This window comes from Bos grunniens, chromosome 16, assembly GCF_055505025.1.
Source record: "Bos grunniens cultivar Pamir isolate PY7600 chromosome 16, Bosgru_T2T1.0, whole genome shotgun sequence".
Taxonomy (NCBI): Eukaryota; Metazoa; Chordata; class Mammalia; order Artiodactyla; family Bovidae; genus Bos; species Bos grunniens.
This window is the reverse complement of record NC_141180.1, coordinates 35,946,069-37,099,501: the sequence shown is the minus strand read 5'-3', so window position 1 is coordinate 37,099,501 and position 1,153,433 is coordinate 35,946,069. Positions and strand designations below refer to the sequence as shown.

Genomic DNA, 1,153,433 nt, shown 5'->3' with positions numbered 1-1,153,433 from the left:
CTGCCATCATTAAAAAAAAAAAAAATTGACATGATTTTAGGCTTCCCTGGTGGCTCAGTTGGTAAAGAATCTGCCTTCAATGCAGGAGACCCAACTTTGATCCCTGGGTCAGGAAGATCCCCTGGAGAAGGAAACAGCAATCCACTCCAGTATTCTCACCTGGGAAATCCCATGGATAGAGGAGCCTGGAGGGCTACAGTCCATGGGGTTGCAAAGAGTTGGACATGACTTAACGACTAAAGCATCAACCACCACAGTTGGTTTACAATGAGTGCTTGTTTCTTTTCTTGGTTTGTTTTGCTTTTGTTTGTGGCTGTGCTGGGTCTCCATTGCAGGAAGCAGGCTTCTGTAGTGTTTAGTTGTGGTAAGTGGGCTTAGTTGCCCTGCGGCGTGTGGAACCCGAGTTCCCCAACCAGGGATCGAATCCGAGTCCCCTGCATTGGAAGGTGGATTCTTAACCACTGGACCACCAGAGATGCTCCTGTTGTGTTAGTTTCTGTGGTATATTCTTTTTTTAAATATTCTGTCCCATTATGGTTTATTGGAGGATACAGAATGTAGTTCCTTATGCTATACAGCAAGACCTTGTTGTTTATCCATCCTATATACAATAGTTCAGATCTGTTAATCCTGGACTCCCAATCCGTTCCTCCCACCCTCTCCCTCCCCCTGACAGCAAGAGTACAGCAAGTCTGTACTCTAATCTGTGGGTCTGTTTCTGTTTCTCAGGTAAGTTCATTTGTGTCTTATTTTAGATTCCACTTTTAAGTGATATCATATAGTATTTGTTTTTCTCTTTCTGATTTACTTCCCTTAGTATGATAATCTCTAGGCCCATCTGTGTTGCTGCCAGTGGCATTATTTCATTCTTTTTCATGGCTGAGTAGTTTTCCATTGCATCTTATGCCACATGTTCTTTATCCATTCATCTGTTAGTGGATATTTAGGTTGTTTGCATATCTTGGCTATTGTGAAATATTGGAAGGAACCCATCTTAACCTCAATTTTTGTAGCTCAGATACGACATCAAGAATCATATCCATCTGGCTTCCCTGGTGGTCCAGTGGTTAAGAATCTGCTTGCCAATGCGGGCAACATGGGTTTGACCCTTGCTCCAGGAAGATTCCCACATGCCACTTGGCAACTAAGCCTGTGTCTACTACTACTGAATCCCTGGTGGCTGGAGCCCATGCTCCACAGCAAGAGAAGCTACTTCAAAGAGAAGCCCGAGCACCACAACAAAGAGTAGCCCCTGATCACCACAACCAGAGAAAGCCCTCGTGCAGCAAGGAAGACCCAGGAAGCCCAGCCAAAAATAAATAAAGAAACATGTAATTAAACAAATCTTTAAAAAAATAAAAGAGACTCATATCCATCAACAAGGCATTGAAACAGAGGAACCCTGATGAATCTGTTAGACTCTGGGTCATTTTATTACATATTTGGCTTGATGAATTTTTTGAAAAATTCGAATAAAGATCATCAAACTACAACCTTAAGGTCTGTTTTGTATAGCCCAGAAGCTAAAAATTCTTTTTATACTTTTAATTTTGGGGGCTGTGCTGAGTCTTCGTTGCTGTGAGAGGGCTTTCTCTAGTTGCAGTGCTTGAGCTTCTCACTGTGGAGGCCTTTCTTGTCGCTGAGCATGGAGTTTTGGTGCCCAGGCTTTAGTAGTTGTGGTACACGGGCTTAGTTGCTCCCTGGCATGTGGAATCTTCCCAGACCAGAGATTGAATCCGTGTCCCCTGCATTGGCAGGCGGATTCTTAACCGCTGGACTACCAGGGAAGGTGTATTTTTACTTTTTTGATTTTTTTTTTAAGTTGTATTTTTTTCTTGGCCACATCATGTGGTTTGCTGGATCTCAAGTTCCCTAGGATTCTCTGGGAATCCCTAGTTGCCCGACTAGGGATTGAACCCATGTCCCCTGCATAGGGAGCACGGAGTCTTAACACCTAGACCATCAGGAAGTCCAGGTTTTTACATTTTTAAAGGATTGGGAAAGAATCACCAGGAAAATAATATTTCATGACAGGTGAAAACTACAGAAATTAAAATTTCTGTGTCCTTCAAGTTTTGCTGGGACACAGCCCTGTCCATTCATTTACGTAGTGCTCATGGCTGCTGCTTTCCCTATGTAGGCAGAACTGTGTAGTAGAGACATAGATGGGATGGCTGTAAAGCTGAAAATAGTTACTGTTTGGTGCGGAAAGTTCACTGAGCCTTGGGTTGTGATATTGGAGATAAAGCAGTTGATGATACTGCCGCATCTGGTACAATGCCCCTTACACTAAGCATTACTTACCCTGAAGGAAGGAAGGACTGGATGCTGGGAATGAGCAAGATCACTTGGTCTCACATGGAGGTTTCAAAGCTCTTGTTACCAGATCCAGGTTCCCCCCACCCCCCACTCCCCAGCTGGCTCAGTGATAAAGAATCCACCTGCTAATGCAGAAGACACAGGAGACATGGGTTCCATCCCTGGTTCGGGAAGATCCCCTGGAGTAGGAAATGGCAACCTACTCCAGTATTCTTGCCTGGAAAGTTCCATGGACAGAGGAGCCTGGTGGGTCCATAGGGTCACAGAGTCAGACACGACTGAGTTGGACACGACTGAGTCGGACCCACTCACCCCAGATCCAGGCTGCACCAATATCAAACCCTGAAGGGAGACGTGGTGGTCATGGCCTCCAGAAGCCCACACACTTCTGGACAACAAGGGTTGTACCAGGGTGATGAGATTCTCCGAGTCAGGAAACTGCTCCCTGGCTAGTCACCCAGGAACCCACCCACCCTTCTCAGGAATTCACCCCTCCCATCCTGGTGGGTGTCAATGCCACTCCTTATTCTCAAATGTCAGATTACCTAATGTCTCAGTCTGCTTGGGCTGCCTGAACAAAGTACCAGACTGGGTGGCCGCAGCCACAGAAAGGGATTTTCTCATAGTTCTGCAGGCCGAGACTCCACGATCAAGGTGCTGAAGGTTTGGTTTCTCCTGGGGCTTCTCTCTAGGCCTGCAGACGCCACTGTCTCCCTGTGTCCTCAGCCGGCCTTCCCTCCCTGGCGTCTCTCTAAGAGCTTTGAGCCCATCTGTATGACCTCGCTCAACCATAGGCACATCTTTAAAGGCCCTGACTGCGAATACAGTCACGTGCTGAGGTCCTACCAGTTATGGCTTCTGAAACCGAGTCTACCTCAAAACTGAAAAAACTGAAACTGAGTTTTCCTGCCGAGTTTATGATTAACCTTTCTTTCTAAAACTTTATTCTCGTCCTTGTCCGTTCCCTGTTCCCCTCAGGGTTGAGGAGTATCTAAGAAAAGTGGGAAATTGAAACTAAGCAGGACCTTCCGGTGTCCCCCTGGGAACAACAGTACCTCCACTGTCTCTTGTTTCTTGTTTGTAGAAAAAAAGACTTTAGTCTCCTAGGCTTTCCCCGAGTTCCAAAGAGCAGATCCAGCAGTTAATGATTAGGACAATAAAGTCCCAGGACTCCTAGTTCCTCCTGAAGGGACAGAGATAACAATCTGATCCAACTCTTTGAGTTGTTCTGCATAAACTTAGACCCCACCCAGTGGAGGATGGTGATGACATGCTGACCACAAGTACTGGACCCCAGACTGGTTGGAACCAGAAGGTTGAAACTGAGATTCCCATTCATCACCTTATTGTCACACCACCAACCAATCAGAAGAAGGTCCATGATCAGCCATCCTACCCCCTAACACTGTCTCTAGTGTCATGCATTCAAAAAACTAAGATCATGATATCCAGTCCCATCACTTCATGGCAAATAGAAGGGGAAAAGTGGAAACAGTGACAGATTTTATTTTTCTGGGCTCCCAAATCACTGTGGATGGTGATTGCAGCCATGAAATTAAAAGATATTTGCTTCTTGGAAGGAAAGCTATGACAAACCTAGACAGTGTATTAAGGAGCAGAGACAAGACTTTGCCGACAAAGATCCATGTAGTCAAAGCTATGGTTTTTCCAGTGGTCATGTACAGATGTGAGAGTTGGACCATAAAGAAGATTGAGCACCAAAGAATTGATGCCTTTGAATTGTGGTACTGGAGAAGACTCTTGAGGCTCCCTTGGACTGCAAGGAGGTCCATCCTAAAAGAAGTCAACCCTGAATATTCATTGGAAGGACTTATGCTGAACTTGAAGTTCCAGTACTTTGGCCACCTGATGGGAAGAGCTAACTCATTGGAAAAGACCCTGATGCTGGGAAAGGTTGAGGGCAGGAGAAGGGCATGACAGGGGGTGAGATGTTTGGATGGTATCACCGACTCAATGAACATGAGTTTGAGCAAACTCTGGGAGATAGTGAAGGACAGGGAAGTCTGGTGCACTGCAGTCCTTGGGGTTGCAAGAAGTTGGAGGTGACTTAGCGACTGAACACCACCACCACCACCACTGTCTTTAAAAGCCCTTGCCGTCAGAGAGTTTGAGTCTTTTAATCATGAACTGCCCATTCTCCTTGCTGCTGCTGCTAAGTCGCTTCAGTCATGTCCGACTCTGTGCGACCCCATAGACGGCAGCCCACCAGACTCCCCCGTCCCTGGGATTCTCCAGGCAAGAACACTGGAGTGGGTTGCCATTGCCTTCTCCACCCATTCTCCTTGGTGCTCTGCAAATAAATCTTTCTTTCTCCAGAAACTCAGGTGTTTTGCTTTGTTTGGCCCCACTGTGCAGCACTGATGCTGCAGCTGAAACTGAAACTGCAAAACTTTGACCACCTCACGCAAAGAACTGAGTCACTGGGAAAGACCTTGATGCTGGAAAAGATTAAAGGCAGGAGGAGAAGCGGATGACAGAGGATGAGATGGTTGGATGGCATCACTGACTTGATGGACATGAGTTTGAACACGCTCCAGGAGCTGGTGACAGATACGGAAGCCTGGCCTTCTGCAGTCCATGGGGTTGCAGAGTCGGACATGACTGAGCGACTGAACTGTGCAGCAAGCACACGGACTTGGGTTTGAAAATTTCAACATGAATTTTGGGGGAGACGTGGTTCAACCCATGTCACTTAATTTTCTTGATTTTGTTTAAATCAGAGTGTATCTGGGGACGTCCCTGGTAGTCCCATGGTTAAGAATCTACCTTGCAATTCAGGGGACACAAGTTAAATCCCTGGTTGGGGAAATGAGATCCTACTTGCCTGGGAACAAATAAGCCTGGGCACCATAACTAGAGAGTCCATGTGCTGCAATGAAAGATTCTCCAAGGGCTTTCCTGGTGGCTCAGTGGTAAAGGATCTGCCTACCAGTGCACGAGACATGGGTTCGGTCCCTGATTCAGAAAGATCCCACATGCCTCAGAGCAACTAAGCTTGTGCACCACATCTATTGAGCCCGTGCTCTAGAGCCTGAGAGCCATAACTATTGAAGCCTGTATGCTGTAGAGTCTGTGCTTTGCAACAAGAGAAGCCACAGCAATGAGAAGCCAGTGCATCGCAGCTAGAGAGTAGCCCCAACTCTTCAAAACTACAGAAACGTCTGCACAGCAAGAAGACCCAGAACAGCCAAAAATTAAAAATAAATAAATATTAAAAAAAAGATTCTGCCAGCCCAATTAAGTCTTGACACCAGCAAATAAATTATTTTTTTATTTAAAAAATAATTTATTAAAAATAATTATATTTTTAAAAAGTATAACTGCTCTGGAACCCTGTCAGGCAGCATGGAAGGGAAATTCACTCTCAGGTATTACTGCAGCTCTGGCCTCCTGCCTTCCCACCTGCAGAGATGCTGAAGGTCTCCGGAGGCCATTGAGACCCTAGGGGGCAGGACTCCTAGAACTTCGCTCCTCATTGGTCGGTGCTGATATGCCCTCGTCCTAGCTGCCCACTTCCAGATGAAGCTGGGAGCCCCACTCCCACCTCCCCCCACATCCTCCAGGTGCTTGTTCCCCCAGGGCCCCCCAAGGATACAGACCAGCCCTCACTTTGCCCCTTCCCTACCGGCCTTTCCCTCAGCCCGCAGCCGCAGGCAATTCAATTCTTTTCTGAGTCTAAGAAGACTCTGAATTTGGCCTCAGAGCAGAGAATTCTAAAGGTCCAGCCTCAAACCCAGTTGGTATGTCTTAAGGAGAAGGGAGGGAGTAACAAATAGCTGGGTTCTTTTTTCCAAGAGTAGGGAAACCAAATGCTCACATTCCATAGTTTAGTAGATGATGCTGGCACATTCAAGCTCTCTGCCCTCCACTGTGCCCTCTCTCAGCAGTGGCCTCTGCAAACCTCTATTCTGCTCGGAACCACCCTCTGCCACCCTCCTCCATGCCCCCCGCCCCCGGCTGACCTTAATGATGCCAGCTTGTCTGCCTCCTTGAACTACTGTGGCTTCCTGCCAGTGACCCTTGCACACGGCACCATCCCTTCTTCCCTGCTTCCCTGGGAGTTGGAAAGGGATCTTCCTGCCCCAGGCCAAGTGCTCCCCACTCTCCTCCAGCTCTGTCAGTGGCCCCTCCTTATACATTTTAGATTGTTTTTTAAATAAAGATTTATGTTTGGTGGTGGTTTCGTTACTAAATCCTGTCCGACTTTTGAGACCTCACCATGGACTGTAGCCTGCCAGGCTCCTCTGTCCATGGGATTCTCCAGGCAAGAATGCTGGAGTGGGTCACCATTTCCTTCTCCAGGGGATCTTCCTGACCCAGGGATTGAACCTGGGTCTCCTGTACTCGGTATGTTTAGAAACATTGATGATTTACAGAAAAGTGTACAGAGACTTCTTGTATACAACCCTCTTACCCAATTGTACATTACTATTAACTAAAGTTCACACTTTATTCAAATTCCCTTGGTTTTTTCCTAACATCCTTCTTCTGTTTCAGGGTGCCACCCAAGATATCACGTGACATTCTGTTGTCATGCCTCCTTGGGCTACTCTTGGCTGGGACAGTTTCTCAGACTTTCCTTGTCTTTGAGAATCTTGATGGTTTGGGGAAGTACGGTTGTCAGTAGACTGTCCCTCATTTGGGGTTCGTGTGGTGGTTTGTTTTTCTCGTGACTAGACTGGTATTTAAGGGCTCTTGGGAGGAAGACCACAGAAACGAAGTGTCATCCTCATCACGACGTTTCAAGGCTGCCTGATGTCAACATGCTCACTGCCGTGGATGTTGACTTTGATCGCCTGGCTGAGGTGGTGTCTGTAAAGTTCTTCTTTGTCTCCCGTTCCATACTGTGCTCCCTGGAAGAACTCCGTAGGTGTAGCCCCTGCTTAGTGGGTGGGGAGTCAAGCTTCACCTCCTCGAGGGGTCAATATTTACATCAATTATTGACAATTTTCCCATACAGAAACTTTCTCTCTCCCTCTTTTATTTGCTTAATCATTTATTTGTATCAATACAGACTCACAGATATTTATTTTATCCTTTGAGTTATCAAATATGTTATTTCTTTTTTGTTCAAATTGTTCCTACCTTTGACTCTGGGTTGATTCAATTTTAGTAATTTCTGTGGTCCTTTGATGTGGCCCCATCCCTTTGTTTTGGAAGCACTTCCTTCCTTCCTTCCCGGCTTCCGAGATGCTTCAGGCTCCTCCCCCAGGCTAGAATTAGACACTTCTTCCAGGAGCCCTGGTGTCTGTTATCAAGGAGAACAGGCTTAGGAACCTAGGTCTGGGTGCCGTGTGCCCTCTAAAGGAACAAAATTGGAAATTTGTGTGGAAATATAGATAACCTGTGTATAATACACACGACTAGGATGCTGGGACAAATATCAACAACCTCAGATATGCAGATGATACCACTCTGATGGCAGAGAGTGAAGAAGAACTAAAGAGTTTCTTGATGAAACTGAAAGAGGAGAGTGAAAAAGCTGACTTGAAAGTCAACACTCAAAAAACTAAGGTCATGGCATCCAGTCCTTTGACTTCATGGCAAATAGAAGGGGAAAAAGTTAAAGCAGTGACAGATTTTATTTTCTTGGGCTCCAAAATTAGTGCAGATGGTGACTGAAGCCATGAAATTAAAAGATGCTTGCTCTCTGTAAGGAAAGCTATGACAAACCTAGACAGCATATTAAACAGCAGAGATACCACTTTGCCGCCAAAGTCCATCTAGTCAAAGCTAAGGTTTTTCCAGTAGTCATCTATGGATGTGAGAGTTGGATAATAAAGAAGACTCAGCACCAAAGAAAATATTCTTTTGGATTGTGGTGCTGGAGAAGATTCTTGAGAGTCCCTTGGACTGCAAGCAGATCAAACCAGTCAATCCTAAAGGAAATCAATCCTGAATATTCATTGGAAGGACTGATGCTGAAGCCGAAGCTCCAATATTTTGACCACTTGATGCAAAGAGCCAATTCATTGGAAAAGACTCTGATGCTGGGAAAGACTGGGGGCAAGAGGAGAAGGGGGTGGCAGAGGATGAGATGGTTAGACAGCATCCCTGACTCAATGGATATGAATTTGAGCAAATTCCGGGAGATAGTGGAGGACAGGAGAGACTGGCATGCTGCTTTCCATGGGGTCACAAAGAGTTGGACATGACTTAGTGACTGACTAACAACGACAGCATTTCTGTATTTACTCATCTATATTTTTACAAGATAAATGAGTTTCTGCTTATATCTCCAACTTTAAACCAGCACCAGTGGTTCATTCCAGCCTTTCCCTTGCTTATCTATAACTTCCCTCTGCAAATGGGAGAAACTCAGCTCCCACCACCCGCCATCCCTTTACTTATTTATTTATCCATGTGATTCAGGAGTGTTAGCTTGCTCACCACGAGCAACGAATTTATCAGCAAGAGAACAGCACTACGTACAGCTCCCTTTGTCAACAGACTTTGGCAGGACGAGAAAGGGGAAACAGAGAATGAGATAATTGGATGGCATCATCGACTCAGTGGACATGAGTTTGGGCAGACTCTGGGAGATAGTGAAGGACAGGGGAACCTGGCGTGCTGCAGTCCATGGGGTCACAAAGAGTTGGATACGACTGAGTGACTGAACAGCAACAACAAAGTCTTATGGCCACCAATCATTCCCGCAGTTGCTTAAGAAACTTTAGATCAGCACCTTTTCTCCCCTATCTCCTTCAGGGAGGTTATGTGACTTTTCTAATACAGTTAACATTTTTTTTTCACAGTCTGCACTCTATCCTGGGATTCCCCCACTATCTCCTAAATGATTTTTTAAAAAATTTGTCTCCATTAAGGTTTTCTCTGTGCTGTAAAGCTCTGGGGATTTGACAGTGGACAATGTCCTGCATCCATCATCACAGTGTTATACAGAACCGTTTCATTCCATCCCCCCAATTCTCCTGTGCCTTCCTTCCAACCCTTGGCAACCACTGATTAGTTTTCCTATTCTATCTCCTGCATTTTATTATTTTATTTTTGTCTTTTCACAGCTTTACAGCTCATTTTCTTTTTAAAAAATTCTTTTTGGACTATAGTTGGTTTACAATGTTGTGTTAGTTTCAGGTATATAGTAAAGTGAATCAGTTACACACACACACACACACACACACACATTAATATATGTGCCGTGCCATGCTCAGTCACTTAGTCACGTCTGACTCTGCAATCCCATGGACTGTAGCCCTCCAGACTCCTTTGTCCATGGGATTTCCCAGGGAAGAATACTGGAGTGGGTTGTCATTTTGTTCAGGGGATCTTCTCGACCCAGGGATTGAACCTGCATCTCCCATATCTCCTGCATTGGCAGGAGGATTCTTTACCACTGAGCCACCTGAGTAGCTATATGTATGTATGTGTATATATATATATATATATATATATGCACATACCCCTTTTTGGATTCTTTTTTCCCTACAGATCATTACAGAGAGTTGAGTAGAGTCCCCAGCGCTCTACAGTGGTTCTTATTAGTTATCTGTCTTATATATGTATATGTGTGTGTGAGTTGCTCAGTCGTGTCTGACTCCTTGTGACCCCATGAGTTGGGCCCGCCAGGCTCCCATGACTTGGGCCCACCAGGCTCCTTCATCCATGAGAGTCTCCAGGCAAGGAGTGGGTTGGGAGTGGGTTGCATTCCCGTCTTCATATCTTATACAAAGTAGTGTGTATGTGTCAGCTCCAATCTCCCAATTTATCCATTCCCCCACTTCTCCCTAGTGACCGTAAGTTTTTTTCTACATCTGTAACTTTATTTCCATTTTGTAGATAAGTTCATTTGTAACCTTTTTTCAGATTCCACCTATGAGTGATATCATACGTTACTTGTTTTTCTCTGTGTGACTTACTTCTCTTGGAATGATAATCTCTAGGTCCATCTCTGTTGCTGCAAATGCATTTTAACTGTGCTCGACTTTCTCCAGGGACTCCTGCCCACCAGCATTTATCATCTTTGAAAATGCGTCTCTCTAATCACTTTGGGTACCTCCCACTATGACATCGCCTGTTGTCTCCTTTTCATAGACAAACTCCACATTTGCCCTGAATTTGAATGAACTTTTTGGCCAGCTAGACAGGGCATGTGGTTCCCTTACAGACATTTGTACATCTGCTGGCTGGTGATTCCAAAAAGAAAGCAATTTGAAAACTTGCTTACATGAATATTCATAGCAGCATATCCTTGAGAACTAAATAGCATAAAAATCCAAATATCCATCAACTGATGAATGGATAAACAAAATGTGGTCTGTCCTCACAATGGAATATTACTCAGCAGAAACAGGAAAGAAGTGCTGATACAGGCTACGGCACAGATGAACCTTGAAAACATTGCACTGTGGGAAAGAAACCAGAGACAAAAGGCCCCGTCTTATGGTACTGTGATTCCATTTATATGAGAGGTCCAGAACAGCCAAATCCATAGACAGAAAGAAAAGAAGACTGGCAGTTGCGAGGGGCTGAGGGGGAGGGAGAATTAAAGGGCGATGGCTAAGGGGTGATCAACATGTTTTAAAATTGATTTTGTTGATGACTGCACAAGACTGTGAGTATACTGCTGCTGCTGCTGCTAAGTCACTTCAGTTGTGTCCGACTCTGTGCGACCCCCACAGACAGCAGCCCACCAGGCTCCCCCGTCCCTGGGATTCTCCAGGCAAGAATACTGGAGTGGGTTGCTATGTCCTTCTCCAATGCAGGAAAGTGAAAAGTGAAAGTGAAGTCGCTCAGTCGTGTCCGACTCTTCACAACCCCATGGACTGCAGCCTACCAGGCTCCTCTGTCCATGGGATTTTCCAGGCAAGAGTACTGGAGTGGGGTGCCATTGCCTTCTCCATACTACACACCATCAAATTGTACGCTTTAGATAGATGGATTGTATGGTATGTGAATTACAGTTTCATAAAGTTGTTACAAAACAACACAGAACAATTCCCTCACTGATTGTGCTAAGGCGATATCCATTGAGATGAGTCATACTCACTGTGTGAATTCTCAGGATGACTCAGGATTACAGGGTTATTTTCATGACAGCCCCAAGTTGGGCTTCAGGTCGACCCAGGACCAGCCAAGGAGGCTTATTTAAAGGTGCCCAGAACTGCTTTACGCAGGAGCTGGCCACGCACACCTGTGAAGCCTCTTTGGCTGTGCGGTCCCAGAGATGGAGCAGGCCATGAACAAAAACACTGTCAGGGTCATTTCAGCTCTGGACTCTCCTTTCCCTCCATTCTAGGGCTTGAATTGGGATTGGAATCTGGGACAGTTCTGCAAGTGACAGAATTTGAGCCCTGTCTGTAGGACTGTGGCCCATGCCTCCAGGGTGGGGATGGGGGTACGACTTTCTGACGCCAGATCAAACGTGGACGTGTTTGTAGCAGTAGGGTTAGGTTGGTTTAAGTTGCTCAGTCGTGTCCGAGTCTTTGTGAGCCCATGGACTGTAACACGCCAGGCTTCCCTGTCCTTCACTGCCTCCTGGAGCTTGCTCACACAGCAACAAAGCAGCCAAAGAAATTGGTGCCAGAATCTAATCTGAGAGGGAGTGTCACACGTAGAGTCATACGCATTCATTCTCAATGGGAGTGACCTGTCACGGGGGACAGAGATCAGGTGGATTGTCAGAGCAATTACATAGAATTCACTCTCCCTCCAGTTCCAGCTCTACTTGCTGATCCATTGGTCTTGCTCGAAACCTCCCAGCATGTTCGTCAGTAGGAAATCTGGACACTCTGTATTTCCTGCTGATCAGTCTCCGTGTCCATGACCAGAGGGCAGGCAATGAAGGAGCTGGTTTGTCTTCCTTTTCACCACTAACTCACCTGGCCTTAGCCTCTGTGGTGGGTTGAATGGTCCCCAACCCCCTGCCACCATGGATGTACCTAGAACCTGTGAACATGACCTTATCTAGAAAAAAGGGTCTTTGCAAATGTAATTAGATATTTATTTATGTATTTGACTGCACTAGGTCTTAGTTGCAACACCTGGGAGCTTTAGTTCCAGCAGGGTAACTCTTAGTTCTGGTAGGTGGGATCTAACTCCCTGACCAGGGATCGAACCCGGGGCCCCTGCACTGGGAGCACAGAGTCTTAGCCACCGGACCACCCAAGAAGTCCTCTGCAGATATAATTAAGAATCTCTACTTGAGATCATCCTGGATTATCTGTCATTGGCCCTAAATCTAATGATTGATACTCTCATAAAAGACAGAAGAGGGGAAGGCTGTGAGAAACAAAGGCAGAGATTCAGGTGGTGTACCTCAAGGTGAGGAAGGCCTGGAGCTGCCGGAAGCTGTTAGAAGCCAGGAAGCCTCCTCCCCGAAAGTCTTTGGAGGGAGTTGGGTCCTGCCGACACCTTGATTTCAGACTTCTGGCCCCTGAAATTCGAGAGAATACATTTCTGTTGTTTTATGTCACCAAGTTGGTGGGGATTTGTTATGGCCAAAATGAATACATCCCTGAGTCTCTGAACTTCATCTGTAAAATGTATTAAAATAAAACAGCATGGACTATGTGCCAGGGATTATGTAGACTAAGCCTTAACCTACTTATGCCATCTAATTCCTGGTATTCCCATTTTGCCACGTTGGAAGGAGGTGAAACAGGAGGCTGTGACTGTGCTGTGAACTGGCAGGACCTGCTGTGTGGTCAGCTCCCCCAGGGCTTTTGTCCTTGGCTCCCTAACACTCAAGCACTGGGAGTCTAACTCATAAAGCCTCTGGCCTGGCCTGTTTCTGAGATCTTCCATTCTGTGCACCAGCGAGCACTGCAGGGGCTTGAGGGGCCACCGGGGGATTAAAGGGTTAAATCCAAACCTCAGTGGCCAGGCCTCTGATGTGGTCCTGTTGTTGTTGTTCAGTCACTGAGTCATGTCCAACTCTTTGTGACCCCATGGACTGTAGCATGACAGGCTTCTCTGTGCTTCACTATCTCCCAGAGCTTGCTCAGACTGATGTCCATTGAGTCAGTGGTGCCATCCAACCATCTCATCCTCTGTCCATTTCTCCAAACTACAGGGAGGGAGCACAGCCTCATCTATCAGCAGAAAATTGGATTATTGGATTAAAGATTTACTGAACATGGTCCTGCTCACCAGAGCAAGACCCAGTTTTCCCCACAGCCAGTCTCTCTCATCAGGAAGCTCACACAATCTTCTTACCCTCATCCATCAGAGAGCAGACAGAATGAAAACCACAATCACAGAAAACTAACCAAATGGATGACATAGATCACAGCCTTGTGTAACTCAGTGAAACCATGAGCTATGATGTGTAGGGCCACCCAAGACAGATGGGTCATGGTGGAGAGTTCTGACAAAACGTGGTCCTCTGGAGAAGGGAATGGCAAACCACTTCAACATTCTTGCCTCAAGAACTCCATGAATAGCATAAAAAGGTAAAAAGTGGTCCTGGGGTTCTCCTATTGGCCTGCCCAGAAGGTCCTCTCAGCAGTTCTTCCTATCCCTGCTGACCCCTAATGTACCCTGATTTGGAGAGGGATGCTTACACTAGGAAACAGAGAGTAGACCCAGAAGTCCTCCCAAAGAGCATCCTCTCCTCATCCAGAGAGACACTGAGTCCACCTTGGGTGGTGACAGGCAGGGTGGCCTGTTGCTTCATTTTGGTGCTAGTGTGGACGGTGACTGCAGCCGTGAAATGAAAAGACGCTTGCTAGCTAGAAGAAAAGTTATGAAAAACCTAGACAGTGTATTAAAAAGCAGAGACATCACTTTGCCAACAAAAGTCCGAAAAGTCAAAGCTATGGTTTTTCCAGTAGTCATATACAGATGTGAGAGTTGGACCATAAAGAAGGCTGGGCACCAAAGAATGGATGTTTTTAAATTGTGCTGGAGAAAACTCTTGAGAGTCCCTCGGACTGCAAGGAGACCAAACCAGTCAATCCTAGGGGAAATCAACCCTGAGTATTTCTTGGAAGGACTGATGCTGAAGCTCCCATACTTTGGGCACCTGATGTGAAGAGCTGACTCATTGAAAAGACCTTGATGCTGGGAAAGATTGAAGGCAGGAGGAGAAAGGGGTAGGACAGGATAAGATGGTTAGCTAGTATCATGGACTCAGTGAATGTGAATTTGAGCAAACTCAGTGAGATACTGAAGTTCAGGGAAGCCTGGCATGCTGCAGTCCCTGGGGTCACAGAGAGTCGGACACAACTTGGCAACTGAACAACAACAACAAGTGGGAGTCATGGAAGATGTTGACAGCTTGGCAGGGCAGAGACAAGGCCTGTGAGAAGAGTCATGGTCACGGACAGTGCACAGGGCAAGTGGGCTCACTGATACCCCCACCCCTGGGGACAAGGGACCCCTTATCCCTTCCCAGAGCCACAGCTTCTAAGCATGATGGCTCCTAGGAGGCTGCCCGCAGGCACCCCTCATCTCTCATCCTTTAGCCTCAGAAGAAAGCAGCGTGGGTTGTTAAAACACATTTCATAATAAAGTAAACAAGTCTGGGTCCCAGGCTGCAGGACACGTGTTCAAGGCAAGTAACATGAGTCCTGTGACCTTTCCCACGCTGGCCGGCTGGGAGCTCGGCCACCTGTTGGGCCAGAACAAGTGCAGCCATGAAAGTCACCCAAGTCCCTCTTCCTCCAGCAGCAAATAGCAGCTTGCAGATGCCACAGGTGCCAGCTGAGGCCCAGGTGGGACGGGCTGTACGCAATGGCTCCTCCGGGGCTGGGGCCACAGCGCAGTTATTTATAAGCTCTGGCTGCTGCCAGCCATCCTGGATCAGGCTGGTTTGTTTGAGTCTCTGGTGCCAAGTGTTTTCCTTTTTTTTCTTTTCCCAGTAAGAATCTGAATCTGAACATCACCGGGGAAACCCAGAATCAAGTCACTGGATCAATACTTGCTCAACACCCACTGTCAAGGCCTCAAAGGTACAAATGTATGGCTTATCACCCACTCTCCCCTGGGATGACGGTGGGGCTGCTGGGTGTGTGTGTTGGGGGGGTACTTCTAAGAGCACCTGCCTAGAATTTGTCCTTGAGTGTGTCCGGTGGCTTAGTGGTAAAGAACCCGCCTCCCAGTGCAGGACACCCAGGTTCAATCCCTGGGTTGGGAAAATCCTCTGGAGAAGGAAATGGCAACCCATTCCAGTATTCTTGCCTGAAGAATCTCATGGACAGAGGAGCCTGGTGGCCTACAGTTCATGGGGTCGCCGAGTCAGACACAACTTAGCGACTAAACTGCAGTGTCCTTTTCAGAGAGGGATATGTCAGAGCTCTGTTGTTATTTACCAAGTAGATTGATGTCCCTGAAGAAAGGATGTCCAGAGTATTTGCATAACGTAGGGCTCAGGCCTGCACTGTGACTTCCACAGGCCCTGAGCACTTCTGTTTTTTGGGGTCTCATCCTTCATTAAAAATAAATAAATAAAAAATTTTAAATTAAAAATTGGTATTGGGTTGGCCAAAAAGTTCATTTGGGTATTTTAATATCATCTTTCAGAAAAACCTGAATGAACATTTTGGCAAACCTAACACAAAGCAAACATAATTCAGGCTGGATTTGCTGCTATATATTCATTATTAATGTATTCACTTTTTCCTCTTGATTTTGTAAATTGTGTGTGTGCCATACTCTCAGTCATGTCCAACTCTTTGTGACCCTGTGGACTGTAGCCCACTAGGCTCCTCTGTCCGTGGAATTTTCTGGGCAAGAATACTGGAGTGGGTTACCATTTTCTACTCCAGGGGATCATCTTGACCCAGGGATCGAACCTGAGTCTCTTGTGTCTCCTGCATCGGCAGGAGAATTCTTTACCACTGCGCCCACTGGGGAAGTAATTAAAACCTTTCTGAGGGCTCCTAAAGTCCCAGGTTCCAGTGAGTGCCTCCTGCTGGGCCTCCCTCCCAGAGCTGTTTTATTCTCTGATGGTCACCCACATTCAGATTTACTGTGCTAAGTGATTTACATGCAAAGTCCTATTTCTTCTCTGCAAAGTCCATGGGGAAGTTAGCCTCCCTACCCCAAACCCCAGATGGGGAAGCTGAGAAATGAGATCACTTGTCCAAGGTCACGCACAGCTGGGGCTGCACCCACTGCCTTGTCCTCTATTTCCCCACTAGATGCCTCTTCACCCACACTTGACTTTAAAAAGCTTTCATGCCTACAGTTCATGCTTCCTGGAGGCCTCCGTTAGTCAGTAGCCACTTGTTCCTGGCCCAGTGAGATGCTACCAGGAATAGAAGGTCCAGGCAGAGAGAACCACAGGGGTGTGGCCGTGTCTGGAGCCAAGCTATCCTCTCCCCCACCTCCCTGGACATCCCTGGGCCCAGCGCCCGTGGTGTTGTTCAGTACCCGAGGCAGCTGGCTCTGTCCGGCCTTGACTGCCTCAGACCCAGGGCCACTGCCCTGTGAAAATTAGTAAAAGGCATCCCTTCCTCAAGACCCTTGATTGCCAGGAAACTGGTGCATTAAACACCCAGATCTATAATGTGCAATGTGTTTGTTATGTGAATGGGGGCCCTTGTAATGTGTGACGTGTGCATCCTGCCCAACCAGACAGGGTGGCCCTGGCCAAGCTCCCAGAGCCCTGTTGCCAATGCCTGCTTTCAAGGATGCTTGAAGTGATAATAGGCCAGTCTTGGGAGAAGGCTGGAGATGAAAGCATTTGCAGCAGAGAGGCGTGGGGGCGGGGGGCAGGGGAAAGGTCTCAGGCTGGCTCCAGAAGGAGGGGTTGGGGGGTTGCAGTTGGAGTTGAAAGCAGAAGTCCAGGCTGCCTGATGGTCACATGGGGAGTTGTACTTGAGGTCAGGAACATCCAGCCCTGCGTGAACCAAAGGTGGGCCTTGGAGCATGCATCGAGTGCTACAAAGGCAAAGACAAAGAGGCAATTACGCCTGTCGGGGCAGAAAGGACAACCAAGAAATGCTTCATGAGAGACAAAGCGTCTGAGCTGGGCTTTGGCAGGATAAATAGGAGTTCGCTGTGCCAAGAATCTGGAAGAACATTTTAAAAAGTGTGTAGGGCTTCCCGGGTGGCTCAGTGGTAAAGAATCCACTTGCCAATGCAGGAGACATAGATGTGATCCTTGGGACAGGAAGATTCCCACATGTTGCCTAGCAACCAAGCCCGTGGGCCGTGACTACTGAGCCTGTGCTCTAGAAGCCGGGAGCTGCAAGTACTGAACCCACGTGCCCTAGAGCCCATGCTCCGCAACAAGAGACGCCACCACAATGAGAAGCCTGCGCACCACTGCTAGAGAGTAGCCCCCACCCACCATGACCAGCGAAGAGTCCATGTAGCAGTGAAGATGCAGCAGAGCCAAAAATAAATAAATAAAATCATTATGTTTTAAACAAGGTGTGTCAAAGAGAAGGAACAGAGAGGCAGGAGACTACAGAACTTCAAAAGACCCCTGGGTCACCCCTGTCTGGCACTGACCCACTCTGTTACAGGAGTTGTTTACCACATTGCTTTCCCACTGCCCTGTAGGCTCCTGTGGGCAGGGACTGAGTCCAGTTTGCTTGTATCTCAGAACAAGGTTATGGCCTGGCATAAACGGGCTCTTGATAAATATGTGCAGGAAGAATGTACCAGCTGTTGATTGACTGTCTGTTGCAGCCAGGGTTTAAGGGGCTGGGAATTGGGATGGGAAGGTGGGAGGAAGCAAGGCGGAGAAGACCAGCTGGAGACACTGTGTGGGCCTGGGGGCTCTGCCGTGGAGCCTGTGTTTCACTGTGTTGGGAATGTGGGGTCAACAGAAGGGTGATCCAGACCTGCCTAGGTCACCAGATCTGTTGCCAAAGGTTTGGGGTGGCCTCCAGTTCAAGGGTGGCTCAGTGGTAAAGAATCCCCCTGCCAATGCAGAAGTCACAGGAGACTGGGTTCGATCCCTGGCTCAGGAAAACCCCTTGGAGGAGAAAATGGCAACCCACTCTAGTATTCTTGCCTGGAGAGTCCCGTGGACAGAGGAGCCTGTATAGGGTTACAAAGAATTGAATATGACTGAGCATGTACGCACCAGGCCAAGTGGGCAGAGCCTTGAGATAACAGAGGAGAGAGGAGGAAAGTGTTGGGGCTGTGGGCTCCTGGCCATATCTACTTGCTCTAAAATGATGAAAACTGGGGAATTCCCTGATGGTCCAGTGGTTAGGGCCTCTCACTGTCACTGCCGAGGCCCTGGGGTTCAATCCCGTGTTGGGGAACTGAGATCCTACAAGCCATGTGGCATGGCCAAAGGGAGGAAAAAGATAGAGACAGTCCCACTGAGGGAAAGAGGGAGTTCTCCAGTTTAGAGGCATGAGTCAGGAAGAGCAGCATAGTCTCCTGGGTCAACTTGGGTGTGGTAACATTTGGAAAACATAACCTGTCACAGGGCTAGCATATAAAACTATTCACTCAGCACCATGACCAAGTGGGATTTATGCCAAGTGTGTAAGGCTGGTTCAACATTTAAATACCAATGAATGTAATCTATCATATCAACAGGCTAAAGAAGAAAAAGAATCACATGATCATATCAACAGATGCAGAAAAAGCATTTGACAAAATCCAACACTCATTCAAGATTAAAGCTTCCAGCAAATCATTAAGAGGGGTACTTCCTCAACTTAAAAAACATCTACAAAAAAACTACAGCTAACATCAAACTTAACAGTGATAAACTTGAAGCTTTCCTGCTAACATCAAGAACAAGGCAAGGATCTCCCCTCTCACTAGTCCTTTTCAACATTTCGCTGCAAGTCCCGGCTAACGCAATAAGACAAGAAATGGGCGTAAAAGTTATACAGATTGGGAAGGAAGAAATAAAACTGTATTCACACATGACACAATTTTCTCTGTAGAAAATCTGAAAGGACCAACAACAACAACAAAAGCTCTTGGAATTAATGGGCAATTTTAGAAAAGCTGTAGGATACAAAGTTAATACATAAAATCCAAAAGTTTTCCTGTACACCAGCAACAAACGAGTGGAACTGAAGTTAAAAACATATCATCATTTACATTAGCAGCCCCCCAGATCTATATGAGGAAAACTACAAAATTCTGATGAAAGAAATCAAAGAACCAAATAAATAGGAAGGTGTCCATGTATCAAGATGTCGTGTGTGCTAAGTCACCCAGTCATGATCAACTCTTTGTGACCCTGTGAACTGTAGCCTGCCAGGCTCCTCTGTCCATGGGATTCTCCAGGCAACAATATTGGAGTGGATTGCCATGCCCTCCTCCAGGGGATCTTCTCTACCCAGGGATTGAACCGGCACCTCTTATGTCTCCTGCATTGACTGGTGGATTCTTTTACCACTAGCGCCAACCTGGGAAGCCCAGCAAGATGTCAGTTCTTAACTCGATCTTCAGATTCAACGTGACCCAAATCAAAATGGCAGCAAATTATTTTATGGATATTGATAAGCTGATTCTAAAGTTTATTTAGAGAGGCAAAAGACCCAGAATAGCCAACTCAGTATTGAAGGAGAAGAACAAAATCAGAGGACTGACTTAACCCAATTTCAAGACTTATTATAAAGCTATAGTAATCAAGACTATAATAATAGCAAAAGAACAGACAACTAGATCAATGGAACAGAATAGAAAGCTCAGAAACATACTCACATAAATATAGTTAACTGATCTTTAACAAAGGAGCAAAGGTAATACAAAGGAACAGAGGAAATCTTTTCAACAAATGGTGCTGGAACAGCTGGGCATCTATATGCAAAGGAAGCATCCAGACATAGATCTTACATCCTGAAAAATTAACTCACAATGGATGACAGACCTAAATACAAAGAGCAAAACAGTAAAGATTCTTGAAGATGATATCAGAGAAAATCTAGGTGGCCTTGGGTATGGTGATGACGTTTTAGATATAACACCAAAGGCACAATCCATGAAGGAAGAACTGATAAGCTGAACTTCATTAAAATAAAAACTGCTCTGTGAAAAAAGATGTCAAGTGCATGAGAAGACAAGCCACAAACTGGGAGGAAATATTTGCAGAAGACATATCTGATAAAGGATTGTTATCCAAAATATACAACAAAGTCTTAAAACTCAACAAGACATCAAACAACTTAATTATAAAATGGCAAAAGAAAAAAATATAATGGCAAAAGATTTGGACACCCTACCAAAGAAGATATACTGATGGCAACATGCATATGAAAAGATATTCAACATCATATGTCATTAGAGAAATGCAAGTTAAAACAATGAGATACCGCTAGACTCTTAACAGAATGGCCAAAATCCAGAGCACTGACAACACCAAATGTTGATGAGGGTGTGGAGCAGCAGGAACTCTCATTCATTGCTGGTGGGAATGGAACGTGATTCAGCCACTTTGGAAGACAGTTTGCCAGCTTCTTATGAAACTGAACATACTCTCACCAATATAATCCAGCAATCTCAGTCCTTGGTATTTACCCAAATGAACTGAAAACTTACATCTACACAAAAGCCTGCACTCGGACGTCCAGAGCAGCTTTATTCATAACCTCCAAAACTCGAAAGCAAACAAGAGGTCCTTTGGAAGGTGAATGGATAATGAACTGTGGAATATTCACCCAACAGGATATTATTTAAGAGAATTCCCTGGAGGTCCAGTGGTTACGACTCCACTCTTTCACTGATGTGAACCTGGGTTCAGTACCTGGCCCAGGATCTAAGACCCCCACAAGCTGTGCTGCCAAAAAATAAAAAAATAAAATAAATAAACCTGAAGCTTGTTAAAAAAAAGAATATTATTCAAGATTAAAAAGAAATGAGCTCTCAAGCCATGAAAAGATGTAGGGAATACAAATGTATGTTACCAAGTGGCAGACACCAATCTGAAATGGCTACATACTTTATAATTCCAGCCACATATATGACATTCTGGAAAAGGCAAAACTGAAGATGGGAAAGGATCAGTGGTTGCCAGGGGATGGGGGAGAGCGGGATTAACAAGAGACACGAAGAGGCTTTTTAGTCAGTGAAGTTTCACTCTGTAAGACACTAGTTAATACAATAGTGGATATGTGTCCTTATACATCAGTCAAAACCCATAGAATGTACAACACCAAGAATGAACCCAAGTGAAGTATGAACTTTGGGTGGTGATGTGTCAGCATAGGTTCATTGATTGTAACAAAAATGTCACTCTGTGGTGAGGGAGGCTATGAGTGTGAGAGTTGTGGTTTAGTCTCTGTGTCATGTCTGATTCTTTTTGCAACCCCATGGACTGTAGCCTGCCAGGCTTCTCTGTCCATGGGATTTCCATGGCAAGAATACTGGAGTGGGTTGCCATTTCCTTCTCCAGGGGATCTTTCCAACCCAGGGATCAAACTCACATCTCCTGCATTGGCAGGCAGATTCTCTACCACCAGGGAAGCCTGTGAGTGTGAAGCGACAGGAGGTAAAAGGGAAATCTCTGAAATTTCTGCTCAATTTTGCTGTGAACCTAAACCTGCTCTAAAAAATAAAGTCCATTACAAATTACTGAGTCAATCTCCCTTCCTACTCCAGTCATCAGACCTTGAGCTGGGGGGTGGAAGGAGAGATGGGAGCTCACAGGAGAGGGGCTCCAGAAGAAGCAAAGGACCCCAGCTGTCCCACATCCGGGCCTGCTCAGGTCATGCCCACCTTTCCAGGCCTCAACAGCCTAGGAGGGGACACTTGAGGGGGTTGATGGTGACTGTAAAACATGGGCTGGGTGGGGACTTCCCTGGCGGTCCTGTGGTTAAGACTCTGTGCTTCTACTTCAGGGGGCACAGGTTCGATCCCTGGTCGGGGAACTAAGATTCCACATGACCAAAACAACAAAACCCAACTCCCATCCCTAAATCCAAGGGTTGGGTAGTCACCTTCTGGGCAAACTGCCTCTGGACTCTGGCTCCAGAGGTCCTGCCTCCACCACTTTTCAGCTGGGAAACTTGCCAAGTGGATGCGTGTCTGCGAAATGGGCAATCACAGTAGTGCACCTACTGTGGGCGCCGATGAAAATTACCGGAGTGACACAGGTGGATGGCCCTGAGCGGACAGCTGGACAGCAATACCAGCCAGGAGGGAATCGTCAGATCTCCGCGTTCCTGCAGGCGCCGCTGCGCCCCCTGGTGGCCTCATAGGGAGCGGCAGCACTGGCCGGCGGCCTGGGGCAGAGCCATGCTCCCTCCTGCGGCTGTGTGCGGCTTGCTTTGCCAGCAGTGAGCATCGCCTGCTTGCGTGCCCTGTCGCTTCAGGAGTGTCCGACTCTTTGCGACTCTATGGACTGTGGCCCACCAGGTTCCTTCTGTCCATGGGGTTCTCCAGGCACGAATCCTGGAGTGGGCTATTGTACCTTCATTAATCAAGCGTCCCTAGAGGCGGCCATGCTGAGTTTTCTCCCAGTTTCCTCTCTCTCGGGTCCTGGGGTCGCCATCCCCAGGACAGGTTTGGTGGATGCTTGTGGAACTGTGCTCTACAACTCTATCCAGGATGCTTGTCCTGTGTCTCCCCGTTGGGCTCTCCCAGGACACAACCCCAGAGGTGGAGGAGCCAACCCCTTCCTCTCTGGAAAGCATGTACCAGCCCCAGGCAGCCCACCCTACTAAGCTGGACTGGTAGGGATGGATGTACCTACAGGCCTCTCCGGGGACTGTCTGTCAAGGAGCAGGAAATCCAGGGAAGGGCCCTGCTCCCTGGTTTTTAAGGGACACTGACTGAGTGCCACCACTTGGAGGGCCTTTAGCCACTCCTGTCTCCCCAGTGCGTGCCTGCTGCGTGTGTGCTCAGTCGCTCAGTTATGTCTGACTCTTTGTGACCTTGTGGACTGTAGCCTGCCAGGCTCCTCTGTCCATGGGATTTCCCAGGCAAGAATACTGGAGTGGGCTACCATTCCCTTTCTCTAGGACGTCTTCCCGACCCAGGGATGAAACCCGTGTCTCCCAAGTCTCCTGCATTGGCAGGCGGATTCTTTACCACTGAGCCATCTGGGAAGCCCATCTCCCCCAGCAACCACAAATAAGGAAAAAAAAAATTGGCAAAGTATGTGTTTCAAATTTCCAAGTTGATGAGACTACTGTTTAATTCATCAAACGAAGAAATTAAGAAAAAAAAAATAATGTACTGGTGAAGTAATTGATTGGTCATTAGGGGGAATTCTAGATTCCACTTTAAAAAACTCTATTAGGTAACTTGTTTGTAAGGATAAAGTTTTTTTCTTTTAAGGTGTACCTAATTTTATTTATTTTTTGACTGCACCATGTGGAGTGCAGGGATCTTATTTCCTCGGGATTGAACCTGTGCCCCCTGACTTGGGAGTTCGGGATCTTAACCACCAGGGAAGACTCAGGGATAAAATATTTATTAATAACACATTTCTGGATGATTTTATGGTGTTGTCCTCAGTTGGCACCATGTCAGTGTGCCCTCTGTCCCAGGCTAGAGCCCTTGAAGAGCCACCCTCGAGCCCTCTGATGAGAGTGGACCCCCACCCGCCTGACTGTTGGTATCTAGGTGCCCATCCTAGGACAGCCTGAGTATTAATAGATTCTAGAGGAAACTGGCAAAGGGCACAGTTCTGCAGGCCAGAAGCTGAATGGAGCCCCTGCACCGCGCCCCTGCCCGGCTGGGATAGCAGAGTAGGAACCGTTGGGGAGGGAGTAGAGAACACTGTGTCCGTGAGTCCGTGTTTGGGGTTTTAGTCTGGACCTGAGCAGGTTGTGAAATAAGGGCATTTGAGCCATGTTTATCGAAATTTCAAAGGACCGTTTGGCCCAAAGTGACATATTTAGTTTAATATCACTGATGTTGCCTTGGATGTCAGAGTGCTGCCAGAAAAAGGCTCTGTGATCAGGCTGCCAGGGCTGGAGGATGGCTGATGGTTCTGCAAGGAGAACAGGAGGGCCTCTGAGCTCAGGGAAGAAGGAGGGGTGTGGGGCTTCCGTGTAGACTGTGACCAAGCTAGGAACTAGGCGGGGGCCTCGCCTGTCCCCACCCGCACTCAGGGTTTCACAGATCCCCGTGTTTCTTACACCTCTTTCACAGGCTCAGAAATCTCAAAAGGATGTGGACAAATTTGAGGTTCAAAAAAAATTTTGACGTGGAAAAAAATTGATGTCATTTGAAAGACATCAATTGTGCAGTATTTTTCGTTTTTCTCTGACAGAGTTTCATGTGCATTTTCTGTTTTAAGCTTCATTTTTCTATGACAAAACTAGTAGAGCCACAGAGAGCTGGGGAACCTGGGGATGAAAAGCAAGTAAAACCCCTGTGGCTCGGATCATAAAACATGGTTGGCATGTGGCTCCATTCCCTCTGTTCGTGAACATGGCTACAATCCCAGGTCACTTGCAAATCCAAGTTATGTGTTAAGATAGCAAAACATGGAGAGAGTAGGTCTTAAGCGTTCTTAATACACACATACACACATACAGACAGGCAACTATGTGAAGATATGGATGTGTTAATTAGCTTGATTATGGCAATCATTTCACAGTGTATACCTGTATCAAATCTTTTCTTTGTATACTTAATGTATATAATTGTTGTCAATTAAATATAAAGTTGGAAAAAATTAAAAGCAGATTTCTTCAACAAATAAATTGCAAGATGAACAGGGAACCCATAGATAAAAAGAAATTTAAATGTCAGGTCAACCAATCAGTGGATCCTGATTCAAACAGGCTGCTTTTTAAAAAAAGAATATTTTTGGCATCAAGGAGACTATTCATAATACAGCATTAATGATTTAATTATGTTGAAGTTTATTTTTAGGTGTGGTGAGATTAAAAAGATTCTGTACTTTTTGTGCACTTAGAAATATTTACAGGTGGAATAATATACTCTCTTGGATTTCCTTTAAAACAATAACAGTTGGAGGGAGAGGGTAGAGTTCAAGATGAAATGAGGATAAATGTGACAACGTGTTGGTGGCGTGTGGGATCTTAGTGCCCCTACTAGTGACTGAACCTGTGCCCCCTGCACTGGAAGCATGGAGTCCTAACCACCGGAATGTCAGGGAATTCCCTATTTCTCTATTTTTAAAAAATACTTTTGCAAGTCTCCATAATAAATACCCCATAATAAAAAGCTTAATTTTTGTTTTTAAAGGACATGCAGGGACTAGGACTGACCTTCTTTTGTTGCAAAGGGACTCAGTCACTGAGAGGTACCCCATGGGCTTTGTTGTTGTTTAGTTACTAAATGATGCCTGACTCTTTTCGACCCCATGAAGTGCAGCACACCAGGCTTCCCTGTCCTTCACTAACTCTCAGAGTTTTCTCAAACTCATGTTCATTGAATCGATGATGCCATCAACCATCGTTCTCTGTCACACCTTTCTCCGGCCCTCAATCCTTCCCAGCATCAGGGTCTTTTCCAAAGAGTCAGCTCTTTGCATTAGGTGGCCAAAGTATTGGAGCTTCAGCTTCAGCATCAGTCCTTCCAATGAATATTTGCTGAGAAGAGGCTATTCAGACTGGTCCAGCCACCAACTCCCTCCAGATGCTCCTTCCTAAGGCTCAGTAGGGTTTCCCAGGTGCCTCAGTAAAATTCACCTGTCAATGTAGGAGACACGGGAGACCCAGGTTTGATCCCAGGAAAGATCCCCTGGAGGAGGAAATGGCAACCCATCGCAGTATTCTTGCCTGGAGAATCCCATGGACAGAGGATCCTGGCAGGCTGAGGTCCATGGGGTCGCAGAGTCAGACCCAACTGAGCAAGTGAGCGTGTATGAAGGCTCAGTATCCAGTGTCCGCCAGGGGGCGCTGAGACCATGTTTAACTGACCCAGAGCTGAGGGGTTGGACCTTTCTGGACCGCCTTTGAGATGTGCTAAGATTTCAGACTCTCCGTGGGAAAAGTTTGGGCACAAACCTAAGAGATGTGCAGAGGGTCAAGGCGAGGGCTGATATCGCAAGAATGTTGCTGAAAACCTGTGGTTGAAAATTGGGCTTTCCTGCTGATTTCTTGAGAGAATTTTATTTCTTTGGCTTCTATCCCTGAGTTTCTCTAGTCTCCATTGTGGGTTTTTTATTTTTTTAATTGTTGGAGGGAGGGATATAATTCACATATCATAGAGTTTACCTATTTAAAGTGTACAGTGCAGTCATTTCTAGAATATTCACAGATATGTGAAACTGTCACCTCTTTCAATGTTAGTCTTTTTGTTTGTTTTTTAAATCCCCTCAAAAGAAAACTGCTGGACTTCCCTGGTGGCAAAGTAGGTGGGACTCCGCCTGCCAACGCAGGGGATACAGATTCGATCTCTGATCCAGGACGATTCCACATGCCACAGAGCACCTAAACCCGTGTCACAACTCCTGAGCCTATGCTCTGCAACGAGTGAAAATGAAAGTCGTTCAGTCGTGTCTGACTCTTTGTGACCCCATGGACTATACAGTCCATGGAATTCTCCAGGCCAGAATACTGGAGTGGGTAGCCTTTCCCTTCTCCAGGGGATCTTCCCAACTCAGGGGTCAAACCCAGGTGTCCTCCATTGCAGGCGGATTCTTTACCAGCAGAGCCACAAGGGAAGCCCGCAACAAGAGAAGCCATCACAGTGAGAAGCCCTTACACAGCAACAAGGAGTAGACCCCACTCACTGCAGCTAGAGAAAGCCCGCACGAAGCAACGAAGACCCGACACAGCCAAAAATAAAACCGGGAAAAAAAAGAAACTGAGTGCCGTTTGGCTGTCTCCTAACTACCTTCCTGACCCCTGCCCCTAGCTCTAAGCCACCACTAATCTACTTTCTGTAGATTTCCCCACACTGGATATTCCCTTGTGGGTTTGATGAGTGAAGAGGCTTTTTTCTCTCTCATCTTGGAAGTGAGAGCATTATGGGGACCACCCCCCACCCCCAGGGCCTCCTGTCCCTCCCTCTTGGTAAGCTTGGTCCAGAAGCTACAGGTTGCCATGACGCCCTCTATACTGCTCAATGAAACTGGCTCCTCCAAAATTAGAGTCTGAGGAGGCTGGGGTCCCCTGGATCACAGACCCCAGTACACACATGTGTGCACACAGGAGGAATTAGAGTGGGCTGGAGAGCAATTTCAGTTCAGAAAGACTCTGACTGCCCTCATAGCTGGCCAGGGAGATTGTACAGCCCCTGTGGAAGTGAGCTGGCAGTTCCTCAAAACTCAAAGTCACCACATGACCCAGTAATTCCACAACTAGGTTTACATCCAAGAGAATTGAAACTGTACATCTGTGCAACAAACTTGTACACAAATGCTCTTAGAAGCATTATTCACAATGGCAAAAAAAATAAAAATGGAAGCCACCCAATGTTTATCAACGAAGAAATAGATAAAATGTAGCATACGTGTAGAACAGAATACTATTCAGTCATAAAAAGAATGAAGTACTGATACACGAATGAACCTTGAAAACATGAAGGTCAATGTGTGAAACCAGACACAAAAGGCCACATATTATGTGATTCCATTTGCAGGAAAGGAAATAAACAAATTTATGTAGACAGAAAGTAGATAAGTGGCTGCCTGGGGTTGGGGGAAGGGGGGACTGGGAATGACTGCTAATGGGGATGGGGTTTTTGGGGGGAGATGAGAATGTTCTGGAGTCAGATAGTGGTGATGGTTGAACAACCCTGTAAATAGTTACAGTGAATTTCACACTTTAGAATGGCTAAAATGGTGAGGGGGAAAAAAAAGACTGAACCTAAGGGGCCGTCTTTCAGTCAGGGAGATGGGCAGCAGGTCTGAAGACTCCTTCTAGAACTGGGGTGCAGAGCAAAATCTGGAATGTTCCAGATCATGGGCTGTGGTTGTCCTCACCGCTCCCCTGAAACGGCTCTTGTCTGGGTCACGGATGATATGCTCCTGGTTTTCTCCTGCTTCTCTGATGGCTGGTCTTCAGCCTCCTCCACTGGTCCCTCCTTCTCTGCCTCCCAAGTGTCTCCAGCCATCAGTGCAGCCTGAACTGCCCCTGCCTCCAGACTCCCTCGTCCACCTGCCTCTCCATCTTGCTGAGCTGCCCAACAGGAAGTTCAAAGCTAACTTCTGCACAACCACTTCCGCCCTCCCATCCCAGTCTGCTCCTGACCCCTGTGATCTGTACCCCATCTTTCCAGTGGCCCAGGCAAAAGACGCTGGGGTCATCCCTGGCTCTTTCTCTCACACTCAACATCCAGTCTCTCAGAAAAATTCTTTCAGTTTGGTGACGTGAGAAGATGCTCTGGATTTGACTGTTCTCACCACCTCCCCTGCTTCCTCTCTCGACCAATTACTGTAACAACCCCCTGGGGAGTCTCCCTTTTGCTCTTCCAGAATCTTCTCAACATGGCAGCCACACTGATCATTTAAAAAATAATAATAATTAATTTTACTTTGGACTGCATCGGGTCTTAGTTGCGGAATGTGGGATCTTAGTTCCCAGATGAGGGATTGGATCCAGGGAAGCCTCACATTGATCCTTTTAATCATGAATCAGATCATGTCATTCTTCTGCTCGAAACCTCCCAAGGCCCCCATTTCACTGAGGGGAAAAAGCTGAAGTTTGTTGTGTTATCGAGTCTAAGCTTGTACTGCTCGCCTGACAGGCCAATAATTGCGACATGAGTTGTTGGGGCAAGGAATCACTTTATTCAGAAAGCAAGCAAACTGAGAAGCCGGTGGACTCACGCTGCCGAGAACCATCTCGCCCGAGTTAGAATTCTGGCTCTTTCCATACTAAAAGGGGAGGGAGCAAACTCAAACACAACCTGCTTCCACTCAGACTCTGGAGGGGACATGTTCATTTCTGCACATCACCTTGCAGTCAGCATCATCGATTCAATGGAAGTGAATCTGAGCAAACTCTGGGAGATGGTGAAGGACCGGGGAGCCTGGCATGCTGCAGTCCGTGGGGTCGCAAAGAGTCGGACATGACTTGGTTACTGAACAACAACAAGGCTGCAGTCATTGGCCGATGGACCTGGTCAGGATGTTCCCTGTGAGCTAACAAAGGTGTTTTAGCTTAATGCTCATTACCTGGGAAGTAGGGTTCCCAGAGCTGGGCTATTATGTATAATTTAAGCTTATGGGCACCATCTGTACAGTGATTAACTTCCAGCCACTTTATCCAGGGAAGGATGCTTGAGCTGTGTGTCAGCAAAGAGGAGTCTGCAGTGCCAGACTGCAGCCCCATTTAATTTTTTTATTGTGGTAAAATACACATAATAAGTTTTCCAGGTGACCCAAGTGGTAAAGCATCTACCTGCCAATGCAGGAGACTCAGGTTTGATCCTTGGGTCTGGAAGATCCCTTGGAGAAGAAAATGACAACCCACTCCAGTATTCTTGCCTGGAAAATCTCATGGACAGAGGAGCCTGGCGGGCTACAGCCCATGAAGTTGCTAAGAGTCAGACATGACTGACTGAGAATGTATGCATGCAAAATACATATAACATGAATGTTACCATTTTAAATCATTTTAGAGTATATACTTCAGTGGCATTAGAGGCATTTACCCTGCCCGGCAACCACCATTATTGTTTAGTTCCAGAACTTTTTCATCACCCCAAAAAGAGACCCCACACCAATTAAGAAGCTGCCTTCAGTTCTTTCTTCCCTCCAGCCCCTGGAAATCACTTGTCTGCTTTCTGCCTCTATAGATATACCTATTCTGGACATTTCTTTTCTTTTTTTTTTAATTAAAAGTTAAAAAAAAAAAAGCTTTTGGCTGTGCTATGAGGCTTGCAGGATCTTAGTTCCCCAACCAGGCATTGAACCCACACCCCCTGCAGTGGAAGTCCTGACCACTGGACTGCCAGGGAAGGCCCTCTGGACATTTCATATAAATGGTGTGCCTGTGTCTGCTCAGTCATGTCTGACTTGATACGCAGGATAATATTTTGAAATACCTGGCATACAAAGCATGCATTATATCCCTAACAAAGAGCTAACTTCCTTGAGGAATTACGCTACCATGCCAGATTATGACATCTGACAAAGGGAAAGTAATTTCAACCATAAAATTAAGCAATCTGACATGACAGACAACGGAAGGCTTGATTTGACATTCCACATGGATCAGAATACAAGGGCATGTAAATGGAATCGCAGCCTGTGCTGCCCTTTGTATCCATTTCCTTCTCTGAGCATGTGTTGAGGGTTCACTGGGTTGTGCCCAAACTTGATTCTTCTTTATGGCTGAGCGACATTCCAATGCATGGCTGTGCTTCCCTGTGTTCATCCAGTCATCTGTCTATGGACACCTGGGTGGTTTCCACTTTTTGTGAACAATGCTGCTATGAACATTCATGTACAAGTTCCTGTTTGACGTGTTTAAAATAGTAAACATTAAGTCCCACCTAGAAGAACAAAACACCAGTTGCCCAAGAACAGGAAAGATCTGTGACCCAAATCTGGAGTTTTCCCGCATTCTCATCTCAGTAAGGACCAATGGTGTGATGCAGTTCTTGGGGAAACCAATGAATGAATACAGTCATCAGAGCATCTTTTGCTCTGTTTGGACCAGAGACCAGATGCACATCGGCTGTTTACTATTAGAGGTAGCAGTGATTGGAGAATAAGTCCCTCCTTGCCAAAAGTACCAGCCCCTTCATGTCCTGGGATGATCAGTCATGAGCGTTGACAGATTATGAGTTCCACAGTCAAGGTTCATATCCTTGGGTTCAAATCCCAGTTCTGCTACTTCTTGGGGGCTTCCCAGGTGGTGCTAGTGGTAAGGAACATGTTTGCCAATGCAGGAGACATGAAAGATGTGGGCTGCATCCCTGGGTAGGGAAGATGCCCTGGAGGAGGGCAGAGCAACCCACTCCAGTATTTCTGCCTGAAGAATCCCATGAACCCCTTCCATGGAGCAGCCTGGCGGGCTACAGTCCATAGGGTTGAAAAGAGTCGGACACAATGGAAACAACTTAGCATGCACACTACTTCCTGACCATGTGGTTGGGTTTGTCACGTAACCTGTCCAATCCTACTGTCCACTCCTTATAATGAAAACCTCCTGGGTGGTTGTTTCGGGGGAGTAAGATAATGTGGCTGAGCCCTCCAGCAGTATCTGCTATGTGGAAGATGCTCCACAGACATTTAAAAAATGTTTATTCATTTGGCTGTGCTGGGTCTTAGTTGCTGCACTCGGGATCTTTGATCATCAATCTTCACTGTGACATGGGGAATCTTTAGTTGTTGTTCAGTCCCACAGTCATGTCTGACTCTTTGTGACCCCATGGACTGCAGCACACCAGACTTCCCTGTCCTTCACCATCTCCCAGAGTTTGCTCAAATTCATGTCCTTCAAGTCGGTGATGCCATCCAACCATCTCATCCTCCATCACCCCCTTCTCCTTCTGCCTTCAAACTTTTTCAACATCAGGGTCTTTTCCAATGAGTCAGTTCTTTGCATCAGGTGGCGAAAGTATTGGAGCTTCAGCTTCAGCATCACTTCTTCCAATGAATATTCAGGACTGATTTCCTTAGGATTGACTGGTTTGATATCCTTGCAGTCTAAGGGACTCTCAAGAGTCTTCTGCAACACCACAGCTCAAAAGCATCAATTCTTTGGCACTCAGCCTTCTTTATGGTCCAACTCTCACATCCATACATGACTACTGGGAAAACCATAGCTTTGACTATACAGACCTTTGTTGGTAAAGTAAGGTCCCTGCTTTTTAATATGCTGTTTAGGTTTGTCATAGCTTTTCTTCCAAGGAGCAAATGTCTTTTAATTTTATGGTTTTAGTTTTGGCATGTGAACTCTTAGTTGAGTCATGTGGAATCTACTTCCCTGACTTAGGATCGAACCTGAACTTCCTGCATTGGGGGTGTGGAGTCTTGGAGTCTTAGCCACTGGACCACCAGGGAAGTTCCTCTCCACGGGCATTTGCAGGGACCTGGGATGCTGGAATGACCAGGGGAGGTGGTTGGGATGGTCCCAAAGCTCCAGGATTACCCGCTAAGTCACATGGCTTTGCTTCTCAGGTTTAATGTGCTTTACACAGAAACATCACGACACAAAGCAGTTTCCTCTTACAGCCTGATAAAGAGGATCCAGGGAGGGCAGAAAAGCAGGCCAGGAGCAGGAAGAAAACTCACGCTCAGATAGAACATGTGATTCCATGAGTATCTCAAATATGCTCAATCCAGCCAAGATCGTGTCTGCAATCAGGCCGATGAGAAGTCCTTGCACAAAAATAGCACCCTTGGAGATAAGAGGATGTTTCTTACCGGGAGAATTTTCTTTTGGGTCTTCACATAGTTCACCAGTGACTCTGGAGGGAATTTTGAGGAATGAAGGCAATAAAAGTGATGAAGAGCTTGGAGGGCCTGATTATGAGTGAAGATGAAACGACAGCCTGGCCGTAGCATGGGTTTTGGGGAGTTGTGGCCTCCATCTGGCAGATGCGAGGGTCCCAGATGGAAGGAGAGGTTGGAGGAGTCTGGGAGGGTGTAAGTAGGAGTAATGGTGTGATATTATGAAAAGAAAGCGATAGGCTGTGGATAAGATGGTTTCTGGGCAAAGAGCCTGTTTAGGAAACTAATAGCCTCCCAAAGGCGGTGGACATGCCTCATGGCTCGTTAAGGCAAACGTTTGACAAGATCAAAGTCTGAGAAGCTGCTCTGTTGGGAGTGACCACCTCCTCCCCAACTCAGATGCTTCATCTCCACACCCCTTATCTCTTTCACAAGTTTGGAAGTGCCGTGTGGGTTTGCAACCCAGGTCTTCAGGGTGGTGGATGGAGTTCTGGCCCCTGAACACAGGCTCAGAGGAGAGCTTAGCAAGGAGGAGCAGATAGATGAGCTGGCTGGAGAGCATCTTTATCCACCCAGGGAGCAGAGGATGGAGGGTGCTGTTGGAATCCTGGGGTAAACAACACATGTGCTTCTGGCCTCTGGTCTGAGCCAAGTAGATATTGGAATGGTTCTACTCGGGCCAGTTTCTTTGATTTCTATGGTTCCTCTGCCCACTGGGTTGTGATGCCTCAACATTTCTGGTTGACAAGGCAGTTTCCTGTCTATTACCTCCTTTATTATGGTTACTATTTGAAGCTGACCTTTAGAGTGGCAGAAGTATTTGCATCATCTTGTCTGTTCCCTTGATTTGCTGTTGAGAATACTGAGGCCCCCAAAGAGCAAGTGACTTGATCTGAGGTAGCTGGTGATTCCAGACCTCGCATGTGGAACGCTGGAACCACGCGTGTGACACATATGAGAACAGTGCTTTGGTGAACTCCGGAAGGTTGCCTTTGGGAAGAGAAATGGGTGGCTGGGGGTGGACAGGGGTTGGAGAGAGACTTACTGTATTTGCCCATGTACACTGAAGATTTTTAAAAATATATTTATTTGATTTTCTGATCCAGAAGTTGCCCCTTTCTTTCTTTTTATTTATTTGGCTGTGCTGGGTCTTAGTTACAGCATGTACATCTAGTTCCCTGACCAGGGATTGAACCTGGGCCCCCTGAGTTGGGAGCACAGAGTCTTAGTCACTGGACCGCCAGAAGCTGCCCCTTTCTGAGAGCGGAGACCATTTGGAATGTTATCCACTCCTGTGTCTAGAATCCTGCCTGCTCCTTTTCCCAGGAGCGTCAGCTCTCACTAGGGAGGCGGCAACCTCTGAGCTGGTGATGGGGCCGCAGGGGCCCCAGGAAAGTTCCCTCTGGCTAGTGTTCACGTTGTGGTCAGTGGTCTGAGTGGAAAGGGCAGCATGGGTCCTGGAGCCACCATCCCCTCTCACTGGTAGAACTAGATGCTCTTTACCCAGAATTTGGTTTCCTTGTGCTGCTTTTCCTTCAGGAACAAACTGTTCATTCAAAAGCAGGTGTAAAAAAAGCAGGTGGGTCAGGAAGGCCACCTCTCGCTGCTCCATTGGAGGGACCCATTTGGCTCCTGGAGTCACCCCTGATGGCTGGCAGACAGAGACGAAGCTGTCCAGCCTGGGAGCCCCACAGCCCTGCACAGAGCCCTTGGATTGGCTGACCTCTGACCTCTGAGTCGGCTTGTTGGCAGATGGGCTGGCTAAGTGTAGGACCACAGCCAGACTGCTGGGATACAAATGTCACCCTGCCACTTAGCAGCTGTGTGACTTTGGGCAACTTACTCAACCTCTCTGTGCACTGTGCCCCCAGCTTCCATATCGTGTGGTAATAATAATACCAACTCCACCAAGCTCTTATGAGAATGAAATGGTTTGGTATCTGCTCTTAGGACAATGCCTGGCACAGAAAGTTCTGTAAGTTCTTGTCACATAAACTGAAGCAAAGAGGGTGATCCTCAGCGGGACTCTGGCTCTCTCTCCGGTTCCAGGGTACTTTATCACTGTGTTCTTCTTGTGTTTAGCAATTTTTTCTTTTTTTTTGGCAGCGCTGCCTGTCTTTGTGGGATCTTAGTTCCCTGAACAGGGATTGAACCCAGGCCCTTGCAGTGAAAGCACCAAGTCCTAACCACTGGACTGCCAGGGAATTCTCTAGCACTTAGCTATTAAAAAAAAAAAAAAGATTTGTCAATTTTATTGATTCTTTTGGGTGGGGGGGGAATCAGTTTCCTTCATTGAATTTCTCTACTGTTTTCCCATTTTCAATGTAATTGAGTTCTGCTATTTATTAGTTCCTTATTTATTTACTTATTTGGCTGCACGGGGTCTTATTTGCAGTATTTGGATTCATCAATTTTCCTTGCAGCATGTGGGATCTTTATTTGTGGCATGTCGGATCTAGTTTCCTCACCAAGGATCGAACCCAGACCCCTGGCATTGAGAGTCTGGAGTCTTAGCCAATGGACCACCAGGGATGGTCATTAATGAATGAATACGTAAATGAAACATCCCCCTTCTTCCACATTAATAGACTGTTCCTGGAACAATGAATCACTAGGAAGCAACCTTTGGCTTGTCTGCTGGGGCATCTGGGTCTGGTTGGGAACTTGTAGGGTCACTGTATGACCTCAGGGGGAGTGCATGAGCCATGCAGGTGCTTCAAATCCAGGCAGGTGGCAGGTGAGTGGCTTGGCTTCTCAGAGTGACATGGAGCAGTACCTTATGGTCCTGTCCCCCACGCCCTCTGCCTGTCTTTTGTCTGTGGACAAACTTTAGTCAAAGAATAAGTTTAATCAGAGAAGTGAGAAACACAGAAACAAAGGAAAATAGTCTACGGAGACCAAATAACGATAATGTAGTCATTAGGCATAGTCAAGGACCTTCAGTTCCTTCTCAGGGACTACAGCTAATATTCTGAGCCATATCCTGAGAGCTGTCTTGTAGAGACTGAAACACCAAGTGGAGAAAACTAGATGATGACCAGATTGCACCCAGGACATGAGCTGCCACAGTTCCAAGAACCGGCCACAAAGAAACGGGAACAAACTGACCCTGGAACTGAAGACTAACTGTATCTAAAACAACCAAGATGACGTTGCTCAGAACACTGATGACCAATTTGAGGATGACTGTCAGAGCTGACTGTGCTGTTTCTGCATGTAGCACTCCCTACTTCTCTCTATAAAAGTTCATGCCCCACTGGTTGCCATTGTGGAGGGGGGGTCAGCCTTTGGACAGGTGTCCACCACCCTCCCCCAACAGTTGCTGGCATCTGAAATAAAGCAAACTTTCCTTTCCACCAACCTGGCCTGTTTATTGGCTTTTGAATGGTGAGGAGCCAGACCCCACACACTCTTTTGGTAACGAGACGAGGAGGCTTCCAGCCTGCCAGGCCCTAAGCTGCTGACCCCAGGAGAGAATTCAACAACAGGCTCTCCCCATACTGCCAGGAACAGTGGGGTCCATTCTTCCTAATTAAGTCCTAGGATGGGCTAGGTTATTAGAATGCTAGAGTCCTGGTGAGCAGTCTATCTGTGGAAGTTAGACCAGCAGCTCCAGGAGGCACCAAGTGTCCAGAGAGAAGACTTTTGCTCCCTGACAGGTAACTGGAGAGACTAGAGAAGGAGAACCCTGGGAACAAACTAACGTTGCTTATCATTAGGGTAAAGGCACATGTGCACCTCCAACCTTTGACTCAGGACAGTAGGGCTTCCCTGGTAGCTCAGATGGTAAAGGATCCACCTGCAAAGCAGGAGAACCTAGTTTGATTCCTAGTTCAGGAAGATCCCTTGGAGAAAGGATAGGTTACCCACTCCAGTATTTTTGGGCTTCCCTTGTGGCTCAGATGTTAAAGAATGTGCCTGTAATGCAAGAGACCTGGGTTCGATCCCTGGGTTGGGAAGATCCCCTGGCAGAGTGCATGGCAACCCACTCCAGTATTCTTGCCTGGAGAATCCCCATGGACAAAGGAGCCTGGTGGGCTACAGTCCATGGGGTTGCAAAGAGTCGGACATGACTGAGTGACTAACCACACAGCACAATCAGCCCCTGGTACCCAGGTCAGTCCCACCCCATCTGTTCACATTTTAACTGGCATCCAGAGGGATGACCCCTTCTGGGACACCCAGAAAGAAGGAAAGATATGCCTGGGAGGCTCCTGGCTCCATCACATCAATGTCAGCTTCTGAGCCCTTCTCTGCTTACGGAGACCCAGACGCTGCCTCTGAGTGCATGGAGCCAGCTGACTAGAGGCAGGAGAAACCTGACATAACTGCCTTGGCTGCAAGTCGGAATCATCAGTGAGGAAGGGGGACAGCAGACGACCCCCTCTGGCAGCCTCCAGGCTCTCACATTTAAAGTCACGAATGTGGTCACTATGAGAAGCATGAGACAGGCTTTGGGTGGTGTCCCATGCTGGCGGAGAGACCTCGGTGCTCCCCACATCAACAGTGGGAGTCGGAGGCCTTCCTTCGAGCAGGTCACATCTCTCCGAGTGCCCACTACCCTTACCCAGCTACGAGTGGGGGTGGAGTGGGGCTGTAGGGTGGGAAGGGCCCCAGAGTCCAATTTCAGTCAAAGCAAAGATCAATCATTGAAATATTAGACATTGCATCCTTATACAGGACAAAATGCTTGTCTGGATGAAGGCTGCTGCATAAATTTAAACTCTGTATCTTTAGGGAAAATCTTGGGAAATAAGCTCTCTTTTCAAGCAGTTCACTTCATTCATTCAACAGACTTGAATGACATTCAAGTGACATTCAACATGTCTTGAAGCCTCACCCTGGCCTGAGCACCATACTGTCAGCAGGGAGCCATGTTTGAGATGTGGGCAGATAATTAACAATGTGCAGCCAAGTGCCGTGACTGAACCACCCTCAGAGTTGTGGGGAGCCTGAGGGACTTGGCTCTTTGCTGGATGAGAGGTGGGGCACTGAGTCAGTGAAGGCTTTTCAGAGAAGGTAATGCCTGAACTGAGTGATAAAGAATGAGTAAGTATTTGGGGGTCGGGTGGGGGGTGATGAGAGCATTCTGGGCAGAGGAGGCAGCAAGAGCAGAGATCCTAAGGAAGGAAAACATCATGTGTGTGTGTCTGTGTGTGTATGAACTGTGTGGCTGGCATAGTAAACAAGATGGGGGCAGTGGTACAAGGATGAAGGAGGAGGGAGACAGGGCTGGATCAGGGAGGCTGTATGTTCCTTGCTAAGGAGCTGTATTTTACTTTATTAGGGATGGAGGTATGCAAAGGCAAGTGAGTGAAATGCCACATGTATTGTTTGGGTCTCTTTTAGTCCCATATTACAGAAACCCAGGTCCAATCAGCTTGAGCACAAAAAGATGTGATGGCCTTTCAAAAGTGAAATGTCTTGGGGATAGTTCTGCCTTCAGGCAGAGTTGGATCCAGGTGCTCAGACAATGTTGACAAGAACCGGCCTCCTGCTGAAACCTCCTGCTGAGTCTTATGGCTAATTTATAATTAAAATAATATTTGGGTTTCTGTTCTTTTTTGAAAAAATTTATTTATTTATTTTTGGCTGTGCTGGGTCATTGCTGCCAGGACTTTCTTCTGGCTCTGCTACGCAGGGGCTACTTACTCTCTAGTTGCTGTGCACAGGCTTCTCATCGCTGTGGCTTCTCTTACTGTGGAACACCTGCTCTAGGGCACCCAGGCTTCAGTAGTTGCGACTCCTGGGATCTGGAGTACAGGCTTGGTTGTTGTGGCACATGGGCTTAGTCACTTCTCAGCATGTGGGATCTTCCTGGATCAGAGATCAAATCGATGTCTCCTGCATGGGCAGGCAGATTCTTTACCACTGAGCCACCAGGGTAGCCCCAGGTTTCTGTTTTTGATCTTCCTACTCCTCTTTGTCCTAGCCCAAATCTGTTTGCAGAATTCGTTTGCCGAATCAATAAAAAGTAGTGAATATCAGGTGCTGTGAGCCACAGCTTTCCAATAAGCATCACAGTTGATGTGATGATCTAGGTTATCTTCCAGGTCAAGATGACCTGTGCACATTACGTTGGCTTCACAGACCGTGGGTTCAAAGACACACATACCACAGATGATTCAGAAGATTAACCCCAGCGCCTGTTCCCCTTGAGAAATCTCTAACTCAGAGACCAAGTTGGAGTGGATCTGAGACTTGTTTCCTATCCCCTTGCTTGGAGACCTGCAACAAAATCCTTGCTTTGTTGCAAACTCCCACTCTGAGTTTGCCTTTCTTTGCATTGGGCACAAGAGCCCTTTGCTTAGATGCAGTGCTTTGTCTCTGTTTTCCTCTGGGTGGGTGTTTTTCCCAGATGGGCACTCCTTCCATGGTGGCAAAGATGGCTGCCAGTAACCCCAGCATCCCATTTTGCTGACTCAGCAAGCCAAGCAGAGAGCACCTTGCTCCAGAAGACGTCCTGTGACTGCTCTCATTGGCTGGGATTGAGTCACAAGCCCATCCCTGAGCCAATCAGGGTGACTGATTGGCCAGACTTGGATCATGTGCCTGCCCCTGCACGCAGTGGGTAGGGCATTCAAGTGGATTGAATGGAAGGCTGGGATGGCTTCCCCAAAGTAAAATGTGGGTGCTATGGTCAGCAGAAGGGGAAATGGTGTTCTGGGCAGCTAAAAACAACAGATGTCTAGTTCCTTATTGTGTGACTCCATTTATATGAAATGTCTAGAGGAGGTAAATCCAGAGACTGAAGGTGGATTGGTGGTGGCCAGGGGCTGGGTAGAGAGTGAACAGGAGTGATGGTGGTTTAACGGGTAGGGGGTTTCCTTTTGGCATGATAAAAATGTTTTAGAACCAAATAGAGGTGGCGTTTGCACAACACTGTGAAAGTACTACTAAATGCCACTGAGATGTTAACCACTTTACAGTGGTTAATTTATTATTATTATTTTGCCATGGATTGAACCCTGTGCCCCTGCAGTGGGAGTATAGAGTCTTAACCACTGCACTGCCAGGGAAGTCCCAACAAAGGTTAATTTTATGGTATGTGAATCTGGTTGGATAGCATCACTGATTCAATAGAAACGAACTTGGGCAAACTCCAGGAGATGGTGAGGGACAGGGAGGCCTCACGTGCTGCAGTCCATGGGATCGAAAAGAGCTGGACATGACTTAGCGATGAACAACAACAACAAATGTGAATCCTACCTTGGTAAAGAATTAAAAAACAAAACAGAAAAATGGCACACCCATATTATGGGAATTCCTTTGAAGAGGCATTAGATAAAGGAAAAGTGATTCTTACACTGGTTCCAGTTAATGAGAGAACTGGAACCAAGTGTTTCTTCAACTTCAGAAATCAATGTGGATCTGCTGAATACAAGTGATCAAGTTCATCCTCCTTAAACAAATGAACAGTTTGAAGCTTGCCCCAAATCTAGTTGCAGTAAACCAGTTTCTCCTTGCAGACCATGATGCCTCCAATTGATAAGGTTCATCAGGACACTTTGCAGAACTGGTGCCAACAACTTAATTTGAGTACCAGTGGCCAGAAAATAGAGATTTATCTGAGACTCCAGAAACTTGCTTATCTTGAAAAAGATAAGTAAATTCTGGAGTCATCTCAGGAAGCCAGATTGCAGTCATGTTGAAGGAAACACAAGATGGTGACCAAGAATGCAAGCTTTCAGAAAAGTAGGATGAGTGAGAGCAAGGAAGGAACTAATACGGTTGAAGCGCTAACTTCAGCTCAGGAAGCCATGTTGGCAGCATGGTCAAGAATTGCTGAGCGGCTTCCCTGATGGTTCAGCGGTTAAGACTGCACTTCCAGTGTAGGGGCCACCGGTTTATCCCTAGTTGGGGAACTAAGATTCCACATGCCCATGGCCTGGCCAAAATAAATACATAAAAAGATGTGTTTTTTTTTTTTTTTAAAGAATTGCTGCAAGCCATTCAACCTATGGCTGTGAGTTCCCAGCCCCTTCCTATCTCTGTTTAGCCCGTTCTGCCACAAGGTCCAGGCGTCCAGTAGTGTGTGGTCACTGGCAGACTGTTCCCAGCAGACATAGAAGGTTGGGTTCGCCTGCAGTTCCATGCAGGTCAGGCCTGAGTCCCTGACACTCCCAGGAGATGTTCTCTCTCTTCCTGCTACCTGCCTGCACTTTCCCATCCTCAGACCTAGAAGATAATATGGTATGCCCTGAATGTGCTAAAAGAAATAAGAAAATTATGGAAAGATTAATTGCAATGGGGAAGAAGAAGAAACTTGGTTTGGACACACAATCAATACTTTTTTTTATTAAAAAATTAATAATTTAATAATTTTGGTTGTGCTGGGTCTTCTTTGCTGCTCTCGGGCTTTCTCTAGTTACTGTGAGCGGGGGCTACTCTTCTTTGTGGTGCACAGGCTTCTCATTTTGATGGCATTTCCTGCTGAGGAGCATAGGCTCTAGGTGCATGGGCTTCAGCAGCTGCAGCAGGCGGGCTCAGTAGCTGTGGCATTCAAGCTTAGTTGCTCTGCTGAACAGGGAATTTCCCAGATCAGGGATCAAACCTATGTTCCCTGCATTGGCAGGTGGATTCTTATCCACTGCACAACCAAGGGAGTCCCATCACTGCTTTTAGATGGTTCATATCAGGAATTCCCTGGTGGTCCAGTGGTTAGGACTCAGTGCTTAACTACTCAGCCAAAGAGGGAGGGGGAAAAAAGGAATATATATGGTCAGTGTCTTAATACAAAATAAATGGTAATCAGAGGGGAATGGGTGAGGAATGGGTGAGATGGGAGAAGGGGGGTAATTGTACAGTAATAATGGTAACTAGACTATTCTGCTTTATTGACTATGCCAAAGCCTTTGACTGTGTGGATCACAATAAATTATGGAAAATTCTGAAAGAGATGGGAATACCAGACCACCTGACCTGCCTCTTGAGAAACCTATATGCAGGTCAGGAAGCAACATTTAGAACTGGACATGGAACAGACTGGTTCCAAATAGGAAAAGGAGTACATCAAGGCTGTATTTCGTCACCCTGCTTATTTAACTTATATGCAGAGTACACCATGAGAAACACTGGGCTGGAAGAAGCACAAGCTGGAATCAAGATTGCCAGGAGAAATATCAATAACCTCAGATACGCAGATGACACCACCCTTATGGTAGAAAGTGAAGAGGAACTAAAAAGCCTCTTGATGAAAGTGAAAGAGGAGAGTGAAAAAGTTGGCATAAAGCTCAACATTCAGAAAACGAAGATCATGGCATCTGGTCCCATCACTTCATGGGAAATAGATGGGGAAACAGTGGAAACAGTGTCAAACTTTATTTTTTTGGGCTCCAAAATCACTGCAGATGATGACTGCAGCCATGAAATTAAAAGATGCTTCCTCCTTGGAAGAAAAGTTATGACCAACCTAGATAGCATATTCAAAAGCAGAGACATTACTTTGCCAAAAAAGGTCCATCTAGTCAAGGCTATGGTTTTTCCAGTGGTCATATATGGATGTGAGAGTTGGACTGTGAAGAAAGCTGAGTGCTGAAGAACTGATGCTTTTGAACTGTGGTGTTGGAGAAGACTCTTGAAAGTCCTTTGGACTGCAAGGAGACCCAACCAGTCCATTCTGAAGGAGATCAGCCCTGGGATTTCTTTGGAGGGAATGATGCTAAAGCTGAAACTCCAGTACTTTGGCCACCTCATGCGAAGAGTTGACTCATTGGAAAAGACCCTGATGCTGGGAGGGATTGGGGGCAGGAGGAGAAGGGGACGACAGAGGATGAGATGGCTGGATGGCATCACTGATTCGATGGACGTGAATCTGAGTGAACTCTGGAGTTAGTGATGGACAGGGAGGCCTGGTGTGCTGCAATTCATGGGGTCGCAAAGAGTCGGACACGACTGAGTGACTGAACTGAACTGAGACTATCATGGTCTACTATTTTGCAGTGTACACAAATTACTATGCAGTACATCTGTAACATACTGTTATATACCCATTTCACCTCAGTTAGAAGAAGATCTGTTAGAAAAAAAGAAACCCAGAACGCCATAGGTATCAACTCCCCAGGCATCCTGGGACACCTCTTTATTTCACAGGGCCGCCTGGATGGCATGAGTAGGAAGGCTTTTCCTTCCTTCTCTCTTCCGTTTAAACCTCAGAGGGTTGGGGCTTGCAGTGGAGTTGAAGCTGGAGGTGATTTTGGGTGTGGCCACTGGCAGAGTCATTGCCCACCATCGCGGCATGAAGACCTAGATGCTTGGTCCAGAAGCTGAGCTCATGGCTTATCATGAGACCTGGTAAAGCGGGCTCCAGTGAGATGCCAAGGACGTTTTGTTCACTAGCTGTACCTGTTTTCCTCCCGGCTTTGGGTGGTGGACAGGAGCTGCACTCCACAGAGCTTAACGCTGCAGCTCCAGCTGGCCAGGAGGACTTGGAACGCCGGATTTCCGTCATCGCTTGGCACTGAGCATGCGCAGATTACGTCACTGCGAAAGGGCGGGTCTCGGGGAAAAGCTATTGGCGCTTGGAATTGTAAAGGGGAAAGAGGGTTTTGGCTCATTCTCTGGGCCTTTCCAGATCCTCGGTGCTAGGGTTTGGGCAGAGCCCAGAGCCGCCCTGGGGCTCTCCCAGAATGAGCTTGCATTTGCTTCTTCAGGAATGGGAGTTTGAATCCAAAAACTCCTCCTTGGGTTGCTGGGCACCAGCTGGCTGCGCCAGGGTGAGGCCCTCTGGTCCCCAGCAGGCCCAGCCCGCTGGACTCATCTGGCCTGGACTCTGGCTGAGCTGTGCTGCCTGTTCCTGCCTTGAGCTGGAGACACGGGCTGAACTTAACCCCGGAGTCTGATCTCAGTGATGCTTCAGGGCTTCTCAGGACATGGTTCTGGACCACAGTCCACCTCCTGCACTCGTCACCTGGGGTTCAGGGTCCTGTTTTCAAAGACGACGCTGGTTCCCCTCCCCCACGAGCCGACTGGGTCAGAACCTCTGAGAGGGATTTTTTCCAGACTTCTTTCAGGGATTCATATACCAACTGAAGTGTTTAGAGGAGGGGACCATGTTTTGCTCCGGAAAGCTGAGGATTTCCTACTTGTTTTCCCTCCTGCCTGGGAGTGCAGGGTAGGAATTCTCCGAGATGTTGGGCTCCAGCAGAAACCTTAGAGTGGATCCCAGGACTGTGGGACCTGGGTTTGAATCCTGACTCCACCACTTTCCAGCTGGGGACCTCTGGACTAACTACTCACTTCCCTGCTTCCCAGTTTCCTCATCTCTAAAAAGGGGTCCCCCCGGGAATTCCTTGGTGGTCTGGTGGTGGTGGTGGTTATTTAATTGCTAAATTGTGTCTGACTCTTTGCGACCCCCGGACAGTAGCCCACCCGGCTCCTCTGTCCATGGGATTTCCCCACCAAGAATACTGGAGTGGGTTGCCATTACTTTCTCCAGGCGATCTTCCTGACCCAGGGCTCAAACTCATGTCTCCTGCATTGGCAGGCAGATTCTTTATCACTGAGCCACCAGTGGTTAGGACTTCTCATTCTCACTGCCAAGTGCCAGGGGTTCGATCTTTGGTCTGAACAACAACAACCATTATCACTGTGCTGTCTTTCGCAAGAGGGAGCAGAAGGAGAACCCGATCATCTCTCAGCGGTCAGCCTGTAGCCCTGGAGAGGACCAATCTGCCAAGAAGAGCATCCCAATGAGTCCAGGGGGCACCCGCCCTGCTGATGTATTGCCTCACTCCACGCCCTCCTGGCTTCCAGAGGCTGGAGCCCTGGGAGGCCCCTGGGAGGGAGTGGGAGCGAGGAGTAGGCTGGGCAGGGCAGCGGCCGACCCAGGGTGAAGAATGCAGGCCGCTGTGAGGAATCGTGGCACGTGGGCCAGCGGCTGCCTGCTGACACATCACACCCCAGAGGCAGGACAGCGGTGACCTCACGCTGGTGTCAAACGTTCGGGGCCCCTCCCAGCACTGCCGATGCCTCAGCGTTGCCCAGAGGGAGCCGTCCCCACCCCACCCTGCCCAGGTTTGTGTGCTCGTCCCTCCCCTGCACACACAGCAGGACAAGCACACCACCCGAGCCAAGGCTTCAGTGGAGGTTTATAATTTGGATGCTCCGGGACGGGCGAGGCCAGCAGTTTCCACTTCCCCGAGGGCAGCCACATCGTAAATCCTGGAATACGCACCCGCACATCTGCCACAGCTGCTGGGGGAGGGTGTGATGGGCTTCACGGAGACCGTTCCCAGCGTTCCCAGGACTGGAGTCCTGGCCTCTCCTGCCTCCGTCTATACAAACAATGGCTCACAGTTGGGGAAACTGAGGCCCAGAGCTGCTAAGGATCTGCTATACTCCTCCAAGTCAAAGCTTCTTGGCCACAGAGCTGGGACTGGAATGGAGAATTTATCTTGGACCAAGTTCTGGTCTATCTCCTGGGCCAGGGTTGTCATCTCAGCCACTGCTGCAAATCTCAGCTCCCCTGATCCTGGATCCAGGATGTTTCCCCCCGCCCCGAGTCAGGGTGCTGTGGTTCCTGGTTTCTAAAAACTGCTCTTATTTTCTTGGCCCTCACCTTCTAACCTCTGAAAGCTCCTGACCTGTCTTCCTGTGGTCCTATCCTCCTGTGGTGGTGGTCTAGTCACTCAGTCGTGTCCAACTCTTTGTGACCACATGGAATGCAGCCTGCCCAGGCTCCTCTATCCATGGGATTCTCCAGGCAAGAATACTGGAGTGGGTTGCCATTTCCTCCTCCAGGGGATCTTCCCAACCTAGGGATTGAACCTGAATCTCCTGCCTTGACATGCGTTTTCTCTACCGCTGAGCCACCAGGAAAAATCCCATAGACAGAGAAGCCAGGGGGGCTACAGTCCAAGGAGTTGCAAAGAGTCAGACACAACTAAGTGACTGATCACACATGCACACCTTCTGGAGGTGAGTATATCTACCTTTAGCATTGATTTTAGCCTCATGAATGCCCTCTGTGTCCACCCCACCTTCAGAGAGAGTTTTCTTGAGACTCTGGCTTTGGGTTCTTAATGTTTCAACAGACAACACTGAGCAAGGATTTTTGAGAATCTACCAAGACTCAGGGATCTGTTCTCCACGCTAGATGGAGGCCAGGTGTCTGAGTATCCAGGGCACAGGCAGCCCCTAACCTGGCTCCGTCCCCCATGCTTCCCTGTGGGCGAGCCAAATCCTCTCACGGGTTTTGACAAGCATCTGGAACAATGGGCAGGGCCACTTTGAGCTCCCCAAGGCTCCTGCTTATTTATTTTACCATCATAACTTGAAGCCAATATTTAAGCATTACCAAGGCAACAGCCCAAATCTCCCAGCCCTTGGCCCCTGTCCACCTCCACATGGTGGGGACACGGGCAGGAGGGGAGTAAGGAAAATGAGTCAACCATTCCCCCACCCCCCAACCACCTGGGAAAACAGTGACCCAAAAATCAGATCCCAGCTTCTCTCACGGGGTAATTGGTCTTTTCCATGGGTCTACGACTTAGTGTTTCTCACACAAGAGGAACAGAATCGAGCAAGACCTCTGTCCCTATATTTTATTTTGTTTTTGCAGTTATGGTTGGAGACGAGAGGTTTTTCAAACATTTTATTGAAGCTTAAGGTACACGAAGAAAGTGGACAAGTTGTAAGGGTACGATTTTTATGTTTGCAACCTGAACTCTCCCTTTCCCCAGCACCCCCATCAAAAGCAGCACCCCCAATTTTCCCTGTTCCCTCATCGCTATACCTCAGGGTGACCAGGATCCTAGCTGCTCACAGCTTTGCCTGTTTTTCACCTAGAGGGAAGCATACACTGCGTTCCATCTTGGGTTGAAGCCAGTAGCATTTGTAGGTCCTGGGAGGTTTCCTTGGTCCTTTTCACTGGAAGGAAGAGCACAGAGGAGCAGAAAGCGCCTTCTCTGCTCCACAGGTCGTGCGGGTGTTCGGACAGGCTCAGAGCACATGTAGAGAGTGGGCCGGGGACTGGATCTGCTTTCAGAAAAAAAGCCACAGCATCCTTTTCTCTTTTGCTGTGTGTCTCAGGTCCCCACCTGATGTGCATGATCAGAGAAAGGAGGGGGTCCTCGAAGTCATAACAAAGCCTGCCTGGGGGCTTTCCTGGTGGTCCAGTGGCTAGAAATCCACCTTCCAATGCAGAAGACTCAGGTTCCCCGTCAGGGAAGTAAGATCCCTCATGCCTTGGGGCATCTAAGCCCATGTGCTGCAACTAGAGAGCTCATGTACTGCAACTAAGACCTGACACAACCCCCTCCCCCCTGCCAAAAAAGGCCTGCCCAGGAGGTCTCCAGAGACCCCATTCCCAGAGTCCTCACTTCTCCTGGCAGGATGCCTGGGGCACCCACATCTTCTTTACTGGCCAGTACACCTTGTCACTGCAGGCCTGGCTCTGATGGCCCCTGTTTTTATGTCTGGTCGGGGAAGGACAAGGGTTTACCCCAATCTGTGTGTCCCAGTGGGGTTGGTGGGCCTGGGCTCCTGGCTGCCTGGTCAGCGCCCCCATGCATCCTCCCAGGGCTGCCACTGCATGGATTTCACTCTCTCCCAAGACTGAGGAGGAGTTCTTTCCTTGGCGCTTCACATCCCTTGGGCCAGTGAGTATCTGCAGGGAAGAATGTTTTGTTTTCCACATTTCCAAGCCATCACAGACTGCTGCCTTTGCGAAATACAATAACCTTGACACAGATGGGAAAAAGCAATGAAAGAAATAAAAGCTGTACAAAATACAAGCCCACATTTCTTTTCTTATTATTTTATTCCAGATATAATAGGACAAGCCCAAGAAGGGGTGAAAGGCATATAGACGTTTCTTGGTGCTTACTCTTAATTTCTATACTTACTCTGTGGAGTCTGTGATCTGCTCTTAGCTGACCAATACAGGTCTGAGGACCACACTTGGAGCAGCCTCACCTTAGACTGTGACTGGCCTCTATAGTCTGCATTTGCCTGTGATCCCCCTTCCTAGCTCCTTGCAGGGTTTGTTGTCTTCCTGTTTGTATGCATGTTGTTTTAGCAGAAATAAAAGCCAGAGAAACATTTACCCATCTACTTTAGGACTTTATGTGAGACTCTGAGGGCTTCCCAGGTGGTGCTAGTGGTGAAGAATTGCCAGCCAATGCAGGAAACATAAGAGATGCTGGTTGGAACCCTTGGTTGGGAAGATCCCCTGGAGGAGGGCATGCCAACTCACTCCGGTATTTTTGCCTGGAGAATTATATGGACAGAGGAGCCTGGTAGGTTACAGTCCATGGGGTCACAAAGAGATGAACACGACTGAAGCAACTTAGCACAGCACACACATGAGACCCTGAGCTCAGAAGCCTTGCTCTTTTCAGTTTCTTATCTTTGGGAATTGCACCTGGCTTCTTGTGACTTCTCTGTCTTAGATGTGGGACAAGTTTCCTCTGGAGGTAGGTTGGACTATTATACAGCTGACAAAAGGTGCCAATCCTGTCTCCTCCCTTCACCCGCTTCTACCCACTGCATCCCGGCATCATGGTGTCACTCTCCAGGAGATGCTGAGAACCTGGGAAGGGTTCCTGGAGGGTGTATGAGGCTCCTCTGCCCCCTCCTTGCTTAAGAGTCTCCATCCTGTGGTTCAGTCCTGAGCCCTCATGTCCGGGACTTTTCCTAGAGGGAAGGCTCTCAGGATCCAAGTGGGCTGGCAGCTTCCTCCAGGCTGAGGTCACCACCAGGGGCGTAACCAAGCCCTCCACCCCTTGCGTCTTCTCTGTCCCCACAGGAAGCCCATGGTTTTGGCTCCTTTCTCTCAGGAGGGACAGCTCCTTTGCGGCCATCCATGGTGTGTCCTGCCCCTCTTGAGGGCAACCCACATGCGCTCTCTGGTCCTAAGTGTCCCCAGACCCATTTGTCCATGGGTATGTGTGGGACCATGAGCGGGGCAGACTGCGTTTTCCACCTGAGATTGGTTTCATCTGGGCTTCTTTAGGGACAGATGTGTTCAGCAAGGACCGAGTAGCCCCAGCCAGAGACACAGGCAGATCTAGTGGTGTTGGTTGAGATTTACAAGCTGTCACTGGTCCTGCTGCATACAAGCCTTCCTGCTGTTCCCTTTCCTCTCCTCATTCTTCTGCTCCCCCACCCCCTTTTTAATAACCCTGGCTGCATATTTTCTGTAAACCAAACCATCTGTTTACTAGCTTTTCTAAGTGGTAATAAAGACAGTGGAGACCCGAGTGCCCGTTGGGTCCAGGCTCCTTCTCTGGCTGTTCCCAGGTGGCCCAAGAGTGGGGCTTGGAGGTAGCGTGTCCAGCAGGGTCCTTTCTGCCTAAAGTTGCCTGTTCAAAGCTGCGTCTCCTTGGAAACCAGCTTGGAGGCAGCTGTGGCTGCCTCCCCACCACTGTCGTTTGCAGCTGTGATCCAGGACCGTGGGGTCACCTGCCTGCGGCGAGCTGCCTGCTGGATGTGGAGCTGACGCAGAGGAGCAGGGGAGTGAGGCTGCTGGGCCATCCGGGCTGCCCGGGCGCCAGGTTCTCCTCCCAGGGAATGTACTGAGCTTGGAGGACAGGCGAGCCCAGGAAAACATTTCGACAACAATGCTGAGTGCCTAGGTGACGGAGAGAGAAAAAAAGAGGAGTCTGTTTGGGAACAGATTTCGGCCTCCTCTTCCAAGGCATTAGTAATTCAAGCAGCAGCGAGTGTCATATTTACTTGGGAAACTATGAAAAGTCATATAACAATGTTCTCTTCACAGCTTTCATCAGCGGCTTCCTGGGTTCTGAGTGCAGTCAGCCCCCTGATCATAAACAGGGGTGTGCTCTGCATCTGGCAGCAGGAGTGAGCATGCTGCTGGCAGCTGGGACCCAGGCCCCTGCAGTGCCAGGTGCCCTCCCTCCCCAGGTCCTGGTGTCAGCTGCCGGGCCCCAGGAAGCCCAGAGTGTCCCCCACCCCAAACTACCGAGGTCAGGACGGCACTGCACACCGCTTGGACCAGGAAGAAGCCAGGGCTGGTGGTGCTGACAACCACATGTCCGGCCCAGCAAGATGGCCCGAGGAAAGATGAAATCTTAGGTCAACAAACCTTCATTTTATTATGTTTGGCTCAGATGCTAAAGAATCCACCTGCAATGTAGGAGACCCGGGCTCGACCCCTGGGTCACTTTATTATGTTATGTCATGTTATTTTTAGTTTTTGGCCACACCCCACGGCCAAAACCCATCCTCTGTTACCCTCTTCTTTTGCTTTCAGTCTTTCCCAGCATCAGGTTTTTTTTCCAGTGAGTTGGCTCTTTGCATCAGGTGGCCAAAGTATTGGAGCTGAAAAATTCTCTGCTTTCTCTATGATCCACGAATGTTGGCGATTTGATCTGCCTTTTCTAAACCCAGTTTGTACATCTAGAAGTTCTCGGTTCATGTACTGCTGAAGCCTAGCTTGAAGGATTTTGAGCAAAACCTTACTAGCATGTGAAATGAGCGCAGTTGTACTGTAGTTTGAACATTCTTTGGCATTGCCCTTCTTTGGGATTGGAATGAAAACTGACCTTTTTTCTGACTATTAGTGGGAGGAGCCAATTCAACTCTTTACAGGCCAGGCAGGTAATCTGACAGTGAAGGGGGCAGGTGTGGGCCACAGGTGGCCTGTGGGGTGGTGGTAGCAAGGAGACCTGGAAAACAGGCTTCTCCTCTTCCCCAACCCATCACTTCCATGCAAAAATGTGAGCCTTGGGCTGCCAGGCATCTGAGTTTTTAAAGAATTCTTTTTGAGTGAAAATTCCCAAATTGAGAAATGTTGGCTCACGTATTAAGGACATCCTGTATAGGCCAAACAAACACCTCTGGACACGAAGTTGGCCTCTGGGCAATTGGTTTGCAACCTCTTGGTTACACAGTTTCTAAGTTTCCTGTCAGCTCTGAAGTTTAACAATTTTACAACCTCCAGCCAGCCATCTCCTCAGTTAACTGGAAATGAATCACATGGCTTATGTTGAGTAAGAATAAGCAGACATAGATGTTACCAAAGCTGATTCCAAAGGGTTCATTCTAAAAAGCAGTTTCTCAGGACTTCCCTGGTGGTCTAGTGGTTAAGACTCTGTGCTCCTCCCAGTGCAGGGGACACAGGTTCTATCCTTGGTCAGGGAACTAGATCCCACATGCTAAAGATAGGAAACTAAAGATTCCATGTGCTGTGACTAAGACCTGGAGCAGCCAAACAAGTGAAATAAATAAATGTTTAAAAAGAAGTTTTTCCAAAGGAGGCATTATGTTTCCAGGAAAATCTCAGGGAAAACTATTGCAAGCAACAATGGGAGCTGTTGGATCGGACTCTAAAGGAAAGGGTAAAGAGATTTAACCAGCTAGCGTGAAAGCTGGAGATAAAGTTCTTCTCCCTGAATATGGAGGCACCAAAGTTGTTCTAGAAGAAAAGGATTACTTCTTATTTAGAGGTGGTGACCTTCTTGGAAAACATGTAGACTGAAATAAGTCACTACTGAAATGACATCACGTGATGCTGCCCATTCCACTGAAGTTCTGAAATCTTTAATCATGTAAATAATTTCCATGTTTCTCTTTTGTAATAAATTAATGATATATATATATATTTAAAGTGGTTTCTGCAAACTATCCCAGGCCGGTCTATTTCTCTGTTGATTTAGGTACTGCTGTGAACTCAGGGTTGTTAGGGTGTCTGCTGTAACCTGGAGGGACAGGGAAAACAATATGCTCAGTGAAACAGGCCAGACACAAAAGGTCACATGTTGTATGATTCCATTGATATGAAACATCCAGAATAAGCAAATTCATAGAGACAGAAAGTTGATCAGTGGTTGCCAGGGGCTGGGGGAAGGAGTGATGGGGAGTACTGCTAATGGGTACAGGGTTTTCTTTTGGGGTGATGCAAATGTTCAGGAATTTGATAGTGATGATGGTTACGCAATGTCGTGAGTATACTAGAGACTACTGAACATTGTACTTGAGAAGGGTGCGCTTTATGGTATGTGAATTATGTCTTAATTTAAAAATATACTGTAGGGACTTCCATGGCTGTCCAGTGGTTAAGACTTCGCCTTCCAGTGCAAGGGGTGTGGGTTTGATCCCTGGTTGGGGAGCGAATACTCCACATGCCTTGTGGCCAAAAAACCAAAACAGAAAACAGAAGCAATGTTGTCACACATTCAACAAAAACTTTAAAAAAGGTCCCCATAAAAAAAAGATCTTTAAAAAAATACTGCTAAGTTGTCAATTCTCAGATCAGTCTATAGATTTTATGCATTCTCAGTCAAAATTCCAGCAGGTTTTTGGGAGTAGAAATTGACAAACTGATTCTGGAATTCAAATGGAAATGCAGTGGACAAGGAATAGCCAAAACAACTTTGAAAATGAAGGGGAAAGGAGCAGTTCTTATACCACCTGATTTTAAGGCATGTAAAGCTGCAGCAAGCAAGATAGTATAGTATTAGCATAAAGACAAACAGGTTAGTGAAACAGACTAGAGAGCCCAGAAGTTGACCCAAACACATATAGGCAATAAAATTTTTGAAAAAGTTTCAAAGGCAATTCAATAGAAGAAGAATAGTTGTTACAACAAATATTCTGAAACAACTGGATATCGATATGCAAAAGAAAAAAAAAAAGAATCTTGATCCATTCCTTACATCATATAAAAATATTAACCCCAAACATACTTAAATGTAAGGCTTAAAACTATAAAACTTATATAAGAAAACACAGTAGAAAATCTAGTAACCTTGGCTTAGGCAAAGATTTTTTTAAATATGGAATAAAAAGTACTACCCACAAAAGAACAAATTGATAAACTGAATTCATCCAAAATTTAAAGTTTTTGTTGTTGTTTTTTTTTTTTTTTGGAAAGACACTGTTAAGAAACTAAAACAAGCCATAGACTGGTAGAAAATATTTACAAGCTATATGTCTGATAAAATATGTAAAGAGCTTCCAGAAGTTAAGAAAACAACCCATTAAAAATGGATGAAATATTTGAACAAATACAGAATGATTATTTTGTTTAATAAGCTTGTACTTTTCTTAGTGGATGGCCAATAAGCATAAGAGAAAATGCTAAAACCATTACTCATTAGGGAAATACAAATTAAAACCACAGTGAGATACTGCTACACACCTGCTCAGTTCAGTTCTGGAGCTTAGTTGTGTCTGACTCTTTTCAACCCCAAGGACTGCAGCACACCAGGCTTCCCTGTCCATCACCAGCTTCTGGAGCTTGCTCAAACTCATGTCCATTGAACTGGTGATACCATCCAACCATCTCATCCTCTGTTGTCCCCTTCTCCTCCTGCCTTCAATCTTTCCCAGCATCAGGGTTTTTTCCAATGCATCAGTTCTTCACATCAGGTGGCCAAATTATTGGAGCTTCAGCTTCAGCATCAGTCCTTCCAATGAATATTCAGGACTGATTTCCTTTAGGATTGATTGATTTGATCTCCTTACAGTCTGAGGGACTCTCAAGAGTCTTCTCCAACACCACAGTTCAAAAGCATCAATTCTTTGGCATTCAGCTTTCTTTATGGTCCAACTCTACATTACCTTTTTTAAATGTAGGATGTCCCTACATTATCTTTAAAAAAAAAATTTAGCAAAACTTTATTTATTTGACTGTACCAGGTCTTAGTTGCAGCATGTAGGATCTTTAGCTGCTGTGTGTGGGGTCTAGTTTCCTGACCAGAGATCCACCTGGGCCCCCTGCTTAGGGAGCCCAGAGTCTTGGCCACTGGACCACCAGGTAAGTCTCTCAAGTTATTTTTTAAAAAGCAATTTCATGGGCTAAAATTTCAAAGGCAGTCTCCTCCAAGTGTCTTGGACCTGGTTTACTTCCAGCTCATGGATATGTACCAGGACCATGATGATTTAGGGGCTCTCCCCCAACCACTCATTTGACTCAGGCCGGGCTCCATATCACTTGCTTTCAGCCCACAGACCGAGCTTCCTCCTCCCCCAGGAAGGATGTTGCTCCCACTGGCCACATCCTTACCCCTTCCTCCTACCCCAGGTCTCAGTGATAACCTCTGTCTGGCAATCCCACTCCTGGGTATATATCCAGAGAAAACCATAATTTGAAAAGATATATGCACCCCAATGTTTATTGTTGCATTATTTACAGTAGCCAAGACATGAAAACAACTTAAATGTCCATTGATGAAGGAATGGATAAAGAAGATGTGGTACATATATACGATGGAATATTACTCAGCTGTTGAAAAAAAGAATGTAATAATGCCATGTGCAGAGACATGGATGGACCTAGAGATTGTTATACTGAGTGAAGTAAGTCACTTCAGTGTTGGAGAAGACTCTTGAGAGTCCCTTGGACTGCAAGGAGATCAAACCAGTCAATCCTGAAGGAAATCAATCCTGAATATTCAATGGAAGGACTGATGCTGAAGCTGAAGCTCCAATACTTTGGCTACCTGATGCGAAGAACTGACTCATTGGAAAAAAAATCTGATGCTGGGAAAGACTGAAGGCAAGAGGAGAAGGGGATGATGGAGGATGAGATAGTTGGATGGCATCACTGACTCGATGGACATGAGTTTTAGCAAGATCTAGGAGTTGGTGATGGACAGGGAATCTTGGGGTGCTACAGTCCAAGGGGTTGCAAAGAGTCGGACATGACTGAGCAATTGACCTGAACTGAACTGAACTGATGTAAGTCAGGCAGAGAAAGACAAAGCTCATATGATGTTGCTTATATGTGGAACCTAAAAATATAGTGGCTTCCTGGGTAGCTAGCGGTAAAGAATCCATCTGCAATGCAGGAGGCCCGGGTTGGATTCCTGGGTCCAGAAGATCACCTGGAGAAGGAAATGGCAACCCGCTCCAGTATTCTTGCCTGGGAAATCTCATGGGCAGAGGAACCTGGTGAGCAACAGTCCATGGAGTCACAAAGATTTGTACATGACTAGCGACTGAACAATAAGAACAAAAAAAATGGTACAAGTGAAACTATTTACAAAACAGAAAGAGTCATAGATGTAGAAAACAAACTTACCAAGGGGGAAATTAGTGGGGAGGAGTAAATCGGGAGATTGGGACTGACATATACACACTACTATATGTAAATAGATAACTATTAAGAACCTACTGTTTAGCGCAGAGAACTCTACTCAATACTCTGTAATGACCTATATGGAAACAGAATTGAAACAAGAGTGGATATACGTATGTGTGTAACTGATTCACTTTGCTGCACAGAGACACTAACACATTGTAAATCAACTACACTCCAATAAAAGTTAATTAAAACATATATACTAATCTCCAGGTCAAAAACATGGAGTAGGAAATGGCAACCCACTCCAGTATTCTTGCCTGGAAAACCCCTTGTACAGGGAGCCTGGGCAGCTACAGTCCGAGGGGTCGCAAAGAGTTGGACACGACTGAAGTAACTTAGCACGCGACGCGCACAGGTCGAAAACAAACAAACAAAAACCTGTCTTGACAGACTTCTAAAAATGCCCTTCTCCGTTCTGTCTTGGGCTTCCCTGGTGGCTCAGATGGTAAAGAATCTGCCTGCAATGCAGGATACCTGGGTTCAATCCCTGGGTCAGGAAGATCCCCTGGAGAAGGGCATGGCAACCCACTCCAGTATTCTTGTCTGGAGAATCCCTTGAACAGAGGAGCCTGGCATGCTGCAGTCCATGGGGTGGTAGAGTCAGACATGACTGAGTGACTAACACTTTCTATGTCTTAATGCTTGGAACCTGTGGATAGGAGGAGACATCACTCCTGCAGTTGTGTGATGTTGTATGACACAGTTGATCTTAAGATGGGAAGACACAAGCCCTTAAAAGCAGGGAGCTTTCTCCAGCTAGTGACAGAAGTGGAGGCACGCAGGGTGTGAGAAAGACTGGACGCAATCGTTGCTTTGAAGATGGAGGGGCCACATGAGAAGGAATATGGGTCCCCTTGAGTTGCTGAGAGTAATCCCTCCACCCTTGCTGACACCAGCCAGAATATAGTCCCTCATCCTTCAGTTCAGTTCAGTTCAGTCCAGTCGCTCTGTTGTGTGCGACTCTTTGTGACCCTATGGACTGCAGCATGCCAGGCCTCCCTGTCCATCACCAACTCCCGGAGCTTGCTCAAACTCATGTCCTTTGAGTTGGTGATGCCATCCAGCCATCTCATCCTCTGTCATCCCCTTTTCTCCTGCCTTCAATCTTTCCCAGCCTCAGGATCTTTTCCAGTGAGTCAGTTCTTCACATCAGGTGGCCAAAGTATTGGAGTTTCAGTTTCAGCACCAGTCTTTCCAGTCAATATTCAGGACTGATTTCCTTTATGATTTGCTGGTTTGATCTCCTTGCAGCCCAAGGTACTCTCAAGAGTCTTCACCAACACCACAGTTCAAAAGCATCAGTTCTTTGGTGCTCAGCTTTCTTTATAGTCCAACTCTCACATCAGTACATGACTACTGGAAAACCCATAGCTTTGACTAGATGGACTTTTGTTGACAGAGTAGTGTCTCTGCTTTTTAATATGCTGTCTAGGTTGGTCATAGCTTTTCTTCCAAGGAGCAAGCAAAAAACCTTAGTCCTTGCTATAGACTAAATGTTTCAGTTCAGTTCAGTTCAGTTCAGTTGCTCAGTCGTGTCCGACTCTTTGTGACCCCATGAATTGCAGCACGCCAGGCCTCCCTGTCCATTACCAACTCCCGGAGTTCACTCAGACTCACGTCCATCGAGTCAGTGATGCCATTCCGCCATCTCATCCTCTGTCATCCCCTTCTCCTCCTGCCCCCAATCCCTCCCAGCATCAGAGTCTTTTCCAATGAGTCAACTCTTCGCATGAGGTGGCCAAAGTACTGGAGTTTCAGCTTTAGCATCATTCCTGCCAAAGAAATCCCAGGGCTGATCTCCTTCAGAATGGACTGGTTAGATCTCCTTGCAGTCCAAAGGACTCTCAAGAGTCTTCTCCAACACCACAGTTCAAAAGCATCAATTCTTCAGTGCTCAGCTTTCCTCACAGTCTAACTCTCACATCCATACATGACCACAGGAAAAACCATAGCCTTGACTAGATGGACCTTTGTTGGCAAAGTAATGTCTCTGCTTTTCAATATGCTATCTAGGTTTGTCATAACTAAATGTTTATGTTCCCCCAAACTGAAGTGTTGAAACCTAGTCCCCAGTGTTGTAGCACTTGGGAGTGGGGTCTTAGGGAGGTGATTAGGTCAGGAGGGTGGAGCCCTCATGGATGGGATTAGTGTCTTTATAAAAGGGACCTGGGAGAGTGCCTTTGCCCCCTTCTGCCAAGTGAGGATACAACCAGAAGACGGTTGTCTACAAATCCAGAAGTGATCTCTCACCAGACACTGAATCTGCTGGTGCCTGGATCTTGGACTTTCCAGTTTCTATTTATGGGCTTCCCAGGCTTTCCTGATGGCTCAGTTGGTAAAGAATCCGCCTGCAATGCAAGAGACCCTGGTTTGATTCCTGGGTCGGGAAGATCTGCTGGAGAAGGGATAGGCTACCCACTCCAGTATTCTTGGGCTTCCCTTGTGGCTGAGCTGGTAAAGAATCTGCCTGAAATGCAAGAGACCTGGGTTCGATCCCTGGGTTGGGAAAATCCCGTGGAGAAGGGAAAGGTTACCCACTCCAGTATTTTGCAAAGAGTCGGACATGACTGAGTGACTTTCACTTTGACTTTCACAGGCTTCCCAGATGGCTCAGTGGGTAAAAAATCTGCCTGAAATGTAGAAGATGAAACAGATATGGATTCGATACTTGTGTCAGGAAGATCCCCTGGAGGAGGGCATGGCAACCACTCCAGTATTCTTCCCTGGAGAATCCCATGTACAGAGGAGCCTGGTGGGATACAGTCCACAGGGTCTCACAGGGTTGAAAAGAGTCGGACATGACTAAAAGCAACTGAGCACGTGCGCATATATATTTTAAATATTTATGTTTGCATGATCTGGTGGCTCTGGGTCTTAGTTATGGCATGTGGAATCTAGTTCCCTGGCTAGGGGTCAAACCTGCACCTGCTGCATTTGGAGCATGGAGTCTTAGCCACTGGACCACCAGAGAAGTCCCCAGTCTATGGTATTCTGTTACAGTAGTTCCAACAGATTAAGACAGTTCTGTGGCTGCTAGAAACTGGATTCTGTGAACAACTGGAGTGAGTCTGCAAGTGGATTCTTTCTAAGAGCTTCCAGGGAAGATTCCAGCCCAGGCAACACCTTGATTTCAGCTGTGTGAGACCCTGAGCATAGAACCCAGACATCTGACCTATAGAACTGAGAGTGAATAAATGGGTGTTGTTTTGAACTGTTGAAAGTGTGGTAACTTGTTATGGCAGCAAAACTCACCTACTTCCTCAGAGAGATTTCCTGACCATCCCGTCTGCAGCAGCCGCCACCCTCAGCCACCCAACAACTTTGTAATTTTCTCTCAGCCCTTCAGTTACAGCAAAGCATTAATTTTGTCTGTTTTGTCTGACTCTCTCTGATACTACGACTTAGCCAGGAGGGGAGAGACTATCTATTTTGTTCACCTGTGGATCTGGAGTCCCAGCCCCCAGGCCTGACCTGCAACTGGCCCTTAATTAGTGTTAGTGAGGTTGGTGGGAGGAGGAAGAGGGGAATAAATTGGGTGTTTGGGATTAACAGATACACACACTATATACAAAATAGATAAACACTTAAGAACCTATTGGACTTCCCTGGTGGCTCAGATGGTAAAGCGTCTGTCAACAATGTGAGAAACCTGGGTTCGATCCCTGGGTTGGGAAGATTCCCTGGAGAAGGAAATGGCAACCCACTCCAGTACTCTTGCCTCGAAAATCCCATGGACAGAGGAGCTTGGTGCCGGCTACTATCCATGGGGTCGCAAAGAGTCGGGCACGACTGAGCACTTCACTTTAAGAACCTATAGTATAGCATGGGGACCTATATTTAATATCTTTATAATAACCTAAAGTGGAAAAGAATCTGAATATATACCTATATGTGTGTGTGATGTGTAACAGAATCATTTTGTTGTATACCTGAGACTAACACAATACTGTAGATCAACTATGTTGTGGTTTAGTCACTCAGTCGTGTCTGACTCTTTTGTGACCCCATGGACTGTAGCCCGCCAGGCTCCTCTGTCCATGGGATTTTCCAGGCAAGAATGCTGGAGTGGTTGCCATTTCCTCCTCCAGGAAATCTTCCTGACCCAGGGATCAAACCCATGCCTCCTGCATTGACAGGCAGATTCTTTACTATTGAGCCACCAGGAAAGCTGTAGATCAACTATACTTAATTTTAAAATGTCTGTGAATGGATGAGCGATCCTTGAAGATGTGCAGCCTAACTTCCAAGGATATTACTTTGCCAACAAAGGTCCATCTAGTCAAGGCTATGGGTTTTCCCGTGGTCATGTATGGATGTGAGAGTTGGACTGTGAAGAAGGCTGAGCACCGAAGAATTGATGCTTTTGAACTGTGGTCTTGGAGAAGACTCTTGAGAGTCCCTTGGACTGCAAGGAGCTCTAACCCGTCCATTCTGAAGGAGATCAGCCCTGGGATTTCTTTGGCAGGAATGATGCTAAAGCTGAAACTCCAGTACTTTGGCCACCTCATGTGAAGAGTTGACTCATTGGAAAAGACTCTGATGCTGGGAGGGATTGGGGGCAGGAGGAGAAGGGGACGACAAAGGATGAGATGGCTGGATGGCATCACTGACTCGATGGACGTGAGTCTGGGTGAACTCCGGGAGTTGGTAATGGACAGGGAGGCCTGGCGTGCTGCAATTCATGGGGTCACAAAGAGTCAGACATGACTGAGCGACTGAACTGAACTGAACTGAACTGAACCTCCAAGGAAAGTCAGATGATCCTCCTTGCACCCTTCTCTCTAAGACATGCAATTATAAGATGTGAAATTGAATTAACATATTTCTCAACATAAGTTTTTTAAAATGGGATTTTTAAAGTGTTATTTTGAATTTCATCTAACCAAAGTAACTGGTTAGCCAACTTTCTTAGCTAAAATTGGAATTTAATCCTCGTTTTTGTTTAGAAGCTTTCTGGAAAGATCCAGTGATACTGTTATTGTTTTGCCAAACATGACCGACCAATTCTTAGACAAAAAGGGTAGAAGCAGCCTGGCAATTCCTGGAAAGATTAAAGATAGAATTTCCATATGTATGTGTGTATGTAGTAATGGTTACACAATTCTGAATATACTAAAAACTACTGCATCATATAACTTTAAAAGGATGAGTTGTATTGTATGTGAATTATATCTCAGAAAAACAATGGGTATGTTATAAAGTGAAGAGTAAGAAAAAAAGTGGGACTTCCCAGGTGGTTAAGATTCCATGCTTCCAATGCAGGGGGTGCCAGTTGGATTCTTAGTTGGGGAACTAAGGGAAAAAAAATGTGAATGGGGTGAGTGTTGTCAGCATCACAAAGATAAAGAACGGATGGACCCATGAGACGGAGAGAGGGACTGTGGAGTCCTTCCCACACTTACATTCCTCCTTGGAGGTCAGACCCCTTCCCTCAATACCACTGCCAAGACGCTGAAAGCTCTTACTTTCCTGCGGAAAACACCAAGACATTTTCAGGTTTGCTCACTGGTATTCTTGTACTTTCAGGTAAAAAAAAAAAATCTATCTGTAATTTGGCATGTTAAGGCCAGAGAGTGCATGCAAGCTTCAGCTCTTCTCTAGAGGGGCCCGTGATGTCATATAGGGATCTTCTGAGATTCTTTCTCAGGGCCCCTGCTGAGCCTTCCAAGAGCCCAACCTCAGGGACCATCATACCTTCTGCAGGAGGTGGCCACCTGCCTCCTCCTGGTGTTAGCCTGCAATGAAGTCCCTGTTGTCTGATTCCGAGTCCATGGCCGATCCCTCCAAGGAATAACAGAATGCATGGAAGGAACTAGGTTTCCAAATAGCACATATAGCAGAGAGAGAAATTCCTGTTTCTTCCCCAGTTCCTCGGGGTTCACGCCCAGAGCCCCTGATTAACCCTGCACAGTCACATTTGTGATTTACAGAAGTCAGATCACCCACCCGTGGTATCTTGGTGTGGGACCTGGAAACATCACACATGCAAATCTGAGCCTGGAGAGATTCTTGTAGTGTCAGGCCTGCGTCCACCTACAGCTTCCTCTAGGCGTCAAGCTGGGGCCTGGAAAGCACAAAATTCATCTTCCTTGGCCTTCCACAGACTTTTCCTCTTGACCCAGAAGATGAGTCCTCAGATCAGATCAGATCAGATCAGTCGCTCAGTCATGTCCGACTCTTTGCGACCCCATGAATCGCAGCACGCCAGGCCCCCTGTCCATCATCAACTCCTGGAGTTCACTCAGACTCATGTCCATCGAGTCAGTGATGCCATCCAGCCATCTCATCCTCTGTCGTTCCCTTCTCCTCCTGCCCCCAATCCCTCCCAGCATCAGAGTCTTTTCCAATGAGTCAACTCTTTGCATGAGGTGGCCAAAGTACTGGAGTTTCAGCTTTAGCATCATTCCCTCCAAAGAAATCCCAGGGCTGATCTCCTTCAGAATGGACGGGTTAGAGCTCCTTGCAATCCAAGGGACTCTCAAGAGTCTTCTCCAACACCACAGTTCAAAAGCATCAATCCTTCGGTGCTCAGCTTTCTTCACAGTCCAACTCTCACATCCATACATGACTACAGGAAAAACCATTGGGCTATTCCGAGACCAAGCCTTTTTATAAGCATATGGCCTTTGTTTTGAATCTTCCCTTGGAATTTCTGTAGTCAAAGCTGACAAGTGCTTTTATCCCAGATGGACAGAGATGCTTGGTTCAACTCAGAGGCTCCCTGGTGTCTGCCTGGTCCCTCCTCACCATGGAGAACCCTGAGGCCCCAGCAGTGAGGGCTGTCTGACCATGGCTCCTTTTCCTGGGTCCTGTGGTCTGCATTTGGGATCAGGAGCCTGGACCCCTCTGGTCTCATCTGGCTTTCCATGATCTCAGCCCTTCAGTGGTCTCTGCATCTTCCCTGGGATAAACTCCTCCCTCCCCGCTTGGCTAACATCTTAATTAGGTTTTCCCAGATAGAACCACGTCAGCTTCACACTGTCTGAGGATGCAGACTCTGAAGGATCATGTGTGAAGCTAGTCATCTTGGGTTTTGCACAAAGGTGAGAAGATGTTGTTGGGTGACTGGAGATGGAGGTTCGAGTCCACTGCCCTGGACGCCCACTCTGGGCGCTCGGTTGGGACGTTTCGATCCGCTCTCGCCAGAGGGCGCCACACTCCTTTATTGCTCCCCCAGTCTGGCTTCCAGATTTCAGAGGCTCAGGTAAAGGGGGTGGGCACTTTCTAGATTCTCACAATCGCCGCATTGCAAATGACTCAGAGGCATCACGTTGCCTGTTGGGGAGCTTGATGGTTTTAGGAGCGAAAACTCAGCTGTCCTGACAAAGGCTCTTTGATCAAATGACCAGCTTTTGTACTGAACCACAGACGGCAAGCAAGAGTTTCCTTCTTGATTTCTATTCCATTTTATGACTCAAAAATAATTTCCTCCTTTTCCGAGGACCGCATCCACCCCATCTGGGATCTTTTGTGGCATAGAGATCCAGGAAAAAAAAAAAAAGTGCATCTGAAAAAGTGGATCCTTTCTCTAAAAAGAGCCTGTTTACACACCTGTTAATCTTGGGTGCAGCTGTACTACGCCAAGAAAATCCACCAAGACATTTATCTTTCTTGGTGCTGCTGGTCATTCAAAGGAAAACAGGATGGAAGCCCTCAGCCACACAGGGATTGGACCACTGTCCTCTGCCCCATGGGCTGGACAGGCTGTCCAAGGACAGACCTTCCATCAGCACAGCTCTCACTGTCCATGGGTGAGCGAAAAGCTGCTCAGAACACTACCTGGGGGAGCCCAGCCCAGGAGTCCTTGGAGATGGATCTTAACTCTCCCACCAGGGGAGCAAGGGGAGGTGTTATGCAATGGTGTGGTGTGTATGCATGTGTAAAAGTCACAGGGATGCAATCTGGGGGAGTCCCTCCCCTGATTCTGCCCATTGGTATAATTTGCACTCAGGATGCAGAAGCTGGGTCCTAGAGCTGTCTCTGTTCTTGGTCGGGGGATCTGTGCTGCTCTGTTTCCCCAGGTGGCCAGTCTCGCTGTGCCTCTTCCACCCATGGGTGTTTCCGGCCTTACTAGGCTCCGTGTCACTGATAATAAAGGTGGCTTTCCCCCCTGGCCCCGTGCCCATGGGCTCCAGGGAGCCTGGAATGCTGGGGAGGGCAGGCCCAGCAGGCCTCACAGTCTAGATACTTTCATTGCAGAGCCCCTCCGGGTCTCTCCTGGGATGGCTGGGGGCCCTGGATGGGAAAAGCAGCTCTGGTTTCATCCAGGGCCTCTACAGGTCAGCTCGCCTTGGTCCCCTGGGGTCTGTGTTCTGGCCACCACTACCCTGGCTGGGAGGCACGCCATGTCCCTCAGCCTAGTTTAAGCAAGTTTTTGCCCTGGAACTTTTTTAAAAAAAGAATTTTTAAAATTTATTTTTGGCTGTGCTGGGTCTTTGTTGCTGCATGTGGGCTTTCTCTAGTTGCAGTGAGAAGGGACTACTCTCTAGTTGCGGTACATGAGCTTCTCATTGTGGTGGCTTTTCTTGTCGTCGAGCACATGCAGGCTCTAGTAGTTGAGGTCCCTGGCCTCTAGAGCACAGGCTCAGTAGTTGTGGTGCTAGGGCTTAGTTGCTCTGAGCCACGTGGGATCGTCCCAGATCAGGAATTGAATCCGTGTCTCCTGCATTGGCAGGTGGATTCTTTACTGCCTGGGGCCAGGGAGGCCCCACAAGTTTTAAAAATAATTTTTAAAAGAAATTATTTTGGGGCCACGCTGTCCAGCATGCGTGATCTTAGTACCCCAACAAGGGATCAAACCCACACTTCCTGCAGCACAAGCACAGAGTCTGAACCACTGGACCACCAGGGAAGAGCCTGTCCTGGGACATTTTTACAACAGAGAATTCATGTGGTGGTTGTTGCAGGGATGGAGGCTCTCAGAAAGACATCAGAAAGACTTGTTTCTCCCACAGGCCATCCTCCTGGAGCTCCCCCGCAGAGTGTCTGGCTCCACGGGTGCTGCTGCCGAACTGGGTGATGGAGAGGTGTTCTTCAGGTCAGGGCTTCCCATGGCTTCCTTTTTAAATGGAACCACTTCTCACGTTTGCCAAATACGAACTTTAAGGGCAACAGCCACATACTATTCTTCTCCTTCTTTTAAATTTAGCCCTGTTGCAAGGCATAGGGCTTCCCTGGTGGCTCAGACAGTAAAGAATCTGCCTGCAATGAAGGAGACTCAGGGTCGATCCCTGGGTTGGGAAGATCCCCTGGGGAGGGGAATGGCAACCGCTCCAGTAACCTTGCCTAGAGAATTCCATGGACAGAGGAGCCTGGTGGGCTACAGTCCAGCAGGTCACCAAGAGTCGGATACGACTGAAGACTAATACTTTCACTTTGTGAGGTGTGTGGGATCTTAATTCCCCAACCAGGTACTGAACATGAGCCCTCGGCAGTGAAAGTACAGAGTCTTAACCATCATATCACCAGGGGATTCCCTATTCTGATCATTTTTTAAAAAGAAAACTCTTCCCAGGAAATTGTTTACTCTCAGAATGAATGACCAGTGTATGTTTATTTATTTTTGGCTTCGTGGTGTGGCTTGTAGGATCTTAGTTCCCCAATCTGGGATCGAACCCATGCCCCTGCAGTGGAAGCTTGGAGTCTTAACCACTGGACCACCAGAGAAATCCCCGGATGGCCTTTCAGTGAAATACAGCTTGCTTTATGAAACACTTGGCACACTTCCCCTGGTATTTTTGCATTTCCCTGCTCATCTGTGACCCTGTTGTCAGGCTCCAGTGTGCCCTGCAGACCTGGCGCCTCTCTCCCACCTTCCCTCCTCTCCCTTGGGTCCTGTGTCTACCTCTGGTGGGACTTGGCATTGGTTTTTCACCAAGACACTTACTTGCATTGCATGTCTCTGCGTGCTTATCCTAGCACATCTCCCCATGGCACCTCCAAACCAGCCTCATTACCTTGAATGGCAGTGGGTGGGGGTGCTGCTCAGAGTGGCTAAGCCAGTGGCATCCAACTTGGAAGTTTCCCAGCTTCCTCTACTAACCTGTGACCAAATGGGTATGGCACAGAAATATGCAGATGAGGGAGAAAGTCTGGATTTGCATTGAAAACCTTTGAAGCGTTCCAAGAAGAAACCAAGTTTGAGTCAAACACTGAAGGGTCAGGAACCTACCAAAATTTTCAGCAAGTTCATAATCCCTCTACAGAGACAAGGCACACTGAGAATTTATCACCCCTGGGGGCTGAGGACCAGGTGATGCCCCTGGAGATGCTCCCTTAGGAGCACAGCCCAGACCCGCTGGTCCAGAGCATCCTTCAGCTCTGGCCTTGATGCCACTGGGCTCTTCTTGTTCATAGCTCAGAAAATGGTCTCAGCCCGGGGGATGCCTTTCGACTTCTGTCTCTCATACGTGTAAAACTTATACTTTCTCCTTCCCCCAAACAGCTTCTCTTTCATCTTCCCTGTTTCGTCGTCTCCCTTCCCCAATCTTCCTCATCCCGAGTTGACCCCATGAGCTGCTCCTCTTCCTTCCATCAGCTCCATCAGTTGTCCTGGACTGTACATTCTTCCCTTACAAGGTCATGAGGAAGAGCGCTTTTCCTCTTCTGTATGCTCCCAGACCACAGGCCTATTCCACCTCTGCTTTCTACACTTTGCACAGGGTGGCCACTCGTGGAGCACGTGATTAAATACTAAGTTGACGTGCTCTAGGTTGTCTTGTCTCCTGCTAAAGAAAAAACTATTCAATGACACTTAAACAAAAAAAAGTTTTTTTAATTTATCTGGTTGTGCTGGGTTTTAGTTGGGGCACGCAGGATCTTTTAGCTGTGGCATGTGAACTCTTAGTTGGGGCATGTGGGATCTAGTTCCTGGACCAAGGATGGAACCCGGGCCCCCTGCATTGGGAGCGTGGGGTCTTAGACCACCAGGGAAGTCTGTAATGACATTTGTTGAAGACAGGAAAGCAGACTTTTACTTAAACAGGGGCCATGGCAATGGGTGCAGGGACCCCTGCAGTGGGATCTTGCAGTGGGAGAATGATCTCAATTCTGAACACAGGGTGGGCACGTGGGGGTTTACAGCCAGAGACCACGGTTGGGTGGGGTTGGTGGATGGAAAATTCCTAAGAGGAAACATCAGGGGTGAGCTAAACCATCCTCACCAGAATTTTGCTAAAGGCAGGCCAGGGTGGGCAGACAGCCCCTGGGGGCTGGTGGGGAATGAGAAACTGATCAGATTTCGAGGGTGGAAACTTCTTGCTAAAACTGAATTTTGTAAGGAAGGCCACAGATGGGCCTAGAAAGTTCAGGAGTCTGAAAAAGTTTGATCAAGCAAAGAATCTTTGTTTTTTCCCGATATTTGCCTATTGCAAGTACCGATTTTTCTCATTCCCATGTGGTGCCAGGTATTAAGTGTATCCCACAGCTTCTCCATAAAGCTGTGATGTGGGAAAAATGACCTTCTTACCTAAGAGACCAGCATTCTCCTCAGGGAACAAAAGGTCTTTGTTTAGGAAAATACCCCATGAAGGGGTGAAAGGTGAAAACCACAGAAAAGGAGACAGGAAACCAAACCAAACCCCAACCACTTTAAACTCTTCTGCATAGTCAAAGAACAGGTATCTGGTGGGGAGAGAGAGAAGCAAGAGGTGGGGGAATGAAGGAAGAGATGGTTGATGGATGTTTAAGAACAAGCAGAAGACTCATATTGTTATTAGCATTCATAAACTTGCTTCAACTACCCCAAACCTTCAGCAAGAATGCAGAAACGTCTTTTGACATTATTATTATCCTTACTTGGTTTTCATACAGAAGGCATGAGGTCACACCCATGCCAGAGTTGATGCCAAGCTGGAGATAAAGCGACAGGCAGAATCAGAGCAGGGGCAGGGCAGACTGGACTGTGGGGCAGAGAAGTGCGATGGGAAGCAATCTTGGCGAGGCTTGGACCTGCCTAAGGGGCTGGAGGACACGGCGCCTGCAGCCCCATCCGGCACTCAACAAGCCTGCCTGGACTCATCTTGTGGATGGTCTGCATGCCACCTCCAGACAAGGAGGTGTTAATGTTAAGAGTTTGGTGAGTCTTCACTTTCAACAGACATTTATGCTGCACTGACTGTGTGGCAGGCACAGTTCCAAAGGAGACACAGGAGGAACCAGCTGATCGGTCCACAGTTTCCATTGCTCCCTGGAATAATGCTCGCTTCCTTGCTTAGAAAGCTTTGCCAGCTCCTCCTGCCTGGAAGTGATGTCAGCATTAGCACATGTTCCCCAGTGTGGACGATGAGCCCTTCGGGCCCTGCTCCAGCTCACCTATTCAGCCTCCTCCTCTGAAATCCCTCAGGAAGCCCCTGGTCCCTCAGTTCATGGCTGATTCCTGGATATTCCCAGGATGCCTCAGGTCAGGCTACAAAACCTCCACACACCAGATTCTATTCCTTCTTCCCTGGACCTTTCCTGTCTATTTTTTCAAGCCAGGTCATGGCTGGTGGTCCTTCCTGACCACTCCTTCCCCTCTCCCTGACCCCTCTCCATTCCCCAAGGCCCAGCAGCCTCCACCATGTTGGAGTCTGTGTTCTCATGGTGCTCTCAGCGGGCCGAGGTGGACCACATTATCATGATCCATTTTCATAGGGTCTCCCCTCTAGGACAACGGTAAAGAGGAGAGGGACCAGTCTTACTCATCTCAGGGCCCACATGGCACCTGGTGCTCTATCAGCATTGAATTGTCTGGACAGCGAGGCTGAGAGAGATTTTCACCTGAGGATCCCGAGAACTTTCTCCAGCATCAGTAGGACAAGGAGCACCAACTATGGCTGCAGCCTGCCCTCTGACTCATTTTCATCCAACTCCCGGTATAAATAGCTCCCTTTCCCCATATCAGAAGCCATCTGCTCCCGCTAGCTGCCCAGTCTATAAATATCCTGTTGGATCCAGCCTGCCTTGGCACAGCGGCTGAGAGGACTTGAGGGGAGTGAACACCAAAAGAGATGAGGCCGGTGGGAGTGAAGATGCAGAAATCACCCAATCTCACACTTTTTGCATCTCCAGCCACAGGCTGACAACACTTCTCACGTGGGCTTGGAAACTCCCAAAATATTCCTGGGAATCCGGCAGAGACAGATAAACATCAGCTACTCCTGGTCTGGTGGTTTTCAACACACTGTCTGCCGCGTCTCTCACCGGCTGAGACACAGCTTGGAACTCAATTTGAGGCAACCCTCCCCATTCCAGTGGGATTCCTGCAGGATGGGAAATGATACGGCTTTGAAAGGAGTTGCTTTTCAAGCACATTTCAAACGGAGTCGTGTAACTCTATGCTCCTCGAAGCTCCTTCTTACATTTAACAAACGAAAGACCTCCATTCCACACAGTATTGTGCTCTAAAACCTGCATAGATTGCCAAGGAGGCAAAAAGGAGGTTAGTGTTTGGGAGAAGGGACCTGGGGTATGTTCCGGCTCCTCCTGCAAACACAAGCCCACTGCCGGCATCACGCACCCTGTTTGTGAAACTGCCTGGTTTGTGGGTGCAGCAGAGTGAAGCCTCTTCTTTACTCTTGCGGGCCCATCCCACACACCTGGGCGGCTGGTTTCTCTCTAGTATCATCCCCCACCCCCACCCCCAACCAGGGCACTCTCGGCAGCTCTTGACCTTTGAGCAGCCACTGGGTGGTAGAAAGTTCTCTGGTCAGTTCAAGTCTACAGGGTCTCTCCACAAGGCAGATGGGCAGAGGTTCAATTTCTTCCCCCTCACCCCCAGCTCTGGCTGCACCCAGCCAGGACCCTGCACTGGGAGATGGTAGATGTGCCTTTCTTCTACTACTTCTTTTTTTTTTTTTTTTTAAATATTTATTTTTATTTTTGGCTTCATTAAGTCTTAGTTGCAGCACGTGGGATCGTCCTTGAGGCATGCGGCTTCTTTCTAGATGAGGCGTTCGGGCTTAGTTGCCCCAAGGCATGCAACCAGGGATGGAACCCGTGTCCCCTGAATTGAAAGGCAGATTCTTGACCACTGAACCACCAGGGAAGTCCCCTTCTTGAAGTCCCCTCTGTGTTTTCAGCTGGGATCTCCAGAGAACGGTTAGGAGATAGAGGTGTTTTTACTCAAGAATCGGGCTTCAAGGATCATGCAGGTGAATGTGTTCAAGATCTGGAGACGGTAAGCTGGAGACCTGGGAGAGATGATCTTCCCTGGTGGCTCAGACTGTAAGGAGTCTTCCCACCATGCGGGAGACCTGGGTTCAATCACCGGGTTGGGAAGATTCCCTGGAAAAGGAAATGGCAACTCACTCCCGTATTCTTGTCTGGAAAATCCCATGGACAAAGGAGCTTGACAGGCTACAGTCCATGGGGTCCCGAAGAGTTGGACACGACTGAATGACCTCACTTTTTTTTTGGGAGAGACGAAGGTGTGCATTCCAGCGGGAGCGAGAGTCTGAAGGCAGAAAGCAGACGATGTCCAAGTTTGAAGACAGTTGGGCAGAGAGAGAGCTTTCTTTCCTACTCAGCCCTTCACTGGATTGGAGAGGCACACTCACAGGGTGTGGGAGTGGGGAGAGCGCCTTTGGTTTCATTCTGTCTGTGGACTCAAACGCTAAGCTCGTCCACAGACACATGCAGAAATAACGTTTGGCTCAGTACCCAAGCCCCCTGCACCTGGTCAAACTGACACATGGAATGAATCCCCACACTTGGTTTCTCCATATTGTCTGTCTACTCTCCTCCTTCCCACTCATTAGGCTCCTCCAGGGTGAAGTGGGTGGGGGCAGCCATGTCATTAGCCATTGTTTCCTTTGGCCATGGCAGACATTTAAAGCTGTGAGGGGCTTTGGGGTCCCTCAGAGGCTCCCAGGAGCTGGGGACGGCTCACCTGTGGTTCCCTTGAGGGGGATGGAGCCTCACTCAGCTGGGGGTTTAGCTTCATGGCTCTTTGAAGAAGTCTTCTAATTTTGATGCAGATGTATAGAACAGACATGTGGACACAGTTGGGGGTCAGGGGAAGGAGAGAGTGGGACAAATTGGGATATTAGGATTGACATATATTCCCTACCGTGTGTAAAACAGATAGCTAGTGGGAACCTGCTGTATAGCACAGGGAGCTCAGCTCAGTGTTCTGTGATGACCTAGAGGGGTGGGTTGGGGTGGGAGGGAGATCCAAGAGGGAGGGGATATGTATGTACAGATAGCTGATTCATGTTGTTGTACAGCAGAAACTAATCCAACATTGTAATCCAATGTTATTGATATTCCAGTAGAGAAAACAGAAATCATCTAATTTCCAATCTCTCGCTGTCCGCCTTGCCACCTCTAGTCTGTGGTTGGTCACAGCTCTTTGCGGGCCATGCAGACATGGTCTAGTGCCTCCCTGGAACATAGGAATAGTTGGTACCTACTGGTTTGTTCTCTGCCTCAGGACCTTCACCAGAGTTGAAGCAGAATCATTTTTTAACACCTTATTTCATTTGTATTAGCTGAGGGTACTAGGCCAGCAGTTAGTTTTAATAGTACACTTGTCTTCTTTGGATTAATGATAGGGATAGACTCAAGGCATGAAAATGTTTATCAAACTCTAGGACAGGGCTTCCCTGGTGGCTCAGTGGTAAAGAATTCACCTGTCAATGCAGGAGACACAAGTTCGATCCCTGGTCCAGGAAGATCCCACATACTGTGGAACAACTAAGCCCCGTGTGCCACAACTCCTGAGGCTGTGCTCTAGAGCCGGGAACCACAGCTACTGAGCCCAAGTGCTGCAACTACTGAAGTCCGCAAGCCCTGGAGCTTGTTCTCCACAAGAGAAGCCACTGCAAAGAGAAGCCCACGAACCACAATGAGAGAGTAGCCTCTGCTCGCTGCAACTAGAGAAAAACCAGAGCAGCAAATGAAGACCCAGCACAGCCAAAAACTTTTTAAATGAAATAAAGTATATGTATGTATTTGAAAATGGTAAATAGAGAAGCCTGGATATATTTATTTTTAGAAGCCTAACCCATTGCATTCCCAAGGCCTGCCAACAAGTTCTTCCTCCATATTTGAGATGGATATCGTATCTGGCAGTGGGAGAACACCCCCAATATTCTTCCATAAAGACATTTATTCAGGCTGCCTCACCTCACTCTGCTTCCACCTCCCTCCAGCCCGCTGTGGGGCTCCCGGTGCCTGCTCCGAGCGCAGAGAACATTGCCAGGTCAGCAGTATGCACCATCCCTCAGACACGAGGAGTATTATTTAGTCTACAAACTCTCAGAGGAAATATCTGCTTGCACGTGAAAAATCTCTGGAATTTCTCTATTCCTCTCAGTCTTGCATCCCTGTATCTGTGAGACCGCCTGGAAAAGCCTCTGTGTATACAAGTGCTGCCTGTTCTGGGGCTGGCCACCATAGGCCCAGTTCCAGGACACCTAGATCCCCATCAGTGTCACTCCGAGCTGCCCCTGTCCCTCTGAGACTTCTTGTGTCCAGGAGGAGGAAGGTGAAGAGGAAGAAGAGGGAGAGGGGGAGGGAGGAGGGAAGATGGAGGAGAGAGGGGGAGGAGGGAGAGGATGAAGGAGGATGGAAGAGGGAGGAGGGTGGATGGAGGCGGGAGGAGGACCCTCTGAAGATCAGAAGTGAGAAGTCTTACACAGCTGAGAAAATATAGGAACAAAATCCACAGCCTTAACCCCCCTGGTCCTTGAGTATCTAAGTCTTAATGCTTTTCACTAATGAACCTGAGGAAGATTTGGGGTCTAAGTGATAATGCAGACTCCTAACACCCAGCTCATCCACAGGCTCTGCCTGGGCTGCAGATCGCTCTATTACTAGCCCCACTCACTCCCCTTCTAGATTCTCCTTCTTCCTCTCTTGAGTGTCCCCTGCTCCCCGCCCCTCTTACAGGCAACTGACTGTCCACAGATCTGGAGTTTATTTAGACGAGGTGCCCTGGATCCCAGGGGGCACCCAAGGACCTACTAGACAGGCTATGAAGGCATAAGTACTGAGTATCTGCCTTTAACTCTTTCACACGAAGCCAGGGAAACCCTTCTTCTTCCAGTCTGCCACACCTCTCCATCCCTCACCCCCATCACTGTCTCCAGGGCTGTCTTGTCTCCATCTGAGCCCAGTTCTGGCAGCACAAGACCACAACTTTCCAGCTCCTTTTAAAAATGTCCTCCTCTTCATGCCTTTGGGTTGGGTTAAACCCAGCAGGTTGGGTTAAGCCAGACTAGCACGGAAAAGGGAAGGTGGAAAAGAAAATCCGGGGGAGAGAGGGTACCCTTTGGAAAACAAGAAATAGTCAAGTACCAGGTGTGAGCGTTTTAAATAGAAACCTGCTTACATTGCACTTGCCATAACAACAGCTGGGCTGGGAGGTCCTACTTCTTTTCAGAAGACTAACATTTAACTTCCAGACGGTTCCGGAACAGTCTTAACATCACATGAACTCGTGACAGCAAATGCCCAGTGGCCTGGCCTGCCTGTGCATCTCAAATTCCTGGTTCTGAGATATGTACTAAACCTCTCACATTCGGACACACACACATACAATGACCCTGTTTTTCAAAATGCAGTCCTACATGGGAATTTATGACATCAAACCCTTAAAAATGTGGAAACTTCAGTTTCAAAATACTTCATAGGGGAAAATAATAAACCTCTTGATTCACAACGCCTTTGCTCTGCTTACGGTTCGTTTCTGAAACTGTGACTGACTTGGGACTTAAGAGGCATAATCGAGTATTCATATATGCCCGGGGTTAGCACTGCAGACTGCTCCTCTGATCTGGAAATATTTTCCCTTCAGACAGGAATAGAGAGGTTACTTTTGGGTCACTCCCAACCTCACAAAAAGGCTTTTCAAAAAGGAGGAAAGAAAAAAAAGTTCTGATGTGTCGGGAGAAACCAGTGAGCTTTCAAATGATCAAGACGTGGTGAGCCTCTGGGGCTGTGAACCACTTGGGTGGGGAGTGGGTGCGAGAGGCAGGCAGGGTTCCAGGGGGGCGGAGAGGGGTGGAGGCCCCGTTTCCTCCAGGTGTCCTTTACACAGACTTTCCAGCCCGGCTGCTGGCTGCAGGTTCCGTCCCTCTCCTGTGGCTGGGGCATCAGCTCTCGCGATCTTTCTGGAAAGCTTGTGTAACGGCCGTCCGCCTGCCTGTGGCTGCCTCACCCGCCGCTTCGCCAGCCCCAGGGCTCTGTTAGCAACCAGGGAGGTGACAACATGTCAGATGCATTTCCTTCTCAGGGGCTCGTACAAAGCAGACCCTGTTGGCCCCGGCAGAGCGAACACCTGTGTTCCTAAATCATTGAAGGTTCTGCCTTTCCTCTGGAATGACCTCCCCTTTCCCGTGTCTGTTGGAAAAGCAGAATATACAGAATCAAGGGGGCAGCAAGGAAGAGACGCAAACTATTTGTCCAACTCTTCCCATCTCTTTGAGGAATCAGGAGGCTTCCTTCAGCTTCTAGAACTATTGCATTCCTTTGCTGTTGTTGTTTAGTTGCCAAGTCCTATCTGACTCTTTGCGACCCCATGGACTGCAGCACGCCAGGCTCATCTATCTTCCACTGTCCCCCAGAGTTTGCTCAAACTCATATCCATTGAGTTGGTGATCCCATCCAAACATCTCATCCTCTGCCACCCCCTTCTCCTTTTGCCTCAATCTTTCCCAGCATTAGAGTCTTTTCCAGTGAATCAGTTCTTCACATGAGGTGGCCAAAGTGTCGGAGCTTCAGCTTTAGGATCAGTCCTTCCAATGAATATTCAGGTTGATTTCCTTTAGAACTGACTGGTTTGATCTCCCTGCTCTCCAGTGGACTCTCAAGAGTCTTCTCCAGCTCCACAGTTCAAAAGCATCAATTCTTCAGCATTCAGTCTTCTTTACATCCAACTCTCACATCTGTCAGAGAAGGCAATGGCACCCAACTCCAGTACTCTTGCCTGGAAAATCCCATGGATGGAGGAGCCTGGTAGGCTGCAGTCCATGGGGTCTCTAAGAGTCGGACACAACTGAGCGACTTCCCTTTCACTTTTCACTTTCACACATTGGAGAAGGAAATGGCAACCCACTCCAGTGTTCTTGCCTGGAGAATCCCAGGGACGGGGGAGCCTGGTGGGCTGCCGTCTGTGGGGTTGTACAGAGTCGAACAAGACTGAAGTGACTTAGCAGCAGCAGCAGCTCACATCTGTACATGACTACTGGAAAAACCATAGCTTTGACTATACAGAACTTTGTTGGCAAGTGATGTCTCTGCTTTTTAATATACTGTCTAGGTTGTCATGAAGCACAAGCTGGAATCAAGATTGCCGGGAGAAATATCAATAACTTCAGATATGCAGATGACACCACCCTTAAGGCAGAAAGTGAAGAACTAAAGAACCTCTTGAAAGTGAAAGAGGAGAGTGAAAAATTTGACTTAAAGCTCAACATTCAGAAAACTAAGATCATGGCATCTGGTCCCATCACTTCATGGCAAATAGATGGGGAAACAGTGGCAGACTTTATTTGGGGGGGCTCCAAAATCACTGCAGATAGTGACTGCAGCCATGAAATTAAAAGGCGCTTACTCCTTGGCAGGAAAGTTATGACCAGCCTAGGCAGCATATTAAAAAGCAGAGACATTATTTTGTCAACAAAGGTCCATCTAGTCAAGGCTATGGTTTTTCCAGTAGTCATGTATGGATGTGAGAGTTGGACTATAAAGAAAGCTGAGCACCAAAGAATTGATGCTTTTGAACTGTGGTGTTGAAGAAGACTCTTGAGAGTCCCTTGGACTGCAAGGAGATCCAACCAGTCCATCCTAAAGGAGATCAGTCCTGAGTGTTCATTGGAAGGACTGATGCTGAAGCTGAAACTCCAATACTTTGGCCACCTGATGCTGGGAAAGATTGAAGGAGGGAGGAGAAGGGGATGAGAGAGGATGAGGTGGTCGGATAGCATCACTGATTCAATGAACCATGAGTTTGAGTAAACTTTGGGAGTTGGTGATAGACAGGGAGGCCTGGTGTGCTGCAGTCCATGGGGTGGCAAAGTGTCTGACATGACTGAATGATTGAACTGAACTGAACTGAGGTTGTCACAGCCTTCCTTCCAAGGAGCAAGTGTCTTTGAATTTCATGGCTGAAGTCACCATCTGCAGTGATTTTGGAGCTCAAGAAAGTAAAATCTGTCACTGTTTCCACATTTTCTCCTTCTATTTGCCATGAAGTGAGTTCCTTAAAGCAGTTCAGTTCAGTTCAGTCTCTCAGTCGTGTCCGACTCTTTGCGACCCCATGAATCGCAGCACGCCAGGCCTCCCTGTCCATCACCATCTCCTGGAGTTCACTCAAACTCACATCCATAGAGTTGGTGATGCCATCCAGCCATCTCATGCTCTGTTGTCCCCTTTTCCTCCTGCCCCCAATCCCTCCCAGCATCAGTCTTTTCCAATGAGTCAACTCTTCGCATGAGGTGGCCAAAGTACTGGAGTTTCAGCTTCAGCATCATTCCTTCCAAAGAACACCCAGGGCTGATCTCCTTTAGAATGGACTGGTTGGATCTCCTTGCAGTCCAAGGGACTCTCAGGAGTCTTCTCCAACACCACAGTTCAAAAGCATCAATTCTTTGGCGCTCAGCTTTCTTCACAGTCCAACTCTCGCATCCATACATGACCAATGGAAAAACCATAGCCTTGACTAGATGGGCCTTTGTTGGCAAAGTAATGTCCTTAAAGTAGAGTGAATGCCTAATCACTGAATAGACTTTTGCAAAAACATCCAGTGTCTCAGCTAGTGCCTGGTGTGCAGGGAACACTCAGGAAATATTTCAACGTGTATTTAGTGTTGTTCTGACACTAAAGCATGTCTGACTCTTTGTGACCCCATGTACTGCAGCACAACAGGCTCCTGTATCCTCCACTATCTCCCAGAGTTTGCTCAAACTCATGTCCATTGAGTCGGTGATGCCATCCAACCATCTCATCCTCTGTCGCCCCCTTCTCCCGCCTTCAATCTTTCCCAGCATTAGAGTCTTTTCCAGTGAGTTAGCTCTTCATATAAGGTAGCCAAAGTATTGGAGCTTCAGTTTCAGCATCACTCCTTCCAATGGATACTCAGGGTTGATTTCCTTTAGGACTGACTGGTTTGATCTCCTTGCTGTCCAAAGGACTCTCAAGAGTATTCTCCAACACCAGAGTTTGAAAGCATCAATTCTTTGGCACTCAGCCTCCTTTATGGTGGATATATAAGTCCTATTACAGGTACTGGGCTGTGACAGTGGACAAAAAAATGTCAAATCCCTGCCCGCACAGAGCTGGTGTTCCAATGAGGGAGGCAGGCAGAGAACAGACAGGTAGCAGCTGCTGTCACAGATATGGATGAAAGCTCCAGGGATCATCTGTGTGGAAGGAGGACATGCAGGGGTGGGTGGCTGGGGCAGTCTGGGGAGGAGCATGGTTGGGAAGGTCTCACTGGCTGGCAGGCACGTGGATGAAGACCTAAAGGAAGGGATCGAGGGAGCCACGTGGATGACCCCAAGAGTGTATTCCAGATGGAGGAAGCAGCATGTGCCAAGACTCCAGTTGCACGTGTGTCTGATAAGTTCAAGAATAAGCAGGATGGCTGGGGTGGCAGCAACTGAGTGGACAGAGAGCTGAGGTGATGAAGCCAGATGGGGTGAAGGAAGGAACTTTGTTTAGAGTCTAGTGTTCAAAAATTCCCAGAAGCACTTGCAAGGGAAAAGATCATTTCGATTGGAAGGTGACATGACAATGATGGCTAGAACAGGCAACAGCACTGACAGCAAGTCATGGGGGTTGGGTCACAGGAATGAGTGGATAGAGCATCTTGGGGCTGACACAGGTTGTACTCTTTTTTTTTTTTCCAAAAATATTTATTTTTGGCTGTGCTCGGGCTCAGTAGTTGTGATGCATGGGTTTAGTTGCCCCTTGGCGTGTGGGATCTTCTTGGACCAGGGATTGAACCCATGTCCCCTGCACTGGCAGGTGAATTTGCAACCACTAGACCACCAGAGAAGTCTCAGGTGGTACTCCAGAGGGAGGATGTCAGGGAAGTGATCTGAATCCGGCTCAACTCGAACAGGGTCTTTAGATCCTCCAGTGGGCAGAGATGTTCTGAGGTCTCTTGTTGCCCCGGGACTGATCCTTTGTATGAGAGAGAAAGCAGAGTATTCCTAAAACAACCCTGCTGAGGTCAAAGGAGGAGAGAGCTTACGTCTCTACATCTGGGACTGTGGCTCCTCCACGCTGCTTTCCGGCATGTGTGTTAGCAGCCACTGGTCTCATTGCTCTGTTAGGAGGTGCGAACATGGGTTGTGCCATATCCTCTGCCTTGTCAAGACTGAGAAAGAGGAAGCTTCCTTGTTGAATCTGCCTTTGCCTGCAGCTCCTAAACCACTTTCTACTCCAGATTCCCCTCCACTCTGCCCCAGATTTTAAGTGAAACCATCTCAGCATATGATTCCCATGATCACTGTGGAATCCAAACCAAATTGCTATCTCTAACCTTCCTAGGACCTTATCTCGTTGAGATAAAGACATTCTGGGCTTCCCTTGTTGCTCAGACAGTAAAGAATCTGCTCACAATGCGAGAGTCCTGGGTTCGATCCCTGGGTTGGGAAGATCCCCTGGAGAAGGGAATGGCAACCCTCTCTAGTATTCTTGCTTGGAGAATAGTCATGGACAGAGGAGCCTGGATGACTAAGTCCATGGGGGTTGCAGAGTCGGACATGATTGAGCAACTAAACACACACACACACACACACACACACACACACACACACACACACTCTAGAGCTGAGAAATAGCTGCTTCAGACTCAGACTCCAGGCTTTATCCTGCTGCCGACCCACGGCTGCAGTCAAGAAGGGGAGTGGGTCAACGACACTGAAGTCTACTGCTGCCCGTGCAGCCTTTGGGAGCTTAGCCCTGCCTTTCCCTGGAGCATCATCACCTTTCCTCTCTGCCCTCAGCAGTTCTCCCAGTCGCCTCCACAAACTTTGGGGATGTCACTCCATAAACGAGTGTTCTGAGCCCTCCTGAGCTTTTGTTCCTGTTTTCATCGGTGTGGAGAGTTGGCCCAGAGGACGCTCTGGCCTGTGGGACATAGTTACCTCTGGAGGTGGCTTCCAAGGCTTTCTGAGTCATTCTCACGCCACACAAGTGGAACCATCCTGGAATAAATAATTTTTAAAAAACCAAAACACAAAAAACCCCAAAAACCTACCCAGTTTCCTGGCAGTTCTGAAACTCATGAGGGGCAAGATGTTGCAATACCAGGGGGGCAGGTTGAAGAGTGAACCGTTGTACTGGGAAACCTGGACGTGATCTCATCGAGCCCAGGCTGCTGCGCGGGCTCTGTCTGCTTCTACAGGGAAGTGTCAGCAAAGCGGGGAGGAAAGCCAAGCCCCAGAAAATGCCAGAGTGAGTGGCTAATGTGGGTGAGCTGTGAGAAGGCGGCCCTGACATCCCCAGTCAGATGTGAGTGAGGACGCGGTCTGCTGACCACTCTGGTTTCTTTGCTGAAAGCCCAGCTGTGCTGGGAACTGACCTCATTCATGAAGTAAACACTGAATCAGATACCAGCAGGCCTAGCCCTGGGTAAGTGGGAACAACATGGACGTTTCCATAATTACGAAGCTGCCAGCTGGATCTGGGAAGAGCAGCTCTCAATATGTCAATCGGAGTGAGTTCATCACCTGCTCCTGCCAAAGGAATCAGAAGCCAGTTTGCCTCTTTGCGGTTGAAATTATTTATGTGAAAATGCTTTCCTTACGTTGTCGTTTTTATATCCCAAATAATGTACTGGAAAGCAGCGTAGTCTAGCAACTGGAAGATGAGATTGGGAATCCGTGGATTGGCGCCCAGTCCTGGCCGGGTCTGCAGCCCTTCCCTCCTCTGTGCCAGCGGCCGCTGTGCTTGGGATCTTGTTACTGGAAGGCGGGGGCCATAGAGCAGGGACCTGTCTCATGATCAGGCTTGGCTGTGCTCCTGGGTCCTGGTGTTCATGTGTCACACGTCGAGGTCACGCTCACTGTTGGCTTTTGCCGTCCACTCGGGATTCTGCTAGGCCTGTGCGCCCACCTGAGAGGTTATTCATGCCCTGACTTCCCATTTCCACCTGGCTCCTTCTCCCTTTTACACACAGCTCATTCAGGGGGTGAAAGAATCCATTTGCTCCTCCATAAACAGCTGAGACCACTCTTTGCAAGACATTCATAACTGGGGGGAGAAATTACTTTTAATCCTTGCCACATTTTGGCTCAGAAGGTGAAGAATCTGCCTGCAATGCAGCAGACCTGGGTTCGGTCCCTGGGTCGGGAAGATCCCCTGGAGAAGGGAATGGCAACCCACTCCAGCATTCCTGCCTGGAGAATTCCATGGATGGAGGAGCCCGGCAGGCTACATATAGTCCATGGGGTCGCAAAGAGTCAGACATGACTGAGCAACTAACACTAACTTCTAATGGCTACTACATTTTTGTCCTCATTTACTTCTCTTTCCTGAGAGAAGTAAATGGGAGAGCTGGGCTGCCTGAGTCCCAAGCCCAGCTCCTCTGCCCTTTAGGATGGGTTACCTTGGGCAAGTCACTTAAACTTTGCTCTGTGCCTCCAGCTCATCATTTCCGGGGAAAAAAAAAAAAAAAGTGAAAACAGCACTGACTCTGCAGGGGTGCTGCTGGGATTAAAGGGTTAAGTTGTGTGAAGCACTCAGGACCGCACTTGGCACACACACAGGACAGCTAAGTAGCAGCCTTTGTTATCATTCTTACGGTTATTATTAGTATGAATGAGCAAGATCACACAGCAAGGAATGGCCATCTTTATGTAAGCTGGTGGTAAATTTACAAGGTGAAAAATCAACAACTAGTCCGCAGACAGGGCTACAAGAAGCCAGGTGGCCAGAGTTAGGACTGACTCATTATGTCACTTAAACCAGTTACTTAGTTTCTCTTTTAATTTCTTTATCTGTTACACGGGGGTGTTTACTGTTCCTTCCTTAGAATAATCTTGTCTGATTTTTTTTTTTTTTAATCTTATTTAACTATCTATTTGGACTTCCTGGTGGTTCAGCAGTAAAGAATCCGCCTACCAAGCAAGAGACGTGGGAGACTGGAGTTCGATCTCTGGATCAGGAAGATACCCTGGAGAAGGAAATGGCAACCTGCTCCAGAATTCTTGCCTGGGAAATTCCATGGAGAGCGGAGCCTGGCAGGCTACAGTCCACGGGGTTGCAAAAGAGTCACACACGACTTTGTGTATTATGTATTAAATTAGTTTTTGGCCATGCCACATGCCGTGTGGGATCTTAGTTTCCCAACCAGGGATTAAACCCACATTCCGTGCACCCTTGCATTGGAAGTGTGCAGTCTTAACCACTGGACCACCAGGGAAATCCCAGAGTGATGACTTCTGACTACAGTTTGAAAGTTTCTCATGAAATCTTTATGGACAAAATAGTGACCAACAGGCTTCAAGAGCTTGAAGGGACAGTAGATAATCATGTGTCACATCTCCCTCTAAGGTGGCACCACTTGCTCAAGGCCACACAGCTAATTAGTGTTCGGGTTGGAATCTGTACCTGGCCCCTGTCCGTGTTGCAGGCTCTGCTCCCTTCTCTCTCCTCCCCGTGGCTCCTGGGTGTGGTCAGGTGGAATCCAAACAGCACCCGGGACAGTGTCCTCCCAAAGCGTTCTCCAGTGGCCTGCGCAACAGTCCTATCCTTGGCCCTAAACTCTTCAACATCTATCAACAACTCGGATGAAGCCAAAGATAACTGCTTATCAACCGTGCAAATAACACAGGGCTGTGTGGGAAGGCCAATATGTCGGAATCACAGAATCGGGATCCAAATTATCTCAACAGGAAGGAATGATTGATGGAATCCAGCAAGATAAAATGTAACTGGAATACATGTAAGCTCCCGCATCTAGCTCCAAAACTTGATTGCAAAAGTATAGGATGTGGTTGGAAAACATGTCCAGCTTCACCCGTAGTCAAAGAAATGAAATGGAAGCAAGCGTGAGATAGTCACTCTTCCCTATCAGATTGGCAACAATTAAAAGAGTGAAAATTCCCCAATTTGGTGGTGAGGGAGTGAGGAAATAGGCTCTCCTATAAACTGACTCTGGGCTTACAAACAGAAACCACCCATTCTGGAGGGTGATCTGGAAACATAGAGCAGAAACTATAATATGTACAATTTATCCCAGTGGTTTCTCTTATCAGAATGAATCCAAAGGCAGTTATGTTAAGATTTATGTACAAGGAGAGTCATAAAATTACTGTTAAGAGAAGAACACTTTTTGGGGAAGCGGGTGGTGTTCAGTTTGGGGACAGAAGTTGCAACACCATTCAGGGCCCTGTGGAGCTCCTGGGCACAAGGCCTTTCTGTGTCCCCCATTTCTTTTTTCTTTTTTTAAATAATTTTGCTTATGTATTTATTTTTGGCTGGTCTAGGTCTTCTCTGCTGCATGTGGGCTTTCTCCAGTTGTGGAGCATGGGTTTCTTATTGCAGTGGCTTCTCTTGTTATAGAGCATGGGCTGCAGATCACAGGCTCAGCGCACGGACTCAGTTGCTCTGTGGCATGTGGAACCTGTGTCCCCTGCATTGGCAGGTGGATTCTCAACCGTTGGACCACCAGGGAAGTCCCCCCATTTTTTTGATTATAGGAAACAGTCTTCATTCAGCCTCCATGACCTTCTCTAAATTCCAATGGGCAGATTCAAGCCTTTGTTAATTAGGGAAGGGAGGGGATGTGAGACCAGGGAGGAATAAACAGTCAAGAGCAGCCTTGGAGCAAGGGCCCATTTCCCCATCAATGTATACACACAATAATATTTTTGAGCTATTTTGAAGATACTGAAACCCTCTCCAGGTGGGAGAAGTTAATGACTAAAGATGGCATGCTACTCACAAGCATGCAGACCCCAGAGCAGCTGGATCTGAAGGTTGAATGATGTGGACTCCTACTTACCTCACCACCAACCCATCAGAAGAATGTCCATAAGTTAATCACCCCCTTTGAACAATTACTAGAAAACTTCTAAAAAAAAAAAAAAGAAAACTTCTCACTGTCTTCCCCAAGTTGGGACACATGGTTTTGAAGGCATGAGCCTGCTGTGTCCCCCTTTGCCTGGTGAAGCAATACAGCTATTTTTTTCTACTTCACCCAAAACTCTGTCTCTGAGATTCGATTTAGCACTGGTGTACAGAGAAACTGAGCTTTTGGTATCAGTCTTGGAGGCCTAAGAAGGGTACCATACAGCTATTAACAAATACTTGACTCTATAAAGAGGAGGCGTTAGGGTCTGTGTAGCTCAAGACCAGACCAGGACTTACAAGAGGTAATATATATATGTGATACACATGCTTAGCTAAGTCGTGTTCAGCTCTTTGCGACTCCATGGACTGTAGCCCACCAAGCTCCTCTGTCCATGAGATTTTCCAGGCAAGGATACTGGAGTGGGTTGCCATTCCCTTCTCCAGGGGATCTTCCCAACCCAGGGATCGAACTCAGGTCTCCCACATTGCAGGCAGATTCTTTACCATCTGAGCCACCACGGGAGCAGCAAAGCAGATTCCAAAGTTCATTTGGCCCCCAATTAGGATGGGCTGTCCTGTAGATTCCCAATCACTGGCAGATGGCCCCTTGTCCAGACTGTCAAAGTGGATAGTTATTGCTCCTTAGCCCCTGAGATGAACTGCTCATCTTGTTTCCCTCCAACGCAAAGAAGCAATGAACTTTGCTGCATGGAGTCATCAGAGGGTAGACTCACCACTCTCCACTCACCAAGGTGGGAGGGAGATGACACCGGGTTTCACTTCCTGATACAAATTCTAGGAATGAACTGAGAACCCTCTGTCCCCACCATTACTGAGAGTCTGTGGGAGATGACCACCCTCTTTACCCCAAGTCTTTTAGGACTACATGCTGTGTATCCATTTCGCCAAAGGTAAAGCCTAAGGGAAGCTTTTTAGCTGGGCCTGAAAAAAATAAAGATGAGTGCTCCCTCTCACCAAATCATTTCCACTGTGTTTTGGCTTCCAGAGGTAAGTGTTCATCTGCTCCATCTACACATTTTCTCTTTTGTGTTAGTTTCATCTAAAACTTTCAGTTTCAATCACAAATCACATCTGTCTAAACTCTGTTGTATCCAACACCCCCGAATGTGGAGACTGGTTTCTTTTGGATGCTTCTCCTTACTATGCTTGTCTGTTTATCATTTCTGTTTGTTAAGCCTATGTCTGGTCTCTTTTTCAGCTCTCTATCAACTGTGTCGGGGGGCACTATTAAAAATACTCATGGTTGGGGTTTCCCTGGTGGCTCAGTGCCAACGCAGAAGACAGAGTTCGACTGCTGATCTGGGAAGACCCCACATGCAGCGGAGCAACTAAAGCCAAGCACCACAACTTCTGAGCCCATGTGCTGCAACTGTGGAAGCCCGTATACCTAGAGCCTATGCTCTTCAAACAAGAAAAGTCACCCCAGTGGGAAGCTCATGCACTGCAACTATAGAGTAGCCCCCACCTGCCTCAGCCAGAGAATAGCCCCCTCTAGACACGAGAGAGTAGCCCATGCAGCAATGAAGACCCAGCACATTCAAAAATAAAATAAAGAAATACAATTATTTTAAAAAATACTCATAGTTGACCCTTCATTGAGCCCTTGAATGAGACACTCATCATGTAATCTATCAGATAATCCTCACTAGCCCACAACCTTGGAGCTGGGGACAGCCTCCCTCCAATCATTGTGCTTAAAGGAATCTTTTCATAAGACAACACTTATCACATCACCAATCACAGGCCTAGGTGGCTTCCAGGGCCCTGCTGCCCCCAAACCCCACTGTATCTCCTACCAAGACCCCTCACTCCAAGCTCAAGCCACATGGACCTATTGTTTCTTCCAAGTTGTCATACACTTTCCAGCCATGAAATTTCTGTGCATATTCTTCCCTATCCCTGGGGTTCCCCTTGTCCCATCTCTCCTTTCTATGCATCCTTTAGGCCTTGATTGATGTTATTTCCAGCCCTCAGTACCTCAGAATATGACTGCTTTTGGAGACAGAACCTCTAATAAGTTAAGTATGTTAAAATGAGAAAATTAGAGTGGGCCCTAATCCAATCTGGCTGCTGTCTTCATGAGAAGAGATTAGGACATCTGGAGAGAAGCCGTGGTTGCAAGTGCACGGAAGAAAGGCCTTGTGGGACTTCCCTGGTGGTCTAGTGGTTAAGACTCCACACTTCCACCACAAGGAGTGTGGGTTCAATCCCTCTTCTGGGAACTAAGATCCCACATGCTATGCAGTATGGACAACTTTAAAAAAATTTTTTAAAGCCATGTGAGGATGCAGGGAGAAGGTGCCAGTCTGTAAGCCAAAGAGATAGGCCTCAGGAGGAACCAAACGTGTCTGCACCTTGATCTTGGACTTCCAGCCTCCAGGACTGTGCGAAAATAAATATCTGTTGTTGAAGCCACCTGGCCTGCGGTATTGGATTGCAGCAGCCCAAGCTGACTAATACTATTAAGAAGTCACTCCCTCAGAGACCTTTCCCCCCTCCCTTCAGCACTACATTGCTTCTCCTCTGTCATGCACATCACAGTTTGTAATCAGTCACTTATTTGGAAGACTACCTGGATGTCATCTGTATCCCATCCTCAGGATCCAGACACCTGGACAGGAGGAAATGTGTGTTTAGGTTCTCCATAGTCTCCAGCAACTAGCAAGCACGGTGCTTGCTGGTCACGTGGGGGTGAGGTGCTCCCCGTTGCTGAATGAAAGTCTGAAGTATTATTTCACTGACATTAAGAATGAGGACGTGGAGGTTCGGTTAAGCTTCCTAAAGCAGCTAAGCAGCAAAGGAGGACTGGAACTCCTGCAAGCCCCTAAAGCTCTGATTGGTAACCCTACTGAACCCTCTGAGCTTGAAATGCATATTCACTGCTTCCTGAGCACCCATCACTTGCTGACTTCTTTCTAGGCACTTGGAATGCAGCCGTGATGGAATGGACAAAATCACTGCCTTCACATGAAGAGGGATGTCAAATAAAATGAAGAAGTTATATGGTATTTTAGTAGGCAATAAATGCCATGAAGCCCAGTGGAAGTGTGGGATTATGTAACTGCAAATCAGAGTTTAGAGAATGCCTTTCTTTTCTCTGTCTCTCCCTCTCTCTCTCTTTCCCATGCCTTGAGAAAGGTATGTGGGATCTTAGTTCCCAAACTAGGGATCAAACCCACTCCCCCCCGCACTGGAGGCACAAAGTCTTAACCACTGGGCTGCCAGGGAAGTCTGAGAATGCCTATCTGAATAAGGACTGTTTGAGTCATGCCTTGATGGAGGTGAGAGAGGGAGACTTGGGGCTACTTGAGGACGAGCTCCAACCAGAGGTAAAAGCAAGTTCAGTGTCCTGGAGGCAGATGGAAGCCTGGCAAAATGACCTATATGGCTGAAGTAAAGGAAGTAAGTGAATTGATATTAGGAGAGGGGCTCAGAAAGCTTCCAGGAGTCAGGTGATGGAAGACATTTGTGCGTGTGTGTTCAGCTGCTCAGTTGTGTCTGACTCTGTGTGACCCCATGGACTGTAGCCCACTATGTTCTTCTGTCTATGGGATTATTCAGGCAAAAATACTGGAGTGGGTTGTCTTTTCCTCCTCCAGGGGATCTCCCTGATCCAGGAAACAAACTGTGTCTCCTGGGTTGACAGGAGGATTCTTTACCACTGAACCACCAGGGAAGCCCTGGAGGACATTTGTAGCCATGGTCAAACTTTGGCTTCTACTTGAGTGAGAGAGAAGTCTTTGGAAGGTTTTGCACAAAAGGAGCCATGTGGTATGACTTTGAACAGAATTACTCAGGCTGTTTTCATGTGAAACACAGACTGAGAAAGAGATGGGTAAAGGTAGAGTCTGGGAGAACAGTTTGGAAGCCATTACGATAACCCATTTACAATAATCTATGAGATATGAGGGGCTAGGTCTAAGACGGTGTAAGTGGAGGTAGGATTCTAGGTATATTTTTAAGAAAAAGCCAATAGGATTTGTTGACAGATTGGATGTAGGATGAAGAATTGGAGTAGGATGTAGGATGAAGAAGGTTTGGAGTCTGAGAGCTCGAAGGTCGGGTGTTCCATTCTCTGAGAGAAGGAAGAGCATGGGGAAGCACCTTTTGGTGGAGAGGCTCAGGAGTCCTGTTCCAACAGGATGAGTTTGAGTAGCTGAGTGGAACTCAAGTTTTGATTCCAAATAGATAGTTGTATATTTAAGTACTGGGGTTCAGGGGAGAGGCTCTTATCAGCATATAGATGGTCTCCAAGGTCCTGAAACTACATGAGATCACCAAGGTATAGTAAGTGGAAAGAAAGAAATTCAAGGAACCAGTACTCTGGGCACTGCAACATTGACAGTTCAGTGGAATGAGGAAGAACTAACAATTGAGACTGAGAAGTAGTGTAACTGAAAGTGGGGTTTGGTTGCTCAGTGCTCAAAAGCCATTAAAGAGGCCAGGTTGGTTGAAAGGGGCATTTCCTTTATTTTGGATGCCAGCAACCAAAGGGAGGGTGGACGTCTGTCCAAAGGCCAACTCCCTGCCACTGATAGTGGGCAAGAGCTTTTAGAGGCTGAGGGAGGGGGCTACATACAGAAACAGAACTATCAGCTGACAGTCACCTTGAAACTGGTCATCGGTGGTCTGACCAGTGTCATCTCGACAGTTTTAAGTACAGTTAATATTCAGTTCCAGGGTCAGTTTGTTTTCATTTCTTGCATCCAGTTCTCGGAATTCTGGTGGTTTATGTCATGGGTACAGTCTGGTCATGATGTAGTTAACTTCTTCCACCTGGGGTTTCAGAAGACAGCTGACAAGATATGGCTCAGAATATTATCTATAGCCCTTGAGAAGGAACTAAGAAGGAACTATGCTTAATGGTACATTATTATTATTTACTCTCCTTTGATTGTTTTTCTTTGTTTCTGTGTTTTCTCACTTGTCTGATCAAATTTATTCTTTGGCTAAAGTCCCCCCCAACCCACAGACAAAAGGCAGGCAGAGGACGTGGGGTACAAGGACCAAAGGGTCCTGTTCAGTTTCAGTAGGAAGAAGAAAACCGAGACTGAGCAGGCCTGCAAGTCAAGTGAAGAAACTGTTTCTTGGAGGTGAGGTGATAAACTGTTTCAAATGATGCCGACAGAGCAGGTGAGAAAACAACAGGAAGAAACTGTGTAGTTAAAGGATTCAACAAAGAGTGGGGAGAGGGGGCCACTGGGACTACAAACACTCTTTCAAGGAGCTTTGATATTTGGAGAAAGGTAGAGAGTGGCGGTGTGAGTCCGAGGGAGAAAGGAATCAAAGAGTTTCTTAGGAAAAAATATTTTCATGCTTATGGGAAATTGAGGCCCAAAAAGGTTAGGTTACCCCCCAGGACTAAGTCGTCTGGTCCAGAGTCTTCTTCCCATCCCTACGCTGCATAAGTGATAAATTTAAGCCTTACTGGGGTCTCTCTGCCCGGCCCACAATAGGATCTAGGGCAGTTTGAATTTTTACTTTACTTGGACCAGAGGTACAACCGAAATTTACTACCTTAAGTCAAGAAACCCTTCAAATTAAATTTTGGGCTCTGACTCTAATTTTGGGGGGTTCCTGGAAGTCGCCGGCGAACTTCAAGAAGGCGTCTAAGTTGCCAGGGGAACCCATGCACACAGAGACCTACAGCGCCGCCCGCAAGCTTTCGGAAAGCTTACCAACATCAGCTGACCCGCTCTCCTCCAATCTCGTATCGGGGACGGGGCTCAACGCCCCGTCTCCACAGCAACGCCTTTGTCTGAGCCCAGGGCTTGGGTACCGTGGGAGGCGCGCTCGGATGACGTCATGTACCCCCGGCGCTTGCATGACATCAGCTCTAGCGCAGAAGAGGGCTCAGCCTGCCCGCAGGTATGAAAACGAGCAATACCTCGGACACTGCGCATGTGTTATTTCAGGTTGGCGCCTGTGTAGTTCTTAAACACCAAGTTGTGAGCGAGCACTCTTAAAGTCTGCGTGCCTGTGCTGCTATGCCTTTAATTTTAGCCAGAGAAGCCATCAGAGATTTGCTTCAGTTCCATCTGGCTTTCTAAGGGCCTCAGGGTGTTGGAGAAGACTCTTGAGAGTCCCTTGGACTGCAAGGAGATCCAACCAGTCCATTCTAAAGGAGATCAGTCCTGGGTGTTCTTTGGAAGGACTGATGCTAAAGCTGAAACTCCAATACTTTGGCCACCTCATGCGAAGAGTTGCCTCATTGGAAAAGACTCTGATGCTGGGAGGGATTGGGGGCAGGAGGAGAAGGGGACAACAGAGGATGAGATGGCTGGATGGCATCACCGACTCGATGGACAAGAGTTTGGGTGATCTCTGGGAGTTGGTGATGGACAGGGAGGCCTGGCGTGCTGCAGTTAATGGGGTCACAAAGAGTCGGACATGACTGAGCGACTGAAATGAACTGAACTGAACTGAAGGGCAGATACCTGAGAATCAGACAGTTTGTCTCTCCTGTCTCTTGCCGCTCCTGGTGCTGCTGCTGCTGCTGCTAAGTCGCTTCAGTCGTGTCCGACTCTGTGCGACCCCATAGACGGCAGCCCACCAGGCTCCCCTGTCCCTGGGATTCTCCAGGCAAGAACACTGGTGTGAGTGTGTGTGTGTGTGTGTGTGTGTGTTAGTCGCTCGGTTGTGTCCGACTCTTTGCGACCCTATGTACTGTAGCCCACCAGGCTCCCCCATCCCTGGGATTCTCCAGGCAAGAACACTGGAGCGGGTTGCCATTTCCTTCTCCAATGCATGAAAGTGAAAAGTGAAAGTGAAGTTGCTCAGTCGTGTCCCTGGTGCCGTTGCATCCTTAATGACACCTTGAATGCTTTTCGCTCAGTCGTGTCTGACTCTTTGCGACCCCATGGACTGTAGCCTACTAGGCTCCTCCATCTATGGGATTCTCCAGGCAAGAGTACTGGAGTGGGTTGCCATTTCCTTATCCAGGGGATCTTCCCGACCCAGGGATCGAACCCAGGTCTCCTGCATTCCAGGCAGACACTTTAACCTCTGAGCCACCAGGGAAGCCCTCAAAATGCTTTAGATAAATAATAAAGCAAATGTGAGCTTTTACATTTTTAACGAACTGACCTCCCCTTTTTCATTTGTTTTTAGTCTCTTGTTCACATGTTTTAAAATTACCATTAGATTTTGTGTGCCTCAGCAGGCACCGTGATTTTTGTACAGGTAGGTACTCAATAACAGAATCTGCCATGATGTGCTAAGTCGCTTCAGTCATGTCCCGACTCTCTGAGACCCTTTGGACTGCAGCCTGCCAGCCTCCTCTGTCCATGGGTTCTCCAGGCAAAAACACTGGCGTGGGGCTTCCATGCCCACTGAATCTACTTTTTTACTAAACTAGGATAGTTGAAGTCCTGAATGGGAAAAAAATATATTATTCTCCTGTTAGTAAACTACAAAATAAATATATACCTGAATGAGTTCCATTAATACACTCAACTGAATTACCTTTTGTAGCTGAGTAATATGAAAACTTTTACTTCATTTTATACTTACAGATTCCAAGCTCTCTTTTTTCATATTCAGTGAATCTAGCTGTTGCTGAAGTGTATCTAATTCCTGTAATAATTTCTACTCTTGAAAATTCTAGTTGAATTCCCAGATTGTGTTTCCAGCAAGTTTGCTCTAGCAGACCATCTCCTTTCTAAGCCAGTGCTTTGTAAGGTCAGCAAGCAGACTTTTTAACACTTTAACAAGTTTAACACTTGTTGTTCAGTCACTCAGTTATGTCTGACTCTTTTCGACCCCTCGGACTGCAGCAGGCCAGGCTTCCCTGTCCTTCACCATCTCCCAGAGTTTGCTCAAACTCATGTCCATTGAATCAGCGATGCCATCCAACCACCTCATCCTCTGTCACCCCCTTCTCCTCCTGCCCTCAATCTTTCCCAGCATCAGGGTCTTTTCCAATGAGTCCGCTCTTCGCATCACATGGCCAGAGTATTGGAGCTTCAGCTTCAGCATCAGTCTTTCCAGTGAATATTCAGGGTGGATTTCCTTTAGGATTGACTTATTTGATCTCCTTGCTGTTCAAGGGACTCTCAAGAGTCTTCTCCAGCATCACAATTTGAAAGCATCAATTCTTTGGTGCTCAGCCTTCTTTGGAAATAGGTAAATTAAGGGTAACCCAACTGTGACTGAGAGCCTGAAAAGTTCTCTTGAGTTAAGTATTTGAACTTTTAAGGATTTGTGACTTCTGTTGACAGCTTGTGGTTCCTTCTACCTTCTTTCAGATTTTTAGCCAGGATCTAAGCAGTTGTCCTGGCTAGGTAAATGACCTCCAGGTAAATGAAATGTCACTGTTCAGGAACTTTGGAAGCACCCAGGGGTGCTGAGCCCCAGAGGATACAATGATGATGACAGCCCTTGCCATCAGTGATAGCTCATTTCATTGACTCATTCCAGAAACATCACTTTGAGCACCAGTTGTGTGCTGGGCATGATTACTGTTCACTGAAGAATGAAGTGAGATCTAGGAGATATGGTGCAGCCAGGAGTCAGACTTGATTGAAACTTGGCCCTGCTCCTGACTTGCTGAATGATCCAGGGGTGAGTTATGAGCCTCCTCTGCATCTCAATTTTATGATTTGTAAAAATGAGCATAATCCTACCTCCTAAAGACAACAGGCCTACGAGGCAGACCTCGTGCTATGTGTTGGCTGAGGGGGCTTTTCTTTGCACTTCTTTATGTTTCTTCCTTTCTCAGTGCCTGTCTTTTCAGGCCTTACACATAGGACAACACCACTAGTGGGAAAACAGCCCTCTGACCAGCACACAGCCTCAGAGGTCATCCACAGATTCTGCTCAAGTTATTTCAGAGACAGCTGTCATCCAGGCGCAGCTTTTTGTGGGTCTGTATGCTGAGGCCATGACTGAGCAACTAACACACACAGTCATGCTGAGGCCAAGTTAGGTTTAAGCAGAACTCTCCCACTTCATCTGCAAACAAGTTCCTCTTAAACCACTCAAATCCAAAAGGAAAAAAAACAAATCGTTTTCTTGAAGTGTGTGGAGGCTTCACATTAGGTGTTGGAGGGTGGCCTGTGAGGTTAGGTCAGATCCTGGGTCACCGTCGGGGAGGGATGAGGCACCATAAGGGCTGGGGAGCGAGTGTCTGGCTCCCTTGTCACCACAAGACCTGTGGTTTCCAACCCTGTCTGCATCCCCGTCCCGCTAAACAACAGAGGGAGAGAAAACAGACATGCACACAGGCGGACACACACACACACACAGCCTTCAGAGGAAGTAAAGCACCAGATGTTCTGGGTTTCCTGTTCGATGCTTCCACAGCTGGTCGAGTCTGTGGTTGTGGTTTGTCTGTCTCGGGCTCATGTGAGAGACAAAAGCTGGGCTGACGGGAAACCTCCCCTCTCGGCCCACCCCCTTCCTCAGCTCTAACTGATCAGTCACACGGAAACCTGGCAGGTCAGACATTTCCTGAAACACCCAGAGCCTGGATTCTCCCAGGAGGAGGCTGAGTCCCCCTAGCCCTGCAGATCAACCCTGGGGCTGATGGTCGGCTAGATCCTGGGGACAATAGAAATCTCTCCAAATATACTATTGATATAGATCTGCATTGCTGCAGAATAGAATGAAGCTGCAGAATAGAATAGAATGACACTGAGTTGCCACATTTCCTAAGCCAGTCTCTGGCATAGAATAACCATTCAGAAACACTCAGCACATGGAGGAATGAATGAGGGACAGGCAACTTTATCTTGGGGTTCAGTTCAGTTCAGTTGCTCAGTCATGTCTGACTCTTTGCCACCCCATGGACTGCAGCACACCAGGCTTCCCTGTCCATCACCAACTTCCGGAGTTTGCTCAAACCCATGTCCATCGAGTCGGTGATGCCATCCAACCATCTCATCCTCTATCATCCCCTTCTCCTCCTGCCTTCAATCTTTCCCAGCATCAGGGTCTTTTCCAGTGAGTCAGTTCTTCACATCAGGTAGCCAAAATATTGAGGGTTGAATACTTTGGGGTTGAATTTAAAAGTCCTGGCTCACCATCATGTGTCGTAAGTGGCTCTAGATTCAAATTGACAACGGATTGAAGCAGCACTGTGCTACTGACTTACCACAAGTCATTAAACTTCTCTAGGCCCATTTTCCTCATCTGTAAAATGGAGACAGTAATATCTATTGCCAATAATATGCCAAGAACCTGCCTTCCAGTGCAGGAGATGTAAGAGAGCCAGGTTTGATTCCTGGGTCGGGAAGATCCCCTGGAGGAGGCATGGCAACCCACTCCAGAATTTTTGCCTGGATAATTTCATGAACAAAAAATTCCACGGAGGAGCCTGGCAGGCTACAGTCCATGGGGTCATGAAGAGCTGGACACAACTGAGCCACTGACACTTTCACTTTCACTAAGGATCATCACCACATCGTAAGGTAATGGCGATGCTTAAATGAGCTAATGTGTGTAAATCACTTAGAATGGCTGCTGGCAGTTGGTAAGGGATGGATAAATAGTAACTGTCATCAGTGTTCAATTGCATTTGATTCTGACAGCAACCTAACTGCAGGTAGGCTCTGTGAGTAGTGCCATTTCGCAGATTAGAAAACTGAAGCTCAGAGAGATGAAGTCACTTTTGCAAGTTCACCGAGGTAGTGAATAGTAAGACTGAGACTCCTCTCCATTTCTGTCTGACTCTTTCTTGTGTGTGCATGTGTGCGTGAGGTTTTAACCGCCTCCTGCAGGTGCATTTTTTTCATCTCCTCCTGGGAGCCCTCCTCCCACCCCCACCACACAAGGCCCAGCCTCCTCCTGCAGACCTCCCTGCCTGCAGCCTCCAGCTGCATCCCTGCTTTCAGAGAAAGGTCTTGCTTCCCTGCAGAAATGTACCTTGAAGAGTGATGTCTTGCAGATGGTTGTGCCTAGCTGGGAAAAATCAAAGAAATGGCTCATTGGGGAGAATTTCACAAATAGCAGCCTGGCCAGGAAGACATTTTGTTGTGGTGGTTTTGGCTGGGGAGGTGGTCCTTTTCTCTACCCCTCAAATCGCGTTGCTCCTATGCTGGCTTCGTCTGACAGAAGAGGCAGTGGAGTATGGTGTGAAGTCTTATGCTCAGATTCAGTGAGCATCATTATTGCTGGAGGAGCTCTGAAAATGCAGATTCTCAGGCCCCACCTTGGAGTCTGTGAGCTACATTTTGAGAAATATGGTGTGGCAAGAGGCGCAGACCTAGATTCAAGTTCCTTAAATAGCTGTGCAACCTTAGGAGGATATTGACTCCTTCCGAGCTTCAATATTCTCATCTTTAAAATAGGAATTAAGCCATTCCCACCCACCTCACGGGGGACCACCAGTGATAGTGAAATGGGACAGTGTGAGTGGTGACCACTTCTGTGTTCATGCTCAGCCAAGTGCCGTGGAGAATTCCAAGGAAGGCACAGACCCAGGCCGAAACCTGAGAAGTTCCTTAAATCTTTGGTGAGACAGGGAACTGTAGGCCCCTGAACGTAATCACTTCTTTGGTGAAGGCTGTTGGCCAGAAGGGGAGGAAGTATGCTTTTCCACGTCTCCTACACTGGTCTCTCCCAGCGAACAACATGGCAAAGTGCAGCAGAGCCTGAATCAGTCAGGGCATGCCAGGTAATGGGGCAGTAACGAACCAACACTGGGTCTTAGTGGCTAAACACAATAAGGGTTTCTTTCTCTCTCTCTTTTTAATATTTCTTTTAATTTATTTATTTGGCTGTGCTAGGTCTTGGTTGCAGCATGTGAAACATTCAGTCCTTCTTGTGGCATACAGAGTCTTTAGTTGCAGCATGCGAACTCTTAGTTGCAACATATATGGGATCTAGTTGCCTGACCAGGGAATACACCTGGGATCCTGGCAGTGGGAGCTCGGAGTTTTAGCCACTGGACACCAGGGAAGTCCCGAGGATTTATTTCTTGATCACGCTGTATATCCCAGCACATCGGCAGGTAGTTCTGCTCCACAAGCTCATGCAGGGACCCAGGCAGAAGATGTTGGGCAGAAGTGTGCCATCTGGAACACTCTTCCATTGTCAGAGTGGACTAGAGGTGGGGGCCTGGGCGATTTACTGCCTCAGCCTGGCCATGGCATGCATCCCTTCTGCTCAATTTCATCAGCTGAAACTAGTCAGACGCATAGCTGGGAAAGGCAGGGGAGCAAATGGCATGTTTGGGGAGCACTGTTTACCCAATTGTAGGCTAATGTAAGTGGTCTGAGCACATTTCAGGTAAGTTATGGGCTTCCCAGGTGGCCCAGTGGTAAAGGATTCACCTGCCAAGCAGGAGACATGGGTTAAAACCTTGGGTCGGTAAGATCCCCTGGAGAAGGAAAAGGCAGCCCACTCCAGTATTCTTACCTGGAGAATCCCATGGAGAGGAGCCTGGCGGGCCATGGTCAATGGGGTCACAAAGAGTTGGACACAACTTGGTGACTAAACAGCAGCAGCAACGGCAGCAGCATTGTTTTTGCTACAGGGTACCTCCTGCTTAGAGTAGGGAGATCTGAAACTCTTGGCCCAGATTTCCAGCAAGGGCACAAAGACCAATGTTTCTCAGAGAGAAAAGGAAGAAAGATTTCTCTGTCGAGTTGCTTCTGCACCCTATATGCTGAGAAGCTCAGCTTTCCTGTCTGGTAGAGCCGAGTTTTATCTGTTTGAGAATGTAGTAGTTGTTTTGTTTTTTTTTCCTCTCTCTCTTCTTCCTTTTTCTCATTCTTGCCTGCCCTCAAAACATGGGAAGAGAAATAGTCTGCCTTGAGCAGCCAACAGTCTGGCCCGGCTCCCTGGGCTGGAGGGGAGCCATCTCCCAGCAGGCTGAGAAATACCCAAGAGCTCCCAGGGTCCTGTGGGCGCTGGGTGGGAGGCTGACACAGCCTAGAGGCGGTGTGCCTGGCTGCCAGCCCCACCCTCCTCGGAGTGCTCTGCGCAGAGCAGAGCTGAAAGCAACCCAAATATCTTCGGAAATGGAGAACGCTGGACTGGAACCCAGCAATTTGGGGCAGCAGTTTTTCTGGAGCACGTAGCTGGGGAATTTGCCTTGAGAAATCTCATTCCTCGAGTGTTGGTGGATAAATGGCACTTATTTGTTTAACCTCAAATCAAGCCACAGTCCCCATTTTCTGGGCTGCTTTGAAAGGGTTGTTTTAAAAGAGCTGAACAAGCTGAAAATCACGGGTCTGGTGGTTGGAATGGCTTTGCAGAAAGTGGTGGGCTCAGAAAGTTCCTGAATTTTCTGTAGAATGTGACTGGCAGTGGCGGGGGTGGGGCGGGGGGATGTGGGTAGGGAGGGGAGGAACACAGCCTGGACCCTTGTCCTGCATATTGACTGGACTGTTTCTATGAGGGGTCCAGCCTTGTCAGGGTCAGTGTTCTCTTGACCCTGGGTTCCCTTGACCAGAGTTTCAGGTGGGAGGAAACCCTGGAAGATTGCTTTCTGAAATCTGTTCCGGCAGCTTTGTATAAAGTGGAGTTCTTCTGTTCTTTCTGTCTGACCAGTCTCTACTTCCTTCCCCTCTTTCATAACAGAAGGTGTTTTCCACCCCCACCCCAAGAAAGATTTTTAAAATTAAATTTATTTATTTTTAATTGAAGGATAATTGCTTTACAATATTGTGTTATTTTCTGCCATACCTTAACATGAATCAGTCATAGGTATACTATCTGTCCCCTCCTTCTTGAACCTCCCTCCCCATCCCACCCCTCTAGGTTGTTATAGAGCCCCAGTTGAGTTTCCTAAGTCATACAGCAAATTCCCATTAGCTATCTATTTTCCCATTGGCTAGCTATTGGAAGGATTGATGCTGAAGCTCCAATGCCTTGGCCACCTGATGCAAAGAACTGACTCATTGGAAAAGACCCTGATGCTGGGAAAGATTGAAGGCAGAAGGAGAAGGGGATGACAGAGAATGAGACAGTTGGATGGCATCACTGACTCGATGGACATGAGTTTGAGCAAGCTCCGGAAGTTGATGATGGATGGGGAAGCCTGGTGTGCTGCAGTCCATGGGGTGGCAAAGAGTCTGACACAACTGAGCAATTGAACTGTGCTGACTGATCTATTTTATATACAGTAGTGTATATGTTGGAGTTTCCCTGGTGGCTCAGTTGGTAAAGAATCTCCCTGCAATGCAGGAGACCCAGGCTTGATCCCTTGGTTGGGAAGATCCCCTGGAGAAGGAAATGGCAGCCCACTCCAGTATTCTTGCCTGGGAAATCCCATGGACAGAGGAGCCTGGTGGACTACAGTCCATGGGGTCACAAAGAGTTGGACATGACTGAGCAAGTAAACCACAGTGTATGTTTCCATGTTACTCTCTCCATACATCCCACCCTCTTCTGCTGCCCCCCATGTCAATAAGTCTATTCTTTATGTCTGTCTCCATTCTGTGCTAAGTTGCTTCAGATGATGGTTGAAATTGGCCGTGGTGGGAGCACAGGTGGACCTCAGAGATATTGCAGGGCTTTCCCCGCCCCCCGCCCCAGACTACCACAATAAAGCAAATAGCACAATAAAGCAAGTCATAGGCTTTTTGGCTGTGTTCTTAGGGCTGTCAGAGAAGACCATTTCTTTCCCTTGGCATTGTTAAAGAGGTAGGATGTCAGCAGTCATCTTGCCAGACACAGGGAAAGAATTTCTTAGAGATCAAGGGAGCAAAGGATACTCATGATGTCACTTGAATGCCTGAATCCAGCCATACTTGATGCTGGTATATTCCTGAATGTCCAGTTACATAGATCAATATTCCTCTTTCTTTGCCTAGGTAGCATGAGTTGAGCTCCTGCCACCTGTCAATAAAAATGCCATGAATAATACAAATGGGTCACCCATAGCCAATTAAATAGATTTGGTGTTTGTCTTGATTATGGTGGTGGTTTCATAGGTGTATTTATCTGCCACAACTCACTGAATTGTACACTTTGAGTGGGTACATCTTATTGTAAGTAAATTAAGATGCTACAAATGTAAAAAAAGAGGGGTGTGTGTGTGGTTGGTGGGAGTGGCTTTCTCATATCTAATTCTGCCAGGTAAAGACTCAGATAGGAAAAGAAGATGAAACCAGAAGGATGGTTCTGTAACTCGCACCAACCGGTTCCTGCTTCCACCTGTTACTGTGATTTTTATCCACCCACCCATTTACCAGGGGCTTCCTTGGTGGCTCAGTGGCAAAGAATCCACCTGCAATACAGGAGACCACCTGCAATGCAGGAGACGTGGGTTCAATCCCTGGGTTGGGAATATCCCCTGGAGAAGGAAGTGGCAACCCACTCCAGTATTCTTGCCTGGAAAATCCCATGGACAGAAGAGCCTGATGAACTACAGTTGCAAGAATCAGACATGATTGAGCGACTAAACCATGAACCACCACCACCATTTACCACCTGGGACCTCTTAGAGAAGAAGAAGGAAGGATGGAAGGAAACAGCCCTCTTGAAGGGGGGAGAAGCAGAACTGAAGTTGGGTCTTCTCTCTCCTGCCAGCCCTGGAAACCAGCCAAGTCACCGTGACCCTTTATCCAGTGATAAGAGCCTTACAGAGCAACAAGGTGACCAAAGCAAACGGGCAGCCCAGCAGAACTTCACCTGCTGGTCCTCTGAGAGGGAGTTGAAACAAACACCTATGGGCTCATTCTCCTTTTCTGTCTCTGGGGTATGGGAGAGGGTGAGCTCCAGGTTGCAAATAAGGAAAAGCCTGGACCAGGCCTCGTGCTTGAATCCCACCCCTGGGTCCTGGCTCAGGGCCTTAAGGCTGCTGTTCCCTCCTGAGCACCTGGCACAGCACCCTGTTTCCCACACGGCCTTGAGTGGAGTTAAGAAATAATATCAGGACTTCCCTGGTGGTCCCGTGGTTGAGAATCCTCCTTGCAGTGCAGGGGACACCAGTTGAATCCCTAGTCTGGGAAATAGGATCCCACATGCGGGGGAGCAACTAAACCTGCACGCTGAAACTACTGAAACCCGTGAGCCACAGCTAGAGAGTCCACGCGCTACAATGGATTCCCACAAGATGCAACAAAGGTCCTGTGTGCCCCATCTAAGACCTGAAGCAACCAAATAAACAATAGATATTTTTTAAAAAGAAATAACATCAATGACAGCAGCTACTTCTACTTCTTTCCTAGGAGACCATCTGAGTGCCCACCCCATGACTGACTCCATAAGCACGAGATGACTTCATCCTCAAATCCTGAAGGTAAGTTCTCTTAGCAATCGCCATCATACAGTCGAGGAAGCTGATGCTCAGAGAGGTTAAGTCACTTGCAGGGTTCACACAGCTAAGGAGAGGCATGGCTGGGCTTCAAACTCAGTTGTGTCTGGTCCCAAACCTGGCTTCCAAGCTGTACAGAGTACAAAGCAGCGTAAATGACATTTGTCTTTTGCACCTGGTGACACTGAATTCATTATCAGCAGGCCCACACAAGGTGAGCCATCCTGGGCAGATGGATATCAATGCCTGCTGCCAGTGTGAGTGCTCCCTGGGCAATGGCCAGGATGGAGATTTCCCAGTCCCTGGCATGGATCCCCACCTGCAGCCCATGGAAAGGTCCTCAGGAGATTTCTGGGGGCAGAGGCAGGCCTCCCAGCTGCAGATCAGCCTGGGATGGGCTCAGGACTCTGCAGGAGTAGCTGGGCATTCGTCTTCCCCTGGCTGTGGGCGTCTCTCCAAGAGTGACAGGAGAGCTATTTCAGAACAGGCAGGGGGCCTCAGTCCAGTCTGCCCAAACATGCACCCCTCAGATGACTGCCTGGCCCCAGAGAGTGCAAGGACTGAGCCAACAAGACCTCCACAGCCATCTGGGGCTCCCGGCAGGATGGATGCAGGTGTGGATCCTGTGCCCCGTTCACACCGGTCACGCTCAGTTCCGGTCCCCTGATGCTCCCACTGGAATCACTTCCTTCCCCACTGCACCCTGTCCACAGAAGGACTGCTCAAGGAAGGACTCGCCTGGGCTGAAATTTTGGCTGGGTTCCAGGGAGCTGGCTTGGTCTGATTGGGTGGCGAGGATTGGGGAGGGGGAGGAGGTAAGGGGAAGCGGCTGCAGGTGTGGAGGGAGAGGGGGGAGGTGGGGGTGCACAGTGGCCGAGTGGTCAGGGCGGGGTGTGGACAGACAGGCTAGGGAAAGATGGAGCAGAAAGGGGCTCTGAGGCCGGAAAAGGGAGGCGGGCAGCATGCATCCCCGGACTGGAGGGAAGAAAAGCATCAGAATATTTAGAGCAGAGAAGCAGAGCCGAGTGGGTCGTGTGTGTGTGTTAGTCACTCAGTCGTGTCCAACTCTATGTGACCCCATGGACTGTAGCCTGCTAGGCTCCTCTGTCTGTGGGATTCTCCAGGCAAGAATACTGGAGTGGGTTGCCATGCCCTCCTCCATGGAATCTTCCCAAACCAGGAATTGAACCCAGGTCTCCTGCATTGCAGGCAGACTCTTTACCCTCTGAGCCACAAGGGAAGCCTGAGGGGAGTTATAAAATCATTATAAAATGGTTATTGATCAAAGCCATTGGGTGGGAGGGGCTGGGGTCCCCAGTTTGAGGGCAGAGATGCCCCAGTTTGGGGATAAGTGCTGTCTGGGTATGTCTGGCTGGCAGGAAACGAGGTAGGGCCAGGGTGCTGGGTTTTGGCTCTAGTGTCTGTGGGCGCAGAGAGCAGCTGCAGGGCGCTCAGCCCCGGAGCCCCAGCGCTGGCCTGGCAGCTAGACGTCTGAGGTGTTCTGGTCGTGAGGATGTTCAACTGTCTGTTTACAGTCCCTGTGACTTGCATAGCACTCAACCTGCTCAGCCCTTAGCACACGTTATGTCATTTAATCACCCAAGCCTCCTGCAGACAGGGAAAGAGGCCACGACCCTGGTCTCCTCCCAGGTAACGAGTGGAGGGAGAGGGTTGGGACCTGGGTCATTCCTCTGGGCATGTCACCTGGTGTCCAGGGACCTGGGTCTTTCCTCTGAATGTGTCACCTGGTGTCCAGGGACCTGGGTCTTTCCTCTGGGCGTGTCACCAGGTGTCCAGGGACCTGGGTCATTCCTCTGAACGTGTCACCTGGTGTCCAGGGACCTGGGTCTTTCCTCTGGACATGTCACCTGGTGTCCAGGGACCTGGGTCTTTCCTCTGAACGTGTCACTTGGTGTCCAGGGACCTGGGTCATTCCTCTGGGTGTGTCACCTGGTGTCCATGGACACCATGGAGTCCTCCATGTGTCCATGGAGGGGGCAGGAGCTGAGGTGGGGGCTGCAGCTGCTGGGGACAGTGGATGCCAGCCAGCTGGTCCCATTGGCCAGGACCCTGCTTCTCTCGTGGGGCAGCATGGTAAGGTATTCTGAGTCAGCAGGAGGGTGGACAGGGAGTGTGAGTAAAAGTGGGAGTGAGTATGTGTGGGTAAGTGTGAGCATGCCGCTGTGAGGTGTGTGAATGTGGGATGGCCCTCTGCTCTGGGGCTGGACCAGCCAGGAGACAGGAGCCCCTTGGAGTCTGGCAGGGACAGGAAGTTGCTCACCCTCCGTGTATGCAGCAGCTCTCCTGGGTGGGGACAGGATGCTGTGGTCTCTGCAGAAAAACGGGAACCGGAGAGGGAGTAGAGGAGGCAATGGCTGAGAGGGTGGATGGGACATAGGCCTAGAGAGGACGGGGGAGTCCAGGGGATGGGATGCTTGAAAGGTGAAGAAACTTTGGAAATGCTCCAAAACACTGAAGAAAGAGGGGAGGACTTTGTCTTACGTCCCTGGAGATTCACTGGGGGACAAATTAAGTCCCCGCCCCCCTGGAACTGACTTGCCCCTCTGTCAGCCTGGCCTCTCCAGCTTTCTTACCTCCTGGGTTCCTCTTCATGCACCCTAACTGCCAACCCACACCCTGGGGCCCCAGCTCTGGGAGTGTTCTACCCTCTGCTCTGTCAGCAGGAACCCTGCCCATCTTGGAAGATGTAGCTGGTGTTTCATGGCTGAGAAGGCTTCCCACTTGTGGCACAAGGGGTTTCTCCCTCGTGGTCCAGGCAGCTCATTCTTAAGACCTTAGCTCCCCAACTCTGCTGGGGAGTCTTTCAATTCTCCTCACCCTCTGTGACAACCTGTAAAAAGCAGCAGGGCTGGACTCACAGGGTTTTATTTACTGCTAACAATAAAATTGATGCTTTTGAACTGTGGTGTTGGAGAAGATTCTTGAGAGTCCCTTGGACTTCAAGGAGATCCAACCAGTCCATTCTAAAGGAGATCAGTCCTGCGTGTTCTTTGGAAGGAATGATGCTAAAGCTGAAACTCCAGCACTTTGGCCACCTCATGCGAAGAGTTGACTCATTGGAAAGGACTCTGATGCTGGGAAGGATTGGGGGCAGGAGGAAAAGGGGACGACAGAGGATGAGATGGGGGATGACATCACTGACTCGATGGACGTGAGTTTGGGTGAACTCCGGAAGTTGGTGATGGACAGGGAGGCCTGGCGTGCTGGAGTCCATGGGGTATCAAAGAGTCAGACACGACTGAGCAACTGAACTGAACTGAACTGAACTGAGACTATCATGGTGTACTATTTTCACACCGTAATCCGATATCTGTAAATGTGAGAATTTGAAGACAATAATCGCCAAGAAAATGAAAGACTTTTCCATACAAAGATGTTCACAGCAGTGTTATTTATAATCGTGAATTGGAAACTACCTAGATTTGCTAACGTGGGAGAATGGCCAGATGAATAATGGTATTAACATTATCTACTGCATAAATATTAGATAGACATTTTGAAAGATGGTTATGGTGATTCTGCGGTCACATGGAAAAGCTTTGTAGTAATCTAAGATGATCACGGATATGTTAAACAAACAGCCTTACATCAAAAAATTTCTGCATGGGAGGAACAGTGAAAGAAAACACGATGAGATGTTAATGGTTGAAGTGCTTTGGTGATTTCTGATTTCTCCTTTCCACTTTCCTGTAAAAAGCATGAACACTTATATCAAGATTAATTATACTTAAAAATATCTTTTTCCTTAAGAGTCTTTTTTAAAAAAATAAAATGACACCAAGAAAGAAGAAGAAAATAAGCATGTTAACATTTTGTGTGTTTCCTTCCAGTCCTTTCTCCATGCATATTTCCACATCTATAAATAGACACATAGAAAAAGAAAAGATCCCAAGGAATTTTGGAGGCGTTCTCTCTGGGCTTGGAGGTCCCAGTTCCCTGGAAATTTCCCTGTGCTTGTGGGAAGAGGTAGAGCATTGGCCCAGGCTCTTGGGGTGAGAGCTGCTCCCTGCATGGAGTCTCAGGTCAGAGTGAGCCCACCACCATCAACCTGAGAGCTGCCCCTGTACCCCAGGGAGCCAGCTTGCTGATGGGCTGCCCCGAGACCCACCTTCTCCATTCTGGCCTCTTAATCCTGGTTGCATCCCCTCCACTGCCTTTCTAAGCACCTCGAAGCAACCAATTTGCTAATTAATCCTGACCTTTCCAAAGTCTGAAGTTCCTAACCAGTGAGAGACTTTCCCTTTTCAAGTGGTTCTGGCAGTTGTTGGCCACAGGCAGGGGGGTTTCCACCTCCATTCCATGGGTTGGCCAATCAATGGCGGGTTTGGCCCTGGAGGTTCGGTGGGGTCTGGGCTTGCTGGGCCTTGCCCTGCCTCACCCTGCTTAGGTGGGGACATTCGCTCCAGGGCTCTGTCAAGGCCACCACCCTGGTCCCCTGGAATCTGCTAGCAAGATTCAGGTGACTGTTGACTCATTCACCCCCAACAGACTGGGCCAGCTCACCCCTCCCAGGCCTGGGACCATCTCCACACCCTTGATCTTGGGAGAGTTGCTGCCTTCACCTTCCATGGAAATGCTATGCACTCTGGGGAGGTGGGGGGCATGAGGGAGGTGGGGGATATGGAAGTCTTGTTCTGTGCAGCCTGCCCCCACAGAGGACTTCTACTCCCCACCCTCACCCCATCCCACCCTGTGGCCACATGGGCTCCATGAATAAGATCCTGTGATTCAGAACTTCTCTATTCCCCCAACATCCCATCCTGCCCCCACCCTCCTCCTCCTGCTCCCCTCCCGCCCCGCCACTCCCAGCCTCTCAGTTGCTTTCTGATAACCACAGCTGGGTTTCTGTCTTGGTCAGAGGTGAACATGAATCAAGAGTTACCAGGTTCTGCCCTGAGCTGACTTTCTTTTTCAGCAGGCTGTTTCCACTTAGAAAGGCAAAACAGGTCAGGCTAGCCAAGCCCTGTTTGCTGGGTCAGGACGAGGACAGGGTGGGGAGGCTGGGCTTGGGACCAGGGACCAGGGCAGGCTTGGGTGTGGGGGACACGATGGCCAGGACCTGCCACCTGCACTGCCCTCCAGAACCCAGCACGCAGAGGCACTGGTTTTGCAGCATAGGTGCTCTTTCCCAAGGCCCAAGGGGACGTGGCACAGGATATGGCCATGTTTTTATTTTTCAGCAAGGGGAATTATTTTGGTTTGATTCTCTAACAGCCTACATCCATCAAAAAACATCTGCTAATCACCCACTGGGTGCAGAGTATATGGTTTGTTTTCAGAAGAAACCTCCATCACCCCACTGCTTATCTCCAGCCCAGACTTGGAGCAACGCTGTCTCTCACCTCTTGGCCTCCTGTCTAGACCTGGTGCATTGGAACTCAAGTGAAACTTCTTACCACATTTCCTTTGATATATTAGACATTCATTTTAGGTTGAGATTGTGCTTCTAACATCCATGTGGATGGTACCAGGGGGCCTCAGACACCAGGGTGCCCCAGAATCAATGGCAGAACCCACAAAGTCACTGATTGCCCAGGACAAGTGGTGACCTGGAGGCAGAGGAAGGAGGCCTGAACCACCCTCTGTGTTGTGATTGGACTCTTCTGGTTTCAGGGACAGAAAGGTCCTCAGAGACTAGGGGTCCGCTGGAAGGATCACTGCAGAGTTAAAGCTGGGTGGGGCCTCAACCAGGCCACCACAACCAGGGGCCACTGCTGTTTATGCAGGTCCAGCAACCACCTCCCCTCCCCGTAGAAGCACCCACTATCACACAAGAGCTGTTCTCAGCATTTCTAAGACCCTGCCCTCCTCTTCTTTGGGGTGGGCACATGACTCAGAACCTGCCAATCAGGGTACCCATTCACACCTCTGACACCAGTCCTCCTAGGCATTTTCTGCTGGGCAGGTATTCTCTTTCCTGTAGATGACCTTGGAGGGCAGCTGAGTGGTAAGAATGGCAAGTTTTAGGTTTCAGGTGACCCGCCCCATCCCCCACCCCCCAGCTAATCTGATCCTAGAGACTTTATCTTTGGGAAAGATGGAGGCCTGATGATATCACTTGACCTCGTTGATCTTGTTGTACCTGAACCTGAAGCTGGCCCAGTTTCTAGATCAAGGCTTATAGTTTTTCCCCTTAAGTGGGGATGACTTTGGCTTCTGGTACTATTAAGTAAGAGAGAAGCCTGCAGGGGTTATTGTTGCTTGCTTCACCCTGAAGGATATGGCCTGGGTCCTAAGGAGGAACCAATTCAAGTAGATTTTTTAACAACTAGACCTAGTACAGCCCCCAACACACACACACACACACACACACACACACACAGCTTCTCTTTGCCCAACCTCAGTGTGCTAGGCCAAATGCATGCATGCAGGCATGTTCAGTCGCTTCAGTCATGTCAGACTCTTTGCCCGCCAGGCTCCTCTGTCCATGGGATTCTCTAGGCAAGAATACTGAAGTGGGTTGCCATGCTCTCCTCCAGGGGATCTTCCCAACTCAGGGATTGAACCGGGGTCTCCTGCATTGCAGGCGGATTCTTTATCGCTAAGCCACTGAGGAAGCCCACTAGACAGACTAGGGGCCCTCCAAAAATGGGCTTCCCTGGTGGCTCAGTGGTAAAGAATCCACCTGCCAAGCAGGAGATACAGGTTCAATCCCTGGGTTGGGAAGATCTCCTGGATAAGGAAATGGCAAGCCCCCAGTATTCTTGCCTGAAAAATCCCATGGACAGAGGAGACTGGCGGGCTACAGTCCATGGGGTCGCAAAGAGTTGGATACAACTTAGTGACTGAGCCCACAAAGATGTTCAGGTCCCAGTCCCCAGAACCTGTAACTATGTCCCCTCATGGGCAGAAGGGATTTTGCAGACTTGACTAGCGTTAAGGACCTCAAGACAGGGAGGCGATCCTGGATTATTCAGGTGAGCCTTCTGTCATCTCAAGGATCATTATCAAAGGGAAGCAGAAGGATCAGAGTCAGAGAAGGCGATGTGACAACAGGAACAGAGGCTGGAGCGAATTGAGGAAGAGGCCGTGAGCCAAGGAATGCAGGTTCCTCTAGAAGCTGGGAAAGGTAAGGAGGATTCTCCTCTAGAGCCTCTGAAAGGAGCAGCCCTCATGACACTGTGCTTTTTGCCTTGTGTATCATCTACTGGGTAAGCCATGGCAAAATGTCGTAGTCTAGGTGGTTTTCTATTTTCTCATACTTCTGGTGGCTGGGAGTCCAAGTTCAAGGTACCAGAGGATTCGATTTTGGGGGAGGGCTCTCTTCACAGCTTGTAGTGACTGCCTTCTTGCTGTGCCCTCACCTGACCTTTTCCCTGTGCATATAGGAAATGGCAACCCACTCCAGTATTGTTGCCTGGGAAATCCCATGGACAGAGGAGACTTGTGGGCTGCAGTCCAAAGGGTCGCAAAGAGTTGGACAGGACTGAGTGACTGAACACACACACACACACCATATAGGAATCTGGGGGGAGGAACACAAGTTAGTCTATGACACTCAATGAGACTGATTTTATATTTCTGACCTCCAGTTCTTTAAGAGAATGAACTTTTATTATTGTAAGTGACTAAATTTGTGGTCACTCGTTGCAGCAGCAGTCCAGAAAATAATACACCCGAGCAGCAATGGTCTCTCACTCTAGCTCTCTCACCTCCATGTCCTCCCACATGCTGTGCCTTCTGCCTGGCACTCTTAGCTGGCTGGCTCCTGCCAGTGCTTCCTCTCTACTCAGGGCTTCACAAAGTTTTCCTTGACCCTGTATGACTGTAGGTTTATGTATCTGTCCCCCAGCCACGCTGAAAATTCCCATCTCCCTTTCCTCCACTGAGCAGGTACATGTGGAACACCTGCTCTGGGTTCTGCAAAACCCAACATTCTTGCCCTCTCGGAGCTTTCATTCCAGAGGGGACAGAGGGCAGGGTCTGCTCCCCTCTCACCTGTGTCTCCCTGGCACCTGCAGCATCAGGCACATGGTGGACTCCATAGCTATTTTTTTAAGAATGTTAAAAAAATTAGTTAATTTTATTTTGGTTGCAGTGGGTCTTTGTTGCTGTGAGCAGGGTTTCTCTAGTTGCCATGAGCAGGGGCCGCTCTCCAGTTGCGATGCTCGGGCTTCTCACTGTGGTGGCTTCTCTTGTGGATCGTGGATTCAAGGTGCTTGGGCTTCAGCAGTTGCAGCACATGGGCTCAGTAGTTGTGACGCATGGGCTTAGTTGCTCTGTGGTATGCTTAATCTTGCCCGACTAGGGGTCCAACCCATGTCTCCTGCATTGGTAGACAGATTCTTATCTGCTGGGCCACCAGGGAAGTCCCTCCATGGCTATGAAAGTAATCAGAGACACAGCTGGTGAGTCTGAAAGAAGTCCACAGTTCTGGGCCTCACCCTCACACAAATCCGCATGATTATCATTCTAGAAAAAGCCCAGACTTCAAGACTCAAGGCTGGCAGTCCGTTGGAGTGAGTTTTGCTGGCTCTGAGAGTTCCCTGGGCTCTTCCACTCTGGCCAAAGCTTCTTGTTGCTCAGCCAGTGGCCCTAGGCCAATGCTGGGGCCCAGGGCACACGTAGATCGATCATCAGTCTGTCCTCCGTATGTCCACTCTGAGCTGGGTTCCCTTGCCCCTCTTTTCCTGAGCCTGACAGTTCTCAGCCTGGGGTGATTCCTCCCTCCTCTCCTCCACCCCTTGCCCAAGGACATTTGGGAATGTCTGGAGACACTTCCAGTCATTGTCATAACTCTAGGTTGGGCTGTTATGCCCACTCAGGTCATATAGTGGGCAGAGGCTGAGGGTGCTCTCAATATCTTCTGATGCCCAGGACAACTCCCTTCCAGTATAACCAGGAAAGTCCAGTCCCAAAGGTCAGTAGTCTTGAGCTTGAGGAACCTTGAGGCCCGACCCCATACTTCTGAACTATTTTTGGCTGGAGAGTTTCAGCATATGGGCTATGAGATTTGACCCCTGCATCTCTTTTTTAATGCTTATGCTCTTGTCTGTTCTTTCACTGCACTGCACAGCATGTGGGGGCTTTAGTTCCTTGACCAGGGGTTGAACCTGTGCCCCCTGCATTGGAAGTGCACAGTCTTAATCACCTGAGTACCAGGGAAAGCCTTTGACCCTTCTTTTTAAAATTTTTTAATTAAAAATGGAAAAAAAATGATCTATTTGTCTGTGCCCGGTCTTAGTTGCTGCATGTGGGATCTAGCGCCTTGGTCAGGGATCAAACCCAGGCCCCCTGCATTGCGAGCACGGAGTCTTAGCCTCTGGGCCACCGGGAAATCCCTGACCTCTCTTCTTAGAACGCAATGGGCAAAGCTCCCCTGTATTATGTTATGGAAGGGAAAAGTCTGCTGCCATGTTATCTTCTCTTGAAGTCTGTTGTTAACTTTGTTTTTGTGGATTCTGCCTGCTGGGGCTGTGACGTCTGAGGCCACCTCAGACTGGGATAGTGTGTTCACAGATTCCTGACAGAACAGCAAACCCCCAAACACACCTGTTGTTCAGTCCCTGTTCACATCAGCTGAGTGACAGGTGGGTGTCTAAAATCACCTTGGCATCAGAGCATCCTGGCTACAAGCACTTGACTAGTGGCCTCTGAGCCTCAACATCCTGCTTTGTGAAACAGGGAGAGTAAAACCTGTTCTACAGAGCTGTAGGGGAATGAGATCTGTACTCACTGGATTGTGGGAGCTGACTTGTGCTGCCTCATGAGAGTGGAATGGCCACTTTTCAGGAATTTTGTGAGCCAGTGGTTAAATATGGTCATCACTAACAATTTAGTTTTACAACTTACGATTCAATAAATTGCTTTAAAAAGAAAGCAACTACTCAAAAGTCATCACTTTCTTATTATTTTACTGTGTGTTACTATTGTCTTTGCCCTTGAGTTGATTTACATCTGGAAAGACTGCAGTGGCAGCCGCTGTGTGTCTCTTCTCAATTCCACGGCTGGTGATGCCGACTCAGTGGCTTGGAATCAGTTATGGTGGAAGATTCACACCAAGGAAGTTGGTAAACACTATTAATCAGGGCTTGCTTTGTTGTCCTGTTGATTTTATAGGTTTAAGAGAGTGATGGAGAATATGATAATGTAGGTTAAACTTGAAAGTGAGTCATGTCTCTGGTCACTGCACTGTGAATAGCACAAAAAAATTAAGAACGTATTCTTCCTGTGTTCAAACACTGTGATGTGTGCACGCGTGGTAAGTTGTCTCAGTCTTGTCCGACTATTTGTGACCCCATGGACTGCAGCCCACCAGGCTCCTCTGTCCTGCAAGAATACTTGAGTGGGTACCCATGCCCTCCTCCAGAGGATCTTCCTGACCCAGGGGTTGAACCCGTGTCTCCTGTATCGTAAGGGGATTCTTTACTGCCGAAACATCGGGAGCCCTTAAACACTGATGCAATTCAGCAAAAAAGTGAAGTTCCAATACACATCTTCACTGTTTCTCTCTTCCTCACTAAATGGAAATATTACCTTCATGTCAGAATGGCACTCACTCTTCAATGACATGAGTGATTCCTTTTGTTAAGGTGGATTTAGTAATCAAGTGTTTATTTGTAGTAAAGTTTATATTTAACTTATGCACATACATCTATGGACCCACCTCCCCCTCAGAGAGCCAGTTGTTAAACACTTACCAGCCCAGCGCAGAATGTGAGTGTGCATGTCAAAATTCTTAACATAGAGACGGTGTTCCATCTGCAGTTTCAGTTCAGCTGATGGCCCCACAGCCAGAGCATTATGGGAAGGTAATGTGTGTGTCTGAGCTGAGGTGGAAACTGGTTCTTGTAACCATGGCCTGGAGGGTCCATCTCCCTGCCCATCAAGTCACTTTTGCTGGGCATCCTTGGGGCTATATGGCACACAGGTATGTGTGCCAGGTGAGGCATTTGAGAACCCAGGGTGGGAGCCCCCAGGTTTGGGCTGGTCCATCCTGGAGATGACCCAGACAACGCAGGTGAACCTGGACTGAGCTGTTTGGAAGGGCTGGACTGTGGGCCTAGATGGCCCTCTGTGTGTGCGTGTTTGTGAGGGGTGACCTCGAGGGGCACGCTCAGGGTGAGTCCAGCCTAGCAAGCAAAATATTAGACACTGAGCCCTTCACACTGAGTCATTCATTTATTCACAAAACATCCTGTCTGTGCCAGCTCTGGGCTAGGTGCTAGTCATCTATTTCATTGATCTTTCTTTCTCTTGTGGAGGCAATGTTCTAGGCAGAAGGGACAGGCCCCAGCAGCTCTAGAGTGTGGCTGGAAGCGGTGGGGGTGGGGTTGGCAGCATGTGGGGGACTAGATGAGGAAGTGTCCTAGTTACTGTTGTAAATAGGAAGCACTAAGCCAGGCTCACATGTCGCTCTTGTACTAGTAAAGCTCATAAGCAAATGTGGGTTGAATGAAAGCCATCAGGAGACAGGAAGCTCACGCCTGAACTTCTAGGTGGCAGGAAGGAAAGGTTCTCGAATGTCTGAGAACCTGTGTGAGCATAATTCCGGGAGAGTGAGCCAGGAGGGAGGTTCAAAGGCTGTAAGGACCCCCCCACCTGACCAGGCAGAAGCTAAAAGCACGTCCCCCATGGCAGGACCAGTCTGCAAGTGGGGATGATTGCTGTAGTAGGTGCTTTTTTTTTTTACAAGTATAATTGCTTTACGATGTTGTGCTAGTTTCTGCTGCACAACAAAGTGAATCAATGTATGTATACACATATCCCCTCACTCTTGGACCTCCCATTCTCCCACCCCCATCCCACCCCTTTAGGTCACCACAGAGCACCAAACTGAGCACCCCAACAATTGATGGAGTGCCATGAATCTTTGACTCAGGTCATGCACCTCCTGCCTGGCAGGCTTGGACAGGCCCCGGTGGGACTGGCAAGATCAGCCAGTAGCCAAGTCAGCTTTTCAGACTTTATATAAAAGGCCCACAGGTGGGGCGAGGGATAAATTGGGAGTATGAGATTAACAGATGCATGTTTCCATATATAAAAGAGGGAAATGACAAGGATTTACTGTGTACCAGAGGGAACTATATTCAATGTCTTATCAGTTCAGTTCAGTTCAGTTGCTCAGTCATGTCTGACTCTTTGCAACCCCATGAATCACAGCACGCCAGGCCTCCCTGTCCATCCCCAACTCCCGGAGCTTACCCAAATTCACGTCCATCAAGTCGGTGATGCCATCCAGCCATCTCATCCTCTGTCGTCCCCTTCTCCTCCTGCCCCCGATCCCTCCCAGCATCAGAGTCTTTTCCAATGAGTCAACTCGTCGCATGAGATGACCAAAGTATTGGAGTTTCAGCTTCAGCATCAGTCCTTCCAATGAACACTCAGGACTGATCTCCTTTAGAATGCACTGGTTGGATCTCCTTGCAGTCCAAGGGACTCTCAAGAGTCTTCTCCAACACCACAGTTCAAAAGCATCAATTCTTCGGCGCTCAGCTTTCTTCACAGTCCAACTCTCACATCCATACATGACCACTGGGAAAACCATAGCCTTGACTAGATGGACCTTTTTTGGCAAAGTAATGTCTCTGTTTTTGAATATGCTATCTAGGTTGGTCATAACTTTCCTTCCAAGGAGGAAGCGTCTTTTAATTTCATGGCTGCAGTCACCATCTGCAGTGATTTTGGAGCCCCCAAAAATAAAGTCTGACACTGTTTCCACTGTTTCCCCATCTATTTCCCATGAAGTGATGGGACCAGGTGCCATGATTAGTTTTCTGAATGTTGAGCTTTAAGCCAACTTTTTCACTCTCCACTTTCACTTTCATCAAGAGGCTTTTCAGTTCCTCTTCACTTTCTGCCATAAGGGTGGTGTCATCTGCATATCTGAGGTTACTGATATTTCTCCCGGCAATCTTGATTCCAGCTTGTGCTTCTTCCAGCCCAGCGTTTCTCATGATGCACTCTGCATAGAAGTTAAATAAGCAGAGTGACAATATACAGCCTTGACGTACTCCTTTTCCTATTTGGAACCAGTCTGTTGTTCCATGTCCAGTTCTAACTGTTGCTTCCTGACCTGCATATAGGTTTCTGAAGAGGCAGGTCAGGTGGTCTGGTATTCCCATCTCTTAAAGAATTTTCCACAGTTTATTGTAATCCACACAGTCAAAGGCTTTGGCATAGTCTATAAAGCAGAAATAGATGTTTTTCTGGAACTCTCTTGCTTTTTCGATGATCCAGCAGATGTTGGCAATTTGATCTCTGGTTCCTCTGCCTTTTCTAAAACCAGCTTGAACATTTGGAAGTTCACGGTTCACATATTGCTGAAGCCTGGCTTGGAGAATTTTGAGCATTACTTTACTAGTGTGTGCTGCTGTTGCTAAGTCGCTTCAGTCATGTCCGACTCTGTGCGACCCCATAGATGGCAGCCCACCAGGCTCCCCCGTCCCTGGGATTCTCCAGGCAAGAACACTGGAGTGGGTTGCCATTTCCTTCTCTAATGCATGAAAGTGAAAAGTGAAAGGGAAGTCGCTCAGTTGTGTCCTACTCTTAGTGACCTCATGGACTGCAGCCTACCAGGCTCCTCCATCCATGGGATTTTCGAAGAAAGAGTACTGGAGTGGGTTGCCATTGCCTTCTCCGTACTAGTGTGTGAGATGAGTGCAATTGTGCAGTATTTTGAGCATTCTTTGGCATTGCCTTTCTTTGGGGTTGGAATGAAAACTGACCTTTTCCAGTCCTGTGGCCACTGCTGAGTTTTCCAAATTTGCTGGCATATTGAGTGTAGCACTTTCACAGCATCATCTTTCAGGATTTGAAATAGCTCAACTGGAATTCCATTACCTCCGCTAGCTTTGTTCGTAGTGATGCTTTCTAAGGCCCACTTGACTTCCCATTCCAGGATGTCTGGCTCTAGGTGAGTGATCACACCATCGTGATTATCTGGGTCGTGCAGATCTTTTTTGTACAGTTCTGTGTATTCTTGCCACCTCTTCTTAATGTCTTATAATAAGCTATAATAGAAAAGAATGGGGAAAAAGAATATAGATATGTACACGGGCTTCCCAGGAGGCTCAGTGGTAAAGATATCCATATGCCAATGCAGGAGACACAGGGGACACAGGTTCGATCCCTGGGTCAGTAAGATCCCCTGGAAGAGGAAATGGAACCCACTCCAGTATTTTTGCCTGGGAAATCCCATGGACAGAGGAGCCTGGTGAGCTGCAGTCCATGGGGCTGCAAAAAGTCAGATACCACTGAGCAACTGAGCACACACACATACATACACAGGTTATTTATTATAATTGAATCACTTTGCTGGATACCTGAAACTGACATGATATTATAAATCAATGAGACTTCAATTATAAACAAACAAGTGGCCCAAAGGTGAATCTTCCTGGGATGTTTCCCCCAAACCCATTTCCCGTGTTTTTTCCTGCTGGGAACGTCCACCTTGCTCTGCACCCCAGCCCCTAAGACTAGTAGATTTCACTAGTGGAAATAAGACTTCCAGTTACATTAGAATTTTAGATAAACAACCAATAACTTTTTAGTCTAACAACATTTGGCAACTCTGTGCCACCCACAGCTGCCTGAACTGGCACCTGGGTCCTCTTCTCTAGCCATCCCCCTGGGTGGTGTTGCTTGGAGCAAGGTGGTCAGTTGCAGCCTTGAGGAGGAGCCCAGGAGCTGAAGGATGCAGAGGCATCAGGCTGAACCTCTAGGTCTAGGGGCAGACCTAGACCAAGATCGAGTCTCAAGCTTCTTAACTCCCACCTACCGAAGGGCGGCTGGCACCTAGCTTCTCTGAGCCTGTGTTGTTCCCTCTGTCAAGTGGGGATATTACTAGTACACATAGGTGGTTGTGGAGGTTGGAGGAGGGCACTGGGCACAGAGCCTGGTGTATACGGAGTGCTCCATAAATAGTAGGCATGACCACGTGCTTACCCATTATTATCTGTATTTTGTTACTTATTTATCACAATAAGAAATGATTATTAGTATAGCTCAACCTCTTGTTTTGCCTGCTAGTCTATTGCCAGCATCTAGAATGATGCCTGGAGGGACTTGCCTGGTGCTCTAGTGGCTAAGACTCTGCACTTTCAATGCAGAGGGCCTGGGTTCAATCCCTGGTCAGAGAACTAAGATCCCATGTGCTGCAACGAAAAAATCCTGCATGCCACAGTGAAGATCAAAGATCCTGTGTGCTGGAACTAGGACTCAGTGCAGCCAAATCAATATTTTCTTTAAAAAAAAGAATGTTGCCATTTTCAGTCTTCCAATTTTATTGAGGCTTTCAATGGCTAAGTCTAAGATCTCTCTTGGTAAATGTCACATTGCACTTGAAAATATGTGGGTAATTTTCAAATATCTTTAGATGTTGTTTTCTAACCTAATTCTACAGTGATAAGAGAACAGACTCTGTAGGATTTCAATACCTTTAGACCATCAAACTTTTGCACTTGATCTTATGTCCTTGGATGTGTTTCAGTGTCTTCTAGTTTATAGTCTATGGGAACTTGAATAGAATTTGTATCCTACTGTTGTGTGAAAATTGTATAAATCTTAATTATGTTGAATTGGTTCATGGTGCTTTTCAGGTCTACTATATCCTCCTACTTTTCTGTCTATTCATTCTATTAATTTTTGATATTGAAACTCCAACTAAAAATCTAAATTTATCTACTCAAAAAGAATTGTAATATAAAAGAAGAATTTGAATATATAGTAGAACTATATGTAACTCTGTTCTGTCTTTTCCAGGTCTCCTGTAAATGTATTATTACACTTTCATAATTCAAAAAATAAGAAAGAAAGAGAGAAAAAAACAAATCTTCTTTGGTTTAAAAAAAAAAGGATGATGCTTGAAACACAGTAGGTGCTCAGTAATTATGTGCTGAGTGACTACTAAATAGTGGGGGGAGGTGTTCACCTGCAGGTAGCCAGGAAGAGCCCAGGCACACAGCCTGATTCCTGACATTGGCCCAGCCTGCTCCCATTTGATGAAAACTTGCCACAGCATTGCCCTGGTGATAAATAAACAAGACAAGTGGGAACACAGAAAGTCCAGGCTGAAGTGTGTGGCTTTGTTTCCACTGAGTTCTGGGAAATCAGACCCGTGACAGGAGATGGGTGGCCTCTGGGTACATGTCAGGATCCTGGCTCCCGTTGAGAGCCCTGTGGGGATGGAGGATGTCACAGTCCCAGGGTCCCAGCCCCGCCCATCCCTCCAGGCAGATGGGGAGGAAACTGGGAAAACAGACCCGGGATGGGCAGTCACACATTTTCTGTTCTAGACGTCCTTGCATCTGTCCTCGTCAGGCTGGATGGCATTGCTGAAGGACACAGCATCGCACAGCCCATTTCTGAGGTCAGAGTTCTGGTTTCACAGTTTTTGGGGGGCAGTGCATGCTGTGCATGCATGTTCAGTCATGTCCAACTCTTTCCAACCCCATGGATTGTAGCCCGCCAGGCTCCTCTGTCCATGGGATTTCCCAGGTAAGATTACTGGAGTGGGTTGCCATTTCCACCTGCAGGGGATCTTCCCTACCCAGGGATTGAATCCATCTCCTGCGTCTCCTCCATTGGCAGGAGGATTCTTTACCCCTAAGACACCTGGAACTCTAATTGAGATGCCCTACAAGCACCAAAGGAATCCTAAATGAAATCAGTCCTAAATATTCATTGGAAGGACTGATGCTGAACCTGAAACTCCAATACTTCGGTCACCTGATGCAAAGAACTGACTCATTGGAAAAGACCTTGATGCTGGGAATGACTGAGGGCAGGAGGAGAAGGGGGCAACAAAGGATGAGATGGTTGGATGGCATCACCAACTTGATTGATATGAGTTTGAGCAAGCTCTGAGAGTTGGTGATGGACCGGGAAGCCTGGCGTGCTGCAGTCCGTGGGGTCACAAAGAGTTGGACATGACTGAGCAACTGAACTGAACTGACAAGCCCCAAACTTGACAAGTCTGATCCGAGCCCGGACCTTCTCCCACTCCAAATCTGCTTCTCTCCAAGTCAGGTCTCTGCCTCTGACTGTGGTACCTCCATTGTCCTGGATCTCATGCCAGAAACTAGGAGGTCTCTCCACCTTTCCACACCCCCTCTCCCCACATACAATACAGCACCGTACGTTGTCAATTCTACCTCAGTTACCCCTGCTTCTCTCCACACCCACCACCACCGTCCTCGTCCTGCCTTCTGGCTGCCTCCTGCCTGCCACGTCCTAGGATGTCCTGCCTCCCACGTGTTCTCCCTGCAGCCACTCCTGAGTGCTGGCCTCTGCCAGGCTAACCCCAGTCCTGTGTACTTACTCCCTACTTTTCTCAGCTAATTCCTGCTCAGCCTGCAGGTGATGACTCCTCGATCACAACCACATATTCAAGCCAATCACAGACACAATGACCCTCACTCCTGAATATTTATTTATAAAATTTATTTGGCTATACCAGGTCTTAGTTGTAGCATACATGATCTCCTTTGAGGCCTGTGGAATCTAGTTCCCTAACTAGGGATGGAACCTGGGCCCCCTGCATTGGGAGCTCAGAGTCTTAACCATTGGCAGGGTAGTCCCGTCTACTGAATATTTAAACAAGGGCCTTCTAAGATCAAGATCAGTCTCCTGCATGACCCAAATTCCATTTTTATGCCCAAACATTTAACTTTGATGCAGGAATATGATCCAATATGCAATCCATAATTTCATTCCCCAATAGTCCCTAAAATTAGTGACCAGCCTTATTTTGCTTTAATCCAGGATCTAAACAAGAATTACACGTGGTGGCTGGTCACAGGCCCTTTTTGTCTTCGTGATCTCTGGTAGCATCTGAGCTTGCCCACCAAAGCCCTAATCCTTCTCTAAGCAGTAGCTTCTTTAACCATCTGCTTTGCCAGCTCTCTGAGGGCTGGGCTGAGTCTGTCTTGGGTTTGGTTGTGTTCCCCAGAGTTCCAGGCATATAGGTAACAGGCAATAAATATTTTTTGAAGTTGAATCTAGGAGATGACAGGAAATCCCCTGTGCTCATAACTGTGTTGTCCTTTTGTGATAAAATCTGTACCCCGTAAAGAGGGTGCAATAGAGGAAATACTGCAAATTTGAACTCTTGAGTCTAAACCATGGAAAGTGAGGACCTTGAAAACCACAAGGGCAGCTTGTCTCTGCCCAGCCGTGTGGTGTCCATCTGTGACATGATATTGTCCATTCAGATCATGAAGGGAGACAAGGAACACCCAAGGCAGGGGTGCGGGGGGAAGGGCAGGATCAAAGTTGAATATTTTTCTGCCTCAGGTCCCAACTTCGCCCAACTGTCTGCATCCAGGTTCACAAATTCCCAGGTGGTCTGGGGAGCTGTGGGTATGTGAAAAGGCAAAGCTGGGACACAGCACATGCTTCCTGGATTATCAGCTCAGCAGGGTCATTCATTCTCTGAGGCCCTCTCACTAGCCAGAGGAGTTACACACTGGCTGGAATAACAATGGCCTGGACTGGGTTTTTGGAGCAGGAAGGCCCAAACAGCCCTGCGAGACGGAGAGGTCATTGAGAGTCACCAATATTTATTGACACAGCCATGACTGTTCCTGGGACAGCTGTGAATCAGAGGAACTGCCGGGAATAGCACTCAAAGGCCAGACTCACACTGTCTGACCAGCTGCCTGCGGGCGTCTCTCCCCCACCCCCACCCCCAGCAGTGGGGCAGGAACCTCCGGCTTGGGCACTGGGGATGCAGGGTCTGGGTGGGGGTGTGGGGGTGGGGGGAAAGAGAAGCACAGCAGGGTACCTGCTTCTAGCCAATGGTGTCCTGCTGAAGATAAATCTCATTGCTTCCTTCATAGTGAGCTCCTGCCATAGGCCAGGCAAAGTTCTAACCACTGGATTTGGCTATTCAGGGTATATTTTTTGAGCACCAACTGTGTGCTAGGCATTGTTTGGACACTGGGTTACAGTTATTTGTCCTTCATTATTATTATTTTTTTGGCTTCTTTTAAAAATTTTTTAAATTTATTTTTAATTGGAGGATTGGGCTTCCCTTATTAGTAAAGAAAACACCTGCCAATACAGAAGACTCAGGTTTGATCCCTGGGTTGAGAAGATCCTCTGGAGAAGGAAACAGCAACCCACTCCAGTATTCTTGCTTGGGAAATCCCATGGACAGAGGAACCTGGTGGAATTGGTAATGGCAGGAAAGCCTGGCGTGCTTTCCTGGGGTGTGCAGGAAAGTGCTGCTGCAGTCCATGGGGTCGCAAAGAGTCAGACACGACTGAGCAACTGAACTGAGAACTATCACTAACACACTAATTGGAGGATAATTGTTTTCCAATATGATGTTGGTTTCTGCCATACATCAACATGAGTCAGCCATAGGTATACATATGTCCCCTCCCTCTTGAACCTCCCTCCCACTTCCCATTGTCCTTCATTATTTTGAGCACCTACCGTGCATGTGCCAGGCATGGTATTAGAATGCTAGCTCAGGGCAACCTAAGGCAATAAAGTAATTGCCAGTACCAGGCTCTGCCCTCATCCTTTTGGGTCCTGGCCCTGGTACCGTGGGTAGGAGAGGGCAGTGGTTCCTCAGCCCCACAGGGACCCGTGCTCCCCAAGCTCAGTCCCTCGAGGGGCTGGCAAGGGTGGGAGGCCCAGCTCCAGCCCAGGGCAGCCAGGCCTGGCTGCTCACAGGCTGTGCAACAGGCTGGCCTCGGCTCTCACCAGCTCCCAGGGTGCCTCCCCACCATCAGAGTGGCCCCCGTTGCTGGGAGATACCAGTACAAAACAGTGCTGGCCGTTCTGCAAACCTGGCGTCGCCCCCGGCCCCGAGGGCCACTGCAAGGAGCCCAGTCCTCTAATTAGAACCGGCCGGCTTGGCCTGCGCCCGGCCCAGGCCCAAGCTGACTTCAGTGGCCATAAAACTTGCAAACTCTTTCCTGTGGGCTCCCTCGAGATGCAGCCTGCAGGAGCCTGGGAGGCGAGTCACTTCCCCTGGCCACCGGCCGGGCAGGTGCAGCTGTGGCCTCCAGCCTCCCGGATGACAGAGGCTTCGGATTAGGGGGCTATGCGCTGGCTCACGCCTCCCAGGGCCTGGCACGTGGGGGGCACTGGGAGAGGATGGCTGAACAAATGAGCCCCGGCCCCCCCTCACCCCTGCAGAGGCCACTCTCGGCATCCTCACCCCTTCCTGCTGACCCAGTCTCCCCATCGTGCAAGGCTCAGCTCAGGGGCACTTCTCCAGTGGTTCTCAGTGGCTTCTCTGGGCTTTTGTACATCTGTGATGCCATTTATCTGTCTCCTGGGAATTCCTCTAAGACAGGGACTGGTTTTGTCTATTTCCACATCTCACCACCATCCATGGGGCTTGGCAGAGAGCAGTGTTCAGGGATGTTTGTGGGCAGCTGAACTGGAAGCTTAGTTGCTGGTCCCCAAACCCCTTGTGTGTCCTGGCAGGAAGGAACCCACCCCTCTCCTCCAGGGGCAGAGATAGCAAAGCCAAACTCCTCCCTCTCCAGACCCCTGGAGGCTGGCGTGGCCTGGGCCATCAACATCTCCAGCCAGGTGGACCGGGCTCTTTCCAGCTCATAGGCCAACTTCTATCCAAGCCCAGGCCGAGGTTTTCACTTGGAGAAGATCCCCATGATTGGGCTGGCCACGGACCCAACTTGGAATCTCTGACTAATCATCGCTGCCCGCCCTCTAGGCCCGGGTACAAGGCAGCAGCTGGCACTAAACACTGCCCCCCCAACCCCGCCAGGTTCTCCTCAGTCCTGTCTGTGTAGGAGGTGGTCAGGGTGGGGCTTAGCTCGGCACCCTGAGGTCTTCTGGTTCCTCTTTGCACCCCGAAGCCCATGTCAGTTTGCAGAGAGCCATCGGCCCCAATGGGTCTAGCCCCAAGAACTGCATGCAGCGGCTGCCAGCAGGCCCAGCCTGGTTGCATGTTTTCTGGAAAGATGGCTGCACTTTTCGGAGCTCTGGGGGTGTTTGTCCACACCAGAGGCAGTGGGATCCCCGGGTAGGAGGCCACGGGGAAGGGCTGTCAGCCCAGACAGGACTTCAAAGGGCTTCTCAGGGCTCCCCGCTTGGGCCTCCAGCTGCAGGATGGACCAAGCTGCCAGCCGGCAGCTGGCAAAACAGGGCCCTGCTTGCTCGAAGCACCAAATGGCAAACAAGGACGGTGCCCAGAAACAGCCTGTGGATCCCAGGGACAGCGGGATCCTCCCAGGGAGGGGGCTTGAGGGTGGCTCCTGTTAAAAGCCCAGACAGGGGCTTGGTGGGGGGAACCCAGGCTGATTCCTAGTCACCTCTTCTGGGGTCATGGAAGGCAGCTCTTGCTGGTTGCTTAGTTACTAATTGTGAGGGACCCTGTTGGGGCATAGTGGGGACTAGAAAGAATCTGTGCCGTGATGCCAAGACAGAGATGAGAGTGGTGTTTACTGCCCTGCAAGGGCCTGCCTGGCTTGATGTTTGGGGCAGAGTGAAGGAGAAGTCCACGGGGGTGGGAGAGAGCGGGGGTGGGGTGAATGTGAGTCCAGGCTGCCCTGGGATCCGAGGGGAGTAGGGAGGCCAGTCCCCTGTCCTGTGAGTGGGGCCCGCCAGTGTGTCCAGAGAATGAGGTCCTGGTGGGCCACGTCCCTGGCCAGGAGGGAGGTGGGGAGGAGAGGAAGCAGCAAAGAGGCTGAAGCTGCAGCTGACCCTACTCTCCACCTCTTCCCAGCTTCCCTTGCCCCCTCCACACCGCCCTCCTCCTACCCCCACGGTGATCCTAGCAGGGAATGTGAGAAGGTTCCCATTCCCCGCAGCTCCCCTGCCCCCCTCCCCTGCCCCGGCCACCTGCCTCTGGTCTCAAACGTTCCCGTGTGACTCAGGAGGGTGGAGAAGCAGCCTGGAAGCGTCTCCACATCCTCTCCCATCCCCTCCCCGGCTGCTGGCCAGCATTCCCCACCTTTCCTACGGGACCCGGATGGCCTGCCTGACTCCTGGGTCCTGCAGAGCACATGGGATTTGAACCCTGCTTCCACTCAGGAAAAACCTGGCTTGTCCAAGGGTGTGGCTGGCCGGCCTTGGCCAGGGGCCCTGTGCCAGCTGAGCAGTGCCCGGGCTTGTCCGCTCCAAACAAGGGCGCTGCTCAGCCTCTGACTTCACCAAAGAGTCCTTTTCAATCTCTTCAGTTGCTGGTCACTGATGGCTGAGCAGAGGATTCTGGACTCTGGAATCCATTCCAGGGGAGAAGCCTGCCAGGTCCAGGAGCGCATCTAGTCCCCAGCCTGGAGGGACCTGTTCCTCCCCAGGACAGGAGCCTCAGGGCCCAGTGTGAGCAGGGTGACCTAAGCTATGGAGGCCTCAGTCCCCTGGAGTCTAGCTGGACAGGATTTTGGGGGGCAGGGCTGGGCTTTTACAGAGAGACCCCGAGGGTAGCAGAGAGCACCAGGGCATCAGCCTTGGCCAGGGTGCTCTACTGGGGAGTCCTTCCCCTTCCTGGGGTTTGCTGAGACCAGAATGCTTCTGCAGGCCCAGAGCCTTGTCCACAAACACCACTGCTGGGGTCCTAATGGCCGAGAGGAGGCTGTCAGGACACTGCTGAGTGTGGAGTCAGTCCTGGAGGTGCCAGCTTAGGGAAGTGTGACCATTTTGGTATCCATTGCCCTCTCCTCTCATAAATCACTCACTTTGGGGGAATCTTTTTTTGTTTGTTTGTTTTTTAAACTTTTTGTTTTGTACTGGGGTATAGCCAATTAGCAAGCAATGTTGTGGTAGTTTCAGGTGGACAGTGAAGGGGCTCAGCCATACATATACATGTATTCATTTTCCAAACTCCTCTCCTATCCAGGCTGCCACATAATATTGAGCAGAGTTCCCTTTGCTGTACAGTAGGTTCTTGTTGGTTATCCATTTAAAATATTTGTTGTTGCTGTTGAGTCACTCAGTTGTGTTCGACTCTTTTGACCCCATGGACTGCAGCACTCCAGGCTTCCCTGTCCTTCATCGTCTTCTGGAGTTTTCTCAGACTCGTGTGCATGGAGTCGATGATGCCATCCAACCATCTCATCCTCTGTCATCCCCTTCTCCTCCTGCCCTCAATCTTTCCCAGCATCAGGGTCTTTTCCAGTGAGTCAGCTCTTCGCATCAGGAGGCCAAAGTATTGGAGTTTCAGCTTCAGCATCAGTCCTTCCAATGAGTATTCAGGGTTGATTTCCTTTAGGATGGACTGGTTTGGTCTCCTTGCTCTCCATGGTCCATCCCAAACTCCCTAACTATCCCTTCCCCCCATCCTTCCCCCCGGCAACCATAAGTTTGTTCTCTAAGTCTGTGCGTTTCTTTCTGTTTTGTAAGTTCATTTGTATCATTTCTTTTTCTTTTGGGGGAATCTTAATGCTCTTTTACTGATCTGGAATTCTCTCCTGAGTCCATGTAGGTGGGTCAGAAAGTTTGGGAGCAGTTGAGTCCCTCCCTCCTTCCAGCAGGTCCTTCCCTCTCACTGTGCCTTCTGTTGGCTTCCTGGGGCAATGGGTGACAGTGATGCTCCAGGTACCAGTGTCCTCTGGGCTTTCAGCAGCATTGGGCCTCGGCTTTGCCCTGCCCCCTCCCGATCAGGAGAAGGTTTTCTGTCTGCCACTGGACTGAGAGCTAGGTTCCATTTGCATAGATCAAAGGTCAGGGACAGGGTTCCAACTGCAGGATCTAAAAGGCTGTATGGTTCTTTGACGCAGGACCAAATGATTTGTCACTAGTAAGAGTTAAGACTGGCATTAAGATGGACACAGGGCTAATCCTTGCAGGGGAGGCTGTAGAATAAGGGCTGCCCAGAGATGTCTGCTTCTGCATCCCCTGAACCTGTGATGATATGAGTTTGCTGGCAAAAGTCACTTTACAGACGTGATGAAAGACCTTGAGATGCAAGATTAGCCTATATTATCCAGGTGAGCCGCACATGGTCACAAGGTCCTTATAAAGGAGAGGCACGAGGGTCAGAAAGAGAGAGACAGTCATGAACTAAATGTTGTATCCCCCAAGAATCCACATATTTAATCCCTAACAACTCCCCCAACTCCAGTGTGGCTATAGTTGGAGATGGGGCATCTAAGAAACTCACTGAGATTAAACAAGGTCATAAGGATGGGGCCCTGACTAGACAGGATTAGTGTCTTTATAAGACGAGACACTGGAGAGGTTGCACTCTCTCCTTCTCCTATTTCCCTTGCCCATTTCCTCTCTCCCCCTCCCCTTCCTCCCTCTGCCCTCCTTCCCCTTCCCCTTCTTCTTCTTCCTTTTTTAAAAATATTTATTTATTTATTTGGCTGTTGGACTTCCCTGGTGGCTCAGATGGCAAAGCATCTGCCTATAATGTGGGAGACCCCGGTTCTATCCCTGAGTCAGGAAGATCCCCTGGAGAAGGAAATGACAACCCACTCCAGTATTCCTGCCTGGAAAATCCCATGGACAGAGGAGCCTGGTGGGCTACAGTCCATGGGATCACAAAGAGTCGGACACGACTGAGTGACTTCACTTTATTTGGATGTGCTGGATCTTAGTTGCAGCATATGGGAGCTAGTTCCCTGACCAGGAATCAAATCCAAGCCCCCTGCACTGGGAGCAGAGTCATAGCCACTGGACCACCAGGGAAGAGTCCCTCTTTCTTCTTCTTCTCCTCTTCCTCCTTCTTACTCTTCTCTTCACCTCCATCCCCAACTTGTGTTTATATTCTAAAGAAAGACTATGTGAGGCCACAGTGAGGTGACCATTTTTAAGGCAGGAAGAGAATTCTCACTAGGAATTAAGCCAGCACCTTGATCCAGGACTTCCTGGCCTTCAGAAGTGTAACACATAGATTTCTATTGTTCAAGTCATCCCGGCAGTGCTATTTTGTATGGCAACCAGAGCAGAAAGAAAGAGGAGTTGGAGGAAGGAGCCATGAGTCAAGGGATGCAGGCGGCCTCTAGGCATTGGAGAAGGCAAGGAAACAAATTCTGCCTTGGAGCCTCCATAAGTCAGCTCTGCTGATACCTTGATTTTAGGACTATGGCCTCCAGACTGTAAGATAATACATTTGTGTTGTTTTAGGTGGTGCTAGCAGGAGAAGGGGACGACAGAGGATGAGATGGTTGAATGGCATCACCAACTCAATTGACATGAGCTTGAGCAAGCTCTGGGAATTGGTAACGGACAGGGAAGCCTGGTGCGCTGCAGTCCGTGGGGTCGCAAAGAGTTGGACACGACCGAGTGACTGGACTGAACTGAACTGAGTGGTAAAGAATCTACCTGCAATGCAGCATACATGGGTTCGATCCCTAGGTCAGGAAGATCCCCTGGAGTAGGAAATGGCAACCCACTCCAGTATTCTTGCCTGGGGAATTGCATGGACACAGGAACCTGGGGGACTATAGTCGATGGGGTCACAAAGAGTTGGTCATGACTCAGCAACTGAACACATGCACACAAACACACACGGGTCATTTTGTGACAGTTTGTTAGAGCAGCACAGGGAACTAACACAGAGGCCATTTGAGGTCTGCCCTGTCTGGCCCTCCTTCCCCATCCCCGGTGGCAGCTCCTGGACCTTCCTCTGGGAACCTCCCCTCCCTCCCCCTGTTGGGTGGAACTGACCCCAGCCCCTAGCCCCTGAGTGGACAGGTAACCAGAAAATGAAAACATCACAACGACGCATTTCTCCAGCCCCGGGACAGGTGGCCTGAGTCAATAAGGCTCCATCCTGGAACTTTCGAAGAAACCGTGGGGAAGAGAAAATCACTGAGAATGAACAGGAGCTGGGAGGGCTGGCAGTCATCGGCCACTGCGGGGGGAAGGCCACCCTGAGATGGAGCCCATGCAAATAATCCAGGACCCAGAACTGAGATGGGGCCCAGGTGCCTCCTGACCTCTAGGTCAAGCCCCGAGTAGCCCCATCCTGAGCTTGCTGACACATGAACTGAAACTGTGTAACTCAGATCGGGACTTGAACCTGTGGTCTTTTAACAGATCACATCCCTGGTCTCAGGACTTAATGAAGCTCAAGTTCTTAACGTTTCATTGCAGAAAGAATTCAGTGAGAGACAAAGTGATAGGTTAGAAGTGGGCTTATTTGGAGAGAAACACACTCCACAGACAGAGTGTGGGCTATCTCAGAAGGTGAGAGGAGCACCAGGGCATGCCCTGGGGTTGTCGTTCTTATAGGGGTTGGTCATTTCATAGGCTAATGAGGGGGAGGCGTATTCCAGCTATTTTGGGGAAGGGGTGGGGATTTCCAGGAATTGGGCCACTGCCAACCTTTGGACCTTTATGGTGGGCTTTGGAACTGTCATGCTGCCTGTGGGTGTGCCATGTAGCTTGCTGATGTGTACAATGAGTGTATACTGAGGTTCAAATCCTGAAAGATGATGCTGTGAAAGTGCTGCACTCAATATGCCAGCAAATTTGGAAACTCAGCAGTGGCCACAGGACTGGAAAAGGTCAGTTTTCATTCCAATCCCAAAGAAAGGCAATGCCAAAGAATGCTCAAACTACCGCACAATTGCACTCATCTCACACACTAGTAAAGTAATGCTCAAAATTCTCCAAGCCAGGCTTCAGCAATATGTGAACTGTGAACTTCCAGATGTTCAAGCTGGTTTTAGAAAAGGCAGAGGAACCAGAGATCAAATTGCCAACATCTGCTGGATCATCGAAAAAGCAAGAGAGTTCCAGAAAAACATCTATTTCTGCTTTATAGACTATGCCAAAGCCTTTGACTGTGTGGATTACAATAAACTGTGGAAAATTCTTTAAGAGATGGGAATACCAGACCACCTGACCTGCCTCTTGAGAAACCTATACGCAGGTCAGGAAGCAACAGTTAGAACTGGACATGGAACAACAGACTGGTTCCAAATTGGGTAAGGAGTACATCAAAGTTGTATATTGTCACCCTGCTTATTTAACTTCTATGCAGAGTACATCATGAGAAACACTGGGCTGGAGGAAGCACAAGCTGGAATCAAGATTGCCGGGAGAAATATCAATAACCTCAGATATGCAGATGACACCACCCTTATGGCAGAAAGTGAAGAGGAACTGAAAAGCCTCTTGATGAAAGTGAAAGAGGAGAGTGAAAAAGTTGGCTTAAAGCTCAACATTCAGAAAACGAAGATCATGGCATCCGGTCCCATCACTTCATGGGAAATAGATGGGGAAACATTGGAAACAGTGTCAGACTTTATTTTTTGGGGCTCCAAAATCACTGCAGATGGTGACTGCAGCCATGAAATTAAAAGACGCTTCCTCCTTGGAAGGAAAGTTATGACCAACCTAGATAGCATATTCAAAAACAGAGACATTACTTTGCCAAAAAAGGTCCATCTAGTCAAGGCTATGGTTTTCCCAGTGGTCATGTATGGATGTGAGAGTTGGACTGTGAAGAAAGCTGAGTGCCAAAGAATTGATGCTTTTGAACTGTGGTGTTGGAGAAGACTCTTGAGAGTCCCTTGGACTGCAAGGAGATCCAACCAGTCCATCCTAAAGGAGATCAGTCCTGAGTGTTCATTGGAAGGACTGATGCTGAAACTGAAACTCCAATACTTTGGCCACCTCATGTGAAGGGTTGACTCATTGGAAAAGACCCTGATGCTGGGAGGGATTGGGGGTAGGAGGAGAAGGGGCCAACAGAGGATGAGATGGCTGGATGGCATCACCGACTCGATGGACAAGAGTTTGGGTGATCTCCGGGAGTTGGTGATGGACAGGGAGGCCTGGCGCGCTGCGATTCATGGGGTCACAAAGAGTCGGATACAACTGAGTGAACTGAACTGAACTGAACTGAGGTTCAAGGTCTAATGAAAGTCAACTTGTCTACCACCTTGGGCCTATTTGGTTCTAATCAGTTTATGTTTTGTCCTTAGGCTATGTCATTCTTTTTTAAAATTTATTTATTAATATCTTCTCTTTGGCTGTGCTGGGTTTTCATTGTTGCAGGCTTTTACTACTTGAGGTGAGTAAGGGCTAGTCTCTAGTTGCAGTGAGTGGGTTTCTCATTGCAGTGGCTTCTCTTGTTGCAGAGCATGGGCTTTAGAGTGTGGACTCAGTACTTGTGGTGCATGGGTTTGTTGTTCCACTGCACATGGAATCTTCCCAGAGCAAGGATCAAACCTATGTCCCCTGCATTGGCAGGTAGATTCTCAACCACTGGACCACCAGGGAAATCCTATGCCATTCTTTTAAAGGTTGTGCCCTGCCCCCTTCTCTTCTGTTTCAGAACTACTAGGGCCCCTGTTTGGCTTAACCCGATTCGAGGTGAGATTCTGGCACTTGCAACTCAGAGTCTTATAATGATGTCATCTCTTGCTCTTTGTTCTGAGGTTGGTTTCCTCAGGTGGGAGAGAAAGGGCTGGAGTCACAGGGAGAGAAGCACCCCCTGCCCACGTGCTGCCTCATCCTTACTGCAGCCACTTTAGTACTTGTTGGGGGTGATCATGACAGATTGCACTATACTGCTTGGTCAGTTGACTCTGGAGCTTCTGTGATGACCAGAGTACTCCCCACTCAGATGTCTCCACCCATCACTGGGAGGAAACAGAGAATACCCCTCCACAGGTGGCCCCATCTCAGTCCTCCTGGACACCCTACTGCAGAGGAAGACCCTCTGCTGATGCTTTATTCCATGATGATTGTAACCACAGACTTGGGCCTGAGGCATGGGGAAGAAAGCATGTGGTGGCTCTCTGGAAAATCTCACAGTTGCCCAGGTGATGACAGACAAGGAGTAATGTGCCCAGATGCCAACATTATCATCATCAGCACAGACATGGGCAGCAGGACTCCCTGCACCCCCAGGCAACCTGGGGTCCATTGAGGTCCCTGGGGCTTCTGTCTCCATGCCCCTGAGCCACAGCTCTCCTTTTGAGATCAGGTGGGATGTCCTATAATATTAATAATAACTCCCTGGTGGCTCAGATGATAAAGAATCTGCCTGACATGTGGGAGACCTGGGTTCAATCCCTGGGATGGGGAAGATCCCCTGCAGAAAGGAATGGAAACCCACTTCAGTATTCTTGTCTGGAGAATTCCACGGACAGTTCCATGGCGGGTTACAGTCCATGGGGTTGTAAGAGTCTGGCATGACTGAGCAACTAACACTATGACTTTTCATTTTCCACTTGAATAAAGAAACAAGTTCCATGAGGCTGTTACTCATGCAAAGCCTTGAGACTGAGAGGTGGGGCTTTAGGGCTTCTCTGGGCTTCACAGCCATAAGCAATATCCTCCTTCTCTCAGGATCCCAGTTCAGTTCAGTTGCTCAGTCGTGTCCGACTCTTTGCAACCCCATGGACTGCAGCTCGCCAGGCCTCCCTGTCCATCACCAACTCCCAGAGCTTGCTCAAACTCATGTCCATTGAGTTGGTGATGCTATCCAACCATCTCATCCTCTGTCATCCCCTTCTCCTCCTGCCTTCAATCTTTCCCAGCATCAGGGTCTTTTCCAATGAGTCAGCTCTTTGCATCAGGTGGCCAAAGTATTAGAGTTTCAGCTTCAGCATCAGTCCTTCCAGTGAATATTCAGGACTGATTTCCTTTAGGATGAACTGGGTGGATCTTCTTGCAGTCCCAGGAGGAGTTAGGGTCTGAGCACCTGGACTGCTCTAATGCTTATTGTTGCCATGATAGAAACCCAGCTCTCACTGGCTTCAGCAAAAGAGTATTTATGGACTCATGTGCCTGAGACGCCCTTGGGAGTGGCCTGGCCTGAGATGCCTCTGATATGCAAATGATGGTGTGGAATCTACCTGTTTCCATCTCTTGGCTCTGCATTCCCCGGTGCTAGCTCTGTCCTCAGCGACTCTGTCTTCGAAGGGCCAAGCTGGCTTTCCTCCTCCCAGCTTTAGTTCCTCAGCAGGGAGAGAGCTTTCTTCTCGACAGAGCCCACAGGAGCCCCAGGGGAGACCTTGGTGGATTGGGTCTCGTGCCGGGTAGGCACTTCCTCCCACAGGGAAGTCAGGGTACCATGGAGACTTCTGGAAAGGGCAGTTGCAATGTCCTCCAGCTTGTAGAACTCGGTGGGCCAAGGTCTTACCTGTCATCCACAGCAGTGAGGGCAAGGCGGGCAGATGAGGGGCTGGGGCTCCTTCATCCTTAGCTCAAGGGTCCTTCCAGTCCAGAGATCTAGGGAGCAGGAGGTGGGCAGTCTGTCAGGGGCAGGGGGTGCAGATGGACAGGACTTCAACACCATAAACCCTCCTGAGGGATGGAGCTGCTTCTTCAAAGTCTGTCTCTATGGCTCCAGAGACCGTAGCTGTGCCCCACAAAGACTCTGATGTGGGAAGAGAAGGCTGGCACTCCATCTGCCTCATCCTTGCTGTGTGATCTTGAGCTGGCCCTTTGCTCTCTGGGCCTCAGTTTCCTTTGCTGTAAAAAGGTGGCCCACTCCCTTTTTTGAGAGAACCAAGCAGGACTTTGGACCAGAGGAGTTTGCCTAGGGCCTCAGCTGACGTTCAATGAGCACCCTGTCCTCATTGGGGCCGGAGTCGCATCTCCAGGCCTGTGATGAGCTGTCATGCTGCTCACAGGACCTGTGTTTCTTGTCCCCTCTGTGTCCCTTCTGTTCACTCTGTGCCCAGCCAGGTGGGAGGCCCGTAGAGCCTGGGCTGCTGATCCTCTGTGGTCCTTGCTACCCCTGGTGCCTTCATTGTCGGGAGGCTGAAGTGTGAGGGGCTAGGCAGACACAGCTCTGCTTTTTTCCAACAGGGGCATGGAATAAACATATCTCTGCCGACCCAGTGCCAGGCAGTGAGTGACATGGGGAAGCAGGGGACAGGGGGAGGAGGGGGGGCCAGGCGGCCTGGAATCAGAGCTGCCATTGTTGTTGTCGTTCAGTCGCCCAGTCCTGTCTGACTCTTTGTGACCCCCATGAACTGCAGCACTCCAGGCTTCCCTGTCTTTCACCATCTCCTGGAGTTTGCTCAAACTCAGGTCCATTGAATCGGTGATGCCATCCAACCATCTCATCCTCTATTGCCCCCTTCTCCTCCTGTCCTCAGTCTTTCCCAGCATCAGAGTCTTTTCCAATGAGCTGGTTCTTCACATCAGGTGGACAAAGTATTGGAGCTTCAGCCTTTATCCAAACCCAGACCCCGCCTCCTCCCAGCTGCGCATCTTGCTTTCAGCCAACCTTCCCCCCTGCCCCACTCCCTTCTGGGCCTCACTTTCCTTCTCTGTAAAATGATGACAGACAGCTTGGAAGTGCTTCCTATGCTGAAGTAGAATGTTCGAGGGCCTTGCAGGGGTCTGGTGCCTAAGCCGTAGGCTTCCAGGCTGGTTCATTGAACAGCCTGTCGTGGTTTGACTTTGCTCTAGTCGCTTGCCTCCCAGCTGTGCACTGTCAAACCACTCCTTCCTGGCCCTTGACTCAGATTTTCAATCACTTTCAGTTTTACAAAGTGGCTGCCTGTGCACTCAGACTCTGTGATCTCTCCCTTTGCTCTTCCCCTCCTGCTTAACCGGCCTCAACGAGCTGGAAGCATGAGAATCATCCCATGGGGTGGACGAGCAGCCAGTCTCCCCTTCTTTGTCCCTCCCTTCAAGTTCCCCAGACCCTGTCCTTCCATGCAGCCGGGGAAGGAAGATGCCTGGGGGTGGAGTGGCCTCCCAGTTAGGTGAGGAGACTCCGGCCCCAGGGGTTGGAGTCTGTCTGTGTGACCGGAGGCCTGGGGCCACAGGAAGCATCTCACTGTCTCTTATAATGTGGTGTTACTACCAAATGCTTGGGCCAGAAATCCCCTTGTTCTGTGCCCGCTGTTGGTGTGAGGGGAGAGAGAAGGGGAGGAGGGAGAAAGCTCTCAGGAGTGTGCAGTCTCTTTGCTGAAGGTCTTCAGGGCCACCTTGGTCTGAGGGGGTCCAGGCAGAGAGGCCTATCTGCAGCCAGAGGGACAAGGAAGGTGGTCCCTCCTCGTTGTGGAGCTGCTCTGCATGCTCTCGGAAATCACCCACCGAACATTCTGGTCTAAAGATGCCATTTAGATCTGATAGGCCGGGTCCAATTGATGTAGGAAAGACCCCCACACTCCCCTGGCTGCGGCTCTGGGGGCTTGGGGGTGGCTCAGGTGCATGAAGCTCATGGCGAGGGACCCTCCCATTCTACCTCTGACCCTCAGTTTCCCTACCTGGTGTGGCTGCAGAGGCGGTGTTGGAGAAGCCAGTGAGTGTGGGTGTGCCGAATCCCATCTGGGGAAACCCTGGCTTCCTGGACGGGCTGGAGCACAGGATAGGAGTCTGAAGGGCGAGATCTAGTTCCTAGGTCCCCCATAATGGAAGCAGAAGCTCTACTCCATTCACAGAAAGAGTCCTCTGGGTGTGCCAGGCACTTGGACACATGTCCTTTGTGAATCCAGCCCACAGCTCTCTGAGGCCGGGGTCCATCCCAAAGCTTCTGCCTCGTGTTTATTTATTTGTTGTTTAGTCACTGAGTTGTGTCTGACTCTCTGCGACCCCATGGACTGCAGCACACCAGACTTCCCTGTCCTTCACCATCTCCCAGAGATTGTTCAAATTCATGTTCATTGAGTCAATGATGCTATCTAACCATCCCATTCTCTGCTGCCCCCTTCTCCTTTTGCCTTCAATCTTTCCCAGGGTCAGGGTCTTTTCCAATTTCTGACTCTGTGTGACCCCATGGACTGTAGCCCTCCAGGCTCCTCTGTCCATGTGTTTCTCCAGGCAAGGAGACTGGAGTGGGTAGCCATTCTCTTCTCCAAGGGATTTTCCACCCAGGGGTCAAACCTGGATGTCTTGCGTTGCAGGCGGATGCTTTACTGTCTGAGCCACCAGGGAAGCCGCATTTATTTATTTATTATTTTTTCTGCACTGGATCTTGGTTGTGGTGTTCAGGCTTTCTCTAATTGTGGCAAGCAGGGGCTTCTCTTTAGTGGTGATGCACAAGCTTTCATTGCTATGGCTTCTCTTGCTGCAGAGAATGGGCCCTAGAGCACACGGGCTTCAGTGGTTGCAGCTCATGGACTCAGTTACTGTGCAGTATGTGGGATCTTCCTGGGCTAGAGGTCGAACCCGTGTTCCCCTGCATTGGCAGGCAGACTCCCAACCACTGGACCACCAGAGAAGCTCCTGCCTCTTAGTTCTGTGTAAATCTTTCTTCTGCTCACCCACTGACCCCCAGGGCTCCTCCAGTGCACACCAGAGGCCCAAATAAAGTCTCCGCTGACCATGGAGGAGCTAGATTTTCTGTTATAGAGACTCAGTCTGGCTAGGAAGAGAGGGGAGGTGGCCCAGGCCTGCCTTGTCTAGATGATGAGGTTGTATACTGCACAAGGGCGCCTGGCCTGTGAGGGCAGTTGGCAGTGCAGACATGCACTGTCCTGTATGAGACCACGTGGGCAAGTGTGAGCATCCAGGCCTGTGACTTTGGGGGGCCAGATGAGCCCTTCTTTATGAGGCCCCTACACTGGCCACCAGGGAACATTTTGCCCAAAGATGGGCACAGTACAGGACATAAACAGTAGAGACCTATAGACGCTGAAGAGATCAAGAAGAGATGGAAAGAATACACTAAAAAACTACATGAAAAAAGATCCAAGTGAGCCGGATGGCTACAGTGGTGTGGCCAGTCACCCAGAGCCAGACATGCTGGGCAGTGAAGTCAAGTGGGCCTTAGGAAGCACTGCTGTTAATAAAGCTAGTGGGTGTGATGGAATTCCAGAACTATTCAAAACCTTAAAGATGACGCCATCAAGGTGTTGCATTCGATATGTCAGCAAATCTGGAAGACCCAGCAGTGGCCACAGGACTGGAAAAGGTCAATCCCCATCCCAAGTCCCAAGAAGGGTAGTACCAAAGAATGTGCTAATCATTGGACAATTGCACTCATCTCCCATGCTAGTAAGATCATGCTTAAAATCTTGCATGCTAGGCTTCAGCATTATGTGAACCAAGAACTTCCAGATGTCCAAGCCGGATTTAGAAAAGGAAGAGGAACCAAAGATCAAATTGCCAACATTCTCTGGATCATAGAGAAAGCTAGGGAATTCCAGAAAAACATCTACCTCTGTTTCATTGACTACACTAATGCCTTTGACTGTGTGGATCATAACAAACTGTGGGAAGCTCTTAAAGAGATGGGAATACCAGACCATCTTACCTGTCTCCTCAGAAACCTGTATGTAGGTCAAGAAGCAACAGTTAGAACCCTGTATGGAACAACCAATTGGTTCAAGATTGAGAAAGCAGTACGACAGGGCTGTCTGCATGTCACCCTGTTTGTTTAATCAACATGCTGAGCACATCATGAGGAATGCAAGGCTGGATGAGTTACAAACTGGAATAAAGATAGGCGGGAGAAACATCAACAACCTCAGATATGTGGATGATACCACTCTAATGGGAGAAAGAGAAGAGGAACTAAAAAGCCTCTTGATGAGGGTGAAGGAGGAGAGTGAAAGAGCTGGCTTAAAACTGAATACTAAAAAAACTAAGACCATGGAATCTGACCCATTACTTGATGGCAAATAAAAAGGGAAAAGGTGGAAGGAGTGACAGATTTTCTCTTCTTGGGCTCTAAAGTCACTGAGGATGGTAACTGCAGCCATGAAATCAGAACCGCAGCCATGAAGTCAGAACCGCAGCCATGAAACGTCTTGGTAACCCCAAGACGTTTGCTTCTTGGCAGGAAAGCTGTGACAAACCTAGACAGGGTGTTCAAAAGCACAGACATCACTCTGCTGACAAAGGTCCATATAGTCAAGGCTATGACTTTCCCACTGGTCACATACAAGTTGTGAGCTGGACCGTAAAGAAGGCGGAGCACCAAAGAATTGATGCCTTCAAACTATGGTGCTGGAGAAGACTCCTGAGGGTCTCTTGGACAGCAAGGAGATGAAACCAGTCAATCTTAAGGAAAATCAACCCTGAATACTCATTGGAAGGACTGATGCTGAAGCTGAAACTCCAGTATTTTGGCCACCTGATGTGAATAGCTGACTCATTAGAAAAGTCCCTGATGCTGGGAAGGATTGAGGGCAGAAGGAGAAGGGGGTGTTAGAGGGTGAGATAGCTGGATAGCATCACTGATGCAATGGACATGAACTTGGGCAAACTTTGGGAAATGGTGTGGGACAGGGAGACCTGGCGTGCCACAGTCCACGAGGTCGCAAAGGGTTGGACATGACCGGGTGACTGAACAACAACAACAGCAACACTGGACTGGACATCCACCCTGCACATTCTTGGCACACACAGAACACACACATGCAGCTGGGCCATCCCCACAGAGCTTGGGGGTGTCCCCAAGGCCCCTCCACCTACCTGCTGCTCTCAAGGGTCCCTTAGGGCAGACCTCAATCAGAGTTTGAGGAACAAGCAAAGACCAAATAAGTGAACGAATGCCGGAAGGGACAAGTGACATATGGGACAAGTGATGACAAAGGAGCGGGTGAGCGGCTGTAAAATTCTGACCTTGTGCCGTGACTTTCATGCTGAGCAGAGTCAGGACCCTAGCTGATTTCGGGGTCCCTGCTTGGTGGAGGATGCGCCCTGTCTCTCAGTTTAACCCCAAGTGGTTCTGGGTTTGGGCCTGTTGCCTCTTCCAGCCCAGACCCAGGTCCACTGACCTTGGAGTCCAAGGTTAAAACCCCCAGTGGCTGCCTGGGTGTCTGCTACTCCAGTAGCCAGCCCACAGAGACGGGAGAGCACCCAGGTCCCAGGGAGCCCCTCCAAGGGTGCCTGGCTGCCTTCCTCCCTCCCACAGGCAGTGGGGGCTTCTCAGCCCGCCAGGTGTGGGCCTGGGGTCTGGAGGCGGGGCAGAGGCTGGCAGGGTGACGGGAACTGCGTCCCGGCCAAGCCGCAGGGAGTCTGCTCAGCCCTCCCCAGGCTCCAGAGAGAGGCTGGAAGACAAAGCTATTTTTATTTATGACAGTGTCAGCGGGCTGGCCTCCGTCTAGACAGCTGGTGTTATCATTCGAGGCCATCCTGGAATGCGCAGCCCCATTTATTGAGAACAGAAGACAGCGTGCAGATTAAACAGCTCATAAAAATAAGCTGGGAACAGCTCTGGGCCGGGAAGACCAAGGTAACCCAGCGAGGTCAGTGGTCCTTGTTTGTGTTGGACCTGGGGGTGCTTTCAGAGAAAACAAGGGGAAGCCCGCAGTTCTGCTGGTGCCCTTCGGCAGAGATCACCGGGGGGTGGAGGTGGGGGGCTACAGAGTCTCTCCTTTGGGGGAAAGGGAGGACAGAGGACCACCACCAGGCTCAGGACCGGCCTCTGAAGCAGCTGCGGAAACCTCGGCCTCCCCAGGGCTGCCAAGCACCCAGCTGCCATCTCCTGGGGCTCCCACCCCCAGCACAGAGACCACTGCTGGTCACCCCAGCTATCTGGACTTGAAGAGTGATTGATCAAGGAGACACGTGTCCGGAGCTCATCTCACACGTCCATTCGTTCATTCACTGAATCAATTCACAAATACATTCTGAGCATTTCCAACACGCCAGGCAGCAATCCTGGGCTTTCCTGGCAGCTCCGGGGTGAAGAACTCACCTGCCAGTGTATGAGACATGGGTTTGATCCCCAGGTTGGGACGATCCCCTGGCAACCCACTCCAGTATTCTTGCCTGGGAAATCCCATGGACAGAGGGGCCTGGTGGGCTACAGTTCATGGGATTGCTAATGAGCTGGAGATGACTGACTAAACTACAGCAAGGCAGCAACTCTGGTCTTGTCTTCAAGATGCTTCCGAGGGACATGATCCAAAACAGATGTGAAAACACAGGTGAGTGTCCTGGAGCAAAATGCTGGAGGCCCCCCGGATATTCATTGGAAGGGCTGATACTGAAGCTGAAGCTCCAATACTTTGGCCACATGATGCGAAGAGCTGACTCATTTGGAAAAGACCCTGATGCTGGGAAAGATTGAGAGCAAGAGGAGAAGGGGGCGACAGATGATGAGATGGTTGGATGGCATCACTGACTCGATGGACATGAGTTTGAGCAAACTCTGGGATGTGGTGAAGGATAAGGAAGCCTGGCATGCTGTGGTCCATGGAGCTGCAGAGAGTTAGACACGATTTAGGGACTGAACAACAACAAACCCAGTGATCTGACCTTACCACTTCCTTAGTTGCAAAGTTACCTGGCACCCGTGAGGGAGAGGTGGGCACCCCGCCCAATCATCCTCACCACCAGCTTCATCTCTCCCCAGTTCCCTGCCCTCTGCCTGTCCACACCCTTCAGCCCTAGCTGGCGCCCCACCTTCCCTAGGACCCCCTTCTCCTTTTTCGGAACCACTCACAGGCTGCTCACTCTGTTCTGGATGGTGTTTCCCCAGGTCCCACCTAGGGCACCCATCTCAGCCATGCCCACCTCAGACCCCAGCAGTCCCCACCCTAGGCAAGGGTCCTCCCTGTCCCCTTTACCCCCTGAGGTCCTGGGAGTACAGGGTGGGAGCTAAGCACATGTGCATGGGAGCCCGACTGAACCTGCCAGCCCTGTGTGGGCAGTGTGGCCAGCTGCTCTGTGCCTCAGTGTCCTCATCTGTAAGATGGGGGTGAGCGCAGACCCTGCACCTCAGGGAGAGGACTGCATGGTAAGAGAGCACTGGCATGACACAAAGGCGTCCCAATGTTCACGTGTGCCATTGCTCTGTGCTGTCCCTTAATGGTTTTTCTACATCCCCAGCCTACCCCAAGCCTGTTACAACAAGCCTGCTCATTAGACACATGGTGTGGAGCTGGGGGCCCCAACTGGACAGGAGGGAGCAGGAAAACCTTCTAGGAAACTGGGGGTGGGGGATACTCAGAGGGGATCCCCAACTTCTAGGGATGGCTCCTGGCTGCATAAGGTGGAGCCATAGTACCTGAAGGCCAGGTGCTTTCTGGGAGCAGCAGGCTTCTGTCAAATGCGTATCTTTCTCACTTTCTCACAAACAGATATGATACAAAGATCTTGGGCTAGCTCGGGCTTTGCAGCTTCTCAAGGCTCTGCCCACGCTGAAGGCTCATTTGATCTTCGCAGCACCATGAACCCAGCCAGTTTTTGTTGTTGTTCAGTTGTTAAGTCACGTCTGATTCTTCACAACCCTGTGGACTGCAGCACGCCAGGCTTCCCTGGCCTTCACCATCTCCTGGAATTTGCTCAAACTCATGTCCATTGAGTCCATGATGCCATCTATCTCATCCTCTGTCACCCCCTTTTCCTCCTGCCTTCAATCTTTGTGGCCTAAGTATTGGAGCTTCAGCTTCAGCATCGGTCCTTCCAATGAATATTCAAGGTTGCTTTCCTTTAGGATTGACTAAAGGAAATCCTAAAGGATTTAATCTCCTTGCAGTCCAAGGCACTCTCAAGAGTCTTCTCCAACACCACAGTTCAAAAGCTTCAATTCTTTGGCGCTCAGCCGTCTTTTTTGGTCCAACTCTCACATCCATACATGACTACTGGAAAAACAATAGCTTTGACTATATGGACTTTTATTGACAAAGTAATCTATCTGCTTTTTAATATGCTGTCTAGGTTGGTCATAGCTTTTCTTCCAAAGAGCAAGCATCTTTTAATTTCATGGCTGCAGTCACTGTCCACAGTGATTTTGGAGCCCAAGAAAATCTGGAATAAATCAATATTGCTGGGAGAAATATCAATAACCTCAGATATGCAGATGACACCACCCTTATGGCAGAAAGTGAAAAGGAACTGAAGAGCCTCTTGATGAAAGTGAAAGAGGAGAGTGAAAAAGCTGGCTTAAAACTCAACATTCAAAAACTAAGATCATGGCATCCGGTCCCATCACTTCATGGCAAATAGATGGGGAAATAATGGAAGCAGTAACAGACTTTATTTTCTTGGTAATTGATATTCTAAATCTAAGCCCCAAATTCCAGCCTTTGCGTCGCCTTGCCTGGGTCTCTGCGCTTCTTTCGACTGTTGTGGGCCTCATCCTGCAGGGGGTGGGCCTGGGGACTTCCTAAATTCTGCCACAGGGAACCTGGGCTCTTGGAGAGAAGGTGCCCTGGTTGCCATCTCTCTTTCAAGTTCTCTGGAAGATTCAGAAGTTAAAAGCAAGCAGGGCTGGGAAAGAGTGGTTCGGAGGTGGGTCCCTGAGGACTGCTAGATCAAGCAGTCTGGGGGGCTTCCCCTTGTAGAGGGGGAGGCAGGCCCCCCGCAGGGCCCAGTGAGCTGCCTCCACCCAGCTCCTCCCAGCGCGGCCCCAAGAGGCATTTCATTTAAGGGAGAGCCAGATTCGAGCGCTAGCCGTGGATGTTCTCTTGCTCAGTGGACAAAACATTGCTGGCACTTTCAGGAGTGGACTGAACACTGTGTCCACTTTGGCAGCCTTCGGGATTCCTGGATGGACACAAGTGTGCTTTCACATGCAACAAGATAATTGCACAACCTCCCTCCCTCCCGGCTCCTCAGCACCCCGCCCCTTGTCCCCACCCTTTCCCCTGGTTGCCTGCTCTGTCCCAGAGCAAGCTTCTGAGCAGCCATTCCAAGTGGCCTCAGGAAGTGAACACTTGAGTCATGTGACTCTCCCCACAGGCCTCCTTGGAGCGGAGAGGGGCTGAGAAGCAACGCCCCAAGCCCGAGTTTTGTGGACCCCAATAGTCTCACACTGGGACATCTTGGCGCACTTGACAAGGTTGGCCTCTGACCTGACACGGTGGCCTCAATCCAAAGATTGGTCTTACTGGTGCCTCCCTGGAACTTCCTTGGTTCACTGGAATTTCCAGAGGTTTGGGAACCCTCCAGAACCACCCCCCACCCCCAAATGAACTGTGGTCTCAGCTCTGGGCCCCTGTGGTTTTTCATGCTCCATTTGAAGAGGCTGGTTTCAGGTGGCCAAAGTGGGACCAGGATGGAAGAGCTGGGAAGAAAGAGTGAGGTCTGGGTCCATACCTCCCGGGGACAGCCCTGGCAGGCAAGGCCTGCTCCAAGGGGTGTTCATTGTAGAGCTGTCCATAGGGTCTCAAGGTTGGTTTTAGACCCTGCCTATCACTGAAAGGACTGATGCTGAAGCTGAAGCCCCAATACTCTGGCCCCCTGATGTGAAGAGCCAACTTGTTGAAAAAGACTCTGATGCTGGGAAAGACTGAAGGCAAAAAGAGAAAGAGGTGACAGAGGATGAGATGATTAGATAGAATCATGGACTCAATGGACATGAATTTGAGCAAACTCCGGGATACAGGGGAGGATGTAAATGCCTGGCGTGGTGTAGTCCATGGCGTCTTGCAGAGTCGGACACAACTTAGTGACTGAATAGCATCCCAGGGGAACATTCCACAAGCTTCTGGTGCCTTTGAGACACCTTGAAGTCAGGGCCATGCTGCCCCCCAGCCAGGTTGGATGCTCTGGGAATCAGGCTCCCAGCCTGGCTCCACTTCAGGCAGAGCAGGCCTGGGTTGCGCGGGAGGGAGCAGCAGGGCCGCTGAACAAAGGCCCGTCGTGGGCGGTGCCAGGGCCCCGACCCCGCTGGGGCAAGATGAACTCCGGCGGGAGGCAGGCTGCTAACCAGTAAGCAACTTGTAAAAACCCAACTCAGACACAACATCTGGCAGCTGCTTCAAATAGTTCTGTGTCTGAAGTTGGAGCTGCTCGCGGCTCTCCCGTAAATCAAGCCATGTGCAAAGAGGAGCCCCGGGCTGACCTGAGGCTCCCTGCCTGGCCGGGTCCCAGCCGCGCCCCCGGCTCTTGTGCTCTTTAAATAGCCCAGGGTTCGCATTCCATTTCCTTGTGTGGCTGCAGAGGCTGCAGGGTGGGAGTGCCTCCCTCTGTCCAGAGAAAGATGGGGAGGTGGGCAGTGAGAGTCCACAGGGCATGGCGCACTGGGGCTTCCTGGCCCGGCCTCAGTTTCTGATGACACCTGAACAAAGCCCATAACTTTCCAGACCACACCACTGGCTCACCGGAGCTGATCAGAGGGAAACCCAGAGAGAGGGGGCCACGTCCTCTGTCCATGGTCGAATTACGAGTTCTCTCCACATTCTGGCCTGAGCCTGGCCTCGGGGCTTCCATGCTCAGCCTAGGTGCCCACTATCTATCAGTTCCACAGCCAACTTGCTCTTATGGGATAGGGCATCAGGGCTGGGGCAGGAGGGCCGTGGGGCTGTAGCTGATAACTCTGGGAATTCTCACCTTGCGGCAGCACCCACCACACCTAGCCCAGTCTGGCACTGGGCTATGTTTCCCACTTTTATTGTTTGTTTCATAAATCCTTATGGGCATCCTGTGTATATTCTTATGGGCATAAGTGGGTATCTTATGAACTCCATTCTAGGGATGTGTGTAGAGAGTTGAATAATCGCCCTTAGAAAGACAGGTCTTTGTTCCAACCCTGGAAACTGTCAGTGTGACCTTACTTGGAAAAAGGGTCTTAGGTGCCATTGCATTAAGGATCCTGGATAATTCAGTGACAATTGTCCTTATAATACAGACATGGAGACACACGGGGAGAAGGCCACTTGATGACGGGGGCAGAGTTGCAGGGATGTGGCCATCAGCCAGGAAAGGCTCGAGCCACCAGAAGCTGGAAGAGGCAGAAAGGATTTCCCTCCACGAGAGCCTCTAGAGGGAGCAGGGCTCTGTCCCCACCTGAAGTTTGGACTTCTGACTTCCAGAACAGTAAGACAATAAACGTGTGCTGTTTGAAACCACCCAGGGTCTGGTAGCTCACTGTGGCAGAAACCAGAAATGAAAACTGTGGAGACTGGGGGTCAGACAGACTGAGCCGGACCATGCTGCTCTTAACTGCTGGGTACTCTGCCGCCCTGACAATGAGACTGATTTTTAGAAAAGTGACCTCATTTCCATCCAGAAGGAAAGAAGCTCGCAGGCCCAGCGAACTGCCTTGCACAATGCCGTTAGTCTTAGTGCCTTAGTGTCTGTGCCACTGGACCCCAGACAAGGGTCTCTGGGCCAAGACAAGGGTCTCTCACACCCCTGGCAGTGTGCAAATAATCACATTGGTGGCTTTTATTGATCACTTACTGTGCGCTGGGCAGTGCCTTAAGTTTTTACAAACCTACTTAAAAAAATCATTTATTTATTTATTTTGGCAGTGATGGGTCCTCGTTGCTGCGTGGGTTTTTCTCTAGTTGCAGTGAGCAGGGCTACTCTCTAGCTGTGGTGCACAAGCTTCTCATAGCAGTGGGTTCTCTTACTGCAGAACAGGTTCTAGGCATATGGGCTTCAGCAGTTGTGGCCCGGGCTCTAGAGCACAGGTTCAATAGCTGTGGGGCATGGGCTTGAACATTCATTGGAAAGACTGACGCTGAAGCTGAATCTCCAATACTTTGGATGCAAAGAGCTGACTCATTAGAAAAGATCCTGATACTGGGAAAGATTAAAGGCAGGAGGAGAAAGGGATGACAGAGGACGAAATGGTTGGATGGCATCACCAACTCGATGGACATGAGTTTGAGCAAGCTCTGGGAGATGGCGAAATACAGGGAAGCCTGGCATGCTGCAGTCCACAGGGTCAAAAAGAGTCGGACACGACTGAGTAATTGAACAACAACAGGCTTAGTTGCTCTGAGGCATGTGGGTCTTCCCAGACCAGGCATTGAACCTGTGTCCCCTACATTGATAGGTGGATTCCTAACCACTGGACTTCCAGAGAAGTCCTCAGCTTAATTTTTAAAAAGAGCCAGTTGGAAAGTGGTGAGGCAGGAATGCCTGGTACCGGCTACCCTCATGTACCCTGCCCTAAGCGCACAGTGTCTCAGTGGACCTCCTCAGCAGGAAAGTATGGCTATTACTTCATAGATGGAGATAGCAAGGCTCCTGGGGCTCTTGTTGCCCTACAGGCGGTGAGGAGGAGAGCTGGGCATCAATCCTGGGCTCTGGAGTCTGGGCCCTTCCCCTGTCAACACATGGACCAGCGGGAAGGTGAGGTTCTCTACTTGGAGCCTGAAGTTGGCTCTACCTGAAGCTATCAGCAGCCTGATGGCTGCTTTGCTTAACAGAAATCATCGGGAAGATACTTCATAAATGGGCTTGGGTTGAAAATCTTTCAACAGGTGGGGCCTCGGGGTGCAGGTGTGAGGGAGAGTGGAATGCCTGCTCCTTATGCCATGAGGAGATGGGGGCATGTGGTCCTGGGTGGGCACCAAGGTCGTGGGAAGTAGCCGAGAGCATCTGTGGAGTGACCGGCCCTGATGGGGGGTGCTTGGGTCATGGCGCCTGTCAGCTCCTGGTTCAGCTTTCACAGGGCTGGTTTCACAGGCGAAGCCTAAGTTCAGGCCTGAGGTTTCCCCTTGGACCCATCCTGTTCACTCCTCCAAGACAAGCACCTCTGTGCCCGGGCAGGATGCTGGCTTTGCAGCCCCAGCTCTCTGGGGCTGTTGCTTGCACTTCAGAGTAGGTGGAGCTGATTCCCATGGAACCTTCCACTCTAGTGCTCACCAAGCTCCTCTGGATCACAGCTCCTTGCAGGTCTCTGAAGGAAAAGAGGGCCAGAGCAGGGTCTGCATGGGTCTCAGAGGACAATGTCTCCCAATCAGCTACAGGTGTTCCAAGAGGCAGATTCCCAGATCCCACCTGTGGCATCAAAATTTCTGAGGTTTTGCTTTTTCCTCGAGGTCACCAGATGATTCAGAAACAGGAGGTATTTGAACTTCAAGTTAAGGGTCCTAGACTAGGTCCTGTTATTCCTATGCTTCTATAAGACACATTCTTAGGGATGGTTGTGAGGTCTACTTCAGAAGAGTCAGGGAAGGGATTCATGGGGCCTTTGCCTTTTGTACCTTCAAAGCGGTCACAGAGGAGGCTTCTGCTGAGCTGGGTGAAAAGACAGACCCCAGAGCAAGGTCAGTGCCACCTTCTATGCTGCCAGCTGCTCTTGGCCTCGGCTTTCCTAGTGGGAACATCCCTTCGGCCCAGGAATAGCATTATCAGACCAGCAGCTGTTCTCCAGACTCGGAAGAAAGGTTCCAGGGAGGTGTCAGCTTTCTCTTTTCTTGAAAGAAAGAAAAAGTAAGAGCAGAACCCCATGGACGGCAGAGAGGGCTGAAGCTGGGACAGGAATCCACCGATTCCACCAGGAGTATACTCGAGCAGTCCTGCCCGTCGGCAGCTGAACCCCGAGAAGCCCTCGGAGAGCCCTGAGCGGCTTCCTCCGGTCTTGCTCAGCCAGGACATCATTTGTTGATTCTAGAGTCCAATCCCTAGCTCATGATTTCCTCCTTGGTTGCCATGGCCCCGCACAGAAAACACAGCAAACTCCTGGCCCCAGGCAGCTCATTTATTTCAAATATTCCTTGCAGCTGGCCTCCAACCATGTTTGGGTGTCTGGACTGGAGCATGAACTAATTGCTCTGTCTTCGGCCCCCTCCCCAGCTCCCCCAGCATACTTTATGGTTCAGTAAATCCACATTCCTCATCTCGCCGCCGAGGAGGAGCAGGATGGAGGGCGGGTGGGGAGTCATGTGCAGAAGATGGACGGTGGAGGGAGGAGGGGGCTCTTCCCATCTATGGCCAAGCCCGAGAGCCTGCTACCTGCCTGAAGGCAGGGTATTAATTACAACCACATGGGCCAGTCTGCACCATGGTTTTATTAAGACCGCTCCCTTCAACACGAAACCCTGCTCCCCAGAAGTCTCCCGGTAACACAAAGGCCCTTATTTTCCCTCTGTGTCTGCCACCCACCCCCATCCCCTCTCCACTCCCTGACCCTTCTCCTCCTGCTGCCATCTCCTTCTAAGCAAGTTGGAGTGGCAACCCAGACATGAACTCCAACCTAAAAATAAGTTCAGCCCAACCCTTTCCTCCAACTGCATCTGGGGAAGGCATCTAGGGGTCCCTTCTCCCAACGCCCACCTTGATCTTTGAACTTTACCTGGGAAGAAAGCATATCTCTCAGGAAGTTGGATGAGAAATGTTTGGTCCATTCTCAGAGACCAGTTCCAATCTGGGAACTGTCATTCTCCAGAGGTGCAAGAGCTATGAAAGCATGTGTTTACACACTTGCTGATATGTCTGGCTCTGTTCTAGAGCCTTATGTCACAGGACTTCCCTGGTGGTACAGTGGTTAGGAATCCGCCTGCGGATGCAAGGGACACAGGTTCAATTCCTGGTCCAGGAAGATTCCACACGCTGTAGGGCAGCAAAGCCCTTGCTCCACAACCACTGAGCCCACGTGAAGCAACTGCTGAAGCCCCTGTGCCTAGAGCCCGTGCTCTGCAACGAGAGAAGCCACTGCCATGAGAAGCCCATGCATCACAACTAGAGTAGCCCCCGATCACTGCTGCTAGAGAAAGCCCATGCACAGCAACACAGACCTAGTGCAAACAAAAATAAATACTTTTTTTAAATATGTTTTTTAAAAAAATTAAAGACTTCTGTCACTCTTGCTACCCTCCTCAGAGACGGGGACCATGGTGACGCAACTTTGCAGAGGCTCACCAGGATCACACAGCTCATGAGGGTCAAAGAAACACTGGAACCCAGGTCTGATTCAGGAGGCCATGTGCTCCTTGCTGGTCTAACCCAGCCACACGCTGAAAGGATTTCCCTTTACCCTGCAACTTTCCCAGGAATAGAGTTGACCTAGTCACCACCAGTGGTCTCCAAACTCTCACAGAAGGTCACCTGGGGAGGTGGAGGGAGTCATGCATCCCTGGACCTGGTCCCAGAAATGTCCATTCTGTCCATCTCAGGCAGGGTCCAGAGATGAGCATCTTAACTAACGCCCCTCAGCTGGGTCTGATGCAAGTGGTCTCAGGAAAGCTGGCCAGGAGGTTCTCAGAGAAAGCAACAGGGGCTCTTGGTCCCAGGGGTCTTGGGCCTCAGACCAGGGCAGTTTGCCCAGTACCAGCAGATCCCAACATGCCTTTAGAATGAAAAGTGCCCACAGGGAGCTGAGGGCTTCCCAGGGGGCTCAGTGGTAAAGAATCCGCCTGCCAATGCAGGAGATGCAGGAGACACGAGTTCGATCCCTGGGTTGGGAAGATCCCCTGGAGGAGAAATGGCAACCCACTCCAGTATTCTTGCCTGGGAATCCCCATGGACAGAGGAGCCTGGCGGGCTACAGTCCATGGGGTCGCCAAGAGTTGGACACGACTGAGTGACTGAGCACACACGTACACACGCAGGGAGCAGAATGCACTCTTGTTAATTCTTTGGAAACTAGTCATGATGTGTGGTTATATCTAGTAAACTTCTTGACTCTTCACTTTATCAGTCACCAGTCGTCTAAGCCAGAACTTCCTATCTTCTCCGCTGGGGTGTGGAGTGGGGAGCAGCTAGCAGAATGGGCTCATTCAGCCTTCCTGTGTGCTTGGCATTGGGGATGTAAAGATGGGTGAAGGACCAGCTCCCTTAGCTGAGTGCCCAGTGCTTGGACTCTGAAAAGCCAACAGTCAACTCAACAATGAGCCAAGGGTCCTTGCTGATGTGCAGAATCCTTTCTACTAGCTCAGCGAGTCCCTAATTCTGAGCTACAGGCTCAAGAACTTCTGAAAAGGATGGGGATGTTCTAGGATCATCCCTCTGGGATTCTCTTCCTCCATCTGGGACCCCTGTTGACACTCCACCCTCCTCCAAGGGCTCTGGGGGGTCACCCCATTATCTGTTGTTGGAAACCATGGACCCGGGAGGGGTTCGTCATGCCCTTTCCCTTCCCCTAAAGATCAAAGTTTGGGAAGATCCCCTGGAGGAGGGCATGAAAACCCACTCCAGTATTCTCATCTGGAGAATCCCATGGACAGGGGAGCCTGGCAGGCTACAGTCCATGGGGTCGCAAAGGGTCGGACACGACTGAAGCGACTAGGCACAGCACAGCACAGAGCTCAAAGAGGGACTCCAAAGCGCCTTTGTATTTTAATAAACTTTCTTTTATTAGGTTACTGACTATTATCAACCATCATAAAATAGAACAGGAGTTTCAAAACTGTACAGGCCACAAGGCTCTGGGCTGAGAGGAAAGACAGATGGGACTGAGGTTCGGGGAGCTGGGGTGTCAGGGGTGCAGAGAGACAACAAGGAGCCCGGGGGTTTGTCCAGCGTCTGTGGGAGACGACTGGGTCAAGGCGATAAGGCTGAGATCTGTCTAATGAGATCCTCTTATGTGTAACATTCATCAGAACATGGCCCACCCTGAAACAGGAGCGAGGACAGTCTTTAAACATCTCAGGTTCGGTTCCTCCCACCCACTGGGGGAAAAACAAACCTCCGAATAGCAAGGGGACATTTACATTCCTCACCCAGTCTTGGCACCAATTTTGTGCTTTAAAAAATATACTCCACTGGAAGACTGTTTTTTTTAAAGGTACCCTACAGCAGCTGTTTAAAACATATTTTTTACGGACAAATATATATGCATATATATTAAACATTTTAAACAAATAAAGTCATCTATTGTACCTGTACAGAAATGAACAGAAGGCAGATTCTAAGAGGGTGGACTTCAAGACATAAGAAAAGGTGACTTGGTGGCAGGTGCTGGGGTCTGCTACGTGGGGGAGTTGTGCAAGGGAGGGTGCTTCCCCCCCACTGCAGGCTGCCCGCCCCACCCCACCCTGCCCTACCCCACGGCTCTGGGGCACTGTGATGAACCGAGGCTATTCCACTTCAGCCCAGAGCCCGGACAGGGGCACCAAGCGGAGACAGGCACTGGCTTTGAGGACACACAACTCTGCTCTGGTCTCCCCCCCGCCTGCCCTGCCCCTGGCCTCTCAGACCCACTCATCCCCCGTCTTGTTTCGGCAGGTCCTCGACAGGGGAAGCCAGAGCTTCCGTGTATTCGTGTGGCAAATCTCAGGTAGGAAAGCGAAAATGAAACCAAACCCACACCAAAAAACCCCACAGAAGACTAAAAAAATAAAACCACGTGCAAAAATGGATGAGCCTGAGTGACAAGTGGCTGTCTGGGGGGACGCGGGGAGCTGCCACCGCCCTTGCAGACAGGTCCCTAAGACACTCATTATTGCACGTGAGGTGCCCTTTCAGGGGCCCGCTTGGGCACTCAGGAGCAGAGCCCCCTGGAAACTGTAGATCGAGGGGCCCACACAGAGGTCCCCCTGTGCCCACATGGGGACACATCACAAACATGACCCAGCGAAAGGGCCAGTGAGGCACACACATCCCAGGAAGGGGCAGGTGGAAGCAAAGCAACAGAACACTCCAGAGAGAAGTGACCCGAACAAAGTGTCCTTTCTAAATGGAATAAATAAATGGCTTTTGTTACTGTTAAAAGAATAAATACAGGGTTTGGAGGCTCCGGCAGCCAGGACTGATGCTGGGTGCTCATGCGCCTAGGGCAGGTCCCATTTTGGTTTCTGCCTCGGTGGCCATGGTGAGCTTCTGACATCCTGAGCTTCGTCCGCTGCGGCTGCCCTGCTGGGCGGGTGCTGGCCCTCATCTAAGCACCTCTTCGCACCCCTGGGATCTGTTCTCGGCACCGGGGGGTCCCGGCAGGTGTGGGGAGCACCCAGGCCACCCCAAGAGTAGGTAAGAGCTCAGGGCAGCAGTTTATCCTCTGTGTTTTTTCCAAGGAGGGGCTGTGATATGGCATGCGGGGGACTTCTGCCAAGGTCCAGAAGGGGAGCAGAAGGGCCCGTATCCAAAGCCGTCTGTGTCCGGCTGGGCAGCCAGGGAGGATGAAAAGGAAGTCGGGACTTCCTCCCACGCCTTGGACGCCGGTCCAAGGCTCGTGGCGCTGTGGTGGCTCAGTGAATTGGCACCGGGGGGGTGGTTGTGCTGGCGGTCCCAGGCGGAGCATCACTGGTAGAGGAGGTAGGCCTTGAGGGAGGCGGGCAGTGGCAGCGCGTGGATCTCACCCAGGCGCCCCTTCCCCAGGGCCAGGCGCACCGAGCGACGGCAGAGATCCATGAGTGGTAAGGGCTCCGCTGCGGATAGGAGGAGAGAGAGGACGCCTGTTAGAATGGCTCTGGGTGGTTTGAGAGCAAACACCAACAACAGCAGCAACAGCATCACTTACTGATACCCGACGTTTTTTTAAAAAAATGTTTATTGATCTATTGATTTGGCTGCACAGGGTCTTGGTTGATCAGACTCAGGCCCTGTGCATTGGGGACTCGGACTCTTTGCCACTGGACCACCATGGAAGTCTTGATACTAGTTTTCATACCCAGATGACTACAAATGAACTCCTTTTACTTTTTTTTTCTGGCCATGCAGTGTGGCCTATGGGATCTTAGTTCTCCAACCGGGGATGGAACCTGGACCCTCGGTAGTGAAAGCGCGGGGTCCTAACCTCTGGACCACCAAAGGCTCCCCTCATTTTACCTTTTTTTAAAAAAATTTATTTATTTGTAATTGATTGATTATTGCTTTACAATATTGGTTTGATTTCTGTCTCATTTTACATTTTAAATGAGTTATTAATTGCTAACACAGAAAATTCACTGGGCCAGGCCCCCTTGTAAGCCCTCATTTAATCCCCATGATGGTCTGTTATGAATGATCTAATAATCACATACCATGATCATCATCCCCATTTTATTGATGAGGAAACTGAGGGATAGAGTCCAAATAACTAGCCCAGGGCCACACCACTGGCAGGACAAGGAGCAAGGGTTAGCATCAGGGTTAGCTCTAAGCCACTGAACTAGAGGCCCTCTTCATGGACTCTCCCCTGCATATATCCAGTCTCAGACCCTACTTGGTCTTTCAGGAGGAGAATCATTCTATGTTAACCTGACTGCTCACAGGGACGGTTCTCCTCTCCATTTTACAGCTGAGGGCACTCAGGTGCAGAAGGGGCTGAAGAAGCGCCAGGATTACAGGCTGGGGTCCAAACCCCTGCAGTCGGGGCCCAGTTCATGGTAGAGCTGCATCAGGAACCTGGATCCCAAGGGCCTTCTGGTAGCAGCCTGCAAGGGCACCTCTGCCCTCGTGTCCCTGGGAGGGCCTAAGACCTAGCTTCCTGCAAGACAGGCTCCACACAGCCTGCGTCTCAGATAAACCCTCTGCTCCAGAAGGAACCAGAAAGTCATGCCCTCCAAGGCCCCAGAGGCTGCTGAGTTGTCGTGGGCTCTGCTCATCTCCTCTCCCCCCATGCCTGACTCCTTGCTCTCCTGACCCCCATGGCTGACTCCTTGCTCTCACCCATGAAGCCAGGTACAGGTGAGCACAGATGAATGGCTCGGGGTCCCTCCCCCCCATGGGGTCCTGGACACACAAAGAGCTGAAGTGAGTGGATCTGTGACCTCGTCCACAGTCTCCCCAAACCTCCTTGTGAACAAAATAAAAGGTCAAACCGAAAAACTGAGAAAACCCCCAGCATTTCCCTTGAGATCCCATTCCACCAATTAAAAAGCGACAAAAGTTCTTTAATATTCACCAGTGTGTCTCAGAATATTAAAAAGAATATTTAAAAATTCAGTCATTGGGAATTCCCTGGTGGTCCAGTTCAATTCCTGGGCCGGGAAGATCCGCTGGAGAAGGGATAGGCTACCCACTCCAGTATTTTTGGGCTTCCCTGGTGGCTCAGCTGGTAAAGAATCTGCCAGCAGTGTAGGAGATCTGGGTTTGATCCCCAGGTTGGGAAGATCCCCTGGAGAAGAGAAAGGCTACCCACTCCAGTATGCTGGCCTGGAGAATTCCATGGACTGTATAATCCATGGGGTCACAAAGAGCTGGACACAACTGTGACTTTCACATACGTCACATACTAGTGGTTAAGACTTGGTGCTTATGCTGCCGAGGGCTTGGGATCAATCCCTGGTCAGGGAACTGCTGCTGCTGCTGCTAAGTCGCTTCAGTCGTATCCGACTCTGTGCGACCCCATAGACGGCAGCCTACCAGGCTCTCCGTCCCTGGGATTCTCCAGGCAAGAACACTGGAGTGGGTTGCCATTTCCTTCTCCAATGCATGAAAGTGAAAAGTGAAAGTGAAGTCGCTCAGTCGTGTCCAACTTTTAGCGACCCCATGGACTGCAGCCCACCAGGCTCCTCCATCCATGGGATTTTCCAGGCAAGAGTACTGGAGCGGGGTGCCATTGCCTTCTCCGGTCAGGGAACTAAGATCCGGCAAACCACGCACTGTGTGGCCCAAAATATAAATAAATAAATAAAAATTCAGTGACTGAAGACCAAATCCTAAGGCTGGTGGTTTTTGGGGAAATAGGGAATGACTGAGTAGGGGTTCCCTTTGGTGATGATGAAAGTGTTCTAAGATGAACCACACCAGAGGCTACACAGCTGTTAGTAAGCTAGAGGTCACCACACGGTGCAATTTAATGGGTGAATTGCATGGCATGTGAATTATATCACAGTAAAGCTGTTATTTAAAAAAAGAATACATCTTAGGCTTGACAGGGCATTTATGAAATTCCAGGCTTTAAAAGAAGACAGACAATGGCTCTTTATCTCCCCTGGGCAGTCCCAGGAGACAGGATAGTCCTAATAGTGTCATTTGCTCAGTCATGTCTGACTCTTTGAGACCCCATGCAGCCACCCTGCCAGGCTCCTCCGTCCATGGAATTCTCCAGGCAAGAATACTGGAGTGGGTAGCCATGCCCTCCTCCAGGGGATCTTCCCAACTCAGGAAGTGAACCCAGGTCTCCCACATTGTAGGCAGATTCTTTACTGTCTGAGCCACCAGGGAAGCCCAGGAGACAGGATGGAAGTGGTAGATGTTTTTCATGGAAAGCTTTGAAACGGGGCCTTTCCTGGAGGAAGGATTAACTAAATGATGTTCCATATGTTCGGGTCAAGGATCCCACAGACTCCTGGTGGGTCGGGATGGAATCATCCCACCTGCTGGCCTGCAGAGACCTGGTCTCCTTCACTGGACCTGCCTCGGGGACCCCAACCCCAGCCCCTCACCTTCACCTGCATAGCAGCCTGACCTCGAGCAAATGGCTCCCTTCTCACAGGCCTCAGCTTCCCCAGATGGAAGACGAGGGGTCTGGACCAGACGCTCCCCAGAGTCCCATTGGCTGAGCCTGAAGTCCAGCAATGCCAGGATGAGGAGCGAGTGGTCCTCTGAGCCTCTGAGTGGGGAATTGGGCTCCTCTCCTCCACTCAAAGGGCTTCCCAGGAGGCGCAGTGGTAAAGAATCCACCTGCCAATGCAGGAGATGTTGGAGACACAGCTTCAATCCCAGGGTCAGGAAGGTCGCCTGGAGAAGGAAATGGCAACCCTCTCCAGTATTCTTGCCTGGAGAATCCCAAGAACAGAGGAGCCTGGTGGGCTACGGTTCATGGGGTTGCAAAGAATCAGACATGACTAATCAACTGAGCACGCATGCCTCCACTCAGAAACTCTCCTCCATCCTCCTCCAGCACTGCCTCATTCAAGGATGTGGCTCAGCCCCAGAGGGGCTTCCCCTCATGTCTGAAGACACTTGAGAAAGCTTCAAAAGCCACTGACTATGATGGAGAGCCTGCTGGGCCGTGGGAAGGGCTGAGAGGGAGTTCCCATCCTCACCTCTTGGCTAAATGGGTATCAAATCAGCTCATCAACACCCTCAGGAAGAAATGTTTCTAAACAGCAGGTCATCCTCACCCCACCCATTGCCAATTTTGCAGGAGGCAAGACTATAATGCCTGGGGTCCTGGTCTGATTGCAGAGACCGAGTGCAAGGCTCCAGAGATGGATGTGGACATCATGCCAGGAAAAACATCTGTCCCACAGATTCTGGTTGGTCACTACCAGGACCCAGAAGGCCTTCCCGCCCTCAGTCCTTTTACCCAGGGTGGGGAGTGTGGGGCTGTAGGGTCTGTATCCGGCTCCATCCGCATGGAGTATGGCTCAGGAATCAGGAAGTGAAGCTGGCGCTATTTACGGGGGCAGAAGGACAAGGAACTGGACAAGGCCACGTGCCCACATCCACATCTCCACGACGAGCAACCACCTGGTGGACGATTTGAACATGCACAGCCAGGGTCACCTCCTAGTTCTCCAAGAGATGCTCACCCGCAACCCCAGAGCCTGGTTCTGTGTCCAGTCCACGGGCGGTGAATGGACTTTGGGTCTGTGAGGTCATGGATGTACGTCTCAAGTCAGGAAGTGCCCAGTTCAGAGACGTTTCCACCCACCACCTTCACAGCTCCCAGGTCCTGGGAACCAAAAAAAGGAGAATTTGAAAATGCTGAACTGCAAGGAAATGCTTCCTTAATGGGAGGTGCCATTAAAAGTTGGGGGGAGAGGTGCAGGAGGACTCTCCTTTGAATGACAGCTGGTCTGCTGCTTGAAAATAGGCCTTTCCTGGGACTTCTCTGTAGTCCACTGGCTAAGACTCCATGCTCCCAGTGCAGGGGGCCCAGGTTCAATTCCTAGTCAGGGAGCTAGATCTCACAGGCCACAACTAAGACCCGGTGCAGCCAAACAAATAAATATTAAAAAAAAAAAAAAAAACCTGGGCTAAGTGGTAAAGAATCCACCTGCCAGTGCAGGAGACACGGGTTTGATCCCTAATTCAGGAAGATCCCACATCCTGCAGAGAAACTAAGCCTGTGCAGCACAGCTATTGAGCCTGTGCTCTAGAGTCGCAACTACTGAAGCCCACAGTGCCCTAGAACCCGTGTTCTGCAACAAGAGAAACCATCACAATGAAAAGCCCAAGCACCGAACCTAGAGAGTAGCCCCTGCTCACTGCAACTGGAGAAAGCCCTCACAGCAATGAAGACACAGCACAGCTTAAAAAAAAAAAGGCCTTTCCTTCTGATTCTCCAGGGAGTGGGGTGGGCAGGCCTAGGAGCCAAACTGGGCCCTGTCTCCCCCTCCAATGGCCATTGCTGCCCCTTCTTCCCAGAAAAGAGCAAGATGACACAGCAGCCCCTCTGGTTGCAGCCTCAGCCCCGGAGACCTTGAGCCCCAAGGAAGAGTCAGAACAAGTGGTCTGTGATCAGAGGTGGTTGGACAGTGGTGGAGGTCACACAAGGACACACAGCCTTTGCTCTGGCCCTGTCCAGGCCAGCTCAGCCCAGGGTTCCGGCACTGGGGCAGGGATTCTTCCGGGGAGGGTCCACCTGGCGTTCGGGGGAAGGCAGACTGGGAGGACAAAATGCCCACTGCAGTACCCAGGGTGGGGTGAGGTGGGGGAAGGGGTGAACAGGACTCTGACAACTCTGGCTGACCCGCTCTGCAAACAGCTGCTCCCTGCTGAGGTCAGCACCGGGCAGCTGGGTGAAGTGGGACTGGGTGGAGAAGGAGGGAGTGGACTTTCCAGACGACCCAGGGAGCAGTAAGAAGATTGCTCGAAGACTGCAGAGCCCAGTCCAGGCCTGACACCAAGAAGATGTATCTGGTCAGACTTGGCCAGGGCTTCTGCCTGTCATGCCCTGTTCCCTGGGTGGACTCTGACATCCCTTCTTCCTCAGCTGCCTTGGGGAGTAAAGCAAACCCTCCTGGGCAGAGGACTTGGGTGCCCTTTGACCTCACCTGACAGATACTCTGGGCTCTGTCTCTTACTGCCTCGTCTTCCCCCGAAGGCAGCAGCCCAGGGAGGGGAAGGAACTATGGGTGGGACAGCACCCCTCCCACCAAATTCAAGTCCATCTGAAAACCTCAGAATGTGACCCTGCTGGAAACAGGGTCTTTGGAGATGTAACTGGTTAACATGAGGTCACATTGGAATAAGGCTTCCCTGGTGGCTCAGCGGTAAAGAATTCGCCTGCAATGCAGGAGCCACAGGAGACTCGGGTTCTATCCCTAGGTCGGAAAGATACCCTGGAGGAGGGCATGGCAACCCACCCCAGTATTCTTGCCTGGAAAATCCCATGGACAGAGGAGCCTGGTGGGCTCCTACGGTCCATAAAGTCACAAATAGTCGGACATGACTGAGTGACTGAGCACTCACACATACTGGAGTCGAATGAGCCCTGTCCTTATAAGAGGTCACAACCAGAGCAGGCCACATGACCACGGAGGCAGAGACTGAGTGATGCGTCCACAAACCAAGGCGTGCTGGGACAGGACAGACTCTCAGAGCCCTGAGAAGGAACTGCCCTGCCCACACCTTGGTTTCAGATACCTGGCCTCCTGAACTGAGATGAAACACCATTTCTGTTACTTTAAGCCTCCCAGTTGGCAGTCATTTTTTCCTGTGGCCCCAGGAAATAACCACACCCCCTCCTCTCTACACCAGCCCCTTCCTCAGGCTTTTGAACCCACCCTATCCAGATGACCCTCGTCAGGGTCACGAGCCATCGCCTCACCGCCAAAGCTGATGGACAAGTCTTGAGTATACTTGACTTGGCTGAGTGTACTTGACTTGGCATGACTTTGTCCTTCTTGAAGTCCTTTTTTCATTTGGTGTCCAGAACACTACTCCTCCCCCCAGCCTCTGCTACTCCACTTTTCCTTCCTCATCATCCACCCTAAATAATGACTCGCCCCAGGGCTGGGCCTCAGCCTTCTCCTCCTTCCTTTCCTTGGTGACCTCATCCAGGGTTAGAGCTTTCAGCTCCATCTCCACTGACCACTGTCCTGTCTCCAGACCTGCAGAGTCACTGTGACATGCTGAGTGAGCATCACAAATGTCACTTCCCCACGTCCACGGTGCCCACCCTGGCCCTTGTCCCCACCCGCACCTTTCCTCTGGACAACCATCAGGGCTCCTCCCTGGCCTCCTGGTGGCCCCTCGTGCCCCTACCGTCCACTTCTACACAGCAGCCAAAGTGACCCTTCTAGGACATAAGATCAAACACCCTGCAGAGGTTGGGGTTGCTGCCTTACCCTCACAGGTTTTCCCACCCGGCTCCTCCTAAGCCAGCCAGCAGTGCAGAGTGGGGCCCATTCATGTCTGATTAGGAGAGTAGAAGGCTAGAAGCCAATGGGGCCCTGGCACTGCCTGGCGTTATTGTGGGGACAGAGGAGCATCCTCATCAGACACCAAGAGTGTGGAGGGGGCTCAAGCCTCTGGGCACTTCCAGTCTCCCCCCTCCACCCCGGGGTCCAGCTCAGGGGTGGCCTTCTCATAACACATGCCCTCTGCCTCCATCCCTTTAAGTTTCCCAAACAAGAAAAATTGCAAAGACATCTGACCTCCCATCTAATGCAGAGCTGACAGGGCATTGACCGATCACACCCATCTGGGCCTCCAGGACTGCTTTGGCAGAACCACTGCCGAGCCTTGTCCTGACTCAGCAGGGGAACAGTTCTGTTCGTGCACGCCCTGATTCGCCATGGGGGAACAGGCCCCTCCCGGCCGCTCTAAGGTCTGCCTTCTGTCCCAGAGCTGGGCACGTAAGCAGTGAAACTGTGCACTCCCGGCATCAGCACTGATGGACCTGTTTCCAGAGGGGCCAGGGCTGACCTGTTCTTGGAAAGACCAAGTCTCAGAAGCCTGGACCCAACAGTTCACTCCTCTGTCTGCACAGAGCAGGCATTAAAGGACTTCCCTGTGGTCCAGTGGCTAAGACCCTGAGCTCCTAATGCTTGGAGGCCGGGTTCAATCCCTGGTCAGGGAACTAGATCCCACATGCTGCGACTAAGAGTTCGCAAGCTGCAACTAGAGATTCCATATGCTGTAATGAAGATCGAAGACGCCACATGCCACAACTAAGACTCAGTGCAGCCAAATAAATAAATATTACAAAAATGGGGGGATGGCACTGAACTCCCTGGGGCTGTAGTCACTCTCTACTAGGAAGAGATAAGCAGGACTACAGGCCAGGTTCCCCTGAGACCCCGGGTCCCGGGCTCCCAATTCCTGCCCATCCCTGCACAGGGTAGATGTGGCTGTGAACCTTCTAGCCTGATTTGTGGAGAGAGGGACTCACAGAACTTGCCCTGCTGGTTCCCTAGACCGGGTCTGAGTGACTTCCTCAGGGAGGTTACCTGCTGGATACACACCTGCCAGGAGTACCAGGAGGACCTACAGTGCTGGGCTACACAGGTGAGGTGGACACCCCACCTGGCTGTGGGCTCACTGCCCTCACCCTGTCAGAGCCTGCCAGGAGCAGCAAGGGAAAGATGGGCAGCAGAGGGTTCCAAAGAGAAACATCTGTACCCCATGGAGTACAGGGGATTATCTGCTGTCGAATGAATGAGAGGTCACTGGCTTTCACTATGTGGGCAGCCCTAGTACCCCCAGGACGCAAAGCCCAGCTCAATAATACGATGGTTACTGTGCTAGAAGGTGATCAACTGCAGATCAAACCTGGAGGCAGGTCAACCAGAAACAAACCACATCTGTCAAAGACCATCCACCCACTGACCCTTTCATTCATTCAACCGTCCATCCACTGACCCTTTCATTCAACCATCCATCCACTGACCCTTTCATTCATTCAGCCATCCACCCACCCACCCATCTACTCCATTACTTATTCATCCACCCATCCATCCATCTGTCCACCCCTCCATTCATCCATTCACTCCTTTAGTCACTCACTCACTCAACTATCCATCCATCCATCCATCCATCCATCCACCATCCAGCCATGAGGGGCTGCCATGTAATCTGCAGACTCTAGCTAGAAATCTCATCTAATCTGAGGCAAGGCAAGAGTCTGAGGATCTGAAAGTTGGGGTGTCTACTTAAAGACATTTAAATGCAACAACTGTAGACTTTTAGCTGGGCCCAGCCAGGACCAGCAGGGCACAGGGAGGCCAGGGACACCACCACCAAAAACAGAGCCGAGGACACTTACGGTCGAGTCCATTCAAGTAGCGCATGCGGATCTCACAGTGGCCCCAGACGGCACTCACTACAGGATACAGTTTTTTGCCCTTGAGTCCCCGAAAAGCTACTCCCATGTACTGTCCATCCACAATGAAGCTCAGGGTCCCGTCGTCCATATCCAGGGCCACTAGGAAGGAGTCGGGGACAATGAACGTCTCGTCCGGCTCCAGAAAGGCCGGGTACGTCTTGCTTGGCTGGTTTTTGCCGTCGTGGTAGAGCCGGTTGCGCCCCAAGTCCCAGCCCCAAGACTCGTGGTTATTCCCAACGAGTGTTGTGTACCCCACGGAGTGCAGGGGGGCGTCTGCCGTTGCCACCCCCACCACGGCGTGGGTGCCCCGCTGCCTCATGGCCCACGTGATCTGCCATACGTGCAGCCCACGCGTGTACCCGACTTTGCCCCTGATGGCGTCCGTGCTCTGGGCCACCGGATGCCGGTGGAAGATGAGCTTATCGTCCTCTTTCACGAAGACGTTGAGTGAGCGGTCATTATTGTTCCAGGAGTGGAGTAGCTGGACGTCATAGGACACGGGAGGCATGTCCAGCAGCAGGTCCAGGCGGGTGGGCTTGCAATAGTCCAGACCCTGGAGCTCCTGCTTCAAGGGCCGGTACGTGGGGTCCCTCATGTCCACCGTCTTGATCCCTCCAGTGACCTTCTGCCCCATGTCGGCCTCCCGTTTCACCTGGTCACCAACTCCCAAGACAAACTCATCAATGGTGGGGCCACTTCTCCAGTTTTCAATCAGGCCGGGATGGCACTCCTGAGGGAGGCTGCTAGGTGATGTGGAGCATCCAGTGCTGCCTAGTGGGTGGGAGGAGAAACAGGAGGTGAGCTGGGGGTGCAGAGAGAAGGGGAGAAATCCACTAGGTTCATACATCACACAGGCATGTCCCTCCCATCACATCTGATTCCAGGCAGACCGGAGCCTCTGCACCGAGTGACATTCCCTCTGCCCCTGCAGCTAGGTTAGCATAAAGGAGGGGGCCGTGCACCTGGAAGTCTGTGTGGAGAGGTGGCCTTGGGGGCAGGTGTTACGCCCAACTGTGTCAGGTGTCCAGCCTGAGGCTTGCGAATTCATCACTGTTTCTCAGGGCAGAAGGCCAAGTTGGCCTGATCACAAGGTCAGCTCAGAGCAGTGGGCGTCTCCTCTGGTCAAAGCAATGGGAGGCTTACTCTCAGCACCTGCTGTTTGGAGGGCAGGTGAATCCCTGCATGGCAGCAGAAACCGTTTGAGGTGCTGATTCCCAGTCCCTCCTCTCTCTTCCAGCACAGCCACCTCCGAGGATGTACCACCAGTTCACACTAGGGAAGGGAACCCCAGGGTGGGCATAAAACTCCTGGCTCAGTGGCTCCAGGGGGCACATCAATGCCCCCACCCAGCTGGCCCAGAATCAGGTGGGCACAGGGCTCTCACTACCACCCCTGAGTGGTTCTGGACCCACGTTTAGACAGCCATCCTCTCCCACCCACATTCTTCAACTGGTGTCTAGTGTTTGGCTCCTCCAGTCCCCACAGCCCATCTGGGAAAGAAGTCCGACTCCAAGACGACTCATTTCCACCCAGGCTACACCATCCCTGTGTCCTTTAAGGGAGAGCAGAGCCACAGGCCGGAGGGGAGAGTCCACTGTCTGTCCTCTCTGTTGGCAGCACTGGGAGGAGGGGCTGAAATGTGGGACAGATAGGACTCTGGTCACCCCCACCACTCCAGTCCCCATTTCCTGAGCCTCACTCAAGAGAGAAGGTGCTTCCTGCCATCACAACCACTACCTCCCACTCCCCTGGCCCATGGGAGGGCCTCTTGGCTGCCTAGTTTGGGGGACAGGCTCCGAGGACTGGCTTCCCAGGTGACTCAGTGGTAAAGAATCCACCTGCCAGTGCAGGAGATGCAAGAGACATGGGTTCAATCCATGGGTAGGGAAGATCCCCTGGAGGAAGACATGGAAACCCACTCCAGTATTCTTGCCTGGAGAATCCCATGGACGGAGGAGCCTGGTGGGCTACAGTCAATGGGGTCACAAAGAGTCGGACATGACTGAGCATGAACGCTCTCACGCTCTCCCAGGACTGGCCAGACAAGGGAGCAGGCAGACTCCTGGCTACATAAACAGGAGTAAATGAGGACACAGAGGAGCTGGGCAAGAGGCCATGGGTGCCTGGCTGCTGGAGAAGCATCACAGGGTCACTTGTTCCCAGGAGCACGATGGTGCCTGGGACAAGGACAACACAAGGGAGTCCAGTGTGGGGCTGCAGTTAGCGTGTCATTTTCCCTCCAAGGTACAAGATGAAGCGTCTGCCAGGGGATGAGGGCAGGGACTGGCTGCCGAAGATCTGGCAACCTGGGACCACTGGCCTCCCCACTGGGCACCCAGGGACCCACAGGACCAGGAGGACAGGAGGGATCTGCAGTGAGATTGGCTTCCGATCTGGAACTGTTTTCTTCTCATCAGCTGGGACAAGATCTCCAGAGATGCCCCATCCTCAAGGCGGCCAGGGGTCCTGGGAGGCAGGCTCTTGGCAAATGCCCATGTGGGAGTGCTTGGACCCCCTTATCTCAGTGAGTAGGTCATTCCTCTCACCCTCCAGGCTATCACCCTCTTGTCAGCTGGCTCAAGCCTCATAGCAGGAAGAACCTCTCTCCCTGAATCTCATGGGGTCAAAGATCCCACCCCACACCACCCATGAGAGCAGATGGAGAGAGTGAGGGGGAGGCTAGGGATGGGGTAGGGGGAGAGGAGACCTGGGCAGGTGGGAAGGAAGGGTGGTGGTGGGAAAGTCCTTCCAACACATTAATTTAAAATATTTGGGGAGAAATGAGTGGGAATGGAGAAGGACCACAGCAAGGAGGTTGAGGTCAAGTCAGAGATGGAAGGAGGGAAGGGCTGATAGGGTGGTGGGGGGAGAGGGGGAGAGAGGGACAGAGGGAGCTCGTGGGCTAGTACATCTGGGCCTGTGCACACACGTAACCCCTACTGTAGCTGGATCAAACCAGTCAGTCCTAAAGGAAATCAACCCTGAATATTCATTGGAAGGACTGATGTCAAAGCTGAAGCTCCAATACTCTGGCCATCTGATGCAAAGAGCTGAATGACTAGAAAAGACCTTGACGCTGGGAAAGACTAAAGGCAGGAGGAGAAGGGGATGACAGAGGATGAGATGGTTGGATGGTATCACTGACTCGATGGACATGAGTTTGAGCAAGCTCCGGGAGATGGTAAAGACCAGGGAAGCCTGGAGTGCTGCAGTCAATGGGGCCGCAAAGAGTCGGACATGACTAAGTGATTGAACCACAACACAGCTGGACCAGGATCAGCAAACTCTCTGTCAAGGGGGAGCTGGTAAATGCTTTAGGTTTTGTGGGCCCAAGAGTCTCTGTGCAACTCCTCAGCTCTGCCTTGTCGCCTGAGAGCAGCCACAGACATCACATAAATAAAGAAGCCTGGCTGAGTTCCAATAAAACTTTATTTACAAGAGCAGACCAGGAGGTAGTCGTCCAACCCCACACACGGATCAGGGCAGCAGGAAAGCACGAGATGTTTGCTGGGAGGAATCGTGTGGCAGCAAGGTCAGTCCAGCCCCAGAATGAGGGGTCAGAAAAGACAGTGTAACCTCTCAGCAGCTGGTCAGCTGTCTGTCCGAATCAGCCAACTGCCTGCTCTCCATCTCCTGTCTACTTTCAAATGTGGCCGCAGGGACCCACTAGCCCTCTTTTTTGGGGGCCGCAGGGACCCACTAGCCCTCTTTTTTGGGACTATGGCCTGCCAGGGTGCTCCCCCCAGGCTCCTTCCCATCCTAGCCTCCAGACTCTGCATCATTCCTCTGCCAGCCCTGCTTCTGCGGCTTCTCATCTTCAGCCCTCTGCCTGAGACTTATCCGACGCTTTTCTGAGCCTCAGTTTGCTCTTCTGTTAGATGGGTGTCAAAGAGGAAAGCCCGTCCCCAGGATCAGAGCAGAGCATGTGGTTGTGAGGGTTCCATGTCCTCTCATACCCTGGGGGGTATGGGGGTGGGAGTGGGGGGGTGGGAGGAGAAGGGAAGCGGGAGTAGTGGGCAGTCACAGTCACAGGACCGGGACACTGTGATTCACACTGGTACTGCAGATGGACTCGCTTTCCCCCGAGGAGGGACACAGAGGGATACAGCTCTCACAAACACGGGTGCATACACACACACACACACACACACACACGTCACACTAGAAGCCTGGCAAGGCCTCATGGAGTCTGCATTTACTTTCAGGAGAGGGAATGAGATAAAAACTTCTGAGATAGGGACTTCCCTGGTGGTCCAGTGACTAGGACCCCACACTCCCTATGCAGGGAGCTGGGGTTCGATCCCTGGTCCGGGAACTAAGATCCCACATGCCACAACTAAAGATCCCAAGTGCTGCAACAAAGACCTGACACAGCCAAATAAATAAATATTTAAAAAATTAAAAATAAACATTAAAAAAGAAGCTCTGGAACAGAGGGGAGGGACGTCTTCAAAGCCCTGTGGTTGACTGGGTTGGACGTTTTCCACCTACCATGAACACGCCCCTCCCACCGGATGCCACACCCATCATGCTGGGATAAAAGTCAGCTCATGGTTCACCGTGAAAAGGGATGTGTCTCGGACCCTCTAATGGGCAAGAGCCTTCCACATAGTGTCTTTCCTGGGATGGGGTGTCCCGGGACTCTAAGAACCCACCAGAGCTGCCCATTCACAATGGAATTCCAGGTGGACCCCCAGCGCTAAGTGGATGAACCCCTCCCACTGTCACCACCAGCAGCCAATTACGTGCTCTTGGCTTAGGGTCTGGGGAACAGCACTCCTATCCCAAAGCCTGGCTTCAGAGAGGATTTGCTGGGGGCCACAGCTCTCCACCGAGAGGAAGACCAAAGCCTCACACAGCACCTTCCCTCCAGCTTCTTGGGCTCCTCCAGTGGGCTCTCTGCTCTCAGAGGGCAGGGGAACCAGATCTAGAATTGGAGGACGTGCCGGGAAGGAAGCCTAGAGCTGGACAGTGACCCCCAGTGAGTGGGGAGGAGTCAGAAGCACCTCTGAAGCCCACTGTCTGGGAGTCCAAGACCTGGGCCGGAGGAAGGGTACTCAGCCTTTGCTGATCTAAGGCAGCAATCCTCTCTGAAGCGGGAGGGAAGGGCACACTGATATCTGTCTCCTGGGCACACATGGTTGAGAACACATACACCCACGGTTTTCACTATGCAAGAGGAAAGTAATGCCGACAAGCTTCTATTGCTGATGGAGGGACCAGCGAGCCTTGTGGGATGCACAAGGAACAGGGGAAGATGTGGGGGAAAGGCTGTTTGTGTACAGGTGTGGGCATGTATCCCAGACAGACAGACTCCACTGGGACATGCTTCTCGGCATATAGGTGCCACGTGACAGTCTCCAGTAAGGTGTAAAACATGCTGCAATCACCCACTGACCACGCTTCCAGGGGTCTTGTCTGTAAAACCCTGCAGCCCTGCACACGGACATGTGGGCAAAGATGCCCACTGCACCATGAACTCCAGCAGCTGTGGAGAGAAGGAGGTGGCCCCTCAGATGTGCTGACTTAACGTGACATGTAACATGACACTGTTATATTTTAAAAAACAAATTGGAGAACAACATGCAGAGCACGAACTGGCGTTTGTAAGAACAGAATTTTTAATAGGCATAGAGAAAGGTCTAGAAGAATAAACACCAAAACTGTCACAACAGTTAATACTGGAGAGTGGGGGGTGGGATGCATTGACTTTAAGGACTCTTTGAATTGAAAAAAAATTTAATGCATGTATTCTGTTTTGCAATGAAAAGGATGTTTAAGCACACAAAAAAGAATAAAAAGGTGGACATACACTGATTTAACACACTACATTCACAAGAGCAAATTGTTCTCAAAGCAACTCCTAAAGTCTTTCCACATGTGTCACTTCTTATAAAGCAAACAGAGGATAAATACTTAATTTACACAGGAAGATATACATGAAGGAGACAGCAGGGCATTTAAAATACAGGACAAGAATTCCCAGTTACAGCTCTGGAGCCATCCCCCCAAAAGAGGACAGTATTTCTACAATAAGTTTTCCCAAGACTTCTAATTGCACTGCTTTTACATCTCGAATTTTATTTTTTCCCAGCAAAAATGGGGTAGCTATTTGTTAATCCTAAAGGAAATCAACTCTGAATATTCATTGGAAGGACTGATGCTGAAGCTGAAGCTTCAATACTTTGACCACCTGGTGTGAAGAGCTGACTCACTGGAAAAGACCTTGAAGCTGGGAAAGATTGAAGGCGGGAGGAGAAGGGGCAACAGAGAATGAGACAGTCGGAAGGCATCACTGACTCAACAGACATGAGTTTGAACAAACTCTGGGAGATACTGAAGGACAGGGAAGCCTGGCATGCTGCAGTCCATGGGGTTGCAAAGAGTCAGACATGACTGAGGGACTGAAAAACAATAATCTGTTTCCGTGGGCTCCAAACAAGAAAAGACCTGCGCCATCCTCAGATGGGAAACCCAGCCATGGTGGCTATACGGGGCTCTGTGTTCTGCCAAGGCCAGGATGAGGAAGGAGGACCTCTAGGGGGCAGAGGCTGGAGAGGGGCAAGACCACCAACCTTGACTCAGCTGGGACAGCGCCCTCAGCACCTGCTGGGAATGCAACACTGTCCCTTCAATTAAATCAGCAGCTCCGCAGTTCCGCCTTCCAAAACAGCACTTTCGGATCAATTGGAACTGCTAAAAATTACCCTTTTGTTTTGTTGTTAAAGACAAAAAAATGTTTGTTGAGCGAGCAATACCCTCTGTTGGAGACACGTCCAAGGTGATAGGTGACAAATGGATGGGACGGTGTGGGGAGGCAGGGGATACACAGAGGCGGTCGCTGTGGCCTGGCAAGCGAACACCCAACCCCGCTTTCAGCTCAGTTCCCCCTCAGTGCGTCCGACTGCCCCCAGAACAGTAAAACCATTGTTTCAACACGTGATGGGGAAAGAATAAAATTCAGGATGTGGAACAAGGTGACCTATTTATAAAGCCTCCTTTCACCTGCAGATCAAATAAGCTCCCTCCCTCCGCCTCCCCGCCTCACACAGCGCTGGTTGCAGCCGAGGATTTTGCAAGAGAAGCAGGCCTGAGCAATGGGCTATTAGATCAGGACACAGCTTCTGCAGCTGGGCTGCGTGGCAGAGAGCACAAAACTGGGGATTTGTGCTTCGTGAGTAGGGGCTCACGCTTTGGTGGTGGGAGCACCCAGGGAGGGTGTGCTCCGTGCAAGCCTGACCACAGAGCCTGGGCCAACATGCCACCAACCACAGGACAAAAGCCATGTTATGTGGCCATTACCACCTCTACTCCGTGCACCTATAGCCTTGAGGAGAGACACCCAGGAAGACACATGAAAGCTGTCTTCTTGCTCAAGCAGGGCTAGAAAAGTCAGCATCTGCCCCCAGAATCAACAAAAAGGACTGGACCTTTCTGGAAAGTTCTGATGAGTGGTTCTGGAGAGAAAAATCCCACACGGGCTGGAGCTCTAGCCTCTGACCTCAAAAGACCAAAAGATGCACCTGCCGTAAACACCTACGGAAGGACCCAGATTACTCATGGCACTTTCAGAAAGGGCTCGAATCAGTTGAGCCTGGCCTCTGGGAAACAGCATTCACATTCATTCAGAGACTAAAAATCATGAAAAAAAAAAAAGTCACGGCTGCAGCCGAGTTGAGGTTATGATGACAACGGCTCCGTTCACATGAGCAGCTCTGCTCCTGGGAGGGAGCTGAGTGACAATGACACACGGTGACCTTCCAGAAAGCTTTCTGAGACAGCAGCAGATGCCCAGTGAGGAGGAAGTCTAGTGGACTCCCCATGTCACTCAGGCTGGGAGGTCCGTCACACTGGGTCTGCCCGGGCCATGCAGGAACTGGACGGGGGAGGGGTGTCTGTGGGAAGAGGGCAGGAAGGGAGCATGGAGGACAGTGTCACAGCCACTTCCCAGGGGAGAGCCCATGGGTGCCCAAGGGGGAAGGCTCAGGGATGCAGGTCCCTCCTCGCCCCACCCTGGATGGTGGCAGAAGCCCAGAAACCTCGGTGGACTGTTGGTCCCAGGGAGTGCACTCCAGCCTCAAGAGAAGTGGGGTTCGCCTTTCCCTGGGTGAGTGCTGGGACAAGGCTCCCCAGGGAAACAAGGGTCCTCTCTGCACTGGCCGCCTGCAGCACACACGCTCACCTGTTCACTCCAGCTCCGTGTGGCCTGTGAGGAGGCCTGGGACAACTCCACTCGCCTGCATGGGGACCCCCAGAGCAAAGCCTGACCACGTCCAGGCTTTAGGGCCTAGAGACCTGAGTGCGAGCAGGTGACACTCTGGCCTCTTCCAATGGGACGTGCCAACTGGGAAAGGTAACCTCTGAGAGTGGCCCCATAGGTCACCCCATGTCCCTCCAGGAGGAATAAGCAGGAGGGAGGCCAAGGAGAGATGTGAGGCTGCGAGAGGAATCAGTTCCCAGAGATTCGGGGGGTTGGCTGCTGAGAGAGCTAGAGGGGCCTGTGTTTGCTTATCCCACCTGTAGGCTCAGGTGATGCTCTCAAACCACCTAGGATGTAAAAGGAGGGGGAAGAGTGGCATTCGGCATAGCTGAAGCACTTCACATAGCACTGGGGGTACACGGTAGGTGTTTAATACCTGCCACTCCCTGCCTTCTCCCACCTCCCTTTAACAAGGCTGTTCTTTAGTTGCTAAGTTGTGTCCGACTCTTTTGTGAGCCCATGGACTGTACCCCACCAGGCTCTTCTGTCCATGGAGTTCTCCTGGCAAGAATACTGGATTGTGTTGCCATTCCCTTCTCTGGGGATCTTCCTGACGCAGGGAATGAACTCACATTTCCTTCATTGCAGGCAGACTCTGAGCCACCAGGGAAGCCAGAGGTTCGAAGGAGTGGTTCTCAAAGCAGGGTCCCTGAATCAATAGATCAGTGTCATCCTTAGAGACAGCAAAAGCTTGGGCCCCACCCTAATCTGAATCAGGCATGCTGGGGGTGGGGTTGGCATTCTAATGAGCCCTCCAGGGATTAGGACACTGCTAGTTTAAAGGAATTACAGCTCAAGATTTTGGAATCTCAAATCCACATTGAGAACTGACAAGCTTGGACTGATGACTACTATTTTTTAAAATTTCTTGTTCTGTCCTGATTTGAAATATTTCAAATGTTATATATGCTCTTTTTTTTTGAAAGTCGCTCAGTCATGTTGGACTCTTTGTAATCCCATGGACTGTAGCCTGCCAGGCTCCTCTGTCTATGGAATTCTCCAGGCCAGAATACTGGAGTGGGTAGTCGTTCCTTCTCCAGGAGGTCTTCCCAACCCAAGGATCGAAACCAGGTCTCCCACACTGGAGGCAGATTCTTTACCATCTGAGCCACCAGGGAAGCCCAAGAATTCTGGAGTGGGTAGCCTATCCCTTTTCCAGGGCATCTTCCTGTCCCAGGAACTGAACCAGGGTGTCCTGCATCTCAGGCAGATTCTTTACTAGTTGAGCTACCAGGCAGGTCCATTCTCATAAGAAATCCATGCTCACAGAGAAATAAAATATCACCCTCCTACTCTAGCACAGATGCAGGGACTGTCCACTCACAGCAAAGGATCACACCACACACACTACACCCAAGTTGCTTTTTCTAAGTCATAATATATTAGCTCCAGCCTACATCAACTTTATGCTTTAGTAGCTATGTAATATTCCATTATCACAATTTTGGTAACTTTTCTTTTTTTAGCTGTGTCACATGACTGTGGGATCTTAGTTCCCTAACCAAGGATCAAACTCATGCCCCCTGCAAAGGAAGCATTGGAAGGAGTCCTACTTACTGGACTGCCAGGGAATTCCTGTGTGCCTTCCCATTTAATTCACGGCCACCTTTCCTCTCATTTCCCTCAAAATCTTGGACCTCAGAACCTCCCACCCCACTGTCTATTTTTAGAAGAAGAAAATCCAATGTGAAAGTAACCTACCATCAGGCTTCCTGCTGTTAGAACTGTGGGGTCTGAAGGCACTCACAAGTTTCTGCACTCACTGGGCTGAAGGTTTGTCCACTGGACCTTGAATGGACCACAGCCAATGAACTTGGGCAAGATTCTAAAAGGAATGGGGCAGTGCGTCTCCTACTGCAACCTAATCATGGTTCCCTGGATGAGATTTCACAGAGGATTTCACAACAGGATGCCAAGGAAGAGGCAAATCCCTGGGCCTCACAGGTCAGTTGGTGAAAAAAAGGGACTTAAATATCCTTTAAAGATACAATGGCCTGCAGAAACTTCCTCTTGTAGGCTATTGGCCTTCCTCCTCCAATCTTGTCAGCCTGGAAAGTCCTGAACACCTGCACTGATAACTCCACAAGGGAGACCACAGCAGGCTCACAGGTGGCAAATGCATTCATCCTGAACTTCCAGGCAAACATGAGGGTCCGGGCACCAGATTCCCATGGTGCCAGCTGGTCACATGAGGAATGAGGTGAGGAGGCAGGAAGGGGTCTCCCCAGCTGGCAAATCTATGGAGATGGACACAGCTGTCCAAGATGCTAGCTGAAAGGATCACTGTACGAGGGGCAAGGGAAAAGGTCTGCTATCTTAAGTGACTGCAGCCACGAAACTAAATGATACTTGCTCCCTGGGACAAAAGCCGTGACCAACCTAGACAGTGTATTAAAAAGCAGAGGCATCACTTTGCCAGCAAAGGTCCATGTAGTCAAAGCTATGGGTTTTCCAGTAGTCATGTACGGATGCGAGAGTGGGACCATAAAGAAGGCTGAGCGTCGAAGAATTGATGCTTTTGAACTGTGGTGTTGGAGAAGGCTCTTGAGAGTCCCTTGGACAGCAAGGAGATCAAGCCAGTCAATCTTAAAGGAAATCAACCCTGAGTATTCATTGGAAGGACTGATGCTGAAGTTGAAGCTCCAATAATTTGGCCACCTGATGCAAAGACCCGACTCATTGGAAAAGACCCTGATGCTGGGAAGATTGAGGGCAAGAGAAGAAGGAGGTGACAGAGGATGAGATGGTTGGATGGCATCACCCACTGACTCAATGGACAAGAGTTTGAGCAAACTCAGAGAGAAGGACAGGGAAGCCTGGCGTGCTGCAGTCCATGAGGTCACAGAGAGTTGGACATGACTTAGTGAATGAACAACAATCTAAAGTGGAAGGAAGGACACAACTGTATCTGCCCTACTAGTAAAGTCTAGAAAGAAGTATACAGGCACATGTGTGAAAAGAGATGAAAATAAGCAGCAAAAATTGTTTCTATGTTTAGAGTGATGAGTTTATGAGCTTCCCTTTCTTTCAGAGTTCCTTACTGTTGTCCTATGGTTGTTGCAAAACCGTAAATGGATGAATCCTAATGTCCATCAGTGCATGATGGCACAAACAAACGGAAACCATATATAATGGACTATCACTCAGCCATACACAGGAAAAACGGACTGCCATATGACACCTGCCATAGTGTGGGTGGACCTCAAATCCTTCATGCTGGGAAAGAAGGCAGATCGAAAAGGTCACACAGCGGTGCTCCCACGTCTATGGGATAGCCGGAATCAGCAAACCCATAGAGACAGAAAGCAGCCTGGTGGTTGCCAGGGGCCAGGGGTGGGGAATGGGGAGTGAAGGCTAAGGGGTCAGGGTCTCTTTTATGGGGGGTGGGGGGTGGGTGAAACATTTTACAACTGGACAGAGGTGGTGGCTGCACAGCATCGTGAAGGTACTGGATGCCATGGAACTGTCCTCTTGAAAACGGTTACTGTTATGTGAATGTCACAACAAAGGAAAAAACACAAATGGATGAAAACTATGCACTTCTCCAAAACCCTCATGGCAGGAGGTAGGTGTGGGAAGGGCCGCAGAGCGGAGATGAACCCAGAGCTTGTGGAGACCCGGTGGGCAGAACCAGGCCCCTCAGCCAGGGTTACACAGGGAGACAGGGCTAAAGGGCCTCATAGTGAGCAGCAAAGAGCCTTCTAGAGCTGAGTTCTCCACTCCCCACCCTACCCCCTTCCTTTCCTAGGAAAGAAAGAGCTCAGAGCTGTGGTTTGGCAGCCCCACTGCTTTGAGACGGCACCTGTGGACAGAGTTTTTCTGGGGGAATCCAGAATGCGTGCCTGCATCCTGGTGCCTGCATCTGTGATGTGGTGCGGGAAGGAGACAAATGGACACACACACACATGTGCCCCTGGCTGGAGGAGGAGGATGTACGAGAACCGAGGTCACGCAGACCCTGCATCCATACATCCTCCACTCTGGGAAGGAGGCAGGTTGAGGAGAGACAACACCCGGAGTTCCAGGTTCTGGCTTGTTTCCGGAGCAGCTCAACACCCCGAGGCCACTACAAACTGGCAAAGGCTACTGTGTTACAAGGCCACTCAGCGCCTGCTCACTCCCCATCGATGACATTGGTGCCCACCTGCCAGCCATGATGATGCCACAGCACAGGGCACTGGTCCAGGCCAGGCAGGCCCCAGGCTAATGCACAGTGTGACTGGACCTGCTGCCACATGCAAACCCGCTCTCATGGGTGGAGTTTCTGTGTTCCCGTGTCTGTGTTCCCGATCATAGCTCACAGACTTGGAGAGACCTGTTTCTCATGCCAGGTGCTACCTTCTCCCACAAACCCCTTTTGGCCAGATTCACTCCTGGTAAACACGGAAAAATGGGCCCCAAAGGGCCATGCTCTAGGCCTATATACGTATATACTTGATTGATTCAGTCACTAAGTCCTGTCTGACGCTTTGCGACCGCATGGACTATAGCCAGCCATGCTCCTCTGTCCATGGGGTTCTCCAGGCAAGAATACTAGAGTGGGTTCCCATTTTCTTCTCCAGAGCATCTTCCCAGACCAGGGATCGAACCCATGTCTCTGGCATTGGCAGGCAGATTCTTTATCACTGAGCCACCAGAGAAGCCATATATGTATACAGTCAGATCAGATCACATCAGATCAGTCGCTCAGTCATGTCCGACTCTTTGCGACCCCATGAATCGCAGCATGCCAGGCCTCCCTGTCCATCACCAACTCCCGGAGTTCACCCAGACTCACGTCCATCGAGTCAGTGATGCCATCCAGCCATCTCATCCTCTGTCGTCCCCTTCTCCTCTTGCCCCCGATCCCTCCCAGCATCAGAGTCTTTTCCAATGAGTCAACCCTTCGCATGAGGTGGCCAAAGTATAGTAGGTGCTCATAAATACCTGAGTTGCTTTCTCACCCATCCCACAAGCACCTGCTAATCCCCATAGGGAAGCGTGAGCTTCCTGAGACCCTTTCTTTGTTCCTTAGTCCAAGGAATTCAATAAAGTGGATGATTCAAAACTGGGAACTGGCGCCTGGGAAAGCTAGAGAATGTTCCACCTACTCTGCCAGAAAGCATCTTCCCCAGGTGGAAGCTGGAAAAACTTGACGAAACCTATAAGACAGACAACTGCAGAAGTGATCCAAACTGAGGGGTGGCCTGCAAATGTTCAGCTAATGAGCATTTGGGAAAGCCAAGTCCAAATTAGGTGCTTTAGGGCTGGAATTCATTACCAAAATATTTGTTAGACACCTACTATATACATTATACATATACATACTATAGGGCTTCCCTGATGGCTCAGTGGTAAAGAATCCCCCTGCCAATGCAGGATACACAGGTTCAATCCCTGGATTGGAAAGAGCCCCTGGAGAAGGAAATGGCAACCCACTCCAATATTCTTGCCTAGAAATCCCATGGACAGAGGAGCCTGGTGGGCTATAGTCTAGGGGGTTGCAAAAGAGTTAGACATGACTTAGCAACTGAACAACATACATACTATAGAAGTAGAAACCATTGCCCTCAAGGAGCTTACAGTCTGATGAGGGAGACATAGCCATTGTAACAATCTTCTGAGCAGTCAATGTGAGCTTCGGGACACAGGTTTTTATCTATTGTGTTCAAGATGGGAGGCCCCATGCCTAGAACATTGTCTGAAACAAAGCAGGTGCTAAACAAACAAGACTTGACTGAATGAATGAACACTGTTGTAGTTGTTCAGTCACCAAGTCGTGTCCAACTCTCTGTAACCCCATGGACAGCAGCTCACCATGCCTCCCTGTCCCTCACCATCTCCTGGAGTTTGCCCAAATTCATATCTAGCATGGGGCCAGGTAATAAGTATCAAAGAAAAATGAAGCAGAGTAGCAAGGACAGAGAAAGGGATGGGGGAAGGTGGTGAGGAAAGACTTCTCTGACACAGTGATACATGGACAGAGACCTGGAGGAAGCAAAGGAGAAAAGCATGTGAGTATTCAAAGGGAAGGGTGTCCTGGGCAGAAGGAACAGGATGTGCACAGGCCCTGAGGTCTGAGCATGTGTGGCAGGTCAGGGGAACAACAGAGATGTGGTGTGGCCAGAACAGGAGGAGGAAGAGGCTGTGGAGGGAGGTGGTGCAAGGTGTGCAGAGGGCAGGCACACCAGGCCTTGAGGGTCACAAGGAAGAACTTCAGATTTTGTCTTCAGTGTCATGAGAAACAAGCAGAGGGCTTTGTGCATGCAGAGAACACAATCTGACTTCCCTTCTAACCGAGTCTCTCTTGGCTGCTGTTTTGAGAAGAGGCTGTTGGTAGCCAGAGACCAGCTAGGAACTCAATGCAAGGACGCAGCTTGGATGGGGGAGTGGTGGAAGCGGTAGGATCCAGAGTGTAACCTGAACTAGATATAACCCCACGTGAGTGCATGCACACTAAGTCACTTCAGTCGTGTCCGACTCTTTGTGACCCTATGAACCGTAGCCCACCAGGCTCCTCTGTCCATGGGATTCTCCAGGCAAGAATACTGGAGTGGCTCTGACATAAATCACAGCAAGATCCTCTATGACCCAACTCCCAGAGTAATGGAAATAAAGGCAAAAATAAACAAATGGGACCTAATTAAACTTAAAAGCTTTTGCACAATGAAGGAAACTATGAGCAAGGTGAAAAGACAGCCTTCAGAATGGGAGAAAATAATAGTGAATCAAGCAACCGACAAAGAAGTAATCTCAAAAATATACAAGCAGCTCGTGTAGCTTAATACCAGAAAAATAAATGATCCAATCAAAAAATGGGCCAAAGAACTAAACAGACATTTCTCCAGAGAAGACATAGATGGGTAACAAACACATGAAAAGATGCTCAACATCACTCATTATCAGAGAAAAGTAAATCAAAACCACAATGAGGTACCATTTCACACCAGTCAGAATTGCTGCTATCCAAAAGTCTACAAGCAATAAATGCTGGAGAGGGTGTGGAGAAAAGAGAACCCTCTTACAATGTTGGTGGGAATGCAAACTAGTACAGCCACTATGGAGAACAGTGTGGAGATTCCTTAAAATACTGGGACTAGAACTGCCATATGACCCAGCAATCCCATTGCTGGGCGTACACATCGAAGAAACCAGAATTGAAAGAGACACGTGTACCCCAATGTTCATCGCAGCACTGTTTATAATAGCCAGGACATGGAAGCAACCTAGATGTCCATCGGCAGATGAATGAATAAGAAAGCTGTGGTACATATACACAATGGAGTATTACTCAGCCATTAAAAAGAATACATTTGAATCAGTTCTAATGAGGTGGATGAAACTGGAGCCTATTATACAGAGTGAAGTAAGTCAGAAAGAAAAACATGAATATGGTATATTAACACATATATATGGAATTTAGAAAGATAGTAATGATGACCCTATATGCCAGACAGCAAAAGAGACACAGCTATAAAGAACAGACTTTTGGACTCTGTGGAAGAAGGCAAGGGTGGGATGATTTGAGAGAATAGCACTGAAACATGTATATTACCATATGTGAAATGATCACCAATCCAAGTCCAATGCATGAAACAGGGCACTCAAAGCCGGTACACTGGGACAACCCTGAGGGATGGGATGGGGAGGTAGGTGAGAGCGGGGTTCGGGATGGGGGACACATGTACACCCATGGCTGATTCATGTCAATGTATGGCAAAAACCACCACTATATTGTAAAGTAATTAGTCTCCAATTAAAATAAATTAATTAATTAAAAAAAAAGAACACTGGAGTGGGTTGTCATGCCCTCCTCCAGGGGATCTGCCTGACTCAGGGACTGAAACTGCATCTCTTATGTCTCCTATGTTAGCAGGCGGATTCTTTACCACTAGAGTTCCCCTGGTGGCCCAGCTGGTGAAGAATCTGCCTGCAATGCGGGAGACCTGGGTTCAATCTCTGGGTTGGGGAGATCCCCTGGAGAAGAGAATGGCTACCTACTTCAGTATTCTGGCCTGGAGAATTCCATGGACTGAATAGTCCATGGGGTCGCAAAGAGTTGGACACAACTGAGCGACTTTCACTTCACTTTTTATCACTAGCGCCACCTGGGAAGCCCATAACCCCCTAGGAGACATCATATCATACCTTGTCTAAGCAAAAGGCTGCTTAAGCTTTAAAGGTGGTGGTGAGTGAAGACACAGATGCAGAGCCCAGTGACCCAGTGGTCTAATCCAAGGCCCATGACTCCAGCTCTTGTTCAGTCTACTCCTGGCCTAACAGGGATATCAGGCTACAAAACTTGAGGCACGAGTCATGAGGGCCACTTGTCAGTTTCCCTGAGCTCTGGTTCAGTGTCTCCCATTTGCTCCTCTCAGAGGCAAACACTAATGCGACCTGAGTGGCCTGCCTCAGGTTTATACATCAGTCTCTTGTGAGTTTGGTAGGTATGTCTAAACTGTATCAGGGATTTCCCAGTGATCCGGTGGCTGACTCCATGCTTCCAATGCAGGGGGTCAGGGTTTGATCCCTGGTCAGGGAACTAGATCCCACACGCTGCAACTGAGAGTTTGCAACCTCATCTAAAGATCCTGCATGCCACAACTAAGACCTAGTGCAGCCAAATAAATAAAGATATTTTAAAATAAATTAAAAAATGCTATCAATATTAGATACATTGTTGAAATTCAGTCACTAAGTTGTGTCTGACTCTTTGTAGCATGGACTGCAGTATGCCAGGCTCCCTGTCCTCCACTATCTCCTGGAGCTTGTCCAAATTCAGGTCCACTGAGTTGGTGATACTGGATATATTGGGGGGAAAATCCCATTCTTGAACATGCAAAAGGTAGGTTAGCCATAATGACCCCAATGAAGGTGGGCCGTGACGACCCCAGTGTAGGTGGGCCGTGACGACCCCAATGAAGGCGGGCCGTAATGACCCCAATGAAGGCGGGCCATAATGACCCCAATGAAGGCGGGCCGTAATGACCCCAAAGGCTGGGCCCAGCGCAGCCCCTTGGCATCCTCATCTGGGTAGCTCTGAGGCTTCTACTGAAGACTTCTTGGAACTAAAACAGGGTGGATCAAGGAAAAAGGGAGAAGACTACAACAGACAAAGATGGAGAAGGCTGCAATCTGAAGTCGGGCTGCCTGGGTTTAACTTTCAGCTCCACAAGCTGGGCAACCTTGGACAAGTGCTCCAACCTCTCTGAGCCTCAAGTTCCTCATCTGTTGACATGGGGATGATGACTGTTCAACCCTACTGATTTGCTTTAGGGATTAAATGGGAATGCCAACACTTAAAAAAGCTCAGCACTTAATAAAGAGCCACAGTGGCCATGTATGTGTAGTTTAATGGTCTGAGGAGAAGGAGGGAGGGAGGGAGAGAGGGAGGGAGGCAGGGAGGGCTTCTTGAGGAGGCATCTCCTCCCCAGGGGTGGAATGCAGCCATGCGAATCCTGACACCCATCCTCCACTGCAAAATCAGTACTCTCCCAGAGAACAACTGCCTTGGGGTGTCCACGACCCAGCTCCGTGGCCGCCTCTCACCATGTCAAGCTCACTAATGGTGACAGAGAGGTCTCCACTGGAAGCTCCCAGGTGATGCTGAAGCTGAGGCCGCTCAAAGTCAGCCATGGTTTTGTCTGCCCCCATCTCATCCCCCGTGCCGCTCCCCCGACAATGTGCCGGTTCCGGCAGTGGTGGTGGGTCTGCCATGCCTCTGTGCTCTCTGGGGCCAGAGGGCCAGGACAGACACGTCTGGAGAAGTTTCTTGGGAAAGCAACTTGGAACTGGGGTGAATCTGGTCCGCTTATCACATTTGAAGATACAAAAGGAGGAAAGAGGAAATGGAAAAAAGGGAAATTGGTCCAATAACCATTTAATGGGCTGATCCAGGATGGCAATCGGGGCAGAGGGAGGAAGAAGCCAGATGGAGGCACTGGCTTTGCCCAGCAAGCTTGTCAGCCATACTTCAGAATTAAGCGAGCCCAGGAAGGGCCAATGGAGCTGGACCAGGGCCTCGGTACCTAGCAGGAGTGAGGGCTGCACACGCCCGTTTCATGCGCTCGCTTCTGCAGGGCTGCACTGCGACTCCAGACAGAACACGCTCAGAAAGCTATTTCCCCTGCAAGGTGGACCTTCCATAAAATCATAGCAGCAGCATGTCACCTTCACAGGCAACACGGGGAGCGGGGGACGTGTCCCCCACACCTCAGTGTCAAGGAAGGCAGCCTCGTCACAACTATGGGGGCACAAGACCACAGACCCAGGTGTGGGGACCCCTCCCTGGCGCCCAGCTGGGGCAGCCAGCCCCGGGGCAGCGCCATCCTGTAACAGAGGAGGACCATGGTCCCCTCCCACCCAACACACTGCGTGTTTCTAAGGCTGTCCCAAGTTTCCGTTCCCATATCAAAAGCACCTCTTTTCTGCTGAGGCGGCAAGACCTGCCAACAAAACAAGCCTCTGGGACCCACGTTTCTGTAGCACGCCTTCCCTTGAAAAGCACTTCAATGAATCACTGAGGTTAAATAGTATCGGCAGCTGGGTTGGTAGAAGAAATCCTTGTGAAAGTCAGACAGAGGTGCTTGGGCAGAGCACCAGGGCAGAAGTGCTGTGCCCTGCCCACCCCCCAGGTACCCCGATCTTGACTGACAGCACTTCTTCTCCAGGCCCCCAAATGGAAAACCAGACCTACCTAAGATCCTGCACACGGAGCCGGATGATTCCTTCCTTGGGAAGTGATCCTTTTAGCAGCGAGGGAGCCAGTCACGCCAAGTGCCCTGCATCTGGTCACGCCCCCCACCCCCCGACCCCTCCCGGGGAGCCCATGGGTCTGCCGCTGAGGCATCGCCTGAGAGCTGGTTGGAAATGCAGAGTCTTGGGCCTGGCCCCTGCCTCTGAGCAGCCCTATCACAGGTGATCCGTGTGCCCAGGTGGGTGGGGGCTGGGCCTGGGTCCTCAAGGCAGAGGCTGGCAGGAAACACATCAGAAATAAAGAAAACAGAGGCTCGTCCAGCCCGTTCCAGGAAGCCAGTCCTGAAACATAACGGACTCCCAAGAAAACAAATCTAGAAGCCGACAAGTTTAACAGAAGTCACAGGCAGAGCCTGGCAGGGCCCCGTCCTCGCCAGACCCACAAGGGCAAAGGGCACACAGAACAGGCTATGGATTCCTTAGCCCCAGACGTTCTAGAAGCCCTTGGTCGATTGCGGTCTTGGGAAGCCCAAGGCGGTGGCAACACCTCTTCCAGGCCCTCCTCTGCGCCCCAGCTCTCTCTGCTCCTCCAGATAGCCCCGATTCCCCGACTAGCCAAGCCAGCCCGCAGCCTCCAGGAGCCTCATGCTTTCTTGCAGCCACACCTGCAGCCCTTGCTTTCACTTCAAACAACCCCACCCGACCAGAATCCGGGCCATCCGAGACCAATCCTGGTCCTCTCCGCCACGGAGCTGTCCCTGGCTGGCCTCCACGACCTGGGCTGTTTCACAGCAGGTCTCCATCTCCCTGCAAAAACCTCCCCCAGAACTAGCTCAGGACCCTGGATCCTGCCGGAATCTAGAATGAAGGTCATCCCTGGCCCCTAGCAGCACCCTGGCCCAGGTCCACAACCCTGGCCAGGACCCACTCCCACACGGCCTGCCTGCAAGTATTGGCCTCACGGTCTCCCGCACACCTACCGGAGGATTGGCGGAGTTCTGGAATGTTTCGGGCCAGTGCCCAGAGATGGGGGAGCTCCAGGAGGGAAGCCCTCGATCCCCGGGCCGGGGGAGACGGAAGCGGAGTGCAGGCAGCTCACTGGTGCCCCAGGAGCAGGGAGCCTCCCTGCCAGTGGCCGGGCCCTGCGGGTCCCCAGGCCTCCCTCGCCCGGCTGGATCAGCCCTGGCCGGAGTGAGCTCCACCGTCACCAAGGGGAAGCGGCCCTTGGTTACCGCTGGCTGGGAGAACACAGAAGGCAAAACAAACACTGGACTGGCTCCTCACTGCTGGGAACAATTACAAGGTAATCAGCCAGTTTTTAAAAGCCCTCCAGAAGGGAGGCTGCTGGCCCAAGGGAAGGCTGGTTTGTAACCCATTCCCTCCCTCCTGCTGCTGCTGCATCCTCCTCAAGACCCAGGGACCCTCTCTCCACCTGGCGCAGGGACCCCCGGCAGAGCAAGGCTGGAGCCTCAGAGGAAGCGGGGCACACAGTCCCAGGTGGGCAGTGTGCCACTTCAGTGCCCAAAGCACATTCCAGAATCCTGGCCAGCCTGCAGGGGCAGACTCACCTCATCCCCCTTCCTAGATCCCCTTCTAGCAACAACCAGCTCTCTTGTCCCCAAGCAACTTGTCATGAAACTAACAGAAACTTACCAGCGAAGAGTTAAGAGCTCGTTTGCCAGGTTCCAGCCGGGGCTGGTGGACCATCTGCCAGGATAGTGCCTGGGCCATGGCCACCCCCCAAGGACTGTACCCAGCGAGGCGGGGGGTGCTTCAGGTACAGCCCAGGCACTGATCCCCAACTGTTGCCTGTTAGCAGATCTGGGACCTTCAGCCAGTCACATACCTCCTCTTAGAAGACATCCTGGAGCCCGGGGTTTTGGTTGTGACCCCAGACCCATAAGCAGAAACCGTGGGGAGCCCCCAGTGGAGAGGGGGAGGGCTGAGTGACACCCAGCCCCATCTCCAGGTCCCCCAAGGTGGGGGCACGTGCAGGAAGGTTTCCTCCCCCCCCACCGCGGATCCTCCACGTCCTCCAAGCACTGGTTTCAAGCCTGCCTCTCCCCCTGCTCCCTCACAGTGAATGTGTGGCACCTTTCTGAGGCCAGATGGCTGACCTCAGATGGGGAACGTGGCCGCAGGTCCAAACCCCAGACAAACAGGGCCTGTCTCACCCTCTTGAATTCCCCTACCCCACCCTGCAGAGGACACTGGTCAGTTCTCCCATCCTGTAGAAGCCACAATGGTCTCAAGAGAGAAGAGCCTGCTTTGGCTTTACGGACCTCCTAGGGGACAGAGATTTGGAGAGACAGAGAGAAACAGAGAAGCAAAAAGAGAGACAGAGACACAGAGAGAGAGAGAGAAATGGAGAAACAAGGACAGAGACAGAGACACAAAGAGACAGAGAGTGAGAGACAAAGACACAGAGAGAAAACGAGGGGTAGAGACTCAGACAGAGAGCAGAGAAAGAGAGAGACATAGAGACAGAGACACAAAGAGACAGAGAGACTCAGAGAGACAAAGACACAGAGAGAAAATGAGAGGTAGAGACTCAGACAGAGAGCAGAGAAAGAGAGAGACATAGAGACAGAGACAGACAGAGACATAGAGACTCAGAGAGAAAGCAGGGAAAGAGACAGAGAGACAAACAAAGAAGCTGGAAAGGAAGTATAGGAATGGGAAGCAGGAGGGTGGAGGCCCCACAGCCTCAGCAGACTCGTGTTGGCCCAGGGTCCCCATCAGGAGGGCGGGCTCAGGCTCTGAGTGGGAGCTGCAACCCCCTCCCCCATGGTACTCAGTGGGGGACACTTCTCCGGTAAGGTACCCAGAGGAGCGGGGCAGGGTGGGAGGTTGGGGTGCACCTCTGCCCACCTCCAGCCTCACTCTGGCCCCTCCCAAAGAGAGTGTCCTGTCTCCAAACCAGGGAGGTCTTGAAGCTAAAGCAAGTCAGCAACCTCACTGACCAGCTCAGCCAGTGGCCCCAGGGAGGGAGCCTGGGCTCCTGCAGGTCCAAGGACCAGCCTGGGCTGTGCTTTGGAAGCGGAAGGGGGACCGACAGTGGTGACAGCAGCAGCAGTGGCAGCTTCACCGGACAGGCTGAGCACCGTGAGGAGGCCCTGCTTCTTAAAAAATCAAATCAGCACATTTGGAGGTAAAGACCTGGCTCACCGGAGTACCTGGTCACCCTGCTGCCCGGCCTAGTCTCTCAGAGGGACCCAGGGGCCAGTCCCCACCCTCACCAGCCCCAGAGGCATAGAGCTGTTATTCAGGGACTGCTCAGTGGTGGGAGTCAACACTGGGGTTAGAGTCTCAGACGTGGCTCTGAGATGCTGAGAACTGAAATGGAGCATTTCTGGGACAACTGGATAGAAACTCTCAGAAAGACCCCTCCACCTCTCACTTGAGTTGATGAAGTTTCTTCCAGACATCCAGGTTTGACTTTGATCCCAGACAGGGAAGAGAAGGGGCCAAGCATCCCTGGGCTAAGATACCAGACCCCCACTTGGCATCCCCACCTCAACACATTCCTGCCTCCCTTTGAGGACCTGGGCATGGCACACATGGCTGCTGTACCCACCAGGAGCCTGGTTGGCTAGGGAAGAGGTCACTCAGTGCCACTGTTTAAATATCCACAAACTGGCATTCTCCTGTAGTCTTTCTCCTCACATGGTGAAGGAAAATTTAAGCCATCAGGAAAAAGTAAAGAGCTTCTTAACACAGCCCTGCTCTTCTCTTACCACTAACGATCCATTTGGTAAATTTGATGGTCTGTCCCACAAGGCAGAGCCTGGTGGGAGTGGTGGGGAGGAGACAGGCCAGCAAACTGCCTGGTACCCACTGCTTCCCAGCAGAGATGATGTCTTCAAAGAGCTTCAGTAGAAGCAGGATGCTCGACCTCGGGGGTTGCTGAGATAGGTGGGGGTGGAGGTGGGGTGGGACTCTCGGGGACATCCCCTTTGAGGGGTTCTGACCAAGGCTGGGATTTTAGTAGCAAGGGTGAGCTGAGGGAAGAAGCAGACAGACACCACCCTTGCTGTGAGAGAACCCTTCCCCCGTCACAAACAGAAGTGAGGAGGTGTATTTGGGACCCAAAGGGTGGTCAGGAGATTAGAATGGCATTTGGGAATTTTGAGCAGTAACTGGAGAGAGGGAGAGAGAGGGGCGGGGAACATAGTCCGGATGACAAAGACCTTGAATGTCATGACGAGGAGTCTGGACTCAGGCACAGGCGCCAGATGGAAGGCGACAGATCAGAAAGCCCGGGACCTCCCTGGTGGTTCAGTGGTTGGGAAGATCCCCTGGAGAAGGGATAGGCTACCAATTCCAGTATGCTTGGGCTTCCCCCGTGGCTCAGACAGTAAAGAATCTGCCTGCAATGTGGGAGACCTGGGTTCCATCCGTGGGTTGGGAAGATCCCCTTGAGGAGGGCATGGCAACCCACTCCAGTATTCTTGCCTGGAGAATCCCATGGACAGAGGAGCCTGGCGGGCTATAGTCCATGGGGTCGCAACGAGTCGGACATGACTGAGCAACTAAGCACACACCAGTGGTTAAGAATCTGCCTGCCAATGCAGGGGGCATGGGTTTGATCCCTGGTCCAGGAAGATCCCACCTGCCTTGGAGCAACTAAGTCCGTGTGGCACAACTACTGAGCCTGTGCTTTAGAGCCCGGGAGCTCATGTGCCACAACTACTGAAGTCCTTGCACCAGGAGAGTCCATGCTTTGCAACAAAAGAAGTCACTGCAATAAGACTGAGCACTGCCACTAGAGAGCAGCCCCAGCTCGCCGCAACTAGAGAAAAGCCCACAAAGCACAAAGACCCAGCACAGCCAAAAATACATAAATATAATTAATTTTTAAAAAGAAAGCCTGCTCCTAAGTTCAGCCAGCACCCCACTGGATTTCCGGATAGAACCAGAAAATACTGGGAACGGAGAAGTGACATCCCCTCTTTCCACAGAGCAGCTGCCCTTGCATAGCTTAACGAAAAGAGCTGTGGGTGCAGACGTTCCATAAGTACTTCGGGGGAGGCAGGTGAAGAACCAGGAAGAAAGAATTAGAACATTTCTTTTACATAAACAGAAAGCTTGGGTGTGTTTACATTCTGAGAAATATCGCTTTAAATCAACACCATGAGAAAGCAACCATAATTTTTCACCTGAAAAAATGAGATGATAAATACCTAATCTGCAAAGAGGATAATGAGTGTACCTGAAGAGGCCAAAAAGTTCCCAGAACGTAGTAGGTGCTCAGACAATACCTGACGTTTACACGTGTATTCAGGGTTTCGGTGGTGGCTATAATTACTGTTGTTGTTGTTCAGTCACTCAGTCGTGTCTGACTCTTTGCGACCCCATGGACTGCAGCACACCAGGCCTCCCTGTCCTTCACCATCTCCCGGAGTTTGCTCAAACTCATGTCCATTGAGTCGGTGATGCCATCCAACCATCTCATCCTCTGTCATCCCCTTCTCCTGCCTTCTATCTTTCCCAGCATCGGGGTCTTATTGCTACATGACATTTGGGTAAGCAGATCTTAACTCTGAAGATCATCTTCCAGCCACTGACCACAGAACCAGAGAACCATAACCTTCTTTTAAAGTGCAAAAGGGGGACTTCCCTGGTAGTCCAGCGGTTAAGAATCCCACTTTGCAATGCAGAGGATGCAAGTTTGATCCCTGGACAGGGAACTAAGATCCCACAAACCTCAAGGAGTGGCCAAGAAAAGGAAGGAAGGAAATTTTGATACACACTGCAAAGTGGACACACCTTGAGGACATGATGTGAAGAGAAGAAAGCCAATTACAAAGGTGGATGATGGTGATGGTTGTACAACAGTGCACTGAATGCCACCACCATTTAAAAATGGTTAAAATGGAGTAGTGTGGAAGCATGGTGATGGTTTAGTCGCTAAGTTGTGTCTGACTCTTGCAACCCCAGGAGAGGCCAGGCTCCTCTGTCTGTGGGATTCTCTAGGAAGAATACTGGAGTGGGTTGCCATTTCCCTCTCCAGGGGATCTTGCCAACCCAGGGATTGAAGCCGGGTGTCCTGCACTGCAGGCAGATTCTTTACCCAGTGAGCTACGAGGGAAGCATAGAAGCATATACACTACCATATATAAAATAGATAGCCAATGGAAACTTGCTGTATGACTCAGGGAACTCAAACGGGGGCTCTCTAACAATCTAGAGGGGTGGGAAAGGGTGAGAGGTGAGAAGGAGGTTCGAGAGGAAGGGGACATATATACACCTATGACTGATTCATGTTGATGTATGGCAGAAATCAAACCAGAATTGTAAAGCAATCATCCTTCAATTTTAAAAAATCTACAAACAAACAAAAAAAATCTAAAAATGGTTAAAATGGTAAATTTTATGTACACTCTACCACAATTTAAAAAGTGCTTCATTTTATATGAAAATAAGGAAGGAAAAAAATGTGAGACACAAAAAGTGATGAAAAGGGGAGTGGGTCCCTTTATTCTGACGCTACGGGAACATGTGCTGGACAAAGCTAAGGTGTTTGACCACCACCCCTGGACCCGCCTCATCTGCGTCTCTAAGCCAACCGATGGCCAAGGCTGTCCACACACAGAGCTGTTGTCCCAGAAGTCATGCTGGAAAGTCGGCAGAGACAGAATACCACCATTTACTTGGCTACTGGGTTCCTTAGAACCCCCTGGCCAATCTCTCTTATTTTTCATTTGGAATAAGGAGGACTTGAATACCCGTGGGGGTGTTCATATGCTGTTTCTCACTGCAGGTGCCTCACAAACCTCATGAGGAGGCAGCACTGGCGGGAAACAGAGGTGGACTTAAAAAGGAAAGGCCAGGCCTCAAACGGCTAAGAAGCTGGGACAGGTTGCTATCCAGGAAATGACTCATGTCTCCCTTGGTCCCTTGAGGCTGCTCGGGAGCAGACGCTGAATAGCACACACGGAGATACTTGAGATTCTCAAGAGGAAGGCAGCTTCTGGAGGACTCCCCCGAGGACCCTGGGACACCTGGGGTGGCAGGTGCCCAGCACAGCCCCCAAGGGCGGCTCAGTCCACACTCATGGGTGAAGCACCATTGAAACCAAACCAGAATGGCACAGAGCTGGGTGCCAGGGCTCTTCTCCTGCAGCCACCCACACTTCCTGTGACCTCGGTCACCCTCTGTGCACTCAGGCTGCAGAAACCAGCAAGCTGACTTCAGGCCCCAGACACTTCAGGGAACGTGCTCTTCCACATTAGGACCTCCTGATTAATACATTGAATGGCCTGAAAAAGCATCTACCTTGCAACTGCATTTGAAAACCCTGACTGTGACCTTGACCTTGAAATACTGGTTTCTGTGACAGTGTGCTCCCTGTTCTGCAAGGCTCCCACCCAGCTCCTTCGCCAGTTTTTCCTCCTCTCCTTAATCACAGATGTTCCTCTCTCTGTGGGCTTCTCTGCTCTCACGGCTCCAGGGAGCATCTCCCCTTGAAATTGACACATCACCCTTATGGCGACGGCATCAATGAACAGCATGACTCTTACAGCAACCCTGCCCTGCATCCCACACAGCTCCCTGCCAGACTCAAACATGGCCCCCTCCCAGCCTCTACATCTCTGCCAAGTTCTGTCCTTCTCCTGGTCAGTCACCCAGATTCAAACCTCTCATCTTCCTGGATTCCTCCTCTTCTTGGCTTTCCACATTATCATCAAATGGTAGAAATCCCACCCCCCAGAGTTGCCCAAATCTGTCGCCCACTCTCATGGTTCAAGTCATCATCACCTGCAAAGTTAGTGTAGGAGTCTCCAAAATTGGTCTCCCTGCCCACAACACCTCTCTGACCCCGTCGGATCTTCCTAAAACACTCTCATTTAGATATTAGTCTTTTTTTTTTTTTTTCATTTTGAAAATATGTAACTCAAACGTGTACAAAAGAGACACATATTTTCAGCACCTAAAATGAACCACTGTCAACAGCCTGTCACATTTGCTTCTGGTCCTTTTACTGCATAATGGTCAAATGGCCAGAGGACCTGATGAAGCAACTCAGGAACAAAAACTAAATGCAAGTGATAAGCTTATATGAAAAAAAAACAAACAAACAAAAAACCTGACGTGTTTGGTAAACGGGGAAACAAAAAATTAAGTACTAAGAAGTGATCCATCACCTTGCACCCCCTGCCCCAGATTTCTACACAGTCAGTAGAGAGATGGCACCTCCTACCGATGGGCAGGGGAGGAAGTTGTGCACAGTGTGGCTCGTCGACTCTGAACCTCGCAGCTTTGGGGAAATGAGCTGAGGGCTTAGCCAGCCACGCTGCTCCTGGAGCGTGGGCCACAAGAATAAAAGCACCTGGACAGAGGACATCTACACAGGTGCTTATTACAGAGGCTCTGCCATTTTCTGCCAGTCTAAATTGAGTGTTGCCATCATGTTCAACTGATCAGGTGGCAGGTGGACAACTCTGTCACATCTATACCATGAACCATTCATCACACAGCAATTAAAAGAACAAGGTAGAACCACACTGAAGCCTGGGGGCATCTCCACATGCGTTCAGTGAGGACAACAGGGTAGACTATGAAAGGAAAGCCCATTTTAATCAGTGGTGTCCCCTGATTTTCTGATGGTCCAGTGGCTAAGACTCCATGCTCCGAATGCAGGGGGCCTGGGTTCGATCCCTGGTCAGGGAACTAGGTCCTACATGCTGCAACTAAGAGCTCGCATGCTACAACTAAAGATCCCACTCGCCCTAAGACCTGGTGTAGCCAAATATTTTTTAAAAACACAAAGAATGGTGTCCCCAAAGAAACATACATATATGCCTGGGCAGGAAGGAAGGTATGAGTTACTCAGGGTGTCTTACCCTTCCATAAAAGGTTTAGGTTAAAAGAATTAGAAAAGAAGGGATGTTGGCAAGGATGTGGAGAAATTGGAACCCTTGTGTACTATTGGTGGAGACGTAAAGCAGTGCGGCCACTATGGAAAACAGTATGGAGGTTCCTAAAACATTTCATTTCTGGGTACAGACCCAAAAGAATTGAAAGCAAGGTCTCAAACAGATATCGTACACCTAGATATTCACAGCAGCATTATTCACAATAGGCAAAAGGTGGAAGCAACACAAGTGTCCATCAACCTATGACTGGATGAACGAAACGTGGAGATCCATTTGACCTTAAAAAAGGAGGAATTCCTATCACGGGCTACAACATGGATGAACCTTGAGAACATTATGATAAGTGAAATAAGCCAGTCACGAAAAGGCATATACTGTGTGATTCCACTTGCATGAGGTAACAAGAATACCTCAAATTCATAAAGACAAGAAGTAGGATGGCAGATGACCAAGGCTGAGGGAGCGGGACATAGGGAGTTGTTTGTTTCTTTAATGGAGACAGTTTCAATTTTGCAAGATGAAAAGAGTTAGGGAGCTAGACGCTGGTGATAATTGCCCAACACTGTGAATGTACTTAACACTACTGACCTATACACATAAAAATGGTTCAGATGTTGTCATGCTAGAGCATGACTTGAAAAGACACATGCAACCCAACGTTCACAGCAGTATTATTCACAATAGCTATGACAAGGAAACTGAGGTCCATTGACAGAGGAATGGACGAAGAAAATGTGGTACATAAATACAGTGGAACATTACTCAGCCATAAAAAGAATGAAACAATGCCATTTGTAGCAACATGGATGAACCTAGAGATTATACTAAGTGAAGCGAGTCAGACAAAGACAAATATCATATGATATCACTTATATGTGGGATCTTAAAAAATGATACAAGTGACCTTATTTATAAAACAGAAACAGATTCACAGACATGGAAAACAAATTTATGGTTATCAAGAGTTGGGGGAAAATTAGGAGTCTGGATCAACAGATACACACTACTATACAAAATATGTAAACAAAGACCTATTTATAGCACAGGGAATTATACTCAACACCTTGTAGTGACTTATAGTGGAAAAGAATTCAAGAAAGAATTGTGTGTGTGTGTGTGTGTGTGTGTGTGTGCATGTGTGCTCAGTCGTGTCCAACTCTTTGGGATCCCATGGACTGTGGCCTGCCAGGCTCCTCTGTCCACGGAATTTTCCAGGTAAGAATACTGTAGTGGGTTGCCATTTTCTACTCCAGGGGATCTTCCCCACCCAGGGATCAAACCTGCATTTCCTGTATTGGCAGGCAGATTCTTTACCACTAGCAACACCTAGGAAGCCCTAAGAAAGAATAGTGTGTTCTTTCAGATATATGGCTATATCTGAGTCACTTTGTTCTACACCTCAAAACTAACACAACATTGTAAACCAGCTATACTTCAATTTAAATGAAAAAGGAATAAAGAATAAAAAAAGATGTTATGGACTGAATGCGTCCCCCCAAAACTCATATGTAGAAACCCTAACCCCTAAAGTGATGGTTTTAGGAGTTGGTTCTCTGAGAGGTGATTAGATCATGAGGGTGGAGCCCTTGTGAATATAATTAGTGCCTTTATGAAAGACACAGGAGAGGGATGATCTTCTTCTCTGCCACATGAGCACACAACAAGAGAGCTGTCTGCAAACCAGGAAGACGGCTCTCGCCAGACACCATCGCTACCAGCTCCCTGACCTGGGACTTCTCAGCCTCCAGAACTGTCTGCTGTTTGAGTCACCTTGTCTCTAGCGTTCTGCTTAGACCACCCACGATCACAAGGACAAACATCTGAGACGGGCACCAAAGGCTGCTCCCACACTGACCTCAGCCCACTTTGCCACAGAACTGCCTTCTCTAGGAACATTCCCTCCTTCCTCCAGCTGCTCCTTCCCCCAGTCTGGCTCACACACGTGCCCATGCTACTCCCCACGGTCCACTCACCTGGAAGGCTGTCACTACAGAGCCAGGCAGACCCTCCAGAGCCCTCTGCACGTTCTCCATCACCTTAAACACCTGCGCCCATGGGCACAGTCCCTTTCCTTTCCATAATCATTAGACCTTTTTTTTTTTTCAGTCTGGCTGCACCAGGTCTTAGTTGTGGCATGTGGGCTCCAGCTCTGTGACCAGGGATCAAACGCAGGCCCCCCTGCATTGGGAGGGCAGAGTCTTAGCTACTGGACCACCAGGGCAGTCCGTCCTGTCAGGCTTTGAAACAAGCCCTCCCTGTGTGACTGGTGCCCTAATGCAGATACCCAGGAGCTGATTAAAACCTTTAGTGAGATAGGATACCTTGTGTACCCCAAACGGTGGTTCAAGGCCCACTCAGCCTGTCAGGTTTCTCCTTCTCTCTGCACACCTGTTCCCAGACTATTCTGAACCAGCTGTCCGTCATCTGGATCAATTTTCCTCCCTGGACTCTAAGGCATCAGGCCCCCCCCCAAAAAAACTCTAAAAGCTTCAGAACATCAAAGTTTCGAGAATAAAGTCTGTAGGTGATACTACCCACAGAATGTTCTCCACACACCTCCCATCGCACACATTTGCACCCAAGCCCATTGTCCTCCAAGGCCGAGGTCCAAGAGGTCGCCTGGACTCCAGCTGACTTCCGATTGGCTGTCAGGCTCACCTCCTGAAACAATCTCCATCCCACTGTCTTTTGCACCCCCTCATCTGTCCCCTCCACCAGCCTCATCACCTTTCCAGAATACTCGCTGCGTGCAGGGTCATTCCCCTCCAGTGCTGCAATGAAGTCCACTGACCATAGGGCACGCACCCTCCATCCATTTGGGATCTAACCTTTGTCTTCACCTGACCCTAATGCAGAACTGAACCACCTCTTGTTCCCTCATCTTGCTTTACACACTCAGGACTCTTCCAGCAACTTGCCTGGGACACTTCCCCCACTGCCCCATCCACCCCCCACCCCCACCCCAGCCCTGAGAACTCTCCTGCACTCCCACAAATCTTTCTAACATTTATAACAACTCCAGCAAATGTAGGCTCCACACATGTTGGCTCAGTGCATCTTAACCAGAGTGGTTTTACCCCCAGGGGACATTTGGCCAGGTCTGGGGACATTTTTCGTGGTCACAGCTGGGGTGACATGTCATGGGTGGAGGCCTGCTACAAAATGAATCTGCCCATAAAGTCAACAGTGCAAGATTAAGAAACCCAGAGACAGAGCGGGCTTCGGATGGAAGAATATAGTGCATCCTTGAGACAACATCATCTTCTTGTGGCCAGAAGCGCAACCTGGGACACCCATACCTGTGACTTCAGGTCAGGGTAAGGCCACGCCAGGAAGAAGGTGGCTGAGTAGGAAGTCAGCACCCGTTCCAACACTGTCACCAGCCTCCTGTGTCACCTGGAGCAAGACATTCAGCCTCTCTGGACATTAGGTTTCCGTTAGGTCTATAAAACGGAGGGTTGAAGGAAAGCAGCTCTTCTCTAAAGTGATCTGGACAGATCCTGAAAAACTGTTTCTAAGTCTGGGGAAATATTATATTCCCTCCAAGAGAATCAGAAAACCCATCAGCATCTTCAAGGCTCTGAGAAGTCCTGCAGGTGAAGTCCAGCTTGGCAGGTTTCAACTCTAGTGGTTCCCACCCTGGAAGAGAAGGGGATGTTCTTTCCACACTTTTCCCCTCCACATCCCTAGGGACTCCAGCTTGGAGGGCCTCCAAATCTCTCTTGGCTCTGCTGCATCTCGATTCTAGGATGGGCAGGGCTCTGCCTCCTCCCAAGGCCACACTTCTCTGGCTCTAAAGAAGGTGTGAAAGCGTGCTGCCAGCTGAGTGCTCTCCAGTGGGATGTTAGGGGCTGCTTACTGCTCCACTGACTCTCTGCTGGGCCACACCCTGCCCCCAAGTCTCCTGAGGGTGGGTCCAGTGGAGCAAGGTCAGAGGCGTGCTTTTTGGTGGGTAATCTTGGCTGGTTCTGAGCCTCCATTGGGTCTCTCCTCTTAATCTAGACCAGAGTTTGACAAACAATGACTCCATGGGCCAATCTGGCCCACTGCCTGGTTTTGTAAATAAAGTTTTATTGGCACGCAGCCACTCCTTTTGGTTTACACATTGCCTCTGGCATTCCCACTCACCTGCTGTAACAGCAGAGTCAAGTAGTTCCAACAGGCCTAAATTTTACACTCTGGCCCTTAAGAGTTTAGGAGCCCTTTATCTAGGACTTAAGAAGTGGTATCCACCAGGACTTTCCTGGTGGTCCAGTGGCTAAGACGCTGCTCCCCCAGTGCAAGGGGTCTGGCCGCAATCCCTGGTCGAGAACTAGATCCTGCACACCACAACTTAAGACCCCATTTACCGCAATGAAAATTGAAGACCCCGCATGCCGCAAATAATATCTGGTACAGCCAAGTTAACTAGTAACTTGAACAAATAATTAAAAAATAAAAGAAATGGTGTCTATCATAGTGTCTACAGGAGCCAAACTTCTCCCACAAACTCCTCCAAGAGCCTGTTGTAGCAGGCCCAGGCCTCCGTGTGTACCTGAATAACACACAGTGACCAAAAACCAGGAAGGACCCAAGAGCCTACAGTCTGCCCACCCCACAGCCACACCCTCTGTGCCCCGCACCCGCAAATGCCCCAGCACAGCCCTCCCTGGACCCCAGTGACGCCCCCTCCCTTCACAAACCAGAGCTCATTTACAGCAGAATGAATCAGCCTTTTTTTGGTTATGCACCCTGTTTGCTAGCTTTAAAGCAGGTGTCTCCCCGAAGACATATATTGGGCACATATTATACTCACATACTTCTGTATCAATAGATGACATACATTATGAAACACACACCAAAAACCCCCAGATATTCAACAAGAGATGATAAAAGTAAAAACAAAGCTACTAATTTCTACCCATAACCCTGCAGACCATCTTAGAAACAGCCACTCTGGAGGCAGCTAGCTCATGGAGCTCCCTGGTACCCTCTACATGTTCAGCATGTGGACACAGGGGCGCTGCTTTCTCTGTATTTGTTGTTTCCCTTTTTTATTTTTGGCCATGCAGGGATCTTAGTTCCCCGACCGGGGCTTGAACTCAGGCCCTCGGCAGTGAGAGTGCAGAGTCCAAACCACTGGTCTGCCAGGGAAATCCCAACAAAGGGGGCTGGGCTGGTCCACAGCCAGCGACATCCGATAAGGATGGGGAGTCATCCTGACACCTAGCCCTGAGCTTCTGCCCCAGAAGATGCATGGAGGTGGGAGGAAGGGAGGTGGAGGCCTGGGATCTAAAGACCCAGGAGCCTCGCCCACCTGGCTGCGGCAGGAAGGGAAGGATTAGGGACCCCCCCAGAGATGGCGCCAGCGGCTCCCAAGGCAATGAACACCACAGCACATCCAAGGGGATTTTTATGTTTTGACTCAGAGGCAACAAGTCTTTCAAATTAAACCAATGCAGACTAAACTGCAGTAAAGAGGAAAGCCCCTTCCGAACAGCCGGCCGGGGGTTACCACCGCCAGGCGAGTGGGAGGGAAGACGGCTGGCTGCGGGGCTGGGGAGGTGGGGGCGGGTGGAGCAAAGGGTGACCTTGCCCTGTGGCCCCTTTCTGGAAGGTGGGCACCGCAGTTGCAGGAGAGCCTGTGGGCACGGCAGCTTTGGGGTCCTCAGACTCAACCCCCAGTTCCAGGGCTGGGCCTCCCAACCCTCATTCCCATCCTCCCAGGCCAGCCCGCCCAGCAGGAAACACTGGGCCGGAGGCAGGCAGCCACCGCAGAGGAGCAACGTGGCATCTCACCTTCTTAGCCACTGCTCAGGGGCCATTTGGACCCCACCCACTGACTTTCTTACAGGCACTTTGGGTGACTGAGCGGTGATGCTTCGTTAGCCAAGAAATCTCATGAGCACCAAAGACCCAACCAACCAAAGTCAGGGCAGAGCAAATTCAGCCCCATGGAGAGCATTCCACCAGATGGCTCCAAAGCTGCTGCTGACCCAGCCACACTCGTGGGAACAGGCAAGGTGCAGGGTGGAGTGGGTGGGTTACTCTGACCTCACAGACCCCAGGCCCCCTGAAGCATCATTTCTGCTCCCGGGATGAGTCAGGGCGGATGAGGGGACCTGAATGTATCTTCCCTTGAATTTTTAAGGAGCAAAAAAAAATTCAACCGCAGGGAGTTTTATGCCAGCCCAGGAAGCCGGGCCACCCAAGTGAAAAGGCGGCCTCACCGGGCAGCCGGCTGCTTTTAGAAACACACCCTGCTCATCCGCCACAAACATTAGCCGGCAGCTAAAAGAGGGAAGTGAACAAAACAGCTCTCCGGATAAGAAGAGGGCTGAGAGGATGCTGGGGGCAAAGCTAATGATAGGATCCAGCTCCACCACCCAAACTTGTCCAGACGGCCTCGTACGGAGAGGGGCGTGGGGGCCAGCGTGACAGGCTGCCCCAGGAGGAAGCGGGAGTGGGAGGGGGCTCCCCACCCCAGCCCTGGGGGTGGGGGGGGTGGGGGCCCAGGCTCTGTCCTGAGTCTGCCCAAGGCCCTGGCCGCACGCCCCCTCCCAACCAGCCCCCAGCCCGGCCCAGGCTCTGCCTTCTCAAACGCTCATTTGATTGTGCGGCTTCCCAGATTGAAACCACCTGGGGGGCATCCATTAGACACACAGGTCACCTCGGCAAGGTTACCAAGTGCCACTATGTACCGGGCACAGAGCCCCCTCAAGGAAAGGCTCAAACTCTCGCGTGCATTGTTGTTCAGTCGTCCAGTCATGTCTGACTCTGTGACCCTACGGACTGCAGCACACCAGGCTTCCCTGTCTTTCACCACTTTCTTAAAGAGGGTCAGGCATCCGTATGTCTGCCCTTGACCTGCTCTGGAATCTCCCCACAACTAATGTGCAGACCCCTCATTTCTTGAAAACTCAGTTCCCAAATACCCCAATAGCCCACTCCTACACAGCCCAAACCATCCTCAGTGTGCCTGGCTGACTGGTACCCAGAGACATGGCAGCCTGGACCACTTCTCTCCTGCACTGGCTGTTCTTTCCTGGAAATCCCAGGAGCAGCAGCAGCAGTTCGGCCACATACTGCACCCTGAGCCCTGGGGCCCCATCGTCAAGTGTCTACACAAGCCCTCTATTCAGGGGGCAGCAGCCGGTGGGGGGCAAGGGAGGAGCTGGCTTCCAGACAGGGATCCTACGGCCCCCTGCCGCCCACTGGCACAGACTGGCTCACGAGGTGCCTCCTATCATAGTCCTGTCCTGGCAGCCCCCACCCACTAGGTTTTCCAAGAAAGAATGTGTCTGGTCTGGTCCCAACAAGGCTGGCCTACAGACACGGAGAACAGACTCGTTGTCCCCAACACAGGGACTGTCTGGACATCATCTGGCCCAATGTCGGCTCTAAGAGGTCAAGGGTCACAGGAGTTATCATTGCAGCGACTTGTGGCTCCGAGGCCGTCACACCCATTCCCAGGGAGCGTCTGGGCGTCGGGCGATGCTGGCTGCCTCCGCCGCCAGGAGCCACACACAAAGTTCCCTTTATGGGAATGAGGTGGGCCGGGCACTGGCAGTTTCGGCTGCAGGGAAACCCAGGTTTGGGTTTTCTCCGAGGGCACAACTGGGCCTTTGTCTTGACTTTGCCCATCCCCAGCCGAGCTGGCCTCCTTGCTGGGTACACAGTGTCCAGGATCCAAGCCCTTCCAAGCTGACCCTTCCAAGACCAGGCACCTAGACACACCACAGAAGACAGCAAGGGCCATTCCCCACTGAAACCTCCCGGAGGACCACCTGAGCCACAGAATCGCAGTGGAACCTGCCACAAAGGAGGCTGGCAAATGTGATGAAGCTAATCAGGCCACAATTCACCAATGCCAGGAACTGGAAAGAGCCCCACAATGTGCTGGTGCTGAGCGTGCAGTGGGTCCATGGCACAGCATGGTCCATCTGGAGCCCGTTCCAGCTGCATCAGATGCGCCAACCAGCTCGGAAAAGCATGAACATGTGATTACCCAGCAGGGATCCAGTCCCCTGCTTTGGCACACAAAAATCACATGGCCTAAAAAACCTAGGAAAAAAAACTAGGGACTGATAGAACGGAGCAACCAGGCTACCCCGAGGAGGGATTCAGGCAGCCAAGGGGAGATGGTACATCAAGCCTGCACGTCACCCACTCTTTGGGTCTGTATCCTGATTCTTCCTTCCTGAAGGAAAGAATTTCCTGAATTTCCCACTGGCCTCAGGGAGAAAGGATCCATGAGGAGGAAGGATCCGAGAGGTGGGAGGGAAGAGGCCCCAAACCAGCCCCCTGGTTTTGAAATCCTGTGATTCCGAGACCCGACAGTCAACCCCTGAGGTGTGCGAGCATCGCAGCAGACAGGTACTGCTTGTCACCAGGCGGCCCCAGCATTGGGATGTCAATGGTGTGGACAGTGTCCACTGTCTTCGCTGAGGCCCAGGAGGCCTTAAGGATTGGCAGAGGCCACTTTCCAGGAATCTGGTGCCAGCGATCCAGGGCAGCCAGGTGTGAGAAGGACACCGCCTCCTTGGAGGGTGATGAACCTGGTGTTCTGTCTCTGCAATGGGCATGTCTGGGTTCCATGAAGCCGAAAAATTAAGCCCAAATTAAGCCCTCTGTGGCAGACAGGGTTCCAGGCCCAGGTGAGGGGAAGTGCTGTCCAGTACTGACTCCAGACATTGGTCAATGCCGAAGTGCGGATCTTCGGGGTCAACTTTGTGCCCAGGGCCACACAGCAAGCTCATCTGAGACCCACCACGATCTCTGAGGGACGGTTCCCCAGGCCAGCCACGGGGAGAGACAGAAAAACCCCAGCAACTCTGCAGAACGCACATGCGTGCGCGAGCCAGGCAGAGGGGCTGGGGGCCGAGGAGGGGCCCAGTGGAGCCGCCAGCCCCCTCGGCTCCGGTTCAGCAGGCATCCAGTCAAAGCTGCCGGTCCAGCCAGGGCTCTTCATGGAGCGGAAAAGGTCGGATGCTCAGACAGAGGGTCGGGAGTGTTGGATTTCCCCTGTCCGATATGACCAAGGGAAAGAGGGCCGCTGGCCGGCGCATCCGGCAGGCGCATCCGGCGGGCGCTGGCGCTGGTGCTGGGCGGCAAAGTCCTCGACCGCCGGCGAGGGGAGGGGCGGCCTCCCTGCCCCCACTCATTCACTGCCCCTCCACAGACAGCATCAAAGAGTGACGGCCAGACACTGTCACCACGGGGAAGGTCACATGTGGGTCAGCGCCGGCGGCACGGGAAGGGAGTGACCTATTTCCAAGGCCCATTCAGGAACCTCCCAGCAAACCCAGACGTCTGACGCAGCCAGACAACAAAGGACAGGGGGCTGGGGGAGGGCTGGAGGTGTCTGAACGTCCAACGCGGCGCTCCCCTCCCCTCCACACGGGGGCCTCCCGCTGACCACTGGCATGGCTGGACCAGATGGCCGGACCCTGGCCACACTGGCTCTCTTGACCCTCTGAATGACTCTGCCCATGTTCACCCTCAGGGGAACCAGAGGCGGTCCTGGCCTCTCTAGAATTCGGCCCAGGAGCCCATAAGTACCTCTCTCACCAGGAATTATACCACTTCTCACGAAGTTCTGAGAAACACTTGCCACCCTGGGTCTTACTCACAGATGCCCCTTCTCACTCAGTCATCAAGTCAGAGCTTTGACATCCCACTTGCCAAAAGGTCAAGGCATGATACAAACTGGGAAAAAATAACAAATGAGCATAGGTTGACAATTTGTGAAAGTGAGGGACAGGCAAGGACTTGGGAGTTGCCAACCCAGATTTCAAATCCCATCTCTGACCTGAGACCTTCTGGACCTCAGTTTCTCCAGCTGTGAAATGAGGACGATAACCCTCTGTCTCACCAGGATGGCTTGAGGGGTAGATGATGCACATGCACCCCAGGGCCTGGGACATATGGAGCGCTCACTCAAGACAAGCTACAGGGATGGGTCCAAGACAAAGAAGCAGGAGCCTAGGCACCAGGCTCTAAGCCCCAGAGGTTTGGGTCTTTAATAAAGAGCCACTCAGGGGGTTGTTTGTTGCTGTTCAGTCGCTCAGTTGTGTCTGACTCGGTAACCCCAAGGACTGCAGCACACCAGGCTTCTGTCCTTAACTACCTCCTGGAGACCATAAGGAAGGCTGAGCGCCAGAGAATTGATGCTTTCGAACTGTGATGCTGGAAAAGACTCTCGAGAGTCCTTTGGACAGCAAGGAGACCAAACCAGTCAATCCTGAAGGAAACCAACCCTGAATATTCACTGGAAGGAATGATGCTGAAGCTCCAATACTTTGGCTACCTGATGTGAAGAGCTGACTCATTGGAAAAGACCCTGATGCTAGGAAAGACTGAAGGCAAAAGAAGTGGGTGGCAGAAGATGAGATGGTTAGATGGTATTACTGACTCAATGTACATAAATCTGAGCAGACTTGGGGAGATAGTGAAGGACGGGGGCCTGTGTGCTGTCCTCAACGGGTGGAGAGGAATAAATAGGGAGATTGAGACTGACATATACACACTACTATATATAAAATAGATAACTAACGAGAACCTACTGTATAGCACAGGGAGCTCTACTCAACACTCTGTAATGATCTGTATGAAAAGAAATCTAAAAAAGAGTGGATACATGTATATGTATAACTGATTCACTTTTCTCTACAGCAGAAACTAACACAACATTGTAAATCAACTATACTCGAATAGAATTTTTAAAATGATCAGTGATATTTAATCTGGAAAAAGTCCAAAGACTATTTAAAAAAAAAAAGAGAGAGAGAGGGACTTCCCTGGTCCAGGGGAGCCTGAGTTCGATCCTTGGTCAGGGAACTAGACCTCACATGCCACAACTCAAAGTTAGTAGGCTGCAACTAAGACCCAGCACAGCCAGATAAATAAATAAGTATTTTTTAAGAATAAAAAAGACCCTCCTGGGATGGGAGCTCAGGGAGAGTGGTACTGGAATCCCCTGCCTGATGCTATTCCCAGCTGTGAGTTACCTGGGCCCACCTTTGCCACTTGTACAGCAGACTTATTGCGGCTGCTCCCCCGAAGGTAAGAGGCTGCGGTGAACAAATGAACAGTGAGGGCCCAGAACAGGGCCACACGTTGGTCAGCGGTGCCCACTGGCATTGATCTCACTGCTGCTGCTGTATTCCTAGCCCTACTCTGCCCAGAAACTGCCCCCACCCCGAGGTACCTGCTGAAGCTGAATGAACCTCTCCATGAACTCAGTGATGCCCTTGGCTAGGCCATCCTGTCACGGTTTCTCCATCACGATTCAGTGTGATTCACATCTTAACATCACTGAAATCGGGCTGGTTCTGGAGGTGACAGTTCGTTACAGTGACAATGGGCAGCTCATGACAGAATGGTGGACTTTCCTCTGCATGCGCCATACGTGTGATGAAACACAGCATCAGCTAGCTGCCCGTGTCCGTCTCCTGCCCCGGTTCATGAGCTTCTGTGACAGCCCTCTTATCCATTTTTGGCTAAACATTAAGTGTTCACTAAAAGTCTGAGAAGCAAACTGTTGAAACATCTCTCTTGAGGGTACCAAAGGGATGGCTGACAGGTCAGGCCTGCTCTCCCCTGAGAAAGGGCTCTGGCACTTGAAGGCCACTCTGCGCCATCCAGAATATTTGGAATTCCACTACACACACACACACACACACACACACACTTTCTTTGTCAAGACTTCTGGCTTTACCCTCCACGTACCACTAACCCAGAAACTCGACACTCCAGAGAATAGGCTAAGCCCAAGGAATGCAAATGTTTAAGGCCTACCGTCTGCAAGGCCTCAGCAGACTAAACTGAGGAGGTTTAAGAGCTTTTTATCAGCTGTGTGAGTGTGTGTGTGTGTGTGTGTGTGTAGAAGGAGAAGGTTCAAAGGGAAATAGGACCATAGCCAGTACCTGTCAGCTGTGTGTGTGTGTGTGTGTGTGTGTGTGTGTAGAAGGAGCAGGTTCAAAGGGAAATAGGACCATATCCAGTACCTGTAACCACACTGCAGCCAGTTCCACTGCCTTGGCCTGGGGAGGGGGCAGAAACTCAGGAACTGAGACATGATGGAGCAGAGGAGAAGCAAGAGGCCTATTTTTAAAGGAGGGGAGGGTTTTCCACCAAAGCCTGAGGGGTGACTCCTCCAGGTCACACCAGTCTTTCACCACCATAGCTTCCTATAATTCCATTCCCTGAAAACCAGCCATGATGGGAGATGGGGCTTCAAAAACACCAGTGATGTAATGAAAAGTCCTCACAAGGGAACAAGAGACACGGAGCCCACCCTCCAGGGTACATTGAAAGGAAGGACATGATCAGCGGGAGTGGGGGGCAGCCACTCGGGGGTGCCTACAGCACCCTCTACAGCCCAGATAAAGTGATGGCTAAAAAAGAATTGGCTGAACAAGCCCCACCGTGTTCCAGGTACTGTCTTAAGTACCTTGGCTGCCGAACTAGTTAGATGGAGCCCCCAGCTTCATGGAGACAAGAGTCCACAACCAACCATGGAATATGTGCGGACTGGATCAAAGATGCTAACTTTCCTACAGTCAGTGAAGAGGTTGGCTAGCTCATTCATTCACTCATTCCTCCAAGTTCTTCCCACTACCCCGGACCTGGTCCTAGCTGGCGTGCTAGGCAGACACCAGGACCTGACCAGAGAGAACCAAGATCTCGCCCTGGAGGAGGTTTCAGTAACTAACACCACATCCCCAGGACTTCCACAGCACCTCCTGGATTCCTTACAAGCCCTCAGGCCAGGTACTGAGCACAGGGGCCAGCCCCAGTTCTATATCACCAGTTCCCAGCGTGACATGAAATGAACCCACCTAGCTGGGGGTGGGGGAGGAGGAGGAGCCGTTGCCAGTGGACCCTGAAGATAGAAATGCACCCAAATCACAGAGGGTGGTCCTGGCCTGACAGACGGTAATGGTTAATTATCACCCTCCAATCTATCCTGTTCCTGCTATAACCTCCCTGCCTAGAACAATGGCCATGACAGAGTGGGTGCTCAGTAAATATTTATAGAAGGAGGTAACTGCTATGTAAATTTAAGAGGGAGGCAAAGACAAACCAAAGGAGGGAGGACGGTACCCAGAAACAGTGAGACGCGGACACCAACCTGGATATCTGGAGGGCTTGGCAGAGAACTCTGACCCTGTCCACGCAGGTGGCCCCACTGCCTCAATAGAAGTCACTTGACCCAATGGGTTTGGAGCATGAATCCCCCTCTGCCCTTCTGAGAAGGAGAGTCCTACCTCTGACTCCAGGACTGGGCAGACAGGTGGCCAACTCAAGGCCAGGTCCAGCCAGGGTCCTCCCACGAGATCCAGGAGACGGGAGAAGTGGGGAGGCAGAAGCTGGGGCAGCCACAGGACCAGTGGGTGTGGACTCAGGACCTCATGTCAAGCGGGCTATCCTGTCTCCAGGACAAGACACCAGGCTGGATGGTGCTTTGAAACCCCACCCTACCAACATCACCGCCCACCCAAAACCACACCGGACACGCCTGTGTGGGAGGAGCCTGAACATCAAAGCTACAGAAATCCATCACCTGTTTCCATTGCAATTCAGTTTCACTCTGTCCGTTCCCAGCCTGTGACCCCTGCCTCTGATCCGAGAGGACACCTGGGACTGCTCCATGGTTAGGTCTTCTCCCCACTCACCATCAGCCGCACAGGCCAGGATTTCCCCAAGTGCCTAACCTCAGGCATCCCCCATCTCTTCCTAAACTCCAGAGGGGACCAGCCTCCACCCAAGCAGGGAGTGGAGCAACAGGGCCCCAGCACTGTCTCCGTCCCTGCAGATAGCCTCCCCTCCTGCTCCTGCATTTCAAGGCCCCAGAAGAGGGACAGCCACTGCGGGGTGCCCTGAGGGTAGGTGGGGCTTGTCCCACAGTCAAGGTCAACAGCATGTGGCTGGGGTGGCCCCGTCTGCCTCTGTCGCCAGCCTGCCGTGTCCACACTCAGCCTGTAGCCCACAAGGTGCTTCTGCTTGTTGCCCTCTCCGCAGCAGTCCCTCGGCTCCCACCTCCCAGCCCCACCTGCTCTCTAGGACTCACTACAGCAGCACCCAGCAAGGTGGGCTTCCTGGGCTAGGGGGCCCTCCTCGGAGCTGTGCACCACACCAGTCACACTGTTCTGTCTACAGCTCACATGACTGTCCCCACCACGGACAGAGAATCCTCGAGGGTCCCCACTGTGTCCAGAGCCCCGCCGAGGCACTGACCTGGACGAGCCGCCTGAACTGCTAGATGACAGAAGAGCAGTTCTCCGAGGCACCACGTAGTTCAGTCCTTGCGGTGATCCTCACACCCACTTTATAGACATGGAAACTGAGACTCAAAGAGGCTAAGTCATCTACCCAGGATCCAGTTCGAAAGTCAGAATCAAAACTCACGGTCCTGAGATTTCCCTGTTGGTCCAGTGCCTAAGACTCCACACCCCCAGTACAAGGGGTCCAGGGTTCGATCCCTGGTCAGGGAACCGAAGATCCCACATGCCACAAATAAAGATCCCGTGTGCTGCAACTAAGACCCAGTGCAACTAGATAAATAAATAATCAATCAATAAATATTAAAAACAAAACCTCCCAGTCTTCCCAGCCTGCTGAAAGCCTGAGACTAGAGGCGGGGGTAGCCTCGGGGACAAAGAGGGACATCATGTTCTGCCTCCTGTACCACCGATGCCTGGAGATGCTGCGCATCAGGCAGGGCCCACACTGCAGGGGAGGAAGTGTAAAAAGGAGGCAGGGGCCAGGGAGGATGGACAGTCTAGGTGGCACAGACCTGGAGGGACCAGACAGGGGAGGCATGAGTGGCCATCTCCCAGGCCAAGGACCCAGGGGTATCATGGGACTCTTGGTGCTTACACCTATCTTCACCCCTCACCCCGCACCCCCAGAAGGCCACAGGAAGCGCAAGCCCTCCCCATGCAGCATCAGCCCAGAACAATCTGCCCGGAAAGGGAGAGGAAGGTGGCGGCTTCCTCTGGTCCCCACCTGGCTGTCAGAGGCACGGTGGCCCACAGCATCCCCTGGCTCCCAGGGGAAGCTTGGTCAGACCCTCACGCCTGTCCGGGAGCTCCAGGGAAGGCCCATGGCTCAGGGAAGTTCCAGAAGAACCCGGGCACAAAAACCAAACCAAGGTTGGGACTCCCCTCAGGTCTTCACCTGGGTCCTCATTTCCTGTCTATGCGGCCAGGGCAGGCCAGAGCCAGCACACGGATCGAGGCCAGAAGGTCAACGGAGAATAAAAAGCATCCACCCAAGAAGCCCACAGAACTGCGGGGGCTCAAAAAGATCGGCCCCCTTGCCACAGGAAATCAGCTGCACACAGCTTCAAAACTGTTTTCTCCCACCTGGTGGCCTGACACTCTCCAGCCCATGCAGGCGTACATGTGCACGCGCACACACACACACACACACACACACTTCACCTCTTGGCCCAGGAAGCCAAGGCAATGAGTTTAAATTCTGCCTTCCAACCTGGATCCCAGACAAATGACTTGGCTTCTTTGAGCGTCAATTCCCACATCTATAAAAACATCTTTGAAAACCCTGGAGTCCTGCAGATTTTGATGATGGTATTTATTAACACTGGGGACCATCTGAGCGCTTAAGCATATGCACATTCCCTCTGACCAGTGAAAGATCGCTTTCCTTCTTCTCTTCCTCCTCCCTCTCCAGTTTCTACATATCCTAAGGTCTAGCTTCAGTGTCACCTCCTCCAGGAAGCCTTCCTGGATTTACTTGCTAAACCTCATTAAAATCCTCCAGAACTCTACTTGCCTCTCACTGCCTTTATTACCCTCTGTCTAACATGATATTATTTCAGAGTTATCAGTATATTTGCCCTTCTTCCCTTCCAAGCAAGCTCTCAAAGGCCAGGACTAAGGATTGTAAATTCCAAGGCATGTTCCCTCCTCAGAGAAGGAAGGTGCATGAACAGTAAGGCCCCGCCCCACCCCAGGCCTTAGAGTTCAGTTACAACAAGGACAGTACTGGCAGCTCATCCATGTCAACTTATTCCATCCACAGGGTCCTCTGACATCCCCATTTGATGGATGGAAACTGAGGCCCACGTCACAGAGGCAAGAAGTACTACAGCAAGACTCTGGCCACCTCCATCTGACTCCGAGGCCAGGTTCATAACTGCTCCAGCCCCCAAACCCAGGCTAGATGCACACCATCCTCCAGAAAAGCCAGGCTAGATGCACACCATCCTCCAGGGATGAAACCCTGGGCCAGAGATGCCACCCAGCAAAGCGCCTGCACTTGCGCCAAGGCAACACGTGGCCTCTGAGATCACACAACCCCAGACCTGTTGATAAATAGCAACTTCTCTGAGCCCCTGGAGGCCCTCTCCATCAATCAGCCCCTTGGCCCCAAGCCACGGCCCCTTATCATCCAGCAACTAAAGTGGTCATGCCCAGCATGGCAGGACCCTCAGGGCCCAACATCAAGGTTAAGTCTGCTCGGCTTGGCCAGTGCCCCCGCCAAACCAGCATGCAGACATCACCTGGTGAAGCCTGTGGGGGCAGACAGACACATACACATACTCCCTTGCCCATGGGAGCTGTCTCTCACTCCTTCCCCAACAAAATCTACTGTTCCCCGGGCACACCACCATCTCCAACTCACCTGAAGCAGGTGGCCTGGCCAGCTGGGCAGTGTTTCTTTCCCAGGCCCAGTCCCTTGGGAGGTGCAGCCAGCCCCACGGCAAGCAAAACCGGCTATCTCACTTACCTGGCACCTTCCCTGGGTCCCCTGCCCCCGCCCTGGGGGACAGGGCTGACTGGGGAGGAGCACAGGGCCCCTGTTCCTTCTGCAGGACCCAGTGGCCGCTGCACCTCCCCAACCTCCCGCACCTGGCCCCCGCGGGTAATGACTAAGCGATTCCCACCTCGGAGCTCGCCTGGCAAGGGGCCCCGCTGGCTGCCGACCGGCACCATGATGCCCGGAGCCGCACGCAGTAAACCCATAATTGGCGAGTCCTCTTCTTGGGAAAGAAAACCCCCTCCGTGTTTTGTTTTGTTTTGCCCTTAAATGAAACAAATCCACCCACGTAGTTACTGGAAACTCAAGCATGTGAAACCGAACCGTTTGCAAAGAGAATTAGTCAGCAACCTTGTGAGCCGAGGAGTGGTCCCTCCGTGGGTGGAGCCAACTGTGCTCTCGAGGTTCCCAACCAGGAGGGCAGCAGGGTGGCACCGACCTCCACACCAGGTTCCCCAAAGTCCAGGGGATGCCCTGGGGGGTGGGTCAGCTTGAGAACACATTGCCATCTGTGGGAGAGTCCCCCGGCTCCAGGTGAAGGGTGAAATGTCCTTCTCACTGCTATACACGGGGGATGGTTACAAGCCGAGGCTCAGGGTCAGGCTCACGCTCAAATCCCCACTCCGTGAAGTCAGCTGGACTTGCAGGTCTCAGTTTCCTCATCTGTAAAATGAGGACAACAGATCTCCGCCAGTGCCAGAGATCCCCAGGGTCAATCTAAAGGAAGTTCTCTGTGCCTGGTGCCAGAGAGGCAGCCGTAAACACACCTTTTGTAGGGGAGCAAAAGAGAGCAGGGATGCAATTGTCTTAAGGCTGTGTACCTCTTGGTGCAGGGGAATTTACTGAGCTGGTTCCCAGCCCTGCTGCTTTATCCAGGATGTGGCAGGCCAGGGGGAAATGGGGCCAGGCCAGGTACCAGCAGGTACAGGTCTTGTCCCAGCGCCTTAAGCCCCAAGTTGTGTGACTCCACCAGGCTCCCTGGCCCTGCCCTTCTCATCTGTACAGAAAGGGCACAGACGTTCTATTCTGTGTTGTTTCTTTAAGAACAAACAAAAAACCCAGTAAGCTTTTTAAGTTATTTGTCTACTTAAAAAAAAATCCAGATTCCTGGCCTCCCTTAGGAGAGAAAAAAGCAGACGCTGTAGTTCCCTGGACTCCACATCTCCAGGTAAGACAGCCACCCCCTCGTACGGGACACCCGCATGCCGCTTTGCCACAGTCCTCACCCTGCCCTATAGCCTTCCACAGGCTGCTTCATTTGTGCCTCCTTCCTGGCCCCTGGGGGCATCTGAGTTGGTGACCTAGTTTAAAAGTCTAATTTTACTTAGAAGCATGACCTTAGCCACTTGTCACTCAAAATATCCACAGGAAGTGTCCTTCGAGAAGGTGATTAAAATCTGAGGCTTAAGGCTGATTTTTCTCAGAGGAAAACACAACAATGTAAGAAGACATTTGTGCCAGTCTTGTCGAGGGAAACCCAGGCAGGGTCCTTTGGGGGGGCGGTGCCAGGATGGCTGCTCACAGGATGGGGAGCCCCAGCTATCCAAGCTGACTGGCTATTTTATTTAAGGGACAGGGGAGGTAGGAGTCAGCAGACACAGCTGGACCTACTAACAGCTCAGCACAGATGCTGAAACTGTCCAGTGGAGTCTGAGGACATTTTCAAGTTGTCTGGGTCACTCCTGAAGGGAAAAAATCAAGACTCAGGATCTCTCGTTTCCCGGCCTCACCAATGACTCTTGGCACATTCAGCCTCCACTGCTAAGGGCTGAACATGGTGACACAGCAAGGCCAGGTTGGACCCACCTCGATCCCACACTGCAGCATCACATGAACCCCTTCTCCCCTCCCCAGCTTGGCTCCCTCCTTTGCCTGGCTACGGTCTCCTCCAGTGACTGTTGCTTCCAGACCCACTCCCCACCTCCTCCAGATCATGTGCCTCCTCAGGCTCAGACACTGTGTGCAACAGTGATTCAGACCACAGGCTGGATCTGTATCTAACATGGCTGTGTGTGGTCCCAGGCAAATGACTTCATTTTTCTGTGCTTCAGTTTTCCCATCTGTGAAATGGGCACAATTACCGCCCCCCTCCGCCCCGCCGACACACACACACACACACTCAACACTCAACAAGACTCCTGGGAGCAGGATAAGTTAATGCACAGGAAAGGGCTAAGCATGGTGCCCGGCATATAGCAGGTGCTCAATAAACATTAAGCAAAGTGGTCTAAACCCAAAAGGAAAAGGTGATCCTCGTATGCAGGTCCGCCAGGAACACACACAGCCTCCAGTCCCATTTGTACAACTGGCACTGGCTGTTGCTGATCCCCTCACGTTTGCATCCTCCATAGCCCCAGACTCCACCTGGGCAGCTGTCAGTAGGTGCTTCCCCCAAACCGTCCTGCTTCTATGAGAGGGCAAGGGCTGAGATCACCCAGTCCTCAAAATTCAGCCCATGAGCGGCTCACCTAAGAAACCTCTATGATTGTATCCTCCTGCATCTCTACCAGCACCCAGGAGACTTGGCAAACTTATGGAACTTGGCAAAACTGCAGTTCCCCTGCCCCAGTTTCCACCCTCAGAGAAGTGAATCCACTAGCCCCGACTGTTTACACTCTGAGCCTCCCACTGCTACAGTATCCAGAAAGGTGGGTACTACCTGCTCTGTCTTACAAAAATTCAGGGAAAACAGGTAACCCAAGGCAAAACTTGGTCCTCAAGGGGTGCCCATGATGGAAGGAGGGGAAGCCAGCTCCACTTTTCTGCTTTGTCTAAACACAGTGACTTCATCTGACTAGGACTTATGTGTGGTTCAACCCGAGGAGAAAAGTCCCCGTGGATGTTCCAAATGTACCTTCCTGGTGCATTTTGAAAAAAAAAAACAAAAACAAAAACATTTTTTTATTGTGGTAAAAGTTTCCCTGGTGGCTCAGTGGTAGAGAATCCGCCTGTAGTACAGGAGATGCGGGTTCAATCTCTGGGTCGGGAAGATCCCCTTGAGAAGGAAACGGCAACCCACTCCAGTATTCTTGCCTGGGAAATCCCATGGACAGAGGAGGCTGGCGGGCTATAGTCCATGGAGTTGCAAAGAGTCGGACTAAACAACCAACCAACCAAAAGTCACATGATATAAAAATACTATTTTAACCATAGTTAACTGTACAGTTCAGTGGCACTAAGTATACTCACATTGTTATGCAATTCTCACCATCATCATCTCCCGAATTTTTCACCTTCCTAAATTAAAACTCTGTCCCCATCAAACACTAACTCCCCAACCCCTTTCGCCTTGCCTCTGGCATCGACCATCCTACTTTCTCACTATGAATTTGACTACTCTAGGTACCTTGTGTAAGTGGAATCAAACTGTATTTGTCTGCATCTACTGTATCTGAAATGCATTTTTAAGGTGAACTTAATATATGTCCTACAAACAGATTGTACCTTCTGTTTTTTTAATCCCTCTTCCTGTGGCTAAAATCACACCTTGCACCAAACACCAGAGAACTCAGTATCTCAGGCAGAACCATCTTGGGTGCTGCAATTCATCCTGGTCCTCACCTTTATCTATTCCTAAGAGTTTACTGAAGTATGTTGTGGGGGATGGCAGGGGCAGGAGAGGGTGGAGAAGACCACCCCTAATCTGCCTCTAAGAGAGGAGACCCTCAAATTATTTCCAGCAGCTAAAATAATTTTCCCCCTAAATTGAGCCTCGTATAAAACCCCACCCTGCTCAAGAAAAATGTTGAAGTGCTCTATTCAAATGGCCTGTCTTCCCGCTGCTCTCTGCAGCATCCCTGAGGCTCAGCAGGAAATCAGGGGCTGAGATGATGGGGTCCACACAGCCCCGCCCAGCCTTCCTTAGCAGGTGGTCATGGGACGCCCATGAGATGCCCAGCGTCCCCTTCTCAGAGCTGCCTAGGAAACAAGAACACAGTTTCAACCCTCCAAAGCACAAGAGCCCCACCTGACCCTCCTGGAACTTCACGGGCATCCCTTAGTCCAATCTGCCTAGAAAGGAAGCTGTCCACTGCGTGCGGTCGAGCCCAGTGATTGGCTGGTGACTGCTCCCCCACACCAGCCTCTGCTCTGGCTTGTGTTCACATTTTTCCATTTAAAAAATACATGTAAACACTGACTACAAACCAAAACCTCAGTGGGGTGAGACACCCTGGGGGCGGAGGGGAGCAGAGAGAAACCCCAGTCATGGCTCAGGACTCGGCTTGGATGCGCCTCTTGGGTTGGAGCTGTGTGGGCAGCTCTCAGTGCAGGCCATGGCAGCTGAGACAGAGCGGGCATTCAGGGAACACTGGCTGGATGATGAAGGATTAAACAAAAAAACCCTTTATCCCGAGCTGTCTAGACACCCCTGAGAGTGACACAATGGTGTGGAAGATACGCTCTCTGGGAACCTGGAGGGCCTGAGGCAGGAGGTGGGGGGCAAAGGGACAAAACATACAAAACAGCTCATATTGGCCCCACAGGCTGGAACTGGAAGGAAGTGGGGAAAAGCCCTATCTTTTGAACATCAAAGTTCTCCAAAGATGAGGACGATTTTTTAAAGGGACCCTGACATTTATATATAATTTATACGTAATGAGAACAGTTCACATTGGTGTTGCCCTTAAGATGATCCTGCCCAGCTTCACAAAGGCAGGGCAACGGTCTCATTAGAGCTTCTTAAAAGCTCCAAATTGAGAGACCCTCAGACAAGCAAGGACCCTCCCTCCCCCAGAAATCCACTGAAGTGCCCTCAACCCTGCACTTGGCAGGGCCCCTCACCCTCCACAAAAATTGCCTCCCTCTGAGTCCTGCATTTAATCTCAGGGTTGTGTGAGGTTTCCTGGGATCAACCCAACAGGCAGGTCCAACAACATGACCCATTGCCTGTGTGGCCCTCCCATGGCAGGTGCAGGAGCTCCAGGGGTCTCCCCAGGAGCCCCTACACCCGAGGGAAGGTGCAGGGCCACAGAGCAGCGGCACCACCCCAGCCAGAAACCCCAGTGTCCGTCAGCCCTGCAGCCAGATCGCCAAGCAGACAGTAAATGATCTGCTCACCGAGTGTCTAGCACATCCAGGCAAAAGGACTGGGGCGCTGAAGTGATGCTTCCAAGAGGTACTGGTCAGAGTGCTGACCACAAAGCAAACGGGGACAAGATGTCTAGTTTGTGCGGGCATCACAGGAGCAATGTTTGGGGTCAATGGGGGGAGCTGACAACTCCTGAGTCCGGTGTTCAGGGCTCCCTGCCACAGGGCAGCTGGCCCGTGGGCGTGATCCTCCTTGTGAAACCTGTCCCTCCTCAGGGTCACTCTACTGCAGCCCACCATGAAAACCCCCCAGTCTAGAGCAAGGCCCCCTAGACAGTCACAGAAGCCCCCCACCAGGCCCACTAGCATACCTGGCAGCTAACTAGTGTCTCCAGCACACGTCTCTCATCTCCACCTGCTCGATCCCAGATCCCAGAGGGCCCAGAGCTGCTTCCCACCCCTCTAGCGTGGTGTCTGGGAAACAGTGCCCAGTAAACGATGCAGTGTGCTCAGCAGGCACAGCAGAAAGAACACAGCTGTTGATCAGGCCAACCCTCTATCACCCACAGAGCCATGTCACCTCTGTGGTTCAGAAGACATCTCTGATGCTCACTTTTCTCCTCTGTGAACAGGGAGGTCATGCCTGACTCACAGGCTGTGAAATCCATCTATGGCGGCAGGCACGGTGCCTGGCACACGGGGGTGTTTGATGCAAGCTAAGACCATTTCTGGCAGAGTCGTACACAGAGCAGAGGGGCAACGAGACACCCTCAAGGAGGTGTTGGTCCAAGAATGGGAGGAAAAGGCAGGGAAATGTTGTCAGAGGGCTCCTATGACTACCAGGCCAGTGTGCCCTCAGGTGACATCTCAAGGTCCCCCCCATGCCACCGTCCCCACTTCTGGGCCTGTCAACACATCGTCTCCCTACCCACAGTCATGGCACCATGGCTGCTGACTGAGTCAAGGGTGGACACACAGCAGATGACCCCACTGCCCGTGGACACTGGTCAGGACATCACCGACCCAGAGCAGGGCAGAAGCTCTCGGTCACACCGCAGATGAGACAAAGACAGTCAGGTCTCAGAAAACTGGGAGGAAAGGGGAAGAGAAAAATACCTGGCTGAAGCTAAAGCTCTGCTTCCAGACGGGTCAACAGGATTCGAAAGTGGCACCAAACTGCAACACTATCAGAGACCAATCCTGGAAAAAATTCCCACCCCGGGAAACCACCACCCCCAGCCTTGGAGCTGGTCCACAAAAGATACAGGCGACACTGCTGCTTGAGAGGGAAGGAGCGGGGCAGGAGGGGCCGCAAAGTGAGGTCAGACCAGGTCGTGCCCTGAGGGCTGTGTCCCGGCTCTGGAGACTCACCCTACCGGTGAGCGACTCTGCTGCTTGAGAGGGAAGGAGCGGGGCAGGAGGGGCCACAAAGTGAGGTCAGACCAGGTCGTGCCCTGAGGGCTCTGTCCCGGCTCTGGAGACTCACCCTACCGGTGACAGTGGCTGTTGAAGGGCTTTAAGAAGGGAGCTGAGACTGCAGGTGCTCACTTTTAAAAGATCACTGGAAAAAAATTCAGAATAATGAAGAAGTCCGCGGACTGCAAGAGGACAGTGTCTGGGTCTTTGGTGGCAATGGAAAAGGAGCCAAAGGCAGGTGTCTGCTGTTTTCTGCATTTTCCAGGTGGATGTTTTAGACAAGCTCTTGTTTCTACCTTCGAGTGACCCCCAAGCGAGTCAGGAGGGGAAATCCAACTTCCTTCTAGGAAACACTTCAATCTGCTGTGCCCCACGTAATTAGCCAGAAGCCGCACACAAAAGGCCCCAGAGTGGATGGTTCCATGTATAGGAAATATCCGGAATGGGCAAATCCACAGAGACAGGACGCAGACTGTGCTTGCCAGGGGCTGGGGGAGGGACACGGGAAGGGACTGCTTAATGGGTACAAGCTTTCTCTTTGGAGGGAAAAAGTTCTGGAACTAGATGAAGCTGGTTGCACAATACTGTGAGTGTACTAATTGCTACTGAGTTGCTCATTTTAAAAATGGGTAATCTGGAGGACTTCCCTGGTGGGCCAATGGTTAGGACTCCATCCACATTTCCATTGCAGGGGGTGCGGTTTTGATCCCTGGTCGAGGAATTAAGATTCCACATGCCATATGGTACGGCCAAAAGAAAAGAAATTTAAATGGTTAGTTTTATGTTTTGTGGACCTCACCTCAATTAAAAAAAGAAAACTATAATCAGCTGGTATCACAGAGCATATGGACACATCCTGGAGTTAGAACTACCAACCCCATTTACATGTGTGTGTGTGTGGTGGGCATCATTTCCCCTCAAACCTAGGGCCACTTCTGATTCTTGTCAGCCCCCATCAGTCAATGCACCAGGCCACAGGTGACATGTAACCCTCTAGCCTGTCTCACAGCTCACTTGTTTCTACTGCTCCCCTTCTCTGTGGCAGAGCGTGGTATTTAAGTGTGTAGACCCGGGAGCCAAGGCTGCACAGTTCAGCTCCTAGCTCCCAGCAGCCCTGAACTGGTCTCAGTTTCCTCATCTGTAAAATGGGGTAACACGTACCTATTCTACAGGCCTCACTGACATTATGAAGGCTGAGCCACTTGGCCACACACAGCCCCTGGGAGAGCATCCAGAGAAGCCAACCTCCATTAGGTGGCTGTGGGTGGCAGTGCTCTGAGCCCAGCACTGTGCGTGCATTCACGCTGCCCGCTCTCCTCCTGATCTCCTGTGTGTGGTTCTTCTTCCTACAATGGTGACTCCATCACATCCAAACTGTCCAGCTTGGCGTTCAAGCATCCCCAAGCCCAACTTGCCTGCCCACCTATGCCCACATCCCCCACACTCCCTTCTGCATCTGGGCTGGAGGGTAAGAAGCATACCCCAGGAGAATAGGTTCTCCCCTGCCTCACACACCAGTTCTGTGGTGCCCAGAGGGCTCTCCACAGTCAAAGCTACCTAGTGAAAATGTAATGAGCTGGAGCAGGAAGCAACATGTACCCCACCACGATGGAAGCCCAGGACTCAGCCACCCTGCTGTGGGGACTCATGGCCAAGAAGGTGGAGACAGCCAACAGAACGAGTCATTGCCCTGAAACACTCAGTCACTGCCTTGAAGAGTCCACACGAGAGCCCATCCTCCAGGTGCATCCACTGGGTTCTGCCCCTCCCAGTGTGAGCAACCCCCAAAGTCCCCCCTCCCCATGGGAACACCCTCCAGTGTCCTCCCCTCCCCATTGGAGTATCCCCCGGTGTCCTCCCCCTCCCTGTGGGAGTGTTTCCTAATATCCTGGCCCCTCTCCCCCACAAACTCACCTCCTGGTGTTTTCCATCCTCTCTGCCCTCGTTCAGCCCCACTCCAGCCACACACTGGCCCACACTCACCTTCCACACCTGCCATCCTTCCACCTGAAAGGCCCACTTGCCTCCTGACGACCTTCTCTCTGTCAGTATCCCTCTACGCCCCAGGGTAGGTCATCAGGGAGACAAGCCTGCATCTCCCACTCGACAGATAGGACCCGGAGAGCTAGGAACCCCCCTCAACTCCATCATTGTATTCTCAGCCCCAGCAGACTGGCCACACACGACAGGGGCTCAACAAAAGTTTGAATGAAAGAATGAACACAAGTGGGTCAATAACAGCGCACGAGAAGAGGCTTGTTTTGGAGTTCCTGATGGTCCACGGAGCCGTGGGGAAGATGCCGATCTGGGAATTGAAAACTTGGCGGTCAGGTCCTATGACGAGAGTCCAAGGGGTGGGGGTAGTCAGCAGGATTCAGATGCTGGTGACTGAAGCTAGGAGGGGGTGAGGGGGGCCGGCATGAGGAGGTGGGTGGCCCAAGAGAGATGTGAGGAGGGGTTGTGGGTGGGGGTGGGAGGGGTCTGTGGGGGAGACAAGGTAGAAAGGGCCAAGAGGCGGCAGCAGTGGTCCGGGTGGAAGGGGGCGGGGGAGAGTGCTCTGTAGGCGGAGAGGGGGCCACGGCGCCAAAGCAGCAGGATGGTGAGTGGACATGAGCTAGAAGGTCCTGGAGAGCCTGGGCAGTTAGCACGGGGACCTCCAGGAGCTCCTGGAAAGACCTTCCAGTGCCAGGGGAGTGAGGGAGGGGAAACCAGGTGTATGTTGCCCTGGGAACGAGAAGCTGGATGGGGCTGGAGGGGCCGCTTCTCCCACCCTAACAGCAGGTCTGGGAGCTCTCGGCCAAGTGAAGCCTGAGTCCTGGGGCCCCTCCCCCCGGCTGTGACCCTGGCTCCCAGGTCCATGCATGACCCCATGAGCAGCCTCATCTACCTCTGACCAGCTGGAGGGCACAGCAAGCTGTGAAGCTGGGCCAGTCACATTGGGGAGGGGCAGGAGCCCCAGAGCCCACCATCAGAGCCCCCTTACTCTGCATTCCCACAGGGACCCCTAAGGCCCACGATGAGGGCTCCTTCCCGGGAGCCTATAACTCTCAGGGAGAGCAATGAAAAAGCAGAGACCAAGCGTCCAGCCTCGCATGAATGGATAAGCAAGATGTGGTCCATGCATACAATGGAATGTTATTCAGCCCTAAAAGGAAGGAGATTCTGACGCGTGCTACAACACAGATGACCCCTGAAGACATCATGCTAGGAAAAGTAAGCCAGTCACAGCAGGACAAGCACATGTGATTCCAGCTATCTGATGGGCCTGGAGTGGTCTAATTCACAGAGACAGAAGGTAGAATGGTGGTTGCCAGGGGCTGGAGAGGGGAGGTGGGGAGCTAGTGCTTAATGGGGATAGAGCTTCAGTTTCACAAGATGAAAAGAGTTCTGGAGATGGAGGGGGTGATGGTGGTAGAACAAAGTGAAGTACTTAATACCACCGAGCTGTACGCTTATAAATGGTTAAGATGTGGACTCCTGGTGATACAGTGGATGGGAGTTCACCTGCCAAGGAAGGGGATACGAGTTGGATCCCTGGTCCGGGAGGATTCCACATGCCACAGAGCAGCTATGCCCGTGTGCCACAACTGCTGGGCCCAGGTGCTACAACTATTGAAGCCTGTGCACCTGGAGCCTGTGCTCTGCCAGAGAAGCCAGGGCAATGAGATGCCCCGTGCACCACAAGCAGCCCCGCTCGCCACAACAAGAGAAGGCCCTCGGGCAGCAACAAAGACCCCGTGCAGCCAAAAATCAAATAAAGAACTTTTAAAGGTGGTTAAGACATAATTTTGATGTTATGTACATTTTACCATGATTAAGATAAGAGAGAGAAAAATCAAACCCTTAAGCCAAGAGAAGTCTTTCCAGATGGCCTTTGGGCATCCAGGTGCCAACTGTGGAGACCCCAGCACACACCCTCTTTGTCGGGGTGGACTCTCCCAGGACACACAGGCCAGGCGGGAACACTAGGCTGAGGGTGCTAGTGCCAGGGTCTCTTCCCCAGTTCTAGCTGAAATGCTGGGAATGAGGGTTCCATGCCCCAGGCATGCCTCACCCCATGCCAAACACTCTCTTGTGGGATGGCACTAACCCGCTTTAAAAGAAGGTTCCAAAGTTTCTGTCTCCAGCCCAGACCTCTCTCTTGAGCCCTAGGCCCACCTGCCATCTGGACATATCTGCAGAGACCATCTCCACCTGGGACAGGTTCAAGGCACACCCATGTCTCCTTAGCCCCCAGCCCTCCCTAAAGGGTCACCAGCCACTCTGACCTCCCAACAGACACCTGCAACTCTTCCCACTTCTTCATGCCCTACGCCCAACAAGTCACCAAACCTGCCAATTTCACCCTGAAAATGTGGTCACTGCCATCCGCCCGGCAGGAAACAGATGTGACGGAACCCAAGGCAACATTTTGAACAACCAGAGGCCCCGAGGGCAGAGCCGGCAGCTGTGTGTGACCACAAGCAGCTTGTCCAGCGAGGGCTGTTCACAGCTGGGGCACCTGTCAAGACCGTGTCACCAGGTTGATCCTAGATTTCTACTCAGTGTGGCATTGACATCCCACACGTCCACAGCCTTGGGACCGCATGACCCACCACCTCCTTCCTCCTCCAGAGGTACCCCGAGGGCGGCCGAGGCTCTCACGCCCACCATCATCCACAGGGGAATTCAAGACGGTTAAGCTCAGGCTTAGGTCTGGCACAGCATTTGTGGATCAACCACTTCCACATTCCTGCTGTCCAGCCCTGCCTGAAAGCCCAGGCCTGCCTTGCCCAGGCCCAGCCTTGGTTGGGGGGCGCAGCTAGGGTTGTGCCTTGGCAGCTCCTCCAACGGAGGCCCAGGGAGCCTGTGTGCTATGTCTCCCAACCAGCAGACGCACTTCTTCATTATGTTGGGCAAGGAATAGAACTTTTAAAACACAAAACAGCAGGAAGTTTCCCAAACGTTTTTTGGGTTGCAGCGGGTGGTGCGTGGCAACAGGACAGATCCCTCTCTAGAGCCACCCTCCCCTTGGCCCAGCCAGGAAGGACCCTCAGCTCCAAGTCTGGAAAAGTACCTTTACCCCAGCTCGCCCTCCAAAGTCCACATCTTGGATATTTACGTGCATGAAGTCACTTCAGTCGTGTCTGACTCTGTGACTCTGTGGACCGTTGCCTGCCATGCTCCTCTGTCCGTGGGATTGTCCAGGCAAGAATACTGGAGTGGATTGCCATGCCCTCCTCCAGGGGATCTTCCCGACCCAGAGACTGAACTCATGTCTCTTCTGTCTTCTGCATTGGCAGGTGGATTCTTTACCACTAGTGCCACCTGGGAAGCCCCTTGGACACTTAATGCTTCCTCTAACAGCTTCTTAGGAAGAACTCACAGGTAACCTGACATTACGTCTAAGATTTGTTTCCCAACAAGCCAGGAAAGGGCTTCCCAGGTAGCACAGTGGTAAAGAATTTGCTGCCAATGCAGAAGATGCAAGAGATACCGGTTCAAACCCTTGGTCAGGAAGATCCCCTGAAGGAGGAAATGGCAACCCACTCCAGTATTCTTGCCTGAAGAATCCCACGGACAGAGGAGCCTGGTGGGTACAGTCCATGGGGTCCCAAAGAGTCAGACACGACTAAGCATCCGAGCCATACACAAGCCAGGAACAGTACGTGTGTGTGATGTGTGTTTATGTGTGGGTGGGGGCGGGCGTGCATATGTGCATATACATTCATGTGTGTGCATGCTGACACTTGAAGCTGGTGAGGGAACCTTATATTTCTCTCAATTTTGGTATATGTTTGAAATTTTCCATAATCATAACAATTTTTTACTTAAAAATTAACACATGCTTCCTTAAGGAAAGGCTACGGTGATGGAGGTGGGAGGCTGTACTGATTAAGGGCTTAGGTGCCAAAATCCTAACCTTGGCCAAGCCATGTGGACAGCGGAAGAACCCACTTGCTGCCCTGGGTTCTTAGGAAAAAGACAAGGGTTAATGTGTCAAGGACTCAGATCAGAGCCTAGTAGCAGATAACATTATTTCTCTTTAATATTCTTATTCTTACCATCATCAGTGTCAGACAAGATCTCACCCATAAAGCACTTAGCAGCACAGTGTCTGGCACCTACTGGAGCAGAATTTTTACTCTTAGATTGGGGAGGTGGGAGGGAGGCTATCAGATAACCGAGATATAGAAGAGCACTCAGCTGAAAGTCCAAAATAAAGGTCCTTTTAAGCCTGAATTTCATTAGTCAGGCCTGTGGAGGAAGGATGAGATTATGCATCCCTAGGTGGATCGAGGCATACCCTGTGCTTCTGTCCTGATTAAGAAGCTCATTCTCAAACTTTTCAGGAACAAAGATAAATCGATCATGAACAACAGCCAGAACCTAGCTCTTGGGAGGAATTGTTGCAAAATTCCTAGACGAAGCTCGTGAACACAGCTCGCAAACTGTATGAATCAGAGGTTTTACTAAATGTGAAAATACAAGGCAGGCAAGTCTCTGCTCACCCAGGAGGAGAGGGAAGGTGGGAGAAGGTACGGCCCTGAGGGAACATGCAGCCATCATTCTCAGCTCAGCAGCAGGCAGTGTGGGCCTCCATCAGCTGGACACCTACCCTCCTCCCCTGCTTCAAAGGAAGATGACTGCCCAGGCCATGTCAGAGTTTTACCAGGCAACCCAAGGGAGCCCACTGAAGGGTGGTTTCAGACTTGCTGGAGCAGCCCAATGAAAGTAGCCTCTCCCAGCTCCAAAGTGACATCATCAGGGACCCCGGGCAGAACCACTCCTCCCTAATAAGCCCCAGAACCCACTGATTCTCCCTAAAGCCCCAACCTCTCTGACGCCAGGCCTGCCCTGCTCGTGACTGTCAGAGCCACTGCGGTCAATGTGCCTCTGTTTTTATTCTCTCTGCTTCCCTAGTGGGAGCCAGACTGGGAAAGGAAAGGAAGTTTGTAGAGTTATTATTGCATTAGGCCATGCCACCCCATCTCTCTCTCTCTCTCTCTCCATCTACTGGGTAAAGCTCGCTTTGCAGAAGACAAAGCAGTAAGAGAACAAGAAAACTGAAATGATCTGATCCAGCCCATCACTTGACATCTGGGGAGACACGAAGTGCCTGGCCCATGATCTCAGCACTAGCGACAGTAACCAATGACAGTAACCAACCAGTAACAGTTAGGGCTCCCGAGATTTGGTCCACAAGCTCTGGCTGTGCAGTCTGGGTAAGCCAGCCACCCTCTCTGGGCTTCTGCAGGAAAGGAAGGGTCGGCCCAGATGAATGCCCCATAAGTATTAATAAGACACGGCTTCCCCAGCTCTGTGATTCCCAGTGGGGGAGCCACTGGGAAGGGGGTGGTGTCAGGAATGGGTTCATCAGAAAAGGGAGGGACAGCCCTGCCCCCTAGCTTGCTTCCTGTCCTCACACCCAAACCAGGATTCCAGGTTTGCCCCCCCTAAATGTTCTACCCAGGAGAGAATTCTTTCAAGGACACCAGGCTTTAGTCACCAGAGATGCTTTTTTACCATCAACACCTGTTAAAACTCAACTCATGACCAGTTTCTGATGCTACTGGCTGGAGCATTTAATTAAATATTACTCACTCAGGAAGCGGCCCCTGCCAACTCACCCCCGAACTGTTCAGTTCATTTTCAGAGAAAAAGAGAGAGGGAGGGAGGAGCCTGCACCCTCCTCAGCTGGTACCAGGCGCCCTGCCCTCCTGCCCTGTACCCTGGTTCAGGGCAGCCCTGTTTTGAGAACCAAGCAGGGAAAGGCAAGTTAAGCGGATCCAGGAGCCAGCGATCCTCACTGCCAGGTTACCATGGATGGCACACACACACACACACACACACACACACACACACACACACATACACACACTCAAGCCACACAGACACACACGCACTCAGAGATGCACACACATTCACAGAGACACACTCACCACACACACACACTCAGAGGTGCACACTAACTCGCACAAACACACACTCAGAGACACACAGGCACACACACACAAACACATCACACATACACATTCATACACTTATTCACGCACACACGCAGACGGGCTCACAAAGACACATACTCAGCACACACCATACTCACACACACAATTCGCCGTCCCTCCCCGGCATACCAAGCCATCGCCCCGCGGGGCCGTTAGCATTGCCGGGAGCCTCTGCCTTGAACTTGAACAGGACAGCTACCACCGACTGACCCGGGCTGCTCTGGATTTTCTGTTTTAATCGATTTCCCGACAGAACTGTCGGCTCTCCCCTGGTTGCCCGAGCAGCCGCGGCGGCTCCGGGGCGGCGGGGAGGGCGGCGCCGCCCGGGGTGTCGCCCGGCGGGCTCCCTGGGGGAGGCGCCGCCGGCGGAGCTGGGGACCCCCGATGGTGCTTAGTTGGGCCGTGATGCGGATCCCGGCCCCCACCGGCGGGAAAAGCGACAGTAACTCCGTGGAGTGGGGTCGCGCTGCCCCTAAGCGGAAGGGGCAGGTCGGCGCCCCCGCCTCCGCCGTAGGGACGATCCCGAGGCCCCCCCCCCGGCGTCTGGACAACTAGAAGTCGCCGGGGGCCGCCGTGCGTCCCGGGCTTCTTCCTAGGTCTGCAGCCGCCAAGACTCAATCCCGGGTCCGACGGTCTCCGGGCCGCCTGGACTCCCGCCCCGTCTCGTCCCCGCAGGTGGGGCCCGGGGCCGTGCGACCTGCCCGCGCCTGCACGGGCAGCAGCCGCAGCAGCGCTGGGCGGCGCCCCGGGCCCCTCTCCTGGGACCCGTGGCGAGAGAAGGGTTCCCCACGTACCCGTACCGGGTCTCCAGGCGGGACGCCACCCCAGCCCCGCGCCCGGGTGCCCACTCGATCCCCAGGTGCTGCGATTCCAGCACGCGCCTGGCCGGGACCCCCACCCACCCAGTCCCCGCGCCCGGCCCTGCCTACCGCTCCGGGGAGGCTGCCGCCGCCGCCCGCTCTCCGGGGCCGAGGAGGCTTCTCGCCGCAGGGAGCGAAGTCGCCTCCTCCCCGCGGCCCCGGCGCCAGCGCTGGAGCCTGGTGCCTGCCGCGAGCGCGCTACTTCTGTGCACAGAAGAAAATGCAACCAAAGGCTTTAAAGTGAAAAAGGAACGCGCTAGGGGCGGGACCAGCCCGCCCCCGCCCCGCCCCGCCCCGCCCCGCCCCTCTTCTTGTTGCCTCGCCCCTCCCCCGGCTGGGGCTCAGGCGGTCGCGCGGGGGGCGGCGTGCACGGCTGGGGCGGGGGGGCGGGTGGTATGTCACGTGCCCGGCGGTCATTCCACCGCCTCTGCCACCGCCCCCCCTCCTCTGCCTGCGCCATCGCCCCACCCGGAGGCCATCGGGGCGCTCCGGGCGGCGCCGAGGCTGTGGTCCCTCCGGAGGCGTCTTTGGGAAACGCTGGGCAGCCTCCGCTGGGTAAGAGGCCTTGGTTGCAACACCCGGAGGGCTGCAGCGGTGCTGGGTCAGCGTAGGGGCGGGGTTGGGGGGGGGGGGGGGCTTACTAATAATAATATTTTTGGCCTCTTGGGAGGGTCAGGGTTATTTCAATAACCTTGGCAGCAAGGCTTTGCTTGTTTAGTCGCTCAGTCCTGTCCGGCTCTTTGTAACCCCCTGGGCTATAGCCCACCAGGCTCCTGTGTCCATGGGATTTTCCAGGCAAGAATACTGGAATGGGTCGTCATTTCCTTCTCCTGGAGATCTTCCCACCCAGGGATCGAACCCACTTCTGTTGCATTGCATGTGGATTCTTTTCTGCTGAGCCACCTAGGAAACCCTCATCTCAAATTATCAGAAACTAAAAGTTCTGTACTTCTAGGGCACAGGAGAGCAGTTCATTGGCCAGCAGATAATCCAAGGACTGCCAGTCCTGCTGGAGCCCCGCCCCCCCCAGCCCCCCCACCCCCGACTGAGGCACTTCCATCTAGGTGGACCCAGGGAGGGTGTCTTGGGATTCCTAGACCCTGAGGGGCCAGTACCAGGGCATCACCAGCTTCTTGATGGCCTTGAGCATACAGCTGGTGGTTCCCCATGAATGTTTGTTGAATGAATGAAAGAGTGCCAGGTGGGTACCCACCACCCCCACCCAAGACTTGTCTGTATAAAAGTGTCAGCTGGCTCCAAGCCACCAAAGGAGTTTTCCTCCACTCCCCTCAACAGAGCAGTCACTTGCCCTCTAGAACTGGGAAGATTTTAAAGAAAGAACTTTGGAAAGATCAAATCTCTTTACATTCCTCCACCCCCAGTAGTGTGTAGTGTTCACTGAAGGGCATGGAAGATTCACATTGGAGAAGCTGTTAAGAAGAATGTGGTTCCGTAGTAATTTCATCTTTACCATAACTATAAGGGCAGAACTGTTACACTGACTTGTAGAGATCAGGCAGTGAACCCTGCAGGGGTTCCTGGGCACAGGGAGCCTTTCCGTTCAGGCTCCAGCACCTCCCGGGAGTTCTAAAGGGCTGTTTCAAGCAGTTGCATATCCAGGAAGAGGGGTGATGCAGAGTCAAGGGAGGAACAACCAAGAAACAGCCTTGGGGTAGGGTCCTCATTCTGCCTCAAGGGACACACTTAACAGTGTCTTAAACTCTTGATGGGGCACGAGTGGTAAAGAATCTGCCTGCCAACGCAGGAGACACAACAGACTCAGGTTCCATCCCTGGCTGGGGAAGATCCTCTGGAGTAGGAACTGGCAACTCACTCCAGTATTTTGCCTTGAAACTTCCATGGACAGAGGAGCCTGGTGGACTGCAGTCCATGGGGTCGCACACAGGCGGACACGACCGAGTACACTGAGTACACAGAAGTGAAACCCAACAAATGGAAGATGTCAGCATTCTCCATGCCTTGGGAGGACCACCTGAGGCCAGACTGAAGAAACCAAAGTTCATCACAAAGATTACCTGGTGGACTTCCCTGGCAGTCCAGTGGTTAAGACTCCTCTGTTTCACTGTAGGGGACTTGGGTTCAATCCTTGGTCGGGAAACTAAGATCCCACATGCCTGACTGTGTGGCCAAAATTTTAAAAATAAAGATCACCTGAGAGCAGATCAAAGGACTGCAGGTCCTGCACACAGCCTAGTCTTACCAGCAACCCCACCCTTGTACTATTGTTATAAAGCTCCTCATCAAATCCTCCAGTGTTGAGACACACAGTTTTCAAAGACAGGAGCCCACAGAGGCCTCCTTTGCCTGGCAAAGCAATAAAAGTATCCTTTTCTATGTCACCCAAAACTCTGTTTCAGAGGTTCAGTTCGGCACCACTGCCCAGAGGCCAAGATTCCGGCATCAGCAGGAGTAACTGGTGAAAAGCCTCGTCGTAGCAGAGCTTGGAGTTCAACTTTGTTGTTGTTCTTCAATCATTAAGTCATGTCCGACTCTGCGACCCCATGGACTGCAGCACACCAGGCTTCCCTGTCCTTCCCCATCTCCCGGAGTTTGCTCAAACTCATGTCCATTGAGTCAGTGCCATCCAACCATCTCATCCTCTGTTGCCCCCCTCTCCTTCTGCCTTCAATCTTTCCCAGCATCAGAGTCTTTTCCAATGAACGGGTTCTTCGCATCAGGTGGGCAAAGTATTAGAGCTTCAGCTTCAGCATCAGCCCTTCCAGTGAATATCCAGGGTTGATTTCCTTTAGGAAATTTAGACTGAGGCAGACCAAGGTATAATTCGAGTGGCAGTCCATCCATCTGGGACCTGAGACCCCACCTTTGATACGAGGACCCTGAAACACACTGTTCCAGGTAAGACAGCCTCAGCACTCCCACATATCAGCTCTGATCCAGTGGGTAATGAGATCGCACTGACCTAAATTTCCCAGAGGAATCCCTGGGGAGTGAGCCTTCCTCTCCTCCAGGACGTGGGCAGGTAGGCCGACCGATGCTGGGAAGCTGGTCATCCCGCAGTGACTGGGAACAGTGTTGAGCAATAGTGGAGTCCAGATTGTATGAAAGGGGTGTATACTCGTCCTATCAGCACGAGCAGTATTGTTTTGTTAAAAAGATACATGTTATTGTTCAGTCCCTAAGTCGTGTCCAACTCTTTGTGAGCCCCCTGGACTGCACCACGCCAGGCTTTCCTGTCCTCCACTATCTCCCAGAACCTGCTCAAATTCATGTCCATTGAGTCGGTGATGCCATCTAAACCATCTCATCTTCTCCCGCCCCCGTCTGTCTTGGCCTTCAGTCTTTCCCAGTATCAGGGTTGTTACATATTGTGACATCAGCAGATAACCATCCAGGAATTAGAAGACTGACTCAAGTCTTAAACCACTTATCTGTCATTCCATGGGGGTGAGTAGGGAGGGGGCATGATGGGCTTCTGGTGGTGTCATCTCCCCCCTCAACTGCACCTCCACCTCCACTTACATTTCATCACTTGCATAAACACAGTTTGTTCCCTTCTCTGTTTTGGGAAAATTATGGGGAGAAATTGTTAGATAACAAATTAGCTGTCAGCTGCTTTTTCTTTTTTTTTTTCTCTTGTGGCCACACCACACAGCATGCCAGATCTTAGTTCCCTGACCAGGGATCGAACCCATGCCCCTTGCAGTGGAAGCTTGGAGTCTTAACCACTGGACTACCAAAGAAGTCTCTCAGCTGCTGTCTGTGATGATAAAAGGTCTGTCCAGAGCTATCTCAGACACACTGCAAGCCTTTAGAGCAGACTTCTGCTGCCTTCACAAGCTCCCGCCTCCTCGGGGCTCCCATTGTCTCTGAGTCCCTTTTGGTGTTTGAAGGGAATGGACGAGAGAGTTGGTGTTAGACAAGTAATGCAGACCCCAGCTGCCATTCACCAACTGCGTAGTCTTGATTGTTGTTGTTCAGTAGCTAAGTCACGTCCGACTCTTTGCAATCCCATGGACTGCAACTCACCAGGCTTCTCTGTCCTTCACTATCTCCCAGAACTTGCTCAAACTCATGTCCATTGAGTTGGTGATGCTATCTACCATCTCATCCTCTGATACCCTCTCCTCCTGCTCGCAATCTTTCCCAGCATCAGGGTCTTTTCCAGTGAGTCGACTCTTCCCATCAGGTGACCAAAGTATTGGAGCTTCAACTTCAGCATCAGTCCTTCCAATGAATACTCAGGGTGGATTTCCTTTAGGATTGACTGGTTTGATCTCCTTGTAGTCTCAAGAATCTTCCAGCAGGCACTGTCATTCACCAGCTGTGTAACCTTGGGCGAGTTACCTAATCTTTCTAGGACCCAGTTTCCTCCTCTGTTGAATCGCTGTACATGTTTCCCAGAATTTGGTGGTGGGGGAAGGGTAGCAGTCATGCCACAAATATTAATTGAGCACAACATGTGCAAGGTATTGTGTTAAAATGAAATGCAGAAAGTTTTGAGGAATGTCAAGATAATAGACACATTTTAGATATTATTACTTTATTATTGGAGTATGATTGTTTTTCAGTGTTGTGTTACTTGATGCTGTACAACAAAGTGAGTCAGAGATACTATTATTGACAATAAAAAAAAAAATAAGTTTTCTAGAAAATCATGGGATCCATAACACAAAAGTGTGACAAGATCCACCAGAACAAAAAGAACTGAAACATATTTTTCGAATTTAGACCCATTCTGCATGCTTAATACGAGATGTCATGAAGTAAAACTGAAGTAGAGTAGACCTTACCTTTCAGAACTTTGATCTTAGAGCATTCATGAGTTAGTGCGTGCCTGCTCAGTCAGTCGTGTCCAGCTCTCTGTGACCCCATGAAATGTAGCCTGCCCTGCTCTGCTCATAGGATTTCCTGGGTAAGAATACAGGAGTGGGTTGCCATTTCCTACTCTAGGGGATCTTCCTGATCAGAAATCGAACCCAAGTCTCCCATGTCTCCTGCACTGGCAAGTGGATTCTTTACCACTGTGCCACCTGGGACTTGGTAGACAGTCTCTTTAACTCTTCTGGGGTTCACTCCGGATCACATAATTAGCAGACAGTGACACCTGCTGGCAGAGTGTGATATTGCAGTGTAGCTCTATCAGACACTGCTGGTCATCAGAACAAAGGGGTGATGTTGAGCAAAGTTTCCGCAGGTTAATTTTATTTTTTTAATTTTTTTAGCTGCATCATGTGGCATGTGGGATATTAGTTCTCTGACCAGAAATCGAACCTGTGACCTCTGCATTGGAAGCATGGAGTCTTAACCACTGCACCACCAAGGAAGTCCTCAGCTACTTTAAATGAGATATTGGGTAGCAACCAGGCTTGAGGAGAGTTCCTATGACCTTGAGAAGAAATGAATAGATGACCTTGGATTTGTCACAATAATTATTGAAAAGTTCTTCAAAAACACTTTTAGTGCCAGGAAGTGAGCTGGCTGAGACCTTGATGCCTATCTTGACTCTCCCGTGGACATTTTCAATAGTCTTTCAGTGTATTTTTCCCCCATGGGAACATCTTCACTATTATAGTCAAATGCCAGTACAAGTGAAGCACCTCTCCAAGTATTTATTCTTTTACTAAATATTGAAGAACCAAATGAATAAGTATTGAACAGCACTATTCTGCAGGCTGGAGAGAGAGCAGTGAACAAAACGGACCAGGCTCCTTACCTCAGAGAATTTCCATGGGAGGGGGAGAGACAGAAAATAAACAGTAAATGAGATCATTTCAGAGACTAACTGATAAGAAAGAGTCGTTTTATATAAATTTGCTCGGTGGACTATTTTTCTTTAGGAACATACATACATACAAACATACTTGAATACAAAAGTATTCAAGTGGACTCAGTTCGATCGTTAAGACTCTACATATGGGACTTCCCTGGTGGTCCTGTGGCGAAGACTCCGTGCTCCCAGTTCAGGGGGCCCAGGTTTGATCCCTGGTCAGGGAGCTAGATCCCAGATGATGCAACTAAGAGTTCGCATGCCACAGTTAAGAGCTCACGTGCTCCGATTAAGATTTGGTACAACCAACCAAACAAATATATACATTTTTAAATCTCTATGAAAAGGTTCTAGAAAGGTCACCCGTCGTCCCAAATGGCAGAGCAGAGACCCCTGATAGTCAGGGACTCATATTTCCTTCCTGTTCCCCCACAGCAGTTTGCCATGTTTGGTCGACCCCTTGAAAATGAGTCCGGACTCAGCTTTGACCTCTGTATTCCATGCTCATCTCTGGATACCCATTCTTCCAGCTAGAAGCTCTACTACCACACTCATTAAGCAAGCATTTTAGTGGGAGTGAGCTCCCATTCTGTGCTTCGAGCTTTTAAGGTTTAGCATTGATTCCACAAGAGACCAGTTTGGAGAAAGAGATGAATCAGCTCCCATTCTGCCTCACTGCTGGCAAAATGCCTCCAAGACCTTACAGCATCAGTCCTTTCACTTTTCTGCACAAAGCCTGGCACTTTCTGGCTGGGAATTGGTGATGCTGGTTCTGTATGCTCATTGGCAATGTCCTGAATATGTCTCTCCAGGAGAGAGCAGGTTGGAAGAAGAAAGAATTAAGGTATCCAGGGGCTTCCTTGGTGGCTCAGTGGTGAAGAATCTCTCTCACAGTGCAGGAGGCACAGGTTCAATCCCTGGTCTGGGAGGATGCCCATGTGCCATGGAGCGCCTGAAACTAGGCACCACATGCACCACAACCATTGAACCTGTGCTCCAGAGCCCACGAACCGAAACTACTGAAGCCTGCATGCCCAAGAGCCCATGCTCCATGAGAGAGTAGGCCCCAATCGCCGCAACTGGAGAAAAAGCCTGGGCAGCAACCGAGACCCAGCACAACCAAAAGTAAACAAATAAACTTTAAAAGAGAGAAAGAATTAAGGTATCCAAACCTATAGTATGATCGTGGAGGAGGATTCTGTGAGTAGAAAAGGCTGCCCAGCTGAAGTTCCAGGCTGAGCAGGGAAGCTTCGGTCAGCCTCCTGCCTGACCCTGGGAACAGGTTCTGAGAGGTAACTTCCAGACATGGGAACACGCCGTCTGTCATTGAGAGCAGAAGAGGGAAAGCAGGGCACTGCTGGGTGTGGCCAGCAGGGCAGCACGCTCTCTCGGGCAGGGCACTCAGGGCTGACCGCTGGCTGGCTGTGGGCTGTGGGGCATCTACAGGGTCGGTGTAATGAAAGGAGAAATCACTAGAGCGGTTAGGGAAGTGAGGAGAGAGTCCACCCCAGGATTTCCCTCTGCGGCCATGATGAAATTGGATGGGCATCTCTATGCTCTTCCATGGGATCTTAATGTTGACCTTTGCATTAAATCTCCCAGACACTTTCCTGAAGGCCAGCACTGGGCCTGTCAAACTTGGAAAGCATGCAGGACCCTCCTGGAATTCTGCATCTGTTTATGCCCATATGCTTGATCTTGCTCAAGCAAATGCTGACTGAAAACTGCTGGAGAGAAATATTTATTGTCCTCTACCCCAGCCACTGGAGATGCTCCTTCCCCACCCCGTGACCTGGAACTCAGACTTGTTTAGGCCAATGGGATGTAAGCAGTGTGTGGTGCAACCAGACTGAATGAGCCTGCACCGCTGGGCTCTACTTCTTGGCACCTCTGTGATCATCAGAAGAGCTTCTCAAGAGTCTCTACTACCCCTTCTTCCTTGGGATGAACGCATAGAACAGAGCTCTGAGCCACATCAGGGAGCTCTAGATTCCAAAGCAAAGTCACCCAGTCAAGCCTGGTGGGAGTAACTGGCCCCCAGCCATCCTGCAGAAATGTGAGTGAGAACAAATGATTTGTGGCTGGAAGCTACTGTGTTTTAGGGTGGTTTGTTATGCAGCAACAGCCGACTGATGCAAGAGCCTACAGTGCGTGGAGCTCAAAGTAAAGTGAGAGTGAAAATAACTCCTGTGACAGGTCTACAGAGGAAGGGGTACATAGGAGAGCGTGCAATGGGAAGACGGAATCGGGTCGGATAGGATGAGAGCTGGGAGCTGGAGAAGAGGCAGAGGATGACTAGCAGGCAAGGAAGGAAAATCCAGGCAGAGAGGCCCTGGGACGATGCTTCACGCAGGTGGGAGCTTGACACTTGGAGGAGCTGCAGCAGGGAGTTGGAGGAGCCAGGAGAGATGGGGGAGGGGCCATTCATGTGGGCTGAAGGGACAGGCAGAAGGCATACTGCCTAGAGCCTTGTGAGCACGTTAATTATTCCGATACACATTTTGCATATATCACTTCCACTGCTGAGTGGGAATCAGATTGGAGGAAAACAATCAAGCAAGGTAAAATAATCATAGTTGAGCCATTAAACAAAGCCAGGGACCTTTAGTTGCTCCTCAAGGACTACAGATAATATGCTTAGCCATGTCCTTTGACATCGAAAAAGCAAAAGAGTTCCAAAAAAAGTCTGCTTTATTGACTATGCCAAAGCCTTTGACTGTGTGGATCACAACAAACTGTGGCAAATTCTTAAGGAGATGGGAATACCAGACCCCCTGACCTGCCTCCTGAGAAACTGTATGGAGGCCAAGAAGCAACCCTTAGAAGTGGACGTAAAACAACAGACCGGTTCTAAATAGGGAAAGAAGCACGTCAAGGCTGTATACTGTCACCCTGCTTACTTAACATATGCACAGTACATCATGAGAAACGCTGGGCTAGACGAAGCACAAGCTGGAATCAAGACTGCCGAGAGAAATATCAGTAACCGCAGATGACACCACCCTTAAGGCAGAAAGCGGAAAAAGAACTGAAGAGCCTCTTGATGAAAGTGAAATAGGAGTGAAAAAGTTGGCTTAAAACTCAACATTCAGAAAACTAAGATCATGGCATCTGGTCCCATCACTTCATGGCAAATAGATGGGGAAACAGTGGAAACAGTGACAGACTTTATTTTGGGGGGCTCCAAAATCACTGCAGATGGTGACTGCAGCCATGAAATTAAAAGACGCTTGCTCCTTGGAAGAAAAGTTATGACCAACCTAGACAGCATATTAAAAAGCAGAGACATTACTTTGCCAACAAAGGTCCATCTAGTCGAAGCTATGGTTTTTCCAGTAGTCATGTATGGATGTGAGAGTTGGACTATAAAGAAAGCTGAGCACAGAAGAATTGATGCTTTTGAACTGTGGTGTTGGAGAAGACTCTTGAGAGTCCCTTGGACAGCAAGGAGATCCAACCAGTCCAACTTAAAGGAAATCAGTCCTGGATATTCATTGGAAGGACTGATGCTAAAACTGAAACTCCAATACTTTGGCCACCTGATGCAAAGAACTGACTCATTTGAAAAGACCCTGATGTTGGGAAAGATTGAAGGCAGGAAGAGAAGGGGACGACAGAGGATAAGATAGTTGGATGGCATCACCAACTCAATGGACATGAGTTTGAGTAAACTCCAGGAGTTGGTGATGGACAGGGAGGCCTGGTGTGCTGCAGTCCATGGGGTCGCAAAAAGTCAGACGTGACTGAGCGGCTAAACTGAACTGAGCTGAACCTTTGAGCTATTTTGCAGATACTAAAACCCCCACCATGACCTTCCCTGATGGAAAGTGAAAGTAAAAGTCACTCAGTCATGTCCAACTCTTTGTGACCCCCATGGACTATAGCCCACCAGGCTCCTCTGTCCATGGAATTCTCCAGGCAAGAATACTGGAGTGGGAAGCCATTCCCTTCTCCAGGGGATCTTCCTAACACAGGGATCAAACCCAGGCTCCTGCACTGCAGGCAAATTCTTTACCATCTGAGACACCAGGGAAGCCCTCCTCGACGGCTCAGCAGGTTAAGAATCCACCTGCAATGCAGGAGACCCAGAAGACTCGGCTTCAGTCCCTGGGCTAGGAAGATCCCCTGGTGGAGAAAATGGCAACCCATTCCTGTATTCTTGCCTGAAAAATCCCATGGACAGAGGAGCCTGGCGGGCTACAGTCCTAAGGGTGGCAAAGAGTTGGGCAGGACTGAGTAAGCACACGCAAAACCCACAGCAGGTGGAAGATAACTATATACTGCCCATAAGCATGCAGACCCCAGGCTGGTTGGAACCAGAAGGTTAATGATGCTGACTCCCACTTACCTCACCACTCACCAATCACAACCAATCAGAAGAATGTCCACAAACTGATCACAACCCCTCTCCCCTCCCCTATCTTTTTCTGGGTCTTCATTGCTTTGCCCTAGCTTTCTCTAGTTGTGGCAAGTGGGAGCTACTCTCCACCACAGTGCACGGGCTTCTCATTGCCATGGCTTCTCTCGTGGTGGAGCACAGGCTCTAGGGTGGGCAGCTTAGTTGCTCCGAGGCATGTGTAATCTTTCCGGACCAGGGACCAAACTCGTGACCCCTTCATTGGCAGGCAGATTCTCATCCACTGTGCCACCAAGGAAGTCTCACTCCAACTCTTTGTGACCCCATGGACTATAGCCCACCAGGCTCCTCTGTCCTGTCTTCTTAAAAAAACCTTTCCCTGAAAGCTTTTGGGGAATTCAGGCCTTTTATGCACCAGCTGCCTAGACTCCTTGCTTGGTGCCTGCAATAAACACTGAACTGTCCTTCACCACAACCCAGGAGCAGTAGACTGGCTTTACTGTGAGTGGGTGCGTGAACTCAAGCTTGGTTTGGTAACAGTGGAAACACTGCTTCTTTCACCAGTTCCCAGGGCACTGGCGACCAAGCTTTTCCTCCAAAGACGAGAAACTAGAGGGATCTTTCTGGGAAAAACTAAACCGTCCAAGAGCAAAGACCTATAGATTCTCACAGTTGAGGGCCCTCAACAAACAAGTGCACTCCACCCGTGGATAAGCACCACTCCCACCCTCCCATGCCCCTACTCAGGCTTCTCATCGCAGTGGTGGCTTCTCTTGCTGCATTGTGGCATTTGGGCTCTAGAGCACGGGCCCAGTAGTTGTGGAGAAAGGGCTTAGTTGCCCAAGGCATGTGGAGTCTCCCTGGACTGGGGTCGAACCCATGCCCCCTGTATGGGGAGGCAGATTCCCAACCTCTGGACTGTCAGGTTAAGTCTCTCCATCCACTTTCTAAGCCTCTCTTTCAAAGGTGAAGGGGAGCCAAGGATGGCAGATATTTGAGCAGAGCCTCCAAGCTGATCAAGATAGGTGAGATTATGATGGTACCAGTTCCCCAGAGCTCAGAGTTTTGACTTATCATCCACACTCCAAATTCATCTCACATATAGGGAAGCCCTGCCTCCTCTTCACTCAGGGACCCAGACTAGCAGCATCTGCATCATCTGTGAGCTGCTATAGCAAAGAGAAGGTACAACCTTCCCTAACAACTCTCTACTTTTACTAATAATTTTGCTGTTGTTTTTCAGTGACCTGAAACTCACAGGAAAGTTGCAAGAACAATGTAAAGAATTTTTTTCCTTGGACTTCCCTGGTGGTACAGTGGATAAGAATCTGCCTGCCAAGGAAGGGGACACGGGTTTAATCCCTGGTCCAGGAAGATTCCACATGTTTCAGGGCAACAGCAGCATGCGCTGTAATCCCATGCACCACAATTGAGCCCATGTGCTGCGACCGCTGAAGCCTGTGCCCCAGCAAGAGAAGCCACTGCAGTGAGAAGCCCATGCACCTCAACTGGAGAGTAGCCTCCACTTGCTGCAACTAGAGAAAGCCCTCAAAGAGAAAGCAGCAATGAAGACCCAGCCAAACAAAAATAATAAAATAAATAATAATTTAAAATTCTTGAATGACTTGAGAGTTCTGACATGATCCCTCAACATCCCCCAAAACAAGGCTACTCCCGTACCTAAGCACAATACATCCCTTCAAATCAGGAGCCTCACTTTGGGATGTGAACATATCTAATCCTCAGACCCTACGAGTTCTGCCAGTCGTCCCAATAAAGGCCTTCAGAGCAGAAAGACCCATTCCACAATTGCGTGCCACCGTTGGTGCCTGTCCTTTCCTACACGGCGAGCTGTTCCGGGCTCATTTTATACTTGCCCTGCTACAGCCATGTTCCCAAGGAGCCCTGATTCCTCTTGCTGGAGAGGAAGATTTAGAAGTCAGGACCTGGGTGTTCCTTCTCACGGCCCTTGCCCGTGGTGGACTCTTGTTCGGGGAGTAACCAGGCAGGGTTGGAGCTGAGGCCACAAGGCTCCAGAAGCGGGACTGGTGGATGCCTGTGTTGAGGGGAGTCACAGTTTTCTCGGGGATTTGAGGGAAGAATTAGTGATACAAAATTAAAAGACAAGGCAATAATTAACCACAGGAAAAACAGAGCAAAACACACACCAGAAAAGAAATTTAATCATAGTATACTATGTGGCTCGGCTATAAATGATATTTAGATGTATGTGTATGTATGTGTGTTTAGTCACTCAGTCATGTCAGATTCTTTGTGACTCCACAGACTGTAGCCCACCAGGCTGTTCATGGAATTCTCCAGGCAAGAACACTGCAGTGGGTTGCCATTTCCTTCTCCAGGGGATCTTCCCAATCCAGGGGTCAAACTCTGGTCTCCTGCATTGCAGGCAGATTCTTTACCATTGGAGCCACCAGATAAGTCCTTACAATAAACACAATAAATGTTTATTTAATCAAAATGGTGGGGACTCCCCTGGTGATCCAATGGTTAAGAATCTACTAGCAATGCAGAGGACTTGGCTTGGATCTCTGATCAGGGAACTAAAATCCCACATGACGCAGGACAACAAAGCCTGTGCACCACAACTCCCAAGCCTGTGTGCTCGTGCTGCAAGTAGAGAAGCCCAAATGCCACAACTAGAGAGAAGCTCCCAAGTGCCGCAAATAAAGCCTGAGTGCTGCCGTGAAGACCCAGCACAGCCAAAAATTAAAAAAAATAAAAACATAGTGATGTAACTATCTTATGAAGTTGGAAGGAGTGTGGATTTTTATCTCTCATGAAAGGATGTTAATAATAAATGATGTTGACGGCCAACACTTATTGAGAGATTATTTCATGCCAGGCCCAAAGTACATGTGTAAATTATCTACTCCTTACATGAGCCCCATGGGACAGGTATTACTATCCCACATTATAATAAGAAATCTGAGGCATGATGAGATAAATAACTTATTCATTCTTGTGCTACTAGTAAGTGGCAGAGTCTAGATTTGAACCCAAGTAATCTGGCTCAAAAGTCAGCATCTTAGCCATTATTCGATATGGTTCTTACATTTGGATGATGTCATAGTGAAAAAATAAACAAGCTGTTGAGAAATACAGCTATGAATATCAGAAGAAATAGCTAAAAAAGAATTGTAAGTAGCCACCTCTTGGGTATAGCAACTGGGCGTAGGGAGGGGTGGGACAGGAAATTGCTGGGGAATTTTGCTTTACTTGTTTTACTTTACTCTGAAATGTTAAAAACTACTTGCGTGCGCTATTTTGATTAAAACACAAATCGAGTCCAAAAAAGGAGCTTCAAATGGTACGAAGGGATCCCCCGTCCCCTCTCCCCAAGGCATCCCACTGGCCAGCTTCCTGTGTTCACCCAGACCTATCTGTGCTCTGACCTGGGGGCCATACTCCTCCACACATGGTTCTCCCTTCACTCCTCTCTTGGAGACGGTCCAGTCTGAGCACAAGCATCTCTCTCGAGTGTTCCATGGTGGCTCAGAATCCAGACAGGTATCCTGTCTGGAGGGGGCCCTGGGACAGCTCTTCCCCATGTGCTGAGGACCCACCTGAGCCAGCCACCGAGACATGGGAGCGGGGCTGTCAGGCCCAGGCAGAGCATAGAGCCCCGGGGTCTGAGCCAGAGGGAGAGCTCCTGCCCGGCCGCCAGGTGCCTGGAGGATCTAAAGGAGACCAGGTCAGTAAGCCAGGTGTCCCGGGGCATCAGGGGTCGTTTATGACTTCATCCTGTGATTTCTAGGTCACAGAGATGCCCAGAGCCTCTGGACTTATGGTGCTTTGGACATTGGATCTGTGACTTTCCTGATGGTTCAGTGGCTAAGACCCCACGCTCCCATTTCAGGCGGTGTGGGTTCCATCCTTGGTCAGGAAACTAGATCCCACATGACGCAACTCAGGGTTCGAATGCTGCAACGAAAAACACTGCATGCCGAAAGAAACTAAGACTTGGTGCAGGCAAATAAATGTTTTTTTAAAATGTCAGGCCCTCCTACCCTGCCCCAGGAATCTGCCCTCAGGAGTGGGCGAGTCCCTCCCTGTCCTCCACCCTGGCCTCGCTCCATCTCCCAGACCGCCATAGCTGCTCAGTGTCGGGGAAGCTGAGTCTGGGTGAGGTCTCCAGGGTGCCCACTCACTACCCAGGAGGAGGAGGACTGGGGTGGAGTGAGCTGAATTTCCTTTCTATTTAAAGAAAAAAACCCAAGTCAATATTTTTAGGTGCCCGCTAAGAAGCTGCTTCCTCTGAACAGGGTCTTCGTCTGCCATGTGGCGGGGAGGTGACTGACCCAGCCTGCAAGTTAGGATTGGAGGGGGGAGGAAGGGGGGAAAGTGGGGGGAGCCTGCTTCCTGGGCTGGTGCAGTTCAGTTCAGTCGCTCAGTCGTGTCCGACCCCATGGACTGCAGCACTCCAGGCTTCCTGGACAGATGCTAACATCTGGTTTCAAGTGAAGGGTCTGTTTTTTTCCTACTCAGCCAGTAGGTTTGCCTGAAGCTCCACAAGGAACTTGCCGGAAATTGGTGGCAACTTGAACCCAGGCTCCTTCTGGCCTCTGGATTTCATTCTGATACCAGACCACCCAGGCAGCTGGCGTGTACCAAGAGCGGGCTGAGCTCTGTCTGGAAGCCGTATCTGAGAGACTCTGCTGCGGATGCCTGAAGCCACATGTGGGATTGTCAACCTGTGGTGGTTTCTCTCTGCCCGACAGGGACAGTTGCAAGAATGTTCCCCAATGACTCTGTAACTTGTGCCTGTGTGGAGTGAGCGCGTGCTCCATCATGTCCGACTCTTTTCAGCCCCATGGACTGTAACTTGCCAGGCTCCTCTGTCCGTGGAATGTTCCAGGCAAGAATACTGGAGTGGGTTGGCATTTGCTACTCCAGGGGAGAAGGGAATGGTTACCCACTCCAATATTCTTGCCTGGAGAATTCCACGCACAGAGGAGCCTGGCAGGCTATGGTACTTTCACTTTCTCTCCAGGGGATCTTTCCGACCCAGGGATTGAACTGGTGTTTCCTGCATTGGCAGGTGGATTCTTTACCGCTGAACCATCTGGGAAGCCCTGTGCATGTGTGGAGGTCCCCTCTGTCCCCCAGAGCAGCTGGGAAGGACAGCTAAGACCCAAGAGAGAAGATCCGTCTCCCCTTAGGGGCTTCTAGGTTCTGGGTGATCCCCGGGAGGTGGAGCTGAAGCCTGGGCACGTTGGCAAGTGCAGGAGGAAGGACTAACTGCTGGACGGACAGCTTTGCTGGTAAATCGGCCTCCCCAGCCACACTCTCGAAGATTCTGCACTTCCAAGGGGCTTCCAGGTCATCAGTAGGCCCCTGGGGAGGGAGACCTGGGAGTCACATCCCATCAGGGCTGCCAGGACCCGAGAGAGAACTGTGGTGCCCTATACCAAGGTCACAGGTGTGAAGCCCTGTACCAAGGTCACAGGATAAAAATCTCTGGGACTGACCAAGCTCCATAGCAACTCTTGTCATGAGCCTCTAGATCTAAACCAGCCAGTTCCCTGATCCCACATTAGGTAAAATATCCACCCTGTAGCATCCTAACCAATTACTTAATGCCACCATTCCAGTAGGAATTTCTCTATCTTGAAGCTCTGAAAATTTGGCTACTAGCCTGTGAAAAGATTCGACTCTCCCTTGAGCGGGCCTGCTGTTCTAACAGCGTCTCCCACTCTAATAAACTCTGTTCGCCTCTCATTCTGCCTCATGTCTGGAAATTCTTTTCTAGCCTGCGCACGGACCACGACAGGAACCATCCTCTGGGGTTCTGGCAGCTCCAGTGCCCTCTGCTTGTGGACCATGAAACCAAGGCCAGCACACGGGAGGGCCTGAGCCGAGACCCACAGCAGCCTTTCCTGACCTCCGCACCCGGCCAGGCTCTCCCATCGCCTGAGCCTCGTCTCTTCCACCACCAGATGGGAAGCCCTGAGGAAGGTTCCGTCCCATCCGAAGCCCGTCGCACAGTGCCTGGCACACAGTAGGTGCTCAGCAAACATGGTGGGTGGGTGTGACATCAGCAGTGTTTCCTCAACACCTAATTTGAGGCTCCCCACTTGTGGAGTGTTTCCTGGCCCCCTGGCCTGTTCCCCAAAGCCCCAGAACTGCCGCCTCTTGTGAACTCCTGCTGCTCCCGCCCCAGGTCAGCACTTGAGAGCCCGCTTTGTGTAAGACGAAGGCCCCAGCACCCGAGTGACCCCTACTGTGTGATGAATGGGTGTGATGGGGGACACACTGCCTGCTCTCGCTGGAGCCCGTGCCTCTGGCCATGGGTCTCTCCTGAAGGGCCCAGGAAACCACATGAAACCCAGGTTCAGGGCCTCCTCACCTGAAAGCTGGGTTGAGTCTCCCAGTCAGCAGAAGAGACGGAAGTTCACAGTGGTAAAACTGGGCTGTCACTCTGCCCCTGAGCATCAGGGCTGGGATCTGAACCCAGATGTTTCTGACTCCAGAACCCAACCCTTAAGCCCATAGCGTGCTGTCTCTTCCCAGGGGACCCTGGAGAGGCCCAGGACGGTAGGATCTGCCTACTTGCTCCCAGCATACTACCGAGGGGCGGAAACCATACCACAGGCTACGTTGCACACCCTTGCTGTTTGGACAGGCCTCGGGCCCTGAAGGAAATCACTCTTGGCAGGAGCACCTCCCGAGGGGAGCTGCTGTGTGGGCAGAGTCGGAGCCGGGACCTCTTGGAGCCAGTCCTCTCTGCTGATCCAAAACACAGGTCCACACAACCTCACGCAACGTCCTGAGGCAGTACTGACTCAGTCAACAAGCACTTAAAGGGCGCCAACTGTTTACAAGGCCATGGAGATGAGTAGTTGACCCTTGCTGGGCTAGTGAGGAGGTTATGTGTGTGCGCGCTCAGTCATGTTTGACTCTGTGACCCCATAGGCTGTATCCTGCTAGACTCCTCTGTCCATGGGATTCTCCAAGCAAGAATACTGAAGTGGGTTGCAATTTCTTCCTCCAGGGGATCTTCCCAATCCAGGGATCGAACCCATGTCTCCTGCATTGGCAGGTAGATTCTTTACCACTGAGCCACCAGGGAAGCCCACTGGGGAGGGCCCATCACAGGACAGATCACATGCTGGTGTGGAAGAGGGGACCCTGCCTGCCTTGTTCACATCTGGGTCCCCAGCATTCACCACAGTGATGAGTTGTGTGTGGGATAAATGGATGGATGATGGATGATGGATGGATGACTGCAGGGCCGGGTGGTCTGGGTGATACTGGTCTCGCTGAGCCTTCACACCACAGCCAGACCCGGCTGGACCCCTCTCCAGTTAGAAGCTGCCTTGATGACCCCACTATTCCAGGAAATAATGCTCCAGATTTCCTCCCCAAATCAGCCTGACCACCATGAGATATCTTTGGAGTCTCGTGCTTTATATTGGGAAGGGATGGAATTTTACTTTCTGCTCTAGATTTGTTTTAGCATAAAAATATTTTCCTTCAACTCCTGGAGCGCAGATTTTGTCCTAGGAGGTGGTGCTGTTTGTCCTGTGGTTCAAGTTCTCCCAACTCTGTGTAGTGACGTTTTCAAGAAATCTGAAAAGCTGAGATCGACCTGGGGTAATGTCCACATTTCTTGGCTGGCCTTCAAGGCCCAAAGGTCTGGCCTCTGTTGCCTCTGCTGCCCACAGTGGTCACTTGGACTGTCACCCTCGACAGCACAGGACTCTGTGTGGCACCCCCAAACCCAATTCAGGTTGCTTCATCTGAACTTGTACTAACCCTCAGGATTCAACTCGGCACCTCCTCCTCCAAGAAGCCCTCCTGGCTCTGCCATGGTCTCCATCATGTCTCTCATCAGACTTCCAGTGTAGTGTTAGAATAATCTGTCCACTATACAATGCAGCGGCTGACAAAAATCCAATCCATATTATCTTAAGTTGGAAAAAGAGGTGGGATGGATTGGTTCACAACACTGGGAAGACACGGGTGGAGCAAGCCTGGGGGTGACGGGGATGCTTGGAACTCCGTGCCTCTTGTTTAAGTGGCTTCTTTCTCTGAGACAGGAGGCCTGGCTGCCTGCTCCCCAGGCAAACACACCAACAGCTCTGAGTCACAGGAAAAACACTCTTTTCCACCAGCTCCAGGTAGAAAATTCCAGGGAAAGTGTATCAGTCCAGGCACCAGCCCAGTCCAAGCTCACACAAACTAAGACTAATTTGAGGAGAGCTGCAAAGGGGGCTCTTTACAGACACCTGGGTCTACGAGGGGGCAGTACTGCTTTCGGACCGGGTGGAGGGCTGACTCCACCCCTAGACCTGAAGAGCTGGTGCCAGGGAACAAGCGCTAGAACCTCAAGGGGGAGAGACACGCGGGGAGTCTGGCTGCACAAGCACTGTGACCTTCCTTTAAGGACACGGCCAGCCCAGGGGACCCTTCACAGCTGGGGCAATAAATTTCTCTGTCGCTCCTGTTCCACCGATGGATCCAGCTGGAGCCGGGGGGCCTAGGGAGCATAAGATGCAGTCCATGCAACCTCCTGGGGCCCAGACCAGGGTGGGGGTGGAGCAGGATGCAGAGGTGGGCAAACAGAAGACCCTTCGTGTATCACCTCCTCTCCCTGGACCTCTCCGGGGTGGGGGAGGGGGCCTGGCCTCCTCATGGTGGGGGGTGGGGGAGGGAAGAAAGGGAGAGGGAGGTGAACCCCATAGTGTTAAGCCCACTCAGCACCCCAGGCCTCAGGCCAGGGCCTGCCACGGGCCTCCTCTCTCCAGGGCTCAACACTGAAAACTAAATGTTGAAACAGATAAAAGAGGATGTTGCAAAGCCTGGTGCCCACGCCTGCTAGGCTGTGTTCAGCTGCCTCCCAGGCAGTGAACGAGGCCCCAGGTCCCAGCCTGGAGTGCAGGTGAAGCAGGCAGAGGGCATCCCTGCAGGGAGCTGCTGGGTAGATTCTGGGGGTCTGGAGAGGGAGGGGGCAAGGAGGACTAGACACTGTGGAGGAGAGAAGAGACAGGCTACAAGACTCCCTTTTTAGGAAAAATGGAGCCTATTTATGAGTCACCAGGCCATCCCAGGGCAGAGGCTGTGACACGGGCAGACCATGCAGACACGACCCTCAGAGGGGAGGCTGCAGTGGGCCCTGGGCCCCAAACTGCCTCCGGGGTTGCCTGAGGTCCAGCCCAGGGACCGTCCCACCGAGGGTGACTAGCGTATGGCACCTGCAGCCACTCATAGCTCATCTGTTCAGTTCAACCAGCTTGGACAGCAGCTCAGATTCAAGAGCTGGCCTGAATCTATAAGCCGATTGCATGTGTCTCCTCTCTCTAACCTGACTGTCACATATAGGAACCAGGATCAGGTCTTCCTTGACTTTTGTCCACTTCACGTAGCACAATGCTGCACATAGTAGGTGCTCAGCAAATGACTGATTAAGAACTCATGAATGTTCTCTTTGGACAACGAAAACTGCTTAGAAATAGTAAAGAAAGTTAAAGAGAGACCATAAGCTCACAAGCTGGAATCAAGATTGCCGGGAGAAATAGCAATAACCTCAGATATGCAGATGACACCACCCTTATGGCAGAAAGTGAAGAGGAACTAAAAAGCCTCTTGATGAAAGTGAAAGAGGAGAGTGAAAAAGTTGGCTTAAAGCTCAACATTCAGAAAACGAAGATCATGGCATCTGGTCCCATCACTTCATGGGAAATAGAGGGGGAAAGAGTGGAAACACTGGAAACAGTGTCAGACTTTATTTTTGGGGGCTCCAAAATCACCGCAGATGGTGACTGCAGCCATGAAATTAAAAGACGCTTCCTCCTTGGAAGAAAAGTTATGACCAACCTAGATAGCATATTCAAAAGCAGAGACATTACTTTGCCAACAAAGGTCCGTCTAGTCAAAGCTATGGTTTTTCCTGTGGTCATGTACGGATGTGAGAGTTGGACTGTGAAGAAGGCTGAGCGCCAAAGAATTGATGCTTTTGAACTGTGGTGTTGGAGAAGACTCTTGAGAGTCCCTTGGACTGCAAGGAGATCCAACCAGTCCATCCTAAAGGAGATCAGCCCTGGGATTTCTTTGGAAGGAATGATGCTAAAACTGAAACTCCAGTACTTTGGCCACCTCATGTGAAGAGTTGACTCATTGGAAAAGACTCTGATGCTGGGAGGGATTGGGGGCATGAGGAAAAGGGGACGACAGAGGATGAGATGGCTGGATGGCATCACCGACTCGATGGACATGAGTTTGGGTAAACTCCGGGATTTGGTGATGGACAGGGAGGCCTGGCGTGCTTCGATTCATGGAGTTGCAAAGAGTCGGACACGACTGAGCGACTGAACTGAACTGAACTGATAAGCTCTGCTCTAATGCAGGATATTTTCTGTAGCACTTATCTAAGAGTGGTTACAACTCATACATATCAGAGATTGTCTTCAATTTAAAATAATAAAAGTGTCTTTTAATAATAAAAAACAAAATTCAAGAGCTGGGCAACTGCACCTCTGCTGTCTCTGGTGTCTACTCCACCTTTTAGGATTTTGTGAAAACCTTCCATGGCAGCCCATGAAGTCATAATATTTGCAAGGAATCAAACCACGGCTAAGACTGGGGAGGCTGTGGTGGCCCTGGAATTTTTGAGGCACTAGGAGTAATTTTAGCATTTGCTGTGGGGGTGGGGGGGCAAGTAGAGCACTCTGGTCAGGTTTATTTTCAGGAGTGAGGGGACACCCGTGGACACGCCCTCTCGCCTCACCTTCTAACTTTGCTCCCGAACACAGGTGGGCGGCAGAGCGGATGGCCTGCAAAACTGGTTGTAAACACAACCCTCGGCTTGGGTTTCTTGGGGGATGACTTGCTTCTGAAATAGCTTGATGATTAGAAAAACTTTTGGGTGGATGTTCCCTCTCCAGAACACAGAATAACAACTGCTAAAGTGGTTATTTCTGTTCACTAGGCGGCCCTGATTTCTAAGGCCTGGGGAGCACCAGGTGAAAAGTCTGAAGCTCTCCAACGTGCTTTCAGCTCGAGTGGAGGGCCACGTGGGTCTGGGTGCAGCTGTTTCTCCTTTTGGGAAAGATCCTCGTGCTGATCACAACACCCCAGGGATGGACATCTGCCCCCCCCACCCCCACCCCCCACCACCCAACCTCATCCAGGGATCAGTCCAGAGCTGGGTGCTACCTGAATTCCCATGAGCAGGGGCTTTGGGGCAGGGGTCTGATTAGACAGGGGAGCACAGGATTTGATGGTCAGTGGTTAAGGGGGCTTCCTCAGTGGCTCAGCAGTCAAGAATCTGCCTACGAATGCAAGAGACACAGGTTTGATCCCGGGGTCAGGAAGATACCCTGGAGAAGGAAATGGCAGCCCACTCCAGTACTCTGGCTTGGGAAATCCCACAGGCTAAAGTTCACGGGGTTGCGAAAGAGTTGAACATGACTTAGCAACTAAACAACAACCACCACCACAACCAGGGGTAAGAATCTGCCTGCCCAAGCAGGGGACACAGGTTCGATCCCTGATCCAGGAATACCCCACGTGCTGCCAAGCAACTAAGTCTGTGAGACATAACTACTGACCCCACATGCTCTACAGCCTGTGCTCTGCAACAAAAGAAGCCACTGGAATGAGAAGCCTGAGCACCGCTAGAGAGTAGCCCTCGCTTGCTGCAACTAAAGAACAGCCCTCGCGTTGCCACAAAGACCAGAGCAGCCACATACACACACACACACACAGAAATTACCAAAAAGGGGCATGTAGTCCTTGCCTTGAGGCTACATCGATTGCACAGCACTTGACAAACATTGAGAAAACCCCAACTGTTCATATCCAAGAATCTACGGGGTGCTCCGATGAGGCGGAGGGACGTGAGTGGGCCCTCCAGGCACCTCCTGGTGCTGACACCACAGTGACCCTTGCTGGACCCAATAAAGTCCTCCCTAGGGTGTCCCAGGCAGAGCCATGAGCCCTAGGTTCTCTCTCCCCTGGGCATCCCAGGTCACTGAGATGCTGTGAGCTGTTGGCAGCCACGATCCCTCACAGGAAAGGTCATGTATCAAGGCAGGAATGAGGCCACCATGCACAGTAGAGTCGCCAGATGAAACACAGGACACCCTGGGAAATCTGCGTTTCCTGTGTGCATGTGCGTTTAGTTGCTAAGTCATGTCTGACTCTTTGCGACCCACATGGACTGTGGCCTGCCAGGCTCCTCTGTCCATGGGATTTCCCACAAGAATAGAGGAATGGATTCCCATTTCCTTCTCCAGGGGATCTTCCTGACCCAAGGATCACACCCACATCTCCTGCATTGGCAGGTGGATTCTTTACCACTGAGCCACCTGCATTTCAAGTGAACAAGAATAATGTCTAAGTCCATCCCAAATGTTCCCTGGGACATACTGCTACTAAAATGACACTCGGGGACCTCCCTGGTGGTCCAGGGGCCCAACTCTGCACTCCAATGCAAGAAGCCTGGGTTTGATTCCTGGTCAAGGAACTAGATTCTGCATGTCACAACTAAGACTCAATGCAGCCAAATAAATATTAAAACAAAAAAATCTTTAACAGTCAACTAGCAATTAAAAACATTTTTAAAAATAAAATGGTTATTTGTTCTTTACCTGAAACACAAACTTCCCTGGGTGTCCTGTGGATCTATTTGCTAAATCTGGCAGCCCCAATGAAAGAGGAGCCTAATGGCTTACTGGTGACATTGGCTGACTTCCCTGACTTCGGTCCCACTGAATGTGCCCCACCCTGGCCCTTCCGAAGAGTGGAGCCAGGATGTCCTTCTTTCAGATCTAGTTTGAGTTGGGTTTCTGTCACTTGCAACCGAAGGAGTCTGGGTTAAAATAGAGATAACTTAAATGTTCAACAGCAGAGGAGGGGACATGCTTCCAGGAGGCTTCCCGTCAGTGGATCTCACACTTGTGTGGAAACCAAGATTGAAGACCACGGGGATGCGTGGAGAAGGCTCACAATGAAGTAAACTAAAAAATAAAGGCTACAAAACCGTGTGACACAGAGATAGAGCATCTACCTGAGAGAGGGAGGTTGCTGAACATGAAAACTACTAGGTGGGGTGGCAGGCACTGCAGACAACTTCCTGTTTTTCACTTTTTTGGCCATGCTGTGCAACATGCAGGATCTTAGTTCTCTGACCAGGGATGGAATTTGTGCCCCTTGCAGTGGGAAGCAAGGAGTCGTAACCCCTGGACCCACAGGGAAGTCCCTTAATGGTGTCTTTTTTATACATAAATGAAAATCCAAATGAGAAAATTCAGTTTTTCCAATGTGCCTCCCCTCTCGATTGGAAGTGAGAATGGGGACAGACCTCAGCTCTGGGGTCCCCCCAGTAATGAGGGATGGGGGATCCTGGTGGGCTGCCATCTGTGGGGTTGCAGAGTCAGACACGACTGCAGCGACTTAGCAGCAGCAGCAGTAATGACAATCACAAAGAGAATCAAGGAAGATGAGGAGACAGCAGTGAAAGCCAGGTCCTCCAACCCCAGCCAGGTCCCCCGACCCCAGACTCTGTCCTGGCCCCCCGATTTGGTGGTAGCCGACAGGTCTTGACGACAGTTACCTCTTGACCGTCAGTGAAATGAGGTCTCCTGCCCGGGCTGTGGTGGCCAATGCTGTGGAAGTGGACTCTTAGCGGTGTGTGGCAGCCACCTTGAGGTGTGGCTGTGTCCAGTGGATCAGAGGTGACCTTGGAGACCACTTATAACAGAATGTGGGGCTAGAAGTGACTGGAAGGCTACTGAGAAGTCTGCTAGTGAAGAGGACGCGGATGAGAAAGAGGAACTTGAAGAGGGGTGGACAGTGGACCTCCCAAATAAAGGGCAGATGGAAGGGTCAAGAACACGATGAGCAGAGGCTCAGTGAGGACGTGAGCTTCGGGTCACCTCTGCTAATATTGCTCTGCTAACACTTCTGCAGTGGAGGGGACTGGACTGCAGTGATTTAACATTCATTTGTGTACTTTTTGGCAATGTATGAATTCACTTATAATGAGTATGCATTATTTTACCAAAATACTGATGCTTCCAAAGGTGCCCCGACCAACACCCACCTCAGACATCACAGTGAATGCCCTCCAGGCGAGGCCTGCTCCAAGAGTGATCCGCCAGGTAGGCTGATGGGAAGATGACGTCCCTCAGGCTGCTTATGAACTTAGGAAACCCAGTTGTCTTGCCCCTCACTGTCTCTCCCAGGAGCCCAAGGGACCCTCAGGCAAGTGGGGACTGGCTGGCTGCTCAGATCCACCTGTGATAGGTGTGGGGTAACTGGGTCTGCCTCGCCACACCCCCTCTGAGCACACACACGGCCCATCACACTCTGTCTCCCAGAAAAAATAAAGGGCAGGGATTTGGGGGAAACAATTTTATTGTTTAAAAAATAGATGGTACATTTGACATACAAAAAAGGCATTTTAAAAACTCTGATCTGAATATGTCTCATTGTCAGAGGCATCGTTAAGTGTCCAGTGTTTCCATAAAAGCCAGGAGCAGTTGCTCTTTCTGCAGAAAGGTGTGGCATGTTCACGCCATTGGCCGGGGTGGGGGGTGGGGGGGCAGAGGGGGGGTCATGGTCATGGTCTTCCACCACCTGGGGGAACAGACAGTCCCTCCAACCTAACAGCTTGCTTGTCTCTCTTCCCTCCCAACAGAAATCCTGTTTGGATTTCTGTTTCTCTGCACGGGACAGAATGCATGGACATAACCCAGATTGCAACACACCATGATTTCAGAGCCCACACCCCCCATCCAGGGGTAGCCCCATCCAGGGCTCTTCCTGGCAACAGCTGCTAAACACAGCACCAAGAAGTCTGGAAACCTTCACTCGGGCTCGGGAAGCGGTGGCTGTTGGAGCCGGCGGAGGCCCCGTGATGCCTGCTCTCACCCCGTTCTTCCAAACCAAGGAGGGGTGGGGCAGACTGTGCAGGTCGTGTCTCAGAGATGCACCTTCAGCCTTGACTACCAGCTTCTCCAGGGTCCTTCCTCTTATACGCAAGTACCTCACACCACTTATAACGACCTTTCTAGACGTCCGTGGGGTACAGCTAAGGACCCAAACTGATGAACATACGTAGTTCTGTTTACACTTCTGTTTCTAAAGCTACCAGTCGCTCAACCATATTCCATGTGACTTTCAGTGAATGGAAATGTATTTATCCCTTCCCATGCCAGAGGGACAGAAAAGATGCAGAGATTTCCTTTAGAACACCTGAGAGCAAGGGAAAGACTATCACGAATAAAGAACCACCAAGAATAAAAGCAGCATACTTAATTGAGATCTCCGCCCCTCCCCATCTATGGGTCCCATGCAGTTACAGCACTGGCGTCTGCTTTACAAAAGAGATGGGCTCCTGAAAGTTGGCTGGAGAGGACAGTTCATCAAAGGGATCATTCCCCCCAACTCCTCCAGCTCGCTGTAAGGTCAGAAGTGCCTCCTCTAGTCTCAGGCTACTTTTCTCTTGTGCTGACAGTGTTCGTGAGTGTGCACCTTGCTTTGCAATGAGCTGAGGAATCCTTAAGAGTTCCTCACTCTGGCCCCACCTGGAGTGCTGACAGCCAGAGGCCAGAAGCCTGAACCTCTGGACAGGGGTCCCGGGATGCCCTGGAAGATGCACATCTTCCAAGAACACAGGCTGGTGTGGGTCCCCATGGGCTTCCTCTGGTAAAGATACCTGGCACTGGTAAGGCCTCTAGAGCAGGAAGAGCAGGAAGCGTGATTTTCATCTCACGTGGAGGAAACACAGTGTGCAGCAAAGGACCACAGAGGACACGCTGGTGCCCAGCTCCAATCTCCAGTGAGCAAGGGAAGATGGACCACAGAGGACATGCTGGTGCCCAGCTCCAACCTCCAAGTGAGCAAGGGAAGATGGACTCTGGACTGGCAGGCTGACGCCTATAGGTCAACGCAGGCCCATCAGTGGGGCACAGTGGGGGGACAGGTGAGGTTCTTGGAGGAATGAATCCATGACCTCAGTCAAAACACTCGGGGCCTCCTTGAGAGCTGACCTCACTGCAGATCCCTCCTGATGCTGTCCCTGGGCACAGACTAGCTGCCAAACAGGGATGAGGCTGGAGGACCCACCCTCTTCCTCATGGGAATCTCGACTGCCATGGCACAGCTGCAGCCTTGAGGGGAAGTGGGAGGTTTCCAGAGGGGAGGTGGGAGGGCTGGGAGAGGGATGCTCTTCAGTTCAGCGAATCGATAAGAGGGGGCGCGGATGGCCCCTACTGGGCCACACAGGCGGCCACCGCGAGACACAGCCGCCTCTCAAGCCTCGGCCCCGCTGAGTTTATCTTTTGTGGGGCGGGCAGGCACCAAGCCCGGGGACCTGCCACCACGGCCCCCTCACTCTTCTGTCACCACTGGCCTTTCCTGTGGCTTGTTCATTCTCAGACACAGACACACTGCCCGGCGTGGACTGAGGTCCGTGGGTCCCCGTCTGCTTAAGATAAAAATAGAGCTGGTAAAGCTGATGCAGAGGCTGCTTCTGTATGACTGTGTGTATTTTTGTCAAGAAAAAAAAAATCTGTTTCTGAAAACTGACTTGTAGGAAACCGCCCCTTAAGTTTCTGCGGAAGCGTCTCCCTCCCTTCTCAGCCACACTGTCTGGTTCTCTACACAAATGGGGAGGAGGAAGGTCCCAGACCGGGGAGACTGGGCCTGCAAGCTCTGGAACAAGAGCCCCCAAGGGAGTGTTCTGAACTCCCGCCCGCTGGCAGAGCCCGGGGTGTGCTGGTCCCCAGGAGGCCCGGGACTGGGAAGAAAGCACTGTCGGCAGAGGAACGAGAAGTGGGGCAGGAGGACAGGACTGTCCTAACTTGCGGTTGGCAGGAAACTTTGCTCCAGGAGCAACATCAGAATCTAGCTTATAGCAGCTGGGAAAGTCCCTAAATCTCTCCCTGCAGCAATTGGTGATAAACCTGCTTTGGAGAGGAGGATGTGAGCCGGCCTCCAAGAGGAGGGGCTGGCCTCCTTTCACAGGCCTGCAGGGCCACTCCAGCTGCCTGGGCTCCGTCTGGGAAACTCTGGGAGCCGCGCTGGGCTCCCTGGGAAGGAGGTGGTACCGCAGGATGGCTGGGAGCACATGTCTACAACTCTGCGGCCCACATCCAATTTAGAACTGGCCTGTTGTCATTATACAACTCCAGTTTCAACTTCAAAATCATCGGTCAATCAGGATCCCTCCACCTCCTCACGGGGTTATTGTAAAGATTAAACAAGACCATACAGCAGAAAATGTTTAGTACTGAGCCTGCCACCCTCTGTATAGAACCCATCACCCCTCTGTATAGGACACATCATCGCCGCTTCCAGAAGCCCTGGGGCTCTGATTGATGTGTCTTCCATCACCCACTCCTCCCCTCCCTGGTGATGGGAGCAGTGAGCATCCCACCACAGAGGCTGTAGCAGCATCAGCTGAGACCAGCCTGATGCATGAAGCTGCAGGAACAGGAAGCCTGGGTACCAGTTCCAGAGTGCTCATGAGCACCCGTGTGTGAGCTGGGTGTCCGTGCTCCCTTCCAACCCTTGGGACCTCGGTTTATACAACAGGGTAAAGTCAGATTAGAGCAGCGTGTTTCAAACTATGGATCAGCTTGATTTAGTGAATTATAAGCAGTATTAAAAAAAAAATTTTTTTTTTTAAAGAAGGTATCCAGAATTCTCAGGATGAGAATTCATTTATGGAACTTTTGCTTGAGATGCAGATTCATGCATGAGTCTGAGCGCTGACTCATGATGTAAAGTGTGTTTCTTGCTGTGGATCATGACCCAGAAAGTCTGAAAACCACCAGCACAGGATAGGAGAGAGAAAAGGGGAAGGGGAGCTGGAGGAAGCAGGAATATGACAAAGGGCTCCCAGTGGACTACGCTGGTGTAACTTTATGACAGCGCTTCCTAGATGGTGGGATGGTGGGGTGGGGGGGGGGCGGGGAGCTGCGAGGGAGGTTCAAGAGGGAGGCGCATGCGTGCATGCTCTCTGCAACCCCATGGACCGTAGCCTGCCAGGCTCCCTGTCCATGGAATTCTCCAGGCAAGAATACTGGAGTGGGTTGCCATTTCCTTCTCCAGAAGATCTTCCTGACCCAGGTATCGAACCCACATCTCCCATATTGACTGGTGGATTCTTTACCACCGAGCCACCAGGGAAGCAGCACAAGAGGGAGGGGATATGTGTGTACAAAGAGCTGATTCATTTTGTCATACAGCAGAAACTAACATTATAAAGCAACTGTACCCCAATTAAAAAACAACAACAACAACAAAAAAACCCAGAGCACTTGATTCTGGGAAGGAAACCCTGGCACTTCCTGCCCCCGCCTGGCCCCTACACATGCTCTCCAAAGATGAAGGTGCATTTTGAGGCAAGGTGCTCCTCTCAGAACAGGACATGCCTGGCTCAGGCCCGTGGTAACTCGCTGTTACTCAGAAATGGTGACATCAGAAGTTTGCTGGCCCCTTATCCTGCAGCGACACTTGGGCACGAGCAGGTCCCTTTCTTTCTCACAGAAGAAGTTCCTAAGGAACAGATTGGGGAGGGGGAGGGAAAGGGGGGTCCTCAGTGCTACGGATCCAGGGAGGCTCAGGAGCCTGGGGCGGGGAGAGATGAGCATCTTTGTAGGGGTGGTCTGAGGGCGCCCCCATGTGGCCAGATGTGACACCTGCAGCCACGTGTCCACTCCCAAAGTCCACTCCCATCAGAAGCCTCAAAGCTAAAAACGCTGATTTTCAGAAAGGGAGGAAACTTTCCCACCTGGGAAATGTGCTCTGATCGGCCAAGGTGAGTCTTCTGGGCATTAATACTGATGTCCTGTCTGGATGGGGTCTTTGGAGGCTGGGGGAAGCCAAATGTTAATGGGTACCTTTATGTGCAGAGCCCCCGGCCAGCGCCCACCTCACGGGCAAACATCTCCAAAGCAAGAATTCTTGTAAATTCTTGAAGAAGTGTAAACGGCCTTGAAGAAAGTGCAAACAATCAAAAGTTGAAAGACACATTTCATGATGCTCCTTCTTGTCCAGGAAAGCCCTTGGTGTGACCTTGACACTTTGTATCTGCCTGATCTGATACAAACTGTGCCTATAAGATGGGAAAGCTGTTCCACACAAAACCCTGCTTTATCCTTCACTGATGTAACTTGGGCTCTGCAGAAAGCTGAAATTAAGCGTTTTGAGAATTTTCACTTTTTTATAAAAGAATTTTGTAGATGCCTCCCACCACTTGGGGGTTTCAGAGAAACAGCTGTTATTGGCCCAGGGCTTCTCAGGAGCACCCGTTTACTCTAAATGAGAAGCTTGACCGGGACCGCCTCCCCCAAGTCCTCAGTGTTGTGTTAGTGGTGAGGTGAGCGGTGGCAGGAGGGGCTGGCACACAAGAGGCCATTGCCTCCACGAGGTAGTGTTAGAGGGTGGGCAGCAGTTGCCCTTTCTCGGCACTGACAACCAGCGAAGGCCCTGGGACGGCGGTGGACTGCCACTGCTGACGTGGGCTGCAGCCGCCCTGCCAGGGAGGCCTGGCTCCAGCTGGGTGAGAGTCAGAGCCCCTGGATGGTCTGGGTGCCCTGATATCACATCTCACTCCCCCCAGATGTTACCAGAAGAGAAAGATTTAACTGGATCTTTTCAGGTAAAACAAGAGGGGATGCTGAGAGCAGAAACACTCACTGGGGAAGTCCCCTGAGACAAAAGGATCTTCTTCAGTGTGGATCCCAGCAATGGTCTGACCAACTCTGTCCAGTGTGTTTCAGTGTTTCACGCACAGCTGTCTGGCTGTGGTGGCAGGTCCACGCTATCGGCGCCCGCCCCCCACAAGACAGGCTCCAGCGGGGCCGAGGCTGGAGACAGCGGCACATGCCTGGGGCAGGGCTCCTCCCTGATGGAGCCGGGGAACCTGTGCCTCCTGTCATTGGTAAAGTCCACCTACTGAGAAAAGGAGCCCCACAGCACAGTCGCAAGATTCCTGGATCCATTCCACATCCTAGAGTTTGTTGCTAGGGTGTCTGAGGGACAGCAAAGAAGCAGAGTGGGTGGGAAGACCTCCCTGGTGGAGGTCTAGGAAGACGGGACCTGAGATGCAGAGCAGGTGGAGGTGGCCCTGGAGGGGACAGGACAGCAGGCTGAGCTGGAGGCTGGAGAAAAAAAGGACGGAGGAGGAGGCGGCAGGTCCTAGCAGGCACTCGTGGCTCCAGGTGGGCACCTAGGCTCCAGCATCCACACACTGCTTTTCTGCTGGAGGCAGTCCAAGGCTCCTGGCCCACAGGTACCTCCTGGTTAACCACCCCCCGACTGCACTCCTGCTCTGGCGGGGAGCTTTCAGACGGTCCTATTTGAGCTGGTGGATGCCCACATGTAACTGCTGCAGGTTTTTTCTTAAAGTGGACATTTCTCCCGACTTGGATCTTCGAGAGCAGAGCTGCCATCTCTTCCTTGTTCCATGGGGACCCTCCACCACTAGACGGGGACTGTCACAGGATTGGGACGGGGTCTTGTCCTTCCCTGCTGAGGGCCTGACCCTGAGGTGTCAGATTCCAGAGAGGAAGGCACGCATGGGCAGGGGGCAGGACTGAGAGGGTAGAGAGAGGGCGAATGAAGGGAAGCACAGGGGTGAGCAAAGGGCCAAGGTTCCATCACCCCAGAAACGCATCATAATCCATGTACCACACGAGCTGGCCAGAGTCCGGCAGGACACCCGAGATGGGCCACTTCTTGGGGTCATGGCCCACGCGGCTGACCAGCATGGCAATTTCACGCTTCATCCTGCCCATGACCAGCACGGCCACCTTCCGGGCACGGTTGATGAGGGGCAGGCTGAGGCTCATGCGCCGGTGCGGGCTGGAGGGGCTCGTGGTCAGCACTACCAGCTGCTCGCCGTCCAGGCCGGCGGGCGACTGCGGGAAGAGGGAGGCCGTGTGCCCGTCAGTTCCCATGCCCAGCAGCACCAGGTCGAAGCTGCCGTTGGTCACAAGGGCGGAGATCTCCTCGGCATAGGCCTGGGCGCCCTGGTCCTCCTCGGCACAGAGCCGCTGGCGCCAGTGCACGGGCATGGGGTGGACGTTGTAGTGGGGGACCCGCACGTGCTGCAGCAGGTGCGTCTGCAGGCCCTGGAAGTTGGACTCGGGGTCCCAGAGAGGCACGCAGCGCTCGTCCACCAGCCACAGGTGCGTGTGGGCCCAGGGGAAGCTGTAGTGTCCTGTGGCCAGCTGCTGGAACAGGGCCACCGGGCTCGAGCCACCCGAGAGAGCCAGGTGGAACTTGCCAAAGCGCCGCACAGCCCGCACAGCAGCGGCCTCGATGTCACCCGCCAGCCTGGCGATCAGCTCCTCGGGCCAGGCCGAGATCAGCGGGCTCTCTCGGTACTTGGCCCTGAGGACCTGGAAGTCACTGGGCAGCGGAGCAGAGTCCGGCCCCGGCACCAGCTGCTCCAGCAGTGGCTGGGAGAAGGACAGGTGGCCGCCGCTGAACTCAAAGTCCAACAGCTGTCCGTTCTCTGCTCCTCCTGGGTAGAAGCGTGGGACCTCGTGGGCCAGGCTGTCCAGCAAGGGCGTCCAGAAGACCCAGGAGGCCAGCAGGTTCTCCGTGGTGACAAAGGAGTCCTTCCGGCAGTGGAAGATGTGAGAGATGAGCAAGGAGTAGGCGTCCTGCTCCCGCACAGGGCTGTAGGCATAGTAATCGGAGAGTGGGAGACCGAAGAGGTGCAGCCCGGGCCGGCCCTCCACTTCCTTCCAGCTGGCAGAGGGCAGGGCCGGCTGGAAGAGGTTCCTGCTGACCAGCACGGCAGGGCTGCCCAGCTCGCCGTGGCCGATGTAGAAGATGATCTGCCGGGGCAGGCAGCGGCTCTGGGCAGCGACCCAATGCTTCTCGCTCTGGACGCAGAACGCCTGGTTCTTGAACAAGATCCGCACGTAGCTCACTCTCTCGTCCAAGGCTTTGCCCGACATCAGGATGAACGGGACACCCTCCCAGCGGAGATTGTCTATGTGAACGAGGATGCCTGGGGTGGGTGACAGGGGGACCGCAGGGGTGACGCTCCAGCACAGGACCCGGGACCTCCCGGCCGGCTCACCTTCCCCTCTTTCGTTCCTGCTGGCCACCCTCCTTTTCTCTGATTTCTCCTCTGGGAACCTCTGGCCTTGCTATGCTAGCCTCACCCCCACCTCTCACCTCTTCTATTATCTTCTCTTCCCAGTCGGTGCTCAAAAAGCAGCCTCATGGGCCACCTCAGACACCCATCGCCCTTGAGGGGCCTCTCAGCGCCATTGTCCCCTAAGGGGAGCTAGGCTGAGGGGCTCCAATTGGGAGATTCTGCGAGAAGTCTCATGGAGCAGGGGTGGGGTTGCAAGGTGGCACTGATGCTAAATGGGGGTGGGGGGAGGTATTCCTAGGGAAAGGTGCTTCCTTCCTGTCTGTAGAGCACTGAGGATGTGCTGAGGCTGTCAGATATGGGGGGTGCAGGGGAAGGAGAGGGGGAGCCAGGCATCTCAGCTACAGGCTTGCAGGGAACCGCTGTGCAGCTGAGGAGGCCTGCAGGGGGCCGTGGCGGTGAGAGTCAGACACAGAGCGCCCTCCAGACTGAGCTGCAAACCTGGTTTTCCCACGGCCTATCTCTGCGTGACCTTGGGCAAGTTTCTAGCAACCTCGCGGAGCCTCACAGCTGTTCACCTTTAAGTGAGGATGACACCGACACCTCCCTGATGTGTTTGCACGGGAGGATTAAATGAGATGACGTGCATACAGTGCTGGCACGTGATCAGCGCCCGACCAGCAGCTGCTGCTCTGGTGCTGGGGGTTGTGATGTCAGTGTTAGGGAGCCGGCCATCCCCAGAAAGCTCTGAGCCTGTGCAAGTGCCCCAGTGGGCACCTGCCTGCCTGGCGTGCTGCGTGCCAGCCAGGTGTGTCCCCGGCCTGCAGCCTCTCTGGGGGCTGGATAAGCTCCTCCAGGGCAGAGCCAGGTCTGAGCCCAGCTGGGCGAGCCCTGGAAACATCCATGGACTGAACAGAGATCACCACTGAGGTGTCTGTCCCTCTGTCCAGAGGGAGCCAGCAGGTGACCTGCTGCTTTAGGCTGGCAGAAGGCCAGGGAGGCAGGGGCATCTCTCACTCGCCTCCAAGCACTTTGGTAAAATCCCACTTCCAGCCCCTCCCGACCCACCCTGAAGGGGTCTGTGTTGGGAGGACTGCTTCCACCTGGGGATGGGGGGGCGGCCCAGCAGCCCGTGCCCAGTCCTGGGGGCCCACCTGCGAAGGTCGGCGTCAGGCTGTGGAAGCTGTCTGGCTTCTGCAGCTCCCTGCGCACCTGCCCGCTGTAGGCCTGATACTGGCCCAGCACAGCACTGTGCCTCTGCAGGCTCCGCAGCGCCTGGAAGGCCTGGAGCTTGTGCTGCAGCACGGACTCTGGGCTGCTGACATTGACGGGCAGCTCCATGGCCACCAGTGTGAGGACCTCCGTCAGGTGGTTCTGCAGGACGTCTCGGATGACGCCGTACTCCTCGTAGAAGCTGGTGCGGCCTGGCGGGGGCGGGGTGCGGGAGGAGTCATAAGGACCAGGCACGTGGCTGACCTCTGCCTGTGCTTCCTGTGCCCACAGCCACACTCCCTAGTCTGAAGTGCCAGAGCAGAACAGGGCAGGAAGGGGGCGGGTGGCCCTGAGCCAATGAGACCTACCCCACCAGGAGGTGTCAGACCCCGTGGGCCTCTCCAGGCCTCTGCCTGGGGAAGGCTCTGATCCCGGGAAGCTAGGCATCGCCGTGAGGGCCTGGGCAGCCTGCTGGTGCGTGACCCTGGGTGAGTCACCTGACTTTCAAGTCTCTGCTCCTCATCCTGCCATCAAAGGGGGCTCACTGTCACCCCCTACCAAGCCCACAAAGGTGCCAGGTCCTTGCCCTCGGCTTATAGTCAGGGGGAGGGGGGGAAGATGGGAGGGAGGAAAAGCCAATAAAGACATTATAGACAGAGTTCATGACAGAGGGTAATAAGGAGTCCGCTCTGAGACATGCAAGGGCAGTTCTGCAAGAAGCCAGGCAAAGACGAAGGGAGCTAAGAGAGGAAAAGCCTGAGGCTGGTCGAGCTTGGCTGCCAGGCGCCAGAAGAAGGGGAGCAGGAGGGCGAGGCTGGGAGGGCGGGGCTTGCAGGATGAGGGGCCAAGGCTGCTTTGTCTCCAGGCTCAGGGGAAACAGTGCAGGGGCTGAAGCAGGAGATGGCAAGACCTCCGCACAGTCACACCCCCCGGCCTGCTGTGGTGGGGGCGACTGCAGGAGACCACGTGGCGGCCCAGAGGCCGGGGGTGGGGTGGAGGCGGCGGGGGCGGAGGGAGGTGATGCTGGGACCTGGGGGTGGTGATGCTGGGACCTGGGGGGGTGATGCTGGGACCTAGGTGGGGGGTGATGCTGGGACCTGGGGGAGGTGAAGCTGGGACCTGGGGGGTGATGCTGGGACCTGGGGGGAGGTGATACTGGGACCTGGAGGGGGGTGATGCTGGGACCTGGACGAAAGTAATGGGATGCAGTAGCTGGAGAGGGCGGATGGCACTTCTGGAGTCAGAACTGACTGGACCTGCTGACCCATGTGGCACTAGAGGTAAAGAACCTGACTGCCAATGCAGGAGATGTAGAGATGCGGGTTCCATCCCTGGGTTGGGAAGATCCCCTGGAGAAGGAAATGGCTATGCACTCCGGTATTCTTGCCTGGAGAATCCCATGGACAGAGGAGCCTGGTGGGCTATAACCCATGGGGTCACAAAGAGTTGGACATGACTGAAGCAACTTAGCATGCAAGCTGACCCATGCGGGCGAGCACCAGTGAAAAGGTGAAGCCAAAGCCAGCTTCAAGGACTCGGGGCGGTGGCGGGGGGAGTTGGCTCCTGGGAAGGTGTCTGCTCAGGCCTGAGCAGAAGACGGGCATGGTGACATTATCTGAGATGAGGGGACTGGGTAGAGGAAGGGGTTGATGGAGGGGAAACCAGGGATATTTAAGCTTAAAACACACAGGTGGAAATGGCAGGTGGCCAGTGGATGGGGTTACCGAGAAGGTAAAAGAAGGTGACCCATAGAAAGAACACCGACCACAGAGCTTGGCAGTGACAACAGTGCTCACTGCGCCTGGCACAGCGTGGAGACGCCAGGCACCCCTCCTGTTACACCCACAGGGTCTGGCACAGCGGGTCCATGACCATCCCTGTCTACATGAGAGGAAGAAGTCAGAGGCCCAGGGCTGGGGTGAGCAGTCAGGAGCTGGTTAACCACACACGTCACGCTTCCTCCTCCAGGGCTCAGGACCACCTCTGACTACCAGTGACTCAAATACATACAAGCCAGTGGTCAAACGCCACAACCCCTCACAAGGCACGGCTCACATTCCGCTGACTTGCCGAGACTCGGGCCAATTCACAGCCTTTGTACAGAAAAAGGTGACATCACCACCGGAAGAGCAGCTGTTTATCGAAGGTTTGAGCGCGTCACCTGTAACATGGGATCAGCTCTGTCACCCAGCAGCTTCTGCTCGTCTTTCAGGTCTTGGCTTCTAGAAGATTCTACCAAACTCTCGGCCTACCCTCCTGGAGGGCCCTGTCTTTGGCTGCTTCCCCTGACTAACTTGGTGCTGCCTGTTATTCACTCTTCCTGCCACCCTGATGCTCCATCAGGTTAGGACTGCATCTGCCTGCTCCCTGCAGCATCTCAAGCATCAGATACAGTGCTGCAGTCACTCCGCAGAACGCTGTGCGGTTGGGAAGCTGAACACACACACCACCAGGGATCCACCTCGGAGGTTCCATGTTCAGAAAAATAAAGCTGATGATGTAATATAAATACATAAACTGCTTTGAAAATATAATATGACCAGGACAAACAGAATTTAAAATCAGTGAAAAATACAAGGGGAAATAAGAAATTCCATAGACAGGTTATACGGATTACGAAAGGTTGGGGGGAAAAAAAGTCAGTTATTAGAAGACAGATCCATGCAGATTATCCTGAATGCAGGTTAAAGAGACAGAAAGACTCAACACACACACACACACACACACACACACACACACACAGCATGATGACTCTTCAAAATTAAACAGCACGTTTTCAGGCAACTGGATCCACACAGAAACGATAAAGAAGCATAGGGCAAGTCCACCTAAAACCTGGAATGTGGAGAAGAGGAAGTGGGATGGGACTAGGGGAGGGACCCAAGGTTGGCAAGTTCACTGGCATCTGTTATATGATAGTTCTGCATATGTTACCTAGATTGTGTGTGTGTGTGCACGTGCCTGCCCAGTCATGTCTGACTCTTTGTGATTCCATGGACTGTAGCCCGCCAGGCTCCTCTGTCCATGGGATTCTCCAGGCAAGAATCCTGGAGTGGGTTGCCATGCCCTCCACAAGGGGATCTTCCTGACCCAGAGCTTGAACCCGGGTCTCTTGCATCTCCTGTGTTGGCAGGTGGATTCTTCACCACTAGTGCCACCTGGCATTGTGTAATCATTCTTTTTTTATCTGATCAATACTTAATTCAAACCAACACAAAGAAAAGGCCCCTGGTTCAGACCTGCCTGGCCCACCTGCCCTCGGGCCAGCTGGACGGTGAGCAGGGACCACCTGGCCTGAGTTCAGCCCTACAGGCCAGGCGTGGCAGTGGCGCCAGAGTCATGGGGCAGAAAGTGAGACCCACAGTCGGCTCCTGGGAAGGTGTCTGGTCCTCGGGAGTGGAGCGTGAGTTCGCAGCTCTGGTCAAGGAGGCAGAACCTGGGACACACAGGACAACCAGCCCGGCCGTTGCCGCTGAACTACCCTAAATGCCCCCAGCTGGGAAACCGAGGCTCAGCTCCTGGCGCCACGGGGGTCTGGTCTCCAAAGTCCTCACAATATCACTGAGAAGACATCAAGAAAAAGATAACAGATAATAGCAATAACGGCGGATGTGTATCAGTCCATTTACCCCTCACAGTAACAACATGTACAGAGGTCCTGCTATTACCCTCCTTTTAAAATGTAAAGAGGAACTTCCCTGGTGGTCCAGTGGCTAAGACTCTACACTCCAATGCACGGGGCCCGGGTTTGATCCCTGGTTGGGGAACTAGATCCCGAATGCCACAACCAAGAGTTCACATGCTGCACTAAAGATCCTGCCACAATGAAGACCTGGCACAGCCAACCAAACAAATACATATTTCAATATGTAAAAAATAAATACAATGAAAGGAAATTGAGGTTCAGAGAAGTCAAGCGACTTGCCCAAGGTCGCACAGCTGGGAAAGGGGTAAAAATTAAATTGGAACCTAGGCAGCTGGCCCCAGGGGCTTCCCTGGTGGCTCAGCGATAAAGAATCCACCTGCAATGCAGGAGATAGAGGAGACACAGGTTCGATCCCTGGATCAGGAAGATTCCCCCGGAGCAGGAAATGGCAAGCCACTCCAATATTCTTGCCTGGGAAATCCCATGGACAGAGGAGCCTGGTGGGCTATGTCCATGGGGTCGCAAAGAGTCACAAACAACTTAGCGACTAAACCACAACAAAGCGGGTCCCAGAGCCTGCCACTCTCACCACCTTCCGGGCTCCCTGTAACTTCCCACCCAAACAGCCACACGGCAGAACAGGGTGCCTGGCATGGGCTGAGCAGCAGGGCTCTGGTGGCTTTCAGAAGTGGAGGCTGGTGGCTGAAGCAGGAAACCAAGCTGGGCTTTTTGGTTGGGTTGGGGGTCGACGCAAGGGGCCAGGGGCTCAGCACCTCACGGGCCAGGAAAGGTGTGAGGAGGAGAAGGCAGGGCCGTGTCCCTCGGCTGCAGTCAGGCGGGGAGTGCCTCACAGGTATGTGGGCCCACAGTGACCAAACCTTGTCATTTATACAGAGGACATGAAAAACCGGATCATTAAGTACAATCTTACGTGTACAAATAATTCAGATTTTTTAAATTGCTGTGCGTCTCAAAGAACTGTGGGGGGCCGACTCTGCCACTGAGCCACATCCTGGTTGGGGTGAGAAGCGTAAGCAAGAGGGCGGACGTCCCGACACACAGGTCAGATGATGGATGGGGGTGAGCCTGGCTAGTCCGGCAGAAGCGGCCAGTCTGTGATTCGCAAGAGCAGAGATCGAGAACAGATGGAAAGGGCTTTGGAAAGGGGGGTGAGGGGCTTGAGGAGCTATTAAAAGTCCTCGTCCTCACCAGTTAAGCAGAGTTACTGCACAATCCAGCAGCTCCAATCCCAGGTGGACACAAGAGAGAAAAGAAAACATATGTTCTCAAAAAACTTGTACACAAATGTTCACAGCGGCCTTATTCATGACAGCCAAAAAGAAGAACTCAAATGTCCACCAACTGATAAGTGGATAAATAAAATGTGGTGAATCCATCCACACAGCAGAATGTTATCTGGCAATAAAAAGAAATGAAGCGGGTGGCACTGAAACATATACATCACCCTATGTGAAAAAGACAGCCAGTGGGAATCTGCTGTATAACAGAGGGAGTTCAACCTGGTGCTCTGTGATGACCTAGAGGGCTGGCATGGGGTGGCAGCGGGAGGGGACATATGTATACTTGTGACTGATTCATGTTGATCTATGGCAGAAATGAACACAATATTGTAAAGCAATTATCCTCCCATTAAAAATAATTAATTAAAAAAAAAGAAATGAAGCACTGACACAGGTGTGGATGAACCTTGAGAACATTACGCTCAGTGAGAGAAGCCAGACCCAGAAACTCACATACTGTACATCCTATTTACACGAAATGTCTGGAATAGGCAAATCCACAGAGATGGGGAGTAAGTTTATGGTTTCCAGGGCTGGAAGGACGAGGGGCGCAATCAGAGGGTGGCAGCTAATCAGGGATGGGGGGGAATACAGAGCTTCTTTTGATGAAAATGTTCTACAACTGATTGTAGTGATGGATGCACAGCTCTGTGACTATACCAAAGCCCAATGAACTCTATCCTTAAGTAAGTGAATTATATGATGGGGGCTCAGCAGCAGAGAATCCACCTGCCAGTGCAAAAGACTTGGGTTTGATCCCTGAGTTGGGAAGATCCCCTGAGATGGAAACAGCTACCCGCTCCAGGATTCTTGCCTGGAGAATCCCATGGACAGAGGAGCCTGGTAGACTACCGTCCATGGAGTTGCAAGGAGTCAGACACAACTCAGAGGCTAGACAACAACAAATGATATGTGAATTATCTCTCCATAAAACTCTTTTTTTATTAGATGTGGAACCCTGAGAGAGGTGCTGTGAGAAGATTAAGCCATCTACAATTTGCAAAATGAACAGAGAGGGGACCAGTGGGAATGAAGTCAATGAACAGCTTTGGCTGCAACTGAAGGAAGTAACGAGGGCTACAGCAAACAGTGAAGCATAAAGACACTGAGAGGATGAGGGAGAACTGCATGACAACTGGCTGGATCCACGAAAGGCCATGCAGGGTTATGGTCTGCAGTCTCTGCAACCAGGCTGCGTGGGTTCAAGGACCTGCTGTGCCTTCTTTTAGCCCTGTGACCTCGGGCAAGTGATTCTACGTCACATATAAAAGAGGACTGGCCACAGTGCCTGCTCTGTGGGGCTGCTGTGAACATCAATGAGCTAACACGTGCATGGGGCGTGGAGCAATACCTGGCATGCAGAAGGCACTGATACACACTGGCTAGCATTTTTATTATCACAGGGGCTGCAAGAGAAGGTCTGTCAGAGACAACTGACAACTCAGAGAACAGCCACTATTTGAAAATGAAGAAGATAGAGGGCTCTCCTGGTGGCCCAGTGGTTAGGAATTCACCAGGGGACACAGGTTTGATCCCTGGTCCAGGAAGATCCCACATGCCGTGGAGCAACTAAGTCTGTGTGCCACAACTCCTGAGCCTACTCTCTGTAGCCCACGAGTCTCAACTACAGAGCCCACACCCTGAAACTACCGAAGCCTGCTCGCTCTTAGAGCCCACGCTCTGCAAAAAGAGAAGCCGCTACAGTGAGAAGCCTACACACGCAATGAAGAAAAGCCCCTGCTCACTGCAACTAGTGAAAGCCTCACACAGCAACCAAGACCCACCACGGCCAAAAAAAAATTAGAAAAGGCAGGCAGTATTTCATGAGAACAATGCAGTGGTGGTTTAAGTTCTAAATCTGCTGGGTCTGACATGGTGATATACATCCAGTGAAAATATCAGTCTCTCAGAGGTAACTGGAGATTATATATGTAAGACCAGGGCTTGGAAAGGCAATGAATGCTGGAGATAGACTAAATTCCATCAAATCAAAAATGAGACAGAAACTAAGATCTGGCTTGAAGGAGTTCACGTTTTAGCTTCCCAGGTGGCTCAGTGGTAAAGAATCCGCCTGCCAATGCAAGAGACAAGAGTTCTATCCCTGAGTCAAGTGATCCCCTGGAGAAGGAAATGGCAACCCACTCCAGTATTCTTGCCTGGGAAATCCCATGGACAGAGAGGAACCCGGCAAGTTACAATCCATGGGGTCACAAAGAGTTGGACACAACTAAGCGACTGAAACAACAAGATGGAAACAGGCTGCCAATTCAATTCTATCACCCCATCCATGGTAGACCCAACTTCAGAGAGGCTCGAATATGTAAAAACGTGTATCTTGGAATCAATGAATTGGAGGAGATTTAGGAGCGTAAAGAGGACAGTTAAAGCTTTGAGAGCAGATGAATTTTTGATGGAGAGGACACAGCAGAGTCTTAAAGAGTCCTGTTATCTGCTTACTAGTCATTAGCTCAGCAAATCCCTAAGTGGCCCTTTTCCTATTTTTATCAGCTCTCACTCCTGGAGAGGAGGCATTCTTAGGTTTACTACCCGCTGTGTAAAAGAGAGCTTCCTTCATTCCTTAATTTCCAGCTTGGGGGTGGGAGGGGGAGTGAGCATGTGTTCAGCACAGCCCATATATTTGTGGACTTGGATCCTTTCCTGCTGAGCTGTCTTTCCACTTAAAGTGGAGTGATCAGGCCCATGGCTGGCACCTCATGGGGGAAAGGCAGGGCAGTAAAGCCCAGTGGGGGCTGGTCCTCCTGACAGCACCCAACAAGGTGATTTTTTTCTGGTTACCACCAGTTATCGTGGACTGACTTTTCCTGAAAGTGACACATATGACTCCTAGTATCTTTCCTAGGTTGAAAATTGAGGGGTAAAATCCCACCGGTATGTGAACAAGGGGGACTTCCCTGGTGGTACAGTGGATAAGAATCCACCTGCCAATGCAGGGGCATGGGTTCAGTCCCTGGTCGGGAAACTAAGATCCCACATGCCGAAGAACAACTAAGCCCAAGAGCCACACTGCTAAGCTTCCGCGTCCTAGAGCCTGTGCTCCGCAACAAGAGAAGCCACCGCAACAAGAAGTCCACGCACCACCACCAAGAGCAGCCCCTGCTCACCACTAGAGAAAGCCGGAGCGCGGCAATGAAGACCCACCGACACCAAAAAAAAACCTGATTTTTAAAAATACGTGAACAAGGATAGAATAAAGCATGCATGTGCATGCCAAGTCGCTTCAGTTGTGTCTGACTCTTTGTGACCCTATGGACTATAGCCCACCAGGCTCCTCTGTCCTTGGGACTGTCCAGGCAAGAATACTGGAATGGGTTGCCGTGCCCCACTCCAAGGGATCTCCCCAACCCAGGGATCAAACCCCCATCCCTTAAATCTCCTGCATTGGCAGGTGGGTCCTTTACCACTAGGGCCACCAACCAGCTTCATGGAAGACAATTTTTCCATGGACCTGGGGTGGGGGAAGATGGTTTCAGAATGATTAAAAGTACATTACATTTATTGTGTGTTTTATTTCTATTATTATTACATTAGCTCCACCTCAGATCATCAGGCATTAGATCCCAGAGGTTGGGGACCTCTGGAACAAAGCACAACCAGACTGGACAACTGGGAGAAAAGACCAACTTGGCTCCTAAACTGTTCAAACACTGAACTCATCCGAGTTACAAGACTGCAGGTATGGGAGACTCATCACTCTACTCCTGGGTCATGTTCCCCTTCACAACCTCCCGGGCAGCACCCCATGCAAGGTACCCTCAGAAGAGTAGCTGCAAACCCACCAGAACAGCAGGAACAGGGAAGACGGGGGCCCGATGTGGACAGAGTGTAGGAATGTCACCAGTGACGAATGCAGCTGTTGCGAATTTTCTGATAAACAGTCCAATAAGATGTAAAAACAGCCATAAGGTCGTGTTGACCCATCTGGGCTAGTCATTCCACTTCAGAAGTACACTTAAAGATAAAATAGTTCTTAGAACGCTCATAAGTGTTCTATAATTAGATAATGGTTGCATGACTGTGAATATATTAAAAACTACTGAATAGTACACTTTAAAAAAGGGTAAATTTTACGGTGTGTGAATACCTTTATTTTTTTTAAAGCTCACAAAGTACTATTTAAAACAGCAAAGAGTGGAAACAACATGCCTAATAATAGAATGACTCATATTCTGTAATATAAACAGGACTGAACAGAAACACAGAGAGACTGAAAGGGATACATTATGCAGGCTGTCAATACACGGAAATTTAAGTACATATATAAGTGTGAGAGAGAGAAAATATTAGGTGAAGAATGGACATGAGAGAATTGGAGATCAATTACCATCTTTATATAACCCAACACAAGTCACCTACAAGTCACCTGGTGCCCAGAGAGATAGAGAGACGCTGCTGCTTCCCCTCCCAGCCCACTTGGAAGGAGAACAGCAGTCTCCATTTGTAGAGCATTTCCATGTGCATTATCTGACTTAATCCTTAAAACAATCCCAAGGGAGAGGCAACAGGGGTGGCCATCACTGCAGATGCTGCTGAACATGCAGTCTTCAGATCTTAGACCAGAACCCCCTCCCGGTTGTCTCCCTTCAGTGGGAGATTTGGGCTTTCCCAGCAAAGCAAAAACAAAAACAAAAGCTGGCTGCAATCTCTACCAATAGGCTCTGGGACCGCTAAGAATAAAAACAGGGAGAGGGCCGAGGACAGAGCAGGCCCACAGGCTGGAGGCCCAGCAGCGGCTCTGGGCTCACCTTGCGGACGCCGGGAGGGGCACTGGCCCTGCTGAGCAAGCTGCCAGCAACCCCCTCCACCGCCCCCCCCAAACACCAGGCCAGGAGACAGGGCAGCTGTCGTGTACCTGGAGACGCTGGCTGCCTCAGCGAGGGGTATGGAATGGTCACTCCAACCCTCAGGGTGACCAATGTCAGAACAGGGAGCCCCCCGAAGCAGGGACAGCCACACGGTCCATAGGAAAGCTCCCTCCTTCCTCTTGCCAAAAAAAAGGAGAGCCTTCCAGCCAGAGGGGAACAGGGGTGGCAGAGAGATGCCTGGGGCACCTCCCGACAGGAAGGCCAACTGCTGAGGGCTTGGACAGACTGAAGCTGAGGGCGTAGTGGTTAAGAGCCTGGGTTCTGGGGTGCCACAGACCTGGGACCCCCTCCCTGCACTTCTAGGTGGGGGGACGGCAGCCAGGCCTGACAGTTGCACCTCAGTCCATGAGGACAGCCCCCCTTCCAGAAGAGCCCATCCCCATGGCTGTGATGAGGGCGGGCAGGGGTCATTTCCACACAGGGGCTAGTAGCCCAGACATGGTCACTCCCTGGATGGCCCAGAGGGCTGCCTTGGGAGACCCCCCCAAGGGAGTGGTTGGCCAGGGCTTCTGTGACTCTCAGGACAGGACTTCCAAGAGGGGTGGCCCAGACAGGGTGAGAGGGAGCTGGGGCGGTCCTCCTGCTCCCCTCCCCCACCTCCTTTATTCCCCTCTCCTGTCTCTGCAGCAGCCTCGACTGCAGCGAACTCCTCTGGGCCAGAGGCTGCGGCACGAGAGGAGAAAAAAGCTCTCACAGCAGGGAGGGAGGCATGGAGCGAGGGAGCCAGGGGATGGGTTGGAGTGGGGCGGGGGGGTAGAGGAGACATCCAAACCCCCGTGCTGCTCAGAAGCCCCCACTCAGGGTCTGTCTGGGACCAGGCCTGGCCCGTAGCCCCCTCCCTTCCAGCACTTAGGCCACAGTCTAGGAGCAGGGTCCCTCCAGGGCCTCCTGGCACAGGAGTGAGTGAGGGGGACGGGGGAGGGGAGAAAGGCCCCCACACTCTGCCCTTCTGCTTAACGGCCAGACCCCGGGGCTGGGACTCCTGCCTGGATGCTTGCTGGCCGCACTCGGCCTCACTGCAGCACCTCACCGGCTGAGCTCACGGGACAGCAAGATGCTGTGACCTCCCGCAGGACGGGCAGCCTTTCCTCCTGCGGCTTCCCACCCCCAACCCCAGGGGGAGGCACAGGCACGGCCCTGGTCTGCTGGGCACAGGGTTACTGGCCACGGTGGGTGACTACAGGGTCCCCAGCTCCTGTCCTCTCTCTCCAGCCTGAGCTTGAGTCCAGCAGGGCCCTGAAGCAGATCAGGAGGGGAGAGACAGGACCAGTGCCGCACGAGGCCCCTCCCTTGGGATGCAGAGAGCGCGTGTCCTTCTGGGTCCCCTAGGCCCAGGGAGAGAGACAAGACTGAAGGAGAGGGAGGGCGAGGCAGAAACAGAGGCAAAGGGAAGAGAACCCCCAGTTCTGGCTGTTCCCGAGGACCCAGGTCCACGGCTGAAGGGGTGAGCACAGAGGCAGGGAGTCACCCCACCCTACACCGTCAGGCCTGTGTGCGCACCTGGCCAGGGAGATGCAGCACCCTGGACAGCTGCTGTGCCACTGGCCACCTCTGACAAGGAGAGCGGTCTGAACCAGCCCTGCCCTGGCTGTGAGCCCTGCACAATGGGTGGGTCCCCGAGGCCTGCCCTGCTCTGGGCCCAGTGAAGCAGCATGTACTCGAGCTGGCAAAAATAAGACCCACTGCTTGGAACCCACACCCTGAAGGCAACCGGGACAGTGCTTTGGTCCCACACAGCAGCCCTGAAGGCAGAGCCATGGGCCGCCCTCCGCTCTAAACCTCAGCCGTCATACTAGCAGCCAAACCCAAGATTCTCCCTGCCATGGGCTTGCCACGGCTAACAGATCTGCTCAGGCCTCGGCCTACCTTTCTGTCTTCCTTTCTGCTTTCCTTTCTCTGACATTCAAAGGTACCTTTGCAAGGAAGGGCCTTTGCCCAGCTCCTGGCTTCATATAGATTCTACAAATGACATCAAATATCAAGAAGGATGGTTCCAACACTTTGGCCACCTGATGCGAAGAGATGACTCATAGGAAAAGACCCTGATGCTGGGAAAGATTGAAGGCAGGAGCAGAAGGGGATAACAGAGGATGAGATGGTTGGATAGCATCACCAACTCAATGCACATGAGTTTGAACTAACTCTGGCAGATAGTGAAGGACAGGGAAGCCTGGTGTGCTGCAGTCCACGGGGTCAAAAAGAGTCAGACAGGACTTAGTGATTGAACAACCCCGAGAAGAATGATGTGGCAGGGTGGAAAAAATAAGAAGCAACAATACCAATTGGTGACTCCAGACATCACGGGGTAGGACTGGGGAAAGGGCTGCCAGAAATGGGGGAGGAGAGGAGACCCAGTGTCACATCCAGGCAGAGAGGGACTGGCTCCCACCCGCCCCCAGCCAGGTGCTTGGCACCAGATCTGTAGGTCATCTCTCTGCGGATGAAGCCAGGGCACGGCCCAGCCCTCACTCCTACCAGGACAGGAGGCACACACAGGTCTCAGGAGGAAACCCACAGCCTGAGTCCCTGCTGAGGACAGGAGAGGAAATCCAGAAGGCTTGAGGAGAGCCATGAAGGCCCACTGCAGTGAGGAGGGCAACTTTTTCTCACACAGGTTCCAGACAGAGAAGCCCAGCTCCTCTTCAGGACGGCAGGGACCCTGGAGGCTGGCTCCTGTCTGGTACCCTAGCCCACTGTTCCTCCCACCTGGCCCTGACAGCACCACCTGCAATATTCATTCTGGAGTCTGTCCTGATATATATCCCCAGGTGAACCCATGAGGCATCAGGGGACAGCAGGCAGCTGGGTCCCCATCCCTGAAACCCCCCCCACACCCACCGAGAGCTTCTAGCACTAAACACACTTCAAAGGGGAAAGGGGAGAATGCTGAGGGGAGGAACAGAGTGGAAAAGAGACACAGACCTCCTGGGCCCCATCCAGGACCAAGGGATCTGGGGCCCACCTTTCTGCCCAGGCCCACACCAATGGGTGGGACAGTGGCCTAGGGCTGCAGCACGCAGTTAGGGGATGAGCTGGCTGCAATGGTGCAGAGCCCGGGGCCGGAGCCAGACTGCCTGGACCGGGACCTGGCTACACCATATCCGGCCATGACCTTGGGCTCATCACCAAACCTCATCCGTAGGTGGAGGCTAATAATAGCGCCCTTCCCATTTGGCTACTAGGGCCTCAGGACACGGTAAGAATTAGCTTTTATCATTGGGGTAAAAGAGTCAAAGCTCTGAACACATACAGCCAATGCTCATGAGATGTGATGGGAGTCACAGAAAGCCAGGGCTCAAGGGGCCACAGCTGCTGTGGTTGACACTCAAGATGAAAGCAGAGGGGGCCGCTGCTGTAAGCAGAAGCCTGGGAGCCCTGCACGCTGATGGTCTCCACCACACTCAGCAAGGAAGCCAGCTTACCTCCCAGGGTTTACTGCCAGCCAGCGTTTTCAGTGCCTGGGCCAAGTCTACATAATCCAACTACATGCTCCCTTAGGGCAGCTGTCACCATCCGGGGCTTGCCTGCGGGCACCCTGGGGTATAGCATGGCACAGAACTGGGCACACACAGGCTCTGAAAGGAGACTGCACACCAGCAAAATCTTCTCTCTAAGCAAGCACTGGAGGAGAAAATGGCAACCCACTCCAATATTCTTGCCTGGAAAATCTAATGGACAGAGGAGCCTGGCGGGCTACAGTCCATGGGGTCTCAAAAGAGTTGGACACGACTTAGTGACTGAGCGTGCACGCACGCAGCACTGGCCCCGACGCAGGGGCCAGGTAGGCCCTCCAGCCCTGTGGGCCGATGCCAAACCACTGATGCAGGGCAGGGACGCTCACGCACCTTCCGCGTCCAGTGTCTCCTTCATGACGATCTCCACCCGCTCCACGTGGTGCCGGTTCCAGAGGCCGTCCAGGGCTGCACGGTTCTGGTCTCGGAAAGGCAGGATCTGGGCCACTACCTGCCAGGGAGGAAGACTGCAGAGCTGTGGGCTTCTCCTGGAACCAAGAGGGAATCCCGACCCCACGGAAGGGCCCGCAACCTCTCTATCCCGCTCAGAGGAGACACTCTCAAGAGCAACAGTCCCCAGATGCCAGGCCTTCACAGCCCAGTAAGGACTCGAGAACCTCTCAGTGACCTCCACAGGGTTAGCAGCCTTTTTTTTTTTTTTCTTTGCCAAGAAAGAAAACATTTAAGATTCTCTACCTTCTATTGATGCTTCTGAACCGTGGTGTTGGAGAAGACTCTTGAGAGTCCCTGGGACTGTAAGGAGATCCAATTAGTCAACCTTAAAGGAGATCAGTCCTGAATATTCATTGGAAGGATTGATGCTGAAGCTGAAACTCCAATACTTTGGCCACCTGATGGGAAGAACTGACTCACTGGAAAAGACCCTGATGCTGGGAAAGATTGAAGGCAGGAGGAGAAGGGGACAACAGAGGATGAGATGGTTGGATGGCATCACCAACTTGATGGACATGAGTTTGAGCAAGCTCCGGGAGTTGGTGATGGACAGGGAAGCCTGGCATGCTGCAGTCCATGGGGTCACAAAGAGTCAGACACGACTTGAGAGACTGAACTGATCTTCTGTTACCATCCATTTTTAATAAAGAAAGTTATTTTAACACTAAAAATGGAGCAAGAAAAGTTTCAAATTGAATACCATCCAGTATTTTTTTTTTCCTAATTTTCCCCTAAACAAGTGAAAACCTACCAGGACAGGCACTGGTCTAAGGGCTTATCTTTGGAACACTGCAGCTCCAACCCCCATGGAACATGATGACCCCCATGTGGCCCTGGGCCCATGGCCTGGTCAGGGCCAGAGAACACACGTGCTTGTGTGTTTTCTGCTCTGGTTTCCAGGAAGAAGTGTCCTGAGGGGCCCTGAGGGTCTGTTCAGATTGAACTGGCCAGCTGACCAGCCTCACCCAGGAGGCCAGCCCCTTGCTTCACCACAGGGCCTGGATGAGAAGCAAGGACTCAAAGAGTCCCTATCCTGTTTTAAGATCTCATTACCAGGCTTCTGGCTCAAAACAGAACCCGGAAAGGAAAAGGTATTGAGAAAAGGCAGATGGGTGCAGAGTAACATGGTTAATTCTAATTCTCACAGCATGCCCACCCAAAAGCCGGGCCCTCTCAGGGCCCCCTCAGTACAGAACACGGGGCCAGGCTGGGAAACAGAAGCCATGATACACAAAAGAACAGGATGCATGGACAAGGGCCAAGCAGTCCTGCCGTTGCCACTCGCCTCCTGCCCAGAGTCCAGATGACCATGGGAGCCCAGATCTCACAATGCCTTTGGGGCCAATTCCACAGTCAGTGGTGCTGCCCTGAGGACGGCGTCTTACCTACCCCAGCTCCTTTCACCCTGTAGGCTCCAGGCTGCGGCTCACCTGCTTGCCCAGGTAATGGTCCACCCGGTACATCTCCTCTTCCTGGAAAAAGCTCCCCAGTTCTGTGGCCAGCTGTTGGGCGGAGTGGAGGTCATGGCCAAAGGGTTTCTCGAGCACGACGCGCAGCCAGGCACCGGGGCCTGGCCGGCAGCTGCTGTTGATATTGCGGGCGATGTCCACGTAGGCAAAGGGCGGCACCGAGAGGTAGAAAATTCGGCCGGTCTCCCGGAGGCCTTCGTGCTCAACCTGGGCCTCAATGTCCTTGCTCAGGGCCAGGTAGTCCTCGGGCGTCTTCAGCCGGCGGTACTCACTCAGCTGCTGGAACTGAGCCTTTAGTTCAGCACAGTGACCCGAGGCCATATCCCCAGGGCAGGACAGGGACTCCAGGACCTTGGCGATGACCTCCTGGCCCTGCTCGGTGCTCGTCAGGGCAGTCCCGTGGAAGCGAAAATGGTGGCCCTTCCCCACCTCCTCCAAGTACAGATGGAACAGGCCCTGCCACAGGTACTTTCTGGCCAGGTCCCCGGTGGCTCCCAGCAGGATGATGGAGACCTGTCTGGGGAGATCCTGGGCTTGCAAGCCGCTGAGCAGGGCCACGCACATAGCCGCCATGAGCATCTTCCAGACGCATGGGCGCCTAGGAAAGACAGAGAAGCAACGAGGAAGGATCAGACATGGCTTGGTGGCTGCGATGTTGCGGGGGAACACATTCCTAGGTTATCAAACATTTCCTGCCTGGCAAGAACAGCCACCTGTTTCGCAAGAAAATGTTTCAGTTGCACAGCTTCCCTCTCCCTCCTCACAGCCTGGCTTCTGTGCCAGGCAGCCAGTGGGCCGGGAGCCTACCCTGTAAGCAGAGATAACGCCACTCGCTGGAGGGGGGCCGTTCTGTGCAGGAGCGGCAGCCCCCAGGGAGGCCCCAGCGTGGTCGTGTGCTTGGAGCCGTCCACTCTACGACCAACACCAGTCTCGTCCACAAGCACGGGTGGCCGGGGTCATCAGAGCAGCAGGCCATGGTCTTAGATGACGACCTGGAGATGGGGGGGACATCGTTGCCCCGTCACTTCTCTGTCGGCTCTTCCCATATCTATTGGGCTCCAAGCACAAAATGACCACTAACATTTTTTTTTTTTGGCCACTCGGCATGCAGGATCTTCCCTGACCAGGGACAGAACCCATCCCCCTTGCACTGGGAGCACAGAGTCTTAGCCACAGACTGCCAGGGAAGTCCACAAAATGACCACTAATCATTGCTGCAGCACTGTGATCAAAAACTCGGATTCTGGAACCAACTGAGACCTTGAACAATTATTTAACTTCTCTGTACCTCAGTTTCCTCATCAGAAATGAGGGTATTCATGGTACCTACATCAGAGGGCTGTTAAAAGGAGAAAATGACTGACTGCTGAGAAGGTCTTGGACAATGCCTACCACCTATTAAGCACTAAATAAGTGGTAACGATCATTATGGGACTAGAATAGGTTAGCATACATTATAGTGTATGTTAATAGCAGCAAACACTGAATGCTGGCATGTGCCAAACACTGAGCTAAATACTTCTGTGCATCAGATTTCCCTGAATCCAGACAAGAGTCTTGCAAAGAACCAGTGAGGGGGGACTTCCCTGGTGGTCCAGTGGCTAAGACTCTGAGCTACCACGGCAGGAGGCCCAGGTTCGATTACTAATCAGTGCACCAGATCCCACACATTGCAACTAAGAGGTCACATGCTCAACTAAAACTCCTGCACGCTGTAACGCAGATCGCAGATCCCATGTGCCACAACTAGGACCCAGCGCAGCCAAATAAAGAAATATTACAGAAAAAAAGAACCAGTGAAGGAGTACTATCACGGTCCCCCACTTCTAGAGACAGACAAGCTGAGGCTCAGGCAGGTGAAAGTCCTGTGGTGAGAAAGGGGGGGAAGCTGGGCAGGCATCTGGCTCCTTGGCTCCAGGGCTAATGGGCAGGAATTACACACTACGGTCTCCCTGAGGTTAGTCTAACTTATTGGCTAGTTTTCAGTCTCATCTGAAGCAGCTGAGATGCAGGAAAGGCGAGGCCCCAGACCGGTCACTGATGCACCAGAGGGTTTGCTTTCTCTGGCCTTCTGCTCAGACTGAGGCTGTAGAGCTGGATAGGTTCAATTCTTACTCCCTGGCTCTCCCATTCTCCAAATCCCTGCCAAGGCCAGTGCTTTGAAGGAAAGACAGAAGGAATTGGGAGGAATGTGACACGGCTCTCAGACCTAGGCCAGGGGCCTGGGGCCCAGCCTGGGGTGTGGGAGGACTGAAGAAGAAACGAGGATAACTGGCTTGGCACAATTATACGGCAGGTGTTCTCCCAATAAAGGGTTAACACAGTCTTCAACAATGAGGCACTGGTCTAGTTATACAGATGGGGAAATTGAGTTTTAAAGAGACAGAAGGGATTCTGAAAATCCCCTCACCCCAACACTATCTGCTATATTGAAGGACCAGATCTGCCCCCACTCTGACATCAGACCTCTCCCCTCAATCTGCCCTTTCCTTCTTTCCCCACCTCTCTTGAGATTCATCTCCAAAATGGCCTCAGTTAGTGGCCAAACCAAGATGAGGACCCAGCAACAGCATCTGCACCAGAATCTACAGGCACCAGAGCTTCCTGTCATGGGAGGTCTAACTGAAGGACCACGGGGCCACACGTGCGGCACCCCCAGCCTCCTCTTCACTGTCCATTATAGGCACCTGTGCCCAAATTTGGACCAAGGGGCCATTCAGCTTTCTTTGCCTGCTTTCCGATCCCGATCCCTCGCTCGTCAAGCACTTCCTTCTTAACTGGCAAACCACCCCTGTCTGGAGAGAAGGAAAAGCTGCAAGGTCAGTGCGGGAAAGAGGCAGAGAGAAATCTGAAGCCCATGTAACAGCCTGGAAAAGGAGAAGCAGCCAGCTGGCAGCTGTGTCTCGGAGCTCCTGATCGTACACGGGCAGCCAGAGGTCTGGACAGGCCTGTTGTGGCAGGTCAGGGAGCTCTGAGGGCCAGCACTGCTACGCCCACCCCAGGAGACAGCAGAAAATCTGAGCCGACCCCCGGGCCTCCATTTAACCCTGTTCTGACTCTGAAGTCTGCTGCAGTCCTCTCTGACCAGCCCTCTCTGGGCTCCCAGAGCTCAGGTTAGATGCCTTATCTCTTGCTTACGTCCCCAGCCTCCTTTAAACAAATACATATCAGAAATATCAGTTATTGCAACACGGCTGCTTACTCTGTGGTTGCTAAACAACCAGGGAACAACCCTTTCCTAAATGAGTCAGGAGGGGAGCAGTCCTGAATGTTTGGTTTTCTTATTACCATGTCTTTTAACCTTAACAGTGTTTCTCAAACTTCAGTGTGCTTATACGTGTGCTTATGAATCTCTTGGAGAACTCTATCAAAAATGCAGACTCTGGGGCAGAGGGTCTGGAGATGGGGCCTAAGGTGCCAAGAGCCCACCGTGAGAAGCAGGGTCTGGAATGCTGAGTGGTGAAGCCGAGTCAGGGCCAGTGTCAGATGGGAGCATCAGGATGATTCGGCTGCAGGGCTGTTCAAAATGCATGTGTGTTATGTGTGTTAAGTTGCTTCCATCATGTCTGACTCTGCAACCCCATGGACTGTAGCCTGCCGCTCCTCTGTCCATGGAATTCTCCAGGCAAGAATACTGGAGTGGGCTGCCATGCCCTCCTCCAGGGGATCTTCCCTGACCCAGGAATCAAACCTGGGTCTCTGGCACTGTAGGCAGATTCTACAGGGAAGTCCCCTCAAAACGCACATTTCTGCCTCCTACTGCCTTCACCAGGGCAGTGAACCTCTACCCCAGTGGGCCCAGGGCAGGCGCACACATGGGCATTTCAAAGCCACCTTGAACGCTGGCGATAGACCCATCCCCCTGCAAAACCTGGTTACTAATGACCTTGAGACTAATAATGCCTGACATCTACCTAGCAGTCAGTGTGTGCCAGACGATGTAAACGCACATTCTCAACCTTCCCTCCACACAGCGCTGGGAAGGAGTCCTGCAAGGATCCCATTTCACAGATGAGCAGACAGCAGGCCAAGTCCACTGTCCAGTTCCAGAGCCCGAGGCCCCAGGTGCTGTGTGAAATGGCTCCCCAAGTTGAATGGAGGAAGGTGGCCTTTGAGTCAGAGGACCTGGGCTTAAGGCCATGTCTGAGCTTTGTGTGGTCCAATCAAGTCACCTCGTCAGTCCTCACCTATCAAACGGGCTAACACCCCCCAAACTAAATGGAGGTTTGCGAAGACTAGCTGAGATGATACCAGTGACAAAAACCCTATACAAATGCGCAATTAGGGACTTCCCTGGTGATTCAGTGGCTAAGACTCCTCACTCTCAAAGCAGGGGGCCTGGGTTAGATCCCTGATCAGGGAACTAGATCCCACATGTCACAACTAAGACCCAGTGCCTGTGTGCGTGCTCAGTCGCTTCAGTCTTGTCCGGCTCTGTGTGACCCCATGGACTGTAGCTCGCCAGCTCCTCTGTCCACGGAATTCTCTAGGCAAGAATACTGGAGTAGGCTGCCATACCCTTCTCCAGAAGACCCAGTAAGCCCAATGTATATATATATATTGGTTTCCCAGGTGGCGCAGTGGTAAAGAATCCAACTGCCAATGAAAGAGACCCAAGTTTGATCCCTGGGTAGGGAACATCTTCTGGAGGAGGAAATGGCAACCGACTCCAGTATTCTTGCCTAGGAAATCTCATGGACAGAGGAACCTGGTGGGCTACAGTCCATGGGGTTGCAAAGAGTCAGACATGACTGAGCACATACACGCTGCATGCATACACATACACACACACAAACCCAACAAAACAAAAGGCAAATGCTAAGTTAATTATGTACAGTGCCCCCTGCCCCTGCCCAGCATGGCATCAGGTTGCTGCAGCTGCAGGAAAACCTGTACTGCCCCCTCCTCTCCGGAGCTCCAGAGCCCAGCCCTGCAGACAGTACAGGACACGCCCAGACGTCTATGTAACACCCCCCTGCTTGCCCTTACCCCCTGAGAAGGAGGGTATACGGGTATACAGATGTCCTCTCTGTTGCCCCGACAGAGGAATAAACAGGCTCCCAGAAGTCCAATTACATCAAAGTCAAGACCAGGCTCCCAGCCCCTGGAGAAGAGGTAACAGGGATCAAGGCTCCACGGCCACCTGTGGCCTAAACCGCTCTCAGGCTGTAAGCCTCTCCTTCTGAAGGATTTTCTGAAAACCTTTCTCCTGCTTCCTTGCCTCCTCTGAGAGCAATGGGCTGAGAAATACTCTCCTAAGATTGTATACTTGAACTTGGCCAAAAAACACGGAAGTGGCATTCCAACGCCCAATCCTACTATCAACTGCATCTATGTTTAATTAATAAATAAGAAAACCATGAGTGCGATGTATGAGCCACTCCAGGACAGGAGGACAGTGTATTCAACTGTGGACTGGAACACGTGGTGATTAGTACACAGAAGAATCTAAACACCTTGTAACCTTGAACTTGCATGTTCCTTGCTGGGAACTGCAGTTTCCCCACCTGTGAAGAGGCAGCTAGAGGAGCTTGACAGCACTTTCCTCCCAGTAAACTGTTTTCCAAGGAAAGGAGATAACCTCTCTATTACACAGGAGATGGCCATCACCTTTCTGAAGGCAGTTTAGGCCAGGAAATACAGGACTGAAGTAGGAAGCATGGAACTGATAACTGAGAGTCACTCAGAAGTTAAAAGACCAAGCTCCCTGAAGCTCTAATTTCAGTGTGTAGAGGATGTGATCTCATTTACAATTATTATTCCAAATACTTGCCAGCAGCATGCACGTTCGTGCGTGCTAAGTCACTTCAGTTGTGTCCACTTCTTTTTGACCCTATGGACCAGACCCTGCCAGGCTCCTCTGCCCATGGAACTCTCCAGGCAAGAATACTGGAGTGGGTTGTCATGCCCTCCTCCAGGGGATCTTCCCAACCCAGGGATCGAACCCACGTCTCTTACGTCTCCTGCTTTAAGCAGGCGAGTTCTTTACCACTAGCTCCCACCTTGCTACAAAGTGAGGTGTGGCAGAGGCTTCTTCCAGGGTGTGACAGGTTCATCCAAGAGTCGGGACCGGCCGGCCCACGTCCAAAGTCAAGGGCACCTCTCGCTGCCCCCAGCTCCAGGGTGAGGGGTTCCTACTGGGCCTCCTGGGAGACTCACCTTTTAAAGTGCGGCTCTGCTAACATCCCCAAAGCTGCAAGCACGGACGTGGCCAGCCACAGGGTATGGGCCAGAAGCGGGGTTCCCAAGCAAGAGAGGCAGACGTGGGGCACACCCAGGACCAGTCTCAGCACAGCCCTGGCCTGGGCGGGCACTCGGATGGCAAAGCCGGTTCTGGGAAACCACAGGAGGAAGCAGCTCTGACCCTCTGGCCCCAGCAGGCAAGGGGCGGGAGAAAGGAGCCGGGAGGTGGACGCCAGCAGCTGTTGGCACTCTGTCCCTTCCCTGGTGCCACATCCACACTTTTGACCTCTGCCTTCTGTTTCCAGGCAGGGGGAAGAGGAATTTTCTTCAAATCACAGCTCATGAGCTTGGTATTTTTTACAAGAGCATGTGGGAGTGAAATAAAGATTCAAAGTAAAGAGGAGTTTTTGCTGAAGTACAAAGGGATGTGCTGGTCCCTTCTCCACTCACCAGCTCCAGTGTGCTTCCCACACTCCCCTCCGTGCTCTGGGCCTTCTGCACAGACACCCCCATGTGGAGGCGAGTCAAACCCGTCATCGTCAACTGTGACCTGGGGCTAGACAGGGGACAGAACCCCAAGATCAGCTCTGAGACCATTTCCCCCGCTGAACACATAGAATCCTTATTACCATCACCTAGGGGGTCAATATTTGGTCCCAACAATTCAAATGGTGTGTGAGAGCCATCACATATCTGCATGAGAGATTCAATTCCTAGATTTTCAGGAATTTGTCAAGTCAGTTGTTAAACACGGCCCCTATTAAAACCGAATTACACGAATTTAGAATCAAATAAGCTATATTAAAAAACAAAGATATTAAACACTCAATACTCCCTAATTGATTTACTTCATATTACTATTATCTCTGCTCTTGACATTATTTAACCTATTGCATCGGTCATTGTTCAGTCACAAAGTCGTGCCCAACTCTTTGCGACCCTATGGACTACAGCACACTAGGCTGTTCCGTCCTCCACTCTCTCTCGTAGTTTGCTCAAATTCATGTCCATTGAGTCAGTGACGCTCTCTAACCATCTCATCCTCTGCTGCCCCCTTCTTCCTTTGCCTTCAATCTTTCCCAGCATCAGGGTGTTTTCCAAAGAGTCAGCTCTTCACATCAGGTAGCCAAAGTATTGGAGCTTAAGCATCAGTCCTTCCAATGAATATTCAGGGTTGGTTTCCTTTAGGATTGACTGGTATCTATAAGGTGAAGATATTCTGTAATGGTGTGCTTGAAACTGGCCGGTGCGGGAACATTTATTTATGCGGCAGGTGTTGGCAAATTTTATCAAGCTGGCTCCTGGCCACCAACCGCCATCCCTTCCAGAGGTTGTTAAACATCTACCAACACACAACTGCCTGTACACCAAGCTGCTATTTCTAGTCTGGACTTTCTCCCCCTAAACTCCCGTCTCACACAGTCAACTGTGACTGTGACACCAACAGCTGGATGTCTACAAGATGTACCACGTTCAAAACAAATTGACTTATCTCCCAAATGCTCCAAACGCAGGTCGCCCATCCTCAGTAAATGGCAACTCCCCTCTTCCAGGGGCTCAGGCCAGAGATCTTGGGGCATTCGATCTGACAGCAAATCCTATGGTTTCTATCACCAACATTTACCTAGAATACAGCTACTCACCATTCTCACCGCCTTCCATCTCTCCACTCTGGTCCTAGCCACCATCACCTTTGTGTGAAGCCACCTCCCTGGCCTCTCATTTCTATCTTTGCCTGAACCCAGGAGTCGGAGTGCTCTGTTTACAGCATCGGTCAGATCCCATCCTTCTGTTCAGTGGCCGGCAGGGTCTACACACTCTGGCCTTCCATTTCTTACCTCTTTGATCTTTTCTCCTACACTCTGTCCCTCTCTGGGCTCCACCCACCCATCCTCCTGCCCCAGGGCCCTTGTACTTGCTGTTCTCGCTGCCTGACCTACTTTTCCCTGCAGATGTCCACGTGGCTCACTCCCTCACTAATTTCAATTCTTTACTGAAATGTCACCTCAGTGAGGCTTTCTCAGCTGACTCTGTGTAAAACTGTAAACCTCCAACCCTCATCTCATCCCCTGCTTTATGTCTCCCCATAGTACATACCTACATATGATAAGCAGATTTATTTTATCATCTATCACCCCTCCCCTCAAGATCCTATAAGTAAGTCCCTATGAGGACATGGGTTTTTCTGTTTTGTTCACTGCCTATCTCCAGTATCCAAAACAAGGCCTGGGGCTTCCCTAGTGGGACAGTGGATAGGAATCTGCCTGCCAAAGCAGGTGACACAGGATTCCATCTCTGATCTGGGAAGATTCCACACGCCTGCAGGGCAACTAAGCCTGTGCTCCACAACTCCTGGGCCCTCTCTCTCTAGAGCTCGTGCTCGGCAACAACAGAAGGCCCTCGCCCAGCACTGAAGACACAGCACAGCCAAAATCAATCAGTTAATTAATTTTTTAAAAAAGCGGGGCCTGGCCCACAGAAGGTACGCAATAAACATTTACTGAATGAACAAATAAACCCCATTTGCCCAAGACCACTGTTGACTCTGTATGGGCGGCCTGTGTGGATGATGAATCTCTAATGGCGACTTCAAGCACTGTGACACAGCACACATTAGCAGCAGCTCACTATCTGAAATGATACTATGAATAATAAAAGAGATATTTATAGAGCACTTAACTAAATGCAAAATCCTGGGCTAAGAGCTTCACACGTGTCACATCATTTAATTCTTGCCACAGTTTATGAGGTAGGTGGCTTCCCAGGCGGTGCAGTGGTAAAGAATCCACCTCCCAAGGCAGGAGACACAGGAGATGCGGGTTCGATTCCTGGGTTGGGAAGATTCCCTGGAGAAGGAAACAGCAACCCACTCCAGTATTCTTGCCTGGAAAATTCCACAGACAGAGGAGCCTGATGGACTACAGTCCGTGAACAAGGTCGCCAAAAGTGGGACGTGACTGAGCACAGCGCAGCATGTGGTGGGCACTGTCACTATACCCGTTTCTAGAGTGAGAAGACAGGAAACTAAGGGGCACAGAGATAAAATAGCTCACTGAGGGTCAGGCGCTTACAGGCGACAGCACTTGAATACAGGCAGTGTGCTTCCGGCACCTTCCCACCTACCTCTAAAACGTGTGACATGCAGTAGGAAACCAACCCACTCCAGCTGTCTTGCCTGGAAAATTCTACGGACAGAGGAGCCTGGCAAGCTACAGTCCATGGAGTCAAAAAGAGTCAGACACGACTGAACACAAACGAACAAGGGCCCACCCTACACCCAGGGTGATCTCATCTAAACATCCACAATTATGTGTGCAAAGACCATTTTTCCAATCAAGTCACCTTTGCAGGTTCTGGGGTTATAAACTGGGCACACCTTTGGGGGCCACTATTAAACCTGCTGCAATGTGGTAAGAAAAAAAAATGTGTGACTACAACCCCAAATGACAAATTTAAAACACTGTTTTAGAGGAACTTCCATGGTGGAGTGGCTAAGACTCCACAGTACCAATGCAGGGGGCCCAGGTTCCACCCCTGGAAGGAAAACTAGATCCCACATGCTGCAACCAAGAGTTCGGAGGCTGAGATGAAGACTGAAGATCCTGCGAGCCACAGCTAAGACCCAGTGTAGTCAAATAAATACATAAATACACATTTTCCAAAAAGACTAAAAAAAACAAAACAATAACAACACTGTTTTAGTGGACACAGCTTCTGCTCCCTTCCAAGATTGGAATTACAGTGGTCTAAATGCTCCCATAAGTGACCCAAGCTGGTCAGCAGCTCTGCTTCCTGAGGTCAGGTTGCCCTGACAATGAACTGCTGTAAATGCCCTTGGCCTCTGATGTTCACTGTAACAGTGATTCACTCACCTTACTTCTGACATCATGTGAGTGAGTGAAGTCGCTCAGTCGTGTCCGACTCTTTGCGACCCCATGGACTGTAGCCTACCAGGCTCCTCCCTCCATGGGATTCTCCAGGCAAGAGGACTGGAGTGGGGTGCCATTTCCTTCTCCAGGGGATCTTCCGGACCCAGGGATTAAACCCGGGCCTCCCGCGTTCCAGGCAGACGCACTGTATTTAAGGCTGAGTTGCTTTGTTAAAACCTGAAAGGCCCTTACTAGGGGAGGGGGGAGACGCTAGTTTCTGAGATCTTAGCTATTTAGTAGCTGTGTGACCTTATATAAGTTATTTAACTTCTTCCAACCTCAACTACAGATTATACTTAGGCCAAAGGAACTAAAGCATGGCAAAGCCTGGTGCCATCCACAGGGGGAACACTTGTGCTGCTAGATATCTGTCTCATTTCAGATTGTGGCTGTGTCTGTGTCATGGGAGACTTCTGCAGAGGTGTCCTGGCGCCATGGCCCCCTTCCCCAAGTCACATGAGAGGCAGGGGAGAAGAGAAACTAAAGGCAAAGTAGAAAAGGAAAGATATACCTATCTGAATGCAGAGTTCCAAAGAATAGCAAGGAGAAATAAGAAAGCCGTCCTCAGTGATCAATGCAAAAAAATAGAGGAAAACAACAGAATGGGAAAGACTAGAGATCTCTTCAAGAAAATTAGAGACACCAAGGAAACATTTCATGCAAAGATGGGTACGATAAAGGACAGAAACAGTATGGACCTAACAGAAGCAGAAGATATTAAGAAGAGATGGCAAGAATACACAGAAGAACTGTACAAAAATATCTTTATGACCCAGATAACCATGATGGTGTGATCACTCACCATCCAGAGCCAGACATCCTGGAATGCACAGTCAAGTGGGCCTTAGAAAGCATCACTATGAACAAAGCTAGTGGAGGTGATGGAATTCCAGCTGAGCTATTTCAAATCCTAAAAGATGATGCTGTGAAAGTGCTGCACTCAATATCCTTGCAAATTTGGGAAACTCAGCACTGGCCACAGGACTGGAAAAGGTCAGTTTTCATTCCAATCCCAAAGAAAGGCAATGTCAAAGAATGTTCAAGCTACCGCACAACTGCACTCATCTCACACGCTAGTAAAGTAATGCTCAAAATTCTCCAAGCCAGGCTTCAACAGTACGTGAAACTAGAACTTCCAGATGTTCAAGCTGGATTTAGAAAAGGCAGAGGAACCAGAGATCAAATTGCCAACATCTGCTGGTTCATCAAAAAAGAAAGAGAGTTCCAGAAAAACATCTACTTCTGCTTTAATGACTACACCAAAGCCATTAACTATGTGGAACACAACAGTGGAAAATTCTTCAAGAGATGAGAATACCAGACCACCTTACCTACCTCCTGAGAAATCTGTGTGCAGGTCAAGAAGTGACAGTTAGAAATGGACATGGAACAATGGACTGGTTCCAAATTGGGAAAGGGGTACATCAAGGCTGTATATGGTCACCCTGCTTATTTAACTTATATGCAGAGGACATCACGTGAAATGCCAGGCTGGATGAAGCACAAGCTGGAATCAAGATTTCCGGGAGAAGTATCAGTAACCTCAGATATGCAGATGACACCACACTTATGGCAAGAAGCAAAGAGGAATTGAAAAGCCTCTTGATGAAAGTGAAAGAGGAGAGTGAAGAAGCTGGCTTAAAACTCAACATTCAAAAAACTAAGATCATGGCATCCGGTCCCATCATTTCATTGCAAATAGATGGGGAAACCATGGAAAACAGTGACAGACTCTATTTCCTTGGGCTCCAAAATCACTTTAGCCATGAAATTAAAAGATGCTCGTTCCTTGGAAGAAAAGCTATGACCAACCTAGACATCATATTAAAAAGCAGAGACATTACTCTGCCAACAAAGGTCCGTCTAGTCAAAGCTATGGTTTTTCCCGTAGTCATGTACGGATGTGAGAGTTGGACTGTGAAGAAGGCTGAGCGCCAAAGAATTGATGCTTTTGAACTGTGGTGTTGCAGAAGACTCTTGAGAGTTCCTTGGACTGCAAGGAGATCAACCCAGTCAATCCTAAAGGAAATCAGTCCTGAATATTAATTGGAAGGACTGATGCTGAAGCTGAAACTCCAATACTCTGGCCACCTGATGTGAAGAACTGACTCACTGGAAAAGGCCCTGATGCTGGGAAAGACTGAAGGCAGGAGGAGAAGGGGACGACAGAGGATGAGATGGTTGGATGGCATCACTGACTCGACAGACATGAGTTTGATCAAGCTCTGGTAGTTGGTAAAGGACAGGGAAGCCTGGCATGCTGTAGCCCATGGGACTGCAGAGTTGGACACAACTAATTAACCAACCTCAACCACAGAGTGGGAAAACAAGTCAATAAGAAGCACAAAAGTAGACAATCCATACAAAGCACCTGGCACAATGCTTGGCATATAGTAAGTGTCCAAAAACTGTTAGCCACTATCATTATTAAACCAAGAGCATCATGAATAAAGTAGCGTTTCTTGCTTGTCTCTTGGAACTGCTGGGAAACCAAATGACTTCGCACAGCAGGAAAAAATGCCAAGGAACAGCTCACTGACAACTTCATGACCTTCCAGTCATACTGATGAAAAATCAAAGGGCTATCGAGCTGAGAGGGCTTCCCAGGTGGCTCAGCAGTAGAGAATCTGCCTGCCAGTGCAGGAGACGTGGGTTCAATCCCTGGGTCAGGAAGATCCCCGGGAGAAGGAAATGGCAACCCACTCCAGTATTCTTGCCTAGGAAATCCCATGGACAGAGGAACCTGGTGAACTACAGTCCACGGGGTCACAATAAGTTGGACATGACTTAGCAACTAAGCAGCAACAGCAGCATAAACCTAAGATGGTTAAAAAAGTCTCCACCCCAGCCCATAAGGGGTTTATAATCCAGGCCAAAGAATACAGCAATAGAGTAATCCTCTAACTCTGCAGCCCTGGGACTTTCACTAACTATTCAGGGCCTTTTCTCCAGCTGCAAGATGGGGAGCATTCACCTTGTTTTAATGTCTGGCCAAAAGAAAAAAAACCCAGATGGTGGCTGTGAAAATACTTTGGGAGGTAAAGGTGGTAAGGTCTCCTAGACAAAGAGCCACCCAGCTCCCATTTCAGGGCAACAGAAAGCAAAACCAGACTTCCTGCTCTGCCTGTGGGTTAGGGACTGGCAGAATCCATGGTGAAATCTGGCAACAAGCAATGACATTTTGCCTTGTTCAAATTCCATCAATAAAATGAGAAGTGGGTAGGGACTTTCCTGGTGGCCCAGTGGCTAAGACTCCACACTCCCAATGCAGAAGGCCACAGTTCCATCTCTGGTCAGGGAACTAGATCCCACATGCCATGACTAAAGATCAAGCATGCTTCAACTAAGACCTGATGCAGTCAAATAAATATTTTTTTAAGAAAATGAGAAGTGGATTGGCCACAGATGACCAAAGGTGCCTCTTGGTTTCCCTTTGCCCAGATTTGACGGTTTCCCCTTTAAAGAGCCTAAAACCATCCCACAAGCCTAAAACCATCCCACAATAGTAAATTTTATTAGTCTTCGAATAAAATAACTTGAATGCCTGCCTGGAGTGTTTATCTGCTGAGCAGCTATGTACTTCAAAGAAAGAGTTACATTAAAAAACACTGCCTAAAAGTGAGCTCTGTTCATGCCAAACACTGAGCATTTTCCTCTCAGGTGCTCCTAAAACTTGCCAGAAGATTAGCCTCCTAAACTCAAACACTCTATCCATCACTATAGAGTATGTACTGACTAATGTGTCTTGACTCTTTTGTGACCCCATGGACAGTAGCCCACCAAGTTCCTCTGTCCATGCGACTTCCTAGGCAAGAATACTGGAGTGGGTTGCCATTTCCACCTTCAGGGGATCTTCCCCACCCAGGGATCAAACCCTGTGTCTCCTGCACTGGCAGGCGGATTCATCACCACTGAGCCACCTGGGAAGCCCCAATTAGTGTATAACATAGTTTAAAATACAACCAGTCTTTGAAGGTTTCCTGTTTTGACTACCCTTCAGGAGCCACAGGCCTGCCTGGGGACAGTGGGGTGGGTGGGCAAGGAATTTCAGGTTATGACTTCTCCAGAAGTTCTCACTTCCGTTTAAACACTCAAATTTGAGTGAGCTGATTTTCAAAGACCCAGACAGGTCTGCTTCTGGAAAACCATTCATTGGATGGATGCATTTGAAACGCTGATGGAAACCTAGGCTCTAGTGCCAAAGATTAAGCAGATCCCCAAGGGAAGTGGGGGGCGGGGGAGCCTCCAATTCCTCCTCTCACTGAACTGAATTCCAGAAAGTCCAGGAAAAGGAGACGCCGCTGGCCCCTCCGGACCAGCCTCGACGGGGCCTGGCTGCCTCCAGCCAACCCGCCACCACGCAGCACTGCCGCGCCAAGGCATCTGCGGAGCAGGAAGTGAATAATTTATTTTGCGGAAGGAACGCGGGGAAGGAAATTGGGGCGGGTGGGTGGTGGCTGGGGTGACTCTTCCCAATCAAACGCCCGAGGATTTTACAGCGACGCGGGGCTGGCCTCCGGGGCCTGCGGGTTCGCAGGGGCGCGAGCGCGCAGCCGCCATCCGGCTGTAAAAGACTCCTCCTGCGGCCCAAGAAGCCGGAGAGAAAGCGGGGGAGGCAGCTTACTTCATCACGCCCGTCAGAGCCGGCCGCTTCTCCGGGAAACGTCGGGGGCGGCGCGTGCCGTGCGGTGCTGCTGGCCGGGCTCAGGCCAGGTCGGGGCCCGGCGCATTCTCTTCCGTCAGCGCGGCCAGCCCCGACAGGTGCGCGTCACGCGGCCCCGCGCCTAACGCGCGCTCGGGTTTCGCCAGCGACGCCGGGGGCGGCGAGCCGGGGAGGGGGAGCGAGGTCGAGTCCAGCCCGACCGCCCGGTCCCGGCCCAACCCGAGACGCGTCAGTGTCCGGAGGCGCGGCTGACCCTCTGGGCCTGGGCGTCAAACCCCCGCGGCCTCGGCGCGCGCGCAGTGGGTCGCGCGCGCGCGCAGTAGGGCCGGGCCAGGGGCGCGCGCAGTGGGGCGCCCCCCGGGCCTAGGACGCGCGCACCCGCGCGCAGCAGGACCGGGCGAGGGGCGCGCGCGGTGGGGCTGAGCACGAGCTGGCGGCGGAGGCGGAGGCGCAGGCGAGACCACGCCCCCTAGCTCGGGTCGTTAGGGGTTAGCGGGCGGGCCCCTCTCAAATGTTTCCCTGGTTCGCGTGGATGGGCTGGTCTTAAGAGCAAAGTGAGCGGGCCTTTTTCTGCGTCTCTGCAATCTCTTGTGCGTCGTAGGGGCCGGGCCGCCTTCCTGGACACGGGAGGGCCGAGGAAAGTCGTTGTGTTGTGGAGCCGAGTTGCTGGCTCCTCGTCAGATTCTGGCACAAGCCGTGGGACCTGGAACTGATCACTTGACTTCCCTAGGCCTCGCATTTCTCCATCTGTAGAAGGAGCGGCGTGGTGCCCCCAATTTTTAATCTCCAGAAGAAGTGATTTAGGGGTGGGAGAACAGGCTATGGCCGTGTCTCCACCAGACAGCTTCAAATCTCTGTCTATGCTCGTGTGACCTTGAAGACACTGCATGCTGCGTGCTAAGTCACTTCAGTTCAGTGCAGTTCAGTCGCTCAGTCGTGTCCGACTCTGCGACCCAGTGAACCGCAGCATGCCAGGCCTCCCTGTGCATCACCAACTCCCGGAGTTCACTCAGACTCATGTGCATCGAGTCGGTGATGCCATCCAGCCATCTCATCCTCTGTCATCCCCTTCTCCTCCTGCCCCCAATCCCTCCCAGCATCAAAGTCTTTTCCAAGGAGTCAACCTTTCGCATGAGGTGGCCAAAGTACTGGAGTTTCAGCTTTAGCATCAGTCCTTCCAAAGAACACCCAGGGCTGATCTCCTTTAGGATGGACTGATTGGATCTCCTTGCAGTCCAAGGGACTCTCAAGATTCTTCTCCAACACCACAGTTCAAAAGCATCAATTCTTCGGCGCTCAGCCTTCTTCACAGTCCAACTCTCACATCCATACATGACCACTGGAAAAACCATAGCCTTGACTAGACGGACCTTTGTTGGCAAAGTAATGTCTCTGCTTTTTAATATGCCATCTAGGTTAGTCATAACTTTCCTTCCAAGGAGTAAGCATCTTTTAATTTCATGGCTGCAGTCACCATCTGCAGGGATTTTGGAGCCCCCAAAAATAAAGTCTGACACTGTTTCCACTGTTTCCCCATCTATTTCCCATGAAGTGATGGGACCAGATGCCATGATCTTAGTTTTCTGAATGTTGAGCTTTAAGCCAACTTTTTCACTCTCCTCTTTAACTTTCTTCAAGAGGCTTTTTAGTTCCTCTTCACTTTCTGCCATAAGGGTGGTGTCATCTGCATATCTGAGGTTATTGATATTTCTCTCAGCAATCTTGATTCCAGCTTGTGCTTCTTCCATCCCAGCGTTTCTCATGATGTACTCTGCATATAAGTTAAATAAGCTGGGTGACAATATACAGCCTTGAAGTCACTTCAGTCGTGTCCAACTCTTTGGGAACCTATAGACTGTAGCCCACTAGGCTCCTCTGTCCATGGGATTCTCCAGGCAAGAATGGACTGGCAGCCCTGGACTGAGTTGCCATGCCTGCCTCCAGGGGATCTTCTTGACCCAGGAATCGAACCCGTGTCTTTTGCGGCTTCTGCATTTCAGGCAGATTCTTTACCGCTAAGCCATCCACCTGTGATAAGTGCTCAGCAAGTGGTAGCTTCACCTCTGGGGCTTTATTAGCAAGACAGTGGATGGGAAGAAGGCCTTATCTGAAGGATGATGGGGTGATGATAAAGGAGATGACCTGTGAGCTGCCTCTCAGGACTCAGTGGATGGTATGCCAGTCCTTTGCCCCATTCTTCGCCATGATCGCATGGTGCCTACCCTCACCCTCACCTTGGTGATCACTTTTCTCCCAGCTCTACACTGCTGCTAGTGCCCCCAGTGGGGCCATGGCCATCAAAAAAGCAGCTGCTTCTTCCTACTTCTCAGCTGACCCTGGGTGACCTTGAGTTAATGCACGACCACCCAGGACCACCTCCCAGACATAGCTCCCCCATCCCATGCCCATTCCTGAGCATCTTAGCTCTTTCCCTTCTTCAGACCCACCTTTCTTCCATCCCAGACACAGGAGATTACTTGATCACCTATGCTGAGGAGTGTGGGACCACCCAAGAGGGGGCATTCTGACCAGAAAGAAAAAACTTTTAGTAGCTTTTTATTTCATGAGGGTTCCACTAGAGGCAGGAATGTCAGGAACTAGCAGAAGGAACTTGGCAGTGGCCAGCAGGACTAAGGAGGGCCAACAGGCACGATTACCACACAGGATATTAGGCAAGAGGGTTCCAGGAAGGCTGGGGAGCCAAGAGGGGCTGGGATCCACTGTCACCAGGGCCAGGGGCCATGTGGGGGCCTGCAGGGAGCTGCTGGATGTCAGCAAAGACTTGGCCATGCTGGGTGGGGACTGCAGGGAAAGTTAAGGAGCCAGGTCCCTGCCAGACTGCCTCCACAGCTGGAAGTGGTTAGTAGGGTCTAGGGGCAGGGGCCAGCCAAACTATATTGGACAATGCCAGGACTCAGTCAAGAGCTCTTCCCATGTTCATGGCCCTGGGCGCACTGTGCACTCACATACCACATAAACCCAAGCCAAAAGAGGTACAGATAGAAGAAGGCAGGTGCCCAGAGACAGATGAACGGAGGGGATGTTTCCCAGATCCCTGTACAGACATCATGAGAGTGATCTTCAGTTACCTCCAGAACATCTTTAAAAACACTCCATGGGCTTCCCTGGTGGTCCAGTGGTTGAGAATCCAGCTGTCAATGCAAGGGACATGGGTTTGATCCCTGATCGGGAAACTAAGATCCCACATGCAACAGGGCAACTGAGCCCACGTGACCTAGAACCTGAGCTCTGCAACAAGAGAAGGCACCGCAATGGAAAGCCTGAGCACTGCAACTAGGGAGTAGACCCTGCTCACTGCAACTAGAGAAAGCCTGCATGCAGCAGTGAAGACCCACAACAGCCAATAGTAAATACATTCATTAAATAAAATTTAAAAATTTTAAATAAATGAAAACATCCCAAAGCCAAGTCACCAAAAGCAGCTTATTAAGAAAATGCTTGTGTCCACATAGGTGTCAGTGGCGTGGATCAGGGGAGTAACATGAAGTGAGTCTAGAGCATCACAGCACTTCTCCCTAATGAGAGAAGTACTTCCACACCCACACATAGTTGAGATGTTTTCATTTCTCTGCCCTCCTCCCTGTCTTGGAGTCCTATCTCAGTCTCCTCCTGACTCTGTTCCTCCTAGTCTGATCTGAACCATTACTTTGCTTTATTTCCATCATGAAAACAATTTGGTCCCATGATGCTTTCGAACTGTAGTGCTGGAGAAGACTTGAGAATCCCTTGGACAGCAAGGAGATCAAACCAGGCAATCCTAAAGGAAATCAACCCTACATATTCATTGGAAGGACTGATTCTGAATCTGATGTTAAATACTTTGGCCACCTAATGTAAAAAGCCAACTCACTGGAAAAGACCCTGGTGCTGAGAAAGATTGAGGGCAGGAGGAGAAGGGGGTGACAGAGGATGATTTGTTTGGATGGGATCACCAACTCAATGGACATGAGTTTGAGCAACCACCAGGAGGTAGTGAAGGACAGGGAAGCCTGGCATGCTGCAGTCCATGGGGTCACAAAGAATCAGACATGACTTAGCGACTGAACAACAACAAGGTGTGAGAGTATTGCTACCCCCAAACCAAAAATCTCAAACTTTGTCCATAGGACTTTGTGATGAGCTTCAGCACTTTTGGATACCTGAAGCTTCTCTCACTTCTGTGCTAACAGCAGCTGCAAAGCCACATGACAAGGTACTCCACATCCTGAGGGACCAGGTGTGCCCAAAATGCTCTGAAGGAAGCCAGAATAAAGAAATGATGCCCCATGGAGGGGAGGGTGTCCTGTACCCAAACTGTGTCTGCCAACGAGCGCCCTGGAGCTCTGAAGCTGAGTTTTGTTTTTTGGTTTTTTTTTCTTTCTAAACTGTTGGGTAGGCAGAAGTCAGGGTTAATTTGCCCTGCTTCCCAGATATGGAAAGTGAGACCTGGAGAGATGAATGACTCACCAGATAGGGCAGAGGAGTTAGAAATAAAATCATGTTACAGTTTCTATATTGGGGCTGCTGCTGCTGCTAAGTTGCTTCAATCACGTCCAACTCTGTGCGACCCCATAGATGGCAATCTACCAGGCTCCGCTGTCCCTGGGATTCTCCAGGCAAGAACACTCGAGTGGGTTGCCATTTCCTTCTCCAGTGAATGAAAGTGAAAAGTGAAAGTGAAGTCAGTCAGTCGTGTCTGACTCTTCAAGACCCCACGGACTGCAGCCCACCAGGCTCCTCCATCCATGGGATTTTCCAGGCAAGCTATTTTGGGGCAGCAGTCACTAAGTGAGCTCTATTCCTTCAGTCTTTGCACGGGGTAGGGAGGAAAGAACAGGTGTTGTGGATTTTCAGCCACGAGTATACCTTTTCCTCCCCAGCCATGAGAATGACTAGCACTCTTTTCTTGTTTTAAATATTGGCTTATTAAAGTCTACATGAAGTAACAGCTACATGTTGGTTTTCTATTGCAGCCATAACAATTGACTACCATTTAGTGGCTTAAACCAAATATATTATCTTACAGTCCTGTAGGCCAGAAGTCTGATGTGGATCTCACTGGGATAAAACCAGAGTTGCAGTGCTGTATTCCTTTTATAAGGAGCCCTTTCCTTGTTCATTTGGGTGCAGAAATCAGATCCTTGTGGTTTTAGGACTGAGATTCCTGTTGCCTTGGTGACTGTTAGCTGAGGACCATTCCTAGCTTCTAAAGACTAGCACATTCCCTAGCTTATGACCCCTTTCCTTAGTCTTCAAAACCAGCAATGGCAGGTCAAGTGCTTAGCATCTCTCATCCTTACTGTGAGGCTCATTTCTCTGATGGATCTGGGATTGGACTTCTGCTTTTAAGGATTCATATGATTAGATGGCCCATTTGTGTAAACCAGGATGATCTCCCTCAACTCAGAGTCCATACCTTTAATCATACCTGCAAAGTCTTTTTCACCATATAAGGTGACATACCCACAGACTCCACACGCTGGGGCCTGGACAGCTTTAGAGAGTCACAATTCTGCCTACCACAAATTATGAATTCACAGATTCTCAAACCCTCTTGATTTTCCAGGGTTTTCATCACATGATTTTTTTGGTAACAGTTTTAGTGTTATATAATTCGCATGCTACACAATTCATCCATTTAAAGTGTACAATTCATTGTTTTTTAATATAGCCACAGAGTTGTGCACCCATCACCACATCAATTAAGAACATTTTAATCACCCCAACAAGAAATGATGTACCTGTTGGCACTGACTCCCTCAGATCAGATCAGATCAGTCGCTCAGTCGTGTCCGACTCTTTGCGACCCCATGAATCGAAGCACGCCAGGCCTCCCTGTCCATCACCAACTCCCAGATTTCACTCAGACTCACGTCCATCAAGTCAGTGATGCCATCCAGCCATCTCATCCTCTGTCGTCTCCTTCTCCTCCTGCCCCCAATCCCTCCCAGCATCAGAGTCTTTTCCAATGAGTCAACTCTTCGTATGAGGTGACCAAAGTACTGGAGTTTCAGTTTTAGCATCATTCCTTCCAAAGAAATCCCAGGGCTGATCTCCTTCAGAATGGACTGGTTGGATCTCCTTGCAGTCCAAGGAACTCTCAAGAGTCTTCTCCAACACCACAGTTCAAAAGCATCAATTCTTCGGCGCTCAGCCTTCTTCACAGTCCAACTCTCACATCCATACATGACCACAGGAAAAACCATAGCCTTGACTAGACGAACCTTTGTTGGCAAAGTAATGTCTTTACTTCCCCTCAATTCTCTCAGCCCTAGGGAACCACAAATCTACTTTCTGTACCTGTGGATTCTCCTACACTATATATTTCATATAAATGGAATCATATAATATGTGGCCTTTTGGGCTTCCCTGGTGGCTCAGCTGGTAAAGAATCTGCCTGCAATGTGGGAAACCTGGGTTCGATCCCAGGGTTGGGAAGATCCCCTTGAGAAGGGAACAGACTCTAGTATTCTGGCCTGGAGAATTCCATGGACTCTACAGTCCATGGGGGTCCACAAAGAGTCGGACACAACTGAGCGACTTTCACTTTCACATGACATTGAGCATCTTTTCGTATGCTTATTGGCCATATCTTATTAGAGAACTATCTAGTCATATTCTTCACCCATTTTCAAGTGGGTTCTTTTACCATTGAGTTGTTAGAATTCTTTATGTATGCTCAACACAAGCCCCTTACCAGATTTGCAAAAATTTTCTCCAGTTCTGTGGGTTATATTTTCACTTTCCTGATGATGTCTTTTGTAGCATGAGAATTTTTTTTATTCTGATGTCCAGCTTATCTATTTTTTTTTTTTTTGGTTTGTTGCTTGTGCTTCTGGAATCATATCTAAGAAGGCTTTGCCTAGTCCAATACCATGAAAATGTATGCTTGCATGTTCTTCTAAAGTTTGTTTTAGCTTGTACATTTAGGCTTTTGATTCATTTTTGGTCAATTTTTGTAGATGATGTGAGAGGAAGGAGGTCCAACTTTATCCCTTGGCATGTGGCTATCCAGCTGTCCCAGAATGCTTTGCTGAACTGTCATATGATGGGTTCCAAACACATCTTCTTGGATTGCTCTACAATATGGACATGATCCAAGTCCCTCCCCAGTCCAGTAAGCGAGACTCCAGCGGACCAATGCCTGGCAAGCAGCAGATCCTTAAAACATGTTCGTCAGATGAATGTGGTGAAGGTGGGGAATCAGAGCCCCATGTTTAGGGGTTGGAGTCCCCTTCACTCTGCACTTGGCTGTGACCCTGGCAATATTTTCTCCCAGCGGCCACGTGGCCAGAGTCTAAAGAGGTGCCTTGGTACCCTTGAGTGAAGAGGGCAAACTAAGCTGAGTCTTTTTGTTTTGTTAACTTTAGTCATGCCATGTGGCACAGCTGGCAGGATCCCAGCCACGCAACCAGGCCAGGCAATAACAGCACCAAATCCTAACCATTAGGACACGAGGGAACTCAAGGGGGCATACTAGCAGGGCTCCTACTGCCTAAACCCAGATCTCAGGGAGAAAAAAAATTCCCAAAGTTTGTTTCAGGGCTGCCAGGGAACAGGGAGGCCAAGGGAAAGGAAGAGAGAAGATTGGGAAGCAGCTGGCTTGAATGTGAACCAGGGCAGGGAACCTTGAGTGACGAATCGAGAAGCACCTGTACTCAAGGTCAGCATTCCTTGCCTTAAGCTTCAAGAGGCAAGAGCAGGAAAAAGCTCTTGGCTGGCAGATGAAATGAAAAGATAAAAGTGTTGGCAGCCACCCCAGACATCTCTGCAGCAGCAAAAGCCGCATGAGATCCTTCGAGCCAAGTGGAGCTGCAGCCTGGGGACAGCCAAGCCTCTGGAGCGGGCGACAGATGAACCTGGGGTCTGCGGAAGGACAAGGCACCCTTGCTGGGGAAATGTGATGGTCAGCAGAACCTCACGAGACAGAGGCCAGCTTCCGGTTGGCTTCTCCAGGAAGCAGATGCTGTCTGCCTTTCCCAGCCCTGACTCTGCAGTGGCCTGGTCTGGAGCCAGGAGCTGGGAGCCTCTGATGAACCAGCAGCTCCCAAGTGGCTGCAGGGTCATATCAGGGGACAATCGCTAACCCCTCAGCCCCTTCCACTCCCCTCTCCAGTCCTGGACACACAGGTAAGGTACCCCTTGTTCATTCATGCATCCAATACAACATGCCAGGCTGTCTAGGCTCGGGGAACCTAGCCATGAACAAGGCTCCTGTTCTCAAGGAGCTTGTATTCTACTCCAAGTCGGGGTGTGTGGTGGGGAGACAGAAGATTAACCAGTGAAAGAATAATTGTGTGCATTCTCAGTCACTTCAGTCATGTCTGACTCTGTGTGACCCCTGGGACTGTAGCCTGCCAAGCTCCTCTGTCCATGGGATTCTCTAGGCAAGAATACTGGGGTGGGTTGCCATATGCTTCTCCAAAGGATCTTCCCAACCCTGGGATAGAACCTGTGTCTCTTGTGTCCCCTGCATTGGCAGGCAGGCTCTCTACCACTAGCGCTGCCTAGGAATCCCAAAAGAATAATTGTGCTATGTTGAGCTTAGTCTCTCAGTTGTGTCGGACTCTGTGCGACACCATGGACTGTAGCCCGCCAGGCTTCTCCGTCCATGGGATTCTCCAAGCAAGAATACTGGAGTGAATTACCATACCCTTCTCCAGGGGATCTTCCCAACCCAGGGATTGAACCTGCATCTCTTACATCTCCTGCATCAGCAGGCAGGCTCTTCACCACTAGCTCCACCTGGGAAGCCCAAAAGAATAATTACAGAATCACAATTGTGATGAAGAAAATAAAACAGAATAATGGAATAGGATGTCTGACTGTATGGTTAAGGAAGGCCTCTCCAGGGGTGACATTGGACTGAGACTAGAGGGAAAAAGGCCAGTTGCACAAAACCGAGAAGAGTGTTCCAGGCAGAGAGAACAGCACGTACAAAGGCCCCGGGGCAGGAAATAGCTTGGCGTCTCTGAAAGGAGGCCAGTGTGGCTAGAGCACCAAGCAGGGGGAGGCCTGAGAACAGGTTGTAGAAGCTGGGACACGAGAGGCCTTCTAGGCCATGGGAAGGAACGTGGGTTTTATTCTAATTTGCAGTGGAGGCCCCTGGGGAATTTTAAATAAGAGAACTGACAAAATCAGTTTTCATTTCGGAAAGTCGCCGGGTTCACGGCTGCAGGCCTGGAGGAGAAGCATATTGAGTAGGTGGGGTTACTATAGAGTCCAGACAGCCTAGGGCCACAACTCCAGGATGGATTAAAATGTAGATGCAATTACTGTTCAGATACAGCAAGGCAAACAAATCAAAAGAGAACTGCTGCTGAGAAGGTAGTCAGTTGCAGTACCCAAGAAGAGTGGGCATGCCCTGCCACCCATGCAGGGTCATGAGGATGCACCAGGGTCAGCCAGGGGACAGAGGGAGTGAGGGAAAATGTGTACAAGAGCCTCAATAGTGGTTGCCATGGAAAGGCGTGGGTGAGACAGGGTCAGTAGGCTTAGGACTGGCCAGTTTGAAGAGCATCAGCAGGCTCTGGGGCGTAGAGGCTGCCCCCTACTTGTCTGTCGTTGGTCCAGGGTAATGGGGGCAGGTCGATAGTGGCCCAGGGTGTGAGAGCCTGATGGAGAAGGAGGTTGGGGCTTAGGGATTAGATCAATTTGTTCGCATATGAAAGGCACACTCCAGAGTGAATCACTATATCTAGGAACTGGCCAGCCTTGGGAGGGGCAGTCCCTCCACAGTCAGCAAGGCCCCAGACATCAAGGGATCAGAAACACATGGTTGACACCCAAGGAACACCTGTATTCTGTGGGGAGAGGCTCTGGAGAGGAGAGGAAATTGATGGGATTAGCTGATGTTTTTAGATGTAGGTGATGAAGGAGGAAGAATCAAGGATGTTGTCTGGCTGTTTGGATTAAAGCCACTGGTCCCCAACGTTTTTAGAACCAAGGACTGGTCTCGTGGAAGACAATTTTCCCACGGACTGGGAGCTGGGAGAGGGGATGGTTTCAGGATGATTCACGCGCAGTAGGGTTCAAGCTCCCTTGAGACTCTAATGCTGCCACTGATCTGACAGGAGGCGGAGCTCAGGCGGCAAGTAAGCAATGGGGAGTGGCTGTAAAGACAGATGAAGCTTGGCCAGCTCACCTCCTCCTGCTGTGCGGCCCAGGTCCTAACAGCTCATGAACTGGTATCAGTTCATGGCCTGGGAGTTGGGGACCCCTTGGCTTTGGCAATTGGGTCCCCTCATTCTCAAGCAAGTCTCTGAAGGCTCAGGAGACACGGCTACCTTCAAGGAGCTTAAACTCTCATAGGGGAGCCAGGCTACAAGTAGGGACAGTTTCAAATCAGTGGCATTAGGCTCCCTGAAATAAGAATATGCCTTGCCTTAAGTAACAAATGTTACTGAAAAACAACATATGACTCAGATATTGCGCATGAGGGGAATATTGTATCTGAATTATATGTTGTTTTTCAGCAACATTTTTGTCACTTAAGGCAAGGTATACTAATCTGCGTTTTAAGGCAAAGTATACTTATCTGCCTTAGAAAATCTCTTCATAAAAATTTAAGATGAAGGCTTTTAAAAATATATGCTCTTTTGATTGTATAAATAATGGCCTTTTAACTTTTTTGTTTTGTAAGATCTACTTCTGTTAAATTCAGTGGTATATAACCGTAAATAACTTTTATTATTATTTTAAAATTAAGACTAAGAAAAGAGCGCATGCATGGAAGCATATACACTAACAAATGTGAAATAGATAACCATGGGAATTTACTGTGTGACGCAGGGAACTGAACCGGGGCTCTGTGACAACCTAGAGGGGTAGGATGGGGTGGGAGGTGGGAAGGAGGTTCAAGACGGAGGGGACATATGTATACCTATGGCTGATTCATGCTGCTCTGTGGCAGAAATCAACACAATATTGTAATCATTCTTCAACTAAAAATAAATTTTTTTTAAAATGATCTAACCAAATAAGAAAAGAGAGCACTCGTGACATAAAAACAGGCTTCCTTGATGACTCAGTGGTGAAGAATCCGCCTGCCAATGCAGGAGACTCGGGTTCAGTCCCTGGGTTGGGAAGATCCCCTAGAGAAGGAAATGGCAACCCATTCCAGTATTCTTGCCTAGGAAATCCCATGGTCAGAGGAGCCTGGAGGGCTACGTCCATGGGGTGGCCAAGAATTGGACACAACTTAGCGACTAAACAACAATAAAATTACATAAAATAGGCACGCAATAAAAAATGTTTCTGCAATTTTGATGGTGTAGCCTCCATGAAAGGAGGGACTGGTGGTGTATTTATATCTATTGCAAAGCTACAAAGAAGCTCTAGCCCCAGAATATAATCATCTTGACCTGGCTAGGGACTAAGCTGGGGATGTTGTAACACCTAAGGTTAATGTTCCCAAGTTCTTGCTAGTTTACATGTCACCCATCACCCACTGTGAGCATGGAAATATTGACTGCTGTTGAGAAATGTGATTGTGTGCCTCCAAGCAAGTGATGTGAAGTTGTGTGGCTTTCCCTGACCACCCTCCCTTGCTGCAGGAGCACTCCCATCACATCCGAGTGGAATTTACACGTTTGAAATGATCATATGTCACCTGCAAACATTCATTGTTGTTTTCCAGCCTCTGGGAAGTGTCTTGTCAACTAGGCTATAAATACTTTAATGAGGAGCTGCCCAGTGGCTACTATATCTTGTAAATATAAACCCCAGAACAAGGCTCTCTTTATTACATGCATACGTGTGAAGTCACTTCAGTCATGTCTGACTCTTTGCAACCTTATGGACGGTAGCCCGCCAGGCAGTTCTGTCCATGGGTTTCTCCAGGCAAGAATACTGGCATGGGTTGCTATCCCCTCCTCCAGGGAATCTTCTGGACCCAGGGATTGAACTCGAATCTCCTTTGGCTCCTGCACTGCAGGCAGATTCATTACTGCTGAGCCACTGGGGAAGTCCTCCTTAATACATACTTGTTAGTTAAATAAGTGAATTAATTAATATTACATAGATGCCTGGTGGGCTACAGTCCATGGGGTCACAAAGAGTCAGACATGACTTAGTGACTAAACCCACAGCAACATAGCTGCCAGCTGGCAGATCTTTGTCTGATCAAACTTTTTTTTTTTAATATATGTAAAAAATCCTACCTGATTGTGCATCAGAGGACACTAGTGAGTGAAAAGACATTCCACACAATAGGAGAAAATATTTATAATATTTAGAATATATAAAGAACTCTCTCAACTCAACAACAAGGAAACCAAGCAACCCAGTTGAAAAATGGGCAAAGGATTTAAATAGACATTTTTCTAAAGGAGATCTACAAATGACCAAAAAGCACATAAAAAGATGCTCAACATCATTAGTCACTAGAGAAAGTCAAGTCAAACCACAATGAGACACCACTTCACACCCACTAAGTGAAAGTGAAAGTCGCTCAGTCCTGTCTAACTCTTGTGGGACCCTAGGGACCCGGCAGGCTCCTCTGTCCATGGGATTCTCCAAGCCAGTATACTGAAGTGGGTTGCCATGCCCTCCTCCAGGGGATCTTCTCCACCCAAGGACCGAACCTGCATCTCTTATGTCCCCTGCATTGGCAGGCTGGTTCTTTACCACTAGTGCCACCTGGGAAATCCTATGTTGTGTATACTTTTCACAACTTTAAAAATCACAAAAAGAAAAAAAAAAAAAAGATCACATTGGGGCAGCCTCCTGTGGATGAAGATCCAAGAAGTGTCTAACTTGCGTGGTGTTGGTTAGGCTGTGATACCCTGCCTACCTGGCTCCCCTGTGTCCTAGGATTAGGACAAGCTGGTCATCCTTTTTAAAATGTATTTTTGGTGGCATTGGGTCTTTGTTGCTGTGCACGGGATTTTTCTAGTTACAAGTGGGGGCTACTCTTTGCTGCAGTGCCTGGGCTTCTCATTGCGGTGGCCTCTCTTTTTGCAAGCTTCAGTGGTTTGGGCACTCAGGCTCAGCTACTCTGAGGCACATGGAATCCTTCTGGACCAAGGATGGAACCTGTGTCCCCAGCATTGGCAGGTGGATTCTTCACTGTACCAGAGAAGTCCCAGTCATCCTTTTTGACCTTTGTACGGGGAGTGCTAGACACACAGAAGTTTATCCCCAAGGCTGACACTTGTCGGAGCTGGGATCGTAGCCGATGTTCACACAGCAAAAGCCTCTCCAAGGGCCCAGATCTTCTCTCTTACTTCTGTATCCCTTTCAACGCCTCCTCAACTGTCCGATTGCAATCTTATTGTAAAGGTCCATTATGTGTTAGCTAAAATCAGACACTTCATTTTGATCATTAGTCCAATTTGGGAGAATATTGAGTATGTGAGTCCTTGTTACCAAATAGAAGGCAAATGAAACTCAAACATATGCCAAGGTATCTGAAATACTTTGTTCTCAGAGCCCATGCAATGGGGTGTGTGTGTGCCCAGTCCCTCAGTCCAGTCCGACTCTTTGCAACCACATGGACTGTAGCCAGTCAGGTTCCTCTGTCCTTGGAACTTTTCAGGCAAGAGTAGTGGAATAGGTTGCCCTTTCCTCCTCCAGGGGATTGTCCTGACCCAGAGAGCCGTTGAACCTGCCTCTCCTGCGTTGACAGGAGAATTCTTTACCACTGAGCCACGTGGGAAGCCCCCATACAATTGGGTAACATGCTAATAACATCCTCCTAATTCCTCTAGAATTAAGTGCCAGATGGATGAGACCCCAAATGAGTTTATCTGTATTAAGTTCCAGAAAGTTGGGTAATGTTAGAGCATGGCTCCCAGGTACTTAAAGAAAATCCGAATTACAAGTACAGCACGAATGAGGCAGCTGTTAGAAGAACCAGTGCCACATAAACAAGTATTTAGAGGTGAGACAGGAAGTGTTAAATGGAGCCCTAATTAATGCACTGCTTATTGTGCTTTCTGGCAACTAGGAGATTAACCCTGGGATATTTTTAAAGCTTTTGCGTGTAGCAAAAGTTGCATTGAACAAGTAGGGCTCATTGGATGCAAAAGACAAAACTTCATCTCGCCTTTCTGTTGATTCAAATCTGCTGGAATGTTTCCTCCACCTTTGGATGAAATCTGAAATAGAAATCTGACTTGCCCAGCCTTTCTCTCCAGCCAGGATTTTAAACGTCCTGTTGTTCAGTTGCTAAATCGTGTCTGACTCTTTTCGACCCCATGGACTGCAGCATGCCAGGCTTCCCTGTCCTTCACTATCTCCTGGAGCTTGCTCAAACTTATGTCCATCAATTTGGTGATACCATCCAACCATCTCATCCTCTGTCATCCCCTTCTCCTCCTGCCTTCACTCTTTCCCAGCATCAGGGTCTTCTCCAATGAGTCAGCTCTTCATACCAGGTGTCCAAGGTATTGGAGCTCAGGTTCAGCATCAGTCCTTCCAAGGTACAGCATCTTCCCATGCCCAGTTCCTGTTTTCCCACTTGGGCAGCCCTGCAATTGCTAGCTGGGATCTCTGCCTGCTCCAAAACTGCAGGAAGAAGACATGAGAAGGTGACAGACAAGGTTTACCTGGACTGGGAGGTCTGGGCGCTGGCATAGCTGCTTGCTGGGCTCAGCGAATAATCAAAGCTTCTCCGACCAGGCACTTTGGAGAGTCTTTGGAGATTTCAACAGGGAAGAGGTGACACCTGCTGTTCTTTTTGACTACTGTGAAAACACCTTCTCTGGCTGGTGTTTTGTTATTTGTAATTCCATCCTCAGTCCCCGGAGATCAGACCTGTCCCTCTGAGGTCTCTTTTCCCCCCAGGTGATCCCTTGGGAGGATCTAAGACTCTCCCAGATGCACAGTGGTCCCCGGAAGCTCCCACCTTGCACTGGCTCTCAAGGAAAGAATGTCACCACCAGGGGGTGCTTTAGTCAGGTGCCTCCTCCCCACCTTTAGATTTCTCAGATGGGAGTTGCACCTGGACTTGGGAGTCAGGTGGGGGACCTTTGCCAACAAAGGTGTGTCTAGTCAAAGCTATGGTTTTTCCAGTAGTCATGTACGGATGTGAGAGTTGGACCATAAAGAAGACTGAACACTGAAGAATTGATGCTTTTGAACTATGGTGCTGGAGAAGATTCTTGAGAGTCCCTGGGACATCTAGGAGATCAAACCAATCAATCCTAAAGGAAATCAGCCCTGAATATTCATTGGAAGGACTGATGCTGAAGCTGAAGCTCCAGTACTTTGGCTACCTGATTTGAAGAGCTGACTCATTGGAAAAGACTCTGATTCTGGGAAAGATTGAAGGCAGGAGGAGAAGCGGACAACAGAGGAAGAGATGATTGGATGGCATCACCGACTTGATAGACATGAGTTTGAGCAAGCACCTGGATATAGTGAAGGGAAGCCTGCAGTGCTGCAGTCCATGGGGTCGCAAAGAGTCGGACACGACTGAGCAACTGAAAAAAAAACAACAACTAGGGTACTTGTGTTGTCCCCTGAGTTGTCTCCATAAAGATTCCTTCAGCCAGCTGGAGATAAGAGGAAGCAATTCCCCGATCCTCCACGTGGGGGCGATACTCGCAGGACACCGACCACTGACAAGCTTTCTTCTCTGATCTCAAAAGTCCTGCAATCTTTTGTCTCCTCCAAGTAGTTGTTGAGCTGATGGATGCAAAGCAGTCGCTTGACCTCTCCTTTGCATATTTGCACCCCCTGGAGTTGGGAATTCTGGCCTCTCAGGGCTGGACCCGTGGCTGAAATCAAGCCCGTGAGTCCCTTTTGAACATCTCAATACACACTTTTTTAATGATTGAGGGCAAAGCAGAGATTTCTTCCCTACCCCTCACCCATCTTTTAAGAGCTTTGCTTCCTACTAAATCTAAAAGGGGAAATATTCTCAGCAGAATTCAAGAGACTCATGCAAATCAGAGTGATTTCAGGAGACAGAAAATTGCCCCAGGGGCTTCCCAGGTGGCTCACTGGTGAAGAATCCACGTGCCAATCCACGCAGATTTGACCCCTGATTCGGGAGGATTCGAGCTGAAGAGCAACTAAGCCCGTGTACCACAACCACTGAACCTGTGCTCTAGAGCCCAGGAGCCACAACTACTGAAGCCCAAATGCTCTAGCTAGAGCCTGTGCTCTGCAACAAGAGAGCTACTGCAATGAGAAGACAGCACAGTGATGAGGAGTAGCCCCCACTCGCGGCAACTAGGGAAAAGCTTCAGCAGCCACAAAGACCCAACACAGCCAAAAAATAATAAATAAAATTATTATTTAAAAAGAGGAAAAGAAAATTGCTCCCAAACGTGAGTCACTAGGAAGAACTCCAGTAGATAATGAAGATCTTTACAGCCTACCTGGAGTATCAGTAGACCAGAATTCTGCCCCACTGTATGAGTTTTGTCAGGAATGTGAGTGATTTACCCATATAATCCAACCAGGAAGGAACCCAGGCACCATCTCAGACCATTTCATTCACATATGTAACCTCCATGAGCAAGTAACCCATTGATGGGCAACATTCCCCCCTCCTTTTATCCCTTGGGCCTGCACTATGCCGGGCATAGTAGGATCTATCTGGGCAAAGCCTGAACTGAATCATAATCTAAGGATAAAGTGGGGAGATCCAGAGAGACCTGGAATTTATTCTTCAAGGAATTTGCTCTTCTACTTTAAAAATTCTTTTTAATTAGATTTGAGATATAAAAAGATCAATCTGCTGCTTTATTTTATTACTCTTCTATTATATTAAATTGTAAACCTTGGTGGCTTAGAATTATAATGAGTAAAGTCTATAAAGCAAGATATCAGTCATGTTAAAATTGCCTATATTTTTCAAAAGTAGGCCCTTAAAGTCCTCCTACAGAAAGGCCAGGTGCCCTAATATGTAAGGAAAGAGGATATAGTGTTTTATGGTCTACCTGCCTACCTAATATCCATTCTCCCCTTCTTCTACTAACAAATCCTTAATTTTTTACCATGTGGCAATGTATGTAATTATTAACACATTTACAAGCTTCTCTTGCTGCTAAATATGGCCATGTGATTATGTTCTAGCCAATGAGATATAAGTAGAAGTTGCCAAGTAGAATTTATGAAAAGGGGGATAGACAGTTGGCATACGCTTTTTTCATATTCTTCCTCCGCCTGCTCCTTGCTTCTTTCCTGGAATGCTGATGTAATGGCTAGGGCTCCAGCAACTCTCTTGGCTCATGAGGTGACAGTAAGACTGAAATTCAGATGCCAAGAATGGCAGAAGAGAAAGGTGGGAAAAATCCAGACTCTAGCTGACACTGTAGACCTTTGACACCTGGAATTTCTTATATGAAAGAGAAATAAAACTCTATTTTAAGTCTTTATTTATGGCTTCCATCATTTACACAAGTCTTATCTGTGACATCTGTTATAAAGAAGAATCACTTAAGTACCCATCATTTTATTTTATCCATTTTGGAAGGAAATCCCTCTAGGATACATTGTATACCCTCTTCCTTTTTAAAATCAAGCATGTAGTGTATGTAGTAAACAAAGTTGGGAGATAAAATACAGAACACCAAATCAACTTGAATTTCAGATAAGCAAGAAATAGATTTTGAGTAAAAGCATGCCCCAAATATTACATGGGACATACTTATACTAAAAAATAGTTAGCTGTTCATCTGAAGTTCAAATTTAATTGAGAGTTCTGTATTTTTATTTGCTGACTCTGCCAGTCCTAACTGAACAGGCTCTTTTCATGCTGTTACCTAACCTATGATGAGGTATATGGTGATACACTGGGACCTACTGAGGTGTGGAAGGCTCTTAGGCATTGTGGAAATAGACCCAGATTGCCACACTTTTTATTCCTTTTTAAAATATTTTTATTTAGTTAGTTATTCGGCTGCACCAGGTCTTCATTGTGGCATGAAGAATCTTTTTTTGTTTTCGTTCTGTTTTTTTTTTTTTTTGCTGTGGCATTTGAACTCTTAGTTGAGGCGTGTGACATCTAGTTCCCTGACCAGGGATTGAACCCCAGGTCCCCTGCTTTGGGAGCAGAGTCTTAACCATTGAACCACCATGGAAGTCCCATGCTTTTTATTCTCATTCTGCTCTTTCTAATGTTCCCATTTCTTATCGATCACCCTGTCTTTTGCTCTCTAAGTGAGTCTGCCTGTCTCAGCCCCTCTCCCCGTGGATGATGTGCTCTGGAAATCTGTGGGCAAACACGGCATTTGGAACACGGAGCTGGAAGTCTGGGTCCCACTCCACGTCCCCTCACTTTCAATTCCATGACCTGGGGCAGCTCATTTGACCTGTGTGAGCTTGGTTCCTGCCTGTAATACTGGGGGTAGCCAGAGCCGCCTCCTGTGAGGCTTAAACGTGGGCAGTGCTGGGGCAGCACCCAGCCCTGAGTAAGCACTCAGCAAATGGAGTAATTGCTGTGTGGTGGGCTGAGCAACCGGATAACCAAGCCTGAGAAACAGGATCTGAGGAGAAACCTTCTATGAGTAAAACATGAGCAACAGGGATGCTAAGGTCACCGAGAGGAGGGGTGGGAGCAAGACTAGGGCCGAAGGTCAAAGTCAGAGGAGAGTGGGAGAGCTCGCAGAGGGCACCTGATGACAAGGGCCGGGGCAGGGGGTGGTGCGAGTGCATAGCCTATGTGCTGCTAGGTGTCCCCCACCAGATTTGTATGCTGATATCCCAACCCACAGAACCTCAGAGTGTGACTGTACTTAGAGCCGGGGTCTCTAAAGAGGCAACTACATTAACGTGAAGTCTTTAGGGGTCCCTGACCCGATCTGACTGGTGTCCTTAGCAGATTAGAACACAGGCACAGGGGACTTCCCTGGTGGTCCAGTGGTTAAAACTTCACCTTGCCGTGCAGGGGGAATGGGTTTGATCCCCGGATGCGGAGCTAACATCCCACGTACCTCTCAGCCAAAAAACCAGAAATAAGCAGCAGAAGCAGTATTGTGACAGGCAATGGCACCCCACTCCAGTACTCTTGCTTGGAAAATCCCATGGATGGAGGAGCCTGGTGGGCTGCAGTCCCTGGGGTCGCTGGGAGTCAGATACGACTGAGCGACTTCACTTTCACTTTTCACTTTCATGCATTGGAGAAGGAAATGGCAACCCACTCCAGTGTTCTTGCCTGGAGAATCCCAGGGACGGGGCAGCCTGATGGGCTGCCGTCTATGGGGTCGCACAGAGTCGGACACGACTGAAGTGACTTAGCAGCAGCAGCAGCAGCAATAAAGTCTTTAAAAGTTGTCAGAATCAAAAAAAACAAAAGCACAGACAGACACAGAGGGAAGACCAAGTGAGGATCCAGCACCAAGGAGAAAGGCCTCGGGAGAAATCAACCCTGCCTACACCTGGATCTTGGACTTCCAGCCTCCAGAACTGAGGGAACACATTGCTGTTGTACAAGCCACTCAGTCTGTGGTATTCTGTTAAGGTGGCCTTGGCAGATTCAGACAGGTGTGGAAACAGAAGTCTGTAGGAACACGGCAGCAAGCACCTGGAGCAGTCATGCAGCCCTTGATTCAATGGATGTTCTTGTTGATGTCGACATCAGTGGTGGTATTGACCCAGGAATTTTTCCTGCACAGAGAATCAGGGATGAATGCTGTCATTCTCCTGAGAGAACAGATGTACCAGAGAATCACAGATGGTGACAGACACCAGGCTGAGGCAACTGACTGGGAGGAATCATGGAGCTGAGAGCTGCTCCAGGGAGCCCATCAGAGGAGGCTGTTCAAAGAGAGGAGCTGGGATGACACTTGAAGAAGAGCCATCAGGGGGATTTCCAGAAAGACCACAAGGAGGCTGGGGGCTGCTGGGTTGAGCAAGAAAGAGAGGTAAGCCAAGAGGAGGAAGGAGGCTGGAGGCAAGGGTCCAGGCTGAACTTCACAACCTCCTGGGCCTTGGTATGGTGTTTGCAATTCATTTTAGGATGAGAAGGCAGATCCAAGGAGGTGTACGATCATAGAGAGATGGCCAGCTCTGCTAGCCCTTCCTCCTGGCCTGTGTCTCCAGGAAGGACAGCCGTAACTTCCATGAGCCATGATGTGCAGAGCCATCCTATGGGCTTGGGGAAAACCAGGTTTCACTGATGAGGGAATATTAGAAGTCCCCAGGTGCCGACAAAGGTCCATAGAGTCAAAGTTATAGTTTTTCCAGTGGTCATGTACAGATGGTGAATGTTGGACCATAAAGAAGGCTGAGTGCCGAAGAATTGATGCTTTCAAACTGTGATGCTGGAGAAGACTCTTGAGAGTCCCTTGGACTGCAAGGAGATCAAACCAGTCCATCCTAAAGGAAATCAGTCCTGAATATTCATTGGAAGGACTGATGCTGAAGCTGAAGCTCCAATACTTTGGCCACTTGATGCAAAGAGCCGACTCATTGGAAAAGACCCTGATGCAGGGAAAAACTAAGAAAAGGAGGAGAAGGGGGAAGCAGAGGATGAGATGGCTGGATGGTATCACCAACTCAATGAACATGAGTTTGAGCAAGCACCGGGAGATAATGAAGGACAGGGAAGCCTGGTGTGCTGCAGTCAATTGGGTTGCAAAGAGTCAACTTAGCGACTGAACAACACAATGTGGTGGTGATTATAGGTTTGCCCGAAATTGAAGAATCCACTGGGTGCAAATAGAAAAGAAAGGGGGTGTGTTTGCTCGTCTATTCATTCATTTACAAAAATACAGGGAGTCTCTCCTGCCCGCCAGGCTCTGTCCTTCGTGCTGGGGACACAGCCGTGAGCCAAAGAGCCAACCTCTCTGCTTTGGGGGAGGTGGCCTCCCAGCACCGGGAGACAGATACTAACAAACAAGTGGACAATGTCAAGTGCTGATGTACCTGCTCACAAGGCAGGGAATAGAGTGAGGAGGTGGTGCTGGTGTGCTGTTTTGAAGAAGAGAGTGACCCCAATAAGGAGACATTCGGGCATAGGCCAAAAGAGGCAGATCCCATGGACACAGTGAAAGATGTTCATGGCTGAGGTGACCATTTCAAGGATCCCAGGTAGGCTTCCTTGCACTGGAACTATGTGTCATCAGGCAGCCAGGGCCTGAAGATGCCCCCATCATCACTTGGCAGTTAACACAGACATCTTGGGGAAGAATCTCAGCTCAAGCTGTGAACCTCTGATGCCTCAGCAAAGATACATTAGTGACCTATGGAGCACAAGCTCGCCTTCAGCCCAGTGTTGACAAAATGTGTGTCTCTCCACCACTCTGCACATAGTAGATGCTCAATCAACACTTTTTTTTTTTTTTTTTGGCCATGTGGGATCTTAGTTCCCCAACCAGGAATGGAAGTCTCACTCCCTGCAGCAGGAGCACGGAGTTTTAACCACTGGACCACCAAGGAAGTCCCTCAACCAAGAGTTTTTAAAGGAACAACTGAAAAAACCTACAAAATGCGTATGTAAGCTGGCAGATCTGATATTTGAGCATTTATGGTTTTGTTTAAATAGACTCAGAGGCAGATCAAGAGGGTAGGAGACTGCTGTTCCCCAGCTGACCGTGAAGAAGCAGGAGGAGGGAACAGTGTGACCGTGTAGGGTGGAAGTGTTCTTCCTAATCGTAAAACGCACTTGACTCTGCCCTCCCTGTGCCCTCACGTGGCATTGCTCAGAGCAGAACAAGCTGCGCTCAGTGCAGCTATCAAAGCTGTAGGAAATTCAAGGCAGGCAAAGACTTCGTCTTCCGCTGAACACGAAAGCCACCCTCTTGGACCCCTCCCTGGTGATGGTGGTTTTGTGTTGATAGATAAAAGGCCAAGCACATGGAAGTCATCACAGAAAGCTTTACTCATCCGGAAAGAAAAGCCACTGTGATGCACTCTACAACGTTCTCTAGTTCCAACCCAGATGCTCTGCTATGTAAAGGTCAAGGGACTTTTTATGATGTAAGAGGCAGAGAATCTCCTGAGTCAGATGGCCATCTAGAGTTTATCTCCAGGCAGCTCTGGGCCTTCAAGGGTTCTGCCTTCTCCTTAAAAGGGAAAGATTGGGGACCTCCCTGGCGGTCCAGTGGTTAAGACTCTGTGCAGCGGGCACAGGTTTGATCCCTAGTTGGGGAACTGTCTTAGTGCAGACAAAATAAATAAATTAAATACAAATAAAATTGTATTTATAAAAAAAAAGAAGGGGAAGATATGATCTAGAGTAATATTTTAGAACCTAATGTATTTAGCAGTATTTGGAACCTAGACTTCTATTACTGCTACTGAACACGTAAGAGACAGTGGGACTGTTGCATATTAACCCCACGTAAGGCAGCCAGTGAAAAAAACTGGAACTGTATTTGCTTTTACCCCTGTGCATGCAAACCACTCCATGCCAGTGTAGGAAGCCCAAAGAGGAACTAGACAGCCCCAGTTATTTCTCAAGGTATAAGTCATAGCCAAAGCTATCAGGACTTAAGGGCTGAGAAGAAATCTAACGGGGGTTAGAACTCTAGAAGAAAGGGAAAGGCTCACCAAATTAACTAAAACAGCCTGAGAAAGAAGACCCAACGCGAGGACCCACAGTGTTGGCAGCTCCCAAAGACCACTGTTCTTACCAAGTTTCTTCTTTCTTGTTGATTTGAAAGTGGATGCTTGTTTCTTGTTAATTACTGACCTGACGGATGTTTTGTTAATCAGGAGTGACAATTTTAGATGTGCATTCCATTCTTAGGATAACCCCTTGGGCTTATCCACATAGTTAATGTTCCTGAGTCCCTCCAGTGTGTCTAAAGGCTGCAGAGGTGTTCCTGGTTGTTGTTATGGCTCAGTCGTGTCTGCCTCTTTGCCACCTCATGGACTGCAGCACGCCAGGTTTCCCTGTCCTTCACCATCTCCTGGAGTTTGCTCAAACGCATGTTCATTGAGCCATCCAACTGGTGATGCCATCCAACCGGTCTCATCCTCTGTCACCCCCTTCTCCTGCCCTCAGTCTTTCCCAGTACTAAGGTCTTTTCCAATGAATCAGCTCTCCACATCAGGTGGCCAAAGTATTAGAGCTTCAGCTTCAGCATCAGTCCTTCCAATGAATATTCAGAGTTGATTTCCTTTAAGATTGACTGGTTTGGTCTCCTTGTTGTCCAAGGGATCCTCAAGAGTCTTCTCCAGCACCACAGTTTGAAAGCGTTATTTCTTTGGTGCTGCTCAGCCTTCTTCACAGTCCAACTCTCACATCCATACATGACTCTTGGAAAAAACACAGCTTTGACTATAGGGATGTAGGGATGACAAAAGACATTGACCGGAAGATGGACCAGCACAGAGCACACATCCAAACATGCCCAGAAAATATCTGTAAAAGAAACCAACTGGAGATGCAGACTAGACAGAAAATCATTGATGTCGAGCCGAGAGAGAGAAGAGTATCTGCAACCCCAGCACAAGGGAGCAGAAGTGTGATCAAGAGTAAGATTTCTGAGCCAGATGGTCTCCATCCTGCTGCTCAGTAGCTTGTGTGACCTGAACCTCTTTGTGCCTTAGTTTGCCTCATAGTGAAATAGGGTGATCAATCCCGGGGTTGGGAAGATGCCCTGGAGAAGGGAATGGCAACCCACTCCAGTATTCTTGCCTGGAGAATCCCATGCACAGAGGAGCCTGGTGGACTATGGTCCATAGGGTCACAAAGACTCAGACACAACTAAGCGACTTAGCACAGCACACAAAATGGGGTGATAATGACAGTACCTGCTGCAGAAGGTTGTTGAAAAAATTAACCAAATTGACACTTAGAGGCCAAACATTCTGTACACATAGTTTTTAGCTTCTTTTTTCAAGAATTTAATTAAAAAATGTTTTGATGCGGGCCATTTTTAAAGTCTTTATTGAACTTGTTACAATATTGTTTCTGTTTTATGTTTTGGTTTTTTGGTAAGTCATGTGGGATCTTAGCTCCCTCACCAGGGGTTGAACCCGCACCTCTTGCATCCGAAGGCGGATTGTTAACTACTTGACTGTCAGGGAAGTCCCTTAATTTAATTTTTATATATATTGCAGCATACTTGATTTAAAATATTGTGGTCAGTTTCAGGTGTATAGCGCAGTGATTCAGTTATACATATACACCTATCCAATCTTTTTCATATTCTTTTCCCATATAGGTTATAACAGCATACTGAATATAGTTCCCTGTGCCATACAATAGCTCCTTGGTTGGTTATCTATTTTATAAATAATAGTGTGCATATGTTAACCTCAGATTCCTAATTTATCCATCCCTCCCTTCCTCTTTGGTAACCATAAGTTTGTTTTCAAAGTCTGTTTTGTAAATAAGTTCATTTGTATCCTGTTTTTCAGATTTCACACACAAGAGATAGGACATGATATTTGTCTTCCTCTTATTGACTTAGTAGGATAATCTCTAGGTCCACCCACGTTGCTGCAAATGGCATGATTAACTTCTCATAACTTCTTATTGATGCCTTATAACCAAAAGGCTCTGTGTTATGGCTCCTCAAGCGATTGGGGTGGGATCAGCGCTGTGATATTCCATTGCCGTTGGGTCTCATATGAAAATTTTCAGCGGACAGTGCAGAGCGGTGGAGCATGGCCCTTCCCCCCTGAAAGATGTAGAACCTCTGCAGTTGACCTTACAGGGGCAAAGTGTCTTTGAAGATGTAATTAAGGATCTCAAGACAAGATGATGTTGGATTAGAATGGGGCCTAATTCCAATAACATGTATCCCTATAAGAGAAGAGACAAACAAGAAGGGAAGAAGTTACATGGAGGAGATGCCACTCAAAGACAGAGGCAGGGGTTGGAGTGATGAATCTACAAGGAAAAGACCCTGATGCTGGGAAAGATTGAAGGCAGGAGAAGGGGATGACAGAGGATGAGATGGTTGGATGGCATCACCAACTGGATGGACGTTAGTTTGAGGAAGCTCTAGGAGTTGGTGATGGACAGGGAAGCCCGGCGTGCTGCAGTACATGGGGCTGCAAAGAGCTGGACACAACTGAGTGACTGAATTGAACTGAACTGAGCAAGGAAGGGCCAGCATCACCAGTAACCAACAGAAGCCAGGAGAGATGCATGGAATGAATTCTCCAGAGGGAACTGCCCTGCTGACATCTTGATTTTAGACTTCTGGCCTCCAGAACTACAACACGATCAGTGTCTGTTGTTTGAAGCCACCGAATGTGTGGCACTTTGTTTCAGTAGCCCTAGAACGACACAGATGGCCCTGTAGGTCTCAAAATTGGAGAAGACTGAAAAAACCCTCGCTTTGGTTCCTAGGCCTTAAGTATGGGCTTGCCTCTGAAAGTGAGAAAATGACTTGGGAATTTTCCCGCTTCCAGAGAGTTGAAACTCCTTGGCCTAAGTCTGCATACCATCTAGGGAGGGGAGACTGACCACAGAACAGAGAGGTGATCCCCAAGGTCATGTGAGGAAGGGGCAGAGGAACGCGGCTCCTCTACAGGGCAGGGGAAATGGCAAATAGGGTGAGAAACTCACAGGACAAAGGATGGGAGGACCCCGATTCTAACCCTGGCTCTGCCTCTCATTGGCCAGGTGACCTTGGGAGAGGTCCTACCATTTCCTGGGTCTCAGGATTACCCGTCTGTGAAATGGGGGCGTGGGGCTGCCTGCTCTCTGGGGTCCCTTCCACTGGGACCCTCCATGAGTCTGTGGCCACCCCCTGCCACAACCAGGGCTGCACCGTGGAGGGGGCCCCTAGCCTGACGGTGGCAGGTCCTTGGCTCTGTCTGCCAGCATAGCCCATGGTGCACAGCCCTACGCGTCTCTGCCAAAACCCGAGAGCCAGGAAGGTGGGTGAGGGCAGCCGCGGATGCGGTGCACACGTCGTGGCTGGTGCACTGCAGCAGTGTGGCCCTGTGTGTCCCCAGGCAGAATGCCGGCTGCAGAGCCTTCCCTCGGGGTCTCTTTAGAAACCAGTTACACACCAGGCTTTACTTTGGTAATGAAGTGTACGTGAAATTGATGCAGTCGGTACTTCTGACCAATTTATTTAGAATCTCTGTTCCCCTCCCCTCCCCCAGCCTTTCTCCTTAATTGACCTTTCTCAGACTCTGAGTTTGCGTTAAATGCAAAATCTGGAAATTCCTTTTTCACCCCTCACCCTGCTCTCCTTCTCAGTTTACTCTTCTGCTTTATCTCTTGTGGATTATGTTAGGATGTGCTGTTTTAAACATATCTGCATTTAAAGGGCTTCTTGCTCCTGGAATTTTCCCAATTAAATCTCCATCTCCATTTTAAATATTAACTTGCACGGAGGTAGGAGCAAAAACTTCAAGAATCCCAGACGTGGCAGGACAAAATTTACACTTTTGTATCTTTTACATTTTAGGTGCCTGCTAATTTTTAAAATGGGATTTTCTTGAAGGAAAGCAAAAATAGAGATTTCCCAAACTGTTGAAAATTTGCCAGCAGACAGAGAGGAATTTTCCTATATTTTTCACCCTAGGTCTACCTCTGTCCCTTTTTTGGGTAAAGTGACGGTGTAGACTTTCGCCTGAAGCAAAGCGGGCTTGTCACTCACTGCTTCTGCTCCTTCCTGGGCATCAGGCTGCAATTCTCAAACTTCTAAACAAGTCACACCTCCTCCAAAATGTAGTCCCAAGAAGGAAAGAATTAAGGATTCTGCAGTCCCTGTCTTCTTCTTCTTTTTTTTTGCCAGAAAATCATCTTCAGGTGAACAAACGCAGAAGGTGGAGCAAAAGCCTTGGACCTTGTGATGAGGAGGCTTTTTGGAGATGTGACTCTGTAGAAGCAGGCATCTTGCAGTGTCAGGGGTTTAAATTAAAGCCGAGTCGGGGAGGGAAAAGGGGAGAGACCATCCCCGCGCCTGCAGCGTTGACTCCTGGCATCATTTCGGTGCAGGGACCCAGCTGACACTTCTTATTTTGGGTCCTGCCTCCCCAGCAGCAGTCTGCAACTTGCCGGCATCCTGGCAGGACAGCAGCCGGCAGCCGCTGAGCAGAGGAGAGAGAGGTAACTTTCTGGGAGGGGTGTGTGGGTTTCTGGATGCTAGATCAGTTCATTTCACCCCACTTCCTAGATGGCCAGGCAGAACAATCCCCTTTCCTTGGGGGTTTAAAAAAACTTTCTTTTCTAAAAAGCTGAAACCCTCTCCCTGCACTTTGAGGAAACTCTGGCTCCATGAAGTTCATCCAGGTCTTTCGCCGCATGGCTTTCTGTGTAAGGAAAGCTGAGTCAGTTGCTCACAAGAGTAGATTTTTCCAAAACAATTGTTAAATGAGGTGCGAATTCTTGTTTTAAAAAAAAAATCGGATTTCTTTCTTATGTTGGTTTCATGTTTGCACCTTGCGTTTTAATTCAGCTACAATAAATATAAGTTTGTGGGGAAATTTTTGGTGGGGGTTTGGTGATTAAAAAAAAAAAATTACTCCATTGCAGTCTGCTGCAGTCCCAGCAACCTGGTTTAACTGCAGAGGCTCTCACAGTGCAGTCTGCCTCTCCTCTTTACCCTTGCTAGAGTCTGAGTCTCTGATTCCCACCTGCCTGGCTTCTCCAAGCCTCCTATCCCATGTCTCCTGGCCCACCCACCCTCTGCAAAGGACCCCGGTAAGTGAGTGGATGTCTGTGACACTTGGGGTTTGAAGGAAAATTTGGACACTGCAGCTTTAAGAATGCCGTACTGCGAAATCTTTCTCCTTCAAGTGACTGCAGAACCTCAGCGGCAGGAGGAGACAGCAGAAGGAAGAGGAAAGAGAGGGACTCCCACTCTTGGGTCAGCCCGTTGGGTAACTCAGCCTGGGGAGCGCTCAGCCCTGGGCAAAATCCAAAGTGCGTTCAGGATCTGACTCTGGGTTGGTCCACACGCTTGGGCACACGGGGAGACCCCACAGACTCACTGATGAGTTTCAGCTTAGTCCTTGCCTCCGTGCGTGCCTGCGTGCGTGTGTGCGTTTGTGTCGGGTTAACTGGCTCTTTAAACCGTGTGGAGAATTCTGGTCTGATCTCTGTTGTGATCTTTGCAGCCTGGCTTGAACCCTGGGAACACAGAAGCAGCTTTCGCTGCCTTGTTCATTGGGGATGGAGGTTTTCTTCTTGTGGGTTTGTTGAGATGAGCTTTGGTGGGAAACTCAAACGATGATTTGCGACCGCAGGGCCAAGGTTGCAGCATTTAAGAAAGGATGTGTTACTAGTAGTAGTGTTGAATGGTGATTGATGCACAGGGTGCCAGGCAGTTGTGGGGGTCCTAGAAACCTCATTTAAATGAGGAGGGGGACTGCACAAGAGCAGCTTAAAGCACTCTTGGGGCAGCAGCTCTTTCTGGGGAGATACACAAGGAGCCCAAGGTGTCTGAGCTCTGTCTCCAGGACCAGACTCCTCCCTGTCTGGCTGAAAGGCCACCCCAAAGGCAGTTGCTGCCTCAGTAGGTGCCGGTTGGAGGAGTGCCAAGGCTGGCACTGCTGGCATGGCATTCTGGGACATGGAGTGCCTGGATCCAGGTCTGCACTGGGGGTGATGTCACGCAGGGCCAATGTGCCTAGGTGGTCCTGGGTACTAGACAGGCTGAGCTCCTATGTGGTTCTTCCCAAAGCAAAAAGGTATCTTTTTACAAACAAACAAAAATAACTTTAGGTCTGGTAATAAATCTGCTCTAACAAGGCACAGGAAACCTCTCAGATATAAAGTATCCAGGCAAGTCCCTGAAGCAGCAATAGGCTAAGGCTGGTCATGTGCCATGACCTCCTTGGGTTGCTGGGTGTCAGAGTTGGGGCCTCATCTTTAGAAAATCCTGCCTGTACTGTGGCAGCGGCTATACCAGCCATAGCTCCTCAGGATGAGAGAGGTGGTCCCATCAAACCCTCCACAAGCCTTTGGGGAAATTTGGGCTCATAGACAAACATTTTGTAGGGTCTTAGACTATATAATTGCCTAGACTGGAAAAGCCTTCTGTAGGTGAAAACAGCTCCCCCTCCCAAATTAGGGGCATCTTGATACTTCTTCACTTTCAATACCCCCGTCCCTCTGTCTTGCTCCAACCATTTTTATACATTTCCTGTATATTTAACACCATCTTTGACCTCGGCTCATAAATCTGTAGTGTGGGCTTGCAGAACCCTCTGAGATATACAGCTACTTAATTTTTCCAGACTAACATCCTTGGATGTGAAAGACTTCGAGCCTGGGGGCACCCAGATGAGCCACAGGGGTCCCACACACTAGGGTCTTTGATGATCAGCATCATGTGGGGCTGACCCTGGAGCCTCACTGGTGCATCAGGCAGAACTTGCGTCCCCACCCCCCCACCCCCCCCCACAGCCCAGAAAGCTGCTAGGATGTGCTGTTTGAACAAACCTTGATGAATTTTTCCCTCATCAGTGTCATAGAGGTGTCAGTGGCCTTCCCACCCTGCGAAGCAAGAGACTAGAGTTGGCATGCCCCAGGCAAACTCCTCTTCAACTCAGCGCCTCCCTCCCCTGCCTGGATTAAAAAACAAGCATCCTTTACATCTGGAATTAATTCCTTTGTATCTGGAATTAGCCAAGAAGAAGGCCACCCCTCCATAGCTACAGAGAAAACGCCACTGTTGATCTCAGCATCCCACCCATGTCCACTGGTCTTTGGTTCCCAAAGGGGAGGTCAGGTGAGGCAGGAACTTCACAAATGTGCCCTGAGAGGAGCAGATGACCCGAGAGCCCCGCACATAACTGGGGCTTGGAAAACAAATGACATGTGCTGCCAATACAAGATGAAATGAGGGGTTTCTACAAGCTTCTCATGGTGAGAGCTCTTCTTCCCTCACGTGGGTGCAGTCAGGGCCAAAAGGACTGAACCGAGGCAGTTGGGGAAGAAGTAAGCAAAGTGACACTGAGAGCCTCTGGGATGGACAGGTGTGCAGGGTCTTAGCCCTGGCAGGCCCCCGGAGGCCCTCATCTCTCAGGAAGTAGGATGGGGAAGCCAGCTGCTGAGGAGCTGGTATGGAGAAAGCTGGCCTCACTCGCTGGACAGCCAGGAACCAGTTTCTGCAGGAAGAAAATCAGTGCCGTTGGTGAGGACCACCACCCTGCCTCCATCTCCCCCACTGTCAGACCCACTAGCCCAGGGGCTGCAGGAGGGTGGGAACAGGAAGCAACTCTCCCCCTCCCTGCCGGTGGACAAGTTCCAGGAGGTGCCATGGGACTGGGCTGATCTTTAAAAAGAATTCTCTTTCCACCTCCCAGACCACTTACAACAGGCGCATCCCGGCCCTGTAATTGTTGCGGGGAAACAGTAAAGCCAGAGCTGGTCCCTAAGTTAGGTGGTGGAAGCGGGGGTATGGGGGGAAGGGTGCCTGGAGGGGCCGGGAGGGTGGTGTGCGTCTCGGTCCCAGGCTCCCCGGCGGCTCGCGATGCACCAGTGCTGACTCAGGGCTTCCCTCGCCCTCTTCTCTCCCCCCGCCATCACCTGCCCCGGCCTTGGCCCGCGGAGCCCGCGTTGCTGGTTCTCCGGGTCTCCTTGCGCAGGGGCGGTGGGGACCCAAGCCGCTGCAGGCCCTCCCCCGCCCTCCCCGCCGCCCGGGGCCAAGTCAGCAGTGCTGGCCGCCGCCGGGGCTGCAGCAGCGGGCGGCGCAGAGGCCCTGCACCACTGCTCCGGGCTGGCGGGCGGCGCGCCTCTGCCGCGCTCTCGTCCCGACGGCCACCTCCCGGCGGCTGCGCGCAGCCAGCGCCGAGACAGCACCCGGCCTCTGATTGGTGCAGTGAGTGAGTCTCGGGCTTTATTTATACAACCTTTTCTGCACGACTCGACTTCCTCGGAGTTGAGGGCTGGAGCCGGAGGCAGCCTTCCTTCCCGGCTGGGAAGGATGACAAGCCGGGGTCTGGTACCAGCGACTGTCTTCGTGAATCCTTGGATGGATCATTTTCACCTGCTTCTGTACGGAGCAGCCACCAAGTGTGGGGCGCGATTTGCGGAAACCTCCATAGAAGAACAAGACTGTGTGGCACCTCGGTAGGGCTGGGAGGGTGAAGGCTTTCAGACGAGCCCAGGGATGCTGTGTTTGGGCCCTGGCTTTGGACCTCCTGCTCTGAATCGTGGACACCGGTCTGGAAAGTGAGGCTGCCTTTCCAGCTGGGGGATAAGAAGGGATTCTCAACTCCGGCATCCTCTTGGGTGATGGCAGAGGAACCTTCTCGGACCATATCCTTGAATGCTCCACTCAGGATGTCTGGGAAAGCCCATGGAGACGGACTGAGGCACAAAGGTGATGGGAGAAAGGTTTTTTATTCCCAGTGTCATGGAGTTAGTTGAAGAAGGTTAAAGTTGGATGAGGAGGGAGTCCAGCTCCCCTGCAGAGGGAAGCTGAGCCAGCAGGTATGGGTGGTGTCTGACCGCTGTGGACCCTCCTGGATGAAGTGAGGGTTGAGGGGGCAGGAGTCAGGGACCCGGGGACAGAGAAGTTCCCCAGGGGGTCTGGGCAGCACTTTCTGCTCAGAATAGAAGCCTCCTGTGAAGGTCTTCGTTTATACCAGGGGCATGAAAATGGTGCCCAACTCGTCCCCTGGGACCTGTCTCCTGGCAAGATGGGAAGTGATGTCACGCTGCCTGCTCTTCTGGGGCTGAGACAGTTCGGAGACTGATGCCTCTGACTGTCCTGGGCCCTGGACTTCTGCAGGGAGAGCCTGGGTGCTGGGGGCCGCTCCCTCCCATGGCTCACTTGAGCGTCTCCACCTTGGAGACTGCCCTTGAAGCCTGCATTGCGCTGGGAGGAGGAGGAGATGGCAGAAGAGGAAGAGGAGGGGGAGATGTCAGGGGTCGAGGGGGAGATGGCCGGGGTCGAGGGCCCTGCAGACCCTGCTCCCTGCTGATGTCATCAGTCTGAGGGCCTGCACCAGCTGGAGGCTGCCCCAGAACTGACACCAGAAGCCTTCCTGCTCAGTCTGGGACAGGCGCAGTGCTGCGGCTGCCAGTATTCCTGCCAAGGACGCAGGGGCAGGTAGCTCTCCGAGGGATTGCCTGTACCCTCCAGGCAGAGCCAACTGGCCAGCCGAGTCCCCGGGCCTCCTCCAGGAACTGAGGTGTAAAGCAAAGGTGAGGGCCATGAGAGCCAGTGGTGGGCTTGGATTTCAGCTGGAAATGGGACACTGGTGGTGCCCACCTGGTTCCGAAGACAGGGAGGACGAAGAGGCAGGCGGTGGGCGGGGGGCGGGGGGGGGGGGGTGGTTGGGGGGGCAGGTGGAGAGGACAGGAAGAGGCTCCAAGGTGTTGCTGGGATCATGGGGTCCCAGGGCCAGATCTTGGCTCAAGGTGCTTTCTCCACTGACCACTTTTGCTTTTCCCCCAATGCAGAGTCAGCGGTTTCTCTGCTGTGCCCATTCTCAGCAGATCTGGTTAAGGATCAGAAGCTACCTGTCCTCTTATGCATGCAAACTTTAGCCCCACACATGAAAGATACTTTGAAGTCATCTGATGGCAGCCCAAGCTCAGAGACAAGGATCGTGAGGCCGAGAGGTTAACTGACTTGCCCAAAGGAGACAGGAAGCACAAGGGCAGGTCTGTGAGTCCCTAGGATGTGTTTCAACCAGCACGTCAAACAAGGACAAAGTCATCAGCGCTGGACCCATTGAGCACCCTGACTCCAGTGAAACAGGACAAGGTAAGTAAATTGGGGACCTGGAGGTGACACTGATCTCAGGTTCTAAAGACCATGAGCAAAACTTACTGGACATCAGGCAGTGTTGTTCTGGGAACTGAATGTTGCTTTTGAGCAGGTTTGCAGCACCTCTGGTTTACAGCTCTCACTGGGCAAAGTGTCCAGGGGAGAAAATGTAGGACTTCTTTTCTAGTTGTTTCTCTTTGGAGTTCTGGGAATTTGGGGCCACTGAAGCCTGGTGGCTACCAGTTGTTATTAATTCTGTAGCTCAGACTTCCTCCAGCAGAGGGCAGCCCAGGACTCAGGAAGAAAACCCAGCCTCTCACTGCGGTCCTGGCGGTTTGGGAAAATGGGGATATGAGTTTTTATTTGGTCCCATGCATTCAGGCCAGAGAAGGAAATGGCAACCCACTCCAGTATTCCTGCCTGGAGAATCCCAGGGACAGAGGAGCCTGGTGGGCTGCCATCTATGGGGTCGCACAGGGTCAGACACGACTGAAGCAACTTAGCAGCAGCATGCATTCAGGCAGAAGTTTTTCAGGATTATGTTTTGACCAATAAAACAGAAAGTTTACCTAGAAATTTCCCTGCCATTCAGGATGTGTGTCATCTCCTGGGCCCTCCCACATTTCATTTTGCTTCTTAGAAAGGTCTTGGGGAATTCAATACAGAGGGGTATGCTGTGGTTTTCTTTGTTCACAGTTCTTAGAGTAGGCTTAATGAGTCATTTGTGCCTCTGTTATCTGAGGAAATCTCACAAAATTCGCAGGGAGAGCTGGCCATCCTTGAACAGGGTGGCAAAGGACAGATGGCTGGACCACCAGCAACTCTGCACTGGGCATGCTGGTCCATGTGCAGGAGGTTCAGCCCACCCTGGGATTTCAGGTGGGTCCTTATGCCCACCTCTTGTTTGAGGAATGTTACAGAAGGACAGTAGCAAACCCAGACCGGAGTCCACGTGAATCAACCACTGGGTTTGGCCTCATTTTTTCCCCACTGATCTCCCCCCTGATGGTCTGTCTTTCTGTCCTTGTTTGGGGATTTCTATTTGGCATCTCAGCTCATCGTCTCACGCCCAGTGAGTTCCCTGTTTCCCCCAGTGGCCCCACTTGTTTAATGCTGATTTGCAGTTGTGAGGAAGACCAACCTGAACACCCTTGAGACTAAAATTTTTCTTGCTAATAACCTTCAGCTACTCAGAGGTGAATTACTGCAATTATCTAAAAGACAGCTCATTTTCTTGTGTCATGAGATGACCTTTGCTCTCTATGGTAAAATATGCCTTTAGATGGCATGCTATCCTGCCCAGGGGTTCTGGAGTTCTTGGTTCTCCAGTTTGGGGTGGGTGTAAGACTGTGTCATTAGCTCACTGCATGGGCCTGTCAATGTAACTGCTGCAGAGCAAGGGAGCTGCCAGACCCCTGGTTAGGTGCAGGTAAACTTGACAGAAGTGGAGAAATTTAACCAAGAAATGTGACTGGGGGCATCTCAAATAGGACCAGTAGACAACACATAACTTTTTTTACTCTAGTGGTATAAATTATTTCTCCCAAAGAATTCTTTGATAATTTGGTTCAACCCAACAAGCATCCACTGACATGAAAATCTGAGCTGTGAGTAGGTACACACAACAGAGGGTATGATCCTTGCCTTTGCTTACTTATTTTTAAATACTTATTTGGCAGCATGGAGTCTTAGTTGCGGCACACAGGATCTCTGTTGGCCTCGTGCAGGATCCTTCGCTGGGGCGCTTAGACTAGTTGTGTTGTGCGGGATCCAGGGCACGAGGCCTTCAGTGGTTAACATAAGAGGGCTTAGTTGCTCCGAGGCTTGTGGGATCTTAGTTCCTCGACCAGGGATCAAACCTGCACCCCTTGAATTGCAAGGCGAATTCTTAACCCCTGGATCACCAAGGAAGTCCCCTGATACTTGCCATAAAAAAAATCAATAGAGGGACTTTCCTGGTGGTCCAGTGGTTAAGACTCTACACTTCCAACGCAGGGAGAAAGATCAATCCCTGGTTGGGGAACTAAGATCCACATGCCGCTCAGCCAATAAATAGATAAGTAAATAAGTGAAATGCTGGTTCTGAGGCTCTTTGGGAAATATTTTTTAAAAAGTCAATAGAATTTAGGGGGGAGGGATAAATTAGGAATTTGGGATTAACAGATACACACTCCTATATAAAAAACAGATAAACCACAAGGACCTACTGTATAGCACAGGGAACAATATTCAATATCTTGTAATAACCTATAATGAAAAGTGAAAGTGAAAGTCATGTCCGACACTTTGTGATCCCATGGACTGCACAGTCCATGGAATTCTCCAGGCCAGAATACTGGAGTGGGTAGCCTTTCCCTTCTCCAGGGGATCTTCCCAACCCAGGGATAGAACCCAGGTCTCCCACATTGCAGGTGGATTCTTTACCAGCTGAGCCACCAGGAAAGCCCTATAATGGAAAAGAATCTGAAAAAGAATATATATGTGTATAACCGAATCACTTGGCTGAAATTTGGAAATCCAATGCTGAAACATTGGAAATCAAGTATACTTCAGTTAAAAAAATCAAGAGCATTTCAGTGTATGACAATAGGGTGGCAGGGCACTGAGGGACAGGGTCACTTCTCAGTGACACCTAATGGTTCCAGGTCTACCCTTTGCTCCTTCTTCCTTGAGTCAAGCCTGGTCAAGAGTGGGCACTCAGACATCTTGCCAGTGTGCCAGGTCACTTGAGTTTATAAGTGTGCCTAGAAGTTGACCTGTCCTGTCCTGGGGCTCAGATGCCTGCTGCAGTGCCTCGTCAATACCTGTCACTTATTTTCTTGGGGCAACTTGCTCCAGGGTCTGTCTGCTGGGGCTGAGACATCTGGCCTCGGCTCCATGTTCAAAAAAGATGCTTAGATTTTTAAAAATAATTTCTAGTATACAGTGCAATTCTCTTATATTTGAGTTGTGTGTGTGTTGAAAGCATTTGACTTTACTGTATTATTTTTTTAATTTTATTGGAGTATAATTCATTTACAGGGTTTCCCTCATAGCTCAGTTGGTAAAGAATCCACCTGCAATGCAGGAGACCCTGGTTCAATTCCTGGGTTGGGAAGATCCACTGGAGAAGGGATAGGCTACCCACTCCAGTTTTCTTGGGCTTGCCTTGTGGCTCAGCTGGTAAAGAATTCACTGGCAATGTGGGAGACCTGGGTTCGATACCTGGGTCGGGAAGATCCCCTGGAGAAGGGAAAGGCTACCCGCTCCAGTATTCTGGCCTGGAGAATTCCATGGACTGTATATTCCATGAGGTCGCAATGAGTCGGACACGACTGAGTGACTTGCACTTTCACATAATCATTTGCAGTGTTGTATTAGTTTTAGGTGTACAGCATAATGATTTGGTTATACACATTCAGGCTTCCCTGATGGCTTAGACGGTGAAGAGTCCACCTACAATGACGGAGACCCAGGTTCAATCCCTAAGTTGGAAAGATCCCCTGGAGAAGGGAATGACTACCACTCCAGTATTCTTGCCTGGAGAATCCCATGGACAGAGGAGCCTGACGGGCTATAATCCATGGGGTTGCAAAGAGTTGGACATGACTGAGAGACTAACACTTTCTCTTTCACTGTCATATATTCAGGGCTTCTCTTGTGACACTAGTGGTAAAAACACACCTGCCAATGCAGGAGATGTAGAGACGTGTGTTTGATCCCTGGGTGTGGAAGATGCCCTGGAGGAAAGGGGATGGAAAGGCATGGCAACCCACTCCAGTACTCCTGCCTGGAAAATTCCATGGACAGAGGAGTCTGGTGGGCTACAGTCCACAGGGTCATAAAGAGTCAGACGTGACTGAAGCGACTTAGCACACATGCACACACATACATATTTTCATTCTTTTCACATATACGTTATCACAGAATATCATTATCTATTTTATATATAGCAGTGTGTGTGTGTCAGTCCCAAGCTCCCAATTTATTCCCCCCTACCTTTCCCCTTCGGTGACAAGATTGTTTTTGAAATCTGTGAGTCTGTTTTATAAGTGAATTCATATCATTTTTTATCAGATTCTTCATATGAGTGATATCATAGGACATTTGTCTTTTTCTGTATGACTTACATCTAAGAGCATTAAATTTTAAATGTTTAAAATGCATTTTTCTAATCCTGTCTTGACATCTCTCCATCCTGTAAACTCCCAGGTTGCCTTAGACGCGGCATTGGCCTGGATGCCTCATGTCCTCTGACTGGCCCTGCCGCACGCAAAGCACTGCCCTTTTGTGATCTGAAGGTCACCTTGTCCTGCAGCCCCAGTGTTGTAAACAGTCCGTTCAAGTTCTCAGAGACACCAGGCTTCCGTCTGTGTGATAAATGTGCTTATTTGATAACAGGGAGTGGACCAGACATAAGTGGTTTTTAAAGAAAAGTACAAATTAGGTTTTTCTTCAAAACAGGAGGAGTAAGATAGGGCGGATAAAAATCTGAAAATGGGTCCAGATTGTCTCTGATGCTCCCTCCCCTCTGGCCTTCACCCCACAGGTCTCCCAGGCAACCTTGGAATCTCCGAGGGACTCCAGGTCACTAAGAAGCCTCCGCTTAGCACTTGTGCTCAGCCTAGCGGCCTGAGCACCACATTCGGTTGCATCTGCCCATCTCTATCTTCCCCTCTGGATGTCTGTACTAATAGATTCTGTTGGGGACACCAGTGCCCACGGGTCTCTGGAAGGTACACGCACTCTCAGGCATCTCCTGGGGACTGCAATGCCTTAACTCGAAGGAGAAGTCCCTCCCAGCAAAGTCCCTTTTTGGAGAGAAGGCTGGTGAAGGAGACTGGAACAGCCTGCCAGGCACCTGCAGGCCACTTCCCTGCACACCTGGTGCTGGAATTGCATTGGTTTTCACAACTGCTTTGCTTCTTGGCTTCCCCAGCTCCCTGGAGGCCCAAAGCAGCTGCTCTCCCAAGGTGTTCCTACCAGGGAAGGAGACCCAGCTCCAGCAAAGATGTCCTGTGAGTGCCCTTTATCTCTTCCAGATGCTTGCTACACATGATTTTCTGAAGGCTGTGCTAAGCATTCTTTCTATTTATAGAAAGATAGAGGTGATGCTAACCTGACAAACTAAGGGGAAAGGGGTGATGGCTGCAAATACAGAAGTTGGTAGCATCCGCCCAAAGGGTTGAGGACGGGTGTTGGTGTGGCCAGCCAGAGAAGGGGTTCCAGTAAGTACAGGGGCCTGAGGCATCATTCATAAGCGTCATCCCCATGGTCCTATGTTGGAATGTCTATATATTCTAGGATCTGGGAGGCTTTCCAGCTTTCTCGTTGACCTCAGCATTCCTTTGGGGGTAGACTTACTTTAGGTGGGTGGCTCATTCCACCAATTACTTTATCTCTTTAACATCTGTCCCATTTCGTGGGGGTCCTAACCTGTCCTTGGCATTTTTTTCTTTTTTCTGGCCATGCTTCGCAGCATGTGGGATCTTAGTTCCCCAATCAGGGAACAAATCCACGCCCTTTAAATTGGAAGCACAGAATCTTAACCCCTGGACCTCCAGGGAAGCCCCATGTCCTTGGCATTTCTATAACATTCCCCACTCAACAACCTCAAAGCCCAGGCATGGAACTGTGTTCAACCAACCCTCCAAGGATGACCCTCTCTTCTATAGGACAAGCCACTTTTCCTTCTGGCATGGGTTGACTTTTCTTTTTCTTCTTCTTCTTTTTTTTTTGTTTTCCTTTCTAATCAATAGAATAAGGCAGTTATCTACATCAGAAATAAAATGCTTCTGGGAATTCCATGGCGGTTCAGTGGTTAGGTTGGGGCTTCCCTGATAGCTTAGTTGGTAAAGAATCCACCTGCAATGCAGGAGACCCCGGTTTGATTCCTGGGTTGGGAAGATTCTCTGGAGAAGGGATAGGCTACCCACGCCAGTATTCTGGGATTCCCTTGTGGCTCAGCTGGTAAAGAATCCGCCCTCAATGCAGGAGACCTGGGTTCGATCCCTGGGTTGGGAAGATCCTCTGGAGAAGGGAAAGGCTACCCACTCCAGTATTCTGGCCTGGAGAATTCCATGAAGTCCACGGGATTGCAAAAGAGTTGGACACAACTGAGTGACTTTCACTTTCACTTTCCAGTGGGTAGAACTCTGTGCTTCCACTGCAGGAGGCCCAGGTTCGATCCCTGGTTGGGGAAACTAAGATCCTGCAAGCCATGCAGCACAGCCAAAAAAAAAAACTAAAAAAGAAATAAAGTGCTTGATCTATCAATCAATCAACTGCTCCATAGGGCTATCTCCTAAGAATAATTAGACCTCTCTCTGTCCTCAATTAGAAAAAAAGGTGAATTTGATGCACAAGCCACGGGGCAACTTTAGGAGCTGGAGAAACGTAAAGCTGTATTTAGTTAAAATGCCCAGTCAGCATAGCCATGAGTAAACACTTAAAGTAATTCTCCCCTTTGTACAGCATTTTGACTTCTTACATTTATTTGCTATTTTTAATTCAGTGGAGATTTCTTCACCAACCCAACAAGTCAAGTTGCGCTTCCTTATTCAGAAGTGGGGTTTTGAAGAGTGTGCTTGCTGACACAAGGGCTTTGCAAGGGCTAGGCAGGCTCCCTGGAGCACCCCCACAGGTTACACATAGGTCCCCACACTGGCCCATCCACCATGGGCCCACCAAATGACTTTCCGATATATCAACTGAAAAAAAAAAAAGCACGACCTCAGAGCTGAGAGTTTTGTTTTATTTGGCGGACATCTTTAAAGAACTTAAGCCCAGGACATAACCTCTCAGATAGCCCTGTGGGACTGCTCCAAAGAGGCAAGCGAGGAGCCAGGATACATAGGAGTTTCTGCAACAAAGACCAAGTAGTCAGAACATCAAAATATTGCTGCTATTGTTGTTGTTGAGTTGTTCAGTCATGTCCGACTCTTTTGCGACCCAATGGACTGTAGCCTTCCAGGCTCCTCTGTCCATGGAATTCCCCAGGCAATACTGGAGTGGGTTGCCATGCCTTCCTCCAGGGATCTTCCCAACCCAAGGATCGAATCCTTGTCTCATGCACTGGCAGTCGGATTCTTTACCACCGAGCCACCTTACTGTTAAAGAACACCAGACATTTCAAGTTAAGGAATTTAGCGCTTGTCTATGCATGGGAAAGTTGCAAAAGTCTGGGCTTGCTGACATCATTCCTTGGTATACCCTCTGCTCTCTGAGCCAGAATACCGTGTTTTCTCATCCTGAGTCTCCTCAGGGTACCCCCTGGCGGTGGCTGCAGCGGCTGACTTCTAGCTGGGGAGTGGGTGCTTCCTGCCTCCATCCTGAGTTCCCTCAGGGCTTATGGTCTATGTGGCTGGTAATGTGGTGGCTTGAAGGTTGCAGCATCCTTGTTTACCAACATGGTAAACATCTGTCATTCACAGACGCAGGGTTGCAATAGGCAAGTCCTCCCCACCACCAAGCCCCCTTTCTTCTGCAGGGTCCAGTCTCAGACCCCGTGTCACCACAGTCCTGTCTTCGAGGGCATAAAAGACAGGCTGCTTTGGACTTGTCAGTACCTGCCAGGGTCCAGGCAGAACAGCCACAGGATACCCGACTCCCTTGTGTTACCTACACCAGGATTAGATTTTCTTTTGTATCTTGGCCCAATTTATTTATTTCTTTTTATGGTTTCCTGTGGCATACGGGATCACAGTTCCCCAACCAGGTATCAAACCCACAACCCCTGCAGTGGAACACAAAGTCTTAACCACTGGACCACCAAGGAATCTTCTGAGTCAGGGGAGTTAGCATTTATCAAGCGTGCTGGAGTAAAAAAAGAAAAAAGAGTTATGGGGCTTTCAGAAACCTGCTGGGTTCATGCCATTTATTTTGGGCCACTAGGAAGAATGGTGCCCCCCTTTTTTCCCTCTACTGAGATATAACTTACACACCGTAAATTTCACCACTTAAAAGTACAGTTTGGTGGGTTCCAGTATACAGTCACCCCTCTGTATCCATGGGTTCTGTATCCATATCAGTTGCATGAATTTCACTGACAGTTGACTGAAAAAAATTAAAAGAAACTATTTCCAGAAAGTTCCAAAATGCAAAACTTGAATTTGCCAATGGCCAGCAACTATTTACCTATCATTTACGTTAAACTTAAATGGCTACCCAATCCAGTATTCTTGCCTGGAGAATTCCATGAACAGAGGAGCCTAGCAGGCTACAATCCGTGGGATCACCCAGAGTCAGAAACAACTGAGTGACTGACACAATGCTATACTTATTTACATTGTATTTATATTGCATCAGGTGTTATGAGTGATCTAGAGATGATTTAAAGTATACAGTAGACTGTGCATAGGTTATATTTAAATATAATATTACCTTATTTTATGTAAGGAACTTGCGTGTGTGCTGAGTCACTTCAGTCATGTCTGACTATTTGTGGCCCTATGGACTGTAGCCTGCCAGGCTCCTCTGTTCATGGGATTGTCTAAGCAAGAATATTGGAGTGGGTTGCCATTTCCTTCTCCAGGAAATCTTCCCAACCCAGGGATCGAACCTGAGTCTCTTGGGTCTCCTGCATTGGTAGGTGGGTTCTTTACCATGAGCATCTTCAAATTTGAGGATCTTAAGAGGGCCCTGGAACTGACCCCCACTTAGATATGGAGGGAGACTAGATTCACAAAATTGTGCAACCATCAGTGTGATGTAATCCTAGGATATCACTATCCTTTTTTACATTTAATTTTTTAAAATATTTATTTATTTGGCTTTGTCGGTTCTTAGTTGCGGCATGCAGGATCTTTGGTTTCAGCATGTGGGATCTAGTTCCCTGACCAGCGATTAAACTCGGGTCCTCTGCACTGGCAGCATGGAGTCTTAGCCACTGGACCACCAGGGAAGTCCCTAGCCTTTTTTTTTTTTTTTTTAAATTCACACTTTTGGACAAGATCAACCTCATAGGCTGATTCGGAAGTAGGACTTCTTGGGCTTCTGTGGTTAAATTTAAGACATGAATGCCTCCCGGGTGCACTGTTTTGAAGCTGTGTCTGGGTGGGGGCCATGAACTGAAGCTTGTGCATGCTACCTCTGTAGCCCCCTTTCTCTATAGTGCCCTTGCTTGCTAGTCAGGGGTGTGTGTACATCTGCATCTGGGTATGGGATGAATTCTAGGGGAAATACAGATGGGCTGAACACCCTTGGTGAGACAGACTGACATATGGAGATGCCTTTACAAACCAGTCCTCACTTACACAAACATGATTAAGGGGGGAAAAAAAGAGGCCTGAATGTGGTTTGGCCTCTGAATGGAAAAGTGGATATAAATCTTATTTCAAGTCCTCTAGTTACCGGAGTCTGGAGTCTCCCAAATGTACTCCTTCATCTGTCAGCCGCCCAGGTCAAGGCGTTTCGGTGGCTCTGAAAGGAAAGGGAGAAGAAAGGACCAGTGAGGGTGGAGGTCTCAGCTGGAAATGCTCCCAAACGTCCATAAGTGTGGAGCAGGGAACTATAGCTTCCTTGGGCCCAGGGCTCCAGAGGTTCCTTAGGTAAGCTGATGAAGTGCCTGCTGTGTGCAGCAACTCCATTTACTACAGTCTTTACAACCACCTTGAGGGGTGTGGGGGTCGTTCATTCATTCCACCAACATATATTGAGTCCATACCGTGAGCCTGATGCTGTCTGTACACACAAGAACACCAAGGCGTGGAGAGGCTAAGCAATTTGCCAAATTGAGGCCAGATGCAGCTGCTTAAGGAGTGAGGCTTGGGAGTCAGAAAGGAATGAATATGGGTCCTGGTTCCACTTCATTCTCCCCCTCGTGATGGTGGCCAAGTTTTACCTTTCTGGTCCTCAGCTTTCTCACCTGGAAATGGGGTAGTACTGGTATGTATCTCACAGGACTGTGTAGAGAATTGAAAGAGATTATTATCTAGGGTGGATTTAGGTTGATGCCTGGCACACAGTGTCTCCCGCACTGCAGGCAGACAGAGCCACCAGGGAAGCCATCCCCTGGAGAAGGAAATGACAATCCATCTATGGGATTTTCTTGTCTGGAAAATCCCATAGACGGAGGAGCCTGGAAGGCTACAGTCCATGGGGTCACAAAGAGTCAGACAAGACTAAGCGACTTCACTTACTTTCTTTCTGGCACACTGAGCACTCAGTGTGAGTTAGCTTTATTATTATTATTCCCCGAGGTCACACACAGAATCAGAATTAGAACCAGCTTTTCCCTTCTGTCGCCTGTGCCACCTCCAGAGCCACTGACCTCATTGAAAAGAAAGTGTTACTCGCTCAGTCTTTGTGACCCCATGGACCGTATAGCCCACCATGCTCCTCTGTCCATGGGATTCTCCAGGCAAGGATACTGGAGTGGGTTGCCATTCCCTTCTCCAGGGGATCTTCCCGACCCAGGGATCAAACACGGGTCTGCTGCATGGCAGACAGACTCTTTACTGTTTGAGCCACAAGGGAAGCCTTGGCCTCATTAAATCCTCCTGAATCTTTGAGGATCTGCAAAGACCTTCCCCACTCAAGCTACCGTACAGTGATGGCCACCCTGGGGGGAGGGTGGGTGGGAAATGGTCCTCTGCCCATGTGGGGAAAGGTAGCTATCCAGTGCATCTGGGCATTCTGACCGGCTCTTTCCTTCTCTGGGACTTTTCTAGAATCCTTGGAAAAGGCTGGGAACGTGGGCTCCATGCAGACTCATCCCTGTGAGCTGGGGACTGTCATCTGTCAAATGGGGTCAGCTCACAGCTGGCCTCACTTGCTCCCCGCAGTGTGCATGTGATGACATGCTTGGGGCAGCAGCCACTTCCCGCCAAGGACCAACTTCTCCCAGTGCAAGATGCAGGTGTCTCATGGGGCCAAGAAGACCCTAGTCCTTCAGTTGTGTCCCTGTGGAGGAAACAAGTTCCTGCAGGGTCTCGGTGCATCACGTGCAGAGTACCGCCAAGTGTGAGTTTGCTAAGAGGGTTTGCCTCGGAGGAAGCAACAGCCCTGAGCGCAGAACTCTTGCAGGGGGAGGCCTGGGTAACTCCTCTTTCCTTCATACCAGGCCGTGAGGGCCGCAGGGCAGTTTGTCTCCCAAGGGTCCCAGGTCCAAACCTGGTCGGATTGGGTAGGATCTATGGTGGCTGGGGGCAGGGTGGTGGCTGGGGAGTCCCCTCCCCACAACTGAGAAGGGCGTCTTCGGGGCCACCGCTGCACATGTGTCCCCATCAACCCCAGGGGCGTCCCGCGACATGCGCAGGGCAGTGTAGAAACCGCGAGGACAGGGAGGCGCGCACCTCACCACCTCACGGGCTGCCCGGCGCCTCGCCGCGTCCGAATCTGTGCCTCCGGGGACCTGTAAGGCAGATGCTGGGGGCTGCACCCGGCCCCTCGGCTCAGCCGAGCCCTGCCCCCGCGCGGTCCCCGCCCGGCGCGCCCAACGCTCCAGCGCCGCATCTCGGCGATGACCACCACCCGCCTCTGCGCCCCTGAACGCGCGAGCCGAGCCACCTCGGCGGCAAGCAGCGCCGGAACTTGGGGGCGCGGTGAGTGGGGGCGGGGCGCCGGCGGGCGGTGGCCCCTGCCGGGTGTCTGATTCTGGCGCTAGAAGTCCTTCCCCGGCTCCTCGAATCGGGGCTGTTAGGTCCTTCCCTGCTTTCCAGGCTGGCTATGTCCCGGACACGACAGGTCCAGACCTGGGACACCTCCCTCATCCGCGCTCGGGACGCGGTTTCTCCTTCCCTCTTCCTGGGGTTGAGGCCCGCGGGTTGGGCATTGCGGCGAGCGGGCCCCATGGTTTCGTTTGCTTTCTTACAGGCCACCCTCGGCCCGCCTGGGCTTCGGTCCCGCCGCGGAGCGGCGAGAAGCTCCCGGAAGAGTCGCGATGGCCGTGGAGTCCGGTTGTCGGCTCCGGGAGCGCGCCCCGGGAGGAGACGAGGGGCGCCGCGCTGTCCGCGCTGTCGCAGAGGACGCACCAGTCCCCGCAGGCGGCAGTGGTGGAGGGGCCGGGACCCGATGCCTGTGGGGGACCGGCTCCACGGCGGAGCGCGCTCGGTGCCCCGGCAGCGCGCCCCGCCGCGGCACCCCGGTCTTCTGTCCTAGCGCACACCCCACCCCGACGTGACTCGGGTGGTTGCCGCGCTCCCGCCCCGTTCCCTGAGGGCTGGCGCCGCCCCCACCCGCCCCTCCGCGCCCTTACCTGCGCCCTTTTCCTTCTCAGGTGGAGGAGAGGGCCAGCGCCCGGTCCTCTGGAGAGAGACGACTCCACGGATCTGGGGCCAGAGAGACGCGTCTCTCGCCCCGGGGCCGGGTGGTTCGCGCAGGAGGAAGGACCGCGAAGCGGGCTCTGCCTGGGCTTGCCTGGGCTTGTTCAGAGCCGGGCTGCTTCCCTCGGTGGCCGCGCCGATCCGGGGTGATTTCGAGATTTTGCGGGAGCCTTGGAACCAAACCCCAGGGAGGAGGAGGCCGGAAGCCTGCGCGACCCGTTCGCCGTCCAAGGATGGAGCCCAGGTAAACGCTTGCGTTCTCGGTTGGTGTGAAAGTTGGTAACAGAGGCAGGAGATAGAGCAAGTACTTTAACAACAATAAAGAGATGTCTGTTGAATTCTGCGGCCTCAGAGTAGTAAGAAGAACGTCCAAGAAACAACAAAATGCTCTTTGATTTCATAATCTTGAAAGGATTTTTTTTTTTTTGGATTTTGCATGGCTGGTTATTTTTCTCCTCCTCAGTCTCCGTCGTGGGTGCAGGAGGGCTCACTGGTCTAAGAGTGGAAATGGGGATTCTGATTTTACTGCCGCTGCTCAGCCACGTGCTATCTGAGCAAATACCTTGACTTCCTGAAAGTGGGGACATTGAAGCTAGGTCCCCAAGGTGGTTGTGACAAGTGCTTCAGTCACTAAAGGAGTGTTATACAAGAAGTCCAGCCCGCCAGTTCGTGTTTTAAAGAGAGGATTTCAAACTTCCAGTCCGGAGGGTTGTCTTCCTTCTCCTCCCCATCCCAGTCTCTCCTTGCTCCCCACCCCCACCCCACCCCACCCCACCCCCAGCTGGTGGAAACGCTGTCCAGGCTTGGGGCCGCAGGTCAGGATGGCACTTCCGGGTCAGGATGGCATTTCCGGTAGTTAGTTCACCTTCCTGGTAGGCACAGGAGCCATGCTTGGACGCCCACCCTTGGTTTAGGTGGATGAGGCTGGCACCTCATAGGGGACCTGCCAGTGCTTCACGGTTTCTGTGCTGCTGGGGCACAGGGAGCAAAGGGACCGCGTGCTGGGCAGACAGGCCCAGGGCGTTAGCGCCCCCAGGCCCCCATACACTCTCGCTGGTCTCCTGCAGCAGGAAGTGGCTGGGCGTCCTGGATAAGTGCCTGTGGAGCTCTTGTGGCCAGAAATCGTGTCAGGAAGGCAAAATGGCCCCCTGTGAGGTATGTGGGGCCAGTTCTGCCTCTGCCCCCAGATCTGAGAGACCTCCACGACAATGGCCGCTCCCCTGAGCCTCTGTATGGCAGTGGCTGAAATGGGAGGCCTAGGGAGGAGGGGGTTCTCCTGTACTCCCTGTTATTCCCCTTGAAGATCTATCCAAGAGCAGAGAGCTGATGGGGACATTGGCTGGTGCCCTGAGGCCACTGGCATCAGCTGCCCTGTGGGTTAGTGGCTTATTTCCTGAGCTTCCCAACCTTGAGGACTGGCCAGGGCAGTCCTGCTCCACCTGCCAATCCATCTTTCTCTGGCCCCAAGAACCCCTTGGTTACCAGGCTGGGTGTCCCCAAGAACTGCACTTTTACGCCCCACCCCTTGGCACCCATCACAAATCAATGATGCTAAACCTAGACTGGCTTCGGGTCCTTCTCTCCACCGCAAGCCAGGCAGCACTTACCGTTGATGGTACAAGCAGGTCTTCCCGAGCCCTGAACCTGCCCTTGTAACTGGGCCCTGGGCTAGCAGGTACAGGAAAATGAAAGCATGTGCAAAATGGTTAGAGGCTGCTCAAGCCTCGGGTTAGAGGAGGTCAAAAGTAGGCAACAAGAAAATGACTTGTCAGCACCCATTCATTCACTCATTCAGCAAATATTATTGAATCCTTGCTGTGTGCCTGCATCATCTAACCCTAAGAATACCCCCATGAGCCAGACAGGCAGACCCTTGCTTTGGTGGCGCAGCTGATCTGATGGAAGAAAGAGGCAATAAATGAACAAAATAAATATTTCAAATAATGTTAGGTCATGATAAATGCTGTGAAGGAGTTGGAGGGTGAAGTGCTGGGAGGGGTGTTGTTTCCCTGGGAGGGTGAGGTTAAGTCAGTGAAGTGAGGGGAGCGTTTTTTAGGTGGGAGGGTCAGCAAGTGCAAAGGTGCGTTTGAGAAATTTACAAGGAAGCCAGAGAGGCTGGAGGTGAGTGGTAACTGTTTAAGTTGGGCAGGGCTGAGAATTTAGAATGAAATCCAAAGGGTGATGTTCCCCAGCCTTTGGAGGGTTTTGAGCTACAAATATCATGATCTTATGTTTTGAAACAATGGCTCAGGCTTCTGTGTAGAGAACATACACAGGAGTGGCAGCTAGGGAGTACCTACTAGAGTGATTCCTTGGTCCTGCTAGAGACCACAGTGGCTGCAGGAGGCCTGTAGCCCAGAGGGGATAGAGGCCATAGCTGTTGAAGGTAGAGTCAACTGAGTCTGTAGCTGGATGGACAAGGGAGGATGGGCAGGGAAAAAAGAGACGAAAATGACTGAAGTTTGTGGCTTGCACAGATGGGTGAATCATTTATGGAGGCGGGGAGAACTGGGAGGCACAGGCTACAAGCTTCTGATCTGGCTACAGTAGGTCATCTGTTAGACACCCGAGTGGAGATGGTATTGATGCTGGCAGCTGGAGCATAGGAGAGAGTTTAGGGCAGGGGAATCTTAGTGACTACCTAATACCTTGAGACTGGGTGAGGTTGCTGAGGGGGGTTTGGGGAGGCTTGGGGGAGAGCTTGAGAAGAGGTAAAGGAGTCACCTTGGGAGATGGAGAGAGAATGGACAAGGGAAGTGACAGAACAATATGGCACATGCTTGATAAATATTTGTTGGGTGGATAGACACATGAAATGTCGTAGGACTGCTGTGCAGTGCTGAGTACCTAAAGGCCCAGCGGGGGATGTAACAGGATTTTAAATGGGACTCACAGGGCTAGGGAGACACCAAGGCAGTCTGTGGAAGTGGAAGGGATATGATCTGAGCCTGGGAGAGCAGCCAGGATTCTGCGGAGAGGGAAAAGTAAATTGAAGGGAATGGCATTAGCAAAATTAGGAATCCATGAGACATATTTAGGAGTCTGGTGCAGTTATGGCATAGTTAGACTGGGTGGAGAGTTCTTATGAAAGGGGGTGGGTGGGGTGGAATTGGCTGAAGCTCTTTGCCCCCCAAGGGTGGCTGGAGGACAGAGAGCCTGTCCCCATGCCCTGTCTCTGTCCCCAGGCCTCCACCTGGCCAGATCTTGGGTAACCAGGCCCCCTCCCGCCACCCAGCCACAGTACAGTGCCTGACAGTACATCCTCTGGTCTCTGTGGGGTAGATAGGTCGAGGAGATCAGGATCTTCATTTTTGTTGTTTTGATATCAATCTTGGCAATATTTTTTTTGGTTTCGTTTTGATTGAAGTATAGTTGATTTACAGTGTTGTGGTAGTTTCAAGTGTACAGCAAAGTGATTCATTTGTACATATATATATGTATTTTCAGATTCTTTTCCCTTATAGGTTATTACAAAACATTAAGTACAGTTCCCTGTGCTATGCGGTAGGTCCTTGTTGGTTATCTGTTATGATCCTGGTTTTTTTTTTTGGCTGTCCTGGGTCTTTGCTGTTACGTGAGTGCTTTCTCTGGTCGCAGAGTGGGGACTACTCTCTGGTTGCTGTGCTCTGGCTTCTCATTGCAGTGGTGAAACACAGGCTTTAGGATGCTTGGGCTTCAGTACTTGGAGCTCCTGGGCTCTAGGGTGTGGGCTCAGTAGTGGTGGTGCACAGGCTTAGTTGCTCCGGAGCATGTGGAATCGTCCTGGACCAGGAATCGAACCTGTGTCCCCTGCACTGGCACGGGGATTCTGTACCACTGAGCCACCAGGGAATCACTGATCATCCTTTTTAATTGCTGAAAAGCGACAAGGACCTCGGAATTTAGGTCCCTAGGGAGTGGTGTGGGTGTAGGCTCCCCCAGAGCCCTCTAGCAGTTCCTGCCGAGTCTGCAGTGGTGGCCTTTGCTGTCGGGGTTGCCTGTGTCTCACAGGAAGAATACAGAGACACCCTGAGGAAGAGAGTCCTGACTCTAGCACCCACAGAATCGGCATCATTTTGTTTTAGGCTGTCTGACCACCAGGGCTGATGTGTGTGTTAGTCAGGAGGACTGGTAAGAACTACTTTAAATCCCAGTTTCAATGACAAAAGAGTCCTTAGGAGTGAAAGCTTTGGGTGGCTGACCTTGGGTGTCCGCTCCCATTCAGGGTCTGGCTGTAGATGCCATGCAAACGCTGCCAGATGCTGCAGTCCATTAGCAAGTATGGATCTTTTCTCTCCTTTCAAAGGCACCTCAGTTCCCCCTGGGACCCCAAAGTCCATGAAGCTCATGGCATTTTAGTCAAGGACTTGCCTGCCAGGCCCATCTCTGTCATTGGCTGTGTGAATCTGCAAATACAGCTTAACCTGCCTGGGTTTTGGTTCCTCATCTGTAAAGCTGAGCTTGTGTTAGGACCTACTTCACAGTGTAAAATCAATTAGATAATGTACATCAGCCATGCAGCAGGGCACTGTGGGGGCTGTTAGGTATCAAGCATGTTTAATCTTTGACTAAATCAGAAGAAACTTCCTCTACACTGATAGAATGTAGTGAGGTTTTTGAAGTTTTTTGTTTGTTAGATTTTTGCATTGCAGATATCCCTTTCTTCCCCTTCCCCAAAATCACTGCTTTCCTTTTTGTTGTTGTTAACTAGTGTTGCAGAGATTTAAGTGGAGCAGAATGCCTTGGGTGGATGCAGAAAGAATACTCTTTGCTCCCATATCCTTTATATCCTTGGCTGTGGGCAGGTGGTAATGGGCTTCCCAGGTGGCGCTAGTGGTAAAGCACCCGCCTGCCAATGCAGGAGACGTAAGAGATGAGGGTTCGATCCCTGAGTGGGGAAGATCCCCTGGAGAAGGGCGTGGCAACCCACTCCAGTATTCTTGCCTGGGAAATCCCATGGACAGAGGAGCCCGGGGGGCTACAGTCCGTAGTCATAAAGAGTTGGACATGACTGAAGCGACTTAGCACACACACACTGGAGCGGTAACCGAGCTCCAGCAGCTCCCATAAATGGCGTCTATGGTCAACCAGTCTAGTCCTGACCTCTACTGCCCCGTCATTTGATGCTCGTCTTGTCCCTTCCTGCCAGTGATGCTGAGTCACTGCTACCGGCCTCCCTGCCTCAGCTTAGCACCAGTCTGGGCAGCTCCTGCCCAATTGCCATCACCTCCTCTGGACTGGCCCATCCTCCACTTGGCAGATCAGCCCCAGGCTGATCGCAGCTTCCTATGAGGAAAGTGGAGTTTCGACACTCAGTAGATGGGAAAGTGGGCGGAGGAAAGGGAGGTTCCATCCAGAGGCGAAAGAGCTGGCCTGACTGTAGTGGGGGAGGGACGTCCACACTGGAGGAGGGGTGTTAGTTGACTTGAGCCGAATTGATTCCTAAACCTGACGTTAAAACATTTTCTGAGGTTGTCACATCATCTCACAACAAAATTATTTAAACTAGACTTGAAAGTGGGTGACTACTGCCGTTGTAACCCCCTTTGATTAGGAAACCCACCACCCGTGATGGGGTGAAGCAGGTTTAAACCTGGCCCATGACATCAGCCACGGAGCAGTTCCTCCCCCGGGATCACCGCAAGGCGAGTGGTGGTTCCCAGAATTACCTGCCCAAACTCCAAGCAAATTCAAAGCCCTTGCCTCCAACCTGGAGATGCAGAGAAACACTTCATAATGTGCAGAGGAACAGCTGGTTGGGGGCCTGTGTTGAATTTCCTTCCCCTAGGGACCACCTGGCTGTCTTCTTGCCACTAACACCCACCTCCCTGATCAGGGGCCGAGCCAGTGGAGGAATGTGGGCTGGGATGTAGAGAGACCCTGCTAGGGTAAGCGGGCAGCTGTGGTAGATTTTTAGCAGGGGAGAAGGGAGGACGGACCCAGAGTAATATTTCAGACCGAGCCTGCACCTTGGGGCCTGATATGTCTCCAGAAACCCCACCACCACCTTGGCCCCCACACTGAGGACTGTCCCATCCCCTCAAAAGCCATTTAACCCCAGAATACTTCAGAAACTTCCCTTCATGCCACTCCTCAGCCACATCCTCCTACACCAAATTAAAAAAAAAAAGGACAGCAAACCCTTCCCAGCCTCTCAGTCTCTCCTCTTTACTAGAGAATCACACCTTCTCCCAAACACTTCCAGAAATGCAAACTCGAGTGTGTACACACAGTGCTAATTATGTTCATTTATGTGAATTGTTTCCATTTAAGCCTAATTACTGTACTAGAGGCTAGCACTTATCCTTAAATATGTGTCAAATTAACTTTGTTAGAAGGCGTGCTGAAGGCGGTGGAGAAATAGAACATTGTTTGGGATCCAGACGGTCCTTGTTTTACCCTCCATTTCCTCGGTGCTTTGGGGCAAGAATTTAACATCTCTCAACTCACTTTCTTGGAATAAAAACATTCCCGTCCTGCCTGCCTCACAGAGGATGGCATGGTTCACACATACTCCGTGATCCACCCCATGTTCAAGGCTATGTGCCACAGCGGGCAAGACAGACCATTGCTGCCCACGTGGACTTTACGGTCCAGCCAGGGCAACAGAGGTGAATAAGTAATGCACCAATAGCAAACATTTGTTGAGTGCTTACTGCATGCCAGATGCTGTGCGAAGCACTTTTCAAAGATTACCTTATTTAATCCTTACAGCAAGGCTGTGAGGAAGCTACTATTGTACCCATTTTACATATGGGGAAACTGAGGCTTAGCAGGGTTTACCTCCCTGGCACAAGTGTGGTTATGGCTTGAGTGCAGGTAGCATGACTCAGTCTGCAGCTGTGATCACTCTGCTGCTTCCCCCACCCCCACAATGTGGGAAAGACTGCAGGGCATCAGAACCCAGATGGTGTGAAGGCACTTTTAAGATCCATGATCCACCACCTTAGTCCTCTTCTCGCAATCAGAAGTCCCAGGTCCCGTCCACACCCAAGGGGAGAAGATGGCGTTAGGGCCTGAGCACCAGGAAGCCACCCTCATGGGCCCTGAGGGATCTGTCCACCACCATTTCTTTCTTTTTTAAAAAGTACATATTTTATTTATTTGGCTGCCCCAGGTCTTTGTTGGGGCATGTGGGATCTTTAGCTGCAGGATGTGGAAACTAGTTTCCCAACCAGGGACTGAACTGAAGCCCCCTGCATTGGGAACTTGGAGTCTTAGCCACTGGACCACCAGGGAAGTCCCCCACAACCATTTCTAATTCTATTTGTGGGCCTTTAGTCCTCATAGTTTCTTGTCATGCCAGCTATTTACAATTTTTTTTAAGTTAGGACACTAGCAGCATTTCTGACATTTTTTCCTGATCCCCCTGGATTTTGAGGACCTGCCCTCTGGGCCATTCATATCGTCATGGCTGTTTCCATGGTTAAATGGTCCCAGGAATTTTCTGAAAGAGAAATGGAGCCGCGGGAGTTTGAGGCAGAGTCAGCAGAGAGAAGGGCCAAGCCCAGGGAGGAATTCAGACATTATCTCAAAATCTGAAGTTCACCCATCTCTTCTTGTTCCTTTATCCATCCATTTATGTGTCCCTGATCCTGGCTCGCTTGGTGAGCCCCTTCTGGGTCATGTGCTCAGCTCTTCACCAGTCCCCTCGCTGAATCCAGGGCAGAGTTAACAAGAGGAAAGGGTGGGATGCCCTCTGCCTGGGAACGTGGGCGGGGGGACCAGCCTGGAGTTCACTGTGGGGACAGGCGGACAAAGGGAACAGTATGTTTCTTAAAGCAGAATAAATACCATTTTACCTTCTGTTAGCCAGATCATCACTCTGAAGATGCAAGGCTGTGCTGTGTAGTATGGAATCATGGCCTGAAGGCCCCAGCCTCAGGGCTCCTGGCTCTTTTATTTTTTATTCATTTTTTAAATTAGAGTATAATTGTTTTACAAAGTTGCATTAGTTTCTGCTGTAGAGCAAAGTGAATCAGCTATATGTGTACTCATATCCCCTCCCTCTTGAACCTCTCCTTCACCCCCACCCCTTCCCACCCCTCTAGGTCTTCACCGAGCCCGGAGCCGTGCTCCCTGTGCTCTTTTTAAGTGTTGGTGAGTGTGTCTTGGAGCATCTCCACTTCTTCTGCTCTGCACCCCTCATTTGTCTCTGCTTGGTGTCGCCAGTGAATCCAATTTCAGCAAACCTTTTCCTGCCATCTGAGTGGCTGCTTCTAAATTACTGTGGGGCACGAAACCCCCCTATATCTGATTACATTGTGTGTAAAGTGTTAGTCACTCAGGTATCCGACTCTTTGTGACCCCATGGACTGTAGCCTGCCAGGCCCCTCTGTCCATGGAATTCCCCAGGCAAGAATACTGGAGTGGGTTGCCATTCCCTTCTCCAGGGGATCTTCCCAACGCAGGGATCAAACCCGAGTCTCCCGCATTGTAGGCAGATTAAAGAATGAGCTAATAAGTGGATCTCAAGGACAATCCTGCCCCCACCCCAAAATCAGAAAAAGGGCGTGGGTGTCATTTGAAAACAAAACTTTGATTCACTGCTTTCATTTAATATTAGTCATATCACTTACTTGATTTTGAATTTCAGCTAGCTGTAAAGTTGGGGTAACTAGGTTTATCCAAAGAAAGTATTGATTAACAGAAAGTGCACAGTATTGGGGGTGACAGTACATCCTGAGGAAGGGCAGGAGTTCAGGCTGCTCGGGGGCCTCTTCTCGACCACAAGCCCTGGCCCCCTCCCTCTTCCTGTTGCAGTGAGTTCACTGATGACCCCAGGGACATATGAGTGTCCTGTGGCTGCTGTAACGAATGACCACAAACTGGATGGCTTAAAACAACAGCAATATATTCTCTCACAGTCCCGGGGGCATTTCTGGATGCCTGAGGTCTGCTCTGAGCACTCAGCTAAGTGGACCACCCCAGCCTCCCACCCGCTACCTCTGACCCGTCTGGGTCAGTGCACCTGCCTGGGCTGACTGAGTGGTTCCTTTGGGCTGCAGCATTCCTGGTTTCAGGCACCAAACTAACAAACTTCTGAAGAGTCCAAATCACCGTTAACTTGCTGATTAGGTGCGCTCAGAGGCTCTAACGTGTAAACAATTCCTTACACTTAAAGTTCTTGAAACACTTTCCCATCTCCTGCGTCACCTGTGTCGTGCCTCCTCATGTACAGCCAATGCACCTGCAGCCCAGCCTGGTCGTTAACAAGTGGAGCATGCAAACTCTGACTCTGAGAGCAGGCTGAGGGTGCTGATGGATGATGCTTGGGGTGGGTGCGGGAGCCTACAGCCAGGGCAGGTACCATGCCTCCCCCAGGAGAGGAGGGCTGACTGAGACTTGAAGGACTTTAAAGTCGTTTGATGAAGCTGGAAAGAGGGTGCCCAAGACAGAGAGGCTGGCCAGTAAGGCACGGAGGCAGGAGAGCCTGCAGAAGGGTGAGCAGAAGGTTCTGGTGTGTAATCTCAGGGAACTCTTCCCCCTCCTTGCCACCAAGACCCAGTCTCCTTGAGAGAGCTGGTTTGTGGCTGAAATTTACAAATTAGAGCTTCATTCTTTTGGCTTAAGCCAAACAGCAAATTTATTCTATACTCAGATGCGAAATCCCCTGAATGGGCTGAGTTTCCTGTCCAGCCAGCCAGTTTGCCTGTCAGCATGTCTGATTCTTCCAACGACAGGGTTATTAACTCAGGGATCAGGGATCAGGCATGGTTTGGGGGCATAGGTGAAAAGTGAGCCATTAATATGTGGGGACAAGAGCAAAGTGGATGGACTGGGGTCCACAAACATCCCTCCTTTATAATTCCTATTTGGCCAGCCTTGAGCTAATCCTTGGCTTCCCTAGTGGCTCAAAGAGTAAAGAATCTGCCTGTAATGTGGGAGACCTGGATTTGATCCTGGGTTGGGAGGAGGACATGGCAACCCACTCCAGTATTCTTGCCTGGAGAATCCCCATGGACAGAGGAGCCTGGCAGGCTACAGTCCATTGGGTCACAAAGAGTCAGACACAACTGAGTGGCTAAGTACAGCACAGCACAGAGCTAACCCTGGGTTGGGAAGATCCCCTGGAGTAGGAAATGGAAACCCACTCCAGTATTCCTGTCTGGGACATCCTGTGGACAGAGGAGCCTGTCCATGGGGTTGCAAAGAGTCAGACACACTGAGCAAACACAGGTGGTGTGGTGGGTGAGCTGTCTGACCATGTTGGTTCACTGAGTTCTCCTGCCCGGCCTCATAAACAACCTCGATCCTGAGCCTTCTCTTTGGGCGCGGGGGTGGGGGGCAAGGAGTAGGTTCCTCCATTAATTTACTGCGCAGAGCAGTGAATTAATGTCTGCTTGGCTTCTGTATCTCTTCCACTCTCCCCACTGAAACCCAGACCCCCAGTTAACTTCCAGAGTCCAGATCCCAGACTGGGTCTTCAGGGAGCTGCTCCCTCCTTATGGAAACCAATAGGGCAGCATTGCTATAGCATCGGAGTGACTTTTCCTTTTAACCCACTGGGAATACTGGTGCTGTTTACCTTCGCACCTGTATATTCTTTTTTTTAGTTTTTAAAATAATTTTATTATTGAGGTACAGTTGGTGTACAATATTATGTTAGTTTCTGATATACAATATAGTGATTCAGAATTCTTATATATTATACTCCATTTAAAGTTATTGTAAAATACTGATTATATTCCCTGTGCTGTATAATATATCTCTGTAACTTTTTTACATAGTAATTTGTAACTCTTAGTCCCCTCCCCCATCTTGCCCCCTCCCCCTTCTTTCTCCCCAATGTTAACCACTAATTTATATCTGTGAGTCTGCTTCTTTTTTGTTATATTCATTTGCTTATTTTTTAGATTCCACATGTAAATGATGACATACAATATTTGTCTTTCTCAGTCTGACTTCCTTCACCAAGCATAATTCCCCCTAGGTCCATTTGTGTTGTTGCAAAATGGGAAAAATTGCATTCTTTCTTATGGCTGAGTAGTATTCCGTTATATGTTTATACACCACATCTTCTTTATCTGTTCATCTGTTGATGGACTTTTGGGTTGCTTCCATATCCTGGCTATTGCAAATGATGCTGCTAGGAACAATGGGGCGCATGTATTTTTTTGAATTAGTGTTTTTCGGTTTGGGGGTATATATACCCAGGAGTGGACTTGCTTGATCTTATGATAGTTTTATTTCTATCTCTTTTGAGGAAGCTTCATACTGTTTTCCATAATAGCTGCACCAGTTTGCATTCTCACCAACAGTGTGCAAGAGTTCCTTTTTCTCCACATCCTCATCAATATTTGTTATCTGTGATCTTTTTGATAGCCATTCTGACAGGTATGAGGTGGTATCTCTCGCCTGTGGTTTTGATTTGTATTTCTCTGATGACAGAGATGTGGGGCATCTTTTCATGTGCCTGTTGACCATCTGTGTGTCTTCAGAAAAGTTATCTATTCATGTCTTCTGCCCATTTTTAATTGTATGTGTTTTTTTTTTAGCTAAATGAGCTATTTATATAGTTTGGCCATTAACTCCTTATTGGTTATATCAGTTGCAAACATTTTCTCCCATTCAGTAGGCTGTCTTCATTTTGTCGGCGGTTTGCTGTGCAGGCGCTTTCACCCCCAGAACTGGGGGTTGGAGAGTAGTGAGGGGCTGAACGGTGGTGACAGTGCTGGCTCCAGACCAGAAACTGATTGGACCTGGAAAAACCAGATCTCGGGTTCCGTGGGTCTGAAGTGGGGTGCATGAAGGTCAAAATGGCATTTCAGGGAGTCTGGGCCTTGTTCCAGTTGCGAGCAGACTGGGTGGGGAGAGACACTGAGCTTAGAGGTGTGAGGGGGGCAGGGGTGGAATGGGGTGTGGGAGACACATTTTAACCGAGCACAGCTTTCCTCCACATTGTGGACCTCGGGGTGAGCAATGGATCCAGAGCCTCGTCTTGGTCTGAAAGACCACCATGGTGACAGTCAACTGCTCAGGGAGTGTCGCAGGAGACGTGAGGTGTCGTGTCCTCAGCCTCCTTCTCACCCAGGTTGCTGACCTGGCTGGGCCGTCTTTGTTCCCTGCAGTTGTCAGAAGGGAGCTGCCCTCGCTCACTGCCTCTGCCCTTTCTCTGTGGTCTTCGCAGAGTCTCGCCAGGGCAGCTCTCTGGGATCTGGCGCCCGGGGTCCAGAGTCCCTGCAAGACGGCCGTGCAGAGAGCCCTGAGCAGGCAAAGTGTGTTCCCACAAAAGAGGGCCTGGACGCCAGATATTCAGCTCTCAATCATCTTTTTTCATGTTCTTTTAAAATTATAAAATTAATAGTAATGATCATAAAATGTCAAACAGTTCAGGAACTTCCCTGACGGGGTCCAGTGGTTAAGACTTCGCCTGCCAATGCAGGGGGCACAGGTTTGATCCCTGGTCTGGGAGCTAAGATCCCACGTGCCTCCTAGCCAAAAAACTGAAACACAGAAGTGATAATTGTAACAGATTCAATAAAGAGTTTAAAAATGGTCCACCTCAAAATAATTTTTTAAAAAACCATTTTAAAAAAAACAGTCAAGCAGTTCTGAGGTAGATGAAGTTAGTAGGTTGGGCCCCCTACTCCCTGAAGGCAGCCACTGTCAGCCTGGGCTTGGTCCTTCACGCCCACCCAGCCCTCAGGGTGATTTCCATTGACTGTTGGCTGAGCATCGCGGTAGAAAAACCTCCAGGAGTGTGATGAGCCTCTGTCTCTGCTGGACTCATATCCAGACCCTCGATTGCGGGGTCTGCCGCTCAGAGCCAGGGTCACCCCCAGATGCCGGGTGATCAGCCCAGCTCTAGTCTCTGGGGGCTCACCATGTGACTGGTAACTACTACTCAGGTACTCCCAACCCTCAGCCTATCTGCAGAGGCAGAGGATGGAGTCTGGCTGGACTCAGCTCAGGGTGAGGGGCTCGAGCTTCTCAGCTCCCAGCTTCCCTCGGTCCCCTGCCTTCCTGTGAGGTCCCCATCCCTCTGCACCCTTGGACATGTGGCTCCTGGGTATCCCACTGGCCAGGCAGGTCAGGAACGCAGAAAGACTGCTTTAATGGGCAGGGCTCTTATTTATTTGGGCGTGACAAAGTATGTGAAAGGTCGTTGATGCCCGAGAAGCACCTGTCACCGGTGAGGTTGTGTGCTGTGACCAGGAGGACTGCCACCACTCCCTCTCCATGGCTTCACTGGGAGGTCTCTGCAGCTGCACAGTAGGAGTCAGTTCTGAGGATGGGGACCCTTGGGGTGGGGCAGCCAGGCAGCTCGCTGGGGTCTGTACGTAGAGCTGCCTGCAAAGATACTGATCCGTGATCACCTAGCCTAGCAGGTAGCAGGTGGCCCTCTGGGCTGGGGACATGTCCAGTGATTAAAGGTGACCGTTTGTCCAGGACTTTTAAAGAAGAGAGGGAAGTCTTTTTTGTGGTATTAGAACTGTTTCCCAGTCCCAGCATTGTTGATATTTGGGGCGGTTCATTCTCTGCTGTGGGTCTGTCCTGTGCAGTGAGATGGCATCAGTTTGCCTGGCCTGTACCCACTCATTACCAGTAGCATCTCCACCTCTGCTTGTGACCACCAAAAAGGTCTCCAGACATTGCCAGATGTCCCCCGGGGGACAGATTCACCCCTACTGAGAGCCCCTGGACTCGAGAACTCAGATTGGGCTTCCAGCGATCACTGCCTTGGCATCATGAGCGGCTTCTCACTCGGGTGCAGTTTTCTTTGTTCCTTTTCCAAAAGGCTGACCTCATCGAGCTCATTTGTTTGTTTCGTTGACTCACCCAGCTCTAACCACAAGAGCCTTCCTATGTTGGGGGATCCCAAATGACTTATCATGGGACTCTGTACGTAAATCTAAAAGATTCTCGTCTGCTAAATTGGAGGCAGACACTTCTCTTTTAGCTCTGCTTCTGAAGTCCTTGCCTTCAGCATTCAAGGACATGCGGGGCTCCTGCTGAAGATTTTACTGTGAGTACCCTTGCAGTTCAGTTTTCTGAAATCACCAAGCATTTTTCTCCCATTCATTTGGGCCTTAGCCCAGTGACTAGCAGATGATCTAAGGGCCAGAGCGGTCTGGAGTTGGCCAGTGCTTGGGGGATTTTCTTAAGGCTTCTGACCTAGGACTGGCTGGGGAGGAAGGCAGAGGAGGAGTCAGGAGGGGGAGAGGGAGGACGAGGAGGAAGAAGGAGGAAGGAGAGACAGGTTCCAGGTGGACCCACCCACCCAGAGTCACACCCCACTGCTGTGCATCAGGACCCTTGGGCAAGGCCTGGCCTGTTGGGGGCTCCTCTTGAGGCCCTGAGAAAGCTACTGCCTTTGAGGTGGGGCTGCACAAAGCTCAATGTAGCCCTGAGGACTGATGCAATCCTGAGGTCAGAGACCACGCCTTCTACCCACTTGGTAAGCAAGGCTGTAACCCCGAGGAAAAAGGCTGGGTTGTGACTGGTCCTCTCTTTGGGCTCCTTTTCCTGCCTCACTGACTGCTTAGGGAAATGGGTCCTGGTTTCCAAGTGGGGGCTTTAGATCTTAACACCTGCCTTGCACTTGAAAACTCTAGTTATCGGAAGATCTCGTGTGCCCACAGCTCTCCTCTCGGGCATTGGTGCTTCTGTTCTGCTGTGGCTCCCCGAGGCTTGGCTCGATTGGCTACCTCCGAAGCACACAACTGAACTTGAACAGCAGTTGGGATGCCCAGGCCCACCCCTCTGGCGCCACCTGTGACCTCACATTCAGCCTGTGCGGAGAGCTCCATGCTTGCTATTGACTTGGGCTGGACTGGCCAGAGAACAGAAGGGACCAGAAACTAGATCTGGCTGCCAAGAGCTCTTCATCCTGGATGGCAGGACGCTAGCCGGCTGCACCAGATGCCACCAGCCCCGCCAACTTGTGCCCATCCACCCCCGGTTAGCACATGAAGCCAGGACCTCCTCTCTCAAACCAGACAGTCAGTACTCCAGGTGCCCAGAGATGCTTCCTGAAGGGCTAGGACCAAGACAGGTGAGTGGGTTTGTGTGCACTCAGAGCGGAGTTTCAGGGGCACCCTTTATTACCTGGGGCTGTTCTCCCTGCCCTTACCTGTGCCAGCTCTGAGTTTTCCGGATTCCAGCCTCCGTGGTAGCCAATCTGTCAGCGGCTGCCTGAAAGCTACTTTCCCAGAATAGCCACCCAGTGGAAGAGAGCAGCCCTGGAATTTGACCCTGACGATCCCTGCAAAGGTCTTGCCCAGGCTCCTGGTCCCACCTGGCTCCACCTCTACCCATCACCGGGGCACTGTTGGCGGGTGTGGGGGCTGGGTTTTTCCTCTCTCCTCCTCCCTTCTTCCTCTCCCCTTTTGTCTTTTTCCCCACCAGCTGTAGATTTAGGATCCAGGTGACTCAGGAGGGATGTTCCAGTGCTTGAGAGGCTGGGCGGGTGGAGGGGGTAGGTCACACGGTGGGGGCAGAGAGGGGAGGGGACCCCGGGTGCCAGCACCTCTCCGCAGGTGAATGCACACCTAAGGCAGGGCCTGGGCACTGGCAGTGAGCCCAGGCCCAGAGGTGGAGGCGAGCCCGGCAGGTCGGACAGGTGGAGCAAGTCCAGTGGCTTCGGGGGCACAGCTGAGGGTCCCATCCCTGGTCCTCCCTCAGCCCACAAACCAGGTAATCCATCTTTTTATCTTTTCTGCTGGTTTAGTTCACTGTCAACTTCAGGCAACACTTATGCCTTGGGGGAAAAGAAAGCCTTTGAGATTTTCAAGGGAAATCATAAGTTTCTTTGGAGAGTACTTGCCGTGTTCGTATGTAGGAAACTTGGCCTTGGCCTCAGAAAAGCACATCTGATTGTCTGGTCCTTGGTTCTGAAAAGCAAGTTTCTTACGGAGCCTAGATTGTTGTTGTTGCTGTTGTTCAGTCGCTCAGTCATGTCTGACTCTGCAACCCCATAGACTATTCTGTCCATGAGATTTCCCGACCCAGGGATAGAATCCGTGGTGGATTATTTACCTCTGAGCCACCACAGGAGCCCTTAAATCCTCCTTATGGAAAAGGAAAACAGCCCACCTAACCACAACAAAGCCTTCCTTCCACAGGCTCCTCATTCACAGTTACAAAAAAAAATATCTCTCGTTTGTGGACCTTGCCCTCCTGATTTGCCATTCAGCATCCAGGCTCCTTGGGCTTCCCAGGTGGCTCACAGGTAAAGAATCCGCCTGCCAATGCAGGATATGTGGGTTCAGTCCTTGGATTGGGAAGATCCCCTAGAGAAGGAAATGGCAACCCACTCCAGTATTCTTGCTTGGGAAATCTCGTGGACAGAGGAGCCTGGCGGGCTATAGTTCATGGGGTCACAAAGAGTTGGACACAGTTACTGACTAAACAACAACAAGTGGATTTGGGCTGAGCTGCCTCACGCCGAGTCTCAGCTCAGAAGCATGAAGGGTGCTGGGCTCCTTCCAAAACTCAAACTTACATTACAGCCCTTGGGCAGAGTTTTATTTTGAAATTGTTTGAAGTTTCACGTCACCTCTCCTGCTAAGGTGGACTAGACTTGTGAGAGCCAGTGTCCAGGTTTTCACCCACATTTTATTTAGCCCGGAAGTTGTCCCCTTAGTCTTTGGGGTGGGAGGGGGGAGTGGTTCTGGCTTGAGGGCAGGCAGGGAAAAGCACAGATCTGAAGAACAAAGCCAGGACTCTCAGCCGGAAATGGGGACTGATTTTGTCCTGTCTGGCATCATTAAACTTACGCATTGCTTCCTCTCTGCGTTCCATGCCCTCCTCTATCTGCCAACATCCGGGAACATCACCCAGGTGCTCAGAGCAGATGCCACGTTTGTCTCAAATTGCCCTTGCACTTTGCAGGGAGAGGACACAGAAGCTGCTTATGCTGTTGAACCTTTTGTAACATACACATTTTTTGTTAAGTGGTTTGCCTTTTTTTTTTTTCATTTTTAATTCCAAGGTAATTTGTGGTGTTCAAATTGCTTGGATTATGGGATATATCAGTTAGGATTCCTTCTTCTGTAAGTAGGAGAAAACACTACTCAAAATAACAAATGATCAGAACATTAAAATTTTTATAAAACATAAGTGCAGAGATAGAGGAGTTTTGTGATAGGTTATGTATCCAGGACTCAACAAGGTCAAGGAGTTAAGACTTTGTCCCTATTTCTGCTCTGCCATCCTCCACATACTGACTTGTGTCCCACCAGCTCACCTCCTGCCTAACTCTTCCTGGGGTCTCTTATTGTAAGTGAGGAAACTTTTCCCAATGCCCCGTCCAGCCCCAGCCAATCAGTGGCAAGGAGGAGGGGGTTACTGTGATGGAGTTCTTGAGGCCCATGTGACCAGGAGAGGAGGGTAGATAAACTGCATCAAATCAGTCTATGAGTAGGTGGAGAGAGGGTGTGAATTTGGGGCCGTATTGCCACATCAAAAATTTATGTTTATTCAGATCTGTGACTGATTTGGGGGCAGTAACTCTTGCTCCTAAAACACATGTATTTTTTTCAATACGCAGTTCTTAATGCAAGAGCAATTTAGGTAATCATGGTATTCACGCTTAGCCTTTCACTTCCTAGGAGGCCCTCTTCCTTAAACATCTGGGCCAGTGGTTTTTAAGAGTTCGAGCTTTTCTCCTTTTAAAATATATATATTTATTTATTTATTTATTTATTTTTGACTGTGCTAGGTCTCCGTGGCTGCTTGGGCTCTTCTATAGCTGTGAGCAGGGGCTATTCTCTAGCTGCGGTATGTGGACTTCTCACTGTGGTAGCTTCTCTCGTTGTGGGGCACAGGCTCTGGGGCACAGGCTCAGTAGTTGTGGTGTGCAGGCCTAGTTGCTCCAAGGCATGTGGAATCTTCCCTGACCAGGGATCAAATCTGTCTCCTGCATTGGCAGGGCGATTCTTAACCACTGGACCACTAGGGAAATCCTTCCTCCCACTTTTGACATCACTTTGAAATGCAAGAGGACACTTATGGTTGGTATGAAATGTCTTGGATTCCTTGCAAAGCTTTGCAGAGGCGCGCATGATGCAAAGCCGTGACTCTTGGAGTACCTTGCTTGTGCCACCAGGCCGGGCTCTTACAAAGCACTTGTTCCTGTGGTTCAGCACTGCTCACAGTTATGATTTTGCACATCTGTGATTTCCTCCCCATATCTCTCTCTCTTACCAGGAGTCTCCCAAGACCTAGGACATCCTCCCCATTGAGTCTTCAGCACCCAGTGAAAGTTAATATGTTATGGGTTCATGAAGGGGACATTCATGCTTTCTGAAAGATGCACTGTGGAATTAGGAAGGTTTCCTGAGTGAATTTCCACATCTCCGTGGATGGAGAACGGGTCTTGCTTTCCCAGGAATGGTGACATTCAAGAGCCTTGTTCTCAGAATCCACTTTTTCTTTAATGCTTAAAATTTAAGTGCCAGGAACTTAAAACGCCCCTGGTGAAGATGACTTCTGGTTTTCTTGTATTCTGGTTCCCTGTATTTTCTTGTATTCCTGGTTCCCTGGGCCGGCAGCTCTAGCTCTATAGCAAGATGTATCGGGCTTGGGGCTCAGAAGGGCCCCTGTAAGAAAAGAAGGGCTTCCCAGGTGGCACTAGTGGCAAAGAACCCGCCTGCCAAGGCAGGAGATGTGGATTTGATCCTGGGGTTGGGAAGACCCCCTGGAGGAGGGGATGGCAACCCACTCCAGTATTCTTGCCTGGAGAATCCCATGGACAGAGGAGAGGAGCCTGGTGGGCTACAGTCCATAGGGGTCACAAAGAGCAGGATATGACTGAAGCGACTTAGCACACACGCAAGGAGAAGAGAAGCATCATCACAGCTCTGAGCGGAACTCCGGGCCTTTTGAACATCTTGTGTTAATGCAGCAGAAGCTTGCCTGGCAAGTGGACCAAAGCGTTTCAGTAGAAAGGAAAGTACACTGAAAAAGTATGTTCACATGGGTCGTGACTTTCCAGTAAAGTCTGATTCCGTGAAAGACTGCTAACTTGGTGTGTTTTGTAAATTTCATGGAATGCAGTCAGATTTGAGGCACTGACTGATTATTCACGCTAGCTTCCTGTCTCTGATGGGAAAGATTGTTCCTCAGGTCCTGGCCTCCTCTGTCTGGAAGATTGTCCTCTCCATCTGAAAGCCCTGACTGATCAGCTGTGGTGCCTGGGGTGGGGACGGGAGGAGGGGAGTGAGGCAGCCTCCCTAAGTAGACCTCTTCATCAAAGTTGCTGCCTAGATTCAGAAAATGGGGTTCCGCATGGAAATCAGGGGGCGGGGCTGGCTTGGATACCCCCAGCCCCCCATCTTGCTTTTTGGAGCCATCTTTCTTTTGGAGGGTTGCTGCCCTGAGCTGCTTGTAGGGTCTTAGTGCCCCTCCAACCAGGAATCTAACCCAGACCTGAAATCTCTAATCCCAACTGCAGGACCACCACGGAAGTCATTGAGGCATCTTTTCTTCCAGACTGTTTCTGAGCCTGAGGGTGGGCTGGACCCGGATCTGACAGGCCCCTCGTCTCCATCCTTCCCACACCCTGTGACACCTGCTCTAGACCTGTGCCAGGGATGAAGACATGCCCTGTCCCCGTGAAATGCACAGCCCTCCCACCCTTAGTAGTGGCAGAGCCACACTTGGGACTGCAGCCGGAGAGTGCCCACACTGGCCAGGCATGCCACTGCCCCTTGGTCTGCACGTAGTCATCTTCACAGTGGGAAGCCTGCCTCTGCTTCCAGTTTCCAGGGTCCTCTGCCTGGGCCGGCCTAGGCTGGGAGTCAAGGGAAGGGGAGACTCAGACCCCTCTTGTCCCTGTGCTCACGGGAGGGTATGGTCGCTGCAGGAAGTGCCTTTGGCCCCTTCCCAGACCTGCTGGATCAGAAGCTCCACTGTAGGGCTGGGAATCTGCCCCTTTCCAAGCTCCCAGGCAACTCAGGAAAACCGATGCTTAAACACAGGAAAACTGGTGCTCTAACCTGATGAATGTGTTCTGCCAGGACTTACTTTTGGGGTAAAACTGGACGTATTTGGGGCATTTTCCCGCACTAAAAGATAACGCCTGGCTTGCTTTTATTTTACTGTTTTTAAATCTTCATTTCTTTGGCTGCACTGGGTCTTAGTTGCGGCACGCGGGGTCTTTGATCTTCACTGTAGCACGTGGCATCTTTGGTTGTGGCATGTGGGGTCTAATTCCCTGACCAGGGATCAAACCTGGGCCCCCTGCATTGGGAGCAAAGAGTCTTAGCCAGTGGACCACCAGAAGTCCCCTGCCTTGCTTTGTTAGAATACAGACGTGTTCACCTGTTTGGGGGCAGAAGACTGAGGTAAGCAGTCATTCCATCAGCCCCACTGGACATTTTGTAGCCAAGAAAGGATAAGCCTATGTGCCCTCCTCCTGCAGCGTGTGTGTAGGACACCCTCCCAGGGGCTTTCTCCTCTCGGGCAGAGAGATTCCTCTGGCTGGGGAGCTGCCTTCCTCTGTACCCCCTTGCCTGGAACACAGGTTTCTGGGACTTCCCTTGCTGGGGTAGAGAACACCTGCTGCATGTCCCCCCACACGCACTTTGGGTGGTCTGCATCCAAAGCCGTGAGTCATGCGATCTTCAGGCTGCCTCTCTGTGATGGTCAGTTTGAGGCGTCTGCATGAGCAGGCTGTGGGACCCAGGAACCCAGCCAGACCCTAGGTGCTGCTGTGACGTTTTGCAGGTGGGTCGTCATCCACCATCAGTTGACTCTGAGTGAAGATCATCCAGGAGAGTTGGTGGGCCTCATCTAGTCAGTTGAAGGCCTTAAGAGTCCAGCTGGGACCCAAGAGGAAGAAATTCTGTGGTTGGATGGCAGTGTCTGCTCTGGCCCAGGAGTCTCCAGCTTGCTAGGCTGCCCTGCAGACTTCAGCCTGGCCTAACAGCCCCTGTGAGCACATGAGCCCACTCCTTGACATAAATCTTCATCCGTATCTCCTTTGTCAGAACTCTGATGGATCCACTCTAGACCGTGCCTGGGATCTGGGAGCAGTCACTGCTGCTTTATTTTGTTGCTTGCTTTTTTTTTTTTGGCTGCCCTGGGTCTTTGTTGCAGGACAAGGACTTCTCTTATTGGAGCATTTGGGCTTAGCTGCCCCCCAAGTCATGTGGGATCTTAGTTCCCTGCCCCCGTGAATCAAACCCACATCCCCTGGGATGCAAGGTGGAGTCTCAACCACTGGGCCACCAGGGAAGTCCCCATGAATTTTAAACTATTGTCATTTTCTAACTTCTCATCCAGGGAAGCGCTGGCTTGTTTTTCCTCCTGATCAGTGTGGGTCGTGGGCCAGCCCTGCTGGGATCTTTGCTATCTCAGCTTTCTCCTCCATCCTCTTTCCTCCCCTCCCCATTTCTTTCTCTGCAGGTTTCAAGCAGAAGCGGGACAGGCCTGCCCTCTGTCATCGGCGGGGCCAGCTGTGAGTGTTTCTTTGGCAGTGTCTTAGCTGGTTGTTGTGAGTAATAATGCAGGAAGCAATCAGCAAGTATACTGCCCTAGAAGTGCTGCACGTTGTGGGCCCAGGAGGGAAGAAAGGGGCAAGACTCTCGAACCATCATGGGATGCTGGGACAGGATGTTGGAGGCTTTGCCCTGCCATGGCAGCTGGTAAGGGCTGCTGGGGAAGCAAGCTCTTGGGCCCCTGGAGCTGCCTGCTTATAACTGTTGCGGGGAAAAGGTGCACAGGCTGGGCCATGGATGGTTCCTGGCTGGGAGGAATTTGCACATAGGAATGATAATTGCCAATGTTTATGGAGCACTTACTATGTATGAAGCCCTGCATCCTAGGGCTTAGGTATTATCTCAGGAGCAAGAATCTGTTGTTACCCTGCCTTTCAGAAAAGAAACAGAAGTACCAAGAGCAAAAGTAACACAGGATGGGACTTCCCTGGTGGTACAGTGGTTAGGGCTCTGTGATTCCACTGCAGGGGGCACAGGTTTAATCCCTGGCTGGGCAACTAAGATCCCACAAGCCACATAGTGTAGCTGAAAACAACAATAATAATAAATTTTAAAAGTAACAAAGGATGCAGTTGATAGAAATGGGAGCCAAGCAATCTGGCTCTGAACTCTGTATTCCTAACTGCAGGCTCGTGTCCTTAGAGATGAGCCTGGGATGGTGTCACTGACCTGTGGGGACCCCCTTTGCCGAGTGATTTGAATGTGAACACCCTCTACTCTCTCTCTCTCCCTGCATGAAGCAAATTTCAAATGCAATCATATGCTTTGGAGAAGGTACCTGTGTGGGCATTAGGAGATGTGTCTGCCTTGGGGAGAGTTTTTCTTTTCATCTGAAGCCAGGCCCAGGAAGTTGATGGGGAGGAGAAGCTGGTGGTGTTTTCTGCACTAGTGGCTGATAAGAAGGGTTGCTCCAAGGGAGCTCAGCTGAGATGAGAGTGTGGTTCTCTGGGTCCCACCAGTTCCACCTACCGATGCCAGCTTTGGGTCCAGCGAGCTGTGAGGCCTGCCAGATTACCATGGCAACAGGAACTGGATCCAAGCCACCAAAGGATGGAGAGCCAAGACAGCAGTGGCTTTTCCAAGTCTTGGATCACCAGGCACACCCCATGGCCTCCAGCAAGCCTGGGATAACCCAACAGCAGTACAGGCCCTGTGTGTCCCCAGAGCCTGCCAAACCAGCTTGGGGTCCTTGCCTTCCTGCCGTTGGTATCTACTTGCTGACACTGAGTGGTGAGTTCCCCAGTTCACTGTCCCGCTGATTTTCCCCATTGTTCTCCAATATAGTGCTTATAGGAATTCACCCGAATCCCAGAGGCAAAGCCATGTGCCAGTGGCTGACTCCTCTGACCCCAGTGACTAAAGTAAGACAAGCTTCCAGGGTCTATGAAGCGATGGGTACTGTTGATGCAGTCTGAGGACAGCACCTACTGTGACCGGCCCTCCTGCAACCTCTGCGTGTCATCTGCTGCTCCCCTTCCAGCCACTGCCCAGGGCCCCTCCCCTGCTCATGCCCACCCAACTGGACCCCATCTCTTAGCTCCGTCTTGTCTTTGTGCTTCTAAACTCTGGAAGGGAGAGGAGACTATTTCCATTCTGACCACTTTGTAAGAGTCAGAAGAGCCTTAGGGTTTTCTGGGATTTGAAATTGAACCTTGGCCTTGACTCACTCTGCCTGATAGCCCCTCCTCCAGGCTAAGCCAGTCCCCTTTTTCTGATTGCTGGAAAGCAAAGCAGGCAGCCAGATCTGTTCCCGTGGGAATGGTCCGGTCCTCCTCTGCTCAGTGGGCTGGCTTCAGAGAGGATCCCTTTGTCATGCACACTGCACTGGCCATGCCTGTGGCCGCCTGGCCGCAGTTCCTCTCTGCTCCCCAGAGCCTGTGTGGGCTGCAGCAGGGTCACTGCGTGCCTGGGATGCCGGCTGCAGTGACAGAGCCAGCCTAGAGCCCTCACGGGAGTTCTGACCGAGACAGCATTTGGGATCGATTATAAGCCGAAGTCTTTACATTTTTTCCCCCAGTTTTAGGCTGAAGTAAAAAATGCCTCTGCCTTCTCCAACCACCAACTGATTTGGGGGCTTGAACTTCTCAAATAAAGGGACCAGACTCCTCTGTCCATGGAATTCTCCAGGCAAGAGTACTGGAGTGGGTTGCATTCCCTTCTCCAGGGGATCTTCCCGACCTAAGGATCAAACCAAGGTCTCCTGCGTTGCAGATGGATTCTTTACCGTGTGAGCCACCAAGGAAGCCCAAAGGGACCACAGGTTTGGATTATGATTTAACTAGACTGTTAATTTGAGTTCAGGTAAAATCATTTGCAAAGTAGCCTTTTCCTGTCTAGCTTTGCTTTTAGTTATGCCGGCAAGGAGCATCCTTGGTGGCCCAATGGTAATGAATCCGCAGAAAGTATAGGATACCTGGGTTTGATCCCTGGGTCGGGAAGATCCCCTGGAGAAGGGAATCAGGCAACCTACTCCAGTATTCTTGCCTGAAGAATTCCACGGACAGGGGAGCTTGGCGGGCTACAGTCCATGGGGTCACAAAGAGTCAGTCGGACACGACTTAGCGACTAAAACATGCACAGTTATGTCAGCACAGAAACATGATCTGTTTCTCACATAGAGGTCACTTATCTGTGACCTGTCTCAGATAGAGGTCACCTGTAGACATCCCTGGATGATCATTCAGGAAACAAAGATCAGGTTGTCTCTGGTTCCGTTTGGGTCTCGGATAAAACTGATATCTTCATGGCAGTTGAATTTACTCCTGCAGTCTTTAGAACGGATGGATAGAATATTTCTGTCATCTTTATATCTGATGGTGACAGAAGACATGTACTTGGATATTCATCTAGCTCTTTATCTCCTCTCCTGTGGAGACGTGAGGGGGTGGTGTTGGCTTCACAGGAGTGAGTTTAAAATAGACTGGTAAAGAGGGCTACTTCCCTGTCTCTGTCTGTCTCTCTCACCCATACTAACATACCTGCGTGCACGCACACACACATGCACGCATGCACATTGGCCTTGAATTTGGGGAGTTCAGGGTCCTTAAGTTGAGCATGTCTGGCCCTGGGGCAGAGTGCACTTCTTCTTTGGGAATGAATGGGCAAATCCTAGTTTATAGCTGGTGGGTTGGAGAGAGGGACCAAGAACTTCATGACTGGACTTAAGTTTGGAGGCAGGTAGAGTTAAATGCAAGTTTTATGTTTTTTGGGGAAAGTATCTGTTCTTCTTGACTGAGGCAAAGTAGAGGTTGAAACATGTATTTGGTTAAAATGTATAGGCAGGTATTTCTCTGGTGGTCCAGTGGCTAAGCTCCGTGCTTCCAAGGCTGGAGGTGCAGGTTTGATCATGGTCAGGGAACTCGGATCCCGCGTGACATGACGTGAGGCCAAAAAACCAAAAAACCAAAAAAATCACTTAAAAAAAAAATATATGTCAGCCTGTATATTTAATAAGCTCTGTGGATCAGTGATATCCATTTCCTAGTTTCAGTATTGTCCTACACTTACTGAGAGAAACTGACTCAAAAGTACATAGGATGTCTGTATTTTTTTTTTTTGCAATATTCTGTAAATCTATGGTTATTTCAAAATAAAAAGTTACAACATATATTTGACTAAATGCTGTGTGGTGTCCTCGATTGGATCCTGGAATAGAAGAAAGACATGAGTACAGAAACTGGTGAAACCCTAGAAAGATCTTTTAACATTTACCAGTGTTAATTTCTAAGTTTTGATAATGGTTGTGTAAAATGTTAACATTTAGAGGAAACTGAGTGAAAGGTATGAGGGAATTCTCTTTGCAACTTTTCAGTAAATCTAAAATTATTCCAAAATTTAAAGTTTATTGAAAACAAAAACGTGTGTATGTATATATATATATATGTATGCATGCACACATATGTATTACATTTATATTTAAACACATCCACAAAACCAGTGCCCTTAAAAATACACTTTCTTTAGGTGAAGCATCAGATGGTGCCTCTGAGGTGAGGCAATAATTAAGGGTCCTTTCAACAAATGAACTGCAAGGTCATTTTGTTCCCTAATTTGTCTGTATGACCACAGGGACCCTACACAGCTCTTAAAACCCAATAGGAACCTGAATTGTCCCCTCTCTGAATCATATGTTAGGGAAAGTTCATTGTAGTACAATCTCATTTTCCAGATCAGAAACTGAGGCCCAGATAAGAACTGATGTAATTATGTTGAGATTTCCTGGAATATTTAAAACTGAATTTCTTACTTTTTCTGTCTGACCAGCCTGCACTTGGACATGTACAAAATAATCTATAAACTGTAGCCTTTATACATTTAAGGGAGGGGGGCAGGTGGGAGGGAAATAATCTTTGCCACTCTTTTCTGGGGCTCTCTCCCCCCAGGATCAGTGGTTAAAATTGGTGGGTGTGGTGAGGAATCTGGTCAAAATGAAAGCTTTAATTCAGCACCTAGTCCATGCCCTACACCAGACAGGGTGCTAGTAGGGATGCCCAAGGACTAGGGGGGATTGGGGGAGTTTTGCTCCCCAGAGGCCTTTTCTAGCAGCAGCTGCTGGATCCTTGGGAAAACCTCTCACCCCACTAGATGCAGTCAGGGGCTCCCCTGATCAGTGTGAGTCGTGAGCTCAGGGTGCAGATGAGATGCACTTGCAGTTTGCTGGTCCCAGTACACACAAAGGGGGATGCTGCGACTCTGGCCCCCTGGATCCCCCAGCTCCCTGGTCCCATCCTGCCTAAGTGCCTGCCATCCTAGGAGCTGCCTTGTTTTCATTAGACATGAGTTCGCCAGAGCCCCATTTATTATTGTTTGAAACACACAAATAAATGATATGCCTACACAGAGGAAGGAGGGGTTCCCTCACTCTTCATCTCCTGCATGTCTCTCTGGACATTACCTGGAGCCACTATGGACAAATCCATCCTTTGCTGGAACTGGAATTGCCAAAGTAAACAGCCAAATACATAGGCCCTTGGACTCTTTAACTAAGAGGTGCCCTGTGCCCCTTTGGTGTTTCTGTAGTAATTGTTCAGGCTGGTACCTCCTCACTCCATCCCCAGGATCCCGAGGCATCATTCCAGAACAGAGCATCAGGCCTTAGTCTAATTTCCATAATGCACAGATATCACAGATTATCCTGTCTCTAAATGACAAACTTTAAGGATTGTCTTTTTCCATTTGAAGTCACTGCTAAAACATGGAATCCAGATAGGAGAGAAGAGATGAAACTATTAACTTTTAATATAGAAGCCATCTCCCCCAGGTCATGGTCTGGAAGCTTCCATGAGGCTCAGATCTGAAGGGGCAGGTGGCTGATTCTTGGTGCTGGTGACAAGTCAGTGACTCCTGGTGAGGTTGCAGTGCCCTGGACGCTGGCCTCGCTCCTCCCTTTGCTGTTCCCTAAGAGCCAAGGCGGCTTCAGGGGATGCAGTCTGTGCAGGCATCACAGGACCCTGTGCTTAGCAGGACCTGCCCCTGGGCTGTCACCAATGGAACTTGGTAACGACTTTGGAACAAGGACCTGCAATTTCACTGTGCACCTGGCCCATGAATTGTGTAGCCACTTTTGTCTAACACCTGCCATAAGCCTTCAGGCTGGAGGTCATAAGGACTCTGTTGTCTCAGGTCAAACTCATGACCCGGTTTGGGATCAGGACTTGGTGACCACTTCCTGAGACAGCCTGGCACAGAGCAGGTGCTGCAGCAAAAGATGGTGACCGACCCACCCAGAGAGTCGGGGCGAGGGAGACTGGGTGGAACCAGAATTCTCCTTCTGGCTGAACCCAGGGCCTCTCAGGGGACACACACAAATACAGAACCTGGGTCCGGTGCTTGGGGCTGCCTCTGACAGTCATAAGAAACTGGTTCATCAGAACTCAGGAATGTTTCTTGTTTTGTGACTTGTTTCTGCTCGGGGGTTGTGTTACTCTGCTAGGGCTGCACTAACAAAGAACCACAGAAAATCTGTCTTCTCACAGTTGCAGAGGCTGGAAGTCCAAGATCAAGGTGTCGGCAGGGCTGGTCCCATCTGAGGCCTGTCTCCTTGGTTCATGGATGGCCCTCCTCTCCCTGTGTTTTCACATGATCTGTGCCTGTCTGTGACCACACCTCCCCTTTTTATGAGAATGCCCGTCATACTGGATTACAACCCACCCTGATGACCTCTAACCTGATTACCTCATTAAAGAAACTATATCCAGGGACTTACCTGGTGGTGCAGTGGGGTCCCGAGTTCAGTCCCTAGTTAGGAAACTAGATCCCACATGTCACAACTAAGATCGAAGATGCTGGTGCCACAGCTAAGACCCAGTGCAGTCACAATCAGTCACATTCTGAAATCCTGAGGGTCAGGACTTCAACTATGGGTTTGCAGAGTGGGGGCGGGGTGGTGGTGACACAGTTCAGCTCATCACTGAGATTTTACTGAACACTTCACAGTCAAGTTTTAATAGCTTAGCAGTATCTTTCCAGTCTAGAAATGATGGACTCGGGGGCCTGTTCTCTGTCCATAGGAAGAGGCAGCGAAAGACCCAGGAGCCAACAGAACGTAGCTGCCGGAGATTGCTCAAGGGTGTGAGGTGTGGTCACTTAGTACTGGCTCTCAGATAGATGCAAAAGAGCGACCATACAAAGGGCAGGGACCAGCTGTGCCGGAGTCCTGTGGGGCCTGAGCGAGAGGGGTGATGGGAGCCACAGGACTTGGGTCAGAGATGGGAGAAGGCCCGCAAGCTCGGGCTGGGGGCTGGGGGGCAGAGCCGGCATCCCAGAGGCGGGGCCAAGTTTGTAAAAGTGGTTCCCAAAGGGCGGCCTGGGAGCTTCCTAAGCCCTAAGACTCTGACTCCCCCATCTTGGGTGGGACCTGGGTATCTACATACTTAGAAAGTTCCCCAGGTAGGATGTAGGTGAAACAAGATTGGTCATGAGGCGATAATTGTTGAAGTTGACTCATGGCATCCGGGGGGTTCGCATATACTTTTGTACATTTTGAAATTTTCCGTTATAGAAAGTTTTATTTTAAGAGAGAGTGGATGGGGGAGAGAAAGAGAAGGGCGTGGGGGAGCGGAGAATGAGAACAGGAAAAAAGTTGCCAGGAGGTTCCGTTAACCAGCCCTGATTAGGACAAAGATGGAGGGAGGAAGCCCTGTATCTGCCCCTGGGCTTCCTCTGACACGGAGGAAGCAGCGCCTCCTGGTGGCGAGAGGTGCCCTCACAGCCGGGTCAGGACATGGAGTCTGGGTGTGAATCTGGATCCAGTACCCGTGTGTCCCAGGGATGAAGGCAGAGGGGGAATGGAGACAAGCCCTGGGAGCAGCCTTTTGACTGTGGTTATATCGTGACCCCTTTGCTCATCTACCAGTGCCTATAGACCCAAAGATGGAAAAAATACATGGATTATATAGCAAATATAGTGTAACATGGGCTTCCCTGGTAGCTCAGCTGGTAAGGAATCCGCCTGCAATGCAGGAGACCCGGTTCAATTCCTGGGTCAGGAAGTTGCCCTGGAGAAGGGATAGGTTACCCACGCCAGTATTCTTGGGCTTCCCAGGTGGCTCAGATGATAAAGAATCCGCCTGCAATGCGGGAGACCTGGTTCGATCCTGGGTTGAGAAGATCCCCTGGAGGAGGGCATGGCAACCCACTCCAGTATTCTTGCCTGGAGAATCCTCATGGGCAGGGGAGCCTGGTGGGCTACAGTCTATAGGGTCGCAAAGAGACACGACTGAGCGACTAAGCACAGCACATGGTGTAACATAATTATCAAAATAGTTGATAAAACCAAATTTGTTAGAGTAATACATGTGCCCCTGGGCTTCCCTTGTGGCTGAGACAGTAAAGAATCTGCCTGAAATGTAGGAGACCCGGGTTTGATCCCTGGGTCTGGAAGATCCCCTAGAGAAGGGAATGGTTACCCACACCGGTATTCTTGCCTGGAGAACTCCATGGACAGAGGGGCCTGAAAGGCTACAGCCCATGGGGTCCCAAAAGGTTGGATATGACTGAGTGACTAATACACAAACATATGTGCCTCTATTAGCACATTAAATATGATCCAGCAGCAGCTGGCCAAGTAATGACCATAATTTAAAAGCAGTGATGAGCATGAGTGGTATTTTGAGAAACCTGCAACATGATAGGACATCTGTGATTTCTGTTGTTGGCACTGCTCAAACAAACAAAACCCCGAACTCCTGGGCCTTGTCTTCCACGGTGGTAAGGAAAGGATTTGCTCGATTTCTGTGGGAAGTTGATGAAAAAAGACTCACCTGGTCCCCTTCCAGGTTACTGCCCACAGGTAAGATCCTTGTCCCTTGCCAAGGGGCCACTGTGTGTCCCTTGCGACTCCAGCGACTGTCATCTGGCTACTCCGTTTGTCCCACAGACATTGACTGAGGACCTGTTGTGTGACAGACACCATGCACAAGGCCAGCCAGGTCCCTCTTTATCGAGTGTGTGTTCTGCGGAGAAACAGGTGTTGAACAAGACATAGCATAGCTTGTACATGCTCCACATTTAGGTCCCATGTTCCTATTGAGTATATGTGTAATATATTTCCTGTCTAATTGAGATTTAATGCGTATGGATAATTTTCTTTTAATCCCATTTGTTTTAAAGCTGTTTTCAATCAGTTTAGCCCATAGTCCTCTTTTATAGAGCCAAATAAAACCCCTGGAAGACTGTGAAGGGCTTCTGGGAAGGAGACATGCTCATAGCTTTTATTTCTTCCCCAAGCCCACATTAAGAGTCACTGCTTATTCACAGCAGCATTATTCACAGTAGCCAAGAGGCAGAAACAACCCAGGTGTTCATCAACAAGTGAATGGATAAGCATCATTCATCCAATGGGATACTACTTGGCATAAAAGGAAATAAAGTGCCATTACGTGATACAACATGAGTAAACCTTGAAGACATTATAGTAAATGAAAGAAACATATAGAAATAACCACATGTTGTCTGAGCCCATTGATGTGAAAGGTCCAGAAATGGGAACTCCTTAGAGACAGAAAGTAGATATTGCCAGGGCTGGAGGGAAGAGACAATGGGGAGTTATTGCTTAAGGGGTACAAATTTTCTGTTTTGGGTGATGAAAAAGTTTTGGAAATAGTGGTGATGGTTACAGAGTCCTATGAAGGTCATCAATGCCACTGAATCACATACTTCAACATAGTGAAAATGATAATTTTTATGACATATCAAAAAATTTTTAATTTTGCCACAATAAAACAATCACAGCTGAAAGACATCTTTCTGGTTCCACTGACTCATCCTGCCACTTCTCGTTTGTAGTGCCCAGGGCTCCCTCTGCAGATGTTGGTCTCATGGCTTAAACACCGTCTTTATGCTGACTGCCTCCAGATTTCTGTTTCCAAGTAGGACCTTCCCCAAGTAGGACTGCTTGGCTTGTCCAGTAGGAATCAAAGGCATCCAGAACTGAGCTCCTTCTGTTGCCTCCCCATACCTGCCCCTCTAGGCAAGAGCAACTCTGCCCTTTCATCTTGGAACTCTAGAATCTTCCTTGACTCCTCATTTGCTCACACTCACACCCGACTCCTCCACATATCCTATCATCTCTGCATCTGGAACTACGCATCCTTGATTTCTGCCTCCATCACCCCTCACCTCAATGACACAGTAGCCCCTAAGCCAGGCTTTACTCTGTACATGGAGTTCAGAGCACCCCACTGCTCAGCTCTCCAATTGCTCCTCCTGTTCTTAGTCTAGACTTAGTCTTTCCCAGCATCAGGATCTTTTCCAATGAGTTGCTTCTTTTCATCAGGTGGCCAAAGTATTGGAGCTTCAGCATCAGTCCTTCCAGGGAATATTCAAGGTTGATTTCCTTTATGATTGAGTGGTTTGATCTCCTTGCAGTCCAAGGGACTCTCAGTATGCAAAAGCTGAATTCCTCATGTTGACTGTGAGGCCCTCATGAACTATCTGCCCTCTGATCCCCCCTCCAGAGGCTCCTTGCTGTTCCCTGAACACATAGGCTGTGCTCCTCCTCGGGGCATTTGCATGGACGGTTTCCCCTGCCTAGAATGTTCTTCCCCTGGGTGTCCCAGGACACTCCCTCACTTCCGGATCTTGTTCAAATGCTGTGGCATCAGGGAGATCTTCTCTGGATACTTGTATAACACATTCCCATCACCCTCACTGGCATGCCTCCACCCTTTTATTTACTCTTCTCTCCCATACTAATCACCATTGAACATTATATATTTGTTGGTTGTTTATCACCTTTCTCCTGCCTAGCAGGAAAACTCCTTGAAAGTGGTATTTTGTTTTGTTCAGTGTTATATCTTCAGGCAATTAATAGGGACTCAGTAGATAATCTGTGGAATGAATAAATCACCACAATCTCTTGATTCACTGAACTTCTAGCATATTTTTGAAGTAATACTTATTGAGGAGGATTAAAAAAATCACTTGATATTTTAATAATTGCTCCATTTTACAAAACAAAATCCTAGGTGAAAGGGAGGCTCTGGGCTAATTAATGCTTACATGACATCCCTGATTCTTCTTTGCCATCCTTGGACCTGTTTTCCCTGTACTAGTTGCTTGAATTAGTCAAGGCAGAGACCAGGCTGCTGTAACAAGAGCACCCCGCTCCCCCTCCCCAATAGCCAAGGGCTCCAAGGAAACATGTTTATTTCTGTCTTACATGCCAAGCCACTGGGTGACTCGGCAACCCCCTCATTCAGGGACCTGGGTTCATACCATCTTTCTTCTCCACCATCTTGGAAGTCATGTTCTTTGTCTGCTTGTTGAAGCTGTGTGGCTGGCACCTCAGTGTTCCAGTCATAGGAGGGGGCAGGAGCTGGAGGGCATGTGCCATGTTTTAAAGTCCACCCTAGAAGCAGCCCACATGCCTCATTCTCATTTCATTGGTGAGGCCTTGGGCAGGTGACCATACCTCTTTGCAAGGGATTCTGGGAAATGTAGTCTTTGGCTGGGTGGCCATGAGCCCAACTGCCACTCAGTTATTAAGAAAATAGCTGCTGTTGGCTCCATTTTAGAAGTGTGGAAACTGAAAGTAGGAGAAGTTAAATAACTTGCTAAAAGTGACACAACTTGCAACTTTTGGCCTTCTGCCCCCAAGCTCAGGGATCTGTCTACAAGCCCTTATTCACAACCCTTTGGATTTTCTGTCCTTATTTTCTGAATGAGACACAGGGACTTAGAAAGATTAAGTAGCCCCTTTGGGTCATGTGGAATATTTGTTTTCTATTTCTTTGTAACAGATTACACCAAATTTGTTGTTGTTGTTCAGTCCCTAAGTTGTGTCCCTGACTCTTTGCAACCCCAAGGACTGCAGCCAGGAGGCTCCTCTATCCTCCACTATTGCCCAGAGTTTGCTCAAAGTCATGTCCATTGAGTTGGCAATGCTATTTAACCATCTCATCCTCTGTCCACCCCCTTCTCCTCCTGCCCTCAATCCTTCCCAGCATCAGGGCCTTCTCCAATAAATCAGCTCTTTGCATCAGGTGGCCAAAGTATTGGAGCTGCAGCTTCAGCATCAGTCCTTCCAGTGAATATTCAAGGTTGATTTCCTTTATGATTGAGTGGTTTGATCTCCTTGCAGTCCAAGAGACTCTCAGAGTCTTCTCCAGCATCAATTTGGTGGCTTATAAAACAGCCAGTTATTATCTCATAGACCTTTCAGGTCAGAAGTCTGTCATGGCTCAACTGGGTATTCCATTCAGGGTCCCACAGTCCAGCGTTAATGGCTGTGTTCTCAGCTTGTTCAAGGATTGGCTGAGTTCAGGTCTCTTTCATCCCTAGTAGCATTTCACAGGCCCTCTCATAAGAGAAGACTCTTGAGAGTCCCTTGGACAGCAAGGAGATTCAACCAGTCAATCCTAAAGGATATCAACCCTGAATATGCATTGGAAGGACTGATGCTTAAGCTCCAATACTTTGGCCACCTGATGGGAAGAGCTGACTCATTGGAAAAGACTGTGATGCTGGGGAAAGATTGAAGGCAGGAGAAGGGGGTGACAGAGAATGAGATGGTTGAATGGCATCATCCACTCAATGGATATGAGTTTGAGCAAGCACTGGGAGATAGTGAAGGACAGAGCCTGGCGTGCTGCAGTCCATGGGGTCACAAAGAGTTGGACACGACTGAGTGACTGAACAACAACTCACACCATCACTGCTGGCAGCTGGGTCCTCACGCCAAATCTCCCTCTGATGGAATCTCCCTCACTCTTCAATGCTCTCTGACTTCCTCCTCTACTCCTGGCCAAAGAAAACTTTCTGCCTGTAAAGGGTTCAGGCCAACCTGGATCATCTTTGTATCTTAAGGGGCCACCTGACTTAGCTCGGGCGGCTATAACAAGATGCTGCAGACTGAGTGGCTTAAACAGTAGACATTTGTTTTTCAGGGTTCTAGAGGCTGGGAGTCCAAGATCAAGCTGCCGACAGATTCGGTTCCTGGGGAAAACCTGCTTCTTGGCTTGTAGACAGCTGCTTTCTTGCTATATCCTCACACAGCGGACAGAGGAAGCTCTGGTGTTTCTTCCTCTTCTTCCAGAGACACCAGTCCCATCACAGGGGCTCCATCCTCACGTTACATCTAAAACTAATCACCTCCCAAAGGCCCCACCTTCTAATATCACAGTCAGGGTTAGGGTTTCAGTATATGAATTTGGTGAGGCGTGGAAGTTCGAGGGAGTGTAAACACTCAGATCATAACAAACCTTTAATTCCATCTTCAAAATCCCCTCAGAGGAATACCTAGATTGGTGTTTGATGAGATGACCAGGGCTCAGGAATCAAGTGGGAGCATTTTTAGAATTCTGCCCACCAACATGGCCAGGACCGAGCAGCAGGACTAGAACCTGGGTCTTCCACTAGGAGAGAGAGACCTCACTCCTGGTGCCAGCAGTGTACTTTCAGCCACTCCCACCTGCAAAGTGAGTCCCCAGGCAGAGGTATAAAGGAAAGTGGGCTTTCCCTTTAGTGATTTATCTATTTTTTTAAGGCGTTTTTTTTTTTTTTTGTAGACCATTTTAAAAGTCTTAACTGAATTTATTACACTATTGTTTCTGCTTTATGTTCTGGCTTTTTGACTGCAAGGCATGTGGGATCTTAGCTTCCCGACCAGGGATTGAACCTGCAGCCCCTGCAATGGAAGGCGAAGTCTTAACCACTGGGCCGCCAGGGAAGTGCCCCCACTATTCTTTAATTTGGCCCAGGCAGCTGGGAACCACAGTAGTGGTCACCCTGGGAGCTGCTGCAGTATAAGAGCTTGGCAGAGGCAGGGTCTTCAGGGCTTCCACAGGCAGGAGGGCCTGGTGCATGGCAAGCTGGCAGCAACAGCTTTTAGACTTTGGGGTAAGGAGAGGAAGGTTCAAGGTAATGGAGACGGAGGGGTGAGGGTTTAAACACATCTTCCTGAGCCCTGAGGGTCTCTCTGGTAGGAAAATACACCCACCAGCCATGCTCCTTGAAGAAGAGGCCCCTGACTGTGAGACAGGCTGGGACCTGGGAGACTTCGCTGCAGTGTTTGCACCTGGACAAACTTTTCCTCCAACAACAAAATACAAAGAAACTATAAGGGACTAAAAATAACTATGCATCCAGTTAGAAACAAGAAGATATAAAAACTCAACTGCCAAGTCTGAAGAGCCAGGGAGCAAAAGCAGGCTGGTGTACTGTACATGCCCCCTGCATGTAACACCACCAAAGGGGTGGGCAAACCACCTAAGCCACCCCTTTGGCCTCCGTCGCCCCATATAAGGAACACACCTTCCCCTCACCCCATATAAGGAACCCTCCCTTCACCCCATATAAGGAACCAGCTTGCCTCTTCTCCTGTACCCCGCACAGAGAGCGAGCAAGCAAGGGAAACTGTTGCTTGTTATCCATCCCTCCTGCTACACCAGACACTCCAATAAAGTTTTGCCTGAATTTCTTGTCTGGCCTCTTAACAACTTCTATTGATCAAGGAGGCCAAGAACCCTGGTCAGTTACAACTGCACAACTGTGGCTGGTCAGCTTGCCCTGGTTTTCCATCTGTGTGGCTCAGTGGTCACGTGAGCATGTCAGGGTTTGCACTACCTCCTTTGAGGATGCCGGGAGGGGGGAGTAGGGAGAGGGACCCATGTGAACCAGGTTCCTCTTCCACAACTGTTGCTTACCATGGAACCTACATAGAAAAGGGCAAAATGAGCCATATTCACCTTCAAAGAGGGAAATGAGAACGCTAGCCAGCCCACATTTCTACCAACAGCATGAGGAAAAGTCCCTCTTCTGTTCTAGTGTTAAAAATCAAATACATAGATTACTGCTTAGGTGGGAGTTGAGCTCAGAAAATCATTTAGGGTTCCTTCATTTGAGAGACTTCAGATTGCCATCTCCTTTGCGGTTGACGGGAGAAGAACCTTGTGCCATTTCTGGGGTGGGAGGACAAGGGAGAAGCAAACCCAAGCCAATCTGTTCCTGGGCTGCTGGCCATGGCTGTGGGGCCTCTTGGGGTCTGGGCCCCTAGTTCTGCAGCCAGACAACTGCAGGGCAAGGAGGGCTGTCATGATGTGCCAGGACCTTTAGACATGACCCCTTTGGACATGGGCGCAGCAGACAACTGCCAGCTGGCTTGGCGGAGATGCTAGAGAGATGACGCAGGGTCAAATGAAGATTCCATCTGGATTTTTACCAATTCTTCTAAGAAGGGAGAGGGAGGGGGAGGACTGAGAGGACAGGCCTCTTCAAACATGGCTGATGGGACCCTGCATTCCATGTGGGTAGGAGCTGTCAGCAGAAGCTTGGAGCCAGGAGTTTCTCTGGGTTTGCTGTCTGGGTCACACCTCCTTGGAGGACCACCATTTCCTGGGATGGAGATGGGAGAAGCAGAACCCAGCACCTGTGTTGAGAGGCAAGGTGTCCAGAGTCCTTGGCTCCTTTTCGCAGAGACCACATTAGGCAGCTTAAGATCACCCAGCAACTTGGGAGTCATGATTCCCACACTTCTGCTTAGTCCCCGGACCCATCTGGGCAATATCAGTGCCATCAGACTGGAAAATTGGCCTCAAGCTTAAATCTAAGTGATTTGAAGCTATTTCATTACATGTCTTTCCCATTTTTTTCCCCCTGTAATGAGAAGTATGAATGTTGTTTGAATGTTTTCCAGTGCAGAGAATGCCAAGGGTTCTCTTGCTCAAAACTGCATGTAAAATAACCAACCGCTATACTTACCTGAAGGGCTTCCCAGGTGGCGCAGCGGTAAAGAATCTGCCTGCAATACAGGAGACACAGGAGACCTGGGTTCCATCTGGCCTGGGAAGATCCCGTGGAGAAGGGGATGGCAACCCACTCCAGTCTTCTTGCCTGGAAAATCCATGGACAGAGGAACCTGGCAGGCTACAGTCCATGGCGTTGCAAAGACTTGGACAGACTGAGCACATGCTTACCTGGCTGGAGAAATACCATGATCTCAAAAATGGTTTTCCCAGGACAAGGTTTATCCATTGCACTTCAGATGTGCTGACCCCTGCAATTTCCCTAAATGAAGGAAACTTTACTGCAAATTGTGGTAGTGGGGGAGGGGCACTTGTGCTTTTCCCTAAAAACATGAAGTATAATAAAAGCCTGGGGAGGTGGGTGAAGGGTTTTCATGTTTCCCCATAAATGGGGAAAGGTCTAGTCGATTTGATCTGTGACAGAGATGCTCGCCAGAAGATGTCTTCTGTCCTCCCTTGTCCTTCAAAGACCTTCTGAAGGATTAAATGACTATGATCCGGGGAGAGTCCATTCCGGGCTCTTGCGTGGCCATGTGCCAAAGCCAAGGCTGGTTGCACAATCCAAGCTTAGAACTATTCACACCAGTAAAAAGCCGAGCAGCTTCATTGACAGCCTGGGGTTGTTCATGATCTTGGGCCCTCTCAGAAGGAGGTCAAGGCCTTCCTAAGTGACTCAGAAAGAAAGCAGCTGCTCTTTGACCTCTGCAGAGCAAAGTTCATGAATATGCTGTTCCAGCTGCTGAGAATTGTTCTTAGTAAACTTTTTTCCTGATTAAAAAAAGAATGTATGCTTATTCCAGCATTGCTTATCCAACAATCCAACATGTCCCAAAACAGTAGATGGGATAGATATTTTATTTATATGATGGAATACTGTATGGCAGGCAATGAAATTGAAAGAATTGTGGCTTCACTGAGAACATAGATGAATCTCACAAAAATAAATTCAGCAAAAAAACAAGAGACAAAATGACACAAATGAACTTATTTACAAAACAGAAATAGACTCACAGACACAGAAAACAAACTTATGGTTACCAAAGGGGATCAGGGTGGGAGGGGTAAGATAGGTATTTGGGATTAAAATATATACACTCCTATATATAAAAGAATCACGATGGTGTGATCACTCACCTAGAGCCAGGCATCCTGGAATGTGAAGTCAAGTGGGCCTTAGAAAGCATCACTACGAACAAAGCTAGTGGAGGTGATGGAATTCCAGTTGAGCTATTTCAAATCCTGAAAGATGATGCTGTGAAAGTGCTACACTCAATATGCCAGCAAATTTGGAAAACTCAGCAGTGGCCACAGGACTGGAAAAAGTCAGTTTTCATCCCAATCCCAAAGAAAGGCAATGCCAAAGAATGCTCAAACTACCGCACAATTACACCCATCTCATACGCTAGTAAAGTAATGCTCAAAATTCTCCAAGCCAGGCCTCAACAATACATGAACCGCGAACTTCCAGATGGTCAAGCTGGTTTTAGAAAAGGCAGAGGAACCAGAGATCACATTGGCAACATCTGCTGAATCATGGAAAAAGCAAGAGAGTTCCAGAAAAACATCTATTTCTGCTTTATTGACTATGCCAAAGCCTTTGACTATGTGGATCACAATCAACTGGAAAATTCTTCAAGAGATGGGAATACCAGACCACCTGCCCTGCCTCTTAAGAAACCTATATGCAGGTCAGGAAGCAACAGTTAGAACTGGACATGGAACAACAGACTGGTTCCAAAGAGGAAAAGGAGTACGTCAAGGCTGTATATTGTTACCCTACTTATTTAACTTATATGCAGAGTGCATCATGAGAAACGCTGGGCCGGAAGAAGCACAAGCTGGAGTCAAGATTGCTGGCAGAAATATAAAAAACCTCAGCTATGCAGATGACACCACCCTTATGGCAGAAAGTGAAGAGGAACTAAAAAGCCTCTTGATGAAGGTGAAAGAGGAGAGTGAAAAAGTTGGCTTAAAGCTCAACATTCAGTAAACTAAGATCATAGCATCTGGTCCCATCACTTCATGGGAAATGGATGGGGAAACAGTGGAAACAGTGGCTGACTTTATTTTGGGGAGCTCCAAAATCACTGCAGATGGTGATTGCAGCCATGAAATTAAAAGACGCTTACTCCTTGGAAGGAAAGTTATGACTAACCTAGATAGCATATTCAAAAGCAGAGACACTACTTTGCCAACAAAGGTCCGTCTAGTCAAGGCTATGGTTTTTCCAGTGGTCATGTATGGATGTGAGAGTTGGACTGTGAAGAAAGCTGAGCGCCAAAGAATTGATGCTTTTGAACTGTGGTATTGGAGAAGACTCTTGAGAGTCCCTTGGACTGCAAGGAGATCCAACCAGTCCATCCTAAAGGAGATCAGTCCTGGGTGTTCATTGGAAGGACTGATGCTGAAGCTGAAACTCCAGTACTTTGGTCACCTCATGCGAAGAGTTGACTCATTGGAAAACCCTGATGCTGGGAGGGATTGGGGGCAGGAGAAGGGGACGACAGAGGATGAGATGGCTGGATGGCATCACTGACTCGATGGACATGAGTTTGAGTGAACTCTGGGAGTTGGTGATGGACAGGGAGGCCTGGCATGCTGTGATTCATGGGGTCACAAAGAGTCGGACACAAGTGAGCGATTGAACTGAACTGAACTGATATATAAAATAGGTAACTAACAAGGACCTACTGTATAGCACAGAAAGTGAAAGTCATAGTCGCTCAGTCATGTCCGACTCTGCGACCTCATGGACTGTAGCCCACCAGGCTCCTCTGTCCATGGGATTTTCCAGGCAAGAATATTGGAGTGGGTTGCCCTTCCCTTCTGCAGGGGATCTTCCTGACCCAGGGATCAAACCTGAGTCTCCTGTACTGCAGGCAGATTCTTTACCATCTGAGCCTATTCTCGATATCTTAACAATAAACTGTAGTGGAAGAGAATGTAAATAAAGAATATATATGTGTATGTGAATCACTTTGCAGTACACCTTAAACTAACACAACATTGTAAATCAACTCTATTTCAATTAAAAATTTAAAAACACGTTAAAAAATAGAAGACACAAAAAGGATCATAGGGTGTGATTCCACTTATATAAAGTTCAGGGAGGTCCCTGAAGGTTCAACACTTTCACTGCTTAGGGCCTGTGTTCAACCCCTGGACAGAGAACTGAGATTCCACAAGCCACATGGTGTGGCCAAAAAAAAAAAAATTAGATGACAGGCAAACTATACTATGTTTAGGGACGTACACGTGAACAGTTTTTAAAAAGCAAGAAAATGACCAAGGAGGAAGAAGTAGGCCTGGGAGGAAGTTTCTGGTGTGCTGATAATGTATTTCTTGGTGGGTATTTGCTTTATAATTATTTATCAGATTGTATATCTGTGTTGTAACTGCTTGTCAGTATGCATAGTTCATAACACAATGTTTTTAAAAGTTAGATGCAAAAAAGATAATCTATCCAAATGATAATCTCCTTTTATGAGTTACTTGCAAAATCAAATCTAATGTAAACTGAAAACTATAAAACATCATTGACGGAAATTAAAGATGACCTAAATAAAAGGAAAGACGTCCCCTGGTCATAGATAAGAACATTTAATATTATTAAGACGGCATCAGTCCCCCGAAATTTTCATACAGATTCAATGCAATCCCTATTTTTTTTCCAGAAATGGAAAAGCTAATTCTCAAATTGATACTGAATTGCAAGGGACACCAAAGAGCTAAAATAATAGTGAAAAGGAAAACACTGTGGCAGGACTCACACTTCCTCATTTCAAAACTTACTGCAAAGCTACAGTAACCAATGCTGTGTTACACTGGGAAGAAGAGAGCATAGGTGTAAATCTTTCTGAACTTGGATTAGGCACTGGCTTCTTAAATATGACACCAAAGATGGTAAACCAAAAGCATAACAGCCAGAGGGAGAAAAAAGAGGTAAACTGGACATTGTCAAAATAAAAACTTTTGCATTTCCTTGTATACTATCAAGAGATTGAAAAGACAACCCACAGAATGGGAGAAAATTTTTGTAAATCATGTATCTGATAGGTCTAATATCCAGAACATATAAAGAACTCTTACCACTCAATAACAAAAATACAACTTATTTAAAAAATAGGCAAGGGATTTGAACAGACATTTCCCCAAAGAGGAAATGCAGGTGGTCAATAAGCATAGGAAAAGATGCTCCATATAATTATTAATTAGAGAAATGTAAATCAAAACTCTGGGAGATGGTGAGGGACAGGGAGGCCTGGCGTGCTGCAGTCCATGGGGTCACAAAGAGTTGAACACTGAGCAACAACAAATCAAAATCACAATGAAACACCAACCATTCTAGGATGGCTAGAATCAAAGAGTTAGGAGACTGTGGAGAAATTAGAGCCTTCATACATTGCTACTGCTGCTGTTAAGTCACTTCAGTCGTGTCCAACTCTGTGCGACCCCATAGACGGAAGCCCACCAGGCTCCCCCATCCCTGGGATTCTCCAGGCAAGAACACTGGAGTGGGTTGCCATTTCCTTCTCCAATGCATGAAAGTGAAAAGTGAAAGTGAAGTCGCTCAGTCGTGTCCGACTCTTCGAGACCCCACGGACTGCAGCCTACCAGCCTCCTCCATCCATGGGATTTCCCAGGCAAGAGTACTGGAGTGGGGTGCCATTGCCTTCTCCTCATACATTGCTGCAGGAATATAAAATGGTGCCACTTTGGGGAAAAGTCTAATAGTTCCTCAAAAAGTTAAAAAGGTAGTAACCATATGACCCAGAGAAGACAGAGGAACCAGAGACCAAATTGTCAACATCTGTTGGATCATAGAGAAAGCAAAAGAATTCCAGAAAAATATCTACTTTTGCTTCATTGACTACACTGAAGCCTTTGACTATGTGGATCACAACAAACTGTGCAAAATTCTTCAAGAGATGAGACTTTACCTTAGGAAAGACCAGCTTACCTGCCTCCTGAGAAATTTGTATGCAGGTCAAGAAGCAACAGTTAGAACCGGACATGGAACAACAGACTGGTTTCAAATTGGGAGAGGAGTATGTCGGGGCTGTATATTGTCACCCTGCTTATTTAACTTATATGCAGAGTACATCATACGAAATGCCAGATTGGATGAAACACAAGCTGGAATCAAGATTGCCGGGAGAAATATCAATAACCTCAGATATGCAGATGACACCACCCTTATGGCAGAAAGTGAAGAGGAACTGAAGAGCCTCTTGATGAAAGTGAAATAGGAGAGTGAAAAAGCTGGCTTAAAACTCAACATTCAAAAAGCAAAGATCATAGCATCCGGTCCCATCACTTCATGGCAAATAGATGGAGAAACAATAGAAACAATGAGAGACTTATTCTCTTGGGCTCCAAAATCATGGCAGATAGTGACTGCAGCCATGAAATTAAAATACGCTTGCTCCTGGGAAGAAAAGCTATGACCAACCTAGGCAGCATATTAAAAAGAAGAGACATTACTGTGCCAACAAAGGTCTATCTAGTCAAAGCTATGGTTTTTCCAGTAGTCATGTATGGATGGAAGAGTTGGACTAGGATGCTTTTGAACTGTGGTGTTGGACTCTTGAAATTTCCTTGGACTGCAAGGAGATCAAACCAGTCAATCCTAAAGGAAATCAACCCTGAGTACGCATTGGAAGGACTGATGCTAAAGCTGAAGCTCCAATACCTTGGCCACCTGATTCAAAGAACTGACTCATTGGAAAAGACCCTGATGCTGGGAAAGATTGAAGGCAGGAGAAGGGAATGACAGAGGATGAGATGGTTGGATGGTATCACCGGCTTGATGGACATAAGTTTGAGCAAGCTCCGGTAGTTGGTGATGGACAGGGAAGCCTGGTGTGCTGAAGTCCATGGGGTCACAAAGAGTCAGATGCAACTGATCTGTACTGAATTGAACTGAAATGACCCAGGAATTCCACTCCTGGGTATATACCCAAAAAACTGAAAATAAACGTTCACACACAAACTTGTAAATAAATGTTGACAGCAGCATTGTTTATAATAGCCGATTGATAAAATGGAAAAACAAATAAGGGACATCCATACAATGGAATATTATTCAGCCATAAATGAAATACTGATATATGCCACAATGTGGATGAATCTTGAAAATAAGCTAAGTGAAAGAAGCCAGTCACAAAAAACCACCTACTATTTGATTCCATCTCTGTGAAATGTCCAGAATAGGCAAACCCATAGACACAGAAGGTGGATTAATAGTTGCCAGGAGCTGGGGAGAGCGAGAAAACGGGGAGTGACTACTGTTATAAAACACAGTTCCATTGAGTAAGTGGTAAAGATCTTCCTGGCTTTATTCACTCATGAATCATGTAGCAGCCCGTCTAGCAAACAGAAAGGAGCTCTGAAGAACCGGACAAAATAGAAGACTTTTACAGGCAGAAAGAGGTGGGACAAGGAAATTAGTCAGCAAAGAGCTGATTATGTCAGCTGAGGTGGCCTTCCTTTGGGGGATTGCAGGGGTCTATCAATGAATTACTTCACTACTGCAGAGCAGGAAATTCCAGACTGACTGATTAAGACTGCATTCCTATAATACAATTATGTAAAGTTAAAAAAAAAAAAAAAAAGACTGCATTCCTAGAAGAGGTTGAAACCACAGTCAGGTTAGGTATGAAGTCCTGTTTTTGTCCCTTGAGCTTAGCATGTGATCCCATTTGGGACTTCTTACCTCTCTTTTGACCCTGTGGGATATGCTCAGTCGTGTCTGACTCTCTGCAGCCCTATGGACTGCAGCTGGCCAGGCTCCCCTGTCCATCAAGTTTCTCAGGCAGGAGTACTGAAGTGGGTTGCCATTTCCTTCTCCAGGGATCTTCCCTACCCAGGGATCAAACCTGCATCTCCTGTATCTCCTGCACTGCAGGTGGATTCTTTACCTGCTGAACCATCGGTGTTTCTTTTTGAGGTGATGAAAATGTTGTGGAATTTGACAGGGAGGATGCTTGCACAAACTTGTGTATACACTATAAATCACTGTACATGTGTTTAGGTGTCAAGTTGTGACTGCGTGGACTATAGTCCGCCAAGCTGCTCTGTCCATGGTATTCTCCAGGCAAGAATACTGGAGTGGTTGCCATTTCCTTCTCCAGGGGCTCCTTCCAGCCCACGGATTGAACCTGCCTCTCCTGCATTGGCAAGTGGGTTCTTTTAACACTGAGCCACCAGGCAAGCCAACTGTACGCTTACAAGGGCCAATTTTATGGTACACGAATGGTACCCCAATTTTTTAATGGAATTTTCAGGGAAAAAAACACTAATAAATTAGAAATTGTTTCCTTTCTGTAAGACTTCACCCACTAAACTTAATTAAAAAAAAAAACCATATCAGTGATCGTGCTCATTGTAAGAAAAATTGGAAGCATTCCCCTCGGGAACCACCACCCCCTTCCAAACTCCCACCTCTGTTATCATTGCTTAAAGAACGAATCACTTCGAGTGTTGCTTTTGTTACCAGTGGAAAGAATGCCTCCACCCCTCCCTCCAGCATACCACTGCCCCCTCACCAACCCCCCTCCCCCGTACACAGGCTGGCAGTAAAAAAAGGAAGGAAATATTAGCCCTAAAAAAATTGCCGATACATCCCTCCCCAGGACGTCCCGCAGACCTGAGTGCGACCTGCAGGACGGATCATGCAGGGTACCATGAGTGTGGTGTGAGCAGAGCGGCGGGGACTTGGGGAGCGTGCCGCGGAGCTGTTGGGCAGCCTTAGGGGCACGCGCGCCGGGGCCAGGGTGGGGCTCGTGAGACAGTCTAGGCGCCGACGCGGGTCCGCCGTCCGGACTTGGGGGCCATGGGGCGGGGCTTGAGGACGAAGGGGTGTGGCGTCAGGACGGGGGCGGGGCGCACCCGCTGTCTGGACGTGGGGGCTAAGGAGCGGAGCGTGGAGGGCGGGGGGGCGTGGTAGGGGAGGGGCGTGGCCTGGGGCAGGGGCGGGGCGTGGGCCGCGGGCCCCGAGGGCTCTGGAGGGCTGGACGCGGGCGGGGCGGGTTCTGGGACGCTAGCAGCTCGCGGGTCTGTGCCCAGACAGCTGCGGCGGCGGCGGCGGCGGCCACACGCGGATCCCCGATCCCAACCCTCTCCGCGCTGGGCCATGCCACTTCCCGTGCCGCCCACCGAGCTGGTGCCGTCGGAGCGCGCCGTGGTGCTTCTGTCGTGCGTGCTCTCCGCGCTGGGCTCGGGCCTGCTGATGGCCACGCACGCCCTGTGGCCCGACCTGCGCAGCCAGGCGCGGCGCCTGCTGCTCTTCCTGTCTCTGGCCGACCTGCTCTCCGCCGCCTCTTACTTCTACGGGGTCCTACAGGACTTCAAGGACTCCTCGTGGGACTGCGTGCTGCAGGGCGCGCTCTCCACTTTCGCCAACACCAGCTCCTTCTTCTGGACGGTGGCCATAGCCCTCTACCTGTATCTCAGCATCGTGCGCACGGCGCATGGGTCCGAGACTGGCCGCCTGCTCTGGGCTTTCCATGTTATCAGGTGGGTGACGGCGACGCCGCTTTCCTTCAGGTTCCCTGATCCCTGCCCGGATCCTGTGTGCTGTCCCTGTGGCCCTTGCCACTCTCAGGGCCACGCGTCTTGGTCGGACCTTTGGCCGGTCTCCCAGCCGGCAGTGTCTGCTCATGTCCCGGGATAGCCCTGGGCCAGCGGAATGATGGTCTTGATGAACTAGTTCTGTATATTGCCGCAGGGGTCGTCCCTTTGAGGTGGCCCCAGCTCGAAGCTCCCAGGGAGGTGGGCGCCTCAGCGAAGGCCCTGGAGCGTGGGGGACTAGAGCTCACCCTCAGAGCCAGACCCTAATAACTTGGAAGCACCTGGAGAACTGGTGAGGCCACTCTGGACCTTTGGCCACCTGTTTCACTGCCTTCTGGCCATTCTGCTGCCCTTGGGCATAGGGACAGGCACCTGAGAGATGAGTTAGGTGCCCCAGGATGGAAAAGTACATGTAATTCATCTGGCCACTCTCAGGCTGCCCTTCACCCAACCCTCTGCCTCAACGCTAAAATTTAGGAAGGACAGTCTTGTTTATTTTATCTTTACTCATCTCTAAACCTCAGGCACCAATGTCTTGTTATCTATGTTCTAAATAATCTTTCTTTCCAGAGTTCAGCAGCTCTGAAATTGAGGTCAGAGGCAGAGGCTGGTCTGGAAGACAGCTGCCAGCTGCCTGGAGTCTCTGGGTAGCGAGAACCAAGGCCTTGTCCTGCCCTGGCATTGTAGTGTCTCATCCAGGTAACTCACCTGTGAACCAAGGTTGGCCCCTTCCCAGTGTAATCTCAGGATGCAAACATCTGGTGAGGTCCTGTGCTGAACCCAAGGCAGGAATTTTATAGAGCTTCTTTCCTCTTCTCCCTCCTCCAAATAAGAGCACCAAATGCTGCCCTAATTATAGGTCCTCTCTGTTAAATACTTGAGTTCTTTCCAAGGGACAGAGGATGGTCAGCACTTTTGTAGAGACAAGTCACCTGGGTGTCACAACAGTAAGGTCACAAGCCTGCAAGAGTCACTTGACCTCAAGGTCTCACGGCTGTTGGAGGGAGGCCAGCTGGTCCCTGGGAAATTAAATGGTCTGCTTCTCAGCTGTTCAAGTCAAAATGTTTGCAGTGAGCCATTCAGACAGGGTCAGGTGCTACAGAGACCCACAGAGAAGGGGCAGCCTTTCCTTTCTCTCTGTCCCACTGGATCTCTGCATCCATTTCTGGGACCCTGTTCTTGGGAGCCTGGTTGGGTGTGGGCAGCGTAAAGCTCATGTGTACCTGGGAAGGAGCCCAAGACTTCCTTTGCAAGGTTCTCTTCTCTTTCCCCCCCTCTTTTGAAAAGTACTGAATGCAATGTATTTTTTAAGTGATAAAGAGAACCTGTGCAGCTTCTATAGAAAAGACATTTCCCAAGAACCTTTCTTTTCACTTCTAGGGACGTTTTCTGTGATGCTTAGGGAAAGCCTTCTAAGAAAGCCCGTGTGTCCTTCTCTGGCTGTAAGGAACCAGATGGTTCCTCTTGTCTGTTGTATGTGATCCACCTACTTTATATATATATGGCTACATCGGGTCTAAAGTTGCAGCGCACAGGCTCAATAGTTGTGGTAATTTAGTTACCTCACCAGGGTTCAAACCCAAGTCTCCTGCATTGGAAGACAGATTCTTAACTACTGGACCACCAGAGATGTCCCTATCCACTTGCTTCTTAAAAGAAAAAAGACATTTTTCCTGTCAAAGGGACTTTGACAATTTTTTCTCTTCCAGAAATTAGCACTCCCTTTGCTAGTCTAAAACTTGGTAAAAACCTGTCCAGCAGGTTCATATATTGACCTGGATCCTCCCAGATGATATTGCTAAGGATTCTTCATTGTCTTTCTTTGAAGGATTAGTTTATGGCTGCTGAATGACCTCTTCAGTTCAGTTCAGTTCAGTCACTCAGTCATGTCCAACTCTTTGCAACCCATGGACTGCAGCATGCCAGGCTTCTTTGTCCATCACCAACTCCCGGAGCTCACTCAAACTCATGTCCATGGAGTCAGTGATGCCATCCAACCATCTCATCCTCTGTCGTCCCCTCTCCTCCTGCCTTCAATCTTTCCCAGCATCAGGGTATTTTCCAGTGAGTTAGTTCTTAGCCTCAGGTGGCCAAAGTATTGGAATTTCAGCTTTAGCATCAGTCCTTCCAGTGAATATTCAGGACTGATTTCCTTTAGGATGGACTGGTTTGATCTCCTTGCTGTCCAAGGGACTCTTTAGAGTCTTCTCCAGTACCACACTTCAAAAGCATCAATTCTTTGGCGCTCAGCTTTCTTTATAGTCCAACTCTCCCATCCATACATGACTACTTGAAAAACCATATCTTTGATTATATGGACCTTTGTAGGCAAAGTAATGTCTCTGCTTTTTAATATGCTGCCCAGGTTAGTCATAGCTTTTTTTCCCAGGAGCAAGCGTATTTTAATTTCATGGCTGCAGTCACTATCTGCCGTGATTTTGGAACCCAATAAAATAAAGTCTGTCACTGTTTCCATTGTTTCTCCATCTATTTGTCATGAAGTGATGGGACCGGATGCCATGATCTTTGTTTTTTGAATGCTGAGTTTTAAGCCAGCTTTTTTACTCTCCTATTTCACTTTCATCAAGAGGCTCTTCAGTTCCTCTTCGCTTTCTGCCATAAAGGTGGTGTCATCTGCATATCTGAGGTTATTGATATTTCTCCCGGCAATCTTGATTCCAGCTTGGGCTTCATCCAGTCTGGCATTTTGTATGATGTACTCTGCATATAAGTTAAATAAGCAGGGTGACAATATACAGCCTTGACGCACTCCTCTCCCAGTCTGTTGTTCCATGTCCGGTTCTAACTGTTGCTTCTTGACCTGCACACAGATTTCTCAGCAGGCAGGTAAGGTGGTCTGGCATTCCCATCTCTTGAAGAATTTTGCACAGTTTGTTGTGATCCACATAGTCAAAGGCTTCAGTGTAGCCAATGAAGCAGAAGTAGATATTTTTCTGGAATTCTCTTGCTTTTTCGATGATCCAGTGTATGTTGGCAATTTGATTTCTGGTTCTTCTGTGTTTTCTAAATCCAGCTTGAACATCTGGAAGTTCTTGGTTCACATACTGTTGAAGCCTCGCTTGGAGAATTTTGAGCATTGCTTTGCTAGTGTGTGAGATGAGTACAATTGTGTGGTAGTTTAAAGAGTCTTTGGCGTTGCCTTTCTTTGGGATTGGAATGAACACTGACCTTTTCCAGTTCTGTTGCCATTGCTGAGTTTTCCAAATTTGCTGGCATATTGAGTGCAGCACTTTCACAGCATCATCTTTAGGATTTGAAATAGCTCAACAGGAATTCCATTACCTCCACTAGCAAGGACCTCTTGGCAGTGGGAAGTCTCATCTTCAGACTCAGGCTACACAGTGACCCAGTCATTAACCATGTCAAATGACTGGAAATCAGTACTCTTCTTCAGACCTTCCAGTCTCCAAAAATATTTTAAAATATGAATACATAAAAGGTCAATCTCTATTCTCTAAAGAGTTCTTATGAGTTGATTTTTTTTTAAAGAAAACTGACAAATATCTTCAGAAATGGACAGAGGACATTCTGACAAAGTAGTAAAAGCATGAATACTCAAACAAGCAATAGCAAAGAAGTACCATTTTCTCTTTAAATTAGAAGGGAAAAAGTAGTAAGGCAGGATATTAATGTGATATGCAGATGACACTGGTGTTTTCCTAATTATTTTTGGCCATGTAAATTGGAATAATCCATGTAGAAAGTATTTGGTTCATACCTCTTGATCCCAGAAATCCTATTATAGGGATCTAGTCTAAGGAGATCAACCAAATGACATGCAAAGCTGGATGTACAAAGGAGTTTGCATGGCACTGTTAGCCAGTGATGACAATATGAATGTCCAAAAAATAGGGGATCAGTAAGTTATAGGCTATAACCTACCTGGAAGTGTTATGCTGCCATTAAATACTGGCCATGAAGTCTACAAGTAATATATATATTTTTAAGTAGTAGGACATGATAAGTAGGAAAAGCCATCTATAGAGCTGAATGCAGCCATACACCGCAGGAGGCTGGAGAGACTAGTACCCATGAAGTCCCTGCATGCCCCCTGGGGCTCTATCATAATGCCTGACATAGTTTCCTTTACTGAAAGACTTAAAAAAAAATCTCATTGGGGAAGGAGGGCAGCTTAGACTTTATCCTCAGAGGTCAGGCTCCTGAGGTCTTGCAAAGTGCTGTCTTGATTCCTTAGCGCCTTGATCCTCCATAACCCAGGGGACTCACCCAGGGTTGATCACCCTCCAGCCACAGCTGATGAGACTTGCCTGAGCCACAGAGCTGTGAGCAGGAGGCTCCGAGTTAGAACTTCAAGGTCAGTGCCCCTTTAGGATTCCGTCTTGTCTCTTGGCCTTGACAATAATTTTTTAAACTGAGAGGTAATTCGGCAGTCATTTATTTTTAGCATTCTGGATTTCCCCCACTATTAATGTGCAATTAAATACATTAGCTTTATTTATCTTTTCCATTAATTTTTTTCTGGAATCATTTAAGAATAAGTTGCAGACCTGATGCCCCCTGCTCCTAATCCTTCAGGGTGTATTTCCAAAAGGCAAGGGCAGTCTCTTGCATGACCATGTTGTTAGTGTTGTTCAGTCGATAAGTCATGTCCGACTCTTTGCGACCCCATGGACTGTAGCCCACCAGGCTCCTCTGTTTGGAGTTTCCCAAGCAAGAATAATGGAGCGGGTTGCCATTTCCTTCTCCAGGGAACCTTCCCAACCCAGGCATTGAATCCACATCTCCTGCATTGGCAGGCAGATTCTTTACCACTGAGACACTTGGGACTAGTACAGGCACCCTATTTTGTAGGATATCTCTCTCATCCAGGTTACCTGATGCTTCCTGGTGAGTGGAATTGTTGCAGAAAGGGGGACCCCCTTTAGGGCCCAAGAGTGGATGCTTGTCTAACATCTGGAAATGAATTGTCCAAAGAGGCACACGTGCTGACAAAGCAAGAGACTTTGTTGGGAAGGGGTGTCCACAGGGAAAGCAGTAGGTAAAGGAACCCAGGAGGACTGCTCTGCCACGTGGCTTGCAGCCTTGGGTTTTATGATGAGGTAATTCATTTCCAGGTAGTCTCTGGCCAATTGCTGTGACTCAAGGCCCTTCCTGGTGGTGTGAGTATTGCTCGGCCAAGATGGATTCCAGTGAGGAGGATTATGGGAGGATATATGGACTGGAGTCTCCTGTCTCCTTTTGACCTTTCCCAAATTCTTCTGGTTGGTGGTGGCTTGTTAGTTCTGTGTCCCCTACCAGAATCACCTGGTGAAAAATGACTCATGCAGATGGTTACTGGGGTGGGTGGGTTCAGTCAGTGTGTCCCTGAACAGATTCAGAATCGGCACTTTGGGCTGAAATCTCACAGAAACCGGTTCTCGCTTGCTACCTGGGGGTGGCTGGCAACTGTGACTTGTACGTTTCCTGGTGATGTTCACTTTGATCACTTGGTCGAGGTGTTATCTACCAGTCTCCACTGCAGTTACTCTTTTTCCTTTTGTAGTTAATAAGGATTTTGTCTAGATAAACCTCCTGGAAGTCTCAAGCTCTCCCTCAAGGGTTTCATATCCATTGATTCCTATAGCATTCCAAGGTGAATCTTCTGGTTGTTACTTCATTTTTAAGTGAAGTGAAAGTTGTTCAGTTGTGTCCAACTCTTTGCCACCCCATGGACTGTACAGTCCATGGAATTCTCTAGGCCAGAATACTGAAGTGGGTAACCTGTCCTTTCTCCAGTGGATCTTCCCAACCCAGGAATCGAACTGGGGTCTCCTGCATTGCAGGTGGATTCTTTACCAACTGAACTATCAGGGAAGCCAAGGTGTGAGAATGTTCCACGTTCAAGGGCAAGTCCTGCATCAGGTCCCTTCGTACTGTGTCTTAGCAGTGGCAGCGGCATCATACCGACACCACATGACTGATCGATTGACTGAAACATAGTTGACTTACAATGTTGTGTTAGTTTCAGACTCAGTTATATATTTATATTCTTTTCTAGGTTCATTTTCCTTATAGATTATTAGAAAATACTGAGTAGAGTTTCCTGTACTTTGTAGTAGGTCCTTGTTGTTTATCTATTTTATATATAATTGTGTGTATGTGTTAATCCCAAACACATAGGATCTTAAATTATCCACCCCCTCTCTCCCTTTGGTAACCATAAGTTTGTTTGTGGTCATGTTGTACATGCATGTGGATAAGCATCTGTGACCATCTGTTTGCAGTTCTCACCTATGAAAGTGCTGGGCAGCTCAGTGGCCACGGGTGGGGTCATTTCCCTTTTGATAACATAAGCCTGAAACCATCTCTCTCGCCCTGCAGAAAGCAATTTGCCTTTCAAAACAGCCCCTCTTCCCCCGCAAGGTGGGGTGGGCTCCTTCTGAACCAAGATGGCAGGGTCCTTAACTGTCTCCAACCTGCGTACCCCAGGGCCACCTGTTCCAGGCATCCACTGGTGTGTCCTGTGATTGCGGGGGGAGGTTGGGCCAGGGGTGCCACATCTCACCATGGGCCCGGGCCAAGCTGGCTGCCTGCAGCAGCCTTAGGATTTCTTTGGGCTCCACTGAAGTGGGAATAGATGTGGGCATGACCCCTGGCCCACGTGCCCACCCACCCTCTGGCAGTGGCTGGGAGTTCTGGAGGAAGAGAGAAATCTAGGGCACCGCAGAGTCACCATAAAACCCCCTGCTGTGGGGACGGGGAAGTTCCCGTGCAGAGAAAAGGTGAACCGTGGGCCCTGAAGGGGAGAGCCTGTGAGCTCTCTAAGCAGACACCGGCTTGCTCACCGAGGGCCCAGTGACAAGGCCCCAGGCGACCGTGCCTGAATGGGGATAGATGCAATGGCCGCGTGAACAGGACCCCACGCCAGGTGGTGCTCCCCAAAGTGACAAGAGCTGAACTGACTTTGTTTTCTGAGAGCCCTGCTACAGTGAGGTCTCTGCACTGCATTTGCATGTTTGTGGGGGCACCAGGGGCTGCCCCTCGACCCTGCTGGGGCACATGCAGATGCCGCAGGCCTTACCTGGGCCCAGGTGGGCAGAAAAGCATCCCTGTGTGCTACAGAGCGCTCCTTGACCCCCCAGAACCAGGACTGCAGAGCCCGGCTCTGGCAGGGAGTGTTTCGCCTCTGCAGCCAGGGCCACAGAGCAACCTCGTGGTGGCCTGGCCAGTGGCTGACGCCCTGAACTCCCACGTCCTGCCTCTCTGCCCAGCACTTCACACTAAGAGCCCATTGTCCGGGCAGAAACCTCCAGGCCTCCTCAGGCCTGGATTCCTTTCCCCAGGCCCTGCTCCCTGCAGCTGCCTCCCTCTGGGCCGGCTCTGTCCTTCTCCCAAGATCTTTCTAAATCGGCACATTGTTGCCTGGTGGTTTCGTCCTCAGAGCATCTCAGGGTCACGTTCACAGTCATGGCTTTCCGTAGGGCACAGGCACAGGGACCAGGCTCTGCTGTTTGGGGAGAAGACCCTCCTGTGGCCTCCCAGCAAGGGCCACCCATGTAGCAGAGATCTGTAGGAAGGGTGAGGTCTGGTGAGGGGCAAGTGCAGGAATCCACAGTGGACTGAGGAGATCTGGAGCCCGTGGGGCAGAGCGGGAAGGGTCTTTCCACCCCTGAGTCACCCCAGGCATTCCCCACCCTGACTGGTGGGACAGGTTTCAGAAGATCCCCAACTGGGCAAACTGGGAACTCTGAGGGAAATCCAGAGTGTTGCTCTTGTGGGCACCGGCCGCCTCTCGTGGGACTCTAACAAATGCCAGGGAATTCAGGTGTGGGAGGTAGCCTGCTCACTGCCCAGCTGATCCCGCGTTGGTTCAGCTTCTCACTGGGCAACCAAAGAACAAAGTGAATGCCGAGTTCCACAAGCCAAGCTCGTGTCCAGGCTGCAGGACTTTTGTCAGTTTACACCTCCCCCAAGCTTACTGAGGGCCCCCAGCTCTGCTGGTCTGGGTGTGATGAGAGGGGAGGTCCCCAGGGCTGGGCTGCGGTCCCCTGCCCCTGCATGTCTCTCCCCTACAGTTGGTAAGACAGCCTCTGCCTTAGTCTGCTCCAGCTGCCCTAACAAAGCCCACAGACTGGGTGGGGCACTTACTTAAACAACAGACATCCTTCCCTCCAGGTTCCAGAGGCTGGAAGTCTGAGATCCAGGTGTGGGCAGGGCCTCCCCTCCTGGCTTGCAGAGAGCCGTCTGCACCCCGTGTGCTCACATGGTCGTCCCTCAGTGAGTGTTTGCATCCAGATCTCTTCTTACAAAGCCATTTCTTGTTCAGTCTCTTAGTAGTGTCTGACTCTTTGTGACGCCCAGGAGTGCAGCATATCAGGCTTCCCTGTCCATCACCATCTCCCAGAACTTCCTCAAACTCATGTCCATTGTGTCAGGGATGTCCTCATCTCCTCCGGTCCTCAATCTTGCCCAGCATCAGGGTCTTTTCCAATGAGTTGGCTCTTCCCATCAGGTGGCCAAAGTATTGGAGCTTCAGCCCCCATCTCCTTCTACCCTCAATCTTGCCCTGCATCAGGGTCTTTTCAGTGAGAGGGCTCTTAATATCAGGTGGCCAAAGTATTGGAGCTTCAACATCAGTCCTTCCAAAGAATATTCAGGGTTGATTTCCTTTAGGATTGACTATTTTGATCTCCTTGCAGTCCAAGGGACTCTCGAGTCTTCTTGCATGGACACCTGTCCTATTGGATTAGGACGACCCAATGACTTCATTTTGACCTCATCACCTCTTTAAAGACCTTATCCCCAGATACAGTCCCATCCCAAGGTTCTAGGGGTTCAGACTTAAACACAGGAATCTGGGGGAGATGGGGAGACATACTCACCCCATAACTGCCTCTGAAGGGGGAGGTAGCCAGCTTGGAGTCTGGCCTTGGTTTCCAGGCAAACACAGGTGAGAGCTGGGGCTGGATGCCTCTGGGAGAAGCCCTTGGTGCCCTTCCAAGTAGGGGATTCTGCTCACAGATGGGCTTCTGTTGTTGTTCAGTTGCTCAGTCCTGTCTTTGCAACCCCATGGACTGCAGCACACCAGGTTTCCCTGTCCTTCACCATCTCCTGGAGTTTGCTCAAACTCATATCCATTGAGTCAGTGATGCCATCCAACCATCTCATCCTCTGCCATCCCTTTTTTTGGTGTAGTCTTCAGGCGCCTTCCATCTAAGTGACCCCAGCCCTGCTTCTCCTCGGCCTATATCACAGGTTTGGAGAGAAGGGGTCACCTGCGCTAACCATGTCCCTCCTCAGGCCTTTTCACAGCATCCCCTGCATGTGGTCACATGACTTCCTTCCCTTGGTGGGAGCGGGGAGGGGAGAAAGCTGCCAGTTCAGCCCCCTGCTTTGGGACTTGAGCAGCATGCCTGCCTTTTCTTTCCTCTGTCCACCTGATGGCTATTGCACTCACCGGCCCTCCTCAGAAGTCTTTCAGCACTCAAGGCCCAGTGCCTCCTCACATGCCTGCTCTGGTGCCAGCGTCACAGGCTCAGGTTTAGAATATGGGTCCCAGGTGTCCACATGGAGGCAGGACGGTTTGCTGGCCGCTCTCCATCACCCACATCTGAGCATCAGGGAGACCTCTCCGACCACGTGACCTTCTGGGCCACGATCAACTGCAACCCTTGGTCTGTTTCATGTGTGCTGTTGTTAAGCCATATCTTACTTCTTCTGGTTTTGTTTACTTTTTGATTGATGGTGTTTTTTTTTTACAGGGATAAAAAAGAAGGCTGTTACGTGGTATTGGGTAGGCCAAAAACTTCATTCGCATTTTTCTGTATCATCTTACAGAAAAACCCAACTGAATTTTTTGGCCAGCCCTATACTTGTCAGAAATTAGCAGTAGACATTTCTGGAAAGTGGCAATTAGGTCACACTTGTCTTTACAGAGTCCCTTCCAGGGTCGCATACCACCAACAGCTCAGGGTGATTGCTTGGCCAGAGAGCAACTTGGCTTATCTGAGGTTGCCAGCCTTTCACCTCGCTCTGTAGGTGAGAACCCAGTGCAGTTTCAGCCCCCCATCCCTTTCTTCCCTTGTCTAGTGGTGACCTGGAGCCAGTTTGTGGAACCCAACTGTTAAATTTCAGGGTATTTTTTGGGCTGGTTGTTAGCTAGAACTATCATTAAAAATTAAACTATTTAAACGTACAATTAAATAAATTATATGAAAAACAAGAACCCCTTTGGTCCTAATTATAGTTTTGTTGATTTGTAAGCAGATGTCAGCAAACTTTTCCTGTAGAGGACTGGATAGTGATTATTTTCAGCTCTGCAGGCCATGTGACGTCCCATGCAATTGCTCAGCTCAGCTCTGGTAACTTGCAAGCAGCCATAGGTGACATGTAACCAGTGAGTGTGGCTGTGTGCCAATAAAACTTTATTTTAAAGAACATACAACAAATTGGGAGATTGGGACTGACATATATACCAGTATATATAAATATATATATTTATATATATTTTTTAGTTGCTAAGTCATGTCTCACTCTTGCAACCCCATGGACTGTAGCCCACCAGGCTCCTCTGTCCATGGGATTTCCCAGGCAAGAATATTGGAGTGGGTTGCTACTTCCTCCTCCAGGGGATCTTCCTGACCCAGGGATCAAACCCAGGTCTCCTGCACTGCAGGCAGATTCTTTACCAACTGAGCCACCAGGGAGGAGATTGCTAATAAGGACCTACTGTGTAGCACAGGGAACTCTACTCAATGCTCTGTAGTTACCTACATGGGAAAAGAATCTAAAAAAAGAGTGGAAAATACTGTATATTAACACATATATGGAATCTAGAAAGATGGTACTGACGAACCTATTTATAGGGCAGCAGTGGAGATGCAGAAATAAACAGACTCGTGGACACAGTGGGGGAGAGAGAAGGTGGATGATTTGAGATAGTGGCGCTGAAACATACACATTACCATGTGTAAAGTAGGTAACCAGTGGGAATTTGCTGTGTGATGCAGGGAACACAAAGCCGGTGCTCTGTGACAGCCTAGAGGGGTGGGCTGGGGAGAGAAGTAGTGGGAGGTTTAAGAGAGAGGGACATATTTATACCTATGGCTGATTCATGTTGCTATATTGTGCTATATTGTGATGGCAGAAACCATCACAATATCATAAATTACCTATTCTCCAATTAAAAGACTGTAAGAATAAAAAGAGTGGCTATATGTATATGTATAACTGATTCACTTTGCTGTACAGCAGGAATGAACACATTTTAAATCAACTATACTCCAATTTAAAATAAATTAAATGGAAAAACAAATTTAAAAATCAGACTTTGGGCTGGATTTGGCCTGAGAGCCCTAGTATGTTGGACCCCTGATCTAAAGTTAAGAAAGTGATTAGGAAATGTCATGTCCAACTCTTTAAGATCCTATGGATTGTAGGCCGCCAGGCTCCTCTGTCCTCGGGATTCTCCAGGCGAGAATTTTGGAGTGGGTTTCCAGGCCCTCTTCCTGGGGATCTTCCCGACGCCGGGAAAAAACGCATATCCTTATGTCTCCAGCAATGACAGGTGGATTCTTTACCACTAGTGCCACCTGGGAAGCCCAGGAAATGTTAGTAGTAAAGATAAAATGTAAAAGTGTTTCTTGTCTCTGAACCTAAGCCCAGGTAGCAGCCACATCAGGGCAGGTGGGAAGCTGGACATTCAGGGGAAGGTGATGAGAATGGGCCAGGTCCCAGAGCAGGGAAAAAGAAGAAATATCTTCTGGTGTTGGGAAAGTGTTACCTGAGTCACAGAGAGGTTGGTCATGTCAAACATCATATCAACTTCATATCAAGCCAGTAAAGTTCCCAGCACTTGTCTGGTGCCCCAGGTCTTCCTCATTTCACTTCCATCTTACTCGTTAAGGAAAATGAAAATAGCATCCACCTTCCTGTCAGGGAACTACTCTCATTGGCTAACTGCAACCACAGGTTGGCTGCGGATACCAGTTTGGAAAAAGTCAACAAGAGCATCCTGTGAGAATCAATTGGCTGTATGGAGTACACAATGAGTATTGTGTATTTTATTATTATTTACAGATTGTGTGCCTCGCCTCACATCGTTTTTTTTTTTTTTTAAATAGTGAAGTATGGTTGCTTTACTGCAAGAAATAAAGAACTTTATTAAAGTGGTCCATTTTCAAGAATAGCTAGTTTTGAGTGACAGCTTGCTGATGCAATAGTTACAAAACTAGAAAGTCCAGGCAAACAGAGAGAGGGCGGGATGCCTAGGATTTTCATGCTGGCTCATTCCATTGGTGAATTCAAAACATAAGAACGGAAATAGGTGCGGAGGAAAGGAGGAAACAAGATGTCAGTGAGGGGCCAGCCCATAAAGAGAGAGGAAGTAAACCGAGGTGACACCCAGGAAGATTGTTTGCTCCACAGTGTTCAGCCAGTGAGGAACTGGAGGAGGGGCTTGCCTGCTAGGGATAGCTTTCGGATAACATGATCCATGTAGCGACCCTGGGTGAGCCTGCCCACCAGACACCCGATCTTGCAAGACCATCATTAAAGCCCCGCTTCCCGCTGCACCTTGTTTCTCCAAGACCGTTCGTTTGAGTTTGGGCTGCTGAGCGTGTTTCTCACATTACAATTGATGTGTTAGTTTCTGCTGTACAGCAACATGAATCAGCTCTAAATACACATGTATTCCCTCTTTTTTGGATTTTCTTCCCATAGGTCATCCCAGAGCACTGAGTAGAGTTCCCTGAGCTATACAGTAGGCTCTCATTAGTTATCTATTTAATGTGTTGTTGTTTAGTCACGAAGTCCTGTCTGACTCTTTTGCAACCCCATGGACTGTATGTTAGCCTGCCAGGCTCCTCTGTCCATGGGATTTCCCAAGCAAGACTACTGGAGCAGGTTGCCATTTTGCTCCAGGGGTTCGACCCAGGGATCAAACCCATGTCTCTGGTGTCTCTTGCATTGGTAGGTGGATTCTTTACTGACTGGGCCACCTGGGAAGCCCATCTATTTTATACATAGCATCAATCGTGTATATATGTAAATCCCAATCTCTCAATTCATTCCACTCTCCCTTGCCCACCTAGGTTTCCATACGTTTTACTTTATATTAGTAAAACTCATAATCAGTTTGTGTGTGTGTGTGTCTGTATGCAGACGTCTTTCTGATGTTAAAACATCACCAACACACCAGTGTCTTTACCTATAAATTACGCATCTGTTGGAGCCTGCTTGGCGGGGTTATTAGACCATCCCGCCCATTCTGTTCCCACGCTCCCTGAGGTTACTCCTCTGAGTGGGAGGTACACTCAGGTACCTCCCAGGCAGCTTCTGGCTCCAGTAAAGCTGCTGTCTGTGCTCAAGTTCAAACAGCGACTCTGATTGATCAACCCACAGTCTCAGGCCTTTTAAAACCTTTTGTCTATTTGGTCTTCCCTCTGGCTGTTTTCCAGCACAGACTCAGCTCCAGGCACACCCATCACACAGAGGAGAGACATCGCGTTGTAGCTTTTGTCCATCAGACCAAAAGTTGTAAAACCTGGACCACGGTTGTCACCCTGTGGTCCCTGGGTTTCCTTTGGGGGCCCTGAGGATGCTGAGGAGGGAAGGAGGCAGCTTCCTCCTGCCAAGCCTGTGCTCTGCCTTCCCCCCAGGATGGGAATCCCTGGCTCCCATCCTGCCAGCTGATGGTCTCTACTCACTGCTCTCCCACCTCTAACTTCAGATTTCTGGTTCAGCCCTTTAACAGGGGTCCCCAACCTCTGGGTTCTAATGCCTAATGATCTGATGTGGAGCTGCTGTAACCATAATAGAAATAAAGTGCACAACGCATCTAATGTGTTTTGTTGTTGTTCAGTCGCTAAGTTGTGTCTTGACTCTTTGCGACCCCCCATGAGCTGCAGCACTCCAGGCTTCTCCATCTTTCACTATCTTCTGGAGCTTGCTCAAACTCATGTCCATTGAGTCAGTGTTGCCATCCCACCATCTCATCCTCTGTCATCCCCTTCTCCTCCTGCCTTCAATCTTTCCCAGCATCAGGGTCCTTTCCAGTGAGTCAGTTCTTCGCATCAGGTGGCCAAAGTATTGGAGCTTCAGCTTCAGCATCAGTCCTTCCAATGAATATTCAGGGTTGATTTCCTGTAGGATTGACTGGTTTAATCTCCGTGCTGTCCAAGGGACTCTCAACAGTCTTATCCAACACCACATCCCCAAGCCATCCTCCCCCACCCCTCATTCTGTGGAAAAAATTGTCTTTCATGAAACCAGTGCCTGGTGCCAAAAAGGTTGGAGACTGATGCTTTAAAAGCCTTTCACCTCCTTTCAGGAATGTCCTTGCAGTGAACATTTAATTGGGAAAAGCTGTCTTGGCCGCTGGGCTCATGCTTCATTCATTTAGTAGGTCCTAGTTTTGCCCTGCCACACGCCGGGCACTGATGTGGATGCTGAGGTGGAGCAGTGAGCCCACATGGCCATCGCCTTCTGGAACTCATAGTGGACACATGTTGTCCTTTACTAGGATGGTGTGCGGTTGTTTTTTGAAAATTGGAGGATAATTGCTTTACAATGTTGTGTTGGTTTCTGCCATACACCAGCGTTCATTGCAGCACTATTTACAATGGCTTGAGTTTTAAAGTGGGAAACTTTTATAAAGACAAAATAGTTTGACAATAATATATATTAACTTAAGAGATCAATAATTCTCCACAGGACAAGCATTTGGCTTCCCTGGTGGTCCAGTGATTAAGAATCCTCCTGCCAATGCAGGAGACACGGTTTGATCCCTGGTCCAGGAAGATCCCACGTGCCACGGAGCAACTAAGCCCGTGCAGCACGACCACTGAGCCTGCACTCTGGAGCCTGCACTCTGGGGCCTGCACTCTGGGGCCCTTCTCCACAAGAGAAGCCACTGCAGTGAGAAGCCTGCGCACCACAACTAGAGAGTAGCCCCCGCTAATCACAACTGAGAAATCCCTCTCCCAGCAACCGAGACCCAGTGCAGCCACAGATAAAGTTGAAAAAAAATAGCACACTCCATTGTAAGTGTAACATAATAATCCCATAGTCCTTTCATTTGGGTGGAGTTTTGGCCCCTCCTGTGCCTCTGTGCCTTCAAGGGGGACATGTCGCTTCCGCCTCCGGACAGCCGGAGCTGCAGGGCTGTGGGGCCCTCCTGCAGCGGTCAGTGGAGGATGGACACCAAGCCTTCCCCAGGCCCAGGGAGCTGACTTTCTCCTTTGCATCACCATGCCTGCCCTGCCTCCTCCCCCATCCTGCAGCCTTTGGAGACCCAGATAGAAACACCGCTCTTCTAGCCTCCTTTTGGTAACAGACCAAGTGCAACTTGGACCACATGTTCTATGACTTTCAGAAAGAGCTGGCATCCCTTACACAGAGCCCTTGAGGTAGAACCGCTTTCCTGCTTTCCGCACTAAGTGTTTTCCTAATGACACTGTCCTGGTCACTTACTACTTGTTCTCTGGGCAGCTGACCTGGGACATAGGCTCGTGTGTCCTCCTGGGGTCACAGGCCTCATACCTCCCTGGCGCCTGCACCGCAGGCCTGGATTCTGGATCCTGGGACCTAGGGATGAGCCTGCCTGACATAAACACGGACACACCCTGTCCTGTGTGCGGACCTCACGCTAATCAGTTCATTCTGGTAATGACTGACTGCAATGCTCTGCTCCAGGCACTGTGATCATCCCCATTTTGTGCAGAAAAACACTGATGTGTTGCAGCCACGCGGGGCAGGCCCGAGACTTGGACCCAGCCTGTTGCATCGCTGTCCAAGCTCTTAACCACCCTGAGGGCCTCCACATTAGCTTGTTTGTGTCCCTCTCACCAACTTGAAAGGTTTTGGGGGAAGACTGGTATGGGGACTACCAGGGAAGGGCCCTGGGGCTCGGCCCTAATCTTGGCTGTGTTGCCATTGTGCTAAACTCTAGAAAAGTCCATCCAGCACTGCCTTGAGAGGGGGCCCTACCCCGGCTCTATGCTTTAAAGTGTCCCCTTGGGTTCTCTGGTGGCTTAGATGGTAAAGAATCTGCTTGCAATGCAGGAGACTTGGGTTCAACCCCCAGGTTAGGAAGATTCCCTGGAGAAGGGAATGGCTACCCACTCCAGTATTCTTACCTGGAGAATTCCATGGACAGAGTAGCATGGGTCGCAAAGAGTCAGACAGGACTGAGTGACTAACACATTTGGATCCTTGCCAGGGCCCAAGAAGACATGTCTGCCTAGAGCCTACCCCCTCTTCTAGTTCCTGCTGCAGCTGCACGGGACCCTGACAGCCGCCAGTGTATGTATGCACTCCCGGACCCAGGCTGGTCACGGGGGCCTGTCTGCTAGTGGGGTGTCTGGATGATGTTTGGCCACATGGGCCGATGTTTGCAGGTTGGTGCCCAGGCCTCCCGAAGCAGGAAGGAGTTGGCTGTTCCGGTGCTATGGTGTGTGATTTTAGTCACTCATTTGTGTCTGACTCTTTGAGACCCCATGGACTGTAGACTACCAGGCTCCTCCATCCACGGGATTCTCCAGGCCAGAGTACAGGAGTGGGTTACCATTCCCTTCTCCAGAGGATCTTCCCAACCCAGGGATCGAACCCGGGTCTCCCACATTGTAGGCAGATGCTTTACCGTCTGAGCCACCAGGGAAGTGAGAATGCTATGGCATCCTAGTCTCCGAGGAGCCTGGCAATTCTGAGTTAGAACCCAGCCTCCGAGCGCTTGGGAGGATGTGTGTGTCCAGGTGGGAGGCCAGGACAGCCCCTGTGTCCCCTTTCCTGGGCTTAGGCAGAGCAGAGCTGGGTTGGGGGCTTTGAGGACTCCAGCCCCCCTGTTCTCCAGGGACACTGTCTGCTGTGGGCTTGGGAGAACACTGACCTTGTCTGCACAGCATCCCGGTCGCTTCGCCCTTGCTGGCTTTGCTGGGAGCTGGGTCTGACCTCACCGCGGCCTGTTTGCTCCTTACTCCTCAGCTGGGGGGTTCCGCTGGCCATCACCGTGGCAGCTGTGGCTCTGAAGAAGATCGGCTACGACGCCTCGGACGTGTCGGTGGGCTGGTGCTGGATCAACCTGGAGGCGGAGGACCGGGTGCTGTGGATGCTGCTGACCGGGAAGCTGTGGGAGCTGCTGGCCTACGTCACTCTGCCCGTGCTCTACCTCCTCATCCGGAAGCACATCCACCGGGCGGTAGGTGCCCCGGGGGGCCCGCCCAGAGCTCTGTGTGGCCAGTGTGTCCCCGCAACAGGGTCGGCCATCTCAGGGGAAGGACGAGTGACCGGCCGGAGTGAGGGAGGGCTTGCTCTGCATCACTCAGCGTGATGCATGCCGAATTTTATAAGCACTGTGGGTTGTCTGGTTTGATAATTACACAGCCCCGTCGGGGCGGGTCCTTTTATTCCTTCATTTGTGGATGAGGAAACAAGGCTCACCAAGGTTAAGGGGCTCCGCAGACTCCCAGTGAGTGGAATCAAGGAGGCTTACGAGCTCAGCCTGCGGTCTGGGCCACAGCTCTCTACTGCCCCCTCCTGGACAGATCCATGCAGTTGTTTAACCTTGAAAGGAACCTGGATGAAAGATGCTTACGTGCAGATCAGCACTAGCCAAATAGGAATTGACCTGGCAGCCCCACCCCCACCCCCCGAGTTGGGGAGGGAAGGCCACAGATTTCCCTAATCAGTGGTACAAATAATTCACTTCTTATTCTTGGTGATTAAAATATCCTAAGTGGTAGGTTTTTCGGGCTCTCAGGAATTCAATAGACTGGGCTGATCAGAAGTCTGCTAGACTTCTGGCCAGAAACTCTCAGAAAGAATGCTTTTCCTCTGATCATCTGACTGAACTGTTCCTTGTGCTGGACTACCGGTTCGTTTCTGCAGATGTAAAGTACAGGCTTTCTCCTAGCCATGTACAAGTGGTTGTTGTGATTGTTTAGTCACTAAGTTGTGTCTGACTCTTTGGCAACTGTAGCCCGCCAGGCTCCTCTGTCCATGGGATTTCCCAGGCAAGAATCTTGGAGTGGGTTGCCATTCCTTTCTCAAGAGGATCTCCCCAACCCAGGGATCAAAACCACATCTGCATTGGCAGATGGATTCTTTATTGCTGACCCACTAAGGAAGCCAGCCATGTGCAAAGGGCTACCCCAGAAATGCTCAGATTAGCCCATCCATTGATCTGCTCAAGCATTTGTTCAGTGCATTTTTATTGAGCATCTACTATACATGAAAGTTCTGAGTGGCAGTGGGAGTTTCTAATGAGAATTCAAGCATGGTTCCTGCACTCCTAGGAGGAGGCAGAGGTGCAATTCCGATGGAAGGTAAAATATGGCACCTGGCTGGAGTGGTAACAGAGTGAAAGCTCTGGGGACAGGCTTCCTAGCTTATCCTGCTGATGTGGTGTGTGTCCTTCTGCTCTGCGTTTTCAAGGCTGAAATTGTAGGAGAGAATGCCCCCATCTTTCGAGTGTGCTGCAGGCTCAGCAACAACTTCCAAGTGTGTAAAATGCTCCTCGCAGCTGTCTGAGACCTGATCCCCACCCTGTGCTCCTGTCTGTCTCCTGAAACACACACTTCGGGTTTTCTTTTTACTTGGAAATCTACCTGATTCTCATTCCTCCCTGCCGCCCTCTTGTGGCTTAACTTTGAGTCACTGACAGAGATGCTGGCAGGAGTACCAATGGGTCTGAGATCCTCTCTGTCTTTGAAGGGCTTTTTAGTTGGTCTTCTGTCTGGGCTGGGGGTGCCCTTCTCACCTCCTCTTTCCTCCTGCCCTAGGAAGATTCCAGGGCTCCCAGATGGAAGTTCCCAAGGGCCCCACCAGGCTCTGCCCAGGACTACCCCCGTCCCCCTGCCCCGCTGCCCAGCTGCAGCTCTTGCCTGTGTCTTTTTTTTTTTTTTTGGCTGTTTGTCTACCTGATGCAAAGAGCTGACTCATTTGAAAAGACTCTGATGTTGGGAAAGATTGAAGGCAGGAGGAGAAGGGGACAATAGAGGATGAGATGGTTAGATAGCATCACCGACTCAATGGACATGAGTCTGGGTAAACTCTGAGAGTTGGTGATGGACAGGGAGGCCTGGTGTGCTGCGGTTTATGGGGTCACAAAGAGTCGGACCTGACTGAGCGACTGAACTGAACCCAACTGATGGGGCACGTATGCGGGAGGGAGCTTGTGCAGAGACCTGGGCGTGGGGTGTGCCTGGCATGTTTGGAGGATTAGGAGGTCTGTGTGGCTGGAGCAGAATAAGCATGAGGAATGTGGCAGGAATGAAGTCAGAGAGAGCTAGAGTTGGGGACTTTTTAAGGAACGGATGAAACGAGGAGTCACCAAGAGCTTGGAGTGGAAGACTGGCTTGATCTGACTTAGGTTTGTTGTTGTTTTAATTTTTACAATGTTGTGTTGTTTTCTGCCATACAACAATGTGAGTCAGACATAATTGTACATACCTCCTCTCCCTCCACGGCCTCCATCCCTGCCCTCCCATCCCCCTCCCACCCACCCCCACCCCCCGCCCATCCCTCCAGGTCATCACAGAGCACCACACTGGGCTCCCTGTGATACAGCAACTGCTCAACAGCCATCCGTCTTATGGGGGCTTCCCTGGAGGCTCAGATGGTAAAGAATCTGCCTGCCATGCAGGAGGCCTGGATCCCTGGGTCAGGAGGATCCCCTGGAGAAGGGAATGGCTACCCACTCCAATATTCTTGCCTTGGGAAATCCCATGGACAGAGGAGCCTGGTGGGCCACAGTCCATGGGGTCCCAAAGAGTCAGATGTGGCTGAGTGACTGGCGCTCTTGTCTGCCTTACGCGTGATAGTGTACATATGCTGAGCTACTTTCTCCGTTTGTCCCACTCTCGCCTTCCCTCTCTGTGACCACAAGCCTCTTCTCTGTGTCTTCGTCTCCATTGCTGCCCTGCAAATGGGCTCATCAGTACCATTTTTCTAGATTCCATATACATGTGTTAATATATGATAATTGTTTTTCTCTTTCTGACTTACTTCAGTCTGTATAACAGGCTCTGGTTCATCCACCTCACTAGAACTGACTCAGATGTTTTTTATGGCTGAGTAATATTCCACTGTGTATGTGTACCACGTCTTCTTTATCCATTCATCTTCCAAAAGACATCTAGGTTGCTTCCGTGTCCTGGCTGTTATAAATAGTGCTGTAACGAACACTGGTTTTCAAGGAACCATACTGCATTTGTGTTGAGAGTGACATTTCAGTGGAGAGGGGGTTGGGGTGATCAGGGCGATGGAGGGAGACCAGTGAAGAGGCAGTGGCAACCGTCCAGCGAACTGCTGGTGGTGCTTGGACCTGGCTGGTGGCAGTGACTGTGGACAGAGCTTCCAGGTCTGGGTCCGTTTTGAAGGCAGAACCTGCGGAGCTTGCCTATGGGGCAGATATGAGCTGTCGCACGGAGACAGGAACCAAAGACCACTCCCAAGCTTGGGGCCCGGGCAGCTGGAAGGACAGGGCTGAGATGGGGAAGCAGGCAGTAGGCTTGGGGGTGAGGTCAGGCATCTGTTTTGAACATGAAAAGCTTCCGACATGCTTTAGACATCCATGTGAGGATGTGGAACGGCCAGTGGATGGATGAGACGGGCCAGAGATGGAACCTGGGCTGCCAGTGTCAGGCACTGCACGCCTCACATCCTCCCACTCCAGCCGGTCTGTCCCCAGGAGGAGCGGGGAGACAGCAGCCCAAGGGCAAGGGAGGGAGTGGGGAGGAGGGCCCCCATCTCATGTCGCTCATCTCACGTCTGCTCTCTGCCTTCCCCGCACAGCACGAGGAGCTCTCGGAGTACCGGCCCATCCTCTCCGAGGCACACCAGCTCCAGCGCCGCACCTCCGTGGCCAATAAGAAGCTGGTCCTCATCCCGCTCATCTTCATCTGCCTGCGGGTCTGGAGCACTGTGCGCTTCATCCTGACCCTCTGTGGCTCCCCAGTGGTGCGGATGCCGGTACTGGTGGTTCTGCACGTAGGTCTGCCCTCCCCTGCCTGGCCAGCTGCAGGGTCAGTGGGGCAGGCAGGCCCCAATGCTCCGGCCAGCGTGGGCATGTGGGGGACCTGCTCCCCTGTGCCCTCCTCCATGCCCTGCCTGACAGGGAGCCTTGAGGAGAAAAGGTTGAAAGTCAGCGTGGCTCCAGGGCAGCCCGTGGGTGTTGAGTTGCTGTCCCATGGCCTAGGAGGAACCCCAGGAAAGTGGACCGACCCTTAGCCCTTCCCAACCCAGAAGACTCGAGGCATGCCTTCAAGTTCAGGCCTGCCTGGTGCTGTCAGAGGTCCTGGTGGCCAGGGTCCCCATGGACCAGCCCCCAGGGGTGGAGGACAAGGTCCTGGGTCCCCTGCTCCTCCTTGCATGTGTTGCTCAGGCCCACTCAGCCCTGGCACTCACGCCTCTTCCTTTCTCCCCACCAGGGCATCGGGAACACCTTCCAGGGAGGTGCCAACTGCATCATGTTCGTCTTCTGCACGCGCGTGGTCAGGACCCGCCTCCTCTCCCTCTGCTGCTGCTGCTGCTCCCCTCAGCCTCCCGAGGCCCCTGCACCCTCCAAGAGGGGCGAGTCTCAGAGGCCCAGGAGGACCCCAAACGAACTTCCCAGCACCTGAGCTGCTCCCCTCCGGTTCCAGGCGTGGTGCGGCCGACCTGGGGCAGGCGACTCTGAGTCCCCAGTGGGCATGCCAGGTGCCCTATCAGCCTCCTGCCGTTGCAGCTCCTGACCCCCGTGGGGAGCAGCGCAAACTCAGCTTGTCTACCTCCTTGACCCTCAGGCACATCCCCCTCACGCCGTGTCCTTCTGCACTGGGGGGGATTCTGTCAGCACGAGGGCTGCACTGAGATTCAGGGAAACCAGTGGTTCGTGAGCACTGCCAGGTCACCTTGGGGTCCAGGAGTCTGGGGCTCCTGACTACACGGCACTGTTTACAGTCAGAGGGACCCACACCGGTGGGAAAGGCACCAAGAGATACATGTACAACCATGCACCCATCCTCAATAAACTGCCGGGGTGCCAAAGATGGGGCCCCCACCAAGATACACACAGCAGATTCCTGGTTTGTCAGGGCGTTGGAATTCCCCTGAGAGCCTGGCTTTTCCTGGATGGCTTTGCTGGTCAATGCAAGGGTCAGTTACCTTGAACCAGGAGGTTCCCTAGTGACCAGCATGGGCACAGCTGCACACAGCTGCTCAGGATGGCCGGTCTCCAGGGGCCTCCTGAATTGTGTCTATGGGCTCCCTGCCCTTGATGGAGATGGTGTGGCCAGGATCCAGACTCCTGCCTCTATGAGACACTTAACATTGGGGAAGGATTGGGCTTCCCTGGTGGCTCAGATGGTAAAGAATCTGCCGGCTTTTATGCAGGAGACCCAGGGATGGAGCCCTGGAGAATGGAATGGCTACCCACTCCAGTAATCCTTGCCTGGAGATTGCTGATTTATTCACTTCCTAGGTTAATTTTTTACAGGAAAGGCAACCAAAGAGTTAGGAAATCACCCAAATACTGATTCCTCCCTGAAAGGGAAAGTTAGGGGGATTGATTGGGAGGCATGACACTTGCATCCTGGGGTGATATGAAAGAAAAAGGATTTAAGAGAAGCATCCATGTCTCTATTGTCTATGACTCGTCCACCAACCCTTTCCTCTATAGGTCAGAAAACAGTTTCTCTGTTAAGTCACAGAAGCCACTGGCTAAGAAGGGAGGTGTGCCTGTCACTGGGATGGGGGGGGCTTGAGGAGGAGGAGTCGAACTCAACAGGTGCTGCCCCTCCTGTGGGTCCCAGAAGCACTCTGTAACTGCAGTGATGTTCTGAACCCGTAAAATGGTTCTGGATTAAAACCAAAGTCACAGCTACTGTTGATCCCTCTTTTACTCTCAAAAGCAAAATCTGTAACAGGGAGAGACTGAAAGGAAGAGTCCTCTACAGAACTAGGTCGAAAACGCTCTTGTTGGGTTTCCTTTTTAAAAAAGATTTTATGAAAATCAGCAAGGGGATGAACATCCCTTTAGGATTCAGAGAAAGTTCTGGGCTGCTTGGCAGGAGGGCAGTTTGCTTACAGAAATGGCCTATGTCGGGGGAGTTGGGGTTCCCCGAAGAATGTTACAGCACACCTTGGGCGCACAGATGGTAACGAGCCTCACATTAGCTTCTAGAATGGAGCAGAAATTCAGGAAGTTGCTGCTGCAAAGGAGAAAATCAGTCACGGCTGAGTATGGGCCCCGGGGAGAATGATGCTAGACTACATCTGTTCTCAAGGGGGCCCCAGAGGCCCTGGATCAGATGGTGCAACACTGCTGCCTGACCTGGGTTTCCCCAGACCAGATGCAGCCGGGAAACACCTGCAGAGGGAGTCAGGGCACAGAGGAGAGCACCTCTGCTGTGCTGTGCCTCTTCTGAAAACCACCCCAAAGATGCACCTATTTCCATTCTCTCCCTCTGCTCCCCACCCCATCTCTGTAGACGGGTGAAAATGTTCCTGTGAGTGGGGAACAGGTGTGGGCAGGGGAGGGACTCGTCCTTGTACTGGCAAACAGCAGCATCTCCTCTTTCTCACTCAGGTCAGTCTAGCTGGGCGGGTGGAGTTCAGAGCAGTAGAACGAGTGGAATAAAGCCCCTTTCTGAACTCTAGGAGGGGTTCCTGCCTCATATCAGAGCAAGACAGAAGTGCATTCCTCCTGTGGGTTCTCTCTGTGTGTCAGTGTACTCAAAGATTATCCACCCTCATTCCCTGGGCCCCACCGTATGACCTCAGCCTGCACAGGGGCTGCAGGCTCAGCCCCGAGCCCCTCTCTTCTCAGGCACTTTTTGAACCTTGGTCTTTTTCTCAGGTTTACTAAGCACTTTCTGCCTCTCTGTACTTCTGAGCTTCTGAATTGTGTCTGTTTTTGTTTTGTGTGTGTGTGTATGTGTTTGTTTTTTAATAAAGATTATGACTTTAGTCTCGGTTGAGGGTGCAGACAGAGCTCTGCATGCATCCATGACAAGAGAAAGAACATTTTTGCAGACTTCCTGTAGTGGAATAATGACATTGAGAGAGGTTTTTTGGCATGTGCAAAGTTGTCATGAAAACCCTGACTGGTCAAGGCCAAAGTGGCTATTTTAAATAAAATATTTTTCTTTTGTGTCTTTGGTAAACTGATCGCCATTGATGTGGGTGGAGCTGGGCAGGGTGGGTCAGACTGATCTGTGCTGTGGGGGCATGTTCAGCACTTTCCACACTGTTGGGCCCTGGAAACAACGTCTGGGTCCTGTCTGTGGGCAAAAGCAGTCAAGTGGGAGGCCACTCGGTTGGCACAGCCAGCTGCTCCTGAGTTTGCCTGATAGAGAGACTGGTGTCGGTGGTGGTTGGGGGACAGGGGTAGTGGTGTTTAGAATACAGATTCCCAGGCCCCATCCCATCTGAGGATCAACAGATCCAAGTTTCAAGGGCTCACAGCTTGAGGCTAAACTCTCCTGAGTGAGACACTGCAGACACCGAGCCACCAACCCTGTCTCCCTGCATGATTTTATCATGATACTCAGTGACCCACTGCAGTGGCTGCTAAGGTTCCCTGGGGGCTGGGGACTGCTGGAGCACAAGGGCTCTCAGCCTTCCAAAAGCAACCATCAGAGCCCACTGTCTTGCTCTGTGCAGACCCTCACAGCCCATGCAGCCCTGCCTTCAAGTCTTTTTTTTTAACTGCTGTATCTTGGGGAATTTTGCTTCCCAAAGTGCTGCTTGTCTATTTGTTCGATTTCCTGGATTTTGTTAGGCTAAAAATACATTAACTATCAAGAGGATGAAAAGACAAGCCACAGACTGAAAGAAAATGTATGCAAAAGACACAATGGATGTTAGTTTATTGTCATCATTTCACAATACTGGTGAATCACCATCACACTATACACTTTGATACAACTTAGGGATATGTGTCAACTATTTCTCAGTGAAACTGGGAGGAGGGGGAGTCACGTCTGTACCTTACCAACATACACAGTGGGCTGTCTAACACTCAGGAAGAAGAAAACAACCTGATTAAGAAATGGGCCAAAGACCTTAACAGGTGCCGGCCAAATAGTAATAAGATACATGGGTGGCAAATATGCACTTGAAAAGATGCTCCACATCTCGTGTCACCAGGTAACACACATTAGAACAAGGAGACACTACTACACACCTAGGAGAATGGCCAAGATCCGGAACACCGACACCACCAAATGCTGGCAAGTACGTGAAGCAGCAGGAGCTCTCATTCACTGCTTGTGGGAATGCAACATGGTGCAGCCACGTTGGGAGAGAGTTGTGTGGTTTCTTAATGAAACTAAACATGCTGTTACCATATAACCCAGCCATTGTGCTCCTTGCTATTTACCCAAGCAAGTGGAAAACTTATGTCCTCACAAAAACCTATATATGAATGTTTGTAGCAGCTTTATCCATAACTCCCCCAAACTTGGAAGCAATTAAGACACCCTTCAGTAGGTGAATGGATAAATAAACTGTGGTGCACCCACAGTGGGGCTTCCCTGGTGGCTCAGTGGTAAAGAATCTGAATGCCAATGCAGGAGACGAGGGTTCGATCCCTGGGTCAGGAAGATTCCCTTGAGCAGGAAATGGCAACCCACTCCAGTGTTCTTGCCTGTGAAATCCCATGGACAGAGGAACCTGGCAGGCTACAGTCCATGGCGTCACAAAAGTGTCAGACACGACTTAGCAACTAAACAACAATCCAGACAGTGGAACATTACTCAGCACTAAATGGAAAAGAGCCATCAAGTCATAAAAAGACATAGGAAACGTAAATGCATTCCTAAGTGAAAGAAGCCAGTCTGCAAAGTCTATATCCTGTATGGTTCCAACATAAGACATCCTGGAAAAGGCAAGAACTATGGAAACAGTAAAGACTAGTGGTTGCCAGGGGCTGAGGAAGAGAGGTGGAGCACAGGGAGTTTTTAGGGCAGTGAAACCACTCTGTATGACCCTGGTTCAGGAAGATCCCCTGGAGGAGGAGAGCATGGCAGCCCACTCCAGTATTCTTACCTGGAGCATCCCATGGACAGAGGAGCCTAGTGGACCATAGCCTATAAGGGTTGCAAAGAGTCAGACACAACTGAAGCGACTTGCCACAACATGGACCCTATGATGATGGATACTTGTCAACCCAGATTTATCTAAACACACAGGTGTCCAACACCAAGAGTGAGCCCTGATGTAAACTGTGGACTCTGGGTGATAATGACATGTTAGTGCATTTTCATCCCAAGTAACAAGTGAACCATTGGTGGGAGGTGTTGATGATGGAGAGGGTTGTGCAAGAGTGGGAGCAAGGGTCACATTGAAAATCTGTATCTTCCCTTCGATTTTGCTATAAACCTAAAACTGCTCTAAAAATAAAGTCTTAATATAATTATGTAATTGAAAAATACATAGACTAGCCCCTAGAAATGGCTTGCATCTTTTTTATATTAATTTTGTTATTAAGATGCAACATGGGGGGAAGGATAGATTGGGAGTTTGGGAAGATAACAAGGACCTACGGTATAGCACAGGGACTCTGGTGAATATTCTGTTAATAACCTAAATGGGAAAGAATTTGAAAAAGAATAGATCCATGTATATGTATAACTGAATCGCTTTACCGTAGACTTGAAACTAACAACATTGTTAATCAGCTATGCTCCAATATAAAATAAAAAAAATTTTAATTAAAAAAAATAAAATTGTTAGGGGAAGCACACTGATTGAAACCACCCACCCTGGCCAGGCACCATAGTAACCATTTGCATGAGTTGTTTTATGACAGGAGATCCTGATAAGGAATAGGGAACTAATAAGCCACCACCAACCCGAAGAAAGGAAAAGGAGACACCACGTGTCCGTCCACTTCCCAGAATCCCTCTCGCTAGCATCTATCTTGGCTGAGTGATGCGTGCACCACCAGGAAAGACTGTGAATTAGAATGCTTGGCCAAAGACCACCCGGAAACTAATCCCATCACCATAAAACCCCGAGACTGCGAGCCACGTGGCAGAGCAGTTCTCCTGGGTTCTCTTACCCTACTGCTCTCCACCTGGGTGCCCTTTCCCAATAAAATCTCTTGCTTTGTCAGCAGATGTGTCTCCTCGGACAATTCATTTCCGAGTGTTAGACAAGAGCCCAGTTTCGGGCCCTGGAAGGGGTCCCCCTTTCTGCAACAAAATTATCAAAAACAGATGCAACACACACAAACTTCAACAATACAAAATTAGCAATGTCCTGCTTCTTCCAGGCAACCACTTGAGAGAGTTTTTTAGCTACTCTCTCTTGCCTTGGTCCCCACATCTTGAACTGGACACTAATGCGCTTACCTTCAAGAAAATGGAAAAGCCTTTCCCAACTGGTGCTGAGAAACCTTTCAGAGACCCTCTGCTCCTTATTAGGTGCTGTGTGCCTCTCTCCGTCCATCCCGCCTCCTCTTGATGACCCTTCATCACCCTTCTCTGATCTTCCCACCAGCCCCCTCATCTGGCTCAGGGAGGCTCTGAGCACCACCTGAGGCACAGTCTGGCCAGGCAGCCCGGCCCGAAGCACTCCAGTGGCTGGGAACAGTCCAAACTCTCAGGCCTCCTCCAAGCTGCACCTGTCGCCTCTTCAGGTTTCCCTCCATTCTTCTCACCCCAGTGACAGCACACCCTTTCATGCTAGTGATGCATGCAGTTTTTCCCAACTCCAACAAGCAATTCTCTGACCCTAGCTGTAGGACCAGCTGGGTGTTCCACCATTCAGCTCTACCTGGAGAGCATCACATCCACAGGTGAAGGGCTCAGTCCCAAAGATTGCCTCCCCGCTTCAGACACCAGCTCAAAGTCCAGGTTGTCAGCTATGCTTCTGATCAACCATCTGTAGATGGGAGGTTCCAAGATCCCTTCTTTGGGTCTGATCCATTTGCTCAATTAACTCACAAAAGTCAGAGAAACATTTTACTTATCAGATCACTGCTTATTACCAAGGATACAATTCAAGAGCAGCCCGAAGGCAGGTGTGCACAAGGCCAGGTGTGAAAGGACACAGGTCTTTCTTGCCTCTAGTCCTACTTTCCCCAAACCTCTGTGTTCTCCTGTCCTTTGTGTTTTAAATGGAGGCATCATGCATGATTGATTAAATCATTGCCTACCAGTGGTCGATTCAACCTCCGGCCCCTTCCTCCTCCAGGAGTTTGAGGAGGTGGGCCTGAAAGTTCCAACCTCCTAATCAGGGAGCTGGTTCCCTTGGCAACCAGCCCCATTCTTTGTTTACACAGTGCTTTTTCAAAAGTCACCTCATTGACATAACAAAGACACCCTCAATGCTGAGGAAATTCCAAGTATCTTAGCATCTCCAGGAACAGATGAAGGTGAAATACAGATTTCTGATTATAAATCATGATATCATAATGCTGTTCCCTCTCCCTGGAAAGCCCTCCTTTTCCCTCTTGACTCCCTACTTCTGGCAGGTATTCTTGCCCTCAAGCAGCAGACACCCTGAAGAGTACCTCCCTCTGCTCCATAGCCTTCTAAGCAGATCTCTGAGATGCCATGGTGTCCGTAGAGACCAGAAGTTCCATGGACCACTTTGTTGGGCCTGTTCCCCCAAAACCAGTGGGGTTTTGGGCACAGAGTGAGACCCTGGCACCAGCCCAGCATGTACATGGGACCTAAAGCTTTCACATCTGAAAAGTTAGAAGTCTGGGGGGAAGAGACGAATGACTTTCTGAATGAAGCATGTGGGATCCCCCCACTGCCCCATTAAAAAAAAAAAAAAAAGCCTCAAACTCAGAATCACTTATTAGAACGGAATCCAGGTTCCATGAAGAAAAAGTTTTCCTGGTGTTATGGGGTCAGGGCATTGATATGAGTTAATAGCTAGTGTTTAGTGAAAGTGAAGTGAAGTCACTCAGTCGTGTCCGACTCTTTGTGACCCCATGGACTGTAGCCTACCAGGCTCCTCCCTCCATGGAATTCTCCAGGCAAGAGTACTGGAGTGGGTTGCCATTTCCTTCTCCAGGGGATCTTCCCGACCCAGGGATCGAACCCAGTTCTCCCGCATCCCAGGCAGATGCTTTAACCTCTGAGCCACCAGGGAAGCTAGTGTTTACTGAGATCTTATTACAGTAGGGCCAAATGAGATTGCCCTTCTCACAGAGTCACTAGTGACTGCATGGGTTGCAGGTCTGCCATTGAGCCAGCCCTGCCTATTGATACGACAAAGCCATGCACTGCTGGCAGGATAAGGAAAAGCATTCTCAACAGGGCCTTAGTAGGTCTCAGCTGGTAAAGAATCCGCCTGCAATGCGGGAGACTTGGGCTCGATCCCTGGGTTGGGAAGATCCCCGGAGAAGGGAACGGCTACCCACTCAAGTATTATGGCCTGGAAAATTCCATGGACTGTACAGTCCATGGGGTCGCCAAGGGTTGGACATAACTGAGTGACTTTCACCTCACTTTACAGAGTGGGAGGGACATTTAGTGGAATATTTAGTGACATTTTTGTTTTTTGGCTGCACAGCCCAGCTTATGAGATCTTAGTTCCCTCACCAGGAATCAAACCTGTGCCCCCTGACCTGGAAGCATGGAACCTTAACCACTGGACAACCAGTGGCACTTTTTAAAAATTCTGGTTGGAAGCAGGGGCATTTGAGACCTTAGTTCCCTGACCAGGAATCAAACCCACCATCCCTGCATTGAAAGGCGGAGTCTTAACCTCTGGACTGTCTTAACCTCTGGAAGTTGCACATATTTGAAGTGTGATTTGAAGCGGGTCTTTTAATATGCTTGGGATTGGGCAAGGATTATGATATCACAGTTTGGGATTAGAGGGTATAGTGAGGTAAGGCTCTGAAGGTAAAGAATTCTCTGGGTGTAAACTGTCACGATGCTTTCTGTTAAAGAATGTTTAGTGTTTCTTGAAAGTTCTTGGAGGGAACTAGATGTTATTTGTGGAAATGAAAAAATGTTGCCCTTTCTTCCAGTTCTACAAGTCATTAGCCCCTGACTGACAGCACACCCTGAAAGGAATTCAGGATGAAGCACCCTGTGTTCTGGGTACATGGGCCTCTAGACAGTTAAGATGCATATCTAAGGAAGAATTTCCATGACCCCAGATTCTCTGCACTTGCCATGTAGAACAAAGCACTAAAATCATTAACTGGAGATATCTGGTTTTTGTGATTGGCAGTCATCTTTTACTAAGACGTAGGCTTCCCTGGTCGCTCAGTGGTAAAAGAATTTTCCTGCCAATATGGGAGATGTGGGTTCAGTCCCTGGGTTGGGAAGATCCCCTGGAGAAGGAAATAGCCACCCACTCAAGTATTCTTGCCTGGGGAATCTCATGGACAGAGGAGCCTGGCAGGCTACAGTTCAAGGGGTTGCAAAAGAGTCAGGCGTGATTTAGCAACTAAACAACAATAGCAAGGCTTGACTACATGTATTTCCCAGTCAAAAAAATTCATATACATTCTCCTCCAACTCCCAACTCTGGCAGTTTCTCAGAGCTAGCTGAGAGACTGTCTCCCAGGCTATAGTCCTCAGTATGATAACTGAGTAAAATTCAACTTACAGCTCTTATGTTGAGCTTCCCGCCCCGCCCCCGCCCCCCCACCCCCCACCCCGTTGACTCTTGCAACTTACGTCTTTCTGGGCCAGTCTCCTGGGCGTAGTAAACCACTACTGATGAGGTCAGTCAAGTCTTCACCCAGCCACATCTTGGCAGGCAAGCCTTGGTCCAAGGAATGTGGCCAGGAGAGAGACAGGTGTGAAAAATGAAGAACCGAAAGGAGAGAAACTGTCAAACAAGACTCTGCCATTCCTAATCATGTGACTCTAGGCAAATAATCATTACCTCTCTGCATCTCAGTTTCATCAAAAAAGGAGGGAATCACGAAATTAATGCGAGACCCAGTGCTTAGTACAATGACTGAGCCCAAGGAATGCTCTGCAAGCCCCCTCCCTTCCATCACTGTGATCAGTTAGCTTGTCTGTGTTCCTTAAGTCCCTAAGTGCCACAGAAGATCCTACTATTTTCTGCCCCACCCCCACAGCTGGATCCTCCCCTCCTTCCAGTGCCTCAGGCCCAGCTAGCTCCAGATGCAACAATCTCACACTCACTCCTGCTGAGCAGTTCCTATTTAACAAGTGTTTGGGGAATTTCTCAAGACCATTATGTGGGAGATGAGAGCAGACTCTCCCTTCTTCTAATCTTTCTGCAGCTTTTCTTCTCCCTGGAACACAGCAAATCCCTGGATTTGCCTGGACCTGTTGCACCCGGGAGAGCTCCTTAAATACCAGCGGCCAGCCTTTGTCTTGTCCCTGTCTTCATCCCCACCACCCCGGCAGGAAAAGCAGGCTGAAAGCATCGTGGAGAGTCGGAGGGCAGGTGCCATCTGAAGTGAACCAACCATCACTGAGATGAGAGACATGAGTGACGACGAGAGCACTGGGGATACTGTGTCAGCCCTGGGGGTAAGCCTGCCCTGGCCGGGCACAGAGCCTGGAGGACTCTGGGCTGGGTGTCTGGGGAGAGTCGCTGATGCCACATTTGCTTTCGGGCACAGCACGGAGGGGTGCTTCTGACCTTCCTGAGAGCCAGGACCACCTGGGCTTCTGGTTAAAATGCAGGTTCTGATTTGAGCAGGTCTGGGAACTTCTCACAAGCTCTCAGGTGAGATGGCTCCTGCCAGTCCACAGACCTGGGAGACCTAGAGAAACTCTGGTTGCAGGGTCTTCAAGACAGTGGTCAGATGCTTGCAGAGTTTGGCTTCCAGGGGGACTTAAGCAGCTAGGCAGCACCCACTAGGCTGCTGGCTTCCATAATATGCTCCTCAAGATCCTAGTTGTGTTGCTGGACAAAATCTTGGCTTTCTCTGCCCCCTGAAGCCGAATAAAAAACATGGAGACAGAGTTTGGAAGAAATAGAAAGGTGGCTTTAATTCTCAGCCAGCAGAGAGGAGAACACAGTAGGTTCATGCCTCAAAAACTGTGCCCCCTGCTTGAGAAGTCTAGAGGTTTATATAAGATGAGGGCTTGCAGTCAGGAGTCTGTGATGAGGAACAAAGGTGTTAGGATCTTGATTTCTTTCTCTTGCATTGTTTCCAAGACAGTCGTAGGCTGGCGCCAGTAACCCAGTAATTGAGTCTGGCAGTTTGGTGGCTCTGCGGCCTTCTTTTTGATGTGTAACTACCAGGGGAAGGGTGTTTTAAGGGTAAACATCAGGATTTAAGGATAAATACAGGATGTATTTAGCATAGAGTCAAAGGATAATAGGTGTGAAATGTAACTCCTGCAGAGTTAGGGAGCAGAAAAGCAAACTTAGTTACAGACATACAGTTAAGAGCAGTTAAAGTAAAAAAACTAGGAATGTTCTGGCCTGCTTACCATTGTCTTGACCTTCTTTGTTCTCAGGAATGGGAAAGAAAAAAACTCATTCCTCTTTTTTCCTTTTCACTGCAACAGTTAGAAATGTAAAACATGTTATCTTGTCCTGGGACATCAGTGGCACCAGATTCTGGGGGATGCTGTAACTGCCCAGCCACAAACCAACTGGAGGCGAGGGTGGCACTGATTTAGAGACTTTGCTGATGTCGAGTAAAAACTACACTCACAACCTGAAAGTAGAGTTATTTTATTTGGTGAAAATGTTTAGGACTCCGAGCCTGGGAGACAGCATCTCAATAGCTCTGAGAAAACTGCTCCAAGGAGGCAGGAGGGGAAGTCAGGCTACAAACAAGTTTGTAACAAAGGGAGCAGGCAATCTGAACATCAAAGATCAGATATTAAGTTAAGGAGTTTAGCGTTCTATACACGGGAAGCTGCAAGCCTCTGGGCTCACTGAATTCATTCCTTTCGTATGCACCTCAGCTATCTGGGGCTAAATCCTATTTCCTTGTTCACCTTAAGGAGTGAGGATGTGGCAGATGGCTGCTTCTTGCATTCCCCCAGCTCCTCAGCAATCACCGTGGGGGGTGCGGGGCAGCATCCATGGAGCCCTCATTCACGTTTGGAGGCCAGTAATCGCTGATGGCTGGGACATTTCTTGTTTGTTGATATGGCTGGAGATATCTTCACTTCACACTGTTATCTGTGATGCTCCCACCAAGGTTGATTTCAAACCACTGTAGGAAAAACCACGTGCTTCAGTGTAAAGTCGTGCGTTGCTCAGAGTGGACTTCCTGTTGGCACAAGGCTCTACCCCTATACTACCTTTGAGCTTACAGTTCTGCGAGTTGTAGGTGCCTGATGCTGGAACTCACACAATTCAACATCCAAAAAAAAAAAATTCCAATACCAAATTTTCAAATGGGCAGAGGATCTGAATAGACATTTTATTTCCAAGACATACAGATGGCCAACAGACACATGAAAAGATACTCAAGGTTGCTGATCATCAAGGAAATTCAAGTCAAAGCCACCAGGAGATATCACCTTATACCTCTCAGAGCAGCTATTAGCAAAAAGACAACAAAGAAGTGTTGATGTGCATGTAGGGAGACGGGAACCCTTGCACTGTTGGTGGGAATGTAAATTGGTACAACAGTTATTGTTGCTGGCTGAAATCTTGGCTTTCTCTGCCGATCGAAGCTGAATAAAAAAAATACAGAGTGTGGGGGAAATAAAAAGGTGATTTTCATTCTCAGTTGGCAGAGAGGGGAACACAGTGGGCTCATGCCTCAAGAACTGTGCCCCCCACCATGGGGCACCTAGGGGCTTATATCAGATAAGGGCTCACAGTCAGGGGTCGGTGACGAGGAACAAAGGTTTTAAGATCTTGTCTCCTTCCTCTTCCATTGTTTAAAAAGCAGTCTCAGGCTGTCAGTAACCCAGCAATTAAGTCTGGCAGTTTGGTGGCTCTGGAGCCTTCTTTATGGTGTGTAGAAAAGAAGAACTACAAAGGGAGGAGATAATAGCTGTGAAATGTAGCTCCTACAGAGGGGGCAGAAAAAGCAAACTCAGTTACAGACATGCAGAGCTTGGAGCAGTTAAAGTAAAAAAACTAGAAATGTTCAGGCCTGCTCACTGTTCTCTTTATCTTCTTTGTTCTCAGGGAAGAGAAAGAAAAAAACTCATCCCTCTTTTTCATTTTCACTGCAACGTTATGGAAAACAGTATAGAGGTTCCTTGAAAAATTAAAAACAGCACTACCGTATGATCCAGCAATTCTACTCCTGGGTATTTATCCAACAAAAATGAAAACACTAATTTGAAAAGATGTATGAATCTTTTCATATGTGTATATGTGTATATATGTGTTTATTATGGGATTTCCTGGTGGCTTGGTGGTAAGGAATCTACCTGCCAATACAGGAGACGGGAGTTCAATCTCTGGTCCAGGAAGATCCCCTGGAGATGGAAATGGCCACCCACTCCAGTATTCCTGCCTTGGAAAATCGCATGGACAGAGAGGAGCCTGGCAGGCTATAGTACACAGGGTCACAAAAGAGTCAGACACAACTTAGCAACTAAATAGCAACAACATGTTCACTGCAGCATTATTTACAACAGCCAATATACGGAAGCAACCCAAGTGTCCACTGATAGATGAATAGATGAAGAAGCGGTAGGAATTCGCTGGTGTTGCAGTGGTTAAGACTCCGCACTTTTACTGCCAAGGGCTTGGGTTCAATTCTTGACCAGGAAACTAAGATCCTGCAAGCCTTACAGCATGGCCAAAAAGAAGAAGTGGTATACACACACACACACACACACACAATGGAATACTTCTTAGCCATAAAAAAGAATGGAATCTTGGAACTAGACAATAATACTGTAAAATTAAATTTCACTTAATGCTAAGTGAAACAAGTCAGACAGAGAAAGACAAATCTTCTTATGATTTCACTTACATGTGGAATCTAAAAGGTGAAACAAATGAAGAAACATAAGAAAAGAGAATCAGAGTCATAGATACAGAGAACAAACAGGCAGTTGCCAGAGGAGGTAAAAGGTGGGAGGAAGAGAGGAACAGGTGAGGGAGAGTAAGAGTTAAAAAATGAATGACTCACTGGCATGGAAGGTACAATGTGGAGAGCAGAGTCTACAACTACGTAATGTCTTTGTAGGGTGACATACTGTAAGTAGATCATTTTGAAAAGTATAGAAATAGTCACTGGGTTGTACACCAGGAACAAACACAATGCCGTAGTTCAATTATGCTTCAAAAACAAACAAACTCATGGGGAAAGAGATGAGATGAGTGGCTGCCAGAGGCTGGAGAAAGAGGAATTGGATGAAAGTGACCAAAAGGTACAAACTTCCAGTTTCAAGAGAAATAAGTGCTAGGGGTGTAAAGTACAGCAAGGTAAATAAAATTAACAACACTGTATGTTACACATGAAGGTTGTTAATTGAGTAAATCCTAAGCGTTCTTATCATAAGGAAAATATTTTTTTCTTTTTCTTTCATTTTGCATCTGTATGAGATGATGGATGCTCACTAAACTTATTGTGATAATTGTTTCATGATGTATGTAAGCCAACTCGTTATGCTGTACACTTTAAGCAGTGCTGTCTGTATGTCAACTCCATCTCAATAAAACTGGAAGGAAAAAAGTCATAATTTTCACTTTTTTTGAAAAGTTTCTTTTTTTTTTTTTTTTTTGGCTGCACAGCATGCAGGATCTTTGTTCCCCACCGAGGGATCAAACCCTTGCCCCCTGCAGTGAAAGCGCAGAATCTTAACCACTGTACTGCCAGGGAAATCCCTGAAAATTATCCTTTAACACTATTAATATGAGGTCAAAACCATAGAGTCAGAGATGGGCAGTGGCATACCAAGGAATTTCAGCATTTATTCCCTTGCTTTTCATTTTATTTTAAAAAATTTTGTATATTTACTCACTTTTGTCTGTGCTGGGTCTTTGTCGCTCCGAGGGCTTTTCTCTAGTTGTGGTGAGCAGGGGTTACTCTCCAGTTGTGATGTGCAGGATTCTCATTGCAGTGGTTTCTCTTGCTGCAGAGCATGGGCTGTAGGGCGTCCGGGCTTCAGTAGCTGTGGCTCCTGGGCTCTAGAACACAGGCTCAATAGTTGTGGCACGTGGGCTCAGTTGCCCCGAAGCATGTGGGATCTTCTCGGATCAGGGAAAGAACCCTTGTCTCCTGCACTGGCAAGTGGATTCTTTACCACTGAACCACCAGGGAAGTCCTATTCCCTTTTTTTTTTAAGGAGAAATTCACATAAAATTAACCTTTTTAAAGTGTACAATTTAGTTGCGTTTAGTACCTTCACAATGTTGTATAATCACCACTCTATCTGGTTCCAAAGCATTTTCATCACCCTCAAAGGAAAATTCACACCCATTAAGCAATCATTCCCCCTTCTTCTCTCCCCTCAGCCCCTGGCAACCACCCATCTGCTCTCTGTCTCTACGGATTTACCTTTTCTGAATTTCCAGTATAAGTAGAATCCTACAACATGTGACATTTTTGTGCCTGGCTTCTTTCACGTAGCATAATGTTTTCAAGGCTAATGTGGCTTGTGTCGGTACTTCATTTCTTTTTATAGCTACATAATCCATTGTGTGTATATATCACAATCTGTTTATTCATTCATCCATTGGTGGAAGTGTGGGCTGTTTCCACCTTCTGGTTATAGTAAATAGGGTTATTATGAATATGCATATTCATATCTCTGCTTGAATGCCAACTTTTTTTTATTCTTTTGGAATTAAAATATATTTAGGAGTAGAATTGCTGAGTCCTAAAGTAATTCTATTTTTAACTTCTTAGGAAACCACCAAACTGTTTTCCAACAGCAGTTGCCCCATTTTACATTCCCGCGGGCAGCCTACAATGGTTCCAATTTCTCTGCATCCTTGCCCACACACAGATGAACCCTGAAGACAGTATGCTAAGTGAAATAAGACAGTCCAAAAGACAAATCCTCCAAGATTCCACTTACATGAAACAACTAAAGCAGTCAGGTTCACAGAAACAAAAAGTAGAATGGAGGTTGCCAGAGCTGGGGAATGTTAGTGTTTGTTGGATACAGAGCTTTAGTTTGCAAGATGAGAAAGTGCTGGAAGTTGGTTGTACAACAGTGAATATACTTAACACGACTGAACTGTACACCTAAAAATGGTCAATTTTATTATATGTTTGCTGTTTTGTTTTTATTTTTAACATGATGTGGGAAAAAAAGAGTTGTTTACCCAGGGTAATGTGTAACCAACAGAAGCCACTCATGTCCCTGAGAAGCCTCGTGATCCCCTGGCTTTCACCCATCTCCGTGATTCCCAAGGGTCACTCCCTTTAGAGCATGGGCACCCTAATAGGTGAGGTCAAATTCTGTTCTTGGAAAGAAAACTTAGGAACCTTGTAAGGTCTCTGAAGCTTACTCACCAGGTGAGTCAGCATGATTGGCAGCCTTTTGCCTTGCAGGCATCTGATAAAATCTTGGGCCTGATTCAATGACGGCAGAATCTGGCCTGAGGAGAGAGAAAGCTTGGATCGGGCATGTTCTCTCCCTCCTCCTTCCACCCACGTTGCAGAGTTGGGTTCCAATGGCCAGAACCCAGCAGGCCTGGGCAAGGTGTAGTTGACCCCACTGCGCACCAGGCTTGGGAAGTCTTGTGTCAACCTCTCAGACCCCTGCACCAGGAGCGCTGCCTGTGTGGAGGGCTGGGTGCAAGCCGGGACCTGTTAATTACTCCTTCCTTACCTAATCCTGGAATGGGGATGACCCAGAGCTGTCTCCTGCCTTCCTGCCCCTCCTTCCAATCAAACAGTGCACACACCCCTTGGTAGCAGCCTCGCTTTGTGTCCTCCGAGACATGTGCAGGTACTCTAATGCGATACACATGTTCCTAAGGAAACCCACCTTCTATAACATAGCATATAAAGTACGGCGCTTAAGAGGAAAACAGGGTTGAGGCGGACCACCAGGCAATTTTAACATCTGAACACAAACAAAAGCAAATGCAGTCTAAAAGACAACTGAGTAAATCTCCACTGTTGTTTGTACCCAGCAGGCCACAGGGTTCTTGCTCGCTCCTTTAAAATGAGGGTCCTTAGGTGGTTTGCTTCTAGTAGAGAGCTGTTTCATCACAATTTAAAATCTGATTGAGAATCCACGGTGGTCCACTGGTTAGGACTCAATGCTTTCACTACCTGGGGCCTGTGTTCAACCCCCTAGTTGGAGAACTAAAATCCCACAAGCTGCACAGCTCAGTCAAAAAATCTAACAAACCTGATTTTGACTGTAATCAATTAAAGCAAACAAATATATCAGTTCAGTTCAGTCACTCAGTCGTATCCGACTCTGCAACCCCATGGACTCCCGCAAGCTGGGCTTCCCTGTCCATCACCAACTCCCGGAGCTTGCTCAAACTCATGTCCATCAAATTGGTGATGCCATCCAACCATCTCATCCTCTGTCATCCCCTTCTCCTCCTGCCTTCTATCTTTCCCAGCATTAGGGTCTTTTCCAGTGAGTCAGTCCTTCATATGAGGTGGCCAAATATTGGAGTTTCAGCTTCAGCATCAGTTCTTCCAATGAATGTTTAGGACTGATTTCCTTTAGGATTGACTGGTTTGATCTCCTTGCAGTCCCAGGGACTCTCAAGAGTCTTCTCCAACACCACAGTTCAAAAGCATCAATTCTTTGGCACTCAGCTTTCTTTATAGTCCAACTCACATCCATACATGACTACTGGAAAAATGATAGCTTTGACTATATGGACCTTTGTTGGCAGAGTAATGTCTCTGCTTTTTAATATGCTGTCTAGGTTGGTCATAGCTTTTCTTCCAAGAAGTAAGCGTCTTTTAGTTTTCATGGCTGCAGTCACCATCTGCAGGGATTTTGGAGCCCCCCAAAATAAAGTCTCTAACTGTTTCCATTGTTTCCTCATCTATTTGCCATGAAGTGATGGGACCGGATGCCATGATTTTCATTTTTGAATGTTGAGTTTTAAACCAGCTTTTTCACTCTCCTCTTTCACTTTCATTAGGAGTCTTTTTAGTTCCTCTTCACTTTCTACCATAAGGGTGCTGTCATCTGCATATCTGAAGTTATTGATATTTCTCCCAGCCATCTTGATTCCAGCCTGTGTTTCATCCAGCCTTCATCCAGCCAGTACATCCATTTTGCATGATGTACTCTGCATATAAGGTAAATAAGCAGGGTGACAATATACAGCCTTGATGTACTTTTTTCCCAATTTGGAACCAGTCTGCTGTTTGGAACCATGTTTGGAACTATGTCCAATTCTAATTGTTGCTTTTTGACCTGCATACAGATTTCTCAGGAGGCAGGTCAGGTGGTCTGGTATTCCCATCTCTTGAAGAATTTTCCAGTTGGTTGTGATCCACACAGTCAAAGGCTTTGGTGTAGTCATTGAAGAAGAAGTAGATGCTTTTCTAGAAATCGCTTATGTTTTCTTTTTCTATGATCCAATGGATGTTGGCAGTTTGATCTCTGGTTTCTCTGCCTGTTCTAAATCCAGCATGAACATCTGGAAGTTCATGGTTCATTTACTGTTGAAGCCTGGCTTGGAGAATTTTGAGCATTACTTTGCTAGTGTGTGAGATGAGTGCAAATGTGCAGTAGTTTGAACGTTCTTTGGTATTGCCTTTCTTTGGGATTGGAATGAACACTGACCTTTTCCAGTCCTATTGCCACTGCTGAGTTTTCCAAATTTGCTGGCATATTGAGTGCAACACTTTAACAGCATCATCTTTTAGGGTTTGCAATAGCTCAACTGGAATTCCATCACCTCCACTAGCTTTGTATGTAGTGATGCTTCCTAAGACCCACTTGACTTCAGGATATCTGGCTCTAGGTCATTGATCACACACCATAGTGGTTATCTGGGTCATGAAGATATTTTTTCTATAGTTCTTCTGTGTATTCTTGCCACCTCTTCTTAATATCTTCTGCTGCTGTTAGGTCCATACCATTTCTGTCCTTTATTGTGCCCATCTTTGCATGAAATGTTCCCTTGGTATCTATAATTTTCTTGAAGAGATCTCTAGTCTTTCCCATTCTACTGTTTTCCTGTATTTCTTTGCATTGATCACTAAGGAAGGCTTTCTTATCTCTCCTTGCTATTCTTTGGAACTCTGCATTCAAATGAGTATGTCTCCTTTTCTCCCTTGCCTTTAGCTTCTCTTCTTTCTCAGCTATTTTTAAGGCCTCTGCAGACAACCATTTTACCTTTTTGCATTTCTTTTTCTTGGGGATGGTCTTGATCACTGCCTCCTGTACAATGTCACAAACCTCTGTCCACAGTTCTTCAGACACTCTATCAGATCTAATCCTTTGAATATATTTGTCACTTCCACTGTATAATCGTGAGGGATTTGATTTAGGTCATACCTGAATGGTCTAGTAGTTTTCCCTAGTTTCTTCAATTTAAGTCTGAATTTTGCAATAAGGGGTTCATGATCTGAGCCACAGTCTGCTCCCAGTCTTATTTTTGCTGACTGTATAGAGCTTCTCCATTTTCATCTGCAAAGAACATATTCAATCTGATTTTGGTGTTGATCAACTGGTGATGTCCATGTGTAGATTAGTCTCTTGTGTTGCTGGAAGAGAATGTTTGCTATGACCAATGCGTTCTCTTTGCAAAACTCTGTTAGCCTTTGCCCTGCTTCATTTTGTACTCCAAGGCCAAACTTGCCTGTTACTCCAGGTGTCTCTTGACTTCCTACTTTTGCATTCCAGTCCCCTTATAATGAAAAGGACATCTTTTTGGGTGTTAGTTCTAGAAGGTCTTATAGGTCTGCATAGAACTGTTCAACTTCAGCTTCTTCAGCATTACTAGTTGGGGCATAGACTTGGATTACTGTGATATTGGGTGGTTTGCCTTGGAAAAAACAGAGATCATTCTGTCATTTTTGAGATTGCACCCAAGTACTGCACTTCAGACTCTGTTGTTGACTATGAGGGCTACTCCATTTCTTCTAAGGGATTCTTGCCCACAGTATATTCAGATATAATGAATAATTATAATTCAGATATAATGGTTATCTGAATCAAATTCACCCTTTCCAGTCCATTTTAGTTCACTGATTCCTAAAATGTTGATGTTTACTCTTGCCATCTCCTGTTTGACCACTTCCAATTTGCCTTGATTCATGAACATAACATTCCAGGTTCCTATGCAATATTGTTCTTTATAGCATCGGACTTTATTTCCATCACCAGTCACATACACAACCGAGAGTTGTTTATGCTTTGGCTCTGTTTCTTTATTCTTCCTGGAGTTATTTCTTCACTCTTCTCCAGTAACATATTGGGCACCTATCGACCTGAGAAGTTTATCTTTCAATGCATATCTTTTGCCTTTTCATACTGTTCATGGGGGTTCTCAAGGCAAGAAACTAAAGTGGTTTTCCATTCCCTTCTCCAGTCAACCAAGTTTTGTCAGAACTCTCCACCTTGACCCATCAGTCTTGGGTGGGCCTACGAGGCATGGCTCATAGTTTCAATGAGTTAGACAAGGTTGTGGTCCATGTGATCGGTTTGATTAGTTTTCTGTTGTTGTGGTTTACATTCTCTCTGCCCTCTGACAGATAAGGATAAGAGGCTTATGGAAACTTCCTGATAGGAGAGACTTGACTGTGGGGGAAACTGGGTCTTGTTCTGATGGGCGAGGCTGTGCTCAGTAACTCTTTAATTCAACTTTCTGTTGGTGAGTGGGGCTGTGTTCCCTCCCTGTTGTTTGATCTGAGACCAAACTATGGTGGAGATGATGAAGATAACGGTGACCTCAGTCAAAAGGTCCCATGCACGCACTGCTACACTCAGAGCCCCTGATCCTGCAGCAGGCCACTGCCAACCCATGGCTTCGTCGAAGACTCCTGGACACTCACAGGCAAGTCTGGGTCGGTCTTTTGTGGGGTCACTGCTCCTTTCTCCTGGGTCCTGGTGCGCACAAGACACAAGAGTCTGTTTTCCTGCTGCTGCTAAGTCACGTCAGTCGTGTCCAACTCTGTGCGACTCCACAGACGGCAGCCCACCAGGCTCCTCCATCCGTCCCTGGGATTCTCCAGGCAAGAACACTGGAGTGGGTTGCCATTTCCTTCTCCAGGACTTACACAGGACTCCCTGTGAAAGTTCGTCTGCTCAGCGGCTCTATGGTGGGGTTAATGGCAACCTCCTCCAAGAGGACTTATGCCACACTGAGCTCTGCTGCACCCAGAGCCCCTGCCCCTGTGGCAGGCCACTGCAGACCCATACTTCCACAGGAGACCCTCAAACACTCAAAGGCAGGTCTGGCTCAGTCTCGGTGGGGTCTCTGGGTTCTGGTGCGCACAAGGTTTTGTTTGAGCCCTCCTAGCATCTGAGCTTCCCTCATAGTTCAGTTGGCAAAGAATCCACCTGCAATGCAGGAGACATAGTTTCGATTTCTGGGTTGGGAAGATCCACTGGAGAAGGGATAGGCTACCCACTCCAGTATTCTTGAGCTTCCCTGGTGGCTCAGCTGGTAATGAATCTGCCTGCAACGTGGGAGACCTGGGTTCGATTCCAGAGTTGGAATCCCCTGGAGAAGGGAAAGGCTACCCACTCCAGTATTCTGACCTGGAGCATTCCATGGACCATATAGACCATGGGGTTGCAAAGAGTCAGACACGACTGAGCAACTTTCACTTTCAGAGTATCTCTGGGGGGTATGGAATTTGATTCTAAATGTGATTTCACCCCTCCTACTGTCTTGCTGGGGCTTCTTCTTTGCCCTTGGACATGGGGTATCTTTTTTTGGTGGGATCCAACATTCTCCTGTTGATGATTGTTCAGTAGCAAGTTGCAGTTTTGGAGTTCTCACAGGAGAAGACAAGCGCATGTCCTTCTACTTTGCCATCTTGAAAGCAAAACCCCATTTGTTTATACACACACACACATATATATACATGCTGCTGCTGCTAAGTCGCTTCAGTCGTGTCCGACTCTGTGCGACCCCATAGACAGCAGCCCACAAGGCTCCTCTGTCCCTGGGATTCTCCAGGCAAGAATACTGGAGTAGGTTGCCATTTCCTTCTCCAATGCATGAAAGTGAAGAGTGAAAGTGAAGTTGCTCAGTCGTGCCCGACTCTTAGCGACCCCATGGACTGGAGCCTACCAGGCTCCTCTGTCCATGGGATTTTCTAGGCAAGAGTACTGGAGTGGGGTGCCATTGCCTTCTCTGATATATATACATAGGCTTATATATATATATATATATGTATGTATACATAGGCATATATATATATACACACACACAGATATATATATATATATATAAGCTTATATATGTGGCAACCCACTCCAGTACTCTTGCCTGGAGAATCCCTTGGGCAGAGGAGCCTGGTGGGCTACAGTCCATAGGGTTGCAGTCAGTCACGACTGAGCGATTGACACATACCCACACACATATATATAGGCTTCCCAGGTGGCACTAGTAGTAAAGAATCCACTTGCCAATGCAGGAAACCTAAGAGACACAGGCTCGATTTCTGGATCGGGAAGATCCCTTGGAGGAAGGTGTTGCAACCTACTCAAATATTCTTGCCTGAAGAATCCTATGGACAGAGGAGCCTGGCAGGCTACAGTCGATACCTCGCAAAGAGTCAGACACGACTGAGTGTTCTCTTTTCACTAGAGCACCTACAGCAGTCTCTGCAATAAAGGCCCACAACAAAACTTTAAACACTCCAGAACATTCCTAGTAGAGATGACATCAGCACTGTTCTGAAGCCCTGGTATCATTGTCTGATCTCAGAATGATGCCTAAAACTCGGCCTCTGCACTAGTGCTGAATCTCAGAGACAGAGTTTTGAGTCAAGTAGAAAACAATAGCTTTATTGCTTTGCCAGGCAAAGAGGGACAGAGAGGACTCATGCCCTTCACAAACTGTGTCCCAACCCAGGAGCATTAGATGATGAGTTTTACAGCAATAGTTCAAGGAGGGGATTGCTGATAAGATTAGAGTGTGTGCCTAAACTCCTTTAAACTAGTCTCTGGTAATCTGATGGGTTACTGCGGTTCCTTTAATCTAGAGAGCTTCTCTGGAATGAAGAATGCTGACATCTTCCATTTGTTGTGGAGTTTTGGTTCTACAAAGAGTTTAAAGATATTATTATGTGTATCCCTTGAGGCAGAACGAGGACCCTACCCCAAGGCTGCATTGTTATTTGTTGGCTGTTTCTTAAGGACTTTCTTTAAATCCCTTGTGGCTCAGAGGTTAAAGCCTGCAATGTGGGAGACCTGGGTTCGATCCTTGGGTCAGGAAGATCCCCGGAGAAGAAAATGGCAACCCACTCCAGTATTCTTGCCTGGAGAATCCCATGGATGGAGGAGCCTAGTGGACTACAGTCCATGGGGTTGCAAAGAGTCAGACACGACTGAGCGACTTAACTTTCACTAACTAACTTTCTCTTGTCTCTACTTTCCCTCCCTTCCCAGATTAGTAACAGCCCAATTCTACCCTTTGGGACTCAGGGAAAGTCATGGAGGTTGGAGTCTGTTCCCTACAAACAAGAAATGGGGTACACAGAAAGGCTTCTGTGCCTAGGAGCTGCACAGGGTCCTGTTCAGTTTCAAGAACAGCCCAGGGATTTGCCACTCTGCTGCGTGATGCTAATTCAACATCTCACATCTTGGTTACATTTTCCCATATAAACTTTTTCTTTTCAATTTCTGAAAATCTTCATTTTCAGAAAGACCATTTTTATTTTTTGTTTGTATTACAACAGTAATACAAAGATCCTCTTAATTCCCTTTGGTGTCAATCATCAAGTTTTGTCAATTTCCATCCTAAATATCTCTCAAATGCATGTATTTCTCTAACCTCTGCCACCATACAGTTCAGGCAACTGGTATCTTTGCCTGTGTCTGTGCTCAGTCACTTCATTCATGTCTGACTCTTTGCAGATCTATGGACTGTAGCCTGCCAGACTTCTCTGTCTATGGAATTCTCCAGGCAAGAACACCGGAGTGGGTTGTCATTTCCTCCTCCAGGGGATCTTCCTGACCTAGGGATTGAAGCTGAGTCGCTTGTGTCTCCTGCATTGGCAGGTGGATTCTTGATCACTGGTGCCACCCAGGAAGCCCATCTTTTGCCTGTTCAACAGCAAAAAATGAATCTTCTCTTCCCCAAATCCACTGGTCTCTTGTCTCCGCATCACTTCTCTTCTAGGCGGCCACAGTGAACTTTTAAAAACACAGCTCTGATCACCCTCCATCCTCTAATGCCTTGTCTCTTTTCCTAGAACAAAAATCAAGCTCTTTCACCCGGGCTATAAGTCTGGCCCTACCCACTTCCCCAGGCTCCTTCTTCATTTACTCTTCCTGTCTGGTGCTCTTCAGCTATACTGACCTTGCAATTTCTCTTCTGCCACAGGCCTTGGCATTTACTGTTCCTTATCTGGAAGGATGTCTCCACCACCCCATCGCCATCTCATCCCCTTTTGCTTTGCTGTCGTTCAGCCGTTAAGTTGTGTCCAACTCTTTGTGACCTCATGGACTGCAGCACACCAGGCTTTCCTGTCCTCCATTATTTCCCAGAGTCTGCTCAAACTCACATCCATTGAGTCGGTGATGCCATCCAACCATCTCATCTTCTGTCACCCCTTCTTTTCCTGCTCTCAATCTTTCCCAGCATCAGGGTCTTTTCCAATGTGTCAGCTCTTCACATCAGGTGGCCAAATATTGGTGCTTCAGCTTCAGCACTGGTCTATTCATCTTTCTTTCCCATTTCAGCTCAAGGTCACTTTTTTAGGGAAGACGTCCCTGACCAGCTCCCCAACCCTTCTTTAGAGCTCTTTTATAGTTACAAATTCATCAAGTGTTTTACCAGATGAAATTCTGCCTTCCCCGCTAGATTCTTAGCCACATGATATAGTTACACTTTATATTAAATGATGCTTAATAATAATAATATATGGTAATGATTTGGGAATGAGATCTGGGACCCAAATTCTCTTGTCAGATCTTGGCAAACAAGTATTCTTAGCAAACACTTTCTCCATTGTGAGAGATTAGAGAGTACCTAATCTAGGGAAAAGGACCCCAAAATTAGTTTTGGGGTCCTTTTCTGGATAAAATCCTAATATAATTTCCCTGTAATGAATCAAACTGTATGGAAGGTGGAGAAGAGAAAATCAGGAAAGTCCTGGCAGAACCTGAGTCTGGCCACTTTTCCCTTTTATTTATTTTTTAAATTAATTTTTATTGGAGTGTGATTGATTTACAATGTTGTCTTAGTTTCTGCTGAAAAGCAAAGTGAATCACTTATACATATATCCATCTTTTTTAGATTCTTTTCCCATATAGGTCATTACAGAGTGCTGCAAGTTTCCTGTGCTATACGATAGGTTCTTTTAGTTATCTCCTCTTTGCTTTAAAAATGATTCTTTGGCTCTCATCAGAGGTAGTTTCAAGCACAGGTCAGTTTCTTGGAAACATTAGTACGTGTTCCCAGGACACGCCTTGGTCTGCTATGTGCTATTGGGCAAAATGTCCTTAGGTTAATCAGTGGTGTTTATTATTGTCATTTTAAACCCCAAGACAAAATCGGATTTCAATCTGTAGTTTCCCTCCCTAGTTCAGAAGGAGAGGAGAGCAGGGCGGGAGAGCAAGGGCCAGAGATGTAAAGAAGACACTCCCCTCCTCCCAGCTCCCCGACACCCACACCCTCCCCCACCCCCCACCCTGCGCCTCCATCTCCTCCTCCCAATCCCCGTTTTCAGCTCTCGAGGGTAATAAATAAACATGGAAAGTTCAGTAAACCACAGACACTTGTAGAGGGCCATCCCAGGCCACACAGCAGGGACAGTCCCCGCTTCGGACCAGGGGGCCAGTCCGCGTTCTGATTCCCCATTATCCGTGGACGCCCCAAGGCCCGCCCTCCTCCCACGGGCCTAAAGGGTCCTGAGGACCCCAGGCTGCTGGGCCCGGGGCGGGGGGTGGGAAGGACCTGACAGGGGACAGACACAGACGACCTGAGCGGGGACAAGTCTGTTCCAGGCCCTCCGGGGTCCTCAGGTGCCCTCGAGGGTCCTGGGCTGAAGAGGCTTCAGACGGGTGGGGGAATCCCTGGGCAAGGGTAAGGAGGCGTTCTGCGCGCAGCATACCGGCGGCCTCCCCTCGGCGGCCTCCCCTCGGCGGCCTCCCCTCGGCGGCCTCCCCTCGGCGGCCTCCCCTCGGCGGCCTCCCCTCGGCGGCCTCCCAGCGCGTTCTCCCGCTCGCGCTGCGCTCCCGCCGCTGAGGCGTTGGTGACGCCGCGGCGGTGCCTGCCTGAGGCCTACGGAGCAGGTACTACCGCACCCCCAACCCCACCGCATCCTGGGCCTGTACCGCCGTCTCCTCCCCCACCCCCACTGCAGGTGGGAGGTGAAGGCTGCAGGAAGAGGAGAGGTCTGTGTCCCCCTCTCTCAGTTGTCAGCTCCCCGCGGGCCCGCAGGGGGCCAAGTGGAAGCTTTGGGCCAAGAAGTAGTTCTCTTGATTTCCTCTGGGCCTGGCAATGACCCATGATGGCAAACTTCTGACACTGCTTTTGTTTTCCCCAACCTGTCCCCTTTCTTCACTCTCCCCTCCCCGCCCGCCCCAACTAAAGTGCATTTTCTTTGGAGAATTTTTCAAAACTCTTTTGAAATAATTGGAAACCTCTGGTCTTGCCAAACCTTAGTTGGAAATCATTGTATTAGGGCTGTGACCCAGAAGGGAAAAAACAATAAGTGAGGTTAGAGAGAGAAAATGGTCAATGCCCACCTCCCCACTGCCCCCCAGTACACCCCAGACACATGTTAATGGGGAAGCAGGGACCACACACACACACACACACACACACACACACACACACACGGTCACCTTCGTCTGCAGCCTCCTACACAGAGGCACCAATTCCCCAGCTTGCCACTGATGCCAAGAACGGTGCCTGACACACAGTGGGCCCCCAATTAACTGTTACTTGAAAGTAAACCAGGTCATGTGCCTATATTAACTGTGGGGTTTGTGCCACAGCAAATAAAACAGGGACTATGCCCTGTAAGGGTGAAAACCTTGTGAGGCTTTGCTCTGGATTTTGGCTGCTTGACCTGGTGTGCCCCCATGACGGCTGAACACGTGCTGAGCGCAGGGGGCCAACAATGGCCTGGCCGTGAGTGAGGACCCAGACGAGCAGCTGTGACTCACTTTCCCTGCCCTGCAGATAAAGGGATTTGAAATATTTACTGCTTTTGCAATAGTGATGATTACACAGAAAATCGCATCCCTTGGCCACTCTGAGTTCCTTAAAAAGAAAAATAAGAAACTTTCCGAGAAAAGTGTTGCATGGTAATTTGGGCAAAAGCCGAGTCTCCTGCAGAGGGACTTGGCTGCAGGATTTCTGGCAGGGTTCTCTTCTGAGAAGCCACTAATGAGCCCGTCTCTTGCCCCTCTGTTACCTGGAGTATTGCAGGGTCAGTGGCACCTGTTGCTTTCCACGTTTTGTGACAGAAATAACCCTTCCAGTCACCCATCATGAGGCTGACTTTCGCAGTAAGAAAATACCGCAGACTGTCCCAATCAGGAAGGCACGGTGCCTACAGTCCCTGGGGGGTGCCCACTTGCTGAGCTAGACCCCAGACAGCTCCTTTCAAAAGAAGAAGTGAAAACAAGGCAAACGTCTGGGTTCCCGAAAGGGTTATTCTGCCTTAGACTGCCCATAAAAATGCTATTGGCTGTTACCTGGCTCGGCCAAAGTACATCCAGAATGTCTTCTCTCGCCATTCAGTGCATTTGGTATTTTGGCTGAAAGGAAACAAGCAGAACTCTGCACTTCCAGAGCAAAGATGGAGCCGCAGGATCCAGTCAAGAGGGAAGGGGTAAGTGTACTGTCAGGGAGGCAGTGAGGAGCAGCCCCGTCAGGACCTGTTCAGCATTGCTGGGGGATGCTCTTCAAAGTCGTGTGCACGGGGGGCCGCCCCCTCAGAGTTCACCCGCAGCTGGACTTTACAGGGACTAGAGAGAGGAGAGATTTAGAGACTTTTAGGTTTAAAGGTTCTTTGGGACGCATTCTTCTGGAACAGCTTTTCAAAGTAGTTAGAACAGAATTGATGGGACTCAAAGGGATTGATTTATCACAACTTCCTTAAGAACTTTAGATGAAGGGCTTCTGAAATCAGCAACAATATCCTTACCCATGGCCCCTGAGAGATTTTTTTTGATTTTATTTGATTTTGGCTTCTGGACATTTTCATTAACCTTTTCAGCAGGTAAATCCAGCTAAGCCAGTATGCAAAGAAGATAGAAAGGATGTTGCAGGATTTGAATGTAACTCAGCTCGGTAGCAGAGATTTCCTACCTTTTAGATAATGAGACTCCTTTTTTTTTAGAGACAAAAGATTTTTCTGGACTTCTTTCGAAGTGTGCTGCTGTATAATTGCTGTTGTTATTTTTGATTGTCTCTTGCTGTACTTTTGATTATCTTTTGATTGAGGAAAATGCATAGGGACCGAAAGGTAACATAAAAGTACTGACACTTTTAAGAAGTTTGCATTTTATTCACTGCAACAGCATCTGCTTATATTGATGGGAGTAGATACATATCTGTGCAAATTACTATTTATTCATAGATATGAGACCCTTGCCATGGTCAAGTTGGACACATGTTCTGGAGTTAATAGATTAAAGTGGGTTTGGAAGGCAGAAATGCCTGGGATTCATTTCTGCTCCAGCCTATTCTAGCTGTGGGAACTTGGGCAAGTTATTTAACTACTCTGTGCCTCCGTTTTTTCATCTATAAAATGGGAATGATAGCCTTGCCATTCACAGAGGGCTGCTGGAACAACTAAATGAGATAATGCATGTAAATTACCTAGCACAGAGTAGATCCGCCATACATATTATTCTTTAAATTTATTTTTGGCTGTACTGGGTCTTCGTTGCTGCACACAGACCCTCTCTAGTTGCAGTGAGCAGGGGCTACTCTTCGTTGAGGTGCACAGGCTTCTCCTTGAAGCGGCTTCTCTTGTGAAGCACGGGTTCTAGGCACACAGGCTTCAGGAACTGTGGTGCGTGGGCTTAGTAGTTGCATCACATAGGCTTAGCTGCTCCTCGGCATGGGGGATCTTCCCGGATCAGGGATCGAATCTGTGTCCTCTGCATTGACAGGCCGTTTCCCACCCACTGTCCCACCAGGGAGGTCCCCATATTATTATTTTTTGATCATCCTTTAGAGCAGGGCGCTACTGACATTCGGAGCTGTGGGGCCAGGGAGGGGGATGGTGGTGGCTGGCCTGGCTGTTGTAGGTTGTTTGGCATCATCTCTGGTGTCTGCTCACCAGATGCCAGTCTCACCCTCGCCCATGAGATTTCCTGCTTTGGAATCAGTGTGTCACGCCACAGGGCTTGTCTTGTGGACCTCATGGTAATAAGACCGTGCTAGGTCAAATGTTATCTCCTCTATTTTACAGAGAAGAGACTGTGAGATAACAAGAGCTTGGAGATTAGGGGATCAGGGGAAGCCCTGGTCCTTTCTGTGCCGCCTCTTCAGAGACTAATGCGCCGCCCAACTGTGTCCCCAAGTGCGGCTGCAAAATAACAGAAATGCCCCACGTGGTGGTCCCTGAAAATGAACGATGCATTTTGAAAGGACGTGATTAAACGGTTACATACAAAACATAATCATAGTCACTTGCTTCTGCGATCCCCCCCAGGAGGGAGGCCTCCTCCAGGGATCCATCCCAGGGAATGCATGCTGCCCCCCTTCCAGGCTCCTGAGGGCAGACCTAGTCCTTTGGTAAATACGTGCTGGGGGACATCAAAACAGAACTAAGCCAGTGGTGGCTGTGAAAAAGAACCTGCAAGTCACACAGCAAAGCTGAAGGGGGCATTTAGGAGCTGAGGAGAAGTGGGGACAGTGAGTGAGGCCATAGAGTCTGGGCGACCACCGGGGGTGGGGGTGGGGCCGCTGCTCAGGCTGGTGGGAAGGGCCCAGCTCTCTTTCCCTCTGGTGGCTGTGTGTGTGACCGCAACCTCACCGGCCTTTGGGTTCCTCATCTGTAAAGAGAAAAGACACAAATTTGGTGTGCCCGAAGACTTCCCACGGGGAAAAAAAGATTCTTGGGCTGAAAGACAAAATAAAATGGATTATAAAAAGAAAATGCCAGAATGCTTTGGAAGATGAAAGCAGAGGTTTTTTTGTGGCATGCCGCCACCAACTAGTTGAGTGTCATTGAGCAAGTAACTTCCCTCTGATTTGCATCGTTAATAATTAATATTGATAACAAACCTCTGATGTAATGTGTAACGCTTGTAGTGTGTACCACAAGTCAGCTGTGGGTCTGAGTGTTTCACATGTATGAACTCATTTATTCCCCACATCCATCCTGTGAGGAAAGCAGTATCATCATCCCCATTTTACAGATGAAGGACAGAGAAGTTTAGGAGCTGGCCCAAGGCCACACAGCCAGCAGCAAGAAAGGCAGCTGCGGACTCCCACAGAGACAGGGCACTTCCAGTTTGTCTATCTTTCCTCTCCTCAGCACTCGGACCTCAAGGAACGTTTGTGAGACTTTGGATTCATTCCATAGTGTGATAAAGTGACTTACTGTGTTAATAATTCATAGGAACTCTTATTTTCCCAGGATATTTTTGTTCTGACTGGAGATGCATGACAGGCAAAAGTCTTAGGCTGAGAGTGTCTCTCTGACGGTAGAAAAGAAATTGGAGCCAAATTCCTGAGAGATGGTTTGGGTGGGGCCTTCTTCCCAGAGACCTGGAATCACACCCTGTCAGAAATGTTCTCACCGTCTTGAAAAACAGGAAGCCAGCTTACTGTGGGCACGAGGGAAGTGACCCCTAGCTTTTCTCCAAACCACAAATCACAGCTCTCCCTGGTCTCGGACAACAGCCCCGTCTCGCGTCTCGAGGCCGCGGAGCCACTTGTCATTTTTTTTTTGGCTGTGCTGGGTCTTCATGGCTGTGTGGAGCTTTTCTCTAGTTGCAGCGAGTGAGGCTGTTCTTTGCTGCAATGCACAGGCTTCTCTTTGTAGGGGCTTCTCGTTGCCGAGCACAGTCTCTAGGGCACACGGGCTTCAGTAGCAGCTCCCAGGCTCTAGAGCACAGGCTCAATAGTTGCGGTGCATGGGCGTAGTTGCTCCGTAGCACGTGGGATATTCCTGACCAAGGATCGAACCCGTGTCTCCTGTACTGGCAGGCAGATTCTTTACCTCTGAGCCACCAAGGAAGCCCCTCTTGTCATTTTTAACAAGCTTGTGGGAGACCTGCACATCCTGTCTGGCCCCTTCCTCTCTTTCTCATGCCCTAATCCAACCCTGTACCAAATTCTTCCTTTTGTCCTCCTCACAAGTATTAAAAAAAAGAAGAAGAGAAGAGAGACAAAAAGGAAAGCTTAAATCTGAATTTCTTTCACACCCCTCTTTTATATAGTGTAATAACTTTATTGGGAATATAACTCCCAGACCATTTCACCCCTTTAAACTTATACAATTCAATATACATTCACAGAATTGAATAACTATCACCATAATCAATTAAAACTTTTTTAAATATATTTTTTTAAATTTATTTTTGGCTGCACTGGGTTTCTGTTGCTGTGCATAGGCTTTCTCTAGGTGTAGTGAGCCAGAACTGCTCTAGTTGCGAGACACAGGGCTTCTCACTGTGGTGGTTTTTCTTGTTGCAGAGCATGAGCTCTAGGGCACGCAGGCTTCAGCAGCTGTGGCACATGGGTTCAGTTGCCCTGCAGCATGTGAAATCTTCCCGGACCAGGGATCGAACCTGTGTCCCCTGCATTGACAGGCAGACTCTTAACCACTGGACAACCAGGGAAGTCCACCACAATCAATTTTACAAGATTTTCATCACCTTTAAAAGAAACTCTGTACCTATGGACAGTCACTCTGCATTTCCCCCATCTCCTCCTCTTCTCCCCCAACCCTGGGCAGTCACCGATTGATCTCTGTCTCCATGGATCTGTCTATTCCGGACATTTCACACAGATGGAACCAGGTGATCTGTGACTGGCTTCTTTCACGTAGCCCGTTTTCAAGGTCTGTTCACTTTGTAGGCCGTAACAGGGCTCCATTCTTTTTCACGGCCATGTAATATTTCACTGAATGACTATTCCACGTTTTGCTTATCAGTTCATCAGTTCATGAACATTTGGGTTGTTTCCACTTTTGAGTATGGTAAAAATGCTGCTATGAACATTTGTGATCAAGTTTGTGTAAACTCAAGTTTATGTTTTCATTCTCTTGGGTATAAACCTAGGAGTGGATTTGCTGGGTCATATACTTACTCTACATTTAACTTTTTGAAGAACTGTTGGACTGTTTTCCAAAGTGGCTGCACCATTTTGCATTCCCCCAGCAATGTGAGAGGGTTCACAACGTCCTTATCAACACGTATTATGTTTTTTTGGCTTTAATCATCCTAATGAGTGAGCAGTAGCATCAAACTGTGGGTTTGATTTTCATTTTTCTGACAGAATACCAGTTCCTTTAATTTTGCTCCCTAAAATAATCCTCAAAGCTGGCACCTCTTGCCCCTGCCTTAGTCACTCCGCTACCCAAGCCCCCACCCTCTCTCAGTCACTTTCCTGACTTCCCTTTTTAACCACTTTTGTGGATTTTCTTCATAAAACTTGCTACAGTTCTAGTTTAATTATTAAGTACTTTAAAAAAAAGTCTTCCCCATTGGACCACAGTCTTCTTGGGGGCAGGCATTTTGCTCAACAGACTGTAGGGTGGTATCTGGCTCATAGGTGGCTGTCAGTAAATATTTGTTTAATGCATTGTCCATGAAAAATTAACCAACAGTCAATCTAAGAAAGACATGGAAATTTTTATTCATGCCAGCTTGAGGATTATAACCTGGGAAACAGCCTTTCAGAGAGCTCTGGGGACTCTTCTTCCTGTTAGAAGTCAAAGCACAGTTATGTAATTTCTGAGACAGAGGGTTATATACATCAAAGTAACGTATTGATGGTTTACATAGTCTAGAAAAGCAAGTAAAGAGCTATTGTGACCTCTTGTAGGATTGAAGAAGGAATGTTGTCTCCTAAGGTTTTATCTTGCTGGGGCCGGGAGGAAATTGCTTTTTTTTATTATTTATTTATCTATTTAGGAGTAGGCATTCCTGTGTTTTCTAAGGGGACCTAGTTAATGTGTAACACAGATGCACAATGCACCCTAAAGGGGAGGAGATAATGATCCAAGCAGCGAAGAAGATTTTACCTTAAATTTTTCTTTTCCTGCCTTAAGAATAATTCTGTTTCATCCAAAGGAAGGAGTTTGGACCAGCAAGGTTAGTGAAGACTTACCAAAATGTCCTTGCATTTTCCACAAAGGGTGAACTCTGATTCCCAAGGGTCCCTAGAATGTGCCTGTGGCTTGAATTCAAGGAAGAAGCCAGGGACTAGAAGTTGAATCATGTGCTCTGGGCTTAAAGAATTGACAGCCTGAGATCCTTCTGATGAGTTTTGCTAGGATCCTGTAAAAGCAGTCAAGGAGCTGTCTAGTCATGTGCCTGGCAAGATCCTCCCAGTTTAGGGTATGAGCTCAGGGCATCACTCAGCTCCCTGGCTGAGCTTTGCTAAGGACTTTAAATCCTAGGACTCATCAAAGCAGAATGCCGGAGTTGCCCCTGCAGAATGAATGAAACTGGGTGCATTTATAGTTTATCACTTACTGAGAAGAGAATTGGAAGAGGAGACATTTTAATTAACATTTTTTCTTCCTTCATTTCTTCCTTCCTTCCTCCCTTCCATCAAATCAAGCAATAGGACAGCTATGAAGTGAAGTGAAATTCACTCAGTTGTGTCCAACTCTTTGTGACCCCATGGACTATACAGTCCGTGGAATTCTCCAGGCCAGAATACTGGAGTGGGTAGCCTTTCCCTTCTCCAGGGGATCTTCCCAACCTAGGGATCGAACCCAGGTCTCCCACATTGCAGGTGGATTCTTTACCAGCTGAGCCACCAGGGAAGCCCAAGAATACTGGAGTGGGTAGCCTATCCCTTCTCCAGCTACAGGGGAGGGATCTTTGCTTTGTTCTCTACTATCTCCCTATTACATAGGACCAGAATGCCTGACGCACAGTGGGTGCTCAATCTGTTGAATGAATGAATGAATGAGTGAATGATTACCCGGAGCACTTCAGGAGATGAGCTCCCTATTACATAGGACCAGAATGCCTGACGCACAGTGGGTGCTCAATCTGTTGAATGAATGAATGAGTGAATGATTACCCGGAGCACTTCAGGAGATGAGCTCAGTTGGCCCTATGCTACCTACTGGGTGAGGTTTTGGGGGTGGTGGTGGGTGTGCCTACCTGTGTACCCCCGTCTTTAGAAAACACCACGCAGCAACTGCCCTGGAACCCTTCTTCCCTCCTGGGCCCCATTGCCTGCTCCCCGACTTCCATCACCCACTGCCTCTACTGGCCCCAGGGAGTGGTGGGGCCTGAGCCTACTGCTCCTTTTCGGTGGCTCTTCTCATCCTCACCAGAAACTTCCTGTGAACAAAGTGTTTGTTAATTCATTTGGTGGAGGGAGGGTTCGGCTCTTAACCAGGGCCTTTGCGGGTCCTACACTTGCTCTGTGGGGTAGGGGAGGGGTGTCACTAGCTCGCACGTCCCCTTCCGGGCACAAGGCAAGGCCTTGTTTCTCAGCCTGTCCTATTCCTACTTGCCTCTCTCAAAACGTCCTCCTTAGATCAGCAGGGATGTTGTTCAAGGAGATGTGAGGACCACAGCTTGGCACAGGAGGTACTGGGTCCCATGTGCCAGGGACCTCAGTAGGAACACAGGATGAAGTGCCTCAACAGTGGGTTCTGAGAGCCATACCCAGACTCACCCCCAGTCAGTGGATTCACCTTCAGGACTAGACGCTTCCATAAAATTAATCCTCGCAATAACTCCAAGGGTTGTCATTATCCTAATGCTAAAGGTGAGGAAATTGAAGATCAAAGAAATTAAGCCAGAAAGTGGCAATGAACAAATTCAAACTGAGATCCATAGGGTCTAACAGCAAAGCTCCTTCCACTTAATGAGTGTTCAAAGTTTCCCAAGGGTCAAAGGGGATATCACGGAATGTGTGTGTTTAAAGAGTCCCCCGAAATCTATATTTAAATTTTTTTCACTGTGCCTTCTGCTTCTTACAGCAAAGTCTAGAGGTTAAAGGAAATGAATCAGTGACCCTAAATAATTAAAAATTTTCACATTTCTTCTCTTTGATTTTTAAGGGAGTTTGTGTCGGAGGCAACCCTTTGGACTACAGCCCACCAGGCGCCTCTGTCCTTGGGATTTTTCAGACAAGAATACTGGAGTGGGTTGTCATTTCCTCCTCCAGGGGATCTTCCTGAGCCAAGGATCAAAACCACATCTCTTGCATCTCCTGCATTGCAGCGAATTCTTAACTTGCTGAGCCATCAGGGAAACCCCGGTGGCATAGTGGTAAAGAAACCACCTGCCAATCCAGGAGACATAAGAGATGTGGGTTCAGTCCCGGAGTCAGGAAGATCTCCTAGAAGAGGAAATGGCAACCCCTTCCAGTATTTTTGCTTGGAGAATCTCATGGACAGAGGAGCCTGACAGGCTACAGTCCTTGGGATGGCAAAGAGTTGGACACGACTGAGCGACTAAACACACAAACACACGACTGAGCGACTAAACACACAAGTGCTGTTGGAGGCAGTGCTTGAGTGCATTTGCTGCAGTAGGCCAAGGCAGCTCCACAGCAGAAATGTCATAGAAGCACTCAGACATTGGATGGAGTGCTGGAACAGGTGACCCTTTAGTTCTGTTCTGACCCAGTGATTCTCAACCAGGGGCAAGTCCCCACCCACTCTGGGGACATCTAGCTATGTCTGGAGACATTTAGGTTGCCACACATGGGGGGAGGGCTGTCCCTACCGTGCACATAGGACAGCCCAGGACAACACAGGATTGTCCAAGCCTAAGCGCTACTGTTAAAGAAACCTGTGCCACACAGGTGAGTGGAGGGTAGGTTTCCAGACACGGAGTGGTTGAAAGACCGTGGGTCTTCAGGTCCCATTACATCCGTCTTTCTACAAGACTCTGAGTAAATCCTGAGTTCCATGGAAGCCCGGGGATGCTTCCTGACCTGAAGCTGTGATCTCGTCTCCCGCAGAGGCTGACACCCGTGATTGTTCTGGCGACACTGATAGCTGCCTTTGGGTCGTCCTTCCAGTATGGGTACAACGTGGCTGCTATTAACTCCCCTTCAGAGGTAGGTCGCTGTGGTGGGCAAGGCACAGCCCCCTAGGGAACAGGGAGGTGGGTTTGGAGCAGCTGGTGTCTGGGTGGCTGCTAGGGTGGACCACATACGTGTTGGGGGCACACGGTGGGGCCTCGAGTGAAGGGAGGGGTCACACCCAGGAGACAACAGCACAGACTCAAGGAACCTGCAGGCACAGGGCCGTGGGGTGCACCAGGTCCCCAGGCCTCAGATTCTTGTGGAGAGCCAGGCCTGGCTGGACACAAGGCGGGCTGGCCTCAGGGGTGGTCGCGGGGGAGGTTTGAGAGGGCTCTAATCTTCTACAGACAGGTAATCCACGGCAGGGTCTGGATGGGGAAGGGATCATCTGACATTGATTCTGTGATTGGAAGGGTGGAGTCATTCCTTTCTGGGGTTAGAAACATCCTGAGTGGTTTGCCTATCAGAGGCCTTGCAGCCCCCTACATCCTGCCCCCGGCCTGTGGGTGCCCCCTGCTAATTGCTTTTAATCCTCAGTCCCTCTCCTGCACTTCATCATGTTGATGTCCACATGCCCAGCTCATCCCATCGGGTGGCCCAACAGCTTCCATCCTTCTTTCTGCAAACCAGCTCGAATGACTCTGGTGTTCTGCTTTGCTCTGCTCTCCAGTTCATGAAAGACTTCTACAACTATACCTACTATGACAGAGTCGGTGAATACATGAACGAGTTCTACTTGACCTTGCTGTGGTCGGTTACCGTGTCCATGTTTCCCTTCGGAGGCTTCCTCGGCTCTCTCATGGTTGGCCCCTTGGTAAATAACTTAGGCAGGTAAGAGACAGTGAAACTCATAGACTCCATCAGAGTTTAAAATCCAGACCAAAAAAAAAAAAGTCTCACAGACAAATAAACTTATGTTTTCCAGTAGGGAAGGATCCGGGCAAGGGATAGTTAGGGAGTCTGGGATGGATATGTACACACTGCTGTATTTAAAAGGGACGCACGGTGTAGCACAGCGAGCTTTGCTCTGCCGCATAGCATGGCAGCCTGGATAGGCGGGGACTTTGGTAGAGAATGGATACATGGATATGTATGGCTCAGTCTCTTTGCTGTCCACCTGAAACTGTCATGACATTGTTAATCGGCTATACTCCAATATAAAAGAAAAAGTTTCAGAAAAAGAAAAAAAAATTTTTTAAAGCCAAGCTTAAAGCAGAAATCATTATTGTAAAACTAGGTAATGACCACTGTGATGATTTTTGTTTCTTAATGGAGTTAAGAAGAAGACCAGACCTTGACCAAGTGTCTGGGGACTTAGGCAATGAAGGTCTCAAGGGTGGAGGTGGGTGGGGGTGACGGTTCTCAGGCTCTGGGGTGGGCTTGGACAGAACACAGAGTGCTTCAGAGATCAGGATTCACTCCCACTCTTGCCCTCTCTTGTCTTAAAATATTACCACAACTTCTTTCTGACCTTTGGAAGAGTCAAGGGTAGGACAGCATGGCCAAGACATGGGGCACAGTGTAGACTGTAGCCTAATGCTCCTAAACTCTGCCTCCTAAGTGAAGGTAAGCTAACCTGCTCTGTTCTTTTATACTGGGGCCCAGTAATATGCAAAATGTAGCCCAAGTTAAATTCCTGCAAAACTCTGAAATGGCTAAGATCAGTGTCGAGCCCTTCCGGGTGAAACCATGATCCCAGGGCGACCTTCATTGTGAGGGTCATGAACGCCAAGAGCAGAGCTTAAATCTTGCCTCTAACTCTAGACACATGAGAGGTTCTGTATTTGATTCTCCCACTCCCCGGGTAAAAATCCACAGGCATGAGATAGCAGCCTTGTTATGAGCAACATTTAAGAGTTCCTCCCCTCCAACCTCCTCCCTCTGAGGATGGGCACACAGAGGCAGGTTGAGGTCAGGGCTCCGTTCTCAGCCACAGATCTAGTGAGCTCAAGACTCAAGGCCCGACTTTACAACTTGATTCCTTCCCTAGTCTTTTTCAAAAAGAATCTAAGGACTTCCCTGGTGGCTCAGAGGTAAAGACTCTGCCTGCCAACTCAGGAGACACAGGCTCAACCCCTGATCTGAGAAGATCCCATAGGCTGAGGAACAACTAAGCCCATGTGACACAGCTATTGAGCCTGTGCTCCCCAACAAAAGAAGCCTCTGCAATGAGAAGCCACAAGCGGGGAGTAGTCCCCTCGCTGCAACTAGAGAAAAAGGCTTGCAGCAATGAAGACTCAGCACAGCCAAAAATAAACAAATAAGTCAAATTATTTATATATATATATATATATATATATATGTAAAACACACACACACAAAAATAGAATCTGAGAATAGACACATACAAGCTGTGAATCGGAATCTAAGATCCTGAAGTCTTTCGGACAGTCTGGTGTTGGATGCACAGTTCTCCTTGTGGACCACCAGAGGGCAGGACATCAATCAGGTCACAGGTCTGCAGGGTGCTTCTCGAGTGAAGGACTAGCCGTCTGGTCTGCAGATGGAGCTGACAGTTACAAGTCCAACTGAAGAAGTGATAAATACTGTTCAGTTGTTTGTGGTTTTCTTAAAGATTTGTCAGCATTCCTTAAATGTCAGTAGCAAGCTAACAATTTATTGATTTGTTCGTCTGTGCCAGGCTCTATCCCAAGTGCTTTTAGGGGATATTCAGTTCACTTCAGTTCAGTCGCTCAGTCGTATCCGACTCTGCAATCCCATGGGCTGCTGCATGCCAGGCTTCCCTGTCCATAACCAACCCCGAGACTTTACTCAAACTCATGTCCATAGAGTCAGTGATGCCGTCCAATCATCTCATCTTCTGTCTTCCCCTTCTCCTGCCTTCCCAGCAACAAGGTCTTTTCCAGTGAGTCAGTTCTTCACATCAGTTGGTCAAAGTATTGGAGCTTCAGCTTCAGCATCAGTCCTTCCAATAAATATTCAGGACTGATTTCCTTTAGGATTGACTGGTTTGATCTCCTTGCTAGTCCAAGGGACTCTCAAAGAGTCTTCTCCAAACACCACAGTTCAAGACTATCAGTTCTTTGGCTTAGGGGATATTAATTCCACCAATTCTTACAAAAGCCCCTTCCTCTTTTCACACTTGGGAAAAACAGGCAAAGAGGGGTGCTGTAACTTAGCCAGAATTACACAGCTGGGAGGAAATTGCATCTCTAAGCATGTGCAAGTAATGTCCACACTGGACTCTGTTATTTCAGCCACAGATATCTTCTCAATCTGTTGCTTTATTTTTAATTGTATATATAGTATTTTTAAAGCTTACTTTTGTTATGTGTTTAATGAATTAATGTATTCATTTGCCTGTTCTGGGTCTTAGTTGCAGCTTGGGGGATCTTCAGACTCCGTTGTGGCATGCAGGATCTTTATTTTTTTTATTTTTTTTATTTTTAAACTTTACAATATTGTATTGGTTCCACCATAATGCAGGATCTTTAGTTGCAGCATATGGGATCTAGTTCCCTGACTAGGGATCAAACCTGGGCCCCTAAATTGGGAGCTTGGAGCCTTAGCCACTGGACCACCAGGGAAGTCCCCATATAGTAAAAATTCAAAATCTTTAAATGTTCAAGTGGTCACATTTAACTAATTCATGATTTTTGCTTTTTGTGTCTTAAATAGTCTTTCTTACCAGATGTCTAGGAGGGCATGGCAACTCCCATGGACAGAGGAGCCTGGTGGGCTACCGTCCATTGGGTTGGAAAGGGTTGGACACACTGAAGCAACTTAGCACCCATGCACACACCAGATGTCATTCGGATGGTCTTCTATAATTTAAAAAATAATTTTACAACTTTGTCTTCCCCATATAGATCTGGAATTTTGATTTGTATTTGATGGGTGAGTGGTGAGGGAAAGCCAGTTTTATTTTTTTCATGTAAAAAAATAAATCGAAATCCCTGAAAAAGGATTCTACTTGGAATTACTTTGGATTTATTTAATTGGAGGAAAACTGACATCCTTACACTACTGAATCTTCTCTTTCACAAGCAGTCTATGGCTCATTTATTTACCCCAGAAGTTACTCCAGTTGCTTGTCTGAGGTTTCATGTCTTCTGTTCTGGAAAGTTTTCAGCCATCATTTCTGTGAATATTTTTTCTCCTCCATTTTCTATATTCTTTCTTTGGGAAACTCCTCAGTGTCTTTGTTGTTGTTGTTGCCTTTTTGACTTCTTTAAAAAATTATTTAAAAAAAGTTATGGTGGGAATTCTCGGTGGTTCAGTGGTTAGGACTGGGTGTTTTCACTGCTGGGGTCTGGGTTTGATCCTTGGTCAGGAAACTAAGATCTTGCAGGAAAAAAAAAAAGTGGTAAAATGTATGTATAACATTTTAATCAAATTTTAATTGTGTAGGTATCAGCATTAAGTGCATTCACATTGTTATGTAACCATGACCACCGTCCATCGCTATAACTTCTCATCTTGCAAAAATGGACACTGTGTACCCATTAAACAATAACTCCCCTTTCTCCTCTTCCCCTGAGTCACCAATGGACTTTGTATCTCTGTGCATTTGACTACTCTAGGGACCTCATATGAATGGAATCATGTAAGATTTGTCTTTGTGTGACTGGGTCATCTCACTTTAGCTTAATGCCCTCAAAGTACAATATTATTGTAGCACATGTTGGGATTTCTTTCATTTTAAGGCTGAATAATACTCTGATGTATGAACATACCACATTCAGTTTATTCTTTCATTCATTGATGGATGTCTGGGTTGCTTCCCCTCTCTGGCTGCTGTGACTAATGATATTATGAAAGCGAAAGTGTTAGTCGCTCAGTCATGTCCAACCCTTTGTGACCCCATGGACTGTAGCCTGCCAGACTCCTCTGTCTGTGGAATTCTCCAGACAAGAATACTGGAGTGGATAGCCATTCCCTTCTGCAGGGTATCTTCCTAACCCATGGATCGAAGCATGGGTCTCCTGCATTGCAGTTGAATTCTTTACTGTTTGAGCCACCAGGGAAGCCCAATGATATTTATAATCCGCCCTACCTTAATCTGTCGTACTTCCCTCCTCTTCCTCCTGCTCCTTCTTCTTTCTCTCTTTCTTGCTTTCTATGTAACTTCCCCAGATTTGCCTTTCTATTCATTAATTCTCTCCTCTGCTGAAGTTGTCTTCTGCGTTTTTGTTTCAATGACTATATTTTTCATTTCTATAATTTTTATTCATTTGTTTTTAAAATCTATCTCTTTTTTGCTATTATTTTGGATAGTTTTGTTTTAAATACTTTCTTGTTCTTTGTATACTATGCTTTGACTCCTTATTTTTTTTAATTAATTTATGTTTAATGGAAGGATAATTGCTTTACAGAATCTTGTTTTTTGTCAAACCTCAGCATGAATCAGCCATAGGTGTATATGTATGCCCTATGACACAACTTATTTAATACATATTTTGTAACTTTCTATCTAATCCTGTTGTCTGAAGCTGTACTGTCTGTGTGTGATGTGGTGGATCGTTTTGTGTATCCGGTAACTGTACTGCTCCTTCCTGGGGGGTAATGGGAGTGGGGGCTAGGGGAGTCCCAGGAGCCTGATGTGAGGGGACACCCAAGACAAGCTTTCACTTTGCCGTTGGCTCTCCAGGGCCCAAGTCCATGTCCAGTCTTGACTTAAATGGGAATGCTTTGTAAGTTTCACTAAGTTGGGTTTTTTTCTTATAGGTTTTTAAGGGATGGGCTTCCCTCATAGCTCGTTTGGTAAAGAATCAGCCTGCAATGCAGGAGACCCCAGTTCGATTCGGGGTTGGGAACATCCGCTGGAGAAGGGATAGGCTACCCACTCCAAAATTCTGGCCTGGAGATTCCATGGACTGTAAAGTCCATGGGGCCGAAAAGAGTCAGACACAAGAGAGCAACTTTCACTCACTCACTCACTCTTTTAAGGGATACCCTTTATTAGCACACATAAGTTCCTTCATTTTTATGTAGGTGAAAGTGTTAATCACTCAGTTGTGTCCAACTCTTTAAGATCCCATGGACTGTAGCCTACCAGGCTTTTCTGTCCATGGAATTCTCCAGGCAAGAATACTGGAGTGGGGTGCCATTGCCTTCCGCCCCCAGGGATCAAATCCAGGTCTCCTGCATTACAGGCAGATTCTTTACCATCTGAACCATCAGGGAACCCCAGCCCTTATTTTTATGCAAGGCTTTTAAAAAAATCATAATGGGTATCAAATTTTGTTGACTTCTTTTTCGTGTCTGACTCTTTGCGACCCCATGGACTATACAGTCCATGGAATTCTCCAGGCCAGAATACTGGAGTGGGTAGCCATTCCCTTCTCCAGGGGATCTTCCCAACCCAGGGATCGAACCCAGGCCTCCTGCATTGCAGGCAGATTCTTTACCAGCTGAGCCACAAGGGAAAATACTCCTTTTATTTACTTATTTTTGGTCACACTGGGTCTTTGTTGGTTTTGCCTAGGCTTTCTCTAGTTGCAGTGAGCAGGCACTGTTCTTCATTGTGGTGCGAGGGTTTCTCATTGCGGTGGTTTCTCTGTTGCAGAGCATGGGCTCTGGGCACTTGGGCTTCGGTAGCTGCAGCATGCAGGCTCAGCAGTTGTGGCACATGGGCTTAGTTGCGCCTTAGCATTGGAGTGTGTCTGGACCAAGGATCAAGTCCCCTGCACTGGCAGGCAGGCTCTTATCCATTGCACCAAGGAAGTCCTGAAAGATTCTTAACTGTACTGTTGAATTCGATCAGCTAATAATTCACTTAGGATTTTCACATCTATGTTGATAAGTGAGGTTGGCCTAAACTTTTCCTCTAAGGTCCTTATCCGGTTTGGATTTCAAGATTACACTAAAAGCACAGTAGTTTATGGTTTCAAACCCCTTTGTTGTTGTTCAGTCACCCAGTTGTGTCCGACTCTTTGTGACCCCATGGACTGCAGCACACCAGGCCTCCCTGTCCCTTACCATCTCCCAGAGTTTGCCCAAGTTCATGTTCATTGCATCAGTGATGCTGTCCAACCATCTCATCCTCTGAGGCCCTCTTTTCCTTCTGCCCTCAATCTTTAGCAGCATCAGCGACTTTTCCAATGAGTCAGCTATTTGCATCAGATGACAAAGATACTGGACCTTCAGCTTCAGCATCAGTCCTTCCAACAAGTATTTGGGGTTGATTTCTCTTAAGATTGACTGGTTTGCTCTCCTTGCTGTCCAAGGGGCTTTCAGGAATCTTCTCCAGCACAACAGTTTGAAGGCATCAATTCTTTGGTGTTCTGCCTTCTTTATGGTCCAGCTCTCACAACCAAACATGACTGCTGAGAACACCACAGCCTTGGCTATATGGACCTTTGTCAGCAGAGTAACGTCTGTTTTTCAACACACTGTCTAGGTTTGTCATAGCTTTCCTGCCGAGAAGCAATCGTCTTCCAATTTCATGGCTGCAGTCACCATCTGCAGTGATTTTAGAGCCCAAGAAGAGGAAACTTGTCAGTACTTCCACCTTTTCCCCTTTACTGTATTGTAATATTCAAGTCTTTGCCTGTGTGCCCCATTGATGTCCTCCCCCTGGGAGTCATTTACATTTCCTCCCACTGAGAATCAGGCCATCCACTTGACCTGCATCTGTCTTAGGTCAACAACAAAGCGTGTAACACAACAGCAACTGCTGTAATGGAGTAGAGGCCCAGCAAACACTTGTCAAAGGAGTGAGCGAAAACTTAAACCAAACTAACTGGTATTTTGTCCTCTGCAGAAAAGGAACCTTGCTGTTCAACAACATCTTCTCCATCGTGCCTGCACTCTTAATGGGATTCAGTGAGCTCGCCAAGTCATTTGAGATGATAATTGTGGCCAGGGTTTTGGTGGGAATATGTGCAGGTAAACCTTTCTGTGACTTGGGATAGTCAAGGGGAGGGAGAACAGATCTCTGGGACCTGAACCTATCTGGGGTCTCCAAAGCATGTAGGTTCAAGCTATTGCTACACCTCTGCTGTGGCTAGACACATAAGCCCCTGTGTTATTGGGATGTGTGTTACACGCAGGAAAGGTAAGGACTGTCTTTTGAAACTTTGTTTCAATTCTTTACATATATGTGAGAACCAAGTTGGACGTAACATGTATTTCCATATTGTGCACTATGGGTTATGGTCAAAAAACTTGAGAAACAATCTAATGTAGAATCCCTCTATCAGAAAAGAGTTGATGACTGTAAATGCTTCAAAGTCATTCTGCCCAGGCCAGGCTGCCCTGGTTAGGAAAGTCCCTCATCCATGATGCCTCAGACTGAAGACACATGGTGTAGGCTGTGCCATGGCCTCCCTTCACATTGGCATCTTCTGTAGGCAGAAGGGGCAGGGTCATCAAAGAGAGAGAGGTGCCCACTCTCAGAGCCATACATTGCAGAGTGGGAACCCAAGGGTGGTGGTTGTTGTTCAGTCGCTAAGTCATGTCCAACTCTTTGCGACCCCATGGACTGCAGCACTCCAGGCTTCCCTGTCCATCACCAACTCTGGGAGCTTGCTCAAACTCATGTCCATTGAGTCAGTGATACCATCCAATCATCTCATCCTGTATCCCCCACCTTCTCCTGCCCTCAATCTTTCCCAGCATCATGGTCTTTTCCAGTGAGTTGGCTCTTCACATCAGGTGGCCCAAGTATTGGAGCTTCAGTTTCAGTCCTTCCAATGAATATTCAGGGTTGATTTCCTTTTCTCATCCCCTTGCTGTCCAAAGGACTCTCAACAGGTGGGCACCCCTGGAAATGCTGCACTCTGGGCACTCACCGCTGCCCTCTCCCCACAACCCCAGGTTCTGGCATCATCAAGTGACTCATTCTCCTTCCAAACACGGGGATTGGGATGAAGGGATAAATTGCCCAGACATTAGCAAACCCCTTCCCTGGAGTTTACTGACAGTAGAGGAGATGAGGAAGAGCCTAGTATTGAAGAAAGTGGCAAGGGATTGCAGACCTGGGAGAATAAAAAGGAAAACAAGGTTCCCAAAAAGAGAACAAGTCACTTCAAAGAGGGGATAATGGGTCCCCTGGCAAACTGCCCTCATTCTGGCTATGCCTGAGAGTGCCTGGACATTTATCTGCCATCTGGGCAGGAGCAGCAAGACACCCAGCCCCGCTCCTGTGGGTTTTTCCTGCAGCCAGGCTCAGCTTTATGAAACACAGACGATTCCTAGAAGTCGTTGGCAGTGGGTAGGTGCTGTTAACATTACTATTGACAGCCAACAATTCAGAGTTGATTAAAAAACAAAAAATTAGGCTCTACAAATCACAGTTTGATATTTCAACCTTTGCTTTTATTTTTGGCTGCCACTGCATGACATATGAGAGCTAGTTTCCCAAACCAGCGATTGAACCCTGGCCCTTGGTGGTGAAAGCCCAGAGTCCTAGCCACTGGACCTCCAGGGAATTCCCAACCAACCTTTGCTTTTAAATGAGTATGACTTCAAGTTGGCAGTTCTGAAACTTTTTGGCCTCAGCATCTCTCTACACTCATAAAATTATTGAGGGTTCTAAGGAGTTTTTTCTCACATGTGTTATTTTGATCAATATTTACCACATTAGAAATTGCAACTAAGAATTTAAATTAATTCATTTTAAAATAGCAATAATTAAGGCCATTACATGTCTTTATGAAAATAATTCTATTTTCTAAGGCCAAAAAAATTTAGTGGTATTGCTTTACATTTTTACAAATCTCTTCAATGTCTGGCTAAATAGAAGATAGCCAGTCTCTCAGACCTACTTCTGTGTTCTCTTGGTGTGATGTCAGCAGGTGTGTGATTGCTGAAAAACTTATCAGAGAAGGAGAGTGAAAAGGACATATAATATCTTAGGATGGTTCTGAAGATAGTTTTGATCTCACAGAACCCCAGGTGTCAGGAACTCCCTGTGTCCTTAGGTCATACTTGGAGAACTCTAGTGGAAGCCTAATCCATTTGCCATTCATTTCTTCACGTTTTCCTGAAAAGTCCAGAAAGGGTGTCATCAAACTCTGTGGTACTTTGACACCCCTAAAAATGAAGTAAGTGGCCACTCTGACCAAGGGGTACAGGGTTAGTGCAGCTCAGAATCCCAGATGCTCAGTTAGCTGGTTTGCTGTTAGTCAAGGTCTTTGGTAAAAACACTGCAGACTTTCACTAGTGGAATTTAAACTTTAAAAGTCACTTCTCTATCAACATTCGGGGAACCCGATCTCTTCACAGCCTCCAGTGTTTGTCTCTCCAGTGTTGCTCTTAATTAAGTTCCGAAGCACTTGGCCTTGAGATGCAGTCACTAGGGCCTGAATGATGAGTGGGCATTTCCAGGGCCTCACTTCCTCCACAGCCCTTTGGGCACTGGGCCTGCAGAGTCCCTCCCCACCCACCCACAAGACATCTAAGAGCTGCTCTAAAGACTGTCCCTCTTTGCTCTGAAAATCAGAAAGAATTGGTATTAATTAATGAAAGATGATGTCCTTTTAAAATACTGAGCAGAGATATCCTTGGGCAGAATGCAAAGCTTGAAAACTTGGCCATCAGTGTCCTATCTCAGGGCTATCAGACACCCTCTTGTCACCAGCAGCTCCAGCCTCCCCTCACCCCACATGGTTTCCCTTGGTCTCCCTGTGGTCAGAGCCTCCCTCCCAGACCCCAGGTCTTGCTGAGCATCAGCTTGCCTCTGGCTCTGTGTGTGGTACTTGGAACAGTGACAACCCATCAAGGAGATCAAACCAGTCAATCCTAAAGGAAATCAACCTTGAATTATCATTGGAAGGACTGATGCTCAAGCTGAAGCTCCAATACTTTGGCCACCTGATGTGAAGAGCTGACTCTTTGGAAAAGACCCAGGTGCTGGGAAAGATTGAGGGCAGGAGGAGAAGAGGGCAACAGAGGATGAGATGGTTGGATGGCATCACCAACTCAATGGACATGAGCTTGAGTAGACTCTGGGAGATAGTGAAGGACCAGGAAGCCTGGAGTGCTGCAGGAGTCAGACATGAATTAGTGACTGAACAACAACAACCCATCTGGTCTTCCCAGATCCTCAACCTCTCACTGGGCTTCTCTGAGAATTAAATGAGATAATACATGTGAAAATACTCTGGAGTCTATAGAATTAAATTCCACCTATTCATAAGGGGATCAGACTGTAGTAAGACAGGAAAACTGACAAGTTCAAATACTGAGGGTTCAAAAACAGTTCAGACCTTACACAAATCCCAGAATACAGTTGGTATTGGGTATTAGTCACTCTCGGGTCCAACTCTTTGCACCCTCATGGACTGTGTAGCCCACCAGGTTCCTCCGTCCATGGGATATTCCAGGCAAGAATACTGGAGTGAGTTGCCATTGCCTTCTCCAGGGGATCTTCCCCACCCAGGGATCAAACTCGGGTCTTCTGCATTGCAGGCAGATTCTTTACGTTGAACCACCAAGAAAGCCAAAATAAATATTGAAGTTTTTTTTTTTTTTAATGCTTGATGGAGTTTTATGCTCAAGTCATGTCTGACTCTTTGCGACCCCATGGAGTGGTTTGCTATTCCCTTCTCCAGGGGATCTTCCCAACCCAGGGATCAAACCTAGGTCTCCTGCATTGACAGGAAGATTCTTTACCACCATCACCCCTTATTGAAAAATAAAGCTTGTGCTTCAGTGTCTATGCATCAGCTTATTGTATAAATAAGAAAGCAAAGCTGGCGGGCAGGCCTTTTATTAACAGGTTTTCCCCCGCAAGGAGCAAGAGAGGAGTGTCCAGAACACACGTGGGCTTTTCCTCTCTGAAACCACAGCAGTAGGGAGGGAATTCCTGAGGTCCTGCTGGCCTGTATCCCCAGGTGACACCAGTCTGGAAGCAACAACACTGAACTTTTTCTATCAGGCCATTTTTTCTTAATGTCTAAAGGACTAAGAATTGCAAAAGGTGATGTTTGCTTACTTTTGTAGTTTTGAGAAAGTTTCAGCCCAGCTAATATGATTGCTAAGGGCTTCCCAGTGGCACAGCGGTAAAGAATCCACCTGCAATGTAAGAGACGTGGGTTTGATCCCTGGGTGGGGAAGGTCCCCTGGAGGAGGAAATGGCAACCCACTCCAGTATTCTTGAAAATCCCACGGACAGAGATGCTTGGCCGGCTACAGTCCATGGGGTTGCAAAGAGTCGGACGTGACTTAGTGACTGAGCACAACAACGATGTGATTGCTAAGGAAAATAAATGTATTTGAAGACACAGCTTGTCCCTGCCAGACTACTGTTTCCAGATTGTGTCTTTACTTCCACCCCGTCTCCCAGGTCTGTCTTCCAATGTCGTCCCCATGTACTTAGGGGAACTGGCCCCTAAGAACTGGAGGGGGGCCCTGGGGGTGGTGCCCCAGCTCTTCATCACCATCGGAATCCTTGTGGCCCAGATCTTTGGTCTTCGGAGTCTCCTGGCAAACGAAGAAGGTGAGTTCGGGATGCCTCCAGACCATTAGCCTGCTCCTATGAGCTGGTCTTTTCTGCAGAGCCCTGACCCCACAGTGTGGAGGTGGTGGTTGTGCTGAGCAGGCCTGAACAAGTTGGTGGGGACACATAGACCGGTGTTCTCTGGTCCCTCTTTGGACACGTAGGAGGGGGCTTCGAGGGAGCAGGATAAACTGCTGTCTGAGTGGCTGCTAGACCCGGGGCTAGGTAATGAAGGCAGCCAGGGGGCCAGACTCTATGTTTAAGGCTTCCAGCACCCCTGCACTGGGGCCTCCCAGCAGCTCAGCTGCCCAGGGACTTGTGGTCATCCCACTGCAGACCAGGAAAGAGGGTCACAAGACCCAGCCCCCGTGGAGGTGGTGGTGAGTCTCAGGGCCAGCATCCACCCCAGACCTGGACTCCAGAGCCACACCCCCCGCCCCACGAGCCTGGCGCCTGGCACGTAGTAGGTGCACAGTAGCTCATGACTGTCACTGTGTTTGCATGGCTTCCCCTTTCTTTGTCTTAGGTCTCAAAACTCTGAAGGGAAATCACCACTAATAAAGCACCAATCAAAACATATAAAGTACTCGTCATGGGCCAGACACAAAGCCTTTTATATTAATTCATTTAATCTTCCAGACAACCTATGAGCATGTACTGTTACTGTACCCATTTTACAGCTGTAGACCCTGAGGCCGGGAGAGGTCGTTAGGACACAAATGCAGGCAGTGCAGGCCTGGGCCGGAGTTTTAAGTACCCTCTCTCCCACCTTACAATCACCCTTGTAAGGATCTGGGACCAGGAGTGAAGCAGCTAGGTTCCTGTCTCCCGGTGATGGCATATAACCAGCCAGCAGGACTCAGAAAACCCCTGGCACCTTTCAAGTACTCTGTGGTATGTGGGGAAAGAGCCGTAGGTCCACCCAGGGAGAGGGGCTCAGAGAGGGCCTGGGCTGGGAGAAGCAAGACCAGCATTCCAGTGTGAGCAGAGAGGCCAGGAGTGTGAAGCTCTTTGTGTGACCAGGGAGCTGCAGACATCCTGCTGACCTAGCACTTTGTCCCTCCATCCTTCACGGTGACTGTTCAGCCACTGGCACCTCCCCTAGGCAGAGGTGGAGGGCAGAGCCTGGCCTGACTCATCTTAGAATCTCCAGCACAATTCATGGCACATAATAGGTGCTCAGTGAAGAAGGAAGGAAGGAGGGAAGGCCAGAAGAGAAGAGTGTCAGAGTTTATGGAAGCGAGGGGCATAGGAGGTGAGCAGCCATAGCACAAAGGCTGCAAAGAAGTCCGGGGCAGGTCAAGAACCAGGTGTCTGGATGTGGCAGGGACACTGAGACCTTGTGAGAAGACTTTCACATAGTGGGTGGGAGGGGGGCCAGAGGGCAGACAGCAGCAGCCCGAATGGCAGGCGCTTCCACGCTTGCTGTAGTCTATGCAAGGGTGATGGAAGCGGAACTCAGATCAGCTAGGCCCTGGATTCGGAGCCAAGAGGTGGGAGGAGCTTGGGAGGATGGTGATTCAGGTTTCAACGTGCCTGAGTTCCTATCTCAGCTTTTCTCCCAAATAACTGACCTCGGGGTGAGGGAGCTGCACCTTCCATGCCTCAGTGTCGGCAGGTGTAAAATGGGGTTGACTCTGGTACCTGCCTCCTGACGTCGCTGTGACAGGGAGTGGGCTACAGGTGAAAAGCCATCAGAATAGTGCCTGGCACACAGATGTCCAAGGTTACACCTTCTGCAAATCCTAGGAGAAGAGGGAGTGAGTCGGGCATTCACAGCTCCTAGAAGGAGCCTGAACCACTCATTCACTTACTTGAAATAGTTTTATTTATATATTTTTGGCTGTGCTGGGTCTTCATTGCAGCCCGGGCTTTTCTCTAGTTGCAGTGAGCAGAGATTCCTCTTGTTGCGATGTGCTGGCTTCTCATTGCGGTGGCTTCTCTTGTTGCAGAGCACGGGCTATAGGGTGCGTGGGCTTTGGTAGTTGCAGCTCCTGGGCTCTAGAGCACAGGCTCAGCAGTTGTGACCCACGGGCTTAGCTGCTGCACAGCATGTGGAATCCTCCCACCCAGGGAGGAAACCCGTGTCTTCTGCATTGTCAGGCAGACTCTCCACCACTAAGCCACCAGGGAAGCCCTGAAAGTGAAGTTGCTCAGTCATGTCTGACTCTTTGCGACCCCATGGACTGTAGCCCACCAGGCTCCTCAGTCCATGGAATTTTCCAGGCAAGAATACTGGAGTGGGTTGCCGTTTCCTTCTCCAGGGGATCTTCCCGACCCAGGGATCGAACCCGTGTCTCCCGCGTTGCAGGCAGACGCTTTACCATCTTGAGCTACCAGGGATGCCCTATTTAACCATTTTTATTGTGAGATATGATAACATATACGTGGATCCAGAACTACAGTGGAACCACATGGTGTGGAACCACGCTGCACCAAACACCATGTTGGTGTGACAGGCTCCTGTCCTGACCTGCTTCATTTTCAGCACCGTATAAAATTCCACCTGATGAGTGAACCACCGTTTATGGATGACAGTTTGCCTTGTTTCTGGGTTTCCCTTCTATAATCAGTGCTGCTTGGCCCATTCTCCTTCCACCCCAGGCACACTCCTGAGCACGACTGCTGGGTTAGAGCCTGTGTGGTGTCCAGCATCACTAGCTCCTTTTAGACCATCTCCTAAAGATGCCACATGTCCACACAGCATGTGGAGACTTCCCATCTGCCCACATTCTCACCAGCACTTGGTATCATCTGAATTTTTCACTTTGTTCAGCTGGTAGGTGAGCTCTGTGCTCATTTGCTCAGGTCGTGTCTGACTCTTTGCAGCCCCAGGGTAGGTGGGCAGTAGTTATTCATCATTATCCATTCTCTAAGTGTTTAGAGTGCCCACTCGTCATTAGGTACCAAGGGTTGGCAGACACAGGGATGAAAAAGACAAAGATCTTGTCCCCATCCCCACCCCCACTGCCCCCTGTGTTCCAGACCCAAAGATAACCAATCAGGATAAAAGGCCAGAGCGGCCAATAGGGCTCCACCTGGCTGGAGGCAGAGGCAAGCTGGAGCCAAGGCTGAGTCTGGGGCACTGGGATCAGCTTTCTGGTCACACTGGTTTCCTTGCAGGCTGGCCCATCCTCCTCGGATTGACTGGGATCCCCGCTGTGCTGCAGCTCCTCTTCCTGCCCTTCTTCCCTGAGAGTCCCAGGTACCTGCTGATTCAGAAGAAAGATGAAGCAGCTGCCAAAAGCGGTGAGGCTTTCCCTTGAGACGAGGAGAAGGGACTGAGATTCTGGCATCTTTTCAGGAGTGGGGGGGTGCACCGTGGTCCAGCCCGCAACTCGCCCTCTGCTCGCTCCCCCAGCTCTGAGGAGGCTGCGTGGCTGGCATGACGTGGATGCGGAGATAGAGGAGATCCTGGAGGAGGACAGGGCTGAGAAGGCTGTGGGCTTCATCTCCGTGCTGAAGCTGTTCAAGATGAGGTCCCTGCGGTGGCAGGTCATCTCCATCATCGTCCTCATGGCGGGCCAGCAGCTCTCCGGAGTGAATGCGGTAGGGAGCAGGTGTTGGGGGTGGGCGTGGAGCTCGGCCTGGACAATGGCGGGTGCAGGGACACCCCGAGAGGTCCAGGTGGTGGCCTGGCAGGCCTCACCTTGGTTTCCTTCTAGATCTACTACTACGCAGACCAGATTTACCTGAGCGCTGGAGTGAATGAGGACGATGTCCAATATGTGACGGCGGGCACAGGTGCTGTCAACGTGCTGATAACTGTCTGCGCCGTGAGTATCCCGGGAGCCAAGTCCCCGTCTGACAGCAGGGATGGAGGGCACGTTGGAGGGGCAGGTGGTCTCAGCCCAGGAAGGAGCCGAGATCTAGGTGGCAATGTGCCCTTTGGTCCCTTCATCTCTAACTTCTGGGCTATCCTCAGATGACAGCCTGTCTCTCCTGATGGGCAGCCTATGACTCCCAAAGATGGAGACCCCACCCACTACTCTGGAAGCTACCACCATGAGAGATGGCTCTTCTTCAATCTTATACATTGGGGGTCACTACCTGTGCCAGGGCCACTGTGTGATAAACAGGGCCCCTGGACTGGCCATTCAAGGACACACACACACACATACATACACAAGAAGGTGGGTGCACAACCCACCCAGCTCTCATTGTGCTGTGCTCACTCACTCAGTCATGTCTGGCTCTTCGTGACCCCATGGACTGTAGCCCACCAGGCTCTTCTGTCCATGGGATTCTCCAGGCAAGAATACTGGAGTGTGGCTGCCCCTTTAGAAAGGTGTTGTGTGGAACATGGAAGTGGGGCTGCCCAGGAAGGCGGGTCCGGGCAGGGATGTGGCGGGGGGTGGGGCACAGCCTGCTGAGCCTCTCACTTTTCCTCGCCCTTTCCCTCCAGATTTTCGTGGTGGAACTAATGGGGAGGAGATTCCTGCTCCTCCTGGGCTTCTCTGTCTGTTTCACCGCCTGCTGCGTGCTGACGGGTGCCTTGGCTCTGCAGGTGAGGAAGGCGGAGCCTGGGGTGCAGCCATCCACCTGGGCCCTCCTGTGCATGCTTATCATCATGATGAGTCAGCTGCTTGGGTCAGCCCTCCACCTGCCCCAGCAACCCACTGTTCATTTACAGTGGATATTCCAGGGGTATGCAGGTGGTGCTGCCTGTTGAAAAAGGCCCTCCTTCCCAACTCAGGCAGAGCAACTAGCCCTCTGGGAGACAAGAGTCCTGATGGTCCCAACCCAGATTGTCTCTGCTTTGGGTGTGATTCAACTCTGTTTCCTTTCCACAGGACGTGATATCCTGGATGCCCTACGTCAGCATCGCCTGTGTCATCTCCTACGTCATAGGGCATGCCCTTGGGCCCAGTATGTACCCCAGAGCTGATTCAATGGTTTCACTGCCCCTCTTCTGTACCACCAGCCTAGAAACTTCTGGTCTGAGCTTCTTAGAGAGGCTCCAGGGAGGGCTAGATTTGGCCCTGAATGGCTTCTGTGCTACGCTCTTGTGGCTGAGGTGTTTGGGCAGAGCATGACAAGAAGGAGGACGGTAAAGCAGCCTGTGTAGGCTGGACACAGTGCCCATGTGGTGGGCAGAGATCTTTATAGATGGTCATGGACCCCTTTTGGGGACATCACAGGATGTCACCTGTTGTGCCTGACTTTTGGTAGATGCCTTCTCACGCTGCTTCTCCACACAATCAGGAGGTCCTGGAGACATACTTGCTCCGCCTTGAGCCCAATGCCTCTGGAACCTTACATGGGCAGGGCTCCAGGACCTGTGGTGGGCTTGCTTGGCCAACGGAGAAGTCAGCTATCCCTGTTCCTCCCCAGGTCCCATCCCCGCACTGCTCGTCACCGAGATCTTCCTGCAGTCCTCCCGGCCAGCTGCCTACATGGTGGCGGGTACTGTTCACTGGCTCTCCAACTTCACTGTGGGCTTGGTCTTCCCATTCATCCAAGTAAGTGTGACCCAGGGCCCCAGAGGCACAAGATACTCAAGCAGTAAATTGAGAACCTTTTCAAAAATGTGGACCCTCTCCCCTCCCACAGGTGGGCCTCGGAGCTTACAGCTTCGTCATTTTTGCTGTGATATGTCTTCTCACCACCGTCTACATCTTCCTGATCATCCCTGAAACCAAGTCCAAGACCTTCATAGAAATCAATCGGATCTTCATCAAGATGAACAAAGTGCCAGGGGTGCACCCAGAAAAGGAGGAGCTAAAGGAGTTTCCACCGTCGACTGCAAGGCAGTAACTTGAGAGGAGGAGCCCATCAATAGGATCTGTGTAGAACTTCTCTCCTACGCTATGAATCCAGAATAAGGACAAGTTCGGTGTGGAATGCAGGCACTGCTGGGACTGTCCAAAGGGCTTCTGTGCAGTTCTTAAAGCCAGGCTGTCTCTTCCCGGATTGACCTACCACCAACCCTGAAGCATGGTGGGCAGCTATCCCTCAACCGTGCTGGTTCAGCCATTGTGTGGCTCCTGGTAAGACCAGCGCCTATCACAAAAATCATTACCATGATGTCAAGACAGAAGGAATCAAATGTGGCCAAAGAAGCTATCTCTCCTCCAATCCCATTGTCTTCTGGTAGCCACAGGCATGTGTTCAGAGTGGAATCCCTCCTCTCGTCAGATCCATCTCCAGAAACACTACTCTTGGAAAGTGTGATGTCATAAATAATGTCTAGGAATCTGGGAAGCAGGTCCCCATGGAGACTTTAACCAAGTCAGAGATTACTGATCCCAAATTATATTATTACAGGACCATGGCATTGCTTCTGTATACTCAATAAAACAAATATAATCACTTTTCACCAAGATGTTCTGTGTTTCTGTGAGCAGGTAGAAGGTGGGGGCATTCCATGCTCCTCCATGTAGCTTGGTTGCACTGGAATGTCAGCCCTTGAGGGCAGGGGTTTGACCAGTTTTGTTTATCCTGGAATCCCCACCGTCTTGAAGAGCCTGGCATGGAAAAGGCCCTTGAACAATACTTGCTGAAAGAAAGGGAGAAGTGAGAGATGAGGTGGTTACAAAGTTGTGATTTTTAAAATTTAAGATTGAGGAAACCTCTGCATGTCTTCAGGTGCATAGCGAGCACTGAGGGGTCCTGAAGATGAGATGAGAAGAGTGAAGGGAGAAGGAGGGAGTGCCCCCAAACACACAGCAGAGCTGAAGGCTTTTCTTAGAGGTGTGCATGTGTGAAGAGGGTGTATACAAAAAGGTGGATAAATCCAAGGCATGGGAAAGGAAAGTGGAGGGACCACCTACTGAAAGGCCTCTGTCAGGATGTGAAATCTCCCGGGAGTTGGGAGGTAGAGACCAGGGGCAGGGTGGGACAGAGGTGGAGTTGGGAGCACCTTTCTTGGGGGTGAAATGGGGATTCCCCAAGTGGTGCATTCCATGACTTACAAAAGTAGTGAGGGCCCAAATGAATTAAAAAGCACAATGCTGTGATTGAACCATCCTTCCCTTCTGCTGCAGGGACCTACAGTGTGAGGGGGGACAGAAAACAATGGCAGATAGCGGCTATCAACACTGAGGAGCAGTAAGGCTGGAATGTCAGAAGCTAAGGAGCTATGATATCATTAACTCAGCTCATGCTACCTGGAGGACCCCTAACGCAGGAGAGGCTCTAGAGTTCATGATTCTGTGGATCTATTCTCTGGAGTCAACCTTCAGTTCAGTCGCTCAGTAGTGTCCAACTCTTTACGACCCCATGAATCACAGCACGCCAGGTCTCCCTGTCCATCACCAACTCCCGGAGTTCACCCAGACTCACGTCCATCGAGTCAGTGATGCCATCCAGCCATCTCATCCTCTGTCGTCCCCTTTTCCTCCTGCCCCCAATCCCTCCCAGCATCAGAGTCTTTTCCAATGAGTCAACTCTTCACATGAGGTGGCCAAAGTACTGGAGTTTCAGCTTTAGCATCATTCCTTCCAAAGAAATCCCAGGGCTCATCTCCTTCAGAATGGACTGGTTGGATCTCCTTGCAGTCCAAGGAACTCTCAAGAGTCTTCTCCAACACCACAGCTCAAAGGCATCAATTCTTCGGCACTCAGCCTTCTTCACAGTCCAACTCTCACATCCATACATGACCACAGGGAAAACCATAGCCTTGACTAGACGGACCTTTGTTGGCAAAGTAATGTCTCTGCTTTTGAATATGCTATCTAGGTTGGTCATAACTTTCTGTCCAAGTAGTAAAGGTCTTTTAATTTCATGGCTTCAGTCACCATCTGCAATGATTTTGGAGCCCCCAAAAATAAAGTCTGACACTGTTTCCACTGTTTCCCCATCTATTTCCCATGAAGTGATGGGACCAGATGCCATGATCTTCGTTCTCTGAATGTTGAGCTTTAAGCCAACTTTTTCACTCTCCACTTTCACTTTCATCAAGAGGCTTTTGAGTTCCTCTTCACTTTCTGCCATAAGGGTGGTGTCATCTGCATATCTGAGGTTATTGATATTTCTCCCAGCAATCTTGATTCCAGCTTGTGTTTCTTCCAGTCCAGCGTTTCTCATGATGTACTCTGCATATAAGTTAAATAAACAGGGTGACAATATACAGTCTTGATGAACTCCTTTTCCTATTTGGAACCAGTCTGTTGTTCCATGTCCAGTTCTAACTGTTGCTTCCTGACCTGCATACAAATTTCTCAAGAGGCAGATCAGGTGATCTGGTATTCCCATCTCTTTCAGAATTTTCCACAGTTTATTGTGATCCACACAGTCAAAGGCTTTGGCATAGTCAATAAAGCAGAAATAGATGTTTTTCTGGAACTCTCTTGCTTTTTCCATGATCCAGCGGATGTTGGCAATTTGATCTCTGGTTCCTCTGCCTTTTCTAAAACCAGCTTGAACATCAGGAAGTTCACGGTTCACATATTGCTGAAGCCTGGCTTGGAGAATTTTGAGCATTACTTTACTAGCGTGTGAGATGAGTGCAATTGTGTGGTAGTTTGAGCATTCTTTGGCATTGCCTTTCTTTGGGATTGGAATGAAAACTGACCTTTTCCAGTCCTGTGGCCACTGCTGAGTTTTCCAAATTTGCTGGCATATTGAGTGCAGCACTTTCACAGCATCATCTTTCAGGATTTGAAATAGCTCAACTGGAATTCCATCACCTCCACTAGCTTTTTTCATAACGATGCTTCCTAAGGCCCACTTGACTTCATGCTCCAGGATGTCTGGCTCTAAGTTAGTGATCACACCATCGTGATTATCTGGGTCATGAAGATCTTTTTTGTACAGTTCTTCTGTGTATTCTTGCCATCTCTTCTTAATATCTTCTGCTTCTGTTAGGTCCATACCATTTCTGTCCTTTATTGTGCCCATCTTTGCATGAAATGTTCCCTTGGTATCTCTAATTTTCTTGAAGAGATCTCTAGTCTTTCCCATTCTGTTGTTTTCCTCTATTCTTTGCATTTATCACTGAAGAAGGCTTTCTTATCTCTTCTTGCTATTCTTTGGAACTCTGCATTCCTTTTCTCCTTTGCTTTTCACTTCTCTTCTTTTCACAGCTATTTGTAAGCCCTCCCCAGAGAGCCATTTTGCTTTTTTGCATTTCTGTTCCATGGGGATGGTCTTGATCCCTGTCTCCTATACAGTGTCACGAACCTCATTCCATAGTTCATCAGGCACTCTATCTGTCAGATCTAGGCCCTTAAATCTATTTCTCACTTCCACTGTATAATCATAAGGGATTTGATTTAGGTCATACCTGTATGGTCTAGTGGTTTTCCCTACTTTCTTCGATTTAAGTGTGAATTTGGCAATAAGGAATTCATGATCTGAGCCACAGTCAGCTCCTGGTCTTGTTTTTGCTGACTGTATAGAGCTTCTCCATCTTTGGCTGCAAAGAATATAATCAATCTGATTTCGGTGTTGACCATCTGGTGATGTCCATGTGTGGAGTCTTCTCTGGTGTTGTTGGAAGAGGGTGTTTGTTATGATCAATCTTTGGTTCTGCCATCTAGTAATCGTGCACCTTGGGTGACCACCTTGGATTTTCTGTACCTCGATTTTCTCTTCTCTTGCATGCTAAGTCACTTCAGTCATGTCCAACACCCTGTGACCCTATGGACTGTAGCCTGCCAGTCTCCTCTGTCCATGAGATGCTCTAGGCAAGAATACTGGAGTGGGTTGCCATTTCCTTCTCCAGGGAGCTTCCCAACCCAGGGATTGAACCGGAGTCTCTTGTGTCTCCTGCACTGGCAGGCGGGTTCATTACCAATTGTGCCACCTGGGAAATCCTGGTGGCTCAGACGGTAAGGAATCTGTCTAATGCAGGAGACCTGGGTTTGATACCTGGGTCTGGAAGATCCACTGGAGAAGGAAATGGTTACCTATTCCAGTATTCTTTCTGGAGAATCCCATGGACAGAGGAGCCTGGTGAGCTACAATCCATGGGGTCTCAAAGAGTGAGACACGACTGAGCAACTAACACTTTCTTCTGTTGAGCTAATCATAAATGTCTCATATGGTTGGTTGTGAGAAGTAAATAATATGCTTGTAGTGTTTAAATCAGTTGTAGTTTAGTCACTAAATCATGTCCAACTCTTTTGCAACCTCCTGGATCATAGCCCACCAGGTTCCTCTTCCATGGGATTTTCCAGGCAAGAGTACTGGAGTGTGTTGCCCTTTCCTTTTCCAGGGGATCTTCCCAACTCAGGGATTGAATACATTTCTCCTACCTTGCAGACATATTCTTTACTGCTGAGCCACTAGGGAAGCCAGTGCCTGACTTGTGCCTCAGCATTTAGTTATTTTTCAGTGCTTGGGAATAAGCATTGATCCAGAAGACAAATAAATCCATAGACAAAATACAGTGAGAGATCACTATACACATAAATGGATTTAACAAGTAAGTGGATGGCAGGTGCTGGGAACTATCTCACTGTTGCAGTGGGAAATGACAGATAAGCCAAGAGAGAGGGTTTAGGATGATCCACATGGTAATAGACTAGAGTTGGAGATGTGGTTTAGCTGAATATAGACACAGATGGCTACACACAGGAATATTTAGAGATCCGTGGATTTCTATGGGTTAGTAAAATACTACAGAAGAAAGGTATGGGCCTGATGCTATGGCTGCACAGAAGGAAGACGGGGACTTAAGAAAGACAAAAATGATTTCTCCAGGTGGAGAAGATGCCATAGGAGAGAGGATGGTTGTGCCAGGTGAGGAAAGGCACAAAGAGATGTGGAGGGGTTGAGGGGAAGGCTGGATCACTTAGTGTGAAGGTGAAGGTAGAGAGCCTGAACGAGATTCTGTGGGTCCCTGTGAGCCACACTGAGTCTGAACCTTGTCCTCAAGATAAATCTGGCTTTAGGTGACCGCTGAGTTTCAGGGATGTCCACGGCAGTAACAAGACTGGGTGAGACTTGGGGAGGGAGGCTTACTGGAGAAAAATAATGAGGGCTTTGCAAAGCCAGCAGAGCAGGGGGGTGGCGGTGGGGCAGATGTGAGTAAGAACTCAGCGGACTTGGTGGGATTCGCCACGTAGGTCTGATGTCCTTGCCAGGTTTCTAACTGGGGATGATAGGGAGTGGCTTGAGGAAGTGAGTGGCAGCCTTGGGGAGAAGACAGTTAACATTCTTGGACCTGTTGAGACGGGGAGCTCATTTCACACGAAAGATGCCTAGAAGGAAGACCTCCCTTCTCCTGATATTTTCAATGTAATGACTCTTTAAATTGCAAATTAGTCCTGGACAGTCTGACTCACGTCAGCCAATGACTTCCAGTTAGGTTCAGAATAAAACCCCCAGTCCTCTCAGCCTGCTCAGTATCTGTGTGCCTGCTACCTCCTTCCTCTCCCTTTCTGCTCCAACTCCACCAACCTCTCGTCACTCCCCAAACCATGGCCAGCCCTCTCTCACTTCAGGATGTTTGCATCAGGCTGGTGCTTGTGCAGACTCTCTCATGGCTGGCCACCTCCATCAATCAAGGAGGCCTTCTACCTCCCCAGATGTGCACACACATCCCCACCCAAGGTGTGAGGTGTACAGGCATTCCTCAGCCAAGACGTATCTTAAACTGAAGGCTTCTGGGAGGAGCAAGACTCATCATGGCCTGGCATTATCAGCTGACTTTTTGACCCCTAAGGAGCCTTTCTGCACATGTGTAGTGTCCCCAGAAAGTAGGGGGTGGGGGAGTGGGAGCGAGGGAGTGAAGATCACTTAATCCTTTACCCAAACAGGATTTTCCCCCTCTTTGTTCCTGCCATGGCTGTTATCTTAAGGTGTTTACAAGAGATAAAGCCTGGCTGCTTACCCTGTTTCTGTCTATTTCAGAAGGCAAACAGGAGGCTGATTGTAAATGCCTTACCTGGAGCCCACCCATCTCCTGTCTCAGGTAATGCAAACAGGAGACTAACTGTTAAGTAACCACCCTGAAGCCCACTTCTTCCTACACCATGAAATGCAACAGGAGGCCAGTTGTGAATGCCTAATCTGGAACCCATCTATCTCCTGCCCTAAGCTGAGCCTCCAAGAATGGGTGAGATTTTTCCTAGATTCCACATGTATGTGTTAATATAAAAAATATATTTTTTTTCTCTTTCTGACTTCTTTTTTTCTGTATAACAGGTTCTGGTTTCACTCACCTCAGTTCAACCTGACTCGAATTCATTCCTTTTTATTGCTGAGTAATACTGCATTGTATAAATGTACCATGGGGGGAGAAAGGGTGGGGCAAATTGAGAGAGCAGCATTGACTTATATACACCACCATGTGTGAAATAGATACTAGTGGGAAGCTGCTGCATAACACAGGGAGCTCAGCCTGGTTCTCTGTGGTGATCTAGAGGGGTGGAATGGGGGGTGGTGGTGGGAGGGAGGCTCAAGAGGGAAGGGATATACATATAGTTATGGCTGATTCACATTGCTGTATGGCAGAAACCAGCACAAAGCTATAAAGCAACTATCCTCCAATTGGAAATAATAAAAAAAAATGCTTGATTGATACAGCCGTTATTGAGAATGGTATGGAGATTCCTTTAAAAACTAGGAATAAAGCTACCATATGACCCAATAATCCCACTACTGGGTATATACCCTGAAGAAACCAAAATGGAAAAAGATACATGTGTCCCAATGTTCATCACAGCACTATTTACAATAGCTAGGACATGGAGGCAACCTAGATGTCCATCAACAGATGAATGGAGAAAGAAATTGTAGTACATATACACATTGGAATATCACTCAGCTATAAGAAGGAGCACATTTGACTCAGTTCTAATGAGGTGGATAAATCTAGAGTCCATTAGAGTGAAGTAAGTCAGAAAGAGAAAGACAAATATCGTATACTAACACACATATATGGAATCTAGAGGGCTGCCCAGGTGGTGCTAGTAGTAAAGAACATGCCTGCCAATGCAGGAGATGTAAGAGATGCAGACCCAGTCCCCAAGTTGGGAAGATCCCCTGGAGGAGGGCATGGCAACCCACTCCAGTATTCTTGCCTGGAGAATCCCATGAACAAAAGAGCCTGGTGAGCTACGCACAGTATATGGGCTCACACAAAGTCAGATATGACTGAAGCAACTTAGCACACACGCATGGATTCTGGAAAGATGGTACTAGGCTTGTCCCAAGAGTTAACACTCTGCTAGGGAGGCCTGAGAACGGATGAAGGGCACAGCAGACAAACATTTAGATTTAATAGCACTTGGGAGAACACCTAAACTGTCATGAGGAGACATTTAAGAGAAATAAGGACCCCACATTCCCCTCTCCTATGGCCATCACGCTACTGTCCATGTGCCAACATGTTTTCACCCAGGCATACGAGTGTATTTTGCTTTAGTCACCTAACATGACTTTCATAACATGTCTCCATGTCCCCACGTAATTTTCAAATTATCCCTTGAAACGGCAGCCTGGCATTCCAATCAGCCTATTTGTCATAAGTTATTCAGTTATTCCCTAATTATTTTGCTAATAGAGATATTTCTGAATTGAGCAACTTTGTTCAATATTTTAGTGACTTATTTAGTACTAATAAGTATGCATGCTAAGTCACTTTTGTCCTGTCCAGCTCTTTGCAACCGTAGGGACTATAGTCCTCCAGGCTCTTCTGTCCATGGGATTCTCCAGGGCAAGAATACTAGAGTGGGTTGCCATGCCCTCCTCCAGGGGATCTTCCTGACCCAGGGATTGAACTTGAGTCTCTTACATCTCCTGCATTGGTAGGCAGGTTCTTTACCACTGGTGCCACCTGGGAAGCCCCATCTGGGAAGCCCTAATAAGTTTAAGTAGAAATAATTAAATTGTATCTCTTTAAAAATATTTAGCGTCCTCCTTCTCCAAAATGAACAATTGTCCAAATTCCTAAGAGAAAGCACATATGGAGAGATAACGCAAGAGACACATAAAAGATCCAGACAATCAGGCCTGACTTGGTTTCCAAGATGCCTCATCTCGTTTCAAGGGACCCAGGGCAGGTGGTGTTTTTCTTCTTGGTGCAAGGGAGAGTTTCTAATTTGAGGCTTGGTGGAGGCAAAGACAAAATTCACACTGTGACCCTTTATCTTATCAACAAGTCCAAGGAAAATGTTCTCCTGGGGAAAGTCAGCAGAGTTCAGAGACCAAAGGAGTAATAAAACCCCACAGGCCCCAGGCGGTCAGCACAGAGCAGGACCTGGGTGTCGCTAAGGAGGCTGAGTGCACCTGTTTTTCTGCTGAACAAGCATGGAGAAAAAAAGAGGCAGGGACTCCTCTGCCCACCCCACCCAGGGAAGGGGTTAGTGCCAAGTCTAGGAAACCATCACTCACTGTCCCTTTGCCACCAGGTGAGGGGACTGTGGAGGGAAGATGAGGACAGCACTGGCCGTGTCTTTCCTGGGGAGCCATCAGCCCAGGGGGAGCAGGGGGAGATGCAGCTTCCTGACTCAGAAACAAGATGACATGGGGTGGAGGGTGAGTCCAGCTGTTGGGAAGTGTGTCCTGATCCTGTCCCCCCAGCTTCTGAAGTTGCCCGAATTCTGTTTGTGGGCTGCCAGGGTTGAGGACTGTCGCAGTCAGGCAGCTGATGGTGGGGGGGGGTCAGAGGCAGCAGGCAAGCAGCGGCATGGGGAGATGGTCTGGGGATGCTTCTCGGAGTGCTGGGCCGTGCGGATTCAGGCAGCCACAGACCCTGCCCCCGTCTCTGCCACCTGCTGAAACTTTGGCCCTGGGGCCAGGTCCCGGGAGCTGCCCTGGGTGTTGGGGAAGCCATGGAAATATGACTGCCTTGGCTTTCCCGACAGGCCATGTACCTCGTTCAGGGGCTCTGTTTGCTGAATACCCTTTCCCCAGATGCTCACAGGCCCGTATCATTCATTCAGATCTCAGTTCAATGGCACCTCCTCAGAGAGCTGTCTCTCTCCCCTCAGCCCTGTCCCCTGTTTTATTGTCTTCACAGCATTATGGTTATTTGGAAGTCTCCTATTTGTTTGTGGTTTGAGGGCCGGGGGGAGGGGGGTTGGGGTGAAGGTTAGTCTTTTGTGTTTTTTTTTGCCCCCCCCTCCCCAGGCCCCCCTCTAGAATGTAAGCTCCACACAGGCAGAGCAGGGTGGACCTTTTTCCTGAAGCTTCCCCCTCTCCACTTCCAGAAGTTCCCAGGACTAACCCCAGAGTCCCCGACCATAAACCTCCTCTCTGGCAGCGCTGCAACCCATGCTGGTGCTGGACACACTGGAAGCAGGCTTTGGTTCCGCCTTGCAGTACAGCTACAACATTGAGTGGTCAACAGGCCACACAAGGTGGGCAGGAGGAAACGGCCATCTTGCTCTGTGGAAGCTGCCATCTTCCTTCCAGAAGTCACCCTCTTCTTTCCAGAAGCTGCTGTCTCCCTCTGATACTCCCTGGAGGCTGGCCTCTGAAGACCAGGGGATGACTAGAGTTGTCCCCCTCAACCCACCTCCACTTTTCCCTCCGACCCCCCATCACAGGAATGTCATCCTTTACAGACACATTAGGAAGGGGGTGGAAGGGGATGGGCATGGATTCCCCACCCAGTCGCTTTGGACTTTAGTCCCCCTGCTCTTCCTCCTGGGAAGGCCACTTGCAGATGACAAAGAGAATGGAGTAAAAGACTAAACCCTTAGGGTTTGGGATTGTGGTGAGAAGAAGCAGAGAAAAGTGTCTCCAAGGCCTGGTAAAGCATGTGAGTCAGGAGAGAGGGACAGGGCCTGAAGAGGAGTCAAGATAAGCACCAAAAGTTGACCACTAGCTTTGACCTCATGGAGGGCATGGCTGACTTTGACAAGAGCAGCTAAGGGGAGACCTGGAGACAAAAGCTTGACTGGAGTGGATTCGGGAAGAATGAGCAGGGTGAAGGATACACAGCTTTTTGAAAGTGTTTTGCTGTACAGGGGAGCAAAAAATGAAGCTTAGTAAAGAGACGAGTGGGTTATATTGGCTTTTTATAGGGCAAGAATCATGTATGTATTGTGGTGTGTGTGTGTGGGTGTGTGTGTGCGTGCACGCTCAGTTGCTAAGTCATGGCCAACTCTTTGGACTGTAGACCACCAGGCTCCTCTGTCCTTGGAATTTTCCAGGCCAGAATCCTGGATTGGGTTGCCATTTCCTCCTCCAGGGGAGCTTCCCAATCCAGGGATCAAATCCACATTTCCTGAGTGTGTTGCGTTGGCAGGCAGATTCTTTACCACTGAGCTACCTGGGACGCCCTCATTGTGATGAGGAGGATGCAGTAAAGACGGACCAGTGATGCAGGACAGATAGGGAACATGTCCCTGAAAGGGCAAGAACAGGAACCAGCGTCTGTTCCCATTCATTTGGGTATATGAGTCCTGAAAGAAAGTGAAGTCGCTCAGTTGTGTCTGATCCTTTGCAACCCCATGGACTGTAGCCCACCAGGCTCCTCCCTCCATGGGATTCTCCAGGCAAGAGTACTGGAGTGGGTTGCCATTTCTCCAGGGGATCTTCCTGACCCAGGGATCGAACCCAGGTCTCCCGCATTCCAGGCAGACGCTTTAACCTCTGAGCCACCAGGGATGCTTTAAACATCACTGTCATTACAGGAATTCCTTGGTGGTCCAGTGGTTAGGACCCTATCCTTCCACTGCAGGGGGCATGAGTTCTATCCCTTGTTGAGGAACTAGGATCTCATAAGCCACTCATATGGCAAAAAAAAAAAAAAAAAAAAATTACTGTTATTCATTTTTAGCTACACTTTATTCTGCTTTATAGGAGCTACTGCAATAGTTGGTCATGGATTATATATTTTATATTAATATAATTATTACCATTGAAGGAACACTTTTTCTCAGTCAAGCAACGTACCATCACTATATATATCACAGTGATTGCTCACAAATTCTCTATTAAATACATATTATTTCTATAATTGATGAGGAAACTAAGGCTTATAAAGATAGAGCTCACACAGTCATATTATTAGTAACAATACTTCATATGTTGCCCCTTGTACAGTAAGGCTCTATGAAATGAAGTTTAACAGTAAATTTGTTTTTAAAAAAAACTCTACACCAAGACATATCATTGTATTTTATTTTTATTTTTTTGACAATACTGTACAGCTTGCAGGATCTTAGTTCCCCAAGCAGGGATTGAATCCAGGTCCCCTGCAGTGGAAGGGTGGGGTCCTCACCACTGGACCACCAGGGAAGTTGCAATAGTGACTCTTTAACTGCATTTTGCGCATCTGGGTCCTCGTCTCACCCCATTGTACAGTAGGGTTTTTTAATCTCCAGCAAACAACAGAGAATCAACTGTGTCCTAAAAGCACTGGCAGAAACATTCTTTAGTACAATGACTGGAGGCAATTAAGAATATTACCTCTTGGTCTCTCATGAGGTGCCCAGTATTCTTGGCTGTGGATGGGGCCATGTCTTCCAGGTCCTCAAGTCCTTTTATAATGAAACCTGGTTCAAGCAACATGGACCCTCCATGGACAGGAAAGTCATGCCACTGGAGGGGTTCTGCACCGTGTCTGTTTCCTCTGGGAGGCTTGGTGGGGTCAGCACTAGTTTTTGGCCTGCTGGTTGACAAATGTGGTAGGTTGAGGGGGGGCTGCTCTCACTCAAAATTCACATCCGTAAACCATGATGTTCTGGTGATCGCACATGTGGTGGGGAGCTGTGTGACCTTAAAAATCAGGAGGCCTGAAGTGCACCCCCAACTTTGCCATAGATACCATAACCTTAAAGGAAGTCCTTGAATTTCTTGGGACTTCTCCCCCTTGTCAGCGGCACAGGAACAGCAGCCCCTCTGTCATCCACCTCGTGGAGGTGGTTCAGCCTTTGAGAACAAAGTCTGGATGGTACTCAGCAGAGGGGCGTCATCAGTGCTTCTAGCGGGTGTTCAATAAATGCTTGTTGATTGGGTTTAATTCGAGGTCAGCTGACCCATGGCTCCAAGTTGTAATAGCTGCAGCTCTCCCTGTGCAGCCTCAATCATGTTGTTCTCTGAGGTGTGGGATTCAGATTAGGTCACTCTGCATACCCCTGACTCATGTCTTGTTTGAGGATGAAGCCTAGTTCTTATACTTGGCTTGGTTTACAGGGACTCACAGATCTTTATGCCTAAGCCCAGTTGCTGCAAAGATGTGACTCTATAGATAAGGTTCCCTTATCTGGGTCAAGGTTCCCAGGAAGGAAGTGAGCCAAGGTTTCAGGGTTAGGTCTCATGGAATTCCATTTGACCAGGTCTCACTCTTTGGAATTCACAGTTACACTTGGAGTTGACATGTTGGCATTTTGAAGGGAAGGGTGGGAAGTCCTCTAAAGAAAACTAGATTTTAAAGAACCATACCAATTCAGTTTTCATGCATGAAAGAAAATATTGGGCAATTCCCTCGCAGTCCAGTGGTTAGGACTCCTTCCTCTCACTGCTGGGTGACCAGGGTTCAATCCCTGGTTGGAGAACTAAGACCCCACAAGTGACAAGGCATGGCAAAAAACAAAAAAGATAAATTACTAGCAATTGAAAGTCATTTATTGAAACAGGACTCATATCACCTCTTCTTATAGTTACTTGATTAACAATTAATTTTCGGGACTTCCCTAATGGTCCAGTGGTTAAGACTCCTCACATCCATTGCAGGGGGCATGGGTTCAATCCCTGGAAGGGGAATGAAGATCCCACATGCCACGTGATACAGCCAAAACAACAAACAAAACGGCAAAAAACCAAAACAAAACCTGACCAATTTGCCATTTGTTGTATACTTGAATGCAGGAAACATTCACTATATTGCAATTATGCCATAATCCAGACTTTTTGGAATTCAGAATGTGCTGTTCTCAGCTATACCAAGAGTGACTGGATTGTTCTAGAAGCTTGGCCCCCTCCTCCTTGTCTGAACCCAGTGTCACAGAACTTGGGACTTCAGAGATGGCTTTATCATTGCCCTCGTTTTGCAAATGACAACCCTGAGACCAGCTGGTGTGATGGAGCTGGCCTTGTCCTAGCAGGGTGTGGACAAGCCCCGAGCTAAGCTAAGCCTTCCTGTCATCAGGAAGGGGCTCAAGTGGGCTCTTTTTTTCTCTCTGGGCCTCAGGTCTCTGGGCCAGCTGATCCTCTGCCTTGAATTAGAGCTCTAGTGGCAGCTGTCTCAGGGGTACAGCCACCCCAAGATGAGAAAAGTGGCCTGAGAAAACCAGTCTGTGTATCCGATGAGTCATCAGTGTTGCCTGGTGGGGGACTTTGGTAGAACTCTTAGGACTAACCCCACCACCACCCCAGAAGGGGTGTCTGGGGCTCTGTTTAGAGATGTCTGCTCCCCTACTCCTGGCATCAGAGCCCCACCACCCTGGGTGATGCACCTGCGTCAGTCAGGGTCCTGACTCTAGAGCTTGGGAGCCACAGCTATTGAGCCCACATGCCACAACCACTGAAGCCCACACCCTAGAGCCCATGCTCCAAAACAAGAGAAACCATCACAAGAAACCCACCCACAGCAAATAGAGAGTAGCCCCTGCTCACCACTAGAGAAAAGCCCAAGCAAAGCAATGAAGACCCAGCACTGCCAAAAATAAAAAAAATAAATAAATAAAAAAATAAAAACTTAAAAACCTTCTTAAAAACTGTGCACAGATGGAGTGAGTTTGTTTTTTGTTTTTTAAAACTATATATAGTAACTCCTTGACTTACATTAGGGTTCCATCCCTATAAACCCATCATTTGTTGTTGTCCAGTTGCTAAGTTGGGATCCCATGGACTGCAGCGTACCAGGCTCCCCTGTCCTTCACTATCTCCTAGAGTCTGCTCAAATTCATGTCCACTGAGTCGGTGATGCCATCCAACCATCTCATCCTCTGTCGCCCCCTTCTCCTGCCCTCAATCTTTCCCAGCATCAGGGTCTTTTCTAATGAGCTGGCTCTTCACATCAGGTGGCCAAAGTATTGGAGAAACCCATCATAAGTTGATAATACTGTAAGTCAAAAGTACATTTAACACCCTGACCTACTAAACATCATTGCTTAGTCCAACCTACTTTTAATGTGGTCAGAAAACACATTCATCTACAGTTGGGCAAAATCACTTAACATAAAGCCTATTTTATACTGAAGTGTTGACTGTCCCATGTAAGGTGTTGCATGTTGTCTGTCAAGTGAAAAATAGAGTGACCCTGGTGAGCACGTGGCTGCCAGGAGCTGCCTAGTATCACAAGAGAGGATCGTACTGCTAGTCGATAGACCAGGGAAAAGATCAAGATTCAAAGTAGTTTCTAGTGAATGTGTATCATTTCACACCATTGTAAAGTTGAAAAATTGTAAGTCGAACCTGCTCAAGTCAGGGGACTGTATTTGAAAACACAATCATATTGAGAGAGTCAATTCTTAGGTAGGTTGATAAGTCTGGGGTCCCCCAGGAGGAGAAAGGGGTATGGAGCTCTTCAGGAGGAGAAAAGGACAAACTTTTTTTCTACATTCCTTCATTTTAGTCACATAAAATGTTTTTTTTTTCTTTAAGCCCTGAGCTAAATAAGTCATCTTGCTCAAGGATATGTTTTTCCTAAAGCTCTGTATCAATGACCATATAACAACAACATATCCTGCCTGAGGACATGTTTCTCCTTAAGAATCTTCTGACTAATCTGGTCATCTTAAAGTGTATGTTGTGGGAGTGGGTCTGGTAAGACTTTTACAACCTTGAGACATTCTTTTGATTGACTGTAATAGTCAATTACCTTGCTAAGACTAGTGAGTGGGAGCATTCTCTGTCCCCCTTCTGATGTCTGTGTCAGAAGCTTTCTCTGTCCCTTTTTATACTTTATTTTTTTTGCCTTTCCACCATATTTTATTCTTTTTTTTTTAAATTTTAATTGGAGGCTAATTACTTTACAGTATTGTAGTGGTTTTTGCCATACATTGACATGAATCAGCCCATGAATCATGGGTGTACATGTGTTCCCCATCCTGAACCCCTCTCCCCTCTCCCTCCCTATCCCATCCCTCAGGGTCATCCCAGTGCACCAGCCCTGAGCACCCTGTCTCATGCATCAAACCTGGACTGGTGATCTGTTTCACATATAATAATATACATGTTTCAATGCTATTCTCTAAAATCATCCCACCCTCTCCCTCTCCCACAGAGTCCAAAAGTCTGTTCTATACATCTGTGTCTCTTTTGCTGTCTCGTGTATAGGGTCATCATTACCATCTTTCTAAATTCCATATATATGCATTAATATACTACATTGGTGTTTTTCTTTCTGACTTACTTCACTCTGTAAAATAGGCTCCAGTTTCATACACCTCATTAGAACTGATTCAAATGCATTCTTTTTAATACCTCAGTAATATTCCATTGTGTATATGTACCACAGCTTTCTTATCTATTCATCTGCTGATGGACATCTATGTTGCTTCCATGTCCTGGCTATTATAAACAGTGCTGAGATGAACACTGGGGTACACGTGTCTCTTTCAGTTCTGGTTTCCTCAGTGTGTATGCCCAGCAGTGGGATTGCTGGGTCATATGGCAGTTCTATTTCCAGTTTTTTAAGGAATCTCCACACTGTTCTCCATAGCAGCTGTACTAGTGACCACATGTGTCAGATCCTTTTTATACTTTAATAAAACTCTGCTAGGCAAAAGCTCTTGAGTGATCAAGCCTGGTCTCTGGTCCCGAAGCTAAATCTTTCTCTTCGGCGATCATGAATCTGACACCATTCACCATAAACTATCAACGTGTGAGGATGAGAATGTGTCAAGAGATTATTCTTGTATTTCAGAGACAATGTCTTCACGTTTTGCCTTTTTTGCCAAGCCATCCTTCCATCATGATCCTCCTTGATTCCTGGGTGCGTGCAAAGACCTTCAGGTGGACGAAGCCTGGTTGTGTTCACCAAACAGCAAGGCCTGTGGAGGAACAGGTGAAGTGGAAGGTGATGATGAAGCTGGCAAAGAAAATGCCAGTTACAGTCCTGCTTCGGTTTAATCAATGTTTCCCTCTTGTGGGGGGTGGAGACATCATGCAGCATGTGGGACATTCCCCCCCCAGGGACCGAACCTGTGACCCCTGCACTGGAAGTTAGGAGTCCTCACCACTGGACCAGCAGGGAAGTCCCAAAGCATCCTTTTTAAAGACTTTATTTTCTCATTTTAAAGCCAATCTAAGTTCCTAGTAAAACATTAAGGGACTTTAGACAAGGGAAAAGAAGTAAATAAAACGGGACATTATCTACAGAGATAACTGCCAGCTGCTTTTGGAACCCTCGGTGGTGTCCCCTGAGTCTTCTTTTCTCTCACTCTCTCCAACTCATCGTCCAGTCCTGTTGGCTCTGCCTGAAAACATATCCAGCAGCTGCCCAGATGGCACCAGACCCAGGATGGTCCCTCCAGTCTCAGCCAACTCCTCTTTTGCTTCAAGTCTTGAAATGGACCACATCCTGCCCGCCTGCTTTCTCCCTCTTCCGCCCAAGAGTTGTGTCTGTTGAATCAGAGCCTCTGCTCAGCAGCCCTGCTGGCTCTTCATCCCCAGGTCATCCATTCCAGGAGGCTGCCCCTCCCTCAGCTCATCCCCCATCTTGCAGCTCAAAGACAGCTTCATGGAAGGAGCTGTTCCCAGGCCACCTCCACTGCCAGCTCTGTGCCAACCCCACCCTTGCAGTCTTTTTCATAATTGTAGTGAAAGAGTTACCTACTTGGTTAGTTGGGTTGCAGTCTATTCACCCTGAGTTAGGGCCATCTGTTGCCCTAGTAGTGGGGAGCTGGAAGAGATGGGGGTCTCTCTCCTGGTCCAATGGCTTCTAGAAGGATCCTGTCAGATAGGGCCGAGTCCCGGTCCCAGCTCCATGCCTGCTGATCGTCTGACTTGAGCCATTGCTTGACCCCCTGTGGGACCCAGTGCCCTCTTGGTCTGTGTTTGGGCTCTCTGTGCTCTAATTCTACGACTGCAGAATTGAAACAATAATACCCTCACTCAGAGGGGGTCGAGAATATGTTGATGTTTGTGTGCTTAGTCACACAGTCATGTCTGATTCTTTGCGACCGTGTAAGGAGGTAGGCCTGGACGGTAGCCCCTCAGGTCTTCTGTCCATGGGATTCCCCAGGCAAGAATACTGGAGCAGGTGCTACTTCCTGCTCCAGGGGATCTTCCCCTGGGATCTTCCCCAGGGATCGAACCCACGTCTCTTGCATCTCCTTCATTTGCAGGCAGATTCTTTACTACGAGTGCCACCTAGGCAGCCCTGATGTTTGTGAAGGGCAGAGAATAGATAAGTGGTTGGCATTCCTCCTGTTCTCTCAAACAGATATGGCTCATGGAGGTCCCTGTTGACTAGAATGCTAGGTATCACTCACACTGTTGCCTTCAGAGTCCTGGAGGCCCACGCAGGTGCTCAGAAATCCAGGTGTGGCTCCTTCCTGAAGCAGGAAGGTGGGGCCCGCAAGTGGGCTCTTCTGAACATAGGGCTCTTAGCCTCAAGCTCTCAGAGGTCCCAGGCCTGTGCCTCTCAGGCACAGACAGCCCTTCCTCTCCCCACAGGGCTGTCTTATCTCGGTGTCAGCTGCATCTTCGCCTACACCTGGGCATTGCATCGGGCATTGGGTCCAGTGAGGACCTGCTGCCCCGCAGCCCTCCAGGGCCCCACACAGAAGAGGTGTCTGGTATTTGCTGAGTGAAAGAATGCTCATGACTGGCGATACTGTCATATCCTCTCCACCTTCACCCCTGTTCCTATACGAGCCCCACCCTCACAGGAATTCTCAGTTCCATTTACCTTTTTCTTGAAAGGACATTCCAGCTCACATTCACTCATTCAACAAACATTTCCTAAGTGTCAGCCAGTACCATGACCAGGCTGGGGCTGCCCCATCTCCTGTGACTCCCAGAGGTGCCCAGCTTCAAGTCCGGTGCCCAAAAAGGAGATGAACCTCTGCAAAGAGGGAGCTTGTGCCAGCCAGATGCCACTTGGGGACCCTCGGTTCACATCCAAACACTCTACACGTTCATATTAGCCTCTGCCCACACAAGGCTCAGTTGTCTTTGGCCCCCTGGCCTCCAGTTACAGTTCCTCGTGATTCAGCCCTGGGTCCATATGCTGGCAGCCTTGGGCCTTCACCTCCACCTACCTTGTGGGCAGACTCTAGAACCCTGCTCCTCTCTGTGTGTCCTGCTGAGAATCAGATACAGTTCTCGCTGCCTGGGGAAAGACCCCTCTGATTCCTAAGACTAAAATATTCCCTGCAGAATCTTGGTTTCGAAAGAGCTGTCCATAAACCAAAATCAAGGTACTGATCCACAGAACGCTCAGATGGAACACCTGCTTAGTCTGCACAGCGCCAGGCAGCTGTGACCCAGACTGACAGAGTCGAGTTCAAGGATATTTAAGTGGGATTCTGAGTTTCCCTAGTGGCTCAGAAGGTAAAGAATCTGCCTGTGATACAGGAGATCTGGGTTCAATCACTGGGTTGGGAAGGTCCCCTGGAGAAGGGAATGGCAACTCACTACAGTGTTCTGGCCTGGAGAATTTCATGGACTGTATAAGTCCATGGGGTTGCAGAGTCGGACACGACTGTGAGACTTTGACTTTCACATTCCTGCTTCCATGTTGGCGAATTTCAAAATGATTCCAACATGGGAGAGAATAGCATTGGTGTGACCTTGATGCCCTCAGAGGCTCAGTTTGGAGCTCAGTGGTGAGTGTACTCAGAAGCTGGGGGCAGTGGGGCGGGGAGGGGAGAGCGGATAGAAGCAGGGGGCTGAGAGACAGGAACTCCCTCCCTTGGCCATCCAGAACATTGTGCACCCCTCGAGGGCCCTCCGCACCCCTCTGCTCCACTGGTCCAGCTCTCTGCCCTGAGGTCCTGCCCTCTCTGAGCTCTTCCTGTAGCCCTTGCCAGCCACCTACCTTCATGGTGGACAGGGGGGTGCACGGGCTCAGCACCTTTATGTTCCAGTCCGTCCAGGTAAGTGGAGGCATCCTGCGGGGAGCACAGGGGTGGGGGGCACGGCCCCTTGCCCTGACTTCCTGCTCCACCTGGCCCCCGCCTCTAGGCAGATGGGACTCCAGGAAATAGGCAGGGGTCCCCCTTCTACTAAGAACATCTGTTAATTTGACAAGAGAGGGGGTGGCTTTCCAAGGTCCATAAAACAAAGGTGGTCCCATCTTAGTCTAAACCTACTCCAGTTTCCCACCTACTGAAGGGAGCTCGGGCACTCAGACCGTGAAGGGTTAAATATGTAGGGGCTCTGGTCTGCCAAGTTCAAGCAAGCTAGAACCAGGGGAGATCCCCCACCTCCCCACCCCCACCCCCGATTCTGAGGGTGTGCGGTCAGATCTAGAGGTCATACTGTTCATACTGTCCCCGTTGTCACAAGGCTGAGTCCCTTCTGACATGAGGCAGGATCTAATTTTCTAGCTATTTCACTCCTGGGGAGTAAAGTTAAACCAGCCACCGAGAACTCCTGTGTGACTCACATAGGCCTCACCTGGCGCTGGCCCTGGAATGTCTTCCTCCAGCCCCTCCTGTTTTCTTGTCTCTTGGCCCAGGAAGTCACTGGTGCCTACAGTCTCATTATCTCCGCCGAAATCTGCCTCCTCACTGCTGTTTACATCTACGTGGTCATTCCTGAGACCAAGGGCCGAACATTTGTGGAGATAAACAGAATTTTTGCCAAGAGAAACAGAGCGGAGGTTCCAGATGAGAAAGAAGAAATCGCAGATGCTGAGCCTCATGTACTATCCCTGTTGGCCACAGAGACTTCCTTTTGTGGCTGTGCACATCCCCAGGTGCTAAGTTCAAGACTTCCTTCTTTGAGGAAGGGACTCCCTGCCCCAGGCCTCGAGGGAGGGGAACCACTGAGGAATTTCTGAGCCCCTAGTGGTGGCTAGAAGATTTTGGAAAATTTGGTCCCTGATTTAGTTGAGAAGCACTTAGCTTCCAATGCTCACCTGGGGAGGAATGACCTGGAAGGACAGGCAGGTATGTGAATGTTAATTAGCAAGAACAGACTCAAGGATTCTACATCAGCATCAAAACTCAAATGATGGAGGCCTGGGTTCAAACCCTGAACAGGGAACTAGATCCCACATACCACAGCTAAGAGTTCGCATGCCTCACCTAAAGATCCCGAATGTTGAAACTAAGATCCAGTGCAGCCAAATAAATAAATATTAACAAAGAAATAAAAAAAAAAAACAAGTGATGGATGAATTTTTTTTTTTCTTTTTGGCTGCACTGGGTCTTTATCACTTTGTGCAGTTTTTTTTTTGTGGTGGTGGTGGTAGTGGTGGTGGTGGGTGGGGGCTACTCTTCGTTACTGTGAGTGGGCTTCTTGTTGTGGTGGCTTCTCTTGTTTCAGAGCACAGGCTCTAGAGCTCAGGCTCCGTAATTGTGGTGCATGGTTTTAGTCATTCCTGCAACATGTGGAATCCTGCTGGACCAGGGATTGAACTCCTGTCCTCACTGGCAGGCAGATTCCCATCCACTGAGCCAAGAAGGGAAGTTCTGGACGCACCTTTTGAAAGTATAACTTTTCAAGTTCAGTGTTTGATATGGAGGCCTAAATCCTGATCAAAGTCTTAAAAATTTTGAGAATTTAGAGAATTCAGTCAGAATTTAGGGAATTCCTCCGAATTCAGTCAGTTAGAGAATCGAGGAACCAGATGCAAGGCCCTGGATTCCATTGCCTTTCTTGGGTGTCTTCCTCTCTCTGGGTGGCTGTGGGTCATGCAGCTAACCCGGGTCAGCATTACAAGCTGCAAGATTCATTCACTTGCATTCCTGATGGTTGATGCTGGCTCAAACTGATGCATGATCTCGGGTTCCTCATATTTGGTAACTGGATTCCTGTGGGTGGGAGAAGGGGAGAAACAAAATTGCAGGCACACTCACACCCTTGGGTTCCGATGTAGATAGCATCAGTTCTGCCACATTCTGTTCTTTAGAAACTCATCACTAATTCCAGCCCACCTGAGGGTGGGTGGACTCAGACTGCAACTTTTGAACAGAGGCATGCCAAAAAATGTGCTGAAATCATTTAAAATCACCTTAGGACCTTTTAGCAGGGGGGCCAACATTTTTACCTATTCTGGTCCTTAATCAGGTACGTTAATCTTGTTTGGCTTCAGTCTGTGCATCTCTGATCATTCTTGCCTCATATAAAGCAGGTGGAAATGATAGGTAAGTTAAGAAGCATTTTCCCAATGTCAGGGGCTATTTTTTTTTAAAGCATAAGTAATTTTTAAAACTTTTATTTATTTATTTATTGGCTGTGCTGGGTCTTCGTGGCTGCTCAAGGGCTTTCTCTAGTTGCTAAGAGCAGGGGCTACTCTCCAGTTGAGGTGTGCAGGCTTCTCACTGCGGTGGCTTCTCTTGTTGCAGAGCACTGGCTCTGGGTGAGCAAGCTCAGCAGCCATGGCGCACGTGCCTAGGTGCTCTGAGGCATGTGGGATCTTCCCAGACCAGGGATCAAACCAGTGTGCCCTGAAATGGAAGGCAGACTCTCAACCACTGGACCACCAGGGAAGCCCAGAGGTTATATTTATGGTTACTATTATAGCCTATCTGCTAGCTGAGTCCCCCAGCATGATCATCATAGAACACCTCCCCCTCTACCTCCCCAGGCCTCATTCTCTTTACAAGGATGTGTTCAATGCCCTGTGGCAGTGATGGAATGTTCAGGATGTTCAAAATGTGGCCCCAGCTGGTGCTATGTCTCATCCAGCCCAAGTACTCCATGCAGGAATTCCAGGAGCTCACCAGGACTCCTCCACACCCCAAATGATGATCCCTCCCTCCTAGATCACATACCCACATCTAGAGGTCTTCTCCACCAGCCTTTCCCACAACCCACAGATAAGCCCGTCCTGAAAGGGAAGCCCAGGTTTTATGGTGTTGGGCCCAGTTAGTGGTGCAAGAACAAAACCATAAAAGAGACACCTATCACAATGTTGGTGAACGATCCCAGGGTTGTCCAACACTGTAGCTGCCTCTGGAGTAAAACGGAAGACAGTCTGATACAGTTGTCATTGGAGTGCGAATATAGTCTGAGCCTAAACAAAGCTGACTCACTGCTAGCCAATAGAATACAGCAAGGAGACAGGATAAGAAGGGAATATTATGAACAGTTCTGTGGTAGTAATTTGGTAACTGAGAAGAACTGTGATGTTGGAGAAGACTCTTGAGAGTCCTTTGGACTGCAAGGAGATAAAACTAGTCAATCCTAAAGGAAATCAGTCTTGAATATTCATTGGAAGGACTAATGCTGAAGCTGAAACTCCAATACTTTGGCCACTTGATGCGAGGAACTGACTCATTGGAAAAGACCCTGATGCTGGGAAAAATTGAAGGCAGGAGAAGGGGACAACAGAGGATGAGATGGTTGGATGGCATCACTGACTCGATGGACAAGACTTTAAGCAAGCTCTGGGAGTTGGTGATGGAGAGGGAGGCCTGATGTGTTGCAGTCCATGGGTTCGCAAAGAGTCAGACACAACTGAGTGACTGAATGGAACTGAACTAGATGAAATAGGCACCTTAAAAGATACTAAGTACTAAAGGTTTCTCAATCTGAAATAGATTATCTGTATCTCCATCAACTAAAGAAATTGAACTTGTAGTTAAAATCCTTCCCTCAGGACATTTCTGGTGGTGTAGTGGATAAGAATCCACTTGCCAATGCATGTAGATTCGATCCCTGTTCCAGGGACATGGGTTCGATTCTTGGTCCCCGAAGATTCAACATGCTATGGACAACTAAATCTCTGCACCACAACTGCTGAGCCCTCACTCTAGAGCCTGTGAGCCACAGTTACTGAGCCTGCGTGTTGCAACTACTGATGCCTGAGCATCCTAGAGCCTGTGCTCCACAACAAGAGAAGCCATTGCAATGTGAAGCCCAAGCTTCACAATGGAGAGTAGCTCCCGCTTGCTGCAACTAGAGAATAGCCCGCATGAAGTAGTGAAGACCCAGCACAGCAAAAAATAAATAAATAAAATTAAAAACAAAAAAACACCTTCTCACAAAGGAAACTCAAGGTCCAAATGGACTTACTGGTGAATTCTACTAAATATTTTAGGAAGAAATAATACCAATTTGACATTAATTTTTCCAGAAAATTAAGAGAAAGGAATACATTACTCATTTTAGAAACCATCATTTCTCTGATACCAAAACCAAACTAGAGACAGAAAACTACAGACTGATACCCTCATAAACAGATACAAAAATCATTTTTAAATTTTCAAAAATAGAATACAATAATGTGTTATAATAATAATACATCCTGATATATATGGCTCAGATGGTAAACAATCATTCTGCAATGCAGGAGACCTGGGTTCAGTCCCTGGGTTGGGAAGATCCCCTGGAGAAGGGAATGGCAAACCACTCCAGTATTCTGGCCTGGAGAATTCCATGCACAGAGGAGCCTGGCAGGCTACAGTCCATGGGGTCACAAGGAGTTGGACATGACTGAGCAAATAACACTTCCAATTATTTTATAGGTGGTTTAATTCAAGGTCAGGTGACCCATGGCTCCAAGTTATAACAGCTGCAGCCTCTCCCTTTGCAGCCTCAATCATGTTGCTCTGAGGAGTGGGGCTCACACTAGGTAACTCTTCATGCCCTTGACTCATGTCTTATTTGAGAATTAAGCATAATACTTGTACTTTGCTTAGTTTACAGGGACTCACTGATCTTTACTCCTAAGCCCAGTTGCTGCAAAGACGTGACTCTGCAGATAAGGAGGGATGCCTAGGTCAAGGTCCCAGGAAGGGAGTGAGCCAAGGTCTTGGTGAGGCCCCGAGGAATTCCATTTGGCTGGGTCTCTCCTTGGAGTTCACATTTACACTTGGACTTGATGTGCCATGGTTGTCAGTTTTTAGGGAAGAATGGAAAGTCCTCTAAAGAAAACTAGGTCTTAAAGAACCATTGTTGTTTAGTTGTTGACTCATGTCCAACTGTTTGTGACCCCATGGACTGCAGCATGCCAGGCTTCCCTGTCCTCCACCTTCTCCTTGAGTTTGCTCAAACTCATGTCCGTTGAGTTGGTGATGCCATCCAACCATCACATCCTCTGGCCCCTTCTCCTCCTGCCTTCAATCTTTTCCAGCATCAGGGTCTTTTCCAGTGAGTTGGCTCACTGAATATTCAGTACTGATTTCCTTTAGGACTGACTGGTTTGATTTCCTTGCTGTCCCAGGGACTCTCGAGAATCTGCCTTCTCTAGCACCACAGTTTGAAAGCATCAGTTATTCGGAGCTCAGCCTTCTTTATGGTCCAACTCTCACACCCGTGCATGACTACTGGAAAACCATAGATTTGACTTTATGGACCTTTGTCAGCAAAGTGACATCTCTGCTTTTTATACACTGTCTAGTTTTGTCGCAACTTTCCTCCCAGGGAGCAAGTGTCTTTTAATTTCATGGCTATAGTCACCATCCATAGTGATTCTGGAGCCCAGGAAACCACAATCTGCCACTGCTTCCACTTTAAAGAACCATTCTAGTTCAGTTTTCATGCATAAAAGAAAACACATTGGTAATTGAAAACTCTTTATTAAAGCAGGACTCATAGGACTGTCTTTTGTTGTTGCAGCGTGCAGCATGCAGGATCTTAGTTCACCAACCAAGGGTCTAACCTGCACCCCCAACGTGGTGGAAGTCACTGGACCACCAGGGAATTCCCAGAACCTCTTCTTGTTCATGCTTGATTAACAACTAATTCGCCATTTGCCGTATGCCTGAATGAAGGAAACATTCACCATATTGCAGTTATGCCACTGTTGTTGTTCCATCGCCCAGTTGTGTCTGACTCTGTGACCCCATGGCCTGCAGCATGCCAAGCTTCCCTGTCCTTCACTATTTCCTGGAGTTTGCTCAAACTCGTGTCCACTGAGTTGGTGGTGCCATAATACAATTATGCGATTATGCCATAATCCAGGGTTGTTTTTTTTTTTTTGTAATTCAGACTATGCCGTTCTCAACTAAACCAGGATTGACTGAACTGTTTTGGAAGCTTGCCCTTCTCTTCCTTGTCTGAACCCAGAGTCATAGATCGTTGTCGGTGGAGGAAACAGATTGGTCCCATCTCCTCCATCATTCTCAGGTGAGAATCCCAAGCCCAGAAGGAACAGGATGGAGTGAACCTCATTCCAGTGGGATCAGAGCTTACCTGGGGCAAACACGGCTCCTGGTCATCAGAAACTGCTGGCAGATTGCACCGCTAGCAAGGTTTGAGCTCTGCTGAAAACCAGGGAGAGAAACTCAGTGGCCAGGTGACCACTGGAAAACTGGAAAACCCACTTACTTGGGCCACATGATGCGAAGAGCTGATACACTGGAAAAGACTCTGATGCTGGGAAAGATTGAGGGTAGGAGGAGAAGGGGGAGACAAAGGATGAGATGGTTTGATGGTCACTAACTCAATGGACATGAACTTGGGCAAACTCCGGCAGGGTCAGGGAGGCCTGACATGCTGAAGTCCATGGGGTCACAAAGAGTCAGACATGACTTAGTGATTGAACAACAACAAAGAGAGCCCCAGGCTTTAGTCTTTATTCCCCTCGCAGCCTGTTACAGTCCCTACACCTCATTCTTAGGTCCTGAAAGTCTCCAGTCTCCTCAAACTCTAAGACACATTCCAGTAATGATATTTTTAAAATAAACTTGCCGTATTTCCTCTCCTCCATTTTCTTTGTGGAAATATTTTAAATTACAGACATCATGCCATTTCATCCCTAAATATTTTTAAGGCTTTTTAGAAAAGCTGTATTTTTATTAAATACTTTCTTATCTTTTTTTCATCTCTGACCATGCCTCATAAAATGTGGGATCTTAGTTCCCCAACCAGGGATTGAACCTGCATCCTCTGCATTGGAAGAGCAGGGTCGTAATCACTGGGCTGCTAGGGAGTCCCTTTATTAAATTCTTCTATTTTAAATACAAAAATTTTAAATAATTCCTTCATATCATCTAATATTTTTGCCATTTTCAAACATCTGCAGTGGCCCCCAAAATACTTCTGGGTTTGCTCCCATCAGGCAGCAGGAGTCATCATTGAGTTTTTAGTCTCTTTTTTGGTTTAGCTGTGGGTTTTTTTCCCTATTGTCTTCATTTATGTCTCCTTTTAACATATAGATAATGTGAATATGAACACTAAAGTCAGGGAAGGGCCAGCTGGTGCTTATGAATATTTGCTCAAGGCCCACCTTCTCACCCTCCACCTCTATCTGAGACCTGGACACCATTTCCCTTTATTGGGTGGACTTCATCCCTCTCTCCCTTTTGCTGAAGGTATTTTCCCCAGGGTCCCACTGTAGATACGGGGTCCCCATTCCAGTTCTCTGCCTTGGTTGCTAAGCCCAGAGGACCGAATCCTGGAGCTTCTGCAACCCACCATGAGGGACCACTTTGGCTGTGAGATCAAGGCCAAAGGGAGGATGAACTCAGTTCTGATGATACCATGTGAGCTGGGATCTCACTGAGCCTGAATTTCTTTTGTGCTTCACCTGAATGTCTTTTTTTGTGCTTCACCTGAATTTTTCAGTTCAGTGAGCCAATGGATTTCCTTTGTTGCTGAAACCTGCTTGATTTGGGTTTTCTGCCTCTGAAAACAAGTCTTGAGTGAAATAGGTTCTTTTGTTCTTAAGGAACAAAGAAAGTCAGAGAAACTCTTCACAGTTGGCTGGAGGTTTAGACCCACACCCCAGTGCAGACTTCTGGTAAACTACGTAAGCAGTGCCAGCGATTCTCGACTGCAGTGTCGGTCAGCATGACCTGGGAGCTTGTTGGAAATACAGATTCTATCCCCTCTACTCCCAGACTGGCTGAATCAGAAACTCTGGAGCAGAGCCCAGGAATCTGTGTTTCAACAAGGCTAACCTAACCCCAGGACTTCACTCAAATCTCACCCTAGGACTCAGTCAGAGTTCCATCTTAGAAAGGTTGTTCTGCAGCTGGATTGGAATCAAGCTATCAAGTGTGGAAGTAAGGAGACTAAAGAGGAGGCTAGGGAAGAGACCGGAAAAGGGAATGGCAACCCACTCCAGACCTCTTGCCTGGAAAATCCCATGGACAGAGGAGCCTGGTGGGCTGCAGTCCATGGGGTCGCAAAGAGTCAGACATGACTGAAGTGACTTAGCAGCAGCAGCAGGAAAGAGACCATGGACTTGAGAGGTAATCAGAGAGAGTTAAGAGATATTTAGGAGATAAGATCAAAGGGATGGTGGGCAAAGAAAATGGAGACATTAAAATGTTTACTGTTTCTTTTTTTTACATCCTTCATTGGATGGCTGGTGGTACCATTTAGAGTTTGGGGTCACAAAGAGAATACTGGGTTTTATGGAGGAAAATCATGAATTTAGTTTTGTCTGTGTTGGGCTTGAGTTCCCCCAGATTCTGGGATTGGCTCTGAATGGGCTACTTGGAAGCAATTCTTATGGCCAGAAGGATGGATGGAGCATGCTGACTGACCACCCCATGGACTGAGTATTGGGGAGGAAGAATAGAGTTAACTGCTCTATTCTCACAAGACCTCTAAGGAAAGGGTGTCTGGCTCAGGATTCCTGGTGCCCTCAGCCAGTGCTATTGAAGTACCAACTTGATCACACCTCAGCATCTCAAATATATATACAGCTACTGTTTCAACTTATTAATAGATTTAATACTTTTAGTCTTGAATTCTACATGAATATTGATATTGCCATCAAAACTTGTTTTTTTTTTTTTTGTATTTGCTTAGTATGTATCTGCTGCTGCTACTGCTAAGTCGCTTCTGACTCTGTGCAACCCCATAGACGGCAGCACACCAGGCTCCCCCATCCCTGGGATTCTCCAGGCAAGAACACTGGAGTGGGTTGCCATTTCCTTCTCCAATGCATGAAAGTGAAAAGTGAAAGTGAAGTCAAAAGCTCACTTGTGTCCGACTCCTAGCGACCCCATGGACTGCAGCCCACCAGGCCCCTCCGTCCATGGGATTTTCCAGGCAAGAGTACTGCAGTGGGGTGCCATTGCCTTCTCCAGTATGTATCTACTCACCCCTATATTTTTAACCTCTCTGTGTCTTATGTTTTAGACATGCTCAGGATTTTTTTTTCCTTTGATCTAATCTGAGAGTCAGCCCTCAAATATCAGAGGTTAATCCATTTATACTTGTTGCAATCTTTGGCATCTTATTTTATGGTTTGCTTCTTATACGTTCTTGCTATTTTTTTTTTTCAGTTTCCAATCTCTCCCTATGCTAATTAACTTTGCTTAATTTCTTAATTCCTTTTTCTTTTTTCTTTTACTATTTTATTTTTTATTAGAATATAGTTGCTTTACAATGTTGTATTAGTTTCTACTGTACAAAAAGTTGAATCAGCTATATGAGTCCCTTGGACAGCAAGGAGATCAAACCAGTCACTCCTAAGGGAAATCAACCCTGAATATTCATTGGAAGGACTGATATGCACTTGAAGCTCCAATACTTTGGCCACCTGATGCAAAGAGCTGACTCATTGGAAAAGACCCTGATGCTGGGAAAGATTGAAGGCAGGAGAAGAAGGAGATGACAGAGGATGAAATGGTTGGATGGTATCACTGACCCAATAGACATGAATGATCAAACTCTGAGAGACAGTGAAGGACCGGAAAGCCTGGCACACTGCAGTCCATGGGATCACAGAGTCGGACGTGACTGAGTGTCTGAACAACAATATGTATACAAATATCTCCTCCTCCTTTTTTTTGGCCACACCACAGGGCATTCGGGATCTTAGTTCCCTGACCAAGGATGGAAACTTCACACCTCGAAATGGAAGCTCGGAGTCATAACCACTAGACGGCCAAGGAAGTCCCTACTGTGCTTCATTTTTACATCCACAATTTGAAGCCTTACATACTATTTTTATTTTACTAACAGTGCCCACAGAGCCCCTGAGGCCCAGGCAGCTGCTCAAAACCACTCTCAGGTGTGGTTCCTTCTCCCTGTGACAGAGGGTGGGACCCACAGGTTGATCCATGCACTCAGGGCACACAGAGGCCCCAGGCCAGGCCCCCTCAGCCTCAGACAGCCCTGCCTTGGCCCGGAGCCTGATCTCTGAGCTTCCTGACCTCAGCTGTGTCCTCACACTCATTTCACTTTGTGCCTCCCCTACCTGCCCCCCACTTCCAGGAACAGCCCTAGCAAACCTTCTCCTGTGTCCCAGAGGCTCCTGGAGTCAGATCCAGAGCCTGGTGAGGAGGTGAGACTTAGTATGTTGGCCTCAGAGCCCACTAGCTGCATGTGGCAGTCCCTCCAGCTCTGTTCTGAAGTCCTCTGAACTCTTGGCTCAGCTGATAGACCATGGCCACCACAGAGGAAACCGTTTACAGCACTTTCTCACCTTCTAGACCTTCTTTCATCACCATATCCATGAACCCTCAAGTCAACAACCTCAGGCTCTCATCCATCAATCCTAGCCCCCCTGGAGCAACCTGTGGTAAACCAGATTACTCCTAAGTCTTCCTCATCAAAAGCACCATTCTAAACCCAAAGGAAATGTATCACAGTCCTTCATCCTAAAAATATTTACTGGGCTTGAACTATGCATTTAATTCATACTGAGACTGAAATAACTGGTAACAGCCTAATCTATGAATTCTCCCCATAGTGTTTTCATTTTCAAATAGAAGCTTGTTGACCATAAAGGATTTTAAATCTCTGATGATATAAACTTCTGACAGGAGCCCTATGGTTCTCCTCAAACGAGAAAGTGAAAATTAAGTCGCTCAGTAGCGTCCGACTCTTTGCGACCCCATGGATTGTAGCCTACCAGGCTCTTCCATCCATGGGATTCTCCAAGCAAGACTACTGGAGTGGGTTGCCATTTCCTTCTCCAGGGGATCTTCCCCACCCAGGGATTGAACCCGGGTCTCCTGCACTGTGCTGCTGCTGCTGCTGCTAAGTCGCTTCAGTCGTGTCCGACTCTGTGCGACCCCATAGACGGCAGCGCACCAGGCTCCCCCGTCCCTGGGATTCTCCAGGCAAGAACACTGGAGTGGGTTGCCATTTCCTTCTCCAATGCATGAAAGTGAAAAGTGAAAGTGAAGTCGCTGTAGGCAGACGCTTTTACCTTCTGAGCCACCAGGGAAGTCCTTAAACGAGAAATTAGTAGAAAGATAACTAACCTAAGAAACCGGAGACCTGGTTCTATATCTTGCTCTCCCATTTGGTACCTGAAGCACCTGGAGCAAGTTGCTTAACCTCCTCATCTCTGGTCTTTCCTCTTAAATGTGTATCGTTGTTGTAGTTTAGTCGCTCAGTCGTGTCCAACTCTTTGCGACTCCATGAACTGAACACGCCAGGCTTCCCTGTCCTTCACTATTTCCCTGAGTTTGCTCAGACTCATGTCCATTGAGTCAGTGATGCCATCCACCCATCTCCTCCTCTGTCACCCCTTTCTCCTCTTGTCCTCAACCTCTCCCAGCATCAGGGTCCCAGCATCATATCGGTGGGCAATCTTGTAGGCAAGAATACTGACCCTGAAAGATGACACGAGCTCACCAGGTGGGGAGGGGGTGACAGAGCGAGCAGTGCCTCTAACGCCCTCCTTGGATCCTCTCATTCTTGGCAAAGGCTAGTTGTCCCACGTGGTGGCATTTTGACCCTGGGCCTAGTGATGGCTCTGTTTGCCCACCATCTACCTCTAAGCAAGATGTACATCAGCAGGCTTTCCTGTGACTCCCCACAGAGGGACCAGTGTTTGAACTTCCACCGTGGAGCCATCGGGGGCCTCTCTCTCTCAGCTTCCACCCCCAGCAGCCTGTTACGCTGTCAGGGGTGGGGTGGGGAGCTCTGGAGCAGGGGCCAATGAGGCATTTACCATGCATCTGGAAGATTCTGGGGTACTGACACCCTAAAACTCACCCCAGGGATCTTCCTTGGTGGAGCTGAGGCCACTGAATTGAAATCCTGAAAATAACCCCCTGCCTCTTCCTGACTTGTTCCCTAGGCCAATTCCAGTGTTCCAAAGGGTCACCAAGAACGTGGTTATAGCACAGGACTTGCAGTTGTGTTCCTTGATGTTGTTCAGTTGCTAAGTCCCGTCCAACTCTCCCAGAGTTTACTCAGATTCATGTCCATTGAGTCTGTGCTGCTATCTACCATCCTCTTCATCCTCTGCCAACCCCTTCTCCTTTTGCCTTTGATTTTTCCCAGCATCAGGGTCTTTTCCAATGAGTTGGCTCTTTGCATCAGGTGGTCAAAGCATTGAGGCTTCAGCATCAGTCCTTCCAATGAATATTCAGGGTTGATTTCCTTTAGGATGGACTGGTTTGATCTCCTTGTTGTCCAAGGGACTCTCAAGAGTCTTCTCCAGCACCACAATTGGAAAGCATCAATTCTTTGGGGCTCATCCTTCTTTGTGATCCAACTCTCACATCCATTGAGTTCCTGCTTCCCCACTAAGATGCTGTGTGTCAGAGCACACTATCTGGTCCCAGTTAATTGATTATCTCAACTGGAGATAATCAAACCAGGTCCTCCAGCTGTTTGCTTCTGAGGCTCCAACAAAATAAGAGATGTATTATGTCTTAGTTGGAGATTGTGTGTTTGTGGAGAGCAAAAATGCAATCATAACTTGCTCAGTCGAGGCCTGTGGCCAGGGGACTTCCAATGGCAGGAAGTACAGCCCAGTCCAGCATTCACCACCTGCCACTCTCAGCCACACTGAACTACCTCTCTGAGACCGGAGATCCTTCTGTGCTTCTCTCCAGCAACTTCTCTCTGGACAGCAGCTGTCCCTGGGAGGGCATGGCATCTGCTCCCCCTGTGTGAGGTTCAGTGTTGCCAGGTGCTGTCCTGGGCCCCTCTGCATGGCTTCGGTTGGACGTCAGCCGGGCCTCATGTCAGCTGGGTTCAAGTTGCCAGCTCAGGCCTGAGAAGGGGCATCTGAGTTGTCAGCCGTCCATTCAGCAGGGGTCGGGGAGGCGGCCCCCAGGTGACAAGAGGGTAGTTGGGAAGGGCTGGGTATCTATCATCCAAGAGTAATGATGCTTTGAAATTCTAAAAGCAGGACATGGAAATAAGAGGGACGAGAGCCCAGTGAGTGCAACTCCACGTCTTTCATTGTGTGAAAAAGGATGAAGTCCAGGGACTTGCACTGTAATGTTCGTCCCTGATATGCCTGTAACTTACAGAAGAATCCTTAGAGGTCTTTGGGCCCCAGGTTACCAACAGAAAAGATGGGAGGTGTGGAGGGGCTTGCCAAGGTCCCCTGGGCACAGGCCCCGCCAATCTCACAGTGGCCACTGGAGGGCAGCAGCTTCCCTTCAAACACAGCCAGTCCACGCACCTCTCTAATCTGTCCTTCACAAAAACCTTTGCTTTAGTTAGTCCTTCACAAAATGGCACCAGAGCAGAAGGCCTTTGGGGAAATTTCCGGCACTCTTGAAGAGAAACGTCCACTGAGAGCACCATGGAACAACTAAGGGGCTGTTTCTAAGGGATATTTTGTTTTTCAAAACTTCTCTCGAGAACCACGAACTCATGGAAACCAGTTTTGGAATTCTGAAATTGCAGAGCCTGCAAAGGGGGTCCTCCCAGCTTCCGCTCCTGGGGGACCCAGGCTTGCCCCTGAAGGGGGTGGTTGGCCAGGTGGCTTTCTTCTCACTGACAGCAGGAGGTTGTTTTTGTGGCTTTTTAAAGAACCACACTTTCTGCTGTCACTAGGATGCAATGTGCCCTCTGTCCTCCCAGCTCCCTCCCAGGACAAAACTTTTGGATCACAAAATAGACAGCAACTTAGTTTAAAAAGGCTTCCCAGGTGGTGTAGTGGTAAAGGCTCCATGCCAATGCAGATAGTTTTTAAAATGTTCGCAATGACAATCTAGAGAAATAACATTAGCCCAAATTAATATCACCTGAAACCATTTTACTTTTTTCCTTGGGTGTTTTTGGCTTTTGTTGTTGTTGGGTTTATTTTTTTAGTTTCAAGAACACTGGAGTGGGTTGCCATGCCCTTCTCCAGGGGATCTTCCCAACCGGGGATTGAACCCGGTTCTCCTGTGTAGCAGGTGAATTCTTCCCTGGTCTGATACACCAGGGAAGTCAGGTTTTTTAAGCTTAACTCAGCCAAATCCTGGAGAAGGAAATGGCAAACCACTCCAGTACTCTTGCCTAGAAAATCCCATGGACAGAGGAGCCTGGTAGGCTACAGTCCATGGGGTCGCAAAGAGTCAGACACGACTGAGCGACTTCACTTCACTCACTTTGCACTTTACCACTGGAGAAGGAAATGGCAACCCACTCTAGTATTCTTGCCTGGAGAATCCCATGGACAGAGGAGCCTGGCGGGCAGTGGTCCATAGGGTCGCAGGGAGTCGGACACGACTGAAGTGACTGAGCACAGCCAAATTCCTACTCTGCATTGTTGTAATAGTGAAAAGTTGGAAGCATAAATTAACAATAATAATACAAACAAACAATAGTACTTACAGTTTCCATAAAAGTTATAAAAATATCAGTTGTTGATTGGAAACTTTCATTTTTAACCTTTCAATAACGTCAGTGGGAACTTTTGAAAAAAGCTGGAAATCCCTCCCACCTTCATTTCTACCCCATCACCTGGGTCCCTCCGGATAGAGCAAAAAAACGATATTTGAAATGGCACAAAGGAATAGAAAAGAGAAGTTTAAATAACAAATTTCCAAAGTTATTTTATTTCATTTAAATGCTATCAGGATTTCAGGTTGATTTCTAATTAAGACAAATCAATGTATGTGATTCGAGAGGAGGGTAGTTAAATTTCTATTCCAGTCAATTCCCATTGGTATCATCTCGCTCAAACCCTTCTCATGCATTTAAGCCATCTCACTTCCGTTCATGGATGATGGTTTTCTCCTGTTTTAATCGTAAATTAAGCAGCTGCCTCGGTAGAAATGGTATGATCTGAACACCCAGGGCTTCTTGAACAGAAGGCAGGGCTCACTCTTCAAGGCCAATACTTTTCTTTTTTCCTCTTTGTTATCTTCTGTTCAATAAATCTTCTCAGGTACTCAAGGTTTTGGTCAATGTTGTTTAGATAAAAGTGGAGCTTGGAGCCTAAAGTGTATTCTATAAAAAGAAGAGTTAACAGGAAAAAGTCAGAACTTTGAAGAGATTCAGGAAAACAGGGGACACAGGACAGCCAGATACCACTCCCTACATGTATATTTAGGAGAAATATTTTTGATTCTTTCATATGCCTGCCATGTTCCCATCCCATTGGCTTCAGGCATCCTTGCTATGTCTGAATTTAGGCTTGTAAGCTGCCAGAATCCAAGGGGTGACATGTCGAAGATGGCTCAACCCTTGACCCTTGGTTTTCATGTGAAGCTCAGTAGCCTTTACCTTAGAATACATAGGTGTTTTCTAACAAATAAGTTGCAAGAGGGCTGATTTTGCTATTCTCCTGTGTTTATAACTGATCTTTGTTTCTCAGGTCATTCATCTCTGATGAGTTGATCATATTAACCGATCTGATATGGATACTATAGAACTATGAAATATCATGTGGATTGTACAGTTGGGTTGCTACATAGAAGTCTGCTGCTAAGTCGCTTCAGTCATGTCCGACTCTTCGTGACCCCATAGATGGCAGCCCACCAGGCTCCTCTGTCCCTGGGATTCTCCAGGCAAGAACACTGGAGTGGGTTGCCATTTCCTTCTCCAATGCATGAAAGTGAAAAGTGAAAGTGAAGTCGCTCAGTCATGCCAGACTTAGCGACCCCATGGACTGCAGCCTACCAGGCTCCTCCGTCCATGGGATTTTTCCAGGCAAGAGTACTGGAGTGGGGTGCCATTGCCTTCTCCAACATAGAAGTCTGGGTCTGAGTAAAGTTGGAGTGAGATGATGCCCAATTCTCTGTTCTCTTCTCAGTAAAGGAAGGGCATTGTTCAGATCCCTTGGCTGGGGTTGGGAGGAAGCCCTCTTCCTACCTCCTGGGAGTTGGTATGTTGTTGCTATTGTTATCGCTGTCATTAGTTGCTAAGTCATGTCCGACTCTTTGTGACCCCATGGACTGTAACCTGCCAGGCTCCTCTGTGCCTGGGATTTTCCAGGCAAGAGTACTGGATCAGGGTGCCATTTCCTTCTCCAGGGATCTTCCCAAACCAGGGATGGAACCCAAGTCTCCTGCATTGGCAGGAGGATTCTTTACTACTGAGCCACCAGAGAAGCCTGGGAATTCGTGTACTCCTCCTAAATAGCAAGTCTCAGAAGTGAGGGCCAAAATGACATACTGCAAGATGGGACATTCTGGACTAAGAGGTGGTTATTAGAACCTCTGAGGTCGCTCATGAGGGTACATTGGGATGACAGTCCTGCCCTGCTTCAATGGAAAGAGCATTTGAGAAGTGGCCTAAGGAGAATGATACAATCTGTGCTTGTTGCAAGAATAGCATAAAATGTTAAACAGGGAGCATAGCAAAATTAGAACAAGGAGACAGATCAATGGGTCTAAGCTCCCTTTGTTTAGTCTGCTAGTGATTGGACCTGTTTAGGAGGGTGTCATCCTTTAGAAAAAGAAATTGTGACTGTTAATATCCAATATTTCGGCCACCTGATGAAAAGAGCCGACTCACTGGAAAAGACCCTGATGCTGGGAAAGATTGAGGGCAGAAAGAGAAGGTGGAGACAGATGAGGTGGTTGGATGGTATCACTAACTCAATGGGCACAAGTTTGAACAGGCTGTGGGAGATGGTGAAGGACAGGGAAGCCTGGCATGCTGCAATCCATGGGATCACAAAGAGTCGGACATGACTTAGTGACTGAACAACAACAATATCGTATAAATTATAATATGGGGAAATTAAAATTATAGTTGGTATCATTCTTCCTGTTAGTATTGTATGAAAGGAGCAAACTGATACAATGGAAAACAATAAATGAACCAGGAGAGATGGGGAGAAAACTATAAATGGAGCTTTATTGTGCTGAGGAGTATGTACGGAAATTTTTAACTTTTGCAAGGTACATGTGGAGATAGGGTAATACTGACTGGAGACCAGGTCTATTTATTAAAGAATATAAAGGCATCCATGGAATTTTCCAGGCAAGAATACTGGAGTGGATTGCCATTTCCTACTCCAATAAAGTCGTCAGGAACGGTTAATAGGAATATACTGTAAAGACAGTGAATTCAGGGAATGTGTGTAGTTCACCACCACTTTACAGAGAACTGGACAAAATAAAGACGGGAAATTGCAGAATATTTACATTCCTGTGACCACAGAAATGAGGTAAGTCAAACCAACACAGCTGAAGCCCCACCTCCTGGACTGGAAGGTCCGGGGAAACTGGACCACTTATGCCTGCTTCCAGCATCCTGGCATCTGCAGCTTCACCTGTGTGCATCCAAAAGTGTCCAACTCTTTGTGACCCCGTGGACTGTAGCCCACCAGGCTCCTCTGTCTGTGAGATTTCCCAGGCAAAGATACTGGAGTGGGTTGCCGTTTCCTCCTCCAGGGGATTTTCCTGACCCAGGGATCTAATCTGCATCTTGTGCTTCTCCTCTACCGGCAGGCAGTTTCTTTACCACTGAGCCACCTGTGAGGCTCAAAGGCCATTTGGTGGCTAATCCATCCCCAGTTTGATCCCCAAGAAAAGGTAATAAGCATTATGTGGTCTAGTTAACTCCACCTTGAGGGAATTTATGGGAGGAGTTGAGGATGGATTTGTAATGCAGACCAAGATAGAAGTGTGGGGGAAATATCTGAGTTGGATATGATGAGGTTCACTTGAGCCGACACTCTATGGGAGCATCTTATGTTCCTGACATCTTGCTTCTCCCACTGTCTCTGGCCAATACTAGGTGATATTCTGGAGCTGGTTCGTTCTCATCACCCTCTCTGTCCTACTCAGTAGTACCACTGCCCGGACTGGGAAAATGAGTCATGCCCTTCACCCAAGCCCCGTTCTGATTGGTCCACCTGTGCCCCCTGAGGCTTAGATGACTCCCCTTCCCTCACTGTGGCCAGAAGAGACGGGTTCACCCAGAGAAGGAGGAAAACAGGAAACTATCATCGCACATGGCAAAGAACAAACGAGAGTTGATATCACTCACCCTGATGAGGGTGAGACACGAAGTTGGCTTCTACCACTCTGTGGTTCAGGGGCTGAGTGCTGCGGTAATTATTTTGGATGGTCTCGTTCTGGTGATTCAGTAAGGAATTCTCTAGCTTCTCAATCTGCCAGCAACATGAAAGGAATTAATGAGAGGAGAGGCACTGGGTAACTTTTTTTTTAAGTTAGTTAACAGTTGAACCAGCGCTTGGATTTATATAACTCTGATAAAGAAGATCTCAAGTCCTGAAGCGGTTCTGGGCACTATGTGCCTTGGCATTCATCCACACAGTCATTCTTCTGACAATATCTTTCCATCTTTTTCTACAGGTATTTAGCCGGTAGCAGAAAAGAGAGAAAGAAGTAAACAGAGACATACCAAGTAGCAAGCTCAATTTCTGTTTTTCTGAAAATTCCTGTTTTTGTCTACATTTTCTTTTATTTTTGCTGTGCTGGGTCTTAACTGCTGCACTCAGGCTTTCTCTAGTTGTGGCCAGTGGGGGCTACACTTTGTTGTGGTGTGAGGGCTTCTCAGTACAGTGGCTTCTCTTGTTGCGGAGCACAGTCTCTAGGTTCACAGGCTCAGTAGTTGTGGCACACAGGTTGAATTGCTCTGAGGCGTGTGGGGTCCTCCGAATCCAGGGATCGAACCTGTGTCCCCTGCACTGGCAGGCAGAGTCTTAACCACTGGACCGCCAGGGAAGTCCCTTGTCTACATTCTTGAGAGACATTTTTGCTGCTGTACAACTCTAGGTAAGCTACTCATTTCTCTCAGTGCTGTGAAAAAGTTGTTGCACTGCTTCCTGACTTTCATTGTTGCTGCATTGAATTAACGCTCGTCTAATCGTAGGTCTTTCATGAAATATGTCTTTTCTCTTTGGCTGATATTTAAATCTTCTCTGCTTTGATAGCTTGTGGCTTCACTGTGATGTGTTTAGTGTGGGCTTCTTTTTGTTTTCATTGACTCATTGGGCTTCCTTATTATATAACATGGTGACTTTCAACCCTCTGGAAAAAAACCCTCAGTCAACATTTCTTAAATTATTCCTCTTCTCTATGCCATCTCTCTTCTCCCACTATAATTTCAACTTGACATTTTTCAGGTCTTTCTAGAATGTTCTCTATACCTCTCTATTTTTTCATATTTCTACCTCTTTTTCTCTTTATGCTGCATTTCGCGTAATTGTCTCAGCTCTGTCTTCCAGCTTACTAATTCTTTCTTGAACTTGTCCTACATGCTATTAAACTCATTTGTTGGATAACTAATTTCGGTTACTATTTTTTCATTTCTAGAAATTAACAATTTACTTTTTTTCAAGTTGACTTGGTCATTTTTATACTTTGTTCTTTCCTTGTATTTCAAACTCTTGTACATATTAAACATATCAAATATGTTTAATTATAGATATTATGCATTCTTTACCATTTCCTTCTCCAATGCATGAAAGTGAAAAGTAAAAGTGAAGTCGCTCAGTCATGTCCAACTCTAGTGAGCCCATGGTCTGCAGCCTACCAGGCTCCTCTGCCCATGGGATTCTCTAGGCAAAAGTACTGGAGTGGGGTGCCATTGCCTTCTCCAAATATTAAACATACTTTATATTAATTGGCTGATAATTATAATATCTGAAATCTTTGTAGGTCTAATTCTGCTGATACTCACTCATAGTGCCTTTTTCTTAGTATTTTGTGATTTTTTTTTAATTGAGTTCATCTCAGATAACTTTATTTGTAGAAATTCTTCTAGATCTGAATTTAAGGTGCATTTTTAGTAGATAACTAACATTGACTTTTGTTAGGTATCTCAGGGCACTTTCAACCTGGTTGGCAATGTTTTTACATGTTGGTATAAGAATAAGGGGTCTTTGCACTTTTTCCTGAAATAGGGAAATGGAAAATTTAAAAAGAGAAATATTCACTTCTGAGGAACCCGGAAGGTTTGCTTTGCAACCTCAGTAACATTTGTCCTTTATTTAACTCAACAAATACTTATTATGTGCCCGTGCTAGGCTCAAGGACAAAAGACAGTTGATACAGCTCTTCCCCTCAAAGGGCTACAGATATTTTTAGATGGTAAAGGGCTAAATCTGAAGCTGTCCTTCTTGCATAAAATCATTTATGAGATTAGAATGTAGCCCCATAAAAAAAAAAAAAAAAAGAATTAGCCCCATAAGGACATGGAGTTTGCACATGTAATACCTGGTGAGAGCGGCACTCAATAAATATTTGCCTTCACTATGCAAATTTTCTCCTATGACTTGAATCAGGTCCCAGTGTTTTTTTGTTGTTGTTGCATTGCCTATAGATTTCTTGGATTCTCTGAAGCCTGTTGGCCCGTTTCTGCCACAGCACAGCACTAGCAGGATCACCCATGGTGATAGATGTGAGGCACTACAGCCCTGGACATAGAAAACACTATAGGAGCCCAGGTATTGGCATTAGATAAGATTTAGGGGAACGCTCTTGTTGATCAGGCCATGGAAAGGAGAGACTTGGATATTAAAGCAATCTTGTACATTACCTGTGTCTTAGAGAGCTTGACAGTATCTGCTACCACAAACCAGTGGACGTTTTCTGTACAGGGAGGAGTGGTGAGTGACCCCAAGTAGCTGTAGTAGTATCGGAGGTCCCCAGGTAGCATGTCCTGAATGTCAAGGTCCCTCAGAACTGTGCTTTGTCCTAATAGAGGGGATGAGAAGCAAAGTCAGGGACCACTGCTGCCCCTTGAGAGGACAGCTCTGGCTCATATCTCACTATCTTTAAATCTCCTGATTTAAGCAGAAGAACTTAGAACCTGATCATTGGGAAACATCACCCAGTGTACTGCTTCCTGGAAAGGGTTAAGAGCAAAGACTTTGGGGAGAAACCCACTCAAATACCTCCTCTGGCTGGGTGGCCCTGGTGGGATATGCACCTGTCTATAGACAGGGGACACTCATGGGAGTTCCCTGGTGGTCCAGTGGCTAAGACTCCATGCTGTCAATGCAGGGGGTCTGGGTTCGATCCCTGGTCAGGGAACTAGATCCCACATGCTGCAACGAAAGATGCTGCACGAGGCAGGAACTCTGCTTTTTTCCCTGAGCACTTCTGCATTTTTTTAATGGCAAAGAGGATATCTTTGTGATATATACATAAACAGGTTTGTTTAACCAAGGCTGTGAAGTCTAGTAGTGCATAGCCCAATGAGCAGGCAAAAAATTTCTAAGTTTTTTTTTTTTTTTCTGGTTGCACTGCATGGCATGCAGGATCTTACTTCCCTGAACAGGGGTTGAACCCATGCTCCCTGCAGTGGAAATTGGGAGTCTTAACCACAGGACTGCCAAGTTAAGAAGATGAGTGAGTAACTGGCTACCTTCTCCATGAAGTGGGAGGTCAGGCATCCCGTCAGGGGAGAAGCTGGGGCCAGGGAGGGGGTGCTTCGGGAGAGAGGAGAAAAGGTGATGCAATCATTGTGGAGAGGGGAAAAGAAAAAGCCCAGAGGAGTATTTTAGGATTTCTGAGCAGTGTTAGTACTTGTTTATATTTTAGCTAGGAATGAAAGTAATACCAGTTAGAAATATCTGTGTTTCTCTCAGGCACATTCCCTATAGGCTGTTTGGCTACAGACTCTGAGAAAGTAGAAGTTGGCGGAGGGCTTTATCAGGTAAGTTTGTGGAGGGATGGAGGGCATTTGCATGGGTGTGTCAGAATGATGGTCTGTGGCATCCAAGCCAGGTAAAGAGAACTGAGAGGCAAGAAGCGTGACTAGTAGTGAAAACGTGGAGGCCCATGACTTGGAGGTCAGGAGATCACTGGAGAGGGTGAGGACTCAGGTCAGGGAACTGGAGACCGGTATATGGGGCAGAGTGAGATGCCCAGAACCAAGGCTGCAGCAGACATGGTAACAGCTTAAAGTCAAGAGTTGATCATGGGAGTGGGCAAATGCTCTGACGAGAACCCTGCCTTCCGGAGGCAGAGAGCAGGGAGGCCAGCCCTGTGTCTGCATCACAGACACCACGGCAAGAGGCTTCACTCTTGAGACTCTTCTCAACTGGAAACCCAGGAGCTCATCTCTGTCTGAGGACTAGGATCATCACGACCAGCTGGGGCCAGAGGTCAAGGAGCTCATCTCTGTCTGAGGACTAGGATCATCACGACCAGCTGGGGCCAGAGGTCAAGGAGCTCATCTCTGTCTGAGTACTAGGATCATCACGACCAGCTGGGGCCAGAGGTGAGGGCGACTTAATTGAAAATATCCCTCATTCATGGAACTCTGGCCATCCAGACGTCCCAGTCGTGGAAATCGACAGGTAGTTTATGAACGGGTCTCCCAGAGGTGTGTACAGCGTGAGCCAATCACGGGAACTGCTGGAGCCAGAGACCTTGCACAGGGAGCTAAGTGTCCCCTGGAAAGCTTATCTGCAACCCTGCCCACCCGTGACTCTTCCCTGCCCCCCGTCCCCATCACACTCAGGCTCATTCCTCTGCCCTGGTGCGCCTTCTGTTGGTTTCTCTTACCTGCATACCTGATGTCCTCCAGGTGAGAAATGAAGTTGCTGTAGTAAGTATTTTCAGCATAATCCTTTACCTGCAGGGGAAACACGGAGCAGTTAACCTAAGGGAGGTGGGTCCTCCATCTGGTACTATCTCCCTTAATTCAGCTGTTTGGTATCCTGGCTGGTGGTGCAGAGCTATGAGGGCAAGGAGGCATCCGGGGAGACAGTCTGGCGCTTCTTTGCACCAACTGCCTTGGCTCACCAGTTTCTTCCAGAAAGACAAGATCTGAAGCACTTTGGCAGTTTCCCGGAAAAAGACCTTCTTTGCAGTATCTGGTGATATCCTCATGAAATGGCCAAAGTCACTGTTAAAATATCCCCAGTGACCTTGTTTTGGGCATTGTCAGCCACAGTCAGCTTCACTGTGGGTTTTTTGTTTTGTTTTTAGCCACTGCCACGCAGCATGCAGAATCTTAGTTCCCTGACCAGGGATCAAGCCCATATCCCCTGTAGGGGAAGTGTAGGGTCTTAACTGCTGGACCACCAGGGAGGCCCCCAGATGCATTATGATCAGGGGCTTGGTCTCAAGTGCTCCCTTCTTCATCCTCAGGACTTTTGACTGGATGGACGAGAGCCAGATGTCCAAGGCAAAACTGCTCCAATGCTGACCTCCGACATCCTCTATTTTTTGAATGAGTGTTTACTTTTTAGAAGGCAGGAAAGTTGCTTTTGGTGAAAAAGGTCTATGAACAATGGTTTTTTTCAGTCAGGGATGCTGATCCATTCTTCCACTGGGTGAAAATTCAGACTTTCTTGGATTTCTTCTTTTTCTAATCTTAAATTTATTTTTTAATTGAAGGACAATTGCTTTACAGAATTGTGTTGGTTTCTGCCAAACATCAACATGAGTCATCCATAGGTATATATATGTCCCCTCCCTCTTTACCCTCCTTCCCACCTTCGTCCCCACCCCACCTCTCTAGATTGTTACAGAGCCCCAGTTTGAGTTCCCTGAGTCATACAGCAAATTCCAATTGGCTATCTATTTTACATATGGTAATGTAAGTTTCCATGTTACTCTCTCCCATACATCCCTCCCCCTCTTTCCTCCCAACCCCCTTCCTTGGATTTCTGACTGTCGTTTATCTGTTTTCTAAATGTGTCATCTCTTTCTCTGTTCTTCTAGCTACCTTTCATGTTAAACAAATACTTTCAGTGTACTATTTAACCATTTTAAGTTATTAATGGTTGCTCTAGTGACTTCAATGTGCAACTTACATCAGTTTGTGCTAGAGAGTATCCCAGGTGGCGCAGTGGTAAACAATCCACCTGCCAATGCAGGAGACACAAGAAACTTGGGTTTGATCCCCAGGCAGGAAGATCCCCTGGAGGAGGGCATGGCAACCCATTCTAGTATTTTTGCCTAGAAAATTCCAGGGACAGAGGAGCCTGGAGGGCTACAGTCCATGGGGTCGCAAAGAGTTGGACACAACTGAGCGTTTTCTCAAATACAGATCACATTTTCCTATTTGCATGCTGAACTTTTTCCTTGATTACTAGACATTTTAGATAATATATGGTAGCTAATCTAAATTCTGATTTTTAAAAACTATCCTGCGGAGTTTTTGTTGTTGTTCATGCAACTATTCAGTGACTTGCCTGGGCTTTATCTGTAGAATATGTGTCCATAGTACTGTGTAGCAGCTGATGAATCTGCTCAGGTCTTAAGTCTTATTTTTATTTTTTTAGCCTAGACCATCTATGGTCAGCACAATTTTACAGTCACTCAGTGATTTTAGTAGAGGTTGTGCTCAAACCCCAGGAGCCCATTCAAAGGTCAGCCAGTTACCAAGTCAGACTCAGCTTTCACATTCCATCAGGCCTTCTTGGGAAGCCGATACAAGCTCTCTATGGCTCTCTCATTTTCGGGATCTCCCAGTTAGACTTCTGATTGGCCTGCTGCTTGCCACTCACCTCAGTTAGGATGTGACAGACTCCCAAAGCTGCGAGTTTTCCTTGTTTTCTGTCTTTTCTGTTGTTTGCTACTTTTATCAGCAATGCCCCTCGGGCATGGGTTTTCAGTCCCTACTTCAAATCTAATGAATCCCTGTACCAGGCAGTGAAGCTGCTGGTTTTCCTGTTCACCTGCCCTGATGAAACTACCTTGCTGACCAAGTTGTTGTTGTTCAGTTGCTAAGTTGTGTCCGACTCTTTGCAACCCAATGGATTGCGGCACGCCAGGCTCCCCTGTCCTTCACCATCTCCCGGAGTCTGCTTATACTCGTGTCCATTGAGTCGGTGATGCCATCCAACCATCCTATCCTCTGTTGTCCCTTGTCCTCCTGTCTTCAATCTTTCCCAACATCAAGGTCTTTTACAGTGAATCAGTTCTTCCTATCAAGCGGCCAAAGTGTTGGAGCTTCAGCTTCAGCATCAGTCCTTCCAATGACTATTCAGGTTTGATTTCCTTTAGGATTACTTACTGACCAAGTTAGCAGATGGAAAGAATGCCAGGCAAGAAGCCCACAAACTTCCATTGTTCTTACTCAAAATTCTCACCATTTATCATACGTAAGTGCTTGACCTTGTTCCTGTCTTTGGTCCATTTCCAGAGCACTGATATGCTTGTTTTTGATGTGCTGTGTTCAGTCGTGTCCAGCTCTTTGTGACCCCATGGACTTTAGCCTGCCAGGCTTCTCCGTCCATGGAATTTTCCAGGCAAGTGTACTAGAGATGGTTGTCATTTCCTTCTCCAGGCAATCTTCCTGACCCAGGGGTTGAACCCATGTCTCTTGTGTCTCCTGCATTGGCAGGTGGTTTCTTTACCAGCTGAACCACCAGGGAAGCTAATATACTTGTTTTAGGAGGGGATCATATTCACTGACCATTTCTTGCTGCCTAGACATAAGTCCCACCTTCCAGACTTTCTGAGGAATGCAGAGATGTGGCCTCTGTCTACTGGGGTGCAGGCTTTCTCATGTCCTCAGACCAATTTCTATCAAGTCAGCCCCTCTGGGATCAGCTCTTCTAACTCAGCTTGTCCAGATCATCCAACGTCCTTGAGGTTGGTGACCCAGAGGCACCTCAGTAACTGTGAGCAAGGACTGGGGAAAGAGTAGGTCTTTCAGGGACTTCCCCGATGGTCCGGTGGTTGAGACTCCCAATACAGTGGGCCCAGGTTTGATCCCTGATCAGGGAACTAGATCCCACATGTCTCAATTAAAGATGCTGCATGCTGCAATAAGGGACAAAGATCCTTCATGCCACAACTAAGACCAGATAAGTAGACAAATATTTTTCTTTAAAAGAGTAGATTTTTTATCAAGTCAGTGTTTCCAAGAACTGTGAGCTCGGGACTACATAAGGAGAGACAAGTAGGAAAAGCGTTTGTCTACACTTAACACCTTGTTTTGCCACCAGTTTATAATTTCGAGTGTGTAGGTTCAGCCTACCTCAACCAGGGCCGCCAGCACAGCTAAACCATCCGGCTCATTCTGGGCTTCCTCATAGCTGCCATATTTAGAATTGTAGTGGACGACATGAATCTGTGGAAGCAAGAAAGGGAGTGAAAGTCGCTCAGTTGTGTCTGACTCTTTTCGACCCCATGGGCTACACAGTCCATGGAATTCTCCAGGCCAGAATTCTGGAGTGAGTAGCCTTTCCCTTCTCCAGGGGATCTTCCCAACCCAGGGATTGAACTGAGGTCATCAGCATGGCAGGTGGATTCTTTACCAACTGAGCCACCAGGGAAGCCCAAGAATACTGGAGTAGATAGCCTATCCCTTCCCCAGTGGATCTTCTCAACCCAGAAATCAATCCAGGGTCTCCTGCATTGCAGGCAGATTCTTTACAGGCTGAGCTATCAGGGCAAGTCAAGGGCAATTCCCATAATCTTCAAATGCTTCAGGTTTTCAGGAAAGGAGGAAAATGAAAAAAAGATGCTTCATCTGGCGCCTCTGCTTGACCAACAAACACTGCTGACCACCATCTCCCTCCATCTGGGCTACAAGATCTAAGACCAGAAAGTTCTGAGAAGGACGTGAGGAGAGGGCTGAGAAATGTTCATGGGGAGAAGCTCTGGTTCATGCAGGCTTGTATTGTTTGTATTAGCTGATTTTCCTTTATATTTGCAAAGTAATGAACATTTCTAATATTTATTGAAACAGCTTAATTTGCATAGCCTGTACTCAATACAAAAAAAATAGTGTATACCACTTGTTTGCTTAGTAAGAATCAGTGCTAGATTTCTAATTTTAAAAAAACAGATACACAACAAGCAACAAAAGTTTACTGTATAGCACAGGGAACTACCGTCAATATCTTGTAATAACCTATAATGGGAAATAATATGAAAAATAATATATGTATATATGTATAACTGAATCTTCTTGCTGTACACCTGAAACATTGTAAATCAGCTATACTTCAGTAATATATATATATCAATAAAAAAGAATAATGTATAAAATATGTGAATCAAGTTTAAATTAAAATTTTGACGCTAAAAAAAAAAAAGACCAGAAAATTCTCCAAGAATGCAAAGAACATGAGTGGGATTACGTGTGCTGTGTGCTAAGTTGCTTCAGTCATGTCTGACTGTCTGTGACACCACAGATGGTAGCCTGCCAGGCTCCTCTGTCCATGGGATTCTCCAGGCAAGAATACTGGAGTGGGTTGCCATGCCCTCCTCCAGGGGATCTTCTTGACCCAGGGATAAAACCTGCGTCTCTTATGGGGAGATGGCAATACACCTTCTCCCAGGCAGACAAGCTGGCAGAGTTCCAGGAGATCATATGAGGCCACAAGGTTCTCCTGAGGTCTCCCTAGAGTGGGCATATGCCCCCTTACCTCAGGAGGCCACTGTAAATCCATGGTCATCCGAAGCAGTAATGATCCTCACTGCTGCTGCTGCTGCTACTGCTGCTAAGTCGCTTCAGTCGTGTCCGACTCTGTGCGACCCCATAGATGGCAGCCCATCAGGCTCCCCCATCCCTGGGATTCTCCAGGCAAGAACACTGGAGTGGGTTGCCATTTCCTTCTCCAATGCATGAAAGTGAAAAGTGAAAGTGAAGTCGCTCAGTCGTGTCCGACTCTAGCGACCCCATGGACTACAGCCCACCAGGCTCCTCCGTCCATGGGATTTTCCAGGCAAAAGTACTGGAGTGGGGTGCCATCGCCTTCTCCGAATAATCCTCACTAGCCACATCTTTTCAGGTAGTGTCTCATCAGGTCTCTGTTTTGAAGTAGAATCCAATAGGCTTTCCTTATGAAGCCTCCTAGGTAGCACTAGTGGTAAAGAACCCGCTTGCCAAGGCAGGAGCCTTAAAATACGTAAGTTCAATCCCTGGGCAGGGAAGATCCCCTGGAGGAGGGCATGGCAACCCACTCCAGTATTCTTGCCTGGAAAATCCTATGTATAGAGGAACCTGTCAGGCTACGATCCATGGGGTTGCAAAGAGTCAGACATGACTAAAGCGACTTGGCAAGCACCCATCCTAAGCAAGAGAGGAAACCAGCAAATCTACCACACAGAAATCCAGCTGAAACTAAAGAGGGTTTGCCCCACTCTCTGGGCTGTATACTCCTGCTTTGGGCTGACTTCGTGAAGGAGGGGACCCATCTGGAACCCCCAGCACAGAGCAGTGATTAGTGGTGAGTGAATGAAAAATAAATTTAACCTCAGGGTGACCTGACTCACTACTGCACAAAGTGTTTTTGGCTGTTTTAGTGAGAAAAGTAGGGCTTCCCTGGTAGTCCAATGGTTAAGAATCTGCTTTGCAATGCAGGGGACACCAGTTCAATCCCTGGTCCAGGAAGATCCCACGTGCCAAAGGGCAACTCAGCCGGTGCAGCACAGCTGCTGAAGCCTGCACACCCGAGAGCCCGAGCTCCGCAACAAGAGAAGCCACCGCAATGAGAATCCTGTGCAGCATGACAGAGAGTAGCCCCCACTCACTGGAACTAGAGAAAGCCTAGAAGCAGCAAGAGCCACCAAAAAATAATAGTGATAATAAATTAAAAATAAATTAAACCGGGCTTCCCTGGTGGTTCAGTAGTAAAGAATCTGCCTCCAATGCAGGAAACCTGGGTTTGATCCCTGATCTGAGAAGATCCCACATGCTGAGGAGCAAACTAAGCCTCTGTTTCGCAACAACTGAGCCTATGCGCTAGAGCTGGGAGCTGCAATTACTGAGCCCACATGCCACAACTATGGAAGTCTGAGGCTCTACAGTCGTGCTCCACAAAAGAAGCCACCGCAGTGAGAAGCCCAACCACTGCAACTAGAGAAAAGGCCTAGCAGCAATGAAGATCTGGACAGTCAAAAATAAAATAAATAAATACTTTTTAAAACAGGGCTTCCCAGGTGGCTCAGTGGTAAAGAATCCACCTGCCGATCAAACACAGGAGACCTGGGTTTGATCCCTGGGTTGGGAAGATCTCCTGCAGGAGGAAGTAGCAACCCACTCCAATATTCTTGCCTGGGAAATCACATGGACAGAGGAGCGTGGAGGGCTGCAGTCCATGGGGTGGCAGACTGGAGAAAAGCCCTCGCAGTGGCAAAGACCCTTGACAGCCAATAAATAAATAAATATTTTTTAAAAAGACAGTAACCCAAACATGACTATGGGGTTTGAAAGAAAGAGGAGCCTGAAGGTACCTCAATTATGTATCGCATCCCATCCACAGTGTGCTCAGAGCCGCTGATCTCCGAGGATGCTCCGCCCCAGTGGAAGTGCATCTGCTTGGCTAAGTACTGCGTGCCGTCGGAGGTTGTCATGCGCATGGTGGATGGCAGGCTGATCTGTACTAGAAGAGAAGACGAGGGGCAGGGAGTGTGCGGACGGGCGGGGACAGGGCAGGCCCGCAGGTGAGGCAGCGACCCTGCTCACCTGCCCACTCCTGGAGCAAGCTGGTGCTATAGACAGACCTGGATTGCCATGGGCAGGGTGACCCCCGCAGAGGAGGCACTGGCACACAGGGCCAGTTGGGGACCAGGCCCTGAGCTGGGCTGGACAGGCACTTGTCCCAGGGCACACACCTTCCCACTCAGGACCAGCAGGTCAGGGGCAGGACACCAAAGGGCAGGTCCAACTGATTATCCCTGAAAAAATAGGGCTAGTGAGTGTGGAAGCCTCCACTCTTCACCTGTGGCCAATTTTGGAATTTGCCCACAGGGTAGGGAACAGGAAGTGGGGCCTCTTGGGACTGTTTTGATTACTTTTACTGCTAAGCTAAGTTGCTTCAGTTGTGTCCAACTCTGTGCGACTCCATAGATGGCAGCCCATCAGGCTCCCCCGTCCCTGGGATTCTCCAGGCAAGAACACTGGAGTGGGTTGCCATTTCTTTCTCCAATGCATGAAAGTGAAAGTGAAGTCGCTCAGTCATGTCCAACTCTTAGCGACCCCATGGACTGCAGCCTACCAGGCTCCTCCGTCCATGGGATTTTCCAGGCAAGAGTACTGGAGTGGGGTGCCATCGCCTTCTCCGTTACTTTTACTACCTGAGGTGAATACCCTGGAAGGCTGAATTGAGGTCATTATCTTTTCCATGATGTGGTTAAAATCTTCATCCCATGTTGACTTCTAGAACCAGCCCAACTAACAACCCATCCCGCTGCATAGAAGGGAGCATCCCTGAGGGTTTCAACCCTTTTTTTGTTGCTGAACTGCTCTGGGTCTTCATTGCTGCTCAGGCTTTCTCTAGTTGTGGTGTGCTAGCTTCTCATTATGGTGGCTTCTCTTGTGGAGCACAGGCTCTAGGGCATGTGGGCTTCAATAGTTATAGCTCCTGGGTTCTAGAGCACAGGCTCAGTAGTTGTGGTGCTTGGGCTTAGCTGTCCCGTGGCTTGTGGAATCTTCCCAGATCAGGGATCAAACCTGTGTCCCCTGCATTTGCAGGTCGATTCTTAACTACTGGACCCCTAGAGAAGTCCTTTTATTTTATGGACCAAAGAGCCAACCCAGGGAGGTAGAAAGATTTGCAGTCACTCAGTTCATAGGTCCAGGCAGAACCAGGCCTGGACAGGACATCATCACTGCAGGCCTCAATTTGTTTTCAGAAGACAAGAGATCAAATTCTGTGGCATGTCAGGGAACACGCAGACTCTCAGCACGGGATTGAATTTGATGTAATCATCAACAGTTTCAAACGTTAGGTTCTTGCCGACAGGAAAATGGTTCAGTCTTCTAGCTAACTCATGCCTTGGGCCCTACAGACTTTCTACAGGGAAGTCACTCTGGTCAGACAGCTGTCTTGTTTATTCCACTGGCTCAGGCCTCAGAGAAATCTCTATATTTTGGAATGAGTCAGGCAAAAGGGAGACATGCAGAGTGACCCCAAAAGCGACCAAGAAAAACATCTATGAGAGTATAACTTAGGACTTGGAAAGGGACAGTCAGCATCTGTCTTGTTAATAAGGTTTTTCTATTTAAAGTCATTGATGATAGTTATAAGCAAGCACATTTCTTAATGAGCATATATGAGATCTTTGAGGACTTCCCTGGTGGTCCAGTGGTTAAGACTCTGTACTTCCCATGCAGGGGGCATGGGTTGGATCCCTGGTCAAGCTATTAGATTCCACACTTCTCAAGGTGTGGCCAAAAAACCCCCAAATTAGGAATTTGATATCTGTCAAATGCCCCCTGCTTCCCTTCCAGAAGCAGCAGGAAGCTGTGATGACAGCTTCATAATATGCCAGAAGGCAGGAATCTGGCCTCTGAGGTTTTACATGCCCTTTGGCAGAACAGGTGTTTTGTGTTTAGTGCTTACAATGTGGCCTGCCTCAAAGTCAGTGCTCCCATGAGGAAAATGGAAGAGTTTATCAAAGAAGGTGTTCGGTTTTCTGTGTCCAGAGACTGCAGAGCTGAAGACAGTTAGTACCACAGAAGACGTAACAGAGATCCCGATAAGCGTGTTTCCCCAGAAACACAATCCCCTGCAGACAGAATGTCTCAGTTCTCAAGCTGTATCAACAGGATTGCACAGGCCGGATTGAAAAATGGCAGCACTTCTGGGCTTATCACTGTGCTTTTGAAAAGGTGAGGCCAACTAGCCGTCCTCCCCAAAATCAATTTGCTGAACCTTCCGGATTCTGACAATTGATTTAACTTCCAGAACTTACTCTTCTTTGTTTGGAACTAATTTAACCAGATTCTTATCAGCCCAGAAAAACCACATGATCTGAGCATTTTCTGTGCTCATGTCTACAACAAAATAGAGAAACTGAAAGCAAGTTTTAGAAGGACTTCCCTGGTGGTGTATGCTCCCAGTGCAGGGGACCTCGGGGTTCAATCCCTGGTCTGGGAAGTAGATCCCACAAGCCGCAACTGAAGATCTTGCACGCTGCAACCAAGACCTGGTGCAGCCAAATAAATAAATAAATATTTTTTGGAAAAGAAGAAAATAAGCTTTAGAAACTTTTGCAGCACTTTCTCTCAACATCCAAGTGTGTTTTCGATTTCTTTTTGTTAAAATGTAATTTTATATCTGTATTCTAATCTAATAATAAAAATGGAAGGATATAAACATTAAATAGATATATAAAGCAGAATTTGAAATTAAGAACACAATCCCATTGACCATCTGCAAATCAATGAGAAAGGCCTTGAAAAAGAAACTAATCTTGCAACGCTTGATCTTGGACTTCTACTCTCCACAACAGTGAGAAAATAAGATTCTGTGGTTTAAGCCACAAAAACCCCACAATATCATTTACATTAGCACTCCCTCCCAATTAAATAATTAGGTATAAAGCTAACGAATTATATACAAGATCTATATGAGGAAAACTGAAAAATTCTGATGAAAGGAGTCACAGAATAACTAAAAAAATGGAGAGGTAGTACATATTCCTGGATAGGAAGACTCACTATTGTCCAGATGTCAGTTCTTCTCAATGTGACCTAGAGACTCAGTGTGGTCCCAATCAAAACCCCAATAGGTTATCTTGTAGATGTCAACAAACTAATTCTGACATTCACATGGAGAAGCCAAAGGCCCAGGATAGCTGACACAGTGTTGAAGGAGGGGAATAAAGTTGGAGCACCAATGATGCCCAACTTTAAGACTTACTGTAGAGCTTCAGTAGGGACATCTGGTGCTCCAGTAGCTAAGATGCTATACTCCCCATCTAGGAGCCCGGGTTTGATCCCTAGTCAGGGAACTAGATCCCACATGCAGCAACTAAGACCCAGTCCAGCCAAATAAATAAATTAATTTTTTTTTAAAGGCTTACTAAAAAGCTACAGTAGGGACTTCCCTGGAGGTTCAGTGGTTAGGACTCTGCACTTCCACTGCAGGGGGCATGGGTTCAATTCCTGGTCGTGAACTAAGATCCCACACACCTCTCTATAAGGCCAGGGGGAAAAAAAGCTACAATAATCAATGCGGTGTGGTCTTGGTGGAAGAATATATAAATAGATCGGTGAACCGAAAAGAAAACCCAGAAATAGACCACCATAAATATATTCAACTGATCTTTAACCAAGTAGCAAAGGTGATGTTGTTATTGTTCTTTACTTGCTGAGTTGTGTCTGATTCTTTGTGAGCCCCATGAACTGTAGCCTGCCCAGCTCCTCTGTCCATGAGATTTCCCAAGCAAGAATACTGGAGTGGATTTTCATTTCCTTCTCCAGGGGATCTTCCTGACCCAGGAATCGAACCTTCATCTCCTGCATTGGCAGGTGGATTCTTTACCACTAAGCCACCAGGGAAGCCTATGGCAAAGGTGATACAATGGAGCAAAGAGAGTCTCTTCAACAAATGGTGCTGGAACAACTAGACATCCACATGCAAAAAAAAAAACGAATCTAGATAAAGACCTTATACGCTTCACCAAAATTAATGCAAAATAGATCACAGACCTAAATGTAATGTACAAAACTATAAAATTCTTAGAAGATAACATGGGAGAAAATCCAGATAACTTTGGGTATGGTACCTTTTTAGATTCAACAGCAAAGACACAATTCATGAAAGAAAGAATTGATAAGCTGGGCTCAATTACAATTTAAAACTTCTGAAAAAGAGAGCATCAAGAGAAGTAGACAACAAGCCATAGACTGGAAAGAAATATTTGTACAAGACACATCTGATAAAGAACTGCCACCCAAAATATACAATGAACCCTTAAAATTCAACAATAAGAAGACAGATAACCCAAAGACCATAACAAATACCTCCCCAAAGAAGATACACAGATGGCAAATACACATATGAAAAGATGCTCCACAGCACAGTTCATCAAGGAAATACAAATTAAACCAACCATGAGATGCCACTATACACCTATGAGAATAACCAAAATCCAGAACACTGACAACACTAAATGCTGGCAAGGATGTGGAGCAAGAGGAACACTCGTGCATTGCTGGTGGGAATGCAACACGGTGCAGCCACTTTGGAAGAGAGATGAGCAGTTTCTTACAAAACTAAACATACTCTTACCATACAATCCAGCAATCGTGCTCCTTGCTGTTTTCCCAAATGAGTGGAAACCTTATGTCCACACAAACATCTACACATTGGTGTTCATTGATGTTAATAGCAGCTTTATCCTTATTGCTAAATCTTGGAAGCAGCTAAGATGCCCTTAAGTTGGTGAATGGGTAACTGAACTTTGGTGCATCCAGACAATGGAATATTATCCAATGCCAAAAAAGAAAGGAGCTATCAAGTTGTGAAAAGACACAGAGCAACCTTCAATGCATATGACTAGGTGAAAGAAGGGCTTCCCTGGTAACTCAGCTGGCAAAGAATCTGCCTGCAATGCAGGAGACCCCGGTTAGATCCCTGGGTTGGGAAGATCCCCTGGAGGAGGGCATGGCAACCCACTCCAGTATTCTTGCCTGGAGAATCCCATGGACAGAGGAGCCTGGCAGGCTGCAGTCCATGGGGTCGCAAAGAGTTGGACACGACTGAGGGACAAAGCACAGCACAGCACAGGGGAAAGAAGCCAGTCTGAAAAGGTCCCACTCTTCTGCCAACCTCCCAGATGCTTCAGAGAGTGATGTTGGAAGCAGGATCTTGACATTCGTGATAAAATGACGCTTTCATGAATTATTTGTGGAGGTTGGTGATCCAAATCATAGGTATCTGAGGGCTGCTACCTTCACCAGCCACATGAAGAGCAATGGGTTTTATTTTCTCAATAGAGCAAAGAGGGAATCTGAGTCCTATGACCCTACCCTCCATAAGCCTATGCAAATGGACAGTAATGGGAGTAGAAAGGGATGTTTCCAAGGAGGACACAGTGGAGGAATCAGACATCTGGGGACTGTGTCCAGCTCGACCATTAGAGACTGTATGACTGGAAGTCCCTTAGATTCTCAAAGTCCCTGGTTTCAGCCTAAAAAATACCTCTCTCTGGGCTTGTCTTGAGGCTTGGAGGAGATGAACCCACATGGTGAAAATGAGAAAGATGTGTGCCAAGGTATAGCTGGATTTTATAAGTGTCCAATCTGGGCTTCTAAAATAGGGGGGCCCCAACACCCAGCCTTTCCTGTCTGACCTTCACACATAGAAAACGTGGCCAATCAGACCAGGGCACAGATCAACAGAACACACAGTGGGCCGTGTAGCTTCGCTGCATTGCCTGTCTGTCTGCTGAATTTCCACTGGTTGGGTCAGAGTGGGCTTGGAGAGAGGCCAGTGCGAAATGAAGGGGTGAGTGGGGAACCGAGTCTACAGACAGCTGCTGCACGACCCGGGATGAAGTGCCAGGACTCAACACCTGCAGCCCCCAGGCCACACTCGGCAGCTCTGGTGTCCAGCTCCGGGCAGCCCTGCCAGCCTCCCCCACCGCCCGCTTCCCCCAGGGACAGAAGCCGGTCTGTCACCCATCCTTACCCGTGTGGCCGTTGTTGGTCATGGGGAACTCCCCTTGCCGGAGTCCGTAGCCTGTGAGGTTCAGAGCCCTCAGGGAAGGGTTGTACCGAACTTTCTTCATCTTCAGGTCAATGGGCGACTGTCTTGTCCCCCCACAGTCCGGGTACTGCAGCCTCCAGTGTTTTTCATCCAGCACCCCCTCTGACATGGGAGAGAGCCAAGGGGGTCACAGTGAGAGGTGCTGCCCAGCCGGGCCCTCTCTGTGGGCACTTCACCCAGTATAGAGGCCAGAGCTGGTAGCTCACAGCAGGGCCTGGCCAGGGAGGCCGGCAGAGGTTGAGATCAAGGCCGGAGGCCTGCCTTCCAGAAAGCAGAGCAGGGCCTCCAGGAGGTGGGTTGTTGTTGTTCAGTTGTTCAGTTGTGTCCAACTTTTTGTGACCCCATGGACTGTAGCCTGCCAGGCTCCTCTGTCCCTGGGATTTCCCAGGCAAGAATATTGGAGTGGGTTGCCATTTCCTTCTCCAGGGGATCTTCCTGACCCAGGGATCAAACCTGCATCTCCTGCAATGGCAAATGGATTCTTTACCACTGAGCTATCTGGGAAGCCCAAAGAGGCAGGAAGGGCTTCTAAATCAGCTTCACAGACCCTGGAGGGCTTCGGGGCTGGTTCCTAATTTTTCTGTTGCAACCACTGGCCCTGAGAACATGGCTTATTATTTTGAAAGCAATGGCTATCTTTAAGACCTAGCTTTGGTTTTTCCTTTGAGTGACTGTCAGCTGATGAATATGGGATCTGGCTATGGTGCTAGTGGTAAAGAACCTGCCTGCCAATGCAGGAGATAAAAGAGACACAGGTTCGATCCCTGGGTTGGGAAGATCCCCTGAAGGAGGGCATGGCAACCCACTCCAGTGTTCTTGCCTGGAGAATCCCATGGACAGAGGAGCCTGTGGGCTACAGTTCATGAGGTCACAAAGAGTCAGACCTGACTAAAGGAACTTGGCACACAGATGATAAATGGTCCTGAGGCCTCCTTGGCCTTGGCCTTCCTGTGTTACTTTTAAGGGCTTTTCCTCACTTCTTCTGAGTGGCAGTTTCCTTTCCCAGCCCTCAACATTATCAAAGCCCCATCTACACCCTACCGGCAGGACCTTCCCACCTCTTTTCTTTCCCAACCCCTCTTCACTGGTTCCCAGTATTGTAAAGACCACCTGGGTGCCTACACTGTGGATTCAAGGCAAGAAACGAAGCATCAGGTTCAAGGATGACCTAGAATAATTAGTTGAAAAAATGTCAAAGAAAGGAAATTCATCTTTTTAAAGGTAGTTACTAATCACAGAAAAGAGTGATAAAAGCAAGTCATCATAGGAATTCCCTGATAGTCTAGTGGTTAAGACTGTGCACTTCCACAGTTAGATACCTGGACTGGGAATTGAGATCCCACACACTGTGTGGACAGCCAAAAAATTAAAAAACAAAAAACAAAAAAAAGCAAGTCTTTGTAATGGGTTATTCAGCCTGCAAACAGTTGAGGAGTCTGGTCTCACCCATTTGCAACAGGGACTCCAGCTCTCTTTCCCCCTCACTGGGCAGCTGTGTCATCCACAGGTTATTTTGAGAAAGATGATCATATCTGAGCCTCTTATAGTTTCCTGGTTCAATAAAAAGTCAATTCTTTATTTCTCCTCCTCTCCTCACTATTCAATAATACACACCAAATTGTAGGCAAGTCTTTCCTAGAGGCAGATGCAAGCATCAAAGTCAGAATTTTTTTTTTTTGCTCTGTGCCTGGCATGCAGGATCTAAGGTCTTGGGACCAGGGATCGAACCCCTGCTCTCTGCATTAGAAGTGCAGAATCTTAACCACTGGACCCCAGGGAAGTCCCAAGGCCAAACGTCTTGAGCACAGCCCCTTCATGGGCCAAATTGCTTTTTGCCAGCATGGGGGTTTCTCAAGTGTTTCCAAGAGGTAATTGCAGTAGCTTTCCTGTACTCCTGGTGTTTCCAGAAGGCCACAGTCTCAGGCTGTGCTGAGCTGAGAGGGACAGTCTGCACTGTGGGAATTCTCGCTTGTCCTTACCCTACAACCACCCTCAGCATCTATGGGCCTGCCCAAGCAGAAACCCTGGGGTCTCATGGCGCTGAGCCAGGGAGGGATCCTCTGGGTCAGACAGAATGATTGGTCAGTTGGCTGTCCTGCCCTCTGCTGCCAGACTTCCTGAACCTTCCCATGATGTCCCTAACTCTGCTGCCCTTGACTTAACAGGACACCCTAGGTGGACACTCCCCCCAGTATCTGAGGCCGGGGTGGACTGTGTAGAGAACAGGTTCAAAACCTGCTTGCTCCTGACTCCAGCAGCCGTGAGCATCCTCTTGGGCCCCATGCCTCCCTCCAGGACATAAAGGAGGAGGGCCAGGCAGGTGCTTTTGCTCCTGCCACGCAGAAGAGGTATTTCTTATCTGAACCCCACAATCTTCCTCTCTTTGGCTCACATGTGGGCCTGTGGTAAACACCAGAGTTTTTTTTTTTCCACTTCATGTCCTGTAAGTGGGGCTCAAGGTGTGAGTCTGGGGCTTCAGCAGGGCTAGGCAAGGGAGAGAGACCAGCCCGGAGGCCATGTAGTGGTCACTTGGTTCTCGGCACATTGAGTCATTCTAGATAAACTGTGTATCATGGAATTTCCAATAAGAAAGTTCTTGCAAACCCCACACATTCTCGGTGGGACTGCAAGGAGCTCGCTTCAACCACTTTTTTTTTTCCTGTTGGAGGATAATTGCTTTACAATACTGTGTTGGTTTCTGCCATGTATCAACATGAATCAGCTACAGGTATACATATATCTGGGCTTCTCAGGTGATGCTAGTAGTAAAGAACCTGCCTGCTAATGCAGGAGACATAAAAGACACAGGTTTGATTCCTGGGTTGGGAAGATCCCCTGCAGGAAGGCCTGGCTGTCCACTCTAATATTCTTGCCTGGAGAATCCCATGAATGGAGGAGCCTGGTGGGCTATAGTCCATGAATCAGACATGACTGAAGCGACTTAGTACCCGTGCATTCATATGTTACCTCCTTCCTGAACCGCCCTCCCATCACGCTATCCCACCCCTCTAGGTTGTCACAGAGCACTGGATTGAGCTCCCTGAGTCATACAGAAATCCCCACTGGCAGTGTGTTTTACCTATGGTAATGTGTTTGTTTCCATGCTCTTCTCTCAATTCGTCACACGCTCTTCTTCCCCTTCCTGTGTCCACAAATCTGTTCTCTATGCTGGCATCTCTACTGAAGCGAAAGTGATAGTCGCTCAGTCATGTCCAACTCTTTGTGACCCCATGGACTATAGCCAGCCAGGCTCCTCTGTCCATGGAATCCTCCAGGCAAGAATACTGGAGTGGGCAGCCATTCCTTTCTCCAGGGGATCTTCCCAACCCAGGGACCGAACCTGGGTCTCCCTCATTGCAGGCAGATTCTTTACCGCCTGAGCCACCAGGGAAGCCCCTCGCTGTCCTACAGATAGGTTCATCAGTCCCATCTTTCTAGATACCATACACGTGTGTTAATATACAGTATTTGTCTTTCTCTTTCTGACTTACTTCACTCCGTATAACCACTTTATTTTTTATCTACACAGACAGAGAGTGCAAATGGCTTTGCTGTCAGAAGCACTGAGTGGGCTGTCAAGCCAGCACCAGGAGTGGAAAAGCATGGGGAGAACTTTGTCCTCTTCTCCCTAACCGAGGTCTCCCCCAGCCCGAGACGCAGAGCCCCCAACAGCACCGCACACAGTTGTCACACGTGGTCGCCCCCGACTGACCAGGCTTCACCCTCGAGAAGTGGGCACTGCCCCTGGGGTGGGCCTTACCTGAGTAGGTCCACTCGTGCTGAGCCTGGGCTCCCACCACGAGCAGGAATAGCAGGGTGATCATGCTGCAGCAGGTCTGGAGTCAGGGCCGATGCTGCGGAGGCTCCTCTTTTAAAGGCTCAGAAACTGTAAATAACAATTTACCGGGTCTGGCTGGCTGATCCACCCTTCGCTGTGCCCACTGAAAAATAGCACGCCCCCCACACCCGCTTCCCTGGCCAGGTGACGCGCACCTGTCCCATCACCTCTGGCACAAGCACTGAGTCCACTTCGCCTGAGGGTTCGGATGTTTGCTGTCTGATTTATGAAAACTCACTCAGAGGGTCACACAGTGCAGCCTTTGTGGGCAAGCAACTACCTTGGGCCAAGGAGATGGCCCCAGGCAGAGGGCTGCAGAGTGGGGAGGTTTTTCCAAAACAATGGCATTTTCTGTGACCTCGTTCCTGGCAAGTAGGGCCCAGGAAGGGAACCAGTGAGGAGCATCACCAGTGCCTAAAACCCCAGCCGGATGCTGCGTGGTATTTCCTGCCTGCCTCAGCAGTAGGCACCTGCCACTAATGCAGACTTAGGGCTGCCCTCAGCCAGACAGTTGGAGAGACGGCCTGGGCCCCATGCGTGGTCAGTGGTGTCAACTCTTTCGAGACTCCATGGACTGTAGCCCCCCAGGCTCCTCTGTCCATGGGATTCTCCTGGTAAGAATACTGGAGTGGGTTGCCAATTCCTCCTCCAGGGGATCTCCCTGACCCAGGGATCAAACCCACGTCTCTCTGTCTCCTGCATTACAGGTGGATTCTTTATCTGCTGAGTCACTGGGGAAGCCCCATGTTTGAGCATGAAATGGAGAATCCAACTGTAGGCTGTTCTGTTCTCATCCTCTTTTTTTCTTAAGCCTATTTTGTGTGTGTGTGGGGGGGGACCATTTTTAAAGTCTTTATTGAATTTGTTACATTGCTTCCGTTTTTTGATGTTTTGGTTTTCCGGCCACAAGGCATGAGGGATCTTAGCTCCCAGATCAGATCAGATCAGATCAGTCGCTCAGTCATGTCCGACTCTTTGCGACCCCATGAATCGCAGCACGCCAGGCCTCCCTGTCCATCATCAACTCCCAGCCAGATGCTACGTGGTATTTCCTGCCTGCCTCAGCAGTAGACACCTGCCACTAATGCAGACTTAGGGCTGCCCTAGGGCTGCACCCCCTGTGTTGGAAGGCAAAGTTTTAACCACTGGACCACCAGGGAAGTTCCTCATCCTAACTCTTGAATCACTGGTGGATGCTGAGTCCCAGCTCACGAGCCACATCCCAACATGTATCCTGGGCTATCCCAGCTGCTGTGGGTGTCTGAGTTGCTCTATGGAATGGATTTACTCTGACAGCCACAGTGCACTTGGTCACACCCAAACCCATCCTACATGCCGGATCAATGAATTGCCTAATCCTCCTGTGTCCACTTGGGTAAACAGTCCTTGAAGTTAGCTGAGAGAGAAGTTTTCAAGATTATACTTGCTGACAGGCTCGCACCTCCCATGCCCTTCACAGAGGACACAAGCAAAGGGCAGAAATGTTCCTGACCTGAAACAAAGGACCGTCCTGTTCTGTAGAACAGAGCGAAGGCCCTCTGCAGCTTCTTTAATCTCATGGCCTACTTTTCCCTGGAGTCTGAGGGATGCTGCAATGGCAGTACAGTAGCATGATTTAACTCTGGTGGAGAGAAAGGATTCTGTGGCCAGACCAACAGAGTTCAGATCCCTGCTCTACCACTTACTAGCTGTGTGACCTTCAGCAAGTTATTCAACTGCTCTTTGCCTCCATTTCTCCAGTTTAATAAGACTTAAGGTTAGTACTTCCTCATGCAAGGAGATCAAACCAGTCAACCCTAAAGGAAATCAACCCTGAATATTCATTAAAAGGACTGATGCTGAAGTTGAAGCTCCAATACTTTGGCTACCTGATGTGGAGAGCCGACTCACTGGAAAAGACCCTGATGCTGGGAAAGACTGAGAGCAGGAGGAAAAGGGAGCAACAGAGGATGAGATGGTTGGATGGCATTACTGACTTGATGGGCATGAGTTTGAGCAAACTCCTGGAGATATTGAAGGACAGGGAAGCCTGGCGTGCTGCATTCCATGGGGTTGCAAAGAGTTATACATGCCTGAGCAACTGAACAACAGCAACCTCCTCCTGAGGATACAATACTCCTGAGGATGTAATAGTAAGAGTAGCACCTGGTATGTGGCAAACAGTGTTATTATCATTTTATGGAGAAAGGAAGTGACATCATTGTCACCTAGCCTGTTGGGAAGGGAACAGAGGTGAAAATGCAGAACTCGATCTCCAACTGAAACAGCTTTCCAGGTTTCCAGAAATAGGAAATCCACTGCCCAGTCTTTGCTAAGGAAATTAGATCCCAGCCTGCTGGGCCCAGGTCTGGCTGAAAGGGCCACCTTGTAAGACCCCAGTTCTTCTGAGGACACTGAGCTGGGCATCTACCTTTAGGACTTTTAGACATGCCAGGGAGCCCTGATACCCAACTGGCAGGAAAACAAAAACTGAGCCATCTAAACTTTTTTCTTGAGAATCACAGAAAGAATTAGAGAACTGCAGAGGGAGCCAGAAAGATCCTGATGTGGAGAAGCCAAGGGGCTTTGCTGATGTGAGAGGGAACTCAAGTAAGCCAGAGTGTAAGACAGGGGAAACTGCAGAGAGAGGGATGCGGAAAGGAGAATGAGAGGAGACAGGAATAGACCCACAGAGAAAGGAGGGTTCCTGGAGCCACATGGTCTGGCCTGAGTGTCTGCCGCTTCCAATGGCTCCCACGCTCCACCTCTCATTTGTGTGTGAGAAGTGTGTTCCTGGGGTCAGCGCTTTGGGATGCCTGAGAGAGCCCTGGTTCCTTATTGCTCTGCGAAATCTTTGAAGTAAGTGCACAGTTGCTTTTGGGCATCTGTAATGTTAGCATCCCTCGCCTGGAACCCTACTGCAGAACATGCATCCATCCATCAGACCTGCAGCTTTTCCTGGGTTTTTCTGTCTCTTTGGCCAGCTGCTAGTCTGTACAGCTGGCTAACACTGCGAATACGTGGTTAGGGTGAATGATTATGTTAATAAAGTGATCAGACTAGTCAAGTCCCATTGACTAATGAGGGCACCTTACTAGAGAGGGGTGGGGATTCTGGGTCCCCTCCCTCTCCTGTGTAGAAGACTCCAGTGACCTAATCCACATAGAATCGGTCAAGGTCACATTTGTTGCCTACTTTCTAGCTCACTGTCTTCTTTGACCCTAAAATTTTCCATTAACCTTGAACATGTTTCCACCCTATATTTGAAAAGCATATTGTTTCGGTTTTTATCATGTGCCACATTACACTCTGAACTTGTCTTTTCTGCTTTCATCCAACCATATCTCCAGCTCATCAAGGATGTGTCTTATTCTCAACTGTTTTTCTGGAGACTGTGATTTGAGCGGCTGTCTGAGATGAGTTGACAAGTATGCCATTTTTAATCACGACATAATGTCAGAAATGACAAAGGAGACTTGTTTCTTCTTGGTGCCACCACAGCTGCATGAAGGAGGCCCACCGAGGCAAAGAAAAAGGGAGGGCAGTGAGGTGTGGTCAGCTCAGATAAACCAGGAAGCAACACCAGTCCAGGGGGCAGAGAAGAGTGATCAGTCTGGATGAGCAGGGATGGGTAATCAGCCCAGGTGAGCAGAAAGAAGTGATTAACACAGGTGAACAAGGAGATATGGTCAGTCCAGGTGAGCAGGGAGGGGTGATAAGCCCAGGTGTACAGGGAAATACTATCAGCCCACATAAACAGGGAAGTACTGTAAGCCCAAGGGAGCCAATGCTCAGGTTTGCACAGGACTGGCATGGAAAGATGAATTTGGCTACACAAGAACACATACATTTTGGCCATAAGTAATACAGACAGGCCATTGTTCTGTTTCATTTAGGAGTTCCAGCTCTGGAGTCCTGAAGACTGAATCATTCTCAAGAAGTTAGTTGTCTAGATAAGTAAGGGTTCAATTCTATATAAGCACCTCTAAGATGCTTCGTCCACTTTGGATTAAAACTTTTAAGGTGTACCATGCTCTTGCCTGTTGTCTGCAATAGATTAAGCTGAGCAACTGAACATCAGCAACCTCATCCTGAGGATACAATACTCCTGAGGATGTAATAGTAAGAGTAGCACCTGGTATGTGGCAAACAATTAAACTTTTCTAAATGACCAAGACCCACTAATATAAATATCAATTATTATCCTTCATCATAATATATTTATGCCCACTGGGCCTATAATTTTATGAGTCCTCTCCCTACTTGAAACAACCCTAACTGTTACACTTTTGGATTTCTTGTTTTAGATGTTGAGAGAGGAATTTCATCTCTCAATTATTAAAGCAATGTACACCCATGTTCATGGGTAAAATAATCAAATTATTAACATATAGAAGGCATGTAACATACAGAATGTAGTATAGTAAAAGCTATGGCTTTTCCAATAGTCATGTATGGATGTGATAGTTGGACCATAAAGAAGACTGAGCACTGAAGAACTGATGACTTCAAACTGTGGTGCTGGAGAAGACTCTTCAGAGTCCCTTGGACTGCAAGGAGATCGAACCAGTCAATCCTAAAGGAAATATTCATTGGAAGAACTGATGCTGAAGCTGAAGCTGAATCTCCAATACTTTGGCCACCTGATGCGAAGAGCCAACTCATTGGAAAAGACCCTGATATTGGGAAAGACTGAGGGCAGGAGGAGAAGAGGGCAGAAGAGGATGAGATGGTTAAATAGCATCACTGACTCAATGGACATGAATTTGACCAAACTCCAGGAGATAGTAAAGGGCAGGGAAGCCTGGCTTGCTGCAGTCTATGATGTTGCAAAGAGTTGGACACGACTTAGCCACTCAGCAACAACAGAAGACCAATTGATACAGAAATGACACTTGGTGCTAAGGCAGGGTCTGGAGAATTCTGCTCTGCTAGAAGTTAACTCTTTAGTTGATAGATTATAAAGAGATTGGGAAGTGCTGGGGAAAGGCTGGGAGGCTGGAGCATCTGGAGGTACCAGTGTGTATGTTCACTTTTTAATAGTCAATGATTCCCTACTGATGGCTCAGTAGTAAAAGAATCTGCCTGCCAATGCTTGAGACATGGGTTCGATTCCTGGTCTTGGAAGATCCCCTGGAGAAGGAAATGGCAACTCACTCCAGTATTCTTGCCTGGAAAACCCCATGGACAGAAGAGCCTGGTGGGCTACAATCACTGGGGTTGCAATGACATGGACACAACTTAGTGACTGAATAACAACGACAAACTGTAACATAGGCTGTCAGCTGTTGCTTCTTAATTGTCCATTTGGTGCCCTCACTTCCTGGCTTCTTGCTGCTTTTCATCTAGTTGGTCAGCGATCAGATAATTACACTCCTTGGAATTATATGCACAAGAAGAATGGAGACAGCTGAACCAAGAGCTCTGAGGCTGTTCTAAAACCAAAGAATGCAAACACTGAAATATTCATTTTTGACTACTCATGAAATGTTTATATCCTTTCTGACTTTTGGTTATACCCATATAAGTGAAGCATTACTAAACTGTCAAGCTAAATAACCTACTTGCAGAATATTCGACCACATCTAGCCCTGATTCAGTGAGGCCCATGATTTCTTTCCCCAGTCTCTTGGTGGATGAATTCCCCAGTCTTACAGGGAACCTCCAGTCTCATCTGTCCTCCTAGAATTCAGCACCTACTGTATCGTCTACCAGCAGGCATTTTCGTCCATTGTATCTATCCTTCTTCCTTACTGGGTACCAGTAACCCACATCAAAAAACATCCAGACTAGGACTTCCCTGGCAGTCTGGTGGTCAAGAGTCCACCTTGCAATGCAGGGGACACAGATTTGATCTCTGATCAGGTAACTAAGATCCCATACACAAGGAAGCAGCTAAGTCCACATGCTGTAACTACTGAACCTACGTGCCACAACTAGAGAGTTTGTGTAGCACAACAAAAATTCTCACATGACACATGAAGATCCCATGTGGTGCAACTAAGACCCATCAGACAAATAAATAAACATTAAAAAAAAAATCCAGACCAACACCCTTGTGGAGATTCTCTTCTCCATTATTAATATGGGAATAATAGAGAGCTTCCTGGGTGGTGCTAGTGGTAAAGAACCTGTCTTCCAATGCAGGAGACATGAGACTTGTGTGTTCGATCCCTGGGTTGGGAAGATCCCCTGAAGGGGGCATGGCAACATACTCCAGTATTCTTGCCTGGAGAATCCCACTAAAAGGTTGTTGCTGAACTTCGAAAAGAGGCCAGGATTCTTGGCCTCTGGAAGAGAAGAATTTAATCCGGGGCCAGAGACGAGGCTTGATCGCTCAGAGCTTTTGTGTAATAAAGTTTTATTAAAGTATAAAGGAGATAGAGAAAGCTTCTGACATAGGCATCAGAACGGGGCAGAAAGAGTACCCCCCTGCTAGTCTTCAGCTAGATGTTATATAGTCACTAGCAGTTTGTTAATGAAAGAAAGAAATGTCTTAAAACTCAGAATGGCACCAAGCCCCTCATCCGTAAGATGTATTTTGGGATAATCTTGGCACCAGACAAGTCTTCCCGGGCCATAAAATGAATGACTTGAATTCTGTAGAAGAGCACATTACCATACAAATAGTTTTGTTTACATAGATTAGGGAAACAATGACTAAGTATAACATAATGATTTGTCAAGTAGGTTCTGAGCCATTAGGCAGAACCAACTTGAAGACAGAGTCTGGGGTAAATGCATAGCACATTAACATGACTTAAGACAAACATTTCCATAAGAAAAATGCATTGGTTGACTCCAGGTTTGAGAATAGATAACTTCAGGTGGAACCAGGTGTCATTATGGCAACACAGTATTTTAAGAGAATACTCCTTTTAAATTTGTATAAAGAAGGGAAAAAAATATCACTAGTTTGTTTCCTCCTGCCCCTTAAGAGAGATAAAAATGTCTGACACTTGCAGCCTATTTCCTCCGTTTGGAGACCCCTGGCCTTCCTGCCTGTTACCCTCTCACCAAGGACAGAGAAGCCTGGTAAGCTACGGTCCATAAGGTCGCAAAGAGTCGGACACGACTGATGAGACTTAGCAAGCACACACACATGCAAGCAAGATAGGATCCAATATCTAAAAATATTTACTGCTCAGACTTCCATCCACATTTTGTGGCCCTTGCCTGTGCAAACTCACCGTAGGGCCTGTTGGAGTTGGAAGTCCCATTAGCCTCTCCTGCTGGCTGTCTCTTCAGCTCCTTGGAAGACACTTGGTCCAGGTCTTGCTTCAAGCCCTTTTGTGTACTCCTCCCCTGGTCTATTTATGTAGGACAGGTTTGTGTGCTTCCAGCTCCACCCTGAACTGGTCAATAAGCAATTCCAGATCTATACTGAGTCCTAACCTTCCCCTTACACCCAGAAACTGGTTACACAAGTAGAAGACTATTCATTTCCTGTCACTGTAAGGTACAGTCCAGGCTGAGGCAGAAAGAGGAAAGTCGACCTCAACAGAAGTAGGTTACCTTCATTCATGCAAGGAGGGGCAACAGTTGGCCTAAGGACCAGGCTGAGCGCAGAGAGGGATCAGGGAGGCTCCATATTTATAGGGAGGTTTGTGGAAGCGATAAGGGAAACGTTAATCAGATGGGATGTTTTGGGTATTCTTTAGTTGAGATGGCATTCGTAGTTGGGCAGGGGGTGATAAGTTTTCTGGGCAGGTGTAGGGGGTGGAAGGTTTCCAGACAGGGGGTGATAATTCCCAGATAGATGCAACCAACCTGGAGCATCAGAGTGGGACCTAAAGTTCTGTTTTGTTTTCTCCGAAGTTAGATGATTCAGCAAGGGCCTTTGAAACTGTTGTTTTCTTTTCTAGGCCCAACAGACTCCTTCATTCCAGACCCTGAAATCATAAAAAAATGGGGAAAAGGGCACCGTATCTCTCTGGCTACTTCATGCTGGATAGGGGTGATGATTTTGGGTCTGGAATGGAGGATCATCCTAGGGCCCAGAGTCTCCTTTTTCTGAGCTTGGGGTGAGGCTCTTGAGAAGAATGGTCTTGACCTGATCTCAAGAGATGGCATGGATCTGTTCTTGGAGAAACCTTTGAAAGAGATTGAAGAGACAGGGTCCAAATAAGAGGAATAGAATGATAAGTACCAGTGGTGCCAGGAAAGGGAGCAACCAAGGGAGGACTTGTTGGAACAGGTTTTGGGGACTGTAAAGGTTTTGTAACTCTTTTCTGTGGCATTCAATTCTGTCTCTAAGTTCTTTGACTCTGCCCTGGACTATGCCCATTTCATTAACAAAATAGCAGCAGTCCTCTCCTAGGAAAAGGCAGGTCCCTCCCTTTTCTGTGGCGAGAAGGTCCAGGGCTCGCCTATTTTGAAGGGCCACAGAAGCTAATGAGTTAATTTGTCTTTGAATTGAAACGAAGGGCTCCACTACCTGCTCCATGTCTTCATTAAGTTCTTGGGACAGCTTGTAGTAGAAATGGGCAGAGGTCAAGATGCCTCCAATCCTGGTGCCTAGGGCTGCTGCTATGCCAGTCCTAATCAGGAGGGGGGCTATGACAGCTCCTCTTTTTCTGTGGGAAAGTTCCCCTTGAGGGTAGACTATTTGTTCTATCTCTTCTTCTTTGAGGAATATTAGACCCGGGGTCAGGAAGACCAAGATGCAAGGTCCAGGGGGGTCCAACAGGAGACATGAATATGCATAGGTCCCACAGAGAATGAAGATTCCTGGATTGGTCCAATTATTTGTGCTGCTCCAGAGAACCCAAGTGGAACAGAAGGAGGGAGCAGAGTTTGCAAGACCAGTGTAGTTGGGACTAGAGTAGTTAATACAGCTTAGGTTTGAAGAGGCTGAGAGTAGGACATTGTCAGAGACTGGCCCAATGAGTTGTGTAGTTTTTTGTTGGGAAGGGGAGGTATCAGTTCAGTTCAGTCGCTCAGTCGTGTCCAACTCTTTGTGACCCCATGAATCGCAGCACGCCAGGCCTCCCTGTCCATCACCAACTCCCAGAGTTCACCCAGACTCACGTCCATTGAGTCAGTGATGCCATCCAGCCATCTCATCCTCTGTTGTCCCCTTCTCCTCCTGCCCCCAATCCCTCCCAGCATCAGAGTCTTTTCCAATGAGTCAACTCTTCGCATGAGGTGGCCAAAGTTCTGGAGTTTCAGCTTTAGCATCATTCCTTCCAAAGAAATCCCAGGGCTGATCTTCAGAATGGACTGGTTGGATCTCCTTGCAGTCCAAGGGACTCTCAAGAGTCTTCTCCAACACCACAATTCAAAAGCATCAATTCTTCTGCACTCAGCCTTCTTCACAGTCCAACTCTCACATCCATACATGACCACAGGAAAAACCATAGCCTTGACTAGACGAACCTTTGTTGGCAAAGTAATGTCTCTGCTTTTGAATATGCTATCTAGGTTAGTCATAACTTTCCTTCCAAGGAGTAAGCGTCTTTTAATTTCATGGCTGCAGTCACCATCTGCAGTGATTTTGGAGCCCAAAAAAATAAAGTCTGACACTGTTTCCACTGTTTCCCCATCTATTTCCCATGAAGTGATGGGACCAGATGCCATGATCTTCGTTTTCTGAATGTTGAGCTTTAAGCCATCTTTTTCACTCTCCTCTTTCACTTTCATCAAGAGGCTTTTTAGTTCCTCTTCACTTTCTGCCATAAGGGTGGTGTCATCCGCATATCTGAGGTTATTGATATTTCTCCCAGCAATCTCGATTCCAGCTTGTGCTTCTTCCAGCCCAGTGTTTCTCATGATGTACTCTGCATATAAGTTAAATAAGCAGGGGGAGGTATAGTTGCCCTCTAACAGCCAGGTTGAAGGTAAAGGAATTGCTATGTGTGGTGAGAGAGCCAGTGACATGCATATCCAATACTGGGATGTGTGTTGTGTGTACTGGAAGAATTGGAAGGAAGAGTTGAGAAGGCGGGTAAGGTGTTGGTTGCCAGAGGGAGGTTTTAGGAGACGCCATAATTGGGAAAGGAGGTCTAGGCATTTATAAGGCTCAGGGGTCGCCTGTAACCGGGAAATTATGTTCTTTATGACTTGTTCTTGTTTCTTTTCCTGATTTTGATCTAGTACCCCTCCCCTGTCTGAGTACCCCCAGTGGGTAATGGGATAGAAACATATGTTTCTTCCATTTGGCTTATGGCAGGTACTCACGAAACTCCCTCTCTTTTGTACTTTAATAGTGAGTAGGGATTTGGACTTTCCGCCCCGGAGGTTCATGGTGCATGGTTTTGGAGCTGTATTATAACATGAGGAATGTACATAGGAATAAATGTCAGAGCAGGGGCAGGGAGTAGCCAGAAGGGTGGGGAGTGCAGCAAGGATAAGGAACAGAGGAGTCATGGGGCTGTTAGTTAGGCAGTGCAGAGGAAATAGCACCCGAGGAGTATAACACAGCTAGCAATGTAGGCGATACCCATGGAAAGATGAACGGTAGGTGGCCAGTCCTGAGGGGAGGCAGTTACTAGGCCTATAGCAAGGATTAAGATTAAGAGTGCTATTATAGTTAGAAAGACAGGGAGAGGCCAGTCAGGGCAAGGGGAAAAAGGACCCAAGTTGGTGGTTGTTTGATTCTGAGGAGGAACAGTGTTCATTAGGATGTAAAATGATGTAGTGAATGAGAGTGAAGAAATCAATTTCTTCTGGAGTCAGGTTGTAGAAGGTTCCGTGTGAAGGAGTCTTTTGGGCCTAGAAAAGAAAACAACAGTTTCAAAGGCCCTTGCTGAATCATCTAACTTCGGAGAAAACAAAACAGAACTTCAGGTCCTGCCCTGAGGCTCCAGGCTGGTTGCATCTATCTGGGAATTATCACCCCCTGTCTGGAAACCTTTCACCCCCTACACCTGCCCAGAAGACTTTTCACCCCCTGCCCAACCACAAATGCCATCTCAACTAAAGAATACCCAAAACATCCCGCCTGATTAACGTTTCCCTTATCGCTTCCACAAACCTCCCTATAAGTATGGAGCCTCCCTGATCCCTCTCCATGCTCAGCCTGGTCGCTAGGCCGACTGTTGCCCCTCCTTGCCTGAATGAAGGTAACCTACTTCTGTTGAGGTCATCTTTCCTCTTTCTGCCTTGGCCCGAACTATACCTTACATTCTTCGTGCTGAAACCTGGAAAGAGGCGAGGCACTCGGCTCACTCTCTTTCACTCTCCCTCACTCTCATTGTTTTCCCTTTTCCCGGAGTCTAGGAGCGTGAACATCCGCTGAGCTCACTTTTCTGCCAGGGCTCAAGTTCCCCTCAGGGACGCCTAGTGCCTTTGTGAGCAAGCCTTGGCCTAAGGCTTTATTGGTGCTTTGCGTACCCCCAGGCCTCAGCTCTACTCCCTCTCCCTCTCTCTCTCTCTGACGACCTCCGGAAGAGAAAACTCTTGCCATTTGACTGCTCTACATGCAACACTCCACTCAAACCGGCCCCTAGATTAAGGTAAGATCCGGACGATGTTCTAAAGGCAGCCTAGAACTCAGTCCTGTCTGGGTCCTGGGGACCCTCAGCCCAGGGCCACTCTATAGGCGACGGTGGGGGATGCTCCACCTCGACACAGAGCTCTCTTCTCATAACTCCTATTGTGACTATGGGTGACGACTCAAGCTCTCAATAGGAGCCTCCGCTTGCCTTTCAATTACGGGGTCTGGCTAATCTGTCCCAAAAGATTCCCCTCTGATCTGTGTTCTCAAAAATCTCAAACTACTCTCACTCACTGAACTCAAAGCTAACCGTTTAAAAAAACTCTGTGCACAGATTTGGCCTCAACACCAATTAGACAATCAAGACCGCTGGCCTGAAGCTGGCACATTTGACTTTAACATTCTTCAAAATCTCACAGACTTCTTAAACGGAATGGCAAGTGGTCGGAGGTCCCCTATGCCCAAGCAAGCCTTTTGGGCCCTTCAGAGCAGGCCCTCCCAATATAAGGCCTGCTCCACCCACGAGGTCCTTCTATGCACCTTGCCTCCCAAGCAAAAGGGCTCTTTTTCTCCAACTAACCACAGATCGTGACCTTCTGTGCCCGCCCCCCGGAGTCCAACCCACAGACGAGCCCCCTCCCTACCCGCCACCCTCCAACCCTCTCCTTCCCCTTCATCCAACTCACCTACTGGCTCTACCTCTCCTGACTCCGCCTCCACCCCGCTACCCCATCTCCCCGACTCCCCCTATCCCCTTCCTTCCCCCACTGCCGCACATGTTTCCCTGAGAGAGATGGCAAGACCAGAGGGCCCCACCCGAGTCCATTTTCATTGTCAGATATGAGCCAGATAGAAGAAAAGTTAGGATCATTTTCTGAAAATCCTACCAGATACAGAAAAGAATTCCTGAGGCTCTCCCAGGCCTATAACCTCACATGGAGTGGCGTCTATTATATCCTAAATGCCACTCTCACCCCTGACGAAAAAGACCGTATCTGGCAAGTGGCAAAAGCCCATGCTGACCATTCATATAACCAAGACCGGGAGAGCCCAGTTGCTGATGAGGCGGTGCCCTCATCCCCACAGGACTTACCAGCCCGGTGACCCAGGTATCAGGAGACTCAATCATATGATTACCTGCATTCTAGAGGGAATGCAAAACATACTCATATCCATGTCAACTATGATAAAGTCAGAGAAATCACCCAAGGGGCAGACGAAAGTCCAGCCTTATTCTTGGCACGCCTCACAGAGGCAGACCAGAAGTATATCAACCTAGATATCACCACCCCCACCGGATTACTCTACCTTCACGTTCAATTCATCAGCCAGTCAGCCCCTGATATCTGATGCAAACTTCTTCGACAACTAGAAAAAGGCCCTGAGACTCCCCAAAGAGACCTTCTAGAAGTTGCCTTCAAGGTGTTCAATAATGGGGAGGAGGAGGCTAAGAGAGAAAAAGAACGTGAGAGAAAAGCTAAATATGCCTTTTTGGCGGCAGCAATCAAGTGAAGAGATCAGCCTGGCCCAAGTCATCCCAGAACGGGGCTTAAGAACCCCCCAGATCCTGCTTCTGATGCAACCAGTCAGGACACTGGGCAAAGGCATGCCCAAACCCGTGGCCCCCCACAAAAGCATGCCCAACTTGTGGCCAATGGGGACACTGGAAGATGCACTGTCCCCCCACGCCCTGGCACCCCTAGGGAGGTCCCCACCTCCCAGACCTGGAGAGTGGAATGTCCACAGGGACGCCCTGGCACCCTTGGGGAAATCTCCACTTCTCCCCAGAACCCCAGCCCAACCCTACTAGAGTTGTTCCAATGACGGGGCCTGGGTTCCAGCCCCCTGGCCCATGACCTGAACACGAGCTCAGAACTTAGGGTAGACAGGGTAGTGGCTGGAAAAAAGACCTCTTTTATAGTAGACACTGGAGCCACTTTCTCTCTCTTAACTTCCTACTCTGGTCCAACTCAAGACTCAGAAGTCACAATCAAGGGGGTCTCTGGAGTTCCCCTAAAGCCAAAAATCAGCCCTCCATTACTCTGTCAATTTAGAAAATCGACCCTTATACACTCATTCCTCATAATGCCTCAGTGCCCAATGGCACTCCTAGGGAGAGATTTGTTATCCAAATTGGGGGTCTTTATTGCCATACCACCCCTCGTAACAGTCTCTATATTCTGCATGCAGATGGCCCCTGGACAGTCCCTATCCCTCACCCCTGACCTTCCCTTGGATCTACCCACCTTAGACCCCCAAGTCTGGAACACTGATCACCCATCCATAGCCAAACATCACCCCCCCAGTCTACATTACCCTAAAAGACCCCTCGACTATAGTCACCCAACAACAGTACTCTCTTACCCTGGAGGCCCACAAGGGACTTAAGCCTATCATAGACCATCTTCTTCAAGCCTCTATCCTAATTCCTACCCATTCACCACACAACACCCCTATTCTGGCAGTAAGGAAGGTACCAAACTCTTGGAGCCTGGTCCAGGATCTGTGAAAAGTCAATGAGGCCATCACACTGATATTCCCAGTAGTCCCTAACCCTTACACCCTGCTGTCTACCATACCCCCGAGTGCAACCCACTTCACGGTATTAGATCACAAAGATGCTTTTTTCACTATCCCCCTCCATCCCCTCTCCCAACCCCTTTTGACCTTCACCTGGCAAGACCCCGAGACTCACGTTTCCCAATAACTAACATGGACAGTTCTCCCACAGGGGTTCAGAGACAGTCCTCACTTTTTTGGACAGGCTTTACAAAAGGACCTACAGACACTTGACCTAGCCCCGAGTCATCTCCTCCAATACGTAGATGACGTCCTCCTTTGTAGCCCAACCTGAAAACTCTGCCTCCAACATACTACCAAACCCCTTGGGGCCCTGGGATCCTGGGGTTATCGAGTATCCCAATCTAAAGCCCAAATAGCCCAGACAAACGTCACCTACCTGGGGCTCTCCATATCCTATCAACAAATAACTATTCCCCCAGATAGACTCCAGGCCTTTATTAACTGTCCACTTCCAAAAATGAAAAGGGAACTCCTGTCTATCCTCGGCCTCCTAAACCTATCTGTATCTGGATCCCTAACTTCTCCCTCATTGCAAAGCCACCCTGTGAGGCAACTAAAGGATGTCTGGATGAGCCCCTCTTTAACCCCTTCTTTGCTGGCCAATTCTCTTCACCAGCTCACCCAGAGCCTCCTCCGAGTGCCAACTCTCCACCTGCCAGATCACACCAGACCATTCTTTCTCTTTGCCCATTCCAACCAAGGACAGGCCCTGGGACTTCTGTGTCAGTGGGCCGGAGACACCTGGGCTACCATAGCCTATCTATCAAAACAGCTTGACATGGTGACCAATCGGTGGCCTCCCTGTATACAGGCCATGGCTGCTATCGCAGCCTTCGTACCTGAAGCAAATAAACTCTCTAGATATGCCCCTTTAACAGTCTGTTCTCCACACACCTTCCGAGACTTACTATCACATCGGGCTTTCCTCTCCCTTCCCCCTTCCAGGGTACAGGTCCTACATGCCTTTCTCCTCAACCCTCAGCTCTCATTCTCCCCCTGCTCTCCCCTTAACCCCGCCAGCTTTTTACCCATGTCCACTACAACAGATTCCATCCTACATCAGTTCAGTTCAGTTCAGTCACTCAGTCGTATCCGACTCTTTGTGATCCCATGAATCGCAGCACGCCAGGCCTCCCTGTCCATCACCAACTCCCGGAGTTCACTCAGACTCACGTGCACCAAGTCAGTGATGCCATCCAGCCATCTCATCCTCTGTCGTCCCCTTCTCCTCCTCCTGCCCCCAATCCCTCCCAGCATCAGAGTCTTTTCCAATGAGTCAACTCTTCGCATGAGGTGGCCAAAGTACTGGAGCTTCAGCTTTAGCATCATTCCTTCCAAAGAACACCCAGGGCTGATCTCCTTCAGAATGGACTGGTTGGATCTCCTTGCAGTCCAAGGGACTCTCAAGAGTCTTCTCCAACACCACAGTTCAAAAGCATCAATTCTTCAGTGCTCAGCTTTCTTCTCAGTCCAACTCTCACATCCATACATGACCACTGGAAAAACCATAGCCTTGACTAGACGGACCTTTGTTGGCAAAGTAATGCCTCTGCTTTTCAATATGCTATCTAGGTTGGTCATAACTTTTCTTCCAAGGAGTAAGTGTCTTTTAATTTCATGGCTTCAGTCACCATCTGCAGTGATTTTGGAGCCCCCCAAAATAAAGCCTGACACTGTTTCCACTGTTTCCCCATCTATTTCCCATGAAGTGATGGGACCAGATGCCATGATCTTCGTTTTCTGAATGTTGAGTTTTAAGCCAACTTTTTCACTCTCCTCTTTCACCTTCATCAAGAGGCTTTTTAGTTCCTCTTCACTTTCGGCCATGAGGGTGGTGTCATCTGCGTATCTGAGGTTATCGATATTTCTCCTGGCAATCTTGATTCCAGCTTGTGCTTATTCCAGCCCAGCGTTTCTCATGATGTACTCTGCATACAAGTTAAATAAGCAAGGTGACAATATACAGCCTTGACATTCTCCTTTTCCTATTTGGAACCAGTCTGTTGTTCCATGTCCAGTTCTAACTGTTGCTTCCTGACCAGCATACAAATTTCTCAAGAGGCAGGTCAGGTGGTCTGGTATTCCCATCTCTTTCAGCATTTTCCACAGTTGATTGTGATCCACACAGTCAAAGGCTTTGGCATAGTCAATAAAGCAGAAATAGATGTTTTTCTGGAACTCTCTTGCTTTTTCCATGATCCAGCGGATGTTGGCAATTTGATCTCTGGTTCCTCTGCCTTTTCTAAAACCAGCTTGAACATTTGGAAGTTCACGGTTCATGTATTGCTGAAGCCTGGCTTGGAGAGTTTTGAGCATTACTTTACTAGCGTGTGAGATGAATGCAATTGTGCAGTAGTTTGAGCATTCTTTGGCATTGCCTTTCTTTGGGATTGGAATAAAAACTGACCTTTTCCAGTCCTGTGGCCACTGCTGAGTTTTCCAGATTTACTGGCATATTGAGTGCAGCACTTTCACAGCATCATCTTTCAGGATTTGAAATAGCTCAACTGGAATTCCATCACCTCCACTAGCTTTGTATGTAGTGATGCTTCCTAAGGCCCACTTGACTTCACATTCCAGGATGTCTGGCTCTAGGTGAGTGATCACACCATTGTGATTATCTGGGTCATGAAGATCTTTTTTGTACAGTTCTTCTGTGTATTCTTGCCACCTCTTCTTAATATCTTCTGCTTCTGTTAGGTCCACACCATTTCTTTTCTTTATTGAGCCCATCTTTGCATGAAATGTTCCCTTGGTATCTCTAAATTTCTTGAAGAGATCTCTAGTCTTTCCCATTCTGTTGTTTTCCTCCATTTCTTTGCATTGATTGCTGAGGAAGGCTTTCTTATCTCTTCTTGCTATTCTTTGGAACTCTGCATTCAGATGCTTATATCTTTCCTTTTCTCCTTTGCTTTTCACTTCTCTTCTTTTCACAGCTATTTGTAAGGCCTCCCCAGACATCCCTCCTACATAGCTGCAGCCTAACAGTAGATCTTACCCAAAACCCCTTCCAACATTTAACAGATCAGCCCATCCTAGACCCAGACACCCCACACTGGTTCGTTGATGGCAGCTCTCAAAAATCCCCACCCATTGCAGCAGGATATGCCATCATCCAGGGAGACCTTTGTCACAGTCACAAAACCCAGACAATTGAAGCTTCACCTCTGCCACCTCACACCACCTCCCAACAGGCAGAACTGATAGCTTTCACCAGAGCTTTAACTCTGGCTAAAAATCTAAGGGTTAACATCCACACAGACTCCAAATATGCCTATAACATACTTCACTCAAACATCCTAATAGGAGAGAAAGAGGTTTCCTAACCCCAAAGGGATCCCCCATTATTAATTCAGACCTGCTCCACAAACTTCTAGAGGCAGCACTCTTACCAAACAAAGCCGCCATCCTCCACTGTAGGGGACATCAAAAGGGAAGTCTCATATCAGCCTACAACAATGCTGCAGACCAGAAGGCAAAGGAGATAGCCCTGTCCCATCCTTCTCTCCAGTCCCCTGTCATCTTAGCTCTGACTCCACCCGACCCTCCCACCACCAGAGAAATCCTCTCTTATCTACACTCACTATTTCATCCCTCTCCAAGACACTCCAACAGTTCCTCTGTAACCACTTCCCCATATCCAATGCTGACCAACAATATTTAGATAACCTTACCCGCTCCTGTCAAACATGTCAACGTACTAACCCCAATTCCAACCTTAAACCGACATCCTTTCCAACCCATCAAATGCGAGGCAGCCTCCCAGCACAGGATTGGCAGATAGACTTTACTCATATGCGCCGGGTCCGGAGAGTCAGATACCTCCTGGTCCTTGTGGACACCTTTTCGGGATGGGTAGAAGCATTTCCCACTACAAACAAAAGAGCCCACACCGTGGCCCAATCCTCCTCACAGAAATTATCCCCAGGTGTGGCCTGCCTTCGTCCCTACAGTCTGATAATGGCTTGGATTTACGTCCAAGGTCACCCAACAACTTGTCCAATTCTTACAGATACCCTGGAAATGTCACATTCCATACCATCCCCAGTCCTCAGGAAAGGTAGAAAGAATTAATAGAATAATCAAAGAAACCCTTTCCAAACTAACCCTCGAAGTATATCTGTTGCTAAGTCACTTCAGTCGTGTCCGACTGCGACCCCATAGACGGGAGCCCAGCAGGCTCCCCCATCCCTGGGATTCTCCAGGCAAGAACATTGGAGTGGGGTGCCATTTCCTTCTCCAATGCAGGAAAGTGAAAAGTGAAAGTGAAGTCGCTCAGTCGTGTCCGACCCTCAGCGACCCCATGGACTACAGCCTTCCAGGCTCCTCCATCCATGGGATTTTCCAGGCAAGAGTACTGGAGTGGGGTGCCATTGCCTTCTCCGCGAAGTACATCTGGATTAGACCAAAATTTTGCCAGTTGTTCTTCTCAGAATATGGGCTTTGCCCAGAAAACTCCTGGGGCTGAGCCCCTTTGAGGTGATGTATGGAAGGCCCATGCTTCCTCTTAGACTCCACCCTGAATCTCCTCCCATACCAAGCACACTCCCCTCTGCTAGCAGAACTCCACAATGCCCTCTGCAAATACATTAACCACAACTTGCCTGCCCCTGACCCCCAAGCCTCCCTGCCCCCTTTACATATTGGGGACTTGGTCTATCTGTCTGATAATCCCCAAGGTGACCTAACCCCAAAGTGGCAGGGACCATTCAAAATCATCCTCCTTACCCCAAGTCCAGCTAAACTTGAGAAGGTCACCTCCTGGGTACACCTCTCTCGCCTAAAACAAGTCACCTCTGATCCTGCACTGCCCTCCTTAACTGACACCTATCACGTCTCCCTCACAGGGCCCACCTCCTTAAAATTCACCCGGCGACAACCTCTGTCAACCATCCAAGAAGACACTAAGTGACCTGAACTCTCTTCAACCTACAACTGTTCCTGACCCAATTACTACAAGATCTTTGGACCAGCGCTGCGACAGGAACCTCCTTCAAAGACCTGACTACACTGGTGTCTCACCTGTGGCTCCAGGGTATAAGGTATAGTTCAGGCCGAGGCAGAAAGAGGAAAGTCGACCTCAACAGATGTAGGTTACCTTTATTCAGGCAAGGAGGGGAGACAGTCAGCCTAACGACCAGGCTGAACGCAGAGAGGGATCAGGGAGGCTCCATACTTATAGGGAGGTTTGTGGAAGCGATAAGGGAAATGTTAATCAGATGGGATGTTTTGGGTATTCCTTAGTTGAATTGGCATTTGTAGTTGGGCAGGGGGTGATAAGTCTTCTGGGCAGGTGTAGGGGGTGGAAGGTTTCTGGACCAGGGGTGATAAGTCCCAGATAGATGCAACCAGCCTGGAGCCTCAGGGCAGAACCTGAAGTTCTGTTTTATTTTCTCCGAAGTTAGATGATTCAGCAAAGGGCTTTGAAACGGTTGTTTTATTTTCTAGGCCCGAAAGACTCCTTCATTCCAGACCCTGAAATCATAAAAAAATGGGGAAAAGGGCACCATATCTCTCTGGCTACTTCATGCTGGATACAGGCGACGATTTTGGGTCTGGAATGGAGGATCATCCTAGGGCCCAGGGTCTCCTTTTTCTGAGCTTGGGGTGAGGCTCTCGAGAAGAAGAATGGTCTTGACCTGATCTTGAGAGATGGCCTGGATCTGTTCTTGGAGAAACCTTTGAAAGAGATTGAAGAGACAGGGTCCAAATAAGAGGAATAGAATGATAAGTACCAGTGGTCCCAGGAAAGAGAGCAACCAAGGGAGGACCTGTTGGAACAGGTTTTGAGGACTGTAAAGGTTTTGTAACTCTTTTCTGTGGCATTCAATTCTGTCTCTAAGTTCTTTGACTCTGCCCTGGACTATGCCCATTTCATTAACAAAATAGCAGCAGTCCTCTCCTAGGAAAAGGCAGGTCCCTCCCTTTTTTGTGGCGAGAAGGTCCAGGGCTCGCCTATTTTGAAGGGCCACAGAAGCTAATGAGTTAATTTGTCTTTGAATTGAAATGAAGGGCTCCACTACCTGCTCCATGTCTTCATTAAGTTCTTGGGACAGCTTGTAGTAGAAATGGGCAGAGGTCAAGATGCCTCCAATCCTGGTGCCTAGGGCTGCTGCTATGCCAGTCCTAATCAGGAGGGGGGCTATGACAGCTCCTCTTTTTCTGTGGGAAAGTTCCCCTTGGGGGTAGACTATTTGTTCTATCTCTTCTTCTTTGAGGAATATTAGACCCGGGGTCAGGAAGACCAAGATGCAAGGTCCAGGGGGGTCCAACAGGAGACATGAATATGCATAGGTCCCACAGAGAATGAAGATTCCTGGATTGGTCCAATTATTTGTGCTGCTCCAGAGAACCCAAGTGGAACAGAAGGAGGGAGCAGAGTTTGCAAGACCAGTGTAGTTGGGACTAGAGTAGTTAATATAGCTTAGGTTTGAAGAGGCTGAGAGTAGGACATTGTCAGAGACTGGCCCAATGAGTTGTGTAGTTTTTTGTTGGGAAGGGGAGGTATCAGTTCAGTTCAGTTCAGTCGCTCAGTCGTGTCCGACTCTTTGTGACCCCATGAATCGCAGCACGCCAGGCCTCCCTGTCCATCACCAACTCCCAGAGTTCACTGAGACTCACGTCCATTGAGTCAGTGATGCCATCCAGCCATCTCATCCTCTGCTGTCCCCTTCTCCTCCTGCCCCTAATCCCTCCCAGCATCAGAGTCTTTTCCAATGAGTCAACTCTTCATATGAGGTGGCCAAAGTTCTGGAGTTTCAGCTTTAGCATCATTCCTTCCAAAGAAATCCCAGGGCTGATCTCCTTCAGAATGGACTGGTTGGATCTCCTTGCAGTCCAAGGGACTCTCAAGAGTCTTCTCCAACACCACAGTTCAAAAGCATCAATTCTTCAGTGCTCAGCTTTCTTCTCAGTCCAACTCTCACATCCATACATGACCACTGGAAAAACCATAGCCTTGACTAGACGGACCTTTGTTGGCAAAGTAATGCCTCTGCTTTTCAATATGCTATCTAGGTTGGTCATAACTTTTCTTCCAAGGAGTAAGTGTCTTTTAATTTCATGGCTTCAGTCACCATCTTCAGTGATTTTTGAGCCCAGAAAAATAAAGTCTGACACTGTTTCCACTGTTTCCCCATCTATTTCCCATGAAGTGATGGGACCAGATGCCATGATCTTCGTTTTCTGAATGTTGAGTTTTAAGCCAACTTTTTCACTCTCCTCTTTCACCTTCATCAAGAGGCTTTTTAGTTCCTCTTCACTTTCGGCCATAAGGGTGGTGTCATCTGCATATCTGAGGTTATTGTTATTTTCCCGGCAATCTTGATTCCAGCTTGTGCTTATTCCAGCCCAGCGTTTCTCATGATGTACTCTGCATATAATTTAAATAAGCAAGGTGACAATATACAGCCTTGATGAACTTCTTTTCCTATTTGGAACCAGTCTGTTGTTCCATGTCCAGTTCTAACTGTTGCTTCCTGACCTGCATACAAATTTCTCAAGATGCAGGTAAGGTGGTCTGGTATTCCCATTTCTCAGAATTTTCCAGTTTATTGTGATCCACACAGTCAAAGGCTTTGGCATAGTCAATAAAGCAGAAATAAATGTTTTTCTGGAACTCTCTTGCTTTTTCGATGATCCAGAGGATGTTGGCAATTTGGTCTCTGGTTCCTCTGCCTTTTCTAAAACCAGCTTGAACTTCTGGAAGTTCATGGTTCACATATTGCTGAAGCCTGGCTTGGAGAATTTTGAGCATTACTTTACTAGCATGTGAGATGAGTGCAATTGTGCTGTAATTTGAGCATTCTTTGGCATTGTCTTTCTTGAAAGGGGGTGATAATCCCAGATAGATGCAACCAGCGTGGAGCATCAGGGTGGGACCTAAAGTTCTGTTTTGTTTTCTCCGAAGTTAGATGATTCATCAAGGGCCTTTGAAACTGTTGTTTTCTTTCCTAGGCCCCAAAGACCTCTTCAGTCACCACTGTAACAAATTACCACAAATTACTCAGTGCTCAAAACAAGATAATGTTTTTCTCTTACAGATCTGGAGGTCAGAAACCCAAAATTGCTTTGCCTGGGTTGAAGTCAAGGTGTCAGCAGAGGTGGTTCATTCTAGAACTTCAAGGGAGAATCTGAATCTCCTGCTTTTCAGCTCCCGAGGCTGCCTACACTACTTGGCTCACAACTTCTTCCTTGAATCCCACCAATCTCTCCCTTCCATCATCACATCTCCTACTTCCTCATTTGATCTTCTAGCTTCCCTCTTACAAGCATCCTTGTGATCACACTTAGGGCTCACCCAGGTAATCCAGGATCATCTCCCCATCTCAAAATCTTTAACTTGATCACACCTGCAATTATTTTTTGTGTCTTTGACAGGTTCTGGGGATTAGGATGTGGGCATCTTTGAGGAGGGCACTGTTCAGCCTACCGCAAGGGTTCAGGGGTCTACCAAGTTAAATTAAACCATGAGTGGCTAAAAATGGGATTTAAACTTTAAAGAACAGCAAAACAAATCCACAATGCCATGAAATAAACCAGAAATGGAGAGGACTACAGGAAAACAATATGGACAACAGCTGATCTGTCAGGAGAATATATTGGGTTGGCCAAGAATTTCACTCAGGGTTTTTGGTACAGTGTTATGGAAAAACCCAAAGAAACTTTTTGACCAACCCAATACAATTGCCAGGGGCTTCCCTGGTGGCTCAGTGGTAAAGAATCTGTCTGCCAACGCAGGAGACACAGGTTCAATCCCAGGGTTGAGAAGATTCCCTGCAGAAGGAAACAGCAAGGGAGAACAAGATGGTGGAGGAGTAGGCAGACGTGGATTATATCTCTCTCCATAAATACATCAAGAATACACCTTCAGAGACAAAAGATCTTGCAGAACACCAGCAGAGAGCAGGCAGGAGCACCTGACTACTGGAAAAGAACATATAGAGCACGCAGAATTCAGTGGGATGAAGGAAGCAGGGGGAGAAGAGGAGAGTGAGCAGGACTCGATCTGCACCTGGAAGGTGGAGAACTGAAACAGGGGTCAGATCCCCACACTGGGGCAACTGTCCAGGACAGAGGGAAAGCATCTGAGGCTGAGACTGACTGTAGCAGCTCATCTGTGGCAGTCTGAATGGAATAAGAATCACACATAGAGTCCTTGTCATAGCCATACATACCCCAGACAAGGATGCAAGTCCCCTAGAAAGCATAGTGGCTGGGAGATGATGCGTAGGGATTGGAGAGCAGTCTCAGGGCAAGGTCTGCTATTGATTGCATGGAGACAGCCCGAGGGGACGTAATGGGGGAGATCACATGGAAAATGCCTTTGGAGGAAAACCAGGTAGCCACTGGAGGCAGGGCAATACTGCTGAGTCCTGTGCAGTGGGTGGAACCATTACTGTAGCCTCTCTCTCCCCACAGAGCAGCACCAGTAGCTGAACAATGAGGACCACAAAGAGGCTGTCCCTTTAAGCACCTGATGCACCAAGCAACAGAGCAGGACCAGTCAGAGGCCCTCTGACTGCCAGCTGCCAGAGACTAGAAAGAGACTCTGATAGGGTTACAGCTCCTGCGGCTAAGGCAGCTGGCACACACTTAGCACTGCCAGGGTCCCCAGGACACAAACAGACTTGGCACCATCAGGGTCCCCAAGATACAGACTTGGTACCACCAGGGTCCTCAAGATCCAAGCAGCTGCACCACCTCCATGCTCAACTCTCACTGGCGCAAAGCAGCCAGAGGCTAGAAAAAGCCCTAATAGCGCACCGTATCTCGTGACAATAGCCACTGGCCCCCCTGAGAACCTGGCACTGCCGGGATCCCCGTGATCCAAGCAACCCCACCACATTCACACTCGATCCCCCTGGGACAGTGTGATAAAAGGCTATAAAAAACCCTAAGAGTACTATTTCCTGCTGACCTAGCCACTGGCTCTCCTGAATACCTGGTGCTACCAGAGCCCCTGTGAACCAAGCAGCTGTGCCACCTCCATACCTGGGCCTCACTGGGGCAGACCCAAGTCCTCCAGGGAAGCCTCAGGAGTAAAGGCCTGTGGATGACTCACATGCAGTGCAGTTCAGTTCAGTCTCTCAGTAATGTCCCATTCTTTGTGACCCCATGAATTGCAGCATGCCAGGCCTCCCTGTCCATCACCATCTCCTGGACTTCACTCAAACTCACATCCATCGAGTTGGTGATGCCATCCAGCCATCTCATCCTCTGTCGTCCCCTTCTCCTCCTGCCCCCAATCCCTCCCAGCATCAGAGTCTTTTCCAATGAGTCAACTCTTCGCATGAGGTGGCCAAAGTACATGCAGAGGTGGAGATAAAACCACAATTGAAACCCAGGGGCAGTGTGGCTAAGGAAGAGGACCCAAAACCTTTCCACCAGCTGTATAAGCTGCAGATTAAGTCCACACAATCAACTAGGCAGACTCTGTGTCTATGGAGTATATAAAAGGACACTGAGTGTTCCCACACACAAAAAATGCAATAGTTCTGGCAGGTGTGGATACTGGAGGCAAGAACACACAGGAGCAGAACCAGATTAGAGTCTGAGCAGCCCCCACAGCAGGTCCAGAGATCAGCCCAATATTGAAGGGCATCCTAGGGAGGAGAGGTGGAGTGTGATGACAGCTGAGATTCAAGAAAAACCTTTATTATTTTTTTATGTTGACTAGTTCTGCAGTTGCTTCTGGATTTTTTTTTCTTTTTTCCCCCTCCGTTGCTATAATTGTTGATTTTATTAGTACTATTAAATCTATTTAAGTTTTTGAGAATTATTTTTCTTAATCACACTTTTTATTTCTTTTATATACTTCTGCCTGTACGTTAGCCTTTTGCTATTTTGTGGGGCTTTCCTTTTTTTTATTTAAAATTTTTTAAAATTTATTATCTTTTTCTACATTTTTTCTTTTGTTTGCTTTTCCTATTGTAGTTATTCTTTAATATATGTAAATCTTCTTTATCTATCTCTATTTAACTTTGTATTTCTATTCTTTCTTTCTTTTTTCACCATGTTTGGTAGTTTGTTTTGTTTTCATTGCTTTATTCCCCAGTTGGCACCTTGATTTCGTTTTGTTTTCCAGTTTGTGCTTTAGTTAGTTTTGTTTTTAACTGGTTGATATCATTTTCGGTTTCTTTTGCTTGCTGGGCCAATCTACTGTACTTTTTTTTTTTTTGTGAGGGAGATTGTGGTTTGTTTTTTTTTAATGGTGTATATAGATTTGTGTATATTTCATTATTTTTGCTATTATTTGCCTGATTTTGTATTTGCCATTTGTCTGGGGTTTGCCTTTTCTTTTTTCTTTTTGTGTGTTTGTTTTAATCCCCTTTAATGCCATAACAAACCACTTGTGGAATCTCCATTCCTTGGCCAGAGATTGGGCCCTGAGCCTTTGGAGGAGGAGTGCTGACTCCAAGACCCTAGACCGCCAGAGAACTCCTAACCCTAGGGTGCATTAATTAGCAAGAACTCCCACACAGGCATCCACCAGTATACAAAACCTGGCACCAGCCAACCGCCGGCAACACTCAGTGCAGGACACCTCATCCAAACAACAAAGGCAGATACACGCCTAATCCTCAGCATACAGCATTACCACCTCACACAGCCCTGTCCATCAGAGGTTTAAAAAAAAAACAACAAAAAAACCTCACCTTTCCCACCAGAACACAAAAACAGATCACAGCCTACATGGAGCCTACAGAAACCACTGGACCAACCTTACCTGCAGAAACCAAAGGAAGAAAGAATTTGATCTTAAAACCTAGGAAAAGGAGTCCTCAAACACAATAAGTTAAAAAAAAAAAAAAGAAAAGGCAGAGAAATATTATGCAAATGAAGGAACAGCCTAGAAACACACAAGTCCAAATAAATGAAGAGGAAATAGGCAAACTACCTGAAAAAGAATTCAGAGTAATGATAGTATGAAAGTGAAGTTGCTCAGTTGTGTCCAACTCTTTGCGACCCCATGGACTGTGGCTTATCAGGCTCCTCTGTCCATGGGATTTTCCAGGCAAGAGTGCTGCAGTGGATTGCCATTTCCTTCTCCAGGGGATCTTCCCGACCCAGGAATCGAACCCAGGTCTCCCACATTGCAGGCAGACGCTTTACCGTCTGAGCCACCAGGAAGATCTAATGATAGTGTAGATGATCCCAAACCTCAAAAACGGAATGGAGAAAATGCAGGAATCAATTAACACATTTAACAAGAACCTAGAAGAAATAAAGAATAAACAAACAGAGATGAACAACACAATTACTGAAATTAAAAATACTCTAGAAGGAATCAATAGCAGAATATCAGAGGCAAAAGAACAGATAAGTGAGCTGGAAGACAGAATGGTGGAAATAACTGCTGAAAAGCAGAATAAAGGAAAAAAATGAAAAGAACTGAGGATAGTCTCAGAAACCTCTGGGATAATATCAAACACACCACCATTCAAATTATAGGGGTCCCAGAAAAAGAAGAGAAAAAGAAAGCATATGAAAAAATTTTTGAAGCGATTATAGTAAAAAAAATTCCCCAGCATGGGGAAGGAAATAGTCAGTCAAGTCCAAGAAGGGCAGAGAGTCCCATAGAGGATAAACCTGAGGAGAAACACATCAAGACACATAAATAACCAAACTAACAAAGGTTAAACACAAAGAAAGAATATTAAAAGCAGCAAGGGAAAAGCAACAAGTAGCATACAAGGGAAACCCTGTACGAATAATAGCTGATCTTTCAGAAGAAACTCTGCAGGCCAGAAGGGAATGGCAGGATATATTCAAATTACTGAAAGGGAAAAATCTACAACCAAGATTACTCTATCCAGAAAAGAATTCATTAAAAATTGATGTATAAATCAAAAGTTTTACAGACTAGCAAAAGTTAGAATTTAGTACCACTAAACCAGCCTTGCAATAAATGTTAAAGGGACTTCTATAAACAGGAAACAAAAGGAAAGAAAAAGACCTACAAAAACAAACCCCAAGCAATTAAGAAAACGGAACATATATATCAAAAATTACTTTAAATGTAAATGGATAAAACACTCCAACCAAAAGACACAGACTGGCTGAATGGTTACAAAAACAAGACCCATATATATGCTGTCTACAAGAGATCCACTTCAGACCTAGAGACACATACAGATTGAAAGTGAGAGAATGGAAAAACGTATTCCATGTAAATGGAAATCAAAAGAAAGCCAAAGTGGCAATCCTCATATCAGACAAAATAGACCTTAAAATAAAGAATATTACAAGAGATAAGGAAGGACACTACATAATGATCAAAGGATCAATCCAAGAGGAAGACATAACAATTATAAATATTTATGCCCCCAACATAGGCACACCTCAATACAAACACTAACAGATATAAAAGGAGAAATTGACAGTAACACAATAATAGGAGGGGACTTTAACACCCCACTTACACCAGTGACCTGATCATTAAAACAGAAAATTAATAAGGAAACACAAGCCTTAAATGACACATCATGCCAGATGGATCTAATTTATATCTTCAGGACATTCCATCCAAATGCAGAAGAATACACTTTCTTCTCAAGTGCACAAGGAATATTCTCCAGGGTAGATCACATCTGGGGTCACAAATCAAATCTCAGTAAATCTGAGAAAACTGAAATCATATCAAGCATCTTTTCTGACCACAATGCTATGAGACTGGATATCAAATACAGGGGAAAAAAAACTGTAAAAAACACAAACACACGGAGATTACACAATGCATTTCTAAATAACAAACAGGTTACTGAAGAAATCAAAAGGGAAATAAAAAATTCCTAGAAACAATTGACAATGAAAACACAACAACTCAAAACCTATGGGGTGCAACAAAAGCAGTTCTAAGAGGGAAGTTTATAGCAATACAATCTTACCTCAAGAAACAAGAAAAACATTGAACAGGCAGCCTAAGTTTACACCTAAAACAACTGGGAAAAGAAGAAGAACAACAACAAAATTAGAAGGAAATAAATCATAAAGATCAGAGCAGAAATAGATGAAAAAGAAATGAAGAAAACAATAGAAAAGATTAATAAAACTAAAAGCTTTGAGAAGACAAGCAAAGTTGACAAATTTTAACCAGACTCATCAAGAAAAAAAGAGGAGTCAAATCAACAAAATTAGAAATGAAAAAGGAGAGGTTGCAACAGACAATGCAGAAATGCAAATGATCATAAGAGACTATTACAAGCAACAATATGTCAATAAAATGGACAGTTCAGTTCAGTTCAGTTGCTCAGTTGTGTCCGACTCTTTGCAACCCCGTGAACCACAGCACACCAGGCCTTCCTGTCCATCACCAACTCCTGTAGTCCACCAAACCCATGTCCATCGAGTCGATGATGCCATACAACCATCTCATCCTCTGTCGTCCCCTTCTCCTCCTGCCCTCAATCTTTCCCAGCATCGGGGTCTTTTCCAATGAGTCAGTTCTTCACGTGAGGTGGCCAAAGTATTTGAGTTTCAGCCTCAACATCAGTCCTTCCAATGAACACCTAGGACTGATCTCCTTTAGGATGGACTGGTTGGATCTCCTTGCAGTCCAAGGGACTCTCAAGAGTCTTCTCCAACACCACAGTTCAAAAGCATCAATTCTTCAGTGCTCAGCTTTCTTTATAGTCCAACTCTTACATCCATATATGACCACTGGAAAAACCATAGACTTCACTAGATGGACCTTGTTGGCAAAATAATGTCTCTGCTTTTGAATATGCTATCTAGGTTGGTCATAACTTTCCTTCCAAGGAGTAAGCATCTTTTAATTTCTTTGCTGCAATCACCATCTGCAGTGATTTTGGAGCCCAGAAAAATAAAGTCAGCCACTATTTCCACTGTTTCCCCATCTATCTGCCATGAAGTGATGGGACCAGATGCCATGATCTTAGTTTTCTGAATGTTGAGCTTTAAGCCAACTTTTTCACTCTCCTCTTTCACTTTCATCAAGAGGCTCTTTAGTTCTTCTTCACTTTCTGCCATAAGGGTAGTATCATCTGCATATCTGAGGTTACTGATATTTCTCCCGGCAATCTTGATTCCATCTTGTGCTTCTTCCAGCCGAGCATTTCTCATGATGTACTCTGCATATAAGTTAAATAAGCAAGGTGACAATATACAGCCTTGATGTACTCCTTTCCCTATTTGGAACCAGTTTATTGTTCCATGTCCAGTTCTAACTGTTGCTTCCTGACCTGTATACAGGTTTCTCAAGAGGCAGGTCAGGTGGTCTGGTATTCCAATCTCTTCCAGAATTTTCCACAGTTTATTGTGATCCACACAGTCAAAGGCTTTGGCATAGCCAATAAAGCAGAAATAGATGTTTTTCTGGAACTCTCTTGCTTTTTCGATGATTCAGCAGATGTTGGCAATTTGATCTCTGGTTCCTCTGCCTTTTCTAAAACCAGCTTGAACATCTGCAAGTTCATGGTTCATGTATTGCTGAAGCCTGGCTTGGAGAATTTTAAGCATTACTTTACTAGCGTGTGAGATAAGTGAAATTGTGCGGTAGTTTGAGCATTCTTTGGCATTGCCTTTCTTTGGGATTGGAATGAAAACTGACCTTTTCCAGTCCTGTGGCCACTGCTGAGTTTTCCAGATTTGCTGGCATATTGAGTGCAGCACTTTCACAGCATCATCTTTCAGGATTTGAAATAACTCAACTGAAATTCCATCACCTCCACTAGCTTTGTTCATAGTGATGCTTCCTAAGGCCCACTTGACTTCACATTCCAGGATGTCTGGCTCTAGGTGAGTGATCACACCATTGTGATTATCTGGGTCGTAAAGATCTTTTTTGTACAGTTCTTCTGTGTATTCTTGCTATCTTTTCTTAATATCTTCTGCTTCTGTTAGGTCCCTACCATTTCTGTCCTTTATTGAGCCCATCTTTGCATGAAATGTTCCCTTGGTATCTCTAAATTTCTTGAAGAGATCTCTAGTCTTTCCCATTCTATTATTTCCCTCTATTTCCTTGTATTGATCGCTGAGGAAGGCTTTCTTAACTCTCCTGGCTATTCTTTGGAACTCTGCATTCAAATAGGTACATCTTTCCTTTTCTCCTTTGCTTTTTACTTCCTGTCTTTTCACAACATAGAAGAAATGGAGAGATTCTTAGAAAAGCTCAATCTTCCAAGTCTGAACCAGGAAAAAAAAAAGAAATTATGAATGAGCCAATTATAAGTAGTAAAAAAAAAAGACTGTGATCACAAATCTCCCAGAAAACAAAAGTCCAGGGCCAAAGGGCTTCACGGGTGAATTCTATCAAACATTTAGAGAATAGTTAATGCCTATCCTTCTAAAACTCTTTCAAAAAATTGCAGAGGATAAAACACTTCCAAACTCATTCTACAAGGCCACTACTGTCAGGGGACGTTCATCTTTAAGGGATCCAATATGTTATTCTTTTCTTTTGTGTGCCATTTCTCAAGGATTCTCTATTCCTTATCAGTTCCTGGAAAACAGGAATGAGCAGAGCTGCACGCAGTTCTTAGGACTGTGATCATGAGAAAGGGCACCTGTTTGGATTCCTTTCAGTGACTCCCGTCAGTGACCTTACTTAAATGTAATCTATTCAGTTATGCCCCTCTTACTCAGGATATGGAATGCTTTCTGGCCCTTTGAAGATTGTTATTTGTTTGGCTTTGTTTTTGCTCAGTGTTTTTTTTTTTTTTTTACTGCCTAAAGCTGCCTTGTATGAAGATATATAAATATGTGTTTCTACAAATAAAGCACCCTTGTTTCACTTGAGACTTGGGTCCCCTGCATCCCTCTTCTCATTAACTCCAGTCCCCAGGTCTTGGTCTACAAAGACCATGACACACTATCACCCTGATACCAAACCAGATGAAGACAACACACAAAAAAGAAAATTACAGGCCAATATTACTGATGAACATATATGCAAAAATCCTCAACAAAATTCTAGCAAATGGATTTCAATAGCACAGTGAAATGATCATACACCATGATCAAGTTGGGTTTATCCCTGGGATGCAAGGATTCTTCAATATAAGCAAATCAATCACTGTGATATACATATTAACAAACTGAAAGATAAAAAATCATATGATAATCTCAACAGATGCAGAAAAAGCCTTTGACAAAATTCAGCACCAATTTATGATAGAAACTCCTCAAAAAAATGGGCATAGAATGGACCTACCTCAACATATGGCCATAAAGGCCATATACAATAAACCCACAGCAAGCATTATTCTGAATTGTGAAAATCTGAAAGCACTCCCTCTAAGATCAAGAAAAAGACAAGGGTGCCCACTATCACCACTATTATTCAACATAGTTTTAGAAGTCCTGGCTATGGCAATCAGAGAAGAAAAAGAAATAAAAGGAATTCAGATTGGAAAAGAAGAGGTAAAACTCTCACTGTTTGCAGACAACATGATGCCATATATAGAAAACCATAAAGATACTATCAAAAATTACTAGAGCTAAGCAGTGAATTTAGCAAAGTCACAGGATACAAAATCAATACATAGAAATGACTTGCATTCTTATATACTAACAATGGAAAATCAGAAAGAGAAATTAAGGAATCAATCCCACTCACCATTGCAAAAAAATAATAAAATATCTAAGAATAAACCTATCTAAGGAGACTAAAGAATTGTACACAGAAAATTATAAGACATTGATGAAAGAAATCAAAGAAAATATAAACAAATAGAGAAATATTCCATGTCCTGTGTTGGAAGAATCAATATTGTGAAAATGACTATACTACCAAATGCAATATTTATCAAATTCAATGCATCCCTATCAAATTACCAATGGCACTTTTTACAGAACTAGAACAAATACCTCACAATTTATACAGAAACACAAAAGATTCCAAATAGCCAAAGCAATCTTAAGAAAGAAGAATGGAGCTGGAGGAATCAACCCTCCTGACTTCAGACTATACTACAAAGCTACAGTAATCAAGACAGTATGGTACTGCCACAAAAACATAAATATAGACCAATGGAACAAGATAGAAAGCCCAGAAATAAACCCACGCACCTATGAGTACCTTATTTTTGACAAAGGAGGCAAGAATATACAATGAGGCAAAGATAGAGTCTTCAATAACTGGTGCTGGGAAAACTAGACAGCTAGGTATAAAAGAAATTAGAACACTTCCTAACACCATACACAAAGATAAACTCAAAACAGATTAAAGACCTTAATGTAAGATCAAAAACTATAAAACTCTTAGAAGAAAACACAGGCAAAATACTCTATGATCTAAATCACAGCAAGATCCTCTATGACACACCTCCTAGAGTAATGGAAATGAAAACAAAAATAAACAAGAGGGACAATTAAACTTAAAAGCTTTTGCACAGCAAAGGAAACTATAAACAAGGTGAAAAGACAACCTTCAGAATGGAAGAAAATAATAGCAAATGAAACAATTGATAAAGGATTACATGTATGCATGCTAAGTCATTTTAGTTGTGTCCAACTCTTTATGATCCTATGGACTGTGGCCCTTCAGGCTCTTCTGTCCAAGGAATTCTCCAGGCAAGAATACTGGAGTTTGTTGCCATGTCCTCCTCCAGGGGATCTTACCAACCCAGAGATTGAACCTGTCTCCTGCAGCTCCTGCATTGCAGGCAAATTCCTTACAGCTCCAAAATATACAAGCAGTTCATATAAGTCAATACCAGAAAAACAAACAACCCAATCAAAAAGTAGAAAAAGACCTAAATAGACATTTCTCCAAAGAAGACATAATAAGATATATAAGATGTATATATATATAAGATATATATATATATATATCTTATATAAGATATATAAGATACATAAGACATAATAAGACATAAGATGGCTAATAAACACATGAAAAGATGCTCAACATGGCTCATTACTAGAGAAATGCAAATCAAAGCTACAATGAGGTATCACCTAACACCAGTCAGAATGGCAATCATCAAAAAGTCTACAAACAATAAATGCTAGAGAGGGTGTGGAGAAAAGGGAATCCTCTTGCACTATTGGTGGGAATGTAAATTGATACAGCCACTATTGAAGACAGTATGGAAATTCCTTTAAAAACTAGGAATAAAACCACCATATGACCCAGCAATCCCACTACTAGACATATACCTTGAGGAAACCAAAATTGAAAAAGACACATGTACCCCAATGCTCATTGCAGCACTATTTACAATAGCTAGGACATGGAAGTGACCTAGATTTCCATAGGCAGATGAATAGATAAAGAATGTATATATGTGGTACATATATACAATGGAATACTGCTGCTGCTGCTGCTGCTAAGTCACTTCAGTCGTATCCGACTCTGTGTGACCCCATAGATGGCAGCCCACCAGGCTCCCCCGTCCCTGGGATTCTCCAGGCAAGAACACTGGAGCGGGTTGCCATTTTCTTCTCTAATACATGAAAGTGAAAAGTGAAAGTGAAGTCGTTCAGTGATGTCTGACTCTTCTCGACCCCATGGACTGCAGCCTACCAGGCTTCTCTGTCCATGGGATTTTCCAGGCAAGAGTACTGGAGTGGGGTGCCAGTACTACTCAGCCATAAAAATGAATGCATTTGAATCAGTTCTAATGAGGTGGATGAACCTAGAGCCTATTACACAGAGTGAAGTAAGTTAGAAAGAAAAAAACAAATATCACATACTAATGCACATATACAAAATCTAGAAAGATTGTACTGATGGCATCATTTGCAGGACAGCAATGGAGACACATGGCTTACCTGGTGGCTCAGATGGTAAAGACTCTGCCTGCAATGCAGGAAACCTGGGTTCGATCCCTGGGTCAAAAAGATCCTCTAGAAAAGGGAATGGCAACCCACTCCAGTATTCTTGACTGGAGAATTCCATGGACAGAGGAGCCTAGCAGGCTATACTCCATGGGGTCACAAAGAATCAGACATGACTGAGCAACTAACACTTTCACTTTTGATGGAGACACAGACATAGAGGGTGGGATGTATGGAGAGAGTAACATGGAAACATACATTACCATATGTGAAATGGATAGCCAATGGAAATTTACTGTATGACTCAGGGAATTCAAACCAGGGTTCTGTAACAACCTAGAGAGGTGGGATAGGGAGGGAGGTGGGAGGGAGGCTCAAGAGGGAGGGGACATGTATTCCTATGGCTGATTCATGTTGATATTTGGCATAAACCAATACAATACTGTAAGGCAGTTATCCTTCAATTAAAAATAAACAAATTTTAAAAAAACGGGAAACAGCGACCCACTCTAGTATTCTTGCATGGCAAATCCCATGAATAGAGGAGCCTGGTGGGCTACAGTCCATAGGGTTGCAAAGAGTGGGACCCAACTTCTCAACTAAACAACAACAATACAATTGCCAGGCACTTCATTGAACTTTTAATGGCCATAATAGTAGGACCAGAGTCAGCTGGATGGACTGGAACAGCAACCCAGCAGCCTGAAAAAAATGTTAATAGCAGAGAGGAGAAGGGTCAAAGACTCAGTGTAGTCAATCTGCCAGGTGTGGGTGGGCCAACACCCTTTTAATGTGTGGGAGAAGGAGCAGTCAGCTTTTGGCCTGAGTCATGCATGGGAAGCCTCTGCACTGGATGCGGATTCCTTTGCTTTGTGTCCACACAAACCTCTGCCATACTGATTTAAAAATGAAAAGGAGGACAGAACAATAAACTGAAATTAAAAATCTTCAGCAAAAGAAAGATAGCTTATTTTATCAATACTTCCATTAAAGTAACTAGAAATGCAGGACAAATTACTTTTTTTTTTTTAGACTCTCTAAAAGCATCAGAGATCATTAAGGCAGAGTTATATAATGGGATAATATATCATCAGAGGTTGGGTTTGTCCCAGGAATGCAAGGCTGGCTTAACATTTGGAAACTAATGTAACAAAAAATAAGGGTAAAAAGATACCAAAAGCATTTCAACATATGGAGAAATATCAACTGATAAAATTCATCATCCAAAAGATAAAAATCAAAATTCAATTAATTTTTTAAAAAAAAACTGAAGGTAAAGTGTGGATTTTATCAATCTAAACTGTAGATAAAGAATGTCTACAAAAAAAAGATTTTATAGCAAATATCACTCTTAAAGAAGAAATACTGGACGTTTTCCCATGAGTTTGAGAAAGAGTAGGACACTTGCTACCACAGCTAATTTTTTCCTGAGAGTCCAGGCAAGTTCAATACAGGGACAAAATTTTAGGGATTTGGAAAGAAGAAATAAAAGTCTTATTTACAGATGACATAATTGGATAGGTAAAACATCCAAAATGATCAATAGATAAATTATTACAATTAATAAGCAAATACATAAAGTTAATATATACAAAGTCAATATGAAAGTGAAAGTGTTAGTTGCTCAGTTCTGTTCAACTCTTTGTAACACTATGGACCGCAGCCTGCCAGGATCTTCTGTCTAAGGGATTCTCCAGACAAGAATACTGAAGTGGGTTGCCATTTCCTTCTCCAGGGGATCTTCCTGACCCAGGGCTCAAACCTGAGTCTCCTGCATTGCAGGCAGATTCTTTACCATCTGAGCCATAAGGGAAGCCTAGATGCAATTGTATTTTTATGTAACAGCAACAGAAAATTAGGAACTAAAACTTTTTTTATTTAAAAAGTGCTTCCACTATAGGAACTCTCTACATCATCTTTGCAATATTTTTTTTAAACTAAAACTATTCTAAAATAAGTTTATTCTTTTTAAGTACATCATTTACAATGGCATGAGTGAAAGTGAAGAAGTGAGAGTCGCTCAGTCGTGTCGGACTCTTTGTGACATGTCCAACTCTTTGCCTCGTGTCTGACTCTTTGAGACTGTATATTCCATGGAATTCTCCAGGCCAGAATTCTGGAGTGGGTAGGTTTTCCCTTCTCCAGGGGACCTTCCCCACACAGGGATCGAACCCAGGGCTCTCACATAGCAGGCAGATTCTTTACCAGCTGAGCCACCAGGGAAGCCCAAAAACCTATCCCTTCTCCAGAGGATCTTCCCGACTTGAGAATCGAACCCAGGTCTCCTGCAGGCAGATTCTTTACCAGCTGAGCTACCAGGGAACTAAAGATGCCGCAATGAAAGGTCCTGCATGCCACAACAAAGTTTGAAGATCCTTCATGCTACATCTGGGATCTGGCACAGCCATATAAACAAATATTTAAAATTAATTTTAAAATAAAAATATTATTTTACAGAACAGAAGAATGAATAAATAAATGGTGGTATATTTATGCAACAGAATGAATTAGCTACTGCTCCAGGGAACAACATAAATGAACCTCACAATATGCTGAATGAAATCTATCACAAAAGAATAAATAAAATATTATTTTATATTTATAAAGTTCCAAAATGGGCAAAACTAACCAATAGTGTGAGAAGTGAATGGAAGAGAACATGGGTCTTCTGGAGAGCTGGTCATGATCTTGAACTAGTGACAGTTTACCCGGGGTGTTGATGTGACGTGATTTAGTGAACCGTACACTTAAGATTTGTGCAATTTTCAATATGAAAACTTTCGATTAAAATGTCCATAATAGGGACTTCCCTAACAGTCCAGTGGATAAGAAATCATCTGCCAATGCAGGGGACATGGGTTCTATCCCTGGTCTGAGAAGATTCCACATGCCAAGGAGCAACTAAGCCTGTATACCACAATGACTGAACCAGCATGCTGGAACTTCTGAAGCCCTCATTCCTTACTGCCCATGCTCTGCAACAAAAGACGCCATCGCAACGAGAAGCCCATGCGCCACAATGAAGAGGAGTCCCTGCTCACCGCAACTGGTGAAAGCCTGTGCACAGCAACAAAGACCCAGCGCAGCCAAAAACAAAGTAATATTTACATGTCCATAATAAAGGAAAACAGTTTGGCAATTTCCCAAAAGGTTAAACATAGAATTACCATGCTGCTGCTGCTGCTAAGTCACTTCAATCATGTCCGACTCTGTGCTACCCCATAGACGGCAGCCCACCAGGCTCCCCCGTCCCTCAGATTCTCCAGGCAAGAACACTGGAGTGGATTGCCATTTCCTTCTCCAATGCATGAAAATGAAAAGTGAAAGTGAAGTTGCTCAGTCGTGTCCGAGCCTACCAGGCTCCTCCGTCCGTGGGATTTTCCAGGCAAGAGTACTGGAGTGGGGTGCCATTGCCTTAGGAGCCAGCAATTCCTCTTCTCAATGTAGACCCCCCCACCAAAATTGAAAGTACAGTTACCTGCACACCTGTGTACACAACAGTAATTTTTTACAATCAGCAAAAGGTGCAAATCAGCAAATGTGGTAGATCCATATCTATAGAGTATTATTCAGCCCTAAAAAGGAATGAGATCTTTTTAAAAATTTTTTCTCAGCTTTATCAAGTTATAGTTGACATTTAACACAAGTTTAAGGTAAACAATATGTTAATTTGTTAATACTGGAAAATGATTGCCACCATAGCATTAGCTAGAAATGAAATTCTGATACATGCTATAGCAACGATGAGCCTTGAAAAGACTACACTAAGTGAAATATGCCAGACACAAAAGAACCGGTATTATATGACTCCACTTACATGAGGTTCCCGGAACAGGCAAATTCATAGAGACTGAAAGTATAATAGAGGTTACTAGGGTCTAGGGGGAGAGGGAGCTGGGGAGGTTTTGTTTAATTGGTACAGTTTCTATCTGGGATGTTGAGAAAGTTCTGGATATGAATAGTGGCGATGGTTTCTCAACATTGTGAATGTACTTAGTGCCACCAAATCAAACACTTAAAATGGTTAAAATGTGGACTTACCTGGAGGTCCAGTGGTTAGGAGTCCAAGTTTCCAATGCAGGGAGTGCAGGTTCAATCCCTGGTCAGAGACCTAGATCCCACATGTGTGGCACAGTCAAAAAAGGAAAAAAAAATTTAAAGGCTAAAATGTTCAGGATTGCAAGAGGAAAAGCGTTCTGGAAATTGTCACACGACCATGTAGATGTATTTAACACTACTGAACTATGTGTTAGAAGTGAAAAATGATTAAGATAGTAGATTTTATGTTGTGTATATTTTACCACGATTTTTTAAATTTTAAGTTTTATGGTTAGAATGAGTATGCTTATTTTGTATGTATTTTGCCATAATAAAAGAAATAGTTAATAATTAAAAATTCTTTGTCAGTTCATTTGAAAACATAGATCCAATGGACAAATTTCTTCAAAAATACGATGTAAGGTAATGTCTCTGCATAATGTCCCTCTGCATAAGGGACAACCAGAACAGTCCTATAATTACTGAAGAAATTGAATCCACAATTTAAAAATATTTTCCAAATCAAAAACAGGCCTGTGAGGTATTACAGGAGAGTTTTTCCAAACATTTAAAAACATAAATCTAAACATACACAAAACACAGCCTAGAATAGGGACCGGTAAACCACAGCTTGTGGGCCAAGCTTGGCCAGGCCTGCTGTTTCACGTACTGTCTGTGGCTCCTTTCACACCGTAACGGCTGTGTCGAGACGTTAGGACAGACACTGTAGGCTCTGCAAAGCCAAATATTTACTCTCTAATGTTTATTATCTGGCCTTTCACAGAAAAAAAAAAACCTGCCAAAAATCGAGAACTCTCTCCAGCCCATTTTATAAGGGTAGAATAGCTTTGGCACCAAAATCTGACAAGGACAGTGTGTAAAAGAAAAATTATAATCTAGTGTCGTTTGTGAACTTGGATAGAAAAAATCTAAAGAAAACAAGGATGAATGAATGAATGAAGATTCTCTGAGACTTTCCTAGTTTTCAGTCTATATCCATAGGGCTTTTTGGGTCCCTTAGATGAGTATCATCTTTTACTAATGACTCTCTTTCAGTTCATTCACTCAGCTCTGGAAGGATGCTTGCTGGCTACTCAATTCCTTTACATTGCCCAATTCTCAGTTTCTCTTGTATCTAATAGTAGTCATGACTTTCACTGAGACATAAAAGTTAGTCAAGTGGGGACATTTCTGGGAAATCTTTACCTTTGTTATAAAAACAGACGAGAGGAGAGCTTGCCAACATTGTTTCTTCCCCTTTTTAAAATCAACTGAGATGCCTGGAGCTGCAGCAGCTATCTTGTGACCCTGAAGATAAAAAGCCAGGGTGCTAATGATGGCCAAGTCGAATGAGCAGAAAGTTGGGTCCTCAATGGTTTCAGAGAGAAGCTGAAGTAATATCAGATACTGCCTCCACACTGTTTGTTATCCAAAAAATATCCCTTTTTGTGAATCTCTGGTAGTTGTGGGGGTTGGGGGGTGGCCTGTCACTTGTATATAAAAACATACGATACATCCACAAATATACAATATTTCTGTCACTTTTCTAAGCTATGCTTTCACAGAGCTTACATTCTGATTGGAGGAAACAAATACTAAAAATAAGTAAGATTTTGGGAGGACTTCCATGGCAGTCCAGTAGTTAAAACTCTGTACTTCCACTTCAGGGAGCACAGGTTAGATTCCTCTGATTGGGGAGCTAAGATCCCACATGCCACTCAGTATGACCATGAATGAATTCATCTCTTTATTGCATATTGCTATTTTTAAAAATGTACAGTCTCATAATCCATAAAACATTTTCTCTCTGTCCTCTAACAACAATCTTGCACCTAAAGACTAAGTCATTCCGACTACTAAGCTAATAAGATACAAGACATATAATTTAAGTTTACAAATTATAATGCTTGACTTTTGGCATTAATTTTAAAAACAAACAAACAAAAACCTTTTAAAATACACACCCAAGAGAGTAATGTGGCTACTCACACCAGCACCAATCTAAAAAATAGTGGTGTTGTTTTCTTTTTCCACAATGGCACATGGAATTACCTGCATACTGCTTTCAGGGAAAAAACCAGAGAATGGAAATGGCAAAGGATGCCCACCAGGATGGCAACTCAAAGGCAGGAAGAAACTCAGTAAATGTGAGGGTCACCCACACTCAATCCATTACCAGACGCTGATCCATCACCAGCTTGATCTAAGCCACCAGCTCCCTTGCTTGGACACCTGCAGTGGCCTCCACCTGGGCTCCCATTTCTACTCTGGTCTCTGAAGTCTATTCTCCAAGTAGCCACAGAGATCCTTCTAAAGCACAAGCCATCTCCCAGAGGTCTTTGCTTAAAGCTACCCAATGGCTCCCATCTCACTCAGGGTAACACTGAGTACTCACCATGATTTCCGGGCCTTACACCATCTGCCCTGCTCTCTCTGCAACATCATCTCCTATCACTCCATCTGCCTCTTGCTGTTCCTTAAACCTACTAAATGAGCTCTCACCATAGGGCCTTTGCACCTGCTGTTCTCCCGCCTGAGATGCTCTTCCTCCAGATACTCACATGGGTCCTCCTCCATCCCATTCAGGTCACTGCTCAAGGTCCATCTCTTAAGAGAGGCTTTCACTGTCCATCCCAAAACACCCACCAATATTTCTTCCTGTACGATAGTTCTGAAGAATGACCAAATCTTCTTTTTACATTCCGAGTCTGCTCTTTTTTCCATGCTGGAAATCATTAGTGTTAAGGATGGGGAGAATTAGGGTGAATTCTCAAAGTCAAAGCATCTTCCTCTTCACTCCTGGGTTTGCTCAGATGTTGGGCTGCTGCTTTAACATGTCTATTGTTGAATACCTCGTAGAAATAAAAATATATATTTTGAGAAGTCTTATCTAAGTTTGTGGATAGTTTCTTTTTTCCCAACGCCTTGGCTCCAATTTCTCTAAGCCCACATCTCAACAGTTCCACCTTCGTGAACATGAATAGGTTTTCACAAACCATTAAAATCCTTGTAACTTGCAGACAAACCTACTGAGGGGATAAATGACCCTGATGTCCTCAGAAGTATTAGATTTAACTTCTCTGGAGCCCCAGTTTATTTCCTCCTTTGTTCATTGACCTTTCTTCCTAATTAAAAGAATGTTAATGATGTCATTAACAGGCGATTTCCCATAGCCAAGAGGAATAACTAAAGGGGCTGATTTGCACATTCAGGCCTCTCTCAGCTGCCCCGGCTTAGAGAGGACATCAGGAGTACATTTATCAGTGAGGAAGTACTGGTTCCAAGACTGGACATAGCCAAAAATCCCATAATCACATGATTCTGAAGTAGGATCAACTGTATTCGGGACAATTTACAAGTTACTGTCTAGTGAAATTAAAAGACCTATGTGAAAGCATACTCAGTTGTATCAGACTCTTTATGACCCCATGGACTGTAGCCCGCCAGGCTCCTCTGTCCATGGAATTTTTCAGGCAAGAATACTGAAGTAGGTTGCCATTTCCTACTCCAGGGGAATCTTCCCAACCCAGGAATTGAACTCACATCTCCTGCATTGGCAGGCGGATTCTTTACCATTGTGTCACCTGGGAAACCCAATTAAAAGACCAGTCAATGGGAAATAAGATAGTGACAACTGGCATCTACTTATCCTCATTTTAATTTGCTGGTTGAGCCGAGCTCTGTACCATCTGAGGCCAAACAGTTTCAGGTCACTCACCTTTCTTGATCAAAGTACTTGAGAAGTGGCCCTAAGAGTATTTTACGTTAGACTTTGATTTTCCTCCCATAACAGCTAATCCACTGAAATATGCTGGAAAAAAACAAAGAGGAAGCCAGTGCTGTGTTTTTGCTTATCTTCAATCGCCTGTATTTTGTTTACTTCTCAGTCGTGCTTGCAGAAACAAACTTTTCAAGAGCTCATAACCTGATTACTTTACTGGTGCCCTCTCCACGGCCATACAGAGACCTGCTGCCATGGTGGGTGAAGCCGTGTTCCCTTAAGCATGCAGTTTTTCTAGCTGAAGCATACGTTGTGCGCTCATGACATCCAGTGGTCAAAAAAACACCGTGCAGAATTTTAAAAGCTTTATACAAGAGCCAGGGTAACTGCAAACAGCTGATCAGTGGAGGGATTAAAGGACCCACAATGAAACAGGGATGAGTTTGTGTCTCGCTGCTCTGATGTCTAAGAGTCCAGGTTGGACCAGGAGACCTATTAATGACTGATGCTCAGAAAAGGTGGTTTGGATTTTCAGAAAATTCCATTTCCCAGACAGTCAAATATGTGATTACAGAAAAGGTGACAGATTTTTAAAAATTGAGGTGTAATTTGCATAATATAAATTAGTCTACTTAAACAGTACCGTTCAGTGGCATGTAGTATGTTCACTGCTGCTGCTGCTAAGTCACTTCAGTCGTGTGTGACTCTATAGACGGCAGCCCACCAGGCTCCCCCATCCCTGGGATTCTCCAGGCAAGAACACTGGAGTGGGTTGCCATTTCCTTCTCCAATGCATGAAGGTGAAAAGTGAAAGTGAAGTAGCTCAGTCCTGTCCAACTCTGAGCGACTCCGTGGACTGCAGCCCACCGGGCTCCTCCGTCCACAGGATTTTCCAGGCAAGAGCACTGGAGTGGGGTGCCATCACCTTCTCCGAGTATGTTAACAGTGACGTGCAATCCCCCACCTTGGTCTAGTCCCAAAATATTTTTATAACCCCCATAGAAACTCCTGTCTGTGTCGCTCCCCATTCCATCCTTTCTCCAGCCCCTGCAACCACCACTCTGCTTTCTGTTTCTATGTTGATTACCCATTCTGGATATTTCATATAAATGGAATCATACTGTATGTGACTTTTATGTCTGGCTTCTTTCACTTAGCACACTTTTTTGAGGTCCATCCATTTGTAGCATTGTATTCCATTTCTTTTTATGCATGAGTCATAGTCCATTTTATTTATCCATTTATCTGTTGATGGACATTTCTGGTCTTTCTACCATTTGCCTGTTATTGATGGTGCTGCTGTGCTTCCCTGGAGGCTCAACAATAAAGAATCCGCTTGCCAATGCAGGAGACGTGGGTTGGATTCTCGGGTCGGGAAGATTCCCCTAGAGAAGGAAATGGCAGCCCATTCCAGTATTCTTGCCTAGAGAATCCCATGGACAGAGAAGCCTGACAAGCTACAGTCCATGGGGTCACAAACAGTTGGACATGACTTGACAACAAAACAGCAACAATGGCACTGTTTTGAACATTTGTGTTGAAGTATTTGCTTGAGTGCTTGATTTCAATTCTTTTCGATATATACGTTAGGAGTGGAATTGCTAAATCATATGGAACTTTTTATAAAATTTTTAATGGAGTAGAACTGGTTTACAATATTCTGTTAGTTTCAGGTGTACAGCAAAGTGAATCTATCATACAAATGCATATATCCACTCTTTTTTAGATTATTTTCCCATGTAAGCCATTTCAGAGTATTGAGTAGAGTTCCCTGTGCTATACAACAGGTCCTTATTAATTATCTATTTTATATACAGTAATTCATATGTGTCAACCCCAAACTCCCAATTTATCACTCGCTCTCCATTTAACATTTTGAAGAACAAAAAATATTCAGGCTCTTTGCAAATTGAGAGAGGAAATTGAAATAGATTTTTAGAGTCCTTGAAATAGATAGAAAAAGAAAGAATCTTATTTAGACCAGGATCAACTTTTCTTAAATTGACCCATTGATTTTTTTAAAAAAAAAATTTTCCATCATTCGTGTGTATCTAACTTGCTAGCCCCATCTGAAAGTACCCACGAGAATGAATACAGATGGATGACATAAAAGAACCCATTCAGGGGGAAGTTAATTTGCCTAAGGATTCTCTATTGGCATTTGTTTAGCTTGAGCTGACAGCTCAGCAAACACCCATCCTTGTCCCAGATCTTTGGTATGAACTTTGTCGTAACATTTTACTTGAAAATTGCCTGCAGACCTAGAATGAATTTGGACAGCCAAAGTGAATTAATTAAGCTGAAAAGAACTGTCTAAACAATGATTTCCTCATGTGATTTTTATTCAGATCTTTCAGGTCACTAATTCGTCATGTTTTCTTTATAAGGAGAAAACAGTGGGAGGGAGTGTTAGGTGCTCCGTACAGTGAAATAGTCTCGATTCTAACATCAGTGGAGCAGGAGCTGCTTGGCAGAAATGCAAGTTTCCTTTAAGCTCCCGGGATAACTACGTTAAACATTTTGGATGAAATGCTTTCTAAAACTGAGCGTTTAATTTCCTGTTTCCTTAAACAGAATGTTCTGAATGTGATTACAAGCATATCTGTCAGACTCAGTTGGAGCTATAACACTGTGGTCTCAAGAGCAAAGGGCTTGAAAAGAGGGGATAATGCTTGTAACCTATTTTTTTATTTATTTGACTGCCCCGGGTCTTGCTGTGTTGTTGTGTGTTAGTTGCTCAGTCATGTCCAACTCTTTGCGACCCCAGGCTCCTTTGTCAATGCCATTTCCCAGGCAAGAATACTGGATTAGGTCGCCATTTCCTCCTCCAGGGGATCTTCCTGACTCAGGAATCACAGCCGGGTCTCCTGCATTGCAGGTGGATTCTTTACCGTCCGAGCCACAAGGGAACGCTGAGTCTCAGTTTCAGAATTCTGGATCTTTCGTTGCAGTGTGTAGGATCTAGTTCCCTGACCAGAGATCGAACCCAGGCCCTCTGCATTGGGAGTGCAGAGTCTTAGCCACTGGACCACCAGGGAAAGTGAAAGTATTAGTCGCTCAGTCATGTCCAACTCTTTGTGACCCCATGGACTACAGCCCAGCAGGCTCCTGTCCATGGAATTCTCCAGGCAAGAATCCTGGAGAGTGTAACCATTCTCTTCTCTAGAGGATCTTCCCGACCCAGGGATTGATCCAGAGTCTCCTGCACAGCAGGCAGTTTCTTTACTGTCTGAGCCACCAGGGAAGTGCCCTGCAATCTACCTTAAAATCCTTCAGCACAATCTATCTGTAACATGTGAATTACAGGCAACCAGTTCAGCTAAGTTAGAAACACAAAAATTCCAGAGATAGTTAGAACCTACACTCAAAAGACTCATCAGAGACACTGCTTTGGGAAGGATGCTCCATGTCCTCCTTTACCTGCTACAAGTAATAAACCCTCCCTCCTCCCAGTCTTTGGCTTGGCTGTGTCTTTTAGCTCAACACCCACCAAGAGTTGAATCCAGTATTGGGGTAATGTTTTTTTAAAAAATTTGATTGGAGTATGGCTGATTTACACTGTTGGGTTAGTTTCAGGTGTACACCTAAGTGAATCAGTTATTCATACACAGATATCCACTCTATTTTTTAGATACTTTTCCCATTGCAAAGTATTGAGTCGAATTCCCTGTGTTAAACAGTAGGTCGTTATTATTTATTTTATATGTAGTAGTGTGTATATGTCAGTTCTAATCTCCCAATAATAACATAGTGTTATTACTCATTACTGTGAAAGACCAATGTAGGTATGATTTTTTTTTGCCTTCAAATTAATGCAATTAAATAAAATTAATTCACTTCAAAAAATAATAAAAGACTCATCAAAAGCTCACACTGGCTCTCTTTATCTCCAGTCAACACTAGATGATTTGTTAACTAGTATGTCATTGATGAAATGATGGAATTGCCAAGGACATTGTCCAGGAGCTGAACTATAGTCTTTCCTACCTAAGTATAAATAGGGGGTATTAATCTAATGAGCCTCCCATATGTAATTTTAATTCTCCAGTAGCCACCATTATAAAAAGTAAAAAGAGGACTTCCCTGGTGGTCCAGTGGGTAAAGATCCACCTGCCAATGCAGGGAACACAGGTTTGGTCCCCAGTCCAGGAGGATTCCGCGTGCTGTGGGGCAACTAAAGCCCACGTTCGAAAACTACTAAGCCTGGGCACCTAGAGCCTATGCTCCACAACAAGAGAAGCCTGCACACTTCTTGCAACTAGAGAGTAACCCCCATTGGCTACAACTAGAGAAAGCCCACCTGCAGTAATGAAGAACCAGCACAGTCAAAAACAAATTAATCAATTTAATTAAAAAATTTTTTAAAGAAATGGTGGGATTAATTTGACTAATCAGTCAGCTCAGTCACTCATTCGTGTGTGACTCTTTGACTGATACATTTTATTTAATCCAGTATATCCAGTACATATCCAGTATATCCAAAATATTGTCATTTCAGCAGGTAATTTATGTGAAAATTTATGAGATATTTTGTACTAAGTCATGGTAATTCAGTGCATATTTTACATATCATTAGCCACACTAGCACTGTGCTAGGAGCTTTATATCTCTAATCCTTAAGACAAGATAGGGTATCTTTTAATCCATTTTACAGATGAGCAAACTGAGGCTTGGAGGGATTCAGTAGCTTTCTCAGGTGATATAAATGTGTCAGTGGCAGCCCGGTCAGCCAGTGACAGCCAGGTGTAGTGGATAATATAGACAGATCCCCCCTTCATGGCAGGTAAATCCCCCACTGGTGATGCAGGGGTGCAAAGGCACAGCCCTCTTGCCTCGATTTGGGACCAGAGTTTTCAGGTAGGATGGGCCTCAGTTGCAGGAGATGGACTTGCCATCTCCCTGTGCCCAGTCCTGCCCTCCTCACTGCCTTGGGCATATCTCCCCAGAGACTCCCCAGGCAACGGCTGCAGTGTTTCAAGGGAACCCAGTCTAAGTCGTGTTTTGTGTATGCGTGCTCAATCGTATCTGATTCTTTGCGACCCCATGGACCAGGCTCCTCTGTCCATGGGATTTCCCAACAAGAATCCTGGGGTGGGTTGCCATTTCCTCCTCCAGGGGATCTTCCTGACCCAGGGATCAAACCACATCTCCAGCGTCCCCTGAATTTGCAGGCGGGTTTTCTACCTCAAGCGCCACCTTCTGCAAACTGAAAGATCCCAGTTTAAGACAATAGGACACAATTCAGACTCTAAAACCTTTGCTTAGGAACTTCTCCCTCTTGAAGAGCTAAGGCTTTGCAGTCTTCCCAACACTGCATCTCCCTACCAGGGTAGGTAACAAGTACAGCAGCTGTGTCTCTTGTGGAAGGCGATTTACCCAAGAAGGGATGGCACCTGGCATTACTGACCCTTGGGTCTTTAGAAGCTTGGCAATATGAACTTATTAAAGAAATAAACCTGAGGGTAAGTTATCTGCATTTTTAGAACACACACAGAGCAACTAATAAGAATAACATGGGAGTGATTTCTCAGGAGTCCCCCATGTAATAAATTATGTCTTTAAAATACTCATTGAAAATAGCAAGAATCTTAATGAAACCTTAGTCACCCTGCACCTTTGTATCACTTTCAATCAGCCCAACCTTAGCGATTACAACAGCAAATTTCTCAAATTGTCCAGTAGGAGCCCGGGGTGACCTGGGAGTCACCGCTAACCCAGTTGCCCATCCCCAGAGCTTAGACTCACCCTAGATCCCTGCATTTGGGTGGATCATCTGGGGGCTCCCCAGGACCAGCAAAGACATTACAGTCTTTGGAGACCCCTTGAAAGTGAAAGTTACTCAGTTGTGTCTGACTCTTTGTGACCCCATGGATTGTGTAGTCCATGGAATTTTCCAGGCCAAAATACTGGAGTGGGTAGCCTTTCACTTCTCCAGGGGATCTTCCCAACTCAGGGACCAAACCCAGGTTCTCCCACATTGAAGGCAGATTCTTTACCAGCTGAACCACAAGGAAAGCCCAAGAATACTGGAGTGGATAGCCTATCCCTCTTCCAGGAGATCTTCCCAACCTAGGAATCGGCCCAGGGTCTCCTGCATTGCAGGTGGATTCTTTACCGACTGAGCTATGAGGGAGCCTTGAAGGCCCCTTACTAGTTAATTGACAAAAACCACCCTATTCACTGAATTTGAACTTTCTATTCAGCACATCCCTATGCTGACTGTGCATTTGATTTCTGGTGTCCCTCTGGTGAAATTGTGTAAGGCTTTTTCAAAATAATCAAAGGAATTTTTGGAAACTTGCCCTGGCTGGTCCTCAACACTACACTGGGGAAGGCAAAGCAAAAGTAGACTGAAGAAAATGCCATTGCTTTATTCACCGCTGGAGCCCAGAGCCAACCCTGCAGAGCAAGAAAACTCATCTTCAAACAAATCTTTCTCCAGAAAAGAAGAAAAGCCAAGGGCCAGAGCAGACCCTCCAGGGCCCCACCAAGAAGTCCACCTAGCTTGTGGGTCGTAACACTGTGGGGATCGAGAGCGTGAAGGTGGAGACCCAGCTTATGTGTATTTAGAAGGCAGTGTGTGTCTTCAGTCATTAAGTCAAGTCCAACTCTTTGCAATCCTATGGACTACAGCACGACAGGCTCCTCTGTCCTTCACTGTCTCCTGGAGTTTGCTCAAATTCATGTCCATTGAGTGGTAGTTATGGAGCATGGGCTTAGTTGCTCTGCATTGGCAGCATGTGGAATCTTCCTGGACCAGGGATAGAACCTGTGTCTCCTGTATTGGCAGGTAGATTCCTTTTTTCTTATTTTTTAGAAGGCAGAGCTAACAGGAATTGCTGATGAATTGGATCTGGGTGTAAGAGAAAAGTTAAAGTTTGACCTTGACCTCAAGGTTGTGACCTGAGCAACTTGGGAGATGGGAGCTCCATCTTCCAAGATGGGAAAGACATGGTCCCCCAAAGACAAAGCAGCAGCAAGAACCTGGGGTGATCCAAGTAAGCAGAAGAAGGGAGAAGGGAGAGTAAGGTAAGTTAAGAGTAATACTTCTGGGACCATGTCTGATTTCTCCTTAAATACATAAATAAACACAGATACATACATGTGTATTCACTTTGTGTATTCACATCTGGCCGCCATCTCTTAGGCTTAAAAGCTGCTGCTGCTGAGTCGCTTCAGTCATGTCCGACTCTTAGCAACCCCATGGACTGCAGCCCACCAGGCTCCCGGTCCCTGGGATTCTCCAGGCAAGAACACTGGAGTGGATTGCCATTTCCTTCTCCAATGCATGAGAGTGAAAAGTGAAAGTGAAGTCGCTCAGTTGTGTCCGACTCCTAGTGACCCCATGGATTGCAGCCTACCAGGCTCCTCTGTCCATGGAATTTTCCAGGCAAGAGTGCTGGAGTGGGGTGCCATTGCTAGCATGCTACAAACCCTGTTATCCACCTAGCTTTGTTCACATTATGGTAGATCCTGGCAATCACTCTGTGAACATGCTGAGTCTGAACGTTCATTGGCCCCAAGGGTGAAGCAAGCTGGCAGTTGAATGTGCATCTGGAACTCACAGGAGGGTCTGGGCTGAGATATAAAATTGGGAAGCAAAGGAGACCACCAGGGTTTTGACAGGTTCAGGGCTTCACAGGTAGCTCAGTGGTAAAGAACCTGCCTACCAATGCAGGAGAAGCTGGAGACCCAGTTTTGATCCCTAGGTTGGGAAGATCCCCTGGAGAAGGATATGGCAATCCACTCCAATATTCTTGCCTGGAAAATTCCATGGAACGAGGAGCCTGGCAGGCTACAGTCCATGGGGTCGCAAAGAGTCAGACACAACTGAGCACAGCACAGCATAGCCCAGAAGGGGTCTGGGGGTAGAATCCAGGGTCACACCGTTGACACAATGTTTTGGGTTTTTTTGTTTTTTTTTTTCCAGCTTTATTCACTTCATTTTTCTCATATAAAACTATGTGTTGGCTACACCTGGAACCTGGGTCCTCTGCATGGAGACTCTGACACATTTTGAAATATTTTGTTCTAGAAACATTCAGCCATGCATAAAAGTAGAGATAATGGTATACCAAGGCCTTCCCTCATAGCTCAGTTGGTAAAGAATCTGCCTGCAATGCAGGAGACCCCAGTTCGATACCTGGGTCAGGAAGATCCGCTGGAGAAGGGATAGGCCCTCCAGTATTCTTGGGCTTCCCTTGTGGCTCAGCTGATATAGTATCCGCCTGCAATGTGAGAGACCTGTTTTCGATCCCTGGATTGGGAAGATCCCCTGGAGAAGGGAAAGGCTACGTACTCCAGTATTCTGGCCTAGAGAATTCCATGGACTACACAGTCCATGGGGTCGCAAAGAGTCAGACATGACTGAGCGCCTTTCACTTTCACTTTTCAAGCTTCCTCAAACTCATCATTCAGCTTCAGCTATTATCAATGTTTTTCCCAACTTTGTTTTAGCTCCTACCACATGTACTTTTTTTTTTCTTTGGGGGATATTTAAAGTAAATCCTGTGTCATTCCACCCTCAAATGCTTCATTACATCTCTAAGTGACAAGGCCTTAAAAAAAAAAAAAAAAAGGCTGTATTAATGTCCTATTTCAGGCTTCCCTGGTGGTTCAGTGATAAAGAATCAACCTGCCAATGCAGGGGACCCAGGTTTGATTGCTAATCTGGGGAGATCTCACGTTTCTTGGAGCAAATAAGCCCGTGCACAACTACTGAGCCCATGCTCTACAGCCCACGTGCTGCGACTACTGAAGCCAGTGTGCCCTAGGCCCTGTGCTCTGCAGTAAGAGAAGCCGCTGCAGTGAGACGCCCATGCACTGCAACTAGAGAGTAGTCCCCACTCCCTACAGCTAGAGAAAGCCCATGCAGTAAGGAAGAACCAGCACAGCCAAAATCAATCAATCAATATATATATATATATATTTTAAATGTCTTATTGCCGTTTTAACAAATTACCACCAATTTTAGTGACTTAAAACTATACACACTATAATCTTATAGTTCTGGAGGTCAAGAATCCAGAATGGGTCTAAAATCAAGGTGTAGGCAGGGCCATATTCCTTCTGGAGCTTCTGGGAGTGAACCATCGTCCTTGCCTTTTCCAGCATCTAACGCCTCGTACAGTCTCTGGCTTACAGCCCTACATCACTTCAGCCTCTATATCACATTTCTCTGCTTTAGACCTTCCTGCCTCCCTTGTTTTAAAGATCCTGATAATTGCCTTCGGCCCACCCAGGTCATCCAAGGTGACCACCCCATCTCAAGGTCCTTAAATTCATCACATTACCAAAGTGCCTTTTGCCATGGAAGGTAAATACTCTTGGATCTGGATTAGGTTATGGGCGTATCTTTGGGGGGTATTATTCAGCTGCCAGAATGACCATGCCATCCTCACAATGAACAAAATTTACAGTAATTCCTTAATGTCATCTATACCTGGTCCACATGTACATTTCTCTGATTTTTACCAAGTGTTTTTTACATTTAATTTGTTTGAATCTGAAGTCACATTATGGCAGGATGTCAGGTCCTTTAAGTCTCTGTTTTCCTCTGCCAACCACTCCTTCCTTCTGTTTTCCTCTTTTTTGTTTTACAACTGTGATTTGCTTTAGAAACCAGGTCATTTGTCCTATGGAGAATGTGGCTTGCTTTCTTATGGTGTATTTAACTTGTTCCTCTGTATCCTGTGGGCTTCCCTGGTAGCTCAGCTAGTAAAGAACCAGCAATATGGAAGACCTGGGTTCTATCCCTGGCTTGGGAAGATCTCCTGGAGGAGAGAATGGCTACCCACTCCAGTATTCTGGCCTGGAGAATTCCATGGACTGTGTAGTCCATGGGGTCACAAAGAGTCAGACATGACTGAATGGCTTTCTCTTGTATTTCCTGTGAAAGGACAGACCTAGATCCAGCTTTCATTTAATTTTTTTTTTTTTGGCAGTAGAGTACTTCATGTGGGATCGTAGTCCCCCACCAAGCACCAAGAAATATGGGTTAAGTGAGTTATGCATGTTAAACATATACACTAGATTTCAAAGAAAAAGTGAAAATATCTCACGGATAAGCCTTTATATTAGTTACATATTGAAATATCATTTTGAATATAGAGGGCTGAATAAAATATGGTATTAAAATTAATTTTACTTTCTTTTTTACTTTGTTTATTGTGGTTACCAAAATTTTTTGCTTATATATATGCCTTATATTTGTTTTGGATAGCACATATCCAAATATCATCTTCAAATGATGACAGTGGTTTCTTTTTTTTTTTTTAATTATTTTTTAAATTTTATTTTATTTTTAAACTTTACATAATTGTATTAGTTTTGCCAAATATCAAAATGAATCTGCCACAGGTATACATGTGTTCCCCATCCTGAACTCTCTTCCCTCCTCCCTCCCCATACCATCCCTCTGGGTCGTCCCAGTGCACTAGCCCCAAGCATCCAGTATCGTGCATCGAACCTGGACTGGCAACTCGTTTCTTATATGATATTTTACATGTTTCAATGCCATTCTCCCAAATCTTCCCACCCTCTCCCTCTCCCACAGAGTCCATAAGACTGTTCTATACATCAGTGTCTCTTTTGCTGTCTCGTACACCGGGTTATTGTTACCATCTTTCTAAATTCCATATATATGCGTTAGTATACTGTATTGGTGTTTTTCCTTCTGGCTTACTTCACTCTGTATAATAGGCTCCAGTTTCATCCACCTCATTAGAACTGATTCAAATGTATTCTTTTTAATGGCTGAGTAATACTCCATTGTGTATATGTACCATAGCTTTCTTATCCATTCATCTGCTGATGGAATGACATTGGTTTCTAATTCTGCATTTTATTTATTTTTCTTGTCTTGCTGCATTAGCTTTGTCTAGTCACTAAGTCATGTCCAATTCTTTGTGACCCCATGGACTGCAGCACACCAGGCTGGTCTGCATTAGCAAAGACCAACCATTTCATATTAAATAAGACAGTAATGATGAGGATCCCAGTTGCTTTCCCAACTTAAAAGGATGGTTTCTCACAGACTCAAAGACTTAGAGAATGAACTTATGGTTGCGGGGGGATGAAGCTGGGAAGGGATAGTTAGAGAGTTTGGGATCAACATGTATACACTGCTACATTTAAAACAGATAACCAACAATGACCTATGGTATAGCACAGGGAACTCTGCTTAATATTAAGTGGCAGCCTGGATGGGAGGAGAGTCTGGGGGAGAATGGATACCTGCATGTGCATGGCTGAGGCCCTTTGCTGTTCACCTGCAACTGCCACAACATTCTAAATCAGCTATGTGCTGTTCTGTGTTTAGTCGCTCAGTCATGTCCAAGTCTTTGCGACCACATGGCTACAGCCCAGCAGGCTCCTCTGCCCATGGGGATTCTCCATGCAAGAATACTGGAGTGGGTAGCCTATACCTTCTCCAGGGGAACTTCCCAACCCAGGAATTGAACGGGAGTCTCCAGGGAAGCCCATTAATCAGTTATACTCCAATACAAAATAAAAAGCTTTTTTTTTTTTTTTTTTAGAGAAGGATGGTTTCTCAGATGAAAGAGTTTCCTAGTTTATGTTATGGGTTGAATTATGCTTCCCCTCCAAATTCAAATGTTCAGTTACTAACCTCCAGGACCTCAGAATGTGACTGGTTTTGAAGACAGAATCTTTATGGAGATAATTAAGCTAAAATGAAGTCACTGGCCAGGGGCAGGGGCAGGATGGGGAATAATCCAGTATAAATGGTATCCTTGTAAAAAGGGGAAACTTAAACACATAGAGGGAAGACAGTCTGAAGAGACACAGGAGAATGGCCATCTATAAGGAAAGAGGTCTGGAGCAGATTCTAGCAGAGCTCTAGGCAGGAACCACCTGCTTATACCTTGATCTCAGATTTCTAGCCTCCAGAACTGTGAGAAAGAGTTATTCTGTCATGAGTCCCCTTGTCTGTGGTGCTTTTAAAGGATGCTCTAAAAAACGAATTCACTCAGATTAAGGAATTTTCCTCCTGTTCCTAGTTTTGCTGAACTTTCTTAGCACTGATGACTGTTGACTTCTCTTCAATGCTTTTCCCGGCTTTTAAGATCATCATGTGGAATTTTCCCTGTAATTTGTGTATGTTTTGGATTATTCTCAGCCATTATCTTTTCAAACACTGTTCTTAGTCACTGAGTTGTATCTGACTCTTTGCAATCCTATGGACTATAGCCTGCCAGGCTCCTCTGTCCATGGGATTTCCCAAACAAGAATACTGGAGCAAGTTGCCATTTCCTTCTCCAGGGGATGGATCTTCCCAACCCAGGGATTGAACCCACATCTCCTGTGGCTCCTGCATTGGCAAACAGGTTCTTAACCTCTAGCGCCACATGGGAAGCCCATTGCCTGCTGTGGAACTCTAATGAAACCTGTGTCAGACTTTATCATTCAGTCTTCTGAGTTTCTTAATATCTCATGGTTTTTCTCCTCATCTCTCTGTGCTGCATACTAGCTAACTTTTTTCCACTCAGTCCTTCTTGTGATCAATTCTACCTTTGATTGTGTCTAATCATCTGCTTTTCATCCATTCATTCTCATTTTTAAAAGTTCTATTTGGTTCTTTTAAAAATATACCTACCTGGTCAGGCCTTCCCTGGTGGTCCAGTGGTTAATACTCCTCACTCCCAATACAGGGCATATGGGTTCTATCTCTGGTCGGGGAACTAAGATCCTGCATCAGTGCAGCAAAAAACAAACAAACAAACAAACAAAAAATATATATATATACACACCTGGTTATTCTTGGAAGTTTCTTTTGATTGTTCATTTTAAATGCTTTTTTAAAACTTCATGTACCATTATTTATTGATCTGTATCTAATTGCTCCACAGTATGAAATCTTAGGAGACCTATGTCTGCTGTTCAAGTTTCTGCTGATTCTCACTCATGATAACTTGTTTCCTTATGTGTTGGGAAATTGTATCATTAGCCTGTATTTAGTTAAACTTAGTCTGTGTAAAGCTGAGGGTAAAGTTGGGGAGGCTTTCCTGCAGGGAGGAGTGACATGAGACACAAGCAACTCATAATGGAAAAGCAGTGAATGATACATAATAAAATGCCTAGTGGTCTGGCACTGTGGCAGCAGTGTGTCCCAGGAGATGAGAAGAGAGAAGAAAACATTTGGGATGGATGTTAAAGGCAATGAAGAAATGGGTAGCTGTGCGATGAAGTCATGTGAGATCATTGTTTATCAGAAAAAAAATTATTTTCACAGTCACAGAGGAATGTTACCATGTACAATTTGGAATCCTTGCTAACCTGGCTGAACAAACAGCCAAGAAGCAGAAGTTTGGCACAGAGGATGCTGATACAAGCTCCAGAATTCCTGGGTAATACATCAAGGGGGTAGAAGAGAGATTCAAAGATTTGCCATGAAACTGCATTTGTGAAGAGATTTCCCTGGTTGTCCAGTTATTAAGAATCTGCCTCCCAATGCAGGGGACACAAGTTCCATTCCTGGTCCAGAAACGGAGATCCCGCTTGCCACAGGACAACTAAGCCTGAGCGCTGCAACTAGAAAAGCCTGATAAATGCAACTACTGAGCCTGGGAGCTCTAGAGCCCGTGTCCCACAATAAGAGAAGCCCGAGTGCAACAACAAAGACCCCGCGTAGCCAAAACCAAAAAAGAAAAAAACAGCATTTGTGCACATTTTTATCTAGATCATGTTTGGGGAGATGACATGGGGGAGATTCTGGTAGAGATTGTAGGAAAATTAAAGACCCTCCATTGATGCCCCCACTAAGGTCTGTCCAAAAGCCGCAGAGAAATCAGCACCTCTCCCGCTTGTCAGGGAGGTACTGAGCCTGGCCTGGAGCTAACTTTTTTCCTAACCTGTTCCACACGCCTTCTCTGACATTGTGTTTGGAGCCAGAGAGCTTTGTCAATTGCTGATTACAGGAGAAAAACATTATCCAAACGGCAGAGCGGTGCCAAAGCCTGCATGTCATGAATGCCTGGCTAATGCTGCTGAGTTTCTATAATAACTGGTTCATCCTCTAGGTCCAGGAAGCTGGGGAGAGATGTAGCTGGCCTGCTAATCCATGTAGCTGCCAGAGCCCAGAGGGATCCTGCTGGGGCCACAGGAAGATAGAGGGGTCTCCTGCAATCCCCACAGCCAGTCCCCACTGGAAAGGGGATCTGAAAGCTTTTGAAGACTGGGCCCACTTCTTCTTCAGATTCTCACAAGTACAGGGGGATTCCTGAAGGTCACCAGCAAATCTCAGCATTGGCAGATAAGGATGAGGAGAGGAACCTGAGTCTCAGAGAGTGGGTCTGAGGAAAATGCAATTCACCATCCCCTACAGAGAAGCACCTCATCCATTCAGCGAAAACTTATTAAGCACCTGCTTTGGGTTGGACATGGGAACATGGCAGTGATTCAAAGTCCCAGCCTGGCCTTCCCAGGCTGATGTGGGAGATGGCCTTGTGAGCAGGGGGTATTAGGATGTACAATATACAGGTGCTAGGAGCCCAGAGGAGGGAGCATGTGGTCCACAGTCTGGGGGATTAGGAGCAGCATGGAGATGAAGGAAGAGCTAGTTGGTTTACAGCCCCATTTAAAGCATCATAAGGGAACTTTGGTGAGCTGTTATTTTCATCAGTCTGGCAAAGAGGGTCGGTGCCCCAGGTGGAAGGAGCCCCACAAACAGAAACACTGTTGTTGCAGACTTTCCCACACATCCCCTGACCCTATCAAATGGCATGGGTGATGACCAGAGCACAGACATCAAGCTTCCTTATCCTCGTGTCTCAGGCTCCCTGGCCCTGCACTCAGGATTCTACCTCTCTAGGTACTGTGTTTCTGGGTTGTACAAAGTAAAGTCATCTCACTCCACACCTGGCCAACAGTGCTTTCCAGAAAGCTAGAGACTTTTTAAAAATCAAAGTATATTTGGTTTACAATTTTGGGTTCATTTCTGCTGTACAACAAAGAGATTGGGTTATACATATACATACATTCCTTTTAATATTCTTTTCCATTATGGATTATCAGGGGATATTGAATATAGTTCCCCGGGTTATATAGTAGGACTTTGTTGTTTATCCATCATGTATATACTAGTTTGTATCTGCTAAACCCAAACTCCCACTGCACCCCCCCACCCATTCCCCCTCCCCCTTGGCAACCACAAGTCTGTTCTCTATAATGACATATTTATTGACATCATTAATTCATTGACTTTTCAAGGACCTTTATTCTTTCTAGCCCATGCTTGGATTTAGGGAATGGAAAGTATCTTCACTGACATTCAGCTGGGAACCAGACCCCTCTGTCTGCATTAAGGTGACTTCACTCTTTCCCTGTCTTTGCCTTTGTGCTCTCCAGAGTCTTCTGTCCAGGAAAATGGTTTGATCATTACAAGGAATTGCTGAAACACCCATCAACTCTTCAGTGGAAAGTGCCAATGGACAGTTTGACTCCTAAGATTCTTTGAATCCCTTGAATTCTTGGCTTATTTTAAAATCCTCATCTTATTGCTCCCCCAATCCTGGAAAGTTGTGTCATGATTCTTACCCAGTCCCAGTCAAGTCTCCTCATTGAATGATTTGCCTGAAGCCACACTTCCAACTCGATAAATTCTGACCTTACCTTGCCCCTTCAGAGGCCCTGGGGAAACTTTGCAAAGTGAGATTCCTCCTTACCTGGTAAGTGATAAACTTAACTTGCTCCTCCCAACAGACTGTGTTGGTGATATTTGCGGAGCCAGTTTTCAACTGTTGGTTTTTGTGACAACCTTCTGAGTTAGAGGGGATTAACAGGTGGTGCTAATGGTAAAGAACCCACCTGCCAATGCAGGAGACGTAAGAGATGCAGATTTGACTCCTAGGTCAGATCCCCTGGAGGTGGGCCTGGTATTTATCTGGGGGCTTTCCTGGTGGCTCAGCTGGTAAAGAATCAGTCTGCAATGTGGGAGACCTGGGTTCGATCCCTGGGTTGGGAAGATCCCCTGGAGAAGGGAATGGCTACCCGCTCCAGCATTCTGGCCTGGAGAATTCCATGGACTATATAGTCCATGGGGTCACAAACAGTCAGACACATGGAGTGACTTTCACTTTCACTTTCTGAGTTAGACGGGACAAGTGTTTCTCTCCCCATTTAACAGATAGGGAAGCTGAGGTATTGAAGATCAGAAAGTGTGTCCCAAGTAGGGGCAGCTCCAGAGCCCCAGTCTCAGGAGTTCATCTCCTGACAACAAGCATCAGCTAGTTCTCAGAAGGACAGTCATCACCAAGCCAAGGATGGTTCAAAGGTGCCCGAACCCAGATGACCATGGGCCTCGGTTAGGAAAGGCTAGGGCAGAACTCTGTAGAAACCAGACATACAGTAAAGATGGGTAGAAAACTCACTCAGGGGGTTCTGCCAGCGTGCAGGTGACCAGAACTAGGTGATAAGACTGAGAATGGGAGGGACTGCCATCGTGAGAAATCAAAGGACAAACACTTGGACCCAAGTACAAGAATGTTCAATGTTCATCCAAGCTCTGTTACTAACATCAAAAGGAGGCACCCCAGAATCCCCAGGGAGTCCAGTGGTTGAGGCTCTGTGTTTTCACTGCCTAGGGTGCTGGTTCAAATCATGGTTGGGGAAGTAAGATCCCTTAAAGCCTCTCGATGTGTTGTTGTTCAATTGCTGTGTCGTGTCCAACTCTTTGTGACACTTAGGGACTGCAGCATGCCAGGCTTCCCTGTTCTTCACTAACTCTCGGAGTTTGCTAAAACTCATGTCCATTGAGTCGGTGATGCCATCCAACCATCTCATTCTCTTCTCCTGCCCTCAATCTTTGCATCAGGTGCCCAAAGTATTGAAGCTTCAGCTTCAGCATCAGTCCTTCTTATGAATACTCAGGGTTGATTTCCTTTAGGATTGACTGGTTTGACTTCTTGCAGTATAAGGGACTCTCAAGAGTCTTCTCCAGCATCACAGTTTGAAAGCATTAATTCTTCAGTGCTCAGCCTTCTTTAAGGTCCAACTCTTACATCCATACATGACTATTGGAAAAACTGTAGCTTTGACTATATGCACCTTTATCAGCAAAGTGATGTCTCTATTTTTTAATACACTGTCTAGGTTTGTCATAGCTTTTCTTCCAAGGAGCAAGCATCTTTTAATTTCATGGCTGCAGTCACCATCCATAGTGAGTCACTCATTGTGGCCAAAATAAAATAAAATGAGGAGACATCCAAATGATTCATCATCAGTAGACCGGAAACACAAAGTTGGATTATTTCTACAATAGGGCCCCATTGTGTTGTAAAAATGAATGGGTTAGAACCACGCTCAATAATCTCAGGAGGCCAGAGGTGAGGGGCAGGAAGTGGGTGACAGAGTGAGAGGAAAACAGAGTGTGATTCCATTTCTATGAAGTTCAAAGACATGTAAATGATACAGTCTATTATGTAGGGATACAAGCAAGTGAAATAAAGCTTTGAAGAAGGGCATAGTGTGTTAATCACTCAGTCATGTCTGACTCTTTGCAACCCCACCAACTGTAGCCTGCCAGGCTCCTCTTCTGTCCATGGAATTCTCCAGGCAAGAAAGGCAAGGGAACTAGAAACACAGCTCAGAACCATGGGGTTCTCCCCAGGAGGGCGAGGCGTGGATGGAATCAGAGAACCAGGGGTCTTTAAAGAGAGCCCCTCATTCTTTTTCTCCAGGAGGTGGTCGTCCTGGTGTTCCGTGTATCTCAGTCACCCATAACTGAACTTAGTTCTTTAATTTTTATTTTATATTGGAGTATAGTTGATTAACAATGCTGTGTTAGTTTCAGGTGTACAGCAGAGTGATTCAGTTATGTATATACGTGTGTTTATTCTTTTTCAAATCATTTTCCCATTTAGGTGATTACAGAGTACTGAGCAGAGTTTCCTGTGCTCTATTTGTTGGTTATCTATAAATATTTAAATACAGCCGTGAATGCATGTCAATCCCATTCTCCCAATCTATCTTTCTCCCCACCTCCCACATACACTTCTCTCCTGGTAACCATAAGTTCATTCTATAAGTCTGTGAGTCTGTTTCTGTATTATTAATAAGTTCATTTCTATCATCTTCTTAAGATTCTGCATATAACTGATATTGTATGTTTGTTGCTCTCTGCCTGACTTACTTCATTCAGTTGGTAATCTCCAGGTCCATGCATGTTGCTGCAAATAGCACTATTTCACTCTTTTTAATGGCTGAAGAGTATTTCACTGTTTATATGTACCAAATTTTCTCTATCCATTTGTCTGTTGCTGGACACTTAGGTTGCTTCCTTGTCTTGTCTGTTGTAAACAGACCTGCAATGAACATTGGGATGCATGTCTTTTCAAACCATGTTTGTCTCCAGATATATGCTCAAGAGTAGGATTGCTGGGTCATATGTTAGCTCTATTTTTAGTCTCTTAAGGACCTCCAGACAATTCTCCATAGTGGCTGCACCAATTTACATTCCCACAAACAGTGTAGGGAGAGTTCCTTTCTCTCCACACCCTCTCCAGCATTTATTGTTTGTAGCATTATTGACCTTTAAAACATCATTTTGTGCCTAACCCCAAATTTACTCAAAATGATGAAAAACAAGAGATGTGAGCTATGCCTCTGTATCTGCCAACACCTTTCTCCTGCTCTTTCTTTTCAGGCCCCACCTCTGTCTACTTATCTGGGACATGATCAGACACGGTGGTTTTCAGGTATGTGCCTCCTGCGCCCTGGATCAACTCCCAATGGACTGTTTTAATTTTTAATCATTTCTAATCCAATAATTTCATTTTAGGTATATTTTCTCTATGGGCTTCTCAGGCAGCACAGTGGTAAAGAATCTCCCTGCCAGTGCAGGAGATGCAGGAGCCTTGAGTTCAATGCCTGGGTCAGGAAGATTCCCTTGGTAAAGGAAATGGCAACCCACTCCAGTATTTTTGCCTGGAAAATCTCATGGACAGAGGAACCTGGTGGGCTATAGTCCACGGGATCGTAAAGATTTGGACACAACTTTGCAACTAAATCACAACATATTTTCTGTATTTGGTGTTAGTCTTTTTTATACCCACAGTGTTTGAAAACTGAATTAAAAAATCACTAAAATCTTCCTCAGGAAGTCTGCTGTTGCCAGTTCAGAGCCCTCAAAACACTTGGAGGGTCAGCAGGTCACAGAGGAGCTGAGGACAGTGTGAAACCCCAGGAGTACTCCCGGCCCCTGTTGGCTGCACAATAGCTGCTCCCTGAAGGAGAAAAGCCCCCCACCCTCCTCAGGGCCTTTGCTGGGGAAGGAATTCTGGGCTGAAGGCATCTAAGTGGAAATACCCGACCCAAACTTCCAACAAAAAGAAATTATTGTGGCTCAGTTGGTAAAAAATCCATCTGCAATGCAGGAGACCTGGGTTTGATCCCTGTGTTGAGAAGATCCCCTGGAGAAGGGAAAGGCTATCCACTCCAGTATTCTGGCCTGGAGAATTCCATGGACTCTATAGTCCATGGGGTCACAAAGAGTCAGACATGACTGAGCCACTTTCACTTTTCATGATTCCTTATTCAGTTCAGTTCAGTCGCTCAGTCGTGTCCGACTCTGCAACCCCATGAATCGCAGCACGCCAGGCCTCCCTGTCCATCACCAACTCCCGGAGTTCACCCAAACCCACGTCCATCGAGTCAGTGATGCCATCCAGCCATCTCATCCTCTGTCGTCCCCTTTTCCTCCTGCCCTCAATCCCTCCCAGCATCAGAGTCTTTTCACGAGTCAACTCTTCACATGAGGTGGCCAAAGTACTGGAGTTTCAGCTTTAGCATCATTCCTTCCAAAGAACACCCAGGACTGATCTCCTTTAGAATAGACTGGTTGGATCTCCTTGCAGTCCATGGATTCCTTATTAGTGCTTTATTAATATTTTAAGGACCTGCCTGGTGGTACAGTGGATAAGAATCCACCTGCCAATGCAGGGGACACTGGTTCGATCCCTGGTCTAGGAAGATTCCATATGTTACAGAAAACTAAAGACCATGCATCACAACTACTGAGCCCATGTGCCACAACTACTGAAGCCCATGAGCCTAAAGTCCATGCTGCACAACGAGAGACGCCACTGCAATGAGAAGTCCACACACCGCAACTAGAGAGGGACCTCTCACAGCAACAAACACCAAGCGCAACCAAAAATAAATAAATAAGTTATAAAAAATATTTTAATATTATGCATCATTCCACAAAAACAGACAATGGTGTTTTGTTTGGCTTTATTATCAAAATAACATCAGGAAAGTTTGGTGTGGGGGCAACTGAGGAACTGCCAACAATTCCACCTCCTAAATATTGTTTTCTAGACTTAGCTGTTTCTTGACTTCCTGCTTTTGCATTCCAGTCCCCTATAATGAAAAGGACATTTTTTGGGGTGTTAGTTCTAAAAGGTCTTGTAGGTCTTCATAGAACTGTTCAACTTTAGCTTCTTCAGCATTACTGGTCGGGGCATAGACTTGAATTACCATGATATTGAATGGTTTGCCTTGGAAATGAACAGAGATCATTCAGTGGTTTTTGAGATTGCATCCAAGTACTGCATTTCAGACTCTTTTGTTGACCATGATGGCTACTCCATTTCTTCTGAGGGATTCCTGCCCACAGTAGTAGATATAATGATCATCTGAGTTAAATTCACCCATTCCAGTCCATCTTAGTTCACTGATTCCTAGAATGTTGATGCTCACTCTTGTCATCTCCTATTTGACCACCTCCAATTTGCCTTGATTCATGGACCTAACATTCCAGGTCCCTATGCAATATTGCTCTTTACAGCATCGAATCTTGCTTCTATCACCAGTCCCATTCACAACTGGGTGTTGTTTTTGCTTTGGCTCCATCCCTTCATTCTTTCTGGAGTTATTTCTCCACTGATCGCCAGTAGCATGTTGGGCGCCTACTGACCTGGGGAGTTCATCTTTCAGTATCCTATCTTTTTGCCTTTTCATACTGTTTATGGGGTTCTCAAGGCAAGAATACTGAAGTGGTTTGCCATTCCCTTCTCCAGTGGACCATATTCTGTCAGACCTCTTCACCATGACCTGTCTGACTTGGATGGCCCCATTCGGCATGGCTTAGATTCATTGAGTTAGACAAGGCTGAGGTCCATGTGATCAGATTGGCTAGTTGTCCGTGACTTTAGTTTCAGTCTGTCTGCCCCCTGATCCCCTCTCTCAGTGCCTACCATCTTACCTGGGTTTCTCTTACCTTGGACGCCGGGTATCTCTTCACAGCTGCTCCAGCAAAGAGCAGCCACCGCTCCTTACCTTGGACGCAGGCTAGTTCCTCTTGGTCACTGCCCCTGACCTCCAGCCCAGGGTAGCTCCTCTCAGCCATGCTGCGCCACTGCCACACTCCTGCACTGCGGCAGCATCATCTCAAACGCTAGTAAAGTAATGCTTAAAATTCTCCAAGCCAGGCTTCAGCAATATGTGAACCGCAAACACTGGTTTTAGAAAAGGCAGAGGAACCAGAGATCAAATTGCCAACATCTGCTGGATCATTGAAAAAGCAAGAGAGTTCCAGAAAAACATCTATTTCTGCTTTATTGACTATGCCAAAGCCTTTGACTGTGTGGATCACAATAAACTGTGGAAAATTCTTCAAGAGATGGGAATACCAGGCCACCTGACCTGCCTCTTGAGAAACCTATATGCAGGTCAGGAAGAAACAGTTAGAACTGGACATGAAACAACAGATTGGTTCCAAACAGGAAAAGGAGTACGTCAAGGCTGTATATTGTCACCCTGCTAATTTAAATTATATGCAGAGTACATCATGAGAAATGCTGGGCTGGAAGAAGCACAAGATGAAATCAAGATTGCTGGGAGAAATATCAATAACCTCAATATGCAGATGACACCACCCTCATGGCCGAAAGTGAAGAAGAACTAAAGAGCCTCTTGAAGAAAGTGAAAGAGGAGAGTGAAAAAGTTGGCTTAAAGCTCAACATTCAGAAAATGAAGATCATGGCATCCGGTCCCACCACTTCATGGGAAATAGATGGGGAAACAGTGGAAACAGTGGCTGACTTTATTTTTCTGGGCTCCAAAATCACTGCAGATGGTGACTGCAGCCATGAAATTAAAATATGCTTACTCCTTGGAAGGAAAGTTATGCCCAACCTAGACAGCATATTAAAAAGCAGAGACATTACTTTGCCAACAAAGGTCTGTCTAGTCAAGGCTATGGTTTTTCCAGTGGTCATATATGGATGTGAGAGTTGGACTGTGAAGAAGGCTGAGCACTGAAGAATTGATGGTTTTGAACTGTGGTGTTGGAGAAGACTCTTGAGAGTCCCTTGGACTGCAAGGAGATCCAAACAGTCCATTCTAAAGGAGATCAGTCCTGGGTGTTCATTGGCAGGACTGATGTTGAAGCTGAAACTCCAATACTTTGGCCACCTGATGTGAAGAGCTGACTCATTGGAAAAGACCCTGATGCTGGGAAAGATTGAGGGCAGGAGGAGAAGGGGACAACAGAGGATGAGATGGTTGGATGGCATCATTGACTTGATGGACATGGGTTTGGGTGGATCCGGGAGTTGGTGATGGACAGGGAAGCCTGGTATGCTGCGGTTCATGGGGTCACAAAGAGTCAGACATGACTGAGTGGCTGAACTGAACTAAACTGAGACTTAGGTGGTATTTTGCCCAAAACACTCATTTGTTTTTGAGATTATAGGTTGGGAATACTTAATGATATGAAAAGATCTTCAGAGTATGCTTTTAAGTTTAAAAAAAATCAAAGTAAGCTACTTAATGTAAACTCATCTAACATTGTTCAAAACAGGTTAATGCCTGTCAAAGGCCAGTATCAAGTCCCTCCCACACATCCAGGGACTGAAAATGATTGAAGACAAGAAGTCTATTCTCAGAACCACATCCTATAGAGCTACAGCCAGCCTGAGTACAACCAGGGACCAAAATAGACATGAACCCACCCCCTCTTTCCTGCCCCTTGCCCTTTAAATAAAAAACTGAACCCCTCACCCTTCAGGGTCAATGCCACTCTATGCATCTGGCCCCTTTCCTCCTTTGGAAAGAGAATAAAAAGCTCTTTTTTTCTTTCCTTGTTAATACCTCTGCGAATTCTTTCACAATCTAAGGTTTTTGGTGAGCTGTATGGAAAAATTATCACTATCCAAATTCCTTTCACCTCAACCTCCAGCTCAGTCTTCTTCATCATCCAGCAAGACATCCTCCAAACTGTAAGTTATTCCTTTGATGGGGTTTTCTTGGGAAAATAGTGGCAGAATCTAGGCGGCAAAAAGCCCAGCATTGGATCTATCACCACCTAGGTTGGAATTTGGCCTCAGGGGATGACTCCTGTTCATCTTCCTCTTGTCCTTGATTCATCATCTCAGAATCAGGGCCACTCGACTCCAGGATGAATCCTTGTAGGAGATGCTCCTTCTGAACTCCAGGACTCCCATAATGGCCTCTGTCCTCAAAATTTTCTCTTTACTCTTTTTCCTAAATTGTCATTATGGACAACTGTCAATCTGCTGTGGTGAAAGACTTGGGATGTTTCCTCAAACATTGGAAAGATCTCAAATTAGATGACCTCAGACCCAAACAAATGGTCTTCTTCTATAACATGGCTTGGCCTTGATATAAATTGGGTGACCAAGAGGTCTGAAGCAAGGATGGCTCTCTCAACTATTATGATATTCTCCAACTTGATCTTTACTGTCACTGCCTTGGCAAATGGTCTGAAATTCCTTATGTCCAGGCCTTCTTTCAACTCCCCCAAGACCCCAAAGTGTGGTCCTCTTGATGCATGCTATTATTAATGCCTATCTCACTTCCCTCTAAATGGCAACCCACTCCAGTGTTCTTGCCTGGGAAATCCCATGGATGGAGGAGCCAGGCAAACTACAGTCCATGGACTCTCAAAGAGTTGGACACAACTGAGCAACTTCACTTCACTCACTCCTTCCTTTCTCAGATCCTGAGCATCTCCCTATTTCCACTCCTGCCCTCCTTAAACCCCCGCTTAGCCACATCCTCCTCCTCCCTTTCACCCCACTGAATCTCCTTCTTCAGGCCAGGACTCCCCTCCTGGACCCCCAGCACCCCTTCCTTCCCTACCACCAGCCTCGCCTCTGCTGGCCCCTAGTTCTCCTTCTCGCCTTCATCACACCCTGTCTGGATGTTCCCTTCAGCCTTCTCTGGAGCCAGCAGCCTCCCAATGGCCCTTACATGAAGTGGCTGGTTCTGAGGGAATCATTTGCATTTCTGTTCATTTTTCTGTGTCTGAACTCTCCCTCACTGACCTCAAACTAGGCCATTTCTCAGAAGACCCCACCAAATTTACTAAAGAATTTTAATATCTTACTTTAAGACCTTTCTTGACTTGACTTACATATCATTTTCTCCACTTGCACGAATACCACAGAAAGACCTAGAATCTGGACTAAAGCTCAGGAATTTAGGGACAAACTTAATGGGCACCAACTCAACGTTTATGCACAGGAACCCACAGTGCTCCCTGACAATGGCCCCAGTTGAAACTATCAGGCAGGATCCCAAGAAAGACATCAATAGGACCATATGTTTACTTGCTTCATTGAAGGCATGAAAAGGGCCACGACCAAGGCTGTAAACAATGACAAAATTAAAGAAATGACTCAGGCCCGGAAGAAAACCCTGATCTTTTCCTGTCATACCTTTCAGAGGCTTTATGCCTTTTCACCAATTTAGATTTAACCTCTGAAGAGGCAAGACAATCTTGGCAATGCATTTCATCTTCCAGTCAGCCCCTGATATCTGTCACAAACTCCAGAAATCAGAGAAGGGCCCTCAGACTCCCCAACCCGAACTCACCAACCTGGTCTTTAAGGGTTTTGATAACCAAGATGAGGATGGATTAGAGGAAAAGAAGGAGCAAGGCCCATGATGGTTTTAAGAGCAGAAACAATCTTTCAAACAATTGCCTCCACAGTCAGAGGTGCCCTTTGAAGGGCATGGCAACCCAATCCAGTATTCTTGCCTGGAGAATCCCATGGACAGAAGAGGCTGGTGGGCTACAATTCATGGGATCACAGAGTCAGACACAACTGAGTGGCTAACTTTCAGACTCACACATACCCGAGTTCCCTCAACCAACAAGAAAAACACCAACTGGGCCCCAGTGCTGGCTCCTGCTTCAGCTGCAAACAAGGAGGCCCTGGAGTCGAGATTTTCCCAGGAAAATGTACCTCCAGGACTGTGCCCCCTTTGTGAACTAACAGGGCACTGGAAACAGGATTGCCCACTCCTTGATAAGAGGGAACAGAATCCCCCTCCAGAGCCAAAGAGCCCTCCTGAAAGAATTCCTTCCATCCCCAGAAATCTTCAAGGACTTCTACAGTCTCCAAACTGATGGCCCTGACCTGGGACCTGGCTCCACAACATAAGATCGATGCGGCCAAGCCTCGGGTAACTCTATCTGTAGCAGGGAAGAAAATCAATTTCTTACTGGAAAAGAGACCTTAAGAGAACCTTCTCTTCTCGAATTTTTGGGCCCCTTGATTCCCTCACCAATCACCATCATTGGCGTAGAAGGCAAACCACATACCATGCTCCAAGCCTCTGACTTACCATGCTCACTGGGAGACCAGATCTCTCATTCTTTCCTTGTCCTTCCCAATTGTCCCACCCCTCTCCTAGGCAGGGACCTTATGACCAAACTAGGGACTCAAGTAATTCTGCAGCCACAAGCCTCCTTCCTCAGCGTCTTAGGAGACTTTCCCACCAATGCTCAGCCCTCCAATCTCCCACCAGAAACACAGATTCCCTCAATGCTGTGGGACACTGATACCCTGGGAGGGTCTCTCACCTAACTCCTGTCACTATCACCATGAGGGACCCATCTCTTGCTTTCCCCACCACTCCCAATATCCTATAAAACTGGAAGTTCTTTATTTTATTTTTCTTTCCTTTTTTTTTTTTTTTTGGCTGTGCTGGGTCTTTTTTTTTTTTTAAGATTTATTTATTGTTTATTTTTGGTTGTGCTGGGTTTTCATTGTCGCACGTGGGCTTTTTCTAATTGCGGGGAGTGGGAGCTACTCTCTACTTGTAGCGCATGGGCGTCTTATTGTGGTAGCTTCTCTTGTTGCACAACAGGGGCTCTAGGGCACGTGGGCTTCAGTAGTTATGACGCATAGGCTTAGTTGCCCCTCGGCATGTGGGATCTTAGTTCCCGGACCAGGGACTTAAGTCACATCCTGCGCATTGGAAAGCAGATTCTTACCACTGAACCACCAGGAAAGTCCCCAGATGGGAAGTTCGTAGGGTACTCAAACCCCTCACTGCCATTAAAGCTTCTCTTAATCCCTCTTCTCCATTCCACTAACTTAGAATCAGCCCTAAAAGATCACCACACTCTGTCTTATTTGCGAACAAGTAAACCCCCAAGGACATCATCTAACCAACCCACCAATTAAGGGGACAGCTGCCAGGACTGGAGTGGCAATTAGATTTCACCCATATGCCCATTCATTAAAAATGAAATACCTGTTAACACTCACAGACACTTTCTGTAGGTGGATTGACCTTCCCCACCATACCTGAAAGGGCCTCTGAAGTAACTCAGGTTCTTCTTCAAGAAAATCCCTAGATTCATTCTTCCCACCTCTCTTCAGAATGACAATGGCCCAGTTTTCACCTCTCAAACTACCCAAGAAGTGTCTCAAGTTTAGATATTAAATACACATTACATTACATGCAGCCTGGCATCCTCAATCTTAAAAAAAAAAAAGAAAAGAAAAGGCTCATTCCTCTATGCTTGCCTTGAAGCTTAATCAGAGCTGACTAGAACTCCTCCCCTAGGCCCTTTTCCAACTCCAGGTTATTCTGAGGCCCCCTTATACCTCCATCCCTTTGAACTCATGAAAGGATGCCCAACTCCCTTTTCTGCCACAAAGCCGCTTCCTCTGGACTCTTACCTTCCAGCCTTAAGACTAACTTGCAGTCTTTACAAACCCATGCTAATAAATACCTACCCCAACCTCAGGACTTGCCACTATCTACAGTCCTACAACCTGGGGACTGGATCCTGTTAAAGGACCTCCCCAGACATACCACACCCTTCCTACTCCCTTAAAAGGGTCCATTTCAGGTACTACCACAACTCTGACAGCAGACAAGCTCTCAGGACACCCATCCTGGATCCCATCTGCCGAGACTCAAGCCTACTGATCCCCAGTGGGGCCCTCAACACAGCCCCTCTATTCCTGTCAGCAGTCATCTGACACAAGACCACAGACTTACCAGAACCCAGACCGCCAAAACTGTGAGCACAACCCACAGTTAATATGCTTGAATGGGCTCTCATACTCCTTACTTTCTTATTTCTCCTTCTGTACTTTATAATTTTTTGCCTAAACTCTCCCCTTCTTCATGGGGAGAGTATCATTCAACCCAAAACAACCCACATGGCCCCCCACCAGGTAGGGACAGCCCTATACACCCATTCACCAGGAAGAAGTTATAGAAGATATGACTGCCACCACAATTCCTGATAAATGGGCCAACTGGGTTCCACATGAACTTAAGACTAAGTTAATATTCAGAGAGGGGAAATGGAAACCTATCTAACATTATTCAAAATAGAGCAATGCCTGTCAAAGGCCAGTATCAAGTCTCTTCCAGACATCCAAGGACTAGAAAATGACTGAAGACAACAAGTCTGTTCTCAGAAGAACCACATCCTCTAGAGGAACGGCCGCCTGGATACAACTGGGGCCCAAAATAGACGTGAACCCACCCCTTCGTTCCTGCTCCTTGCCCTTTAAAACTCAATAAAAGACTCAACCCCTCATTCCTCAGGGTCACGCAATGCCTCTGGCTCCTTTCCTCCCTTGGAAAGAGAATTTAAAAACTCTCTTTTTTTCCCTTGTTAATATTTTTGTGAATTCTTTCACAACCTGCATCAGCTCGCCTAACATTTTACAGTATATTCAAAAAGATGTCCATTTGTAGGAGGGAACCTCTATATAAATATGTAAGTGAAGGTCATATTCATATTTTTGAAGAATATGGCCTAAGAATTTCATTTCTAGGTTTACACCCAAGAGAAATGAAAAGATGTCCACACAAAAGCAAGTATGTGAATGGTCATACAAGCATTAATCATAATACCCAAAAGAAGAAATAACCCAAATGTCTACCAACTGTTAAATGGATAAATAAAAAATGTGGCATATCCATAGAGTAGATTGTTATTTTACAATGAAAAAGAAATTAAGTATTGACATATACTAAAACATGGATGAACTTTGAAAAGATAATAACAAGTAAAAGAAGCTAGACATAAAATGTCACATATTATATGATGTCAGTTCAGTTCAGTCGCTCAGTTGTGTCCAACTCTTTGCAACCCCATGAATTGCAACACGCCAGGCCTTCCTGTCCATCACCAACTCCCAGAGTTCACTCAGACTCACGTCCATCAAGTCAGTGATGCCATCCAGCCATCTCATCCTCTGTCGTCCCCTTCTCCTCCTGCCCTCAATCCCTCCCAGCATCAGAGTCTTTTCCAATGAGTCAACTCTTCGCATGAGGTAGCCAAAGTACTGGAGTTTCAGCTTTAGCATCATTCCTTCCAAAGAAATCTCAGGGCTGATCTCCTTCAGAATGGACTGGTTGGATCTCCTTGCAGTCCAAGGGACTCTCAAGAGTCTTCTCCAACACCACAGTTCAAAAGCATCAATTCTTCAGCGCTCAGCCTTCTTCACAGTCCAACTCTCACATCCATACATGACCACAGGGAAAACCATAGCCTTGACTAGACGAACCTTTGTCGGCAAAGTAATGTCTCTGCTTTTGAATATGTTATCCAGGTTGGTCATAACTTTCCTTCCAAGGAGTAAGCATCTTTTAATTTCATGGCTGCAGTCACCATCTGCAGTGATTTTGGAGCCCCCAAAAATAAAGTCTAACACTGTTTCCACTGTTTCCCCATCTATTTCCCATGAAGTGACGGGACCGGATGCCATGATCTTCGTTTTCTGAATGTTGAGCTTTAAGCCAACTTTTTCACTCTCCACTTTCACTTTCATCAAGAGGCTTTTGAGTTCCTCTTCACTTTCTGCCATAAGGGTGGTGTCATCTACATATCTGAGGTTATTGATATTTCTCCCGGCAATCTTGATTCCAGCTTGTGTTTCTTCCAGTCCAGCGTTTCCCATGATGTACTCTGCATAGAAGTTAAATAAGCAGGGTGACAGTATATAGCCATGATGTTCTTTTCCTATTTGGAACCAGTCTGTTGTTCCATGTCCAGTTCTAACTGTTGCTTCCTGACCTGCATACACATTTCTCAAGAGGCAGGTAAGGTGGTCTGGTATTCCCACCTCTTGAAGAATTTTCCACAGTTTATTGTGATCCACACAGGCAAAGGCTTTGGCATAGTCAATAAAGCAGAAATAGATGTTTTTCTGGAACTCTCTTGCTTTTTCCATGATCCAGCGGATGTTGGCAATTTGATCTCTGGTTCCTCTGCCTTTTCTAAAACCAGCTTGAACATCAGGAAGTTCACGGTTCACGTATTGCTGAAACCTGGCTTGGAGAATTTTGAGCATTACTTTACTAGCGTGTGAGATGAGTGCAATTGTGTGGTAGTTTGAGCATTCTTTGGCATTGCCTTTCTTTGGGATTGGAATGAAAACTGACCTTTTCCAGTCCTGTGGCCACTGCTGAGTTTTCCAGATTTGCTGGCATATTGAGTGCAGCACTTTCACAGCATCCTCTTTCAGGATTTGGAATAGCTCAACTGGAATTCCATCACCTCCACTAGCTTTGTTCATAGTGATGCTTTCTAAGGCCCACTTGACTTCACATTCTAGGATGTCTGGCTCTAGGTCAGTGATCACACCATCGTGATTATCTGGGTCGTGAAGCTCTTTTTTGTACAGTTCTTCTGTGTATTCTTGCCATCTCTTCTTAATATCTTCTGCTTATGTTAGGTCCACACCATTTCTGTCCTTTATCGAGCCCATCTTTGCATGAAATGTTCCCTTGGTATCTCTAAATTTCTTGAAGAGATCTCTAGTCTTTCCCATTCTGTTGTTTTCCTCCATTTCTTTGCATTGATCACTGAGGAAGGCTTTCTTATCTCTTCTTGCTATTCTTTGGAACTCTGCATTCAGATGCTTATATCTTTTCTTTTCTCCTTTGCTTTTCGCTTCTCTTCTTTTCACAGTTATTTGTAAGGCCTCCCCAGACAGCCATTTTGCTTTTTTGCATTTCTTTTCCACGGGGATGGTCTTGATCCCTGTCTCCTGTGCAATGTCACGAACATCATTCCATAGTTCATCAGGCACTCTATCTATCAGATCTAGGCCCTTAAATCTATTTCTCACTTCCACTGTATAATCATAAGGGATTTGATTTAGGTCATACCTGAATGGTCTAGTGGTTTTCCCTACTTTCTTCAATTTAAGTCTGAATTTGGCAATAAGGAGTTCATGATCTGAGCCACAGTCAGCTCCTGGTCTTGTTTTTGCTGACTGTATAGAGCTTCTCCATCTTTGGCTGCAAAGAATATAATCAATCTGATTTCCGTGTTGCCCATCTGGTGATGTCCATGTATAGAGTCTTCTCTTGTGTTGTTGGAAGACGGTGTTTGTTATGACCAGTGCATTTTCTTGACAAAACTCTATTAGTCTTTGCCCTGCTTCATTCCATATTCCAAGGCCAAATTTGCCTGTTACTCCAGGTGTTTCTTGACTTCCTACTTTTGCATTCCAGTCCCCTATAATGAAAAGGACATCTTTTTTCAGTGTTAGTTCTAAAAGGTCTTGTAGATCTTCATAGAACCATTCAACTTCAGCTTCTTCAGCATTACTGGTCGGGGCATAGACTTGGATTACTGTGATATTGAATGGTTTGCCTTGGAAACGAACAGAGATCATTCAGTGGTTTTTGAGATTGCATCCAAGTACTGCATTTCAGACTCTTTTGTTGACCATGATGGCTACTCCATTTCTTCTGAGGGATTCCTGCCCGCAGTAGTAGATATAATGGTCATCTGAGTTAAATTCACCCATTCCAGTCTATTTTAGTTAGCTGACTCCTAGAATGTCGACATTCACTCTTGCCATCTCTTGTTTGACCACTTCCAATTTGCCTTGATTCATGGACCTGACATTCCAGGTTCCTATGCAATATTACTCTTTACAATATTGGACCTTGCTTCTATCACCAGTCCCATTCACAACTGGGTGTTGTTTTTGCTTTGGCTCCATCCCTTCATTCTTTCTGGAGTTATTTCTCCACTGATCGCCAATAGCATATTGGGCACCTACTGACCTGGGGAGTTCCTCTTTCAGTGTCCTATCATTTTGCCTTTTCATACTGTTCATGGGGTGATGTGATGTGTATGTGTATGATGTCATGTGTACAAAACATCCAGAATGAGCAAACTTTGTCAGAGACAGAAAATAGAAAATAGGTTGCTTAGTGCTGGGGAGAATGGGAATTATCTACTACCAGGTTGGTTTCTTTTATTGAGGACAGTGCAGTGCAGTTCAGTCACTCAGTCGTGTCCGACTCTTTGTGACCCCATGAACTGCAGCACGCCACGCCTCCCTGTCCATCACCAACTCCCGGAGTCCAACCCATGTCCATTGAGTGGGTGATGCCATCCAACCATCTCATCCTCTGTCATCCCCTTCTCCTCCTGCCCCCAATCCCTCCCAGCATCAGAGTCTTTTCCAATAAGTCAACTCTTCGCATCAGGTGTCCAAAGTATTGGAGTTTCAGCTTCAACATCAGTACTGCCAATGAACACCCAGGACTGATCTTTAGAATGGACTGTTTGGATCTCCTTGCAGTCCAAGGGACTCTCGAGAGTCTTCTCCAACACCACAGTTCAAAGCATCAATTCTTTGTGCTCAGCTTTCTTCACAGTCCAACTCTCACATCCATACATGACCAATGGAAAAACCATAGCCTTGACTAGATGGACCTTTGTTGACAAAGTAATAAATATTCTAAAATTAGATTATGGTAGTGACTGCAAATACTTTTGTTGCTCAGTCTGTAAGTCATGTCTGACTCTTTGTGACCACATGGACTGCAGCATGCTAGGTTCCCCTGTCCTTCGCTGTCTCCTGGACCTTGCCTAAACTCATGTCCATTGAATTGTTGATGCCATCCAGCCACCTCATCCTGTGTCAACCCTTCTCCTCCTGCGCTCAATCCTTTCCAGTGTCAGGGTCTTTTCCGATGTATCAGCTCAATGCATCAGGTGGCCAGTGTATTGGAGCTTTAGCTTCAGCTTCAGCATCAGTCCTTCCAATGAATGTTCAGGGTTGATTTCCTTTAGGATTGACTAGTTTGACCTCTTTGCTGTCCAAGGGACTCTCAAGAGTCTTCTTCAGCACCACAAGTCAAAAGCATCAGTTCTCTGGCACTCAGCCTTTTTTTACAGTACAACTCTCACATCTGTACAGGACTACTGGAAAAAATCAAAGCTTTGACTCTCTGGGACTTTGTTGGCAAAGTAATGTCTCCACTTTTTAATATTCTGTCTAGGTCTGTCATAGCTTTCCTTCTAAGGAGCAAGCATCTTTTAATTTTGTGTCTGCAGTCACCATCCACAGTGATTTGGGGCTATAAGTAGGTGAATTCTCTATTTTTATTTATTTATTTTTTAATTGGAGGATAACTGTTTTACAATTCTGTGCCAGCCTCTGTTGTACAACAATACAAATCAGCCGTAATTACACATATATCCCCTCCCTCCTGAGCCTCCGTCTCCTCTCCTACCCTACCCCTCTAGGTCATCACAGAGCACCAGACTGGGCTCCCGCACCATACAGCAGCCTCCTATCAGCCGTCTGTTTCACACATGATGGTACATATATATCAATACTACTTTCTCAATTCGACCTACCCTCTCCTTCCCCTGCTGTGTCCACAAGTCCATTCTTTATGTCTGTATCTTTTCTGCAAAGAGGTTCATCAGTACCATTTTTCTGGATCCCATATACATGTGCTAATTTGTCTTTCTCTTTCTGACTTAGTTCACTCTGCATAACAGGCTCTAGGTTCATCCACATCTCTAGAACAGACTCAAAATCATTCTTTTTTATGGCTGAGTAATATTCCATTGCATGTATGTACCACAATTCATCTGTTGGTGGACGTCTAGGTTGCTTCCATGTCATGGCTATTGTAAATAGTGCTGCAATGAACACTGGGGTACATGTGTCTTTTATAGTTATGGTTTTCTCAGGGTATATGCCCAGTAATGGGATTGCTGGGTCATATGGTAGTTTTATTCCTAGTTTTTTTTTTTAAAGAAATCTCCACACTATTCTCCATAATGGCTGTATCAATTTACATTTCCACCAACAGTGCAGAGGGTTTCCCTTTTCTCCACATCATCCTCTCTGGCATTTATTGTTTGTAGACTTTTAAAAAAACATTTATTTAGTTAGTTGTGGCATGTGGGACCTAGTTTCCTGACCAGGGATTGAACCCAGGCTACCTGCACTGGGAGTGCAAGTCTTAACCCGTCGGACTACCAGGGAACTCCCTCTTTGTAGATTTTTTTTGATGATGGCCATTCTGGTTGGTGTGAAGTAATACCTCATTATAGTTTTAGTTTGCATTTCTCTAATCATGAGTGATGTTGAGCATCTTTTCATGTGTTTATTGGCCATCTGTATGTCTTCTTTGGAGAAATGAATGAATTTCTACTATGCAAATTGTATCTCAATAAAGTTGCTAAGAAAAAAAAAAGCCATTGCAAATTGTAAATAGGACTGTCCACAGGATGATGTGTGGGTGTAATTTGCTTCTTTTCATTTGTCTTTTAATTTTGTGAATTTCTGACTGCTTTTTAAAAGGAAAAGGGCTATAATTAAAAGATTGTTTCACAGTGACTATGCACATTAATATTCTTGCTTTGTTTCTTTTGTCCTGATTATGGTTCACAACCTTCAGACTGCTTTCAGAAAACAAAAGGATTTTTTTCTTCATGTGATACCAGTTAATAAACATTTATTAAGGTCTTATTGGGTCTTACTATATACTCTGAAAAAAGTGAAAATGTTAGTCATTCAGTCATACCCGACTCTTTGTAACACCATGGACTATATAGCCTACCAGGCTCCTCTGTTGATGGAATTCTGCAGGCAAGAATAATGGAATGGATAGCCATTCCCTTTTCCAGGGGATTGTCCCAACCCAGGGATAGAACTCGTGTCTCCTGTGTCTCCTGCATTGCAGGAAGATTCTTTACGGGCTGAACTATCAGGGAAGACTTTTCATATCACAGACTAGCAAAAACAAAATACTGGCATTACCAAATGTTGGGAGAGATGTAGAAATATGAACACTCTTTTAATGACAGTGAAGTCATGGAAATTAATATGGTTGTTGCTGGCCAAAATTTTGGCTTTCTCTGCCCATCAAAGCCAAATAAAAAATATCAAGAGTGTGATGAGGAACAAAGGTGTTAGGCTCTTGGTTTCTTTCTCTGGCCTTGTTTCAATGACAGTCATAGGCTGGCGTCTGTAACCCAGTAATTGAGTCCGGCAGTTTGGTGGCTCTGCGGAACTTCCCTCTGATGTGTAACTACCAGGGGAAGGGTGTTGTAAGGGTAAACACCAGATACAGGATGTATTTAGCACAGAGTCAAAGGATAACAGGTTCGAAGTGTAGCTCCTGCAGAGTTAGGGGGCAGAAAAGCAAACTTATTTACAGACATTCAGAGTTAGGAGAGTTAAAGTAAAAAACCTAGGAATGTTCAGGCCTGCTCACTGTTCTCTTTATCTCCTTTATTCTCAGGAAAAGAAAAGGAAAAAAAAACTCATCCGTCTTCTTTTTCCTCTTCACTGCAACATGGTCACCTGAGCAATGTCTGTGAAAATGTTATATATTCGGACCAATTGACTCAGCAGTTCAAATTTTAGAAATCTGCTGTACAAAAACACCTGGGTATGCAGGAGGTTTGTTGCAGCCCTACCAGAAGAATGAAAATGTGGGAACAACATCACTGTCCATTGTCGGCACACTAATTAAATCCTGAGTGACATTTAAACCGTGATATTCAGGGCAGCCCTCAGAAGAGCAAGGACAGATGAACTGCAGCGGTATTCCTGTGAAGACAGGAATGATACATGCGGGGTGTGGGGAAGACAGCAAACTGCAGAACGTGTCTACCATTATTCTGTTTCCATTTTTTTTTTAAGTAGGTAACCACCTCTGTATGAATATAAATATGTTTCTTGGAACATGCATAGGAAAAAATATCTGAAGGGTCACACACCAGACTTTTAACAGTGGGAAGAAAAATAGGAAGGAAAGGGAAGAAATAAGTTTCTGTTTTGAAATTTTTTATAACCAGCATAGAGTATTTCTGTTATTTTAAAAAGCAAGTGTCTGGGACTTCCCTGCTGGTCCACTGGTTGAGAGTCTGCCCGCCAATGCAGGGGACACAGGTTTGAGCCCTGGTCCGGGAAGATTCCACTTGCTATGGGGCAACAAAAAACCCATGGGCCGCAACTACAAGCCCACATGCCCTAGAGGCTGTGCTCAGCAACAAGAGAAGCCACAGCAAGGAGAAGCCCTCACATCACTGCTAGGGAGTAGCCCCTGCTCACAACAACTAGAGAAAACCCGGACAGAAACAAAGACCCAGTGCAGCTAAAAATAAATAAATTTGAAATAATAATTTTTTAAAAAGTATTAAGACACTCAATTGCTTCTTTTCTGCCCTTAAAAAAAAAGAAGCTGGGAGAATCTTTAAAAATATAAACTGCTAGAATTTTATATTGAGAATTGTCATATGGATCACATAACATACTACTCATACACACGCTGCCCACCCCGCACTTCCTTTCCCCCTGAGAACTGTTCCGTGATCTCTGTAGCTTTTACCATCAACTGATCATCTATGTATTTACAGGTGTATTTTCTATTTCTGCACCAGAGTATAAGCAACCTGAGGGCCAGAACTTTGCCCTCTGGCAGACGATTTTGTTTTCTGTTCTAACTCCAATTCCTGGTTTATAGCAGGACCTCAGTAAATATTTGTTGAATGAACCTTCACCAGCAGAGGAAGGGCAAGGTAACTTCCGGGTATGCAGCTTGCATATTTCATCACAAATTAGAAATTAAAAGATTCGTTACCTCAGCAACGACATTGTCAGGAAGGAAAACTTTACTCTCTTGTGTTCTGTGATTGTGTATGTGAAAGTTGCTCAGCTGTGTCCACTCTTTGCAACCCCATGGATTGTAGCCTGCCAGGTTCCTCTGTCCATGGAATTCTCCAGGCAAAAATACTGGAGTGGGTTGCCATTTCCTTCTCCAGGGGATCTTCCTGACCCAGGGATTGAACCCGAGGCTCCTGTGTCTCCTCCACTGGCAGGCAGATTCTTTAATGTCCAAGCCTCTAGTTCTGTAATTGGTGGTGGTGGTTTAGTCACTAAGTCATGTTCGACTCTTTCGACCCCATGGACAGGAGCCTGGCAGGCTACACCGTCCATGGGATTCTCCAGGCAAGAATACTGGAGTGGATCCCTCAAATTAAAACTGACAAACAACAGATTAGCAAGAAAAAAAGGTTTTTATTCCCATATATAGGGGAATTTGCAAAAAAACGTAACTCAAAGTGATTAGCGCTGGGGGCTTATATACCATCTTAATAGGGAAAGAGAAGGGAGGGAAGGGAGAGTAGATGGAATATATGACAGTTTTATGACAATGTCTGTTTATAAGAGTCGATCATCCCTGGTTAACCCTAAGGAGGGAATTTATGAAAAACTGAGTTATTTGGGGGAGGTTCTGCTTTGGGACAGATAAAAGAGTTTAGAAGAAAAAAAAATCCTGTTCTCAAATGCCTAAAGCTCAAAATAATTCTCATGCCGCAGTGGTTTATGGTGGACTCCTTCAACATTTAATTTCGCATCACAGCTGTGTATGCTTTTGTCCACTCAGCCAGCTCAGGGTCCCTGAAGGCAGGAACCATATCTGACTCATCTTAGAATCCCCAGCACTGAGCTAGTAGGTGGAAGGTATTTAATAAACATCATTGCATGAGAAGCTTTTCTAAATAGTTCATCTGTAAGGCAAGCAAGAAAGGGATGCTCTGTTCCCTACCTACATCTAAGAACAACCTAAAACTCTGAATATACACGTAAATGTACTTCTTTACTGGGCAAGAATCCCAAATTCAAAAGGGGTATAAAACCCTCCCTCAAAAGGTAAAAAATACCAGTTTGGCTGGTAGTGTCAACTAAAAAACTATGCGCAACACAAAAGCTGAGTTAGGTTTTATTCGGTGGGAATGTTAGGACTCCAGCCTAGGAGGCAGTATCTCTGGTGACTCTGAAGAGGCAGGGGAAGTGCCAGTCCATATGCAAGTTTGCAACAAGGAGCAGGTAATCTGAATATTAAAAGATTACTGTTAATTAAGAGAAAACTAAATCTCTCACGTGAAGAGATTTAGCTATCTTCTATGTATGGGAAGATGCAAGCATCTGGGCTTGCTGAAATCATTTCTTTCATATGCATGTAGCTATCTGGGGCCAATCCTATTTCCTTTATTGTTCACATATTAATTCCTTATTAACCGTATGAGATGGTGAATGTAGCCGATGGCCACCTCTCAACACCCCCTAGCTCTTCAGCGCTTCCCAGGGAGGAAGTAGCTGATGGCTTCCAAATAGCTGGCTTTGTTTCTCCTAGGCTCAGAAATTTGCATTTGGAAAAGCCTTGTTTACTGGTAGGGCAGAAAATATTTCATTTCACAGTAGAAATTGATGTCTTTTCTTTCCCCTTTTGGCTATATTCCTCCAGCATATTTATTATAGATTCTGACCCAAAGCATTGCTGCAAATCAAATAAGCAGGGGGGTAATTCTTCCTGCTAAGAAGGGGGAACCTCTCCCTACCTCCTTCCATAAGATGCTGTGCTAAGCTCCGACTGTTTTTCAGGGGAGTAAAATGCCAGAATCAAAGACTTTGATGTACACTTAGAGCTACACACATCCTACACCCAACACACACGCAACACTTGCCTGGCACAGGAAAGGGCTGGGAGCCAGGACAACCCACGTGAGAGACCTCTCACCTCCTCCTTCCAAGGACATCTCCTGAGAAGCTGGGACAAGAGGAGAGAAAATGAATGGGTTCTTTCAGAGGGTATGGAGAGCTTCGTGGCTCATGTAACAGAATTCCTGAGCTTAAAGTGGAAAACTATGATGACCTGAGGTGAGAGAATAGTGACTGTTTACAGAACTCATAGAAAAGTTAATTCATTTGTTCCAGTGATACAGATATGCCAAGACGGAATTAATCAGGGTGACCTCAGGAGCAGAGGGGGCCATGGAACTCTTCAGGAATTTAAAGCAGAAGCCTTAGCCACAGAAAATATGCACAGCTACCTCACATTTGTACACAGTTTGGGGCATTCCTTGGACCTCTGACAGCTCGTTCATTGGACTCTTGCCCAGATTAAGAAACTGTGCTTTGCAGTAAATGGGACGTAGTATATTGACTCTTCTGAGGAATAAGAATAAATTAAACTCATAGTACAAGAAGCACTGCCAAGACATAAGCCCCTGTCTGTGGAGCTGGTATCTATGGGTCTGGCAGGAGTAAAACTCTGTCCAGTGTAAACCCAAAGACACCATTAAGATGGAACCAAGAGACGCCCTTGGCATCACATTAGCAAGACCTGGGACCGGGTCCAGACGGGGCGGACTTTAATTGGAAACAGAAGCATCTTTGTCTTTGCTGAATCATCTTTGTCTTTCCTGGATTCAAAAAGCTGTTTGCAATGAATGGAATAAGAGGCAGGAGACTGGAATGTTAATTCTCAGCCTTGGTTTTCTTGGCTTTTTTTAAACTTTTTTAATGGTTTTTATGTTGTCAGGTTTTATATATATATATATATAAAACACACACATATATATAACGCATATATATAACACATATATATAATGCATATATAACGCATATATATATATATATATTGAGATCAGCCTTGGGGTTTATGTTTATCTTTTTTTTTTTTTTAAGCTCAAAGTAAGTTTCAAAGATGATTTAAAGATATTCTAAAAATCTCAAAAGGAATGAAAGTAAATTAATTTTAATTCACCTTAAGCATATACATATATATGCATACCATGGAGCAAGTGCAGACCCCAGACTCTCCCCAAACAGCTCCCAGTGGCAGGAACTGCATGTTGTTTTGGAAAAGATTCCATTTTCTCTTAAATTGAGTAGCTCTTTAGCCTCCCTGGACCTTCTTTCTGTAATCCTCGTCTTCATTTCTGGAGCCACTAAGACTAAATGTATGCATTTTGCTGCCTAATAATCCTGCAATAGTTCTTGTTTGGTTTTCAAGACCCCCCAAATCTTCTTTCCTCCCAGCGGGGAGGAGGAGGGGTGTGGTACTTCAGCCCTAGCCCCCAGTCCTACTCCCTCGAGAGGTCTATGTGGGCTGGTTATGAAGAAGGAATTCATAGGGCCTGGAGCCCATCTTAGGCCTGTTCATGCTGATCATGCTCGACCACCTCTCCAACCGACTCTCGACTCTGTGCTTAGTGCCTATGGAAACTACAATAGAAGGATAAGACCCCTCTGGACAGGGGGATCTTGAAGATCACATCCAGGTTACTCACTGCCTAAGAGAAAATGTACTCTAATCACCCCTGCCTCCGGACAGGTCATAAATCCTTTCTGTATCTATCGGACTGTAACTGCAGGCTTATTGATTATTAACTATTTGAACACCTAACACTTGATAACACTTGAATGATGGGGTTATTGTGATTGTATTTACCCTTCCTTTGTTTTATGTAAGTCTCAAGGAAATTGGGGTGGTGGGTTTGGACATGTACACATGGGGTATAAAAGATTTTCACAAATGCTGGTCGGGGTCCTTGGCTAAGAGGAGACTCTGCCTTGGGCCCGCCGGTGTAATAAACTGCACTCCACTATCTGCATTGTCCTTCTGAGTGAGTTTGTTTCCCGGAACACGTGGCTATAACAGTTACTCAGACCTGAGCTCTTTTCCCCAGGCCTTCACACTGGACAGTCATATTCTATTAAATATTTAAATATCAGCAGCCACATCACCCTGGGCCAGGATTTAAGGTGAGGCAAATGAAGCACTTGCCTTAGGCAAAAAATTTAAGAGTGCCAAGAACCTCAGAAATCAAGAGAGTTCATATTTGAAACATCAACACCAAAAATCCACAACGAGCAAAATGTCAAAATTTTAAATAAGAACCTGATGCAAGAGGAAATATGTATAGCCCCCAGTACATTTTAATGTATTCTTAATAGTTGATTTTTTTCCAAATATCAAAATGGTTGAAAAAATATTTAAAAATTGGAAACTAGGTTTATTAAAACTCACATCACTTTAAGTTTACATATTTTACTTATACCAAAAAGATTTATTATAATTTTACGTTTCTGGCTGTAATGGAAGCAACCTCATCAATAATCTTTTCCAAATCTTGTATAATATGCACACTACTGTTAGGGGAAGCACAGTCTGCAACCCCCCACCGTGGCCAGGCATTATAGTAAACATTTGTGTGAGTTGTTTTACGACAGGAGGTCCTGATAAGGAACATGGAATGAATAAGCCACCACCAACCGGAAGAGTTCAGGAAAGGTCAAAAGGTGACACCACGTGTCCAACCATCTCCCAGAATCCTTCTCGCTGACATCCATCCTGCTTGAGCAATGCATGCGCCACCAGGAAGGACCCTGAGTCAGAGTGATTGGTCAGAGACAACCCAGAAACTAATCCCTTCACCATAAAACCCGAGACTGTGAGCCACGTGGCAGAGCAGTCCTCCTGGGTTCCCTTCCCCTACTGCTTTCCGCCCAGGCATCCCTTCCTAATAAAATCTCTTGCTTTGTCAGCACATGTGTCTCCTCAGACAATTCATTTCAGAGTATTAGACAAGAGCCCACTCTCGGGCCTTGGAAGGAGTCCCCCTTACTGCAACAGTATTATGATGACACCCCCCACAAGGCTTACACTGAACTAAGTTTGAAAGCAGGGTCGTCACATGCATGCCCTCACACTGCAACACCCAAGGGTACTGCCTCTAAAGAGGCATCATTTCCATCACAGCCATCTTTCTTATTCTGACATTTTTATGTTTTTATTACAACTATAGAATCCTAAGATGGAAGCAAAAAGTCTCGAGGAAGAGGTGGCCTTTTGTGATCCCCACACAGGTGCCCTCTGGCCCAAGGGCAGCCCTGCTCCCATGAGTTTTGTCCCATTGATGCCTGCTTGCCCTTCTCCCTTGATACTTGGTCCTTATCTTCCCAGTCTTATTTAGTATTTATTGGTTTTATCACAAACTCTCTTCGAGGAATCTCAGACTCTTTTTGGAAGTAGGTGGGGTAGAAATCAATAATTCTATGCTTTGCCCACATCAGATCATCTGCAAAAACCATCAGCTCAGCTTGCAAATACATCTGGAATCCAAACGCTTCTCATGCCTCCACTGCCACCAGCCCAGGGACCAATGGAGCCCCCATCATCTCTGCCCTAGACAGGCCTCCTGTTTCCAGCCCTGCCCCCATGGAAGGCTGTTTCCTTGGTGGCCCCAATGAGCCAACCTCCTAGTATCCACTCTGGTAGGTAGCCCCTCCCACACTGATACTAGGCTTGACCATATGACCTGCTTCGGCCGATGGGATATCAGCAAGAGGTATCTCCATCAGCTCTTCACACTGAGACTTGTCCTTTTTATGGATGCTTCTTGGGCTACAGCTACCATCAAAGAAGTGGGGACAGACAAGGGGTGGGCTAAATCTCTCTATAAAGTTTAGATTAGGAATTGCAAGTCTGTTGCAACTACTCAGCTTTGCCACTGTAGCTTGAAAGCAGCCACAGACAATATGTAAACAAAGGTACACGGCTGTGTTTCTATAAAACTTTACTTACAAAAACACATTTGGCCCACGGGCCACAGTTTGTCAACGCCTGAGCTAGACTACTGAATGAGGAGGGGCTGCAGGGAGATACCCTGCAAGGTAGGAGGTTGTATCAGGTTGCATAGTGTCCCCCAAAACTTCATGTCTGCATAGAACCTGTGAATGTGACCTTTGGAAATACAATCTTTGCAGATGTAATCAAATTATGATAAGGTCATATTCGATTAAGGGGGGCTTTAAGTACAATGTGAATTGCTTATAAAAAGAGAGAAAAGGAATGGTGCTAATCCTTGTTCCACTCAGTTGTATTGAGGTGGCCAAACCCTGACCAGTCTGTGAAGCCCTTCCAAAGGCTCTGTGAGAGTGGCAGGTACACATAACTCCTCTAAAGGGGGCACTTTATTGGTCTGGCAGCCAGCTTGGCTGTCTGCTGCAAATCCTGAGTCAGCCCTTCACTAGGGCAGCTGACTGGCCCAGCTCTGCTGATCTGTGAATTTATGGCTGCCTGTTCTTGCCACCCTCGTCCAGGGGCAAGCCTTCAGTCTTAGATCAGCCCCTTAGGAGACCCATGCAGCCGGGTCTTACTCCCCTCAGTCTGCATTGCTCTTCTGGCCACAAGAATATCCCAACAGACTCTGACAAATGCTGTCCTGAAATCTACTCTCTCCTCCCCACTTTCCTGGCTACCAGGAAACAAACAAACAGAACAAATATATCAGGGAATTCCAACACAGAAGCTCTGCAGACTTCGCTTCATGGGAACTGTCAAGGGTTGGAGAAAATCAGAGTTTCTACCCTTTTGTTTAGGAAATGCCAGCAATGCCACCACAAGTGTGGGACTGGGGACGGTTTGTAACTGGAACACAAACTGCGATACAGTGCAACTGCCACTCCCACTCTGCAGGCTGCTCTCTTCTTCCGGCTGCAAACCTTTAGAGAGAACACTGCAGATATGAGGTCTTCCTGAGTCCTATTTCTCAAAACCTGATGCTGCTGTGGTTAAATTCTGTGCATGGCCATAGTTTGGAGAAGGAAATAGCAACCCACTTTGTTATTCTTGCCTGGGAAATCCCATGGACAGAGGAGCCTGGCGGACTATAGTCCATGGGGTCACAAGAGTAGGACACAACTGAGCGAATAAACCACCACCACCACATGCTTATAGTCATGGGGAGGATGTGCAAATTAAGGGAAGGATTTTTGGACTGAATGTTGTGGCATCTCATTCAGATCCAAGGGCAAGTGGAACTTCATCTTGGGAGAGCAGGATGCTGAGTGTTTGGGAGCGAAGGCTGGGAGCCAGGTTCGTCCACCGCGGCTGTTCACTAGTTTTGGGCTTGGTCAGCTCAGCTCACCTCTCTGTGCTTTGAAAAGCAGAAATGACCACATGGAACAGGATTATATGGGCTACAGAGTTACACCTGGCAGATAACAAGGCTTCCCCTAATGTTATCAACCACTGATAGGAGGAGGAAGCATTTTCTCATTATCAGGCCATCCAAGCAAAGCCTCCACGGAAACCCTACTGTTAGTGAATCACAAAGGGTCACTTCCTTTTTTTTAAATTGGCTGCACCAGGTCTTAGTTGCAGCATGTACAATATAATTCCCCAATCAGGGATCGAACCTGGGCCTCCTGCCTTGGGAGCGTGGAGTGTTAGTCACTGGACCACCAGGGAATTCCCTCCTCTTACTTCTGGAGGAAAAACCTGGCTCTTGTTTGCCGTCTGGAGCTCACATACTGCACCACTTGACTGTTACCGAGGGAAGGTTTAGGAGCCTGACACACAGTGAGGCCAAATACCGAAATTGTAACAGAGGAAGGTTGGTGCAGGGCCACGCAAGGAGACAGGTGGCTCATGCCCCCCAAAAGTTGGAACTCCAGGGTTTCAGAAAAGCAGTTTTAAAAACAAGGTGAGGAAGGGGCGTGGTTAGTTGATACAATCTTCTTGGTATAGAAATCCTTTGTTCTAGTAGTTGTCCACGTAGGTCAGGCCATGATGTTCTTCTAAATGTCCACTAAGACAAATATTTGTCTCTATTGTGCAACTTTTAATCTCTGTATAAGTGAGAAAATGTTATATCCTTAAGGTCAGAGCCTTGAGAATGGATTAGCCTGTATATTTCAGGCTACAGACATTTTTTTCTTTTTTGGCCATGCCATGTAGCTTGCAGAATTTTACACCCCCAACCAGGGATCAAACCTAGGCCCTGGAAGTGAAAATGCCAACCACCAAGTCCTAACCATTGGACTGCCAGGGAATCCCCTATAGGCAACATTCTTAAAGCAAAGCAAAAGCAATAGAATATAGAAGTTAAAGAAACAGATCTAATATGGAGTCAGACTTATTCTTCCCTGTTACATGACTTCTCTTTCCTTCACAGTGACTGGCATTTTGGAGTCTGCCATCTGAGGGTCCCGTACCCCAGTTGAGATGGGCCTGGGACCCGGGACCCTTGGCAGCAGTGCTGCAATGCTGGTACCTGGACAAACCTCTCCTCCTCAAGCTACAAAATACAAAGAAACTATACGGTACTGAAAATAACTGTGTGCATGGGCAACTGGGGCAAATTTAGGACCACAAGATACAAAAAGACAAAAAACCCAATGGCCATTTCTGAAGAGCCAGGAGCAAAAACTGGGTGTTGGGAGCAAAAGCAGGGCAGTGCACGTGGCTCCTGCACACACCACCACCTAATGAGTGGGCAGAACAACTAAGCCACCACTGTGATCAGACCCCCGGGCACACCGCTACCCTCATCCCATATAAGAAACAAGCTTGCCCCTGCTGCTTCTTTTCGCTCCCTCTTGCAGCTAGTGTAATAAAGCCCAATAAAGCCTTGCATGGATTTCCTGTCTGGCCTCTAGTCAATTTCTATTGATTGGGGAAGGCCAAGGACTCTGGTTAGTATCACAGTCTCTAGGAGAGCCACCAGCCTGGCTGATAGTTAGATCAAGGTTTCTTCGCCCCTGGGCTGCAGTTACTCTGGGCCTCCCTTCAAGAGAAAACCTTAAAAACTGTGAGGAAAAGGGGATGGGAAAGGATAGAGATGAAAAGGGAAAACAGCTGGGGCAGGGGGCCAAATGCAGCTGCTGTTGAGAGCTATCAGTGTCTTGCAGGCCTCCATTTCAGCTGTAAGCAATGATTCCCAAACTGATGATAAGAGCCACCTGGGGCAGTGACAGCTCAGAACTGCCTCCAGAGGGTGGTCTTTTCACACCCATTTCAAAGATAAAGGAGCTGAGGCACAGCAGATTCCAACAGAATTGTTTTGACACAAGATGGCAATCCTCCACTGAGATTTTCTCTGGCTGGTGCAGAGCTCCTCCTAGTTTCTATCTGCCTCCCCACCTTCATTAGCTGCTCTCAGTCCTCAGTCCTGGGGTTTCTTTATTTAACCCCTCTGCTCCTTACTCCCCTCATTTGGGAACCACTGATAAGTGCCTCCCCAAACATCTGCCTTATCCGCACCCTACCTCCACAGCTGACTTTGGAAGGCAAAGGAGGGGCTGTGGACAGACAGCAGGGAGTCCTAAGAGGTGCCCTCAAAACCATGATGGGGTAGAATGCTGATTGTAATTTACAGAGTTTACATAGGTTTCCTTAAGCAAAAGACTTGGAAAGGGGGTTATTGAAAACTGGTCAAATTTCTAGAAAAAAACATTGCAAAGGAAGAGCTGAATTTTCTTTTTTCCAAGCAGGTCAAAACTCATGTACACTTCTGGTTGTGGACTTAAAAAACGTTCACAACCTGAATGTTGAGAGTTATGCTTTCTTTAGAGGCAATTTTTAGGACTGCAAGCCCAGGAGAAGCATTTCAAGTGACCCTGAGAGAACTGCCCTGAGGAGGTGAGGAGGGGAGCCAAGTTATATAGAAGTTTTGTAACAAAGGGCAAGTGATCTGAACACCAAAAGGTTATTGTTAATTAAAGAAAACCAGATATCTCAAGTTAAGGAATTGAGTCCTTTACTATGTGTGGGAAGATGCAAGAGTCTGGTCTCACAGAAATCATTTCTTTGATACGCACCTCAGCTATCTGGGGCCAGTATCCTGTCTTCACATCCTGGGCTAACTCAGGACTCTCCAGGTGGTGGCTGTAGTCTGAAGGCTGCTCAGTTGCAGGTATTCTTTCCTTCCTGAGTTCCCTCAGGGCTCACCTCCGTGGTGGCTGCAACTGTTGGTGACTGTGACATCCTCGTTTGCTGATACAGCAGGAAATATTCCATCTCTCATGAAAACAAATACTTTGTTGGGTTTTGAAAAATATTTATTTACTTGGCTGCACCAGGTCTCAGCTGCAGCATGGGGGATCTTTAGCTGTGGCGTGGCTTGAACCCAGGCCTGCTGCATTAGGAGCGTGGAGTCTTAGCCACTGGACTGAGGCAGGAGGTACAGGGGTCACCCCAAGTAAAGCGATTGGAGATTCATTCCCTGAGGGCCAAAACTCCAAGACAAGAATAGCAGGACAATTAAGGGAGGAGGCTGGGCCCTCCTCAGACCACATATTTCTCATTCCTGAAGTCAGGAGACCTCCTCGACCACTTGTGCGCAGAAAAGCTCCTTGGAGGTCCAAAGGGGAGCAACCTCTAAGGATGCTCTGAAAAGAAAGTGTTAGTCGTTCAGTTATATCCAACTGTTTGCAACCCCATGGTCTGTTCATGGGATTCTTGAGGCAAGAATACTGGAGTGGGTAGCCATGCCCTCCTCCAGGGATCTTTCCAACCCAGGGATCGAACCCAGGTCTCCTGCCTTGCAAGCAGATTCTTTACCATCTGAACTACCAAGGAAGCACAAAGGATGCCCTACCCCTAGGCTTTTTTGGGCAGAATCTGTCTTAGCTAAGAGCTGCATGCACACACATGGAAGGATCCTAAGATATACCAAATATGGACTGTGAACCAGGCAAATCAAAATGGTCGACCAAAGAAAACTGGAAGAAATATCCCATATACGTGATTTAAACAGCCAGGAGGGTGCAACTCAGTGACTCTCTAAGTTTGCCCATGTGTCTATCTATATGTGCTGTACTCTTTTTTTCTCCTAATAAGTACTTTACTTGCTTAACTATTGTCTCTGTGGAATTTCCTTTCTGCAAAGCTGAAGGGCCAGAGCCCTTGTCACTGATCACTGGTCTAGTGGCTAGGATTTGGTACTCACACCATTACGACCTGGCCTAAGTCTCTCCCTGGGAACCCAAGCTCTGCTCCAAGCCATTACAGGCTGAGGCCACTGGAGATCAGGACCACCAGGGAAGTCTCAAAAGAATACTTTGGAAAACAAAGTCCTAAGTATTTGTCTTAGAGAAACTCTTGCACCTGTACTCAAGAGATATTCTAAACCAAGTTCATAGCAGCAATGTTGTTATTAACAAGACAGAAAGAATCAGGAAACTCAAATATATATTGATAGGAAAATGTGGATAGGCACAATGGAATACTATTCAGCACCAAAACAAACTATCTCCAGCTCACAAATGTCAAGTGGAGCAAAAAAAATATTGTAGCAAAGGCCACAAACAGTACAATGCCATTTATATAAAGTTCAATACATATTCAAATACTGCAGAGAAAAGCCAGGTCAAAGTAAACACAAAATTTAGGATTGTGGCTACCTCTGGGGCCAGGGAAGGCTATACAGGGGACACGAGTGGCATTGCCAGTACCCCATTTTTTAAGCTGGTAAGTTAGGTACACAGACATTTATTATTTTTTTACATCGGATATGTTTTATGCAGTCTTTGGTGTATGTGAAATACTTATTGTGTAGGATGGGAAAAATGCACTACCTAAAAGTTGAGGATTATGTTTTATTCAGTGGATTTACTGAGGACTTAAGCCCAGGATACAGCCTCTCAGATAGCTCTGAGGGACTATTCCAAAGAGGTATGGGAGGAGCCAGGATATATAAGAGTTTTTGAAAAAACAAAAACAACTCAGGTAACCAAACATCAAGATTACTGCTAATTAAAGAAAAATGGGACATCTTAAGTTAATGAATTCAGCACTTTTCTATGTACAAGAAGATACAAGAGACCAGGCTGAATGAAATTATTCCATTTTCTTCTCCATCCTGGATCCCCTCTTGAGTGCTGAGGTGGCTGCAGTGGCTGATGGCTTGATGGTTGTAACATCCTTTGTTGTTCAGTCACTCAGTTGTGTCCAACTCTTTATGATCCCATGAACTGCAGTATGCCAGGCTTCCCTGTCCTAGACTATTTCTCAGAGCTTGCTCAAACTCATGTCCATTGAGTTGGTGATATCACCCAACCATCTCATCCTCTGTTGTTCCCTTCTCCTCCTGCCTTCAATCTTTCCCAGCATCAGGGACTTTTCCAATGAGTCAGCTATTCACATCAGATGACCAAAGTGTTAGAGCTTCAGCATCAACCCTTCCAATGAATATTCAGGGTTGATTTCCTTTAGGATTGACTGGTTTGATCTCCTTGCTGTCCAAGGGACTCTCAAGAGTCTTCTCCAGCACCGTAGTATGAAGGCATCAAGTCTTCGGTGCTTAGCCTTCTTTATTGTTCAGCTCTCACATCTGTATATGACTACTGGAAAAAACCATAGCTTTGACTATAGGGACATTTGTTGGCAAAGTAACATCCTTTGGTTACTGATAAGGCAGGTGACATTCCTTGTCCAAAGAGGTAAACACAGAAACTTTCTAGACTGTTAGGAGGGGTGATCCGCCTAGATACCCTGAGGTCCTTCTACACTACTCTGAACTCTTATCTCCCTAGGCCTTCCTCTCTAACCCTGGAGTTTCCTATCTGGGTAAAGACCTGCCTTCCAAAAAGGGTGTGCCACCTATTCCACTGACCAGCAGTTTTCAACCAGGGGTGTGCAGACCACAGACAGAATCACTATGACCCAGATGGGTCAAAGGCTGCTGAAGATTCATCTTCCCTCAGTTCTGGCGTTCCCTCTGCAAATGTCATGCAGTCCCTACCTGTAGTGTAGGTATCTTCCGATAAGAGCCTTGCATACACATTTTTCCTCCTTGCCCACCAGCAAGGCGAGTGCCTGTGGTCTGCCACTGCACTAAAACTGCTCACCCAGCATACTGTCAGTGATCAGTAATAACTAAATGCCTGTAACAAAGTAGATGGCCTGCACTGGACTGAAGGCACCCATGAGTCCCACAGCCTGCTAACAAATCCTCAGGAGCCGTGGAGACAGGCAGGGTATTTGGCAGCCTGTGAATTTTGGAAAGGATAGGAGGACATCTCTACTAATCATTAACATTTGAGCTCCTATTTGAGGTCGAAGTGCTGGCTCAAAAACGCTGTGGAGTGGCCTCCAAGAATCTTGCAATAGCAGCGGTCTGAGATCATGTTCTACATTTGATTTCCTGCGAAGAAATCACTGGTTGTGGCCAGAGAGCTGTTATAAGAGCCATGTTTTTCTATCTTTATCTCTCTAACCATTTTAACAGAAAATGAGATTGTTCTGGAGCCCTTTCAGGGCCACACCTTAGAATTGCTCTGAAAATAAAAGCTGTTAAGTGTCTGATTTCTGTAGAACTCTAAAGGTTTAGGAGATGGTGGCTGTTGATTTAGCTGCTGAGTCATGGGGTTGGGATCTTGGTTTTAAGCAGTTTGAAACATCAGTGTATTGTTGGGGAAATCACAAACTCTGCTTGCAAAATTCATGTAATTCTCTGGCAAACATTTTACAATGTTCTTGTTGCTTTTTTGCTGAATTTAATCCTAAAGGTCTTTCTTCTTAGTCAGTAGGCCTTCAGTTTTATCCAAAGCTAGGGATTAAGGAAGAAAAGCAGGTTTTGCAGCTGACAAGAAGAAATAATAATTTGAATATACACTTTGATCTCTCTATGCAATGTGTTAAACCTGAAGATGTATGACACTGTTTTAGCTCTCTGAATTACCAAGAGGAGCGCTAAGAAAGTACAAATAATTCTTATTGGAAAATGAAGCTCTCCCTTGAGTGTGAGTGTTTGGGGTAGGAGTGTGGATGTACTGAAGAACTGATTTAAAACAGGCATCAGTTCTTTCTTCAGCAGAGGGTAAAACAACTACATCTACTATTGTCTATTTTTCATTTGTCAGATCACTGAGGAATATTGCCTGTTTTGAACTTTGAGAAATCCCCCAGGATATGTGTGAAATTCCACTGCCAAACCAAGGCTCCCCTAGCAGCTCAGACGGTAAAGGATCAGCAAGCAATGCAGGAGATCCTGGTTCCATTCCTGGGTCAGGAAGATCCCCTAGAGAAGGAAATGGCAACCCACTCCAGTATCCATGGACAGAGGAGCCTGGTGGGCTACAGTTTATGGTGGTCGTAAAGTCGGACATGACTGAGCGACTAACACACACACACAAGCACACACACACACACACACACAAACCAGGACAAGTATGGTTCACATGGATGAGAAAGAGAGGGATGGGGCCTCCTTTTAAGATTCAACACACACACACACACACACACACACACACAAACCAGGACAAGTATGGCTCACATGGATGAGAAAGGGAGGGATGGGGCCTCCTTTTAAGATTCAACACACACACACACACAAACCAGGACAAGTATGGCTCACATGGATGAGAAAGGGAGGGATGGGGCCTCCTTTTAAGATTCAACACACACACACACACACACACACACAAACCAGGACAAGTATGGTTCACATGGATGAGAAAGAGAGGGATGGGGCCTCCTTTTAAGATTCAACATTAACAAGAGCCTCAGAATGAAACTAACCCTGGGCACGCACATGGAGGAGTGCCTAGGCCATAGGAAGCGCTCAAAAAGAATGAGCTGCAATTAAGACAAAGTGAACATCCTTTCCGCTATCTTGGCCTGATAACTCAAGTGTGACCGACGCACAAGGACAAAGGGACCATGTCACCTTGGCGGGCGGCCGGGAGCGCAGGGCGCAGGCGCGGGTGAGCGCACGTGGCTAGACTCCCGGCTCCGCGGCCGCCAACGTCTCCCTGGGGTCTCCAGCACCGCGCAGCCGGGCGAGGGGTGGGGCGGCCAGGAAGGACAGGCCGCGAAGGTCGTCACCAAGGTCGTGGGCCGGACGTGCGGCGCCGGAGTGACGCTGCGTGCGTGCGGGACTCGGAGTACGTGACGGAACCCCGAGTCCTCATGCCGGCCGCGCTGCCCCGCCCCTCCTCTCCCTCGGGGCCCCAGAGCCACAGATTGCTCTCCGCCGGTGGGGGGGACCTCGGCCGGACACTGGAACGAAGGGGGACTGGGGCTCGTCCATACCCCACCCATTTGCTGGGGCAGTGGAGACGCCCCAGCCCGGTCCAGCCCCACCTCCCTGGTATGTCGCCCCCTCTAACCATCCGCAGCGGCCGCAGCTCCTCCCTTCCCTCGGACGAGAGGCCGAGTGACGGCGCGCTGAGCCAATGGCAAGGCGTCGCGGAGGGGGCGGGGACTGGGCGGGGTCCCCTCCGGGCTGGGCAGGAAGTCCTGTCCTGCGGCGCGGAGAAGAGCTCGGGGTAGTCGGAGTGCTTGGAGTTTGCCACTTATCGGTCATCCTTGGTGTCCGCAGCACTCTCTCCCTCTCTCTAGGGCGGCGACCTCCGGCGGCCGGGTGAGAACTCGAGGAAGGGCTGCCGAGCAAGCGCCCGCGCGGGCGCCGCGTGGGTCCCCCGGGCTCGCGGGCGCTCCTGCCGGTCAGACTGCGGGTGGGGGGTTCGGCTGGGATGGGGAAGGGGTGGGTCCGCCCTCGCGACTGGCCTCCCTGGCCAGAGTCCCGGCTCGACGCTGGGGCACCGCGCCCGGTTTCTCCGGAGGGGAAAGTGCAGCTTACCCTGAGATTACGGGTTACGGGCCCGCGTAACTGTCCCGGGAGATCAGGGGTACAACACGCAGTCACCAAGACAGCAGGCGGCGAGGGTGGAAGGTTTGGGAAGTGCTCCAGGTCCAACCTGCGTGCTCATTAAAGCCAGGCCCTTACGAAAATGGACAAAGAGGCCGAGAAAGGAGAGATTCCCGCGAAGCTGCAACTTCCCCCTCCGGGCCCCGCGCCCCTGCCTCCCGCTGGTGGCCCCCGGCCTGGCGCCTAGGTGTCCAGCCCGTCGCTGCTCCGGAATGAGCAGGGACTAATGTGGGTTTAGAAGGCGCTTGTCCTGGAAGAGACTGCAGCGGAGCCGGGGAGTCATTGGGAAGCCCTTCTGGCGACCTCACCCAGGTCGGGCACGAGCCGCTCTCGGCTCCCCAGGCTGGCCACCAACAGTCAACCCCTGATCTGACATAAAAAGGATGTATTTTACGAAATCTTGTTCGCTGCTTCCTCTGCAATGTGGTCTTCCTCTTGAGCGGTGTGGGCAGCCGGCTGACCTGCTTCCGGGGCACGTGTAGGCCCCGGCTGCCCGGTCTGCCCAGGCTGCCTCTGGTCCGGGGTTCAGTCTAGACCGATAAAAAGACGTGCAGGCTCCCAGTCAGACACACCTTCCTCTCTCTGTGTGCTCATAGCATTTTAATAACTTGGGAGAAAAGTTTTTCTATACAATTTAAAGATAAGTTGAACTTTATTTTTACATCATGAAATAAGTTGATTACTTTCTCTTATATCACTAAAAGGAAACCAAAAATGAAATCTTACAACTGTGTGATGAGGTAGTGAAATGAATATGTGTTTAAAAAAGTGTATCTAAAAACTGTAAAGTAAATCAGTGGTGGCCTGAGGATGAGGGGACAGTGACTGGAAATGGCCTAAGGGAACTTTTTGGCAGTGATAAATGTTACACAGGTATGATTGCCCAAACCCCGAGGTTAACTAGAATTTTAAAATGAGAAAAATTTAAGCAAATTTGCCTTTTTGTCTTTTTATTGGCTAATGAATAAAAACTCCATTGTTACAAAGACAAAGCCACGCACGTGACTTCATGTCTAATTTTGAAACTTAAAAAGATGCCATTTGCTGCTTCAGAACATTCCAGAGAAGATAACTGGAGGAGGGCCCAGTTAGATAATGGCTTTTGAACAGTGATTAGATGTCCACCTCTGTCTTAAAAGATGTTCAATTAGTTTATTCCTTGGAGATCCCCTGGGAGGGAAAGCAAGAAAAGGGGGACTTTTTTTTTTTTTTTTTAGCTTTTGATATTTACTCTTTGTAGCTGCAACCCCCACCTTTTTTTAAGGTGTTTTCAAAGGAAACTTCTTCACTTGGCATATCCTGGTGCTCAAAAAAATCGTTTCTCTAGGTACAATTCATGATTTTCATAATTAAGATTTTTAGTTGGGGTGAAATGCCCACTGAAAGAAACACTAATTAGATAACGTTATTTTTGTGCCCTGTCTTGCTGAAAACCCAAGCACTGTGAGGTTTGAAAGGCTCAGAAATTGGCAAAGCTCACAGCACACCAACCAAGAAGCTCACTCCTCCCTTCCAAACTCATAATTTCTGATTATTCTATATCAACCCGTTAAAGAGCCTCCTGATGCCTCAAGTTACCTGATGAATTGTGTTTCCAGCTTTTAATTCACTGTTCCACTACAAACCAGATTTTCCTCCTGTAGTTTATTTTTTTTCAATCCCACCAGCACACATGTGGTCAGGCTTTCTTTGCTTGCATGACCAGCCCTGAGTTAGTAGGGCCTTTCAGAGCTGCCCCCCACCTACTTTTTAGGAACAATTCCCACTGCTTTCCAGCAGGCATTTTCTAGTCACCCTTCCTACATTAATTTTTAGTTATATGCAGACTCTTCCTAGTCTAGGAATCCTCAGACGTGACCCCGTGAATAATGAGCTGAGGTTTCGTTATGGTTCATGGAAAACGTGAACTGTGTTTCCCTGCAGAAAGTCACCATGTCCATCCTGAAGGTCCACGCCAGAGAGATCTTTGACTCTCGTGGGAATCCCACCGTTGAGGTTGATCTCTTCACCGCGAAAGGTATGTGCCACCTTTGTTGCTATAGTCCCTTGCACCACATTCCATTTTTTAAAGCTTCAAATGACAAAGCCTTAGGCAGAAACAGCTTGTGGTCTAGAAAGCCTTTCTTTCTGATCTACACGTGCTGGTAGGCTGTGGTGCTGGTAGGCTGTGGTGCTGGTAGGCTGTGGTGCTGGTAGGCTGTGGTGCTGGTAGGCTGTGCTCCGAGGCTGGGAGGCAAGAGGCCCTTGTGCTTCTTGGTATTTAGAGCAGGACGCAGGTCAGCTCCTAGATCACTGAGGTAGGGAGGTAAGGTGATACCTTGTCCCTAAAAGGGCGCGTCACTCGTTTGCCTCACAGCTTGTGACCAAATAAGTAGGCACGGTGTGGTAGGATGGATCTTCCTTGAAAAGGAAAGAGATTAGGGGAGTATAAGGGTATATATAGCGCTCTTATCTCTGCTTCCAGAAATCACTCTTAGAGGATCAGGGACAGTTTTTACTTGGGGGTGTTGGGACATCCAGAGGCTGGTATTTTTACCTCACTATAAGTCCACATAGGAAGAATTTGCCCGCATTCGAAAAGAATAGAATGGGACCCCCTTAAAATGTTCCCTCCTTAATCTTTTTTACTTTAAGAAAATCTAACGCTAGCCCCTGTGTTACCTCCAGCAACATCTCAGCCATTTTCTAAATGGCCCAAGTGCATGAAGTTGGAAAGGGAGCTTCAGGCAGAGAGGCACCCAGTGGTGCCGAGCACAGACCTGCCAGACAGAGCTGAGTCATGGTCTGAATCACAGGCCTGGCAGAGGAACCTCCAGCCCATCCCTTCCTGTCCTGCCTTCCCCCTTGCCCAGAAAGTGAAGGCTCCTCAAGTCTAGATTCATCCAGCAGAAGTCTACCTGTGGTTACTGTGGGGGTTGCCATGAGAACACCACTGCTGCTAGGCATGTGCCTTGTGGATTCTCAGAAGATTGCAAGAATTTCCTTTCAGTTTATGAGATTGGCTCACTTAGAGAGTGGAACTTTCCACTTGGAAATTAACGGACTTTGAACAAGGAAAAAAGACCCAGGGTGCTAAAAGATTGTTGAGAAGGAGGCATTTTCTTTGAAACTCTTTAAAATGACTAAAATTAATGTCTTTTAACATTTAAATGAATGGGACTTTCTCTTTTGTGTTTTAATCCTTTTCAGGAAGAATAAAAAGGCCAGGAAATCATAAATTTGTTAAGAACCTTTCATCATATCTTTCTTTCTTAGAATTTATTTTTTAGGCCAGTTTTAGGTTTGCAGCAAAATCAAGTGGAAAGTAGAGTGTTCCCATCTATCCCCCATCCCCACCATCAACACTCTCACCTGAGCAGTAGAGTCAAACCTGCATTGACACGTTATCACCCCAAATCCATAGTTGACCTTCTTCACCTAGACTAACCTTTGTTAGAGTCAAGGCTGCACTGACTCGTTATCAGCCAAAGTACATAGCTGACCGTAGAATCACTCTTACTTCCATCGTGTCTTCTCCTCGTCCAGGGCTGATGGATACAGAGAAAGCCAGGGGCTGGATACAAAGAAGAACATGTGGCCCTCTGCTCACACAGTCATGTGGTGACACAAGCATGTAACCAAGTGTGACTGAGATACTTGGTTGGTCTTTTCCTCTTCAGTTGAGTTGCCTTCACATCCCCGCACCCGCCAGTTCTCAGAGGGGAAATCCCTGACAGTTTCAAGAAGGCTGCCTGCACTTCCTGCTCCCCTAACCCTGTCTGCCCCGTGTAACCGGATCTCTGCAGTACCTTTCCTGACCCCGTCTGTCCTCCAAGGACAGCTGCCACTTTCTGCTCCACAGTCTAGGCTTAGCCAGGTGGCTGGCTTCTGTATCTGCAGGACTGGATTGGGTTCTAGTGTCATTAACTCTGCGCCTTTGTTGTCCTTATTCCTTTTCTCTTCCAGCCTATCCTGTTAGGCAGAGAACCTCCAAATAGCATTCACTGCTGCCTAAGCTGAGGCACATGAGCTATAGAGATTCCTCTTGAGCCTTCCAAACTTGAAAGCTAGCAACGCGATCTCAGTTGTCTAAGGGAAGCTTAGCAACAGTGCTCTCTAACCAGACTGTCTAAAATAGCTTGGTGTTTCCATGGGTTACTAGCTTCTAGAACATGACAAATCCCGCAAGTGGATTTATGGTGCTTCTGTTGGACTGTGTGGCTGGGGGTGGTCCATGGGCCAGCTGCAGGGCACCACCTGGGAGCTTTCAGAGATGCGGACTCAAATGTCCTGTCATGTCTCAGGATCTGTATTTTAACCCACAGGTGCTGTGTGCGCATGTTAAATCTGGAGAAGCTCTGCTCTAGACCTTTATCTTTAAACTAGAGAAATTCATCAGCTCTGCTGTAGGGTCTTCGGTATAAAGTCGTAAAAGCACGGGAGGCCAGAGGAGCAGCCATCTTGAGTCTCCCCGATGTTGGGAGGAAGTGACCATTTCCTGAGGGCAGATGCCCTCTGTGCCGGGAGGGATCTGAGAGCTATTGCTTAATCATTAGTAAACATTTCCCCCCCTTCCCCCTCTCAACATCCAGGTCTCTTCAGAGCTGCTGTGCCCAGTGGCGCCTCAACTGGAATCTATGAGGCCCTGGAGCTCCGGGACAATGATAAGACGCGCTACATGGGGAAAGGTGAGCACAGACCCAGGCCGGCTCGGCCCTGGCGACCATGGCCTCCCTCCTCCCTGCAGCTCGCATCTGGGGGCAGGAGACCTCTGATTTGGCCCAGGGTGTGGACGGCGAGCATGTGTACCGCCCAAGGGAGAGAGAGCTGGCTGACTGATGCCAGGGTCCCTGAGCCTGTAACCCAGGGCAGGCGCTTTCAGTCTTCTTTCTCCTGCGATTTGTCTCCAGTCTGTGAAGAACTCCTGGTTGGGCCAGGGAACGAGGGAGAAGAAGACACGTTAGCTAGTCCTCAGGAGAAGCCTCTCGTCCTCTAGGAGGGCTCTGAGGGCCTTCCCGGCCGGCTGGCCTCTTGCTGGGGTGTGGTCTCGGGGTGGAGGCTTCCGACTCATCATGGATAGAGCAGTCGTTGTCTCTCTGGCAGAGGCCAGGTCACAGAAAAGCAGACAGGGCTGGACTGCACTCTCCATGGAGCAGTGTCACCCCGGGGATGCGAATTGGTTCTGGAGAGAAGGCCGGAGCACAGGCTGTGTCATGGTTCATGGCCCTCCCAAGGGCCACACTGTAAGGAGATGGAGGGCACGAGTTGGCTGCCAACCTTCCAGGGGAGGGAGATGAGGAAAATGGTCCAGGGACACTGCATCGGAGGGGCAGCAGCGAGTGAGGTCAGGTTGAAGGGGACACAGGGCCAGGGTCACGGCGGCTCCACTGCAGGGGGCAGCTTCTGTAAAGAGCTCTCCTGAGGGGTCTCGCTGGCAGCCCAGGTGGACTCCTGCCCAAGGCAGGAGGACCGCGCCCCACCCCAGTTAGGATGAGGCCGAATGCATGGTCCCCACTGCCTTCTCCCCACCTTCCTGTTTCTTCTCTTTTTCTCACTCAGCGCCCTTCACAAACCTGTTCTCTTCTGAGTCTTTCTTTTTTCCTTCTCTGTCAATCTCTGCTGGTCAGGTGTCTCCAGACCCGTTAAGTATATTAACGAGTTCCTGGCGCCAGCCTTGTGCACACAGGTAATACACGGGGCGTCCTTTAGCCTCTGCAGCTGGCCTGTCCAGTGCATGGTCTTGCCAACTAACCTCCCTCCAGACACTGTTTGGCGGCTCTGTGTGTGCCTCTAACCCCTGGGGGTCCTAGGTAAGAGCACTCAGACTGGGCCAGAAAGCCCTCCGATTCTGGGAGGAGAGGGCCAGGGGTCCCGTTGAAGGTCTCTGGTGGGCTCTGAATATCTGGGTGAATATGGTGAGCGGTTCTCCAGCAGTGCTGCTCAAGCCTCTCATCAGCGTCGGTAATTTGATTTGATTATTCCTTCTAGGTGTCTCAAAGGCTGTTGAGCACATCAATAAAACTATTGCGCCTGCCCTGGTTAGCAAGGTAGGACCCGCCTCCTGATGACTAATGTATATTAATGCTATCAGAGCGCCGCCGCCCAGTCCAGGCCGGGGGGCTTTCCTGTTTACAGAAGAGCTTATTCTGAGAGCTAAAGAAGCTGGGGGGCTTCCCTGTCGTGCATGCGAATTACTTGGCCTTTGCTGACCTGCCCTCTGCCTGTGTGGCCATGTCTAACAGAGCATGGAACTGGATCCGAGGGACAGGAGGCTCCAAGAGCCTTGATGTTTCCCAGCAATGATCTAGACCTCTGGGGAGTTAAGATCCAGATTTTAAGGGTGGCTCCCAGGGATGTTGAATGTAGTACCCATTCAGTGGCGACTGACTGGTTTTTTTCATGAGCTGTGGAATTGTATGTTTAAACAGCAGAACTCTTGTTAAATAAAATCCTATTTGGAGCCTCAGTATGGCAAACAGATATAAGTAGAGCTGCTGTAGAGGAAGTGGGGCTGGGGACCTCACAGCCCAACCTGCTCAGCTACTTTTTTGTCGCTTTTATCCTCCCTCCAGCCCCTCCCTCCCAGATTCCTATGGCCTAGCCTGGCCTCATGGGTCCTCCTTGGTGTGGTCCCTCTCCCAGCTCCACTCTGTGTGCCCATGGCAAGTGGCACCTCTGCTGGCTCTATTCCCAGCTTACCTGCTGTGATTGGTCCCCAGGCAGAGTTTCCATCACTGCTCTGCCGTCCCAGCCTCCCGGCCCCCTCCACACACAAGAAAGATGATAAATAATTTGCTGTTGTGAAGTTTTTAAAGTAATGTTGACTTTTATTTCATTACTTTGAGCCAGTTTTTAAGATGCCAATTTGGTTACTTTATAGCTCTCACAAAAAGTATTCATTTTGGTCAGTTATCAAACATTTTGGGGATTTCCCTGGCAGTCCAGTGATTAAGACTCCACACTCCCAATGCAGGGGACCTAGGTTTGATCCCTGGTCAGGGAACTAAGATCCCACATGCTGCACACAACCTGGTGTAAAACATTAAATAAAGATTATTATTATTTTTTTATTTTGGCCTTGTGGACTACCTACCATCAGATACTCAGATGTCCTCATTGAGGACAGCTGAGTGACAGCAGAAACTGACTTTGGTGAGCACAGTGCTTCAAATAAAGAACAATGAGTTCTGCTGTTTTACAGCCCCCAAAGTCAAAATGCTGGGAGAATTACGTGATGCTCTTACAGCCTGTGAAGGGCAGTGTTGTGTCTCCTTGTTTTCTCCTGACATGGATAAGCACAGAACCGACCTGGGCTTTGCACGGTTCCCAGGGCTGGTGGCTCTGTGACAGGAGGGCCCAGGGCGTGCGGGTAGAAGCACCATTCCGTCCAAGCAGCTCACCCTCCCTTCTCCCTGCAGAAGCTGAACGTCGTGGAGCAGGAGAAGATCGACAAGCTGATGATAGAGATGGACGGCACAGAAAATAAGTGTGAGTGGCCCAAGGGGAACCTTTGCAGGATGGTCGTGGCTTCTCCTGAAGACTCTTGAAGTCCCTTGGGGAGAGGTCATGTCCCTAACGATGAGTTATGTGACCAGATAGCTGTGGTCCTTGCCTCACGTTCATAAATTACATTTTTAAATATCAGGAGTACAGCCAGCTGACAGCAGCAGGTGTGGAGGGTTACTCAGAAGAGGCCTGTGCTTTAGGTAGTCTAGCAATTTGCGGAACTTGCTAGAGTTGCATAGACCAAAGAAAGGGCTTTCTCTTTGGGTGAAGAGCAGATGAATGTATGTGGGAAGAAGGCTGTTGTATTTCTGGTGTGACAGAGATGAAGAGGTTCAGAATACAATCCAGGGCTCACACAGTGGTGGTCCAGGCGGGAATGCCAGCTGCAGGAAGGCTGGTGGGTAAGACATACCTTCATTTAACTCTGTTCTGTTCCAGCCAAGTTTGGTGCGAACGCCATCCTGGGCGTGTCCCTGGCTGTCTGCAAGGCTGGTGCTGTGGAGAAGGGGGTGCCCCTCTACCGCCACATCGCCGACTTGGCTGGCAATGCTGAGGTCATCCTGCCAGTTCCGGTGAGTAGCTGGTTTGAGCTTCCCGTGTGCAGAGGAGGGAGTGTTTGCTTTCTCAGGGGGACCTGAGACCTCCCGCCTCTCCAGTTCATCCATATGTGACCCTCCAGCACGAGGGTACGAGCAGGCTCTGCGGGTCTCGGCTGCAGACACCTCTGCCAGTGCCGGCTGACAGTGACCTTGAGCGGTGACCCGGCTGCCCTGCACGCATCTCCTTAATTGTCGATGGGAGAGGCACTCTATACTTGTCTTGTTGGATTGTGTGCACCTGTGGTGCTGGCCGCAGTGCACTGATGCATGGGCTCCATGCGGGAGCCGGGCATTGTGGGTCTGCTGGGGGCAGGGAGACCCTCCGGGCCGGGAGCTATACTCCTCTCTCCCCACAGGCTTTCAATGTCATCAACGGTGGCTCTCATGCTGGCAACAAGCTGGCCATGCAGGAGTTTATGATCCTTCCTGTTGGGGCCGAAAACTTCCGGGAGGCCATGCGCATCGGAGCAGAGGTTTACCACAACCTGAAGAATGTCATCAAGGAGAAATATGGGAAGGATGCCACCAACGTGGGAGATGAGGGCGGCTTTGCCCCCAACATCCTGGAGAACAAAGAAGGTAGTGGCTCCAGGGGAGCCCCCACCCTGGGCACCGCGGTGCCCCTCCCGACCCCCAGTCTGCCTTTTCCACCTTCCATTCATCAAGTACCAAATCGCAAAACCCTTTGTGATTTAAGAAACTAGCACTTCCTTTAAAAAAAAAAAAAGAGGTTTTCTTATTAATTTGACTTCTGAATGGCCCGATGATTTGCTTAAACTGGGCTGTCAGTGGGCTCGAGAGGCAGTTTGTTCTCCTACCATCCTTGCTCCCCAGCGATGGCAAAAGTGTGCAGCCTGCTCCCTGTTTAAGGATACTGGCATGCTGAGGTTTCAGGTCATTCAGCCGCAGTAATGCCGCACATGCTTTGTTTCACTTTGAATCCTTAGATGCAGAATTAAATGTGAGAGTTGAATAGAGGATACAGAAGTCTTAGGAGAAGAATTCATGGCTGAGTTTTCTGTTTTAGAAGAAAAGGTTAGGGTTGCAAGCATATTTCATGGGCTTCAGGGATGGTTAGTGGAAGGAAAGGTCCATCCTGACCTTTGGGTCAATCATACACAATAGCTGACATTCAACTATTATAACTTATAAAAACCCAGCCGTTTCACGTGGTTTGAATCTTGGGCACCTTTGCTGTGCAACAGTAGCCAGTGTCTTGGTTAGTTTCCCTATAGGCAGTGCTCCTGAGTGAGGCTGACCCTAAGCCTGGACCTGGATAGCAGAGCCACAGCGTGGGGTTCCCTGTCAGTCCACTGGGCTCCCTCTTGGATCGCAGCCTTGTTGTTCAGTCACTTAAATCGTGTCTTGACTCTTTTCAATCCCGTGGACTACAGCATGCCAGGGTTCCTGTCCTTCACCCTCTCCTGGAGTTTGCTCAGATTCATGTCCATTTAGTCGGTGATGCTGTCTAATCATCTTATCCTCTGTCTTGGCTCTATTTAAAGCCCGTTCTTCGGGACAGCTGATCTCAGCTGGTCACTGTAACTGTATCTTGGCCAGCACAGCTGTTCTTTGGTGCTAAATTTGGGAGCGTTTGTCAGTGAAAAAGCCTCTGAGAGTCAGTTTCCAACTTGGCCATGCACTTGTGGCCCTGAGCAAAGGTTTCTTGCCCCAGAACATAAAAAGGTTCCTGGAATCTTGAGACTGGTGGTTGGGGCCAGAGCACCTTATCCTCCCTATGTTACGGTTCCCACTGGGCAGAGCTGGCCTGGTCTCCAAAGTCGTCACCACCATCTCTTTCCAGCCCTGGAGCTGCTGAAGAATGCCATCGGCAAGGCTGGCTACAGCGACAAGGTCGTCATCGGCATGGACGTAGCTGCCTCTGAGTTCTACAGGTCGGGCAAGTATGACCTGGACTTCAAGTCGCCCGATGACCCCAGCAGGTACATCACACCCGACGAGCTGGCCAACCTGTACAAGTCCTTCATCAGGGACTACCCAGGTGAGTGTTCCCAGGGCATCTGCGGGTGTGAGTGGCGGGTAGCGCCCCCGCAGTGGCGACATGGTGTGAGCGCCTGTGTCACTGTCACAACAGCCTCCTGAATAAGCAGATGTGAGGCAAAGACTGCCGGGCACTCCTGCACACGGGAGAGGGGACACTGAGGCAGAGAGTGGGTTAGCACTTGCCCAGGGGCGCTCGGCCAACAGTGGCACAGGTGTTCACACCAGGCAGGGCCTGAGTGCCCGTGTCTAGCGTTGAGCGCCTTGGTGGAGATGGGGCTGGGACGCGCACCCCAGTATCACCCCTCTGGGTCCTCAGCCCTGTTCTTACTCTCGGTGGCACTAAACTGAGAACCCCTTGGGCAGCAGGTTTTCTGCCTCCACGACCATGGGATTTCAGCATTGCAATTACCGTGCTCCCTGTCACAGGAGGGCTGGGTAGGGCGGACTCCTTCCAGGACTTGCTTTAGGGACAGGCTGTCTGCAGGTGGGAAGGGTGAGGCCAGGTGAGCCTCAGTTCGGGGGAGGTGGGGCTCCAGTGGTGTTGCTGGTCAGCAGCCTGGGAGGCCACCCTGATGAAACACACTCTACTGTCCGCAGTGGTGTCTATCGAGGACCCCTTCGACCAGGATGACTGGGAAGCTTGGCAGAAGTTCACTGCCAGCGCAGGGATCCAGGTGGTGGGGGATGACCTCACGGTGACCAACCCCAAGCGGATCGCCAAGGCCGTGAGCGAGAAATCGTGCAACTGCCTCCTGCTGAAAGTGAACCAGATTGGCTCTGTGACCGAGTCCCTGCAGGCGTGAGTGCCCTCCCTCCAGGGGCAGCTGTTGTGAAGAGAGGGGCCTGAACCTGGTGGTGGGGAGGGGGCTCCTGGTTGGAACTCCTGGTGGCATTTAAAGTTAGTGATGGCCCCCAGGGGACCGGGACATTTGGCAGCTGTGGCCTGGTCCTGACCGCTGGATGACCGTGCACTCAAGATTCCATCTCACATGGAGAAAGTCAGGGCACACACACACCTCTCTCTCGAGGAGGCTAAACCCACTAGGTTTCCAAATGTGACTACAGGGCAGAGAACGTCCTTGGGCCTTTAGGGGAGGTTGAAGGTTATCCTCGTCCCAGCAGTTGAGGGCTCGGGAGGGGCTGCAGTGCCTGAGCCATGGAGCCATGCCAATCTGGTTTTCTCTGGCTCCTAGGTGCAAGCTGGCCCAGTCCAACGGGTGGGGCGTCATGGTGTCTCATCGCTCCGGGGAGACTGAGGACACCTTCATTGCTGACCTGGTGGTGGGGCTGTGCACGGGGCAGGTAAGGAGCTCCCTGACACGAACACAGATCTGGGGTGGGGGTGGAGAGAACGGAGTCCTGGGTGCCTCCTTCCCCCCTTGCCAGGTCAGAGAGCCTCCTTAAGGCCTTGCTGTCTCTATGCCTGGCACCCTCCCCTTGCCCAAAGCTTCCGAGAGGATTCAGTGTCCACTGTAAGCAGCTGTGGCCTTTGTTTTCTCCTTCCAGATCAAGACTGGTGCCCCTTGCCGATCCGAGCGCTTGGCCAAGTACAACCAGATCCTCAGGTAAGAAGCTGCCCGCGCTGAGTGTGGGCTTGGTCCCCAGGAGGAGCCTGTTTGTGCTCTGCGGTACGAGGTGGGTCAGGCGCCCTGGCCCCAGTGGTGGTAGGTTGGGGCCAGTCAGGCACCTGATAGCCCTGCCCTGGATCGGGCCTGCTCCGCACAACTGCCTGGTGGCTCCTGGTGGGAGAGGGAACTGCTCCCCTCTGGACAATTGCAACCTAGAATTTGGGGGAGCTACAAGGAGGCCTTAGTGATTCTCTGACTCTCCAGCCTTGTTTTGTGAACAGGATAACAGAGCTCAGAGAAAGAAAGAAAAATTGCTGAAGGGCAAACGGCAGGGTTTCCAGTGTTCAGCTCCTTCGGACACTCTAGTCTCTCCCCTTTCTGTCCTTGAGAAGCTTTGCCTTTAAACACAGGGTGACCTGCCCTTCTGTTCTTTTCTTCCAGTCTTGAAGGGAAAAGGAACATCTGTTTCATAAGTCTTCCCACATTACCCCATCTTTAAAACTTTATCCTGGAAAATGCCAAACATATAAAATATAAGTGAATAATAGACCGTACTTCCTCTCCATCACGTGCATGCACCCGCTGTTCGTATTCCTCCGTGTTTTGTCTCTACACCCTTTTCTGAGAATCTTAAAGCAAATTCCAGGTATTTTGTGATTTCACTTGTGTATATTTCAGATAAAGCCTTACTTTTGTTTTTTAACATAACCACTCTACCATGATGGTTCCCACGATTAGTGGTAATTTCTTAGTGTCAACATTGGGTCTGTTCATCTAGCCTGTCTCCTCTCTCGTCGCTAAGTGACTTTTTTTTTTGACATCAGGATCCAAACAAAGTTCACACTGATAAGTGCCCCCGCCTTTTTGCCCTGTACCACTTATTAGTTCAAGAAACTGGGTTATCCTTTCATTTTAAAAATCTTTTTTCTTTTTCTTTTTTAAGTATTCTAAGAAGTCACAGTCCTACCATTTATATTAGGAAGGCAGGGCAGGAAGGAGAACAGGTGCATGAGGAGAGCCCAGATGTTCTTCTTGGTGTCTCCAAGAAGCTCAAATTTAGGGATTAGTGGGGCAGACTGAGCGAGGGTTGAGTCCCCAAGTTCCTAGCAAGAAGTGTGTCCTTGACTACCTCTCTGGGTGGGAAAATTTATTGCATTGAAGTTTGACATCTGTCTTTCTCTCCCCATCTCTCTTTCTGCTTCCTAAGAATTGAAGAGGAACTGGGCAGCAAGGCCAAGTTTGCCGGCAGGAGCTTCAGAAACCCGCTCGCCAAGTAAGCTGTGGGTGGGCGAGCCCCTGCAGTCACTCGTTGGCTCCTTAGACCTGCATCTGATGTCACCGAGCAGTGTGAGGCCCCCGCTGATGCCCACAGGGGCCTCTGGTAGTTACCTGCCCTCTCCTCGTCCTGTGACGTCCCCGCTGCTTCCTTAGACCTGCTACAGAAGCCATGCCTGACCATCTGGAGCCCTGCTGGAAACCCTAGCTCTGTAATCACGTACTTGACCCAAATCATTGTTCTTCTCACCTCCCTCCCACCAAGTATCCAGAGCCACATGTATCTAGGTTGTCATCTCTGAGGTGTCCAGTGGGTTCATGTGCAAAATAAAAAGGCCTGAGTGACCCGTATATATATGCCCTGTGTGTATGAAGTGGTGTCTGAGCCTGTCCTCACATCTTGGATATTCAGGAAGCACCTCTACAAGAACCAGAGGCTTTGTGTCAGGATAGAAGGAACAGGAGTTTGTGGAGGATGTTGTATAAGTCCTAGGGGAGGGCATGCTGGGGAAAAAGTGACAGGGGGTCAACCTGTGCCCTGCAGCAGAGGCTGGGCCAGTGCCAGGAGGCAGGGCCTGACTTCAGGACCAAGCTTGTTGGGGAGAGAAAAATGCAGAGCTCTCACAGGGTACCTCAAAAGCAGCTAAATAAGTTAAAATTTAATTCATTCCTTATTTTCATCTGCCTGATCTCAAGTGCTCAGAAGCTCCATGTTGCTGATACCCACTGCCTTGGGTACTGCAGGTATGAAGTGCTGGCATTGCAGAAAGCACTGTCTGGAGTAATGAATGAGCACCAGCAAGAGGTGAAAATACTGTGGCTTCTCTGCCCTCTGCCCCTTGAGGTCTGGTGTTCTACTAGTGTTTTGTTTTCTTCCCCTGATTTGATAAAAATCCCTTGAATTGTGTTTTAATACCCGGCAAGAGTCCCTTGCATTGCAAGGAGAGCCAACAAGTCCATCCTAAAGGAAATCAGTCCTGAATATTCATTGGAAGGACTGATGCTGACTTGATACAAAGAACTGATTCATTGAAAAGACCCTGATGCTGGGAAAGATTGAAAGCAGGAGAAGGGGATCACCAGAGTAAACTCTGGGAGTTGGTGATGGACAGGGAGGCCGAGTGTGCTGGGGTTGCAAAGTCAAACACGACTGAACTGAACCCGGCGAGGCCCCCTTGTGGACATTCTTGTTCATTGCTCATCTCTATCTGTTTAACCCAAGAAGCAGAACCAGGAGAAGATAGTCACTCAATCTTTTCTGACTGTGACCCCATGGACTGTAGCCTCACCAGGCTCTTCTGTCCATGGAATTCTCCAGGCAAGAATACTGGAGTGGGTTGCCGTTTCCTTCTCCAAGTAGAAGATACATACACAATATTGAGATGCATCACAAGGAATTGGCTCCTGTGATTGTGGGGCATGACAGAGAGTCCATAGGCTGGCCAGTTAGAAGGGAGGGTGATCAGGAAAACTCCACGTTCAGGTGAAACTCCTCTCTTGTGTAAACCCTGCTTTAGGAACTTTCACCTGATTCAGGCCCACCCAGATCATCCAAGAAAATTCCTTGTTCAGAGTCAACAGTGAGTGGTTTGAATTATATCTGCAGAATAGCTTCACAGTAATACCTAGGTTAATATTTGAATAGCAGGACTCCTGTCTTATCACAGCCACCACCCCTTGTGAACTTGGCAACCACACACAAATGTCTGAAGCCATACTTCAGATAAGAAGACCCTACTTCACCTAATGTGGTGCAGCCCTCCTGTGTACAGCCAAAACCACTAACTAATCCCAGCTTTGCATGACTGGTTCCCATCTGAAAACTGATTCTACAAGGAATGAGGCCTGACAGTCTGCCTGGACTGTTCATCCAGACTTAGATGGCTAATTTTAGTTGCATGTCAGCATTTCCCATGCTTAGTCGCTCAGTCGTGCCTGACTCTCTTTGAGTTGAAGCCTGCCAGCCTCCTCTGTCCATGGAATTTCCCAGGCAAGAATACTGAAGTGGGTTACCGTTTCCTCCTCCAGTGGATCTTCCTGACCCAGCAATCGAACCTGCATCTCTGTCTCCTGCATTTCAGGAGCCTTCAGGAAAAGCCCATTTTCTGATCAGCAATTAAAGGCATTCGTCACTCAGGTTAAAGGATAGATAGGAGCCCTTTCAGATCTGTTCCACCCAGAAGGAAGGCTACTGGGGTCTCACTGGCCCTGGGGATGCTGAGCCCCTGGGGACGGTTGACAGTTTTTCACCCAGCAGAAATAGCATGTTGCTGACACGGATGGGCAGGAGTAAGCCAGGAAGAAATACAAACCATCAGCCTTTTCCTGGGCATTCTGACTGAAGCAGGACAAGCAACGCTGATTCTAAGTTTCCAAGTGTTTTTGAAGTAAACATCTCTGGTAGCTCTTGTTAGTAGTCTCTGGACTTGTGTTCTGTGTTTTCTTTTTTAATGTTAACCTTGTAATACAAACATTGGTTTTTCACCTGTGATTGTCTTGATTCCTGCAACAAAACAACTGAAAATTTGAAGCAGTGTAGTTTGCAAACTTCAGCTGGCCACAGCTTAGAGTCTCCCTGGTGGCTCAGCTGTTTAAGACTCTTCCTGCAATGCAGGAGGCCCCAGTTCGATCCCTGGTGGCTTCCCTGGTGCACTCAACTGAGTGCAGTGCTGGAGACCTGGGTTCAATCCCTGGGTTGGGAAGATCCCCTGGAGAAGGGAAAGGCTACCCACTCCAGTACTCTGGCCTGAAGAATTCCATGGACTATAACCCTAACCCTGCTGCTGCTACTGCTGCTAAGTCACTTCAGTCGTGTCCGACTCTTCGCGACCCCATGGGCTGCAGCCTACCAGGCTCCTCTGTCCATGGGATTTTCCAGGCAAGAGTACTGGAGTGGGGTGCCATTGCCTTCTCTAACCCTAACCCTAACCTCTTCCAACAACACAAGAGAAGACTACACATGGACATCACCAGGTGGTCAATACTGAAATCAGACTGATTATATTCTTTGCAGCCAAAGATAGAGAAGCTCTATACAGTCAGCAAAAACAAGACCGGGAGCTGACTGTGGCTCAGATCATGAACTCAACAGACATGAGTTTGAGTAAACTCCGGGAGTTGGTGATGGACAGGGAGGCCTGGCATGCTGCAGTCCATGGGGTCACAAAAAGTCAGACACAACTGAGCGACTGAACTGAACTGAATTGATACAGCAAAGAGTCAGACACAACTGAGCGACTTTTCACTCACTAGAGTCTCCTCAGAAGCTTTTAAAGTTTTGGCCATACCCTGCATCATGTGGGAGTCTTAGCTTCCAGAACAGGGATCAAGCCCGCACCCCCTGCACTAGAAGGCAGAATCGTAACCACTGGGAGGGAAGCACCCCCTCCCCCCGCCTCCCAGACCAAGTAAATCAGAACCTCAGAGCGGAAACCAGAGGCTCAGTGTTAAACAGAAGTTCCCTAGCTGACTCCAATATACAGCTCTGAGCCTGGCAATGCTCTGTGCCTCCGGCCCCAGTAATTTTATTTTAATGAATGCAGCTGAGACTGGAAGACGGCAGCTGAAGGCAGTCAACACAGGTCCCAGAACTGCAAGTGGAGCCATTTACAGGGAGGAAGCCTGGACAGGCAGAGAAGGCAATGGCAACCCACTCCAGTACTCTTGCCTGGAAAATTCCATGGACGGAGGAGCCTGATAGGCTGCAGTCCAAGGGTTCTCGAAGAGTCGGACACGACTGAGCGACTTCACTTTCACTTTTCCCTTTCATGCATTGGAGAAGGAAATGGCAACCCACTCCAGTGCTCTTGCTTGGAGAATCTGAGGGACGGCGGAGCCTGGTAGGCTGCTGTCTATGGGGTCTCACAGAGTTGGACATGACTGAAGCAACTTAGCAACAGCAGCAGCAGCAGCCTGGACAAGAGCCTGCTTCTTGACTAAGAATTCCATGTCGAATCAGCTCTCTACGTAGTTTGGCCCCGGGGACTGGTTTCATGGAAGACAGTTTTTCCATGGACTGGCGCTGGGACTAGGGGATGATGGTTCAGGCGGTAATCCAAGCGATGGGGAACAGCAGATGAAGCTTCACCAGCTCAACTCTTGCTGTGGAGCCTGGTTCCTAACAGGTCCATGGACCAGTATTGATCTGTTTTGAGGGTTGGAGACCCCTGCCAAATGGTCACACACAGAGTAAGTACTATAAATGGTCACATGGTGGGGGGGATGAATCTGGAGATTGGGATGGCCATGTCCACTACAGATACTGTACATAGAGGAGATAACTAGTTAGAGATGACGGTGTAGCTCAGGGAACTCTTCTCACCGCTCTGTGGTGACCTAAATGGGAAGGAAATCCAAGAAAGAGGGAACATATATACATATAGCTGATTCCTTTTGCTGTACTGTAGAAACTAACGCAAGTTTATAAAGCAGATTTCCTGATGGCTTAGCTGGTTAAGAACCCACCTACCAGGGCCAGAGACCTGAGGGACTCATGTTCCATATCTGGGTTGGAAAGATGCCCTGGAGGAGGGCATGGCAACCCACTCCAGTATTCTTGCCTGGAGAATCCCCATGGACAGAGGAGCCTGGCAGGCTATAGTCCATGGGGTTGCAGAGTCGGACAAGACTGAAGTGACTTGGCATGCACGTACACATACTCCAATAAAAATTAATTTTAAAAAAGAAATGGTCACATCAACTTAGCCTCCCACCCAGAATAGAATGAATTAGACCATCAAATGCTGATACACTTACGTAGGAAGAGGTACATGGGGAAAGCCTGGCACGCTGCAGTCCGTGAACAACAAAGGAAGAGGTCCAGGGCATAGGGAAAGGAGAAGGCGCTCTTGAGAGCTGGAAAGCACCTGTGGCCGTGACTGAACAAAACAGGGGCAGGGTTTAGAGCAGCAAGTTCATAGCAACCCTAGAGAAGTATGGGGACCCACTGAGCCAAATTCCCTGAGGTGTGATTTACCTTCAGTCACAGGTACCTGTTGTTTTACTGTGGTTGTTTTTTTGAATATTTATTTGCTGCTCTGGGTCTTTGTTGTGGCGTGTAGGATCTAGTTCCCCAACCAGGAATGAAACCAGGGTGCCCTGCATTGGGAGCGTGGGGTCTTAGCCACTGGACACCAGGGAAGTCCACACGAACCTGTCAAGTGTACAGTCTGGTGGGTTTTAAAAAACGCACCCGGTAACCAGCACTGCTCCATGACAGACCATTCCCAACACCCCAAGAGTTCCTTGAGCCCCTTCCCAATTAACTCCCACCCCAAAAAGCAGGCAGCCTAGTGCCTTTTAAATTCAAATTAGTTGTCAAGAATCTAAAACAGATTTCTTGTAAAAATTCCAATTTCTGGGTTCTAATGGATTGACATTAGACATTAAAACTTGACAACACCGGGCCCACATTCCTAGAAGGCAGCAGTTGGCCATCTTCCTTTTTTTGACTTCACTGCGCAGCATGTGGGATCTTAGTTTCTTGACCAGGGATCAAACTTGTGTCCCCTGCAGTGGAAGGCTGGAGTCTTAACTATCGGACCACCAGGGAAGTCCCTGGCCATTGTCTCCTGAAGGCAGCTGCTTTTGAATCTGCCACTCCGGGTCCACGGTCTCTTCTGCAGGCTGACATCTTCCCAGTGCCATTCCTTTCCTGTAAGAATCCTCTGTCCCCAGGAGCCCTGGGGGTTTAGGTCCTCCAGGGCTCCTCTGCTGTTGACAAGCAATCTCCCGGTGCCTTCAGGTAGCAACAACTCCCCAGACACAACCTTGAACTTGTCAGCTCACAAAGACCCATAAATGGGGCAGGCAGGGTACCACTTTATCCGATTCTGCTCATCAGCTCTAAGGGGGAGGCCAGCCTGGCCAGTGGCATCCCCCCCTTCTTCCTGCCCATCTCGCTGCAAAGTGTGAGGGCTGGTAATCAGGGCTGCCATCCATGGGGACCAGGAATGATAGCAGACTCATTTGCATATGTGACCTAAGACAGTAATTAAACCCAGGCGCCCCAGGGGTGAGGAATAAGCACATTAATTCAGGAGCAATTAAAACCCTCCAACATCACTGTCACACAGATGCCACTTCTGAGACTGGCTCCAACTGATGACAGTCACCTTTCAGCTCCCTCTTTTGGCCACCAGACTGCCACCCTGACTGCACATTCTTGCGGGGAGCAGGCTCCCCAGACTCTCCATCCTTCTATAGGATCCCTGATGCTCTTATGGACAAGTTACTGTGAAAGACAATGCCTCATCTTTTCTGTGTGTGTGGCAAAATACACATAGCAAAATTTAGCATTTTAACCACTGTCAAGTGTACAATTCAGGGGCATTAAGTACATTCAAAGTTTGCATCGCTTAAGTCACTTCAGTCGTGTCCGACTCTTTGGGACCCCATGGACCTAGCCTGCCAAGCTATTCTGTCCATGGGATTCTCCAGGCAATAATACTGGAGTGGGTTGTCATTTCCTACTCCAGAGGATTTTCCCTAGGGATCGAACCTGGGTCTCCTACATTGCAGGCAGATTCTTTACCATCTGAGCCACCAGGGAAGGGACTCATATAATAGTCATCTTTTTTTTCTTTAAGATAATGGTCTTTTAAAATAATAAAAAAATTTTTAATTTATGTTTGGCTGAGTTGGGTCTTTGTTGCCACACGTGGGCTTTTTCTAGCTGTGGTGAGCAGGGGTTACTCTCTAGTTGTGGTGCGTGGGCTTCTCACTGTGGTGGCTCCTCTTGTTGCAGATCACAGGCTCAGTATTGTCACACATGGGCTTCGTTGCCCTGAGTCACATAGGATCTTTCCAGACCAGGGATCGAACTCATGTCCCTGCATTGGCATGCGGGTTCTTAATGACTAGAACATCAGGGAAGTTCCCCTGGTGTAACGTTTTAAAGGTTTATACATGTTGAAGCCAGTGTCAATACTTCCTTCCTTTTTATGGCTGAATAATGTTACATTTTATAGATATACCACATATATCCATTACTTCATTAATAGACATTTGGGTGGTTTCTCCATTTTGGCTTTGTGAGTAATGCTTCCATGGACATGGATGTACAGGTAACTGTTTTAGTCCCTGTTTTCAATTCTTTGGTGTATGGATGGATACCTAGCAGTAGAATTGCTGGGTTGTACGGTAATTCTATGTTTAACTTTTTGGGGAACTACTAAACCATTTTCCACAGCAGTTGTGCCATTTTACATTCCTACCAGTAATGTATGAAGGTTCCAATTTCTCCACATTGTTATCAACACTTACTTCCCTTTAAAAAAAATTTTTTTTTAAATTATGGCCATTCCAGTAGGTGAGAAGTGGTATCTAACTGAGGTTTTGATTTGGATTTCCCTAGTACTTTCGCCTGGAAAATCCCATGGACAGAGGAGCCTGGTAGGCTGCAGCCCATGGGGTCCCGAAGAGTCAGACATGACTGAGCGACTTCCCTTTCACTTTTCACTTTCATGCATTGGAGAAGGAAATGGCAACCCACTCCAGTGTTCTTGCCTGGAGAATCCCAGGGACGGGGGACCCTGGTGGGCTGCCATCTATGGGGTCACACAGAGTCGGACACGACTGAAGTGACTTAGCAGCAGCAGCAGCAGCAGTGTCTAATGATGTTGAACATCTTTTCACGTGCTTTTTGGCCATGTGTTTATCCTCTTTCCAAGTCACTTGGCCATTTTTCAATCAGGTTGCCTTGTTGCTAAGCCCTAGATTTCTTTATATTTTCTGGATTCTATCAGATATATGATTTTCAAATATTTTCTCCCATCCTGTAGGGTTTTTTTTTCCACTTTCTTGTAGTGTCCTTTAATGTACAAAAATTTCTAAGTTTGATGAATTCCAATTTATTTTTTTCTTTTGTTGTTTCTGTTTTGGTATCATGTTTAAGAAACCATTGTCAAATCCAAGATTATGAAGATTTGTCCTCACGTTTTCTCCTAAGAGTTTTATGGTCTTCACTCTTATTTAGGTTTCTAATTCATTTTCAGTTAATTTTTATATATGGCATAACCTAAGTGTTCAATTTCATTCTTTTGCATGTGGATATCTAGTTTTCCCAATGCCATTTGTTGAAGAGAGACTGTCTTTTCTGCATTGAATAGTCTTGGCACTCTTATTGAAAATCAACTCACTATATATACAAGTTTACTTCTGGGTTCTCTATTCTATAGGTCTATATGTCTATCCTTATGCCACTGCCACTGTTTCAATTACTTTAGCTTTATAAGACATGACCTAGCCTTTTTTGTTTTTGTTTTTGGCTTCCTTGTGTGGTTATGTGGGATCCTAGTTCCCTGACCAGGGATCGAACCTGAGCTCCATGCATTGAAGTGCAGAGTCTTAACCACTGAACCACCAGGGAAGTCCCATGACCCAGCCCTTTACATTCATCATTTCATTTACTCCTCACCAAACACTATGAAGTAGGCACTCTAATCATTCTTAGAGGCCTAAAATGTTAGGTGTCTTACCCTAAGTCACAAAATTGGTGGGTTGCAAGTTGCCCTTTGCAAGGTGACATTGCAAGTGCTCCCAGGTTGACAGACACACAAAAGGTGTGAATTCTCATGTCTTTACCTTAAAAACAACCTCCATAGCTAAGTGATGTCTTGCCAGGCCTTTGGCCACTAGGATCCCAAAACCAAGATCTTCCAGGAGGAAGAAAGTGATCCCGAGCAGCTCTCATCAAGGTGAGGACAAGGAGGTACTTCCTCCCAAAGGCCACAGACTCCTTCTGGAGACGGCTGCTTACAAACTCCCTTTGCTCAAAGAGCTGAAGCTGCCCTCTTTGCACCCCAGCTAAACTTGACCTTAAAAGGAGACCTAGGACTTCTCCAGTGATCTAGTGGTTATGACTCTCCATTCCCAGTTCAGGGAGTGCAGGTTCGAACCCCGGTCAGGAAACTAAGATCCTGCATGCTATTTAACCAAAACCAGAAAAACAAAAATTTTAAAAATGAAAGAGACCCTGGAGCTGTTTGGGTTTGCCTGTCTCTGGCCATACTGCTGGGCAGGTCTTGCAAGGAAGTTTACTTCTGGCCTGCTCAACAGTCTGGGTATGTCTGCTTGTTCACGAGTTCCCTGTCTGTCAGGACACTGGGGCTACGACTCTTTGAGAAACACTTCAAGCTGAGAGGGGTTCTGCCGTCTCCCCTTAAATGGACAAGCACACACACACACCTGCCCCCCATGACCCTTTATCCCCCTACTGTGCTGAATTTTCCTTCAAAGCCAAAAACATCACTCAAAATGTTCAGCATCTGCTTTTTGGTCTTCCTTCAATAGGATGTAAATTTCTGGAGGATTTACTTTGCAGGAACTTAATTTTGCTCACTGCAGTGTGTCTGGAGCCAAGAATGGAGCCTGACAGAGCAGGGGCCTCAGGCATAAACAAGTGTGTGGACCAGACACTCGGTCCACATTAGCCACACTTCAGGCCATGCATGAGGTATGCAGCCACCTCTGCAGGGAGGACTCAAGCTCAGAAATTTGGGTGGGTGCTGAAAATGAAAAAGAAAGAAGGCCTTTTTTTGTTTTTGGCCACAATGTACAGCAGATGGGATCACAGTCGCCTGACCAGGGATCAAACCTGCGCCCCCTGCAGTAGAAGTGCAGAGTCTTAACCACTGGACCACCAGGGAAGTCCCAAGATTTTTTTTTTTTTTAATTGCAGAGATTTAAAAAAAAAAATAGTGGTTGATGTCCAAGAGCATGACCTTAGAAGGAATCAGCTAAAGCAGAGGGCAAACCTGAAGAATGGAGTCCATCAGATCTTCAGATGTTTTCAAAAGGTGGGATCATTAAGAAGGTAACCCTTTGGACCTGAGTGTTCCCAAGTTTCTGGATCGTGGAGGCTGGGGCCTCCCTGGACTGTAAGACAAGAAATGTCAGCCTGGGCTGCTGGACCCCTCAGGGAACAATGATGTTTTCCAGGTTCATCCGTGTGGTGGCTTGTAAATATTTCACTTGTTTTTACATTTCATTGTATGGATATGCCACTACTAACTGATCAAAGGTTTCAAAGGTTTACACCTATGTTTCTTTCTAAGAGTTTGATAGTTTTAACACTTGCATTTAGATCTTTGACCCATCTGAATTAATTTTTGTGTAAGGTATTATATGTGGATTTCGGGGGCTCCCTGGTGGCTCAGATGGTAAAGAATCTGCTTGCACTGTGGTAGACCTGGATTCGATCCCTGGGTTGCGAAGATCCCTGGTGATTCTTCAATTGCTGGACATTTGAGTGTCCCAGAAGTGGAAACACACTTTTTGCCTGTTATAAATAATGCTGCTGTGTACATTTGTGCACAGGTTTTTGTGTGGACATAATTTTTTTAAGCAGAGTCCAGGAATTCTTTTTTTTCTGGCTGTGCTGGGTCTTCATTGCTGCACAAGGGCTTTCTCTAGTTACAGCGAGTGGAGGCTCCTCTCTAGTTGCGGTGCACAGGTTTCTCATTGTGGTGGCTTCTCTTGCTGCAGAGCACGGGTTCTAGGGCACACAGGCTTCAGTAGCTGTGATACATGGGCTCAGTTCCTTCGAGGCATGTGGAATCATCCTGGGCCAGTGATGGAAACCACCTCCCCTGCATTGGCAGGTGGATTCTTAACCACTGGACCACCAGGGAAGTCCTGGACATGTTTTCCTCCTCTTGGTTGTATACCTAGAAATGAAATTGCTGGGTCATATTTTTACTCTGTGTTTAACTTTTTGAGGAACCACTGAAGTATTTTCAACAGTGGCTGCACCATTTTGCATTCCCACCAACACTGGGAATTTTCCACATCCCCACCAACATTTATTTTCTGGTTTTTTGAACAGTGTTATCTTATTGAAGTTCTGATTTCATTTCCTTAACAGTTAATGATGTTGAACATCTTTTCAGTGTGCTAATTAGCAATTTGTATATCTTCTTGGAGAAATGTCTATTCAAATCATTCAGCCCATTTAAAAAATATTTTATTTGTATTTATTTATTTGTCTGTGTGGGATCTTTAGTTACAGCATGCAAAGTCTTAGTTGCAGCATGTGAGATCTAGCTCCCTGACCAGGGATTGAACCTGAACCCTCTGCATTGAGACCTTGGAGTCTCAGCTACCGGACCACCAGGGAAGTCCTGGCTCATTTCTAAATTGGTTTACATCTTTTTGTTACTGACTTGTGAAAATTCTTTATATATTCTGGATACTGTCAGATCTATGATTTGCAAATATTTCCCCCATTCTGTAGCTTGCTTCTTACTTTCTTGATAGTGTCTTTTGATACACAAAGGTTTTAATTTGGATGAAGTCAAATGTATTTATTTTTTTCTTCTCGTGCTTGTGCTTTTGGTGTCCTATTTAAAAGACAGTTGTCTAATCCCAGGTCTTGAAGATTTACACCCATGTTTCCTTCTAAGAGTTTAACAGTTTTGGCTCTTAGATTTCTGTCTTGGATCTATTTGAGTTGATTTTTGTGAAAGCTGTGGCATGTGGATATCCACTGGTCCTAACACCTTTGGTTGAAAAGATGTCATTTTCACCTAAGTCATAACAACTGTCAACAGATCACTTCAAAACTGTCAGAAATGTGGTGTTTTTAGAGAATGTTTTCCAATGTCATGGCCACCCAGCACACTGCCTCACCCTTGGCTGTGCTTCTTGTTATCTTAAAAAAAAATATATATATATGTATATATATATATACATATATATATATAAACCCTTAGGGTATGGTCAGGGCTGTCAAAACTGCTGCTTTGGCTGAGCTCAAACCTAGCTAGGATTGGGAAAACAAAATTCCCATGTCAGTGTGAAAACTTCAATCTGTCTGCTGCTGTGGAACTAGGACTCCAGACATGTAATACCTGGGGCCGCAGGGGTGGAAAGGACCCCAAGCCCTCCCCCAGCTTTCAGCACCCACGGAACAAGAGCAAGGTGACCCTCCATCCAACATCCTAGGGTAAAAGTCAGGTCTAGGATAGGGTGAGGCAAAAGAGGACTGTGGGGCAAAAAATGTAATGAGACTCTTGATCCTGCTCTCTTATCCTGTCTGCTCCATGGGCAGAAGGTAAGCTAGTAGTTCCAGTAGTCAGGTACAGAGAGCTGGCCCATAAAGTAGGCTGAGCACCAAAAATTTGATGCTTTCGAACTGTGGTGGTGGAGAAGATTCTTGAGAGTCCCTTGGACAACAAGGAGATCAAACCAGTCAATCCTAAAGGAAATCAACCCTGAATATTCTTTGGAAGGACTGATGCTGAAGCTGAAGCTCCAATACTTTGGCCACCTGATGGGAAGAGCTGACTCATTGGAAAAGACCCTGATGCTGGGAACGATTGAGGGCAGGAGGAGAAGGGGGCAACAGAGGATGAGCTGGTTGGATGGCATCACTGACTCAACAGACACGAATTTGAGCAAACTCCAGGAGACAGTGGAGGACAGAGGAGCCTGGCGTGCTGCAGTCCATGGGGTCGCTAAGAGATGGACATGAATTTGTGGCAGAACAGTCTGGGCTCTTGGGGGTCGGCTAGGGCTGCTTTTAGCCACCAGGGGGCACTGCGGGAGCTGCCCCGAGCCCCTTAGTCTCTGCTTGATTCTGCCTGCTGGGCCCATCCCGCTGGCTCTAACGCTGGCCAGCCTCCCAGCTCTCCCCTCCAGCCCCAGTTGACTCTACTCTGTGGCTGACTCAGGGGCCTGTGGTTGGGGCCAAGCTGGTCCAGAGCTCTGGGCAAAGCTTGGTGAGTGGAGCTGTCACTGGGTGAAGGGAAATTCCCAGACAGCAGGTCCCTTCTGCACTTCCCTTGTTGCACAGATGCTGTGTTGAGGCCACTCCAGAGGCCACCACAGAGGCCGCCGCAGCATCAAGGGGACACGGCCCCAGGGACCTTGTCCTGGCTTGTTTTGCTCTCTGAACTTTTTAGGATGCATGTCCCTCCCTTCAATTTCGTTCATGTTGAGGACTTTTGTTCAGTCTTTCCGGGGACGAAGGAAACAAGAAGGAAACAGGCAGAGAGACAAGCCTCCTGTTTTGCTGTGCTTCCCCTAAAACCAAACTCTGGGGTCAAGCCAGGGGTCTCAGCTCTCCTGCCCCAGCCTCCTGGGGCCTCAGCCCAGCATGGCCATGTTTGGTGTCACCGGAAAAACAGCATAGGAGCACTAGGGTGGCTCTTTCTGGGCAATGCCAGCAGGCAGGCTGGGAAGGAGCAGGGCCCAGATGGCTGCACGGGGAGGACGAGTCCAGGAGCACCTGCCCCTGAGGAAACCACTGGCCCCTGGACGCCTCTGTGCTCAGACGGCAGTTCGAGCTGGGAATTTCCCATACCCTGAGTGACAGCACCTGTTTCCAGGGGTGCCCTGGGGTTGGGTTTCTGGCCTCGAAGTCTGCTCTGCTTTGCTGTCTGTTCCTCTCTGATTTCATTCAGGGAGAAGCAGCAGTGACTTGAGAGGCAGGGAGGCCTGGTGTGGGGAGGGGATAGTCTGGGGTTGGGTGGGGTGGGGTGGGGGGGCAGTGATCATATCCTTTAGTCTCTCCCTTCTGGCATCAGGCTCACACCTTCCCCCAGCTTTTCCAGAATGTTGGCCCCACCTTAACTGCCAACATCAGACGCAACCAGCCTCCAGACAAAAGGTGCTGAAGTACTTGACAGAAAGAGCCCGTGGCATCAGAAGATTTTTGCAGCACTTGCTTCGGCAGCACAAATACTAAAATTGGAATGACACAAAGATTAGCATGGCCCCTGCATGAGGATGACACCCAAACTGGTGAAGTGCTCCATATCTGGGGGTCATTGGTAAAGGGGTAGATGGACCTAGAATCTGTCACACAGAGTGATGTAAGTCAGAAAATGTAGTATCGGCTATTAAAGCATGGATATGCAATCCAGAAAACTGGTACAGATGAACCTATTCCCAGGGCAGGAATAGAGACGCAGATGTATAGAACGGACATGTAGACACAGCAGGTGAAGGAGAGGGTGGGATGAACCGGGAGATTAGGATTGACATATATACACCACCATGTGTAAAATAAATAGCTAGTGTGAACCTGCTACAAAGCACAGGAAGCTCAACTCGGTGCTCTGTGATGACCTAGGGGGTGGGATGGAGGTCATAGAGGGTTATATATATATATATTTGTATATACATGTATAGCTGGGCTTCCCAGGTGGCACAGTGGTAAAGAATCCACCTACCAATGCAGGAGACTCAAGAGACTCGAGTTCAATCCCTGGGTCAGGAAGATCCCCTGGAGAAGGAAATGGCAACCCACTCTAGTATTGCCTGGAAAATCCCATGGACAGAGGAGCCTAGCAAGCTCCATGGTGCTGCAAAGAGTCAGACATGACTGAACGACTAAGCGCGCACACACACATATAGCTGATTCATTTCACCGCACGGCAGAAACCAACACAACGCTGTAAAGCAATTATACCCCAGTAAGAAAGTATATAGCTGGACTTCCCCGGTGGTCCGGTGGTTAAGAATCTGCCTGACAATGCCGGGGACACGGGTCTGATGCCACATGCCAACTAAGCCTGTGTGCCACAACTACTGAGCCGGAGCTCTAGAGCCTGTGAGCAATAACTTCTGAAGCCCAGGTGCCCTAGGGCCCATGGTCTGCAACAAGAGAAGCCACCGCAATGGTGCTTGGGCTCAAGCACCACAGCTAGAGAGTAGCCCCCATTCGTTACAACTAGAGAAAGCCCATGGGCAGCAATGAAGACCCAGCGCAACCTAAAATAAATTAACTAAATTTTTAAAAATTATAATAATAAATTTTAAAAAATCTGGCTAAATTAAAAAAATAAAAGACCCTTGTCTCTGGCCAGCTCCTCCATAAGATCTAGAAATATTAGCCCTGGAGAACTCTGAATCCTGGAGCAGAAATAGAGATACTGGCCAAAAGAGCAGAGGCTTGACCCTCATTTGTCTGGCTTCCCTGATGGCTCAGATGGTAGAGTCTGCCTGCAATGAAGGAGACCCAAGTTTGATTCCTGGGTTGGGAAGATCCCTTGGAGAAGGAGATGGCAACCCACTCCAGTATTCTTGCCTAGAAAATCCCATGGATAGAGGAGCCTGGCAGGCTACAGTCCATGGGGTCGAAAAGAGTCGGACATGACTGAGTGACTTCACTTCTTTTCTCTGGCCTCAGGGGAGGCTGTGTACTAGGGGCTTGCAGTTTGGGGTGTGGCCCCTCCTGTTGAAAGAAGCCCATTTGCTCAGGTTAATCCACTGATTAACATAGGATTCATGTCTCCATTCCCACTTCAAGTGACCTTGGAATACAGAGACTTAGTAATTAACCACTGACCCCAAGTGTTGGAATCCAAAATGAAATGCCCCTGCCCTTGTGGCTGTCCTTTGTCTTAACCGCACCTGCCTAATAAGGGCGACCGACTCTATTCACAAAGCTTACTGCGCATTCATACAAGGGGGTAGGGAGCTCTTCAAGGTTGTTGGCACAGGGGATTTGGAACAAAGTCCCCCGATAAACTGTACATAGACTCGGGGTGACATGTCATCAGACAGCCCTTGAGATCTTGGGGTGTAGCTTTTGCCAGAAATGATGTCTGGGACTTCACTGGCTGTCCAGTGGTGAAGACTCCATGCTTCCAATGCAGGGCGCACGGATTTGACACCTAGTCAGGGAAGTGAGATCCTGTCTGCTGCACAGCGTGGCAAAAAAATTTTTTTTAATTTAAAAAAGAAAGGATGTCTGTTTCCCACAAGCCCACAACAGAGCAGCTGCATTTGTCAAACCAACAGTGATGCTGGAAATTCATGCAGGCACTTCCACAGACTAGCTCCCTCCCTTGATCTCTTTTTCTCTATAAGGGATTTCTCCTCCACCTCCTCTTTTTCCTCCTCCACCCCCTCTTCTTCCTCCTCCACCCCTAGATGTTACAAGGAAACATCTGTGAGATAACAAAAAATAATAAAAGTTTACAAGATACCAAGCTTATAAAGTTTTGTGTACAAGTCCCTGTCATGGTTCCTTCCTCCTCTGAGATGGTGGATGGAAGCTTTGTTTGCTTGTCTCTAGCTGTCTCCTTCCTAGAAGGATGAGGAGCCCCTAGGGTGACTGCAGAGGAGGTGGAAGGAAACACACGGAGGGCACCCTGGGCTCTGCTGAGGGTCCCACACTCCCTGGGGCTGATTTGATCCAAAGGAGAAAGCAAAGGCCAGTGCTTGTTCACCTGGCCTCTTCTTTCTTCTTTTTTTTAAAAATTAAATTATTTATTTGGCCGGGCTGGGTCTTAGCTGTAGCATGAGGGATCTAGTTCCCTGACCAGGGATTAAACCCAGGCCCCCTGCATTGGGAACGCAGAGCCTTAACCACTGGACCACCAGGGAAGTCCCCTTCTTAGTTTTTTTAAGCACCTGGGTCAGGACCTTGTTAGGGACTGAATTTTATTTTATTTGGCCACATCACAAGGCTTGTGGGACCTTAGTTCCCAGACCAGAGATGGAAACCGGGCCCTTGGCAGTGAAAGCATGGAGTCTTAATCACTGGACTGCCAGGAAATTACCAGGGGCCTGATTTTTTTTTTAAGACATACCTTAAAAAAAATTATTTATGTATGTATTTATTTTTGGCTGTGCTAGGTCTACATTGCTGTGTGGGTTTTCTCTTATTGCAGAGAGTGGGGCCTGCTCTTCATCTCAGCGCTCAGGGTTCTCATTGCAGAGGTTTCTCTTGTTGTAGAGCTTGGATTCTGGGCTGCAGGGACTCAGTAGTTGTGGTGGAAGGGCTTAGTTACTCCAAGGCATGTGAGGTCTTCCTGGACCAGGGATCAAACCTGTGTCCCTTGCATTGGCAGGTGGATTTACTGGACCACCAGGGAAGTCCTAGGGGGTAGATTTTAAAGGTAAACACAGTTTATGGAGCAGAGACAAGCTGAAGCTAAGTACTATTGTATTGTTTAGTTGCTAAGTTGTGTCCAACTCATTTGCGACCCTGTGGACTGTGACCCTCCTGGCTCCTCTGTCCATGGAATTCTCCAGGCAAGAATACTGGAGTGGGTTGCCATTTCCTCCTCTAAGGGATCTTTCCTATTCAGTGATCAAAGCCAAGTCTCCTGAATTGGCAGGCAGATTCTTTACCACTGAGTCAACTGGCAAGCCAAAATACTGCTGAAGTATACATCCTGGGGAGAGCTGGGATGGTGCTTCAGAGGCTTGATGGACCAGCTGGTGGCAGTGTGGAGTCTGGAGAGAACACGGATTTAGAGTCTGCTTGGTTCAGGACTTTTCATTTGCAAATGTCAGTGAGCAATTCAAATCTCAAACCAAAAACAGAGAAGGCAATGGCACCCAACTCCAGTACTCTTGCCTGGAAAATCCCATGGATGCAGGAGTCTGGTGGGCTGCAGTCCATGGGGTCGCTAAGAGTCAGACACAACTGAGCGACTTCACTTTCACTTTTCACTTTCATGCATTGGAGAAGGAAATGGCAACCCACTCCAGTATTCTTGCCTGGAGAATCCCAGGGATGGGGGAGCCTGGTGGGCTTCCATCTATGGGGTCGCACAGAGTCAGACACGACTAAAGTGACTTAGCAGCAGCAGCAGCAAACCAAAAAGAACATTTACTGGCTTATGGCTTCAGGCAGGGCTGGATCCAGAAGCTGAAAGACTGTCACCAGTACTCAGTAGCTCTCCATCTCTCCACTCTGCTGTCCTGTGCTGGCTTTACCCACTGTCAGGCTCTCCAGGCTTGGCGGCCCCCACATGTTTATGTTCAGCTCAGCTGCCCCAGCTTTCCTCTCCCAACTGTTCGAGCCAAAATCCTAAGCCTGATTCTTATTGGCTTGAATTGGGTCACGTGCCCATCCGTAAGCCAATCATTGAGGGTGAAATTACTTCCTGGGCCTGAGTCACATGTTTACCCCAGATTCTGGGACCAGGTTAGTCTCACTCAACAGTGTGAGCTGGGACCTCCCCAGTGGCCCAGTAGCTAAGACTCTGGACTCCAAATGCTGCTGGTTGGAGTTTAATCCCTGGTCAGGAAACTAGATCTCACATGACGCAACTAAGAATTTCCACACTGCAACTAGAGATTCTGAATGCTGCAACTAAGACCCAGCACAGCCAAATAGATTAAAAAAAAAAAAAAAATGCCCACACAATATGAACTAAAATTAAGGGGCATTTCCCAAAGGAAGGTGCAACTAGAAAAAGGGTGAATGGATGGTAGGCAAAAACTTCACAGACTCTCCCAGAGCAGCAACTTCTGCCACCACCTGGCTGTGTGACTTTGTCCAGGCCCCTTATCTTCTCTGAGCCTCAGCTGGAAACACAACTTGTTTCAGTCTTCATGTCCTTTCCTTTATAAAAACAAGGATGTGACAGAGGTATCCTGGGGCTCCTACTGTATTTGAAACCTCCATTGGACTAGATTATGAGGTGATTTATTAAGAATTCGGTTCCTTTGGCCTTGATAAGCAAAGGATGAGGAAGAGGAATGGAAACAATGATGCTGGCAAAGCATCAGAGTTTGCTTCCCCTTACGTTTCCTTAGAAGCGTTCAGCAAAGGGAAGGACAAAGTGGAGCCCGGATGCGCAGGAGACCCAGCTCAGGGCACAGGGGAGCAGGCAGCCCTGTTAAGGTCCTGGCCTGGCTGAATTTGTGTTAGAATCTCAATTCACCCTCTGGGGCCTTGGAGCACTCAGAGCTGAGCACAGATGGAGCCTGGCACCTCCATCTGGCCCTCTGTTCTTCTTGGGAAGGCCTGAACCAAGGGGTCCTTACCTGTTTGCAAGGCATCTGGACAAGGTAGCATGTTGGTTTCAGGGTCCCAGGCACAGCTGGTCCCTGAGCACAATTCTGAGAGGTGGCTGCTTTCCCTTGGAGCCCTCAGGGCACTGCTGGAGGCTGGCCTGTGTGCAACTGACAGCTGACCTATTTATGAGTAACCTTTCTTTACCACCACTCTGCTGGTAACAAGGCTGGATGCATCGTGGTTCAGAAGAGGTGAGGGACGACCCATCACTCCTTCTGTTTCCCAGTGACTCAAAACCGGTTTGCCTGGAGCTGTGAATAAAGCCCCAGATTCTTCCAGCTACTCCTCCCAACATCTCTCTTCTCTTCCTGGCATCACTTATAGGAGGGTTTCTTTGCTGTTATGTTTATCACAGTTTCCTATAGAGTTGTTTTTTAAAATTTTTATTGGTATACAGTTGACCTACAGTGCTTTGTTAGTTTCAGGTATACAGTAAAGAGAATCTGTTATACATTTACATATATCTCTTTTTAAAATTCTCTTCCCATATAGGTCTTTACAGAGTATTGAGTCCAGTTCCCTGTGCCATAGAGTGAAGTGAAGTGAAGTCACTCAGTCGTGTCCAACTCTTTGCAACCCCATGGACTGTAGCCTCCAGGCTCCTCTGTCCATGGGATTTTCCAGGCAATAGTACTGGAGTGGATTGCCATTTCCTTCTCCAGGGAATCTTCCCGACCCAGGGATTGAACCCTGGTCGCCCACCTTGTAGACAGACGCTTTACCGTCTGAGCCACCAGTGCCATACAGTAGGTCCTTATTAATTATCTATTTTATTATTATACTGTATATATGTCAATCCCAATCTTCCAATTTATCCATCCCCTCTCCCATAGAGTTTTATTCTCAAAGTGTATCAGAGTGACCTTTCCTGAACAGTCACTAGCCATCACATGCATGCACGCTGCGTGCTATGTCGCTCAGTGCTATGTCGCTCAGTCATGTACGACTCTTGTGTCCCCATGGACTGTTGCCAGCCAGGCTCTTCTGTCCATGGGATTCCCCAGGCAAAAATACCAGAGTGGGTTGTCATTTCCTACTCCAGGGGATCTTCCCAACCCAGGGATGAAACCTGTGCTCTTCTGTCTCCTGCATTGGCAGGCAGGTTCTTTATCTCTTGCGTCACCTGGGAAGCCCCTAAGCCAATACACTACGACTAAAAATGGAAGAGAAAATACATGGAAACATGAACCGTTATTTAAGAAGAAAAAACTGACCACCCTTCTGGTTCCAGTTACTAGGGGGTCTTTGCTCTGCTGAGCTCACTGTGTCTGCTCCCAGAGGACTCAGCCCACCGTCCCTCTAACTGTTGGTCTTTGGGACCCACTTCATGACTTTCCATCTGTTGCCTCCCACCAACTCTCTGCCACCTCAGTCCTCAGTCCACAGCTGGGGGTGGGGGTGCAAGGCAGTAGCACCATCCCTGAAACAATGTTTGCAAGTCAGATGGTGGCTGCGGCCATGAAATTCAAAGAAACTTGCTTCTTGGAAGGAGAGCTATGGCAAAACTAGGCAGCGTATTAAAAAGCAAAGACATCATTTTGCTGACAAAGGTCCGTATAGTCAAAGCTGTGGTTTTCCCAGTAGTCATGTTCAGATGTGAGAGTTGGACCATAAAAAAGGCTAAGCACTGAAGAACTGATGTTTTCAAATTGTGGTGTTGAGAGTCCCTTGGACTGCAAGGAGATCAAAGCAGTCAATCATAAAGGAAATCAGTCCTGAATATTCATTGGAAGGACTGATGTTGAAGCTGAAGCTCCAATACTTTGGCCACCTGATGGGAAGAGCCAACTCATTGGAAAAGACCTTGTTGCTGGGAAAGATTGAAGGCAAAAGAAGAAGGGGGAGGCAGAGGATGAGACAGTTAAACAGCATCACTGACTCAATGGACATGAGTTTGAGCAAACTCCAAGAGATAGTGGAGGACAGGGAAGCCTGATGTGTTGCCGTCCCTAGGGTTGCAAAGAGTTGGACACAACTCAGTGGCTAAGCAACAGCATGACTTACCTTTGTTCAAATATTGACAGGTCACAAAGCTCATTCACTACACTATCTGTTCTACTTAGCCCACCAGTAACAGTGGTGGTGGGGGTGGTGGTTTAGTCACTAAGTCGTGTCTGACTCTTGCGATCCCATGGACAGAAGAGATTGACAGGTTACAGTCCATGGGATTCTCCAGGCAAGAATACTGGAGTGGGTTGCCATTTCCTTATCCTGGGGATCTTCCCAACCCAGGAATCAAACCCAGGTCTCCTGCATTATAGGAGGACTCTTTACCAACTGAGCTACAAGGGAAGCCCACCGGTAACAGTGGTTCCTACCATTTTTACTTCTTTTTTCCTGGAGTATTGGCTGAAGGAACTGATTGACAAAGGACTTGAGTTAGTTACAAATGGGTTAAAGTTTGTGATCTCTGTAGTTCCGCCTTTGGGTGAACTGGTCCACTAGTTAAGGAAGCAAGATAGGATCTTGAAAGTTTTGAACTATTTATATCTGCGCTTTTCTTTTTCTGGCTTCCTTTGCAACTCCTCCCTTAAGAGAAGGCATCAGAGTTGCTGGAGGCACAGAAGGAAAGCAAATGCAGAGAAACAATCAATAGCCCCTCGGGCCGGACTCAGCAGGAAAAAATCTAGGGAAGCAGCAGAGTCACAGTGAGAGACTCAGGAAAGAGGAGGAAGAAAGAAGGCTCCCCCTTAGGTATGCTCAGACCAAGGGAAAGTCCACCGGGGCTGGGGCAGGAGGGAAGAATGGGGCTGGGGGTGACCTGCGCAGAGGTGGTGGAGCAGAGGTGCAGAGCAGGTCAGTCCCCGGGAGACCCTCCCTGCAAGTATTGGCCCTCCCCTACTCAACCTCAGTTGACAGTGTGATGCATCTGGTATTGAGGGGGGGCCGCCAGTAGTTTCCTGGGGCTGCCATAACAGATGACCACCAACTGGCTATCTTCAAACAAAACAGATTGTCTGACAGTTCTAGAGGCGGGGAGTCCAAGGTCAAGGTGTCGGCAGGCCTCTGGTCTCTACCTCAGGCTCTGGGGAGGATGCTTCCTGGCCTCTTCTATGTGCTAGCAACCTTGGTGGTCCTAGGCTTGCAGCTGCATCACCCAAACCAACCTCTGCCTCCATCATCACAAAGCCTTCTCCTTCACGGACATCTCTAAATCTCTCCTTAAAAGAACACCAGTCACTGAATTTAAGGCCCACCCTATTCCAGTATGACTTCATTTTTACTTTCATTTTTTGAATGTGTTTTTATGTTATTTTTTGGCCTCATCGAGAGGCATGTGGGAATCGAAGTTCCCTAACCAGGGACTGAAACTGTACCCCCTGCCTTGGAAGCATGGAGTCTCAAATATTTATTTTTATCTATTTATTTATTTGGCTGTACTGGATATTAGCTGTGGCATGCAGGCTGTTAGTTGTGTGGGATCTAGTTCCCTGACAAGGGATCAAACTCGGGCCCCCTGCACTGGGAGCATGGAGTCTTAACCACTGGACCACCCGACCTAATTTAGGGAAAAAAATTTAAGACATTTTAAAATTGAAATATTTTTGATGTACAATATTATATAAGTTACAAGTGTACAATGTAGTGGTTTGCAATGTTTTAAGTTTATACTCCACTTGCAGTATTATGAAATATAGGCTACATTCCCTGTGTTGTGTAATATATCCTTATAGCTTATTTTTTACATAATAGTTTGTATCTCTTAAGCCCCTGGGGCTTCCCAAGTGGCACAGTGGTAAAGAATCTGCCTGTTAGGAGATGCAAGAGATGTTAGTTTGATCCCTGGCTTGGGAAGATTCCCTGGAGAAGGAAATGGTAACCCACTACAGAATTCTTGACAGGAAAATTCCATGGACAGAGGGACCTGGTGGGCTACAGTCCGTAAAGTCTCAAAGAGTCAGACATGACTGAGCAACTGAGCAACTGAGCACGTACCATACCAAACCCCTACCCCTCGTTGCTCCACCCCTTCCCTCTTCCCACTAGTAACCACTAGTTTGTTCTCTATGTCTGTGGGTATGCTTCTTTTTTTGCTATATTCACTAACTTGCTGTATTTTTTAGATTCCACACATAAGTGATGCTATATCATAGTATGACCTCCTGTTAACTTGACTGTATCTGCAAAGAGCCTATTTGCAAATGAGGTCATATTCACAGGTTCTGGGGGCTGGGATTAGGTCATGCATTTTAGGGGAGAGGGACACAATTTAATCTACACCAGGGCCCTTCAGGGCCCTGCTGAAGCTAAAACTCCAATACTTTGGCCACCTGATGAGAAGAACTGACTCATTGGAAAAGACCCTGATGCTGGGAAAGATTGAAGGCAGGAGGAGAAGGGGATGACAGAGGATGACGTGGTTAGATGGCATCACCAACTCAATGGATGTGAGTTAGAGCAAGCTCTGGGGGTTGGTGATAGACAGGGAAGCCTGGCGTGCTGCAGTCCATGGGGTTGCAAAGACTTGGACACAACTGAGAGACTGAACTGAACTGAGGGTCCTTCAGGGAGAAGAGGACAGATGCCAATGTCCTGGGGCACCCAATCTAGCAGGCTAGGCTTGTGTGAATAACAACGTGGAGGCCAGTGTGGCTGGAGCAAAATGGGCCAGGATGAGAGAAGCCGGGAATGAAACTGGAGGAAAAACACACATAGATCAAGGAGCACTTTGTAGGCCCCTGGTTAATCCTCTGGGTTTTCTCTGACCTACTTGGAGGCCAGTGGGGGAGTTTATTGGAAGGACTGATGCTGAAGCTGAAACCTCAATACTTTGGCCACCTGATGTGAAGATCTGACTCATTGGAAAAGACCCTGATGCTGGGAAGGATTGAAGGCAAAAGGAGAAGAGGGTGACAGAGGATGAGATGGCTGGATGGTATCACTGACTCAGTGGACATGAGTTTGAGCAAACTCCGGGAGATGGTGAAGGACAGGGAAGCCTGGTGTTCTGCAGTCCATGGGGTCACAGAGTCAGTCATGACTGAACGATTGAACTGCAAGGCAAATCTTACTAAGTTTTAAAACCATCCATCTTGTGGCTCTAATGAGGATAGACTGTCAGAGGTGAGGAGACAAGTATGAGGAAACTAAACCAAGATCCAGGTGAGAAATGGCAGCTTCTGGACCAGGGCAGAAGCCCTGGAGGTTGTTAGACATGCTCAGAGCCTGTTTCTATGTTCAAGGCAGGATTGATTCACTCACAGAGTCCATGTGGGGTATGTAAGGAAGGGAGTCAAGGACGATTCCAGGGGCTTCCTGGTGGTCTGGTGGTTAAGACTCTATACTTCCCCTTGCAGTTTGATCCCTGGTTGAGGAACTAATATCCCACATGCCTCAATACACGACTGAGGGGAAAAAAAAGAAAAGGATGATTCCAAGAGATACTATACTGCTTTGGGAGACATCGCCTATGTTCTCTTTGCTGCAAGTAATAATAAATCCTTCTTTCTCCTGATTAAGAAAAAAAAAAAAAAAGGATGAGTTCATGATTCTTGCCTTGAACAACTGGAAGGATGGAGTAGCTATCAAGTGAGATGAGGGAATGCAAGAAAGGAGCAGCCTCGAAGAAATGAAAGCTTAGCTTGATCTGGACCCTTGTAAATGTAACATGCCCATTTGACTTCCATGTAGGCATATATGAGTCTCCAGTTCTGGGAAAAGGTCTGGGCTGGACATATACATTTAGCAATGGTTAGTGTATAGTTTCATTTGTTTCTTTTTCAACCATGCCATGAAGGATCTTAGTTCCCTGACCATATATCAAACCCTTGCCCCCTGCAGTGGAAGCCTGGACCCCTAACCACTGTACCACCAGGGAAATTCCTGTATGTTTTCATTTACAGTTGTAAGTGCAGACGTAGCACCCAAGTTGTGAGTGTAGAGAGACAAGAGAAGAAAGCTGAGGTCTGGGCCTTGGGCAATTCAATGTTTGGAGATGGGGAGACTAAAAAGAAAAGCAGTTCCCAGATTTCCCCCCAGTTTAAATATTTGTTTAAAAATAAATAAATAAATAAATAAATATTTGTTTAACTTTTTAGATAATTGAAATTGTATTTTGTGCGGGGTGAGAAATAAGATTCCACGCTGATTTCTACCTCCCTGCCCCCTGGAAAGTCACAGTAAATAACCTTTATCTGGAAGGACTCTTCCAGGTCTAATCCCCCAGCTTAATAATTATGGATGGACCATTCTGCCATGTATCCATGTATTCACTGGTAAAATTGCAAGTACTGAACCAAAGTAATTCAAGATGACCCATTCAAATCTGTTCTCAGAAATGCAGTGCAGCTTATTTACCAACCTCAGAAGAGTGCCATGCAGTTAGTGAAATGCCAAGCATTAGCAGGCTTCCAAGGTACCTGCTAGATCCTAAATGATGCTCCGCTCCCAGGAAAAAGGCTGGTATGGAAAGGGAACAAATATTTGTGCAATAGACCAATTGTTACAGATGGTTCAGACATTCTTATCTTTTGTGAATAAGTAAAAGTTCTGATTTTGAGTTGAGATGTGAATAAAGAATGCTCTTTATCTTAACTCTTAAGAGTTAAGATGCTCTTTTTAATGAGCCTCAAAAGTTGACTTGTGTTCCTCCATAAGGAACAGGTTGACAAAAGGGGATATCAGCCAGAATCTCGATGATCTGGCTAGTGTATCCCTTGTGCATTTCCTCAGTGCAAGGAACCATCCTATAGATGTTAACTGCACCTTATTCTTTTGGATGATTTATTGCATTTATATAATTCCTTTAGAATTTTTGTGCTTTTGATTGATTTCATTAGAAACACAAAATATTTTATTACAGAAAATACCTTCTAAGATTTTTTACATTTCTTTAGCTTTCCTTTTTTTTATATGAAGGCTCTTATGAATGAACATTAATGACAAGGAGATGGATTATTGATTTCTGAGGTTTATATTGAAGGTAATATGATTTTAAACATGAGTTTGCCACATTAGAATGGATATAGCATTTATCTGAAAAGGTGATAATTATTTGAAACAAGGAAATGCTGAAGGGTATCAGCATTTAAGGTTAATAGTCGGACACGACTTAAGCAACCTCTCACACATCTGGTCAAACCAATGAAGCATTTGTAATCTAAAGATTCCATATCCTGAGTCAGATCTTTGTCAACAAATAATGGTAACACAAAGATATCTGTGAAATTATTTCTAAATTAGCCAAGTTAAGAGTGAGCCAAATGATCCTATAAAGACTATAACCTTTTAGATAAGCACTATTAAATAATGAACTGTAAAACAGAGAGAACCATAATATATAGATGGGTAATGATTATAATGAACATTCTTAATAGTCTTGGCATCCATCAGAAAACCTATAACTTCGATGACATAGTGAAGAGACTGTTCTGGACTCAAACCAAAATAATTAAATGGTAATATTTTACCAGATAAAAACCAAGAATGAACTACTTTTTATTGCTGCAAGGTATAAACAGAATTCATAAGAAGGGATTTTGACGAATATGCAATTAAATCGCACTCAGGGGAAAGAACTTCATTGGCTGGAAGCAGTTTCTGCATTTGTGAATTTGAAGGTGAACCAATACACTTTTTGGAAGAGAAATTTCCTTTTCCAGAAACAGCCAGGACCTCTTTTTGTTGTGCCACCAAATATACAAAAATAAGAGATGAGTTATTTCAAACATTTGTTCAATTGAAGTTTTTTAGAAAAATGTTTTCATGCTGCATAGTTTGGCGTTTAGCTGAGAAGTCAATCTGCTAATTTTCACTGCTCAGAATCCTCTAAAAATAATGTGATTTGGGGAAGTGTAGCTGATTAATGACCATGAACTTGCAAAGACAAACAACTGATACTTGATTCTCATGAAACTGAATATCAGATAGTTGGAGGGAAAACAACAACATTTATAAGTTTCATATCTTCTTAAAAAAATTCATTTATTTATTTACTGTGCTGTGCTGGGTCTTAGTTGTGGCATGTGGGATCTAGACCCCTGATTAGGGATTGAACCTGAGCCCCTGGCATTGGGAGCATGGAGTCAGCCATGGGACCACCAGGAAAGTCCCTGTAAATTTCATATGCTCTATGAATATAAATATATATATTTACTGTTTATTTCCAATTAGAAATACCTTAGTTACCTAGAGCTGAATTTAGTCCTTGAAGGTTTATCCAATATGTGCTCAAATATTAAAATATTTAGAATCGTATATGTCATTGTTTCAGGGTTCATATTTATATGAACATTTGGTGATTCTGGAGAAGAGAGAAAGAGCAAAAGGGGCAGGATCTCTGCCTCTTGGTCCCCTGTCCCTTACCTCCAGCCCTAAATTATTCTGTAACTTGATGGCTACTGCAGGCAGAGGTCATTTTTTATGTGACTTTTTAATGAATTGGCTGTTTCATGCACAGCTATTTTCATGTCATGAGACAGTGGAGTGAAAGGTTCAAGGCTGAGGGAGGTCCCATCCACTCATCAGCAGAGTCATGTAGAAATCCTTGTCCTTAGCAGGAAAAAGAGAAGCAGCTTGATTTCAAAGTTCTCACTCAGCAGACAGAGTAAGCCTCTAAGTCAGCACCCCTTGGATGGCCTTTCCCTCATGCAGTAGTGTGTCATCCTTTTCTGAATCTTGGACCCTCTTTGAAAACCCAAGAAGCATTATGGAGCCACCTATTGTTAACAGCCAACTCACTAGAAAAGATCCTGATGCTGGGGAAGTTTGAGGGCAGAAGGAAAGGGGGGCGACAGAGGATGAGATGGTTGGATGGCGTCATCAACTCAGTAAGTTTGAGTTTGAGCAGACTCCAGGAGATAGTGAAGGACAGGGAAGCCTGGTATGCTGCACTCTGTGGGGGTCTCAAAGAGTTGGACACCACTTAGTGACTGAACAACAACTACAAGAGAGTGCGTATGTCAGGCACTCACACAGACACACACACACATGCATGTGTGTACACACACACGCACATCCACATTTTCTTCATATAATATCTGGGGCTCTGTGACATCAGAATCAGATGTCTTCCCTGGTGTTTCAGTGGTTCAGAATCGCCTTGCAATGCAAGGGACACCATTTTGATCCCTGGCTGGGGAAGATTCCACGTGCCATAGAGCAACTAAACCCGTGTGCCACAACCACAACAAAGCCCACATGCCACAACTACTGAAGCCTAGGTACCTAGAGCCTGTGCTCCGCAGGAGAAGCCACTGCAAGGAGAAGCCCGTGCACAGCCCCTGCTCACCACAACTAGAGAAAGGCTGCATGGAGCAAGAAAGACCCACCACAGCCAAAAATAAGTAAATAAATATTTTTTTTTAAACCACAAGAATCAGATGTTTCCTTAGATGTAGAAGAAAAGCATTTGTTCCTGGCTTAAAATGTGAACCACACTCTTTAAATCACTTTTTAAAATAAACAAGTGTGGGACTTTCCTGGCAGTCGTGTGGCTAAGACTCCAGGCTCCAATGCAGGAGGCCCTGGTTCGATCCCTCGTCAGGGAACTAGATTCCATGTGCTGCAATTAAGACAGAGTGCAGCCAAAAAAATAAATAAAATATTTAAAATACACGAGTGCTGTGCACAAGCCCACTTAAAGGACTTGTGCTTGACTCACAGATATGGAGAACAGACTTGTGGTTGTGGATGAGTTTGGGCTTAGCAGATGCAATCTATTATATATAGAATTGGATAAACAATAAAGTCCTACTGTATAGCACAGGGAACTATATTCAACATTCTGTGATTAAACCATAATGAAAAGAATATGAAAAAGAATATATATGTGTAACTGAATCACTTTGCTGTACTGCAGAAATTAACACAACACTGTAAATCAACTATACCCCTACAAAATTAAAAAAAGAAAGGACCTGTGCTTAATGATGTTACAAAGTCTAGACCAGCATCTAGTCTGAATTAATAGGTGGTTTCACACCATTACTTATATTTGCGCTTCTGTAAACATTTGTTCTGTGGCTCTGTGATTCTAGCAACACTCACCAGGGAGTGGGGAAGCTGATGAGAGAGGCCAATTCCCCATTGCTGAGCCTGTTTCCTGATCGAGAACAAAGACAACATTTGGATTAGTCAGCAGTTCTTAGAGTGAGGTCTTAAAGGACCCTTATTGGGGTCTGTGGGGTTAAAACTATTTTTGCAACAAACTAGGATATGATTTGGTTAAACTGAGGGAATTGGTGATGGACAGGGAGGCCTGGCGTGCTGCGATTCATGGGGCTGCAAAAAGTCGGACACGACTGAGCAACTGAACTGAACTGAGGATACAATTTGCCTTTTTTCAGTCCCATCCAATGGGGAGTATGCAGTGGAGTTTCCCAGAGGCTATGTGACCTGTGATGATGCTATCATTCTGACATCCAAAGGAATGTGCATTTGTAGATTCTTTGAATTCAAAATTTCTTTTAATATTTTGAGTATCTATTTGGCTGTGATCTTCCATCTTCATTGTGGTGTGTGGGATCTAGTTTCCTGACCAGGGATTGAACCCTGGCTCCCCATATTTGGAGCATGGCATCTTCACCACTGGACCACCAGGGAAGTCCCATATTTGTGTATTCTTATGTTTCAACGACAGTGGATACAATTCATATTGGAGAGAAAAAACCTACCTAAACAAAAGCTCTTAGCATCACTCTAGTAGCTTCCTGGGACTATTGCAACAAAGGACCACAACCTGGATGGCTTAAAATGACAGATATTTATTATCTTGCAGCTCTGGAGTCTAAAAGTCCAGTATGAAGGTATTCGCCAGGTTGGTTCCCTTTGAGAGCTGTGATAGAGACTGTTCCATGCTTCCCTCTAGCTCTGGTGACTGCCAACAATCTCTGTGATTCTCAGCTTGTAGACACAGCATGAGCCCTCTGCCTCCATCCCTCTGATGTTCTCCCTGAGTATCTGTGTTTTCACATGGCCATCTTCTTATGAGGACATGGGTCATATTGTACAAGGTACACACCCTACTCCAGTATGTTGTTCAGTCACTAAGTTGTGTCTGACTCTTTGTGACTCCACGGACTGCAGCACTCCAGGCTTCCCTGTCCTTCACTATCTCCCAGAGTTTGTTCAAATTCATGTCTCTTGAATCGGTGATGCTATCTAACCATCTTATCCTCTGTCATTCCCTTCTCCTCCTGCCCTCAATCTTTCCTAGCATCAGGGTTTTTTCCAGTGAGTAGGCTCTTCACATCAGGTATACAAAGTATTGGAGCTTCAGCTTCAGCATCAGTCCTTCCAATGAATATTCAGGGTTGATTTCCTTTAGGATTGATCAGTTTGATCTCCTTGCTGTCCAAGGGACTTTCAGTAGTCTCCAGTACGACAATTAGAAAGCATCAATTCTTTGGTACTCAGTCTTCTTTATGGTCCAACTCTCACATCTGTACATGACTACAGGAAAAACCAAAGCTTGGTCTATACAGACCTTTGTCAGCAAAGTGAGGTCTCATCTTTTTCTTTTTTCTTTTCCAGGAGAAGGAAGGATTTATTAGTACTTACAGCAAGTGAGAACACTACCACCGCAGAGCTTTTCTAAAGCAGTGTCTTGCAGTATGACCTCATCTTAATTAGTTGTCTCTGCAATGACCTTTCTTCCAAACAAGGTCACATTCTGAGGTGGCAGGGGTGAGGATCTCAATATCTTTTCTGAAGGACACAATTCAACCCAAAACAGTCACTGATAATATTTAAGTTTCTGAAACCACCGTCTGATGAGTGGGGGTTCTACAGTCATGAGGCATTATGAGATTCTAAGATAAATTTTCATGGATTTGAAATACTTGGCTTCTGTTAAGTTTGTACTTTTCTCACCTTGCTTATATGCAGAGTACATCATGCAAAATGCCTGGTTGGATGAATCACAAGCTGGAATCAAGATTGCCAGGAGAAATATCAGCAACCTCAGACATGCAGATAACACTTTAACAGCAGAAAGTGAACAGGAACTAAAGAGCCTCTTGATGAAGGTGAAAGAGGAGAGTGAAAAAGCTGGCTTAAAACTCAGCATTCAAGAAACTAAGATCATGGCATCTGGTCCCAACACTTCATGACAAATAGATGGGGAAAAAGTGGAAACAGTGACAGATTTTATTTTCTTGGGCTCCAAAATAATTGCAGATGGTGACTGCAGCCATGAAATTAAAAGATGCTTGCTTCTTGGAAGGAAAGCTATGACAAAACTAGACAGCATAATAAAAAGCAAAGACATCACTTTGCCAACAAAGGTCCATATAGTCAAAGTTATTGTTTTTCCAGCAGTCATGTACAGATGTGAAAGTTGGACAATAAAGAAGGCTGAACCCCAAAGAATAGATTCTTTCAAATTGTGATTCTGGAGAAGACTTTTGAGAGTCCCCTGGACATCAGGAGAGCAAAACCTAAAGAAAATCAACCCTGTATATTCATTGGAAGGATTGATGCTGAAGCTGAAGCTCCAATACTTTGGCCACCTGATCTGAAGAGCTGACTCATTGGAAAAGACCCTGGAAAGATTTAGGGCAGAAAGAGAAGAGGGTGACAGAGGATGAGATAGCATCATGGACTCAATGGACATGAATCTGAGCAAACTCTGGGAGACTGTGAAAGGCATGCTGCAGTCCATGGGGTCGAAAAGATGGGACAGGACCTAGTGACTGAACAACAACAACATCTTGCTTTTAGGGATATTTGTATGTTTACATTATCCTGAGGATCTAGTAAACATACACATCCTTGACTAGATAAGACAATTGCTGTTGTCATTCATAGGAACCATTTTATTGATTTGTAGATGTTTATATTTACCTCAGAGATCAAAATATCAGTTTAAAAAAAAAGTGACATAAACTGAATGTATAGCTGTCAACAGTGCCCCCGGTGATTAGAAGCACTGATACCAAAGTCTTTTCATGGGGATTGAAGTCAGATAAAAGATTCTCCACTCTGAACAGGGATACATTTCAAAGGGGCTCTCTAGGTGGCTCAGTTCAGTTCAGTTCAGTAGCTCAGTAGTGTCCGACTCTTTGAGATCCCACGGACTGCAGCACACCAACTGCTGGAGTTATCCATTGCCAACTCCCAGAGTTTACTCAAACTCCTGTCCATTGAGTCAGTGATGCCATCCAACGTCTCATCCTCTGTCATCCTCTTCTCCTCCTGCCTTCAATCTTTCCTAGCATCAGGGTCTTTTCAAATGAGTCAGTTCTTTGCATCAGGTGGCCAAAGTATTGGAGTTTCAGCTTCATCAACAATCCTTCCAATGAACATTCAGGGCTGATTTCCTTTAGGATGGACTGGTTCAGTGGTAAAGAATCCATCTGTCAATGCAGGAGATCCAGGTTGATTCCTGGGTCAAGACCCCCTGGAGGAGGAAATGGCAACCCACTCCAGTATTCTTGCCTAGACAATCCTATGGACAGAGAAGCCTAGTGGGCTACAGTTCATAGGGTCATAAAGAATTAGATATAATTTAGTGACTGAGCAATACAAATTAAACATTTCAAAGAGCTGTTTCCTAAACTGGATCTTAAATCCCATTCAGTTCAGCTTTGAGATTCTATGCAAAGCAATGGGACCTTTGTTTACTTGGAAGGGCACTTGACACTTCTCTTATCTGTTACTGAGCTTATCTAGATTGGTGAAAAAGTCTTTGTAAACTGAGCACCAGGATTTGTGTTTAAAAATGTGGAGAAGAAAGAAAATGGCTTTTTCTAATACTATGAGGAGTCTGTGATTAGCGTTTGTTTCCTTAAATTAAAAAAAAATTGAACTGTAGTTGATTTACAATATTGTTTTATTTTTGGGTGTACAGCAAAGTGATTCCTTGAATATTTTTTTTTCCTTGAATATTAAAAAAAATTTTTTTTGTTAATACAGGAGATAATAGATTTTGAAAAAATTTTTTTCTTCATATTTACTTCAGGTTTTTGTTCTGTTTCATTTGTTTTTGTCTTTTTGGTCAGTTTGTTTGATTTTAGTTCCTGGCTTCCCTGCTGGCTTAGACAATAAGGAATCTGCCAGCAATGAGGGAGACCCAGGTTCAAGTACTTGGTTGGGAAGATCCCCTGGAGAAGGACATGGCAACCTACTCTAGTACTCCTGCCTGGAGAATTCCATGGACAGAGGAGCCTGGTGGGCTCAGTCCCTCGGGGTCAAAAAGAGTTGGACACAGTTGAGTGACTAACACTTTCACTTTTCCCCAGGATAGAGGTGGTGATCAGTTGTCTCAAATACTGCTGATGGATCAAGAAAGTAGAGGACAGAATCGCCTCTTCTTTCTAGTAATGTGGAGTTCATGTTGACCTCAAGAGGAAAAGTTTTGGCGCAGAGGTTGAATCAACATGAGATTGGAGTGGATTTAAAAGAGAAGGGGAGGGACTTCTCTGGTGGTCTCCGGAAGTTGGTGATGGACAGGGAGGCCTGGCGTGCTGCAGTTTATGGGGTCACAAAGAATCAGATACGACTGAGCAACTGAACTGAACTCCCTGGTGGTCCAGTGGTTAAGAATCTGTCTTACAATGCAAGGGACATCAGTTTGATCCCTAGTCTGGGAAGATCCCATATGCAGTGGAGCAACTAAGCCTGTGCACCACCAACACTGAAGCCTGCATGCTAGAACCCATGCATCGCAAGACAAGCCACTGCAATACGCAGCTCACACAGCACAACCAGACAGTAGCCTCTACTCGCTACAGTGAGAGAAAGACCACACACAACAGCAAAACCCAGCACAGCCAGCAAGAAATAAATAAAAGAGAGAGAGAATGGGAGGGACTTCCCTGGTGGTCCAGTGGTTAAGACTTCACCTTCCAATGCAGGGAGTGTGGGTTCAATCCCTGGTTGGGGAGCTAAGATCACACATGCCTACTGATCAAAAAAAAAAAAAAAAAAAACCACATAAACAACAGAAGTAGTATTGTAACAAATTCAATAAAGATTTACCAAATAAATGAGAGAGAATGGGAAAAGAGGAACCGAAGGAAGCAAGTATAGGTCATTCTTTCAAAGGTGTTTTGCTTCTAAAGGGAGCAAAGAAATGGGGGAGTATGTAACATGTTTAAGTGTGGTCAACAGAAGGCCTAAGGTGGAAGAAAAAACATCTTAGCTTTATTCTAATGAGAATGAGCTAGCAGAAAGCAAGAGATTGATGTAGCAGGGAGAAGGGTAAGTTGCTAAGCGGTGATGTTGTTCAGTCGCACAGTCGTGTCCAACTCTTTGTGACCCCACGGACTGCAGCACGCCAGGCCTCTCTGTCCCTTACCATCTCCTGAAGTTTGCTCAAGTTCATATCCACTGCATCGGTGATGCCATCCAGCTATCTCATCCTCTGACGGCCTCTTCTCCTTCTGCTTTCAGTCTTTCCCAACATTAGGGACCTTTCCAATGAGCCAACTGCTCACATCAGATGAACAAAATACTGGAGTTTCAGCTTCAGTATCAGTCCTTCCAATGAGTATTTAGGGTTGATTTCCCTTAAGTTTGACTGGTTTGATCTCCTTGCTGTCCAAGGGACTCTCAGGAGTCTTCTCCAGCACCACAGTTCAAAGGCATCGATTCTTTGGTGCTCTGCCTTCTTTATGGTCCAGCTCTCACAAGTGCACGTGACCACTGTAAAGACCATAGCTTTGACTATATGGACCTTTGTTGATAAAGTAATGTCTCTGCTTTTCAATACACTGTCTAGGTTTGTCATAGCTTTCCTGCCAAGAAGCAAAGGTCTTCTGATTTCATGGCTGCAGTTACCATCCGGAGTGATTTTAGAGCCCAAGAAGAGGAAATCTGTCAGTACTCTGTCCAGTACTGACACCTTTTCCCCTTCTATTTGCCATGAAGTAATGGGCCTGGATGCCATGATCTTAGTTTTTTTAATATTTAGTTTTAAGCCAGCTCTTTCACTCTTCTGCTGAGTGATTCCTGGAGTAATGATGGGATCAAGGGCAGGAGCAGAGGGTGGGGCTTTGACAGGACCACTGATGATGCATGTGTAACAGCTGGCAGGAAGCCAGGATGTGGGGGCTTAGAGAAGGATAGATGGATGGATGTGGGGAGGGGCAGTTTGCAGAGTTTCTCTGCTAATTGCATCCACACCCAAGATGAACCTAGAAAGAAGGAATGAGGTGTTGGAGGTTTGAGGAGACAGGAGAGGATGTGAAATCACAGGCAAGAAAATTGGGAGAGCAATGAACCTGGGTTAGTATTGTATGATTGCCAAGGGCATTAAGAGGCCGCTTGAGGTTTGCGGTCATGAATTTAAAATGAAAGCAGGCGGTGTGATGTCAGCCTCATCAGGCTGGACAGGTGCAGGTGCCTAGTAGGCAGCAAGTTGGAATTATCCCCATGGTTGTTGGTTTGCCCAGGAAACATTATGAAGCAAGAGGTGGAGTATTGCTGAGGATACATGCGAGGGAGAGGGTTGAGGGATTGACCATAGAATGTAAACAGGGATGGGGAGAAAAGACAGCATGAGGTCACTGGAGATATGGTATTAGGACTTGATCCAGATTTGGGTGCGAAAGACAAGAATCCGAATTCTCAAACACACAGGTATTTGCCATGATGCACACACAGCCTAACCACATGGTCTCGGAAAATATTTAAAATAAAAACAATGCCCGGCTTCCCTGGTGGGGCTCAGTTGTAAAGAATCCACCTGCCGATGCAGGAGACATGGGTTTGATCCCAGGTCCAGGAAGATTCCACATGTTGCAGAACAACTAAGCCTGTGCACCACAACCATTGAGGCTGTGCTCTTGAGCCCACGTGCCACAACTACAGAAGCCCGAGCACCCTAAAGCCTGTGCTCCGTAACAAGAGAAGCCACCACAATCAGAAGCCTGTGCAAGGCAACTAGAGAATAGCCCCCCGTCATTGAAAACAGAGAAAAGCCCGTGTAGCAATGAAGACCTAGCACAGCCAATAACTTCATTAATTAAAAGAAAAAATAAACAATGACTGTAGCTTTCCATACTCAATATTTGTATGTCTATTTTAATCTGTATTAACCTTGACTATTGTAAACATTATAGGGCAAAGCACTTATTTTAGATGAGATAGAAAATGATTCAATGTATTCTAGTAACTTTAGCTAAGTAATTATGTTTGCTCTCCTACATTAATTTCAGCAGTTTAAAAGGTGAGGAGTTCCTTGGTAGCCTAGTGGTTAGGATTCCAGGCTTTCAGTGCAGTGGCCTGGATTTATTTCCTGGTCAGGGAACTGAGATGCTGCAAGCTGAGTGATTCAGGGGAAAAAAAATAAAGGTAAAAGAAATGGGCAAATAGAAATGCAAGTGAGCACAGACTGTTTATATAGTCAACTCTCTAGATTCAGAAAGGGGTAAGTCCTCCTGAATTTAAGGACCTAGAGTGTCCTTAAAAGTGAAGAGATGGTAGGATCAATGGATTAGATATCCCACTGGAGTCAAAGTATTGTTGGAATGGGGTAATAGAGGAATGACAACAGAGCCAGAAGGAGGTGTTTATAGGATGAGATGCCTGACACTAAAATTAGGTAGAGGTGGCAGCGTTTGGAAATATAAGGTTTGGGACAAAGAGCATTGGAGGACAGAAGTTCAAGTTCACGAAGCTAAGTGGTTGGTATCACCTCCCACCCACTAGCAGGACTGCTATTAAAAAAAAGAAAGAAAACAGAAAATGACAAGTGCAGGTGAGGATGTGGAGAATTTTGAACACTGATATACTGTTGGTGGGAATGTAAAATGGTGCAGCTACTTTGGAAAATAGTACGGTATTTCGTCAAAAAATTACAAATAAAATTACCATATGATCCACCAATTCCACTTCTGTGGTGGTGGTTTAGTCACTAAGTTGTGTCTGACTCCTGCAACCCCATGAACTGTAGCCTGCCAAGCTCCTCTGTCAATGGGATTTCCCAGGCAAGAACACTGGAGTGGGTTGCCATTTCCTTCTCTAGGGGATCTTTTCAACCCTGCGATTGAACCCGTGTCTCCTTTATTGCAGGTGGATTCTTTACCAATGAGCCACCAGGGAATCCCATTCCACTTCTGTATATATCCCCAAAGAAAGGAAAGCAGGGTCTCAAAGAGATAGGGTGTTTGTATGCCTATGAGCAGCATTATTTGCAATAGCCAAAAGTCCAACTAGATGAAGCAACCTAAATGTCTGTTGACCAATGAATGGATAAACAAAGTATGGTAAGTATATACAATGGAATACTGCTGCTGCTGCTGCTAAGTTGCTTCAGTCGTATCCGACTCTGTGCGACCCCATAGACGGCAGCCCACCAGGCTCCCCCGTTTCTGGGATTCTCCAGGCAAGAACACTGGAGTGGGGTGCCATTTCCTTCTCCAATGCATGAAAGTGAAAAGTGAAAGTGAAGTCGCTCAGTCGTATCCGACTCTTAGCAACCCCATGGACTGCAGCCTACCAGGCTCCTCCATCCATGGGATTTTCCAGGCAAGGGTACTGGAGTGGGGTGCCATTGCCTTCTCTGAATGGAATACTATGCAGCCTTAAAAAAGAAATTCTGACACATGCTGCAACATGAATAAGCTGTGAAAGTGCTATACACTGAACTGTGTTCCCTAGAAAATTATATCATCATATCTTGAAGCCCTAATCCCCTATGTCACTGGATTTAGGGATAGCGCCTTTTGGAAGTGACCAAGGCTAAGTCATTAGGATGGGGCCCTAATCCAATGGACTGGTGTCCCTACAAAAAGATGAACAGGCAAGAGGGATGCATGCACAGAAGAAAGGGCACCTGAGGACACTGGGAGAAGGTGGTTGTCTGCAGGCCAAGGAGAGAGGCCTCATGAAAAACCAACTCTGCCAGTACCTTGATCTTAGACTTCCAGCTTCCAGAACCATGAGGAAATAAATTTCTGTTGTTTAAACCATCCAGTCTGTGTATTTTGTTAGGGCAGCCCTAGCAAATCAATATAAGGGCATTATGTTAAGTGAAATAAGCCAGTGACAATAAGACAAATACTATTTGATTTTACTTATGGAAGATACCTAAAGTCAATAGACCTGGGATTTCCCTGGCAGTCTAGTGGTTAAGACTCAGTGCTTCCACTGAGGAGGGCACAGGTTAGATTTCTGGTCAGGGAACTAAGATCCCACATACTACATGGAGGAAGAAGTGGAGAGTTATAATTTAATGGATATAGAGCTGTAATTTTGTAAGATTTGCATCTTGTAAATGGAGGCTGGTTGCACAACAATGGGAAGGTATGTAACACTCCTGAGCTATGCATTTATAAATAGTTAGGATGATAAATTCTTTGTTAGGTATGTTTTACCACATACACACACAAAAGAAGCTAAGTTGTTAGATCATCTATGTGTATACTGAAACTATTAAGACAATAAGAATTAAGACGTGAGAGATTGAAAATCTTTTTATGTTTATTGGACTTACAGATTCTCCTGTAGATCTTATCCTCTTCCCACTTTTCTACTGCTTTTTTCTTTTTTCACATATACTTACAAGCTTTCTTTATATATTCCAATCACTAATCCTCTCATAGTAATGGAAATTACAAATGATCTAACCAATTTGTGAGTATCACTTACTTTGACACAACATCATAAAAAGTCTTTATATTGTAGTCAAATGTGTCTTTGAACAGTTTGTCCTTTTTGAGTCTTGTTCAAAAACTTCTCATGTATTTCACTTCAAAATTTCTTAATTTTGTATTTCACATTTGAGTCTCTAAATCATATTATTTGATTTCTATATTGGATTTTTGGTCAGTATGAAAAGGCAAAAATATATTTTTTATATTCAATATTGAATATTGGCTTCCCTGATAGCTCAGTTGGTGAAGAACCTGCTGGCAATGCAGGAGACCCTGGCTTGATTCCTGGGTTGGGAAGATCCCCCAGAGAAGGGAAGGACTACCTACTCCAGTATTCTGGCCTAGAGAATTCCATGGACTGTATAGTCCATGGGGTTGCAAAGAGTCAGACACGACTGAGCAACTTTCACTTTCATTGAATATATATTTAATATAGATATTGTATATTGAACAGTATGAAAAGGCAAAATGATATGACATGAAAGATGAACTCCTCAGGTTGGTAGGTGGATAATATGCTACCGGAGAAGAGTGGAGGAATAACTCCAGAAAGAATGAAGAGATGGAGCCAAAGAGAAAACAATGCCCAGTTGTGGATGGGACTGGTGATGGAAGTAAAGCCCGATGCTGTAAAGAACAATACTGCACAGGAACCTGGAATGTTAGATCCATGAATCAAGGTAAATTGGAAGTGGTCAAACAGGAGATGGCAAGAGTAAACATCGACATTTTAGGAATCAGTGAGCTAAAATGGATCAGAATGGGTGAATTTAATTCAGATGACCATTATATCTACTACTGTGGGCAAGAATCCCTTAGAAGAAATGGAGTAGCCCTCATAGTCAACAAAGAATCTGAAATGCAGTCCTTGGATTCAGTCTCAAAAATGACAGAATGATCTTTGTTCATTTCCAAGGCATTCAATATCATAGTAATCCAAGTCTATGTCCCAACCACTAAAGCTGAAGAAGCTGAAGTTTAACAGTTCTATGATGACCAATAAGACCTTCTAGAACTAATATATCCTTGTTTGTATCAGGGTGGCAAGGTTTTAATAAGTTGTCCTGGGCCTGAACTGCATGTTTCCTTATGGGGCTGTTCTAATACCTTAGGATATCCTAAGGATATCCCAAAATATCCTTTACATCATAGGGGACTGGAATGCAAAAGTAGGAAGTCAAGAGATACCTGGAATAACAGGCAAGTTTGGCTTTGGAGTACAAAACGAAGCAGGGCAAAGGCTAACAGAGTTTTGCCAAAAGAATGCACTGGTCACAGCAAACACCATAACATACCAGCAACACGAGATGACTCTACACATGGACATCACCAGATGGTCAATACCGAAATCAGATTGATTATATTCTTTGCAGCTGAAGATGGAGAAGCTCTATACAGTCAGCAAAAACAAGACTGGGAGCTGACTGTGGCTCAGATTATGAACTCCTTATTGCAAAAAACTGACATAAATGGAAGAAAGTAGGGAAAACCTACTAGACTATTCACATATGATCTAAATGAAATCCCTTATGATTATACAGTGGAAGTGACAAATAAATTCAAGGGATTAAATCTGATAGAATGCCTGAAGAACTACTGATGGATGTTCGTGACATTGTACAGGGGGCAGTGATCAAGACCATCCCCAAGAAAAACAAATGCAAAAAGGCAAAATGGTTGTCTGAGGAGGCCGTACAAATAGCTGAGAAAAGAAGAGAAGCTTAAGGAAAAGGAGAAAAGGAAAGATATATCCACCTGAATGCAGAGTTCCAAAGAATAGCAAAGAGAGATAAGAAAGCCTTCCTCAGTGATCAAAGAAATAGAGGAAAACAATAGAATGGGAAAGACTAGAGATCTCTTCAAGAAAATTAGAGATACCAAGGGAACATTTCATGCAAAGATGGACACAATAAAGGACAGAAATGGTATGGACCTGACAGAAGCAGAAGATATTAAGAAGAGGTGGTAAGCATACACAGAAGAACTATACAAAAAAGACCTTAATGACCCAGATAACCACGATGATGTGATCACTCATGTACAGCCAGACATCCTGGAATGCGAAGTCAAGTGAGCCTTAGGAATCATCACTATGAACAAAGCTAGTGGAGGTGATGGAATTCCAGTTGAGCTGTTTCAAATCCTAAAAGATGATGCTGTGGAAGTGCTGCACTCAATATGTCAGCAAATTTGGAAAACTCAGCAGTGGCCACAGGACTGGAAAAGGTCAGTTTTCATTCCAATTCTAAAGAAAGGCAATGCCAAAGAATGTTCAAACTACCATACAATTGCACTCATCTCCCTTGCTAGCTAAGTAATGTTCAAAATTCTCCAAGCCAGGCTTCAACAGTATGTGAACTATGAATTTCCAGATGTTCAAGCTGGATTTAGAAAAGGCAGAGGAACCAGAGATCAGATTGCCAACATCCACTGGATAATCAAAAAAGAAAATGTAAGAGATTTCCAGAAAAACATTTACTTCATCTTCACTGACTACACCAAAGCTTTTGACTGTGTGGATCACAACAAACTGTGGAAAATTCTGAAAGAGATGGGAATACCAGAGCACCTGACTTGCCTCCCGAGAAATCTGTATGTAGGTCAAGAAGCAACAGTTAGAACCAGACATGGAACAAGAGACTAGTTCCAAATTGGGAAAGGAGTATGTCAAGGCTGTATATTGTCACCCTGCTTATGTAATCTATACGCAGAGTACACCATGTGAAATGCCAGGCTGGATGAAGCACAAGCTTGAATCAAGATTGCAGGGAGAAATATCAATAACCTCAGATATGCAGACGACACCATCCTTAAGGCACCACCCTTATTTTGTGAAACACAACTGGGTAACTATCAGCTTCGGTTTTTCTCTATTACAGTATCACCTTCTGTGGAGATACTTGTATGTCTTTACCTCTGCTGGACATGATCTATGAGCCTGTTGTTTTCATTAGTTTATTTATTTTTAATTATTATTTTTAACTTATTTTATAATTTTATTTGGCTGTACCAGGTCTTATTTGGGGCATGTGGGATCTAGCTTCCTGGCCATGGATCAAACCCAGGCCTCCTGGATTGGGAGTGAGGAGTCTTAGCTACTGAACCACTAGGGAAGTCACTTAAAAAAAAAAAAATCAAAACTGTCTTTATTTTTCATAGGACTAACATTTTAAATTGAATATTTAATTTATTTATTAAAAGATTTTTATTGGGGTATAGTTGATTTACAATGTTCTGTTAGCTTCAGGAGTACAACAATGTAAATCCATTATACTTACACATATATCCATTCCTTTTTAGATTCTTTTCCCATTAGCTTCTTTTCCCTCCATTTTATTCTTAATTATTGGGGCTTAAATTCCTTTTTCATTTGTGGTAAAAACAGCTTGCCCAAAGTTTTTATGTCTGAGGAGAAAGTCATTTTGTCACCTCTTGCTGGCTCAACTAACCCTGGTCTCTTTCTTTCACCCTGGGATGAAAATGAATCACACATGACTAGGTCAGATGGAGTAGACGGTGCTTCAGTGTACAGTGAAGATCCGTCTTCATTTTTCTTGGCTTTCTGTTCCTTCGAGTGATTAGAGTAAGAATTTGCTGTCAGTCTGAAGGCCGTGGACTCTTTGGCAGGTTGGCTGGAAGGTCTTTGTTGGAGTGTGCTCTGGAATCACTCTCATGAAATTTCTATCACTCAGTAGAACATGAAGGTTCTGTCCCTTGTAGTCTGCTCCTTTTGGGTTTTTCTCTATCAGGAAGGCCAAATGTGAGATTTCCCTGGTGGTCCAGTGGCTAAGACACTGTGCTCTCAATACAAAGGGCCTGGGTTCGATCCCTGGCTGGGGAACTAGATCCCACACACTCTGACTAAGACCTGGTGAAGCCAAATAGAAATAATAGAACTTTTTAAAAGGCCAAATGTCCCTTGTAAAAGTAACTATGAAAAAAATGTGTTGAATTACTTAGCTGCTAAGTAACCCAATTCTAGTCTTTTTCGCCACTCACCATTCCAAAAGCATGCTCTGGGTGTTAGGCTTATGTAGAAAGTCACCCCCCTCCCCACCATACAACCCCTGCCCCAGGCCCTTCCAAAAGGAGGCTGCTCAGCCACAGCTCCTCGGGTTTTTCCTGCCGTCCTTCACCCCTGTTCACCCCTCTGTTACTATCTGCACCTCACCGTGGGGCAGTGATGGGGACAGGGCTGCATCTAAAATGATGAACTGGGCCAATTAGGGTTCTCCCTCCTAGGCATTTTAAGTAGGAAATACTAAAGTCATGAGGCAGCTGGCAGAAGCAGCTGTAGCTGATAAGTCATAAGCTTCAGAAAAACCAGAGAAGCTGGGAGAGGCCCCACGCAAGCTCCAATTATGAGGGAGTTGAAATTATGAGAAAGTGGACGCTTTGAAGTGAAGAAAAGCTAAAGTGTAGAGGGGTGAGGAGGTCAGCTGGTGGGAAAGATGAGACCAGTGGGCCAGTGATGCTGATCCGTGGAGAGAGCTGGGGGTCCTGACCTTCCTACGGCCCTGCTTCTAGTCCCTTCTTTTCCTGAGGTTGCATGGTTCAGTTTTGCTCGTATGGGAACATCCTATGGGAACATCCGCACACAAATCTCCTGTTTCTTGAGATGCTGAGTGAGTCTCTGTTCTTTGCAACACAAAGAACAGAACTAAAATGCTTTAAAAAAAAAAAAAAAAAGGCTTTATTAGAGCAGTTTTAGGTTCACAGCATAGAGCTCATATGTATCCTTCCCCCCCCCTCCCCCACCCCTTCTGTATTATTCACATCTTGCCTTAATGTTACATTTGTTGCAGCCATGGCCCACTTGTTACAATGATGAACCAATATGGATACATTATTGTTAACTAAAGTTCATAGCTGAAGTTTGAGTTTACTCTGTTGCATAATTTATGGATTTGTATCTGCCCTAAGGTTTGTATCCACCTTAGAGTATCATTCAGAATAGTTTTACTATCCTGAAAGTTTGTATCCACTTTAGAGTATCATTCAGAATAGTTTCACTATCCTGTAAGATACAAACTCTAAGGTTTGTATCCACCTTAAAGTATCATTCAGAATAGTTTCACTATCCTGAAAGTCCACCTAGCCATCCCTCCCTCCCCCATCCCTGGCAACTGTTTCCAGAACGTCTTTTTCAGAGCTTTTTGCAGAATATCATATAGTTGGAATCCCACATTATGTATGTAACCTTTCTTCTAACTGGTTTCTTTTACTCAGTAATGCTTTAAAGAAGTTCCTCCAGGCTTGGCAGTTTATTTCCTTTTACTGATGAATAATATTTCATTGAATGATGTACCTGTTTTTCATTTGCTTATTTTAAAAATATTTATTTTTGGCTGTGCTTGGTCTTTGTTGCTACGTGGGCTTTTTCTAGTTGTGGTGAGCAGGGGCTACTCTCTAGTTGCAGTACACAGGCTTCTAATTGCAGTGGCTTCTCTTGTTGCTGAGCTCTGGCTCCAGGATGCACAGCCTTCAGGAGTTTCTGCTTGTGGGCTCTAGAGCACAGCCTCAGTAGTTGTGGTACACGGGATGAGCTGGCCCACGGGCATGTGGGCTTTTCCTGGACAAGGGATCAAACCTGTATCCCCTGCATTGCAAATGAATGAAGAGGGCCTGCCTGGTGGCTCAGAAGGTGAAGAATCTGCCTGCAATGCAGGAGCCCCTGGTTCAATCCCTGGGTTGGGAAGATACCCTGAAGAAGGAAATGGCAACCCATCCTCTGCATTGCAAGGTGGATTCTTAACCTCTGGACAACCAGGGAAGTCCCTCATTTGCTTATTGAAGGACATTCTGAATGCTTCCAAGTTAAAATGCTCTCTTAAGATGAAAAAGAAAGTAAGCAAAGAAGAATTTATTCTAGAAGTTGGAGTACTATGAGACATTTGGGGTTGAGAAGATCAGGAATGTGGATATTTTGAAATTAAGATGCCTTAAGTGTCAAAGAGAAAGAGGCATTAAAGTGACTGTCTCAGAGATGTACAAATTAGACACCAAAGCTGGATGACAGAGGGTGAATTTTGCAGGATTGTGAGTTACTTGCCAGTTTCCTCTGTGTGTATATATGCCTTGGATTGAAAAAACAATGAATTTGGGTGGCTAATAGCACCTGCCACATCAATGTTATAAGATTAAATTCTGATAACCCAAATGATGTGGTAGGATCTAAAATATATTTTCTTTGGCCTCCTCCTTCCAAAGGGCTCTTTGTGATCCACGCCAGCTTTCTTTGTTCACCATTTAGACAAAATAGGGTTTGTGGATAATTTTCAAGTCCCCATTATTATGACCTTATTCTCCCTAGAAAACTACACCTTCCCTCCAAGGTAAACCTAAGGAATTTACCAATAGATGCAGAGGAAACGCTAATTTTGAAATGCAGCTTTCCCCAGGGTAGAATCCACTGGCTCTTTGGCTTGCTCAGTTAACAGTGGACAGCTGTTTATAACAGGAAGTGTGGAATAGCACGTCTCCCTGAGACCGCAGGCAGACAAAGGAGGAGGACAGCTAATGATCAAACTTGGAATTGGGCCAAGACAAGGAAAATCAGCATCTCCTCCCCTTCACTCTTTCACAAAGCCCTGTGTGACTTTTCAATCACCACACGTGGTCAGAAGTCAGATTTGGGGTTTAGATCTCACCCAAAAGGAATCCTCAAGCCCTCGGACAGCATGCTGTGCTATTGGCTGGCTGAGTGTGACTCAGAGAGGAGCATGCTCCACTTGTACTCCCTCTGGTTGAAAGAAAATTCATCAAGTCAGGAGTTGAACTGAGAACCTTAATTGCTGCCCACAATTAGCCATGTCCAAACAAAGGAAAAAGGTTTCTGATTTTGATCCTTTTTTTGGAGGAAAATATGTTTCACTTTTGTATGTGTCTGCATGTATGACATGTGCTTCCTGTAATTTGCAATAAGCCCCCAATAATCACCCACTGCTCCATCTCAAGTCACTGGGGGGACTTTCAAAGTCTACCATGGGTTTCTTCTTGTCCTGAGGAAGGAGGCTGGAGAGGGAGCAAGTCTGGTTCACAAGAGATAATAAAGTACAAACCCACTGTGGGTATGTAAGGTGAGTACTGAATGCCTGCAGAAAGAGGGGCTGCAATGAGAAAGGAGTAAGTAGCCATTACTGCTGGTGGATGGACTGAAAAAGTACAATGGTGTGTGTGGGCGGGTAGCTGAAGCTCATTATTGGCTGGTATCTGCATGACATAAACTTGAAAGGCAAATTCAAAGAAAATGCCTAGAAATGAGCTTCAGTCTGTTACCAGACTGGATAAAGTACCCCGGTTTTGCTTAAGGCATTTTAGGGGAAAATAATTTACTTGTTCTAAAGCTTGAGTGCTTCTGGTGAATTATGAAGGCTAGTTACTGGCCGTATGTTCAAATAATTTGAATTCTTTTTTTTAATTGTAAAAATTATACGTTTGATATAAAAAGAAAAAAATCAAACAGAACAGAGTTGAATGAAGTCAAAAGTCAGTCTCCTCTTCCTGCCTCATTTTCCTTCCACGCCTGGTGGATACGTTTCCTGGTGCACAAGTTTCTAGATGTTTTGAAGCATATACAAAATGGTTATTTTTAGACTACAAATGGAATTATACTTTACATAATTGTTCTGTGACTGGCTTTTTTCATTTAACTCTGAACTGTGGCTACTATTCTTTATTAGTTGTCAGATTTACTGCATTCTTTTTGAAAGTTGTAAGGTATTTCATTGTATGTTTGTACCATAATTCATGTAAACATTTTTTGTTGATGGGTGTTGGGCTTTTTTCGGGTTTTCACTATTATAAATAACATTGCAAGTCTTTTATATATATTTTTGTATGTTTGTGCAAAATTATTTGTAGAATGGCTTTCTAGAAGCAGAGTCACTGGATCAAAGGGTATGGGTATTTATCATTTTCATAGATTGTGCCAAATTGTGTTCCAAAAAATGGAATGATTACATTTTTACCAACAGTGCAGCAGAGGGCCTGTTTCCCCACATTCTCATCAATATTTTTGAAGTTAGAAAAAATTCCTAAGAGCTGATTTTAATTTGCTTTTATTTCATTTTGAGTATATGTTTACTGAACACATTTTTTTTCTGTGACTTTTTTTTGCTTATATACAATATTTTGTGTATGAGCACAAATGTATATCAATGTTTTTCCATTGATTTTTTTTTTTTTCTTACAAATTTGAACAAGCTCTTTGTATTCAGGAAGTTAGCCCTGTTGCATAAGTGTTGAAAATATTTCCCCTCTGATAGCTTGTTTCTTGCAGTGCTATGGTATTTTTTATGCTTTATAGTGATATAAAATATTTATGCAGCAAAATTTATTGATATTTTTTCTTTATGACCTTTGGGCTTCCTTTCATGCTTAGAAAGAACTTCCCCAATTTATGACTGGAAAAAGTTTTAGTATTCCTTTAATACTTTTATTGTTTCATTTTTAAAAATTACAAAATATCTGACATATACAAAAAATGAGCATAACCTATACGTAGGTTATAGAAGACAATAATAAACACAAGTAAACTCAACCTAAGAAACAGTGGTTTAGTGGTTTCAATTTTTACATTTAAAATATATCCATTTATAATTTAGGGAAAGAGGTTTAGGAATAACAGAAATATAATTTAAAAAAATTCTGTTTTTCTGAGTTGCTTTTGTTTACCCATAGAGCGATCTGATTACTCAACACCATTTATTAAATAATCTCTTTTTCTCCTGGCTTCTTTTAAATAATAGTATTATATCTGATTTGACTTCTGTATACAAATTAAATCACTTCTACTCATAGTAAGATATATAAAATAACTAACAAAAGTCCTCCTTGATGTTATCAGGTTCAGATAAGTAATCTCCATATTCTAAAGCTTGCCAAAAGGAACATAAGGAAACTTTTTCTAATTTCATCATGGAAAAAATAACCCACTAGATATTTGAACTCTTTCACCTTGAGCAAGTTATTTAACTTTCCTAAGCCCCAGTTTCTTAACCTTTAAAATGGAGATACTAATAATACACTTCATGAACTGCTGTCAGGACTAAGTAGGCTAAGAAAGCAACATGCTTTGCCTGGTGCTTGGAACATAATAAGCTTTCAGTCAATGGTTTAATCATTGTTCTTATTACACTATATTGTTATTACCTTATCAGTCTCTAAGTTCCTTGGAAGGAACCCTGTATTCTGTGGCTTTATGGTTGGACTACAATTCTTGCATGGGATTGTTATAGTTAAACAGGTCTAGTTGGCTAATTTTTGGCCCAATACCATAATATTATACTTTATAACAATATGGAATTTCAAGACTTTTAAATCTACATTTAAAAAATAAGAAGTGAAAATGATGTCAGTCCCTCTCAGATTTCAAGAACCTCTCTCTTCCCTGCTGAATGGCTCTGCAGGATCCACTGGTATCCTCTTAGAACTATCGTCCATTCCTCCACTACAGAGCTGAACCTTTATTAGAAACAGTGCTTCTGTAAATGTAGATTTTGATGGCAAGCAAAGCCATCTAATGCACTTTACCCTTCATCATTTCCAAACTGATGTGGAATAGTTCCATCTGTATCTAGGAGGTTGAGAGCTGTTTATCGAATTTATGATGTTGTAAAATTCAGTTCTCACATTATTAGAGATATGGTGGTATTAACTAGTTTCCCCATTTCATAGCTGAAGAAATTTCAGCAGAAAGGAATTTTCCTGCTTAAAGTTACTCTGAAAGGTAGTGGCAAAGACCCATTTGATTTTAGATGTCTGGGTCACCATCAAATAGTATCTATTAGTCCTATTATTTTTTAAACTGTTGGATGTGGAAATTGCAATCTGTATAGATATTGCAAAGAGAAAATTATCACTTTATTTGAAAGTGATGAGTGAATTATTTTGTGCTATGTTCTATCCCTTAATTATTCTATTATATACAGATCTGAGCTCCTTCAGGAAGAGTGTACGATATAAGGACCCCTAAGCATTTCAGTGTATTAACAAACCAACAATAGGTTGATGATTCACCCTGGATTCTTGCCAGGGTCTGTGAAAGAACTCAATAAGCATGATATGCATTTCAAAAACTGCTAATCATAATTAAAAATTCCCCAAACCCCTCAATCCTATAAATTATATTAAATAGAATCTGAACATTTGGCGTGCCCCGCAATTCCCTTATAGCAGTGGAGACCCTGTGATTATCGGTTTTTGGGAAAGTGGGACACAATATTTCTCAAAGAAAAGGTGATACTTGGATTTTTTTTCCCTGATTTTAGATTTTTTCAAACTTACGGCAGAGTTGTGTACATTCCTCGCTTTCCGAAATCTGCTCTGTGTCTGTGTCCCTTCTTTTTTCCTTGATGAGACTTTCTTTTTAGGCTTCCTATTTTTATAATTGTTTTTTTCATATTGGCAGTGCAATCTACCAACCAATTTCTTTTTTCTTTTTCTAAATACTCTTTTGCCAAAGACTTATTCTGAAGACGTTAATGCGCATCAGAATTTCGAGTCTTGGAGCGAATCTTTCGAACCCACTCTGGTCCCCCCAGGGATATAAATCCGCGTTTTAAGTGGCTGAAAAAGCAAACCGTGACCCTGGTAATAACAGGAGCAACTGGACTCCGGCCACCCCGGTCCCTGGGACCTGCCCGCTGCGCCCTGCGGCCCGGGACCCGCACAAAGACGCAGCCAGCCGGGAGATCAGCCCACGGCCCGGTCGCTGCCTGGAGCTCGCGCTCGAGCCTGGCCGCCGCGTCGCAGGGGCTCGGCCGCTCCCCTCCTTCCCTTCTGCTCATTTTATTAGAAATTAAAAAAAAAAAAAGAGAGAGAGAGGGAGAGGGAGAGGGGGACAGAGAGAGAGAGAGAGAGAGAGAGAGACAGAGAGAGAGAGAGCGCTCAAAGAAGTCCCGCCCCCTCTGCCCGCCCTCCGCCTCCCATTGGCGAGGCCTCCTTGCGCGTCACTCCAGGTCGCGCCAATGGCAGGGCGCGATACTGCGAGGTGGGCTGGGCCCGAGCGCGGAGTGGGCGGCGGGTCGGTGCAGCAGCCCCGCAGCGGCTCGGCCACCATCGCCGAGACGCCGCTGCTCCCACAGACGCTCGCGAGCCGCCCCCCGCGCTCCCAGCCTCCTCTTCCTCCCGCACGCCTGAGACGCTCGCCCGGCTCGGGTCTAGCCCCCGCCTCCGCCTCCCCGCTCCTCTCCCCTCGTTCGCCTCCCACATTGTCTCTGCCTCGTTTTCTCTCCTAGTTGAGAGGAAAAAAAAAAAAAAAAAAAATCACCATCATCCTCCCGGAGCCCCCTCGCCCTCAGAAAAACAAAACCAGACATGAGCCTGGGCTCTCGCTCCTGAAGGACTGGCCAAGCGCAGAGGCTAGGTGGGGCCCGCACGAAAGGTCACGCGAGGGAAGCCCCCGTAGCCCCTGGCTCTGTTCCCGTGGCCGGCCCGCCCTCGGCCCGAGTCCGGCGGCTCCAGCCCCGCGGGCCTGCAGCCCTGTCCCCCCACTTTCCCGGGAGCCGGCCGAACACACCTCCATTGATGGTGTAGCGCATCCGGGGGAGGTGAGTCTCCGAGTGGCCCGCGCGCGGCGTCTGCCCGCAGTTGTGGCCCCTCGTCCTGGGCGCGGGGGTGGTGCGGGCCCGAGGAGTCGGCTTGGAAGCCGGGGTCCCGGGTGGGGGCCGCTCATGGCGGGGCAGGCGGGAATCAAGGGCCGGGGCCGCTCGACCCTGTGCCGGCCAGGTAACTGTCCCTTTCGCCTGCTGACCCCGGCTCTTTCTTTGCTGCTCGGTCTTGCTCTGCTTTGACTTGTCTGAGGTTAAACTCTTTCATGTGACTAAAATCATGGGCTGAACTGGGGGGCGGGGGCGAGGAGGGAGGAAGTCCAGGACCGAAACTGCGAATTTCTTGAATGTTTGCGGATTTGAGGGGTCGTCAGGGGGAGGACTTAAAGTATCATTTTCCCATTAGGGGAAGATTCTTTGTGTTCGAAATCTCTAGTTCTCTGCTCTGTGTACTGCTAGAATTTTAAAACCAAAATTCACTTGCAGTAGAAAAGATTCTTACTTATCCTGTTTTAGTTTGTCTCTCTGAAGGAGAGTGGCTTTCATGTTTATTAGTAGTAGTAGGAGTGTTTTTTTTTTTTTTTTTTTAAGGTTTTGGAAAGAAGAAAAAGTAGTTTTACATAGATTGTGCGTGTGTGTCGGGAGGGGGAAAGCGTTGCAGGTTTCCTTTCCTTTGAAACTGGTTGTTTGAGAAGTTGTTGAAAGGAAAACAAAATGATTCATTGTTGAATTGTCATTTTCCTCTGCCTCTTTTCCAAGGTTTGGTTACAATTTTTCTGGATTACAGATTTCAAACATTGATTTAAGCAGAATGTGTCCTTGAGAAACTGGGCGCTTTAAATGTTTCAGTATGTGTTACTATTTTGAGGTACATTTAGAAAGTAGTTTTGTATGAATCTTGAAATAGCTTTCTCCAAAGCAATTTTTTAAACACTAGAAAGATAACTAGTAAAAGGGTAACTCACAGTGAATTGCAAAACAAACATTGTAACACAAGATTAATGCAGCCTATGTTTAAGATTTGAAACAATTTTGATAATTGCTTTCCATTTAAAGTGAGACCTTTTTGTCTGGTGTGCACTGGTTTCTTTCGGCTCAGTCTGTTGGGGGAGGGGAGAGAGGATGGATCTAGACAGTAATAAAATCATCTTTGAGTAGCTGTTGCCATTCCTGGATCTGGTTGCTGAGTTAATTCCACCGTAAATTATAAACCAGTTTTGATTTCGGTGGCCTGGGCTGGATAGAAAGCTGGCTTCCAGCTCTCCCTGTTGTTGTTGAGGTCGAAGGGAAAAGAGGCAGACACACACACACACACACACACACAGACACAATACCAGGCAGAGGGCTCATTGTTCTTCCATACACACATTCATTCTCTCTCTCCCATATTTGGGACTAGGTTTGCACAGACAAACACAGCTCTTTTGGGGAGAGGGGGGAGAGGAGATGGGGGAAGGGTGAGTGCTTTTCTTCTTCAGCTTTCTCTCACCTATCTCCTGTCTGGCCTTTTTTTTTTTTTTTTTTTTTTAATTGCAACCTTGTAAGAGGGAGAAGAGTATGTCGGAAACTAAAGGACACTCAAAAACATGTTCAGAGATGCCTCTTTCCCACCGTCCTTTCTTTGCTTTGCAGCCCTGGTTTCAACTGCTCTTTCTTTTTTTGTGTCTGTAAAGATAAAATCCCTTATTACATGTCGTGGCCTTACAGTCAGCTTTTGAATTCCTCATTGCCCCTGACTCTGCTGGGGACAGTGATGTGTTCAGTTGACTGTTACTGCAGTGACTGTGACCAGGGTCATCTTTTCTAGGTAGAAGTAGATTGTCTCAGTTAAGATAATAAAAATTGTATTTGAGGTTAATAGTTGGCAAAGTGAGTTATGTTTTGATGTATTCGTGGTCTGAAGGTTTGATACCCAGGTATTCTGGCTAGTGAGCTGTCACTGTGTATTGTTTTGTAAATAGGGGTTATAAGAAAAGATCTGGTTTTCTGCTTCAGGGGCTAATGTAGAGGCTTCTTGGAACACTGGACAGGGAATAGGCTGATAAGAGTTCAGCTGGGTTAACCCAGCTCTGGCCCAAGGATGAAGGTTGGTGTGAATTAGATGGGTGCAGACTAGCACCTTCTACTGGTTAATTGCCTTGAAGGATGCAGAGGCAGAGGATGGGGGAGGGGATTAACGGCTGAGGCCTAATGATTTTCTTTTGAACACAGTTGTAGTGCCTTCCTGCAAATGCTACTTCACTGAGCCGCTCATACAGATGCCCTCTGACAGGGATGGCTGCAGTGAGACTTTTTCCACTACTGGCTGCCTTGAATTAATTTGCTCTATTATTAGAAGTATTTATGCATTGTGACTTCCAAGGACTCCCTGTCTTTTATGGGAAATACAATTTGTCTTGAAATATTTTTTTAAAAAAGGAGTTGCTTTGTATTCTTGATGTTGGAAGCTCTATGTACACTAACAGTCTTTAAAAAAGTTTTCAGTATCATTAGTAAAAGGTCAATAGACCTACCCTATGGAAAAGAAAAATCCCAGCCCTGGACCCAGAGGTTTTCCTCAGAGATTTAATGAGAGGTGGGTGGGTGGGGATGGAAGGGTAGGAGAGGAGCTCACTGAAATCAGCAGTTTTTCTTATGTAATAGTGTGACATGTCAGTAGTGTTTCCAGCAGTCATATAAACATAAATAAAATTACATCTGTTAGGTTAACTTATTCTATGGGTTAGAGTAAAAAAGAAAAAATAGAGTCAAGAGAAAATGTGAAATAAGTGTACAGATTAACACAGAAGCCCAAACTCCCGCTCAAAGGCTCTAAGCCAAGGTGTGGTTTCAGAGATAATCTGCTTGATAAATGCCTCACAGAATTTTTATCATTGCACATCCTACCCGTCTCAACTGTCTTAAACAAAATGAACCAGCCGAGAAGTTTGCCGAGGCAAGGGTGACTCGATGTAGGATAAACATCTTCTGTTCCAGACTGGCTGCTTTTAGAAATGTGATTTCTGACTCACTTTGCTTTCAAAGCTTAGAGTGTAATCTCTAAAGGTGTGGATCTTTCACAATGAAATGTGAACAGGTCAACTGTATTATTTATTCAGCAGTGATAGAGTCAGGTAATTTCAATCCAGAATGTTCTCTGCCAGTGTTTTGTTGCAAGGTAACTAGAGTTACAGAACCAATTCACAACAAAAATGTAATCAAAATCAAGAAATAAATGCATCAGTTATTTTTTGAACTTTGATTTATTGTTTAGGCCAAAAGTTTTTAAAAAGTGAGACAGTAATCACTGTCAGGTCCTGCAACAATTCTGTGTAATAGTGAACAGAAATGTGCCAGGTGCTGTAAACACACACACACACACAAGAATATGGCTTGTGCCCTTCTAAAAACCAGTATATGTTGAATATTACTATGGATTTAGTAAGCACCCTTTGCTTTTAAAATTGGTTTTGACTCTTTAACATCATGTACAAATTTCAGTAATCATAAAAAATTAAGTAGCAAAATAAGCTGTATATGCTAAATTCTTTGGGGAATTTTGTGCTCTTTACTAACTCCTCTTGGCAGTTTCTTTTGCAGTTGATTTGAAGGTTAAGATAGCAGAAAATTCAGGTGTTTAAGTGAGTCATTAGTGTAACATAGCTGTGAACTTCATCACACACACACACATACACACCCTAAAACAATGCACTATTGTCTGAGATAATCAGTTTCTGATAATGCTTTTCATCAGCATTATCACAGGGCTTTTCGACAACCAGGAATTCCTCTTGAATCATAGTTAAGTGATCGTTAATTATTAATACCTTGGTAATTATTCCATATTTGTAGCTCTACTTGTCCTCTCTGAGTGTGATTTGGGGAGCTTGTTGGCTTGTGCTTAGTTTCTTGCCTAATAGCATTTGAGTGTTTTTTAAATAATAAAGAGAAAAAGCTTAAGATTGCTTAAGTCACTTTAACGAACATTTGCCTACAAATAACTCAAATATGCTGAAATACTAAATATATTTACTAGACTGGATTTTGTTTGGAATTGTGATTTGTGTTACTTGTTGGTTTGGCAATAATGTAAGATGTAATATGGGTCTGTATATTAGGTAACTAGGTCAGTAGAACTGCTAATAGCGTGTAAGCGGTTTTTGGGTAAGGTGACCTGTTTGTGCCAGTGTAAAATTGTTGTTTCTGTTTGGTAAAATTTGCCAGTGTGTCAGCAGCATACCTCACTGTGGACTGTTTGCTTATATGGTTACATTACAAAATGATATGACCTGTAATTCATAGATCATTTGGTATTTGAGGAATCCTTACTGCTTATTTGTCTTGGGCTTTTGCATCAGAAGTAGAAGCCGTGGGTCATGCTCTGATTTTAAACTAGTTATACATATGATTTACTGTAAGGGTTTAGGACAAGGAACAGGAAGTCTTCCAAGTCATTCTCACATATTAGGCAAAAGTGGAACAGAAATGTGAACTTTGAGAGCCAGGCCTCACAGAAGCACCGCAGGTTCAGATGGGCCTTGTGAATGCTGAACACTGTTAGTAAGAGTGTGGATACTGGCTAGCTTTTGTGACCAGATTACCTCATTGCCTCCTCAGTGGGAAGAGTTTGTTGGCCATATACCCTATTTCAGGGCAATGTGTAGATGTCCAGACTACATAAGGCACCACTCAGGAGGGGCCGGTATTTACACCATGGGCTGGACTAACCTGGAAGAGAGCTTGTGAGCAGACATGGCCATGCAACATCTCTAGACAGCACGGAGAGCCCCTCCTGCAGAAACCCATTGGAGCACACACGCTCGGCAGAGCATGCGTGTGCCTGTTCACTAACAACTACAGTGTCCACCAGCTCCCAGAGGCCTGATTCCTGATGCACTTACTCCTAGGGGTGGGAAGTGGGAGTGGGTGGTGTGGTGGTGGCACTTACTGTGTATGTTGAGTGTGAGCCGGCGGGAGTGTGGGCATGTGTCTGCATGTGTGTGTTCGGAGGAGCTGCTGGGGAGGCTGTGGAAACCTAGCCCCCTGGGAGAACCTGGCTACCCTGGGGAAGTATGTCCTTACTGGAACAGCCTGGCTCCATTCCTCGTGGGATGGGGAGGCTCTGGCCACTGATTTAAAAATGTTTGATGTATGAAAACCTCATTACAGTGAATTTAAACTAGATGCTCCTTGTTAAAGCCAGAGACCGTGTTGCTCCTGCCCATTCCCTTTCCTTCCCCTCTCCCTTCTTTCTGGGTGGGTCACTGAACGTGGCTGACGGGTGTCCTCCGGCTGCTTTGGCAGGGCCACAGCAGAAGGTTGTTCAGATTGAACAGTAATATGCTAGCTTACAGTTTCTGCCAAAGGAAGGCGTTCCTTTTCTGCACAAGGCACTAAACTCCCAGAGCTGACCCACCTGATTCCCTGCTCTTCACTCAGCTGTTTTATCTCTGGTTCCTTTGTGTCTTTGTGTCTCTGCTTCCACCTCCACTAAGGACTCTCTCAATATATTCAGTTTCCCAGGAAAGAAGATTTGATAGGTTGTAAGTTACCGTCACTGTTGGTAGAGGGTTTGGGGCCAGACCACCTCTTCAGCTACCGACCTGCCTTCTGGTTGGCGGAGTGCTCGCCCTTCACCCCAGCTGTTAGGAGCTGAGGGGATGGCAGACATTCTGAACAGTGGCCTGTGCAAAGGGAAGTTTTTTCTTCTGTTTTTTTTTCCTATCACGTTTTTTCCATCTTCATTTCCCCTGACATCTGGTGCAGCTGTTGTTGCTTCTGGTAGCTTATCTAACAGTTTATTTTGCTTTAAGAAGCTCTACAGAGTAATAGCTGGTAGTCAGTCACACTGTCTTTTTCAGGTGAGATCATTTCATTGCATTTGTCTTTTTTTTTTTTTTTAATTTCCTGTTAATCTCCCCATCTACTTAGCTGCCTGCCCAAGTTGGTGTTTCCCCAGCTGTAGTCATGGCATATTAATATGCTGCAAGTATTTTACGTTTTCCGAGGTCACATAGATTATAATGCATATTAGCACTCTGAAGCCTTAAAAAGTAGGACTATTGTATGCAAAAGGTTTTTTCTTTTTCCCCCCTTCCCTAAAGAATAACTGTCATGTTTTAATGAGAACCAATAGTCTGTAGAACAGTTTGAGAAACACATATAAAGCTAATCCTTTGTTAATAGGCAGCTTGTTCTTTTTTCCTTAATAATGAAGAAGTAAGTTCTGGGTGTTACTGTTACAATGCCTTGCTGCTCTGTACTGTTTCTTCAAGCAAGTTTTGCACTCTAGTACTTCCAAGGGGACCACATAACCTCTGTTTCCACCTTACACAGTTGTCATTCTGGAGTTATTTTTGATTGTTGCATCTGTTATCCCTCATTCCATCTTTTAATTGGATCAAATCAATATTTTTCTTTTTTAACTCTGCTTCAGTAACTGAATTCTTATTCAAGATATAATCACTTTATTTTTGGACAACTGCAGTCAGTTGTATAAGCATAAGCACTGGCAAGACTCTTCTAGCAAATAAATAGAAACAGGTACTTAACTATGTAGTTCATTGAGGTAAGCCTTATAGGCACATAAAGATGAAGAGAACAGCCTTCTAGAAATTTTCTCTATACTGGCCACTGGTGTGTGCTTAACTGTTAGAAGTTAAGATAGTGTTTTAGGGCATAGACAACAAGATCCTACTATATAGTATAGGGAACTAACTGTATTCAGTATCCTGTGATAAACCATAATGGAGGGTTTTCCTGATGGTCCAGTGGTTAAGAACATTCCTGCCAATGCAGGGGACATGGGTTTGATCCTTGGTCTGGGAAGATCCAACTAAGCCCATGTGCCACAACTACTGAGCCCCCTCCCTAGAGCCTGTGCTCTGCAGCGAGAGAAGCCACCACAGTGATAAGCCTGCACACCGCAACTAGAGAAAGCTCGTTTATGCAGCAGCAAGGAACAGCACAGCCAAAAAACAAACAAACAAAAGAAACACTTTAAAACCATAATGGAAGAGAATGTGAATAAGAATGTGTGTGTGTGTGTGTGTGTATGTAACTGAATCACTTTGCTGTGCAGCAGAACTTAGCAAAATATTGTAGATCATACCTCAATAAAATAAGTTTAAAAAAGGATAAATGTTTCAGAGACACACAGCCCTATTGGCTTGTATTAGTTATGTGTTGTTGCATAGCAGATTACCTCAAAATTTGGTGATAGCACAGTAAAATTTACCCTCTCACAGTTTTTGTGGTTGGTTGTCTGGGAGTGGCTTAGTAGTTTTGGCCCAGAGGTGTCTCCTGAGGTGGCAGCTGGCGCCGCTGTATCTGACGGCTTGACTGGGGCTGGAGGCTCTGCGTCCAGGTGGCTTACACACTCGGCTATAGGCAGAAAGGCCTGCAGGGAGCCTCAGTTGCTTGCCGCAGGGACCTTTCCATATGGTGGGTGACTGCATTGTGAGGCATTTGGCTTCCCCCAGAAAGAGGGGAGGGAAGTAGGAGCAAGGAAGTAAGAAGGTTTTTTATGACCTACTCTCAGAAGTCACAGGGCTTCCCAGATGGCACTAGTGGTAAAGAACCTCCTTGCCATGGGTGTGCAAGTGTTCCCCATCCTGATCCTCCCTCACACATGTACACCCATGGCTGATTCATGTGAATGTATGACAAAAACCACCACAATATTGTAAAGAAATTAGCCTCCAATAAAATAAAAATAAAATAAAATAAAATAGGGCAACATATGGTGATCAATAAAACAAATAAGCATTGAAAAAAAAAAAAAAAAAGAACTTCCTTGCCAACGCAGGAGATGCAATAGACTTGGGTTCAGTCCCTGGGTGGGGAAGATCCTCTGGAGGAGGACATGGCAACCTACTCCAGTATTTTTACTTGGGAGAATTCCATGGACAGAGGAGCCTGGTGGGCTACAGTCCATGGGATCGCAAAGAGTCAGACACGACTGAAGCGACTTAGTACACAGCAAACAGAAGTCACACACTGTCACTTCCATCATATTCTGTTAGTTAGAATCAAGTCACTGAATCTAGCCTGCTGGCAAAGAGAAGGGAATTAAATTAAGTTCAGTTCTTGAAGGGAGGAGTATCAAACAATTTGTAGATTTTAAAACTACCACAGGGGTTCAAAGGAGAGAGAGGTAGAAGATTAAAAAAAATCTTTCCCCTTTGATTAGTTATCTTCAAGTAGTGCTTTACTTAAACTAGCAGGTAGTTGCTGGTTCTAAGACAAGAGTGATGTCACCATAACCTCACATTATTCATCTTCTTCCTCTGTCTTTGCTGAGATATTATTGATTTCCTACCTTTCTGTTGTTCTTACATCACATTTTATCTATTTCAGTTAAAACTGTGCTTTGGACACACTGCCTTAAGTTACTTTGGTTTGGCTGCTGGGATTTCCTACCAGTGAAGTACCTTCAGTTCTCTAGCCTTGCCACTCCCCTATCACTCCATGGTGTGTACTGTTGGCGTTTATAGCCTATTGTTAATCATATTCCTGCTATTAGATTGTAAACCCCTGGAAGGCAGAAGGCTTTCCTTTGACTACGCCAGTGTGTATACTCTGGATGTATTGCATGTGTTCTGTAATACATATTTCATTGTGTTTTAAGACGGCATCAGTAGTAAGATGCACTGTATTTTATGTACCTCTAAGAAAGAAAATAACACTGGCAATTAAACTGCGTAAGACCTGTCCCAGTTCTACTGATACACAAATGTAAAACATTGTGCACCTTAGAATTATTGAAATTTGGTCATCTGTTCAGGCCATCATTCTTTTCATAACTGTGTATTCCTTGGGAAGCATTTCTGAACTCAGATTTGGAGTACATTATTTCCTCCCATTGGAATGGTGTTAGAGGTGGTGTTCCTGCCTAAAGATTTAGCGTGAAAAACTTAGCTATGACCAACAGTACATTAAAAACATGATACCAAGGCTTCCCTGGTGGCTCAGTGGTAAAGAATACACCCGCTAGTACAGGAGACATAGGTTTGATCCCTGGTCCAGGAATAGCCCACATGCCCTGGGCCACAGCTGTTGAACCTGTGCTTTAGAGCCTGGAAACTGCCACTACTGAAGCCCACTGGTCTAGAGCTGGTGCTCTGCAACAGGAGAAGCCACCACAATGAAAAGCTTATGTGGCACAACTAGAGAGAGCAGCCCCTGCTCGCCGCAACTCGAGCAAAGCCTGCACAGCAGTGAAGACCCAGCACCGCCAAAAATTAAATAAATAATTAAAGCAAACAAACAAAACTGCTGTTACCATAAACCTGTAGTCATTGTAGTTCTAGTTCCCATAGAGTAGGTAGAACTATTATATATTTTGATTTATAATGTACTATATATATGTGTGTGTAGTACAAATACATCACTTTACTTCATCATCAATTTGGATTAAATTGTCAACTTAACTTAAATATTGGTGTTCCTCATGATTCTGTCCATTAACTCCTCCCTCAGCGCTGTCTTCCAGAGTGTCCTCATTCTACCTCATGCTTCCAACCTGCAGTTTTATAAATGCAGCCCTGAACTTTTTTCTGAGATCCAGACCCATGTTGCACTCTGTCTCCTTGGATGTTTTTTGGGCACTGAGCCTCAAAATTTACCAATCTGTATTTGTCCATCCTTGTACTGTTGCAACAAAGTAGTTAAGAGCTCTAGACTCTGACTGTAGGCAAGTTGCTTACCTTTCTGTGGCTCAATTTCCTCATCTGTGATGTGGGGGTAATAAGTACTCATGTTTATTTTGAAGATCAATGTAATTAATACATATAAAGTGTTTACAATGCCTCTGGTAAATAGTAGTAAAGTGTTAGTTGCTCAGTCATGTCCAACTCTTTGTGAGCCCATGAACTGTAGCCCTCCAGGCTCCTCTATCCATGGAGTTCTCCAGGCAAGAATACTGGAGTGAGTAGCCATTCCCTTCTCCAGGGGATCTTCCCAACCCAGGGATCGAACCTGGGTTTCCCACACATTGCAGGCAGATTCTTTACTGTCTGAGCCACCAGGGAAACCCCCTAGTAAATAATAAGTGATCTGTAAATATTAGCCTATTTTAAAAAAAATTGTTACTGTCATCATTGTCATCCATAGGTCTAGTTTTTGGCTGTGTTCCCTTTCATCGTCCACAGCGCTCAACAGCAAGGAGATAGGTAGGAGCAATGGGTTCAGATGAGCTCTAAGTTAGCAACTGTTAAGTTTTTACTATTCCTTGAATATAGGAGATGCTACAGAACAGGACATGATTAAATACAAAGTGAATAACAGACCATAGAGTAACGGTGAGGTTTGGCGTGTTAATGAGTAAACAGATGTCATAGCTTAGCTGTCCTTCTTTCTAGTGATGTTCCTAAAGGAACTTTATGTAAGTAGAACAATGGCAAGTAGGAGATTCAGCATATTATTTTTTTTATTAATTGGGCTTTTGGTCAGAATACCAGTAGAGAGCTATTCTGGTAAACTGGGATGTGTATTGCTAAAACTTAAAGCCTGGGCAAGGGGTCTCCCTTCCTCCTAAATCTGCCCTGCTTTTTCCTATGGCTGTGAAAACCCAAACATTAGTCTTTTAGGACTTGTAGGAGAGAAATAAGCAAGAGCAAGATCGCCATCCCTGGTGATATATGTGTGTGACCTTTAATCTGCAGTTAATATTCAGACTCATAAACAAGGCCGATCAGTGTTTTGAACTGTGACCCAGTCAGATTGGCATTTTGTGGGCCCAGCTTCAGCTCTCTGGTGAGCTTGGCCTGCGATTGTCTGTCTAGCAGCCCTACATTCTGACTTTTCTTAGGTCAGCCCCTGGGTCCTGGGGAAAGGTGCAAAGTAGTTTTCAAATTTAAGGGTAAGATTACTCTTTGAGATGAAACTAAGGAGAAATGTTGTGTGATAAATAAGATTTGCCATTTGGAAAAGTGGCCCACCAATAATGATAGCTACTGTGGCATTTCAGTAATGTGCTGATTTTAATTTTGATAACACGAATGTAATCTCTGAGGAACATGATTATATATGATTATGTTAGCAGAGCAGAACTGAAGCCCGATCATATTGTAGTCAGTCTGAGATGACTGTGAAGACAGGGGAGGATGATTAACTTGGACGCTAGAGAGGAGGCACCTGGGACGTTGTCTGCGATGTTGCAAGCTCAGGTACATTGTTCAGGTAAACTCCAGGAGGGCAGAGGCCACAGGGCACGTCAGCTTTGGTCCCTTCAGAGTTCAGTGTTCAGTGAGGAACGCAGTGGGCTTTCATTGTTCACTTGTTGAATGACTGAATGAATACTTTTATTGGGTAGTAGTATCGATGTTCATGATAAAGGAGATTTGGCTTAATCTTAGGATCCCAATGTATATTCAGGAAGCTGATTTTTGGATAAATTCTCCTCCTGCCCCCGCAACCCCCCGCCACCCTGTGCTGGGTCTTTGTTGCTGTGTGAGGGCTTTCTCTAGTTGTGATGAGTGGGGGCTACTCTGTTGTGGTGGCTTATCTTGTTGTTAAGCACGGGCTCCAGAGCATGGCCTAGGTAGTTGGGTGCATGGGCTTAGTTGCTCTGCAGCATGTGGAATCTTCCCAAATCAGGGATCAAACCCGTGTCCCCCATGTATTGGCAGGTGGATTCTCAACTACTGGACCCCCAGGGAAGTCTGATTTTTGACTGTTGTTGTTCAGTTGCAAACTTGTGTCTGACTCCTTATGACCCCAAGAACTGTAGCATGCCAAACTTTCCTGTCGTTCACCGTCTCCTGGAGTTTGCTCATATTCATGTTCATTGAGTCAGTGACGCCATCCAACCATCTCATCCTCTTTCGCCCCCTTCTCCTCTTGGCCTCAATATTTCCCAGCATCAGAGTCTTTTCCAGTGAGTTGGCTTTTTGCATCAGGTGGCCAAAGCAAAGTTTTGGATAAATTCTTCATAGTGACAATTTTATATCTCTTACATAGCATAGAAAAATATTTTAAAGGTTCATAGTTATTTGAATCATAAATGAGTTTTTATTTCAATCCTAGTAAGTTTAAAATATGCATTAGAAATTGTTTAATAGATAGTACTTAGTAAATAGATATAGTATCCTTTCTTCTTAGTTTTGCCTTGTATTAAGTAGGATTTGGCAAAACAGTGAGTGACAGGAACCCAAAACAACTGCTTGAACAAGGTGGAAGTTTCCTTTCTTTGCTATAAATCATGGATAGCCCTGAGCCACTGTGGGGCTTTCATGTTCATTAGGGGACCCAGCTTTCTCCTTGTAGGCAAAGATGGCCTCTGTAGTTCCTGTCATCAGTTTTGTATTCTCACCAGCAGGAAGGACATGAGGGGGCAAGAACTGAGCTCATCCCCATCCTGTGAAGATACCTCCCAGAAGTCACACACATCAATTCTGCCTTGTCCCTCTAATTATAACCAAATCACAGTGCACAGCTAGCTGCAGTGTGTGCTGGAAAATTTAGTCTTTGCTGGAGATGGTCGTGTGCCTAGTCAACAATCTGAGATTCTGTTACTTTGGAAGACAAGTATTGCAGGACAGCTGTCAATCTGTACCATAAATCCCAAGGGATAATGTAGTAGTAACACATTTGGTAAATCAGTCTTTAATATTGTTTAGAAGAATATCATACTACTGTAATAAGTTCGGTATAGAAATTTCCCTAAAATGTTTTTTTGATCTAATGATGACTTCAGATTTTTATTGCCAGGTTAGTTTTTTAACAAGACGAACAGATGTTTGATTTGAACATTCTGATCTTAGTAGCATTATCTGCCCTGTATGTTTCCAAGTTTTCATGGGATCCATTATAGTAGAAATAATTACTGAAATTTCCTAAGTTTCTATACACTAAACGGGATTAAAGACCTCTTAGAAACAGTTAATTCTTATTTATAAATTAGAAAACTGTGTAGACATCTTATTGCTATTAATATGATATTGAGAAATGCTTTTATAAACACTTTAGTAGTATTCCTATCTAGCTTTATAAAACATCCATGTTTTTCTTTAGTATTTTAGCTGTATTGGCTTAGCACCTTTTTCTTAGCTTAGTGGAAATTTTGGAGTCTATGGAATCCTTAAGCAGTTTTTACACCAAGAAGAAAATTATAGTAACTTGGTTTATAGTTATGCTTGAAACAATCTGTAAGCTTCTTGATAATTTTAGTTTTGCAACTCATAGGACACAATTTATCTTTCCATCTGTTAGTGTATTTTATTTGCTCCAGCATAGAAGTACACAGTGTGGCGTTATAAATTGTCATAGTGATTATTTCTGTCAACTTAGACCCAAAGTTATGAATGTGTTATAAAGTTATAGTGTCCAGGAACTTCTTAAACCCTTGAAGTGTTAAGAAATTGATCATACTGATTACTTTTTAAGGAGACATAGAAGGGCACTGGGGAGGAGGTTGGAGAGACAGGGAGCCTTACCTTTTCATACTCCTGCAGTTTGTCATGGGCTTCCCTGGTGGCTCAGATGGTAAAGAGTCTGCCTGCAATGTGGGAGACCTGGGTTCTGATCCCTGGGTTGGGAAGATCTCCTGGAGGAGGGCATGGCAACCCACTCCAGTATTCTCGGTCTTCCCTGGTGGCTCAGATGGTAAAGAATCCGCCTGTAATGTGGGAGACCTGGGTTCAATCCCTAGGCCAGGCAGATCCCCTGGAGGAGGGCATGGCAACCCACGCCAGTATTCTTGCCTGGAGAATCTCCATGGACAGAGGAGCCTGGCGGGCTATAGTCCATGAGGTCACCGTCGGACACAATTGAGTGACTAAGCACAGCACACAGCACCGTTTGTCATGTGTAAATATTATATAAATACAGAAGAAAAATCTGTGCTTTTTTAGATTCTTGCCATGCTCTTTTTATTAGATGCTTTAGTAACACATGAGTTTAATTTATGTATGAGGTGGGGCATACACAATGACCTAGACACCGATTGTGTGCCTTTGAAGAATTTTCTCGCCAAAGAGAATAAGACATGGAGTGCTCCGTAGAGGAGAGTGCCTTAAGAGATGATGGTCCTGTGGTTTAAGAAAGAGCATTAGCTCTGGCTGGAGGCCTTAGGGAAGATTTGGTGTAGGAGGCGGTGTTTAACCTGTGTTTTGAAGGATTGGCAGGATTTGGACATGTGATAAGTAGCTAAGAGGATTTCAGGCAGGAAATTGCATGGAGCAAAGGCACAGAGGCTGGAAAACATGGGGAATGGTGAGTACTTTTGCTGCTCTATGAGGAAGATTATTAAGTTGTATTTCAATTTCCTTTTTTAAAAAACAATCTTAAAAATGTTCTGTAGTAGATGCAGGCAGACGCTGTTCTTTCACCTCAGGTGGTTTATGTTTGAAGCTGTTGCTGGTAGCAGTTCAAATTTGGAGAGGAATGCTTTGGGCTGATTTCTCTAAGGAAGAACAGACTGGTCTGGCTGGAACTGCAAAGCACTGGAAAGACAGGTTGGGGTCACAGCATGGGGAGATTAACACCAGGGTGAGACTATTTGAGAGCCTGATGCATTCAAATTAAATACAAGTTGTAATTGTAAAATTAATATATACTCATTTTAATTGATTTATACAGTTCAGAGCAATGCCCACTTTCCCAATATTCTTCCACACATTAATAAGCACTTGTGTACATGCTAAGCATACTATCGTGAATATTGCTTTTTACTTAATATTCCAAGCACACATTTTTCAAGTCAGTTGTAATTATAATTCAGGCCTTTTTTAAAAATAAAATTTGCATAGTGGGACATTGTATGGATGCATGCTTTAAATTTCCTGTTGATGGACACTTAAATTGGTTCTGACTTAAAAAAAATCCTTGTGCCTGTGCAATTGTGTAGGTGTACCTGTAGGGTAAATTCTTAGCAGTGGAATTGCTGCAGCAGTAGTTGTGTGCATTTTTAATTTTCAAAACTGTTAATGAATTGACCTCCAGGATGTGCCAGTGTACATAGAGTTTTAGGGTTCAGATTTACCCGTCTTATCACCAGCCCTGGACATTTGAAAGTTCTTGATCTTTGCTAACCTGATAGGTGAAAAATGTACAGTATTTTAACTTCTGTTAAAATAACTTTTGACTATGAGTGAAGTTAATGATCATTTTATGCATCATAATTTTAAAATACATGTTTTGTTGTGTCTTAGTAATAGAGCTGGGTGGTTTATATTAAATGGAACACTTCTTTCCAAGTACCATTTATTTATTTTAAAAATAGCTTTATTGAGACAATTCACATACTATAAAATTTGTCCTTTTAAAGTATACATATAAAAAAAAAAAGTATACATATGTGAGTTTTAATCATTTAAAATCGAGTGCCAGCCATTGCTGTATTATTTGTAGTAAATAACCATCATGCTGAACTTGAGGTCCTCTCTTTGTTTCCAAGTTCATCAGTATATTAGGCCCCAAATAGGAAGTGGGGAATGCAACTTCTCTTGTTATTTTTCCAGTCTGTAGGTCTCTCTCACCTGAGAGTGCAGTCGGGCTGGCTAGGTTCTGAGATGGAATTATGCGTGACAACTGCTTTGGAATCTCAGTGCTTTGGTACTGGATGGGGAGCAATTTCTTTTAAATAACTTGTAGTTGAAACTGATCTCCAACTGGTAAAGGCAACGCAAACTTGTTGACTTATCCCGACATATAAAAAATATGAAATCTGGAGTGAAAAAGCTTCTGAGGTAAAAAGATTTAAAAGATATGGTGAGTGTAAGATAGACAGTTTTTTTCTTTTTTATAGGGGTGATTCAACTGCTTTGTAGTTACTATGTTCATTTTTTATTTCAGAGATTTCCTAATATCTACTAAAGTGTATGTAAAAGTGTATGTGTGTGTGTGTATGATAAGATGATTACACACTTCACTTGGAGAGTGGTGGTGATCTGACCTGTGTGTGTTTCTGTTATGTTTCACATAGGTGTTTTTGTGTTGAGAAAAGCATACTGATAAATAAAAACTGAAGACTAAGTTTTTGAGTGAAATCTTTTCTGTCTTCTATAGCTTTGGCTCCCATCTGGTGGGACCCCAGGCAGCCCCTGTCTGAGGACTGTTACAGAATAGTAGCTCCTCTTCCTGACCAAGTCTGGGACCTTTATCTGTATATGGTTGGCTACTTGGAGAAAGGTATAGATAGGGGCTCTTAGTAATTTTCTGTTGATTTTGGTAGAAGTAATTCTTTCCTTTTGATTTTTATAAAATAATACTTTAAGCATTTAGTTTCATGTTCTTCCTAGTAAAAATATCCTTAAAACTGATTCTTTTGCATTTTAACCCCATCATCTTCTATTATTTCTCCATATTTTTATGCTTCTTCTATTTGGAAGGTTATTCTTGATGTTGGTTCTAGTCCTTTAAAGTGTCTCCTCATTTTCTCCTTTGACATCTCTTTTCATGTTACCAGTTTTTTTCAAGTTTTAGATTTTTTTCCTATTGTAAAGTCCCTTGGGCTTTGGCTTGTAGTTTTGATTAAAGTGAATTTTCATAGGGAGACTGATGGGCTTCCCCGGTGACTCAGTGGGTAAAGAATCCGCTTGCAGGGCAGGAGACGCAGGTTTGACCCCTGGGTAGGAAAGATCCTCTGAAAGAGGGCATGGCAACACACTCCAGTATTCTTGCCTGGAGAATCCCATGGACAGAGGAGCCTGGTGGGCTACAATCTGTAGGGTCACAGAGAGTCAGACGTGACTGAGCAACTGAGCAACCACAGGGAGATTGAAGACGGCACTGACTAACACTTGAGTCAGTGGTATGATTACTTAAGGATGAGACTAATGTGAGCACTGAATGACTTGAATATAGCATTTAGCTTAGTTAATGGATCTTTCCATTTCCACTTGAGGATAATATTCTGGCTTAGAAGCACCGTCCTGAAAAAATACAAAAATAAAATTCTTGTGTGCTGTGTGTGTTTGGGTCCAGGTGAGACATGAGAACTGGGTGACCTGTGGGGGAAACAGTGTTTATAACTCTAGAAACAGTGTTTTGCTGAGATGCGATGTTGATTTGATAGGAGAGAATAATTGGGTCTTTTAAATACACTGTGTGCTTCTTGCTTCACCACATTGTCCTGAACCATGACAACCAATGAGCATTATATTAATAAGTAAGCTTGACTAGTTAGTGTGAGAGGACCTGTCTTGTGGCTTAGTGTGATGAGGTGACCTGCTTCCTTAGCTGTCAAATGGGGATTATAGTACATTAACTGAAATGAAAACATGGACATGGAAATAAGTTGAAAATACAAACCCTATAAATCTGAAGTGCTTCAGTTATCTTTTTCTTTCTCAGGAAACTCAGCAATTGCAGCCTACAACCCTTACTTAATCCAGAAATATTTATCCTCCGTAATGTTACCTCTAGAGAAATCCACTGTTTTCTTGGTGTGTTTCTCATACAAACACTACATGCAGTTGTATTTGTTTCAAATATCTTTAAGCAGGTACTACTGAGTACTCAGTTCACTCAGTAGTACTAGAGAACTTAGGTTTTTGTCCTAAAATAAAATTTTTCTTTTCATTTTATGACAAGAGACATCAAAAAGGCATTTTTTTTTTTGAGAATAGTAGTGCATTGTCTTTTTCTTCTTTTTTTAACAAATGCAGCAGTCTTAAAATCCTAGAAATTTGTAAATATATCAGTTCAGTTCAGTCATTCAGTTGTGTCCGACTCTGTGACCCCACGCCAGGCTTCCCCGTCCTTCACCATCTCCCGGAGCTTGCCCAAATTCATGTCCATCGAGTCAGTGTTGCCATCCAACCATCTCATCCTCTGTTGTCCCCTTCTCCTCCTGCCTTCAATCTTTCCTAGCATCAGGGTCTTTTCCAGTGAGTCAGTTCTTCACATCAGATGGCCAAAGTGTTGGAGCTTCAGCATCAGTCCTTCCAATGAGTATTCAGGACTGATTTCCTTTAGGACTGACTGGTTGGATCTCCTTGCAGGCCAAGGGACTCTCAAGAGTCTTCTCCAACACCACAGTTCAAAAGCATCAATTTTTCAGCACTTAACGTTCTTTATGGTCCAACTCTCATATCTGTACATGACCACTGGAAAAAACCATAGTCTTGACTAGGTGGACCTTTGTTGGCAAAGTAATGTCTCTGCTTTTTAATATGCTGTCTAGGTTTATCATAGCTTTTCTTCCAAGGAGCAAGTGTCTTTTAATTTCATGGCTGCAGTCACCATCTGCAGTGATTTTGAAGCCCAAGGAAATAAAGTCTGTCACTGTTTCCATTTTTACCCTGTTTGCCATGAAGCGATGGAACTGGATGCCATGATCTTTGTTTTTTGAATGTTGTTTTAAGCCAACTTGTTCACTCCTCTTTCACTTTCATCAAGAGGCTCTTTAGTTCCTCTTTGCTTTCTGCCATAAGGGTGGTTTCATCTGCATATCTGAGGTTCTTGATATTTCTCCCTGCAATCTTTATTCCAGCTTGTGCTTCATCCAGCCTGGCATTTTGCATGATGTACTCTACATAAATTAAATAGGGTGACAATATACAGCCTTGACATACTCCTTTCTCAATTTGGAACCAGCCTGTTTTTCCATGTCCAGTTCTAACTGTTGCTTCTTAACCTGCATACAGATTTCTCAGGAGGCAGTTAAAGTGATCTGATATTCCCATCTCTTGAAGAATTTTCCACATTTTATTATGATTCACACAGTCAAAGACTTTGGCGTAGTCAATAAAGCAGAAGTAGATATTTTTCTGAAACTCTCTTGCTTTTTCTATGATCCAGCAGATGCTGGCAATTTGATCTCTGGTTCCTCTGTCTTTTCTGAATCCAGCTTGAACATCTGGAAGTTCTCAGTTCACATACTGTTGAAGCCTGGCTTGGAGAATTTTGAGCATTATTTGCTAGCATGTGAGATAAGTGCAATTGTGCGGTAGTTTGAGCATTCTTTGGCATTGCCTTTCTTTGGGATTGGAATGAAAAACTGACCTTTTCTAGTCCTGTGGCCACTTCTGAGCTTTCCAAATTTGCTGGCATATTGAGTGCAGCACTTGCACAGCATCATCTTTTAGGATTTGAAATAGCTCAACTGGAATTCCATCACCTCCACTAGCTTTGTTCATAGTGATGCTTTCTAAGGCCCACTTGACTTTGCATTCCACCATCGTGGTTATCTGGGTCATGAAGATCTTTTTTGTACAGTTCTTCTGTGTATTCTTGCCATCTCTTCTTAATATCTTCTGCTTCTATTAGGTTCATACTGTTTCTGTCCTTTACTGTGCCCATCATTGCATGAAATGTTCCCTTAGCATCTCTAATTTTCTTGAAGAGCTCTCTGCTGCTGCTGCTGCTGCTAAGTCACCTCAGTCTTGTCCGACTCTTTGCGACCCCATGGACTGCAGCCTACCAGGCTCCTCCGTCCATGGGATTTTCCAGGCAAGAGTACTGGGGTGGAAGAGCTCTCTGGTCTTTCCTATTCTATTGTTTTCCTCTATTTCTTTGCATTGATCACTGAGAAAGTCTTTCTTATCCCTCCTTGCTATTCTTGGTAACTCTGCGTTCAGATGGATGTATCTTTCCTTTACTCCTTTGCCTTTAGCTTGTCTTCTTTTCTCAGCTGTTTGTAAGGCCTCCTCCGACAACTTTGTTTTTCTTGGTGATAGTCTTGATCACTGCCTCCTGTACAGTGTCACGAACCTCCGTCCATAGTTCTTCAGACACTCCAGCATATCTAATCCCTTGAATCTATTTGTCACTTCCACTGTAAATATATATTTTGGTGGAAAAAATATAATGAGGATGGCATCAGTAGGTTACTATTTAAGTTAGGGATAGAAGTGTTTTTCCTGTCACCTCAGTTGCAGCCCTGTGAACTTCTAATATTAAGGTCTAGAGAGATCTGGTGTTAGCATGTATCCCCTGAAGTGATTTAAGAGGCGGTTTTTCTTTCTCAAGTTGCTTATTCTAGTCTAATGGCTCAGGAAGGAAGCTTTGAAGCTTTTTTACTTTCTGGGAGTCAAAGATTAATTTGTAATTAAAAAGGTTAATAGAGTCTTTTTTCCCTCCTAAAAAAAAAAAAGGCCTGAGTCAGGAGAGAGTTGTCTGGTTAAGTGCTTACTTTTCCCATGAGGTGATCAGATAATTTGTTTTCTCCTTTGGTTTGGATATTTGAGGTAATTTCTCTGCTTAAAAATAAAATTCTATAGGAAGGAGTCATGTTTTTATCACTCCTTGAGAAGAAGAATTCAGTTGTAAGACACCACTGAAAAGAATCCAGCCTCTGGGGGAAGTGTTAGAGAATTGAATGTTGCTAAAGCATCAAGAATGGAGGAGGTAGACCTATTTTGAGCTTATCTGTGACACCTGTTTAGTTTAGAAAACTCCAGAGAGTAGGTATGGCTGTGTTGTTGAGGTTTGGTTTTACTTTAGATGCAGTGACAGCCGTGTGTCTTCCTTTAGGAGGGGATTGTCTAGCAGTAACTGAGTGTGCACTGTGGCCCGGTCACCGCAGGACCACTTGCAGAGATGCTTTGTGAGGACTTTAGCCTCCGGTTCATGGTTACTGAAAAAAGAACTGTGGCCATTTGATGTAATCTGGACAGGAGACCTGTTGTTTTTATTACATTGAATTAGCAGTCAGTCTTTGAATTTCTTTGTTTTAGTGGATGCTATAAGAGAAAGGATCCATAAGGATAACAGATGGCTATGAAATTAGCCAAAAGCATAAGTAAGAGTATATATCAGGGATGAGGTAAACCTATTGTGATTACCTGCTTTCTACTGATTTCTGTGAATTACTGACCTGATGTTTGTTTTTAGATGTGCAGAAAAAGTTCTACACTTTGGTACTTTTTCTATTACAAACTTAATAGATTACAAAGAGATATAACTTAGACTTCATTAAGTGAAGAAGGCACCTTTCTGGTATATCTTTTTCTGTGAAGCTTCACCTTTTCTGTTAATGATAAATTCTGGGAGAGAATTGTTCAAAGTTTGTATCATAGTGATGATGTATTCAGTTATATCTGACTCTCTGCGACCCCTGGACTGTAGCCCATCAGGCTCCTCTGTCCATGGGATTCTCCAGGTAAGAATACTGGCATGGGTTGCCATGCTGTCCTCCAGGGGATCTTCCTGACCTAGGGATTGAACCTAGGTCTCCTGCATTTCAGGCAGGTTCTTTACCATCTGAGCCACCAGCAAAGCCGAAGGAATGATGTACTTTACTCATGTAGATGGTTTCAGACAAAGTTTTTTTCCCTTTATACTTTCTGTTTTACTTGATTATTAGAAAATTATGTTTTGAAACTAGTGTCTTTTTTCTTAAATATGGTATGTTCCCTTATCTTCTCCTATGATTCCTATGGATGTGTTTAATTTGAAAACAAGAGATTTCAGAAGAATCATACTCTCCAAGTACCTATCAGATCAGATCAGTCGCTCAGTCATGTCCGACTCTTTGCGACCCCATGAATCGCAGCATGCCAGGCCTCCCTGTCCATCACCAACTCCCGGAGTTCATGGAGACTCACGTCCATCGAGTCAGTGATGCCATCCAGCCATCTCATCCTCTGGCGTCCCCTTCTCCTCCTGCCCCCAATCCCTCCCAGCATCAGAGTCTTTTCCAATGAGTCAACTCTTCACATGAGGTGGCCAAAGTACTGGAGTTTCAGCTTTAGCATCATTCTTTTCAAAGAAATCCCAGGGCTGATCTCCTTCAGAATGGACTGGTTGTATCTCCTTGCAGTCCAAGGGACTCTCAAGAGTCTTCTCTAACACCACAGTTCAAAAGCATCAATTCTTCGGTGCTCAGCCTTCTTCACAGTCCAACTCTCACATCCATACATGACCACAGGAAAAACCATAGCCTTGACTAGACGAACCTTTGTTGGCAAAGTAATGTCTCTGCTTTTCAATATGCTATCTAGGTTGGTCATAACTTTCTTTCCAAGGAGTAAGCGTCTTTTAATTTCATGGCTGCAGTCACCATCTGTAGTGATTTTGGAGCCCAGATTCTGCTTCATTGACTATGCCAAAGCCTTTGACTGTGTGGATCACAATAAACTGTGCAAAATTCTGAAAGAGATGGGAATACCAGACCACCTGATCTGCCTCTTGAGAAATTTGTATGCAGGTCAGGAAGCAACAGTTAAAACTGGACATGGAACAACAGACTGGTTCCAAATAGGAAAAAGAGTTCGTCAAGGCTGTATATTGTCACCGTTTATTTAACTTATATGCAGAATACATCATGCAGAGTATATCATGAGAAACGCTGGACTGGAGAAACACAAGCTGAAATCAAGATTGCCGGGAGAAATATCAATAACCTCAGATATGCAGATGACACCACCCTTATGGCAGAAAGTGAAGAGGAACTAAAAAGCCTCTTGATGAAAGTGAAAGTGGAGAGTGAAGAAATTGGCTTAAAGCTCAACATTCAGAAAACGAAGATCATGGCATCTGGTCCCATCACTTCATGGGAAATAGATGGGGAAACAGTGGAAACAGTGTCAGACTTTATTTTTCTGGGCTCCAAAATCACTGCAGATGGTGACTGCAGCCATGAAATTAAAAGACTCTTACTCCTTGGAAGGAAAGTTATGACCAACCTAGATAGCATGTTCAAAAGCAGAGATGTTACTTTGCCAACAAAGGTTCGTCTAGTCAAGGCTATGGTTTTTCCTGTGGTCATGTAGCAACGATAAAAAGGAAAGTACAGTCTTGTTTTTCTGAAATGATAGATAAGGTGATAAATAAGTGAAACAATGATTATCATAGAAAATCTGTGACTTAAGGCCATAGCTTTTAGAAGGTCGCTCTCAGCTCAGTCTGCTTTTCTCCGGGCGGTTGACTTTTGGTAAGGGAGCATCTGAGTGGCATGCTGGGCTTGTCGACAGTAGTTATCCTAGTGCCTCTTGTGTGCTGGGCCCTGGAGCTCAAAGATGAGTAAGATGTGTCCTCTTAACAGGGGTCATGACCCAAAGGAAGAAACAGATATGGAGAAAAATCAGTATAATGCAGTCTGAAAAGAACTGTGCAAGAAGTAGAAACATCAAGTTCTGACAGCCCAGAGTGAGAAGTGCACATACACCTGGGACATTTATGTGGCAATTAGTTTTTAAAACACAGGCTCTCTTTGCCTGTCTCTTGACAAGCTGGTCCTGCAGCCCTGCTTCTGGCAGCTGCATGTTTCGTGGATGTGTGACCTGGTGTAAGTGGGTGGGCCTTTCCTTGGCACTGATGCTTTCTGGGGAGTAGAATGTACATCTCTTGGAAGAGGTTGGGCATCCTAACCCTGTATTAATCTGAATCCCAAATACTTTTCTATGTGTCATATCAGAGCTAACATGACAATAATTTTGTTCATTTTTCCTGAGCCCCTTCTTTGGGAGGGGGAAAACTTTGCAAATAAATAGGAGTCCTGTAGCAGAAGGACTTAGCCTTGCCCTTGGACTTCTCTGCCTTGGGAACTTGCATACTTTTTTAGGGTTACATGCTATGAGTAACTTAGGTGCTGTTACTGTTTTACATGTTTCCCTCTTTGAGTGATAGGGGACACAGTACTTAGTTTTTCAATTCATTGTCTCCTTCCTCCCTAAATATGAAGTAAATCCTGACTTTTTTCTTCCTAAAAAATGACTTACTTAGTTTTTAGAAAAATTACATTATCTCTGTATGGAGGATTTGAAGCATTGTTTAAAAATAAATGTATTAGTGTTAAAAAGAATGACCCAAGGATCACCTTGGGGCTTTATTAATTAAACTCCAAGTGTTAGTCATACCTATGACTTCCATATTTCTCTTATACTGGCATTAAATCCATTCATTCACCAAATAGATTTATTATTTATTTGCTAGAGAATGTGGAAGGTGCTAGGGAGACTTGCACAATGGTGATGTTTGCCTGCATTAAAAATGAATGAATGAGTGAGTGAATGAGTGAATAAAGAAAGAAGTAAATCTGCTTCCTGTGCTAAAGGGGCGTGTAAATTCAATCCTAATCGTGGTGCTTAAACATGAAGTTCCAGAGAGAAGCAGCTGGCACTGAATTCTACCTGGCTTAACCTTCCATCTGGGACCTCTCAGACAGCCAACAGGTATTGGATGTGTGTTTCCAAGATTAATACTGAAGGAAATGAAATATAAACTTTGGTCGGCAAGCTTGCAAAATGTAACATTTAGAGTTATCTAGTTCAAAAGTAAAACTGCTTATTGTATAGCATAACAAATACAGTTCAGATTCAGGCTAACTAGAGATTATTGTCGGAGAAGGCAATGGCACCCCACTCAAGTACTCTTGCCTGGAAAATCCCATGGACAGAGGAGCCTGGTAGGCTGCAGTCCATGGCGTCACTAAGAGTCGGACACGACTGAGACTTCACTTTCACTTTTCACTTTCATGCATTGGAGAAGGAAATGGCAACCCACTCCAGTGTTCTTGCCTGGAGAATCCCAGGGACGGGGGAGCTTGGTGGGCTGCCGTCTCTGGGGTCGCACAGAGTCAGACACGACTGAAGCGACTTAGCAGCAGCAGAGATTATTGTGGGTTAAAGAAGTCAACTAAGGATCTGTTGAGAAGCTTAAGAGGAGAGCCTTGAAGAATGGGTGCTGTTTGCCTAGGAACTGGGAGAGCAGGTTAGGGAAGTCCTAGCAGGTCAGCCTGAGGCAGGAATGAGGATCCTTGTACAGGGTTAAGTAAAGAGAGCCTAGTCAGTGTAAAGAGTCTGTGGAGAGATGGAGTGGGTTGATTTAGGAGGACCGAATGGTATAGGCATAGAATTCCTGCCGATGCCTGACAGGAATGGGAGGTGAGGCAATAAAGTCACAAGGCCTCCAGAGACTGTGGAGGACTGTCTTAGTGTTTTGGGCCCCAGATTTGTAATGTGGCCATAGGAGTGCACTGGGCAGTCCTGGGAAGGACATGTATGTGCTCATGTGCTGTTAAAGTTGCTTTCTGTCCTTGCTTGTAGTTTGGTCAGATGGTGGAATGGACTGGAGGAAAGAGAAATAGCTGCAGGACAAAACAGGCTCTTAGAAGGCCAAGCAGCTTGGCTTTTATTTAGTATCATATCTTATAAAAATTTCTTACCCCAAATCTTGTCACTAAATGCTGAAGTTATTTTAGTTTTCTAAAAAAAAAAAATCAGAAATCATAGATTATATATGATTTTGTTCCATCTCTTCTCTTGCTTCTCACACCAGACACCCACTCTGCTTCATCCTCTTCTTTCTTCCACCCCCTCCCCTCTTTTTTTGGCTCCCTCTTGTTTTCTTCTTCAAGTCTCAGTTTAAGGAGCATTTTATCTGACAGCCTTTCCTCAGTCAGAGCTGCCTTCAGCTTCGCTCTCCCTTGCCACCTGTCTTACCCGGGACATGTCACCACATTGTAAGTGCCTGCTCAGCCTGCCACCCAGAGCTCAGAGCTCCAGCCCAGTCTTGGTCTGCCCGGGTGGGTCAGGCACAGGGCACGTGCTTATTAGTAAATACTTGAGCAGTGTAAAGGTTGGGCTTACTTGTCGTTGTCATTAATTAAAAAAAAACAACCTTGATATCTCCTAAACACTTCTCCGTTTGTTTTTTTTTGGGGGGGGGGGGCCATGCTGTGGTATTGATATGTGGTATTGGTGGGGCTTCCCAGGTGGTTCAGTGGTAAAGAATCCACCTACCAATGCAGGAAATGGGATTTCAACCCCTGGGTTGGGTAGGTCCCCTGGAGAAGGAAATGGCAACCCATTCCAGTATTCTCACTTGGAAAATTCCATGGACAGAGGAGCCTGGCGGGCTACAGTCCATGGGGGTTGCAAAAGAGTCAGACATGACTTAGTGAGTAAACAACAGCAAATGTGGTATTGGTCCTTTAGGTTATTTCCATTATGTTCATTATCCCATTCTTTTTCCTACTATAGTGCTACTACCATAAACTTTCTTTTACATACTGTACTTTTCAATGCTTTTAAATAAAAAATGATTAGGAAAAACCATACACAAAGCACAGAATTATTTTTAAGAAGACTTGTATTTAAAATATTTATATGTTGTGTCCAACTTCTTAGGGAGTGGCATATAAAAATTGCATTTTTGGTCCAGATCTCATTTTGAATAAGGAAAATATACCTCTGTTATTCAAATTAAACAAATTATAAAGTGAAGCAACTATGTTGCTTAGGGGATAGAGAGTGATGGAATGGATGGCAGATCCTGTGAAATAGGGTTTTCAGGGACGGCTTCTCTGGGCCTTGAACAGGACAAAAACCATGCAGAGATTTGGGGACAGAGCATTTCAGGCAGAAGGCACGCCAAATGCCCAAGTCCTGAGATGGGAGCCTGCTGTGTGGTTAAGGAGCAGTAGACCAGTCAGGGCTGGGTCTTACAGGTCACTCTTGACCACGGTAAGATCTCAGGCTTTTTTTTACTCTTAAGTGTAAGGGATGCCAATGAAGGTTTTGGTCAGGGGTGTAGCAGGATCTGATTTCTCAGGCTACTGCATAGGAGACTGTTGCCATTCAGAGTGGAAGGAGGGGCTGGGGAGGAGGCTGTTGCAGGAAACCAGGAGAGGCAGGGCTGGGGCTTGGATAGGGCGGGGCTGGTGTGGTCACACGAGTGGTCGGGTTTGGACTTTGGAGAAGTGCTGTGTCTGGAGAGATGAAAATTTTACCACTAGTTAAAAAACAGTTTAAGGTAATCCTCTTGTTGAATATGACTTAATAGTATTCAGAATGCCTTTTTCTTCAGAGTATTTGGTAGGTCTTGTAGAAATTAACTAAACTGGTGAAATGGGGAAAGGAACCAGGAAAGGTAAGGCCTGGGACTTGATTGTATTATTAATCCATTTGCTGATGGAACAAGACAAATTCCATAATGTCAGATGTTCAGATTTCCTTCTGTAATAGTCATTTATGTAATGTAAAAAGTATGTCTGAAGAGTATATACTTGGATGAATTATATGCTGAATTCTAGTGCTTAGTATGATTGTGTTCAAGGAGAGCTGTTTAGTATTAACTGTGAAATATGCTGCAGCAATAATAATAAGGAATGCAGTGGGTGCCTTTCTGCTGTTATCAGATCCATTAACAAGTTTTGCTGTGTTCGACTGCTCCCCATCATTATGCTTTATGGTTCATACTAAGCTGTAGATATAAATGACATCTATTCTACAACAGTTTCTCAAGGCCTTGTAAGCAATGATGTTGTATTTTGGGTAAATATTTGTTTACAGCATACTAATGCTAGACAGTTAACGTTTGCTTTGGTTCTTCTCCTGTGTTCTACATAGGGTTGTAGCCAGGTAGAGAAAAGTATTTGACAGTGTACTTGAGGTTTGTGAAACTACATTGACATATGTGAGTGCTTCACACTTACGGCTGCTCTTCTTTATTATTTTAGCCATAGAGAGAAGTAGCTTAAGCCAGGGACATCCTTTAGTGTAGAAGGTTCTGTGAAAGTGGGTGAAATTGTTTCACAAGCCACTAAATTGAAGTGAATTGCATCTCTCTCTCTCTTTTAAAAACAAAATTTGGCTTTTGAAGTGGGAATTTAAACTTGTGATATCTGCTGTTTGCAAGATAGTAAGTATTGAGTATTTATTGGTTTTTGTTTGCTCTTTTAAGAGTTCGGGTCTAAAATTCAGTAAGAATTTTAGAATCCTCTTTTCCTTAGCCACTTAAAGATTTAAAACAAAGACTTAAAACTCTTCCTTTGGGGTGTCAGGTCACTTTATTATGAGGAAAACTGGACTCTCCAGAAAAAGACATCATTCATTTAACAGATTTATTCAGCATGTCTATCAAATGGCTGCTATCTACCTGACATATTTATAGATGTTTAGGAGACATCAATGAACAAAAGAGAAAAAACTCCCAGCCTTCCCTAGCTCCCGCCTGCCCTCTTCCCTTGAGCCGGCAAACCTCGCCCCTGTGAAGCTTATATTCTAGTGGAGCCATCTAGCCAGAAAAATGATAAATAAGAACATTGTGCAGTATATTAGAATGTGTTAAGTGCTGTGGAAAAAGCAGAGTTCAGAAGGGAAGGGTGGCGATTGTTGCGATTTATTGATAAATAGAGTCAGGATAGGCCTCATAGAGAGGGACATATTTGAGCACAAGGTTAAATGTGGTGCTCAGGTTAGCCATTTGGAGTTCTGGGGTTTGAGCATTCCAGGCAGAAGGGAAAGGCCAGCACAAAGGTGGGATCCAGGAAGACAGGGTGATTGGAGCAGGACCAGAGGGGAAGGGTGCTGTGTTAGCTTCCGGGCTGTTGTAACAAAGTAGCACAGGGTGGGTGACTGAGAATAGCTGATATGTATTCTCTCATGGTTTCGGGGCTGGAAGTCTGAGATCAAGTTGTTGCCAGAGCTGGTTCCCTCTGTAGGCTCTGAGGTCCTGTTGATTCTATGCTTCTCTCCTTGCTTCTGGTTGCTGCTGCAGCTCTTGGCTTATAGACTCACCACTCTAGTCCCTGATTCTGTCCTCACTTCTCTGTTTCTTCTCCCTCTGTCTGTCATTCCTAAATCTAGGATGATCTCATCTTGACATTCTTAACTTGATTACATCTACAAAGACTTATTTTTCCAAATCAGGTCGAATTCACAGGAACTGGGGGTTTAGGACTTTCACTTAAATTTTTGGGTCTACCATTCACCTGTTTGGATGTGAGAGTTGGACCTAAAAAAGGCTGAACATCGAAGAATTGATGCTTTTGAACTGTGGTGTTGGAGAAGACTTTTGAGAGTCCTTTGGACTGCAAGGAGATCCAGCTAGTCAATCCTAAAGGAAATCAACCTTGAATATTCATTGGAAGGACTGATACTGAAGCTGAACCTGATGTGAAAAACTGACTCATTAGAAAAGACTTTGATGTTGGGAAAGATTGAAGGTAGAAGGAGAGGTGGACGACAGGATGTGATGATTGGATGGTATCGCTGACTCAGTGGTCATGAATTTGAGCAAGCTCTGGGAGTTGGTGATGGACAGGGAAGCCTGGTGTGCTGTAGTCCATGGGATCGTAAAGAGTCTAGACAAGAGTCAGATCGTAAATATAATATTTATATATCGTAATATATAAATATTATATTACATTATAATAATACATATTATATAATAATATATAAATATTATATTATTTCCTTATAATAATCAACTGGGTGACTGAACGACAATTCATCTGTATTGACTCTGAAGCTAAAGTGTAATATGTACTGGTAAGGGGGTAGGGGCAATTAGATCTCTGGTGCCCCAGGAGTCCTGTTAAGGATCTTGGCTTAAATTGAGATGGGAGGATGTTGAAAGGTTTTGAGCAGAGACATGACATATGATTTGTATTTTTAAAAGATCACTCTGCTGTATTAGCGATAGACTGGGGCAAAAGAGTAGAAATAAGGAGATAGGTAGGAGACTATTGTAATAGTAATTCATGTGAGAAATGATGGTGACTCAGGCCAGGATACTAGCAATGAGAGGGTGAGAAGTGTTTGGCTTCTGCATGTATTTTGAAGGTAGAGCAGCAGTATTTTCTGATGGATTTTGATGTAGGTTTGGGGTGAAAGAGGGGAGTCAAGAATGATTGCAAGGTTTTGAAACTGAGCACCTAGAAAGGATGGTGTTGTCAGGAACTAAAATGAGAAGACTGGTGAGAAGAATCAGCAACAAAAATTGCTGAGAAGAGATCAGTAAAAATGGAAAACCAGGAAAAACTGTAACAGATAGTAGATGGCATCCTGGAAGGTGGGTGGAAAAATATATCAAGTTAAGAAGGGGAGATGTACTGGGGAAAAATTCTGCTAAACTGGGCCAGATTAGGACAGAGAATTGATCACTGGTTTTAGCACTGTGGAGGTCAGAGATGATCTTTACAAGGTTTGTTTCAGTGGAGTCAAGGGCCTTATTGGAGTGGGTCCAAGAGAGAATGAAAGGAGAATTAAATAGTTGCAGGTAGTAGATATTTAGTGAAGGGACAAATTTTTTTTTAAAGACAGGAGGTACAAGAGTATAGAAGTATCTTAATGTCTCAATTTTGTGTAATTTCAGGGGACACTTAGGGGCTGCCTGAATCCTCCCATGAACCTGCAGGTTAGAAATTCCTGGCCTATAGCTTGCCAGTAAAACTACAGGGCACGAGTGTACTTCCTCCCTGGAGATTTTTCTTTTGTATTAAGAATTTTTTGTGGTTTGGTAATTATTAACTACAAAAATTCCTAAGTGTCTTTAGTTTTCCTTATAAGGAATAGACCTTGGCACAAATCATTTACTTACATTAGAAAATTTTAATTTTACACTAAGTAGTTACTCAGATACTGTTCTACATGAATTTAACCTTTATAATAATACTGTATGTTTTTATTGTCCCCAGGTGGAGGCACAGAAAGTTTCAGGCAACTTGCCCAAAGTTACCCAGCTAGGAAGGGGCAGAGCCAAGTTTTGCACCCAGGCAGTCTGGCTCCAGAGTCTGTGCTCCTGAGCACTGCCCTGCGCTTCCTCTGGGGGTTCTGCAGTGGCTGCTGACACAGTGTGGCTGTGGGGTGAGGCAAGGGGGATGGAAGTAGGTGCTGAAGGGCAAATGATGCTTTTGCAAAGTCTTTGAGATTTTCATCAGAAAGAGTCTGTAAAATAGTAGAATAGTGTCCTTAGGGTTTGTCTCAGGTGAATAGAGTAAGGTTGTAGTGGTTTTTATTCCAAGGATTTGAGAACAGCTGGTTTTCCTCCAGCAGATTGGTGAGCAGCCTATTCTTTTGTGTAAGAGTTGTTGGCTGGCACGGAGACCCATGTTTTCCATTTCCAGCAGGTGAAATTGCTCCCTTTCCACCTGTACTGTGTTTTCTGGTTCCTTTGACAGTTGGGCTTGATGTTTTGGTGCACCCTGGGTGGCATTGTTCTCTAGGATCAGATGACCTAAATTGCTGGCTCCGTTTATTATAGAGTGCTTCAAGTCTGCCTTTGGGTCCTAGAGTTAAAATGGATGGTTCTGAGTCAGTGTGGCTCTAAGAGCTGATCGCCAAGAAACTCTCAGTCTGGGTGGATAGGGCAGATCGCGTTGATTTGGTGCAGGTTGCTTACCCCTTACTCTGCCGTGTGGTCAGTCTCTGCTTGCTTAGGTAGCTCAGGCGTGTTCTTCCTGTAATCTTTGCTTGAGAATGGACCATTGAGGGCCGAGAAGTAGGGGAAGCAGTTCACAGAAGGTACTGGAGCCCAGGTAGACCATCATTTACCCCAGAGCACAAGTTAGAGTAATGATCGAATTGATACTGGAACCCAGTTTTCTTAATGTGTAAGTAATACTTAATAGAATGTTTTTTGGAAATGCCCTGGTGGGGTGGTAATTAGGACTTGGTGCTTTCACTGTCATGGCCTGGGGTTCATCCCCTGTTTGGGGGACTAAGACCCTGCAAGCCATTCAGTGTGGTTCAGAAAAAAAATCACTTAAAAAAGTGAAAGCACTTCTGTGCAGTTATATAGTCTTCATCATTATAATGAATGTATACTATTTCATAAGTGTTATCAGTTTTTTATTACTCTAAATAACACTGTATGGATCTTCTTAAAAATTCAATAAATATCTAGTTGCTGTTTCACTGTTCTAGGCACTGAGGATATGGTAATGAATAAATAGAAATAGGAAGAAAATCTCTGCTCTCATGGAGTTTGTGTTGTAGCAAGATGTGTCTACTCATATTTACAGTCGTTTCCTTAGGATAGAGTGTAAGTGAGTTTTGATATTACAAGTGAAACTATTCAGTAGCTGCGTTTCTAAACATTAGAACAAACTTTCTTTTAAATTCTGTGTGAAAAACAGAAGTCTTCTACACTATTTTCTCTGATTTGTTTGCCCCCTTACACATAAGTGCTATCAAAAATTAAAATGAATAGGGATCTCTAAAAGGAAGTGTTTTAAGTATCACTTTTTGATAATTAAGGAACTTGGTTAATTGCTTTTTTTCCCACTAATCAGCTAAAATGTATTAGTAAGTCATGATTTTTGGCATAGTTGAGAAATTTTCAGTCAGTTTATTATAAATTTGACTATTAAGGTTAAATTTTAGGTTATAAAGGTGACTAGTAATTTCTCATGCCTTGCACTATCCTTCTTTCATTTCTAGTAATTCTCTAGGGACTTGGCAGCATCTTTAATAAAACTGGATGATGTGGATGCTTGGCATTCGATGTGATCCAGTCTGCTCTGAGATGCCCCAGTTTGAACTTTCACTTGAAGTGTGCCTAACAAAGCAATATTCTGTTCAAAAAGGTATAACCAACTCTCAGCTGGAAAAAAAAGTAGATGACTTGTTCAGACTACACATCAAGAACCAGCTTCCTGTAGCTGAATCGAGCAGAGAGAGGGACTTTAAGACAATGGTCTGTGCAGGTGATCAGGAATTATTTTGATACTTTGTCTAATAGTATATACATTAGACAAGTTTATATAATGGCTGATAACTTGAGTTGAGCCATTTCTTTGCTCTTAGCTTAGTATGGTGACATTGCTCTAGTAATAGGGGGATTGCTTTAGCTGCTGTATTTTCTAATTACATCTAATACCCTATTCTTCCAGAGAGGTATTATTATTGATTTCAAGGTGAGGAAATGGAGATTTGGAGAATGGCAACCCACTCCAGTACTCTTCCCTGGAAAATCCTATGGACGGAGGAGGCTGGTGAGCTATAGCCCATGGGGTCACAGAGTCGGACACGACTGAGCGACTTCACTTTCACTTTTTCACTTTGTTTCATCACTACTAGTAGTGATATCAGATTTGGGGTTCAAATTGAGGTCTGGGTAGTTGTAGCTTTTTCTACTACGTCCTACACCTTTCCTTAATCTTATGGCGGACTTTGTTGTACAGTGACCTATCTGAAACTGTATTTTTCTTCTTCTTTGTGGCTGTATTGGGTGACTTGCAGGGTCTTAGTTCCCCAGCGAGGATTGAGCCCAGGCTACGGCAGTGAAAGTGCTATGTCCTAACCACTGGACTGACAGGGAATCCCAAAAAACTGTATTTTTTTTTTCATTTAGAAAATAAAATATTCTCTTCTGTTTTGTTTTTCCATTTTATTGATATTTTTCTTTAAGAAGTTCTAAAAATTGAAACTAAGTTCAGTCCTTCTCTCTTTTTTCTTTCCTTTCAGTTAGCTCTATTATTAAATTTTGATGATATAAAACACAAGAAACATATTCAGTGACACTTGACAGTATTCTTTTTTTCCCTAGGAGGGCAAAGAGGAAATCTGGATTTCTTAGATAAGCCAATACCTTCCAGAAATGGAAACAGCCATACAACTTACTGTTTCAAGTAGGTTGCCGTGTAAATGTTGGCAGATAAAATATTGATGGCTTTCTTGCTCTACTTAGAATTCCTTCACAGGTTTAAGTGCTTACTGGCTTCACTCAGAATAAATAGTTCTAATTTTTGACTTTGATGTTATTTTAACATTCAGTTAAAGAGAACATACTTAAGGGGAAGGTCAAATATTGATGGTTTAAGAGGAATTGGAAACAGGAAAACTTATTTTTAAAATTTGACAAATTGTGCATTACATACGCAAAATAGAATGAGACAGTCTTGGGGGAAAGTACCTAATAACTTCAGGTGAATGAAAAAATTCAGAAAGTCACCCAACCATTTAAAGTGAACTCAAATTAGGAAATTGTGTATATGAAATGGTTTGTGAATCTAGAAAGAATGTATTATTGTGTTATGAATGATAAGCAGATATATCTGTAAGGCCTTTGGGATTATTACAGTTGGTATGAAAAGTATGTACCAATTGATGTTTACTTAAATCATATATTGAAATTATTAACCATGTTTTCAATGGACAGATTTCTCAGTTAAGGAATCAAAAGGTTAGCTTTGGTTTAAGAGGCAGTGTGACATGATGGTCAAGAGCAGACTGAAAGCCAGATGCCTGGGTTAAAATCTCAGCTCTGCCGATAGTATATTATATTAATGAGGGAATTATTTAACTTCTCTGGGGCTCAGTTTCCCTGTCTATAAAGTAGGGATAATAATAGTACTATTTTGTAGGAGTGCTGTTAAAATTAGGTTAATTAATGTATACAAAGCATTCAAGCATTTTGGTGTTTATAGAATACTGACCCTGTATATTTGATATAAAGTGCTGGGAAATACAGATGTAGGAAAGATTTAAAAAGAATTGAGAGAATAGATGAATATTATAAGAGAAGGTATGAGGATTAGATTGTTTACATGATTGAATCTCGCTCTGCTTCAATAATGAAATAATTTTGAGGAAAAAGCAGGAGATGAGGGATGGACTGATATGCGTGCCAATACTTGAGCAGTTTTATGATTATCTCCTGGAAAATCCCATGGACGGAGGAGCCTGGTGGACTGCAGTCCATGGGGTCGCTAAGAGTCGGACACGACTGAGTGACTTCACTTTCACTTTTCACTTTCATGCATTGGAGAAGGAAATGGCAACCCACTCCAGTGTTCTTGCCTGGAGAATCCCAGGGACAGGGGAGCCTGGTGGGCTGCCGTCTATGGGGTTGCACAGAGTCGGACACGACTGAAGCGACTTAGCAGCAGCAGCCTGGAGAAGAAAAGGTAGTTTGATTCTCCTCTGTATAATAGGATAGTAATCTGTTTTGATTCATTTTTTAATTTACTGAAGTTCAATAAATTGGGTACAGTTTTAAAACTGGTTACCAAAACGAAGGGGGAGATATGAAATTCCTAGTTTATACAGGGAGTATAAATGAGAGTAAGTAGGGGTGAACTCTGAACCATTCTGACAGGAAGAAAACAGGACCAGAGGAAGCAAAGATTCTTTTGAACAAATGTATCTGATTATTCAGGATTACTGAGGGCCGAGGTCTGAATAGAATGCCTTGAATTAGTTGATTTCAGACAACAGAGCAAGTTGTGACTGTATAAGTGGATGGCTTTATGGAGTGAAGGGGGAGATCACTGGAGTTGAGGTTACCTAGGAATCAGGAGACATGGGTTTAATCCCTGGGTCAGGAAGATCCCTGGAGAAGGAAATGTCAGCCCACTCTACTGTTCTTGCCTGGGAAATCCCTTGGACAGAGGAGTCTGGCAGGCTGTAGTCCATGGAGTTGCAAAAGAGCTGGACATGGCTTAGTGACTAAACAGCAACAACGGGGATGAGGCACCTGGCTGTTAGACAGGTGTCCTCTTGTTGCATCACCTAGATTATGGTAGGACCCAGGTGAGAAGGAAGACTGAACAGATGTCACAGACTTCTGTAAGTAGGGGGAGAGACCACCCAGAGATTGTTGTGCTAGCATTCTGTGACATTTCTGTAATTCCCTTTTCTCTTTATCTCATTTGGTTGAATATCATTGATATCACACATATATACTGTTTTTAATTAATGTTAACAATTTGTGATATGCTCTTCAAATTTTTTCATACAAAATGATATCACATTAGGTATGTTTTGCAATTACTGCTTATTGAGTAAAATATGATTGTTTTCATGTCATCCAATGTCAGTAAATTTACTTTCAGGATTATTTTTAGTAACTGTGCAGTGTTCTGTTATATGAATTTGCTATAATTTACTGATGGAATTCAATTATTGTTGGACGTTTCTAACATCTGCTATTTTCCTCACCCAAATGTATATTGTGTTTTGAAGTTAATATGACTTATAATGGCTGCATAGTGTTCTGGAATGTGGGTGCGCTGAGAGTTGGCAGTAGTGAAGGGGTGTTTTTAACTGTTGCCCTGACTGACACATCATTTATGAAGGCCAGCTCAGTTGTGCAGTTAAATGGCCACGTACATAAACATTTTCTGTGAGTATGAACTCTCAGGATTTGGGGAGTTATTATTATTTTTTTTTTTTTGCATGAGAGGAACTTGACTTCATCAGCTTGGGTCTTTGTGCCATTTCCTGGACCAGAAGATTTATATTGAAGAATGCTGGGTGCTTAATAATTAAGAAATTATTTTGCTATGTTTACAGCCAGATATTCTTATTTGCCTTTCTTCATTGGAAAAGGGTAAATAATCACTGATTTTTTTTTCCCCCTTAATGAAGCATTAAAAGTCAAATTGGGCATTTAAGTATTATGAGAATCATGACAATGACATAAATTGCCTTGCATTTTCTTGTGTGATGTCCTTGGGAATAGTACACGTGTTTTGCAGAATGCTTTAATTGAAAATATTTACACAGAAAATGAGCTTGCAGTATGAACACATTGAAATAACTAATTTATCACCCACTAAAATAAATCCTAGTGTCTGCGGCTTCCAAGCACTCCTAGAAGCTGATTCTAAAGATAGGGATGGACTGGAAAGAATGACTACTGACTTTTTTCATATAACTTCTTCAGAACAGTTTTCTGAAGTGAATTTTTTAACTTATTTGTTAACTTGTTCATTGTTTACATATCTCTGCTCCCCGCCCCAGCCCCCCAGACACCAGAAAGTAAGTCACAGTGGTAGCTTCTGTGTCTGCTGTGCTATGCTTAGTTGCTCAGTCGTGTCCGACTCTTTGTGATCCCATGGACTGTGGCCCACCAGACTCCTCTGTCCTCGGGGATTCTCCAGACAGGAATACTGAAGTGGGTAGCTATTCCCTTCTCCAGGGAATCTTACCAACTCAGGGATTGAACCCAGGTCCCCCACATTACAGGTGGATTCTTTGCCATCTGAGCCACCAGGGATACCAATGTATTCCCAGTCCCAATTAATAAAAATTATTAAGTGGATGAATGAATTGTATTAGATCTGTTTTCAGTCCATTTAAGTTGCTAAAAAATTCTGAAAATAAACTAACTTTCTAGATACACATGGGTAAAATGAAATGAGGCAAAGAGTTTTATTTGGGGTGTCCTGGTGATGTAGAATAATAATCTGGGGGTCCTACTTTTTCCTAAATAGTATTCTCTCTAAATCACCTAGATAACAACTACAAGTCTACCATTTTGACCATCTAGACTTTTGCATGTTTTTCTCAGTCTTCATTCTGAAAATGTAGTTGTTGTTTTTTTTTTTAATTGAAGTATAGTCGAACTGACTGATTGGAAAAGACCCTGATGCTGGGAAAGATTGAAGGCAGGAGGAGAAGGGGACGATGGAGGATGAGATGGTTGGATGGCATCACTGACTCGATGGACATGAGATTGAGCAAGCTCCTGGAGTTGGTGATGGACAGGGAAGACTAGCATGCTGCAGTCCATGGGGTTGTGAAGAGTGAGACATGACTGAGCAACTGAACTGAACTGATAGTTGATTTACAATGTTGTGTTACTTTCTGGTATACAACAGAGTGATTCAGATATACACACACACTCATAGTCCATGCAATTCTCCAGGCCAGAATACCGGAATGGGCAGCCTTTCCCTTCTCCAGGGGATCTTCCCAACCCAGGGATCGAACCCAGGTCTCCCGCATTGCAGGCGGATTCTTTACCAGCTGAGCCACAAGAGAAGCCCATATATATACATGAGCCCATATATATACACATATATAAAACATTCTTTTCCCTATTCATTATAGTTTATTACAAGATATTGAATTCAGTTTCCCATGCTATAGAGTATGACCTTGTTGTTTATCTATTTTATGTATAGTATTTTGTATCAACTGATCCAAAACTTCTAATTTACCCCCTACCCCTTTTCCCCTTTGGTAATTATAAATTTGTTTTCTGTGTCTGTCAGACTGAACATAAGTTCACTGTGTGTGTGTGTGTGTTAGTTGCTTAATCTGACTCTTTTTGAATTTTTCTGGATATATGTCCAAGAGTGGGATTGCAGGATCATATAGTAACTCTATTTTTAGTTTTCTTAAGGAACCTCTATATTGTTCTCCATAGTGGTTGTATCAATTTATATCCCACCCACAGTGTAGGAAGGTTCCCTTTTCTCCACACTCTTACCAGCATTTATTTTGAGGACTTTGTGATAATGGTCATTCTGACTGGTGAGAGGTGATACCTCATTGTGGTTTTGATTTGCATTTCTCTAATAGCGATGTTGAGCATCTTTTCATGTGCTTATTGGCCATCTGCATGTCTTCTTTGGAGAAAGGTCTGTTTAGGTCTTCTGCCCACTGTCTGATTGGGTTGTTTGTTTTTTGTTATTGAGTTGTATGAGCTGTTTGTATATTTCGGAAATTAAGCCCTTATCGGTTATATCATTTGTAGATATTTTCTCCCATTCCTGTAGGTTGTCTTTTTGTTTTGTTTATGGTTCCCTTTGCTGTACAAAAACTTATAGATTTGATTAGGTACCATTTGTTTATTTTTGCTTTTATTTCTATTGCCTAACTGACAATAAGGAGACTGACCTATGGAAAACATTGCTGTGATTTGTCAGAGAATGTTCTGCCTATGTTCTCCTCTTATGTTTTATGGTATCATGCCTTCTATTTAAGTTTTTAAGTCATTTTGAGCTTATTTTTATGTATAGTGTGAGGGAGTGTTCTAACTTCTTTGATTTACACGTGGCTCTTCAGTTTTCCCAGCACCACTTGACAAAGTGTCTTTTCTCCACTGTGTATTCTTGCCTTCTTTGTTGAAGATTAATTGACTGTAGGTGTGTGAGTTTGTTTCTGTGCTCTCTGTTCTGTTCCAGTGATCCATACATCTGTTTTTGTGCCAATACCGTGTTGTTTTGATTACTATAGCTTTGTGGTATTGTCTGAGGTCTGGGATGGTTATGTCTTCTAGCTTTGTTCTTTTCTTCAGGATTGCTTTGACAATTCTGGGTCTTTTGTGGTTCCATGTAAACTTTAGGATTATTTGTTCTAGTTCTGTGAAAATGTCCTAAGTTATTTGATTGCATTGTCTGTAGATTGCTTTGGGTAGTATGGCCGTTTTAACAATATTAATTCTTTCAGAGCATGGGGTATCTTTCCATTTCTTTGAATCTTTTTCGATTTCCTTTATCAGTGTTTTATGTGTGTGTGTGCATGCTAAGTTGCTTCAGTTATGTTTGACCCTTTGTGACCCTGTGGACCATAGCCTGCCAGGCTTCTCTGTCCATAGGATTCTCCAGGCAAGAATACTGAAGTGGGTTGCCATTTCCTCCTCCAGGGGATCGTACCTACCCAGGGATCTAACCTTTGTCTCTTACATCTCCTGCATTGGCAAGTGGGTTCTTTACCACTAGTGCTTTATAGTTCTCAGCATGTAAATCTTACACCTCCTTGGTCAGGTTTATTCCTAAGTATATTATTTTTTTCCTGATGCAATTTTAAAAGGGATTTTTTAAAAAAAACTTTCCCTTTCTGATAGTTCATTGTTAGTATAAAGAAATGCAACTGTTTTCCGTATGTTAATCTTGTATCCTGCTACCTTACTGAATTTGTTTACCATTTTAATAGTTTTTGTGTGGAGTCTGGGGTTTTCTATATATAGTATCTTGTCATCTGCTTATAATGACAGTTTTACCCCTTCCCTTCCAAAGTGGATACTTTTTGTTTCTTTTTCTTGTCTGATTGCTGTACCTGGGATTTCCAATACTGTATTGAATAAAAGTGGTGGGAGTGGACATTCTTGTCTTGTTCTGAAATCGTAGTTCTTATTCTGGTGCTACTTTGGTGTATCTAGGACAGCATTGTGTGATAGACATTATAATGAGTGTTACCTATGAGCTACATATGTAATATAACATTTTCTAGTAACCATTTTAAAAAAAGATGTGACTATTGTGTCCAAAAGATTATTTCAACATGCAAATAATGCGTTTTTTACATTCCTTTTTTTCATACTAAGTATTTGAGATTCAGTGTGCATTTTACACTTATGTCTCAGTTTGGATTACCATAATGCAAATGCTCAGTATCCACGTGTGGTTGTGTCTACTGTATTGGACAGTGCAGATCTAAGGCATCATCTAAAAACCAAACTGTGAGCCAGAATGCTAATAATATAGGTGATGGCAAATACATCTGTTTTGTAGTCTTTCAGAGGATAGCTTTATTGTTTAATTTTAGTTTTTTGGTGGAGTGGGGCACACCACATGGCTTGTAGATCCGTTGAACTTGGGCCCAGACAATGAAAGTGCAGAGTTCTAACCACTAGACCATTAGGGAACTCCTCTAATAGGCTTTTTTTTTTTTTTAAAGATTATTTAGTGTTATCAGGTTTGTATAACAATAGTAAAACAATAATTTTTTGCTGCAGGCTAAACATTGAATTGGTGGAGACTTTAAACAAGGTAATAAAAATGCTATATTAATGGATTAAAAAAAATCCAGGGGGAATTCCCTGGCTGTTTAGTGGATAGGACTCCGCACTTTTATGGCTGAGGGCCTGGTTAGAATCCCTGGTCAGGGAACTAGGCTCCCACAAGCCGCACAGTTCGACACCCCTCCCCCCTCCAAAAAAATCCAGGAACCCTGAAGTTTGACTGTGTCTGGTCCTTTTGGAGTATTTAAAAAAAAAAAGTGCATGGAGAGCATCTAACCATAACTGTACTATTAAGTACTTTAAGGGAAAAGAGATCTGAAGCATATATGGCAAAATGTTAACATTTGTTAAATCTGGGTAGTTAGTACATGCTGGGAAAAATTGAAGGCAAAAGGAGAAGAGGATGGTAGAGGATGAGATAGATAGCATCACTGCCTCAGTGGATGTGAATTTGAGCAAATTCCAGGAGATAATGGATAACAGAGGAGCTTGGCGTGCTACAGTCCAGGGGGTCACAGAAAGTTGGACATGACTTAACTACTGAATAATAACAGCAACAAAGTGAGTATATGGTGTCTCTTGTATTCTCTAGTACTTGTCTATATGTTGTAAACATTCCATTGAAAAATTTAAAGATATAAAAAACTTGATTCATAATATAAAATGTGAGTGAGAACTTTATTTGCTGTGTTATAAATTCTGGAAATGATGCTGTTGTTGTAGTTTTACGTAGTGACTGTATTCTTTCTTTCGCCTCCAGTTAATAGTGAGTTATAGAAAAGTGACAACTTAATCCATTAAATGCGTTCTTTGGATGAGACTTGTTAAGAAAGGCATACCAGCTGGATATGATTTACTGTGACTTCACGTTGTAGCTGCAGCTACAGTATTTCTTAGACATCCTGTTTAGAGAGAGATTTGACTTTTAGATCTTTAAGATGTCAAGTAGTAGAGAAATTTTTATAGTTAAAAAGTTTTAAACTTTTTGGTAATTCAAAAGTAAGGAGAAGGGCTGTAAGTGAACTGAGGCAGTCTTCGTCCTGAACCTCAATCAGTAGGTGATATTTCCTCTTAGATCCAGGTTTGCAAATGCTTCTATAGTGTTCAAAATATAAGTTTGCACTGTTGAGAAAGTAAAGACCTCATCATCCATAATTCCTTGGAAATGACCTCTTCCAGTCAGTTGTGTTTATAAAAGATTAAGTACCCACTCTGAGTCAGGTACAGTACCTGGTAACAAAACATTACTTAATCTTCACAGTGATCTTCTGAGGCCAGCATGTTCTCTGTTACAGATGACTACACCAGGGCTTCCCTGGTGGTTCAGAGGATAAAGCGTCTGCCTGCAATGCAGGAGACCTAGGTTCGATCCCTGGGTCGGGAAGATCCCCTGGAGAAGGAAGTGTCAACCCACTCCAGTATTCTTGCCTGGAGAATTCCATGGAGGGAGGAGCCTGGTAGGCTACAGTCCACGGGGTTGCAAAGAGTCGGACACAACTGAGCGACTTCACTCACTCACTCACTCACACTGTGCTCAGTGGTGCCAACTCTAGTCCTATAGTTGTTTCAGATTTTGTTTTAGAAAATCTTCATCATATTAGCGTACTTTAAAAATACTAATAATGTTTTTACCCTTTAGAATAATTCAGAATTCAGTGTCTGAAGGTTTTCACTATGAGTTAGGCAGTTTGCTTTCGTTTTGTGCCCCGGCAGCCATTTAATGAATTAGAGGTTCCTGAGAATTACTGTGGGACAGGACTAGAAGTGCAGTATTTTATTTTATTTTGAAGTGCAGTATTTATATAAATCCTCTGAATGTGTTTTTGGTTTTTTTCTTTGTAATTGCTTCTTTCTTAAGGGTAAAACTCAACAGAAGTTTTCTCCCAAGTAAATAAAGTCTTTTACCAAACCATTGCCACAAATGAATAAAAAATGTCCAGAGTTTTAAGGTTTTTAAAAATAGTTTTAAGATTTAGTTTTTTCTTGTAACCTAGATGGTTTAAATATCAGGAATTCTTTCTTCACTTTGTGATTGCAGCTTATGGAGTTTCCTTTTCTCTTACCTATTCCAGACAGCTTTTGAAGCCCTTAGCCAGAGCACAGGTCAGTAGACACTTTTGAAAAGGGTTATAAAATAAATATTTTAGACTTTGTGGGTAGGGTGGTGTTTGTCACAACTATTAAAACTCTGCCCTCATAGCTCCCAAACTACCATGGATGATATGTAAACAAATGGACATGACTTTTATAGTGCTTTACATTCAGAAAACTAAGATCATGGCATCTGGTCCCATCACTTCATGGCAAATAGATGGGGAAACAGTGGAAATAGTGACAGACTTTATTTTCTTGGGCTCCAAAAGTACTGTGGATGGTGACTACAGCCATGAAATTAGAAGATGCTTGCTCCTTGGAATAAAAGCTATGACAAACCTACACAACATATTAAAAAGCAGAGACATTATTTTGCTGACAAAGGTCTGCTTAGTCAAAGCTATGGTTTTTCCAGTGGTCATGTACAGATGTAAGAGTTGGACCATAAAAAGGCTGTGTTGAATAATTGATGCTTTTGAACTGTGGTGTTGGAGAAGACTCTTGAGAGTCCCTTGGACCACAAGGAGATCAAACCGGTCAGTCCTAGAGGAAATTACTCTTGAATATTCATTGAAAGGAGATGCTGAAGCTGAAGCTCCAGTACTTTGTCCAGCTGATGTGAAGAGCTGACTCACTGGAAAAGACCCTGATGCTGGGAAAGATTGAAGGCAGGAGGAGAAGGGGACAACAGAGGATGAGATAGTTGGATGGCACCACTGACTCAATGGACATGAGTTTGAGCAAGCTCTGGGAGATGGTGAAGAACCGGGAAGCCTGGTATGCTGTAGTGCATGCGGTAACAAAGACTCAGACATGACTGAGTGACTGAACAACAACAATATACAGAAATGAATTTCAGCCCAGATTTGTCCACCCTTACCTAGTCTTTAAACAATACTTGATAAATACTTTCATTCTAACAATGATGACTCCTTCTCTAAAGTATTCCATTGAGTCTTGGGGTGTCAGATAGATTTCCTTTGTCCTCCTAGTCCACACCCATTTTTAGAACTCTTGTATTATGTGAATTGAAACAAAATCAAGGATCAGTGTTGTTACATGTATTCACAAGTTAGTGTATGTGTAGATTCACATACTTGTTTTATCTTTTGTGCTATAAGCTTAAGACTCTTGGGCTCTAAGCTGGTCCATAAATTTTTCCTTTAATAGAAAAGTCTATTTGTAGCCACTAGCCTCATGGGCTAATAAATTTAAGTTAATAAAAATAAAAAATTAATTTCTAAGTTCTTACAAGCCACATTTCAGATGCTCAGTAGTCATGTAACCAGTAGCTGCTGTAATGGACAGTACAGATACAGAATATTATTATTGCCGAAGGTTGTGTTGAACAACACTGGACTAGATTCCTGACTTAGGACTTAGAGGGAAAAAGGCGTGAGAATAATATTAAAGCAGGACTGTGAAGAAGGCTGAGCACTGGAGAATTGATGCTTTTGAACTGTGGTGTTGGAGAAGACTCTTGAGAGTCCCTTGGACTGCAAGGAGATCCAACCAGTCCATTCTAAAGGAGATCAGCCCTGGGATTTCTTTGGAAGGAATGATGCTAAAGCTGAAACTCCAGTACTTTGGCCACCTCGTGTAAAGAGTTGACTCATTGGAAAAGACCCTGATGCTGGGAGGGATTGAGGGCAAGAGGAAAAGGGGACGCCAGAGGATGAGATGGCTGGATGGCATCACTGACTCGATGGACGTGAGTCTGGGTGAACTCCGGGAGTTGGTGATGGACAGGGAGGCCTGGCATGCTGTGATTCATGGGGTCGCAAGGAGTCGGACACGACTGTGACTGATCTGAACTGAACTGAGAAGAGATACTACATTTTACGCTTCTTTACTCGAAAGAATTTTTTGCATGGTCAGGATTAGAATCCAGAAGTACTTCTCTTCACGTACAGAAAATAAACAAATTTTCCTTTTAGAATTGTTTTTTTTTTTTTAAGGAAATTTTATATTTTTTGGCCATGTCTTGTGTTGGTGGGATCTTATTAATAGTTCCCCAACCGGGGATTGAACCTGGACCTGTGCAATGCGTGAAGTCCTAAGTGCTGGACTGCCAGGGAAGTCCCTCCTTTTAGTTATTTCTGTGTTTAAAGTACAGTTGAAAATCAAAAGTCTGGAAGCATGTTTATACCTTAAGAGTGACCAAGTTCATATAACATTGTTTGGAAGAAAGTCATACTAAGTAAGTAATTGTAAAGAAAAAAGCATCATTTAGCTGATGAATGCCTCTGTGAGGTCATGGCCTCCACGTCCAAACCAGGCCAGTGCCAATGCCGGGTGGTCCTCCTGTCCCCTCCTCCCTTACCTATCACGTTTATTTCAACTGATCATTAGACCTAGCTTTTCTGTTCTCCTTCCTCCTATCCTTTCTTTCCACCTTTTGAGCAGGTGACCTCACTGCTTATTTCACAGAGAAAATAACAGCCATCAGACTGCAACTTCTCCATTTCTAGTCGCCAGTGCTACATGTCAGTCATACCTGACTACTTACAATTAGTGGTGTTCAACATTAATAGTCACTTTATTAAAGTTAAAAAATGTAAAACCCGGTTTTCCTTAAGCCCCAAATTTAATTTATAAATCTCATTAGTCTATTCATGTATTCAGTACATTTTATATAAAAGTGTAAGAAAAATAACTTTCAAGATAACTATTGATTAATTCAATTTGAACAGACTTAATTTCCTTTAACATCCAGTTCCATTTATAAACATAACTAGCAGTAAATTGCATTTAAAAATTGAATAAACACATGCCTGACTGGGAAAGCTTATAACCTCTTGAAACAAAACCATCTCCAAGTGCTTATACAACTTTTATAGAAATAGTTAAACTTAAGAATACAGTAAATTTCCCTTAACCCAAACATGTCTTCCCTTGTTTTCCTGTTTCAAGAAGTGCTTCTCATATATCTAAGCTAGAAACCCTGCATAGTGTAAACACCCTTTTGTATCCTCACTGTCTGTAAACCAAGTATTGTTTCTTTTTCTTCTATCTCCTCCCACTCCTGTTTCTCTAGTTCAGGCCACTGTCTCTCTGTGAAGTTACTTTACAACTTGTAAACCAGGCTGCTTGTTCAAATCTTGTGCCTTTCTGATGTATTCTTCACTATTGTAGTCCTTTTGATATTTTTGTTTCATTTTATAACATTTTATAACATAATTCCTATAGCAAACCATTCACTCTTTTAAAGTGTACAATTCAGTTATTTTTAGTATGTTCATAGAGTTGTGCAACCACCACCACAGTCAATTTAGAACATATCAATTCAGTTCAGTCTCTCAGTTGTGTCCGACTCTTTGCGACCCCATGGACTGCAGCATGCCAGGCCTTCCTGTCCATCATCAATTCCCAGAGTTTATTCAAACTCATGCCCATTGAGTCAGTGATGCCATCCAACCATCTCATCCTCTGTCATCCCTTTCTCCTCCTGCCTTCGATCTTTCCCAGCATCAGGGCCTTTGCAGTGAGTCAGTTCTTCGCATCAGGTGGCCAATGTATTGGAGTTTCAGCTTCAGTATCAGTCCTTCCAATGAATATTCAGGTCTGATTTCCTTTAGGATGGACTGGTTGGATCTCCTTGCCGTCCAAGGGACTCTCAAGAGTCTTCTCCAACACCACAGTTCAAAAGCATCAATTCTTCAGCGCTCAGCTTTCTTTATAGTCCAGCTCTCACATCCATACATGACTACTGGAAAAACGATAGTTTTGACTAGACCTGTGTTGTAAAGTATTGTCTCTGCTTTTTAATATGCTGTCTGGGTTGGTCATAACTTTTCTTCCAAGGAGCAAACGTCTTTAAATTTCATGGTTGCAGTCACCATCTGCAGTGATTTTGGAGCCCCCTAAAATAAAGTCTGTCACTGTTTTCCATTGTTTCCCCATCTATTTGCCATGAAGTGATGGGACCAGATGCCATGATCTTAGTTTTCTGAATGTTGAGTTTTAAGCCAACTTTTTCACTGTCCTCTTTCACTTTCATCAAGAGGCTCTTTAGTCCTTCTTTAGTTCTTCTTTGCTTTCTGCCATAAGTGTGGTTCATCTGCATATCTGAGGTTATTGATATTTTTCCCGGCAATCTTGATTCCAGCTTGTGCTTTATCCAGTCCAGCATTTCTCATGATGTACTCCACATATAAGTTAAATAAGCAAGGTGACAATATACAGCCTTGATGTACTCCTTTTCCTATTTGGAACCAGTCTGTTGTTCCATGTCCAGTTCTAACTGTTGCTTCCTGACCTGCATACAGGTCAAGACCTGTATATAATCACCCCTAGAAGAAACCCTGTGCTTATTAGCAATCACTCCTATTTCTTCCCCATTCTCCACGCCACTGCCCACCCTCCCCACCCCGCACCCCACCCTCTACCCCTAGCCATAACCAGCCACTTTTGGTCTCTATGGGTTTGCCTGTTCTGGACATTTCACGTAAATGGAATCATACAGTCTTTTGTAACCAGCATGTTTACCTACCATGATGTTTTCAAGATTCATCCACGTTGTAACATATATCCATACTTCATTCCTTTTTGTTGCCAAATAACCATCCATTCTATGGATATACCACTTTTTATTTATCTGTTCATTAGTTGATGGATATTTGGATTGGTTCTGCTTTTTGGCTGTAAAAAATGCTTCTGTAAACATTGACGTACACATTTTTGTGTGGACATGGTTTAGATTTCTCTTGAATATACACCTAGGAGTGAAATTGTTGGGTCATACAGTCCCTTTATGTTTAACATTTTGAGTAGCTGCCAAACAGTTTTCCGAAGTGTCTGAACCATGTTACAGTCCCATCAGCAATGAATGTTCCAGTTTCTCCACATCCTTGATAACACTTTTCATTAATCTATTTTTTATTAATCAAGAACTTTTGAGGGGCTGCAGTGGGTCTTTGTTAGTTTGTGTGAGATTTCTCCAGTTGCAGTGCACGGGAGCCACCCTTCATTTCTTTGCGGTGGCTTCTCTCGTGGCTACTGGGCTCTAGAGCACAGGCTCGGTTGTTGTGACACAGGCGCTTAGTTCCTTCTTGGCATGTGGGGTCTTCCTGGACCAGAGATCAAACCCTTACCTCCTGCATTGGCAGGCAGATTCTTATCCACTGTACCATCAGGAAAGTCCTATATTCTTTTTTTTTTTTTTTTTTTTTGGATTGTAGCCATTTTGGAGGGTGTGAACTGATCTTAGTTTTGGTATGTGTTTCCTTAATGGTGTTTAGCATCTTTTCTTGTACTTACTAGCTCTTTCCTATCTTCTTTGGAGCCTTTTGAGCTTTTAAAAATACAAACGTGAATGTACTGATTACCTGGGTAAAGCTTTTTCTCTGGTGGCAAATGTTCTTCCCTTCTTCCTTGCTTTTTCAGCTCTTAGTTATTTAACTTTTCAGGCTTCAGTGTAGATGTTATTTCCTTCAGGAAGCCTTTCCTGACCCCTTTTATTAGCACTCCACCCATCATGTTGTGACTGTTTATCTTCACTTCCTTTCCCAGCAGTCAGTGGGGATTATGTCTGACACAAGGCTGGATGAAGCACTGAATACATGGATGAGTGTAATTTAAAAACAAAAAACAAAGTTAAAAAAAAATTGTACCTTGGAATCAGTATCCCATAATTTTTGTGCATGCTCTGTTTCCCTTCATGCTTTTACAGGTGACTTGAGGGTAGGATCATATAGAGAGCAGTGATGCATGGCTGTCGCTCTGCACAGACAGAGGCCAGATGAAACCTTTGTGCTCTCTGCTTGGTGGCAGTGTCTACTGCCTGCCTGCCCTGGGGCCGGGGGTGGTAGTTGCTCTTTGATCTGGAGGTGGCAGAGATAAGGGAAAGGGAAGTTAGTGAATGGGGACCACAGAGCTTTACCTAGCTGACTCATGCTTTGATTTGAAAAAATTTAACTGCAAAAGTCTTTTCATTCCTTTAAAACAACAACAAAAAAAAGCTGTAATTTGAGCCTATACCAACAAAGGCCTGAGTGCTCTGGTTTTAGTGGTGTGCTTTTAGTCTTTTCTTTCTCTTTGTTGAGTATGTTTTTCCTCCTTGCCTATTGAAAGGATAATGTTTCCTTTCCATGTTCCATCGAGTCAGTCCTGAGATGTGGAGCCTGATCTAATAATTTTCTCTTATAAAAAAACCTTCAGAGGATCGTCCCGACCCAGGGATTGAACCTTTATCTCTCATGCTTCTTCATAGGCAGGCAGATTCTTTACTTACCTGGGAAACCCTAAAAAAAACTGCATTTAAATTAATGTGTCAGGAAGAGGCAGTAATTAACAGTAATATAATTTTAATTTTTCTCAGGAAAAATGATAACTTTTCAGTGATAAAATCCTTGTTTGTTTTCTTTGATAATCTGTACTAAATGTCTTCTTAGATTGTACCTTCTGTTGAGAGAATAATCCCATTTTGTGTTTTATATGGGATTAAATATTCAGCATCTTTATAGAGTGTATTTTGGTTGATGTTCTACTTGGGAGTGGAAAAAAAAAAGCTGAAGTCCAGCTAAACAGCTACCAGTATTTTCTACTAGTTCTCTTAATCCAGTGTTTGATCAGCAGGGGAGAATTAAGAACACAGACAGGGACAATGAGTTTATCCTGTTTTCTTCTCATTGTTTTATATGTGCTCTTCTGATAAGATTATGGGAAATCTGTGAACTCTTGGTCCCTTTTGGTAGAGTATCACATTAAGTGTTAGATTGGTGATGCTAAAGAGAGTTTGATTTTGGCAGCCTTTCACTTAGTTATGGGCAGAGGGTGAGAATTTCCAGTGGTATTTCTTCAGTGTTAACTTTAGAAAAAATTAGTGAAGAAAAGATGGAGCAGTAACTTGGTAATCTATAGAAAGAGTATACAGAATGGTAGTTATTAGAAATAAATTTCATTTAATAGCAGTAGGAAAATATTTACTTTGTGACACTTGCCATTTTTTGACATTTTATTTTTGTATGTGTGTTTTATATTGACCGGTAAGTAGCTTCATTATCTTTCACCACTGGAAGCAGTGAAGAAAGGTAAGTGACTTTCTAATGAGGGACTTATTTTCAAAATTTCAAACCCACCAAAACTAAAGAAATTATTTTCAGTGCCAAATTAATATAAATTGCACATTTTTTTCCTAGTGGTAAAGTGATACTGATCGTCAAATGCTATGCTATGCTAAGTCGCTTCAGTCGTGTCCGACTCCGTGCGACCCCATAGACGGCAGCCCACCAGGCTCTACCATCTCTGGGATCCTCCAGGCAAGAATACTAGAGTGGGTTGCCATTTCCTTCTCCAGTGCATCAAAGTGAAAAGTGAAAGTGAAGTCGCTCAGTCGTGTCCGACTCCTAGCGACCCCATAAAGAGAACTTTCAAAAAGATACCCTAGTTCAACAAAGCAGACTAATATTTTAGAGAGAATACTACCAGTAATAAAAAGGACAGAATTATGATAGTTTGATGCATTAATTTTAATAACTTTCCCCCCCATTGCTCTTGAGTCAAGATGAGAAAAGTTAAACAGAAATATGGTTCTCATTTTGATTGTACTGAATTTATTATATAAAATGCTATCCTCCCTTCAAATGCAGGCTTGGGGTTTAGGTCTTTTTTGTTTAAATGAGTGTAGGTGAGTGAGGCTGATTTTCTGTAGCAGTGGGATTAAGAGTTCTTTTCACTGTATCATTCACAGCAGTGCAATAAAAAATGCAAGAATTGGAATAGAGCCATTTAGGCAGTAGTTATTTCAGTTACAAGTGGTCTTCTGCCTTTTAAAACAGCAAATTGTTAGAGATGATCTAATTCTGTTTTATGAAACGGTTGCCCATAAAAATACTTGTCCCTTGTCCTATAGCTATTATAAACTGGTAAGTTCTTTTATTTACTTTTCTCCTTTATAATATAGTACTTTTGTTCCAATGGTCTGCCACAGATTTGGGGGCTTCTGCATTTTATGAATATGTGATAAATCCGTTATACGAAGGCAGTTTATGTTTGCTGATGTGCCTGCTTAGAAAGTCTTTTTTTTTTTTGCTTCTTTGCAGGTTATCAGTTAAAGGGTCTGCCTTTTAGGTTTTTAAATTCTATCAATTCCGTGTGCCACTTGATATGTACCATTTTGTTTTTGCCTTACAATGCTTTTCAACCCTCCCCAGCGGTGGATTGTTCATGGAGCTAATGAAGCTTAAACCAAAGGGATCCTCACTTGCATGAGCCCCTAGGCATTTTATATACCACATTTTGTAGTCTTTTTCTTAAAGAAGTCCCTGCAATTATGTAAACATTAGACCCCACAAAACCTGCCTTTTCTAAAATTAAAGACTATTAGAGGAGATGAAAAACACACCTAAGTGTATGTTAGCTTTAAAAAGAATTTGAATAGAATGTTTGAATGGGTTTGTGTGTGATGTCAGATTTAATTTATCATGATAACCATCAATAGTGCACCAGATGTTTTGACTGTATTTAGCTTCATATTAAATTAAGCGTAGCCAGTGGCCTCTGAAGTCCATCTGTACTGCTGCCAAAGGTATCGCTGAAGACAGCGCCGTTCCTGGCTGTCACCTCTACTAGCCGCTCTTCCCCTCTTGCCTTGATATTTAGGCTTCCAAATAGCTCTCACAAAAGCTGAGTCTTTGTTATTTGAAATTTGCATTCTGTAAATCTCCTATACTGAATCAAGGAGCTGATGTTTCTCTTTTCATTCCAATAGGTATTCATTTAAAATTTTTGCTTATCCATAAACCACTGGAAACAAATCAAATAAATAAGATTAGTTAGGAGTTTATTGAGGTCTGAAGTCTAGTGAGACAGAAGCCATTTATATACAAGTAACAGTTTAACACACGTATGTCTGAGATTTTTCTGTACCTGCTACTAATCATGGAAAAAAAAATCAACTTATAGATTTTGTCATATAAATACAAATTGAGATCTGAAAACCCCTAGTTTTGTTTACACTCAGAAAGATATGTATTAAAAATCACTCATAACCTTTATAAGGATTTAAATGAATACACCTTGACTCTTACTTGATTCCTACTTCATCAGCGTAATCAGAGAACGCATGGATTCTCTTCCCAAGAGTGAGGGTAAACCATACATCTGTGGTGTTCTTCGTGTGACGATCATTAAGATGGCAGACCCTGCAGATCAAACAATTTCCTCTCATTCATGCGCTCACTCTTTCCTAGAAAAGCATTTAGACATCTCTGAAATTAGACCTGTAAAGCCTGTGCTAACGCCAGAACAAATATCTTGGAAATTTTATCATAATGTTGCTTTTTAAGGTCCTAAATGTCCTCTATTTAAAATGAAATTCTTTTGTATTAACCTCCTTTCATATGCTAGCTTTCACCAGACTGCAGAATTGCCTGATTTGACTTTCTAATGTAACTGTAATGAATCTTCTGGGAAGCCAAACGATTGAACACACGTACTCTGCGACTCCATTGTAAAATATTCAGTCAGTTCTGTTGATGTTGCTGATTAAAAAAGGGGGAAAAAAAAGAACCAAAACAGAAAAGAATTAGGAGTGGGAGAGAAAAATGATAAACTTCCTAACATACATTAAAGCTTAAAACCAAATATATTCTCTCAGGGATTTCAACCTTTACTAGACATCATGATATGCAATAATACCTTGCTTGTCTATATCCAGGGGCACCTTAATAAAAACATCAAGCTAGGGGGAGGCAGAGTCAGCTTTGTAAAGCCAGAATGAGGGCATACGGTTACATTCAGTTTTGACACGTTTATCTGAAAAGGCACTTGGAAAAAACCTGTCCATTTGCACAAGCAGACAAATTGCTCTATGCATTAATGTTGAGTACCCAGCAGAGTTAAATATTTGCTAGCCAATAAATGCAGCACCTACACACGACAGAGCCCAAATGTTTAATGGTGGTCTCTCAAATATATGTTCCTTATGACATACTTGGGGTCATATTTAACAGCCAGAGAAGCAAGAGGAAGGCTTTTCTATGATGTGTTGTTGTAACTAATTTATCCCAGGTATTTATAATTGTAGCAATATGTGTTTGGCTGATCCCTGTGAAAGAAATTGAACACCAGAGTTTAATAATTAAGGATTTATTAGTTAAAACTGAATGTTGTAATGAGCCAGATGCTGCTGCATTGAAATAGCCATTTTCATCAGCATTTTTAAATTGAAGAGAATTGAATTTAGATTTGGAATGCCTTGACTTTGATGAGTAGTTAACATTTTAAAATCTTTTAAAAATCCATCAAACAAAAGGTAAATTTCCTTTAATCTCAATGAAATACCAACATTCACCCTGAAATATTAGGTAAGTGAATGAAAGCCTCTGACTTTTAAAAATAGGAAATTCTGTGTTTTGAATACTTATAAAATAATCTTAAATGCTTTGTGAAAAGAAATGGTTACAAAACCATGTGGACGATGAAGAATTAATTTTACTTTTGACTGGAAAAGGTATAAATCACTCAGATGGAAGAGGCAGTGGGGACTGGGAATGGGCACGTGCTTTTTTCTCTCTTATCGAGGGGAAGCATTTTTAATAATAGCTTGAGTGGTTTGATAAAGCATCCAAAGGAAAGTCCCAGGAGAGGAAGATTATGCTAGAGAGAGAGATCTCTCTATGAATCATTCACGCTAACCTCTTGCTGAAGCACAGCTTGCATTTTTAATGAAGGATGATTGCATTTCATAAACAGACTTTAAAAATTAAAATAATATTGATCCTTCCTCATTTAGGCCTATTAAAATAGCATGTTATACATCTCTTTCTAGTAGCTCAGGACAGGTTATTCTTATTATTTTTACTAGTACATACACAGTTTATTTTTCATCAGAAGTTTCTTTAAATTGGACTTTGATGAACATGGTTTTTGAAAAAAAAATTTTTAAGTAATAGCTATGAAAGTGAAATTTAAGTATTGTGACTTGGTTTAAAGTTTGGTGCTTTAAAGCAAGTTTATCTTGATTTTCAAGATAAACTATCTCTGGTAAATTTCATCTGTTTTCCTTTATTTATTTTGATCATATCGATTTCCTACAAAGGAAATGGATTTATTAATTAAAACATTGACTGTAGATTAGGAAAGGGGACTGGCTAGATTTCAAGAAACCTTAGTTTACTAACACCCTCATGACTAAAGGCTAGTCACATTATCCATCAGTAATCAGTGTTTTTACTTTTAAATATGTCCCTCAGTGAGATAAAATATGTGTTAGGTTACCTTGAAATTTTCTGAATTACCACTTTGCAGTTGTGTATTATCTTGAAGACTCTTCTCTGAACAGGGTCATAGGGATTGTGTGGTTTAATACCTTCCATATCTTATACTACTGGAGAATGATACTGATGGTGTTGCTTTCTGTCTTTCTTTTTTTTTTAAATGAGAATGTTCCTAAGCCAAAAGATTTAGTTCAAAAATATAAAACTGGTAAGGAAATGCTTCTCTTAGGTAGTTGGATCAGAAACACAAGACAAAGTCAGAGTTCAGCACCACATGATAATCTTTTTGGTGATAGCGAGGAACATTTTTTTTTTTTTTGAAAAAATGGCACAATGGTCGTACATAAGAGTACACTTAGGAGGCAGGCTTTCTGGAGTCAACTGCTGTCTCTAGCGCTTACCAGCTGTGTGACCCATAGGCACATTATCCGGCCTCTGTTTCTTTTCGTTGTCTGTAAAATGCAGATAATAATGCTGGCCCTTCCTTGGGCTGTTGTGAGGATTACTTGAGTTACTCCAGAAAGCTCTGTAATTTTTAGCTATTACTGTATTTATTTCGATTTTGTCTTTTTTAACTTTTTTTTGCAATGATTAAAGGAAAGTTATTTGGGGAATGTTCTTACACTACAGTCGAATAGAGGAAATTCTGTTATGCCTTCTGGGAATCAAGTTTTCTCATTTCCAGCTTTGCCTTTTATTTTACATCGTTCGTGCTTTGTGCATCACTCGGTGATACTGATCATATAGTTACTTTTTTTATGTTTTCAGTGAAAGGGACCCTCAGCTAAAGATTTAGTCAGACCTTCTCTGACTTGATCTATGGAGTTATCATGAGGACTGTTCAGCTTGCTAATTGCTACAGGAATAAGCACAGTAGGATCTTAGAATAAAACCATACATATTGTACATGTTCTTTTGCCTGACAGATTTTTATCCTGGATAGGAAGGGATCCGCTAAGCCAAACTAGCCAGGTTAGCATAATTTTAACTTTGTTATCATTCAGGAATCCTGGCCAGAAACATGGAATTTGCCCCTCTCTCTCCTGCCCTCTTAATTCTCTGTCAGAGACGTTTGCAGGTAGGGGCCAAGTAATGAAAACATGCTTCCAATCAGAGAACTGCCTTCATTGCCATGTTGCTATTTATCTGGAAATAAAATGACTCTGCTGTTTTTTAATTAAACAAAAACAAAACAGTAAATTACATGTGGTCAAGGTTGGTTGCTCCTGAAATCCTGGGCTGCTAGTTTGTGTTGACCCTGGCAGGGGCAGCACATTGAGAACCAAGGCCAGCTAGGGCGTGTGGCTTCTCTGGGTGCTCCAGGGCAGGAGAATGATTTGTTCTTACTGTTTTACCTGTTGATTACCCAGAGAGTAGTAATTTAAATAGAGTTACAGAGGTGGTAAGTAGGTAGTCGAGCAGGGGTTCAGACCCTGGCAGTCGGGATCCGTAGACCCAACGCTGCATCCCTGTGCTGAGCTGCCTCTCTGTCAATGTGCATGGATTTCGAATTGATGGAGTTGAAGTTGTCGAGGTGACAACTGTGTAGCTGAAGGAGTGGGTATTATGAGAAAATAAAAGAATCGAATTCTAGTTGACTCAGTAGCATTTCATTAACGCTCTCCTAGTCCCCCTGTCCACTGTCTTGTCTGATGAGCTTTTGTCTGAAGAAATCATATGGAGAAGAGTTTTTTTTTTCCTCCTTGGGAACAATCCTGACCTTAGGTATTGTTAGGAAACAGAGTTTGTTTTAGGATCCTCCCAATTCCTTTTATGTGAGTGACCTTCTTACTTCCCCCACCAGCCCAAAGCCACTCTCTCTCTACCCCAACTTGATGCTGGTGGCTTGTTGCCTTATACCTACCTGCGTACCTCTCAGACCTCCACGTGGCAGCTTTTCCACCTCAACTTCTGGAGACCAGATTTGAGGGCTTGGTATTTTGTGCTCCCAGTCATCTGTTTGAACCATTACACATTCAGATGTCTTACCTGTAACTTCCAGGATTATTCGCAGTAAGTGTTAGTCGTTCAGTCATGTCCGACTCTTCGCAACCCCATGGTCTGTAGCCTGCCAGGCTCCTCTGTCCATGGAATTTTTCCAGGCAAGAATACTGATGTAGGTTGCCATTTCCTTCTCCAGGGGAATTTCCCGACCCAAGGATTGAACCTGGGTCTCCTGCATTACAGGCAGATAGATTCTTTAAGATATGAGCCACCAGGGAATCAGTAAAATAAGGTATAAATAAATAATAGGTTGCTTTCACTGCATACCTTCTTTGTACCAGGCACTGTCCTGTGCTTTCTGACAGTGTGTTAGGACATTTATCATTGTGACAAGACTGGGAAGGAGATACTGTTACTTCTTCATTTGACAGATGAAGAAACCAAGGCAGAGAGAGGAGTAATTTATTCATTTTAATTTTTTTTATTGAAGAATAATTGACTTTACAGAATTCTATTGTTTTCTATCAAACCTCAACATGAATCAGCCATAGGTATACATATATCCCCTCCCTTTTGAACCTCCCTCCCATCTCCCTCCCCAACCCAGAGAGTAGTAATTTAAATAGAGTTATAGAGGTGGTACGAGAAGGCAATGGCACCCCACTCCAGTACTCTTGCCTGGAAAATCCCATGGATGGAGGAGCCTGGAAGGCTGCAGTCCATGGGGTCGCTGAGGGTCGGATACCACTGAGTGACTTCAGTTTCACTTTTCACTTTTATGCATTGGAGAAGGAAATGGCAACCCATTGCAGTGTTCTTGCCTGGAGAATCCCAGGGATGGGGGAGCCTGGTGGGCTGCCATCTATGGGGTCGCACAGAGTCGGACACAACTGAAGTGACTTAGCAGCATAGAGGTGATAAGTAGGTAGTCGAGCAGGGGTTCAGACCCTGGCAGCTGGGATCCGTAGACCCAACGCTGCATCCCTGTGCTGAGCTGCCTCTCTGTCAATGTGCGTGGATTTCGAATTGGTGGAGTTACATTTGTCGAGGTGACAACTGTGTGTATATTAAATGTGTGTGTTGGGGAGGGATAGGAAGAGAGGTGTGGAGGCTTTTTGCTTTCTTGTCTCCTCTTCAGGCTGCCCAGTGTTGCTTGAAATAATTTTTTTCCCACAATTTACCTGCTTGTCCTACTTTCTTTCCTTCATATTCTTCTAAATATCTGGTTAAGAGAATGTCTGATTTAAAGACTTCGTATGATTTTGAGCAGGATACTTAACCTCTTCCAACCATGGCTGCCTGATTTCTAAAATGGGCATAACAGTAATACCGACTTTTAGGATGCAGTAAGGAGCAAGTGGGAGGATTGAAACAAAGTGCTTGGTTCCGTTCCAGGCACATCTTAACTGTTTTGTTTTTGCAGCCAGAGGGTGGGCGGAGGTGGGGTTACTGGATGTTTGTAAGCAAGGGCTGCTTGAGTGTCTGTATCTTTCAGGGTTAATGGGAAATGGTCCTGATGGGCAGCAGAAGGCCTCCTCTTTCAGGAAGTGTGCTCAGGTATTTCAGGCACTTCGGAGTACCTTTTATTGGAGACAGACATCACTGATCATTGCTTTTGAAATGATATGTTCAGTATTATAGTAGCTTGATGCTATGAAAGACATCACATCAGATCAGATCAGATCAGTTGCTCAGTCATGTCCGACTCTTTGCGACCCCATGAATCGCAGCACGCCAGGCCTCCCTGTCCATCACCAACTCCCGGAGTTCACTGAGACTCACGTCCATCGAGTCAGTGATGCCATCAGCCATCTCATCCTCTGGCGTCCCCTTCTCCTCTTGCCCCCAATCCCTCCCAGCATCAGAGTCTTTTCCAATGAGTCAACTCTTCGCATGAGGTGGCCAAAGTACTGGAGTTTCAGCTTTAGCATCATCCCTTCCAAAGAAATCCCAGGGCTGATCTCCTTCAGAATGGACTGGTTGGATCCCCTTGCAGTCCAAGGGACTCTCAAGAGTCTTCTCCAACACCACAATTCAAAAGCATCAATTCTTCGGCGCTCAGCTTTCTTCGCAGTCCAACTCTCACATCCATACATGACCACAGGAAAAACCATAGCCTTGACTAGATGGACCTTTGTTGGCAAAGTAATGTCTCTGCTTTTCAATATGCTATGTAGGTTGGTCATAAGTTTCCTTCCAAGGAGTGAGCGTCTTTTAATTTCATGGCTTGCAGTCACCATCTGCAGTGATTTTGGAGCCCCCCAAAATAAAGTCTGACACTGTTTCCACTGTTTCCCCATCTATTTCCCATAAAGTGATAGGACCGGATGCCATGATCTTCGTTTTCTGAATGTTGAGCTTTAAGCCAACTTTTTCACTCTCCACTTTCACCTTCATCAAGAGGTTTTTGAGTTCCTCTTCACTTTCGGCCATAAGGGTGGTGTCATCTGCATATCTGAGGTTATTGATATTTCTCCCGGCAATCTTGATTCCAGCTTGTGTTTCTTCCAGTCCAGCGTTTCTCATGATGTACTCTGCATATAAGTTTAATAAACAGGGTGAAAGACATACTGTGAAGCAAAATCTTACTTACTTGAGGGCATTCCATAGTTGATAAATAATAGAGATTAATTTCAGAGGAAATAGGAAAAAGGCAGGTTGATTATGCATATGAAAATATATAAAGTCATATCAAGAGGATTCAGAATATGAAAGAAAAATTGTTTTTATGTGGTGACAGTAGCCAGTTTTCCCAGTCTCCAGATAAATATTAAGTTTGCCTTTGCCAGAAACCTTAAAATAGCAAGTATTTCTCAGTGTTACAGATAAGTGAGAAAACACCTTTATAGCAAAAGCAATTTTGTAAAATATGTCTTTATTCTTTCTTCTGGATACTTAAAAAATAATTTTTAAAATTAGTTTCAAAAGGAGGATTTATAAGCAAGCTTTCTTAGGCTGTGTTAATATCAAAGCTAATATTTGTGACCTTTTCCCACTGAAAAATAAAGGTGTTATTTAAAAAGAAACTCCCCAAATTAAATGAGATCTTAAAATCCTAGTTATGCATAATTCTAAAGCATTCAGTAGTATTCTTTAACAATGAAAATCTCTGAGATTTTTTTCCTGTTTAATGTAGCCATTAATCCTGAAAGCATGAAGGATCACAAATTTTGGCAGATAATGTAGAAAAGATGTGTAGGAGAAATTATATGAAAAGCACAGACTGAGTATATCTTTTCTACAATCCAGTTTGCAGACTGTATTCCTGTTTTAAATGTTTAAGTTTTCCATCCTTAACTGCTGGTCTTTCTTCTCTCCTAGCCCCACTGTCTTTCAATAATGTATGCATATATTAATCAGTATTTAAATTCAGTTTTGAAAAATTAAATTAAATTATTATTTGTCCTCTTCCCACTCCTGCTGCCCCCAGATACCCCTACAGTGGGAAAACCTTATTGGTAATTGGCATGACAGTTTCTTAGTATTTTTTCCTTTGCTTCTATTCTATGTAGCTTTTGGCAGTTACAGAAGATGTCCACAGAATCCAGTCCTCCGGGGAAATTCCCTGGGGTGACTGACTGATGGATCCTGGTTGTGCAGTTACACTGATCTGTGGGCTGTGAGCTGGAGGGAGCTGCCACAAGAAGTTGGGGCTCCTGCACCCATCACTATGTTCCTAGCTTGAAGCTTTTCTGTGCTGTTTCTTGGCAGTTTATTCAAAGAAACATTTGTTATGTTTCTATTTGGTGCTTACATAGTTTCAACTGTCACAGGCAAGGAAAACAGTATCCTAAGATTCTGTGCCTAACCATAGCATGTATTTGTAGCAACCTAAGGCATTTGATTTAAGAAATTATGTGATTCTAGCAGTAGGTAAAATATATCTTTGTTCCAACTCTACTTTTAGAGGCAGTATTTATATATTATCAAAAAGTCCGTGCTATTTAATGTGAGCTAGTCAGTGGCCAGAGTGTGATTATATTTGGTGGCTAAAATTAAAGTTTTATGGCAAAAAGGGGAAGAGAACGTAGAATTTTACAAACCAGAGGCTGAGCCTGCTAGGTCACCATGACTGTTTGTAGATGACCACTGCAACCTCAATGAATGGGTGTTTTTCTTATGATCCCTGATAGGAAAGTATTTTGTTTAGCCCTAAAGTATTTTTCTTTTTTAAGTCCTTGGCTTGTGAAGAGGGAATATTATTTTGAGAGTAGGTATTTTGATGGCACAAAATGATGTAACATTTTAGAGTTTAATTGGACTGTTTAGTAGTTCTAAAAGGGACTAGAGTTGGTTAGTGTGGAAACTTAAAAAGAAAACCACAAAAGTTAATTTGTCAATTAGTATTATTCTGGGGTAAATTCAACACTGTACATTCCCTGACAAGAAATCTCAGGCATTGGCAGACTAGTTTTTGTCAGTCATCTGTCATAGAATTCTAAAGTTATAGAAGATCAAATACTAAAGCTAAACTGTCAGTGTGGGTAAGAATAAGCTGCTTTAGTTAAGTTCTTTGCAGATGTTAACAGTTGTATAAAGGAATGTTGCAAACTTACCTGAGGGAAGAGATTGTTCACCATTATTAGGGTCTTTTTTGGATACCAGTGGCATATCATAGTTAAAGAAAGAAGACTATAGCGGCAGACTGTTGAAAAGGCCGAAAGGGGAGAGGAGTTAGGACAGCATCCTAGGAGTAGGATGGTGATGATATTCAGAGAAGGAAAGTATATAATTTACGGACAGAGGATAGAAGCAAGACCTGAATCTGGGCAGTTTTGAGTCCAGAATCCAGGCCCTTAACCAAAACCTGAACGGGCAAGAAGCCCCTGAAAAAGCCTGAACACTGCTCACTAAATGAATGCTTGTTGGTTCTTGAAATACCACTAGGGTTCTGGCTCTCCCCTGGGTTGTAGAGGCAGCACTCAGCCCCTTTGCTCTGCTCAGTCATCTTCTCTCACTGGACCTGCAGCATTCATTCATTCTTTCAGCAGATCTGTATCAACTGATGACCGTGTGTATGCCCAGTGTGGCTCTAGGAGTGCTGGCCTCCTTGTTACCCTCCAGTCTTCCACTTTAGTCCCTCTGAAATCCATTCTTGATGCAGTGAGAATGATTTCAGAAATATAGATCACATCAGTCTCTTACTTAAAACCCTTTCAGTTCAGTTCAGTCGCTCAGTCGTGTCCGACTCTTTGCGACCCCATGAATCGCAGCACGCCAGGCTTCCCTGTCCATACCAACTCCCGGAGTTCACTCAGACTTCACGTCCACTGAGTCAGTGATGCCATACAGCCATCTCATCCTCTATCGTCCCCTTCTCCTCTTGCCCCCAATCCCTCCCAGCATCAGAGTCTTTTCCAATAAGTCAACTCTTCACATGAGGTGGCCAAAGTACTGGAGTTTCCGCCTCAGCATCATTCCTTCCAAAGAAATCCCAGGGCTGATCTCCTTCAGAATGGACTGGTTGAATCTCCTTGCAGTCCAAGGGACTCTCAAGAGTCTTCTCCAACACCACAATTCAAAAGCATCAATTCTTCGGTGCTCAGCTTTCTTCACAGTCCAACTCTCACATCCATACATGACCACAGGAAAAACCATAGCCTTGACTAGATGGACCTTTGTTGGCAAAGTAATGTCTCTGCTTTTCAATATGCTATGTAGGTTGGTCATAAGTTTCCTTCCAAGGAGTGAGCGTCTTTTAATTTCATGGCTTGCAGTCACCATCTGCAGTGATTTTGGAGCCCCCAAAAATAAAGTCTGACACTGTTTCCACTGTTTCCCCATCTATTTCCCATGAAGTGATGGGACCAGATGCCATGATCTTTGTTTTCTGAATGTTGAGCTTTAAGCCAACTTTTTCACTCTCCACTTTCACTTTCATCAAGAGGGTTTTGAGTTCCTCTTCACTTTCTGCCATAAGGGTGGTGTCATCTGCATTTCTGAGGTTATTGATATTTCTCCCGGCAATCTTGATTCCATCTTGTGCTTCTTCCAGCCCAGCGTTTCTCATGATAAAACCGTTTAGGTATTCCTTATCCCACTCAGTGTAAAATCTAGATTTCTTCTTGTGGCCATAGCCAGATGCTGGCATAGTTGGCTCTTCCAAGTCTTTGATGTAACCTCTGACCACTCTCTACTTTGCTCCCACTCTGTTAGCTTGAGCTAACAGAAGGGATTGAATCCTTGGCCTCCTGTCTGCTCTGTTGTTTCAGGAACCGGCAAGTTGACTCACCCTGGGTATATTGTGTTTATCCTAACCCCCATCTGGAATGCTTTTATATGTAAGGTTTTTGCTTTGTTTGCTTCCCCATATGACTGAGGCCCTCCTTCTGCATTACTCCTTTAGGGAGGGCCCCCCCCACCCCTCCCCGGCCCACAGCCTAACCTAGCCCATCATGCTAATCACCTTGTTGTTGTTCAGTCAGTCAGTCATGTCTGACTCTTTACAACCCCATGAACTGAAGCATGCCAGGCTCCCTTGTCCTTCACTCTCTCCCAGAGTTTGCTCAAACTCATGTGTTGAGTTAGTTATGCCATGCAATAACTGCTGCCCCCTTCTCCTCCTTCCTTCAACTTTTCGCAACATCAAGGGCTTTTCCCATGAGTCAGCTCTTTGCATCAAGTGGCCAAAGTATTGGAGTTTCAGCATCAGTCCTTCCATTGAATATTCAGGGTTGATTTCCTTTTACTGTTTATTATTTTCAAGTCATTTATTGTCTGAAATTATGTTGTTTGCTTACTTACTTATATATTCCTTGACCCCCTCCCCTGACTGTAAGTTCCAAAAAAATTATCTGGGATTGAATACCTTGTGCCAGGTATATTTCTCAAAAAATATTAAGCTCTCAAGAAGTGTTTTGAAAGTGAATAAACTTACAGTGATCTCCTCCTTGTATCTCTTGTTAGAGTCAGCCACTGGAGTGGAGTTGTTAGTAATGAGCGGGTTGGGAGCACTGGTTCTGGGTTTTTAATCTTGACACCATTTACTAACTGTGTGACCTAGGACATGTGTGACATTCTCCTTAACTCCTCCAGATTTCAAATTCCATATCCCAAAATTGTGATGAATAATAATTATGTTCTTTTCATGGGGTTTTTGTGATGCTTACAGGAGTAGATGATTAAGTAGTAGTTGTTATTATTCAGTCGCTAAGTCATGTCTGACTCTTTGTGGACCCCATGGACTGCAGCACACCAGGCTCCCCTGTCCTTCAGTATCTCTTGAAGTTTGTTCAAAGTAAAACAGTACCTGGCTTCTCTAGTGGCTCAGATGGTAAAGAATCTGCTTGCAATGTAGGAGATCCGAGTTCGATCCCTGGGTCGGGAAGATCTCCTGGAGAAGGAAATGGCTACCCACTCCAGTATTTTTGCCTGGAGAATCCCATGGACAGAGGAGCCTGGAAGGGTGCAGTTTGTGTGTGTGTGTGTTAGTTGCTAGTTATGTCCGAATCTTTGTGATAGCATGTACTGTGGCCTGCTAGGCTCCTCTGTCCATGGAATTTTCCAGACAAGAACACTGGAGTGGGTTGCTGTTTCCTTCTCCAGTGGGTCTTCCCAGCCCAGGGATTGAACTCATTGCAGGCGGATTCTTTACTATCTGAGCCACCAGGGTTGCATATAGTAGATACTCAAGACATCAGGCATAAACATCATAGATTGATTTCTCTTTCTTTCCTAACTTGTAACTGATAACAAAAATAATGGATTTTTTAAAAAGACAAACATTTTCTGGCCTGAGCCAGTCTCTTAACAGGTCTTCTGCTCCTAAGACAACCTCTCCTCCCCAACCCCACGTCACCCAATGCATACACACTGTGTTTTCATAACACTGCATGCAGTGGTCTTTAAAAACCTAAGGCAGATCCTGTGCCTCCTTTGCATGAGTCTCTGCAGTAGCCTGACATGGTAACTCATTGAAACCAGCAACCTTAGAATGGCCTCCAGCCCTTACACCTTCATCCCTAATCACACTTGCGCCCTCCCCATACTGACTTTCTTGCTGCTCTGTCTTCCTTCTGCCCTGAGTGCTGTTAATTATAACTCAGATCATGATTACACTTGTATTAGTACTGTGTTGGTTGACAGGTGGCAGAAATCAACCACAGGCAAAAAAGGCTGTGAAATTTGTGTAATCTGGAAGCTTGATGGGGGAACCTGGATGGATCCAGTGGTTCAGAGACGCAGTGAGAATCTCTCCTCCCCCATCTTATTCCTGCTTTCTTCTGTGTTAGCTTCACTCTCACAAGGCTTTCCTCACATTGTAGCAGAGCTGACTGCCTGCAGCTCCCACTAGCCAGAGGACCCAGGAAAAAGAGATGATTATTTCTCTTGGTTGTAGTAAAAGTTGTAGGGGCACTTCCAGGTGGACGTGCTCGGGACACGGGCTCATTCCTGTGCCAGTTGTGATGGCCAGCAGGGTTTAGCACCCTGACTGGCCCTCCCTGTTTCCATCCAAACTCCGTATTATTAAGTCCCCGAAAGAGGAAGAGATTCTTAGGCAGGAGGAGGGTGGACAAACAAAAACTATCATCAGACTGTTATTTGATATGACAGAGATACAGTCTGTTTCAATAGAAGTACAACCAAAGTACTGTCATGATGCTCAGGAAACTATAGATAATCCTGATTGTGAGGATCAAAGGAATCATCTTCCCAGAGATGACATTTAAACTGGGCCTTTCAAAAGTAAGAAACGTTGAAAAATAAGGCAAAAAGAGAAATGTGCTTTATGTGGTGGGAAAGTGTGGATGCCAAGATGAGGCGGTTGGAACACAGAGAAGTAATGGCTGAGACCAGAAGTTTTATCCTTAAAAGAGAGCCAAGGAGTTCAGACTTCAGTCAGTGGAAGGTGGAAGCTGGTAGAGGAGTGATTTCATCAGACTTGTGTTTGCAGTGGGTTTAGCCAGGTGATCAGGAGGGCTGCACCAGGCCAGCTAGTGTGATATAGAAGGGCGGTGGGGACAAGCTGGAAGACATTTGGGAGATAGAAACGAAAATACTTAGTAATAGCTGGACATGGGAGAAGGCAATGGCACCCGACTCCAGTACTCTTGCCTGGAAAATCCCATGGGTGCAGGAGCCTGGTAGGCTGCAGTCCATGGGGTCGCTGCGAGTCGGACACAACTGAGCGACTTCACTTTCACTTTTCACTTTCATGCATTGGAGGAGGAAATGGCAACCCACTCCAATGTTCTTGCCTGGAGAATCCCAGGGACAGGGGAGCCTGGTGGTCTGGTGTCTGTGGGGTCGCACAGAGTCGGACACGACTGAAGCGACTTAGTAGCAGTAGCAGTAGCAGCCGGACATGCCAGATATCAGTAGGTGGGGAAATGTCATCCTGTCAATAATTATAATAGCCTAGGGTGAGACATCAACAGTGCCATTGATTTGGGGGGGAAAAAAACCAACACAGTCAAGTTGTTCTAATATGTGGTGTCTGTTGTCTGGCATCTGGGTGATTTAAAAGAACTTCTGCTTCAGACTATGTACATTTTTCTCATTGATGCTGTGATTCCTGTTTATTTTGTCTCAGTTGGATTTTAAAAGTCTTCTAGTGTGGAGGCCATATGTTTTATTCCCTTTGTCTCCTCCCACAGAAGTCTGTATAGAATTGTGCAGTTGGTTTCCTTAAATGTTGAATATGCATTTGTTAACCCCTACTTCTGTTTCCTTATTTTATTTTATTGATCCATTAAAATCTGAAAATGATTCTTGACTAAATGAATATTGTGAGCTATTTGCTCAGTCTATATTCTGCGCCCCCCCACCTTTATTTGGGGCTGCACCACGGGACATGTGGGATCATAGTTCCTTGACTAGGGATTGAACTCGAGTCACTGCCTTGGACACACCGAGTTCTAACCAATGGACCACCAGGGGATCCTCCTTTTTTATTAAAAAAAAATTTTATTTATTTATTATTTTTTTGTCAGTGCTGGGTCTTCATTGCTGCCCAGGCTCTTCTCTAGTTGCAGTGAGCAGGGGCTACTTACTCTTCGTTGCAGAGCATGGGCTGTAGAGTCCATGGACTCAGTAGCTGTGGCTCCCAGGCTCTAGAGTACAGGCTCAATAGTTGTGGTGCACAGGCTTAGTTGCTGCAAGGCATGTGGGATCTTCCTGGACCAGGGATTGAACCTGTGTTTCCTGGCTGGCATGTGGATTCTTTATCACCAGGGAAGCCCCTCCCTATTTTGTTTTAATGGCCAAGTGGCACATCCAGTAGTCTAATTTTCTCCATCAAAGTTAGTTGATTCAGAATGTACCCATTAACAATACAATGTGCAGGACTTTAGGTAATGAGAGTATTTAAGAATGCAGCTACCAAGACTTCAGTGTTTATAAAGAGTTGTAATATCAAGAGAGTTGTATCTGGAGAAAAAATTCTGTTACAAACAAATATAAGGCCAGGATTCTCTGTATATTTTATGTATATATATATATTTATATATATATATAATATATATTCTCTGGACCTTGTAAAGTTATGAGAGGTATGATGTAATATTCCTAACTGCTGCTGCTGCTGCTAAATCACTTCAGTCGTGTCCGACTCTGTGCGACCTCATAGACGGCAGCCCACCAGGCTCCCCTGTCCCTGGGATTCTCCAGGCAAGAACACTGGAGTGGGTTGCCATTTCCTTCTCCAATGCATGAAAGTGAAAGTGAAGTTGCTCAGTCGTGTCCAACCCTCAGCGACCCCATGGACTGCAGCCTTCCAGGCTCCTCTGTCCATGGGATTTTCCAGGCAAGAGTACAGCCATATATAATTTATGTATTCTCTTCAGGATTTTTTCTCGTGATAAAGCGGAACAGAATTTGTTGCTTTTTGTTAAAATGTACTTGAGACAGTGATTTTTGGGTGCAGTTTGAGGAGCAGTTTAATTTGTAAAGTCCTCTGGTCTTTAAGGTCTCCATTTCCACTTGGAGAGCTTTTCATTTCCCACTTAAGTATATTAAGATCAATTTCTGTTTTCATTTATTCAACCAATATCTGTTGAGTACCTACTGTGTTTCAGGAGCTGAGGAAGCAGAGTTGAATAAAACTAAAACATTGTTTTATTCCTAAATAGAAAACAGACAATAAACAAAGGAGTACAGACATGTTTTTGATGGTAATAAGAGCTGTGGAGAAAAAAGGGCTGGAAACGGAAAAGGAGTGCTAGGGTTTGGCTGAGGGTGTGGTAATGGTGGGTTTGAAGAGTGGCTGGTTGGAAGGGGCTTTTGAACAAAGAAGTGAGTCATGCAGATGCCTGAGGAAAGAGTGTTCTTGCTAGAGAGAATAGCTCTGAAGTCTTTCTTTGTATTTCATCTTAGTTGATCGGCTTTCCTTGATTAGGCTATGGATGTACGTGTTAAGAAACTTTATAGAAGATTAAATACATCAATTGGCGTAGAACAGTTAAAAATAATGACAGGAATGTATGTCATTGGTAGATATTTGAGTCCTTTTTGTTATTTTGGACTAAGAATTAAAAATATGTGTGGAGTGTGGGCATGTGCATCCTTGCTGCTTGTGTGTGAAGGTTTTACCAAGGCAGCCTTAGTAATTACATTGTGGAATGTTCCTCCTGAGGAAGTTACGATTGGTCATTGGAGTTCTGCAGCTAGCCTGTGTTTATTATGCTTTCGCTGTTAGAGTAATACTGTACTGAGTGTTGGGGGATGGGGGATGGAAAAGTACAAGACGTTATATTCTGCTCTGGTTGGCCAGACTGTCGTCTGTATAAATAGAGGAAACATCCTTCATAGTGGTGAAATAATTCGACATTCCAGTTCACCTCTATGGCTTTTGCTCCTTATGGCCCCGATCAAGGTTTTGGAGAGTCATCAGAGAGATTCCCTTTTGGAGTAGGTGTTAGAGAAGGCCTAGTTTTGATTTCAGATGGATTGAAAGTGCTTGAGAAGACTGTTTACATTGCATAATGATTCTAGAACTATGGTTGGGTAAACAAGTTACTGAAAACGAATATGATGTATTGATTTTCTACTGTGGAAGCATGATGTGCTAGGAATGTTGTGTTGTAATATTTGATTTTCATTATTGAGTGTAAATAAACTGAATCCTTTGATATACACACTACATTGGAATTGCACTGTTCACTTTGAAAACTAACAGTCTTTTCCCTTACTTTGTACAATACAGTCATACCAGTTTCTATTACAGCTGGTTGAATTAAGTCCCGTGTGTCGTGTTCCCCCCGCCACCAAGAGGAATAGACTTTATTTTTTACTTAGTTGTTAGGCATGTAGCAAAGGCATTTTCTCATGCTTAGAATGATATATGGGCAATCTTATCATGTGCACACTGATCAGCATATCAGGTATAATGTCAAAACCAAAATCTTTTCCTTTTAAGCTGTTATTCACATCATAAACTCATCTTCCTACTTCATTCAGGATTCATTAATTGAACTGATTTTCATTGAGTACCTGCTTTGTCCTATACATCTCTTTGTGATCACTGGTAAGGAAGAAAATTTTTCTTTTTTGGTCTTCATAGAAATAAAAGTATGAAAGATAGTTAACAGTTACAGTAATGTGCATGCAGTGTGTGTTCTGAATATGGAAGAAGGTTCTGTACTTCGCAGAAGCACCTGGCTTGGAGCAGGAAGCATCTAAGCTGAGACCTGAAAAAGGACTGAGCAGTGGGTGTGGCAGAATGGGGACAAAGGAAGGCTTTTCCAGCTGCCCAGAGGAAAAGCAAAGCGACAAAACAGGATCTCCTCACGTGGCAAACAACAAAAAGTTCCTGTTGTCAGAGAGCATAGAGTTTGAGGGGGGAAGATGCAGAGAATTTTCAAAACCATTACTGATTTTGGATCTCATCTTAGGGACACTTGATAAATGCCTGAGAGGTTTTAGGCAGTGGATTGACAGAAGGATTTGCCCTTTACCAAGATCACAGTGGTTGCAGTTGCAGGAAAGAGAGAAGACATATCTGTGGTGGGAGGCTTATGGCTCTGCTGGCAATGCTGGTAAGAGATGCTGTGAGCCAAGACTGGGATATTGACAGTGGGAGTGGTGAGAAGCGGACGGATGTAAGAAAACTTAGAAAGTAGAACCTACAAAACTTGACTGAAGGAAGAATCAGAGCTGCTCCTAGGTTTCCAGCTTGGGCCCGAATGATGATGATGATGGTGGTACTTGTGCCGTCACTGACTTATCGCTTCTCACCTTATTGTCCCTGAATGTGAACCCTTTAAATACTTTCCCGTGGCCAGCTGGTGAGATGTTGAGAGAGACTGAAGGAGGAAGTAGTTTTACTTGCTGGGTCCAGTGTCTTGCCTGGCAACCTTCTGCAGCCTGTGGGCTTCTTCATTGTCCAGGTTCTGGCCGCTTCCCCCACCACTACCCCTGCCCTTCGGGTAGTTTGGTAGCAGAGTGCCTCCAGTGAAACAAGTTTCTTTGTCATTCTGGAGGATGGATTTCCAGAAGTTCTGCTGGATATGAGCCCTCTACAGCAAGGTCTGCATCTCTGAGGACTGGGGGAACTCTCCTGGGTGTCCTGTCTCAGCCCCAAAGGCAGTGGTGATGATGTATTATGTTGTGTAAGATGTGTGGTTGTATTTTGTGCCATCTGTTCCTTTATTCTTTAGAATTCTTTTTACTTCTTACTGGCCAGTTTCTTATTACTTCAATCCTTTGTTGAATGAATAATCATTCTTTATTTGAAAAACTTTTCTTGTTCAAATTGGTATGTGGTTTTGTTCTCCTGATTGGACTCTGGTTGATGGAGTACTCTGATGTGATCCTAGCGAGAGGGACAGACAGGAAATTTGGTTTGGTTTGAGACATGCTAAGTTTTGAGTACAGAACCCCTATGCAAAGATAGCCAAGAGCTGGTGGTATATATGGGTTGCGGAGCTCTGGACAGAAGACTGACTGCGTTAGAGATTGTGCAGGGAGTATGTGAGGAGAGAGATGAAAGTAGGGCTCATGATAGAGTCCTGGAGATCACTGTCCTGATGCTGGTCAGATGAAGAGGAGCTGTTATGGTGCCTGAGGAAGACTGGCCATAAAAATAGGAGAATAAGGCATCAGTGAAGGAGGGAATAGTTATTAGTGTTGAATGTTACTGGAAGGTCAAATAATAGAAGGAATGGAAATTGTCCAAAAATAGCAAAACTAGCAAAAGCATATGCAGGCTTCAAAGTATTTATTTGCTTGTTTACTTACAAAGTATCACTGGAAATTCCACCCAACTAAATTTACCAAGGGTCTTGGTTCCTGTTAGCATATATAGAGTGTGGGTTCTGGAGCCTTGCTGCTTGGGTGAGAATGCCAGTTCCACCACTTACTAGCTGTGTAGATGGTTTATTACACCCTCTGCTCCTATTCCATCTGTATGTAGATGAAATAATATCCTGTTCCCAGGGCTGAAATGATACGTTGTTCATAATGTATTTATTCCTTGGGTTGTAGTGAGGATGAGATGAGTTAATGTATGTAAAGCCCTGAGCACTGTGTCACACACCTTGGTGGGTGAGACTGGTATTGTTGGCGTGATAGTAGAGATGACCAGGACTCCAGGCTTTACCCTGAGGGCATGGGGAGTGGGAAGAGGCTTATTAATATTATACAGTGAGTGGTAGGTGTCCAGTGATGGCCCGAATAAGGTGCCAGAGGGATTCTGATGAGTCCCAGAGGAAGTGAAGGCTCAGTTGGACCTTGAAGGGGTGTGCTTTTGCCCTGCGACAAGGGGATGGTGGCTCTGAGCAGAGGGACCAGCATTGGCAGTGGAGGAAGGAGAGTGCTTGAAGTACTGGAGTCCCCTAGCAGGGGATTCCTGGCTGGCCCTGGTGTTGAGGTGGGCGATAACAGGGGTGGACATAACACCCCCAGAATAGGTGTCCAGTTCACATCCCTATTTTCCATAGTGTATCTCACTCTTGTTTCTAGGTTTATTACTCATTGCTTTTTAAAAAAATGTATTTCTGCTGAACCATTGGTAGTTCACAACAATCTAAAACTGTTTAAGACATTTATTTGGTGCCAGCATTTCACAGAGGCTTTTCACTGACTATGAGCTTTGAGTGTTGTAAGTTGAAGTGTTCTGGAAGGGAAATTGGGATATTTCAACTAGTGCCACTTAATTGGATTTTACTCTCAAGATTGAATAATTTTGCCTGATTCCTGGACATCACAACTTTTTATAGTTCACATGGGTTCTCTTTACCTGCAGTTCTTTTTGCAAATTTCAGTAACTGAATAAATATAAATTCCTCAAAATTATATAACTACTCTTTCAAGAACTTACATTTTCGAAGATTTAGGAAATAGTGATTAATTTTTGATTCCTTGGAGGGAAAAAAAAGTCCTTCCCCAATGTTTGTGAATATTTGGTCCTACCAAAGCGCCGTCCTGAGATAAGTCGGGTGTAATATTTTCATGCAGACCCTTACTACAAACAGCAAAACCCAGCCAACAACATATGAGCATATTCTCCATGGAAAGATTAGAAGATGCATCATTGGCTATTTTTTTTTGCCCCTTGCAGAAAAAAGAGTTAAACTATTCTTCATTGGGTAGGACTTTTGGGAATTATACAGGAAGAAATCTAAGAAGGAAAGATGTTAGACTGTGACCCTTGGATGATTTTTGTTTTTGTTTTCCCCTTGCTTCACTTAGATTTAGCAGATACCTATAGTGAAGTTTGTTTTTGGTGAAGACGAAGTGTTTATGTAAACGAGTGTTGAGAGACCAAAGAAAAGACTCTTGGGGTAGTTTTACTTTGCTTAACTATTCCTTGCATAAAATGACAGAAGTTGAAGTGTGATTCTTCTGATAATTACCTCTTTTACTTCTTTGGGTTACAAACCAAGGGCAAGAGCAATTTCTAGATTATTATATTTTTGGAATTATTTCATGTTCTCAGTCGCTAAGTCATGTCCTACTCTTTGCAACCTCATGGACTGTAGCCCACCAAGATCCTCTGTCCATGGGATTTTCCAGGCAAGAATACTGATGTGGGTCGCCATTTTATATTGGTGATTTATTGAAAAGATGAAAGAAAAATATACTCCTCATAAGAACAAGTATAAATTTGATGTTGAAATATAGAAGAATCAAAAGAATTAAATAGTGAACACCTCATACCTACCACTTAGATTCTGCAGTTACATTTTATTGTATGATTAGCTTTCTGTATTTGTGGCTTCTGCATTTGCAGTTTCAACCATCTATGGAAATATTAAAAATATTTGGAAAATAATTCCATGAAGTTCTCACCCAGCAGCTATTTAAACAGCATTTACATTATATAAATATTAATGAGTAATCTAGAGATTATTTAAAAGTATACAGGATGTGTGTTAGTTGTATACAAATACTGTGCCATTTTATTTAAGGGATTTGGTTAAGTCCTGAGGATACCAAGGAACATCTATTTGCTCTATGATATGCATTTACTATATTTACTGTACTGTGTAATCATATATCCTCTATCCTTATGTTTATTTGTGTTGAAGAATTATCATAGCAGCCTTATAGCAAAAGTTACAAATATAGGCTAATAGTTAAATGAACATGGTATACCCATACAGTGGAATTCTATGTAGCAGTTAAAAAGAACCAGGTACTTTGTATACCCTAACTTGAACAACCTCCAGGATAAGTGAAATTAACCAAAAAAGATTGTGAAAGGATATGTGAAGTATATTACTATTTATTTGTATAAGGGAAAAAAGATATTTATACTTATCCAGAAAGCTTAAACAAGAAGCTGATAAAAATGGGTGTATGTCTGGCAGCCCCCTATAGTTTTGTGTATATGTGTGTGTGTGTGTGTATGTATATATGTACATATATATATATGTATATGAAACTATTGCCTGCTTATAGTAACTTGAATTTTATGTGCCTCTCTCATATATTTTCAGGATGTCAAGATGTTAGACTTTCAATTTAGTTCAGTTCAGTCGCTCAGTCGTGTCTGACTCTTTGCGACCCCATGAATCGCAGCACGCCAGGCCTCCCTGTCCATCACCAACTCCCGGAGTTCACTCAGACTCACGTCCACTGAGTCGGTGATGCCATCCAGCCATCTCATCCTCTGTCGTCCCCTTCTCCTCCTGCCCCCAATCCCTCCCAGCATCAGAGTCTTTTCCAATGAGTCAACTCTTCGCATGAGGTGGCGGTAACAAAAACTGGGGCTTCCTGAATGGCTCATCGGGTAAAGAATCTGCCTGCAATGCAGGAGACACAGGAGATGTGGGTTCCATCCCTGGGTTGGGAAGATCCCCTGGAGGAGGAAATGGCAACCCACTCTAGTATTCTCTTCTGGGAAATCCCATGGACAGAGGAGCCTGGTGGGCTATAGTCTATGAGGTTGAAAAGACTTGGACATGACTGAGCACGCATGCATAATAATAATTGCAGTCAGATAGCTCGAGTTTGAATTCCTGCTCTGTGGTATATGTGCGGTATAAATTCAACTGTCAATCAAACAAAAATAGTAATACTTGTTATAAGTTATGAAGAAGTTTAAGCTTAAGTCACCCATGTAAAGTGCCTAATATAAGCACAGTGACTTGCACACAGTGTTTGACAGTCAGTAAATATTCAGTTCAGTTCAGTCACTCAGTCGTGTCCGACTCTTTGCGACCCTATGAATTGCAGCACTCCAGGTCTCCCTGTCCATTACCATCTCCCAGAGTTCACCCAGACCCACATCTATTGAGTTGGTGATGCCATCCAGCCATCTCATCCTCTGGCGTCCCCTTCTCCTCCTGCCCCCAATCCCTCCCAGCATCAGAGTCTTTTCCAATGAGTCAACTCTTCGCATGAGATGGCCAAAGTACTAGATATTATCAAGAAGTGTACAGTTTTATAGGCAAGGCAAAGAATAAATTTAGTTATATAGATGTTTCTATGGGGATATAAGTGAAGGGAAATCAGAGAAGGCTATATAAAAGGTATTTTGTAAAGCTTAAAAAGTTGAGAGTAAGATAAATTCAGGTAGCCATTCCAAATATAAGTCCTCTTTATACAAAAGTAAAAAATAGTGTGAGTGAGTTGAAAACTAGTTCTTAATGGCTTGAACCAGTCTAGGGTATGAGAGGGGAAATGACAGATGCTGATGATAATGATGCTGCTGCTGACGCTAACCTTTATCATGTACTTCGGTAAGGTCCTCTCTCAGTGCTTTTTATGTTTTAATTAATCCCTGTAGTAACCATGATATTGGTACTGGAGTTAACCTGATATTACTGATGAGGAGACTGAGGCAGGGAGGTAAAGTTACTTGCCAAGATCATATAAAATCATAAGACCATGGTTGTGTGTACCTGTTACTCATTCTGCCCATGACTCTAGTGGCTAGGAATAGGGCAGATCTTGAACAGTGCTTGAATTCACTGTCATAAACTTTGGGAAACTATTGAAGGATAGTTCTAAGCAGTAAGGTGAAACTCTCATATTTGTGCCTGAGAATGAACAGCAATGGTTTAGGGGAGATGTTGAAAGTTTTGCTTGTCTTTTCTTGCCCTTCTCCTTCCATCCTGTATCCTTTGTGTTTTGAAGAAATTGTACTGTAAATTGTAGTACTTCAAGAAAACTGGAGAAGCTCTTTAAACTGATCTTCATTTTGTTAATGAATGTGGAAATAGTTTTAGGATTTCTCCAGCTGTTTCAGAATAAAGATAAGGATGAAAAATAACACATCCTATTATGTACATATTTTGGGTTAATTAAGCTCCTGTATTATTGATTGTTGTGTAACAGATAACCCCTAAACAGCAGCGTAAAACATCATTCAGTATTATTATTTCACACATTATTTTGGGGTCAGGAATTTGAGAGTGGCTTACCTGGGTGATTGTGGCTTGTGGTCTCTTCTGAGGTTGGAAGACTTGACTGGAGCTGGAGGATCTGGTTTCAAGATTGCTCACTGTCCAAGCTGGCAAGTTTCTGCTGGTTTTTGGCAGAAGTCTTAGTTCCTTGCCATATGCAACCTCTTCATAGGGCTACTTGAGTGTCCTCATAATATTCCAGAGGTAGGGATCTAAGAAAGAAGAAGCTGCAACGTCTTGTGACCTAGCCTAGACATAATTTCTCCAATATTGCATTGATTATTTGTGTGCTCGGTTGCTCAGTTGTGTCCAACTCTTCACAAACCAATGGACTGTAGCCTGCCAGGCTTCTCTCTCCATGGAATTCCTAGGCAAGAATATCGGAGTGGGTTGCCATTTCCTTCTCCAGGGGATCTTCCCAACCCAGGGATCGAACCCAAGTCTCCTGCATTGGCAGGTGGATTCTTTACCACTGTGCCACCTGGGAACCCCTATATAGGTCAGCTTTATTTAGTTGTGGGATGACGTCATACACGGGTTTGAATACCAGAAGGCAGAGGTCAGTGGGAGCCATTTTGGAAATGGACCACCATAGTTCCTATGAAAACATGATTGAATAGAACAGTAAAAGTTAGAACTTGATTAAGGAGATGAAAAGATGCTAAACATTGTTACTCTTCTGGGAACTGCAAATTAAAACCTTGAGATAGCATCTTTCAGAAAGAATGGCTATCATCAAAAATACCACAAATAGCAATTGTGAGGATGTGGAGAACAGGGAACCCTGGTTCACTGGTGACGGGAATGTGCAGCCACTGTGGAAAACTGTATGGAGGTTTCTCAAAAAATTAAAACTGGAACTACCATATGACCCAGCAACTCCACTCTGGGTATTTATCTGGAAAAAAACCAACAACTCAAAAACACTAATTTGAAAAGATGCACCCCAATATTGATTAGCATTATTTACAATTGCAAAGTTATGGAAGCACCCTGTTTCCATCAACAAATGGGTATAGAAGCTATCCCCCCTCTCCCCGCCACGACATACAAAGTATAGAATACTAAGCCATAAGAAGAGCAAAATTTTGCCATTTGCAACAGTCTGGATGGACTTGGAGGGTATTATGCTAAGTGAAATAAGTAAGGGAAAGACACATACTGTATGGTATCACTTGTGTGGAATCTAAAAAATACAGCAACCTAGTGAACATAACAAAACGGAAACAGACTTTTACAGATAACAGAGAACAAGCTAAAGGTTACCAGTGGGGAGAAGGCCAGGGGAGGGGCAAGTTAGGAGTAGAAGGTTAAGAGATATAAGGTACTATGTATAAAATTAATACGTTATGAGAATATGTAGTACAACGTGGGGAATGTTGCCAGTATTTTATAATAACTATAAGTGAACTATAACTTTTAAAAGTTGTGAATCACTGTGTTGTACACCTGACACTTATATAATATTGTATACAAAAACTATATACCTCAATTAAAAAAAAGGTAAGAACTTGAAGGAGCCCTATCCTAGTGGTTCCAAAGTATGGACCTAGAATCAGCATCACTTGGGCTTCTTAAAAATGTTGAAATCTGACCTGATGAATAAAGACTTAAAGTGATGCCCAACAATTTTTAAAAAATAAACTTTATATTTTAGAACAGTTTTATTTGATTTATAGAAAAATTGAGCTGATAGTATAAGGGAGTTCTCTTATATAGTCTGGGCACCATGTGCACTCACACAGAGGTTTTCTAATATCTTGCATTAGTGTGGTAGTATATTTGTTACAATTAATAAACCAATATTGATAACACTAATATTAACTAAAGCACATAGTTTACATGAAGATTCACATTAACTGTTGTATGGTTCTGTGTGTGTGTGTGCATGCACACACACATGCACTCAGTCATGTCTGACTCTTTGCAACCCCATGGACTGTGGCCCGCCAGGCTTTTCTCTCCATGGGGTTTTCCCAGGCAAGAGTACTGGAACGGGTTGCCATTTCCTACTCCAGAGGATCTTCCTGGCCCAGGGATTGAATGCATGTCTCTTACATCTCCTGAATTGGCAGGCAGATGCTTTACCACTGGTGCCACCTGAGAAACCCCATAGTTCTATCAGATCAGATCAGTTCAGTCGCTCAGTCGTGTCCGACTCTTTGCGACCCCATGAATCGCAGCACGCCAGGCCTCCCTGTCCATCACCAACTCCCAGAGTTCACCCAGACTCACGTCCATCGAGTCAGTGATGCCATCCAGCCATCTCATCCTCTGTCGTCCCCTTCTCCTCCTGCCCCCAATCCCTCCCAGCATCAGAGTCTTTTCCAATGAGTCAACTCTTTGCATGAGGTGGCCAAAGTACTGGAGTTTCAGCTTTAGCATCATTCCTTCCAAAGAAATCCCAGGGCTGATCTCCTTCAGAATGGACTGGTTGGATCTCCTTGCAGTCCAAGGGACTCTCAAGAGTCTTCTCCAACACCACAGTTCAAAAGCATCAATTCTTCGGTGCTCAGCCTTCTTCACAGTCCAACTCTCACATCCATACATGACCACAGGAAAAACCATAGCCTTGACTAGACGGACCTTTGTTGGCAAAGTAATGTCTCTGCTTTTCAATATGTTATCTAGGTTGGTCATAAGTTTCCTTCCAAGGAGTAAGTGTCTTTTAATTTCATGGCTGCAGTCACCATCTGTAGTGATTTTGGAGCCCAGAAAAATAAAGTCTGACACTGTTTCCACTGTTTCCCCATCTATTTCCCATGAAGTGATGGGACCGGATGCCATGATCTTCGTTCTCTGAATGTTGAGCTTTAAGCCAACTTTTTCACTCTCCACTTTCACTTTCATCAAGAGGCTTTTTAGTTCCCCTTCACTTTCTGCCATAAGGGTGGTGTCATCTGCATGTCTGAGGTTATTGATATTTCTCCCAGCAATCTTGATTCCATCTTGTGCTTCTTCCAGTCCAGTGTTTCTCATGATGTACTCTGCATATAAGTTAAATAAACAGGGTGACAATATACAGCCTTGACGAACTCCTTTTCCTATTTGGAACCAGTCTGTTGTTCCATGTCCAGTTCTAACTGTTGCTTCCTGACCTGCATACAAATTTCTCAAGAGGCAGGTCAGGTGGTGTGGTATTCCCATCTCTTTCAGAATTTTCCACAGTTTGTTGTGATCCACACAGTCAAAGGCTTTGGCATAGTCAATAAAGCAGAAATAGATGTTTTTCTGGAACTCTCTTTTGTTTTTTCCATGATCCAGTGGATGTTGGCAATTTGATCTCTGGTTCCTCTGCCTTTTCTAAAACCAGCTTGACCATCTGGAAGTTCGCGGTTCATGTGTTGTTGAATCCTGGCTTGGAGAATTTTGAGCATTACTTTACTAGCGTGTGAGATGGGTGTAATTGTGCGGTAGTTTGAGCATTCTTTGGCATTGCCTTTCTTTGGGATTGGAATGAAAACTGACCTTTTCCAGTCCTGTGGCCACTGCTGAGTTTTCCAGATTTGCTGGCAGCACTTTCACAGCGTCATGTTTCAGGATTTGGAATAGTTCAACTGGAATTCCATCACCTCCACTAGCTTTGTTCGTAGTGATGCTTTCTAAGGCCCACTTGACTTCACATTCCAGGATGTCTGGCTCTAGGTGAGTGATCACACCATCGTGATTATCTGGGTCGTGAAGATCTTTTTTGTACAGTTCTTCTGTGTATTCTTGCCATCTCTTCTTAATATCTTCTGTTTCTGTTAGGTCCATACCATTTCTGTCCCTTATCGAGCCCATCTTTGCATGAAATGTTCCTTTGTTATCTCTGATTTTCTTGAAGAGATCCCTAGTCTTTCCCATTCTGTTGTTTTCCTCTATTTCTTTGCATTGATCGCTGAAGAAGGCTTTCTTATCTCTTCTTGCTATTCTTTGGAACTCTACATTCAGATGTTTATATCTTTACTTTTCTCCTTTGCTTTTCGTTTCTCTTCTTTTCACAGCTATTTGTTAGGCCTCCCCAGACAGCCATTTTGCTTTTTTGCATTTCTTTTCCATGGGGATGGTCTTGATCCCTGTCTGCTGTACAATGTCATGAACTTCATTCCATAGTTCATCAGGCACTCTATCTATCAGATCTAGGCCCTTAAATCTGTTTCTCACTTGACAAACGCATAATGCCGTGTATCCACCATTGGGTTATCATGCAGAATAGTTTCACTGCCCTAACTCCCCTGTGCTTCACCTATTCATCTCTCTCTTTTCCTCCCTTGAACACTTGGCAACCAGTGGTCTTTTTACATTCTATAGTTGATCCCTTTCCAGAAGGTCGTATAGTTGGAATCACTCAGTATCTAGCCTTTCACACTGTCTTCTTTCACTTAACCTTGCTCCATGTTTTGAGTAGTGTGTATATATATGTGTGTATACTTGTTTCTTTTTATTGCTGAATAATGGTCCACCATACGAATATATCACGGTTTGCTTAAACCTTCAGCAATTGATTGCATTTCAGGTTTTGGTGATTACAACTAAAGCAGCTGTAAATATCTGTGCACAGATTTTTATGTGAACATAAGTTTTCAAGTCAGTTGGATACATACCTAGGAGTGCAGTTGTGGAATTGTGTGGTAAGATTGTATTTAGCTATATAAAAAATATCCATGCTGTTTTTAATGTTTGCTGTAATGTAGGTAAAGGTGAAAGGTATTTTATCCTCTGGTAGTTTTCTTGATTTTTTTCCCCCTCCTCTGCTGTCTTTGGGTTTCCCTAAGAATTCCTTCTTAAATAGAGCCTGTCCTGAAGCTCTAAGCCACTGTTATTTATACTGAAACCCAGTTGATTTGGTGGTAACGCATTGGGGAGAGGAAACATTCTGTAATCTTATGTTAAATCTCAGTTTTTTAGTGGATCCTAAATTCATGGTCTGTGACCTTCAGAAGTTTCTTAGCTTTTTCCCCCCTCCTCTTATGTTAGGACAGGAAGGTGAGAGGGAGTTGACAGGAGTTGACTAATTATTGCCTTTGCTCTGGTATCCCTTTGATACCAGAGAACAGAACAGGCCTTTGTTATAGAGAATGCACTGGGCTATTTCAAAATGGCCCACATTACTAGAGGATTTTTCTTTAATCTTCGTGTGAGAACCTGGTGGGTCTCCCTGAATGTGGATCTCCAGGAGTTTTTAACTCTCAAGTTAGTCCTTACTTGGTGTTTGGAAATTTGTAAAAGTTATCATTCAAGTGTTCCTACAAATTACTGACTCCTATAGCTTTTCCTTCAGGTCAGTTGATGATGTCTGTGGCTCTCAGTATTTTCCATCTCTCCAGATTTTAGAGGTGGTATGATCTCAATTCTCTGATGGATTTAAGAAAAGTGGTTTCAGTTTTTTAGCTTTTTTCTTGTATAGATGGGAGTAATGGTTTCCACATTCTGTGAGTCAGGGCTGAAACTGGAAGTCTGGTGTCCACAAGTCTTTGCTTAAACAACTACCTATAGGTGATTCTGATGAATGTTAATGGTTGAGAACCATTGATTTAACCCAGTTTTCTCATTTTACAGATGAGAATGCTAAAAACCAGAGTGGGAAATGACTTTTCTAAGACTATGCATAGTCAAAACCTAGACTAGAATCGGGGTCTCTTGACCAGATCATCTTCATTCTGTTTTCCATATTTACATTTAGTTCTCTTTCAAGGGGATTAATCATATTTTATAGGTTTTGGAAAATATCTTCATTTTGATGGTTCACTGATTTAAATTCTTGATATTTACCTCAAATTCATTCTGGAATCTGGATAGTCATAGTCCTTGTCATAACTGTTGCGAAGCTTACTTGAAATTTACCCTTTGATATCAATCTCAAACCACCTCAGAAGTGAGCTCTTCATGTCGCCTGTAGTCAAGCAGCATCTAAAAGAAAGCCCTAAAGTTCTTTGTTCAGTCTTATACCATGTATATGGCGTGAATCAGCTGCATCTGTCACTTCTTCCTTCCCATACTGGAAAAGGTCAGTTTTCATTCCAATCCCAAAGAAGGGCATTGCCAAAGGCTGTTCAAACTACCGTACAGTTTCTCTAATTTTACATGCCAGTGAGCTTATGTCCAAAATTCTCCAAGAGAGACTTCAGCAGTACATGAACCGAGAACTTCCAGATGTACAAGCTGAGTTTCGAAAAGGCAGAGGAACCAGAGATTAGATTGTCAACATCCATTGGATCATAGTGACAGCAAGGGAATTCCAGGAAAATGTCTACTTCTGCTTCATTGACTACACTAAAGCCTTTGACTGTGTGGATCACAGAAAACTGTGTAAAATTCTTAAAGAAATGGGATTACCAGACCACCTTACATGTTGCCTGAGAAACCTGTATGCGGGTCAAGAAGCAACAGTTAGAATCTTACGTGGAACAATGGACTGGTTCAGAATAGGGAAAGGAGGTACGACAAGGCTGTATATTGTTACCCTGTGTATTTAACTTGTCTACAGAGTACATCATGTGAAATGCCAGGCTGTATGACTCACAAGGTGGAATCAAGATTGCCAGGAGAAATATCAGTAGCCTCAGATATGCAGATAATACCACTTTAATGGCAGAAAGCAGAGAGGAACTCAAGAGCCTCTTGATGAGTGTGAAAGAGGAGAATGAAAAAGCTGGCTTAAAACTCAACATTCAAAAAACAAAGATTATGGCATTTGGTTCCATCACTTCATGGCAAGTAGAAGGAGAAAATCTGGAAGCAATGACAGATTTTATTTTCTTGGGCTCCAAATAACTGTGAACAGTGACTGCAGCCATGAAATTAAGACTCTCCTTGGAAGAAAAGCTATGACAGATCTAGACAGCATATTAAAAAGCAGAGACGTCACTTTGCCAAAAAAGGTCCATATAGTCAAAGGTACGGTTTTTTTCAGTAGTCAGGTACAGATGTGAGAGCTGGGCAATAAAACAGGCTGAGCACTGAAGAACTGATGCTTTTGAACTGTGTTGTTGGAGAAGACTTTTAAAGGGTCCCTTGGACTGCAGGGAGATCAAACCAGTCAATCCTAAAGGAAATCAACCCTGAATATTCATTGAAAGGGTTGATGCTGAAGCTCCTTTATTTTGGCCATCTGATGTGAAGAGCCTACTCATTGGAAAAAATCCTGATACTGGGAAAGATTGAAGGCAAAAGGAGAAGGGGATGGTAGAGTGTGATATGGTTGGATAGCATCACCGACTCAATGGACATGAAATTGAGCAAACTGCAGAAGATAGAAGAGAACAGAGGAGCCTGGTGCACTGTAGTCCATGGGGTTGAAAAGAGTTGGACATGACTTTGCAACTGAACAACAACAAAATTTTTAGTATGGAGTGGATAGCAGCTCTAATCCTTTTTTCTGCAATCCAGCCCTTTTCCTGGACTTGTGCACATGACATGCTTCTTAATGTCTGGAAAAGGCTCGGAATATTTGTTCTAGACCAGAAATTGACAGGGCCAAATGATATTTTAGCCTTTGCAGGCCATGTGATCTCCGTTGCAACTGCTGAGCTCTGTTCTACTGAGAAAGCAGCCAACCATATGCAGTATTTCTGTGTTCCAGTAAAACTGTATTTTCAAAAACAGGCTCTGTTCCAGAGCTTATAGAAATCGTATTTTCATTTTTATATCCCAAAGGAAGCTATTATTATTTACTGGATTGGAGCCCCTGGATAATTTTTATTAGATTACTTTCAAATGTAATAAGTTATAGTAGATATTTTGTTGTGGAACATTGCATCTTAATTTTGGGTTTTTTAAAACATACATTTCTGATGTTGAAAAGATACAGATTTTTTTTCTTGAAGGTTTGAGTAGGGTTGCTACCTTATGGTCTTATGAAAATCTAGATTAAAACAAGGAAAAACAAAACAAAACCCAAGCCCCAGTTATTTACTGTAACAACTGAGACAGTCTATACTACTAGTGGTGAATGGTGAAGCATGTCTTTTAATAAGTTCTTAAAGGATATTAGAAACTCTCAAGTTATGGTGTGTTATAGGTGCCCACAGAGTTATTAGGTTAGAGGGGTGGTTTTAATTTACTTGCAGTCCTTCCAAGTAGGTCCTTCCAAAGTGTAGGTTGCTTCTTGATGCTTAGAAAATGTGGGTATTGGTGTTTGTGCTTTGCAGCTGACATGGGTCTTGGTTGCCACAGCTTCTCATTAGCTCCTTAAGATCCCTTTAGGGCTCGGGTTGCTTGGCTAGAGAAAGGGCAAGAATTGCTGGGAGTTGAGGACAGATGCAAACTGAGCAGCAGTCCCAGGGAACACTGGCTGTATGGGACCAAGTTTTGTGTGCTGTGTCAAAGGTATGAACTTCAAGTTTTGCTGAAGAGAACTCCTGGTAACTGGGCTAATATATGCTACACATCGTCTTTATTTTAGACATCTCTGCAATTGGGATTAATTAAAAATTCAAAAAATGTAAATTATAAAATTCTGTTTTGGATTCTTTGCTGACCTTTAATAATGGTGGTAATTGAAATATAATAGGTTTTAGTAAAGACTACTACCAGTCCATTTAAAAAAAAAGTCAGTCTGTGGTATTGGAATACTGAAAGCTTGCTTATTAATTAGAAGGGTCTAATGGTTAGAATTTCATTACTACTAGTTTAAAAAGAATATCACAAGGAGACTCTAGAGGGCAGTATAATTCAGCTTGTTCGTGCTTCTGGTGTTAAAGTTTAGCTTTGGAAAAATAATCCATGTGTTCTGAACTGTTTCCCCACCGCACTGTGTCCCAGTTTGGTAGAATGTGAGTTTTGGAAACAGTGCTCCCAGAGGTTTGGCTTAGAGAATATAATAAATCATAATTATTGGCCCTAGGGAATATCTGTGTTTGGTTTAAAACATATTGGCTTAAAAAACCTGAAATTCTCTTATTGATTGAACTAAATTGAATTGAATTTGCTTTTCAGGCATTTGTGGAACATTAAGCAAAATGAATGGTATATCTTGTGTTTTCAAATATTTTGGGGTAGGAAGTAATTAATGTACCCTCTATTAGAGAGTTCAGACAAATGGGAAGAGTTTGGCTTATTCTGACAGTTCTTAAAAGTGGAAAGTTGAAGTTGGATGCTTGATTGGCAAATGTCTGAATCAAGGTTAAACTTTTAAAAACTCTTCAAATGTTTGCATTTAGCTAGATCCAAAGGCCAGTCATTATTTCCATCTAATTTTTAAAACTTAACACATATTTTCTGGAAATCTGTATTTTTTTTTGTACTCATTTATGCATAAGTCATCAGGTAGGGACTGAATCTGCACCCCCTGCCTTAGAAGCTGAAGTCTTAACCACCGGACCATGAGGGAAGTCTCAGATTTGAGGTTTTAAACTATTAGTTGTTAATGTAGGAAATGGATTTTGTGATTGCATTTCCTGGTGTTACTACACCGTGGAAATTAGTATATTTAGTGGTTAAGTGTGACAGATGTACATTTGGAATTTTGAACTTTTAATTTTGACCTAATTAGAATGACCTTAAAAGTGTACTTTTTTTTTAAGGTTTTCATTTTCTTTATCTGATCTAGAGTAATTCAAGTTTTCCATTCATGATTGAAATGAATGTGTTTGCTAGAGCACTTTGAAATTCTTGGGTGAAAGGCCTTATGTAAGCGCAAATATTGCAAATTTAAGAAACATACCATTATGGGGGATTCTTTTTCTAATATTTGTTCAGATTGGTTTATAGATACTAACTGAAGTATCTTTTTTTTAAAAAAAGCTAATTTGTTTTTAATTGGAGGATAATTGCTTAATAATGTTGTGTTGGTCTCTGCCATACATCAACATGAATCAGCTATGGGTATACATATGTCCCCTCCCTCTTGAACCTCCTTCCGACCCCATCCCACCCCTCAGGTTATTTTGGGGCACTCATTTGAGCTCCCTGCATCACACAGCAAATACCCACTGGCCATCTATTTTATTAATACATATGGTGATGTTTATGTTTCAGTACTACTCTCTCCATTCATCCTACTCTCTCCTTCCCCTCACTGTGTTCACAAGTCTGTTTTCTATATCTGTGTCTCTCTTGCTGCCCTGCAGATAGGCTCATCAGTACCATTTTTCTAGGTTCCATATGTATGTGTTAATATACCAGAGTATTTTCTTCTGTCTAGTTATTTATCTCCCCATTGCTTTTTACTTCAGTTTTGGAAAAACCTTTATTTTGACCTAGTTCTTTGGAAAGAAACAGATCAGAAATTATTTAAATGACAGTGTCCCCCACATTTTCAGTAATGTTGAAACTGAAATACATTTGGAAAATAGGCGTGAGTGCTGTGTATTAGGTTTGATTACTGGTATTGGGTAGTAGCTTCACCTGTATTGTCACCTGAATGCATCTTTTTTCCATTTTAATCATGGAGAATAATATAAAATACTCTTCATGTATATAAAATATATAACACATCAAAGCTTTTACCTGAAATTGGTATTTAAAAATTTTCTAAGAATTTCTGTGGTATATAGGTAAACCAAAGAACTTTAAAAAAAATTATATGAAGTTGCAAAGAATGTTCTTGGGGAAGAAGGTTTGAGGTTGACTATTTGTTTACACTGTATCTAGAAATAGAAGCTTTAATATGTAGAGAAAGCAACTAAATCCTTTGATTTCCAAAGAATTCAAGACACATCTGCTTAATTCTCAAAATTTGAAATTAACAGACATTAATTTTTTTTTGGTTTTATTCTAGCAAATTAACAGACTGTTACTTTGGTGTAGATAGTATTACTCAGTTTATTATTTTTTAAATGTAATTTGTCAAAGTCTCCTCTATTTTGAAATATATATGAGAAATTTTCCTTAATCTAATTTTCTTTAATCTAAAATACAATTTAAGTTTATTCCGTTCAACTCATATTTTCTATTCAATATATGCACTCAATTTATTACTCACACTTGAAAACTTTCCTGTATAGAATAACTCACCCCAGCCTTAGGAATAAATTTTAGTTACTGCTTTCCCTGACTTCATCCAGTCCATTGTTTTGGTTTCTCCACTTTACCCATTTCTCCATGTCACTTCTCCATTTTGTTGATTTTGTATTTGTTCTTTTTGATGGCAGTAGCTCCTTTTGCTCAGGAGAAAAGATTTCCCAAGTCTGATTGTAAAATGTCTTGAATTGTCTTGTTTTACATGGATACACACCTTTGGTTATTACTTAAGACAATCACATGTTATGGTTATATGGCAACCTCAGATCTGGGATATTTCATGAAATGGAGATGTCAACTGGTCAACGCCAGCAGGAATTTATTTTCTAGGTCCGGATCTGCCCATCAAAGTGTCCTTTCAATAATCACACACCTTTTGACCATGTTGCTGTCCACTTCTCTGTAATAACATGTTCTGTCAATCTCTGGCAGGAGCTAGAACAGGGGTGGGCAAGCTTTTTCTGAAGAGGGCCAGATGATAAATATCTTGTGCTCTGTGAGCCATGTAGTCGAGTTGCAGCTATTCGGCCTTGTCTTCATAGCAGAAAAGCATCCAAAGACAGTCTGCATGTGAATGGATGTGACTGTTTCCAGTAAACCTTTATTTATGGACACTGAAATCAGATTTTACACAATTTTCATGTGCTATGGAATGTTCTTTTTTTGATTTGTTCCCCGCCCCCCCCCAATCATTTATTATTATGGAAACCATTCTTTGATTTATGGGCTGTACAAAAGCAGACAGTAGGCTGTTTGACCCTTGACCCATGTTTTGCTGACTCCCTGAGAAGCAAAGAAGAACCCAAAGAAGGAGGCACATAGAACTGGTTGCTTAATTTCATGCAGATATCCAGGGTTGCTTTTGTTACTATCAAAAATAAAATAAATGGGACTTCCTGGTGGCTCAGTGGTAAAGAATCTGCTTGCCAGTGCAGAGGGCATGAGTTTGATTCCTGGTCCAGGAAGATCCACATGCCACAGAGGAACTAAGCCTGTGCGCCACAACTTTCAGCCTGTGCTCTGGAGCCTGGGAGCTGCAACTGCTGAAGCCCTTGTGCTCTAGAGCCTAATGCTCTGCAACAGGAGAAGCCCATGCACTGCAATTGGAGTAAAGCCTGCACGACAAAGACCCAGCACAGCCAAAAATAAATACATAAAAAAAAAATACATTTCTTAATATGAGAGGAGATACAAATGATGACATTTTTAATGGTAACTTCAATGTTTGGGTTTAGTTATAATAGAAGATTAAAGGTGGTTTTCTCCTTCACATATTAAATGTGGAAAATTGTGAAGAGCTATGGAATAAAACTTTTCACTTAAACATTGTCAAAAGACTAGCACACACAGGAACTGTATAGATTTGTTTTATATGAAGGTTTCATTTAAGGGAAAGAACTGCCTTCCAGGCTGTTTCAGCTTGTGGTTTTGATCTTACTGTGTTCTATCTCTACCTGATTTGTGCAATCTAGTGATGGTAATTCAGAGCTCAAAAGTAGGTTGTGTCTAATTTTTATCCTTTCTTAGCATTAGAGTTTTTGGTTTTAAAATCTGAAATAAAAACCAAACTGTTGTCTCTACAGGTAGGCATTGCTTTCCTTCTGCTTAAACTTAAAAATACAGCCTGTTTGTTGGCTTTTGTTGGCACTGAATAGTGCTTGGACACTACATATTTCACAGCAGACATTTTTCCCACTTAACACTGTGAGCAGTTGGTTAATTTGAAGATCTGTTACTGCTGTTGATCCTTGCTATGACAAAAATCAATGTACACAGCACAGCCTGAATTAATAGGGCTCAAACTCATTAGGCCATGAAAATGGTTTAATCAACAGTGAACCCTTTAAAGACCTTGTCAGATAGTATTTTATAACAGATTCAATGGAAAAAAAAATGGTTAGCACCTAAAAATATTCTTTGTTTCAGAGTTTATATTCTTCCTTTTAAAAATTCTCTTAAATGACTTCTGGGGTTGTCCCTGTGCTCTGTTTAGAGGGAAAAAACCCTATATTTGTATTTATTATGTTGGACCATAGCCATTCAATATAATTACTCATCTCTTAGTAAAAGCCCTTTCAGATACTAAAACACACTTTGTTTATTAATCCTTATTTCTCAATAGAGGGTATATTCTGGATGAGTGTTTAGATTTTCTTCCTCTGGGTTCTCCTGCAGTTTTAGCCTTTTCTGCCTGCTCACCCTTACTTCGTCCCCAACCTCCTTCAGTTTGGTAATGGTTGGCTGATTTGATGTTTGTGGAGTGTTCAGAATTTGATGGCTTCCTTAATGTGAATCAGCGATCCTTTCTAAGCATCTTTTTCCTCTTGTGAAAGTTCTTATTGGATTGAACTGTGGGTAGTTTGTGAGAGGTAGCTTAAGGTCAAAGGGGAGACCTATATTGACTGATAATAAATTGAATTTCCATGTTAGATAGCCTTTTATTTTGGGGTACAGAGCCTGAGTTTAATCCTGGTTCTGAAATGTGCCAACCTCATGGCTTTCTTGAACAGATGTCATTTAATACCTTTCTTGCCGTATTTGTTCATTTATAAAATGGAGGGAATGATAGTACTCATTGTTTAGGAATAATGTCATGTATGTAACATGCTTAGAATAATCCTGGGCACATGGTTAGCACTCGTAAATACTTGTATTATTGCCATCAGCATTATTTACAGTTTGAATGAAAAACAGCTAATGTGAAGATTAAGCAGGAAAAGGACATTATTAGGATTGACTTTTGGAAAGATAGCTTTCTTAGTTGAGCGGAAGTTAGGTGCAGGGCCAGGTGAGCAATGGTAGAGGCAGTAAGGCCAATGTTAAAGGCTGAATTGCATCCATTCCAGATTAGCATGTTCAAGTCCTAACCCCATAGCTCATTGTGTGTGAGTTGCTCAGTCATGTCTGACTGTTTGTGACCCCATGGACTGTAGCCCTCCAGGCTCCTCTGTCCATAGAATTCTCTGGGCAAGAATACTGGAGTGGGTTGCCATTTCCTTCTCCAGGGGATCTTCCTGGCCCAACAATTGAACCTGGGTCTCCTGCATTGCAGATGGATTCTTCACCATCTGAGCCACCTATGTTCAGTTCAGTTCAGTTCAGTCGCTCAGTTGTGTCTGACTCTTTGTGACCCCATGAATCGCAGCACGCCAGGCCTCCCTGTCCATCACCAGCCACCTATGTATGTGTATATAATTATCTTCACGAACGTCCCCCAAGGGCATAAAATATTGCTGGACTTACAGTTGTCATTCAGAAAATATTTGAATTATAGGTGTAACATTATTCATAAACACCATCATTGGCATCGTTGTGATGTCAGCTAATTTTTAATTTATCAGGCATGGGGGGAAGTTTTGTTTTCTTGAATAGGAATCCTATTTAATTTTGACAGTAAATATAGTATATTGTTAATCTCATGTTGCAAATCACATATACATGTGATGAGGCAGCCAAGACTGAATATTTAAGTAACTTGCCCCAAATGTGCTCTTATTTGGAAATGGGACCATTGCAATGTAGTTAGTTAAGAGAGTGAGCCCAAACCCAACATGCCTGGTGCCCTTATTAACTGGGAAATCTAGGCACAGAGATAAACACACAGAAGGGAAATGATGTGAAGGGACACAGGCCATCCACACGCCAGAGAGAGGGGACTGGGATAGACCCTTCCCTTACAGTTTTCAGAAGAAGCCAACCCTGTGGACACCTTGACCTCTGGCTTAGAGCCTTGAAGATTTTCTATTGTTTGAGCCCCTCAGCTTGTGGTACTCTGAGGGCAGAGACCTGGGAAACTGACAACCAGCTAGGAAGATGGTGGCATTCTGAACTGAGGCAGAGGTGGTGGTCCTGAGGAGAGGGAGACAGAAGTGTTTAAAATGCAGAACCAGTGTGTGCTGTGTGTTAAGTCACTTCAGTGGTGTCTGACTCTTTGTGACACCGTGGACTGTAGCCCACCAGGCTCCTCTGTCCCTGGGGATTCTCCAGGCAAGAAAACTGGAGTTGTCATGCCCTCCTCCAAGCGATCTCCCTGACCCAGAGACTGAACTTGAGACTCTATGTCTCTTGCTTTGGCAGGTGGGTTCTTTTCCACTAGTGCCACTTGGGAAGCCTGAGGAACCAGTAATCCTTAGTAACTGATAGGCTGTGAGGAGGCGGGAGAAGTAAGAGATTGCTTTTCTTGGTGGATGATGCTTCCATTAAGTGACACTGAAAATACGTGAGGAAGAAAAGGTGTGAGGAATGGGGCTGAGTTTGAAGTGCATGTAGGACCTTGAGGGAGGGGCCAAAGGCAGGCGGTTGGATGCTTTTGCACCTGAAGTTCAGGAGGGAGGTTGGATCTGGATCTGATAATGATCATTTTATGGAAGCAGGACTTGAGAACATTGTGGGGAAATTGCTTAGAGTGTACAGTGAAGTCTCTGAAGACACCCTGTAGGTAGGTCCTCTGAGGAATACTCAGATTTAAAAGTGGCAGGCAAAAGAGGGGTGGTTGTAGAACAGAAAAGGGTGCTGACTGGAGACTTGCAACAGGATGGTGCTTAAATGGGAGGACGTACATTAGTACATAGCGTTGTTTAGGTGGTTTTGTCACAGTGCTCAGCAGCCCATCTGTAGGAGCTAATATTTTTCATGCTTATTGTGTCAATTCTTGTGCCAAGATTTTATATGCATTAGCTTATTTAACCTTCAGTACAACTCTAAGCTAGGTATTATTATTCTTACAGATGTGGCAACTGAGACATGGAATAATTAATTAATTTGCCTCAGATTACACAGGAAGTAGGCTGTACAGTCAGAATTTAAATCTAGGTGGGCTGACTCCTGAGCCTGAATACTTACATACTGACCAGGATTCCTTCTAACCCAGAATCAGGTTGAAGATTTTCTGGGTAGATACGAGGCAGGAACAAAGGACGCTGAAGGATGAAGATGCTAGGAAGAGCAGTGGAATACAAATGGAATGTTCAGTTTTGTGTCAGAAGTAGTGGGTTGGGGTTCTCACTTAAAGCCAGGAAGCTGGCGGGAAAGATTGAGGTTGCAGGAAATGTGCTGGCAAAAAGTTACATGGACCTACGGCCTCTCTTACAGGTTATAACTGATGCTTGAAGCCAAAGCCTGGACCAAGAACTTAAAATCTTTTTTTCAGGTTTCTGTGCTAACCCCCTCAACTTGAAGTGAACAAATGGAATTAAATATATTGTGATTTTGATGGAAATAACTTGAGGAGTAAGGCAGAAGACTTTCTTGTAGAAATATTGTATATCTCTATTCAGGTTCTCAGTGAAGTATGTGTATGTGTATACACACACACACACACACACACACACACATACATATATGCTCACATATGAAATGTTTATAATACAAATACAGTAGTTTTGTTTATAACATCCTATGTGTTTTTTCTTAAATTTATTCCTAAGACTGTTGTCTGTATTGTGAACCCCTGCCCCGAATTTCTAATCGATGCGCCTGATTTTTATTTATTGCATACTGACATTACTAAACTCTTATTCTGATACTTTTCTAGTTTATTATCTTAGATCATTCCCAGTTAGGCAGTCATATTGTCTGCAGATAGTAATTGTCTCTCTCTCTTTTCAAACCTCTTTTTCTTGTCTTACTTCAGTTAACTGGAACTTCCAAAAATAATGTTAAATTTAAAAAAGCAGGGAGGGGACTTCCCTGGTGGTCCACTGGGTAAGACTCCATGCTTGCACACAGAGGGTGCGGGTTCTACCCCGGTGTAGGAACTAAGATCCCAAGTGCCATGTGGCATGGCCAAAAACAAACAAAAACAGAAAGAATGTTAAAGGTGGCACTAGTGTACATCCTTGCTTTCTTCAGGATTCCTCTAATATTTCACATTCATAATGATGTTGAATATTGGCTTGAACTGTAGCTTTAAAATCATGTTATGGGAGTTTTTTTTTTAACAGCCAATTTTATCAGTTACCTTTCTGGCAAGGCTTCCTTTAACAGAAATAATTGTCATCTCTGCCATTGTGTGGCACTCTTGGCTGAATTAAGGATGGACTTTGAAGATTTCCTGAGGGAAAAGGTTCCCACTTAGCCAGTTCTCTGACTGCTGCATCTGTGTCATTTAGCAAGGCAAGCTCATGCAACATCTTATGAGCTGGATATTCATGGAGTCTCCCAGGAAAGACAGGATAACTCTCTCCAAGTAGTTCATTTGGATAAAGTTGACTAGATCCATTCAAATTTGATACATCAATGCCTTTGTACCCAAAGCTAGTCAAATTACTAGACCAGGGACTGCTGCTATGACCTGGAATCAGGGTTTCCAGTACTGGAACAGAAGTAGCTTGTCTCCTGGACCACAGATTGATGGGTCAGAGCCGAGGCCTTTGTGTCTTGCTTGATGGCAGCCTCATCATTTCCTCGAAGGTTCGGAGAGTGGAGGGTGGGGACGCTACTTGTCCTGAGCTGTGCTGAGTACTGTGGCTTCTTAGTCAAAGTAAAACCCGGCTCAAACTATCCGTTTCCCCAAGGTTTAATTTCTTTCTTCAGCATCCAATGGGGTGTTTAAGAAGTTTGCAGTGGTTGAGGGACAAGCCAGGTGATTAAGTTCTGTGGCCCACCTTTTTAAGAAGAAGGTATAAAGGAAAGTAAATTTTAGCAAGTTTCCTATTTGCTGAAGGTTCTTCTTTAATAGAGCACTCCCTACATTTGTGGGAGGTTTTCTTTTATTTTTCCTCTTCTTCATTTTGTTCTGCTTTAAATGGCTCAATTGTGAGAAATAGTACTATGTACCAAGTAATGGGTAAATGTATGCAGATACTTGCTGTTTGTGTTTTTGGCAGTACCATGTCCCAAGGTGGGAAATATGAAATATCCCTTTTGAGAGAGCTGATCAAGAAGATCGGGTGAGGAAGTTGAGCCTCAGGTTTTTGATTTGTATTTGAATTGTGAAATTTTCTGTTATACGGTTCATTTAGTTAGTTAAAATATACAGAAGTGCTTTGGAACTGACTTATTTTGATATGACTCTCCAGAGGACTGAATCTGCTTTGTATAATCTGAGTCCCTTTCTCAACTCTAGTATTCTCTTTTTCTTTAGGCATTTTCACCAAATATTATGGTAGCCTTAAGATATACTGTGTGGGTGGATTTTAGTGAGGCAGAAACCTGACTAAAATACCAAAGAAAGATAAGGAGGTGAGACAATTGAATGTGCTAGGGAGAGTGTTAAGGAGATGACTGGCCTTTCCTGGACATGGAGTTACCTGAGGCCATTACAGAGCATTTGATGGCTGTTGTTGAACCTATCAAGTTATAAACCCAGCAAGCTGGCTCTCCCTTAGAGTAAGTGGGACATTGTCCTGAGGATGGAATGGACCTCAACAAATAAAGATGGTTGAGACTTAAGCAAGGGGCTTAGAATTTCTTGCCCCTTCTTCTTTGCCTCTAAGCTGTACACAGTCGAGTATTTGTGGTCCGTCTGTCATTTCTGTCCTCAGCTGTGTCTCCGAGGAGCCACCTGCCCCCTTCTCCTGTTCTTTGACCCCTACCGGACTTGACACACATCATCTCACCAGCGCCCTCCAGCTCCAGCGTCTTTTCTTATCCATTTCATTCTACCTCGGGCAGTGTTTAGCATCCATCTTTTTTTTCTCTTTTAATTTTTCCTTGGTTATCTCAAGAAAATATTTCTTTACAAAACCTGACTCTAATTATGGCAGGTTAAATATAGAAAGTTGAACTAGTCATATCTGCACTAAGGAAAAGAAAGCTGTGCATTTACAAAGTAAAACCTGTTGTCAGAAAGAGCCTCTTCTTAGCCCTTGAAAATACCCAGAAGACCCATTTAAACCCTGTGCAAGTATCAGTATCTCCTTCTTTGTCAATTAAACATTTTTGCCTCAAATACCAACATTCAAAATAAATAGAAAATGACTTAATTCACTTCAAGAGTCTTACATGTATCAGCAGTATTGTTTCCTAAAAATTTTCACTGGAAAAATACAGTGAACTTCTTAAGGGATTTAGTAGGTTAGTGACCTGACCTAGAAATGTAACAATAACTTATAAAATGGTTTCTGTGGAAACATGTAGTTTAAATTATGAATCCGCAAGTGAACTCATGGATCATACTGAGGTTATAAATTGAGAACAGCTTGTGTTTTATGTCATAGCTACAAAGTGGTCATGTTTTTACCTCTTTCTCTGGAACCTTCCCCCAATTTAATCATCTAGTCCTGTTGATCCTGTAATCTTATAGCATCTCAGTTAATAGTATCAAATCTAATTTTCACTCCCTTACTTAAAGCCTTTCAATGACTTCCACAGCACCCAGTGGAGTGAGGGGAGTGAGTGCAAGATGGCAGCCATCGTAGCATGCCATGTCTTAGGAATCCTGCTTCATAAAACTAACATGTGCCAAAGAGACTGAACTGCTCATAATATGCAATGATCATCCCACCTATTAGTAAATGTGTCTTGGAACCTGAGTGATCACTTTAGCAGTTCTTTTTCCCTGGTCAGGGTAGAGTGATGGGGTGACCAGTTTGTCCCTGGGACCTTTCTTGTTTTAAAATGGGAAATCCTGTGTCCTGAGACCCTCTCAATCCTGGGACAGTTGGTGGGAGAGAAAGGAAGAATGTGAATTAAAAAAAAATAAAATGTATTTTATTGAAGGATAGTTTATTTACAGTGTTGTGTTAGTTTCTACTGTATAGCAAAGTGATTCAGTTATGCATACATGTATAATACTCTCTTTCATGAAGAATGTGAATTTAAAAATTTATCAGATATTTTCTTACTGCTGGGCCTTTGCACCTGCTGCTCCATCTAACTAGAGTGGGCTAGTTCCTTCTCATTCTTTTAAGCCTCATTTAATTGTTCCAAGAACTTTTAGAAATAGGTTTAGCTTGCCTGGTTTGGGTACTTTCTATGCCTGTCCCAGAATAACACTGATCACTCCTGACTGTGGTTGCTTGTTCAGTTAAGAAGGCAGAGCTGTGTGCGACACTGATGTGGTCCCCACAGTTGCACATTAGAATCACCCGAGGAGTTTTCTAAATTTTAAAAACCTTCCACACCTCGTGGCAGCCAAGATTGAGAATGATGAGTACTGAAAAGGGTATGACCCAGGTCAGGTGCCTCTTCCTTACCCAAGAGAAAGAGGTTTTAAGAAACGCTTGGATAGGGAAACAAAAACAAAACCCCCAAAGTGTTCCATTTCAACCCTCCTACAAACTGGGGTTATCTGTAATGCCTACAGAGAGGTCCTCAGACTGTGTTAAGGGTCTTAGGAAAGCATGGCTCACAGGTGACACAAGAATATATTGTTAGCTGTCCAAGCTATGGTAACCTAGGGTAGTGGTCTTCAGAGTGGGGGTGCTGCTTCTCCAAGGAACAAGATGTGCAAGATGATCGATCCATTAGGGTGCAGGAGAAGCAGCAAAAATCTTGTTTTAAAATTTTAGTAGCACCTGGATATATTTCACGTACAGATATATGTATCTTGGGATGTGTGCTTCTTGTCTGATCTTGCAGGTATGCAGTTACTTTAAGAACACTCTTGGAACTTCCCTGGCAGTCCAGTGGTTGGACTCCATGGTTCCAGTGCAGGGGGCACGGGTGTGAGCCTTGGTTGGGGAGATAAAATCTGTGCCCCCCAGCACAGCCAAAAGCAAAACAAACAGCGCCTCCCTCCCTCCCTAAACCCCACACTCCTATGATGGCCTGTGAGGTCCTCTCTGACCTTATTACTAGTTCATTGCCAGCTCCCTGCCTCGTCCCTCTGGCCCTTTTGCTGTTCCTGAAACACTGCTGAGCACACTAGCCTTTGCCCTGGAGATTCCAACTGTCTGGAATGCCCTTCTCCAGAGATCCCCTTGGAGCTTTAAGCTAAGTGCCTGACCTCCTTAAAAGGCTTGCTCAGGTGTCATTTCGCCACAAGTCCTAGCTTGAGCACCTTGAGCACCTAGCTTGAGCACCTTGCTTGAGCACCTTGAATACCTAGCTTGAGCTAGCGCCCTGCCCCCTGCACACTCTTCATCTTCCTTAGCTTGCTCTAAGGTTTTTCTTCCTTATTAGCGCATTGGATACACTGTAGTATATCTGTGGGTCCTCTGTTTCCCCCTGCAGAACATGTGGCCAGGACTCACAGGTGTGTTCCAAATACTTGTTAAGAACAGTGTCATTTCGATACATTTTTGTTGAATGATTAAAGCATCTGATGCATAGTAGGCTCAGTAGTTTTTTTTTTTTTTTATGGCATGAATAAAATATTTAGGAAGTTTGGGAATACAAAAAATTAATAAAACATACTTTATGCCCTTGAGTAGTTCCAGTTAGCAGTGGAGACCAGTATGTAAGAAAATAACTTTAAACATGTGAGAATTGTAGCAGTAGAATATGTGAAGGGTAGAGAGGTGGCATTAAGTTGTGGTTAACTCTCCGAGGGTGGAGATACTTCAAAATCAGTGCCCCTGAAAGGGATGAGTCTAAGTTTAAAAGCCTTAGCCATGCAGGAACCTGCATAAACCAACTTGTTTGTCCAACGTGAAATGAGGAGGAAGATTCCTAACATCAAGATTACTATTTTATTTTTTGTTTTTAAAGAATAAGATTAGTAATAGTCTCCTCTTGGAGAAGGATCTCATAGCAATTTTCAAATACAGTTTTTTCCTGGGCAAGGTATTAACCAGAGTGCTTCTCTACACAACATTCACCAACTCTTAGTTCCTTTCCCCCTGTTTCATTCTATACTTTCCAAGCCTTGGGCAAATCATAGTTATTTCAAGCAGTTTATCAGTCGATAAATATTTATTTGTTAAAAACTCATCTGTGTATCTAGCACTCTAAATAGAAAAAGAGCAGCATCTCTTTATGAAAATATGTTGGGGTGGAAATTGCTTTGTTGTTGTTCAGTCGCTCAGTCAGGTCTGACTCTTTGCAGCCCCTTGGACTGCAGCACACCAGGCTTCCCTGTCCTTCATCATCTCCCGGAGCTTGCTCAAACTCATGTCCATTGAGTTGATGGTGCCATCCAACCATCTTGTTGCTTACTGGAAATACATTGATCTTATTAAAACAACAACAAAATCCTTGGCCAATTAATTGTGTGCCCTACCCCCACCAAGGATAAACATTTAAATAAGTGTTTTAGAAAAAGAAAATCAGGGTTTTTAATCCATTAATGATAGATAGGCCTGCTTTTACTAGTCCAGAGGAAATGGAAAATTATTTGAATACAGTACTTGTGACTCTGTAGAAGCCCTTTCTTTGATAGACACACATCTTTAGCTTGAAGCAGATGGCTCATCTCCATTGTTTGTTCCTCTGTGTTTGTTTTATGTAAACTGGTATTATTTTAATAATTTCATATGTTCTGCTTTGGTAGGTATGTAGAAGAGTGCCTGTTGGAAATGTATCTATCTGCTCCTCCCCTCCTACCTCCGCCTTTGTCTATAATACACCTTAGGCTTCTTTGGATATTTAGTAATACCTTGAGGACATAAATTGGGAGCACAAAGAATCAGATCACTTAATTTCATCCAGATCGCTGGCTGGAAGGCTTAGACAATAGCATGTTGAGATTGCTTGCCTCTGTATGCCACTGCAGTCTTGGTCCATGGGGATGAGGAGGACTGGGAGGGAGGAGCCAAAGAATAGGCTTCCTACTGAGACAGGCGCTGCCTGTTGTGATCGTTGCTCTGCTTGCAGGACCCAGCTGAGTACCTGTCCAGACACTCCTTCTGTGTTCAAATAAAGTAGCAGCAGTGCTAACAGAATGAAAAACAAAATGTTGTCTTTCCTGCCCTCTCTCGCATTCCCCCTCTCCACTTTTATTGAGTAATGTTCTTTGTAAACAAATAATGAATTGCTAACCTCACTGAGCTCCTTGGAAGAAAAGCTATGACAAACCTAGACAGTGTATTAAAAAGGGATGTTACTTTGCCAACAAAGTTCCATATAGTCAGAGCTATGGTTTTTCTAGTAGTCATGTACAGATGTGGGAGTTGTACCACGAAGAAGGCTGAGTGCCTAAGAATTGATACTTTTGAACTGTGGTGCTGGAGAAGACTCTTGAGAGTCCCTTGGACAGCAAGGAGATCAAACAAGTCAATCCTAAAGGAAATCAGTCCTGAATATTCATTGGAAGGGCTGATGCTGAAGCTGAAGCTCCAATACTTTGGCAACCTGATGTGAAGAGCCAACTCATTGGAAAAGACCCTGATGCTGGGAAAGATTGAGGGCAGGAGGAGAAGGGGACAACAGAGGATGAGATGTGAGATAATTGGATGGCATCACCGACTCAATGGACATGAATTTGAGCAGACTCTGGGAGATAGTGAAGGACAGGGAAGCCTGGTTTGTTGCAGTCCATGGAGTTGCAAAGAGCTGGACATGACTTAGTGACTGAACAACAACTTCCCAGTGCAAGAGACGTTGGTTCAGTCTTTGGGTTGGGAAGATCCCCTGGAGAAGGAAATGGCAACCCACTCCAATATTCTTGCCTGGGAAATACATAGACAGAGGAGGCTGATGGCCTCAGTCCATGGGGTTGCAGAGTCAGACATCACTTGGTGACTGAACTACAGTATCACTGGTCGGGCAGTTTGGGCCCAGGCTGATTGTGTTCATCGATTTCTTACCAATGAGTCCGTGGTGGAGTTTGTGCTCAAAAACTCAGTGTTCATTAGAGCATTTCTTGTGGGCCCTGCATTCGGCTCAAGGCTTTGCTTGAATCATTTCATTTCATCGTTGTGATAACCGTATGTAGGAGGTACTGTTACAGTCATATTTTACACATGAGCGTATACTTGCCCAAGAACACTCTGTGAGTGAATTGTGGAGCATGGGCGGTGTTGGCCATCTGACTCCAGAGCTGGCACCTTTCACCATCAGACTAAAGTACCCAAAGACTGGACAGCTTGGTCAAGAGCTGGGGCTGAAATGTTGCCTCCTGCTCTTAGGGGAGCAGGTGAGGAGAGAGCCTCATTTACCACTAAGATCCCCTGGGAAAATACCCAGAATTATATCTCACTGCTGGTGAAATGAAAGAACTGTGTTAGTCCCCAGAACTGAAGAAATTTCAGCTGACTTGGTGCCTTGTTGGACGTCAGAGGTGATTGACTTCCACCATTGCTTTTTTCTCATGAACTCCAAGGCCGTTCTGCTTTTACCCATCCAGCTGGCTTGACTTTCTGAATTTTGCAACTGTTCAGTGTGGAAACAGGCTCACTGCCTCAGCTGGTGGGGACTGAAAAGCAGCAGGGGGAGAGACTGCATTTTCATCTGACCTTATTTCTTAAGAAAATCTTTAAAGCTGTAGAAATCTGACAGCTTTAGAATTGATAATTTTAGGGATTTATGTGAAAGGCCAGTACTCCCTAAGGTAAGCTCACTTCTTTTCCTTTCATGTGTCATACCTTTTCTTGTTCTTATTCTCACACTCTCTCTGAGCAAAGAAATGGAGGATATAGCAGGGGTAGTATTAGTAAAACAGATGTTTCGTACTTGAAATTGGATGCCCTTAGCGGTCTTATGTGTTAACCACTCTTAACAACTGTGTTTACTATTGAAACTGGAAATACAGATTTGATTATAGTTTAACCAGCTTTATTTTTGTACTAATCTCCTGTAAATGGATTATTTTTAGTTTAAATTTTTGCTGCAAGCCCTTTCCCACTACTTAATTGACTCTTCAGTTACCACTTGCAGTACACATGTCAGCATTCCCATGGACGCTAAGCACACACAATGTAGTTGGCACAAAGGCAGGTTCTCTGTGAATTCCTGGACTCTTTCTCTTGCTTTTAATGCTGAAAGTGGGGTGCTTTCTGATTGCCTTCTAGTTCTCTAATGGAAATCTAGGGAGTGTATGTCAGTCTCCCTTTAAAGTTTATCCTAATAGCTCTTGGTGGTCATCATAAAATTACTCATCTGAAAAGTAACAGATTGCAAATGAAACAGGTGTCCCAGTAGTATTTGTTTTGCTGCCGCCTAATGATACCTCTGTTTGAGTCACCGAATACTTCCAGAGCATAACCTTTAAAGTGGGTTCCCACATCTTAATTTGCCACTTGGCACATTTAGTTCTCACAAACTAGAAGCAAATTTTGTTTCATGAGAAGCTGCTTGCCAAGTTTAATTTAGGTCTTCTTAGAGGATTATTAATGAACTTGTGAAGTGTATGTGAACACTTCTTATTGACAAAACAGTGGCATTAAAATTCAGCACTATTCTCAACAAAAGAGAAGGCATGGTGCTTGGGAGATACTGAAAAACACCACTGTTAACATGATGATAAGCTTGCAGTTTTGCCTCTAACTAGTATTTGAAAACATTCTCTATTTTCTTTTATCAGTCTTATTCTCTTTTAAAAAAACTTTTAGCTGTTTATGGAACATATCTTTGAATAAACAAATGGGTAAAATGCTTAAACATTGTTTAGAAAATTTATGTTAAATTCTTTGAAACTAGATAATATGTTTGTACTTTTGCTTTTATGGCATTTATCTTTTAAAAGCTTTTACTATAGGTAGTGATATGTTTCTCATTTTATGTATACTAAAATTATAATGATTGAATTTGGTTGTTTTATCATTCATTTTTTGATTTCTTGGATTATTTCTGTGTTTTTCCTTTAAAACACAAAAAACTGAGTTTTTGTTTAAATGAATTGCCTAAATTTCAAGAATCTTGCCAGCAGGTGGCAAAATGTAGTACAACTTTCTGTATGAAGAAAAATAGATTTCAGTTCTGTTACCTGTGTATTAGGATCTATCTTTTGGCTTCTTTGGCTGGATTTCTTTCCCTCCCACCCTCTGAAATTTGCAGCTCTGTTCACCAGGTGGCCAAAGTACATCCTGAAACTTTAATGGTATGTGACAGTGAATTTCTTAAATAACTAAGGTTTTCAGCAACATTTTTGTTAATGTTTGTCTTTCAGCAACATTTTGTTACCTTCAATTTAGGTAAGATATATAAATGGACTTAATGAATCAAATGTAGTACACGATTTATTCTTTTTTTTTTAGCACTTTCCTCTTCCACCCTTCCCTGGGCTTCCCTGGTAGCTCAGACGGTAAAGCGTCTGCCTGCGATGCAGGAGACCTGGGTTCGATCCCTGGGTCGGGAAGATCCCCTGGAGAAGGAAATAGCACCCCCTCGAGTATTCTTGCCTGGAGTATTCCATGGACAGAGGAGCCTGGTAGGCTACAGTCCATGGAATCACAGAGAGTCGGACATGACTAAGCGACTTCACTTCACTTCTTCCATCCTTGGGTCTTACTCCCCAGAGAGCCCATTGTAACTTTTTAAAGCATTTCTTTTGTTAACTCAGTGTTGAGAAAGGACATGCTTATGTTTTTATTTTATATTTTAGGTATTATTTGCTGACCTTGTCCAATGAGAGATGAGGGTTTATCCTTTTTATATCACTTTTTTCTTCCTCCGTCTTCCTAATGCAGTTAAATACAGTTTGTAATTAAATCATTATAGAATATTTCTGTTACAAGGACAATGTATATATTATTATAGCTGAAGCACATATTGTATTATGATTTAATTTTCTTTCTTGTACAACATCATCTTCTTTCCTGTTAATAATTCATTTCTTTCCCACGACTCCATGCACCTCCCACCCCTTGGTGTGTTCCTTTGCTTAATTTTATATATTCCTATCTTGAAATCACCTCATAGTTTCCAGCAATACTATATAAAATTCCTTTCAATGTAATGGAAACTATGGGAAACCTATAAATCACTCTTGGTGGTACCCCTCCTGGAACCCCTTCTCTTGATTTAATGCCTAGAATTGCCACATGGCTGTTGGAAGGCGTCTTCCCTTTTTTGTCACTCTGGACATCATCTTAGAGGCTAGTTTTTGTAGATTTTTTGTTTTTATTTGGTTCCTTTTCATTTGTGAAATAACTTCCTGAGAAACAATGTCTAGGAAGTAAATGTTTCAAGGCTATGCATGCCTGAAATGCCTTTATTTTTTGCTCATGCTTGATTCATAGTTTGGTTGGATATAGAATTTTAGGTTGGATACTATTTTTCCTCAAAATTTTGAAAGCATTGCTTTATTGTCTTCCAATATTCAGGAAAAATAGCCTGGTCAGTATAGAGTGTACACTAAACTGAAAACTAGGCTTAAGTTGTTATTAAAGGAGTGCCTTTTGAAAGATAAGGAGGACATCTAGTTGGTTGAAAGTGAAAATCGCTCAGTCATGTCCGACTGTTTGCGACCCCATGGACTATACAGTCCATGGAATTCTCCAGGCCAGAATACTGGAGTGGGTAGCCTTTCCCTTCTCCAGGGGATCTTCCCAACCCCCAGGAATTGAACCCAGGCCTCCCATATTGCAGGCAGATTCTTTACCAGCTGAGCCCCCAGGGAAGCCCAAGAATACTGGATTGGGTAGCCTATTGCCTCTCCAGTGGATCTTCCCAACCCAGGAATTGAACCAGAGTCTGCTGCATTGCAGGTGGATTCTTTACCAGGTGAGCTAACAGGGAAGGAATGCCATTTTAGTTCCATATGTTAAAAGAAGGTAGTTTAATTTAATCCCCTATAGCCATATTGTGGAGGTAAATATTAAAGGTGTGAAGTTAGCTGTAACTGTCAAGTAGAAGATAACTTTTAATTTCCCTTCTTGACACACCTTGGGGTAAATGACAAACTTTTGTGGTAATAGCACTGTATGTTCATATTTTAAAGTATTTTATCTTGATGTTATGATTTTCTAAGCAGTGCCTTTTAGAAGCCAAATGGGGGGTGAAAAATAGAAGCCAAATGGATTTTAAATGACAGGATACATATAATAATATTTGGATTTTTGCCTTAAAGTTTTTATGAAATAACATTTAATTCTGGTTGGAAGGGATAAATTGGGAGATTGTGATGGACGTATACACACTCCTATATAGAAAATAGATAATTAATAAGGATCTCCTGTATCACACAGTCCTTCTCGATACCCTGTAATTACCTATATGGGGGCTTCCCTGTGGCTCACATGGTAGTGAATCCACCTGCAATGCAGGAGACCTGGGTTGGGAAGATCTCCTGGAGGATGGCATGGCAACCCACTCACATATTCTTGCCTGGAGAATCCCATGAACTGATGGGCTGTAGTCCATGTGATCGTGAAGAGTTGGACACAACTGAGTGACTAAGCACAGCACAGACCTATGTGGGAAAAGAATTTTAAGAAGAGTTGATATGGGCTTCCCTGGTGGTCCAGTGGTTAAGAATCCACCTTGTGATGCAGGGGACACAGGTTTGATCCCTTGTCTGGGATGATCTCATATGCCGAGAAGCAACTAAGCCTGTGCACTACAAGTAAACCACACAGTGCTTTAGAGCCCAGGAATCAAAACTACTGAAGCTGGAGCACCTAGAGCCTGCAACAGGAGAAGACACCACAATGAGAAACCTGTGCACCACAACTTAAGAGAGTAGCCCCTGCTTGCTGCAACTAGAGAAAGTCCTCACGCATCAGTGAAGACCCAGCACAGCCAAAGATAAATAAGAATGGATATATGTATATCTGATTCACTTTGCTGTACAGTAGGAACTAAAACATTTTGAACCAACTATACTCCAATAAAAAGATGCTTGCTCCTTGGAAGAAAAGTTATGACCAACCTAGACAGCATATTAAAAAGCGGAGACATTACTTTGCCGACAAGGGTCTGTCTAGTCAAGGCTATGGTTTTTCCAGTGGTCATGTATGGATGTGAGAGTAGGACTATAAAGAAAGCTGAGCACCTAAGAATTGATGCTTTTGAACTGTGGTATTGGAAAAGACTCTTGAGAGTCCCTTGGCCTGCAAGGAGATCCAACCAGTCCATCCTAAAGGAAATCAGACCTGAATGTTCATTGGAAGTACTGATGTTGAGGCTGAAGCTTCAGTACTTTGGGCACCTGATTCGGAGAGCTGACTCATTTGAAAAGACCCTGATGCTGGGAAAGCTTGAAGGCAGGAGGAGAAGGGGACGACAGAGGATGAGATGGTTGGATGGCATCACCGACTCAATGGACATGAGTTTGAGTAAACTCCAGGAGTTGATGATGGACAGGGAGGCCTGGCATGCTGGTGTCCATGGGGTCACAAAGAGTCAGACACTACTGGGCGATTGAACAGAACTGAACTGATACTCCAATAAAAATAAAAATCCCTTTATTACATATGAAATAGAATTCAAAAATGATAAAACAGTTTTTTCCCACACAGTTTATTGTGTTGATAAAGCCATTTTTCAAATTGCTAAATAAAGACTAGTTTCACGATAAATAAAATATCTTTGATGTTGGATATGTTAGGAATTTTTTTAAAAAGCTATAGTGGCTTTAAAAGCAAAAACCAACCATTTTGTCGAAGATAAAAAAGTTTTTTAATCTGCGCTGATTTGGTTTTTTAGCAAGAATTTTCATTTAAGAAAGATTGTGATTCTTATATTTGATTATAATAATATGATAAAAATGAGGTAATCAAGAGAAAACACATATAAAATGGCAAGTGTTAATTCTTAACCCAGTTGCTAATTGTTGCTAGGTGGTTGTCTTAGTGTTGGTTACTATGGCTTTCCTCTTGCCTTTATGAATAATCACAAAAGATAAATTGTTTGTCATCCTACACCTACTAAATTAGTTCCTATGTACTGTTGAAAGGGAGATAGCTAAGAAGATTTATAGTTCATTTTCTATAGCAAGTCTTATTTTAGGATAATGTGCTTTTCTAGTTGTTTGGGCACCTTTTTGGCTTTTTCCCCAGGGATGTTAATCTTTGGCTGGAAAGAATAAACTCTAGTTCTCCATAACACTTGACTGCAAACTGCAACCATAAAGCCTTAGACTGTTAAAACAAACATTTCTCAACCTTATAGCAGAGACTTCCTGTTTTTAAAGCTTTTCTGACCTTCCTAAGAAAAAGACCAATACCGCTGAGGTTACATCCTGTGGTTATTATCATTAAAAAAAAAAAAAAAAAAAAACTATTGAATTTTTCTCATGTATAAATGATTAAGGCACCAAAAAAAAATGTAGATAGCACTGGACAGTGCTATCTTTGCTAGGCCTTCAATAAAAGATAATATAACCAAGTCAGCTTTTAATGCATCTCTGTTTGTTCAAGGTCTGCTGTAATTGGAGTGTCAGGAAAATCTCACATTTAAGGGACCGACCCTGTTCTGGGGAGTTTGTAAAGGAAGCATTTGGCAGTCATTTCCTCTCACTTGTGAGAATGAACATGCTTTACATTGTAATCATTTAAACATAGAGTCTGGTGATGGGGCATGCATCGTTTTCGCTGTAGAGTTAACTTGCTCTGAAGATTAGAGGGAATGTTCACTGTTTAGGTTTTATTGTTAGAATGAATCACATGAAGTAAATGTTAGAAAGTTAGCCGTGGCTTCCTTTGTCCTAAGTTGTATTTCCTGCAGCCCAAATATTTGCTTTTTCTAGTCAGTTAAAATTAAACTCGAATGGATGTTCAAATGAACGTCTCCCTCCAAAGAAGAGAAAAGAAACCATCCTGTGTTGTTAAGGGCAGACATGCTTAGAATCTGGCTTTTTATTTTTGTTTTAATTGATGTATTAGATGTTTGAGTAGATATTTTGAACTAGAGTCTTCTGACCTTTTTTAGAGAGAAGTGATTGGTTTTTAAGCAGAAAAGTACTGGATCTTTAATGCCACTTGTGATGTTGAATCTGGCAAATGGTACTTATTTAATGTTTTGAAACATTTGCATTTATATTTTTCCTTAAATAACTGTTGGTGATTTAAAAAGAGTTCAGTTTATTGGAGGCAATAGTACAAGAAAAAACACAGCAAAAAAATTTTTTTTAGGAAAAGGGCAAAACAGTGTTTTGGATTTGTAAGCATTGTCTGTTTAATATTTTATTTTATTTCTTTTTGTTTAATATTTTAAATTCTTGATATGGTGATTCCAGCTGGGGATTTTAGTTGTCTTAAGATTACTTCCTATAAACTTGGCTGGATCTCCACACTGATTTTTATCACATATTGTCAGGCCCTATTTCTAAACATCCTGTCAAGGTCCTGAGATTCTGAGCTGTTTCTTCTACAAAACTCTTTGCTTCTTATTCACAAAACTTTTCCAAATGAGAAATCTCTTTTCTTAACTGTATTTTTGCCCTCTCAAAGTATCACTCTGATGGAACATTATAATTTCATCTATACAATCTGAGATCTCTAGTAAGTTTTAAAAATAGAGATGAAAATGTCCTTAAAAATATTTAAAGCAGATGCTGTCTTAGAGGTCTGTCTTCTCTCAAGATATGTTTCACATCCCACATCCATGAGAGTGCCACACACTTGCAGAAACTAAAACCTCCAGATCCGGCCTTTGATCAGCTTCCTGTGTCAGAAGAGTTTGCAGTGAGCGCACACTGGAGCCAGCGCTTCATTTCTGCTCACTGTTCTTAGAAAAGCAGGAGTTGGTGTGCTGCATGCATTTGTTTTTTTCCTCCTTTATTTCTAGGAATATATTTAATTAATAATGTCGATGATTTTGTTCTCTATGAAATAGCACCTTAAATATTTATTAGCAATTTATCACTCAAACATATGCTTGAGTCTGTATTGGGAAGTGTAAAACAAAAGGAAGCTTGTAGTTTAATCTCCAGTCTTAATCTTGTACCTATGCATTTAATTTGGAGTATGTGATGTTCATAGTTTTACCCAAGGTTAGCCTCCCTGATTTGTAGAATCTGATTTATTTCAAGTTATTTTAAAAGAGTATATTAAGTTTCCAACAGTATCCAGGTTGAAATTAATTCAGATGTATTCTGAAATGTAAAAGAGTAGACATTAAGATTCTGGCACTAGCGACATAAGAATTCACTTTCCCCCAGTAATTTGGAATACTTGCCTAACTATTGCATCACACATGTGCATGGCTCTCTGTGTGAGTCCTTTTCTGTATGTGCAGTGATCATCGCCATCCTAGTTGGTCTGTTTTCATGTTCCTGTTCTTCTGTACCCTTACCTACGGAGCAACTGTGTGATTTAGTCCTTAACTGTTGGCTGAATGGAAAGTGATGTGATTAATGAATGGGATAGGTAATTAGGGAGGCTTCCCAGGTGCAGTAGTGGTTAAGGAATCCACCTGCCAGTGCAGGAAACTCAAGAGATGTGGGGTCAGTACTTGGGTTGGGAAGATCTCCTGGAAAGTGAAGTCGCTGAGTCGTGTCCGACTCTTTGTGACCCCATGGACTGTAGCCCACCAGGCTCCTCTGTCCATGGGGTTTTCCAGGCAATAGTACTGGAGTGGATTCCCTTTTCCTTCTCCAGGGGATCTTCCTGACTCAGGGATCGAACCCAGGTCTCCTGCATTGTAGACAGATGCTTTACCATCTGAGCCACCATGGAAGTCTGGAAAAGGAAATGGCAACCCACTCCAGTATTGTTGCTTGGAAAATTCCAAGGACAGAGGAGCCTAGTACTAAAAACTGAGAAGTGTATTATGTTTAATGTGCTAACTCTGATATCGCATACATTTTAGGGTATGTCATGATTTCCTTTAAAAAGAAAGGGCATACTACTAATTCTTATACCAGAGTAATGGGAGTTCCTGAGACTAGTCTGGGGAGGCCAGAACATGTTGGGGAAGAATATTTTTATTTTGTTGAGGATGATCTGAGAGTGTCTGTGGAATGCCTTGTGGTTGAGTCCAGAGGGAATTTGCAAACTGAATCTGTGGCTAAGGAGCAAGCTCAGGGCTAGAAAAATGAAGTCTTGTCATAGAGGTATCTTGAGAGTAAATCTTCTCACCCATGAGAGATACCAGGGTGTGATAAAAAGAGACTGGACACTGACTGCCTGTATTTGGGAGCAGTCATGGCAAGAAACAAAGAGCAATCAGGTCTTAGGAGATCCAGGAGAGTGTGTAGTGCAAAGCTCAGGGAAACCACCAGGTCACACACGTGGGAATGGGCCCTGCTCTTGGGAAGAGTGCTGTAAATTGGTCTACTTTTTTTTGGAGAGCAGTTTGGCCCAATCTTTTTGACTGAAAAGTGCACATTCATTAAACTAGAGATTTTAGTATAAAAAGGCTATACTAAAGTGACAGCACAAAGTGTGTTGTAGTAATTAAGGACTTGTTAATTATGGTACTCCCCACACAAGAGAATTTTGTGTTAATGGTCTGCTGCAATCTGAGGAAAGCAAGATGTCATATAGGAAGAAAAGAATTTTATTATTGTGAAATAAAAATCAATGGAGTGAGCCCCTAGACAAATGAATATATATGTTCTTAAATATTTGTGGAAGTTTGTGTGCAAATGTTCTAGAAGAGAGTCCGGAGAGAGAGACTTCAGCTTGTTGAATAGGATTGCTTGGGTTTTCTGTAGGAACATATAATAATCAATACATCCAAAAGGGCTTCAAAAAGAACTATATATTGGTATTTTTCTTTTGAAAACTTTTTGGAAAAGTTTTTTGAAAAGTTTTGTTGTGTGGCGCTATTTTGGAATTGGAAGAGGGAAAGAAGTAGACGTTTGCTTAACATCGTATATCCATAGTCTCCATAGTCATGCAAAACAAAACGTCCGCTTCCTAGGAGAGTATGCAAACATTGCTAACAATACCAAGACAGCCCTTGACTTGGTCCTTGTTTGCTTGATTGATTTTGGTAATCTTTTGACGCTTTGACTCTTAGCTGAGCCAAATTACTTGATCTGAATGATTTTATAAAAGAATGCTCTAAGAATGGATGTTGATTGGGTCCACTTGAGACAGACCTCACTAATTCTTGCTAGATGAATGTTATTTTTAAACTTTCATGTAAAAATGTCATCTCCTTCCCCTTTAGTGGTTTTAAGGAGTGGTCCAAAGCTGCTGTCTTTCGACCATGTGGCCACAAGTCTTCTGTCTATGACAGAAGCTGGGTGGCAGAGAGAGGAAGACATGGTAGTTGTTCAAGGTTAAGGTTCTGGAATAACCTGAGCCCTGTTCAACTATTACCTGCTAAGGTTATACTTGACATTTCCCCTGCGTACTGCTCCCAGTCGTAGCTTTAATGTTAGTTTAACTAGACTTTGTATTTAATTATAAATGTTAGGGTAAAGTCAGATGTCAGCTCACTTTGCTGCATGCTGAGGCCTGTAGAATACTGAGTGCTTTTCTTCTAACCACATCTGTTGTCTCCTCTCATTATCTGTTAATAGTACTCAACTTGACAGGGTTGTTTTGATAAATGAAGAGTATTCTAAAACCCGGAGCTGGAATTTACATGGAATGGAACTTAGACCAAAAGGAAGACTTGTGAGATAGACAAGGCTGGGGTGAACTCCTCTGGGAACCAAGCAGTGCCTTGTGAAATGCTGAAAATGACAATGAAGCTTAATTTGGGGTGACGATGGGGAATACCCGATATTTTTTCATTCATCTCACACTTTGGCTTTTTCTTGTACTGGTGTGCAGGACATCTAAGAAACTGTTGTAAGAACTTCCCTTTCTTATCTACAGATCCCTTAATTTACAAGCTCACATTAATGATGTTTAAAATGAATTCTTCACTTTGAGGAGTTGGGGAGGGCAGTTTTGGAATGTCTGTCACCAATGACTAGGAGTCCTCAGGGCAAAAATTTTTTTACAAAAGCTCCCATATCAGGGAAGTAGAGTTGTTTTAGAGAGGAGATAACTGAAAATAAAGAAAAAGCTAGGTGTAAACTGAGGGGTCAGGATCATACCCCTTCCCCCACTTAGACCAGAATTTGGTGGTACTTTTGCATTCAGAGAAACTTAAAGACAAACTAGTGTATAATGTACTTTCCAAGTGTTATATTCTGTTTATGTTGCTCTCTGTGTGCGTACAGGATTTGGTAGTCTATCCAGCTTACCCCTGTGGTTTGCCCCTTGCTTAAATGCCACATAAGTAGAAAGAACTTGTCTTGAATATATTAATAATGACATCTGTACTTCACTGACTCAAGCTAAAAAGTAAGGCTTGCAGATAGGTTTGGGTCTTAGTGTTTTTGTGAGTTACCCTAGGCACAGTGATTTACATCTCTATAAACTGGGGATAAAAATCTTTATTATAATTTTAATTTTTTGATTTGCATAACTGTGCAGAGAATATGCAAAATGAATAGAACAGGGTTGTTGCCCTCAATTCAGTTACTCATTTCAAAGATGTGTGTGCTTGATGCCAGGTATTTGATGATGAGCAAACATACAGAACTTTCTCTGATGGAACATTAATCAGAAAGTCACACCAATGAGTTACAAACTGAGATAAATGCTCTCAAGGAATGAACTCAGTTCCCTGAGAACTTATTATAACAAGGGAACTTGACCTAGAATGGGGCCTCAGAGGAAGCATCTCTGACATTTGACATTTGATACTTGACCTGAACTCTGAAGGAGTAGGCTTTTTAAACTGTGTGTGTGTGGGGGGGGGAGGGGGTTGGGCTTGGGGGATTGGGGATGGCAGGGGATATTTCTTTTCTCATGGGAAAAGGTAGTGATGACTTTAGTAGAAATCCTAACACCTTGGGGAAATTGAAAGACTGGTGTAATTAGAAAGTGGGGGGCTGGGTGTGGATGGATTAGCAGGGGGTGCAAGCCTGGGACAGAAGAACAGAAGTGCTGTCATAAAATGCTGTCAAAACATTTAGAATTTTCATGAGACTAGGAACAGTATGAATTTAGAGCAGCTTGGTTGTTCTCACTAGCCCTTTCCAACTTGGGATAAACCAGCACTTTTTATTGTGCTGCAGACCAGAAACAAAACAAAGAAAACACCTCTCTCTTCTGGTCCTACCTTCTATCTAGACAGAGCTGGTGGGAAAATGGAAGTGTGTCCCAGTACAGGAGTGGCTTTTGTCCCTAGGCTTTAGGATTGATTTCATTTCTGACATGGATGGAGTGATCTCAGAGCCGCTTGGTTATGAGGTGGAAGCTGCAGGTCCCCTCAGGTGATCTTAGCGAGGATGGTGTTAAGGGGAGCTGATATGTCCTTGTGTGAGGACCATCTCTGATTTGTCCTCATCACAACAGCATTTCAGGTGGCAAAGGCATTATGCCTCCTTAGCTCTTGCTCTCAGGACATGTGCTCTGTTAGTAGTTTTAGAGAGTTCTGTCTCCTGTAGAACAACCTGAATTTTCTTTAAAAGAAATCAGAATGATGTTTAATAGCAAATGTGCAAGTCAGTTTGGTTATCTGTGCCATTGAGGGCAGGATCTAGGCTCATCTCTATGCTTCTCCTCCACCGCTAACGCTACCCCCTTGTTGAGAAGCTCTGGGCAAATCACTTAATCTAATGTGTGCCACTTGGAAAGGATACCTAGTAATTCAGCAACTGGACCTTGGAAGATCCAATAACATGGATAAAGCTGTTTGAGAGTTACAAGAAACTTGCTGGAAGGTGAAAGGTGTAATATTAAAGACATCAAAAGTGATCAGTTAAATTTTGAGCTTGTAGCTTTCAGATTTGAGTTGACACTAAGTGAATTTAATAATTTGAATTTATATTCCATAGGTATGTATTTTAAAAAATTTTGCTGTAGAGTATCTTATTCAGTAGGACAAAATGATTGTGGCTGTTATCACTAGGGAATACATGTTTTGAACATAGTTTAAACTTGGGTAAATTTGAGCAAGTTGATAGATATTTACCAGATTGCAGGTGAAAAAGAAACCATTTGAAATTTACTTTTGGTAGTTCTATTTAGATGCCCATAACAATGAAATTAATAAGGGGTCTGGAATCTGGTAGTTGGTGGATTGTATGTTTATTTAAGGCCACATGGCAAGGAATGTGTATTTATTTTGCTTCTTTATTAGATGGATTTCAATCAAGTCCTATTTAAACTCTGCCTTGTCTAGCAGATGGATCTTTATTTTCTTGGGGAAAGAAGATTGGAGAGAAGACTTTTAAACAAATAACTTACAGAGAATTCTTAACCTGTAAGAAAAATTGGGGTCAGAAATGTTTGACATCAAAGGATGATTCTTGCTCTCGTGTTTCTTTGAAACAAATGTTCACCGTGTCTGTGATTGTTGGTTATTTCATCTGCATTTGTTAGACGTCAGAGGTGGTTGGCATTAATATTCTTGGCAGAAGCAGAGGCAGCTCTAGGATGTGTGAACTGCTGATCACTCACGGGGATGCGCTGCCTCTTTAATATCTTGCTTGCAGATGCATTTTCTAGCTGACCACGCTATTAAGAGCTGCCATCAATCACACAGTCTCCCGGTTTCGGCTGTTGGGAGGGGAGGGAGGTCTGGAGGGAGGGGAGGCTGGCCGAGTTGGTCCGGAGATACAATTGCCGCCGCTTTGTGTGTGCGCGCGCCCGCGGTGGCGGTGGGCAGGGGCTCGCGCCGAGCGGGCCGGGCTCCAGCCCGGGTTTTGCCGGCCACCGGCGCCGCCGCCGCGGGAGGCTGCTCTTTCTCTCCCAGCGTCTGGGTCACAGGCATGTGGCAGTGTCGGCCAGGCCGCCGGGGCTGAAGAAGCGTGAGCCGCGGCGGCCGCTTCCTCCAGCCGCGGGCGGGGCCCGGCGCGGCTACCGCCTCCGGAGCCGCCGCGCCGCGGGGACCTGAGCCCGCGCCCGGCTGCCCTGCGGCCGCCCTGGCCTCCTTTTGTTTAGCAAGTGCATTTCACGCCCTGAGCCCCCGTCTGTCCCGCCGGTGCCCGCCGGCCTGAGTTTGCGAGGGAGCTCTGCACCGGAGGACGAGGAGGAGGAGAGGAGAGGAGGCCCGAGAGCTCAGCTCCGGCTGCGATCCGCCGCAGGGAAGTGGCCGGCCCCTCTGGCTGCGAGGGGAACGCGGGTCTTGGGCCAGGAAGTTGGACAGCTGCGGGCGCAGGGGCTCTCGAGGTGGGTGGACGCTACTCTGTGGATTACCCCAGTGTGTGATGACCCCAGAAAGGGGAACAGCTCGGGTATTACCGGGAATGGCGGTGGCTTTCCAGGAATCAGGAATAGGTATGGTTGTGTCCCATGGCAGTTCTGTTGGGCTCACTAGTTTGTTTTGTTTTTTTAAATTGTCAAAACTCTAGAAATCTCAATTAAATAAACCAATTAAGAAACTTGTTTAGGGCAGAGAAATACTTCTATTTTTTTTAAAAGAGTGTGTGTGTGTGTGTGTATGTGTTCTTTAAAAGGAAAACTGAATATGAACAGTGTGTAATCCAAAAGCCGCTGTTTGATTAGGAACTTTACTGCTGACAGTGGAGCAAATTTAGGTTTAAAAATAAAGTGAATTGGATGGACTTGGTTCTAAAGTAATTTAGGACTGCTTAGGTGACAAAAATAGTTTGTTTCCTGGATCCAAAATACCCTTATTTTACCAGGTTAGCTAAAATAAAATGCAAGGATGTTTTTGAAGAAGATTGGTCTAAGTTTAAACTTATTTTTTTTTCCTCCCCGGGTTTGAGATGATGACTTCCCGACCCCTCCCCTGTTTGCTCAGATCTTGCTCTGTGGTTGAAGCTGGGGAGAGACCTGCTTGACCACTTTTTGTTTGCTGAGAAAGAAACTTGCAGTTGATCCCTTGGGTGTACTCTCTCTCGGCCTTTCACCTTTCTGGCCCACAGGTGCCTATGCTGTCTTTGGGGTGTTGTTTGGCTGAAGGCCTCCTCTCAATCATATGGCAATTAAAAAAAAAATGGTATGTGAATGAGCACCGAGGCCAGTAGATTAGTTTTCCCCTTTGATATGTGTGTCTGTGCTTTAAGTTTGAGCCACCGAGTGCATGTTGAGAACAGAGTTGACAGAGTCCTTAAAATTGTGTGCCCACAATTCTGGCCTTTTCTTACTTTCTTTTTCTTTTTCCTTCCTAGGAGCTCCAAATTTAAAGTAGACATGATTTGAAACCATACAGACTGGAATAATATCCCATGTAAGCCCGTTGATCTGTGGGCAATTATTTCCAGATGCACAACCAAAACTCTCCATTTTTACGTGCGTGTTAGGTTTGGGCTCTGAGAGGCAATTGCCTTTCTGAACATGTGCATTGCCTGGTTAAATAACACAAGGCGGACATTTTAGAGGCTTACCAGCAACTTCGCAGTAGTATGGGAGCTGCAGTTAGAAGCCTTGTGTTTGTTTTTTTCCAACTCTGTAATTTAGTAGTGTTTAAACTATTTTATAAAGATCTCTGGGACCAGTGAAAGGTGGTTTTCAGTCCAGAGCACTTGAGTGCTCATTGTATTCTGGCAGGCCCTGGTGCTTGGCAGGCTGTGCTTGAAATGTTATTTGATCTGGTTTCATGAGAGAATGGACTACGATTACATTTCTGCCTTCCCTGTGGCTGTTGAAAGCGATGCATCAACGAGTCCTGTTCAGTAACATATTTAAAGACTTAACCTACATCCATTCACTCTTAGAAGGTTTCCAGCCAAAGGTCGTTTAGGTTTTTGTCTTGTTTTGTGGTTTTTGCATTTATGAATTGAGGCGAGAGCTGACGTAATGTAGCCGTACCACTTCCTTTGTGTGTGTGTGGGTTTTTATAGCCTATAGGATATGTTCCAGTCTGCGTGGTTGTGATGATTCCTGAATGCTAGAATGTGTATGTATTTTTACATGCAAGTGCCCTGAGCCATGTGCCAATTTATTTTTTAGCTTGTAGGTCTGCTGAGGGGGAGTGCCATGGTGAACCCCGGCCAACTTATCTGGAAGGTCCAGTGAATGGCCTGTGTGTTATGCAGACTAGCTCTTCATTTTAATTAGTGCAACTGTGTACAGCTGTTGGGTCAGACTGCATTGGTTGCTCCTGCAGGGTAGTTTTATCTTACACTGGAGGTTTTATGGATTTGTCTGGCTGTGTTTCTTAATCCCTCTCCCACCGCCACTGTGCTTGCTTTTAAGCAAATGATAGAACAAGACAAGCTTTTGTTTACTCTTGTAATAGTTTACTTGTGAGAGATTTATTTTTGGTTTTGAGGAAATTGGTAAACCATGTAATTTAGCAGTAGGTATTATGTTTACTATGCTTTTCCAAGGTCAAAGGGTTTTGCTTGCTATTGTGTTAGTCTGAGTAGCCAATGGAACCATCCATTTTATAATGACATAGGAAGCCTGCTTTTTTTTAAACTGGGTCTTTGTTTGCTATTCTAGGATTAGTTTGTAAAACTCAGAATAAATGTTAGTTCAGTGGAGATAACATGGCTACAGTGTTTCTCCTGTCTCTATCTTGTTACACTTACCAAGGGGACTAAGAGAACTTTTGATGCACAGCAGTTCGGCCAGGGACTAGATGATTAACACAAAGATTCAGAAATGTCTCTGTTCAGGGCTGTGTGTGGCTACCTGTGTTATTTTTAAATGTGCTTTTGGCTAAGTTACTGGAAAGTATTTACTGTAAGATTGAGTAGCTTTGCATCTCTGGCTTTTCAGGCTGTAAAATAGACTGTGATCTGAATGACATTTTCTTAATGGTTTGGTCTCTTTACTGTCTGCCTTTGTCTTGAAGAAATGCTGACCACCATGGTTTCTAAGAGTGTCTACCATATTTTTAAAATAAGGAGAAAAAGTCAAAAAGCAAAATTGACAAATCTGTTGATATATAAAGCTAATCTGATGCCTTTTCAGTGGCCCATTTTACTGATGGAAGAACATAGGGGATGTGTTGTTGGAGGGATTTGTGGGGATAGTATTGGGGACTGGGGTGTAGTTAACGGAGAAAGGAAGCTGGTTCAGGTTGAGATATTTTTTTAACTCATTGTAGAAATGTGTCCTTCTTAAAATAACCTGAAATGAGGAAAAAGAGTGCAACATCTTCTAGAAAACGTAATAATTTCAATGTAACATCATAAAATGTTTTCCTTAATTAAAAGAAATCAAGACATTTAGATTGGCACCAAAGAGTTCTGAATCAAAGGAAAAATAGAAGTATAGTAAGTATCCTAAATCCAGACAGGTTATTTCAGAAGTTTATTTGTATGTATTTGACCGTATTTTTAAATTCCAAATTTTGATGGTGATTAGCAGGACTGAAGTGACTTAGCAGCAGCAGCAGCAGCATCACCAGAATCTTTTTAATTCTCAATATAGTTGATATACTTACATATTTGTAATGAAAGGTAGACAAGTAGTAGTTAAATATAATTAGTAGAAAAAATCAGCATATTCAGATTTTAATGCTGTCACTTGGAAGCGCCACTGGTATAATTAATCAATTTATTCATTATGAGTTGGTGGTAAATAGCTCAACTGTGTTCTAATCTCAGTTCAACCACTCTTTCACTGTGAGACCTAGGATACGTTATCTTTTAGCCTCTTTGTGGGAAAAATGATGTCTACCTCAGAGGGTGTGCAAAATGCTTACGAAGTGCCTACACATGACGACAGCTGGTGCTTAATATAGAGAACACTGTCTATGCTCTAGGTACTGCTTTGGTGGCTAAAGATACAAACTAGATGAAGCCCCTGTTTTCAGCAGCACTTACATTCCAGTAAGGGAAGACCAAACAAAAAGAGGGTGATGATTCACAAAACTTCCAAAGATAACTTCAGGTCATGCCAGTGAGTTTTAGTTTAATATGTTTATTCTTTAAGCCATTGTTTTCTTTTTCCTTGATCAAATTGTTTCTCATACTATTTGATGATATAGCCATTGTTAACAAGTTTTGGTTCATAGGTGGAACAGAGAAGGAGGAAGAAACTTTTTCTGGGAAAGGGAAAAAAAAAAGGAACAAAAAAGAAACAGTGATTTGTCAGTTTAAGCATCCAGTGTAGAAGGGAAATGTTAAATCATGGTCCATCCATATGAAGAAATATTATGCAACCACTAAAAAAATTATCATGATATAAAAATTTAATGTAAAGCTCAGTGGGAAAAAACCATAGATGCCAAACTGTTCTGCAGTGTGATTCCAGTTATGTGCACATCCACATTTACTCACAGAGGCTAATAAAAAAAATTAGAAATGAATACACCAAACGTTAATAGTGCTCATCCCTGGATGATGGGATTAGGGGTGACTTCATTTCCTTAATATTCTGACTTTGAATGAATTGTTTAATTCTTGCAGGTCTAAATGCCTCTGAGGTACGAGGAAGGATTCCTAAGGCTTAGAGGAGTTGAGCAGTTTGACCAAGGCCTGCAGCTGGTCAGTGGGGAGGTCAGGATTGCAAGCCAGAGACTGAACCTTGTTCTTTCCTTGACCCCGTTTCATCCTATTAGAGGTGACCTCTGTGAAAGGGCTTCCCCTGACATTTCTGCTCACACCCGTGGCCCAACCAACATTGAGAGTTGTTTATGCTACCAGAGGGCCCTCACTGAATCTCACACAGGAGGAACCAGTGCTGAGGTGATGCTGTGCATGAAGTTATTAGAAAGGGAAAGCTGATGTTATGGCAAGAGGAGGAAACGGAAGAACGATTTGAGTGAAAGAGGTCTGAAAGGTAAAGCAATACAAAGGGGATAAAGGGAGGAGGATGGTGCTTCAAAGTGTGTAGGGGGTGACAGTAGAATCACATGTTCTAGGTTTTGGACTAGAGAATGAAAACTGAGAAAACACTATTGAAAAAAAGTACCAACCAATTACATAATCAGGAGTCAGTGGTACTCCTAAGGAGTTTTTGAGCAGAGCAGCCCGGGAGGTGGAGGATGGCCTGCAATGGTGGAAGCTTGTTTGCAGTGGGTAAGGAAATGTTGAGAAGTTTGGTAGCCAGGGAAGGAATCATGGAAGGTGGCTGAAAGAGGTTACAGGTTAATGGCATTAACTGGCTGCTGCATTAAAGAGGTTAATGGCAGTTGTGTCTGTAGGTAAGATTTTATGGTGATTCACATGACACTTCTGTTCAGGTTTTCGCGATAAAATGAGGTTAATGGATGTGAATTGCTTTAGAAATAAGAAAATACTTTGATTTTAGAGGTTTAGCCAGATGTTACTTGTGAAGAGTTTAAAGAATATGGTAGGTAAGTCTGGGGGGACCCTGTATAAAGCTAAAATATTTTTGCCAGTATAGATCAGAAATAATCTCTTGGTTCTAAAGACAAACAATTAGATCTGTTTGTCATGTCTTGTTTCCACAAAGCGAATCAACTTTTGCAGTTGCGGTTGAAAAAAAAGGGTCAGTTTGTATATGACTGTTTCACTGCAGAGGAACAAAATAGAGTTGAATATATTGTGCATTTAAAAATTGCTTAAGTCAAACGCCTCCAGATGGTGTGTGCTGCTGTGTTCACAGCTGTATTTACCTCAAGCTCACCAGATTATCTTCTAATAATTTAAGAAGAGCTGGTTAGAAACAGTGATATTGTCAAGTCTCTACTGGTTTTGAACCTCAGCAGCAGTAGAAACTTGACCTCTGTGCCTTTAGTAAAATGCCACGTGAAATCACTTCCTTCCTTCCTTTTGCGTTGTTTTCACGATTTCTTCTTGGGCCGATTTATGCTTTGCACAGATACCCTTGTACTTACATATAGCTGCCAACCACCAGGTTCTTTTCATGTGGTCTCAGGGGTGAGATTGGAGAATGGCTTGATTAGCTTTAAAAGATGTTTTTGTTATCTTACTAATAACCTTTTTAATATATTAAATATATACAGTTGAAACTTTTACACATACAGTATGGTGAGCATTCTGTATTTTTTTTGATGTTACCAACCATCACAAAAAAAGACAAAAACTCTGTAATACTCGCATCTACTTCCCAATATAAATGCGTTTTTCTTTTACAAGGATTTAATAAAAGTTATTTTGGAAGAACTCAGATTACTAAGTCTTAATTTTTTTGGCCACACTTCCTACTGTTTGTATGCTTAGTGGAAGAAACAGTTTTCATAAATTAGATGTAAAATGTAGGCAAATAGTTTGAAACATTATCTAGGAATTTTAAATATGTGAGCAGGGATGGTAAGACAGACAAGCACATTTTTTATTAATTGGCCAAAATTATGTAGAAAAACATACCAAGATCAAACCATTTAAACAGTTGTTTTCTCCTTTTGGTTCTAGGTATTACCTGTTACTGTTGTCTTTTTTTGTGTGTGTGGATATCTTCTTATAAGGGCTTCTCTGGTGGCTCAGACAGTAAAGCGTCTGTCTACAATACTGGAGACCCGGGTTCCATCCCTGGGTTGGGAAGATCCCTGGAGAAGGAAATGGCAGTCCACTCCAGTACTATTGCCTAGAAAATCCCATGGACAGAGGAGCCTGGCCAGCTACAGTCCATGGGGTCACAAAAAGTCGGACACGACTGAGCAACTTCACTTCCCACTTCCCTATCATCTTATAATGAGAAAAATTATGTAGAATACTTTTAACCTAAGTGTATACTCTTTGACTGGGCTTCCTAGGTCGCCCAGTGGTAGAGAATCAGCCTCCCAATGCAGGAAACATGGGTTTGATCCCTAGGTCAGGCAAATCCTCTGGGGAAGGAAATGGCAACCCACTCCAGTATGCTTGTCTGGGAAGTCCTATAGACAGAGGAGCCTGGTGAGGTACGGTCCATGGGGTCACAAACAGTCAGACATGGCTTAGTAACTCAATAACAACATATTCTTTTGACTACCTACCTGGGCAGTATCTCTTTCATGGGCTGTGCTCTTTCCACAGAGCATAATTCTCACATTGAATAGGTAAATAGATAAGGGTAAGTGTTCAGCAATGGAATGTTCACCTTTTTAAAAAACACATTAAATGTGCAGTGAAGGAAGTAGAGCAGTTAGTGTTCACTCTGTGGGGGGAGGGGCAGGAGCAGGGTAAGTTTTGATCTTTGAATGGAAAGGAAGAATAGAAAGTGCTAGAAGAAAGTAACGTCTAAAGCAGTCTCACCTTTTTTGGGGGAAGCTTTCTTCAGTTTTGTGAACAGGCTTAAATTTATTGCATGAACATTTATTATTGGATAAGTAAATATTTTATTTATGTGATATATAAAACACTAAAAATTAAACCACTGTTTAATAAATTAATTAAATCAATAGAATTTATTACAGGGAGCAGTTTAATTTTATAGCAAACTGGAGTGGAAAGTAGAGTCCCCACTTGTACAGTCTCTTTCCACCCTGTTGTCCCTCTTATTAACATCTTGTGTTACTGTGGTACGTAGAGTTGATGACGCAATATTGATACCTTACTGTTAACCAGAAAAGCAAAAGGCAAAGGAGAACGGAAAAGATATATCCAAATGAATACAGAGTTCCAAAGAATAGTAAGGAGAGATAAGAAAACTTTCTTAAGTGAACAATGCAAAGAAATAGAGGAAAACAATAGAATGGGAAAGACTAGAGATCTCTTCAAGAAAATTAGAGATACCAAGGGAACATTTCATGCAAAGATGGGCACAATAAAGGACAAAAACTGTAAGGACCTAACAGAAGCAGAAGAGATTAAGAAGTGGTGGCAAGAATACACAGAACTGTACAAAACAAGGTCTTAATGACCAGATAACCACGGTGGTGTGGTCACTCACCTAGGGTCAGACATCCTGGAGTGTGAAGTCAAGTGGGCCTTAGGAAGTATCATTATGAACAAAGCTAGTGGAGGTGATGGAATTCCAGCTAAGCTATTTCAAATCCTAAAAAATGATGCTGTGAAAGTGCTGCACTCAATATGCCAAGAATTTGGAAAGCTCAGCAGTGGCCACAGGACTGAAAAAGGTCAGGTGTTCATTCCAATCCCAAAGAAAGGCAATGCCAAAGAATGTTCAAACTACCGCACCATTTCTCATTTCACATGCTAGCAAGGTAATACTCAGAATCCTTCAAGCTGGCCTTCAACAGTACATGAACCAAGAACTTTCACATGTACAAGGTAGATTTAGAAAAGGCAGAGGAACCAGAGATCAAACTGCCAACATCTAGTGGATCATAGAAAAACCAAGAGGATTCCAGAAAAACATCTACTTGTGCTTCATTGACTACACTAAAGCCTTTGACTGTGTGGATCACAACAAAACGTGGAACCTCTTGGTTACCTGTGTTCCTCATTTGGCAAAAGATTTCATTTTACGGAGAGAAAGAGATACTTAGACTTTTTAAAAATAAACTCATTCTGGCCTAAGGTCCATATTTGCTTTTGGTGGTGGTTCAGTCGTTAGTGGTGTCCAGCTCTTTGCGGGGCCATGCGGCACACCGTGTTCCTCTGTCCTCCACTGTCTCCTGGCGTTTTCTTACACCGTGCTCCTCTGTCCTCCACTGTCTCCTGGCGTTTTCTTAAGTTCACATCTATTGAGCCTTATTTGCTAGATACTTATAAAAGTAAAGATTTACATTAGTTATTGCATGACCATTTATCGAGTGATCAGAGTACTCAGAGATGAGGACTGTTTGATCTTGCCTTTGTATAGTCAGTGGGGTCGCACAGAGACGGACCAAACTGAGCGACTTTCACATAGATTTTGACTTTTGGAGGTTATAAATTGCAGCAGTGAATATTGAAGGGTTTTACTATTAGGTAAATACTGCACACTTCTGAAACAAGGTTAGAATTACTTCCCAGGTATGGTTTATTTAGAATATTTTTGCCTTTGCATCTGTCCAGTAGTTACTTACTGGAGACGAACATCAGCCTAACTGTGCCCTGCGTCTCCCCACAGCCTTGGTGTTGAAGATGATTTGAATAGGTTCTCCTGGGGGTTACACGGATCATTCATTCCTTTGTCAAGGGTTCTTAACTTGGAGACTCCGTTGAGTATTGGTGTAAGCTGTGCTTTTTCCTGCAGAGCAGAGCTGTGAACATTTGCCTGCATGTCCACAGTACACAGTTGCAGGTCATTTATGGAGCTCCTGCAGCCTGTCCATAGATGGGAGCTCATTTAGGAACTCCTCTTCTAGGGAGCCTTAAGTCTCTGTTTAAATTACCAAGAATCCTGTGTATTTTTTATTTGGGGTAGATTTGCTTTACTTGAATAGAGTGATGTGAGTTCCTTGACCTGTCTGGAGCCTGTGGAATTGCTGTTTGTGTGTCCTGAATGGTTTATCCAGGGCTTCCTGAGGGTGCTCGTGGCCATGGCAGACTGCTGTCTCTATGAGGACACAGAGGAGAGCCTTTTCTCAGCGCTCAGTTCCAGAAGGAACTGACCTCCTCCTGAGCCTGTGGTTTGTTTCTGACTTCCGGATTTAGAATCCTGTGACGAATCAAGTTTCTTCTGAGGTATCTGCTTATAAAATGTTGTCTACATCTAACAAAAGGCATAAATGAACCGAACATCTTTTTCATGGTTTCATTTTCTCAGTCCCCCCTCTCCCCCTTCGATTTTCCTTTGTCCCTAAAAAGAGACAAACAATACAGTAGTGTACGGTTAGCATCCAGGCTCTGCACCCCACGTAATCCCTGAGACCTGCAGTGTGGCCTGAGGGAGCCGGTGTCAGCCCTGTGTGCTCAGAGTCCCCTTCTAATAAGTGTTCCTACTTTGTGTGGCTGCCATGAAGGTGATACCAGAGTACGTAGAGCAGTAACTGGTCCAGGTAAATGCTGACTACATTTTAGCTACTTAGTTATGCATCTAGTTCCCTCATCTATTTAAAATTTTATATTGTATAAATATCAGTAAACTGCCTTAAGTAAGCCCTTTTGAAAGTAAGCCATGTTTTACACTCCCCTGAAGATTTGTATTTGTATAAATAGACATTTTATGTATTTTTATATAAAATTTATACAAAGGTTTAATTTCTGCCTGAAGACAGTCATTAAGCATGTAATGGAGGAGAGTGAATTAGCGACTGAACAACAGAGGAGAGTGCTAGGGGCTGAATTGTGTTCTCTCCAATTTCCGATGGGCTTCCTAGGTGGCACTAGTGGCAAAGAGTCTGCCTGCCAATGCGGGGAGCCGTGAGATGCCGATTTGATCCCTGGGTCAGGAAAATTCCCTGAAGGAGGAAATGGCACTCCACTCCAGTGTTCTTGCTGGGAGAATCCCACGGACAGAGGAGCCTGGCAGACTACAGTCTGCGGGGTTGCAAAGAGTCGAACACAACTGAGCGTTTGAGTACACACACCCAAATTTCATATGCTTATCCTAACCCACAATATTTTGGTATTTGAAAGTGAAGCTTTGGGAGGTAATCAGGTTTAGATGGGAGAAGGCGATGGCACCCCACTCCAGTACTCTTGCCTGGAAACTCCCATGGACGGAGGAGCCTGGTGGGCTGCTGTCTATGGGGTCGCACAGAGTCGGACACGACTGAGCGACCTCACTTTCACTTTTCACTTTCATGCATTGGAGAAGGAAATGGCAACCCGCTCCAGTGTTCTTGCCTGGAGAATCCCAGGGACGGGGGAGCATCGTGGGCTGCCGTCTGTGGGGTCGTACAGAGTTGGACACGACTGAAGCGACAGCAGCAGCAGCAGGTTTAGATGAGGTCATGTGGGTGGGGCCTTATGATGGGAATAGTGTCCATGTCTGAAGAGAAAGAGTGCGACGTCTCGCCCTGTCATGTGAGGGCACAATGAGAAGGTGGGAGACTGAGTGAACTGAGTTGGGAACTTTGGATTTCCAGTCCCCAGAACTGGGTGAAATACATTACTTTTTTTAAGCTACCCAATCTGTGGTATTCTGACATAGCGCTTGAGCAGACTAAAACACAGAGTAAATTTCATACATGAAGAGTAGAAGGTGATCATTAGCTTGTCACAGAGACAGCTTTTTGAGAGGGAAATGGGGATGATGCTTCTGTTTGCAGAAGGCTTTACCCCTACTGGCTAGCCTTCCTGACCTCTGGTTGGTTCTCACAATACCTTTAGAGGGCAGCAGAGCAGATGCTGGCTTTTCATGCGAGAGAGCCAGGTCAGGAGAAGTCTGCTGAGCTGCTCCTGTTCACAGTGTCCATTTTGGAAGTTCCCGAGCCTCTTTAATAGCCTTGTTTTCTGACTTCTATATCTATTGTTTTTTCCACGAACACCTTAATATTGTCAGTTGTCTTATAATTCTTTTGCTTAGAAGAATATAACCTTTACTTTTAGTCTTTACAGGGATATTATTTTCAAAGTGGGGAGTTTTCCTGCTTTTTACATTTCAACTTGAGAATTTTTGAAACATCAGTGGTGAAGTAGTTGAATTTATTTATCTTTACTGTCTTTTCAGGGAGAAAAGTAGAATTTATAAGTTCTTTGTTTGGCCTGCTGGTTAGATTTGAAGTATAAAATTCCTGTGTTAGCTCTAAGAAATGTGATATTACCTGAATTCATACTTAGCACATTTTATTCTTCTATAGGTCTACACATAGGTTTGCTTTTTAGTCTCGCTGTGAGACTCTAATATGTAGGAGTTATTTGGGGCTATCCATAGTCAAAAGATTGCTGTTTGTTTTGGTCAAGGTGCTTTCAGTATGTCTTGGTCAAAGGGGTGAAACAGGAGGGTTAGAACCTAAAACTTTAATTAGTTAAAAGTGGAAAAAAAAAAAGTGGGGGGAACCCTCTACTCCAAACTTCCACCCAGACTCTGTCCTTCATTCTGAATAAGTTCTGAATCCCTGAAAATATTTATGAACCATCAGAATATACTGTATTTGCTCCATTTCCCGTTAAATTTTAACAAAGTAGAATTAAAAAGCACAAAATTTTACTTCCGGGTGATAAAGTGATTCGTGTGAGATCAAAAAGTTGGAATAGATTAAAAAAAATTGAGATAAAATTTCCTTACCAGATCTATTAAAAAACTGTACAAGTTAATGGTTTTTAGTGTATTTGCAGTCTCGTACCAGTTTCACTGGTGACTTCACCTGCATTGCAGGAGACGCATGTTTGATCCCTGGGTTGGAAGATCCCCTGGAGAAGGAAATGTCAGCTCGCTCCAGTATTCTTGCCTGGGAAATCCCATGGACAGAGGAGTCTGGTGGGCTACAGTTCATGGGGTTGCAAAAGAGTGGGACACGACTTAGTGGCTAAACAGCAACAGCAGCATCATAATATAACTAGGAATAGGTTTTATATGGCAGTTTCTGATGATTAATTGAATGTTCCTAGATAATCTTTTATGTGTAAATTTGTTCTGTGAATAAGAATATAACTTATCTATATGATTTAGTATTACAGTATATAATTGGCTTAAGGCATTCAGACCCATCTCTTGTTTATACTGGTCTGACACAAGGGAATTAACTTCAGCCCAAGGTTATTAAATCCTTCAGTGACTGATGACTCCTTTCAAGGGGATGATAAGCAGTTATGAATATAATGTGAAAAGAGTTGTAGTCTCTTTTAACATATTATCTGGAGAAATTGCAACTTTCCCAGAGCTTTGTTTCTACATTTGATGTGCCCAAAATATGTTTATACATTTTCCATCTCGAGCAATTTGTGTTCGTTAGTAGAAAGGCTGCTGGCGGGTGTTTCTTAGATTATGGGACTTTCTTCATGCTGTTTCCCAGTTAGTTCATGAAAATCAAGTGGGCCCTTAAGGCTGCTTTTTTCCTCTCCTAGTCCATTCAGTTGCCTGCTGTCCTAGCTGATTGTTTCATGCTTCTTCCCTGTCTTAATGCTGGGTTTTCTGCTTCCGTGAGATGAACCAAACCAGTCCAAAGAGGACTTCTGCTGACACCACCACCTCTCAGGCCCAGCTTACAGCACAAACCTTGCCTTCCCCACTGCCCAGAGATAGAGCATCCATCTTCTCCCTCACATAGTCATTTTCTGTCTCTCACATCATGCATGTTTTGAACTCTGTTGGATCATAGAGATTTTCTGCTTTTCTCCCACCTTAAGACAAATACAAAATCATAATCTTCCCCTCCTTTGACCCCAGTGCCCTTATTTCTCTGCTCTGCCTTGCAGCAAAACATCGCAACATGAGTTTTCTGCACTCAAGGTCCCCAGCTCTCCTTACCTCTCTTAAATCCGTCACCCACCATTCCAGGGAAACTGCTCCGGTAAACATTGACATGCCCTTGGCACTGCCTGTTCCCTGTCCCCAGATATCTGTGTGTTCTTCCTTTCACGTGTCAGTGAGGCCTACCTTGACCCTCCGTCTCTGTTTCCCTTGCCCTGCTGTTTTTTCCCTCTAGACTGTCCTCCTCTTATATACTATATATGTGTTTATTTTCATTACTTATTCCTTGTTCTTCCCACTAGAATGTAAAGTACTGAAGGGCAGGGATTTTAACTGTGCAATTTACTGATTTGTCCCTGGCACCTAGAACAGTAACTGAAAAGAATAGATGTCAGTTTTCTGCACTGTGCTCTAGGACTTATGGCTCTAAGAATTATCTAAATGAAAATAACTAAAATTTTATCGCTAGTCCAGGTCTACTCAGCTGCTTTCTTCATAAATGAATATAACTAAAATTTTATCTCTCAGTTCAGTTGCTCAGTCGTGTCCGACTCTTTGCGACCCCATGAATCGCAGCACGCCAGGCCTCCCTGTCCATCACCAACTCCCGGAGTTCACTCAGACTCACGTCCATTGAGTCAGTGATGCTATCCAGCCATCTCATCCTCTGTCGTCCCCTTCTCCTCCTGCCCCCAATCCCTCCCAGCATCAGAGTCTTTTCCAATGAGTCAACTCTTCGCATGTGATGGCCAAAGTACTGGAGTTTCAGCTTTAGCATCATTCCTTCCAAAGAAATCCCAGGGCTGATCTCCTTCAGAATGGACTGGTTGGATCTCCTTGCAGTCCAAGGGACTCTCAAGAGTCTTCTCCAACACCACAATTCAAAAGCATCAATTGTTCGGCGCTCAGCTTTCTTCTCAGTCCAACTCTCACATCCATACATGACCACAGGAAAAACCATAGCCTTGACTAGACGGACCTTTGTTGGCAAAGTAATGTCTCTGCTTTTCAATATGTTATCTAGGTTGGTCATAAGTTTCCTTCCAAGGAGTAAGCGTCTTTTAATTTCATGGCTGCAGTCACCATCTGCAGTGATTTTGGAGCCCCAAAAAATAAAGTCTGATACTGTTTCCCCATCTGTTTTCCATGAAGTGATGGGACCAGATGCCATGATCTTCGTTTTCTGAATGTTGAGCTTTAAGCCAGCTTTTTCTCCACTTTCACTTTCATTAAGAGACTTTTTAGTTCCTCTTCACTTTCTGCCATTAGGGTGGTGTCATCTGCATATCTGAGGTTATTGATATTTCTCCTGGCAATCCTGATTCCAGCTTGTGTTTATTCCAGTCCAGCGTTTCTCATGATGTATTCTGCATATAAGTTAAATAAGCAGGGTGACAATATACAGCCTTGATGTACTCCTTTTCCTATTTGGAACCAATCTGTTGTTCCATGTCCAGTTCTAACTGTTGCTTCCTGACCTGCATACTGATTTCTCAAGAGGCAGGTCAGGTGGTCTGGTATTCCCATCTCTTTCAGAATTTCCCACAGTTTGTTGTGATCCACACAGTCAAAGGCTTTGGCGTAGTCAATAAAACAGAAATAGATGTTTTTCTGGAACTCTCTTGCTTTTTCCATGATCCAGTGGATGTTGGCAATTTGATCTCTTGTTCCTCTGCCTTTTCTAAAACCAGCTTGAACATCAGGAAGTTCACACTTCACGTATTGCTGAAGCCTGGCTTGGAGAATTTTGAGCATTACTTTACTAGCATGTGAGATGAGTACAATTGTGTGGTAGTTGGAGCATTCTTTGGCATTGCCTTTCTTTGGGATTGGAATGAAAACTGACCTTTTCCAGTCCTGTGGCCACTGCTGAGTTTTCCAAATTTGCTGGCATATTGAGTGCAGCACTTTCACAGCGTCATGTTTCAGGATTTGGAATAGTTCAACTGGAATTCCATCACCTCCACTAGCTTTGTTCGTAGTGATGCTTAATTTTATCTCTAGTCCAGGTCTACTCAGCTGCTTTCTTCATACGTCCATTTTGGTATCCACTAAGCATCTAAAACTTAACACGCCCAAATGGAACTTCTGACGTTTCCCCGTACCCCACACATAGGGACTTCAGAGCCGATGTGGCACTAGTGGTAAAGACCCTGCTTGGTAGTGCAGGGGTCGCAAGAGACCTGGGTTTGATCCCTGGGTCGGGAAGATCTCCTAGAGGAGGGCATAGCAACCCATCCCAATATTCTTGCCTGGAGAATCCCACGGACAGAGGAGCCCGGCGGGCTACAGGCCATAGAGTTGCAAAGAGTCAGACAGGACTTAAGTGACTTAGCACACACACCCCACACATAGCTGTGGGGTTTGTTCTTCAGTTGGTAGGATCTTACTTATCACCTCTTTTCTTTGGTTGTTTAGTTTCATCTGGCACTTTTAAAACAGTTACATTTTTAAAAATATTGAAAGAAATTTAAAACAGCGATGTAGCAATGAAGTCAGTGTCCATTACTCGATTTATTAATTTAACCAATGACTCCCCCCCCCCCCCACAATGTTCCATAGAACCGTTAGTTTTTTGATGTTTGATACTTGGAAATATGGTTTTAGCTTTCAAAGTAAAGAAGTAAGAATACTTGTTACTGAAAGTTTGATTTATAATGCAATCTGCTTAACAAATATAAAATACCTTTTTAGAAAACTTTTCCAAGTGTAGTGGGTAAAACTACTGAATCAGGAAATGTGTACTTAGAAGTTCCTCTCAGGGAGAACCAATTCAGTCCTCTTAAGATCCAAACTTGAAACTCGTTTTAGAGAGAACACAGAGTTAATGAAATCTCTTCTGTAAATGTTGATCGGTCTTATAGCGTCATAAATAACGAGACTGATTTCTTCCAGTTGGACTTCAGTTGGCAATTACATTCACTGTCTACCAGCAAATCATGAGATTTCTTGCCTATGAAACTCTTTAAAAGAATTTTATCCTTGCAGAAAATGGTATGTTGATAGTTTACAGGACAGTGCCCGGGCACTGTAAGCAGACTTTGTTAGGTGTAAAAATTATGATTTGTTTAATAGTACTATATTCATATTTGCCTTATTATTGCATTTCCCTCAATGATAAAGATCAAAGAAACTCACAATAACGTTTTCTGGGTTTTTTTTTTGGAACAAGTAAAGGAGCCGAACAATCATTTTTGGCTAATTTAGTGCAGTGGTGGTGTCATAAAGAGAATCGGATTGTGATCAGACTATGCCAAGATAACCCAGTACATCAGGAAAAATTTGGTTGACATTAGATAGATGGGAAAAGGAGAAGGAATTTGCCTGAAGTTTTTACTTTTTAATGATGGAGTTTCCTTTTTACATCCAGTGCATTGATGTGGGATCTGTTTTTAATAGTCATAGAGAAAGAATCCTTGATTTACAGGTCTGGTAACATACGTTTCCTTTCTCTGTGACCCTAAAATACTCTCAACTTAATCCTCAGCATACTGAGGTGGGATCATAATTCCCATTTAACAAAGGAGAAAAATAGCTGAGAGGTCAAGTCATCTTACTCACTGCCCCTCAGTATTTGGTTTGATTTACATGTCTTTATCTTCTAAGATTAAAATCAAATCTAAATATATTGATGTGCAGTTTTTGCTTAACTCAATTATTAAGTTCAGTTTCCTTTAACTTCTGTAATACTCATTTAAAAAATTGATTAAAAAGTTTTTCTGATTTTCATAGCATTAGAAACAGTATATTATAATTTATTGAGAAGCTAAAAGCTGAATTTGTTAGATATATCAATTGGGATCTGAAGAGGATTACCTTAGGAATGGGCTTTAATCAAAAAATGATTGCTTAAATGGAATCCATCAGTGAATTATATATTGTAACTCAGGAGATCAGCTCTATATTTGGACTAGTGAAGGGGCTTCTAATTCAGCTTTGCTTTTTATGCGGTTTGTCTTTGCTCACTGGCATTGCAGGAGGAGAGGTTCTGTGTATAGCCCTTGTCATAATGGGCAGGTAAGACTGCAGGGCATGAGATTGTGGCTCCTCCTGAGACAGTCAAGCACTTTTGAACTTAGGTATTGCTTAGTTTATCATTCTTGTTTGTTTTTTTAAATTTCCTAGTTAAAATATAGTGTTTTATTGTTGTAAATCTGACACTTAGTGCTAATATAGCATTGTTTTCTTTTTTCCTTAAAAAATTTTTTATTGGAGTACAGATGAGTTCAGTTCAGTCGCTCAGTCGTGTCCAACTCTTTGTGACACCATGATTCGCAGCACACCAGGCCTCCCTGTCCATCACCAACTCCCGGAGTTCACTCGAACTCACGTCCATCCAGTTGGTGATGCCATCCAGCCATCTCATCCTCTGTCGTCCCCTTCTCCTCCTGTCCCCAATCCCTCCCAGCATCAGGGTCTTTTCCAGTGAGTCAACTCTTCGCATGAGATGGCCAAAGTATTGGAGTTTCAGCTTTAGCATCAGTCCTTCCAATGAACACCCAGGACTGATCTCCTTTAGGATGGACTGGTTGGATCTCCTTGCAGTCCAAGGGACTCTCAAGAGTCTTCTCCAACACCACAGTTCAAAAGCATCAATTCTTTGGTGCTCAGCTTTTTTCACAGTCCACGTCTCACATCCATACATGACCACTGGAAAAACTATAGCCTTGACTAGATGGACCTTTGTTAGCAAAGTAATGTCTCTGCTTTTGAATATGCTGTCTAGGTTAGTCATAACTTTCTTCCAAGGAGTAAGCATATTTTAATTTCATGGCTGCAATCACCATCTGCAGTGGTTTGGGAGCCCCCCAAAATAAAGTCTGACACTGTTTCCACTGTTTCCCCATCTATTTCCCATGAAGTGATGGGACCAGATGCCATGATCTTTGTTTTCTGAATGTTGAGCTTTAAGCCAACTTTTTCACTCTCCACTTTCACTTTCATCAAGAGGCTTTTTAGTTCCTCTTCACTTTCTGCCATAAGGGTGGTGTCATCTGCATATCTGAGGTTATTGATATTTCTCCCGGCATTCTTGATTCCGGCTTGTGCTTCTCCAGCCCAGCGTTTCTCATGATGTACTCTGCATCTAAGTTAAATAAGCAGGGTGACAATATACAGCCTTGACGTACTCCTTTTCCTGTTTGGAACCAGTGTGTTGTTCCATGTCCAGTTCTAACTGTTGCTTCCTGACTTGCATATAGGTTTCTCAAGACGCAGGTCAGGTGGTCTGGTGTTCCCATCTCTTTCAGAATTTTCCACAGTTTGTTATGATCCACACAGTCAAAGGCTTTGGCATAGTCAATAAAGCAGAAATAGATGTTTTTCTGGAACTCTCTTGCTTTTTTGAGGATCCAACTAGCCAATCTGATCACACGGACCACAGCCTTGTCTAACTCAGTGAAACTAAGCCATGCCGTGTGGGGCCACCCAAGACGGGTGGGCCATGGTGGAGAGGTCTGACGAAATGTTGTCCACTGTAGAAGGGAATGGCAAACCACTTCAGTATTCTTGCCTTGAGAACCCCATGAACAGTATGAAGAGGCAAAATGATAGGATACTGAAAGAGGAACTCCCCAGGTCGGTAGATGCCCAATATGCTACAGGAGATCAGTGGAGAAATAATTCCAGAAAGAATGAAGGGAAGGAGCCAAAGCAAAAACAATACCCAGTCGTGGATGTGACTGGTGATAGAAGCAAGGTCCAATGTTGTAAAGAGGAACCTGGAATTGCACAGGAACCTGGAATGTTAGGTCCATGAATCAAGGCAAATTGGAAGTGGTCAAACAGGAGATGGCAAGAGTGAATGTTGACATTCTAGGAATCAGTGAACTAAAATGGACTGGAATGGGTGAATTTAACTCTGATGACCATTATATCTACTACTGGGCAGGGATCCCTTAGAAGAAATGGAGTAGCCATCACTGTCAACAAAAGACTCCAAAGTGTAGTACTTGGATGTAATCTCAAAAATGACAGAATGATCTCTGTTCGTTTCCAAAGCAAACCATTCAGTATCACAGTGATCCACGTCTATGCCCCAACCAGTAACCCCGAAGAAGCTGAAGTTAAAGGGTTCTATGAAGACCTACAAGACCTTTTAGAACTAACACCCCAAAATGTCCTTTTCATTATAGGGTACTGAAATGCAAAAGTAGGAAGTCAAGAAACACCTGGAGTAACAGGTGAATTTGGCCTTGGAGTATGAAATGAACAGGGCAAAGGCTAATAAACAGATGATTTACAGTGTTGTAAAAAAATTTTTTTTTGAGGTAGAGGGGCTCATTGCCTGGCACGTGGGATCTTAGTTCCATGTCTAGCGGGAGAACCCATGCCCTCTGCAATGGAAGTGCAGAATCTTCTACTGTCAGGGAAGTTCTTAATATATACAGTTTGACAGGTGATTTTATAAGGTTGTGTATTTTCAGCATTAATTCCACCATGTAACAGGTTTGAGGGTTTTTTGTTTATGTCTAGGACATTATTAAAGTGAGACATGGTTTCTTGTTTCATGACACTGCCGTGATGATACTGGCTTTTCTTGCAAATGTCTGTAATTAAAGAAGATGAAGTTTTAATATTCCTAATGTATTATTTGATGGTTTGATTCATTGAAAGTGCACTTCGTCACTGAAGTATGCTTTAAAGACTTTTGGCACTCTTTGAACCATGAAAAAATTTAAGTTCTTTAGCATGACTCTCAGTGGACATTTTATTTATATCTATCTTTTATTACTAAGATCCTGCAAGGGCAGTTGTAAAAAGCTAAAAATAGTATTTTAAACGTTTTAAATGGTATTGTTAATTTAGCCTGAAGGAGGGCCTATGGCATAAACTGTTTTGTGTTTTTTTGGCCATGCACTGGCAGGATTAATCAATACCACAGGTATCTTTTTCTAAGCTTTCATCTCATATAGTGGAAGGTTGCATAGCCACCGCCAGGAGGGACCCCAAGGCCACCTCTTCACCGTCTTCTTGTTCACTGAACAAAAAGAGTCCTTTGTTTTTTAATTAAGAGTAGGTTTAATAACTCCATAGAGTTATAGTTGTGAATAAAAAAATCAGATATGCAATACATTTTGTTTTTATTTTCTGGCATAAATGAGTATTTTTTGTTTTATACCTTTGTAAATAACCTTTGCTGGTTTTCTGTCAAAAACGGCACCAGTAACTCTGGGGATTGGTTTTCCCTGAGGCCATCTACAGCACATGGTTTATAGCACACTTCAGTGTGTGTTACTGAAGAGGTTTGTGGAAAGGTATTTTTTCCCCCTCTTTTTCCCTTATAGCAGGGTTCAGCAGTTTAATTTCTCTAGACCTTAATGTGGAATCATTAGATATGAGCAGTGACCTTTGGTGCCACACTGTAGGAGAGAATTAGGGGAAAAGTGCAGAACAAGCCTGAAGAGACACATAGAAAAAGGGACAGCAAGGGGGCTGAGGTGCATAAGAGGGGCTTACATGCTCAGTCAAGTCTGACTCTTTGCGACCGTATGGACTGTAGCCCACCAGGCTCCTCTGTCCATGGAATTCTCCAGGCAAAATACTGGAGTGGGTTGCTATTCCCTTTTTCAGGGGATCGTCCCAACCCAGGGATGGAACCTGGGTCTCCTGCGGCTCCTGCTTTGGCAGGAGGGTTCTTTACCACTGTGCCGCCCCTTGGGAAGCTGCACAAGAGGGATATTTAGTTGTAAAACATGTGGTGTGTTGAAGGGTTGCCACGGGGCCTCTTTGGGCCCCCATATCACTGTCTGTTTGAATGTTCAAGCTTCAGTGTTCTTAATCCTACAGGTTTTGGGTCCCTAAAATGAAAGGGTTAGTCACTCAATCAGTTGTGTCTGACTCTTTGCGACACCGCAGACTTAAAATATTGTTAATTTGTAACATCTGTTGCATTTGGTTTACAAAGTCATTCAGTTGATGTTTGCTGAATTTTATAGTTGTATTTATTTTTTGTTCTTTAAGGTGAAGAATTTTAAGGTAAAGAAAATGAGGTTCAGAGTTGGTGCATAATAGAGCCTCACTTCTGGTTGGCATCTTTGGGCTTCTGCAGTGCTCATTCTACCACATCATAGCACTGAGAAGTTTTATTTCCCACTTTTTAAGAATTTATTTTTTCCTTTAAAAATTTTTTGGCTGCACTGGGTCTTCATTGCTTTTGTGCAGGCTTTCTCTAGTTGTAGTGAGCGGGGCTTCTCTTGTTGCAGAGCACAGGGTGTAGGGTGCCAGGGCTTCAGTAGTTGAGGCAGCTGGAGTCTAGCACACACAGGCTTCAGTAGTTTTGGTGAACAGGTTTAGCTGCTCTGCAGCCTGTGAAATTTTCTGGGACTGGGAATTGCCTGCATTGGCAGGTGGATTTTTCACCACTGTGCCACCAGAGAAGTCCCTATTTCCCACTTTCAAATATGTTGTCTTCCTGAGACTCAGATTCTTGATTTCTCTTTGAATTAAGGCATGTGAAAAAATCTCTCATCATTCTAATAAACTTTTGGTTAACAAAACCTGACTGAGGCTGGTGTACCTATGAAGCATACATCATTACTTGTGTCTATAATTACTTGTGTCTATAATTTTTGTTCTAGGTTATATTGTAAGAGTCAGCATTTTTCTTAAATAATCATTTGCTTGCTTCACGTTCCTGGATATAGAGACATTAGTGAGTTAGTATACTGTTCTCTTTGTTTTATAGGTAGCATTAATTGTCATCATCTATATATTAGAAGACTTATTGTCAATAAATAGTGTACATTTTGATCTCAATGAAACCAGGAAATACATTCATAAGACACAACATGGCACAATCGTTTAGAGAATCCTTGACAGATTATACTCAATTGGACAGATTATTGAAATCCATACCAAAACAAAAATGTACATAGGGAAGTTGCATTTAAACACTGACCTCCCCCGCTGCCCCCAAACAGCTTAAGGAGCAAGGTTAAAGGCTGTGCATTTGATAGTGAAATTTGTTTTGAAATATGAGGAATTTCTTATATTCCATAAATGATGTAAGGGAAGTGAGATGTAATTTACTTGCTGTTATTAGTTGTGCAATTACAAAGAATACAGCGCCTGACTGTAGACAGTCCTGTTCAGTTCAGTGGCTCAGTCAGGTCTGACTTTTTGCGACCCCATGGACTGTGGCACGCCGGGATTCCCTGTCCATCACCAGATCCTGGAGCTTGCTCAGACTTGTGTACCTTGAGTTGGTGACGGCATCCAACCACCTCATCTTCTGTCGTCCCCTTCTCCTCCTGCCATCAATCTTTCCCAGCATCAGGGTCTTTTCCAATGAGTCCGTTCTTTGCATCAGGTGGCCAAAGTATTGGAACTTCAGCTTCAGCATCAGTCCTTCCAGTGAGTATTCAGGACTGATTTCTTTTAGACTTGACTGGTTTGATCTCCTGTAGTGTAGTGAAAGGAACAAGGCCCTGTTTCACACATGAATAAACAGACTTAATCTCACCACGTGACAGAGTCACAGAAACAAGGGACAGCCTAGGGGTGAGGAAGGAAGACTTCAAGCAGAAGTCTCTGTCCCTGAGGTAGAATAGTTTAGGATTCAGAGTAACTGAGATTTGTGATCCAGATAAGCCCCCAGTCTCATTAGACTCAGCATGATTGTGCTAAAATGAGACTGGAGTATACGAAAGTATTTTTGGTGCAGAATTTATTGTACTGAAGTGCCTACGTTTCAAACTTAGAACAATTTGAGTTATTGTATTTGTCCAGACCTCTCAATATGAATATTCAGTCAATTCAGTCAATTCAGTTCAGTCGTTCAGTCGTTTCTGAGTCTTTGTGATCCTATGGACTGCAGCAGGCTAGGCTTCCCTGTCCATCATCAACTCCCGGAGCTTGCTCAAACTCATGTCCTTTGAGTCGGTGATGCCATCCAACCATCTCATCCTCTGTTGTCCCCTTCTTCTCCTGCCTTCAATCTTTCCCAGCATCAGGGTCTTTTCCAGTGAGTCGGTTCTTTGCACCAGGTTGCCAAAGTGTTGGAGTTTCAGCTTCAGCATCAGTCCTTCCAATGAATATTCAGGACTGATTTCCTTTAGGATGGACTGGTTGGATCTCCTTGCAGTCCAAGGGACTCTCTAGAGTCTTCTCCAACACCACAGTTCAAAAGCATCAATTCTTCGGTGCTCAGCTTTATAGTCCAACTCTCACATCCATACATGAGTACTTGAAAAACCATAGCTTTGGCTAGACGGACCTTTGTTAGCAAAGTAATGAATATTGGGATGTGAAAAAATGTTTCCTCTTCCATTCCTGGTCTGCTTCCTTAATGGTACCCTTAAAATTTCCACTGTGCCTGTCTTTTTTTTCCCTGGAGTCTGTGAAAATCTACTTCTGTCTGTGCTGGTCTTATAGTGTAGATAAATTCTATTTTATTTTCTTGATTTACTAGAAGGCCTGTTATACAGAACCTTGAGTGTTATCCAATCTCAAATTTTGTTTGGTAGCACATTTTAATTTCTGGCTGAACTTAGGTATTAATGATTTTAGGTTTCACTTCCCATTTTATATTTACAGGGGAAGTAGAATAATGTATAGAGAATGATTAAGCTCTGTAAATATTTGTACTTTCCACAGTGCTAGGTTCTAAAGTCAAATATTTGTTATAGAAATTAAAGCTTAGCTAAAGAATCAGCTATTTTACCTTTTTAAGATGGATAAGATGTGGTTTCCAAACCTTCATTTTCAAAGTACCTGACAGAAATATTAAGGAAAGACTCCCTGGTTACCATGAATAATTTAGTGTATGAACAGTGAATCTATGAGATACTTCTAATTTATTCCTTTTATGTAAAATTCATTTCTGGTTTGGTTTGAAAGTGCTTGCACATTCTAGGAGCTGTTGGAGAGGAGTGTCACTTATTGTGGGTTGGATCTCATTTTACTCCTCCTCCTCCTCCTCCTCCTCCTCCTCCTCCTCCTCCTCCTCCTCTCCCTGCTCTTTTCTTTCTGGATGGTTTCTGTTTGCTTCTTTGTAGGTTAGAAATGACAAATAGTTTTAAAAGCCCAGGAAACGCATTTCTAGAGACCTCCCCTCCCTGTTTTTAGCATTTCTGTCTGTGAAGTGAAGTGAAAGTCACGTGAAGTAAAGTTCAGTCATGTCTGATTCTTTGCAACCCCATGGACTTCTTCAGGCCAGAATACTTGGTAGCCTTTCCCTTCTCCAGCGGGTGGATCTTCCAGAGCCAGGAATGCAGAGTTCTCCTGCCTTGCAGGCAGATTCTTTACTAGTTGAGCTACCAGGGAAGCCCATTTCTGTCTGTACTTTTAATTATTTTATGATGACTTTTCCGATTTCCATTTTCTCATTTGTTCTGCATGATTTCCTATTTCCTTTCTCAGGTGTTTGAGCTATTGGTAATTTTCTCCTATGTTTATACCATTTGTAGCAGATATAATTTTTTCTTGATTCTCTTGATTGTATTCCTGCAAAGTTGACCCATGTTAGTAGGAAGCAGTTTTGTTCTTCTATTTACCGGTTTCCTTTTCCTGTGTTAAAGTGTTTGCAATTCCTGATCTGGACTGGATGTGAACTAAAAATGTGTTCTCTCACTTCTAAATGGGTAAGGTTTATCACACCCAGGTGGGGAAATGAGATGGTATAATTTTGTCTTTTCCTTTTATCCTGCTGAGTTCTTTCCCCTTCCCCCAAGGATCCATTTAAGCATAGATGCTTTATTTCAGTCTTTCTTTGTTTTTAACCTTGAAGTCTATCATGCCTCAAGATCTAAAATTTTCAGAATCCTCATCCTGGTTCCCCACTTTTCTGTTATCCATAGGACTTAATGTCATTGTTTTGGAATTGCTCCTTGTTGTCAGAGTCCTTCTGGAAACATTTTCTCTGGAATCCTTTGCATTCAAGCCAGAATTCCCTTGGGGAGAAGTTGCTCCCACCACCCTACTTTTGTCTGCTTTCTTAGATTCCTAAGTGCTTTCCTTGGGAAGGAATAATTGTTCTCATTTTGGCCTCCTTTCCTGGGGCTTCCCAGGTGCTGCTAGTGGTAAAGAACCCGCTTGCCAGTACAGGTAGGCTTAAGAGATGCGGGTTCGATCCTTGGGTGAGGAAGGTCCCCTGGAGAAGAGCATGGCAACCCACTCCAGGATTCTTGCCTGGAGAATCCCATGGACAGAGGAGCCTGCAGGGCTACAGTTCATAGTCGGACACGTCTGAAGTGACCTAGCACTCACACACATGCATGGCTGATGGCTGACCTTCCCCCAGAGATCACTGATACCTGGGACTCACAAGATGGAAGGAAGTGCCCCAGAGAAACACAGCTCATACATTCGCTCACATTACTTTTTTTTCCTTCCTTTTTTTGGGTAATGAAATAGTAACCAAAAACCCAGAATGATCATCAGTGAACAAGTTTACTTAGCCTTCCCTACTGCCCCTCTCCCCCAGGTCTGTAGGAAAAGGGTGTTTTCAGCATTAAATCCATCACCAGATCCTTATTATAACACCCCCTTCAACATGCATCACTCAGAAATACAGGTCTCCCCTGATTACTGCTTTAAAGCAGTTACTTTAGTATTGCATTATGGAAGGATATTTAGGATTCAAGTTTTAGAGAAATTTTTATTAAACTGACCCCACCCAAGGTTGAGTTTTCCCCCCATTTGCCTCTTTCCTGTGTCTGTGCAGCCAGTGGTAATACAACCAGGTAACAGGTAAAGCTAGCGAAGCACTTGGGATGGTTTGAGATATTTCAGTCATTATTGAGAAATAAGTGATTGAAAACATATGCTCGTAAAAGCTCTAGTTTTGCAGAAAAACAGAACTCTGCCTGTCATCTTGTGTTATAAATTCAGAGGTAACTTATCAACTTTGCAGAAATTGGGGTTTTGTTTTTATTATGAGGAAATATGTGCAGCCTCTCACATACCCGTATGGCAGTTGCACAGGATTGGAAAAATCCTCTGAGAGCAGATAGACTTATGATTTTATCCAGACTGTCATTACGTTGGGCCTGTCTGCCAGAAACTGCAGCCTCCGAACTGAGAGTGATGGCATAGTCTGTGGAGTGAGTCAGAGGAGGCGGGTTTGGAAAGGGAGTTTCCAAAGGAGTGCTGACAGCGGAAGGTAGCGGGACCTGTGATCCTCAGACTTGGCAGCTGTGACCATTCTGGGGGAAAGCTACCTCAGAGTGGAGAAACGCATGTTCTTGCTCTGTTTTCTCTTCCAGTCAGGTTGTGTAAATTGCTGGAGGAATGTTAGGATAAATGTTAGAATCTAAAGCCTTAGATGGCTTAGGAATTTTTTTCCCGTTCCATCTCTTCTAAGAATCATTATCTGTTGTTAAGGGTAAAAGCCTCTGGGTTCATATTTATGCATATTATTGTTCTTAAAGCAGTCAGAGTTCATTAAAAGGGAGTGGTTTATTGATGAAATGGGAGTCTTAATGTTTTTATTTATATGCATTTAGATCCAGATCAGTGCTAATAGAATTTTCTTTGATATTGGTCATGTTCTGTGTCTGTGGTGTCCACCTTGGTACTACTAGCCACACAGGACTGATGAGTACTTGAAATGCAGCTAGTGTGACTGAGGGACCGAATTTTTAATTTCATTTAACTTTAACTAATTAAATAGCCACATATGTCCAGTGGCTACCATATTAAACAACACAGCTCCAAATTAAAGCTCTTAAGTAATTCGCATGGCTGTCAGTGAATAATGTCAGAGGGCGTTCTCTTGTGTACAGACATGTTAATAGTTCTAAGAACGTAAGCTTTTATTTATTTATTTTTTCAGAGAAAGTTGGAATGAAAGTGGGAGTATAAAGGTACATCTACTGTTGTGTGACATGGAGAATTACAGTTTAATTTTTCAAACAATACCCCCAAAGGTAGCCTTTTTAATGTATTTAAGAAGACTGTTAATGAGAACCACATTATTCTGCTCTAAGAATCTGTACTCTTTGATTATAAGAAGAAAACTTGTTAGTGGGTAATGAAAAATGAAGTCTAATTAATAAATGGATTTTGTTCATTCATCAATCAGATAGTTGATTGCTTTCAAAGTTAACATAACACAGATTCCTGCTCTCAGGAATCTGAGCAGAAACCAGGAGACCATGCTTGTACTGTGAGAGCCCTTTAGAAAGTTCATGGATTCAGGATTATTTTCTAAAACCTGATCAAGGGTTAAGGCATATAGCTCTCAGGAATCTGAGCAGAAACCAGGAGACCATGCTTGTATTGTGAGAGCCCTTTAGAGAGTTCATGGATTCAGGATTATTTTCTAAAACCTGATCAGTGGTTAAGGCATATATTGATGTGGCCTGTATTTGGGGAATCAGACTCCTATCAAGAACTCCTGATATTAAGTGCAGTTAAGTTGTAGAATTTCTATTACTCTTATCCACAACTCAGTCTGTTTTAAAGAAGAGCGAGAGTTGGCATCGATTATTTATATATTTTGTAATGTGATGAATTACTCTGGATTTTTACTGTGTTTTCTACCCAGTTCTGATAGTCTGTAATATTCTTTAAAATGCTTCTTACCTGTTCATATCATATCATTTGTTTAAAAAAAAAAAATCAAAAGTGACAGACCTACAGGGAAGAAGCAACACATCATATCCATCTGGTTAAAAAAAAAAGCAATCTAAAACAGAACTGTAAATTACCAGTTGCTGAAAATGGCACATGTGTCTCTAGGTAGGTAGTTGTATTGTTAGTCAATTTGCACATTGCAGGATAAAGCAGGGAGGAGAATAAAGAAAGGGATCTATGCCTTTTCCCCAAGGTCCTGTAGGTCTGATAAAATTAACTTGAATCAGAAGTGACAGTCTTTCTACTGACAGCATTTGAGAATAAATTTCTCTGTTTTCTGAAGTGAGAACGAAGATTCCTTTTGAGAATGCGGTTGTAACCCTATGCTCCATTTACATTTCAGCCTTTCGGCTTGCATTCGTCAGTTGCTTTTGACATTTATGTTCTCTCGCGCTGCATATTACCTTGCTTGCATTTTCCAGGTGTTCATAAAGGTCACTAGAGACTAAAACTCCTCAATGTATTATGCGTTTACATTGGACAGTAAACTGAGCTTCTGATGCTTTTGTGGTTGTAGAGTATGGAATGAGTATTTTGCTGGTAGGTTTAATTTTTCCTCGAAAACAAAATTGAGACTTGTCAGGGAACTTGACTTTGAACAGTTTGAATACAGATCTTATTTAATCAGGCAGTTCAGTTGCTCTACCATCTTTATCTTGCACTATATGAGAGGAAAGCTTAGAAAAAGATACCTGTGGTATTGATTAATCCTGCCAGTGCATGGCCAATAAAGTCTTGTTAACAGATTTACCTGCTTCTTGAAGAAGTTCAGTTTCTGCCCTCTTCAGTTCTGCTCAGCGTTATCACGGTTATTGTCCATTGCTGTGAACCCGACAGTTGCTCTCATACTTTTAAAAATTTAATTTGAAAAGCTCTGAGGACACAGCTTTTCTTTTTCCCCCCTTCCCTGTATTACTTTCCTTCTGATGATAATGTTCAGGTCTATAAGTCAAAAGGTTCTTTTATAGTCTAGTGGGAGTTACAGGGCAGTGTTAATAATTTATAAATGTCAAGATGAGCCCTCTCTTAGGCCAGGGGTCTATAGGAAGAGCTTCAACTTTTGTACATATTAGTTAATAACAGATTGTGTTTTAAATGATACTGCAATAGATTTAATTTGGATGTGCTTTAATATAAACTAGAGCATCACATTCTTTCACCTCATTCTTTAAAGAAACATGCTAATTAATTTTTCTTATTTTGACACTTATTGTTGGAGCCCTTTATTTGTTTCACAGATTAATGGGTTTCTCCGTTATGGCCTTCTTTCCAAGATCTTGACTGATACTTGCTTTAGAGGGGTATTGGAAACCCAATACCGTCTTAATGGCATTCTCTTCTCATTCTCCGGAGGGTCTGGTCTGAGAGGTAAATGAGTTTTTTATTTGAGAATCTGTTACATTCTGAGGGACTGTGGTATATTATCTGTGGTGTGAGGCCATTACATCATCCTCTAAAGCTTCTTGTAGTAAACAAATTAAGCTGCTGTATTGTAATGGGGACTGTTTTATTCCTGGGTGTATGACTGTTCCTCTTATCAAGAAGGTAAAAATAGAACATTCTATCCTCCATAGGAATTTATTCTACTTATTGCTGATAATGCGCGCATGCACACACACACACACACATTTATTCAGGGGTTTCTTTTTTTTGATAGATAAACTTGATATTTTTCCTAAGAGTTATTTTTATTTTATGAGGAGACTCATAAAATAAGTGGGATTAACTGACTGGGGCAAGAAGCCAGGTGCATCTGAAGCTGGGCAGGAGAGGCCGCTGCTGGTCGCCATGGGAACTTGATGGCCCTCCATAGGCCCGTGCTGTGCATTTCCCTCCACAGTTTCCTTCCTTCTACCTGTAGCTTCCTCATTGTCAGTTTCCAAAATGGAAAAGTGCATTCAGCTTATTGGTGTTGCACTTTTCGCTCTATGTGTCACATATCACTTGACTGCTCCTGGCAGTCTTGGATACCACTTTGGCCATGGAGAGACCTTAGTGCTGAGAAAAACTTACCAATGCTGCCTTCATTGCTGACGAATGATAGCAGCTAGATAATTACATGTAAGAATCCTTATTTAGAAATCTAGACTCCATTTCTGGACAGTGACCCTGCCCCTCCTTTTCTGGCTCTTCCTACTCTGAGTGTTAATGTGATAAGTCATTAGGTGCCAAAAAGTCTGGGGAAACTGCATCAGTCAACTGCAGAAGAACATGCTCGCACTGTCAAGATTACCTGGAGCTCATGCTTCCTGCTGTTAAACATACATTGGTTGTTGTTTAGTTGCTAAATCGTGTCCAACTCTTTTGCACCCCCATAAACTGTAGCCTGCTAGGCTCCTCTGTCTGTGGGATTTTCCAGGCAAGAATGCTGGAGTGGGTTGCCGTTTCCTTCTCCAGACAATCTTCCCAACCCAGGGATCAAATCTCCATCTCCTGCATTGGCAGGCAACTTTTTAACCACTGAGCCACCAGGGAAGCCCCCTCCACATACATAGAAGATATTTGTATAGTGTACTGGGTAAACTGGAGATATTTTGGGAATGTCTGTATAGGACTTTGTGAAAAATTCATTACGTGTTTTCCCCCTCATTCTTTCATTGTCAAATATAGACATAATTTTCCTGATAACACACATATTTTGAGTCCAGTTAAACCTTTTCACATCAAGTATTTAAAAACAAAACGCTCTCATCCCCTGACCCCCATTTGACTCAGCACTTCTTTAGGACTCAAATTATGACACCAACTAAACATCATTGTATGAAAAGGCAAAAAGATAGGACATTGAAAGATGGACTCCCCAGGTTGGTAGGTGCCCAGTATGCTACTGGAGATCAGTGGAGAAATAACTCCAGAAAGGAAATCAGTCTTGAATATTCATTGGAAGGACTGATGTTGAAGCTGAAACTCCCAATTCTTTGGCTACCTGATGCAAAGAGCTGACCCATTTGAAAAGACCCTGATGCTGGGAAAGATAGAAGGCGGGAGAAGGGGACAACAGAGGATGAGATGGTTGGATGGCATCACCGACTCTATGGGCATGAGTTTGAATAAACTCTGGGGGTTGGTGATGCACAGGGAGGCTGGTGTGCTGCAGTCTGTGGGGTTGCAAAGAGTCGGACATGACTGAGCAACTGAACTGAACTGAAACATCACTAGTGAGACTATTAAATACCATTTTTTTTTTTTCTGGAATTGAACTTTTGTTTTGAATTCATATACTTATTTACTAAGAAAACTTCTTAAAACAACAACAACAACAAAAAACTTCTTAAAATCCATTAACGCTCCTTCATTAATTTGCAGGGTGAAAAGGGTCTCCCCGTTCCACCCCGCCCAAGTTCTTTGAAATGGGGTGGGAGTGGAGAAGGTGTTCCTGTCTTATATGTCCTCCTGAAGTAGAGACAGGCGAAACTGTAGCAGGCTGGATTTTATGAAATGCAGCATTTGGTAACATCATTAATATGTAATTTGTCTGTAGGCAACTGTTGCAGATGTAGAGAGCTTCTTTGTGAATTAAACAGTGTGTTGTTTTTACCTCAGGATTTCCAGAAGGTAGTCTGAGACAGTCTTTCCATCATCCTGTCACTGGCACTTCACCCGCAGTTCACGGGTATATTTGGTCTGTCTGTAATATCTTAACTTGTTTCTGAGTATTCTCTTGCTAGCTTGAGTGTTTCATCTCCTGTAGTTTGTTTCTACATCATGCGTTCTCATGGTTGTTGGTGTAGGGATTGCATATTGAAGACTCCCAGGTTTCAATCTCTAGCCCACAGCTTTTTGACCTCTCAACCTGAACCTGCATTTCTGCTTGGATATCGCTAGGCATCTCAAATGTTCCAAACAGAATTGCAGTTTTCCTTTTTCCTTATCGGTGAAGGAAGTTCTGCTCTTCGGCTACTCAGCCCAAATTGCGGCCTCCACTCTGCCTCTTCCCTTTGTCTCACATCGCATGCAGTGTAATAGCAGATTCCCAGGGCTCTTCTTGTACAACCTGCCCGCAGTCTGGCCTCTGCTTGCCCCTGCGCGACTGACACCTGGCCTGAACTCAGTTTCCTAACCCCGCAGCAGCCGGAGGGAGTCTGTTCAAATGTAACTCAGATCACTGCTTTTCTGTGCCAAAACCGTACAGAGGCTTTTCTTCTTTGTTGCCACTGTTTCAGCCGCTTTGGCCTTCTGATGCTGTTTGGATGTGCTGGCGTGCACATTTCAGGCCTCTGTACTTTTCTCTGTACTTGAAATGCCTTCCCCCAGATAACCATATTTCCTGCTGCCTTACTTCCTTTAGGTCAAATGACCCCTTATCATTGATTACCTTGAGTAAATCCACACCCTTCTGTTCCCTTTTGCCCAACTTTGTTTTTCTCCATAGCACTCACTCATTACCAGCTAATATACTGTGTATTTTCTGGTCTTGTGTGTTGTCTGCCCCTCCCCTACTGTACTGTAAGCCTCTGTGGTTAGAGATTATGTATGATCTGGTTGTGTGTGTGTCTGTAGCTCCTGTGGCAGTGCTTGGCCCCTAGTAGGTGCTTAATAAATATTTATTGAATGGAGGAATTCACAGTGACTTTGGACATTGGTGTTTCTTTGATGATCATTGTTACCACTACAGCATTTAAGTGTTATGGTCCAGTGTCCCCTCCCTCCCTGGTCACTACCTGGTCACTTGCTTGTTCTTGGCATCTTGAATTGAATAATTGAATAATTTAAGATGCCAAGAACCAGTGGCTCTTTTGCTTTTCTCTTTGAAAGACATCAGGTTAACAAAGATGGCAGGGTAATACATCTGTCAACCAAGAGCACATCATGCACAGTTAGAACAGCTCAGTCCAAGAAAATGGCACACTGACTTCTGGTTTAGATTTACACTTTTGGTCAGAGCTACTTTTCCTTTTCATCTGAGATTCAGATTTTAAGTGTTTTTAGAAGGACTGCTCTGGTGGGTTTTATAGTTTTATTTTTCCCCTGATATAATTTGTACCCATGGATTAGAAGTGTATTATGAATGCTTTTGGCTTTTCATATATGTGTGAAGTGTGATTGTATTAAGTATAAAATCCACCCTGTCATTTCCTTTCATCAGCCTCTGAGAGTTTATGTGCCATGGTTGCAAATTAACTGAATCTGGGGGCTCTGCAAACTGAAAGAAACCCTGTCCAACTTATCTGCTTTGGAACATGTTGTTCAGAGGTAGTAAGCCTGACCAAGCATTCCTGCATATTAAAGATTACTATGGTCCAAGGAAGGTTCTCTTTCATTCTCAGTGTTACATGAAATAAAACTTCTCCTTTGTGTTTAATTAACTCCTCTGCTGTTACAGCATTAAGAGGATGTTTTTCTCAATTGCAGAGGTGGAGCCAACCCATGTGAATTTTATAGCTAGGTGCATTTTTTTTTTAAGCTATAGCAAGGCCTGAGCTGTTTTTGTTTTTTTTTTTTTAAATAAGTTTGTAATGTTACTGTTTGTGTGTGTTTGTGTTTTAACAGCTGTAATGAAATATAATTCACATAGTTTACCCATTTAAAGTATACAATTTAATGGCTTTTCATATTTTCGCAGATACATGCAGGCATCACCATAATCAATTCTGGAACCCTTATATCATCCCCAAATGAAACTCATAACCATAGCAACGCCCACCCGCACCTCCAGGTCTGCTTTCTGTCCCCATGGATTTGTCTTCTCCGGACATTCCATTATGTGGGATCATACAGTGTGTGGTCTTCTGTGACTGGCACTTTTCACGTCACATAATGCTTCCCAGGCTTACCCATGTTGTAACATAGATCAGTATTTCATTTCTTGTTCTTGCTGGATAATGTTCTGTTTTATGGATATACCATATTTTACTTATCCATCTGCTTGACTTTTATGTTTCTCTTTTATCCATTTGGTTTTCTGTATGTGACCATGCTTTGAGAGAGAGTGTGCTAAGCCACTTCAGTCGTGTCCATCCAACTATAGGATACCGTGGACTCTAGCCTGCCAGGCTCCTCTGTCCACGGGATTCTCCAGGCAAGAATACTGGAGTGGGAAGCCATTTCCTTCACCAGGGAATTTTCCTGACCCAGGGATTGTCTCCTGCATTGACAGGCGGGCCTCTTTACCACTAGCGCCACCAGGGAAGTCCTTGAGAGAGTGAGTTCAGGAATTCTTTCATCTTTCCCATTAGGGGCTTGGCTTCATAGGCATTTGGTTCTTGGCATTGAGGGCACCAGTTTTTCTCAGTTAGTTGTGTGCTCTCAGAAGCATCCATTTGGCCCCAGGACCAGAGCAGGTCACCACTTGAGTAATAGTACTCTTTATAACCTTCAGGGCTTGCCAGGGAGCATCAAGATTTTCAGAATATTTACTTCTGTTTTCCTAATTCAGCTTCACACATCTGTGTAATTTCTATGTCAGGAAGTGTTTTGAGTTAGTCCAGTTTATTTCAGAAAATGAAGAACATGCCATATTATATGGTTTTCATAACAATGTTTGCTTATGAATTCCATATTGGTCAAGCATAATTCTGCATAAAGCAACACAGCTGCTTAACTCTTTGAAATCTCTGTGATGGACCAACAGTTTTATTCATTTAAAGCAGCAGTTCTCAACTGTGAACAACTTTGCGCCCCCACCCCCACCCCCCTCACCCATCCCAGAGGGTATGTGGCAGTATTTGGAGATATTCTTTGTTGTCCTAATTGGAGCAGTGGGTTGGGCTGCTAGAGTCTGTGTAAGTGGAGACCAGGGATAATGCACAGGACAGGAAACCCCCTGCCCTCCCTTCCCCCAATAATCTGGCTGAAAATGTTAATTGTGTCACCGTTGAGAGGCCATGGTTTAGAGTAAGCAGTGAGTATTCCTTAATTACTTAATAGAAGAGACACAACTGTAGGCAACATGTAAGGCAAAGCATGTCGTATGTAATTGGGAAAAGCTTCACTTTTTAACAGTATAGAAATCAATTGCTTGTGTGGATCAATTTGTGTGTTCTTTAAAGAAAGGGAGGGTTTTTAATTTTTTAAGAGGGATATGTGGGGGAAGCCACTTGGGTATCTCATCTTTGGGAATTGCTTATTGTTGCTTCAAATAAAAAGATTATGTGTTGTTTGTTATTTAATTGGGTTGTTGATCATAACCTGGAGTTTTGCTCTTCTGGGTACTTTCCCTACCTTTGCAGGTTGTATGTTTTGTTGTTATTGTGTCTTTTTGGATACTTGTCAGAGTTCACCAATCTTAGTTCTGTTTTTTCCCCATAGTCTTCTCAGAGAGTTGAAGAAGAGCTGCTCTAAGCATTACACCCACTTGTGATTAAGGCGTGTTCATTCTGGGCCTCCTTCTGTTTTGATACCACAAAGGCTGCTCTCTGGATTTGACTAATGCGTCCCATCTCGGTGATTTAGGTTCTCTTAATAAGATGTGTTCCAGGAATGAGTATTTCAACTCACTGAATATTTAAACAGATAGAGTTTAAATATTTACTACCCCCAAACATAGAGAATCTTTGGAGGTGCACATACAGCCGTTTGCTTGTAAATGGTTGAATTTGTTCGGGTGGGAGAACTTCACACTGGTTTATTTTCATGTGGGAGAACTGCTCTCAGGACCACATCTGTCTCAGGTAAAACCCTCTGACCTCTGCGTGGGCTTCCAGATCTGCTGACCTCCTGTTTCCCATGCATCTCTGTCAGTGATTCCCCAGCCTATTTTGAAGTGTTTTCTGCAGCAGCTTGCTGTTGATGAGTTCTTATCCAGGGAGTCAAGTATTAGAGTGACCTTTCCTTTCCAGAGCAAAAGTCAGTCCATTTTCATTCCCAGGCTGTTGGTATAAAAGGAACAGGAAAAAAACATTGATTTTCCTTTGAAAGCATTCACCTAGATGCCTCCTTCTTTCTGTGTGTTCTGCTGCCTGCGGCCCCACTGAGTGGGTAGATCACTCCGGTCTTGTATACTTGGACCGACCCGTTTTGTTCCTAAAGGAGAGAGTAAAAGCATTTATTGAGGCACCGTACATGTAGAAATGGCAAAGGCAGAAGTTCTTGAGGATCCTGGTTCCTAATTTAGGCTTTTGGAGGTAGTGGATTTGAAAGCAAACTTGTTGGAATGGCACAACAGCTCTTGATGGAAAGTATCTCCTGTTCCCCAAAATGTTATTTTCATCTTAAGAGTCTGCAGTAACAATGTGTGCTTAGCAACTGTATTGGCTTACTTGGCTTTTAAGGCCGTGTAATTGAAGGCAGTGTAGCCTTGTGGTTAAGAGGATGGGCTCTTAAGTCAACACTCTGGGTCTAACACAGAGCTGGGTGATTTGGGTCTCCTTGCTCAGCTTCTCAGTGCTTGTTTTTGCACAGGGAAAATGCACACAGCCACAGCATCTACTGAATAGAGCTACAGCTAGGGTGGTCATGTGACCTGCTTTTATGTTTTTCTTGCACAATTATTAATCTTTTTGCTTTCAGATATGTCCCAGTTTGGATATAAATTATATTCTCATTCTCATTATAGTGAAGATTAAGTGAATTAACATGTGTAAAATGCTCAGTGCATGTTAAGTGCTCAGTGAGTGTTAGCTGCTTTATTATTTTGGGAGCTCTATTATCTGCTTCCTTCTCCCTCTCTACATAAGCTTGCTCCTACTAGCGTTACCCTGTATCTGCCATCAAGGACAAGGATTCAGTCACTCTTTTTGCCAGACCTCTAATGTTTCCTCCTCCTTTTGGCTCCTTCTCATTCTGTTCATGGTTTATAAGCCAGCTCAAGCAGCCCCTCAGTTAATTACTCATGGAATACTTTGTTTCCCAAATAAAGGTCTCATCATAATGCCCTCTTAATTGCCCCAGCTTATGTGTCAGAGAGAGGGCAGAGAAAAGTAATTTATTACTTGCCTGTAAGTGCCAGGTGGTGAGTTAGGATCTGAGAGTACAACACAGGGCAAAAATAGTCAGGGTCAGCCCCTCATGGAACTTCTAGCTTAGAGATAGAGACAGATGTTAGCCAAATCACACAAACAAATGTGAAGTTACAGTGGTAGAAAGTGCTGCAAGGGGATTTAACCTAGTCCTCTTGGGCAAGAAAGAACATCCTGGGGAAGTTGCTATTGCCCTGGGACCTGAAGGAAGAGTTGGAGATACTAGACCAGGAGAGAAGAGCACCACAGACAGAAGGAAGAACTGGAGCTGTCTCAGTCCAGGTTGGTGGGTGTGTTCAAGGAACCGTGGGAGAGGCAGTGGGTCAGCACGGAGTGTAGGAAGTGGGTGGGGGTGAGGCCGGATAGAAAGATAAGGGCAGAAAGAAAGGATCCTGGCGAGGGTTTGTTTTCTGTTGTTGCTGCTGCTGGGCTTTTCTCTGGTTGTGGTGAGCAGGGGCTGCTCTTTGTTGCAGTGTGTGGACTTCTCATCTTGTTGCGGAGCATGGGCTAGTTGCCGTGCAGCGTGTGGGATCTTAGTTCCCAGACCAGGGATTGAACCCATGTCCCCTGCATTGGGTTTTGAGTTTCTAGTTAACAGTCCCAGATTTGGGTTTTAGTTACTGGAAGTGACAAGTCACTGAGTATTTTAAGGTGAGGATTGACTAGTCACATTAGCCTTTTGAAAGCAGAGACCTGGCTTCAGTGTAAAAAGAGAATTGTGAGGGTTCAGAGGAGTGGATTTCAAGAGGAGCCAGTTTGAAGTGGCACAGGAAGGGTACACTAGTAGCTTTTTGACTAAGGTTGAGGTGTTGGGGTTGCTCCCAAGTAGATGCATTTGAGAGAAATTTATAAGGTGACAGTGTCATGCTTTGTTGATGATGGAGGTAAGGCTTTGGTGTCCAGCTTGCCTAACAGGATGGGCAGGGGCACCAGTCATAAGACAGGCCATGTGGGGCCAGAGCCTGCCTTGGTTTTGATATGTTGAGGGACCTTTGAGACATCCCAGAGGAGACTTCAGGTGGGCAGTTTTCAGACATCTGCCTCTGCAGGAGAAGTTTGGTAGGCATGTTCATTTGTGGATTGCCTGTGTGGATGTGGTACCTGAGGGCTGATGGACACAATGAGATGGACTGGGATAAAGTAGAGGATGAGAAAATAGGACTCTGTGCAGTGCCTAGAGAAACTGCTCCATGAATCGTAGGTCCAGTCCTAGAGGTGGAGGAACAATGAAATAGACTCTAGGAGATGACTGTGCCAGGAATGCCCAAAGAAAAGAGCCTTTGCAGAAGGAGGTGGGGTGATTAACCCTGTCAGAGGATGCCTGGTGGTCACGTGATGAGAGGGACAAAAGCTCTAGTGGATTTGATGTAGAAAGGAGGCTGCGTCAACAGGAGTTGTTCCAGTGACTATTATGGTGTAGTCACAGTCCTTGTCAGTCAGTGGAGAGGGATGCAGGTTAACAGCAGGTGCCAATGGTCGGTCAGTGAGTGCCGTTTTACAGGCAGGATGGGAAACAGTGAGGGGTGGACTTTGGGTGGGTCTGGGAGCTTCCTGGAGTTGGGCAGCAGGAATGCCAGAGGCTCTAAGAGTTGAGCAGAGATTAGGCCAACAGAGGGGAAGGGTCAGCTGGAGCATTCGAGAAGGGTGAGGTGGGCTGGAGAGGAGAAGGGGCGTCAGGAAAGGAAGGCCTCTGTGCTCTTTGAAAAGGAATGGTGGGCACTTAGCTGTTCATTATGTGGTGAATTGTATGGTGTGTGAATTATAGCTCAATAAAACTATTTTTTAAAAAGAACTAGTGGAAGGTCAGATGCTTGGCTGGCTGCACTGGAGGATGAATTGGAAGGAAGGCAAAAACAAAATTTTGTAGTCACAGAGACCAGTTAGAAGGCAGTTGTAGTAATCTGTGTGAAAGATGGTGATGGCTTGAAATAGGCACTTTCTGCGTCAGTTGGAGCAGTGGATGAATTACAGAGTTATTCAGGAGGCGATTGGTAGACCCCGAGAGCTGAAAAAACGCCTAGCGCATGGTTGGTTGGGTATTTGACAAATGTTAGCATTTCTTGCTGTGGCTGAATGAGGAAGAATTAATTGAATTCACTAACTGCATTTGGTGTGAGGGTCAAGTGTCTTCCTGAATCTGGCTTGAACCGCTGAAATGAGTAGAACCTAGGGATCGGGCACCCAGGTGGGATGAGCAAGTTTTCAGTGCTAAATGGGTTTCACATGATCCAAGAAGAGATATTTTAGAATTTTTTACTTCACTTGTGCTCAGTTTTATGTGATTTATTTATTAATCATGTAACAGAATCCCCCCTCCTCCCTTGTAGGAAATAAATTCTTGAGGGTAAGGGTGATGTTTGGCTATGTTTATATGTTGCATAGTATGATACATGATTGGGTATTATCTGCTGTAGTCGAGAATAAGTCATGACTGACCTAGGTATGTATTATTGATAATTTACATTTGTAAAGCATTTTGCAATCTCTGAAGTGTATTTGCTGTGTGTGCATATACTTAATTTTCACAACAGCTCTGTGAATAGCTAGTTATTATTCCTTGTTGTTTTTTTTAGTCGCTAAGTCATCTCTGACTCTCTTGTGGTCCCATGGACTGTAGTCCGCCAGGCTCCTCTGTCCATGGGATTTCCCAGGCAAGAATACTGGAGGGGGTTGCCATTTCCTTCTCCAGGGGATCTTCCTGACTCAGGTCTCCTGCACTGCAGGCAGATTCTTTACCATTGTGGGAAGCCCAGTTATTATCCCAGCCCTACAGCAGGGAAACTGACTCAGAGAGAGTGATTTCCCCAAGGCACTAGCCCTGGCAGTGCCAAAGCATGAACCTTTGCTTCTCAGTCCACTATGCTTGCAATTCTACCAAGGGGCCAAACCTCCTGGGACCACTGAAATAGTGACAAGAAATGGTTTCCTTAAATGAGATTTGGGCCCTGAGCATGATTGAAATTTGAGTACTTTATCCAGATTGCTTCTGGTAAGTAGTGTAAGGTGTTTGTATGTGGTTGGTGGCTTTATTTTGAAGAGGCAAACGATGTTTGTGTAGAGGTTTATATAAGTAACCTGAAACAATGCAGAATAGTTCTGTATCATTGACTGTCGAATGAATGCCTTTAACACTGATTAGATTACAGTGGAACTAAGCCAGCCTACCAAATTTTATCAGTTAAGATAAAATCCAGTGCAGTCTGATGAATCTGGAAACTAGTGAGAGGACTATACATTTATTTTTATTAAAAATCAGTCCTCTTTCTCATGTCACTCCAAACCCTCTGGCTTCCTAAGTTTTGAATGTACCTGAATCACTCCAGCCTCTGGACATTTGCAGTTGCTTCCTCTCTACTGCAGTGGTCTCCGTGTCTCTTCTGTACTCTTGGGACAAAGCTGCCTCCCTGACCACTGTTTAAAATTACAGTCCTCTTATACTCCCTTGTTCCCATTGGACTCCCTACATAAGCTCTTTTAGTGTAATAGATATATCTATATATTTGTATATATGTTTATACCTTTCTCCACTTCCTGGAACATCAGGTCCGCAGGCCAGGGATGTTTGTATGGGGTTCTCTGCTGTTTTCCCCACACGTGGGCATGTAACTAGCGCACTGGGCATTCAGCACACTAGCATCGTGGGTATTCAGTTGACATTTGTTCAGTGAAGAAGATTGTTTTGAATCTGAAATGTTTTTTAGATTAGAGTTCTCCTTTTGTTAATTTTAAACTGTCTTTTCCTGTATTTCCTGTTGAATTGGGTTGAGTAGTGGATCGACTTGATATTTTCAAAATTTTCTTCTTTCTTACTAGGGAAGAGTACCTTCTGTCTGGGTGGGAGAGATTAAAATGAGTGTGTTTCCTAAACGTGTCTGTGCTAATTATCAGCAAGGATATATGTAGGAAAAGTTGGCCCCTGTGAAGATACAGATTGTAACCTGAGCAGTAGGTTGCCATCAGGTCAGGTGGGTTCACCTTGGCGAGGGCTGCTTCAGACTCCACTACAGATGCTCTCTTCTTAGTTCCCCTTCTGTAGCCTGAAAAGTGGGGTGATGACTCTTGTTTGGTTCACATGACTGAGTAGTAGACAGAATCCAGTGAGAGCATGGCAGGGACCTGCTTTGTGAACCCCTTGCTGTTATACAAAGACACTATAGTGTTACCTACCGAGGAGAACATTTCCAGTGTCCTGAGGTGACAGCTACCTTTCTCAGCGCCACTGGATCCCTTACCTCAAATGTTGCATTGTATGTTGGTCGTTTTATAATGAAGCTCAGAAAAATGATGATTATTGTGGTAAATGCAGAGGGAAAAAAAAATCCCCACTGTGCTATATTTCAGGGACAAATGTGAACAGAAGTTGAATTGACTTTAGCTTTGGATTATCAGTATTCTTAGTTATCTGAAAGTTGGACACACACACACAGAGGGTTTCATTTTATGGATGGTTTATCTACTGATCATTGATTTTTTCTTGCTAACTCTCGGTAGAAACAACTCAAAGTTTTTTGTAAGTAGAAGTACACTATATGATTTTGTAGGGAGTAATGTTGAATGTACAATTTGGACTTACTACTTTTTTTCTGTTTAAGTGCTGAAATAATATTTTTGCACTGTTTTCTGGAGCAGTTATCTTGTTAACCCTGGGGAAATTATGTTTTCTTGAACTTCTCTGAAGTATGTCTGTCCTGAACTGAATCTGAGAGTCTTTTGGCCTAAGCTCCTTGTTCTTTTTAGACTCCCAGGAGACCTTGGTATGTTTTCAATGTCAAAGAGGAATGTTTTAACAACCACGTTAGCTGATGGTTTTCTTTCTTTCATGATTGGCTTGTTCGGGCTCTAAACTTAGGCCCAATGGAGAAAGTAATATGTCTCTTTGTGTATTTTCAATTGCTAACACTAGTGGCCTCCAGGGACTTGGGGGTTTATTACTGTCTGCTTAGCAGATGATTCATTGAAGCAGAACTTTTGCAGGCAGTAGAATAATTTTTCATTTTCTGGAAATATGTTTAGAAAATTGAAATCCTATCTGAGAGTGCATTTCCTCTATAGAAGGAAGCAATTTAGGTTTGTGCTTCATACTGTCACACTTCTGACTTTGCTTATAGACTGTTGGCATTATTGCTCCTTCATAGGTCTCTCTCCCAAAGCTTGTTGTTAACTTTTTTTTTTTCCCTGAATGCCTAAGGATATTTGAAGTGCTAGTGGGAATGTCTCTACTGGTATCGAGTTTGACCTAAGAGGTTTGGAGAGAGTACGTGATAATGTTTACGGCTTTGGCGTGACCAAAGAGAATTTTCTCTGTGTTTGAGGCATGTAATTACAAACTGACTTGGTGGTTGTTGTCCGAGTAAAGAGGACCAGTCTTTTGTTTGTTTGCATGTATTGTTCCTATCTGGCCTGAGTAGCACAAGAAACAGGTGGTTCTCCTGTTGACCAGTTATCTCCTCTTTCTGCATGAGAGCATCAAGGATTGCGACCATGGGCTCTTCCCTTGTGGTATCTTTACTTCTGAACACCTGGCAAATAGACAGTGTTTGGTACAAACTTGAACAAGTGAGATGAGATACTGGGGAAGATGATAAAAGAGTGCAAAAGAAAAATTACTGGTTATTATGACTGTTCCAAGACTGACTTTTAAATAAAATTAAAAATTTTTAATTTTTTAATAAGATTGGAGTTTGGGGTTCACTCTTCTCATTACATTACTGTTCGGACTTTCCTTTTGGGCTTTAGTTTTAGACGTTTAGGGAGACTATCGGAGAAGGCAATGGCACCCCACTCCAGTACTCTTGCCTGGAAAATCCCATGGACGGAGGAGCCTGGTAGGCTGCAGTCCATGGGGTCGCGAATAGTCGGATACGACTGAGCAACTTCACTTTCACTTTTCACTTTCATGCATTGGAGAAGGAAATGGCAACGCACTCCGGTGTTCTTGCCTGGAGAATCCCAGGGACAGGGGCGCCTGGTGGGCTGCCATCTGTGAGGTCGCACAGAGTCGACATGACTGAAGCGACTTAGCAGCAGACTTAGCAGCAGGGAGACTATTAATAGTGGATATTTGGAAGAATGTATAAACCACCTAATAATCTCTAAAGATGAAAGGTTGTTTTGGGAACCTGTTTGTTTTGTGAAGACAGAGATAATATATCTTTGAGAAACCAGTTTTCTTGGAAAATAACTAGAATAGTAGACTTAGAACATGTAAAAAATGGTAATCGAAGGCACAGGGATCTTGCTTTGAGGTTGTTATTTTTGAGTCAACTCTTATGTTTATTCTTGAGAGAAGCTTTGGAAATTTAGAAAAGTGACCAGAAAGAGTCTTCAGAAGACAGTGCACTGTGAGACATCCTAAGACATTTTCCAAGGCTCTCCAGATTACATACTTTTTTTTTCAGGTGGAAATAATTTTTACTATAGGTTCTTTCCCTTTTAAATTAATATTGTGGTTCATAAAACTCCTTTTTTATTTTTTTTGTTGTTCAGTTGCTAGGTTGTGTCCGACTCTTTGTGACCCCATGGACTGCAGCACACCAGGCTTCCCCATCCTTCACTATCTCCCAAAGTTTATTCAAGTTCATGTCCTTTGAGTCGGTGATGGTGTCTAACCATCTCATCCTTTGCCCATGCCGCCTTCTTTTGCCTTCGATCTTCAGTCTTTTCCAGTGAGCTGGTTCTTCCCATCAGGTAGCCAAAGTATTGGAGCTTCAGCATCAGTTCTTCCTGAATAATCAGAGTTGATTTCCTTTGGGATTGACTGGTTTGATCTCCTTGAAGTCCAAGGAACTCTCAAGAGTCTTCTCCAGCACCACAGTGATTGTGCCCCTTATATGTTGTTTACTGGGATACACTTTACTTTTTCATTTTAAAAGGAAAAAACAGTTTGTATACAGAAAGCATCATTTGCCCTTATGCATTCAGATATTGTTCATTATTAGTGTGATAGAAAGTCCCAAACAATTCGCTAGCTGAGGCCAGCAACTGTTTATGTTTAAATTTTGTGTCATTGTCCTAACTTTTTTCCTGTGGCAAGTAAGAAGTTTTCAGTGCTAAAGCATGAGTAAGGAAGAGAATCATTGAACAAAATATTATTTTAGGAAGGAAATATGGGAAAATGTTACAGGAAAACCAATTCTACTCTCTCTTTTTTTCTCCTAGCATTTTTGAAACGTTGGGGTTGTTGGAGTGGTTGGATTTTCCCTGGAATTGAGTGAGAAATTCAGAAGACTGAAGCCCAGGCTTACTGTCTACCTTTCACGGAGGCCCAGCCGTGAGAGGACAGAAGAAGGCACGTGGCGAATCATGACAGCTGACAAAGACAAAGACAAAGACAAAGAGAAGGACCGGGACCGAGATCGGGACCGGGAGAGAGAGAAGCGAGACAAAGTGCGTGAGAGTGAGAACTCGAGGCCCCGCAGGAGCTGTACCTTGGAAGGAGGAGCCAAAAATTACGCCGAGAGTGATCACAGCGAAGACGAGGACAATGACAACAACAGTGCCACCACGGAGGAGTCCACGAAGAAGAACAAAAAGAAGCCCCCGAAAAAAAAATCTCGTTACGAAAGGACAGATACCGGCGAGATAACATCATACATCACGGAGGACGATGTCGTCTATAGACCAGGAGGTGAGGTGCCTTTGGGTCTTTACGGTGTCTGTGGTTGAGAAACCTGGTGTCAGCCTGTGGATGCAGGTGGACATGAAACCCAGAAGAATGGGTAGTGGTTTGGGGCAGGAAAACTCCAGGTAGTCAATAGCTCCAGGCTTCAGTCAGCTGGTGTGCTGGCCCTTCCCTGTGCCCACCTCTGGGCCTGCCCGTGAGGCTCTCCTTCTGTCCATGTCTTCTGCTGCTCATTCTCACACTTCACTGTCTGCCCAGAACTTTGCCTCTTTTCACGTCCTCCTTTTCCTTTTGTCTTCAGCACAGATTAGACTGTGGTGAGGCCCTGCAGAGTGGAGTACACGGTGGGACAAGTAAGCCTTCAAGTTCAGGGTTACGGGTCATTTTACATTGGCTACAGGAGTGACCAGAAGCTAGACAGGGGTTTTTAGTGGGCTTCAGACCAGGGTTTATTCCTCCTGACGACCTCCTTTTCCCTAGAATTAAGCTTCAGGGCCTCTAATCAATGATAATAGATGAAGCCAACTAACCTGCTTTGTTTTCCAGGAAAGATACTGCGTCCACTCGGTATATTGAGGTTATTTGTAGCAATTAGAGAGAGACCAGACCCAGCTTGCAGATAAGATGTAGGGAAGCAGGTGGTTCAGAACCTGTTGAACACCAGCAATACCTTCCTTTTTCATTTGATACATTGTGTATATTCGGGTACTTTCCTTACAGAAGTCAGTTTAAAAAAAAAAACTAGCTGAAATCAGTTCTTTGAATTGCTTACAGTGTTGAGGAATGACATGAGTTGCATGAGATGTAATTAATAGGTTGGAAGCCTCCCAGTTTGATGTTTTTCTAGGAGCTGGAGATTAAAGAGATTATGTTATTAACCTGGTACCGTTATTTTGCTGAGCTGTACTGTAGCTGTGCTGAACTTCACATAAAGTACTCGATTTTTTTCCCCCAGATAGAAATTAGTTTTGAATTTTGAAAAATAATGTTTTCAAACTTACATAGATTAGCTTGTATTCACTATACTTTTTGGCTGATGACTGAGAAGATATTTATGTGATATAAACTTATCAAAATTTCTGGGGGAAATTAGATAAACTTATCTAATTTCTGGGGGAAATTAGAGCTCTGTTGTGGAGATTTGGTAGTGTGTAGGTTACCGTACTGACAGAGTCTTTGATTCACCCTTAACATGTTGGACAGTCAGAATGTCCTAGCCACCGAGGAACATATATCAGTATAGACAAACCGCACGTTGATTGCTACAGACCTTTGTACTTCTAGATCACAAGAAAGAGACAGAATGCATTAACTTTTTTCGATACAGGTTACAGATGATACCTTAAAAATAAGGGATGATCTGATTTGTCATTGTGTCAGAAGGCTGGCTGTCTTGTGCAGAACTGAGGGCCAGCCTTTTTCAGCGGAGAGTTACTCTTTTTTTTTTTTCAAAATGCTTCTCCAAAATACTTGTAGTCCGAAATATATGGGAAGTGCTGCATGTACTGTCTCTCATGTGAGAATGTCATAGTTAATAACTTGGAGAAGCCCTGCAGTTAAGGAAACTTCTTTAACATTAAAAAACAAAACAAAGCAAAACCTGCCATTTCCCCTATTTGTGGGGCTGTGGCATCCTGTTTCTGCTGAATATCTCCTTAAGAAAAATCATTTTTGAGAAAACAAGTTTGAGAACTGTTGCACATTCATATTGCATATTCTACAGGATGGTGGGAAATCTTTTCTTCTTGATGTTTAGAAGACTGTGTGGAGGGAGGTTGGTAATGGCTTATTTTCAAAACAGTAGGTTCTTGTTTTGGGGAGGAACTGTGTACTTAAGGGAGGCAGACATTGTTTCAGTAAATCTGAGGACCTTTGTGAAATGTGAAAAAGGTATACAGCCTCTCTGGAAGCTGTTATAAAGGACTGAAAACAACAAAAATGGCTTGAAAATTTTCTGTGGTGCTCCAGCAGAACCACTTGTGGGAGACGCCCCTGTGCTTGGCCGGGTGACAGGTGCGGCCTGTGGTTTGCATACTGCCAGGTCCATAGATGTTTGCCTCTTTGGTAAGGAGACGGTCTTTGACCTTCTCAGTAGTTTTGTTTCTTTTGGGGTTATTATGCATTTGAAGGTGAATGACTTCTCAGTGGAAGATGTTAAAATATTGCCTCTTCTTTAGGTTTTTCTTCTCCTTTTGTCTTTTTTCTTTTTGATCTTTGTCTTTCTTGGTGCAAAGTACTACAGTAAAATCTTCAGTTGGTGATGAAAACCCTTACATGCACCCAACTGCAGAGATTCTCTTTGGTTAGTTGTATCTTAAGGGTTTCAGTAGGGACTTTATGGGGCATCATAAGGGATTCTTCAATGTATTATTAGTTTTTGAGTAGTAGACCTTTTATGGGCTTCCCTGGTGGCTCAGTGATAAAGAATATGCCTGCAGTGCAGAAGTTGCAGGAGACATGGGTTCGATTCCTGGGTCAGAAAAGTCTTCTGGAGGATGAAATGGCAACCCACTACAGTATTCTTTTTGCCTGGAGAATTTCATGTACAAAGGACCCTGGAAAGCTCCAGTCCATGGGGTTGAAAATAGTCAGACACAACTGAGCACAGTGTCTTTTCAGATCTTTTATGCTCATTTGAAATCACAGATAAATTTTTTCCTTTCCTGAATTGGTTTCAATACTCAGATTAAGTCTAAATTACAAATACCTCCCAAAATGTCATTAAGATTGAGCCTAGTGGCGAGCAATAACATGAGGATAAAAATAGACTGTTATGTAATATATGTGCTTGTCCTTGGGGGATAAGCCTATGTTCATACTGTTTGGTCTGAGAAGACTGAGGTTTTATTGAGGAAATGGGTATTTAGGATTTTCGTAGCTAAGGTTTAATCTCATGCCTGGTTACAACCAGTTCTTTCTGATCCTGCTCCTCATTTCTGCAGCTTTTTATTGGTCTTAGAAGCACAGCATGATGGACTTGTAGTTACACTGTCCACGTTACCTCCTACCTTAGGGTCTTTGTACCTGCTGATGCCTCAGGTTTGTGACCCCCCACCCCCCTACCCCCACTCCAACCCAACAGACAGACATGCTGAGCTACTGTCCTCTCTTTAGTACTCCATTCCAGTGCCATCACCTTCCTCCCACACCCCAATTATCCAGATTTCCTTAATAGGTACAGTCTTGAAGTCATGTAGCTTTCCTTCTTGCACTTGTAACGGTAATAATTTTCTGTTTATTTCTGTTACTATTTTAGGATGTCTGTCTCCTCCATTAAGGTGTCTACTCTGTTTCTACTTATTGAATTCCTGAGATCTGCAAGAATAGTGTACACATAGCATGGATTCCATAATACTGGTTTTTTGTTGTTTGTTTTGGCCTCACTGCATGGCTGTGGGATCCTAGTTTTCCAACCATGGACTGAATCCAGGGTCCCTGCAGTGAAACCACGGAGTCCAAACCACTGGACCACCAGGGAAGTCCAATACTTGATGAATAAATAAGTTTCTGAAATTTTTATTCAAAAATATATTGACTAATTGATGATGTCACAGAATAATGCTTCTGGAAGTCCAGTTCGAATAATTTATTTCCCAGTGAATGATTTAACAAGCTTGTTATAAAAACAAAAATCAAAACCTTGTGGAGCTCTGTGTATACTTTGCATCTGTGTCTAATCTAACTTCTTTGTTGTCCATCAGCCATTACTCTATTTCTGAGATGACTGTCATGGTGACAAATTGATTTTTTACACAGCTGTGTGCAGTCAGATTTCTCTTATGGGCATTTTCAGCATAGAGTATTGGTTTCTAAAGTTTGCTGTGGGTGGCATATAAATTTCTTTCTGCTTTTTTCTTCCTTCTTTTCCCTCACTTTATTGAGATATAACCAATACATGACATTAAGAAAATGTGTAGTTACACAGGGAACTTAATTCAGTCAGGAGGGAAACTGCCATTTGTCACAACACGGATGAACCTGAGGTCATTATGTTAAGTGAAAAAGTCAAAGAGAAGTACCACCTGATCTCTTCCACTTGTGGGATCTAAAAAACCAAACTCAGAAACAGAGAACAGATCAGTGGTTGTCACAGGTGGGGAGGTGGGGGATAAGGAGTCAGGGAGGTGAGTGAAGGCAGTCAAAGGGTACAAATTTCCAGTTATAAGATGAATAAGTTCTGGGGATGTAATGTACAGCGTGTGATGGGAGTTAAAAATACTGCTATGTGTATTTGAAAGTTGCTAGGTAAATAGAGTAAGCTCACATGACACACACAAAATTCTCCAGGCCAGAATACTGGAGTGAGTGGCCTTTCCCTTCTCCAGGGGATCTTCCCAACCCAGGGATTGAACTCAGGTCTCCCACATTGCAGGTGGATTCTTTACCAGCTGAGCCACAAGGGATGCAACACACACACACACACACCACCACGAGCGAGTGCACAAAATTAGTGATTTTATACATATATATATATATATATATATGTTGCAAAATGATTATACCACAGTGAGGTTAGTTAGTGTAGCCATCATGACACAATGACACATAGTTATAGTTTTGTACTTACTTAGAAAAAAAAGTTAAAGCATGGAACTTTAAAAAATGTATAGTTTCCCTTTGGTTCAGATTTCTGTTTAAAGAGGGGAAGGGAGTTACCAACTTTTTAACAAATGATATGTCCTACCATTTAGCTCCTGATTCTTCACTGAGTGATTGGTCTCTGACCAGTTAAGAGGCTGAATTCGGTTTTAAAGTCTTGCTTTTCTGAATAATTGAAAGCTTATCTTCTGCAGTCACTCAGACAAACATTCTTTCTCAAAGTAAACCTAAAGAAAACTCTGGCATTTGGTGTTCCAGGACATATATTTTTGGAGAAAATAAAAGCTCATTGATCTGCAACTTTTTATCCATGTCTTCTATCTGTAGAAGAATTTTTAGGTGAAATTGACATGAAAATGAAAGTGTCTTCTTGAGGCATTCTTATTTGGGAGGGAGTGTGAGTTTTTCTGATGATTGCAAGAATTTTTTTGTGTTACAAGAAACATGAATCCTGGCATAAAGGCACCTGTAGGGTTGATAATGATTTAACTTGTGTGACAAGATAATTTGCATGTAATAAACCTAATATTAATCTGCTTAAAGCTTTTCAGTGGATCACTTTTGCTAGTAGGACAGAGTCTAAAACCTTCACATGGCACACCAGACTGTGATAAGATTGCCTGTCTGTGTATCGTCTTTGGATATTTTTTGACAAGAAAGAAACACAGGCAGCGTGTGAGCTTGCAAGGGCTGTCATAACAAAGCACCACAAGCTGAGTAGCTTAAACAGCCGAACGATAGAAATGTATTGGCTCACAGTTTTGTAGGCTGCAAGTTCGAAGTCAAGGCGCTGGTAGGTTTGGTGCTCCCGTTGAAGGTACTGGAAAAGGATCTATCTGTTCCACGCCTCTCCTAGCTTCTGAGAGTTCCTCGACTTGTCTGAGCATAGCTTCAGTCTTCACATGGCATCTCTTTGTGTGCCTGGTTTTGGGTCTCACCAAATTTATCCTTTTTATAAAGACACAAATCATTGAATTAAGGCCCCACTCATTCTAATTAAAAGTGATCACATCTGCAGTGGTCACTTTTTTCAGGAAGGTCAGTCACATTTTGAAGCACTGAGGTTAGGACTCAGATGTATAAATTTTGGTAAGATGCGGTTCAGTACATGACAGGCAGGAAGAGCGTTGTTGCCAGGAGGACTCAGGTTTGAGTGACCGGAGTCTGTGACCACTTCAGCTCTCCTTAGTTGTGTGTCCTTCCAACACCTGTGAAAATATATTTATTTTCAATCACGTTTTAGTATACTTTTCATTGTGGATTGCATTAATTTTTTTTTTTCTGTTTCTATTGAAATTTTACTTTGCCTTTTCCTAAGCCTAAAGAAATGATTGCCTTTTAGTGTTTATTAGGAAGTTATTCAAATCCTGCATATGTATAGGAAAGAATTTTAGCACATAAAAAGTTATGACTTTATGAGGGTGGAAGAAACAAGAGAAACTTCTAAAGTTATTCTAACCAAAAGAATGGGAAGTGGCAGAAAATCTGGGGATGAGTTAACTCTATCTTTTTCTGTTTCGTAAGGAAAGGAAGGGTCTTTGAGTGAAACACGTACCCCAGAGCTTGCTGGAGTGTTTGGTGTCAGCCACAGGTCAGCAACCTGTTAGAAATGCAGTCTCAGGTTCCGCTCCGGATCTACTCAGTCAGCATTTTTGTTTTCGTAAGATTTCCAGGTGTTTTAAATACACATTAAAATTTGAGAATCATTGACGTAGACCAGTGCTTCCCTGTGTTTTTCAAGTTAGTGCACAGATAGAAAATGAGTGCATTGCCATGAGGGTTGAGAGGCCCAGCATCCCAGCACACTCACAGCAGACTGGAGTTTAGGCAGATCCAAAAAAGGGGAGACAACTACTTCTGACTGAATACACTAAAGCCTTTGACTGTTCAGATCACAATAAAATGTGGAAAATTCTTCAAGAGATGGGAATACCAAACCACCTTACCTGCCTCCTGTGAAACCTGTATACAGATCAAGAAGCAACAGAACCAGACATGGAACAACAGACTGATTCCAAATTGGGAAAGGAGTTCATCAAGGATGTATATTGTCACATTGCTTATTTAACCTATATGGAGAGTACGTCATGCAAAATGCCAGCCTGGGTGAAGCACAAGCTGGAAACAAGATTGCCGGGAGAAATACCAATAACTTCAGATATGTGAGCTTGAGAACAAATTGTCAGTTGTGAGGGACAGAGGGAGCTGTAACTGTGGATGGCTACACCATTATAACCGTGGATGCCCACTGTTTTTAAAGCACCTGCTCCTTTTCAATGCTGGACTTCCTTTACATGTGTTGTTTCTGCTCCTGAAAATCTCTGCACAAATGAGTCATTGTTTTCCTATAATATCTATGGGGAAACAGGCCACACAGCTGGTTTGTAAGTCTGCATGGGCCTGGGAGAATTGATTAAAGCCCAAAATGGATTGACCTTTGATGCTTTTGAACTGTGGTGTTGGAGAAGACTCTTGAGAGTCCCTTGGCCTGCAAGGAGATCCAACCAGTCCATCCTAAAGGAAATCAGTCCTGAATGTTCATTGGAAGGACTGATGTTGAAGCTGAAACTCCAATACTTGGGCCGCCTGATGCGAAGAGCTGACTCATTTGAAAAGACTCTGATGCTGGGAAAGCTTGAAGGCAGGAGGAGAAGGGGATGACAGAGGATGAGATGGCTCGATGGCATCACTGACTCAATGGATATGAGTTTGAGTAAACTCTGGGAGTCGGTGGTAGACAGGGAGGCCTGGTGTGCTACAGTCCATGGGGTTGCAAAGAGTCTGACATGACAAGCCATTGAACTGAACTAAACTTGATAAAATTACTGAAGATAATGAAAATAAGAAACATAGTTACGCTGAAACTAAAGAAGGGATAGGCCTATTTCTTAGAAAATGCAAATGAAATAATTAATTTGCTCCTTTTCTTTCTCCTACTCCTGAAGTCAGTACATTGCCTGCTTTTGAAAGTTGTTTCTCTCTCTTACTAGATAAATATAAGGATTAATTGTTAAAAAAGTAAATGGTTAACAAGTATGAGAAGTACGTTGAGCAGGGTGAGGTAAGGTGTTGCAGAATATTTAGGATAAATTTTGATTACTGAATTTGAAACCTTAACCCAGCAACTGAAAGGGAAAATACATGGTTTATGTATCTAATAAATGTGAGCGTATTGTATTCATTAAGGTTTTTTTTTTTTTTTTAAATGGAAACTGGAGAATATCGGCCACATCTACATGAAAATAATTTGTTGGTAGAGTAACTCACAGACTGGGTGGACACCTATCTGGATTGAGGGCAGTTCGGATTTTGGGTTAGCAGAAACTCCTGACCGTTCCATCTGGGTGCTACCCCCAGAATAGTGTCCTTCAGCATTTTCCTGCCTTGCTGTCACTCAGCTCCAGTCACAGTCTCAGAAGAGTAGGTTGCTTGGTGGAACTTGAATTGCATGTCTGTGTCTTGTATAAAAGAAAGACAGATACCTTGCTTTATCGCTCCCCCTTAACTCCACCTGGTGGGGCTATGGTGACTTCCCCCAGTGGAATACAGGGGTGGGGGCTCGTAGATGAGAGAGGTCCCCACGTACCACTTCGTCAGGAGACTGTCACTGTGGCTCCAGATTCAGGGAGAACTTCTAACGACATATGGATATTTATAAATAGTTTGTTCTGCTATGCATGTGCTGGGTAAATAGAGGAAGAGTGTCAGCACGATGTGTGATTTGTGCTGGTTCATATGCAACTTTCTAGGTGAGAGGTGTGTGAATAGAGGGGCTGGGATTAGAGTGTGCAATTACATGGTGTAATATAGGTTACATTTTAGCAGAAAAGGAAAGGTAGGTGAGAATTTAAACCTTCAGTTTGGTTGTCACCCTGGTGAGAGCCCTTTCGTTTCTTTCTAAAGTGAAATGAGTAAATGATGCCTGCCCTGGGGCTCCGTCTCCAGAGAGGTGCCCCCACTTTCCATGCCTGCTGTGCTTGCCTGCACAGAAGCCCCAGGTTAACCTGTACTTTTTGGGTACCTTTGAATCAGCACCTGTTGTTTTCATGTATTTTAAATATTCCCTAAGGCAATTCTTCAGCCACTCTGGGTTCCTGCTTGGACAGCGCTGTGTTATTTCTTGAGGATATGCCTACTGATTAAAAAAAAACAAACCTGATTTTAGAATCACAAAAGTTTGAGTAAGCTGCTCCTTACTTATCCTGTATTTTATCTTTAATATACATTTTTTTAGTGAAATATAAGATTTTCCCAGATGAACACACACACTTGTGTGTGTGCGTATATATATTCCAGAGTGTCAACATGACAAGCAGTGAACCAGAATGTATCCTTAACCTGTATATTCCAAAAGAAACAGAAATGTTTTGTATGTGCCCATTTTTTGATGAAAATCACCCTTACTCATGACAGATACGTGTTAAATAGTAATCCTTTGAAGGCATTTTTTATGAGCAGTTAATCGTCAAACTCCGAGATCTAGCTTTCTGGTCATATATTCACCTCGGTTTCCTGGGTCCCAGTTGTGGCCTAAATCCAGAAATCCTTTGACACCTCCTCCCCGTAGGACTTCCCCTCCGAGGGTCTCTCCCCATCTCACAGTCCCTTTGCTGCTGCTGCTAAGTCGCTTCAGTCGTGTCCGACTCTCTGCGACCCCTGAGGCGGCAGCCCACCAGGCTCCCCCGTCCCTGGGATTCTCCAGGCAAGAACACTGCAGCGGGTTGCCATTTCCTTCTCCAATGCAGGAAAGTGAAAGTGAAGTTGCTCAGTCTTGTCCGACTCTTCGCGACCCCGAGGACCGCAGCCTACCAGGCTCTTCCGTCCATGGGATTCTCCAGGCAAGAGGACTGGAGTGGGGTGCCACTGCCTTCTGTGCACAGTCCCTTTACCCATAGATATTTCATACCTGGTTTAAATACCACCATTCTCATTTCTCTTGTCTTTTCCTTGCTGGTCCACTCCAGAAGGACATGAATCTTTTTTCCTTTTAGTTCATTGATGTACCCCAGTCTGGGACATTCTAGGCACTTTGTTATTTGTTCCTTAGATACTTAACAGGATAAGCAGGGTGATGACTCCACATGTGTTCACGCTGTGTTTCATGGACAGCCTCTTGAGTAGCATTGTCTTAGCTGTACTGCCTTTAGGAGGTGGGCAGTAAACACATGTACAGAATCGTTGATGTCAGGACTTTCTTCAGAGGGGTCCTGAGCTATTGAGAAAGTTTACTTTGGCTTAAAAAATTGGCATTCAGTTGGTTAAAAGTTATAAATTAGAAGACATGGCTCTATTTTTTAAAAAGTTCCACTTACAAAACTTATCCCTTCTATAAATTAAATAAATTTTAAGTTAATTTTAAGAAATTTTTGAATTGTGATTGGTCTTGTTTATAATTAATAGTTTTAACATTGACTTGCTTATTAAGTAAAATAAATTCAATATTTGATTTCTGTTGTTGAGTCTTTTAACACAAACCTTTAAAGTACTTAGCACTTCTTATAAATGAAATTAATCATAACCTATGAATAAGGTGCCTTAGATATTTCAGGGTTGTGCATAAACTCACTTAGGTTTTTGGATCAGTTTCTTACAGAGAAGCAGTGTAGGACAGTCTAGTTTTACCATGGGAGAGGCAGGCGCTGGCAAGGGACAACCTCTGTGTCTTTGTTTCTTCACCAGTAAAATGGGGATCAGAGTACGCACCTCAAGAGCCGTAATGGGGATTACATGAGTACACCCACACATACACACGGGGCTTCTTTAGAAAGGGCAAGCATATAGTGCTTTGGGCAAAAGTGTTCAGGTTTCCTGTAAGATCTTACCCAATTAAATGGCCCTAGGTAGTGTGTTTTGTTTTTAATTGTAATTTCAAGAATAGTGTTCCAAGCCACATTCTTTCAACTATAAAAAGAACAAAAATATCAAGTCCTGATTTCTTATTAACTTCCAAAATGTTAATATAGTTTTGATTCTCTTAAATCTTTCTTTAAATAATTCTAAATCTTCTCAGGGACAGAAGATGCATATCAATTTAAGGAGATAATTACCATCAAATTGAGGTTACTTAATTTTTAATCCTCCTAGGTCGAAAAGATAGTACCTACTGATGGAAGACATTTATAGTCACTGAGTCTCCCTCTTCAAAACTGTAGAAGCAGATGGCTTCTGACCTCATGTAATCTAATTCTTTGACTATTCACAAAAGCCTGCAATTCTTCTATGGTTGACTGCCTGACTTTTTAAAAAATTTATTTTGAAAAATTTCACTTTTGGTTGTAAAAGCTGTTAAAACATGACAGGACCCTAAGATATGTGTGCTTCCTCTCCAAAGATGAGGGGCTTTGATCCCAATTAAGATCTCGTGTTCTTTTTTCTTAGGAGTCTGTTATCCTTGTGGATATTTAAAATGTTCACTGAAATGTTTGCCTGCTGGTGGTGATGACAGCTCATGAAATTATTTGTGACACAAGAGTGGGCTCAGGCAGAAACTTTCCTAGCAAGCTGCTTTGTTTGTGCAAATGCTCAGAAAATATCTCAGTGAAGTGTGGAAGCCACACGGAACTTCTGGCGAAGGTTATTTTGAGAGGGGACATTCCTCTACTCTCAAACACCTCTGCTCTGACGTTAATGTGGCTACCGTTGAGCGTAAGCTCTGGCTGTTCAGGGCTCCTTTTGGATGGATCGGTCATGATGCAGTCCCAGGTCTGTGTACTTGAGTGTCTGAATCCAAATTGGACTTGCCTCCAATTGGTTTCAGTTTGCCAAGGTTGATAGAGAGCTTTTCTTTGGGTGGAAATGGTTACCAAGTTTAATTACTGCTCCTTCAGACCCTCTCTGAGTGTTGTGGTAAACACAGAAAGCATTTCTGTGGGAGGTGGGGGGGGCGTATCTCAGTAGAATCTACATCTTTCTAGTTCATTTAAAGCATGTTTATTTTTTAAAGATTTTTTTTTTTTTTTTGATGTGGACCATTTTTAAAGTCTTTTTATTGAACATGTTGCAATAGTGCTTTTGTTTTATATTTTGGATTTCTGACTGTGAGACCTGTGGGAACTTAGTTCCCCAAGCAGTGAATCGAACTCATATCCCCCACATTGGAAGGCAAAGTCTTAACCACTGGACGGCCAGGGAAGTCCCTTTAAAGCTTTCATATGAAGGTAAATAAAAGGGAGCAGGATGCAGGGCTTACCAGGAACGCCTTTGAACTCAGTATTTTTTTTTTAATTTATTTATTTTTAATTGGAGAATAATTGCTTTACAATGTTGTATTGGTTTCTGCCATACATGAGTAGTATGTTCAGCAGTATGAATCGGCCATAGATGTACTCAATATTTTGATAAAGAGACTTAAAAACATCCTCTTTTTTAAAATTATTGGTGTGTCACTTGCCTGTTAGTGCCCTGTTCACACGTCAGAGAGCAGGCATACGTGTTCCACTTTCATTTCCCTGTTGTCCTCTCTGTCAGGTTTGCAGCATGGTTTTCACAAAAGAAAAGGTATAAGAAAAATGATAAAGGAGAAATGAATGGTAAAGAAGTTCAAAAAGAATAGATCACCTGGATATTAGAAGCCAGATGGATTTTATGTCCTGTTCCAAGTGATCCAGGCTGAATTCAGTCTGTTTGGAAGGAGTGCGCCAATGAGTTGATAGCGTTGTTCTTGGGTGCAAATGTAGGAATGTTTGCCATCTCTGATCTAGATTCATAAAATGAGCTGAGTTTTCAGTCCAGATGGAAAATGTGACAAGAAACTTAGAGAGGCAGTGCTAGAAAGTGAAAGTGAAGTCGCTCAGTACTGTCCGACTCTTTGCGACCCCATGGACTGTAGCCCACCAGGCTTCTCCATCCATGGAATTTTCCAGGCATGAGTACTGGAGTGGGTTGCCATTTCCTTCTCCAGGGGATCTTCCCGACCCAGGGGTTGAACCTGGGTCTCCCACATTGCAGGCAGAGGCTTTACCATCTGAGCCACCAGGGAAGGAGGCAGTGCTAGAGGTACTCTCTTATCCTCATAGGCATTGCCTGAAAGGTTGTTTTGTTATTTTCAGGTCAGAATGCTCGATACTAACCACTGGAAGAATTCTCGAGCATTTTATAGCAGGAGGTTTCTGAGTATCGGTTCAGTTCAGTCGCTCAGTTTTGTCCGACTCTTTGCGACCCCATGAACCACAGCACTCCAGGCCTCCCTATCCATCACCAACTGATGGAGTCTACCCAAACTCATGTCCATTGAGTTGGTGATGCCATCCAACCATCTTTTCCTCTGTCGTTCCCTTCTCCTCCTGCCTTCAGTCTTCTCCAGTATCAGGGTCTTTTCAAATGAGTCAGCTCTTCGCATCAGATGGCCAAAGTACTGGAGCTTCAGCTTCAACATCAGTCCTTCCATTGAACACCCAGGACTGTCTCTTTAGGATGGACTGGTTGGATCTCCTTGCAGTCCAAGGGACTCTCAAGAGTCTTCTCCAACACCACAGTTCTGAGCATATGTGTCATTAATAAATAAGAGGCCTTTTGCAAGTTCTGTGGGGTAAATTTTACATTGTCAGCTGAGCTGCTTGTTTAGTGAGCATTTCTAGAGCAGTGGTCAGCAGACTCTTTCTGTAAAGGGCCGGAGAGTAAGTATTTTCAAACTCGCTATAGGCTGCACAGTCTCTGTTGCTACTACTGGGCTGCTCTTGTGGCATGAAAGCAGTGACGGCTAAGATATAAGTGAATGAACTGGCTGTTCCAATACAGCTGTATTTATATACACTGAAATTTGAATTTCATGTAATTTTCACAAGTCAGAAAATATTCTTTTTGTTTCCTCTCCAACCATTAAAAAATGTAAAATGCATTCTTTCCTTGCGGGCCTTACAAAAACAGGCCATGGGTCAGATTTGACCTGTAGGCCATGGTGCCGACCTTGGTGCCGACCTGTGGGGTTTTCCTGCCTTGGCCTCTGGTTCTGCCTGTTTCTGTAATCCTTAAAATTCTTCCCTCGCCTGCTGTTTTATGCTACATTAAAAATCATTATTTATTTTCACTTATCCAGTTAAATTAAAAAATAATTTTTACTTGTCTGTATTGTTGAAACCATTTAGGTATTAAATTTGAACTTTTTGTATTTCCTATCAAACTCTACAAGTCATGAAATGATCCCTTAGAAATAAGCTGTTGGGATGGTGGCATTTTGAAACTGTGTTTGTTTTTTTTTTTAAAGAATGTATGTAGGTATCCTCTAAACAGAATCTAAATAGAAACTGAATGAGAAAAGAAGGCCAGTTAGTTAAGATGTTATCATTATATTCTGGCACAGACCGCGACTATCTTCAGAGGTGTTGTGCTGTTACCTTGAAGCTGTGTCTGTGTGTTGGGGAGTCTTGGTCACTGGTCTAATGTATAAAGCAAGCTAAGAGCTCTTGCGGTGACTTCTGGTCCAATGGAACCTAGAAAAACTGGATAACTCAGCAGTGTGGGGAGAGATCCAGTGGGAGGCGGGGGTTCTTTTGTTTGAATCTCCAAGCTGGATACTAAATCAGCCTGGTGGCCTGAGACGAATAGAGTCCCAATCACAGTGGAGCAAAATTTATATTTACCTGGAGTCTAATTGGACTGAGATTTCCTGCAGTTCTGTTAAAATCCTCGGTCCTTTTGCTTAGTGAGCAAGTGTTTGAACTCTTAAGCTCTAGAGGTTTAGCTTTTCCTGGCTCAATTAATTGTTAAATGTTCCCTTTATTATAATTATACTTTGATGCCTTGCTTTGTGGTAGCTGAGGAAATTGCTGAAAAAATTGTTTAATCTGTTACACTCTATCAGTTTTGTAAAACCCTCTTTTTAAAAGGAAACAATTTGGATTTGAAGTGGCATGGTGGTATTTGGGTTGGATAACATCATTTAAATAGAAATGCAGGAATTTGGCTTCGTTCTTGACAGAGATTGGCTTGTATGTGACTTTGACCCATGTGTTTGTCATGTTTCCAGATATTGCCTTCTATTTATTCTGACAGCTTCACCAGCTGAGAAAACCAGACTTTCCACAATTAAAAATAATGTCTATGAATTTAAAGAGGAAGCAGTATATTGTTTTTGGAATTACTTTAAAATACATGTGTGTAAAATGATTTCTTTCCCTTTTGCAAAACGTGTAAATATCTCAGAATAGTTACTGGGGTGCCTAAGTTTTGATTTGGAGCTGAGTACCCTAAATATCAGGAAAAAAAATTACAGGCTTTTCTTTTCTATTCCTTAATACACTTGTGTTAGTATACACTTCAGAATGGATTTTAAGGAGCATAAAATAGATGGAGGGAGATCAGTAAGTCACCTGTTTTTTTAAAGTTAATGCTTAAAATGCGTGGATATGGATAAACTTCAGTCACTTTACTGAGTCTATTAAATTCGTAAACAGTGACTCTTTATCGTTATGTTTGTGTTAACTATCCAGTACCTTTAAATCTTTTTCATTATTTCATTAAATATGTGCTCAAACTGGTTAGGTAGCAGCATACTGTATGTTACGTATGAAGTATATTCCACCATTTGTTCACTCATTTAACCCTTAAATTTATTTTCTCACATATCTCTAAATTTCCTTATTCATCTGCTTTTTCAGGGAATTCCTTTTTCAATGATGTCCAGTGTGATAATGTGTAAGTGTAATGTGTACAACGTGTAAACCAAACTGAAAAAGGCACAGATAGGGTTGTTTTATGTTCTGTTGGAAGGCTGTAGATGTTCTGCTTTCTTTGTGTGCTTGACAGATGGTGTGCTGTCACTTTAGACTGATCAGTAGAGATGGAGCGAAAATACGGTTTTGGGGGGCATTAGATTGTGGCTGTAAGTTCCTTTGAAAAAGGAGAAATGGATTGAGTTTATAATACATGCTTTTAATATTATTTCAGTATGTTGCTTTTCATCATTCTCAGCTTTTACGTTAACGTTTTAATCTGTAAAGCTATGCATAGCTGTTCACTCTGCAGCAGGGCATTATTGTCATTAGGGATGTTTAGTTCTTAGACTTTACTTGTCCTGAACATCCCTTTGGTGCTAGTATTATAAAACATAGGTACTGTACAGTTACCAGATTGAATGGGGGAATGTTAATACTTTGTATAATTATAATTTTTTTCTCTTCAGTAGAGGGAAAGAAAAGATCACAAAAAGTCACACTTGATAAGTTGTAGTTTTATATTATCAGGAACAATTGAACTGAAAAGTGGTGATTTATGATTTAATTACGTCTGTTCACACCTGAAGTTTTCGAGTTTGTATCTGAGAATTAACTCTGGCAGCACTTAGACTTGGGGAAATTATGCTCCTTCCTTATAAAGAATTTTGTGCCTTATATTTCCAGTTAGACAATGGAGACCTGATTTCCAGTTTGCTCTTTGTACAGGCAAGAAAGGCATTTTGAGGAGGAAAAAACCTGGGCTATCTTTCAGGCTCATAAGCTAGAATGCTTTCAGAGTCTGCCACAACTATCCGAAAAATACATGTTTGGCATCACTGAAAGCAGTCTTTTTAAAAATCACGTTTGGCACTCAGGTCGGCTTCGGTGGTGGCTAGCTGTTGTAGTGACCATCAGTTTTGTCATGTCAAGTTTTACTTCTGTTATCTCCCAGCTGCCAGGACCCGCAGTGCTGTGGCACCTGATAAGCTGAGATACAGATTTTCAGCTCTCTTTTCAGCATCATTTCCGTGACTCACTTCTGCAATGATTAGAGGGACTCTGTTTGTATGTTCTGTCCTTGGAATTTACCTACTGCTTTTCGCCTTTGCCCCATGAATGCATTTATAATATTTGGTTATAGGTCTTTCTTTTTATTTCTCCCCCATATTTTCCTTCCTGCATTTTTTCCCCTTGGTTTTGACGAACAAATAATACTTTTTTTTTAAGGGAAAAAATTGAAATTCAAATAAGTAAAAGTAAAGGCACTAAATCATTGTTAATGTTTTGTTGTATGGTCAGTTTCTTTAGTAAGCATGTGTAGGATTATGCTGTTCACTGTTTTGCAATAATGCTTTCTAACTTAACATGTCTTGAACTTACTGCCATGTCAGGAATTATCAGTCATTGTTGCTTCTCATTGAAACTGGATTATTAACCTGGGGTCCATGACCTAGGTGACTGTGAACAGAATTCAGGAAACTGTGAACTTGAGTGGATAAACAAATTGTATCTTTATTTTCACTAATTTATTGCATTTAAAGTGACCTTTAGCATTCATTTCAATTATGAAGGTAGGCAGTAAAGCATAGTAATATTTGCAGTACCTGTTACACCAATATAAATTACAGATATTCTTATGACATCATGTAGAGAAAAACATCTGAAAATAATGTTTATGTTCATCACTACTTTGAGATTATGGAGGCTATTAGGGGAATAACCTAGTAAGTGTTATTATTTAACAAATCTATAAAGAAGTACAAGTATTACATTGCAGTTTTTTTCTCATTTTGTGACAAATATTTCAGTACATGTTTTTGTGAACTTAAAACTTTTCTTTTTTGGTGCAGATTGACTGTATAGATTGCTAAAGGCATCCATGATGCATAGAAACATTAGACATACCCACATCAGTCGATAGATACTATAGTATAACTAGCTATATATAGTTGGATTTTAGGCTATTTCCATTATAAACAACACTGCTAAATATTTATTCATTTCTGTTCACTTTCTTAGAAGTGAAATTTCTGAGTTAAAGGGTGTATCTGGACTGTAGTGATTATTAATGAATTGCTATTACAATTCTTTTTAACTAGCCCTGGTGTACCGTAGGATTTTGGCCTCTGCAAGTGACTGAGTTTGTGGTTTTGAAGTTGGAAAAATGTTCTCTAGGTAAAGCAGGAGACTCATCGTCATCTTTAGGTAGTACATCTTCACCTCAGAGAACGGCTCCGACACATTTGTGCACTCTGTTTTTTATCCACAGTTAATGGTGTGGGAATGAAGAGGTAAAGCTGTGACATTGTGCCTTCTTTCTAGTGTGAATTAAAATATTGCGTATAGTCTGAGAACTTAGTGTAGTATGAATTCTGGTCAGCCTTAACTTTTTTTTATAAATTATATAGTGTTCCAGAAAATTTGGTTATCAGTGGTCCTTGTATTTTTGTTGGAGGAGCAGCCACATATTCTCTTTAAAGAAGTCCTAAAATCAAAGTGGAAGAGAAAGGAGGGGGCCTGAATGGTGGCTTTAGGACACCATGAATCTGCCCTCCACAGAAAATGCCGGTCATCTTGTAGGAGAAGCAATGATCTTTTATTACTACTTGTGATTCCTTGGGGTAACGTCATGCTGAGAACTTGCCTTAGTTGAGAAGTCTTTTTAGGGCCGCAGCTATGGGCTTTGTTCTGCTTTATGTCATCTGCCTCTAGGACCTGATTCGTAATCCCACTGGAATGTAATCGTTTATGCTGTCCATTCAGGCTATTTGAGTCATTCTAGCAAGAGTATTAAGTGTTGTGTTTCTATACATTTGCTGGCGTTATCTGTTTCTTCCTAGCTTTCCTTATTTAAAAAAATTAGAATATTTCCCCTAAATCATTGTTTTAGATGTCACTCTGTTCATGAAGGTAGTTCATTTATTTATATTTTTCGACATTCTTTTACTTGTTTTGTTTTTGGCTGCATTACATGGATTGTGGGATCTTAGTTCCCCAACCAGGGATTGAACCTGGGCCCTTGGCAGTGAAAATGAGGCGTCCTAACCACTGGACTGCCTGAGAGTTCCTCATGAATATATAATAATTTAGAGATAATTTCAAAATAATTTAGAGATACTTGTGTACAGTGGCTGGAAGTGCTGAATTGTGAACTAGTGAATTTTTGGTCTGGTTCTTTAGATACGTCAAAGAATTGGCTTCTCCATTCTGAGTGGCCTCTGTTCCCATGTCATCTTGTGATCCATCTTGTGCTCCACCTTAAGATGGTGTGTTTGTATTCAGGCCACCAGGAAGACTAAGAAGAGAAGTGGCTCCTCTTTTCAGGATTCAGTTTCCAGAAGTTGAAACACTGTGCCTGCTTATAGCCCATGACCAGAATCTAGTCATGTGACCATACCAACTTTAAGGGAAGCTTGCAAATGTGATCTTTTTTCTGAGAGGCAATTGGCCTATTAAACATCAGCTCTTCTTTAGGAGGAAGGCAAGAATGAAATTATACACAGCTTGCAGTCTTTGTTACTGGGAGTAAGAAACAAGCACGATTAAAATTATCAAAGACATAAAATTATTTGTTTTGATGTCTAGCTCTAATGGGCTTCCCTGATAGCTCAGTTGGTAAAGAATCAGCCTGCAGTGCAGGAGACCCTAGTTCAATTCCTGGGTTGGGAAGATCTGCTGAAGGGATAGGCTACCCACTCTAGTATTCTTGAGCTTCCCTTGTGACTCATCTGGTAAAGAATCCACCTGCAATGCAGTAGACCTGGGTTCGATCCCTGGGTTGGGAAGATCCTCTGGAGAAGGGAAAGGCTACCCACTCCAGTATTCTGGCCTGGAGAATTCCATGGACTGTATTCCATGGGGTCGCAAAGAGTCAAACAAGACTGAGCAACTTTCACTTTCACTAGTTCTAATATTAGATGGTGAATATGTTAAGGGAAGGATAGTGTTTTTATTCACCTCAGTATCTGTAGTGCTTAGCAGGTGGTGCCAGTAAGTCTGTGAGAATGTATTATGAGTTTATGATTTTCTTCCCTTAGAGTATGTTTATCTTCTTTTCTTAGCTTTATGTAATCTTGACAAGATTTGCCTGTTGCCACTTTGGTTCAACTAGCTTAAGGAGATCCCTGGGGGAAGAGCCTGGTAGAGAGCGTGTGTGCACACTCAGTCAATAAGTCATGTCTGACTCTATGTGACTCCATGGGCTGTAGCCCGCCAGGCTCCTCTGTCCATGGGATTTTCCGGGCAAGAGTACTGGAGTGGGTTGCCATTTCCTCCTCCAGGGGTCTTCCCTACTCAGGGATCGAACCCATGTCCCCTGCATTGGCAAACAGATTCTTTACTGTTGCGCTACCAAGGAAGCCACAATGACTCAAGAGGTAAAAAATCCACCTGCATTGCAAGAGATCCAGGTTGGATCCCTGAGTCCGGAAGACCCCTGGAGGAGGAAATGGCAACCCACTCCAGTGTTCTTGCCTGGGAAATCCCATGGACAGAGGAGCCTGGCGGGCTACAGACCATAGGGTTACAAATAGTCAGACACGACTGAGCATGCATACACACAACCCAACTTTGGGTAAAATGAAGAAGTCTTCATCTGTGCCCCTTCCCCCACAAAGTTCTGATTTATTTTGTCTCAGCAGATGTTTCAGAACATGATTTTTTTCAAGGTACAAATTACAAAAAGCACAACTCTCATTAAGTGTTACATTGGCCCAGAGCAGCTGCACTCATTTGCTGAAGTGTGTTGAGTACAGTTTCATATGGAGCATCCAGAGCTGCTTACGTCTTGAACAATAAATGAAATCTCTCCTCTCATTTCAGGAATCAAGAGGTATTTAGATACTGTAAATCCTGCCACCTTGCTCAGATCTTTGCTAGTTTTGATGATAAAAGTGACAGGTGGATGGCAGATTGCCAGGCGAGATCCTGCCAATACCCTCCCCACAATACTTTTTAGCCTAATAATGATATATATTGTTATAAAGCAGAATTATTACATGTAGAATGCTGAGGTGATAATTAGAAATTGTCACATAGGTGAAACTCTCCCCCACCCAATACCTGTTGAATACTTGTAAAATGCTCTTTATAATTCACAGTGAGTTAAAGATCTTTAATGAAAATATGAGGTCTCAGTATTTCAGTCACATGAAAGTGACTAGTTTAAATTATTCTTAAAGTATCTTCAGTCTTTGACTTTAATTTTTGAAGAAACACATGACCAACCAATAGTAACTGCAGTAAAACCCCACATGAAAGCTGTAATGATTTAAGGGAGAAAGGGAAGAGGTATGGGTAGCATAAGAAAGTCAGGGAACAGGCTTCACTTGCCCATAGGAGTCTTTATAAATGAAAGCAAATGATTAAATTTGAGGCCTGCTGAAATGGTAATAGTCTTTGGGTAAGCTAGTGGAATTTCCTGGGGTTTGTTAGATGTCAGCTGTGGTATTGAGTGCTCTACTAATCAGCTGATAATGGGAGAGCACACTTGTTTAACTTTGCAAGGTGTTGTGGAGGTAAGAAAAGGCAAGACCCGAAAGGAGACAGGATGCTAGTCCCTGATCCTTCATTTTATGGGGAGAAATTACACTCATTTAAGTGATGGTCTTTGTCAGAAACAGGCAGTAAGTGGGCATTACCACCTGAATTGGGGAGGACATGAAGGACCATGGGAATCTTGATTTGGGGCTTGAGGTTGGATGGAATTGCAGTTAAGCACCTCTAATAGGGGCAGTAGCCTGAGGATGGGGCATGATTGTAACATAGTTATAGGAGAATTAAAAACCAGCTGAGCAGATGTAGACATTGAGCTGAAAAAAGGACTGAAAAGGATAGCTTGTGGTTTTCCTTCTCTTGTTTTTGTGTGAGTTGCAGTCTGGCACTCTGTGACCCTGGTGTTTATGGTTTTGGGGCAGCAGAGTCTCGATGCTTGCCTTATTACTGTGTGGGTTTTCATTTGATAAGTTTTTCTGAAGGTGCTTTTTTGCATGGTTTTTCTCTTTTAAACATCTCTTACACAGCTATGTGGGTGCTTAGGTGAAAGACAAGTCAAAAAGAAAAATCACTCATGGGACTGTTGTGTTATCTGGTTAATAAAGCTCAGAAGTAAATTTCTGTTAAACAGAGTATCAGTTCAGTAATGGTATTTATCACTGTGCACTGTGTGCATTATTTATATGTCTAAATCTATATGGTAAGTTTAGCCTTCTTTTAATAAATTTCACTTATTGTTGGCATTGTGACTGATTTGAAATATGTAAGAAAATCGTCCAGCAGTTTGCAAAGGAATATATAAGGTAGAAAATTTTAATCTTCAGTTTTGCTAGCTTAAATCTGTAATAATTGAGCATCTCTCTGTTGAGACTGATAAACTTTCATTTCCCTAGTCTTTAGTTATAATTTAGGTCCTAACTCTTTCTGGAAAGTTGGTAGTAAATATTTGAGAGGGAAGAAATATTAAAAAAACACATATATTAGTCTTACCAAGAGGGCTTATAAGATGTAGATGCCTATAAAGTACAAAGAATAATTGGTGTGGGAAATTTTGTAGCTTGATGCTTGAATTGTGGAACAGTTGCTTTTACAAAATTGGGAACTGCAGACTACAATTAACTGTCATTAATTTCGTTGAGTAGAAATATGTTCCATTTACTGTACAATCAGGAGCCAGGCTTGAATGAGTTTAAATTGATGAAATCTAAATTATACTGACAGTCCATTAAACAGTAGCAGAAAACCCGTAAAGAAAATGGATTCACTATGATACCAGTTTATAATAAAATCATTTGCCAAATAAGAGTTATAGCCAGGCATTGTGAATTCTCCTGTGTATTTCCAGTGAGCACTGCAAATTGGTTGAACCATTTATTGTAAAGCCTAGACTCCCAGCTCATTGCTTTCTGAAAAGGAGCAATGTTGCTTGAAACCCTCTGCAGGATGTGACCCCAGCAGATCAGACTAGCAATTGGTTTGTTGTCGGCCATATGGGAAGAGAAGCATCTTCACTCCAGCCTACCTGTCACTGGCTATTTTTTCCTGTGAATGCTAGGCATAGAGCTCCTGAAAGTGTTCGTCTCTCTGTGTCAGTTTCTTAAATGTATGTATTTCAGCCACATTTTAGTTGTAATCTTTATGGTAAGGACATTTCCACCAGCAGTCATCCTCTGCTTAATAGGGATTTTATAGCAGAATTTATTTTTGACAGGGTTCATTGAATTGGCGTGAATAGACTTGTTACCTGCCTTCTCAAGCAATAGAAAGGGTACTGGGGTCGGGGAGCAGCAAGAATGTGAGTGGTCTTGAAATTCCTTTCCCTGCATCTCTGCTGCCATGAGGCAGATGTCCCTCACTGGTTTTGAAAAGGGACATCCCCTCCTCCCAACCCTGCACGCCTTTCCCCTTCTTCTAGATTTCCTGTGTTCTCCTCCAGCACCTAAGCTCTTTACACGTGCACTAAAGAGATCCTCATCATTTAACTGGAGTTTGATGTAAGGCTGGCTAGAGTCTTTTACATAGAAGGGATTCAGTATGGGTCACAAGGAGGGCTTTTAAGGAACACTTTTGGAATGAAATGTAGTGATGAGAGTGCTTAAAATATTCTTTACTTCAGTAGTAAGAGTGTCAAACCATGGCTTTTATTTAGCATATCAGAATAACTAATAAGATTTCTGCTGTTGGCAGGATCATCTTGCTTTTTTTCTTGTTTTACAGAATTTTCAAGTCCAAGTTGCATGGGTTTGATTTGGGAATGGGGTGAGGTCTTGCAACAGCAGTTATTCCAGAACAATCAACGTTACTTCTTAGTGTTAGAAAGATAATTGTCTCGAATCAGTCGTTAAGCTTTTGATGCTTTAGATTTTCTAACTCCTAGAGAAGAAGAGAGAGAGTGAAATTGAAAATTTAAACAAATTTGAGATTAGTTTGTTTTGACCTGCTTCGCTACCCCCTCCTGCCTGCCAGCTTGATTTTTCTCAGTTTAATTTCCTGTTAGCAGTGAGGATAAAGACAGGTAAATATTGGCTAGATGTATACAGTGTTGTTTTTAGACAAAAATCTGTGTAAGCTTTGTAGTTCTGGTTGGAAATTTGTAGACAAATGAATACATGGAATTTGAAAAGGAAAGAACCAAGGATATGTGTTACCTGAGATCTTAGAATCTTTAAGAAGATGTTATTAAGCCAATTTTGGTGACTCTTTTCAGGGTCAAACATAGGGTAAGGGTAATGACTAACAAGATTTCCTTTTAACAGAGGTGCTGTTTTCCCAGTTTTTATTTCCTTTTCCTTTTTAAGTTCTCCACTATTCCCAGACAATGCTAGTATTCCTTCCCCACAAAAGAATCTAGCAGAAAGCTATAAGTAGGTCATCCTGCAATTGAGTTATTTCTTAGAGAAGTTTTATTAGAAAACAGCATCGTTTATGTTGATATTGCTTAAGAGCATAGTTTTATTGCTAGGATCTAATATAGCTTCTTTTCTGTTTTAATATTTTCATTCAATTCATTTATTCCTCTATAGTTTTTAAGTGTTTATCATACTGAAGGCAGTATATTGTTCATAGAGGTGAAGTATGGTGGCAGGTTTGACTAGGGGACCAAGATGAGAGGCTCTGAAGGAGGCTACATAGTATGCTGGGATTGGGGTTTGGGTCTTGGGGTTTCATAGTTGTTTCATGGGTGTGGGTGTACAAACACACACACTTGTGTATGTGGGAGATTTGGAAACATCCATATTAACTAGCAAGATGCTTGTGGACTTTATTTTGCAGTGTTAGACCCACCGCTTTTGGCTGATGGAGTGGTTCAGAGTGTGTGGGGTGGAGGAATCTTGTGTAAAAGGAGGGGAGAGCCAGAGAGCTAAGCAGTCCCAAGGGTCAACTTCCTTGGCCACTGCTGTGCCACCTAGCTGGGGTCTCGGGAATTTGTCGGTGAGAAAGGCTTTGTTCATGCATATTCTTTATAAGGAAAGGTTTTCTTCTGGAAATTATTTAGGGTGGCATTGTCATGCTTCACAGAGGGGTGAGAAGGTATTTCAAAGGTTAACAGGGAGAACTTCCCTCTCTGGGAAAATATTTCTTCCCTGGGCCGGAGCCCCAGTCTGAGCCTTGCCCTCTGCGTGCCCGTTGCATGAGCAGTGTCCACTGTGCTTGTGAGGAGGCTGTCAAGAAGGATGCTGGCAGGTTCTTTGTGTTTCAGGATGACAAACTGCCTGATGCTTCAGGCTGTGGTTTTTACCCTTGAGAGGACCCTACTCTTGCTCTGTTTTCGTAGACCTGCTGATTTAGTGAGGGTTGAAAAAGCAGAGAGAACTTTGTTTGCCTTTAGAATCTGCCTTTGAGTTTTGGCTGACTTCCTTCTCCAGCTTAGCAAATGCTGTGCTGTTTGCAGATGGCACAAGAGATTCTTGGACACAAAGCTATGTTGAGGTTGTGAAAGATGGCCAGAATCGCCCAGTTCAATATCATTGCCCAAATCATGGACACAGGATTTGAGGTCACTTGGTCGTGTGATCAATTTCCAGGCAGAGGCTGCATGTTAGAAAATAAATCTTAACCTCGACCCATGGTTTCATTTCCAGACACCCTCTAGTAAAGAGAAGAATTTGTTATCATGTGTTGTTTGGAATAATTGATATTGATGGTAATAGTGTCACTCATTTTTTTCTGGCCTGTTTCAGGCTTGCTGATTTTAAGATTAAAAAATATATATATATTTGCCCTGCAGCAGCTGTTAGCTCAATCTGGTAAATATGCATTTTCATCTGGGCAGTTTTGAAAATGTGCGTTATGCACTTAATGGATCGCATCAGTTTTGCTCAGTTCTTTCAGAATTGCTAGCTTGCTTTTTCTTCTTTAAAGGTTCTTTTTTTATTATTATTCTTTTTACAGTACTTGTGTTGACCATGGGGAATTTTCAGGTTGAGGATCATTGATCCAACAGAGTGAAACCAGTTTTATAACCAGCTTCAGACAATCCACACTCTCATAAATTACATGAAAATTTTTGGCAAATCATTTTGGCTGTAAAAGGTTACTGGGCGTATATTCAACTGAGATTTTAGCGTTGCTATTGACTTACGTTCTCATCATTTCCTTCCCAAATAAAACCACTTTATTTTTGTGTTAACTGTAAACACATATATAAATTTACTTTCTTAAATAGCTGCTTAATTAATGAGACAGTTGGGAAATACTTCTGAATTATTTGGCCTTTTTTAACCTTATTTGAAGGATTTCCAGGTGGCACTGGTGGTAAAGAACCTGCCTACCAATGGAGGAGACATAAGAGATGTGGGTTCAATCCCTGAGTCGGGAAGATCCTCTGTAGGAGGGTATAGCAATCCACTCCACTGTTCTTATTTGGAGAATCCTGTGAGCTGAGAAGCGTCGCAAAGAGTCAGATATTCTTTTAATTTTTAAATTCCAAATTGCTTCTTAGAATATATTCTCTTGTAGTTGGATTCTCCTTTTTACTGGAAGGGCTAGAAAGAAAAATTTTAAAAATTAAAAATTTAAAACAATAATTTTTCATGCTTTTATTTTTAAAATGACTTAGAAAAGTCAGATTAAAGCGGTGTATTTTCCCCCCATCCATATGGTAAGTTTGACATGGTGTTAAAATTTTTAGTTCATGTCAGGAATTTAATGACTTCTGACTTTGGTCATTCTGTGTGTTATCATTTATGTAAGTAATCTCTTAAGTTTTGTCAGTTTCGAGGATAATTTTGAAGATATTCTCAATCTTTTTCACATATAAGCTTCAAAATACTGATAGAGATCAAATGTGGTCCACTGGAGAAGGGAATGGCAAACCACTTCGGTATTCTTGCCTTGATAACCCCACAAACAGTATGGGGTTCTGTTCATGACCTCCCCAGGTTTATAGGTGCCCAATATGCTACTAGAGAAGGGTGGAGAAATAGCTTCAGGAAGAATGAAGAGTCTGAGCCAAAGCAAAAACAGTGCCCAGTTGTGGATGGGACTGGTGATGGAAGTCTGATGCTGTAAAGAACAGTATTGCATAGGAACCTGGAATGTTAGATCCATGAATCAAGGTAAATTGGAAGTGGTCACACAGGAATCAGTGAACTAAAATGGAGTGCAATGGGCGAATTTAATTTAGATGACCATTATATCTACTACTGTGGGTAAGGATCCTTTAGAAGAAATAGAGTAGCCCTCATAGTCAACAAAAGAGTCTGAAATGCAGTACTTGAAATTTTAAGAATTTCAAGAATGACGGTGATCTCTGTTCGTTTCCAAGGCGAATCATTCAATATCACAATAATCCAGTCTAGTGCCCCAACCACTAATGCCGAAGAAGCTGAAGTTGATATGAAGGTTTTCACGGTTCTCTGAAGACCTACAAGACCTTCTAGAACAGCAAAAAAAGCTGTCTGTTTCATCATAGGGGACTGGAATGCAAAAGTAGGAAGTCAAGAAATACCTGGAGTAACAGGCAAGTTTGGCCTTGGAGTAAAAAGTGAAGCAGAGCAAAGGCTAACAGAGTTTTGCTAAGAGAATGCACTGGTCATAGCAAACACCCTCTTCCACAACACAGGAGATGACTCTATACATGGACATCACCAGATGATCAATACCGAAATCAGATTGATTATATTCTTTCCAGCTGAGATCAAATTGCCAGCATCTGTTGGATCATAGAAAAAGCAAGAGAATTCCAAAAAAGTATCTACTTCTGTTTCATTGACTACGCTAAAGCCTTTGACTGTGTGGATCACATAAAACTGTGGAAGATTCTTAAAGCCATGGGAATACCAGATCGCCTTACCTGCCTCCTGAGAAACCTATTGGCAGGTCAAGAAGCAACAGTTAGAACTGGCCATGGACAATTAGACTGGTTCAAAATTGGGAAAGGAGTATGTCAAGGCTATATATTGTCACCCTGCTTATTTAACTTATATGCAGAATACATCATGTGAAATGCTGGGCTGGATGAAGCACAAGCTGGAATCAAGATTGCAGGGAGAAATATCAAAAACCTCAGATATGCAGATGATACCAACCTATGACAGAAAGCAAAGAACTAAAGAGCCTCTTGTTGAAAGTGAAAGAGGAGAGTGAAAAAGTTGGCTTAAAGCTCAACATTCAGAAAACTAAGATCATGGTATCTGGTCCCATCATTTCATGGCAAATAGATGGGGAAACAATGGAAACAGAGACTTTATTTTCTTGGGCTCCAAAATCACTGCAGGTGGTGACTGCAGCCATGAAATGAAAAGACACTTGCTTCTTGGAATAAAAGCTATGACCAACCTAGATAGCATATTAAAAAGCAGAGACATTATTTTGCCAACAAAGGTCCATCTATTCAAAGCTATGTTTTTTCCATTAGTCATGTATGGATGTGAGAGTTGGACCATAAAGAAAGCTGAGCATGGAAGAATTGATGCTTTTGAACTGTGATGTTGGAGAGGACTCTTGAGAGTCCCTTGGATAGCAAGGAGATCAAACCAGTCAATCCTAAAGGAAATCAGTCCTGAATATTCATTGGAAGGACTGATGCTGAAGCTGAAGGTCCAGTATTTTGGCCACCTGATGCAAAGCATTGACTCCTTGGAAAAGACCCTGATGCTGTGAAAGATTGAAGGCAGGAGGAGAAAGGGATGATAGAGTACGAAATGGTTGGGTAGCATCACCAACTCAATGGACATGAGTTTGTGCAAGCACTGGGAGTTGTTGATGGACAGGGAAGCCTAGTGTGCTGCAGTCCATGGGGTCGTAAGGAGTCGGACACAACTGAACTGAATTCAATGACCTGTTTTACATATAACTTACCTTGTAGTTTGAAATCTCATATCTGGATTTATAATTTTTGGATCAATTTGGTTTGCCGTGATAGCTTTTTAAACAGAGGTAACTTTGTATCTAGTAATAAGGTGTTGATATGCAAATTCCATATAACACTCTTCCTCAGGGCAGCTTCCAGTAAGACCACAGAGAAGTGTTATCAGTAGTTGTCCTTCACATCATGTGTGTTCCTTCCTTCTCTAACAGATTTATGCTCAGGTATATTTACAGATGTGGTTTCCCAGTTTACTCAGTGGTAAAGAGTCTGCCTGCTAATGCAGGAGGTGCCCTTTTGATCCCTGGGTTGGGAAGATCTCCTGGAGCAGGAAATGGCAACCCACCCCAGTAGTCTTGCCAGGAAATCCCATAGACAAAGAAGCCTTGTGGGATGCAGTCCATGGGGTTGCAAAGAGTCGGATACAACTGAGCACACACACATTTACAGATAATCATTTTCCTGAATGTATCTTTGTAGTGAAAAATGAAAGAATATAGATTTTCTCGCCTCTTCTGGAAAGCTTTTTAAATATATGTTGCTGTTGCTAAGTCGCTTCAGTAGTGTCCGACTCTGTGTGACCCCATAGACGGCAGCCCACCAAGCTCCCCCGTCCCTGGGATTCTCCAGGCAAAAACACTGGAGTGGGTTGCCATTTCCCTCTCCAATGCATGAAAGTGAAAAGTGAAAATGAAGTTGTTCAGTTGTGTCCAACTCTTCGTGACCCCATGGACTGCAGCCTCCCAGGCTCCTCGGCCCATGGGAATTTCCAGGCAAGAGTACTGGTTGTCATTGCCTTCTCCAAATATATGTTAATAGCTACTTTATGTCTTTATAAGTAAAGGGTTTATAGTAATAATGATTCTGTTGATTATAATATATATATATTAAAGCTTTTTTTGTGTGTAAAAAGAATAGAGTTATTCTTAATCCTTATTATCTACTATCTGTTATTTACTTCGATTCTGTCTAGTCTTACCAACATCAGTATCAGACATCAGTCCTTTGGGGGAGTACAGAGAATGCAGAAATGAGTATGTTTCTTTGAGCTCAAAATTGATAGTGGACAGTGTAGACCATCTTGACTGCCAAATAACTGACCACACAGTGGATGTAAATTGTCAGTATATTTATACAATATTAAGGAAATTTTTTATCAGGGTAAGGAGATATTTCTTTGTAGAGGAGCTATGAGAATTCACTGCTGCTGGAGGTAACTCATTATATGGCTGCAGGTGCTTGTAAGAATAAAATAATAAAGAGGGTTTGATGTGGTCGGGCTGTGGGCTTTGGTGCAGTTGAACAGTGAAGCCTAGGGAAGGTAAGGTGTGACATGTGATCAGAGCATTGACTGCAACAAGCTTTTTTGTCACATGAGCTTTACGAAAGTGGAGATCATTCGTCAGGAAGGGACCTGTTAGTTTTGAAGTCAGTGACTAGAAGCTAGGTGTGATAGTGTTGGACTTCTCAGGTGGTGCAGTGGTAGAAGAATTCACCCACCAATGCAGGAGAAACGGGAAACTCGGGTTCGATTCCTTGGTGGGAAGATCCCCTGGAGAAGGAAATAGACACTCCAGTATTCTTGCCTGGAGAATCCCATGGACAGAGAGAAGCCTAGAGGACTACATTCCATGGGGGTTGAAAAGAGTCGGACGTGACTGAGCAGCTGAGCATACATGACAGTGTTATGTTATGAAAGACCGAAAATAGTTCCTTTGTGGGCTATAGGTGATAGAAAGAAGGTGTATGGGCTATGATCTGTGTTCAGATTGAGTGAGGTGAATAAATAATGGATATCTGGAGATTTGAAGTGCTGGCAAGTGGATACAACAAGGATTGGAACATGGAAATTAAGGACCTTGGATTGTCCCCAAATTTGCCCAAGTTGGAGCTACAGTTTTTATTTAAGGAATGGGTTTCTTCAGTTTTTACTTGAATACCAAACTAGAATTAGGAAGAGAAATATTTACCACTGTGGGAAGGATTCCCTTCATCCCTTCAGGTGATTAGCATGATAGTGGATGTTGTCTGAATATTGAGCAGCTTTTTTTTTTCCCCAGCATCCTGGACTTTGGAGCAAGATAGAAAGCTCAGTCAGCAGTTCATTCCTGAACTGCCATTTCACATGCATTCAGAGATCGAATAGCTGTTCTGGAGCCTACATCTGAGTAGAGAAATCAGTTGGGAAATTCTGGATGCCTAAATGTTTGACTTTCAGATTTCTTCCTTTTCTGTAATGATTCTGGGCCTCAAAAATCCTGCTGTCTTTCAGAAAGTTTCATGGAAGGAAGTGCCCCTCTGTCTTCCTGGTCTACCTCTTGGTGGGTCTTATTGGTACCTGTGGTGGGACTAGGATTTCCACTGGATTGGGGACTCCAGACCTTTGATTTTTGGGGGCCTGGGTATGTTGTGTTCTTCACATGCATGAACTGGAGAAATAGAGGTATCTGCCTGGTTTGAGAAAATTCTAAGTCATTGTTGTGACGGGTCGTGAGGAAGATAAAACATGGCATTTTAAGTGTGGGCATTATGGTCACTCTCCCTGGAAAATGTGATTGACAGCAGATGCCATTACTTCTCAGTGAATAATACACAAACTTTCCTGTCCTGTGCTTTATGATGATCTTGGGCTGTAGTGTGGAGAGTTTTTATATTCCTTTATAGGTATTGCTTTCCCTAAAATCATTACTTCTAAAACAACAAATATATCTTAGCCTGTCATTTTAGAAAGTAACCTTTAGACTCCAGCTGTTGAGAGCATCAGAAATAATTACCCAGCTACTGCCTTGTCAAATGTAATTTAAGAAAGTGATCTTCTTCCCTGAGGAAAATCTAATTTGGTTTACTTCATTCCATCTCTGATTGGCTGCCTTCGTTTTCTTTACGATTAGAAAGTAAAATATGTTTAGGTTAAAATTTAATAGAAAGTTACCCATGAGATAGTAGATGGTTTTCTCTTTGTTTGTGTGGGTGAAAAGGTTATTGTAGTAGCATGTTCAAGGTAGTCTTTTTTACATATTTCATTTATTTCCTCACAAAATATTTATTAAAAATAAAGCAGTAGTTGGCAAAGCTGTTTGTCTTTGTGAAGATGGGGAGCATCTGTCTGAGTAAGATATTCACGATTTTGTTTTGGTGTGTAATTACTTGAGTAAGTAATTCCCTTTATCGAAGTCTCTTCATCTGATTATGGATAATCCCATGGGATTCCCACTCCCCTTCTTGAGGGCTGCTGGGAACAATAACTGAGGCTTTACCAATTCTTTAAATCATCAGCAAGTGATCAAAAAGAACTCAAGAGCTGTTTCCTTTTAGCTTAAAATTATTTGTAATTTAATATCACCTTTAAAATTTTTTCTATAAAAGGTATGTGCTTTGTTATTTATTTATTTATTTATTTATGCAGTGGCTTTATGGGCCCTGTCTTTGTTTCCTTAAAGGTAAATGCCATTGTTTAAAATTTTCTTTTTCTTTTAAAGACTGTGTGTATATCGAGAGTCGGAGGCCCAACACACCGTACTTCATCTGTAGCATCCAAGACTTCAAACTGGTAAGCATCTTTTCACGTGCTGTTGATTCTGCTCTGTGCTCTCCCAGTTCCATCGGCTGTCTCTGTTGATTGCTTCTCTCCGTGTTGACTTGGTAACCTGCTCACCTCTAAAGTGCTGACCACTTGGTAACTACAATACTCCAATAAGGCAGTAAGCAGCTTTGTATTAGTAACATTTAATGTTAGAAAGCTCATCCTGCAAACAAATATTTCTGAAATTTTTATTCCTTTAGTAACTGTTTTGACAACAATTTCAGAGATTACCTTGAGTAGTTTTTTTCTCAGCCATTGTGAAGAACCTGAAGTGAAGTGAATTTGGGATTTCATGATGAATTGCGGAGAGAAATAGGATGTAAATGGGCCAGAGATTATGATTTTCTGTGACATACTTTCTTAGGTATGTTAAGCAAATATGGAGAATATCTTGAACCTTTTTTGGGGGAGTCTCCCAGGAGTGGGGGTTGCGAAAAGGAAGCCTGGCCTGGTGATGGAATAACTACACTGCTTTCTCACTGAAAACCTTTCACAAGTGCTTAAGTGCTGGGATTGTCTGAAATGAAATCTTGCTTTCAGTCCACTGGTTGTCAGACTGGGAACTTTGGATCCTTCAATATTCATAGAGAGTTTGCAGAGGTCTGTAAATAAACATTCTCAATGTTCAATAAATGTACCTTACACATGTCTGTATAACTCCTTTTCAAATGTATCAATATGCTTCTGTGATTTTTAAAATTAACTTATTTAATGACAAGACATAGTTAAGAATCACTATTATTGTTTAGTATTTTCCTCAAACCATTGTTATGTGAAATACTGTAATTTGGGGATCTTTTGAAACATGATAAGAAAGGATTCTTGTACTTGAAGGTTATGAGCCACTGTGTACATTCTTAGGTTTAGAGGCATGCCAGTTGTTTAGCTTTGTAGAGATACACGTCAGTGTCTGTGAACGCCACATTTCCAAACCCCTCTGTGACTTCTGATAACACTTGTGCTCTGACATACATTGTTCGTGATATTTCAGTCTAAGGAAAATAATATTCTGAACTGTGCATCTCTTTTTTTAAAAAATAACACATTTTGAATGATTCCAAATGTCCAATTAGTATATCCTATTGAGTTAAAAAGTTGCCTGCCATTTACTTTTCTTTATTCAAAAGTTATCACATGAGTAACACATGTGTTTTGCTACTTTAAAACAAAGTAAATCAGGCCATTTATGTCTGAGATTTCTTTATTCTTCATAGATCTCTTTTACCTTCCGGTTGTTTTACAAGGTGGCCTTGCAGTTTAATCTTGTAAATCAAATGCTTTCTGTTCAGAGTTTATGTCAACATGAGGTTTTACCATTTTTAGAGGTCTCTGCTGTTTATTATGTGTTGCCGCCAGAGATTTTTTTTACAGACGCTGCACCGACATCTGTGAATCTGGGCGGCGGCCTTGTTTCATGAGGAGTTAGCTTTTGCTAGTGGTGCTGCCATTGCTCTCTGCTCATTGTCTTTGTGTGTGATTTTTACCAAATGTGTAACACCAGTGCACCATGGAAAAGATATAGCTGTGGAATCATATTGCAAAGATTTTTCTTTTAACTGTTAGAGTCTGAGTCCCTTCTGTATACGTTTTGCACGTTAGCAGGTGCCTTCATGTTTGAACGGCGTCTCTTATGAAATGCTGATTACAGTGTGATAGCTGCTGTTTGGGGCAGAGGTTCCTGCTGAGCTACAGTAATTGCTCAGGGTATTAACAGCAATAAAAGCTGAGGCTTCTGTTGTCAGGATTGGTCTAGTGCAGCACATTAAAATGATGTGGAAAGTGGGGTGCTATGGGTTTAGATGCCTTTTTCTAAGTCACGTATGCTATGTCACGTGTTTCTGATTGAGTTTTGTATTCAGAACATATTCATCGTTTTTGTGTAAGAATAATAAGGATGATGAAGAAAATATGTGCTTCTGGAAGAAATATAGTTATTGTCTGGTTACCCACTTTCCTTGTTTCTGAATACCACTTATGAAAAGATAACCTCACAGATGAGAATAATCATAGACTTTCTCTCCTTCCGCTTGCCCAACTAATAGGCGAAAAGATGAACAGAAGGAAATGTGCTTTGTTTCTTTGCAAGATTTTGCAAAGAAGAAACCAGGGTTGGTTTTGTGCATAGCAAATGCCACACGTGGCAGATGGAACCATGGAAAGGAATAACCCAACAGCTTTGACATGTTGTTGATTAATTACATATTTTATCTTTTTTGGATTTGAGGTTTAACTGAGAGATGTCTTTCTTTGTTTATACCATAAATTAGAATCAGTCCTTTTATCATGGTGAGTTTCTGAGTACAAGGTGTGTTTGGGGACCATCAGAGGCACTGGGGGAAGGCCTTTTGTAGGGGAGGAAGCTGAAGCAGAGGTTTGGCGTAGCTGTGCAGAGAGAGAGAGAAAGTGAGCTCTCTCCCTGAGTCTTGCTGCACTGGTGCTTCTTCCTGTTGGAGTCTCAGATTACCCTCCTTGTTTTCTTTCAGTGTAGGGCCCCCTTCTTGGGCCAGCTGGAGGAGCTCTCCATTGACCGTATCGGAAAGAGCTTGGGCTCACAGCGGCGAGCCTTTTCTTCTGCTGCACTCCCCCAGCTTTTCTCTGTCACCATGTGGCTGAGCGTGCACTGAGGGTTTTGTTCCAAGCCAGTCGGTATCCCCAGGGGCATTATGTGCCAGGGTGAGTTCAGATGTTCTGGGTTATTGCCAGGGCCTTCGACAGGCAAGCCTGCTTTGTGTTCTCTGTTGAGTGTAGCTATAAGGGGACTGAGGAATGTAAGGCAAAGGTCCTCCCCTCAGGGGTCTTGGGTTCTGCCTGGACCGACAGCTGCGGTAGAGTGGATGTCAGCCCTTGTTGGAGAACATTCGTAGGACTGATGTGGAGGAAGGATTCCCTTCTTTTACAAAAAAAAAGCAATAAAATTCTATTCTTATAGGAACCCAGGCCTTAGCATAGTAGAATTACTTTGCTGTCTAGAAATAATCATAGGTTTTGAGAATGCTGGACGGAGATTATTGAGATTGGTAGGTTCCATTCAATGTCACCCCTCAGAGTTCCTCATCTGGCTCTAAGAGTCATGCTTCCTGCCTCATCCTTCACTCCCAGATGAATGGTTGAAGCCATTCTTTTAATATCCTGCATGGGAATTCTGTGTGGATTCCTAATAGTTTCTGTTACTCATTAAATAGAAAAATTATGTTGCTTGTTTCCTTGAGTTATTACAGTTATCAATTCTTCAGCTATTTGTACATGAAATTAATTTTCAAGTCATATAGATAATTATTACAAATATTATTTTGAGCAGATACCACTGGTTCATTTTTGCTCCTAAGTGGTTTATTAAATAGAGACTCCTTGGAGTTGGGGACCTATCTGTAGTAAATTTTGCTTTTTCCAGTTGACTTTTAGGGCTCGGGGTGTTGTTACAACTCTTCATGGATGCATATGCTCTGGTATCATTGTCGTCCCTAACAGCTTGTATTCTCAGTGCTGATCCTGCATATGGAATAGTTAAAGATGCCTCCCACTCCTTACCTTGGCAAAGGCACACCTCCATTACTGCTGTGAATGTGGGGACTGAGTTATGTAAGATTTAGTATCTGGTGTCTCTCTGTTTCATAGCCAAATGTGAGGTGGCTGAGGGAGGAACGTTTGGAATTTCTTCCTGGTTCCTGGCCTCGACCCATAACCCTACCCCAAAAGCTGCTTGCCACAATGCAACAGTCAGGGGCTTCAGCTTAGCTCCACCTACCGTTGAAATTGCCCTCTCTCCACCAAAATTGAGTTTCTCAGAAGACTGAAAGCAGTTAGCTGCTTTTCCTTTTTTAAAATGAAAGTTTAACTGAGAATAAGTGGCTATATCTTGTTTTTTTTTTGTTAGAGACCTTTACATAGACAGTGCTGGGAGGTAAGGGAGGCTTCACTAAGAGGCAACCTTGTGTGCATACGTGTGTTATACACCACAGTTATTTAATCCCAGCTTGGCTGATGTGGCCGCTTAGGACAGAATGTATGGTGTATGGGCATTCATTGTAATGTTAGGTCAACTTTGTATTGAAAACTCTTAGGGGAGGCAGGAAATGCACATTAATTTGAACATGGCTAATTGAGAAGATTAGATGTTATTCTGGGATTGAGTTTTGGGGGATGGTAGGGTGCCTGGGTGGAGAGCTCCACTTGGAAATCAGCTAGTCTGTTCATCAGTTCTTGTTTTCCATGACACTGGGCAAGACATTACACCCTCCTCACCTTGCTTTATTTACCTATAAAGTTGGGATATAAAGTGCCCACCCACTTTGCACATGGCTTGTTTTTAGGTGAAAAGATCAGCCTACATCCTGGACAGTGCAGTGATGATTGTGATGTTGACGTTTAGTTGGTGCTCTAGGTTTAAGCTTGGGAAAAGCAGATATTTCATCTGTTTTATTCATTGATGTATATATTGCCATGACTCATCTAAGATCCATAATAAATATTTACTGAATATTGAATGAAGTTACACTTCAGTGGAAAAAGTTAAGTGGATAAAGTTACCAAAAAACTTTAGTAGTCGTTTGATACAGTGCATGCGTTAACTACAAATTAGTCTTTCGTTTATTAAACAGGCCAACGAGATTTGCTTCTTTACCTTGAGTTAGCCTGCAGTGTGTGGTATTTTATATATTTAAATAATTCTAAAAATACTTTATAAAATTTTCTTTAGGAAGTTTATGTGAATGTAGTTAAGGTCATAATATTTTTTAGGCATTATTATGTTCCACTTTGAATTTTCTATATCACTGACTTTTAGCAAAGATAAATGATGGCCTAGTCTTATGTAAACATCCCAGAGAAGGCAGCTCGTAGGAAAAATGCCTTTGGATGTGATGGTTTGTTTCTGTATGAAGCAGTGGTTGTTTTCTCTCTAGGTTTTTGTAGTCTCTCAAGCCAAGCCTGCCAAATTGAGTCTTTCTGTAGTTTCTTTTTCTCTGTACCCTCTTTGTTCATTCCCTGTGGAAAGGTCAGTACCACTTGCTTACTGCTTTGTGACTTGAGTGTTGTGTGGGATAATGAAGTGAAAACCTTGGAAGTTTGTTGCTAAGTATTTTCTGCTTATAGATTGAGGAGTCACGTCTTAGATAATAGGAAGTACAGCAGAGATGGTTCTTTGAAGAGTCGTTCCTTTTTGTCAGTTTAGTCGTTCTTACCGTCAGGAGTTGGGTGCCTCAGTGCCCTTCTTAATTTTGCCATTTGCAAGAACGTGAATGGACTTAGAGGGTACTTTGTTAATTGAAGTAAGTCAGACAGAGAAAGACAAATTCTGTGTGATCTCACTTATATGTGGTATCTTAAAAAAAGAAAGCAAACTAGTGAATATAATAAAAAAGAAGCAGAGAACAAATTAGTTGTTATCAGTGAGGAGAGGGGAGGGGCAAGATAGGGGTAGAGGCTTAAGAGGAACAAACTATTATGTACAAAATAAGGTACAGGGATATCTTGTACAGTACAATATACCTAACATTCTATGATAACTATAGATGGAGTATAATCTTAAAAATTAGGAATCACTGTATTGTACACCTGTGTCTTATATAATATTGTACATCACCTATACTTCAATTTAAAAAAAGTTTCAAAAAAAAGGAGGAGGGTTGAGTTACTGACTTGTTACTTCTGAAGGCCACACCTTCCCCACTTCTGTTTTTAAAATAAAGGTCTTGGTCACTTGGTTGCTATCCATACGTATTGTGATAAACTGTAATGGGGTAGTGGACTTCCTCCGTGCTGTGTTTGAGGTAAGCCACCAGCAATAAATACGTGTGCAAGGACTAAATGTCCTTTTTGCATGAAGTTTATAATTTAAGAGTGGGATGAAGCCACTCGGCCCTGAGTGTGATGGTCAGTCAGGTGCGGCTTTGCGGGCACCTGCCGTGCTTGTCCCCACCCTCACCCCACTTACGGGACAGTCGTGTGGAAAGTTATTTTGAATCACCACAACATTTTCACATGATATGTGTCAGTTCTTAAGTGGGAGAAGTGGTGACACAAGTGAAAATCAGAGTGAGGCTTTGGGAGTAAATAATCTCAGGGCGTCTTATTGGCCCCATTGACCCAGCTTCTGAGTGGTGTTTTCACTCATGATTGACAGTCATTGTAGGCTTCATGGGATTTCAAGTTTTAATGGTTCATGATTATTGTGTGATTGGGTAATTCATTTTCTCCTAATGTATTTGGATTTTTAGGACTCTGTGTAGGAAATCGTTGAAGAAGTTTAATTATGTTTACTTCCATAAAATACTTACCTAAAAATGTTATTTTACTAAACCTGCTCTGTATATGTGAAATTTTTTCATGCAGAAAACTCTGGGTATTCTGTTTTTGTTTTTTTTTTTTTAAATAGGAGCTTAAGGAAGTTTGAGACAATTTGATGTTTGTAGAGAGCTGCTGTGCTAGAGTACTGGTGAATAGCTGTCATTCCAACTCTGTTTCTTAGAAGTGGAAATTTGTAATTAGTGTATATGTGGATGTTTGTGTTAAGGGCCAACTCAAAATTATACAAGAAAAAACTCATTAGAAGAATTGAAAAAAAATTAGGACAACTGAGATACTATCTGTGTTTTTTGATTCATAAATGAGAGTAATGAAATGCTTTGAAATTATGCCTTTATAAAATGTTTTAATAATTACTTGAACTTTTGCATATTAAATAATGCCAACATGCTTAGAAATGCTTTACTAAGGTGTTTTTTGCTTAAAACATTTGATTTGAATGAATAAGGATTTGAGTGGTTTGATTAATTCCTAGTGCAAGAGATTAACAAGAATTTCAGTTTTTCAAAAATGTTGATTTGTTGCTTACATTAAAAATTCTTGACTGTACTGCACATCCTAGTGCCCAGTTGAATCTTTGATTTGAAATTTGCAGTGTTGGTATGGGCAGGAGGGAGATGATTATGGCTACTAACACTTGATGTTCACAGAGGTCATTTATATAGCGTCCCCAGGGCAGTATGGTCAGAGACTGACTGCCCACAAAGCATACTGTGTGGGAGCCCAGGGTCCTCTGGAGGGTCATCTGAAGAGTAAGAAAAGCATCATGATAAAGACATTCCCCGTATTAGTTCTTTTTCTTGGGATTTGTCCTTTTGTTTGTTTTCAGAGACATTTAGAAAGAATAAATAGTTTACGGAGCATATTAAAATCTTGGACTATAAGAAGCCGTTAGGGTTTCTTTTCTTCTTGAAAGGAATTATGTGTAATAGGACTCCCTAAAAATGATTTAATATGAAAAGTTGGCTTACCTGTAATTTCTAAGCAGTTTTAAGAACTGAGATTTGCTTAAGTATTTGGATTTTATGGGGTTTTTTAGTTCATTAAAAACTACATGAAATTGGATTGGTTAAGTTTTTGGAAATCTTATATACTCCCTAGAGTATTCAAAAAAGGAACATGTTCAAACTATTACCTGAGCTATCTTTGTGATACTTAACCAGGACTGTGCTGGCTTTCAGAAGTTGCTCCCTAATCTTTTGTTGGTTTTGAATGTTTCTTGGGGGCGAAAAGAAAGACATATGTATGATATGCACCAAACTGGTTTGGCTCCTAAAAGACATAATGTCTTTCTTGAACTTTATGCTCCAGCCTGTTCATTATACTCACCCTGTGGGCATTGTGAGCAAACTCAAGCTTGTTTGAAGGGTGTTGTCTTTTTTTCTGGTGTTAAGCCTCTGTCTTCAGCTTTACAAAATGAAACTAGGACTTTGAGAAAATGGTAGGATCTCTTTTGAGGCCCCCCACTCCCCCATACCTTGAGCATTTCCTTATGAAGTATGTGTCTTATGCCTCTAACATCTGTCCTTAGAAAACTCTTCTGAAAGCTCAGTTTGTCCGCTTGTGGTTCATTTTATAGTTGTGTTTATCTGACACCGTTGCATTTTTGTTTCTATTATAAGCAAAGCATGCCACTGTCACTGCACTTTGACACTGTGTCACATCTTAACTTGGTTATTTTGAGGGGCACACACCATACTGCCTTACGACAGGCCCACACGAAAGCGTGGAGCCAGAGAGTCATACATTAGTTCACGCCGGAGTGAGAAACAGCTTTGATGGATGCGCAAAGTTTACCTTGAGTGGTAGAACAGATTCTCTGAGATTTTGGAGACCATCTGCTAAAGGATTTGTGCAGAAACCTGCTGTGTGCTGCGTGCCCCTAATAACCAGGGTCTGAGGGGACATCAGGCATGTTAACTGAAGACTGTTTTCTCTTTTAGGTCCACAACTCCCAGGCCTGTTGCAGATCTCCAACTCCTGCTTTGTGTGACCCCCCAGCATGCTCTCTGCCGGTGGCATCACAGCCACCACAGCATCTTTCTGAAGCCGGGCGAGGGCCTGTAGGGGTAAGGAGAATCCCGTTTTTAAAAGCTATCAATATTTTATATCCCATAGGGTATAAAATAGGATCATTGCCTCCCTCCCCAGAGCCCCTTTAAAAATGTGCTGTATTGTCTGTGTTTTTAAAGGAGTAACAAGTACATGCACAGAGGAAGCAAATACGGGACTTGCCTTACCCCTCTAGGACAGTTCCAGACGCTGGGGGGTGGTGGTGTAGGGGACTCTGGCACCAGCAGAGAGCACGCTGGGCTGCTGCAAGGAGCAGGAGCTGGCAGTCAGCAGCGAGTATGGATGTTGGCAACTGAAATGGGGGAAAAGGGGGTAAGTGGGTCCACATATGGAGTGTGCCATTCCCCAGGATCCCTGGGACTTGTGGCCGGTGGCGCTGAACTGTGTGGGGTGCTGCCCTCCTGGGGGATGTTTGGTAGAGTGTTGTGCAGAGGTAGCTGGGCTTTTCTGCAATGCCAGATATAGAATCAGTGTGTGACAGGCTTGTGTTGACGTGTAGAGGTGGTGCTCTCAGCTGTGCCCTGGAAATCCTCTGTTCCCTGGTGGTGATGCGGGGCCTGCTGTGAGGCAGAGCAGGATGAAATGTCTTTAGCGCTGTATCCCTTGGAGCACAGGGCCTGGTGTTAGTGGTCCACGAGGGTTATTTTCGTGTCTTACCTTCTCTGAGAGCTGTGTGTACACAGCTGTGTTCGTTTTCCTTCTTTTATGAGGATTTAATGCTAAAGTTTTCTGAAAGACTGGTGCTTCTTGTTCTGATTGACTGCTGTTAATCACGAAAGAAGTTTGAGACCTGTCTTTTGTTTTATGTGATCTCACCAGGGGGCTCATACTCATGCTGAATTAGAAAATAACAAGAGAGTAGTCACCACACGTACTCACATGATTCAGGATACTGGCACTATGTGATGACTCATTCGCTTTCCCTGTAGAATATTAGTACCTTGAGACTCAGAGAAGAGAGCACTCCAAATGGGCTGTAGCAGCACTTGGGAAAGCTTTGGGAAGGAAGGTAGGTATTGAGGAGCAGGGTGTGTTTCTGATACACTGGTAACATGGGGCGGGCAGAGTGGAGGAGCCCTGCACGTGTGCATGCCAGCCTGTCCCTATAAGCAGCATAGGCATTGAGCCTGGTGAAGCCAAGAGTTGTGAGAAGATGACTGCAGAACGTCAAAGAAGAGCACAGGTTAGTGGGTCCTGGGAGGCAGACATGGGGCCGGACTGAAGAAGGTCAGAAAAGGCAAGATTTTATGTGCTGGGCCAAAGAGAGCCTTTGCAGGCTTTTTCATTCCAAGCAAGCCGATCACTGCTTAAGAAGATTCATTGGGTAGCAGTGTGGAGTGGGGGAAAGATTGTGAAAGTTCCAATTAGGAGGCTAGGGCTGTCACCCGTGCATGAAATGAAGGAGGACCAAGACAATGGAGATGGGGAATAAATAATTGTAATAAAATCAGGAATAATTGTCAAAACAACATTTTCATGTTTAGATAGTTGCTACTGTAATTTATCAAGAATTAGACCAGAAAAAAGGTTCATATTATGGAAGCCTTGAAATTCCTGATATATAATAGTCAATCACAATGGAAGATAAAACCCAGTGTAGTGGATAAAAATCTAATTTTAATCCCTGGAGAGATATTGGCATCTTAACGAACAAATTAGCAGTCCCGACTTGCCTATTTCAGAAGCTCCAGCCTTTACCAATTACCATCTTGTTTATGTATGTGAGTGTATGAAATGGTTTTTATCTTTTAGACCAATACTGTATTCTCTAATCAGTGTGGATGTCATTGTTAGACTGTTTCATTTATTGCAATACTCACTAACCAGGATTTGCTGAATGGATTTAAGGTTTTGCCCATAATAACATTGATTTTTGGTAAACTTTTTATATTAGCATTAGTGATACCTAGTATTAATTTATTTAAATTTTTAACAGTAAAAATATTATGTCCACCAGGAATTTAATTAAGTCCATGATCGGTGATACACTCAGATACCATCCTGTGGAAGCTGGAGAAGATTCTGTAGTAAGATGACAGATCTTTTTTCAGTCAAGACAACACTGTGTAAAGCTAACGTATTGATTGTTCTTTAACAACACTTCATGCTGCCAAAGTCATTTGAGCTGGATCTGAATCGGATCCAGTTGGCAAAACTCCCCTCCATGTGTGGAGCTCCCATAAATTCTGCAGGCCTACAGATCTGATACACTGTAATGAGAGAGCTGCTGGGAGAAAAAATTGATTACAGGGCTGCAGACAATATCATTAACGTTTCCTGCCATGATACACCAGATGTCTTCTCTAATAGACTATTTTTGTTAATTTAGTTTTTATAGGATAGCATTGATTGCATCATAATTTAACTTTTCTTTGCATATTCAGGTATCTGTGATCTCTGTTTCTATACTGATGATGGCATCAACTCATAAGGTTTAATTTTTATTAATTTTTATCTGTTCATTTTAAAAGCATCTGTGTTGGAAAGGCAACATTTTTACTCATTCCTGAGAATCTGTTAGCTCGGATGCCTTCTAGCAAAAAGTACTGATTTACTGGTGGGGTGGGGAGGGAGGTGAGAAGTCAAAGGAAGCGTTGTCCAGATCCTCCCCAGACTGGGCAGAGATGATCTGCACCCCTAGCTGCTCCGCATATCGGTGTTTAATTTGCGCGACAAAGGCTCTGTCCAGAGCAGAGAGGTGCAGCCATTTAAAGGGGACTTGAATGCACGTTCACGTCCACTGTGGTAGGTGTGGCTCTGCAGGCTGGAGTGCTTGGCAGGCATACCTGTCCTCTCCTCACTGGAAGTTCAGTGCTCCTCACTAGGATATTTAGTTACTTAGTATTTTTATTCTTTACTCTTACCTTTTTGTGCATTTAAGACCTCTGTGGAGTAGCTAACAGATATTGTTACAAATATGACCATGTTTGGACAGTGGGTCGAGCTATTTTATGTCATTAAAGAAAATATTCACAGCAACTTTATTCACAACAGAAAAATACTGCAAACAGCCTATATGTTCTTTGATGGGTGAATGATCAAACCAAGTCATTATTTTTTTTTAGCTACTAGTTTTGTTTTTGGTGCATTATCCTTCAGAGAACAGATTTTTGTCTTGATGAGCTCCTGTGTCACATTGACACGTTAACTAACCATCTGACCCTTAGTTTTCTCACTCATAAACAGGTATGCTACTACCACTGATCGCAAAGGGCTGTTGCAAAGGTGATTGAAATAATTCATTAAATTGCTTTGCATGATGTCGAGCATATAATAAGCATTCATTAAGCAGTATCTCTTATCACATAGTTTTATTGTACAAATTCAGGTTTAAATAATTGATTGGTTTTTTGGATATTCTTAAAGTCCTTAGGTCCCTAGATGGTTTTGTTGAGTTTAAGAGGGTCTGTGAACTTCCTGAAATTGCTTGCAAAGTCTTACACACACATGCATTTTCCTGGAGAGAATTTATATTTTTCAACTATGAATGATAATCAGATTCCTAAAATTTAAAAATTAAGTTTAAAAACTGCCATTCTCTAAAGTCTCTTGAGGTATGGGTCGATTGAAACCTCGAATCAGGAAAGTAACCTTTAAAATGACATAAAAATGAAAAAATGTCTTTAATTGAGGCTATTTTCCAAATAAAGACTATAATTAAAACCCTAAAAGACAGACAACCCTCAAACCAGCTAACTGCTTGCTAAGGAGGTAAACTAACGTGGAGCAGTCACTGTGTGCTGAGGCACACTGCTGCTCTTTTATGTAGCTTTCCCCAGATGGACTCCACAACAGGCGCTTCACATACTTGCGGTTTGGGGTACCATTTAATAATTGAAAGTAAATATTTATCATAAAATGCTGTTTTAAAAGTAAAGCCAGTGGAAGAGATGCAAGAGTCACAAGTTCCATCCCTGAGTTGGGAAGATTCCCTGGAGTAGGAAATGGCAACCCACTCCAGTATTCTTGCCTGGAAAATTCCATGGACAGAGGATGCCTGTGGGGCTGCAGTCCTTGGGGTCACTAAAGACTCAGACATGACTGAGGGCCTGAGCACACAATTCCATTTCTTAGCTGCTTGATGCTTATAAAGAGTTGTCGTCTGGTAGCTTGTTTTGCCCTATAGGAGGTTTTAAGGATATCCTGCTTTTTCAGAGTTTACTGTATTTTCTTCAGTTGCCTTAAGCATTCCCCAAATAAGCCTTTTATGTTTGACTGTGGTAAAAGTGTTAGAACCAGATTTTCAGAAAAAATGCCAGTACAGATGCCCGTCTACCCTGGATGAAAGATGATTACTAGCTGTTGAATTTTAATGTAACAAGTTAAAAAATTCTTAAAACACCCAGTTGACCAGTGTTAGTGAGCACATACCCACTTCCAGGTGAATTCCTCTCCTTTGAAGCTGTTATTTCCACGCCCTGCTGTCCCTTAGAAGCTGCAGGCCAGCTACTTTGTTCTTAAGGCTATCTTCCATATACTCATCTGCTCCTTTTATACAAAAGAGGCCTCGAGCCACAGTTTCAGAACATATATTGGAATAGCCTTAGGATTTTAACGGAGAAGGCAGTGGCACCCCACTCCAGTACTCTTGCCTGGAAAACCCCATGGACGGAGGAGCCTGGTAGGCTGCAATCCATGGGGTCGCTAAGAGTCGGACACGACTGAGCAACTTCACTTTCGCTTTTCACTTTCATGCATTGGAGAAGGAAATGGCAACCCACTCCAGTGTTCTTGCCTGGAGAATCCCAGGGACGAGGGAGCCTGGTGGGCTGCCATCTGTGGGGTCACACAGAGTCGGACACGACTGAAGTGATTTAGCAGCAGGATTTTAAAACACTTCCCATTTGGCAAAACCAATACAATATTGTAAAGTTAAAAAAAAAAACACTTCCACTGTTTAAGCAGTCTTTGCTACCATAGATCTGTATGAAATGTAATGGTTACTTTTAAGTTTTATTGAGCTCTCCCTTCTTTCAGGGATAATGCATCATCCTTGGTTACTTACAGGCACTGTGAGACCCTTTAACTTCTTTTAAGGGCTATTTCATGCTGTTTGAAAAATGTATAAGCAAATATGTGGTGTGCCCAAGCTTTCCAAGTTCTCTGGAAGCAGTTTTACTAAGACACGTTTCAGGACATGGAGGTAAAGTGTGCAGTTTGTCTAGCTTAACTTTGTTTGTAGTGTTATCCCTCATTTTAGGATATCATAGTATTTTTAGTGACAGCGTTTCAAATAAATATCAAGGTCTTCAGCTTTTCTAAGTGCCTGGTGTGAAGATTAAGTAACTCACCTAAGGTTAATCAATCCTTTCCAGAATCTGAAAGTTGTTATGCCTAACTCCTCTAAGTTAGCATTTTCTATTTTTATCTTTGATCTCCTGTTGTACTGTTAGATCGAATGGCAGATGCTTATCATTTTTTCCTTTTTTTATTCCTTGTAAATAGACTTTATTTTTCAGAGCAGTTTTAGGATCACAGCAAAAATTGAGTGGGAGGTACAGAGATTTCCCATACACCTCCTACCCAATACGTGAATGCGTGCATGTGCTAAGTCGCTTCAGTCGTGTCCAACTCTTTGCAACCCCATGGACTGTAGCCTGCCAGGCTCCTCTGTCCGTGGGATTCTCCAGGCAAGAATACTGGAGTAGGTTGCCATGCCCTCCTCCAGAGGATCCTCTTGACCCAGGGATCGAACCTACATCTCTTTATGTCTGCTCTGTTGGCAGGCGGGTTCTTTACCACTCGTGCCACCTGGCAAGACCCCATACATGAATAACCTCCCCCATTAGCAATACTCCTACGAGAGTGGTACATACATTACAGTCAACGAATCTCCACATCAGTATCATCCAAAGTGCATAGTTAGCTTTAGGTTCACTTTTAGTGTGTCGTATGTTCTTTGCGTTTGGACAAGTTTCCAACGCCGTGTATCCACTGTCAGCTTCACACAGAGTGGTTTCACTTCCCTGACAGCCCTCTGTGCTTCGCCTGTTCAGCTCTCCCTTTCGTCCTAACCCCTGGCAACCGCTGATCTCTATGCTCTCTCCTTAGTTTTACCTTTTCCAGAATGTCATATGGTTGGAATCATACAGGATGTAGCCTTTTCATGTTTGCTCCTTTCATTTAGAAGTGTGCACTCAAGATTCCTCCACGTAAAGACATGAGAAGTCATGCATAACAGTTTCTTTTTCACAATAAACAAAATTCCATTGTTTGGATGGACCACAGTTTATTTATCCTTTCATCTACTGAAGAAGATGGCATCCTTTTTCCAAGTTTTAACAGTTATGAATAAAGTTGCTCTAGCAGCAGGGTATTGTGTGGACATAAATTTTCAACTCCTTTGGAAGCCTAATTGCAGGATTGTATGGCAAGAGTATGTTCAATTTTCTGAGAAACAACCACACTGTTTTTCAAAGTAGCCATACGAGTCTGCATTCCTAGCAGCAATGAATGGGAAGTTCCTGTTGCTCCACATCCTCAGCAACATTTGGTGATGTTGGTCTGGATTTTGGCCATTCTATTAGGTGTGTTGGTGGTATCTCACTGTTGTTTAAATTGGCATTTTCTTGATGACATGTTGTGTGGAGTATCTTTTGTTAGGCTGTCTGGTCTGTTTTGAAATCATACTGTTTATTTTTTATTGTTGAGTGTTCAGAGTTCTTTGTGTTTCCCAGGTGGCACTACTGGTGAAGAACCCTTCTGCCAGTGCAGGAGACATAAGAGACTTGGGTTTGATCCCTGGGTCAGGAAGATCCCCTGGAGGAGGGCATCACAGCCCACTCCAGTATTGTTGCCTGGAGAATCCCATGGACAGAGGAGCCTGGTGGGCTACAGTCCATGGGGTCGCAAAGAGTTTGACACAACTGAAGTGACTTAACACACACGCAGGAGTTCTTTGTGTATTCTGGATAACAGTTCTGAGACGTGTCTTTTGCAGTCTGTGGCTTGTATTTTTCTTGTCTTGACAGTGTCTTTTATAGAGCAGAGGTTTTTTTTTTAATCTATCAGTTCTTTCCTTCATGGGTTATGCCTTTACTGTTGAATCTAGCAAGTGATCTTCTAACCCAAGGTCATCTAAATTTCATTCTGTGTTTTCTTCTTCTAGGATTTTGTAGTTTACATTTCACATTTAGGTTTGTTACCCATTTTGAGTTGAGTTTTGTGTCTAGGTTATTATTTTTTTTTGGCACATGTATGTCCAGTTGTTTAGCACCATTTGTTGAAAAAATTTTCTTTTCTCTATTGCATTGCTTTTTGCACCTTTGTTAAGCATCAGTTGACTATATGTAGATCTATTTCTGGGCTTGCTACTCTATTACATTGCTCTAAATTGAGAGTAAAATGCAGACATCTTGACTGTTTACTCCTAAAGACTTAGGTGTGTATTCATTTTGTAAGAACAAGGACATTCGTTTATAAAGCGACTATATAGTTATCAAAATCAGAAAATCTGACAGCAATACAATACTGAGCGAATCTGTAGACAGTCACATTTTGTCGTGCGTCCCGATAATGCCCTCTACAGCAATTTGCTTTTCTGGCCTAGTATCCAGACCAGCATCACACATCTATTTACCGTGTCTCTGTAGTCTCCTTTAATCGGAAGCAGTTCCTTAGTCTTTCTTTGCCTTTCATGACATTGACGTGTTTTTAAAGAGTCCAGCTCAGTTTTCCATAGTTCCTTGCTTCCTAGTTATTTGATTTTGGTTATGCATTAATTTTGGCAGAGCTGTCTATATTGTGCTCTGAGTCTCTTACATCAGAGGACAGATGATGCTAATCTGTCACATTATTGGTAATAGGAACTTTGATCACTTGGGTGAGTTACTAACTTACCGTTTGTAAATAAGAAGTAATTTATAGGGAGAAACTTTGAGACCATGTAAATATCCTGTGTGTGTGTGCCCGGTTGTTCAGTCCTGTCCAACTTTTGTGGCCCCATGGACTGTGGCCCATCAGGCTCCTCTGTCCTTGGAATTTTCCAGGCAAGAATTTTAGAGTGGGTTGCCAGGACTTCCCAGGTGGCGCCGTGGTAAAGAATTGACCTGCCAATGCAGGAGATGCAAGAGACATGAGTTTGATATCTGGGTTAGAAAGAGTGCATGCAGTAAATGTCCTGTTTGCCATCGAATTTTCACCCACTAATATTAACATCTCCCCTGGGGTAGGAAATGGCAACCCACTCCAGTATTCTTGCCTTGAAGATTCCACAGACAGAAGAGCCTGGTGAGCTACCGTCCATGGGGTTGAAAAGAGTTGGACATGACTGACCATGCACATGCATGCAGTATTAGCACCTATTTTATTTTTTGCCTGAATCATTGTGGTGATTATGGAATGGACTCTTATTCTGTTTTCCCTCAAACTCTGTCATTGAAAAATACATCAGAATTTACCTATCATTAACTCAGACATGGGATTTTTGAGTAAAGTGAAAGAAAGAAAAGGAGAGACTAAGAAGTGGGAAGGGAGAGGAGGAAGCCCTCAGAACATTTGAGCCCTTAGGGTCTTTCCATTTTTAGCAATACAAGGACTTTATGAATTTTCATTATTTTTGTAGAAAGAGGAAAAACCAGTGATGGTATTTTGTTCCATTTTTTACACTCTAGAAGAGAGGAAAGCTGCTTAGAAGTAATATATCATGGCCGTGATTTTATATATGTAGTGTGTGTGTTGAAATAATGGTGTTGGTTTGATTCATGTTGGCAGCGTTTACTAGTGATCAAGTTACTTCCTCTCTCTGCACCTTGGTTTCCTCACTTGTAAAGCCAGAATATTACTTCAGTAGTTCTGGAGCGAGGCCCAGGAATGCACAGTTTTTCCAGGCGCTCCCCAGGATATTGTGATGGGCAGCCAGCTTTAGCCCATGGAAGTCTGCCCCCAGTGACTGCTGTGGACGCAGAGCCGATGGTGTCCTGTGTAGGATGCAGAACTTCTGGTGCAGTTCCAGGATCCCTTAGTGTTTCTTAAACTTCAGTGTTTTATGCTCTTAAAATTTTGTTTTTGTGGTTCTCCCATATTACTTAATTTCCTACCTCCCCCAGCACACAAATTATATCCCTAAAACAACATTAAAGGACAATTTATAAATAAATTCAAACCGAACTTAGAAAACCAATGAAATTCTAACTGCCAATATTAATTTGATAGAAGTAGTTTGATGGTATTATTATTTGATGGTATTTTGCTGAAATGAAACAGCCACTTGTGACATAAATTTGTTACTGATTGCTTATTATCCAGATTATTGGGGGCTAGGGGATGGTGTATGACATTTAGATTACTGGGTTCCTTGTGGTGACTTAGTTTTTCTCTTGTGAAAAACCTGTTTAAGTCTTAAAGTGTAGCTGCCATGTTGTGACTTTGCCCTTACCTGGCACCACTGTGACATGTTAGGTTTATTTTATTGACATGCTTAGCTTGTGATAGTTATACTAGTACTGTCTAGTTGTTTTGGGAGGGAAGGTTGTTTGTATTTGATACTTTACTTTTTTCCCTTTTATTTTTAGATAATTTCAGATATACAAATAAGTATCATGAATATTAATAGTAAAATTAGCACATACAACCTTTACCTAGGTTTATCTATTAATAGTATACCCCTGTTTTTTTAAATTAATTTTTATTGGTGTATAGTTACTTTACAGTGTTGTGTAGTTTCTACTGTACAGCAAAGTGACAACTGTATGTATGCATATATTTCCTCTTTTTTGGATTTCCTTCCCATTTGAGTCACCACAGAACACTGAGTAGAGTTCCCAGTGCTCTACAGAAATTTCTTATTAGTTATCTATTTTATGCAGAAGTGTATATTTGCCCAGTCTCCCAATTCAACCCACTCCCCAGTGGAACTACTTAGTTTTTAATTGTATGTAAACATTCAGAGTCAAAATCATGTTAAAAAGTTTAAGGTACACATTGAAATGAAAATGAGTTAGCCCTGTCCTGCTTCCAGCCTCCCCTCTCTTGCTCCTCTCTGAGAGAGTCAGTCAGGTAGTGTCCCTGACACCATGTGGGGCTTCTCTGTATGTCCAGTGTCCCCAAGGGATCTATGGGAAACTGGCTCCGGGACCCGCCTCAGACACCAGCATCCTGGACACTCAGATCCCAGCATCAGCCCTTTGTATCTACGATTCCACATCCTTAGACATGGACGACTGACTGTATGTCTTTTGATAAAGTCCTGCATATGCATGGATCCACACAGTTCAGTGCAGTTCATACCCGTGTTGTTCAAGGGTCAACTGCGTGGTCAGTTGTTTTGGCACTTGGTCAAGGGGCTGTCAGTAATTCCCTGGCAGCCAGTGGTTAGAACTTCCACTGTGGAGAACACGGTTCAGTCCCTGGTCAGCAAACTAGGATGCCACAAGCTGAGCAGTGTGGCAGCTGCCCACTTTGGCCCCCAGCCCCCTCAATCAAAGGGTTGTGTTGCACTCATCTTTTTGTTTGCAGTGCTCAGAGCAGTTCTTGGCTCCAGGAAGCTTCTTAACCATTGAATTAATAATTTGCTTCATTTACAAGATAGGACAAAAGCACATTATTATTAGGCTTCCTTATTGGCTCCGATGGTAAAAAAAAGTCTGCCTGCCAATACCGAGATGTGGGCTCGATCCCTGGGTTGGGAAGTTCCCCTGAACGAGGAAATGGCAACCTCTCCAGTAATCTTGCCTGAGAAATCCCATGGGCAGAAGAGCCTGGAGAGCTTCAGTCCGTGGGGTCGCAAAGAGCTGGACACGACTGAGCGACTAAGCATGCACATTACTATTACTTTTTATCAGATAAATAGAGACATAAAAAGGAATATATTAAATGTGACTGAATGGGAACATTGACATGAAGTGTAGCATTTAATACAGTCAAGAGACTGGCACTAGGCAGGGAAACATCGTTTGCATGCTTGTATTTTTTAGAAGCAAGTGATTGTTGGGGATCTTTCTGGTTTGCTTGCCGCTTCCCCTAAAAATAAGAGAGAGTTGTGGGACCAGGAGAATATTTCTGGGTATAGTTTTAGTGATTAGATAACAGTATACGGCTCAAGTTTAACTTCTTTCCTCACCTGCTCTAATTCTCATGGGCTTGTGCATTGCATATAGCATACACCTTTACATAGGCGTGTATCAGGTTTTCAGCTAACATAGGGTGAGGATGTTTTACTGTGTTTTTATTTGGTGTCTGATCTATGATGCTGGCTTTGGCTCTTGGAATCTTCATTAGAGCAGAGTTTCCCTTATAGCTCAGCTGGTAAAGAATCCGCCTGCAATGAGGGAGACCTGGGTTTGATACCTGGGTTGGGAAGGTCTCCGGGAGAATGGAAAGGCTACCCACTCCAGTATTCTGGCCTGGCCATGACTATACAGTCCATGGGATCACAAAGAGTCAGACATGACTGAACGACTTTCACACTTTCACTACTGTGATCTTACAACAGAAAAGGGATTCATTGCTGCAGAGAGGGAGGCGTTGTTGTTTTTGGGTTGCTGTAGGCTGCAGTCCATGGGGTCGCTAAGAGTCGGACACGACTGAGCGACTTCACTTTCACTTTTCTCTTTCATGCATTGGAGAAGAAAATGGCAACCCACTCCGGTATTCTTGCCTGGAGAATCCCAGGGACAGGGGAGCCTGGTGGGCTGCTGTCTATGAGGTCGCACAGAGTTGGACATAACTGAAGCGACTTAGCAGCAGCAGCAGCAGCGGCAGCAGCCCTTGATTCTAGCCTCTTGACACCTCTGCCCTTCCTTGAGGCCCTAATAGAATGGAGCCTGCTGCTGCTGCACTGCCCCAGGGCCTTGTAACAATTTATAGTTTGGATGGAAAGCAGAAGGACCTAAAAAGGCAGCTGTAAAATGCCTTGGCGTCCCCTAATGGAAGATGTGTGTGGTGACCTTGGATGGCTGCAGCCCTTGGGATCATAGAACCTTGATCCAGAGAATCCTGGAGAGGTGCTTTGGTATCACATCCACTCTGACTCCCAGGCTAACACCCAGGGTGGAAGGTGGGGCTTGCTGTCCGTAGCAACACAGTTAAAGCTGAGTGGCATTAGGGGAGCCCTGGGATATATTATAACTGGAATGTGGGACATTCTGTCTGAGATAGGAGCAGTTGGATTTGTACTTCAATTGGAAATTGCCGGCTTGTTTTCAGTCTAAATTTTGTTTTGGTTTTGAGTATTTTCCTGGTACATAAAGATGCAGGAATACCCTTAAATGTAGCATTACCACCAAATTTATTATTTGGTTAAATTTTCCTGGAAGTTTAGGGACTTTATGTCCTTCTGTGTTGGAATGGGGACATAGGGGTTGATACCTATACTGCTTCCTTCCGGTTTTTCCTTCTGTTAGTAGCATCTTGGATGTATTAAAGTGTCTACAGATGTCCAGACATCAGTACACTAACCATGATGATTGAATATCAGTCTCTTCTTAAGAGATTTAGCAGATTTGTTCCCAAGGTCAGAATTCACAAAGATACCTGATGCACTGTTAAAATTATTTTAAAGAAAAACAGTTGGCAAATGATGATAGTTATGCTTAATCTGTAAACTTGAAATGCTACTATGGGTCCTGTGGGTTAAGTGGGGAAGACACATCCATGAGACTAGGAATTCTCTAGAAATGGATGAGGAGTGACAGAAAATACAGGGGTGACAGTTTAAGGATTGCATCACAGAAGAGGGACTGTGATTAAATTCCTGATGTCATCCCTGAGCTGAATGGCTGAAGATAACACTCTCTCCTTCTGTTTGTTAAAGACAAGAATCAATACTCACTCCTTGATGGGCTAAATTATTAAAAAATAGCCCTTCCGACATTGTTTCATTATCTGGGATTTGCCTCTGCTGGTGATCTGTTGGCAACATTGGGGTATTTATTTGCTAGGCATTTTGTGTTAAAATTATTCCGTTGGTGGTGGAGCCCTTTGGATAATTCCCTTCCACTTTACAGTGCTCTTGAATAGATTTGTGATTTGCTTCTGCCTAAGTGGTTTTGTGTCTTTTGGAGTTATTAAACAAAGTGGTGGGGATATATTCACATGTTTTCAAAACCTTGTTTGTTCTGTTTTCTCTTTTGTAGCTGTGAGCAGGTGGTTCCTGGATTGTTTTAGTGATACTCTTAGCAAACGTCAAATGCCTCTAGCTTGTTAGGTCAGCCTGACACATTGATTAATGAATGCTGAATTTTGTATTCTTCCCTTATGAAGAAAATTATATAAGAAATTGACTTGTTTTTTAGAGGTAGTTTACTGAGCCATCAGGGAAGCCTTTTTAATGAGAAGGGGGATATTAATTATTAGGTGGCTGACAAACAAGCAACCATCTGAAAACAAAGTGATGGAAAAGAATGCAGCCCCATATTGTGAGCTTCAGGGAGGGAAAAAAGAAACCAGCCCTGGTTCTCTTGTTAGCGCTGGCAGTGTCCCTGGTCCCAGGATAATGCAAAGGCCAGGGCATGAGGCAGAGCTCTCATGGGTGGCCCTTTGCCATATCCAGCAGACTGGGTTGCTGATGTGGCTTCGTCCTCTGGATGCACAAGAGGACTGTGCCATTGAACTCATCTGTGGGGTTGGAACCTGGGTGAAGTTCGATGCCTTCTGCCCTTCTGCAGTCTGTCTGAGAGGAGATAAGACTCTGCTTCAGTTTCTCAAAATTGGTGGTTTTGAAAAACCAAAGTACATTTTGGTTTTATATATTTTTATTTAATACTTATATTAAATATATTTATATCCTCTTGGTGGAGACAGAACCGTTTATAAAGATTTTTTATTCAGTCTCAGAAAGAGCCTGGTTAGCTGGATGAAGCCATGTTGAGAGATGTTAGTCCTTGTTGCAGAATTGTGAGCTAAGGCAAAGGAACACTTGTAACAGTCACAACTCTATGTCCCTGGAAAAACAGATCAGATTAGAGACTCCCTTTATCTTGTGTAGAGGGGAGAGGGTTGAGAGGCGAGGGAAGCTAATGAGGAAAGTCTGTAAAGAGAGCATGAAAGTACACGACTGACCTCAGTGACAGGATGGGAAGTGGCTGCCGCGCACGGCACCCGCCTCGGGGTGCACGGCTGCCCTGGAGAGGCTCCTCTGAAGCTCACGGGTCCAGTGGACGCAGGCTGTCTCCTGGGGGTCAACTCTTCGGAGAGAGCGGCTACTCCTGGCCATGACGGCCCAGCCCTCCAGCTCCCCAGGTGTCTGTGCTTCAGGGCAGGGGTGCCTTCCAGGTGCCACCTGTCATGCTGCCAGCAACCGCCCTCCTGCTGGTGGTTAATTATTTTCTCTTCTCTGCCATCTCTTCTCCTGCCATCATCTTTTATTGTGCTGCTTTTTTGTGTCATTGATTTTCTGTTTCCTGGACCAGGTTCACAGCTCCAGCTTCTGTCCAGTCGGTTCTGGTTGAGTAAGTACAGGGCGTGGGTGGTAGTCTGTCCAAGAGCCTAAGAGAGGTGGGGGCGAGGCTGATTCTCTGTCCACTGGCCGACCCTAGTGAGGAAGCCTGCAGAGTACGCACTGTGTCCTGTCATCTCGAGGACACAGGCTAGGTTTTCAGCTTGTTTTATGAAGCTGTCTTGAGTGCAGTTGAAATTCTTCTGAGCATACTGCTTTCTCCGGAAGAAAGAAAGACATTGCCCTTTTATGTTTGGGGAGAAAGGCAGAAGGGCTGAGACCCAGACAACCTCTGGTCTTATTTCTTGGTTGGATGAAAAGATGCCTTTCTGCTTTTCTTGAGGAAATGTCATTATCCTAACAGTGATTGGTGAACACAAGGCAGTTAGTTGAGCAGAGGAATGGGAATGGGTTCTTTTGGAAGATGGACTAGAAAACCATCAACAGGATGGGTCATTTAAAAAAAAGTGGATTCATCATTTAAAAAAAAAATCCACTGAAATGTTTGTTTACAAAATTACAGTGTCACACCTTTGCTTTGCAGGCCCGGTTGTTGTCGGGGTCATGTTGGCTGACTGTGCGCTGTAATAAGTAACTGACTGAGATGTGGTGTGCTGCTGGCCTTAGTGCCTTCCTCTGACAGTAACCTTGTAACTGAGATTTCAGGCAAAATGCCTTTGTATCTAAATCTTTTAGTCATGGAATTTTAGCACGCTGGTTTTTATTCTACCCAGTTTTTTAGTTCTGTGCATTTTTTCTGCCCATTGGCTTATTGTTTGGGTTATCATTTTAGGTATCTGGTTTAACAAGAAGCAACATGAATGTCTTTGAAAATTCAAATGCCTGTTTAAAAATGAGCAACAGTGGAAATTAAATGATTACGAGCTTGCTCTTTTAGCTCCTCATGGAAGCAGTGAGAGGTGAAACTTGGTTAGCTTTCCTTCCACTGGTGCATGCCCTGGGCATCTATTGAGTTTAATAATGCTTTTGCCCTTTGGGGTCCTGAACTTGAGATTTCTCCTAGGTCTTTGAGAGGGGGTGGTGCTAAAGCACTGTCACATACTGTCATCATTGTTTCCATAGATGCATCACTCCAAATTAAAAATCTCTGAGGGTCATTAATTCATTAGAGAAATTCATTTTCTTATTCAAATTGGGTTTTCTCTGTAAGGGAGATAAAATACAGTGTCGTTCACTGGATTTCTAAGGCATGGGCTGTTTTGTGTCCGGGATATTGGTTGGAGACATTTTGTGCTTGGGTCAGCTTTTTTTCTAGGCAAATTTTACATCTCACAAACTAAAACTACATATTTATATACACAGGTGTTTATGAAAAAGAGGCTCAATTCCCAGAGAAGTGCCTCATCTTATTTTGTGTTACTGCTTAGGTAGCTGACTAGTAACATTATTACTTACTGACAGGCACTTTTTGCTCCCAGGGATGGCAAGCTTTCTTGGTAAAATGCTAGATAAGAAATGTTTTTGGTTTTGTCTTCTCTGTGGCCTCTGCTCATATTGGTCACAGACCATCTGTGACAGTGTTGCTGTGTTCCAGTAAAGCTTTGTTTACAGAAATAGGTGGGCTGGATAATCACCTGTGGGCCTGTCATTTGCTGACCCCTGTTGTTGTTTAGTCGCTCAGTGGTGTCCGACTGTTTTTGACCTCATGGACCATAGCCCACTAGACTCCTCTGTCCATGGGATTTCCCAGGCAAGAATACTGGGTTACCATTTTCTTCTCTGGGGATCTTACCTACCCAGGGATCAACCTCTTTGGCAGGTGGATGCTTTAATCCTGAGCCACCAAAGCATTTGCTCTGTGGCCTCAGGACTATGTACGGGGCGTGTGGTTTGCTGAGTTAGTGGGCAGTTCCTTTTTTCTTTCCTCTATTATTTTGAACTGGTGAATATGTTATTTATTTAATTGCTCTCTATAACTTCCTTCCCCCCGCCCCCATCCTGACCTTAATGATTTTTGTAGAGTACACTAATAGGTATTCCTAACAAGAACTCATTCTCACTAATGATCCTTGAGAATTTTTGCAGTATATTTACATACGAGGAACAATTAAACGTTTTTTTTCAGCTTGTTTCTTCTTTGGTAATTAGCTTATATCTGTAGAGAAATTTTGAAAGGGTAAATGTGCATAATAAAAGAAGTTGAAGTTCATGTCCTAATTTTTCTTCTGGGTCTTTTTTGGTTTATTTTTTAAATTAAAAGATACTATATAAAATATTAGGACAGCAGAAAAACCTTTCTATCACTACTTAATAAAAAATAGGACTTCTGTTTGATTATTTAACAGATAAATATTGATATGGGCAAATACTTGAACGTTTGTTGCTAATGAAACACAACATTTGAAAGCCACATAGACACAGGAAATTTACCCAAATAAAATGAAGTCCACAGTCACAGGTGACATGTCTGATCCTAGCCATTAGCTTTACGCTTTTGCTCACAAGGCATCCTGGGCAGTGAGTGGGGATGGCTATGTGCCAGCCTTTCTTCACCATTGAAGAACAGCCCGGAAACTCATCTGATTGAAATGGTTCTTGCAAGTCTAGTTTATATTAAAGGACAATATTGTTATTATCATAAGTATGGAAACTTTTTAAGAAACATTATTATTGACAGATTCTATTCATATCCAGATAGAATATTAGGGTTTCAAATTTTATTGAGACTAGGGTTTGAAGATTTATGTCATATCCTAAACAAATGTGCTATGTAATATTTGTTCTTAGTTGCTGCAGTGCTGGCTTGGTTGTTGTCGTTCAGTCACCAAGTCGTGTCCGACTCTTTGTGACCCCGTGGACTGCAGCATGTCAGGCTAAATTATTATAAAATTATCTGTGACTTCTGCACGTACCCTGCCCCCGTATCTCCTTTTCACATACACTTTATTATAGATGAATTGGTACACTCTCACCACAGCCATTAAATCTGGCTTGGTCTTCACTAGTTGACCGTAGTGTTTTTGCTGTATCTTACTACCCAGTGTCATACATACTTCATGTAATTTGTTGTGAGTACACACTCCTGCTCATTTCTTTTGCTTGTGATTATGACTAAGTGTTAATAATTTCACTTTGCTGAGAGGTAGATTGCTCTTACAGAAAGAGTAACCAGCTGGCTTCTGTTTTCAACTCTGCTATCAGTGCTTCATGGGTGTGTTACTTTAGGCAAGCTGTTTAATATTTTAGAACTTAAGTTTCCATCTGTCTGTCAAATTGAGGTAATAACTTTGTCTTGCTTACTTCACAGTCGGGTTATTCTCTTGTGAGAACAGGAGGTAACATTGCACTTTGGAAGTTTTGTGGTAGTCTACAAATGTAGGAGAATCTGTTGACTGGCTGTATATAATGAAAACCCAGATCACAGCAGTAAAAAGCCTGTATTCTTCTGTGAAACCAGGTCCTGGATCCGCATCCAGAGTTGAGAGTGGCCGTGATCGTCACTGTCTAGTTTCCCCTGTCTGCACTGTTGTCCTTGGTGTGTGGTTTCCATTCTCAAGGTTTCCTTGCGGTCGCAGGTGGCCATTGCAGCTACTGCGGTCAGATCCATGTTCTCGGTCAGTGTTACTCAAATCATAGTCCACGGACTGAAGTGTTTGTTACTAGTCCACCATATGTTAAGTGCAGGAAGTAACCATTCAGAAACTTTAGAGCCATCTCACATCACCACACCATTTTATTTGTGTTTTATTTAAGTGTCACCCTGCAGTGGGTTGGGAGAAACGTTCTCTACTCTGGTCAGGCATGGAGAGAGGAGGGCCCATCAGAGCTGATCTAGTGCTGCTGCCTGATGACTCCAGTTTGTGCAGGTCTTCAGGGGAGGCAGTTGCTGGTTTTGACTGTGGTCCAGTAACACAAGAGTTCTGTTAGTAAGCAAAACGGGAAGAGTGGAGGCTGAGTTAGGCAGGTCTGAAACTGCAGCACCATTCAGCACAGTATCACATCCACAGATGCACCCAGTTCCCAAGTAGCAGTGACCCCAGACGTCATTTCTGGGGATTAGGAGAATTAATGCATATCTCAGATGGGAAAACAGATCAAGAATGCCAAAAGCAGAGTTCAGTGACATAACAGATTATATAGTGATCATTTGTAGAAAAGAACACTTGCAACAGATTTTAAATTTACTTATATTTTCATAACTTAGAACTAAATTTGTGAACTTAATTATGTTTAGTTACAGTTCATCTTAAAACAACATGAATTATCTTCTTGCAAATATGATTGTTTGATTCTCCTAGGATAAGATATAGAAGTAGGACTCTTTACAAAGATGACTCTTTAAAGGTAACTTTTCGTTGGCTTAGAATTGGCGTGATCCTCTTTCATATGTTGTAGTGCATACCTGTGTGTGTGTGTGTGTGTGCATGTATATATGCAGATGCCCACAGGCAGGAAGTTGTAGGGAGGTTTATTTGTTTTTAATTTTAAAAGTTTAAAAAATTACTTGGCCATGCTGCGTGGCATGTGGGATCTTGGTTCCCCAACCAGGGATTAAACCTGTGCCCCCTGCAGTAGAAGCATGGAGTCTTAACCACTGCACCACCAGAAAAGTCCAAGTAGGGAAGGCTTTAAAAGACAATTAGGGCTTCCCTGATAGCTCAGTTGGTAAAGAATCTGCTTGCAATGCAGGAGACCCTGGTTCAATTCCTTGGGCGGGAAGATCCGCTGGAGAAGGGATAGGCTACCCACTCCAGTATTCTGGCCTGGAGAGTTGGACATGACTGAGTGACTGTCACTTTCACCTTATTAGAATGAAGTAGCTTGTTATTTAGTTGAATTTTGTTTGTGTTTTCCAACTTTAATTTCATTGTCCTCTTTCATTGAGAGGAGGAAGTATGGAAAATGTCTTCACTATGAATGTAATGCTTCATGTTGGCATTGCAGTATTTCTTTCTTTTATAAAAGTCTGTGTTTCCTTCCAGTGAATTAAGTCCTCTTATTGTGTAGCATTTTGCTACTAAACACATTTCCAGGAAGGGATTTAAAAAAGAATGATACCTGCATCTTTAATAGAAAATCAGAGTTCTTACCTGCAATTGTTTGTGAGAGGTGCAAGGCATAAGTGAGTGTCTTTAAAGTAGCTAAAAAGCTGTGTGTTTACCATGGTTTGTGTGCATTTCTGAGAAGGTGCTACATGATGGAACCCTGGCCATTGGTCTTAGGAGGACGTGTCCTAATGAATTGATAGATTTGGGATTGGCTTTTACAGATAGGTGCGGTAGAAGGGAGAATACCGTGGGTTTGAGGCAGAGAAAGTTTCCACTGATGGCTTGTTGGCTTAGAGGGGTTCTCGTCAGGTAGATACTTGGCAGTCACAGCGGCTGGATTTGGACATGGCAAGATGATGGATGAGGTCCCTTCATTGACTGGTAGAAACAGCTTTGCATCAAAAACTGGTGATTGTGCTTGGCTTTTCATCCAAAGGGGTTACTTGGCATTTTTGTTTGTCCTTTAATCAGTGAAGATAGTGCTAATGGTGGATTTGCTGTTACATGTCAGCGAGGAAGCTTGCCTTGGTCACAGACGGTCAATGGCTGCTGGGAAGGTCAGGGCTTCTCTTGCTTTCAGACCATCTGTTGTTTTGACCATTCTGTTTGAAGCATATGTACCTTTTCCTCTTGTTTTATCCCAGAAAAGCCTCTTCACACCACCAAGTTATTCACAGAGAAGAACTTGCCTTAACTGCCATCACAGGTGTCTTGATCTTTGCTTTCTTGCTGCCCTGCAGAAGTGGGGACAAGACATGGTGGCTCTGATGGCAGCGCCGCAGGGCCCTCTTGTAGCCCTCTCTTCAGCTCTCAGTGGGAAAAGGTCTGCTGGCTTCCTCCTTTGTAGAGAACAAACATTTGGGAAGCTCCACTCAATCCCTCACATCTGAGATAGCTGAATGACTTGCTGTTGCTCTGGACACTGACAGAACAATACCTTTGAGTCTGGGTGGTTTGGAGAGTAATTGGTTGGCAACTCTTTCTACTCAGCAGTTCTTCCACTGTTCCAGAAAAAGAAACTGCTGGAGTCTTCTGGGTGAGCATGTGTTTGGTGGGAGGGAGGCAGGGAGTGTGAGTCAGTCTGGCTGAGGAGGCTGCAGGAGCGGAAGTCAAGGAACCTTAGAGACTGACTCAGTTAAGGGGAGCAAATGCAATTTGAGGACTAGACTTTCCAGACCAGCAAATTGACAGTGTGTTTATCCTGTTGCCTAGAATCATTGCCTTCATCTCTCCTTCTAAGTGTGAACTCATTAAGATGGGAAGAATTGCAGCTTTCACTTTGGAAAGCTGAAAGGCATGGTTATATGTCTTTTGCAGCAGCATCAGAATTCCAGCTCTACTGGCATGGGCTTTGAGTGAGTGATCTGCAGGCTGCATCACAGTTCACTTTTCCCTAGTCCTCAGGACTCCTCTGGCCTTCTGCTTCATTCTGTACAGATTCGTGAAACTTGTTTCCTGAGTTCATTTACCTCCCTGAATGATATTAAGCTTCTTGAGGGAACCAGCTGTGTTTTAAACATTGCTGATATTCTCTATGGTCCCTAGTGCTGTTCATTGTAGGCTGTTTCCTGATTTGATGGGTTTATTCTTTGTCTCTGAGTGACTGACTCCTCACCCTGCACGTCTCAGCTCAAGTGTAGTCTACTCCAGACAGTTTTCCTGATTACCCATCCATAGCTTCATCCTTTCCCCTACTTAGCCATTCTCTAAGATGTTGCCCAGTCTTAATATCTTATGACACTGATCATCACCTGAAATTATCTTGTTGGTTTACAGGCAGACCTCAGTGATATTGTAGGGTTCCCCCTCAACCAGATCACTGCAGTAAAGCAAATGTCACAATAAAGCAAGTCACACCAATTTTTTGTTTCCTAGTGCATATAAAAGTTATGTCTACTGAATACGATTGTCTTTTAAGAGTGCAATAGCATTATATCTTAAAAAGTACATTCTTTAATTAAAAAATACCTTATTGTTAAAAAGTGCTAACCATTCCCTGAGCCTTCAGTGAGTCACAGATCACCATGACAAATATAATAATAATGAAAATGTCTGAAATATCGTGAGAATTACCAAAATGTGAACAGAGATATGAACTGAGCAAATGATGTTGGAAAAATGGCACCAATAGACTTGCTTGATGCAGGTTTACCACAGCCTTCAATTTGTAAAACCAAAACGCAAGTATCTGCCAGTACAGCAAAGAGAAGTACAGTGAAATAAGGCATGACTGGTTTTTTTTACTGCCTATTATCAATAGAACAGTAGAATTTTTTCAGTAGTTTGCTTGGTTTCCCTTTCTCAGAAAACAAAAGCTCTTTGAGGACAAAAACCTCAGTTTTCTTATTTTGTGACTGTTGCAGGACCTAGCACACTCAATTAGACATTCAATACAGAGTCACTGAATGGATATGAGTGAATGAATGAAAATGTTAGTAAATATTTGCGATTCAGCATGCTTTGTTTGGTTTTAACCTGGAGCCATGGTTTCTTAGTTATGAGATGGTGCATTTGGTTGTTGGCAGGGAGGATGGTCAAAGGGAGACTCCATAAGAAGCTCAGGCCTGCTTCTACTACAAGGGTGATTTGGATTTCACTTTTTAAAATTTCTGTTTGGAAAAGATAAATAAAAGGCCCCTCTCTATTGTCTGTCATCTGTGCCTCCTGAGCCCCACTTAATGGGGTCACGTGTCACACCTCATATGCCAGCTGTGGGTTCCAAGCCAGAGTCATGTGAAACAGAGCATGGCCCCCCAAGGGACTGGACAGGGCAGCTGCCCTTAGAGGCGGGTGTAGGAAGGGTGGGTCTGGGGACTTCTTTAGCCAAGATACCTTACCGGGACTTTGGTGCAATTTAAAAGAGGCAGACATATTTCTGAAAAAGAGAAGTACTGGAATATGTCAGATTTGCCGGTTGGATAGTCGTCTTTCTTTTTTACTCCCTCAAGTTAAATGAGGATTTTTACTGACTTATTTTAAATTACCCCAAGTGCGTTAATTTCTCTTTTTAAATGTTTCTGGAATTTCCTTGGTGGTCCAGGGGTTAATAACCCGCTTACCAATGGAGTGGACAAGATTTTGATCCCTGGTCAGGAAAGATTCCACATGTCTTGGGGCAACTAAGCCTATGAACCACAACCACTGAGCCCTAGCACCCTGGAGCTGATGCTCTGCAACAATGAGAAGCCCACGCACTGCAACTGGAGAACAGTTCCTGCTCGCTGCAGCTAGGGAAAGCCCTCGCACAGCAGTGAAGACCCAGTGCAGCCAAGAATAAATTAATTAATTTAAATAAATGTTTCTACTCCAGGGGATCTTCCTGACCTAGGGATCGAACTCACATCTCTTGTGTCTCCTGCATTGGCAGGCAGCTTCTTTATCGCTGTGCCACCTGGGAAGCCCGCAGTTCAGTCAGCGTTCATTAAATGATTACTGTGTGTATAATAAGTCCATTGTGTAGGAGGAAAGAGCTGTGGAGTGGGCAGCTCCAGGGGATTGGAGGAAGGAGGGAGATGCTTGCCTGTTTTGTTTATTGCCAAAGCCTGGCATGCTGCAGTCCATGGGGTTGCAAAGAGTTGGACACGACTGAGCGACTGAACAACAACAGCCCTAGGGCCATACAGTGTCTGGCACATAGTGGGAGCTTAATAAATTTTTGTTGAATGTAAAAATATGAATCAGGTGTGGCCTCTGTGCTCATGTGGTTCGAAATGAGCAGGAAGTATCACCACATACTTGCAGAGAATGGAGACTTGGAAGTGTTAGAGTGCGTCCCATGGGCAGGGCTTGGCAAGGGTACCCTCAAAGTGAAGCTTTTGAGTTTGAAGGATTTAGATGGGAAAACAGAAAAGCTTTTTAGACACAAGATAGAAGCAGAGTATTTTTGTTGAATGTTGGAGTCTAGCTAGGTTTGGTCAAGGGAGTGGTCAGAGATAGAGCTGGAAAGATATGCCTGTCTCTGAAAGTATTGCTGAGAAACTGGATTTGTGGTTGGGGAACCATGAAAGTGTTAGTCACTCACTTGTGTCTGACACTTTGGGATCCCATGGACTGTAGCCTGCCAGGCTCCACTGTCCATGGAATTCTCCAGGCAAGAATACTAGAGTGGGTTGCCATTCCCTTCCCAACCCAGGGCTTGAACCCTGGTCTCTTGCATTGCAGGCAGATTCTTTACCATCTGAGCCACCAGAGAAGCCCGGGGAACCATGGATGGTTTTTCGTTTTTTTTTTTCTTTTTTTAACCAGTTGAGTACAAGATCAAAATTATGCTTTAAGAAAATTAGATTAGCAGTAGGGAGAACTCATTGGGAAGACAGGGTGACAGGACATCCAAGATTTCCTGCTCACTGACTAGCTGCTGGGTGTGTGAGAAGGGGTAAGGAATTCCTTAAGGGTTACAAGATCCAGACACTGGAAAGGGTTTGTTCTGTTAGGAATGGTGGCGTTTGTTATGAGTATGGGAAAGTAATTTAATGCTGAGTTTCGTTCTACTTGTTTATACTTTAAGATTGTTCTTCAACCTCAGTTTCCTGGCCAGTGTTCTTAGTCCAAGGATGACGTTCTCATCCGTCTGTTGTCTGTTTTCATGCTCGGCAGCTATTCATTGCTTTTGTAGACTTTCCATCTGCTTTCTTATATCTTGTCTCTAGTTCCTTACATACATTTTCTAATTTAGTTCTCTTGGTTTGGTTGCTATTTTGTCTTCTAACTACTAACCACATAATTATGAAATGTATACATTTGTGAACATTGGTAAAATGTATCCTTTATCTGCTGCACATAGTGCCTCTGTAGCATCTGGTCTCCAGCTGAAATCTGCCCGGGATGACGTTCTTTTACTTCATTGTGATGAGGCTTATGCTCCAGGTGTGCTCCCCTTTTCCTCAGTTTCCTCCTTGGTTACTGGAGCTTTCGGCTGATGCCTTTTCTTAGGCAGGAGGCAGGTGAGCTGGGTTAGTGGTTTCTTTTAAAACAACAACAACAAAACTCCTTACTGTGAATCACAAATACAAATAACCACACAAAGCATATGGTATAGTGTAATGAATTATAATGTTCAGCTACCTCACAGGTCAAGAAATAGGACGTCACCAGCCATCTCCCAGTTCCTCTGTGATGACAGTCCCCTCCTCCCCTACAAAATTAACCACTGCTCTGATTTTTGAAGTACTGGTTTCTTTATGTTCTTTTACAGCTTTATATCTCAAGTGTGGTCTCTGGATACTGTAGTTTTGTTTTCCCTGTAATGTCTTTTAAGTCGCTTCCCTGGTGGCTCAGTGATGAAGAATCCACCGGCCAATGCAGGAGACACAGGTTCGATCCCTGTTCTGGGAAGATCCTCTGGAGTCGGAAATGGCAATCCACTCTAGTATTCTCACTTGGAAAATCCCACGGCAAGAAAGAGAAGCCTGGCAGGCTACAGTCCATGGGATTGCAAAGAGTTGGACATGACTGAGCAACTGAGTGTGCACACACATCTTTTAAGTCTGTTATAATCTGTAGATTTCCTGCCACCCTTCATCTCTTTATTTTCCAAACACTTTATTGAAGAAGCCAAGCTATTTGACCTGAAGAATCTCCCACAAACTAGATGTTGTTAATTGCTAGGGGAGTAATGATATGCCTCTGTCAACTGCATTTCCTGCACATTAATAGCTGAATCCAGAGGTTTGTTCAGACTTCTGATCCATTTGGGCAAGATTGCAAGTACTGTAATTATGCTTATACCAGGAGGCATAGGGTGTCTGTCTGCTCCCTGCACCCCTGTCCCCGGGTTATTACCTGTATCCAGTAATTCCTTGGGAGTTGCAAAATTATAAGATTCCATCATTTCATTTTCGTTTATTAGCTAGGATGACTTTGTATGGCAGTGTTTCCTGACCATCTGTGATTTGCCTACCCAATTATACTGTTTACTTAGAAAAGACCAGATAAAAGCTTGATTCTTTCTCTTTATTTACCCAGTTTTCAAATAATGCATGGGGTACCCTTAAACATACTGATGGTTTTCAAATAATTGCAATTGTTAATCCTTATTGAAGCCCAGATTGTTCCGTGGTTGGCCGCTGGAACAACCTCTTCAGGTGGTTTCCAAGTCGTTTGATGCGACCCCAGTGGTCTGATCATGTCCCTGCTGTCTGTGTGTTCAGATGCTCCATCCACATTTGGCATTTCTTCTAGATTGTGTGGTTTCTTTTAGTGATATGTGATTTTTAAGAACACATTCAGGGCCATTTGGGTCACATTTCTACTGGGTTGAAATGCAATTTATAAAATAGATAATATTTCCCAGCATAACGCTTATTTGGTCTTAGATCTTCGAGTAAAGCTTTATTTTGTCTTTAACCACTAGTCCTTACATGGATGTCTCTCTAGTCATTTTAGTTGTCTGGAGAAGCATAGTCTCTGACTTCTTAAATGCGCAAAACACGTTGTTTGTGCCCAGTTTAATATTCTTTGAATATATTGTGAAGTGATCGCCACAGTAAGTCATGTTAACAGCTGTCACCATACATGTACAAAATTTTTTTTCTTGTGATGAGAACTTTTGAGATCTATTCTCAGCAACTTTCAAGTTTGTAGTACTGTATTAGTAACTATAGTTTCCATAGCACGTTTTCTTTTCTTGAGTGCCTTAAATATGCAACTACATTTTCTTCAGGCATATAGCACTGCTGGTGAAGTCTATTGAAAATTTAATTATCTTTGTTTTATAATTCACATGTTAGTTTTTCCTAGATGCCTGAAGAAAATTTTTTTTCCTGTCATACGCAATAATTTTAACAGAATGTATCTTAAGCTTGGTCTTCTGGATTGGTGTGTTTAAGTATATGGTGTCCTTGTGAAGTATGAAGTTTCAAATCTTTTAATTTTAGGACAGTTTTCTTGAATTACACATTTTAGTGTTTGTTTTTTCCTTTGATTTGGTTTTCTTTTCCAGGAGCTTCTGCTATCTTTATGTATGTTAGTTTTTCCTTGCCTAGCTTTTAATATTTGTCATTTTCTCCTGAATCCTTTTTTTAATTTCTGTTTTGACTTTAAAATTTTCTTCTTCTTGCCTTCTCTTTCTTGTAAGGCATTGCTAGCTGTGTTCGTTTACTCTTGTATTCCTTCTGGTTGAGTCTTCATTTCTAAGTTTTCCTGTGTCTGATATCTATTGCTTTCTAATGTCTTCTATCATTTACTTTATAATATCTTCTAGCCTGTTTTGAAACAGTTTGTTACTGTGTTGGTTTCGTGTGTGTGTGAGTGCGTGTGCACTTGCGCAGGTGTTTTTCGCTGTGCTTTCCTTGTAGGATAACTGTCCTCCTTATTCTGCCCCCCCTCCCCCCATTAGTAATGTTGTATGAGGTTTAACCTCAGTACTTTTGCTTATTTTTGCACACATTTGGTTTTATTCACCTTTTATAAGGTGTGTGTGGTTCCAAGTCATTTGTTTGGCTTCATGGAGCTCCCTCGTCTGTTGCTGTGTGATGTTAAAAATAGGGCCCTTACATTTTGTGGGTTCTAACTCTGTTCCCCTACTTTATTTTCTTTTGGCTCTTCTTTTTCCTTTCCTGTTGTTCCTGTTCTCCTTAATCTGTACTCCATTCCTGGTAGTTTCTTGTTTGTTATGGGGCATTCTGCTAGAGGAAGCTGTGTGAGTTTTTAGAGCTCATCTGTGGTTAGACTGCTTAGCCTTTTCTGGTCTGTGTACTAACCTGCATCCCCATGACAAAACCCCTGCAGTCGCAAGCTGTTGTTAGCAGATTGACTCACATCATTACTTGTTGGAGATTTTGAGATCCTCCAGATATTAGGTTTGTGAAGTATACCATTCCTTCAGCTTTCTCCCCTACAGATGTTAGTCTCCACAGGTCTTATGGTTGTGGGTGGTTTAAGCTCTCCCACCTGCTTGTATTTGGGGATTCATGAAGATACCTTGACACCCCATTTTGTGATGCTGGCAGCAAGAATTTGGTTTGCCTTTCTAGTGGATCTGCTTTTATGGTGGGGAGTGAGGAAGCAAATTGTGCTGCTGTCCTCCTACGTCCTGTATCTTAGTTTTTATTGAAATGGTTTTCTCTAAGCCAAGGATCACAAACACATGAATTCCTAAAATGTGACCTGCTGTTTGTCACGGCTGCCCCATTCCTGTATAAGCTCTGAGGGGAGGGATGGGTACAGAAGACCAGAATGAAGGAGCAGTTTATCAATTACCAGCTGAACGTGGCCCCCTAACCCCACTGAGTTTCCCCATGCTCTGGTCTCAGTCATATCAGAGACATAGTTACTCAGTTTTCTTCTAAAATTTTTTTCTAGTCCAGGTTCAGGCGTACAAGAAGTCTGTCTTCCTAAATAAATGCTCAGATTGACCTGTGAAATCTCACCATTGATGGTGGGAAGATGCTATTTCCCCCCTCCGTTTCACCACCTCACCCCAAATGTAAGTTTTAGAACTTTGCATTTTCCCTTTTGGTGTAGCTCTTAGAAGGTGACTTAAAACATACCAACTTTTCAGAAATTTTTTATTTTGAGCAAAAGGGGCAACTGGTTTGACGACTGGGATTGGAGATTTGAGGAAATGTTTTGTATCATTTCTGCTATATACATTTATCTGATGTGTAATATATCAGCATGCAATGGTAGCTGAGATTTTTACATGTTTCACTAACAAACATTAGCCATTGTAAGTGTCACAACAGTTCAGTGTGTATGCATACATATTAAATAAGTATACATTTATAAAATATAGTTATAATTCAGATGGGAAAAGTCTCAAAAAATATAACCATTGGGTCAACATTACTATTGGTTTTCTTTACATAAAACCTTTCATATGTTTACCATACAGTATGTTAATAAGAGGAAATACTGCTTTCCAGTTTTGAAGATACCATACAAAGTGAGATTAAGATGCCAGTGATCTCAAGGGCTAAGGTGTAAATTTAAATGAATCTATACATATACTATCAAACTGTTTTCAATGGGAAAAGAAAATCTTCAACAGATAGGCTGAAACAATTGAATATCCATATGACAAACAGAAACAAAAGCCAAAATTTAACACTAACGCACACCATACGTGAGAGTTAATTTGAGAACAATCATTGACTTAAATGTAAAGTAAAAATTATATATCTTTACAACCTCGATGTAGATAAATATTTCTTAGAAGAGGAGGTAGAAGATACTAGGGGCTTCCCTCGTGGCTCAGGCAGTAAAGAATCAGCCTGCAGTGCAGGAGACCTGGGTTCGATCCCTGGGTCAGGAAGATCCCCTGGAGAAAGGAATGGTTACCCACTCCAAAATTGTTGCCTGAAGAATTCCTTGGACAGAGGAGCCAAGTGGGCTACAATCCATGGGGTTGCAAGGAGTTGGACACGACTGAACCCCTAATACAACACTTAACAAAAAATGATACTGACAATAAAAGAAAAAAAATTCATCAGGAGACATTGTTAATATTCATAGAGGAAGCCTCAGACAGAAAATGTTTACAACATAAGAAAGGAAGTGAATCTAGAATACATTAAAAACCTCAAAAAACTGCTGCAACTTAATAAGGCAATTCAGTTTTTAAAAATGAGGAATATAGAGACACTTTAGGAAAAAGGATATATGACTGGAGGATAAGCCCATGAAAAAGTACTCAATATCATTAGTCATCAGGAAAATGTAAGTTAAAACTATTAATACAATAAATGCCACCATAGAGCCACTAGAATGGCTAAATGGAAATGGCTGACAACTGATTGATTGTCAAGGATGCCTTTCTGACAAGGAACTCTCCTACTTTGCTGGTGGGAATGAAAACCATGCAATCACTTGAACAATTCTTTAAAAAATTAAATATAGAGATCTATCCTGGTCTCTATAATAGAAATCAAATAAATCAGTGGTTGCCTCTACCGGTAGGGTAGAGATTGGTTGGGAAGGAACTTGAGAGAACTTTCTGAATGGATTTGGGTCATAAGGGGTCTATGTACATCTTCATAAAAACTAACTGAACAGTGTACCTAAGGTCTCTGCATTTTTTTCTATGTAATTATATGTCAGTTTTAAAAATTCAGTGCAGATTGAAAAACATTTTATATAGTTTGGTAATGCTGTTTTATAAAATTACATTTTTTGGATGTCATCCAAAGTTTATTTGCATTGCATTTTAATTTTATTGTGCAATACATTAGAGTAAAACTTAAAAGGTTTCACATTTGGTTTTGTTCACCTGTATCAAGCTGTTTTCACTGTATTGCATGAGATGGAGTTCCAAAGTAAATGAACCAGATTACATGGTAATGGCTATTTGATTATGCTGTGAACTGTTCAAGTCACCTTCGTTTTTATTTGTGAACTTTTTTCTACATGTTTAGGATATTTAATACCTGCTTCTAGTAATTTGGCTACTGTTATCCTCTGTAAGGGGGTATTTACATAGGGCTCTGTGATAGTTTGATGGACTTCGAAGAAAAGATCTTGCCAAATTACATCACAACATCTTGTTAATTTTTGATGTGTCTTTCCATTTTACTATTTATATTTGGTTAGTTTTGGCCTCTTTTATCTTTTGTGATAGTCAACCTCTAGATTTCATATCCTTGCTACTTTATTGATTATTTTATATAAAAATTCAACTGTGCATGAAGAACAGTTTATTCATAGATTTTTATATATTTATCAAATGGTCCACTTTATGAATGTGTCCTTTTCATAAGAAGGGGAGTATTATACCTAGATAATATTATGTTTTTCCCAGAGTTAATTGGGAGAATTATATGAATTCGTGCTCTGAGTTCATGCTTTTACATTTTTGTGGACTGCTTTATGGGGAAAAAAATGACAGAAAGATTTTCTTAGAGTTCATTCAAATGTATTCACAAGAAAATGTCATGGCAATGTTTGTTTTTTTTTGAAATGCTGTGAGTTAGGAAATATGTTATATCTTGCCTTAGGAAAAATGGAGGATAAATATGACCAGGTTCTTAAAAGACAGTGGATTTCTGCTAGGTGAAAAGCTTCAGTGTTGATGAGATTTGAATGTAGTTTTTATGAACTTTCATTAAAATATGAGTCTTTGTACACTCTACTTCTTTAAATGTGTTTCACCTTTCTCACGTAATTCTGGCTATTTCGTATCTGTGATACAAAGGCATGTCAGAGTATAGACTACATGTTGGAACATCATGGCTAGATCAACTGAAGATAAGTTAGACTCTATTTATGACACCTTTGGGAAAGGGGACCAAGATTCATGCCATTTTCTGCTTATAATAGAAGACAGTGGTCATTATTTCTCTGCCTCTATTGTGTAATAGAGGCGCAATAATGAAATTTTTGCATAATTGTTGAATCTGGGTTTGTGATATCATAGACTGAGAAATTTATATGTAACTCACACACAAATGGAAAACCTAACATTCAGTACTGTTCAGAAACCGTGATTTAGTTTTAGTTACTATTTTATTTGGAACTAGCTTTGTTGGAGTCAGCATTTTGTCTAGGGATAATCTGCCCTTAGGATGATTTGCTTAGAGGATAGGACCTCATGTTGCTAGGGTAATGTTAGAGGACTTTTCCTCGCTGTTCAGATATTATGACAAATGGGTGGGAGGGTGAGGACCTTCCCTTTAGCTAGTGCCTAGGAGTGCCCTATTATTCACTGAATTATGGCAAGGTGAAGGTTTTCAGATTAAGTTACCTCTTGAGGGCAACTTAATGTTTCGTTGCTTGGGTTAGTCACATCATTCATATAAAATGCTGAGTGGGGTACAGACAGTAGAAAACCAAATTTACATTGTGGGGTGATAAGTGTAGTGGTGCTTAAACTGGGAGCCTGTGACTGTTCAGACATTTCATGCAGTACTTTGCATGGCATGCACAGTTTCTTGAGAGACAGAAGGTCTAGCAGTGGTTAAGATCCATTGTTCTAGAGCCTGATTTGAGATGTAGTTACCAGGTATTGATTTCTGCATAAATGTGAAAAGGCAGTTGCCTCTCTTGGTTCCCCAGGCAGTTGATTCCACTCTCTCCTCTTTTGTATGATGATCTTAAATCTTCCTGGGCAGTGTTTCATTTTGTGCCCCAATAGTTATTTACTGCCAATAGGACACTTTCCCTGACATCACATTGGGAGAGCTGAGAATGCTTTCCCATAATTCACCTTGTATGTAGTGATTCCATCAAATTGCAGAATATGGTGATGTTGTTAATAGATAAGTGGTGACTATATTATGTGGTAATAGCTTAGAGTCAGCTATTAAGCTTCTTTTGACAATAAAAGCTTTTCTGGGCTTAGAGAACTAGGGGAATTACCATGATCCTAGTTTTAAAGGTCACTGTTTGTGATGGGTGGAGAGTTCTCATGTGTCTTTCTGTAAATCTGTGAAATTTAGTTTGCCCTGGTCCAGGTGACTGTGCATGAATAACAGGCAATGACACCGGAGCTCACAGGCTTGAGTTTGGTAACTGGCTTAGATTTGGGCTCCAGGTAAGGACTTCAGGGACAATTTCTCTGTTCTTAAAAACTAGGAAATTAATAGGTCTTCTGTCTGGGAGGGCTCCTTAATTTCAGTGGGACACTGGCCAAAAACAAGGACTAAACAGTATTAACATAACTTTGCTTCTTTGTTAGTAGCCTTGACAAAAGCTTCCTTTTTATGTGTATTTATTTTTCTCATAAAGGATCTTTTACTATTTTGTATTTTAACACAAGGGGCAGATGTCTCTGGCTCTGAGCTGGGCTTTGCAACATGTCCTGCCTTTTGAATGTTTCTTTCAGCTTGGGCAGCTCTCTTTGTTAAAAGGCCAAACCCCTTAGTGAGATGTTCTGGGAAAGAGGACCTCTTGATATTTGAAAGGTGAGAAATCCATTTAAGCCATGTGATGGCTACCGACAGCCCTACTGCTGGGTTCTGCTTGTTTTAATGTAAGTGATAGATGCTCTGGCTGGTCGTGTTCAGTAATTGGATGTGAACTCTGTAAGTGACATTTCATGGCAAATGTGAGGGCACTGTGGATGGCACTTGATTTCTGTGTTGCTGCCTTAGGCTTCAAGGTAGAAACAAACCATAATGGAATTTAATTATTAGAACATATATTCAAAGATTAGTTCAATGCATTTGTAATACCCTTCGTTGTTAGGTAACTGTTTGATTATTGTGCATGACACTGAGTGTGTGTGATTTATAATGCCAGTGTGTGCAGTGCAGCAATAGAAATGCTAATAAGGCTGTGGGTAGGGAGGGCTGCCATCAATACTTTGTCAGCAGCTCGCTGCCAAATAGTCTTCTAGGAAAGACATGATCTGTAATCAAAGAGGAGTTTGTGGAAATAGCAAACACAGACAAAAAATGTTATGATAAAAGACAGTGTTCACTGCTTTCTTTCAGGAGAGGCTTCAGTTACACCTTATGAATGACATCTTCCCTTTTTAAGTGTGTCTACAGCTTTGATAGTTTATCAGGATCAGGAGGAATTGGTCATAATCTACTTTGATTTCAGGGCTGGTTTTAGAAGGCAGCATCGAATGTAACGTCTTACTAATATATTCAATTAGAGTCTCTCTAGATTTCATCTTAAAAGGCTCTGTGCCTTCTAATATCAGCAACACTATGAGCATTTTTGAGGTGAGGTGGTCCCTGGATAAGGATGCTGTGACGTGTGTGGAGGACAAAGGAGTACGTGGCTTGCTTTTACAAGCAGATGGGAACATGTAGGGGTGTTTCTACAATTGTCCCTCAGGAGACTGGTCCAGGGCCCACTGTGGGTACCCAGATCCTCAGGTGCTTAAGTCCCTTATGTGCTGGGAGACCGGAAAATTCATGTCACTTGCTTGATGGCACAGTTTACTTCATTGCCATGATCTGAAGTGTACACTCGCGGTAGCATTGAGGTATGCTTGTATATGTACCATGTGTGGGGTTATATGTATGTGTAAGTTCTGTGTAACTTCTGTGCATATCAAGCAATAAAATGTTGTAAGCACTCCAGAAACCTTTCTCATGCTCCCTCCCAGACACTAACCCTATAGTAACTACTGTTGTGAGCTCTGACATCATAAATTAGTTCTGCCTGCCTTTGAACTTTATATGTAAAGGGTGTCATGTGATATGTATTTATATGTGTCTGGTTTCTTTAGCTTAGCATATTGTTTGTAAAATGCATCTATGTTTTTGTATGTTACAGTAACATTTTTGATTCCTATGTAATAATGCATTGTATGAATATACTGTAGTTGATTCTAAACTGTTAGTGACTGTTTGGAAAATTAGAAGGATTTTAAAAGATCCCTTTCAGTAACTGAGCAAACAAGTAGATTATAAATGAGTAAGAACATAGGTTTCCTCCTCCGGGGGATCTTACTGACCCAGGGATTGAACCTGCGTCTCCTGCATTGGTAGGCGGTTTGTTTTTTTAAATCACTGAGACATCATGGGAAGCCTGAATATTGAACAGCGTAGTTTAAAAATTTGAGTTAGTTGTTGTAAACACAAACACAATTACTGTGCCCAGTAACAGAAGAAACTGTGCCCAGTAACAGAAGAAACTGTGCCCACTAACAGAAGAAACTGTGCCCACTAACAAGAAACTGTGCTCAGTTACCGAAGAATATGCATTCTTCTCAGATACCTGTAGGATATTAATCAGAAATGACTATGTTGGATCTTAATGCAAGTCTTAATGTATTTTAGAGGATTGAAATCACATAGATCATGTTCTCTGGGCATAATAGAATTAAGTTAGAAGAAGAAAAACAAAATGATTATCTGGAAAATCTAGAAATGTGTGGAATAAAGCAGTGCACTTCTAACTAGTCTATAAGCCAAATAAAGAGTCCATTGGAAACTAGAAAATACATTACATTGAATGATTAACGAAATTATGAGTTATCAGAATTATTGGATGTAGCTAAAGATATGCTCAGAGGTAAATTTTTAGCCTTAAATATACATGAAAATAAGAAAGAATAAAATCAGTATCTTTATAGAGAGATTTAAAAATAATTTAAACCCAGGAAAAGGAAGGGAATAATGAAAATAAGAGATCAAATTAATGAATTAATAGGGAAGTGTGCATTAAAGATAATAATATGAGAACTTGCTTCTTTGGAATGACTCATGAAACTTAAATTCTTATAAAGATGATAGAGAAGAGACCGAGAAAAGGCAGCAAATTACCAATATGAAGAATAAAACTGGGACAGCAGTATAGATCCTACAAGTGTTGATATCAGAGGATGTGATGAAGAGTGGTATTCTGTTATCTTTGAATATTCAGCTGTGGCACCGAACATTTGGGCACTTACACAGACATGAATAAGAATCCTTATAGGGGAATTTCCTGGTAGTCCAGTGGTTAGGACACTGTGATCTCACTGCCAAGGTCCTGGGTTCAGTCCCTGGTTGGGAAACTAAAATCCCACAAGCCTCATGGTATAACAAAAAAAAATTGCTTAGAGTAGCAGCCTTGGTTGTACTTGTAGTGAAAAACTAGAAATGACCCAAGTAATCTGTCAGTATTAAATTTTTCAACAAATCGTGCAGTATTGTACATGAGGTAATATGTATCATTTAAAATGAATGAACTAGGGAATGGAGAATCATACAAGCATAATACTGAATAAAGAGATTGCAGGGGAAATCAATATGGTATTGCTTATGTAAAGTGTAAAAACTGCCAAGCAATACATTATAGTTTTAATTATATGTACATATGAAGTAAAAGCATAAATAAAGTGTTGCATTGGAATGACCAACAGTAAATTCAAATAGTGGTTACCTCTGGGAGAGTGACATGAAACCTGTCTAGAAGGACTGCACAGGCAACTGCTTCAGGTTTGGTCGTGTTTTATTTGTTAAAATATGTTTGCCCCTTAGTTTCTTACTTTTTTATACCTTTATGCCTATGAAATTTTCTTAATAAATTTTATAAAAGACAAAGGTAAAGAAGGTTTTTTAAAAAAAAAAACTTTCAGAATTTTTGTGCACAAAGCTCTGCTATGGCTGAGAGACAGAGACTTGGGTTTCTGTTCCTGTGGATAGGGAGATGGGTGTGTGGATTTATCAAGGTTTTTTAGCCCTTTCTCTGTAAAGAAAGAAAGTTTATGAAAGTGAAAGTCACTCATTTGAACAAGTCGCTTAGTCGTGTCCAACTCTTTGCAATCCCATGGACTATACAATCCATAGAATTCTTCAGGCCAGAATACTGGAGTGGGTAGCCTTTCCCTTCTCCAGGGGATCTTCCCAACCCAGGGATCGAACCCAGGTCTCCCGCATTGCAGGCATATTCTTTACTGAGCCACAAGTGAAGCCCTCTGTATGAAGGCTTTCTCTGTATGATGCAATCAAGTCACAGAGTACTCTTCTTCCTGCCAATTTCAGGTGCTCTTGAGAAGACAGCTAGTTTTAAGGAAAAGGATACCCCAAAAGACCAAATGTAGTATAAAAAATGTTTCTTGCTTAGGATTGTAAGGTTACTAAGTGGCAGATTTTACTGCTAGTTGCTTTTTTAAAACACTTAACTATTCTCTGACTTTTGGTTGGAGGGGAGGTGGCTTCCCTGGTGGCTCAGAGGATAAAGAGTCTGCCTGCAATGCAAGAGACGTGGGTTCGATCCCTGAGTTGGGAAGATCCCCTGGAGAAGAGCATGGCTGCCCACCCTAGACATTTTAGGGGAAGGGTGGAGGGATTGACCAGAGGGTCTGTCCCTACACTGGAATGTTCTATCAAGACTGGGTCTTTATCTGTTCTTTTCCTCTCCCAAATCCTTAGTGCCTGTCCCCACAAGAACAGCCTGATACCTGGAAGAAGCTCATTAAATACGGATTGCATGATTTGAGGAAATTATGCTGTAAAATTAATTTGAAAAATTTTACTCACTTCAGCGCTATTGTTTCTGTAACTGTTATCATATACTGGGGTTTTTAGGAAGTCTTTTACATCTCAACCTAGTTTTAGCTAGTAAATTATTTGATTTTGAAGAGCATTTGGTTGTTGTCTGTATGGTCTCCAGCATCAGCTGGAAGAAAGAAGCATCACAGCTGACTCAGAGTTGTCTTTCTGCATATTAATTTCTCGTTGTGTTAAATGTAGGAAGGAACTTAGAAATTTTTTTTTTTTTTAGCATTCTCTGGCATAAAAGCGTTTTCAGCAGAGCAGATTCATCAATTAATTCTAAAGGAAGTAAGTCTTTTTTGTGATAATGGAAATATTCCTTATCTTGATTGTGGTGGTGGTTACACAACACATTTGTCAAACAGTTTTATTGTTTATGAAATATACTTCAATAAAGCTGGTTTAGGGGAAAAAAAGATGAGCCAAAACAATAAGGCAAAATCCCCAAATTAAAACACTTCTGAAAAAGGATAGAGGATGAAAGATTTTAAAAGATCTTCCTTCAAAAGATATTAACATTTATATAAGTTGTATTGGTGCTTGAGCATGATGGGGAATCTTCTTGGCAAAATTAACCCATTTTGAAGTGAGTTGTAGCTCTGGTCATAGGCTCTTTTGATTTTCTTCCTCTTCTTTTCTTTTTAAAGCAGCATTTCCTCAGAGCGGCTGTACTTGACTGAATACCCTGATCGATTATCTGGGATTAGCTCAGCCCTCTCATTTCCTGCTTTCCATCTCTCTTCCAACAGGCCAGTGGGCCTTTGTTGTCTGGCATGTGGACTGAGATAAGCTCTCAGGGCATGTTTGTATTAGAAGAATGGTTGTAGATGGAACAGTTAAAAATAGACTAGTTGGTATTAAAGGTTGCGGTCTTTGTTTTGGTTTAAGTCAAAAGGAAAGAAAAATATGATTGATACTTAAGACAGACTGGTTTACATAAAGTGAAATAGGAAAACATGAATTTTTAGGGTTCCTGTTGATTTTTCCCCTTTTAAACCAAACTATTTGAGGTTGTTTATTGACAAACTTAAAATGCGGTAAAGAACCTGCCTGCCAATGCAGGAGACTATGAGAGAAGTGGGTTTGATCCCTGGGTCAGGAAGATTCCATGAAGGAGGGCATGGCAACCCATTCCAGTATTCTTGCCTGGAGAATCCCATGGACAGAGGAACCTGGGGAGCTGCAGCCCGTGGGATCACAGTCAGACATGACTTAAGTGACTTACACACACACACATGCAGAATGTATTAGCTGAAATTGGATTTGTATTATTATGTAGGCTGATATTATTTGAATTAAATAATTTCTGAACCTATATTAGTGTTCCTTAGAAGTGCAGATACTCAATTCTAAAAATCTTCACGCTACTAAAAGATGTTTTATTTTTCGGTGTTACCAGCTGTACATTTTGCAGTTTAATTCAGAAAATGATGGTACAAAAAAGTTATCGCCTAGACAGAGGAAATGCTGGATTCATGTAAAATAGTTATGTTCATCATGATAAAAGATGATGATTCAACATAGTATGGTAAGCTAGAAGGTTTCTTTTTGTTTCTTAAAAGTTGATGTTTCATGTTGCCAGTTTTCTTGGGTAAGAGGCAACACCACATTTGAAATGGCCACAGAGTTGCCTGGAATCGCAAATTGCTGAATAAGTTACCCAAGTTACTCTACCTACTTCTTCCTAGCAGGCTTTCAGCTTAATAGGTTCACCACTGGTTTAAAGTGTAACTGTTTAGTATAGATCTGTTTGTATTCTTGTTTAAATCAAGCTTTAAATATTTCTCAGTATCATAAGTTCAAATTTTAGCAAGAAAAAATCTTAGATTGAAATGAGGCTTCTTACCTAGATTTTCTTTAACTTCCTGCTCACTATTGGAATGTCTGTATAAGTAAAAATAAAATCTGTTTAATATCTGATTTCTGACTACATGTATGCTTTTCAAACATTTCCAGCTATGGTTCCATTTGCTATTAATAAAATTGTTTCAACTACCAGAGTCTGAGAGAGAGGCATCTGGGGCTGTTTGTGTAGCTTGTTTGCTTCATCCTGTAGAGCAGCTCTTCTCATGTGTGGATGGTCCATGGTCTGCAGGGTCAGTCCGCTTTCATGATGACACCAAGACATCATTTGCCTTTTCACTCTTCATTCTCTCGTGAGTGTACCGTGGAGCTTCACAAAGGCTGAATGAGGTGTGGTTGCAGATTCAGAGGATTGCAGAATCAGATGTAAAAATTTTTTTCCTTAAGCCAAATGCAAGAGATTTGTAAAAACATAAGTATTGCTCATTTGCTTTAAAAGGATAGATACTTATTATAATTATTTATATTAATGTAATGAGGTTATATCATTAAATGAATTAGTAAAAATGTCTAAAAGTTTTCTTTAATTTTCTAATATAGCAGATGTTGATAAGATATGACCCACATAAACTGAAGCTCTTTGAATGCCTCATTAATTTCTATGAGTGTAAGGAATCTTGAGTCTAACAAGTTTGAGAAACCACTTTCATAAACCACATGTTGACTCGGTGAAATCTTTTCAAGGTATTTCAGCATCAGTTTTTAATAGTACAATCTGTGTGATGTCTCTTTAATCATAGTAATCTTAGTGATTTTTATTTCTGAAGTAATGTGATAGTTTAATTTGTGAAACTTCTAGAGAATTTTGGAGGTCTACAGGCCAGGAGGTCTACAGGTCACCCCCTCCCCCGGTTCTTGAACTTCCTTTTCACTCCTGCCCCACCACTGATGTGTGATAGAGTTGTATAACTTTTCTGGCCGTGTCATGTGCAAGAAGTGATTCATTACCCCAGAATGAGGAATATCGCTGTCACTGTCACCACCATCTTCAAACAACTAACATATTGCAAATGTGTTCAACTTGGTAGTTTGGGGGCTTGATTGTTTAAGAAAGAAACTCAGTGGAATGCATAATTCTCTTTAATTAGGGATTATGAGCAATTTGGCAATTTCTTATGGTGCTGTCTACAAACAGTGATTTTTCTCTTGGTGGGTGAAATCTTTTGGGCCAAATAGAAAATTTGTTGTTATGGATTTTTATGGTGTAATCAAAGCTGCTGGAAAGAATACTGGCTTTTAGGAAGGGATTTTTGCTGCAGATTTGGGGGAATCTGTGTGTGTGTGTGTGTGTGTGTGTGTGTGTATGTATGACATAAACTCTTTATTCACTTTAAGAGGACAAGGACAGGAGAGGTTACGTAATGATGCTATGTGCTATCTTCTGAGGCCAAGAAAGATGAATTTCCCCAGCTTTACCCTCTGCACTCAGTTTTGGTCTCAACGCTGCAAATTTCATTGTTCATACATAATGTCATCCTCCATAGAAACTGCCTTAAGTTTTGACTCCATAGTTAGCAGTAGAGAGATAATTGTGTTCTCATGCATCTTTTTGATTCTACCATTAATAAATCATCATTAAGAAGCAGTGATTTTGAAGATTTATTTCTGATCATCGGAGCTGGTGTTTCAACATTTTTAGTTGCATCATTTTTCTGGGGATTCATATTAACCAGTCATCTGTACATTTTGGTTGTAAACACTGTAAAAAGTCTTCTGCCTTCCCTGAGTTGTACCGTCCTGCTTCACCATCTGATTACAGGTGATTTATATCCTTTTGCACAGGCCCAGAGGCTGATGCAGTCTCTTGAAAACAGTCTTTTGGATTGAGTGCCACAGGTTTGTGAATTGAGCTTGTCACAACCTTGATTCTAGGGCCTTCGAGCAGTAAGCAGCTTAGTCAAATGGATATGGTTTGTTTCTGTTTCTTTTATCTATTTTATTCACCATGCTAGTTCTGAGTAGACCCCTATGTAGTTTCAGGTTATGTCCATTTGCAAATGCCAATCAGTACATGGTAAATAGCTGCTTGTACAGTCCAAAGGCCCAAGAAAGGAGCTCTGATGGCTGATGGCAGGAAAAAATAGATGGCCAGCTCAAGAAGAGAGAAAGAACCTGCTCTTCCTTCTTCTTTTTGTTCCTTTTGCGTCCTTAAGAGATTTGGATGATGCTCGTCCACATTGGGAGGGCAAATCTCATTGCTCAGTCTACTGATTCAAATTTTGTACTCGTCCAGAAACACCTACACAGGCACACCCAGAAATAATGTTTTACCAGTTATCTGGGCATCCCTTAGCACAGTGAAGTTGACACATAAAAGTTAAGCATCACACCACTAAACAGGTTTCTGTGTTAGAAACTCAAGTGTTGTGGTCTCTATATGGGAGATGTGCTCAGTCATAGTTCTTGGACAGGTCCATTCGGTCACCACTGGGTGGTGGATGTATCTGAGAAAGTTGGAGGAAGGGCATTTTAGGACAGAACAAGTGTGGATGCTTTGTTTACTCAGTGTCAGACTTGCTGGCCCTTCCTCTACGCTCTCAAATACAATGAAGCAAAATGTTTAGTTGCTGTCTCAGTACATTAAGATTTGTACATGATTGTGTGATTATCTGTAGGAGATACTCGAAGCCCTTTCTCCTTTGAGAACAAGACTCTGGAGCCAGTGTTTCAGCCTTTTCCTAACCTCCTGGGACCCGTGCCAGAGCCAAACGCTGAGATGGGTGGACCTTGATGGCCTGAGCCCTGGTGGCATTTATGTGTTCCTGTAATCTGATGGCATTTTGAATTGTTATGGCTGTAAAGCTCTTTAGATATAGATGTATAGAAAATTTTACATTGCTAGTGTCTTACGTTAGGAGCACAGTAGTGGTTTAAAATAATGTTACAAAATATTTCCTACCTGATTTCAGCTGGACTAATCTTAATCCTGATGTTTATCCACACAGTTGAGTAATGATGATCTTGTGGTTGGTACGGAAAGCTTATCTATGGACTGATCCGCCTGTGCTTGTGTCTGGAATCGTGTCTGACTCTTTGCGACCCAATGGACTGTAGCCTGCCAGACTCCTTTGTCCATGGGATTTTCCAGGCAAGAATACTGGAGTGGGTGCCACTTCCTCTTCCAGGGGAGTCTTCCTGACCCAGAGATGGAACCCATCTTTCCTGCATGGCAGGCAGATTCTTTACTGCTGAGCCACCTGGGGAGCCTGCCTGGAGTTGTGCTTGGCCTTTGAAGAAGAGTAATCTTAGACCCCTCTCTCTGTCCCTAGTCCCCTCCCCCAGTCAGGAATGGTTGAAGCTCCTAAGACTGTGTCTTAAGGTCTTGTGTGGGTGATCTTCCCAGCAGGCATCACCTGTGGTGGAGTGGCCTCAGCAGGGTTGACATTCCACTCCATACTGGCCATGCAGCATCCTGGGAGGGTAACTCTTTACTGTCTCCGTTTTGAGGAGATACATGACAAGTTTCTTCAGAGGGAATCTTCTTAAGCCATATCACATACAAATGTTAACTGTTTTTATTCCCCAAATTTCTGGAAAAACCTGACTGACTATTTTGACTTTTTATACAACAAGGATTTTGGTCTGATTTCACCTGACTCTGAATCTGGACCTTCCATTATTTGAAATGTGAGCTCCCAAGAACTAATCAGTTAAAATTGTGAAGGAAGAGCTCTGTTGTCTCCAGAAGATTATTTTGACTTTGCAAATTGTTCATTTGATGAATCCACCTTCATATCCTAGTTAGGTTGTCTTTGGCCCTGATCCATCTATCACATCTGATAACAGTGGGGGGACTAGAATGGCCTGTTTGGAGGGTTCTGGGAGTTCTGATACCTGCCAAGGCCTGGTAGGTGATTGATGGGCAAAGAAGGTCCTTCCTGTGTAATGCAGGTGAGTATGAAGTTATCCTTGTTCCCATTCTGGTTGGAAATAAGGAATATTGAAAAGGGAAACTCTGTAGTTGTCTAATTGGTCATTAGTGAGCGCCTGCCCTTCTCCATCCACCCCATCCCCCCCACCCCTGCATTTCTCTTATGTTTTTATATTGTGTGAAAATTTTTCCCAGGAAAAATATGGTCCTAGGAAGGACACAGATTGGCTATTTAAAATAAACAAAAGTACTGTATTAACAATCATGAAAGATCACTAGGAAGGGAAATTGACTTCTTGACCTTGAATCACATATATTTATATTTAGGATGGGCTACTTGTGTGCTGTTAATAGAATGAACCAGTGTCACTTCAGCAGAGCCTCCTGTTTGCCTTTCTGGTCTGGTGTCTGCCTTTTTCTCCAGTGTTTGTCAGTAATCTTACTCTGAATTTTTAATTTCAGTTCTGACTTTTACATTCATTAATTCTAAACCTATTGCCTACCATGCAGAGATCTGGAAATCCTCCCTGTAGAGAGAGAAGTCGCTCAGTCGTGTCTGACTCTGTGACCTCATGGACTGTAGCCTACCAGGCTCCTCTGGCCATGGGATTTTCCAGGCAAGAGTACTGGAGTGGGTTGCCATTTCCTTCAAACGCCTTCCAGTCGAGCTGTCTTTTCTAAACCCGCACGGTGATGAGTTTTGGCTTCTCTTAAACTCTTTATCTCCTTAAATTTACATGCATCCCTCATTTCAAGAAATCCGGGCCAGGTATGTGGACAGATCCCTAATTCAACCCAGAATCGGCCTGTCTCCTTTCCTGCTCAGAGCCACTGAGACTTCACTGTAAGCAGATTGAATGTGCTGCTGTTTGGTGGTTTTCATGCTGGTGCCTCCTACCACCTGGAAGCAGTCAATACATTTCTTACGCCTTAAAGAAAAATTGGTGGAAATACTTCCTTCCAGTGGCCTCTTCTCTGTGTTCAGAAGTATACCCCAGGACACCTTCACTTGAGGGGCTTTTCACTGCTTCCTTCTTCATTCAGCGTTGTGTTAAAATGTCTCATTCATAAGCACTTTGACCTTTATGCAGACTTCCAGAGTCAATGATGAGGCATATTTGTTAGAAATACTTGATATGCTTCTTGAATTGTTGCAAAAGTGAAGAACTTTCCCCCTAATTCGCTGTTTGGTGTGTTTTTGTATTGCTATTAGAAGCATAATTTTGGATCTGTGAAAAGCAAAATTTATAACCAGCCTCTTAATTTAACTTCTCTCTTCATCTGTAAAATAGTGATAGTAACATCCAGCATTTATTGAGAGCCAATCCACTCTACTTATATTCATTTGTTTAATTCTCACAACCTAATGAGTTATAAACTATTATTTTCCCTCATTTTATGTGTGAGAGAACTGAGCCTTGGAGAAGTAATTGGTTTTAAGTCACACAGCGCAGTAAGTTGCAAAGCCATGAGTCAAACCCAGGTGGTTTGTGTTGAATCAGATGATCTCCAAGTTCATGCCTGCCTTTAATTGTGATTTTGAGCAGGTCTTGGCCTAGTGAAATGGAGAAGGCAATGGCAACCCACTCCAGTACTCTTGCCTGGAAAATCCCATGGGCAGAGGAGTCTGGTAGGCTACAGTCCATGGGGTCGAGAAGAGTCGGACATGACTGAGCAACTTTACTTTCACTTTCCACTTCCATGCACTGGAGAAGGAAATGGCAAGCCACTCCAGTGTTCTTCCCTGGAGAATCCCAGGGACTGGGGAGCCTGGTGAGCTTCCGTCTATGGGGTCGCACAGAGTTGGACACGACCGAAGCGACTTAGCAGCAGCAGTAGCCTAGTGAAAAGGATAAAGAAGATGGAGATTTCTGGTTGAGCAGTACCCATGGATCTGAGGCAGCTGAGGGAGACAGTCCTGTGCTCTCTACTCCCTTCTGCTCTTCCTCAGTGCACAGCATCAGCTTCTGTGGGAAAGGATGTTTTAATTCCTAAGACTCCTGAGGATGGTAGTGTTAGGTAACACCATTGTGTGATACAAAGGAAGCACAAGGGTGCTTTCCCGGTCCTACTTTATCCACTTGGTTTCATCTGGGGAAGAAGTCTACACATAAGCAAATAGGATGGAACCAGACCATGGAATCATCCTGTTCTGTCCCTCACTTGTCAGATGGCAGATGACTCCACCAAGGTCACCCCAGCTGACTAGTGACTGCGGACAGCACCAAAATCCTAGGTTACCTGATTTTAGTCTAGAGTCTTTGAAGCAGCACAGTGCCTCCCTTTATAGACGTTTCATCTTCAACCAGATTCCCAGCCTCTTTAGAAAGATTGTGTCCATTACAGCTATTTACATCCGTTCAGAACTTGTGTTTTACACTGAGCCTGCCTGCCTTTGTTGCGTTCCATCTGTGGAATCCAGAGTTGGAGGCTTTGGTAGCACAATGCCGCCACTCCCTGGTTGTCAGGTAGTATTGCACTGGGAAATCCAGTAAGCTTTCAGCTTCCTTTGTAAAGGCTGATAATAGGAGTAGTAAATCCAAGTGCAAACAGACCAAGAGTGGTAATTCTGTGTGGGCGGAGTCATTAAGTGTGCCTGGGTCAGAAGATAACACAGATATTATACCTCAGAGCATCACCAGAATCACTGGCTTGGTTCTGAAAAAGAGGCATTGTCCGATTGCCCATTGTTAATACTTTTAAAAAATTATTTCCGTTGCCTTCACATTTTCAAATACCTTATGTTTTTTCTGCATCTTTTGAGATGACAGTGTGGTTTTTGTCTTTTGTTGATGTGGTTGTGTCACGTTGATTCACTTGTGTTTGTTGAACCATCCTTGTGAACCTGGGATGAATCACATTTGGTCGTGGTGTGTGATCTTTCTTATGTGTTGTTGGATTCGGTTGGCTAATATTTTGTTGAGAATTTTTGTGTCTATATTCATCAGAGATATTGGCCTGTAACTTTCTTTTTTGTGGTATCTTTGTCTGGTTTTGATATTCATACGTCTTAGATGTGTTGCAGAAATACATAAAAGTATAAATTTTAGAATAGTGTTGCTAGAATCGCTGGTTGATCTGAATTCCTTTGTGCTGTATCAGGTAATTCATTCCTGAGAGTGTTGAAGCATCTGTTAGTAGCTGAGTGGGTAGACATCACTGTCATCTCCTGGAAGAGTCCATACTCTGGAGAAGACATCACTCTGACAGTTCTCGGCAAAGTTCTTGACGTTTTCTGTGAAGCGCTAGTTGGAGTCACTTACTGTCAGAGGAAACAGTACTCTTTGGGTACCTGTTCAGCTACAGTGTTTTTATGTGTCCTTTTAGGTAGTCCATAATCCTGTTTTACAGAAGGGTAGATGAAAAGAATCTTAGTAATGTGCTCAGAGTCATGTGAAAGGGAAATGATGGAGTGGGGATTTGAACCATGACAGACATCCCTTCACCTCCCTGTGGTCCATGTTCCCAGCACAGCAGTGCTTGAACCAGGGTTTAGTCTTACCATTATGCTTTAGCTTTCCTTGAAAAGGAAACCATCAGACCATTGGTTTTCAACTGGGAGTATTTTTTATGGGAAGGGGACGTTTGGCAGTGTTTGAAGACGTTGTGGTTGTCACAGTGAGGAGGGAGGGGCGCTGGCAGTGGCTGGGGGCCGAAGGATGCTGCCTCACATCTAACAGGGTGCCAGGCAGGCTGTGCAGCAGGCTCATCTGGGGCCAGTGTCCGTGGTTCTAGCTCACGAGACCCTGTAGTGAACAGTGTGTTTACTTAAGTGGGTTTATCCCTGAGAACTGCTGCCCAGGCTCAACCCTTCCTCCCCTGGCGTGTCTCCTTCTGTTCCTGGTGCCTGCTCTCGTCTTGGTCTTGCTCTTTATCACCCTGCCTTGGGAAGAAACTGCAGCCGTCCCACTGCTCTCCCACAGCCCAGTGTTTTGGATTTCACTGCCTGTGGCTTTGGTCAGCAGTGCAGATAGAAGACCCCATTTGTTAGAAGCTACCGAAGGCCAAACTCCTGTGAGATTCAGGTTCCTCAGTGTCACACAGAATGCCTTCCTGTGCTGCAGGCAGGTAGACCACGTGCGTGTATCTTATGTGTGTCTTGTGCTTTCTCTATCTTTGTGTCTTTCTTAGATCTCCTCCTTTGCCTAGAAAAAAATTCATTGAAATGTTTCCCATTTTCCCCCAGGTCAGATGTTGCTTCCTCCATAATCCCTTGCTGGAAGTAATTGCTTCTGTCTGTAAACTCCTGTCTATATATAAACTCCTATACTATATGTAACATGTATTCTTTTCATGCAGCCTACTGATTTGTCCACCTTTTCCTACCTGCAGTATAAATAGTATAGAATATAAAAGTACAAAATGGATAAAAACTAAAAAGTACCCATTATGTAGGATTATTCTTTGTATGCAATCTGTTCTACTCAAACTAGTAATGATGCCCTGTATTTGACACAGTTAATTGTGAAAGTAAGAATCTTAGTGTGTATGGTATTTACTTTGGAACAGTGGTTCTTCACATTTGAGTTCAGTCAAGACTTCTGGCAGTTGTTTTCTTTTTTCCTTTCTGGTTCTTCAAATGACTTAGGTATTTTAGCAAAAATAGTTTAGAGCCATCCTGGCTTTTAGTGAAGACTTCATATCTTCTCATTTATTAAACCTGAAGGATCTGACTTCATGAGAGAAAGCTCCTCTGACCTGCTTTAGGCTTTGGCCGTCTCTTTTATAAACATGAAACATTTCTCAATTTTTAGCTCTCATTCATTTCTGACCGTGGACTTGGGATGAGAAGGTAGAGGCTGCTGAGAGGACTGGCGTTGTGCTCACCTTGGGGAGGTCTGTTACTGCTCTCAGCTCGGTTGGAGAAGTGTTTTCTGAGGCCCTGGAAGCAGAAGTTTACTGCCATGCTGAGATGCTTCTCGGCCAGGTGCACGGAGGTGGTCCCCTCAAGCACTCCACAGCCTTCAAATGGAAAGAGACAGTATTTGGTCCTTTACTCTTTGGATGAACTAGAAACAAGCTAACTTTCAGGGATAACTTGGTTAAGTATGCCACACACATCTACAGGACCCTGATAATCATCGGACTCTTCCTTATTCATAAATATTTATGTCTAAGGTTTTCTGTTCTCAGGACATTCCAAGATAAATGAGACAGGATCCCCCCCCTCCATGGACTCATAGTATCTTCCTCACCAGCTATAGTTTGCTGTGTTCATTGCAATAGAGCAATAAATGACAGAAAAAGGGAGGGGGGATATAATTCAGTCTGGGTGATTGGCAGTCCTTGAAGAGATCTGTTAGGTCTTGCTGGGTAAATTCTTCCTGATTTATTGCCCTTAATGGCCTTGACAGTGTGCTGAAAACAGTTTATAAATATTTGCAAAACAATTAAATCTTAAGGTAGAAAAAGTATGTATTCATGTAGTACTACGTACATAGTTAATGTTAAATTAAAAAAAATATAACACTGAATGAATTAGTTAATTAAACTGGGGAGATGCATAGATTCAGGTTTGGTTTCCTTTGTTTCCTGAAATAAGTTACTTTGAGGGATAGAGTCATAAGGGTATTTTGGCTGGGATTTTTCAAAATGTAAAAATTGACCTCATAATTAACTTGTCCATATTTTTGTGGTGCTGGTGGTAATTGTATGTCCCCTCCTCTGCCTGTCCGCCTGTTCCCAGGGGCTTTTGATCATGGGTGTGGTATGCGCCTGTGGGCGCCTGCAGTCCTGTTCCTAATGCTGTTAGATTTTCCTTTTCAGAGTAAGAGGGACCATCTACTCATGAACGTCAAATGGTACTACCGTCAGTCTGAAGTCCCAGATTCTGTGTACCAGCATTTGGTTCAGGATCGACATAATGAAAATGGTAAGTATCTCCTTCTGGTTTGACTCTTACACTTTCTTAGCTTTGGCAAAGTTCTTTCTAAGAACATTCATTAAATAGAGATAACCACTGTCCAAAATTTTCACTGAAAAAGCATTTTATAAAGACTTTACTGGAGTGTTCACTTTTTTGTTGAGTTCTTTACTGCTTCTGCCTTAAAAGAGAAGCAAACTGATCATGTGCAGGTAACATCTTCTCCTTGAACTTGGAGTAAAGATACATTTTCAGAAATAAAAGTAGCTTCGTCTTCTTATTCCTTTTTCTCACCTAATGTTGAACTAATGACACTTATAATCCTATAGAATTGCTTTTTGTTTCTTTTAAATAACTGTATTTTTGAACTTCTCTGAATTCAGGGTTGTGAACTTCAGTTTTCGAAGCAGAGCTTTCCTGAGTATTTTGAAATTTAGTTTGAGTATTGACTTTTAGAACAGTAGGAAGGTAGTTCAGAGCATCTTTTATTTTTTTCTTCCACTTGCATTGTAGTTTCTACCCAATAACTTTATTGGCATATGAGTGTACATATGTAATATATACATATGTAGTGTACATATGAATGTACATTACATAAGTGTACATTCCATTTATTCAGATGTGTAATAGCTTCTTTTCATTGACTTCTTGTTTTGAAAGGTGCTAGGCCTCATTCTAGCTGATTGACATTTGTTACCCATTATTTATATGCTTTAGGGGTTGTCACTCCCCACTTCTGGATGAGGAAATCAGGGCTCAGAGAGGCTAAGAGAGTTGACGAGACTTCCTGTCTTCTGGAGGCCCCAGGGCAGGGGTCCAGCTCTATGGCCCTTATATCTGTAGTCGTCTCACTCCTTCACACTGCTTTGGGAGATGAGTTTTGAGTCAACAAACCAGTGGTCAAAAACAGTTTTCTACCCCCCCCCCCCCCGCTTTTTTTTTTAATTAAGGTCACATTAGAGGTCAAGCCTGAGTGTAATAATATGCAAACAGCTTTGAAGAATAATAGTCTTCTATGTTTTACCATTTTTTTTTCTTTTTTGAAACTTAAAAGTTCTGTTAAAGCAGTTAAATGATGATTCTTTTTTAAATATAGTTTAGCAATAGATCAGTAACATTTTTTTTAGTGGTTAGCAAGTTGCTAAAGTATGATAGTTGTTTCTTTTCCCTTCTTTCATTTTGTGCTTAAGCATTTCAGCAAATGGTGGGGACTTAACGGGCAAAAACACATTCGGCAGGACACTTTTTCCTTTTACTCCTGCTGTATGTTATTCCTCTTCTTAGTTTTGCTGACCAGGACTGGTTATTTATTGTGCTTTTTATAGTAGAAGTTGAACCTGAAAGAAAAATTCTGTAGAATTTTCCTATTTTGGGAAACTCAGTTATAATATTCTCCTAATTAATTTTTTCTTATTTTCTTTTTTGGACAGACTCTGGAAGAGAACTTGTCATTACAGACCCAGTTATCAAGAACCGAGAGCTCTTCATTTCCGATTACGTTGACACTTACCACGCCGCTGCCCTCAGGTAAGCACCCAAGATGCATGATCCTTCTGTGGAGGAGAAGTCATCAAGCATGCAGGTAGAGAGTCTGAGCTGTCCGGATCTCATCTGATATCGTAATACCAGTCACACTCTACGCGTTGTCTCAGCAAGCTGGCACTCGGCGTGAACTTTGTGGATTGTTGGGGTCTCAGAGGTGGCCTCTGTCTTCACTAATCTGGGTGAAGGGAAAATCTATATTTTTTTCTTCCTTCCTTCCTTCCTCCCCCACCCCCTGTAGTTATGTATTTTATTTCTTTGAAAATTTATTGCTGAATTACTTAGGGTGAGGTGTTACACAGATTGGGCTTCCCTGGTGGCTCAAATGGTAAAGAATCTGCCTGCAATGCAGGAGACCCATGTTTAATACCTGGGTTGGGAAGATCCTCTGGAGGAGGAAATGGCTACCCACTCCAGTATTCTTGGCTGGAGAATCCCATGGACAGAGGATCCTGGCGGGCTACAGTCCATGGGGTCACAAAGAGTCGGACATGACTGATTATTATATAGATTGTTGCCTGAAGATTCAATCTCTGCCACTAGAAAAGTTTTAGTTGCTTACTTGTGTCCGACTCTGTGCGATCCCAAGGACTATAGCCTGCCAGACTCCTCTGTCCATGGGATTCTCCAGGCAAGAATACTGGAACGGGTTGCCATTTCCTCCTCCAGGGGATCTTCCCCATCAAGGGATAGAACCCACATTTCTTGTGTCTCCTGCATTTTGGAAGGCAGATTCTTTACCACTGTGCCACCTGGAAAGCCCATTACTTGGGAATGGGGAAAGCATATTGAAGATTTTATTCTGAGGTAACGTTGCTGCTAGTCTTAAAGTCTTCGGTAATAATGCCAAAAAAGTGACCATAAGCTTCATACCTTTTGTTATTTTCTGTCCCTTTCAAGAAAAAGATACCTATTTATTCTGGTATATTTTGTTTATGAGATGGAGACTTGGGGCTTCTTAAGTGGTAAAGGAATAAGACAAGAGATTTTATTATACATTTTCCCCCGTTGGAAATAACAAAAATGGTGAAAGAACCACTTTCTTTGTTTAAGAATACAGTTTAAAAACAAATCATAGGGATTTGCTGGCATTTAGCTACAATGAGATAGAGTGATTTCTCTATTATATTGCTCAGATGGTATTCAGCAGAACCATCTGGAGCCTCTTGTGTAAAGCTGCGTAGCTCGAGCCAGTTATTTCAAGGCAAAGTGTAGCAACTTTTAACACAGGGCAGGTTTGGGCAAACTTTTTTGGTCATATAGTCTTGCATGGTCTCTAATTGCAGCTACTCAGCTCAGCCATCGTAGTACAAAAGCCAGAGGCAACGCGTAAATAAGTGAGATGGCTGTGTGCCAGTAAAACTTTACTTGTGAACACTGAGGTCTGAATTTCATTTAATTTCCACATGTCAGGAGATGCAAGTCTTCTCTGACTTAATTTGTAGCCATTTAAAAATGGAAAAACCATTCTTAGATCTCAGGCTGTACAAGAGCAGGTGGTAGACCAGCTTTGGATTGCAGACTGTAGTCTGCCAGCCCCTGCTGTAAGGAAAGGCGTGTATGGGGTTAGATTTGGCTTCTTACAGAACTTGAGATACATTTGGAGAATTCCTGTAGTGTTTTATAAATTTCTTTCAAAATTCCCCCAAGCTTTTCATGTCTTCTTGGGGGTGGTTTTCCAATCTTAAACTTGCATGCTGAACAAAGTGAATTAATGGAAGGTTGGACAGATTGACAGAACCATTGAATTGTCAGCTAAGACAAGTGGATTGATCCTGGGATAATTTCTTACCTGTTTTACATGCTTCCCACCCCCACACCCCCTTCTTATTTCATTGATTCAGGTGAATGATTTTTAATCAATTTAGAGTTTAAGTTAAGTAAACATGTGAGATAAGTTACTCTGGTTATTCAATGGATTTTTATATATTTGCTCACAGCAAATTTATTTGAAAATTTATCAAAGACTGATAGTCAGATCTGTATAGTCATTTTATACTATTTAGCATTTTTAGATGGAGAAGAAAATGGCAACCCACTCCAGTATTCTTGCCTGGAGAATCCCATGGATGGAGGAGCCTGGTGGGCTACAGTCCACGGGGTCCAAAGAGTCGTTCCAGATAATTTTAGGTAGACCCAGATGAATGAACTTTGACTCAGTTTATAATCAGTATCTTCTGTAATTGTGTATGTCATCGTCTCTTCAGTGGCCACCGAAGAGCTGGAGTGCTATTGTGGTGATTCCTTATCTCCTTTTCACTGTGTATGTGACTAGAACCCTTATTGATTAGCTTTTTTTTCTCATGTGGCATTTTCCTTTAAAGAGGTTATGAGGTGGTTTTATAAAACTGTCATTTTAAATTTGATTTTTGTCTGCTTCAAACAGAGCATCTCTTGGGTGACTTGACAGTTGGGTTTTTTTCCCCAAGGACACCAGATGAATGTGAGCATCACCACATGGTTACTGGTGATCTGGTCTAGTAGCTGCTCTGTAACCCTTGTGGGTGTGTTGACATTTGTCTGCATCTGGGGCTCATCTGGGGGTTCTTGCTTTTGCTTAATAATCCTGGTTTGCAGTGGCAGAGTGCTCACCATAGGATCATCTCTGATAAAAGTAGAGTTGAATAGCAGTGCCCCCAGGAATCTCTATTCCTTTTCTCTTCACTAAAGCTAGATTACTTTAATTTTAAAGTATGGGGGTGGGAGTTAGGCTTTCATTTTTTAATTCCAATTCTTCATTCACCGTTTGTCCATTGAAAGAATTTTTTTTCATTCTCCACAGGTAAAAAGTAGTACTACCAAAAATAAACTTCAATTTTGAAAGAGGACAAATAAAATAGTCCATAGGCACATGAAAGAGGATCAAATGAATGTACTGAAAAAACCATGGAGGACAAAAAAGAAAGAAAAAGAACGATAGTGCTTACTTAGCACCATTCTTCTCAGAGATCAAAGTGCTCAGTTGTGTGGATTCTTTGGGCTCACAGAGCCTCTGAGGGGGCTCTGGCCCTTCCATTCACTCAGGAGGAAACCGATGTATAACTTTATCTTTCAAGCTGGTGCTGGGGTTGGGCTGTAAAGGCCCAGAGAGCTTTGTCCTTTCACCATCACAAATCAAAAGGAAAACAGAACTCCTAGGCAGCCTCTCTGTATAAATGGAGCCTGTAGCATTCCCCCCATACCCCCTGCCAACCGGATTTATTCCCAGAAGAGATGGTGGGATCTTCACTGTAGTAGAAATCGGAGTTGAATTTGCCCAGCATTATTGCTGTGCTGCTGACCTTGGCTATCCCCCATTCCTACCTTTGGGGCTAAGTTTGTACAACTGTTTATTTTCTTTTCTTCTTTACGTTGATCAATAACCAGGTAGTAATACTTAGTTAGTAGTCTTTTTGAGTTCTCCTTACTCCCAGGTGTGTATTTTTGGCTGACACTGGTGTGATAGGAAAAGAGCCAAATGGAAATTAGGAGACTTCAGCTTGAATCCTGGCTCTGCTCCCTGGTTTCATGACGAAGGTCACATTTGTTAACCTTAGTGCCTTCTTTTTAACAAACTTAAAAAAAAAGTCATATGATTAAGTGACAGAACCGTGAACTGCTTCTGTATCCAGGAAGGTACAGAGCATGAAGAAGCCTCTTGCAGAGTATCTCATACTCAGTAACCAGAGTAGTGCTCATGAATCTGAATTGGCTTCTTAAAGGCATAAAGGGAAGAAAATAAAAAGTGAAATAAAGTACAATTCTGTTCTTGGTGGTACAGTTACTTCATTTCCCTGTGGCCTCTGGCATGACTTGAGTGGATTCTCAGACCACTTCAGGCATGGGGAGAAGTGTTCAGCCCCAGGAGCCATCTCCAGATGTTCTGAGAATCAGCAGATTAGCTAGATTAAGCTAAATAAAAAAATGTAGCTTGCAGTTTGTTTGCTATTATAGGTGTCTTTTTTTTTTTTTTTTTTGCCCTAAGGATAATATTTTATTGACATCAAAGGATCAAGAGTGATTGTTTTGTGATTGGATTATGAACATGTGACCCAGACAACATTTTCAGGTCACTTGTAACAGAAGATTCTCAAGTATTGATAGAGGAGGGCAGACAGGAGGTCACAGCTGTGTCATCAGCTTGAGAGCTATTTTCCAGCCTTCTGATTATCTGTGTCCTATTGGGAAAAAAATATCCAAGGTAGGTCAGGTTGTCATCTAACCTAGGAATTCACTGTCATAAGAATATGTTTTAGAGTGAATTTTCTGGAAGCCCGGGACCAAGAAACCTTAAATTATGTCTTTTGGGCTTCTGATTGCCCCCTTTTCAACCCAAATCAAATTATCTGCTTACTTTGTTATGGGCAGCTGGAATCACATGTGTGTAGTAATTGAAACGGATTAATGACATCATGGTATATAGTTCCTCAGCCCTTCCTTAGAATTTGCAAAGTTCCTTTAGCTCCTGCAAGTTCCCTCAGGGCTCTCACGAAGCCTCAGAGCTCTTAGTGTTGCAACTTAAGACTCATTTTCCAGCTTCAGTCCACAGTTCTTTTTGTATGTGAAATGACTGACCTACAGCATTTTTATTGTTTTTATTGTTCTGTCTGTACATGCTTAGAACTTCATTAGATACCATAACTTGCTAACCATTGCTTTCTTTATTCATCCATCATTTAACACGTTATTGAGCTACTTATAGCGGGAGGGCTCTGTAGGTGCAGGGAATACCTCACTGAATAGTATGCTGTCTCTGTCCTTGAACATGTCATAGTCTTTTAAAAATTCTATTGTTGGGAGCTACTTTTGGACACAAAGAAAAGTTACAAATACTGAATTTCCATGTATCTCTCTCCCAGTCTTCATTTGTGTTAGTATCTTATGTAATTACAGTATAGTTATCAGAACCAAGAAATAGCATTGGAACAATGCCATTGAGTCAAAGACCTTACTTGGTTTTCATGGTTGCCTTACTTCATTTGAGTTGCTAGAAACAAAAGACCATAGACTGGGTGGCTTATAAACAAGAGAAATTTCATTCTCAGAGTTTTGGAGGCTAGAGGTTCCAGGTGTGTGTGTTTGTGTCTGAGGCTGCCCGTGTGTGTGAGTTCTGGTGAGCACCTGGCTCTGGTGTGCAGACTGCTGGCTTCTCCCTGTGTCTTCATGTGGCCCAGAGCAGAGGGCGTGGTCTGACTAGCACCACAAGGTTCCTTGTACCCTCCCCTTTTCTTTTTTATTTTTGCCATTGCTCACTGCATGTGTGACCTTAGTTCCCCAACCAGGAATCAAACCCACACCCCCTGAAGTGAAAGCAGAGTCTTAACCAGGGAGGTCCCTCTCCTCCCATTTACCGGTAACTTCTTTCTTCTACAGTGAAACACTCAGCTCTTATTTTTTAAAAATATATTTGCTTATTTTTATCCAATTCTTTGATATACTTAGTTTCAGAATTTGTTACCCATGCACCTGTGAGAAACAAATTTATTGACTGCATCTTAGTCTTTAGTCTTATGTACAATCCCTGGGGTCACAAAGAGTCAGACATTTCTGAGTGACTAACATACTTTTCCACATAGTGTATATTATGGACAAGAGCCTGTTTTCTCAAATTATTCAGGTCAGTTCTGTTTTTCATAGCTCCCTAGGTGTGCTTGTATTATTTATTTATGGTATAGCTAGGTTCACCTTTGTTAGACTTTCATTCCAACTTTGGTTCCTCTTCTTTGATTTGAGCTGTTTAGTTTTTGGGTGAGGGAGGGTTTGTGAACTATTGCTGTGCCTCCACAGTTCAGAGCTGTAAGAAGATCCAGCCTTAAGCCCCACTGCCATGTTCCCATTCCCCATTTCTTCCCTCCTCTTGCCTACCTACCTGGTATAGATAACTTTTCCCTTTACCTCTTAGTTTATCCTTCTTGTATTTTCTTTTCACAGATAAGCAAGTACATGTCTGTTTTCTTGTACCTTCTTTCTTACGTGAAGGATAGCATACTCTTTTTGCACTTTGCTTTCTTTCTCTTCGTGGTTCTAGAAATTGCTCCATGGCAGTTTAATCAGCTCACTCTTTTTCACAGCTGTGTAGCATTCCACTGTGTGGCTGTGCTGTGGTTTATTCACCTGCTGTCTTGTGTGTGTAGGCATGTAGGTTGTTTCCAAGATGTTTCAATTGTAAATGATGCTGCAATGAGTATCCTTGTGCATATGTGATTCCTTATTATTGGATGAGTATCTTCAGGGTGGATTCCTAGGAAAGGGGTTGCTGAATTGAAAAGTTTATGTATGTATGTTTCCCGCCCTGAGAGCGTATACCAATTTGCATTTCCTCCAACAATGTCCAGGCTTTCAGTTTCCCAACAGAATGTGTTATGTTATTTTAAAAACTTTTGCCTGTCTGATTGATAGATGAGAAATAGTATCTTAGTGTTGTTCTACTTTACTTTGCTAACAGTGAGTGAGTTTGAGCATTTTTTCATTTCAAAGGATATTTTTGTCTATATTTCTATGAATTATCTGTTCATGTCTTTTCTGTGGGTTTTTATCTTTGTCTCCCCCTTTCTAAAAGTTCTTAATATGCCTGTTGCAGGTATTTTCTCCTACTTCTGTCAGTCTTCTTTTAATTTTATCATTTTAAAAATTATGCAAAGCTTATTTCTGTTTAGTCAGACTTAGCAGTCTTTTCTTTCATTCCCTCAGGACTTTGAGTCAAGGTTAGAAAGTACTTACTTACACCATTTTTTCTTTTTTTGGGGGGGCGGTGGGGGAGCTGTGTCAGGTCTTTGTTGCTTCTCTAGTTGCAGTTCAGGGCTTGGTTGCCCTGTGGCAGGTGGGATAATAGTTCCATGTGCAGAGATTGAACCTGCATTCGCTGCCCTGGAAGGCGGATTCTTCACCTGTGGACCACCAGGGAAGCCCCTTACCCCACGTTTTATAGAGGCATTCTCCCTGACTGACCCACCCAGTACTGTTTACTGTCTTTACCTCAGTGGTTTGAGATGCCCCCTTATTTCCAGTATGTATTCTGGACTTGCTGTTCTGTTTCCTATTGTCTGTTTATGCGCTGATGCTACGCTCTTAATTACAGAGGCTTTATGTGTGTGCTCAGTCATGTCTAACTCTTTGCAGCCTATGGACCACAGCCCGCCAGGCTCCTCTGTCCATGGGATTCTTCCAGCAAGAATTCTGGTGTGGGTTGCCCTGCCCCTCTCCGGGGGATCTTCCTGACTCAGGGACTGAACCCACATTTCCTGTGTTGCCTGCACTGCAGGTGGATCCTTTACCACTGAACCACAGGGGAAGCCCACAGAGGCTTTATAGTATGTTTTAAAAGTTTGGAAAAACGCTATATTGAAGTTTCCTATCCATGAATAGGGGATATTTTCCCATTTGTTTGTCTTTACTTTTGTGTCTTTAAGGAGTATTTAAGAAGATTTCTTAAACACTTAAGACAATTAAATTTTAAAAGTGGCGAGGCAGAGAGGATTTAGTGGTAGCAATGTTGTATATTGTTGTATTTAGAGCAACCACTGAAATTGTTGAACCATGGTTCAACAGAATGTGAACTGTGAACTTCCAGATGTTCAACCTGGATTTAGAAAAGGCAGAGGAACCAGAGATCAAGTTACCAACATCCACTGGATCATAGAAAAAGCAAGAGAGTTCCAGAAAAACATCTGCTTTATTGACTACACCAAAGCCTTTGGCTGTGGATCACAACAAACTGTGGAAAATTCTTCAAAGAGCTCAGAATACCAGACCACCTTACCTGCCTCCTGAGAAATCTGTATGCAGGTCAAGAAGGAACAGTTAGAACTGGACATGGACAATAGATTTGTTCCAAATCGGGAAAGGAGTACGTCAAGGCTATATGTTGTCACCCTGCTTATTTAACTTATATGTAGAGTACATCATGCAAAATGCCAGGCTGGATGAAGCACAAGCTGGAATCAAGATTGCTGGGAGAAATATCAACAACCTCAGATATGCAGATGATAACCACTCTTATGACAGAAAGTGAAGAAGAACTAAAGAGCCTGTTGATGAAACTGAAAGAACAGAGTGAAAAGCTGGGCTAAGACTCAAAAAATGATCTTCAAAAAACAAAGATCATGGCATCTGGTCCCATCACTTCATGGCAAATAGATGAGGAAACAATGGAAATAGTTTCCATTTCCATGGAAATAGATGGGAAAACTTTATTCTCTTGGGCTTCAAAATCACTGCACATGGTGACTGCAGCTATGAAATTAAAAGACACTAGCTCCTAGGGAGAAAAGCTATGACCAACCTAAACAGCGTATTAAAAAGCAGAGACATTACTTTGCTGACAAAGGTCCACCTAGTCAAAGCTATAGTTTTTCCAGTAGTCATGTATGGATGTGAGAGTTGGACCATAAAGAAAGCTGAGCATTGAAGAATTGATGCTTTTGAACTGTGGTGTTGGAGAAGACTCTTGAGAGTCCCTTGGACAGCAAGGAGATCCAACCAGTCCATCCTAAAGGATATCAGTCCTGAATTTTGGAAGGACTGACACTGAAGCTGAAACTCCAATACTTTGGCCACCTGATGCAAAGAACTGGCTCATTGGAAAAGAGCCTGATGCTGGGAAAGATTGAAGGCAGGAGGAGAAGGGGACGACAGAGGATGAGATGGTTGGATGGCATCACTGACTCCATGGACATGAGTTTGAGCAAGTTCTGGGAGTTGGTGATGAACAGAGAATCCTGGCATGCTGCAGTCCATGGGGTCGCAAAGAGTCAGACATGACTGAGCGACTGAACTGACTGTAAAACTGTATAGAGCGATACTGTCAGAACACTGTATCAAGATGGAATCTAGAAAACCTTCATATAACCCATACAGGAAGGCAAAGGAAACGGAAGAACTAGAAACAGAAAAGAAACCTAAAAAAGAAAAAAATTCTATGCCTGTGCAACACACATGATAATCCCTCTGTCTCACAATCTTTTTCCCCCTCATTTTTGGTCAAGAGTGGCAGTGAGAACTGTAAACAAACGTGCTGCTCTGAGCTGTCTGTGGGAGCTGGTGGGCCTTTCTCTCCATGAGTTTCTCTGAGGTTTGCATATCTGGGCTGTATGAAGACTTGCTCAATTCTGGGTGTAGTTTGAGGGAATGAATTTCTGGTTAGGGTTTCCATTTGTTTCTCTGCTTGTATGAGGAGGTTCTCTCTTCTTTTTCATCCCCTTCAGATGGCCCTCTCCCACTAGCCACACAGAGCTGTCTAGGTGGTCTGGTGCTCAGGGCATACCTGTGGGGCATCACAGCAAAGCACTTACCAAGCAAGTCTTTCCCAGGAAGCTCTTGTTGCTGCTGAACAGAAGGACCCTCAAACATGATGCTTCCCTGTCTTTAGAAGCATCACGTTAGATATGGGGAATGCAGGACTGAGGAGGCTGTGAAAGCAACTGTTTCAGCAGGGTGGGTGTGATGGCAATTTTCTCCTAGCAGTCTCTCTGCCTCCATTTCACAAACACTGTCAAATAATGTACTGTTCTGAGCTAGAGCATGAAGAAAGGAGAGCACTGGAGAAAAAATACTGAGTGCTTAAAATGGTACACATGTACACACACTTTAAATGTAAGCTCTTCAATACCAGGCGATATGAAACATATTTCAGAACAGATGCCAGCCAGTTAGAACCAACTGAGTGGCTGAGGGGCTTCCTGCTCAGGTCAGCCCTGTCTTCACCTCTGCCTAGTACTTAGGGCTCCTGAACTAGCAGGGACAGCTGCAGCTCTATGCTGATGACACTTGCTTTATTTTCTCCCGGTACTTTATGTATTTATTTATACACACACACACACACACACACACACACACACAAATTCAGAATTTAAGTTTACATTTTCATAAATTTGGGCAAATTTGTTTGACCCCAAACAAGACACAAGATGTTCCCATCATCCCAGAAATTTCCCTTCAGCAGCTCTTCTCTCTAAACTTCCCTCCCCAAAACAGCCACTGTTGTGATTTCTCCCACCATCAATTCCTCTATGCTCTTCTAGAACTTCATATAAACAGAATCATACAGTATGTAATTTTTTGTGTGTGTGGCTTCTTTTACACAGCTTTTAGTTTTTGAGATTTTTCACAATGTGCTATGTATCAGTAACTCTTTCCTGTGTATTGTTGTCTAGTAATCTCATTGTAAAATAGATAGTACTTTGTTTACCTGTTTCTTTGTTGATGGACATTTGTACCAAGGCTAGTGTGAACAAACTGTTACAGACAACAGCAAAAGCACAGTAAAGGAAGCAGTAATGATAGAAGCAGAAATTTATGAGGAAAAAACATTAGGTCTAATTAATCAAGTACTTTAAAGAATTCTGATATTTTATTAAAGGGTTGTTATAACCAACTGGGATTTATTCCAGGAATGCAGGGTAGGTTAATGCTCGAGACTCTGTTAATACCATATACCATGTTAATAAATCTAGGGGAAAAGCTTATCCCCAAAACTATGGTTGTGGTACATTTATTCTAAAGTGGGTGTCGTGTTTAATGGGAATACCCGAGAGACATTTCCACTGAGATCAGGAAGAAGGAGAAGATGTCCTCAGTTTCCACTACCTTCCACGTTTTCATTGCATTAGCCGAACAGTGCAGCTGGAGACTTCCTTTTGTTGTTCAGTTGCTAAGTCTGAACTGATTCTTTGCGACTCCATGAGCCGTGGCTCTCCAGGCTCCTTTTTCCATGGGATTTTTCAGGCAAGCATACTGGGATGGGTTGTCATTTCTTCTTCCAGGGGATCTTTCCACCTCAGGTATTAAACCCTCATCTTCTTGTCAGGTGAATTCTTTACCACTGAGCTACTAGGGAAGCCCTCACTAGAAGCTTAAGAAAGGATGAAGAAGAAGTGAAACTATGTTTATTTGCATATACAGTTAGCATTCGGGAAAACCTCAGAGAATCAATGATTAAACTGTATCATATGCTAAAAAATTGAGTAGCAGGATATAAAATTAACATGTGAAAATCCATACTCCTATAATTAAACAGGAAACAGGTGAAGGACATAGTGGTAGATAAAATCCCATTAGTACAGTTTCATAGTCATTTATCAGATGACAGCCTTCTCTTCTCACTGATCTGGGTTTTCCCTAAACCATTTGGGTTGCCACTCCAGTAAAGAATCTGCCTGCAAGTGTGGAAGATCTGGGTTCGATCCCTGGCTTGGGAAGATCACCTGGAGGAGGTCATGGCAATCTACTCCAGTGTTCTTACCTGGAGAATCCCCATGGACAGAGGAGCCTGGTGGGCTACTGTCCATGGGGTCAAAAAGACTCAGACACAATTGAGCAACTGAGCACAGCATAGCCATGTCCTTCCCTGGGAGCATTTTGGCAGTGGTTTTGGGTGTCACAGTGATGGCGCATGTGGGTGCTTTGGGGCAGAGGCCAGTGATGCTGCTCACTACAGGAAAGCTGCTGTCAACAAAGGATTTTAAGTAAAATTTAAAATTCATTTCTCTTGGAACTTTAGGAATTCAATAGTATTTTTATTAAATTTCTAAAATGGAGATTGTCTGAGATCATCTTGTCTTCTGTCCAGTACTGAGGCTTTGGTCACAGGTTCCTTAAGCTCTATGGGAAAGGAGGGCATTGCTTTTTGATTTGGCAGGAAGTGAATGAACATCTGCCATGTTGACATCCCTCAGTTTCTTTCACTAACACCTTGGCCGGTAGCAAGTGTGTGCATGTTGTTAACGTGCCAGTTCGTGGACCCTTGTGGGAATGGAATGCCTATTCAAGCAGTGGGAGATCACATCCCTGGAAGTGTCTCACATGTGTTGTTGATGAACCTTTGATCCACCAATTCTCTCTACTCTGATCTTAGCCGTTGGCTTCCACTTGAGTGGAAGTACTCTTTTCCACTCCAGTACTCTTGCCTGGAAAATCCCATGGACGGAGGAACCTGGTAGGCTGCAGTCCATGGCATGGGGTCACGAAGAGTCGGACACGACGGAGTGACTTCACTTTCACTTTTCACTTTCATGCATTGGAGAAGGAAATGGCAACCCACTCCAGTGTTCTTGCCTGGAGAATCCCAGGGACGGGGGAGCCTGGTGGGCTGCCGTCTGTGGGCCCGCACACAGTCAGACACGACTGAAGCGACTTAGCAGTAGCAGTAGCAATGATGTTAAAGTTGCCTAAATGGCTGAGGGAGTTGAAATTCTTAAAACCTCCCTGTCTTCTTGGGAATCTCAGAAGTTCTCCCAACACTCCAGTGTGTGCATAGGTGTGTGTCATGGGGAGGTGGGCGGTACCTCATGATGTGATGTAAATGACATTTACATTTGGAGCCTGGAAACTCTGCTTCAGGAGTTAAGTAATGTAGAACGCTCAACTATATTGTGGTCTAACTTATGTTAGTAGATGAACCTGCCTTACTGTATTTCGATGGCAAAGTATTTTCTAGTGTAGTCATTTACACTACAGTTACGTGAAAATTTTTAGTTACTGAAAATTTGGGAACTGTGTATTTATATATTCAAACACATGTATATATTTAAAAAGTTAAAATTTCTCCAGGTTTTAATTTCCAAGACAGTGAATTTCTTCCATACTCAGTTACACTTTCTCCTTATCTTAAGGCAGCAGGAGGAAAAGGCCCATTTTGCTTTGATGATTACAAAGACTTTAGGTGGATTTTTGGGTAAAGTAGTGTGACTGTGGTTTAAATTTTCCCCCAAAATATTTCATATCCTTTAATCCCAATCCTGCCCTTAGTTTATCTTTGTTGTTTAATTTTATTATAAGACTGAGATAAAAGCAGTTATGTTGTAAAGTTGTAGGTAAAAGCAGTCATGAAACAAAAAATATATGTATTATTGGACATTTTCTTATTTTGGGGGGAAACTCCCATTTTTCTGAATAGATAATTAACGAGTTTGTCACCATATTCTGCATTTTCTTGGAGTACTATGGATTGAGTTACATCTCCCTCACTCTTACCTTTCCAGCAGTAATATTTTTTTTTATAAGGGAAAGAGTACTTTTTATTACATACCTCTTACCAGTTCAGTTCAGTTCAGTCGCTCAGTTGTGTCCAACTCTTTGCAACCCCCTGAACTGCAGCACACCAGGCCTCCCTGTCCATCACCAACTCCCAGAGTCCACCCAAACCCATGTCGATTGAGTCGGTGATGCCATCCAATCATCTCATCCTCTGTCGTCCCCTTCTCCTTCTGCCCTCAATCTTTCCCAGAATCAGGATCTTTTCAAATGAGTCAGCTCTTTACATCAGGTGGCCAAAGTATTGGAGTTTCAGCTTCATCATCAGTCCTTCCAGTGAACACCCAGAACTGATCTCCTTTAGGATGGACTGGTTGGATCTCCTTGCACTCCAAGGGACTCTCAAGAGTCTTCTCCAGCACCACAGTTCAAAAACATCAGTTCTTCTGCCAGCAGTATTTTGATTTACAAAGCAGTTGACAGTATTGCTAACATTTTTTGTTTGTTTATTTTCAGAGGGAAGTGTAACATCTCCCATTTTTCTGACATATTTGCTGCTAGAGAGTTTAAGGCCCGAGTGGATTCATTCTTCTACATACTAGGCTACAACCCTGAGACAAGGTAAGTGCATCACATGGGCCCCTAGGTTGAGAACTTCAGCTTCGCGCGCGTGTGTGTGTGTGTGTGTGTGTGTGTGTGTTTGTCTGCACTTCTGGGCATATACTCCTAAGATGAGAAAGAAAGAGAGAGAGACACAAAGTCCTGTAGTAAATCTCTTTGAAAAGAGCTGTAATTAATGTCTGTGGTATCTAAAGCAGCTTGCCCCCTGCTGCCTCACTCATTAAGAAAAGGAAAAGTGAGAAATTTGGGTTTGCAGAGGGCAAGATAAAGACGTATGTTTCGTTGGTCTGTATTTTGAACTTATTATGAACTGTACTCTCATGAACATTCATTCAAACTTTCCATTATACCATACTGAAAATACTAGGACATTGTGGTTGTGTTGATTAGTAATTTGTTCCTTTAATAAATCCCCAGGAACACTCACTGAAATATCTCTAGTAAGACTGCTAGTATAAGATGGATACATCCATTTCTCAGCCATCTTGGTAAATAGAATTATTACTTTTTGAATGAAAAGCAACAGAGTCAAAATACTATAATTTAACAGAAGAAATTGTTTGTCTCTAATAGGCTGTAATTTTAACTCATCCCATGAGAGAATGTCTGTAAGACTGTATGTATTCATATTTATCTTGTATCACTCATGTGACTGTGTGTTTTATTAAGGATTTTAAAAAATGAGAGGTCATTAGATGACCAGGTAGTCTATGCTTGCTCAGGACAATCAAGACATAATCTGCAAGTACAGTGATTGAGTAAGAAATGAAAGATGCTTGGCTCAAGGAAGTTAGTGGGAGAACTACGTTAAGTATAATTGTATGATGTGTGTTGTTTTAGTGAAAACTTGTTTCTGGGAGATGCTGAGAAATGATAGATAACATTTAGAATGTTGCTGTTTAGGTCATCAAACTAGGGTCAATAAAAGGGAACGTATTCTTTTTTGTGGTTCTAAGAGGCTGAATTAAGCTCGGTTGGAACATATATATTAGTCTTTCTCTCCATATGTATATTAGACAACAGCTATGGGGTAATAGTCACCTTTTTTGCTTACCTTTAAAAAAAAAAGCAATGAATTTGAGTTTCGTTTTCATTTTCAAAAGTATGCTCTATTCCAATGACAGAGAAGGTGATCAGCAGTAATGTTTAAATAGCACCTTCTGTTTCAGAATGTTTATTTTACATATGTGTTAATTAGCTGCCTGGTCATATCTTTTTGTTGCCCCAGTGAAGTGTGGGACACTTGAACTTGGTCTTCTGTCTGGATGCACAGTTGTCTGTTACTACAATGATGTTGTGTTTATTTAACTTTGTGATAGTAGCTGTCATATTGCACAAGTTAGATTGTTTGAGGGAATTTTGTGTTTTAAGTGTTTAGCTCTTGGGTTCAGAACAGCCAGTCAGATTCTTTTTTCACTAGTTTTGGTTTTGCATCTATTTTTGCGGAATGCTTATTTACAGTGATTTGTAACTTACCTGTGTTAGGCTGAAGACTCAAACACAAACTCCTGTCTCATTTTTTTATATGTTGCTGGCAGTCATGATACTTCATTGATACTTGCCATCAATTTTGCTTTAAAACCTGAGTTAGGCGTGTGATAGAGGAATCTATTATTACTTATCTCAGCTGAAAAGGCAACACTGAACCATGCCTGTAGCAGCACTTTTACAGGCTCTGCATCCTGAATCACTCTAGTGCTTTGGCCTTAGCCCCATTCATTCATTTCTGTTCTTGTTCCCTGTGTCCAGCTTGTGTTGGTGTAGTGTAAGAGCTTGGGGGTTGTTGGATGAATTGAGCAGTTCATCATATAAAATTTTAATGTGTCCTTTTAAGTGGTAAGTTGGTGGCAGGTCTCAAAAAGTGAGTGTGAATGTTTCCAGTGATGAGCCAGTGTGACACAAGCTCACTGGTTTCACCATGAACATTACTTTCTCCCTCTGAAGTTCTAGGTTTGATGTACACATCCCATAGTTTCTCAAATCATCAGAAGTGTGTGTGTGATTTGGCAGAGTTTAGAAAACTGTGTGTCTTCTCCTCCTGGTTTATGCACAACGCAGTCCTTAGAATGCTTGGGGTGCATGCTCTTTGTTTCTGCCTTTGTTTCAGGTTTGTGAGGGAGGGGGCAGTGGGGTGAGCTGGTTTCTCATATGGTTATCTACCATGTGGATGAGCGGGACCAGCATGGGATGGTGTCTGCCAGGTGTTGTGTGCTGACTTGGTGCCCCGAGTCATCTGGAGAGGATTATCAGACTGTTGTAGTAATAATCCTGTGAGATGGTGCACTGACTGATCAGTAAGACCACTGGAGGTTAAAGAATGATTCTGTGACTCCTAACTTTGATGACTGTTTCCCTCCCTTTAATTAGTGTGGGAACTCTAAGTGAGCAGCTAAAACTGAAGTTTAAGATGAAGATATTTCCATAGCAAATTTTCTGATGGTAGTTAACAGTTGACTTAGGTAATTTTCCATAATTTATTTAGCATCTTAGCCAGCACTGAATGTTAGGTTTTTTTTTCCTTCTTCTAACATTTATCACAGATCCTTTTATAGGCTACTTTTCCTCCCTAACTTCGTTATTACATTCTTGAAAGCTCTGAAAATCAAAAAAAATTTCTAAGTTGGGTGCTGAAACTCTCATTTGACCATGAGGTCAAAGTTGGCCTGAACTGATATGAGACTTTTTATATTCCTAATATAGTTCAGTTTGCTTTTTGCACAACTTTGACTACAAATTACCAATATGATAGGATAGGGGTCATTGCTCAGACACTGCTGGGGTATTACGTGATGTATAAACTATGGAACTTCCTAAATCCAAGAAATTCTTACATCTGAAAATCCTCTAGTCCTAAGGATCTTGGCTCAGGGATTGTCATATTGTGTTCTTGCTAACCATGACATTTAAGGAACTAAACTTGAGCAAAAAATACGGGAGTAGATGTTTCTAGCTTTAGTGAAGAGTTATTAGTCATTCAGTTGTGTCCAGCTTTTTTGCAACTCCATGGACTGTAGCCCATAGGCTCCTGTTCATGGACTTCTCCAGGCAAGAATATTGGAGTGGGTAGCCATTCCCTTCTCCAGGGGATCTTTCTGACCCAGGAATTGAACCCCGGTCTCCTGCATTGCAGGAGGATTCTTTACCATCTGAGCCACCAGAGAAGTCCTTTTAGCTTTAAGTACGGATAGCATCACCGACTCAATGGACATGGGTTTGGGTGGACTCCGGGAGTTGCTGATGGACAGGGAGGTCTGGTGTAATGCGGTTCATGGGGTCGCAAAGAGTCGGACGTGACTGAGCGACTGAACTGAACTGAACAATACAGACTACAAGGGGCTGGCAAATGAGAGAGAACTTGGAACCTTCGGTAACTGGAGTTTCCTTTTGGAGTTTGTTTTAATGTTTCTGCACTCAGGGAGTGTTCACTTTTGCTCCACAGATAAGCTTCACTCCAAATTTACTTCTGCAGTCAGCATGCCCTGCAACATAATGTCATTATGTTCTCATTTTCTTTGAAGTGTCTTATCTAAAATCTGGTTAGAAACTTTAAATAAAGTCAATAAATTTCAGCTTAGAGGTCCTAGTACATAACACCAAGTTGCACTTTTCACTTTCATGCATTGGAGAAGGAAATGGCAACCCACTCCAGTGTTCTTGCCTGAAGAATCCCAGGGACAGGGGAGCCTGGTGGGCTGCTGTCTATGGGGTCACACAGTCAGACATGACTGAAGTGACTTAGCAGCAGCAGCAGCCCGTATATATGTATTTGGCCAAAACACCAATATCCTTGGTTGAACTAAAGTAGGATTGATCCTTGCTTAGAAAAAGAGCCAGGCCATAGAGATCTAGTTCCATCCGTCCATTTCTTGTCCCTGTTGTTTGTCTAGTACCTCATGAACATTTAATCTGACTGCTTGATCATTTTGTTAAGACCAGCCACCTGGAAAGATCTCCCCTTTTGGACCCAGGCAGCCTGGGTTCTGATCTGTGCTGCCACTTCATCTCTGTGTCCATAGGTAAAGCTTGTACTTCCTGGACCGTTTTCAGCTTTAGTAAAATGGGGAAAACAAAAACAGGGTAGCTTTTGTAAACTGTCAAGATTTTTAGTTGCTTCTCAGGAATTGCAAAAATAATTATAAATTTTCTTTTGAAGAAAAGATTGAGAAATATCTTTTTAAAAACCCTGTAAAATGTTAAATCCAAAAGCAAAACATGAGCTACTTCCTAAGAAGTCTTCCTTCTACCAGGTAGATTGTTAACTGTGAGATTGATTTTGCTGACATGTAGACGTCCAAGCACTGGGGATTCTTGCCTCTCCTTGGAATATGATAAAATCTTTGAGAACATACAGTTGCTAAAAATGTATGGTAAATTCCTTCATTGACCATGATGAAACTGACTGAACAGTTACAGTAAGTATGTGAGTGATGTTGATGTGAAATAATACATTTCTACAGTCAGAATATTTTATTGAAAAATTTGCGAGGCAAAATTGGAAAAAAAATACTGAGAGAGCGATTTGGGCTTTTTATAGCAAATGAGAGTGTTCTCCGTGTAGCTCAGGGTGGGGATTATTGAATATTTGTTCTTTCCCTCATCTTCCCATCGCCCCACCTCTGTAGGTTCAACCTGTTGGCCAGTGCCGTGTGTGTGTGCGCGTGTGTGAGAATTTTGACCTTTTCTGAGTCTATACCTTTCATTTCTTGGAAAAGTTTTTCTTACCTTTCTGCCTCAGACCAGTGAGTTAGGAGGGGAAGGAGGAAATAGTGAGTAGGGTCCTAGGAAGAACAGGTTTGCAGAGTGGCCATGTGAAAGAGGTGCCTTTATTCTTAAATTATTAAGCATGGATTTTCCCAGGATCCAGTCCCTTTGTTTCCCCTTGCTAAATAAGAATACCTTGGGTCTCTAAGGTGTGTTCAGGAATAGTAAGGAAAAAGGGATAGTAAGGTGATGGCACCCCACTCCAGTACTCTTGGCTGGAAAATCCCATGGATGGAGGAGCCTGGTAGGCTGCAGTCCATGGGGTCTCGAAGAGTCAGACACGACTGAGCGACTTCACTTTCACTTTTCACTTTCATGCATTGGAAAAGGAAATGGCAACCCACTCCAGTGTTCTTGCCTGGAGAATCCCAGGGACAGGGGAGCCTGGTGGGCTGCCCTCTATGGGGTTGCACAGAGTTGGACACAACTAAAGCGACTTAGCAGCAGCAGCAGCAGCAAGGTTATTTAAAATGTAGCATTCTGTGTATCAGCTGGCCCCTGGGCAATCCCACTCTGTAATACAGTTTTATACAAGCATCAGTGGGCTCTTCTAAGACTTTGGCTGTAGCATGAAACATCTGATTATATTCTTGCTTCTTTGCGCCTTGAACATGAGTCATCTCTTGGTAATCAGGTAGAAAGCAAGTAGATCACCTGAATTCACCTGTGCCCTCTCTGTTTATCTTTTTCCAGGAAGCAGGGTTCTTTTTTTTTTTTAAGCAATATTGAAGCTTAACTATTATTATCCTTACATTTAGTAGTAATCATAAACAGAGGCACTTGCAAGAATTTGTATTTAATCTTCCCCACAATGGTGACAATCATGTTATTAATCATAGCAATATTGTTTACCTGACACTGTGCTGAGTGTTTTACTTGCTTGATTCATTTCATTTTACTTTGTTTGGAAACAGTCTTGACCATACAGAACTGTTGCAAGTGCAGTAGAAAACCTCTGTTTAACTGAACCATTTGAAAATAATTGTCACCAGGAGGCTATATCACACTCTAATAGTCTGTGTAGTTCCTGTGAACAAGGGCATTTTCTTACATAACCCCAATATTGCCTTCAGAATCAGGAAATTGTCAAGGAAACATTATTGCCCTGGAGTTCTCAGACCCTTCTGAAGTTTCTAAACAAAAGGCTATAGCAGAAGGAATCCAGTGCAGCATTACGTGGTTAGTTGTCATAGGTCTGTTCAGTCTCTTTCAATCAGACAAGTTTCTCCTTCCTTCACCATGATGTTGGTACTTTGGGAGATTATCAGCTAATTGTTTTGTAGACTGTTGCTCACTTTGCATTGATGATGTTTCCTTCTCATTAGATTTACATCATATATCTTTGACAGGGACACTGCAAATGTGTGTTCTTTTTTCTACATCCTGTCGTGTTATACAATTCTAGTTTGTCCCATTACTGGTAATGTTCATTCTCATTTGTTGAATAAGGTGGTATTTGCCAGGTTTTGCAATTGTACAGTTTCTCTTTTTCCTTTTACAATTGATGACCATTTTGTAAGGTAGTTGCTTTGAGACCCTGTAGATACCTTCTTCCTCATAATAGTTTGAATTATTCATTTATTTATATCAGGGTGGACTAATGGTTGCCGATTAATCTGTTGTAATTGTTGTTCAGTTGATATGTCTTTTGTGACTCTTTGCAACCCCATGGACTGCAGCAGCCAGGCTCCTCTGTCCTTCAATATCTCACAGAGTTTTCTCAAATTCATGTCCATTGAGTTGGTGGTGATATCTAACCATCTCATCCTCTGCCACTGCCTTCTCCTCTTATCCTCAGTCTTTCACAGCATCAAGGTCTCCTCCAGTGAGTCAGCTCACATCAGGTGAGCGAACTATTGGAGCTTCAGCTTCTGCATCAGTCCTTCCAGTGAATATTCAGAGTTGATTTCCTTTAGAATTGACTGGTTTTCTCTCCTTGCTGTCTAAGGTTATAATCTGTTACTGTCATTCACTTTGAGGTCCCATTTTGGTGAATAGTACTTAGGAACCCGGATCAGGTGCTCCGTGTGTTCACTGCTTTGTGTCATGTTCTCAGGCCGCCAAAGTGAACAGGGCTCGGAGGCTGAGGGTCAGGGAGGTAACGCATGCTGTGTTTACACCTACATTTCTGTGTGTGTCTGTCCGTCCATGAGTTCATACCAAACTTTCCAATTCTAGTCTAATACCACAAGGTTCTTGCTAATTTTTTTTTTTTGCTTTTCCTTATTTGTAATTATCTCATCTTTAACAGTAGAAAATTTCATCTCAGTGTCCTATCTTTACTTCCAGTTTCCTGTCCCAGACTCTGCTCTCTCTCACACATGGATGGATTTTGACTTCTTGAGCTGTAATTTTAGTAGGTTTATCATTTGCTATTTCTTAGTGTGACCTCTAGGAATCAAATTTGTAATATCATCTGTTCAAGGTGTGTGGGATAACGACTCCTACTGCCATGCAGTGAATGCTTACTCTTAGATTAATTATTTTGTTCCTGTAAAGGCTCAGTTAGGTTGGCATTATCTTTATTTTATAAATGAGGAAAAATTGATATTATATTAAATAGATGCCTAAGGCATACAGTTAGTAAACAGGAAACCCCAATGCTGTTTGACTCAAAACTTTGTGCTGTTAATTTCTATGGTTTCATCATAGATTGATTCATATACAACATATTTTCTTCTGGCTGTTTGGGGAAATAACTTTGTTTTTCTAATAAAGAAAAACATGTACCTACTAAAGAATAACTTGACAAATTTAAAAATTAAAGAAGCAAAAGTGTTATAATGGTAATTCTATAAATCATATTTGTGTTTTTCCTTAAATATATATCTTTGTGCTTGTATAGGTATTTGTGTGTATATTAAGATTATAATTAATATGTTTATACATAATGTACAAGTAATCACACATTCCTCTATTTGTCCATCTTCTTCTGCTAAGAACATAATTCCATGTTATGAAACATTTTACAAACATTTGTGACGAGCACCTTTTATATACCATCCTAGGGATGTGCTGTAATTTTTCTATTCAGTTCATATTATTGGACATTTATGGTTTTCTCATTGTTTAAATAGCATGATCAAATAACATTGTGACCGTCCTTTTTCAACATAAATATTTGTACTTCAGCTGAAAAGCGAGTGTGAGTGGATTTTCCTTATTTCAGTGAATTTGGATCTGAGACATTTCAAAATTCACTTCTGTTTTAGTGAAGTCATCTTTTCTACTCATAATGGCTCATGGTCTTTGTACAGCTTTTGGGGACAAAAAGCTGGAGCTGCATATAAATATTCTCTGGTTTGCTTTTCCTGTGTCATCACATTTGAGCTCTTGAAACATTCACCAGAGGTGGCAGGAATTGGAGACAGTTGAGAGACAGCATATGTATTTGGAAACACAGCCTACTAAAGAACTTTAATAGGACCAAAACCCAGATTTGATCATTCCAAAAACCCTTTTGCAGTGAACATCTACAAATACTGCATAAAATACCACAGAACTTTTAAATGCAGAGCTGAGCTCACAAGAATGAAGAGAAACTAAAAAGTTTAGGAGTCGGAGTGAGAGGAATTGAGTCATTTGCTCATCTTCATGCAGATCTTTGGTTTTGACACTCAGCAGGTATAGGAGATGAGGTTTTGATTTCAGGGGTTTAGGAAGTTGGAGCTGAGAGCCTGTGTGAAGTTAGGGTCATCAAAGGTCTATTCTTTTGGTGGAAGGATAAACTAGTTAACATATCTGGGACTAGAGGAAAATGACAGAGAAACATGTCTAGGTTTGGAACTCCAGACCAAAAAAGGAACAGGGGGAAGAGATCGAGAAGTCGTCTTATAATTCGTAACTTTGGGCCTTGCTCCCAAGACTGCTAAGTCACTTCAGTCGTGTCCAACTCTGTGTGACCCCATAGACAGCAGCCCACCAGGCTCCCCCATCCCTGGAATTCTCCAGGCAAGAACACTGGAGTGGGTTGCCATTTCCTTCTCCAATGCATGAAAGTGAAAAGTGAGAGTGAAGTCACTCAGTCGTGTCCGACTCTTAGCGACCCCCTGGACTGCAGCCTACTAGGCTCCTCCATCCCTGGGATTTTCCAGGCAGGAGTATTGGAGTGGGGTGCCATTGCCTTCTCCATGCTCCCAAGACAGTTTAGGCTTAAATTTGCACTCTTGAAAAATATAAGAACCCCATCATGAGAAGATAATATAGAAAGCCACCCTGGACACCTGACAGAAGCATGTGCAATTTTGGGGGAAGTACATGCCCTAATTCAAACATGTAGACTATGTACAGATAAAATATCTTTGACTTCTGAGCTCACTGTCAAAAATTACAAAATGTTGGAAGAAACTGTGTCATCAACTTGAATCAGATAAATGGTAAGAATGTCATTGCTAGAACTGTCAGAAAGAGACTGTATACTAGGCTTAAAAAAAATAGAACTTTAATTTTTATGTAAGCATAGTCTGAAAGGAAGCAGTCCTAGGCTGGTATGAGGCTCTGCATCACCTCTGTGATCCTTAACTTTAGCTGTTAGTTTGTGCTCAAGGTGGTGATGGAATGGTAGCCATAACACCCAGATTTAAGGCTGGAAGAAAGAAGGAGTAGGTAAGAAATGCATGCCTTCTCCCTTTAAAGGCAGTTTTCATAATTTAGACAGAACTTCTCCTTTTGTTCTCATTAGGACAACAGGAAAAAAAATTAAACTCATGCTTTACAGGTGAATTCTACCAGCCTTCTAGAGAATGGAGAAAAATGGTGTAGGTTTCCCAAGTTATTTTATGAGACAAGTAAAACCTTTATTCCAAAACCAGATAAAAAAGTAAGATTTATAGATCACAAACATGCATGTAAAGTGCTTAAATAAAATGTGGGGAAACGGAATCTGGCAAAGCATTAAAAAATACTCAAGTTGGGTTTATAGAATACACAGATAGTTTAATAATTTATCTGTAGCATACTTTATTATTTTTTTTAACATATTAAAGAAGAAAAAATATACAGTCATCTTGATGGAGAAAAAGCACTTGATGAAATTCAACACCCATTCAGTGTTTGTGGGGACAGGGACGGGAGTACCTCTTAGCAAGTCAACTGTAGAATGCAGCTCCCTCATCCTGACAGAATGGTTACTGAAAACCTACTGCAGACACCACCCTTAAAGGTGAAGTGTTGGAAGTATTTTGTCTAAAATCAGAAACAACAGAAAGACTCCCATCACCATCAAGACATGAAAAAGAAGCTATGTGAGGATTGGGAATGAAGAAATGAACTTTTATTAAAATGATGCAGTATTTTTACCAGAGGAAAATCTATGAACTAATGATTAGATGTGGTAAGATAAATCAGCATGTATGCTGGCTAAAAGATCAACATAAATATAAAACTCAGGTCCATTTCCATACACCAGGGACGATTTCAGAATAAAATTTTAAACAAGCTGTTTCTGAAACCTTCTCATCTCTTAAAAGGAAGAGTAGTAGTACTACAGTATTGAAGAGTAGTAGTAGTACTTTAATCAGTAGTACTGACTAAATGTCAAATAGGGTATCTTTCTTCCAGTGAGTATTTTTCTTTGGAGTTTCCTGAATATTAACTTTTCATTCCTGTTTCTTGTTTTTTAACTTCTTGTTTGTAAATAAGACATTTTTCTATTTCTGGAGAGTACCAAGCACTTTAAGAAATTTCCATATTATAGCTCTTACTTTACCTTTGATAAATGTAAATTTTCTGCTCACCAAAAATTAGAATTATGGTGGACAGAGTGATTATTTAGTCAGTTTTTATCTAATAAACCTTTTTAGTTTTAGAAAGAATCTATTAGTGTAATATGTGCATTTCACCTGCTTGGCGCCCCTTTAATCTGTTTAGAAGTGTTCATCTTTGACCTGTTGATCACTAGGGATTAATTGGAGGAGAGAGGACTAGGAGGTCTGGGATCCGGAGACAGGGTAGAGGTACCAGGGTCACAGGGCTTCTGGGAAGACCCAGCACTTGGGTGTCTGTTGTGCAAGTTGCTTGAATAGCTCTGCAGGCAGCCAGATGACGAGTTAGAGAAGCATAGTGGCAGAAGTTGAGGTCCAGGCAGGTTGTCAGGAGTGAGGAAGCATCTAGTAGGACTTCCCCGAGAGCTCAGTTGGTAAAGAATCCGCCTGCAATGCAGGAGACCCGGGTTCGATTCCTGGGTTGGGAGGATCCACTGGAGAAGGGAAGGACTACCCACTCCAGTGTTCTTGGGCTTTCCTTGTGGCTCAGCTGATAAAGAATCCACCTGCAGTGCGAGAGACCTGGGTTTGATCCCTGGATTGGGAAGATCCCCTGGATAAGGGAAAGGCTACCCACTCCAGTATCCTGGCCTGGAGAATTCCATGGACTTTATAGTCCATGGAGTCACAAAGAGTTGAACACAACAAAGCAACTTTCACATTCAATGTTCAAGACAGCTGGGGGAGAAAATAAGTCCTGGGTCTTGGAGGCCCGTAAGGACTGAGCAGAGTTCCAAGGTGTCCCCAGCGTAGGACCATGCTTGGTCAGTGGAAATCAGGACCATTTCTAGAATTGGAATGTGTGGTTATAAGGGGTGCATTAGCTTACTTACTTTTCAGGTCTCAGGGCTCCTTAATTTTCTCCGTTGAGGAGGAGAGCTGACCCCATATTCTGAGGTTGGATTGAACTTAGAGCTGGGTCTTCAGCGGACTCAGTTTGAGGTTTGTGCTGTGGTCTGTGGAATGGTTCCCATGGTTTTTCAGAGTAATGATAAATTTATTAAATTGTTATTTTATTTGATTTCTTCAAGCAATTTAGGAGCTTTTATGGGGCTTCTCTTGTGGTTCAGTCAGTAAAGAATCTGCCTGCAGTGCAGGGGACCTGGGTTCCATCCTTGATTTGGGAAGATCCTGTGGAGAAGGGAATGGCTACCCACTCTAATATTCTTGCCTGGAAAATTCCATGGACAGAGATGCCTGGCAGGCTTGGAGTTGCAAAGAGTTGAACATGACTTAGAGACTAAATGCACAGCTGGGTTTTAATTCAGTTGCTCTTAGTTTAAAGAGCTTTTTTTTTCTCTAGGCAGTTTCTAGTCACACACTTTTGGGGACATGTTACCTTTCATACCAGTAGGGAAGATGATCTTCCAACCTGTAGATACTTGTTTCACATTGTAGGTCAAAGGTAAAACTTGTTTAAGTGAAGTCTTGTGTTACAATTTTTTTAGCATGACAAGAGTTTTTCATTTTATCTTAGTCTCAGTTCAGTTTATCTGAAAGCGTAAACAGGAGATCCAAGGAAATGGAATGGATCCTGTGTTTACTTTGGGAATCTTGAGGACCCTGTATATCCTTTTAAGCAGCTTTTAATTTTTCCACACTCAATTACATTAATGGCAAACAGAATTGGCACTGTTCTTTCCTACCCTCTCTAGTCCTTTATAAATTTGGGGGAGTTTCATGGTATTCCTTTTCAAGTTTACAAATGGAAACTAAGCCCACATACACATCCAGAACTAGGATTTCTTATATGGCTGACAGCCCAGCTTCTCTTGTGTTGAAAGTGGAGGTCAAGGGTGAGGGCATAAAATGTGTTTTTCAGGATTTTAACAAAAAATGTCTGGGCTGGTACAGACTTGGATACTTTTTAGTGCTCAGTATGTCTATGTGACTTTAGAAATCGCTTCTGATTAAATTTTTACATGAATTTTGCTTCATAGGCAGTGTTCTAAAGAGTTGTCTCCAGTTCTGAATCAAGAGACCTAAACTGATATTTTTTAGGTACCTGGGTGTTCATTGGCCTCTCGATTTAAACCTTCGTGGTGTTTTTATTGTTAGCAGTACATTCCTTTTGCTAAGCACCCCTGGTTGGGTTTGTATCACTTTAGATGTTTTATGTCTTATTTAGGCAATTTTAGAACTTCTTATCTAAGGGAGCTTATACTCTTTGTATAAAATCCAGTATTGTTGAGCTGCTCTTCAGCTATACTGTCCACTCTGTGCCTGTGGCTGTGATGATACCCAATACTCCAGAACTTGGCCAGAACTGCTTGTATATCCTTTCCCCAAACGTGTACAGTCTTCCACAAGAAATTTGTGGGGTTCTTTCCCTTATGTAGCTGCCACTCTGTTTTTAGGTAGATGCCAATATTCTGTTCATTAGTCTCATGTATAATCACGCATATCTGTGCTTTTTAACTCTGTTTCTTCATCTTGCTATTTAAAACCATAATTTATCTTTGAGAAAAAAAAAAAGACCAAACAGAACTTGCAGTTGTCTAGACAGTGCAGGGTGTTTGTCTGCAGCCTGTGGGTGGCAGGCCGGCGAGGCCCCTGGAGTTGGCTGTCTGGGATCCCCTTTCCGCGGCCCCACTTCCCTTCACACTAGCTTGGTATGCGGGAGAAGCTGCAGTCTGTTGGCTGGGCTTTATTTACGGAAACAGCAGGGTTGAGATTGATTGCGTGGAGAGACAGTGTATGGATGAGGGAGGGTCACAGCACATGCTCAGTCCTGTCAGTGTGAGGGGGAAGTTTCTGCGTTCTGCGTGAAGGCTTAGGTCATAGCACAAGCTCAGTGCGAGCTCCGCGAGGGCTCTCAGACCGCATGTGCCTCCATTTTGAGTTGTGAGAGTAGAAAAGGGCAGAGTTTCCACAGTAAGTGGAGGTGCAGGGACACAGCTAGACTCACCAGAGCCTCTCTTAGTCATGGATGATCCGTTCAGCCCCTGCAGGTAGGCGTTCTCTCTCTGGCCTCCCGGAAGGAGTGTGATGGTTTGGGCTGTCGTCTCTCACTTCTGAGGATGTGTATGAATCATCTCATCATTCCTAGTGCATGTTTCTGAGAGCCTTGCATTCAGCCCCGGCTGGCCGTGTAGGTGGTAGAGCAGAGTGTGAGATCAGAGCTGAGAGTGGGGTCTGCTCAGAGATGCACGAAGCAGATGTAGAGTGTCTTAGATCTCTGTCCTCTTCCCCTTTCCCTCACCCCTTCCTCTCTGGTGCCGATTTAAAGCAAGCCTCACTGGGTCCCTGCTGCAGAGCCCGTTCACCTTCGGCACCTGCAGAGCAGACCTGCAGGCTGCCAGGCTGTGTGTGGCTGGGGGGGACACCCGGGCCCAAGAGCCGCTCTGTTTGGATGTTTTAGGGAGGGTAGTAGGTGGGCAGCTATTGGTTGCTTTGAAGGTGGGTGGAACTTGTTTTGATTGAGAGCCTGTTTGCCAGAGCAAATTATAATTCTTGCGATCTTTTCCCAAAGTCTGAAATAGTGCATACATTTTGACATATGCAGGTTTTAGATTGTGGTTGCAACAGTATCAGCTTAAAATGGATTTTTAAAGAAATTAATGGTTATGGCGTGGTATTTTCTGTTGCTTCCAAAGGAAGCAATCCATTCTTTCTTTTGGAGCTGGTGGAAAATTTCTTGGCAATTAAAAAAAAATGATATTCAGTGACGTTTGTGTTAGATATTGAGGTTCCAGGTTTTTTGTTTGTAATCTTTGTTTTCGGAAAAGATGGCATTTGTCCTGTATGTGTATTTTGTCATGTGACTTTCGAATTCTGTAGGAAAGGAGTGACAGGAGGAGTCACTGCCTGAGAAGGTGGAAGCGTCGACAAGGCCGGGCCTTGTGCTCCCTCTTTGACGGCCCTGGGCACCAGCCTTTCCTCTGAGGAGCGGCTGTGCTTTTTGTGCGTCCTGTTGGCAGACCAGGCTCAGGTGGATGGCTCTCACCGTTGTTGACTTAGGGAGCCAGTCATGATAAGCAGATACAGGACAAGTTGAATTCTGACCCAAGTAGATAAGAAGTTTTTGAATTTTATCAATTGTCCCTTTTTGTTTCTTCTCTTTTTCCTTCTGATAGAAGTTGGAAAAAATTTTGAAGTAACACTTAAGTTTTGTGCCTTTGTGAGGATGACAGGAAGCATACGACAGAGAAGACTGTGCAGATGAGAGACTCTCACAGGACCGGAAGAGTGTCCTGTACCTCAGTGACAGAGGAATTCTCCCTGTGAGCTCCTCCTGTGTGAGCGCGGAGCTGTGCATGGTTAATACCTATATGAGGAGGCCCTGGTTTGGGTGGTAGGTTAGGAAGGCTGACAGTACGTTCCAGTCAACAAAAATATTATTGAGGTATAACCTGGCTCCTAGCAGTTTCACTTTGGGGTTGTGATTAAGGAGGTGAATTACACAGGGATGATTTAAGGTTATTGCAATTACCTGCCGTTTTTAACTCTTTTCCCATTCCTTTGAGGGCTGTCATTGCTTTTGGTAATTGGGGGCCGATGGCCAGTTTGACCTTTCCCCATCCCAGGTAGCACTGCTTCTGGAATTTGCTGTCTTTCAGTTCTTTTAGAAGCACCTCTACTCTTCCATTCTCACCTCTCCTGTGAGTGTGGAGTCCTCCGTTCTTGAGTCTGGAGGAGCTGGATGTTTCAGCCTTGCTTTCACATGTGGGAGCCCTGCAGGACTCAAGTTTCTGCCTCATTTCAGAAAATCTACTGTTTGAGTTAGAGGAACACTTGTTAAGAAAACTGCCTTTCTGTCATAGGTTGTTTTATTCTCCTTAAATTTTTTTTTACCTTCGGCAGATCAGATGTGTACAAGAAGCTATAGGGGTAGCCGGACCACCTCTGGCTGGGTCCTCCCACTCGGCTGGCCGCTGGTCTGTGGAGCTCGAGTGTGGCCAGCTCATTAGACCACGAGGTCTTGTAGTAACTACTGGGATCTGTGCGGACCCTCTATTGTTAACAGTTGAATTTCTGTTTCCAGTCCACTGAAGTAAGTCATTAGAGCACTGTTTTACGTGCTGTGCATTTGTGCCACATGTTCCCGTCTTGGGAAAATACTTTTGGGAGATTACTTGCTGACCAGCTACCTTCTGCTCTGAGGCTTGTCTGGTGGTGGTGGAGGTGGGGGTGAAGGTGCAGCACATGGGGAGTTGTCCCTTGTTGGGAATATTGTCTCAGCCCTGGGTGGTGTGGACTTGGAAAGGAGGCTGGTGAGTTGCATTGTGACTTACTGTTCCTGTCCTGCTGCATATCAGGGATGCTGGGGAAGACACCGTATGTTTCCAGAAGAATGTGAAAGTAAAAGCTCCCCCAAATATTACCATGTTACTAGCTTTTCTTGTCATCACGTCAGCATCTTGAATCAGAGTCTGAGGTTGATCCTTACATTCAAAGTGTTCCTCTGTCAACATAAATTTTGCAGAGCCTGAGAATCTGCTTACGATAGATTGCTGCCCTTGACCACTTGCTAGATTCTGTTGTGTTAGCCTAAGAATTAATCAAAAGAACCTGACACCTGCGACCTAATATCTACTGTGTCTGTGAGTCTTCAGTCATTTGTTGGTCCTGATCCTTTTTCCTTCTGAATTAATTTTTCATTTTATATTTTGGTCATTACTGAACTGAGTTGTCCTTCAAACAGAAAAACATTCATTCTAAAGATGTAAAACATCATGTCTGACAGAGTAAAAAGAACAGTATGGGCAAAAGGGAGATTTGAAATTATGCGTGTGTTTGTGAATCTCCTCCCAAACTGATGGTCATCTGCCTTCAGCAGTTTGTGACAGGCAAGGAGTCAGGTTCTTGAATATATCTTTAAAGCAAATCTGAAAGAAAATGAATTGAATCTCTTTAAGCTCTGTGAAACTTTGGATTTAAACTAAAAAAGTCCATTTTAATTCAGTTGGGATAATTGGACTTTCTATCAGAGTTCTCTGAACTATACATTGCTTGTGGCTCTTTGATTGATTGTCTTCCTTACTGGACTGTAGAGTGCCTGAGATGGGCCTCTGGCATGAATATGCTGAATTAAATGAGTGGCGTCTGTGGTAAGAGAGAAAACTCCATCTGGAGCTGAATGATATGGTTCAAATTCTACTTAGTAAGTGACATTTGTCAAACTGAACTTCTGTTTTCTCATGGGTGATGGGGGTAAATATTCCTCACAGTTGTTATAAAGATTGGAAGCAAGCCATATGAAAGTGCTTGACACATAATTGCTCAGTGTATTTTTGTTATTAATTCAAAGTTCAAGTCTCCAATCTTGTGTAGGTGTGGTTAGCTTAACAATATCTGTAGTTGTTGGTCAATATGTTAGATTAAGACCATCTTAGGAATTGTGTTAGCAATTATGGTAATTAAATTAATGACCAATATGTTTGGCCAGGCTCTTTAGGTGTTAATGTTTTTCTCGAAGTTTTAAAAAAGGCTCTACTTCCATGTCATGTAGCATTTGGCGCATGCAGTAGTACGCAGTGTTCTTTTCTGACCATTTTCTCTAATGGAGAGGGAGGAGCATGTGTAGGCTAATACTTGGGTTGCCAACACTGTCGCCTCTCCCTCCCCAAATTCACACCACTGCAGTGGCCAGGAGCAAGGGGGTGGTCCTTTTCTAAAAAAACAGCATTTTCTAGAGACTTCCCAGGAGGAAGAGAGAGACATTCAGATGGGTGTCGTAGACACACTTTCTTTGGTCCGAAGTCTCTCTTTTTCTGGGGACACTCTGTTCCTACATATTATAGGTTGATATCAGTGTATGGAAAGCCAGCAACATTTTTGGTCAGGAAATAGGCTTAATCTTTGAATACTACTCATTATAAATTATGGTGGGATTTTAAAATAAAGTTGTTTTCTGAACTGCCATGTGTGTGTTGTGTGTGTGTGTGTGTGTGTATGTATGTATATATGTATGTATGTTTGTGTTGAGTGTATGTTGAGTGTGGTCCTTACAACTGTTTCCTTCACATCATCATAGCAGGTGATGACAGTAAAACCCACGAGGAGCCTGAGGTAGGGTGGAGTCACATGCTGTGGATAGATATGCTGCCTGGTGGGGGACGGGGGATGGAACAGACAAATAAGAACTTTAGACAGTAGAACAAGGTCTTGGTAGTGATTTGAAACTAGATCCTTTCTCACTCATTTTTTTTTTTTCCTCTAAGTTTATTCCATTAAAAAAAACTGATACTATTCTGGGATTATGTTTTTCCCATTTCTTAGTATTCTGATCCCTTTTTTTCCCCCCAGACTTTAAACTTTTTACTTTGTCTTGGGGTATAACTGATGAACAATGTTGAGGTAGTTTCAGATGTGCAGGGAAAGGACTCAGCTCTACATATATATGTTATCCATTTTCCCCCAAACTCCCCTCCCATCCAGCCTACTACCCAACATTTGAGTAGAGTTTCTTAAGCTATACAGTAGATCCTTATTGGTTATCCATTTTGAATGTAGCACTGTCTCACATGTTATTTAAAAAAATTTTTTTACCAGTTTTTTCCTGATATTCATATTATTGTGTGGAGGCCATATTTACTGCATCTTGTTATCAGCATGGAAATTCTTCTTATTCCCTTAGCTAGTGCCTAAATTCTCGGTTCTAGATTTCAAATTATATTTACGGGGAATCTATTAAAAAAGAGCGGCTTGAGGTCCTTTGTAGTTAACTCACTGGGACCCCTCAAAAGAGCACCTTTATCTCTTCCACCTTGGTTTCTTCTGTTCAGCTAGAAGGCTAGGATCGGGGGCCTTTTAGGAAGCTTCCATCAGAGAAAATTTCAAATACTATGGTTCTGGATTTTAATGAATTCCTGTCTTGACCTTTGCATTTGTGTATGGATTGGAAATGTTAACTCTTCCAAATGTTGACTAATTTACTTTGAATGAATCCTGATTTTTTTTTCCTTCTGGAAAGTTTATCAAGCCTGTCTTAGATTAATTTGCTTGGGAGGGGAGTATACTCTCACAAATGAATTTTAACTTTCAGTGAAGCACTGAGTTGCTATTTAGTGGCTAAATGAGGGCTCCCCTAGTGGCTCAGACAGTAAAGAATCTGCCTAGAGACAGGTTCAATCCCTGGGTCAGGAATATCCACTGCAGAAGGAAATGGCTACCCATTCAGGTATTCTTGCCTGAAGAATCCCATGGATAGAGGAGCCTGGTGGACTATATAGTCCATGGGGTTACAAAAAGTCAAACACAACAAGCAACTAACACTTGCACTTCCATGGCTAAATGATAGTTGAGTTAAAATATTGGAGTCACTTATTAAAATAAATTTTTAATTTTACATAAAGTAAATATTTAATAAAGTTTTATTTAATAAAATTTCTAATAAAATGAAATTTAGTGACTGCCAAAGGCTCTGGAAAGTAGCAGTTGAGCTAAAATCAGACTTGGTTCCTACCCACATGGTGCTTTCAGTCAGGATAGCCATCGAGAGAAATAATTACACAAGTGAAATATAAAATCCTGACTGTGACAGAGACTGAGGGAGAGGTCAGTGATGCTTTGGGAACCCCTAATAAAGGAACTGTCTCCCTTTCTCACTCTTGCCAGTGCTTGCAGCTAATAATAGTCCTGACTCCTATATGACAGACATGTATCAACTTCTTTTCATGGATCATCTTTCATTTTCATAGCAGCCTTGCAAAGTAGCCTTTATGAATTTGATTTCAGAGATGGGCTCAGAGAGATTGAATTGTGTCCTCAAGATTACACTTAGAGCTGACAGAACCTTGATAGTGAAATTTCAGTCCAGCTTCATTTGACTCTAAAGTCTGTACTCCCCCCAGCACCCAGGCATCTGGACTCAGGTGTGTCTAACAAGTCTTCGCTCTGGGCAGTGAGGGCGCTCAAATCATGGGGCATCCTGGGGACATGCAGAGCACAATGATTTTACTCACGTTTTTGGATCTTACACTGAATGGTAATATGTTATGGAGTAGAATATAAATGAAGGTGAAAGAGGAGAGTGAAAAACGTGACAAACCTAGACAGAGTATTAAAAAGCAGACATCACTTTGCCGAAAAAGGTCTGTCTATGGCACCCCACTCCAGCACTCTTGCCTGGAAAATCCCATGGACGGAGGAGCCTGGTGGGCTGCAGTCCATGGGGTTGTGGAGAGTTGGACATAACTGAGTGACTTCAAAATTCACTTTTCACTTTGATGCATTGGAGAAGGAAATGGCAACCCACTACAGTGTTCTTGCCTGGAGAATCCCAGGGACAGTGGAGCCTGGTGGGCTGCCGTCTATGGGGTCGCACAGAGTCCAACACGACTGAAGCGACTTAGCAGCAGCAGCAGTCAAAGCTATGGTTTTTTCAGTAGTTGTGTACAGATGTGAGAGTTGGACATAAAGAAGACTGAGCACTGAAGAATTGATGTTTTCAAATTGTGGTGCTGGAGAAGACTCTTGAGAGTCTCTTGGACTGCAAGGAGATCCAACCAGTCAATCCTAAAGGAAATCCACCCTAAATGTTCATTGGAAGGATTGATACTGAAGCTGAAGCTCCAATACTTTGACCATCTGACGTGAAGAGCCGACTCATTGGAAAAGATCCTGATGCTGGGAAAGATTGAGGGCAGAAGGAGAAGGGATTGGCAGAGGATGAGATGGTTGGATGGCATCATCAACACAATGGTCATGAATTTGAGCAAACTCTGGGAGATGGTGAAGGACGGGGAAACTTGGCGTGCTGCAGTCTTCAGGGCGGCAAAGAGTCAGACATGAGGTAGCAACTGAACAACAACAAAAACAACAACAAGAATATAAAATTTACATTTTTTTTAAAGAAACTATGTCAGACTTCAAAGAAATTTCAGACTTATTGGAAAGACTGCTTTAGAAATATGTGTTCATGCTGAAGAAATCTGAGACACCCACCATGCTGTTGTAGTCTTCCTTCTTATCAGTCCTTTTTCAGTCCTGCCTGCCACCTTTCTGAGAAGAAGTGATTCTGGTAAATTGTCTTTTGATTTCCTAAAATTTGATGTATTTCATTCTGGACCCATAGTCTATCTCTGTCGTCACTTTCTGAATGAGCTAGTAGCTAGAGATTCTAGTCTTTTTTCTGTTGATTTCATGTCAGTCTTCCTGTTCAGCTTGACACCCTCCAGAAAAGATGAGAATGATCTACTGTCCGAGCATTCTGATATGAAGGACGGATAAAGGAAGATGGCACTGTGATTTCATTCATTCACAGCACCAGCCACAGAGCAGGGTCTGACTTGAGAGTTACTGGTCCCAGCCTCTGGGGAATGTGCCAGGGGGAGGCCATGCATTATATTCTGGGTATGGATTGTGATGGAAAGTAGCCACGAAGGCTGCCTGTCAAAGGCCTCTGTTCTACCAGCTTGTGTCTTCTCCCCATGACTGCAGATCCTTGTCCCTCTTCTTTCCCTGTAGATGCAGATTCTTGTCTTAAGCAGTCACCATGATCACATAGAGATATTTGGGGGTCTTAAGCAAACATTCACAGACCTTGGCCTTCCTCACTGCATCCCTCTCTTGGGGGCAAGGCGTGGTGTTGTCCTGGCTGCTCTTTTTTTACAGCCAGCGTGCTCTTCTCAAGGAGCTTCCTGCATCTGGCCAGGCACCCCTGCCTCATCTCTTCTGCATAGATGCTTCTCCCTGTTTGATATTCAGTCTCAGGCTCCCTGCTCCTTTCTGTCCATTCCCTGTTTACTTCTTAGACTAAAACGTTTCCATGGTAACAGGTTACTTTTCAAAGGGAACATCTTGTCATTTTATTTAATCCACTGCAGCTGAAGAGGACTGAAATATTAAGTTGTAGTTGCCATGGACACTGCTTTGTTACATCAGTTTCTTTTGTGTCAGATTTCATATACAATGAATTTCTTTCTATTTTTTTAAACTCAAGGACTAAACACAATGACTTACCATTATTGTTGTAATTTGGCTTATGGGACTATTTTTTCATATTCCAGAGCAAAGATGTGTAGAATAATGGGGATTAAACTCAACTGTTTTGAAATATGTATATTATTTACATTAGTGGCACAGAGAAATACTTCCTTTCTGGTGAGGATGGTGAATTTTTTTTTTTTTTTTTTGTAGTGTGCTTCACAGCTAAGTATGTCTCAAAAAGGATGACCCCACACCAGATATCTCTAGTAAATTACAAAGAAAAAAGGAATATGAATCTCATTGCTTATTAACTATGGCATTATTTCTTCAGTAATTTTTTCAGCTGTTTGGAGTATATTTTTTAAAATTTATTTTTAAAATATTTATTTATTTGGCTGCACTGGATCTTAGTTGTGGCACGTGTAATATCGTTCCCTAACCAGGGATTGAACCTGGGCCGCCTGCATTGAGAACGCAGAGTCTTAGCCACTGGACCACCAGGAAAGTCCCTCTACATTCTCTTCTGAGGGGCTCTATTTGTCATTTGTTCAACTTTTTCATGTCTGGCTTTCTTTCTTATCCGTAGTCTATCTGTGACGCACCATTCAGTTAACCTCTTGTTTTGCTTTAAAACAACTTTTAATTTTTTAGTTTTATAGGAAGAGTGTCAGAGAAGGCAATGGCACCCCACTCCAGTACTCTTGCCTGGAAAATCCCATGGATGGAGGAACTTGGTAGGCTGCAGCCCATGGGGTCGCTAAGAGTCGGATATGACTGAGCGTCACTTTCACTTTTCACTTTTATGCATTGGAGGAGGAAATGGCAACCCACTCCAGTGTTCTTGCCTGGAGAATCCCAGGGACGGGGGAGTCTCGTGGGCTGCCATCTATGGGGTCGCACAGAGTCGGACACGACTGAAGTGACTTAGCAGCAGCAGCAGGAAGAGTGTTCCCATGTACCTTTCACTCACATCCCCAGTAGGTATGTATAGAACTCCAGTGCAGCATCAGAACCCAGGCCTGGGATGTTGGTACAGTATGTGTACAGTTCTGTCACATCTCATCGAAGGTATAGCTTTGTGTCACCACAGTCCTAATCAGGATCTGTTCTGTCATCACAAAGATTCCACTCCTTCCTTTCTCCTCCCACCATTCCCAACACCTGGCAACCATCTCTATAATTTTGCAATTTTGACAATGTTATGTGAGTTGAACTTTGATGGATTTTTCACTTTTAACATGATTTGTAGATTTAAGAAAAGCTTTTTGATTTTTGTCTTACTTTGATACTGGAAATGAACATAGAACTGAAGTATGGAAAGGGCTGTGTCTTCTCATAGTAATTCTGTTTTTAATTAGTTGTGTAATATTGGTTCAGTAACTTAATCACTCTGCCATATGGAATGTGGAGCTCTAACTTTGTAATCAGCTAAACTTGAATTTGAATCCTGGTTTTTCCAACCTGTTACCTGTGTAATCATGGGCAAGTTATAAACTCTCTTTGCTTCAGTTTCCTTATCTGGACAGGTAGTAATAGCACCTACTGTGTAGGGTCATCATCCTTAAGGTTAGATAAGACAATGTCTGAAATTTGCTGAGCTCAAAATTCCTGGTACATTGAAAGTGTTCATTGTGTATGTTAGTTTCTTTATCGATGTTACAATTACTACCATTACTATTATCTATTAAGTCAGGATACTGCCTCATAGAGTTGTCAAGGAATAATGAAATAATGTATACCTGGCATTGTTGTTATGTTTGTTTAGTCTGTAAGTCATGTTTGACTATTTGTGACCCCATGGACTGTAGCCTACTGGGCTCCTCTGTTCATGGGATTTCCCAGCCAAGAATACTGGAGTGGGTTGCCATTTCCTTCTCCAGGGGAATCGTCCCATCCTGGGGATCAAGCCCACATTCTTGTGCATTGGTAGGTGGATTCTTTACCACTGAGCCACCAGGAAAGCCGTGCCTGGCATAGAGAGCACTTAGTGAGTAGTAACTAGTGTTATTATTTCGCTTGTATTTGTCATACAAGTATGTTGTTCAGTCACCTGGTCGTGTCCAACTCTTTGTGACCCCATGGACTGTAGCACACCAGGCCTCTTTGTCCCTCACCATTTCCCAAAGTTTGCCTAAGTTCATGTCCACTGCATCAGTGATGCTATTCAGTCATCTCATCCTCTGACTCTCTCTTCTCCTTCTGCCCTCAATCTTTCCCAGCATCAGGGACTTTTCCAGTGAGTTACCTGTTCACATTGGATGACCAAAATACTGGAGCTTCAGCTTCAGCATCAGTTCCTCCAATGAGTATTCGTTCATTTAATGGCTTGCCTTGAAAAACAAACCGAGATCATTCTCTCATTTTTGAGGCTGTACCCGGATACTGCATTTCGGACTCTTTTGTTGATTATGAGGACTACTCCATTTCTTCTATGGGATTCTTACCCACAGTAGTAGATATAATGGTCATCTGAATTAAATTCTCCCATTCCCATCCATTTTAGTTCACTGATTCCTAAGATGTTGGTATTTATTCTTACCATCTCCTGCTTTACCACTTCCAGTTTACCTTGATTCATGGACCTAACAATCCAGGTTCCTATCCAATACTGTTCTTTGCAGCATTGGATCTCTCTTTCATCATCAGACACATCCACACTGAGCATTGTTTCTACTTTGGCCTAGCCGCTTCATTCTTTCTGGAGCTATTACTAGTTCTCCTCTGCTCTTCCCCAGTAGCATATTGGACACCGTCAGACCTGGGGGACTCATCTTTCAGCGTCATATCTTTTTGTCCTTTTATACAGTTCATGAGGGTCTCACAGTAAGTATACTGGAGTGGTTTGCTGTTCCATCCTCCAGTGGACCACGTTTTGTCAGAATTCTCCACTGTGACCTGTTCATTTTGGCTGGCCCTACACAGCATGGTCCATATCTTCATTGAGTTATGCAAACCCCTTTGCCATGACAAAGCAGTGATCTGTGAAGGGGTATACAAGTATAAGATACCTAAATTTAAGGTAATATGAGGGGAAACCCTGAGGCAAGGGTAAAGATGTACATCGATGTATCTTGCATTATCCTGGGATATGACTTCCATCTTTGGTTTCTTATTGCATATGGAGTATCCATCACCTACGTGTGAGATTTACTACTTATATATTAGCTATTGTTGCTTATTGAAGGATTAACCGGTCATTTTCTCAATTAGGGCCCTTTTAAATTTTAGCCACCAGCATATTTTTAAGAATTTATTCCAGTGAACATTCATTGGACAGTCTTGTTCTTATTGATCCGTTGGTAAGTTGCTAAGTCATATCTGACTCTTCATAACCCCATGGACTGCAGCCTGCCAAACTCTGCTTTCAAGCACTATCTCCCAGAGTTTTCTCAGGTTCATGTCCATTGAGTCGTGATGCTCTCTAACCATCTCATTCTCTGCCGGCCCCCTCTCCTTAAGCCTTCAGTCTTTCCAGTGTTAGGGTGTTTTCCAGTGAGTTGGCTCTTCCCATCTGGTGGCCAAAGTATTGGAGCTTCACCTTCATCATCAGTCCTTCCAGTGAATATTCAGGGTTGATCTCCTTGCAGTCCAGGAGATTATCAAGAGCCTTGTCCAGCACCCTAATTCAAAAGCATCTGTTGTTCTACACGCAAGTTAATCCCAGTCCCCATGACTTCAGAAAGTGGCTGCAGACTTTACTTTGTTTTCCATTAATATGGATGCAGTGTCCATTCTCTTCCTGTGAATTTCTCTGTGTAACAGTGTCAGAGTTCTTAATCAAGTTATATGTGTGAACATCTCTTTTCTTCAACAAAAGTATAATATTTCACATTGATGGGCTGGAGTGAAGAAGTGTAAGCGAACAGGGTAACAGGTAATACAAAACAGGAAACAACTCAATCTTCGTAATGAGTTAGGCCCCAGAATTTTCTGAATTTCATAATGTATGATATGAATAACAGTGCTTCTCACAGCTGGTTTGTGGACCCCATTATTACTTTTATCAGATCCTGCCCTTGAGTTCCTTGTGATGAAATGGGAAGCAACATGAAAGACCAGAAGGTGCATACCAGCAGACTCGATTTGTTTGTTTCAGTCCAAAACTTAACTAGCTACTTCTTTCATGGAACACCATTTTTATTTGAAAGAATAACTGATAGACTGTGGATACTCACTTGGGTACTTGGTGGACATTTTCTTCATAATGATCTTGGTGAGCCTGCCATTTTAAGGAAAACAGCTGTTTTCCCAATGCAAGATTGGAGCTTTCAAGTAATAAATAGAATTTGGAAAAAGTTTTACCCACCACTCTGAGCTTAACAGCTTCTATACATTAACAGACTTTTCTTACAAGATGTATGGTAATACTAATGAATGTGATTTTAAAAAAACTATTAATATTTGGAAGATCTGCAAACCTCTTTGTTGTTCAGTCGCTAAATCGTGTTTGACTCTTTGCGACCTCATGGACTGCAGCACACCAGGCTTCCCTGTCCTTCACTGTCTCCCAGAGATTGCACAAACTCATGTCCGTTGAGTCCATGATGCTATCCAACCATCTCATCCTCTGTTATCCCCTTCTCTTGCCCTCAGTCTTTCCCAATATTAGGCTCTTTTCCAGTGAGTCAGATCTTCTCATCATGTGGCAAAAGTATTAGAGCTTCTTGAACGACTATTTTCTATCTAACAAGTGCATGACAAAATCATGAGTGGAAAATCCATCAAAGACCAATAAGATTTTAACGTACAAAAGTCCAAAAATTCATTGATAAGGTTTTAGAGTAACACTGTGCAAAAGACCTTTAGGAAACAATCTCATGTTGAGTTTTGGTGTAGTATCAAAAAGAATATCCATAATTATCAAAAAGACTAGTCAAATGGTCTTTCCTTTCTTGGTTATGTAATCTGTGTGAGGTTAGTTTTATTTTTTTTCATATACTTTAATCAGAACTCATTGCAGCAGACTGAATATGGAAGCAGATACAAGAATCTAGCTGTCTCCTATAAGGTCACATCTTAAGGAGATCTGTGAGAATGTAAAACAGTGCCTCTATTTTCATTGTTTTTTTTGTTTAAATAATATTGTTTTTCATAAGAATGTGTTATATTATGTCATGAGCCTGTTGTTACATTAAAATAAGTAAATATTTTGAAACGTCTCAAAAATATAGCTTCCTTAAGACTTCAATAACTTTAGAATGAAAAGATTACCTAAAACCAGAAAGTTTGAGATTTGCTGTATTAAGTAAAAGGAAAAATGTAGTAGTCAGCATAAGATGACTGAATGTTTTCTACAGGCTGTTGATATTGCATTTAAATAATCCTGGTGATTTTTATCAATTGTGCATTCTAGCAGTGTAGAAATACTCATGTAACCAAGGAATTTCCCATTTGCCTTGAATGAGTAGTAGTGCCAGACAGGTACTGTATTCAATACTGGGAGAATACAGAAAAGGGATGAAATCTCAGTTTCTGTACTAGACAGTCCCAGAATGGGTGGAGGTAGATGTCCATTAGTCATGGCAGAATGTCGCCTGCTGGCATGAGGTGGGAACCTCAGAAGGAGCAGTCGGGCAGGGAGGTGGCAGCCGAGGACCTTTGAACATAGAGCATGGCTGCTATTGGGAGAAGGAAGGACTGAGATGTTCGGGGGATTCCAGATCTAGCTGAATATTGGCAGTTTCCCAGGAGGAAGCGTACTTTTTCTCTTCATTTTAGTTCATATTCTGACAGTTTTTGTGTTAGTTGCATCCAGTTTTCTTTAGTAGCGTATATCACTATCTACCTCTTTTTCTCTTGGACTTAAAAATATTTCTGCAATTTATTCTCTATCTGTGAGTTCCTGGAGATGGTAGGCTCATGCCATTGTATTGTCTGTTCACCTTGGATCCTAATCTCGCTCAAATACAACTTTGTTGTATCTCTTGCTGGGAATCCCTAATGTTTAAAAATTGCATGTTATAAATACTTTTTTGTAAAAACTGATTTTTAATTTTAAAGGATTCTTTGCTTTATTTTGTGCTTTTCAGTCCACTCATTAATAAGTACCCTTCGTTGATATAAAAGAGAGAAACTGATTTCTCATTTTGGCTTTCCCAACATTTCCCAACATTATTTTTCTCACTTTGTGTCATTATTAGCAGTATTAACAGTTATTAGTCTCCTATTTTTATACAAATAAGTGGGACATAAGGAGTTTTTTATGAAGTATTTGTGGGGTTTTAGTATTGGGGATTTCCTCGGTAGCTCAGCTGGTAAAGAATCCTTCCTGCAATGCAGGGGACCCTGGTTCAATTCCTGGGTTGTAAAGATCCGCTGGAGAAGGGGAGAGCTACCCACTGCAGTATTCATGGGCTTCCCTGGTGGCTGAGACTGTAAAGAATCCGCCTGCAATGTGGGAGACCTGGATTTGATCCCTGGGTTGAGAAGATTCCCTGGAGAAAGAAACAGCTACCCACTCCGGTATTCTGGCCTGAAGAATTCCATGGACTGAGGAGCCTGACATGTTATTGTCTATGGGGTTGCCAAGAGTCAGACTCGACTGAGCGACTTTCACTTTCAGTTATTGTGACGCAGTTCTTTTTTTTTTCTTTAAGATTTTTGATGTAGACCATTTTTAAAGTCAGAGGATGAGATGGCTGGATGGCATCACTGACTCAATGGACGTGAGTCTCAGTGAACTCCGGGAGTTGGTGATGGACAGGGAGGCCTGGCGTGCTGCGATTCATGGGGTCGCAAAGAGTCGGACACGACTGAGCGACTGATCTGATCTGATTTTTAAAGTCTTTATTGAACTTGTTACAATGTTGCTTCTGTTTTATGCTTTGGTTTTTTGGCTGTGAGGCATGTGGGATCTTAGCCGCCTGACCAGGGATCCAGGCCACAACCCCTGTGTTGGAAGGCGAAGTCTTAACCGCTGGACCACGAGGGAAGTCCCTGTGGCACAGTTTTGAGCTAAATATGATAGTGCTGGTTTATTAACTAAAAGAAAAAAGCAAAAAAAAAACCCCACCTTTGAAATAAAAATGAACCAGGATTGTTTGTCCTGAAATTATCCAGGACTTAGCAGTGTGTGGCAGTGATGGGAAGATGCTTCCATAACCAACCACTTGAGAACCCTGGCCCAACATAGACCTTCTAGAAGAACCTGAAAGTTGAGCTGTGGGGCACACGTTGCTATGTGGGCTGTGGCTGAAATTTTCGGAGATGATACATTTGGGCCAGACCTGCTTCTAGGCAGGCAAGCCTTTGGAAAGTATTTAGAAATATAGGAGAGAGCTTTTGGCAACGAGTTTTTGCTTTTAGCTAGTTATAAAACAGAAATGGTAGGTAACACTGACTGCCTTTTTTTTTTTTAAAGAAGTACTCAGATTAAAATAGCCTCATGGCCTTTGTGGCTCCTCTACGTGCTTCCTAAAACAGCTGTTTGTGATCCTACTTAAAACCCCTGGGACGTCAGCTCTGCATCTCGGGTGGCTAGTGAGTTAAAGGCAGCCCCTCATGCCAGCCTTTCTCCCACCCTGCCTCTGTCCCTCTTTTTCAGTTTCCTGCCTCAGCGGGGTTTTGGTCCCACTTGGGAATCCGCCTCTGCCCTGATTTTGGGCTCCTCATCTCCTTTAGGGCTCTCTCCCCTTCTTGAAGCCTGCCTAATTTTGATCACTCCCCTGAGCATTTCTACCGTTCTGAAATGAATTGGGCTTATGAACATAGTGATTGGACCTGTTCTGGTGTCTGGGGCACACCTGCTGCCTCCCTAGGTAGACGGATTGTGGATTGTAACGATCTTAAGGATCAGACCACTTTATTTTTGTTGGTCTTCTCTCTGGTCTTCTCTCAGCTCATACTTGCTGCCCTCTTTGCCAAAATAAGACTTCATGAGAAAAATTATCGGATTGAAGGAAGTGCTGGACCTGAAAGAAATAAGTTTTTCCGAAATTCATTTTATAGCTTCAAAACCAATGGTGTGTGTGTGTGCATCCGCGTGTGCGGGGGTGGTGGAGGTATCAGATTCATGGGAGAAAAGCCAGAGACTGGGCTTGCTTTTTGGTCTTGGCTGTTCTGCTCTTCAGCTTAGTCCAAGTCAGCAGATAGTCATCGAGCAGCTCTCGCTGCAGAAAAGACTTCTCTGCCCACTAGTGAAAGCTCACAGGTGACTGTAAGACTCAGGATGTATCACTGGGCAGGGAGAGGGTTTTCCCGAGAGAGTCAACAGATAGCCGTGATGGGAAGAAGTCAAGGGTAACGGAACTCTGGGAGGCGGGGTCTGCATTTCTTCATCCACAGTGTATACGCCCTGCATGCCCTGTGAGGGCCTGGCATGAAAAGACCTTCAGTGAATATTTCCAGGAATGAAAAGGGGAAGATACCCCACACTTCTAGGATGTGTGAGGTGACATGGGAGGAGATAAAGCAAGGTTTCGGTGAAATGCTGGTTTTCTGAAGGAGCCTGGGCGGTTTGGATTTGGCACCAGGGAGGGCGAGTGCAGCAGATGCAGTGAGAATGTCATGGGAGGGAGACGGTCCATCACCTCCTGGACCTGCTGGGCTCATGCCCGCACATCCCTGAACATCTCTGCTTCACTTCACTTTGTTAAAAAGGCCTATTCTGACTGCCCTGTATAAGGAACTGTAAAAGCTCATTCTTAACCACCCCTTTAGTTCCGTGACCCATATCAACACCTGACCTATTATTTGTTCTTTTGCTTTTTAATCCAAATTAGAATGAAAGTTCCCGTAAGCCAGGAATATTGTTATTTTCACTGCTTTATCCCCAATACCCAGGACAGTTCCTGTCTTACAGTAGGTACTTAAAAAATATTTGTTGAATGAGAGAATGAATGAATGACCCAGTGTGTACACTAGGAATCATAAACTATCTTGTTTATATTTTAATTAAGTTTATAGTAGGGCACCCTGAAATATTTTGAAAAGAAGACACATGGATTGCGATTTGTACTATAGGAATGTCCATCTCTCTGTGGGGTGAAAGGAGGATGGTATAGAAACTCAAGGCAGGAAGCTGCAGTAAAAGGGCTTTTAGAAGAAAAATGTTGCATGTGGGGTTGGGGCGGGAGTGTATATGTGCAGGCAACATTACAAATAGTGGGGAAGCTAATTCTTCCTGTGTTCTGCCTCTTGAAAACATGTGCTTATTTATGTCAGAACTATGCTCTGCTAACCTGATGTGCTCTTTTCATGACAGGAGGCTGAACAGTACCCAGGGAGAAATTCGTGTTGGTCCTAGCCATCAGGTAAAGTGAATTTTAGTAACTTCTTTAATAGGTTTTTATTTCTTATTATTCATCTGGTCCTTTATTCTTTTGAACAGAAACTTAGAACTGTTTTTATGCTATTTGGAATTTTATATAAATGAAGAGATTTATTTTTTAAAGACAACCACATACTTTAAAAAAAATTGTGGTAAAGTATATACAATCTAAAATTAACCATTCTGACCTCTTTAAAGCGAATGGTTCAGTGCCTATAAATACCTTCACATCATTGTGCAGCCAATCCGCAGAACCTATTCAGCTTCCCAATCTGAAACTCAGTTCCCATTAAACAGTAACTCCTCATTCTCCCCTCCCCTCATTCTGTGGCAACCTCCCTTCTCCTTTGTGTGTCCACAAATCTGACAGCTATAGATACCATATCAGTGGAATCAGCCAGCATTAGCCCTCCTGTGTCTGGCTTGTTTTCTTAGCATAAGGTCTTCAGGGAGCTCCCACATTGGAGCATATGTCAGGATTTGATTTCTTTTTATGGCTGAATTGTTCATTGTATATATGGTTGTTGATCTGTCAGTGAACATTTGGTCACTGTGGGCTTCCCTGGGGGCTCAGCTGATAAAGAATCCGCCTGTAATGCGGGAGTCCTGGGTTCGCTCCCTGGGTTGGGAGGATCCCTGGAGAAGGGAAAGGCTACCCACTCCAGTATCGTGGCCTGGAGAATTCCATGGACTATATAGTCCATGGGGTCGCAAAGAGTCGGACACGACTGAGTGACTTTCACTTCACTTAATGCTCTCATTTAGCTTTTTAAAAACCCCATTTCCTTCAGAAAATTCAAAGTGATTAAGATGTTTTGTAAGCTGGAAGCTTGTTGAGTCATGACCTGTGCTCTTCCATGTTTTATTCAGTTTACTAAGACTCTGCTGTTCTGTTTGTCATCTTGTCTTTTGATCTCTATATCAGGTAGGATGCTTTGACAGAGAGGGCCAGAACACTCTGGCTGAACACGGCTGTTCATGGTCTCACATATCATCACGTCTGGTCAGAGAGGACCAGGCTGCACTCCGCTCTTCTCCAGTTCTTGTGATTTGGTGTTCAGCTATACCCATGGGCTGCCTTCTTCCTTAGGCCAGGAGCTGAACTTGATTCTAAGATATACTTCTTCCATTCACATTATCTCTGATGTCAAGCTTCATTGTACATCCTGTGGTGTGATTATAATTTAATTGGCAGCATTTCTTCTTTCTCAATGCATTTAATAGTGGTTCTTACAGTGAATGAAAATGCAGCAAATGTTGAGAGGAGGGAAGGGATACACACTGCTCTCCTTTCCCCTTAGTAGAAGGAAGATTTTCCTGGAAGGTTTCCATTAGTCCCCACATGTTATTGCCATGGGTGGGTCATGTGCCTATATCTAGACTTGGGAAAATTGCTGTCTTGACCCATGGTAGCCATTACATCCTAGCAATATGATGTGGTGTCAAGTGAAGAGGCAAGAAGAGTTACTGACTGGAGGAGGGAGAGGGGGAAGACGGGAGACAGTAGAGCTGAAGGATGGTTCCTTGCTGGAACCAAATGCACGTTCTCATCTTTGAAAGTCTACAGCTGGAAGATTCACATATAGGGGACTTTCTGTATGTAGATTCACTGTCTAATTGGACTTGTTACTTAGGTTCACACTTTAAGATGGTGATATGCTAATCCTGTCATCCCTTCCTTTATTAGCTGATCAACTTTTCTCTTGTCAATTTTTGATTCCCTGAAACACATAGGAAAGGCAGGATAAATGCTTGAATCTTTCCCTCTTTTTACCAGTTGGTTCTCTAACAACTTCCATTCGTCATCAATGGGTTTAAAATTACTCACATGCTAACCAGATGTTGTTATTCTTACTGATGAGATTAAATTATCCATTTGGGAGCTAGTAGGTTCCTTTTCCTGCTGTCTTCTGTGTCCTTTTCACTGGACCCCCATGATCTTTGGTTAGAGTATATTACCTAGTATGACGTGATTTTTTTGTTCTCTTATATATGTTCTCTGCCCTAGATCTGGAATGAAACTTTTGTAATGACCCCTCATTGTTTTAGTGTAGGGCTTCAGATGGTAAAGAATCCGCCAGTAACGCAGGAGACTTGGCTTTGTCCCTGGGTTGGTTAGTAGAAAGTGACATTTTTTGGTTGGCTGCTGCCCTGTTCATTATTACTGGGATAGATACTATTTTCAGGCCTTTTCAGAACAGATTAGGAAATATGCTTCCCCCTCACCCCTTTTCTTTTTTCCTTAATTTATTTATATTTTAGAGATAATATAGCATGGTCTCTTTCTAATACTAATTCAAAATTTTATCTAGGCCTTATATTTAATCCTATAGATGAAATGTTCTATCATTCATATCTGTATCTTTTCCCCATGTCAGAAAACCAATTTTTTTAAATGACATCAAAATAATTATGTATTTGCCTTAGTCCTGTAATGCTTACATAGCAGCTTAGAATAATGGTACTCACACTGCTATAAATAATATGATTATTGGAAACAGCTTAGCATTCAGTTTTTATTTTGGCCGTAGAATGTATCCCACTAAAGCTCTTTAGGGAAATTAGTATGTTTTAATGTTACCTGAAATGATTCCTCAGTTCAGTTCAGTCGCTCAGTCATGTCCAACTCTTTGCAACCCCATTGCCTGCAGCACGCCAGGCCTCCCTGTCCATCACCAACTTCCTGAGCTTGCTCAAACTTATGTCCATCAAGTCGGTGATGCCATCCAACCATCTCATCCTCTGTCGTCCCCTTCTCCTCCTGCCAGGATCTTTCCCAGTATCAGGATCTTTTCCAGTGAGTCGGCTGTTCACATCAGATGGCCGAAGTATTAGAGCTTCAGCTTCAGCATCGGTTCTTTCAGTAAATATTCAGGACTGATTTCCTTTAAGATTGACTGGTTTGATATCCTTGCAGTCCAAGGGACTCTCAAGAGTCTTCTCCAACACCACAGTTCAAAAGCATCAATTCTTCAGTGCTGAGCCTTCTTTATGGTCCAACTCTCAGATCCATATGTGTATGACTACTGAAAAAACCATAGCTTTGCCTCCTACTGTCGGTAAAGTAATGTCTCTGGTTTTTAATATGCTGTCTAGGTTTGTCATAGCTTTTCTTCCAAGGAGCAAGCGTCTTTTTATTTCATGGCTGCAGTCACCATCTGCAGTGATTTTGTAGCCCAAGAAAATAAAGTCTGTCACTGTTTCCATTGATTCTTGGAGAGGAGCAAACTCAAAACGTAGTTAGGTGGATTTATTTGATTTTGCTTTAGAGTTTTTAGGGGATTGTTCTTCTTTAAACTTTGTTTTTGTAATTATGTAAAATACATGGCTCCAAAGTCAAACATGCAGATGAATTATGTTCAGAAAGTTCACCTTCTTTCCCTGTCTCCTCTTTCCCTGTTCCTTCCCTCTCTGATAGATAATCATTAGTGTTTAAAGGTTTTGATTTATCATTCTTATTTGTATCCTGCCCCACCCCCTGCTCTTAGATAAACAGTAGCATAACATAAACACTTCTACCACCTTTCTTTTACCTTCTGGCACTCTATCTTGGCATTCCCTCTGCTGCAGTATGCAAAGCCCCTCCTCCTTTTCTTCTGCCACCTCTTGGGACCCCTTGGCATGGGAGAAACAGCTTATTCTTCCAGCCCCCATCATCTGGAGTTTGTGCTGTTTCTAGTCATTTCTGTTCTAAGTAATGCTGTGATGAACAGGTTATGCATGGAGATTTTTATTTTGCCCAGTTGTCTTTGAGATATTATATTATCCCCAGAAGGGGGAATGACTGGCTTAGAGGGCACATGTAATTCTAAGACTATTACAGCGTTCCCCTGCATAGAGATTGGACCATTTTGTGTTCGTGCTGACAACTTAATGTGAGTGCCAACACGCAGCCTCGTGTCTCATCACACTTTGGCACTGTGTCAGTCTGATAGGTCAGCAATGGTATCTCAGTGTCATTAATTTGCATTTCTCTTGTCAGCACAGTTGGCCATCTTTCCTATGATTCAGAGCCACCTGCATGTATGTTCTTTTCTCTAAGCAAATTATATTTCTAGTCCCTTTTTCTCTAGGAGGGGTTGGTTCTTCTCCACAGCAATAGTATTTTTTTAAATCAATTTAACAAACAACTATTTGAGAGTTACTGCTGCAACTGCTGTACGTGGTGCTAGGGAAACAGCTTGGTACAAAATGTCTGAGACCTTTTGATACGAGTTGCTGTTGTGCTTTAATTTTAAGGAGAACTCACTGTGGCTCCCATTCTGTACTGAATTAAGGAAGCAAACCATTTTGAGGGGGTGCAGTCAGCACCTGATACACAGTGAGAGGCTTGGGAGGTAGACTGTGAAGCAGAGTGTGTAGACAGTAGCCTGCCAGCTGCATGGTTGACTCATGTTGAGTTTTGCCACACAATTGTTTTTAAAACTTGAATAACAAACATTTAAAGCCGTGAACTTTCACATTAAATTCAAGATTTCTGGACTTTGGGGAAACCTGGAGTATGTATGAGCACTGGTTCCCGCTCCTGCATGGCATTGTTCTCCAAACGGGACTCTCTCCATCTCATCCCGATCCCTTCACATCTAACACCTGCATGCTCAGAGTGGGAGCTGTTGTCATGGATGGATTTGAGTACTTGGAATGCAGCAAGTCTGAACTGGGATGTCGCATTCTGTTTACTGTGGACAGCAGAACATTTAAAGTGAAACATGAGGCCCTCATTTTATTTTTGTTGGCTGTACACTCTGCCTGCTTCAGTCGTTTACAGTTTTTGCCTGTTTCTGTGGACACTGGAGCTTTTAAACTGCAGCTCTTAATTTAAAATATTAAATTAATGTGACCATGTTCTTGATTTAAGAAAATAATAAGAATGTGTGTGTTTTGCAGATGGGTGACTTTTCATAGGCCTCTGAGCAGTCATGAGGCCTGTTTATACTTGCTCGGTTCCAGTAGTGGAGGGTGAGACAACGCTGGAGATACTGGGTTGGCCAAAATCTTTGTTTCAGTTTTTCCATAGCAGTATGCCAAACACTCGAACAAACTTTTTGGCCAACCCAATATTTGCCTTTCTAATAGAACTGACTTGGAATCTTGGTTGTTGAGCACTGTTTTTCAAATCTTCCAAAAATTTTTTTAAATTGAGGTGTCCTTTATGTATAGTGACCTGTTTGTATCGTAGGTATACTCTTCAGTCCTCTGTGACAGTTCATTTCAAGGCACAGAACATGGGTCATCTCAGAAGCTCCTGCCTACCCCTCGTCCAGCAGCCCTCTCTTCCTGGAACCACTGCTCATTCAATTTCTGTCACCATCATTTAGTGCTCCTGATTTTATTGTTGTTACCTTTATGGATTTTTTGTATTAATATGTCTACTGATACGTGACTCATTGATCTTGACTCCTAAAAGTAGCATTGGTTTGCAGAGTAGTTCACTCATTGTTTTAGTATACATCCTTAGGTGAGACATATATATATATATAGGTAAACATGTTTTATTGGATGTGTGTAGTTCTCCCTTCTTTATCAAGGAGCTCTTATTCCCAAAACATTTTTTGTTTTGATACTTCTTTATTCACATGTGCCCACTTCTTTTTCACTCTGTGGACCATGCTGGCACCACTTTACGTTGACACTGTTAGCAGTTCCTTAAGTAGAGATCAAGTCCATTATGAAATCTCCTGCGGTAAAACGATCCCAGAGTGTGCGATGGGCCAGCTTCAGTGACTCATGAGTTTTCAGTTATTTCAGTACTGCCGAAAGAAAGAGGCTCAATTAGCTACTGTGTCTGTCCCCAAGGCCTGCCTGCACAGGCAGCTCTTTGAACATGCCTTGATTGTGACTTCTTCATCCCTGTCTTACAGGCCAAACTGCCCGACTTGCAACCATTCCCTTCTCCCGATGGAGACACTGTGACCCAGCATGAGGAACTGGTCTGGATGCCTGGCGTTAATGACTGTGACCTCCTCATGTACTTGCGGGCAGCAAGGTAATAGGAGTCCACACCCTCCTGCTTTCTGAATCGATGAGTGATCAGTAAACTTTCCCCTTTCCCCTGAAGTTGTGTTTATATATTGGGTATTCTCTGGCTTTACGTTTTGTTATGCTCTCTGTAACTAGAGCCCTGCTCCTTCTTACTGGAGAAACACAACTTTTGATGGTGAGGTCACTTTTTTCCTCCTTGGTGTTTGCCCCAACTCAGATTTTAGAACTTTTCAGGAAGAAAACATCGTACGTCACACATTCTAGTATCAGCGCTTCTTAATACAGTTGAGTAATTGGCTCATCCAGCGCATCTTAAAATCCCATTCCGTATTTCTTTGCTCCATGGCTGTTCATTGGTATCTGACCTAAACTTTACATTTTGAGGGCTTACCTATATGAATATATGAATATAGGCTAACCTGAAAATGCCTAAATTACAAAATGAGAAGTTCACGTCTGTCCCAGACATGTCACAGTGCAGGCAGGGCCTTCCTTTGTCTGCAGGGGTTTCTGGGACTCACTCACTGCAGTATCAACAACAGGCAACAGAAATGTTGAAGCAAGGTGGTGATGGAATTGTAACTCTGGCTGCTGTGTGGTCAGCAGTGTAACTTGGAGGCTACAGCAGAGATGGGGTCTTCAGGGCAGGGGTGACTACTAAGAGTTTTTTTCACCTCTTCCATGTTTGCTTAGAGATGGTTAATGTACAGCATGAGGCAGATTAAGTAAAATTTCAAAGGATTCAGTTTTACATATTTTCTGGAGACTGACCTTTCAAAAGTTTATAATCCAGCTGACCATTCTGGCAGATGGTTTTAGATTATTCATGCCCTCAAAACTAAAGTCTAAGTACTGATAAGCATGGGAAGAGAAACAAATGGAATAGAATGAAAATAACATTTCTTTTTCTTGGTGAGTAAGGAGTCAACTGCAGAGAAACTTAAAAAAATTTTTTTAAGATGAGAGCAGAAACAGGGCTGAGAACTCTGTCTTAATTGTGCATATAGTGGTGATATTTGGTCTGGGCTGGAGCTGCACTCTGAGAACCAAGGGCTGAAATGTCTGCCCTGCTGTGTTCTCTTCCCGTCTCCGCAGGAGCATGGCGGCCTTCGCTGGGATGTGTGACGGAGGCTCCACGGAAGATGGCTGTGTGGCGGCCTCGCGGGATGACACCACCCTCAACGCACTAAATACGGTGAGACCTTTGAAGTTCTCTAGGTGGGAAGCAAATTCTTCTTTCTCCTGTGCCAGCCATAGGAAGTCTGTGATGATGGCCCATGAAGGGGTCTGAAGTCTCAGAAGGCAGTGCTGTGGGGTACTGCTGGGCTTGAAAGATGGGAGTCGTGGTCCCAGTGGTGGGCTCCCTGACCTTGCCAGTGATATGGCACCTCCAGGTTCACCTTGTGACCTGCGTCTGTGCTCCAGTACTGTGGTGAGCCTCTGCCAAGAGCCGGTGATGGTGGTCAGAGTTCACTGAGCTCTCACAAGCCCAGTAGTAGGCACAGTGATCTTACTGAATCCTCACAGCGCCCCTCTTAGGGAGGCTCTGTTATTACCACTGTGTGGACATAGGCAAGTAAGTTGAGAGCAGTGGAGTCACAATCCATGGTCATACACTTAAGATGTAAATCCAGAGGCCCTGCTTTCCAAGCCTTAATATATTCTTTGAACAAATTTGGTTTCTATATATTTGGCTTTGGAACAATGTAAATATTTCAGATGTTTATAAAAAAAGTTAAATTAAAAATAATAGTAATCATTTAAAAAAACTAAAGTAAAATGTAAGCCACGAGCATAACGGTACTGAGTTGGTTGCATCACATATCCTGTGTGAGCAGTCATCTGCTTTAATCCTATGACTCCACAGCAGCTTGGAATAACCCAGCTTGAGCCGCCTCTAGCAGTAGGATTCCTGAAACCAGTTTACTTCTTTGGACACTCCTTTTTGACCTCAAAGTATATCCTATGCAGCTGTACAGGAAAATGAGTGTGTCATATAGTTCCTTGAAACAGTTTTTCTCCTGTGTGTTCATTAATGTGGAATGATCAGATCTGAAGTAATAATGAATTTTTATGGATTTCTGATCTGTTCACGAAGAGTCTGCATGGTTCTATATACTTACGTAGGATACTGAACATGAGGTTGAGCAGCTCTTGGTCGTGATTGAGTGTCATTTAAGCACCCTTTTTGTTTGTCTTTTTCTTGAGAGGTTACTGTAATTGGAAGGGACTTCTTTCAGTCATCTGTTCCAGTCTCTAAATAGATTAGAATCCGAAGCACAGGGAGACCAGGTGACTTGTATGATTGTTGTCAACAATCCAAAAAGTTGGCAACAGACCCCAATTTAGGGATCTTTCTGCTGTACAGCTTGTTGCTGGGGAAACGTGTAGATATCTGAATGACATAGCTGGTTGTTATTCCTGGTCTAGTTGTGTTTCTTGAGTGTTACATAACATTATAATAGTCTCTTATATGTTGGAGGTTGAATCACCTTGCTGGGCATATGCCATGTTCTAAATAAGTGAATGATTTCATATTCCCATTTACTTTCTCACCTGTTTGCTACTTAGAACTTTTGTGGTTATAAGGAATCCTTATTCTGAACATACAGTGATAGAGCCAGAGGGGCCTTTGAGATTGTTTTACAGATGAGAAACTGAGACTCAGAGATGATGACAACATCATCAGTGGCTATAACAGATGTAGCTGTGAATGTCTGTGAATTCAAAATACCCTAAAAAATGTGTGTATATTCAAAGTCACTCTTTGAAATGAGCTGGTTTTCTGTTGGGTTTTGGTATAAAAGCTTTATGCTGATCAGTTGAATTTTGAGTAACAAAAATGTTGCCGTATTTAATTAAATGTCTGTTTTTGACACTTCCTGAATTATCTGATTTATTCTCTGTCTTATTCCAACCCATCTAAAGATCCTGTGGAACATACTTTTGTGCAGAAATAATTTGAGCTATTTTTGCCTGTGGTCCTTTGTAGCAAGTTCCTTCTGAAATTTTCTTAAGCATTGCCAGAGGGTTTTGGTTTATGGTTTTTGTTTCTGTGAAGCTACCTTCTCATCATTTGAAATTCTTCCTGCCTAGGCGAGCCCAGGGTGGCTCAGGTGTCGGATTATGCAATACAAGTGCATTTAGCCATCAAAAGACTGAGTTGTGTGCTCATTTTATGATGAATGGAAACATTTAGTGGCTGTTTTAATTTTTATACTTTTGTGCTACTGGTTCATGGAGCGTTTTAGTTGCAGGCACTTTCTTTAATGAGAAGTGAAGTGACTGGAAAAATCTTGAGAGAAGTTAATGTTTATTTCACATTCCTTGGAATAAGAGGGTTTTGAGTTATGTTAAGTAATAAATTAAAAAGATTAATTCATTGTCATGTGAGAAGTATTTATTATTTCTTAGAGTATAGCATAGAGTCAAAACAATGTAAAGCTTTTATCAACTTAGAATAAACCTGTGTCTATTTCCTGTTTCCCAGGACAGTGTAGAAATTTAAAGTATATGGAATCTGCAGTGCGGCTACATCATAGTATGTTTAGTAGCCCAATAGAACTGTTTGAATTTCAGTTCAGTTCAGTCGCTCAGTCGTGTCCAACTCTTTGCAACCCCATGGACTGCAGCACTCCAGGCCTCCCCTGTCCATCACCAATTCCCTAAATAAATAGTTTAATAATAGTTTAAAACTGCAGTCACTAATAGAACATTTTTGAACTGTTTGTTCTTTATTATAATTATGAGTGTGCATGCTGAGTCATGTCTGACTCTTCGTGACCCTGTGGACTGTAGCCCACCAGGCTCCTCTATCCCTAGGGTTTTCCAGGCAAGAATACTGGAGTGGGTTACCATTTCCTTCTCCATATTACCATTATATGGACCTATTTTTAAATATAAGCTCCTCTGCATTACTTGACTTTTTTCTTCATTATTCCCAAATGAGAGTTTTAGTGTATATTAAAAAAAATTTATTGGAGTATAATTTTTGTATAATAAACTGCTCTCATTTAAAGTATACAATTTGATGAGTTTTTTTTTTAAATGTGTATACAAATGAAGCTACTACAGTGTTCAAGGTAGAAATCATTTCTAGCATCTCCAAAACTAGCCTTAGATAAGCACTGATACATTTTTCTCATTATAGATCAGTTGCATTTTCTAGAATGTTGCATGAATTAGAATAATATTGTATGTAACACTTGGGGTTTGGACTCTTTCAGCACAGTAATTTTATAGTAGATGTATGTTGCATGCCTTTTTTATTGCTGAGTAGTATTCCAATCTGTGGATCTCCGTAGTATTTTATCCTTTCCCCTGGTGATGGATATTTGTTTTTTTTCCAAGCTTTTGGCCATCAGGAATTATTACACAAGTCTTTTTTTTAGGACATGTATTTTCATTTCTCTTGAGTAAATACCTGGCAGTGCTGGTAGCTTTTTAGGAAAGTTATCAAGCAGGTTTCCACGGTGGCTGTGCCATTTTACATTCCCGTTAGTAGTGTGTTAGGATTTCAGTTCTTCAGCATGCTCCACAAGACTTGATGTCTTCAGTCTTCTGAGTTTTAGCCATTCTAATGGATATGTAATGATATGTCATTGAGGTTTTTAATTTAAATTTCCTGACAGTAGGTAATGTTGAGCATCTTTATATGTGTTCAAGCCCATTTGTATAGCTTTTTGGGAGGATATCTCTTGCCCAATTTAAAAAATTGTATTATTTGGCCTTTAGTACAATTTAGTTGTAAGAATTATTTTCATATTGAAGATAAAAATGCTTTGATACATGTATTGTAAATATTTCCTCCCGTGGTATGACTATCAAAAAGTATGTAATTTTGCTAAAATCTGGTGCATCATTTTTTTTTTAATGAAAATTTCTTTGATCATCTCGTGATTACAAGGTTTGTTTCTATGCTTTCTTTTGAAGTTTTAGTTCTTAGATTCATTTCAAAGTAATTTTACATGTGATACGAGGTAGAGGTGAAAATTCTTTCTTTTCCACACCAAGGCCAGTTGTACAGCCAGGTTTTTTGGAAATAGTCTTTGGTCATTTAATTGCCTTCATGCTTTTATTGAACAACCACTCTTTGTATGTGTTTGATTTTTTAAGATCCTATTCTGTTTCACTGATGTGACATCTCTCTTTTTTCTAGTACTTCACTATTTTTAATGCTATAGTTTTATAAGAACCCAGGGGATATATCTTCCTATTTTCTACTTGATTTCAAGATTACTTTGGCTGTTTTAGGTAATTTACGTTTTCATGTAAGTTTTAGAATCAGCTTGCTAGCTTCTGTTTTAAAAAAAGGCTTTGATGTTATTTTGATTGAGATTGCATTGGATGTATGAATCAATTTAGGAAGAATTGATACCTTAACAATTTGAATCTTCCAATCCATGAACTTGATAATAGTATCTCTCCATTTGGGGGGAAAAAAAGTGTTCTTTAATTTCTTTGAGATATTGTAGTTTTCATTGTGCAAGTTTTACACTTATTTTGTAAAATTTATCCCTTAAGTAGTTATTGTTTGAAGATTCTATTGTTAATAAAATTGTATTTTTTAATTTCATTCTCTAAATGTTCATTGATAGGATAGAAATACAGTCAGTTTTTATGTGATGACCTTGTATTATACAAAGAATGCAAGGTTAGCACTAGTAGCTTTCTGGTAGTTCCTTAGGATGTTCCATGTGCACAATGTCATGTCATCTGCAACAAAGACAGCATTACCTCTTTCTGATTTATGTGTTTTATTTCTTTTTTTGTGCTTTATTACACTTGCTTGAATCTCCAATACAGTACTGGATAGAAATGATGAGAATAGACATATTTGCTTTCTTTCTCATCTTAAAGAAAAAACACTCAGTTGTTCACTGTTATGTGCAGTGTAGGATTTTTTTTGTTATTTAAACAAGCTGAGAATGTCCCCTTTTGTATCTAAGTTTGTTAAGGTTTTTACCATGAATGAACATTGAATTTTGTCAGATGCTATTTTTTTCTTGTGTATCTGTTGAGATGATCATAGGTTGTTATACTTTTTTTGTTAGTTTGGTAAATTACATTAATTAATTTCAGACTTTAAACCGACTATGTTCCTAGATTAAATCCTGCTTGGGTATTATGTACTATTGGATTCAATTTACTGTTAAAAACTGTCGCCTTTGTGTTCATGACGGACAGTGAGCTGTAGTCATCTTCCTTTGTAATACCTTTGTCTGGTTTTAATATCAGAGTAATACTGATTTAAAAAATTAGTTGGGAAATAGTTCCTCCTCCTCTTTTCCTTTCTCTTAAATAATTTATAAAGGATTGATCTTTATTGTTAAATGTTTGATAGAATTGACAGTGTAGCCATTTGGGACTACATTTTTTTTAATGAAAAGTTAAAAAGTGTTACTGAAACCAGGTTCATACAGTAAGTCTCCTGCATAGGAACCTTCAAGTAGCAAACTTTCAAAGATGCAAGCATGTGTTTGCATGTCCAGTTGTGTAAGTTAGTTTGGTGTCTGGTGTACATTGTCATGTACAGTCACTCCGCAAGTGACTGTGCTTTTGTTTACTGTGCAGTACCGTATAGGGCACAGCAGTATGGTATCTTTATTTCAAGCCCAGGGTGTCCGGAATCAAGTGTAAAAGCAATGATATAGAGCTGATTGTGTTTGTTGGGTCCTTAGCGCCAAAGAATTGATGCTTTTGAACTGTGGTGTTGGAGAAGACTCTTGAGAGTCCCTTGGACTGCAAGGAGATCCAACCAGTCCATCCTAAAGGAGATCAGTCCTGGGTGTTCATTGGAAGGACTGATGCTGAAGCTGAAACTCCAATACTTTGGCGACCTCATGTGAAGAGTTGACTCATTGGAAAAGACTCTGATGCTGGGAGGGATTGAAGGCAGGAGGAAAAGGGGACGACAGAGGATGAGATGGTTGGATGGCATCACCAACTTGATGGACATGAGTTTGAGTAAGCTCTAGGAGTTGGTGATGGACAGGGAAGTCTGGCATGCTCCAGTCCATGGGGTTGCCAAGAGTTGGACACAACTGAGTGACTGAACCGAACTGATGGCTGAAAAACTTGGCATTCATCTCAGCAGCTGCCACAGATGGATTCTGGGAGAACATGGTGACTCAAGCGTGGCTGTGTGGAGTGGAGTGAATGTGGCAGGTGTTTCTCTCCAGGAAGTGAATCCAGAAATGGGAATAGACAATGATAGTGAAAACTGGAAGGAAGTGCATAAGATGGTAGTTGAGAGTGCCTATGAATTCATCAAGCTATTCTTTGGCACTCAGCTTCCTTTATAGCCCAACTCTCACATCCATACACGACTACTGGAAAAACCACAGCTTTGACTAGACAGACCTTTGTTGGCAAACTAATATCTCTGCTTTTTAGTATGCTGTCTAGGTTGGCAATCCACTCCAGTACTATTGCCTGGAAAATCCCATGGACAGAGGAGCCTGGTAGGCTACAGTCCATGGGGTCGCAAAGAGTCAGACATAACTGAGTGACTTCACTTCACTAGGTTGGTAATAGCTTTTCTTCCAAGGAGGAAGCATCTTTTAATTTTCAGCCGTAAGACAGCGAAATATAGCAGAATCCAGATTACATCCACTTGCGATCACACAGTGCTTGGGTAATCCACTTGGTTTCCAGGTAATATATGTGAGAATGTCTGCTGGGTTGGAAACCACAATGATGATGTAGTTGGGATTGTACTTCACAATCTGAGCAGTGATGAGCTTGAAGACATTAATGTTCTTTTGCACCAGATTCAGGTGCCTCTCCCCCTCTTACTAGTGAACTCTTGCACTTACCACCACGATCTTGGAATTGGCAGTGACAGAGTAATCTTTGTCTGCCACGATTTTTGGTGTCTGAAGGAATAAGCTCTTGTGCTGCAGGTCCATCATTTCTCCTTTGAGTTTATCTTCCAAAACATCCACAAGAGCAAACTCATCAGTCAGAGACTTGCCCAGAATGCTGATGGTTAATACCATACTGACTTGTCCAGTACCCTCTACAGTGATCTTATTGTTTGGAACCGTTCCCTCTTCTTCTGCAACTGGTGCAATCAGTTTTTCCGTAAGAGTTGCCATTGTGCCCAGGGGACAGAAAGTTCTCCAGACAGTGGTAAGGGCAGCACAAAGAAGGCAAAGCAGAGTGCGTCTCCTCTCTTCTTAGTAATTCTTAATAGAGGTTTATCAATATTATTGATCTTTTTGGATAAGTAGTGTTTGGTTTCATTGATTTTTCCCCCCCCTCTGTTGTTTTCTATTTCACTGATCTCTCGATCTTCTGTTATTTCTTTTCCACTTATTTTGGGTTAATTTGAATATTTTTTCCCCTAGCTTCCTAAGTTGGGGTCTTAAATAACTGACACAAATTCAATTTGTTGTTCTTCTATTGCCTTTTAGTTAAAATAAAAAAAATTTTTTTATGTGTGATTTCTTCTTTTACCTGTGGATTATGTAGAATTAAATTGTATAATTAGCATGGACTTAGGATTCTTTTTCCCTCTCTCCTTCTCTCCTTTTGGAATGTTATTGATTTCTAATTTAGTTCTGTTGTGATCAAAGAGTACCCAGTGAGATTTCAATCTGTTGAGATCTGAGACTTGGTTCTTGTCTCAGCATGTGATTTATCTTGTGAATGTTCCATGTAATGAACTTTTATTTTGCAGTTATTAGTTGTACTGTTTTATAGTTGTCAGTTTCTTTGGGGCCGTTGATATTATCACTCAGATCTTCTCTGCCTCATTTATTTGTTTTAGCTTTGACTGTGCTGGTCTTTTCTGCTGTGTGCCGACTTTCCTCTAGTTGCACAGAGTGGGTGCTGCTTTCTCGTTGTGGTATGTGGGCTTCTCGTTGCGGTGACTCTCTTGTTGTGGAGCAAGGCCCTAGAACATGGTGAGCTTGCTTCGCAGCTTGTGGGATCTTCCCGGACCAGGGGTCAAACTCCTGTTGCCTGGTGGATTCTTAACCACCAGGGACATCCATTCTTTTATCTAATTGTGTTGTCAGTTACTGACAGATGTATTAAAGTCTTTCACTGTGATCGTGAATTTGGTTCTTTCTCCTTTGTCTCTGTTAGTTTTGCTTCATGTTTGTGGGAACTGTATCACTAGGTGCATGAACATTTCTAATACTGACCTTGCTCCATGTACTAAGCCTGTTCCCCTTTTGGTACAGTCCTTTTTGTGCCTAGTGATACCCTTTGTCTTAAATTCAGTTTTGTCCGAAATTCATACAGTGCTCTAGCTTTCTTATGCCTCTTGTCTGCATGTGGTGTGTCTTCTTCCAGCTTCTTACTTTGAATCCTTTTGTTTGTTTGTTTAAAGTACCTCTTCTGTGGACTTTAGCTTTCTAGTTGTTTCTTGCTTTTTTATTCCTTCTGGCAAGCTCTACCTTTTGTTTGGAGTGTTTAGTCCATTTTAACAGTGCAGATGATTCTCAGGTGATATGAAACTTGAGCCACTTACTTTTTTAAAGCAGAACTAGTGTCATTGGAGAATCACAGAAGTAGTTAATATATTATTACTTTTATGGCCACACAATGTTACTTTTGATTCAGTGGTGAACTTGCAAAATAGTTAGGTACACGGTTCTTTGTTTGCTCATTACCATTAATATGTATTTCTTATCTTTTTACTTCTTAAAGAAGTTTTGTACTGATATAAAGGAAGAATACGTAATAAACACGTTGGCCTCTCTTACTACAAGAGGGTATTCTTAGTAGCTGTGGGCATACTTCTTAAGGGATGTCAGCAAAAATACGTTTTTGTTGTTGTTCAGTCACTTAGTTGTGTCCTACTCTTTGCGACCCCCATGGGCTGCAATATGCCAGGCTGCCCTGTCCATCACCAACTCCTGAAGTTTACTCTAACTCATGTCCTTTGAGTCTGTGATGCCATCCAACCATCTCATCCTCCGTCACCCTCTTCTCCTCTTGCCTTTAATCTTTCCCAGCATCAGGGTCTTTTCCAGTGAGTCAGCTCTTCACATCAGGTCAGCCAAAGTATTGGAGTTTCAGCTTTAGCATCAGTCCTTCCAATGAGTATTTCAGAGTTGATTTCCTTTAGGATTGACTGATTTGATCTCCTTGCTGTCCAAGGGACTCTCTTAATAGTCTTCTCCAGCACCACAGTTCGAAGGCATCAATTCTTCATTGCTCATAATATGTTTTATTATGTTTTACTATTTTATTTTAAATTGTGAATGCCTAAAAATGCAGAATTGTTTTATTTATAAACTTACATAGCATGTTAAATAATATGTTAAAATATGACAAAGCAATGATGCTCTCTCTGAAAGATGGAGATAGAAATATTTCTATGTGTTTCTCTTTAAGGAGTTTTCTTTTAATTAAAATACTTTTTAATTATTTTTTTATTTTGGCTGTGCGTGTCTTCCTTGCTGCACAGTCTTTTCTCTGGTTGTGGTGAGCAGGGGCTACTCTAGTCGTGGTATATGGCCTTCTCATTGTTGCAGCTTCTCTGTTGCAGAGTATGGGCCCTGCAGCAGGGGCGCAGTAGTTGTGGTGCACAGCCTTAGTTGCTCCACAGCATGTGGGATCTTCCAGGAATAGGGGTCAAACCTGTGTCTGTTACATTGGCAGGTGGATTCTTTACCACTGAGCCACCAGGGAAGCCTTATATGCAGTTTTATTTAGGCTTATCTGTACCCATTTAGCTTATATGTAACTCTTAAACATAATTGCTGTGAAACGTATAAATGGCCCATAGTATTCTAATGAGATTAATTCAGCCATCTTGAAATGCTTACATTTATTTGATCTCTTATTAATACAGAATAGACCTTTATATTTACGCTTGGAAGCTATAGCAGAGCCCCATAGTTTGAGTAAGTTTTCCTGGAAGATACCATTCTGACTTATTTATACTAAATTGATATTGGATTTTATTCTTTGAGCTCAGATATCTTTCCCATTTCCTGATAAAATTCAGATTCTTTGACTTCTCTTTCTCAGAAACTTATTTGCATGCTTATGTTTACTTTCACTAATACTAAACATATATATGTTCACTATAAGTAAAATTTATAATCATGCAGCAAAGATTTCACCTTTGCCTGGACAGTTTTATTCCCTGAAATATGGATGGCTGTTAGACATTTGGATTAAGCTTTTTACATATTCACGAGAGTATGTATGTGTTTGTTTACTTATTTATGCACACCCACATCTCCTTCAACAGAGGATTAAAGGCTTCCAATCGCTTAATAGTTAGTTTTTATCTCTGATCTATAAATACCACTATTTGTTAACCATTGAGTATTAATCATTTTTGTTTTCTGAGCTATATAACCCAATGCCTGGTACATGGTGGAGATAGACACTAAATATTTGTTGAATCATGGAATAAGTAAATCAGGTTCAGGTCCAAGTCACATCACCCAGAGCTTGGTGTTGTAAAGTTGGCACAGCAGAGTAAGCCTACATTCAGAATCATTTTCATGTTCCTCTCTTTCATTTTAAAAGGTTTAAGTCTGTAAAACTTCTCTCAGAGATTTTCTGTTTGTTCTTTATAAATGGACTTCACTGAAGCACTTGGCCCTGAATTAGCTTTGCAGTGCTCCAGACTTAAATGGATGTTGAGTATTACCCAGCTCCCAAATAATGCACTGCCAAAAGGCCCTTTTATTATCATTTGTCTGGAGGCTCAGACAGTCAAGAATCCGCCTGCAGTGCGGGAGACCTGTGTTCTATCCCTGAGTTGGGAAGATCTCCTGGAAAAGAGAATGGCCACCCACTCCAGTATCCTTTCTTGGAGAATTCCCATGGACAGAGGGGCCTGGTAGGCTACAGTCCATGAGGTTGCAGAGAGTCCAAAAGACATGACTGAGTGACTAAGCACACAAATTATATGATCAGGATTCTCCTAAATTGATTCCACATTCACATCCTTTACTTAAATTCTCCTCTTTTTATTATTCTCCATTCGGATTAGTCACCATTACTTGGTTGGAGGGTGGTAGTTTTGTTCTGTCAGGATTTTGGATGAGAAGAGTATTAGTTTATATGCTACATGCTTGCTTTTTATGGAAATCCAATAATTTCATCTGATTATTTCCAATAAGTTTTAAGAACACCTTATGTAAATCAGTTTTGACAAGCACCTTTTCTAGTGTTTTATTTATGTCATAGCAGGATATTGGAATCTTACTCATATTGTTAATGATAGTAGAAATAAAGATGCAGAAAAAGACCATGTAATTGACGTTTTCTCATATAATCAAGACCTTTTCAACTGATTATCAGCATTTGTTGTTCATTCACTATATTGTGTCTGACTCTGTGACCCCATGGACTACAGCATGCCCGGCTTCCCTGTACTCCACTATCTCCTGGAGTTTGCTTGAATTCGTGTTCATTGAGTTGTGATATTAGTTAACCATCTCATCCTCTGTCCATGGTGTAGTTTTATATGCGTGTATGTATATAACCATTTTTGTTCATAACCATTTTATTTCTCCTGTGGTCAGCTCTGTCTGTATGTCTTTTAAAGTGTGGCATGTACACTAAAGCAGTACTTGCCAGATTGGATCAGCATGTGGTGACAAGACGTTCTCCTCAGTTACCCTGAAAGCTTGCCTTGGTGCAGTAAGCTTTTATGAAAGTGTACGCATCATGTGCTTTTTTTTTTCCCTTGTGTTTTGTCTTTGTCTTATTTCATTTTTCTGCGGGCAAATGCCTTTGCTAAGCCATTCTCTCCCCCACTCAGCTTTTTGACTGAATTTTCAACCAGACATCGAACCTTAAGTTTATCACTGTTACTCTCATTTTACTAGGTATCAGCTATTGGTCAGCTGCCTGATGTCATTAATAACAACAATATTAATAAGCTGTAATAAAATTAAAATGTACTTGTTGGTTAAGTGCTTATATGTTAGGTGAAAATTTAAGTGCTTCTTATGAATGATTTCATTTGATCTTTGTAACAATTCTGTGAGAGAAGTTAACACCTGCAGTTTATTAAGCACACTGCCGAATGCACGTTTTAAACTTTATGTGTCGGACTATGAGGATAGTCCGACTCGAGCCCAGCGCCTCGTGGCAGTCGTCTTGAGAATCTGCACTTTGGGAGACTCGCTGTTCAGCCAATTGAAAACCCTTCCTGCTGCCACCTGACTGCATGTATCCCTCTGTCCTCCCAGGGTCTCAGCAAACAAAAGCTTTTACTTTGGTTTGGCCAAAGTTAGAAAGTTCCTTTGCTAATTTAAAAAAATTTCTGTCTCATAAGATTTTTTTTCTGTGCTAAATACTGATAAAATGTTTTGAGGCTTCTGTGGTGGTTTGAAAAATGTCTACTATAACATCAGTCAGTTGGAATTTTAGCACCTGTGAACCTGTATGAAGCATTAATATCAATATGGTAAGTATTTAGCAAGTCAAGATAAAAGCCCTTAGTCCTTTTACATTGAAGAAGAGGCTTTAATGCAATCATTCACTCATTTATTTATTCAGCAATAAATGTGATGGAGTCCTTGCTCTTTGCAAAGCCCTTATGGGAGAGCATTTGATGAGTGTTGAAATCTAAGTAAGCGTTTAATCTTAGAACAAAGTAGGCCCAAGAGTTTTAAAAGGGCTCATATATTAACATAACTTCTGAAATGTAGAATGTTAAGATTTATAGTGTTTGTACTAGTATGTGTGTTTCTTAATACTAGTTTGAAATACATTTCAGAATAACTTTTTTTTTTCCCTCAGCTCTCCTAGATTAATTTTTTTACCCCAAAGTCTGAAGGTCAGTGTAGTTGTTTCTTGTGGCTGCTCTGGCAAATTGAGTACCGTAAACTTTGGAACTTAAAGCAACAGATTTCTCACAGTTCTGGAGCCCAGAAGTTCAAAATCAGGGTATCAGTTAGGCCATGCTTCCCTCCAGCTCCTCAGGGAGAATCATTCTGTGCCTCCTCCAGCACCGAGTGGCTTCGAGCTCTGTGGGGCCGGTGGTCACTCTTTCTCTTGCGTTCACTTTGCCATCTTCTCTGTGTATCTAGGTCTTCTCTGTCCCATGTTTTTCCACGGCCCCTCTTTTTGTAAGGATGCTGGTCATTGAATATTGGGCCCACCTGAATAATCTAGAATTGTCTTCTCATCTTAAAATCCTTAACTTCATCACAGTCTTGTCTGTAAAGACCTTTTTCTCAAATAGCGTTGCAGTTGCATGTTGCCAGGGTTTGATGTGGAGGTCTTCTGGTGGTTGTTTTTCAGCCCCCAACAGCTGGGTTTTACTATTGTATACAGTGTTACTAAAATAAATTGTAGTACTTATTTTTAATTTTCTGTAATAATTTATTTCCTTCCCCTTTCTATCAGTTATAATTTACTTAGATTTAAGTGTGAACGTTATCATCTTGAGAATGTAAAAATATTATAGTAGTGACTGTGATATTTCTGTAAAATCCTAGGATATTTGATTTATAAAATACTGTCATATTTATATTGGCATAACATACCATGTATTTGGCTTTCTTTGTACAAAGAATATATTTATTTAGATGAGAGAATTATCATCTATGGTTATAGATTATCATAGATTATCTATAGAATCTATAGATAACCATAGATTATCATCTGTGGTTAACCATGTTAACTGACTTATTCTGACCTGTCAGGTTGCTGAGTATTTCTTCCTTGGCTCTACCCTAGATGGTCCCAGCCTGCCCCTCAGGGGCTGCTGAGGGCAAGGTCTTGTGCTGCTGGTAGATCTGGTCTCCAGTGGCCTGGGGTCAGCCCTGGCTACCTTTGAAGCTGTTGCTTTCTAAAGTCTCTGCTGTCTCTTCCATTTCCTGTCCTTCAGCTCTGCCCTGGCCAGTTCTCTTCTCTAGGAGACAGACATTTTCCCATAGCCAGTCACTCGCAGAGCTTCTTATATCACTACACCGCCTGCCCACCCTTGCCTGTCTTGCCGCCCTGCCTTTGGTTAGCTTCCTCCTTGACCATAGAATGGATTGGGTGTGTATTCCAGCTTGTGTGTGTGTGTGTGTACACGCACGCGTGCTCAGTCATGTTCGACTTTTTTGGCTCCCTGGATTGTAGCTCTGCCAGGCTCCTCTTTCCATGGGATTTCCCAGGCAAGAATACTGGAATGAATTGCCATTCCTTTCTGCAGGAGATCTTCCTGACCCAGGGATCAAACCTTGGTCTTGGTCTCCTGCACTGTTAGGTGGGTTCTTTACCACTGCGCCGCTTGGGAAGCCAGAAGTGTTCCAGCCTACTCCAGTACTTTGGAATACTGGTTCTTCAAGGATTTGGGGGAAGGATGGCTCTAAATTTTTCTCCCCTTCCTCTTCTTCCCCCAACCATGTCACTAGTGAGATACTCGTTTTCATGTGTTCTCCAGTCTGACTTCACTGATGCCTCTGAGTTACCATGCTGGCGGCCATCACACAGAATTTTTTGGGACTGTTTTCGAGTTTGAGGTCTTTGGTTTGTGTCGTATTTGCCAAGTTTGGTAGTCTTCCACAGTCAGGCTCTCTTCTGCTGCTGCTGTGTTTTGAAATCGTACAGTCTTTTTCCTTTGTTCTTTCAGACCTGTTGTTAGACTGAGAAATCCAGAATAGTGAGGAGGCTAAGCCTCTCAGGCTCAGGGCGAGGCTTCTTGGTTCTGCAGGGCTGTAGCTGGAGGCACTACTGGGGTTGCCCAAAGCCTCGTTGCTTATTTCTTAGTCACTCACTTTGTTCTTGGCTGAGGTTTCTAGATAAAAGAGCAGTCACTCAGAAGCCTTCCCACCTCTGTAGTCTTGCATGCTTTGCTGTGTGCCTCTTTGATTTTCTTTGTTCCATTACTTTATCATTGCAGCCAGAAAGAATAATGCACTATTGTTTACACAGCCTAAAAATTACTCATCAAAAATCATCAAGGTTAAGGTTACTGAGCCCTGAGGAGGGGAAGCAGTCATTTCTGCACTTAAATTCTTCTGAATAGGAATTCAAGCAATTTTTGTAAATGGTTTCTCTTAATACTGATGCCGTTGATCTTGAGGTTGTTTTTGTTTATTTATTTTAAAGAAATTTAATTGTTTGTAGGAATCTGGTTATAATTGACCTGTGGCTAACTTTCATGTGCACTTCCTAGTTCACTTGAGCATTTAGGAATGGGTTCCCTAATGTCTGCATAAGGGAATAGAGCTATGTTTTTCTATCACCCTCTAGGTTAGAGCTTCCCTTGCCATTTTTCTGTTTTCAAGGCTGTGAAGATTCTAGGAGTAAGTGAAAAAATTGCCACTGTGGCCCTGAGCAGTTTCTGCCTACGATATGAGATAGGTCTTTCTAAGCTGACAAATAATGACGATTCCTGACTCTGCCAGGAGTTTTTCTCTCTGTGGCTGGAGTTACACTCCTCATTCTTTATCATTAAGGTGGGTCTTCTCATCAGTGGATTTGTGTGCTGAGTTCTGAGGAGCTGGCCTCCCTTTCCATGCACTGGACTGGTGGCTTTGATCCACCACAGCCCAGCATCCTTTATGTCCTGGGCTGGAACTCACACAGAAAGCAGGAAGAAAGGTTTTGTTTCTGGGAAGCGAGGTTATATACTGTGAGCTCTGTAGATAATTATGCATAACTTCATTTAAAGACCCATGGCGTGAACTAGTCCAGCTTTTGCAGAGACCTGAAAGTTAAGATGTTAACCTTAAATCCCTAAGGTGTAAGTGAAAAATCTGCAATAGCTGGTCAGTGTTTGGCCCAGGCAGTTTGGCGTAGTTCAGTGGCTATGTTGTTTGTTCACTTTTTCTAAATGAGTGTATTAATATTTCCATTTATTCATTTTTCAATAGAATATCCTTTAGAATTTTACCTTTCAGAAACATCTGTGGGACTTCCCTGATGGTCCAGTGGTAAAGAATTCGCCTGCCGGTGCAGGGGACACAAGTTCGATCTCTGGTTGGGGAAGATCCCACATGCCGCAGGGCAGCTAAGCCTGTGTGCCACAATTACGGAAGCCCACACGCTAAGAGCCCATGCTCCACAAGAGAAACCACTGCAATAAGAAACCTGAGTGCTGCAACTAGAGAAAGTCTGCATGCAGCAACAAAGACCCAGCCTAGCCAAAAACAAATGAAAATTAAAAACAAAATCTATAAAGAGAAAGAAGATTAAAAACTGAAGGGTTCCGAAAAATGACCCAGTTCAGCCCCTTTGTTACAGAGGAAGAGTCCAGGGGCCACACTGCTGCTCAGAGCAGGGTCCTCCAGGCCCCTCTGCCCAGGCTGCTACTTCCCCCCAGGACAGCCTGGCACCTCACTCCTGAGAGCCCCCCAGGCCATCAGGTTCTCCGTTGTTTCCCTTTTCATCCCCATCTTCCGTCCTGTCTTCTCTGTACTGTAGGATAAGCTCACCCCTATGGTGCTCTAAGGCATACTCACTCTCCTAGCACCAGGGCAATTTCCCGTGACACTCGTCGTGTCCCATCCCTTCTCAGTCAGCTTTCCTTAATGGAACATTTCCTCCTTCTGGAATCAGGCTCAGTGATGACCACATATCTTATTTCATCCTAAACAGGCATGAATTCTATGTTCTTCCTTTCCATAGAAAGGAAGATTCTATGTTCTTCCTTTCTACAGCTAAGAAAACTGAGGTTTAGAAAAATAATTTGTTTCTTATCACACAGCTAGTGGCAGGACAAGTGTTTGAATCTAAGCCAGAGCTGGGAGCTTTCTCTCATTTAGATCTCACCTCTGCAGAATCCCCAAACCTGCATCTTTGGTGCCAGCGTCTTCTCAGGTTCTCCTGTCCAGGTGTTTATGTTTGTAAAGACAATGTCAGATTAGATGCTAAAAACAGACAAATAGTCAGAAATGGCTAAGACTTGGTTTGTTCTATATTTTAAAAATAGTTTACTGACCTCAGCTGATGTGCCAGCATTTGGTGTTTGCTTTCTAATCACCTTGTGGTTGAGATCCCTGTTCTGTGGGTTTAGAATAGCTTCAAAAGCACTGTAGCCAGGAGATTGTGACCTGTTTTCTAGATACATATGTGAGAGCTGTGAATGAGAAATGATACAGTGTTGTACTAGCCATGGGAAATTGTTATAAGTGAATTATTGCCTAGACATAATAACTGCCTTTTATTACCTCCTCCTAGAATATTGTTTTTAATTTGACTGTTGCTCTTTATTAAGTATAGGCATGCTCAGTCCCTCAGTGGTATCTAACTCTTTGTGACCCCATGGACTGTAGCCTGCCAGGCTCCTCTGTCCATGGGATTTTCCTGGCAAGAATATTGGAGTGGGTTGCCATTTCCTCCTCCAGGGGATCTTCCCAACCCAGGGATTGAACCCATGGCTTCTGCATGGCCGGTGAATTCTTTACTGCTGAGCCACCAGGGAAGCCCTAAGTATAGGCAAGGTTAATCATATTGTGTATACTGTTGATCTTTAAAATCTGCTTTGTGGAATCATCTTGCTCTTTCAACAGAACAAATAGCACCCTAGTCACTGACACTCTTCTGTTTTTATTATACATTTATTTCATTATTTTGTTTATATGTGTGTTTTCTCTACTCTGAGCTACTCCTGACTAGCCACCCCAGTGTAAGAAAAGACCTTGTGCTTGCCCCATCCCTGCAGCTGGAGGAGTCCCTGAGCTCACTGTTCCCAGCAGATCGCCGATCCTGACGTGCTCCAGTAGAGGGGTCGGGGGCAGGGACTGAGTCTTAGGAGTCCCGGACACTGGGCTAATGTGGAATCCTTGCTCTGCTGCTTTGTAGGGAGGTGGCCCCAAGCACGGGGCTGAACCTCTTGGTTTTGTTTCCTCATATGTAGCACTCTTGCCTCAAAAGAGTGGTGTGAAATGATGAAGTTATATACTGAGTAAGTTCTTAGCACCTCTGGAGAAGGGAATGGCAACCCACTCCAGTATTCTTGCCTGGACAGAGGAGCCTGGCAGGCTACAGTCCATGGGGTCTCAAAGAGTTGAGCACAAATGAGCAACTGAACCCACACACAGATGTACAAGTTCTAGCACAGACAACACTCAAGAAATGTTGGTCTCCCCCTCTCTCTTCTCCTTTGTGACCTCAGCCATAATTTCTAGAACATTGTACTTATTCAGAATGTGTTAGAGGGGAAAAGTTATTCCAGCGAATATGTATTTCTTTCTGAAAATTAACTGAATCTTTCCTTCAGCCCTTACTCTCAGCAGTTAAATTCTGTGTCTTTACCTTTATCTCTCAAATGTGTGCCCATAAGAGTATTTAGAGAAATTTATCCTCTCCAGTGCTTAAGTAGCATTATTAGGAGTGATAGTGGCCAAACAAAAATAAGCATTGTGCTTTCAATCTTAACTGTAGTTTTTGAATGTATGTGTGTGTCATGTTTTGAGCTTTGTACTAGGTCACTGGGCTTTATTTTCTTGGTCTCCAAAATCACTGTGGATGATGACTGCAGCCATGAAATTAAAAGATGCTTGCTCCTAGGAAGTAAAATTATGACCAATCTAGACACCATATTAAAAAGCAGAGACATTCTGCACATCAAAGGAAACTATTAGCAAAGTGAAAAGACAGCCTTCAGAATGGGAGAAAATAATAGCAAATGAAGCAACCGACAAACAACTAATCTCAAAAATATACAAGCAACTCCTTCAACTCAACTCCAGAAAAATAAATGACCCAATCAAAAAATGGGCCAAAGATCTAAATAGACATTTCTCCAAAGAAGACATACAGATGGCTAACAAACACATGAAAAGATGCTCAACATCACTCATTATCAGAGAAATGCAAATCAAAACCATTATGAGATGTCATTTCACACCAGTCAGAATGGCTGCGACCCAAAAGTCTACAAATAATAAATGCTGGAGAGGGTGTGGAGAAAAGGGAACCCTCTTACACTGTTGGTGGGAATGCAAACTAGTACAGCCACTATGGAGAACAGTGTGGAGATTCCTTAAAAAACTGGAAATAGAACTGCCTTATGATCCAGCAATCCCACTGCTGGGCATACACACTGAGGAAACCAGAAGGGAAAGAGACACGTGTACCCCAATGTTCATCGCAGCACTGTTTATAATAGCCAGGACATGGAAGCAACCTAGATGTCCATCAGCAGATGAATGGATAAGAAAGCTGTGGTACATATACACAATGGAGTATTACTCAGCCATTAAAAAGAATACATTTGAGTCAGTTCTAATGAGGTGGATGAAACTGGAGCCTATTATACAGAGTGAAGTAAGCCAGAAGGAAAAACACCAATACAGTATACTAACGCATATATATGGAATTTAGAAAGATGGTAACGATAACCCTGTATACGAGACAGCAAAAGAGACACTGATGTATGAACAGGCTTATGGACTCTGTGGGAGAGGGAGAGGGTGGGAAGATTTGGGAGAATGGCATTGAAACATGTGAAATGTCATGTATGAAACGAGATGCCAGTCCAGGTTCAATGCACGATGCTGGATGCTTGGGGCTGGTGTACTGGGACGACCCAGAGGGATGGTATGGGGAGGGAGGAGGGAGGAGGGTTCAGGATGGGGAACACATGTTTTAAAATTATTAAATTTAAGAATAAAAAAAAATAAAAAATAAAAAGCAGAGACATTGTTTTGCCAACAAAGATTTGTCTAGTCAAAGCTATGGTTTTTCCAGTAGTCATGTATGGATGTGAGAGTTGTACCATAAAGAAAGCTGAGCACCAAAGAATTGATGCTTTTGAACTGTGTTGACGGAGAAGACTCTTGAGAGTCCCTTGGACTGCAAGGAGATCAAACCAGTCAATCCTAAAGGAAATCAATCCTGAATGTTCATTGGAAGGATTAATACTGAAGCTCCAATACTTTGGCTACCTGATCCAAAGAACTGACTCATTAGAAAAGACCCTGATGCTGGGAAAGATTGAAGGCGGGAGAAGGGGATGACAGAGTGTGAGATGGTTGGATGTCATCACCAATTCAATGGACATGAGTTTGAGCAAGCTCCAGGAGTTGGTGATGGACAGGGAAGCCTGGAGTGCTGCAGTCCATGGGGTCACAAAGAGTTGGACATGACTGAGTGACTGGACTGAACTGAACTGAACAAGGTCATTGGTGATAGAGGAATGAATGAAAATATATAGGCATTTGTGAATTATATATTATGAGAGGACGTTTTCACTTGTCAGATTTCAGACAGCTTTCTCATGTCAGTGAGGAATAATTCAAATGATTAAAACTACATGAGTAATTTTAAGATCGTTTCCAAATTCCACTTTTTTTCCCCTTTCTAAGTTATTTTGGCAATTTCTTATAAATAAACAGTGTATTTTGCAGAGCAAAAGACTTTGAAATCTAATATTATCCCTAATGGGCTGCAATTATTTAATATTTAGCATGAATGCAATCTAACCTCAGATAGGCTTTTTCTGCAGTTATTATAATGGCTGTAATTGCAGAAGAATACTTTGGCATAGCAGTAGCTGCCAGCTGCAATGCCATTTGATCTAAAAAGGTCACAGTAAAAGGGACATTTAAATTAAGTTATAAATTACAATTGAAGAACAATATTTTGATGTGTGAGACCAGAGATGACAGAGCAGGAGATGTAATTCATGGGTTCATTATAGAACAGAGGTGCCTGACAGCTGAGCCGTGCCAAGGGGAGAATTTATTTGCAGCATCACGCAGACAGAAAATGGCAGCTCAGATGAGAAGCTGTAGTAGAAACTCGAAACCTTGTGGTAATACGCAGAGTTTATGCTAATCAGATTGCCCCAGATCCAGCGATGTTTAATGATTGCTGTAATATAAATGAGATGTTCGGACATGTGCACATTTTCAGTCTTATTTAAATTAAGACCTCATCCTTGCTCTATAAAATAACAGTTTATAACCAGGCATTAAGGTTGATTCTCTCACCTCCCTGTCCAATGTACAGATTTGCTGAAATTTCGGAATTGTTTAGGCAGGAGAGTTAAAGCTTGAAACAAGAATTCTGTCCATGGCAGCTTTGAGGAAGGATATAATTTAGTGTTTATAGCGATCCATGAGAAGTTCAATCATGAGTTAATTAAACAGTAGGCAGTCATTAAGTATTATTTATTCTTTCGAGAAGCTTGCCAGTAAAGCACTTATATATATTAAATTATAGAAAGTAATAAGCAGGGAATGATTTGTCAGGCTGAGTGAGAGGAGCAGGTTTAACTTGGGCAATTACGCAGAAATGTGTTTTTCTTCTTGTGGCCTGACCCTTCCTTCCTACTAATCACAGAGAGGTCAGGGGCTGTCACAGGACACTCGAGGCTGGGTAGTCCCCAGCACCGTGTGCACCTTGAACCTGCAAGTGTTTAAGAAGCTTGCATAATAGCCATGCCCCTGAACTATTACTCCCCATGATGGTACCGCTGGACAGTTTGTAGCCATTTGGCCTTTTGGGGTGCCTTGTCACATGGTGTCTCATTTATTGCTTTTCACGGTCCTTTGACACAGCGAGGGGCTGATGTTGTTAGTCCCACTTGACACAGATGAGAACCTCAACTCAGCCGGTTTGTGATGAAGCTTTAAGGCATCTGTCTCCCTGCTCAGACTTGATGCCGTGCTCACACTCATGAGGCTGCAGAGGCCTTGACTGTGGGAGCGGTTGTGCAGGCGGGCTGCTGAGCACCTGGAATCTTTTGAGTTGTTCAGAGCATTTCATGCATCAGCCAGCTGTGTCCAATTACAGAGGGCACCGTGTCCCTGGTGTTGTGTCATTTGGTGTTGCCATTCAATTTGTTAAGCAGAACCAAACTAGGGGTTTGCTACTGGAAGCTGCTATTGTTTTTAGCGCTGTCACACCCCTGGTCCACTCTGCTACTGTGCTTGGGCCATCTTAGCCATCTTTGGTGGCACTTTATGTGACATTTAGAGTTGCTCAGGAGCTCTTGTTGAATGAATGGAAGGACAACAGAGAATGTGATGACAGCAGCCTCCCTGTGGGGCTGGGGTGTCCCTTGGGTCTCAGGGCAGCAGAAGGCATGGCCAAGGAGAGTGGACAGCTGGTCGGGGAAGAGCCACCTGGACTCTGACAGTGAACAAACCAGAATTGAAGGGAAGAGCTCAAGCTGAGCAATCTGTGGAGCAAATTCTGGGAACCAGCTGACAGACTGCTGGGAAACAGCAAAGCAAAGAGAATTCCACGATGGGGTGACTTAGAGGCTAGTGCATTGGTGAAAAATCACCATTTTGTTATCAGATCTCCCAGATACTGACCTGTGGTTTAGGGGAAGATGACTTTTATTGCTACTTGTGCCTAAGTGCAGACCTGCAGTTCAGTGATGTGGAAGCGGCAGATTTACAAGTGCATGCTTCCCTGATCATCGGATTAAAACACACACACATATGCATACAGACGTGTGCACATGCACAGCCTGTGATGATGAATTTGAAAACAGTGGTTTTTGTGGAATGGCTTCCTGCTCTACTGCCTGGCGGGTCAGGGTGACAGCGTCAAATCTAGGTTCTTCTCTCTATGGAAGCTTGTGAAGATTAGAAGCTGACTGGATAAGAATGCTCTGTCTTGGTGCCTACTTTTTGCACTGATGTTGACCCAGTAGCTCCAAGATGGTACATTTCTCTGTACATTAAAATTGCTTTAATCCCAGATTTTCCCAGTATGTCTTGGCTGCAAATGGACAGAAAGGTCTCCTTACCTTGCTTTCATTGCTCTTCTGAGACTACAGAGTGAAGCTGTTTGAGTGTCTTCACTGTGGTTTCTTTGAGCAGTCTTCTCTAGGGTAATGTGAGAAAATCTTATTCACAGTGAAGAACCTTTTACCTTAGCTATAATTGGGCACTGAATTTCCCATACTGATGTACCTGTGTGGTCATGATCAGGTTTTTCAAATTTGGAACCCATTTTTCACAGGTTGAGATTGTTCCAGTTCTTCAGAGCTTGACACAGTATTGGGAATATTTTCAAAGACAATCTTTAAAGATTTGAGATAGCCAGTATTTTGGTAAACTTACAAACTCTTAATTTACATGAGGAATACAGTTGAAACAACTAGTTAAGCTCTAGCTCAAACATTATTTTGGCTCCAGTCTGAAGAAAAACAAATCTTCATAATCCTTCAGAAAACAAACCCTTTTTAAGAAGTGCTTTTTTGTGCCTGATACAGTATATTAAGCAAAGAAAGTGGAACCCAGCAACCCAGCCTTTTAGGACCCTAGGGTATAGGTGTGACTTTAGGTGAACGTGTCACATGAGAACAGTTCTTTAATCTGCTTCTCAGCCCAGCGTTTCCAACACCCATTTCCTGTGCTTCTCCTGGCTCTGTCTGTCCCCCTCACCCAGGAGAGCATCTGGCACCGTTTAGCACTCAGTACATGTTTGCAGAAGGAGTGAAGGATGTCCTGAACTTCCAGTAATTTTCCCAAAGTGCTTGATAGATATTCAAAGAAACAATGTGGGCTGAAACAACTGTTAATATGTTAAAAAGTCCATCTTTAGTAAATATAACTGAAGTGTTTCTTTAAAAATGTAATGCTCTCAGAACTTCCTCAGACTCAATTGCTATAAAGTGGGAATAACTGTTTGCAACGTTAAGAAGGGGCTTGTTGAGAAAGGTCCCTTTGGGTTCTCTGGGAAGAGGGCATGCCAGAACAGAACCTTGTACTGGCCTTCATGAATTCTTGATGACAGCATAGTCACTCCCGACTCCATGCGTTCAGTCAGTATTTGTCACTGTTGTTAAATAGTGCCACACTTTTACTTTTCAGGCGTGTTTTTGGCAGAGATGGAGGAGGTGGACACTCTGGATACTTGTTGGGTCCATGGAGTGGAAAGGTCAGGAATAGGACTATTTTTAGAAGACAGGCTGACAGTGGATCCCATGAGCAGAAGCAATTACCTGTTATTCAGCTTACCAGATATATCACAACAGCTTTGTCAGGGGAAAGTGTGATCTGAACAAAGGAATCACAGATGCGAGGATGTGTTTGAGGGAAAACTCTACTAAAGCACCTCATGAGAAACTTGACTGGGGACTCCGTGCAAGCAGGAGCACCCTCCTTGAAAAACCAAACAACCCTGAGTGCAGCAGGTCCCTCAGAACATTTCTTCCAGCTCATTTAAAGCTCTTGGTTCACCAAAAGGCAGGAATGTCATAGGGATTAATGACTTAACTTCATTCACTTGTTCACTTTTGGAATGGGCCCTTTGTTATTATGAGTAATTTCCTGTTATCAGCCATGTAAGATTTAATTTTTTTTCTGTGTACTGTACCAGAGTTTTAATCAAATTTCATTAATTATTAACATGAATAATTATGTGAAACATAAGTGGTTTTGTTTATAGTTTAACAATTGTTTTTCTGTCTCTGGAAAGGCTACTCTCTAATCTAGAAAATTAATGAAAATTGGACAGAGACTACTTGCTTCATTTTTTTCTCCTTCCTTCTAAAAATAAATAGCTAACACTCATTTAGCATACTATGTGCCAGGTACTTATAAGCAATTTTACATGTAGTTTCTAATGTTATCCTCACAATAGCCCTGAAAGGCAGATGCTATTATTATATGCATTTTTTAAAAATGATAAAATTGAAGCCCAAAGAGGATAAGTAACTTGTCCATGGCCACACACCTAGTAAGTGGTAGAGCTAGAATTCCACTCCAGATAATCTGGCTCCAAAGTCCATAGTTTTTCATCACTTTCTGTATAATTACCCCATTTACAGTAATTACCTCTTATAAAATATTGTTAATTTGCCATGAGCTTTTTATTAAGAATTCATGATTTGATCAACTTGAATTGATTTCGAAGTATCACTAACATGTTGTTCAGTCGCTAGGTCATGTCTGACTTTTTGTGACCCCATGAAACGGAGCATGCCAGGCTTCCTTTTCCTTCACTGTCTCCTGGAGTTTGCTCAAACTCATGTCCATTGAGTTAGTGATGCTATCTAACTATCTCATCCTCTGCTGCCCCCTTCTCCTCCTGCCTTCAATCTTTCCCAGCATCAGGGTCTTTTCCAATGAGTTGGCTCTTCACATCAGGTGGCCAGAGTATTGGAGCTTCAGCCTCAGTCCTTCCAATGAATGAATATTCAGGGTTGATTTCCATTAGGATTGACTGGTTTGGTAAAAAATTAAATAGCCATGCAGTTTTTCCCTTTATTCAGTTCTGATCCTTGCTGTTAAGCTCTCATTATAGATCCTAATTATATTATGCTACTGCTACTGCTGCTAAGTCGCTTCAGTCATGTCTGACTCTGTGTGACCCCATAGACGGCAGCCCACTAGGCTCCTCTGTCCCTGGGATTCTCCAGGCAAGAATACTGGAGTGGGTTGCCATTTCCTTCTCCAATGCATGAAAGTGAAAAGTGAAAGTGAAGTCGCTCAGTCGTGTCCGACTCTTAGCGACCCCATGGACTGGAGCCTACCAGGCTCCTCCGTCCATGGGGTTTTCCAGGCAAGAGTACTGGAGTGGGGTGCCATTGCCTTCTCCGAATTATATTATAGAACTTGGCAAATATCTGCTTGTTCTGGATCTTAGGCAAAGTATGAAAATCTAACTATTTTTATTTTATATACTTCTGAAAGGAGGCCAGTTGAACAGTTTTCAAACATTTGCAAATTCTAATATTTTAGTATAGTATTTCATTTATTTAGTATAATATTTATAGTATATTATTTTTTAAATCCTCTAACAATGAATGTCATAAAAATACATAAGGTCATATCTAGCATCCATATTTTTTGTGTACACTCACCCATATCCACACCCAACCACCACCAAAAAAAAGATACAGCATTAATCATTGAAGTAGGTGTTTTTGGTTTTTTTAAGGTAGTTGTCTTAGTAATTAATTTCTAGTCTGGACATCTATGGGTAGTCTGGACTTGGAGTAAGTTGGGATCCTCTAAAATGTGAGACTAACTTGGGAAATTTTGATTTTTAATAACTTTTTGTTTTGCTGAATGAGCAATGAAAATGGACATTTAACTTCCAATAGCAGTCAAATAGTTATAGGAGAGATTTGCTATATCCAAAATTTTTATTTATTTGTTCTTCCATTCATCCATCCAAACAAATAAACAAACTGACTTACTAGTAAAGTTCGCACCTTATTTGTACTGAGGATTTGCAAATGCTGGTGAATTTTTCAAATAAGGGATTGAAGCACTTGTAGAAAGATCAGCATGTCCCCTTCGGGCTGGCGTTGTGTTCACTGCTGTGTCCCCAGGGTTTGGGATGTGGCCTGCACCATAATAGGTACTCAGCTAACATCAGATTGAATGAACCTGAAGACACTGAGGTGGAGATTTAGGTTGAGTCTATCGAGGGACAGTAAGTAGTTGAAGGCCTTTATTTATTAACTCAACAAGTATCTCTGTGTATCACCTTTTGCTATGGATGGTGTTAGTTCCTGGAGGTATAGGTCTCAGCCAGAACAAATGCTCCTATCAGAGTAGACTTTGGAAAGAAAGGGCATTCCCCGGTGAGAAATCTGGAGAGACAGCCAGAGTTTGGGAAGGTCGATATGAGCAGGAGGATCATTCTCTCTACTCCTTCTCTTCATTGTCCACAGGTGGAGACTCAGGAACCAGAGGTGGACATGGTCATAGGAGCCAAGGCAGGCGTATCTTTGCAAGATGGAGAGGGATCAGGGGTGCCAAGCATTGCCCAGGGTTAGAAAGGATATGGAGTATAAAAACATTCTGTGTTTCCCTGGTGGTCCAGTGGTTAAGAATCTGCCTGCCAATACAGGGGACATGAGTTTGATTCCTGGTCCAGGAAGATTCCACATGCTGCAGAGCAGCTAAGCCAGTGAGCCACAACTCTTGAGCCTGTGCTCCACAACAAGGGGCTTCCCTTGTGGCTCAGCTGGTAAAAAATCCACCTGCAATACAGCAGACCTGCATTTGATCCCTGGGTTGGGAGGATATTCTGGCCTGGAGAATACCATGGAGTCTATATAGTCCAGGAGGTCGCAAAGAGTTGGATATGACTGAGCGACTTTCACTTTCCGCAAGAGTAGCCCCTGCTCGCCACAACTAGAGAAAAGTCTGCACATAGCAATGAAGACCCAGCACAGCCAAAAATAAATAAATCTTAAAAAAAAAAAAAAAAATCAACAGTTTTGACCAGAGAGAAAGTCCAGTCCTAAAAGGAGCATGTAGATAAACTAGCATCTTCATTTATATGTGCTGAGAAGTTAGTATACTGTTACATAATTAGATTTAAAGTTTTTATATTTAGATACTTAAATTTTTTGTAGTGAAATTATAGGTGAAAGACTTAAGATGTGCTAATGGGAAAGAACATAATCTGTCATGTCTTTAGACCACTTTGAGGGAAATGGGACAAGAGCAGGGGTCACATAGGCTGGGTTTGAGTCTTGGCTCCACCGCCTACTGGCTTAGTATGGGTGAGTACCTTTACTCGACCTTTCCATGCCTCAGTCTCCTCATCCATAAAATGGGTGATGAGGGTTCCTACTCCATAAGATTAACTGAGAGAATACTTTCCTCATAGGATTAAGAAAGATAATGAGTGCATGGAAGGTGCTTTAGCAACAGCCTAGGCTAAATTTTCCATAAATGTTACTGTTGGTCTTCATCTTGTTCCTGTCATTGTCAGAATGTTCTCTCTCCTGCTTGTGTCCTTCTCCCAGAACAGCTGGATCCAGGGAGTGGTTGGATATTAGCCAGTTATGACACTGGCTGAAGTAACTCTGAGTCTTGTGTGCCCATCTCATGACTCTTCTGTTAGAGTAAATGAAGGATCCCCTTTTTATTGATTTGCTTCCAGTTCTGTTATTTGGTGCAATGAACAAACTAAAATTGTCATTATTGTTTTAGCTCCATGAAAGTGGCTATGATGCTGGCAAAGCTCTGCAGCGGCTGGTGAAGAAGCCTGTGCCCAAGCTGATTGAGAAGAGCTGGACCGAGGACGAAGTGGTGAGCAGGCGGGAATCGGCCTCGGGTCTGCTCTGGGGCATGAGGGGCGGCTGGGCGTGCTGCTCACCGTGTCCCCAGGATCCGGTCATGGCTGCAGACTGCCTGTGGCATCTGTCAGTCAGGATAAAGAGCCTTTGAACCTCATAATTGTATGGAAAGAATTGAGTTTAGTCAGCATTTGTTTCATAGAAAATGGGAAAGATTTCCCCAGCTGTCATGGAAAGAGAGGAAATAGTTGCTCTTTAAAAAAATTAGTTTGGGTTGGTTGGTTTGTTTGGGTGCAGGCTAGCTTTTGATACCTCCTTCTGTTAGGAAGGATTCAGTCATTTTAGAACCAGCTGATACTCTCTTTAGATTAAGGCTGCACCTTGTTTTTGTTGTGAAGTCTGCTTAGGGTCTCTAACCTGCAGAAGGACAGTAGTCAAGAGCAGGAAACATAGACTTTAAATCAATATCGGATCTTTCATATTCATTCTGTTACTGCTGCTGCTGCTAGGTCGCTTCAGTCGTGTCCGACTCTGTGCAACCCCATAGACAGCAGCCCACCAGGCTCCGCCATCCCTGGGATTCTCCAGGCAAGAACACTGGAGTGGGTTGCCATTTCCTTCTCCAATGCATGAAAGTGAAAAGTGAAAGGGAAGTCGCTCAGTCGTGTCCGACAGTGGGAAGATAGAAATGTACCCAGAAGTACATGTTTTCTAACTCATGGATTTTATCCCAGCAGAAAGAGTTCTAATGAAGCTCTCCTCCACCTTGTGACTTTGGGGAGAAGAATTGCTACACAAAGCAGGGAGATTTCTTGTGCTTTTGCAAATACAGTCTTCAGTATGAGCATCACCACTTGACATTTGCCCTTGAGGCTGACCGAGATTAAGATGAGGGCTGGCACTGATACACATATTGATTGATTGTGAATTCCTTGCCTGTATTTAAGAATAGCCTATGGGAGAGTGTTTCCTGGTCCCACTCATTCATGTTTTCAGCAGTTTTTATCAAGTGCTTGTTATGTGCCAGGTGCTATGTTAGGCACTATCAAGGGGAACACAGGGCCCCCCATCGAGAGGGGAGACCACCTGTAAATCAGTGTGTGCTGAGGAAAGCCGTGGGCAGGGGGCGGGGGTGAACCAGATGGGGGCCTGGCTTCTGTGAGGAGGCAAGCCTTGGATATTGAGGGCCCTAAGGTGAAAGCGCACCTGGCGTGTTGGAGGAACAGGCAGGAACATGTCCGAGGGGAGAGCGGCAGGAGAGGTGGGGCACAGGTCGGGTGGCCGGTAGACCTGTGTTCAGAGTCTTGCTGTTTGCTCTGCGTGAGTGGCTTCTGAGCACAGGGACTCCATCTGCCAATGACTCTCTGGCTGCTGCTTCAAGCAAGAGTGGCTTCGGGCTGTGTGAGAGCCCAGGCCTGGGTGACCGAGTGGCACAGCAGCGGTGGTGGTGAGAAGTGGTGAGATCCTGGGTGTGTGCCCAGGGAGGTTTCCCTGGGGTGCTGTGGATGAGGGCAGCAGGGGTTGAGAGGAGTGAGGGAAAAATCAGGAGGCAGCAAGGAGGGGCCGAGATAGTGAGATGGTCCTTGAAGCTTCCATAAGAGAGCGCCAGCCTTCTCAGCGGTCCCTCAGTTCATAGGAGTGTTGGTGAAGCCTCAGCTTTGAAATAGAGAATGTGAAACTTGACCCGATTAGTAAAGAGATGCAGACAGCTCAAACTTTTGTCCTTGAGACAGTGGCCAAAGTAAAAATGTTAAACTCAACTGTGTTGAAAAGTCACATATTAAAAAACTAAAAATAGAGTTGCCATATGATCAAGCCATTTCTGGCCATATATCCAGAGAAAACTCTAATTTGAAAAGATACACGCACCACTGTTCACAATAGTCAACACATAGAAGCAACCTGAATGCCCATAGAAGATGAGTGGGTAAAGGAGATGTGGGGGTGTGTGTGTGTGTGTGTGTGTGTGTGTGTGTGTGTGTGTGATGAAACATTACTCAGCCTTAAGAAAGAATGAAATAATGACATTTGCAGCAACATGGATGGGCCTAGAGATTATCATACTAAGGGAAGTAAGTCAGAGAAAGACAAATATACGATACCACTTATAGGTGGAGTCTAATATGACACGGGTGAACTTATTTATGAAACAGAAACAGATTCATAGATATAGAAAGCAAACTTACAGTTACCAAAGGGGGAACATGGCGTGGGAGAGGGATAAATTAGGTGTTTGGAATTAATAGACACAAACTGCTATGTATAAAAAAGATGAACAACAAGGTCCTATATATTGAATATAGTTCCCTGTGCTGTACAGAGAACTTAGATTCAGTATCCTGTGATAAACCATAATGAATATGGTGTGAAAGTGATTTGGTATGTGATAAATCCTAATGAGTATGAAGAGAGTATAAAAAAATATTTATGTTTATATTACTGAATCACTGCTGTACAGAAATTAACACAACATTTAAATCAAGTATACTTCAATTAAAAAAAAAAGTCATGGATATTGTTTCCCACTGTAGACCTATTTATGTGAGAAGAAGTAAGAGATCTGATGGGTAAAAATGTTAAATTCTACACAAAGCCTTTGTGAAAGACAGACATAAGGAGATGAAAAGGCTGGGACAGTCGTGGACAGTGGCCCATCCTAGGGCCTGTCAGCACGGATGTCCCCTGACAGCTGCTTCCCAGACTCAGGCTCCTCACTTGGTCTGGTCTCTCCTCTCCTTCCACCTTCATGTGCCCACCCCCACCCCGCCATTGTCCCTCCCTTTTCACTCCTGCCTCCCCAGCTCCTTTCTCTCTCCTCCTTCATTCACTCCTCCATTGACCTTTCATTCCCTCTGGACCTTTCACATTCCTGCTGAAAAGAGCTGGCTTCCTTCCCCAACAGCATTTGCTTACATCAGACGCAGGGTGGGTAGTGTCCTCTCTGCTGCCTCTTGGGGACATGCAGCAAATGGTAGGATGAAGGAGGGTCGGGAACCTGACACATGGGGAAAAGCCCAGCTTGATTCTGAAAAGTGAAGCAGGACTCCAGAGTGCCACTCACTCCCAGCCTGGGATAATCATCTCTAACCGCATACATCCTTGTCAGTCTGGGCTCATTTTTACCATGTTTGTTTTAGTGTAAGTTTTAAGAAATGTTTTGGCAGTCATCCAGCCCTTGCAGAGCCCAGGGATCAAATGGTTCCCTTACTCATAGGAAGTTAAGTTCACTTTCTAAAACCTCAACAGGGAATGAGGGAGGGTGATTGAGTAATTGATAGGCTGAGGGAAGCCTCACCTGAACTGTCCAGATCACCTCTCTGAATCGTTTTATGTGGCAGTAGGGCACATAAACCAGCACTGCTCTTAACCTGCCACCCCTCCTGCTGAAACTCCCACATTTTCTCACCCCAGGAATCAGAAGATTTAAGCAAAGTAAATGGGCCTGAACTCAAATAAATACGTGAACCTGCCTCTTTTGTCCCTCTTAATGTTCTGTATACTTGGATGCTCTAGTTATGTTTGAATTTCATTGGCTCCAGTATATCAGTTTGACCAGCTGCCCAGCATCTGACCCGACTCCAGCATCGATGCACTTGCTTTCCTTTGCACAGACGTGAATGGAGCACCGTGTGAGAGGGTTGGCAGGGAGCACCTGCCATGGGACCCCTGGCTGTGCTGACAGTGGGAACCTCCTGACCCTGTGGGTCTTCTGCCCTGGGAATAGACTCCTCTCTCTCTCTTGCCAACCCAGACCCTAAGGTTCAGCATCAAGGCACTCCCCTGCTGAACTAGGTCTGCATCCTTTATTGGCCGCTCCTGAAGCCTCTGTGCTGCCATCGTGACAGCTTTGTTCCTCACGGTCTTTATTTCTAAGTTGGTTGTCCTTCTAGTTTGTAGACTTGTGAAGAGTGAGGACTTTCTGATGATGAAAGTAATGTCTCTGCCTTTGAGGCACTTGAGTATTGACAACTCTATTTAAGATGATTGGTTTTAAACTTCACTCTAATTGACACTGTCCTCAATCCAGCATTTAATGGTTAATAATTATGCATCAGCACCAAGGAGAAAAACTTTTATATGAATCCAGTGATGCATATAAAAGTAAACCTTAAAAGTTTACTTTTGAGAAAAGTTCCCAAATTATGGTTAGCACTATCACCGGACCTCTTCTTCTGAGGTCTTTCAGATAACGATTAATTCTTGAGATCTTAGGCCTCAGAATTAAACAACAGGAGGCCTTTCATTTCACACTTCCTCTCAGTAATTCCTTAGACACTTGATGTGTTGTTACAGATATGGTATTTCTTATTGAAGTTGCCTTAGGGCTGAGATACTTTAAATTCTATTGAACTGAAGCCAGGTTTGTGCCAGTTTCTGTCAAATTCTAAGCCAAATAATGACAAAAGAACTCTGTTTTAGAGGAGAGACTGTTGGAAACACCTTGGTAGCTAGCTCATGGGGAAGTCTTTCAGGCTAAATAAACCAGGTCAGATCAGAGGAGTGTTTTTGCTTTAATTCAAGAAGCTTATTGAACCCCTAACATGGGCTAGGATGGAACCCATGTCAGTGACTGGCTGCTGCCTTGGAAAATGATGTTGCTGGTTAGCCAGTTTCACTTACAGCATGCTAAAAATATTGTTCCTTTTCAGGAAACCATCCAAATCAGTAGAACTCAGGAAGAGAAAGAAGAGGAAAGTACAGATCAGAACTTAAAAAAACAACAACCCTAGATTATTAGGTTTTTAATTAAACATGATGAACACATTTAAATATAACACAAAAGCCCCAGGGCTGAACTGCGCCTAATCGAAACAGATTAAGCCACCCTTCCATGCTCGGGTAGTTATTAATTCTGTTTGTTTATGCATGCAGGCTGAAGGGAGCATTTGCGCCCTTGTGTTGTTGCTTATTGCACTGGGATTCCATTGCTTGCTTGGTGCTGTGCTCTTAATTAGCATTCAGCTGTTGATTATGGAAATACTGGGGGTGCTAATTGAATTCTTTTCAAAATTCAGGGCCTGCATTTTCCTTGTGGAGTTTGGCCTGCCTTGCAAGGTTGTAAGATTGGGTGCCTCTCTGAGCTGTGCGTTTCACCCTTTGCTTCCCATCCACTTTGCTGTGTTTCAGGAATTACTTTCATGCAGAAATAGCTTTGGGCATAATTCCAGGTGTTACATAAGGGAGAGGTTGTGTTGCTTTGGATGTCCCTGCAGAGTGCTTCCATTTCATCTTGGGTAACTGTAACTTTTGGAGGTTTCCCTGGTGGCTCAGATGGTGAAGAATCTGCCTGCAATGCGGGAGACCCGAGTTGAATTCCTGGGTGGGATCCCCTGGAGAAGGGAATAGCAACCCACTCCAGTATTTTGCCTGGAGAATTCCATGGACAGAGGAGCCTGGTGGGCTACAGTCTATGGGATTGCGAGCAGTTGGACACGACTGAGTGACCAAAGCTTTCACTTTCAACTGTAACTTTTATCTTGAAATATGTGTGTGTGTTCAGTCCCTCAATCGTGTCTGACTCTTTGCAGCCCTGTGGACTATAGCGTGCCAGGCTCCTCTGTCCATGGAGTTCTCCAGGCAAGAATACTGGAGTGGGTTGCCATTTCCTACTCCAGGGGGTCTTCCCGACCCAGGGGTGGAACCAGTGTCTCTTGCTTCTCCTGAATTGGCAGGCAGATTGTTTACCACTAGCGCCACCTAGAAAGCCCCATCTTGAAATATGGTTCCCTTTAAATATTTCATATCAACTTTGATGTAATACATTGAGGTGAACAACCTAGATACAGATAACCTCTGGAATTTTTTATCCAAAAAGCGTTAATCCGTGGGGACAATAAACCTTAATTGCTCATGTACATGGATTTTACAGATTGATAAATTTTAAAACATCTGAACCATCTTTCAGTTTAAAACTCCATTTATCATAAACATAAATGGAAGTCTTTCTTTTGAAGTTGACATGACATGGGAGACTAATTCTCTGAATATCTGTAATCCAATGAACCCAGGCCACTGGTCAAGGATTACTCAGATGGAGGACACAAAGCCCTTGCCACAGTGTCTTTTCTTTAGCAGCACCTTCCGAGGCCTTTGTTATGGCCTTTTTGGAATGTTTGCTCAATAAAACATTGTTTTCGTTGTTCACTATTTTCAAGCCAGGCATCTGGATGTGCCAGAAGACAGAGCTGCTTAGTGGGGCAAAAATACAATGAATTTTATTTACTGTTTGTGTGGCAGCTGTAGAAAATGGAATTCACAGCAGAACCGAAGTTAAGTCCCTCCAGCAGCAGGAGGTGGTGGAGGTGAAAGCTGCGGGGGCAGGGTGGGGTGCCTACAGCCCACGATTACCTACTTGCAGATGTAAGCTTTAGGATGTCCGTAATCTTCGTGTTCGGTTTTAAAGGTATATAACATTAAATATAGGAGAAGGCTTAATTGAATTATATTTATTTTAAGAATGGTCCAAAAAAAAAAAAAAAGAATGGTCCAGTTTCCAAAGTTGTGGAACATTTTATATAGTCTTTCAAGAAATGTTGATGAACCTGTAGGTCATCCAGTATGAATCCATTCATTTTCTTTTTCTTTTTTAAATTTTATGTGGCTCTTTCTCTCCTGTGAGACCATTATTATAAAAACATTAAAGGGAAGTTGAAACCTCATCACCATCTCACATTTTCCTTGTTTCATACTCTCTTCAAAGTACTTTGTTTCATGTACCTACATCATTTTATGTCATTGTAAACTTACGTAAATTGAATCATAACATTAAAATCCTCACTTTCTAAAGAAATCTTAATCTGAAATTTTTTACGGTTTGCTTAGAACCCGAAATATAGATATGCTGTATTTAGTGCAACTCATAATACGTACTCAGTAAATTTTAAATTGGATGAAAGTAGTTTTTTCTCCCTACTGATTACCCTTCCTCTCATTTTAAACTAAATTGGTAACCATTTCTTATGAACAGCTTAATCCTTAGATATGAGAGTAGAAAAAAGAAAAGGAAGAATTATAATGTGTGTTGCCATACATTGTACATATAAGTAAAATACATGTTGCTCATGTTACGTATTCTTATTATGGTCCATGGTAAGAATCAGGCCTTACTATTAAAAAAGGAAGATGTACATTTGGGTAAAATTTGCCTAATGTTTCAGATATTAGTGAAACTAAACTATCTTTTCTGTAATTGACTCCCATCAGACTTTGAATCAAACTCTTGTTTAAAGAAGTCAATAGTGTGGATAGAGTGGAGTTTATTGTCAAGTCCTTTTGGAAATGAGACACCAAATTAAAAATCAATTATATGTGTAAAAAAGTTGGTGTAAGACAATCAATTTTGTCAGTTTGCAGAAAGATTCTACTGTGTAACAAGCTGTGAAAAGAACTGTACTTTAGAGTCCTTTAGTAAATTAAATAAGCCAAGCATTGGAAGGGGAGAGATATTTCAAAAATTTATTTCATTGTTTCATATCAGTAGAAGTTGCCTCTGGGTTAAATCTACAAATTCAGCTGTGACCTTGCCTTTCACATATGTGGCTTTATTGCTTTCTAGGCTTCCTCTTTATGGTGTGCTCAAAGTTAGTATGCCTGTTTCTCTCTTTTTAAACAAGAACTTTTTTTTTTCATTTTCTTTAACAAGTATGTTTTCACGTTCCTTATCCCAAGCCCTAATTTTAGTGTTTTTTTGTTTTTGTTTTTAAGAAACCTAGCAGTGCATTGTGCTGTTCTCTTGGGCTGTGTGTGAGTGTGTTTTCTTGTTCATGCACGTGTACGTGTTTGGGCCTTGGGGCGATGTAGGATAGGACAGAGACCTGGGAAGTAACCCCACATGGAATACAAGCATAGCATAAATTAGTTCTCACTGCCCAGGCTAACCTTTTAAAATCAAAGAGTAATTTCTATGGGACATTTTTCATTTTTGCTTGAAATGGGGCAGTGTTGGGCAGAATCTTCAGCCTGAAAGATTAATAAATATGAGAGCAGTGGGTTATTGAAACCATGTTTCCATCTCATTTTCAAGGACGTGAAAAAAAAATGAAGATAGCATGTACTTTCAGCCACTCTCCATCATCTTTCTCTGTTCATTTTAAAAATGAGAGCAAGGCATGAGGGGACTTGAGAGATGCATTTGTTCTCCGATAGACAAAGTGGTTACTTTATAAATGAAGAGGCTGGAAAAACCCTTTCCTTCTGCAGTTTCTTAGCAACAGAACTGAAATCAATTTTCATTGTGTATGCATGGAACACTTTGTGTACAGTGACATTGGAGCCTTACATTTTCACAGGTGAAACACACCTTATTAGCCTGGTAGCTAGAATTCAGGATTAGGGAAGGAAACAGGAGGTTTAAAAAAAAAAAAAGATTGCAGTGAGGGGGAACCTACATTGAGAGGAAGTAACTCATGGAAGAGGAGAGTGAAAAAGTTGGCTTAAAGCTCAGCATTCAGAAAACTAAGATCACGGCATCCGGTCCCATCACTTCATGGCAAATAGATGGGGAAACAGTGGAAACAGTGGCTGACTTTATTTTGGGGGACTCCAAAATCACTGTAGGTGGTGATTGCAGCCATAAAATTAAAAGACACTTACTCCTGGGAAGGAAAGTTATGACCAACCTAGACAGCATATTAAAAAGCAGAGACATCACTTTGTCAACAAAGGTCTGTCTAGTCAAGGCTATGGTTTTTCCAGTGGTCATATATGGATGTGAGAGTTGGACTATAAAGAAAGCTGAGCGCTGAAGAATTGATGCTTTTGAACTGTGGTGTTGGAGAAGACTCTTGAGAGTCCCTTGGACTGCAAGGAGATCCAACCAGTCCATCCTAAAGGAGATCAGTCATGGGTGTTCATTGGAAGGACTGATGTTGAAGCTGAAACTCCAGTATTTTGGCCACCTGATGCGAAGAGCTGACTCATTGGAAAAGACCCTGATGCTGGGAAAGATTGAGGGCAGGAGGAGAAGGGGATGACAGAGGATGAGATGGTTGGATGGCATCACTGACACAGTAGACATGGGTTTGGGTGGACTCCGGGAGTTGGTGATGGACAGGGAGGCCTGGCGTGCTGCAGTTCATGGGGTCACAAAGAGTCAAACACAACTGAGCAACTGAACTGAACTCATGAAAGCTGTCTCCTCTTGGCCCACTTGTGTCTTAAATCTAGTCTCTTTGAGGTAGAAGTAGTAATGGCCTTGGTGGCCCCCAATTGCTGTGTTCACTGAGGTGCCAGCCTGGTTTTTGTATTCCCCAGTAGTGTTATGTGCTTATTCTTCTCCTGATAACCCTGCATACTGCCAAGTGATAACCAATTATGTTTCAGCACTTGCTTTAGGACATTTTTCCAAAGTTATGTTTATATGGGTAAATTCCAGTGCATTATCCACACCTATATGGCAGAGCACTGAGGTGTTAGGAAGCAGAATGTGTTTGGTGGTCAGAAAGAAGAAAGACAGTTTCCGCAGTTGGATCTCACCTTAGTGTTCAGGCCCAGGTCTGTGTCTCCAGCTTTGGGCTTGTTGAGTTTGGTATTGGGGCTTGGCAGAGAGAAGAGATGGCAAGTGAGCCTGAAGACAGGATGAGTCCTTCACGCTGTTCACCAGGATACTCGTTCAGTTCTCATTTTAGATTACTGGTCAGAAGTCATTCATTTATTTCATTAATGTCCAGGGAGCACCAGCACAATGCCAGGTACCACTGTGTGTGTCGGTGATAACAGCAGGGAACAGAAGGAACAAACCCCCTGTCCTCATGGAGCTGACATTCTAGTGGAGAAGACAGATTGAAACAAGACCTTAAGTGACGTACCTAGTGTGTTCGCCAAGTGCTAGAGTCTTGTATCCCCAGAATGTGGCCCAGGGCCTGGAGCAAAGTTGGTCATCAGAAAACATTGTTTGACTGGCTTGAATAGTAGAGGATGTTCCCCCTCCCCGCAAGTCCCCAGATCCTCAGACCACTTCAGTGGAGCTGGCCCCTGACACTGAATACAGTCAAGGAGGACTTCTGAGTCATCCTGTGTGAGGCCAGAGCATCTTTAGACTCCAGCAGTGTTATGTGGACGCTTCCCTGCTCTTTTCTTCTTGGTAGCTTCCCTTGGAAGGAGCAGCCAACTCCTTCCAGTTGTCTGTTTTATTTTCTTGTTGTTCAGTCGCCAAATCGTGCCCGACTCTTGGTGACCCCATGGACTGCAGCACTCCAGGCTTCCCTGTCCCTCACCATGTCCCAGAGTTTGCCCAAGTTCATGTCCATTGAATCAGTGATGCCATCCAACCATCTCATCCTCTGTTGCCCTCTTCTTCTGCCTTCAATCTTTCCCAGCATCAGGGTCTTTTCCAATGAGTCAGCTGGTTCAAATCAGGCAGCCAAAGTATTGGAGCTTCAGCTTCAGCATCAGACCTTCCAGTGAATATTCAGGGTTGATTTCCTTTAGGATTGACTGGTTTGATCTCCTTGCTTTCCAAGGGACTCTCAAGAATCTTCTCCAGCACCACAGTTTGAAAGCATCAATTCTTCAGTGCTCTGCCTTCTTTATTTCCAGCTCTCACATCTATACATGACTACTGTACATAGGTTTGACTATACGGACCTTTGTCGGCAAAGTGATGTCTTTGCTTTTTAACGCAGTCTTTAGGTTTGTCATAGCTTTCCTACCAAGAAGCAATCATTTTCTAATTTTGTAGACTCTGATTTTAAGAGCCCATTCCTTGCATCACTTAATACTTACTGACACGTGTGGTTGCAACATTCTGCTGTGAGCGAGTGACAGAGGGAGAGAAGGGCACTGCCCAGTATTCATCTAACCACTTGCACTAACCCACCTGCCCTCAGAACTCTGTGTCTTGGGTGGTCTTGTTTTGTAATCACAGAGATGTGAGATGTGGGTAATATATTTTTCCTGTCAGGATTCCTCTAAACCTCAGGTATGCTCCCACTATTTGGGCACTTTAGGAGTGTTTTTTCCCCTTGCTAGAGAGCTAGACTCCATGTAATTGATCCCAGCAGTAGGAAACAGAACTGTCAAGTTGATACACCACAGAACCCATGAGGAGGAGGCGGCGGCAGCGAAAGCCGCAAGTGAGAAAGAACCGCAGAGTCAGAGGATCCTGCTGAATGACTGAAATTACATTATGTGTCCTGAGGGCTGAAAGCCTACCAACACCGCATTCAACATTTAAAATCTGTGCCTAGAGCCTGTTTTGTTTTTTTACCGTGTATACTCTGTCATTCTGGATCATTTTATTAAATGGTCATAAATTACGACCCCCGCAGAACTAGAAAGATCTCCATCCTACAGGTAGGTGGAGGATACCTTGGACACGGAGAGTCACTGCTGCTTTCCTGTGTTGGTCCACATCCTCCCGGGGCACCGTGAGCACGACTGAGACAGACCCTGGATGCTGGGGGAGGTGGAAGCTCAGGGTGGCCGCTCCCACTCCTCTCTGGACACTCACTATGGGTGGAGGTAGGGGCACAGGCAGGAGGAGGCCCGGTGGTTTAGGAGAAGATGCTGGCCCAAGAGCAGAAGGCCCAGGTGACGGTCCTCACACTGGTGACCACAAGGACGCTGGGTCTCCACTTGGGTCTTAGTTTTCTTATCTGAGAAATAAGGAGAGGAGGAGGAACTTTGTGATGGCTGACAGGTTTGTGTAACCGGAAACTGGATCTGATGCCAGTCTCGGGCTACTGCCCCACCTCCAGCCTTTTACTTCCAGGAAAACATGGGCAGATATTTTTTCTAAATCATCTCTGGATAAGAAATATGAAAAGGTGGACACCTGCGTACTCACACGTCTTCTTAGTACTAAGGGTTCTAGGTTTCCCCTTGCAGCTAATTTGTAGGTTTTGATTATGAATTTATTTTTTTCCTAATCTTTCCCATCAGCAGTAATAAAGGAGAACCTTCTAGATTACAGAGATGCACAGTAATGAGTATTATGTGCTCTGCCAGAGTGGGAGGAAAGACTGATCCGTGTTCAGTGGATTTGCTTCACATTGCTTCAGTCTCCCTCCTCCTCTGAACAGCCCCGAGTCTTCTCTGGAAGCTTCTGGTGTTGGAGTCTGTGGAGGTGTCACATTTACTAGTAAGCTGCTTTCCAAACAGGCACTATTAGCATAAATTAGCCGTTTCCCTTTTCTGTCTGGGCCTCTCAACTTTTGGGTAACAGAGCTAAAGAGTTTCAGTTATCTGTTTTTGAAAGGAAAGTTTTAGAAAATGAATTTGATTATGGTCTTTAGTAAGGGAACCAGTTGACCCGGACCCCAGACCCATATGACATTCACCTACAAGTCAAAAAGCTTTGCTTGTGGAAGGCCCTGGGCTCTGTGCTCTCCCATGTCCCCAGCAGAACACCACCTGGGCCCCTTGATGGCATCAGATGAAGCTGTTCAGACTCCTGAAGCTGCTTAAAGAATGGGGTGGACTCTGCATACTTAGTACCTTCCTTCCAGTGCTTGGAAATGCTGTTCTCCAGTCTTTAGCAGTAATATAACAAAAGTTAGAAGATACTTTCAGATCGTCCTGAAGGACAGCCCAGCTTCTTTGCCAGCTTCCCAGGTTTTTGAGCCCAGAGCAGCCTGACCTTAGTGGTTTGTTTTCCTCATTAGAGCTCTGATTTTGTAATCAGCTCACATTTTTCGTTCTTCGCTTGTTCTGTCTCCTCCTCTCAACTTTCTTTAAAACCCATGTCAAACATTCCAGGGAACTGTTTTCTTGCTTTTAGGCTAATTTTCAGAGGGATCATTCAGTTGTTAAGCATCACACTATGTTATCCTCAGCTGGTTTGGAATAATTTTAGGCAGTGGAGGATTCCATTGTTATGAGGACATGCATGTATGGGAGAGGCCCTTTCCTTCTGATGAATACAAAAGGGTTCTTAGAGCCCCAAATCACATGTCATCATCATCAGTGTCTGGGTAACCAACTTTAGATGTTCCTTAGATAATATTATACAGGGAATAGGAAAGACAAAGGGCTTCTTTTTCACCTTCTATCAAATTGAATTCCACTGCATTTCCATATCTGCTATGTGCAAGGCTCTGCTGAGTATTGGTGAGACCCCTTCATCCTCTGTTTACTGTTAAGCGATGTGTTTTGTATTTAGCTGAGATTTTTAGAAACAAGACTTAAAAATGGTATTGATTTCTTTATCTAACAAGAGGGGAACTTCTTGAGGACTTTAGACAAATAAACATCATCTCTTCTTTAACTGCTGAGATCTCTGCAGGAGGCACCACTCACCTTGATAATTGCCTGGCAGTGTGGCATCCTTGACTGATCCTGGCCGCGGGTATAAATGGGCACTTGAGTCAGACATTGTCGCCACAGGCACCAGAGAGGAGAGAGCAGGCCCACAGTGAACGCCTGCTTCTAGTGCCTCATCTCCTCCTGATCCTGTGAGCTGAGTCCATGGAAGACCAAGGGGTGAACCCAGTCTGCTCTGTTTTCCAGCAGGGAGATTGGGTGAGGCTCTGAGGAGGAGGCACCTTGAAGTATAGATGGGGTTTCAGCAGGCGGACACCCTAGATTTTAATGGAAGAACAAAGGTTTAAAGAATGTGGGTGGCTGGTCAGTAGCTGGTTGCCCAGTTGAAGGATGCTGTAGGTGGTTGAGTGGATAAGATGGGTGACTTGAAGCCATCCACTCTTTATGGGAAGAGAAGTTTGTGTTGAATTTAATAGGAAATACGGAATAATTACATATATTTGAGTGTGGGGAATGGCAGGACTGGGACCGTCACTGAAAATTCATCTGGCAGTGACAGGGACTGGTGGATGGAAGTGGTAGAGAGGGAGTCGTGGTTCTGGCTGCACATTAACATCACCCGGAGAACTTGAAACGTCCCAGTGCCCAGACTGCGCTCTGAGTCAGAGTCTCTGTCTGAGGTGGGACCCAGGCGCCCATATTCTCGGCCCTGAGAACCACAAGACTGGGTGAAGTCTGCAATCCTGGTGGAAGATTTTGAGAGCTCTGAGTTTACAGCAGTGGTACTCAACCTTGGTTGAACACTGGAACCACACAGGAAACTTTAACACACATACACACACACACACACACACACAGGAACCACACAAGAAAGTTTATCACATACACCCACAGGAGACATGGGTCTGCCCCAGAGACTGATTTTACTTCCCCCTGGGATATAGTTAGGGTGCTGGGGTTCTGCTCTGCAGCCGAGATTGAGAAAGACTGTGGTGGAGGCCCTGAGAAGCAAGAGCAGGGATTAAGAGAGGCCGAGGAGCTATAGTAAGACCTCTGTTATGTGCCAGGTGCTGTGCCGAGAGCGTGGCGCGAGGTGACTCATTTGTGGACATTCTGCACATGGAGAAGCTGGGTCACTGCCAGGAGGGAGAAATTTGCTGAGGTCACAGCGCGGTTCGTAGAGCCTGCTTTGCCAGCCCAGCCTTGTGCCCGAGTCCAGCTCTTCACCTGCTACACTGCTTGGCCTGTCTGGAGAAGCCCAGCTGATTGGAAATAGGGAGCAAGGAAAAAGTTGAGAGATGCTGTTCAGACATTGTGTTTTGGTGCAAGGGAGGAAGCTGCTGGTACAGCTGATAAAACCCTGCAATCAAGAGTAGTTGCTTCGGGGAGGGGAGGAGAGTTTATGTTGAATTTGAAGTGATTGTAAAAGATACAGGTGGGTGTCGCAGTTAGGTATGGAGGTCTAAAGATAGAAGAACTTTCTCATGTACAGAGGGGGTCATAGTTAAGGAAGCTGAACTTGAAGAGGTTAATTAGCTTGCTGAGGATCACAGAGCTAGCAAGTGGCAGGGCCAGGATCTGCTGAGGTTGCCAGGGGAGACCGTGCAGCAAGAGAAGAGACTGAGGGAATTTTTATGTTGAGGTGCGGAAGAGTGGACAAAGTGATGGAGCCACGTAGTACAGAGTCAGGAAAGGAATAGTTGAAAGGCAGGAGGAAGATTTGGGTCCTGTTTCATTTGTTGTTAACCATTGTGTTTGTCTTGGTAGGATATGAGGAATGATTATGTATTTTTTAATGGGGGCAGTGATAGGGCTGGGGTTGACTTTGACATAACTTAATTGGAAGATTGGGTAGAAAGTTGGTCCAAGGTCAGGATGCAGAGGCATGTGTAGCAGTGTTGATGGTGTTGCTGGAGTAACTGTTAGTCCAGTCCGGATCCAGAACTCAGGGAACCAGGGCAGAAGTGGCAGCGGAGTCGAAGGGCTGGAAGTCACGAGTCAAGGAGAAGAGGCTTTTGTGGGATTCACAGTGACTGTGCACTAGTAAAGAAAAGCAGTTTTCTGGTTTTCACAGATGTCCAGTCATAAGTGGATGGCTAGGTTGGAAGATAGGAGGGGGCACCAGGAATTGTGGCTGCGAGCAGCTCTGGGCAAAGGTTTTTCACGTTCCTGAGAGTGCTGTCAGAAGGCAGGGTAGAGAAAGGGACTTTTAGCTCGGTATTGGCTCGCTGATAGGCAGTGAGAGGCTGGCTTGGTTGGTTGATGTTATGATGAGGGGAAAGGTTGTGGATGATGCTCTCAGACAGGCTTGTCTTTGCTGGAGTTGAGGAACACACGTAGAACCAAGCTGCTGGCCCTATCACTGGAGCGGGGAGGACGATGCTGTGTGCACCGTGTGTGAAGCTGCTGATGAAGGGGGGCGTTGGGGGTTAGGGCGCTTGGAGAACGGGGGTGGGGGGAGAGACAGTAACTCTAGGATATAAAGAACCAGTTGGGGGATGCTAGGGTGAGATGTCCCAAGCCAGAGGTAGGGATGGGAGGAGAGTAATGGGGAAGGGGTGGGAAGGAAGCTTGTGCTATGGGTGATGGCGCTGGGGAGACTGAGAGGTGGCCCCCAAGCACTGGTCTGCTGAGTGATGTGCTTCCTAAGGGGCAGTGCATGTCTCACACTGGCTTCCTCGGCAGTGAGGCTCAGCCGGTGGTAAATTGAGCTGAGCTGGATTAATACATAGAGCTTGAAGATGGAGGCAGATGGTGACCAGGCAGGATTCTATGACTAGAAAAATATCTAAAATGTAAGATCACAGGATGGATTGTTGGCTTCAGAATATATCGCGCTGTTTGTTTCCTTGGTCACTCAACAAATATTGGTCATTGAACTGTGCACAAGGCCCTAAGTTCTCCAGATAGAAGTTAGCAGTGGACACACTGTTCTCATGGCACTTACATTCTGGGTGGGGGGGGGGACAGAGACAAATAAATGAACACCAGTAAGGTGATTTGGGTAGATGCTGTGAAGACAGTACACGAGTGGCACCCAGGCTCTGCCTTCTGCAGGGGAGCAGCGTTTCCTGTTCCGAAGCACCTTCTGCTGAGCAAGTCTGGGCAGACCATGCCCCTGAGAGCTCAGGTCAGTTCAGGAAGAGCGATAGGTGTTTTTCTAATAATTCATGTTACTTGTCCCCCATCTGGTGATCTTCGGGGTCGTGTCTTAATTGCCCGTAAACTGTTCCTTGTCAGAACTACATAAATACCCTCAGGGCTCAGGAGCTTTCGGTGAGCTTAGGACAGACTGAGTTTTGCTGAAAGGAGAAGTGGAAACTTTGCTACAAAAGCAAGAGTTAGGTTGTCTGCTTGAAGTTCATGTGTTTGTCACATGAAGTCCGTGTGTTTGTCATGCAGAGATGTGCATATTCTAGTATGGGGGACATAATAGAGTATTTTCACATGCCAAAAAGATTCTGTAAACCTTTATTCATGACTTTGGATTAGGGGAAAGGCTAGACAACAAGGGTCTGGTGCTTGTTGAAACTTTCCCTGGTGATCTTCTGCCCGCTTTGGTTGAATGCTCTCTGTGGCTGGGAGGGGAAATAGGGGAGAGGCTGTGGCTAAACCCAACAGGCGGTTCCATCCAGCCTCTGGAGTTCCTGTCACATTTCACTGTAGTTTTCTTTTCTTTGATGGCTCCTTGGTATGATATATTTTTATCAAACAGACATTAAAAGAAAAAAAAAAGGCATGAGGGAGCTTAATAAGTAAAGGATTCATTTCCTCATCATGGAGAACATTTCTTTCATCCTTTTATTAGACCACAAGAGTTTCTTCCCCTCTGTTCACCATCCTGGACAGTGGAAGGTACCCCCGCCCCCACAATCACACCTTCCCATGGTCAAGGCAGTGGGAGAGAGGCCATGAAAGCCAACCCCAGGTCTCCAAGCTGTCCTCAGATTAACCAGGAAAAGAAACCCGCTGCTGGTGGGAGAGATTTCGTCTGAATGCTCACTGCCATTGTGTCCTGTGTGTTTTTTTTGTTTTTTTTTTGGTTCACAATTTGAAGAAAACCAAGAAATTCTAGTTTCTCCTCTTTATTTTTTTCCTACCCACTCCCATCACTTCTACTATTCTCAGATGACTCCCCATCTGTCTAAAGAAAACCACCCACTTGTGACATCATTAAAATTTGGTGGGAAAAATCATTAGTGTGGGTAAGCCTGCCCGTTTCTGGTTGAGTCTGTGCCTGGAACCAGTTTTCATTCTTTGGAGATTCATTGATTTTCTTTTGAAAAATCAAGTATTAACTAAATAATTAGAGCTCTTCTGGCCCTGAAAGGCTCAGGTGCTGATAATAGAGTTTGTCATTGAAGAAACAAAATGCCTGACTTGTATGTCCAAAAGACTCTGCCAGATGGCCCCACAGGACCTCCCCACTGCATGGAGAGAAATTCAGTGATGGACGTGGGTGCCTAGAGCCTTGTGCCAGGCAGAATGTGGGAAGTTCTGTCGTGGGGTACGCAGAACATTGGAAGAATGAAGGAAGGTGACAGAACATGGGCGTGCAGTGGTGAACATATGTGTTCAGGGTTACGCCAGTGGTCAGTGAAGATACTCAGAAATCCCGACCCCGTAGTCCAGCCCCAGAGCAGCTTCATGGCAACATTGCCCAGAATCCCTTCGTGGCGGGAGATGCAGACATGGGAGAGGTCAGGGCATGTTCAGGAGCAGCGGGCTTCCGTTGAGGCAGGGGCCACACAGGGACCACCCCTTCCTTCTCCCTGCATTTCTCATAGACGTTGTTTAACACGGCACTGTGTTCCCCCTGAGCTGAAATGAAACCTCAGAATCCACTTTAATACAGCCTTTGACTCAGGTGCTTGTGTCTGGTGGGATCTGAGGCCCAAGTGATAAGACGGAGGTCCCTGAGCACTCTTAATGAGCACTGAGGAGTCTGAACTCTTTATTCTTCTAAACAGAGGAGTGCCATAGCAGTTTTGGAATTTAGAGAAAGAAGGGCCTTTACCTCAGGGGAACAACAGTCACATAGTGTGGGGTCTTCAGTGGTGCCATATCTCTGGGTTCTAGAAAGTGTTTCTAATAACCCTAGAAACACTCGATTCTGTGAGTTAAAACCAGAGTCTGATAAACCTAGTTGAGATGTGGCATATGTCCAGTACCCAGAGAATTCTGGTCTTTCTTTTAGGTACAAAGTTAGACAAAATTTCCCCATAAAGCCCCTTAAAAAAGCTTTGCTTAAAAAGCCATATACTCCCTCCCTAGTTTAAGTTGGCATGTACTCTTTTCATCATAAGCATGTGCTTTCTTACATATCATAAATACTGACATTTGGAAATAAGACTGTCCCATCACTCTTTTAAATAGATCCACTGCATTTGAATGCCATCATTATTTATAACCATTATCATATATTTTTAAAAATACACGAATGGGCTCCTTTTTAGCAGTAATATTTGACAATTTATCTTTCTCCACTTTAAACCTATAACTAATAATTTTCCAATCTGCTTCTCCTTGATGTAAAGCATTTTGTGCTTGAGAGTGTGTTGTCAGATCACCTTTTCATACTCTCGAAAACAGAAATGTGTGTGCTGTTATTTTCTTTAGCAATAAAGCTCTAAGTGTTAAAAGAAAATCCTCTCTGATTATGCTGTAATAATTATAAGTGCACAGTTGATCAAAACAACAAGATATTAGTTGATAAAAGTTTTAGTTTCTGCTTAATGTTTGTTGGAAATTAAATAACTCAGTTTTTTAAACACATTAGTTTTTGTATGACTATTACTTATTGTTGAGATGAGACCGTATTCTGCATCGTGTTATTCTCATTCCTCACTTATTTGTAAGTGCTCGGAAACCTTGTTTACATAAATAGGATAGTTTTGTCACTCATTTATTGAATTCCTTCCATAATCAAAAACTGTAATTTATCATCAGATATGATTTTCATTGATATACCAGATGACATCTCCATGAGCTTCTGCTGGAAAGTACCTGACCTGCATGAGGCTTCCAGTTGTGACCTTGGCGTTGCTCATGGTGTCTTGAATTGACCCTCTGTTCAGAGCCCAGAGTTCGTGCGTGAAGCAGTGTTGCCTCTTGGCCATCTGGATGGGAAAGAGGGAGGCCTTTGTGATGAAGTGAGAGGAGGATGATTGTGAAGGAGGAGGCAGGAGAGGAGAGTTGTACCTTGCCCACAAGGGTGTATTCTCAGGCAGATGAATTTTAGGAAAGAAAATATATGAAAGTTGAAGTTCTGGAAATGAATTCCCTTAAAACTGAATCCACATACCCATTAGAATATCTTGGGGGGACTTCCCTGGTGGTCAAGTGGTGAAGACTCTACGCTTCCAGTGCAGAGGATGCAGGTTCAATCCCTGGTTGGCTGCACAGTGCAGCCAGTAAATAAATAATAAAACTAGGGGGGAAAAGTCTTTGGTGTCTGCATACGCTGATTTGTAAGCTATAGGCTTACATACGAATCTTGCTTGCCAGGCCCACTTCTAGGCAGTGGGATAACCCATGGAGTCAGGCCCCCATAGGATCTGGGTTGACCTTGTGGTGAGGGCCAGCCAGGGAGCCTTCCATTGGTCAACCTTGGGCAGGAAACCAGGCTACACATTGCTTGGTGATATAGCGATGAATAAATTACTGTCTTTGCTCTCTAAGAGTTTATAATCTGAGCTCATAGTATAAAACAAAACATCACCCCTGTCCCCCAAAAAAACTTGACAAAAATAAAAATCCTCTGTGAGTTCTTGTTTAATGTTATTAAATAATGTATGTATATTTGCATTTTTAGTGTTTTGATAACTGGTTTCCATTGTAATATCACTTTATATGTTGTTGTTGTTTAGTCCTTAAGTTGCGTCCGATTCTTTTTGTGAATCCATGGACTACAGACCGCCAGGCTCTTCTGTCCATGGGATTTCCCAGGCAAGAATACTGCAATGGGTCCCCCTTCAAGGGATTGTCCCGACCCAGGGAGTGAACCCATGTCTCCTGCATTGGCAGGCAATTCTATCCTGCTGAGCCACCAGGGAAGCCCTCACTTTATTTTAGGCATTTTAAAACTGTTTTGTAAGAGGTTAGCCTTTACCAGACTGCCAGCAGGATCCATGGCACAAAAAAGATGAAGAGCTGTGTTCTGAGTGCTGACCTTCTCCAAACACTGCATCAGTCAGTTCCCAACGAGTTCTGGATGATGCAGAGTTTTCAGTGGGACTGTGATGTGAGGTGACTGAGCTGATCCTGCCCCATAGGTGTTTACCATGTTGCATTAGACTTTCAGATTCAGACCTGGTACAGTCAGCCTTCCACACCTGCCGGTTGTGCATCAGTGGGTTCAGCCAACTGTAGGTCAAAAATATTCAGGGGAAAAAAATTCCAAACAACTTCCAAAAAGCAAACCTTGAATTTTCTGCACACTAGCAACTGTTAACATAGCACTTATATTGTATTACTAGTAATCTGGAGATGATTTAAAGTATAGGGGAGGACATGCATATGTTATGTGCAAATACTAGGCCATTTTCTATAAGGGACTCGAGTATCTGAGGATTTTGATATCCTGGAGGGTTCAGGAACCAGTCCTCTTAGGATGCTGAGGGACAGCTATATCCTCAGGCACTGTAAGTCAGCTTGCTGCTGCTGCTGCTGCTGCTGGGTTGCTACAGTTGTGTCTGACTCTGTGCAACCCCATAGATGGCAGCCCACCAGGCTCCCTGGTCCCTAGGATTCTCCAGGCAAGAACACTGGAGTGGGTTGCCATTTGCTTCTCCAATGCATGAAGGTGAAAAGTGAAAGTGAAGTTGCTCAGTCATGTCCGACTCTTTGCAACCCCACAGATTGCAGCCTACCAGGCTCCTCCGTCCACGGGATTTTCCAGGCAGGAGTACTGGAGTGGGGTGCCATTGCCTTCTCCAGTAAGTCAGCTTACAGTCCAGCATTAGGGAATCGCCACCAACCTGCCCAGCCACCAGGGGGCGTGGTTCTCGAGGGTCACTGGCCTTCCTTGCCCTCCCTGTTCCACAGTGAGAAATCCATGTGAGAGGGAAAACTTCCGTCATCTCCGGATTGTGTTTCACAACAATTGAGAATGCTCTTGGTTTTATTATTAAGTAATGTGAGATTGCCTAGTTATGGTTTGGTCTGTTTCTTTTAACTTCTCAACATTCCTTATTTTCTTCCCGGAGCTTTCTGCACCAGCTGATTTGCTCCACGCACCAGGTCGCCTGACTGGAAACTGCAGAGCCATATTTAGGTCAGGTTCTCGCATGCCGCTGACTTTCTCTCATTTACAGTATCACATTTCTGTTGCCATACACTGTGTGATCTGGACCTCCCCACCGCTTTTTAACAATTAGTAATTGAGCAGGAAGTGTGTTTTTATTACAGTGGCCTTTTGATTTTGATTTTACAATCATGTAGTGTTTAGCAGAGAGCAGAGGTGGGGAAGTGGCCCTCTGAAACACATTTTTGACAGAGAGAAGTCTGTTGTTTCAGCCACTTGGCTATCTGTCAGCAGTTCTCAGACTTCCCCCTTGTGTTGGTTGCCTGGCAACCTGGGGCTGGAGCAATCAAACCGTGGCCAGTGCTTTTCCAAGCCCAGACTGGGAAATGATTTATTGGTGGAACGGTAAGAACAGTAAACCCAAGCCTCAGAAATGGATCTTATTTTTTTTTTTCTTTCTTCTTTTTTAAACCAGGGGTTTATACAAACCACATCAAGAAAAAATATAAAAGAAAAAAATATCAGTTGGAAGGTTTAGTTGTAAAAATTTTTAAGCATAAAATTAAGGCCTATAGTGAACTTCTCCTTCTGTGTCGGCATGTGTATAGGATGATATTTTTATTTAGTTGCACTATTACCCTTTGCTTTCTTTTATTGTACTGCAGCACCGAACATTTTACAATTAATGCTTTGGAGTGGGGCAGGGGGCATAAATTAGGATACTTGGGATGTCATTCTACCATGAGAAACCCAGCCCAGGCAATGTTTGTGGCCTGCCAGGGGTCATCTGTGAAGCCCTGATAGAATCAGGCTTGGAACCAGAGCCCACCTTGCCTGATGCCTGTGTCTGTATTGTTTGTCTTCTCATTGAATGCAGTGAGCATAAAATGTGGATCACTCTACTGCTTATTTTTTCAACATTAGCCAAAAACTCCCAAGACCCTGCATCAGTGTCTGCTGTGTTAGTGGGTCCTTAGATTTGTCCTCCTCTTCCTGGGTGTGGAAGTGATCCACACCAGGGAAAGCTGATGGAGTAGGACAAGTCAGTTCTGAACTTCAGGGGCTTCCTGCTTTCACCTTCTTTGCCCCTTCCCCCTCATTTCTAACTTTGTAGCTCTGAAAATTATCTCATGTTGATTAATGTTTGCTATAGAAGTGAGTTTTAGAGCTCTTTTTGATGGTTCTCCTTCATAAAGTCTCAAATACTTTCCAGTATTGCAAGTGAATGGAGAAGAAAATGGCAACCCAATCCAGTATTCTTGCCTAGAGAATCTTGTGGACGGTGGAGTCTGGTGGGCTGCTGTCCATAGGGTCGCACAGAGTCGGATACAACTGCAGCGACTTAGCATGCATGCATGCATTGGAGAAGGAAATGGCATTCCACTTCAGTATTCTTGCCTGGAGAATCCCAGGGACAGAGGAGTCTGGTGGGCTGCCGTCTATGGGGTTGCACAGAGTCGACATGACTGAAGCGACTTAGCAGCAGCAGCATTGCAAGTGAAGAATATGGGGGGAGGGGACAGAAGAGCCTCAGCCTGATTTAGCAGCCTAAGCATTTCCTAAGTATTTCTTTTTGTAAGATTTTAAGGAAACTTTGGAACTCAAACCTTACTCTGTTTACAGCCCAATGTACCCAACTGTGTAAGTAAATGTACTATTAGTGTGTTTGTGTTCCATGTAAACGGGGCTTCCCAAGTGGCGCAGTGTTAAAGAATCTGCCTGCTAATGCAGGAGACAGAAGACCTGGGTTTGATGCCTGGGTCAGGAAGATCCCCTGGAGTAGGAAATGGGTGCCCACTCCAGTATTCTTCCTTGGGAAATCCCATGGACAGAGGAGCCTGGCAGGCTACAGTCCATGGGGTTGCAAAGTGTCAGATGAGATTAAGTGCACATATGGGCACAGGCACACACACACACACACTCACATACACACATTCCTTGTAAATACACGGATTAAATCTGTGTGTGTAATTTACACACAGCTGTGTTCACACTCCCTTAACAGCAGTATTTGCAGCGAGAGTGAGGTATCATGGCAGCACTGTTCCGAACAAAACCAACAGAGCAGCCCTGGTGTGGGACCCTCTCTTGATGTCCTGTCTTGTGACAGGCTACCCTCATGGGATGGTATGAGACCAGAAGCTGCCTGTCCTAGACTGGTAGACTGGGATCTGCCTGCTGAGGAGTTTTGCCTTTTGTGATTGAAATACACTTCCTTTCCTCCTCCACCTCGTGCATTTCCTAAAGGATACTTGATTTTCCTCCGGATTTGGAGAGCATTTAAAGTGACCGAAGTTAAATACAGAATCCCAGCCCTTGTCATGTTACAGAGAAAGGGAGTCAAAGTCCAGGAGCTGCCTCCACGGCCCTGGAGCCAGATAGGGCCTCAGTTTCCTCTGTGTGGGAGTTGGGCAGAGGTGTGTTGTTACAGCTTCTGGATTTGATTGAGTTCTTCTGGAAGATGTTTCACCAAATTTGAGATAAGAGGCCAGTATGATTTCACGTCATTTAGGACTGTGAGATATCATTGACCATAATCCTAACAATAAATGTATTTTACTCCCTAGTAGAAAACTCTTAATGCTTTAGGCGCTTTAATGTTTTATCCAAAGGGAGGAGAGATCACTGGAGGCTCAGACTGTGGGTGACCATTGAATACTTGAAATGTACTAGCCTGAGTTGGTGCTGTTAGTGTAAAACACACACTAAATTTCACAGACCAAGTAAGAAAAACAGAATGTAAAATATTCCGTCAGTCATTTGTATATTGATTACACATTGAAATAATAATGTTTTGGACATATTGTGTTAAAATGTATTATTTTACATGTTTCTTTTTGAAATATGCCTATTGGAAAGTGACAGTTACATACTTGGCTTTCGTGTGGCTCACATTCAGTTTTTATTGGGCAGCCATTGATCTAAATGCCTTTCATTATGATTTTTGCAAAGGATCTACTTCTTTGTTCTCCTGTAACTTGTAGACAAGCCACATTCCTTTCTTCAGTTGAATCATCTTTCCTGCTGTGCTGAGATCTACTTTGTTAAAGAAGGTGAACTTTTTAGTGACTTACTATTTATGAGCCACCTGACAAGGACATTTATGTGGGGAGTACGGTGATATGGTAGGGAGGAAGGAGTCGCTAATGCCCCTTTGGGTTTGTTCTTAGTGTTGGGTTATTTTTAATATGGGTGTAGCTGGGCAGCCATAATTGGTGAGAGGTATTTAGCTGGCGGTATTTCTACATCTGTTAATGCTGCTGCTTAACTAGCCAGTTCTCATTTGACTTGAAAGTGCATTGAAGCGTGCTGCTCTAATATTCACCCTGTGGCGATGCTTTGTTAGGCCCACAGTAATAAAAGGACTTCAGCTACTCAGCGTTATCATCGAGACTCAGAAGGTCACGTAGGCAGAGAGCAGGATGGCTCAGTGGCCTTTGCTCATGGGCACAGTAGCTGTGTAAACCAAACATGAGGTTCTTTTCCTGTTGGGCATGTGGTCTTTGAATAAAAAATGGAGTGACTTTTTTTTTTTTTTTTTTGGTAATAGCTTTATTGAGATATAATTCACATACCTTACAATTCACTCATTTTAAATGGACAACTCTGTGGTTTCAAACATATTCACAGAGTTGTGCATCCATCACCAGAATCAAATTTAGAACATTTTCAGCAGCTCTAAAGGAAACTTCGTAGTTTTAGAAATCACTCCCCAGTCCTCCCAGGACTCTACCTCGTAGCAACCACTAATCTCCTTTCTGTCTCTCTGTTTGCCCATTCTGCATGTCTCATTTAAATAGAATCATGTATTTGATTTGTTTTTCACCTAGCCTGATGTTTTCAAGGTTCATCCATGTTGTAGTATGTATCAGTATTTCATTCCTTTCTAAGGCCAGCTAATGTTCAATTGTTTGAATATTGTTGTCATTGTTTAGTCGCTAAGTCGTGTCCAACTCTTTTGCCAACCCATGGACTGTAGCCTTCCAGGCTGTTCTGTCCATGGGATTTCCCAGGTGAAAATACTGGAGTGGGTTGCCATTCCCTTCTCCAAAGAGTGACTTTTTTTTTTGACGTTTGTGATCAGCTGGGAAGGTTTCACGCAGAGGCATGTTGAAAAGGACACTGTGGGCTTCACTCTGGGTGCTGAACCAGCATCACAGAGTGGGCTGGTGTGGTTGTCTCTAGTGAGACTTGTACATTTAAATGGACAGGAAAGTTGGTGTCAAATCATTCTGTAAGTAGTAATTAGAGAGTTAGAAACTTAGCAGTGAGCACAGGTCAGGAGTCAAGCTGGAGGGCAAATGGCTGGAAAGTAAACAGCCTTGGAAGAAGGCCGAGCCAGCTCACTCCCAGTTGCATTTGTTTAGTCATCCAGCCAGTGATAGTGGTCACCTGCTTTGAGTGTCACGGGATGTTTGGGGTGCTGGGGATTCCCTCATGTACTCAGTAGCCTGCATAGCTTGTCATGTCATGTCATGTCCTATGGCATTGTGAGCTAGGTGTTAACATAGCTCAGGTGTTAACACAGGGGAAGGTTATAGGACTGTAGGGCCTGTGGACTGTCTGAGGAAGTCTAATTGGAAGATGGTTTACTGGTTAATTTAATTAATAGTTGACTACCATTGAGGTTAAAGCTTTTAGTGGTTTTTGTAATGAATCTCGTATTGGTTTCCTACTCCTGCATAACAAATTACTCTCAACAATAAAGATCACCCCAACTTAAGACAAGAATGATCATTTATTATCCAGTTTCCAGGTAAGACAGTCGACAATGTATCATGCATTAACAGGGTCTCTTTTTGGAAGAATTTTAGCCATCCTTCTGTCTCTGTGTAGGAGAGAGGCTGCCTGCCTGACTGCAGCTCCCAGTGATGGAGAACTTGAGGCATCCACTTCTGAGAATTTACAGACAAATGGTACAAAGCCCCGACAATCATCTTACACCCAAGCATACAGAAGCCCGAAAGAGGCCTAGCGACCTAATCAGGGATGTAGTTATTTAGTGGCAGAGCCATGTACTCCAAGCCAAGGATTTCGGTGGGAAAATTTTTAACATGGATATACAACATTCAGTCTCTGACACTTTTGCTTCAGAGAGCAAGTGTGTCTAGGTATACAGGGTTCCCTGGTGGCTCGGATGGTAAAAAAAACAAAATCCACCTGCAGTGCAGGAGATCTGGGTTCAGTTCCTGGGTTGGGAAGATCCCCTGGAGAATGAAACGGCAGCCCACTCCAGTATTCATGCCTGGCAAATCCCATGGACAGAGGAGCCTGTGGGCTAACATGTACAGTTTCCTTCAGAGGTTTTTTGTTTGTTTGTTTTTAAGAAAAGATAGATAATACCGTATCCATGGGGTTGCAAAGAGTCAGATACAACAACTTAGTGACTGAACAACAACAAATACCTTTTAATTTCTCTGATACATAGACATACAAGAAAATGTTTTCTGTACCTAGATTCCAAGTAATTAATCCTACTTCTAATTCTTATCTCTTTACTTCACCCTTCCTTATTAGCTATGGATTGGGGCAGGATATATACCAAAACTTGAGTTTCTTCATCTGTGGCATGGGCTCAGTTACCCTTGTGTTGGAGAGTGTATTGAGGAACTTCAAGGAGGATGCAGTCTGGGAGCCCCCAGTGTCCACGTTGAGACTGTGATGTCCTGAGAGAACGGAAGATGTTACTTGGAATAGAGAGCGTGGGTACTAGTCTGAGCTCAGGAAGAATGCCAGGTCTCGAGAGAGAGTTAAGAGTCATCAGTAAAAATGTGGTTATTATTTTAAATTGTCCTATTTGCTGTTTTTCAACTATAACTAGTTGAATGGGACTTAACTAGTCATCCTGGAATACTGTGTATAAATTCAGAATGTACTTAGGAAATAGAGTCAGGAATCAGGAACAACATACTAGAAAGCTTGGGATGCCCACCTGGCTGGCTGGCATGTCTCCTCTCGGACACGTTGCTTCTGCAGCTGTTTACTGAAAACATCCTGCTTTACTCCGGTCACCCTTTCATTGATGTCTTAAATATCTTAAACCAAAACCCAAATGACACTTTTCAAAGCAGTATCAATAGTCTACCTCCAGCCAGAAGTGTGTCTTAGGTCTGGGGTGATGGGAACCTGTAACAGACAGGAGTATATGAATGAAATTCAATAGGTTCTTCTCATCTGGTGGTTGGTCAGTGAGAGCCATTGATGGACAGGTAGGTGTCATGGAATACAGATGTTTTAAAGGCTTTGATTTCTTCCGGGCATCAGTGTTTTCTTTTCTCCCCTTACCCCTCCTTAACATAGGCCCACATTTAGGGACCATCTTCAGTTTTCTTCGGCCGCTCTCTGCCTTCAGGAGAGCAGTGACATCCTCTTCTTCCCCCTGCCTGGCTTGTGGGCTACACTTTTGTCTCTCTGTTGGGGGGAACTGTGGTTTGCTTACTTGCAGATCTGCCTGCTCTTCAGCCCTCTGAGAAGCAGCAAGTTATTAACATAAAATTTTATGCAGAAAGCGGGGCAGAGGAGAAGGAGCCATCTTCACAGTGGGACTCATTTTAATACCTACAGTGTTTTCCCAACAGTTACATAAGAGGACTGAGGAGAAGTCGCTGTTCAGAAGTCCCGGTGAGTTTCTGACTGTGATGCACTAGTTAAAATTCAGCAGCAGGAGTTAATTTTGAAAGCTCTCAGCCAGGGGTTAATGCCAAGGAATTGTCTTTTACCATTTCTGTAGCATCGCTCCTTTTCTCTGCCACAGACACAGGTCAGGTCCAGCAACCGGGACCAGCTGCATGGGGAGTTGGATACACACACAGGGGAGATGAGCACACACCTCATTCTTTGGCTTTATCCCCCCAGTACTCTTCTGTGTGCAATCCAATCTGATATTAAGAAGAATTTTTTGGAGATAGGTAGGGCAAGTGTTTTTATGGCCAATTTAAAAGATGAACAAACCAAGACAAGACTAAACTAAGTTTGGAGACTATAGCCTTTACCTGTGCGTTCAGAGACCCGTGGGAAGCACTGGAAATCTTGAAGTGTACGTGCAGGCAGCAGGTGCCCATTCATCTTCCGGATCCACACCCTCTCTTGGACTCCATTCTCAGGCTTCACCCCATCCCTGAAGTTTCCCGATGGTTTACTTTTGTCACCCTTGATCCTCCTCCCCTGGTTCAAGGATTTGGTGACAGACATGTTTCCCCCCGCTTATCTGTAAAATGGAGATATTAGGGGCCCCTGCTTCGCAAGGCTATTGTGATGCTTAAATGAGTCCCTATAGAGCCCTTCAGACAATGCCAGCTGTTGGCTGCCATCATTGTTGAATAGGGTGGTATCTCCGTACCCCTCTCACATCCTGACACAGAACAGTGACGCTGCCTGCCCTAGGCCAGCCCTGCGCGTGGGGGGATCAGCATCTGGACAGCCAGTAAGGCTGTCGTCGCCCGTGGGCACAGGGCTTGGGAGGCTCAGACCTGGGGCAGGCTCAGCAGTGATGAGTGGAACTTTTGAACTGGTTCCTTTATTGTAAGAGAGAACATTATCGCATTTGACCCAATTACGTTTATCCCTGTTAAGTTTCTTCCATTTCAAAAGTGGCTGTGCCTAAACAGCCATGTCATAATTTCCTCTCTGGAACAGAGGAGCAGACCAGATCTAGGGCTTCTAAGTTTGAATCTCATGTTCTTTCCATTCAACCAAAAATGAGAAATAGAACTCTCCAGATTCTACTAAAACCCAAATTTACTAAATACTGTGTTCAGGTAACTCACTTCTTTTAAAAGCCGAGAATTAAACGTTCTCGGTCAGGAACTTAAGGGGGCGTCCCCCCCCCTGGTGGCTCAGTGGTAAAGAATCCGCCTATAATGCAAGAGACATGGGTTTGACCTTGGGTTGGGAAGATCCCCTGGAGGAGGGCATGGCAACCCACTCCAGTATTCTTGCCTGGAGAATCCCCATGGACAGAGGATCCTGGCGGGCTACAGTCCATCAGATCATAAAAGAATTGGACACAACTTAGCAACTAAACAACAACCAGAGCTTATATGTAGTAACTTCTGATGGTGATATGAAATTTCAGCTCAGTAATAGAAAACTGTGGCAGTGTGTCTAAAATCTGGAGTGTAAATCATTATGTAACATGACAGAAGTGCTAATGATCATACAACGGCAGTCACATCACAGTGTATAAACGTGTCAGATTAATGTGTTGTACACCTTGTAACAGGATGATGCATGTCAAAATATATTTCAGTAAACAATATAAAATCAAAATTGAAACACAGTCACAAACTTAGTTGTAAAACAAAGCAAAGAACAAATTCCTTGCCATAAATAAACCTGTATTTATATTTGGATCTCATCTGGCTTTGGGGATTGAGACATAGAAGAGGACTTGTTCTGTGCTCTGAAGGAACATACCAGGTTGACTGGAAACAAACAGCACCAGAGAAATCAGGGCCAACAGCCCAAGAACCTCGGCTCATGGATATGTGAATGGCTGGACTGCAAGCCTGTGGCACATAAGCAGGGCTGCCTGGCACATGGGGCGGTGACCCAGCCACAGTGCCTGCCTGTTAAATGAACAGTCTTCGTTCTCGTTCACCTTTGACATCTTAGCATTCCAGCATCTATTCACCATCAGGGACAGAACAGCTAATGGAGAGGGATGTAACTGATGAGGCCGGTTGACTAGACCTTGAATTTAAGCACTGGAAATGTGGAATTTCAGCTCAACTGCTAGAATGCTGTTAAGAAGCAGACTGTGTCTGTGAACTTTCCTTTAGAGGCCTCTAGCACCTATAAGTCGATCACGTTAATTATGAAATTCAAATCTCAAAAGCTTCGAGGTCTTTATTTGCAGAGAGATGAGTTAATAGAGGGGAGACTGCAGCGTCAGTAGCCTGTTTAACATACTGACTGACCTATTCTAATCATTGACTGCTCTGAGTGGGTTGGCTTTGTTTCGATTTTAAAGGCTACTCTACATTTCTGGTAAACCACAAGGTAAAGGCTGGTCTCTGAGAAGCAGATGTTTTGTCAGTTCTGAGGCCTTGTGGCTTTCCATAGAGAAGTAACAGTACAGGCCACACGAAGCTTTTACTTCCTTTTTTTAAAAAAAAAAAGGGGCCAATGGTGCTTTGCGCTTGATAGCATAGTGCTTGATATACATTGACAGCAGTGGTCTGTGTTTACCACCAGATGTCAGATCCATATTTCTGGAAGTAGTTAGTTTGAAATGTCTATAAGACAAGTGTTCCCCGTGGGCTTGGACCATAGATTTAGCCTTAGAAATAGTGGTGAGAATCTTGGATGGTATTTAGAGCCAAAGGAACAGTGGAAATCGTATTGGGAGGGAGTTTAGAGAACAGGAACCCTGAAACAAAGCCTTGGGAAGACTCAGATTTCTAGAGGTTGAGTAGGGTTAGGGTTAAGGTGAAATGAGGAAAAAGAGCAGAGTTTGGTGTCATGGAACCAATAAAATAAAAACTCTGTTACCAAAGTTCAAAACGGACCATTTGGCACTGAACAGTCTGGTTCCACCGTGACCACCCTAGCTCAGGCCCCTGTCATCTCATGGTTTCACTTGTGTATTAAACACTTGGGAGTTCCACCCGCCTAATGCTCTAGGGAGGCAGGGTGGTATAAGATTCCATTCCTGTCTTTTCAGAGCTTATAGACTATGAGTATACGAGCCTTTAGACAAATAAACACCAAGTGAATCATCAGGGAGATAGTTGGAGAAGTCTCATTTTGGAGTGGGAGGGGTTTGAGCTTAAGTTTGAGGTGAACTGGAGGTAGGCTGTGGAGAGAAGTATTAAAGGTACCGCAGTCAGAGCTCAGACTAGGATGGTGGCAGCGTTGGCTAGGTGGCATTAGTGGATGTCTGTGTGGTAAGGTAGGCTGGGGCGGGGTCCTGGTGCACCTGCATTTGAGAATGCAGGTCTCAGGGGTTAAACATCCCCCCTTTCCTGAAGAGGTCCAAGAGCTAGTTTTAGTGCTCAAGGGCATGATGGTACAGGACTCATGATGGAATATGTGGTCTTGGCAGAGCCTCGTAAGTGGCCTGATGGGAGAGATGGATTCATAGACTGGCACATAGGAAAGAAGGGGAAGGTTTTGGCCTGGGACTGGTGCTTGTATGGGTGGGAAAGGAGGGCACGGAAGACCTTTCTTTGGAAGAACAGCGAGGACTGGGTTTGATCTGGGGGGAAACAGGAAGGGCAGAGTCACAGATGATGGTGCCATGACTGAAAATGGATTCTCTGTAGACCCTTAGCCCTCTTTACTGAGACTGTGGCAGTGACGTGGGGCATGGATTTCAGAGCCCGGGTTTGGAATTCTGCCTTTACCGCAGAGGAGTTGGGTGACCTTGGTCTGCCTGCTTAACTGACAGTGCCTCAGCTTCCTTGTTGGTAAAATGGAGATGATAACAGTACTTCCTTGTAGGGTATAAGGACTCTGAGGCTCCAGGCACACAGTAGGTATTTAACAGCTATGTTCAGGAGATTATAACAAGTAGAAGACTTAGGGTCTGACCTCAAGTTTGTGGAAGCCCCTTCCCTGCTCTTCCTGATTCAGCCTTTCTCAGGTGCTCCTTCGCTTGGCCGACTTCTCCCAGCGAACCTGTTGTGTATCCTCTGGCATTGGGCCCTCCTTCGGATTGCATGACCCTGCCATTCTACCACCTCTTTCATGCCAGAGCCCACCTCAGCTTTCTGTAGACTCTGTCTGTTACCACTTCCCACTGTGCCCCTGTCTTTTCTGGAGGCCCTTCCCACCCTTCCACACCAGCAAATGCTCTGCTCTTCGAGATCTGACCTCAGTGACCATGACAGTCTGTCCCTCCTCTCGGCTTCCTTGCAGCACTGGTGAGCTGCCATTCACTACTTCATGCTTGGCTTCCCTGAGACTCAGATCATTCTCTAATCTAATAACCTGGCACACATTTATCTTTCCTGCTAAAGATGAATTCATTTGACTAAAGGTCCATGACTGCCTGTTTGTTATTATTTAAAAAATTCCTCCCAGTGTTAGGTGCTCACTAAATACTCAACTCCTGAAAGTAGATTAAGAAGTTAATTCCGAAGGCTGAAGTTGAGTTCAGGTCATCCCAAGCTCACACTGGGTTCCCCCACCAGCCTCTCCAACTGCAGTGCAGCCAGTCTGTCCCTAAGGCCTGTCGCAAGCCGCCCCACCCCTGGTGCAGTTGCTATCCAGTCTTCTCATGGAACGGTCACACCGGCACTTCTCTGCTGGCCTCACAGTGGCCTAGAAGGCTCTGCAGCCTGGCCCTCTCCTGCCTCTTCAGTCTTATCTGTGGCACTGTACTTTGCACACCCTGTCCTCCTTGCAGTTCCCAGAATGATCCCTGTGCCCTGCTGGCAGTCCCACTAGAGCCCACCGGCAGGCTGCTGCTTTTCCTGTCACTTCCTCTAAAACACCCACTGAGTGAGTGCTTCCTCCTCCTGGCCCCACCTCCAGCCCTTTGTTCCTCTGTGGCTTCTCTTTGGGGCCCAGAGATTGGTGTGTTTACCTGTTTGCCAGCCTGGCTTCTTGAGGGCAGGCGGTCTCATTCCTCTCCAGATCCCAAAGGAGATCCTCTGCACTTAAGCCCAGGAGGCGTGCTGAGCATGCGGATGACACTTGTTTCAAGAAACAAGGGTCACTCTTCTTCAGACTAGAAAAGAGCTGGCTGCTTTCTTGTGCCTTGACAGATTGTTCCTTTTGAACTATACGAATTATGTTGAAAACTGACAGTGATGAGTCATATCTTAGAAAGGGGTGAAATCTGAAAATGCAGAGCCTCCAGGAATGGAGTAGGAGGTTGCAGATCGGTCTTGCAGGCCAAGTCTGGTTCTTCGCTGAATTTGCCCGGCTGGTCTCCACCGCGGGGAGTGGGAGGGACGCTCCTCCCGGTGGGCAGGTGATTTATTGGCTGGGAAGCTTCCGCGGTGACTTAGTTGTGAAACGGCGCCCTGCGAGGTGCCGGCTAACGCCTGGGCCGGAGGGATCGCGGGAGTCCTCGGGGCCAGCCCCCAGCTTCGCAGCCCGGGGGGCGACGGGCGTGCGCCGCTGACTCGGCCCACCCGGGGGAAGCCCAGGGACTGAGCGGCCCGGGAGGGGCCCCGAGCGCCCTCTCCTCGTGCCCGCCGCGGCGGGGAGGAAGTTTCCGTGCTCCGCCGCCCGGGTCGGATCCCGCTGTTTGGAAGGAAGAAACCAAGGTACTGCGCAGGGGCTCCGCACGGAGCCTCGGGGCGGGGGCCAGAGCCGGGCCGGCGGGCGGCGCGGCGATCCAGGCCGCCTTTTGCAGCCGCCCGCGGCCGCGCCGGGCTCTGCGCGCCGCTCCGGCCTCCTCCCCCGGCGGCGGCGGCGGCCTCAGCCCCGCGCCCCCCGCGCCCCGCGCCGCGCGGCCCCGCCGCGGTCACACGCCGAGCCGCCCGGCCGCCTCCGCCCTGCGCTTTGTGGAGCACGAGCCGAGTGACAGGCGCGGCCTCTCGCCGCCGGGACCCGGAGCGCAGCCGGCCGCGGCCCCAGTACCTGTGGCTGCCGGCGTCGGGGCGCGGGACCCGGCTTCTCGCCCGAGGTGGGGGCTGGGGAGCCGGCAGGGCCCGACTGCGGCGGGGAGGGGCTGCTCGGGAGGAATGGGGCAAAGTGAAAGTCCCGGACCGCTGAGGAAATGAGGGGTAGGGGGGCCGGGAGGGGGCAGGGGTTCTGGTGGCTCGGTTTCTAGTGCCCAAGACGGCTGGGCAGGTCGGCGGGGTCCGGGGTCCGGGGTCCGGGGTCCGGGCCCCGGTGGTCTTCCGCCGCGCTGGTGAATTCCTGGGATTAACGAAAGGCCTTTTAACCCTCTAGAGTGCCCTTCTGGAGGAAAGTCTCCAGGTTTGGTTGTGTTTCCCTTTTCTGCTCGACAGTCTGGGAAGCTTCGTTCTCAGGTGGAGACCACTTGTGCTGCTTGATTAAGAAACCCGGAGCGTATTTATACCTCCGTTGTTTATACCTCCGCGGACCGCTGCGGAGACTGGAGGCACCCAGGGCATAGATCGCCTTTGGCCTCAGACATAGGATGTCCTCCTAGACCTGTCTGGTGTGCGGGACCGGGGACCGGATGGAGGCTGTCGGGGGCCTGCGGGGCAGGGGGGTCCCAGCTGTGCCGCCGAAATATTCCCCCAGCGCAGTCAACATTCCCGCTCAGACTTCTTTGCGGTTGTTGTTCTGCTGATTGCAGATTGCTTTGCTGACATCCTGTTTTGTTTTTGGTTTTTACATCCCATTTGTTGTTTCTTTTTTATCACAGAAACGCTTCGTTAAGGGGCTTAGGCAGTACGGCAAGAACTTCTTCAGAATTAGAAAGGAGCTGCTTCCCAATAAGGAAACAGTGAGTACAATTGGACTTTATGTAACTTGATTTTTTTCCTCTTCGCTCTTGCTGCTTCTCCGCACTTGATCTTATGAAATGGTTTCCTTTAACCCTGTGTTGTGCTTGGACTCAGGCGGTCTCTAGGATCCTATTCAATTTACTTCACTTTCGGTTTTCGCTCACGATTCTAGATAGTAAAGTGACAGATTATGCTTACCCTCACCCCACCCCCCAAGAAAGTGGATTTCAGAACCGAAGGATCTCTGGCATTAGAGGGTTGGTGGGGGAGGGGAGCCTAGGGTGTTGGGAAGTTAACATCTAATTTTAAATACAGTGGCTGAAATAGAAAATACCATTTATTACGAGTTTGGATTTGGTTATTATCAAAAGTCATCAACAAATAATAGAGCTAAGAGGTTTGTAGCTCAGTATACTTTAAATTCTCATGGGACTTTTATTTAGTTAACGTTGGTGTGTTTTGAGTAGTTTTAACTAATTTTCAAGCCCTAAAAGTTTGTACTTTTTTTAAGTGTGTACTTTTTATTGGAGAGATATCAAGGGTCCTATAAATTGCTTGAAATGAGGCTTTAAAAAATTCCTTTGGTACTTCACAAAGCTGAGAGTCAGATCTGATGACGGCTCTTGCTAAATTTGGGGGGAAGTGGGTTTGCTGAGAAATCTTGGGAGTGAAGTTACGTGAAGAGAATACCACTTCAATTAAAATAAATAAATAAATTTTAAAATTAAAAAAAAGAATGCCAGTAGGAGATTCGTTCAGTCTTACCTGGCTGTACCTGTAATTTCCTACAGGTGGTATTGGAGGAGAGTTGGGGAACCCTTGGCTAAGCCAAGGAGTAGGGGAGACTGGAAGTGAAGTAGGGCCAGCCTCATCAGTGTCTATGGGCCCTAGAAGTGACTTCAGGACCTAGGGATGGGAGGTGAATATTTAGGCTTTGAGCTGCTGCTTTCCCCAAACCCTCCAGCCCCACCCGCTGCTTTTGGGAGTGGAAGGAAGAGACTGTTCTGGGAGCAACATCCATGCCAAAAGCTGTGGGGCAGTTTGGATTTTGGTTTCCTAGTTGAGTATTGTTTATTGATTTCCTCTTATTCAATTTTCATTCTTTTCACTTTTTTTTTTTTAAACAAAATGTTTCTGGACATGGTTTCTGTACAACACCTTATGAACAGCTCATAATAGGGAAGAAGGTTCTGAGATTTCAGGTATAGCCTCATGTATATTCGTTTGTGGTTTGCATTCATCAATCAGAATTAGATGAAACTTTCAATATTTATTATACATCTGAATATGCTGAGATAGGTCATTTTGAGGATAGTGGAAAAAAGCTGTTTATGGACAATAAAATACGAGATGAATCTATATAATCAACTTACATTTTACTTTTTCCAGAACAGATTGGAAAAAGGTATTTAATGTGGATCTATGAATGAAATACTTTTATGTTTTCTGAGGATTTCAGTTATTTGAAGTAAAAACTAAAAAGACTTTACCCAAGTACAGGAATTTTGGTTTGGCCAGATTGGAATGAAAATAAGAGATCATTGAGGAGATAGATCTGAGCTGATGTGAAGGCCCAGATTATGACCTTTCAGCCTGAGTTTTCTCTCTCCTTGTGCTCTGCGAAAAAAGTTTAAAATCATGAAAAATTTGATACATTATCCCTTGACAATTATTTTATTTCTCTCAAAAAATAAACTTAATAGCAAGATTAAGCATTGAGTCTAAAAGCTAGTGTCTAACATTTGGAAATGCCAAACAATTTGCATTTTATCTCCCTTGAGGAAAGGGAGCTGCATGACCTTTAACCTAGGGAAGGGTCTTCTGATCTGTGTTTCCTCCTGCTTTTGGTTGGCCCTTCTTCTTACTGGTGATGTCTGACTCAGAGTTGTGAGAACAGCTACCTTCTTAGCAGGTTTTCTGGTCTTCTCCAGGTGCCTCTTTCCTGAGACCCTTCCCCATCACTTCTCTGCCACCCCTGTTTCCCAGCCACGTGGCTCCTTACCTCCCACCTCCTCTGGCACCCAGCAGTCTTCCTGTTTCCAGCCTCTGTCTCTGGGCACCATCATGGGAGAGTCATTTGCAGGACTGGATAATGGATTAGGGCTGACACTGGCAAACCATTCCTAGTGTCCTGCTGGCTTTTGCATGCAATTAGAGGTTGGTAGTAGGATAAATCTAAGTATTCTAGTCAGCTGCAAGAGGCACATATCTTGTATTTTCCTTAGTTATCAACATGGCCACACTAGTCAGCTAATCATTCACAACACATAGGGAGGGGAGGGCAAAGGTTATTTTTTCATTTTTGCTGCAGTAGAAGAGAAAATTTTCAGATATGTGTTCTTGGTTCAGGTAGAAATCTTCATATGGTCATTCCTTTTAAAAAGGTGTGTGTATGTGTGTGTAGCGAATCTTGCTAATCTAGATACTTTCCATATTCTGTTCTATTTACCAGAATTATTAACTCATTTCTTTGCTATTCTCAACTGACTGGAAACTTCAGAAGGGTGTCAGCATCCAAAAGAACACGCCTGATTGGGCATGGGCGCAGGGTCAGCAGACCTGTGTTCTATTCTTGGCCTTACTGGTAACTATAGTACTTGATGATCTCTAACTGAGCAGTCTGCTTTGAGTTGTTCATTGGAAGGTTCAAATCCTGTGAGGTCAAATCCTGACCAGGCCTTGGAATTATTTTTTTCTAAAATGATGTGTCTTTGCATGAGAATTTTACAGGCATTCTAATCTCTATAAAATGTTTGCACATCTTTGGCTGTTGCTGTGCCAGAGACCAGTCATCTGCCCCTTAACCTGGCACAGGGTCTTATGCAGATTACTCAGCCTCTCTATCCTTGATTGTCTGTGTCTGTAAAATGGGCTGATGCTTCTGCCCCTAGAATTGTTTGGAGAATTTACATGAGATAACGTCTATAAAGGGTGCATGAAAACATTTGAAAACAATTGTTCTTCCTGTCTACCCCCAATTAAGTAGCTGAATACTATGAAAAGTACAGACTTGTTTTCTTCTTGTAAACATCAGATCAGATCAGATCAGTCGCTCAGTCGTGTCCGACTCTTTGCGACCCCATGAATCGCAGCACACCAGGCCTCCCTGTCCATCACCAGCTCCTGGAGTTCACTGAGACTCACGTCCATCGAGTCAGTGATGCCATCCAGCCATCTCATCCTCTGTCGTCCCCTTCTCCTCCTGCCCCCAATCCCTCCCAGCATCAGAGTCTTTCTTGTAAACATATTGAACCTATATAAAATGAAGTTATCTGTTTTTCATTCATCTGTCTTATAGAAAAGCGCTTTAATTGAAAACCAGTGTGTGGATGGCACAACCTGGTTAAAAGGGTGTAAGTCCTCCGTCTTGGAGCTTCGTTGAGGAGCGTTTCATCCCCACCAGGCCATTCGGTGTCGTCACGCATTCAGAGCTTGCTGGTGGTCATGATCAGCTTCCCCAGCTCTTTTGGTTTCTGGTGTTGATTACTCAGGAGCTAAATCTGGCTTTTCTCTGAACACTGCTGCCCACTGAAGTGGGAATAGTGGCTGTGATTGTGGAAAACCAACTGTTTATAGAGGCTTAGTTGAGTGGGTGTTACATGTTAACCTCATGGTTCGCAGGAGAATAATTGCAGTAGTTTAGCATCACAGTCATGCAAATATCCTGTAGCTTCTTTCTTCCAGTTCTTGCTTTCTCTAGAACTGTTTGCCTCCCTCAATGTGCTTATGGAATGTATATAAGTAGTAAAATATGGTAAGGAATTTTTGCTGAGCATCTCAGTTTCCCCTTGGCTGTATGCCTCTTCTCTCTCAACATACTGTTTGGTCTAAACAACATCAGAGTCTAGGGTATAAGTACATTTGTGTAAATCACAGCAAGTGCCCCACTGCTGAGCTTCTGAGAAATGGATGGGTAACAAGGCCTCTTTTCTTCTTTAAGCACTGCCGTGTCATCGTTGGATTGATGAATCACATGACCTTTGATGCTAATGTAATGACTGAAGACCAAGGTCTCTTGTTGAGACCTAATAGAGTTGAATCTTAATTACTAGGAGAGGAATCCATGTTGTATATAATACAAAATATTAGGTGGTCCCAAAATAATTTTTTGTTTGATTTTTTACACATTGTAGTTTTCTTCAAAATCATGAGATGATTACCCAGGTGACAGTGACATATACATGTATCTTCTTTCATGCTGAGCACATCCCTTTGTTTGAACCCAGGACTTTATGTGTCTGACATATGGGTGGTTGTCCCTGGAGTCCTGGCTGGCCTTTGTGTAAAGCTCTACCTGCTGTTGGAGTGGACAGGTTCAGCCAGCATTGCATCTAGACAGGGAGGGAGCGCTAACTTAGTGACCTGTCTCTGCTGCAGCCGACTTTACTGAGAAGACAGTTTGATCCACCCTGACTTGGTAGAGAGAAGAGGTGACTCCAGAGGATTATTGGCCTCTGGACAGAGAAGGGAACAAGTACATGCTCTTGACTGTCTTTCTCATCTCTTGAGTTTTATTTTTGAGTACCTCACCCAACAGAGATGAAGTTCGTGTTGTTTGTCAACCCAGTCACTGGTACATTAAAATTTACTATACCAGAAATTCATTTTCATCCACTTTCCATTTTCAAAGCTAGCTAAATATTCTGTGTAGTTCAATTTTAGAAAGTTTTGTATACCACTGAGCATGGTGGTGGTGAGATGTCTGTGAAGAGAAGCAAAGAGCCTGCACTGCAGCAGGAAAGGTGAGCCATGTGCATGGTTGGCAGTTTGTGCTCAGGGCCCTGGTGGAGGGCCAGGCCCCGCAGGGACCATGGGGGCTGGGGGTTTCTGGGAGGCTAATTGGAGGATGTGGTATTTGAACTGAGCTTTGAAGGAAGGATACAGGCCGAGGTTGGGAGGATGGAGGAAAAGCGACTTTGCAGCTGTAGGAAATATCATGAGCAAAGGCATGGAGACAGGAAATTGCAAAACGTGCGCAGCAAGTCCATGAGTGCTGTTGAGAATGCTGCATGAGCTGATGCCATGGCACGTGAGCCAGAATTATGGCTTGGAGGTGAAGCGAGGGGAAACTTGCACTTTTCCCAAAGAGTGAAATCTGGGGACCCACCGAAGGATTCTGAGAAAAGAGGTGAGAGAGCATGGGAGCTGAGCATTCTCTAGCAGCAGTACCAAGAAGGTGGAGACCAGAGAGGAAGGTTCTTGCTAATTCAGTGTAGTAGTAGGACAGAAAGTGGGGAGCCAAAAATGGTTTGTAAACGTGGAAGACTTTTATCTGGACTTTCTCTATTGAAAACTTACTGGGTTTGTTTTTTTTTGTTTGTTTGTTTTTGCTGATTTTTTTTTTTGAAGGGGACTAAAGGGCCAGCTGGTTTTGATGCTTTGAATTTTTTTAACCTTGGGTGAGAGGATGAAAAGTATTGGAGATTTAAAATTTTAATTTGAGAAATAATATGAAAAATCAACCATCTTTCTCAGCCGCATTTCTGAGAATGAATTCTACTGTGTGTGTGCTTAACTTCTGAACGTTAAGTTGTTCCATTCTTCAGGCAAAGTATCTTTTGCATAGAGCACATTCCCTCAGCAAAGAAGAACGACTTTTGAGAAAGGGCTGTAAGATGGAGTAATTGGGATTCTGTTAATACTAAGAGGTTAAAACTGACTGTAGTATTTAAATACGAGCGTTCAGCATGAAGTTTTATTTAACTTCAGGTTATAACCTTAGATAAACAATTTTCTAGCCTCATTAATGCTTAATCTAATGTTATATAACAAAGTGTGGACTTCCTGAATCGGTTGATACTGTTGAGGACATAAATGTGTTATAGCCGCATAACATACTTGGTTGTAAGCCAGAGATCTCTGACTGCAAATGCTGTGTATGCTTGCTGCTCTCAGTGTGGTCCTCAGACCAGTGTTGTCCTCATCACCTGGAGCTTGTTAAAATTGCAGCCTCACAGCCTCCTGTCCCTTTCTATTGAAGCAGAATCTGCATTGTAATGAGCGTCCCAGGTGATTCGAATGCGAAGTAAAGTTCAGGAAGCCCTGCTGTTTACAGTGATGAGGCCCTGCAGAATCTCAATCCTATCTGTTAGATTCATTCTTAAAATAATGTTCTTTTCATTCTGTTAAAACTAGATTATTTCACTGTTAAGTAGAGCTTGATTTCCCTTTTCAAAGGATTGTAAAGTATTTCAAGGTATTTGGGAACTTCCTGGGTGGTCCAGTGGCTAAGACTCCCAGTGCTGGGGGCCAGAGTTTGAACCGTGGTCAAGGACCTAGATCTCTCACTTGCACAACTAAGAGTTCACATGCCACAACTAAAGATCCAGCCTGCCTCACCTAAGACCTGGTGCAACCAAACAAACTAATTTTAAAAATGAAAAGTATCTGGGCTTATTTTCATTATCAGTAATATTATTTCCTGATATAGCTTCCCTCTTCCCATCTTCCAATTTTTTCCTCTAGAAACACAATTGTAACTCATGCCATATTTCCTCTATTTCTTTATTTGGTTGGGGGGCTGCATCTTGCTGCCTGTGGGATTTTAGTTCCCTGAGCAGGGATTCAACCCAGCCCACAGCAGTGAAAGCACTGATTCCTAACCAGTGGACCTTCAGGGAAGTCTTGATGCCATGTTTCATATAAACACTGTTGTCTCCTTTATCTTTTGACATGCAGCCATAGTGAGTTAGGCAGAGTAACCCCTACTTGTTTCAAATAGAAACCTTTTTGTTTGAAAGGATGACCATTGCCTATTAATATGATGTTTGCATGTTTAATACTACAGTGTTTTTAGGTGTTTCTTTCGCTGGAACCCCAATATATGAAGGAGAAACATAAATGTTTTGAAAGGTTGGCAGGAAGTGGGTGTGAGGACTGACATGTGCCATACCTTTCTTTCCCTTAATAAGTTGTCCTGGGGTAGACACACATAGTTGGGATTTTCCGTTCAAGGCAGAAGTGATCTCCCATACAAACAGGCACTGCAACGTGGCAGCAAGTACTTCGATCCTACAGTTGTTCCCATTAAAATGGAGCAGAGCCTATTCGTTGAGAGTCTAGACTATATGGATACTGGTCTGGGCAGTTTTGACTAGGGAAATCTGAGGGAGAGTGGCTGATGCCCTTGTGTGAGTGAAATTTTCTTGTAAGAAACTTTTGCTGTTGATGTTGTAGGGGAAGGGAGGTCTATGAAAATTAGACGAGTTTTAAATTTTTATTTACTTATTTTTAGAGTAATTATTTTTAGTTTTTTTGGAATCGGTTTTATGTGGCATCATGTTAAACAGATTATATCAAAACTCCCAGAGAATTATATGACTTTAAACCAAGGGCCTTGGATATTTGCTGTTCCCAGTGTAAACATCTTAGCCTGGTCTTTGGAACTATTAGGACTGGTGGGAATGGCATGAGAGTGCTTCAATTTCATGGGATCTATCGCTTGTAGAAACTGCACTCAAATGAAAAACACCATGGACTTCTGATGTAATTGAACACAGTGTTGCTTGTAAGCATCAGTTGTTCATTTGCTGTTGGCATTTGCTGACATATATTTCTTATGATTTGGTGGATTTTGGTTACCTGGTGACCTTTAAAGATGAAAACATTTGTGACTTTTAAGGCCTAAATAGACTCATTTATTTATTATCTAGTAAAGCAAATGGAAGGTTTGAAATGGTCTTTAAGAAGACTTTAAAGTTGTGATTATAGTCAGTGTGTTTATCTCCTTGGAGCTCATGTTTTATATTTTAAGTGGATTTTTTTTTAAGCCTTAATAGAACGTGACCTCATCCTAACTTTGAAAATCCAGTTTGCTGATGCTTTTTAAAAAATAAATCTTGTCTGTTAAAAAGTGACATTAAAAATAAGTTTTAAAATTATCAGCAATCATAATTCTTAAATAATTGGGTTTTTTGATTCATTTTAATCTTACCTGAAATTATGCCAATGAGTAATACTCAGGAAAATAGAGTAAAAATTAATTGTGTTGTTTTGAAATGTGATGCAAAGCCTTCACCTTGGTCTCATTCACAGCTGCTCACCAGTGGTGGGCAGGATACCTCGCCCTTGAAAAACGTTTTCTGTTGTGTGTAATTTGAAAGCCAATTGTATTATGGAAATAGTAAAGGCAAGCACGAGAGACTTGCTTGGGACACTAAGATTCCATTAAGCTCTGTTTTCTTTTGGAGATGTTTAATTTTTAAGTTTCCATTTTAATGACCTTTGTTATTTGTCCACTTTGGAAATACGATTCTTCTGTTCAAATCCTTTTGAATCCTCTATATGGTGGCACTGTAATTCCCAGGATTTGGCCTGAGGAGACTGAACTACCCTCACAAGTTGGCAAGATTAAGAGTGTTTGGAGAGAAGGTTTTTGGGGAACCTTGGTACCCAAGACCTGTGTGCTGTGGGATATCTGGGATGCATGAACGGATGCTTGCCCTACTGCAATTCACAGCCTAGTGAAGAGGTTGGAGGCTTTGTGTTCTTTCCTGGAAGGTTCTGGGGCTGCTGTCACCGCCAGGATCCTGAGCTTGGTTGTGGGGTTCTGCCTGGGGTTCACGTCTGCAAAACCCACATGGGCCTCTTTCTCTGTGGGCTGGCGGCTGTTACCCGAAGAGCCCAACTTCTCTCAGCGAAATTATGTCTTTCTGTCCTTTAAAAATGCTCATTTCTTCTGTTTTAATTTTGGCCTGTAGACTCTGCTCCTTTTTTCTCTGATGCATTTCTCTTCTGCACATATACATGCATCTGTATATTTATATAGAATGTAAGGCCTTCTGGGCAGGGATCTCATTTTAATACCTCTTTATTCACCTTTAGTGCCCTATAACAGGCCCTGATTTAATATTTATTCAAGATGAAGTGTGTGTGGGTATTTCACACATATGTGAATGTTGGGATAGAAATGCATTGTGTGTGTACCTATGTCTTAAAAGCTTAAAAGCCCTCAATGTATTAAAGGAAAAGTCCTCCTTATCTTTTGCTCTTTGTGTTGGTTTTCATGATCTGCTTAGATGCTCTTTTAAAGACCGGGTGAACCCTGGACATCCCAGGCCTTCCACCATGTAAGGGACAGGAATCCTTATTAACTCTGTCCCAGGATAGTAAGCCTGTGGCTCAGGGTTCACTGTGCACATTGGACTTCCTGTTCTGTTTATCACGGGCAGTAAATCACCTCTACTATTTGCACAGCAGTTCTGTTTTCTAGATTATTTATAAGATTGAAACCCATTGTTTATTTTTCTCAGCAGGTTTATTGAGCGAGTCAAGAATAAAATATTGTCTTAAGCAGTAGAGTAAGCCATTAGCCAATTGCAGCTTGGCTTCAAAACGTAGAGTGTGTGCCTGTGTGTATTTGTGCATGTGTGTCTGTGCGTGTGTGTGTGTGTGTGTACTGGAGGTGAGAGCCAAGTGAGGTGGAGGAGGTTCAGTGTTGCCAGATCTTTGCAGCTTTGCAAGGTTCTTGTGACTGTTTGTGGATTTATTTTTTTCTTCCTTTTAGTCAGTTAGTGAGTCACCATCATATGCTATTTTATTATCTTGAGAACAGTCTGGAATTTTTATCCTGTGTCTTTGCCGTATGAGTGAAACACCACTGGGGATGTTTTGAACAGTATTAAGTTGAAGTTTTTCCTGTGATGTTTGGTTATGTATTTTCAGCTGCAGCTATTGTCTCTTTTGTTCCCAAGTGCAAGAGTTTGGATTTTTCTTGAGTTTGGCAAGAAATGGTGACTTTGGTGTGTTTGATTATTTTCGAGGGCTGGAAGCAGTGTAGGTCCCTTGCCTCTGGGATTTGGTGATTTTTGATTTAGGCACATGCCTCCTAACATCAGAACTCAGTTCATTTTCCCACAAATGCTCTGTTTGGGGAATGTGTTAATGAGGTACATTGAGCCAGGTCAGAGGTTTGTAGCCTTGAGTTGTTGAGAGAGGTGTTTAAGTTTTGGAGGGAAAATATGGAACTTGTGTGATAACTGAATTCAAAAGGAAATCAGTCCTGTGAATCTGTAACTACACCAGCAGCAGAATAAAACCGGCAGCAAGTGAACTGCAGACATTCTGGAGAATATGGGATAAAAAGCAAAACATAACTTTTTTTTGGCTACACTGTAAGGTTTACAGTTCCTTGACCAGGGATCTTAGTTCCTTGACCAGGGAGTGAACCCAGGCTCTGTCCTAACCACTGGACTGCCAGGGAATTCCCAAAACTTTTAAAATAAATTTCTACATTTGCTTTGTCCTCTGGGCTGAAATTTACTTACCAAAACTTGAAGCCCTATTTTTGGTCTAAGCCTGTCAGGTGACTCAGGAGAAGTCTGTGTTTCTCTGACCATATGATGTCTACCAGATGTTTAGACAGAATGATCCAGTTAAAGGACAGAGTGATTCTTGAACAGCCATCTTGTATTCATATTAAAGTGCACAAATTTGAAATTAAAGAGAATGCACCCTTGTCCAGTCTGTTTGTCTTTTAGACTCGGACCAAAGCATACTGTTTTCTCTTGTACTGTGTTCTGTTCTAATCACTGATTTCCCAAATGCTGTGTCTATAAATACCTAACATTGTTACCACATTTTTCTAGAAATCGGTGACTTCCGATGTCTAGGTAGTGAGAATGTATACAGTTTGTGGTTTACTCCTCACACAGTTGATCATCCTGTTCCGCCAGCTTCCTGGGTGTCAGGAGGAGATGAGGGCAGGGTTTCTGCTCCGTCCTGGTGGTCGCTCCCACCATAGTGCATGTCAGTGTGAACCCCAGTGCTAGCCTGCATGCTGTGGACCATGCGTGGTGCCACAGGAAGAGCATGCCTCCTGGAAGATGTGCCTGGAGGGCTGGAAGCTGTGCCTGGAGGGCTGGAAGCTGTTTGAGGGTTAGGTGTTTTAAATATTGAAAAACTTGTTTGAAATGTCTTGCCAGAGGAAGTCCTTGAAGTATCCTTGCTGAGGAATTTTCCAAATACCAAGTCTCTCTGCAGCATTCCCAAAGACTGCACTTCACTGCTCCTGAGAGCCCAGTGACAGTGGACCCTTTAAATGCAGATTACGGTGGTTTTGGACTGCAAGGAGATCCAACCAGTCCATTCTGAAGGAGATCAGCCCTGGGATTTCTTTGGAAGGAATGATGCTAAAGCTGAAACTCCAGTACTTTGGCCACCTCATGCAAAGAGTTGACTCATTGGAAAACACTCTGATGCCGGGAGGGATTGGGGGCAGGAGGAGAAGGGGATGACAGAGGATGAGATGGCTGGATGGCATCACTGACTCGATGGACGTGAGTCTGGGTGAACTCCAGGAGTTGGTGATGGACAGGGAGGCCTGGCGTGCTGCGATTCATGGGGTCGCAAAGAGTCGGCCGCGACTGCGCCTGAACTGAACTGATCATTTGTAACGCCTTCCTTTTATTGAGCAGGAATCAGGATCGCTTTACCTCCTGGAGGTTGACCCTCCCTCACAGAGGGCTCTCAGATGGGTCAGGGCTCCAGACTGCAAGTTGGGTCCACCCCATACCTTGGGTACTCAGCTTAGGGAGCTAAGGCGGTGCCCTGTCTTTGCCCAGCCGCCCTTTCCCCCGCGGGGGGGCCCCCCCTTCCCTGGGCCCCACCCCTTCCTCACCTGGCCCCTCCCTCTTGCCCGGAGGCAGGTACCTGTGCTTATTTCAGGGCACACTTCCTAGCGTAACAGAAAGCCACATTGCAGGCTTTGTTTAGTCTGTTGAGTTATACACATCTTGAGGTTAGCATCTTTACCCTGGCTCTCATTTCCCACAATGAGAAGGTGTTAAGATGACCTGATACATTAGTGCATACTAAGACCAACCATCAGCAAGGCCATTTTAACACCCACAGTAAACTTGAGTAGAGTTGTCCAGTAACAAACCACAGCATAACCATGCATGAAGCTGTAGGCTCTTCTCTTGTGGGAAAAACCATTAGCTTCAATCATGGCCCCAGATCCCACCGCAGGAACCTATCAGCACTACCCTTCAAGTGTAGTACCCCTCAAATGAACTACCCCTCAAGCCCATTCCTGCATGTTTGGTAAACCGTGGCTGGAGATGAAATAGCAGGCCTTGAGCAGACAGACCTAGGGGTTGAAAGCAAAGCTGAAGGTCTCCCCGGTCCCTCCAGGGAATAAAGCCTGGAAGGGGCTGTTTGTGCACTAAACTGCCAGCCCTGTTTCAAGGTAAATTATTGCTCTGGTGAGTGCTATCCATTCTCCATATTGGACTTTCTGATTTTCATTGAGCCTTTCCCCTCCCCAGACCCCTTCCCCCTCTTTTCAGATTGGTTGGTGGGGATGGTTTAGTCCCCTTGTCCTGTCTGACTCTTGCAACCCCATGGACTGTATCCTGCCAGGTTCCTCTGTCCTTGGGATTTTCCAGTCAAGAATACTGGAGTGTGAGGCCATTTTCTTCTCCAGGGGATCTTCCTGACCCAGGGATGGAACTGAGGTCTCCTGCATTGCAGGCAGATTCCTTACTGACTGAGCCACCAGGGAAGCCAGGTTGATTGGGGCACACCCCAACAGTGTGCTCCATGGTGAGTGCACCCCGACCCCAGGGTGACAGCCTCATCTGTTGTAATCTGCTAACCCAGTCTAAGTAAGAAGCCAGCATTTTGATCTGTTCACTTCTGCTGCATCACCGACTCAGTGGACATGAATTTGAGCAAACTCCGGGAGATAGTAGAGGACAGGGAAGCCTGGCAAGTTGCAGTCCGTGGGGTCACAGAGTCAACTAGACATGACTTAGCGACAGAACAGCAACAACAACAAGGTCTGTCATTCGGCTTCACAGCCCGTCTCTTGGATAAACACAGATCCTTAGGTATCAGGTTGACCATTTCCTGTTCTCAGATGCTGTAGTCCTGTACTCCCCCTGCTGGTTTTGAGACAGGTGATGCTTCTTAAGAAATGTAATGGGCTCCGCACTGAAGATGACATGGTCCGTTTCCCGGGCCTTAAGCTGTGAATGTAGCACAGGAAAAGCAAGAGAACTCCCTCTGGCTATGGGAAAGTTCCTGCAGTTTCTTAGGCAGGGCTAGCCAGGAATAGATGTGGTAGAGATTGCTCTGCCTCACATCCCGCTCCTAAAATACTACCAGACCCTGTAGCTGGTTTGGGGGCGTTTCTCTGTTTGTTTTTCTGCTCACTTCTTGTCTTCCTTCACTGCACCCCCCGCCTTCAGCCCAGCCCCACCTCCCCCCAGCACTCTTCTGGAGTCATTTTTTTATAGCACACATAACCTTTAAGCCAGAAAGAAAGTGTTGCTTATAACAGAATTAATCTCTTTCCTGCTTTTATTTTGAAAAGTCCTCCCTGTTGTTTAATGTGGAGGATATTCGTGCTGAAAGCCTGTTCCAAGTAGGCATTCGTGCATCCCAGAGGAACTTTTGATTTATTTCCTTAACTCTGCCCTCCTTTCTCTGTGGTTCAGAAACCTTTAATGGTCTGTGAAGCTCTGAGACTTCAGTGCGGAACAGTAGTTGGTTTAAGAGCCCCTCCCACTGTATAAAGGCCTGCCGGTTTCCACACGCTGAGTTTTTGACTCCCTGAAAGGCTGACCTCTCACAAATTTTGGTTCTACAGCGAGGTGTCCTGGGTTGGGGCCTTGGTAATGCTTTTGATTTTTTTTTTTTTTCCCCTTCTCTCCCTGTTTGAAAAGTTGTGATGAAAATTCCGGGCTCTTGGCCAGCCTGTGGGATGTGCTGCAGTAGGAATGTTTCTGGTGCCCTTTGTTACGGTTCAGCTTTGATTAGGTTTATTTCCCGTAAGCTTGATTTTTGTCCCCACTCCCCTCCCCTTTTTATGGCTAAGAAGGTTAACTTAGCCAAGGTTAAGCATTTTATTGCACAAGCTGCTGCAGCCTTTGCTGGGTCACCGTGCCAGGCTTCTGTGAAGAAAGAGACCTGGGGAAGCAACCTTTCCCTCCATGTTTCCGTTTCTTCCTCTCAAGACTTCTCCCAAGCCTTCTCCTTTTAACTCCTGCTTTCAAGTATGCAAGCTCTGTCGGTCCCCCCGCCTTCTGCCCCTGTTTCTTCTACTCCGGGTGTTCCAGGAAGCCATGGTTCAACTTGTCTTGAGATTTTGTTAAGCTGAAAATCATGGTTGGCCTCTCTGGGGTTTCTGTCAGGTGTGGGGGGAGGAGGCCCCCAGAGCAGCAGTCAACAGACAGTCCTTTGATCCTCCTTGTGGTTCTCCGTTTCAAAAGGAAGAAGTGGCTGCAGCTTTAGTGCCCCTGTGACTGTGGATTTATAGCTCTTTTCATCCTTACAAATGAGAGCACTTTACAGACATCGTTGCTTGGCTCCCCCCATTACCCCTGCTGGGGAGGGGGGGCTGCGGTGTTGCTGGAGGGAAGGAAACTGAGGCGCCCCCACTCCAGGGGGGCCTCGCAGGCAGGGAGGGGGTTGGGGTGAGCCCAGGGTAGAGCCTTGGTGGTATGGGTGCTTGCCTTTGGGGCCATGGTTGCTTTTTATAGGAGGAAAGGGAGACTTTATTACCATAGAGGAGCTTTATTCACAGCAGGGTTCCTTGGCCAGCCTGCAGTGGTGAAGCATGGGGACCTGAAATCCCCCTGTGTCCGGGAGTGGCTGGCATGCAGCCCTGGGTGAGCTGGCGCCAGCCCTGTGCTGGAGGCGCTCTTTGATCACTGCCCCAGAATGTGCTCAGTCTCTTTCTCTTGGGAAAAATTTGGTCCTGCTTCCCTCTGGGTTAGGTCCTGGGAGCCTGTCGGTCCTGTCACAGGAGAAGGTGGAGCTTGCTCACGGCCACACAGCTTCATCTTTTCCAGACTCTGCACTGAACCCGTGTGAGCCTGTGTCTAGCTCACCCTGGTCCCCCTAGACTCCGCAGACAGCACCCCCAGACAGGCCCCTCCTGATCAGGAACTTGCCATTAGTGTAGCGCTTACCACCAGCGTCACTGTTGCCCCGCTTTGATAAAGTCCGTTTGTGAGGCTTAGCTTTTGTGTCTAAGTGTCTCTGGAGCTAATGGACGGCTGTGTAGGGTGATTGTGTTTCTCTTCATCCTTCTCCCAGAGTCCTGTGAACTTGTTCTTGCTCGAGCTGAAAATTTGGCCTAAAGTTATATATGTAAACAATACCTCTTAGATTTTTAAAGAATCTATTTGGACTAAAAGGAATAGAAATCTCCAACTATTCTAATTATTCCCAGCTCTTCCTTTCTTCTCTCAGACACACAGTTTTTTAAACTGCAGTATCACATATATAAAATGTTAGGGTTATTCCATGCACAGTTCCCTCTTAAACCTTTTAGTTTGAATTAATTTCAAACTTCCAAAGAAAGATTGCAAGAATAATATCAAGAATTCCCATATATCCTTAACCCAGATTCCCCAGATGTTAACATTTTACTGCATCGCTTTCAACTCTGCCTTTTTCATTCTTCCTTTAAAAGCCTGTGTGGTTTTTTCACCCTGAGCTATTTGAGGGTAAGTTGCAGACCTGTTGCCCCCTTTCTCTGACAATGCCTTATAGCACCCTCAGGATTTGTAGAAAGGATATTAACTGCCTGCTTCCCCACCCAGGCCAGACCCTCCTTCCCGCTTCTGCAATGGAAGGACCCATAGGTTATACACTTTGAGGCAGGCAAGAGGTTCTGCTTAAGATGTGTTCATTTTTGAGTAACCTGTGTGTGCTGGTGTCAATAACTTTAAAAAAGGGCCCAGTTTCTCACTTCATAAATAGAAACAAAACGTTCTGATTACTCATCAGAACTGAACAGTGTATTAAAGCTCTACATGGTGATCCAGCAGGATATATCCAGGAATGCAAGGATAGTTTCACCTCAGTTACGTACCGCTGCATGATGTAGCTCCCCACCCAGACTTGGTGGTTTAAAACAGCCGTTGGACTGTGTTCGTGGGTCCTGTGGTTCAGCAGACTGTGAGGGTGATCGTCTTTGCTCTGTGCTTTCTGAGCCTTCAGCTGGGAAGACACAGATGGCTAGGGGTGATGCTGGGAGCTCACAGCTCATCCTGGCTGTGATGACAGAATTGTCTCTGAGGCTGGGCTTGGTGGCTACCATCAGCGGGAGTATCTCTGTGGTTATACTGGGCTTGGGCTTCTTGCAACGTGCTGGCTGGCTCTTCAGGAAAGCGAGGCAGTTACATGGCCTTTTCTGACATTGATTTAGATGTCCTGTCATCATTTCTACCACATTATATTGGTTACAAACAAATTACTGAGGCCAACTCAGATTCAGAAGAGGAAAATTAGACTCTCTTTTGATGGAAGAGTGACAGAGTCACCGTCAAGAAGAGCATGTGGGCTGGGAGATACAATAGTGGTGTAAAAAGGCATGCAGTAAATTGTAACGTTCTGCATAGTAACAACTCTTGGCATCCGGGGAGACAGGTGACCCTTGAACAGTGGGGAGATGGTTAGGGGCAGCAACCCTCCTCGCAGTGGAAAATTTGCATATAACTTACAGTTAGTCCTCCATGTGCACAGTTCCTCTCCATCTGTGGACTGAGCCACTCTCAAATGATGTTGTACTGTAATATTTACTGTGGAAAAAATCCCATGTATGTGACTCCGTGTACTTCAAACTCATGTTGTTCAGGGGTCAACTGTAGTAAGAAATCTTAATCTCAAAAGGAGTACCTACCAAATACTTAATTAAGCATCATATTTAAAGGTGATAATTTTATAAGTACTTCATTTAAAATAAAGATGCTCAAACTGTCATCACTAAGATGAGAAGTGTACTCAAATTTGTATATAATGTCATCAGACAAAGTGTACAAGACACCTAGACACAAGGAATAGAAGAAACAAAACTGTGATTTGCAGCTGATACGTTTAACTGCATCAAAAAGCTAGACTTAATTATAGAACAAATGAAAATAGAGGGGAACTGCTATAGTTAAAAGATCAAAATCATCCATGTTCCTGTGGACCAACAATAACCAAGTAGAAAACGTAATAGACTAAAAATACCAATGTCAGTATCAATACCAAGCTCAATATGAAAAAGCAACCCAATCAAAAAATGAGCAGAAGAGCTCAATAGACACTTCTCTGAAGAAGACATACAGATGACCAACAGGCACATGAAAAGATACTTAACATTGCTAATTATTAGAGAAATACAAATCAAAACTAAAATGAAATATCATCTCACACCAGTCAGAATGGCCATCATCAGAAAGTCTACAAATAATAGATGCTGGAGAGGGTATGAATAAAAGGGAACTCTCTTACATTGTTGATGGGAATGTAAATTGGTGTAGCCACTATGGAGAACAGTATGGAGGTTCCTTAAAAAGCTGAAAATAGCTACCATATGATCCAGCAGTCCTATTCCTGGGCATATATCCAGAAAAAGCAGAAACACTAATTTGGAAAGATACTGCTGCTACTGCTAAGTCGCTTCAGTCGTGTCCAACTCTGTGCGACCCCATAGACGGCAGTCCACCAGGCTCCGCTGTCCCTGGGGTTCTCCAGGCAAGAACACTGGAGTGGGTTGCCATTTCCTTCTCCAATGCATGAAAGTGAAAAGTGAAAGTGAAGTCGCTCAGTTGTGTCCGACTCGCAGCGACCCCATGGACTGCAGCCTACCAGGCTCCTGCACCCATGGGATTTTCCAGGCAAGAGTACTGGAGTGGGTTGCCATTGCCTTCTCCTTTGAAAAGATAAGCGCACCCCAATACTCAGAGTAGCACTGTTTACAATAGGCAAGATATGGGAGCATCCCGTGTGCCCATTGCCAGATGAACAGATAATGGATGTGGTATGCACACACACAGTGGAATAGTACTCAGCCATAAAAAAGAATACTGTTTGCTGCAACATGGATGGACCTAGAGATTGTCATATAAGTGAAGTAAATCAGACAGAAAGGGAAATATCATATGATCTCTGTTAAGAAATCTAAAAACTGATACAAATGAAGTTATTTACAAAACAGAACCAGCCTCACAGACACAGAAGACAAATTTATGATACCAGAGAGGAAATGTGGCTTGGGTGGAGATAAATTAGGAATTTGAGATTAACAGGTGCACACCCCTATATATAAAATAGATAACCAACAAGGACCTGCTGTATAGGAGGATGTGGTTCCTATGCCCTCTCCCTCCTTTGAGCCCCCGTAGAATTATGTGCCCCTCTTAGGGCATATGTCTGGCTCTGTTTGGTCTTACAGAATTCAGCCTTCTTTTTTGGATTGAACTCTTGAAGGCCAGGACTGTCTAGCTCTTATGTATTTGTCTCTGTCCTATTGTCTTGCACATAGTTGCTCGAGAAATAGCTAATACTGCCTTGAAGGCTGAGATCAGTCTTTTTGAAGATCAGTATGAATTAGAGAACAAAGAGCCTGAAATAAGAAAGGACAAATTTCAGAAGGTTGTGAGGATGGAAATGTGCATGTTGAAGTTAGTGGATAGTGTTCAGGGAAGATGGAAAGACCTGAAGACCCAGGAACTGATCACGTGAGGGAGAAAGGCGATAAACGTCAAAGGACCACGAGTCCCCATGGCTTAGAGGACTGTGTGTGTTAGTTGCTCAGACGTATCTGAGTCTATGTGACTCCAGGGACTGTAGGGCCGTCAGGCTCCTCTATCCATGGGATTTCCCAGGCAAGAAATCCTGGTTGGTCATTGTCCATGTCTTTGTGACCCCCATGGACTGTAGCACACCAGACCTCTCTGTCCTTAACTATTTCCGGGAGTTTGCTCAAAATCACATCCATTGAGTTGGTGATGGCATCCAACCTTCTCATCCTCTGTCGTCCCCCCCCCCCCCGCCCTTCTCCTTCCCTCAGTCTTTTCCAGCATCAGGATCTTTTCCAATGAGTCAGCTCTTTATATTAGGTGGCCAAATCTTGGAGCTTCGGCTCCAATGAATGAATTCATTCCAATGAATATTCAGGGTAGATTTCCTTTAGGATTAACTGGTTTGATCTTGCTGTCAAGAGGATTCTTGTAAGTCTTGTCCAGCACCACAATTCAGAAGCATCGTTTCTTCCACACTAACCCTTCCTTATGGTCCAGCTCTCACATCCCATACATGACCACTGGAAAAACTAACTTTGATTATACAGGCTTAACTTTGATTTATACATGTCTGTTTAGGTTTGTCATAGCTTTTCTTCCAAGAAGCAGTTGTCTTAATTTTGTGGCTGCAGTCACCGTCCCAAGAGATTTCTTGGAGCCCAAGAAAATAAAATCTGTCACTGCTTCCACTTTTTCCCCATCTATTTGCTATGAAGTGATGGGACCGGATGCTGTGATCTTAGTTTTTTGAAGGAGTCATGCTGCTGCTGCTGCTGCTGCTAAGTCGCTTCTGCTAAGTCGCTTCAGTTGTATCCAACTCTGCGACCCCATAGACGGCAGCCCAACAGGCTCCCCAGTCCGTGGGATTCTCCAGGCAAGAACACTGGAGTGGGTTGCCATTTCCTTTTCCAGTGCATGAAAGTGAAGTCGCTCAGTCATGTCCGATTCTTCACAACCCCATGGACTGCAGCCTACCAGGCTCCTCCGTCCATGGGATTTTCCAGGCAAGAGTACTGGAGTGGGGTGCCATCGCCTTCTCCGTTGAAGGAGTCATAGTGGAAGTTAAATAAGGCAGGCAGCAGTGATTACAGGTGATCTGAATTGAGCTCTCATTCTGTGAGGGCACCATTCTAAGCACTTAAACAGATGAATCTCCAGAATAGCTCCTGAGGTGTGTGTACTATTGAGGTAAGTGCTATATGTTGCTGCTGCTGCTGCTGCTGCTGCTGCTAAGTAGCTTCAGTCGTGTCCGACTCTGTGGGACCCCATCACGTTACTCATGAGGAAATCAAGGCAGATGGCAGCACAGTTCACGCTGAATCAGCACTTGAGCCCGGACAGTGCAGCTGCAGAGTGCCAGTCTGCTGCTGCGCCAGGCTGTTTCTGCTGCAGCATCTGTCACGTGGTGCGTGTTCCGTGAGTGTCAGCCGCTGGTGCTTCCTCCCAGAGAGGACACGCCATGGCTGCCTCACTGGGCATGTACAGTCACATGGCACATTGGAAAGCACAGTTGTAGGTATTTGTCTTCATTACCTTATGAATTTCTTCATGCTTTTAAAATGAGAAGATGCTACTGAAAATGAATAAACTGACACTTCATGGAGAAAGCAATGCTGTAATGACAGTGAATATCATGGGGCTTTTTCCTCCTTTTTCTTAAACTTGACTTGGACTACTTTATAAGGGGTACAGGTCTCCTTTGGTGGGTGATAGCATTTTGGAACTTGATAGAGGTTTTGTGAATGCACTGAATACCTTGGAATTGTTTACTTTAAAGTAGTTAATTTTATGTTAAGGAAATCTTGCCTTAAATTTTTTTTTAGTTAACTTGAGTTTGATTTTTTGCCTTTAGAAGTATATAATTACAAAGAGGAGCAATGGGCATTACTTTACATTGTTAGAATTAAGCTTGGTTGATTAGACTGCTGGCTGCTTCAGTTGTCCACGTTGATGAGAGGGACAGGAGCACCCTGCTTGTGGCTGAGCAGTGTGTAGACATCTGTTGGATTCCTTCCAGACTCCATCACTCAAGTCAGAGGACGAGGTGAACAGGGGGCTGGTTCCAGGAGGACAGGCATGTTTTAATGTGAGTTTTCATATGTCTCAAATCGAGTTCACACCACAGTCTTCTACCTGATTGACTTTTTGAATCTGGGTGTGGGCAACAAACCTCACATTGAGTTCAGATCTAGAAGCTGGGCTTCAGGTTCATGCCACACAGAAACTGCATCGTCCCAGAGCGGAGCCCAAGTGACCCCACAGAGCCCAGTCCCTGGACCTCCCTGCAGACTCTGCTGGGAGTCCATGTGTCCCTGAGGACAAGAGTTAAGAAGTGATGTTTTACCAGGAGATTTTCTTCCACCCACTTGTTCTGTGCCTTCTCATGAGTCATTAAGGCGTTTAGCCCTGGCTTCAAGGCTCCTGCTAATCTCCCCGGAAGTGAGCTCTTTGTCTGGAATCCACTGGAGGTGGGGAGTTAACGGAGTGGTCGTCCTTTAAGCATAGAGAGAGGGATGGTGGTCCCCGGGGCAGAGTCACGAGTGCTAAAATGATCATTGGAGCCTTTCTTCTCCAGTCTGTGTCCCTGTTTTGCTTTGGCCTTCACTGTCTAATTCTGTCCAAACAACTCATCGGCTCAACCAGTTGAGCCTCTAATCCTTCCTTCTGTGCACTCCATTGCAAGCATTCATTTGAAGGTTGGTTTTCTTTTTTGTTTTTCCTTCCTAGTTTAGAAACACAGATGTCTTACATCCCTCCACAAAAGAATTTTGGAAATTAACCTATTTACAGAAAGCTCCAGGCAAGTCTGACATTGTGTCTCAAAGCACCTTGTTCAAAGTCTTCAGCAAATACACTGCTCTTCTAAATCAAGCACCCCCCCACCCCCCCAACTTCTTCCTCAGCCCCAAGTGTCCTCACATGGCTGCACAGCTGAGCAGGAAATAAGACTCCTTTTTTCTCTAAACTAGAAATGCAAACAAGGCCAAAGAGGAAATTGCTCATTCTTTGGTATTATTAAGTTTATTTTTAGCTTCCTAGTACTTGATTTATTTTGGAGGGAGGACAGAGTAAAATGCAGTATCTCATTAAGGGAAGTACTGGACACCTTATCTAAAGGTTTGTTACTAAGTTAAGAAACTCTCCACATTGAATGCTTTCTGACTGGCCCCGAAAATGTATAAATTTTACTTACATTTATTTATTCAGTCAGCTAGTCACTCAAAAAACATTTTGAGTTCCCATCTAGAAGACTTTTTTTAGGGGAGATGCTGAGGGTATAAAAATGGGTAAGATATTTTCTTCTACTCTTAAAATGTTCATAGTCTGCTATGAAAAACCAGTGTAACTCCATGTGGTAACTGCTATGTGGAAATGAAATAAATATACTTGTTTTAATGGTTTTATGGTTTATAGGCCAGTTTCACATATTTTATCTTATTTCATCTTAATACACTCTCCTGAGGCACTTAGGTACTGGCCAAACTGGGACCCAGACCTGAGATTTGTCATTGCTTTGACTTGCTCATGCCACCTCTCAAGCACTGCGTGCTGTTAATAGAAACATTTCTCTTCCTGGTATGAGATTCCTTGACTGATGAGTTTGTTGTCTCTTCCGTAACCTCCTCTTCCTTCTTACATAAAATTTCTGGCAAATGTGTGCAGATTCTTTTTCCTTTTCCTCTGACCTTGGACAAGTTACTTGATGACTTTGTATTTTAGTTTTCTCATCTATAAAATGGAGATAGTGGGACTTATATCCTGGCACAGTTGTAAGGCCTAATTGAGCATGTGATGATCAAAATGATCTAACCTGTATCTAGTTGTCAAATCTGAAATACTATGAGACTCTGAAAAACAAAAAATGTTACTCAGAACTTCAATTCAGAATTCTATCTAGTATGTTTAGCTGGCTCACTTCTTTTTTTTCCCCGCCTGGCTTGCCTTTAATCAAGATTTCCATTATGCTCCTCAGCTCCTAATGGGGAAAGCTCTGTGTAGCAGTGTTGTGTGCCCAAGGTGAACTGTGTGAATCTGTGTTGGATTTGGGCCCTGTCCTGTCTGTGTAGGTAGAGTACTGAGCTCGAATTAGACGTTGAAATGTGAAATTTCGGAATGAAAAACCAAGGGCTGCCCTTGGGCTGTGCTGTGGAGTATCGAGTCTGCCTAAGTCACAGGTGACACGGCTGGCTTCAGTCCTCAGGGCAGAAGACGGAGCCTTGAGCTTCTGTTGACCAAAGCTTCCAATAACCCTTCAAATTATACACAGAAAAATGAAGGGCATTTGAGAAAGTTGTCTTCCGTTTTTAATATCTTTTCTTGAGGTATTTTAAACTTCAGTTTATGTGGTTTCCATTTTTTAAAAATTATTTATTTTAATTGAAGGCTTATTACAATATTGTAGTGGTTTTTGCCATACATTGACATGAATCAGCCATGGGTGTGCATATGTTCCCCATCCTGAATCCCCCTCCCACCTTCCCCCACATCCCATCCCTCAGGGTCATCCCAGTGCACCAGCCCTGAGCACCCTGTCTCATGCATGTGGTTTCCATTTTTAACAGGACATTAGTATCCATAATTAATTTGAGTCCATTAAACTTTTATAGATGAAATCATCTCTGGTTTATTTGGTTGCTCGGCAGTGGATGCACCAGAGTTAAGGGTTATTGTTTTATCTCACCTGTGCTAGTCAGTTGATGTTAATAACAGAAATTAATAAAGTCTTTGTGCTTGAATCCCTTTGTCAAGAGGGGCCCAGTATGCCAGTGATAAAGAATATTTTGTATTATTATTAAAGCATCTTGACCTGTTAGGACCAGAAATCAACCCTATTTCATAGATAGAGTTAAATGAGATGTGAAGGAGTGTCCAGCTGGAGCAATGTAGCAGGTATTGAGAGGATGTTCTGTGGCCACTGCTTGTGGTCACTCTGTGGCTCCTACTGGAAAAGCCCAAAGATGCAGGCGCTGTGGCTCAGCGCTCCCCACAGATGACGCCACATCTTCCTCAGCAATTTTTTTTCCCCTTTAATGAGGATAGAGATAAGAACTGTTGTATTTGGATCCTTCCAGAACAACTGGTGAATTAAGGAAAAGGCTTAAGACTAAAAAAGTTCACAGAAATGCCTGGAAAAGTAAGATAAAGCAGCACCAAGTATAGGACAGTTTCTGGCAAAGCAGTGTTGTCTTGGGGGGCTGAGTGGTCACAGAGGGGCCAATCCCGTGGAGGTCCTGTCTGAGCGTCTCCCCTTCCTTCTTCTGAACAAGCCCCCCACGTGCTCCGTCTCGTACTTCATGATAAATGTCATTCCGTTTTCTTAGTGTACATCCTCATTGGGTGTAGTGGGTAGCGTCTCTTCACTAGGTGATATCAAACTGTTGTTTTTGTCCATGTGCTACACAGTTTAGGATTCTTATGTTATTTTCTATGAAGTAAAGGTCCTTTAAAATGATCATTGAGATGGCACGTCACACTCTCCGCAGCCGTGTCTATGCACATCATTGCATTGGTCAGACAGCTGCTTCACGAAGGGCTAACTTTTCAGAGAGGATGGAGCGCGTGATGAAAATGTTTCACCACAGCCTTCCTCTTTGCATTCTGGCTTATTAACATGCCCCTAACTCTGTAGGGTCACCACATACCTTAGAGATGGCCTCCACTGCTGGTGGGTGGAATTGTTGATAATTTGGGTCCATAATTAAAGCTACTGACCTGAAAGGAAGCATAGGGATGATGTGTATGGTGGTCAGAGGAGGTATTGAGTGTTGATAGGAAAGAGCCAATGTTTTTATCTTTGCTGGATTTTCAGAAAGCTAGAAAAGAAAAATGAGACCCAGGGAGGAGGGCAAAATGGTGCTTTCTCAGCTGGTTACATATATTCAGTATCCACGCTGGGGAAAATATCATACTAAAAGGATAAAGGATTTGGTTAGATTGGACTTTGGATTTTTCAATTGTTTGATATTTTGCCAAATTTTCTTTCTTATATCAACTCAACTTTTTTTTTTTTTAATCTCAAAAAATGAAGCATTATGCTTAACTTTTACCTTCTTAAGCATATTTTTTAGGTTATTTCTTAAAAGATAAGTCAAATTGACATTAGAGTCTCTTACACTCATTCATTTTGCAAGTATTTATTGATGATATGTAGAATACTGAACGTTACGTTAGATGCAAGAAGTATAGCACTCTAAAAGGTGTGTCCCCCATTCCATGGAATTTTAAATCTGTAAGAAGACAACTAAGTGAAATAATCCTTTAAGTATATAAGTATAAATACTGATATGTCCTACAAAGGAAAAGTAGTAGAAATATAACAGAGTGACCTGACTTCAGGGAAGATATGTCTGAAGATGTTTCATTTAAATTAGGACCCCAGGGATGAAGAGTGAAAGTGAAAGTCACTCAGTCGTATCTCACTCTTTGTGACCCCATGGACTATACAGTCCATAGAATTCTCTAAGCCAGAATATTGGAGTAGGTAGCCTTTCCCTTCTCCAGGGGATCTTCCCAACCCAGGGATGAAGAGGGAAGGATGAAATCAGAAGAGCCCACTCAAGCCAAAGGACTAGCTGATACAGAAGCACTCGGATAGGGTCAACTTGGAACTCAGGTGGATCTTCAAGAACAAAGATATAGTGGTGATGCCTTGAGCAAAAACGAGAATGGAAGGGAGTAATAGTAATGATGGGAGAGGGGTCAGATGACAGCGACCTTGCCAACCTGGCAGTAAGAGTAGTGTGTTCCGAGGGCCTCTGAGGTGCTAGGCGCTTCTTGGTCCTTTGTTGTCATTGTTTAGTTGCTAAGTCGTGTCCAACTCTTGGGCAACCCTGTGGACCTTAGTCCACCAGGCTCCTCTGTCCTTGGGATTTCCCAGGCAAGAATACTAGAGTGGGTTGCCATTTCCTTTTCCAGAGGATCTTGCCCACCCAGGGAGCGAACCTGCATCTCGTACATTGAAGGCAGATTCTTTACTGCTGAGCCACCAGGAAGTCCTCTTGGTCCTTTACATGCATTGATTCATGGCCCTCCCAGGCAAGAGGCCAGGTAACTTGTCCATGTTTATAAAGTGGCATGGTCAAGAACTGATCTCAGGCAGTCTGGCTTCATATTCCCTGCTCTTGAACTCTTTGTTAGGTTTTTATGCTAAGAAACATGATAAGCCATTAAAGAATTTTAAACAGGGAATTGACCTCAGATTTGGAGTTTTCCCCTTTTTATTTATAAGATGCAGTATGGAAAATGGGTTGTAGCAGGTCAAGAGTGGACATTGAGAAGCCCGGCAGCAGCCTGGCCCTTGTGTGCCTGTCTGCCATGCTGGGCTTCACTAGAGTAGGTGTAGCCACTGAGCCAGAAAACAGTACCTTCAATAAGTGAATGGGATGGCGAGGTTTCTGAATGGTCTGGGAGTGAAGAGCAGGGCATGATACACCTCACCCGGCAAATGCTGGGGGTGAGGGTCTAGAAGCTTATCCCTCCAGGTGCATGTTGAGTTTTCCAGGTTTTGCACAAACATTTCTGGGTTGACTTGAGGTCACAGACATATTCTTTATGCCACTTGAGGCTATTTGTCCTGTAGACTAATTGGGAAACTGTTGACAGCTGCAGAGTAGTCATTTGGGGCCTTATCTAGAAGCACAGCTCTACTTACTGTAAGCCGATATGTATCATTTTAAAGACTAACCTAGGGGAGAGGGCCCTCATGTCCTCCTCCCAGCTCTCACCTGGTTTCTAAGGAGTGTGGTTTTATAAGCACTGAACTTTCCTTAAGACATGACAACACTCAGGGAAACAAATCTGACACTGGGGGGAATAAGAGAAGGAGAGGTCTCAGACCCCAGGCCTACCTCTTACAGCATCCTTAGTGTGGAAGGGCCTTTGGGGACGGGAAGCGGGAGCAGGCAGAGGAGGAGCTCTGAGCAGTGCTAAGCAGGTGAGGCCTCACCCTGCTGTCTTAGAAACAGGATGAGAAACCTTTCTAATCTGGCAGTGTTGGAGTGATTCACAATCTTCTGGGTAACTTTTGTTCTATTTGATATTGAGGAGTTACCAAAGAATCTCCATAAAATACATGCTAGGTATAAAAATCAGAACGTGTGCATTCCTGTGAACTCCCACAAAGCTGATGGACACGGGAGCGGTCCCTCCCCAGTCCAGTTCTCCTCCCCCTCTCCCCAGAGGTGACCAGGTCCTGAGCAGTCTGTTAGAATCCCCTTCCTTTTCTTCATGGTTTTGCCTCAGATACTGTGTCCTTCCACAATATGTGTTTTGCGTGCTCTCTGCACCGTGTGTAAGTGGACTCATGAAGAAGAAGATACTTCTGCACCTTGTTCTTTTCGTTCACCTCTGTCCTGGGGTTCCCCCGTGTCAGTAGTTCTATACGATTTCCCAGCATTGTATGAACATAACATGTTTCACTCTTCAGCTGTTGATGAACATTTCAGTTTGTTCCTGATTTTTTTGTTCTTGCATATACTTCGCTGTCCGTGTCTCCTGGTATGTGTGTAAAAGGAATTCTTTAGGGATACCTAGGAATCGAATGTCTGGGTAATAAGCGTGCCGATTTTCCCTTTCACTAAAGCCAGTTATTTCCAGCTGTATATGAGTTCCAGTAATTCCACATCCTTGCCAACGCTTTGATAGAGTCAGGCATTAAAATGTTTGCTAATATTGTGAGTTTAAAATATCTCAGTGTAGTTTTAATTTGTATTTTCCTGATTAGTACTGCTATTGGGCACCATGTCATGCATTTATTAATCATTTGTTTCCTCTTCCGTGAAGGCCCTCATTTTCCAATTGAATTTTTCTTTTTGATTTGGAAGAGTTCTAGATACACCTTATAATTTAAAAAGTCTGTGTTGCAAATATACTTTTAGTTTATGACTTATGTTCTTTATTATAGAACTATATGTTTTAAATTTTTGTGTAATTAAATTTATCGGTCTTTATGTTTTGAGCTTGTATATAAGGAATCTTTTTCTTTGTTTATAGATAGTCTTCTATATTTATTATCTTTTAAGAGTTTTATATAATTTATGCACAAGTTTATAATTTTGCTTTTTATATGTCTTTAATCCCCTGGAATTGGTTATTGTACATGTTAGGGGACAACTTTTATTATTTTTTTTTAATGCACATAACCAGGTGTCCCAGTACACCTTTTGAGAAGTTCAGCCCTTCTCCACTAATTTATATTGCTCACTGTGTCAGAAATGAAATTTCCAGAAGTGCACGAGTCCATTTCTGGACTCCACTGGTCTATTTGCCTCTGGACCAGCACCTCACTGTCCGGCTTTAGAATAATTATTGACGTTTGGTGTGCCAAGTCCCTCACCCCTTGGCATTTTGAATGAAATTGCATCAGATTGGGTCTCTAGGTCCATTTGCATTTTGGGCTGTCCTTACTCCCTTTCCTAACTTTGGTGGCAGTCTCTTCAGGTCACATTATGAAACATTTCTCCACACTGTTTCCTTCGTCCTGAGTTGCAGGCTGCCCTGCAAAGGATTGTTGTTCAGTTGCTCAGTCACGTCCGACTCTTTGTGACCCCACGGACTGCAGCACGCCAGGTTTTCCTGTCCTTCCCCATCTTCTGGAGTTTGCTCAAACTGTTGTCCATTGAGTCGGTGATGCCATCCATCCATCTTGCCCTCCCTCATGTCCTTCTCCTACTGCCTTCTATCTTTCCCAGCATCAGGGTGTTTTCCAGTGAGTGGGCTCTTCTCATCAGGTGGCCAAAGTTATTGGAGCTTCAGAGTTTCAGCATTCGTCCTTCCAGTGAATATGCAGACTTGATTTCCTTAGGATTAACTGGTTTGATCTTGCAGTCCACGGGACTCTCAAAAGTCTTTTCCAACACCACATCATTTTTTGATGCTTAGCCTTCTTTATGGTCCATCTCTTCACACCCGTACATGACTAATGGAAAAACCATAGCTTTGACTATATGGACCTTTGTTGGCAAAGTAATGCCTCTGTTTTTTAATACACTGTCTAGGTTTGTCATATCTTTTCTTTCAGGGAGCAAGCATCTTTTCATGTCACGGCTGCAGTCACTGTCCACAGTGATTTTGGAACCCAAGAAAATAGAGTGTGTCCCTGTCACTGGAAAGGATAGCGTTGTTAAGTTGCTTAGTTGTGTCTGAGTCTTTGCGACCCCATGGACCTGTGGCCTGCCGGGCCCCTCTGTAGGTTTCAAAAACCTTGTTCTCTGTGTAATGTCTCTGAAGTAAACTTTACTTTTGAAAATTCAGCCCTAAGAATTTGGGGCCACTGCTCAGTTTGCTGCCTTCAGAAAGGAAACTGGCTCTTGGGAGCTCTGCCTTGTGTGTGTTTCAGAGTCTAGTCCTGTGGCGGGGGAGGACTTGCTTGTGCAGCTTTAGCATCTTTGTGGGACAGTGTTTCAGGAACTAAGGGGAGCTCAGGAGTAGTAATCCCAAATGTGGGAAGTAAATCTTGGCTTGGAATTAGAAAGCTTACTGGGACGTTTTCTTGCCTCTGTTTTCTCAAGATTTACTCAGGACACAACAGAATTTTTTTTTTCTGTCTTTCTAACTCAAGAATAATTTTTAAGGAGAGATTAGCTAACTATAGTATCACAAGTTTTCTCAAATATGCTGGCATTGACCAGTTGGGACAGAAGTGCAGGTTAAATTAAAAAAAATTCCTTGGCTTTGCTGGTTAGAGGCTTGAAACCTGCTGCTGCTTTGCATTTCTTTGACTCCTCTGAACCAGGATTTTTGGGGTGGAAATCTTCCCTTTTAGAGAGAAAAGCTCACGCAGTAGCTGCTCAGGCTTCCTCAGGCCATAGTTTGTGTTGTGTTGTGTTGTCACCAGGACCTAGAAGTACAACCTTATCTGATATTCTTAAGGTTCCTTTTGGCATCCATGGAATTCCTGCACTTCCTTTGTGAATTAACGTGAAGCAAGTTTTAACATTTGTCTAGGAGACCTGTCCCACTACCACTCGATTTTTAGCAATTTGTTTAGATCTTCCCTGTATGTTTTTTGACTTACCAGGAGCTGTACTTTTACCCGAGGCTTTCTGGGGCACCTGACTCTTTAATCTGGGCAAAGGGCAAGCAATCTGCCAGGGACTCTGAAAGGAGGGTCCACAGGGCATCATTAAAGTTATTTAATGACCAGTCAACTCAGTCATTATACTGTGCCAGGTATTGGTGATATTCATTCAACTCTGTGTGTGTGTAATTCCTTTTGATTTGACTTTAGCGAGTGGGTGTGTTGAATTCTAAAATATAGTTAGAACTGTTCAGGAGCGACATTGCCCACTCTGGTTCCTCTGAAGCGCTGCATAGGCCCAAGACCACAGTGGACCTAGACTTGCTGGGAATACTGGAAATGGGAGGTGCTAGATCGAGAACCTGATGGCTGGTGGGAAAGCTCTGAGGAGCTGCTGGCAGGGAGGCAGGCCCTGGAGAGAGTGTGCACAAGCGGGGCTTACCAGGGACGGCTTTGGGTTCGCTTTTAGATTGTTGTTGAGGTGGTTGTGGTAGTTTCCTCATTTGAGAAGTAAGCCCGTGATTGACATGTTGATGGCCAGTTGTTAACCCTGTTATGTGGGAGCACTAACCACGTTCCGTTCTCACTCCTGCCAAGGGAGTGAGACATGAAGTTTAGCTGGGACTCCTTAGAAATTAAGTCATGGGACTGAAACGCAGACAACCTGAGTGCTTTATTAGCACATTTTCAAACAGTTGAGTAGAGGTGTACAGAGCTGTGCTGGTTCCTGTCACTAGAGGGAGCAAAGAAAATGTCTTCAGAGTATCTGGTTGTAACATCAGCTTTTCTGATCAGATGTGACAAGAATTTTTAAATGGTACAGATCAGGCCAGCCTCCCTCTTGTCTGGATTTAGTCTGTAACCTTGTATCTCTGCTGTTGTCTGGAGCAGCTAACACTTGCTTCTTTATTTACTGCCCTGTGTGAATCACTGAGGAAGTGATTGCCTGAGTTCCCAGGAGAGGATCCCTACTCTTGTTACTAACTGTGTTAGGATGTAGGTGCTTTAGTACCAGTGTAAGCCAGCGGTTTTCAGTCAGCAGTTTGTGACAGTTATATTCCACACTTTCATAAGAGACTATTAAAGTTCGGAGAAGGCAATGGCACCCCACTCCAGTACTCTTGCCTGGAAAATCCCATGGATGGAGGAGCATGGAAGGCTGCAGTCCATGGGGTCACTGAGGGTCGGACATGATGAGTGACCTCACTTTCACTTTTCACTTTCATGCATTGGAGAAGGAAATGGCAACCCACTCCAGTGTTCTTGCCTGGAGAATCCCAGGGATGGGGAAGCCTGGTGGGCTGCCGTCTATGGGGTCACACAGAGTCGGACACGACTGAAGTGACTTAGCAATTCTTAAAGTTCACTAACGAAGTTCATTGAAGTTAATGTTTGGCGCTTTTGAGAGTGGAGTTATGATGTCATGAAGTTAAATAATGGGATGTTCCAGGTCCTCCAAGCTGGACTTTCCCATCCTGTCAGTCAAAGGTAATTCTACATTGAAGTGTGGGGACAAGTGATAAACCTGCAGATTAGCAGGCCCATTCTCTTAGTTCATTCCTGCTGAACTGTGTAGAGATGCCACATGTTCTCCTTCTCCTAATGATTGTCTAAGACCAGAAGCTGGGGCTGAGCCGATTTTCTAAGTTGCCTCAGGGGGGCTCTTAAGTGGATGTATATTCTGATGATTCTATTTGGAAACTTTGGGGAGAATGCTCACCTTTGACCTGTGCTGTCTTTGGTACCGTGAACTTGCCCCAAACACCATTATCATTTACTACACCTAACAGTTCTTTATTCTTTGACAATATAACGTGCCTGTAGTTTTGGGGGGGGATGTGACAGACAAAAGAAGTCAGTTACAGAAACATTCTTTGGAAGATTGTGTTTTATGTTTTTTTTTAACTCAGTTAATTAAACCAGTCCTTTGAGTTGAACTTAGTTTGCAGTTTCTCGTCCTTTTCCCAAATGGAAAGAGAATAAACATCATAGATGTCATTTATTGAGCATATGTGCCAGACACCTCTTAGCATTTCAGGCCTAACCACAACCTCATAAAGGAGGGAGGAGCTACTGTTGAACCACCCCTGTTTTACAGAGGAGGTTAAATAGCCTTCCCACGGACACATAACTAGTCGTGGAGGATTGGGAAGAACTCAGTACAGCACTTGGGATCCCAGCTGCTACAGCCTGTGTTGCGTTACTAGTCCCCAGAGGCTGAATTCTGGCTCATTGTACTGTTTTGGTTTGCGCTGATATTAGGTTAATGGGTGCAGGCGAGAAGTGGTCCTCTGCAGCAGAAGGTGTTGACCTGGGATACGTGGGTCTCATTTGGCCGCACTGCTGAGGTTACTGCATCACCAGGGCTTAACTATGTGTGCCTGTGGCTCCCAGGGATGGGCATGGTCAGCCCACAAACACAGCAAGTTCATCTCTTAGGCCAGTGCATGCACTTGAACCATTCAGATCTCTGTGGCTTTATGAATACAGTTGCACTCTTCTCTCCATCCAGTTCAACTCACTTCTGCTTTTTTTTTTTTTTTTTCAATTTGAATGGGAATTTTAAAAAATATTTAATACTTTTGCTGTTTCTAAAAATACTGAGTTTGTTTGCTTTCTCTTACTTTAGGACTTTGTGTTTCATTTGTGACTGTGATACAGTAATTTTCCACTCAGGCAAAAGAACAGACATTGTAGCCACCACCACCCAACTGCAGTGTCCTAACAAACATTTGTGTGTCTTTTACCATAGGCCAAGCACTGTGCTAAATGTTCTGTATGCATCGACTCTTCTTAATGTCAAAATTCAGTGAGTGGGATGCTATATTTTTCTCTGTTTTTAAATAGAGACCAGGGCCCAAGGGATGTCTCTTTGGAAACCCTGCTCTGCCGCGACTCTACAGCTTTCTCAGCAGAGTACAGCCCTGTGGTTGTGGGCTCAAGTCTGAAGTCGCCTCACAGAGAAATGCTTACCTTTCTTCTCCTTCACTGCAAAGGGTTTTGACCTCTTTTGGGAAGTGAAGCAGAACTGGGTAAAGGCTGTTATTGACTTTCTGCAACTGGAAATGTTTATGGTTTTAAAGCTCTTGAATTAATGTTATTTGTTGACTTTTTAGGGTCATTTCTGGGACTTGGGTTTTGGGTAGTAAGAATGCAGAGCTCATCTGTCAGTGTCCCCCTTTGTAGGAAAGTCCAGGCCAGTGGACAAGAGTGACCTTTTACCAACACGTGGGGCATGAAGGAAAGATTATTTCCCAAGTGTGGACAGAGGACACCTACATGTCCGCGGCCAGTCTCAACATAAAGTTGAGAGTTCAGGTTCAGATGTTCCCTGGAAGTACTTTGCCCCACCTCTTAGCCACACCCACATCAGTCTGGGGGAGAGGGGAAAGCTAGAGTGGGGTGACTGCAGCCACCCAGGATGGTAACACTGGTGATTTGTCCCCAGAACAAGAGCTGTATAAGTCTGCATCACATTACACAAGAGGGAAAAGATCCCAGTCAGCCCTGGAGAGTCTTCCCTACCACATAGCTTGTTTTAGAGACCTGGCTCCATCCAGCTTGTTGAAGAGGTGTGTGAGATCACCAGGGATGCCCCCGCTGTCCTCTGGGTAGTCAGCCCCATAGTGGCAGCATGATCTTGTCAGGTTCCCTTTAGGGTGGGAGACGCTGCCAGGAAAACAGCCAAGCTGTTTTCAAGTAGCTGAGCCAAAGGAGCCCCCCATCCAAGAGGACCCATCCATGCACTCTCACAGGCTGCACACCCATAGCACCCCAGCACCCCATGCACTCCCCAACCTCCTGTGGGAACCAGCACCCCCAGACCAGGAGACCTAGATAGGAACCGGGGGAGTGAACCCTCGGAGCCCTCACCATGAACTGTGATCAGGAATCCACAAGTCGTTTTCATAAACTGCAGCCCAAGGTCCTGGGGTCACATCACATGTGTGTTCTGAGCCTCAGTGAGCGGGTTCACGTGAGTCACCAGCATGATGCTTGCAGACTGCCGGCCGCACAGCAGCTGTGGTCACGGTGCCTGGCACCTTTGCTTAACCTGGGAGTGCAGACCATATGACCTCTTGCTTATCTGCTGGCAGCCATGTGGAGTAGCACAGGCTGTTTCTTGTGGGGGCTTCCTTGATGTTCTGCAGACAGCTGTCTGTCCATCCTGTGGTCCCCTCCCTCTCCACCACGCCCACACAGGTGAGCTGGGTGTCTTGCACCTCAAGTATCTACCAGGTGTTCCAGACTTGGGCTGGTTGTCCTGGGTCACAGTGAAGCAGCCGTGAGGAAACCGGCAGCCTCACTGACAGGGGCCTCAGTGGCCGGTGACTTCACCACTTTCACCTCTTTGGCACCTGTTCTTCCCCTGCAAGCAAAATCTGGGGTCCGCCACCTCCCCTGCCGGTGATGGATTGTCAGCTTCTCTCATAGCTGAGGGGTTGGAGGTCCCCCGCCTCCTTCCCTGGGAGTTCGCCCAGGACTTGGGCCCGGGAACTGGAGGGGCACCCCCCAGCCCAAACAGCTTGCATGTGGGGAGTCACTGTTCCTCGACCTCCTTTCTGGAGATGATCTGTGCTGAAAGCTGCCATGAAGCCACTGCTGGCCGCATTTATGAGCCAGGAGCACAGAGAAGCACAGGTGTGGTTTGCAAGCCTGTGGATTTTTCCAAGATCTTCAAAAATTCAGGTGAAAGACGTGACACATTTCACATCTGAGAAGGAGGATGCAGTACTGTAATTGTGTTTTTGTGCTTTGAAGAGTCATCTTTGCCCTGTTCCTTTTATTAAACAAATGTGATACAGTGACAGAATTAAATACCCCTTTCCCTCCTTTCTTTGCAATGAGGAAGTCTGCCCTTTATTTCAAAATTCAACTTGCAGAAATGGATTGTACTTGATAACTTGCCACGCATCCATAAAAACTGTAAAATACAAGAGGCAGTGTTGCTGGAGTAGCTGTTCTCATTTCCTGGCAGTCATTACATGCTTCCAATACAAAAACATTTTTCTCTTAACTATCCTTTCTGAGCTCAAAAATGGGTTTCCCTCCAGCCCCTGGTATTCAATTATCACCTCGGGAAATGCACAGATATAACTGATGATCCCTTTAAAATGTCCTGCAGCTGCCACTCTCCCCCATCCCTCATCTTTTGTCCCGTTCCCGTCATTGAATGTTATGTTGCCAACGTGTATTTTATAGGGTGATCCTGATGGGCGTCACTTTGATACTGTGCAGGGATAATAAGATTGCACACACAATGAAAGGCCAATAAATAGAAAAATGTTTACGAGATGGAGAATGGCAGTTTTAACAGTTTTATGGCTTTCTTTTTTTCCCCCTCACTCTTCTCTCTCTCCCTTTGCTGGCAGAATTGTGGTTTTGTTACAGGAACTAGACAACATTAAGAAGGGTGATGCGGTGATAGAACCAATGGCAGTGAAATCCCACTTGCCCTGTTGCTGAACTCCAATAAAATAAATTCAGGAAATAATGAAGTATTTGGCTTGTGGGAAAGAAAACTGATTTCAGTGAATGAATTCTTGAGGTTTTACAGAGAAAACGAGATTCCTGGTATTGACATTATTATATTTAAAATGTTAACAAACAGTAAAACCAAAAATAAAGTGCCCCCCCAGTGGGCAGTTTTGTGGGGGTCTGTGTTAAGTGAAGACCCATCACGTGGCCGCATTAGGCCTACCTGGCTTTTGTGCCAGGGGCTGGTGTGGGGCCCACACATGGCTGGGAGCCCTTCCGTTCAGCCTGGAGTTTAGACCAATTGGTGATGGTCTTGATCTGTGTCTTCAAATCAGTTATTTCCAGATCTGTTATTTTTTGTTACTGTTTTTTGTTAAGTGGTAGTACCTTCTGCCTCGTGCTCAGTTATAGCTTTTAAAAAAAGATATAGATAGCTTTAAAAAAAAAATAACTACATTAAAAAATTACTTATTTGGGACTTCCTGGTGGTCCAGTGGCTAAGATTCCATGCTCCCAATGCCGGGGGCTTGGGTTCTATCCCAGGTTGGGGAACTATATCCCACATGCCTCAACTAAGACAGGGTGCAGCCAAATAAGTAAATACATTAAATGTTATTTATGTAAATAGATACATTAAAAATTATTTATGTATTTTTTGGCTGTGTTGGGTCTTCCTTGCTGCTTCAGGGCTTTCTGCGGCAAGCAGGGGCTATTTTCTGCTTCTCTTATTGCAAGCGCAGGCTCTAGGGCACTCAGGCTTCAGTAGTTGCAGCATGAAGCCTCAGTAGTTGTCCTACGGCATGTGGGATCTTCTTGGACAGGGGATCAAACTCATGTCCCCTGCTTTGGCAGGAAGATTCTTTACCACTGAGCCACCAGGGAAGTCTAATAGATAGATTTTTCTAATGGAGCTGCTTGGAGAGGAGCAGCCATATTGTGGAGGTTCAGGGGGTCCATCCAGGAGCCGTGAGTCATGTCTGTGGTTTTGAGTGCCATTGGAGGTGGTTACTGCTTTACTTAGATGCTTCTAGCTGGAGCTGGTTCACTGCTTTACTTAGACACTTTAGCCGAAGCTCGTTTTGAAAGATGTTTTGTTACATGTGCAGAAGGGCCCCAACCTGGTCTAAACTCAGACTTCCTCCCGGAGGAAGAGACCAAGGACTTTAGGATGAAGTGGCATGCGACGACCCCTTGCTTGGCACATGTCAAGCACATGTGCCTAGAGCTTGAAGTGGCCAAGGGCTTCTGAGCAGGAGCCACTGGGTGGCCCAGGTGTGGCAAGCAGGTCTGGAAGGGTACTCATGCCCTTGGCCTCCATCCTGTCTTGGGACAAGACTTCCAAGAACTGGAGTCTATTCTTGGAATGTGTGGGAAGGCAATACTTCTCTGGGCTTGTGCACACGTGCCTGCCATGTGAGTCTCTGATCTTGGTCCCCCAAGAATCGCTTCAGGCAGGAGCAGTTTTGTAATTCATGTGTGCTGGGGTAGGAAGGCTGGCTGCCCGTTGTGCTCAGGGATGCATAGTGCTCCTCTGTGCTCTTGAGCCACCACTACCCAGGGTCCAGTTAGTGGGTTTAAGATCCTATTGAACTGAGCTCTTTAGATAAAAAAGATAACCCAAATTCAAGCCTCAGGCTTCAAAAAAAGATTACTTCCCCTTAGTTCATAGCAGACTGATTCAGAGCATAAGACCCTGGAGTGAGACCCCCAGGCCTGCCGACTGAAGCTGTGACCAGTTTCCCTGTGGCTTGTCATCTTATTTATAAAGCAGGGATGATGACAATGTTAGGGTACTGTGATGACTAAACATACGAAGGTATGAAAAGTGCCTGTTTATAGTGCCTAACCATCGTTATTGTATATTCAACAGCCCAGTAAAAGGGTGGTGAGTTAGTTTGTGGATAAAGCCACTGGTGAGGAAGTGAGGGCACTGGGTCCCTAGGTCCGCCCTCCTGCCAGCTGTGATGCCTACCCGAGAGCAGCCGATTGCAAGCAACTGCGCAGGTTCGAGGATTCTGTCTTCATTGGACCGTGGGAAATGAAAAGCAAGAACACTATAGTCAGTTCATGTTAACACTACGTATCAAATTAAGGAACTCTAGTTTAGAGATTGTCTATCTTATTATACCTTCTAGAAAAGATAAAATGTCATTTCTTTTGTGAAATAATGTTGAGATCAGGTAGTTATTTTTAACGACCTTACCTGGCAAAATAAAACGTTAGCAATCTTGCATCCATTTCTCAAAAGCTGGCAGTGTTGCTTCCATTTCTCTGAAGTTGTATGCTTTTAGTGTTCACTTCAGGTAAATTTTAGTTCTCAGAAAATACTCATTCCGTCAGGTGTTTTTTGAACACTCACTATGTTTGAGATGGTGCCCTGGACTCTGGGGTGGGCCTTCAGATGGGGTGGACATGGACTTGGCAGCTGGACAGGCTCGTTCGTGGCTACAGCCCAAGGGAGAGCCCACGAGTACAGGACAGAGAAGTGGGACGACATCTGTGATGGCTGGAGCCCCGAGTGGTGAGGAGGGCTCGGACAGACATCAAGAGAACAGAGTAGTGAGGGCTTGCGGGGCTGCGTCCTGCCCCGTGAAGGAGCACTGAGGAGCAGGGAGCTGGCCGCCACGCTCAGTGCAAGCCAGAGCGCACACTGTCTTCTGGGGACAGAGGGAAGGCCTGGAGGAGGCGGCGGAGCAGCCGCGCGGTTCCCTGCAGGCCTTGAGGCTCCTTTGGTGATTTGGAGGCGGAGATTGACAAGACAAGGGCTGTGCTTTGAGAGGACTGGCCTGGTCTCTGTGTGGGAGGGGACAGGCCAGCTCAGGACCTCAGATCTGAACATCCAAGGGAAGGTGTGGGACCAGAGGTGGGATCAAAGCTGGCCACTTGAGCAACTGAAGCAGCATAGAGCTTAGGAAATCTCATTATGGTTTTGAGTTTAAAATAAACCTTGGCCTGTCCCCTTTCCTTCACAGTGTTCAAATGTAGTGGTGGTAATTGTTTTAAAAAGAAAGAAGAAAAGGTTTTTCCTCCCCTTCACCCTACACAGTTGGGATTTACAACATGGGCAGTGAGAGTGCCTGGTTCAGGAGTGTCTCCGAGCGTCTGCGTGGCCTCATCATCATAACCGGTTAAACCTAGGGGACTTGCACAGGCTTCCAGAGTCTTCCCTTTCCTCCCTTCCCTTTGTCTCCAGGAGAGGAGCTGCAACGTGGACAGTGGGAGGCGGTAGGGGTATGGAGGATCGGGAGCCTGCCCCCGGGCGCAGGTCTTCCTCGATGTGGCTATGCGGTCAGGTGGCTGTGGTTCTGCTGCACCTTTGAGCCTGTCATCTTCCTCCTGAATGTACCCCGAGACCACAGAGGCGGAAATAACCATCAGCAGGAGAGCAGGCTGACAATGTCGGGGCTCTTTCGGGGGCGAGGGGATCTGGTTGGTTAACAAAAGAAGAAACCAGGACAGCATTGCTTTAATTACCAGACTCACTGCTGGAAGACAGGCAGTTGCCTGCTGGAGAGAGACTGCTGAGAACAGCTTCCCCCTGCACTCAGTGATGGTCCGACCCCGTGCCCGGCTCTCGCCTCAGCTGTTCTGTCGTCAGGTCCAGTCCTGGGGTCCTCAGGGAGCAAGAGAAGAGTGATCTGCATGGGAGTCTGTGCCAGGAAGTTCTGACTTGTTTCACTACCCTCGAATCAATCCGTCATTTTTGCCAAGAAACAGTGCAGCTGTAATTCACAGGCAGAGGTGGCCGTGGAAATCAAAGGAGTTAGAGCAGCTCTTCCCAGAGGACGCGTCCCAGGCAGGCTCCCTGGCCCCGGCTCCAGTGGCCTCCCTGTCGCTTCCTGGGGCCCTGGCCTGGGGACCGAAGCATAGAAGCAGCTCTGCGCTGTGTGTGTCTCCTTTTCCTCCTTCCCCCCCTGGGGTTGGGGCCTTGTTTCATCACCACTCACTGCTTCCTGGACCTTCTTGCAAAAACACCTTTTCTTTTTTTTTTCCTTTTAAGCTTTATATCTCTGTTCTGTCCAAAAAGTAAGTGGTAAATTTCTTCACCCTTTTTACCTGGGCCACCAAAGAAGGAGCCAGACCATGACTGAAGGGTATTCTCCAAACAGAAATTTTAGCCAAGTAACCCCGCTCTGCTTCTCACTGTCCATTGGCATGTTGACTTGAGGCCTTCTATAGTGATCACTTAGCTGCACTCTCTCTGTGTACTCAAGTTAAAATATTTAACATCCGAGCAGTTACTAATAGGTCTTAGAGAAAGAAGAGAACTTCTTCTAAATGTTTACTCTCTGACCCCTGCAGTGGGGTGTGTCAGTGGCATGTGAAGGCCATTTCGTGGCCCCTGTCCCACCACGCAGACTGTGGGCCTGGAGGGCCTGTAAAATGGCCTCAGAAAGAGGCTGTATTTTAATGCCCTTCTCACGAGCAGCTTCCAGGCCTGCTTCCCCACCTCATCTCTTCTGCTCCCCCTACTTCTTAGTAGGCAGTGTTAAAACTTCGGTAAAGAGGAAATTCCTTTCCACTAACAGCAGAAGGGCATTTGTGGGTGGCTCTACTGGGCACCCAAAATCACTGCAGGTGGTGATTGCAGCCATGAAATTAAAAGACGCTTACTCCTTGGAAGGAAAGTTATGACCAACCTAGATATCATATTCAAAAGCAGAGACATTACTTTGCCAACAAAGGTCCGCTAGTCAAGCCTACGGTTTTACCAGTGGTCATGTATGGATGTGAGAGTTAGACTGTGAAGAAAGCTGAGTGCGGAAGAATTGATGCTTTTGAACTGTGGTGTTGGAGAAGACTCTTGAGAGTCCCCTGGACTGCAAGGAGATCCAACCAGTCCATCCTAAAGGAGATCAGTCCTGGGTGTTCATTGGAAGGACTGATGCTGAGGCTGAAACTCCAATACTTTGGCCACGTCATGTGAAAAGTTGACTCATTGGAAAAGACTCTGATGCTGGGAGGGATTGGAGGCAGGAGGAGAAGGGGACGACAGAGGATGAGATGGCTGGATGGCATCACCGACTCAATGCACATGAGTTTGGGTGAACTCCGGGAGTTGGTGATGGACAGGGGGGCCTGGCGTGCTGCGATTCATGCAGTCGCAAAGAGTCGGACACGACTGAGCGACTGAACTGACTGACTGACTACTGGGCACCTTCTGGGGCTGGTACTGGGTTCTCGGTAGTATGCAGGGACCTGGGTTAGATTACTTCTTGTCTCCTGCACCTACCCTGCCCCTCTGTGCATGTACAGAAAGGAGGACACTGGTTTTCCAAGGCCCTCCTTAACGCGTAACAGAAGATCAGTGATCAGTGTTGTTTCTTTCTGCTGGTTCACGGAACCATGTTGTGAGAGTGGAAGAGAAGGAGCACTGTCTACCCTGAGCTGAGCGCAGGGTATGCTGTGTGTCCAGGGTTATTTATAAAAGACCGAGGCCTTCCTTGGCTTGTAAAGAGAGAACCTGATTGTAGATGGCAACCCTGGATTCTGAGCCAGGGTCCCTGGACCTCTTGTCCCACCACCTTGGGGTGTTGAGACTGTGTAGATGGTTGTAGCAGTAATAATTTTGTTATAATCACAACTAATTGGACTCAATCTGGGGTGTGCCCTTAAGCTTCAGTAATGGGGTGAAAAATAGCTGACTGCCTTTTTCAGCCTGCGCACCGGCCTCCCAGAGGGCCTGTGTCTGAGGAGTTAGTGGCGGGCTGAGTGGGGAGAGACCCCGGGGCTGGGGAGCGTGCTCCTTGACGGTCTTGGAGACAGACATCCCCCCTGAGAAGGAACCTTTGATACTGGCAGTGCCTGCAGCACCTTCCTCTTAAGCATTCTGTCTGTACTCCTGCTTCCCCAAGGTCCCTTACAGAGAACACACGTAGCTCATCTTACTTTAGAAAAGAGATTATCCTTTTATTGTGCAGGACAGGTTACAGGCTCTCCTGCCCTAGCAGTGCAGTGGCTGAATGAGGGAAAGGAAAGAGCAGCTGGGTTCATGGGCAGTGTTTCAGCTTACCAACCACCTGCAGGTAAACTGACCTGGTCAGGTGGTCTCCAGCAGCAGGATTGTCAGCTCCCACTCCAGCCCATGGCCCCCATCCAGTGACGTCCATTCGGGCCCTGGAACAGGTCTCCTGGCTCATCGTGCCCCTGCCACCCACCCACCCTCAGATAAAGCATTGCTTCCCTGAAGTGGGTTCATACCCGAGAAGCTCCCTGTGAGAGGTGAGCAGACAGATGCCACTGAGCAATCCCAGCCCTGCGCTTCAGTTGGTTGCCCAGGGCAACGCAGGGAGGGGAGCCTGCCCTGATGGTTTTTTGCCCAGAGGAGTGGGGAGCCAATAGGATGTGGGGAGAGCACAGAAGTGGAGCCATGATTCCTCCTCATGATTCCCAGTGGCCAAGCCTGGATTATAGGCATGCCTGTGACTGAGCCTCTGTCTGCCCGACTCATTTCTATGTCTTGGTTTCTCTCTGTCCCCCAGGCCCCCGATCCACCCAGAGTGCTGCCCTGAGCAGCTTATTTCTCCCCTTCTCTTCTGTGCCTGGCACTCCCCTGCCCCCCGTTTTTCTTTTGGTGGAAAGTCAGAAAGACCTAATACAGCTAGTTTTCCTATCCCCCAGAGAAGAGCTGCTGTATGGGAACCTGGCTCAGGGAGGAAAGTGAGTCCTTAATCTAGGGCCACATGTCTCATTGCCATTGGCTTTCTGCCTCTCACCTGTAGGATACCCCCCACCCCACCCCTGCAGCAACAGAAAAGGCAGGGGAGTTGGAGAGGGCAAGAGAATCTGCTAAAAATATAGACCCGGGCCATGAACGCTCCTCCCGCAAGAGCTGCAGCCATGACGGAACCCCTGAAGATGACTTCACCCCTTCTGCTTCTTTGCCCAGGCACTAAACCGCTGCCCCGAGATGAGAGGCATGTTGACTGTAAGGCCTTGTTGTGAGATGAGCGGAGAGCACTGGGGACAAATGATCATTACAGGCCATTCATGTCGACAACATTTGTGCCTCTGTGTTTGCTTGCAAGCACAAGCAGGAGCTAATTTGCAAGGCTGCCTTTGTGGAGCTGCCTTTTGATCAATGATTGCCTGTGTTAATGTTTCAGTAAGCTATTGATTTCTGCAACAGCTTTTGTTCTCTGAATTTATGTGCAGTGGGTCTCCACAGCACACGCTATGCATGTTTGAGTAAAGTTCAATTGACTTCATTCCTGGGGAGGCCTCGAGCTGCTTCATTCCCTGTTTGTAGAACCAGAGCTTTCCCCGGCATCCTCTTTTGTTTGTGCTCAAGACCTAGCCACCCATGCAGTCACCAGTATGCTGCTTCTAATCCTCCTAGATTTGCTCCATTCCAATGTTTAATCCCTTCCTAGACATTACAGTGGATGAGAGGCAGCTAATAAAACCTGGTCTGGAATTTTTTTTTTTTCCCAGTCAACTTGCTGATGTATTACTGGTGTGTATACCATATGGATCATAAAAATGTACTCAGAGGGCACAGGTCCAGTGAGTTTTGACAACTGTACACATCCATGTAATAACACCATAGTCAGTTTGTAGGACAGCCTCATCACCCAGGTCTCCTCAGGTCCTTTTACAGGCAGTGGCCCACGCCCCACGCACCAGACGCAGACAGACACTCGTCCTGCCTGGGCCCTCCTGTGCGGGCTGCTGCTACTCAGTGTGATATCTGAGACGTGCCTGCTTGTTGTAGCTGTCCGTTGTTTTACCTTTTTACCGCCACGTAGTATTCTCGTGAGTGGGTGTACCGGAATATGTTTGTCCGTTCTCCCATTAAGGCACTTTTTGGGGCTTTGAAGAGTGAAGTTTTTATGAATGTCTGTGTAAAAGTCTTAGTGGGCACACATATTTGTATTCCTTTGGGGTAAGCACCTAGGAGTGAAATTAGTTGCTAGGCCGTGTGGTCCATGTTCAGCTTTCTTTGTGTTGTGTATTAGTCGCTCAGTCATGTCCGACTCTTTGTGACCCCATGAACTAGCCCGCCAGGCTCCTCTGTCCATGGGATTCTCCAGGCAAGAATACTGGAGTGGATTGCCATGCCTTTCTCCAGGGGATCTTCCTGACCCAGGGATTGAACCCGGGTCTCTCGCATTGGAGGCAGATTCTTTACCGTCTGAGCCACCAGGGAAGCCCATTTGGCTTTCTAAGAACTGCCAAAAGAGTTCTGCAAAGTGATTTGACCATTTTACATGTCCATAGTGGTATATGAGATTTCTTGTCACTCCCCTGTCTTCCCTGAATTTGGAAATTGATATTCTTTCGTTCTACTACTGCAGTCCATTTTGATCTTTGATACTCAGAGGATGGCATCTGTCCCGGGCTCCTTGTTTAAGAGCTATTACTTAAGGTTGACATAAGTTGACACTTATTTTAATGTTAAGTGTGTGTGTCCCGATCACGTACTCGAGGAGGACCAGTGCAGGCTTCAGGTTGTGAACCTGGGCTTTTCCTGAGTCTTTTCTGTCCAGCATCTGATGTTGGGCCTGAACTCTGGCTTCTGTTTGAATCTGCAGGTTATACCATTTCTTAATACCATTTGAAACTCTTTCATGTTTGAGGAACAGAAATGATCCCTTGTATCCATGAATTGCAGACCAGGACTGCCCAGAACCGTCAGGGTGGCTTGTTCACAGCCTACAGGTCAGACCGAGGTGTGGCAGAGACCTGGTGGTCGTGCCTCCCTTTCAGGTTTCTCTCCCATTTCTATTTTGTTTCGCCTCTTGCAGCTTGCCATTTCCCCTCACACCTCAGCCCTGTCCCGGGGCCCCTGAGACAACTTCCACTGAAGGTAGAGGTGGGAGGAACAGGGATCCTTTGGGTTTCTCATTCTTCTTTCCAGCCCTGGGACTGGGCTATGATTTACTGCACCAGCTGCCCTTCTGAACTGACGAGGCACCTGCAGCTCTGACAGTGTTTGAAGGGTGACAGTGACCTGCCTTGGCTTCTGGTCTGTTTCCTCCTAGGAAAACTGGAACCAGGTCACTGGTGTCAGCACAGATCTCTTAATCACAGTGGATTTATGAGTTTGTGCCCTCCAGCCAGCCAGCAGCAAAAGATCAGTATAGATAAATGACTGGCTAAGTCAGGAAGGTAGGAAGTAAGAGGCAGGAGCCAGGAGGTGTCTCAGGTCGGGACCTCAGAGGCTCAGGACGCTCCCCTCACTATGGGGACATTGGAGGCTGTGTTTGTAGACTAACTTCTACTGACATGTAGAAGGCAAACAAGGAAGAAATTGGCAGTTGCTACATTGTCCTGTGTTGTTCAGGTACCGCCATGTGGAACTGGAAAGAGGATGGGGAGTGGCTTACTTGCTCCTGGGGGTGTTTTCAGAGAAACCTCTTGTGACTGGGCATCCATTGGTCACGGAGGTGTCACGTGGTACCTGCATTGCTTCGTCTCTTTCGGTCTCCTCAGCATTGGTCTTTCCAGCTAGATCTCAGGTCACTGGTGGACAGTCTTTGCTTCTCCTTTTTGGCTCCTGCATTCACAGAATGGAGAGCTTTCCATGAGGCAGAGTGAGCCTTGGCCAAGTAGCTCCAACCCTTAGATGTGGGGACCCTCCCACATTCAGAACACACCCCAAGATATGGTACTGACTTTCCAGAGTAGTGATGTAATTAGAGAAGATCAGTGTGATCGAGGCTCTCTGACTGTTTTAACTATTTTTAAATTCTAAGTAGAGACACTTTTTCTTAAAGCAAAGACCCCCAAGATACTGGTCTTTTGTTAGCCTGCATTAGTGGAACATGCCATTGCTGCCCCCAGCCCCTGTGTGTATGTGTGTGTGTGTGTGTGTGTGTGTGCGCACGTGTGTGTACGAGTATGTGTGTGCGCATGTGTATTCTGTACATGTGTGTAGGTATGTACATATTGTGTGTACGTGCATGTGTATACGTGTGTGTGTGAACTTATGGTGGAGCCCCTTGAGGCTGGGAGGGCCACAAGTGCCCTTTATTAAAAAGTTGCATTTGGACTCATTTCTCCTGGCTTTGTTTTTAAAAGCTGTCTTGGCTCCATTTCTTCAGGGCCTTCCATGAAAAGAGGAGCTCCTTTGGCCTTACACACCGACTTTGGGACGTGTGGTGTCTCCTCTCTACCCAGCACCAGTGTGTGCTGCATCCACTCTTCAGTCTTTTTGCCAGGCCTCAGCTTCGCCGTCAGCACCCTGTGCTGGCTCGTCCGGGGTGGGCATTGGGCCTGGCCAGGGGCCGTATAGCACTTTTCCTGGGCTTGGGCTCTGTTCTTCCCAACCTCCCTCCTGGCCCCAGTTCTTGCCACTTCAGTTGTTAGCTTCAGTTGTTTCTGGAATGGTCTCCCTGGCTGGGCATTTCCATGTTTCCCCATGTGGATTCACTGACTTGCTGTTCACAGATGTTCCCTGTGTGCACTCATGCATATACATACACACACCTGGAGGACAGGTGTTCTCCTTTCTGTCAAAGGTTTATTGATGCACTTCCAGTGCTTAGAACTGCTCATAGTAGGCACCCAGCAGATACTTGTTGTGAATAAATGTTCTTGATGTCTAGAAGTTACGCTCTGACGGGCTGGCAGACAGGCCCCACTGGCCCATTGCACAGGCAGCTCCACGGGTGTGTCTCAAGTGAGCCCAGGCATCCAGGGCAGCTGTGATAAAGCCAGCCTCTGCTCCAAGGCTGTGCATCTGCCTCATAGCCAACCCTTCTCTCCTGCAGGGAGAACTGATCACCTTCTATTACTACTGGAAGAAAACCCCAGAAGCAGCCAGCTCCCGGGCCCACCGCAGGCACCGCAGGCAGGCCGTGTTCCGGAGGATCAAGACCCGCACTGCGTCCACGCCCGTCAACACGCCCTCCAGACCCCCATCCAGTGAATTCTGTAAGTGGGGGCTTTGCACACGCCACAAGCTTCCATGTCCCAGCTCTGGGTGGACCTGCTCTCACAGCCGTCCTTGGCAGAGCTTGTGTTGGGACCGGGGCAGTGGTATATGTGCGTGCATGTGTGTGTGTTGCAAAGCCTGATCTAAGAGTTTTACAAACTACTTGTGCATATAGATTTTTCTGAAACTTAATATTATCTGTAAGTCTTGGCCTTGGCCTTGGCCTGAGACGGTTTTTGACTTTGGAGGACAATCTCCCTTAGCAATCTCCCTTAGCACTTGTGGTCGCAATACTATCAGTTTAACATTTTCTTCTTCCTCCTACTTTTCTGAGATCCTCCTCTTGGTCCCATTGTGATCTGCAGTCTTATACAAAAGTGAAGCCCACACCTTCTTAACCTTTGAAAACTAGATTCATGGCTTGTGATCCTGTCTTGGCCCAGGGCACTCAGCCTGAGGGTCACAAACGGGAAACAGAGGCCAGAAGGGCACTGAGCCTTGATGTAGAGGAAACCCCTCAGAAAGTCAGATCCACCATCTGTGGGCATCAGTGCCAGCTTCTCCAGGATTGAGGTGTGACAGCAGACCACCAGAATGACAGAGCAGATTGTTGGGTACCATCCCTCATACACGAGTTCTTCATTCTGACGACTGGCTCTGAGAAACTCAGAGTGGTCCTTTGTGAACACTGCCCCAGCCAGCCTGCTGGGCCGCTCCGACTGTTGGCCCAGAGCCTGGGGCAGGTCAGAGGTAACAGGGGGTCCAGTCTTGGCCCAGCATGATGGTGTCTCCCCCACCCCTTCGTGTGCCCATGATGCCCAGTGGACCTGAGTTCAGCCAGTGAGGATGACTTCGACAGTGAGGACAGTGAGCAGGAGCTGAAGGGCTACGCCTGCCGCCACTGCTTCACCACCAGTAAGTGGGGCCAGTGGGAGGGGGGCCTTCGCTGGAGCAGCCAGGCTCAGGCACTTCCCGGTTCTGAATGTCTGGGGAATCAAATTGGAGACTTGACATCTGCATTGTCTTAAGGGTTACTTAGAAAGTGGAAGACTTTCCTGTTAGCAGTCAGGCTGGAGTGCTGACCAGGGGCTGGGACAGACTTGCTCAGGGTCAGGGCGGAGGCGCCTATGTTTCCGGGGAGCCTGCTGCCACCTCTTCCTGTCAGTTCATCCTGAGATGAGGTGGGGTGGTGGACAGTCCTGAGATCCTTTCCTTCTAGGAAGAAGCAGGGTGGCAGCACCCGAGCTGTTGAGTGACAGGTGTCGGCCGAGGCCAGGGCCACGTGGTCCTCGTGGTACCAGGGTCAGCCAAGCCCACTGAAGGGCCTCCCTGCTTGGATGTCTGTAGCCCCGGACATTGGTGTCTGAGGTTGGCAGCCACACCACCTCCCCTCCCTCCTGCAGCCTCCAAGGACTGGCACCACGGGGGCCGGGAGAACATCCTGCTGTGCACAGACTGCCGCATCCACTTCAAGAAGTACGGTGAGCTGCCCCCCATCGAGAAGCCCGTGGACCCCCCACCCTTTATGTTCAAGCCCGTCAAAGAGGAGGACGATGGGCTCAGCGGGAAGCATAGCATGAGGACGCGGCGGAGTCGTGGCTCGGTGAGTCTCTGGCCAGGCAGCCTGCGCGCGTCTCCCGCCAGGAGGAGGCTGGGAGTGTTTCATTTCGGGCAGAGAAACAGACCCTGGAGGGGACGTGCCCGGCCTGTGGGGAAGAGCCCTTGGTTCTCTCTTCCCTCACATCTCCTCAGGGAGCTGGTGGACCAGCATGAATCGCTGTACCCCCATCCCTTCTGAGCCCCGTGGCCTTGCAGAAATGCCCTCAAGGCCTGGGGGTTTTAGGAGCTGAGCTGCATTATTTGACAGCTCATCTGGTTGGGTCACTTCCCATCCTATCACATGAAATTGCCGGTATGCGTGTGTGTTTGGTGGGAGGAGCAGGCAGTTCCGTGGAGCAGACAAAAGAGGGGGAGTGACTTAAAGCCGAGCTCAGGTGTAACATCACTCGGGCCAACCTCTGCCCCTCAGACAGCCCTGCCCATTCCAGCTTGTGTCATTCAGGACAGTCCCTGGAGGAGATGAGAGCTTCGAGTTTAAGCTGAGAATCGCTCTTTTCCATGTAAACTCACCCATTCACCCCTTCCTTGCTTTGCTCCATGTTGACTCCTATGCAGTGAGGGACAGCCAGGGGTGCCTGTGGTTTGCCAGGGGCTGGGATTTGACCTACTCTGGAGGCTCCTGCCTGGGAACTGGGCCCAGGTGGCCCTTGTGGGGACCGGGGTCGAGTCTCACCAGCCTCCGGTTGGGGTGGGCAGATGTCTACACTGCGCAGCGGTCGGAAGAAGCAGCCAGCCAGCCCTGATGGTCGTGCCTCGCCCATCAATGAAGACATCCGCTCCAGCGGCCGGAACTCTCCCAGCGCGGCCAGCACCTCCAGCAACGACAGTAAAGCAGAGACGGTGAAGAAGTCAGCCAAGGTGAGCTGCCGGGAGGGCAGGTGGTAGGGGCTGCTGGAGTCTGCACTCAGCTCCCCCGAGTCTCTCCGTCATTCATGGGACCTCGCGGGCACCAGCAAGGCCTTGCCTGGGGTTGCAGACGGGGGCCTAGAAAAAGGGGTCCACGTAATTCCCAGCACAGACCTATGGGGGCCACCTCTGCCTTAAGTTTCCTGTCCGCAGATACTTGTTCCTTCCTGGCCCCACTGGCCCCTTCCAGAGCTTTCTTGTTTCTGGGGTGGAGCATGGTGTAGGGGGAGTCCAGGTGTCAGCAAGTGGTTGTCATTCCCTGAGGCTGCTGGGCCATCCTCCCTTGGCCTGAGGCTTCTCCTGGGCCTTCCCTCTACAGAAGGTGAAGGAGGAAGCCACATCCCCTCTTAAGAGCACCAAACGCCAGCGGGAGAAGGGGACCTCGGATACAGAAGAGGCCGACAGGACCAGCTCCAAGAAGACAAAAACCCAGGTTAGGCTTGAGGCTGAACCACGTTGACTGCCTCCAGCAGCTCTTGTCCCTTGAGAAGCCCCCTGGGCGGTGGCCGTGTCTTGCCTCCCCGGGAGGGGCCTGGAGCACCTCCAAGACTGGCCGAGTCAGGGCAGGACCTGTGGTCCCTGCTTGCTGCCTCCTCAGCCAGACCTCGCTGTGTGGTGGGGAGGGGGCGTCTGGCTTCCCTAGACCTTCCATCCTCCTTCTCTGGCCCAGGAGATCAGCCGGCCCAACTCGCCATCTGAAGGCGAGGGGGAGAGCTCGGACAGCCGCAGCGTCAACGATGAGGGCAGCAGTGACCCCAAAGACATTGACCAGGACAATCGCAGCACGTCCCCCAGCATCCCCAGCCCCCAGGACAACGAAAGTGACTCAGACTCCTCGGCCCAGCAGACGACGCAGCCCTCTGCCCTGCAGGCTCCTGGAGGGGCTACCCCAGCCCCCTCCTCTGCCCTGCCAGGGACTGCCCAGCTGCCCACCCAGGGGCCCACACCTGCCCCTGCGGGCCCCTCACAGGGCTCCCCCTCGGCCTCCCAGCCCCCCACCCAGCCGCAAGCCCCCTCAGCTGCTGCTCCCCATGCCCACATCCAGCAGGCGCCCGCTCTCCACCCACAGCGGCTGGCCTCACCGCACCCCCCGCTGCAGCCACTGACGGGCCCAGCTGGCCAGACCACCGGCCCACCCCACACCCAGCCCCCTCTGCACAGTCAGGGCCCGCCCGGCCCTCATGGCCTCCAGACTGGGTCCCTACTGCAGCACCCGGGGCCCCCACAGCCCTTTGGCCTCCCTCCCCAGGTGTCCCAGGCAGCAGCCCACCCTCACACCTCCCTGCAGCCCCCTGCCCCTCAGTCGGCCTTGCAGCCTCAGCAGCCCCCCCGGGAGCAGCCCCTGCCCCCAGCACCTCTGGCCATGCCCCACATCAAGCCCCCGCCCACCACGCCCATCCCCCAGCTGCCAGCGCCCCAGGCCCACAAGCACCCCCCTCACCTCTCGGGGCCCTCTCCTTTCTCCATGAATGCCAACCTCCCACCCCCTCCTGCTCTGAAGCCCCTGAGCTCCCTGTCCACTCACCACCCGCCCTCAGCCCACCCCCCGCCCCTGCAGCTCATGCCACAGAGCCAGCCACTGCCCTCGTCCCCTGCACAGCCCCCTGTGCTGACTCAGAGCCAGGGCCTGCCCCCTGCTGCTACCTCCCACCCCGCCACAGGCCTCCACCAGGTGCCCCCTCAGCCCCCGTTTGCACAACACCCCTTTGTCCCTGGGGGCCCCCCTCCCATCACCCCTCCGACTTGCCCCTCCACCTCTACTCCTCCGGCGGGATCTGGCCCCTCGGCCCAGCCACCCTGCTCTGCTGCTGTTTCTTCGGGAGGCAGCGTACCTGGGGGGGCAACCTGCCCACTCCCCACCGTCCAGATCAAGGAAGAGGCTCTGGACGATGCTGAGGAGCCCGAGAGCCCCCCTCCCCTGCCTCGGAGCCCGTCCCCTGAGCCCACTGTGGTGGACACCCCCAGCCACGCCAGCCAGTCTGCCAGGTAGAGGTCCCGGGAACCCAGGCGCGTCCAGGACAGGGGTAGCTGGGGCCTCGGCTGGGACCCAGCGAGACACCGGGCCTTTGTAGGTTCTACAAACACCTGGACCGGGGCTACAACTCGTGTGCACGGACCGACCTGTACTTCATGCCTCTGGCGGGATCCAAACTGGCCAAGAAGAGGGAGGAGGCCATCGAGAAGGCCAAACGGGAGGCCGAGCAGAAGGCGCGAGAGGAGCGGGAGCGGGAGAAGGAGAAGGAGAAGGAGCGAGAACGCGAGCGGGAACGGGAGCGCGAGGCTGAGCGAGCGGCCGTGAGTCGGGAGGGCAGCCTGCTCTATGGGCATCAAGGGCTGGTCCCCGCGCCCGCCTTGAGTGGGCTACCCCCTCGCTGTCTCTCAGCACCCACCAGCCTTACTTCTGTGTCCACGATATGCTGACCCCTCTGGGTCTCCTGGTCCCCCGTCACGGCAGGTCTGGACCAGGGGTGGGGTGGGGGACCCAGTCGGTTGGGCCAGGGACCAGGCGCCTGCCCCTCACGGCCTCTTTACTCTTGCAGAAGGCGTCCAGCTCGGCACATGAAGGCCGCCTCAGCGACCCCCAGCTTGGCGGTCCTGGCCACATGCGGCCATCCTTCGAGCCCCCGCCCACCACCATTGCAGCCGTGCCCCCCTACATCGGACCCGACACGCCGGCCCTCCGAACTCTGAGCGAGTACGCCCGGCCCCATGTCATGTCACCCACCAACCGCAACCACCCCTTCTACGTGCCCCTCAACCCCACCGACCCGCTGCTGGCCTACCACATGCCCGGCCTCTACAACGTTGACCCCACCATCCGTGAGCGGGAGCTGCGGGAGCGCGAGATCCGAGAGCGGGAGCTCCGGGAGCGGGAGCTGCGGGAGCGGATGAAGCCGGGCTTCGAGGTGAAGCCCCCGGAGCTGGATCCCCTGCACCCAGCCGCCAACCCCATGGAGCACTTTGCCCGGCACGGTGCCCTCACCATCCCCCCTGCCGCCGGCCCCCACCCTTTTGCGTCTTTCCATCCCGGTCTGAATCCCCTGGAAAGGGAGAGACTGGCCCTGGCCGGGCCCCAGCTGCGGCCTGAGATGAGCTACCCAGACAGACTGGCGGCTGAGCGCATCCATGCCGAGCGCATGGCCTCGCTGACCAGCGACCCCCTGGCCCGGCTGCAGATGTTCAACGTGACCCCGCACCACCACCAGCACTCCCACATCCACTCGCACCTGCACCTCCACCAGCAGGACCCCCTCCACCAAGGTGGGCGCCCTTTGTGGGTCTGCGGGAGTCGGGGGGCTGCTGTCCGGAGCAGAGCTTGCAGCTCCTGGCACGTGTGAGGGTACCCAGCATACCCCCTGGCTCCAGAGTCACCTGGGGCCCTCTGCTCGCCATCTCCTGATGAAGCTTGGGTTCTCAGTCGTGCGCCTGCAGTGGGGCTGGAATGAAGGAGGTGGCCTATGCTCTCTGGGGCTGCTTGAGAGCAGGAGACAGGTCTAGAGGAGCAGGGCAGAGCCTTTGGGGCCACCTGGAGGCATCTAGGACACCCGGGGAAGCTGGGGGTTGTCACCAGTGAGAGCTTTTCTGCTCCCCCTCGGGGAACAGGGCTCGGGCTTCTGCCAGCTTGGAGCTGGCTCACCTGGCCAGGACCGCCCAGTCTTGTCCACTCCAGGAGCAAGATCTCTGGAAGGCCCACTGGTCGGCGGCCAGGGGTACAGGCTGGTCTGAGGCCGACACCGGCACGATTGGTGTCCCACTGGGCGGCTCTGCAGACTGGCCAGACAGGGTGGGAGGGAGGTCAGGGCCTGCTGTGGGGGCCCCTGGGCCCCTTCTGGACAGGGAGGGAGACAACAGACAGGGTGGGCCCCAGAAGGAAGGAGGGCAACTTCCAGTTTCCTACACATGTTCACAGCCCCACCTAACGCGGGGTTCACACCGTGGTCCCAGAATGAAGAACGTTTGTGGTTAAGCCCTGGGGTTAGCAGCAGGTGGGCCTCAGCCCTGCGAGAGGACAGGCGAGTGTTCTTAGCATGTTCGTTCACCTGACAAATGTTTACTGAGGACCTGCAATGTGCCCGGCATAGCCGTAGAAGCTGGTGACACCCCTGTCCACGTTCGCCTTTCAAACCTGGGGACAGTCGATAAACGTGTCTGAGTTTGTGAGGAGCGGTTGGTGTTCTGGAGGATGACTGAGCAGAGAGCTGGGAGCAGCAGCGCTGCTGTTGTAGAGAGGCATCTGGAGGCGGGGAGGTGTTGGGGCCAGGGAAGGAGCGTCCTCAGGCCTAGAGAGTGTGGGTGCAGAGGCCCCAGGGCCAGAGAGGGTGACTCCAGGGAACAGACAGGCGACGTGCTGAGAGGGTCACTGGGAGAGGCCAGGGCTTTCTGAGCCCCAACAGGCAGCACCTGCTTTGCTTTGGGTCCTGTGGGTGAAGAGCCAAGGAGGCAGCCTGGGGCAGTAGATCTCACAGGCCCAGGATGAGGCTGGGGCAGTTGGCTCCGGGGCGCTGCAGATCCAGGGTCCTTGCCAAAATGAGATTGGGGCTGCTAAGGAGACTGGGGAAGAAACACGTGGTCAGCTCTTCACTCTGTCACTTTCTGGAGCTCCGTGCAGGTGCGGGGAGTCGGGGAGGGCAACAGCCACTCTGGGTTAGTAGGTCAGGGTTATTGATGGCCTGGTGACCAGAAGCCAATCTGTGGAGAAGAGGAAGTCGCTGTGAATACCACCGAGGAGGGCGAGCAGCTCCCGAACCCTGTGCTTCTGCCCCCTTTTCTAGGTTCAGCGGGCCCTGTTCACCCGCTGGTCGACCCCCTGACCGCTGGCCCTCATCTGGCGCGCTTTCCCTACCCCCCTGGCACCCTCCCCAACCCTCTGCTTGGACAGCCCCCCCATGAGCACGAGATGCTCCGTCACCCAGTTTTTGGTAAGAAGATGCCTGGGGAAGGAGGGGGCCAGGGAGGGTTGGGTCAGGGGTCTAGTCTGCTCTCCCGTTCATGCATTTACTCTGTGTTCACCACAGGCCTCTCCTGTGTGGTGGGGAGCCCTGGGAGCTGGGCAGGCAGACCCCCGCCCCCGGGGAGCTGGGGATGAGGCTGTAAATGCACAACAGGAGCCCAGAGGGAGTAGGGGAGTAAGAAGGCTGAGCGCAGGCCTCTGTGACCAGGCAGTAGGCTGAGGAGGAGGGGCCCCATGGGAGGTGGAGGGAGGGGGCTCAGGGACCACACTTGTTTCTCCCCAGAGGCTCTGCTCTGCTGGTCCCTGCCCAGTAGGTGACCTCTTGATCCTGCCCTCGGGAGGCTCTCTCCTGACCTGACCTCCTTGGCGGCCTCATCCTGGCCACTGCCTTGGCCTTGCTATAGCAGGGGCTGTTTGGTGTTTGACAGGCACCCCCTACCCCCGAGACCTGCCTGGGGCCATCCCACCCCCCATGTCGGCAGCCCACCAGCTGCAGGCCATGCACGCCCAGTCGGCTGAGCTGCAGAGACTGGCCATGGAGCAGCAGTGGCTGCACGGACACCCCCACATGCATGGTGGCCACCTGCCCAGTCAGGAGGATTATTACAGGTAAGGCGGGGAGGGGCTGAGGGGGAGGCCAGGCCCCCTCCGTCTGTGGGTCCCCAACCCCGCCCCTCCCAGCTGCACTCACCCACCCCATATCAACAAGTGCCAGGCTGTTCCCCTGCCAGTTAGGGGACTCCTGATGGTCTTGGGGGTGGGGGAGGGAGCGGGGTGGGGAGGGGGTCAGCAGTGTGGCAGCTGCTCAGGCGTCCAGACCCTCCAGCTGCAGGCCTGCCCAGGCCTGATACCTATGACTTTTCCTTTTTTTTTTTTTCCTTTTCTTTTTCTAGTCGACTGAAGAAAGAAGGTGACAAGCAGTTATAAGTTATTTATTTGTTAACGCTGGCTGTGGAAACCCCAATTCTTGGGGGAGAGAAACAGGACTTTTTACATACAATAGGAGCTCTAAAAGCAAAAAGAATATCTTCTAAAGATTTCTTTATATATTTAAAAACCCCACAACTAAAAATGTATCAGCATACATAGTGTTCGTTTGTAGAGAGGATTCCTTGAGACTGGTTTGGGTCTCCCTGCATGACAGTCCCCCAGAAACTTAGTGAGTCCTGGACTGGACTGAACACCCAGAAAGTGCCCCTGCAGTCTTGGGGTTTGGCTTTAGCTTTCTTTTCCTTCCTTGATTTTTCTCAGTAGGTGCTAGATCCCAGTTCACACCCTTCAGTGCGTGCAGACACACTCAGTTGCGTGTGTCCCAGAACCCACACGGTCTGCAGCATCTGAGTTTGGAATCCAAGAGCTATAATTTTTAAAAAATCTTTTATTTTAATACATTGTAGGAGATCTTCATAATTTGAGGAGGTTCTGTGCATGGCTTTTTACGTCTGTAAATAAATAATTTTAGAACAGCCTTTTTTTTTTCCTTCCATGAACTACTATTCTGATCTATTTTTTCCAGCCATGTCACTAATTGTGAATTCCTACCAGCTATTGACAGAATACAGAGTTGATTTTTTAATAAAAAGTTATATATAATTATCCCTTTAATTAAAGGGAACAGATGGGCGTTACTAGTTACAAAGGGGCAGAGGAGGCTAGGGGCTAGGTTTGGGAGCAGCCAGGGATTGCAGAGACAACATTACAAGCCGTTTCTTTGTGTTGCTGCTTTGGTTCTCACTTCTGTCTGTTCCCGGCTCCTGCTTTGCCAGCGGTGCGGACTGTGGTGAGCTCAGCCGACTCGCTGTGCACTGGGAGCGCAGGAGTTGAGTGTCCCCCGTTCCGTCTCTGCAGGCGCGAAAGCACATGTTCCTGTGTGTCTGGTTGTAGATTTCCTTGTAGATTTCTGTACACGCGCATTTGATTGGTCTGGATGAACTGCTCCCCCCGCCCCCAATATTTGGACTATTTCATAAACATACTAGAAAATTGAAGAAAACAATTCTCACTAAGCACGTGTGCTTGCCAAAGGATCTGTCAGAAGCCTGCTTTCTGGTGTGTGTGGTCATTCGGATCTCCTTGTGGGGAGGCGGGGCCGTCCTTGCCCCACTCAGAGGCTGCTTTGGGGTCAGGGCCTCCAGGAGGTGTCCCAGCTGTGGGTGGCAGTCCTGTCGGGTCCTCGTATCACCACACTTGGTGTCCCGCTCTGCCTCACAGAAGCAGGACAGGGGTTGCGGACGTAAGGTGGGAGGCAGGCTCCACATGGGGGCCCCTCCGAGGGGACAGTAAGCCCTGAGCCTGCCTCTGCTCTCCAAGGTGCCCACATGATGTCCTTTCTCCAGAACAGAGGGTGAGGACTCTGGGGGCCGTTATGCACCTGTTGATGAAACTTTCTGCCAGGATGTGCCCTTGTCTGTCCCTCTTGTCTCAGACCCTTGAGGGCCTTTCCTGCCATGATGTGCAGGGGTCCCAGCCAAGAGTGAAAGGAGAGCCGGAGTCCCACCTGGGGTCAGCGGACATGGAGCATGTCCCAGACCACAGAGAGGTGGGCCGAGAGGCTGGCACTTTGACCTAGAAACCAGCAGGTATTAGCTCAGATTCAGGTTCTGGATTCAGACCTGTGGTGAGGGCATTTCCAGTGTCTGTCAAACCATGTTCAGTTTCAGTTGGGACACATAAGGGGTTGTTTGGTCTGTTGAAAATGTTTGTAGTAGTAGGTTTTTTTCTCTGGTTTTTCTCTCATTCCATTTCTGCCTTAACTTTAGCTCCTTGAGGGGAGGCAGGCTCAGATGGAAACTTTGTCATCACTCTCATGGCAGGTTGGCCAGGAGCAGTCATGTCGCCAAGGCTCGCCACGTGCCATGGGGGCGGGCTCAATGCTTCAGGCTCCATGCCTCTGAGCCAGGCGCCTTCCTGCCGCTCCCGGCTCCAGCACGGACACCCCCGCCTGCCCACCCTTCCTCTTCTCCCTTCTGGTAGACCATGATGCCTACCGTTTAGTTACACCTTCTTGATCTCCTCTCTCTATTGTCCATTTTTCCAAAGAAGAGAGAGTGAAGTACTTGGGAGTCTGTATTTGAAAACCGTCTGAAGGCATTTTCTCGTTTGGTTTTGGTTTTCTCCTCACATCCCCAGCTGAAGCACTGAGATTCTTCCATTTAAAAACCCAGAACCTGAAACCCTCACTGGTCAACTCCAGTGTGTGTAGGAGGCCCCAGACCTTCGCGGTGTCTTTGAAGCCCAGCCTCCTGGTTTCCGTTTGGGTTTCCTCCCTTGGTTGGGAGTTGAGTTTTGCGTTTCCGTGTTTCACGTGTATCTTGTTCACTGTCGTCGAGGTCGAGCTTCACTGCGGCAGCAGCAGAGCGGAGTGTACATTCTGATTTGCTACGTTTATATATATCTTGAAGCTAAATGTATATATGAGTAGTTTGCCATGAGATAACACAGTGTAAACAGTAGACACCCAGAAATTGTGACTTCTGTGTTCTCTCCATTTGAGTATTTTGTAATTTTTTTGAAATATTTGTGGACATAAATAAAAACAAGCTACACTACAGCGGCTGCGTGTCCTCCGTGGGCTGTATCATTTCTGGGGTGAGCAGGGGGTTGGCAGTTGTCCTGCCTTGGGGCTCCCAGGGTGGTGAGGGGGCAAAGGGAGGGTTGGGTTCTCGGTGTTGCCAGCACACTGGCTTACCCTCCTGGACGAAGGGTCTCCAGTGGGCACACTGCCCTTGGGGGGGGCTTCAACCTGCTGGCGGGACACTCGGAACCTTCAGTGACTCCCCAGGCAGAACAGGCCCTGTGTTGGGGGTGAAAGGTGATGGCATTGGAACCACTATACTCTCTCTTAGCTCCTCCCCCTACCTCTCACCCCACACCTCTAATTTGTGGGCACCTTGATAACTCAGTTGGTAAAGAAATCCGCCTACAATGCAGGAGACCCTGGCTCTCCTGGTTGGGAAGATCTACTGGAGAAGGGATAGGCTACCCACTCCAGTATTCTTGGGCTTCCCTTGTGACTCAGCTGGTAAAGACTCCACCTGCAATGCGGGAGACCTGGGTTCGATCCCTGGGTTGGAAAGATCCCCTGGAGAAGGGAAAGGCTACCCACTCCAGTATTCTGGCCTGGAGAATTCCACGGACCATATGTATCTGAGCCACCAGCCAGGACAGTTGCTTCCGGCTCTGGCCACCCTTCCTGTCTTGTCTCCTCTCCATCTGTACCCCCGACACCTGCCGGTGCCCCCACACCGCCTTTAGCCGCTGCAGCACCTGCAGGTCGACAGTGCATCCAGGACCTGATGGGGGATCTTAGCCTCCTGCGGCCGACAAACGCTCCAGGTGGCCTGCAGAGAGTATGTGTGGCCACCAGGGGGCAGCAGTCACCAGGGTGGGTTCAGCCTGTGGTTTTTCAGAGACCAGAGTGTGGTTTCCTGAAGTTTCAAGACTCTGGAAATTGTACACTCACCTTTTTATCTGGGATCTGGCGGCAATGATGAGCAAGAGCAACCTGGAGCGCTTCTTGTTAGTAAATCGCCCTCAAGCAGGATCGCTGGTGTCTCAGATGGTAAAAATTCTGCAGTGTGGGAGACCTGGGTTTGATCCCTGGGTTGGGAAGATCCTCTGGAGGAAGGAATCACAACCCACTCAAGTATTCTTGCCTGAAGAATTCTGTGGACAGAGGAGCCTGGCGGATGATAGCCTATGGGGTTGCAAAGAGTCGACTGAACGACTAACACACAACCATGCGTGACTGTGGTTCTGGGTTGTGGATGAGAAGATGGGGTGGGCGGAGTGGGGAGTAGGTAGAATCCAGGTGCTGTCTTTGCCAGTCTCTCATCCAGATGATGCTTTTCATAAAGCTGAAGTGTTCAGTAACGGATTTATGAAGTGGAAGTTTCAGGAAGGTTGAATGATAAGACATGTCTGTGAATGGAGATATAGATTGATGCCGCAGAAGACCCTCATCAGAGCTGCACAGGCTGTAATAGTTTGCCAGGTGGGGATGTTGATGGCCAGTGTCCCCATCTGGCCATGGACCTGGCCTGAGGCAGAGGGTCCTGCAACAGATGAACCTGCTGGATTTGTGAGCCTGAGAGGAAGGGTCTCACGTCTCACAACTCTGCCCCCAGCCAGTGTCTCCACTCTGTTCCTGCCCAGACCAACTGGCCCCAGGTGTCCCTCCTGCTCTTTGGCCCTGTGGGCGCAGTGGCTCAGCAGCCCCTCTGATTCCCCACAGCTAGGAAAGTGGCTGTTGGCAGGGCTGGATGCACGGCTGCCACGTAGATACAGGTCCATGGTAAGTTCATGTGTACGGGGCATGTTATTTAGGCATCACCTGGATTTACATACATCAGAGCCACTTACCTGTGGGGCCAGGAGGTACAGCAAAGAGATTGCCTGTGACCTCCCAGGCAGACATCGAATTCCAGGGCTGGAAGCACAGCTGTGCAATGGTGGCTGTGAACAGCCGCTGAGTGTCAGGGACTCGCATCCCAGCCGGGAGCCCTTTGCCAACCTCAGGCCTTGCAATCCCTGCTCTGCCCATACGGGGAGAGCCAGGGTGGTGTGAGGGCACCAGCAGAGGCCCCTATTCCCACCGTCAGCCTCTCCTGGCTGACCCAGTTGATGCAGGTGTGTTCCTGGACTCAGAGCTATGGGACCCAAACAGGACTGGTTACCCAGAAGCCTGGGATCAAGCTGATGGGCTCTGAGACCAGTGCACCATCTGCCCTGCACTGGAGCCCTGAGCAGGTCCTCCCACAGGTCTGTGGGGACCCTAAGGCACCGGGGCCCTTGGCCTCCCTGCCCCCTCCCAGGGAGGGACAGCCAGATGAGCCTGTGGGGAGGCAGCCAGCGAATGGGGCCACCCAGCTGGGCTCTGAGGCTGCAGGAGCCAGTGAGCCGTCTCTGGGGTCCTGCAGTTGCCATTGTGGACGGAGCAGTGCAGGCTTTCCTCTGGGACTCGCCTGCCCTCATTGAGGGCTCAGAATCCTGGGGGTCCTTTTTTTCCCTGACTTATTGCTGGGTTCCAGTTGCCCCAGCAAGCTTCCCTTCCTGTGTAACTGTTTCCTCATGGCCTATCTGAGTCCCCTGCAACCCCCTGACTCAACCCTTTGCCTGCACAGGCATCCCACTTCCCCCTACCCAGATGCCTCGTTCCTGGACCAGGTCTCAGCAGAGAGAGGTGCTGGCTTCTTTCATCCTGTTTGCTGGATGAACAAACAGGCCCCGCAGAGAAGTTTCCTCCGTGCACCGGCCAAATGTGCTGCTGAATTGTGGGCACAGATGAGCAGCTGGAAGGGACTTCGGCCCCATCCGGGAGCTGAACCCACTGCTACCCCTGCCCCAGCTGTGTCTGCTCCGGGATCTCTCAGCCTCTCCAGCTCCAGTCCTGGTTTACATAATTCATTGGTTTTGGGTGAGGAGGGGGCATCTGCTTTACAACAGGGGTCTCTGGTGAACCCCTCCAATGTGGACAGCCATTGAGGGGAATGAGATTAAAAACAGCACTTTGAGGCACTTCTTAGCAGCCCCTTTTGGCCCAGGGGCGATCCCTGAGGCTGGCAGACTGTTTACCAGGCTGGTTTCTTCTGGGCACCCGACCACTGCTTGTCACTCCCAGGTCCCCTCCGCTCCCCTTGTTCATTGCACAGCCTCTGCTGCAGGTCCTAACTCCCAAGTAGATATGAAACTCGGTCCTTGTTGCCATACCTGGTGCTGCCACCAGGTGGCAGTGCCTCCAAAGCCCAGGCGCTATTCCTCTGGGTCCACCAGCCCCGCACCCCACACCCAACTGGCCCTAACTGGTCAGAGCAAGATGATGGGCACAGCTGCCCATAGACCAGACTCTCCTCAGAGGCTGTCAAGGGGTCAGGACCCCTGCTGCTTGTTTGGAACTTATGGCACAGATGAGTATGTCCCCCACACCATGCACTGAGGGTACGAGTAGCCTGGCCCCAGTGCAGCAGGTATAACGGTGACCGGCCACGTTCCTCCCCACTTGGTGTGCACAGCACAGGGAGAAGCGTCTTCCCGGGTGCACTAGGAAGGGGCCCAGCCAGTTAGTGGTGTCCACTGATGGAAGGATGGTGAGAAGCCCCACGGCGAAGGACCTCGACACCTGCAAGAAGTTGGTCCATCCAGGTCCATGAGCAGGCACTGGTGGGCACTGGTGGGCACTGGTGGGCACTGGTGGGTGAGGCAAGTCTGAGGGCAGGATGGGTGTTCAGTGAGGGCATCAGCTCCTGGAGGTTCCCACCTTATCGAGCACACCAACCCCATTCTCTCCAGCATAGCTCGCTCCCGACTCTGTCACCCCCTCCTCCTACTCTGCTCATGTTCTCCCAGCACTTAGAGTCATCCTCAGGCCTAGACAGGGTATTATCTGTCTCTCCTCCTCACATCAGCTCCATGGCAGCAGGGACCTCACAGCAGACCTCCAGGACCTACCACTGCCCACTCCCAGGACACTCAGTGGGTGTCTGTAGGGTGCATGTGTGGATGGATGGTGAATGGATGGGTGGATAGATGGATGATGGATGGATAGATGAGTGAAGGGATGGATGAGTGGATGGATGATGGATAGATGGATGGATGAGTAGGTGGATGGATGGATGGCTGGATGGAAGGATGAGTGGATGGATGGATGAATGAATAAATTAGAGAATGAATGGATATGAGATCGTCTGACCCCAAAGCATCCTCTACTCTAATTCTGTTCTGGGAAGCAATGCACAGTTAGGCGAGGCTCTCTCCGCCCCACCCTGTAGACACTTGGGCCCAGATCCTTTTTTATTGTGGGCAGTTGTCCTGTGCACCTTAGGGTGTTTCTAGCATTCCAGGGCATCAGCACCCCCCAAGTTGTGACAACCCCAAATATCTCCAGATGTTGCCCCAAAGTCTTTGGGGCAGGGGTAGGAGTGAGAGGGGGGTTCAGGGTTGCCTCTGGTTATACGTGTATACATAAATGACTCTTACAGTCCCCTGCTAAGTCCCTATGACGAGTGGCCCAGTGCCCAGGTGACCTATTGCCCCTCAGAAGAGCCACACTAGAAACCATAGTCTCTGCTGTGGCCATTTATTGTCTTATCACATATTTACATCCCAACAGGAGACCTGTCCCGCCTCCATCCACCAGGGCCCCTTGGGTTTCCGCAGCCTGCCTGCTCCAGACTGGGGCACAAGCTCAGACATTCAGCAGGAGGGGCCGGTGCTCCTCAGTGGTGGAGGCATCACTGGGAGGGATTTCATAGACGACAAACAGCGAGGAGTACAGGCAGCCCAGGAAGGACACGAGGCTGGAGAAGTACATCACCCCGTTGGCGCTGCCCACAGCCGAGGTCAGGGGACCCAGCACCAGAGACACCAGGATCTGGGCCAGGAAGTACTGGCAGCTCAGCAGGGAGATGTCGACGCCCATTCCCCGCCGGGTGCCGTCCGCGCTGGACCCTGCGAACTGACCAGAGATGTATGTCATCCAGACCAGGCCCCCTGAGGCCCGTGACCTGGCACCCCATGCCCGACAGCTTCCTGTTTCCAGGCCCCCGGTGCAGAGGGAGTCTGGCCAAGACTTTAATATTTGTGAACAGAGATGACAACAAGAAGAGGAATCCACGACCAGCAGGTACAGCCGGGCACACAGGCTCTTCCCTGTCTCTCTCCTCTCAAGGCCGACCAGGCCACGCCCCCTCTACCCTAGCTCATCCCCTTTCTGAACCTTTGTTGCTACAATGCCTGGCACACTCAGAGACCCCCTCAGGGTCTACAGCGCCTGCTCCTCTGGCCCGTGGCCTCCACCTTGGACTTCAGGCTCCCTGCGGCCTCACCCAGCACCACACTGGGGGATGGAGGACACAGGGACTCTGAGCAGAGCCACCAAGTGGTGGCAGGAGTGACCCTACCCCCAGCTCGGGCCACCCACATCACGCAGACCATTGCTGGGTGCCACCTGGGAGCCAGCCTGGCCTGGTCCCACGACCAGATGTGGTCACCTCTGGGATGCTGCCTACCCCTCCCAGCCCCACCCAAGGCTCTGTCCCCACGGCCCAGCAAGGGGGTCTATGAATTGGCATCATGTGTGTCCTGGGGACATCATCTCGACCAGTGGGGCCATCCAGCCAGCTCCACCCTGACCCATCAAAAGCGGCCCGAGGCCCCACGTGCCCTCCCATGGGGCAGAGCCTCCCTCTACCAAGAACCGTGTATCTGGTGAAGGGGTTCTTGGGAGCTGACAAGCAGGACAGTGACACTCAGGCCACGTGCACGGGTCACAGGCCAAGGTCCCTGTGCTGCCCTGGGGGAGAGCCAGCCCTGGGGCCCAGGCCTGGGGGACGTGATGAGGTCCAGGGTTACAGGGGCTGCAGGAATGGCCAGTATCACAGTGGTCTTCAGTGCAGAGTTTTAAAATCTCAAAGTCACAGCCAAAGATCTCTGATGGGAATACTGCTTGATCACAAGAAGGAATGAGGCAGGGATTCACTCTGCACAGCATGGATGAACCTCAAAAACATGAGGCTGGGAGAAGCCAGACACAAAAGGCCACATGTGTGATTCCATGGACGTGACATGTCCAGAACAGGCCAATCCACAGAGACAGAAAGCAGATCAGTGACTATAGGGGGTTGGGGGAGGGAGGCCTGGAGGGGTGATACTTGGAGGCTTCTTTTGGCCAGAGGTGGGGGTCAGGGGGATGGGGGTGAAAGAAAGTGAAAGTCGCTCAGTCATGTCTGACTCTTTGTGACTCCATGGACTATACAGTCCATGGAATTCTCTAGGCCAGAATACTGGAGTGGGTTCCCTTCTCCAGGGGATCTTCCCAACCCAGGGTTCGAACCCAGGTCTCCTACATTGCAGGCAGATTCTTTACCAGCTGAGCCACAAGGGAAGCCCAAGAATCCTGGAGTGGGTAGCCTATCCCTTCTCCAGCAGATCTTCCCAACCCAGGAGAGCCAGGGTCTCCTGCATTGCAGGTGGATTCTTTACCAACTGAGCTATCAGAGAAGGGCAGGCTGTTTGTGACAAAAATGTTCTAGAATTGATGGCATGAGTATGCTAAAAACCACTGAATTGTATACTGGAAATGGGCGAATGGTATGGTTTTGTGCTGAATTCTTCCTCACTAAAGCTGGTAAAGGAAAATCCACCCTGAACAAAATATCAACTTTTACATAATGACGGGATCTTTTTCCTGGTTTTTCCTTTGGCCTCTGACACCACTAGGGCGTGGCTTGGTCCTGTCACTTATCCTCTTTCAGTTCCTGTCTCTCGCTCAGTGTGGACTTCTGGCATTGATTCTCATTTTTTAAAAAAAACTGTGTTCACATATTATTGACCTCGTTCACAAAGTGTCCGGTGCTCAAGGCCCAGTGCTCCCAGATGGCCCTGAAGCCTGGCAGAGGGGAACCCCAGGGGGTGGGCCTCTCCTTGCCCCTCCCTCGCCACCTCCTGAGTCCCTGTGTGGGCAGCTTCCCTCTGGGGTTTATGCTCTGCTGATGCATCCTGATAATCTTCCCCTTTGAATGCGGCCCTGGGACCCTGCTCAGGTGGAGACTCACCTGGACGCGGGGCGGAAGCCAGGAAAGCCAGGGCACTCACCTGCTTGCTCTGGTAGTAATCGCACAGCAGCGAGTAGGGCAGGGTGCACAGAGTGGAAAACAAGACCCCGTAGGTGACACAGAGGGACAGAACCACATAGAGGTTCCTGGAGAGTGTAGCGAGCCCGGTCCCCAGGCCGAAGGCCAGGTATGCGATAAAATACAGCGTCCGGACACTGAGGTGCTCCTCCAGCTTCTCCAGGATAGCTGTCAGGGGAGAGCAAGGTGAGCACAACCCAGCCGGGGCCCCGGGCACCCCCAGGCTGGCAGGTGAGCACCACCCCACCTGAACCCCGGCCACCCCCAGGCCAGCAGGCAGCTCACCCTCTACCAGAAGACCCACTCAGGGACCGGGGGGGGGGTGGGGTTAAGGGACCACTGATGGGGTGTCCAGATGGGTGGCAGGACCCGGGGGAGCCCCGTTCACATCAGCCCAGGCCAGGCCCCCAGGTGCTGCAGCAAGTGAAGGGTCTTTGGGTAGAAAAGCCAGAGGCTCCAGAGTTTAGGGTTTAGAGCCGAGCCCTGAATTCCTGCACAAATCCTACTGCCTCTGCCTCTTTCCTAATGTGACGACCCTGACAGCCCCACCCCAGTGGGCCAGCCTTGAAGGACCCTGAGAGGCCTGGGAGCTGAGACTCCACAGGACACCCCTTGCAATGCCTTAGGGCCACTTCCCCACGTCCAGGTGCCACCAAACACCCAAGCCCCCGGGGTCTGCCACTGAGAGCCAAGAAATTCTTTCTTAATATGGTCTATCGACCCCCAAAGGTCACGGTCCCAATGGTGGGGCTGGAACTCCTTACAGAGCCCACGGTTTACAGTTCTCAGGCGGAGTCCAGCCTGCAGCCTATTTCTGTACCGCCCAGAGCTAAGACGGTTTATATATCTTCAAATGTTTAAAACAAACCCGAAGAAGATCAATAATTTGTGACATGTAAAAATTATACAAAATTCAAATCCCTGTGAATATCAGAGAAGTTTAGCCAGAATTTAGACCCACGTGGTCATCACGCCTCGTCCGCCTCAAGGATGGCCCCGAGGGGCCCCACTGGAGCCTGAAAAGCCGGAAGGCTGGTTTCTCTGGCCTTTTGCTGAAAACATGGGCAAACCCCTGAGATGAAGTTTGGGGGCTGCACTCCCCCCTCAAACTGCCCTGCCATGCCCCCACTGGGATGGCCCTGGCACCCTCAGGAATCCAGCACAGCGTCCTAGGGCCGTGGGTCACCCAGGGTCAAACCTCAGGGTCATCGCGGACTCCCTGTCCCCACTGCCCACCTCCGTGTCACTCCACCCACCTCTCTAGTCTCCCCTGCACCTCCATCCCTTCTGGACTAGCTACCACATGAACGGACATGGCAAAGACTTGAGGGGTCCGGTGGGTGGCACACCCACCTCAGGTGACCTCATGGTTTCTCCCTGGGCCCCACTTGGCCCTTGCCTGCGGGCCTGAACGCTCTGGCCAGTTGCCCCCTCAGGTCTGGACACACACCCTCCCCACATGGCCCTGCCCCTGACTGACCCCCACGATGGGCCACTGAAAACGGAGGAAAAGACAGTGCTGTCTGCCCCCAAACTGGGCTGCTGTGCCTGCAGCTGTGAAGATACAAGCTTCCTTCACTGACTGTCCTCTCGTCACCCTCCTGGAAGACCACCACCCCTGCCGAGCCTGCCCACCTAGCCTGCCCCCCAACACCCACCAGCCTGCCCCTCTAGCCGAGCCTGCCCCCCTAGCCTGCCTCCTACACCCGCCATCCTGCCCCACCAGCCGAGCCTGCCCCCCTAGCCTGCCCCCAACACCTCCCAGCCTGCCCCCCCAGCCGAGCCTGCCCCCTTAGCCTGCCCTCAACACCCCCCAGCCTGCCCCCACAGCCGAACCTGCCCCCCCAGTCTGCCCCTAACACCCAGCCGAGCCTGCTTCCCCCATGAGCCTGCCCCCACAACCTGCCCCTAGCATCTCCCCAGCTGAGCTTGCCCCCCCACTCCCAGCCTCCCCCACTCCGGCCGAGCCTGCCCCCGACCCCCACCCCTGCCCCACAGGTACCTGAGTAGAAGGCAGCGCTGAAGGCATAAATGCACATCCCCCAGCAGCCCACCGTGACGCCGCTGTTGTACTTCTGATACGCTTCGGATGTGTGCGGGGCCTTGGGGTCCCCTTGAAACACCACTTCGCCCATGAAGTCCGTGTAGAAGAGCAGCATCCCCTCGAAGGAGAGCCACCCTGGGGGGGACACAGGTGGTGACCGCGGGGCAGGCGCTGGCTCGCTGCCCCCCCAGCAGGTGGTTCTGAGCCACCATCAGTGCAGCACGTGAGTTTTGTCGGTTCAAAGCTTAAAGAAGGAGGGACCTCCCTGCTGGTCCAGTGGCTAAGACTCTGAGCTCCCAATGCAGGGGGCCCGGGTTCCATCCCTGGTCAGGGAACTAGGTCCCACATGCCACAGCTAAAAAAGATCCTGTGTGCCACAAGTATAGGTCCTGTGCAGTCAAAGAAGTAAATAAACATTAAAAATTATTTAAAATATTTTAATGAAATTTTTTAATTGTGTAAAAATAAATATAAAAAATATTTTTTAAAATATGAAGGAATTACCTTTATCACCCAGAGATACCTCTGTTAAAATTCTGTAGGTTTCCTACCCTTCCTTTTTAAAAAATTATTTGGTTAGTTCCTTGACCAGGGTTTGAACTGAGGCCCCCTGCATTGGGAGTGTGGAGTCTTAACCACTGGACCACCCAGGAAATTTCCCCTACTTGTCTTTTTAAAGTAAACATATATCCTTATAACACATGCCCTGTCACGAGAAGGTTTTGCATTCTGTTCTTTCTCTGAATCCTATCGCTAGGAGGAAAGTTAACCCCCACCTTCTCTGGTTTTCCACTCCCTCCTCTGCTGGGAAGAAAGAAAATGCCAGCAGGGATCCAGTCACAGGCGGGGCAGGGGGTTGCCTGCTTACCTGGGAGAAGTACCTTAGGAAGGGCAAGTGTTGATGGAAACCTAACTTGCTCTGTTACCGAAAAAACCATAGGGGTGCTTCCTCTGGTTTCCATGTCCATTTCTCTCTCATAGGGGAAGGAGGTGGTGTTTACTGGGCCTCTGGAACCCCAATAATTATCATGCACGTGTCCTATGCCATTAAATACTTTTAAAGAGCCCCATCTTAATGGCAGCAAAGTATTTCACAATGTGGACTCTCCCTGATATACTCCCCCTTCCCCCATTGCTAGGTGTTTACCCTTTTTCCCATCTCCGTCTTTGGTTGTTGTAAATCATGCTGTGATCAATGCCTCGTACAGGTTTGATTCATGATCAAACCTCTGACTACATCCTTGCAACAAATACCAAATAGGATCCCGGGATAAAGACTATGGGCATTTTTTAAGATTCTTGTCTGTTGCCAAATTGCCTTCTAGAAAGTCATTCTGCTTTACATCCCACAATTGTTTGAGAGCTTAGGTTAAAATCAGAGGGTCAACAGCCCAACAGTGAAGAGACCCTGGAGGGAATGGCAGGCTAGCTGGGGCTTCTTGGTATTCATCTGAAAGCTGAGCCTGTGAACTTGAGACCAGCCCCAGACATGTGTGTGTCTGGGTGTGTCTACATCTCGTCTCTAAGTGTCAGGGTTCCAGACTGGCTTAAGACACAAATTCCTCCAGTGGGAAAGTGATAGCCCACTTAACTGTGAGTTGCCTGAGGAGCTTTTGGTCCTGAGGATCTGGGCTCCGTGGAGACCCAGAGGACCTGGTTAATCTGGGAATGCCTGGAGCAGGCACCTCCCTGCTCCATCCCTACCTCATCCTGCCCCTGGTGGTGTCTGGGGAAGCCCAGTGGGTTGGAGAGGCCTCCGGGCATTCCTAGCCCTGGGTCAGGACCTGTGCCCCACTGCAGGGCCACCCGAGGGGGGCACGACAGGCAGGAAGCTTTGCCACGAGCTCACCCAGGAAGTGGTTGACACAGAGGTGGCGCAGTGCCCTGGGCATGTTGCAGATGGTGAAGCAGAGGTGCCTCATGGACAGCGGCTGCCCCGATGGCTCGCTGGAGCCCGTCAGCTCACTCTCGTATTTCACACCATTCAGTAAAATATTTGCCACCTGTAAGAGAAGCCCCCCAAATCCCTCATCAGGGCACTACACCTCAGCCACCCCATGTGTGCATGTTAAGCCACTCAGTCATGTCCAACTCTTTGTGACCCCACGGACAGTAGCTCACCAGGCTTCCCTGTCTTTCACCATCTCCCAGAGCTTGCTTAAACTCATATCTGTTGAGTCGGTGATGCCATCCAACCATTTCATCCTCTGTTGACTCCTTCTCCTCCTGCCCTTGATCTTTCCCAGCATCAGAGTCTTTTCTAATGTGTCAGCTCTTCGCATCAGGTGGCCAAAGTATTGGAGTTCCATGCGTGTGTGTTAAGTCGCTTCAGTCGTGTCCAACTCCTTGTGACCCCATGGACTATAGCCCGCCAGGCTCCTCTATCCATGGGATTCTCCAGGCAAGAATACTGGAGTGGATTGCCATGCCCTCCTCCAGGGGATCTTCCCAACCCAGGGCTCGAACCCACGCCCCTTACATTCCTGCATTGGTGGGCAGGTTCTTTATCACTAGCACCACATTTTGCTTCAATGAGAAAGTGAATTAGGAACACAGACCCAGAGGCTGTGAGGGTTTGTCTTCCTGGACAGTGTGAACTGGGCACCAAACACCATCCCACTGTTCGCCGTCCACCCTGCTGAGGCCCGTGGTCCGAATGAGAGAAATGACCTTATATCATATGACTTTATGACATTTTAAGAGACATATAACGTTAGTCTCTTCAGAGTAGGGGCAGCTGAGCATGAAATCTCCCTTCGCTGTGCCTGCCTTTTGACCACAGAGGGTAAGCTTGCCCAACGTGAAATACATTTGAAAGAAAAGAAATACGGATTGGCTTAAATTCAGACATTATGAAGTCCCAACTCTTCCAGAAGAGAGGATGTAAAAGACTGATTTCAACATGACGGGTGGATGCCTGTCTACATGGGGGCTTAGGGGGGCCCAGGGAGCCCAGGTTGGGAGCTGGGTACCCAGACAGCCCCACATCACCAGCAGTGAAACAGGGACAAGTGGGTTCAGGGCAATGCTCCAGGGACAAATACACTCACGGCTCCGTTTGCAGCCTCTTCGCAGAAGGACAAGCCCCCCTTGGGGCTGGAGGTGAAGACACCAGCCAGGTGAGCTGTTGGCCCTGGGAGGTACACATCCCGAGCGAAGAAAAGGTACCTTACTGTGGGCCCACGCAGGAGCTTGTGCTGGGAGGGGGCGGGGGTGCACCTGGATGCTCCAGGTGGAAGAATGAAAAGGAAGGAAACAGCCCACAATGCCAGTTCTGAGGGCAGCCGCTGCGCCAACAGAGCTTGTCACCCATAACTGCTGGAGCAAGACTTCACCTGACACCCCGTCCCCACTGAGCCCAGATGTATTCACACTAAGCTCATGATTTTTACTTTCCTGCCAGAACTGATTTGAAGATGGAATGTTTTAAAAGGACGAAAAAGAGACTTTCCACTAGAACTTAAGAACTGTATCCAGAAGCCAGGTGGGGTTTGGGGCAACTGGATAGAATGGCCCGGTACTGCCAAAGGGCCTGATGAACTGCTATCAGGTCACCAAGAGTGAGCATGACACGCCCCTGACCTGAGCACTTAAGAGAAATCGCTTCCCTCTGCCAATGATGGGTTTCTTCCAGTGACTTTCAGTGCTTCAGACCCTTTCTGGATCAGAGCGGGCAGACACCGCCCACCGGGGCCCGGACACTTCTCAGCAGGACGGGCACCCACCTGCGCAGAGCGCTTCCTTGAGGTGGGATGGCATTAAGTTTAAGATACAATAAAGAAGGCCCAAGGATTGACTCTCGGTCATGCAAAGGAGGTGCGTCAAACTTCAGAATTTAACAGCATAGGTAATGTGAGAGGCTACCTCCCAGCATCTCTGGTGGGCCTCCTACAAGATCAGGTGTCTTCTCAAGCACAGGGTCAGGGGGCATGCCTGACTGAGATGAGGCTGGCACTTCCAGTCACATGGGCAATTGTGTTCAAGGGATGTGTGCAGGTCACTTGCTTCAGCACTGCCCTCCTGGGGGCCTGTGCAGGTTAATTTCTGCTCAGGAAACTCCATCCCCTGGGTTCCCTAAGGGCAGGGGGGGGGGCCCACAGGGCCCTCACATTTACTTTAAAAGGAGAGAATAACTCTCTCTTTTTAAGTCTTGATTGAATTTGTTACAATATTGCTTCTGTTTTAATTTTTGGTTTTCATTTTAGGATCCCACATGCCTCCTAGCTCACCCATCAGGGATTTAAACCCACAACACCTTCATTGAAAGGCGAAGTCTTAACCACTGGACCACCAGGGAAGTCCTAAGAATAATTCTCTTTAATGTATTATTCTTTACAGCATCAGACTTTACTTTCACCACCAGACACAGCCACAACTGACGTCCTTTCCTCTTTGGCCCAGCCGCTTCATTCTTTCTGTGCTATTCGCGGCTGCCCTCTGTTCTTCCCCAGTAGCATACGGGGCACCTTCCCACCTTAGGGGCTCATCTTCCGGTATTGCATCTTTTTGTCTTTTCATACTGCTCATGGGGTTCTCACAGCAAGAATACTGGAGTGGTTTGTCATTCCTTCCTCCAGCGGACCACGTTTTGTCAGAACTCTTCACTGTAACCTGTCTGTCTTGGGTGGCCCTGCATGGTATGACTCATAGCTTCATTGAGTTACAGAAGCCCCTTTGCTGTGGCAAGGCTGTAATCTTCTTCTTGGTCATGGACTCTGAAAATGGCTAAAATCCCACATATTGGCTGGTGGCCTTGCAGCCAAATCCCTCATACAACACAGACAGCCTTCCAGAAGTTTCTCCACTTTTCCGGAACATTCCGGCACCCTTTGGGATCCAGAGGGTTGACAGCCTCCCGGCTGGCCGGTTAAGGTTGCCCACCCAGGGAGGCCCCAGAAACAGCCACCAGGGTTTGCCTTTTGTTTCCGTCCTGTAGGAAGCCTGGGCACATTGCCATGGGCGCACATGGCCAAAGTGAGCTGGATGTGGTGGGGAAAAGACTAGAAATGACGGCAGCACGTATGATGCTGAACTCACGGAACCACCTCTGGGCAAACAAGGGTGTTTGAAAGAGCTGCCCCTTTGCTGTGGCCAGTTTCTTAGAGTGCTGCAGAGACCCTGAGTGTGCCTGGGCTCACATGGGCCCCAGAATCTCCGCACCGACTGAATGAAGAGCATGAGGTTACTGGGGCTGGGTGTGTCCTTGAGGCCCATCCATTAGACCCAAGTCTTTCCTGATTGGTTCACCCGGATGGGCCGCGAATTTCCTTCCAGGTCATCTATCTAACTGAAGAGGGGGGCCATGTGCATGGCATCCTCTGACCCCTGGCTCCTCCCCCCATCACGCCCCAGCCCCGACGTTTGCTTTTACCTGTTGACTGAAGGTCACGTTCCTTCTCCGGCTGGTGTCTGGGCCGCTTCCTCCGGCCGCATCCGGGATGGCCAAGGTCTGGGGTCTCTTCAGGATCCCGGCCGACCGTGGCTTGGAGGTGTCCAGGGAGCCCACCCTCAGCACGTCCCCGTCGGGGCCGGCAGCCAGGGTGACATCCCGCCGGTCCCCAAGGCCGCGGTCCTGGCGGTAGAAGCCGTCAGGGGCCCGGGGGAAGCTAACGCTGATGGCCTGCCTTGGGAGGCTGCCGGGGATGGCCAGGTAGCTGTCATGGCCGCCCGTGAAGCAGTCGATGAGGACACTGTCGATGTTGGACGTGGCAAAGGACGAGGCAAACTCGTTGATGCCCGTCAGGGAGCTGTCTCTGCTGATGAAGCTGCCGTACTTGGGCGTGAGGGGGCTAAGCGGGGAGATGGGGCTGGAGAAGCTGGCATAAAGGCTGGGGCCTGGGGGTGGGCAAGGGACGGTCTGGCCGGCACCCTCCTCACACAGGACAGGCGGGGATGGAGGCAGTGGGAGGCTGGGGCTCTTCATGGCTGGCTTCTTCTCGCCTGGGGGCCGCAGGGGTCTCTCGGGGATGCTGACCAGGGTCAGGACAGTGGTAATGCTCAGGATGACAGCTGTGAAGATGTAGATGACCCGCAGCTGCCCACCCAGGGCTCTCCCGAAGCTGGTTTTATCCCAGTGGATCCCCCCGACCACGTATCCAAACCCTCCTCCGAGACCTGGGGAGAAAATCAACGGTCAAGTTTCCTTATGGGTTAGGGAAGAAAGCCTCCAAGAAGGTGCTCCCTTCCTTACTCAACTTGAAAAATCCACTCCAAGGACCTGGATGGATTATCTGTCCCATCTACACTGCAAAGAAAAGAAGAAGAAAATGGCTGGGGGGCGGTCCTGGTTGCCTGCACTCAAGGGTCATCTGCCGGGGCATGATGACCACCTGCCCTCGTCTGTTCCCTCTGCACACAGCGTTTTAGGAAGATCAGAAGTGAGTGTTGACTCCGGGTCACCTCTCCCCCTGAGGTCCCACTCCTCCCCCAGCTCCAGGACCATGTAAACTTGGAGACCTGGTCCCAGCACAGACCACGGCACGTGTGCACACGGGAATTCCAGGGGCCACCCTGGTCTTGCTTATCTGATGACATCATCCTCAGGCATGCCCACCATTAAGAGTCGCCCCTAATGGGTCTCCTCTGCTGGCAGCGGTCCAGGCCCTGGAGCCTCTGGGGAACAGCAAGGCTGCAGGGATCTAGTCCTTTCCTCTGATCTCCCTCACCGATTCCACGGCCGTGGGGACCCAGCAAATGGTCAATGTTTCACGCAACACAACGTAAAAACGTGGTTGAAGTCACATTGCCCCCAGCCAGCAGCAATGGATATTCTCACCTTCACAAAGTGCTGTTTGCCCCAGCCCACCTCTGGGTTTCCAAAGATGTGCCCTTTGACTTTGAGTCCAGCTGTATTTTGACCAGGCTACTGGTTTACTCCTGGCGATGCACAGGAGCCTGCATCGGACCATCATGTGTCCTGGGCTACCCTCTGAGTGGGGAGACCCAGCCACATCAGGGGTCTGCCTTCTAGACAGAATCTCAGACATGAGTTTGAACAAGCTCCGGGAGTTGGTGATGGACAGGGAAGCCTGGCATGCTGCAGTCTATGGGGTCACAAAAATCCTGAGCAACTGAACTGACTGAGGTTTATCCACCTCTCTACAAATGACCCAATTTCATTCTCCCTTTATTATTCTTAACTTCCCACATTTATGGTCCTAACTAGCTTCCTCTCACCCCTTCTGAAGACATAGTTGCAGATTTGTGACCCTTAATCAAGGTCAGATTTGTGAGAACTTAATTTTTTAAAAAATAATCAAAGGGACACATCTGCACAGCTAAGGAACCACACACCAACTCAACAGCAAAGAAACAAACAGCCCGATTCAAACAGTGGGCAAAGGACTTGAATAGACATTCATAGACATGATCTGTGAATGGCCAATAAGCACATGAAAAGATGCTTAATATGACCGATCATTAGGGAAATGCAACTCAGAGCCACAATGAGATATTACTTCACATCCATCAGGATGGCCACTATTAAAACAACTTTTTAAAACCCAGAAAACAATAAGTTGGCAAGAAAGCGGAGAAATTAGAACCCTTGTGCAGTGTTGGTGGAGATGTAAAATGGTGCAGCTCTTGTGGAAAATAGTATGAAATTCCTCAAAAAATTAAACATAGAACTATTGTCTGACCCAGCAATTCCATGTCTGTGTCTAGGCCCCAAAAGAACTAAAAGCAGAATCTTGAAGAGATATTTATACATTCATGTTCATAGCAGCATTATTCACAACAGCTAAATTATTGAAGTAACCAGAGTCCATCAGAGGATGAATGGGTAAGCAAAGTGTGGTCTATGAATGCAACGAAACACTGTTCTGTCTTAAAAAGTAGGGAATTCTAACATACAGCACAACATGGGTGAACCTTAAGGACACTACACTCCGTGAAATAAGACCATCACCAAGACAAATTTGATTCCACTCACAGGAGTTACTTCAAGTAGTCAAATTCATAGACAGAGAAAGTAGAATGGTGGCTGCCAGCGGCTGGGGAGAGGGGAGATTGGAGAATTATTACATAATGGTCATGAGTTGGTTTTATAAGATGAGAACGTTATGGGGATGGATGGTGGTGATGATGACCCCACAGTGTGAGAGTATCACAGAACCACACACTTAAAAATGGCTAAAATGGTAGATTTTATGTTACTTGTATTCCAACATAACTTTTAAAAAGGAAAGAAAAAAAAATCAGACATGTAGAGATCTTCCTGTGCTTACAACAGGATTAAATCCTGATAAGTCCATCATAAGTTGAAAATATCATGGGCTGAAACAAAATGCACTTAATACATACTCATATATCAAATAGACAACCAGCAAGGATCTACTGTGCAGCACGGGGAACTATACTCCAATATATATAGTCACTAAGTCGAGTCCGTTTCTTTTGCGACTCCGTGGATGGTAGCCTGCCAGGCTCCCCTGTCCATTTTCCTGGAATTCTCCAGGAATGAATATTGGAGTGAGTTGCCATTCCCTTCTCCAGGGGATCTTCCTGACCCAGGGATCAAACCCAAGTCTTCTGCTTGGCAGGGGGTTCTTTACTGCTGAGCCACCTGGGCAGCCTATATGTATGTATCTCAGCCTCTTAGTTGTACATCTGAAAGTAACACAACATTGCAAATCAACTATACTTCAGATTTTTTAAAAAGGAGGAAAAAACGCACTGAATACACCTAACCTACTAAATACCATCACTTAGCCCCACCCACTGTAAACATGCTCAGATGATTTCCATTAACCTGCAGTTGGGCATCTAACACAAAGCTTATTTTATAATAAAGTGCTGACTATCTCACATAACTGATTGAAGACTGTCCTGAAAGCAAAAAACAGATCAGTTGTAAGTGTAGGGATGTCAAACCTTAGTGGTGGCTGCCGCTGCCCAGCATCATGGGAGAGGCGTGTGTGCATGCTAAGTCGCTTCAGTTGTGTAGACTCTTTCCTGCCAGGCTCCTCTGTCCATGGGGATTCTCCAGGCAAGAATACTGGAGTGGGCTGCCATGCCCTTCTCCAGGGGATCTTCCCGACCCAGGGATTGAACACCCACCTCTTATGTCTCCTGCATTAGCAGGCAGAACCTGGAAATCCCCATGAGAGAGGACTGGACTGCTTATCAGTAGCTTGGGAACAGAGCAAAATCTAAACGCTTTTGTCAAAGGCAAAAAGTCGTAAGTCAAGCCATCATAAGTTGGGGTAAAAAGGTTTATACACACACATGTATGCACATATATATATATGTATGTATGTAAGGTAAAAAATGAATTCCTTCTTCTGACCTTCCAAACCCTGCCTGCCTGGATCCATGCAGAAGCTCCCTGGGCCCACACACATACAGTAGTGTAAAGAGAGAGTGATAAACAACTGCATTTTCTAGAAAAAGCAACTGAGGCTTGCAGAGGTCAAGCAGTTACCCAAAGTCCCACCATGAACAGGAGGAAAAACACAAACCTGATTCAGGATTTCAGCCCCCAGAGCTCAGACTTTCTAACTGCTGGGCCACCCAGTCTCTTCATACAGGCTCCCCACGTGTGACAACTTGCCCTTGATTTTTAGAAATCTTTTCCATCACTATTTTATTTTTTTGGCTGTGCCACAAGGCTTTCAGCATCTTAGTTCCCTGACCAGGGATGTGAGTTCAAGGTTAATGCATCAGTGATATATACAAAATAAGGTGTCTTTAGACAGAAACACATAAAACAAGGTTATGTATTGATCCATTGACCAAAATGATGTGATTGGAGGTTTGCAGGAAACTAACCCTGTATGTCTCCATGGGGATTTGGGGTTGGCTAATTCAGGACTTACGGCACTTTTGTAGGACGTAACTACACGAACAACAAGAACCAACGCTATATAATAATATCTACACACAGCTATATACACACATATTCATACACACCTACATACATACTTGTATGCATATATATCAACAATATCGTCCATTAAAAATAACGAAATAATGCCACGCACAGCAACATGAATGGACCTGGAGACGACCATACTAAGAGAAAAACAAATACCATATGATCTCACTTATATGTGGAGTCTAAAAAAAATGATAACAAATGAACTTATTCACAAAACAGAAACAAACCTACAGACATAGAGAACAAATGTGTGGCTACCTAAGCAGGGAGGAGACGGGGGAGGGAGAGATCAGCATTTGGGGTTAACATGTACTCACTCCTATACATTAAACAGATGACGCTAAGGACCCACTGTATAGCACAGGGAACTACACGCATATCGTAATAACTATAAGGGAAAAGAATCTGCAAAGGAATGTATATTTTATCTATATCTATAGTATATATAACTGAGTCACTTTGCTGCACCCCTGAAAATAACACGACATTGTAAATCAACTATACAAGGAAATATAGATAAGATATATACATCTGATGTGTGTATTATTGATACCTGTGGTTTGAGAGATGCACTTTCAATCACTTCCCTGCTCCCCCCTTACCTGCCAGGAGGGCGTGGATGTTCAGGCCCCGGTCCTGGTCGGCTGGGCTGCACACGTCCATCATGTACGCGTGGCTAGGGTTGTCGGCTGAGTCCGCGCTGAAGTCCATCAGCACCACGCCGCACACGGTGAGAAGGATGCCCCACTTATGGTCGCTGGCCGTGTCGGCCAGTGCCGTCCCAATGTCCCTGCCGTTGAGCAACAGCGAGAGGCCCAGAAGCGCCCCTGGGGATGGAGAACAGAGTCACCCGGGGAATGCAGACCTGCCGGCCCCGGCAGCCACCACTTAAGGCTAGAATCTTGAGGGCCCCAAGAGTTCCTTCTTGATCAAACCTCAAACAGAGAGCTTAGATCAGGGTTTTTATTCCATCAAGCATAGCTGGAACGATAGAGAAGACTTTATTAACTCTCTCTTTTTTTTTTTTTGCTGAGCTGCGTGGCTTTTGGGATCCCAGTTCCCCGCTCAGGGATTGAACCCTGGCCACAGCGGTGAAAGCCTGGAACCCTAACCACTAGCCACCAGGGAACTCCTCTATTAACTTGTTTTAGAAACATGTTCAGAGAGACTTCCACAGTTAACCAGGGCCAGGTTACAGGGTGCTCCTGGCTCCCACACCAGTGACGTGAGCTGGATTATTGATTTTGGTCAATACTCTTTTAGATTTTCCCAAGAGAAAGCAGTTGGGGCCTTTTTTTTAAAAAATTCTTTCTTTCTTTCCATTTTATTTCGATGCCAAAACAACAGACCTATAGCCAGGACAAGAATGAAGGGGCGTCTCCTTCCAAACCTTGAGGTACATCGGTCACTCCAAGCACCCAACAGAGGCTGCAGTAGGAATCCTGAAACAGAGAAGGTCAGCGGTCAATGCTGGGGTCCCTCCCCAGAGTCCTGAAACACTTGCATTCACCCATCTCCAGGGCATCTAAAGAATCAGATGATGAAACTCCGAGCCAGCAACAAAACCCTAAGCGAGAAAACAAAAGATAGACTCTTGGAATCACTAAGCTTCTCCTTAAATTTTCTACTCAAGCCCCCATGAGGCATGGAGTTGCCATGACCTCCTTGGGAATCCGAGAAAGTGCAGGGTCTTCTAGATCCAAACTACCCCCCGCTGTATTGCTTGGGCCCTCCAGTGACAGCCTGGAGTCTACATGGTACCACATCCTCTATCTGATTCAGATAAAATTGCTTAAAAGATGGGGTCTGACCAGCCATACCTGGGTTTTCTAGCGGGTGTGCATGCTCAGTCGCTCAGTTGTGTTTGACTCTGAAATCCTATGGACTGTAGCCCACCAGGCTCCTCCGTCCATGGGATTCTCCAGGCAAGAATACTGGAGTGGGGTGTCATTCCCTTCTCCAGGGGATCTTCCCGACCCAGGGATGGAACCTGCGTCTCCTGCATTGGCAGGCGGATTCTTTACCTAGAGCCCCACACAACTGAGTGGGCTCAACTTTGGCTCCTCTCTTGTCCCCCAGTGAGGTTTCTGGAAGCTTCTAGGGAGGCTTCGGAGGCCGGCGTTCTGTGCAGGACTCACCGAGGATGGGGCTGATGAACCACACAAGGCTGTAGAGCTGGTCGGGCAGGCCCATCTGCAGCAACACGGGGGTCACGTAGGCCGTCTCCATGGCGTAGCTGAACTCAATGCCGAAGAGGACGGAGCCGTTGAACAGCAGCTCCCGGAAGGACCTCTGGGGGTGCAGGTCCCCGAAGTCCACCAGCTCGATTGGGCAGGGGGTGTTGGGGGGCGGGGGTGGTGAGGGCCGGATGCATTTCCTCCTCTTGGGGTGTCGTTTGAAATTGTTGGCCCGGTGGCTGATGTGCTGGGTCACGGACCCTGAGTAGCCGGTGACTGGGGGCCTCCAGAAGTCCTGGGGGGCCAAGGCGGGGAAGAGGGCCTCTCCCGGAGGGGCGCTGCTGGCCGGGGGGATCATCGTAGGGGGGGCCGGTGGGTGCTCCTGTGGGGAAAGCCCAGTCGGGGGCAGCCGTCACCTGCAGGGCCTCTACTATCAGAGCGAGTTTATCCGGGTGGCTCTGCCTTCATCCCCCGGGGCCCTGCTACTCTGTCCACGTGGGAACGGAGTTCACACGGGGGCCCCTGAGAGACAACACTGAGCCCCCAGAGTGGAGCCTTCAGTGTGGACGGCGCTCCTGGACTTGGCTTTCACATCAGGGCAGCCTACCTTCCCAAGGGGACAAGAGTTGGTCCTTCAGGTCCTTTAGCTTGTCCCCAAGCTACAACTCAAAGGGACAGTTCCCCAAACAGGCTCCACCAGGAGGGTCCGGCAAAGAACCAGGAGGAATGGGGGCCACCAACAGCCTGTGGCTGTTCTCAGGCCCCAAAGGACATGGGGCTCTTCTAGGACCTGTGGCTAATTTTGCCCTCCCCTGCAGGCCCCAGGGGAGCAGAGAAGGGTGACCAGGCACCCTGCGGGGGGAGGCAGGGAGAAGGACCTGTGGGCACCCTGAGTGATAGTACATGGTGAGGGGACAGCCCCTCCATCTCAGGATGGAGGGCCACAGTAGGTACCCTCCCTAAGACCCGGGTTTATGGTTCTAAACTATCCTAAACCAAGGATCTGAACCTAAGAGGAGCTGTCTGAGTTTAACTCAAGTCTTTTCCTTTTACACCAACTGGACAAATGAATTTTCAGTTGAGCCAGGAGAACTGAGATTTTTGCAGTGTTTGAAAATGTTCTCTTTAAAGAAATAAACAGAACTTCCTGAATCCTGCATGTCACAGACAACACACTGAATAGGGATACAGTTTACAAAAAAAGAAAATGAGCAACAAGAAGAATTTGGGAGGGTGAGAAATAGATTTTCCTCCATCCTTAAGCTATTTTTTTTGAGGAATTGTGTAACGCCCTCAGCCTCAGCAGAGAATTAGCAGGCTTGCGGACCTTACAGACTTTCCCACCCACTCTGTCCCCTACCCCCACCCCCCGGGGTTTGCAATCTGCACCCCTGGGCATCCAACAGTTTCCACTGCTTAGAAATTAATCTAGATTGTAAATATTACAGGAATAGATTCTAGCTGGTTGACCTGTGTGTTTTAGCCAACGTCAATTTTACTAAGAACAGGGAGAGGAAAGCTGCTAAGATCAGAGGGAAAGAGACAGATAAAAACACAAGAGGGGGACATCCTGGATTGGGGTTGACCTCTCTGACGTAGCCCACTCCATCTGCCTCACAAAAAAGCAATGCCTGTTTCATTTAAAACACACACACACACACACACACACACACACAAAACAACTTTTTGGCCTCAAGGCATGTGGGATCTTAGTTCCCTGACCAGGGACTGAACCCGTGCCCCTGCAGTGGAAGGGTAGAACCTTAACCACTGAACCACCAGGGAAGTGCCCTTAAGTTTGCCTTGGAATCCTTCCTGAGAAGTAGGCCCCAAACCTGAGATATCATTCCCAACATTGATAGGTTTCCTAACAAGAACTCTTGTTATTTACCAAAATAAACAGTAGAGGCTTTCTTTCAAAATAGTTTTTAAGTTTTAGAAATGAGGCCCTTATTTCTGACTTTAACTTACCATATGCCCTCTGTCAAACTCTTGCTAGTCAATAACTTCTTTATGAATCACTCTGAAATCTCTTGTCATGTCAGATTTGCACCCCAAACTCCTCCCAACCTATCCTGCCCACTTGGGGATTGTCTTCCTTCTCTTCAGAAGACACCATGATAGAAATGTTTTGTTCTATAGATGTCCCAGCAGGATTCAGAACATCATATTAATCCAACAAACAATCCATCCACCAATCCATCCATCCACTTATCCATCCTCTCTTCCATCCATCCATTCATTCATCCTCCCTTTCTTCCTTCCATCCATCCATCCATCCATCCATTTATCCATCCTCTCTTTCATCCATTCATCTATCCAGCAATCCAATCATCCATCCAATCCATCCTTTGATCTACTTGCCCACCTACCTTCCTATCTTACCATTTGGCTGAGTACTGAATACCAACACAGTGAATTTATAAAGATAAAAGAAAGATATAGTTCTTGCCCTCAAGTTAGATAAAAGAGTGGAGGAAACACATTCTAAGCAGTGGGTTTCATCCATGAAAAGGAGCTCTGTGCACCAGCTGGGCACAGTGGTGGTCTGATGGTGAAACCCATCAAGCAGGGATTAGCTGATCAGCAAGATCTGGTAGGAGGTGGATTTCACACCAAGGTGACAGGGAATGACATAACCAGTCTGCTCTCATTTCTAGAAAAGGCTTATCTCATGACCTTAAGAAAAATCCCACGCTCTTTTCTACAGTAAGAGCAGAGGTACCTAAGAACTATGTAGACAAGTAATACTGCATTAAAAACATAATGCATTTAGGAAGATTAAGTCAAGATTAAAAAAAAAAATTTTAACCAAGCATCTTGTTTATGTTCCTTACAGGTGTCACTCAGGCCCTTGTAAATAGTAAATACTCCAGAAAAATTGGTTGGTCTTGCCTTAAAGAAAACCAGGTGGTTGTTAGCTATCCCTGGAGCTTCATTCATTAAGATGACAGAAATATGGTACTGATGAGCCTGTTTGTAGGGCAGCACTGGAGACAGAGAACAGACTTACGGACAAGGGCAGTGTGGGAGGAAGGAGAGGGTGGCAGAGGACCTGCTGGAACACTGAAGACTGTCTCCTTAGAAGTCAGAGGAAGACCTTAGCCCAGGTGTGTTAAAGACTTCACCTGACTCCGGCTGTCTGGTCACAGCCTCACACCTGCCTCGCTGGCTAACTCCTCTGCCTCTCCTCCTGCCCCTGCAGGCACATGACACCTCTCTTGGCTGTTGGTATTTTACCCCCATAAAGTGAACTTCAGTGAAAATATATTAGAAATCCTTTCATTTTAGAATGAAAGACCATGAGCCCAGTTTGGAAGAATTTTAGCCTTACATGCATAGGGTAGAAGTATTTTTTTGAAAAGGGGAAACTTTGTGACCCTCTTAAAATGGACAGAGGAGCCTGATGGGTTACAGTCCATGGAGTCACAAACAGTTGGACCTGACTGAGCACACATGCTTAAAATGGGCTACCTAAATACCCCATGTCTCTACCTGTGATGTGACAGTTTCACCATCACCTGCCCACCACCTCCAGCTTTAAAACACAGCCTGCAGTCTGTCCTCGCAAAAGGGAGACCCCCCTCCCCCACCCTACTCTCCTCCTCCCTCATCTAAGTCAGAATTAAACCTGAACTTGAAAAAAGTCTTCATTATGGATTCATTTTCAAGTTTCAGGTTTACCACTTTTATTTTAAAATACATATATTAAAAGTTGCCTGTGAAAGCTTATTCTAAAGTAAAGTGAAGTGGCTCAGTCGTGTCCGACTCTTTGCAACCCCACAGACTGTAGCCTCCCAGGCTTCTCCATCCGTGGGATTTTCCAGGCAAGAGTACTGGAGAAGCTTGCCATTTCCTTCTCCAGGGCATCTTCCTGACCCAGGGATTGAACCCAGGTCTCTAGCATTGTAGGCAGATGCTTTACCCTCTGAGCCACCAGGGAAGCCCAAGCTTATTCTAAGGACTGTTGAAAACTCATTTAAAAAAATTTCATTTTTTAATGTTATTAAAAAATGAAAGTAAAATGTAAACTAGAAAATGGAATTTTAATACACTAACAAATATTCATCAGACATCTTGATCATACTATATTACCATTACTCAGACCCCCCAGATCTGCACATATTCTTGGACCCCCACAGGTTGTATGCTGGGTCCACTGTCCTTCTAGAATACAGAGGATGTTTCAAAGAATAAATCTGTCAAGTTGATTAGGTAGCAACTGATTAACAAAGATAAACAATGTCCAGGTAATTTGAATGCTTAAAATTACCCCACTCCTTCTACTATTTTTCCAAGTTAATATTTCAAGGAAGTCTTCCCAGATCGGTGAAGGACTTTGTGGACTTCAGTGAAGTCGCTCAGTCATGTCTGATTCTTTGCGATCCTATGGACTGTAGCCCGCCAGGCTCCTCCATCCATGGGATTTTCCAGGCAAGGATACTGTAGTGGATTGCCATTTCCTTCTCCAGGGGATCCTCCTGACTCAGGGATTGAACCTGGTTCTCCCACATTGCAGGCAGATTCTTTACTGTCTCAGCCACCATCTGAGAAAGGTGGACTTCAGGGGATGTATTTAGTGAGCTGGTTACTGAATCCTAGCCCACTTCTCATTTTTGATCGGTGGCAATCTGGCAGCCCATTGATCCCCAAAGCCCTGGTGAGGCACACACTGAACTTGAGTTTAATCAGCACCGGGTCCTATTTCCCTACAAAAGCTGAGAAAACACAAACATTATGGAAACCCCAGCAATAATTTATGAAGTTATTTCTTGTCTAGGGCAGGATGAACAGATTGCCATCACCCTCTCATTTCAACCTCAGCATGTTGCCCTTGACAAGAAAGCAGAAATCCTTGGTGTTCATCATAAACTTAACCCTGGGGTGCTGAGAAAGGTTACACCAGGGCCCCAGCCATTCAGAGCTTTCAGTCGCTGGTGGGAGGTGGACCAGAAGCTGATGACACCTGCCCAGGTGACCTGGGAACAGGCCTCAGGCACCAATAAGCGCCGCGTAAGCCTGGGGGCAAATCCCAGTGTTTGATCTCTTTCCTTGCAACTGTGAAATAAATCTCACCCAACTGCTACCCACCCTTCTCAGGGCAGGAGAGCTCTGCACTCAGGGGGCGAGATGGGGGTGGGGGTGAGGGGCTCCACCGACAGTTGATTTAATTAGACAAGAGGAACAAAGGTCTCCGTGCCAACCTCCAGCCCCAATCCTGGCACACTGATTACCCTGGGGCCTAAGCCGCGGCGCTCCCAGCACAGAGCCGGGAAACTGTGCGGAGGGCACAGGAGGAAATGGAGGTACCTGTGGTTCCAGCCAGGAGGCATCCCTTTCCGAGGAGGACGGGCTCCTGCCTGCCACGCGCTGAGCTTGGGTCCCGGCCCGGCCGCCCCCGGCCCGCCGCTGCTGCTGCAGCATCACCCCGCGGGGCGGGGCCGTGACGTCACGGCTGCATCCTCGCCGCCGAGGCCGGTACCCGCAGAGCATCCTTAAAGCGGCACCGCCCGGCCAGCCGGCCGCCGCGGAGGCGCTGGACCTCGCGCAGGGCCCCTCAGCTCAGCCAGCTGCGCATCCTCCCAAGTTTAAAGGCCGGCAGGGTCTGCAATGAAGGCGCCAGAAACAGGTTTGCTATGACTTCTGAGCTGAAGCATTCTAGCCTTGGTAGGTGTCTTCCTCCATGAATAAAAATATTAAAATCTTATTTTACGGCAGTGTTGGTTTAAAGATGAGTATATTAATACTACATATTAAAACATTTCCCCTGCCCTAAGAATTCTTTCCCCTCCCTCTCCTTCTGATTTTAAAAGAGATGAACCCATTTTTGAGGAGCCCTCGAAGCCCTGTGCGCTCTGCACCCTGCCCACTGTACACATGGGATAAGTTGATCCTGCCCAGAAGTATTATACTGCATTCACTTATTCCTTTAACACGTCTCAGGTGCTACTCTGTGCCGGCTCTACCCCAGGGACTGCAGATAAGACAGTGAACAAACCGGCCAAATTTTCTGACCCTGTAGCATGACACTGTCGTGAGAGATATATTAAACAAGACAAAGGGCAGAAGATAGTCATCCCCGGAGAAGGGGCTTAGGGAGAGTGGCAGTGGGCTGTGGTGGTGGGGCACTGCGGTTTATTTATTTATTTTGGCTGCACTGGGTCTTCCCTGCTGCGCGTGGGCTTTCTCTAGTTGCAGAGAGTGGAGGCTACTCTTGGTTGTGCTGCACAGGCTTCTTATTGTGGTGACTTCTTTTGTTGCAGAGCACAGGCTCTAGGCTCATGGGCTTCAGTATCTGTGATTCATGGGCTCTAGTGCCTGGGCTCATTAGTTGCCATGCAGGGGCTTCGTTGATCCTTGGCATGTGGAATCTTCCCAGACTAGGGATCAAACCCATGTTCCGTGGGTGGTACTATCCACTGCACCACCAGGGAAGTCCTGCGGTTTAAATGGGGTTGTTGAGGAGTCCCCACTCAGATGGTGACATTTGAAGAAGACTCTGATGAGGTGAGGGGTTAGCTGTGCTGGTGTCTGGGGGAAGGCCATGCCAGGCGAGCAAATGCAAAGGCACTGGGGTAGGAACTGGACTGAATCAATGACAAAGCGAATACATATTCAGCCTGCGGTGAAATCACAACACAGAAAGAGCTATTGGGGGCAGACATGTGGCTCTAGGGAAGCTTATAAGAGGGGGACGTGACCTCAATGGGAGGGCTGGCTGTCCTTGAGGGAGTGACACTGGACAGGTCTGTTACCCCTGGGTGGCGGGGTCAGTGTGTGCAGAGCTCTTGCGACAGGAGGGCCCAGGGTGAGCTGGCGAGCCTGGGATGCAGCAGTGAGTAGGGATGAGCAGGAGAGGCAGCTTGGGTTCAGCCCACGGACCTTGTGGTCTGCTGTCATTTTTCAAGAATAAGAAAAAGCTCAGGTCCTATGCAGCAGGCTTCCCAGGCGGCACTAGTGGTAAAGAACCCGTTTGCCAATGCAGGAGACGCAAGAGACACAGGTTCGATCCCTGGGGCGGGAAAATCCACTGGAGGAGGGCATGGCAACCCACTCCAGTTTTCTTCCCTGGAGAGTCCCATGGACAGAGGAGCCTGGTGGGCTACAGTCTGTGGGATCGAAAAGAGTCAGACTCGACTGAAGCGACTCAACCTGCATGCATGTGCATCAGAGTGGGTGACATAAATCATGTCCACATTTGGCAAAGATCCTGAGCTCAGAGTGGAAAGTGGATTGCATCAGGGCCCAGGTGGGGGCACCAAGAAGGAGCTTACAGAGCTGTCCAGGTGGGAGAGGCTGAGGGTGACGGTGGAGGGACAGAGGTGGTGGCTGCCTAGGCACTTGCAGGTAAAACCAAGAGGACTCGGTGGCAGGTTGAGGCGGGCAGGGTATGGGGAGGAGGGAAGGAGGGTCAAGAAGTTTCCAGCTCCAGCACCTGTGCGAAGGAGGGGAGTCTGCTCACAGGCGAGTCACAGGTCACCTTTGAGGCGGGAAGAGTTCCAGAGCCTTTGAGGCACCGAGGCCACTAGAGATGTGGGTCTGGGGATCAGTCAGTCTTTTGAGAATCACTTGCACATGGAAGCTGAACCATGGACAGTGACATCACCAGGGAAGGGTGTAGCACAGAGCAAAGAAGACTCACTGGTCCCTGGCCAGGAAAAGGGCAATGAGAGGACAGAGTCCATCTTATCATATCTCCAAACAGGAGTAACAGTTGGAAAAAAATACTGATGTGTTTTTTTATTTTGCATTTACACACAAATGACCTGCTATTTTGTTAGCTCAGTGCTCACAGCTGTCACTTATAAACCTCAACAGCCCAATAGCTTATTGGGATGCTTATTTTTGGCTCCTGTGAAGTCCAAGATTTCCCTGGTGACTCAGATGGTAAAGAGTTCGCCTGCAGTGCAGGAGACCAGGGTTTGATTCCTAGGTGGGGAGGATCCCCCTGGAGGAGAGAATGGTAATCTACTCCAGTATTCTTGCCTGGAGAATCCGTGGACAGAGGAGACTGTCCATGGAGTCGCATAGAGTTGGACATGACTGAGCAACTGGTGAAGTCCAAGGTGGTGTTTCTTATGGACAGGGGACTTCCACGTGGTCATTCAGAGATGCTGGCTCTTGCAAGAGGCCCCCATCCCATTCACTCCATTGGCCAGGACTCAGTGACTAAAGGGAGGCTGGGATCCCATGGCCCCTGCCCAGGACCTGGAGGAACTGTGTGTGTGTGTGTGTGTGTGTGTGTGTGTGTGTGTGTGTGTGTCGGGGGTGGGGGGCGCTGACATCCGCTGCTTCTTTAGCTTTTACCATCTTGGAGAAGGGGAAAGGAGTTGGGGACAGTTGGGGATGCTAAGAAAACAAAAGCTACTATCTCGTTTTTGATATTGAAAGGAAGGTCCTGCAGCCAGAAAAAAGAATTGAAATCTGGGCACTGTCAAAAAAGAAAGGACTTTAAAATTCCATTGACTTTTTTTTTTAACTTTACAAGGTTAGAAGCTTCCTTTCTTAACCCTCCAAGGCCAGAACAGAGCTCGGTGTTACTCCCTCTTTGTGGACGAGGTTCTCCATCTCATCACTGGATCTAGACAGGAGCCCTAAGTGGGAGGAAGGAGACAGGGCAGGGAGAAAACACGAGCGAAGCCCACCCCCTGTCCCTGGGCACAGGGGGAGGAAGGGAGAGGCAGGAGACTGGGAGACGGTCAAGCTGATGGGGACCCATGAGGAGGGGACCCATGAAGACCCCTGGGGTAAAGGCTCAGCCTACCCCTCACCTTGGGAGCTGTTTATAAGCTCTGGCTGAGTCGCCTGGCTGGAGAGATGAGCAGGGCGGGTTGAGTTGCTCTACTCCAGGCTGAAAGCTGCAATGGCCCTTTGGGAGGGATGACCTGAAGGGGGTGGAAGGGCAGTCAGGATGGGAGGTAGGTGGAGGCTGGCAGAGAGATGCAGACAGGGCCCCATGGCTCAGATGGTAAAGAATCCACCTGCAATGCGGGAGACCTGGGCTCAATATCCCCTGGAGACAGGAAAGGCTACCCACTCCAGTGTTCTTGCCTGGAGAATCCCATGGACAGAGGAGCCTGGTGGGCTACAGTCTATGGGGTTGCAAAAGGGTCGGACCTGACTTCGTGACTAACTTCACAGCAGAACCCTGGAAATCAGGGGTCTACCAAATCCCATTGGCCCCTGCAGTGCACACTGGTGAACCAGACCTCCAGCCAGGAGGTCACACAAGCCCCACCTTGCCCCCAGATTCCCCTAGAGAGAAACAGGAGGACAGAGCCATTGTCCTAAAGAGCCTGGTGCGTGGGTACATGCTCAGTCGTGTCTGAGTCTTTGAGACCCCACGCACTGTAGCCCACCAGTAAGAACTACCTGGGAAGCCTGCCAAGAGACTGAGTCAGACCCAAAAGGACCGTTCAAAGAATCCCATTGAACTCGTTTGTATCAGGTTTGATCAAAGTAAGTGAGTCCCTGTCACACCCTCCAAGCCCCACCGCTGGTGATGATTCATGAGAAAGCTCAGTTCAGCCACAAATAAATAACTGGATGCCAGTCCTTTGCACCCTGAAAATGGTGGGAACAGCTCAGCTCATGGGCTGGGGCTTCAGCTCTAAGACAGGGAAGAAGGGGGAGGGTGGGAGACGACCTCAGGTGGGTCCCTACGGCGTGCTCACCTGCCTGCCATCCCAAGCCGTCCACCAGGTGGTGGGAGAGCCCCACCTTCCAGACTTGCAAGGAGCCTGAGCACAGGGAGGGCCAGTGGGGGGAGCCAGTGACATTTCTAGTGTTTCTCTGGCACAAAAGGGAAGAGATGGTGCTTTTAAAGCCTTTTCCAACCTTGCAAGGATTCATGGTGCTAAGGCTCATTTTTTTTGACTTTGTAAGCAGACTTTTTCTGCAAAACACAGAACTGCATTTTTTAGAAAATGAATAACATTATTTTAAATAACAGATCTCTTGCCAGGCCTTGTGTTAGTACTTTTACAGACTTGAACCCTCATTTAATCATCCTCCCTTTAGGAAGTGGGCATTACCCACACCACGTTTCTTGGATCCGGAAGCTTGAGGCTTGGTGAGCGAAAGCCACGTGGCAGTCAGGATTGGAGCTGGACTCACTGGGACTTGAACCCAGAACTGAGTGACTCGGGCCCACGCCTCCCGCAGCATGAGACAACCTTGGCTGCGGGGTTTGCTGTTTGGCTTGGGTGTTTACTGAGCACCTGCTTTCCACTGGTCGGTCTAGGAGAGCGAGGGAGGCAGCTTCATCAATACCAGCCCAGTGACTCCCCTGTGGTCCAGCAGCTGAGACTCCGAGTTCCCAGTGCAGGGACCTGCGTTTGATCCCTGGTCAGGGAACTAGGTCCTGCATGCCGCAATTAAATATCCTGAATGCTGCAACAAGGGCTTCCCACGTGGCTCAGGGTTAGGAATCTGCCTGTCAGGCAGGAGACGTGGCTTCAATCCTTGGGTCGGGAAGATCCCCTGGAGAAGGAAAAGGCAACCCACTCCAGTGTTCTTGCCTGGAGAATCCCATGGACAGAGGAGCCTGGCGAGCTACAGTCCATGGGGTCACACAGAGTCAGACACGACTGAGTGACTAAGCAGCAGCAGCATGCTGCAACAAACGTCGGAAGCTCCTGCCTGCTGCGACTAAGCTCTGGTGCAGCCAGATAAACATGCATATATATAAACAAGCCATCCGGAGGCCTTCCCAACCTGCGCTCCACCCGCCTTTCCCAGCCTCCCCCACGACTGCGGCCCCGTCAGTGGTTTGCCCCAGGAGCTGCCTTTTGGCTCCCAGTTCAGGACTGACAGAGCTGCAGGTGTGTGTCTGTGCGTGAAAGCACGTGCTTCCACACGTGTTGTAGAGAAAGGTGCCTTCTCTTCTCTAAAACACAGTTAACAGATTACTGGTGTCCTTCAGTCAACACTGCTTTTCGTTTTTCTGGGCAACTTCTGTGGATCTGATGTGCCCTCCACACACACACGCGTGTGTGCACACACATGCACAGAGTTTGCATTGCAGAGCCCAGGGGGACAGGATAATCCGGCTCCTTTTGTGTCCTCCTGCACAACCTGGCAAGCAGAGGGCCAAACACAGGGTAGACACTTTAAACACATGTATTTGATCTGCACAGAACGGGGTCAGCTGAGGTTTTGTGGTTATCCCTGTGTCTACACAGGTAGATTATGGGTTAAAACAAATTGTTATGGGGATCCTGGGAACTTCATCAGACTATTTCCAAGCATATGTCCTTCTTGTAAGGAGCCTATGACACCAAACCCTGGACTCTGGGCCGTCCAAAGGCTGGACAAAGTGAGGTGGGAGGGGGTGTGGCGTGTCTGGAGTCTAAGCTCAGCCAGAGCAAGAACCCAGATCTGGATGTCAGAAGTGCTGGAGCATGAGAGTGTTTATACATCGGTTTTAGAGTCGAGGCACCCAGGAGGGCTGTGGACTCCATCTGTGGGCTGAGACACAGCCTCACAGGGACATAGTGTTGTTTGAGAAAATGCAGAATGCCCAGTTAAATTAAAATTTCCAATAAACAGCAAATAATTCTCATGTATGGGTGAGTTCCAGGTAATACTTGATATCAAATATTTTGATATGCCCCACCCAGCAGCCCTGCTGGGTCAGCTCCCGGACCCTGGTGGAGGAAGCCACCCTGGGGAGCCCATGACCTTCTTTCTTGAAACTGTTAGGCAATCAGAACCCCCAGACTTGGGCTTCTGACCAGTGCTGGCCAAGTTCAATTTGATTTACTGTCCCCCCCATGCTGGTGGCTCAAATGGTAAAGAGTCTGCCTGCAATGCAGGAGACCCGGGTTCAATCCCTGGGTCGGGAAGAATCCCTGGAGAAGGAAATGGCAACCCACTCCTATATTCTTGCCTAGGAAATCCCATGGACCCAGGAGCCTGGTGGGTGATAGTCCATGGGGTCGCAGAGAGTCAACATGACTAAGCGACTAACACTTTCACTTTTTTTACTTTGAGAGAGCAGTAAGCATCCAACATTCATGAGAAGTGCCAGCCATTCTTTGGGTGGGTCTTGAGAGTGGAAACTCCTGGATTGTACTCACTAGGATCTTGAGAGTTTCAGTGCTTTTGTGCTTTATCTATCTGTTCAATATATTAAAATTCTGAATCTACTAAACAAAAGCTTCTAACACTTAACCACAATTTATACAAATAATACATTTAAGACCTATTAAGTTTTCAGATGATTTTAATCTTTTATCTTCATGCCCATATTTTGTGGTATGAAATATGACACAGAACAGAGCACAAAACAATGATTTATCACACGTGTGGAACTGCAGCCAGGTCTGGGTAGAATATTTGCCAGTTCCCTAGAAATCCATCTTCTGCTGTCTCTATCACGAATCTCTTCTGTTCTCAATCCCTGCCAAGAGGTAATCACTTTTCTGACTTCTATGTTCATTGCTTTCAGGCTTTTCAAAAAATAGCTCTGCAACAGATATGCCCAAGCTGGTAGGAAGTGATTCCAGGAAGCCAGAGTAAGGAGAGTAGGGTGTGGAAGGGAGAGAAGCTAGTGACAAATGCGGGCATGAGCAGGTCACCAGTGTGGGCAGCAGGGGCTCAGTCGTATTGGGGTGCCCAAGAAGCCAAATGGAACTCATTTATCATTGTTCTGCTGCAGGATGGAGCACTGAGACATTTATTTACCAACTTTCAGTCTCTTCTGAAACTGGAAAGAGGAGAAACTAAAGCAAAGATGAACTAAAGAGCCTCTTGATGAGGGTGAAAAAGAAGAGTGAAAAAGCTGGCTTAAAACTCAACGTTCAAAAAACTAAGATCATGGCATCTGGTCCCATCACTTCATGGCAAATAGAAGGGGTGAATGTGGCAGCAGGCACAGATTTTCTTTTCTTGGGCTCCAAAATCACTGTGGACAGTGACTGCAGCCATGAAACTAAAAGACATTTGCTCCTTGGAAGGAAAGCTATGACAAACCTAGGCAGCATATTAAAAAGCAAAGGCATCATTTTGCTGACAAAGGTCCCTATAGTCAAATCTATGGTTTTTCCAGTAGTCATGTACGGATGTGAGAGTCAGATCAGAAAGAAGGCTGAGCACTGAGGAATTGATGCTTTTGAACTGTGGTTCTGGAGAAGACTCCTGAGAGTTCCCTGGATAGCAAGGAGATCAAAACAGTCAATCCTGGAGAACGTCAACCCTGAATATTCACTGGAAGGACTGATGCTGAAGCTGAAGCTCCAATACTTTGGCCACCTGATTCTTTGGAAAAGACCCTGATGCTGGGAAATATTGAGAGCAAGAGGAGAAGTGGGTGACAGAGGATGAGATTCTTGGATAGCATCACTGACTCAGTGGACATGAATTTGAACAAACTCTGGGAGATAGTGAAGGACAGGGGAGCCTGGCATGCTGCACTCCATGGGTTTGCAAGGAGGTGGACATGACTTAGCTACTGAACAACAAGTCTGTTCTAGTGGAGGGGTGCCCTAGGGACCTAACTGTTGGCACTGTAGCTATAGATTTTGGAGAAGGAATGGGCTCTCAGGGTGCTGGAGAAATCTCAGCAGCTTGCGAAGGGAAACTCACCTTGCTGGGAACTATTTACTGCAGCAGCAAGTGAACTCAGATGAGCCTGGGATGTCACAGTGATGCTAGTCAGATTGCCAGTCTGCTGCAAGATGCAGGGCTGCTACCAGGATTTAAATCAGTGCACTGGCTCCTTGGGCTTCCCTAGTGGCTCAGTGGTTAAGAGTCCACCTGGCAAAGTAGGAGCCATGCGTTTGATCCCTGGGATGGGAAGATTCCCTGGAGAAGGAAATGGCTACCCACTCCAGCATTCTTGCCGGGGAAATCCCTCAGACAGAAAGCCTGGCGGGTTACAATCCATGGGGTTGCAAAGAGTCAGACATGCTTAGCAACTAAACATCACCACATTGCTTCCTTCATCTAGAAAGTCTTACTGCAAAAGGGGAAAAAGCTGAATTAAGTAAAGAGTTTATTGACACCCTGGTGCAAACTCCTTCTTTACTGATGGACAAGAAACTGTTTGCAGACTGGCCACCCTGAATCATTCTGTATAGCTGCATGAAGCCTTAAAATCTAGGGTTTAGTTTAGCATTTCCTTTTTTTCCCTGCATTTACTTTCTTTTTGTTTGCTTGTTTTTATTTATTTATTTGGCTGTGCCTCACAGCTTGTGGGATATTAGATCCTCAACCAGGGATTGAACCCGGGGCCCTGGCAGTGAGAGCATTGAGTCCTAACCACTGGACCACCAGGAAATTCCCTAGTTCAGCCTTTAAAAAAAAAAATTGTGTAAATAGGATCAGAAGTATGCATTCTCTTGTGTCTGAATTGTTGTGGTTCATCATTTTGATTTTGCAAGTTGTCCATGTAACTCTAGTTCATTTTCAGAACTGTAATGTATGGACGAGATATTTATCCATCCTTCTGTTAACAGACACGTGGGCTGTTTATATTTTAAGGTTACTATAATAATGCTACTGTGGACACTGTAATACACGCTTTTGGTATACATATGTAGGTGTTTCTTTCGGGTGATAGTGAAAAGTGTTAGTTGCATAGTGATTTCTGACTCTGGACCCCATGGACTGTAGCCCACCAGGCTCCTCTGTCTCTGAGATTCTCCAGGCAAAAATACTAGAGAGGATAGCCATTCCGTTCTCCAGGGGATCTTCCTGATCCAGGAATCAAACCCAGGTGTCCTGCGTTGCAGGCAGATTCTTTACCGTCTAAGCCACCAGGAAGCCCTTTCTTTAGGGCATCCATCCAGAAATGGCATTTCAGGGTAAACATATTGCGCTTTAGTAGATAACTCAGTTTTCCAAAAGGTTGGACAAATGTACACCTGTAACGGCACTGCGTACTGCTCACATACTTAGCACAAGTCGGTACTGTCTTTTAGCCATCCAGTAGATATACACTCAGAGAAGGCGATGGCACCCCACTCCAGCACTCTTACCTGGAAAACCCCATGGACAGAGGAGCCTGGTAGGCTGCAGTCCATGGGGTCCCTAGAGTCGGACACGACTGAGCGACTTCACTTTCACTTTTCACTTTCATGCATTGGAGAAGGAATGGCAACCCACTCCAGTGTTCTTGCCTGGAGAATCCCCGGGACGGCAGGGCCTGGTGGGCTGCTGTCTATGGGGTCGCACAGAGTCAGACACGATTGAAGCGACTTGGCAGCAGCAGGAGCAGATGTATACTGGTGTATGATGGTGGTTATAATTTACATTTCCCTGTGATTAATGAGGCTGAGCATCTCTTCATATGTTCACTAGTCATCTCAGTATCTCCTCTTTAAGATACCCGATCAAATCTTTTCCTTATATTCCTATTGGGTTAGAAGTTGATCTATAAGCATTTGTTTTGTATTTAAATTTAAACTTTTTGTAAATTCTCAATTTTAATGTAGTTCAAATAATCCATTGGTGTCTTCTTACTGATTTTTGTTTTAAGATATAGGTATTTATATGTTCTAGATGGCTTCTTAATCTTTTTAACTTTAAAAAAATCGGAGTATAATTGATTTACAATGTTGTGTTATTTTCTGCTGTTCAATGAAGCAAACCAGCCATATGTATACACACATCTCCTTCCTCTTAAGCCTCCCTGCCCTCCATCCCACCCCTCTAGGTCGTGACAGACACCAAGCTGAGCTCCCTGTGCTAGACAGCAGCTTCCCACTGGTTATTCTACACATGGTTGTGGATACATGTCAGTGCCACCCTCCCAGTTCGTTTCACCTCCGCTTCTCCTGCTCTGTGTCCACATGTCCATTCCCCATGTCTCTGTCTCTATTCCTGCCCTGCAAATAGGTTCATCTGTACCATTCTGTGTGTGTGTGTGTGTGTGTCCTATTTAAGAAATCTTTCCTAACCTGAGGTTGTTAATATATTCCCCTATGTCATTTTCTAGAACTTTTATTTCTGACCCTCTGTGTATAAGCCTATAATTTATCAAGAATTGTTGTTCATTTTTAGTTTAAGGTAAGTATCAAGCTTAATTTTTTTATATGAATATCTTAATTTTTTATATGAATATGAATGTCTATAAGAGCCGTAGTAATGTCCTTGTTATGAGCTGAATTCTGTCTCCCCCTCCCTCTCCAAATTCATATGTTAAAGTCTAACTCCCAATACCTCAGAATGTGACTGTATTTGGAGATAGGGCCTTTTAAAGGGATAATCAAAGTACGAAGGCACTTCCCTGGTGGCTCAGACAGTAAAGAATCTGGCTGCAATGAAAGAGACCTAGGTTTGATACTTAGGTCAGGAAGTTCCCCTGGAAAAGGGAATGGCAACCCACTTCAGTATTCTTGCCTGGGAAATCCCATGGACGGAGGAGCCTGGCAGGCTACACCCCATGGGGTTGCAAAGGGTCAGACATGACTGACTTTCACATTCACATTCAAAGTAACATGAGGTCATACGGGTGGTCTCTAATTCAATATGACTGGTGTCCTTATAAGAAGAAACATTAAGACACAGACATCCACAGAAGGAAGATCATGTCAAGACTCAGGGGGAACAAAGCCACCTACATGCCAAGGGCAGAGACCCAGAACAGAAACCTTCCCTGAAACCAACCGTGCTGACCCCTTGATCTTGGACTTCTAGCTTCCATGACAGAAAATAAATTTCTGTTGTTTAAGCAATCTAGTCAGTGGTTCTACCTTACAGCTGCCTCAGCAGTCTAATGTAGTCCCATTTTTTATTCTCGATGATATAAATTATTTAGTCTTTCTTCTTAATAAGTCTTGCCAGAGTTTTATCAATTAGTCTCTTCAAAGAACTCACCTTGTTGATCCTATCTTTTTTATATTATTTAATTCATTAATTTTTGTTTTAATCTGTATTTCCTCCCTTCAACGTTCTTGGATTTAATTTGCTGTTTGTTTACTAACTACTTGAAATGAGTAATTAGATTGTTGATGTTTTGACTGTTCCTCTTCTAATATAAGCCTTTCTCTAAGCATCACTTAAAGATGCATCCCACAAATTTTGACATGTCATATTTTCATTGAGTTAGACATTTTGTTAAGACAGCCAAGTGAAAAAATATGGCTTAGAGTTAGAGACATGGATGTGGGGCTTAGCCATGTTGAGATTTGGATTCTGGTTATTTGGAGATTTTTTAAAATATATATATATATATAATTGTATTATTTATTTACTTTTGGCTGTGTCTTTGTTGCTGTGCGGCCTTTCCTCTAGTGGTGGCGAGCAGGGGCCACTCTCCAGTTGTGGTGTGAGGGCTTCTCATTGCGGTGTCTTCTCTTGTGGAGCAGGGGCTAAGCACGCGGGCTTCAGTGGTTGTGGCGTGAGGGCTCAGTAGTTGAGGTTCCCGGGCTCTAGAGCACAGGCTTACAGCTGTGGTGCATGGACTTGCTTGCTTTGCTGCATGTGGAATCTTCCTGGACCAGGGATTGAACCCATGTTGCCTGCATTGGCAGGCGGATTCTTTACCACTGAGCCACCAGGAAAGCCTTGGAGATGAGTCTTGAACAATGAAACAGGTATGATTTCAGGTACCATTCTGCTGCTAACCAGTGGAGATGGAGCACGGCAAACTGAGAGGGTGCTTTGATACACTAACTGCCACTTCAATACTATCTCCACACTATCGCTTCCCCTGTTGGCATCTCCTCATTCTCTAGGCTTAAACTTCTTATTTATTTATTCGTTTGGCTGTGCCCGGTCTTCATTGCAGCCTGCAGGATCTTCCAGTTGCGGCACATGGGATCTATTCCCCGAGGAGGGATGGAATCCAGGCCCCCTGCACTGGGAGTGTGGAGCCTGTCACTGGACCACCAAGGAAGTCCCTCTCTAGACTTTTAAATTCAGCTGCCCACTGACTTTTCCACTTAGATATCCAATAGGCACCTCCAACTTACCAAGTCCTAAACCAAAACCTTTGATTTCTTCTCCTAGCTCTTCTCCTTGCTCAGTGAATCACCAAGGAAAACTTAGGTCACTCTTAAGAGCCCGTAGAGATTTGGGAGACAGATGATTAGTTGCTTCTCCAGGGGTAGTCCCTTAGTGTGAGATGGACTAACACTTTCTAAATATTGAGTTGGCCAAAAAGGTTGTTCGGGCTTTTCCATACGATGTTGTGGAAAAACCCGGATGAAGTTTTTGGCCAAACCAATGTCTGCGGAAAGTATTTATGACCATTTCATGCATCATGAAACCTAGACTTTCTGCTTTATTTCCTGGGCCCTCCATTGTCTTCCCACCATTCACTCAGACTCGTCATCCTCTTCAGTTTGCACCATCTGCCCCGTAGCCCTGGACCCACACTCGTCTATGAATATGTGCTGTTCTTCCCTGGTTGACTGCCTTTCCCAGGGATGTATTCGAATCAAATTCAAAACCAATTTTTAAAGCTTTCTCTTACTTTTTCAAATGTCATCTGTCTCCTGTGAACTTGTTTGACTCCATTCAGTTCAGTCGCTCAGTCGTGTCTGACTCTTTGCAACCCCATGGACTGCAGCACGCCAGGCTTCCCTGTCCATCACCAACTCTCAGAGCTTGCTCAAACTCATGTCCATTGAGTCGGTGATGCCATCCAACCATCTCATCCTCAATTGTCCCCTTCTCCTCCTGCCTTCAATCTTTCCCAGCATCAAGGTCTTTTCCAAGGAGTCAGTTTTTTGCATCAGGTGGCCAAAGTAGTGAAGTTTCAGCTTCACCGTTAGTCCTTCCTTCCACTGAACATCCAGGACTGATCTCCTTTAGGATGGACTGGTTGGATCTCCTTGCAGTCCAAGGGACTCTCAAGAGTCTTCTCCAGCACCACAGTTCAAAAGCATCAATTCTTCAGCGCTCAGCTTTCTTTATGCTTCAACTCTCACATTCATACATGACTATTGGAAAAACCATAGCTTTGACTAAACAGACCTTGTCGGCAAAGTAATGTCTCTTTGGTCTAGGTTGGTCATAGCTGCTTGCCTAAGCCACATAATTTAGATAAGTGTACAGTGGCTTACACTGTTCAATATTATGTCACCTATGTTTATCTTTTGTCCCTAAATAAGTTTGCCACTCACCTCTCACAATACTTAACACATTTTTGGTTCTCAATATTCTCCACTTGTTAATGGAGAGGGATTGATATAGAACATCAAAAACTACTTAGAAATCCTCATCTTCTCTGCATAGAAGGCCTGGCCCTTGCATTTGATTTCTGCCTGCACAGTGACTGGACAAGACCATGAGTCTCCTTGGGTCCCCATTCCTATCTTTTGGCCTTGATTTTTTCCCCCCCAGAGTGTGGCCTGAAATAAGCCCCAAGGAATAAACAGGGCTTCTTTCTTCTTATTTCTTCTGTTCTCTTGAACAACAGTTTTCACACTTTGGTGTGATGCGAGTCCAATTGGGTGCTTTTAAAAATGCTTACTACTGGGGCTTCCCTGGTGGCTCAGGGAAGATAAAGAGTCTGCCTGCCAATGCAGGAAACACAGGTTTGATCATTAGTTATAGTAGATTCCACATGCCATGGAGTAACTAAGCCCGTGTGCCACAACTACTGAGCCTGTGCTCTATAGCCCAGGAACCACGACTACAGAGCCCACGTGCAGCAACTACTGAACTCGGAGTGCCCTAGAACCTGTGCTCCTCACCGAGAGAAGCCATTGCAATGAGAAGCCCATACACCTCACCTAGAGAGTAGCCTCCACTTGCTGCAACTAGATGAAAAGCCTGCACAGCAATGAAGACCCAGCACAGCCAAAAATAAATAAATAAAGTTATATATTAAAAAAGCTTGTTACTATTCCCCCAGAGATTCTAATTCAGTACATCTGGGTTGGTAAGTTTAACACATGTCCTGGGTTGGCAGGGACTTCCCTGGTAGTCTAGTGGCTAGGACTCCACACTCCCAACGCAGGGAGCCCAGGTTTGATTCCTGGTCAGGGAACTAGATCCCACACATTCAACTAAGAGTTTGCATGCTGCAACTAGAGATCCTGCATGCCACAATGAAGATGGAAGCAACTAAGACCCAGCACTGCCAAATAAATAAAACTAATATTAAGCAAGCAAATACCCTGGACAGATGGAACTGTGACCATACTTTAAGAAACCAAGCTCCTGTGAGTTTTGAATGGTTGGGGTTAGGGTTAGTTCATGTGCAGTCATGAAATTAAAAGATGCTTGCTCCTTGGAAGAAAAGCTATGCCAAACCTAGACAGCGTATTAAAAAGCAGAGACATTACTTTGCCAGCAAAGTTCTTCATAGTTAAAACTATGGTTTTTCCAGGAGTCATGTATGGATGTGAGAGCTGTACCATAAAGAAAGCTGAGCACTGAAGAATTGATGCTTTGGGAACGTGGTGTTGGAGAAGACTTAAGAGTCCCTTGAACAGCAAGGAGATCAAACCAGTCAATCTGAAAGGAAATCAACCCTGAATATTCACTGGAAGGACTGATGCTGAAGTTGAAGCTCCAATACTTTGAGCACCTGATGCAAAAAGCCAACTCATTGGAAAAGACCCTGATCTTGGGAAAGGTTGAAGGTAGGAGAAGGAGGCGACAGAGGATGAGATGGTTGAATGGCATCACTGCCTCAATGGACATGAATTTGAAGAAACTCTGAGCGATAGTGAAGGACAGGGAAGCCTGGCATGCTGCAGTCCAGGGGATTGCAAAGAGTTGGACATGACTTAGCAAATGAACAACAACAACAACAATCCTACTATTAACAGTTTTAAGTGATACTGTTGTACTGTATTTCCTTTTAGATCCCCCCAAAGATCACCAAAGCTTGAACAGATTTGAAGCAACCACCTTTGGGCTCCCAGGTACTCTCTACAGATGTGGGTTAAAACCTATAGTCCCAGGTCTATGTGGGCTCCTGGTATCATTTACAGTTGTTTGAAGTGACTGATGAAGCTGTAAGATTCCCACAAGACTGGAGTTGTGGAACTGGGATCCTGGTTTTCTGAGCACGATCACCTCAACAACTGTGAGGTGAAAAGTTGAAAATGTGGCTCTGACCCCAACACCTGGCATTTAGCAGATGACCTCCTGAGAGAAGCCTTCTGGTTTAGATCATGGTTTGAACTAGCACTTAGCTGGTCAAATACAGCTCAAGAGAAAGGAATGCTTAAAGGTTGCTCTTAATTTTCTAGCTGGAAGCTTAGAGGAAAAAGCGGTACACATTCATATAGTTGGTGTGTGCCAAGAGTGGGTCTGCAATGACCCACACTGAACTTCAGTAGTGTTTTCTACCCCTGGGCAGTGGTGCTGTGATGGGACAGGTGACATTAACCTTTTAATTCAGACCCTCAGAGGGGTGGGGAGGGGGACTGGTTTACAATGAGCATGTGCTCCTTTTGTAATAAAAGTAAGTTCCAGAGCAAAAACCCCAGCACAGTCTTAAAACAAAACATCCAACACAGGCACTCAGTGTTCTTTTTGTGTGATAAAGAAGAAGTGAAGCATGGTGTTTTCTCCCTTGGATTACCGCATTTACGCATTACCGGGACGTTTTAACATCGAGCTGTGATTTAGAACCGAGTCCCAGGATGTCTTGTGACTAAAGAAAGATCTTTGAAGTAATTACAAGCTTGGAAGGGTACTATTAAATAGTTCTCGTTGTCCAAGAAGGAACTCCCTCAATAATTTATAGGGGAGTAGAACTGAAAGATTTCTGGATGATGACTCTGGGCTAATCATTCTTTCTTTTTTTTTTTTCTTCACATAATTTAAAGTATTGTCTCCTGACTTCTCATTTTCCCAACAACATCAGTCAGTTGCTTTTGAGCAACATCAGTCAGGTGCCGAATAGAAGTTACAGCTCTCCAAACATTACTCGCTGTATCACTGTATCCACAATTAGGGTTTGGAGGCAAAGGGCTTTGTCTTCATTTAAACTTGACAAAGCAGGGTGCATGGGGACCCTCCCACCTCCACAAATCTCCTCTTGGCTCTCCCACCATGATGTTACCCCTGTTTGTGAGTCATTCGATATCAATTAACTGCTTTCCCCTTCAATGAATCTGCCTCTTAAAGCGCATTCATCCTGCCTGTATTTACAGTTACACTTGGCCCAACATTTCAGCTGCCAACAGACAGACACCTCATTATTTACCCAACTTGAATCGGGACTCTTTTTCTGTTTCTTGGAAACCTTCCTCAGGAGCGCCATAATCCTTTCTCTGATGAAAACAGTTGCTCCTGCTGAGCGAAATTCCACTTACGTCTTCAACACAGCCCATGTTGTCCTTGTTCTTAAAGAGATTTTTTTTACTCCATTAAACTTGCTTTTTCAACGAGGCCCAGTGGATCATCCTTACCCATTCAGGAAGCATCTGGTCAGAAGCAGTTGTCTCCTTCAAATCAAATTAGATTCTTTACTTGGGGCCCATGTTTTGAAAACAGCCAACTTGGTAACCTTGAGGTCTGCCTCTGGGCAGCTAGAGGAAGGTGATGACCCCGCTCAGCTTGGGACAGCTCGAGCCTCAAACAGGCCAAGACAGTATCTGCTGCTGGGCTTGATCTCTGGTGGCCTCAGCCTGCAGTGACTTGAAGCAGGACTTTAGTTCCCTGGTCAAAGACTGAAGTCAGGCTGGGGCAGTGAGAACGCTGGATCCTGGCCACTAGACCACCAGGGACAGTGGCCAGTGACAAGGCCCTGGGCCCTTTGGCTTCATAGAAATGGTTTTCTACAAAGATGGGAAGTAATGAAACAAGTAAAGTGTTTATTAGGCAGAAGAAGAGTATGTGTGGATAGACATATGGGTGGACTCAAGGAATCGTGCCCTTGTGGTAGTTTGCATCCTTTTATGGGGCATTTCTTCCAGGTTTTCTTTGACCAATCATTTTGCTTTGCCTGGTTCTGAGCACATATTTGGTTTATCTCAGGATCCTTCCATGTATGCACGCTCATCTCTTAGCCAAGATAGAGTCTAGCAAAGAGACCTATAGGTAGTTGGCATCACTTACTATGGGGTGATGCCCCCCTCCCTTTTGACCTCCAAGAAGGCTTTCGGTCCATGTATAGTCAGAAAGTTCTCTTTGACCTTGAGAATGAGAAACACGTGGTCTCTTTCTCTCTTATCTGGGCAGGGCTCAGCTTCTCCTCCCTCTTGCTCTTGTCTTCATCTTGGAGTATCTGTCCACAGGGGCCCAACTCCAGCTGCTCAGCCTGTGACCCATCCACCTCTTATCTCAGTCTCACCAGTAGGACTGGGCCACCTTCTGCGGATTCCTCAAAGAATCAACACTGGAGAACTCTGTAAGGCAATTTGCTGACTCATTTCCAGACACAGAAGATTCCAGAGGCTGATGAGAGAAGCTTCTGAAGGTTGTAAGGACTTTTGTTGAACACTCAGGAGCTTTGAGCAAGCTCTGGAAGATGGTGAGGAACAGGGAAGCCTGGCATGCGGCAGTCCTTGGGATTGCCAAGAGTCAGACATGACTGAGCTACTGAACAACAACAGGGGAAGCTGGGATGGAGTCATCTTTTCAGAGTACAAGAGCAGAGAGGATTCTTCATTTTGGAAAAAATGGAACTGGCATCCCCAGGGAATTCTAGAGATGCAATCAGTCTTCAGACACCTGACTATTTGTTATAAGAATTCTTTCTTGGAAAATAGCATTCAAGATGTTTGCTGAAAATGTAAAGTTTCCAGTCATGTATTTCAAGAGGTCTACTATATCATATCTAGCATTTTAAATTGCTTTAAAAAGTTATTTCCAGATCTATTTCTAATTGTATTTCAATCATGACCAAGGGCTTTGGGGCTTACAGACAACTCTACTTATGCATCACATAGTCCCAAATGGGAAGGTTCTACAAGAGGATCTATTAAATAGTACAACCTCAGCACTTCACAAATGAGGAATCCAGATCTGGAGAGAAGAAGTAACTTGCCCAAGGTCACTAGGCTTTTATTTTACTTTAATCATTTAAAAAAATTTTATTGGTATACAGTTGCTTTGCAGTGTTGTGTTATTTTCTGCTGTACAGCAAAGTGGATCATATATATATACATGTATGTATACATATATCCTTTCTTTTTTGGATTTCCTTCCCCTTTAGGTCATGACAGAGCACTGAGTAGGGGTCCCTGTGCTATTCAGTAGCTTTTTATTGGTTATCTATTTTATACATAGTAATGAATGTACATCAGTCCCAATCTCCCAATTCATCCCATTCCCACCTGCCCCCTTTAAGTAACTGCCAGCGACTTCACTTTCACTTTTCACATTCATGCACTGGAGAAGGAAATGGCAACCCACTCTAGTGTTCTTGCCTGGAGAATCCCAGGGACGGGGGAGCCTGGTAGGCTGCCGTCTATGGGTCACACAGAGTCGGACACGACTGAAGCGACTTAGCAGCAGCAGCAGTTTGTTTTCTACATCTGTGACTCTATTTCTACTTTGCAAATAAGTTCATCTGTACCATTTTTCTAGATTCCACATATAAGCGATATTATACAATATTCATCTTTCCCTTTCTGACTTACTATATGATCCTTGTCTCTAGGTCCATCCATGTCTCTGAAAATGGCACAATTTCATTCCTTTCTATGATTGAGCAATATTCCATTATATATGTGTACTACATCTTCTTTATCTATTCTTCTGTCGATGGACGTTCAGGTTGCTTCCATGTTCCGGCTATTGAAAATAGTGCTGCAAAGAACAGCAAAGCCAGAAAAAGATTTCCAATTATCTTCTCCCTCTAGAGCCCCTTGTTTATTCCTCGACACGAGTGATTCTCAGATTCTCGACCCCAATAGGCCCAATACCCCTTCATTCTCCTGATGACATTCACAGGTGTGTGTGTGTGTGTTAGCCGCTCAGTCATGTCCAACTGTTCGTGACCCCATGGACTGTAGACTGCGAGGCTCCACTGTCCAAGGAATTCTCCAGGTACGAATACTGGAATGAGTAGCCATTTCCTTCTCCAGGGGATCTTCTCTACCCAGGGACTGAACCCAGGTCTCCTGTATTGCAGGCAGATTCTTTACCATCTGAGCTACCAGGGAAGCCCTTTCACAGGTAATGTAACTAATTTCAATCAGTATAATGACCTAGTTATGACATCGAGGAGGAATAAAACAAGGCCATTTTCCTCAACCAGAAAGGTCCTTTTTTACAGAATCTCCTAGATATTTCCCTACCCCATTCCCTGGGAATAACTGGACATCGGTGGGACGGGGTCAGTCTCTCGGAGCCCCTCCCAGCACCCTCGCCTGAGGCTCCCAGTTCTACCATACCTGCCCTAAGCTCGTCTCTCCGGGCACAGCCAGGGTTCAGAGGGTTCCATGTGCTTTGCTGCTTCTCTGCTTCAAAGTTTTCCTCCAGTTAACTGTGCAAATGTGTGCCACTGGGAGCCTGCAGTGATTGCCTCCTTGTGTGCCACTGTGCTGAAGACTCTCACGAGGGGTAGGGGCATCCCCGGAGAGTGCCTTGGGGTACCATGCCTGCCATGTTCCTCTCCTGAGACAGGATGGGTCTCTTTATGCATAATTACAAGAATCAGATTTACCATTCCAATGGATTGACTTCTGTATTCAGAGCTCAGGATGACATCCACGCATTTTGGTATGATTCTGCCAAAGCTCCAACCTTCAATTTCATCTGGGTGAGTACCTGCAGTTCCTGGCTCTTTATATGTTACAAATAATATTTTGCTATAAAATCATCTTTGTATTGATTTATGCAAATCTCTTGTTCTATTTGCCACTAGCTATTTCCTTCCATCAACTGTACTTGGAGATAAAATGATGGGCTCCTGATCTCATAAATGCAGTTAGCCTTTAACAAGAGTCACATGATTCTGCAGACCAATAGAATTGAGCCATTGCTCACACCGAATGATTTTAAAAGAACATACACACCTTACACTCAGGCCTTTCTTAAAGATCTGCATGGGCTCTGTTTTCCATGTCAACCCGGTTTCCATCATTTGTCCTCTTCAATGTCATCTCCATGCAGCACCAGACACAGAGAAGGAGACCACTTTCAGGGGATGGGTTTATGATTGCTTAATCAGCATAATCCCACCAAGGAACAAATGCTGCTCCTGCAAAGGATTTTTTTTAAAAAACTAAACATGGGTTTTATTGCTGGGTATTTGTTTGGACATTTAAAATAATTGTTAAAAGTTAAAGAACTTTAAATTTTTTGCATTATAAAGCTTTCAACTTTTATAAGGTAGTTAATTATTGCAAACATTCTGCTTCTTTCCGGTGCTGGAGAAGTCCTTGGAAACATGTATTCCTCATCCTTTAGCCACCAAGACCTTCACACATGCAAATGTGTAAATTATAGTGGGCCCATTTGTTTCTTGCGGTCATCTAAAAAAGTCTTGAGTCATAAGATTCCATGTGTGCAGGACCAAACCTCTTACTTTGGGTCAGACTTAGAAACAAACAATTGTATTAATATAAGCAGAGAACTGGCTAGAGGAAAATTGTCATCCACAGAAGATCCAGGTTTCATCTTGAGCAAAGTTGTCTTGTGTAGTCAAAAGTGAGTTGATTTTACAAAGCTTTGTGTGTCTCCTGATAGCTCTTAGTACAATTAAACAACAAAGACAACTGTTTTCTACAATTGTCTATATATATGGGATCTAGAGAATGTTAGAAAACGTTCACAAAGCCATTACTTCTTACTGGGTACCCAGAAAGACTACGTTTCTCAGTATCCCTTGGGGTGGGGTGGGATCATGTGACTAAGTTCTGACCAATGGGAATGTGAGTGGAAGGGATTGGTTACTATCAGTTCAAAGCATTTAAGAACAGGTGTGAACTCCCTGCATCCTTTCTCTCTTATTCAGAGGCTGTTAACAAAGATTTTCTAGATGGCAGAGATGGAAGATGAAAGCAGAGAGGATCCCCGAGTTACTAGTGGAGGGTTGGAGGAGGACCACCTCCACTGGATTGTTTTTTTGTAGTTGCATTTGACCCCTGAGCTTTGGGGTTATTTGTGACCTATTGATGATAACACACTTAAGAGAATACACTTTCAGAGGGGTTAAAGGGACCTTAGATGCCTGAGTCCTGCATTATATCCCTAGAGACCTACTTGGCTGTCATCAATCTATCCCTAGAGACCTCCTTGGCTGTTATCAATCTAGTCATCAATAACCAATGAGAACAGCTATTCTTGGAACCATCTCATTAGCATGGGTGGTTAGGGTGCAATTCTTGGAGGTTCAGAGATCTCGCAACTCAATCAGCAACTAGGTACTGAGTCCCCACTGTTAGCCAGCTCACAGTGTTCATTTCAGATCTGAGAAGGCATCAAAGGGAACAGTCAGAGCTCGCCACAATTCATGTTATGAAGACAATGAGGAGGAATTGCTTTCCACTACAGTTGGTGGTTGTTGATCACCATGTGAATAATTGGCCACTATTGGTTACACAGCTCCCCAAAGCTAGAGGGGCTCAGGTGGGCATGTCCATTCCTTCTCCAAATATACTCATCCGAGAACTCACTTCTTGGCCTGCAGGGCTGTCCTAACACCTACCCCACCCCCCATATACCATTATCTGCTCTTGTTGGGGGAGCCTCAGGACTGCTATAGAATCCTAAGATCTTCTCCAGTAGATTCCGTCTCTGCAGACTTTGAAATGAGTTAAAAAGAGTATTTATGAAGATAATGCCCAGAGCACTTTGAATCCTTGACTAAGAAAACACATCATCCACTATGTCTCTATCCTAATTATTTCCAGCAGTGTTTTCCTTTTTAAAATTTTATTTTTCATTTTTTTGGCTTCCCCATGCAGCACATGGGATCTTAGTTCCCCAGCCAGGGATTGAACCCTTGCCTTCTGCATTGGAAATAAGGAGACTTAACAACTGGACTGCCAGCGAAGCCCCAGCAATATGTTCAATATAGCTGCTGAGAGGCCCTGTCAGATTAAATGACTACATAAAAGGTCCAAGCCAGAAAAAATCTGAATACCAACCCCTTTCCCATCTTCATGTTTCTGGGGAGTCCCTGAAGTGCAGGGGTTAATTTCTTTTGCAAGCTGAAGTCCAAAGGAATCAATGCTTGAAAAATCATACTGTCTTGCCCTGTGAGGTAGAAAATGTGAAGGAAATGAAATACAAATGTGTCCTACCCTTTGTCTCCTGCTGACCCAGAGGTTGCCTCTGCTGGAGAACGACTGTAGCATGACCCCACCCCACCCCATTCAGAAAACAAACCCCTCCAGCTCTTGTTCAATACCTTTTTTGCTGTTGTCTTTTGGCTGCACTGGTTCTTTGTTGTGGTGCTCAGGCTTCTCACTGTGGCACATGGACTTAGCTGTCCACATCATGCGGGATCTTAGTTTGCTGACCAAGGATGGAACCCATGTCCCCTGCATTTGAAAGTGGATTCTAAACCACTGAACCACTAGGGAAATCCACAGCTGTTGTTATAAGGAAATTTCCAGAATCCAGACCATGCAGGGTGAATGCTCAAGGCATGTGAATGAAGGAGGCTGGAAGGAGTCCCTTCCTGCTTCCAGCTTGGCCAGAATGTCCATTAATCCCAGCTCCCTGATAGCATCATGGCCTGTGACCATGCCTGACCGTACTCAGGAAGACACCTCACCTCTGAACTCCATCTCCCATTCAGAAAGTGGAATTAAAGACATTCTTGCCTCTTTGTTAAGTATAGGCATTTCAAATGGTGGCATCACCCAACACAGTTTGAGAACCTCCCCTGCCAAGGCCACTACTGATGTTTGTAAGGCCTTTGTAGGCAACCCCTCTCCCCACCATGGAGCCCATCTTCAGCTCAGTTCAGCTTTCACCCTTGGAACCTCTTTTTTGTTCCACCCTCCACACAGTTATTCAGCCCTGCAGAGCTGGTCTCCCATGCCCTGTTTGTCTTCCTGGGCTGGGAGCCCCTTGAACTTAAGGAGGGGACCATAAGCACCTCTGCGTCCCCAGGTCCAGAGCTGTGCCTGACACAGAGGGAGCAAATGAGCTGGTCTTGAATTGATTTTGCATTCTTATTCTACCCTGGCTCCAAGAAACGAGCTCTAAGGAAAGGGTTTCACTTCCATTTTTGCCTCACTCTGGACAACTTTTATGGTCTTCTTTCTCTATCTTCACTGTGTGTGACCTACCTGAGTCAAATACATCTTACCTACTTTGTCAGCTGTCAGCAAGTTACAGAGTCCAAGTTTGCCTTGCTCTGCTTGCTGCACGACAGGCCAATAAGTCGGAGACAAAGTGGTGAGGCAAGGAACATGATTTTATTCAGAAAGCCTGAATTGAGAGGATCGAGAGGATGGCAGACTAATGTCTCAAAATAACCATCTTATTGAAATCTGGATGCCAGGTTCTTTTATGGAACAGAGAGAGGGAGAAGGTGAGGAAGTAGAGTAAGAAGGCCATTAACCTTGCAAATAGCTCCAGGAATGGTCACCCTAGGGGAAAAGGCTGCTAATGCTTATTGAAAAGGTTAGTCACTCAGTCATGTCCGACTGTTTGTGACCCCATGGACTGTAGTCTTCCAGGCTCCTCTGTCCATGGAATTCACCAGGCAACAGACTGTTTACCATCTGATCCACCAGGGAAGCCCTTGGGGAGGGATGTGTTAATTTCTTCCTTCCTCTCCACAGATGGATAGATTTAGGGGGTTTCCCTGAACATAGGCACTTTGGTTTAACATTCAGTCAGAGGGAAGGGTTCCCCAAAGCAGGGCATTCCATATAGACAGTATCCTTTCAGTGAACAAAAGCAATGGGAAGCAAAGGTTAGAGTAAAAGGAACAGATCCAACATGGAGTCAGATTTTGTTCTTTCCTGAAACTCCCACACTCCCTAGAAATACCATGATGTTCCAACACCGGATCTTTCTGGAAAGGATCACGCTGGAGAACGTTTGCTTTGGAGGTCAAGTGTTATGAGGAAAGGAAGGTAACCAATCATGATGGGATTCAGTCCACCTGCCCCCGGAATGCTGGCTTGTCTCATGGAACTTCACACCTTCCCAACTGAGTGCTGTTTCTTGCAGGAAAACCAATGAGAACACTCTGTGATGAGATCTTATCTGATCAAAGGGTCAGAATCCCAACACTGAGCCAAGTAAACATAACACTGGCTCTGATGTTTTCTATAAACAAACTCATAAATGTCCCTCACCTTCCAAAGGGTCATGTTGTGAGTCTGACAGACTTTCCGACTCACTCTTAAGCTGCCTTGGCTGCCAATTTTCCAGTTTTAAAACAGGGAAGCTTCATAAAAGGCTTCATTTCCATTTGCCCTGTGGAGGAGTATGGAATACATGGTGAGTCGGAAGCTATGAACAAAACAAGTTTATAAAAATTCCAAGTAAAGCAGTACTTCTGATGAAATTGGCCAGATGTAACATGGCCAAGATGCCAGCTCTGTGTGGGTGGGTGTAACGGAGCCACATGGGGCCAGGTCTGGCGAGGATGGCAAGAGACATCTAGGGAGACACGTGGACATGGGAGTGGACAGCTTGGAGGCACCGCGGCATAACAGATCTTCCCAACAACTGAGCATCGCAAGAGAAAAGGGAAGTTCCTCAGCACATCTCTCCCATCTCCTGCCTTCCTGAAACTCAGGACAAGAAAGTAGATGTAAAATAATAATTTCTATTAAGTTCCATCTTATACATCACTAGTAAAGGAGTTAAGTCCAGTACATGCCACCTCCAAATACACCACTTTGTTATCTTGATTATTTTGAGCTGAAAGCATTTTAAAAAATACCAAAAGCAGGCTTCTCTGAAGCCCGCTTATCTGTCTAAAGACAGGGGTCTGAAAGGAACAGAACTCAATTGCCTTAAATTCCCTTCTCCTTTCTGGGAGTTTCATGAACCAGGAAGATGGACTCTTTTCATAGGAGAGGAAGGTAGAAAGTGACACTGTATTTGGACAAAGTTTCTCACCAACCGTCATTCTTCCAATCTGTTTTCTCACTCTTAGTTTTTAAAATTGTCATTATTATTTTGTGATGTGTGTGTGTGCCCAGTTGTGTCCGACTCTTTGTGATGCCAAGGACTGCAGCCCACCAGGCTCACCTGTCCATGGAATTTTCCAGGCAAGTATACTAGAGTGGGTTGTCATTTACTGCTCTAGGAGATCTTCCCAACCTAGGAATCGAATCTGCATCTCTTACATCTTCTGCATTGGCAGGTGGATTCTTTACCACTGTGCCACTTGGGAAGCCCGTTCCAACCTGTTTCCTAAGAGCCCTTCATCTTTCCTGAAAGAGCAGTAACTGTATCCTGAGACATCCACCTCTCACTCCCCTTTCCCCTATGAAGATGGTGTGTAAGCTTTCAAATATCACTTCCATTTTGGGTATGGTATTCAGTTCAGTTCAGTCGCTCAGTCGTGTCCGACTCTATGCGACCCCATGAATCACAGCATGCCAGGCCTCCCTGTCCATCACCAACTCCCAGAGTTCACCCAGACTCACGTCCATCAAGTCAGTGATGCCATCCAGCCATCTCATCCTCTGTCGACCCCTTCTCCTCCTGCCCCCAATCCCTCTCAGCATCAGAGTCTTTTCCAATGAGTCAACTCTTCGCATGAGGTGGCCAAAGTACTGGCATTTCAGCTTTAGCATCATTCCTTCCAAAGAAATCCCAGGGCTGATCTCCTTCAGAATGGACTGGTTGGATCTCCTTGCAGTTCAAGGGACTCTCAAGAGTCTTCTCCAACACCACAGTTCAAAAGCATCAATTCTTTGGTGCTCAGCCTTCTTCACGGTCCAACTCTCACATCCATACATCACAGGAAAAACCATAGCCTTGACTAGACGAACCTTTGTTGGCAAAGTAATGTCTCTGCTTTTGAATATGCTATCTAGGTTGGTCATAACTTTCCTTCCAAGGAGTAAGCATCTTTTAATTTCATGGCTGCAGTCACCATCTGCAGTGATTTTGGAGCCCAAAAAATAAAGTCTGACACTATTTCCACTGTTTCCCCATCTATTTCCCATGAAGTGATGGGACCAGATGCCATGATCTTTGTTTTCTGAATGTTGAGCTTTAAGCCAACTTTTTCACTCTCCACTTTCACTTTCATCAAGAGGCTTTTTAGTTCCTCTTCACTTTCTGCCATAAGGGTGGTGTCATCTGCATATCTGAGGTTATTGATATTTCTCATGGCAATCTTGATTCCAGCTTGTGTTTCTTCCAGTATGGTATTAATTATCTATATTAAATTAGTATAAAATTAATTGTTAATTAAAATTAATATATGTGTGTACCTAATCATATTAGGTAATATTAAAAATTAATAAATGTATATAATTTTTCTCCTGTTTATTTCACAGACTAAACTATCAAGCCTAGGAAGGTAAGGGGGACAGTCTTTCCCCTGGCACTTTCTGAGAAGGGATAAAGGTACCGTTTATACTGCTGCTGCTGCTGCTAAGTTGCATCAGTCGTGTCCAACTCTGTGCGACCCCATAGACGGCAGCCCACCAGGCTCTGCTGTCCCTGGGATTCTCCAGGCAAGAACACTGGAGTGGGTTGTCATTTCCTTCTCCAATGTATGAAAGTGAAAAGTGAAAGTGAAGTTGCTCAGTTGTGTCCGACTCTTCGAGACCCTATGGACTGCAGCCCACCAGGCTCCTCCGTCCATGGGATTTTCCAGGCAAGAGTACTGGAGTTGGGTGCCATTGCCTTCTCCCACTGTTTATACTAGACTTTAATAAAAAGTTGCAGAATGTAATTGCCAGGATAACCAACAAAAGAACAGTAAAAGAATGTATAACCAAGTTCATCAAGAGAGGAAATGAAATAATAATCAATATCTAATCCAAAAGAAGGAAACAAAAGGGGAAAGATTAAGCCATTTATGTATTTAATAACTACATCAAATGTAAAGACACTAATTCCATTAGAAGACTGTCACTAATTTAAAAATTATCAAACCAGATTAAAAAAACTCAACTATATGCTGTTGACAAGCGACCCAACTTACATAGAATGCTATAGAAAAGTTGAAAGCAAAATGGATGGATAAAGATATACCATGAAAAAAAGAACCAAACAAGGCTGATATACCAATCTTAGTAACAGGCAAAATAGACTTTATGTCAAAGAGAATTGTTACAGATACAGTAGAACATTTCATAATGAAAAAAAGTCAATTCTGTCAGGAAGATAAAAGAATGCTAAATTTAAAATGCTTAATATTACAATCTCAAACTAGGGCAAAAGTGGACAGAATTACAAGGAGAAATAAACGAGCCTGCATTTACAGTGGCAGTGAGACATTTTAAATACACTTCTCTCAATAACTAATAGGCAAGAAGATTGAGGCTTGTTGTTTTTAGACTGTAAGTCGTATCTGACTTTTTGTGACCCCCATGGACTGAGGTACGCTAGACTTCCCTGACCTTCATTATCTCCTGGAGTTTGCTCAAACTCATGTCTGTTGAGTCAGTGATGCAATCCAACCATCTCATCCTCTGTTGGCCCCTTCTCCTCCTGCTTTCAATCTTTCCCAGCATCAAGGTCTTTTCCAATCAGTCAGTTCTTTGCATCAGGTGGCCAAAGTATTGGAGTTTCAGCTTCAGCATCAGTACTTCCAATGAATATTCAGGACTGATTTCCTTTACAATTGACTGGCTTGAAATCCTTGCTGTCAAGGGACTGTTAAGAATATTCTCCAACATCACAGTTCAAAAGCATCAATTCTTTGGCACTCAGGCTTCTTTATGGTCCAACTCTCACATTCATACATCACTATTGGAAAAACCATAGCTCTGACTCTATGGACCTTGTTGGTAAAGTGATGTCTCTGCTTTTTAATATGCTATCTAGGTTAGTCATAGGTTAGTCATAGGTTAGTCATAGTCATAGTTCCTTCCAAGGAACAAGCGTCTTTTAATTTCATGGCTGCAGTCACCATCTGCAGTGATTTTGGAGCCCAAGAAAATAAAGTCTGTCATTGTTTCCATTGTTTCCCCATCTATTTGCATGAAATGATGGGACTGGATGCCATGATCTTCGTTTTTTGAATATTGTAAATGGTATGTACAAAAAAACCTGTAGCAAATATTGTAGGTCCTAGCCAGATCAGTAAACTGGGGAAAAAAAGATATGAAAATTCAAGTGTAGGGTATAGACTATCATTATTCCCAGACTTCATGATTGCCTGGGTACCAAAGAATTTAAAATATACCAATAAACTATTAGAATGAATAAGTGGATATAGCAAGGTCACTGCAAAATCAATGTAGAAAAAGACGAAACTGTTTTTTTATATTCCAGTAACAAAGCTTTTGAACTGTGGTGTTGGAGAAGACTCTTGAGAGTCCCTTGACAGCAAGAAGATCCAACCAGTCCATTCTTAAGGAGATCAGTCCTGGGTGTTCTTTGGAAGGAATGATGCTAAAGCTGAATCTCCAATACTTTGGCCACCTCATGTGAAGAGTTGACTTATTGGAAAAGACTGATGCTGGGAGGGACTGGGGGCAGGAGAAGAAGGGGACGACAGAGGATGAGATGGTTGGATGGCATCACCGACTCGATGGACATGAGTTTGAGTATACTCTGGGAGTTGGTGATGGACAGGGAGGCCTGGAGTGCTACAGTCCATGGGGTTGCAAAGAGTCGGACACGACTGAGCGACTGAACTGAACAACTAGAAAGTGAAATTTAAAAATAAGATGCCATTTATCATTGTTCCCAAGAACACCAAAAGCTCCAGGTTCGATGCAGGATACAGGAAGCTTGGGGCTGGTGCACTAGGATGACCCAGAGGGATGGTATCGGGAGGGAGGTGGGAGGGGGGTTCAGGATGGGGAACACGTGTACACCCGTGGCAGATGCATGTTGATGTATGTCAAAACCAATACAATATTGTAAAGTAAATAAATAAATAAGAAATCTGAAAAAAAAAAGGCACAGGAATAAATCTAAAAAAAAAAAAGATGCTTATATTCTCTACACAGGAAACTACAAAGCATTACGGGAATTAATTAAAGAAGATCTAACTAAATGTTCATGGACTAAGTACTCAGTTCTGTAAAGATGCCAATTCTGCCAAACTGATCTACAGATTCAATGTAATCCCAACACAGAGCTCAGCAGGCATGTGTGCGTGCGTGCGTGCGTGTGTGTGTGTGTGTGTGTGTGTGTATTGAAAAACAGATTCAGAAATGTATATAGAGGACTTCCCTGGTGGCACAATGAATAAGAATCTGCCTGACAACGCAGGGGACACAGGTTCAATCCCTGGTCCAGGAAGATTCCACGTTCCTCGGAGCAATTAAGGCTCTGTGCCACAACTACAGAAGCCCACGTGCCGCAACTACTGAGCCTGTGGGCCTAGAGCTTATGCTCTGAGACAAGAGAAGCCATCACAATGAGCCCACACCCCTCAACTAGAGAGTAGTCCCGGCTCGTCACAACTAGAGAAAGCCTGTGCACAACAACGAAGACCCAGAGCAGCCAAAACAACAAACAAAAATGTATGTAGAAATACAAAGATCCAGTAGTGCTTAAGATAGTCCCAGAAAATAAAAGTTGGAGAAATTACTCTTTCAGATATCAAGAGATTTGGGTTGTTTCCAGTCTTTTGCTATTACACAGTGTGCACTGAATTGCCTTTGCATATCTTTTGGGCATTTTTGCAATCTTTGGGATAGATTTTTATGAGTGTGTTTCTCATAGCTCAGTTGGTAAAGAATCCGCCTGCAATGTGGGAGACCCCGGTTCGATTCCTGGGTCAGGAAGATTCCCTGGAGAAGGGATAGGCTACCCACTTTAGTATTCTTGGGCTTCCTGTGTGGCTCAGCTGGTAAAGAATCTGCCTGGAATGTGGGAGCCCTGGCTTGGGAAGACCCCTGGAGAAGGGAAAGGCTTCCCACTCCAGTATTCTGGCCCTGGAGAATGGGGGTCTCAAAGTTGCACACAACTGAGCGACTTTCACTTTCAGCACCTTTTCATATAGCTAAAATCTGCTTGCATTTTTGTTTATCAAATCTTGTATGGATACCTCTAGTTCATTATTCTATGGAGATATTGCTCATTTTTTAAAGAAATTCTCTCTATATATGTTATTAAGTTGAACCATATGAAATTGCTATCTTGTTAGGTCTAAAATGGTCTCAAACCAGCAATTCAGATAATTTAACTGAATGTATTAATCCTCTTATTTGCAATAAAATTTGTAAATGTTTTCCCCACTTTGTTGTTTGTATTTTTACATACTTTATGGTATTTTGGGCTATGTAATTTTATATTTTTATGTAAACACATCAATCAATCCTTTTTCTTACTGCTTCTGGAATTTGTCATAGTCAGGAAAGTTTCTGGATTATAACTCCTAGGTTTTATAAAAGTTTCCCCCTATTGTCTTCAATTTGCATCTGAATCTGTGATCCTATTAGAATATATTCTGGTATATGGTGTAAGAATGGGATCAATTTTGTATTTTTCATATGCCTTCTCAATATCTCAATGTTATATATATCTCAGTATCATATATTTAAATTTTTAAACTGATTTGTGAAGTCACATTTATGTATAGAAATTTCTATGCTCAGTTGGGTTTATTTCTCCATTTCCTGTTCTATTTGGTTTGTCTGTATATATATGCAATGATACCACAATGTTTTAATTATAAAAGCTTTAGGATATATTTTCATATCTGGTTGTGCTAACTAACCCTTCATCATTGTACTTCTTTGGGGGTGGGATTTTCCTGGCTATTTTGCTTGTGTATTCTTCCAAATGACCTTTATAATTAACACATCTTGTCCTAGAAAAAAAACATGATAATATTCTCATTGGGAGTGTGCTAACTTTGGGAAGACTGGGTTTTCCATTTCTTCTCCAATCAGTTCTGACAGGCTATATTTTTTTCTAGGAATTTGCAAGCTTTCCCGAGGGTTGTCAGTAACTTTTGTCCTCTCTTATTTGCCTGTCTTCTATTTTGTATTGGGTGTTTAACTCATTCGTTTTCTTCTCTTTATTTTTACTTATACAGGTGTTAAATGTTATGATTTTTGCTCTCTATCTTAGGTGTTTTATTATGCTTTTACCATTGTTATTTCAAGGCATTGTATACTTTCATTTTATATTTGTTCATTAACTTGACAGATCAGAAGTTTTAAAATTTCCAAGTGAAAGGTCTTTTCATGTTTCATTTGTCATTAACTTCTAGTTTGATCGTAAGGTCATTTCATAAACAAGGCTCAGAGAGGTTAAGTGATCTGCCCAAGGTCACACATTTAGCAAGAGGTGGGGCTTGACTGGAAACTCAGAGGCCACATCCCTTCCACAGTCTCAACCTGCCCCAAGGTCCACAGGTATCTACACTATGTAACCAGCACCAGCACAATTCCGGCATGTGTCACAGCGAGACAGTAAGCTTCAGGTATCTACACTATGTAACCAGCACCAGCACAATTCCGGCATGTGTCACAGTGAGACAGTAAGCTTCATGGGTAAAACTGTCATGGAATATTAAAATTTAATTTCCATGGGTAGGAGATTAAAATGTTGATAGAAGTAATAATTAAGTGGGGATTTTTCTTGAAATAAACTCAAGTCACTCTTGATCTGGGTTCTGAGAAAGGCTTATGTAAAGGTAGTTTACCTGGGAGTGTATAAGCCTGGAAAACAGAAGTGAGGGTCACAGACATGAAAGGGAAGAAAGCCAATTCAATGATGTATTATTGAGTGGGCCAGGTGGTTCCATTTCGTGAGACTCTCTCTGGAGCCTTATAAAACAAAACCAGTCTCAGAACTGTCCTCCTAGGGAGAAATGGGGGAAGACTATATCCATCAGGTCCTGTCCACCATTGGTTAGGGGTAGACCCCAGACATTCTTGCCTGGAGAATTCCATGGACAGGGGAGCCTGGTGGGCTACAGTTCATGGGGTCACAAAGAGTCAGACATGACTGAGCAACTATCACTCACCAGACTCTATCTCCCCACACCTCTGAGCTGGGCATAGATCAAGAACAACTGGTCCCCCTGCATCACCTGTTACCAGAGGCATTCCACCTGGGCTTGAGACAGGTGTGGTCCTCCTCCTGACTCCCAACCCCTGCTCTGGGGAAAGTGGGTAGAAGTCTGCTCAAAACTAATGAGAGAAAGAGGGGAGGTGGAGAGGATTTGGAGTGGAAGCCAGAAGTGTCCAATGCAAGTAAGCACTTTAACAAACGTGTTTTGATGCAAATCTTCAAAATTGGGGATCTACTGAAAATTATGGATCCCTATTTTGATAGGCATGACCCATTATCATGATGGATTGGGTTCTGAGAATTTCATTACAAACTGGGAGTAAGGCATATTTTATTCAGTTTTCTTTATTCTTGAGAGTATTCGCTTGTGTGTGTGTGTTTATCAGAGTGAGATGTCCAGGCTGCCAGCAAAAAGAACTGATTATAAATAAAGGAAGGATAAAATGAAAGGATGAGAATCTCCCTTGACAGAGAACTTTCCTTGAAACATGGGAGCCATGCTGGTCTTTTTAATTAAAAAACAATTTTGGCTCCTCTACGGTATGTGGAACCTTAGTTCCTTGACGAAGGATCGAACCCAGGCATCCTGCAGGGGAAGCATGGAGTCTTAACCACTGGACAGCGAGAGAAGCCCCCAGGAGCTATGGTTTAGTAAGCATGCTTTCTTCCTCCTAACTAGCTTATCCTTTTAAGAATAAGTGGGGACCCACCCAAACAAGGACTCAGTGACATGTATATACATTTAAAATAGAATGTCTTACTCTGTAAGTTTATCCTCAACTCATGGTTATTCTTACTCTCAGATTCTAGGTTAATGTTTAAAAATCTACACATATCTTAATAGTATTTATGACTCATTTGTACCAGTAATGCAGGCAATGAAATAATGTCCAGCAAACAGCTTACTCCACATTATATTAACACATTTTCTGTTCTCTATTCAGAGGCTTGGTGCAATCTGCCTAATTCTCCCCAGGAAATAAACGGCTTGGAGTCATTTCAATCAGAATAAAATGTGAAAGTTATTTTTTCCCCCTGATACAAATATTGCATGGTGTGACAATATCAAGTTGAAATTCAAAGTTACTTTATAAATGCAAGGTGCTCTTAGTATCAGCAAATGGCGAATCAGCGAAGACACTGCCCGTGGGAGTCCTCTGGGGGTCTCCCTAACAGGGGAGAGGATCGTTTGCCCATGAGGCTTACCCTTAAACCATTTGAGTTCTACCATGTTATCGAAAGATAATATTTTTTTGGCAGTTCTGAGCCTTTCAGGGAAAAGCTTACAAAATATAGGCTTAAATTCAAGAACATTCCAGAATCCATATAAAAGCAAGAGAAAAAGTTTTCTTCTGCCTTACTAGTCTCCCTGTGGAAAATTACAGAAGACCTAACTGGGCACGTCCCTTAGAGGAAACCTGTCATTGCTGTTATGATTATTGTAATAATCACTTCTCAAGAACCCGGTTCCTCATGGAAACCGAACCAGTAATGATGCTCATAAAGTCTTTTGGCTGCACTTGCCTGTAGCTGATAAACTTGGTCAAATCCAAGAGGGGAAAATCCTATGGAAGACCCCTGCCCACCCCTCCCATCCTATCACCAGTGAGCCCAAAAGACACATCCAGAAATGGTCAACACTGAGCAAGACGAACCTCAAATCGCCCCTGGAAGCGGCCGTCCCAGGACTGAAAGGATGACAGAGCCTTAAGTCTCTGGGTGTCACTGAGCCCTTGACTCATGTGTGCCATAGTTCATATGAATAAGACTTTCCTGGATTAACTCAGATATAACTCAATTGCCCAGCGAGGAGGAGCAATTTTCATTTACAGAAAACTATTACAGGCCATAAAACCCTTTACCCATGACGCTCACCAATTACTGGTGAGCCAGGACGCTGACATCCTTCCTGTGCTATCCCACGCAGCAGGGAGGCCAGCCTTCCCCACCGCCCCCAGGCGCGGGGGGAGGCGGGGTGGGGGGGGGTGGTCACTGCTCACGTCCCAGTCTTTCTCAATGTTACAAAGAACATATTGTCATGCATTTATGGATGATGCCTGTTATTCAGGGGAAATGCATACATTTGTTTAAAAGGTCTAAGTACGCAGAGAACAGGCTTGTGACTGCCAGTGGGGAGGAGGGTGGAGGACAGAAGGATTGGGAGTTTGAATTAGCAGATGCAAACTAGTGTATATAGGATGGATAGACAACAAAGTCCTACTGTATAGCACAGGGACTACATTCAATATCCTATGATAAGCCATAATGAAAGAATATGAAAAAGAATATATATATATGTATATCTGAGTCACTTTACTGTAGAGCAGAAATTAACATGACATTGTAACTCAAATAAAAATAAATGTAAGTAATAAAAATAAATAAGGAATTAAAAAAAGAAGTTGGACTTTGTGGAAGTGATGATTAGCATCTGTACCCTTCCCCAGAACTATGTTTGCGAAAACAAAGAAAATAAACCTTAAAAAAACCTTTTTTTTTTTTTTTTCTGTACTGTATTCTGGGAAACACATTGAAATGGCTATGTCATCATTCCAAGAAAAGCATTCTGATTTCTTTCCTCCGACGGACTTAGACTGGAGGATCCCAACTTCGTGTGTTCTCAGATCTTGTGTCTGGTTGTTTTGCACCCCTGGCTGAAATCTCCCAGCCACCAAGACAGGGGTTATGGTTGGTCTTTAGCTTCATCTGCATTCTCAGGCCAGCCAAGTGATCCCGTCACCCTCACCTAATCAGGACTTCCAACAAGGACCATTTCTATCAAAAACTAAGCTGCCCTTCTTCCCTCTCAATTTTTAGAAGGAGACGTGGGTTCCTATTTTATGCAGAAAATGGCAACCAATAGTCACCCTTGGCTGCCAGCTACCAAGCCTACTAGCCTCCTTGAGTTTTGTCTCCTTTTTCATCCTTCCCTTCATCCTTTCCAAGGCCAAGCTCTCCATCAGTGCACTGGTCTACAGCCCCTTCCTCTCCAAGATCCCCCTCACTGTCTCTCTTCTTCTTTTGTCTTCAACATCTCTGGCTCCTGGCCCTGGGACCAGCACTCCTCCAGCCACTTCCCCATCTCCTTCCCTCACAAGTCAACCGAAGGGCACACTTGTCTGTAGCAGTGACTGCTATTGGCTCCTTGCCATCCAGTCCCCTTCTTTCTTTTGGAAACAACTTCCCTTGGCTCTGGCTAGTCACGCGCTTGTGACTATGTGGTCAGCCTCTCTTGCCCTCTTGCCAGCTGGGAAGGCCATGCCACTGAGCTCTGGCCTAGGGTCTGCATAGGGCGGTGTGGGCTGCTCTGAAGTGTGTCTCAGAGGAGTGGCTTGTACCCTCGCTTCCTCGTTCCCCTCCCTGAGGACTGGACCGTGGACCTGAGGTTGTGAGCTGGCCTTGACCAGATGGACACAGGCAATACCTGGGGAGGGTTGGGGTGGGGGCAGAGCAGGCTGTAGAAGAAACCACTGGATAACTTGGTGGAATGGAGCCACCCACCTGATGTACCCCAGGCTTGGACAGGAGAGAGAAATAAACCCCGTGTCTTTTTTAAAAATTTATTTATTTTAATTGGAGGCTAATTACTTTACAATATTGTAGTGGTTTTGCCACACATTGACATGAATCAGCCATGGGTGTACATGTGTTCCCCATCCTGAACCCCCCTCCCACCTCCCTCCCCATCCCATCCCTCTGGGTCATCCCAGTGCACCAGCCCTGAGCACCCTGTCTCATGCATCGAACCTGGACTGGTGATCTGTTTCACATATGATAATATACATGTTTCAATGCTATTCTCTCAATTCACCCCACCCTCGCCTTCTCCCACAGAGTCCAAAAGACTATTCTATACATCTGTGTCTCTTTTGCTGTCTCGCATATAAGGTTATCGTAACCCCGTGTCTTGTCTGAGCAGCTGTCGTTTATGTGAAAGCAGCCCAACCTCTGTCTTAACTAAAATACTGTCACCAAGACATGAAAGCAACCTGTGTCCGTCGACAGATGAATGGATAAAGAAGATGTGAGATACACACGTACACAATGGAATATTACTGGGATGTAAAAGAGAACACGATAATGCCATTTGCAGCAACATGGATGGATCTGGAGATTATTATACTAAGTGAAATAAGCCAGACAAATATCATATAATATCACTTAGATGTGGAATCGAGAAAGAAAAATGATAGAAATGAATTTATTTAAGAAACAGGAACAGACTCACAGACACAGAAAACAAACTCATGGTTATCCCTGAGGGGAGGAGGGTTAAATTAGGAGTTTGGAATTAACATAGACACACTCCTATATACAAAATAGATGAACGACAAGGACCTGCTGTATAGCACAGGGAAATACACTCAGTATTTTGTAATAAGCTATAAAGGAAAAAAATCTGAAAAAGGATAGAGAAATGAAGATATAGATATGCTGGACTGGCCAAAAAGTTCATCTGAGTTTTTGTACCATCTTCTGGAAAAAAACCAAATTTTTTTTTGCCAGCCCAATATGTGTGTATAACTGAAACACTTTGCTGTATATCTGAAACTGAAACAACACTGTAAATCAACTATACTTCAAAAAAAAAAAAAAATAAAAGAGGAATGTAATTTCCAAACCTAATTCTCAAGAAAAAAAATTTTTTGTCTGTGCTCCCTGTCTACCCCTCTCTTCCATCACTCACTCCTCAACCCACTGCAACCAAGCTTCCCCACCACCAGGCTGAAAGTGCTCCCATCAAGGTCACAGAGAAACCATCAGCAAAATCCAGTAGGCACTTGTCCATCCTTGGACACCCTGCAGTTTCTGACCATTCCCCCAGAGCCCCCGCTGATCGTCACCTCTCCCTTGGCCTCTGTCTCATAGACTCTCCCACCTTCCTCCATCTCTCTGTTCTTTTCTGTTCTCACCATGTGCCCTCCCAGAGTGATTCTCCGCTGCCATGCATTCAACCATCAGAGACAATGGCTCTGGCAAGTTTAAGCTAAAATGGAATTGATGAGGAGATGGAATAGCTCAAAGGATCAAAGTAAAAGTAAAGAATCAGGGACTCCCCTCATGGTCCAGTGGTAAAGAATCTTTCTGCCAACACAGGGGAGCCAGGTTCAATTCCTGGTCCAGGAAGATTCCACATGGCCCAGGGCAACTAAGCCTGTGTGCCACAACAACAGAAGCCCGAGTGCCTAGAGCCTGGGCTCTGCAACAAGAGAAGCCACTGCAATGAGAAGCCTACACACCTCAACTATGGAGTAGCCCCTGCTTGCTGCAACTAGAGAAAGCCTGCTCTCAGCAAGAGACCAAGCACAACTGAACATAAATAAATAAATAGTTACCTTAAAAAATAAAAGTGAAGCACCAGGCTTGGAAAGAACAAGAACAGGGATCAGGGGAATAGGAACAAAGTGATAATTTCATCAGGTTGTCCCCTCTGGGATAACCCAGGTCTGTCCGTTTGAAATGTTTGCACAATTCTGCTAAGAATTTCAGTTTCAGAGAGAGAGAATACTTGATCAGTCTAACTGGTGTCACAAACCCAGCCCTTGGCAAGGGAAGGAAAAACCTTTTCATGGACAATTTTATCAAGATTGCATCCAACTAGAGAGGAGAAGGCAATGGCACCCCACTCCAGTACTCTTGCCTGGAAAATCCCATGGGCGGAGGAGCCTGGTAGGCTGCAGTCCATGGGGTCGCTAAGAGTCAGGCACGACTGAGCGACTTCACTTTCACTTTTCACTTTCATGCATTGGAGAAGGAAATGGCAACCCACTCCAGTGTTCTTGCCTGGAGAATCCCAGGGACAGGGGAGCCTGGTGGGCTGCCATCTATGGGGTCACACAGAGTCAGACACAACTGAAGCGACTTAGCAGCAGCAGCAGCATTAGCAGCAGAGAGGATTAGATTCCCAACCTGTATTGTCACACTGTGAAGTGAAGTGAAGTGAAATTCGCTCAGTTGTGTCTGACTCTTTGCGACCCTATGGACTATACAGTCCATGGAATACTCCAGGCCAGAATACTGAAGTGGGTAGCCTTTCCTTTCTCCAGGGAATCTTCCCAAACCCAGGGATCAAACCCAGGTCTTCTGCATTGCAGGCAGATTCTTAACCAGGTGAGCCACAAGGGAAGCCCCAGAATACTGGAGTGGGTAGCCTATCCCTTCTCCAGTGGATCTTCCCGACCCAGGAATTGAACTGGGGTCTCCTGCATTGCATGTGGATTCTTTTTTTTTTTTTTTTTTTTTTATACATCAGCTTGGTCTTGGAAGAATGTATGAAAAGTAGGTGCTTCTGGATCTTCAATGTAATAACAGGCCAAGGTAAGAGACTTCTTAAATACTCTGCATGTGGATTCTTTACCAACTGAGCTATGAGGGAAGCCCAGGAGCCAGAAGGTTGAGTGCCAACAAGCAAAAGTAACAAGACAGTCATTCCAAATCATCCCTCTCTGCCCAAGAACCATGCATTCTGCTTCATATGCAAATAATTACAGAACAGCCTGAAATAAAACACAATTATTATATGTGCAAATGTAAATGAGCCTCGTTATTATCCAACACCCAATAACTCATACACAAATGTATCCAGTTTCAAGTTCAGAATCTGGGGGAAAGTCTGTTTTTCCTCTGGTTCTATCAATTCCACGTGGATATGCTGCAGACTGGGCTTCCCAGGTCGTGCTGGTTGTAAAGAACCTGCCTGTCAAGTCAGGAGATGTAAGAGATGTGAGTTTGATCCCTGGGTCAGGAAGATCCCCTGGAGGAAGGCATGTCAACCCACTTCAGTATTCTTACCTGGAGAATTCCATGGACAGAGGAGCCTGATGGGCTCCAGTCTATGGAGTCACAAGGAGTTGGACACGATTGAAGCAACTTGGCAGCAGCAGCATGCAGACTATGAGTTAAAAGGTAAATTTAGTACCACAAACATATTCTATATGTTACTGTGAAGTAAAAAAAGAGAAAAAAAGGATAAATACTCCTAACTCCACTCCTGGGTCCCCAGACATACATATTCCTGCCACAGGGAGAGGGGCACCAAGCATGAACCTCGGGATGGAAGCTGGATGTTCAACCTCCTTGACAGCACTCACTTTCACAAGCTCTGGACTCCCATCTGATGCAATAATTGAGCTCTCAGAAGATCATGTCAGCATCTGCATTAGTTGGTATTCTACTGAGGACCAGAGCCAATAGAATGTACATATTTATGTACAGAGATTTATTATAAGGGATTGGCCCAGATGATTATGAAGGCTCATAAGCCCATAGATCCACAGTCAGGATGTTAGAGACCCCAAGTGAGCTGATGGTGTAGTTCCAGTTTGAATGCTAGCAGGCTTGACACCCAGAAAGAGCCAATGATTCCGTTCGAGTCCAAAATCAGGAGAGATCAAAGCAATCAGGCAGGAGGAGTCCTCCCTTACTCGCCAGAGGGTTGACCCTTCGTTCTATTCAGGCCTTCAGCTGATTGGATGGGGCCCACCACATTGGGAAAAGCAATCTGCATTATTCAGTCTACCGATTCCAAAATTAATCTCATTATGAAACACCCTCACAGACACACCCAGAATAATGTTTGACCAAACATCCAGGCACCTTGTAGCCCAGTTAAGTTGACATAAAACTAACCATCATAGCATCCTGTAAAGCCAGTGCTTTGGGGGCTTGTACATGTGGTAAGACAGGCAACTCTCAATGGGGTGAGGCTGGGCTATAGACATTGAGGGTCAGAGCCACCACATTATAGCCTGTCCAAACTGAAGTGCCTTCTCTGGCTCTTTGGCCCTTTCCAAACTGGTGGCTTCTGGCAACTGGCAAGCTGAAGATGCCATATGTAGTCTCCAAAACCCAGCAATGCTCCAAGCATGTGCCTCATTCTCACTTGAATGCAGGGACTCAAAGAGCAGTGACTGTCCTTTTGTAACAAGGAAGAACAAATCTGACTCCATATCGGATCTGTTTCTTTTACTTTAACTATTTTCTTCTGTTGCTTTTGCTACAATTTAATCACTAAATGGATGTTACTTATAAGCTTAAATCATATAGACTGGCACCACCTTAATGGCAGAAAGCAAAGAGGAACTAAAGAGCCTCCTGATGAAGATGAAAGAGGAGAGGGAAAAACCTGGCTTAAAAATCAGCATTTAAAAAACCATGGCATCTGGTCCCATCATTTCATGGCAAATAAATGGGGAAAAATGGAAACAGTGACAGACTTTATTTTATTGGGCTCCAAAATCACTGCAGATGGTGACAGCAGCCATGAAATTAAAAGACACTTGCTCCTTGGAAGAAAAGCTATGACCAACGTAGACAGAGTATTAAAAAGCAGAGACATCACTTTGCTGACAAAGGTCAATATAGTCAAGCTATGGTTTTCTCAGAAGTCATGGATGGATGTGAGAGCTGGACCATAAAGAAGGCTGAGCACCAAAGAATTGATGGTTTTGAGCTGTGGTGCTGGAGAAGACTCTGGAGAGTCCTTTGGACTGCAAGGAGATCAAACCAGTCAGTCCTAAAGGAAATCAACCCTGAATATTCATTGAAAGGGCTAATGATGAAGCTGAAGCTCAAATACTTTGGCCACCTGATGCAAACAGCTGACTCATTGGAGAAGACCCTGATGCTGGGAAAAATTGAAGGCAGCAGGGGAAGGGGATGACAGAGGATGAGATGGTTGGATGGCATCATCGACTCAATGGACATGAGTTTGAGCAAACTCTGGGAGATAGTGAAGGACAGGGAAGCCTGGCATGCTGCTGCAACCCCATGGGGTTGCAAAGAGCTGGACATGACTGAGTGACTGAACAAAAACAACAAGAATTACAGAATGGCCAATCTCTGAGAACCTTGCCTCACGTGTAGTGAGCATTAAGCTAAAACACCTCTGTTTAGCTCAAAGGAGCACCCTGACCAGGCCAACCTATGAATGGCTGCAGGAAGGAAGATATTAACACATCCTCTCTGGAGTCTGACTGGAACCAGGAAGTGTTTGAATTTGCTCCCTCCCACTTCAGTATAAAAGAAGCCTGAATTCTAACTCAGACAAGATGGTTCTTTGGTACATGAGTCCACCATTTTCTTGGTCTTCTGGCTTTCCAAATAAAATTGCTGTTTCTTTACCCAGTTCCTTGTCTCTCAATTTATTGGCCTGTCTGCAGTGAGCAGTATGAGCTTGGACTCAGTAAAACCTTCACTTTGGAGGGCAAATCCTGGCACATCACAGATCATAGGACCTCCAGAAATTTCACAGACCCTTGTACCTTCATAGGATTTCATCTTCCACCATCAGTCACTTATGTTTCTCACCAAGTTGTCTATGACATCTGCTACCTCCTACAGTTATTGTCTAAACTGGTGGGTGTGGGGTTATGACTGCTCATCCTCCCATCCATCCAAATCATCCATGAATTCAAGATAAAGAGTACTTTGTAACACAAGACACAAGGATTCGATGACAAGGCAAACCGATCAAAAGAGAAAAACCAAATGCTTCGTGAGCAAGAAGGATCACTCTCCTAATTTTACCATCACAGATTTGGAATACGTTTGCCTCCTGTTTATGGGGCTTTTGAGAAGGCTTTTGTTCTGTCCCACTGAGTTGAGTTAACAAGGGTAATGAACTTGGAAACTGAAAAGAATTACTGTCTGGGCAGCTCTTTCAGGTTCCCAGCGATTCTTTTCATGTGGTCTATTTCCTGGTGGCAATAACATTTGTTTACCTTGAAAATGAGAGAAGACACTTTTATGGCAGGCTGTCCCCATGGTGCGCTGATCCGAGTTTACCAGAGACTCTGAGTTATCTCCTCCCGTGAGGAGCTGGGGAACCGGGTGAAAGCGGTTGACTCCACCAGAAGCAGATTCAATGAGAGAAAAGAGAAAGGGACAGATTTATTCCCATTCTACTTGTCCTCCAGAACACTGGTTTCATCAGAATGCAAAGAGTTATAGCCCCAGAAGAGAAGAGAGTCTGCCACATTGAATATTTCGCCTGGGTGTTGAGGTTAGGAGTTTGGGAACATTCTCCCCTATTATGCGATTCTGGCAGTCAATACACTTTGCATTTTTCAAATTATATTCTTTTACAAAAAATTTTGGCCACAGCCCTTGGCACATAGAATCTTTGCTCCCTAACCAGGGATCGAATCCATACCCCTTGCTTTGAAAACTCAGAGTCTTAACCACTGGACTACCAGGAAAGCTCCATTTTTCAATTTCTAATGTTTCATCTATGAGTTTACAAATATTTCCCCCTTCTTGAAGTAATCAAAGTTTTCACGACTGATCACATGTTAAACATTTCCTAACCTCCACAATGAGACTATTCATATCCTGTGGAACAAACAAAAACATTCTCAAGGGAGAATGGGAAGCACAATTTCACATCCATGTTGAAGCCATTGTCGTAACATCACACGGCTGCCCATCACCAGAGAAGCATAAATTTCATTACAGGGTCCTTATCCACAGAGGCAACTGTCATGTTTGGAACCTGATTTTACAAAAGTTGTCACGGATGAGTTTTAAGATATTAATTTTTGTGATGAGTATCTTTTCAGACATTATAATAAACCCAATAATTAAATTTTTTGTTTAAATCTTTAAAAAAGGTTTTTGCTAGAAGGATCCAAACTCCTTTGGCAGGCCAGTGAACTCTGGTTTCTAATCCAGTTTGTACTTGAGATAATAGATGGTTTGTTTCTGAGATAATAGATAGCTCCTGGGGAAAACAGCAGAGTGCATGCAATGGGTATAAGTCCTAAGTAGGACCCAGCAGTGGATAATATTTGTTAGAAGACAGACATGCTGTTTCCTTTTTAAGAATAAAGGGGAAAATCCATCTTTTCTGAATACAAAAGCCAGCACGGAGAGCTTCCTTACTTGGTGTGGCGACACACTATAATTCTTCTCATTTTTGGCTTCTTTCTCATGTTGGAGAAAGAGTGAAGGAAAACCAGAAAGGAAAATCACTGTCTTTTCTCTGATTGGTTGGGGCCATTTGAGAAGTCTATTCTTACACAAGAAGAAAAGCTACTGGCAGATTAACAGAGCTACAGGCAAAGGCTGATCATAGCAACGGACTCCCCTCAAAACCATCCTCGGAAGGGCAAACGTGGACGGGAAACACCCTGACAAAGCTCTGAGAGAGGAACTGATGGTAATTAAGGACAAATGTGGGGAAACCGCATTGTAAATTTATTTTAAAATCTGTTGAAGTGCTTTAAAAACTTTTATTGTGAAAAATGACAAAAAATGAGAAAAATGTCACGAACTCATATACCCATCATGCACCTTCAACAAAACCTCCTTCCCCCATTATTACTATGAAGCAAACCCCATATACAATTTCATCAATAAATTTTTCGTTGTCATTGTTCAGTTGCCCAGTCGTGTCCAATTCTTTGCGACCCCATGGACTGCAGCATGCCAAGCCTCCCTATCCCTCACTATCTCCTGGAGTTTGCCCAAGTTTATGGCCATTGCATTGTGTGATGCCATTCAGCCATCTCATCCTCTGATGCCCTCTTCTTCTTCTGCCCTCAATCTTTCCCAGCAACAAGGACTTTTCCAATGAGTTGGCTGTTTGCATCAGATGACCAAAATACTGGAGCTTCAACTTTAGCATCAGTCCTTCCCATGAGTATTCAGGATTGATGTCCCTTAAGATTGACTGGTTTGATCTCCTTGCTGTATCAATATATATCTCTAAATGATAAAGATTCTTTAAAAAAAAAAAAAATGAGATAGCACACTCCCCCGAAATTAACAAGAATTCCCTGTATTATTAGAGCTCATATTTGGCCATTGGTTCAATGGAAGCAGGATATTCCAATAAGATGAATACATTGCAATTATCCTCTTAAAAATGAGTGGATTTTTTGGCGGGGGTGTGGATTAATTGCTTGTATTAAAACCCTCTACACACAGAGAGCAGTAGCCTGGTTCTTTGCCTGAATTCCTGGGTGCTTGAGGGAGAAATAACATGGCTCTTGCTTGGAGGTGGTAGAGAAGGTGGACTTAGCTGAGATACAGCTCAGGATCCCAGGTCTCTCCTGGGGGAAGTGGAGTAGTGGTCAATACTGGCGATCATTTCTTGGCAATGGCAGAGACAACACCCCCTCCCCATCCCTGAACGGGGATCAGATACACCTCCCCATCCCTGAACGGGGATCAGATACACCGGCATGGACCCAGTGCCTCATGCTCTGTCATCTTCCAGGGAGCCAGGTGGCACCTGCCTGTCTTGTTTCCCAATGGAACCACCTCACAGGGCTGATGGAGAACTTGGCGGGTATAGGGCACCATGTGTGGCAAATGGCTACTTCCTTGGGGCCCTTGACCTTCGGTCACTGGAATTCCCAAAGCCTCAGTGTCTTGCACTTGCTTAGCTTGCCAGAGCTGTTTTCTTTCTTCCCAGGTGTGACATTTAGAACCTCATTCTGGAGTGATGGCCCTTGAAGTGGTCAATGACCTCAGGCGCCTGATGGGCAGGAGAGGAGTTTTCTCGGGAAAGAAGGTGAATGCCCTTTTCCAGATTATGTTAGATTATGGCTTGGACTTGTAAACTCCCAGTCCAGAGAATGTCGCTGTAACTTGTGATGGGTGAAGAACATAGACTCCAGGCCAGATGGTGGGAACTCCCTGGATCCACTGTGTGTGGCCCAGGAGAAGCTACTCAGCCTCAGTTTCCTCACCCATCAAGGGATGAGTCAGTGCGTGTAGAGTATCCGGCTTCCTTGATGGCTCAGAGGGTAAAGAATCTGCCCATAATGCAGGAAACACAGGAGATGTGGGTTCAGTCCCTGGATTGTGAAGATCTCCTGGAGGAGGAAATGGCACCCCACTCCAGCATTCTTGCCTGGGAAATTGCACAAACAGAGGAGCCTGTCAGGCTACAATCCGTGGGGCTGCAAAGTATTAGTGTCAGTTTTTCAGTGATGTCTGACTGTTTGCAACCCCATGGACTGTAGCCTGACAGGCTCCTCTGTTCAAGGGATTTCCCAGGTGAGAATACTGGAGTGGGGTGCCATTTCCTTCTCCAGGGGATCTTCCTGACCCTGGGATCCCACCTGGATCTCCTGCATTGCAGGCAGATTCTTTACCATCTGAGCCACCAGGGAAGCCCCTGGGGTCCATGGGGTCATAAAGAGTTGGATACAACTGGGCACATGAGCACAAAGTACCCCATACTAATCAGACAAAGTGTGAGGTGCTGGGAGGTGCTGGGCCTGCCTGCCTTGGTGTGGCTGGCATTTGTCTCACTCCTTACCTTCTGCTGCAGGTGCCTTTACTTTCTGTTTGTATTTTTATGTATTTGGTTAAGCTGTGTGGCTTGTGGAATCTTAGTTCCCCCACCGGGGATCAAACCAGGGCCCTTAGCAATAAAAGCATGGAGTCCTAACCACTGGACTGCCAGGGAATTCCTGCGTTTACTTTCATTTACTTTCTGTAAGACTTAGTCCAAGCCTTTCCTCTTGACCTGGCCATCCTCCCCCTGTTCCTCTGGCTTTTCCCAGTTGTCAACACTTGAAATTCATCTTCCATTCATCTCACTCATCCTCCATTCATCTCTCCTTTCTTCATTACAACATCTCCTAACTGACATCTCTGCCTTCTGTCTTTTCTTGGCAAGCCCATTCTCCACGTTGTCATCTTTCCTCTCTGAGACCATCCACTTCAATATCCTTGCCCCTATCCACACCAGCCACTCTTTGTCATAGTTCTCACCTTCTTGATCTGAAAGTATTTTGTTTGTTTTTTTTCCTTGTAGATTATCTCATGGATGTATGTGCTATTTCCCCACTCAAGCTCTTTCCCAGTGGCTAGAGATCCAGCCCTGGGCAATACAGAGAAGGTCACTGTACTCGAGGAATTATGCTCTAGTGGAAGTTGGTGCAGTAGATTGGCAACCAGGAAATACATATATGAGCAAGATCTTTTCACAGAGCAACAAGTGTGCAAAGACCCCTTTCCCAAAAAACACCAACCCAGGATGATGTGAAAGAGAATGATAGAATTGTTGCTGGGAGACAATTTCCCAGCACTATAGATGTCCTGCGTTTCTGCATGTCTTGGGAACAGGGGCAGCCTTTGCCCTGGATTCTCTTTGCAAGGATGTTTGTTTAGTCAACACCCTGGAAGACAGGGATGGTGTGTCCCTTGGGGGCAAAGGGCAGGGTTGTTTACTGTCCGACGTGATAAAGCCACTCTCTGGGCAGAGATGAGGCAGGTGTGTTTGCACCCATTATAACAGATGTGGGTTCCCTAAAGTCAGGGTGCCTCCAATGCATTGAGCAGGCAGTTTGCCCCTGGACTGCTCCGTTCAGCTGCCTGGGACTTGACGAGCAACAGAAACCAAGGCAAACATGAAACTCTGCTGCCTGCTGTGCTGTGACAGCAGCCCTTTATCTCTGAACTGGATGTCTTACATCCTCCACCAGCATCTGTGAAACTACAGGTTTAGTGTCTCAGGCCCTTTATCATTCTCCTGCCATATGCATGACTCTGCCTTAAGTACTTGGAACACACAATATGGAATAAAGTGCTCAAATATTCCTGAACTCATGGAACTTATACTTTATTGCAAAGAAAGACATATGGGGGAATTTCCTGGTGGTCCAGGGATTAGAACTTGGTACTTTCACTGCTGTGGGCCTGGATTCAATCACTGTTCAGGGGCTTAAGAGTCAACAAATGGCACGGTGCAGCCAAAAAGGAAAAAAGAAGAAAAAAAAACCTACATAAATTTTAAATAATAGAGATAAAATCTTGTATTATGTAGCATAATATATAATGTTATAAATGATGGAAAGAATGAAATAGGGGTGTGCTATGAAGTGCTGGGATAGGAGAAAAGATTTATAATTTATTTTTATTTTATTTTTTTACGATTTATAATTTAAAAAAAATTTTCTTGGCTGTGTCAAGAATTGTTAAGCTTTTTTCAAATGGTTATATATATTTTACTCTTCCTATAATATTTCTCTCTTCTCTTTCATAGATTATTTTAATTTTATGAGTTCAAGGACTTTATCATTCATTACTATAATGTCAGCTCTGATAGATAAAGCATCTCTTTCTTTCATTAAAAAAAAATATATATATACATTTACATATATATACATATATATATATATATATATATATATATATATATGCATACATACATACATACTACACAGCATGAGGGATCTTGGTTCCCTGACCAGGGATCAAACTTGTGCTGCTTGCATTGGAAGCATGGAGTCTTAACTACTGGACTGCCAGGCAAGTAAGTCCTTTATAATTTTAATCGGATATAAAATCAGAGGCAACTCAGTATTTGCACAGTTGTTCTGGCTAAAGGAGGGCACTTAGGGTCTATCCTAGGTGTAAAGGGAAACACTGAATGTCTGTGCAGGGCAAAGATAACATCTGATTTGCTTTGCTAAAGATCACCCTAGCTGCAGGGCAGGGAATGGATTATAGCTGAGAAAGCAGGGAACTAGAGACTACACAAAGAGATGCTGGTGAGCAGAGATTGGAAAGAAGGGGAGGGAGATGAGTATGTTTTGAAAATAGAACTGATGGGTTTTTTTGTATATTGGTTCCTTATCTCTGGAAGATTTCATCAGCACTTCTCTGCACTGTATCCAGTTCTTACACACGTGAATTGTGTGTAATTCGGAAAACTAATTGGTGTATTGGTGTGACATTCGGAAAACTAAGATCATGGCATCTGGTCCCATCACTTCATGGGAAATAGATGGGGAAACAGTGGAAACATTGTCAGACTTTATTTTTTGGGGTTCCAAAATCACTGCAGATGGTGATTGCAGCCATGAAATTAAAAGATGGTTACTCCTTGGAAGGAAAGTTATGACCAACCTAGATAGCATATTAAGAAGCAGAGACATTACTTTGCCAACAAAGGTCCATCTAGTCAAGGCTATGGTTTTTCCAGTAGTCATGTATGGATGTTAGAGTTGGACTGTGAAGAAAGCTGAGTGCCAAAGAATTGATGCCTTTGAACTGTGGTGTTGGAGGAGACTTTTGAGAGTCCCTTGGACTGCAAGGAGATCCAACCAGTCCATTCAGAAGATGATCAGCCCTGGGTGTTCTTTGGAGGGAATGATGCTAAAGCTGAAGCGCCAGTACTTTGGCCACCTCATGCGAAGAGCTGACTCATTGGAAAAGACTCTGATGCTGGGAGGGATTTGGGGGCAGGAGGAGAAGGGGACGACAGAGGATGAGATGCCTGGATGGTATCACTGACTCGATGGACATGGATCTGAGTGAACTCTGGGAGTTGGTGACGGACAGGGAGGCCTGGCGTGCTGCAATTCATGGGGTCGCAAAGAGTCGGACACGACTGAGCAACTGAACTGAACTGAACTGAAATGCAGGAGCCGCACTTAAAATATTTGGTAATGTCTTAGACATAAATAGAATGATAATGTGTGCGCTCAGTCTTTCAGTCATGTCCAACTCTTTGTGACCCCATAGACTGTAGCCCGTCAGGCCCCATTGTCCATGGGATTTTTCAGGCAAGAATACTGGAGTGGGTTGCCATTTCCTTCTCCAGGAGATCTTCCTGATCCAGGGACCTAAACTGTGTCTCCTGCATTAGCAGGTGGATTCTTTACCACTGCACCAACTTAAACATGACATTTTATAAAATATGTAAATAGTTAAAATACTATATGAGAATTTAAAACATGCATCTTAAATTTCTAAATAAATGGAATTATGTATGTTAATAAAGTTGATTATTTTATTAGTGATACATTGTAGCATAAACAATTCATCAAGTAGATCCAGTTATAGCTAAATTATTTGTTGATTTTTACACATTGTGGGTATAACTTTGGTTGTTTTTTGGGCATGGGTATGACTAGCTATATAATACCACTAGCAGCTCTGAGCTATGATTTGATTTTGGGGATGATACTGCCGAGAAAAACTGTGAGAAACTTTGAAATGTGCAAAAAAATAGTGGTGGAAGTCTTCACTCCTGGCTTAGACGCACCTTTGTTTCTGAGTTAGCTCACAGCTCTGTAAGTTATAGAGACCAATAGAAATACAATTGCTTTTTGTTGATAGAAATGCAAACAAATATTGCCCAATGGAGCTACAATAAACTATTTCCCTGGGGATATTGACCTGCTTTGTCTCAAACTGCTCATCTATTTGTTTTAGCATTCCTGATTTTTGTATACAGGGTGTGTTCTCTGAATTTTCCTCTGAGTTGATTGTAATGTCCTTCTGCTCCCTTCCTCAATCAATGAGTTAAGTAAAATCTTTGATGGGCTTCCCTGGTGGCTCAGAAGGCAAAGGATCCGCCTGCAATGTGGGACACCTGTGTTCAACCCTTGGGTTAGGAAGATCCCCTGGAGGAGGGCATGGCAACCCAATCCAGTATTCTTGCCTAGAGAATCCCCATGGACAGAGGAGCCTGGTGGGCTACAGTCCATGGGGTTGCAGAGAGTTGGCCATGACTGAGAGACTAAACACAGCAAAATCTTTGACATGAACTTGGGCAAATTCTGGGAGATGGTGAAGGACAGGGAGGCCTACTGTGCTGCAGTCCATGGGGCCGCAAAGAGTTGCACACGACTGGGTGACTGAACAACAACAACGAAATCTTTGACAGTTTCCCTGGCGGCTCAGTAGTAAAGAATCTGCCCTACAATGCAGGAGATGTGGGTTCAATCCCTGGGTTGGGAAGATCCTCTGGAGAAGGAAATGGCAACCTACTTCAGTATCCCAGGGACTGAGGAGCCTGGTGGGCTACAGTCCATGGAGTCAAAAGAGCTGGACACAATTTAGAGACTAAACCACCACCACCACCACCAAAATCTTTGACATGTGTTCATCTAATATCTGTATGAATTAAGATGATTTTTGATATTTTTAAAAGACATCAAATTCTTCCAAGGCCCTCTCCATTAAACAGATAGCTGTTGGGTTATCTATCATTTCCACAACTAGAGATTTTTTCTTAATGTTGGTGATATTGGTCAAGATGCTGAAAGTGAAAAGTGTCCGACTCTTTGTGACACCATGGACTGTAGCCTGCCAGGCTCCTCTGTCCATGGAATTCTCCAAGCAAGAATACTGGAGTGGGTTGCCATTTCCTTCTTCAGGAGATCTTCACAACTCAGAGATCAAACCTGGGTCTCCCGCATTGCAGGCAGGTTGTTCACCATTTGAGCTACTGCTTAATCCTCTCTCAATTTCTACTGAACAAATAGCAATAACATTATTTTTTTCTAGTTGTCTTTATATGGAATTTTATATATAAACATGTCTTTATGTTTGAGATTTTAAAAGAATTCAACATCTTTATTATCAATAAGTCATAAAAAGGGCTTCCCTGGTGGCTCAGTGGTAAAGAATCCTCCTACTAACACAGAAGCCATGGATTTGACAACTAGGTCTGGAAGATCCCCTACAGAAGGAACATCCTGGAATGCAAAGTCAAGTGGGCTTTAGGAAGCATCACTACAAACAAAGCTATTGGAGTTGATGGAATTCCAGTTGAGCTATTTCAAATCCTAAATGATCATGCTGTGAAAGTGCTGCACTCAAATGCCAGCTAATTTGGAAAACTCAGCAGTGCCCAAGAGACTCAAAAAGTCAGTTTTCATTTCAATCTCAAAGAAGGGCAATGCCAAAGAATGTTCAAACTACTGCACAGTTGCACTCATCTCACATGCTAGCAAAGTAATGCTCAAAATTCTTCAGGCCAGGCTTCAACAGTACATGAATCATGAAATTCCAGATGTCCAAACTGGATTTAGAAAAGGCAGAGGAACCAGAGATCAAATTGCCAACATCCGTTGGATCATAGAAAAAGCAAGAGAATTCCAGAAAAACATCTACTTCAGATTTATTGATTATGCCAAAGCCTTTGACTATGGAGATCACAACAAACTGTGGAAAATTATTCAAGGGATGGGAATACCAGACTACCTTTCCTTCCTCCTGAGAAATCTGTATGTAGGTCAAGAAGCAACAGTTAAAATTGGACATGGAACAACAGACTGGTCCCAAATAGGAAAAGGAGTACATTCAGACTGTATATTGTCACTCTGCTTATTTAACTTATATGCAGAGTACATCATTTGAAATGCCGGGCTGGATGAAGCACAAGCTGGAATCAAGATTGCTGGGAGAAATATCAATAACCTCAGATATGCAGATGACACCACTCCTATGGCAAAAAGTGAAGAAGAACTAAAGAGCCTCTTTTTTAAAAAAATTAATTAATTTATTTTAATTGGAGGCTAATTACAATACTGTAGTGGTTTTTGCCATACACTGACATGAATCAGTCATGGATGTACCTGTGTCTCCCTTCCTGAACCCCCCCTTCCACTTCCCTCCCCATCCCATCCTTCAGCGTTGTCCCAGTGCACTGGCTTTGAGTGCCCTGTTTCATGCATCAAACTTGGACTGGTGATCTAGTTCACATATGGTAATATACGTGTTTCAAATGCTATTCTCTCCTCTTGATGAAAGTGAAAGGGGAGAGTGAAAAAGCTGATTTAAAACTCAACATTCAAAAAATGAAGACTATGGCATCCAGTCCCATCACTCCACGGCACGTAGATGGAGAAACAATGGAAACAGTGATAGACTTTATTTTTTGGGGCTCCAAAATCACTGCAGATGGTGACTGCAGCCATGAAATTAAAAGATGCCTGCTCCTTGGAAGTAAAGCTATAACCAACCAGCCTAGACAGCATATTAAAAAGCAGAGACACTACTTTGCTGACAAAGATCTGTCTAGTCAAAGCTATGGTTTTTCCAGTAGTTAGGTA

General features: G+C 45.9%; 10 protein-coding genes, 8 long non-coding RNA genes, 2 other non-coding genes and 3 pseudogenes across 73 annotated transcripts; 12 read left to right on the top strand and 11 right to left on the bottom strand.

Annotated features, from left to right (window-relative positions):
• The first annotated feature begins 14,882 nt into the window (after nt 1-14,882).
• On the top strand, nt 14,883-21,039 carry LOC147356606 (uncharacterized). The gene is made up of 3 exons (XR_015143376.1): nt 14,883-15,011; nt 15,159-15,248; nt 18,805-21,039. It is a non-coding gene; the product is annotated as an uncharacterized LOC147356606 (long non-coding RNA).
• Nucleotides 21,040-39,703: 18,664 nt separating this feature from the next.
• Nucleotides 39,704-40,813, top strand: LOC147356605 (developmental pluripotency-associated protein 2 pseudogene; annotated as a pseudogene).
• A 45,208-nt stretch (nt 40,814-86,021) lies between these two features.
• Nucleotides 86,022-87,324, bottom strand: LOC147356604 (uncharacterized). Its single transcript, XR_015143369.1, has 2 exons — nt 87,254-87,324; nt 86,022-86,405 (listed from the first exon to the last, which is right to left on the bottom strand). It is a non-coding gene; the product is annotated as an uncharacterized LOC147356604 (long non-coding RNA).
• On the top strand, nt 87,324-101,599 carry LOC147356603 (uncharacterized). Of its 4 annotated transcripts, XR_015143371.1 has the most exons (4): nt 87,353-87,443; nt 89,994-90,137; nt 97,694-97,764; nt 100,429-101,599. It is a non-coding gene; the product is annotated as an uncharacterized LOC147356603 (long non-coding RNA). The 4 variants fall into 4 exon arrangements; XR_015143370.1 differs by lacking the exon at nt 89,994-90,137 and having other exon boundaries at nt 87,324-87,443; XR_015143372.1 differs by lacking the exons at nt 87,353-87,443; nt 89,994-90,137 and adding an exon at nt 93,050-93,189.
• A 42,897-nt stretch (nt 101,600-144,496) lies between these two features.
• SPSB1 (splA/ryanodine receptor domain and SOCS box containing 1) lies at nt 144,497-215,390 on the bottom strand. 3 transcript variants are annotated; one of them, XM_086344335.1, is made up of 3 exons: nt 215,250-215,390; nt 155,249-156,079; nt 144,497-146,531 (listed from the first exon to the last, which is right to left on the bottom strand). In XM_086344335.1, exons 2-3 carry the CDS (start codon nt 155,940-155,942, stop codon nt 146,404-146,406), a joined length of 822 nt encoding a protein of 273 aa, XP_086200461.1. In that variant the 5' UTR covers nt 155,943-156,079; nt 215,250-215,390; the 3' UTR covers nt 144,497-146,403. The 3 variants fall into 3 exon arrangements, with proteins under 3 accessions (XP_086200461.1, XP_086200462.1, XP_086200464.1); XM_086344336.1 differs by lacking the exon at nt 215,250-215,390 and adding an exon at nt 175,223-175,516; XM_086344338.1 differs by lacking the exon at nt 215,250-215,390 and adding an exon at nt 156,271-156,486.
• Nucleotides 215,391-215,490: 100 nt separating this feature from the next.
• Nucleotides 215,491-226,902, top strand: LOC147356601 (uncharacterized). 2 transcript variants are annotated; one of them, XR_015143375.1, is made up of 3 exons: nt 215,552-215,735; nt 217,559-218,057; nt 226,530-226,902. It is a non-coding gene; the product is annotated as an uncharacterized LOC147356601 (long non-coding RNA). The 2 variants fall into 2 exon arrangements; XR_015143374.1 differs by lacking the exon at nt 217,559-218,057 and having other exon boundaries at nt 215,491-215,735.
• Nucleotides 226,903-242,370: 15,468 nt separating this feature from the next.
• Nucleotides 242,371-279,077, bottom strand: H6PD (hexose-6-phosphate dehydrogenase/glucose 1-dehydrogenase). Of its 9 annotated transcripts, none has more exons than XM_086344332.1 (6): nt 278,586-278,838; nt 270,483-270,588; nt 263,811-264,447; nt 262,261-262,394; nt 248,528-248,797; nt 242,371-247,283 (listed from the first exon to the last, which is right to left on the bottom strand). In XM_086344332.1, the coding sequence occupies exons 3-6, from the start codon at nt 263,903-263,905 to the stop codon at nt 245,920-245,922; spliced, it is 1,863 nt and encodes a 620-aa protein (XP_086200458.1). In that variant the 5' UTR covers nt 263,906-264,447; nt 270,483-270,588; nt 278,586-278,838; the 3' UTR covers nt 242,371-245,919. The 9 variants fall into 9 exon arrangements, with proteins under 9 accessions (XP_086200458.1, XP_086200451.1, XP_086200450.1 ...); XM_086344325.1 differs by having other exon boundaries at nt 262,261-262,378; XM_086344324.1 differs by lacking the exon at nt 270,483-270,588 and having other exon boundaries at nt 262,261-262,378; nt 278,586-279,077.
• A 38,796-nt stretch (nt 279,078-317,873) lies between these two features.
• LOC147356599 (uncharacterized) lies at nt 317,874-338,135 on the bottom strand. Its single transcript, XM_086342928.1, has 7 exons — nt 338,034-338,135; nt 335,426-335,562; nt 322,953-323,409; nt 322,435-322,493; nt 320,492-320,560; nt 319,084-319,195; nt 317,874-318,249 (listed from the first exon to the last, which is right to left on the bottom strand). Exons 1-5 carry the CDS (start codon nt 338,133-338,135, stop codon nt 320,542-320,544), a joined length of 774 nt encoding a protein of 257 aa, XP_086199054.1. The 3' UTR covers nt 317,874-318,249; nt 319,084-319,195; nt 320,492-320,541.
• A 536-nt stretch (nt 338,136-338,671) lies between these two features.
• LOC147356598 (uncharacterized) lies at nt 338,672-342,351 on the top strand. Its single transcript, XR_015143368.1, has 2 exons — nt 338,672-339,021; nt 341,536-342,351. It is a non-coding gene; the product is annotated as an uncharacterized LOC147356598 (long non-coding RNA).
• Nucleotides 342,352-351,815: 9,464 nt separating this feature from the next.
• On the bottom strand, nt 351,816-369,482 carry LOC147356596 (uncharacterized). The gene is made up of 3 exons (XR_015143367.1): nt 369,350-369,482; nt 353,090-353,281; nt 351,816-352,521 (listed from the first exon to the last, which is right to left on the bottom strand). It is a non-coding gene; the product is annotated as an uncharacterized LOC147356596 (long non-coding RNA).
• On the top strand, nt 360,234-360,396 carry LOC147356597 (U1 spliceosomal RNA). Its single transcript, XR_015143903.1, has one exon. It is a non-coding gene; the product is annotated as a U1 spliceosomal RNA (small nuclear RNA).
• Nucleotides 368,071-392,742, top strand: GPR157 (G protein-coupled receptor 157). Of its 2 annotated transcripts, none has more exons than XM_086344323.1 (4): nt 368,071-368,587; nt 385,583-385,796; nt 389,393-389,587; nt 390,028-392,742. In XM_086344323.1, the coding sequence occupies exons 1-4, from the start codon at nt 368,205-368,207 to the stop codon at nt 390,217-390,219; spliced, it is 984 nt and encodes a 327-aa protein (XP_086200449.1). In that variant the 5' UTR covers nt 368,071-368,204; the 3' UTR covers nt 390,220-392,742. The 2 variants fall into 2 exon arrangements, with proteins under 2 accessions (XP_086200449.1, XP_086200448.1); XM_086344322.1 differs by having other exon boundaries at nt 368,082-368,587; nt 389,393-389,569.
• A 7,067-nt stretch (nt 392,743-399,809) lies between these two features.
• LOC147356593 (solute carrier family 2, facilitated glucose transporter member 5) lies at nt 399,810-444,456 on the top strand. Of its 4 annotated transcripts, none has more exons than XM_086344318.1 (12): nt 399,810-400,062; nt 425,666-425,764; nt 426,402-426,562; nt 433,458-433,582; nt 437,985-438,137; nt 441,261-441,386; nt 441,499-441,686; nt 441,803-441,913; nt 442,543-442,644; nt 442,931-443,006; nt 443,472-443,599; nt 443,691-444,456. In XM_086344318.1, the coding sequence occupies exons 1-12, from the start codon at nt 400,009-400,011 to the stop codon at nt 443,892-443,894; spliced, it is 1,527 nt and encodes a 508-aa protein (XP_086200444.1). In that variant the 5' UTR covers nt 399,810-400,008; the 3' UTR covers nt 443,895-444,456. The 4 variants fall into 4 exon arrangements, with proteins under 4 accessions (XP_086200444.1, XP_086200447.1, XP_086200443.1 ...); XM_086344317.1 differs by lacking the exon at nt 399,810-400,062 and adding an exon at nt 410,250-410,407; XM_086344320.1 differs by lacking the exon at nt 399,810-400,062 and adding an exon at nt 417,284-417,374.
• On the bottom strand, nt 401,206-405,105 carry LOC147356594 (uncharacterized). The gene is made up of 3 exons (XR_015143366.1): nt 404,970-405,105; nt 404,434-404,599; nt 401,206-401,711 (listed from the first exon to the last, which is right to left on the bottom strand). It is a non-coding gene; the product is annotated as an uncharacterized LOC147356594 (long non-coding RNA).
• A 33,260-nt stretch (nt 444,457-477,716) lies between the features above and the next one.
• CA6 (carbonic anhydrase 6) lies at nt 477,717-502,424 on the bottom strand. 2 transcript variants are annotated; one of them, XM_086344314.1, is made up of 8 exons: nt 502,286-502,424; nt 498,448-498,627; nt 492,260-492,408; nt 489,054-489,146; nt 485,624-485,693; nt 483,648-483,805; nt 481,131-481,254; nt 477,717-478,139 (listed from the first exon to the last, which is right to left on the bottom strand). In XM_086344314.1, exons 1-8 carry the CDS (start codon nt 502,347-502,349, stop codon nt 478,018-478,020), a joined length of 960 nt encoding a protein of 319 aa, XP_086200440.1. In that variant the 5' UTR covers nt 502,350-502,424; the 3' UTR covers nt 477,717-478,017. The 2 variants fall into 2 exon arrangements, with proteins under 2 accessions (XP_086200440.1, XP_086200441.1); XM_086344315.1 differs by lacking the exons at nt 489,054-489,146; nt 492,260-492,408; nt 498,448-498,627; nt 502,286-502,424 and adding an exon at nt 485,864-486,425.
• On the top strand, nt 480,755-490,039 carry LOC147356592 (uncharacterized). Of its 16 annotated transcripts, none has more exons than XR_015143353.1 (8): nt 480,755-481,140; nt 481,460-481,882; nt 483,432-483,555; nt 484,372-484,462; nt 484,702-484,769; nt 485,082-485,336; nt 488,214-488,319; nt 489,509-490,039. It is a non-coding gene; the product is annotated as an uncharacterized LOC147356592 (long non-coding RNA). The 16 variants fall into 16 exon arrangements; XR_015143352.1 differs by having other exon boundaries at nt 481,084-481,194; XR_015143363.1 differs by lacking the exon at nt 480,755-481,140 and adding an exon at nt 481,159-481,297 and having other exon boundaries at nt 485,194-485,336.
• A 19,196-nt stretch (nt 502,425-521,620) lies between the features above and the next one.
• Nucleotides 521,621-522,862, bottom strand: LOC147356590 (syncytin-1-like; annotated as a pseudogene).
• Nucleotides 522,863-594,921: 72,059 nt separating this feature from the next.
• ENO1 (enolase 1) lies at nt 594,922-608,951 on the top strand. 2 transcript variants are annotated; one of them, XM_086344313.1, is made up of 13 exons: nt 594,922-595,108; nt 595,340-595,381; nt 597,593-597,686; nt 600,241-600,336; nt 601,637-601,695; nt 603,067-603,136; nt 603,593-603,726; nt 604,110-604,332; nt 605,558-605,755; nt 606,355-606,556; nt 606,951-607,059; nt 607,264-607,322; nt 608,533-608,951. In XM_086344313.1, exons 3-13 carry the CDS (start codon nt 597,602-597,604, stop codon nt 608,600-608,602), a joined length of 1,305 nt encoding a protein of 434 aa, XP_086200439.1. In that variant the 5' UTR covers nt 594,922-595,108; nt 595,340-595,381; nt 597,593-597,601; the 3' UTR covers nt 608,603-608,951. The 2 variants fall into 2 exon arrangements, with proteins under 2 accessions (XP_086200439.1, XP_086200438.1); XM_086344312.1 differs by lacking the exon at nt 594,922-595,108 and having other exon boundaries at nt 595,262-595,381.
• A 3,126-nt stretch (nt 608,952-612,077) lies between these two features.
• On the bottom strand, nt 612,078-718,355 carry LOC147356587 (uncharacterized). The gene is made up of 4 exons (XM_086342927.1): nt 718,332-718,355; nt 658,423-658,714; nt 613,356-613,477; nt 612,078-612,935 (listed from the first exon to the last, which is right to left on the bottom strand). Exons 1-4 carry the CDS (start codon nt 718,353-718,355, stop codon nt 612,918-612,920), a joined length of 456 nt encoding a protein of 151 aa, XP_086199053.1. The 3' UTR covers nt 612,078-612,917.
• LOC147356588 (U6 spliceosomal RNA) lies at nt 622,260-622,363 on the top strand. The gene has a single exon (XR_015143896.1). It is a non-coding gene; the product is annotated as a U6 spliceosomal RNA (small nuclear RNA).
• RERE (arginine-glutamic acid dipeptide repeats) lies at nt 657,871-1,074,505 on the top strand. 18 transcript variants are annotated; one of them, XM_086344292.1, is made up of 24 exons: nt 657,897-658,453; nt 690,936-691,037; nt 813,808-814,276; nt 845,803-845,873; nt 854,153-854,278; nt 902,037-902,142; nt 903,564-903,660; nt 917,140-917,244; nt 947,842-947,890; nt 953,769-953,893; nt 954,985-955,084; nt 982,680-982,778; nt 1,017,502-1,017,582; nt 1,063,315-1,063,477; nt 1,064,301-1,064,393; nt 1,064,882-1,065,081; nt 1,065,795-1,065,956; nt 1,066,324-1,066,437; nt 1,066,675-1,067,990; nt 1,068,077-1,068,299; nt 1,068,545-1,069,265; nt 1,070,777-1,070,923; nt 1,071,384-1,071,564; nt 1,071,849-1,074,505. In XM_086344292.1, exons 3-24 carry the CDS (start codon nt 813,952-813,954, stop codon nt 1,071,880-1,071,882), a joined length of 4,638 nt encoding a protein of 1,545 aa, XP_086200418.1. In that variant the 5' UTR covers nt 657,897-658,453; nt 690,936-691,037; nt 813,808-813,951; the 3' UTR covers nt 1,071,883-1,074,505. The 18 variants fall into 18 exon arrangements, with proteins under 18 accessions (XP_086200416.1, XP_086200424.1, XP_086200423.1 ...); XM_086344290.1 differs by lacking the exon at nt 690,936-691,037 and having other exon boundaries at nt 657,871-658,453; XM_086344293.1 differs by lacking the exons at nt 657,897-658,453; nt 690,936-691,037 and adding an exon at nt 658,514-658,631.
• LOC147356586 (L-lactate dehydrogenase B chain-like) lies at nt 961,452-962,090 on the bottom strand (annotated as a pseudogene).
• A 4,508-nt stretch (nt 1,074,506-1,079,013) lies between the features above and the next one.
• SLC45A1 (solute carrier family 45 member 1) lies at nt 1,079,014-1,101,213 on the bottom strand. Of its 2 annotated transcripts, none has more exons than XM_086344310.1 (9): nt 1,100,995-1,101,213; nt 1,095,646-1,096,066; nt 1,094,857-1,094,949; nt 1,094,110-1,094,334; nt 1,088,999-1,089,741; nt 1,085,477-1,085,630; nt 1,083,586-1,083,762; nt 1,081,546-1,081,751; nt 1,079,014-1,079,407 (listed from the first exon to the last, which is right to left on the bottom strand). In XM_086344310.1, the coding sequence occupies exons 1-9, from the start codon at nt 1,101,175-1,101,177 to the stop codon at nt 1,079,138-1,079,140; spliced, it is 2,472 nt and encodes an 823-aa protein (XP_086200436.1). In that variant the 5' UTR covers nt 1,101,178-1,101,213; the 3' UTR covers nt 1,079,014-1,079,137. The 2 variants fall into 2 exon arrangements, with proteins under 2 accessions (XP_086200436.1, XP_086200437.1); XM_086344311.1 differs by having other exon boundaries at nt 1,094,898-1,094,949; nt 1,100,995-1,101,127.
• Between the last annotated feature and the right edge of the window lie 52,220 nt (nt 1,101,214-1,153,433).

Excerpts from the sequence above, each read along its gene's own strand:
- SPSB1 (XM_086344335.1), bottom strand. The coding sequence starts at position 155,942 with ATGGGGCAGAAGGTCACTGGAGGGATCAAGACGGTGGACATGAGGGAC. Across the intron at positions 146,532-155,248 it reads CTACTTGAATGGACTCGACC|CGGAGCCCTTACCACTCATG; the intron begins GTAAGTGTCCTC and ends TCCTATCCGCAG.
- H6PD (XM_086344328.1), bottom strand. The coding sequence starts at position 270,034 with ATGTTAGCAGAGCCGCACTTTAAAAG. Across the intron at positions 262,379-263,810 it reads ACCATTACCTGGGCAAGCAG|GTAGTGGCCCAGATCCTGCC; the intron begins GTGAGCCGCAGC and ends CCTCCCTGGCAG. Across the intron at positions 248,798-262,260 it reads GGAGACACTGGACGCGGAAG|GCCGCACCAGCTTCTACGAG; the intron begins GTGCGTGAGCGT and ends CGCCCCCGCCAG.
- LOC147356599 (XM_086342928.1), bottom strand. The coding sequence starts at position 338,135 with ATGGAGCTCTCCGCACAGGCTGAATGTGAGGTCACAGGTGGCGCCAGA. Across the intron at positions 335,563-338,033 it reads TTCAGTTGTGTGCTTCGGAG|GGACTCTGGACCCCGGGCGC; the intron begins GTAGCCAATCGA and ends GCCGTCTTGCAG. Across the intron at positions 322,494-322,952 it reads AGGCGGGCCGAGGGTGGCCT|GTCCCCGGAGGCACAGATTC; the intron begins GTAAGAAAGCAA and ends TCTGCCTTACAG.
- GPR157 (XM_086344323.1), top strand. The coding sequence starts at position 368,205 with ATGCCACTTCCCGTGCCGCCCACCGAGCTGGTGCCGTCGGAGCGCGCC. Across the intron at positions 368,588-385,582 it reads TGGGCTTTCCATGTTATCAG|CTGGGGGGTTCCGCTGGCCA; the intron begins GTGGGTGACGGC and ends CTTACTCCTCAG. Across the intron at positions 385,797-389,392 it reads GGAAGCACATCCACCGGGCG|CACGAGGAGCTCTCGGAGTA; the intron begins GTAGGTGCCCCG and ends TTCCCCGCACAG.
- LOC147356593 (XM_086344317.1), top strand. The coding sequence starts at position 410,273 with ATGGTGGAGATGATGAAGATAACGGTGACCTCAGTCAAAAGGTCCCAT. Across the intron at positions 433,583-437,984 it reads TTTGGTGGGAATATGTGCAG|GTCTGTCTTCCAATGTCGTC; the intron begins GTAAACCTTTCT and ends CCCGTCTCCCAG. Across the intron at positions 442,645-442,930 it reads CGGGTGCCTTGGCTCTGCAG|GACGTGATATCCTGGATGCC; the intron begins GTGAGGAAGGCG and ends TCCTTTCCACAG.
- CA6 (XM_086344314.1), bottom strand. The coding sequence starts at position 502,349 with ATGATCACCCTGCTATTCCTGCTCGTGGTGGGAGCCCAGGCTCAGCAC. Across the intron at positions 498,628-502,285 it reads GCACGAGTGGACCTACTCAG|AGGGGGTGCTGGATGAAAAA; the intron begins GTAAGGCCCACC and ends CTCCCATGTCAG. Across the intron at positions 489,147-492,259 it reads GGATGCGATACATAATTGAG|ATTCATGTCGTCCACTACAA; the intron begins GTACCTTCAGGC and ends TTGCTTCCACAG.
- ENO1 (XM_086344313.1), top strand. The coding sequence starts at position 597,602 with ATGTCCATCCTGAAGGTCCACGCCAGAGAGATCTTTGACTCTCGTGGG. Across the intron at positions 601,696-603,066 it reads CGCCTGCCCTGGTTAGCAAG|AAGCTGAACGTCGTGGAGCA; the intron begins GTAGGACCCGCC and ends TTCTCCCTGCAG. Across the intron at positions 603,727-604,109 it reads AGGTCATCCTGCCAGTTCCG|GCTTTCAATGTCATCAACGG; the intron begins GTGAGTAGCTGG and ends CTCTCCCCACAG.
- LOC147356587 (XM_086342927.1), bottom strand. The coding sequence starts at position 718,355 with ATGGTGAACAATCTCTTCCCTCAG. Across the intron at positions 658,715-718,331 it reads TGAACAATCTCTTCCCTCAG|AGTTTAACCTCAGACAAGTC; the intron begins GTAAGTTTGCAA and ends GTCACATGAAAG. Across the intron at positions 613,478-658,422 it reads GCGCTACACCATCAATGGAG|TCACGGCCACAGGTGCTTTC; the intron begins GTGTGTTCGGCC and ends TGTTTTGTTCAG.
- RERE (XM_086344290.1), top strand. The coding sequence starts at position 813,952 with ATGACAGCTGACAAAGACAAAGACAAAGACAAAGAGAAGGACCGGGAC. Across the intron at positions 902,143-903,563 it reads GGATCGACATAATGAAAATG|ACTCTGGAAGAGAACTTGTC; the intron begins GTAAGTATCTCC and ends TTTTTTGGACAG. Across the intron at positions 1,071,565-1,071,848 it reads AGTCAGGAGGATTATTACAG|TCGACTGAAGAAAGAAGGTG; the intron begins GTAAGGCGGGGA and ends TTCTTTTTCTAG.
- SLC45A1 (XM_086344310.1), bottom strand. The coding sequence starts at position 1,101,177 with ATGCTCTGCGGGTACCGGCCTCGGCGGCGAGGATGCAGCCGTGACGTC. Across the intron at positions 1,085,631-1,088,998 it reads ACGTGACCTTCAGTCAACAG|GTGGCAAATATTTTACTGAA; the intron begins GTAAAAGCAAAC and ends CTTCTCTTACAG. Across the intron at positions 1,081,752-1,083,585 it reads CAGCGCTGCCTTCTACTCAG|CTATCCTGGAGAAGCTGGAG; the intron begins GTACCTGTGGGG and ends CTCCCCTGACAG.